This window comes from Camelus bactrianus, chromosome 6, assembly GCF_048773025.1.
Source record: "Camelus bactrianus isolate YW-2024 breed Bactrian camel chromosome 6, ASM4877302v1, whole genome shotgun sequence".
Lineage (NCBI taxonomy): Eukaryota > Metazoa > Chordata > Mammalia > Artiodactyla > Camelidae > Camelus > Camelus bactrianus.
Window position 1 is genome coordinate 93,935,446 of NC_133544.1, and position 1,153,433 is coordinate 95,088,878.

At 41.6% G+C, this 1,153,433-nt stretch overlaps 9 protein-coding genes, 3 long non-coding RNA genes, 2 other non-coding genes and 6 pseudogenes across 84 annotated transcripts; 10 read left to right on the forward strand and 10 right to left on the reverse strand.

Moving 5' to 3' along the window:
• The first annotated feature begins 40,631 nt into the window (after nt 1–40,631).
• Nucleotides 40,632–99,093, forward strand: CA12 (carbonic anhydrase 12). Of its 4 annotated transcripts, none has more exons than XM_010963466.3 (11): nt 40,636–40,949; nt 48,487–48,507; nt 79,241–79,420; nt 80,262–80,404; nt 83,157–83,252; nt 84,092–84,155; nt 84,349–84,506; nt 85,844–85,970; nt 95,201–95,233; nt 96,101–96,188; nt 96,909–99,093. In XM_010963466.3, exons 1-11 carry the CDS (start codon nt 40,865–40,867, stop codon nt 96,976–96,978), a joined length of 1,065 nt encoding a protein of 354 aa, XP_010961768.1. In that variant the 5' UTR covers nt 40,636–40,864; the 3' UTR covers nt 96,979–99,093. The 4 variants fall into 4 exon arrangements, with proteins under 4 accessions (XP_010961770.1, XP_010961769.1, XP_010961768.1 ...); XM_074366377.1 differs by having other exon boundaries at nt 40,639–40,949; nt 96,906–99,093; XM_010963468.3 differs by lacking the exon at nt 95,201–95,233 and having other exon boundaries at nt 40,632–40,949.
• Nucleotides 73,961–134,505, reverse strand: APH1B (aph-1 homolog B, gamma-secretase subunit). Of its 3 annotated transcripts, none has more exons than XM_045523002.2 (7): nt 134,305–134,505; nt 132,682–132,852; nt 128,028–128,098; nt 127,071–127,193; nt 116,373–116,500; nt 112,214–112,408; nt 73,961–74,887 (listed from the first exon to the last, which is right to left on the reverse strand). In XM_045523002.2, exons 1-6 carry the CDS (start codon nt 134,415–134,417, stop codon nt 112,241–112,243), a joined length of 774 nt encoding a protein of 257 aa, XP_045378958.1. In that variant the 5' UTR covers nt 134,418–134,505; the 3' UTR covers nt 73,961–74,887; nt 112,214–112,240. The 3 variants fall into 3 exon arrangements, with proteins under 3 accessions (XP_045378958.1, XP_045378957.1, XP_010961771.1); XM_045523001.2 differs by lacking the exon at nt 73,961–74,887 and adding an exon at nt 104,238–108,684; XM_010963469.3 differs by lacking the exon at nt 73,961–74,887 and having other exon boundaries at nt 108,928–112,408; nt 134,305–134,504.
• Nucleotides 134,506–140,808: 6,303 nt separating this feature from the next.
• Nucleotides 140,809–231,467, reverse strand: RAB8B (RAB8B, member RAS oncogene family). 3 transcript variants are annotated; one of them, XM_074366380.1, is made up of 11 exons: nt 230,885–231,467; nt 226,782–226,958; nt 215,639–215,770; nt 197,427–199,522; nt 158,237–158,297; nt 155,400–155,460; nt 150,579–150,656; nt 149,478–149,567; nt 148,193–148,258; nt 145,861–145,911; nt 140,809–145,097 (listed from the first exon to the last, which is right to left on the reverse strand). In XM_074366380.1, exons 4-11 carry the CDS (start codon nt 197,548–197,550, stop codon nt 145,005–145,007), a joined length of 624 nt encoding a protein of 207 aa, XP_074222481.1. In that variant the 5' UTR covers nt 197,551–199,522; nt 215,639–215,770; nt 226,782–226,958; nt 230,885–231,467; the 3' UTR covers nt 140,809–145,004. The 3 variants fall into 3 exon arrangements, with proteins under 3 accessions (XP_074222481.1, XP_010961772.2, XP_074222482.1); XM_010963470.2 differs by lacking the exon at nt 226,782–226,958; XM_074366381.1 differs by lacking the exons at nt 226,782–226,958; nt 230,885–231,467 and adding an exon at nt 215,926–216,012.
• LOC105075600 (ribosomal RNA processing protein 1 homolog B pseudogene) lies at nt 203,213–208,987 on the reverse strand (annotated as a pseudogene).
• Nucleotides 231,468–231,493: 26 nt separating the features above from the next.
• RPS27L (ribosomal protein S27 like) lies at nt 231,494–235,065 on the forward strand. The gene is made up of 4 exons (XM_010963471.3): nt 231,494–231,636; nt 232,526–232,634; nt 233,551–233,661; nt 234,866–235,065. Exons 1-4 carry the CDS (start codon nt 231,631–231,633, stop codon nt 234,892–234,894), a joined length of 255 nt encoding a protein of 84 aa, XP_010961773.1. The 5' UTR covers nt 231,494–231,630; the 3' UTR covers nt 234,895–235,065.
• Nucleotides 235,066–246,926: 11,861 nt separating this feature from the next.
• LACTB (lactamase beta) lies at nt 246,927–261,294 on the reverse strand. 2 transcript variants are annotated; one of them, XM_074366379.1, is made up of 6 exons: nt 260,734–261,294; nt 260,232–260,298; nt 258,528–258,718; nt 257,887–258,238; nt 256,493–256,658; nt 246,927–247,723 (listed from the first exon to the last, which is right to left on the reverse strand). In XM_074366379.1, the coding sequence occupies exons 1-6, from the start codon at nt 261,100–261,102 to the stop codon at nt 247,192–247,194; spliced, it is 1,677 nt and encodes a 558-aa protein (XP_074222480.1). In that variant the 5' UTR covers nt 261,103–261,294; the 3' UTR covers nt 246,927–247,191. The 2 variants fall into 2 exon arrangements, 1 of the variants encoding a protein (XP_074222480.1); XR_012507765.1 differs by having other exon boundaries at nt 247,586–247,723; nt 256,493–256,654.
• A 154-nt stretch (nt 261,295–261,448) lies between these two features.
• LOC123619294 (uncharacterized) lies at nt 261,449–280,923 on the forward strand. Of its 2 annotated transcripts, XR_012507768.1 has the most exons (4): nt 261,449–263,654; nt 264,264–264,341; nt 266,046–277,414; nt 279,992–280,923. It is a non-coding gene; the product is annotated as an uncharacterized LOC123619294 (long non-coding RNA). The 2 variants fall into 2 exon arrangements; XR_012507767.1 differs by having other exon boundaries at nt 266,046–280,923.
• A 5,679-nt stretch (nt 280,924–286,602) lies between these two features.
• LOC141577993 (uncharacterized) lies at nt 286,603–313,835 on the reverse strand. Its single transcript, XR_012507766.1, has 3 exons — nt 313,635–313,835; nt 291,505–291,674; nt 286,603–288,106 (listed from the first exon to the last, which is right to left on the reverse strand). It is a non-coding gene; the product is annotated as an uncharacterized LOC141577993 (long non-coding RNA).
• On the forward strand, nt 310,592–311,873 carry LOC141577844 (protein sprouty homolog 2-like; annotated as a pseudogene).
• A 2,451-nt stretch (nt 313,836–316,286) lies between the features above and the next one.
• LOC105075598 (uncharacterized) lies at nt 316,287–408,644 on the forward strand. 12 transcript variants are annotated; one of them, XM_074366398.1, is made up of 7 exons: nt 316,287–316,747; nt 321,465–321,617; nt 322,377–322,538; nt 332,449–332,852; nt 398,479–398,529; nt 399,776–399,868; nt 405,071–408,644. In XM_074366398.1, exons 3-7 carry the CDS (start codon nt 322,391–322,393, stop codon nt 405,071–405,073), a joined length of 699 nt encoding a protein of 232 aa, XP_074222499.1. In that variant the 5' UTR covers nt 316,287–316,747; nt 321,465–321,617; nt 322,377–322,390; the 3' UTR covers nt 405,074–408,644. The 12 variants fall into 12 exon arrangements, with proteins under 12 accessions (XP_074222499.1, XP_074222498.1, XP_074222501.1 ...); XM_074366397.1 differs by having other exon boundaries at nt 407,569–408,644; XM_074366400.1 differs by having other exon boundaries at nt 399,776–399,823; nt 407,569–408,644.
• On the reverse strand, nt 354,398–354,532 carry LOC141578051 (small nucleolar RNA SNORA70). Its single transcript, XR_012507931.1, has one exon. It is a non-coding gene; the product is annotated as a small nucleolar RNA SNORA70 (small nucleolar RNA).
• Nucleotides 408,645–410,184: 1,540 nt separating the features above from the next.
• Nucleotides 410,185–617,622, forward strand: LOC105068527 (ubiquitin carboxyl-terminal hydrolase 3). 12 transcript variants are annotated; one of them, XM_074366388.1, is made up of 14 exons: nt 410,188–410,682; nt 423,921–424,160; nt 424,556–424,640; nt 424,740–424,889; nt 425,451–425,598; nt 443,185–443,245; nt 447,261–447,395; nt 460,975–461,058; nt 464,101–464,182; nt 465,374–465,456; nt 466,698–466,811; nt 498,534–498,686; nt 499,449–499,640; nt 611,803–617,622. In XM_074366388.1, the coding sequence occupies exons 5-12, from the start codon at nt 425,484–425,486 to the stop codon at nt 498,547–498,549; spliced, it is 690 nt and encodes a 229-aa protein (XP_074222489.1). In that variant the 5' UTR covers nt 410,188–410,682; nt 423,921–424,160; nt 424,556–424,640; nt 424,740–424,889; nt 425,451–425,483; the 3' UTR covers nt 498,550–498,686; nt 499,449–499,640; nt 611,803–617,622. The 12 variants fall into 12 exon arrangements, with proteins under 12 accessions (XP_074222491.1, XP_074222489.1, XP_074222490.1 ...); XM_074366389.1 differs by lacking the exon at nt 611,803–617,622 and adding an exon at nt 571,932–575,840; XM_074366387.1 differs by lacking the exon at nt 611,803–617,622 and adding an exon at nt 560,318–561,699.
• Nucleotides 421,502–421,627, reverse strand: LOC123615892 (small nucleolar RNA SNORA18). The gene has a single exon (XR_006723701.1). It is a non-coding gene; the product is annotated as a small nucleolar RNA SNORA18 (small nucleolar RNA).
• Nucleotides 578,677–592,226, forward strand: LOC141577994 (E3 ubiquitin-protein ligase MIB1 pseudogene; annotated as a pseudogene).
• On the forward strand, nt 591,175–604,177 carry LOC105079216 (L-fucose dehydrogenase pseudogene; annotated as a pseudogene).
• Nucleotides 604,267–661,343, reverse strand: LOC105079213 (uncharacterized). 30 transcript variants are annotated; one of them, XR_012507784.1, is made up of 12 exons: nt 660,997–661,343; nt 658,100–658,232; nt 637,436–653,518; nt 634,908–634,990; nt 633,061–633,185; nt 632,488–632,657; nt 631,568–631,767; nt 628,715–628,849; nt 626,214–626,426; nt 624,485–624,675; nt 624,266–624,369; nt 617,758–621,647 (listed from the first exon to the last, which is right to left on the reverse strand). It is a non-coding gene; the product is annotated as an uncharacterized LOC105079213 (long non-coding RNA). The 30 variants fall into 30 exon arrangements; XR_012507795.1 differs by adding an exon at nt 604,267–608,413 and having other exon boundaries at nt 621,379–624,675; XR_012507770.1 differs by having other exon boundaries at nt 617,758–624,675; nt 637,436–652,206; nt 652,524–653,518.
• A 751-nt stretch (nt 661,344–662,094) lies between these two features.
• LOC141578037 (uncharacterized) lies at nt 662,095–764,323 on the reverse strand. Its single transcript, XM_074366595.1, has 5 exons — nt 764,301–764,323; nt 763,719–763,808; nt 748,744–748,856; nt 686,037–686,231; nt 662,095–666,310 (listed from the first exon to the last, which is right to left on the reverse strand). Exons 1-5 carry the CDS (start codon nt 764,321–764,323, stop codon nt 665,451–665,453), a joined length of 1,281 nt encoding a protein of 426 aa, XP_074222696.1. The 3' UTR covers nt 662,095–665,450.
• Nucleotides 764,324–925,750: 161,427 nt separating this feature from the next.
• On the reverse strand, nt 925,751–926,478 carry LOC141577996 (programmed cell death protein 6 pseudogene; annotated as a pseudogene).
• On the forward strand, nt 926,211–1,036,246 carry LOC141577995 (uncharacterized). 11 transcript variants are annotated; one of them, XR_012507807.1, is made up of 18 exons: nt 983,771–984,377; nt 989,953–998,254; nt 999,914–1,000,033; nt 1,002,785–1,002,972; nt 1,004,106–1,004,398; nt 1,005,578–1,005,753; nt 1,006,620–1,006,773; nt 1,007,511–1,007,978; nt 1,008,571–1,008,798; nt 1,010,874–1,011,015; nt 1,013,260–1,013,401; nt 1,016,138–1,016,445; nt 1,017,290–1,017,388; nt 1,022,164–1,022,269; nt 1,026,548–1,026,733; nt 1,027,814–1,028,006; nt 1,033,980–1,034,072; nt 1,036,062–1,036,246. XR_012507807.1 is itself a non-coding variant. In XM_074366406.1 (2 exons), the coding sequence occupies exon 2, from the start codon at nt 992,408–992,410 to the stop codon at nt 992,978–992,980; it is 573 nt and encodes a 190-aa protein (XP_074222507.1). In that variant the 5' UTR covers nt 978,437–983,605; nt 989,953–992,407; the 3' UTR covers nt 992,981–995,654. The 11 variants fall into 11 exon arrangements, 1 of the variants encoding a protein (XP_074222507.1); XR_012507808.1 differs by having other exon boundaries at nt 983,774–984,377; nt 990,978–998,254; XR_012507802.1 differs by lacking the exons at nt 983,771–984,377; nt 999,914–1,000,033; nt 1,002,785–1,002,972; ... (12 more) ...; nt 1,033,980–1,034,072; nt 1,036,062–1,036,246 and adding exons at nt 926,211–926,366; nt 953,473–953,583; nt 956,289–956,354; ... (1 more) ...; nt 960,904–983,323; nt 983,537–983,605 and having other exon boundaries at nt 989,953–995,654.
• Nucleotides 1,036,247–1,039,623: 3,377 nt separating this feature from the next.
• LOC105070529 (dual specificity tyrosine-phosphorylation-regulated kinase 1A-like) lies at nt 1,039,624–1,062,981 on the forward strand (annotated as a pseudogene).
• Nucleotides 1,062,982–1,153,433: the final 90,452 nt, after the last annotated feature.

Consider the following 1,153,433-nt stretch of genomic DNA (forward strand, 5'->3'; position numbering starts at 1 on the left):
CTGCGGGAGGAGCGTTTTTGCTGATCTTAGAATCAGCTCATCTCCACGGAGCACTCACTATGGGGCCAAGGACAGTATCCAGCATTGAGGTACATGTTCTCACTTCATCCTCAGAGCAGACCCAAGAGGTTGATACAGTTAATATGTCTATTTCAGAGAAGGGTGTCGGAGAGGGCCAGCCACTTTCCTGAGGACACACACCTCGCCACTAGCAGTAAGGATTAGAAATTAGGTCCGCTTTATGCCTAAATTCTTCGTGTGCCTTAGAAAGTAGCCATTTTTTCAGGCAAACTGGGGTTTGCCCATCTCCTCCCAGCTGTCTTCTTTAGCCTCCCCACAAGCCAGTAAAACAAAAACAAGCCCCAAATAGATCCTTTCTAAAATGAAGATTCCTAGGTGTCTGGGAGGACCCAGGGCTCTAAGTAAACAGCCACTGTCAAAGGGAAAGCTCTCTGTGTTACGTGGCAAAGGCCACGCGGACAGTCACACCCCCTGACTTAGTAATTGCACCCCTGGGATTCTGCTAAGGTTATATTTAACATAAAAACCTCCATGAGTATATTTACCATAAAGTTATTTCAATATCTAAAGTTTGAAAGCAACATCAATGTCCAAAAGAAGGAACTACTTGTCAACCACCATGCATCAACATGACTGAACATTGTGTATCCATTAAAATGAGGACTATTTAGTCCATATAGAAATAGAGACGCATTCATGGACATTATCGTGTATGATTAAGTTAAAAAAGTAGAGTATAACATATATGCTTTATATAATTACAACTAAGCACAACATATACACGTGTGTGAGCAAAATGTGGAAAGGAATTAATAAGAATGAAAATAGTGGTGTTAGGCTGGTGGAATTTTATTTTTTGTGTGTGCTTTTATTTTTTTTAAAAAAAGCAATTTCTGCTCCTGTTAAAAAAAGTTCAAACAATAAAGAAGGCGTGAAGTTGAAAGTATTTCTACTCTCCGATGTGGTAGTTCCTATAGCATATTCTTGTACCTTTTTCATGGATGCATTTTTAAATATATTTAAAAACATCCTTAATGCTGTTTTTGGTTATAAACAAAGCAAAACAAGGCATTTCCTTCACAGTAGCCAGTACCTGTTTCTTTCAGATCTTTTGTAGTCGTTAAATTAGATTTTACTTTGGTTATTCACATTTTTTAATTTGAAAAGTTTTCAGACATACAAAAAGTTTAGAATATAATGCAATGATCACGTGAGTACGTACTACCCAGCATAAAAACAAAACATGTAAAATACCATTTTATTTTAAGACCTCCTGTGTGCATCTGCCTAACCCCATCTCTCCTTCCCTCCCTGCCCGCAGTCACGACTCCTGAATTTGCTGTTCGTCATATTTTTATACTTTTACTATGTATATATAGCTCTCAAAAAATATTTGCTCTTGTTTTGCATGTTTTAAACTTTTCTATAAATTTCCGCAACTTGCTTGCTTCATTCAATGTTACTTTTGTGAGGTTTATCCACATACAAACAGTTTATTCATTTTCACTGCTGTTTAATACCCCTGTGTGTGAATGCAGCATCCCTGTTGGGGTCTTGCCGGCCTGCATCCTCTCTGTGCCCCCCATTTCCCGGGCCACAGGCCTGGCCCCCTGCTGCCATCACCCCACATCATCGCCTGAGGGTTTTCTCTGGATGCTGGGGCTCTCCTGCCACCGGGGGAGGCGCAGAGGGCGGGGGTTCCACCGCCCCCAGGAGCAGCCCTCACCTGTGCCTGAGGGGAGTTGGTGGATAAATTTCCCTGCTCCCTCGCTCCTCAGGCAGGACAACTCTGAGGCTCCTGGAGTTGCCGGGTTGGAGTCAGCTCTGGGTGGTGACAGCCTAGGTGGTGACCTGCCTGATAATCATCTCAGGCCATCGCCTCCAGCAGTTGATGCTGAACCAGAGTTTGGGGCACGAGGTGTTTATCAGGCATCAACACCCACAAAAGGAAGGGGGAGGATACAGGATCGGGCAGGGGGAGAAGCAGACCTGTGATGCAGACCTGATGGAACCTCAACCAACCTGCAGGGGCTTTGGAGCGAGGAGTGGCCTTCAGAGCATCCCTTGGTGGCCCCCAAATGGTCAACTTTCAATTCCCCTCCCTCTCTCAGTCCCCAGCTGCCCAGGGAAGGGAGTGACCTCGGGCAAGGCTATTCTCAGCAGCTGAGGCAGACCCGGAAGGAGCTGGCAGCTGGAGGCCATCTGCTGACCCCGACCCACCCCAGCAGCTGGGCAGGAAAGCCTCCCTTGAAAGGGGCTCTGGGCAGCACGCCCGTGTACTCCAGAGGGCAACCTTTTATTGACTGCTTCCTCTGTCACACCCTTGAGATCACCTCCCACATGAACTACTTATCCTTGTGTCTTGTCTCAGGGTCTGCTTCTGGGGCAACTCAAACTAAGACAATGAATGGATCTCAGTGTAGCATCCATTCTCCTATTAACAAACATCCCAGTTTCCAGTCTTTTGTTACTGCAAACAATGTTGCAATGAACCTTCCTGTACAAGTCTCTTTCTGCACATGTTGCGGGAGTTTTAAGAGGCAGAGTTCCTGAGTTATAGTTCTTGGAAGACAGGGTGACAGGTCTTCAACTTTACCAGGGGTTGGACCAAGGCCCCGGAACTGAGGTCAAGATTGAGGGTAGGGCTAGACTGGGGAGACAGCTTCAAACCGAAAAAGTTTTGTGCCTAATGGACTGTGTCACAGATGGTCCCTCAGATTCCTTCCCCTAGAGCAGAGCTTCTCAAACTTTAATGTGCATACAAAGCCCCTGAGGATCTTGTTATATTGCAGATTCTGATGTGGTTAGTCTAGGCTGGGTCCTGAAATTCTGCCTTTGTAAACTTCCAGATACGGCTGCTGCTCCCTGGACCTCACATTGAGTGTCACTTCTAGAAAAGGAGTCTAGTTAGGGGGCCACTGGAATATCAGAGTAAAACATCCATCAATCTCCTTGGTCGCTGCCAATAGAATAGAGTGAGGAGACACGGCCTAACAGAGGGGACCAGCCTGTGGGCTGCACCATTCAGATATCAGAAGTGCGGGAAATTATGCTACTGGGGTCTAGAGATTCACCACTGATGGCTTTTATAGTGTCAATTCCAGGTTACTCCTCATTTTTGTCCAGGGAAAGCAAAAGACCAGAGTGGTCTTCCAGGAATAGGTCTGTCTTGTTCAACGTCAACTGAATTTTCACCCCTCTTTTTGTTGTTGCTCCAGACACAACAAACAGTTGGACAGTTTGGCTGTCAATTTGAGGGTGCTGGAACATTTGCGTCTAAAAAGTGCCCAGCTCAAGTGGGTCTATACTTGAGTGCCCAAGGGGATAGAGCTGGTAGGCTGCTTTGAGGATTCACAGCCACGGACGTCCATATAGGAAGGTCTGGTCACTCCCGTCAGTGCAAAGGGACGTCTGACATCACTTAAATGACTTTCGATTCTATTCAAGATGGAGTAACAATGATGGAATTTATCCTTCCATAACTGCAAACCAACTGAAAAATTGGACAAAATATTTGAAACAATAGCAACACATGAGGTGAGCCCTCCAATTACCTAACTCACTGCCTGGAGAAAGCTTTCCGCCTGTGGCATATAGAGGGGAACCCAGGCAGAGCCCAGGAGACTCCCTGCATTGAGTGAACAGAGATGGGGTGCAGAGAAGCCAAGGCAGCTAGAGCTCGCAGAGCAGAGCAGCAGAGGAGAGAGCTGCGCACGGAGGGAACTCTGAAGATCTGCAGAGGGTCCCCCTTGAGTACTCATCTGAGTACTGGCCAGCCCATGCACATGAAGACTCTTGCTGAGACCAAAGAACCTCCCAAAAGGATGTAAGGGAATAGTGCTCAGAGCTCTTAGGGCCAAAAATAACACTTGTTCCCAGCAGCCAGAGAGGAAAACCTCATAATTCAGGAGGCACTTATTAGAGGACCAAGGAGGGTCTTGCCTTAGGATAAAAATTAAATTAAATGCAGCTCTGATCTGGCCTAACAAAATTTAAAAATAAGACCTGAAATTACCAAATTGTTGGGGAGGAAGACATTTTCCTCTACCCTTCTAGGTTCTTCTGGTTGGTCTAAAAATTAGAGATGGGTTAACAGGAGAAAGTAAAACAAAAGTTTAATAACATATAAAGATGGGAGAGACTCAGGAAAAATGAGTCACTTGCCAAAATGGCCTCACCTTAAATACCGTCTTCAACGAAAGACGAAAGAGGGCGCTGGGAGCAGTGGTTTGGGACTTCAAAGGGGAGGAAGGCAACTGACACGGAGACGGAAAAGCAACTGTTTGGGACCTTGTGCTGCACACCAGAAATCGACACACTGTAACTGACTGTACTTCAATTAAAAAAAAGAAAAGAAAAGCAACTGTTTGGAAAGCCATGCAGAGACAGTGGAACTGTGATCTTTAGGCCCTGCCTAGAGTTCCCCCACCCTCGCTAGCCCGTAACTTTGCAGCGATCTCTGGGGAGAGCTCTCTTCCAGGAACAGGCTCTTTACCTAAAAATTTTTAGGGAGTTAAGGGGTGGGAGTATCAAAATTTCTTCCTGAGTCTTTTGGCCATGACTGTTTTCGGCTTAAAATAATCTGCATGCCAAAGAGACATTTTGGGGTGGCAAGTTTTGCTCCATAACAAAACTATTTCCAAGTAACTGAACTGCATTCCAGCACAAAGCTCAAAAATATTTATATTGAATACAAAAATATTCAACATCCAGCAAGGTCAAATTCACAATGTTTGGCATCCAAACAAGAAGCACCAGGCATGCAAAAAAGCAAGAAAAGACAATTCAGAATGAGGAGAAAAATCAATCAGTCAAAGCTGACCCAGAAGGAATACAGATGATAGAATTCACATTACAATAATATCTTAAAAGTTATCATGACTATATTCCATATGCCAAGAAACTAGAGAAAAGACTGAAATGATAGAGACAAGACATAAATAGACCCAAACTGAACTTTTAGGGATGAAAACTATGATGTTGAAGAGGAAAAATGCACTCATTAATGTTAATAGTAGATTATACACTACAGCAGAAGAGTGAACTTGAAGATACAGCAATTGAAACCATCCAAAATGGAACTTAGAAAAAAGACTAAAAAAAATTAGAGCATCACTGAACTGTGGGATAACTTTAAATGGCCTACATATGTGTCACTTAGAGTTTGAAGTCCCCGAAATGGGTGCCGGGGAGCCAAAAATAATATTTGAGGAAATAATGGCCAAAAAATGTTCTAAATTTGATGACAACTATAAACCCGTAGATCCAAGGAAGCTCAATAGACAAAAACATGAAGAAAACATCACCAAGACATAACATAGTCAAACTGCTTTCAAGCTAGCGATAAAGAGAAAATCAAAAGCATCTGAGAAAGAAATACATAATATGACAGAAAAACAAAAATAAAGATGACAGATTTCTTGTCAGAAACAAAGCAAGCTAGAAGACAGAAGAATGACATCTTTAAAGTACCAAAAAGAAAAAAAAAATACTAGACTCCTGTACCCAATGAAAATATCCTTTTAAAATGAAGATGGTCAAGAGAATGAAAAGACGAGCCATAGGCTTGGAGAAACTATTTGCAAAAGAAGCAACTGATAAAGGACTGTGGTCCAAAATATACAAAAATACTCTTAAAACTCAACAATATGAAAACGATCAATCCAGTAAAAGAGTGGGCCCACAGACACCTTAACAGGCACCTCACTGAAGAAGACATACAGGTGGCAAATAAGCATATGAAAAGATATGTCACACTATATGTCATCAGGGAAATGCAAATTAAAACAATGAGATACCTCTGTGCATCTTTAGAATGGTCAAAATCTGGAACATTGATAACACCAAATGCTGGTGAGAATGTGGAGCAGCAGGAACTCTGATTTAAGGCTAGTGGGGATGTAAAATGGTACAGCCACTTTGGAAGACAGTTTGGCAGTTCCTTACAAAACAAAACATACTCTTACTAAACTCTCCAGCAATCACACTTCTTTGTATTTACCCAAAGGAGTCAAAAACTTACATCCACAAAAACTTGCATGTGGATGTTTATACAGCTTTATTCATAATGGCCAGAACTTGGAAGCAACTAGGATGTCTTGCGATAGATGAATGGATAAACTGTGGTACATCCAGACAATACTGTATTATTGAGTGCTAAAAAGAAATATGCTATCGAGCCATTAAAAGACATGGATATTACTAACTGAAAGAAGCCAGTCTGAACAGGCTGTATGATTCCAACCATATGACATTCTAGAACAAGCAAAACTATGGAGATGGCAAAAAGATCAGTGATTGCCAGAAGTTGGGGGTGAGGGGTGGGGAAGGATGAACAGGCAGAGTCCAGAGGACTTTCAGGGCGGTGAGGATACTTTGTATGAGACCATAATGGTGGCTACATGTCATTACACATTTGTCCAAACCCATCCAATGTACAGCGCCATGAATGAACCCTAGAGTAAACTGTGGGCTTTGGGTAATTACGATGTGTCAACATAGGTTCATCAGTTGCAACAAATGTACCATGTGGTGGGGACCGTTGATAATGGGGGAGGCTATGCATGCGTCGGGGCAGGGAGTTAATGGGGACTCTCTGTACCTTCCTCTCAATTTTGATGTGCACCTAAATCTGATCTAAAAAAATCAACATCTTAAAAAAAAAATTGTAACAGGAAAAACGAAAGATGGGTGATATTGTCAACTTGCTCTATAAACAGTTCACATTTTGCATACTATTTTAAATTTGATGTTATTATAAATTTGATGCTCCTGTAAACTAAAAAAAAAAAAAAAAGATAAAAGATAAAAGAAAAAAGAAAGAAAAACAGGTGAAATACTTCTTCCGACATAACAAAAGCTGAAAGCACTCATCACCAGCAGACTTGCTCTTCAAGGAATGTTACTGGCAGTCTGACAAGCAGAGGGAAAATGACAACAAAGGGAAACCTGCATTTACACAAAGGAATAGAGAAATGACAGCTACATAGGTCATTTAAAGACCCTTTTCTTCTTAGCTAAATCTCTTAAAAAAATGATTGACTGTTCAAAACAAAACTAGTAACAATGTCATTATGTAGAAGTAAATGTGTGCCAATAATAACACAAAGATCAGGAGGGGAGAAGCAGAAATATGTTCTCATATGTTACATGAAGTACTCTAATATCACTTGAAGGTGAACCATGATGAGTTAAAGATGTACATACCACAAGCCCTAAAGTCACCACGAAGGCTGCACAACGAAGAGTTAACAGCGAGTAAGTCAACAACGGAGATAAAAATGGAATCATGAAAAATATTCAGTTAATCCAAAAAGGGTCAGAACAAGAAGGGAAAATGTACCAAGAAAAGAAAGAAAAAAGAAAAAATAGATGGGAAAAATAGAAAAGAAACAGCAAAGTGGCAGAATGAAAGCTAACTGTATCAATAATTACAACATGTAAATGGGCTAAGTATCCAAATTAAAGTAGAGATTGTCATATTGGACTCAAAAGCAAGACTCAACTCTATGCTGTCTACCAGAAACCCACGTTAAATATAAAAACACATAGGTTAAAAGTAAAAGGATGGAAAATAATATGCCATGCTAACACTAGTCAAAAGAAAGCTGGATGGTTATACTAATAGCAGACAAGCAGATTTCAGAGAAAGAATACTAGCAGGGATAAAGAGGGTAATTTCATCATGACAAAGGGGTCAGTGCATCAAGATGACATCATAATCTTAACCATTTGTGTATCTCATAATAGAGCTTCAAAATATACGAAGCAAAAACTGATAGAACCCTAAGGACACATCCACAATGATTGTTTGAGATTTTAAAACCTCTCCCAATAACTGATAGAACAAGCAGATAGAAAATTCAAACCTAAGTGGTTTAGTTCAACCAGGATGGAAGGTGCAGGAAAGGAGTTGGGGGAAATAGCTACCAGTCCTGGAGGGCGGTTAATGGGTCAGACCATGAAAATAAGGAAGATGGGGGAAAGGGAAGTGTTTGATAAACACGAAGCTTTCTTATTACCAACCATAACCAGGTCAGAAGACTTCCAGTCTCAGCCATCCCTTTTATTTTTGTGTAAACAAGCTTTACCTTTTTTTGCCTCAGGGAATACTGTTGCTTTTTAATCACACAGAACCAGTCTGCAGCAGAATCCTTCGAATTTTATCAAGTCAAATGGAGAGAACAGTCTTTGACAGAGTGGAGACCTGCTTTTTAGCCCAGTCCTAGATGCATTTCTGAGTGGCCCTGAGCACAGAAAGAAGTGATGTAAGCCACCATATCTAGAGGGCAGTGAAGAATGGGCAGAGCTTCTGGGAAGACAATTCATCTGTCTGCCGGTAATCCCTCCCTCCCTCCCTCCCTCCATCCATCCTTCTAGTTATCCATTCATCCACCACTCATCATTCATAATTCATCCATCTATCCATCCATCCACTCACGCACTCATACAATAAGTAGTCCCTAACACCTTGGATCAGTCAGCGACTTCACTTGTGGCTCCCTGATCCTTGGTCCTATTCAGGAGTAACTGAGGCCTCATACCTCATTTGCCTTCAGGGGAAATTACATCAAGGCACACACACAGACCATCACTGTCCTTTGGGGGGACACTCTGGCAATAACAGACATCTTGTTGCATAAAACCATGGCCTATCCTGTCAACTCAAGCCTTCTCAAATCAGGTCCTAAAACACTGGTTTGCCAGCAAGAGACGCACAGATCAAATCTTACTGAAGGGAGAGAGAATCGGTCAGACAAGAAACTCTTCTCCAAGAAGGAAAACAGAGATGGGTGGGAGTGACGGTTCACTTCTTTCCTTTTATTTCTCCCATTCCTCCCCTGTTTCTGTCTCTCCTACCTCAGCCCAAGAGCATAATGTGGTCCGTAGAAGCCAACCAGCCTCTTAGTTGGCAGACGTGTGAACCTCACTTAAAAGGGAATGTGGAGCCCTGATGAGAGCAATGGCTTTGGGGTCTAGGTTCAAATCCCAGCTCTAACACTGAGAAATTGTATAATCTTGATTAAGTCATTTAACTTCTCTAAGCCTGGTTTTCCCATCTCTAAAAGGAGAATGATACAAACCTGGCAGGGGTGGTTGAGAGGACGAAGTCAGTAACACATGTGTGGGTATCATATTTCCCAGGCTACAACTGTTAGAGCAGGCAGAGAGCTACATATGAGCAGAGAAAGGGGGACACAGACCAAATGGCAGGAATTGGGCAGAAGGGCGGGGCACAGGCCAAATGCAGGAAACCACACATTATGTAAGCACCAGGGGTCCCTGGGCAGAGAAAGAAAAGCAGGAACCTTTGGGCTAAAAAGGGGTCACACCTTTTGGGGTGATGAGTGGCCTGGAGACGAACAAAGAAAGCTGAGAAAAGGCAGGAATTTCCAGTGTCCGAATGTAACCTTTTGCTCATTATGCCCTCATTTCAATAAAATTAGCCTTGCAGATCAGAAGCCCCCATCATGAACCAATGCCATGACACTTTCTATCCAGACTAAATAAGGACAAAAATCCCTCCTCCCTTTGGGAAGGTGGAGTTGGGATGATAATCAGGGAACACGACCCCAAACCCTTCCCTCCCCAATGAATATTCCGCCCATTCATTTTTACACCCTATGTAGCTAACTTGCCAAAGAAACTCAGGGCAGCCGCTCACTGAGCCTGCCCGCTCTCCCCTTGAGAGTGCACTGTCCGTCCTTTAATAAATCCTCACTTCACTTTTTTTAAACTTTACATCTTGTCTCTGAATTCTTTCTGGGACAGAACAAGAACCTGGAACACTGGTTGGATCCACTGGCAACACAACCTTGGGTATCTAAACAAGAAAATCGGATTTATTTTTCTGTAAACACTATCTTGAGCCTCCATTTTGCCTCGTGGTTAAACACAAACAATAATAACTAAGAAAATAGTTAATTCCAGGCAAATTCAGATGTTTGAGACTGCTTCTTGGTTGTTTCAGTTTTAAGCTCAGACAGCTATTTTCCCCTCTTTTTCTTCTCCTGGGGGATGTGGGGGGCCTGTCCTCCTTCATCCTGAGGGGCTTAATGTCATCACCACAGTGGAGGGAGGCATGCCCTTGTTCACCCCCTGAAATGTGATGCATCTTGACTAGCCTTCGGTCCGGAGTGTGCAGGCACTTTCCAGGACATGGCATCCCTCATCTATTCTCTGGTCATCAGGACAGTTTTACACCAGTCAGTCTGCACTCTCCTCATCCTCCCTGGGGCCCCTGGTCTTCCTGAGCCACTGCCTTTAACACATTTTAAACTTACCTTAAAAAAAAAAAGAAAAGCCAATAAACCCACGTCATTCAATATACAAAGGGTACAAAAAGAAAAACAGAAAATTCTCCCTCTCATCCTTGTCCCCCAGCCACTCCTCCTCTCTGAGGCAACCATTTTTACCAGTTTCTTATGTGTTCTTTCAAAAATAATGTATGCATTGACAAGCATATTTATGAGATACAGAGGAGCAAAGAGAAGATGATCATATAATGTATATATAATCATCTCCCACCTCTCAGTGATCAAAGTATACCTCATATATAGACACACATAAATACATATATATACATCTTATACATACACACAAAACATATATATATACACATGTACAAATGCAAATATAGATATTTGTATATATATAAGCTCTGTTGTCTCATACACATTAAAAAGATTTTACATATGTGTGTGTATGTATATATGAAAACCACTGGGAACAAGCTGGGAGGAGTGGGCTGAGGCAGGGTTAAGGAGTTTGGACTATCTTCTGCAGGCTAGTAGTTGTTAAACTTGGCTGAGCATCCAGACCAGCTATAAGTTTTTAAAAATACATAGTCTGGGTCCAAGGCCAGTTCTACAAAAATCAGATTCTGTGGGTGTTGGGGATGTGCATTTAAATTAAAATTGCAGGGCATTCTGAAGCTTGACAGGGTTGAAATTCTTGCCACAGGCAGAAAGCAGTTATCAAAGGAAGGGAGCCGTAGCACCGTGTTAGGAAATTAACTTGGCAGTGAAGGCAGGGAGAGGAAGAAGCCTGGAGACGGTGAAATGAGTTTGGAGGCTGTGGAAATGGTCCAGGGATGAGCCGTGCTAAAGCCTGACCTGGCTGGTGATGGGGAACAGAATGGCGGGGTGGATGTGGAAGACATTTCAAGGCTTTGTAACTTTTGGATGGAGGGAGGGGCAGGGAGTGAGAGGGAAAAGACGAGAAGTTAATGGTTTCCTAGCAAAACCCACTATAGCAAACACTTTCCCTCACCCTTTCCCTAGTCATCAGTCTTTGGTTTGGGAGACGCAGTCCTCCAGCAGTGCATTTAGTGTCTCCTTTATTGACTCTGAGAGTCAATGATAGATGACCAGCTTTTCAAACGGGGTTAGTTATTTTTTAAAGGTACTCAGCCGTGTGCCGATAGACGAGCAAAAACCAGAGGAAACACACGGCATCTCTCTCTAGAGCAGGGCTCAGCAAACACTTTCTATAACAGACCAGACAGTAAATAGGCTTTGCTCGCTATGTGCTCGGTGGAGCATGAAAGCAGCCAGGACAACCTCTAAGCGAACGAGTGGGGCTGTGTTCCAATAAAAATCTATTTACAAAAAGAGGCATGAAGCTAGTCCGAGGACCACAGCTCACTGACTCCTCATCCAGAGCACCAATTTCGCTGGACGATTTGGGGGAAACGTTATTTTTGCTACCCAAGTGTTTACAAGGTCTCCTATTTCTAAGGTCACCTTCTCTTTAACATCCAACCAGCGCCGTTTCTCCAAATGCAGCTGTGTAATACACAAAGGCACACAAGCAAGGGGATGAATGGGGCTGGTACCAGCCTTTTTGTGATTCATTGCTCAGGGGGGACCTTGTTTTGTGGTTTGCATAGAGGTACCATACATGCTCCTGGCACCCTTGATACACTCTCACTCCCTCCCCGCCTGGCCCCAATAGCTGTCTCCCTCTCCAGCAGTTCTCAGGGTACTGGGGACAGTTTTTGTTTACCAGGTGATGGTTTGCCGTCTCTCCACTGGTCACCTTGGAACTCCTTCCCCGGGATGCTCCCCTGGTCCACTTTCCCACAAAGGTGAACTCTCTCTTTATGCCAAGTTACTACTCAGACAAGGCCAGCAGGCGTACTAGACCTGACTGAGGCTGGATGCAAACAAGAGAATTACAGCTCGGAAAAGGAAAGCTGACGTCAGCCGTCAGCCATCACTGTCCTCGTGTGCCTTGACTGAAGTCAGCCTTTTAGATTATTAGTGAGTCACAACACTTGGTCAGAAACATTGGATCTGGATCACTTGCCTGCCTCTGAGCTCCCTTCAGAGGTCCCAGCCTCACACCTGTTGCCCGAAGAACCTAGATCCTTAGAGTTCTCCAGTGAGCAAATTAGGATTTTCATGGAAGTGAATGCACCATTTGAATACATTTCAAAACACACAACTTGGAGGAACATTTGCCTTTGCTCCAAGTAGCTCTGGGTGGTGCTGTCAGGCTCCTGGGTACAAGGCCATTTGGTGCCCTCACTAGAGAAATCAGAAAACATAAATGAGTTCTCACCCTCTTTTTGAAACCCTGTCCTCAGTTTCCCCAGGTGACATGAAGGTTGAGGCTGCTCCGTCTAGAAAATTTTGCCTTCCTGCCATGTCTACACCCTGGTTCTCCTAAAACGTAAGGGCTTATCTTCTCTTGGAAATTCTGGTCCTTATAAATCCCAGATCCGATTTGTTCATTCAGGTCTTAGGTATTCCAGACCCAGAGCTCACCAGGCACCTCTGTATGGAAGACACTGCCCTGCCTTTCCCAGGGAGTGAGAGGCCTTGTCATCGGAGGCTGAAAACAGGGACATCCAGCCTCAAGGCCATTTGTCCCTCTCCCCAGCCTCTGAGCTTGGAAAGCCTCTTGTAGTGGATTTGTCTGTTTGTAAAGTTGCCCAAGTTGCTTTGAGATTTTCCAACTGAATGTTGCTTTGTGAATATAAAGCAAGAACTTTTTTTTCTGACTTAAAAAAACCAACTTGAAAACAAAACGTAGAACAAAGTTATGGCACCAGAGGTAGAATTTGCAGGTGGAGAGGGCATCCAGTCGCTCCGAGTTCAGCTTTGAGGTCTCTCACTGGGTCCAGGGATGTGCTTATTGGTCCTCTGGGCCCAAGGCAGCTGCCGCTTCCTGGCTTCCCAGTTGACACGGGCTGGCCTTGGCACCCAGCACTAAACATAAAGGCAGTATTACCCGTAGATCGGGGCAGCTGAGGTCCCTGTCCTAAACCCTCTGCTTTCAGGACCATCTGCTCAGGCTCTCCTCTGGCTGGCCCCCCTCCCTGCCCCATGGAGTGAGAACCAGGTGCCAGGGGCACCAGGGACAAGGAGGGCCTCCCAGATCAGGCTCTGGGTACCTGGGGCTCTGGAATCCTTGGCTAAAGTGACCCCATGCCCTCTTCTAGGGCCTCTGATGAACTCTTCCCGAGACCCATCCTCCCAAAGGTGGGCCCAACAGGTGGCCGAGGGGGCTCTGGTGGGAGCCTGCAAATGAAGCTGTGGGCCAGGGAGCCCTTGTTTAAATTCCTGCCTTGGGTCTCTGCAGATGTTAAGAGGAGGCTTGCCCAAAGAAGAGCAGATGGGAAACACCAAGAGAAAACACAAAAATCATGAAACCAACGCATCTAGCAGAACTCCTGTTTTGGAGTAGGGAGAAAAGTCAGGGCATGGATAAACCTGGACTTAACGCTTAATTTTTCATTTTAAAAGTCAGATAAAAATGGATTATTCCAATCACTGGGATTCATGCTTTGGAAAAATAGTGACCACAGGTCCCTGCGTTAGTGTGAGGCACTGCGTTAGGATGTGGGCCCTGTCTAGTGGAAGGAGGCGCCTCGTACATGCTGCTATGATGGTGCTTCCTCTGTTTTCCTCCAGCTGGCCCCTAAGGTAATGCTCAAAGCCTTATCTTTTCCTTCATTTGTCTTATACTGCCTGGTGAGATATAGTTAATAAAACAGACACCAGGATGTTTTTAAATGTCAAGTTAGCCAAGCTAACAACCGCTCTCTCACATTATGAGAGCAAACTGCAGTTCAGGATCAAAAGCAAGCTTTTCAACTTTCCAGAGCTGCCAGAAGCCCTGAGGGGTGTGCACCAGGTAAGCGAGGAGACAAGCTTTGAATGTGAACAGTATTGTCACAGCTCACGCTGGACCCCAGCTGGGGGCATCTGTCCAGCTTGATGAGGGTGTGATTTGATCTGTCTTGTCTGAAGAGAAATGAAGAGCTGAAAACCCACGCTGATGAGCCCCGCAAGCCGCTAAGACAGCGAACCACACTACCTGTGGACAGTCCTCAAAGGCCGGTGGAGCTGGGGGTGGTGTGGTTCATGCCAGAAGTCACAGCCGTCATCCCTTACCCTTGTAGAGCACTTTGTTTTTTCCACAGGATTTCCCAACATCCCTGTTTGGAGACAGAGCAGTGCTCGCCACGCGGAGCACCCAGGGATGGAACCTTCGGCATCCCCCAGTCTCCCACTTGGAGCATTTGGGGGCTGGGCATGCTCAGTGCCCATCAGAGGCTGCTGGGATTCAGCTGTGCCACCCCCTGCAAGGCCCCTACCCAGAGTAGGAGCCACAAGGCCTTCAGGGAAACCGTCACCCCTGGACCCCGGGTGCAGCCCCTCCCATCAGAGCCCAGCTAATGGGGACACTGTCGTGCTTGTGCCCTTGGGTACGGGGTTTTGTCTCTCCTCTGCCTGCCCCTGAGGAACAGCTGCTCCTAACACAGGTGGGCACCGGGAGACCCACGTTCAGAGCTGCAGACGTCTGGAAGGGAGGTCTGGTCTGCAGATCTGGGTGGAGGGAATGGTCCTGGACACGTGGCACCTCTCAGGGATTACGGCCAGATGTCCATCCACCTTGTGGGTGTTCAGGCTGACACGCTCAGAAGAGGTGCAGGCAGCCAGCCAAAGTCACCCAAATGATCACAACTACCATTTACGGAGGGTCTCCAGGCACTTAGTGTGTATAGTATCTCATTTAATCCACACAGCATCTTGCATTAGTTTTATTATTTCCACTTCACAGGTACGGAAGTTGAAGCTTAGTGAGATGAAGAAATTTCCCAAAGGCGTGCAGCTGGAAGTCGTGGAACAAAGGGCTTTCTATCCAAGTTCAAAGAGCAAGCCCTGGGCGGAGGGTGCTCCCAGGGCATTGTCTAGGGAGATTTAGTTCACCTCTACAATTGTCACACTTGCAAGCACTGTCACATAAGATTCCACAAAACTCACAGTATGGCAACCTCCTGGCCCCTGGAGGCAGAGTCCAGCCTGGCATGCCTCACTCCCACAGTCTGGGTCTCCCGGTCCACACCTTCCAGAGGCTTCTCTGCAGTTGCCAGGACTGAGCCTGAGACAGTGCCAGGTGCTGTTTGTCAGCTTCTGCTTCGTTCAGTAGCACATGGGACTCCGGCCGGGGATGTGCCAGGAAAAACATGATTCTCCGAAAGGCCTGTGTATCAGCTCTGTGGGCCAGAAACCACCCCTGGGGCGTAGCAGCTCTCAGAAACCAAGGCCTAGGTGTTTTCTCAAAGGACAACAGCCTTCTCTCTTTAGTTCTATTTTAGGCTGCCCCGCTCTTTCCCGGTAGAGGAGGAAAGACACTGCGCATGCCTCCCTTCCAGTCCTGTGGTTTTGAACCCTCCTGGAAGACAGAGAGAACGCATCCCCAAGGGGGCCAAGGTGGGGCTGGGGGAGTCCAGGACTGGGGGTCCGATGTCTGGGACTGATGCTGGGTCCTTCAGGAGGATGGTGTGCAAATCATAAGTCGATTGAGACACACCATGTGCTCAGAGTGGACGGCACGTGAGAAGGGGAAGGGCCTCGGGTCCAGGGCTGTGAAACTGAAGGCGGGGGGGACGGGCTCCTGCCATGGGAATCAGCAGACTCCAGGTGGAAAAGAATTGAGGGGGCAGGAGCTGGCTAGAGATGACAGGGGCACGTGGAGCTGGCTGTTCTGGTGGCTGGGCCTGCGGATTCATCAGAGTTAAAGGAGAGAGATGGGCTGTCCCAACTATCCACTCCTATGAGGCATACATACCAGTTCACCGCAAAACCCTACAGGATTCAAAACAAACCTCTGCCCACACTGGCCTTGCCTCCACCAGCCAAAAAAGTCCAATGCGGCTCCCGCCTACCTCTCTGCCCGACTAAGCCCCTTTCCCTCCTCATAGGGTGCAGTCACTGGCTCTCTGCTCATCTCACCCAAACAAGCAAGTCATGTAAGAGTTACAGCCAGGGCTGCACGTCAGAAATTGACACGATATTGTAACATTGTAACATTACAGCCAGGAAGGAGAGGGAAACATAACTATCGGAGAAATAGGAACTAGGATTTGTGACAAGGCATCCCAGCATAGCTATGACAGCAGCAGATTAAAAACACAACAAAGCCACCCCATGCTGACACAGCTTTGGTGAAGCAGGGACATCTACTGCCGGTGACGTTGTAGACGGGTCCAACCTTTTGGGGGAAACGATGGAGCAATATATTTCAAGAGAGACAGAAATGTCCATGCCTGTTGAACCCCACGAAGCTGACTTTGCACAGCTAAGCTACAGAAAATGATACAAAAGAAGAAAAAAGCTACTTGCATAATAAAGACTTCCCTTGCATCATAATTTTTAACTGTGAAGGAACTGGAGAAATAGCCCAACTCTCCCTCACCAGGGGACTGTAAAGGAAATTATATTCACCGCCAGATGGAAATTATGACAAAAACTAACAGCAAGAGGAAACGCTTACCACATCATCATGCTTAGGAGAGCACAAAACTGTTCTCTGAAAATGCTGTAAAAACCACATAAATGTATGAATAAGGATGTGCTAAGGCAACAGAGAGAAAGAAAAATCACTGCTTATTAGGGTATTATTTTTATTAGAACATTGTTGATGTAATAAAAAAAATCTACAGAAATTGCTACCCTTCCTTTCAAACTCCTGATTCACTCTGTCCCTACCTGGTTTGTGGTACTTATTACATTGTGCCCTGAGGTGACTATTAAAATGTACTAATTTTAGCCCCCTGTGGACCATAAACTCCTCAGGGGTAAGGACTATGTTTTACTTTACTTTGTCTCACCTGAGCACTTGTATTTGCCTGGCACATAGTAAATGTTCAATAAATATTTATCAAGTGAATTCAACCACCCCAAGGATTAAATTATATTACGTTTAAAAATAAAACTCAACTGATCATTCACCCCCCCCTTGTCTCCTGGCAAAAAGCACTGCGATATCAATGTTATTTGCAAAGGCTTCCTGGGAAGGAAAATTCCCATTGGAAAAGTTAGCATTTTACGTCTGGAGCGAAACACAGAAGCAGCAACACAGGCAACACGTGCAAGTCTGCTGAGGCTTTTTTGGGGAGTGGGCAGGGAGGTTCATTCACTCATTTATTTATTTAACGGAGGCACTGGGGATGGAGCCCAGGACCTCGTGCATGCCATGCATGCGCTCTACCACTGAGCTACACCTCCCCGCTTCCATGTATTTTGTTTGCAGTGGGAAACTGACATCTTTTTTTTCAGTCTCCCTTAATGAGAGTAACAATGTCACCGCGTTAATATTCAACTACACTCAGGTGGAGGTGAAATCCTCTGCCTGCTTTCCTGTTAGAGCTGCCTCCCATTTTGCTCACTTATATCCCTCTCGGCTTTATTTTGTGCCCTTTAAATTGTCTTCCTCAAGCACAAAATTCTGCATCAACTAAAAATTAATTTAGAGATAGATGGTACTTAGTCCCAACTACAAGATCCCACCCGTTCTCATCATCTGGGGCTTGTACGGTTAAGCATTAAGCGGTAACAGATGTTCCCTGCAGGAGACTCAATTTCTAGGACAGCTTCATCATTACCTCTAAAAAACAGTCTTTTTGTTTTCCCCTTTTGTTCTTGCATTAAAAAAAAGAACATTATCTAGGTTTGAAAAGAGCTAAAATTCTACATTTGGAAGGATAGTTTAGTGACAGATGCTTTTTCTTTTACCCAGATAAGGGAAATCGTGGAAACTGAGATTATGTTTTCCAGGTTCGCTGTGTATTATATGTATTTCTATATTAAATGAATATTTTAATATATGTGTGTTGTGAATGAAATAAAGCCACAGATTCTTTGCAGTTCCTCCCACCAAGAAGTGGAGTCTCTTTTCTTACCCTTTGAATCTGGTCTGGCCTTGTGACTCGCTTTGACCGATAACAGGTTTCTGAAGTGGCATCCTGAGAGCTCAGGCGCACAGACCTCAAGAGGACTAGTGTCTTCTGCCTTTGCCACTGGGAATGCTACCCTGAGACCGTCCATCAAAGGAGCCAGCCTACCCTGCTGGAGGGGGAGAGGCACCTGGCGGAGAACCAGACACCAACTGCCAGACACGACTCAGGCTATTTTGCACCTTTCAGCTCAGCTGAACTCCGGGTGAAGGCAGCTGCATGCATGAGCCCAGGTGAGACCAGCAGAACCACCGCCCAGCTAGTCCACAATATTGTGAAAAATAATAAATCATTTTGTTTTAAGCCACTAGGTTTTGGGGGTGATTTGTTAAATAGCAACAGATAAGTGAAAGGACGTGGCATCCCCAAGTCACTGAGAGAGAGAGAGAGAGAGAGAGAGCGAGGGAGGGAGAGGGAGTGTGTGTGTGTGTGTGTGTGCATGCGCGTGTAAATCCATATATGTGTATTTTTAAAGAAGTAATTGCTTAGACCTTAAAGCCAACTGTCCCCTTTGGATGTCCTCCCCATGCAGAGTGCATATTAGAAAAGGGCTTTTTAACTAACATCCATTTATGATAAAAACTCACAACAAAATGAGAGGGAACATAACTCAATATAATAAAGGTCACATATGACAAGCCCACAGCCGGCAAACATACTTAATGGTGAAAAGCTAACGCTTTTCCTTAAAGATCAGGAATAAGACAAGGATGCTCACTCTGACCACTTTTGTTCAGCACAGTATTGGAAGTCGTACCCACAGGAGAGAAGAAAAAGAAAGAAAAGGAATCCAGTTAGAAAGGAAGAAGTAAAACTGTCACTGTTTGCAGATGCCATGACATCATGTATAGAAAATCCTAAAGATGCCACCAAAAAGCTATTAGAACTAATCCATGAATCCAGTACAGTTACATGACACAAAATTAATATACAGAAATCTGTTGCATTTCTATGCACTAATAACAAACTATCATAAAGAGAAATTATGAAAACAATCCTATTTACATCTGCATCAAAAAGAATAAAATACCTAGGATAAAATCTAACCAAGGAGGTAAAAAACCTGTACTCAGAAAGCTGTAAGACATTAATGAAAGAAATTGAAGATGACACAAATGGAAAGATCTACTCATGGGTTGGAGGAATCAGTGGTTAAAATAACCATACTACCCAAGGCAGTCTACAAATTTAATTCAACCTCTATGAAAATATCAATCTCATTTTCCACAGAACTAGAACAAAAAATTCTAAAATTTGTATGGAGACACAAAAGACCCTGAATAGTCAAGGCAATTTTGAGAAAGAAGAAAGCTGGAAGTGTCACACTTCCTGATGGCAAAGTACACCACAAAGCTATCATCATCAAAACAGTATGGTACCAACACAGAAAACAGATACATAGATCAATGGAACAGAATAGAGAGCCAAGAAATGAACTCACATTTATATGGGCAATTAATCTATGACAAAGGAGGCAAGAATCTACAATAGGGAAAAAACAGCCTCTTCAATAAATGGTGCTGGGAAAACTGGACAGCTCCATGCAAAAGAATCAAACTGGGCTGCTCTCTCACATCACACACAAAAATAAATTCAACATGGATTACAGACTTACATGTAAGACCTGAAAGCATAAAACATTCAGAAGAAAACATAGGCAGTAAGCTCTATATTAGTCTTAGTAATAGTTTTTGGATCTGTTTTCTCAGGCAAGGGAAACAAAAACAAAGTTAAACAAATGGGACTACATCAAACTAAAAAGTTTGTGCACAGTGAAAAAACCTATCAACAAAATGGAAAAGCAGCCTGCTGAATGGGGGAAAGATACATACAAATGCTATCTCTGATAAGGGGTTAATATCCAAAATATACCAAGAACTCATAAAACTCAACATCAAAAAAACAAACAATCCAATTAAAAAATGGGCAGAGGAACTGAATAGACATTTTTTCCAAAGAAAACCTGCAGACGGCCAACAGGTGCGTGAAAAGATGCTCAACATCACAAATTATCAGAGAAATGTAAATAAAAATGACCAGCACTATTTACAATAGCCAAGATATGAAAGCAACTTAAGTGTCCACCAACAGATGAAGGGATAAAGAAGATGTGGTATATATATGCAATGGAACATTACTCAGCCAACAAAAATGAAATCTAGGCGGGTGGGTATAGCTCAGTGGTAAAGCAATGCTTAGAATGCACAAGGTCCTGGGTTCAATCCTCAGTACCTTCATTAAAAAAAAAAAAAATATATATATATATATATATATATACACACACACACACACACACACACATACATACACACACTTTTTAAAAAAAAGCAGATAATTTTAGTAACATATTTAACCTGATATATCTAAAATACTATCATTTCAATATGTAATCAGTGTAAAAAAATCAATGAAACAGTTCCCCCTTTTTCATACCAAGTATTCAAAATCTGACGTGTATTTCACAGTTACAGCACATGCTCATTTTCACCAGCCACATTTCAAGAGCTCAGTAGTCACACGTGGCTAGTAGCTACTGTATTAGACAGCCCAGATGTACCTTCAAAATTGGATGGGAAAACACACACTGAGCAACCCTTGGTGTGCCAATCTTCATACGAGTGAACGCCCCTTGTGAAGGTGTCTGTGTCTTTCTGTGAGACTAGAGGAAGAGCCCTTGCACAGGGCTCTTTAAGGCTGCTGGGATGGTGCAGGGGAGCAGCAGACACTGGGCTGGGAGCCTGGAGGCAGACTCCAGCCCTATGAGCCCCTTACATAATCTTAGGAAAGTCACTTGACCTCCCAACGTTCTGGGGCCTCAGTTTCCCCTCTCTACCAAATGCGACGTTGGAACGGAAGCCTTTTAAGGGCCCCAGCAGAACTGATGATCCTGAGCTTTCCATCTCCCACGGCCAGTCTTCCTTGGAATAAGGACAGTGGCTGGTTCTCTGCTGAAGGGATGTGCCGCTGTCTGTCTTCCCAACATAGAGCACCAGAGCCTTTCACTAGAAACTGACTCCCGCATGTCCCACAGAGCCTGAACATAAACCTTTGTTCTTTTAGGGGAACCATGATTCTGCCTGAGGCCAGGCTGGCACCAGAGAAGTCCAGAGTCAGACAGAACCACAAACCAACTCCCCTGGGTGGCATGGTCTGGGTGGCGCTTTATTTATATGAATGCACACAGAGATGCTACAGTTCCGTCTGGACATATGATTATATGGTTTGGACGCCCTGTGGTCTTACAAGGAGTCAAGGGCACTGACTGGGAATGCCAGTTTGCACCAAATATACCGTGCCCTGCCTCAGTTTCCCTTTTTCTCACATTGGCAGCATAGCTGTCACTTATCTTGTAGGTATGACAGTTCTATCCTGGTCACCAAATCCCTTTTTAAAGAAATCCAGGCGTTTACTGAAAATGCTACATAACTCCAAGTTTTGAAGTACCTTTGGGTTAAAATTGGCTTTGAAATCAGGTGAGACCTCGGGCTCCAAGCCCTTTTCTTCCCTGAAGACCCAGTGGTACTAAGGAGGCCATGTGGCCGTGATTAGCCTGGGAGAGCCAAGGAAAAGGCAGAGAAATGGTAATTTGCATTTTGTTCATCAAGATCTTTCTGAAAGAGAGGCGGGTGAGTGGACCCCGGAAAGGAGGCTTGATGGCTGTTAACATTTTCCATCCCTTTGGAGGTGGGCACCAAGGGCACAGGATCTCAGCGATGGGAGGGAAGGGAAATGAAGGCTCTTTTTCTAATATAAACCTCTGTCAACAATCAGGAAGGGACACTTGTCAGGGCATCCTGATTCTTGGCAAATTATCACTGGACATAAATCTCTTAAAGAGACACATCACCACCCAAACCTTGCAGGATCGTTCAGAAATTACCTTTCCTGAGAGCTCATTTTCCTGAACTGTCTTTTGTTTGGTCTCCTCAAGTGTTGACATTTTCAGATATCATTTTGAATTTCAAAAGTAATTCAGAATTCAATTTAATAAGTCATGAACACACACACAATTTGGTAAAAATTCAAATACTATAAAAGGATATTCAACAAAAAGTAAATTATATTCCAGCCCAGCCAAACGCCAATCCATAAACAGTTTCCTGTGTATGATTCCAAAGCTATTCTAAGCAGAAGACGTATTTTTGGGGGCATTAAAAAAACTGGACTGTTTACTTTTCAAGCTGCTTTAACTCAAGACATGGTAGAAAGGTAGAAACCTGTGGATTAAAAAAAGAAGAAAAGGTCTGAGGTATAATTGTTTTAAATGATGTGTTGATGTGTTGAGTTTAAAAATATTTTGATGTGTCCCAATGCACGGAAAACAAAATGCTGTGAATCATTCACTGCCCCGAATAAACTGTCCGATATGATTATATATTTTTGTGTTCGCTTGGCAAGGTCACCCTAACAAGTTTATACAATAATATACAGAGAACAGAAAGCCACCAAATAAAGTGGAGTGAGCAGGGAGGGAGGGGAAGAGAGCAGATTGCAGACTGTTGGAGAACTGCCTCCTCCTAGAAAAGAGGTGCTGAGAGGGAAAAGGGACGAGAGACTGGAGAGGCAGGTCAGCCAAGCTCGGGGTCAGCACCTTTCTAGAAGACATTCTGCAACAGTGGAAGTGATTCGTTCTGCAACGTCCAGTATGGCAGCCACTGAGCACCTGAAATGTGACTAGTGTGACGGAGGGGTTGGATTTTTAATTCTTTAGCTTTAATTCATTTGAACTTAAGTAGCCACATGGGTTAGTGGTCACCATACCAGACAGGGCACCTCTGAGGTCTGCAGCATCTTTGGGAGGCATCAGTGCACACAGAGAGAGCAGAATGAAAAAGGGGGAGAGAATAAATGTGGGGAAAGTAAAAGCAGGCGTGGAAAGAAAGAAGGGAGGGGAGAGGAAGAGGGAGGAGAAAGAGAAACCGCTGGGTCTTGCCAGAGGAGCAGGAGAAGGAAGGAGAAGAAAAGGGCAAGCGGACGGAGCCAGGGAAGGAGATGGGAAAAGAGTGAGATGCAGTGAAAAGGCAGACAGCTGAGAACAACGGTCTTAAGTGACAATAGTAACCCTGTTCTACTAGAAGGGAGCCTGCCATCCCCAGCCTCTGGCATTTATTCTGAGGTCTCCGTGACAGCAGCGCTGGAATGGCCTCTGGAGGGTTAAATTCTGGAGCAACATCCCACCTGCACTGACCTTGGGAGGCCTGGGGCCTTAACTACTCAATCTGTGAGGGGAGCGGGGTCCAGGATTGAGTGCAAGGGCTCCTTCACCCTAACATGTAAGGTCAAATACTTTACTCCACGGAAAACCCACAGTTGTGATACACCGCTAGGTGTCACCATTAACCAAAATGAGTTTTCATTTTTTGACCTGCAAAATTTGGTCAAAGTTTCTTCTTTGAGTCTGTAACTGATCTACACAATTTATTTGGCTGCTTTCTCCACACCAAAAGCAAAGGGGTTTGTGCTCTGGGAGCCCACTGAACAGGAATACTCATTCGAATTTGGTTTATTTTTCTTTCCAGTTGAAACTGTTAAATACTAGAAACATGATGTGCATACACACTCAGTTGCTTGTTTGTTCATTCATTAAAGATTTACTATGTGCCAAGCAGGGCTCTCATGTACAGCTACATCAGTTGTGCACTGCACAAATCCTGGGGGCCACTGTTCACACAGATGTCAATGTGAAGGTGTTTTCTGAAGCTGTTCAGCCCAGAAAATCTGCAAAACTCTGGTCTGGGCTTGGGGACAAAACGATGGTCCCTCTGTTCCCCTTCCTGTTTTCTCTTGTAGGGAAGACTGTTAGTCTAAAATCTTCTTTGTAACTAGAAATATCTGTGCCCTATATATATTTTGAGAGTTAAATATACCACATGTAGCTTTACAACTTCCAGCCTCATAAGAACTAAATTTTCACTTTTTTTTTTAAAGAACAGACTTACCCCTCACTGAGCATATTTTATGACTAAAGCAATGTACCAGAAAAATCAAGGCATGATCTTTGCCCTCAAGGAATTCAAGAAGAGGCTTGTTCACATCTAAGACATGAAATAACATCCTCAAGTTTTGCATCTCTCAACCTGACCTTGAACAGAACAGGAGTAGCAGCAACTGAACAGGAACCTAGGGACCAGGCCCTCGAGATCTAGCCAGGGTACACTTTCCTGGGAAATGGACCAGTTAGGTTTTGCTGTGTCACAAGCCTCCCGGAACCCTCGTGGCTTAAAACAGCAAATGTTCATTATTTCTCAAGATTCTGTAAGTCCTTTGGAGAGTTTTTCTGGTCTAGGTCAGTGTGGTGGGCCTCTGAGGTCTGTAATGACTCATCTGGAGGTGGCTGGCCTCTCTCACATACTTGGAGATTGACAGGCTGGTTGGTCAAAGGGGACACAGCTAGGATGACGCATCTCTGCTCCATGTGATCACTCATCTTCCAGCAGGCTAACGCACATGGTGGTCTCACCACGGTGGCCTCAGGGCACCGAGGAGCAGTAAGAAAGGGCTAGCTCCAATATGCAAGCATTTAACATTTTCTGCGTGTGTCATATTTACTCTTGTCTCATTGGCCAGAGCAAGTTACATAGCCAAGCCTGAGTCAGCGGGAAACGTATGACTCAAGGAGATGGGCCCAGGAAGGTATGAAAAAATTGAGGGCCATTGCTGCAACAGTCCACTGAAGAAAATTAATTTAATTTCTCTTTATCTCCGTTTTCACCAAAATGATGATAATACCTTCTTGACCCATTGTCCAGGGATGCAAAAAGAATAAACACACAGAAGACACTGCTGTATATCATTCAAAGAAAAGGAACTATATAAACATTATTAATTTTACTTGTTTCTTCATTTACGTTTTTCATGTCTCCTCCATAACATGACTAGGATAACCCGCTTAGTGGAAATTCCTACCAAAGGTAATATGTTCAAAATAAATGTCCATTTGTCTCATAATATTCACCTGTAAATAGATGCAGTTCAAGGGCTGTGAGAGTATTATTCAGGAACAGAGACTCAGGAACGTCTCTGCACATGCTGACTTCCACAGTTGCCCCTAGACGTTAGACTTTGCAGGTACATTTTGTTTTAAATAGTTGCTCAACACTGCACAGATCGAACACTTGTTTCTGCAGCACTCAAAAGATTTATCAGATAACAAAGAGAATGACTAGGAGTTTACACCATCTGTTCTCATTCCTATTCACATGTTGCTGAGTATTGCTTAAGACAATGACACTTCTGCAAAAATTCACATTCAATCCTACGGGTAAGAGCAAGGTTAGGGAAGAGCTTTACTTCATCCTTACTAATGACTACCTTTTCCTATAATTTGTGACCTCTATCATTTTGTTTGATGAATTAAAATTCATTGAGCATCTACTACGTGTGAAAAACTGCTGCAAAGGCAGAAATGAATAAAACACCTCCTGGAGGTCACTGTCTAGTGGCATATTCAGAGAACTAACAATAAACTATAGGGCAAATCTGACAGAGAAGTGCTGTGGGGAGCACTGGGGAAGACATGACATCCCCCCATGGGATGAATTTGAGAAGTCTTCTTAATGAGTTGTTCTGAGCCTTGATGAATGCGTAGGATTTCTCAACGAGGAGAAAGGGTAAGGGAGCTCTACTTACGGTAATTGTATGGGAAATAGATTAGGCGTAAAGCACACATGGCCAGGAAATGGTCTGAATGTGGGATACGTTATGGTAAGCGGAAAAGGAAATAAGGCCAGCTTGCCAAAGACCTTTGAATGCACTTATTAAAGAGCTTACGATGAGGGCCTTCAAATGGCCAATGATCAGAACGTTCTCATGATCGTAACTATTCTAGAAATATCAGTATGGTTTCTGGATCCTGACAAAATAGCAGCCCATTTAAGACTGCCATCCCCCTCAACCCAAATTTGGGAGTGCCTCAGAAATGGGGCAGTTGGTGGATCTGAGTGATTAATGTAAAAACTGTGAGAAGCCTCTCGAAGAACAGCAAATAGTTGGGTTCCAGGGTATGTATGTCTGTGACTGCGGTTTACAGAGGAAGAGCAAAGATGCCACAGATGGGGAAGCTTTTATGTGGGGCTCTTTTTCTCCCTCATATTTTCACGGGCAGATCATTGTCTGCCCCAGCTCCACTATAAGACAAAACAGTATCACCAGTCCTGCAGCAGCTTGTGAGCCTGCTGTATTAGGGAAGGCTCAACCCACGGGGACAGGAAGAAGATAACAGGCACAGAAAGGCTGATATTCCTTCTAAGAACAGTAACTGCTACTACTCAGCAGAGCACTTGCTCTTGGCCAATGTGATAAGACATGAAAAGAAGTAACAGGTAGAAGGACTTGAAAAGTGACAAAGCTGTCATTATTTACAGGTGATCTGATTATCTACATAGAAAATCTCAAAGAAATAATAGAAAAATCTTTAGAACTACTGCGTATGGTCTGCAAGGATGTCAGGAACAAGACTTGCTTACAAAATTCAGTGGCATTTTCTACATCAGCAATATTCAACCAGAAAATATAACAGAAAATAAGATACCTTTCACAAAGGCAATGAAACTATAAAGTACCTTAAAATCAACTTAGCAGAAAGTTCAAAATAAATTTTGGGAGAGAAATGTAGAACTATTAAAGGACAAAAAACTTGAATAAGCAAAGAGGTATGCTGTATTGGTGGACAAGACTCCTTCCTTGTAAAGATACCAATTCTCCCAAAGTTAATTTAAAAATTCAAGGCAATTTCAATACATTTCCAACACATTGTTTTTAGTGTTACTGTTTTATTTTAATTCATTTTTCTTCCAGTTTTATTGAGATATAATTGTCATACAGCACTGTGTAAGTTTAAGGTGTAACAGCATAGTGATTTGACTTACACACATCATGAACTGATGATCACAGTAAGTTTAGTGAACATCTGTCATCTCATACAGATAAAACATTGAAGAGATAGAAAAAAATTTTTTCCTTGTGATGAGAACTCAGGATTTACTATCTTAACAACTTTCATATATAACATACAGCAGTGTTAACTATATTTATCCTTCAACACATTTTTTTGAGGGGGAAAAAAAAGCATATTCAAACAGACATTTCTCCAGTGAAGACATACAAATGGGCAACAGGCACATGAAAAGATGCTCAATATCACTCTTTATCAGAGAAACTCAAATCAAAACTACAATGAGGTATCACCTCACACTAGCTCAGAATGGCCATGACTAAAAAGTCCACAAACAATAAATGCTGGAGACGGTGCGGAGAAAAGGGAACCTTCCTATACTGCTGGTGGGAATGTAATTTGGTGCAGCCACTATGGAAAACAGTATGGGGATTCCTTAAAAAACTAAAAATAGAGTCATTATATGATCCAGCAATCCTACTCCTATATATCCGGCATATATCCAGAGAAAACTCTAATTGGAAAAGATACACGTGCCGCAATGTACATAGCAGTGCTATTTACAACAGCCAAGACATGGAAACAACCTAAACGTCCATTGACAGATGACTGGATAAAGAAGTTGTGGTATGTATGTATATATACACACCACATATATATATAGGATTATTGCTCACCCATAAAAAAGGATGTAGCAGCACAGATGGTCCTCTAGATGATCATACTAAGTGAAGTCAGACAGAGAAAGACAAATACCATATGACATCATTTATATATGGAATCTAACAAATAACACAAATGAACTTATTTACGAAACAGAAATAGACTCACAGACCCAGAAAACAAACTTATGGTTACCAAAGGGGAAAGGGTGGTGGGGGGAGGGATAAATTGGGAGTTTGGGATTAGCAGATACAAACTACTATATAAAAAAACAGATAAGCAGCAAGGTCCTATGGTATATAGCAATGGGAACTATATTCAATACCTTGTAATAACCTATAAGGAAAAAGAATATATATATATAATTGAATCACTATGCTGTACACCAGAAACTAACACAACATTGTAAATCAACCATACTTCAATAAAAAAGCATATTCAAAAATTTATGTGGAACAATAAAACCAAAGTCCACAATTAGTTGGGTCATTTTGAGAAAAAAGCAAAGAGGAAGCACTTGCCCTGTTTTACTACAATGCCATATAATGAAACACTACGTTATTCTAATACCACAAGCAAAGGTGAACTTCAGGTGCCTTAAAGATATAAATGTGAAAGGCAAGCCTACAGAACAAATAAATATAAATATATAGAGGAGAGTATATTTATGATCTTAAAAGTGGGGAAGGATTATAAAAAAGACCTAAGAAGTGCAACCATAGACCAAAAAAATTGAGGAATTTGACTATGTCAAAAATAATGATAATGAGGAGGGGAGGGTGTAGCTCAGTGGTAGAGCACGTGCTCAGCATGCACCAGGTCCTGGGTTCAATCCCCAGGACCTCCATTAAAAAATCAATAAATAACCCTAATTACCCCTCCCCCCAATTTTTTTCGAAAAGGCCAAAAAAATTAATGATAATGATAATGAGGGGTATCATTACCAACATCAACTGACAGGTGAAAACCTGAGAAAAAGCATTTGACACTTTTAAAGTCAGCAAAGGATTGTTATCTAGAATATATAAGAAAGAGAAAGAAAAATGCCATGACATCACTTATACGTGGAATGTAAAAAAAAGGATACAAATGAACTTATCTACAAAACAGAAACAGACTCATGGATGTAGAGAACGAACTTACGGTTATCGGGAGGAAAGCGGGTGGGAAGGGACAAACTGGGAGCTCGAAAATTGCTCCTCTTGGGCAGTGATGGAAATGTCTGCTGTCTTGATTGTGGTGGCGGTGTCATGGGGTATACATCTATCAAAAGTCATCAAATTGTACATATGCAATATGTGTAGTTTACCGTGCAAGAACCATAAGGTGTTAAAAAAAGAAAAAGAAAATCCTACAAATCAATCAGAATAAGACAGAGAGCCCAGTAGAGAAACGGGCAAGGAATATGAATATGTGACTCACACAAGAAAATAATCCACTATTTCGCTCAGCTCCACTAGTTAATAGATAGACGCACAACTTCACGAGTTATTAGGTAAATGGAAATTAAAATAATAGAAAGATCTCTTTTTACCCATGAGGTTGGCAAAATTAGATAACATGAAACTTCGGCAAGGTGGTAGGGAAGCAAGCTTCTGCTCACCTGGTGGGAAAGTAAATGGGTAGAGCTATTCCAGGGCATGTCACATACACACAAAGCCAGACCCCGGTTAAAGCGGCGAGGACAGCTTTTGCTCAGTAACTACTGTGATAGGGAAAACGAGTCCAGAGAGAACTGAACTCAACTTCCCGATACAAAAGGCATTTAAACGATGTGCTAAGAGCACAGCACCAAGGGGTATTAAGAGGGGCTAGTCCATGTGACTGAGCCCCTTGGATTTGTCAGTTGGTGCCTATCCAGGGGAGAAAGCAACTTCTCCTAGCTTCATGACAGGAGGCAGTGGTGCAACTGGAAGCGAGATGACCATGGGAAGGAGAGAAACAGAAGGGTCAGGGATAAAGACGGGGAAAGATAAACAAGAGCGGCTCGGTAAACAGCTGGATGATGTGTGAGACGTAAACTCCACTCACTGCAGTTCAGCCAGAAGAGAAAGGGGGAAAGCGGGAAGGAGAGAGGATGAGGGGGGAAAACAGAGAGTATGTCACTCTTCCAGGGTAGATGGAGTAGGAGAGGCCAGGGTGGGAGAGGCCGGTGGAGACGTGATGGGGCCGTACAGGTGGGGGAAGACAGGGGTCAGAAGCAGTGCAGAAGCAATGGAAGTAAAAACAGACAGTCCGTGCTGATTAAGGACCTACTATGGACCAGGCACTGTTGGGGTCTCTGATTCTGTTTAGGATCCCAGAAGTTCCCCAAAGGTGGACCATTTATAACGAATGATACACTGAATGGGGGTGGAGTCCAAGCTGACCCCCAGAGCTTCTAACTTGGGCACCTGGGAGGACGAGGTTGCAATTAAGTGAACTAAGAAATAAGAAACAAAAATTCGTGGTCTAGGATCTTCCAATCCATCACTTTGAAAATCAGGACTCTAAGAAGGCGTTCCTACTCAGGGGGAGGAAAAGTAACATTCACTGTGCTCCTAATAGTAACTGGTGTTTTCATAATAACAGAAAATTTGAGTGCTTATTGCACACTGGATACTGTGTGTAAGATGTTCACAGCCATTAGCTCATTCACAACCTTATAAAATAGGGACTATCATTAGCTCCATTTTGTTATTGATCAGGAAACTGAAACTTAGAGAAGTTAGGTTCTTGCCCAAGGTCATGGAGCTTCTACAAACCCATGTCTGCTGATTCCTTTGCTCTACTGTGTATCAGACACCACGCCACAGGCTTAATTTGCATATAATTCTCCCACGTTTTCCTTGAGATAGGCTGATGACCTTCATTTTACAAACAAGGAAAGTGCATCTCAGATTACAGGTCCAACCTCTCTCGGCTAGTAAGTGGGAGAGTGGGATTCAGACCCAAAGTTCGTGCTCTTGGCACAACACACACCTGCGTGTCTCTGTGCTCCTGCTCAAGGGATTCCTCATGCTACCATTTCAAATTCTACCGAAAGGTCAAAAGAGTTTAAAGAGATGTCCTAACTTACTGGACCTTGTTTGGAGCCTAATTCAAAGAAATGCTTAGTAAAACCATCAAGAAGACGATAAAGAAAATGTGATGTTAAGGAATTATTTTTGATTTTTGTGAGTGATGATAACAGTGTGATTATGTTTTATGTAAGGGAATCCTTTTTTGGGTGCACCTTGACTTTTTTTTTTTTCCTTGGTTAATGGAGGTACCGGGGATTGAACTCACCACCTCGTGCATGCTAAGCATGTGCTCTACCACTAAGCTCTACCCTCCACCGAGGGAGTTCTCTTCAAAAGAGAAGTATGTGCTCGTGAATTAACACAGTAGTTCTCAAAATGTGGCCCCTGGATCTGTAGCATCAGTATCACCTGGAAACATTAAAAATACAAATTCTCAGCCCCATTCCAGACCTACTGAATAAGAACTCTGGGGTGGGGCTCAGCAATCTATATTAACAAGCCCCTCCGGGGATTCCGTCACACACTTAGATGACAACCACTGAAATAATGTGATGGCTTGAGTTTGTTTCATAACCTGGAGGAGGGGTGATGGGTAGAAATGAAACTAGGTGGGTCACGAGTCGATCATTGTTAAAGCTGGATGATGGGTACATGGGGGTTCACCATGACTATACTCTCTACTTTAATAGGTATTTGGAAAATTTCCGTAGTAAACGGTTTTCAAAAATCCTAAGTGTTTTTCCACAGTGCCCCTTACCTGCTCTCCCCTCACTCGTCGTGGTCCCTTCTTTTCCAGCTCTCCTCCATCTGGCGCATTCCCATCAGCGATGGGAGCTCCCCGTTCTCTCACGCGCCTCAAGTTTCCCAAACCCTCAGGGCTCCTGCTCCTGCTCTCCCTCCCTGTCCTCCCTGCTAACGTTTCTAAGTGACTCATGCCTTCTCATCACTCTCTCTTTCTCTCCTCTCGGAGTTCTTTTCCTCGGCTCACTCTAGTTTCTGTTCACTCTCTGTTTGTGGCACCAGATTTCTCGGAGGCACTAAGGACCAGCTGTTGTCTGAGACCTTGTCTCTGCACTCACTATTTGTGACCTTTCTGCTGCTGCTGTTGGCACCACTGAAACCCCCTTCTCCTTAAGTCTGTCGCTTTTCTTCCTCTTAAAAAAGCAAATATTTGCCTCGTTCAATTTTTTAAAAAATTAACTCATTCAGCTGTTTTAATGTGTCACAGAACTGCTCTATAAAAAAACCGCAAACAATACAGAAATGTAACAAGTAAAATGGGGATCTTGTTTCCTGGAACCTTCCTTCCGCCCTCGTGGCTCCCGCCGTGAGGTCTGACCTCTTCGTCCCCGACCTGGGCCTCAGGTTCCCCGGGACAGCACTGACTCTGCGGGGCTGGAAAAGCATCGCCCAGAGATTCTTCAGGCTGAAGGATGGAGAAAGGTCAAGGGGAAGGAGTAGATAAAATGGAGAAGAAGAGAGCACAGGCAGAGCAAAGTGAGTGCGAGGATGGCGGGCAGCCACCTAGCAGTGGGACAAGGAATGCAATGTCCCTCGTGGCTGTCCAGCTCTGACGACTCCCCAGACCTTTCCCTTCATTGAGTATCTTCATACCTGGTCATGGCTCTTGGGCTTTTCTAGGAGCTCCAAGGCCTGGAAGCTTCTTTAGAGGGACCACTCATAAAACACTATTCAGCAGTAAACTTAGAATGACGACTCACTGTCACGCACCGTGGCCAGCTCTGCCCTGGGCTGTGAACTTGGACCCATCCTAGGGGCTCACTTCCCCCACACGGCCAGCAGACGGTATGCACTCACCTCCCCCGTTGGCCCCAAAGCCGTCAAGCTGCTGACTTATCGACAATCTACCCGCTGACATATTTATCTGAATCTGTCACATTGTATCTTTATTGCTTTCCAAGGGGTTTCCTGACCTTCTTGAGGAAGTCACTTAAGAAACGTGACTCCTTGTTTTAAATCGCTAGTCTTCCCAAGCTTCAGGACTTAACATTGCCTTAGAATGTTGTTGACATTAAAATTTTATTAAGACTATGCAGAAATGGGGAAATAAGCTTATGATCCAATGTTAGTTTCGTAAAAGGAGTACACAAAATACAGTCTATTTACTTGGTGGTAAATTGGTAAATATTTTTTGTTGACATGGACAAGAATAAAAATGGAATGTGTAGTAATGAAGTTATTGTCAGGTAGGATGGAGGAGTGGGCAATTTTTTTTCCTTTACAAATTCCCTCTAAATAGCTTTGTATATAAAAGTCAACTGGCTGAGATGTTTTCCTGTCCTAACTCAATGTTTAAGGTTCCATTTCCAAGGAACTTTAAAGGTAAGGGGAGAAGGGCAAGATAGGGGTAGGGGATTAAGAGGCACAAACATAGTAAGATATCAAATAAATAAACTATAAGGATATATTGTACATCACAGAGAATAGAGCCAAAATTTTATAACAACTTTAAGAGGAGGATTGAATTCCTGCGTTGTGCACCTGAAACTAATATTGTAAATCAACTATATTTCAATTTTTTTAAAAAAAAGTTCCATTTCCAGTCTTGGCTGGCATGCTTTGTGCAGCATCAGACCCTCTGCGTTGACCGTTCACAAGACCACCCTGCTTCTCACCCCCCAGGTGGAAGCCACGGCGCCGTCTTTCACGTCCTTCATCTCCCTTTTGCCTGGGCGACGGCCATGAGTTAGAACTCTTCCATGCCTTTTCTCTACCCTCTTCCCCGCTTCTCCCCACTTCCCTTCCTTCTGTGGACAGCTAGTTACAGGAGACCTGTGTTATAATGGCGTTTCTGAATTGATTTCTCTCCTGTGAACGGGGCCTGTGTTAACTTGTTTTTTTCTCTTGGAGGTGGAATTAGCTCAGGGACCCTTCGTATCACAGACACACCCGATGCCTCCACTCAAAACAAGCAGCTTAGCAGTTACAAGCATCTTCACACTTTGTAATTTCGGAGGATAGCGCCCTTCCTAAACAGCTCAAAAGAATTTTACAAACTCTCATTGGGATTAAGTGCCACAGTCTACGATAAAAATGGGAATGGCCGGTGTCGGAGGCATTTCCCCTTCTCATCCCCTCGGAGGAAACAGAATTTGAAGAGCCAGCCCAAGTTTCGGAGTTTTCATCTTCCGATTCTTGGAACGTCTTTTAAGGACTGTCACTGGATCTTGTCATCATTTCTACCACCCACAAAACCCTGTTGAGTAGCGAGAACAGAGATGTGTAATATCAAAGTGAAGCTTTGCATCTCTGTGTTAAAGAGCTAGGATGCAGACAGGAGTAACTTAGTTGTAATTTCCTGCACTACAAAGCGAGCCCCAAACTTATATCAAGGATGGGGAGTGGGATGGGCATAAAAAAGTAGTGCATAGGTAAGGTTTCTTTACTCGTCTCAGTGGGCAGGCCATGCAGCCTCTCTGCAGGGAGCTCTCTCTTCTTCTGTATGCTGGAGGGGAGAGACTTATTAAGCCGTGGCTGCCTACCTGCTCTGCTGGTCCCCAGATACACCTGAGCTCTTTTTCAGGGCTTGAGAGGAAGCTGGATCCTTGCCAGAGTTGGCTTCTGGCCAGAGAGGCAACTCAACCTGAATAGTCTGTGGGGAGGCTCACTGGTCTTCACCTGTCCATGCCACGAGGCCGGCAGTGTCACCTGCCCCAGGCTTCCAGCCTCCTGAGCTCTCTGTCATGCACGGGAGATGAAACAAGGTAACCCAGCTCAGTGTGCAAAGTCCAGCTGGCCGAGGGACCGAATCACAGTGCATATTTCTGGCACTCCGTAACCAGGGGAGAAGAATGCAAACTGAAATACAGGCATCTGGGGGTTGCTTGCAAGTTTGCTTTGAAAGGAACTGAAGTGAGGGATCAGCTCATGAATTCCCGGAATTGCAGAGAACTGGAGGATCCAAGCAAGAGGAAATGACCAGCTTATTCCAATAGTATGTGGCATCTCTGAGCACAGGAAAACCTCCCAGCCCCAGGATTCCAGTGATTGGGCATTTCCTGTGGTCAAGCAGTTCTGAGTCTACTGGCTTAAAAGGCATCATTGCTTCAGTGGGGAGACTGGCTTGTTATGACACAAGCTACGTTCTTTGAGAGGCCAGTGTTCAGAATTGCGGGGAGAGTGATGCTTGAAAATCACTCATTCTTCTCTTAGGGTTCATGGAGTTTGGTGTGATTGCTCAAACCAGGGAAGTTGGTGGGGCTGCCCAAACTAGAAACTATGGGGTGGAACAGTGCCCCTTCAGCCAGTCAAGACCTTTCTACAGCAGAGAACTACATTTATACAGTGCTTATTACGTACCACGGTGCTAGGTCCTACCCGTGCCTAGCTCATGGTGTTTATTCCTCCCTACTGCTCTTCAGGGTATACGTACTCTGTGGCCTTCATCTCTTTAAAAAGTAGGAAACTAAGACTCAGAGAGGGCAAGTGACCTGCTCAAGGTCACACAGGTGGTGAGTGGTGGAGCTGAGTTTCCAAGTCCAGGTTTGCAGGATGCCCAAGCTCTTTCCCCTAGACCGTCTGGCCTCCCTAACCCTGGGCGGGAGAGATCAGAATTGATATCAGGACTATTAGCTTTAGATTGGCCCCTGTGAGCTTGCTGGAATGTGGTCTCTGCCTGCACTTTAGTTTAAAAGACAGGTAGAGGAGAGCGGATCCAACCGGCCGGTGTGAAATGAGAGATGGATATGAGAAACCTTAAGCTATTATGGTCTAGTTATGTCTCCTAAGCGATCTCGGTGTCAGCTAACTATGGTTTTCAGAATGATTTACCTGCAAAGAGGTAAAACATATCGCACCAAGGTTCATTTTCACTTAAAATGCTACCTTTCCGTGTGCGTAGGGTTTTGATTTATTGTCATTTTTTAATCGATCACGCAGAGTGCTTTATAAAAGTCCCAATGACAAGCCATTATTCCCAGCTCTACAGGAGAAGCAGCCGAAGGAGTCTGTGGACAAGTAATTGGACCAGAGTCACCAGTTACCATGGCAGGGGCTACGTAAGAATGTTCAGTCCCTTGTTGGACCCCAGATTTCACTTTCTTAGGTTAGTAAACCAAGGCTGAGATTAAGTCGGCTTCCTTTCTTTTTCTTTTCTTTCTTATTTCAAGCACACTCTCAGGAATTTCTTGTGCACAGCAAATGTTTTGTTTTCCAAAGTGCTTTCACATATATGGTCTTACCCTATACCCTCAACCCTGTGTGGGGTTTGATATTCTTATTTTGACTTACAGATCAGAAAACAGAGGCACATACCAGGCTAGAGACTTGCTAAGAGCCCAGGGCTGGTTCCTGGCAGAGCCACGAGTCCGCCTTTCTTTCCCGTGGGTCACATTGCCCTCCATCCGATCCTGCCTGAAACTGAGCAGGAGAGCTAGGGTTCACACAGGGGTCATGAGTCTAACCCACGGCTGCAGAAGTGAAGAAATAGATGTGAGAAAGCTACACAAGTGACGGTATTTTCAAAGACCTAGACATTTGCACTGGGATCAGTGGGTCCATGCAAGTCATACCCTAGACGTTCCCTCAGCCACCACCCAGGCAAAGGAAACCCCTTGGCCTTTTCCTTCCTTCTTCCTTCCCTCTCCCTCCCTCCACGGTTTTCCTGGTCAAAGCAGAGCTCCTCAGTATAACAAGGAACTATGTGGTTGGCTTATATTCGAGTCAAAGCTCTGTGGTCTCAGTTCCTTGTGTCTCATTTGGGAAGATGCTCTACCCAGTGGCCAGAGCGCACGGTCCCTCAGTATCCCCACGGCGCTCGGGGAGAAGGACACAGCCGTCTCCCGAGCGGAGCGTTATTTGATTGCCAGCAGTGGCATGCTGAGCCCCTGACCAACCAGTCAACAAACACAGCATCTGGAAACCCAGAGAATCCACCTCTCAGAGGGATCCAGAAATACAACGTCCCCATTTGAGGCATTTGTTGGGATAGCCATGGAAAGAGCCTGCCTGGGTCTTGGAGACACAGAATCATCTAGTTGACAATTGATTCTCTGCCACTCAAGCCTCGTGAATCTGTGCAAGGAAGGGATTTCACTTTTCCAAGCTAAGGGTTCCTCGTCTGTAAAATGGCACACTGAACATTACCCCCGTGGGCTGTTGGAAGAATGAAGTGCCAAGCACAGTGTCAGGCAAACAGTAGGCACTTAATCAATGTGAGCTGTCCTCCCACCGGCCCTTTCTTTAGCCCCTTACGAAGGTGCATTACCAATTGAGTGACACTATCTGAAGAGTTAATTCTTACCTTGAAAAAGAAAAAACTCAGGGGTGGGCTGTGTAGCTCAGTGGTAGGTCATGTGCTTAGCAGGCACCAGGTCCTGGGTTCAATTTCCAGTACCCTCATTAACAAAATAATAATAATAATACATTTTTTTAAAATAAAAAAATAAAAATCTATACTCTAACCCTTGCACCTGAAAGGCCAACGCTTAGCTTATGCAAAGGAAGAATACTGCCAAGCGGCGCCAGCTTTGAGGAAGAAGAACCTGGCATTCGCTGCGCATTTCAAAGGTGCATGAAGTCACAGACTCTACTCCTTACACCGGGGACGTTTTCCATCACGGCCCCAGTGGGTCCCTCCTGGTTGGACATTAGCCTTCCAGCAAACGCATTACAGTCATAGTTACGCAGTTAATTATGAGATTATTTGTTTTCTGCGTACACACTCTCCAAGAGCAGGGACTATGCCTCGCACAGTGCCTGGTGCATAAAGGGTGAACGAATGAATGAGCAGAGAAGCTTCCACCCACCTGATGTCATTCCAGCGATATATCAGTTCTGTGGATGTCCCAGGGGCGGAGATGACCATCTGCGCTTTACAGATGAGGGTGCTGAAGTTCAGAGAGGTCGCACCGCTGTCAGGGCCATCCAGTAAGCGGTGGGGCAGGCACTTCAGTCCAGGCCTCCTGACACCGATTCCCGTGTTCCTCTCCTCCACACGCCCCTGCTCTTTGACTCATCAGCCTCACCCTCGTGTCAGTCCAGATGGTGACATTTTAGAGGAGCTCTGCTCCCTGGAGCCTTTCATCTGGGCGTGCCGTTTGGTGGCCTGGTGCCACCTTTTGAGCGGTGAAGCCCCACTTTCCACTCTAATCTATTGAGCAATAGGCTATTCATTGGCTGACAACTGCCCCATCTGCCGATGGCAAAGCAAGTCCGCATGCATTCAGTCACACAGGCCTCAGGAAGCCTCTGGAAGGGGGGGTTCCCAGAGCTGGGGTCTTAGGCTGGTTAGGTTTGTGCTGTTTTTTGCGAGGGTGGGAGAAGGAGGCTTGATGCTCAGCTTCAATATTTTAGAAACTTGGTCATTCCATTCGTTTGCAGCTTCTTCCTCTGATCCCCTAAGATTAAAAAGAAAAAAATCACTCTGTAGGTCAGTTATACTTCAAACAAATAAAGAAACAAACAAACTCATAGAAAAAGAGCAGATTTCTGGTTGTCAGAGGTGGGGGTGGGGGAATTGGATGAAGGCAAATCAAAAGGCACAAATCTTCAGTTATAAGATATGTACCGGGGTTGTAATGTACAACATGACAACATTATATGTGACAGTTGTTAGAGTAAATCTTAAGAGTTCTCATCACGAGGAAAAAATATTTTCTTCTTTTTATTTTGTACATATATCAGACAATGTTCAACTAAACTTACTGTGACAGTCACTTCATGATGTGTGTAAATCAAATCATTACGCTGTGCCCCTTAAACTTACACAGTGCTACATGTCAATTATAGCTCAATAAAACTAGAAGGAAAAAAATTCATTCAAAGTACTTAAGGCAATTGTGTCTCCATTTATATTCTCAATTCCCTTTGAATTGCTATCCACTGTCTACTAATTAACCAGGTCTCTGATCAAGATGATATGCAGTAAACACTCCCACCCTCTCCTTTCTCTTCTTCAGACCCAGCTCACAATCTTGCCTCACTCCTCTATTAAATCCACCTTCTCCCGTTTTTTCATTTCTCCATCTCTGGGGATCCCTGGGGAACCCGGAGAGGTGCATGTTCAAGGAGAAATTGGCCTTGACATAAAGGGAAAACACGTGGAGTGGGAGTAACGAACTGTGTGTGCCCGGCTCAGTTTCCCTTAAAGTAGCCGTGAGAGGCGGGGTGAGTGACTTCACCTCCATGGTGTGCATCCCTCAACCTGCAGTGGCTCCACCCCAGTCTCCCATGTTCCTCTAGGATATTTCCTCTTCTAAATCCCTTGATGTCAAATTAAACACGAGTGTCTTAAGAGCCACAGGGAAGCGAGAGCTCACCACCCTGGAGGCGTGGCTCTTCATCCGGAGTTGCAGGCAGAAAAGGTCATCCTTAAGCCTACCGCAGTCTGAAAGTGCTTGTAACAGGGTTGTCTTCGTAACTACTTCCTTAAAAAGACTTCAAAGCCCTTCATTTACCCACACAATAGCTGAGCAGATAGGGACAGAACAGCAGCCCCTCTTGAAATGTGAGTGGCATGTGCTTCCTGGTGGCTTTCAGCAGAAAAGCTGGTCTATACCTCCAAAGCCACCATAGACAAGTGGCTTCACTGGTCACTGAGGGTCCACTTGGGCTGAGGGTCAGTGTAGACCTGAGAGAGGTGAGAGCCGGTCAGGCCGCTGGTGGCCAAGAGAAGAGGGCAGGATGGGCCAGTTCACCAAACCAGGCATCATGCACCAGGGCTGGGGGTGGGCACCAGTCAGCAGACCATGTGATCTGAGCAATGCCTGTAGGCAGCAGGGGGCCAAGAGAACAGGCAGGGTCGCAGAGCCGGAAGGAAACAGAGCCCAGGACCCGGAGCCATGCAGACACGTTCAGAGGACCCGGAGAGGCCGGAAACACAAATGACCAGGGTGGTGGGGGGAACAGCAAGGGGGAGTAGCAGCAGCAGGAAGATTTAGTGAGCACTGGGAGCAGCAGGGTAATGAGACCTTTGACTTAACGATCGAGTATGAGCTGAATACTAAGGATCAGAGCCACATGTGTATGGCTAGATGTTTGTACACACATATTAAAAATACTGCTATGTGGGGAAAGTGGGCAGAAATGAGCAACAGGTAATGATAACATGCACTAGAAACAGAACTCAGACACTGATCTAAACCAAGATGCAACATGCCTAGTACAGAGCCTGACACAGAGTAGGCACTCACTAAACATGTGAGTCCCTTTTTTTGCTGCTACCCCAGAGAAGGCACCCCCTCAAAACACCAGCTTCCTAGAGAATGATGGATTTTATGAACTAGTATGAGCCTTGTCTATGTACCTGTTATATGAGGGGAAAGTCTAATTGCTTAGTAAAGCTGTTTTATTTTATCTGCTTACTCTATCTGTACATCTATTTCTATTTCACAGTATACGCCCACTGTGATATCTACCTACTGATTTCTTTCCCTCTAAATTTCAAAGGTATGACCTTATCAGGACTCACTGTACAATCTGCAGAAATTCTAAATTTGAGTGCGGCCAGCCCAGCTGTCCTGTCCAGTCGCTAAGGTGTGCCCAGTCCAGGCAGGCACACAATCGGTGCCCAGAAGGAGGATTCTGTCCATATGGCCTTGTACTTAGGGGGCTTTTCAGTAAGGGCAGTGACACACCAAGGCTGTGGCCACGGAAGCGAGTCCCTCCGTGCACCCCTTCCAATCGGGCAGAGGCAGGAGGTTCTCTTGCACGCCTGCCCGCGGCTCCCACGGAGAACTGGCTTCCCAGGTCAGCCCCGACCGGAGGAGCGCTCGGGCCACTGCCCCGCGGAGCGCGGCTCAAGTCAGGGTTACAACTCACCTTGGAACTGGGGCGCCGGACCTCCTGTAGGCAGGGCGTTCTCCCCTCCACCCCCACCCCACACGATGACATCATGTGTTTGCGGCTGAGTCGCTCCATAAAAGCAGCCCGCGAGGAGCCAGGAGCCCAAAGGATAGACGTGCTCGCCCTGGCGCCCCGGCTGCGCGCACGAGGTCCCGGTGCGCGCCCCGCCAGCCCCGGAGCAGCCAAGCCGCCGGCCGCCCGCGCCCGCCTTCCCGAAAGAGCCGCCCGAAGATGCCCGGCCGCAGCCTGCACGCGGCTGCTGTCCTCCTGCTGGTGATCTTAAAGCAACAGCCTTCCAGCCCAGCCCCACTCAACGGTAAAGTTTCTGCCTCTTCTAACAGTCCCGAGCGCTCAGCGGCACCAGGATAGGATTCCCCACAGAGCTCTTTAATGATAAAGTAAAATCATTCGTGCGGAGCAGGGAAGGACGTGCATGGTCTCAAAGAGCACGTTTTTACAAAGGATGCTTCGTTTTTCCTTCGGAATGCAGGCTCTGCTGCGGTTGAGGGGGAGCTCGGTTGTCTCGGCGTTAAAATATGGAGAAGTGGCTTGGGAATTTGCTGCCTGGGGAGGAGAAACAGAACCCGATCCACGTGCAGATGGTGGAGAAGGCACTGGGGCGTTCTGAGCAGTGTCATTACGCGGGAGGGTTTGCAGCGGCCCCAGGGCAGAACTCTCTACCACGGTGGGTGCTTTTCCTTGGAGGAGAGACTCTTTGCCCCTAGGTTTTACCTCCAAGTCAAGGGGATGATGCATCCCGTCCTTAATCATTGTTTTTCTCCAGAAGGGCTCTACTATTCTGAATGTACACGTGTGTGTGTACGTGCACCCAGACAAGCATACACACCTTATTTTTGAGTGTAATGAGGGCTTTTAATCCCGAAGGGCTGGAGGCTGGTGGTGCCGAGCAGTGGCAGGAGGAGGCGAGGGGCCTGAATTGAGGCTGAGGTCTGGGCAGTGAGTTGTGGTGAGCAGCCAAGATCGGGGTTTTTGCCTGCCTCCCCACAGCTGGGTGAGCGCTTTTGGAAAATTCTTGAGTAACGGATGGTGACTCCTGTCCTTGTCAGAGTTTGCCCCAAGTTGTAAGATATTTGTAGATGCAACCATTCCTGGACCCAGGCTAGGATAAAACATTTATAGAAGGGCCCAAAGCGACTAGAATGGCTGAAAATCAACCCCCTCTGGCTAGGCAGTGGTGGTGGTGGTGGTGGGAAGCTGGTCCTGCTTAGCAGCTCAGAGACCCCTCCTCTCGGAGGTCACCGTGCCCATGGGGCAGGAGGACCCGGGCAGTCAGCAACTTTGTCTTTCCTCTTAATCCAATTCGAATCCACTAGCTGGCGTGATATGCTTGCTAGCATCTCCCTCATCTGGTCGGGGAGAAATAGAAGGTAGTGGGGAGAAAGGAGTTGTATAAAAGTGGAAAATAATTTTTAAGACTGCAGACTTTGACATGTATCTCCCTCTCAAGAAAGCTGCACTGAGACCTGAGGTTTCACCAGAAATCTCCCTTTTAGCTCCAGAGCAGCTCCAAGACGAGAGAGACAAACACTGGCCCCCTTCCCTGGAAGCCTGTCCTCCCCTAGCTCTGGGGGCAGCTCCTCTTCCCTCCTCTCGCTTCCCCCGCCCTCTGTGCCCTCCCTCCCCTCCCCGTGCTCCCAGCTGGGCTGGGGGAACTTGGCAGTGAAAACTCCATTGCCCCACACTGGGCGGCCAGTCTGCTCACCCCCTTGATTCTGAGAATGCAGCTTTTATTCTCTTATCCTCCCGGCAGGTTTCTTGGCTTTTCAATTACTTCGGGGACAAGGTCAAAGCAAAAATCACTGAGGTGTAGAGTGTCAGCATTAACCCAAGGTAGGGGGTGCAGGGGGGTTTGGCTGCACCAAGAGGGGGAGAGCGTGGTCTGCCCTCTGCCAGGACACGGAAACTTCCGGCAGTTGGCTCTGGTGAACGTGGGGGTCAGGGAGGGAGGGGGCTCAGGAAGGTGAAGTCAAGCATCTTCCAGAGACAACCTTGGAATTCTTACTGCTGGGGGCGGGGGGCATTTTGATGAATTCTGCAGTGCTTGCTGTGCATGAACCCGGTGTGGAGAGCTGTGCGGTCTTGGGCTGCCCCGGATGTCAGTTACTCAGGGAAGGTTCTAGAACCTAGGACAGGAAGCAGGCTGGGTGTTGAACGTTGCAAATATCATTTCCTCTGCGAGCACCCAGGGCGTTCTCCTGGCCCAGTGTAAGCTGGGTCTGCAGGTCCTAACAGGCGTCCAGCTGTGGGCCTCCCAGGGTGACCTTCTTGGAAAGAGAGCAGTTGCCACGTGAGCCTGCCGAGGTGCAGCCACAGGGGCCTTGGCCTGGCCTGCCTGTGGGGTGAAGACTCTTCTCCTAAAGGTAGGGGTGGGGAGGGGCCGTTTCCAGATAAAGCAAACACACACCCCCTCCACGTCCTTTATGAAGCCTTCCTGACTTCAGTTCTGAGCGGACAGTAAACCAGGCTGGGCCCTGACTGTCATCCAACGAGACCCCCTGACTCAGACTACCCTCCCTTCCTTTTACAGTGCTTCCCCCCACCCCCAGCCTCCAGCTTCTGCGCCCCTCCAGACACTGCCATTTCCACCCAAAGCATCAAGTCCTGAGGGCCAAGCAGGCTCACGCAGAGAAAGGAGGGTGGGAGAGATTGCTCTGACCCTGCTGCTCTTCAGGAGCAAGTCCCCAGGCCTGTGTCACGCCCCGAGGCCTTACAGCCCCAGATGCCCACGCTGTTACTTTGGTCCCTGAGCTCTGATACCTTATCTGAGGAGGAGAGCTACGGCAATGGGGAAAGCAGAGCTTCCCAAGCCTTGGGGAAGATAGCAAAAGATGCAGGATATTAAGGCTATGTTTGATTTTGCCTCAGGTGCAATTAAAATTCTAGCGGAGGCAGGACTGCTCAGAGGCAATGGGTGTTTTTTCTGGTGGCCTCCAGCAACACCTGTGTCTCTCTAGGGACGTAGTGGGGACAAACTTCCCTGTTACTGATGGAATTTTACATCCTGGACCCCCAAGTGCTCTGCCAGTCTAAGTGACAATAATCCGGCTTCCTCTGCTTCTGAAATCTGTAACTGTGTTTTAATAGAACCCTTCAAACAAAACGCTGAAGGAAAATGTTCAGGAGAGAGGATTGAGGTCTTCCGTAGCTTGGTTCCAAGGCAATGCCTTTTTGTCCCTTTTCACTACTGTCTCAGTAAAAGGCTAGTCGTAAACTTGGCGGTCACGTACAGATTTGGTTTCTCCATGATTCTGAATGTCTTCATCCAATCAATAATCTGAGGAAGGTTAATTTTGGGACTGTCAATCCCTGTGTGGTCCATAGCTGGTTTCAGGGCTCTGTGGGTCCTGGGTACTTTCACTGTAACAATCTTTGCCACAAGCATTTTTGCTGAACAACCAATTGGCCCATAAGGCAATTTTGCAGTAGAAAATAAAATAATGAAAAGTAAAAAAAAGGACATCAGAAAAGGACACATTGAAACGTAAGAAGTAAATAACAAAATTATTTTGGTGGGGGAGGGTGTAGCTCGGTGGCAGAGTGCATGCTTAGCATGCACAAGATCCTGGGTTCAATCCCCAGTACCTCCATTAAAAAATAAAAATAAAAACAGATAAACAACCCTTAAAAAATAACAAAATTTGAAAAACCATTGGGAAATACAAAATATTTGAATACATTTAAGATATGTGTAGATTCACAGCAATACCGTGCAAATGACTGATTTTATCGTGTGGGTTGTACCTCAGCGTTGGTCTTCCAAGTCTTTTGTTCATAGTATTTTATACTTTTTTTTTCTTTTTTGCCTTGTGGATTCATCTCCTCATTTGGCATCACACTTTTTCTTTGTCGCTAACATTTCTTCCTTCATTAAAAGAGGTTTCAGTTTCCAAATGCTAGGGTGCATGTTTGTTGAGCTCATGTCTGTTGATAGATGTTCCAGAGTTCTGTGGGAAATGTTGGCTCAACTCTGCACCTTCGAGGCCCTTTGCCTTTTTCTCCTCCAAGGTGGCGTGCTTCAAAGTAAGCAACCAACTCTTGGGGTAAATCATCGTCATCTGTCAGCTGGGTAAAGCCATCAATAATGTCACGAATTGGAAGAAATGCTAACGCATTTCAAGGAGTGAAAATCAGATTGTCCAACCAAAAACTGTCAGCCAGTTACTCAATCTTTCATGGCGGAACTGTCTTACTACCAATTAATTATGCAACAAAAAGGTTTGTTGCAAAAATGCTTGTGACAAAGATGTTTATGACAAAGAAGCTTATGGTTTAAAAAAAAAACCAAACCTGACACGGTTCTATGAAATTAAGTGTTCATGAAGTTTTGTGTGTCCAAGCTTGTGGGCATTTTTATGGGGAAAAGGTCCACAGAACTTATCAGATACTCTAAGGGTCTGGACTCCCCCCTCTATCCCAAAGATCGAGAAGAAGGAGACTCAAAGATTTTCTGAGTTTGTGAGAAGTGATGGGAAATGTGGAGAGACACTTCTTAGCAGGCACTGATCTTCCACGTCACCTCGTGGACTTTCATTTCGTCATCTATAAAACAAGATGATGGGCTGCAGGTGTGTAGAAAAGCCCTCCATCCTTGCCTTCCAGAGGGGGATGGCAATAAATAATGCCTAAGCCAAAGCAAATCATGAAGAAGCAAGATGGGCATGTTTTCTAGTGATGGGGAGATAATGCGAAAAGAATCATTTTAAAAGAATTCTAAGTGGTTGCCATACAGAGCAGGAAAATGGCTAGTGAGCGTCAGGGATTGATATTTTGATTTTAAAAAAAAAAGCCTTATGGAACCATCTAACCCTTTAAACCATGCACAAGCATAATTTGAAAAAAAATTACCAATTGAATTTGAACATTAAAAACAAAATTAAAAATACTGAGGCAAAGAAATGAAACAGAACAACAACAAAAAATATGAGATTAAACCAGCTTAAAAAGAAGAAACAAGCAAAACCCTCTTTTAGCTTTGAAAAACCACCATTTGCGCAGGTAGGAAATGCCCAGCTGTGATAAGGGACCAGACTGCTGGTCAGGCACGTTTCACCGCCAATCAATTCCTGAGAGAGAGGAGATGGGAGCTGTACCCTGGGGGGCCGAGATCCTGGCAGCACTGGGAGAAGCTGGGAGAGAGGGACATAGGAGTTGGGCAGTCTCCTTGTTGTGATGTGTCCCCTGAGTCTCAGTTCGGGGTCTCAGGCTCCTTCTGGAGGTGAAGAAGGAGGTGTGCAGACCAGGGAACGAGAGCACGGTCCTGCGATGACTTACCTGCACCAAGGACTTTGATGTGTGAAGGGTGTGGAGTGGGAGGAGACCTCATTATACTCCTGGCCGAACCCTCCTCCACATGCCACCGCCCCTGGAATTCTCACTCAGATGAGGGGGACAAGCTTCCTCAAAGAAAATCTTTCTTTTTGAGATTAGCTTTCTCCTCCTTGTGTACTGACGAGAACAATTCTCCAGGCTGTGTTAAGAGGGAAAAAGCAAGACGCAGAACAAGTTTTCCTGTAGGCTAGCATTTGTGTGAAGAAAGGGTTGGGGGACAGAATACAAATAGGTGTCTGCAGTCCTACCGGGGAAGGTTCACATCTGCTGCTGAAACTGGCAGGCTCTAATGGAAGCAGGGAGGTTGGGTGATGGGAAGAGCTTTCACTGTATACCTTTTGGTGGCTTTTGGGTTTTGAGCCTTGTGAATTTATTACCTATTCAGATAATACAGTTTGGCTTCTCTAAGATGTCGGGGAGGCTTCTGATCAAGAAGCTCCCTCCCAAAACTCTAATTCAAAAAGACACACGCACCCCAATGTTCATAGCAGCTATTTACAATAACCAAGACGTGGAAACAAACTAAGTGTCCATCAACAGATGACTGGATAAAGAAGCTGTGGTATATTTATACAGTGGAATACTACTCAGCCATAACAAAGAATGAAATAATGCCATTTGGAGGGAAAAAAAGACACGAATGAACTTACTTACAAAACAGAGACAGACTCACAGACGTAGAAAACAAACTTATTGCTAATGGGAGGAGAGGGAGTTGGGGAGGGATAAATTGGGAGTTTGGGATTTGCAGATACTAACTACTGTATATAAAATAGATAAACAACAAGGTCCTACTATACAGCACAGGGAACTATATTCAATACCTTCCAATGGCCTATAATGAAAAAGAATTTGAAAAGGAATATATATGTATAAATGAATCACTATGCTATATACCAGAGATTAACACAACATTGTAAGTCGACTATACTTCAATAAAAACAAAAAAAAAGAAGCCCCCTCCTTCACCCCGGGCGCCCACGCAAAATCACTGCCCTGTGCTTTGCCTCCCCTGGGAGCACAGCTGCTCTGAGAAGCAGTTGTTCTGACCAGGACTCTGAAAAAAATTTTGTTGTTGTTGTTGTTGTTAATAAGTGGTTTTTATTTTCTACTTTTCAGTCCTCTGTATTTCTTTTTCTTTAATTGAAGTACTGTCAGTTACAATGTGTCAATTTCTGGTGTATAGCACTATGTCCCAGTCATGCACATACATACATGTATTTGTTTTCATATTTTTGAAAAAGCTTTTTAAATTATTATTTTTATTTTTTCTTCCAGTTTTATTGAGATATAATTGAGATACAGCACCATGTAAGTTTAAGGTGTACAGTCTAATGATTTGACTCACAAACATCATGAAATGCTCACCACAGTAAGTCTGGTGAATATCCCTCATCTCATATAGACACACAATGGAATAGAATTTTTTTCCTTGTGATGAAAATTCTTAGGATTTGCTCTTAATAACTTTCATATATAATGTACAGCAGTGTTAACTATATTTATCATGTTGTATATCACATCCCAATTTCTTATTTATCTTATAACTGAAAGGTTGTACCTTTTGACAGCTTTCATCCAGTTCCTCCTCCCCTCACCTCTGCCCCTGTTAACCACGATATATTTTCTTCCATGAGTTTGTTTTTGAAGTATAATTGACCTACAACAGTATGTTAGTTCCTATTATACAACATAGTGATTTTTTCTATACATTTAAAATATGTCACCATCTGAAGATATTACATAGCTATTGACTATATTCCCCACACTGTACATTTCATATTGATGACGTTTATTTTACAACTGGAAGTTTGTATCTCAATCTCTTTCACCTATTTCTTTCCTCTCCCCACCCTCCTGTCCTCTGGCAACCACCTCCTTCATCTTTGTATCTATAACTCTGTTTCTGCTTTGTTGTGTTTGTTCATTTGCTTTTATGTTTTTAGATTCCACATATAAGTGAAGTCATACAATATTTGTCTTTCTCTGACTGCTTTCACTTAGCATAATACCCTCTAGGTCCATCCATGTTGTTGCAAATGGCAAGATTTCATTCTTTTTAATTGCCAAGTAATATTCCACGGTGTGTGTATGTATATATATCACATCTTTTTTTGTCCATTCATTTTTTGATGGGCACTTGGGTGGCTTCCATGTCTTGGCTATTGTGAATAATGCTTCAATGAACATAGGGGTGCATATATCTTTTCTAAACAGTGTTTTTTTTTCTTCTGATAAATACCAGGGGTGGAATTGCTGGATCATATGGCAGTTCTGTTTTTAATTTTTTGAGGAACTTCTACACTGTTTTCCATAATGGCTGCAGAAATTTACATTTCCACCAATAGTACATGAGGGTTCCCTTTTCTCCACATTGAAAAAGTTTTAAGTTCTGAGTATCCACCTTTTTTTCAGTCTCACTCATTTAAAAATAAAATCTGTACTGTTTTCTCTAACTTGTTCCAGCTCAATTGTACTTACTTGCTTTGTTTTTTTCTTTGCAGGATCCAAGTGGACCTACTTTGGTAAGTAGAGATCTTAAATGCCTTTTTTGAAGAGATGGCTGTATTTAGCCGGAAATGTCTTGATCTGTGGCGATTACTTCGGGGGCGGAGAAGAGCAGTTCTGGTTTTGTTACAAGAGGGCACAAAATCCTCTCTAAAGAACTTCTCCGCACAGGCTGCGTACAGCTCTTTCTCTGAGCAGCTGAGCCTGATTTGTGCCTTCGAACTGCAAGTCATAGAGTTAAGGCGCCCAGATTCCTGCAAACCTCTCAGGTGAGGATGCCCAGCTGACCTTCAGACTGCAAGGGCCCTGGGCAGAAGGGTGCTTTTCTCCTCTTGCAGCTCTTCTCCTACGATAAGCAAAGAGTAAAAGCCTCCTTTCTGAAAGCTAGGCTCAGGCTCCAGAACTTACGCTGCCAGTGTGTCTAGAATTAACTTCTTGTTATTATGTTTGTAAGGAAGCAATGAACCAAGGGGTGATGGTCAGTCCTCAGTGAGAGAGGAATGCTTGGCTTAAGTGGGGCGACAGGGACATCGAGTGTGCAAAAGGGTTTCAAGACAAGCGGCTTGAAATCGGCTCAGCTGGTGGGTTGCAGTGAATGGGAAATCTGACCATCAGCTGGAGTGGGGGTGGGGGCCAAGCACCAGGGTCCACTGGTAAGCGCAGGAATGTTAATAATGTCTTGTTTAGGACTGAGTCACAAGGGGTGTGCAAGAGAGATCGTTATCGTGAGCAGGAGGGTGGAAGGGGCCTCATTGGCACAGGAGGGGTGGTGACGGGCCGGGAAGTTGATTACTACAGTGGAAGCAGAATCAAGAGAAAGATCTGACTTAGATTTGCTAGTTAGCCCTTGGATGTTTGTTCGCCCAAGAGGCATAGAAAAGTCCCTGAACTAATCAACCAGCCACCTACAGCCCAAGATTTCCTTGTCTCCAGCATCTCACGCTCCATCACTGCTAACATCCCTTATATACTACTCTGTGCGAGGCACGTTGCTGAGTGGGTGGGTGATTAGAAGGGTAGGCTGTAGGCAAAACATCATCTGACATACATCTCAGAAATGTTCTCCTAGGACAGTCTACCCAAGCAATAGAAATAAAAGCAAGACTAAAGAAGGGTAGGCTGTGGTCTGTAGCTGGGAATGACGTAAAACTCGCAATTCAAAGCAGAATAGAACAGGTAATAATAACAGGTAACAAGTAAACGGTTCAGTGCTCTGCTGGTTCCAAGGAGGATGAGAGTGCTCGGGCTGGACGGTCAAGGAAGGCTTCCTGGAGGAGGTGGGTTTTCACCTGGACCTTGGAGGATGGGGAGGATTCAGTATGGTGGGAAGCAAGTGCTACTGGCCAAGCTGATGATGGCATCACAGTGAGTGGAGGCAAGAAAAAGCAGGATGGCGTTTGAGGGAAAAAAATGTAGAGAAGTTGTTACAGGGGAGGGATGACTCTAAGGTCAGAAAGATAGGTTGGGTCAAATAGGGGTGGCATGGAGGGGAAAGGCCAGGCTCTTCCACTTTGTCCCATGGATGGAGGGGCGGGGCAGTGTTTTTAGGAGAAGAGAGGGTTATGGGGGTGGAGGATGCAAGGGAGGCAGGAAGGTGTTTGGCTTTGTAGAAACCCCATTCTGTGCCTTAACGTCCAGTTTGCAGTGATGGCAGTAAGAGGGCAGGGCAGGGCCAGAGACCTGCCAAAGGAGGGATCGGCGGAGTCTGGGCATCGGGGCCCCTTGGGCAGGTTCAGTGTGTGGGAGGAGACGGGAAGCAGTGCAGGCGTGGAAAGAAGGCGGCACTCGGGCTCTGGGCCTTATTCCGTATGGTCTTGAGTAAACGCTGTGAGTCCCTGGGGGTCTCGCTTTCCCCCCACCTGGGGAAGGGGTTTCCAGATCAGTGTTCCTAAAATGTGGCTTCGGATCAGCTACATCAGAATCACCCAGAATGCTTTCCAAATATGCAGATTTCAGGGCCTTAGCCTGGACCTGGGGTGGGGGGGGGAACCTGAAAAACGTGTCTGTTTCAGGTGCTTCTTGTGCGCACTCTGTTAGAGAGCCTTTAACCAGGTGGTTCCCAGGACCTTTGCAGCCTGAGTCACCGGTAACTTGCCCCACCTCTTCTGCTGGCTTCCCGGGTAGAGTGGAGACACAAATCACGTCTCTCCAGGGCTCCCTGCCTCTGTGTGACAGCTCCCCGGGCAGAGTGAGATGGTCCCGGGGCACAGAGAGACACTGTGTCAAGATGTGGGAGGAAAATCTCACTGCCACGTAGGCATGACATGGTGTTCCCCGAGGGGGAGGGGGGCATCGACCGATCCAGAAGCATTTCTCCCTGCCCACTAGCGTTAGCCAGCCCCTCTCCCTCCTGCTCTGTACAGTTAGAGCAGCTGTTTGCTGAGGAAGCAGAGGGCAGAGCCTGGTGATGTATGACATGCATGGGGGTGAGCACAGAGGCTTTTTATTAGTGAAATGAGCGTACGTGATGTGGGGTCAGCCCTCGGTGGGGGCCAGTGAAGGAGGCTGGGTGAAGGACAGCTAAGGAGGCAGGCAGGCCCAGGCTGGCAGCAGGCACCCGTGTTGGCATCACACAGCTGAAGAGAGGGCCTGGCACAGGTGCTGGAGAGAAACGGTTTCCAAACAATACAGGCTGCACCGAATGGGGCAAGTCCAACCAAAGGCCATGGGCTGGTTTTCCCAGGGTGCAGACCTCAGCTGCTTTGCACGTAGATACCGCTGAGTCATCCTGCTCCAGGGGCCTCCCGTTTCCAGGAACACATGGTAGGACTTCTAGAAGCCCATAGAAAGAGAACTCTAGCCCCATCCCCCTCCGCACTGAGTCACTGGGCTGCCCTCCGGATGGCCCCCCGTGGAGACAGGAGGACCATCTGATAGCCAGGATGGGGCCGACCCTGCCCCGCGCACTCCTTCTGGGTGGCTGGAGCAGCAGCTGGGCCTGTGATGGGTTAGTGCCCCTCTGGAAATCAGTCCTAGTTCAGTCCTGCTGAGCCATCAACTCTGAAATGGAGGGTAACTGCCAGTCAGGCTGACGCGGGAGCTGAGGCTAAACTCCAGCCTGCTAAAGGAGTCTCTGCTGTTAGATGTCAGGATAGCAGGGGCCCTTACGGTGTGGAGGTGACTGGAAGGGGGCACGAGGGGGACTCTGGTCATGTTGAGTTCCTTGATGTGGGTGCTGTGTTCTGCTGGTGAAAATGCAGCAAGCTGACCACTGATGATACATGCACTTTTCTGTATGTATATTATATGCAATAAAAGAATTTCAAATCTCCAGCTGGCTGGGAGAGTCATCCTTACCCTGACTGAGTTTTTAGCTCTCCCACAAAGAAAAAACAACAGTAAAAAAGCCTCACTGTGTCCAAAACAACAGAGCAACCAAAAAGAATGACTATATCTAGCTAACGACCCAAGGGGAGGGGAGGGTATAGCTCACGTGGTAGAGCACATGCTTAGCACGCATGACATCCTGGGTTCAATCCCCAGTACCTCCTCTAAAAATAAATAAGTAAACCTAATTACTCCCCCCCCCCCCCCGCAAAAGAAACGAACAACTCAAGCACACGTCATGTGAGCAGAGTGGGCACCGGGCCACAGCTTTGTGGATGCCAGCCGATGCTCTGGTGATCCTTGAGCGTGAGCTAGCTCAGAAATACACAGATGCCACTGTCTGCTAGAGAGAGAAATAAGACAAACCTTCATGGGAGATGGGAAAAGGGAGCCAAGATTCGCTCCTGGAGGGTGAGCGAGTCCCACCTGTCCCCAAGTCAGGGCATCCAGCAGACCAGCCCCTCCATCCTGGAGCGGGGAGCTCTGGCAAACTGGTAGCTTAGCCTCGGGTGCACAGTACAGGGCTCAGAGGCCCTTCTGCCCAGCTTCTCAGTCATAGCTGGACAGCCCTGGGCTCTGGCCGGACTCCCTGTGACCAGGCATTGCCACCGCATTCCCCAAGCTGCTCTCCTTTCTTCCAAACAATTGATTCTCTGTCTTAAAGAATTTCCTTTGGGAATTAGGAAGGGATCCTTCCTTGGGACAAACCTCATTGGTTCTCCAGGCTCCCGCCTCCACCCGTCTTCTGTCCTGAATCTGCTAGAATATTAAGGTGATATCAGTAAACCATCCCTGGGGGTTGCAACATCCTTCCCAAGCTAGAACTAGACGTGGGATACATGGAAGGAAGCTAGGAGGAAAACCTTTTTATTTTCTATTTCTTCGTAGTAGATTTAGGCACCGTGTGCCCTCACACTCAAAGGCAGTATGAAAGGCAGACTAAGAGCTAAAGGGAGAACTGAAAACAGCAGTTAGGGAGCCTGTGCAATTAAAAGGCTGATTTCATTAAGGAGAGCTCTAGTCTCTACCAAAGGTAGAGGGCTGGCCAACTCAAAACACCCCAGCGACCTCTCCCCCATTCCTGCTGCTATACTAAGGGTGAATGAGAGGAGGCACGGAGCATTACGGGGGAGAGGAAGGGCGAGAACCAGAAAGGCCAGAACATGTTTTTCATACCAGGGATCTGAATCCACGTCCCTGTGTCTTGGGGATTTCCCCCGAGGCTTAGCAGTCCAACCCACTAGGATTTCTGACATCTGCACTGCAGTTCCAGTGACTGCTAATTGAAGTTGTGACATCCAGGGTCTGCCTGGATACGGCGTGGTCCACACACTCATCCTTCCTGGGTCGCAGAACTGAGGTTTGCGTGTTCTGGAAGATCTTGGTCTGCAGCTGCCAAACTGCCTGCATTTTAGTGTTCACAGCTGGCTTTTCCCAGCTGCGGGGAAAGCCAGAGGAGCTCGGGTGAGTTCCTAAAGGCAGGCAGAGTGTCCCGGTGAGGGGGGCAGGAGGGCGGGTAGGGGAGTAAGGGGTGGGGGAAACAGAAAACCAGGAGAAAGAAGGAGAAAGTGTACACAGCCCAGAGCCAGGCAGACCTCCTGGAAGTGTCAGCCAGGCCACTTTCTGGATGTGTGGCCTCAGGAAAGGCACGTAACCTCTCGGAACCTCAGTTTTCCCAACTACAAAATGGGAGTTGTAATAGCATCTATCTCAGCGGTGCCTGGATCTGCAGCATCACCTGGGGCTCAGGACGCCCTTCCCCAGCGCTAGAACTACAAGTGAAGCACATGGACTTGGGCTGGGAGGGAAAACCCAAACGCTTCCCTTCCTGTCTTCAGCAGCAAGAAAAGCACCATGGCTGACTTTGTCAGAAAGGCACATGCTTGGGTACCTACAAATCAGAAACTCTGGGGCTGGGCCCAGCAGTCTGTTTGAACAAGCCCACCAGGTGATTCTTTTTTGGGAGGGGTAATTAGGTTTATTAATTTTTAATGGCGGCACTGGGGCTTGACCCCAGGACCTTGTGCATACTAAGCATGTGCTCTACCACTGAGCTACACCCTCCTTCCAACCAGTGATTGAGCCCTGGTGAGGGTTAAATACGGTCCAGCAAGAGGCTCGCAGCGCCTGGTGCATAGTCAGCACTCGGTGTAGCTAAGCACCTTCTTTCCCTTCGCCTCGCAGACTTACGATGGAGTTACATTAGCTAGTGTGTGGGGAAAGGCTTACAAGCGCTACACTACCAAACAAACGTTGAGTTTTGTTAGAAAGGATCTGCTTCGTGCTTTTCTGAATTGCTTGAGGTTTTAGCAGCGAGGATGTATTCTTTTTATATCCTGAACAAATAAAAGGAGTTTCCTTTGTGAGCAAAAAAGAGATAGAGCCCCAAACACAAGTCCTCCAAGCTCTTGTCCCAAGAGCCTCGCAGGCCAGAAAGCTCTTCCTCGCTTTGTCCTTCAGGCCAGGGTGGGGTTGGAGCCAGTCACCCTGGCACTTCCCTGGCGCCTGGGGACCAGACATCCGGTTCCACAGCCGTGGCCATGCAGCGGAAGTCACTGGAGCATCCCCTGCCTCCTGCCCCACCCTTGGAGCCTGGGCCCCACTCGCCCCTTTGCTTCTGGGCTGAGCCAGAAGTGGAGCTGGGAAGACAGTGGGGGCTGGGCGGCTGGGGCTCTGAGCTACCTAAGCCCAGCGCCAGGCGGGGACCCTGACCCACCGGGGCAGCGACAAGCCCTGGCACTGCAGGGTGGGCACTGGCAGGGGAGAGCTAGCAGCAGGTCTGGCCGGGTCCTCCATCAGGCCTCTGGCTGTGCTCAAACTTGCCCCCTCGGCTGGTCTCAAGCCCCAGGCATTCAGATGAGGGCAGGGCCCAGCCCTCCAGGAGCCAGTTAAAGCTCTTGGCAGCCCATCTCCAGCACCGGGAGAGAGGAGCCCGAGGCATAAACCAGCTCACAAGAAAGACTGAAAGCAAAAAGGCTGAAATCAGAGCATGTGTGAGAAGGCGCCCCAGGCAGACACTAGAAAGTCTGTTTTTCCATGAAAAGAATGGATGGGAGATTGCCTCAGCAGGCTCCTACCATCTCCTCAGAGGGAGCAAGGGCCCTCTTTCCCAGTCAGTTCCTGCCTTCCTCTTCAGGAGCAGCCCCGGGGGTAAAGGGTGCCCGCTCAGGAGCACAGCCAGACTCTTCCAGGGGCCAAGAAAGAGATCCAGCACCTGCTGTGGACAAAGACCATATTTCACTGATTCTCAGATGCAGCTTTTCTTTTTTTACATTTAGCATCTGTCGATGAAAAGTTAATCAGTTGACCTAAGAAAGAAATGGAAAATTTTATTTGAGCCAAATTTGAGGATTATAACCCAGAAAGAGCATCTCAAAAAGCTCTGAGAACTGTTCTGCCGGTTAGAAATCAAGGCAGAGTTTTGTAAGTTTTTTGAGACAGGGCTGTACATCAATCAAATGACGTGTTACTGACAGTTGACATAACGGAGATCTAAGCGTCCACCTGATGGGCCATGCCACTCCTTACAAGCTCAAGTAGAAACGCTATCCTTTAAGGAGTCCTCTTGTTAATACCAGGAGAAAAATTGCTCCTTATGGTTGAGCAGGCACTCCTGCCGATGGGGGATCCATGATGCACATACGCAATGTACGGTTGGGGGAAAGAGGGGGCCGAAGGGCAGCAAAGAATTTTTTATATTTAAATTCTCTTGTCTTGCCTTAAAATATGAATTTTATTTCACACATCTCTGTAATTGGGATATGTCATAATCAGTGGCATCTGGAATCAATGAAATACAGTACCCGTTCCACAAATGCTCACCAAGAAGCACCCTGTTAGATGCCAAGAACACGAAGCAAGGAGCGGAAATGATTTGATTTCAGCAGTTAAATAGTGAAAATGGTGGCAGCAAAAAAAGTGTAAAAATAATGGCTAATCTGCACGCCGTTCGACAAAGCACATAGGAATGATGGGGACTCGTTAGATTTTGAACTGTAACTTTTTCCAATTTTCAGTCAAGCTGCAGTTCACAGTTCACTTACACTTTTTAGTGGTGTTGGGTCAGTATTATCAGTATTTGGAAACAAGTTAGCTTATTTTAGTTTACAGAAGTTTTTTTGAGAATCAAGCTTTCCAATTACCTGGCAAGCAGTTGATTTATACCAACCAGGAAGGAACAAATACGAGCTGCCACCTCCTTGTGTCTATAAAGGTTGACTCAGAACTGGCATCATAACTCTAACTAAAATGGTTCATTTAGTTTTTTAGATGATTTTGCAATCATTAACTTGTGACTAGGTCAGTTGTGTGACTTTTGGGCGAATTGGAGGAGATCCACCCAGATCTTGTAAAGATGCCTGCGGTTAGTTTCAGGGCAAATGGTCACGTTGCCCCCACCTTCTGGGACAGTTGCCTCAGAAAGGGCTCCGTTATTATGATGAGAGTGAGATTTACTTCTAGCAGGCAACCGTGACATTGGCAAATGGTGCCTGGTGCTTTTGTTGGGAGGCCCCTCCTGTGTGCCCCATCTTCTACGAACTGCATGAGAAGTAGAGAAAGGAGAAAAGGTGACTCTGAAGGTTGTGGAACAAAGATGTTTTGTAGCAAGTCTGAGGCAGTCATGCAAATGTCTGCTTCCCCTTTTGGCTTTGGCCACCAGGAAGCCCAGAGGCAAAGTAGTGATTCTAACTTAACTGTCTCTTCTTTGACCTGCAAATCTGGAGTCTTCATTACCAGTGCCCTTTTAGTTTATAGGTATTTTTCCTGATCCTGAGCCAAAATGTTATACAAATAAATGTCTGGGATTATTATCTAGAGGGGACCTGAAAGTAATGGAACCCTATGTGTTCATCAGTCTTTTATTCTGCCTTCCTCCCTGGATACCATTGTTTAAAAGTTTTAACAAATAAATCTTTAATGAAATTGTTTTCTCCACTTGTTACTAATCAAAGACAGCTATAAAAATCAATCAAAGTTTCAGTTAGCCCAAGATAACATTTATTCCATATTTACTCTGTAAATACTCAGTGCCAAGTATTAGACTCTGCGCTAAGGAAATGATGAATAAGGCGTGGTCCCTACCACTGGGACTGGGAATCTGGGAGGAGACAGTGAATTAGTCAGGGCCTGACGATGCAGAGAGATGAAGCACGGAAGAGACGCCACTTAGTGCTTCAGGAAAGGATTAGACAGAGCTTCCTGGAGGAGGTGATGTCCAAGCTGAGACCTGCAGGATACATAAAGCTAGCCAGGCAAAGGGTAGGAGTTGCAAGGGCCTTTAGGGTAAAGGGACAGATTGTGCAATGGTCACCTAGGCTGGTAGATTCTGGGGACTACCAGGGATGTCAGTGAGGAGGGAAGGGGCTGGGGAGGTGGGCCAGGGCCAGAGAGCGAGGAGCTAATGATCCAGCTGAGGAGGTGGGACCTCATTCTGGAGGCAGCAGGGGACTGATGGAGCGTTTTTGGTTTTTTTTTTAATTGAAGTGTAGTTGATTTACAATGTAGTGTTAGTTTCTGGTGTACAGCATAGTGATTCAGGTACACATATATATATTCTTTTTCATATTTTTTCATTATAGGTTATTACAAGATATTGAATATAGCTCCCTGTGCTCTACAGTAGGACCTTGTTGTTTATTTTATATATTGTAGTGTGTATCTGGAGCGTTCTAAGTAGCAAACTGAGGCAATCAGATAAGCATTTTAGAAAGATTATCCTGGCTGCAGAATGGAGAGTGAATTGAGTGTGAAACACTGGAGGAAGGGGGACCAGAGGGGTGCAGAGATGGAGTAGGGGTCCTGCCCTGTTGATGTAACTCAGCCTGAAACGTGAACACCTAACAATGTAATTGGCCGGAACAGCCTGATGGTGGGTGAGTGCCCATCTCTGCTGGGCTCCGGGCGGTACTGAAATCAACATCCAGACTGCCACTGTTGCCCAGGTGGGACCCCAGTGGGGAGAGCTGCTGCAGCCAAGCCCCACCCCCATTCACAAAGGAGGCGTGGAAAACTCAGAGATGTCAAGTGCCCTAGGGCTGAGGAGCCGAGTGGGGGCTGAACTGCTGTCTCCCGGTTGCCCTTTTGTGCATTCGCCCCGCCATTTGGTGGATGCTCATTTTATGCCACACAGTGTGTATCCAACACGACATGTCACCGCATTGTGTAAAAGCCACTGAGGAAATGAAATGATTTCTTTTTAACTAAATAATACAGATTTGTCAGAAAGAAATTATGCCAAATGAACTTTCTTTACTTCCCTACATCAGCGTGAAAGGCTTAGTGGTTAAAGAAAACACAATGGACTTCATATCTGTTGACATAAACATTTGATATGGTTCCTTGTGACACACTCATGGGAAATGTAGATCAAAGACCAGAAGGGTTGCTAGGAAAAAAAAAATCAATAGAATCCAATCACTGTTACTGTTGGCAGCACACGGCTGGGAGAGATGTCAGGGGTCCTCCAGGGACAGTAATGAATCAATACCCTTTTCGGATTCTTGGAGGTAGGATGGACAGCTGAAGGAGTGTGCTGGTTGGAATCGGGAAGATCAGAGTTAGAAGGAAGAACAGGGAATGGACGACACGTGAAAATGAAGAAGAAAAGTAGATCAGAGTGGGTGGCCCCAGGGGTCGAGGGTGGAGGGGGCAGGAAGCAGCCCCTAGTGAGGACACTGTGTGAGCTCAGCGCACTGCAAGACTGGAGCCCGGAGATTCAGGAAAGAGATGCATGTGCATTTACACACGCACACATGGGGGTGCACGCCCACATCCATGTTCACGGGTACCTACATTCTTAGATGTGCCCATACCCACACACACTCACGCCTCCGTCTCCTACACCTTGAACTTGGAGTGAGCCGCCCTGCTGGTTTCTGAGCTACGGGAATGTGTGTTTGCGTCTCACTGCTTGCAGGATGCCAGGGTGAGATCTTAAAGCTGCCCCTCTGTACTTCCTTTTGGCAGCTCCCCAAGAGTCTCCTAGCTCTTGAAGAGCCTTTTGATGTAATGCTTACATGTTTCCACCGGCAGGATGGAGCAGGGAATGCCCCCCTACACTGAGTAAAGCCGAGCATGAAATGTGTGCAGGGAAGACTGTGTGTGCAAAGATGCCTGGTCAGAAAACTCATTACACCCTAGAAAAAAAACATTGAGAACTGCAGAATTAAATGCTCTCCCTTCACATAACTGCCTCAAGAACCACCGGTCCCTCTTGGATTAATAACCAAGCGCTCGCTCTCCAGCTAAGGCTAACTTGCCAGTTGCCATTGGAGAACGTTTTCCCTCCGTGGTGGTTTTTGAGCACGAGCTTGCTGCAAGCAGGGCAGTGTTCTAGGGCCTCCGAGGGGCGCTGGGGTGAGCAGGCGCCCTTTCTACCCTCAAGGAGAGTTATCTAGAAGGCGGACATAAGGCACAGCGTGTGCAGAGGGACCCCCTCCCCAAAGGGGCTGCCTGGGCAGAGGCACAGAGCCTCCCCAGGGGAGGTGCTCAGGAAACGTTTGTTGATTTTTTTTTCAGTTAGTTACAGGATCTATGTTAAACTGTCTTAAGGTACAAAACAAGCCAGGTGCGCCAAGGAAGTACAGCTTTTCCTGGTACAGCGGTCTGAAGGAAGTTTCTCCCATGGGTCTTTAGAACTCAGACACAGAATGATAAGGGTGATGGTATTTCTTTTCAGGCTTTTGCACTTGCTTCCTTTGGATTTCAACTCTCAGCTGGCTCTCAGCTATTAAAGGAATTGCATGCCACATGCTTTTATGTTTCGGTCAAAGATTAAAGAAAAGGGGTCTAGGAAACTGAACTGAGCATCTATCCACCGCCCAACAGATACTACAGATTTTCTTGGAAACTTATCAGGTGCTGAGATGTTTGTCTTGGGTTTACAAACTCGCTCGGGAAAATTCTGTTGAGTGAATGAGGGAAGAACGGTTGGTTCCTCTATTTGCTTTTGGCTCTGGGAGTCAGGGAAGGCACCAGGGAAGGTGCTTGATCTGGGATGGTAGGATTTCAGAGATGAAGCCAGACTGAAACGAAATGCCACCACCACCATACGTATCTCATGAGAAGTAAAAGGAGACACACAGGGAGCCCTAGATTTGTTTTTTGGTGAGATGAAAGGTAGGACTTGGTCTACAAGGTTGGAAAACAGCCCTTAAGAAAGAAAGGAGGAACTGAGACCAGTCCTAGAAGGGCCTGGGAGCCAGCATGTCTTGGGAGTTCATCGTGAATAGACACTGATCTTACCCTACCACGTTTATTCTTCCCTGCAGCCCTGGGTACTGCTGCTGGGTACTGCCACTTCCATTTTGTAAGCGAAGCTCAGGGGATCTAAGAGATACAGTCAAGGTCAAACAGCCAGTGGGCGGCAGAGCTATGATTGGCAGCTTAGCCCACAGCTCCAAAACCCTTGACCTTCCCGCTGCACTTTGTGCCCGTCTGGAAGGGAGGCAGAAGTAGCCTGGGTGAAGCTCTTCAGGTGTGAGAAGAAGCAAAAGAAATAATAAGTTTTCTCCTTAAAAAGGAAAACCGAGGGAGCGGCTTTAAATAACAGCAAGAGTGCTGTAGGTTAGATATCAGAAAGGACTTCCTCATTGTGAAAGCTGGTGAGTGAAGAATTGGCTCAACATCAGGTCAACGTTTAGGGGCCAGTCAGCCTTCTCTTGAGTTCAGGGTCCCCCCTGGGTAACTGCAGAATTCCACGTCTTTCATCAGATTTCCTCTTTTTGTTATTTCCAGACCCCCCAGGAATGTTTACGAGGTCAATCCCCCCATTGCTGCTTCTCCCCTCTAGCTTGGGACCATTGCCGGGGCTCATCTGCTGGGCCCCTCTCGCCACCTCAGAACCGCTGCCACTGCTCATGCTCCCGACCCTCCAAAGGCTGCTGTGGGGGAGACCGGGGGGGTCAGGGCCGGAGCCCGGCCTTGCTGCTTCCTGGCCCTCTGACTTTGGGGAGGCCACCCAGCCTCTGTGCTTCAGCACCTCATCTGCTTAATGAGAACATAGGACCTCTGCTGTGGGGGTTAATCAGCACCTGTTAAGCACACAGAATGAGGACTGGTGAACTATGGCCCATGGGCCAAACCCAGTCCGACAGCTGTTTTTGTAAGTAACATTTTCTTGGAACACAGCTATACTCATCTGTATATTCTCTATGGCTGGTGTTTTGTTTTGACAACAGCAGAGGTGGGTAGTGTTACAGGGACCACACAGCTCACAAAGCTGAAAACATTTACTATCTGGCGTTCTGCAGGAAACGTTAGCCAACCTCTGATATGGAAGGATGCCTGGCATGTAGTAAGTGCTCACTGAGTGGTAGTTTTAAGAGAACAACAGCTCATGGGGCCTTGGAGTTTAACAAAATTTGGTTGAGTCCTGCGATGATACAGGCAACTACAGTAGGAAATGAAAATCTGACACAGGTACCTCTGTCTTCAGTCCTCCCCGAGGGCAACCATCATCCCTTCTCCCGGGAAACGTCCTACCATCATGTGGTAGGCACCCGGCATGCTCTACCGGCCTGGAGTCCTGTTTTTCTGCTTCCCTGAGGCCAAGCCTCCATTCCTCTTTCCTGCCCCAGGATGACTGACAGTGACAGCACCTAATTCTTTTCCAGAGAAACCTTCCCTGCAACGTGTGATCTGCTCCTTCCTTCTGCGTGGCCCAGACGAGGCAATCACAACAGTGTGGTTCAGGGCTTCCCAGCCTCTGCCCTGCTGACATCTGGGGCAGGATGGTTCTTTGTGGGGGGCTGTCCTGGGCTGTGTCAGATGTTCTGCAGCATCCCTGACCATCTCGTTTGCCTGCTAGATGCCAAGAGCATCCCTTGTTGTGTTGCCAAAAATGCCTCCAGATGTTGCCAGATGTCCCCAGGGGGCAAAATCACTCCTGTTGGGAACCACTGGCTTAGTCTGAAACAGCATCACAGGTAGGGCAACTGTGTCCCAGGCAGACAGCTAAATCCGTATTTAGAAAAACAGTCTTCTGGGCCAGGGCACAGACCGCTTCAAGATGCATCTAATTTGTATCACGGGATCGCTACAGAGGCGGCTTGGCATCTCAGCCTGAAGCGCCAGCACTCGGACTCTTACAGCCGGGGCTGTGCTTTCTCAGAAACGCTGGCTAGTTACCTGCCTCATGGCTGTGTCACCAAGAGGGCTTATCAAAGTGCTCCGTCCTACCCTCGTCAAGGACAAATTTCTGGTCCCTCCCCCAGAATGCAGAAACCACTTACGAACCCCCTACCTGGCTGCCCGTTACCACGTGCACATTTTCCAGCTTTGTGGGGTTTGACATCCTACTCCCCCTCAAGCGACAGGAAGAAACTGCTGGCAGCTTTAAAGTAACAGTTTATTCACTGATTCCCTTCCTCTTTCCACCAGTCCTTGATAATGCCCTTTGTGGGCTGGTCACTGGGGATGAGGGGCAAGCAGGACACGGCCCCTGCACCAAAAGCTGAGGGGCAAGCAGACGTGTAAACGGGTCATCACAGTGGAGCAGGTTAGGTGCTATGATCATGTGCGCTGGTGCTGTGGAAACGGGGCTGGGGCAGGAATTCTACCTTTGGGGGCGAGGGTGGCTGCCGGGGCTGCCCGAGGAGTTGATTCTTTAAAGATAAAGGGGCTAGCAGGGCAAGGAGAGTGCGTGAGTGTTTACACGCACAGGTAGGGTGCATTTTAGGGATGACGATGGCATTCCACTGCAGGCAACAGGGGTCCCGAACCAGATGAGAGTGCGGGGTGCAGTTAGAGAGTCTGGCAGTAACCTAGTGGGTGGAGTGGTGCAGGGAAAACATTCTCCCTGGGTCTGTGAGCAGAGGCTCTGACAGCTTTTGTTCCAGACTATCTTTTCAAGCATATTTATGTAACAGATCGTCTTATAAGATCGAGATGGTGTCTCCCTCCAGGGCAGAGAGCAGATCTGTTTGCTGTCCAGTAAAATAATGTCTCTCTTGGAGGCAGAGGTTGGGCAAATTTGCTAACTGCCCCCTGTAAACACTGGGGTTTGCTAAGCTGGAAGGAACGTGCATTACGCTGGGCAGTTTGCAAGTGCAGTGTTACAAGGCTCTCATTCCATAACGCTGTGGAGCTGGGGCTCGGGAAACAGGCACTAATGTCACTATGCTAGCGCTGTGTTAAACTGTCCTTTGTCTCCGACTCAGGAGTCTCGTGTCTTCAGCCCCCATGAAGCAGAGGCAGGATAACTTGTTAGGCTGGGTGAAGTCTTAGCCCCCTCCCCCCCCCCCGTTTCTGACAGATGGAAGCGGGGAGAGCGAAGGCTGGAGAGTGGGGTGGGATGATGAGGGGCTTGTGGGCTGCACCCCAGACCTTGGGATTAATCCTGAAGTTTCCAGGAGTCACTGAAGAACTTTCAGCAAAGAAATGTCTGGCTCGGGGGTGCATTCGTGTGGGGAGGGGAGGGCTGCAGGCTGAAGGCGGCTATGCATTTGAGCAGAGCTATGCCAGTAGGGGCAGATGAAGGCCAAGTTTAAAAGAAATGTATATGGTCCTTGATAGCATTTTTCCCCCTATCTGGGAGTCAATTCAGATAACCCATTGCATTTACTTGTGGCACCTCGTTAGCTCCCTCATGCCCTTGGCGTTCCTGAAGCTTGTAGACCAGATATCACACAGACTGTCTCTCCATCTGGGTTGGTCAGAGGGTTTCTCATGAGATTCACGTTGTCTGTTCTGGGCATGAAGAGCCCGGAAGTGGTGCGTCCTTCACCGGGCTCTGCATCAGGGGCATGTGAGACATCAGTTGTCCCACTGTTGGTGATAATTTTGGTCACATGGTGACGATAGTATCTTATAGCTCCAGATAGCGCTCCATTTTACTGTTACATTTCCCCTTTTATACATCATAGATGATCTGTGGAAGATACTGTGAGATTGAGTGTGAACATTTGAATATTGATTATATATTAGACGGGAGTATTGTATTAATTGTTAAATTTCCTGACTGATCATTGTTCAGAAATAATAATGACAACATACATGTACGTGTATAGAGAGAGTAACAAAGCAGATGTGGCAAAAAGTGAGCAAACTAGTGATTCTAGGTGAAGAGTATATGAGAATTCATCATGTTATTCTTAGGAATTGCCTGTGTTTAAGTTTTTTTAAGTAAACATTTTTAAAAGACACCTAAAAGAGTAAAATTATGTCTCTAGGCATAGAAATGGAGGCCAAAGAAGAGGCGAGGAAGGTGTTGACTGTGATTCCCGGCTTTGGGTGTGGTGAGCAGTACCCTAGCTGAGATGGAGAACCTCAAAGGAGGTGGAGGAGGTTTTGGAGGGAGGACGATGAGGGCACGAGATAGTGGATGTGATTATTTTTCAAATTGTTTCCCCGTCTGCCTCCCCCTCCAGCCACGTCCAATTGCAAGAAGCCATGGAGCATCCAGTGGGCATGTCCAGCAGGCGATGGGTCTGGGGCTCAGGAGGAAACCCCGGGCAGGGCAGGGGTGGTGTTGAAGCCATGGGAGGGGCAGGATCACTCCAGCGGAGTGTGAGTGAGAAAGAAAGAGCCAAGGACAAAACCACGGGGGCAGCTGACATTAAAGGGCAGACAGCTACAGAGAGTGGGGCACAACTCAAACAAAGCAATGTCCCCAGAAACCTGGAGAAGAGGGGTTCAGAAAGAGTAGGGGGACTGGGAGCGAGGGCTGCAAGAAGAAAGAGGGCTGAAGAGTCTATTTGAATTCAGTGGGATGTGGGTCTGGAAATCAGAGCCCCCGAGCAATGAGGTCTGAGCGGGAAGTGGAGATGCCGAAGTGAGCGCTGTAGACAATCCTTACAGATGCTTGGCTGCAGAGGGGAGGCAAGGAATGAGAGCAGGAGGGAAGGGGAGGTACTTGTCCTAGTAAACAGATATCGAAAGTCCACAACTAGAAGCCCTGTTCAGGGCGGCATTCAACTTAGATTCCAGGCCAGTCCCTGACCTACTGTCTATCCGCCAAATCAAACCACAGCTCCTCACCCACAGCCTCATACTTTCAGCAAAGACGAGCGCTGAGAGGGTGGATGGGGAGAGGGCGGGAGACAAGAGCAGCTTTTTGCCGGCTGGAGGCGGCAGCCACGCCGACAATGAGAAGCACCTGTGACATTTTCCAGCCTCTCCCTCTGCCAGGAAAGGAGCCTGTCACCGAGGCAGCCCTGCTCACATTATTTGCTCTCCCACCAATTTTCTGTCGGTCCCAGGGAACATTGCTTCTTCACCTTGTACAGAACATGCCTTTATTATCACGATCATTTGAAGTTTTCCCTTTCTGTTCAGAAGCTTATTACAAATCATAGCCTCGTTTGCCCCCAGACCCTCGTTTCCAGGAAACCAGGCTGTATCATCTCCAACTTCCTCTCACACCAGCTCAGTTCACAGTTAATTTTCTAAAACCTGTACAGGAGAAACTCCAATGCTTTATTTCGCTCAACAACTTATTTTACAGAAGCTACCCAGAGTCAAATATTTAACCTACAACAAAAAGCAACCCTACGAATGGAGAGACAAATTATGGTATAGCCATACAATGGAATATTCCTCAGCCACAAAAAGGAATGAAATCCTGCTACGTGCTACAACATGGATGAAGCGTGGAAACACTATGCCATGTTATACCAAGAAGCCAGACACAAATTGTATGATTCCATTGATATGAAATATCCAGCAGAGGCAAGTCCATAGCGACAGAAAGTAGATTAGGGGTTGCCAAGGGCTGAGGGGGAGAAAGGGAAGTGGGAAATGACCCCTTAGTGGGTATGGGGTTTCCTTTTGGGCAGTGAAAATGTTCTGGAATTAAACAGTGGGTTTACTTCTGTTTTAAACAGAATTATTAAACACTTCACCATGGCTGTACAACATGGTGAATACGCTAAATGTCACTAATGATAAATTTATGTTCTATATATTTTACAATAAAAATTAATTTTTAAAAAAGCAATCCTACCTGGACACGGAGAGTGGAAAGCTGCAGCTCCGACCCCAGCGCCGGCAATCTGCTGAGGGCGTTCCTCAAGTTCTTCTTAAATTTGGCTCTCGATTAGAATCACCTGGGCAGCTGTTTAAAGCCTCCTGTATCTGGACCCCACCCAAGATCAATTAAACCAGATCTCAGAGGCTGGGGCCAGGGGCAAACTTAGAAGCTCTGGGAGACTCCAAGTGTGCAGTCAGGGCTGAGAAGTACTGTGCTAGACACGTGGTTCTCCAAGTGTGGTCCCAGACCAGAAGGACCACCATCACCTGGGAGGGCACTGGTTAGAAATGCAGGTTCTGGGACTGCGCCCAAAACCTTCTGAGTCAGAAACCCTGAGCGTGGGGCCCAGAAAGCTGTGTTTTAACACACCTTCCAGGGGATTCTGATGCGCACCAAAGTCTGACACCAACTCTTCTCAGTCTAGACCACGTGACATACAGAGTGTCCCTCAACCAGTGAGTGTTTACTGAGCATCTTACATAAATTTGCTTCTGTGATAAATGTTATGAAAATACAGAAACCTGTCGGCTCTCCTTAGACATTTTTGGGGAATATATATATTTTACTGAAGTATAGTCAGTTTACAATGTTGTGTCAGTTTCTGGTGTACAGCTTAATGCTTCAGTCATACATGAACAGATAGATATTCTTTTTCATATTCTTTTTCACCGGAAGTTACTACAAGATATTGAATATTGTTCCCTGTGCTATACAGTATGAACCTGTTGTTTAGTTAGTATCCGCAAATCTCAAACTCCCAATTTATCCCTTCCCACCCACTCCTCAGACATTTAGTTGGTTAGATTCTTGGAGAGGAAGTTGTACATTAAAATGAGATGAACCTTTTTATGGCTGAACAGTATTCCATTGTATGTACCACATTTTGTTTATCCATTCATCTGTTGGTGGGCACTTGGGTTATTTACGCCTTTTGGCTATTGTGAATAATTCTGCTATGAACCTTGGTGTACATAGCACACATAGTATCTGTTTGAGTCCCTGATTTCAATTCCTTTGAGTGTATACCTAAGAGTAGAATTGCCAGATCATATGACAATTCTATGTTTAACTTTTTAAGGAATCACCAAACTGTTTTCCACAATGGCTGCACGATTTTACATTCCCACCAGGAATGTTCATTTGGGATGATGGAAAGAGTTCTGGAAATGACTGGTAATGATGGGTGCACAACAGTGTGAATAGAATTAATACCATTGGATTCACTTTTTAAAATGGTAAAAAAAAAAAAAAAAGGTAAATTTTGCTTTATGTATATTTTACCACACACACACAAAAGATGAAAGGTGTGAAATGAGCCATGAAAACAGATTTAGAAAAAGGCAGTGATGTTCCTAATGGTCAACAATGAATAAAGATGACCTTAAATGCTGTAATTGTTTCCATAATTACACACATAACAGTGCATTAAAAAGATGGTGTCTGCAGTCCTTCCTGTTCAGAGGTGGTTATCAGTCCTTGCCTGAGTCTGAAGAAAGAATATTTTTAATATTCTTTTTTTTTAGGAGGGTAGGGCCGGATGTCTGGCTCTACTGGGGACTCAGCGTGTTTACACGGACCACAATTCCTTTGTGAACCAGTCAAAGAGGAGGAAAGAGAGTCACGCGCCCTGAGCACTGCCGGGCGGTGGGCCTGGAAGGCTTCCCCATCGGGCCCAGGCTGCTAGCACCCGAGCAACTCGTCTAACTTCTTAGTGGTTTGTTGTTCAACCATGTGTTGAGCAGTCTGATGTGCCAGGCTCAGTGGGAGGAGTCAGGGATACAAGAATGAGTGAGGTGAGAGCTGAGAGCCCATTGCGATGGTTTGCAACTGTCAGCGAGCATCAGAATCACCCGCTGGGCTCGTTCAATGACAGAGGCCGGGCGCCACCCCCGGAGGGTCAGGGTCAGATTGTCTGCGGTGGGTGGGGCCCAGGAATCTGCATTGCTAACAAGCTCCCAGGTGATGATGATGGTGATGCTTCTCCAGGGACTACGCTTTGAGAACCACTGGTCTACGGGGGTGTAAAGATGTGAAACATTATTTTTCTAACTGTAGGAACGAGAAATGTAAATGGCTCCACGGGAGCACTGAGGAGGGGGAACACTTGATCCTGCCTTAGGGGGTAAGAGGGGCAGGGAGATGGTGTTTCTAGGAGATGGGAAGCAGCTTGCTGTGTCTCAGCATTGCTGCAAAAGAAAAGGAGAGGGGAGAGCAGGCTCAGAGAAGCCCAGAGAGGTGGGCAGGGCTTCCCCGCAACAGACACACTCTAAGGCAACGGAACCTAAGAGGGGGCAGAGACTCAGGAGAAGAAGTGAGTAGCGGTCACCAGTTACCTTTGGCAGCCTGGAAGCCCCAGCCTCCTCCCTCTAGAAGCCTTCCCTCCAGAAGGAGCCTGCCAGATGCCTGGACACCAAAGTGTAAATGACTCCAAAGCCTTTCCTCCTAACCTACACTGATACCCCCGCCCCCAACCTCAGCAATACTGGACAGATTATCAGAGAGGGAGGGGCCCTCTAGACACGGCAAGGCGGAGGGCAAGGCCTTCCCAGGGCTGGCAGAGGGCTGGCTCGGCGGTCCCGCCTAGCGGCTCGCCTCTCCTCACCTGCAGCCTGCATTACTGGCCCCACTGCCATGGCTAAACCTGAAAGGATGCCAAAGGGTGGCCTGGGAGGACTTCACTCAGTCCCAGTCTCCTCCCTCCCAAGCTGATCCAAACAAAAGTTGAAATAATAAAGAGAAAAATTCAATATCAAGTGTGGATTAGAGCATCTTCAGTCAGCGTTTCTATTTCTACCGATCTGTAACATAAAATCCAAGGAAGACAAATGGGCCTGCCGTGGCAGTCCAGCTTTAAGCTTTGTAAATAATGAGCCCCCGACCCTTGAGCCCCTGCTCTCTGCCCTGTCTCTGATTCACCTGTACATTAACAAAGAAAAAGCTTCAGTGCCAGTTTGGCCCCTTGGCCTCTGTTTATAATAAAATCATAAAACTTCATCCATCAATCATTAACCCACACCCCCGCTAGCCTCCTTCCCTGCTAAGCAGGATCTCGGGCTTTGAGGCCATGCTTCTCCACTTGATGGGCGAGAAAACAGGCAGAGTCAGCAGAACGCGGCCTTCGGCTCAGGGGGCGAGAATCCAGCCAAGGTAGATGCTGTGGGAACCCCTTACTGCCAACAGGCTGAACCCACTGGACTTTTATAAGAAGCCATGTATCTTCTAATCAGAAGTGAACTGCAGGGGCTGTAAAGTATATATTTTACATATTTTTAAATGTGATTGCTACATCTTAACAATATCCTGGGAATGTGTGGTACTGAGGATTTAGAGAGGACACAAAGGCCGCCTTCCCTTCTGAATGGGGTCCTATGGCTTATTCGTGTTCTCTGTGGTTCCAGCCAAAGGACCACGGAGGATGGGTGACCCCCAGGGAGAGGTGGGCGCCAGCCCCCCAAAAAGGAGGACCTTTTAATGAACAGAGGAGTGTACCTGAGCCCGTGCTGAATGACTCCCACTCAGCCTTGCCACAGGGCATCACCTAGCCTGGCCAAGGGGAAGCCAGATGACACCTAGGTTCTTTCTGAGTCTTTACGGCACACACACGCGTGCGCACACACACACACACACACACACACCCAAAAGCTCTCTGCTGCTGCAGGCCTCTGAGTGCTCTGTGCCGGCCCCTTGGAGTGCCCTTCCTCAGCTTTGACTCAGGTGGCCTCAATCTCATTCTTTAAGTCTCAACTTCAATGGCACCTCCTCTGAGAAGCCTGCCTGCACCACCTGGTCCACAGTGGTCCCTCCGTTTTTCTCCATCACAGCCCTTGTTTATCTCCTTCATAGCACTGGCTGCAGACTGTATTTATTTTACATATGTATTGATTTGCTTATTTGTAGTTATGATCAGTCTTTTCCACTGAGATGTAAGCTCTGTGGTTCCAGAGACCAGATCTGTTGTGTTCTCCATTGTATCTTCGACACCTAATACAGTGCCTGGCCCATGGTAGGCACGTTTGTTGAAGAAATGAATGAATTAACTTCAAAATTAAATAGCATTCAACAATGAGTTTCTACTGTATAGCACTGGGAACTATATTCAATATCTTGTAGTAACCTATAACAAAAAAATACGAAAAGGAATATACATATGTATCTGTATGACTGAAGCATTATGCCATACACCAGAAACTGACACAACATTGTAAACTGACTATACTTCGATTTAAAAAAAATTCACTTATGAGTGAGTTGTATTCCATTGCGTATATATGCCATATCTTCTTTATCCATTCATCTATTGATGTGCACTTGGGATGCTTCCATACCTTGGCAATTATAAATAATGTTGCTGTTAATAAAAAAAATTCACAATGAAGAAAATTAAATAGCAGTCTAAGGAGGCTATTTAGTGATTTCCTCCTTTATTCAACATTTGAATACTCATTTTTTTAAATTGCAAACATAATCTATTTGATTAAATGTGTATTCAAAGTTGATACACAAGCTGTGATCATTTTCGTATCAATATACATGCCCAGATAAGGGATATTTTTATTATAGACAGATCCCCTTACAAAACAAACTGTGGGGATTAATCAGAAATTTGATCGTACTAAAATTTTGACTGTTGGATGAAAAAAGGATGTGTCAGCATCTAGAATGTGTAAACCTTGATCTGACTGCATTTTGGTAGCCAGTCCAAAGAGACGTGCCCTGGAGACAGTGTCCCAGGACCAGCTGCCCAGGTGGCTGACCGCCTGAGTGTTCACACGGACACTAAGGGGTCTACCCCAGGCGTGTGGCTACCATGACTGTCAGGGTTGCCAGGTAGGTCTGAGGGACCCAAAAGACAAACCTCAAAACAGGATAATAATGAATGAACTTTTTTTTGGTCCAGACTCATCAATATAGTCCAAGTTACAAACAATATTTATCTTCATTAAAATTGTTGTGATTCTTAAGCACACAGGATGCAGTTAGTGAGAAAGTGTGGTCAGTGAGAAACAGTAATCAAACAGAACCAGGCTTTGCATAGTCTTGCCTTCTAAGGAGCTCTATATGCCTTTATTATTACAATATATGCTGTAATTTACATAACCTGAATGTATAAGAAATGACTCAGCCCATAAATTTTTTACTTACCCTTATGCCATGTCTGCAAACAGGTTATAAAATAATAAAATTATTCCTCATTTACTTGCATAAATTGCTGTTTGCCCAAGGCAGTAGTGAATCTGTACATACGTATGTAAATACACCCATGTTGGAGAGATATAAAAGGAGGGCCCATAGATAAAAAGACAATTATGGGAAATATTAACCAGTCATGATACATGGATCTTATCTGGACCCTGATTCAAACAAACTGTTACATAAACTTGTGAGAAAATTGGAGGAATCTGAACAGGCACTGGATATTTGATGACATCAAGAAATTATTGTTAAGAGTTTTTAGATGTGAAGATGATATTGTGGTTATTTGTAAAGAGTTCTTACCTTTAGTTATATATAAGCATCCATAGATTTTCTTCAAAGTAATCCAGCAGAGTGGGAATGGATGGAGTCGGGGCATGGATGAAACTAAATTAGTCATGAATAGCTGGGTACGTGGGGGCATTATATTATACTCTTTATTTTTGTACTTACTTTGAAACTTTCTGTAATTAAACTTTAAAACAAGACACAAGGTGTATTCACCTCACACCAGTCGGAATGGCCATCGTTAAAAAATCCACAAATGATAAATGCTAGAGAGGGTGTACAGACAAGAGAACCCTCCCACACTACTGGTGGGAATGTAGTTTGGTGCAGCCATTATGGAAAACAGTATGGAGATTCCTGAAAAAACTAAAAATAAGACTTACCATGTAATTCAGCAACCTCACTCCTGAGCATATATCTGAGGGAACTCTAATTTGAAAAGATACATGCACCCCAATGTTCACAGCAGCACTATATACAATAGCCAAGACATGGAAGCAACCTAAATGTGCATTGACAGATGATTGGATAAAGAAGCTGTGGCACACACACACACACACACACACACACACACACACACACACACACAGGAATACTACTCAGCCAGAAAAAAGAATAAAATAATGCCATTTGCAGCAATGTGGATGGACCTAGGGATCATCATTCTAAGTGAAGTAAGCCAGAAAGAGAAAGAAAAATACCATATGATATTACTCACGTGGAATCTAAAAAATGACACAAATGAACTTATTTATAAAACAGAGAGACTCACAGACCTAGAAAACAAACTTACGGTTACCAGGGGGGAGGGGTAGAAGGAATAAACTGGGAGTTCAAGATTTGCTGATACAAACTACTATATATAAAATAGATAAACAACAACTTTCTACTGTATAGCACAGGGAAATATAGCCAATATCTTGCAGTAACTTATAATGGAAAAGAATATGAAAAGGAATATATGTATGTACATGTATGACTAAAACATTATGCTGTACATCAAAAACTGACACATTTTAAACCGACTATACTTCAATTAAAAAAAAAGATACAAGGTGTATTAAGAAAATAGGCAAATATAAGTTCATTTGTTAAAAATCACACTGACATTTTTAGGCTCATGGGTGTACCCTGGCTGTGTGCATCTCAGACAGCCTGTCTTCCCATGGCCAATCCTCTTTGATCACATTTGCAGGCCTGCTGAGTTCCAGGATTTCTGACTGGGTGTTTCACTCGATGGGTTTCCTTTCCAGGAAGGCTTCAGCAGTCTTGTCTGATCCAGTCATCAAACATTTACTGAATGCCACCTTCAGCCCAGAGCGAATTCCTATCTCTGCTGGCCGGGTCCTCGCCTCCCCGCCCCGCCTGGGGCCACACCCCATGCACCAGCCCCTCCTTCTCCTGGAATCATCCTTTCTCTCCTCTCCCCTTTCCTCCTGCATGGAAGTGTGCTCAAGTCTCTCCATTAAAAAACAGAAAATAGTTCTGTCACTTCATCTTCCTAAAACCACCACCACACACGTGCGCGCACACACATGCACATGCACGCATACACACGCAATGCGCACATACATACACATGCAGAAGCGCGCGCGCACTCTTCTCTCATCTCCTTATGCTTAGATTTCTGAAATGAGCTTAAGAAACCCTCCAAATCAATTCATTAAGTGTTTAGTAAGTACCACTATGTGCTCAGACATGAGGGAGGAATGTGACAAAAAGTTCTTGTCTTCCAAAGCCCTTCTAAACTTGCAGACAGAGTTCTGGTCTGGAGCAAGTTTATGATGACAGTCACAGGTGAGGTGGTTAAATGACAAATCAAGGCACTGTGGGAAGCTGGAGAGGCAAGCCTTGGAGTTCAAGGCAGGCGGAAAGCTGGTAGCTTTCCCAGGACTGGAGCTGGACTTTGAAGGTAAAAAAGATTTGGGAAGGTGAAGAGGAAAGAAGAAGGCATTTTAAGCAAAATTTTAGCCTAAGAGCATCTGTGAAAGTTGGTGGGCACAGCCTGCCCTGAGGATGGGGGAGCCGGCCTGACCAGGGGGGTGAATCGGGGAGGGTGTGAGGGCTTTTGAAGGCCTTGACAGGCGGATGCTGTGGAAGATGGCTGTGGCTTTGCTTTGTTGTATTGGGGGGGGGGGTGCGGCAGGGGGCCAGGCAAGGCATGCTATGGAGAAAGGATGGGTGGTGTCACGGGAGCCGGCCTACTCCTGGTTAAATCTGATTGCAACAAGAAAGGGGCCTGGCAGGCAATAGGAAAGGCTGGGGCAGGGACCCTTGGGGAGCCTCTGCACTGTGATATGGGGAGGGCCAACCCAGGGTGGTGGTGGTGATGGAAACTTGAGGCTCAATGATCCACCCTGAGGGCAAAGGATGGACTGAGCTGGGCTGGCTTGGAGATTTTGAGCCTTGGGAGAGTGGGGCCAGTTACACCTAGAGAAAACTCTAACTTGAAAAGACATCTGCACCCCATGTTCATAGAAGCACTGTTTACAGTAAACAAGACATGGAAGCAACCTAAATGTCTATGGACAGATGACTGGATAAAGAAGTTGTGGTATATTTGCACAATGGAATACCACTCAGCCATAGAGAAAGAATAGAATAATGCCATTTGTGCAACATGGATGGACCTGGAGATTGTCAGACTAAGTGAAGCCAGAAAGAGAAAGAAAAATACCACACGATGTGGAATCTAAAAGGACACAAATGAACATTTATAAAACAGAAACAGACTCACAGACATAGAAAACAAACTATGGTTACCAAAGGGGAAGGGGGTTGGGGGTGAGGGATAAATTAGGAGTTTGGGATTAACATACACGCTGCTATATATAAAAGAGATGAACAACAAGGTCCTACTGTAGAGCACAGGGAACTATATCCAATATCTTCTAATAACCTATAATGGAAAAGAATCTGAAAAGGAATATATATATACATGTATAACTGAATCACTTTGCTATACACTTGAAATTAATACAATATTGGGAATCAACTATATTTAGATAAAAAAAATTTTTTAAAGATTTTAAAAAGAGTGGGGCCAGTTGTCCTCCGACGAGGCTTAGCCTCCCACCTCCCAGACTGAGATCTAGTCCATAACACAGCAACCAACTGCACCCTGCGGACCTTCTCTGAATCCTGAATTTCACAAATAACCATTAAAAAGACATGAGATAATTGGAAAAATCTGAATTCTGACTGGATTTGATACTATTAGGGACTTGTTAACTTTTTAAGTGTGGTAATGGTAACGTGCTTTTGTTTTAAGGGTCCTTATGATTTAGAGACATACTGAAATATATACAGATGAAGTATATCCGGATTTGTTACAGAATTATCCAGGGACGGGGGAGAGTGGGTGCGGCAGAGATGAAGCCGGGTTGGCTGTGAACTGTTAGTTAGCAAAGCTGGGGGACGTGGGGTTCATTTTGCTCTTTTCTCTACCTTTGCGTGCATTAGACATTTTCCCCGAAAAAGTCAAGTCCTCAGGTAGCGTCAGTCTTGCACTCTTGGGTCTCAGTGATGCCCAGTTGGAAGTCACGAGAGGCATTCTGAACTGTGCCATGTTCGTCTCTTGTTACAATTCAAAACAGAAATTTGGTCCACTCCTGTTTTGCCTAAAACAGAGAAATTCATGAACTGGAAAGAAATAATGCCTTGATTTTAGTTGGAAAAACAAACTAGAAGATAAACATGATCTCTTTTATCATGATTGTGGGAGGGAGCCAATCCACAGAAAAGGCAAAGTCATAACTCAAGAGAAAAGTCACATTTTCACTGTAGCTGGAAATAAATGCTTCTTCAGAAAGAGTCCGTCCCAGGAGAGGTTTTCTGGCATCAGAGCACTTGGCTTAAGTGTGAAAGCAGAGAATGAGTTGGAAAAAAGTTACAGCCTGGGTTGTAGCCGCCAGTGAGAGGGCAGTGTCATCGCAGCATCGAGCCCCATGTTGCCCACGCAGAGGATGGGGGGCAGAGAGGAGCCCGTGGCCGACACCCCTGATCTGGGGCATCCTGGTGCCCACACATATGGCACCTCTCTCCCTCACTCACAAGCCACAGAGACAGGTGGCTGCCCTGACAATGTCTCCAGCCGTGCAAGAAGGGGACACAGCCATCACACGCTGGTGGACGGGCCCGTGAAGGGCAGTGGAGCCCCCTATAGGCAGGCTGTCCCCCGGGACTACAGGCCAGCCACTGGATTTCTTTTGCAATGAGTGGTCCCAAACAGAACAAAACCTCCTGCAGGGATGCTGGAGAGCTCGGAGGGTCGATTTTGAACTTGAGCAAGGGACATCATTTTTCTTTTCTTTTTTGATAGGAGAAAACAAAAATCACGTGAGGGAATAGAGAGATGAGGGGGATTAACTGAGGTGTGCCTCCCTGGAGAGGAAACGAGCCCACAGTTAGCAGGAGAACCCAGCGCAGTAAACGTGTGAGGGCCTGCTCCCTGCCAGGCACGGTGGGCAAAGCAGGGATGAATGAGACGTGGTCTTTGCCTTCAAGGAGATGATGGGAGAGGGAGGATACAGGCTGCACAAAATCTCCGGGATAAACACTGAAACAGGAGGCATGGAAGTCCCGTGACCAAGGCAAGTAACTCTGTAAATAAGTCCAAATCCATCTTAGGGCAAATCACTTAATCTCAATTTTGCATCTACAAAATGGGGCAATTCTTGCCTTGACCCCGCAGAGTTGTAGAGTTGTAAGGACACAAACTCCTAAAGTAGTAATAGTGATAGTAATGAGGAGGAGGAGGAGGAAGATGGCGCCCCCGGTGGTCGGCGGCCAGGACAGGCAGCAGGCTCCGGATGCCCTGGGCGGCCCACTCTCCCGCCAGCTGGTTCCCACTGGGCACCCCGGCGCATGCCCAGGAGCTGCCCCGGCATGAGTGATTCTCTCCAACTCCTTCCAGCTCACCTGATGCAGAGGTGAAAATGCTTGTCCTGGGACTCTTAATAAATCTGAGTTTGAAAGTTGGAAGGGTTCTTCCAGAACATAGTGTCCAACCCTTCCTTTTTTTTTTTTTGCTAAGGGCAAAGGAGACCCGGGCAGGGAATGTGGCCTGCCTGAGGTCACTCACGGAGGTGGTGGTGGGACGGCTGGTGCCCGCATCTGGGGCCCCGGGCTCTCGGGTCCGATACAGCTGCTTCCCTTTGCTAGGAAGGTTTTACCACCTCTGATCTGTTTGCTTTTTGTATCGTTAATCTTTCCTGCTCCCAAATACCTAATCTGACCAACTTCCAAGAAAGAGTATTTAGGACAAAAGAGAAAAAGAAAAATTCCTTCTGATAACCTTTTCCCAAGCTCTCTGTTCTTTAGAGTCTTTCATTCTTTGGGGAAAAGTTTACTAAATGCCGATCATGTGTGTGACCCTTATCACCACGTGGGCTCACAGAGATGAAAATGGGATGTCCCAGGCCCCTCTTCATGAAACCTTTTGGAACCCATGCTTTGGGAAAAGAAAACTCTTCTTGCTCAATTCCCTTTAGCCTTGTGTGCAAGGGGAACTCTCCTCTTGGTCACCCCTCTTCGCTTCCTGAGGTTTTCCATTCGCACCTGACTGGCAGCCTCTGCCACCCTGGCTGCGGGCCGAGGCAGTGTTGTGAGTTGAGAAAATGCTGACAGCCTCACTGTGGAAGTCTTCCCACCTGGCAGCTGTGCCTCTTCCAGACCCTCCGGGTTTGCATGGTACCTTCTGCCTGCTTCACCTCTGCTCCCTGCTGTCTCTAAGGAATTCAGTTTTGCCCCCTCAGCTAAGTGACTGTCCTACTCCAGTTTGTCCCCTGGAGTGACTGCTTGGGTGTCCTCCAGCTTCCCTCTCCCCCGGATGCCGTCTTGGTGTAATGAGTTTAGTTGTCTTGGGCCCAGGGCTTTGAGGCCGTGGAAATAAAAACAATATAGTTCAGTGGAAACCCTGACATGGGGGAGTTGAGAAAATTGGTGTCCAGGGAGGGGTTGGACCGGAGATTTGGAAATTCCCTTTAAGCTCCAACATTTCTGAAAAGGTATAGCCAAGGGAACAAAGCAGGGGAGGGATAAATTGAGAGGTTGGGATTTGCAGATACTAACTACTATAGATAAAACAGACGAACAACGAAGTCCTCCTATATAGCATAGGGAACTATATTTAAAATCTTATAGTTAACCTATAATGACAGAGAATCTGTCTGTGTGTGTGTGTGTGTGTGTGTGTGCGCGCGCGCACGCAACTGCATCCCCATGCTGTACACCAGAAACTAACACAACATTGTAAATCGACTATACTTCAACTTTTTTAAAAAAGGGATATCCAAAGGTTGACAGCCTGAAAAATCAGTAGGGTTCTACTGTGTGTGTCCAGACCTAGGACCAGCTCCTCACAGCATTTTAAATGAATGTGGGCACCAAGTTTTGCCTCTGACTCTCGCGACTCTCAGGTGAGGTCCCCTAGTTAGAGAACAGGGTGCAGGGAATGGGGATTCCGGGGAGTCAGTGCACACAACACACACTCTTGTGAAACAGTGCTGTGGGCTGCGGGAGGGCGCCTGGAAAAAGTGGGGTTCCTTCCCCCTGCTCCAGTCAACACCTCTCCTCCTGTTGAAATGCTGATGAATGAAGTCCAGGTGGCAAACCTTGGTTCCTAACTCCAAGAGAGCCCACAGGGCACCATGCTCTACTCTAACAAGCCACAACAGGCCAATTATTTGCTTTTCTGGAGAAACCTCAGCTTGAAAATCCATTTAATTACCATGGGAGATAATCTTTTAAACATAGCTTTACATTCTTTGAAGACTTTTCCCTGTGGGAGTAAGAAAGTTCATCCGAACACAGGAATGGATTGTTTATTTTCATTTCCAGAGGAAGGACTATTACCTGGTAGTTAGCAAGAAGCCTGAGCCCTGGAGGATTTTTTTTTTTAAGACGGCTCCTCCTCACTGCTAGTTTGTCAATTAGATTGTAATGATTCATTTGTAATATTGTCATACTTTCCCCCAGCATAAACACTGCATTTAGATCTCTGACTCTGGGGCTGTAATTAGTTGATATTTTTCAAGCATCCCTATCAGGTTGGGGGATCTATACCTACCCTAAATGAAGGTATTCAGAGTCAATGTCTTTAAGGCTTTCCTGTCAGGAAGATCTTATCTGTAAACCACCAGCCTCAAAGACCCACCTGGAGCTGCAGTCAGTCAGACACAATTTTTCCAATGTGGGACGTCCCAGCGGATTAATTAAATTCTTCCCCACCAGGAGAGGGAAGAGGGGAGAGCAATATATAGGGGAAGGGGGCAAAAGGTGCAAACTGTTAGGTATAAAATAAGCTACAAGGATATATTGTACAACACAAGGAATATAGCCCATATTTTATAATAACTATAAATGGAGCATAACCTTTAAAAGTTATAAATCATTATATAATATTGTATACAACTATATTTCAATTTTAAAAAGTACCAAAGGAAAGAGAGCCGTAGGTTTTATACTGAGCTTGAACATCATAATAAAACAAAGTTTTCCTTAGCCTCTGAAAAAAAATGTTTTGTAATTAAAAAAAAATTCTTTCCCACTAGCATGCAAGTTTGGGCAAGCCAGGACACTATTGTTGGGGGCGATCTGGCAGCCCCAAGACCCAGAGAAATACCTGCTCGTGTAGGTGTTGTGTAAACAGGTACTAAATTGCTGAAAGGCACGGGTTCTTCACGTAGAGTGGGTGTGCACTGGGCGAAATACGAACGTACAGTATAAAGCAGAGTCCCTGCCATGGGGCCGCTCTGGCCCTCCTACCCCCACATCACTTCAAGAGCAAATGGTCTGGAGGCCTTTGCGTGACCTGATTCTGTAGGCTGAGATCTTTGGGCCCTGCAGAATATACCTCTGGGGATGAAGAACAGAACAGAAAAGGAGTAACTGTATTGCACACAGAATTAGAGGGGAGGAAGAAACTTTGGTGGAAACCTGATAAAGTCATGGACTTGAATCTCCCCTTCCAGGTCCCGACGGGGAGAAGAACTGGTCCAAGAACTACCCGTCGTGCGGGGGCCTGCTGCAGTCCCCCATAGACCTGCACGGCGACATCCTCCAGTACAACGCCAGCCTTGGGCCCCTCGCCTTCCAGGGCTACAACGCGTCTGCCAACCAGCCGTTCATCCTGACCAACAATGGCCATTCAGGTGGGGGAGAGACCTCTGAGAGCTGCCAGGGTGTCTGAGCTCCCCTCAGCGCCCCAGCCTCCGCCGTCTGCTGGGAGCGCAGGGGGCGCGGCTGAGGCCCCCAGGAAGGGGCACAAGGGGGGCCCTCGAGGGGTGCTCAGACCACTCTCTCCGGGGATGCTCACTGCAGGCCCTGGGCTCAGGCGGTCATGCCAGGGGAGTACATCTCAGAAGAAGCACACCTCTTGCGATGGGAGAGGGGACAGACCTGAGCCCCTTGGCCCATCGGATGTGGTGCGGGAGTGGATTCTGGGGCATCATGAATGACTCAAGGGGCCACACCGTTCATTGGGGGGCTTGCCCAGGCTGTGGGGCCACATCAACCTGAATTTGAATCCTGGTTTGACCACTTAGGAGTCATGAGATCCTGGATAAGAATTTTAACCTCCTTGAGGTTTCCCCTGGAAAATGGGCACACTGATGGGTACTGTGAAGACAGATGATGTATACTGGGATCCAGAACAGAGTAGATGCTTGGCAGACACTTCATTACAGCTTCACTTTACAGCCAAGCGTGTAATATATGGATATGTAAATAAACATTCATCCATTGGTCTATATTAGTTCCTGCCATCACTGGTTCCAAGGGGAACCAAGAAGGTGCTGGAATTGCTTTAGTGAAAGGGGGATATTCTTAGGGAAAGAGCCCAGGTTTCCGACCTGCAGGCTGCATCTCCCTGGTCCCCACCTCGCTGCATCCACCTGCCCCCTGTGGGCCCTGGGCAGGTGATGCCTGCTTGACTGCTCTCAGGCATCACTCAGCTGGCCAGGGACCTGAAGACTGCCTTTCTGCACCCTGCAGTGAAGCTGAAATTGCCCAAGGACATGCAAATCCAGGGCCTCGGGGCCCGCTACAACGCCTCACAGCTGCACCTGCACTGGGGGGACCGGAACGACCCCCACGGCTCCGAGCACACTATTGGTGGGAAGCACTTTGCCGCCGAGGTGAGTGGGGTGGCCCGGCTTGCCGAGGCTCCCCGGCGGTGGGTGGTCTGGTGTCCTTCCCCTTGGCTGGTGTGCAGATAAGATCAGGGCATGGGGCGGGGTGGTGTCTTCTGTGTGTCCTGGTCCCCTTCCTCCCCTGGACGTGCTGAGTTTATGTCCTTACTGAGTGATGCTGCTCCAAAGGCAGAGCTCGCAGGGTGGCACAGTGGGACACACACTCCCCATTTCTAGACGTCACCCTTCTGCCTGCGCAGATTAACATCCCACCAAGCTTGCCTGGCTGGCCCATCCCACTGCCGGATCATACTGGGCTAATGGCTCCCCTGAATCCTCAGTCTCTCCACACACCATGCTGTTTGCATAGGTATTTCCCACCCCATCTTTCCTTTCCCTGGGCATGGGTTACGCTTGGAACTTAGGGATCTGGGTCCAGGGTCACTCTTCTACTTGGCCGCAAACCAAGGGATGACAGCATTATAACACCTAAGGTGCTATGGCAAATACCAAAGGAGACAGGAAGAGGAGCAGAGCTTTGTCCCTGCACTGTAAGTGTGCAGTGGCAGGCAGGGGTTCAACTGCTCCATTTCAGAGCTCCCAAGGGACTGAACTTGGTGGGGGGTGGTTTTAAACATTTACAGGGCAATAAATACAAGGAGATAGATGCTGCTGATCAGCCAGCGGAGCCCATGGTAAATAATGACATGACCATTCTCCGCTGTTCTTAACTGATAATTGCTTAATGTCTCAGGCTAATTAGAGGTCGAGTTACCAGTGAGGAGGGGCGATCATCCTGGCCTGGTAGGATGGCCCTACTGGGGGTACACATATTTCAGACAGCAGGACCCTCTCTGAACCTCCAAGTCTACAATTCCTTTCAGCCTAACTGCAATGAGGTGGCCTCTATTTCCCCATGAGGAGTAAAGGAGTTAGGGTGTGGAGGCTGAGAGGGTTTGGACATTTAAAAATATTTCTAGTTATTGTATTTTCTGCTATTAAACCACATCATCAGACCCAGAGCTTGGTGACGAAGGACTGCAAATGTCAATAATATAGCAAATACATCAAGGTGGCCCTAGTGTCAGATGCTCTGTGGAGGATGCTGGAAAGGGTAGCAGTTCCTCTGGATTGAGTCTATATATGAAGACTCCCTTAATCCTCTCAGGAAGGAATTCCCTTCTGGTTGTGTTAGTCTTCCTCTTGACTTCATCTGAACACAGTGAGAAAGGTGCTAAAAGAGAACACCAGCTCAAAGGTCAGCTATAAAAAGAAATGAGGTTCTAGGACTTTTGGGGTTTTAGCCACATAGACTTCTGCACCATCTCTCAAAGCACGTCAGTGCCAGGCCAAGATGGTGTGTGGCCACGCGGCAGGCTACATCCTTTGGGGAGAAGGACGCTGTAGTAGGAGCCCCTAAGAAACCCTTAACAGAGGACCGTTTAAAAGAAGAAACGATTTGATACAATTTGTAAAAATTAGAAGGGGCCACTTGAAAAGTAGGAAACACTGACCTGTATTCATTAAAATATGCTTGAATTCTATTTATAACCACATAAGATGGAAAAAGAGATTAATGAAGAAAAACAAGAGACAAAAAACTCAATGTGTCATAGTCCCAAGAAGCAAAGAATCAACAAAAATACATGTGATTTTATATATATATATGTGTATATGTATGTATGTATATGTATATTTATCTACCAATATAGTGTTTTGGAGGACAGGTAATACATTTTACATACATATCATATATATAATATATATATAAATAATATATATAATATATAAAATAATATATATAAAATATATTTTTTAGGATTAAAAAATTAGGTTAAATATTGTTAGAGTTTGTCATAAGAATGTTTTAATGCTTACCTATACATTTTTTTTAATTTTTAAGACTTTTTTTTAAAGCATTTTAGGTTCACAGCAAAATTGAGAGGAAGGAACAGAGATTTCCCGTGTACCCTTTGCCCCAACACATGTATAGCCTCCCTCATTCTCAACATCACTCATCAGAGTTTACCTAGACTTTTAAACCCAAAAATTCCTCCAAAACTTCTCTTTTCCTCACTTTAATAATGAGAAGTAATTTCTGCTTTGGGGGAAAAAAATGAGTTTAGAATGGTGTTTTGAAAAAGTAAAAGTCTACATTTTTTGGTTTGGGGGTCTCAAAATACGACTGATAAAACCTTTATAAAAGCCATGTAGTGATTTTTTCCACCTGAGAGATAAGTAGGTTCCCCACTCTGGGTACAGTTACAATTAAGTCACAGTTGGAGGCTCACTGCCCCAGCCCCCAGGGCTTCCAGACCAAGTACAGAGTGGCCAGGCTGAGGAAGCAAGCCACATGGGGCCATTTTGCCCCAGGCTCCAGGATAAGTACGAGAAATCAGAAGGGAGCAGTGCTCCAGAGTATCCAGGCTTTCTCACGGCTAGTACAGAAACCCATGTGTTCATTCATTCACTCAGTATCTGCTGTGTGCCTGGTCCTTTTCAAGGACCATAGCAGATACTGGGATACAATGAGAGAATAAGACGGATCGACTGCCCGAGGGGAGTTTGCAGCCTAGAGGACTGAGAGAGCAGGGAGAACTGGGGAGGCCGTGAGCCAGGGGTCTGAGAGGCCCAATCCAGCTGGGGGTGGGGGTGGTCTGTCCTTCCCATTGGACTCCAGTCTCCTGCAAAAGAGAAAGTTTCCCCCGAGTTGCTCTCCCCCGATGGACAGCAACTCACCTCATCTTTCCCACGGCAGCTGCATATTGTCTATTACAACTCAGACCTGTACCCCAACGCCAGCATCGCCAGTGACAAGCCAGAAGGCCTCGCTGTCCTAGCTGTTCTCATAGAGGTAAGAGATGTTGACAAGGGTCTTATGTGACATTTGAGGTCAGGGTAATATCAGACTCGACCTCTGGTTCCATGCACACCTGTGTGTTGGATGTGCATGGCTCACTTCCGTTTCAGCTCTGTCTTGTCTCTAGCACAGGGGTTATTCCCCATAGGGTTCCTTCCCTCTTAGCCAGGAGCCAGCACTTTCTGTGGCTCCATAGTAGAAATGGGCATGTCCTATGTGACACTGGAAAAATTAGTCCTAGTCCCCAGCCCCACTGCATAAACATGGAATCGCCCAGTTGAATAGGACCTGGCTGGGGGGTGGGATCATTCACTGCTGTCCCATCAGATGCCTGAACTCTTTCTTGATACAATTCCCAGCATCCACGCTCCATCCTTTATATAGATCCCAGAATGAGTTCTTTCCTTAATTCCAGAAAATGGACATATCTCCTGATTCGCTTGCATTTTTCCCCAATGAAACAGCATGTACACCATTTCTCAACGTACTTACTTGCCTGTCTTGGCCTGCATGAACTCAAGCTCCCTTAAGTTCTGGTTAGAGAACATGCTAGGTGTGGCCTTCAGGCTCATAGCCGGATAATTAGGAGCACTGAAGCCTTCAGCTGCAAATAGGACATCCTGAGATGCAAGAGGGCCTTCCCTCTTCCCATGACAACCACCCCCTAACAGCCTAGTAGTCCATCATACTTGTCCCGGGAAAGTGTACCCTCTGGAGAGGACCTCACAGTGCTAACCCCACACCGACAGCAGAGCCCTTCCATCAGGAGTTGTCGAGCCAGGCTCAGCCTATGGAATTCTGTCCCCATTCAACCTGCTCCATCTCTGTTGCAGATGGGCTCCTCCAATCCATCATATGACAAGATCTTCAGTCACCTTCCAGATGTAAAGTACAAAGGTGAGGGCTCCTTGGATGCTCATTTGCCCTTGTATGAGCTGAAGAGCAATGCACAGAGGGGCACTGTGACCAGGCCCTTGAATCAGATGGCTCAGAACAGGGCTAGCTCACGTTTCCAGGCTCAGTCATATGCTCAGCTGCACCTCTGCTCTGGGGAGCAAGGCAACATCACCTCCCCAACGTGTGTCCCCAGGCCAAGAGGTGCACATCCCGGGTTTCAGCATTGAGGAGCTGCTGCCGGAGAGGCCTGAGCAGTACTACCGCTACAAAGGGTCCCTGACCACACCGCCTTGCCACCCCTCCGTGCTCTGGACAGTCTTCCGGAACCCTGTGCAAGTTTCCCGGGCTCAGGTAACTGTCCTGCTCTTCCTTGGCACAGACCACATGGTACCTCGGACCCTCCCATCACTCGAATCATCACAATCAATGGCTTGAGTTTCTCACTTAGAGTTTCATTGGCAGCTGTTCAAAGCCTCTCCAGCCTGGAAGCGCTGCAGACGTTACAGGCTGAGCTTCAAAGGCGGAGCCATCAAGTCAAATGGGGAAAATGAATCTACCTCCACGGTTCTTTAAAAAAGAGTTGTTGAGCTGTGCTTCCTAGTGTGTCCCTCAGTGGACAGTGTTCACCTCCCAGGCAGGAAAGAGCATGGCTCCTCTACAGGGGCCCTAAGGATAGGACCAGTTTAGATGGTTTAACAAACCCGGTGTGGGGCGGGGATTGCAGCAGTGAGGAAGTGAGGGGCTCTGCCCTCAAGAAGCTCACAGCCTAGTGCAAAACTGGGGGACACGGTCCTTGGCAATCATCTCTAATCCTCTCACTTTTCAGGTGATGAAAGTGAGGGTTAGAGAACTGAGGGGCCTTGCGGGATCACCACCCGCTTAGCGACAGGGCTAAGCCCCAGAGCGAGCGAGCGAGCTCACAGTCACCGCCTGTGTCTCCACCCTGCAGCTGAAATTCATCAGGAGAAACATGCCTGTCCGGAGACGGGGCCGGGGGGCGCTGCACACTGGCTCACGACCCCCCGCCCCCTTCACGAGCCCAGTACAGCCTCACTGCTGCTCCTTTTTTTTTTTTACTATGAGCTACGGATCTGAGTAATCTCGATAAATGGCAGCAAGTGGGCAGACAGGAATAAAGACGTGATGAACCAAGAGATAAAATGGGTGGGGAGGCAGAAACACCCTAACCCAGATACTGCCTTGGAAACAGTTCTACAGTCTATGTGGGTGTATGAAAGTTCCATGGAACTGGTAGTCAGATGACCTGTGAAACTCCTGCTTCCCTCTTTTTGTTCCTTTGGATGGAACCATCAGAAAAGCGCCACTGACTTAGAGCTGGGTTCCCAGTGAGGCTCAGAGGAATGCAGCCTCTGAGAGGCTGAGGAGCCCCTCACCAGCCCAGGTTTCCCTCCCTGCAGAGCAGATTCCTGGCACAATCTGGGGCAGACAGCACGAACCCTCCTGGTGGCCCAGGAGGTGGGAAGACAGCGGGAGGTCACATGGGCTCACCCCCTGCCCAGTCACTTAGACACCTGCAGGGGAGGGGGCAGTTTCTGGCTTTCCCACTGCTTTCCTAGGGGTCTCCCACCGGGTCCCGGAGGAGGTGAGGTCCCCCAGTCCCTCCCCTGGAGGTCAGGCAAGGGGGCGTCACTACGTCCATGGTGGGTGTTTCTGCTCTTTTCCCACAGCTGGTGAAGTTAGAAGAAGGCCTGTACTGCACAAATGTGGATGACCCGTCCCCCATAGAGATGGTCAACAACTTCCGGCAGGTCCAGAAGTTTGATGAGAGGCTGGTGTACGTCTCCTTCCAACAAGGTAAGGAGATGCAGTGTGTGGGGAGCGTGGTGCCAAGGCATCCTTTTGTATGAAGCTGGGAGCCCTGCCTGTGGGCTTTGTTGCCAATGCCCTAGGAAGTGGGTTAAAAGTACTCTGGCTGCCAAAGGAACCAGGTGCGTGAATTGCTACCGTGTGTGGATTTACTGAGGTCTCCCATCACAGACCTTGACTTCCCTGAGCCCTTGCAGGGAAGCACAGGCCTCCAGGGGCATGGACCAGAACCCTCACTAAGTCTGAGAGTCTCCCACAGGTGGGGAAGAGAGGATGTTCTGGGGGCCTCTGCTCTGGAGAACCACCTCTTCTCCTAAGACACATGATAGGACCCTTTTCATGAGATCAAACTTCCAACTTCTTACTCTAGGCTTTCTTGGCATCAAGGCCCACCTTCAGCCTTGTCAGGTGATTCATGGCATCACCAGCATCACCAAGGTCCAGGGATGCTCCTCTGTAAGGTTCTGGGAAGTGGGTGCAACTCAAGTCTGAGCCTCAAGCAGCTCACGGTCTTACGTAGCAGGGCCCGTCAGACAAGAAAGCATCCGCAGAACTGTCTTTTGTCTCATCTCCTTGATGCACGAGCACAGGCGCCCCGGGTCGATGCTGAATGACGCTTCATAGTCCGGTTTCTTCCTGAGCTATGGAAGCTCAGTGCTTCCTTTTAGATCTGTAACCGTAACTCCCCAGATGAACATTTAAGATCTTGACTTGCTTGTTACCGACATCCAGACTGCGGAAGCCGGGGGCCCGGGGAAAGGGGTAAGGGGGCACTCTTGGGGCTACACTCTCCAAATCTCCAAGTTCACTTTCTCACTGTCAATTCTTGAGCTGTGCTCCCAGCTCGGGACTCTCGAATGGTCAGGGGAAGGGCCGGTCCGTGAAGTTCTACTTTATCCTGCATCACTTGTGACCGAACTGGGCCAGGGGTTCCCATTTCCAGATGACCCCATTTTCCCACGTGTCAAAGAATCAGCTCTCCTCGGCTGCCCTGGGGCGCCTTGTTCTGTTGCTGTTCCTTTCATATTGTGTGAGATTATAACCACCACCTGCTCAGCTTAGTTGAACATATGAAGATTGTATTTCAAGGCCCTTGCCAGACAGCTTTAGAAACATGCTCTTCTGAAGTGACTCACGCATATGGTCAGAATTCTGTCTTTCTCTGTCAGTTACTTAATCAAGAACTGCCCAAGAATTTATCTTTTGTGTTCGTCTCTCCAGATACCATTAGTTAAGGTAAGTTCCCTCCTTCCCCCAGTTTCCTGGTCTGAAAACGGAATCTATAAACAACAGCCCCTCCTAAAAATTGAGGATGCATAAGATGATGACTACAAGCTTCTTTTCTAGGAAATGCCTCAAACGCACAGAATTACCCTCTTGTGGATATAACTTCCTTTTTTCCTATCCTTCTAAATTAAGTCTGTAGTAATCAAGGGTTAAACAGAAATACTTCAACTCTTAACATAAAAAAACAGAAAAAACTCTGCCTGGAGATCAGGGACTCTGCTCACACGGATCAGGTAGAATTTTGCTTGTGATTCAAGGATAATGATCAGCTCTGGTTCTCTGGGCCAGTCTCTACAGGTCACAGGGGGTGGGGTGACAGGTACTCCCCCACAGTCAGGAGACCAAAGTTCAAGGCCTCACTTTGGTTCCTCCTGGCTGTACAATGCAGGCAAATCATGCCCCTTCTCTGGTCTTGGTTTCCTCAGCCATAAAATGAGGGGCTGGACTAGGTGAGCTAACATCCTGACGGTGCGAACATGGTCTGATTCTAAGTGGACACTAATGACTGCCCATCCCGCCTTTACATTGCAGGGACAGTGTGTGAGGGCAGTTACAGAGGATCAGAAGAAACCATGCAAGAACTTGACATCCAAAAGTAATGTGCACTTCGTGCACCATGGACTGTGGCCTTGGGGATAATTAGCCATCTTCTTAGACCGGCTCAGGTCTAAGCTGGCGCCTAGAACGGGCAGTGCAGTCAGGCTTGTAGCAGAGCGCTTCATTAGACCCTCCTTGTCTGGCTGGGGAGCTTGGGGGGGCCTGTAAGCAGAAGGTCCCAGACCAGCTCCAGCTTAGGACACGGAGGTCACAGCCCAAATGCAGCTTTGCTGCTGCCCCTTCTGCGTGACTCAGCCAAAGCTGCTGCTTCCAAGAGCCCAGGCCGGGCCAGGCTGTCTCCGTGGAATGAGAATCCGTGGCAGACTGAGGCAAACCTGTTCATTTGGAGGCTGATTATAGAAACTTGGCCAGAATTCTCATTTCCCTCTCATTTCCCAAAAACTCAGGCAGCAAATGGGATTGTTTCCCAAGGAGCAAGGATGGGGCAGCTCCAAAGGAGCGAAGCCCCAAATGTCATCCCCCGAAGGCCCTCTCACACCAACCTGGAGCGTGTCTCAGGCTGCAATGTACCGCTTCAGGCTGATGCAGCGAGCCTGTGTCAGCGTGAACCTTGAGCAACTGGGACTCAGATGTTTGCACGCTCTTCCACCGAGTCATGCCTGTAATTAGGGCTACTTTATTCAGGGTCTTCTCTGGAAGTTAATAGCAACTGTGGAGTTGGAAAATGAAAACTCTGGAGTTTTCTGCTAGGAGAAAAGTAATGTTAGGAAATCCTCTAGGAGACAAAGTGCATGGACTTTGAGACGGGGACCTGGGGTTTAATCAGACTGGGACAACTGGGACTGAATCACTTAACTGGACCCTGCTTTTTCCTCAGCTGTGCTAGAAAAGGAACACAGAACTTGGCTTCTGTCCTTGACAGGTGTATGGTCTATGACAGCCCCAGGGCAGGGCTTCTCAGCCTTGGCATTGGCATGTCAATATTGACATTTGGGTTTTTGTGTTTTGTTTTTTTTTTAGATTTTATGTAGGGTTTTTTTTGGGGGCGGGGTGGTAATTAGATTTTTGTTTGTTTATTTTAATGGTGGTACTGGGGATTGAACCCAGGACCTCATGCATGCTAAGCATGTGCTCTACCACTGAGCTATACCCTCCCCCAGATAGTATTGGCATTTGGAGCTGGTAATTCTTGTGAGGGCTGACCTGTGCATCCTTGGCCTCTGCCCACTACATGCCAGCAGCACCGCCTCTAGTGACAGCCAAAATATCTCCAGACTTTGTCAAATGCCTCAGTGGGAGGAGGGGCAAAGTTGCCCTGATTGAGAACCCCTGCCCCAGGGATTGTACAATGACTTTCCTCAGCCCAGAACCTTCTCTTCCACTCGTATTGCAGGATTCTAGGGTTTTACATCACATGCCCTGGTCTTTACTCCATTATGGCATGATGTCTTCAGTCTGGTGGTGGTCACCGCTGAAACAACAAGGATGGAGTTACTAAGGTAGAACACCCAAATTCAAGAGGAACCGTGTTCTCCATCTTCCTGTAGAATTGGGGTATATATTCTTCACATATAACTGGGTAGACCCAAAGCGAAGAGAAGTGGAGACAGAACTATTCACCCCAAGGACAGTGGACATATCCCTTCACCGGGGTCTAGGTGCCTCTGAGACTGGAACTTTCTTCAGACTCCCCTCATCATTCTGCCCCTCCCTCCCTGTTGTACAATTTTGTCTTTCATCTCTGTTGTTTCTTGTTGCCTTTGGTTAAAATGCCCGCTCTTTAAAAGAGGTGAAAGTCATGCCGAGCACTTTTTTCAGCTCTTACAAGGTGCCTCTTCCCAGCAGCACAAGGGAAGTCTGGAGCTGAGGAGGGGAAGCAAGGCTCGTTGTCCTCCAGGAGGGCGGGGTGGGGGGTGGGGTAGAGGAACACCTCCCGGGACCAGTCCAGATCTCACAGGACTCAGAAGCCTGATGCAGGGAAGGAATAAGATGGCAGAGGCAGATTTACAGAGTCCGGGGGCCCAGTTCTTGGTTTCTTGAAGTTGACCTCTTCCTAGCCAAAGACACCAATGCTGGGGCCAGATGGCAAAGGGTAATAAAGCCAGACCCATCAAACCTAAGTACTAATGCTATCAAGTTCTCCTGTCAACACGTCAGGGCAAAGGAAACTTGAAGGACACAAGGAAGCCAAAGTTTCTATAATCATGTCTTTAGTGGGCCTGCTCCGAGCACGTGCAAGTCACACGTGGAGCCCGGAGCCAGCTGAGGCGACACTTAGGCTAGAGCGCTGGGCAGTAGAGGGGAAGGCTGTCTCCCTCAGCCAGTTTGTGGAGTAGCATGATTAGAATCTGCTTGGGTAGTTTCATGAAACCTTTGCAAAAGAGATAGAAAAAAAATTTGACCAAGCTAAGATGGCTAATTACCTGATTCTTTGACATTAGAATGTATGCTCTGTGGTTATTGACCTTGTGTTTCTAAGAGTTCCTATTTATAAATAAATTCTATGGGATAGGAAAGTATCAATTCTTCCAAAGCATCCAAATGAAAGAACACTTCCCACCTTCAAATTCCCCCTGGATACAGGGGCTGAACAGTCAGCAGTGATGGTCACATGTGCTAAGAAGGGAAGTCCTGTCCCTTCATCTAATGCAGGTCAGCACGCCACGTGGTTCCTGAGCATGCCGCATGTGAGCATCGCTACCATGGATGCTCCCTGGCTCCCAACAACTAGCCTGTGGCACAGAGCAGCCCATGTTGAGGACAGACAGCGGGGAAAGGGGTCAAACAGAAAGCTGGGACCACTGTTCGTGGTTCAGCACCGGCTGACCCGTCCAACGTGTCTCCCCCGGGCTCCCATCCTGCCCCGTGGGGCCTCCCTCCACATGGCAGGTGCTTTCATGTGTGCACAGTATTGACTTTTGCACACACCAGTCCCTTTATCTGGGATGCCCTTCACCTCTTCCACCTGGAAAGTTCTTTCAAGACTCAACTCTGATCATATCCTGCCAGAAGTCTTCCCCAAACCCCTGAAGGTGACTTACAGTCCCCTGCCTCAGTGCAGCTGGACAACTGATTCATCTGTCACAGCTCTTAGTGTACCACAGGGGAATGATTTATTACCATGCAGAAAAACAAAAAATATGCCTCTATCATCCATACACCACAAGCCCCTGAAAGCAGGCGATGAGATCTTACGTTCTGTCCCTGGCACTGCGCCTGGTGTTCATTACCAGTTTGAGAGAATGAAAAGGGCCCGTGTCCCACCCCCACCTCCCCAGGGTCTTCTCTGCAAAGTTATCTAAACAGAAGCCTGACCAGTTGGCAAGCCTGAATTTTATTAAGTCTTATCTTGCTTTGGCATCAACATGCCAACAGCAATGAAAATCAATCTTTTTGTCTAGGAAAACTTAAAGACCAGAATGTAGCTATCGAGTGTGGAAGGTCTGGGAGGGAGTCACCGAGGGATGCCGTCAGGCCTTCTGTCCTCTGGCCTGACGGGGGTTAGAGCCCTGGTCCCACCACGCATCCTTCCTGCAGCACAGCCAGCCTGGCCCCCGGAGGGAGCTGAGAGCAGGAAGCACCCAGCGCTGCACTGTCACCTGAGCCCACTGCCCGTGGGTTCAGGCCCCTCAGAGCAACACGGCTCTCACTTCTGGGCCTGCATGCCTGCAATCGGGAAGGCAAAGCCCTCAGCTCCGATCAAGGCTGTGAAAACCCAGCTCCCTCACGTAATCTGGTTGTGTCTTTTGCGCAGACTTGTCTATAGAAATTATTTCTATACTGGCTTCCACGGTGTTAAGAAAACTCCAGTTAAGTATGCCCTCCAAAGACAGTTATGCTGTGTGGCTCTGAGGGCACCTTCCTTGCTTTTCGGACCAAAGCAGCAACCAAAGAGAGGACTAGCATTTCAGACACTTGAGTCTATGACTTGTATTAAGCATAATAAGAGTTTTACCATCTGAAACTGATTTTATAAACTCTCAAATCCCTGCTAAACCCAAACTGCCTCTTCGATAAGACTGGAGACTGCGCACGCGTATTCATATCTGTATACAAATCTAATCACTGCAAAACAGTCCCTACAAAACAGTCCCTACTTTAAAACAATACTTTGAAAGGAAAAGGACTATATTCTTGTTTATTCAAAATGCTGTTTGAATAAACAGAACTGCCAATAGACCTAGAGAATGCCAGCCGTGTTCCAGGAACCACAAGCTGTGTAAATGAGGTGCTGGTTCTTCCCGCTGGACTTTCCTGTGTTTGCACTTGAGGCTTCAGAAGACCTCAAACACAGCAAACACACAGCAAGTCTCAGCCCAGCAAGATGCCGGTGGAAGACGCAGCTCCCGAGCCAGCCAGGACAGGCAGCAGCGCCCGGTGGTGAGCAGCCTGCCCATCTTCTCGGGGGCCTGTACCTTCCTGGGTGAGGCGTGTGGCGTTGGAGTTCTTCTGTGTCTGTGAGATGTCCTTCTGTGTGTCGTCCTGCCCTACCTCTGCCCGTCCTGACTCATCCTGGAGCACTTTTTGGCGAGCAGGCAGCTCTCCCACGTCCGTGTAGCACACACCCTCCTACCTGCCAGCTCAGGAGCCCCTTCTTTGCGTTCTCATCCGTGGCTCTCATGGGCCATCTCCGTCAGCCAGTCTGTCTCATTTCTCCCGTCTGTCCCACTGTTCTTCCGTGGGGACTGCCTGTCTCATTTGCCACTCAGAAACCGTCTTTGTTTTCTCTGCAGGTGACTCTCTCTGCCTCTGCCGCTCCCTGCACCATCTCTGATGCCTGTTCTCTGCACCATCCCGGAGGCTGCACGGGGATGCGGGCTTTGGCTTCTCTCTCTGGGCGCTGGTTCTCCAGTCGTCCCCACAGTTCCCCCAGTGCCTTCTGTCACTTTCCCTGTCCCTTCAGTTAGCAGATGCTCTGGCACCTGGCTCCAAGGAGACCTAAGCCCTGTGCTTCATCCAGCTCTGCAGGGAAGCCCTGCTCCTTGATGCTCAGTGCTGTCTCCCAGGTGGGGGGTAGCACCCCGACATCATCTTCCTGCTTTGGATTTCCTGGAGGGTAGAATTCTTACAAGGCACCCCCCTCAGCGCCATTCCTCTCGCCGAGTGGCTTCTGCTCTTGGCTTGCTCAGTCGAGCTGCTTTGTTTTTGCTACATCAGACTCTTGGCTGAAAAGCACTTGTTTCGGTGTCTGGGGATCTCCTTGTCTTGGGACTTGCTTGGTCTCGTTTCATTGTTTCCAAGGAGAGGCAGCTTGGGCCCTAGGAAGTCATCGTCCAGGAGCAAGGAAGCTAGGTTAGAGCCCTGGATTAAATTAGGCTCTTGTTTATGGCTCCTGATCAGCCAAGGACACTGCTCAGTGACCCAGGGGAGCTCTCCCTCCGGATAAGCCACCCAGCTGGCCCACATACTCTTGAGAAAAGTCTCATGCCTGGGGCCTTGCTCCCGGAGCCTTCGCTCAGCTCCCTAGGATCAGGCTTACGGGCACCTCCTCCAGGCCCGGACTGGGGCTCTCAGCTGTCTGGGGGCCTGTGTGGCTTTCAGGGTGTTTGGGGTGACTGAAAGCCACAACTTTAGAAACTGTCCAGTTTGGATGGCATAACCAAGTGGTTAGGCTTACTAGTAAACAGTCCATGTGGGGAGAACCAGTTTAGGACCACAAGCATTTGGAGCTTGTGCATTTGGAACTAAAGTGCATTTCATCAAAAAGGCTTGGAAAAGAAAACACGACTAGTTGGGGTTTTTTTCCTTTGGTTGTTGTTTCTAAGATCCTAGAGGACTTGGTTGCCTCTAGGTACCCTGAAAAAAAAAAAACAAAACCTAAAATACCAAATTATAGTGTGCAGAGGCCACAGGCCATGCAGGAAACAGAGCATGTGTTGTACAAACACTTGACAGTCTCCTCAGGGGGAGGCTCACGTCCTGCGCGTCTCCCCAAGCCACAGACTGGTCCTTGTATCAGGTTACAATATGCTGGGGCCAGGGAATCAGGCCAGGAGAGCCACGCTGTCCATCACCTGGGAGGCCATGGGCTGCTGGTGGAGGCCAGCAAGGGCCAAGAGAACAGGCTACCCTGTCCTTCGTGGATGGCTCCTCTCCCTGATTGTTCTGCTTGTCCTTACAACAGCCCAGGGCCACCTGGGGAAGCCAGACCGGGGACTCGGGCCAGCCTTGGACCAGGAAGAGGATAGTAGGGAAAGGACGAAGGGCTGATGGCTCCGGGGAATCAGCCAGACTCAGGCCATATGGTAGGAGAAGGGGGTGAGCACAACCTCGTCCTGCTCTCAGGTCTGGTTCCCGGGGGTGTCAAGTACCCCAGGGAGAGGGGTGTCTCTGGCCCTCTGCGGGCATCTCACACTCAGCAGGGCTCTCCCAGGGTCTCAGTCACCACAGTGGACTCTGGGCACAGGCTCTCCTGAGTTGGGCTGGGTGGCCACCATCTGCACAACTCTGGATTTCTGTGTGAACTGGAACACCCCCCGCCCCCACCGCCGGCAACAATCACACACACACACACACACAAGCTAGAAGTATCTACTGAGGTCAGAAAACCGCCAGACAAGAGAGTGTGTAAGCAGACTTTCTTTAGATGGAGGACCTGACTGGGAGAAAGGGGAGCAGTTCTGAGGTGCTTGAAGCAGCAGCGGGGGTGCCCTGGGGGCTTCATGACGGGGCTCCTCTGTGTCACCCGAGAGGGGGGACTCACCCACTACCCTCCCCGGGGGGGTCTCCACTAGGCTGACTATGGGATTTCACCTTAGATCGCTGGGCACTATTTCAGCCCCACTGAGGACCCCTAACTCACTACCATTCATCCCCAGCAAGAACTTGCTGAGAAGCCCTGGTTCCAGGCAGCAGGGAAGGGAGGCTGGTAGTGGAGGGGTTGCTCCAGTTTGTCCACTGGGGCCAAAGCAAATAGAACCAAACCGTGACAGCAGCACTGGATGGGGATGGGGCAGAAGACAGGTGACAGATACCAACTAAGCTCTGCCAGCCCCTGCCAGCCAGAACCTACTAGGCTCCTTGCTGAGAAGCAGGCGCAGGTCCTAGAGAAGCAGTAACAGCCCACCCAGCTAGACTCTGATTCTCCCCACTTCCTCACTTTCCCCACTGACCACGTTGTACTAAAAACTGAAGTCTCACCCGAGCAGAGACGGCTGTGATAAAGGAGCATGGGGGGAGGGATCATGGTGTGAATTCCCTGGGTGGGCAACGCCCTCTGTCCCATCAAGCACCTGAGGCAACAGTGAACACCCCCAGAAGGGCTGCATCAGCCCTGTACCTCCAACCCAACAAAAGGTCGAGCTCAGTGCACTGGTCACATCCGCCGTGGTTTGACTTGGTTAATTTCCCATCTTTTCCTCTCTCCTTTGAAGTACAAGACCTTACCTACGCAGGACTGAGTCTGGGTATGTGGCCGGCCGGCCGTGCATGCTGGAGCTGGGTGATCACTGTGATTCTTGGTGTGATTTGGGCCTGTGATACTTCCAGCCCATCCTCTCTGCTTCTCTGTGCTGTCACTCTGACTCCTGACCCCCACCTCACTGTGTGTCTTACCCTCCAGTCACTCTGTTTCAGAAATGAACTGCCAATCAAATGCTCCCCTAATGAAAGAGCTAATCACTTTATAGCATGTGGACATTCAAAGACCTATCCAAGACCTTCTGTTGGCCATGGCGGGAAGCTATTGCCTAAAAACCCGGCCTCGGCCCAGTATTGAGGCTGGGTGACCAGCCAAGTGACCGTGGCAATGGGTCCTGGTAGCTTTGGACTGCTTAGGACTGTGCAATGGAGCCTGAGGGCAAAACTGAGAAGGAGGCATCCCAACAGGCCTTAAACCCAGCAAGCAAAGACGGAACGAGCTCTTACCCCATGGCCCAGGGTTTCTCAAAGCGTGGCTCATGGACCACGCACACCAGCATCAGCTAGAGGTGTCTGGTAAAAATGCAGATTCCTGGGCCAAGCTCCAGCCTGAATCAGAGTCTCTGAGGGTTGGGCTCAAGAAAAGTCTACATTTGAAACAAGCTCTTTAGATGATCCTGGTGCACGTTTGAGAGCCCTTATTGGAGAATCGCTGCCGTTTTGCAGATGGACCCCTCTAAGTCCTCCAGCCAGTCCTGATAAGCCAAAGGCCAGAACCTGAGAGCAGAGGTGGGGGAGTTACGCCTGCCCGTGGCGGGCTGTGCAGCTGTCACTGACTGCACACACACGTGCTGTGGCGGGAGACAAAGCGGGAGGGAGGGTTGTAACGTGCATGTGCCCTGCCTCCTCACCAGGCATCGCCCTTTCCGTGGCCCTGGCCGGCGTTCTCGGCATCTGTATTGTCCTGGCAGTATCTGTTTGGCTTTTCAGAAGGAAGAAGAGGTGAGCCGGTTTGGGTTTGAGATGGGAGTGGGTGGCCCATGTGTCCATGAGGATTGATCTGTCTGGGAAGGCAGCCCGCAGACAGAAGGGCCCCTGTCACCTGTACCAACACTTATCCCAGGAGCGCCGTCTCCCAAACACCACTGACCCCGGGCTCCGCATGAGACGCTGGTGCTGGGGGTCAAGGGTCACTGTGCCCAGAGTTGGAGGTGCGTCTGCCAGCCTGGCTGCCACAGCTAAACCCTTGCACGAGCCCCGTGATTTGGAGGGGAGGCCCCACCTGCCTCCACACAAGCAACGAGGCTGCCTTTCTAAGATCTTTACACCTGGTTTTTCTTCTCTGAACCCAAAAAGAAAAACAAGGGAAAACCTGACTTCTCACTCACATTAATGCCCTTTGCTCGTGTTTTTATTGTCACATTTAGTTTTTCCTAAAGCCTATTTTGGCTGGTATGAAAAAAAGGGTGGTCACAAACCCTGTTGGAATCAGGTATTTGAAATGGGGCGGGAATGAGGCCTTCGTCAAAATGCAGGTCTAGTATTGTCAAGTGATAAAAGGGAACAGCTGAAAAATGAATAGGTTCCATTCGGGTTAAGGCTTTACTGGAGGGGGCATTTCCCCAAGTGAGGAATCTGACCCCTAAAATCTAGCCGAGTCAGGCTGCTCTTGCCTCTCTGTCCTCTTTGACTAACAAGACTCGTGTGTTCTTGTTCTAGTAGCAAAAAAAGTGATAACAAAGGTGTCATCTACAAACCGGCCACCACGCAGGAGTCCGAGGCCCATGCCTGAGGCCCCGGCGCGTCCAGGCACGTCCAGGCATGTCCAGGGAAGGACTCGGCTTTGGACGCTACATGCTATGGCTCCCTGGATGCTTCAAATACCTGAGGGTTCTCTGGAGCTCAGCCCACAAAGACCCCAGACCCCTGGGGGGTGCCCAGCAGAGCGCCCCGCCATCTCGCTGCCCCGCCACCCTCTGTGGGATCACGGATGGGAAGAGCTCGCCAGGGAGGCGAGGACTCTGCGCTGTCTGCTTCCTCTGTGTGAGACCACTCAGGGGTCTGCCATCTGGGGGCACAAACCACGTCGCCTGCCGGGGGCTGTGACTGGCTGGAAAACATTTGCATCCAGGGGTTCATGGGAATTGTGCTTCTTCTCCACGTTTTCAGACCAGAACGTGCTCTCTCTGCTCAGGCTTTGCTTTTGAGACTCAGTTTCTTTCCTCAGGGAAGGGCGTATGGTCTGATTTTCTTCTGCTGTGACAAAACCTTCAGCCTGACCTTACAACTGGGGGTTGGGGAGGAGGTGGGGGGATGCAGGGGGAGATGGGAACAGGAAAGGTCAAGGTGTCAGAGACAAAAAGCAAGCAAGAGATATTCTCAGAAATACAGCAGAGGCATTTTCCGAGTCCTGTCCTTTGCAGTCAAATGCTCTGCCACTGAGCTCCACCCCCTCCCGGAGTCCTGTCCTTTGGCTCAGACGCACTGAATGGATCTTAGAGTGAGAAGACATGTAAGATCTGCAAGAGTCTCACTTTGGAATCAGAAGTGGAGTCAGAAGTCGCTTGTCAGGCCACAAGTGTCAGAAGGACAGACTTATTAAGCGCAACCCAATCTCCTGTCAGCAGAGCAGTTATGTTTTATACTCCACAGATTTTTGAATAACTAGGCTATTCTTGAAAACATGTTGTTGCTTTCTGTCTCCCAGAGTGGACGTGAACTCTGAGAGGACCCCAACTGCTTCTGAATCTGGAGGCAGCAGGCAGAAGCGAAAGGACTGAAGAGTCTCATCTCTTCTGCCCAAATTTCATTTCTGCCACCTCTGCTGTGTCCCTACTGTCATCCCGAAACTGGGACTTACCTACTTCTCTGACCTGGAGGATGTCAAGTCGTGGCTGAGTTAAAATATATTTTCAAGCTGTAAAAGCAGGAAGTTATCTGTGCAGGGGCTGGCACCATGGTATTTAGGGACCAGAGAGAGTGGAATGTTTCAAGGATGCTTCCTGGTCTTCCCCCCACGTCACAAAGGCAGTTTCTGAGAAGACTTCACTCCTTCGTCCTCCTCCCATCGATGTGTGAGCCCTGTGGAGATCCGTCTGTTCCTCAGCTGAGGGGCCCCGCCATCAACCTCTCCCGCCTGGCACCTCGTGGTTCAGAGAAACTTCTGATCCCCACTCTCATCCTGATGACACAGAATGTCCTCTTGAAGCATAGGTTTCTTTAGAACATCTTTTCCCCTCTACTCCTCCCTCCGACTCTGAGAAGTCTTCCCCCTTCTCTACTTTCTGTAGTGACAGCAAGCCCTGTGTCTTTGCAGCTTGTCTGCTAGACAGAGTTGCAGGTGACCCCATGGGGACTCAGATGTGTGGGTGCATGAGGCCGCTGATGGCCTGCAGCCTGCGGTGGCCTCCCGGCGTTGCCATTCGCACTCTAGCCTGATGCTGGTCAGGTAACAGCAGGGACCACCCTCGGGACGGAGCAGCGTGCGGGAGATGATGCCTCCTTGGCCTCAGCCCAAAGCTGCCAGTCAGAAACCAACCTAAACCACTCCAGAGCCGTGGGGCTGCCTTTCAAACAGCCCTCTACAGCTTTTGTGGGCAAATTCTGTGAGCAGAGAGACCACTGTACCTGGCACAATGGCTGTTCATAAAAAGGGACAGCTACTGGGCCAGTGGGACAGTGACACTTCCCCTGCCCTCTTCCCCCTCCGTGCAGCCCAGGCTCTTGGCCCTCTTGGCTGAGACCAAACAAACTGGGGAGGCAGAAGGTTCTGAAATCAACACTGTCCACTGCCCTGCTAACCCGTAGGGGACTCCTGCGGGTCCCGCTCTGGAACTGGGAAACCTTTCCTCAGGGTCTCACTCACTCCTACGACACCAGCTGCCAGTCAAGGAAACCAGTGCGGTGGTGCTGAAGCCCCCCTGCCTCACACCCACCCTGGGGTCCCAGGCGCTGTGCTGGCTGCACGGCAGGTGAGGGTAACAGAAACGAGGCCGGGCCTTGGCAGGGACTCAGGGAAGGCCCTGGCTTCTCTGCCTCTCACTAACAGGAGCTCATCAGTCTCGTCTCCGTTTCTTTAGTATCAACTAATAAAAACAATAAAAACCAGAGGGGAGGGAGGGTATAGCTCAGTGGTAGAGCATGTGCTTGGCATGCACGAGGTTCTGGGTTGAATCCCCAGCAACTGGATGAAAAAACACACACACAAACAAAAAAACAAAACAAAACAGCAATAAAATAACCCCAGTAAAAACCTCTACCTGTTTCTGTAATGGACATTCTAGGATTTTGCCACATTGAATATTAATCCCATTTAAGTTCCATCTTAAAGTCTTCTCCCCTGCACTCAACTCTGAGGCTTCCTGACTGGCCCTTGGGAAACACGGAAATCACAGCACCTTCAGTCCCTGTGCCTTGGGTGGACCATAGGCCACTGTGATGATGGTCTGTTTAGCACTTCTGTATTTATTGTAAGAATGATTATAATGAAGACATACACTGTAAATACGAGAAATTATAAATAAAATGTTTTTCACGTCACAGTGATTTCTTGGAGGTGAGGTGAAACCTAGGACTTTCACACAAAAATAAACTGGAAGCAAGCTTTGGGAAATGAGGATGGGGGACAGGACACAGAGGATGGGGGAATCCGGGGAGGTTGATGTGGAGGACGGGAGAAAAGAGGGCAGACGGAAAACCATGCCCTAGGCCAGGTCACTACTGAGCACCTGGACCCCAGGGCATGGCCAAGGGGCATGGCCAGGGCGGGGAGGGCTGGGGACCCTGGAGGGAGCGAGGGGAAGAGCTGCAAGGAGCTTTGCCTCGGCCTGATTTTCCATCTGCCCTCTTTTCTCCCCACCCGGCCCAATACTCCCTCCTGAACTCCTTGGAATCACAACATTTCCACACCAGACAAGGTGACTCCCCTCTTCTGGAGCCAGCCATCCCAAAGGGGGCGGACGCCTGACACCAGATTCTCTTGAATTGTTAGCTGTGCCCCTTCCCTCATGACAGGAGTCACCTTCCTTCAGGGTGGAGAAGCTTGAGATCCACTTACAACAGGAAACGAGACCCCCCCAGGGCCGCCTGCAGGCCAGCAGAGGTGCCATCTGGGCGATGGGTATGATTTTGATGTCACCACCGATGTCCACATTGGACTTGGCAGGCAGCACGCCTGGTCCCCCATGGCCACTGTCACAGGGTGTCACTGAGAAGGTGTGAGGCTGGGACAATGTCGCAGAGGAGGCTCCCTGTGCCCCACCCGTGCCCTTTCACTTTAGAATGACTGGGCAGAAATATGGGCCAAAGTGCTTTTTGGTACGGAACTGTGCACTATAAAAAAATTACTGCAGGTCAGAATATCATTTTGGCCACAGGCCAACCAGGGATTCAGTGATGCCTCCCACCTGTACGCCCCTGACTGTTTCAATGCAGCTTCACGCCCTTATCCAACAGCCCCGGGGAAGATGGAGCACTGCCCCACCTTGCAAGTGGAAAAGGAAACAAGGGCTCTGGCACTGGTCTGAGCCAAGGCCACCGGCTCCTGCGGCACCAGGCTCTTCAGTGACGGAGCAGGGTCCACCCTTCACGGTGCAGTGACAAGGAAATGCCTTCTTGTAACAGAATTTACCACACTTATCCGAGTCACACCACAACCTCATAAAACCCCACAGGAGAAAGGCACTAATGGCACTAGTGCCAACAATTTCTGGATTGTCAACAACAAACTCCTGCCTCCAGTCTGCTTGGTAACATGACACTCTGGCCTGCGCTCAGAAAAAGCCTGGCCAAGGTCTGCCACCTGCCAGCCCGCAAAGGGGTCAGCTTAACTCCTGGGGTGTGAGTTACCCTCACCTCCAGTTCAAATTCCCAAGGACACGTTGACTAAACTTTGTCTTTTGCGCTAAAACTGAACTAAAGAGAAGGAATAAATACACACAAATATAAATAAACACATATATCAATTCCAGCTGTATAAAATTCTAAAAACTGCAAACCAAACTCGAGTGACAGCACAGTGGTGGTTGCCTGGGGATGAGGTGAGGGATGAGGGCATTACCAAGGGGTATGAAAAATGGCTGAGGTGACAGACACGTACGGTGTCTTGACTGTGGGATGATTTCTCTACATATATCAAAACTGCTCAGATTTTATGTTACATTAATTATACCTCAATAAAACCATAAAAGAAGAAAGCACTCTGCACAGCCAGATGACACCCTGCCCCATGCTGGCACTTCCATCCAGGCACTTCCATCCAGAGCTTGTCCCTTGCTCCACCTCGGAGAAGGCTGGCCGGGCCTGGCACACTCCCCTGGGGCCCGCCCTGTGGGGGGAGCCCGGGAAGGAGTGTGATCTCCACTCACGTGGCAGGCCGTGACCTCGCCACACGGTAAGTCAAAGTCATTATTTCTGCTTGAGTTTATTCGTTTCAAATATTAACTTTTAATTACCTGCAATGAAGACAACAAACACAGGGCCTACGGGATCAAGGGCACACTGGGACCTCTACAGCAACGCTGGGTCAGTGACAACAGAGTTGACCAGCGTCTCTGAAAGCAGCAAAGACCCTGCTGGTGAGGCGGGTAATGTTACCAGTTAGGTCATCGGCTCAGATTAGCTTCCCAAGCTACCTAGATGTCCAGCGACAGATCTCATGCATCTTCGTTTCTCTCCTTCCAAACATAACCATCTGAAGAGTTTTCCTGAATATGGAACATCCTTTCCACGGAGAACAAGCATGGTCAGGAGTTCATCGTTCCCTCTTAACTTCTGGGTGAAATGTGATTAATCTCCTAATTAATCTTACTAAACCCTAATATCTCCTGTGATATTAGGGTTTAGTAAGAAACACGTACTTGGTCTTTATCCTTGTTTCCTGGCCAGAAGCTCCTACGTGTCATTCACAATAAGCCCCTCCAAGCCACACCTAAGTTTATGCTAAGGAGGTGATGAAGCTTGGAAGATGGGGGCTGGCTGCCAGAGGAACCAACCGTGTGACCAGAGGGCTGGAACTCAGCCCCACCCCCAGACTCCAGGGAGGGGAGAGGGGCTGGGAATTGAGCTCAATCACCAATGGTGAATGATTTGATCAAGCACACCTACTTAATGGAACCTCCACAAAAACCATGAGCAATGGGGTTCAAAGTGCTTACAACACATGGAGGTGCTGGGATGGTGGTGCACCCAGAGGGCACGGAAGCTCTGTGCCCTCTCTATACCTGGACCTATGTACCTCTTTATCTGGCTGGTCATCTGTATCATTTGTAATATCTTTATAATAAATTGGTAATTGTAAGTAAATGTTTCCCTGAGTTTTGTGAGCTGTTCTAGCAAATTATTAGACCTGAGGAAGCAGTCATGGGAACCTACAATTTATAGTCAGTGGTATAGATGACAACCTGGGACTTGCAACTGGTGTCTAAAGTTGGGGCAGTCTTATGGGGTTGTTCTACAATTTAACTCTGGCAGTTGATGGCAGAATTGAGTTAAACTGTAGAACACGCAGCTGGTGTCCACCAAGAACTGGAGAATTGCTTGGTGTGGAAAAACCCACACAGGTGGTGTCAGAAGTGCTGTAAGTAAAGGAAATGGTCTTTTTCTTTACTTCACTTCTCTCCTATCATTCAAAGTAATTTCCAGCTGACTTTCTCATCCCTCCTTATTCAAAAGCAGAGATTTAATGAGCAATGACTGTCTGCTAAGCACAGATAAAGTGACAGTGATTCAATCATGATTTAGATAGAGTACCAATACTCAATAATAACTGGTGTCACCATCTCATTTGAGGAGACAAACAGAAATCACGGATCATCATATAAAGAAGAGTAGTAAGAAAAGATGCCATGTGTCTATCAACAGAAGAATGGCTAAACAAACTGTGTATCCATAAGATGGAATACCATTCAGGAAAAGTTGCAGATTATTGACATATCCCAAGACATGGATGAAACTCAGTAAATTATGTTGAGGAAAGAAGTCAGACATAAGAGTACATTCTGTGTTATGCCATTTATATGAAGTTTAAGACAAGTGAAACCAACCTACAGCGATGGCGTTGGAGCCAGTGGTTGCCTCTGTGGAAGGGGACAGGATGGCTAGAAAGGAACATGAGGGAACCACGTGGGGACAGGAAACGTTCCAGAGTTTGACTGGGGTGGTGGTGTTACAGGCATACACTTTTGTCAAAACTCATCCAACTGTACGCTTCAGACTTGTGCATCTTACTGTATGTAAATTATTCCTTGATTTAAAAAAAGTAAGTGTTAAGGAATCACGGTGGAGAAAGCCACTTGCTTTTTTGAGTCTAGTCAGGAAAGACTTCACAAAGGGTGACACTTGAGCAGGACCTTGAAGGGGGACTAAGCTGTTTTCTGGTTGCAGCTGGGTAAGTAGAGAGAGGCCTCCCTCAGGGATGTGTTTGAGAATGTGTGGGAGGGGAGGACAGGGACAGGTAGGGGGCAGGAAAATGGTTGGGATCAGAGTGTGAAAGACCTTGCATGATACACACCTTCTAATCAAAACAAAAAGAAATCATGGAAGTGCTTAGATTATGGTCTTGTCTGATTACATAAATAACATATGCTCACTTAAAAACATACAAATATTTAACTATGGAAAAAGTCAAAGCCCCCCAGAGTCCTAACTCCCAAAATAGTCAGAGCTAATAATTTAATTTAATCTTTCCAGACTTTACATATGCTTGTGCATATTTTAACATTCATTTTAAAATTTTTAATAAAATGGATCCCACCTACTTTCACTATTGCATCCTTGGTACCTAGCACAACATCTGGCAAAAGAAAAATCATTAAATGGAAGAATGGTCTATACCTCGCTTTTGTTTTCCAGTATATTCTAAATATCCTCTTTCTTTCTAATGGCTGTCAAGTGCTCTGTAATTTGAGGTAAAGCTCTGACAGACATTTATTGCAAATTCCTTATGGTTACAAGACAATTACAAGATCCTCAGGTAGCTGGATGTACTTCTATAGGATTATTTCCTGGAAAAGGAACTGCTGGTTTGAAAAATGCCCATCTCACAAAAAAAAAAAAAAAAAAAAGCCCATCTCAAAATTTTATAGATATAATAGATTTTGTTAAATTACCACCCAAAAGAATTGTACTGATTTGTTTTCTCACAAAATGCTGTTTCCACCATATTCTCAACAATTTTTTTTCATTGCGTTGAGATATAACTGACATATGGCATTATATAAATTTAAGGTGCAGAGTATGATTTGACTTACATGCATCATGAAATGATTATCACAGTAAGTTTAGTGAACAAGCATCATCTCATATAGATACATAATCAAATAGAAAAAAAGTTTGTGTGTGTGTGAGATGAGAATTTAGGATTTACTCTCTTACCAACTTTCATATAGAACACAGAGCAGTGTTAATTATATTCATGTTAATTATATTCATTCATTAATTATATTCATCCCTAGTACTCATTCATCTTATAACTGGAAGTTCGTTGTACCTTTTGATGGCTTTCACCTAATTCCCCCTTCTCCCACTCCCTACCAATGGTAGCCATAAATCTGATCTCTTTCTGAGTTTGTATGTATGTTTGTTTTTGAAGTGTAACTGACCTACAACACATAGTGATTTAGTATTCCTATACATTTCAAAATGATCACCATGATAAAGCTAGTTACAATGTGTCACCATCCAAAGATATTACATAGTTACTGACTATATTCCCCAAACTGTGCATTTCATACCCATGGCACTTATTTTGCAACAGGAAGTTTGTACCTCTTAATCCCCCTCACCTATTTCTTTCTTTTCCCCACCCTCCTCTCCTCTGGTTACCACCTGTTTGTTCTCAGCATCTATAACTCCATTTTGTTTCGTTATGTTTGCTCATCTGTTTTTCAGATTCCACATATATAAGCGAAATCACACAGTATTTGACTTTCTCTACTGACTTATTTCACATAGTATAATAACCTCTAGGTCCATCCATGTTGTTACAAATGGCAAGATTTCATTCTTTTTTATGGCTGAGTAATACTCCATGGCATATATACAGCATACCTTCTTTATCCAGTCATCTGTTGATAGGCACTTGGGTTGCTTCCACATCTTGGCTATTGTAAGTAATGCTGCAATGAACATAGGGGTGCACGTATCTTTTCTAATCAGTGTTTTTGTTCTCTTTGGATAATACCCAGGACTTATTTCACATTTCTATTTTTAACTTTTTGAGGTATCTCCGTACTATTTTCCACAGTGGCTGCACCAATTTACATTCCCACCAACAGTGTATAAGGATTTCTTTTCTCCGCAACCCTGCCAACACTTGTTATTTGCGATCCTTTTGACGGCAGCCATTCTGGCAGGTGTGAGGTGGTATCTCGTGGTTTTGATTTGCACTTCCCTGATGATTAGTGATACTCAGCATCTTTTTCATGTGCCTGTTGGCCATCTGCCTGTCTTCCTTGGAAAAATGTCTATTCAGATCCTCGGCCCAGTTTTTATTTGGGATGTTTTTTTCTTTGATGTTGAGTTTTATGCATTCTTTGTATATTTTGGGTGTTAACCTCTTATCAGATATATTGCTTGCAAATATCTTCCACCATTCAACAGGTGGCCTTTTTGTGTTGTTGACAGTTTCCATCACTGTGCAAAAGCTTTTTAGTTTGACACAGCTCCATTTATTTTTGCTTTTGTTTCCCCTGAGACATACCAAAAACAATATTACTAAGACCGATGTCAAAGAGTCCTGCCTACGTTTTCTTCTAGACATTTGATGGTTTTATGTGTCTGTTTTCATGCCAACACTACACTGTTTTGATTACTACAGTCTTATAACAGCTCTCTCTCTCTTTTTAATGTTTGGTAAAATTCTTCATTGAAGCCTTCTAGGAATTTCTTTATGTAAACTACAAATTCAATGTCCTTAATAGATATAGGGGACTTCTGGTTAGCTCCAACATGTAAAGAGCTTGAAAGCTGGCACTCCCACACTTACAATAAGAAAACATTAAACAAACTGAAAATCGCTTTTCTTGACCCCATCAGAGAACTGAGGTCTCAGGACAAGCTGTCATCCTGAAATCTGGAGAGACAGGTGAATCCAGAGAGTCACAGCTGGGTGTGCTTAGCTAGAGCAGAAGCTGTTGGAGCCATAAGCTGGCAGGGACACTTAAATGCTGATTTTGACAAATTGCTAGAGTCTGAGGATGGAATAGCATAAAAGTGAGAAATTCCTAAGACTAGCATACAGTCTTAGGAGCCCCACAATTTTGGGGATTTTATCTCCAGGACCCCACCAGATTCTTAGAGTGGAGAGCCTTCCATAGCCCTGGCAGGGAAAGGGTTAGGCTAATCATTGACAAATATGCACGGAGTGTTCTCCATAATAAAGGCCTTTTGTCTCCAGCAAAAAAGACAGCAAGGCCCTTGGAACAGCCTTACTTCCCCTGGGAGAAGGGCATCTCTCCCACTCCATCCCCCTTTAGCCTGCCTGTCTCCCCTAAGGGGAGGAAAAGAGCTAAGAGAGACTTGGTGAGGGACGTAGTTCCACCAAAAAACTGAAATTTACTATTAAGATTACAGGTTACATCCCCTCTACTGCCACACCAACAGGGCTCCAACGTAAGAACAGTGACTTCAGCTTAAAGAGCTGCAAGACGTAGACTCACTTTGAGGAGAAGCATGTGGGGAAGCCCAAAGTCAAGAGGAGAGACAAAAACAAGGGCACTAAGGGACTCTGAAAGCTCTGGTACTGAGAGCTGCAGCAAACATTAAATATAGCCCAGTTCTGGCCCAGACTAACACAAAACTTCCACCAAAGGCCTATTTACTTCACTTCCCATTACCCACTACATGATGCCCAGCTTTCAATAAATCATTGCAAGGCATGTTTAAGAGGCAAGAAAGAACACAGTCTGAAGAACTACAGGGATATTCAGATTTTCGATTTCTTCTTGAGTGAGGCCTTTTTTTTTTTTAAAGGAATCTATTTTGTCCAAGTTTGTAATTTACTGGCATTAAGTTGTCCATAACATTCCCTTTTTATTTATTAATGTAGAGTCTGTAGTCATGTCTCCTCTTATTCCTGATATTCATAATTTGTGCCCTCTTCCTTTTTTTTCCTTATCAATCTGGCCAGAGCTTTATCAATTCCATTGATTTTCTCTAAGAACCAGATTTTTGTTTTATTGATTTCTCCATTTCTGCCTTCTATTTGATTTCTGCTGTTTTCTTCATTACTTCCTTTCTTCTGCTTATTTTAGCTTCAGTTTGCTCCTCTTTTTGTAGTTTCTTAGGTAGAAGCTTAAGCGCTTGTTTTTAAACATTTTAGCTTTATCTATGAGCATTTAAAACTAAAAACTTTCCACTCTATTCCCTCTCAGGGCCTTTGCTTTGGCAACTATCCCCTCTCCTGCAGCATCAGCTTCTCCCTTTCCACTGAATCATCCCCTCTTCATATAAACATGCTGTTACAGTATCATATGATATATTATAATATATTATACATTATAGGGGAAAAAGCAATACAAAAGGGGAGAGGAGGGGAAGGGAGGAAATGCCCTCTCTTGCCCCTACATCCTCCTCAGGCTATCATCCCGTTCCCCAACTAAAATTACATGGCTATCTATACGCCATATGCTGCGCCTACTTCCTTATCTCCCGGTCTCTACAATCTACTCCATTTAGGTGTTTACCCATACAGTGAAACTGCTCTTCTCAAGGTCACCAGAAAATTCCACCTCCCCACATGCAACGACCAATTCTTACTCCCCACCTTCCTCACTGCTCAGCAGCATTTGACATGCTTCCTCTTGGCTCTCATCCTCCTGGTTTTCCTCCTTTCCTCGGTGACGACTCTCCCTGCCCTTTCCAACCTGTCAACTGGAGTGCCCCAGCGAGCCGTCCTCAGTCCCCGCCTTTTGATGTACATCCGTTACCCTGGTGCCCTTCATCCACTCCTAAAACTTTGTAAGTATCACCTTACGTATTCGCACTATTTATATTATATCATAATTTGTAGTGTATTTTGTAGTTGCCTTAAAGTAATATTTGTATGTTTTAATCTCAGCAGTTAGATTATATATTCCCTGGGAACAAAGATCTCTACCATCTGGTTCTTTTCCATTCATTCAATATCTAACACAATGTTCTGCGCATGATAAGCCCTGATTAAACACTGTAGACCCCACCTCTGATTTTGCTCAAGCACTGAAAGTATGTACAGTTTTACTATTAGGTAGAAGCAGAATTTACAGTGACCCACACAAGCTACAAGTGCCACCTACAAATTACTGGACCTTAAAGCCAGCACCTGCTCAGGGCTCATAATCTACCGTCGTCACCTTAGAATGTGTCAAGTCCCCAATTCTTTTGCCGAGGCTGAGACCATACGCCAGTTGAGTGGTTCCTTCTATTCAGCGTTTTCAATGAGATGAAGATAAAATTTGCAGTTCTTTCCATTGGAGGTTTCCATGTGTTGAGGCTGGTCACCGAGAAATTCCTGCTCCAACTAAATACCAAACAGTTCACAATTAAACTGGAGCCACAATGTCAGTGTGGAGGCACCAAAGAAAATGTACATGAATCTGGGCTGTTACCTGAGGAGCGTGCACTTTTTCCGTTACCTTACCAGTTGGACCAAAGAGTCCTTGGTTCCTGAAGATATTTCACCCAATTAACACAGTTAACACAAACCCGGAGAAGGATACTGAAGGATACGCTATTCCAAACAAGAGGAAACATGAGAAACAAGTAGTGACAAACAATCTTTTTATTGTTCGCTGAAAAACACAGGTCTGGGAAGAGTCTATTGCATTGAGTATTGAATGCAAAGTCTGACATTGCAAACATATAAGACATAACAGTGTAACTCAAATAAAATGATTCATACGGTGCAGAGAGACAGTGCCCATGCCTCTGAACACTAAAATTTAATGGAATGAAGTAAAGCCTTTCATTAAATGAGAAATGTAAACATTGCAATCATAAACAAAGTGCCTAAGCAAAGAACTTTAAAATCATTTTGTTGTGACATCTACTTTGTCTACCTGGAGTTAGGAATGCTGGGGCCCAGGATGCAGCCAACAAAAAGCTAGCACTCACAAGGAGCTCTTGCCAGGAAGCAGGCTGCCGAAGCCCAAGGCGGGCTGCCAGCCTGGTGTCCCTGGAGCCCTCAGGCCCACTCTGACCACCAGTCCCTGGCTCGGGGCTAGTTTGAGGCGAGAGTACCAGGTAGGAGGGCGCTTCTGCCACGACTGCTTATGCTGCACCAACTCTACGGATAAGGTCGCCTAGCATTTTTGATGTGTTAGCTGTCACTCTCAGCAAACACTGAATGTGCTGGAGAAGAAAAATATTAACATTGGGAACAAAAGTCACTTTCTGTTCAGTCTACAGATACCATTTATTCCTTTCAGTCGTGCTTTCACTAAGATGCTCAGAGGCTGTTACTACAAAGCTGCCAGTCAGGTAGGCCAGGATCCAGGTAACAGAACTCCAGTTACAACTACCAACTCAAATGAGTCAAAAATAAATACAAGTTTATTAGAGAGCCAAAATCAGTCTCTATTATTCACATGGCAAGATAGTCAAGTGCTGCAACAATCTCCACGTTCCAGGGTTAATTTGGAATACAGCCATATTCCCTCCAAACTGAGAAGGCCCTTTGTGGAGAACACACAAGATTACCACCACCGCCTCCCCTCCAAATGCTATCACGGCTCAGAAAGCTCATTATAGATAACAAATGCAAAATATAAAAATTAAAAAAAAAAAGCACATCTCAATATATACACAGCGACAGAGGAAGACTATTCTCCTGCTGGGCTTCCTTGGCACCAGGCAAAGCAAGGCTACTGGCAACAATAGTGCTTAAGCTGACTACGGCAATGCTCACAAGTAAGGATACAAAGCTCCTTTATTTCTGGGTAGTCAAGGATTATTAAATAATTTCCTGAACTCAGATAACAGTCTCACCATCCAAGAAAGTTTTCTTCTTGCCCGAGATGTTTTCATAAATGAGATTTCACAATATCCCGGGTTCTTTACTTAATATTAAACTAATGCTCCAAGGACATCCTCTGAGCTCAAGTATGAGTAATATTAATATTCTCAGATTTTTCTACACTGTACAGATCAGCAGCTATTTCATGAGACTATCCATTTAAGAGATGTGTAAGTCAACAGTAATAACCAACTCTACTTTTCTTATCCTGTGCATCAAAGAACACCATGCTCCAAAAGGAACAAGGACCAGTTCAATGGGTATCTTGTCCCCCTCAACTCTGCACAATTTCACTATTCAGTTGCTATGTCCTTGACTCTACCTACGACTCATCTAGTCTAAAGAAAATCTTGTATAAAGGTGGAAAATCGCAGACCCCAATGGAAGCATTACTGTTAGTGCTAAAGTAAACTTTAGGGGAGTAACTATAATTGTTTACGGAGCTGTTTACAGCCTTGCTTATGGGACTGTTACAGCCTTGCTAGAAACCCTTCTTAAACCCCTAAATTGAAAAATTCTAATAATTTAAACATGAGAGGGGATTTCATTCATAAAGGTCTAGTTCACATGGAAGGTTCTGGTCCCTGGAATGACATGTGGCTAGCCCAAAAGACTGGCCGCGTTTCCATTTGCAACGTGCCCATTACGCTTCCCACCACAGTCCTGTCAAACGCTTCCATCTGTCCAGCCACTGGTGAGCCCCCTCACCGCTGCTTCTGTTTCTTTTGGCTGTTCTGCTGTACATATGGGATTCACTGAGGTTCTCACTTTAATGTGTAGGCAATTTCCATTTCACACCACCAGCTCCCTAAAAACCACTAACTAAACCACCAACTGAGAACAATTTCTAGTCAGTAAAGGCACAATTCTTCTTTATGAAGGGAACCAAAAGGGTTGATCGGAAGCTGAACAAACACCTTAGATACTCCTGTAGAGGGAATGCTATGGCCAAAACCCAGAGACATTTACTACGTCTAAAGATTATACGGATTATGTAAAAGCATGAATTTGGCAATTTAAGACACATTTCCAATTTTCCATTATACCATTTTGGGGGGAAGTGCTAGTTAGTATTCCAGGAGCTAACTGGAAGTGTCAACCCCACCCTGGCTCGTTTTCCTCCTGCTTTTAGTAAACTTGTGCCGGCTCCAGCGAAGCCGGTCCCAGGGCGCACCACTCAGCAACCTGCAGAGCCGCTCAGCGATAGAACAATGGGCTTCAGCCCAACTGGTCTGGCAGCTGGAACTCAGCTGGTAAACACCGCCTTGGGGCAGAGCCCATGAGAAGCTTTAAACCCAGGAAAGACTAACAGAAGATGCACAAAAATTCTTGGTTTTATAATATCTTCCCAGGAAGTCAGGAAATAATTGTTTATGCTCAAATCTATGCTCAAAAACAATGTAATGCCTCCAAAAAGCAAAATCAAGAATGGAAAAACTACAGAAAAATGTAGTTTAATAAGCAGTAGCTGACTTTGGCTGAAATACCACAGTAAGTCAGTGCAACTTATTACTGTAGTTAGAAGCACAGCCCGCCGTGCTCTCATAAAACACAGCACTGGCGGAGTACGTGAGAACAGCTCACAGAGATGACAGCCCTTTAGCATCGGGAGACTTCAGAACTGAAAAAGACAAACGCTAACTAGGATTTGACATTCAAATATTTACTTGCTCAACACAAGCTGAGTGAGGAGACGGCTAAACATACCGTTCTTTCTTACTTATGGTATTCTCAGGAAGTTCCTATTTGGACACCGATGGTTCTCAACTTGGCTGCACATCGGAGTCATCTAAGAAGCTTTAAAAAAATTACCATATGTCCAGACAATTAAATCTGGAGGGTGGAGCCCAGAAATCAGTTTACCTTCCGTCTCCCCAGGTGATTCTTAAATTCAGCCAGCTGCACACCACTCGTGCATCCCTTTCAGAAAGCCACTGCATGAAAGCCACATCGTATTTGTCTTTTCTAAATTTCACCAGGAAAAGGGATTTTTAGAAAAAGGCACAGTTGTGCTTCCTCTAAAGACGCAGCTTACTGTTTGTGAAGGGCTGGTCCTCGGAGGTTATCTGGAGCGCTGGTTGAAAAGGAGGAAGTCCTTGTCCTGGCAAAGCAAGCAGAGCTTCAGGCTTCGGCAGCTGCCTCCAGAAACAAAGAACGCCCAAGTGCCCGTGAGCACCATGATGATGTACGCTGACACCAGGTTTAAGCCATGATGTGGACTTATGAAGGTCTGCAGAGGGAAAGTAAGTCAGCTCGAGTAGTAACAGCAAGCTTATTAAACATGTGGAATAACTAAAGATTAGGGAAAATAGGAAACACTTTCAATAGCTGAGGTGTGCTTCACGAAACATGTGTTGAAGAGCGCCAGGACCCACAGACAGACGACTAACCTCGTCAACAGACACTAGCCCGGAGATCTCTGCTTTGCTATGTTCAAATGGCAACTCTAGAAGGTAATCAAAAGCCAGACCTAATGAAATACCCAACAGAAGACACATGCTACATAACCTGGGCCCAGTTTATAGCATTTCTCTGTTAACTGGCTCTTAGAATTTGTAAAACAAGTGAGACAAGATACTTCAGTATAAATCCTTAGTATTCAAGGGAGCGTGAGGAAAGGGCATCCCTTTTTCAATTGCTGTGGGTTCCAAAAGTTCATTTAAAAAACACTGGCGAGATGCCAAGAGGTACCAGTGCAGACCACAGTGCCTATCCTAATGCGCTGATCGTCATGTCATCCAAATCTGGGTGACAGTTGGGTTTCCCCAGGGACACCTGATCCGCAGAGCTGATCAACGTGCTAAAGGAGCTTACACGCTAGTAAGGGAGACAGGTAATGAATGAAGCAACAAATAAATAGTTACAAATTGTGATGAATGCTAGGACAGAATAACTGTAACTGAGATGGTGCCAGCATAGGTAAGAACAACATGATCCACTTAGGGTGGTCAAGGAAAGTTCACTGAAACTGAGACATGCAGGAGGAGTGAGCCAGCCTGTGTAGACTGAGGGAGGGAACCAATGGTGGGCAAGGAGTTCAGTGCAGCTGAGAGCCTGAGCGTCCATATTAACAATGTATCTAGATGGAGAGGAAGCACCAGAGATGAGACAAGAGAGGAAGGCAGGGGCCAGCACGTTGGGACTAGTAGCACGTTGGCAGGGAGAGTGGGTTTTATCCCCAGTGCAATGGAAGGTCACAGAAGGGTGTTTTAGGTCAGGGAGCTGAATGATTTTAGATTTTTAAAACTGCAGAGAATGGATTAAAGGAGGATCTGGTGAAAGCAGAGAGGCTAGTTAGGATGATTTTGCACTCGAACAGGAGAGTACAGGATGGTGACTTAGACCAGGGTGGTGGTGGGAGAGGTGGAGAGAGTGGATGATGTGAACTGAGAGGACTTGCTGATGGATGGAATGTGGAGAAAGGGAAGGTCAAGAATGACTTCCATGTTTCTGGCCTTAGGTAAATGGTGATGCTATCTCACCATGGGGAAAGAGTAAGCTTGGAGTGATGGGCGAGATTTGCGTCTAAAGAGGAAATGCTAAGAATAACACGCCTGTGAGATTTCAAAAAGTAGATGTCAGGTAAGCAGTAAGATACGAGCATGGAAGCACAGTCCATAAACGGCATTAAAGCCATGGCTATGAGTGTGATTACCCAGGGCGCTACTGGAAAGAGAAGGGAAAAGAGGGGTAGAGCCCAAGCTCTGAGGACATTTATAAACTATCCTGTTTAGCATCAAGGAGCAAATTAAAACTGTCAACACCACCCCACTGGTTTGACTCTAATTGAAAAAGAGTCAGCAAAGAGGTCTGAGAAGAGGAAACAGTGAGAGAAGAGGGAACCAGGACGGCTTGATGCACAAGTCAGAAGAGGAAATGTTTCAAAGAGGGGTGGCCAACTCTTTCTACAGGCTGCGGAGATGAAAAAAGAAAAATGTCCATCCGATGTGGGGAAAGGGAGCTCCTTTGTGATCTCACCAGTAAGATCAGTAATAGGCTAAAGTCTAAAAAGTCTGGAAGTTTATTCCACCGGCGTCTGCTACAGCTGACCACTCTTTCCCCCCGGAGCACTGGGCTTCAGGACACCTGGCTCCTGGTTTCCGCCCCACTTCACTCAGCTGCTCCTTCACAGTCTCCTCCTCTTTCCCCAGCCTCAAGGTTGGAATGTCCCAGGGCTTAGTCCTCGGGCCTCTTCTCTTGTCTGCTTATACTTACTCTTTGTAATCATCTTTTCTAGCCTGGATTTCTCTCCCTAACTCCAGACTTTCTCATCCAGCCGCCTAACTGACATCCCCACTTGGATGCGCAGTAGGCCCTGCAAGGTACTGTGCCCAGAGAGAACTCCTGATCTCCCTCACAGGCCTGCCCATCCCAGCTGATGACAAGTCCATCCGTCTAGCTGTCCAGGCCAAGAACTTTGGAGACACCCTTGGCTCCTCTTCTTTCTCTCTCATGCCTTATCCAGTCCATCAGGAAAAACCATTGGCTCTTTCAAAAATAAGTCCTGAATCTGATCATTTCTCATTACCTCCACTGCTGTCTCACCTGAGTTGTCACCATCCTTCTCTTGATGACTGTAATCTCTTCCCCTTTTACAGTCTACTCTGAACACGGCAAAGCGATCCCTTTAAAACAGGATTCAAATCACTTCCCTCTACTCACCAGGGCTGATACCTTACAGTAACTCCCATTTCTTGAAGAGTTAAAAGCCCAAGTCCTGCATTATCTAGACGTGGTTCTCACCCCCAATCTCTACTGCCCTCTCCAACTTCAAATGTGTGACAGCATCTCCTACTAGCTTCCCCTGCGCACTCTATTCTGGCCACCCTTGCTTCCGTAAACATGCCAAGCATGTTCTCTAGTCTTAGGAATTTGCCACTGGCTGATTAGTCCATGATGCTCTTTCCCCAGACAGCCACATGACCAACTTTACTTCAGTTCATTGCTCAAATGTCACCCTCACAATAAAGCCTACTTTGACTACCTAGTTCAAAAACTCAACATCCCCAGCCCCCACACTCTGGATCCCCCTTAACCTGCTCTACTTCTCCTGTTTTCCCACAGCACCTATCAATTTCTAACATACTACACAGTTTTTTATTTATTATGTCTATTGCTTATTGCCTTTCTCTCTCCACTAGATTGTAAAAGCAGGGATCTTTGTTTTGTTCACCAAATTGTCTTGCTCACCTGGAACAGTGCCTGGAACTTAGAAGGCACTCAATACTTGCCGAATGAATGAGTAGTCAACTGGATCCCTAAGAAGGACATGTGCTTTTTCTTGTAACTTCCTTTCTTATTATAAAAGCGCACGTAGTAGGAAATTTGGAACGTGCCAAAAACTATGAAGAATAAAAGAATCTACCGAGAGATAAATGCTGTTAATATTTTAATGCATTCTCTCTCCAGTCTTTCTTCCATGAAGATCTGGCTTTATATAGTTGACCTCATACTAAGGGTAACTTTGGTATCCTGTACCACCAAAAGATTTTAGGTAGTGAAGGCAACAAGATTGTATTTTAGATGCATCAGAGGACAAGAACCCAGTATAAGAAAACCTGATATAAACTCTAAATGGATGGAGAGGAGGGAAATATGAGGCAGGACACCTCAGAAGGAGACTTTTCATACGAAAGGTGAGAAATGACAGAGGTCTGCACTAGGCAGTGGCAGGGATAGTTCTGATGTAAATACAGGACTAGTTACAATTAAAGTCAGACCAAAACATTAAATAGTGCTTAGAAAATACATGAAATGCGAAAAGTAGAAAAACAAGTGACCAATCACTTGTTAAGCAAACTGTAATATAATTTTTATGTAATGATATAAAGTCATTAAAATTTAAATATTATAAGGATTTATAATGACACAGAAATTGCCTAAGACATATTACACAACATAAGCAAAATATAATGTAAGACTACCTCAGGTTTGACCATACCCATTAGAAGACATATACCAAAAAAAAAAAAAAAAAAAAAACTTGTGTGAGATCAACCAACAAATTAATAGTTGTCTTTCTATGGTAAGACCTAGGTGATTTATCTATTGATAACTTATTCATTCTCTTCAATGACTGTTTTGAATTTCCTCATTTTCCCAGGAACACATATCTCATTTAGAGTGGAATCTACCACTTTAGATATGCAGACTTGAGCTCCAAAACACAGTCTGAGCACAGCGGCAATACTCACCAGGGCTGACACCAGCAGGTGGGTCAGAAAAACCACGAGAAGGGAGTACCACTTTTTCTTCTCACAGCCATCAAAAAACACAATGCCCCAGAACACGTGCAGCAGTATGATCACCAGCGTCATGAAAGCTGAAAGACAGGCAGCCATCAGCACCCAGGGACACAGACAACAGACGCCAAACCCCAGTGAACCCCGAGTCCTGGGACGCAGGCTCTTGGGTGCTCCACACGTCGGTGAGAGCTCAGCCACCACCTGACACGCAGGACCCTGACGCATATTTGCTTGAATGGTAACTTGAAAGCAACATTTCTAAATGACGGGGTCAACTCTGCAGTAACTGCTCATCTAGAATGTGAACTGTGGAACCAAAAAGTCAGCTTGGATCTGGCGTCCAAGGAGTTTCTCTGAGGAATGCAATAAAACTACTGTGGTATCTAATCAGCTTTTCCCAGTTAGCCTTCTGCACTAATTAGGAGAAACATTTCTCAATTAAAAGGAGCATGTTTGATTTAAACAAGTCTTCTCACTACAGTGGAATTCCTCCTTGGATTTCTTTTTAAGGCCAGTGGAAGAAAAAAATGTAAGAAATTTCAATAATTATCTAAGATTCTTCTTAAGGGACTGAAACTGAACTGAATCAGCACACACAGGTTTCTCTACGGAATACTCTGTGTATGTGTGTCCTGTGTCCTGGATCACATTCTTTACTTAAAATGGGCAAGTTTTACATATTCTGAAAGTTCTCATATTTAAAAAAAAAAAAAAAAGGCATACAGATTTCCTTTTCAGGCCACATAATAAGATACCATTAACACCCATAGCCTGGCAAAAATGCAAGCCTGACAGTTGTCTTTCACACTGCGGGCAGGCGAGCAATCTAGGATTACCTAGTGAAGGTGAATATTTGCATTCTCTATTTCACTCCAGCAATCCTGCAGCTAGATCCATACAGCTGTTCCTTGGTATCCTTGGAGGATTAGTTCCAGGAGCCTCCACAGATACCAAAATCTGCAGATGCTCAAGTCTGTTACATAAAACGGCATAATACTTGCATATAACCTAGCACAGCCTCCACTGAATACTTTAAATCACCTCAAGGTTACTTATAATACTTCATATAATGTAAATGTATAAATAGTTATAAATGCAATGTAAATTCTATGTAAGTAAGTTGCTGGAGCCAGGCAAATACAAGTTTTGTTTTTTGGAACTTTCTGGGATTATCTTTTCCTTAGTATTTTTGATCCATGGTTGGTTGAATCTGTGGATACTAAACCCACGGATATGGAAGGCTGATTGTACACTGAAGCAGTTGGTTTTCGAATTAACAGATCACTGGCAACTTTTTAGAAATGGGGACCCACTCCAGGCCTCCTGAATCTGACAAAATAAGCCCAGCAATCTGTTTTTAAACAGCCCTCCAAGTGATTCTGATGCACGATCAAGTTTGAGAACCACTGCTCTAGAGAAACCCTCGTCTATTTGCATGAGAAGATATATATATGTATGTATGTGGATCAGCACTGTTCATAATAACAAAAAATGCCCATCATTACCAGAATGGGTAAATTGCAGTGTATTCACACAATGGAATAATATGTGATCTACAATATAAATGATCTCAAGAATATAATGTTGAGTGGGGGGAAAGCATATTGTGGGGAAAATGTCCATTACTTCAGTTATACAAAGCCAAAAGCAAACTATTAAAAAGACAACTTGTGATGGAGGAAAGCAAGTCATTGTATCTAGTGATAGCATAAATAAAGTACAAAAGGGATGTTTTAAAAAAAAAAAAAAACTTCAGGACTATGGTAGACTAAACTAAAATGATGTACGTTAACCCCAGTGATGACCCTGGAAAGAAAAGTTACCCCAAAGATAGGTGCCTGCTTATGTGATGGTGTAGAGATGAGCTGACTTGAAAACACCCATCAGTTAGTACTATGTCAGGAAAAACCAGAGTAGAAATTGTAAACTACATAGACACAAACACTCACATTCTAAGGTTTTTCTAAAGCCCATATGTCAATCAAATGCCAAGAGAAAGCAATGACACCATAAACATGTCATCTATTTGTCAGCTACGTGAAATGAAAATTGAAATCGAGTCGGTATTGCTAAGGGAGCTCTCAAAACTGGAGCCAGGAGGCCATGAAGGAAGTGCTACTTAGGCATATCTCAGCCGGGATGGCATCTGACCTTTGACCTGATTTAGTCATCCAGGATACCTGCCAGAAACTCAAGATATTTATCGAAGCCTTGCCTTAAAATAACTCATGACAGTCTATGCACTCATCAGGCCCCTACCCTAAATCAATGTGTGACAAATATTTTCTGACGTGTCAGTGTCAATCATAATTCTCATCAGGCAACTTTTAACAACCTCGTGGCTTTTTGTCTTTATAAGCCCCCGACTCTTTCTCTTCCTTGGAACACTCTTTTGAGGTTACCGAATCTGTGTCTCCCGAATTGTAATTCTTAAGACCCCAAGTAAACTCTTTTCTTATTTGCAGCCTCCTGCATTATTTTTTGTTTGATAGCAGTATTTGCATGTGTTACCATGAATACTGAAACCAGCCAATCATCCTTCTATGATCAAGTCCTACAGTTCAGCTACTTGGAAAATGCTCTTACTTACAGACTCTTCCGTTCATTCTCAACCAAAAAAGTATTACTCTCTGAGTTTCAGGTAAGTATGCTCAAGATATCATTAGTCCTGAACTTTCTTCCAAATTCTAGGTCAATATTTCTGTTTGCAAGGTTCTTTCTTGCTAAAAAAAATATCTTTGATGAATTGATCCTGTCTCCAAAGCAAAATCCAAGCATCTCAGGTTAGCATCCAAGGCCCTCTGCAAGCTAGACCCAAATTACTATCCTTTATTAATCTTTAAATATATCCTCTGTGGCAGAAAACCAGAACTCTTATACTCTGTCTATGTCTTTGTGTTTTTACTTTTTTTAAACTGATTGTCCCTTTTGCCTTAATACTCTATCTCTCATCACCAACGCTGCCCATTTCACCAAATCCAAATCTTACTTTTATTTAAGCTCAATGCCATTCCTTGGTGAATTCATTCTGATACCTACTCTTCTTTTTTTAAACACTGCATACACACTGACTGAGCACCTAGAGTCTGGTCTGAAGATGAGGCGTGTAAGAACTAGAGTCACACAGTGTGGCTTTGAGCAAGCGATTTAACCTCTCTGAGCTTCTGTTTCTTTTATTTCTGAAATGTGAATCACATCCCAGGGATGAATAATGTGCAGGGAAGAACAGTGCTTTGCAAACCCTAGCTTTTCAATAAACGATAACTACTATGTGCCCAGATTCAAAGATGAATAAGCCAGGACCTTCAGTGAGTTGTACTAACAGGTGGGAAAGTGAGGCAAAGCAGCAAGCAGTGACCACACCTGTCCAATCATCCAGTTTCCTGTGTTTTAAAATGCACTCTTCTTCACTCTTGTAGATTATTTTTCCCTCTGACATTATATTATTCTTACATTTATTTACTTTCTTCCTCTGCTCTTTCATTAATCCTCATGGGGATTTACTCCGTGCCCACTGTGGTCCAAGCACTGGGGCTGTCAGTGTACAAAGCACAGTCTCGTGGAACTCTGCCCATCTTTTCAGTTTACTGTTTCATTAACACAGTGTCTAAAGGGGATCTCTCAGGCGTTGATTAAAACGTTGTATCTTCCTACTTGACTGCTGATTTACTCAGCTGGCACTAGTTTCTGGCTGGCTTCTGCGGCCATAAGCCTTTACTATTACAAAGTGCTACTTAGAGTACTGGGATTTATCCCAGTTTGTTCCCTCTGCCATTGGCTAGAAACTCAGACCTGGGTTTTTAAGCTGTTCCGCCACTTGCAAGTAGCTAGAGCTACATACATATCATTTTGATACTTCCCTCTAGCAAATGGAATTAACTCCTAATAGATACGAGGATTTGCTAACAGTATCTCTAGGGTACTATCTTTTAATAACTAAATCTTTCTCACTTTGTGTTCCTAAATAAAAAATTCTAAGAAGTCCTTCAGTGAATCTACTCTAAAATTTGCTTTATCCGAATATTCTTAAAAGTAGGGGAGAAAAAAAAACGATTCTAAGTCAATTCCAAGAATATCAAAATTATATCCTTTTACAATCCAGGTGAGAAGAGCTTCCTAATGTTTTGGAATATTAATCACAAAGGTGAACAGTTCTAACAAGTATTGTACATCTTCGTGAAACTGGAGCTGTCTAGTGTGATAACGGACTCCCTCTTCTAATAATCTTTTAAGTCAAATATCTCTAGGTAGAGAATGTTTCAGCCTAATCTATTTCTAAGCAAAATGTTTCAGTGTTATCTTTAAGAGGCTACACTTGCTATTTGGTTCTTTAATCCTTCCTGAACATACCCCAAACACTCCAGCACACAGATTCATAAATATCTCTCTTTTCCCACTTGTCCCTCTCTCCCTCATTCCTGATATCTACTTTTCTGTCCTTGCAAAGACAACAGCCTAATATAGCAACTGATTCTAATACTGGATCCAGCCAGCAAGGACACTGTTACTACCTGACTTCCCCTGACAACTCAGAGCATCTCTAGAACCAGACCAGAGAGAGCCAAGGGCTGCTGCTGGGTGATGGCAACAGCAGAGGAGGAATTCCCAAAGCCAAGGCCCAGACTCAGCTGCCCAGAGGCAGGACGTGATTACCACTGGGCTTCTGATTTCTTTTCCAAATAAGAGAAGGGCCTGGGGTGTCAAGATTCTGGAGAGACTCTCCTCCACCCCTCTTGGTGGCAGAAACTCTCCAGATCCTTGAGAGATCTCCAGTGACCTAGCTTGGGTAGGGGTCAGGCCAGAGGACTGATGTTTTTGAAAATGCCTTTTCTGTAATAGAAATTTAACTTAAAATTTTTGCTTTAAAAAAAAATGTAAGACAATTCTGGGACCTAGTTTATTGTAATATAAATGTACATATATCACAAATCAAATAACACTCTCCAAGATTAAAAAAGGACATTCTGAAAATCATCTTACACTACAAAGCCATAAGAAAGGTGTAGGACTATCCTTTAATACCAGATCAGAAAGGAGATGTCCTGAAAGCCATCTGAATATAACTGAATAAGGATATGAACTATCATTTCATACTTAAGAAAATGCTCCTGAAGGGTGTCGGTCAGCTGAACAGACTGCCAAGGATATGATGTTATGTTTGTAGTCCCCCTGGGAGATGCTGGAGAACGATGAAATTCTCTCCTTGAATTAGCCCATCAGTGCGGAGAGTCAGTGCTGGGAGGCCCCTAAGAAGCTGCCTCACTGAGTCCCCAGTGCAGTGAAAAAGCAGATCCCACAATGTCCACTTCAAATACTTCCAGTTTAGGGCCTTACTTCATTAAAACAGTCATTGGGGTAAAGTTCCTTCTCAAACCAAAGGCAAGCCTGACTTTTAACTCAATGATTCTCACATGGGGTGATTTTGCCCCAGAGGGCACTTCTCAGTGTCTGCAGACATTCTTGGTCGCCACAACTGGGGGGTGCGGTGCTTCTGGGATCTAGCGGATAGAAGCCAGGGACGCTGCTGAACACCCTGTAACACACAAGCCACCCCCTTACCACTATCAATGAAGAATTATCTGACCCCAAATGTCAACAGCACCAAGGCTGGGAAACCCTGCTCCAACTCCTGCTTGTTAAGCCCGGGAAGGCTCTTTGAAGAAGCGCAAGTCAACTCTTCTTTTTCCATATGTGGAAAAAATTTTTTAAATATTTTAAACTGTCTATATAGGTCAACTATTGTCAAAAAAGCGCTGCGTAACAAACCATGCCAATACTCACTGGCTGGGGCTGCCACTGGGGGCACGGGGTCTGAGGCAGTGCTCACAGGAACGTGGGGTGTCATTTCCTAATGGGGACCCGCCTTCTGGCAGAAAGCAGTGAGTGTGGGCTCCCAGGATTCTATTACTCTGTATTACTGTTTCATTGACTTTATGAAATTAACTCAGACCTTTCCATGTTTGCCTCTGCCCTGGAATAATTTCAGCACCATCGTTTACCTTTTTCTTTAAATGTTCGCTCCAAACCAGCTCTCAAACCATCTACTCCTGACATCATATATAAAGCATATATAAAACGTAACTGGAAGTTGGAGATGAAATTTGCAGTTGGATTGGATGTGAGTTACAAGAAAAACAGAAGAATCAGGAATTACTCCAAGGTTTTTGGCCTGAGCAACAAGAAGGATGGAAGTGCTTCCATCTGAGATGAGAAAGAGTGCAGAGGAACCCCACTTTAAAGACAATGTTCACCTGTCTTCAGTCCTCCAGAAATGATAAGTCAGCAGTATTTCAAATCATTGTTCCACTCGGTGTAAGAAGAAAGTTCCCCGAGAGAGGGAGAAGCAGCCTACCATCTGAAACAGGTAATGTCATCTCAAGACTGAAATATTCAAGTAAATGTTTGGTGAAGAACTTTTGAATAATGGAAAAGATGATAAAATCCAATAGATCTAACTCTTAAAATAAACCTCAGGATTGATTAATTTCTTAAAAGAACCATAAAGATTTCCAAACATGTATGTGTATAAGGAAAGTCTGGTTCTGGGAAATTTGGCTAAAACCTATTCCCGGAATCACATTGGGAAACTTCAGAGTACACTAATGAAACATGTTACAACATGAATGATTTCCCCAGAAGCTGCAGTGCAGAAGCCCAGATGTAAACATTCTGATTCTCTTCAGGAGTGCTGTGGAGAGGCAGAAGAGTGACCTGGTGCGAGCGGTCCCAGGAGTGAAGGGCATCCTTGGTGAGAAGTGGGCGAGGAGCAGGTCAGTAAATGCCACCAGCACGTCCTCCCAGCCCAGCCAGGGAACTGCAGGGAACTGGCCTTGCTGAGGAAGGCCAGGCTGATCCCAAAAATTGAAAACAAGATTATTTTGGCCAGTTAGTGTCACCAGACTGAGCTCAGTCAGAGGCAGGGAAGCACATTCGGGTCACTGTGAGGCCGTGGAAGGGTGTGGATGCTCTATTACAGTGGAAAGCCAAATGGGGACAAAAATGGAACCTCCCCCACTCTCCTTACTTCTACGTTTCTTCAAGCTCAATGTTCCTCTTTCCTTCAATCATACTCCATAGAGCACAGCTTCTAGATCTTTCACCTGACAACGTTCTTCTATACTAACTTGAGTTCTTCAGCAATCTTGTTAATTAACAATGCTCAGAAGTGAACCTGACGCTCCACATGTCGTCGGACCCATACGGGTGTCTCCTACTGAAAGGTTTAGTGGCTAACAAGTTTAAAACCTTACTAGATAAGAGCACTGCCAAGAAAATATAATATAAATGAAAAGGTCTGAGAAAAGTCTTAAAAGTATCAGCTGTCCCTCTTACTGAGTACTAGTTAGAGACATCTTTCTTCTAAAGCAAAAGGGAGGCAATTCAGAGTGATAAACCTAGGTTCCACATAAATTAGAGAAATTAGCCTCTTTCTAAATTTAGTTTTTCACTTCAAGAACCAAATTTTCTACCCTCAGGCCATTTCACAGTTTATAAAGCACTTAAATACATGCTCTCTAATTTCATTTAATTTTTTACAACTCTGAACTAATTATTTTTGCCCTTCCTGAAAGATGAGGAAATTGAGGGTTAGATGGAAGTTCAGCACTTCCTTTGCTCTGTGAACAATGTCTTTCTTACCTCCAGGCCTACAAGGAAGAGACCTCCTCTCTGCACCTGGAACATTTCTCCCTGACAACCCCCTTGCTTTGCCTGCCTAGCTACTATTTATCCTTTAAGTCTCTACTCAAACAGCACTTCCTCTGTAAGCCGTGCCTAGCTTTCATTTTTTTCAGCAAATATTTGCGAGTTCATCTAGCAACAAAGGACCTCACAAGGTGCGGGGATCCTGCAGTGAGCAGGACAGACAGTCCTTGCACTCACATGGCTTAGCATCCGGCTGGGGAGAGACATAAACGAAGAACTACACAGCTGACCACTTAATCACAAACGCGCTGAACACTGCAAAGGAGAAGCACGACCCCACCCCGGCGCGGGTTCAAGCTTGTTTTCTGTGTGCCCGTGGCTCCTCCTCATCACAGTGTCTGTCACACTTTGTTGTAATTAGCTCTTTGTCTTTATTCCCCACTGTGAGTGGGAGGTTTAGACATTAACTGGGCTGTTGAATAAAAATACTTAATTATTTGTGGAGTGAGTGATTAAATGATCAAATGGACTTGCCCAAAATACTAAATTAATGAGCCAGGGTAACACTTGAACTTAAGACTCCAATTTCCATACTTTGCCTCTATACAGCATACCAAGACATGGTAATGATTCTAATAAAGTTAATGCTAGCGTACTATACAATTACAAATAGAATTAACTTATAATGCATTTAATTTATAAGCTATGCCTACTTGTCACATGAAAACCTATGTAATACAGGTATCAGATAGTATGTATCTTACACTAACACAGATATACTAATTAGAACCCATTTTCTTTATTCTGATTACTACTTATGCATTTGTAAGGGAGTATGTTAAACTATTTAACAGAAGAATTAAAAACGAGTTCACGCTTAAATGGTGATAGCAGCAGTTATAAATAATATATACGACAAACAAATATATACAAATTTAGGGTTGTTTTTAAATGTAATAAGTAATTACTTAAATGTGTAATTCAAAGTTTATGCTCCAAAAACTGATGTTTTAACAAATAAACTCCAGCACAAGACACAGTAATGGCACAGTCTTTATAGGTACACATTCACAGTGGGATCAGCCTGCCGTCCTAACCTAGCTAAAGACATTAGAATATTTTATTTTCTTTAAATTTTCCCTTGAACTTACAGAAATTACAAATATAATCCTAAAATAGTTAGCACACTTTTTACTTTCTTCCCAAAGAATCATTTTAAGCCAATCTTATGAAAACAGTCTAGCTCACCAAAGGGAATTAGCACCACCTAGCGAAAGAAGCTGGTAGAAAAATGAGTTCCATTAGGAGACTGCCCTCGAGAACAGGAAGACAACTGCTTATGCGCAGTTGTCAAAAGACTGATTTAAGAAAACAGGGGAAACTGTAGCAGTAACTGTACCCTCTCTTGTTTGTTTTGTTAATTTATATTGGATGCTAATATATTTCAGCTATTAATATTACAGTTGTTGTAAGAACCTAATACTCATTATTATAATCATTTTTTTAAATTGTCAGAAATATTCTAATTATGGAATATTTAAAAGGAAGATAATTTGCTACGTTGGAGGCATCACTAAATAAGAACAACCCATTAACATACTTCCCTGTGCTCTAACTTGTAGCCAGATGTGAAGGGACTTGGCTTCATCCTGTAGGCCGTGACACACTTCTGTATAGGGAAGATTTCATTTGGGGGCTGCATACAGGATGGATTCACATGGAAAATGTGTTGAGGAAAGATGAGCCATTTGGGGGTTCATGGCAGTAATCCAGACAGGAGGCTCACCTGAAATGGTGAGCAGGTGTCCGCTGGGCTTGGGGGTCACTAACAACATGCACTGTATGTAACTCTCAGCTACTGTAGCAGTTTTTTGATTTGGTCACACTGCCTTAATCTTTTCTATTATTCTCTTAAACTGCACTCAAACAATCATTTTCTAGTCTTATGCCCCCTACAAGATGACTAACTCCCTGAAGACAGAAATTACTTCAGCACAGATGCTAAATTAATGGTAATTTAATTTAAAAAATATGTGCATGGGGTCACTTATTTCAACAATGCAACTTGTGAAGACAAAACACACAGTGGTTTTTTTAAAACTATTTTTTAAAAGATTCTTATAGAATTTAGGAGACATTATGTTAATTATGTATATTACCAGCTCTCAAATGTGTGATCACGGCATCATGAGAACAATTTTTATCTGGTAAATGATAAAGCAGTTTGAAATGAGTTGGTTCTTTTACTTACATCTTTGGTTTAAAAAGGTCAACTCATCTATTATTTTTTTCCTCTCAATTTCTTTTTTAAAAGAATATATGATTTTTTTTAATGTTCAAAAGCAGGAAAACTGAATTTTTTTTTCGGATACATACATTCAAAGCAAAACATCTATACATGTTAAAAACCTAACTTTCAGACCTGGTTAACCCAGGGACTTAATAACACAAAAACAGTTACCTGTCAGGGAGAAGTGATGAGGAACAAGGGACTCTAAGTTCCTGTTAATGTTAATGTCCCAGTTCTTAAGGAACATGAAAAATGGGTTGTTATTCTTTAAATACACATTTTTAGATATAGGACAATACCTCACATTAAATAAAAATTATTTCTTCCTCTCTCAATTTCAAGATTAAATTATACTTCCTACCCCAAAAGTGGCCAAGATGACAAATAAACTAAAGATTAGGGCTTATACTGAAGATAAAAATAAACTTATAGAAAACCAAAAAAGCATATATATAGCCAAATCACAGAACTACACAGTAACACTGTCAGTACAGTAACAGAAAAATAAATTTCATGCAAGCTAAATTCCACTCTAAAATTCTAAAACACTCTTACCATAATTTTTATCTTCCTAGGTCCTTGCCTTCATAGTGTCGTGCCTTTATAAGGTGTAACATAAATTTCTATTCACTTGAATTTCTAAGCCAGGGAACGCCACTAAGAATTATCATTTAGACCAGAAGTCTGAACATTCACAGCTACCAGACACATACCTGAATTTAGGAAGAACTGGGGAGGGTCTCCATGAATGCCCACTGTGCCGGGTCCCAAGGAGTCAGACAGGGTATTTACAAAGGAAAAGACTCCACTCATGATTCCAAACCCCAAGCCAGAAACTAAAGAGGAAGAAAAACACTGTTAAACCCTATCTGTGATGTGATTTCTCTTCAAGTCAAATTCCCAAGAACTAGGGAACACTATCTTAACGAAGGGGAAAGGGTGGATGTACTGTTGGAGAAGCAGGGGAAAGCTCAGAAAAGGTAAGTGCTTGTTTAAGTGATGAACTGAGAGAAAAGGGGCGGGGGCGAGGGGTTAGGAAAGGAAATGAACAGTGAAATGTAGCAAAGAAAAGATTAGAAAGGTTCAGAAGCGACAGATGAGACAGAAGGATCCGATACTGAAGCTGTGGCTTTAATTTATAATAACAGAGTCTAGAGTCAAGTTTGATGGAACTAAGCATGAGGGGGTGACAGTGTATTTTAAACAGTGATCCCTGGGTCAGGCTGGGTGACTCAACATAGGGACCTGGATCCAACCTTTAAATCATAATTCCAAAAGAAAAATATACAGAGGTATTAACTTTAAGTGTACTAAAAGGAAGAGTCCTCTTCCAGTACAGCCAAAGTCATGATAACAACCCAGAGAAGGTAAAAGTAACACCACTTAGAAATTGTTAACTAGAGTGTATACATGTTAAAAAAATCTGTCAAATATGGTTAATACTTAATAGATACACAGGTAAGGGTCACCTGCAATCACTTTCCTTTACATGGAAAGCTAGAAAAATTAACAATGGGCCCTGAAAAGCTAGAAAAATAAACAACGTACACCAATAGGCCAAAACAGTAGTAATATTCTATTTGAAATCTACAAAGATATAAAAGATAAAAATGGCTTTAACGTCAAGTCTGATTTTGTTTTCTTAACGACAGTATGCAGTTCTAACTTACCATAAGCCAGCAATCGCATAGATGGTGCTGTCTCATCTGGGTTTATACTCTTCAAGCCCTCACTGGCTTTTCTAAGTAAAACCACACAGAAAATTTCTTGAAGTAGTTTATCAGAAAACTACATAAGACATTTTAAAACCCAGATACTTAATGCAGATTTTGATCAGGTTATACTCTAAATCTAAATAAAATCCATTTAAATCCAGCAAATTTTCAATTAACTGAAATCAACCAAAATTTCCAACCAACTTTTGCCTTTTATCTGATATTCACAAAGAGAAAAAAATTACAACCATCAGGGACTGAGTTTAATAAGGAAAAAAGCACAATACTTTCTTCTTCCCAAAGTAATTTATCTTTAATCCCACTTTGTTGGTACTTTGTTGTATCTTCCACCTGAGTTATACTCATTCTGACACCCTCCCTTCTAGCTTCCACTTCATAGAATCTAAAATGTACTCGTTCTTCAAAGTCTAGTTCAGGCAACAAATTCTCAAAGAATCCACCTTTACCAATGATTGATAACCACTCAACTCTCCTTGGTCTTAAATCCTACAATACTGACGGTCTGAACTGTCACATGGATACTTAATCATATGGTCTTCTAATTCTAAAATACTGTTTCATAGTCCCAATCAAGCTTCAGGGAAGAAATAATCGGGGAAAATAAAATCTGACCGTCAGAAAAGGAGATAAATGAACACCTGAATGAAATATTAGACTACTGCTCAGTATGAAATGATCTTCAGAATGATCATATCCACACTTCTGTCGTGGACAATTGGCAAACTTACCATAACCCTCTGTCCCCATGCAAATGTGTTAGGCATGCAAGGTGCAGCTGGTCGGTTCCATTTTTGTCACTATTACTAACCCTTGTTGGCGAGAAACTCTGCAACAATGATCCTGACTCAAAGGATACTTAAATTATATTTACTGTAAAGTATATTCATTAAAGCAATGAAGGAACCAAACATCTTAGAATGATTTTTCAGCAAGTGCTGAAACAAAAATGAGTTAGATTAACTCTAAGAAATTAACCAGAACATAGTACTTATATTCTGGGTATTGTGTTAATTTAAATTTCAAAGTATGCATGTTCATTACAGTGGGCCTATTCATCACAGAAATATAAATAGTGATCACATTAAATTAAGGCAACGCAGAATTCAACCAGAATAGTAATAAGCATAATGAAAAAGATCTTTCACTATTCTAGACTCAATTTGCCACTTCAGTGCTGTCCATTCGGAAGCATCATTTGGTAGCAAGGACATGAGTCAAAACTTAAGTGACTGACATCTTCTCCGGAGCAGTAAGCAACTAAAATGTCCAATTTTTATCTTAAATAAAATAAACTTACCTGTCAGAGGAATGAATGTTGTTAAAGGCTAATGAATGCCTAGAGATCAATATAACAGCAATAAGCTCCATCAATAGATATAACGGTACAATAGAATCAATAAATTCTAGAGGATTTCTTTTTTATATAAATTGCTCAGTAATGAAAAAAAGGGTTTTGCTATTTAGTATAACAAAGTACTGCTATCACAAATATATTACAGAAAGGTCTGTGGCACCAACAATTCTCAAAGCTGACATTAGGAAGTGAAAAAGCATAAAACACCATCAATTTCCACATTCCTGATGGATAGAACACACAACTGATGATGTAAGGGACAGTGTTCTTAATTTAACCGTCTTACTGAAATGGAAAATTCTTTTTTGCATTTGTCATTGTTTCCAAGAACAAAAAAAAAAGACTCAATTTTTAAAATACAAACTTTGAAAAACTACTGATCAATCATACCAGCTTTCCCATGTGTTCTGACTCATTTTGTATGTGTGTGTAGAGGAAAATTACCAAGAAACATGCATATAAAGTAAATCTACTATTTTAGAAATTTTTAATAGACATGCCTTTTAAAAAATTATAGCAATGACTTAACACTGTTTCTACAAATGATTTTCTAAAGTCACCAAATATTTATGGTATCAACATTATAAGACAACTGAATTAAATTACCAAAGCTTCAATACAAGCCAAAAAAGTTCTAATGCATGTTTTAGGCAATGTGCAGGACCATCATTTGGAATTTTTTAATTAACATAGAAAGGGCTATCACCTGTGGCCACACACCAATTTCTCTCGGTGCGTGTCTTTGCTAGACTGAAAGTTACAATTCATTCATTCAAGATGGAGCACTGTTCCTAAGGCCTAACCCATGAAATATATTTATATTAGGCTGCAATGATAAATACTTTTTATTCAGTTCCATGTATGTAAAAAGACTGGTGCAAGCTCTCCACATTTTAATGTTGGTACCAAATTCAGATAGCAAAAATTTGATTGAGGCAGAATTTTGACCTTAAAAGTTCAAAACCTACTCTGGCAGTGGAGACAATTAAAGTATTGATTAGCCCCAAATTCCTATATTTGAATGTAGGGTAGCCTATGAGAGCACCTTAAATGGATCTGTATAAATGTTGGTCATGAATAAAGTATCATAATTCTCAAACTTGTTTTAACACATAACTATATAACACCCAACATTTCTAAAGTTCGCTAGGAAAATACGGTACCATATTCCATAGGCTTGCTGCTGATCATTTGTAAAGGCGAACAAAGGCACTTGTTAATACAGGCTTGTCCTACTATCTGCTTGCAAATCCCCTAAAGTCCTTTCAGGGGAGCAAACCTGGTTTTCCCAGAAGGCCAAAGAGGCTTCTCTGAACTTGCTGGCATGAGAACCCACGGACTGACAGCCACAATTCCTTCTGCATGTGGCCCTACACCCTCACTGCCCTCCTTAAAAATGACAACCCAGGTTCAAATTGTCGTCCTTTGGAACCTTAGGTTAGTGCCAATAAAAGGCTGCTTTTCAGGTGGAAACGGTGAAGAAACACGGTAATGAGAAACAGCAGGTACCCATCCAGCCAGTCCAGGTGAGTGAGGTTCTAGAACCTCGAGTCCTAAGGGGTTCCTAAACCCCTGCCCTAATGTGTGCAGAATCTGTTGAAATTAAGTTTGTTTCAAATTAGAACCATCACATGTGAAAATGCAGAACCAACACGAGCCAATGATGTTGCTGACAGGAAAATCCAATGCAAGCGGAGGCTGAGTTGTTAGGAGAACGGTGCCTGGTCAAGGGTGGGAGGGGCTCTGCTCTCTGCACTACAGCACAGGTAAACCCCGGGCACCCACAAAAAGCGGTGTGTCCGCTGACATCAAAAAACAGAGACTGAAAAAGGTCTGGAACCCACATGCATGTCTTCTGAGGGTCAGGTGAATGAGGACTATTTAAATAGCCTTGAAAGAGACAAGATGACAACTGTGTGATAGATTTCATTCGTCTGTGCAAAGAAAAGGTCAGAAAGAGGGAGATTTTGATTACCTTAATATATTCAACAGTTACTACATTTCCAAAATTTAATTTTAACTGGTACCCGGCTATGGTCGAAGTAGGGCAGAGAGCAGTTACTGTCAAACCAGAAACATTCAACCACAGCTGAATGCCCATCTGTTAAGGATACTTTATTCCTGTGGGAACTAAAATGTTATCTTTGATTTTTGTTTGTTGATCTCTAATATTTCCAGGAACTAATGGAAATTTCATTTTTAAACCTTGTCTAAGATCTAAGATCTGTCTAAGATCTGACTTTGGCTTCTAAGCAGTGACTTCCTGGTTTTCTACTTGTGATTTAAACTGCTTCATGATTAAGTCTCAATATGTTACTAAAAGCAACAAGTCAAAAATAGAGAAGGGCTTGGCTTATTGGCAAGAACAAATCATCATCTATTATTGTAAGACATGTTGTTGAGGTTCTGTCTTGGTTACATCCATGAAATTCATAAAGTGCTTTAATTACCTCATTTGCAGAAGTAAAGAGACATAGCACATTTATCACTCTACTAAACCTTAGGACGTAATCAAAGCCAAACTCTTGACTGCCTGAAAGAAAATATGGTTCCATGGTCAAGCTGTGTTTCAAATCGGTGGTTTCATGTGAGATCCTCATGGGATCCTACAGATAACCTACTTTCTGGCCTACAAAGGAAACTCATGCTTTAAAAAAAAAACTTTTTAAATGTATTTTTCTATTATGTACGTGAAATCATATGACATATCACAAAATGAACACACTTCCGTCGAATACAGTCAAAATAATGGAAGGCACAATAGCCATAGAATTAATTACTTTTGGTGGTGTCAAGGAGAAACACGTGTAAATTCTAAACTGAAACAGTTTTGTTGTTTCAATGACTATTTCTCCGGCTTATTTTTCTCCATGGGACTCATTACCTTTTAAGATGTAAGTATTTTGTTGTTCATTCATTGGCTGTCTCTATTTCCACTATAATTTTACCTCTATGACTGTTTTTTAATCATGATGTATCCCCAGTACCTTGGGTACTGCATGGTATTGAGCAAATTTTCAAGAAATCTTTTTTGAATGAGTGAAGGAAGAAATGAATATCCAAAAGTTAAAGCACTCAATTATTTTCAGGCTGGAAATGTACAATCCCTTGGTGTCAAACTATGTAGGAAAACATGGCACCTCAAATTCAACGGCATATTAATGTTTCAAACTACTAAATCATAATTCAAATAAAAATGGTTTTAAAAAAAGGTAAAGCAAACATTCAACTTACTTTAAAAGTTTGTAATATGCAAACCGGAACATTTCTTGGATAAGGACCGAGGCTAACACTCCAAAGATCAACAGATATTTCTGTACCGGTCCATCTTTGTTGTCAGCAATGGTTGATGCCATGAACCAAACAAAGGAAGAAAGCAGCAGAGACACCAACCAGAAGAAAGCTCTAAACATTAGGAGGAAAAAAAAAGTTACAAGTGAGCAAGATTAATAATGATTTAAAAGCAAAAAAACAAACAAACAAATCCTGCTTGAGAAGGAACAGATTTCCTAACAAAAAAAGTATTCATGAATCAACTGTTCTTAATCAATGGTGCAGTTTTCCTGGTGAAATCAACAGTCTGGGAGGGTACAGCTCAGTGGCAGAGCACGTGCTTAGCGTGCATGAGATCCTGGGTTCAATCCATTAAAAAACAAACAAACAAAAAGCATACAGTCCAAGAGGAATTTGAGATTTTTCCTAAAAATCAACTTTTTTTTCCCCCGTGACCCTGCTATTTGTAAGTACATCTGCAGACTACCTGCCAAGGACGGTCTGGCTGAAAACTTGATTATTAGCTATGCTTTCTAATTAATGCTTTGCCCATTGATGTGCAAATGTCTTTTCCAGGAAAATGTCTACATCTCTATTAACAGAATGACTGGTATAAAATCCAGAGGTTGGAAGCCTGGGCTCTGATCTAGGTCAGTTTTCCAGGCCAGGCTTTCACAACATTCCTGTGAGTTTTAATGATTATAACAAGCTTTACAGAATTTGTGCCCAGATCTCTATTTTTAAAACGACACGTGTGACGCAGCACTTTCAATACAGTTGTGAGAGGTGAAAAAGTTCAGGAAAAGTGGAAATCACTGGCCTCGCCTGACTGCTTCTCCTGGTGCCAAGTGAAACTCAGTGGTGGAGAGAGTCGAGGGGAGCCCCAGTAAGAGCTCCCAGACAGATGACTGCTGGGACTATGACCACATTCGCCACGGGAGTTCGGTATTTACCAAGCTCCTGCAAAAAGATGCACTACAGCTGTTGCGGGGTTTTCACAGGTTTTTCTACCCTTTGGCTGCTCGCCTGAATCACCTGGGACACTTTAAAACATTCCGTAGTCTGAATCCCACTCCGCTAGACACAGTCGATTGGGCACCTATATGTTTTAAAGCACCTGATCCCTAGGTGCTTAATGGCTTTTAACCCGCTTGGGATTAAAAATGCCTGTCAGAATCTGAGGGAAATTAGGTAACCCCCCTTCTCCAAAAAAATAAAAGATGCATATATGAACTTATCCACAAAAATTTCCATTCGGCTTTAACGTGTGACTCACTAAAGCCCATCTACGGACCCTAGGCAAAAGCTCGGCAGTCAAGCGCCAGGGTTTTCCGGGACCCACGGTGTGGGCTCCTTCCCCAGAGCCCGCACTCTGGGGTCGCGGGGCTCTCGCTCTTCTCCCGCCGACCCTCGGAGGAGGGCGAGCAGTCCCAGGGAAGCGGGGTCTCCGCCCTCCCCGTCCCTGACCTTCTCCCCTCCAAAGCCCAGCGCGGTCGAGCAGTCCCGTAGGGACGCCGGGGACCGCCGGTACCACCGGCGGGGGAGGGGAGCCCTGGTCTGGGTTTCCCCGCGCAACCGCCTTACCCAATGATGAGGAAGATGACGCGCAACGGCTCGGTGGCGATGGTGAAGATGTAGAGGGCGAGCGCAGGCCCGAAGGCAATGAACGCGCAGCCGAAGAACACGGCCGCCGTCATGGCGACCGCGGAAGCCGGCCCAGGGGCCTGGCGGGGACGGCCAGGCGCCGAGCGCTGACAGACTTGAGCTCGGGGCGGAGCGGGGCGAGCGAGAGGCGGGCGGAGGGGCGGGAGGCGGGGCGCGCGGAAGGACCGGGGGCGGGGCCGGGCCGGGGCGCGTGGGGGCGGGGCCAGGCGGCGGGGCGGGGTGAGGAGGAGAGAGGCGGAGGCGCGCGGCGCGGGGCGCGCCTCAAGTTCGGGCGGACAGGGGAGGCGGAGCAGCTCCCGATCCAGATGCGCAGTTGGCTTGCGATTCTAAGGTCGCAGCCGTAGCTCCCCGGCCCCCGCCACCACCACGGGAGCACATCCATCAGGCCAAGGGCCGCGAGGTGCCCAAGAGGAGGGCAAGTCCCCAACCCGCTTTGGGGCGTAGACGCGGGAAGATTCCAGATCAACTAAAGAAAAACGCTGCACAGGACGTAGGCAGGATTTCATTTCTAAACAAAGGAGCCTTTTTTAAAGCACGACTTGCCATTTGTATAGTCGCGGGAACTTCGTGAAACTATGTGCAGAACACAGACTGGGATAGTGATGACCCAGGCGATAACTCACAGACGGAAGCTGTCCGTCTGAGGGTTGTTTTGGCGAGCTGGTTTTATTTGTTCCCCACTCCTGCCATGTCTTTAAAAAAGTTGTTTTTGAAGGCATTCTCTGATCACCCTGTAGTAACAGTAACATTTCCCTGCTTGGTTTTTACTTGCTCATTTGTCTCCCCCATTACAATATAAACTTTTGGAGGTGAGGGTCTTTTGTTTTGTTCTTTGTTTCGAACACAGCGCCTAGAAGGGGCTCACATTATGTGTTCAATGAATGAAGTAATTTAAAGAGTGGAACTTACCAACATTTGCTATTTTATATTAACAATTTCTGAGAGGTTTACAAATTAAAACCGGAAGGTTAATTTCTCTGATCATTCACATCTCAGATATATCTCCATGCCTAATGGAGATAATAATAATACATACTGGGTTATTTTGAGTATTGTGCCTGCATAGTAAGTGCTATGTAAGTGTTAGCCACTCCCACTCATTCCTTAATGTCTGTCATGAATAAAGCTCTTGGAAATCAACATTGAAATGGCAAAAGTTGGAACCTGACTGAAGATGTTCTGCGGCTCCCCTCTGAAAATGGGCCTTCAAATGATACGTGTTTAATTTTTTATGGTAAAATGTCACCTTTATCCATTTAAAACAGACATGTATATTTTCCTTTTACTCCACAGAATATTTCTTCATTTTGAAATGTCTTGGGACAACAATTGAAAGTGATAGAGTGACTCAACATTAGATAGGTTCTTTTGGTTCTGTCCTGAATCAAAGTGTCAAGTACAATTACATTACTTCAGCTCCATGCAGAGATGCCTTCACAGAAGCATAATGTACTCATGTCCTTGGTGTAAATTAAGGGATTTTTTAATAAAAGAAGAAATTATAAGCAGATAGGATAGGAGGTCCCCAGAGGAAAAGAACCAGGCATGGCTTTCTTGACCTAAAAGAAGCCACTTTTGGCCTAACTCATTTTGTGATCTAAGCCTGGCCACAATACCTGTCCTAGAACAGGACTCAGTAATTAATAATCTTAAAGGAACAAAAGAATGCAGAAACAAACAACTATTATCAAGCAAGAGAAGTAACTGTAACAAAGATACTGTATCAGTAGTGAAGACTTCCAGTTCTATTTCAGGGGTGAAGACGAGCCTAAATCCTCAACCACCAGATCAACTGGAACCTGAGGGATGATGACCTTTGACCTTTTCTGACCCTCATGACTGACTTCAATCAATGAAAGCTTGGATTCTTGTCAACCTTTGCCCCAATTCCATGCTGAACTCTCCTCTGCTCACCACCCAATCCCCTTCATATGCCCTTAGTTAAAACTTGACCAGTTTTGCTGTTCTGGAGGTAATGCTTTGGGAAAGATCTCCAGTGTTCTCCTTAATTGTTGCAAGTAATAAATCCTTCCTTCTCCGGATCTTTGGCTTGGTCGTGTCTTTTGCCTCAACACCCAACAAGAGGAGAACCCAGCTTTTCGGATAACAAAATGGCCATCTACATTTTTTCTTGCATAGCTCCTAAAACTGTTTCATTATCATTATTCTATATCTCTAATAGATCCAGGATTTACTATTTGAGTTCAGGTCTAGAAAAAAGTTTTGTTTCTCCTGACAAATGCATATATGTTCAGCTTGAGAGCTAACTCATCATATTCAGGCTTTATCTTGACTCCCAGGAAGCTTGGTGCTAAATTTAATAGTTTACAGCAACTATACTTCTTCTTCTTTTTAAATTACAATTACTGCCATGACTTCAGAATATGGCTTATTCTTTTATCCCGATTTTGATGTTTCAGTGACCCCAATTTTAAGCAAGATCTCTGTGTGTTGGTTAAAGCTGCCTCCAATTCTTTAGAAGTAGGCAACTCAACATGCAAATCTATAAGTTGGGGGAATTTATACTTATGGTATCTTGACCATATTTCAGGTCAGTCTTAGTCCCCAAGCCCAGTTAAAAAATGGGAAGGCAATGAAAATGCCTAATGACTCTACTCCCGTATCTACGAAGAAAAATCTTTAACTGATGTCTGTTGGAATAGAAAAGAAAGTAACTAGACCAAACTGTGAAAATCACCAATGAGACAGTCTTCTGCAGCATTCATAGTTATTCACTAGCTACACTTATTTCAAGTTCTCTCTGAATGATGGCACCTTACATTTATCCAATGCATTGCTGCTTAAACAGTACTCTTACACTGATTTCAACAATTCTATTTACAAGTGAGGAATGTGAGGCTGAGTAGCAGTGCTATTGACTCATTAAGTTTTTATGAACTTACTCTGAGTTTTCTCCAAAGACTTCAAAACATAGAAACATACTAAGGGATGCTGGGAATTAAAACCCTTAAAGTCTCCTGGGCTAAGGAGCCTGACACACACTATATAGATAAGACTAGATTGTTGGGTGTGCACCTAGAGGGGTGGGAGGGTGCAAAAAGCAATACCACACATTAGCAGATCATCCAGTAAAGCTTTGAAATACCTACCAATGATTGACAATATACTAACACTTGAGCTTTGTTTTTTGGTGTTTTTTGGTGCTGAAAGATTTCCACTCAACCACTTATTCATTCATTCAAAATGCATGTTAAATTCTTGCTAAGTATCAGGCACAAAGCTAGGCAGTGGGAGCGTACCTCCTGTCACCCTGGAGCTTGCAGTCTCGTGGGGAAGCCAGACAAGAAGTGCAGTGGCTGAGGATACCCAGGAAGGGGGAGGATGGCCAATCCAGACTGGTGAGGTGTTGCTAAAGAAGGTAACACCCACTTTTTCAGGTCTTGGCTTAGGAGTCAGCAAAGCTAGGAAGTAGGGAAGAAATGGAAGGACAAATGGAAAGTCCTCAAAGTGAAAGAGAGCAGGGCATTTCTGAGGGACAGAAAGTAGTTCAGGCTGTCCTAGGAGTGTTAGGAGAGGGACAAAAGACAGAAAAAGCCGGCAGCTTCGAGTTTCCTTCAGGTTCTTCGTTTCTCTAGGGGAGTGGACAGGATCAGATCTCCCGTGTAAATAAAATGGAAAATGGGATTCCAGATAAGAGGTCTTTGCCATCTGCAGGCATGAATCAGGGAGACTAGCAGGAGTCTGGAGAGAAGCAGACAAATTGAAGAGGTTAGGAATGGTGCAAACTAAAGATGGCTTCTAGAAAGGTGTATACACACACACACACACACACACAAGTTTTTAAGGTTAATTAGTATCAGTTAATTTTACTTGTGTCAATTGAAAAAAAAAAGCACAACCTAAAAGTTGAGAATTATGTTTTATTTGGCAGATTTGCTAAGGACGCAAGCCGGGAAGACAGCTTCTCAGACAGCTCCGAAGAGGTAAGGGAGGAGCCAGGATATAGTTTTTGCAAAACAAAAACAGAAACAAGTGGTTCGAACATCAAAAGACTACTGTTAATTAAAGAAAAACCAGATGTCTTAAGTTAATGAATTTAGTGCTTTTCTATATATGGGAAGATGCAAGAGTCTGGGCTTTTTGAAATCATTCCTTTGATGTGCGCCTTAACTATCTACAGCCAGTATCCAGCTTTCCTCCATCCTGAGTCCCCTCAGGGTGCACAGTCTAGGATGCTGCGGTGGCTGATGGCTTGATGTCCCCTCCTGCAGGAGCTTAGGGTCCAGTGGAGGAAGGAAAGTAAATGGACAATTTGAATCCAGTGCAGTGAGTGATGCTTTGCGTAAACACAGGAGGGGGCTTCTAACTGAGGATGGGTTGTGGCTGAAGTCTTCCCAGAGAAACCCTTCCTGAAACTCAAAAGAGAAGTTAGCTGGACAAAGGGCAGGAAGTCAGCAGAAGGAGCAGCGGAAGGAAAGGAATGACAAAGCACGTTATGTTTGGGGAACCACAGTTACTGCTGAGGCTCAAAAGATGTGTATGAGTGAAGGTGTGACAAAATCTAAGCCGGGACACAAAGATGTGTGGATGGCAAAGGACTTCATTCATCAGGCTAAAGAGTTGAGGTTTTTTTTCCCCCAAGGGTACGAGGTACCACTGAAGGATTAAATGTGGCCATAACATTAAGACTCCAGTTTTAATGACCTGTCAGCACTGTGAAAGCAGGATTGGAGGAAAATAAGATTAGGAACTAGAAGACTGGTAAGGAGAGGTAGCAGAAATCTAGGCAAAGATGAGGAGGCCTGAATAAAGACAGAGGCAGAAATCAAGTGGATGGGTTAGAAACAGAGTAAGGAGTTAGGACGTGTAAGACTTGGAGGTTGATTACCTGTTTGGGGATCTGGGTAGATGACAGTGGCTCTCTGGAAAAGGGTTGGGACTAAAGATACAAAACTGAAAACTGTATTAGTGTCCGATTGTTGCCGTAAACAAATTAACACAAATTTAAGGCTTCAAGCAACAGAAATTTATTCCCTTACAGTTCTGGAAGTAAGAATTACGAAATGAGTCTTAGCAGGCTAAAATCAAGGTGTCAGGGCCAGGCTGATTTCCTTCTGGAGGCTATAGGGGGAAATCTCTTCCCCCTCCTTTTCCAGATCCTAGAGGCTACCCGCATTCCTGGGCTCACGGCCCTGCATCACATCACCTTTTCTACCTGTTGCCATCACCGCAGTTTTCTTCTGATTCCTCCTGTGTCTCTCTCATCAAGACCCTTGGGATTATACAGGGCCCACCTGGATACCCTCCTACCTCAAGATCCTTAACTTGATCACATCTGCAAACTCCCTTTTGGAAAGTAACACTGACAGGTGCCGGGGGTTAGGACGCTGGCATCCTTGGGAGCCATTATTCAGTCTACCACAGAAGTCACGAGCTATTTAAGAACTATGAAAAAGGATGAAATGATTTTGGATAAGTGGTTAATCAGGAGAATATTGTCACCAAGGGAAGGAAACTAAGGGAAGAGAACATTTCTTGTTAAATGCTGCCAAGAGGTTAACCGAGATAAGGACTGAAAATCATCTGCTATTTAGCAACTTGGCCACAGTTGGCATGATGTCAGTGACACGATGGGGGTGGAAGTCAAACTGGAGGAGGTTGAGAAATAGATAGAAAATAAAAAAGTGAACCCAGTAGCTATGGGTGACTCTTTGAAGAAGCTTGGCTCTGACAGGAAGAGGAAACAGCAGTGGGTGAGAGCAACATGAGGCCACGGGGTGGGAGGGTTAAAGACGCTTAGGGAAACAAGGTAACACAGGATAAGAGTCTGAAGGTATAAGAGAGCTGTGAGTTCCCTGAGAAGCAGCAAAGAGGTGGAAAGATGAACCCACAGAGGCGGAGAGAAAGCACGGAATAGGAGGAATTTCTGTGCTACATGAGGTGAGGACGAGGGGAGAGAGAGTGCAGCCAGCCCACGGGAGGCTGTAGGTTCAGGAGGCAGAGGTGGTTGTAGATCGATGCTTCTCTGCGTGAGACAGATGAAAGATCTATCAAGAGTGGGAAAAGGAACAGAGAAAGAAGCTGGAGAAGAACAGTGAAAGTGTTCCAAATGGTTGAAGGGATGAACGATGAATGACAAAGGCTAGGACTGGGAACATGTGCAGCACCGGGGTGGGACATCCACAGAACACCGACATCAAATTGTGTTACTGGACGTGAGAACAATAGAAACCAAACTTGCAAGGGCTAAGAGGGAAGGACGTTCAATTTAAGTCTGCAGTTCTGTAACAGAATAACCCCCATGTATTCTGAACTAAGTATGAGCAGACGCACTGGCCATTTTTTTTAAGTCAGAAGGGAAGTTTGCTAAATTATCTCAAGTCTACCGTGGTTCAAGACACTTATCTAGCAAGTTAGAAGAAACATTTTAAAACTGTGTAATCCATTTCAGAGAGACATGACTATTTTCATCATGTAGTTTTTATTTTAGACGAACATTATTGTAAAAAAAAGTTCACCTGGAATAAAATCCATTTTTTCTTTAAAAAAGAAAACACAGCATCAGTATCAGTACACAATTGATGAACTGGCTTAAAGAAGATTAAGCACATGACAGGTCCACTTCATCTGCGGGAACTTTTTCACATTAAGCCATTGGAGCAAAAGTGAAATATGCTGAAACATACACAGTAGGATAATTCTATGGAAAAACTAGGTATTTCCCACTAGGGGCATGATTTTAGTCAAATAGATTATAGTATTTTGCATTAAAGGAACAGTGTCAGCCGCAAACAAAATAAAACCCATCTGTAAGGCCATAGGAATGAATTATAATAATTAAATTCACATTTTAAAAAAAGCTAAGAAATAAAACAAGAAGTTCTATTAGTTCTTGGCAATAAGAAATGCAATTGCGTATGACACAAGCATTTCAAAAAATGAAGTAAAATTTGAAAATATCTCTAAAATAATTGTTTGCTAATTTTCATTTCTGTAAATTTCAGTCACTTCGATTTTTTTCATAGTAAACATGACAGCCATTAAATTTATTAGTCTGAAAAAAGACTGATTCTACTGTAAAATTGTGCTAGCCTTTGACATTTTATTAGCATTATCTTGTCCCTCGGGGTCCCTCTAGGACAAGAATTTCATTTTTAGACATTCTCTCACCCCCTTCTTTGGATATAACAAGAAGGAGAAAGGAACGTCCTGTTACAAGAAAAATTCTTAAAAACCTGACAGCAGAAATGGTGCTTAAAATTTGAGATAAGTAAACCAACATAATGAAATGCTGTTTTAAAATGTCAAGCTTAGAAGCTCATCTTTAAAGATTAGGAACTAAATTTATAAAGAAATCTAAGACATGAGCTAGAAAAGTCTGCTTCCATGTATCACTGTTCACAGGGAAAACTGTATAAGCCTTAATACAGATTCTCAGCATTCAGAACCTGTACAGTGGAGTTATAATCTCTTATTTAGAAATTTCTGCAAACATTTATCTATATTGCACAGCTAAGTTTGTTAATGGAGACAGGAAGATAATACTTCTTTTGCACTACTGGATATGACATGTATGTTCTATCCTAAACTAAACTACCTCCTACCTTTTCCAATGATGCCTTTAGTTCAAAACAGTCTAAATTATGTCGGATGCTTAAAGACTGGCTCACTGTTTTTCTACCAGGTATTAGAATACTAGTTAGCTAAATGAGGTATAATTAAAAAATAGTCCTTCAAAGTAAAGAGTATAGTCTTCTGGAAATTTATAACAAAGACTGCACAGAATGTTCATGTGAAGAGTAAGAAACCCTGAGCACCTTCTAACTGATGCACAGGTGGGTTATTTTCTCATCATCTGTCTGAAGTAAAATATAGCTAAAATCAGTTCCCAGTGAAACGGTTTACAATCAACTGACTTACATGCTACTTAGTTACAGCACATTTTCATTGTCTGATACCCTCAGACGCTTACTTGAAAAGGTGTAGTCCCGTTCCTGTCAAAAATTAGCACGCTGATAATAAAATGCAGCCCCCGAACCACTAACACTGCTGCAAAAAATCTTCATGTACCTTATCCATAAGACCACAGAAAAAGGTTCACACAAAACTAGGTTTCTTCAGTTTCAGCAGGGAACAGACAATTATCTGTCACTAAATTCATCTACAAATAGAAAAAATAATGCACTATATGTACATTATTAAGCAAAGGGGAATATTTATTGGGGCGTTTTACCATGCAGAAAAGTGAATTTCCTACAGTCTTAGCTCAAATTATATACAATGTAGCAAAGCTAAATATAAGAAAATAGCAAGGACGATTTATTTCTATATAACAGACTATATACCCCCGGTTCGCTGCTACTTCAAAGAGCACTTCTAGACTCATCTAATCTGTATAGGGCTCTCTCAAAGGGAAGTTCATGGAGACTAGGTATTAAGACATAGAAGACAAGAGAAGAGAGAAGAAGAAAAAAAAAAAAAAGCAAAGCATTCTGTTGAGGGGAAAAAAAAAAAAAGGCTAACCACAGAATATGTCAGTTTTGGTTTGCAGACAACCCCTGAGATATAAACCAAAGTGTTAAGACACCAAAGAGTCAGAGGTAAATTACTAAGAAAATTACATTCATACATGGTGTCATAGCACTTGCCTTCTAGAAATCACTTCGTTACCATCCAGAAAGCTTAACTGCTGAGATCTTTTTCAGAAAATTAGTGAATACAAGATGTTTTTAAGAAACCATTTTTTTCATTCCAGAAAGATACCTAATTTTAAGATGGTAGACTTACAGTCAACTTTCAATCAAGGAACTACTGATTATACTGAGACACCAACAGGTGCCTTTAGGCCTATAGGTAAGTACCAAAAAAAAAAAAATCAAGAAGGCTGGAATTTGTGAACAATACGTTTAGTGTACCCATCAAAAACAGCTCTGGTATATTTCCCGCCGGTAAATTGTACGAAAGTTTTCAAACAAGCAGGAAAGTTTGACTGGTCCAAGCGTTCTCGTGATACACCTTAACCTGGAGCAGAATTCTCTGTGGTAACGAGCAAGCCATTTCCACTTTCCTCTCCCAGTCTTAACTATCAAGCATGGTGGTAGCCTTTGTGAAACGAAACAGGCCTAACAGGAAGCAGAATTATTATTCCTGAATTACCTCTTTATTACTCCATTCTGTGTTATGACACTGAAGGCTAGAATAACAGCAAGGAATTTGGCACATAAGTTATCACTAAATACCTTTTTTCCTTATGTGACGGTTTCATCTATAGAAAGCATGCCAGTACCAGTGTGCGGTGAGAAAGGCAGCTAAGCTTTTGGTTGGCTTTGGCCCAAATGGCTGGACCAAGTTCTGTAACAACAAACCTGAACAGATGGAACTGGGTTCTACACATTCAACAACAGCTGCTGTAAAACTGAAACTGTGCTCATAATTTCTCAAATGAAAAGGCAAGACTTTTCCTAGAGGCTGCACTAGGTCTAATTACTCACACTGGAAAAAAAAAAAAAAAAGCCCCAAATAAAAACAGAACAAAAATCATTACTTTCACCATACCAAGAGCTATCTCTATGAAACTGATGTCCGCAGGTCAACCTCTCTCCCTGTAGGTAAGCTTTCTGTGAACGAAATCTCAGTCTAACCTGTTAACTCTTGCCGACAGGGATTCTGTTAAGAATTACTACTAACCCAGCAAGGGAAGGAGTGAATCTAAGAAAAAACACATTATGTAGCCTGATGTGACAGAACTATTAGACGTTGAAATAAAACCTTAAATGGTCCATCTCTCTGCATATGTAAAATTTCAGTTCATGAAGTTGACATTTAGACAACAAAGTTCAAATGTTATGTTTTAGATAACTGAGTGATTACAACAGGTCAAACACAGGAAAGAAGAGCAAAAACAAACCTCAAGAAAAGTGACATTAAGGTCATTTCCAAACACAGTTTCAGGAGATTAGGCAGAGGTAATCAACTGAAAAAGTGATTTACTCAGCTACCTAGACTCAGGCAGAAAGGGCAGGAATGAAGCAAAACTCTAAACAATCTGAACAAAGACACTGTGGTCTTTGATGAATAGATGGGTATCTTCATGAATTTTGAAGATAAATTTTATCCGAATTTAATGACTCTTACTTAAGAAAAATCAAAGCCCTTAAATGAATGCTATCAATGCAATAACATTTGGCCATATGAACCAGACCAAACGTCCTTTAATTTTAGCATATTATCCTCTGCTTTAAACGTTCCACTCTTTTTTTTAAACGTCCCCAAACGCACAAATTTGTCTAGAACCTCACCAGACAAAAGTGTGCAGATATGAATCTCAGATTGTGCTGTAACACGGGAAGGCTAACACTGATGTGCAAAGTGAAAAAAAGAAAGACAGCAGCTTCTGCAACACACAATAAAACAAAGGAAAAACAAGTTAAGTCCGGCACGTGTCTCCACTTCATTGCTTCCACATTTGAAAAAAGAAGCCAGTTGTCTTGATGGGCCGTGAGGCTGGAATCCACTGCACGTTCTGTGTCGGGAGGTCTAGGTTCAACAGTGCTCTCAGTAGCAGCTGGGCGGGACGATTCTGAGGCTTGGTGACCTGTGCTTTCAGAGAAGCAGGAAAGGGTCCTCTAGGTGTGCTGCAGTCTCTCAGAAAGAGTCCATCAAAGTAGCGAGCAACGGAAGAAACTGGTCTTCTTTGATCGGTTTTCTGTTATTTTCACTGGTCCACTTGCCCCTGATGAATTGCTGTCATTCTAGAAAACAGAAGATAAAGTTAACAAGGAAATAAAAGTTTCATGGTGTGACCCCAATTATCTAAAAAAAATGTATATATATATCAAATCATGCCATAAATGTGTACTGAGTAGAATGTTTATTTAGGAAGGGAAACAGTTAAGCTCTGATGTTGTCTGTTTCTTTGGAAATTGTGGATTAAAATAAGAAAAAAAAATTAAGACAGTACCTACTATATTAACAATGTATTGGTTAGAAAGTTTCTATTTCCAGTTCAAAGAAATTATAACCAAAAGAATGTGAAGTTTCAAGGGTAATGATGGAAACAATGTTAAGATACTGGTAGAGGCAATCCTGTTGTTAGAGGTAAGAAGAGCTGGTAACATAAGGCAGACAATTATACTCAAGATTCTGCTTAAACCAAACTTTCAAGGTTGTCCTAATGATTCATCACTGAGATTGTTTCAAATTTAAGCTAACTTCAGCAACTTCAAGATCAAATATATACGGATATAGAGAGATTACAAATTTAATTTGTGCTATTATTATTTTAATTATTCTGATCAAAATTCAATTAAAGACCACTTAAAGAGTTAGCTGAAACAGCTGCAGTTCAGAAATAAGAAAAGTGAAGAAACAGAAATAAGAATCAGAGTTTAACCAGGGGAAAATGGAAGTCAGGAAAAAAATGAGTTAATGGGAACATATTATAATCAGGCCTATCCCTTTAATCAAATAAATAAACAATGTAAATAAGAAAACAAAATTATATGTCATACAAACCATTTTTCTGTTGAGTTTTGTCATTATATCTCGTGCAAGTGTAAAAAATGCCTAGAAGTAAACAAAAATCTCGTTATTATATATTTATATTTTTAAACAGAAATGTAGAAATGTTTATTATTTCACTGTAAAATATAATTACATTAAAGTTCTGAATTGAGAAAAGAACATAATTGCAACTACAGTAAACACATGAACACTGTATCTTATTTTTCAATTGTATCATTAACGTTTTCCAATGTTATCGAACTGTCATTCTTTCAATTCATCAAATATTTTCTGCACATACTATCTGGCACAAGTTTCTAACATGAACCTGTTGAGTTATGGGTAGTTTTCTCAGCCAACCAGGAGCGCTTGCGAGGAACAGGTTCTGGGACATCTGCTCGTCCCCATGATGGGGCACAGTCCCTGGCCTGAGAGATGCTGGTTATTACCCAGTAGCCCTAAAATCTGTTTTCTCAAAACTCTCTACCTTCTCCTCCCAACCTCCTCTCTTTCAAATTGCTTTCACTCTTATACCTGAGAATATATAATCTTCCACATCTTAACACTCCAAAATCCCAACAGTTCTCACAGCTCAGCTAAATTCCCCACTGTGGAAATCAGTTCAAATAGAAGCAGGACAAATTTCAGTGACATTTAATGCCTGGTGTTTATTGACCCAAAGCCAAACCAAACATTTAGAGAACCTATCATCCTTACTGAGTTTCTACAGAGCCAAGACTCTTAAAGCTTCTTCAGTTGTCTCCGTGCTAAACCCACTGTTATCTTGGTCTCTTGCCTCCCAATCGCTCCTGATGCCCTCAAAAATGTCGAGCCAAAGGACTACTCCCAATCAAGTCAAACAAGCAATACGGTAACTACTGTTAGCACTCGCAGTCTGTCGCACTGTCACACCGTTCACCTGCAAGTCTAAGTTTCTAAGTTAGCCCATCCTAGTTTCATCAGGCTAAGTTAAAGCTCTGGGAAAACCGCTAACTTCTGCAGGATACCTGGCCAGAATAAGCAGTTCGGGCAATTCCCAGCTCTGTATTTCCAGAGTTCAACGTTCTCCCTAAGCCACAGGTGTGATCAGGGTAGGACTAACAGAGACCGAAGACTCTCGATGAAGCCAGGGTATGGAGTCCATCCTGTGGGAACAAACCTACACGGGCCATCTCAGTGAGCAAGCTTTGATCCTGTCTCCACTAGTAAAGCTGACTGAAGAGGCTCCTCTCTTTCTGATGGAAGGAAATCCTTCCATGGCAGGCAGATGGAAGCATTTTTCTGCTTATCTATGCTTGAGTAAGTAAGTCAGTAGAGGCTGCCTGTTTCCTAACACCCATTAGCCAACCTGAAAAACTGCGTATTGGTTATTTAAAACAAAGACGATGTTCTGATCAGTGTCTACTAGTCCATAAAGTCATCTAAGTCTCAATTAAAAAAAATTATTTTTGGGGGGAAGGAAATTAGGTCTTTACTTATTTTTAATGGAGGTACTGGGGCTTGAACCCAGGACCCTGTGCATGCTAGGCATTCACTCTACCACAGAGCTATACCCTCCCCCTCAATTTTTAACCGTGATGTCCGGGTGAACAGTGAATAGCCTGAGAAACTAAATGTTTATGAAACAATCAGTATTATTGTTAATTACCTGTATTAACACATAGTACATGTATTATTTTTATGGTCAGCTTAAAAAAATGTTTTTGAAAAAGAAAATATTATCAACAACTCTGCCCTTGGTAAAGAAAATCTGTTCTTCGAATACTTTAGATAATTTGGTTTTAACAGTTAACTTAATGAAAATTTATTAAAACTGCTCTCTGATAAACATGCTTTCTTATTTCTGCTTAATGCGTTGTGTTAAAATGTATCAGGCTTAATCAACTTCAAATATGTACACTGAGGGAATCTGCTCAATAAGCTAACAGTTTAACTCTCTCTTGAGAGAGTGCAGACATGAACGTAATTAAGGCTCCCGGCTCCCGGCTACTACAGGATGACACGAGCGATGATAAATGAGCAGACAACACTGTGCTCGGTCGGCTAGAGCAGGATTTCCAGCTTCCCACACAAAGGGCAAAGCTGAACTTAAACTGAACTTCCATCTTCCGTTCAGTGACTCTTAACTGAGCAATCTAATACAGCGCATGTGGAGGATGGGTGCTGAAATTCAACAACCAGGGTCCGCCTGAAAGTCAGAAGCGCAACAGTTTACAAACAGAAGTGGGGTTCCCACAAGACATTCCCTAAGTCAGAAAATGGCAAGGCTGGGAGACTTGCTTGAACACTGGCCCTTAAGACACTACTGCTACTATATAACAAACCACCAAGCATCCTTTCTTACCTCTTCTACATTCGTACTGGATTTTGCACTTGTCTCCAAGAATTTAATCCCATAGTCAATTGCTAACTGAAAGACAAACAGAAACATTTAAATTCAGTGCAAGTTTTTTAAACATAGAGAGTACTTAGTTCAGAACTCCTGTGGTTCTCAAATTTCTTTGCTTTTTTCTATTGTGTTTAAAATTTAGGTATCTAACTTCATCATCAAAAGTATTTTTTCTTTTTATTTATTTATTTTTTCCTTTTTGTTCAGTGTTAAGTAAAATGGCACCACTTCCACTCAAAACACAATTGAAGTACTTCTCTTTTTTCTATTATACTTTTAGTTTTCTAATACACTTACTATAAAAACTGAGAAGCGTACCTCTACCCTTAATTTGAGATTCATTTGCCCCTTTCATCTGCTCCCAAAGTATAAGCCTCCAACACTTATTATCATACAACTTTTCGTTATTTTTTAAAATAAATTGGTGCATTACAGAACAAAAGCTTAAAATACTGAGTACTCATTTCTTGGGTTTCTGTTGATCGTGGCAAATTGTGAACTCCCGCACATTTCCAATACCCTCAAAGAGTTTCCACTTCATTTACAACACCAAGATTAAGGGACTGTTTTTAGAGGAAAAATGTTTGCAGTCAGATTGAAAAGCAAAATGCATTTTGCATGTATCACTAAAAAAAGGCTAAAGCAAAATTCCAAGACTGAGAAATTGAAGCCTCTAAGTCAATTTGGAAAATGTCATAGAAATGAGTATGTACATATAATAAACTCTTGTCTTGCAGGGCACAAAATAGAGAAACGCCTATAAATGACATTTAAATGATAACCACAGTGTGATAAGTTTACAGAGAGTTTATCCATAATGGCTTAAATCTAATGTGTAGTAAAATATTCTTAGAAAAAAAATAATGAACTGGAAAATGATTACTGTTGAAACTTCACCTCTCCTCTTATTTTTTTTCAAAGAGAATGAATTATTTTAACTTCAAAACTGGGCATTTTCACATAGATAGCGAAGAAATAGCCTGAACGCTAAGCTGCAGGAGTCTGAAAAAGGACCAACTTCTATCTCCCAGAAAACAGCAAATTCTTTTGGAATGAGTCATGACTACACAGAATATGGAGCTAGATCTCAAATACTAATTCATACCGTTCAAGTACGGATTACATCTTTTTGTTGTTGTTTTTAACAGATTAAAATATACAAATTTTTCAAACTTAAATCAATAATTAAATGTTTAGCATGAGTAGATTTCCAATCTTTCCGCATTCAGTTCCCATTTACCTTCTCCCCTCTTTCTTTTGACACTTGTCTTTTGTCATTCATATCACATTTGTTACCCAGGATCATTCTTTCCACATCTGAAGAGGCGTGCTGCCGGGAGAAAACTGTGTGTTATAAAAACAGCCTGAGAAAAACACAGTTGCTCAATAGACAAATCCTAACCTGTCAGAAACATACCCATAAATTTAATAATAAGACAAATAATCTTTCACTCAACACAAGTCCTGATTCAGAGAAAAAAAATTAACAGATGGGAGGAGGGGGAAAGCTACAGCATAAGAGTCTGTGCAAAGCCTTTTCTTCCCAAAGACTTAAAGTCATCTCATGTCCTTTTTTGCACATGAACAAACAGAAACAAAACTTCTAGTTATCTAACAACAAGACTTCCAAATATCAGTTTGGGTCAAAGAAGGGAAAAAAACCTCAGTACCGAGTGAGTCAGTGAGGAAGGCATTTCGGATTTTGAACTATGTAAACAATAAATTCATGTAGGTTAACCGAAACACGTACGACATTATTTCAAAGTCAGATTTCTTTCGGAAATATCAAACATGTTAAAAAATTTTAATACCAATCAATCTGGAACTAGGTCAAATTTTCAATGTCTAAGATGAAGAAACTGTTGGGGGGGTGGGCAAAATGATAAGTTGCTGGGATAAAGATATATTTTTGCCAGTCAAACAGCATGGAGGGACAGACAGCATCGGGAACCAGATGTTTTAATCCTGGTTCTCCTTTTTAAAGGCTCTATGAGCACATGCAAGTCACTTCTTTCTGGCCTCTGTCTTCTTATGTGTAAAATGGGGACTTGGATTAAATTATTTTCAAGATCGGGGCCGAGTTTAAAATTCTGTGAAACTGCTCCTCTGTCTGCATCCCCCCGCCCCGCCCCGCCCCGCCCCGCCCAGCAGAGCAGGCAGACTGGCGGCACCGGCACCGGAGACGCTACCGGAGACGCTGCCCTCCGTGGCGCCGCGCAGAGCCAGGGCCGGCCCTGCCCTGCTTCCCGGCAGCTCTGCTGCGCGCTCGGGAGACAGGAGGAGCCCTTCGCCATCACCCAGCAGGGCCCTCCTCTAGCGTCCATTCTCCTTCCATACGCACCTCTTCAATGTTTCTGATCCAATTTTTAATATTGTCAAAGGACTTTTCGTTTGTGATGTCATACACCAGCAGAATTCCCTAGAAGAGGAAAAAAGATCTTTGTTTAGTACTACATATATTTAAAGCTATAGAATATAAGGTCAATGGACTCCTCTCCTCCAGAAACCCTTTGCTGGTCCTCTTTTTTGTCTTTATGAAAGGAATCTAAAAAAATTTTTTAAAGTACAGAGGAACGAAAATAAATAAATAAAATCTTCCACTGTCTCACCATGTAAACAAATACACTGTTAACATTTTCACTGTTAACCTTTAATGAATTAGTGATTATGGTAAAGGTGATACACCCTTCTACCTGACCTCATATGATAAGACTTGGCACCAACTAAAGTTGGAAGGGTGTTTAAGCAAAACAGAGATAACAATGAGAGTAAGAGGTTATCACTTCTGTGGTGCACTTGTGTTTTCTAAGTAGAAATTATCTTGCTTCTTATTCTTATACTAAGATTATAACCATACTACTTTAAAATTATTTTTATACGGATTGATCAAAATGTTACTATCTAAGTAAATCACAGACATTCAAAATATAATGCATTTGTTATACAGGTTTAATGAAAAGCATCGTCATCATATTTTAAAAGACTTCATGTCTGATATTTGTAAATGGTTTATCTTCTAAATGTTTCAACTGACACCTGTAGGCTGTCTATTCTAAAATCTATACCATGAGGCCATACTTCTGTATTAAGTGTGAGATCCACCCATGTGTCCATTCATGCAACAAATATTTACTGAGCACCTATTATGTGCCTGACACTAAATGCGACCAGCAGTAAGATAGACAAGGCCCCTTCCTCTCACGGATAGCTAGCAAAGAAAACAATGAATCAATAGTAATACAATTAATTATAATTTTGATGACTGCGATGAAGACGCACAAGGAGCTCTGAGTAAAGACAGTAACCTGATCTGGCTGAGGGGCTGGGTGATCAGGGAAGGGTTCCCGGAGAAAATGACATTAAAGCCAAGGCCTGAGGACTGAGCAAATGAAATGGGCAAGGGGGTAGGGGCTGGGATGAAGAAGGGAAGCCCTTAGTGCCTGGGACACAGCAGAAATGGGATAAAAATCTTGCTAACCAGGAAGGCCCAGAACCCACTAGACTGAGTCAAAGCATGTCAGCTTGGCAAGAGTCCCCATATCCAGCTGGAGAGGGGCACCAGGTGAGGCCGAAGAGCTAGCCGGGTCAGATGCGCCTTGGAGACCACTGCCTGGACATTGCCTCCCTGATGTCTCCTGTGGTCACCGTAAACTCAACTAAGTGAAATCTGAGGATGTCTTCGTCCCTTCCAAATCCTCTCTTCCTCCTTGTTGAGGAAAGGCAATGCAACCCTGCCAGCCAGCTCAAGCAGACTGCTGAGAGTCATCTCCACCATCGCCAGTCAGTCACCAAGTCCCACAGACCCAACCACCTCAACATTGCCACAATCTGATACCCCTAACCCGCTACCCGCTTCCGCATGGCCTTATTCATATCTCACCCATTAGCCTTTACCTGGATTCCTGTCACAGTCTTTAACTGGTCTCCCTGCTTTCAATCTTAACCTCCACCTCTCTAATCCACTATCCTTAAGGGCAGCAGAGTTACCTCCTCATTGCTTAAAACCCTTTAGTATCTCTCCATGGTACTTATAATTCAATGAAAATTCCTTAAATGGTAGGCAAAGTCCTTCAGGGTCTTGCTTCCAACTTTGTAAATAAATATAAAATATAAATGTACATAAACATAAATCATATAAAACACACATGTACACACAGATAAAAGAATCCAAGAAGCATAGCAGAATGTTAACAGAAGCCAACTCTTATGGTGGTGGGATTTTGGGTGATTTCGTGGTATTCCTCAAAGCTTTCTATATTACAGGTAACCTTCTGACACCCAGAAAAATATATGTTCTTATTTAAATTTAAGTGACAAACAGTATTCTTCTCTGTCTCCCTCCTCCTAGCCTCAAATGCAAATGTTTAACTTTGGCTACACTGTAAAGAAGATTTTTACAATTATGAAGGTAACTAAAAAAAAAAATGAAAGTGGAGAACTATATATTTAAATGGTAAATGTTGTGTTCCATATATTTTACCACAATGAAAAGAATCCTCAAAATGCAGCCTGAACAATTTCTGATTCAAAGTGTTTAGCTGCCTACAGCATTAAAATTAACCAACAAACTGCCTTCGCTCGACTACCATTTGGGCTGTGTGGACAACCTTGATCTCTACTGCTGTCTGTCTCTCAAGTAGCACTCTGGGTGGTTAGCACAGGAAGTGTGAACACAGCGTAGCGGTCAAGGGCACAGACTCCGGAGTCAGAGGCATCGAGCCTGGGCTCCATCACAAGCCAGCTCGGAGATCCTGAAGACGTTATTTCACCCCTCTCAGTCTGCATTTCCTCATTTGGAAAATGAGGACCACACATCTTCCACACTGGAGTTTTCAGGATCTACTGAACTGTTTGTAAAGTACTTAACCCAGAACTCAGGACACAGTTTGGACTCAATAATTGGCAGCTATTATGAATTTATATCTTTGGTTTCAACAGCAGAAAACCGTCGACTGTCTCCTATGTTTGTAAGCTAACTGATATTATGAATCCATCTGAAATACAAATCAGGTGTCACAGTTAAGAACTTTTTGTATCTAGTATCCACACCTATAACAACCACAGCCTCCTTACGGTTCACAAGGCAGCACTGGTCTAGGAGAAATGTTGATAATGCAATGTTATGGTCCCTTCTCCCCCCGCAGCCTGATGGTTCATCAGGGTTACTGCTATGCCTAAGGATGTCGCTGAATGGTTTAAAATAGACCAAAGGACTCTGTCACGGTGGCAGACCCAGTACAGTGCTTACCAAAGTGCTGCCGACGTGAGCCAACCAAACTGAACCCGCCAGGACCACCACCTGCTGAGACGAGAACTCGTCCCAGTGAGACCATGATGGCCGCACATCCCACTGGAACAGACGACATGTGGGACCCATGACTCAAGTAGAGCAGGATTCCCCGAAGATGTATCTAAGGCTGTTTCTAGGTCTGAACTTTTCCAGTGACTCATCCCTTCAGCAAGTGTTCGCTGAGCATCTACTATGTGTAAGGCTCTGGCATCACAGAAGAGACAAAAGCCCCTCCCTTCGAAATGGGGAGGACTGGCAACGGCTTCTAGCTGTTGAAGTGATGTGAAAAAAGGCGAGGAGCAGACAAATGAAGAAGACAGGCAATCCTCAGATCTAAATCAGAGAACACACTTCAGGGACCTCTTTCCTTACACCATGAACTGGAGCTAAGTAGCCAAGGGAAACTTTTGCTCCACATTCTAAGTGTTCTTGCCCACTCTCTACTTGCAAGTGGTATCGATACATCTCCCCTACAAAATGAAAAAGCGGTCAGTGTAAAGGTTTGTAAGACGCCTCTAATCAAAATGACCTGTAAACTATTACAAACCATCCCTGTTAAGATGTGCTTATTTATCAATCCTTTCTGGGGGAAACAAACAACGAACAAACAAACTTCTTCCAGGCACACAAGTGAAGTCCCGTTCCTTTGATTCCAATCTAAGCACAACAGAGAGTAGCTGACAACCATCCTTCTTAAAATGATGATGTTTCACAATCTTAAACATATTACAGGGTGGAGAGTGGAGAACACACACACATATATAAGATGCTTAGCGGTATACAGTGCCAAGGTGACAGAGCTCTAAAAAGGAATCCCCAACCTTTGTGGGGGGATGAGTTACTGGCACTCAAATAATGGCGGTGTGTGGCAGTGAAGGAGGAAAGGAGAGTGGCATGACAAGGAAGGGATGTGCGGATTCAGATTTCACAGTCCCCAAGGCAAAGGGACAGCTCTGTCACCCCCACTCCACCCTCAGGACCACAACAGTCTTTCAAGCAATGAGGTGGGTGTGATGGCAGCTGGTACCCCACAGTCTACCAGGGTGGGTACAAGATCTCAACTGTTCAACCTTCCAAGACTCTCTGAGCATATGGGGTTTCATCGTAATTCAAAGCTCCAAGTTATACTTGGCTTAGGCCTAAAAACCAGAGATAAAGCCCCGTTCTGGGCCTGACGTTCTAGGCTTGGTTCAGCGGGGCTCAGCTTCTAAGCTGCCTTACTCACCACTCTGCTCGCACCACCACACAGCATCTGCCCGAGCCAACAAGCGGTGTAACTGGGTTGTAGACATGAAGCATCTTAGGATGGAACACAGCCAAGCGATGAGGTTATGATAACAAAAATAAGGGCTAGGATGTAGCAAAGAAGGCCCAAAAGCCAAGATTCACCAGACCCTAAGCCTCTAAGAGTCGCAGATCATTCGGCCACTTCCTGGCCAGCTGGCAGAATGCTGTGGCAGAGACTCCAGAGAGAGGGGCCAAGAGGAGTGGATGCTGTGGACCTGGCGAGGGACAAGGGATGGGGGTGGCAGGCTGAATGGGGAGAGGGTGCAAGAAACAAACATTCGGTCACAGAGATCGTGGCTTGCTAAGATCTGGCAAAGGTGTTAATAAAAGGGAAGGGCACAGAACTGCACGACCACTCAGAGTGTTTAGATCAGAGATCTCAAACACCTACAGGCTAATTCCATGATTAATATCAGGAAGTATCCAGCTGCTAAACACAAAACATAAAAATCCCTTTAAATGTTTTGTTTCCACATCAAAAAAGGGGTCTATTTTCTCCAATGTACTAGACTCCAGCTTGAATCCTACAACCTTGACGACTGAATATTCATGTTTTACTTTCACAAAACCCTAGCACACACTCACCATGGCTCCTCTGTAGTAGGCTGTCGTGATGGTTCGAAATCTCTCCTGACCCGCTGTGTCCCTAAAATTTGAAACAAAGGAAGAGTGGTTTTAAAAGTCATCCCCAGTAGCACTGAGGAGAGGCTCTGAGCTGTGGGAGACATGAGTGTGGTCTGCTCTCAGATGCAGCGGCTTCAGGACGAAAGGGAGCGAGACACAAAGGGAGCCTGTCGTGCGTCTGTGAGCCGGGGGTGGCGTGGCCGCGGGAGCCTGTCAGGAGCGCACAATGGCTTGGGTGAAAAACTTGGATCTTGACGATAAAAGCAGCAACGGGAAATTGCACAGCCCTGCTAGGAGCTGGCGTGTTACATACATCAAGCACACGTGGGAGAGAACAGGGAACGGTTCTAAATTCTGGACTCCTACAGGTAGCTCTGCTCCTTTTGACAAATGCCTGACGATTGAGGCACTTTGCTCTCTTGACTGAAAGTCTGATTTCTGTACAAAGCAAGCAGTCAGGCTGGACTTACTACTGTGTAAATTCTGCTCAGCCGAGCGCACTAGAATGGATCTCCTCAAGGGCTTTTCCAGCTACAGGGCCCGTGATTAAATGAGGGCCTGGAGGTCAACATACAGTCATTGATAACGTTTCCAAAGACTTCAAAATATGAACAACACCCCCCAAATTACATACACATGCATCCATTCTTGCCCTTTAGTTGATGGCCTATCATTAAAATCCACTGTGAAAAAGGCAAACATTTCAAATTACATTTGCCGAAGCCATCCCTATAAAGGAAGTCACATTTCCTCGATATCTGGGAAGATCAATACTCCTACCTTTGCCACGTACCACAAGGACTAATTTCACCCTCTGTGCTGCTAAGACAAAACTAAACTGTATGATTTGATCACTTCTAAAAAAAGAGGCATTTGTGGAAATATACTAGAAACCTAATGCATACCAAACCCAAATGAGATGAAGGCCCAAGGGAAATATAATCAATTAAAAACATTAATAAATACCTTAACATTTATGTACACCTTACAAGATACGTTCACATGGTGCTCACGTGATGCCCACCACACTGGGGTGCTATTACTGTCATCCTTGTTCTGCAGAAGAGGAAATAGACTCGGGGGGTAGGGGGGAGCTGGGGTACCAGCTCTGCCCCTAAACAGCTCACACCCTTGAATGAGACTCAGGGAACCTGGGTCTCAGCTGTTCAGTGCAGGGCCAGGCCGCATACTACCGTCATCTTATCCTACCATCCTCTCACTGATCAGGATTAGAAACACAGGCACTCGTTTGGTACTCAGCAAACAAATCCTCAGGAAAGCAGAAGCCAGCACCTTTGAGCAGACTAACTGTATTCTGGTTCTAACACCCTATATGATTTAGAACCAGCTCTGCAAAGAGGATGGAGGAGAAATCTCCTAAATGTAGGCCATGAAGACTGAACAGAGACTATTTTGCTACTGAGAGTGCTGATAAATTGTGCTACGGCATTCTAATTAGCTGATCACCCACAGAGAAACTCTCCTCACTGCTATGATCAGGGCTGTACAGCACAGAGTCAGAGATTCTTTTTGCTTCCCCCTTAATAAAATTTTCTTTTTATCTTTAAAATACTTGACTTCTTACAAAATACCAACAGATGAAAAGGGCAGTGTGTGGTGACCTTCACAGAGTTTTCCCCTGCAGTGTATGGGAACCTCTACACGAGGCTAATCCATGAAGCTGACTCAACGCTCCATCACTAACCCAGACACACGCTCTCAGATGGATTTAACCACTCTAAGTCCAGCTTCCACCTCTACAGAAGGAGGGCTGGTGGATTTCAATACGATGGTCTAGTTCTACCCTGGTTCTGAAATTCAAAGGAGAAAAACAGCCTCAGGAACAAGCTGGCATGTATCTTACGACTTTACTATTTTTGCCCTGCTTCCTTCCTAGTCTATGACGCTCTAAATTTCTAAGCTTTGTTTCCTGCTGTCATGGTCACACATTAGATCAGTAATCAAAACCATCATCAAAAACTTTCCTCAAGACTCCACATTTGTGTGGCTCCGTGGAAGGCCTTATACTGAAAGAAATTTAATCAGGCTTAAAAAAAAACAAGAAGAGTTTGAGTTCAAGCCAAAAATATTCAACCAGGCAATCTGGAGGAACCATATTTACTCACTGCAGTTTGACAGATTCTTCAGAAACTAACCAGTCAGAGTTGGGTGATCATGAGGAGAGCTTTGCCGTGCGTATTACAAGGTGAGAGAAGAGAGGCATGACATTCTCCTCCCTTATTCCCCAGGGCGGTGCTTCTCATTTTTTTATTTAAGGAGAGGAAATATGCAAATAAATGATAAAATATCAGAGCCGGAAGGGAACTCAGATGTCATCAGTCTGACCAATCCATTTACAAACGAGGACAAGTAGGCCCTAAGAAGGGAAGCGAGGGGCCCCAAGTCCTCGAGTCAGAGACCGGAACCTGGATCTGCCCTTTGTTCGGGTTCCTACCACTTGACTACTTTGTCTTACTTGATCTCACAGCTGCAACAACTACAATGAAAAAGTAACTGACACGCTTTAGAGTTGAGTTTCCTCCCCAATAAAATTAGCATTTTGGAAGAATGAGTTCTCAGATCTCTCCTGGCTGTCAGAGTTAGTGTATCTTCCTCACCATCTCACTCTTGGTGGAGAGATCTCTGAATACTTACCCATTTCTCCTTGGTTCTGATAAAGAAAAGGTGTTTTAGCCACCACAGGATACCCCTAACTTATCACAATTCACATTTTAATTCGCACTTTCAATTCCTGATGAAAGTAGAAACATTGCGTACATATGTGTATTTTTACTTACCATATTTGAAGCTTAATTTTCTTTCCATCCAGTTCTATCGTTCTGATTTTAAAATCAATTCCTGCCAGGAAAAGAAAGACAGACATGTTAACTTTCTTCCAGTATAATCCAAGTCTTATTAGGAAAAGGACAAAGATTTCTATTGAAAAAAGCTCTCCAACGCACTGGAAAATGTGGACACAGAGAGGTTGTGAATGGTATGTTTCCACTGAATACAGGCTGAAGAAAGGAATGCTAATTACTCTGCAACGAATTCCCACCCATGTTAAATGCAACGTATTATATGCCTCATTATTTTGACATAAATAGATCACATCCTTCAAAGTTACATAATTTAGGGAAACTGAGAACATGCCATATTTTCTACTTCCTGAAATACATACAAACAAAGCTTCCAACCCGACCCTCGTGCCCCCATCCTTCCCTAAAGAAGGCTGTGAGACCTCCACTTCCTTCCAACTGTTTCTTTAGAATCTGCAACTGGCTAAGAAAAGGAAAAAGAAACCCACCTATGTAGGGGCAGGGATGAGAAAGCCTGTATATTTATTTTATACAGTTAGCAAGTATTTTACAAACATTTTGATAAGTGTTCCCCGCATCTTACTGGCTAGAGCTGAAATAGCCAAAATGTTTTTTAACCTTGGCTACACTTTAGGATTACGTGGAAAACTTAAAAAACAAACAAAACTCATGACTAGGCCTGCTTCCTTCGCCAGATTCTGAGATTCTGATTTAATTGGCCAAGGGTGGGATCTGTGCTCTAGTTACTTTAAAAGTTCCCCAGGTGATTCTAACCAGGAGCCAAAGTTCAGCCCTCAACCAGTAGCATGGGAAAGTCATTTGCAGCTCCGGCACTCAAAACTTCACCCCCTCCCTCACCTAACATCCCCACTATGGTAGCTCAAAACTTACTCAGCGATTTGAGCTACAAAGAACCACGAAGTCCCTGAGAAACAGCAGCTCGCTCTGTCATTTATCAGGAACAGGCTGCTACTCTTTCTGAAGGCACCAGTGAGCGGATACAGCTCAGCTACAATTTGCTAAATCCTCATCACCTGGCGACTCAGCTTTGTTTCAGACTTTTCTATTCTTTTGCATTCTCTATAAAAGCCCTTAAAGTGGTTTCCAAGACATTTCAAGAAAACATGTCAATTATGTATCCTCCGAAGTGACTTAAACATTAACTGTTATTATTTGGGGGGAGAAGAGCCTTCAACGGCTATGTTACTATAATATTTCTACAAATTAACACTGAGAACACCCTAAAAGGTTGCTTGCCAGATCCAGCTTCACAGAAGGTGGATTTCTCCCTTCTTCTCTGCAGGGCACTCTTCCTCCAAGGAACCTTCTTCTTTTTTCTTTTTTTTTTTTTTAAATTGAAGTTCAGTCAGTTACAACGTGTCAATTTCTGGTGTACAGCACAATGCCCCAGTCATGCATACACATACATATATTTGTTTTCATATTCTTTTTCATTAAAGGTTACTACAAGATATTGAACATAGTCTTCAGGGAATCTTCTTAGGTACTCTTGTGAATCTTAGAACAGACATCACACCCAAGCTAATCTAGCAGAATAGCTTCTCATTCTTTGCCCTCACTAATAACCAGGTAACGTTAAGAAATACCATCTGATACCCCAAATCCCCAGGTTATCTGGCTCACATTTCCTCCTCTAAGTTACCTCAGTATGGTGGGATCTGCGGTTGCTGATGCAAAATTTAGCAACACAGCATGAATATTACTGTTCGCATCACAGAGAGCTTACTGTGGCCATCATTCATTTAAGACAACATACACATTGATTTTTATTGTGGTTTCTTTCTTTTTTTTTATTTTGATTTGTAAGATCTAATTTTTTAAATGTTAAAGTACAGCGGACTTACAATGTTGTTAGTTTTTGCTGTACAGTAAAGTGATTCAATGATTTATTTTTTTTACATATTTCCAAATCCAGTGCAGCAAAGACCCTCTAGAGGTTCTCCTCTAGCCTTTATCCCTTTATTTTGGCCCCCTCACAAGAACAATGCCCAACAGCTGGTAGACAATAATAAATGTTTCCTGATATTAACATTTGAAAAAAAATCCATAATTTTCCAAACTCATAGAAACAGAAAATAGAATGGTGGTTATGAGGGGCTGGAGGTAGGAAAACGGGAGCTGCGATTACTGGGTATAGTTTCAGATCTGCAAGATGAAAAAGTTCTGGAGATCTGTTTCACAACAACGTGAATTCACTTAACACTACTGAGCTGCACACTGAAAAAAAAATGGTTACAGTGGTAAACTTTATTTTGTGTATCTTTTTTTTTTGCCACAATAAAAAAAGAAGAAAAATTCATGACTTTCAAAATACCTACTGTGTATCCGGAAAAGAAATTTCTTAATTGGAAGACTAAAGTCATCCAACATTCCATCTTTTAATAGTTCATTCACATTTTAAATAAAAGATGATGCCTATCAAAACGCCCGTCAAGTGAATACTTTTCCTTACTCTGTGTTGTTAAGATGGTAACTCCCTGTTCTTTTAGGGATGGGCATCATGGGTGGCTTCTCCACCTTCATTCAACAAAGCCATCTTGAGGCTCCCTTAAAGTCTCAGTTACTCTCCATTCATTTGAAACACTGAGGAAGCTTTCTACTGACCTAGCCTTTTGTTTTCTGTGTTTGTTAGAAGGATTCTCTTTCTGTTATCTGAGAAGGTTCTACCATTTTCTGGGATACTTAACTGCCTTTGCACCATTCAGAGGTTTTCACTGTTTTATAAGAGTTGGGAACTGGTATTTAGCTTTGGCTGAAGCTGCTGCGAGGAGAAGGTTGACAGACAAACACTAGAGAGCACAGTCAAATTAGCACAACCTGAATTTCACTAATAATGGGAAATGTCATTTATGCTATTATTGAAAAGCACTGGACCTGGAGGTCAAAAGACTTAGACTGTAGGTTGGGTTCTGTCATTAACAACTTTCAGGAGGTTGCTCACCAGCTCTGAATCTCTGGATTCGCATCCATTAAAAAGGCTGAGAGGATCTAACTAGATAAGTTAGGTAATGTGCTGTGCTGTGCTGTGCTGTGCTGTGGGAACTCTGAACTTCCATATAAATTTAAGATATTGCACATTCAGATTCTGTCGCCCCGCAGCTCTTGTCAGGTCACTCAGGGATGATGGAAGTATCTTCCCAGGATGCTGTGCCAGCATCTCTCCCTGGCCTGATTCCCCTGCGGCCACCGTGAGAGTAATTTACAATAATCCCTGTGGTAACAACACCACCCCACTATTTGAGAAGCCACGGATCCAACATCCTCAGCCAGGCAGTCACCCTTTCCCCACTGATGTGCGCTCTTCCCACACTGCAATCCTCACAGCTTCTCTCTGCAGCCTCGGCCTCTGTGTCTCTCGGGGGCCCCACACCTCCGCCCTCTGCGTGTGCATGGCCACCTCACTGGGCAGCCTTCTCTGATGCCCCTCTACCCCATGCGGTCCCGGCCCTCCTTCCCTTCTTGGCTCTTTGCTCAGCCTTATCCATCCCCACCTCAAGGCAGGGTTTTCCCACGGTAATTCAATCCTGCGTGTCTGGGTTTATTAACATATTGCTCTGAATTGCTCTCACATGAGCAAGGGCTCTAGCCTTTCTTTGCCAATTAGGCTGCACACAGAAACACAGATACAGTAGATACTAAACGAAAGGCTTAATACCCTTATGCAATTAAGTAAAGGTTAAATTCTACTAAGTGCGGAGAGAGCTAAGAAAACCTTGGATGTTCAGAGATTTCTTAGCAGACTATAGTGAGTAAGGATGCAGTGAAATCTTATTACAGTAAGAAAATGAAAACCTCTACATTATAATTAGTGTTGACAATAACATCAGTAGAATATATAGTGCATTTACACTCACTTTAAAATTCAAAGAAAAGACAGGGAGGTGGGGAGGGTATAGCTCAAGTGGTAGAGTGTGTGCCTAGCACTCAGGAGGTCCTGGGTTCAATCCCCAGCACCTCCTCTAAAAACAAATACATAAACCTCCCCCCACAAAAAAACCAAAAACAAATTTGAAGAAAAGAGTCTACTCCAGGATTAAAAGAATAACCAGTCATAAGGATAATAATATAATTATACTGATTAGGATGTTTTCTGCTGCAAATAATAGAAACCCCAAATCAAACTAGCTTCAGGTAATTTGTTGACTCATATGACAAGCCCAGTGGTGAGCTGGGGTTCGGGGATGGCTCAGTCAGTAGTTCCGGCTCCTTTCTCTGTACCTCCGTTGGCTCTGCCCTCACGGGAGTGTCAATTTCATCCTCTGACTGATAGCAGTTCCTGACCACAACAGCAATACTGAGAAGAAAAGCTATCATCTTCCTGTGCCTCACTCTTGAATGTGAGGAAACATTTCCCCAAAGCCTCCAGCGACCTTTCCTTCATGTCTCATTTCTGGATTTATAACCATGGGAATGTCATGTTCCGGGAGCCAAGGCTGAGCTCCTGAACTAATCACTGCCCTGGGCAGTGACCAAGATTGGATTAATCTAAACCCATCCCTAAATTTAGATCAATCAAGGCCCATCCCTGGAGCTGGGCCACTCCCCCTGATGCACAGGGCTGCTAAAAATAGGAAAAAGGGGGAAATCTGTTGAATCAATCATAATATCTGTTAGAATTAATACAAGTCTATTTAATAAATTTTATATTCATAGCTACACGAAACAGACAAATCATAATAGCTATCACTACTACCCTGGAGGGATGTTATTAAATCTCATGATAACTATAGTACTTCTCTGAAGGTAATTTTGCCTAGTGTTCAGCCACAAACAAGAAAACGTGAAGGGAGGAAAAAAAGGGTGGCGAGCAAGCCAAGTAGCTGCCCCAGCATCTCTGGACTAGCCCACGAGTCTCACTGCTTAGGAGGGTCCCTGAGCCCAGAGCCCACAGTTCTGAAGACCTGGCCTGTGCTCTAGCCCCACATGATGTGAGAATGCAAAGGAGGGGCTGTCGTCATGACAGCAGCAAGAACCACAGCTCATCCTGGAAGTTAGGGAGCAACTTTCTTTTCTTCCCCATGTGAAAGGACTATATAATCTCAAAAAATATCACTTCTGAAGGGTATTTACATTTAGAGTCCAACCGCCCTCTGTATTTCAATGCCGTTTAGAAAACCTCATTTTTGGGCAGGACATAATACAATAATTCATGTTCAAAATGACGACCCTGACTCACCCTCTTCACGAGCAGCCAGGCTGCGTGCAGCCTGTGTGGCCGGCAGCACAGCCAGCATCTACGTTCAGGAGATAAGACTCCATCACTGCTTCCACGGGGCTTGACTGTGCCCTGACATTAATTTTTGGATGGCTTTACAGCAGGCCAGTGTGTCATTAATATTTATCAGGTCAATAAAATAGGAAACCAAATTGTAAAAAAAACATTCCCAAGGGGCTCAAGCCACTTTCATTCTGAATTTGAATACATTCAGAAACACAAACGCACACACACGCTCACACACTCACTAACACATTTTTATTTTTTCCGAACTGATTCTCATGCCAAACAGCTGCTTGTAACTGACACGTATTATGCACCATAAGGAGACAGGGAAGCAAGTATGGAAGGAATCATAGAATTTGAGGCCTGGAAAGTAGCTTTAGTCCCTTGAGTCCAGCCCTCCCTCTGCCCAAGATCAGTGAGGCCCAGGATGACACGACACGGCACCTTACCCAGATTCACAAAGGCTGATTCGAAACGGCGTTAAAATCAAATCTTGGCATTTAAAGATCAGGCCTTCCCAAAGAGACCTGCAGTGGTACATCCTTGTCTCTCTGAGGAGGCCTTCTCCTTACGGGTCACGGCGAAACCCCAGCAACAACGGAAACGTCCACCAGCAGGGGGATGCCTTGTAAACAAGGAAACGCCAGGGAGCAGCGAACAAGAGCTCCGCATGTCAACGTGAGTGAACCTCAAAACAACGCCAAGTGAAAACAGCACGTGCAGAAATGTACACAGAGTCAAACCACTTCTGTAAAATGTCAACAGTACTGAAAACAACAGTGTATCATTTGCACATCCATCCGCGTGTAACTAAAGTATAAAAAAAGCACAAGAATGATTATCAACAAAACCAGGAGAGCTGAAGAGAAATGGAAGAGGAGGGGTTAGGGAGGGGCTCATAGGTACTTCAACTCTACTTATAATTTATTCTTTTTTGGGGGGGTAGATAATCAGGTTTATTTATTTGTTTTTTGTTTTTTAATTTTAACAGAGGTACTAGGGATTGAACCCAGGACCTCATGTATGCTAAGCATGCACTCTACCACTGAGCTACACCCTCCCCCATAATTTATTCTTTATAAAAGTGAGTGGTGGTACATGGATGTGGGAGTGTTTTATATTGGGTAGACTTTTGTATGCCTGAAACTGATCACAATTTTTTAAAATAAACAGTGATTAGTTGTCTAGAAAAATGACATACGGAGGTATACATTGATTCAGGACAGGACAAAAATTAAACCAAATTTTAGAGATGAAAGGCACCTTAGAAGACTTAGTCCGGGGAAAAGCAGGCACCAGCCCCTCCGCAACTTGTCCAACATACAGAGGGTCGTGGTGCTCAGTTCAGCAGACTGAGCCCTTGTGACCAGGGTGATAGCAAGACCAGGCCAAGTTCTAAACCAGATCCTACTGTATGGCACAGGGAACTGTAGTCAATACCTATAATGGTAAAGAATATGAAAAAGAATATACATATGTATAAATGAATTGCTATGCTATATACCACAAACTAACACAACACTGTAAATTAACTATACTCCAATTAAAGAAAAAAGACTGGATCAAGTTCAGAAAGTGAGGGGGCAGATGAAGGGCTTGGAGTGGCAAGGAGTGCTGGCCACTCAGATTCCAAGCAGGAGGTTCAAGGACATTTCCCTCCCTGCCTGGAGGAAAGGGAGCTTCCATGTGGGCCAGGGAGGAGGGAAGAATACACGTGGGGTCACTGTGGGCAGTGGCACTCCAGAGAGGAACAAAGGAGCTCTGATTTTCCATCCCAAAGGGAGAAGGGAAGAGGCTCAGGCTGGGGAGGGGGTCTGCCCAGCACCTCGGGGAAGAGTGTACTTGAGGCCTCTGCACGGCCCAGGGAGACCCAGAGGAACAAGAGCTGGAAGTGAGGCTCTAGTGAGGGACAAGGACTAAGCATGGGCCCAAAGCACTGCTTATCAGAGAGTTCTCAGAAATCAGCTGCGCGAGGGCTTGCCAGCAAATGAAAGGGAAGGGAACTTTGAACTTGGCCCAAACCCACAGTTAACAGACCTTCTGGGAAAAGGGAGCTCGGACTGAGCAGTCTCGGGCCTCCTTTCATTCCACAAGTTAGGTACGATTTAACTTAGCAAACAGATTGACAAAATTCCTTCACACCGAAGTCAAATCAGCCAGCCAACAGGTACAATAACATAACCTCTTCAGTTTCAAGAGAGTAGAGAGGTTGCCTGGGTGTGTGATGGGTAAAAGGATGCCACTGCTGGAGTGTGGGAAAGAGGACGAAGAAGAGCGTTCCCTGGCCTGCAGAACGAACTCTCTGGGGCCAGCCCGCTGTCCTGACCTTTGGCACAAGCTGTGACTTGACGCATTTTTGCTCTGTGGGTGCTACAGCTTAGAACACTCACTGCTCTCTCTTCCCTCCCGGGTACTATCTCGGGTCACTTGGGGAAGTCAGTGGCCTGGCCCAGGAAAATCAGGGCTGGAGAAAACAGGCTGAAGGGGACCTTCCTTCAACGGAGGCTTTAGACACATGGTTTCCACTCAAGTTCTTTTAAAAGAACAATTTGACTGAAGTCAAAGAGCTATGAAAAAAAAAAATTCAGATTTCTGGGACATTTAGCCTTTCAATGAATGATAGCAATGCAAGAAGATTCCAGTGCTGGGTTTATTCCAGCACCGCACATCAAGGGAGAAAAAAAAAAACCGGTTATCTATCCCCTTTGACCCACTTTAAGAAGCAGAAGTTTAACACTGTGCCTCTACAATTAAAAAAAAAAGTACTTTGTTTCAAAAGTACATTTGGGAACAACAAACATCTGTGATTCCAGGCTATCTGAATACTGAGTTGTGTGGTTTGTCTATTTACATTTCAGAGATAGTTCAGAAATAGAAAAAAAAAAAAAAAGCTTCTCAAACATTGAAATCTGTTTTAAAGAAATGCTACATTCATTCTCTTACTCAAGATTTTTGTCATTAATGATGAAGATATAGTGTAGATGGATCCTGCCAGTTTTGAAATGTTGACACCATATTCTGCTGATGCTTTTTCTGTGGACTTTTAAACATGGAGAATAATAAAATTTTAGAGTAGCTGACTTCAGGATAATTAGCTAAAATCTCTAATTAGAAAAACAGATTACTGAAATGGGAGAAAATGAGTCATAGACTGAAGCTTTAAAATATTTTTTCCCTAAATAAATAAAGGACTTGGAGAAAATGTGTAAAAGTATAAATAAAGTGAAGAATGTTACTTAGATTGAAAGAGAGGCATTCAAGGCATCGTTCTTTTTTTAAATACACATTCTGTAAGTTCATAAAAGCGTATTTCTACCAAGTATCAATTTTACTATTCTTTGTTTTGTTCATTTATATGCAAAACGTACTGTTTTCTTATTTGAAAATTAGGAAGTCTAAAGTTCAAGAGGAAAAACACACTAAAAGTAAATTCAGAAGACATTTTAACAACACTATAAAATGATCACTAGCAGCCAAATACGTTAGCTTTGTTAAATCAAACACTGGAAAGGGGGGGACTTTTTTTTTTTAAGGCAGACGAACAAGTGGTCTGCAAACATAATTTGCCCTTATGAGCAAGGACACCTGATATACTAAAAAGAAGCTAGTTCTTCTACTCTTTGAATAGGAAGTGGTAAGTGAAACCCCATTTACGATGTAAATCAAGTGACACATATTACCATTTCCTGCTGAAAAAGCTGCCCATCTTTACACTGTTTTGGAATTTCCTACTTGCTAATGAATTAATTCAGTTCTTGGCATTTTTCGTAAGATAGCTGATAAAATCGAATCATGCCAACAAAAGATAATAACTCATAAACTAGTTCTAGAAGTTATGAAGGATTTACTAATTTTTCTTCAAGCCATAAACATATGCATGACAGATAGAAAAATAGTGCACTTAAGAATAGTTCTGGAGGGAGGGTATAGCTCAGTGGCAGAGTATGTGCTTACCATGCACCAGGTCCTGGGTTCAATCCCCAGTAGCTCCATTATAAATAAATTTTTAAAAAAGAATAGTTTTAAGTAATGTCTATATTTGAGAGTCTTAAGGGGCTTTATTTATTCACTTATTTTTAGAGGAGGTAATGGGGATTGAACACAGGACCTTGTGCATGCTATTAAGGGGCTTTATAAATGAAAACATAAAGATCTAATTAAACCTTGAAATGTCTTTGGGCAATAAAAAGTCAAAATAACAAATCACTATAATATCAAATGATAGCCACTTAAAATATAACTGTGTTGAATTACAAATAAAAGGTTTTTAATGCTAGAATTGCCAAAATGTCTAGAAAAAGAGAGATGGCAAGCAAAGTATAGTAACAACGACTCAGATAAAGTATGTAGAAACACCTAGGAAATGACTGAGAATTTTAAATCTGATTAAGGAGTCAGCAGCAATTACCCAGCATTCAACTCACCATTTGAGGATGGTCAAAGAAGGCACAAGTCTCTTTTGCAAATCTTGCAATTTCAAAAGGAAATGTGATTTTGAGTGTTACTCAATCTGGAAGTAGCAATGTGCTTGAAGTTGTCAAAATGTGGATTCTAGAGGCTTTCAATAAACAGATGTTTCCCCTTCAATAAAAACCTTTTCATAAAAAGCCTAATTTATGAACTAGACTTCCATGAAGAGTAAAAGTTCAGAATGCCTCTGAGATTTCCACCCCTCTTCCCGTTATGAATTCATGACCATCCCAAGAACCAGACTGCTCCCCAGTGAAACCAGTTGCATCTCCCTGCTCTATCCACTGTTTTTGGGAAAGTGTGTCTTTGTAATGGTACGTAACAGCATGCGTCCTAAATCAGGAATTTCTTTGTTTGTACTTTGACAGCTCAGGGTGGGGTCTGTTTCATTTAAGGGTGAAGGGAATACCGTGGTTACTCAAAAAAAGCAAATCCCAGATTTCACACATTATTGCTATGGGAAAACCATACTTAAATCACAGGCATTAACACTGGAAAAAATCACAACTACATTCCAATGATGCTGCATGAAAATGCAGTGAAGCGGATCCTTTAGATCTTTCTAAGTATTGACCATGTCTCATATTTTCCATTCATTTGGAGGTAAAGGAAAGCTAAAAAGAAAAAAATAAAATAAATTAACTAAGTAACCTTAAATGGTTCAACTAACTAAACACAAATGACATATATTTTTCCTTTGAGAATGAGTTCTTAAAAGAGGAAAACCAAAAGAAATTATTATCAATGTAATATACCAGTTAGCACCTAGGGCTGAAATAAACTTCGGCTACAATTTTACTATTTTCCAAGAAAATGTCTAAATCATTCATTTAAGATTTCAGCTTATATTGGTACAAAGTGTAAAATTTATTAATTTTCCTCACCCAGTTAATACAAATCAACTTTCAATGAGGGACGTGGTAAGTAAGGGTCTGTACCAAATTACTGGAGGCTGAAGAGAAGAATCACCTGAAGTTATATACGGTCTTCTGCATTACCCACCTCACCCCTCCCATCCTCTTCTCCCACTGACTTGTCTCTAGATAAGAGGAAAGAGATCAGAGATTGTAAAATAAACAAACATAACTGCAAACTCACAGCGCTCTGAATCTAGTTAGCAAAAAAGCCTTTTCTTGATCAAAACCAACATCAGTGCCACAAAAGTATCGTAAAATTAAGTAGCGCTTACAGCTCACTGCAGCCGGGGTGACAGATGGATAATTATAATAAGCTACTGCTAATGAGTAGGGTTAAAAAAGACAGATGGGGTATATGCAAGTAAAAGGAGGAGGCAAAAATCAACAAAAATGGCACAAACAGATGATAGTTTTCCCAATCAAAAATGAAGAAACTTAACCGGTGGGCATATCATCGTGATTTGTAAACACAGTTTCCTAAGATACAAAAGTTTAAAATTGACAACACTCTCTTTCATGCATATAGTAAACCCTTCTGTCAGCCCATGATGTATATCTCACACACATATATAGTCATCACCTCTAAATACTGTAGACATTTTTGTAACTTTATAGGGTGATAAAAGATTCTGCCACCTACTACTTCCTTGGCTTGACTTTTAAAACAGAATACAATGTTACATCTGGGTTGGCAAATCCAAGATCTTCTCTAACCTACGGTTGTGGTCTGGACCAATGAAGGAGCTAGAACATGTCATAATTTTTTTTTTTTTCTCCCTTGTCTGCCAGCTAATTGCCACTTTAAATTTCAAATACACAAAGAATGAGTAATAACTATATTCAGAGCATAAAATGAGTGGGTTGTCAAAATATGCTATAGCAGACTTCACATTCAGTCCTTATTCTTCCTATGTCCAAAGCCCTGTGTTTGGTTGAGGGTGGCGGGGAGGGGGTGGAGGGCAAGAGAAGCACACCTAAATCATATTGACACGAGAATATTTTTAAAAAGCCACCTTGGTCATTTTAATGGCAGGGAGATTCATCCAGTGACACATAAAATAATTTTTCTAAAACTGACAAAAAATTTATCTCAAATTATATTTTATCAGCTTGTTTTTATGAAACTAACTTCAAAGTGGAATATCCCATTCAAGGTCCCCTACCCCCATCCCTAAAAACTAACACCTCAGGCATCAGAGCAAGAAATTGACTGCACAATTTCCACAGACTGGCCTGCAATCTTGGGTAGAAGAATTATTTTCCTTATGTTTCCTTTTACCTGTCTCTTTCAAAATCGACAGTTCTTTCCAAATCCTGGAGAAGCATGTTAAGGATCACAATGTCCATCCATCAGTATCCATCTTTCTCAGGCAAGTGTTTCAAAGTTACAAATACAAATATGTTTCCTTTTTTTTTTTTTCAATTGAAGTACAGTCAATTACAATGTGTCAGTTTCTGGTGTACAGCACAATGTCCCAGCCATGCACATACACACATATATTTGTACAAATATATTTCTTAAAGCAGGTCATAATCAGGCAGTTGTCCCAACCAACAGGCATGTAAGACATAAAAGACTCACTTGGAAGCCTCTAGCCAGAACTTTGGTCCTGGGGGACAATGATCCTTATTTCCCACAACAGAACGCTGGGAGTGATGACCTAGAGCTAGTCTTCTCTTCAGCAGGTACAGACACAGACACACTTCTTTGCAAAGAGCATCTGCCTACCCTACCCCGCCCCCCTCCCCACCCACACCCCCCCCCTACTTCCATTGCTACAGTAGCTACTGAAGGCTTTGTGTCTTTTTCACCATGGAGTATTTTGAGTCTATTAAAAGTAACCCTTGATCATTACCAAGATGACACAGAAACTTGGAAAGTATTTGTTATACTGTGACAAAAGTAGCAAAATATAAAATGCGTGATGTCTGTAACTATGTAGAAAATATATGTGCATATGGAAAGCAACATGTGAAACAGTAAAGTACTTACGTTAGGGTAAGTAAGTTACTGTGAGATGATTTTCAAAATTAGGAACTTCAAATGTTCACAAACTCCTGTAGTATTTTTGCATTAAGCAATTCTGAAGAAAATATTACATACGCTTTAGATGAAATAGGACTCAGTACAACTATACTTCACATTCTGGAATAAAGAAGCTTTGGGGGGCTGCTTTTACAAAATCTTACTGTTGAATATAATGATGTTTCCATGGGGGGAAAGCATAAAAAAGCACACCAAATAGCCAGCACACATACCTCATCTGAAAGACCCTTTGCCTGGAGACTAACCACTATCCACCAAACTGCCTGGACAGATTTGCCCCTTTTCCCCTAATTCCTTCAGTACCACTTTATTTGCTGTCATCTGCAAGAGAATGTGAGGGGAGACAAAGAGAGGCCTAAAGCAACGTGAGCTTGCTTTCCCATGCTGCGTTTCAGTGGCATCTGCAGAACAAACCCAGGAGGAAAGCTATCATCTGGAGATTTCATTTTTCCATGCTACCCCTGTCCCTAATTAACAAGATAATTCTGAGTTTGCCATGCTGTAATTTATTAATCCTATTCAATTAATCTAATCAGCTGTAAAACAGGAGAGGGCAACAGTGCAATCTTTAATGAAGGGAGCTCACTGGACTTTAAACACTGCTCAGTCGAGGCTCACGAGGAATTCCTACACACAAAGAGCAGGAGTGGCCTCGGTGAATAATTTGCTTTGTATATTTTTAATTCATCTTTCTACTTAAGGCCTCATATTACAATGTGGTTTAGAAAAAAGAGACAGCAGGTATATTATTTTAAAAGTAAACTCAGCGGTACAGAGGGTAGATAATTCTAGGTTCTCGGGTGTGTAGGGGGTGGATCATGCCAGAGTATTGCCACACATGAACAGCTGAGAAAAAAACAAAGCAAAACAAACTCAACCATCAAGTTGAAAATCTTACCTCTTCAATTGAAAAGGTGGTATTTTACAATGTTAAATCCATCTGCCCAGTTTTGGACTGATCTAAAAGTACACTGGCAACACCCTAACAGTAACCCTCAGTTACTAATATGAAAAACAAAACCAGAACTGTCCACATGATGATTTCACAGACACACTGTCATTTCAGTGATGTACGCAGGCAAGCCTGGGGCAGGATTTCCACATCTGGTGGTCACAATGTCCGTGCTCCCAGTTTGGACAGCATAATCATTAGGTCAGGAAATGCATACGACAGTGATGCAAAGAAGTTAAGAAACATGATACACAATGACTGTGTATTTTTAACCCCAAATGGTCTGTCAGCAGAATGAGGAAGGTGAAGAAAAATGTCACTGGCCATTCTGGAAATACAAAAGATCACACCCATTGGACTGCAGTTCTTTGAATGAGTTTCTGAAATTGACAGAAGAAAGCAGGAAAAAAAAATGCGCACTCAGAAAAACTGGCATTTAATGTACTTCAGATAAGCCGTTGCAGGCCTCCAGGCTGAAGTCCGTGTTTGCAGATGATGATACTGGAGGCAGAGAAGTGGCAGACGTGGCCCCTTTTTCGACTTTGTGACCAATTCCTCAGCCTGAGTGTGAGTATAACCCATGACACAAATTATAAAACAGAAAACTGACTGAGATTACTTCCCTTCCCCTACGTAAAAGACAAGGCTGAAGAGTGCTCAGCCTACGTCTGATGGATAAAATGAAATTAGCTTAGTCAAATCTAAGCCACACCTCATGAAAATCAAGTTGATTAATGAAAGGCCAAATTTCAATATTTAATTTGACAAGAAGTATTGAGCCTGACACTGATGCTAGGCACCGAGGAACACAAAGATGAAAAGTTATCAGCCTCAGGGGGCTCCCGGGCCAGGAGACATTAATTTCTCAACGTGAGAACCCCACTGTCATAATTACGTCCTTTTTAATAGATAATATTCCAAGGTTTGCTCTTTGGGAGCAGGAACCAGCAAGAGATGATGAACCAACAGAAGACATGATTTTCTAAGATATGAAACTGCCTGCTTCAGTTCTGTCCCTGAAACTGCTGAGTGCCAAAGAGGAGTTGGTAAAAGATATAACAGCAGGAAGCGACTGCCACCCCCAAGCCAGAGACAGAAGAAGGAGATAGTGTTACTGGAGCTGAAGGCCTAGACCTGAGAAGGGGGTGGAACCACAGTGGGCCTGTCCAGTGGAGCTGGAGCTCCAGATAAACAGTCTCTGCTGAAGAAGCCACCTGAGGCAGAAATGGGAGAGAGAAACCTCAGTTTCTCCCTTTCTCTTCCCCTTCAGTCTCCTTTCAGTGTCTCTGATTGGTTGAACTCAGTGTGAAGCCTGCAGACCCATGAGCCTGGGCAGGGGAAGAGGAAGGATCTGATGGAGAACTGACCAGGGATATGATTAAACTTGAGCTGCAAGAATTGAATGTGTGTGTTGCTGTTGTAAGCCACTGAGATTTGGGGGCTGTGTCCCAGCAGAGCTGAGGAATAGGCACCTCCACAAGCAACATCAAGTAGGTAAATAAATAAGCAGACAGGAAAGTCAGATAAATGGAGACTCAAAAGTGAAATAAAATGAATAATTATTTTTAATAATTGCTTTAAGGAGAACAGTTCCACGCTTAGTTTGTGAGCCCAGGGCAGAGGGCAAGCACCTGCACAGATCCTCAACCAGATGCCCTGGTCCTGAAGGAGAAGCACATTCAGGATTCCCCAGCTGGAGGCAGGAGGTGACCCTGGCTTTTACTTTCCTGCAGCTTCACAATCAACTGGGCAGTTCGGGACAGGAAGACGTGGTGAACTGAGAGCATCATATGCTGGCAAGTCAGGAGCCAGGCCTTCCAAGAAGGAAGTCTGTCACTGAGTCAGCGATGTTGCCAAGCCCTAAGCCAGCGCAGGACCAATATAGCTCAAGGAAAGCCACCGGAGACATGGTGACTCCAAGCTTTTTGCTTATACTTCCATCACATACTCACAGTACATCCTGGTTAGTTATTTATAATCCCTCTTCCCAAAGTAGACTGTAAGCACCCACAGGGTATGGGGTATGTTTCTAGCTTAGGAATTTCTACAATTACCCACCTTAAAATACACGGTCTCACCCAACATGTCCAACCCTGCTTTTCACAATTCCTCAGTGCACACCCTAAGAATTGCCTCCTTCAGGCTCCACTCTGACATTCTCTACATCTAGGCATTTTCTGAGATTCCCCCACTGTCGGGAACACCCTCCACCCTTCCCACTGGCATCCTGGCAGCGACTTAAGACTCAGTAAGTCCACTCCCTCTGTCCTCCAGATAGCCCAGCTGACTCTGCTCACTCTCTGCTCTACATTCCTACAAAACTTAGAATAAATATTAGAGACAGCATTGACTTATTCTCGTTGTTCCATAGTCCTGCCGTCCCCGTTAGACTTAGGCAGAGAATCGAGCACAGCATGCAGCTGATTGAGGAGGTGCTCAATACATGCTTAAAGGGATGAATGAAAGATAAGTCTCATCTTTTACAAGCAATTCTTTTTGTAACCCTCCTTCCTGTTTGCCAAGCACATCACAGGCACTCATAAATATTTCTTGACATTGATTAATGACTTCTAATACAATCAGGTTCACATTATCTCCAAACTGATCTACTGGAATGCATCTTAATGACTGATAAATTAAGTTACATATTTGGAAAACTTCAGGAAAGAAAGAAGGGAGAAAGAGAGAAAGAGAGAAAGAGAGAAAGAGAGAAAGAAAGAAAGAAAGAAAGAAAGAAAGAAAGAAAGAAAGAAAGAAAGAAAGAAAGAAAGAAAGGAAGGAAGGAAGGAAGGAAGGAAGGAAGGAAGGAAGGAAGGAAGGAAGAAAGAAAGAGAAAGAAAAAGAAAGGAAGGAAGGAAGAAAAAAGAAAGAAAAAATATCAAAATAAATTAACGAGAAAAGAATAAATAAAAAACACAGTAGCAAGCACACATAAAACAGATGTCTTTTCTTTTTAGAATAACAAAAAGACAGAAATGCAGTCTAATCTAGAAAAATGGAATTGAATTAAAAGTTCTGTTACTGTTGTCTAAATTCTAATCTTTAAAATCACGTTAGTTTATACAGGCTTAGGAATTCAGGTGATCTTTTAAAATCCACACACAATGAAACAAGTACCAATTCTGTAGTTATATTAGGAGAACCAATATGCCACCTGGTTGGGGAGGGGGAAGAACTGGATATTTCATGTTGGTTAGAGAGTTTTACTTTTTTCAGAAACCATAATTTTCTTAAAACTTTGTCAACAACCACAAAACCCTATCCTGCAGCTGCCTCGGCTGTGTGGGAACTTCTCCCACTGCTCCAACAACCAGAGAAGCTTCCAGAGTTGACTCAGAGAGAAAGCAGAAGACTAAAAGAGGGGAGATGTCTCTCAACAGGCTTATAACCCAAAAGACTCTAAAAGAAACAGCAAGTCCAGCCAGCAGGGCAAGCCCTCCATCAATAAATAAAGCTTGACAGTTAAAAGGCCCGGTTTTCTTTAATGGAAACAAAGGTTTCATAACATGGTACTCGACTCAGCCCTGGTTACTTGGTGTAAGCAATGGACTCTGTGCTCTCTTTTCTACTCCTATGTTCTGTTGTCTTTCTTCCATTAAAAAAAAAAAAAAAAAAAAAAGTTGGTCTGGACACACTAAACCAACTCTGTGACCCAATAATGGGCTGCATTCCACACTGAAAAACACTGGCCTAAAGAACATTCTGGAAGTCAACCAAAGGTCACATGCTATTTCTTTCTTTTTTTAAAAAAAAAATCCATTGCTGATAAGGAAAGGCCACTTCAGTTTCACTTTTTGAAATGAGAGAGAGAGGAGGGGGGAAAAAATGACAACTTCAAAACCCCGTATATAGTAAGCACTAAAATATCTGTCAAATTTAAGAAGCCAATAAAAAGTGTATGTGCATTTCTGTGTTGTGGGTAAAGTAGCAGAAAGGAGCAGGGAGGCTAAGACTTAAAGGAGACAAAGGAGAACTCCAATAATGGAAATACCGCCTGGGTAATGTGCCCAATTATTTGAGCAAGACATTGCCAGAGGTTCGGCTTCCTCCATCACCTGAGACATTTTGATTCATCGGCCTAAAGGCCAAGAAGCAAACGAGAAAGTGTCCCATCACAAAAGGGCAGAAGAGTTCAACGGGTTTGGTAATTTACCTTATTTCAAATGAATGAAACGGAACTACACCTTTTAAACGAGGGAATAATTGCCTACGAAATCAAGGACTCCACTTTAAATCAGTCCAGAACAGCTACAGCACAAATTGTACCAAAGGACAAAATATAGCCAAACAAAATGAGCATCAGATTAGCTAACCCTGCATAATGGAATCATTATTAAATAATACCCCGCGAGGTACTCTCCTGAGACCTCTCCCTCTCCAGCAGAGAATGATGCTGACAGCTACAATGGGACAGGCTATCATTAATAAAAATAGCCATCATTTCTCAAGAGCCCGCTTAGTGCCAGGCACTGTGCTAAGTATTCAATATATCTCATCACTATTCTCATGACAAGCCTGCATAGGGGCTATTAGCCCTATTTACACAAGAAGAAACTGAGGTCCAGAGGGAAGAAGGGAAAACTCTAAACCAGAGTGGAGGGGGGATGAGTGTGAGAGAGGAAGGGCCCTGGAACTGAATTACGTGGACATCAGTCCTCAACTTCCAGATTCCTTGGGCCCCAGTTGGTGGTTTGGGACCAACATGGTATTTGGTCACAAACAAGCACAGTGGGTATCTGCCCTGTTTGGAACAGGGAGGCAGCTCAAAATCCTGTAAAGACTGCAGACACCTGAATCTACGCTAATGAGGTGGAAGGTGTGTGAGAACATAAGAATCCTAGATACTCTACTCAGTTGTAAAGAGCTCAGTAAACAAAACAAAAAAACAATATGAATACTATATATGTACATCATTTTTCGTTAGAAAAAAACGCATTATATGCAGTTTTAAGTTAGGAGGGAAAAAACGGAAACATGAACTCTCAAAAGCAGAAACTCGAATCTCAACGGTTATATAAAAAGAGAAATGAACTGCTGCTGAAATTGGAGGCAGGAGATCCCCACCCTGGTCACAACCACTGTCAGAAGCACAAGCTTTGGAAAGTGCTGGAAACTGTGCACACCCACTTCCAAGGAACTCAACAGCATCCCAGAACTCATCTTCAAACTGAAATTAAGCTCTTGGATCGCTACACTAAACAGACCCCTTCCCTCCCACACTGTAACGCCTTGGAGGGAAGGGCCAATTTGAATTTTTAAGCACTGGAAACCTACATTATACAAAGCTGGTGGGGACAGGGAAGCCACTTTTGCTCTTAAGAGCAGATATAAGAGAGGAATAAATGGAAAACTGCAGCAAGTTATTATACTCATTTTAAGTTTTAATACCCATAAACAAAAGCAGTTGGAAAGAGAACTCATGTTAAGAATTCCCCTGAACCAGGGGAAGATTGTTTTGTTTTTTCAGTTTGGGTTTTTTTTTTTGTTGTTGTTGTTGTTTTAGCGTCCATATTACAACTTAAGCTTTTATCATCTTTTTTTTTTTTTAAATGAAAGCTGCTTTATTGGGAGTCATAAATGCACAGCCTACTGAATTTAAAAGAGACACACATTACAGTTTTAAGCATGAGGAAGAGTGACTCAATGAACAGGAAATTCTTTGGGCAATACAGCAACTTTTCTGGGCATTTGGCATTATCTGGAAGACCAAGATTTTCCAAGCACCAACCCATTGACCTAGGTCATATTATGATAGCTCCCCTAACCTAAGCTCTGCCTCCTTTCCCACACCCACCTGTTTGTATCCACCTGCTTGGGGTAGTGACACAGTGGCCAGAAGACATTTATTCTTCAGATTTTACTTGGAGAAAGAAGTCAGAGAGCAATGATCTAGTATATAATTCGGTTACAATTTCAAGTGCCAGCTAGCAAGCAGAAAAAGGAACATTAATTTAAACTGTGTACAGGGTGGAATTGTCCCTAGTTTTGAAAAGTGATTAGTCAGAACCTAGAGAGTTTCCTTTTGATCCCAAAGGGGAGGAAGGAAGAAAAAAAATAGGAAGAAATGGAGGGAGGGTGGGAGGGAAGGGAGAGGGAAGACTTTGACACTAAAACAAGCTTTAGGTTTCTGCCAAAGTCTTATGAAAACCTAACACAAACCTTACAGTTAACTACTCACAGTGACATGTGCTTTTAATTATATTCTGAAAATGTGCAAGCAAGCAAGCAAGGCGAAATTTTATCATGGTTCTCATTTACAGTTATCATCCCCTCACTATGGGAATATAATCACACACAGACATCTGTGGATGATTATATATGAAGATGGGCTTCTCAAGATCAAGTTTGAGAGTCCCAGTGTCTTTCTCTCTATTCATACACCAATCGTGAGGCAATTCACCAGAGCTGCTTCAGTGAACAGGGAAACACGTGGGGAAGTCCAGAGGCCATTTCCCCGCCATGAATAAAAATTCTATAGTAATTTCCCTGATCCGCAGCACCCTCCTTCCCACAGTAAAGCTCAGAGGTGACATTTCCTTTCCCCTATCTGTTTATAAGAATCACTTTCTACTCTTCAGCACTTTTCTTTGTAAGGATTCTCTATTTTTTTCCTCGAGTCAAAAGCGATGCCGAATCATCACAATACCTTGACTCTTCGGATCCCCAATCAGAGTTTCCCCTCCCCTGGTTGAAAGTGACATTTTCTAGTACAAACAAATGTCCAAGCAAAATGGGGTTAAACCAGAATAAATATGAGTCACAGCTGAACACGAACTGAAACAGCAAATGTGCCGGTGAAATGCCTCCCTTAAAAACTGTCTCACAGCCCTGGATGTTTCAAGATGAGAAACACAGTGACCTGCGCAACAACACCGTGGATTATCAGGTCTTTGCTGCTGTTTGCGTTTTGCTGTGAACCAGTTCAGCACGCTCTGCTTGTTCTGCACCACGGATGCTTCCCTGCCAACTCAGAAGGCAGGACCACGAGGCATTGCGCTAGGAAGACAGGGCTTCAAATGATGTGGATGAGGGGCATTCTATCTTCAGATCTGATATATACAAGATGGACTGGTCAGTCAGTATGTGGTGAGACCAAGGAAAATGTGGTGCTTGAAAAAATCTGCCAAAGTCATAACTGGATTTAACTGGAGGTTAATTCTGAACTCTACCGCACTTACTTTTACTGGTTTTTTTAAATAAGTTTTTTCTTTTTTGGGGGGGTGGTAATTAGGTTTATTTATTTATTTTTAGAGATGGTACTGGGGATTGAACCCAGGACCTCGTGCATGCTTAGCAAGCACTCTACCACTGAGCTAGACCCACCTCACCTCACTTTTACCTTTAACAAGATATATTTCAAGGAAGTATTTGCTAAATACAATACCAGGAAGCTTTATAAAGAGAATTTCAAACTAAGGCTCTCTCTAAAGTCTTACACGTTCTTTCCTGTTCGAATGGCATCACAGGTTAAGGTATGAGCCTGTCAATGAGAGACCTCGTGAGTGAATCCAGCCTGGAGAGTGGCAGGGCTCAAACGTCCCAGGAAGGGAGACAGTGATCTCCCAAGCTCCCAATACGTAAAGAGGCAAGAATTCACTCAGTTTGGCTGCAGTGTCAGGAACATCTGTGAAACATTTCCCCATAATCCCAGTAATTTCTATACTTGTGATCTACAAAGGATATTCTGTCATTTGTTCCCCTGTCAGGAAAGTTAGGCCAGAGAAGCCAAAAGAGATTTTAATGCAAAATACTTAAGCCAGTGAGAGCAGAGTTGATCATTCACTTTTGTTTGGGCTTTTGCAGATAAAACACACATCTCAAACAAAGTGCAGGATTCTCCCTAAACTCTATTCCCGCTTTTATCTTTTGATACTGCAAGGGCTCCAATGGGTCACTGTGTAGTGTAGCGGTATTTTTCAGAAAAAAATAAAAATAAAAGAACAACTTTCCTCGGGTTAAGTCTTGGCTCTTCAAAGCTAATTAGAACGACATCACATAGCATCGTTTAGCATGCTGCCAGAAGAGGCCTGTCATATGATGTTAGGTGTTCAGTCTCTCCAAGAGACATTTCAATTTCTCACCTTCTATTTACCCATCAGTCACTCATAACACAAAACCAGCTTCCAGTTCAGAAAAGGAAAGCCCAGAACTACCTGGGTTCTTGGCTCCAGCCTCCACCGCTGCCATCACTATTCACCGCCCCTCTCCACCCCTTTTTCAGTAGAAAAGACAAGACAGAAGAGGCAGTGGCACCCTGTTCCTTCTCCTTTCAGGGTCTTCCATGTTAGAAATCCTGCCATTGTCCCCAAGTCCAAGATGACCTCAGTGATTCTGTGGAAGAAGTTGTAAAGTGGCTCCACCACAGAAGGTCAGGAACCCAAAACAAAGGTAGAAGGTGCTTTGCGTTGAAGGCTGCCTCGGGCATAGACTAGGGGGCCTAGCTGAGGGGTACCTATCTCCCAGCCAGGTTTGCTTTCCCACAATTCAAACTCGGAAACAAGAGATTTGGGGGAGAGAGGGTAGATAAAGATAAAGCAGGAGGAAAAATCAAACTTACTAAAACAAAAAGTCGTGTTTTAAAGAACAGAAGTAACAGGCCTGTAGTTAGTTCAAAGATGGTTCTGACACAGAGAGTCTCGTGGTCTAGATCAGGCCAGGTTCACAGGGTGCTGACAGCTCCAGGGAAGTCCAGGGGCAAAGAAACTATAGCCTCTCACCTGGGGGAAAGATCTTCAGGGCCTCCTCGAGTCAAAATGAAATCAAAATCAATGTTCCAACAAAGATTTCACAGAAAATGCCTAATAAAATGTGTAATTTCTCAACTTAACCACCTCAACCACAGCGGACCTTAACCCCACACTGACTTACCAAGAGTTGCAGTCTGAGATTATTTTATCTTTAAAAGATAAACAGGCAAGCATTCTTAACATATTTGAGTAAGCAACTGTCATTCTAATTTCAGAATCAGCAGGAAAAAATATTCCAAACAAGTACCTTTAAAGGACCCCTACCCCCAAAGATGAGAGCTTTACTTAATCACCTCAGCAGTGTCACGCTGAAATTTCTGTTCAATAACTATTTTTCCAAAGCACCAAAAACATGCCAGGGGCAAAGTTTGGTAATGCAAAGAACTCAAAGATACAGCGAGCCTCTGTCCTGCAGAAAGTTATCATGGGAGTGGGGAGAGTGGAGAAAGCAGCCAGCTCTAATACAGGGAGAATGTGGGAAATGCCACACAGAAGTCTCAAGCACAGCAGGGCCTAAAGGTTCACTGAGGAAAAAGAAAGCATCTTCCAGTGGGGTTAGGGGCAGGGAGAAGGCTCCAACGGGGTGTCATACAGAAAGTGACATTTGAGGAGCACAGGGAAGGACAGACTGGATGTCAACAGGCAGACACGAAGTGTGTTCACGGAACCACCCATTCTGGTAGAGCAATAATTCCTAGACTATGTAATCTGGGGAATTAGTAAAATTTCAAGGCAGGGGGGAAGGTAGCTGTGGGGAGAATGAAAGAACTTCAAAGAAGGAATATACTAAGCTAGGAACTATGTACTCCATAAAATTTGCTTGCGGAGAAAACTGGGCTGGAAACAGCCTTTTCTGTCTCAGAGAAACAAAATCGTAAGAATTCTATCACATGTTTTTAAATTTTGCAAATGGTAATGAGATAAATAATGACTATCTGCTATCATCATCATTTTATAAGTAAAGGAGCACTTTCATTCCAAAAATATAGGAGGCACATCATCTCAGGAACTTAAAAATGGCATTCCTTCTCTTGGAAGGGCAGCTAGTAACCTTACATTGGTCAGGTGAAAACTTGGCCGCAGTCCGCCGGGCACTTCCGTTGAGTAGAAGTCTAGGACCCCTGTAAGGAGCTAAAGGAAATACAGGTGAAGCCGCACGGTAGGGGTTTGGCATGGTAGACTGAGAAAGATACATTCAATTAGACAAAGCAAAAAATAAGACTTTTAAGGGAGGGGCAAGGGATTAACACGATACATAATCAGAGCTGTGCTCTACAATTAACTTGATTCAAACGTGTGGGATGGAAGGGAGGTGGGGGCTGCTGCCCAAGTGAGCCTGGAAGAGCTCAGGCCTCCTAGGGGGATACTGCAAAGTCTAGGTGAGAGGCGCTGAGGACCTAAAGTAGGGGGGCAGAAGAATGGAAAGGACTTAGCAACAAATTATAGATAGGACTTGAGGCAAAGGACAGAGTCAATGAGACTCCCAGATTTTGAACCTAAATAAATGGAAAAAAAAAAAAAAGACAGTAGTGTTAATAGTTACATGAAAGTCCAGGAAATGGGTACACGTTGGGGGTGGGACAAGCAGTGCAGGAAGTTGGGAAAGGCTGGGAAATGAGACAGAAAGTTAGGGAGTCACATTTGGAAGGCTTGGAAGGGGGCGAGCTTACCACCTGCATCACTTAGGGATTTCTGAAGCCTCACCACCTGCAGGCACTGTCCTAGGTGCTAAGACACGCTGAAGAAGAGCAGCCCTGGGACCTGCACGCGTGCAGTTCCACTCTGGCAGCAAAGAGTCAGGGCAGTAACCACGCAGACAGGTGTGAGTACAAATTGTATTAGAATGTCTGATTTCCAAAAGAGAACAAAGGAAAAAACAGAGAACAGACAACTTGGAAAATGACTTCAATTAAAAGGCAAAATGAGACGACCACCGGAACCAGAAGGCAGTTAGAAGAGTGGGAAGCAAATGGGAGCAGACAATTCCTGGAAGCCGACGGAGGAAGAGTTTCAAGAAGTAAGTTATAAACGGCGCCAAGTGGAACTGAGAGGCCAAAGGGGCTGAGGACTGAGAAAAGGCCACTGGGCCGGTCCGTGAGGAGGACAGGATGGCCTGAGCGCAGCGCTGAGGCGGGCGGGGCAGGATTTCAAGGAGCTAATGAGGGAGGAGATGGGAGAAAAGGGCAGTGGCAAGACTTCTCTCATTCTCCTTCAAGAAGTTAAACAACAAAGGGAAGGAGATGGGGAGCAAGGTGAATTTTGAAGTGGTGAACTTAAGGGATCTCCTTAGCAAAACGGGGATGATTTCAGCAGGACTGAGAGCAGAGCAGAAAGGGCCAGCAGAGAAAGACAAAGGAGGGACAGAAGATGGAAGAGAAGAGGAGGAGGGCTGCCAGAGACTGGCCCGGGAGCGCCCACCGCCAGGTCAGCACGGGCTCCTCGGAGAGGAGGGGAAAGGAATGAGGGCAGGTGAAAATACGTGGAAATTAGAGATGGCAAGAAAGAATGTTGAGGGAGCTCCTGTTAGGGGGTCATGGGATCTTTTCCGAAAAAGAGGGGAAACGAGGAGTCACTTGCTGTGATTTGAGACCCGAAGAGGTGGACGTAAGGAGAGTGCCATCGCCACCACCTGTACATCCACACTACAAGCGCGTACTGAGGGCCTGCCAGGCACCAGACACTGTGCATGTCTGCATGGGCACAGATGAAGTCAGCAGGCATTTATGACTAGAGGTAAATACTCTGGGTAAAAGAGAAATAGGTTGATTTTCTTGTTCTCACATCTAGAAGAAGATCATAAGCAATAACAGGTGATAATTACACGTTCTTTGAAGCTGATGTACGTGCTAATGGAGGAGATCGCACAACTGCAGGAGCCCCAGATCCACCCCTCAGAAAGAAATGTACGGTGTTAGTTCAGTTTCTCCACAGATACTGCATGCCTGAGCATCAGACGAGTGACATGAGCTCTGAAGAGGCATGCCATGGCTCCTGTCCTCCAGGTCTCCCTCAGATGTGACGTCCTGAAAGCTTCTGCTCTTTCCACCATGTTGGCACATTTTAGTCCTTGGAGCATTAACTGAACTGACCCTCACAATTTTCATGCTTCATGAGGAGGTAAGACTGGCCAGCTGAACATTTTTAACAAGATACTTTTCCGGATGCAACATGACTTTAGGGAATGGACTGGACCAGAGTTCCATGGCGTGGTTTTCCAGCACCATTAAGCCCCAAGATGAACTCTCTTAAAACCACTGCAGCTTTTAAAATTATAAATTAAATGTATCACTTCCTGCACACAGCCCTGCATACGTCCTTTCAACTACAGTCAGAATAAAGGCTCTCCTCCTTATCCCAGCCCTTGAGACCCTTTGTGACCTGGGCCCTGTCACCTCCTGTATCACCCTTGTGTGTGTGTGTGTGTGTGTGTGTGTGTGTATACTTATATATGTTTATATGTTTATATATTTATATATAAAATGTTTATATATATATGTTTATATGTAAAATTTTTTTTTTTTTAAATCTTTAGGAACACTTTTAAGCTAGTGAAGAGCATCTCACCTCCCCTTCCTGGTCCAAGCAAGCGCCATACCAAACCAAACCCAGTTCTGGCTTTATGCCCACCATGTACGTGTAATCATCCAGTATGTACCAGACATCACAACGGAGAGGAGTGTTAAAGGAGGAATGCTATGCTTTATGCTCACACTGACACACTTATTTCCCTAATTCTCTTGATGAGACAGTTTCATGATTAAAAAGAAATTAATAGCATGTATCGATATTATAAACATGATTAATGATTTTTCTGAAATGAAAGTATCATCATCTTGATTATTAGGTAAAGAAAAGCCTATTAACTCACTTTCAATTTGGGTAATTTACTCCATTAAAATCAGCTCCGGTGTTCCAAGATTGAATGCATTGTCCAAAATTCATGTATGCAAACAAACTCATTAAAATTCAGGAGACCTCACTCAGAAACTCACTGCATTTAAAATTCAGGGCCCTAACAGAGGACACTGAGCTGGAATATTTAAACTGAAACACTTGTCCTTTCTAGACAGGGCATTCAACACTGATTTTGTTTTTGTTTTTAGCAGAAGGAGGAATTCAAGATGCTGAGAGTCTGCAGGAGCTAGAAGGCTACAAAGAACTTGCTCATTACATCACACTGACATTCTGCCCCCGAGGTCGAGGCCTGCTACACCAGCTGAGGCCAGGGACAGTCACCTGTACTTCGGTAATACGTTTAAAGAAATATTTCTCATTCTAGCTCGGTGAAATGCATGTGGTCCTAAACTTTAAGAACTTTCTAGAAAACTAACGCACACCCCATTAAGTAACCAAAATGTTCCTGTTCATGTTTTTTTATGAAACTCATTCCAGCAAGTGCTTTTTAAGTTACGTGGATAAACAAAATCCTCACCATTTACTGAGCCTGGCTACATGCTAGGCCCCACGCTGAATGCTTCACTCCAGGACTTCATTCCACCGCCTCACGACAATCCTCTGCAGAATAGGGGACAGGGACCAAGGAGGTTTAAAGGATGTGATGATGTGATGACGTCAGCCGGCTGGTAAGGAGCAGTGCCACAAGGCACCTTGCACCACATCACCTCCTTGATAGATTTTTTTTTTTTAAATATTTCTGAGTCACTGTTGTGGCAGAAAGGCATACTGGTCAAAGACAGACTCTGGAACCAGACTGCCTGGATTCAAATCTGGGTTGGTTCTACCACTTACTAGCTATGTGACCTTGAGATGTTATTCAACCACCCTGGGTCTCAATTACCTTACTTGGAAAAATGGAAATAATAACAGAATATACCTGAGACGTTGTTGTGAGGATTAAGTGGGTCAATCCACAAAAAATGTTAATTCTCATAAAATGCCTCGAACTGTGTGCTATACATATAAACTCTTGATAAATGTTAGCTCTTATCATTAAAAACAAGAGTCATAACAATAAAGCCCCCACAGATCTCCAGGGTTCTCGGAGCGGTGTGGCCCCACCCTCAGGGAACTGGGACTGAGTTCACTCACACGCAGACACACACACGTGCACTTTTTTTGTGTCTTCCATGTGCCGAAGATGATATACACTCCATAATGCACTTCATTCTCAAAATAAAACATTAAAGAAATCCTGCAAGAGAGTTACTACCTTTCCTTTATCAATAAAGAAAATAGTTAAATAATTCACCCAAGGCTCTCAAGTAGGAAGTAGCAGGATCAGGATTCGAATTTAAGAGTTTCTGTCTCAAAAGCCCAAGTTCTTTTATCTACACCATGTTATCTTCAGTCCTCACGTCTACTTGTCCCATTTTGTCGCTGAGTCCACTACTATCACTTCGGAGCAGTGTTTTGGGAGGGACTTCAGGGTGCATCTAGCACAATGTTCCCTTTTCCCTTAGAAGAAATGGAAGCCCAGGAGGCTTACTACTGACTTGCCCGAAGTCACTCAGTGAATGTCACTGCCGCTTTTTCATCTCATACACTGGTAGCCAGCCTCTAGGAGGCCCTCAGCCCTGCTCCAGCGACCACTGGATAAATCAAAAATGCAAAGGCTACCTGAGGACCCAGAGGCTCCCCAACGACGCAAGTTCACGAATTCTGCAAATGGACTTTATGTTATATCTAGTTTAGCTGCTTGGACCTGTCCGCTTTCTGGCTCCCAGCAGCATTCTGGAGACTCAAGGCCAACCCCATCCATACGAGCACAACAAACCGACGGCCCCACGTGGAGAAGCAATGCTGAGATTTCCAATATAATTAGTTTCCTCTCCACAAAAGAGTTGGATTCATAATTAAACTCTGTCTCCTCCTGCCCTCATTCTGCTGTGTGTATACTTGATTGCTTCCTAAGGGCCTGGGTTAGAGGCCCGGAGACAAGCTGAAACCACGGTCCACTGACCTCCCCGGGCCAGCGGGCAACATGATGCGGGCTGCATTAGCTGTTACTGGGCCTTGTCCAGGGAGAGGCTGACTTCACCGTTCCCTCAACGCACTTCTCAAGGGGCTGCTGGTCAGTTTACACAGTTCTCACAGACCACAGGAAGTGACCACTAGGGCAGGCGAAGTGCCAAGGCACTGAGTCCCACGGCAAACTCCAGGGCCCACTCTGAGCGGAGCGGTGTTGTGGACAGACTGTGGTCCAGAACTGAGGTTCGAGGCTCAAGTCTTGGCTCCTCTGCCTACTTACTTGATTGATCAAGAGGCAATCGCCCACTCAGAAGCCTGGCTTCCTTGTCTAGAACATGAAGATGATCTCTGTCCGTGGACATAGTTACTGAGGAGTTCAAACAGTGATGTCAGTGAAAGTACGCTGCCAACAGTAAAGGTCCCAGAGAAGGTTAAGGGGCAACCGACAACGTCTGCTGATCTCCTAATTGGTCTCCGTGTGGGAAGTTTCCAGGGACTCCCCACTCCTCTCAGGATAAAGTCCAGACTCCTGAATAGGTTTAAAGTCCCTTCACAATCTGCCTTCTAATTACCCTTCAACTTGACCTCTTGTCACACGCCCCACTTCCCTGGAGGCCACAGACAAACAGAAGTTCCTCCAGGCGGCTGTGTCCCCTGCACCTGCAGGGCAGACCCTCCCTCCTTACACTCTCCCAGGCCACCCAACTAACTCCTCCCTGGGTTCTGACTTCACCTGCGATGTCACTCCTTCCTGGAAGCCCGCCTCCACCTCTCCTCTACGCTTTTGCAACATCTTACATTAATTCCTCTGAAGTCCTTTTCATCATTGTGTTGAAACTGCCCGGATACTAGTTACTCTTTTTCCTTGCAAAATTCTGTGAACTAAAAAATGTTGTTCACTGAATGACTGAATTTAGTGAAAATGAAGTAGTGTTTGACACTAGTAACCTACGAACAAGTCACTGCAGCTCGCACCCCCAGCCTCTCCTTTTTACTGATAAGGAAACAAACGCAAAAAAAAAAAAAAAAGATAATAGAAAACATAGAAAACAAAGGGCATAAGAAGCTAAAAGACTTGGCCAAAAACAAATGATTAATCAAGGGCAGAGATGTGCTTGGACCCCTCATTTCCTAGTTCAGTCTCTGACTTTTCTCCCACAAAATACTATGTCCTGACTTTATGCTATACCATCTATGTCTTTCCATAGCAAGAAAACTGAAGGTAGAGGAGCTGTAAGAGAAAAGAGACTTGAAGTCAGAAAACTAGTGCTCAAGGCCAAGCTCTGTGGGACCCTGGACAATCTCCATGCCTCTGGACCTCAGGCCCCTCAACAGACAAACAGAAATTTAGCATTAACACACCTAAGCAGTAAGAGGTTTACTATTATTTTAGATTACTTTTCACCTACTTTATCACATTTTGTGTCAAGAAAATGAGATAATTTGAAAATACTTTATACATCTCAAAGAAGTATTTTTACAGCTTTCAAGTACAGTCTTCCCTCTGTATTTGTGGGAGATTCATGCCAGGACTCCCTGACCCAGGAGCATGGATACCAAAATCTGAAGAAACTCAAGTCCCTTATATAAAATGGGGTAATATTTGCATGTAACCTATGCATATTCTCCCATATACTTTAAATCATCTCTAAATTACTTGTAATACCTAAACAATACAATGCTATGTAAAGAGATGCTGGTGAATGGCAAATTCAAGTTTTGCTTTTTGGAACTTTCTGGAATTTTTTTTTTCTGAGTATTTTCCATCCAAAGTTGGTTGAATCCACAGATGCAGAATCTGTGGATGTGGATCCTGTGGATACAGAGGACTGACTGTAGTTATTTTTCCAGTGACATTTAGATTTATTATTAATTATTTAAACCAAGACATTTTGGGGTTCCCCCCCCATTTTACTTTTTCTTTGTTGTTGTTTATTTATTTATTGGGTTTTTCTTTACTTTTACTAAACTAATACATTTTTAAGGACAGAATTCAAAAATTAAATTCAGTGATTTCTTTGGTATTATAAAAAGTGTCACCAAATTACAAGATCAACAGAGGCTTGGCTTGAGGTAACTAATGCTACTCTTCTTCCTTCTGTCATCATGTTATCAAAATGCTAGTGTCCACCTGCAAAAAGACACCTCCCCACAATTATTAACTGATGTATAAAGTGGAAGGGCAAATTTTTAAGATACAGGATCACATTTTGGACAAACCCTCTTTTCTTTACAGACACTGCTGGATTTCATGGACTCACAGAACGCTGCAGCCAGAAGAAAACTCTGGAGACCACCAAAGCCTGCACCTGCCTTTCACAAGGAGAAAACAGGCCTGGTCTAATGGCCGTAGGAGGGGCTTGTGCCATCACTCACTGGAAACACACACCAACTGTTTTTCAAAGTACTATATACTTTACTTTGTAATGATAAAGAGATTATCTGAACAACAACAAAAAAAAAATACGGTAAATCATATAATGAGATCCCAATATAAATTTAAAATGCAATGGTATTTAACTAAGTTGAAGTTCGATGGGCCAAGACAGACAAAATAGGAAATGCACTCACTCAAATTATTCTGTCTGTGGACGACACCCTAATCTGTTTCATTACTGGCTGTGACAGAGACAAGCACCGATTTTAGGGGGTATTAATGGAGAGTGAAATGAGAAAGTGGTCAGAATCATTCCAAAAATGGAATAGTGAACTCTCAGTAAAGAACTGTTTTCCATGCCATCTCAAGATTTTATTTAGAGACCTTAAGAGGAGAAAAAATAAAAAATTCCTTGTTGAAAATCATAAACAGCTATCCCATCCAAATTCATAAGCAACAAACAAATTACAGTAGGGTTAGTCACTGACATCTCATAATGGAAACTTTTTTTTAATGGAGTTTGTGTATGAAATATGTATGAGAATATTTTGCAATACCTATTCCAGCTAAACAAATATTACATAGGGTCATAAGAAATGAACTTTTATAAGTCATCTTTTAAACAGATCACTCTATATTTCCTGTCAAAATGTGATCCTATATCTTAGTGATTTGCCCTTTCACTCTATACATCAGGAAAGTATCTACGAATTATAAAAATAATTACTGCCAAGTTCTTCTCCCAAATATGCAAAATTATGATGTGATGTGGGGAAGTCACGCCAGTCCCAGCTCTGCCAGCAGAAAGCTGTGAAGCACTACATATTGCTTAACAACTCTGTGGTTGGTTTTTATCATCGTGAGGTGGGATTCCATACCTAACCCAGCTTCTGCAAAGTGCTCTGAAATACTGCAGTGCCGCCGTGGGACTGCACGCAGTGCTGGCATCCAGCCTTAGTGACAGCAAGCCTAATTTGAGGAACATGAGGACATGCAGAGCTTCCACGTTTTCTCCTGGGAGCCAAGAATTAAAATTCTGGGCCGAGGAAGATGAGAGCTTCATGGAAAATGTCCAAAAGTTCAGCAACAGGTAAATACCAAAGCGCCTCATTAAACCGATGCTACAGGTTAAGACGGCAAGAAAATACTTAGTGGCAGCCAAGTAACAGGGCTGCTGCAAGAACCGTTTCTAACGCGTTTCTACCACTTTATGTCGCTTCCCTAAGGAAGTCCTGAGCAACTAATTAAAAAAAAAAAAGTGCAGACGTCTCTTCCTCTAAAGACAAGCAAGCACCTACTTCCTTTAAGGTTCTTTGCAAAATTCAAGATTCAACGCAAAATAAGAAAAATTCCAAAACTCAAAATCGAACACAGGAAAAGGACACCTCTCCAGACACAATATACTCAATAATCATTGACAGGTTATATTTTAATACTGAAATTTAGCTGTAACACAGTGGACAGCAAATACTACCTATTCACTTGAGAAAATAGACAGCGAAGGCACAGGACGTTGCCACCCACGCTCCCCGTCGCCCACATTGGGAATCCATCACAGCCCTGGGTCTCGCTGAGCTCGGGACCTCAGACCTCTACACCACACAGCACTCCGGGAGGCAGATCTCAGTCCATCAGTGTTGGCCTTCATGCTGAAGCCCACTGCATCTTGGCTCTGCACGGTCCTCAACATACTATGCCAATTACTGAAACGGATCTTCAAAGAAAGCCACTCCGTGATAGTTTAAAGACTACCCAAAACCTTCATTTAAGCCATAAAACAGTATTTTGTCCATATTACTTAATTTCAAAGAGGATAATAAGAACAGAAAACATAACTGCAAACGTTAGTTGTACCCTAGACACCATGCCGACTACTGAGATACACAAGTAGTTCTATATAATAAATGTTTATATTCGACTTCTTAGAAATAGAATGTCTTTTTTCAACCCAAAGGCCCCGCCCAGTTCCAATCCACTCACTACTCTGTCACTCAAACCAGTGCCGGGCAGAACACAGACACAAACACAGCTCCATCTGCTAATTAAAACTGGGCATGAAACTGTTAACAGGCATCTGTTGCATTGTTTGAAGCTAACGGGCAAAGACAAAGCTGAAATGGCTCTTCTAAAGCAAACCCAGTGATTTCACTCATTTTCTATTTGGTATTTATGTTAGTGGGGGGTTGGAAGCAGGGTGTTAAACAGCTTATTATGGAGCCCGAAAGATAAGTGGAATATCTTTCCGAGTCTAAAATAGCCCTTTAAAACTGATCATAGAAAGGTATTCAGCATTTTATATTGGGGGAAATACCATTCTTGTGTTCAGAATTCAAATCAAGCATTCTTCATCTTACCTCAGACATCTTCTAATCATCTATAATACTACAAAAGATAATAATAACTATAATTCAAGCAATGCTTTGTAGCTCACATAGTGCTTTTCACAATTCACTCATCCAGCCATTCATCCATCCCATGGATGAGTCATTTAATCCAGGCCTTGGAGACTTGGAAGGTGATTAAGACTTGATTCCTGCCCTAGGGAGCTCAGAGCAATCCTGAAAAGCTGGTATAGTGTTATAGGAACTAAGACCTTAGAAGGACAACTGACTCACTAAAGGCCAGAAGAGTAGGAACAGCATGACTTGAGTGCAGACATGACTCCAGCCCCCTGAATTCATATGCCACCTCCCGGACACCAAACATGAACCAGGCTGCTTCACCAGCTACTCACATTTCAGAAGCTCCATGTGATGTTCCCCAATATTACTCACCACCTAAAACCTACTTCCCCATCCCCACTCCCACCCTCTTCTCATCCTGCTGTGAAACTCTTTCCTGCACAATTTTCTCACAGAGCCATTCTAACACACACAGAGAGCTGGTCCCCAGAACCGTCCTGTGTGCAGGCTGGCAGGCCTAACCGAGAGCCAGCCTTGGGCCATGCTGGCAGCTCCCTGGTCTCCCACTTCTGGTTCCATGGCTCTTTTCAGATTCAGTTATTGGATTTAATTAAAATATCAACTGTTATGGAAAACAAACTTATGGTTACTGCGGCAGGCAGTGGGAAGGGATAAATTAGGAGTTTGAGATTTGCAGATACTAATATATTTTACATATCTATTTTATATAGATAAACAAGTTGATACTGTATAGCACAGGGAACTCTATTCAATATCTTGTAGTAACTTATGATGAGAAAGAACATAAAAATGAATACATGTATGCTCATGTATGACTGAAGCATGCGCTACCAGAAATTGACACATTGTAAACTGATTATACTTCAATAAATATAGATAGATAGATACATTTTTTACTTGAAAAAAAAATCAACTGCTAAATTTTTTCTTGTCTTCAAAGACTAGACATCTTCCACTAAGACAATATTCAAACCTGCTTCCCTCCAGCTTTTCTCAGTGGATCCAAACAATCTTGGTGCTGTTGCCAAGAGAACATCTTCCCAGATTTGCTGCAGAACAGCTGGCGAAGCTCTTTGTTAAAGTACACTTATTCTTAAGACATACCCACGTTGGTCTCCAAGACTCAGTTTCCCACTCCCATCCTTAATTTGTTGAATGGCTTTTTTTTTTTTTTCATTCACAAGAACACTAACTGAAGAGATGAGTTTAACCCTTCATAATCTAGTAATAAATTCTCCTTTTTTGGAAACAGTGTTGTTTTCAAAGCTATCACTTAGATGGGAAGTCTACTGACAGCTCTGAAAGAACACAATGACATTAAAATAAGGCTGTATGTACAAAATGTTCAATTTGAAGTTGCATGTTCCTTGCTCATTTTTGTTTGAGAAATTGAAACCAAGGAAAACAACTATGAAAATTAAAATCAACTTGCACGACGTATCTGGATTATGCTCAGCCAAATGTTGATATCATCTTGGATAAAAATGTAAATATGACAAAGTTTGTTTTGCAGTCAATAAGTCTTGATAAAAGCTTTGAATTGTTACCAACCAAAAACAGTTTTTTTTAATTTTAAGCTGGGGTGGGTGAACTCTTTCTATAAAGGAACAGTTAGTAAATATTTTGAAGCTTTGTGGGACACATACAGTCTCAGTTGCATATTCTTCCTTATTTTGTTTCATTTTTTAATAACCCTTTAAAAACGTAAAAACCATTCTTCACTTGTGGACTGCACAAAAGCAAGCTGCAAGCCACATCTGGCCTGTGGGCCATAGTGTGCCAACTCCTAATTTTAAAGAAAGTGAAGCCAAGAAGAAAAAAATGCAATGTTAGGGAATAAAATGTCTAAAAGGACTCTGATGAGACGAGGCTGCAACAATTACTAGCACATTATTAATATGATTTCATTAGTTTTTTGCCCACGGAAGGAATTTTAATGGCAGGACACACTTTGAGCTGCTAACCTGAAACTAGAGACATAGAAAGAAAGGGCAAAAGACAGTTGCAATATGCTGAGTTAGCCCATATGCACTCCTATAGGGCTCTGAGTCACTGTATTAGCAGGTACTGTTTCCCCGAGGAGATACGGCTAATCCAGGCGGGAACATCTTAACTTACCCCACATAAAAGCAAGCGCGCAAAATCTAATCCCTCCCTGGAAAAGGCGGTGACTTTGATTCATGGGGGTGGTCATACCGATCAGAAGTGGCAGCAACTCAATTGCAAAAAGTGACACAGACTTGGATTTGGGGGTTTCATCAGCCTTAGTCTTCCTGCTTATAAAACTGGGGCGGGGGCATGAAGCAGGTAACTTCTAAGACTCTTGCTGCTGTCAGACTATGACTATACTGAATAGCAAAACCACTCAGGAAATACCCTAACAGGAAGAAGGGGGCAGGGCAGGGGAGAGACAGCAAAGAGAAGAAGCTTAGAGGCCGGGGCTGGGTTTTCTTTTTGTTCTATTGGCCCCTTGTTCGGGATAGGCCATTCCAAGATATCCACAGTATTCAAACACCCCCACATCCCACAGGAAATACAATACAGAGCTAACTGTGCTGCCGTTTCCCACCTGTCTTAATGTTACATTTTACATACATTTAATTAATGGTTAATAATAATTATGTAAGAGGTTCTGGGAGTCAATCGAAACACTTTTTCCGGTTCTTAAACATTTGAACTGGAAGGCGAGTTGGTCGTTGGTCCCAGGCCCCGGGCCTATAACTTCAAATGGATAAAACATCCCTTCTCAATAGCTAACAAAGAATATCTCACTGACACACGGGAAGATTTCCAACAAGTCAGTTGAAAAAATATATACCTTCCATCACCTCCAAGAACAGTAAAGATACAAGGGGAGCCAGGATATCAGAGAAGACACCAGAACCTTCGAGAAGTGAAGGAAGAAAGGCTCGGCGAGACAACTGTGTCTGTATCAATATGACTTGTCTCTGTCCTCTCATGATGGCAGGACCCCTACCAGAACGGTGTCTATAGAGGTGCCAGATGTCCTTTCCTAAAACTACTTCAATTTTAGCAAAGCGAAATTGACTTTGAATTGAAATTGAAACGCGCCTTCACCGGAAGAAACAGGCACGCCTCCATATCTACCAACACACACACACACACAAACCCCAGGCATTAAGAAATTGGATCTTTCCTGTGACGTAGACCTTATCAAGTTCTGTCAGCAACGATGTGGTCAAAACCTTGTCAAAACCTAGTCAGAAAAGTCCAGGAACATCCACACCCAGAAATAATTATGACCGGGAGGAGATGGACCACCAGCCCTCCCCTCAACAACTTCAGGTCACCTGGCCAGAGGGGTGAAGGGTGGGAGGGCAGGGAGATAATGCTGCTAGAGAGGTGGACCCTCCCAGCCTGCGTCTGTGGTCAGTGAAGAGTATGTGGAGCTCCTCACTAGAATGATGTTAACGTTCACCTTATTTTCCAAGCTTAATTTCAACTCCAAAGCATTAGGTTGCAGGTGCATTCGTTTTTCTGCCGTTTGAAGGCAGGTTGCTACCACTTCCTGTCACAGCTCCGGGGCTAAATAAGAGGCAGGGATTTCCCCTCCTCCAGGTCAACCGAAGACACAGCTCACAGCCTCTTTTTACCACATCCACCCCACAGAAAATCTAAAGGCCAACATCATACATAAGATTCACCTCATTTAATATCTACCTCCTGTTCTAAGCAGTTTCAGGACTCAGATTCTCTTGCCTTAATAGCTGCAACCCCTGCCTCCACCATGAAACCGAATTTCAGTCACTTACAATTTTTTTTTAATTCAAACAAACAAAAAATCCACACAAGGAAAATTCTAATCCTTCAGAACAAAAGTAATTTTTCAGGGGGAAGGTCTAGGTCAGTGGTAGAGTGCTTGCTTAGCATGCATGAGCTCCTGGGTTCAATCCTCAGTACGTTCATTAAAAAAATAAAATTAAATAATTTTTAAAGTAATTTTTCAAAGCTACTATTGCAAAAGGAAGCAGACACTCTCACATTAAAGGTGGGACAAAAATTAAGGCAAAATAAAGGAAGCAACTAATAAATTATTACCAACAAGCAAAAGTCACTCAAGGAGCTTAACAGAAAGAGCATCAGCGAGAGTCACTCATTTTCAATGCAGGAGAATGCTTCTGGGAGGGTCACACACAGAAGGGACAAAAGGCAACCCACTCAACTTGCTAGAAGCTGTCCCTTATCATCTGGACTGCAGTGTGCACCCAACGATGAAAAAGGGTTATTTGGGGTTTTGAAATTAGTACTAGCATCAAAAATTAAAGTCCTTTGGTTGCTGTAACAGCTCCCACCAAATCTCTTAGGAATATACTTGAGACATGACATTTAAAATCTGCTTCCTCAGAAAAGAAAAAGTCCCACTCAAGAATGACTGCCAAGAACTTGCAACTCAAACTTCCCTAAGCCCAGACAGCGTAACACCCGGGAGGTTTCAGACCACTAAATCCATATGAAAGACGCCAGAACAAACAAACCATAGCCTTTCCTAGCACATGGCAGAAGAGTGCTCTATACCCCTAGCCTTTGATAAATTATCCTTAAAACATACAAATACTCAAATACACTCATTTACCAGAGTCCTAGCCCCCTAAGAACCCCAGCAATTCTTGGTGAAATATACCGTAAGAACCATCCGAAAGATGCTTAAGTGAGCTACTATTAGAAGCCACAAACATCACCCAGACAACCAAGAGCTAAGATTCTTAAGGTACTTAATTAACTGCAGCTATTTAACAAGGGAAATGACGTTAAGGTCACTTGTATAGGCAGCTTAAAACCAGCTCTGATTTGCTTTTCTTCCGTTTATGTTAAGTATAAGAGATCTTGTTACCTGAACACAAAGTCTTCCAAAAGTAGGAAGGATAGGTCCCAGCCGAGATCAGAAAAATGAGAATCAACTGAAACTAATGGGGTGGGAGGGTGGGTGTTACATGCATGTTGTGATTCATTTAGCAAGTAATAATTAAAACAACGGAAAATATACGGGGAGGGAGGCAGAATGTAAGATCAATTCCTCAGCTGAGAAGTTATTAAAACTTCAAGGTAGTAACTGTAAAAACTGAGGTGTTTCTTCTAAGGAGATAGTAAAGGAGTGAACCACATTTTCCTGACGACACCATTCCCCTTCAGTCACCAGTTCCCTTAATGCCCGTTAACATCCACAGAACAATTTAACACTCCATAGATAGTATTCCACTATAAGTCACTTTTGCTGTTTCTCCAGCACTTGACCCAAAGGATGTAAAAAGAGAGAAAATGATAACCAATGATCCTAGTTACTGGAGAAAGTCTTACTTTCCATTTCCTCTCCCTTTCCCATTTTCTCCCTTCTCTGCTCAACCTCTCTACTGTAAATTCTGCTTCCCTTTTTCTCTCCTATTTCACACCCAGCTCTCAACTTTATCTACCAAGTATCCTCTTTCCGTACTCTGTTCCCCTGAACTCTTCTCCCACTTCCAGTTTTCTTCTGCCCCCTCCCATGACATCTCTGATCAGACTTCTTGTAGCCAGTGTCCCTCATCTCTCCCCTCCTGATCACTCATCCTCTGAATTCCTTTCCGATTCTCACCTCTCTTGTCCCCTGTGTCCTCTGTCCCTTTACTTCATGGACCTACCATTCCCCCAACCCTTCATTTCCCCCTTCACATTTCCTTCCTCTTTCCTGTCTTTCAATCCATTTCACACCCACTATTACCTTCTCCCTCTCCGTGAGATTTCCTGTGTCCCCCCCAACTTTGTCCCTCTAAGATCCCTCCCTGTCACACCCCCAACACTCTCATTTCCCCCAGTACCCCTATCCTTCTTCCTCTGGCTCCCCTTCCCCATCCTTCGCCCTCCAGTTCCTCCCTTCAACACCCCAGCCTCACGTCCCCCGCCCGCTCCTCTCTCTCACGCCTTCACCCTCTCCCACTGCTCTCACTGCCCTGACGTCCCCCGGGTCCCCTACCTGGGGCTCCCAAGCCCTCCCCACGGTTCTCTCCCGGGCCCCCTCGCACCCGCCCCCCATTTCTCATTTCCCGTTCCCGGGCAAGGCCCCTCCCTCACCGATGGTGGAGATGAAGGTGGTGTTGAAGGCGTCCTCGGAGAAGCGGAATAGGAGGCAGGTCTTGCCCACCCCTGAGTCGCCGATCAGCAGCAGCTTGAACAGATAATCGTACGTCTTCGCCATCTTCTCGCTCCGGCCCTCTGATCGGAGAGCAAGGCAAGCAACAGAGAGAAGCCGGGAGGGGGCCGCGGGCGAGGGGGCGTGCCTGCCGAGCCGCCGCCGCTCGCTCCGCCCCGTGCCCCGCCCCTTCCCTCGGAGAAGGCCTGCGCGCCCCGCCCAGCGTGGCCAATCCGAGGGGGCTTCGTCATCACCGCCCGCGCCGCAGTGCTTTATGGGACTTGTAGTTCCTTCGAGGAGCTTCGGGCGTGCCCGGGGCGGGCTGTCCCAGCGGCCCCAAAGGATAAAAGAAGACCTGCTGTGGACTGAGTGACCGGGTAGACTAGGCGTTTCCACCGGAGCTAGGCATGGAGGCAGGCTTTCAAACTCTGCGTGTCGCGCCGCTGGAACTTAACTTCGTCGTTTCTTTGTGTGCGGGCTTCTTTCAAACCCAGGACCTCGGAATCTGAGTTCCCTCATCTCTTCTGCGGCGAGCTGCAGCTGAGATGCTTTCTTTCCGTCACGCTGCCGAGGCGAAGCCTGTGGATTATCTGGAGAGTGCCTTATCTGGCTTCTCCAGGTCCTGCCCAGCACCACCTCTAAGCCCCCTCCCGCGGCCCCTCAGTTACAGAGCTCGAAAAGAATGATTGCCGTTCCAACTTGAACCCCACTCATGTTCTCTTCTTTACGCCTCCAGACCAGAGCAAAATACAATGGGTATTTTTAGAGACTCTGCCTTGCAGACCGCTCCTCTCCCCCCGCGGGAGGATGGACAAAATATCTGGGAACAGCAAATTTTAAGGGTTGTGCTGCAGGTCTGTGTCCTATAAAACTACAAGCATTGTGCGAGGCAGGAATTATGACCATGGAATCTGGAGACTAAGATTTGGATTTTATCTCAGCTTTGGATTAGCTGCTTAACAGCACACAGGCTCTCCACACCTCAGTTTTCTTATCTGTAAAGTGGGTATAAAACAAGCTGTTTCATGGGTTGTAGGAAAATTAAATGAGCTACTGAATGTGAAAGTACTTTGAAATCCATGAAGCACTGTAGAAGTGTTAGTAATGTTAGTTACCTTCTTCAACCCTCAGTAGGCTCTCACTTAATGGGTGAGAAATGGGGGAGAAGCAGCATGCTGTTATACTCAGTTTAATCCTTTCTTTAATATCTTAGAGTATTCTTTAATTGTTTTCTGGATGTATGATTCAGATCTCTTTCACTCGCTAGGGGCAGAAACTCAATCAGATCAAACTCTCATGGGAGGTGGGGTGGCACGGGGCGGGGGTTGGGGCCGCGGGGGGAGGGGGAGGTGGGTTGCAGGTTTATTGACTCAGGCAAAGCAGAAGGATAAGCAGATAGGTAAGGAGATTGGGGACCAGAAGCTCTATCCGTTCAGGGCTCTGTGCCTCTCATCTCTTTTCTCTTCTAATTTCTTGTATGTCAAATACCAACAACAATAATTTCTAAGAGAATAAAGGGATCCCGAGGCCAAAATATTTGAGAACCACAGTCTATGGTTCTTAAGTCTAAGGGAACTGGTGGACTCAACCGTTAGTGAAATAAGGAAAAAACTTGGACAGTTAGTTGAACAAGACAGCAGGCTTTTCTAAAACACATCTCGAGTGTCTTGTGATTTCATGTACAATACCAGTGATATTCCACTCTTAGTCTTGTTGCGGCAGAAAATTCAACTGGCCCTAGTAGTCATTTTTGCATTATATGTGGAAAAAAGATGAAATGTATCATTAACTCACACTGTTTGATCATACAGCATCCAGAGGGTTGCTGCTGTTGTCTAATTGCTAGAGCCCTCTTGATGGGAACAAAGCTCTAAGGTAGTCAAAGTCACAGTTTCTGTCCCGTAATGAGGAAGGATTCTGCCCTCTGGCACAGGCTGAGCCTCCTTGCCCTAGCCAGTTCTTGGGCAAGTCTGTGAACTTGGCCTCAGCCCCGGCTGAACAAATGTGCACAGCTCAGTTCTAGACCTTCCTCTTCATTCTGGAAAAGAAGAAAAAGAAATTGTCAAAGGCCACTGGAATCTTTGTTTTATAAAATGTCTACTGATTAAAATAACTTTTAGTCTCACTACCTGCATGCAACTGTTGGCATTCTCTCTCTGCATGAATAAGAACACACTATGTGGCAAAGAACTTACGTTCATAAGAGAAGCTAGGATTAGAAATTTTAGTCCCTAAGTTTCCCTAGGGGAATTTTATTAATTGATGGGAATTAAAAAAAAATTTTTTTTCTGTTTTGTTTTCACTTCCCTGGTTTTTTTTTCTGTTAGAAAGCACATACAACATTGGGACTTTCTAGCTTTTAAGTCTGTGCACCACTGTTGAACCATTCAAGCATTTTGATATATTGACATTACTTCGAGAAGAATCCCATTTTTTTCCTTTTGTGAATTATGCGTTTCCATATTTTGTATAACATGTTAAAGATCAGATTTTGGTGGTAGTAACTCCTACTGAATCAAGGCACTTTGCTCAAAAGACTGGACAAGAAGTATATTTGTAGAGCCACACATAACAGGAGGCGACTTTCTTTTCTTTCTCCAAGTGGCATGTTACTGAGGAAACCACATCAGTACTTTTTTGCCAGCTTCCTAAACCCACTGTTGAAATGTTACATCATTGCAGAACCCAAGGCAGACCAGCACACTCAATTTGATTCTGTAAATGTTTACTGAAGCCTTTGATAAGGTTAACATGTACATAGCAGCTTGACTTACAGAAATCTATCTGTCCAGGGAGTTTACTCTCTGTGGTTTTTGTCAGGCCAGCACTCCTTACTGCTTTTGGGAAGCTGCTCCTCCCCGACTAGTGGCTCTGAATCATGGTACTTTGCTCCTTCGGCCACAGAGGTGGGCATATGACCAGGCTGGGTCAAACCGAGTTCTTCCCCGAGAATTTCCTAATGAGGTGGAATGATGATGCTTAAAGGTCCGTCTGGCGTGAGGTCTGTGTGAGCTTCAGGCTGGTTTTGATCAGAGCTCTAGTTCATGTTCCTGTATTCTCTTGTTGCTTTCCTTCTCTGTGTGTTTACTTTGTCCCCAGTCTGGCTTTCCTCATGGTAGCAAGTGCCATGCTGCACAATTCCAAGGGCCATAATTCACTTCTTAACAATAGTTTACTTATCTTGGGGGACCCCCAAGAATCTACAAACATATACTTGAAGGTCTGTGTGTTCCCTAGGCAAATTTTCAAATTTACTCAAGCATTCTTTAACTGATTTAAATTGCTCCATGACACTTGAGTGCGAGGTGTCACCTTTCTTAATTGCTGAAATGAAATTAAATTTGGCTGAGACCTCTCTACCTGTCAAGGGTTGGCAAAACTGGTACCAATCATTACTGGGACTTTTCCTCTCCTTAATTGTATCCTATGAGAATTCACGTGCTTATTCCATGGTCCTGAAAAATTAGGGGCACAGCAGCCTCTGTTATCAGTCTGCACCCAACAGTGCTGACGCTTCTGTCCAACAACCCTTGGGTTCTGGTCCTCGGCCATCTGCTGAGCACAGCTGTCCCGGTGGGCTACAAAGATGTCCTTCATAGTGATCATTTTCACTGACTGATGATTCAGCCATCAAATAAGTTCTCTCTCTGTTATCTACTAGTTTGTGTACTTCTTTGTCTTCTCCCTTAAAACTTGAGCTCTTTGAGGAAAGGGGCATGCTGATTTCTCACTGTATCATCAGCAATGCTTAGCATGACACCTTACACATACACATAGTGGGTACTCAGTTAAGTTGTTGAGCGAATGAATGAATAAACATCTGATTATCATGCCAGCAGTTTAGGAATTTTTTAAACATCTGAGACACCTTCAGTTTATTATTTGCTATGAGACCTGGGTATTTTTGGCCTCATCAATACCTTTCTGGTTGAACTCTACCTTGAATTTATGTGTTATTCATTCTGTAAGTACACTATTCATTGCTGTGTCTAAAAAAAAATCAGTGTAATTATTTCTCTGGCTTGTCAAGATCATATTGAATGATAACCCCTCAAAAATACCAATTTCTTTTATCAACTGTGTGTCATCCAAAAACATGTATTTGTTTAGTGATAACCCAGTGGGACAGTTCTATAATTATCTTCATCAGAGAGGGACATACTGCACTCTTTCCACCCACTGATGTTTCCTGAGCAATCACTGGTTGAATAGTGTCCACTCAAACAAAAACTCATTAAGCTCAAACTATGAAACCAGCTCAGCAAGGCCACTTGGAATACCTTTGGACACAAAGGTATCTATCATGTGGTCTCTGCCCTCAGTTTGCTTCCCAGATATTGAGGAGAGATCCCACAAGTGAGAAGTTCAGTGATAAATGGAAGGCAGATATTTGGCAGATATACACGTCATTATTCTATAGGTCAAATGTCCATTCTGACTGGTTGGTTTTTAATTCGGACTGATCAGGCATCCATTCGGATTGGTTGGGCGTTCATTTTGATTATTTGGGTATATTTTCTGATTGGTCAGGCTTCCAATCTGATTGGTCGAATGTTCATGCCACACTGGTTGTTCAATATTTTGCATATCGCCACTGCATGCAAAAGTTAAATTAAAATGCTATGATTTAAAAAACTAAAAATTTTTTTTTAAATTTTGAATGACATGCTAGTACAAAAACTTGCTATATGAAATTTACTCTATTATAGGGTGGACTGGAAGGAATCCATTCTAATACCTCTTATATTATTTGTTTCTCTGATAATAAAGTTTTTGACAATAAAATATATTTCTAAATTCATTCCCTTCATTAACCTAGGCATTGCTATATAGGATTTTGTGTCAAATAAGGCAAATACATACAGTAAATATTATGTGTCTGGGGTTGAGATTCTTATAATATTGAGTGATTACAGACACAGAAAACAAACTTATGGTTACCAAAGGGGAAAGGAAGAGAGGGAGGGATAAACTGGGAGATTGAGATTAGCAGATACAAAGTACTATACACAGAATAAATAAACAACAAGGTCCTGCTGTATAGTACAGGGAACTATATTCAATAACTTGTTTTTTAGAGGGGTAATTAGATTTTTTAAAAATTTGTTTGTTTGTTTGTCTTAATGGTGGTACTGGGGATTGAACCCAGGACTTCGTGCATGCTAAGCAGGCCCTCTACCAATGAGCTATACCCTTCCCCCACTCAATAACTTGTAATAACCTATAATGAAAATATATATATATATATATGTATAATTGAATCACTATGCTGTATACCAGAAAGTAACACAACATTGTAAACCAACTAGACTTCCTCAGTTTTTAAAAAATTGAGTGATTAAAGGAAGCCTTTTGGAACCAACTTTAAAGTGGACGCTGAAAAAGTCAAGATGTGCTGAAACTCACAATCAGCATCATAACAGGTATTGAGATGCTTATGGTAGTAAAGAATAGAACACTGGTGGGGAGGGTATAGCTCAGTGGTATAGTGCATGCTTAACATGCACAAGGTCCTGGGCTCAATCCCCAGTACCTCCTCTAAAAATAAATAAATAAACCTAATTACCTCCCTCCCCTTGCCCATAAACAAACAAACAAAAAGAATAGAACACTAAATGACTTAAATAAAAAAAAATTCATTTAATCATATACTAAAATAATCAGATCTAGAACTAGTGACAGGTGAGTAATCCTGCAGCCCAAATGACAAGCCTGGGACCTGGTTTCTCAGCAATGCTTCCTCAAAGTAACACTTATTTCAAGAGGCTTGCCCTATGGGGTTGTAAAATGTCTTCCTTAAACTCCTGGGACTCCTTGCTTCCAGATTCAAAGATAGCAGAAGGTAAAGAATCCTCTTTCTCAGGAGTGCAAATAAACACTCTAGAAATATGAGTTACATGGGCCCTGACTGCCCTTCTGTGAATCAATCCTGGGGTCCAAGAGAATGTGTAGGCCAACTGACTTAAGTCACCAGAGCTGAGTACGGGGACAAACTCACCCTAAATCACAGGGTTCTGTTAGAAATAGAGAAGACAGGAGGAGATGTTACCTGGAAAACTGGGTTGTTCTCGTGGTGGGTTGAGCCAAAAGACAAAACCAAGCAAAAGACTGGGAGAAGGAAGGATTTATTACTTGCAGCAAGTAAGGAGAACACTGGGGATCTTTCCCAAAGCAGTGTCAACCCAGACAGCAAAACTGGGCAAGTTTTAAGCTAAGGGTACATGCATATTCATAAAAGGGCTTGGGCAGCTGGCAGAATCCAAGCTTTAACTGAATAAAGTCAGAAGAGGTCAACCTCATGTCCCTTAGGTTCCAGCTGATCTGGACGTTGAAGCTTTAGGCTAATTTCTACCACTGAAACAGAATTGGGAGTCTTTACAACCGATATATTATCTTCGCTCTTGTTACTTCTCTTGCCTGAGATAACAGTCCTTTGTTTCCTCATTCTTTTGTTCCCTTAAAATCATTAATTATGAGACCTGTTCAAAGACAAGCACTGTGGCCAGGCTTAGATCACAAAATGACTTAGGCCCAAAATGACCTCTCTTCTGTCACGAAACCTATGCTTGGTTCTCTTTCTCTAGGGAACTCTTACCCTGTCTGCTTACAGGGACAAGCTGTGGAAGCAACATATTACCACCAGTGTCAGTGTCAAATTATATGCCTATTCGTATTGTGTTCGGTTATGTTGGAATTTCTGGAGAAGTCTTTGGGGCTGAATCCAGGAAAATTCTGACTTGTCATTCTCTGAAACAGATGAATTGATATTGAACTGGGAAGAAACAAGAAGGAAATATTGTTTCCTTAAGGAGGGGATGAGTGGTCCAAGGCAAGAATTAACATAGGCACTTAGACACCTGTTCCCTTTTCTACCCCACTTCAGCAACTAGCTGAGGTTTACCACTTGGGCAGCCTTGAACTTTCTAATTTCTCTGTCAGACTCTGAGAAGCCTATCTTGGGATTCCCTAATGGAAGGAGGATTGGCCAAAGCATCAGGTGACGTGGGTTCCGTTCCCAGCTCTGCCACCAACTAGATCTGTGACTTTAAACAAGGACAACAACCAGTCTGTGCCTCAGCATCCTCATTTGTAAAATGAAGGAGGCTGGTCTAGATAATCCCTTTCTGTCTATAAAACCCTTTGGCTCTTGAATCCAAGCTCGCGCAAACAGATGACCTGAGATCTGCCCCAGGGATTCTGGTCTTAGAGATATAGGTCTCCCAAGCCAACCAAACATCCTAGTGAATTGAGGAAATTTATCAACAGCCTAGGCCTGACCAGTCCCACAGAGGCCAGGCAGGGTTTGGTGCTGGGAAAGGAGCCCAAGACAGCTAGTTCCTTATTTTAAATAGCATTTACTTCACCCTATGACTCAGTTATCAGTACTTCTCTCTTTCCAAGGAGTGCAAAGTTTCAGTCTTTCCTGTGATGGCAACAAGTTATTGAGTTGCCAACAATTTACTGGGCTGCCAATTTACTGGATTAAGAGAAAAGTGCAATTCTGCTTTGTATTTTGAGCCATATCCAATCAGATTTCTGCCTCCAATTCCTACTTAATATGGATAAATCATTTCTTGAATACCCTTAAACATAGACTCCCCTCAACAACCCCCTCCTCTAGTTTAACAGCAACAAGGGCTTAAAAGCACAGTTAATCAGGGAGCCTGCTGGATGCTCCTGAACCTGTGATAAAACATCCTCTCTCTTTTGAATCTCCTTTCTCTTGCTGTTCAGTGGGCAGAACTCAAGAGTTAATATGAAATCAAGAAGAACTCTTTGATTATTCATATTTAAGATTTACAGTTACAAATATGGTGATAATCTAACAGCAAGCTGAAGAAATAAGACTGCAAAGGTGATTCTTTGGGGCCAGGATGAATATTCAGATTAAGAGGAACTGCTAATGGAATCCCAATCACATCGTCATTTCCCTCCTACCACTTTCTGAAACCCAAGTAGCTATATGCCCTAATTAGGCCTGTTTGGGGGATTATCACATCTTATTTCTGCAATGAATGGCATCACCCAGCGTTTAATATTCATTGAGGCTTTTATGAAACGGAGAGGTTTCCATATGTCTCTAGAGCAAAACATTTGTGTTTGCCATCTGCTACTCAAGAGTAGTTTTGTAGAAAAAGGATGCAAATAACTTGGTTCTTTAATTACTTTGGGGTTAGGCTACACTCTAGTTGGGACAGTGGGACAGCTAATTCACTGCTAGGAGAATTCTGTTGTTTGCTTAGCCCTTTACAAGCAAACAGCATGAAAAGAAATTAAAACCTAAAATTACTCCTGTCCTTTTAAATAGAGGCAAAGACCAGTGTGAAGTGATGGGTGAGGCTTTTCTGAGTTGGCATTGTGGAAACATTATTCAGGACACTGTACTTAGGCGTCAGTATAGCAAGCATCAGTTCTCTTTTCTTAGTCCTGACACCAAAGGAATATATGACTCAATACTAAAAAAAAAAAAAAAGGATCTCCTTGAGCTTAACATTACACACACACACACACACAAAAAGTAACCTACTCTTAGTCACCCAGGACCTGATTACCTTGGCTTTGGACACTGTGATATTTGTTTCTCCCTCCCCCCTTGTCATTAACTTCTTGAATTGTAGATAATTCTGTACGCAGTAACATCTTCTCTAGCCTATGGATACACATCATTAATTTTGCTTCATCAGGAATAACTTCAATCAACAGTTTAACCCAAAGTGGAAACCCTGAAGCTTCAAGATTATCTGTAGATTTCAATTACTGATGCTTTTTCTGGCCCTCCTCAGAGTAAAATTTCATTTTTGGGGGGTTGTTAACATATAGAATGTAAAAAATTGACAAATGAACAGCACCTGGTTTGGCCACTGACTAGCTATGAGGCCCTAAGCTCATGGACCTTTGATTTCTTTTTAAACACTATAATTTATAGAGCATTCTGTACAAAAGCTGCCATTAAAAGGGCTCTACTACTATCCGAGAAGAAGTCCACAGCCATAGGCCTTCTCTTTGGCGAGGCAGTCAGCGGCTTCCTGGTCCCCAGGGGGTGCTGGCTGGTGAGCTCATGGGGGTCTCCAGCACCCAGTGGAGGAGCCTCTGCTCAGGGTTGAAGGCCACTTGGGAGGGACCCATGTGGCTGACCAAGATACTCTTGCCTGTCTTCTTGAATTCTGTGGTCGTGTTCCTGTTCAACCTGAAGGTCACCTTCTTGGAGCTGGATGGTGTTCTGTTTGGCTGCAGGGCGGGGCCCGGTGAGGTGGTGGCAGCGCTGCTCTTGGCCTTCCTGAAGAACGGGGGCTTCGGGGAGAAGAGGGTATCGCACTTCACAAAGTTCTTCTCCATCCTCAGCTTCTTCAAAGAGCTGAGCGCCCCACTGCTCCACAGAACCTGGATGAGCTGGCTCCTCTGTGCTCCACCAAGTCTGACATCTCTCACCTTCTTCCTCTTTTTCAAGATGGCAGTTTTCTGAGTGGACGAGTCATAGAGGTCAAGACGGCTGGATTTCCTCTTCTTTTTCTCTGGTTTCCCACCTTGGGGTGGGGTGGCAGGGCAGTCATCTCCATATGCTGGGCTGGTTGAAGGGCCCTCCCTCTAGGGCATGGGCCAGGCTAGCGGGGGGATGGGGTGGGGGGATCTGCTGTTGACCAGGAGAGCCCTGAGCATCTGCTTCCTCTTCAGGACCGGGACACCAGTGGCCGGGCAGGTTCAGGGGCTGTTCCCTGAGTAGGACCACTGCCAGAGCCACCTGGAGACGTGTCCTCCAGAGGTGATGCTGCTGACTTTGAGCTCCCCACCTGGACCCTCAGGCTCTTCTTCTGTGATCACTTCCTCCTGCTGTGCACCGAGGGCTGCTCCAAGCCACTCTACTCCTAGGGGCCAGGTGTGGCCACTGCCCCCAGCTCCACTACAGAGTCTTCCCACCACTGGTCCCTCGCTCACCACTCCCATTCTATTCTGGGCATGTGGCTTCACCAACGGACCCTAAATATTCAGGCCAGAGGTGGTTCTTCTTTTTCGTCCTTTTTTCTCTTCAGAATACCACCCTCACTCTCCTCTTCCTAAGCAGGAAAGAACTTGGTTCCTTTCTCTCTTTCTATGCTGTTGTCTCCAAAAGTGTATGTCCTTTTTTCTTATGCCTTCCTTGACTGAGGGCTTTGTCATTTATGTCAGTAGACGTGCCCTCGGCAAAACTTCAGGCAGATCTTGAAATTTTTTGATTAGTTTGGACAGACACTTCCTATCGAAGGGAGGTATGTTTTTCCTGTTGGTGAGTTCCAGGAGTCGGTCAGCAACTGCCTTACAGTCAAACTGGAGAAGCGGCCCACTGTCCACCTGTTCACCTTCATCGCTGACATCGTCTTTTCTGGAATGATATTTGTCTACGGCTGTTTTCTTTTTACTGACTGTTTTTCTCCACATCATGTCATTTTTAGATGTCTCTTCCTCATGGAGGTCACTGCCACCCACTTTGGTTTTCTGTTCCTCGATTGTCTCTTCAGGTACAAAAGGAGACGGATCTACAATGGCTTCAAAAGCACCCCAGCTGTAGCCTGTGTAGCTTGGCAGCGATCTTGCAGAATGCATCAATGAATTTGAGATTCTGATCTGTCCCACTATGGACAGTTCATCCAGATAAGCATCAATGAAGTGGACTTTCACTCCATTAGGAGACTGACTCTCACGAAGCAGGGCCTCCTTCATCAAGACGTCTAGGAAAAGCTTGATTTGGCTTTCTTCCCAGCCATTTCACTTCATAACTTCAGAGGACTGATTCAGGACCAGACGGATCGGTATGCAGTATCTGTCCAGATGCAGTCGGTGTATCTTCTTCCACTCTCGGCTCGTGGTTTGCCAAGAGGCCTGAACGAACAGATGAGTTGGGACATAGCGTTCACTAGATCCCCCTGCAGAAGAGGTTCATCCTGCACCCACATGCAATACAAGAGCCCTCTCTATATTTTTTAGAAGTTCTTCTTGACTGAAACCTCCTGTCTCCCTCTGCATCTTCCTGCTGATGTACTAGAGCAGCTTCTTCACGGCCTGGTCCCGGATGCCCTTCCCGTGGGACGCCATGCGCTCAGCCAACTGGGTCTCGGCAGGCTGCATGGCGGGGGCCATCGTGCGGGTTGGAGCATCCCCGGCCGCAGTCCACTGTCGTGCCTCCTGGAGCCGTGACTGTGCAGAAAGCCACAGACCTCTCATTTTAAGACTATTTTCTGCTTTAAGATGCCAAAAAACTAGTGAATATAAGAGATCATTTATCCTAATGTTTCCAAAGTTCATACCTCAGAACCCTAAGCAAATCAGTAAATGTTAGTAGGTGAAACCAGAAGAAAGGGTTTCATGGTTAAATGCTTTTGAGAAATGCTGCTATCATAATTTTTTTTAATTGAAGTATAGTTGATTTACAATGTTGTGTTAGTTTCAAGTGTACAGCAAAGTGATTCATATATATATACACACACACATTCTTTTCCATTATAGGTTATTACAAGATATTAAATATAGATCCCTGTGCTACACAGCAGGAACTTGTTTATCTGTTTCAGTAGTCGTGTATGTATAGTGTGTGTATGTTAATCTCCAACTCTTAATTTATCCCTCCTCTTTCCCTTTGGTAACCATAAGTTGGTTTTCTATGTCTATGAGTCTATATCTGTTTTGTAAATAAGTGCATTTCTATAATCTTTTTAGATTCCACATTTTTAAGATACCATATGCTATTTGTCTTTCTCTGTCTGACTTACTATCATGGTGTTTTGATGGTACAGCTTCTCAGAACTGCTCATAGGCTGAAGTGCCTTCTGTCTCTCCAGCAGTGGGTATGGTGCACGTCCTTCCCCACCCCACACTTCTGCCCCAGGCCCCTTCCTGATGGAGCATCTTATGGGACCTGTGTTTTCCAGAATACATTTTGGGAAACCCTAATTTAATCTAAACCCTTAGTTTTAGATGTGAATATCTAAACTGTAAAGCCTACTGTCCTGATGAAAATCAGCATGTTTACAGGAAACTGACCAGAAGGGCGGCAGCATCTATTACCAGAGGTCCTGACAGACTGGGCTGAGAGCACCTGTCCCTGCCTCCTGAGTTTCTTCTGACTCCCAGGGTAGGGCTCCCTCTTGCTGCCTCTGTCACCATCATACCCACAGAAAGATCAGCCAAGGGGATGGGGGCCTGCAATGGCTATTCCCTCCCCACCTGGGGAAGCAGCTTTATCCCCAAGTCCTGGACGACTGGCAGACACTGTACTAAACTGAAATGAAAATCACCTTATGTGCAGATGCAAATTAACCCAGAATTCTGAAAGTGCAAAATACTAGATCTTTAAATGAACATTCTGGATGCTGTGTTTTTTTCAGAAAAAAAGGTTAATGTCAAGTAATTAAACTAACATTCATGTTCTTTCTTTTCTATTATTTTGTATGTTGAGTTAGTTATAGGATAGCTGATAGAGTCACATCACACACTGGCTAACTCCCTACAGTGACATCTAAAGTTCTGGAAAATGATATTCCCCAAAATACATTTTTAAAGATGAATTATTTAAATTTCTTGAGAACATGAATTATATGCACATTGTACCCCTAATGACTAACACTTGGCATATATTAGGTACATAATGATAAATGTATTTGTAGTAACTAGTAAATTATAATCTGATGTTTGGACTTCAATAAAATAATAGTATTAATACATTAATGGTACTAATGATATCCTACCTCTTCAAAAATTTCAAATTCCTTGACCTGGTTAAGGATCATAAACAGAAGCTAGTTAACACTCCTTATTTATAATCTATTTTCATAAACAACTGTACTGTGATGTGGTGTTCTTTTAGCTAGTAAAAGGACTGAATCCTAACTGAAGTTCTTCTGACCTCCGGCTAACTTTCTAATGCTACAGAAGAACCTGGAGGCATCTCAGAGAGACATATTAAATTAACTAGGATTATTTGATAACCTTAAATTACATGGGAAGCATTGTCAAATGAGTGACAAGTCTTTTCAGATTATATTGTATGGGGAAATGTTATTAATATAGACATTCTAGAAATTACATAAAATTTCTAAAATTTGGATATGTCCTGGTATATAATGTTATTTGTCATAATTATAGTTATTATCTTAAAATGTTGTGTATCACAGCAATAACCAAGTTTCTTTGTCGATGACATCGTGATCACGTGTTTAACCATGCCTTTTATGTCTTTTTGCCATTTATAGACACTTCTTGTTGTTCTCTGTTGCTTTTGCAAAAGTGCTTCATCTTCAAGAAGATTCCCGGGAAGGATTTTTTGACAAGTACGGGTCTCTGATAAATTTCAGATCATACTACTGAACTGGGTAAGAAATGAAAGAATCCTAATGGAAAACCTGGTGGCTTCACAAAATCATTAACAAAAAGGATTAGTTACTGAGTGAACTGATGAATATGGTTATATTTTTTATGGTTTTTATCTAAAATATTACTGGTTTTAAGCTGTGTTTTCCGGATATAAGGAAACTCTTCCCCTCAAGCTAATTGTGACTTACAACAGTTTGGTAAATTATACCTTTGTAAGCAGAATTGAAACATTTGTCTTTTCTCCCTACTTGATCCATCCAAAAATTAGAAACTCTTAAGTTCCCCTCAGCTTTATCAGGTAGATAAAGAAGGCCACCTCTGAACGGGTACAGGAACCTTAAGGTATTTTGAAGACCTTGAAAAGGGAGCAATTCACCCAAATCTGTAGATGAGTCTTCAATTGTGACTCACCTTCTGATACACATGAAAAAAATCTCCTCTTCAAATGATGCTCTTCCCAGTTTAGCGGAAATATTAGAAAAATGGTTCAGGTCAGGGGGCTCTTGGCTCAAGTCTCTGCTAACAATATTGCAAAATCACTGTTTATTTTCTCTCTCGCTGTGACTCTCCTAGACCTCCTAGAATAATGCTATTCAAGCGAGGTTCACACGCTACTTTCGTGGACCTCAAAACGTATCTAGCTCTAGCAGCAAGAGTTTCACTCCTCTAACTAGGCAGACTACAACACCCATTCTCAGTAGGAAGCAATTACAGAAGACTGACCTTAGGCCCTATAACCCTCTAGACTGAGGAGTGAAATATTTCAAGGGGGAGTTTTTGTAAGCAGATAGGGTAGAGGGTCCCTGAAGAAAGAGAACCAGGCATGACTTTCTTGACAAAGAGAAGCCATTTTTAGCCTAAGCCATTTTGCGACCTAAGTCTGGCCTTAGTACTTGTCCTTGAATAGGTCTCAGTCATTAACAATCTTCAGGAAACAAAAGAATGGAACAAATGACTGTTATCAGACAAGAGAAGTAACAATAGCAAAGACAGTTTAAAAGACTCTCAGTTCTGTTTCAGTGGTAAAGGAGCACTCAACCACCAGATCACCTGGAACCTGAGGGGTGGTGATGCTGACCTTTTCTGATCTTGTGACTTCAATCACCGAAAGCTGGGACTCTGTTGACCTTTGCCCAGTCTGATGCTAAATTCTCCTCTGTTCAAGCCCCGTCATGAATATACATGTACCTTAGTTTAAAACTTCCCCAGTTTTGCTGTTTGGGGAGACACGTCTTTGGGAAAGATCCCGGTGTTCACTTTTCTCGGCTGCAAGTAATACATCCTTCCTTCTCCTGCTCTTTGGCTTGATTGTGTCTTTTGGCTTGACCCCCCACCAAGAGGCAAACCCAGCTTTCAGGTAACAGTGTTGGTAACATGTCTAATATCTACAGTGTTTTGTATCATAGAAGACATTATTGATATAGGTACTGACAGAAAACTCATCCTGTAAACAGATGACATAAACTTACAGGATTGATAAATACAGCATAGTTCTATAAATGTATTTTTCTTTCCTTACGATATTCTTAATAACATTTTCTTTTCTCTAGCTTACTTTATTGTAAGAATACAGTATATACTACATGTAACACATAAAATACAAGTTAATGGACAGTTCATGCCATCAGTAAGGCTTCCAGTCAACAGCAGGCTTCCAGTCAACTACTATTAGTAGTTAAATTTTGGGGGAGTCAAAAGTATATGCAGATTTTTGACTATGTTGGGTAGGCAACTCAGAACCCTGCGTTGTTCAAGGGTCAACTACATTTATTTTCATTTATTTAATAAAAAATTTTTTAGCACCTACAAAATATAAAACAACTCTCTAGGTACTATAAGGGAAACAAAGATGAAACTGATACAGACCATCCTTTAAGAAGTGATGGCCTTGTAGGAGAGGTGGGGCGCACACGTAAATAATTACAACGCCAGGTAAAATTATCATCTGCCGGTAATGTGCTGTTGTGTTATTTATAGTTCTTTCCAAATTAGTTTATTTTTCCTTCAAAACCGGTAGTTACAGTTAAGATGATCTAGCCTATTAGGACTCCCTGTTCCCTTACTATCCTGGATAAATGAAAGGTTACTTGGTATCAGTGACATCAGGGTTTACCAGTAGCCACCAGCACTGTCTGAGAGTCATGCTTCTCATCAGATGACAGGACAGGACTGCCCCAGCAAGGTCTTACTGTCAGCACTAAGTCACCTTCTTTGGACATACAATTCACCTGAACTGGATGACGGGTGAGGTGGATGAATCATGATAATAGGGGAACTTGAACAGTGGGGGAGGCTGAGGGCACACTTTCCGGAAGCTGGAAATTTGTGTGGGCAGCAACACAAAAGTAGAGGGGCTAGGTTATCAAGTGACAATCAGAAATGGGGTCAGTATAGGCACACAAATTGCCCCTGGCTCTGCAGAGCTGGTCTGTCTGAACAGATAGTGGACCTGTGTGAGAGAGGGCTATGAGGGTAGGAGGAAGCCCTGTCTGTCCACACCACAGAGATGACCAGTATCTGATGGTGTGAAATGACTCATTCATTCTGATTTGGGCTATATTTTTATCTCCATTTTAAAAACAAACAAACAAAAATGTTTAAGGAATTCATTTATATAACCGACATCCAAAGATCAGTAAGGAAATGTGTCTTTCATATATTTGGAACAAAGCTGTCAGAGAGAAGCTGGACTAAAGCCTTTGTGTCAAGAATCCAGAATTCAATGCTATTAACACTGACATACTCAACAGCCACAGATTAGCATTAAAATATACATCGTACACACTTCCTTATTTATATCTTTTGCCTTGAGAATTTGATGATGCAACCACGTTTTATACGTGGACATAGTTCCCTTAAAATTAAATGTTCTAAATCACGAATTTAAACAAAGTTGAGATATGAGTTAATAAGGAAGCTCCTAGTGTTAACTTCTTTGTATCTTAAGCCAGGACTGGGATCATGACTCTGATTCTGAGGGAAGTGATATGGACAGAGGAGTCTGTTTTGCCCCACAGCTCCTCCCAGCCTCGGCTGACCCAAGGACTCCTCTGCAAAGAGCAAAGCAGCCCATGCTCAGAGCCCGGGCCATCAGGCTCCTCTTCTTCCTCCCACTTGGCCCATTTCGGGGAGGCAACAGCAGGGGCGCCCACCCTAGGGTCACCCATCTAGAGCTTTGGCATCAATTTTTTTTTATGGAGCTCAGCCTCTCCAGTAAAATATTTAAATAGGAGATCGTTCATTTGGTTCTTGGCCCTTATACCTACTGGAGACCATGCCCAGTGCCCAGAGTAATCAAGTTACTTGTGGGAGGCAGCAGATAAAACACTTGAAATAGCCCGTGCCTCTATGTCTTATGGCTGAGGTGAAATTAATTGTATCCACATTTGTGCGGACTCCAATATTAGCTCACGCTTCTGGCTTATTTATGATTTGGCCAGATATCATTTGCTCTTAGGTCTTCTCAAGAGGCCCCTCCCTGGGGCCCACTCTTTACAGAGCCCTACCCTTGCTTTTTTCTGGTCAATCCTCCCCGCTGGGCAAGAAATCCCCAGACCAAATGGATTCATTCACTCAGAGCCTTGCCCGGCATTCAGGCCACACTCTAGGCACCCAGATGCCAGAATTCCCTGCCAAAGGCCCTCCTTCCAGGACTGGTGTGAACCTCTTTTCCTGATCTATCCTTCCAAGGGTAGACTGTGCCATTGGTGTGGCATCGCAGGCCCAAGGAGTGGCCTTGAGGGGGTGGGGATGTGGCAGCAGCTCGAACATGTGTGAGGCGGGATCCTCATCGTGTGTGTCCGAGGCCCTTTCTGATGTGGACCAGACCTGGAGAGCGGAAAGAAGGGCATGGGTCCAGGCTAGGACTGCTGGCCCTGAACCACCACATTTGGTGTGGAGCTCTGAGGAGCCAGAAATTGTAAATAAAATCTGATTTTGTAGGTCATTATAAATATGTATCTATTGAGGTAGGAAAGGCTAACTTGTCAAGGCAAAGCTGTTAGCTTCAGCTATAATTTTTATATATTTACACACATGACATGTAGACTTCCAGTTTTACTCTTACCTCAGGCCCCACAAAGATGGCACTAGGCCTGCTCTTGGAATAGGTTCGACTTTTGAGTTCATTTACAATTTTTATATAAAGGATCTGCTAACCAAGGATTAAAGTGTGAATAGTGGGTTGACTGCTCTCCGCCAGGTCAAAGGCAGCGTTGCTACAGCGGCCACCGTGTCCTGGCCTGCTCTCTGACCTCGCAGGAGAAACTGGGTGTGTGTGTGTGTGTGTGTGTGTGTGTCTGTGTGTCTGTGTGTCTGTGTGTCTGTGTGTCTGACATCCACTGTGAACCAGAAAAATATGACTTGGCTATTTTCAAATAATTCCAGCCCAACACTGTGCTCTGGTCATGACGCCTGCTGTCTCCTTGCCAAGCAACTCTTCCCAGTTGACTTCCTTAAGCGGCTTGCAGTTAAGAGCTGGACACTTTGAAGGCCTCTTCCAGGCAAAAAAGAATGAACTAGAAAGTGAATTGGGCCAGACTTCCTTGGTCGAACACCACTTCACTCCAGCAAACCCCTAAGCCTTGTTATCTGTTTTGTCAGCTGTAAAATGAGCAGACTGACTCAGCCCTACCTCAGAGGGCAGCGAGTGTGATGGGCTTTGTAATATAAAGTCGTATGTAAATGAAAAGGAGCATTAGAGCTTTTTATCCAAAGTCTCGAGCACACCCCGCTTTCCACTGCCACAAGTAAGCCTCTAAGACCTGATCACAGATGGCTGCAAACTTCAGGGGTGCGGAAAAGCTCACATTACCTGAACAGAAAGCAGGGTTCCGTAAATGGAGTGGAGCGCAGACCAAGCAATCAGTACACGGTTTAGGTTTCTGGATGGCAGGCAGCCCCGAGATCCACTGGGTCCAGCCGGTGCCAGATGATGGACTGTTCCCTGCAATCCAAGTACAAAGAACAAGTTTACCCATTTATTCCCGGGACTGTTCTAAAAAGATCCTTGAGATCTGAAGTGTCACGTTGAGGCGAAAACCCTTTCCAAAGATCTCCCCTGCGTTTCTCCCTGCCTCAGTTTGCTGGCTGACAGCTCACCATAGAGGTGTTTCCTTCAGGGACAGGGTTTACTGAGAACAGGCAACAGGCATCAAGCCTGCCTAGGGTCCATTCCTCCCTTCAGTCCTATTTATAGGGGGCACATCCCACAGTTCACTGAAAGACACAGGCACGTGATTTAGACGTCATCCTGGGCCTGCTGAGAATCACACCTGGGAATTGCTGATTACTCTGGCTAACATGGGATTTCTCTTTCACACGATTCAGATAACAACATTCACATGCAGCAAATCATAACGTTTATATACTTAGCAGACACGCTTGCTTCTTCCCTTCATCTCCTAGAGCTAGGACATTACTAGGATGCTGTATAACTATTTTGTAGAACCTCTTGCTTAATATTTGATGATTTTGTGCTCCTTGCTACCATAAGGGGGTCTTAATCATTTTAACATTGCCCTCGACATCAGTGCCTCCCTTATAGGAGATACACAAAAATACTTGTTCATATGCATTGAAAACATAAACTCCACATGGGATTTAAAAAAAAAAGTTAGGAACTCCCACTCTCTGTTAGGGAGCTTCATTTTCAATGTTTTAAAAAAATTTCTTTTTGGAAGATCTAAGTATTTTATATTGGATGAGATCAAAGGTCTTCAGCTTTAGCCAGATTTAGCCTTATATCTTTTTTTTTATTTTGTTTTTTGTTTTGTTTTTATTGAATTGCACATTTTCAAAGAATGAAATTAATTCAAATGGTTGTGCTATTTCTTCAGTATTCTTAGTCCCCACCTGACCTTAGTCTACACTGGAGATCTTATAGCTAGTTTTTTTTTTTTTTTAATTGAAGTGTAGTCAGTTACAATGTATCGATTTCTGGTTACAGCATAATGTTTTAGTCATACATATACATACATGTATTTGTTTTCATATTTTTTCATTATAGTTACTATAAGATACTAAACAGAGTACCCTGTGTTATACAGAAGAAAATCTTAAAATCTATTTTATATATATTAGTTAATATTTGCAAATCTCGAACTCCCAATTTATTTCTTCCTACCCCCTTTCCCCCTGGTAACCGTGAGATTGTTTACCTATGTCTGCGAGTCTGTTTCTGTTTTGTAGATGAGATAATTAGTGTCCTCTCTTTTCTTTTTTCAGATTCCACATGAGTGATATCATATAGTATTTTCCTTTCTCTTTCTAGCTTACTTCACTTAGAATGACAATCTCCAGGTCCATCCATGTTACTGCAAATGGCATTATTTCATTCTTTGTTATGGCTGAGTAGTATTCACACACACACACACACACACACACACACACATACATACATACCACAACTTTATCCAGTCATCTGTTGATGGACATTTAGGTTGCTTCCATGTCTTGGCTATTGTAAATAGTGCTGCTGTGAACATTGGGGTGCCTGTATCTTTTTGAATTAGAGTTCCCTCTGGATATATGCCCAGGAGTGGGATTGCTGTATCATATGGTAAGTTTATTTTTAGTTCTTTAAGGAATCTCCATACTGTTTTCCACAGTGGCTGCACCAAACTGCATTCCCACCAACAGCACAGGAGGGTTCCCTTTCCTCCACACCCTCTCCAGCATTTATCATTTGTGGACTTCTTAATGATTAGCCTTACATCTGGGTGCTACAAATTGCCATTCATGGGACCTTAGGAATGGAACTTAACCAGTGCTGAGCCTTAGTTTCCTTATCTGTAAGAGGAGGTAATAATACTACCTAACCCATAGAGAAGTTATAAAGATTAAATGAGATAGTCAATGTAAAGTGCTTAGCACAGTGCCTGGCACAGGACAAGTGCTGAGAGAGCATCATCGTCACGACCATGAGCACCATCAGCGACTGCAGGGGAAGGAGGCTTTGTCGTTCTCAGAGTCTAAGAGTATAGCCTTTAGATTTAATAACTTGTCCCACGGTCCCCTTCATGACACCTTATAAATCTGAAGCAGCAACCCATTAAAGCCAGAACCTCCAGATTTTCTGCTTCTAGTCCCTGATTTCAGATTTGATTCTTTAGATACCTACAGAAGTATGAGTAAGGTCATTTTCATTCAGACATAATGTGAGGACTGTTTAAAAAGGCGCTTTGCAAGTTACTCACTTATACATATGCCTCAGTCATTTTGTTGGTTGTGAGAAACATTGTTACGCAATGTAGATCCTGGCAAACAGGCTCAGTTCCAATGGCTTGGTACGTCTTCCTTTTAAATAATAGTTTCTCCCCTTAACATGTGGTCCCTAGATTTGATTATTCCACATGAAAGAAAAAAGTTTTTCTTGCAGACATTCATCACCATTTTGCTGAAGTTCATGAGGAAGACCTATTCAGTTAACAGACTATGTTTAGGTGTAATGTTCAATGTTTCAGGGAGAAGGCAGAGCTACAGTGAGGCAGTGGGAGGACTTAGAGACACTGGCTGCCTTGATGACAGTCTGGAGGGAGCAGGCACCTTACAGGTCTTCATTCAGCCTATGCCTCCTTTCCTAAGAGCTTCCTTACCTCCCCTTCCAGGGGGATGGGCCCCAAGAGTCACTACCATACCAAGGGCCCACCGTTGATTGGAGGAGACACTCCGGACTCAAGCAGAGACAGCCAGATTCTCTCCGCAGGGCGTCTGGAATTGGGACACAGGCCTTCTGGTCAGTCACTACTGGCCCTGGATTGAGGACAGCATATAAGGGAGGGGTGGGGTATGGCCGTTTTCACTACGTGCTCTGGGAGGCAGAAAAAAACTGGGATGTAGAGAAAGATGACTAAAAGCATCGGGGAGAAGTAGAGATGAGAAACCAGGTCGCCCCTGAGAAAAAACAGGAGGTGGCAAGAGAAAAGCTGTCTGCACTCCCAGGGGCCTCTTCAGGGCTTTGTTCTGACCCCCTGAGGCCCAGCTGCCCTTCCTGCCCTGGCCCACATCCCGTATACTATCCGTTTTAGCTCAGGCAAGCCTGAGCTGTATCTGTTACGTGAAACCCAAGGAACCTTGGCTAAGTGAGTGGGCTGGCACCGAGAGAGGCCAAGCCAGGCATTCTGGTTGCACAGGCAGGGTCGCCTGGGGATGCCCACCTGGGTGGTCCCATCACACTGGCCTGCCAAAACCAGCCATGCTCACAAGTCGTTTTTGCTGATAATAAAACTGAATAGAACAGATTCACAGTTATTCCGAAACAAATTTCTCCCTTAGTCACTTCCTGAAATGCTTTCTTGTGTAGTCGGAAACAGGTGGCATTAGAGATGGCACACCCAGAATTGTGTCCAGCCCTGAATGCTTCTGCGGGGGAATGCGTACCTGCAGCCGTCGTTGGTCGTGCATGTTGCAGAAAACAAAGCAAAGCAAACTGGATGGGCCCTAGTCTTTTCTAAGGAGCTGTCAGTCCCCGTGGCTGGGCGACTTGGCACTCATCCGTAGCTTTGGTTCTGCCCCAGATTCAGGGACAAATTGTGTCTCTAGCTGATGGCTTTAAGGAGCTCTGTTTCCGTAGTTCAGGGGACACAGTTAAGTTATTCTGCGACTTGTTCTGCTCTGATCAAATGCCCTGGTTCTGGCCTCTGGGCTTCCACCTTCAGCCTGGCACTGAGTCTCTGTTCTGATTCCGTGTTGCAGGACCTGAGTCCTTGATTCCCCGCCTCCATAACCTGACCAGGACCCTAGTCTCTTCAAAATCAGGACCCTAACTTGCTTACATCTATTTTCTCCAGGTATCATACCTGAAATGCAGGCCCAGCTGGGAGCTTGCTACCTGCCCCTTGTCCTGTCCGACCCCCACTGCCAGTCTGGGTCCCTCACACTGTTCTTCCCACCCTCTCCCCACCACTCCACCACCCCCACATGCTCACTACTTATTGGACACCTACCTTTCGCTACCTTCTGGATCCTTCTAACCCTGAATCTCTCTCCACTGTCAGGTTACCTGTTACTACTCTGAAGATCCACATGGCTCTGCAGCTCTGCCTGCCTGGAAGACCTCCTCCCACTGACTTCAGCTGGGCCCCAACCACAAAGCCCAGCACCCAGCAGGGTGACAGGGTGCTGTGCTGTGCGGGAATGAGCATGGGCACCCTGAGCAGACCTGGGTTCAAATCCTCATTCCTCTACCTGTACCATTTTCTCAGTGCCCGTAGGACTTACAATTACTGTTGAAAGAGTTATATGAGATACTGTGCCTGGAAAAATTGCATGTTAAATAAAACGCAAAATTTAGTGTTTAATAAAATACATCTGTCTTTCCTTCCTGAACTTATATTTCCTAACAGCTTTGTTGAGATGCCATCCACATATCATTCAACCTACTGACTTAAAGGGGACATTTCAATGGTTTATAGTATATTCACTGGACTTAAGAGTTCTCAAAATGGAATTATACAATAAGGAATGTGAGGTTTAACAACAGCTCCAAAGACTTAGGATTTGAGTCAGCTATAAATTTATGTAAATAAATGGGATGATGCCATTGCCTTGTCAGAAAAGCTTATGTGATATTGGGCTGTATTGATACACATATGATGATCAGAACAAGATGACTAGTGGTTCCCTGTTATTCTGAGCTGGACATGTGTTCAGTCATTGGGCCTGTTTTAAGAACTATATGGGCAAATTGGAACACGTCAGAGAAACGTGAAGAAACGAGAAACTGTGAATACTGTTTGTAGGACCCTGTGATACTCACCCTGCAGAAGTAAACTCTAAGAGGAGATGAATCCCCATCCTCAGTTAACTCTGGGGCTGTCATTTGAAAATCAGTGACATGTATTTTCTATGTTCTTTTCCTAGGCTAGAACTTCAATAGGTGAATTTAAGTTAAAAGCGAACAGAGTTGTTTTTTGGTGGGTTTTTTTGGGGGGGTGGGGGAAGGTAATTAGGTCTATTATTTATTTTTAAGAGGAGGTACTGGGGGTTGAACCCAGGACCTCGTGCATGCCAAGCATGCACTCTACCGCTTGAGCTATACCCTCCCCACTAAAGCAAATAGATTTTGACACAATATAAGGAACAGTTAGAGCTGTCTAAAATTGCAATGGATTGTCCCTTCTTCACCTGAAATTCTACATTTAATACGTTACCTCTGTATTAGTAAATCAGAAAGTACTGCCTTACAGGGCTCTTATCCTGTTATGTGTCTGCTCAGGCAGACAAAGTGATCTAATAAGACATCTTCTTTACTCAATCACCCAGTTTGGGTTAGTCTAGCAGTCCAGTCTTCCTCCCGTTTTTAATTCCCACTCTCTGCTTTTGATCAGAGGAAGGAGAAAAGGAAGCCCCAATCATCAACATGGATATTTCATTAGCCGTTCTGATGACAATGGAAATATTCCTAAAATAAGACTTGGGCGTTACCTGATCGGGAGACTGTGCTCATCTCTTCCCCACTCGGGGTTAAGTGACTTCATCTTAGTACTTGAAACTGGCCGTGGTAGAGACAGTCACAGAAATTAGCAAACACTGCAGATGAGCAGCACAGCTCTCCTTCCAGCTCACCTACCAGTGCCCGGCTGCTTCAGAACCGGCGCTGGTAACGACGACGACGGACCTTCTACTAGACTTTTGGACCATGTGTCTCCATAAAGAAATGTATCTATCGACAAGGTACTTAATTTCCATGTAAGGGCAATTTGGAATTTAAGTACTTGAGAATTTAATTAACTGGTTTCAGATGAGTGGAATATTCAAGGGGAAATACTTGGGGAAGACTAGACTCACTCTCAACTGCTTTCTAGACCACATCTCTTTTTTTCTTTAGGGAACTCCATAAGGATCATGGTCTATATGTTTAAAGAATCTATTAGGCACAGCTTCTGGTGGAGTGACCATGTGACAGACTAGGAAGACATGTCCAAGGCGAGAGCCCTCTGGAAAAGGAAACATGAAGCTCTCTGCTGGCCGGTGTTTGCCCCGCACAAACGGCTCCTTATGCCACCTATTGGATTTTGAAAGAACAGTCTCTCAGCTTTCAAATCAAACATTAAGGCTCCCATAAGTAGTTTCTGCAGTTAGAATATATTCATAATCTTCCTTAAGGCAGAACTATTGTAAAAGCTTTGCATTTTACAAGTCCTTAGGAGGGAAACCACCATCAGCCCAAGGTTCCCCAAGCCCACCGATTTCTCTATCATCAACAAGCTCTAGGAATTACAGTTGGCATTTATTGAGCACTTGCAGTATACTATGTACTTCACAAATATCTCATTTTATCTTCACATACCTTGATGAAATAAGCATAAATAGTTTCACTTCACAGACAGGGAAACAACTTAAAATGGTTAAGCAGCTAATAGAGTTCAAAAGTGTCTGGGCTCCTAGGAAACAGGGTTTGCATTGCCTGCTGCTTTGTATATAGCAGACATTCCATAAATAGTTGAATCAGTTTTTTAATGTGAATAAATAGAACACCATTCTTAATATTTTGAGCCCTTTGACCTATTAGCCTTTTAAGCGGCTTTTATCTAATGGAAAAACAGAATGATTTTTATTTATTTTGCTTCTACGCACATTCCAGGGGAAGAGCTCACTACAGTATCTCATTAACCCTACAATGACATAGAATTATCTCCCCAATTTTAGAAGCAAGCTAATGGAAGCTTGGCCAGAATTCAGTTGTCCTTTGATGTTTTCATCACACCAAGTTAAGGCAGTGGAAGACCAAAGGCATGAATGAAGAACCTAGTAAGCCACACACATACAGTCAGTCAATCTTTGACACAGGCAAGAATATGCAGTGGAGAAAAGACAGTCTCTTCAGCAAGTGGTGTTGGGAAAGCTGGGCAGCAGCAAGGAAATCAATGAAGTTAGAGCACTTTCTCACACCACATGCAAAAACAAACTGAAAATGACTTAAAGACTTAAATATAAGACAGGACACCACAAAACTCCTAGAAGAAAACATAGGCAAAACAGTCTCTGATATAAATTGCAGCAATGTTTTCCTAGGTCAGTCTCCCAAGGCAATAGAAATAAAAGCAAAAATAAATAAATGGGAACTCATCAAACTTACAAACTTTTGAACAGCAAAGGAAACCATAAACAAAAAAAAAAGATAACCAATGGAATGTCAGAAAATATTTGCAAATGATGCAATCAACAAGGGATTAATTTCTAGAATATACAAACAGTTCATACAACTCACTAACAAATAACCCCAAACAACCCAATCAAAAACTGGGCAGAAGACCTAAATAGACATTTCTCTAAAGAAGACACACAGATGGCCAATAGGTACATGAAAAGATACTCAACATCACTAATTATCAGAGAAACGCAAATCCAAACTACAATGAGGTGTCACCTCACATCAGTCAGCGTGGCCATCATTAAAAAGTCCACAAACAATAAATGCTGGAGAGGGTATGGAGAAAAGGGAATCCTCTTATACTGTTAGTGGGAATGTAATTTGGTGCAGTCATTATGAAAAACAGTATGGAGGTTCTTTTAAAAACTGAAAATAGAGTTACCATGTGATCCAGCAATCCCACTCCTGGGCATATATCCAGAGAACACTAATTTAAAAAGATACATGCACCCCGATGTTCACACAGCACTATTTACAATAGCCAAGACATGGGAGCAACCTAAATGTCCATTGACAGATAACTAGATAAAGAAGATGTGGTGTACATATACAATGGAATACTACTCAGCCATAAAAAAGAATAAAATAATACCATTTGCAACAACATGTGTGGACCTAGAGATTATCATACTAAATGAAGTAAGTCATACAGAGGAAGACAAATATCATATGATGTCACTTACATGTGGAATCTAAAAAACGATACAAATGAATTTATTTACAAAACAGAAAGAGACTGATATATAGAAAAAATTATGGTTACTGAAGGGGACAGGGATGGGGAAGGGATATATTAAGAGTCTGGGATTTGCAGATACACACTCCTATACATAAAATAGATAAACAACAAGGTCCTACTGTATAGCATAGGGGACTATGTTCAATACCTTATAATAACGTATAATGAAAAAATATGAAAAAGATATATATATATATATATATATATATATATATAAAACTGAATCACTTTGCTGTACACCCAAAACTAACACAACATTGTAAATTAACTATAATTTTTTAAAAAGGCAAGGGCATGGGGGGAGTGAGAAGAACCTAGTAAAGTTGTGACCAGAGAAAAGGGTTCCAGATAAATCAAAAGTGGAACAGTTAGTCCTCAGAGAATGACCATCAAACCAGTTCTGTTACGTAGGGCACTCAATGGACATATTCCTCTGCTTATTCAGCACTGTCCTGAGCACGTGGGAGATGAGACCCAGTACCGATTTGGAGAAGCCTATGGACTTCTCGGGAAGAGAAGACACAGACCCAAGGAAAGCGAATTTGCAGTACAACAGCATAAAAAGACACAGCACACAAGGCAGCAGTGGTTACTGAGAAATGACTAATGGAGGCAATGAATGCTGCAGGAGCTGAGAAAGGGGAGCGATTACATTTGCTTACGTTGATGCTGACCTCAGCATCTTCACAAAGTATCTCTACTACGAGCTGTGGGAAGACAATGAAGTTTGAGAGAGTACCTGGATTCCGAGTAGCTCACTGTCTTCCCTGGAGACTCGGGTTGATCAGGAGAGGGTTTGCAGGAAGCAAAGCAGAGGGAGGAGAAGACCAGAGACCTGAGCACCAGGGCCGGCAAGGCAGTGCTGAGACAGCTCGCCTGGCTACTGAGCCTGGGTATTCTGAATTAATAAATGATTTTTCTCTCTCTCTTATTTACTCCTTTCTACCTTTAAGCAAGAGTAGCCTGGAGTTCTTTCTGGGCTTTGCTTCTGAAAATGTTAAGCCCTCCAGAGAACACAGAGCAGTAGTTTTCAAACTTGGCTCCTCATGGAAAAACCTGGGCAGTTTTTAAGACACTGCCACCTAGATCTCACCCCCAAATACTCTCATTTAATTGACCTAGGACACACCTTTGGTGATTCCAATATGCATTCAGTTTGAATATCATTGACTTAAAGGGTTCCTAGACATGGCAAGAGGGAATGAGATTTGCCGAATGAACAAAATATCTTGGAGAAGCAGGGGAAGTGGGGAGCTTCCCTGCTCCAATCTGGAGAAACAGCCTTCATTTGTTACCCTGGAATGGTAAGAATCTGGGTTCTGGCTTCCTGACAGCCCCACCAGGGAGTTAGGAAGACTCCGGAGAGAATGGCAGTGTGGTGTATCTAGACCAGTGCTTTTCACACTGGGATACACACACAAATCATCAGGGGATCTTGTTAAAATGTAGATTCTGACTCAGTAGGTCTGGGTGGGGCCTGAGAGTCTGTATTTCCAAAAAATTCCCAGTGATCCCAATGCTGCTGGTCCACAAAGTGGAAAGATCTGCATGGCCAGGACTCCATGCCATCTCCCTTAAGATTCCCATGTCCATCTCAAGCACAGAATGGGAGGAGTCACGCCCTGTCACACCTGAAGAGCTGCACAGACAGGGACAGTGGACATCCATGCAGTGACCTGGTTAGATTGATGACTGAGAAGCAGATGGCCCCCATCGGAAAAGCCTTCTAGGCTGAAAGGGAGCTTATCCCGGCAGGGATCCTGGCAGATCACAGATGACCCACTCAAAAGAAGCCCAACCCAACTAGAAACGAGACGGCAAGAGAAGCCAGCCGAGACAGCCCATCAAAGTCAGCCTCCTGGGCACAGAGCAGGATGAAGGATGGAGATCCGGTGGGGGAAACATAAAAAAACCTGGCACAATCCCCAAGAATGAGGTGAAATGTTCTGCCAGGCCAGCTATCTCAATGTGTTTGGGCTGCTATAACAAAATATTATAGACTGGGTGGCTTAAAAAAATAGATGTTTATTTCTTAACAGTTCTGGAGGCTGGGAAGTCTAAGGTCAAGGCATCAGCGAGCAGATTGGTGTCTGGTGAGAGCCTGCTTCCTGGCTTACAGGTGGCATCCTTCTCACTGTGTCCTTATGTGACAGAAGGAGTGAGGGAGCTCTCTGAGAACTGTTTTTTAATGGCACTAATTCTGTAACTGAGCAGGACCCTATGGGGCCTTCCAGGACAGACCCCCACCCCTCAACCATGTCCTCTGCATGCCTCTTGTTTGTAGAAAATTGGTATTTCCCAGGCCTCTCCTGAGTCAGAAAAGCCTGGCTCGAGAATTAATGATTGAAAGGATGTGAACATGTAATGACAACAATAGCAGTTGGGCCAGGAGAGAACTGGTAAGAATTTAAACAGTAAATCAGCCACATGGCAGTCACAGAATCTTTAGTTCCTCCCTGAAGTACTTAGATAACAGTATCTGATGCACATTTCCTGAGTTGTTTTACAGGTGTTGAAACCCTCACCTAATAGAAGAAGTTGACTACTTGGTGACCATGAGCGCAGAGCCCCCAGACCTACTGGAGCCTAAGGATTGACAACGTTAACCCTCTAACACCACCCCTTCACCTCACCATCAACCACAATTCTCTGGTTAACATACCCTCTGACTCCCCTCCCTCTCTGCCTTTAAAAAGGCTTCCCTGAAGCCAATGGAGGAGTCTGGATCTATTGAGCAGGAGCCACCTGTCCTCCTTGCTCGGCCCTGCGATAAACCTTTCTCTGCTCCCAATTCCAACGTTTCGGTTTGTTTGGTCTCATCTCACTGTGGGTCGGGCACACGAACTTGGGTTCAGCAACAATTTCAACGTGAGAGCTGCATCCTAATGACCTAACAGCCTCCCACAGACCCGGCCCTGCAAGGCCATCACGTTAGGGGTTAGGGTTCAATATATGAGTTTTGGGCTAGAGTACCAGCTCAATGGGGGCTCAGCCACAGTCAAAAATTAAGTTGGTATGAAAAATAAACAAAAAGACACCAGAGTTTGCATCTGAGACCCTTACCCCTCATAGATGGGAGCATCCTCATAAATGGTGGATGGACTGCAACCCCAACAGTGGAGCTTTGGAGACAACGGCTGTGACCCTGTTGGAGAACTGGTGTGCAGAGAAGAGGTGGATTTCAGAAGTTGCTGCTGATTTCAGGAATGTGTTGAGAATAAGCCACACATGCTTTGAAACCTGCCAACAGGTGGACAGTAGAAGGAGGAGAAAAAGAATGCAACCTTGTTATAGTTTGCTGATGACGTGGATTTCTCTGAGCTTCTCAGAAAAGTACGTGGAAAGGCAAAGGGATGAAAAGTGAGCTTGAGAGCCCTACCTCACACCTTGCATTTCTTAAAATTAAGACTAAACTAAACCTCTGACCATCTTCCTGGGGAAAAAAAAAAAAAGCACAGGCCTGAGGAGCTCCAAGCCAGGGGAAAGTGGGGATCTGATCTATTTAGAACAGTCTTGGCCGGCTTGAAATTTAGCACCAGTGGGTTCCTGGCTTAATGTGAACACCTGTGAGTTTCCCAGCCTCTGCAGTTTGACAGAAGGAAGGGAGTGGAGGTGGTGGTGCAGTGGAGGTGAAGGCAGCCGTGTGCTGGATGGGAGGCTTCAGCAGCATCTTCTCAGACCCGGCCAGACAGAACAGCTGGAAAGTTCGAAGGCAGCACACAGAACCCCAAGTGGCACTTCCTAGGTTCTCTGGGAAGCCAGGCGGGAGCTCCTTGCAGGGGACCCCTGCAAGCAGGCTGCCAAGGCAGAGGGACTCTGGGTCCCCGGGCACCTGCCTGCGTGTCCCCTTTTCTGCCATCAGTGCAAGGGCCTGGGGACATGTTAGGAGAAACTTAGCTTTGAAGGAGGAGGCGGGATTATAAATAGAGCCAGGTCTATGAAGACCTTGAGTTTTATTTCTCACGCTATCACAGTGTCTCAGAAGTTGAAGGGTTTTGACATTGTGCTAGGCATTGGCTAAGGAACTGAAGCAATAACTAGGCCTGATCATTAGAAATTGCTCTGAGACATACTACACATCCAGTGCCAAAATAAATTCCAGGTTAATTAAAAAGTTAAAGATGGGGGTGGGGGTGTAGAGCTCAGCAGCAGAGATCATGCTTAGCATGCATGAGCATGCACGAAGTCCTGGGTTCAACCCCCTATATCTCCACTAAAAAAAAAAATAAAATAAAAATAAAGATAAACTTTTCAAAAAGTTAAAGATTAAATATTACAACAAAAGAATTAGAAGAAAGCATGGGCAAATATTTAATTAAACCTAAAGTGGCCAAGGTCTGTCTGAACACAATAGCAAAATGGAAACATTTATAGGTTTGAAATATATACATATATCTATTTATATTATATGAAATTTAAAATTCCGGTGTGATTAAAAAAAATCTCCAAGAAACGAAATTAATAGAAAAAAATTAATAGGAAACAAACTGGGAAAAATATATGCAGCATCTACAATCAATGGTTAATATCCTTCATATGGAAGGATACATAAAGAACAAACAGATGATCATTTCAAAAGAACTTCTAACGGCCAATAAGCACATGAAAAATAATGAAAACAAGAGTGAAATATGACAAAAAATTTTAAGATGGTTAACTTTATGTGTGGTTTTTTGTTTTTTTATTACAATTTAAAAATGTAGCAGGGGAGGGTATAGCCCAGTGGTAGAGTGTGTCCTTAGCATGCACGAGGTCCTGGGTTCAATCAAAAAATAAAATAAAATAAATAAACCTAATTACCTACCTCCCCAAAATAAAAACACTTTAAAAAATGGAGGGAAAGGATATAAATTATGTGCAAAGAGTTGAGATCTTGAGTAGAAAGAAGAGATGGAAGAGTTTATAGGATAATGAATTTTCTTTAATAATCATTCTTATCATCCCTGCCAGTATTTGGAGACTTTCCAGAGAGTAGTTCCCAGACTCTAGTACATGGTGAAGTTTTTCTTACTAGTCTATGGGGAAGTGAGAAGATGGCATAGTTTCCAAAAATTAAATATTTTCAATGTTTAAATAAATGCTGAGGGTAGTCTCTCACATTTCTTTGTTGTTTTGTGGGTTTTTGTTGTTGTTGTTGTTGTTTTGGTTTTTGGGGGGTTTTTTGCAATCAGTGGTGACAGTGTAAGATAATTTTGCTAGAAAGAGAATGTATCTCTAAATGTCTTCATTAGGCACTCGAGATCTGACAACACAATGTTGTCCTTAAAATTAGGGGAAGGCAATGACAGCTCCAGACATTTGCAAGCGACTGCTCTCAACTTTCATGGCTGACTTACAACAGAGTTTCATTTACCATTTCATAACATACAGTATTATGACAAAATACCATTTACTTCTTTTGGATGGACTGAGACAGGAAAAATCCAGTACTGTCAAGGATGCCAAGAAAGGAGTATTCTCAAACATTTGCATACAGATTGTAAATTAGTCTGACTTTTCTGGAGGGTAATTTGGCTGTTTATATTATAAACCTTAAAATGTGCATAACTTTGACTTAGCAATTCCTCCCTTAGGAAACTTAGTCCTAAAGAAATAATCAGGGTGGTACACAAAGACTTATCTACAGTGTCACTTTAATAGTGAAAAATTGGGGGGATGGAGTGTTAAGATTTGACAGAGTTGGGTGGTGGGTAGAGGGGGTCTTCATTATTGTATTAGTTTTCTATTGTTGCTGTAACAAATTACCAAAAAGTCAGTAGCTTAAAACAACATAAATTTACTTGCAACAACATGGATGGAACTTGAGCACATTATGCTAAGTGAGATAAGCCAGACAGAGAAAGACAAGTACTGTATATTGTCACTTATATGTGAAATCTAAAATAATCAAAAATGTAAAAAAAAAAAAAAAAAAAACCCAAAACAGAGAGTAAAATGGTGGTTACCAGGGAACTGGGGTGAAGAGGGGAAGACTGATGGTGTTAAAGGGTACAAACTTGTAATGAGCACTAAAATTGCCACTGAGCTTTATGCTCAGTTTACTGAACATAGACAATAATATTATACTCTAAGAATGTAGTGTGATAACTACCCTCACAATGGCAACCATATGACAATGTATAAATGTATCAAAGTAACACATGCACACCTTAAATTTCTACAATATTACATGTCAAATGTATCCAATAAAAATAAATACAACAACACAAATTTGTTATCTTACTGTGTCTGTCTGAGGTCTCACTGGGCTAAAATTGAGGCAGGGCTATGTCCTTCTGGAGGCTCCAGGGGAAGAGTCCCGTATCTCTGCCTTTTCAAGCTTCTAGTCTACCCACAGTCCTTGATTCACTCCCTTTTCCATCTTTAAAGCCAGCAATGTGGTATCTCTCAGATACTTTCATCACCACATCTCTTTCTCTTCCTCTTCCACTTTTAAGGATGTTTGTTATTATACTGGGTCTACACAGATAATCCAGGATAATTTTCCTAGTTTAAACCCAGCTAATTAGCAACCTACTTCCACTTGTCCTATAACTTACAGGTCCTGGGGAATAAGACATTGAAGTTTTAGGGGGTCATGATTCTGCATACACAGTTGTATTATTCCATATCCTTATCTGTCTGAAAATATTTAGTAATATTTTATATGTCAAGTATTTAAAAATCCAGCCCTAACGTCCAATTTAGTGTATGGATGAAATGAGGATATGTATTCACAGGATGAATGCTATGTGTGGGCCTACAGTCATAATGTTAAGAGAATATATAGTAACATGGAGTCCTGTTCATTACACAGTGAGGGAAGGGACCAAGCCTATAACAGAATATGCACAAGAAGATACCATTTATGTAAAACCAAAACCCGAAACAAATCTATATGCCAATGAATAAAAAAATGTTTGGAAGGATACAGGTCAAAATGTTAACAATGTTTATCTCTGGACAGTGATTTCAATTTTCTTCTATTTTTCTGCATTTTCCAAAATGTGTTTAATACATGTATTATTTTTTCGAAGAGAAATAAAAGTTGATTGAGAATGTGTACCTAGGACATTTTTCTGGTCGTCTCTCTGGTTTCTTAGCTTTTGACCACTCACTCACACCCAGTCCACAGGACTGCCCTCCTCATCAAAAATGTTTCAAGTCTGGCTATCGGTGACACTCACCGTTTCTTCAGGCCCGAGTTGTCCGCTCTGGAAAGTATGATCCTCGGAGGACAGGAAAGAGCCACATGGTGAACTAAGCTTGGCAATGAATCGGTGCTTCTTGAAAACTTTTTCAGGGCCAAGCAAACCCAAGGCAACAGCTGCACCCCGCAAAGAACTTAATAACCGGTACCTTGGAAGCTGGGTGCGCAAGTGTACGAGCCTCTTTAACAAGCTCGCTGGCATGTGTTAATGGTTTTAATTAGTAATATTGCTTTTAATACACAAAAGAACAGAACAGAGGCATCGCCCGTGTGCCCTCCCGCAGGGCGGTCCGAGAGCGGGGGGCCTGGCGGGGAGGCCGTGGAAGAGCGACCCAGCGTGCCCACCCGGGTCCTCTATGCACCCGTGCCGGCCCTCCTGGAGCCCAAGGAGGCTTCCCAGCCGTGCACACACCGCCTGAGCCTGGCCCCGGGCACCACTGGCCCAGGGCCGAGCCCTGAGGACGGCGGCCCTAGCCCAGGAGCCCCATATGTTCGCGAGCTTTGACCTCGGATGGGCGCGCCGCTCCGCGCTCCCTTCGCCGGGCCGGAGCCCGCCCCACCACCGAGAGGAGCGCCTAGAGTGGACCGGACCGCCGCGCCCGTCGCTCCGCTCCTGCCAGCCTCCTCTATCCCGGAAGTTGACGCTACGAGCCCGATCGCGTGCTGTTCGCTAGGGGTGTCGCCTTAGCGATCTGGACGGGCTGGGCAGGCGAAACGGTCGACATGCCTGTGAGTTGTTTACTTTCGGGCTCCGCGTTTGTTTCGGACTTCTCTGCCGGCCGAGGCGTCCCGGGGGCGGTTAGCCCGAGGGCCCCGCGGGCTCTCAGCCGGAGGCGGCTCGGCGACTCGGATCGCGCGGCTCTTCCGCGCGTGGCGGACTTGCCGGGACTTGCCCGGGCAGCGCGTGTCGGGCCCTGCCTGGGCGGGGAGCGGGGAGGACCGCGGCCGTCCTGGGCTGCGGGCTGGAGTCGCGGCTGGGAGCGGGCAGCTCCCCGCGCAACTTACTCCGTCCGCCCTCTAGGGTCTCGGTGGGCACCGCGGGGCTGTGATCGTTCAAGTCTTCTTGCTCTGCTCTCGCTTCGTGGTTCTTGCCCCCTCTGCCTTCTCGGAAGCGATTTCCTGCTTGTTTCCTTTTTAAAAACTGTCTTCGCAGTTGCCATCGGTATTAACTCTATCAAGGACGGTTACGCGTCAGCCGCTCAGAGTTCCTGTCAGATCAGATGTTGAACCCCGGGGGCAGAAATCACTTCGGTGTCGGCAGTCTCCGCGTCTGCCTCGGCAATTTCTACTCCCAGCGGGCCCAGGGTCGGGATCACGGTCTTACTTGGCACCTCACTGGAGGTGATACTCACTGGAGACTGATATTTGGTTAAGTAAAGAACGAGGCTAATCCTACCATATGTCTCCTGGGCATCGTAGAGTCCCTTTACCAGGACTTGGAGAACGCAAGCATTATAAAAAGTACTTATGAAAGTTAGCAGGCTTTAAAAAATAAACATCCAAGGGTTACCTCTGCTATGGCTGTTATCCCTGTTTTTGTATATATATTTCACATATGGTTAAATCTGCCAGAGTTGCGGTTTCCTTCTAGTAGTAATAATAAGCTTTTTTTATTCAGTTGGCTAGAGATTTACTGCATCCTTCCTTGGAAGAGGAAAAGAAAAAACATAAAAAGAAACGACTGGTTCAAAGTCCAAATTCTTACTTTATGGATGTAAAATGTCCAGGTAAAATTTCAAACCTTAATTCCTTTTCTAAGGAAAATTTCTACAAGGATTGCTAATAATATTTTGTGTATGTTTAGATATAGGACCCTCTGTTGAGTAGAATGGGATTACGGAATTGGAATGTCATAAGGGTTATTTCCATAATAAACCACTGTAGAAACATTTAGGTGGGGGCGTATGTGAAGAGAGGACTCCAAAGGGAATATGACTTTTAATTCTTTAAGTCTTTAGCTGTTCAGATGAGTTTTCTTTTTTGTAATGCAACGAAAGTATGTTGATTCTTCAGTGTAAAGCTATTGGGCCCCAATATGGTGACCATTAGCCATATGTGGCTACGGAGCACCTGAAATGTGGCTAGTCAAAATACTCTTTTTCTTTTTTTTTTCCTTGAGGTATAATTGACATAAAACACTATGTTAATTTCAGGCATACCACTTCATGATTCCATATTTGTATATATTGGGAAATGATCAGCACAGTAAGTCTAGTTAATATGCACCATACATAGTTACAAATTTTTTTTCTTATTGATAAGAACTTTTAAGATATACTCTCTTAATTTCCAAGTATTCAATACAGTATTATTGTATTATTAACTGTAGCCACTATGCTGTATCTTTAAGTGTAAAATATACACTGGATTTTGAAGATGTAGCATGGCAAAAAGAAGCTTTGATTATATGTTGAAGTGATAACATTTGGAAATACTGAGTTCAACAGAATATATTATTAATTTCACTTTTGAAAAAAACTTATTTTTAATGTGGTTACTAGAAGAGTTTAAGTTACATATGTGGCTTGCTACTGCATAGCACTAAAATTCCTAATCTTTTACAAGGTCTTAACTAGAAATATGTTGAACAGGTGCTGTGCTTTCTTCTGCTTTTCACTTTTAACGCTGCCTTTTTTTTTTCAGGTTGCTACAAGATTACCACAGTTTTCAGCCATGCTCAGACAGTGGTGCTTTGTGTAGGTTGTTCAACGGTGCTGTGCCAGCCAACAGGAGGAAAGGCCAGACTCACAGAAGGTATATCATTGGCATTTCTAACCCAGTGATGAGATTTTATGATTTTAAAGTTTCTCTCTTTACTAAAAACCAGTTGAAAAGAAATCTTAAATTCATAATTACCAAAATAATTTTTATCTTTCGTTGCGTGCTCTTTTAGTAAAGAGTGCCCTGTTCAACTGGATAATTTTTCTTAGTTTAGAACACTTAATTCTGTTGTATTTAGTCAGTTTGCTTAACTTGGAGTATTAGACATAAATCAGAATGGAGAAAAAGAGTAACTACATACACGTAGATTTCTAAAAACATAGAATTTTAAAATTTCTCCTGTAAATTGATTCCATGTGTGTTTGGTGCATATGATTTCGTACATATGATAAAAGACAGTTTTTATCATTGCTAGCTAAACAACAGATAACTGTAATTAAAATGTCAGTGGTTTGATTTCTATGAGCAGCTACTTATGGTTAATATAATCTAATTTTAATTCACTTTTATGCAGTAAGAAAAATAATAATTATGTATATAATTTTCCATAGTAGTAATACTTATAAATTTATAATTCCATAATGATATTTGAAATTTGCTTGTGATATTTGGGGGAGCTGTGAATTCCATGTTATTCTTACTGGAGGAAGTTGTAAGTGGATTGGCAACAAATCCAAGATCTGTTTAGTGTGACCTGGTGAGATCTGTGAAGTCAGCATGCAATATTTAAATACAGTATTATTCTTAAAATTGTGCTTGCAAGATTTCCAAAACCTTTATATCATGCCATGATCTTAGAATTTTGTGCCCATACACTGGTAGATGAATAAAAGGCTGCATCAGTATTAGAGTTTTCACCATAGATCTGAAATTAACTCTTATCAAAATTGCTTTCTTAGAAAAGTAATTCAGAATAGTTCCTAAAAATTAAGTTTGTATCCTCTGACAGTTTGCATTAAAGTTTTAACCGTTGAATTCTGGCTCATGGTCTTAAATAAATTCCATTATAACATATGAGAAACAGGAGTGACAGTTATAGTCACATCAGAGTAAATTCAAATATAAGATTTCTTTTAGCAAATTTCTGGTATAAAAGAATAAGTAACCTGCATGTGAATATTAATCTAATTTTTCTAAAAGTTAAGTTTTTTACTCAAAAAGTACCTTTTGTCATTAAAACTCTATGCTAAAGATAGAACAGACTTTCACTTAGTGTGCTTTTGTGATTCCTTTGCAGGGTGTTCATTTAGAAGAAAGCAGCACTAATGGCCCACACAGCGTCCTGAGTTTGTGTGGTATCCCAGAAGCCTTATCAGTTCAGCAATTCTGGTTAACCTACCAAGATAATGTAATTTTGTTTAATTTTGTAACATATACAGCAACGCTCTCCTATTTTGGTGTCAGTTTTTCAATAAAGTTTTGATTATGGGCAAATTACCCTTTTTCTTTTTTTCAATTATGTGTGAATATGCTATACATTTATATATACTGTGTATGTGAATTTGGTCTAAACATTTTTTAAAAAGACCATTCTGATTAGTTTGTGTCTCATTTCAGGAGTAAAAACCCTTAAATACTTGACTTTCAGCCCTCTTCAAAATTGCGGTGAAGAGGCTAAATAATTAAAAATGGAAATAAGTTCATTATTAATTCTAAATATAGTTTTGGTATGGTAACTAAGGAAGCATTTATGGAAGTACATATTTAATGCAATAACAATCACACCATGATGCCTTGGATCTAATGTACGTGTAACATACTGCATAATTTATTATAATAACTGTAGCTGGGGGGCTCAGTTAGTTATAGGAAACTCTTTTTAGGGTAGAAAATTTGAGAGGAGGAATCAAAAGTAGCGTGATTTATCCCAGTATGTCCTAGCAGGGGACAGAAGACAGTATTGAAGTCTCTGGTCCACACAGGTGAGCACTCCTGATTACAAAGTATGTGGAGTGGCTCTGTTGTCACTTTTTTTTAAGGTTTATGAAGTGACCCTGGGGAATTAAGTAGCGTATGTCTTTCTTTCCCTCTCTAGCCCCTACATGACTGCTCATTAGACTGGGAAGATAACTGCTTCTATTTTACCTTTTACCTTTAAGGCAGGCACTTACGGCAGGCATTTCCTATCAAGAGATGTTCCTATACATACACCCCCAATCTGAGAGACTGGTCCTTTAACATATTGATTCATACATCAAAGGAAGTAGTTAGGTTCTAGCAACTTTAGGAGCCATTTGAAAAAAATAATACATGTAAATTAAAAGCAAAAGTGATCATTTTTAATCTCATTCTTAAATGACCTACTAATGGAATGAATGTGACTTTTGGGCACTGCAGTTTCTCAAAATTGGGATAAGACTGGACACTGCCATTCTCATTTCTTCCACACTGATTCTTGCACAGTACTTGCTTTTTATCACAGCAGCGCCCCAAGCCCCAGCTTCACAAAGTATCATTAAAGGGAATGTGCTGCCATCTAATGTACCGAAACTACCTGGAACTAGAAGTTTGCATGGTATCCAAAAGATGTAAGGTATCAATGTTTTTCCCATGGTGCTCCAAGGAATCTCAGCTTGCACAGCTGAGGAATCTTGGTTCCAAGGAGAGCCAGTGAGGATGATGGGTATGGAGGAATTTCCATGTATTGATATGGAAAGGAGCACACCCTGTGGTAACTTGAGAGCAAACTCCTGAAAATTATGTAGGAAATAGTATTGAAAGAAAGTATTGTATTTTGAAGAACCTGTCTAAGGACTAATTTACAGAGATACTTGTCACTGGGAGCTGAATGGTATATTAAGTTATTATTAATTTAAACAGTATTACTGGGTTTGAAACTCTAGAGAACACTCAGACTTTTCCAAACTTCAAGGTCTGCCACATACATTACTATTTACTAAATGTTTTCCTTTAATACTATTATTTATATTGACTTCATTTTTTAATGTAAATGTATTTTAAAGGAAACCTTATATCTCTTCCATAAATTAAAAAAAAAAAAACAGTAACGTAAAACTAAAAATAGAATGAAATTCTTGGCTTCTACCTGATCATGAGACAAATGGTTTCTTATCTGGTTGCTCTGTAAGTTGTCTGATAAAAGTTTTTTTTTTTCTTTTGAGATATAATGTAGATACCATAAAATTAAACATTTTACAATGTAAATTTCAGTGTTTTTAGTATATTCACAACGTCGTGCAACCACTACCAATTTCTAATCTAATCCCAGATATTTTCAACACTCTGAAAAGAAACTCCATACTCATTAGCATTCATTCTCCATTGCTTCCTCCTCCCATCTCCTGGCTGATATACTTTCTGTCTCCTCGGATTTGCCTATTCTGGATATTTTATACAAATGGGACCACACAATATGTGGCCTTTTGTGTCTAGCTTCTTTCACTTAGCATAATGTATATCGAGGCCATTTATGCATCTATCAGTACTTCATTGCCTTTTTTGACTGAATAATACTCTGTTGTAAGAATATACAACATTTTGTTTATAGGTTAATTCGCTGATGGACATTTCAGTTATTTTCGCTTCCTGGATACTATGAATAATGCTACTATGAACTTGTGTGTAGACATACTAAATTCTCTTGTGCATATACCTAGGAGTGGAATTGCTGGGTCATACAGTGATTCTGTTTAGCTTTTTGAGGAATTGCCTGTTTTCCAAAGAGGCTGCACCATTTTATATTCCTACTAGCAATGCACAAGGATCCCAGTTTCTCTACATCCTTGCCAGTAGTTGTTACTTTTTTTAAAAATTATAGCCATCTTTGTGTGAAGAGCTATCTCATTAGGGTTTTAATTTGCATTTCCCTGATGATTAACGATGTTGACCATACTTTCATGTGCTTACTGGCCATTTGTACATCTTCTTTGGAGAAATGTCTGTTCAGATCCTTTGCCCATTTTTAATTAGGTTGCTTTTTATTTTTGAGTTGTAAGACTTCTTACATATTCTAGATACAAACCCCCTATATGTATACGTGTGCATGTGTGGATAGATATATAGATGATTTGCAATTTTCTCCCATTCTTTAGTTTGTCTTTTCACCTTTTGTCCTTAGAAACACAAACATTTTTAATTTTTATGAAGTTGAATATATCTAATTTTTTATTGTTTCTTGTGCCTTTGGTGTCATATCTAAGATACTATGTCCCAATCCAAGGTCATAGAAATCTGTGCCTGTTTTCTTCTAAGAGATTTTATAGTTTTAGTTCTTACATATAGGTTTGATCCATTTTGAATGGATTTTGCATATGGCGTGAAGCAGAATCCAGCTTCATTCTCTAATTCTTTTTAATGGCTGCACAATAGCCTGTGGTATGGGAAGTACTATAATTTATTCAACATCAACCTATTGATGGGCACTTTGTTTCTAGTTTTTTTCTACTATAATCAATGCTATCATAAGTATATTTAAATATCCTTAATAGTAGTGCTTTTTATTTCTGTGGGTTAGATTTCTCGGACTGGGATTGCTGGATGGAAAGATAAGTGTATTTTTAATTTTAACAAGGGATGCCAGATTGCTATTCACTAGTAATATATGAGATTATTTTCCCCCTCCTCCATCTCTTCGATTAATAAATGAAAGCTTTTTTTTTTTTGCCATTTTGATGACTGTAAGGTTATATATCATTATTACTCTTATTTATATATTGATTACTGATGAGTTTGGAAATGAAAAGAAGATAGAATAAACTACTATCTTTCTATGATTTATTCTCATTTGCTTTTTCTTAAAAACAACAGAAACATCTTCATATTAGAAATATGGCCAAAAATAGCTGGAATATAGTTTCCTGGTGTTGCTGTAGCAAACTACCACAAATTTGGTGGTTTAAAATAACATAAATTTATTATAGTTTTGGAGGTCAGTAGTCCAAAATGGATCTTGTGGGGCTAAAATCAAGGTGTACGATCCTTCTGGAGGTTCTAAAGGGAGAATCTGTTTCCTAGTCTTTTCTAGCTTCCAGAGGCTGCCTGTATTCCTTGGCTAGTGGCCCCAGGTCACTCCCTCCTCTACTTCTGTCCTCACATCTCCTCTGTCTCTGATCTCCCACCTTCTTCTTATAAGGACTTTGTGATTATACTGGGTTTACTTGGATAATCCAGAATAATCTCCCTATCTCAGAATCCTTGATTTAATTACATCTGCAAAATCCCTTTGGCTATGTAAGGTAACATTTACACGTTCTGGGGATTGGGATGTGGACATTTTGTGAGGCCATTATTCTGCCTGTCATAGAATACAAAGTTTAAAAATTCTTTCCCAGATTTGAAAACTGAGATTATGGAAATACATCTTTGCAATATTCAATGGAAAAAAACATAAATTTTTGTCTGGAAGGGTTAGAGTTCATTATTGTACTTTACAAGGAAGAAAGATTACTTTTATAGAATATTGACCCTACCTTGCAATCTTTTAGGATTTTACAGCTGTAATTTCACAACTATAGGCATAAAGAGTTGTATCAAGTTATTTGCTATTGATCCAGGCTTAAATAGCCTTTGAATTTTCTTAGGGGATGCCAGGATAGCTTATTTTCTCAGTTTATCTCTGTTCTACCTGTTCTGGCTCAGTTCCCCAACCACTGTACCAGATCTACTGTTACTTTCTTATCTAGCAAAATCTCATCTTAGAAAAAAATTAAGGAGAATAGTCCAGTCAGATTTAGTTAAAAGCCTACATTTTAAATTTTTCTTAGGGAAGCGGGTTGTTTCGACTATTCTGTAGGAACAGAATATTGGAAGTGTCATTGCCTTCTGGACCCAGAGCTCAAGAGATACCAGCTTCAGCCCTGCTCAGTGTTTTGTGTTTGTGTTAAGTCCATGAATGTCTTTTCCATGTTCTCATTTCACATTTTAAGTATCATGCTATGTACTTAACAGAGAAAGTGTATAAAAGCATGACTCTATTGTGCAATCTTTGTTTTGTCTCTAATTTGCATATTGATAACAAAAATTGTGTATTTTTCCTCATTTGCAGCCAGATTTACTAAATCTCAATATATGTTTATTTTTATTCATTTTCTGTGACTTAAAATTTTTACTTAACATTGCATCTATAAAGTTGCATGATACTAACTATCCTTTTATTGGATCTGTATTAGAGATGCTTCTTTTAAGGGAAGGCAAGATGATGGTTAGAACAGGCTTTTGAGTCAGATATATCTAGGTTTGAGATGAGTTCTAATGGTTAATGGTTGTGTGATCTTGGGCAAAATAAGGATAATAATTTCTACCTAATGGGGTTGTTTTGAAGATAAAATAACAAAGTGCTTAGCACAATGGCTAACAAAGAGTAAACACTCTGTTAATAGTATTCTTTTAAATAAAAAATGATCCTGTCTATTCAAAACCAAGTACTTTCAAGTTCTATTTTTTTCTCCCAAATTATTTACCCACCTCATTACCACACTGGAGCATAACTGGGTTAACACTGCTGCAATGCAATCTACCCCCAAAATTTAGTGATGACATTATTTTTCACGATTCATTGAGTTGGTCTCACCTGGGCTCACTCATGGGGCTGCATTCATATGGAGGCTCAACTGGACAGGAAGGTCCAAGGAGGCTTCAATCACACGTCTGGCAGCTCGTGCTGGCTATTAGCCTGGGCATCCAGTAAGTTAGTCTGGCTTCCTTACATGGCAGTCTTGGGCGGTGTTCCTAGAGGATGAAGACGGATGCTTGAAGGCCTCTTGAAGCCTAAGCTCTGGAACTTGTACAATATCATTTCCACTACCTTCCATGGGTCAGAGCAAGTCACAAGGTCAGCCCAGGTTCAAGGGAGTGGAGAAACAGGCACCACCTTTGGCTGGGAAGAAAGGCAAAATCACATTGCAAAGGAGCCTGCACCATGGAATGGGGGGAATTGTTTATCAAGGTTATGGTACCTCCAACATTTATCAAGGTTAATCATTCAGCAATCTATGGATGTATCCACGATCAATTCTTAAATGCTTCATTCATTTCCCCTATTCTGGATGAGCACAGAATGTGACTGGGAAATTTACATTAGAGGAAGTCCAGGTGGTCAATGAACATATGAAAATAGGCCTAACTTCACTAACTACAGGCAAATGCAAGTAAAAACGACTAGAGACCATTTCCCATCCACTGCACAGACAATAATTAAAAGTCAGTGCTGGCATACAAAGAACAGAATTAGTTTCAATCATATAAAATTGTTTGTATTCAAGCATCTTTGACCTAGAAAAACAGCAATTTCATATGGTTCAACCCAAAGAAAAGAATGTTCCTTAAAGCACTGCATAGAAAAGTGTAAAAAAAAAAAAAAAAAAGAATCCACCAATAAGAAAATGGATAGTGTGATATAGTCATACAGTGTGAGGTTTTATAGTAGTTAAAATAAACTGGATTTATATTTACCAACTTGACCAGGTCATAAAAACAATGTTAAATTTGAAAGAGGAATGTAGAAAGTATGTCTACTATGATACTATTTGTGTAAATGTAAATAATACAATTTAATACTACATATTAGATATAGCTTTGAAAGTATTAAACAAGGGACTGGAAAGATAAACACCAACTCTTGATAGCAGTTGCCTGTAGAGCAAAAGGAGTGGGACTCTGGGTGGTTGTTCTAGGGGTCTCCAGCTTTATTTGTTATGTTTTATTTATTATTATTTTTAAATGAAGAAAACTTGACTAAATGTTCACATTTACAATTCTGATGTTGCAAGCATCATAATAAAAAAAAAATGGGCAGAAGACGGAAACAGACATTTTGGCCAATGAAGACATCCAGATGGCCAATAGGCACATGAAAGATGCTTAATATTGCTACTTATTAGAGAAATGCAAATCAAAACTATAGTGAGGTATTACCTCACACCAGCCAGAATGGCCATCATTTAAAAGTCTACAAATAATAAATGCTGGAGAGGGTGTGAAGAAAAAGGCAACTTCCTACACTGCTGGTGGGAATGTAAATTGGTGAGGCCAAAATGGAGGACAGTATAGTATGGAGGTTCTTTAAAAAACTAAAAATAGAGTTATCATATGATCCAACAATCCAACTCCTGGGTATACAACTGGATTAAACTATAATTCAAAAGATATATGCATCCTAATGTTCATAGCAGCACTATTTACAAGAGCCAAACATGGAAACAACCTAAATGTCCATCAACAGATGACTAGATTAAGAAGTTTTGGTCTATATATACAATGGAACATTATTTAGCCATAAAAAAGAATGAAATAATGCCATTTGCAGCAACATGGATGGACCTAGAGATTATCATATTAAGTGAAGTCAGACAGAGAAAGAGAAATATCATATCACTTATATGTGGAATCTAAAAAAAGACACAAATCTTATTTACAAACCAAAAATAGACTCATGGACATAGAAAACAAATTGTAGTTTCCAAAGGAGAAAGGGCAGGAGAGGGAAAAATTAGGAGTTTGGAGTTAACAGATATACATTGATATATATAAAATAGATAAACAACAAGGAACTACTGTATATCACAAGGAATTATATTCAATTTTTTATAATAGCATACAATGAAAAAGAATCTGAAAAAATATATGTATGTATACATATAACTGAATTGCTTTGTTGTACACCTGAAACTAACATTGGAAGTCAACTACACTTCAATAAGAAACAAAATTTTAAAAAATAAATAAATTGTGGGTGTTGGGATTATATAGGTATTTGCCATTCGAACCTTTTGTGCTTTCTAGTATATATTTTTTAATTTCACAAAATGAAAGATCAATTTAATACAAGGAAGGTAAAGTAAGTCATTTGTAGCCAATGGTCATCTGATATGTTGTAAATTTCAGGAAAAAATAACAAAAAACCAAGAAACTTGCATCAAGTTCTCTTGAGCTCTTTTCCCTAATATAAAGGATCAGCCACACCAGAAGTACCACTTTGGGAGATGTGGAAATTTATCACTACTGTTTCTAACAGTATTAAGTAAGAAAAGAAGTTATCATGGCAAATGGGAATTCTTAATCTGGGATCTGTGAATCCCCAACATTTGTATATTGGCTCATTTTCTGAGTAGGTTCACAGCTCTTCTCAGAGCTTCAACAAAAATCCTCAAAAGGTGAAAAAAAAAAACTAGCTTAAGGCAAGTTCTCTGTTCATAATACATGTTCACAAAGTTCACAAGGCTCTTCACACTGGTGGCTCCTCCCACAGTGATAGTTCAATTGTATCACACTTCTCCTCGATACTCGGACAATGCTCTTTGCTCTTCCTTCTCCCCCAACGTAAATGTCAGCTCCTTGGCAAGCTCCAAGCAGTTTGCTCTATGGTCTGTGCTAAGGTTCAATGCTCACACTTACATCACATGACCAAACTAAAAATATATACTTTTAATATCAGAAATATTTTTTTAAATAACCATTGATTTGATTTGTTTTAGTCACAATATTTAATGTTTAAAATTTGGAATAACATTAAAGGAAGGCATCTTTATATTTACCAAAGGCAGCATGGATTGAAAATTTTGACAAATATCTATATAAGATCTGGAGGTCAGGAGAATCTAGAAAGAAACAAGGGGATGAAATGGATCTGTTTTAGGCTGCTCCTTTCACTATACTTCAACCTTCAGAGACACCCATCTATTTACCTTTGTAGATCAAAGCGAAAAGTGAAGAAGCAGGCTAAGCTCAGAACTACAGAAAATCCCTCTTTCATTAGAGTGTATAAAATTTTGATTTATCTTTCTGTGGTTGATTTCTAGTTTCACGCCTTTGTGGTCAGAAAAGATGATGAAATAATTTGTCCTCTTAAATTTGTTGAGGCTTATTTTGTGATCTAGTATGTGGTCTATCCTAGAGAATGTTTTATGTGCAGTTGAAAAGAATATGTTGTGGTTTTTTTTGATGTAATGTCCTGAAAATATCAAGTCTATCTATACTATTGTGTCAAATCGGACCTCTTGTTGTCTCATTGATTTTCTATCTGGAAGATGTGTTCATTGATGTCAGTGGGATGTTGTCGTCTACTATTATTGTATTCCCATCAACTTCTCCCATTATATCTGTTAGTATTTGCTTCATGTATTTAGGTGCTCCTATACTGGGTGTATATATGTTAACAAGTGTAATATCTTCTTCTTGTATCAATCCTTTTATCATTATATAGTGTCCTTCTTTATCTTCCTTTATGGATTTGTTTTAACGTTTATTTTGTCTGATAGGAGTATTGCTATCCCCACTTTCCTGTCATTTCCATTTGCATAAAATATCTTTTTCCTTCCCCTCACTTTCAATCTTTGTGTGTCATTTGCTCTAAAGTGGATCTCTTATAGGCAGCATATTGTAAGCTCTTGTTTTATTATCCAATCTGCCACTCTATGTCTTTTTCCCCCCACTCTATGTCTTTTGATTGGAGCATTTAGTCCATTGACTAATTATTGATTATTGATAGATGTGTGTTTATTGCCATTTTAAACCTTGTTTTCCAGTTGCTTTTGTATTTCTTCTTTGTTCTCTTCTTTTTGTTTTCCTTTTGTGGTTTAATGATTTTCTTTTGTATTATGCTTGTGCTCTCTTCTCTTTGGCTTTTGTGACTCTTGTATGGTTTTGATTTGTGGTTACCCTGTTTTTCGAGTATGTTAACCCATTACTATATCTACTTACTTTAGACTGGTAGTCATATAGGCACAAACATTCTAAGGAAAAAAAATCCACAAGTAATAAATGCTGGAGAGGATGGGGAGAAAAGGGAACCCTCCTACATTATTAGTGGGAATGTAAATTGGTGCAGCTACAATGGAAAACAGAAGAGGTTCCTTTAAAAACTAAAAATAGACTTACCATATGATCCAGCAATCCCACTCCTGGGCATATCCAGAGAAAACTGTAATTTAAAAAGACACATGCACTCTAATGTTCATAGCAGCACTATTTACAATAGCCAAGACATGGAAACAACCTAAATGTCCATCAACAGATGACTGGATAAAGAAGATGTGGTGTATTTTTACAATGAAATACTACTGAGCCATAAAAAAGAATGAAATAATGCCATTTGTAGCAACAGTGGTGGACCTAGAGATTATCATACTAAGTGAAGTAAGTCAGACAGAGAATGACAAATATTATATATCACTTATACGTGGAATCTTAAAAAATGATACAAATGAACTTATTACAAAACAGAAACTTACTCACAGATATAGAAAACAAAATTATGGTTACCAAAGGTGAAAGGGGGTGGGGGAGGGACAGATTAGGAGTTTGGGATTAGCAGATACAAACTACTATATATAAAATGGATAACAACAAGGTCCTGTTGTATAGCACAGGGAACTATATTCAATATTTTGTAATAACCTATAATGGAAAAAAATTTGTAAAAGAATATACATGTAAATGTATAACTGAATCACTATGCTGTACACCAGAAACTAACACACTATTGTAAATCAACTAATCTTCAATTAAAAAAAAAAGTTGGAAAGCCTTTGAAAAGAGTGTTAGTGAAAGCCAGAGGAGTCTTGAAGAAACTGTTTAGAATTACAATGACCTTTGAGGAGGCTGCAATTGTGGACTTAAAAGAGAGTAAGGAAAATCTTGGACATTGGAGGAAAGATTATTGTTCTGTAGTGGCAGAAAGCTTAGCAGTGGTGCTGCTGGCAAGAACACAGAAAGCAGAAAAATGTGCCTTATGACCTGGGTGTTCTAGCTGAGATTTCCAGACAGTGTTGAACGTGCCTCTTGGCCTCTTCTTCCTGCTTATACTAAAATGCAGGAGAGAAATAAGCTAAAGGAAGGGCTACTAAGCAAAAAGGAATCAATAATTCATGATTTGGGAAATTCCCAGACTCTCCAGATGGCAAACGATGCTAAAATTAAGAAATGGCTTTAAGGCAAACATAAAATTTAGGGCACTTCTAGGACAAAAATGGTCTAAAGATGAAGTTGAGGCTGTGACTATAAGATCCTTTAAGACTGAGGAAAAAGCCAAGATGGTGCCTTAAAGAGCTATTTAAATAATAGGTCTTAATGGAAGCTTGATGGTGTTTTCTCCAGTTGTCTCAGCAGAATTCTAAGTTAGAGAGGGATGTATTTTGAAGAGATTTTTGGGTATGGCTTTCATTTACAAGCATGAACCCCAATGAGATTTGTATGGGACTCACAATATTTTAAAAAATTATATTAGCAGGAACACTGTTAACTTAGACTGAACAGAGAACACAAAAGAGGTCTTTGGACCACCAAACTTCTACAAGCAGAAAGCAGGCTGAGAAAACCACTCAGATGCAAACACATGCTGCCTTTCATGAAAAAAGAATGACTCAGATGGAAGAACCAAGGGCTCAGAAAACATAGCCAAGAATTATTCCCAAGCCTTGAGTACTATTTTCAAGCAGCTGCCAACCTGTGTCTGGTTGGATGGGGGGAGCAAATAACATCTTTAGTTCACTCAAGTACTTTGGTTTAAGATCAAGAGGAACTGTACCTGAGTTGGTATACTTAGGGCACTACTCCCAAAGAGCTTCATCCACCGCTAGACCTGATTTAGATGACAGATACTGGGCTCCAAGCTGATGATGTAATGAGATGAATTTTCTGGAGAACTTAGGGGAAGGAAGTGTATTTTTCATGTGGAAAAGACATGAACCATTGGGGAAGAAAGGTCATACTGTAGTAACCAACTTCCAGGATGACCCCCAATGACCTCCACCTCCTGATATTCACATTCACACCCTGTGTAGTCCTTCCAAGACTATATAAGGGTTGGTATGTGCGATCTACAGAATACAGCAAATGTGACTTTTTAGGCTAGGTTAAAAAAGACTTTGACTTCTGCCTGGTTCATTCCTCTCTCTCTCTCTCTCTCTCTCTCTCATTGTTTGTTGTGGGGGAATCCAATTATCATGACATTGAGATATTCAAGCAGTCCTAAAGAGACATCCACATGGTAAGAAACTAATGCCTCTTGCCAACCACAAGTCAGAGGACAGATTCTTGCCATCAGTAATGAGAGTGAATGAGCCATTTTGGAAGCATTTTCTCCAGACCAGAGAAGCCTTTAGATGACTACAACATCTTGTCTGCATCCTTATTACAGACTCCGGTGCCAGATCCCCCCAGCCAAGCTATTCCTGAATTCCCAAGCCTCAGAAACCATGGTATAATAAATGTGTGTTCTTTTAAGTGGCAATAAATAACTAATACACCATTTCTCATAATCTTGTTTCAGCTGTCATAGTAAAAGAACAATATTTTGAGGTCCTACTGGATGAGATTTTTCTCTACATTACACATTCAAAAAGTACATTTTTTAATCAGAATATTTTATTTCAAGAGTTAACACTTTTTTTCAAAAAGTAAAAATATAGTTACTTCCCTGAGTATAAAGAACTAATCCTACAATAAAAGACAGTTACAAAATTAAGCAATTAGAGGTCCATAATTCTCTGCATTCAATTACACTCTATTACAAATTTATTCTTAAAAAATCTCATGTATTTAGGGACTTCAATATTTCAAAGAAAAAAACCCCCAAAACCCAAAACAGCTCATTCTGCACCTGTGATGTTAAGGTAAGTCTGATCTGTCTTTATCAAATTCCAGAGCAATCTTTAAAGCAGTGCTATTGAGGCCAACAGATTGCATGTTACATATGATAGAAACAACTACTCCTCGTGGGGGAACCTTGTTATTTATAGCTTCTGCATCCAGTTCTTCAGGGAGGACCAGCAGGACACTACTGGCACCCACTGCACTTCCAGTATGTGAGGCATAATGCCGTTGCTTCCTACAAGAACCGTACGTTTGCTTCTTTTCCACAACACCCCATGCCATCGCATATTTACCCTCTTTATCCCAAGACATTTCTGTGTTAGGGACTGGTGTCCAAATCATAAGCATTGTTTCTGGTTTGAGATATCCGGGTAAAAGATTTTCATTTGAGTTCTTAAACAGCCCGACTTGGTAACCATACAGCATTGCATTCCCAAATTTCAGAAGGTCACCCACTGTAGACAGAAATCCACCACCAGCCCATTTATAGGAGTTATCCACATAAGGTGTGTTGACAAGACGTCTCTTTTTATTGTAAACATAAAATCTAAAATGAAATAAGAATAATCATTAAAAACTTGATAGTCTATTATCGACTTTATACATGAAAATGAACAGAAAACTGTACACATGAGACAGACTGTACTTCCCTGTAGTGAACATGTATTCTCAGAAACTAACCACTATTTTCAGTATGATTCAAATTCTAATGAAACAAAGATAACTGAGTAATTAAAGCATAGAAAGCAGGCTGTTTTCTCTATTGGCAAGGCTTGCCCATGCTGAGTGTATCAAACTTCTAACATCTGGGAAAAATGTACTGATTAGTATTACACATGATATATATTTGCCTTGTGCAAAATATATGCAGGAACACCTAGCGTTTGGTAGATATTCTTAGTCCCTGGGCTCAATGAATCATGTGCCATGTGGAATTTTATAGCTAAAAATGTACACGCGGGGATGTTCAAGAATAAGGTTATTATCTGTAAGGAGACTACATCACCCCTAGTTAAGAATAACATAGAAACACTATGTATAATGATGTGATGTGGTACTTTCTTGGTGTGGTGGGAGAAGCTGGAGTTTGCAAACTTCATTATCATTCTTATTTTACAGATGAGGAAACTGAGGCACTGAGACTATAAATAACTTGTCCAATGTGACACAGCTTTCAAGTGGCAGAGTTGGAGTACAACCCAGGCAGTCTGTTGCCTCTCTGCTTCAGCATCCTAATTTGTAAAATAGGGACAAAAACGTCTACGTTGCAGAGTTAAGAAATAAATGTATAAAGCACTCTGCATATTTCTGATAGGTGCTTAATAAATGATAGCTGTTATTTACTCAAGCATTCAACAATCACTCATGGAGCACTTACTATGTGCCAGGCACTGTTCGGTTTGAGGTTATTGTGAGGTTTTGGCATAGAAGTCTATATATATACATGATTGCTTTAAGTTGCTGTCTTAATTTCAAATGCATTTTAGATACCCTGCATTCGTACTCCCCTCCCCTCACGATTACTGGTTTTGATATCATACTTTACATCTGTTTTGTGTATCCTTTAACTGCTTATTGTGGATACGGAGGATTTTACTGCTTTTGTCTTTTAACTGCCCTATTAGTTTGTGTGTGGGTGATTCCCTACCTTTACTGTACGTGCCAGGCACTGTTTGGATGCTGGGATAAAGTGTTAAACAAAAGAGACTGACCTCATGAGGTTTCTATCCTAATATGAGGAGACTGTACCGTAAATACTAGGTACCTGAGATGCGATCACAAAATAATTAAGCAAAAAAAGAATCCTGGCTCATCAAGATCCTTCCTTGCAAGATTCACAGCAAAATGGTGCTGTCGGGTTTCCTGTTTGCTGACTGTCTCAGCCCTAATGACCTTCATCTTCATCCTACGTTGGCTATTCTTAAGCACTGTCAGACTTGAGTCTCACCATCACTTTAAACTGTTTTAACACTAAGGTTTCATGCTCAGAACTTTCTTCCTGTGAATGTGACTCCCAGTCGTCCCAACTCTCCAACTGAACCTTCTTTCTGCCCTCAGTGGGACCTCTATCCATTCCCCTTGAATCTTTCCATTTTTCCAGGTCTTTTAGTCCCTACTGCTTTCACTTGATTTTCACTCCTAGCTTGAACTATATCATCAGCCATTTCAACTATTTCAGCTGTGGTCTCACCAGCATCCTTGGGTTCCTCACTCTTCTGAACTTAAACTACTCAATTCATCAATCCTGAATAAATGTAGGTAGTCCGTATCTGCCAAGAAAGGCTGCAGGACCTCCTGTAACAAAGCTGGCTGATAACAACTCATACTCTTGCTAAGGGTCTTCACTGCTGTCCTCAAACCCCTTTATGCTTTTCCTGGTTACTTCCTGGTATACTCTTCATAATAGCTATTCCCAGTCTCTTTACCCTCAGTTCTCTACCCTACCTCAGGCCCAGTCAGCGGGTAACCATATCCTTTGTTTTACTGACAAGGTTGAGGCCATCCAAAGTGAGCTAGAAACTCCCATCTTTATCTTAAGATGCATTTACAGCATCATCCAATCTTTTTTCCTTCTCTCCAGTCCCTTTTTTCCTGTTGTCTTTAAGACTAATTCTACTACCTGCATCTTTGATTGACTCTTCTTGCCTCTACAGCCTTGTTCCACCAGTTACACTTCCTAGATTATGTTACCTACTTGCAGTCCATCCTCCATGCAGAAGCCACAGATTGTCTCCCCTTTTTCCCACCCATTTGAAACCCTCCAATGGTCACCGCGGCAATGAGAAAAAAAATTCGTATTTCTTACTATGGCCTACAACACAATCAGTGCTCCTCAACAGAGGCAGTACCAACTCCTTAAGGGAAATTTTGAGAAGCATTTTTCAGTTGTCATGATTATTAGTGGGCTCTTACTGACACTTAGTGGATAAGGGCCCAAGAGTCCCAAATATCCTATGATGTACAGGAAAAGTCCACAGTGGCGCATTCTCCTATATCCTGTGAGACCTTCAACTATTCTATCAGTTATTAATGTAAGTAAAAAAACTCTTAATAACTAGCTGAGCCTAGAACCCTCTCCATCTCCTATGTGAACACAAAGTACTTTTTGCACATTTTTACTCTACAGTGAATTTTTTTTTGAATGTAACCATTGTGAAAAGTGAAGAGACTACATTCTATTTTGCTCAAACTTTAGCCAGAGTTAGCCGCCAAGGCCAAGAGCTGAAGCACCAATATACCTGTATTGGTCTGCATTTCACATTTAAAATACTTTTACGTATTAGGTTGCATCTGACTTTATTATGTCTTCTCATGTTGTCATGAGTAAACATTAACATATTGAGATATCTACTATTTATTTTAAGTGTTATAAATATTTCTTTTATTTATTCTTTATATTTTAGAGTATTGAGTGTAGATTATGTGATCTATCACTTTCATTTCAGAATATTAAATGAGATGTTACAACAATCTGTTAAATTAAGGGGCAGTGGGTCTAAAACTATTGAGACTCACTGTCCAATGTGATTTAGCCCCTGCTTACCTCTTTTGACCTCATCACTTACAACACCTTGCCTTACTTCTTTCACGCCAGACATTTCTGTATTTGCAAAAAGGTGAACTAGCTTTCCTTATCTTTCAAGTCTCAGCTCAACTGACATGGCCTAAAACTCTCCCTCTGCATCCCATCATCCTGTTTTATTTTCTTCATATCAACATTTGAGATTCTCAGTTTACACGTTTGTCTGTTTCTTCCCACGCAATGTAAGTCTCATGAGGGCAGGAATCTTATCTACCTGGTTCACTGATGATTTCCCTATCTGGAACAGTACCTGCCATCCACTAAGTGCTTCGTAAATACATTGAACACATGAAAGCATCATTTGTTGGCCAAATACTTAATGTAGACTCCTTGCAAGGCACTGGAGAGACAAGTAAAACCTCATACTGTGGCTGCTCTCAAAGGGCTAACAGTCTTGTTGGACAGCTCTTGAATTTCAAAGCAAAATATGAATCAACTGAGGATTTTGTTAAAACGCAGATTCTACTTCAGTACGTCTGGGGAGGGCCCCAAATTCTGCAATACTAACAAGATGGGTATGAGGAATCCTAAGCACTAGTGAGAGCTAGCCTTGTTGAAATGCCTGCTCACAGAGACTGGGCTGGGGAGCAAAGTAGTTTACTTTTGCTGAAGCAGAGAGCTTCAAAAGATGATGCTGGAGGAGTAGACATGGGACAAGACACAGTCACAAAGGACTTTGTGTGTTATGCTAGGAACTTTGACTTCTTCATCTTAGTTCACAAAATGCTCTAGTTTCCTATATCCTAAGGGGAAAATTTTTTTTTAAATCTTTTTTATCCTTGTTACAGCTTCTAGCTACCAGACCTTTCACTATCATTTATTGCCAAACTACACGAAATAGTCTGTACCTGGTGTTTCCACGCACTCACCTCTCCCTTCATTCAATTCCTTAAAATATGGCTTCTGCTCCCCCATCTCTACCAACCAGCTCTCTTGTGGGTTACCAAGGACCTTCTAATTTCCTTTGTAAGCTCCTCATCCTGGTTGCCCAGGGCTTCACTGACCCTCCCCGCAGGCCAGTTTGCTCTGAGCTCTCTTTTCTAGCTCTCGATCCTATGAGTCCCCATATCTCTACAATCACCAGCGGTTCCAGTGTTTCAGGTCTTCTTTTCCACAGAGATAGCTACAAAACTGCAGCTGTACCACAACCCTTGCTCCAGATTTACAGCCAGATTTTCTACTAGCATTTATAATTCTCAAATTTGTTTTTTTCTCAAAGTTGTTTATCAGAATCACATATGGGCATCATCCTCCCCAAATTCATAACTTTAGAGGAACAATGAGCACACATAATTTGAAAAATGGATGGGGAGTCCAGCTCACTGGTTAGAGCGCATGCTTGGTATGCACTAGGTCCTGGGCTCAATCCCCAGTGTCTCCACTAAAGAAAGAAAAAAAAAAAAGAAGAAGAAAGAAAAGAAAAGAAATAAACCTTATTTTAAAAAGACAAAGAAAAATGGCTCCTCTTTCTTCCTTCAAGATTCTTAAATGTCCCCAGAAAGTTCAAGTCATAATATTGGGTAAAGCAGGGGTGACCACAGGTATGTGCTTTGAAGGTTAAAAAAAGTCTACAGAGAATCTTGAGGACCAATGATTTAATATATGGTCTTCTCACTGCTCAAAGTGAACATGTCCAAAACGAATGTCTTCCACAACTTTATCTCATGTTTCTCTTCTCTACTACAATGTTGGTTGCCTCTCTTGCCCTCAACATTCACATCCAATAATGCCAAATCCTACTATTCACCCTCAGCTTTGTGTCCCACCTTTCTCCATGGTTTCCATTCCTATAGCCACTCCTGTATTTTAGGTCCTCATTACTTTCTGCCTGAGCCCTGATTACACTTGTAATTCCAGCCAGTCAAATCTGAAAGAAGCCACATAACAGGAACACATTTTCACATTGAGAAATATATTTTTTACAGTGAACTCCAAGTTTGTAAACTAAGAGAGAACTACCAATCTATTTTGGTTAATAACCAGCTTTGCGCAACTTCCTTTAAACAGTAAAGTGTTTCAAAGCACTTAAATCAAGGCCGGAAATTAGGATGATTCAGTCATTCCTCCTTTAAAATAAAAGTATACGGAGAATTCTAGACTTTAACCTAGTATTCTAAACTCTAAATAGGAAAAGTCTAGACTTTAATCTCTTGATTTCTTCTCACAGAGGACAAATTAATGACTTTTCCTAAAAATAATTTTGTTCAACTGAATGATAACTTTACTATTTCAAATTCTTAAGGAATTTCTGCTCTAAAAAGAATTATAGACACAAGTTCTTAAATTACTGGGACATCTTTGTAACTGAAAAATTGATGAAATGATGCCAGACAACAAACAGCCTTTTCCTACTTATTTAAGAATCTCCAGATTCGGCACAAGAACACTGTATTACCACAGAACTTTATATCTACAAACTTACAAATTCAAAATATTTGTATTTTTAAAATGCTTCTTAAATGCCTGCAGAAACCATTACATACCACATTATATTTTGTTGCTATAAGAAGGTAAAAAATCCACAAAATTTAAAATGCATGTTATTAAAACCAATCTTATTCTAACGTTTAGCATTAACATAGACTGAACCTACTACAAGAGTCCATGAAAAAGAGCTTCATAAGTAACAATGCTTAATTTTAGAAGATACTCTAGAAAATAAAGATAATAAATAATAATAAAGACAAAAAGAGAAGGTAAAGGCTATATCTATATTATCAATATACAGCAAGCACTTCAGAAAACATCCATTTGATTTTGGTCCTATCCAATTATGAAGGAGATTTTTGTCTTAAGTATTGTGCCAAACAGAGAAAAATACGAACAGAGGAGGCTAATGCATTGACTACGGAGTCCCCCACCAACAAACTGAATGTCTTTCAGTGAAAAGAACATTAATGCCACTTCCCTGTGGGTCTTTGCTTAAAGTGTTATTTAGTTTACTTGTCTAAACAGAATATACTTGAGATAAATATATTTATCTACATATAGAGAGTCAATAGTCTTATTTCATTTAAGAAAAATCCCAGTTTTATTCAGGGCAACAATGTACCCAGCTGAAAACTAATTTTGCTGCATCACTTACAGCTGAATGTGGTCTGTTGCTAAAATTCTGATCAAAGAAACATAAGCAGTATTTTAGGGTGGGATTCTGGGGAAATACCTTAAAGAGGTGACAGACACTGGGAGGCACTGTTTTAAACACACACATACAGACAGAAGAGTGATAAAGATGATAAATATCTACTCAGGATAAAATAACTCTAAAAAGCCTAGGTCAAGATAATATAAACATATTTAATTTATGATTATACCAAAGGGTCAGTAGACTAAACAAAGCTACAAACTTGCTGGAAATTTTATTTCCTGCAAAATGGTACCATAAAACAAATGAACAGAAACATACACATTTACTAAGTTTTACTTTAATGTTTTTAAAAATATATTATCTTTGAGAAGATTTCTTTCACTTCCTGAACTTCCCCCAAAAGTTGGTACGTCTAAATTCTTTTGGAATATTATAAAAATAAACAAGAATCAGAGTTGAGTTTTAGAGGCCCAAATAGATATTTTATCAAGCAAAATAAAAACAAAGCAAATGGACAGAATATTTTCCTAGGTAACAATGTTTCCTTCTTTTTTTGTGCCCTATTTTATTTCTGCAGCCCATTTAATCTACATAAAATGAATCAACTACTCCTTTAGCATCTTCAACATCTGAAGAAAAAACCCAGAGCTGATAGGAACCTTTAACAGTAGAAACAGAAACCCACTGCCTTTTTTCAAAGAACGGGAAATAAAATGAAATTAACTCAACATCATACACCGTATTTTGATTTTTGAGCAAGTCATAAATTAACCACTCATTAAGAAAACATAAAATGATAGCTGCCTGGCAGTCTGCACCTTCATGGAGCCTTAATTTTCAGCTGAAAATAGAGACTCAATGATTATACATAATGTTCTTCTCTCCCTTATAAAAAAGTGTAGATATTTGTTATCAAATAGTTAGATCTAAATCAAAATAAGGTCATGCATCTATGCCATCTTTACTAGAGAATCTTTTCTGGATTCAACTGAAAACTTCAGGTATTTATCATTTTTTCTTAAGCTTTTCAGTAGAATGTAATGTTGAACTAAAAAATAATAAACACTGTCTGAAGTGGTTGAACACTACACATCATTTAAAAATTAAAATTCATTGCTTGCTGCTAACCTAATTTGTTTAGGTTCCAAAAAGCCCCTTCAGGCTGATTTACAATGCACATTTGATACTTTTAAATAAGCTGGTAATTTTAAAATGGTAATTTAACTAAATACAACAGAAGATTGAACAAAACTAGTATATTGGGACAGGAAAATAAACCTAATTCACCATTTCACCTAGTCAAGTACTATTAAGCCATTTGTAAAGTATGTACTAATGGAAACTTAAAAGGTAAAAGTAACAGTTGATTTGTTAAATGTGTTGTTACCTTTCTCAAGAGTAAAATGGGATTGTGCTCTACACTGGAATTTGACACAACATTGTAAAATGACTATAACTCAATAAAAAAATGTTTAAAAAAAAAGAGTAAAACAGAAAAAGAAACACTGTAACTGTAAAACTTAACATTAGTCTTAAGCCTCAGAATTCTCTCCCAATCCTCCCCACACACACAAATTACTAGTAAAAATTATGATAAAATTTTAGTTGATATATTTCAATAAAATGATTTTAAACTCTTACAGTGGAGAAACCTGGTATATACAGCCTCAACAAAACAATTAAAATTACCATCACCAGTTAAGGAACAAATAGAACTCATGTGACTTCTAAGAGACTTGACAACTAAATATGATGTGTAATCCTATATTAGACTACACCAGAAAAGAAAATTGTACTTTCCTTTTCTTATAAAGGACATTATTGGGACAATTGGCAAACTGAATAAGGTCTGTAGATTTGATGTGAGCACACTGTTGATGTTAATTTCCTGAATGTCTTTATTTAAAAATACACATTTAAGTATTTATGGGATAAGGGGTACCATGTCTGCAACTTATTTCCAAATGGCTGAGAAAAAAATAACATACAGACAGACAGATAATGATTATCATTTGGGGAATCTAGGTGAAAGGTGTATAAAAATTCTTTGTACAAGCATAAATATATACTAGTATAAGTTTCTATAAGTATGAAGTCATTTCAAAATTAAAAACAATTAAAAACAATAAAAGGTAAATAAACAAAGCATTAACTAAAACTTAAGGGAAGGGATAATGGAAGAGCAAATTATAAATGCCCACGATGGGAGCAATTTTGTTTTAATCATTCATGTGCTTGAATTATTGTTGCTATCTTTCATCTAAGGATCTTGGGGTCCTTTACAGATACATTTTATTTAAAAAATTTTTTTAAAAATGTTTTTATTTTAAAGAGACTGAAATAATCCCTTTATTTGGGGGGGGGGGGTTAATAGGTTTATTTATTTATTTATTTTAACAGAAGTTCTGGGGATTGAACCCAAGACCTCATGCATGCTAAGCAAGCACTCTACCACTGAGCTACATCCTCTGCCCACAAATACACTTTATTTCCCTTACATTATAGGTGGAAAAACAGACATGCAGGAAAGCTCCCAAAATGTGGCAAGTTGATTTTGGAATGGAGTTAAAGAAAATGTGACTTTGAACTGATAACATATTCTGAAGATGAGATACAGCTAGACACACCAGAAGGTATTCATTTACCTTGCTCTATTGTAAATCACTGGTTCATTTTCTTCCTGCACAGTTGTCAGCATATCCAAGTCATGGAATATTTTCTGCATATAGTCCAAATATTTATATCCTGAAGCTCTTTCTACTATGGCTGCCAGTAGGGTATAGCCAAAAGTTGAATACAAAAACTGACTACCTTGAGACATCATTGTAAGGGGGGAAAAAAAGAAAATACTTCATTATTATTTAAAATCATGTAAAATATATTCCCACTGAAAACTGGCATATCTTTAAAACTGGAGTATTTTACTTTAGCATTTAGGGGAAGATCATGGATGAAACATTAACAAATTTAGTCAACTTTGCAATGGCCCTGCTTATTCCATGTCCCTAACACAAAAATAAAATGATCAGTATACGTAAAATTTCACATGAATCTATTTCTTTCTGTGATAATGAAATAAGAAAATAAATTCTATCTCTAAACTAAAAAATCCTTCCAACTGGCAACGGAACAGAAAGGGAAAGAAAAGCAAATTGGTTTTGTGAGTTAACTGTCTTATTCTTAATATACCTAACTACTCATCATTTCAGGCATAAACAGTTGTGCAAATTCTTTTTTTTAAGTAAAATATATGTAAGTATAAAAACATTGTTTCAAATATATATTAAAACACAAATACATATACAAATATATATATTGTTTTGAATACATACCTGTATATCATTTTAGATTCTAGAAACAGAGATTGTATGATCTGTACTAAAAATGGATGGGAACCTTATTTTTTAAGGCAAAATCCATAATCATATTTCTTTGCCCTTATTTATTATACCTATATAATATCTATTCATGGTAAAAACAAAACAAAACAAAACCTTAAAATGAAAATGGAATACAAGTACATAAACCTAAATGTAACTTAAGTGATTTCAGTAGACATACCAGAAAGTATACAAAAAGATTATTTTTATAGATCAGCTCTTGGGGAAATAAAATTAAGTTGATGGACACTAACTTCTTCATGCAATGAAAGCACGAAATAAGTTGAACAATTTAAATACGAAATTAAATACTAATGAAATACTAAAATGTTAACAACACTTTATCATGCCAACTTTGGCCCAGATTTTATTTGGAGAACTATTATTCCAATATATAATTTTTTCCATGAATATCTCAATACTGAGAATCCACTAAATGTCTAGGTAGCCTCCAATGAGGCTAAAACAAACAACTAGCTGCCTGGATGCTAGGCTCTGATACGAACTATAGACAAAAAGGCAGGCATCAGACTGACAGGAAAACCCATGCCATAATCATCAACCACATCGAATGCACTCAGGATGGTATCATTTTAGATTTTCTGAAAATTAATACTTGAATAACGATGACTTTGTAAAGAGAAGAAATTAATACTCACCAGGTTTAAAGAACAAGGGGTCATTTTTAAACAATCTTAGGGATTCAATTGAATTTTCAAACTTTTCCTTCAAATATAATTCGCCTTGTTCAAAATCATTCTTTTTCTTGCAAGGTTTTGAATTCCGGCCTTTGGCTTCATTATCGTGCTCTGTCTTAGCTTTAGCAAAGTCATTCTTTTCATTACTTTTGCCTGCTCTTTCTTTTAACTCTTTTTCTTGGTCAGATTCCAACGTCCCTTTCATCATCTTCAAGGCTTTACAAGCTTTCTCTTCTTTCACCTTTTTCATGTCCTTTTCATAATGACGAATTCCACTTAAGTGAGAAATCAATAATCTTGTTGTGACAGAAACCTAATTGTAAAAACACAAAAATTCAATTACAGTGTTCAACTGTGTAATAAAAAGTTAGTAGCCTTGGAATAATGCCTCAGTAATATTTTCCATTTTAAACTGCTGCTGGAAAAAATGTGTCATGTGCACAAGTTTAGCCTCAAATTTCAGAAAAATGCCCACTGGGTTATTATCTGGATAAAACAAAACTTTAACCCATTAAAAATAATTAAAAACAAACCAAAGAATCTTATGAAACCTTTTAAGCCACTTAAATGTCATTAGAAAAATGAATTGTGAGTTTCATTACCTTTTCACCTTCATACTCTTTTTCTGGGAATTCAGGAACATAATGTTGTACTGGAATATCAAGGTCCAGTTTCCCTGCTTCCCACAATTTGGCAAGAGCAACCATAGTGAGGCTTTTGCTGATACTGGCAATTCTCATAACTGTCTCTGGCTTGCATGGCACACGGTTCTCAACATCAGCATAACCTAAACCTTCGGGGGAAAAAAGCAAAAAGTCACTATTAATAGGCTTCATGGTCAAAGAAGTCTTCAAAAACTGAACTGATACTATCTTAAAACATTCGGTGTGTTTATCTAAAGGAAAAGAAATTCCACTTCCGTAAGTTAATTAATATCAAAAGGCAATGGATGAGAGTCTTAGCCATTCTGACAACAGTAAGCCTAACAATTTAACCTTATAACTAAACTGAAAATAGTACTTTGTGCATAACAGTAATTTTTTGACTCAGATACTGATTTTTCTTAGCTTTTCTAACAATTTGGATATTCCACATTTTAAATAAATTACTCTACATTCTCTAAAGAAAACATCACTGTTCTTCAGATTACATTTATTCTTGACCTTTGAGTTTCCACTAAATTCCTAAAAATAACCACCAATAAAAACAAACATGAAAAGATGCCCTGCAAAGCCAATCTAGTTTAGCATCAATTTAATTCAGCTGCAAGTCAAAAGAAAAAAATGTACTACTAGTTGAAGCTCCTTCTAGAAAATGTTTTAAGTATGGTTTCATCTTCTGTAGGCCAAAAGTGTAGAAATCTAACACATACAAAGAATTGAGATTTGAAAAGAATAAAAAGGCATACAATAATTATTTTCTACTGTAAATATAGATTATGCTGAAAAATATTTTCATAAAAATAAAGCCCTCAACTATAGAGCATTTATATAATTTTTATTACAATTATCTTTCGTATTAGGTATATTGATTAGCTATACTTTAACTTGGGGGAAGAGTCATTTTTCTTTAAATTCAAAACTCTACTGCTCCTATCAGCTTCTAAAAGTAGTACTTCTGCTAAATGATGTCTGAAACATTTCCTAAAAGTAATGTTCTAAAAAACCTGCTATGACCAATTGGACTAATTTGTGTGCAACGGAAAAGTAAATCAAGAATCAAGTTATAAAACATGCTTTGATAAAACTATCATAAAATGATTAGAAATTTCTCTTCCAAAGCGGCTGCCTTTTTGTTTGAAAAAATAGCTGACACTTCTGCACAGTTAAAAAAAAAAAAAGTGATAAAGTAGCTTATAAACACATTAAGGACAAGGAATCGTGTATATCCCCAGTTCTCAGTACAGTGTATTTTACAGACAGAGGACTCAAGTAAGTCGTTGATTGAGTTAAAGAAAACACAAAATTCTGACGTTTTATCTACTCATAAAGGTTATCTACATAGGTGCAGTTAACAGACTGCTTAACACACAGCTTTGAGAACAATAAACCCAGTCCTACAGGAAAGTAGCATAGAAACAAGCCAACTTTAAGAGTCCAATTTATTCACTAGAGTCACATTTTAAACCTTGCTGTTCATAAAAAACCCGATTCTTTGGTCTGTTAAACATGATTTCTCCGCAGTATGTACGGTTTTATGAAAACTGAACAGCACTTCATGGGATTCACTCCAAACAGGAAAGCGTCAAGATTTCATTCACCGACTGACACAAAACAAGCCAAGAAATAAAACTTTTCTGAGCCCACCTTCTGACCAGACTTCTCTTCCATCTACAGAGACTCCAACCACTATGCCCGGCGCGCCCACCTCATCCTAAGAGCGGAGGAAAAGAACAGTTCAAAGCCAGGCGGAGCCTCCTCGCGCGTCCGCCGGCGCGCTCCTCCAGCCTCCCCGAGGCCCCGCCCCGCCCCGCCCCGCCCCTCGGCCCGGGGCCCGCCCCCTCGGCCCTGGCCGAACCCCGGGGTAACCGTGAGGGGTGTGCCGCTGGGCACCTCGAGGGGGAAGGGGCGGTCCGCGAGGCGGGCGGTGACCTCCGCCCCGACTTGGGCAACCCCCCGAGAGCGCCTGACCGTGACTGGGAGGTCGGGAAACGGGAAGTCTTTCTCGGAAGCCGGCTGCGGGCATCCCGCCGCCCGGGGTGGGGTCCCCTCGCCCCGAGAGACAACCACCAAGGGGTCTCATTCCCGGGTGACGCCGGGGTTGGGCGCCGCGTTCCCGGCCGCCTACGCCCCCCTCCCGTCGCCGCACCTTGATCCTGTGCAGGAGGTCACGGCTGCTGTCGATGGCTCTGGCGAAGTGCCTGGAGTGGGGCTGCGGCGGAGTCTGTGGAGACCACGAGGCGAGGGGCTGCTCCTGCGGTGGCAGCGGCTCGGCCTGAGGCAACGCCTCGCGGTCGGGCGCCGCGGGGGTCGGCTCGGAGGACGCGCCCCTTAGCCCGCCGGCCAGCTTCACCCCGAGCGCCAGCCCCAGCCCCAGCCCCAGCCCGAGGCCCCCGACCCAGCCGGGGCCGAGCGGCGGCAGCCCGGCGCGCCGGTGGGCTGCACGCCGCCCGCAGCCCCAGGCGCAGCCCCCGGGGGTCGCGACCTGGGCGGTCACAGCTGACAGGAGCCGGTACATGGCGTCTCGGGTGAGCGGGCAGCTTCTGAGCTCGCGCAGGCCGGGCCGGCGGCGGAGGCGCGAAGCGGGGAGGGGAGAGGACGCGAGGGGAGGGAAGGGGAGCGGAGTGGGCGGCGACCGCGCTCAGACCCTAGCAGTCGAGGCCCGATGGCCGGAGCGCCGATCGCATCGAGTCCTCCCTCCTTTGCCCTTTCTTTGCCTGGTCTCTTTCTTGAAACTCATGCATCTTTCACCCCTCCCCACCACTTTTCCCCCTCTGCCTCCCCTCAGATCAAATGTCACCTCCCAGAGAAGGCTTCCTAGTTCTGTCCCCATGAGATTTCTCATCACACCTTGACCCCCAGTGCGCAGACCTCCTTGTAACTTAACACTCTGTTTCACTGAACTAATCTGATTGCTTACCAGACTGTGACCTCTTTGGAGAGCCGTGGCTTTTATTTTTGGATCTTCAGCTCCTGGAACAGTGCCTGGCACACAGCAGCCGCTCAATAGGCGTCTCCTTCCCCCCCAAGAACCCTCTTTTCCCTCTTGCTATTCTCCGTTCTTTGTCTCATTTCAGCCCCTTCCATTTCCCTAAGGCCCTTTAAAGCCTCTTCTTCTGAAGTCTAGCTCCATACCACATCAAACACATGGCCTGTATTTAAAAAATTTTTTTTACTGTTAAAAAAAGTTTTGAGTAAAATTTGCACTTAAAAATCTTAATCCAAAAATAACTCATAATTTACAGTTAGCTATGATTTCTGACAGCTGTACATGATCAGAGGCTCTTGTGAAATAAGAAATCTAACTTCAGATTACTACAAAATGTAAAACTTGTACAATCTTAATTGAATAATTAATTGTTAATTTTGAAGATAATTAAATATCCATTCCAATTTTACAATTTTCTTTTTATATTTTGTGGTGTATGTTATTTGTATACTACATATATATTGTTTATTTAAAATATTTTAAGAAAATATTTATTATGTTAAATATTAAATACAATTATTTAAGTAAATAATATTTATATATTTCTCAAAGACTTTTTAAGGTTTGTAGGACTTAGGTCCTGGGGCAACATACCCAGTGTATAAAATGAGCCTGTGTTTTCTTGCAGGTAGTATACATAGAGAGTTCACAGACTTGAACTGACGAACTGTTGTTAGGAGAAAAAACTGTAAACATCTTGAGCTACTAATTGTTTAATTTGAGGAAAAGGCAATAATGGTAACCACAGCTGGTCAGAAGATACTGGGGCTAAATAATTATAAAGTGCTAGGCTGCTCACAAAGCCTACAACCTCCAAGAGGTCAGGGTATCCTAGGACCCAGAGGGTTTGGCAGTAGAGTGGACAGGTGCACTATGTCAAGATGGTACTGGAGATTCCTGTCATAGGGGCTCTCACTACTCCAAGCACATGACAGTGGAGAAAAAACTATAAAGAGAAGAATGTAAAAGACATAGTCAGTAGTGGTTACAATAAAATTTCACTTTATCATTCTTTTAAAAACTGTGCATGCTTTATGCACTCTTCTGTCCCTTTCCTTAGATCAGAAATGGAACAGAAGCACAGAGCTATTTAGAGAGGAAAAGCCAAAGTCCTGATGGACTTGCACCAGCTTAGAAGCAGACAGAGGCCACCCAAAGTGTGGCTTCTGTGAAGGTAACAGAATAAATGTTCTCCATGAAAGCCAAGTGCCTGGGAGGCAATCTAACCACGCAGCTGGCAGACATGTTGGCATGACTGTTGCTTTCTCTATGAGGCAGGAGCCCATATCTCCCATATTTTAGCTGGCTCTGGACTGGAAGCCACAGAACCCAGACAGAATAAAAGTAAGGTACTAGACAGGGAGAGGAGCAGGATGACAGAAAGAGAGGAAAAGGAGAGGAAGGCAAAGAAAGAAGGAAAGAAATTTTCCACTAAAAATAAACCTGCAAACCAAACTTCTAAAACATTTAAGGAAAATATTTCTAAGAAAGACTGCTGGCAAAATCAACAATCAAAAGGCGAAATCACATCAGACAAATGAAAGCAGTTAAACAATCTACAGGAAAGAAGGTGGGGGAAAAGAGGCCATTCCCTGGCTTAAAAAGATGGATTGATAGAAAAATGTTTTTTTCCAAAGAATTCTCAAAGAGAGAAATGTATTTACCAAACAAATAGGGAATTATGAAACAAATAGGAATAAATGAAAAAGAATATAAAGAACATGAAAAAGCACTTATCAGAATTCATAGAAATAAAAAAAAATCATGAGAGCTTTAAAAAGGGCATCTCAAAAAAGGGGGGGTGTCTCTTCTTAAGGTGGAAGTACAAATTTGGTGGGCTGCCTCTATCTGAGGTCAGCTTTTGTTTTCCCTTACTGTTCACTTTTGCAGACTAAACTTCTCCAGCTGCTCTAACTATTCTTCATATCTCAGGGTTTCTAGGACTCAAACTGGCTCTAAGAACTAGACACAGTGCTTGAGAATCCACCAGTAAAAGGACACCATCAGTTCCCATCCTCTGGACAGTCTGCACTTTTTTTACATAAAAAATACAGTCAAACCCAGCTTTCTTTCCCTATCAGGTACTTGCAAGATTGATTGAACATGTATCTCTGGTTTTTGTTTGTTTGTTTTTTCTTTTTCTTTCTTTCCTTTTTCTCTTTTATTGAGTTATAGTCAGTTTACAATGTTGTGTCAATTTCCGGTGTACAGAACATTTTTTCAGTCATACATGAATATGAACATATATCTCTGTTAACCTTTATCTTACTGGTTTTGGCTTTGTATTTCCATGGTATTATTTTTAATATAAATTCCATCAAAATAAACCTTTGACTTTCATCTTATCTGCAAATAAGATAGGCAAGCCTTCTGTCTTGTTCAAAATATTAAATAGGGCTGGACCTCAGACAGAACCCACTAGTATACCAGGAGAAACTTCTCTCCAGGGGATCAGAGGTCAGGTAGCCAATACTCTTTTGATACAGTTATTCAAACAGTTGGGAGCTCATTGTTGCTATTCTGTGACCCACTAGTGTGTGGTATCCTGAAGATAGTACTTCTGTTTCCTTGTTTTTTTTCCTCTTCTAAATGTTTTCCACTGTACTTTTGACCTCATGTTCACTAAAGCTTTTGGAGAACTCTACTTCTGTTTAACCAGTACATATTTATGGGTATCTGCTCTTTGCCAGACAAAGCTGATGCTGAAGTTACAACCATGACTCAAAAGAGACACAGTCTCAGCGCTCCTGAAATTTACAGGCTGGAGGGTAAGATATTTGTGAATCACATAAACATAAAGATAAAGGTAAAATTGCAACTGTAATAAATGCTATGAAGGAGAGATGCAGTGTGTTGAGAGGTTATAATGGTGAAATTGGATCTAGTCTGGGAGATTAGGCTTTCCTAATTAAGTGAAATTAGATCTAAGACCTTAAGGATAAATGGGAATTAACTTGGTTGAACATGGGTAGAAAGAAAGAGGAAGTGTTCCATGCAGAGGAATCAGTAAGTGCAAAGGCCCTATGGTGGGAGAGAGGAGGTTTCATTCAAGGAGGTAAAAGACAGCCATGGCAGCTGGCATGGAGAACCAAGGGGAGTGAGGTGAGGGAGGAGGCTGGGGACTGACCATTCAGGACTGTATCTCTCTGCCCTGCTATTTCTTTGAAAGAAGGAATACTCTTCTAGAGCATCTTCTAGCCACAAGTCCTGCTCTGGTATATACTGTATTATAATATCTAGCACTATGAAATACTATTTGTTTTCTTGACTTAACATTTCAGGTTTACTTCATCATTTATACTCTGCGCTTTGGTGGGTAGACATCAGAGATCATAAATACTACTTTTAATCAACTTCCTGCTTCACCTTCCAACCCCAGTGTCATTAGCATCACCTGAGAATGTGTTAGAAATGCAAATGCTCCATTCCCATCCAGATCTACTAAATCAGAAATTCTGAGTGGTGCCCAGCAATATGTGATTTTAAAAGCCCACCAGCTGATACTATACATGCTAAAGTTTGAAAAATCTACTCTAAAGAATTATCTGCACACATTGTATCAGATACTTATTTTTTTAACATATTTTTAAATTGAGTTATAGTCATTTTACAATGTTGTGTCAAATTCCAGTGTAGAGCACAATTTTTCAGTTATACATGAACTACATATATTCATTGTCACATTCTTTTTTGCTGTGAGCCACCACAAGATCCTGTATATATTTCCCTGTGCTACACAGTACAATCTTGTTTATCTACTCTACATTTTGAAATCCCAGTCTGTCCCTTCCCACCCCTCATCCCCCTGACAACCACAAGTTTGTATTCTATGTCTATGATTCTGTTTCTGTTTAGTATTTATGTTTTTTTTTTTTCAGATTCCGCCTATGAGCGATCTTGTATGGTATTTTTCTTTCTCTTTCTAGCTTACTTCACTTAGAATGACATTCTCCAGGAACATCCATGTTGCTGCAAATGGCATTATGTTGTTGGTTTTTATGGCTGAGTAGTATTCCATTGTATAAATATACCACCTCTTCTTTATCCGTCATCTGTTGATGGACATTTAGGCTGTTTCCATGTCTTGGCTATTGTAAATAGTGCTGCTACGAACATTGGGGTGCAGGTGTCATTGTGAAGTAGGGTTCCTTCTGGATATATGCCCAGGAGTGGTATTACTGGGTCATATGGTAAGTCTATTCCTAGTGTTTTGAGGAATCTCCATACTGTTTTCCACAGTGGCTGCACCAAACTGCATTCCCACCGGTCAGATACTTGTTTTAACAACAAAAGTTATGTATTTAGTTCAGTTCTTCAGGTTGACAACTTGGGCTGGGCTCAGCTAGGCAGTTCTGATTTCCTCAGGCTCAGTCACTGTGAGCAGTCTGCTGGGTTAGCTGAAGGCTGGCTGGTGTAGGATGCCTTCAGCTGACACAGCTTAACTCTTGCTCTTTGTGGCCTCTTTTCTCCAGTAGTTCTGTGTTTGTTCACCTGGTGGCTAGACTGAGCTCCAAGAGATAGAAAACAGAAGCATTCAAGGAGTCTTGAGGCCTAGGCTCGAAAGTGGCACCCTGCCATGTCTGCTGCATTCTATTGGCTGAGTTAAGTCCAAGGTCATCCTAGATTCAAGGTGAGGAGGAAAAGACTTTACCTGTTGATGGGAAGAGCTGCAAAGTCACATTGTAAAGTGTGTGGATACAAGGAGGGTGGAGATTGTGACTTCTTCTACATATGTGCATATAGAAACAATACTTCTGTTTATTGTAGCATTCTGATGATAGCAAAACAATGAAGCAACCTAAATACCCTTCAATAAGAGAATGGACAAATTGTGGCAAAGTCGTACCATGGAATACTATATATCCATTGAAAGGAATGAGTTAGGTCTCTTTCTAGGTCAACTAGAAGAAATATAAAACCAAGAATTTTTTTTTTAATGGAAAAAGGAAACTGAAGAACAATTTGTACAGAATAGCATTTATATAGTTTTAAAACCTACACAGTATAACATATTTTTGATGGATGCATATAATATGTTTATGAAAGTATTAGAGAAGGGCTAGAAGTCTATACATCTAACTTACAGCTGTGATCCCTCCTGGAGAGTGGGGAAGGAGGCAAGAATTCAAAGTGGTAGTCAGAGGATATTAACTTTATCTGTTAGGTTCTCACTGAGAAAATACATATATATGTGTTCTATGAAATTCCAATTTTAAAAATAAAATGCAATTTTTTTTGGAAGCTCATTTCAGGATAAGTCTCTTCTCTGACACGTTCTTCCAGGTCGTTATGAGATTCTGTCATTCACTCAGCCACAGTTAGTGAAGATTGCTATGTTCTATACACTTTACTAGGTGCTAAGAGCTCTCAGTGCTTTGCCAAATTCCTATCATTTTAATCTCTAAGTCCTTCATTTTCTGACCTATATCTTTGAAGTCTTTAGCAAGAAATTACAGGGTTTGTTGTTGTTGTTGTTTTTGTTGTTCTGTTTGTTTGTTTTTTACTGCATCATGGAGCTTTGTGTTTATCGGTAGAAAGGGACTGTCATTGGTGGGACTTAACCAATAGGGATCTGGGAAGATGCACACCTCCCAGTGAACCTTGTCAAGATTAATCAGGTGGATGTCACCACTTAGCCGGGATCACATTCATTCAATATCATTCATTTTCATCCCACCCGTATACCCTCTAGCAAAACCTATTCTCAGAGAACTTGCTTCCAAAACTTCTATTAAGCACAGGACAGAAGTCCATGTGCCTGTCCATGCTTGTCACAAATGATTGGATGACAGGTAGACTCTTACCCAAGGTGGGCCAAATCAGAGTCTCTGTCCCAGAACTTTGTAACTGTGGTACATAAATTCTGGTCAGTCTTTCCTGTGTGGTTGAGCTGATTGATCCTGGAGGACCAGATGGCCACCCTTTCCCTCATGCACTGAGAGACAGAGAAACCTAGTCTGCAAAGAGGAGTTAGTTAGACAGACAATTAGTTGAGAATAGGTGCCACTTTAGTTTGATGGCTCAGAGTCCAGCTTTCAGCTTAATATAAATCCTAGTGTCTGGGGGAATGTCTACAAGAATCCCTTTAAATATTCCAGTAATCTCCCCAATTCTTTCCTTTGTTTTCTTTTTCCCCCAATTAGTTGGGATGGGTTTCTGTTACTACCAATTAAATAGTCCTTTACTCTAGCACCAATCATCACAAAGCATGAGGTGGTAACCTGTCCCTTCATGCCAGAGCCTGCAAAGCTCTTTGTGATCACAACACATGTCATTCTTCTGAATGTCTGGAACAACACTCTGTATGGGAGAAGTCTCATGTAAGGGGATATCTTCCATTGTTTAGAATTTCTTACTTCCATTTTTACATTTTTCTACTTCTAAATAATCTATGGGTCAAAAAAGGAAGCCTCAAGGGAAATTTAAAAAATACACTGAACTGAGTGAAATTGAAATACGACATATCAAAATTTATAGAACACAGATAAAGTGGTGCTGAAGGGGAAATTTATAGCACCAATTGCTGTAAAGTGTAAAGGAGCTGCTATAGATTAGGAAAAGAGTAAGTGTCTCAAATCAGTAATCTAAGCTCTTATCTAGAAGAAGAAGAGCAAAATAAACCCAAAGCATCAGAAAAAGGGAATAATAGAGGACATATATCAATGAAATTGAAAATTAAGGAAATAGGGAAAATAAATGAAAAAAATGTTTGAGCTGCCTACAATTACTAAGAATATTGGATTTATAACTTTAAAACGCCCAGATGAAATCTCCAAGTCCAGTTTTACTGGAGAATTCTACTGAATGTTTAAATAAGAATTAATACTGATTCTATACAATCTCTTTCAGAAGACAAGGGAATTCATTTTATATAGGTAGCCAAACCCTAATACCAAAACCAGACAAAGACACTACAAAAATTATAGCCTAATATCCATTTGGAATAGAGATACAAAAATTATTAACAAAATATTATCAAATTCAGCAGTATATAAAAAATATTATACTCCATGACCAAAGGAGGCTTATTCCAAGAATTCAAGGTTGGTTTAATATTTTAAAAATCAATCAACATAATCGGGTATATTAAGAAGCTAAAGAAGAAAAATTACATGATAATATCAGTTGATGTAGAAAAATCATTTGACAAAATTCAACACCTTTTTATAATAAAAATATCTTAGATACATAGGAATAGAGAGGAATTTGGTCAACTTGATAAAAAAGCACCTACCAAAAATCCTACAGTTCACATTGTATTCAATGGGCAAAGACTGAATGCTTTCCCCCTAAGATTGAGAATAAGGTAAATATGTCCATTCTCACAACTTTTATTCAACCTAGTGCTAGAAATTCTAGGCAGTGCAATAGGCAGGAAATGAAATAAAAGTTAAAGATTTAGAAAGGAGGAGATAAAACTGTCCCTGCTTGCAGAAGATATGATTATGTAGGTGGAAGATGCCAAAGAAATCTTAAAAAGAAACAAATCTAACCTCCCAAAGCTAGTAAGTGAGTACAGCAAGGTCATAGGATATTAGAAAAATGTACAAATACGAATTATATTTCTATACAGTAGCAATGAACATTTAGACACTAAAATTTTAAATGCAATACCATGTTTTATCACTCAAAAAAAATCCCAAAAGTTTTAGGTGTAAATCTAACAAAATATGTACAGGATGTGTATACTGAAAACTATATAACAGTGATGAAAGAAATCAAATAAGATTTAATAAATGGAGAGACATACCACATTGATGGACTGGAAGACTGAATGTAGTAAAGATGTCAGCCATCCCTAAATTGATATATAAGTTTAATATAATTCCTATCAAAATCCCAGCAAGATTGTTTTATAGATATAGACAAGAATCCATTAAAATTCATTTGGAAAGCCATAAAAATCAGAATAGCTAAAACAATTTTGAAAAAGAAAAATAAAGTGGGAGAAATCAGTCTACTTGATTTTAAGACATATGTAGCCCAGTAATCAAGACTGTGTGGTATTGACAGAGGGCTAGACATGCAGATCAATGGATGTCAATCAATACAGAGAACATAGGAACAGACCAATACAAATATGTCCAACTGACTTTTGACAATTATGCAAAACAAATTCAATGGAAGCAAAATAGTCTGTTTAAACAAACCATGTTGGGACAACTGGACATTCACAGGCCAAAAAAAAAAAAAAAAAAAAAAGCGCTCATTCTGAGTCTTACACCGAATTTCACACCTTATACAAAAGCTTACTCAAAATGGATCACACACGTAAATGTAAATGTAAAGCTATAAAACTTAAAAAGCCAAAAAACTCCAGGAGAATATCACTGGGGCCTGGGGCTATTGAAAGAGTCCACAGACTTGACACCAAAAGTATTGTCCATAAAAGGAAAAATGAATAAATTTGACTCAATCAGAATAAAAGACTTTTACTCTGAGAAATACTCTGTTATGAGGATAAAAAGACAAGCTACAGACTGGAAGAAAATATTTACAAACCACATATCCAACAAAGGACTAATATCTACAATATTTAAATAACCCTCAAAACTCAACAGTAAAAAACCCAAAAATACAATAAGAACATGGCCAGAAGAAATACAGAGACATTTCACTGAAGAGGACATACAGATGGCAAATAAGTACATGAAAAGTTGTTCACCATCATTTCACGAGAGAAATGCAAACTAAAACTACAACGGAACATTCGTGCATATCTATTGAAATGGCAGAAATAGTAACACCACCAAATGCTGGCAAGGATGCGGAGAAACTGAATTACTCATACATTGCTGGCAGAAATGTAAAATTGTACAGCCACTCTGGAAAATTATTTGGGAGTTTCTTAAAGAAAACTAAACACACAACTACCATATGACCCAGTATTTGCAATTCTGAGCATTTAGCACAGAGAAATGAGGACTGATATTCATACAAAAGCTGTATATGAATATTTATACCAGCTTTATTCATAATAGTCCAAATTGGACAACCCAGATGTCCTTCAAGAGGGGAATAGTTAAAAACAAACAAACAAACTGTGGCACATCCATACCATGGAAGACTATTCAACAAAAAAAGAAATAAACTATTGATACACACAGTAAATAACCTGGATAAATCTCCTGAGGGTTACAGTGAGTGACAGCAGCAATTCCCAAAGTTATGTATCTGTATGATTCCATTTATACATTCTGGAAATGACAAAATTTTAGAAATGAAAAACATATTCGTGTTCACCATGGGTTAAGGAGTGGGTAGGAGTGAGAGGAAAACAGATGCTGCTTTAAAAGGGAAACATGAGGGACACTTGTGGTGATGGAACTTTACCATTTCTTGGCTATATCAGTTGTCAGGGTCCTGGTTGTGATTAATGTCCTGTAGTTTTGCAAGATGTTACTATGAGAAACCAGGAAATAGTACACAGGATCTTTGTGTCTCATGTCTTAGAACTGCAATGATCTTAAAATTTAAAAAAGCTTATTTTAAAACAAAAGATGTGGTAGGAAGCAGGGTGAATATTCTGAAACTCAAATACAATCATATCTATCCCCAACTTGAAATTCTTTAAAGCTCCCTTTACCAATAGGAGAAAAGGTCCAGACTCCTGTGGGTAGGGATGTGGAGAACCTATTGAGAAAAACTTATCTTTTCCCCCAGGAAAGAAAGAAAATTCCACAAAGGAATGAAGTTTTCTCCCCTGCCAAGACGGTAGCCCAACTTATGGCTCATGAAGGTCTGGGCTTTCCAAGGGGCAGTTAACAACTGAAACTGGACATATGAGAGGTCTCAACCCAATGAAGCATAAACAGAGAAGGTTTTATCTTCCCTCGTTATCTAATTTGCTAACCCAATCCCTTTCCAACTGGGTGGAGGGGAACTTTAGTGACATCACTGGTCCCAAACTTTTCAGCCATATCTAGCTATTAAAATAGTGTATTTTCAAGGGACTCTTCAGTTGCTTTAGCTACTATTGCCTCTGCCAAGTTCATTTCAACACCCTCTCTCCTGGAGCTGGGCAGGTGCCTTTTGCACTGAGGCCCTGGCAGGGCTTGAATGGACTTGTGCAGGGACGGGCATCTGCTTGTTCCCTTCTTTCCAGTCTCTCACGCCCACCGCTGCTGTCAGGAACAGGTGTGGAGCAACACAGCATGGTGGTTGGTGCCATTTCTAATAGTCCAGCCCTGAGTCTGGGCCATGCAGCTGGCAGAGCCTTGGGGAAGCTGCCCGCCAAAGGCGTGACTGCCCGTGCACACTGAACAGAAACCACCGAAGACCGTGGCTTTGCAAAGCTCAGGGAGGCCAGGAGAGGCTAAATTGCTCACGGAAATAAAGTTACATGGCAAGAATCTGAATGCGAATTAGGATTCACTCTTGGGTCTGCCCACTTCCTTGTTTGGTTCCCCCGGGGAATTTGTGCAAAGTAATGCAGGCAAGGGAGTGTGCGTGCCACGTGAAGATTTACAGAGGAAGGAAGAGCACAGCCCCCTACAGCCTCCATCACACTGTCAGCACTTCTGAGTACTCTTTTCAGCCTGTTTCTTCAGCTCTATCTTTTTTCAAATGGAGACAAAATAGCTGGTGATGTTACTGTCGGATTTCGAAGCTGGAAGGCCCATTAAACGTTATCTAGTGTGGTGGCTTTTATGTGCTAGGACACTTGAAAATGCATGGAGCATTTTTTTTTTCTTATCATAATGTGGCAAGGGGGAATGATTTTGAAAGTTCTCCATTTGTGGGACAGTTGTGCTGGCAAAGATTCTCTTTTGGACTAAACTCAGGCCACCTTCCTCTGAGCCCTCTCCTGGATGGGGCCTCAACCTTGGCTATAAAGACTTAACACTAATGGTTTCTGACCACTCAAAGGCCCCTTAAAGTGTCTGCCTGGGAAAACCCAAGGCTGCTGAAAGCATTTCCTGTTTGTTTCCACGACACCTGATGATAGGGCCCTTGTCTCCCAGTCTTCTGTGGGAGGGCAGGAACCTAACTTCAATTAGAAAGCAAATTCAGATGGCTGTCATGTGGACCAACACCCTCTTCCAGGTTTTCGTAATTTTTACTTCCCCAGTTGCGCGTTCTGCCTCCTCCCTCTGCACAAATCCAAACGGTGCCAGGCTCTCCCCGCTACTGTCGGTCGTTCCTGAATAAAATCTGTTTTCACGGCTTTGACTAATGTCCGGCTGTGTTTATCTTTGACAGTTCACAGTAAATTGTTCTGGCCAAAATATCACCCTTGGGAAACAGAAATCTTGCTTCTAAAACAAGGTCTCATGGGTGTGTTCACTTTGTGATAATTCTTCAAGATGTGCACTTAATGACTTGTGCATTTTTCTATCCATATCTTATACTCTAATGTAAAGTTCATATGTAGCCAAATAAAAACCTGAAAAAACTGATAACAAAGGATACGTTAAGAAATAATCCCCAAGCAACCACTGATCTTTTTCTGTCACTGTAGATTAGTTTGCATTTTTTAGAATCTTATATTTATTTATGAAATCATAGCGTATGCATAGACCCCTTTTTTTCTTTTTGACCTGGCTTCTTTCACTCAGCATAATTATTTTGAAATTAATACATGTTAGTTCATACATCAATAGTTCATTCCTTTCACTGCTGAGTTACATTGCATTATATGGATATACCACAATGTGTTTATATACTTACCAGTTGATGGACATTTGGGTTATTTCCAGTTTTTGATTATTACAAATAAGGCTGCTATGAACATTTATATACAAGTTTTTGTGTGAACATAGGTTTTCATTTCTCTCGGCTGTATACTGAGCACCTGGAATTTCTGGGTCATATGATAACTCGGCTTAATCTTTTGAGAATCTGCCAGATTGTTTTCAAAGCGGGTGTATCATTTTACTTTCCTACGCACACAGTATGAGAGTTCCAATTTCTCCACATCCTTGCCAACACTGTCTTTCTGATCACTGCAGGTGTGAAGTATCTCATGTGGTTTTGCTTTGCATTTCCCTGATGCCTAATAATGCTGAGCTTATTGGCCATTTGTGTATCTTCGGAGAAATGTCTATTCAGTTCCTTTGCCCGTTTATATAACATTCTTGAAATGGCAAAATTATTGAAATGGAGAACAGATTAGTGGTAACAAGTGTTTAGGGAATGGGGTCGGAGAAGGAGAGAAGAGAGGGTGGTTTATAAAAAGGCACATGAAGCATATTGGTAGTGATGGAAGTGTTCTTTATCTTGACTACTGGTGAATATATGAACCTACACATGTGATCAAATTACATAGAATTAAATACACAACCCCTCCCATGAAAATGAATATAAGTAAAACTAGGGAAACCTGATTCAGTACATGTGCTGCCGGAGCGAGCACAGGGAAACCTGATTCAGTACATGTGCTGCCGGAGCGAGCACAGGGAAACCTGATTCAGAATGGTGAATTGCAGTTGTATCAATATCCTGGTTGTGACATTACACTATAGTTTTGTAAGATGTTACCACTGGGAAAACTGGATGAAGGATACATGGGATTTCTCTGTACTACTTACCAGTACATGTGAATCTACAATTATCTCAGAAAATAAAAAGTTTAATTAAAAATGCAATTAAAAACCTTTATGATCAATTCTTCAATAAGACATAACATTCCTTAATGTATCTGTGCCTGACAACAGAAAGTCAAACTATGTGAGGCAAAAACTAATAGACCTACAAGGAGAAATAGATGAATCCACTATCATAGTTGGGGACCTCAACAATTTTTTATCAGAAATCAGCTGGATTTAATGGACACCTATAGACAACTTCACCCAATTACAGAATACATATTCTTCTCAAGCTCACAGGGAACATTCACCAAGATGGACCACCTTTTGGGCCATACAAAACATACTTTAACAAATTTAAAAGAAAACAATTCCTACAATGTCTTCTTTCAGATCTCAGTACTGATAGTTGGAAAAATCTCAACTACCTGGAGCTTTATCAATACACTTTTTTTTTTTTTGCAAGGGGGAGGTAATTAGGTTTACTTATTTAGTTTAGTTTTTCAATGGCGGTACTAGGGATTAAACCCAGGACTTTGTGGGTATAGCTCTACCACTTGAGCTATACCCTCATAACAATATAGTTCTAAATAACACATAGATCAAAGAAGAAGCCTCACAGGAGATTAAAAAATTATTGAGCTCGATTAAAATAGAAACATAGCAACAAAATTTGTGGGATGCAGTGAAAGTAGTGCTTATGGGGAATTTATAGCACTGAACGCAAATATTAGATAAAAAGAAGATCTAAAATCAATCATGTAAACATCTGTCTTAGGAAACTAGAAAAGGAGAGCAAATTAAATCCAAAGTAAGCAGAAAAAAATAATAAAAATCAGAGCAGAAATCAATGAAATTAAAAACAGAAAATCAACAGAGAAAATCGATGAAACACAAAAAGCTGGTTTTTTGAAAAGGCAAATAAAACTGGTAAGCCTCGAGCCAGGATAACTAAGAAGAAAAGACAGAAGATGCAAATTACTAATATCAGAAATGAAAGGCGGCACATCATCACAGATCCCGTGGATATTAAAAGGATAACCAAGGAATACATGAATAGCTCTATGCCCACAAATTTGCTGACCTAGATGAAATGGACCAATTACTTGAAAGACACAATCTGCCAAAACTCACACAAGAAGAAATAGCCAATCCGAGTAGGCCTCTATAAAAGGAATTGAATCAATAATTTATAACCTTCCAAAACAGAAAGTATTAGGCTCAGATGGGTTCACTGGTGAATTCTAGCAAACATTTCAGGAAGAAATTGAATCAGTTCTCTACACTCTCTCTCAGAGGATAGAAACAGGGAATACTTTTTAACTCATTCTATGAGGCCAGCATTACCCTAATATCAAAACCATAAAAAGATATTATGAATGCATGTTCACTGTAGTAATGGGAATTTTAAACTCTTGGGAACTGGGACCAGAACCTACAGCCATTCCATGTCCCTTCTCTATGGGTCAACAGGGAGTCTGAAACACAGCTCTGTAGCTCTGTTGCTGCGGCTGACGGTGTCCCCCGAATTGCCCACGAGGGCCTGATGAGTGCCCCAATTCACTGCTGAACAAGTTGTGCAGCAGAAGGGGCCCAACGGAGGGCCATTCAGTCACATGACTTCTCCGGTGGCCTTAGTAACAACCAGCCTCAGACAGATTTACCTCCTGGGGAAGTGGGGAAGGAGTTTTTTTCTGAAAAACAAAGAATGAGGCAACAGAGTGCTGTAGGCATCTATTTTAGTCTCACAGCACTAAATAGTTCCTAGTTGCAGGTGTTAAAATATCCGGAATCCATGGAGAACAGAACAGATGACATTATTCATCCCGCCTCTGCTGCTCTGAGGCCCTTCTGCAACTCACAGTGCTTGACGACTTGTGCGTGGACCAAACCTGCCTGTGCTCACAGCCTGCGTTCAGTTCACTTTGGCTGATAAAACCTTTTACAGAGCGTTGCTATGGGGCCAGATTTCTAAGTTGGGGACATACAAAGGTGATCAAGAGTCAGGGCTCCCTGGGAGCTCTCCATTAGCAGAGACGACAGGTGGAGAGCCTCTGCACAGGGTCGACAGGCCCTGTCCTGCACAAGGGTGCCCGCGAAGGGGCAAGCGAGCTGAAATCCAGCCTGCGCACCTATTGCCAAGCGGCGTGTCTGGCTCTCGAGGAAGAGGAGACTTTTCCTAACATGCAGAAAGGAGCAAAAGGTGCTCCCCGCAGCCCTCTGACTGAGGTGCAGCCTTAGAACTCATTAATAAGACAAGTGCTACGATAAAGGCAGATGTCAATAGCTGTGAGGAGGGAGGAGAGACAGCAGGCCAGTCTCCCTAGGCAAGGAGTTAAGGGGAATGATGGAGATTGAGGGACGTATCAGGAGGGCCTTGGAAGAGGAATTTGCCTGGAAGAATTGGTGAAACAAAGGCAAACCAGGCAGGAGAAACAGACTGAGCAAAAATACAGAGGCTTGACAATACGACACCTGTTTCTAGAAGAGGGAGCAGCTCAGTCTGGCTGATGAAGGTGGGGCCAGAAGGTAGGCAGAGCCAGATGGTGCAGGCCTTCTAAGCCACACTGAGGATGCTGGGCTTCAGCCCGGAGGCTGGTGGCTCTCAGACTCTGGTGTGGTCTGAAACACACCGAGAGTTCGCTGCAAGTGTGATTTCCTCGGCCCGAGCCCCAGGGTTGGGTTCTGATCCAGTAGGTCTGGGGAGGGGCCCAAGAGTGAACATTTAAAATGATTTTCCCATAGGATTTTTTTTATTCTTTTTTTTTTTTTTACCGAAGTGTAGTTGATTCACAGTGTTAATTCCAGGTATACAGCAAAGTGATTCAGAGATACATGTATATATTCAGTTTCTTTTCCATTTTGGCTTGAATATAGTTCCTTGTGCTATACAGTAGGTCCTTGTTGTTTATCTATTTTATATGTAGTACTGTGTATCTTTTAATCCCAAACTCCTAATCTATCCCTCCCCTAACCCAGTCCTCCTGGGTAACCACAGTTTGTTTTCTATGTCTATGAGTCTATTTCTGGTTTGTAAATAAAATTTGTATTTTTTTTTTCAGAATCCACATATAAGTGACATCATATCCCATAGGATTTTGATGCAGTGGTCAGAGGGTCAACAGTGCTGAGCTAGAAGGGTGCTCAGAGGAGTTTAGGCAGCAGAGGGTCTCCTGGGCTCGCGGGAGCAAAGATGACCAGCTGCACAGCGGAGAGTGGGACAGCTGGTGACATCCACTTTGCCAGGACGTGCTCTTAGAAAGCTATCTCAGAGCCCAGTCCTTAATTAAGCCACCTCCAAGTGCAAAGATCAGGTAACAGCTTAAAATATGAAGAAAGCAGGCGTTAGGGAACAAAGGCAAGGGTTTCAGGCCCAGCTCTACCACCTGTGGTTTGGGTCACTTCAGATTAATACTTATTTCCCCTCTGAGCCTTTGTCTGTGAACAGCAGGACCTCTGAGGCCCCTCTCAGCCATATGGTACGAGGCTTTGATCCCTCCTGGTGAGAAGTTCATTGTATAACAGGATGCTAGATAAGGCCAAAAAAAAAAAAAAAAAAAAAAGCCTCTAATAGTGGAAGCTGAAATAGGCTCAGAGTTGTTTTGGGGAAGGAAAGTTCTCTCTTTCTGAAACCTCAAGCCTCTCTGTGTGCCTGACAGCACCCAGCATAGTGCCCTGCACCTCGTAGGCACCCAGAACAGTGCCCTGCACCTCGTAGGCACCCAGCACAGTGCCCTGCACCTTACAGGCACTCGATACCTATTGCTTAATCATGACCAGCAGCTAGGGTGTGAGTTGGCTCTTCAGGGCTGGGCACATCTGAAACGCCTCCTCCATGCTTCATCCAGCCAATGGTCAGCAGGCATTTAATAAGATGACCCTCCTATTATCCAGACTTTTACTGATTAGGGTTCTCAATTATCTGGATGTTTTAAAATAGTCTCAGGTAATGATAAAAATAACCCTGGGATGGCTGTAACCTATCTGTGGTTGGATGGGGGAAAGAAGCAGAGATTTTAAAGATGATGAAAAGATTTTGTGGGCTCAAACAGCCTTTAATATATGCAGACTTTGACTTTAAACCTTGCCAAACATTGAAAGTTATGTGGGATATTTGAAAGTATAATTGAAAGCATATACGAGAAAAACAGCCTTTGGTTTGCCGGGGAAATGGTGGTCCTTCCCATCCCAAATCAAAAAACAAGTATAGATTTCCTTCGTTTATCACTTTGCAAATTGGAAGAGCCTGAGACTAGGTTGCAGTTAGCCCAGAGCAATGCGATGGGCATGCTGAATTCACTGCTGGTCAAGGAAAGGGTAAGACCGGAGTGGAGGCTGTGACCAGGAAGGCCTTGCGTTTAGAAGATGCTCCTCAGGTGAGGCAGAAGCTGGTGGAATCTCGCCCACATTTCATGCCAGCACCTGCATCCCTGTGCCTGAGGGTTCCCTGGGCCAGAGCCTGTTCTGCCCATGAGGGCAGCAGTCAGGAGATGTTGGGGAATTATTCCTGCCTCTGCCCCACCCCCCCAAAAAAGGAGAAAGATTGCCCCTTGGACGGGATAACTGTCTCCTAGATTTTCCCAGGGAGTGAAGCCCCAGGTGGGCACAGTGGTAATTTACATGATCATGCAAACTTCCTCCCCCCATCTCACCTCTCCTCGGGTGTTTCCTGGGACCATCTCCCAGACAAACCACCTGTGCTGGAATCCTTGTCTCTGGTGCCATTTCTGGAGTAACCCCAACTAAGACATCAGGTCCCTGGGAGGGTGATCACTGAGGTCACTGATTTGTAGGAAGGGTGCTAACAAAACTTAGAGGAAGTGGCTGGAATTCCACTCAAAAGAGCTGAGCACACGGAAGACTCATGGTGAGGGTGGGAGGTGGGGGAGGTTAGGGGCAACCTTGTTTGAATGCCTACTCTGGCCCTGACCCTGTGTTTGGTGTTAGACATGCATTACCTCTTTCAATGCATACAGCAACACTATAAATTAGGGAGATGTCCTCTGTTTTACAGGTTAGGAAACCATGATAGAAGGAAATTAAGTAACTTGTTTATGGTCTCATGACGATCAAGTGGAGAAGGGATGTGAACTCAGGCCTCTCTGGTGCCAAGCCAATGCTCTGTTCCCAAGAGCTCACCTAAGAGCCCACACATAATGGGTAACTATGACCAGAGTGGTTTTTACGAAGAGCCAGTGGTTCCTCAGGCCAGGCCAGGCTTCCCAGGGTGGAAGGACCTTGGGGAAGTTGAGGTCAGCCATGCTGGTTCTCAGCAGATCCAGAAATTTGGTCTATGCCTCTAGAAGAGGTCTGGCCCCAGGGGAACTGAATGAAAACAACTAGACTCTCCAAAGGCTCACGTATGATCTAGGTACTAATCTGTTGACCAGACACTCCCGTTACGTGTTATATTAGTTTCCTATTGCAGCCGTAGCAAATTACTACAGACTTCATGGCTTCAAACAACACAGACTTATTATCTTCCAGTTCTGGAGTTCAGAAGTCTGAGATCACTTCCCCTGGTCTAAAATCAAGGTGTGGGTGTGCCCATTCCTTCTGAAGGCTCTAGAGGAGAATCTATTTCCATGACTTTCCCAGCTTCTAGAGACATCCCTCATTCTTTGGCCCTTTCATCCATCTTCAAAGCCAACAGCATCGTATCCTCCAGTCTCTCTGACTCTGTGCTCCTGCCTCCCCTGTGAGATGACATTTAGTTTATCTGGATCATCTAGGATAATCTCCCCATCTCAAATCCTTATTAATCAAATCTGAAGAGTCCTTTTTGCCAAGCAAGGTAGTATATTCATAGGTTCCAGGGATTCAGATGTGAATACACTTGGGGGCCATTTTTCAGTCTACCACAGTTGACCAGTTTTTTCTCTCCACTCTAGCAGAAAAGGCTCCATGTAAGTCCAGCCCACAATCAGAGGCTGCCTGGGGAACCTGAGACCAGAGCATCGTGGTGTGGATGATCTCCATGGGCAGGGTCATCAGCCAACCATGAACCAGCTGGACACCAATCCTCCATCCAATAAACAGAGGGTGGGAACTTCCAACACTCTGGCCTCCCTTCTTGGAGACGCCACGTACTTCCATCAGGCAGACCACACACTGATGGTCAGTTACTGCTTTCTGCTCACTGATTTTGGGCAGCTCCCAACTTCCTGGCATAGTCACAAAGCATTTTTTATGGTTGCTTGATGGGACCCATCTCACCTGGGTCCCCATTATTGTGCCCACTAATGTGGTCTGACAAACCATGCTACAAACAAGGCTCCAGAGATAAGAGTTTAACCCAGATACACCCAGGACCTCGCTGGTGCCCGCCCGCTCTCCTCATCTCTTTGACTTTTGACCATATACACCAGGTTCCAAAATTCTCTCTGGACTTCCTCTGTGGTTTTGACAAGCTGTTAGAACTTTTTCCTTTGAATTCCGTGCACAGATAATCTTATCCATTATCTATATTTTTATGCAAGTATAGTAGAGTTACAATGTTGTATTTGTTTCTGGTGTTCAGCATAGTGATTTAGTTATATATATATAATACTTTTTCCTACTCTTTGTCATTATAGGTTATTATAAGCTATTGAATATAGTTCCCTGTGCTGTGCAGTAGGACCCTGTTGTTTATCTATTTTGTGTACAGTAGTTTGTATCTACTAATCCCAAACTCCTAATTTATCCCTCTTCCACCTCCTTTCCACTTTGGTAACCGTAAGTTCGTTTTTCTATGTCTGTGAGTCTGCTTCTGTTTCATAAATAAGTTCCTTTATGTCATTTGTTTAGATTCCACATATAAGTGATATTTTATTTGTCTTTCTCTGACTTACTTCACTTAGTGTGATAATCTCTATGTCCATCCATGTTTCTCTGGATATATGCCCAGGAGTAGGATTGCTGGATCATATGCTAAGTATATTTTTAGTTTTTTAAGGAATCTCCATACTGTTTTCTCATAATGGCTACACCAAACTACATTCCCACCAACAGAGTAGGAGGGTTCCCTGTTCTCCACACCCTCTCCAGCATTTATTGTTTGTAGACTTTTTAATGATGGCCATTCTGACTAGCGTGAGGTGATACCTCTTTGTGGTTTTGATTTGCATTTCTCTGATAATTAGCTATATTCAGCCTATTCTCATGTGCCATCTGTATGTCTTCATTGGAAAAATGTCTATGTAGGTCTGCCCATTTTTTGATTAGGTTGTTTGTTTTTTGTTATTGAATTGTATGAGCTGTTTGTATATTCTGGAAGTTAAACCCTTGTCAGTCACATAGCTTGCAAATATTTTTCTCCCAGTCTGTACGTTGTCTTTTTGCTTTGTTTATGGTTTGCTGTACAAAAGCTTGTAAGTTTGATTAGGTCTCATTTGTTTATTTTGCTTTTATTGCTATTGCCTTGGTACACTGACCTAGGAAAGCATTGTTACGATTTATGTCATTCATTATGTGCTGATTTTTATAAGTAATCTTGTTTTGAAGTTTTGAGAATAATTTACCTTACTTTCAAATGTTCTGATCTTTTTAAAAGTTAAGTTTTTCCTTTTTTTTTTTTTTAAACAACAACTCTGATTCATAGTTGTCTGTGTCTTCCACGCGGTGTCTACCTCTCTGAAATTCATTCAAAGAGTGTTCTGTGAGAGCCTATTTATATGCCAGGCACCAGGTGAAGGGCCTGGGGGTAGATGGTGAGCGGATGTGCCGCTGCTCTCATGGAGCCTAGAGACCAGGAGGGAAGATGGATCTTTATAAAATAATCACAGTCATGAATGTGTAATTAAAAATGGAGATAATTACTCTTAAGAAAAGAAACACAGTTAGTGAAAACTTAGAGACCTGCTCTAGATTGGGGGATCTCATGGGAAACTTCCCTAGAAAGTGCCATATGAACGGTGGTCATTGGGGAAGTGGAGGGAGGAGGAAGGGGAAGCTGGGAGGTTAACTTGGCTGCAGGCAGAGAGGGATGGATGGGGAGCGAGGGTCAAGAGAGGCAGCAGAGGCAGGCAGGGGCCAAGGGAAGGGTTTTGAGTTTTAGCTTAAGAGCAAAAGGTTTTTAGCAAGGGGAGGGTGGGGGCATAATCAGGCTTGGGTACCAAAACTATGGTTCTGGTTAGAGCATAGAGAACAGATTTTGTGGGGAGAGGGGCAGAGTTGGAGCAGAGAGAGCAGTTAGGAGGCTCGGAGAATAGCAGAGGTGAGACCTGAAGGTGACTTGGCCAGCATGGTGGCCACGGAGGAGAGAAGGGGTTGGTTCCTTGCGGGAATTTGGAGGTACAACCCATCAGGGCATGGTGAACATTACATATGGGGGACAAAAGAGTAGAAGACTTCAAAGATGAAACTAAGCTTAATGGCTGACATAAACTCCTATTAACTGAATTCGTGTTTACATTCAATTGCAATGAAACTCTTAAAAAGGATGAGATGTTCACTCACGTGTATTTTATGACCAGCTAATGAGAACAGCTGCATTCAGTGTGAGAGGGTTGCCTATCCTCATGGACCTCACGCATGACCATGGTGGTGGCTTCTGGGAGATGACATACCCAAGTTCAGGTCCTTGGGTGGACAACATGGTTGATGGTTTTCCTCTCAGAACCGCACCAACATTGTTTGTAGTAGGGGGAAGGGCTGTTTCTAAAACCAAACCACCAGCCAGAGTGGGCTGCCCTTAGAATGAGAGGCTTACAGTAAGTGGGAAAATTCTGGGAATCCAACCCCAAGAGTGCTGGCCTCTTTTCCCACTTGTGACTGTCTTTTGAAGTTTAGGGTTTGGCAGTCATTCAAACCAAATTAACTCCAGGGTGCAAAAGCAACAGCGTCCAGAACTATGTCTGCCTCATAGTTTCAGATTAGATGTCTTCACTGGGCAGGTCTCAGAATCCTTGCCCTTTTTCCTTTCTGGTTACAACAGAGTGTCTGGTAGAATGGGAATCTGCATGAACATATTCTTCTCAATATGCTTTTCAGTAACAAGGCATTTGTTTGCTTCCCTGGGTGAGAATTTCTAAGTTTTCAAACCTGAGTCTCTGGTCCCAAGTATCTTGGTGGCACCACTTGGATGTTCCTCATTAAAATCACTAAAAGTGAACGGGCCCTTGTGAAACATTCTGTCAGATTCTGCAGCCAAGAGTCAGAGACCTGGCGTCCCAGCTCAGCAGAGGGGCAGGCTCCCAAGGAGGAAGCATGGCCAGTCAGCTCCGGACTGGGCCATTACATTCAATTAGACATTATGGAAGGGGAAGGACTGAGGAAAGCAAAGTGATGCTTAATAACCATTGCATCCAATGCACATCCAAGGCTCCACAATCTCACTGTTGCACCATCCACATGAACCCGACCTTCATCAGTCCCCCTACCTCATCTTTCACATGTGTGATTGTCTGTGGTTGTCAGCCTGCACTTTGAATCGTGAGGGTGGAGTTGTGGGAGATGGGGGTTTTAATAGACAAACCAACTCATGCCTTTGATAATGAGTTCAATCGTTATCACGTGATATGTGAGTCACCCCAGATCACTCCATTTGTATCTTACCTGATCCTATAAGGCAAATTACAGCCACTTCAGTTCTGTCATTTGTCCTACCTGTCCAGAACGTTCTTCCCCTCAATAAAGCACTTACCTGCGTTTCCTGTTTGTGCCCTGTCCCGATGACTTGTCTTAGCACTGGAAACGCGTGCTGTTTAAGAACAGAGATACTCCGCCTCTGGCTCTCTCCTTTCTGGCCTCCAGGAACAAGATGTGGCCTTACCTGCTTGGTCAGTGCCTACACCTCCCATGGTGGGTCGGGGGTATAAACTTAGATCCTCATGAGTGATCTGTGAAGTAGGAACTATGTTCCTCATTTTACCCTTAGGGCAATGATGCCCAGGAAAGCTAGGTGCTCCATAATCCAGCTCTGGACTTTATTGCTTTTGATTCTATAATCCAAAGAATCCATTATTCTAATTTCAACCATAAAAACAGCAAAAATTGTTACCCACTTACTTGGATGGTGAGGATTTAAAAGATACAGATGCAAATATTGTGAGACTAGCCCCGAATAAGGCTTGAGAGCCAACTGAATAAACTGTGGGTATATTACCCACAGGGGTTTTGTATTAGTCACCTCTGGCTGTCATAACGAACTATTGTAGACTAAGTAGCTTCAACAATAGAAATTTATTTACTCACAGTTCTGGAGGTTGGAAGTCTGAGATCGCGGTGCCAGCAAAGTCAGGTTCAAGTGAGACTCTTCTTGGCTAGATCACATGGTGGACCTCATGTGTCTCTTATGAGGAGGCTAATCCGATGGCATCAGGGTCCCACCCTTATAATCTCAATTAACCTTAATTACCTCCTAATGGGCTCTATCTCCAAATAGAATCACATCAGGGATTAGAGCTTCACTTTAGGAATTTTGGGGGACACAAGGCAGTCCATAGCATATTTCTAGAGAAATCATTAACTCTTGAAAAGAACACCAAGGTCATCTTTCTGTTTGCACATTCCTTCCTGATAACTCATTTCTCTGCTCAGCCTCCTTTCCTGAGGTGGGGTGGAGGGAAGGGCACTTTTCCCTCTGGATTCTACCATCAGATTCCAGGAAAGCTTATCCAAACAGACTGTAATTGTTCCTTTCAAAGGTTTTTCCTGCCCTTAGGTTGGTTATTCATACAAATGCCTCAGGGATTCCCAGAGAAGCTCCCCAAATTCTAAGAATCTGGCTTCTACCCTGGATTCAATGCTCTGTGCTCGACACCGCACCTTCCATCTTAAGGAAAGGGAAACACTAAATTGCAGGGCAGCTCTGGTTACTTCCTGAGCCGTGTTATCCTTGAAGTAAAGGGGATGTTGGAAAACCATCCCACGTGCAGACTGCAGCACTCAGCCCAGTGACAGCCACGCCCTCCCGGAGCGTCCTCCACCACGTGAGGTCAAAGGGTTAGCTTCTCTCCGGGAGATCAGAACCTCCCAGTTTCGTCCTAAGAGGCTTTTCTTATTAAGTTGTTAGAATCTGGGCTCACTGAGACAGTCTTAAGAGGCCCTTACTATAATACTTTCAAGAAGCTTAAAGTGCAGCTGTGTCAGCAGGGCCCTCCTGTGAAAGAGTTAGGACATTTTAGATGGCCAGACTTGAGTCACAGTTTGGGCAATCATGGTTGGGATCTTTCTAGAACGAGCTGGGTGGTTTCTCAGAGATCAGCACCGTCTGGATGGGGTAAAGGGGTGAGAACCCATAGGGAGGAAGCCCCGCGGCCCGTCCACTTCAGCTTCAGCCGGCAGACCAGAGGGTAAATCCCCACTCCTTACCATCCTACTCTGTTGGAGCCTCATTTTCGTCAGCACAACCCTGAGAGGAAGTGCCTCCTTAAATTTTGGGCGGGGCCTCCTTAACTTGGAACCCTAGGTGCTCCCTCCCCTCACCCCTACCCTCATGGGGCTCTGGGTGGCACCACCTGCCTCCCAGGGATTTGTGACGGTGAAATTACGTAATGTATGTTGAGTGCCTGGCCCGGTGTGCGTTCACTAAATGTTATGTTTCCTTTCTTGTCCTCCTTCTAGAAGTATCATTTTAGGAGGGACTATCGCTTTAGCTCTTGTCTCACGTCTGAATGATGATAACCATCACTGACTCAGCTCTCAGGTGCTGAGCACTGTGCTAACGATGATCATCTATCGAGTTCTTTCTGTGTCAGGTGCTTTATATGCGTTATTCTAAATCAGCCACTCAATCTTACGAGGTAGAGACTGTATCTCCTCCAGTTTACAGGTGAGGAACCTGGAGTGAGAGATTAAATAATTTGTGTCAGGTCAATTAAATAATTAGTTTCAGTCTGGCTCCAGGGCCAGTCCTAAGAACAAAATTAGAGAATAAGACTGTTGAGAGGGGAGAGAGACGAATGAAAGAGTGAAATGCTTTCTTCCCCTTCTGTGACAATAACAGTTGCACATTTGTGCCTCCCTGTACTAATCCTGTGAGATAGGTAGACACACTCCTATTTCACAGAGAAGCTCGGATAAGTCAAATGTCTCATTTAGGGGCACTAAGCGTTCTCAGCAGGGGGCCCCGTGTCCATGTGAGGTTTCCACTGACAGCAATGGCATTGTCAGGGTCTGTGCGTTCACCAATATTGTAGCAGTCCCACCCACAAGTCAAGTGTTGATTTTCTGTTCATACTTGTCTTCCTGGGTCAGAAATTCTTCTTGGTGGCATAAATTCAGGTAGCTGTTATTTTGGATTTGTGGCTATGTATGTATTTAATATGTTTTGTTTTTACAGCTGTGTAACAGTTAAAGGCATAAGCAGTTTATATGTAATTCCACGTTAGTATATATTTAAGAAGCATTCAGATGAAATCAATTTTAGTAAGTCTAGAGGTAGGTGGGGGAGGGTATAGCTCAGTGGTAGAATGCATGCTTAGCATGCACAAGGTTCTGGGTTCAAACCCTTGTACTCCTGTATAAATAAATAAATAAATACCTAATTACCCCCCCCCAATTTTTTAAAATAAAAATAATTTTTAAAAGAAAGCGGCATCTCAAAAATAAATAAATAAAAAAATTTAAAAAAGTCTACAAGATATTTCCCTTTAGATGTATATAAGTACAAACCCCAAATAATTCAAATTGACAACAGTATTTAAAGACGTTTTGCTAAACAACTGATCTGCCACTTGTAACATGAATGCGATAAGGCTGATGATGCTGACGGTGAAACTGGAGGTTCCTAAAGGACAATTCTGAAAAAAATTAAAATTGTGACTCATGCAAATATAAAATGAACGTGTGCCAAAGATTTTATGGAATTCATCACTTAACGAGGGAAACGGGACAATATATAGACCTCTGTAGAAAGTGAGAAGCTACGTACTTAATAAAGGGATGTTAGGGTGCAATTGCTAGGTTACATACAAAGCTGGTTAACGTCCTATAAAGGAATTAAAAAAAACCTTTAGAGTTACTTTTTCTACTGAGCAAAAGTAATTTCTACTGGCAAAACTCTATTAGCTAACAAATAATTTCTCTAAGTGGGAGATTTATTTCCTGCTTTAAGGGAGACAGAAGAGCATCCCTCTTGCATTGGCTGTTTCTTAAGAAACTTTAATTCAAAATAATCCATATGCCATTGTGGCGTACTTTGGGGCAGCCCACCGTGAGCCCTAACATCAATCAAAACAGTATCTCAAAATGGGTTGAAAACATAAATAAGCAGATACAAAAATTTAGCTGTCTTCTGTTTAGCCAGGCTTCAAATGGATTTGGAAACACGTAAAATAATGCTATTCTTCTCTATAAAGTTTTGTTTTGCAAAATATATTTTCATTAAAATGTTAGCTATGTTAATCTATAACGTGTTTATTATTGCCATTTAGAAATGAAACAGTAACGAAATGTCTCAGTTTAGTTTCTAATACATAAAATATTAATAGATACAGCCCACACAAACAAAAGCTCTTGGAGGTTCTCCATAATTTTTCAGATGTAAATGGACCCTGAAACCAAAAAGATCATTTTTGGGTGAGCCTTCACCCCTCTGTGACATGGAAGAGACAGGCTTCCCACCTCTTCTGGATATCTTTTCTTGCCGGGGTTCTTCTGTATTCGGTATGCCTGTACCCCACGGGCTATGTTTGAACTCCGCACACCCACCAGTTTTCTGGTTAAACGAATGGGTAAATTTTCTTTGTACAATGTTTTGTGATGTCCTTTGGCCGCTACTTATTTACATATTAAATCTCTTCTTTTCTCCTCTAATTCTGACAATTCAAATAGCATCCTTTGGCCCCAGTACTATCTAAACACAGTGCTAATGTAGACACTGAAATCGTGTTATGGTATTCAGTGGCTGTACAGATGATCTGGAATGTGCAAACATTAATCTACTTTTTAAACAGGCATTAAGGGAAAAGATAAAAAGTGGACGTCCTTACACTCACAGGTGCCTGAGGGTGGGTCTGCAGATCCCAGCTGGAGAAGCCCGAGGCAGCTGGCTCAAACACAGCGGCCCACTCATATTTTCACTGCAGAAAATTAAAAAGTTAAGAATGAAAAACTGTCAGTAATGTTTTTTGAAAGCGACACACATACACACACAGAGAAGAGAGAAAAAACAGACAAGAGCAGAGCATGTGTAGGGCATAGGTTTGTTGTGGGAGTGAGTGGAAAGCTGCCTGTAGAATGTCAGTGCACTCGCTTTGAGGAGGAATCAGGAGGGTCTGCCTAAAGTGGACCGGTAGGGGAGGTTCATACTCGATGTCCAAGGGGAGGGTAGAGAAGTGGGCAAGTGTTCCAGGAATCTACAGGGAAATCTCTGAGTTTTAAACACTTAACATGGCCAGAATAAACCAATACCTGATTGCAAAAAAACAAAAACAAAACAAACAAAAAAACCCCACAGCAGCCCAGAGCCACGTGTGAATGAACCACAAAGATCCTAGAAATGCTGTCCTTGTCACCTTTTGTGTGTTACTTAGTAGCTTCTTAAGAGCTATACCTGAGCCCCATCCTAGGGGCTAGTCTTCTTGTTCCCATGTACAGGGTCTCAGTTTGAAACGCTTCCCTCTCAGCTTCCTTGATCACCGATGGGTAAAGATCTAAGTCCAGGTTCACCCTTGGTTCTTCCTCCCAAAGTCTCCATCAGGCCCTTCGTAAGCCTTACTTTCCTCTCAAAGGTGCCTCCTTGTCCTGGGCCCTGAGTCATCGGCGTTTAAGTGTCCCACACTCTGGCTTTACCACTGTGTCACTAGGCTCTCCAACAGATCATTGCACGCTTCTCCCAGGTACGTGAAACATTTACGTCTCACAAAAAGTGCCTTTTTCGCCTTAAAATGTCAATAGTATTAGTGGGGTGGGTATAGCCCAAGCAGTAGAGCACATGCTTAGCATGCATGAGGTCCTGGGTTCAATCCCCAGTATCGCCTCTAAAAATAAATCAATAAATAAACCTAATTACCTCCCCTGCCAAGAGAAAACTCAGTAAGAGAAAAACTCAAAAAAAAAAAAAAAAAAAAAAAAAAAAAAAAAAAGAAGTCAATAGCATTTTCTCCATAATCCCTTTACCTCAGAGTTGATATGGGGACAATCACTGAGAATCTGGCCTTATCCTCTTATGTCAAACAATTCTCAAGTATTTAGTTCCAGCATTCCCACCTGCCAGCTGTGTGAACTGGGGCCCATCACTTCACTTTCTGAGCCTCAATGTGCCCATCGATAAAATGGTCGTAATACCACATGCACTGCCCGCCACGTGGAGTTGTTGTGAAGCTCAAATCTGATAAAGGATGAAAAAGCATTTTGAAAATTGTAAAGTGCCAGTGAAAGGCAAGCTGGTAGTAAGACTGACACTGACATATTTAATAGTCACTTTATGATCCTTCCCAATGAGGCTAGGCAAGTGCCATCTCAGCACAGACCAACCTGTGCTGATAAAAGGAGAAGTCATTAGCCTCTCCAAATAAATCCGAATGGGCTCTCTGTTTCAAAGAGAGGTGCTCTGTAGAGTGACTAAATTCAGCTTAGCATATCTGCACCCTGAAAGGCCAGTTTTCTGTTTATAATATAGCCACATTAAAGATAATTTAGAAATAAAGAAAGAAAAATAATCCAGAATCTTACTATCCAAATTCAACTTTTTGTGTACTTGCCCATTACAGCCCAACTGTCATCTGAAAAAATAGTCTACGATGGCTGTAATTACAATTCACGGACTTCTGGTTGCCTTTTTTCACTTAATATATAGGAGACATTTCTCCATATTTCTACATAGCCTTTATCATTTTAATGGCACAATAACATTCTATGAACTTACTCATAATCCCCTTTGGGTCAGGATTTCAGTTGTCTCCAGGCCTTTCTTTTGGTACCACTGATAATGCCGCAACGGACAGCTTCTTAAATACAGCTTTTTGCCTTTGTTGAAAGATAAGTTCTCATGTGTAGGATTATCAGCTCAAAAGGTATGAAAACCCTTTAGGTCTCTTGCACATATATTTCTATTGCTTTCCAAAAGTATTTCACAAATTACAGTGCCATGAGGCGTATTTGATTTCACTTCAGAGATTTTGGCATTGAGCAATTTATTATACAATTTCACCAATTTAATAGGTGTAAAATGCTATCTTAGAATTGCTTTAGTCTTATTTCCATAAAGGAAAGACAATTTTCAAGGCCAACTTTTTAGAGGCAAAAATTTCTGCACCAAAAGGAGAAATCCAGGCAGCCGATACTACCTCCATTTAGCACTTTGTCCACACCAAGAACGCGAGAGAGCGAGTTGGTACCCAGCCTCCCTTTTAGAGGATGCGAACAGCCAGACCTGCCCCTGGAATCCACATCACATCCGGGCTGATAGTGTGGAGCAGAGTGAACAGTCTCCAAATCATTTACATGTACTTGCTGGAACTCACCAATTGAGAGTCTCAGTTTTGCTGAGCTTCTAAACCATCAATACACACAGCAGATATTTGAGGGAGGAATATTAGATTGGCAACAGGAAAGCTGATTATCTCCCAATGGCGAGCATCTAGACCTGGTCAGAAGGAAGGTTCGGGCAAACAGAATCTGGTGTGATGTTGACAGCTGCTGAGAAGGGCCCAGGCCTCCCCAGCTTTTCTGTTCGTGTCAGCTCCCCAGGGAAGCCCACTCCAGTTTTCTCAGTTTTACGTTGCCCATTTGCTAGACATCTCGCCTGAAAGAAGTGATGTGAGACTTGTGAGCCAGAATCTTGGAAATTTCTCTGACAATCTCAGATGGGAGAGACACTTTTAATTACAAAAGCTCCTAAATGTCCAGATGACTGGATAAAGAAGATGTGGTATATTTATACAATGGACTACTATTCAGCCATAAAAATGACAACATAACGCCATTTGCAGATGACTGGATAAAGAAGATGTGGTATATTTATACAATGGACTACTGGATAAAGAAGATGTGGTATATTTATACAATGACTACTATTCAGCCATAAAAATGACAACATAACGCCATTTGCAGCAACATGGATGTCCCTGGAGAATGTCATTCTAAGCGAAGTAAGCCAGAAAGAGAAAGGAAAATACCATATGAGGTCGCTCATTTGTGGAATCTAAAAAACAAAAAAACATAAATACAAAACAGAAACAGACTCATAGACACAGAATACAAACTTGTGGTTGCAAAGGGGCAGGAGGGTGGGAAGGGACAGACTGGGATTTCAAAATTGTAGAATAGATAAACAAGATTATACTGTGTAGCACAGGGAAATATATACAAGATCTTCTTTTACAAATGAAGACACAGACTCAAAGAAGCAAGGTCTTGCGCCCCGGGTCACACGGCTCAGAAGCATCTCCCCATTCTCTTATTGGAACCCTTCTGCTTGTGCTAAGGGCTTACCCTTCCTGCATCTGAAATTGAGCCAAGGTTGAAATTCTCTTACCCAGGCCGTAGAAGGGGTCTGGGAAAGACAGTGGTGGAGATTTTGAGACACTCCTGCAGGAAGGCACTGGCGAGAAGCCCTTGGATGGAGAAGGTGTGAACAGCAGGTGGCAGCAGTGTCATTGGAGTTTGTGACTGTAGATGAAGAAGCCCTCTGGTGTGGTTCCTCCTCTGTAGTGAATGCTTACAATTATTAAAAGTATGTCTTAAAATGAAACATACAGAGAAGTGATGAAATAAAATTCACTTTTTAAGGCAAGTCAAGAAAAATTTAAACATGAAACTTTTCCTCTGCCCTTTGGCCTCCTCCCCCCACCTAGGGTGCACTGTGGATCTGTATTGTGCGTTAACCAGACCTTCCCACAGCAGAAACACCTGCTCAGCCATAAGGATCATTTTTTTTTTCTTCTAGTGCCAGCCATGTAACTCCTTAGGAGATACCACTCCTTTCTCGATCCTGTTAAGAGGTCACGATGACCCACCACTCACCTTGTACATGCAGATAAGCTCGTGGAATTTGGCAAATTTTACGTACAGTGTCAATATATCATCCCTTAATGCGTAACAGACTGGTCAGATGACCTGGGGAGATACTGGGCTGCACCTAATGGAAGTTCTTAGCTTAAATACTTCCTTATGACCCTACGAATGTTACTAGCTGTCTTACTTGTAGTTTGCCCATTTTACAAGATTATTGTTTCTTGCATTACCAAATGTGTGACTGAGCCTCAGATAAAATTAATGATGATTAGGTGATTTGAAATGACTCACCAAATATAAGATCAAGGATTGTAATAGAGTAACTGGAGATATGGGAAGAAGCAACAAGAGGGAGCCATTTCCTGGACCATAAAAGACTAGCAAGACAGGCGGTCCAGAGGCCTTTGGTTACTGTTTACAGGACCTAGCTCAGTAATCGCACATTGAGTGGCCTGTCAACAAAATCCTTGCTGACCTGTGAACAAGCATTCCTAGCACCATGGGACAAATTGGTCACCAAATCCCTTCCAAACCTTGGTTGAAATTAAAACTGAAAGGGAAGGGATTGTAAAATCAAGAATGTTGCCCACCATCCAGTTCTACAAGAATCAAGCCGTCAGCCACCGCAGACGCTGACCCGTGGTACACCCTAAAAAGGAATTCCGGGTGAAGATCAGCACTCTGTGCTCTGGGAAGACTGGCAGAACAGGCCCTTGGATGGTTGGCTATTTTCAGGAGAAATTTCTTATGACCTGGATTCCCATACTTCAAAAAGCACTAAAACCATCAACTAAGATGTCTGTTCCTCATGACTAGCAGACATCTGCTGAGAGGCATGCCTGATGGCATGTAGGCCCTTTGCCCAAATCACATATATACAGACCTCCCCCCTTACCTCTGTGGAGCAGCTCCTCAGAGCTCTCTGACGGGCTGTCTCCTGGGCTATGGTCCTCAGGTTGGCTCAGATACAATTTTCCATCTCAGCATTGTCTAATTTTTTTGCTGACAAAAGTTATAAGGAAGGCAGGTAAAGTTACTCACAATCCCACCACCCAGTAATAACCTTGTTATTATTGTGATTTTTTTTTTTTTTGAGGGGGAAAGTAATTAGGTTTACTTGTTTGATGGAGGTACTGGGGATTGAACCGAGGACCTCATGTATGCTAAGCACACACGCTACTGCTGAGCTACACCCTCCTCCCTGTGATATGTTTTCCCCCCAGCATTTGTATGTGACATGGCTGAGATCACATCGCATGTGTACATAAGCTGTCCCTAAGCAGACCTAGGCAGACACACCATGCAGGCTGGCCCCAGATCCATGCCCTTCTATGTGGCCACATCCCCACATTACCCTATAAAGTCAACGTTTATATCCATTTTGAGAAACTGATTAAAAAAAATACTTAAATGTTTCAAGTTTGAAAATACACACTTACATTCAAAAGCACATAAAGAAACCAGAAGTAGCCAAAATAATCCTATCATACTGTTAAAGGCTGGAATTTTGCCTGAAATGTAGTGTTTCATGTGGAAAAAATGTTAATTTCTACTGTTTCTGTTTAAGCCAACATTTTAATTGTTAAAACCTGACTGTTCAAGCTCTTACAATGAGTAAATTTGGTAAAATCAGCAAATTAGCCATTGGACAAGGTGAGTAAACTGACAAATTGAGTGAATTGATTATTTCTCAGATTGGGTTTTGGGGTGCACTGAATTTTGGCAAACTGGCTTACATTTATTGGAGATGGAGCAGTGCTTAATGTATGCACCTGTTGAGTGAATGAATGAGTGAACTGAATCTTGCCATAAAAGAAACAACCCTTCTCTACCTGGCAATCCCTCGAAAGGGCTTTGTTTAGAACTTGTGCAGTGAGACGTCTGTTCACATTCTGTCCAAAGCTAGGCATCTGGGAAGGTCCAGTGTTAATGGGCTGGGTAAGTAACCTCCTCCCAAGGTGGGGTGTGGGGTGGGGGCTGGGGAAGGAAATGTACACTGTGCGCTGCACAGTGACACACTGCCGCTGGGGGGGGAACTCACGAGCAGAAGCGCCAGCCATCCAAGCCCCTGGCTGCACAGGGAGTTGTCTGAGAAGGCCAGCTTCTAGCACTCCACTACCCAAACGGAGGTTAGATTCGGTGGAGGAGAAAGTAATGCCCCCAGCCCCATGGGAAGCCTTCATCCCAGACAGCTCATTGCCAGGAAACACGAGGCTCCACAGTGGCTCGCTCTCTTTTTTTTAAATTTAAAAGTTTATTTGATCACGTATCAATCTGAATCAGGCAGCATCCAATCTAGCAGATAAAAAGGAACTCCAAGGAGCAATATAAAATGGAAAATTTCATAGGCAGAAGGGAGAAGGCACAAGGACATACTAGGCAAAAAACAGCTTGGTGATTGCAAAGTTACCTTTCTTTAGGGGATGGCAGGGGTCTTTCAAGCCAATTACCTAATGAGTGCTGATCAGGAGATGCCTTTTTTTTAAAAACCATTTTAAAATTCACATGTATGTACTGTTCACTGTTTCTAAGAACAGTGGCCCTCTTCAGCGGGACCCGCACCTTGCTCCCTTCCTCAGACCAACCTCCTACTGGGAGAATCTCACTCTCACCCCATCATCACTTGGCTGGCAGCTGACTCTGGAGCTCTCTCTCCACTACCCAGTCCTTAGCTCTCAGCTGGCCCTTCTCTTCAGGCTCATCCAGTCCCAGAGTTTCCCCCACTCCCGGGGACACAGGACAGGCTCTCTGAGTGGTTCATCTAATGCTCCATCTCTGAGGTTAAAGGGAGAGAAAAACACTCTATCCTTTCACAGACAGGGGTGGGACATGCCGCACACTCCAGCCACTCCTTGCAAAGAAATTCTCCCTTCCGACCTCCCCAACATCACCTTATCCTAGAAGTTGGAGGTGGGCAACCAGCTAATACCATCACCTTGCTTTAAAATATGAGGCTACTTGGCACTTATTGGTATTTGGGTCAAAACTGAGTCATAGAGATCCTCATTTGAATAAACTCCTACATACATTAGGCTTTGATAAACCTGGATGGTGGTATCAGTCTATTATTTCCTATATCTTTTTTGTTTTTAACATTTCCTAATGTAATTTTTTTGGTGACCAATATTTCAAATAGTTCATTTTACATAGAATTTATCCAAGTATTTAACGATTATCCATTAATTAATCCAATGTAATTTTTTTTTAATGAAGGGTAGTTGGGTGGTCAAACAAGTCTTCTCTAAGGAGGCAGAGAACTGAATGAAAGAAAGGTGAGGTGGGAAGTTTGTCACAGGCCAAGGGGACAGCAAGTGCAAAGGCCCTGAGGTAGCTGTAACTCCAGCATGTTCCAGGGACAGAAAGACCTGTGGGGCTGGAGTGCAGTGAAAGGCAGAGTAATAGGAGGTGAGAGCAGACAGAGAGGCCATGCTGGGAGTCTACATTTGAAGGGTTTTGCATGGGAACAAATGACATAGTTCACACTTTTAAAAGACCCCTCTGGCTACTGAGAGGAGACAGCCTATATGGGGGTAAGAGTAGGCTCAGGGGGGCATTTGCAGTGTTCTGATGGAGAAAGAGGGGGCAGCATAGGCTGCCTGGACCTTCTCTTCCTCGCTTCACAAGGAGATTGCATTTCCCAGCCTCCTCTGCTGTTAAGACTGCCATTGACTTTTTTGCCAGTGAAATATACGTAGCACTGGTGTGTTTTGTTTCATGGCAAGGCAGGTAGGGAGCCATGTGCTGTCTCCTCCTTGCTCATCTGCTGTAAGCCGCAAAGACTCAGGGGATGGTGGGGCCACAGGATGGAGGTTGTGTGGATCCCTGAAGCCTCCATGGAGGAAAGCCTCTTGCTAATCAAGATCATCTGTGTCAAACTCTGATATGAGGAGGAAATAAGCTTTTATTGTATAAAATGACTGAAATCAAGAGGTGTGTTTGTTGCAGCAGCTAATATTCACATACCTAGCAAAGGACGGGGCCATGAAGTCATGAGAAGTGATCCGTTTTAGAACATACAGCACTGTGAAAGCAGATACTATCCAAAGAGCATCCAGAGGCCAGACCAGGCAATGCGAGCATCTTGGCTCTAATCCTCACAGGACTCCAGAAAGGGAGATATTACTGCCCTAATTTTACCACTGATGAAATGAGGCTCAGCAAAGTTAAATAACTCACGTGGGGTCACACAGTGGCAGGGCCAGGATCAGAATTCCAGGACTGTCTGTCTCTCATTTTGCTCCACTGCCCAGTGCGTTACCATAAGGGTTGTGTATAGGGAGAGAACAAAATACGGGGACTAGAGGGCTCCAGACATGCCTGTTCTTATTATTATTGAAGAGAAGACAAGGCAGCCGGGGAAGTGAAACTTCTCGTCTGCACCAGCCTGGGTGATGCTCATGCATCTCTGCTGGGCCCCTGCTGGTGTACAAGGCTGGGTTCATGCGTCTACCTCGTGCTGCAGAGTATGAGCTCTTCAGGTCAGGACCTGGGGCTTGTGCATCGCCATACCCTCAGACATGGGCCCAGCCCACAGGAAGCACTCAATATGTGTCCTTGGAATGGTAATAATGGGTAAGGGATAAAGGTTTGTTCATCCGCAACAGCCCAGTGACGATGGAGACACAGCCACCGAAAGGGTGAGGCTGGTTACAGAACACTGAGCCTCCGTGATGTCTCAGTGTGCTCTGGACCTGCGGGACTGTGTCCCCGAAACAGTAGGCAGGAGAACTCATGCTAACAACATTTTTCTTTCTTTCATGGAAATCCTTGCAAGTTTCTGGAATCCTGCAAGTTCCCTTAATTACACTGGTTTCTCTGTGAGGTACTGAATGCTGGTCCCCTTTCTTCTGTCTGTGGTCTCTCACCTTGCAGGGGCCCTCCTTGCAGGAGAGAGGCATGAGTGCACTTGCCCGGGCCACACAGACGGATAGGCGTGCCAGGCCCTCAAGGTGCCCCTGGGATTTCCAGCCTCCTCTCTGTTTGCATTTATAGAGCATGGTCCCTGGAGCGAGAGCCTTGCCTCTGAGACTTGAGCTCTGCTGGGGCAGAAAACAGAAGAGAAGGGTCTGCAAGAGACATAGAGACAGAGGAAGCCGCAAAAGTGCCAGAGTGGAACTGAGGCCACTCAGACTAAAAGACAGTCACCCGACCAGACAACGGAGAGCTTGATTCAACCGCTGGAGCTGAGGCTCCTGAGTTCTGTGACCGTGGGCAGCATAATAAGACCCCTCTGCTGAACTGTACTGTGTGTTGATAACCATTCACTCCCCCTCCACCCAGGCTGCGGTTCCCTGCCGGCGGAGTATGTAATTCCCCACTCCAATGATTTCACGGTTGGGCAGGAGATCTGTTAATTAAATGAGTGTGTGGATGTGATGGAGGCCATGTCTGAGCAGAAGTTGTAAATATACTCTGGGGATTTGGCTCTGCCCTTTTCATTCTGACCCTCCACTCTGAGAACAGCCTGTCCCAGAGAGTGGCCGCCCCTTTAACCTGTATGGGGAGCCCAGCTCGGTCCAACCCAGCAGAGGCCAGCCGAGCTACTCCAACCCGCAGCCCTTCATGTAAAGTCAGGAAGAGAAAAGTGGTTGATGGTTGTAAGGCCCTGACAGCCTGGGGCTGTTTGTTACCACCGTGGAAACTAACCAACACAACCCACCACGTGCATGATGAGGGCTTTCCCACAGAGTACCTTCTCAGCTAGCTCCATGTGTAGGGGGAAGGGCTAGTCCATGTTTCCTTTTCCTCACGATCAAGTGAAGAGACCGAGTCTGAGAGTGAGTAGAGGGTGAATGTAGCAGAAAAACCATGTGCTTCCCATCCCACCCACTTCTTAACCACACCACGCCTGTCCCAGCCTCTGGATAACAGACACCTGGGCCCCCTAGACCTGGGGTGTGTCAGAATCCCCTGGGGCTCCAGCTGACCAGCTAGATTCCCGCCCCCCAGTCCTGACGCCACATGCCCCTGCACACAGGGTGGGTCAGTCCCACACATCCATGTTCTTGAGAGATGATGAAAAGCTCCAGGGAGGGTCCTGATCTGTCAGTCAGAAGCAGCCACGTGCGGCCTCACCTCTGCTCCTCATTAGCTGTGACCAGAAGGCAAGTCACTTAACCTTTTATCAAAAATTGCAGGAAGAATATTTGAACTCTCTTCTCTTTAGAGCTCTTGGAAGAACCAAATGAAGTGGTTAAAAAGTGCGAATGTGCATCGCCTGTGGCAAAGTGATGGGAAAAACGGGTGTGACCGTGTGCACCTCGCGCCTTTCAAGGGGATAGTCTCTCCCTTTAAGGGCCGTGCCCCAGGGAGACTCACTTCTCTGCCGTTTGCAGCAGGGGTGGCGGCAGCAGCATCTCCAAACAGCCTCCAGCGCCACCCCCGCCGGCCAGGCGGTGGAAACGGGGGACGGGCGCCCTGCCAAGGGGAATTATCTGGATACTTGGAAAAGACCGGCAAAAAGCCAACCTGAATAACAGGTCTGAAGGTGCCAGACCAGCTCAGCAGGCCACAAAACTGTTAACTGGGAATGCTGAGCTGGGTTCATTTCTGTTGGCTCAGCAATCATTTCAGCATCTTCTTTGGATGCCGAGAAGCCCTCGGTGCAGGAGCAGTGGGAGCGCACCTTGAGGAAGAGCGGTTCTCCTCTGCCTGCACTGGGACTGGGAGCAAACTCCAGCATCATGTGGTCCCCACCCCTAATCTTCCAGGTGGGGAAATTGAGGCTCCGACGGGGTAAAGGGTCTGCCAAGATCACACAGCTAACCAAACCTTTCCATGCCCGGCCAAGAGTCCCCTCCACTCCATTCTACTTGAGAATCACACTTGGAGAAGGTTCGTGTGTGTGTGTGTGTGTGTGTGTGTGTGTATGAGTGAGTGTACCTCTGTGTATGTGATTGTGAGCGGGTGTGGGAAGGCTTTACGTATGTGAGAGGGTGTGTGTGTGACGGGGAAAGCACTGATGAAGGAGGGTCTGAAAGGAGACTGAGCACAGGGCAGTGGTGCCTCTCGCCTTCCATGGCTGCACATCTCCTTCCGTGCACAGCCCTGAAAAGGTACTGCCTCCCTGTCCTCTCAGTTTCCTTTATCTGCCATCACCCTTCTTTCATGGATGAGAAGTAACGTCCGATTTTAGTCCGTGGCTTCATATTCTTCCCACATTCAGTTCTCTCTGACTCCAGGACTTTACTAAAATTGTGCAGACTGCCCTGAGCGTGTCCTGGGCCCCCTCCACCCTCCAGTGAACGGACAGAGGGCAGTAACCAAGGGAAGAAAAGAGAAGTAGCCCAGGAACCAGGGCGTCTACCCCGAGGTGATCCACACCCAAGGCCCGGATGGAAAGTGCGAAGTGTTGACATATTTCCAAATTATCCTTTTTAATCTCACAAGCCTAAAATGGAAATCTTGGCAGATCCCAGGAAATTAGCAACTTGGAGATATGAAAACTACTATATAGCTCGGTTTAACACGTGCTTGGGCATATTTAAGACATATTTAAAATTTTGGAAAGGCCAAGAGAGTTTGGCTTTTTTAAGGAAAGGGCTGGCAGAAGAAGACTGTACCATCCTGCACGCTGCGGGCTCCAAGGCTGAGGCTTTACATGTGTCGGAGGGGTCTGTTCATCAGAAAAGGCAGGGCAGGCGAGCAGAGAGAGCCAGGCAGGGGGCGGAGGGCACAGCCAGCTGGTGGCAATGACCCCGTCATCAGGTAACCACAACCTAATTAGAAGGAAACCAGACTGGGAACCACAGGAGTTTTCACTTTCTTTGTGCTCTGACCACAAAAGAACAGAAACAAGAAGTCAGTTGTCTCTTAAAGGGACTCGGAGAGAATCGAGCAAGCAGAGACTATCCCGCCTAGCAAAGGCCAAGCCAGAAGGAATGTGGACCAGAGGTTCCCAGACAGGCAGGGGCTGGAAAGTGTTACAAAGATTCCCGGAGGAGAAGAGGAGAACCTTAGGTCAAGCAGCAATTAATGACAGCTCCCGTCCAAAGGCACCAGCCTGCGCCTCACTGCTCTGTGTCTCTCTACACCCCAGCGAAACCTCAAACTTAGTCTCCTATGGAGTAGAGTAAATTAATGCATAATATTTGGGTTTTTTTAATCCTTTCTTTTTATGGAAGAATCCTGACTGACCGGATCTTATGCGCTATCATTGAGATGTCAACTGTTTACACCTGGAGAAGCAGCGGCACCTTACCATCCAACCCCAACGGAGCCTTCCCTGTGTGATCCGTGACAGTTAGTGGCTCAGTGGCAATGGTCCTCATGGTAGGAGAGATGTGATAGAAATAAGATAGGTGGCAGGCCATGCAGAATTTCCTTCCAGAGCGGCACACCCATCTCCTTCTCTGACACTGGGAGAAGACTCAAATATGAATAAGAGTTGTACTGCTATAGAAACAGCTTTGAAACTATTATGGGGGCCACATGAGTCATATTTAGTTGTTAACAGGTGTGGCCTCGCATCCTTGTGCTGTCACATCAAGTTGAAAACCATGGTTATAGATGAATGAAAGAGAAAAGAGGTGCAGGTGGGAAAGCTTCCAGGGCTCCAGGCCATGTTGAGGCCCCAGGCTTCTTGTCCCAAAGACAGAGAACGCAGGGCTCTCTGGGCTCCCTTCCCTACCAGCCTCAGCGACACTCAGACAAGCTCCCAAGCATGAGGCACATCCCAGTTCTATGATTTTGCTTGCATTCTCTTCTTTGTACAGGCATTCTAACTCTCAAAATACTTCTGCTATTCACTTGGGATATTCTTCATCTCAAAACCACACCAAAACACATCATATTCATACCAACATCAGGACAATTGTCTAAATGCTATGATCTTCTGAAACCTTCTTCAACTTTTGGGAATTTTAGAAAGCACATATGAGAAGGCACTTATCTTTCACCCAAAAAGGCACTGACTATTCTAGGACATTTGTGGCAAATGTTTTAGTTTGCCTGTACCCTGATTGAGAACAAAAAAATGTATACAAAGCTCGTTACTTCTTCTGCTATGTGCCCCGGTTTTTTTGTTCAACTCACCATGATGGAATTTTCTAATAGCATTTTAATTATCTGTCTAACTTCTCTTGGTCTCCCTTGCCCAGATGATCATCTCTGGGAATGGGATCACATCTTATTCATGTCTTTGCACAGCCCTCATCAAAAGGTCTGCGTATAGAAACTGATTAACAAATGTTTGGTTTCGGATGTATGGATGGAAATAGAAGTACAATATGATCTGCTTCCTAAAATATACGAATGTGATCTGCTTCCCATAATGAGAAAGGACCTATAATTTAATAACCAAGTTTGTACACCCCTCCCTTTCCACTTAGAAAGTCTACAGCTATGGGGTTAGTAGTCAGCAGCCTAGAAATGGTCTTTATTGAGGCAAACTGTGGTCCCCTTGAGTTGTCCAAGGTCCTGATTTCTGCCAGGCTCTCATTCAAACTAGTCCAGCCAGGGTGTAGAAAAGCCTTGAGCCAAGTCTCATGGTGCTCCCTGCTTGCCCACAAGGGCTGATGTGAGCTGATGCAACTCCACCTGCCTGATTACACCTCTCCTGGTACGCCGAGCCAGTTGCCCCATGTTGGTTCCTGGGATTGACTTGTGATGACATTTTCTAGGCTTAGCCATTTCCTCTCACTACATATGCCTTTTTAGTTCTCCTGGCCAAAAAGGATTCTCTGTAAACTAGTGAGAAACTCATTTATTCCAAACAGTAAATGATTTGCACGGTTTGGTGTATTACTCCTCCTCAAAACCTCTGCAACTTAAAGGGAACGCAATCTTAAGTCAAAAAAGGAACTGTGGCATTTCAGGCATAAGCATACACTCAATTCTTTGCTCCTGGGCACATAGTCCCTGTCCAGAGCTACTGGCTACCCAGCCTTCTTCCCCTCCTCAGTAATGCCATCTTCCTACCATTCTTATTCATAGATGACTTTGGCCCCTGCATCATGTGCTTCATGGTCCACACGGATGACCATCCAACATTGGGATGGCCATCAAGTCCTCTTTTTTTAAAATTTTATTTTATTGAGTTTTAGTCAGCTTACAATGTTGTGTCAATTTCCAGTGTAGAGCATTATTCCTCAGGCACACAAGAACACACACACATTCACTGTCGCACTCCCTTCCACCGTGAGCTACCACAAGATCCTGTATGTATTTCCCTGTGCTACACAGCACAGTCTTGTCTATCCATTCCACATGTATCTGTCAGCATCTACAAATTTTGAACTCCCAGTCTGTCCCTTCCCACCTCCCTCCCCGCTGGCAACCACAGGTTTGTATTCTGTCTATGAGTCTGTTTCTGTTTTATATTTAGACCATTAAGTCCTCTTAATCATTTGATCTTCTCAATCCCAGCGACCATCTTCCCTGTTTCACATTGGTCACTACTCCCCAAGCCACCTAAATCTTTTCATCATGTTTCATTTTATGCATAAATCTTAACTTTCTCTCCAGCTAGCTTGGTCAACTTCTGCCCAAATGGTTTTTGAGCCTCCTGGGAACCTCCAGTCAATGAACCCTTCACTTTCTGCCAACCCATCACCTAGCTTCTTTCTTTATTGACCTCTTTATCCAACTTAGATCGCATGGCCCATCACTCCACAGCATTTTTTCCAGAATTCCAAACTCCTCTGTCGCTCTGTCCTTTTATCACACCCATCTGGCAAAAAGTCAGCTCCGAATGGACCCAACACCCCTCTTGCTCTGAAGCAGAGCACATGTCGAGTCCTACTGAGAAAGTAACACACAACATCTCACCATGTACTCACGGTAACGATTCTCACATGTCTTTCAGCCCTGCCCAGTACGCATGCCACTTTTCTCTCGTCAACTCTGCAAAGCACTTCTGGTCTAATCTGCCCTCCACAAACCTCTGACTCCCTCACTTCTTACCACCCTGCCTCCTTTTTCTCAGGGAACACTGAGTCTGTTATGAGGATCTCTCTCACCCACCCACCACTGAGTGCTCAAGCCCATTCCCTCCCACCTGTTCCCTGGCCTTTTCTCCCTCCCCCAAGCCAAGGCTGGTTCGTCCAGATGGCTTAAGATCCAACTTCTGCCGCTGTCAGGAAGTGTACATTGGCCACCAACCCTCCTTTCTCTCATTTCCTCTCTAATGGATTTCTCCCAAAGGCACTGAAATGCCCATAAGTCTTTTCCACTTAAAAACTGCCTTCTCTCAACCTTGCATACCCTCTAGCTGTTGCCTCATCTTTCTTTACCCTTTAAGCCAAACTTCCTAAGAATGTTGTTTCATTTACAGTTCCTCACTCTTCTCACTCCTCAGCCTACTCCTGGCTGGCTTTAGTCCCCATCATTACCCCAAAACAGCTCCTGCTTGGGTCACCAGAGATCTCCATGCCCCCAACCCAGAAGGCCTGTTTCCATCCCCATCTCACCGCACTGGTCAGCTTCTCACTGGCCCTGTTGGATCCTCCCTGCTTCTCAATACCCACTCTCTTCCCTCTGCTCTAGTGACACACCCCTGCCCCCCTCCTAGATTTCCTGCCAACAGATTTTTCTGTCTCCCTCACAAGCGTCTCCTCCTTTAGCTGACTGCTTCATATTGGAATTCCTCCAGACCTGCTCCCAGGCCCCCCTCATCTTCACTGTAAACTCTCTCCCTCAGCAAACTCACCAGCCTCATGGCTTCAGATTCTGCCTATACACAGCTGAACTCTGAAATCCACCTTGCCTCAGTCTTCAGTTCTTTCACACCTTCACACTCTTTATTCTGCCAGCCTCTCTCTGCATGACCTGGGCACCATGTCTTCATCCAGACATTTTGCGATCAGTGTCAAGGAATTCCTAAACCAGTTCACCCAGCATCCAGCAATCTTCCTGACCGCAAGATGCTGGTGAACATCCTGTGACAAAACCCTCTGCTTCAACCTCAGAGCCTGCCCCGGTGTGTTTCTCCAACTGGCAAAGGATTAAGGTTGACTTTGGTGCCCAGAAGACTGGTTAAAACCCTGGCTCTGTGATTTTCTTGTTGAATGACCACAGGGTTCTACTACTTAAGGAGGTTATGTTATTTAACCTCTCTAAGCCTCGATTTCCTCATCAATAAGGTGGGGATAATAATACTCGTAATGTCTAAGAATTATACTAATTATATGAATATTTATGTAGTAGGCATAGAACAGTGCCCACCATATAATACACAATCCTAAAGGTAATTTTATTATAAGTGTACTTATATTCAGCCTTAATGATTCCTTATTGTGTTCTTCTCTGTATAGACCCTAAAATGTTTCTATTATTCCCAAGTCCTTGACGGGCAGACACTGATCTCTTGACATTGACATGCTTCATTGTGAAGATCAAGACCTCCCCCATGTGCTTCCTCAGTGCCTTAAAGGTCCCTCTCTAGGTAGCCATGGGGTCCTCCTTCCCGCAGGCCCAGACTCTGCTCTGTCTCCTTACAAGGCAGTCCCTTCTTCTTTAGGACCTCCAGCTGTCACTGCTCAGGCACCTCCCTCCACCAGTCATCCACTCCACCCTTCTTATTCAGACTCTCCTACCTCTCCTTCTACCTCAGGACAGAAGGGACCTCAAGTCTCTCCTAGCCCTGAGCAAAACAAACAAAAATTAGACCTTCCTTCTCTTGCCTTTGCTCCACTAACCATCATCTTTTTTTTAAAGGCAATTTCAGAAGTACTTGTTTTATTTTAGAAACTTAGTCTTGTTTTCTGAATAATTGTTAAAGTTCTTTTTAAAAAGGCCAGGGGGGTGGAGGGTGGGAAGGGATAGACTGGGATTTCAAAATTGTAGAATAGATAAACAAGATTACACTGTATAGCACAGGGAAATATACACAAAATGTTATGATAACTCACAGAGAAAAAAATGTGACAATGAGAGTGTACATGTCCGTGAATGACTGAAAAATTGTGCTGAACACTGGAATTTGACACATTGTAAAATGATTATAAATCAATAAAAAATGTTAAAAAAAGGAATGTGAACAAAATTTAAAAATTCAATACTCATTTTTTACTGTGGTGGTGACTGTCATGACTCATTATGACATCTGTTGAAATGAACTAATGGATATTTTAACAACTTTATCTCCATGTGTCTTTAGCTGTTTCTGCCCTTGCATTCAAAACTTATTTAGACACTTCAAATAACCCGTTTTGGCTCTTTTAGTCAACAATATAACATGCATTTATACTATAGGATGCTAAATATTTGATCAAGATTTTATAACAATCAACTTAAAAAATCAACTGTAGTAGGAGGTACAGACAAACTGATGTAGTTAATCCATCCCCTAATCTTCTGCTTCAGACATAAAGCAGTAACCAATGGTATATTCAAGTTCAAACCAAAAGGACTTACTGAATGGCAATATCGAAGAATGAGTGAAGTGAGAGCCCCGGGTCTTCTAGAAGAGCACAACGGCAGCCTGGTATCTACACTGGCCAGAGCTTAAGAGTGGGTTCCCGCTACCCATCTTCTTGAATGGAGTCTACACAAGTTTCTCTTCCCAGCCCCTTACCGTGTGCCCTCTGTGCTCTCAAAGGCTTCCCCTCCCTGCAGGTGTGTCCCCCTCCCCGTCAGGCCTTTCTGCCACATGTCACACAGCTGACCTCGCTCCCCTCTGGAGTTGCCTCTTCCCCAGGAGGCGCTGGTACTGGCCCTCCTCGTACTCGGTCTCCACTGCGGTCTCCTCCCACTAAGCAGAGTATGAACTGGGTATGAACCTCTGTCTCTACTCAAGTCTTCAAGAAATACTGCATTTCCTTATTTTCTGTTAATTAACTGGATTTCAACCCCAGGCTCTCATCCTGCTGGGTTGGTGAGAAATTGAGCGTCAGTCCGTTTTCCTCCTCTTTTCTTCTTCTCCTTCCTCGGAGGGGCTCTGCCATAGTTCTCAGACAGGACACGGGGCTGACTAAGGCGGAACACAACTTCAGTCCCCTCTGAGAGTTGCGCTGTCTCAGGCTCCGAAGCCCTGCGCGCCCTGCTCTTTCCCACCAAGCTTGCACCCGTGAAGCTTTGGGCTGGCAGCCCAGGCAGCAGGGGCTGCCCACTCTGCGGCCTTGCCGGTGCTCAGAATACCACCAGGGTCAGCGAGAAGAACCTCACTGCTCCCCTCCAGGACCGCAGAACTTGCCCAGGGAACTCTTCAGTCACTGGGAAACCCTCCTTGCCTCGACTGCCCTCATCGTCTACAGACAGCCTTGACCTCACAAACGTCAGAGCCCTACCTTGTAAGGCTTATAAGCATAGAGTCTACAATCTGCCTCGATCAGGGAAGAAAAAACACAAAGAGAAAAGATGAATCTGGATCTCAAAAAAGTATTCCGCTACCAAATTCATCAGTGTGCTTGCCAGGAGTTGGGAGATTAGGTTGTAATGTTTTCTTTCTTTTTTTCCCACCATAGCAGATATAACCAAATATGTGTCTGGTGATATGAGTATGAGATTATGCTATTTTTTTTTGCTTGCTATTCCATTTTTAATGTCTCAAAATGAATAACAAACTTTTAAATCTCCAATAAAGCTTTATCTTCGAAAGAGACATTTCTCAATTTATGTCCCTACACCCTCTTCCTTGATGATCTCACCTATTTTCAAGGGTCTCCCTTTTGCCATAGCACAGGTGGTTCTGAAGTACATCTCACTGCCTCTCAGCCATCTCCTACATGTCAGGGTGTCCTTTCCAGCTAATCCCTGGATGTCTGCATTTGCACATGCAACAGGGAGCTCAGGCTCAACCCACTGCCCCGCTGACACAGACCCCCCGGCCCCCATCATTCCCATCCATCATCAAGTCCAGTCAGCTCAGCCTCAGAGCCTCTCAATTCAACCTCCTTTTCTCCACCTCCTCTGCCCCCCCAATCCACGCCAGCCCCACCCTCACCTGAAAAACTGCAACAGTTCCTGAACATCTCCTACTTAACTCTCCAATCTATGCTCCACACAGCAGCCTCCCTGAGATTTCAACCCCGCACATCACGCGGGGTCCTTCCTGCATAAAGTCCTCCCGTGGTTTCCTTTCAGGTTAGTATCCAGACTCTGCAGTTTGGCCTCTGATGTGGTCTGAGTTCGGTCCCCACTCAGCTAGGTCTTCCCCTCATTCCCTACACCCCAGCTACCCTCGCTTCTTTTAGTTCCTCCAACAGGCCAAATCCTTTCCCACCTTCACACCTCACGTGTGCCCAGTGCTGTTGCTCTGTGCAGAATGCCGGGTCCTTCATCTTCCCAGGGCCTTTGAGACAGCCTGTGATGGTGTTTTTCTTTTTGTGATCTTTTGTTAATGTCTGTCTTGCACTCAATGCGGGTAGAGATGTGTACACACCCCACCCCCGCCCTACTCTCCGAGCAGGCTAGTTCAGTGCCGGGCACACAAGTGGGACTCAATAAATGCTTGATTCAATAAACGAATGAATGTCTAGGTTTGAGGCTGTCCTATCCTCCCCACCTCTCCCCACCACCCTTGCCTTCTATTGTGTTTCCTCCTTCAATCATTGGTGCTTGAAAACATCCCACCCCTCAGGCTCAAAATCCTTGTGTCCCCTTTGACTCCTTTTCCTCCTCACTCCTTCTATCCAACATGTAGGCAAAATACATCATCTACCTCAGATTAGGTCCAATACACAAACTCCTCTTCTCCATTTCCAGTACTTGGCCCAGGTGACCTCTCATTCGGATGATTAAAGTTGCTGCCTCGTGTCCCCTCCCCCAGTGACTCCAGTCTGTTCTCCCCAGAATCTGCAGAATTATTTTCCTGAAGTTCAGACAGACCTCTTGTTCAAAACAGCTTACTGTTCCACCAAATAAAATCTGAATGGAGCATCATGCAGCAATTAGAAGCAACAGATTAGATTTCAACACAGCAACACGGGTGAATCTTAAAAACACCATGTTTAGTGAGAAGAGTAAGAAAGGGGATGAGATTATATCACACAATACCACTTACAGACATTAAAAATACATGCAGCAAAAGAGTAAACGTTTTACAGAAACATACATAAGCAAAAAGATAAGCATCAAATGCAAAAATGCAATTCCCTGTGGGGAAAAAGAGAATGGGAAAGCAGTGTAGAAGAGAAAAGGGAAGAAAATAAATGAGAAGGGCTTGGCATGTACCAAGCATAATAAATGGACCATGAACTCAGGAGGATAAACAAGACCCCTAGGAAAAAACAGACAACAACAACAAAACCACTTGTACCCCACATAGGTAAAATTCAGTTCATTTTCGCACCTCTCTTCATCGTTCTTAGGATATTTCTTTCCGTATCGATGTGCAAAGCATAACTTACTTTAATCAAGCAAGCACCACGGTGCGCTTTAGCACTGAGGTGATGAGCCATCCACGTCCTCATGTTGCCCAACGCGAGACAAATTCCCAGGTATGATCCTCCTGACCACTTCCTGTTAGCGATCACTTCACTCAAGCACAGTTATTCTTTTCACAATCTGAGCTTAGAGCACTATGTTAAAAAGAACAAAGTCTAATAAACAACCCTGAGCCTTTACCATAGCTTTTGGGTCCACTAGTGACACCGTATTCATTTTATCAGGTATAGTCAGCTGTAAGGTACAGCTACATATTTCAAAGGAACTGGAAACTCTATATATTTTTTAATCATTTTTGATACCCCACACTTAAGCTCCCACCTGCTAGGAATTATGAATCCAAAATGGAAGTGCAGTCTCAGAAGGCATGAGGTCACTTGGAGATCAGCTTTGCTGGCAGAATCCAGGTTTCAAGGAGAAGTAATAAACATTGTGGACTGACTGGTCTCATAATCCCCATTCGTCCCCTTCCAGTCAGCACAGAATTGGAAAGGATGAATAGTTGATCATGGGATTCCTAATTCCATCTGGGTCTGCAAAACACGGAGAACACCTGCTTGCCTTGGGATGAGCATGCCCAGGACAACTGTGTTCTTTTATTCCATCTCAGACATAGAATGCCTGCTCTGAGTGCCCCTTGGGTAATACAGAAAGGCTTTGCTAATGTAATTAAAATAAAGCTGAGCTCTTTAAACTCTAAATAGATTTACTTTGGTATCTGGGCAAATAGTATTTCCTTGGGAATGAATCAGACTGGACACAGATATTTCTAAACGGTTGGCGGAGAGGTGAGAAGCTGGTATGTATTTTCCACTCCAAGGTGAACCACTCGATAGTTTAGATCTGTTTGACAACAATTTGGAGTGGACGTGCAGTATTTTAGAATAAGAGGCTTTGAAATCTTACACTGGAGTATGAATCCTGGTTCTGCTACTTAAATCTCTGTGTTATTTGGGTAAATTTTACTAATATCTTTGAGTCACACTTAAGTTTACACATTTGCACATTATGGGCAACTCTCTTATCTTTGAGAGACAAATGAACGTTACGTGATTGTGTGAAATATCTTCCAAGGTGTCTGAGAGTCAGAATCCAAGAGTGGTGCCAAAGCTACACAGGGTTTTAGCGGGGATTCGGTGAGACTGTAAGTGTGAGATATCTACAGCCACGTCTGGCATATGGTGGACACTCAAGTAGGGTCCTCGTTGTTCAGCAGTGCTCTCAGATTGCCGTGCTTGTGTTTTCTACAATTAGGATTAATTCCTTCAGTGACGCTTGAAGGTTATACTTGAAATCTGTGTTTATTTCTGGCTGGAAGCCTACTTCTGGGCGCAATGCAACTCTGTTCTTTATTTTTTTAAATTTAAGTCTAGTCTGTTTACAAAGTTGTGTTAATTTCTGGTGTACAGCATAGTGGTCCATTTATTCATATATATTCATTTCCATATTCCTTTTCATTATAGGTTATTACAAGACATTGAATATAGTTCCCTGTACAGTAGGACCTTGTTTATCTGTTCTGCACATAGAAGTTTGTATCTGCTAAACCCTAACTCCTAATTTATCCTTCCATCTCCCCTATCCCCGCTGGTGACCATAAGTTTACCTTCTATGTAAGTCTGTCTATCTTTTGTAAATAAGTTCATGTGTCCATTTTTCAGATTCCACATATAAACGATATCAATTGGTATTTTTCTTTCTGGCTGACTGACTTTACTTAGCACCATCCAAGTCCGTCCATGTTGCTGCAAATAGCATTATTTCATTCATTTTATGGCTGAGGAGTATTCCATTGTGTGTATACATCTATACATCTATATATCACATCTTCTTTATCCACACCCCTGGCCCTGACTGGTCAGGCCAGCCCCCCGGCACCCCCTCCACTCCGAGGTGGCCGCATGACTTGGCCATCTGGTCACAGGGTCTCTGTAAGCTTGTTTTCTTTTCCTGTTTGCTCATCTGTCAGGAAAAGAGGTTTGACATTGACATTTCTGCCTCCAGTTCATTGAGAAAAAAAAAAGAGGAAATACTCTGCGTGTGTTTCTAGAAGGGACGTGGCCTTCAGCCCTGAACCCGAGTGTTCATCCTCTGGGGACTTGCTCCAGATTTTCCTCATCCTGTCCTGCTAATTGCTTGGAAGACAGACTGAAGCAGAGTGTGGACAGAGTGGGAAGAGGTCTGCATAGGGGCTGGATTAATTGCATGTCACAGAAAGAAGAGGCTCCAACGGAGATGCTTCATTGCAAAGCCATGATCATGGGAGTGACCGTTTCCAAGACCTGATGGAGGCCAGAGCTCAGAGTGGCGCGGGTGGCGGTCCTTGCTGCAGGCAGTCATGACGGTGGCAGGCAGTGTGGGGAGCCCGACCCCAGAGCCACCCTCACCCAGCAGGTACACGTGCTGTCTCTGGATCAGCTCAGCACCACCTGAAACTCCAGTGGGTACACAGAAGGCCCTAGAGTGGTCCCCAGAGCAGGGCTCAGGCCGCTCCTCGCCCTCTGCTCAGGGGAAACAAGAGATTCCACGGTCTGCCTGAGCATGGCCAGCACCGTGGCTCCAGGACTCGCAGGCCCAGGCCGATCAGCACGGCCAGCCCGGGGTATTGGAGCAGAATGAGGACAAGCACCAGCAGGAGTCCCTCCGAACAGCAATCCCTTCTTTCTCCTTGGGACCATTACTGACTGGATAATCCGGGTGCAGCACGAATCAGAGCTGAAGCCAGGAGAGCTTAAGCCCCTGAGCAAAGAAGACGCAGGGCTGCACGCCTGCAGGTGTGAGGACTGTGGCAAGTGTGAGCAGTGCACCCACCCGAGGCCACTGCCATCAGACTGGATCTGCGACAAGTAGGGCCTTCACTTGGCCCGGAACGTGACTGACTAGGGGACGTATGTGTGCGTGTGAAAGGTCTCACCTCTTGTTCTAATGACGACGAGGACCACCACACTGACAACTCACATTCCCGCAGCCAGTCTCACCGGACAACCTGCCCCTCTTCCTGCCCTGTCCACGGTGTCACCTTTCAGCAAAGGCTGCCTCAAATCGTGCCAGGGGTGCTACAACCCAGGGAAAAGGCCTGGGTGACACTGTAAAAATTCAAACACAGTTTGCTGCAAAGTTGCCACCGTGTTTTCCAGAGACAACGTGCTGTATCTCTGTATATGTACCACCACCTGCAACCGCGAAAACCAAGTTGTGCCACGCTACAGTCACAAAACATCACACCGATACACTGCACATTCCGAAGAGTGTGACCCAATCAGCACATTTGCAGACTGTATCTTGCCCCACAGAAACCTTTACCGCAAAACCCTAACTTCCTTTTGGGCCCCATGCACACCACACAGTCACAGTCAAACTCAACCCTTAGTTTCTAGTTTTTCTAGTGCAAATAGTATCTGTTTGAAGATCCACCATTCTGTAAAAAGAATATTTATTTTAAGAGGCTCTTTTAAGTTTGGCCTTGCTGGAACTGTTCATAAGGGATTTCAAACTGAACTGTTAAAAAGGCCTCCCAAGGCCAGGAAAGCCACATCACCTGATCTAGGTGGATTTTTCTTGTCTTGAGTTTCAGAATCTCTTGAGGTTCCTGCAACTGCCACAAAGTAGCCTTCATTATTCACTTGGAGAGGCTGCTAGGAACCTAAGAGCTTCCAAATTCAGAGGTCTCAGGTTGAAAGAAACGATAAGGGTTTCGATTCTGTTTATAAAGGTGTAATTTACCAAATTGCTGTAAGCCATAATTATCTAAAGGGGAAGGTTCCTCTATATTTGGAAAATAAAGATTAAAAGCCAGTAATATTTCAGACAAAACCAAGAATTCATACTATATTCATCAGTTTACTCCATCCCATGTAACTAAACCTTTTGTTAACAGTTTTATGAAATTAGAGATTCCATTAGACTTTTAATTTCTTACCCAGCTCAGTGGTTCGATTTGACAATCAGAAACCTGTACTTGTCGAAACGTCCTTTCCACAAACCTTTTGAAAAGGAGGCATTTTGCAAGGGCATCAGAGTAAAATCTTAACTGTCTACGAAAGACAAAGTCTAAAGGCATGTTTAAAAACCGGACTGCAATGCAATTGACAAAGAAACTTGATCAATGATGTGACACACATTTTAAGACAATAACTAGAATTATGGCCGACAACATTTTATCAGGACATACCAGATTTTTAGGAATTCCACATAATTTCTAGAATCTCTATATTAATAACATTCACCCATATAATACAATCTAAGACATTTTATCATCACTCATTCAACAATGCTTCCCACATAATTTAACATTGCAAATGAACACAACACATCTAGGATCTCTCTCTGGGATGCTCCAGGGGCCCTCTGAAGCATTTCAAAGTTAGCTGAAGGTCTAAAGAATTTAATTAAAATTTAATATCTGGGAAGTTTGTCAAAGGGCTTTAAAACACTTGGTCAGATAAGATCATAGGTCACTGCAAAACAATACTTATCCACTTAACCAGGGTGACAATAAAAGCTTTCAAGGGAAGATAGGGAACAGATCTCCTCAAGACAAAGAAATTCACGTAATCTGTTATCAAAAGCAGCTCAATAGTCTAAGAAAATTTTGTTTTCCTAACAGAGAGAGAAAAACCAAATGCTGCCTTGCATCTGTCTACTCTTAACCAAATCCATTACCTAATTACATTTAATCCAGTCTTAGATTTTCTTAGGAAATCCTGACCACGTACAAAATTCTTTTCCTTGTGTTTTTTTTCCCCCAGAAACCTCCTGCAAATTTCTGTATCCATGTTGCTTTGTTCCTTATTTTTTCCATTCAGAAACAACCAGCTCTAGGACAAAACCATCTCCTTTTTTTTTTTTCTTCCCTTTAACACAAAAACATTTCTGTTCCTCATACTTTCTTTTACTGAAAACATGCTTCCCATTTTTCTTACATACTGAAGGGCATACATTGGCCACACAGCAGTTAAGTTAAAATACCGTCTTTTCCCAAGTCATGGGGCTATAGCTAGAGTTGGACCGACCAACCAAAATTCTGCCCAAAGGGCTGTCTGATGGAATGGAAGTGGTGCCAAGCATTTTCATCTCTAAGTGCAAAACACAAACACAGACCTCGGCCAGCAGATGGCATCCTCAGAAACAAGAAAGACCAGAAACCAAAACTGAACTGCAGAAACACAGAGTGTCTTCCAAGTCCCGCTAGCCTGTGACCACTATCCAATTGGCGCCTTCCAGGTGGGAAATTCTGGTTAAGGGGGTTCCACCAGATCAGGAATTCCTACCCCAGGGATTTCCCCAAACATGGTCCAGGGGCCTCAGTGCGCACACCCGGGGGCTTACCCTCATTCTGGCCGAGGGGTCGTGACTTCTCTGAGGCTGCTTTTCTTCTCCAAGTAGCTTCCATGCAGCAGGGAGTCCAAGCCGGTGCAGGCGAGAGAAAAAAGGGAGTGTCCCCAAAGCGGAAGTGGCTTCGGCAGCTGCTGGGACAGTCTCTCTTCCATTCCCTACTTTCGCCGAGTCCCATCTGCCAGGGACAGAAAAGTATGTGACACTGATGAAAGAAATTGAAGAAGATGCAAGTAAATGTGAATACATCTCAAGTTCATGGGTTAGAAGAATTATTAATGTTAAAAAGTATTTCTACGTGAGTGATAGACACATTCTTATGCAATGCCTGTCAAAATTCCAAGGGCATCATTCACTAAAACAGAAACACAATTATGCAATTGAAGCTTGAGTTTTTAACAAATTAATAGAGTACAAAAGTGTTTAAAAATAAATTAATTAAATGTTCATCTTTGTAAGTTAAAAGAAGGCAAAATAAACCCAAGTGAATTAGAAGATTCAAATCACTTTAAACAAAGTAGATATTAACAAAGTTTAAAAAATTAGGGATTAAGAATGAAGTGAAGAAAGATTATTTTATTAATAATAATTTTAAAAAGCAAAGCTTTCAGGAAATAAAAGAACAAAACACGACAATTCCTACTTTTCACTCTGGTTCAGCATGTAGAGTCTGGAAGTTGTCACTCTATCTACAACAAGTAAAAAAACTACACAAACCAAAAGCAGTGCCTCCTGTTAGATGGAGGCCTCAGAGAATTTAGGTCCAGGGCAATTTGCCAGCCCCGCAACAGAGAGACAGACAGATGGACACAAAGACTCTCATTTAACAGAGCAAAACTGAACAAGCAGAAACCTCCAACAGAGAGACAGACAGATGGACACAAAGACTCATTTAACAGAGCAAAACTGCACATGCAGAAACCTCCACGGACCCCAGGGAGGAACTTGAACCACGGCTGACAAACTGCTGGAGGCTCAGTGAAGTAGTCTGAGAGGTAAGGGGACACGGCACTAGGAGGGGGCCTCCCTTTCTTGTTCAGGATTCCTACCAGGTTCTCACACTGAAACCTGGGGGAAATGTGCTTCACTTCCAGTAGGAGAGAAAGAAACTATTTTGAAATAGGACCTCACTTCATTCTTCTTAATGCCGCCTGCCCTCAAGAGAAATGATTTTATCAGACGGTAAACAACTGAGGATTGAACAGAACATAACTGACCTGAAATACCAAAATCTAACACACTTTAGAGAAACCATATGCAACATATGTAAGAAAAGCGCCAGCCAGAGAGCTAACCTTTACTATCCCAAATAATTCACACACGGTAGAGAAACTCTATGTTTGCAACCAATGCGAAAAAGCTGTCACTGATTGTTCATTACTTTAACAAAAACACATTCTCATTTTGGAGCAAAGACAGGTGTGTGATCACTCTGGTTGAACCCTCATCCAAGCTCCAGCCCCGGTGTATGCAAGAAAACTATAAGAGTAATCTCTAAAACACAAAAGAAGGAAAAGCTTTCTTTATTTGGAGAAGAAAACTCCGCGACTGCACCAAATAATTCCTAACGGAGAATCAGTTCAGTCAATTACACGTTGGAATCCTAGTCCTCACACAGTGACACTTGGACATGTGAGGATTCTCACTGCAGGAAACACTGTCAATGTCATAAACGGAAGAGGGTCTTCAGTGATCATCAGTCAATATTTATGATCTCACATTATGGACATGACAATATTTAAGTCAATGTGGTGAGGCCATCAGCTGGAGTTTCTGTCAGAAAACTTACACTGAGAAAACACTCTACAAAGAATCCTTTAGCACACCACTGAGCATTGGACATTTGCCAATGACCTATTACTTAAAATGGTAAGATGAAGAGGTAGGATTCTAAAGCATTCCTGTAAATGCTGAAGGCACAGTTTGAAAACAATAATCAACAAGATAAATCAACTGCAGTAGATTCATACTTGCTGACATACAAACAGTAAGAGTTGTTGCTGAACAATTTGTACATTTGTCTTGACAAAATCATGGAACATTACACTGAATAAAAATAGGCCATTTCTCCTTCAATAATGTATTACTGGTAATCATTTAGTCAAGTCCTATAGTTAGAGGAATAACAAACACTATCACAAAGGCATACATAAATCAGGAGAGAACTTTGAATGAACCTGGAAATTGACAAAAATGTCTTACATATTGTCTATATGCATAGACACATACATACATATATATTTAATGTATATTCATGAATATAAAAATAAAGAGAGAAAATTCTGATAAAAGAAAATTAAAATATAGTTTAACTTTTGGGTGGAGGCTTACAGGCCTGTCCTCAGCAGCCCTCCCCCACCGGTTCCTCCACCTCCTCTGGACCGACCACCCTTATACCTCCCTGAGCACAGCCACCAGCTTGGGGCAGGCACTCCCATAGTGGCACTTCGGCACCTGCCTCCAGGTAGCCTCGCTGCTGGGCAGCACGCATACGCGCGCGGACACACACACATACACACACGCACGAAACTTTAAAAAAAGCTACCCCTGCAAAATGCCCTGCGTGCAAATTAAAAATACAAAAATATCCTTACACTCCAGAACCCGGGAGGAGACGATGAAGGGCTTCGGTGGAAGAGCCTCTTGGGGAACCAGTTCCATCCAGCCCAACGTGGGTCCCCAGGCTTTGCCAAGGGCGCTCGGAGGTCGACGCTGCCCCCTCCTCCGAAATACTCAGCGGCTCCGGGGACACTGACCAAGCATGGGTGTTGCGGGGAGAGGTGGGGGTGGGGCGTGGGGACGTGGTCCACGCACTGAGGGGTGGGCGGGGCGAGGAGCGAAGCCGGAGTGACAGCGGTACCAATGCGGGGTACGGGAGTCACCGAGGAGACTGAGAAGCAGAAACCAATCAGAGAGAGGCTGATGGCATCGCGGCCCCCTTCCGCCCCCGCGCCGCACTCGGGACCGCCCTCCTCCAAGCGGCTCTGCACGCACCCATCACGCGCCTCTGAGTCTCCTTGGCGCCGCGCGGCCTCCCGGGCCCCCATGGCCTCCCTGGCATCTCCGCCTCGCACCTTCCCTCCCGCCGCGCCGGAGGCGCACGGAAGGTAAGAAAAAGAAAAAAAAATAGTTTTTCTTTCTTCTTCCCTTTAGCTTGGCGAGCGTGCTGACTTTCGGATCTGTTTGCCCCCCAGCTCGCACTCACCTGCAGTCGCCTGGGACTGCGGGTTGAAAGCTCGCTGAGCTCTGCAGAGCCAGACGGAGGCCTCTATGCCACCGCCTGTCCCCGGGGGGAAATCGTCCTCCAAATCCCTCCCTTTCTCTGCGTTTTACTTCGAGTCCGTGCATCCCTTGGCGGTTCCTCCGATCTCTGGCCAGAGCACGCTGCCCAGAGCCAGCTTCGTCCGGCACCCGCTCCCGGGCATCTCGCTCCCCTGCCCGCCCTGCAAGGCGAAGTGGAGCGGGAAGGGGGTTTGTGAGGAGCCCTGCCTGCTTCCCGCTCCCACGGCTCCCTCTCCGCTCCCTCCGGCTTCTCTCCTGCTTCTTTCCAGCTCTCCCCAGCCGCCGTTGGTGTGTGTCTGAGTATGTGCGTGTTTTTTTTTAAATTGCTCTTTGCTTTTGCAACCCTGGGGCCAAAGCAGGGTGGCAGCAAAACCTAAAGGAGAGGGGCGTGGTGTTAAAAAAAAGCAAGCAAGAGGCGCTTAGATTTGCAGCATTGGAAAGCCCGGGGAGCACCCTGGCTCATTTGTTGTCTGGGTTCCAAAGGCCTTTCAGGTTTTAGAGCTAGCTTCTCCTTGTTCTCAAGGCCTCACACCTCCTCCAGGTTTAGGATCCAAGGAGTCCTAGTAAAAAGTTCTCCCCTAGGCCGTCGCAAGGGACTGTCAGGGTGAGAGTTGGGGGGATTTCCAAGAAGCAGCAACCGTGCCTCCCACCCCAGTTTTGGTAGCTGGGCTGAGGTCCGATTTGCGAGCAAACATCTTCTAATCCTGGTGGGTTTAGGTGAAGGGGATTCCGGGGTGAAGTTGGAGATGGGAGGCTCCGGTTTGTGCATCTCCCCTTCAGTCTCTGCCTCCTGTCCCCTGCCAGCTCCGCAAGGTTCATTTTTAAACAGTAACAAGGAGCCCGTCCTAGGGGATGGCGACTGGCAGTAACATTGCACAGAACTCTGAGACAGGCAATGTGCCCTTCCCTAATTTACTTTGTTGTTAGATGTGGTGGTGGTGGTGTAGTTGCTGCTGAGAGATGGGCAGGAAAAGAGGACATAGAATACTGCAGACGTGGGAAGGGATCCATTTGCAGGACCCCTTAGAACAGCAGGGTGTACACATATCAGATCATGGAACCACGGAGAATTAACCATGGGAGGTGTGTTTCATAGCTCTTCCCTGAAAGCTCCCACTCCTTACTCTGGATGAAAAGGTCCTGAGAACAAGCTGGGAGAAAGGTCTGGTTGGCAGATGAAACTGCATAGTGGCGGGTCACTCTCCCCTCTTCCAGGAGGTGGGCTCCGAGGAGTGCAGTGTGGGTGGGATGTTTCCCTGAAGTCATCAGTCGGATGGTCACGTGCTCTGGAGCTCCCATCTTCCAGGCCGGAAGTGACTGGGCAACATGTAAAGGGGGGACTTGCAGCTAAAACACTGAGCAGGCACTCTTGCTCCTTGTTGGAAGGACCTGGAAACCAAGTTACGTGGAACAGGGTCTCCCCCAGGTCGCAAAGCTCAGTTCAGACTTCTGGGATGCTGAGACCTGCTCCGAGCCACTGTCACCCAGGAGGGAAGGGCCTCAGGCAGGAGGAGGGAGCTGCTGGACTGCACGTGCCGTGCTTGTGAAGGATCAGCTCTGGTGACGTGTGGCGTATGAGCTTAGCTTTGGGCGCGTAACAGGAGAGGTTCTTGGGAGAGGACTGGCTTTTTCCTCTGATTGAGGGCCTACTGTGTGCCAAGCACAGCAGTCCTCTGAGTCAGGGTTGGAAAGCCAGGCACAGAGAGGTCGGGGAAAGTTTCCAGGTCACACAGCAGTAGGGACAGCACTGGGGTCTGGTGCAGACCTGATGCCAAGCCCACACTCTCTCTCCTTTCCCAGGACCGTCATGATCCCACATGGCAGTGTCCCCCAGACAGGCCCGAGTATGGGACCTGGGACCTTCCCTCCCTAACATGCCAGGAGCCTTAAGAGGGAGGGCAGGGCACTTTCTGAGTCCATGGTGCCCAGAGGCTGCTCTCAGCGAGGGGCCCAGCACACACTCTGGGCCAAATCCTAGCTCTGTCCTGAGTCACTCTGTCCTCCCTGCCTCAGTTCTTCTGTCCACACGGGGCTGGATTCAGCAGCCACTTCACAAGGTTCTGAGGAAGCAGCGCCCGTACACAGGGAGCATCGTGGGGTCAGCGGCACTGGTCTCCTCATCTCGTCCTCCCCTCTTTGCTGGACGAGAAGGAGTCCCAGCGGGGCCCAGGCTTGTCCCGATTCTAACGCCCACTCAGGGTCCAGCAGGGGGTGGTGCCCAGGCTAGACTCCGTCCTCTGCCCCTTCTTGGCACCCTCATTCCCCGCACCTTGGCTGCCTGGACACTCTGTGCCCCCCCACCACCTGGCACCCCCCCAGGTTATTCCAGTGCCCTCTGCCCCTTGGCCCCACACCTTCTCCATGTTGAGTGGAAGTGAGGTGATGGACACGCTGGGCCTCCTGGATGTTCTGGGGGAGCCCGATATCCCTGTCCTGCCCAGGGTGGGGAGAGGGTGTGTCCCCATTCACGCTCTGATTTGCTCAGATTCTTGGCACCTACTTTGCTGGGTGGATTCGGGGGACAGAGGGATGGCGTGAACGCAGGAGAGCTGGGCACAGAGGGGACGTCAGCAGAGTGTGAGGAGGGGGTGAGCCCGGGCTGGTCTCATAACCCCGTCAGCCTTGGCTTTTTCATCTTTAACGTGGGACAGACTGCTGTGAGGTGAGCGGGAGCCTGGCCCACGGCCAGACACTGTCCTACGTGCCTTAGAAGGAGGAACTCACTGACTCCTCGGGGAAATCAATGAGGCAGGGACCGGGGTTATCAATAACCCTTTCTACAGGCGAGGAAACTGAGGCACAGAGAGGTGAGGTGACCGCTTCAGATCACAGAGCCCAGGCTGTGTGGCTCCAGGGACCGGGCTCATGGTCAGTGCCTACTCTGGGTGTCCCCTCCCTCCCTTCACCTTCCACTAGGACCCACAGCTGCAGCCTCATCTCAGCGTGATTGTTCGTGGGGAGCAGGGTGGGGGCACTTGGGGCCCATTTTCTCTGAGCACTGCTTTCCAGGAGGCTGAAGGTGTTAACCGTATTCGCTGCTGGACACCCGGGCCCAGGCCAGCCATGCTGCAAGGCCTGAATCGGTGTTGAGCGAATACCTGAACATCTGCGTGGTGCCCCCCATTTCCTAGTCTCCACAGCACGCCTGCCTGCATGGCTGACACTTCCTGGCATCAGGCCTCTGCCAGGGACAGTCAAGGAGACCAGAGCTGCTCAGCCAGGGACAGGGAGCCTCATGGGCCCTGTGGCTGCCCCACGCCTCTCTTGGGCTGTCCCGGGCCAGTCCACAGGGAGGCCCAGCCAGCTTCCAGGAACAGCAGTGAGGTCCCCACCCCAAGGGTGTGGAGTAGGTGTTGAGGGGTGTTTCCTGAGGGTGACTCTGCTTCTGAAGGGGCCAGGCTGCTTTAACGTCCATGCCAGGCCCCCACCCCTGCTGGCCGCATGGAGCCAGTCATAAAGGACACAGGCCATGGGGCTGAGGTTATAACAGGTCCCTGCTCCCTCTCTGTGCCTCAGTGTCCTCTTCTGTAACAGAACCAGTAACAGGGCCACGGGAGGGCTCACTGAGACCCTGCTCTGTGGCCTTGGGTGGCCACTGCCCTCTCTGTGCTTAGTGTCCTTGTCTGTAATAGAGAACTAGTAACATTTTTCCTATTGACTTTTGGTCACGTTTTTCTGAGTCCTTTTCCGTACTGGGCCCAGGGTGCTCACAGAGCTCACAGACTGGAGAGGTAATCAGAGTGTGGTCACAGCCCTAGGGGTCCCAGGGAGGCCAGAGGGGATCACCAGCTGGGAGGCGTCAGAGGGGTGGGGAGAGCTGAGCCTTGGGGCTGAAGGATCCTACTGGTGGTGGCCTCTCTCACAAGGGGACTTCACAGGGAGGAGTCAGTCGTGGGGTAAGGGCTGAGCTCAGTCTGGGGCATGCTGACCTGGAAAAGCTTAGCATAGGTATGTCCGGAGGAGCTGGATGTAGGGGACGAAGGTGCCACCGGGGTCAGGGTTAGAGCTTGAGTCCCAGATGAGGTGGGGCAGGGGTGCAGCAGAAGGGGCTTGAGGACGTCCAGATGTTCACTCATTGGGTCCTCAGGGTGGAGATCGTCACATCCATTTCACAGCCACTGGTGCCTAACAGCTGGGTCCAGGGAGGTCACTCAGGAAGCACGTGCTAACTTGATGCAAATTCTTCCATTTCCACTTTAAATCCCTGGGACAGAATTGGCTAAATTCAAAGCTTGGTGACTCGGGTTAGTTAGCTAGAAAGTTGAACCCAAGGTTTACAAATAAAAGCAGCATACGGATTGAAGGCAAGACTAAGAACCCACAGGATCACTAAGACTGTCCACGCGCAGACCACTGTGGCCTCGGGGCCTTTGCACTGGCCATTCTCTCAGGTGGAAACTTGCTCCCTCTGCATTGCTTGCTCCTTAAACATCTCCAGTATTCTGCCCAAATGGCCTCCATGACTTTATTTTTCTCCATGGAACATATCACCGTCTGATTTTTGTGTACATTTTACTTATTTTTCTCTGTATCCCCCACTAGGCAGTCTGCTGCATGAGAACGGAGACCCGCCTGCTTCACTCCCTGCGGTGCCCGGTGTCTGGATCCCACCCAGCACACAGTAGGGCCTCAGTGAATGTGTGCTGAGTGTGTAAACACTGTACACCACTGACAAGCATCTTCCCTGAAGTGACGGTAAGGGTCGTTCATTCACTACTTACTGAGTCCTACTGTGTGCTGGGCACTGACCTGGGCGGGAGGCACGCAGTGAGTGAGACACACAGTGAGCACACAGAGCGTGTTAGGAGGGACACATGCTCTGGAGAACACGCAGGGCTCGGGGAAGTCAGGAGTGGAGGGTGGAGGAGAAGAGGGCCCGGGTCGGGGGGGCAGTGGTGGCAGAGGAGACAGAAAGGTGGCACCCAGGCCGTGCAGGGCCTGGTGGCCCCTATGAGGGCTTTTCCTCTGGGCAGGGGGGACCATGGCTGGGAGCGGAGCAGGGGGTCGGGTCCTGAATGCTGTGCAGGAAAAGAGGCGGGTAACTGCTGGGGAGACGTGTGTGCAGGAAGCTGTCCCTGTAGACTAAAAGGCAGGGAAGGCTCCCCTGAGGAGGTGACATCTGAGCTGAGCCCTTGTATGGACCCTGTTTCTACCTTCTGTAGACTAGATGTTTTCATCCGCCCTGCAGGCCTATGCAGGACACGCCCTGTTCTCAGTCACCTGGACTTGGCCTCCTGCCCCCTTTTTGGGCCCTCCCGCCCCAGGAGTCCTCCTGGGTCTAACCCCCCACCTCCTCCACTGGACTCAGACTCATGCTGAGCCACTGTCCACCTGCCCGACTCACCCAGAGTCAGGTCCAGATCCTCGGGGCCACCCTCCCACCCCAGAGCCCATGAAGTTACTCAACCGGCCGGTCCTCAGGCTGCTCACCTGCCTTGCCCTTCCTTCCTGCAGAAACAGTCCTGTCCATGGCGCCCTGCTCCTCCGCTCCTGACCCCTGTGATGTGGCCCCGCGTGGTGTGGCCCCGCGTGGTGTGGCCCCGCATGGTGCGGCCCCCCGTGGTGTGGCCCCGCGTGGTGTGGCCCCGCGTGGGGTGCCATCCTGCCTCCAGTCCGGTGAGTAGAAGCTGCCTTTTCAATGGCAGTTGTCCCCTGATCTGTTGGCCTTCTGAACCTCAGGTTTCCTGCTAATATAATCTATTTCACACCAGCCTGCGAGACACTTTGCAGACAGAGTAAACAAATGAAGAACAAGTGACCTCTATACCTTTTTCAGCATCGTCAACAAGTTTAATATTTTAATATAGATTAGAATTCCTTTTCCCCATAAAGTCACAGGCTCTTTGAGGGTGGAGGAGATATACAATTTTTCAGTCATACATAAACATACATATATTCATTGTCACATTCTTTTTCACCGTGAGCTACCACAGATCTATATATATTTCCCTGTGCTATACAGTATAAACTTGTTCGTCTGTTCTATATATATTGGTCAGTATCTACAAATTTCAAACTCCCAGTCTGTCCCTTCCCACCCCCCTCGCCCCTGGGAACCACAAGTTTGTATTCTATGTCTATGAGTCTGTTTCTGTTTTATATTTAAGTTCATTTGCCTCCTTTTTTTTTTTTAGATTCCACATATGAGTGTTATCATATGATATTTTTCTGGCTTCACTTAGAATAACATTCTCCAGGGACATCCATGTTGCTGCAAATGGCATTGTGTTGTCATTTTTCATGGCTGAATAGTATTCCATTATATAAATATACCACAACTTCTTTATCCAGTCATCTATTGATGGACATTTAGGCTGTTTCCATGTCTTGGCTATTGTAAATAGTGCTGCTGTGAACATTGGGGTGCACGTGTCTTTCTGAAGCGGGGTTCCTTCTGGATATATGCCCAGTAGCAGGATTCCTGGGTCATATGGTAAGTCTATTCCTAGTCTTTTGAGGAGTCTCCATCCTGTTTTTCACAGTGGCTGCACCAAACTGCATTCCCACCAGCAGTGTAGGAGGGTTCCCATTTCTCCACAGCCTCTCGAGCATTTGTTATTTGTGGACCTTTGAATGATGGGCGTTGTGACTGGTGTGAGGTGAGAGCTGATTGGAGTTTTGATTTGCATTTCTCTGATTGTTAGTGATATTGAGCATTTTTTCATGTGCCTATTGATCATTCATATGTCTTCCTTGGAGAATTGCTTGTTTATTAGGTCTTCTGCCCATTTTTGGGTTGGGTTTTTTGGTTTTTTTCTTATTAAGTCATATGAGCTGCTTATATATTCTGGAGATCAAGCCTTTGTCAGTTGCATCTTTTGGAAATATTTTCTCCTATTCTGTAGGTTGTCATTTTGTTTTGCTTATGGTTTCCTTTGCTATGCAAAAGCTTGTAAGTTTCATTAGGTCCTGTTTGTTTATTCTTACGTTTATTTCTGTTGCTTGGATAGACTGCCCTAGGAGCACATTGTTGAGATGTATGTGAGATAATGTTTTGCCTATATTTCCTTCTAGGAGGTTTATTGTATCTTGTCTTACGTTTGAGTCTTTGATCCATTTTGAATTTATTTTTGTGTATGGTGTAAGGAATTTAGCTTCCTTGCTTCATTGCTTTACATGCTGCTGTCCAGTTTTCCTAGCACCATTTGCTGAAGAGACTGTCTTTATTCCATTGTATGTTCTTGCCTCCTTTGTCAAAGATTAGTTGACCAAAAGTTTGTGGGTTCCTTTCTGGGCTCTCTGTTCTGTTCCGTTGGTCCATATGTCTGTTTTTGTACCTATTGGTCCATATATCTGTTTTTGTACCAATACCATGCTGTTTTGACTACTGTAGCTCTGTAGTATTGTCTGAAGTCTGGGAGGGTTATTCCTCCAGCCTCTTTTCTTTTCCTTCAGTAATGCTTTGGCAATTCTGGGACTTTTGTGATTCCATATAAATTTTGGTATGATTTGTTCTAGTTCTGTGAAATACGTCCTGGGTAGTTTGATAGGGGTCGCATTAAATCTGTAGATTGCCTTGGACAGTAGTATGTTCATTTTAACAACACTAGTTCTTCCAATCCAGGAGCATGGGATATCTTTCCATTTTTTTAAGTCTTCTTTAATTTCCTGAATCAATGTTTTGTAGTTCTCCACGTGTAAGTCTTTCACCTCCTTGGTTAGATTTATTCCTGGGTATTTTATTAACTTGGGTGCTATTTTAAAAGGGATTGCATAAGGTTTTATGATTGTGTGATTGTAATTGTGGGAGCAGCAACCAAAATAATGTATATAATAAAAAATATTTCTTAATACATATCCAATAAATTAAAGAAATATTGAGACAATACTACCAAAATAATATAATAACATAACACCAGATATAAATGTGTGAAAACAATTACATTAGATGCTTTGAGTAATGGTAGTATAAATAGAGCAGTATTGTCAGCCATAGAACTAAAAGTCTGTTTCCTTAATGTTTCCTGTAGTAAAGTTATATTGTTTGCAGCAAACAATAATAATTTACAATATCATTTTTTGTTTGATGATTTCTGTAAAATTAAATTTAAAAATCACATCTGTCTAAGGATTAGATATAAGTGGCTAAGTTGCTGTTTGGTTGCGTAACTTTCTTTTTACTGTTCCTTTTTTGTACAGTCTTACACCTATCAGAATATTTAAGCATCCATTTTTCGGGCAGGGAGGGCTAAGTGAGGGATTGGGGATTAACACACAAGTTAGTATATATAAAATAGATAAACAACAAGGACCTACTGTAGAGCACAGGGAACTATGGTGAAATATTTGTCATATAAAATGGAAAGGACTCTGAAAAGAAAAAATATAGATGTATGTATATGCATAACTGAATCATTTTGCTATATGCCAGAAACTAACATTGTAAGTCAACTATGCTTCAATAAAAGTTTTTTTAAAAATTCCACTTTTGTATATAACTGAGAAAGTAAGTTGAAGATCACATGAACTTCTGTGTTTTCATCAAGGGCAGCTATTTGTGTAAATGCACCTGCATGTTCCCACTGGTAGTTTTTGATATTCAAGGGAAAGGCAACTCAAAACACCAACAGCTCTTTGTAAAAAAGTAACAATGATTGTGGTTTCAGTAGGGGTTTTTACAAACTTCTCTTTAACTCTGTGCCTAAATTATATGACACAGAGAATACTAAAATAAAGTTCTCTCTGTTAGTAAGTGATTTCTACCAATGGTTCAACTGTTGTACTTTAAAAATTAAATGGAAAAGCATTAAAGGAATTTAAATATGAATTGTATTGGGTGTGCATTAATCATCAAGTATAAAAGATGGACGGGGTATTTTTATTAAGTAAATATTCTAGCATTACCCTTCATAGATAGACAACTGTTAAAGATGGATGAAGCAGAAATAAAAATAAAATCTTGAAGATTCTGAAATACCTTAGAAATACTGTGTGTTCAATAAGCAGTGCATTAGGCTTAAAGTATCAGAGCCTTAAAATATAGTTAATTTATTGATAATAGAAATCTTTAAAACAGGTATCAGTGAATGCCATTTGGGTACATCTTATTATTTATGTGCAAAATACTTTTCACCAAGTTAATATCTGTCCATCCAATAAATAACAAAATAAAAAAGGATTATTTGTTTCATTCAAAACAAGTAAGATACTTGCTTTTCATAGATGCTTTTCCCAGTTTGCAAAATTCTTCCCCAAACCCAATGCTGCTTCTTGTAACTTCAAATAAATACACGTGAATATTGAGATTCGTATTACCTAAGTGACTTGCCAGAGTTTTCACAACCAACAATTACAACAGAACGAGTATTGAAATTTCTATCAATTCACCATAATATGTAGGATTTTCACTTTGTTTTCAACCCCAGTTTTTATCAGAGTCTGGATCGAATTGGTCTTAGTAAATATGTTGGATTGAGGTTGACTTCTAGGATTGGTTAACTATTTACAGAATAAATAATGTCTAGGCTAATTACTAACTGGGAAAATCAGGTAAAAAGATTGTGAAATCTCATTCATTGATTTTTATTTTTACATTTAAAATTTCAGTATTAAAGTATAATTGACAGACACGTGTAGAAAACATACTGTATGTCACGGCGGTTTGATACACATACTCACAGTAACAGAATTCTCTCCATGTAGTTAATTAACACATATCAGCTCAAATATTTGTCTTTTTTTTTTTTTTTTTTGGTTGAGAAGACATAGTTTCTACTCTTAAAAAACATTAATTATACAGTAAGTGTTGTCAACTATAGTCACCATATGTAACATTAGATCCTCAAAGCTTATTCTTCTCATTGCTGAAAGTTTCTAGGCTTTTACCAACCTCTCATTATTTCCCCACCCTCCATTCACTGGCAGTCAGTTTTCTACTCTCTATTTCTTTGAAATTCACTTTTTCTTTTTTAGATTTCTCATCTGCGTGATACCACGCAGTCTGGCTTATTTATTTTGCATAATGCCCTCAAGATCCATCCGTGTTGTTAGGAAAATAGAAGGATTTCCTTCTTTGTCGTGGCTGGTTAATATTCCCCTTGAGTGTGTGTGACTTCCGTATCCATGCATCCTTGGGTGGTCATTTAGTTTCTGTCTCTTGACTATCGGGAATAATGCCGCATGACAATGGGTGTGCAGATACCTCTCTGAATCCTGTTTTCGTTTTCTGTGGATGTACACCCAGAAGTGGAATTGCTGAACCATATGATAGTTCTGTTTTTAATTTCTTTTAAGGAACCTCCATACGGTTTTCCATAATGGCTATACCAACTTACATTTCCACCAGCAGTGGATGTGGGTTTCCTAATCTCTGCATCCTCTCCAACTCAGGTTGTGTCTGTCTTTTTGATGACAGCCACTCTAACGGGTGTGAGGTGATACCTCTTTGTCACGTTGATGTGCATTTCCCTGATGATTAGTGACGTGGAGCAGCCTTTTATGTCCCTACTGGCCATTTGTATGTCTTCTTTGGAAAAATATTTATTCAGTTCCTTTGCCCATTTATTAATCATAATTGTTTGTTTTTTTGGATTGAGTTGTATGAGTTCGTGTATTTTGGATATTAGTCCTTATCAGTGATATGATTTGCCAATATTTTTTCTCATTCCATAGGTCGCCTTTTCATTTTTTATTATTCTGTTTGCTGTGCAGAAATTGTGAAGTTTGATGTAGTTCCACTTACTTATTTTTGCTTGTATTGTCTTTGCTTTTGGTGTGAAATGTGAAGAATCATAACCAAGATCAATGTCAAGAAATTTACTGGTGTGTTTTCTCATAGGAGTTTGATAATTTCAGGTTTTACGTTCAAATCTTTAAACTATTTTGGTTGATTTTTGTCAATGGTATAAGATAGGGTCTGGTTTCACTTTTTGCAGGTTTCTGTCCATTTTGTTCAACACCATTGATTGAAGAGGCTCTCCTTTCCCCACACCCTTCTTGGCTTCTTGGTCATAAACCAATTGATCACTGATATGCAGGTTTAATTCTGGGCTCTCTGTTCTATTGCGTTGATCTATTTGTCCTTATTAAGGTCTGTATTATATTGTTTTGATTATTGTAGCTCTGTAGCATTTTAAATCAACGTGATACCTTTAGCTTTGTTCATCTTTCTCGAGATTGTTTTTAAGATTGCTACTTGGGTCTTTTGTGGCTTAATACACATTTTAGGATTGTTTGTTCTATTTCTGGGGGATATCTCATTGGAATTTTAGTAGAGATTACAGTGAACCCGTAGATTGCTTCAGGTGACATGAACATTTTAACGATATTAATTCTTCCAATCCACGAGCACAAAATAACTTTTCATTTATTGTTGTCCTCAGTTTTTTCATCAGTGCCTTACAGTTAATAGTGTGAAGGTCTCTCACCTTCTGTGTTAAGTTTATTCCTAGGTATTTTATTTTTGATGCAATCATAATTTAAGCTAAAGCTCAGGCTGTGTTTTGTGCAGCTCTTACCTCCATTGTATTGGATCGGCCCTCTGGCTGTCCAGCAGAGCACCGTTTCCCAAGGGAGGTTGATCACATATTGATCATGTAGTTTTATTGCTGTTTTGTTCAATATGAATGCTTTAATAAGTGGTTTTAAATAATACATAGTTTAAAGGTTATGTTATATATACTAAGTCTATATCTACTGTATATGTTTTATATAAATATATGTGTGTGTGTGTGTGTGTGTGTGTATACACACACACATACACTAAATATATTCATTTAGTACATTAGTAAGGTAGGTAGTTTCAAGAATCAAATACTGTCTTTTTGGTCCAAAACAAAATGCTGGTTTGACTAGTAACATTTACTATACGCTGAATTTCTTCATTCTGGTAAGATAAGTGCAGTTTTCTCATTCATTCCATCAAGTTATTTGGTGAATCTCTACCTAGGAACAATCTATTTCTTCTTAGGAAAGTCATTAAAAATTTTTTCATGCCCTTGGTTGCCCTTCATGCATCCTCTCTTCCGTCTACAGTGTTAAATACTTCTAAAATTCCATAGTCCGCCATGCCCTGAAAAGAGAAGAAAGCCTCTTCCAACACTAAAGTATTTTATGTAGATGATCCAGCTTCTCATAAAGATTCTCTCTGATTATATAGCTTATGAAAAGTAGAGAATAACTTCACGGACGGCCTGAGAAAGACTGTCTTTACTCCACTGTATGTATTTGACTCATTTGTCAAAGATTAATTGACCAAAAGTTTGTGGATTTATTTCTGGGCTCTCTCTTCTGTTCCATTGATCCATATTGCTGGTTTTGTACCAATACCATGCTGTTTTGATGACTGTAGCTCTATAGGAATGTCTGAAGTCTGGGAGTTACTCCTACAGCTTCGTTCTTTTTCTTCAGTATTGCTTTGGCAATTCTGGGTCTTTTGTGATTCCATTTAAATTTTAGTATAATTTATTCTAGTTCTGTGAAAAGTGTCCTGGGTAATTTAATATGAATGGGATTAAAACTGTAGATTGCTTTGTGTAGTATGTCCATCTTAACAATATTAATTCTTTGAATCTAAGAACATGGGATGTCTTTCCATTTCTTTGGGTCATATTTAATTTCCTTAGTCAATGTTTTGTACTTCTCCACATATGTTTTTCACTTCCTTGGTCAGATTTATTGCTAAATATTTTATTTTTTTGAATGCAATTTTAAAAGGGATTGTTTCTTTACTTTTCTGATAGAGATCTGCAGATACTAACTGATACGTATAGAACAGATAAACAACAAGTTCATGCTGTATCTCGCAGGGAACTATATCCAATACATTGCAGTAGCTTATGATGAAACAGAATATGAAAACAAATATACATATGTTCATATATGAGTGAAGCATTGTGCTGTGCACCAGAAATTGACACAACATTGTGAACTGACTATCCTTCAATAATATGTGTGTGTGTGTGTGTGTGTACACATATACACAATAAAACAGGATCCCAGGAGGCCTCAGTGCACTTGTCCCAGCCCTTAGAAACCATGATAATGTGGCAAAGTCCCCATTTAGCACATATCCAGTGTTGACCAGATGACATTCAAACAATTCAGTGCAAATTCTTTCCAATCCTGGCATTGCCCAGGTATCCTTGACCTTCACTGGCAGGTGGGCACAAATGGACTCATGTGCACATTGACAGTGGAATCTCACCGGCTTGAGCAGGAACGTGCGCAGGAACTCCCTTCGCAAGATAATCTTGGGAGGCCTCAAGAAAGTGGTTTCCCAGCGTCCACACCCATCTAGGCATTGCCAGCAGTCCTACCTCTGGCCACCTCTCTAGTTGCAGCTCTAGCACTGAGGTACCACTACGCCTAGCTATGTGCCCACCAGCAGCATCAGTCCTTAAGAGCTCAGCTGTCTCTGGAAGGGGGAAGACAAACATTCTCTCCCTTGGTGGTAAACTCAGTTATAGGGGTCTCAGGCTGGGTTGTTCAGGCCCTGGATGTCAGTGAATTACTGAGATGACATTTGTTCACCCACACTCTCCACTGGATCAGGGGAGCTCAGGCAGTTCAGCCGCAGTAGTAGCTATTCCACTGGCCCTAAACTCCTGTTCTGCACCCAACCACAGCAGACCTGGGCTGGCTGTGCCCCAGGGGCCTGGCCTTCAAATACCCTATTCCTGAAGTTAGGTGATTCTCTGCCCATCTTGTATGCTCTGACCTCTAACCAAGGGATCCCAATATCTATCTCATCTGCACAACACACTGACCAAACTTCAGCTCCAGCCCAGTCAGTTTCCCCATTGCCTGAAACCAACTTAGTGCTTAGTATTATTATCCTGGTTTAATCATTTTTTTTTTTTAAGATAAACTGAAGCCTAGTAGGTTTTAAGTAGCTTTTCAGAGGTGAAAAGGTAGGAAGCAGTGGAACAGGAATTCAAAACTTGATCTCTCTTGAGAGAACTTGAACGTCTTTGTCCTTCTCACTCCTGCATGTTGTACCCAGATGCCTGTTACCCTGACTTCCCCTCATCACCTGCAGTAGGCTTACTCTAACCTGTCCCAAGAGCAAACCCCAGATGCCCACTACTGAACAGAGAGACTAAGGTAGGGGTGGAGGGAAAGGACTAAGCAGAGGACAGAAGGAGCCAGTGAGCCTGGGAGTGGGGCCTGGACTGCCACTGAAGTCACTGGCAGGGAGAGGGACTAGAAAGGTCTGTCTTCAGGGACTCCCTGCCCTCCCAAACGGTGCGCTGGCATGGGCTGCTAGTGCTCATTGCCAGAGTCAAACACAGACAAGCTACGGAGGTGAGAAGAAACTAACAGAAATCATAGGCTTCCGGTTTCTAGTCTAGGGTGCGAGGAGCTTGGAAGTCATCCCTCCCATCCTCAAAACAAGAAAAGATGAACAGACCGAAAAGAAACAACTCTTCCTAGACCCATCAGAGAACTGAGGTCACAGGGCAAACCACTGCCCTGAGAATTGGAGAAAGCAGGCAGATGCTTTATACGGTATGATCAGAGAAGCCCAGGCCCAGTGTGGGCAGGGACTGGAACCAGCACTGTGACACGCAGGCCCCAGGTCCAGCTTTCTCCACGGGACGAGCACTCCAGATGAGGGAAGCACCAGCCTCTCTCCTACTGGTCAGGGCTGGCACAAGCTGTGGTTGCCGCTGTAATGCTCAGCAGACCCATGGCTGAGTCAGTGGGCAGCACTTACCAGCCTTGACAGCTGTGAGCCTCGGCTGCGGTCAGTGCCCGTGAAGTCTTGAGGAAGGCCAGCCTTCCTCCTGCAGGGAGGCAATCTTGAATAAGTAAACCTTGCCCTCTCACTACTTCAAGAATCAAAACCCAGCCATGACAATCTCAGGTATACAGCTATGAGAAATGAAAACATATTTCCCCACAAAAACTTGTATACAAATGTTCACAGCAGAACCTTATGATATAATGCATAATTGTGAGAAAAAGTGGGAAATAAAGTATATTTTCATTTTTGCTTGTATCTGAAACATTGGAAATACCATATAAGAAACGAAGTAGTTATCTAATGATAGTAGGGGAACTAAGGTGTTGTAAGGGTGGAAGTGAAACTTCTCAATGTACAGCATTCTGTTATTTTAACTTTAAATTGTGAATGTGTTCTAAATTTGAAACATGTTTAGAAACCATAGGAATTATAGTCACCGACTAGCCTTGAAATATTGTAAGCATGAACAATGTTTTTTAAAATATATATAACTATTCAAAATTTGAGTTGGGAAGAACAGTGGTAGAAGAGAATCTGTTAAATTTTCAAAACAGACTCAATAGATAATGTCTAAATTGGAAACACAGAGTTTAGAAAACACATAATGTCTTTAATTTATTTCACAACTTCTTAAGGCATTTCATAATTTTATTGATTGATTTCCCATCACAAAGATACATTTATTTGAAATGCAGTACTTCCTCCAGTTTTGTTTTAGTTTTTTTCTTCTATTAAGTTCAAATAAAATTACAATGAACAATTTTGGTGTAAAAAACAACTTGTATACAAATATTCACAGCAGAATTAATCCTGATAAACAAAAAGATTACAAATCTGTAGGGACACCAGACCCGCCCCCGGGGACACGAGAGCCAATCCGAGTGCACGCTTCCCGGCCCCGCCCAGACGCAGTCCTCCGCCCCGCCCCTCCCTCCACCCACCCTAAGGTCAGTTTGCCAGAAAGTCGGGCGGCAGCCTGTCGGAGCAGCTCGCGGTTCTGCGGTTCTCCCGAGCAGCGCCGGCCTTGCTCCCTCCGGCCAGCGGCGGCGGCGGCGGCGGCTGCAGCGGCGGCAGCGCAGTCCCTCCGGGAGGCGCGGTGTTGGCCGAGCGGCGGCCGCGGAGCTTCTTGTCCAGCGCGGCGGCGGCAGCGGCGCGGCCCCGAGATGGTGCGCGGGCAGGTTGTTCGACGTGGGCGGTGCTCCAGCAACCTGCTACACCGGCGAGGGCTCCCCCGGCGTCGTGTGGTGAGTGTCCGCGCCCCGCCTGCCGGCCGCGCCCGCCCGCGCGGCCCCCCGTCCGGCCTCGGCGGGCGCAGCTGCGGCGTCGGCCCCTGACCCGCGACCCCAACCGCGAGCCCGGCCCCGACCCCAGCAGGGCTGCCCCGCCGTCCGCGCACCGGGGGTCTCTGGCGGGGCCAGGCGGCTCGCGCTGGGGCGTTACTCGCGGCTCTTCCCGGGCCGGCCCTCGCTGGGCGCGTGGAGTAGGAGGGTGGCGAGGGGGTGGGAGGTGGAGGCCGGGACCCGGGCACTCAGGCACCCTCAGGACCGTAACAGGGCCCCGACCCCCGGGCGCTCCCCTCGGGGCTTTCCCTTGACGTCCGACTGGGAAGCCAGGAAGTCCTGAGAAGTTCGCGGCGGGGCCGTGGTCTGGAAAGAGGTCGGCAGCGGCGTGTGTGCACAGCCCCGAAATCATCATCTTGTTTGCCCCCCTCGCCTGCGTTTTCCGCGGCCGGCTTTGCTTCAGCCCCTTCCGTGCTGCCAGGGCTGCTCTCCTGCGCAGCCTTTCTAAGCAGCGTGAGCGGCACTAGTGTTGGTGTGGAATGTTTCAATCTTGAAGTTTTAAAGTGGATGTTGATGTGGTACTGTTCCCGCTTCAGGAAGGTTAAGTCGGCATTCCTGTCTTGATTTTTCCAGGGGTCATTTGGAGTTGGGCCTAATTTGACTTTTTTCTCCTTTTACCGCGTGTGTGAGCTCAGGTACTGGCATAAAGGCACCTAGACATTTTAATACGATGGCTGTGGACTTTCCCAGTTACTGCTTTAGTGCTCAGTGTATATGCAGCCCTGATGGAGTTCTTGCAAACCGCATACAGGCTCCCTTGTGTGGCTCCAGATCCCTGAGAAGCCTTTGCCGAACGGGGGGAAGGCTTTTTTTGTTTTTTGGTTTTTTTAGAACCAGCTACCTGTCATATTTTGTGCTGACGGAGACTTGTGGAAGTGTAGGCTCCCTTACACGTTAACTTTCATGTGAGTGGGTCTTTCGTGTTGCATGAAGGAAGCAAACTATTTATGAAAATTCGTGTCCACCACCTTGCGGAGAGGGAAGGGCAGGTCTCTTCTTCAGATGAGAATGTATTTCGAGGTGAAGCCGGTTCCTAAGGTCGCACAACTAGAGTCGGACTTGAGGTTGCAGACTAAGAATTTGTTTCAGTTGCGGGACCCCTTTTTTAACTCCCTGTTTTCCTTAATTAATGTTGTTAACAATTTTGGAGGTTTAGTGTATTTTACTCTTACAAGCAAATTTATTTCAGAAACGTGTTCGAATTTGAAAGGTCATAATTTTAGAAATGCATTGAGGGAATGTTTTACCAAGTATGCTAGCTAGGTACAAAGACTAGTTAAACTTCATTGAAAAAAAAAGAGAATATTTTCATCATCTTCAGGAACAGAGTGCTTCACAGCACTCTGAATGAATGGACCTGACAAACAGTCTAAGTGAAAGAAGCCGACTTTAATGGCCGCATGTTGTATGATTGCATTCATGTGGAAGTCGAGAATAGGGAAACCTACAGAGACAGTAAGAGGGTTAGTGGTTGTTGGGACATAGACGTGGAGACAGGGCATAAAAGCTAAAGGATATGGGGTTTCCTTTGGAGGTAATGAAAATGTTGTAATATGTATTGTGACGATGATGACAAAATCTATGACTATGCTGAAAACCATGAAATTATACACTTAATGTGGGGGGGATTATATGATATGTGAATGTCTTAATAAAGTTTTTATTTAAAAAATGAGCTGAAGCAAATATGGGAAAATGTTAACATTGTGTGATATCTAGGTGTTGGCTCTACTGTTTCTATTGCATTTTTCTATTTTTGCGTATGGTTGAAACATTCCTTTTCAAAGTGCTGGCTCTTACAGAAACCTGCATTCAGGGGGAGGAGGAGTAAAAGCAATTTCAGGATCATTTTTAATGAATTAATCGGTGATCTCCAGATGGTTGGCTTTTACTCTCTTACAACATTGCAAAACACATCTTATTAGTTACATTTGAAGTTTTTTAGACCCATGTGTAAGAATGGTTATTCATTTCCCTCTTAAAAGCACACATAAGTATTATTTTTATTTAGTTTAAAACCATCTGAAACTTACATAATTCCAAGTACAATATAAAGAACTTTTTTTTATTAACTCCCATTTGGGAGTGAGTTACCAACCTGATGCCCCATCACCCCCAAAGACTTAATGGGGTGTTTCGGTCATCTTCCTACATAATCACAACACAACCATCAAAGTAAGGAAGTAAACATAGATCATTCATATTACCCAATCCTGAGACCTTTATTAAATTTCATCAGTCATCCCAGTAATATCCTTTATAGTAAAAAAAAAAAAAAAAAGATACACTTAAGAATGTGTTGCTGAGCAGTAGAGTGGGTGCTTAGCGTGCACAAGGTCCTAGGTTCAATCTCCAGTACCTCCAATAAAAAATAAAATAAAATAAATTAATTTTAAAATACATAAAGAAACCTAATTACCTCCCCCCAAAACCAAAACAAAGAATGTGTGTTGCGTTTGTCACATCTCTTTAGTGTCCTTTAGTCAGAAAAGTTTCTTCAGTCTTTCTTTGACTTTCATGACCTTGATACTTTTGAAGACTGCAGCCAGTTATTTTGTGGAATAGCCTTCAGTTTGGCAGGAACATCACCAAAAGTGATGCCGTGTTCTTCATGCACCTCATCAGGTGACACTCAGCTTCAGGAGCACAACCAACCATCCCGTGCCTTCCATCTTAAAGTTTTAACACAGTCTGTGATCCTTTTCTTCTTGTGTATTGTCTCAGTTTTCTCCAGGTTAATTTTCTTTTTTGCTTTCATCTTAGACTTTTGTCGAGTGTCTGGTGATCCTGGGCTGTCCATTCAGAAGGAAAGGCTTGGTTTCCACTGTGCCCTGTGCCCACGCCTTCAGGGGCGGCTAGTGACTTCATTTCTGACCTTTTCTAGGGTTTCACATCAGGGCTTGGCTGGGTATTGCTGGACGCTCTGCCGCAGGAACTTAGGCTTAGTGCCATTTTTTCTTAGTTACTCCTTGTCTGTCTACGTTCTATCTTCTAGAGTTTTCTGACATCTCCCCTCTGTAGTCACTTCATCTCCTGTTCTCTTTGTACTTTTTATGCCTTTTTATTCCTTTGTTATTTTAGGGGGTTTTGAGACGAAGTGAAGACAAACAGATTTTTAAATCATAGTCTACATTTTTTAATGAACATTTATTTTCATTTATTTTTAATTTATGCAAATGGTTGTTAACATTCTCATTTTTGGGTGAGGAGATTTAGTCTTCTTTTTACATTTCTAATTTTGGTAGCTATTGAAAGGTACAAACTACTATGTATAAAATAAATGTTACAAGGATTTATTGTACAGCACAGGAATACAGCCAGTATTTTATAATCACTTTAAATGGAGTATAATCTACAAAAATATAGAATCACTATGTTGTACTCCTGAAACTAATATAATCTTGTACATTAACCACGCTTCAATACAAAAAATACACCCATCATGTCATGGACGGTTCATTCTTATGGGAGGCAGAAAATTGAGCTGAAGAAGTCAAACAGTGAGTGGTTCCAAGTGCTACGTAGAGAATGAAGGACACAGTGTACTAAGAAATGACTTGGTTACTCTTCTACTGGATCAACAGAAAATAACCTCTCTCAGGTAGTGATTTTTAAGGAGAAATATTCACCTACCAGGTAAAGAACAAGGAAACAGCATTATTTGCAGAGGGAAGAGTTAGTTCAAAGCTCCTAAGGTGAAATGAGCTTGGCAAGTCTGGGGGAGAAGAAAGGCCACTGTAGCACGAATGGACAAGGGGGAAGAGTGGTATAAAGTCAGCGAGTTGGACACTCTCAAACCCACCCAGGGCTTTTTAAACCGCAAGGAGTCTGGAGTTTATTCTCATGTGATGGGAGGCCAACAGAGTGTTCTATATTGGGGAGGAACAGAGTCTGATTTATGTCACAGACGAGGCTGGCTGCATTGTGGTGAAGGAATGCTGGGACAGTACTTGGGAACTGTCTCAGTGGCCTAGGTGAGATGACGGTGTCCTGGGTGAGGATGGTGGCAGTAAAGAGGGAGAGAACTAGAGGGATGACAGATATGTTCCTGAGACATAGGTGACAGAGCTTGGTGACAGACTGACTATCGTACAGATGAAAGAGAGAACTGAAGGAGTTGCTTATGAGACAGACTTACAGTATAGTTTTTTAAAATTGAAGTACAGTCAGTTTACAATGTTGTGTCAACTTCTGGTGGACAGCACAACGTTCCAGCCACACACAGACATACATACACTGGTGGGAAGGGGATACACTGGGAGTTTGAGATTTGCAGATACTAACTACTACGTATAAAATAGATAAAAGCAAGTTTCTTCTATATAGCACAAGAAATTATATTCAATAACTTGTAGTAACCTATAATGGAAAAGAATATGAATACAATATAGCTTTTAAAAATAGAAACATACCTCTTTCATGAACTATTCAAAATCTTTATCCAGCTCTTCTTTGGAATAATGCACCATTATCAATAATTGTCACCACCCGAAATAAACATTCCAAGGTATTTACAACATTGGAAACACTAAATGACAAGTGATTACAAATAGCCTTCAAGGAGATCCATATCACATCACAAAAACAGCCAGTCATGAACTTCAGAAATTTCTCCTTTGATTTAGCTCATATGTACAGTTATTGGCCATTAGCTCATATGCACAATTCTTGGCCAGTAAGCTGGACAAGAAATTTCTAATTTATTAATAAAACTGGGGACAGTGGTTAGCGTCTTTTCGCCTCCCCGGGCGCAGGTTAGAGTGGTCGCAGTTTCCCAGGATAATCTGGCGGATGGGAGCAGTGACTGCTGCACGGCTGGGGCCTCCAAGGCCTTCTTCTCTGCGCTCCTGGGAGTCACAGTCAGATTCATTTACATCTATGTTGATTTCACACATATGTGGTCGTGAAGATGGGACCCAGGATGCAGACGGTCTGTCTGCGTACTTCCACCCTGAGGCCTCCCTTGACATCGGGTAGAAACCCGATATCCACTTTTCCAACTGCACAGCATTCATTCATCCACGTGTACCAGAACTGATGGACCCCATTCCCTCTCCATCAACCTTAGTGTTGCTTTAATTCCCACTGTTTCAACCAGTGATGTGATGAACACCCTTGAAAAGACATTTTGAATAGCTGTGCAAGGACTTTAGTGGGATGAACTCTAAGGATCAGCACTGCTGGGGCACGGATGCAACTGTGGCCCTTTGATGTGCCCTGTACCCTATTCCCCTGGAGAGAAGTGTCTGTTAACTCTTCCCTTCCCTCCAGGGGACCTGCTGGGGCCTCTGCCTCCTTACATTGTCACCAGGGCTGGTTGTCACCAGGCTAAAGACCTGCCAGCGTGATGGTGACCAGTGCTGTCCTGCAGTGTGTCCGTCTGCCTGTGTCCTCACCTGACAGGTCGAGCATCTCCAGCACACACTGGCCACCTGCGCTGCCTCTCGTTGGAACTGCGTGTGTGTGTTGGGTTTCTGTTGGGAACACTGGATTTCAGGAGGATTTTGGACCACAGGGACGTGAAACCTTTCTCCAACATTGGGTTATGAGGAACACTTTTTTCAGGTTGTGGTTTGTCTTTCCAGCTGTTTTTCTGGGGTTTTGCTTGTCTTTTGATTTGTTTGGTTTTATTTTTGCCACAGGAATAGCTAAGCATCTCCCTTCTGTCCTCTGGCTGTGGTGTCACAGGGGGAACAGTAGTGTCTACCCTGAAATTATGCACAGTCACTAAAAGGGCTTCATTTTGTACGTCTCATCTTTAGTCTATCTGGATTTTCCTCTCAAAACATAACAATGTTAATTCATATAAAAACAAAAAAATTCACCAGTCCTCACTTAAGAGATTTGGGCAGACAGAAAAAGCCACCTTTTATATGATGTCGGTGATAGGGAACCTCCAGGATAGGTAAAGAGTCAGAGAGAGAGAAAGGGGCTTAGTTTTTGTCAGGGGCTGGGGGAGGGAGGAAGTGGTGTGTGCTTTGGTTGCAAGCTTTTAGTCTGAGGAAAGAAATCGTCTGAAATAGACAGTGGTGTTGGGCTCACAGCATTGTGAGTGCACTTAATGGTCCTGAATTGCACAATTTAAAATGGGAAAAGGCTAAGCTTTATTCTTGTAAACTTAAACCATAAAAAAATAGATGATTCTGTATTAGAAAAGAACAAATCTGACTCCACATTAGATCTGTTCTTTTGGCTTTAACCCTGTGCCCAGTTGCTTTAACCCTGTGCCCAGTTTTTGAGGCTTTGTCTTGCTAGCTCTGCACCCTTTGTTAAACAATGTTGCCTTTAGCCTGTCTGGTAAACAGGAGAGCTATTCTCAAGGTTTTGACCTTTAAGGATTTAACACTTCTGCACTGCTATAAAGACAAGCTTCAGAATAGAAAATTAAGTTTGTTTTGTTAGAGGTTTTACAGGGGCACCATGACCTGACCCCACATGGACAACTGCAGACCAAGATAATGGCAGACTGATGTCCTGGAGAACCATCTTCCCCAAGTCAGACTTCAGGCTCCTTTTCTACTGAAAAGGGGAGGGGCTGTGGTTGGTTGTTGCAAACTTCTTGGTGTAGGATTTCTTTGTTCTTGGAATCCTTTCCAGCTGTCCAAGTGGGTCAGGTCATGGTGCCCTGTAAAACCTCCAACAAAACAAACTTTACTTTCTATTCTGCAACTTGTTGTCTCTATAGGAGTGCAAAGTGTTCACATCCTTAAAGGTCAGAGCCTTGAGAATAGGCTCTCCTGTCTATTTCAGGCTAAAGGCAACATTGTTTTGCAAAAGGTGCAGAGCCAGCAAGAGTAAGCCTAGAAAACAGGGCACAGGGTAGAAGGAAAAGAAACATTTAATATGGAGTCACATTTGTTCTTTTCTACTACAGTGCCTTTTGGTGAGAGTTAAGAGGATGTTTCCTGGGCAGGTCCTCCTCTGACCCAGGCTGGGGTTCAAAGCAGGAGCCCTGCCACATTCACCATGACTGTGATCTCTTGCAGGGCCTCATCTCCTGCAGAGAATGTAACAATTATCGGTGATTAAAATTACCTGTCAGAATCACTTCAATTGCCTATAAAATATATCATGGTGGGGGTGGGGTGGGAGGAGGCAGGCAGGGGACATCTCATTGGTCCCTCAACAGTCAGTCTCCTCTGATGCAAGGGACCAGGGTCATGGTAGATTCCAAGGTGGCCAGGCCAGCGTAGCTGCCTGCTTGGTTCTCCAGCCTTGGGTTCCTAACATGGACACTTTCTAATCTCCCGTCCCTTGTCCCTCTCCCGGCACGAATGAACATGGTCCCTGCACCCACCTGGGCTGAACCCAGGCCCCTCACACAGCCCACCACCTGCTGTCCATCCCTGGGCTCAGTTGCACCCTCATCCCCCAACAGGTCATAGTGCCCAGCGCCTCAGCCCTCAGGGTCTGGATCACCATCCGGCATGTCAACCACCCAAGGCCCACAGGGCAGTGGTGGGCAGCCTGGGACCACCCTGACCCGCAGGCTCAGATGAGGCACAGGTCTCGGGGTTGAGGGCACCCAGGGGGAGTTGGAGCTGCCTCCAGCCTGGCCCGCTGCGCCCTGTAGCCTCAGACATTGGCTGTGCTGCCTCACACTAGGCCGGGTCCCCTGCTGGTGGCAGTCGTCATAGTGACCAGAGCCCAGAATTCCCCGCCCCACGTGTGGGGTAAGGGGTGAGGGTGTCAGGTGTCAGCTCAGGGTAGGGGTGCATTAGGGGTGAGGGGGGATCCTGTGGTAAAGGGGGACAGTCTGAGGGGTGAGGGGGACCATCTTGGGATGTTGGGGGAATCCTGCCTTTTTTTTTTTTTTTTGGTTAGTTTGAATGCTTTATGTTTAAACAGTGGAATAAATACCATTGAAGTTAATTGACAATCAATACATTCTATGCAGCACAGCGCAATTGATTACGCACCAATGAAATGTCTAATTACATAGATGCACAGTGTCCTTGATTAACATTAATATCCTTTCAGCCTATCTATTTGCACTGTATACCATGTGTAACATTGTGTTAATCATTAATCATACTGATTGCATTAGTCATTAATCATTAATCCCTCCGAAATCAAAATTTTTTTGACATTTTTTATTGATTTATAGTCATTTTACAATGTTGTGTCAAATTCCAGTGTTCAGCACAATTTTTCAGCCATACATGGACATATATACACACTCATTGTCACATTTTTTTCTCTGAGCTACCATAACATTTTGTGTATATTTCCCTGTGCTATAGAGTATAATCTTGTTTATCTGTTCTACAGTTTTGAAATCCCAGTTTATCCCTTCCCACCCTCCGCCCCCCTGGCAACCACAAGTCTGTATTCTCTGTCTATGAGTCTATTTCTGTCCTGTGTTTACATTTTGTTTTTGTTTTTTTGTTTGTTTGTTTAGATTCCACATATGGGCGATCTCATATGGTATTTTTCTTTCTCTTTCTGGCTTACTTCACTTAGAATGACATTTTCCAGGAGCATCCATGTTGCTGCAAATGGCATTATGTTGTTGGTTTTTATGGCTGAGTAGTATTCCATTATATAAATACACCACATCTTTATCCAGTCACCTGTTGATGGACATTTAGGCTGTTTCCATGTTTTGGCTATTGTAAATAGTGCTGCTATGAACATTGGGGTGCAGGTGTCATCCTGAAGTAGGGGTCCTTCTGGATAGAAGCCCAGGAGTGGGATTCCTGGGTCATACGGTAAGTCTATTCCTAGTCTTTTGAGGAATCTCCACACTGTTTTCCATAGTGGCTGCACCAAACTGCATTCCCACCAGCACTGTAGGAGGGGGGAATCCTGCCTTGAGACAGTGGTGAGCCATAAGTTGTACCTAGCAGGGTGGAGTGTGGGAGTAGGGACCTCGGTATAAGAAAGAGCCCCATCTTGGGGGTCCCTTTGGAGACTGGGCCTGGCTGGGGCTGGGGGCAGTAACGGGGAGGGGGAGGTGAGCAGGGGGAGTGGGGCTGGGGACTGTGGCCTGGCCCGGGGCCAGGGGTGGTTCTGGTTCAGTCCCTGGGACCTGGTCGGTGGCCGGGTGGGGGCCTTGGGGATGGAGACCCAGAAGGGCGGGCAGGGAGGTGGGCCCGCACTACCGCCCTGCCCAGCCCCGCCAGGCTGTGCTGGGCCCCACACTGCTGGAGCCCCAGCCCGAGTGTCCGGTGTGACGCGCCTGCGCGTGGACGCACAGATGCTCGGACTCCGGAACACGCCCAGAGCGTGTGGAAGCCGGGCGGGAGCCGGGTGCTCCCCGACCATTTCCCGCGGAGGAACGTGGCCTCGGGTCTGGGCCGCCATGTGCCATCGCCTGTGCTGTTGTCGCTGGGCAGGTAAGGGGGCGCTGGTGGGGGCGCGCAGGTCGGGGAGCCGGCGGGTGAGGCCTGGGCTGCGTTGGGGAGGCGCGCAGGGAGGCGAGCGCAGGTGAGGTCTGGGCCCCGCAGCCCCTTAGGACCCTGAGGCAGGTCCGGGCCGCCGCCCTGGTTCGTGGTGCCCCTCGCCCCCCACATTAGTAGTCCTTGAACTCCGCGTCGTCGCGGCCGCTCCTACGGGGAAGCGGGAGCAGCCCCGGGAGGTGAGAGGGAGCACCTCCAACCGGCCCTCAGGCCTTGGCCTGGTCGCGGGAGGCGGGTGCGGTGCGGTCGCGGGGTCCCAGCGGCGGCTGCGGTGGGATGGGGGCAGCCTCGTGCGAGCCTCTGGATTTGTTTCCTACTCCCCCACGGCTTGTAGTGGGGTGATCTCTGCTTCCCCATGTTCGCGGGGTGCATGTCTCGCGGTCAGCCTGCTCCTCGAAGGCGGAGGCGGTGTTCTCAGGGTGCGTGGGCTGTGCTATCGGCGGCGGCGGGGAGAGGGGTCTGCCCCAGGGAGCCTGTCGATTTGCTCCCATCTCCCCCGCGGCTTGTCCTGGGCTCGGTCTCTGCTGCACCAGGTTTGCGGGACTCAGGTTACAGGTCAGTCTGCTCCCCGGAGGCCGGCGCGGTGCGGTCAGTGCGGGGCCGGCGACAGCGACAGCAGAAATGAGAGAAAATCCTCGCGCTCGCATGGGGCAGCTCCAATCCCGCCATCGCCGCCGCCTTCGAAGCTCTGACAGCACAGCATCCGCCTTCCAGGAGCAGGCTGACCTGTAACCTGAGACCCGCGAACCTGGGGTAGTAGAGGCCAAACCCAGGACAGACCGCGGGGGAGTTGGAAGCAAATCCACAAGCTCACCTGGGCAGACCCCTAATCCGCCGCTGCCGCCGCTGCCTCCAGCCACACCGCGTCCGCCTCCTGGGAGCCGGCTGACCTGGGGATGTGCCTGGGGAGATGGGGGCAAATCGTCCCCCAGCTCGCCAGGGGCAGCGCTCCTCTCCCTACCGCTGCCCCAGGTTCGCGGGACGCTTGTTTCCAGGGCAGTTGGCTCCGGGGAGGCAGGCGCGGTGCGGTCAGGGGACGGCGTTAGGGTGCAGGTGTCTTCACATTGGAATTCGCTCCAGATACATACCCAGAAGTGGGATTGCTGGTTCAAATGGGAAGTCTATTTTTAGTTTTTTGAGGAATTTCCATACAGTTTTCCATAATGGCTGCTCCAAACGACATTCCCAGCCACAGTGTAGGAGGCTTCCTTTTTCTCCACACCCTCTCCAGCATTTCTCATTCATGATTGCCATTCTGACTGGTAGGAGGTGAGGGTTCATTGTAGTTTTGATTTACATTTGTCTTATAGAGATACTGAGCATTTTTTCATGTGCCTGTTGGCCATTTGTATGTCTTCACTGGAGAAATGCGTGTTTAGGTCTTCTGCCCGTTTTTGGATTGGGTTGTTTTTTTATTATTAGATTGTATGAACTGATTATATGTTCTGGAAATTAAGCCTTTGTCAGTCGCATTATTGGCAAATATTTTCTCCCATTTGTTGTCGTTTTATTTATGGTTTCGTTTGCTGTGCAAAAGCTTGTAAGTTCAGTTAGGTCCCGTTTGTTTATTTTTGCTTTTATTTCTGTTGCTTGGGTAGACTGCTCTAGGGGAAGATTACTGAGAAGTATGTGAGATAATGTTTTGTTTATGTTTTCTTGTAAGAGACTTAGTGTCTTGACTTATATTTAAGTCTTTAAACCGTTTTGAATTTATTTTTGCGTATGGTGTGACGGGGTATTCTAATATCATTGATTTGCATGCAGCTGTCCAGCTTTCCCTACACGATCTGCTGAAGAGACTGTTTTCACTCCGTTATATGTTCTTGCCTCCTTTGTCAAAGATGGTTTGAGTGAAAGTTCGTGGGTTTATGTCTGGGCTCTCTATCCTGTTCCATCGATGCGTACGTAGGTCTGTTTCTGTACCAAGACCATGCTGGTTGGATTGTAGCTCTATAGTAGCGTGTGAAGTCTGGGAGGGTTATGCTTCGTTCATTTTCTTCAATAATGCTTTGGTAATTCTGGGTCTTTTGTGATTCCGTGTAAGTTTTAGGATGATTTGTTCTAGTTTTGTGAAAAATGTCCTGGGTGATTTGATAGGAATCTGTAGGTTGCTGTGGGCAGTATGGTCATTCTAACAATATTAATTCTTCCAATGCAAGAATCTGGGCTATCTTTCCATTTCTTTGTAAGTCTTCTTTAATTTTTTTGATCAGTGTTTTGTAGGTCTCCACATGTAAGTCTTTCACTTCCTGGGTCAGACTTATTCCTAAGACTTTTATTTTTTTTGGATGCAGTTTTCAAAGGGATTATTACCTTCGTGTAAATAAACACCACTGATTTCTGTATGTTGATGTTGTGTCCTGCTGCCTTGTTGAATTCTTTTACTAGCTCTAGTCATTTTTGTGGGGAGCCTTTAGGGTTTTCCATGTACAGTATTATATCATCCACATATAGTGATAGCTTTACCTCTTCTCTTCCAGTTTGGATCTCTTATTTTTTTTTGTTGTTGTTGTTGTCTATTTGCTCTACTAGGACTTCCAATACTATATTGCGTAGAAGTGGTGAGAGTGGGCATCCTTGTCTTGTTCCAGATGTTAGCAGACAGGCTTTCAGCTTTTCAGTGTAGAGTATGATGCTGGCTGTAGGTTTGTTATAAATAGCTTTTATCATGTTGAGATATGTTCCCTGTATACCCAGTTTAGTAAGACCAGGGGCTCAGTGTGGTCAGGGGGCTGGGAGGATGGCAGCAGCAGTAGCGGTGGCGGGAGGAGAGGGGCTCCCCCTTGCCAGCCAGTCATTTGCTCCCATCTACCCCTGTGGCCTGGCCTTGGGGCAGCCTAGCTGCCTCAGTTTCATTGGGCCTAAGTCTTTAGGTCAGTCTGCTCCCAGGAGGCTGGCATGATGCAGTCAGGGGCAGTGGCGGGAGTCAGGCTGCCCTGTGCAAGCCCTTGAATTTATTCCCATCTCCCCAGTGGCGTGGCCTGGCCTGGGGTGGCCTCTGTTGCCCCAGGTTCGCTGGAGGTGCGTCCTCAGGTCAGCCGGCTCCTGGGAGGAGGACGCGGTGCCCTGAGCGGGCAGTGTCTGGCCACGGGCAAGGACTCCCAGAGGACTGGGTTCTAGCCACGGGCAAGGACTCCCAGAGGACTGGGTTCTAGCCTGGGGTAGCTGACTCTCCTAACCTTTATTTTGCTTTCTCAGGTGGTAGCTGTAGCGGTGTTTCCATTATAGGATATCAGTAGATATTGGTAGGTCTCTGTGCTATACAGAAGAAACTTTCTTTAAAATCTATATGTATAGTAACTAACATATGTAAATCTCAAACTCCCAAATTTATCCCTTCCCACCTCCTTTCCCTGGTAACCATAAGATTGTTTACTATGTGTATGACTCTTTCTGTATTGAGTTCAAATGAATTCATAGTGTCCTTTTTCTTTCCTTTTTTGGATTCCACATTTGAGCAATATCATATGGTATTTTTCTTTCTCTTTCTGGCTTACTTCACTTAGACTGATGATCTCTAGGTCTATCCACGTTGCTGCAAATAGCATTATTTTATTCTTTTTTATGGCAGAGTAGTATTCCATTGTAAAATATACCCCAGTTTCTTTATCCAGTCATCTGTTGCTACCTTTAGGTTGCTTCCATGTCTTGGCTGTTGTATAGGGTGGTGTTGTGAACATTATGGTGCAAGTGTCTTTTCACATTACAGTTCCCTCCAGATATATGCCCAGAAGTGGGATTGCTGGATCAGATGGTAAGTCTATTTTTAGTTTTTTTGAGGAATCTGCATACTGTTTTCCATAAGGTCTACACCAAACTACATTCCCACCAACAGTGTAGGGGGTTCCCTTTTCTCCATACCTTCAGCATTTGTCATTCATGGACTTTTGAATGATGGCCATTCTGACTGGTGTGAGGTGATAGCTCATTGTAGTTTTGATTTGCATTTCTCTGATAATAGCGATAGTGAGTATTTTTTCACGTGCCTGTTGGCCATTTGTGTGTCTTCTTTGGAGAATTGTTTGTTCAGGTCCTCTGCCCATTTTGGGGTTGGGTTTGTTTTTTGTTACTCAGTTGTATGAGCTGTTTACATATTCTGAAAAATTAAGCCTTTGTCAGTCACATCATTTGCATATATTTTCTCCCATTCATAGATTATTTTCTTTTGCTTATGGTTTTCTTTTCTGTGGGGAAGGTTATGAGTTTAATTGGGTCCCATTTGTTTATTTTTGTTCTTCTTTGCATTGCCTGGGTAGACTGCCCTAGGAGAACGTTGCTAAGAATTATGTCTGAGAATGTTTTGCCTATGTTTTCTTTTAGCTGATTTATCGTGTCTTGTCCATCTGCATCTTAATCCTAGACTCTAGATCTGTTCTTCAGTTTCAAATTTTGAGCTTCTTAGAGAACACCTACTCTTAGCTCACATGTCAGATTCAACATGTCTTAAACTGAATTCGTAATCTTTTTCTTGAACTGACTTCCACTTGCAGCATCTCTGCTTACTCAGTGGGATAATCATTCTTCCGGTCCTGGATACCCAAAGCCTTGGACTGGTCTCTGATTTCTCTGTCTCGCACCATCTTCCACATTTTGTCAGCTCCCGGAACTGCACATTCTTGGTTTCAAGTGTCCATTCTGATTGCTGATACTCTGATGGAGAGCTTTCATCCCTGACACCTGAATTCCCTCTGTTGAGCTCTTGGATATTCTTTCCCCACCATTCAGTCCACCTACAGTTTCGACCCGCCAACATCGAGAGTCAAGTCAAAGACTTACTGCAACCAGATCTCTCAGCCAGGTAGTCTCGGCCCTCCATCATTTTGGCCCTGCGTTATCTGTTCCAGTCATTATGTGCCTTAGCCTCCTAGGGTAGCCTGTGCTTTATCACAAGCCAGGAGAATCCAGCTTTTTCCCATCCAGTTCTCAGTTAAAATAGCTTAGAATTACCCCAGGAACCAGTTGGAGCCCCATCCCCTTTATAGAGTCTTCCCTATTTACTCCAACTCCTAGCTCCTCTTTGTATTCCTGCACTGTTGATGATCGATAGCCCGTAATCTTGGCTTTGAGTACTGACTTGGTACAATTCCCGGGTGGTTTCCAATGTTTCTCCTCACTTAGCTGGTAAGTGGAGAAGGCTCCCATGTTCAGCCTCCTTTATACCCCTCACCCTGCTTAGCATTGGGCAACAGTGGGCATCCAGGCAGTGCTTTCCTACTTGATTTATTCACAGGGGTGGTGGTCTGGAACATAGCTAATAACTTTTAATTCAGTGTTGTAATTGAAAATGAGGAAGGCCTAGAAAATCCATAAGAATTTATCTCTATGTTGAGTTTAGTGCTTAACCTCAATGATTTTCTTAACTGTGCATTTACATTCACATAGTGTTCAGTGCTTGTACGTTTCCCTGAGGCAAGCAGGTGAGATGTCATTATGTTTGACTTTCACGTTAGATTTCATATTGGATATATTTGTGGAATGAGAAAACCTTATTTTATTAGTACACAGCTGGGAGCCCAGAGAGACTAAGTGCGTCACCCAGGGTCACCTGGTCAGTGTTGGGCACAGGCCAGGACCGTGGTTCATATCTTTCAGCTGATGCTGCTCCTCTTCCAGTGCCTTTTCACACCAGTGCTGGGAAATGTAGCCCCATCAGCCACATGGCCAAGTCCCATTGCTGCCCCTTTACCTGCCAGTGGTGGCAATGCTACGAAAAGTGGCAAAAGAAAGGTCAGAAATAGGAGTGGTAAAAGACATGGAAGTGCTGGAAGTGGATCCTCAACCTCCTCCTCCCTGTTTGAGCGCCTCACACGTGTCCTACCCTGACAGTGCTATTCATTGTTTATAACATAGTGTTTACCATCAACCTGATCTTGCATAAGACATGCTTTTACCCTGGTCCCTTCCCTGCTAGTAGTCACTGTCAGGGACAGAAGGTGCCTGACTGTGCTCTGTGCATGTCTACTTGCTCTAAAGAGAAGTGGATGGAGATTGGGCAGTCACACAATCCAAGCAAATGAGACTCTTGGCACTGAAGCTTACTTTGGGAATGGAATTTTCTGTTTATTAATTAACCTTATTAATACCTTTATAATTTTTATTTTGCTTGGTAGACAGAATCACAGAGAAGGCATCAATAGCAGGAGTTGAAACCACTTTTTTTTAATTGAAGTATTGTTTACAATGTTGTGTCAGTTCCGGCGTACAGCATAATGTTTCAGTCATACATATATATACATATATTTGTTTTCATGTTCTTTTTCATTATGGGTTACTGCAAGGTATTAAATATAGTTCCCTGTGCTGTACAGAAGAAACTTGTTTATCTATTTTCTACAGAGTAGTTAGTATGTGCAAATCTCAAACTCCTAATTTATCCCTTCCCACCCGCTTTCCCACTGGTAATCATAAGACTGTTTACTATGTATGTGAGTCTGTTTCTGTTTTGTAGGTAAGTTTGCTTTAAAACCACTTTCTTTGTGAATTTATGAAAGCATCATGTATATACCTCCCACATGATATTTTCTCATCGGTAGGCTAGAAATTCCCAAATTTCCTGGCAGATGAGCGATGACAGTGAGTATGTTTAGAATTTTGAGACACAATAAAAGATAGCTTTTATGATTAAACAGTCTTATGTCTTACCCATTATTAGTTTAGATCATTGTCAGATACAGAGGTGAAAAAGTATACATCATAGAGAAAGGTTTCAGAAGTGTAAAAAAATTTAATTATCAAGTGATTTGTTTATATTGGCCAGCTATTCCACAGAGGTCAAAATACTTAAAAAGTTTGCGAATTCCCCAGAGGTGAGAACTTGACCAAATCATGCTATGGGTGTTGTTGCATTTACTTTAAAAAATAATTTATTAATTTTTAATTAAGTATCAACATCTTCTAACTCATGAATTTATCTTTAGGTAGCCTCAAGCAGTGTTCTTAATCCGTTCAGGTGCCAGTAGTTTAAATCATACAACACACCTCTTTTGTGGTAAAATGAGGCAAATCACATGAATCTTTTCCCTACAAAATTACCGCAGGGGTTGTGTGGCCCTGCAAGAGCAGTGCTGGTCATTACAGCTCGGTTTGCAGTCCAGGTGTTAGTCTGATTCGTTTTTGTCTAAGCACCCCTCTTGGTGGAGCCGATCTTGCCATCTTGCCTCAGACTTGGTTTAACAACCGGATGAGAGATGCTCAGCTTTCTGCATGGAGGGCTTTGTAACAGCTCCTTGGTTTCCCCAGTCGGTGCCCCGGAGGGGTGGCTGTATGCTCCCTGGGAGAGCATTTGCTCAGCAAGGCAGAGAGGCTCAGTGCCTGGGGGCAGGAGCAGAGAAGTTGAAGGGGTCTCACTTTAAACTGCTTCTGGGGAGTTCCTGACCCCTCCTCCCGTCTCCTCCAGGGTGGAGCGTGGTGGGCGCTGCTCCGAGATGCTCTCAGTTCTGCCTTTTTTTGAAAACTGAATATACGAAAAAAAATCTTGTCTCGGTAAATACCAAACTCCTGTTGTCTTCCGTTTTGCTCTCGCTGAATTGTTTGTTTTTAAAATGTCATACTCTGTTTTGGCTTGGGAGGAAATGGCCATCCATGGTTTATGAGGAAAGAAGCCACACAATTAGTGACAAAGAACATCCTAAGTGACAGATTCCAGACAGAAGATTCTAAGTGGGTTACAGCCAGAAGTGCTTCCTGGAAAACTCCGTACCCACGTTCCCTTCTACCAATAATATAACTGTTTCACAAGAGCTTTAAGTTCCTCTTTTTATGAAAAAAGAATTTGTCAAGAGGGAAGGTTGGGGAACTTTCCCTTAAAGGGTCGGATAGTAAATATTTTAGGCGCTGCTGAATAGGAGTCAACATCAAGGATAGTGCGCATACCTGCACAATTGTCAAATGTCACCATTAAAAACGCAAAAACCATTCTTAGCTCCCAGACAGCAAAAAGAGGTGGTGAGTGGGATCTGACCCCTGGGCTCTCCTTTGCCCCTCTGATCTGATCATGACCATAAACATGGATCAAAAAGCCAAAGAGATCTCTGAATTGACTTCAGATCTTGCTTTGTTGGTTTCCCTTCAGTTTTCAGGTGGCCATTCCTAGATGCCCTGGGTCCGAAGTGAGGAGAAATAGCAGTCATTTCAGGAAAAAAAAGGAGGTCAGGATATACATATTCAAAAAGCACCTGAATGCTTGATTCAGTCACTCCCGTGCCCATTGGCCCTGACTAAACTAACTTCACATCAAATTACTGCGCTCAATTTTAGATTTTCTAACTTCACTAGGACATAAAGATGGACTCAAAAAATGAAAAAAAAAACTAAGATGATTAAAAGTCTATTATTGCAGATACTATTATATATGAAATAAACAACAAGCACCTTCTGGACAGCACAGGGAACTCTATTCAATATCTTGTAATAACCTGTAATGAAAAAATATGAAAAGGAATCACTGAATCACTATGCTGTACACCAGAAACTGACACAACATTGTAAACCAACTATACATCCATTAGAAAAGAAAGTATATTAAAAATGAGAAACCCCTTCCTGGAAACCCTTTTGCCTAGGGTTGAGCAGGACAAGGAACGAAGTAAACACACGAATCCAGACTCCAGAGCGCTACGTGGTGTGTGGACTAGCCCTTCTCTGCTTTACAGAGAGAACTGAGATAGATTTGGATCAAAATCTTGGTATGACATTTGAGGAGGAACTGATGACACTGTTAGTTGTTAAATACTGGAGTAAGTCCCTCTAGGAGGCTGTCAGTACTCTCCCCCATGCAGAGAAAGGCGTAGTTGCTCAGCATGGTTTTATCCAACTTAACCTCTAGCAGGGCAGCAAACTTCTTCATTCATTGACTCGTACCTCCTTCATTCTCTCATTAAGCTTATTTCTAATTAGCATAGGGCTCAGGCACAGAGGGTAGGAGAGTGTCTAATATAATGCTTGCTTTCAAATAAAGTCTAGAGATATCAGGGTATTTCTACTCTTACATCTGGATTTTTCTGCCTGTAACTTACACATGGGAACATCTGGCTGTTGGGTAGTACATTCTCATCTTCCAGCTTTGAAAGTAATGCATCTGGTTGAAGTTGTTAATCATGAATTACTCAGTATGTGCTGTGCTCCAGAAATTGACACAGCATTGTAAACTGACAATACTTCAGTTTAAAAATGAATTAAGTATTCTGGTTCCCATAAGCAAACGCTTGGCTCTGATATAAGATAATGGATGATGTCTGTAAAGTGCTTCACACAGTTCTTGAAAAAGAACTGCTTCACAAATAATAATAATAGGTATTATTAATTTTACTCCAGAACCTAAGTTTCTCAGCTCTTCCCTTCACCAAATCCCAAAAGATAGGAAAGTTTCCTTTATGTGACAGTCATCCGTGGAAGTCTGGGTGCTAAGTCCATCTAAGTGTGCCCTCACCCTGTCCCCACTCCCCTATTCATAGTTGTTGTTCGAAGGTGCAGCATATGCTTTTTAAAAAAAATATATATATATATTCATTAGTTTGATTTTTTAGACCCCATATATATGTGCTAACATACAGTGTTTGTCTTTCTCTGTCAGACATATTTCACTAAGCATAATACCCTCCTGGTTCATCTATGTTGTGGCAAATGGCAGAATTTTACCCCTTTTTATGGCTGAGTAGTATTCCATTGTATAAATACATACCACATATTCTTTATCCAGTCATGTAGTAGATGGACATTTAGGTTGTTCCCTGTGCTCTTTTTTTTATTATTCTTGTTTAGGAGGGAGGTAATTAGACTTTTATTTATTGATTTTAATGGAGGTGCTGGGGATTGAAACCTGGACCCTTGTGCATGCTAAGCCTGCACTCTATCACTAATTCTTCATCCCTGCTCTCATATGCTCTTAATATTCACTTTATCAAAATAAATTACAACCAAATAATGTACCACATTTTGCCATGTTTTAATCAAATTTGCTATTCATGAAGCTGTATCATTACATTTCTATGCCTTCCTGTATTCTTGCTCAAGTAGGTTTTAAAATATTAACAGTGTTTTTTTATTATACAACCTGTTTAAAATTTCCAAAGTCCCTTCCTCTGTGTAATTTCATGAATGCCGCAGCAACCACGTGAAATCGAACCAGCCTTTCCAGCTCATTGTCCCCCAGCTTTATTGAGATATAATTGGCATGCGACATTGTGTGAGTTTAAGGCATCTGATGTGTTGATGAGATCCTTCTGTAAATTGCAAACTGAGTACCATGATATTGTCAGCTACCTCCTCCGCCCCCGTCACAGTCACCAGTTTGTGTGTGCCTGGTGAGAACATTTAAGACCTGCTCTCTCAGCAGCATTTAGGTACATGATCTAGTGTTCTGTGTAATCGCCATGCTGAGCACTGGTCCCCAAACCTGTCAGTCTTATAACTGGTGATCTGTTCCCTGTGAGCAACACCTCCCAGTTTCCCCCACTCCTAAACCCTAGCAACCACCACTGTCTTCTGTTTCTGAGTTTTTCCTTTTTAGTTTCCACATATAAGTGAGCTCAGTGCTTTTTATTTTAATGATACAGCTGCATTCCCGAGAGGTTAAAGGACTGTTAAGTGAATTGTATCAGGAGGTTGAAGAATCAGCCCTCCAACTCTGCTCTTCTTTCTTTTTTTCGTTGAAGTGTGGTTGACTGACAGTGTTGTGTTGGTTTCAGGTGTACAGCACGGTCATTCAGTTATTTCATTTCATATCACACATATCCATCTGTGAACATACATTATGTTGCATATTTCTTGTTAGGATACAAGAGTTAATGGATTTTGAACAAACTATAAATAAAACCTGTTGTTAGGATATAAGAAAGTTATTGGCTTTTACACATTTATCTTCTAAGGCACCAGAGCAGCCTTTCAGTTGATGTTCTTGAGTTCTCTGGTAAACAGTCGTATCACCCAATTATAATTTTGTCCCTTCCTTTAACTTACACAAAACTCCTTTCTTTTTCTTTTTAATCACATTTTTCAGGACCTCCAAATTACTAAACAAAAACAGGATGCTAGACATCTTGTTTCTCATATTAATGAGAACCTAACAGATATTCTTAAGAAGTTTTAAAAGTATCCACTTGAGCTAAGTTTTTAGGAAGCATAACATACACCACATGCCTTTTTATCATACACTGAAATCACCATCCTGTCCTTCTCTAATCAATTCACATGATGAATTAATACACTTCTACTGTTAAATCATTCTTGTATTCCTTAATTATATTTTTGAGCTTATTTCTATACTTGCTTTTTTCAGATTTTACTTAGGATTTCTGTATGTGTATCAAGTGGAATTGAACCATTGTATTCTTTCTTTGTACTAATATTTTAGCATCACTAATCTCATGGGGTAAACAGGCCAGCTTATTCTATCTTTATCTAAAGTGTTTTAAGTAACAGGAAAACTTCTAACCTCGGAAAAGAGAATGCAGCCCTAAATGATCTGAGTCTAGTGCCTTCGGGGCAAAGAAATTATATGTGAAAGATACTATATTTCAAAATTTGTATTTATTGTCTTTTCTTGGGTCGATTTTGCTAATAATTTTATAAGTCAAATGATTATGTTTCAATACATTTTTATTTACAATATAAAGTTATATACATTATCTTGTAATTCCAAAATCATCATTATCTCTTGACAGTTTCCACTTTTCACTTTTTTTCTTTTTTATCATAGAAGAGTCAGTTTACAATGTTATGTTAATTTCTGGTGTAGATCTACTTTTCACTTCTAACGTTGTGTTTTCTCATCACTTCATACTCAGATTGTTAGTTTGTTCTATTTTTTTTTTTTAATTTCAAATTAAACTTGCTCTTGGTTTAATTAAGTTCAGCCATTTCTTGTTGTTACATTCATTTAACACACATGCACATGCTCCTTGTTCTGCAGCTGGTGTGGGTGGACACGATGACTTGGCCAGTGTGGCCCCTGGGCCCTGTGTGCTGGGACTTTCCAGAGGCACCCTGCATACCTGTCTGGAGCCTAGACTGGGGACAGCATGAAGTTAGACATGAATGTTCACTGGAAAGGGCTGTCTCCAAGGTCCCTTAGGGCAGTCCATACAAGCAGCAGGCTGCATGCACTGCTGAGGGGTCTCCTGTTTGCAGCCATTGCACACCAGGCCTCCTTGGGGAAAAGAGCATGGTGGGCTTAATTGGCTGCAGAAGGAGTATTTTTAACATGAACTTTTAAAAATTGAATTATAATGAACATATGGAAAATCACACGGACTATAAGCATGTAATAAATTTCTGCAAAATGAACTCACCTGTGCAGTCACCGCCCACATTAAGAAATGAACACTACCCTTACCAGCACACCCCAGCGCATTCCTTACGCCTCTTCTCATTAACCATCTCTCACCCAAAAGATGCTGGGTGTTTTTCTGATTTTTATTACCAAGTACTAATTTTGCCTGTTTTTAAAGTTTATGGAACTGGTATTATCCAGCATGTGGTCTAAGGCTGACTTCTACTTAGCATGTTTGCGGGGTTCAGTACGTACTGTTCACCTAGGAATAGGGTGATCATATTTGGGAGTATTTCGCAGTTCGTTATGCTGTTGGTGAGTATTTGGGGGTGTTGCTGGTTTCAGCTGTTCTAAATAATGCTTCTGTGAATGTGCTTGTGCATTTTTTTTTGAGTTACAGTCAGTTTACAGTGTTGTGTCAGTTTCTGCTGTACAGCAGAATTCTTCAGTCATACCTGAACATACATATATTCATTTTCATATTCTTTTTTTACTACAAGATCTTGAATATATTTCCCTGCGCTGTGCAGTATAAACTTGTTTATTTTATATGTATTGTGCATTTTTTTTAGTTACATATTATGCATTTCTGATGCATGGTGCACTTGGGGTGGGATTGCTTTCCAAAGTGATTTTTACCCCCAGCAGCATTAAATCAGAGTTTTCATTGCTCCGTACCTTCACTAACACTTTTAACTCTGTATTGCTTATAAAATTGTGTTTTTAATTTATGCTTCCTTGTTGGCTAATTATGTCATATTCCTTTTCATGTCTTTATTAGCCGGTGTGATGCCCTCTTTTGTGAATTGTCTGTATCGTTTACTTGTATTTTTTAGTTGGCTAATTTATCTTCCCGATTTACAGCTCTTTATACGCACAGGGCACGTGTATTTCAGATAACTTTTCCCATTCTTTCACTTCCATATTCCCTCGCTTAATGATATCTTTTGAGGAACAGAAGACTTTAATTTTAGTGAAATCTAGTGTTTTCCTTTTAGAATTCTTTGGGGAAATCTTTTAAAAATCTTCTTACTAATGTCTTGAAGATATCTTTAATGTCTTGAAGATATCTTTGGATGTTTTCATTTAGAAGTTAATTGTTTGACCTTTCACATTTAGGCAGTAATTCACCATTAATTGATTTGCTTGTGTATATGATATGAAGGGTCAAGAACTACTTTTTCCCATATGAACCTCCAGTGGCCTTATTCCCATTTATTGGCATGTTCCAGCAGTGCCATCTTTGTCATAAATAAGGCAGATATTTTCTGGACTTGCTGTTTTGTTCCATTGCTCTGTTTATCTTTGAGCCAATTTGAAGTTCTCTTAACGACTATAGCTTTACAGTGTATCTTCTTTTAGTATAAATGCTTCAACTTTTTCTTCTTCAACCTTTTCTTCTTCAAGAGTTATCTTGACTATTATTAGGCTTTTGCATATTCATTTTGTCAGTTTCTGAAAGCATTAGGGCTTTGATTGGAACCACACTGACTCTATTAATTTGGAGCGAATTTACTTCTTTTAGCATGGAGTCTACCAACACTCCATACAGTACTACTCCATAAACACGATGTAGTTTTTCATTTATTTAGGACTGCTTTAATTTAGATTTTGTAGGTTTTTGTGTCAAGATCTTATACATCTTTTATTAGATTTATTCCTTGGCTGTTTGATCTTTTTAATGTTAAGATATCTTTTTAAAATTGCACAAATTTCTTTTGCTACTATATAGAAACACAGTCGGTTTTCATATATTGAACTTGCATCTAGAAACCTTACTAAATTCACTTATTTTCATGATTTGTAAATTCTTTTGGCTATTTTTCATGTATAATTAAGTCATCGGTTAATAATGACAGTTTTATTTTTTTCTTTCTGATCTTTGCAATTAAAAACCTTTCTTATTACACTGACTAGTACATCTGTTCCCATCTGTATAATTTCTTGATCTCTGAGAAGAAATAACTGACCATTAAAAGTGATGTTAGGTATAGGTATTTTATAATTGCTGTTTATCAGATCAAAAAAATTCTTTTATTCCTAGTTTGCCATGACTTTTTAATTAATAATGAAGGTTGGTTAGAGAGAACACCAAAAGCACAAGTAAAAGAGAAAAATTGATGAAACTGTACTTCTTTAAAATTAAAACTTCCAAAACCCATCAAGAATCATCAAAAGATAAGCCACAGATGGAGAGAAAATGATTGTGAATCATATTTCTGAAAAACACTTATATCCAAGAATAAAACAAATTATTTAGGAAAAAAATTAGCAAAAGATTGGAGTAGACACTTTACTCAAGAAACTGAATTACATACTCAGTTTCTTTAATATGTATTTGTGTTTTCAGATTTTCTGTTTCTTTGTCAGTTTTAGTAAGTTGTGTTTTCCTAGAAATTTGGTTGTTTGTCCTTTTTCAAATTAATTGGGCCAGAGTTGTTAATAATATTCTCTCATTGTTTTATTGTCTGTAAAATCCTTAGTACTGGCCTTCTTTCATTCTTGATTGGAATTTGTGCTTTCTTTGATTTTCCATTATGAGTCTTGCTAAAAGCCCTTTTATTTATTTTAGTTTTTCTCAAAGAACAAGCTACTTTGATTTTTTTCTCTTGCACATTTATTTTCTATTTAAAAAAACTTTTTTACTCTAGTTTTTTATCTTTCTTCTATTTTGGGATTTTTTCTTCCTTTTTTCTATTTCTTGTTAGGGATACTTGATAAGGATATTTGACTGCTTTGTCAGCTCCTGTGAGAGGTCTGTTAAAAACCCACTGTGGTTGTAGATGTGTGAATTTTTGCTTCTTTATATTTTAGAGCTGTGTCTTTTTTGTATTTTGTTTATAATAACAAACATGATGATCCATTAAAAAATTCTTAAGAATTATAAAGTGACCCTCTGTCTTGAGTCATGTTTCTTGCCTTACTCTCCCTTGTCAGAGATTAAGATGACTTTACAAGTTTTCTTTTGCTTGATATTTGCGTATTTTTTTACCCTTTTTCTTTAGCCATTCTGTGCTCTTACACTTTAAGACGTATCTCTTGTAAACGGTATCAAATAAGATTTTAAACTCTCCTTGCATAACCTGTGTGAAGATTTCCCTGTAGTGTTTCTTTTAGTGTAGGCCTTCTGACGTCTGATTGTGTGGGTGAGTGTGTCTGAGTGGGTGTGTGAAAATGTCTTTATTTCACCATCATTTTTGATGCATAGATTTGATTCGTTTGAAATTCTAGGTGGGCAGTTATTTTCTTTCCTGACTTCAAAGGTACTCATTTTCTGCCTCACACTGTTGTGTGGATACAGCAGTATTCCATGACTTCTCTGCTGGGACTGGTGTGCAGTGAATGGGCCACAAGTGTTACGAGCAAACCTTGATTCTTTGGCTCCTGCCATGGCTTCCAGCAGCCTGGTCTCTTTAACCTGAGTGTGCTTTTCAAAGCATGTTGTGTGGCCACAGGGTCAGAATGTTGGTAAAAGCCCCCCATCAGACCTCTGGTTGGTGTGTTAGAGGGCATCCTCATGGTGTCCTGAGACCATAGGACATGATGGGTCCCATGATGCAGTTACGGGGTCCCCTCAGGACCACCTCATCCAGAGTCCTCGTCTGTCCCATCAGCTTCCACTTCTGCATTGCTGTCCCATCAGCTTCCACTTCTGCATTGCTTTGGCTCCTCTTTCATCCACTCCCTTCCCCCGTATCACACTACATTTAGCTACTTCTGTTAGCCAGTATGTATTAGCTAACATGCGCTAAGCAACATTTTATATTCTCAGTTTACAATTATATTCTCAGTGTTAAGTGACAGTGAGTTTGAACCATAACTTCGTTAACAAATACATCCTACTAATTTAATGTAGAATTTTTTGGCCCTATTAACTTTTTTTCTCTGCTAAATTTTAACTTTTCATAGAAGAAAATTAATTATGAAGATACTATACCAGACATCCAAAAATGTTTAAAGAGTAACGTATTGAGTAACCATCACCTAACTAAAGCAATACAGTATTACAAATAAGGTTGAAGTTCTCTGTGTCCATTGCCAGTCACATCCCTCCCCTCTGCTGAGGTCACCACCAGTTGAATTTGGAATTTATTATTTCCATGCATGTTTTGTATCCCAAAGTAGCATTCTTCTTTTAAAAACTTATGTAAATGGTTATTATCCTGTGTATCTTTCTGTAATTATATATGATTATAAATATGTTACACTTATTTCTATACTTACAAGTCTTCCAACATTGTTAAATTTATCCATATTTAGACTTTAATTCCTTCATTTTCATGATGCACATATAACATTCTGTTGCATAAATATGTTCCAGTTTTATTATTAATCCTTTTGTTGAGTGTCTAGGTTACTTCCAATTTTTTGCTGTTTTTATATATGTTACATTGAATGTTATTGTACATGTTTCCTTGGGCGTGTGTTTGAGAGATTTTCTAGGGTGTGTATACCTAAGAAGTGACGGGTTGTGGGATGTGTGCTTGGTAACTGTAGTTCTCACTCCCGCAGGAAGTGTGTGGGCTCAGAATGTCCCGGCCTCAGCTGATACTCGATATTACGTCTTGTCATGATCAGTTTCTAGTGGGCTAGTAAGAGAGTGAGGAGCTGACTGTATACCTTCTATGCTGTAACTGTACTTTGTCTTTTATTTGTCTGTTTATTTAAATAGGGACCTACCTTGTCCCAGAGAAGTTAATTTTATAAAAAAGCATGTCTTTGTTGAGCCACAGAGTAAACAATCCCTTTAGGAATTCTTTATGTTTATTTGTATCTGTTCCCAAGTTATAAGTCTGGGGTAAACTCCTAATTATGACACTGTTCGTTTGTATATACTTTCAAATGAGTGATTCTTAAATGTGATCCGTGGTCACCAAGCGGGCATCCGTGAGGGCACAATGATTTTCACAGCAGTGAGGTGCCCTTTTCACTGGGTTGGCATTTGCACTGATGGGGCAGAAGCAGTGGTGGGTAAAGTGCCAGCATATTTGCAGGAACCAAGAAAGTGGCATCAATCTGCAGTGATTTTGTTAACACAAATGGGTTTATTTGTATTATTCAATGAATAAATAAATATTTAAAAATTTTTGTTTCATTTTATAATAGAACAACTGTTGGTAGATTTATATTATATAATCTGAACAAAGCCCCTTCCTCTAAGAGTATGAAGGGGGCCTGAGACCACAAAGCTTGAGACCCATTACTTTAAGCACATGGTAGATGTATGAACAAACAAATATTTTATCCTTTCTGATTCTGACCAGCATCTTCGGGAAGGAAAAGTTAGGTAATAGAATTAATTCCTTTGGTAGATAAATTCAGTCTTATATTCAAGTTACATATGAATCTTAAGTAAATTTTCAATTCATTGCCTTAAAATTTTGTTTATAACTGGATTATATTTGTAAGTAAAACACTTCGCAGGTGCTGATCTTATGGAAAGAGTCAAAATGAATTCCAGTGAAGTTGTCCCTTTTGTCTCCAAAATAAGAGCAGTGATTAATGAAATCAGTAAGCATAATTACATTGTCTGTTTAGCATGCTGCAGAGGACCTTAAATATCAGCTTTAAAAAGTTGCACACTGTCTTCTATATAAGCTTTGACTAAAATATATAATTAGATTGTCATGACCTAAGCTGGTTGTAAAACAGCATGAAATATATTTAATTTGAAAAATTGTGAAAAATATTTTATAATTTTAAAGATGCTTCCTATTTATGATGACACGGTATATGCAGGTAGTTATTAGAAAATAAGAATTTGGTGTAAGCCTTTGACATAAAGTATCTATATTTCTTAAATAATTGCATACACAAACATTTAGGGATTTGGAATTTTTTGTTTTTTATGTAAATAGGATCATTTTATGTAATGTTTATATTTGCATACGCATCAATGTACTTTTTTTATTAATGCTTTTTAATACATTGCTGCATAGTACTGCATAGTGTAGTCTTATCCAAAATTTTAAATTATCTCTTCCTTAATGAACATTTAGGGTTCTTTGTTGTTGTTTGGGTTTTTTGCTGTTTTTGTTATTTATAAGACAACAATGAGTATCTTTGTACAGAGTCTTTTAGAGCATTAGTATGTGTTTATAGGATAGATGTCTAGACATGGTGTTGCAATTCTCAGGACGTACTGAATATAGAATGCACCGAAGAAACTGAATCAGTAGTTGAAAGTTTCTTCACAGAGAAAGCCTGAGACCCAGTTTTTACATGTTAAGTGACTTACATTTCAGATTCTTTCCCTAGCCGGTGAGGAACAGATCATTGCAACCGTATACTACCTCTTCCACAGAACGGTGGAGTTAGAGTTCCTTCCTTAACTCATTATTTCAGATCAGCAGGACCTTCATGCATAAATATGACACAAACAATGGAAGAAAGGATTGAGAGGTGCCACACCTGTGAACATAGATGAGATCAGTAAGTTTATTACAAAGACCAAGTTGGATTTTCACAGGAATTGAAGGGGGAGAGAAAGATTTCCACTTGAAAATACAAAATTTAATTCATGACATTAGCCAAGTAAAATCATGGGTTTTTCTCAATAGACTGAGAGAAAGAATTAGAGAGATGTCAACTCTGTCATAGGTAAAGCGCAAGGCAAGCCAGGAGGAGCAGAGCACTCCTGTTCCTGTTCTGTTTTCTTAGTAAGTGCTCATTAGGTATCATCTCCTGTTTTACCATGGAGATTTCAAATCAAACAGGCTCTGTACTCACAGACAATAAAGCAATAATAGAATATAAAAAAAAGTCAGCTGATCTCCTAAAGTCAGAAAAAAGACAGGAGGCCCCCACCACCTCTGTTCAATATGGTTCTGAAAATTCTGGCATGTGTGCAAAGGCGGGGAGTAGAAACACAATAATGGCTGAAAAAGAAGAAACATGACACTGTCTTTCTCAAGTGGTGAATGTTTCCATTGAAAATCTGTAAGGATCAAAAAATTATGAGAAAGAATGAGTGTTTCAAGATAGCTGAATATAAGATTCATATTAAAAATAATTAATTGCCTTTCTTGCTACCAGCAACAGACACAAGGTAATCAATCAAAGAAAGATAATGTTGACAGTAGGAACAAAAGTGGATCTAGAAATATATGCAAGCTGTTTGAAAAAATTATGAAACTTTATTTATGACATTAAAAAATTAAATGGAGACATTGTCTTATTGAATAGAAAGATTCAGTATCAAAAAGATGATTCTCAGAAATGAAATTAAGTGCATTAATTTTGTGAGGAGCTTGGTGGGCACAGACAGGCCCCCAAATAAAAATAGCTGAACATTCTTAAAGAAGGAAATAAAGATCCTTGCCTTATTATGCTCAAGAGCTATTTTAAAGATACAAAAATTAAGGTGGTATATTACTGGCTTTGGGATAGACGAACTGACCAGTGGAGTGGACCATAGAACCATAAAGTAGGGGAACTGATGTGGAGAGAGGAGGCGCTGCAGATCACTGGCGGGTGGCAAAGACGTGACTACAGTTATGAAGTAAAACAAACTTGCATGGTCTTGATGGAGTGAAAAATCTCTTAAACACAAAAAACACAAAGGGAAAGGTTGATAATGTTCTATGAAATTAAACTTAAGAACATGTTTGTTAAAAGACACTCTAAAGAAAGTAGAAAGAAAAGCCACAAACTGGGAGAAAACACTTGAAACACATAGCTGCCCAAAGATTAGTATACACACACACACACACACACACACATGAATGCATGAATCAACACATGCATACATACATGTAACCTGGAAGTCAGTAAGACAAAAATGTTTCCCACAAAAGCGAAATGGGAAGTATGCGCAGGAAAGATGAGCGTCCAACAGATAATCATAGAAATGCAAATGCATACCACAGTGGGATACTATTTTATACCTAACTTAAGATTCCTGATTTTCTTTAGATAACAAGTAATCTTTTATTCCAACTACCTGGTCTTTGTTGTAAAGCTCCTATATATCCTGGCTCCTCCCCTACCTCTTCGGAGCAGTCTCTCAGAGGGGCTGTCATCCCCGGCTCGAGTCCTCCCGCCAAATAAAACATAACTCTTAACTTTTAGGCTGTACATTTATTTCAGTCGACACACATAAGCCTCCGGTATTCTTTGGGGTCCTTATCCTCTAGTTCTCCTCATAGTTCATTTTCTATACAGAAGGGCTTCCTGGGGGTTATTTTTCCCTAGAGGAAATGGCTTGTCTGGTGGGTGTTAATGGATGCTGGTGGTGGAGGATCCTGCATTGTACACTTGGGGCTGTTTTCACATACAGGTGTGCTGGCGCCTGTTCATATGGACCTGAGCATCGTTAAATTGTCAGGAATTTTGTGAGCTGCTTTTCAACAACCATATACATCTTGAGATCCATCATTGTAACAGCATCAGTAATAATACAAATCAGAACGTATCCTTCCTCTCTGACACCACTTTCCCCTCTTGCGTCCTGTTGCATGTTCATTTTTTGCAGCTGGAGTATCTTTCTCTGGGTTCTAAAGGGTGATTGAACTTTGTTCTTGGCCACAGTGGCTACTGTGCTCTGCTTGTTTTTAATGAAAGGGTCTAAGGAACTTAAAGGCACTGGATGCATTTGAAAGCTGTTCTATTAAAATAGAGATGAGAAAGAAGTTCTGTATATTGAGTCACTGAATTACTTTACTGTTCCTAACTTCTTAGAAAGCTGCTTCTTAAGAAGTAACCCCAAAATTCTACAACAAAATTTAGTTCTTCTGCTCTTTTCAAAGAAAAAAAACCTTAAAATGCATGGCTTTTTTTTGGGAGATATTTTATTCTAAAGAAATTCTCAGGTTTCTCAAAAGTTGATCATTGTTACAAGTCCCCACTGTCCCCTTCAAGCATGAGATGTCTAGGTAGAAAGCAGTAAGTAACTACTTTGAAATGTGCGTTAGCAAGTCAGCAGGGATGTGCAAAGATGGGATTATCCTGGTCTAATAACTGCTCTTGTTCCTCAGCTTTCCACCCCTCCTCCAGCTGCATGATCCGGGCACCTTACTGCTGGGGCCACTGTTGTGCAAATTAGCAATTTAGAATATGCTGTTCTCAAGCAGAGGTGTTTAATTACCTACTTAGGACCAGTATTTGTCTAATCAGGTGGTATTTCATGAAGATCTAGAAAGCATTTTTAAAGTTCTCTCTGAAGTAGAAACTTTGAGGGGGGGAAGTCTTGATTCTCTCAAGTTGAGGCCTCAAGGAGTTCCTATCTAATGGTAAAGAATATTTAAAATAGGTTTTCACCAGAATTTTAAATTGTAGGCTCTAGTGGGATGTGGATGATAATTCTGTGAATGATCTTCCACAGTAATCCTTTAAAATGCCGGGCATTTTTGGCTCCCCGCCACCCCCCCCAAAATAAAATTGCAGAAGCTTCAATTTAGCTATGTAAATGCAGAGCTTAATTTACATTGAAATACAAGTAATTATGTTAAGAGGACAGATTATAAAATTCATCTATTTAACGACATCATTTTTTTTAAGATTTTGTTATACTGTAAATTTTTAAAGAAGGAAATTGATTTTGAAAGTTTTCAAATTCTCTGATTAGTTTTTCTTCATGTGATTGAAAAATCAGTTGTTTTAAGTATTTTTCTGTCAGAAAAAGCTGTCTCTCTGGGTCAGATACATAGAAAATATTTTTGTACAGTGGAACAGAAAATTTTGTATAAAACTCATGTAAATTGTATGGGATAAACCTCTTCTCAAGAAGTGCTTCTCACTTTTCTTTTCTTGGCATGCTTTTGAATTTTAAAATTGAGACACACTTTTGAACTTTAGAATTGAAAGGCTCAAAGAAATAAAGGGTAAGTCATAATTAAAAACTAAAGAAGCACAAAACTATAGAAGCACATTTCTATCAGACTTCTGTGTTAGTCACCTTTCTGCAGGGGTTTGTTACGGAATCAGACTTTTTTTCCCCAGCCTAGCTGACTTTGTACAAGAGAATATTCTTTCTGTTTTGGTGACTGCATAATCTGTCTTCCTGTTGCCTTTACCTTAAACTAGAAGATACAATACAGTTCATATTGTAAGTTGGTCTTACGTCAGAACATCAGCTCAATTTAATAGTTGCTCAAAGGCTTTGCCATAGATGTTTATTTTATTATAGAAAAGTTGTGTTTTATACATTACCAAAGTGCAGTGAGCTTCTATGAATTGTTTTGATAAATGTTGATTGAGGCATACCATGCGTAAATCTCTTGATGTGGAGGTTGGAGATGTGGATTCTAGTCCTCTCTACCATTTGGTACTTTTCCTGTCTCCTTGTTGTGAGAACATTGTGGGTTTTTTCTCTACCTATAGGTAGTATCTAGCATAGTAACTGGCCCGTGGTAGATCTCCGATTCAAAGAGTAAATTGACTGGGATCCTGTTGGTGTAGCAGTTAACAGAGCTGTACCGGTTTCCTCTCATCTTCAGATTGGATTCTCCCTCGGAATTCCTTTCTGTTTGCCTGTACCTGAAATTCAAAGAATCATGCTCATCCTGGCCTGAGTTTGATTCTTTCTCTTCCGCCCCAGTTCGTGTTGTTTCCGGGATGTGACTGAGGATGATAGAACAGACAGAGATGGACCAATTTGCTTATTTATCGTGATTAGTAAATTAGGACACTGTCCTTTGGCTGGATTAAAATGGGAGGTGTAGCTCAAGGGTTCAGGTTTGAAATGTAAAGGTAGTTGATGCTAAGGAGACATCCAAGTTGGAGATGTCAGGCAGGCAACAAGGGAGAAGTCTGGACAGGAGCAGGTAGTCCAGGATTGAGATGTGAATTTGGGAGCCATCAGAATGTTGATGATACGTGAAACTCTGGCCCTGGGTGAGTCACCTAGGAAGTTAACTGCAGAGAGAAAAAATGTCTGGTAACCCTGAGGCATTATAATGTTTTAAGGCTGAGATGAGAAAGAAGAACCAGAATGGAGACGGAGAATGATCAACCTGGGTAGGTAGGTGGGAAGAAAACAGTATTCTGATACCCAAAGGAAGAAAGACTTTCATGAAGGAGGGAGGAGCTTTTGCTGACAGGCCAAGTAAGATGCGTGGTAAAGAAATTGCTTAATATTACAACCAGCACCCTTTTGGCAACAGCGTTGAGGCTACGGTCGGATGCTTAATTTGCCTGGGAGACAATGAAAAACTGCATTCTTTCTGTAGGGCAATTTTGGGAGACACCTTAGTCTGAGTACCACCAGGCTGGGCTTTCTGGTTTTAAGTACTTTAAAAAAAACCCCCAAAAACTAGTTATCTGAAACCTATCCTGGTTATGGACAAATACTTCCTATAATTTGATTTCTTGTAAATAAACTGTAAGTGAATGTATTTGGAAAAATTTTCCTCTAAAATATATGTATATAGCTTTCTATGAAGCATAGCATCTGATTTATCATGGCTTAATTGTAGTCTCGGATGCTGACTTATCATGGCAGTCATAGTCTCTGATGTAAGATTCAGAGTTTTTGCCTATGAATAAAGTGTGAATAACTTTTACGGGAGTTTAAAGTATTGTATTTGTCATTTCATGCATTTAGTCATTATATTCCTTTTAATTACATGAAATGTTCAACTAAGAAATGTGCTTGTAAAGGTATACATCCACCTAAAACTCTATAGTATCCCATTTTAGGATTTAGATATTCTCCAGTAATGAACATAAGAGAGCTTGCATCAATTCCAGGTGTACCCCTGTTAAGCTTTCCATTTGGTTTAGAGGCATCTGATACTTACTTGAGAGAAATCCAGAGGTGTTATTTATTTTTTTTCAGTTTAAGTTTATCACCATTATACAATTCAAAGCTTTTTCAGATATTTCATTTTTGTTTTGCTTTATCTGAAATAAAGCTTATTCTGAAAATACTTAATCGGTACCACAGTGACTATTATAATACAATTTGAGAGATTATACACTTGCTATGTTACCTTTGCTGTTGCCTATTTTGGCTTTTATTTTAGCTGTATTATGTTAAGAATTGTTTAGAAAAGAACATTTTCAAAGTTTGAAGAATTGTTTGTCAGTCTGCCAAGTTGACCTGTTTAAGTAATTTAGTTAAATTGGATGTTATCCAGCATGTATTTTACATGCCCCCTACCCCCCATTTGATGTAATAACTAGAAATTGGAGGCACTGTATTACGGTGCGTGAAAGGTTGATTGGTGAAACACTCTGCTTAAGTCTGACTTTAGTTTTCCAAGTAGTAATTTCCAGATCTCAATTTTAGTTTTCTTTACCCTCTTGCCAAGAGTGATGGAAAGCTGACACAAGTACCTAGGAGTTACTTGTTTTCCCTTATGAGTAGTTAACAGCCCCTGTTTATTGAATCATAGTCTAGAATGGAGTCATTACACGTCACAGTTTGCAACTATGGTCTCTTGTCTCTTTTTGGAGTTTATTGCTTTGGCTGCTTTCATTGGGGTTATTAATCACATTATGACTTTGGACAGTTTTGTGAAAATTATAATGTGTTGCTAAATATAGCAAGAGTAATGAGCTTATCAACCAAGCTCTGTCACTTACTCTTAAAATATTACCCTAGAATATTCTAGAATTTGACAAGACTAGAAAAAAATGACTTTAAATTTTTTTGGCTTTTTTCCACTTTTTTTTTTTTTGGCGGGGGCAGTAATTAGGTTTTACTTATTTATTTTTAGAGGAGGTACTGGGGATTGAACCCAGGTCCTTGTGTGTGCTAAGCATGCGCTCTACCATTTAAACTAAACCCACCCCCATTTTTTGGCTTTTTGATATTAGCACTTAATTCCACAAGGAATATCTGTGTATGTGTTTAATGTAAAAATTTAAAACTCTTTTCAGCAGCTTTCCCTCATTCTCTTTCTCTCCTCATAAGTAATTATTGCTCATATACTAATTTAATATGTAGATTTTTAGTCCTTTTCTTGTTTTTTACTTGAATATTTGCATACATAGATTGCTATATAGATTATGTAAAACATGTATATGTATGTATGTATATGAAAATAATCACAAGAACAGGTTTTTAAATTTTTTTTTTGGAAATGTATAATATTTAGGAATTTACCCATGTCATCTAGATTTTCAAATGTATTGGTTTGAAGTCATCCACCATGTTCTTTTATTTGTTTAATGTCAGAAGCGCCAGCAGTGATGTCCCCTCTGCACTCCTGATGGTGTCCTGATTCGTGTCCTCTGTCTCCTCCTTTGATCAGTCTCTCCAGAGCCTTCCCAGTTTTATTATACATTAAAAAAAATCTGTTTAGGGCTTTGTTAATTCTCTCTATTGTTTGTTTTATTAATTCCTATTCTAGTTTTTATTAATTCCTTCCTTTTTTCTTCAGGTTTAGTTTGCTGCTTTATTTTAAACTTATTCAGATGGTTGTCTGTTTCATTTATTTTCTGTCAGTTAGACATATATCAGACCGTCTTACTGCATCCTTTTATCTCTGTATTTTCCATGTTTGTTTTTCCTTTCTTCTTTGCGAATAGTTTCTTGTCACCTCTCTACCAGTTCAGTAATTTTCTCCTAAGCTGCACCTGATTTTTTACAAACGTTGAGTTTTTTTGTTCATTTCAAAATAGTTTTTGGTTCTTTAAAAAATCTGTAATGTCACTTCTTTGTGTGCAGTTTACATTTCCTGCTTGGCTTCATGTTTTTGAAAGTCAGCGTTTGGTGATACGGATCTCAGTTTTGTGTGGCCCTTTTCCTTTTTACTGTTTCCCTTATCTTGTTTCCTTGGCTATTCTTTGGCTGTGTGATAGACATTGTAATTTGAAGTCTGGGTTTCTCCCATGTGGATTTTTGTCACTGCAATGAAAAAAAAAAAAAGAATTTCCTAGTATTGTTTACTACGGATATACCATAATGTATATAATTATTCCTTTATTGATGGCTTTTAGGTAGTTTTTAGTTTTTTACTATTATAAACAACAATGCAGAAAATAGCATTAAACATAATATTAGTGTATCTGAGGAAGCCTCAATAAAGAGATACATCTTTCTCTCTGAGGTTTGGAATAAATTAAAAAATGAAATAAAAACTAGGGAAAAAAAAGGCAAAATATTTTTATGACTGGTATTAGGTAAGTTGAGGTTGTGGCTTCAGATCTGTTGATGAGGTTTGCTCATTTGGATCGCCGGCATTAGACTCACTTCCCCCAGACAGAGCTGCTCTGTGCTGGCTCTGGCTAACTCACAGGGCACCTGAGCACACATGCAGGAACACGTGTGACCTTGGAGGCCAGGCACATTTCCAAAAGAAAAAAGGAGGTAATAGCTCAACCAAGAACATGTGCATTTATTCATTTTTGAATGAGCCATTTAGATAAATCATTTGTTAGGGTAGAAGAAATTTGGGGACCAAGGTTGCAGGAGAGGGAGACCCACCTCTGTAATGCTGTATGTATTTAGCATTTTAGGGAAGAAGAGAACCTGTCTAGACATGTACTCTGGACACTTGCCAGCTGGGAGACTGAGTAAGGAGCCTTGTCAGAAAGCATCTCTGGAGGCAGGTGGCTGGAGCTGGCCCTCTTGCTGAACTGATGTTCGATGCTCGCCTGTTGAGCCAGCTTTCTGCACTCTCTGCTAAGCTGCTGAAATGGCAAAGAAAATGTACCTCCAGGCCACGCATACTCGTCTGTCCCCAGTTAGCCAGTGTTTCTGTTGTTATTTCCTGGTTGACTTCTTGCAGATTGGTCAGAGAATGGCTGTAATATTTGTACTGTTTGGAATGTACTGTGTTTCTGCTTTGTGGATGCTCACACTGTGTTACCTGGTATATAGATATTTTATCACTGCTAGATCTTCATTGTGGATTTTTGCTTTATTAAGCCTTATGAAGTGCCTTTTGGGTTTTTTTTTTAAGCCCTTTTAATGCTTTTACCCCATTGTTGCTCTTTTTTGTTAAGATTATGAGGTGTTTTCTTTGTGTTTGACTCTGAGGTGCCTACCCATTCTTCATATTTTTAATATTTTCTGTTTTGTTTTAGATGTCTTTGTATCGTTCTGCTTGTAGTTGGGTTTTGCTTTGTGATCCAGCTGGAGTTTTTTCCTTACTGGATGAATATAGCTCCTTTAAATATATTGATATGCTTGGTGTTGAGCCCATCATTATGATTTTCTGTGCCTTCTGATTTTGATGATTTTATATTTAAAAAATCATTTTAAATATGCTGTGTGTTTTTCTGGTTTGTTCTGTTTGTGGACTTATTCTAATAATGGGAAAGGGTTGCATTTTTGTACTAGGGGTTATCTTTATTATTAGAACTTTATGTGCTGTACTTGGTCCACTGTTCCTTTAGAAAGTTCTGTTGACTTCTTCAAATGAGCAGTGATGGAATTGGCATCTTTCCAGTTTTAAATTCCTTCCTCCCACCTTTCTCTTCTCCCAACATTTTTCCTTATTGTTTTCTTTATAGTTTTAAATAGACTGGTACCTGTATTACTTGATTTATCAATTTTAAATTGTGTCTCTCGTTTATAAAAGATTCAGGGAACTGGTGTACTTTGTTTTGTTTAATTTATCATTTTCATGTTAATCAAGTAATACACTTTTTAAAAACAGGTTTATTGAGGTATAATGTACGATAAATTGCAGCTATTAGAGTGTACAGTGTGGTAACTCTGACTTGTGAAAAGATCACCATAATCAAGATGGCAAACATATCCATCACCCCTAGAAGTTTCCCCAGAAGGTTGGTAATCCCTTTGTCCTGCCCCTCCTGGTCCCTCAACTTGTCCCCGGATGACTACAGAACTGCTGTGTATCACTAGACACTACTTCCCATTTTTAACATTTTTTTAATGAACGGAACACAGTATGCATTAATTTTGTAAGTCTTTTAATCAGCATATTTCTTTTGCAACTCATCCGTGTGTATCATGGATCAGAAGTTGGTTCATTTTTAGTGCCGAGCAGCGTTCCATTGCAGGGAGGTACCACGTGCTGACATTTGGGTTGTGTTCCGTTCAGGGCAGTTACACATAAAACTGCTGCAAACATTTGTGTGTTAAATCTTTAACTGTCTTTACCTTCACTAGTCTTCCCCAAAGAATTAAGGCTCTTACTGCTTCTATTTATCAGCATTCTGTGGATCAGTGAGGTGGTCAGGTTCTCTGTGGGTTAGTCACGGTATCCAGAGCCTTGCCTGAGGATCTTGTGAAAATGCACATCCTGACCCAGTAGGTCTGGGTGGGACCTGGGATTCTGCATTTTTAACCAGCTTCCAGGTGATGCTTATGCTACTGGACCACGATCACACTTTGAAGAGCAAGGCTGTAGAGCCTGAGAGTTGACGCAAGCAAGGCAGTAAATAGTGTAGTTTCTTCCTACAGGTGAAAGTAAACTACTTGTAGTGTGTGTTTTTTTTTTTTTTTAATCAGAAATGGAAATAACTACATTTGCCATTGTCAAGCAGCATTTGAAGTGCCAAGAGCTTTGTTACATCTGAAGCAGCAGTCCATAGTGGAAGTCATTACTCAGGTACATTTGTTACAATCTCCCAGACCAGTCTGCTGAGTGGGAGCGTGGGGACTTACCTCGCCAGCATCCCGTCTTCGCGTTTTCCGTAGTGAGGCTTTATTTGATTTGGAGTTTTGGTGGGAAGAGGGTGCTCTGGTGTTGGCTCTTCTTACTTTAATGACCTACACAGTCACGTACCAGAGACGGTCTGGGTTGGGGGCGTCCTGGGAAACTCGAGTCAGAACTCTAGTGTAGTCAGCTGGCTGGTACCTTGCCTCTGGTTCCTAGGGTCCCCGACTGGACCCAGTGAGCTGCGGTGTTGCTCCAGATTTCCAAGAATTAGCAGAGCACAGAGCCAGTGTGCTCGTCAGAGTTCCCTAGGAGTGTCGGCATTTCCCTTTCCTCAGATACATGGTCGCAGGTCCTTTGGGATGGATGTCCTCCTCAGGGACCCTGGGTCCGGGCTGTGAGGGCTGGTGATAAGCAGTAATGGGGGCAGTGGAGACCCTGGGGCCATACCACCTGCATTCGAATTATGCCTGTACCAGGCCAGTAACAGCAGCTTCTCTACTCAGTGTCCCTGTCTGTAAAGTGGAAGTTGCGATAGTTCGATGTCATAAGACTGGTAGGAGGTTCAGGTAATGTTTGTAACATGCTTAGTCCTGTGACCACACGTAGTAAGCACTTCCAAGTATTTTGCTAGATCCACAGGTAGCAGTGAAAAAGAAAGAAGGCAGGTGGGTAAGTGGTAGGCTTGGAAGAATCAAGCAGCTTTTCTCACTTCGCACAGTGGTCACTGTCGTGACTCCTGAAGCGATGGCTCCCACTTGCGGCCCTGCAGCCCTCTGTGCGATGGGGTGAGTGTGCGTGTGGGCGTCCAGGCCTGCTCCTTTCTCAGCAGCCTTGGCTGGGCTCCAGGAGAGCCAGGGCACAGCCAGCCTGGAGGCTTTGGGCAGGAGTGGTTTTGTTTGTTTTTTGTGGTTCCTTTGAAAGTTGATGATGGCAGTGGGAGAGAATACATTAACCTGACGGTAAAGTTTTGGCTGAAATTAGGGGCCATTAGCAATTTATTATAATTTTCAGTTAAGCTTGATTTTATTTGTTCTCTTTGAATGATTTCAATAAAGTCAGACTTCTGGTATTACTCGATGGACATTTCTTTTGAAATATTTGATTTCTCTGTTTTCTGTGAGAACACTATTCAAGCAAAACCAAATTTAAAAGTAGTGTTTTTCCTTAATAACTGCACTGTTTGTATTTTTCCAGAAACATCTGAAAACCTACATTATGTGTTGCATTTACCTCAGAACTGACAGGAGACCCTCAGTTGCCTTTTCCCCACATTCCTGGCCGTCTGGCCCCAGTTGTGCCCACAGGGGTGTCCTGTGGACTCCGGGGTAGACGGGAGCCTTCCTCTGCCACTCATTTATTTTTCTCTTAAAATAGCAAAACTTTGCTTGTTTTCTTTAATTATATTTTTAGGATCATTCAAAGAATTATTCTTTGTCATACCTGGCTCATTTCCTGGTACTAACCTCAAAATAGTACGCGGTCCTGCTGGTTGCATAACGTCCTGAGTCATGATTTCTTCCTGTCGCTGTTGGGAACAGCCATTGCTCCTGGTGGTTCCTGTTTCGTTCAGTTGCACTGTTTTATACAACTGCCGTTTTGATTTTTCTTGGGTCTTTGAAACTGATAATCTGCCTTTCTAATGGTGTGTCTTACTGAGTTTCCTCTGAGCTTATGAAGTGCTCCAAGTAGAAGAAATACTGCACGTAAAAACAAGCACATTAGGTAATTACGGCACTAGCATGGACTTTGAGATGGCTCATGTTTTCCTGAAAAAAATAAGTAAGAGAAACATCTTTCAGGGAAAAATTAGGCTTCTGCAGAACTTTAGGATTTATACAGTAAAGATTAAAATTTAATGACTCATTGACTACTTATTAAGCTGTTCTACTTAATCCTTTAGTAGGAAAAATTTTATAGATTGCCTTATGTAACGCTAATTTGTGTTAATTAATACTTGAAAGTACTAAGTACTGTACCGATTTAATGAGTTGAGAGTGTTAATACCATTTTCCTTGGTTTTTTTTAATATAAGGAACCCCACATTTCTTGTCATTTGTGTTATATGTAAGTTGTAATGTTAAAAACTTTTATCTCCTTGAGAAAAATGTCTTAAGTTTTTAATTGTCACATTTAAAAATAATTTTCATTACTTCCAAAAAGTAGAAGCATATTGGGGAATAGTGTTACATTCTCTAACTTCAGAATTAGGAAAAACTTTAGAAGGAGATGAATCATTTCAGCACCCCATGCCCCTAGCCCCCTCATCTCCTGGGTCAGTATGTTTGTTTTATTTCTCCTCTTCTCCTACCACTGCATTATATAAACCCTATCCTCATACTTTAAGTCATGTGGAACCTAAAATCTGGCTGTTGGACATACCCCTTTCCCTTTCCCCTTCATTTTTTACCGAGTCCAAACTCGTTCTGCTCGCCACATGACAGGCCAGTGAATTGGGAGACGAGGTGTTGGGGCAAGGAATAGCGACGTCATTCGGAAAGCCAGCAGATGGAGAGGATGGCAGGCTAACATCCTGGAGAACCATCCTGCTCCAGTCAGAATACAGGCTCCTTTTATACAAAAAAACCCCCCAAAAAACAAAAAAAAAACCCCCCAAAACCCCAAAACAAACAGGGGAGGGGGGATGTGGTTGATTGTTGCAAACTTCTTGCTGCAGGAATTCTTTGTTCTTGCAGCTGTCTGTGTAGGTCAGGCCACAGTGTCCCTGTAAACCTCCAAAAAAACAAAGGTTATTCTCTATTTTGCAACTTGCCATCTCCACGTAAGTGCAGAAATGCTGACATCCTTAAAGGTCAGAGCCCCAAGAATAGGCTTTCCTGGGTATTTCAGGCTAAAGGCAACATTGTTTTACAAAAGGTGCAGAGCGAGCAGGACTGAGCCTAGAAAACAGGGCACAGTGGTCAAAACTAAAGGAACAGATCCAGTATGGAGTCAGATCTGTTCTCCTCTATTACAATTTTATGTTATCAAAGTAAGGTTTGTTTATAGACCTCTCACGTGAAGGGAAAAGGTATATTCATTAATCAGTTTCATTTGTGTTTTTATTTCTCTCTTTTACTGACATTTTATACCACTGGAAAAATGATGCTTTTTAACTTTCTGTTGGCTTAGTGTGATTTTTAAGTATAATGTTTATTTGAGGATATTAACTAATAAAAATGTAGAGCAAAGCCTTGTCAACCCTTTGAGCAGCCACTGCCTTTGTGTGGCAGCACTAAGAACATTACCGACGACCAGGATTGTAACCTTCCCGGATTCTTTCTGTTCGGCTTCAGGCTTATGAAGTTATGTATATTACTTTTGTAATTTGCAGTTGGTTTATTCCTTTTCCCCTTCTATTCAGTCCACATTTTCAGTGCACAATTTGATGTGAAGAAAAATTCCTCCTTCCATATGTATCAAATCAATTTATCTCTATTTTTAGGGAAAAAGAAATCTAAGGCATATGAGATAACCCCTGTTTACCCTAGGATGGAATTTTCAGAAATGGGAAGTCAAAAGCGCACATATTTAAGGCCTGGGTTTGATTCTGGAGGCCCTTTAAACTCACTTTTGTGTTTTCTTTTTCTGAAGAGTCAGCTTCCAGCAGAAACTTATTAGTGAGTGTTGAAGGCTCTCTGTGTTGACCCCCATGTTCACACAGCCAGGAGAGAACAGCCCCACTCTCTTCCCGTTGCTCCCTCCAACTTAGGACCTCTGCAGTTTTTCTTTTCTCTAGAAGGCTGCACATGTTCATGTTGTTTCTTTAAAGTATTAAGTGAAAGAAGTTGATAATAAATCAAAAAGTAGAGAAAACACCAGGGTTAATGTAATGGAGACAGAAGAGGCAGGGGATAACCTTGACATCTGTCGCAGAGCGATAAGAAGGATGTTACTGATCAGCGTTGATGTGATGTTAATCTTGCTTCAGGATGGACAGTGGTGTGAATGCTGTGCTGGAAAAATACGTACAGAGTGCCTTGGAAATGTAAAGGAAGGGACTTTTGACTTGCTAGGCATTCCAGGCAGAGGACAGCTTGTACACAGGTGTGGATGGGAATGGCTTCTGGAGGTGCTTTAAGTAGTTTGGGGCTAGAACACAGAGTAGGTGTGAGAGGTTGGAGAAGAGGTTGGGCAGGTGGGCAGACTTAGTTCATCAGATGCCTCCTGTGCCATGCTGTAAGTTTGCTCTATTTTTACCCTGAATGTGGAATAAGTCATTGTACTATTTTAAATAGGGGGATAGCATGACTGCATTGTAGAAAGATTTTCCTGCAGGAAACATGGACAATGCATTGGAAGGGGCAGATTGAGGTGAAGGAGGTCCTCCTGCTGGTGAGAAATGAGGGCCTCCTCAGCAGGGGTGGCGTGCGTGCTGGCACCCTGACTCCAGTTCTTCTGGAGCACGCTGGAGGCGCAGGAAGGAGCAAGGCTCACCCACAGCACCCACCGCTTCTGGACCGCTTTGACTCTGGAGATGTGCTGGTCGGTCCAGCACAGGGATGGCAGATGCAGACAGCAGGTGGGCAGAATTTTAAAAGAGCAGCCTGAGTTCACTTCAGCAAGTATAGGTGTAATGAGATTAAATATAGATATGTGTGTATATATAACATACATATGATACATGTGCAGTTTTTTGTCGAATACAGTTTTAAAAGTGCATTCAAATGTAAGAGTTAGCATTTTAAATACTCTAAAAATGTAGGCGCCTGGTCTGTTAAGTCCAGCCCATGTGCTTGCATCCTAGTGTCTGGTTTGTTGTCCCACCACGTGAAGGATGTGTAGGAGCTCCAGGTTACAGACCCACATGGCCCTTCCAGGGGAGCTGCTGTGGGTTCTCCGTGCTGAGCACACACTAGAGCATTGCACGCCGACGCTTACGCGCTAGTACAAGGTGTGTCGGAAAGCCTAGGCGTTGTAGCAAATGAGAGGCATCGTGAAGACTTTTGTATTTTTTTATGAAAGAACTAACGTTTTATTATGCAGAAAAGCTATAAATGCATCACTTGTCGAAGTGATTGTCGCGAGGAAAATCCTGCTGAACATCAGGTGTTCTTTCCCCACCTGTACTTCTTCAGTAAACGCCTCGTGATGGAATATTTATTTTTGTCAGTGTGAAGATTACAGAAAAGCTAAGCAGACGCAATCTTAGTATCTTGTTGATTACACTCCAGAAAGAAAAAGAAATGGCAGAACATTAAGCCTAAATGCCATTTGCTATAATTACCCCGTGTGAAATGTAACTGGTAGCTGTCAAGCTTTGATTGAAACTCACTGAAGGTTAGCGCCAGCTGCATGCATTAATTGTCTCTGGGAGCAAATGCGCAAAACCGCAGCCGCCATTTGGAAGCAAGCTTTTTTGTAATTTGTTGTGAAGTATTTTACGATTGAGTTCGGATGAATGCTGCTGTAACTTCCAGTTTATTTATTTATTTTTTTTGCATCATTTCCAACAGACAAAGTCCTGTTATGTTACATCTGAGGTACTCTGTGTAAGGGGTGTTTCCATATTTCATAGTAATGAGTATTTAGAGAAAGGGAGCTTACTATTTTAAAGAAGTGTTTTGAAACATCTATCTAATAAATATTTGAATTATTAATATTTAGCTTTTTCTCCATATATGAAACCCAGTTTATACAGTGGCATTTTTTTAAGGTGGTTTGCTTGTATTAGAATCTTCATAAAGTTTATGTCTTTTGAAAAGTGTTGAAACAGACCTATTGTCTATAGCAAAGTGATGAATATTAGCTGGCGAATTTATTTGTGTACAAGTATGTTTTCGTGGGTGAATAGTTAGTGTTTGATTTGACAGCTGCCACGTACAGCGCCAGATACGCTGTACCAGCATTGTCACAGATTGAGTCTGTCTTCACATTGATCGCAGTCTGAATTGTGCAAAAACTCTATGCAGAGCCCAGACAGAATGTGTTTATTCCTTGACTCCCCTGCAGGGAGCGTCTAGTGTGAGCCCCCCCCCCCCCCCCCCCGCCCACGAGCCACAGCTGTGAAGGCGGCTGAAATTCATCGCATGACACTGAGGAACGTTGTGGTGCTGCTGGACAGTTGATGGTTGCAGTAGACGTTTGCTGCTTGTTGGCCACCTAGCATTCTCCTTTCTGAAAACACTCCAGTTTCCAGGAGGGGAACTCTGGGCCTGTTCCTGCTAGGGAGGGAGCCGGAGTCCCCCCTCCTGCCCTTGGGCACGGAACCTCGCCGCCCCTGGGTGTGGGGGCTCCCCGCAACCCCGGCCTCTCCCAGAGCACGACCCACTGTGGCCCAGCCGGGTGTCCTGACTGGTGCCTGCCCGTTGCCTTCCAGAAATCCCCCTTTCCTTACGCTAATCAGAACCAATTTCAGTTGCTTATCACCTTCACCACAATTTTAGCTGGTTAAAGACACGTATCCTTCTCAAGACTAAGGTGATACTTTGATTTCAGTGAAAGTGTCCAGTTGGTGGCAGTTTCAGACCCCATTGCTCGGAGACGGACCACACTTGCCCTGTAAACCCTGCCAGGCGATCCCTTTTCATCTTCTCTTGGTTAGTGTTTGAGACATAATTTATACAGGTCTGGATAGCAGGCTGTAAAGGTATTTGGTGGTATTTTTCTGTTGGCTGAATTATATTTAAAACTGTAGGAATCCTTCCCAGTGCCCGAGTGTTAAAAGCCAGTTAGTTACTGGATGGTGTGTATCGTAAAAGGGCAGCTGAAATAAAATGTTTCTTCAACTGATTTTTTATTTAATGTAGGTTTTTTTTTAAGAAAAGCAAGCAAAGTATGTCATTTTCTCTTCTGTAGTTTTAAAGCAATAGTTTTAGGGTTAGAAGATGACTAAACTTGAAGCGTTACATTTTAAAACTCACTCATGTAGAATAAAATTTGCCTTTATCATTGAAGACAATTGTTTTCTATAAAAATCTAAATGTTGCTGGAAGAGCTATGTATTGAAAATAAATTGCGTATTTTTTCACTCACGATGAGCTCGTGAAATGGAAAATTTGAGCATTTATATTTAGATCTGTCACTGCATGGTTTTTGTATTAGGTCACTCTCTGACCCTGTCCCATCTTTCTGCATTCAGCCCTCTGGAGAGTTAAGCATTTCTGTAGCGAATCCCTCTCTTACAAGGGAAGTTTCTCAGCTCTTGGAAAGAGTTAATTGTCTGAATCATATCACTGAATAGGATAGACCTGGGGAAAGGCTAGCGCGGCTAGCTTTTTGCTTTGTATTCATTTTTATTAATATATGCTTCTCTTCTGTTCTCTGTGCTTAGATGTATTCTACACAGTATATTATAACAATTATATGTGGATTTACCTCAGAGTACCTAGATTTGGCAATGTGTATGCTAGAAAGGTTTCAAGAGAAGACCCCGACTTTCAAAAGAAAGCTGTGAAATAGTTGCAACTGGTATATTAGCATAAACAGTAGGAACTTGGAGTTTTAAAAAATGTGTATGTGGCGTGTACAGAGCGTTACATGTTTCTCAGTGCAAGCGTGCGTGTGTGCTCTTCGTGTATTCACGGGTTTTGCGAGCGCTTGGATTCCGTCCCCTTTCTGACGTAGGAGTGAGCGATGTTGGAGCGGGCGGCACCTGGAGGGTGTCCTTGTCGTAGAAGTTGTTCCACAGGATGGGGAGGCCCGTGGGGCAGCGCTAGAGCTTAACTTAATCCGAAGTTTGGATGAGCTACTTCGTGCTTTCAAGTACAAAAGAAAGGAAAACACTGTTCTGTGCGTAAACTTTTAACGGTAATGTTGCTGAGAAGAGGTTGACTCTGTGGATCTTTAGTTTTCATCTGAGTGCCTCCTCAGAGTCTGCTGGACTTGATGTTTGAAGACCAGACTGTGTGTAGTTAAAGCTGGGAGTTAGTGGGACAGATCTGTGAGTCCAGGAGTAGGAATAGGGTTCTGGGCAGGAATGTGATGTTTGTGGTGGGAGGGGCCAGACCCAGCCAACCCGCACTACTGTCCGTCCAGGAACCGGTGTGGAGAAGGTGGTAGGAGCCTTAGGGACGGGGAGCAGTCGCAGAGTAGGGAAGAGAGACAAGGAAGGGGGAAGCAGTCTCTTTTTCTGCCCCTCTGTGCTGCCTGGGGCACCCACTGCGCTGGAGAGGAGATGGCCGAACACCACCCGTGTGAGACTCGGGCTCCCTGGAACCACCGAAAGCAGGAACGGGACATGGCAGTTGAACGGGTTGATCTCTTAAGCTGAAGCCACAGCAAAGGGAGAAAGACGTGCGTGCCCGCAGCAGCCTCACGTCCACTTTGCACCTGTGGGGGGTGGCGTGGGGCAAGCAGATGAGGCCCAAAGAAATTAAAAAAAAAAAAAAAAGCAAGCAACTGAAAATGTACATCTGAAAACATCGGGTTATTCTGCCTGGCTGTTACAGACATTAAACAAGAACCAGACACCACCACGAAAAGGGAGCGGGTGAACAATCAAAGGGAAAGACAGGCCCCGTTTTGCGTCGTGAAGGTTTGGAGTTAAGGCTGGGTGTAAGTCGCTGACCCAGTCGTGTGGCGGGTCACTGGTTATGGCTGGGACGCTGGTTGTCCACAGTTTCACATTTGGAAGCTGGCGTACCTCCAGCGCGTGCATCGCTGACTCTGGGTCTTAGGGATGCATCGGTGGGTTAAGCTGACACTTCCTTTCCTGTTACAATACAGAGACCTGCGTCCCAGGCTGGAGGTCTGGTTTTACTCCTGATCACCTTTGTGCCTCTAAAGCGCTCTACTGAAACAGACCTGAAAGGGGACAGGTGCACACAGGGTTCCCGCAGTCTGTCACATGCTCATAGTTTCCCTAAAATCTTAATTTATTTTACAGTTTATGTAGAGTTTTCAGTCTAGCCTATAGAATATTTATATTAAACGTGTGCCTTTTAAGTTACCCATGAATAAGATATTGAAGAGGGGGAGGGAGCCCTACCTCTTCCGTCAGTTAGTGGGCGAGACGTGAGTGCCCGTGCCCTAGACACGGGGCCACAGACACCCAGCTCGGGGGCTCCTCTTACTTGTTAAAGACGAGCACTGACTTGTGTGGGGCCTGCGTTCCCTCCTGGGCGATTATTCTGTGAAATCTCATGTGACACTTGCTGTAAGGAACTCTTGCTCTGATTACAAAATCAAAGTATATGACAAACTCTTTCTTACAAAATGGCTTTTAGATGTTGTGTAATTCTTACCCATAGAGGCCAGTCACAGAGGACTTTGCTCAACAAAATTTACTACTGTAGAGGCTGCAAATGATCAAATTCTGTTTGCTTGAAACATCCTTGGAAGGTAGTCATCAGTACGTGACATTTCGTTACGCTGTCATCTCAACTTTTGCCTGTGAGCCTCACTTTCCAGTGTAGGCTTAAAGACCATTAAGCCTTCTGGCCACGGAGGTCCACGAGGCAGTGAGCACTGCCATTTGCCATCTGCCCATTTTAAGGCCTCATCAAAATGAAAGCACAGACTGTACAAGAAAAGAAAAAAGGTTTAGTCGTTAACCAGTACATAGCCAAGCTAAGGGAGAGGCCTCGTTAACAACTGAGTTCTCAACAGCGTTTTTGGAATGTCGGAGGTGAGACAGGTTGAAAAGCCCTAGTAGCCTAGATGTGCTGCACGATGGCGTCTGAAGATGTGGGGCGCAGGCCGTCTTTCTCAGGGAATCGTGGAGGCTCAGCGTCAGTAGCCGTTCAGAGCTGACACCTTGGACCCGTGGCTTCCATAAGCAGGGTGTGACTGAAGGGCTGGTCATCAAACTGTGGTACAGATAGGTCCCCCAGCGCCCCTCTCCCAGCGAAAGTGCACACGCTCACAACGTGCGCACAGACGTCCTCAGAGCAGACGGAGGTGGCACGTGTTATTAGGCAAAATAGGCAAAAATTGTTTCTGCTTAGGATATGAAACTAAATTCTGATAAGGGTTTCAGTACCGCAGGAAAGCCCTCCTTATCTGGGGATGGGGAGGATTTCCTCCTCAACAGTCAGGTTCCCTTTTGTTTACACCAAGGAAGCCTGCCCAGCCTGGTCAAACACAGTCTAGAATTTCCAATTTGAGACGAAGCCCTTCTAGGGGGAAAAAAAAAATAGACCAACTAACAGAGCCGAGAACAGTAATCCCCATCTTCCTCTTTTTTCATCTTTTTTTTCTTTTAACATTTTTTATTGATTTATAATCATTTTACAATGTTGTGTCAAATTCCAGTGTAGAGCACAGTTTTTCAGTTATACATGAACATACATATATTCATTGTCACATTTTTTTCGCTGTGAGCTACCACAAGATCTTGTGTATATTTCCCTGTGCTACACAGTATAATCTTGTTTATCTGTTCTACAACTTTGAAATCCCAGTCTGTCCCTTCCCACCCCGCACCCCTTTATATGAACAGAGAACGAAAGGGTCGTTGGGTTTACAAGGAAAATTGACAGAATGAAAGGAAAAAAAAACACGGGCCCTAAGGAAGCAGCTGATGCAGCAGCAATGATATTACAAGAAAAGGCTATTAGATTTATTACTATTTTTTAAAAAGGATTACTGAAATGAAAATCTAAGAAAATACAAGTGAAGTAATCTTCCAAAATGTACAGCAAAGACCAGAAGAATGCCGGAAGAGATACGTGGGAAAGGAGTCTGTGAGGTTCGACACTTGACTTAATAGAAGTGGGAGGAAAGCAACAAGAGAGAAGTGTGAAAACAGAAGGGAAGGCAACTCCCGGAGGCAGAGGTGACACGTGTCTTTATACGAAAAGGGCCCCTTGAGAGCCAGCACGAGTAACAGAAGCAGCTCATCCATGGGTGTGCGTTTGTGGAGGATCGGTGCTTCAGGGATGAAGAGGAGACTGTAAAAATGTTCAGAGAGGGAGAAAATAAATTGTCCATCGACGAAGAAGTGTCCAGCTGAGGGCGGCAATGTCTTCTCAGTTTTAATGGTGGATATTCTAAGTATTGCCAGCAAGATCCAAAGGGTAAACACACTTTTTTTTTAACCCAGAATTCTGTATCTGACAAACTACCACTCAGTTGTGACAGCAGAATAAAGGCGTTTTCAGGTGTACAAGGCCTGGAAAGATTGGCTTCCCGAGTACTGTTATTAGGAAGGTAGTTGGACGTGTGCTCCAGCCAAACAAAAGAATAACCAATAAAGACAGCCTTGGCCTTCTGGAAATAGAGGACTCAACCTAACTGGGCATCAGAGCAAACCCAGGAATAATGGGAATAAAATAGATCCAGACGGCAATCGTTCCAAACTGGAGCCAGGAGTGTGAGACATCTGAGGGAGAGGAAGGATTGACAGCCTGGGGATGTGTTACCCCCAGCCCCCCACTCTACCAGAAAGAAAACCATTAGGAACCCCAGGAAAAACTCCTATTTTAGCCTAAATATGGGAGGAAAGGCCTTGCTTTTAAGCAGTCCATGCCAAAGAAATGGGTCCATTTAATCTTAAAACTAGAGCTTTTTTTTTTTTTTTTTTTTTTTTTTTTAATTTCTTGGAGTGGTCACAGGATCATGGCATTGAGTTTGTAAAGAATGAAGTGTAACGTTAGCACACCTCTTGGCCTGGCATTAAATAATATTTATACATCATAATGTGAATGCTGGTTGTTGATTTTCAACTTTTAGAACCAGTCTGTGATCAGAAAGGTTTGGTTGCTGTTTACTTCAAGATACGAATGCTGACAGCCTTGATGCTGTTAAAGGAGAAGTGTGGCTGACCCCAGGTGAGCTGCGGAAGGGCAGAGGAGAGGTGTGTGATGGCTCCAGTATCTGAGGAATTGAGACGCAGACTCAGCTTAGTGGAGCAGGGAATTTATATTCTGTATCCTTGAAATCGTAAGTAATTATAAAACGGCTAAATACTGAGAGGGACAGGTGAAGATTAATGATGATGAACTAAATTTTAATTTTTAAATCTAGGAAAATCAATAGATACTACGTCAAGTCGTTAAATCTAGAAACTTTTAGATAAGAGTGTATTATTTGGGGATACAGAGAGAACTATCAGAGGAGCAAAAAACGAGAACAGTCGGAAGTTCTCCTCTGGGGGATGGGCTCAGGGTGTGCAGGAAGGGTGCACACACATACATCCTACTGTACTATTAGATTTGTCCTACGCGTACATATTTTGAGAAGACACCAGACAGGCAGCTGGCCCCCGGGCCCGTCTGCCAAGCCCCGAAGCGCTGATTAGGGGCACGGGCTCTGGAACTGGACCACCGAGGTACGAATCTCAGCTCCCCCACTAATTGTGGGAGGTAGTTTTCTCATTTTTAATATGAAGGTAATGGAAGTACCAGGCCACAGGGTGTCGTGAGGTCAAGTACGTAACGTACTTGCAAACAGTGCCTGGCCCCGGCAGTGGCTCTTGCCGCTTAGCCACTGGAATAGGGTCCAGGCGGCAGTTCAGTTTACGCTCATGAGCTGGGTCACCACAGGGGGAGCATGGGAGGCCGTGTCTGTGCTCAGCAGGGGCAATGCTGTCCTGCTGTGTGTGAGGAGAGTGGGGAGACCCTAGCAGCTGGGCCCGGGTTCTGGTACCTCTCATAAATGATCCCGCTGTCCCCAGGTCACCTCTCCAGGGTTAGGAACGTAACGCTACGTTGAACTGTTTCTATGGGAAGACAGATTCGAAGCAAATTGTCTCCGTTTATACTAAATTTTATAGGAACATAACTAATGTAACACTAAGGTTGGCAAGTATTAAATATACAGATCGGCCTTTAAAGATGTTTCAAATAACTAATGTATTTTGATGGCATTTTGCAAGAATGTATTTACAGAACTGAGCAATTTGTTGAAGAGTATGAACTATATGGAATATAAACATGAAATGCTTTTAGTTTTCTCCAGTTACTGTGTTCAGCTGAGCTTTTACAAAAAATCTCCTTTTTCTTTTATTAGTTCATTTCTTGATCGATCCCATCACTCCCTAGTTACCTTTGGTTGTTCATGAGTTTAGCCCAGTTTGAAGCTTCCGTCTCAGGCCCAGCCTAGAAGTGTACCTTTTTCTATTTCCAGCCATACTGGAGTAACAGAGACCAGGTTTGCCCTTCTGCCTTAAATAACTACAAAATTGAAAATACACATGGAACAACTTTCTTCAGAGACTAGATACAGACAGCTCAGGTCCGTGATCCTGAGAGGAAAGAACCAAACAAGCAAAGTCCTAAAATTACAGCTCTCTGCCTAGAGGCGTTTTCTAGAGAACAGGGTGAGACAGGGGGACCCAGGCGCTTTGAGATGGTCTCTCTTGGGATGCAGTGGATTAAACAGGTGAGATACAGTCTAGGAGAGAGAGCGGCTGCACAGAACGGTAGTTGCAGAAACTTGCACAGTGGTGCCCTTGAGTTTGTCACTGATTAAGATGCACTCACACAGAGTAAAACTCTGCAAGGCCCGATGAAGAATAACCAGGTAACTGTAAGGAGACTTACCCCCAGACCTCACACAAGAGAGACTGGGGAAAGCTGCAGCCTCTTGAGTAGCAGGGTGGAGACGCTCTGTAGGACACGATGTGAGTTAAGTAGCTATCCAGAATGGTTGTGCGAGTAGGGCCCAAACTAACCCTAACGTAATGAGTTCTCTAAACCTGCCCTAACAAAGCTTAACGACAAGCCTAGTGAGGGTCCACCTGCACTGCAAAGAACTTAACTGTCTGTGGGCCACGGCCCAACGTGCTGTAAAGGGAAACAGCAGAATGCAGTACACAGCACATCAAACAATGTCTGGCAATCAATCCGAAATTTATACACAGGATGAAGCAGAAACACGTGACGTAGGGGGAGAAACCGTGACTAGATAGAAGCAGATACAGCAGAGATGGTGGAACTTGCAGAAAAAGACTTCAAAACGACTTTATATTTGTGCTCAAGGATATTTAAAATGAAAATGTACGTAAGGAGAGAGCTAGAAGGTGTAAAAGAGAACCGCCTGGAACTCCTAGGGCTAAAAATCGGTCCCTGAAATGAAAAAAACTGCTGGGCGGAATTAACTGCAGACTAGATGCTGCAGAAGGGAAGTTTGGTGCATTTGACAACACAGAAGTAGAAATTGCCAAAACCAAAGCCCAAGAGAAAACTTGGGGCAGCATCAAGTGGTCTGACAGAATATAGTGAAGGTCTCAGTGCTCACAGTCAAGGTGGGGAAAGAACAATACTAAAAAAAAAAAAAAAAACAGACCCGTCCTGTACAGTTAGTTCCGTGAGAGCTCTGGGCTCCCCCCCTCCAATCCGCAGGCTCCAGGAGATCCGGAAGCACCAGAGGGTGGAGGGGGGGATGGGGGCGCATCCGCATGTGTGCAGCCCTGGGTCCCTGTGTGTCTGCTGCACAGGGAGGGTCCCACAGGGCCCTGTGCACGTGCGCATTATTTGCTCACAAGGTTCTAGAGCCACGTCCTAGCAACAGACCAAACAGTGTGCTCTTGGCCTTCAGCAGAATTGGCAGTGAAGGACAGCGCTCAGAGTCCTGCTCTCTGCCCTTGACCTTACCTAAGTGCCCTATGGGCGACTACCTGAGCACACCCTGCCCCTCAGCCCCGCCCCGAGCCCTGGGGGGCCGGCACCTGCCGCCAGGGCCCGGCCACCTCCAGCCCACTCCCCGCCATCGCCGACTGCCCCTGGCCGGCCCGGGTCACCTGGCTCTCCACCAGCTGCTGGCCGCTGGCAGGCCAGCCTACAGGTGTCCCATGACTTTACATCGACGCCTTGTAACAGCGCTTCACAGAAGATGCTCCCTGCTCCCGCGGACCCTGCGCTCCTTGCTGGGCGTCCTCAGCTCCACCTGTAGTCTGGTCCGTCGGAGGAGGGCCGTGCTGCGCGCCGAGACCTCCACGCTGTCCTGCAGCTCAGCGTCTCCAGCGGGCACAGCCACCGTCTGTGCAGTGAGGGAACAGCCCCGCACTCCTGCGCTGCCCGCAACGCCCGGGTGTGCCCTGGACTCGTGCAGGGAGGCGGTGTCGAGGGCCCCTGGTGAGAGCGGGAAAGGGTTGGCCAAGGAAGACCTGGCAGTCCCAGAGGGGGAAGATCAGAGGAGCCCGGATGGCACCAGGGGTGAAGAACCCGAGAGAGGCCCCGTTTCTTTCATTCCGAGGCCCGGGTCTCTGCAGAGGAACCTGTGTGCCAACAACTCAGAAGACGTCTGCGTGGAGAAACCCCAGACCTCTTGCGTGAGCTCCTGCCCCCGGAGAGATGCCATCAACAGCTCGTACAGCTCCTCCCAGGGTTCCCCGCCAGTGCGGAGGAAGAGGGGTCCCGCACGCAGCGGACTGCCCCCGAAACCCTTGAAGAAATCGAGGAAGGAGAGCCCCCAGCCTCCCGCTGAAGCTCCGGTGGTCTCACCACAGACGAACTGGCCCGACAGGGATGCAGACACAGCCAGAGGGCCGAGGGGAACCGAGGGGAACACATCCGATGGTCCCAGGCCCCGAAGATGCAGGTTTTCTCTGCTGCCACACAGGCGAGGGGAGCCCCTGAGGCTGCCCCCACCCCCTGAACTGCGTTCCCGAGTCACCTCGGAAGACCTCAACGTGGAGAAGAAAGCAGCGTTCCGGCAAATCAATAGCATGTTACGGGGTGAGACGGAGGCCGGCTTGGCTCCCCCGCCCTCCCCGGACGCTGAGGTCACCCCCAAGGAGACCACTCCACCCTCTCAGCCTCTGCTCTCGGGGGCTCCCCAGACCACCAGTGGGAGCATCTTGCCCCCTCTGCAGGCCCCGCAGATGGCCCCTAGTAGTGACCAGGCCTTCGTCACCCCCGCTCAGGGGACTGGGGTCACCCCCATGAATAGCAGTGTACCCTCTCAGCCTCTGCTCTCGGGGGCTTCCCAGACCACCAGTGGGAGCATCCTGCCCACTCAGCAGGCCCCGCAGATGGCGCCTAGTGGTGGCCTGGCCATCTTCACCCCTTCTTCGGACTCTGGGGTCACCCCCATGGAGACCACTCCACCCTGTCAGGCTCTGCTCTCGGGGGCTTCCCAGACCACCAGTGGGAGCATCCTGCCCACTCAGCAGGCCCCACAGACAGCGCCTAGTGGTGGCCTGGCCATCTTCACCCCTCCTTCGGACTCTGGGGTCACCCCCATGGAGACCACTCCACCCTGTCAGGCTCTGCTCTCGGGGGCTTCCCAGACCACCAGTGGGAGCATCCTGCCCCCTCTGCAGGCCCCGCAGACGGCGCCTAGTGGTGCCCTGGCCGTCTTCACCCCTTCTTCGGACTCTGGGGTCACCCCCATGGAGACCACTCCACCCTCTCAGGCTCTGCTCTCGGGGGCTTCCCAGACCACCAGTGGGAGCATCTTGCCCCCTCTGAAGGCTCCGCAGACGGCCCCCAGTGGTGCCCTGGCCTTCGTGAACTCCGCTCAGGGGACTGGGGTCACCCCAATATATAGCACTGTACCCTCTCAGCCTCTGCTCTCGGGGGCTTCCCAGACCACCAGTGGGAGCATCTTGGCCCCTCTGCAGGCCCCGCAGATGGCCCCCAGTGGTGGCCTGGCCGTCTTCACCTCTGCTCAGGGGACTGGGGTCACCCCCATGAATAGCATTGTATCCTCCCAGCCTCTCCTCTCGGGGGCTCCCCAGACCACCAGTGGGAGTATCTTGCCCTCTCTGAAGGCCCCACAGATGGCCCCCAATGGTGGCCTGGCCGTCTTCACCCCTTTTTCGGACTCTGGGGTCACCCCTATGGACACGACTCCACCCTCTCAGGCTCTGCTCTCGGGGGCTCCCCAAACCACCAGTGGGAGCATCTTGCCCCCTCTGAAGGCTCCGCAGACGGCCCCCAGTGGTGCCCTGGCCTTCGTGAACCCCGCTCAGGGGACTGGGGTCACCCCAATGTATAGCACTGTACCCTCTCAGCCTCTGCTCTCGGGGGCTCCCCAAACCACCAGTGGGAGCATCTTGGCCCCTCTGCAGGCCCCGCAGATGGCCGCCATTGGTGGCCTGGCCTTCGTCACCCCTGCTCAGGGGACTGGGGTCACCCCCATGAATAGCACTGTACCTTCTCAGCCTCTGCTCTCGGGGGCTCCCCAGACCACCAGTGGGAGCATCCTGCCCACTCAGCAGGCCCCGCAGACGGCCCCCAGTGGTGGCCTGGCCGTCTTCACCCCTGCTCAGGGGACTGGGGTCACCCCGATGAATAGCACTGTACCCTCTCAGCCTCTGCTCTCGGGGGCTCCCCAAACCACCAGTGGGAGCATCCTGCCCACTCAGCAGGCCCCGCAGACGGCCCCCAGTGGTGGCCTGGCCGTCTTCACCCCTGCTCAGGGGACTGGGGTCACCCCGATGAATAGCACTGTACCCTCTCAGCCTCTGCTCTCGGGGGCTCCCCAAACCACCAGTGGGAGCATCCTGCCCACTCAGCAGGCCCCGCAGACGGCCCCCAGTGGTGGCCTGGCCGTCTTCACCCCTGCTCAGGGGACTGGGGTCACCCCGATGAATAGCACTGTACCCTCTCAGCCTCTGCTCTCGGGGGCTCCCCAAACCACCAGTGGGAGCATCTTGCCTCTTCTGCAGGCCCCGCAGACGGCCCCCAGTGGTGGCCTGGCCGTCTACACCCCTGCTCAGGGGACTGGGGTCACCCCGATGAATAGCACTGTACCCTCTCAGCCTCTGCTCTCGGGGGCTCCCCAAACCACCAGTGGGAGCATCTTGCCTCTTCTGCAGGCCCCGCAGACGGCCCCCAGTGGTGGCCTGGCCGTCTTCACCCCTGCTCAGGGGACTGGGGTCACCCCGATGAATAGCACTGTACCCTCTCAGCCTCTGCTCTCGGGGGCTCCCCAAACCACCGGTGGGAGCATCTTGCCTCTTCTGCAGGCCCCGCAGACGGCCCCCAGTGGTGGCCTGGCCGTCTTCACCCCTGCTCAGGGGACTGGGGTCACCCCGATGAATAGCACTGTACCCTCTCAGCCTCTGCTCTCGGGGGCTCCCCAAACCACCGGTGGGAGCATCTTGCCTCTTCTGCAGGCCCCGCAGACGGCCCCCAGTGGTGGCCTGGCCGTCTTCACCCCTGCTCAGGGGACTGGGGTCACCCCGATGAATAGCACTGTACCCTCTCAGCCTCTGCTCTCGGGGGCTCCCCAGACCACCAGTGGGAGCATCGTGCCCCCTCTGCAGGCCCCGCAGACGGCCCCCCATGACGGTGTGGCCTTAATCATCCTCACCACCAGCCTGTCTGCACTGAGCTTCTGTGGGCCTAACCTAACTGTGACACTTCCTGCTAACCCTGGGACCTCTACGCAGCCCATCCTTGCGGTCCCTCATGGGCAGCAGTGTGGAGCCGCCGCCTGTGACAGCTCTTCGCAGTATCGAAAGCAGGCAGCTCCAGCCCCAACCTCGGACCCACTGTCCGCTCCAGGTCCAGTAGCCTTCAAGCCCCCACCAAAAGCATCTTCTGACAGTTTGTCATCCAGAAATCCCACCATGGGCACTCATGCCAGCACCCAGCCGATGTCTTCTGCCACCTCTACTCTGTTCCCCCGTGGCTGTGCAGCTGCCGCCTACATGCCCAGCGTTGTGACCAGGGCTGGGCCCAACACTTGGCGGCACTGCCCAAGATCTGCCAGCTCGAGCCCAGTCCCCTGCAGGTTCGGGGTCTCAGCTGCATGTAAGGGTGGCAGGAGCCAAGTGGGTGACTTTGAGCTGTGCCGCCTCTTTGCAGCTCTTCGCATCACAGAAGAGGTGACGCGGAGCCCGAGCACCACACGCTGCCGTGGGGGACGCAGGGGCCTGAACACCTGGGGCCCCGTTCACCAGAGCACCCCCATGCTGGCCACGGGACCCAGAACCAAGCAGCAGCCTGGGTTTGGAGGCACTGCTGCCCCCACCTTAAGTCCCACCCCCGGGGGCGCCCCCAGGCAGAGCCCCTCTGCTTCCAGCCGAGGGCCCGGCACCTCTCCCAGCAAGGCTGGCATGTCTGTCCTGGCCTGTGGCAGCAGCCCGCCTGCACAGCGGGCACAGGAATGAGCAGCCACACTGTGAGGGCCCGCCCATCACCTGTCCAGGGCGTGGCTGCACACAAGGCTGCTGGGCCGTCCAAGTCATCTTCCTCCAGGTTGGGATCCCCTCCCTTGGAATCTAAGAGGCGGATCATGGCCTGAATTGGTGACTTCGGGAGACACAGTCAGTGTCCCCTACCTCCCAGGCTGGACTTCGTGCAGGCAGGCCCCATTTGGGGGTGAAACACAAGCCTGGCCCTAACTTCTGGAATCCCGGAGCTCCCTGCCTGCGATCTTGTCCCCAGAGGTGGTTGACTTGAGACTGTTACCTGATCCCACTGATCCCAAGTGGTCAGAGTCCTCAGGACAGTAGACAAAGGCCCTTGTCCTGTCCTCTCCGGCCCCAGAGCAAGGGGCACACCCCTGCTGCCTACAACTGACTCCTCCTCTCCCCATTTTCCTCCCAAAACCCTTGTGTTTTTTCATAGCTTATAATAAAGTTTTGTTCTTGTTTGCATTAGAAAAAGACCAGAACTTTTCTGAATTTGGTAAAAACTAAGCCCTAATGCTTTAAGGCATTTACTCTACGTAATAAGTTAATTTCTATCCTATGCGTCTAAGAGCAAAGTACTGTCATCGAGACATTTTAAAATACTCATTAATTTCACTTTCTCTTAGCTTTCTTCTCTCACAAAACTCTACTTAAGAAAGGCTACTAACCAGTTAAAAAAATTAAATGTTAACAACAAACTCGTAGTGAAGGTAGAATGAAATGCTAAAAATGCTCAATCCCAAAAAAAGAACGAGTAATAAAATAGATGAGAAAGACAGAAAAACATCAAAATGGTAAATATAAACCTAACCAGAATGGGTCATTATATTAAATGTAAAATTTTTTATGGAATTAAAAAACAGAGATTGATTTACAAAGTAAGACTCAATTACATACTGTTTATGAGCCCTACTTTACAAGGGTACAGATACGTTAAAACTGAAAGGATGGAAGAAGACGTACACGCTCACAATAAATAGGAAAGCTGGACTGGCTCTGTGAATACTGGAAAACTAGGTTTCAGAGCGAGGAACGATGTCCCTGTGAGGGACATCGTGAAATGACAGAAGGGAAAAGAGTGATCCATCAGGAGGGTGTGACTTCAAGTGCGCCTGCCGCTGTGAGAACAGAACTTCAGATGCTTGAGGCAGAAATTCTCAGAACGAAAAGGAGAAATGCGTAAATCCACTGTTTCTCCTGGAGATTTCGTAGTTGATGGAGCAAATGGAAAGAAAGTAAGTGAAGATACAGAAACCTTGAAATGTATTTGGAACAGCTTGGCCTGAGTGATCTTTTCGGAGTACTCCACCCAATGACCACAGAATTCAAGTTGTCTTTAAAGTTTACGTGGAATAGCCATCAAAATAGGAAGATGGACCATAAAATAAATTTTAATGAATTTTAAAGGATTGAGATAATACAGGCCATATTCTCCGACCCTGACAGAGTTAAATTAGAAACCATTAACTGAAACTTACATGCAAACCCTCTAGATACTTGGAAATTCAAAGAATACTGGGTACACCTATGGGTCAAAAGAGAAATCAGAAAATATTTTGAACTTAAGGAAAATGAAAACAACATTAACTTTTGTGAGACGGTGCTAAAGCAACAGAGCAATCAGAGTTTTAAAAGCTTTTATGAGAAAATAAAAAGATCTGCCATCAGTGACTGAACCTCCACTTTTAACAAAGAAGAGGAAGTTAGTGGAAAAGACTTGGTATCAACAATAGAGAAACATTAATAAAACCCAAAGCCCATAGTTTGAGAATGTGAGGAAAAAAAAATTAAGACTGCTAGCTAACCTGATAATCAAGAAACAGAGGGAAAAAAAAAGAAGACACAAATTGCCAGTATCGAGATAGGTCATCACTGCATATCCTACAGATATTAAAGGGTTATGAGAGAATCTTAAAATAACTTTATGTCAGGAAATTCACCAAAACTAACACTAGAAGAAATAGAAAATCTAAAATACTTTCACTTTATATATATATAAATGAGTAGTAAAAGTTAGATGAGAAAGATAGAAAAGAAATATCAAAACGGTAAATTTAAACTTAACCAGAATGGGTAATTATATTAAATGTAAAGTTTTCTATGGAATTAAAAAACAAAGATTTTATATATGTATATATATATTTAAAAAAATATATATATATATATATAATTGAATCCGTAATTAAAAATTTTTCCAGAAAGAAAACTCTGGGCATGATGGTTGCGCTGGTGAATCTACCAACCATTTGTGGAAGAAACATTACCAATCCTGCCTGAGTTCTTTGAGAAAACAGAGGAGAGGACAGGTCTCAAGTTGTTTGATGAGGCTTCCATTATTTTCCTGCCAAGTCAAACAAAGACACTAAAACAGGGAATCTACAGACCAGTATGTCTCATGGAAACGTATGTAAAAATTCTTAAAACTTTAGTGCATTAAACTCAAAAATATATAAAAAGATAAGTTGGGTGTGGGAGGTGAACTGTCTGGTACACGAGCTCCCTGGTGGATGTTCTGTTCGGGAATGTTACTGGGAATGCTGGGAAGGGGGCCTGAGGCAGATGCATTTCTTCTTCTGTCTTTGGCTTTGTGTCTGAAATGCCAAAAGGCTGGGGGAGAGATGACGGGGTAGGGTTCTGACTCTGATTTGAACGACTGATGTAACGCGGCGGGAGTTTGATGACCTCCTGCCCTCCCAGCTCTGCCACTTCCTTGTATGGGCCGCAGCCCCGTCACTCGCCCACCCTGGCTGAGTGGCTTGACGCTGTGCAGAATTAAGTGATGAGAGCTGTTCTGCACACCGTGGATTCAGCCCTCAGTCACTGGCCAGTAAACATTCACTAATTTTTTTTTTTTTAATTAAAAAAGATGTCACTAAATGGGACTTACCTGATGTATAAAACAATACAGTTCATCATATTAACAGAATAAAAGAAAAATTCCATGATCATCTCAATATTGGCAGAAAAAAGCATTTGACAGAATTCAGTGTTGATTCATAATTTAGAAAAGGAAAGAAACTCTTAGTAAATTAGAATAGCAGGGTGCTTCCTCAGTCTGGCCAAAGGCTTGTATAAAATTCCTACCGCTGACATCCTCAGTGATGAAAACCTGAACCCTTCCCACAAATAATGCAAACAAGGCAAAAATGTGCACTTTCATTGCTGCTATTCAACATTGTACTGTAGGTTCTAGCCCGTGTAGAAAGGCAAGGAGAAACGAAAGGCATACGGGCTGGAAAGAACTCTATTCACAAGTGCCCCATGAGCACGTTCAGACAGAGTCTTAAGACGTTTACCAAAAACATCATTAGAACTAGTGGTCGGATCGAGCAGTCTCTGACTAGGAGGTCAACATATAAACCATCAGTTGTCCTTCTATGTATTAGTGATGAGCAACTACAGAATAAAATTTAAAAATCACTCCCATTTACAGTAGCGTCAACAAACATGAAATATTTAGGAATAAATTTGACAAACTCTGTATAAGATCCATACACTCAAAACTATCAAACGTGGTGGAGGGAAATGAAAGAAGACAAATCAATGGCGAGGTGCATAACATGTTTATGTAGTAGAAGATGCAGAATTGTTATGTCTTTTCTCCCCAAATTGACCTATAGATTTAGTGCAAGCTTAGCTAAAATCCTCGCAGCTTTTTTTTTTGTTGTTGTTGTTGTAAAATGGCAAGGTGATTCTTAAATTTATATGGAGATGGAAAGAACAAAGTTGGTTGAATTACGCTTCCTGATTTCCAGATTTACTATAAAGAAATCAAGACAGCATCATCCTGGTGTGAGCACAGGCATACAGAATAGAAATTCCAGAAATAGACTCCCATGTACATGATCAGGGAAGTGGGGAGGGACAGCAGTGGAAGTCCCACTTGTCGTCTGGTTATAAGACATATAGAATTTCAGAAGAATCTTGGTCCTATTTTTATTAGCAAATGTTATTTTAGAACAGATTTTATGAAGTGCTATTTTACGTCACGAAATAAACCCATAAGCTTAATGGCTGCAATCTGGGTTGATGTAGATTTGTTTTACACTTTAAGCGTCACTAACTGATTTAATAGACTCACCAAAAACAATTTCAAATACTTCCATAGATTACAAATGATCAACCCCTGTTGTTTTTAAAATAAATTGAAAGCGAAATAAAACGTTTATATGACATTATTTAAATTTAATTATCCTTAATTCCTGTAAAAGAGCAGATAAAAGTGCCAGAACTTAGAACTTGTCTTCCATGTATTTTTAAAATCGAGCTGCATAATTTATAGTGCCTCAATTCACAAGCAATTAGCTTGTTTTTTGGAAATTAAAAAAAAAGACATTTTCTAAGTTAATTCACATGATACTTCTGATTTTAAATAACAAAGATCATAGCTTCACTGTGTACCAAGTTAGCATTTGATAGTTTAAAATAAAAACAACTCTATGATTCTGTAAGAGAGCGTTATAAATAGCTTTTAGATATAAAACATGTACATACACACGCATAGGCACATTTAATCATTAAAAATTGCTTGTCAGGACAGTCATGGAAATGTCCTCGTCACGATGTTTCTCAGATCTATTTCAGACTTAACGTGTGTGTTACTATATTTATCTTTATCTGATCAGCCCTTGCTGCGTGGTTTGGTTATTTTATTTTATTTTATTTTATTTTATTTTATTTTTTTTAACATTTTTTATTGATTTATAATCATTTTACAATGTTGTGTCAAATTCCAGTGTTCAGCACAATTTTTCAGTTATTCATGGACATATACACACTCATTGTCACATTTTTTTCTCTGTGAGTTATAACATTTTGGTTTGGTTATTTTATTACAAGCAGCTGTGCAAAGCTTTTTCTTTTAAAAAGGACATTCTTTTGTAGCGCTGCCTGCCGTCACTCACACATTGCACGTTTGGGCAGCAAGTTAACAGCAAGTCCACTGTAGAACTCGATGAGAGACACGATGTGACTATAATTTATGTCCGTGGAAAAACTACTCTTTTGGGACAGTTTAAATTGAAATCACTAATTTTTAAAAATCACAACGAAAGATACACTCAGGATTTTGTACCATCTCTCTGAAGAGTTTTCAACCATGAAACTTCTTATGACTGTATTTACTGTTCTGAGTGTTAATAGTGTGCCAGCGTTTAATTAGTTTGTTCTGATGCTGAGGAGTGTGTACATGTTCGCGTACACATTTAGTGAATTTATAAGACTGTCAGAAGGCTAAAATCCCAAACCTGTGGCCCAAATGGGAACTTCTGGGATATATAAACTCTTTAAGCCGAAACTTAAAATCTCACTGCAACTTTTGTATGACAGCATCCGACGTAGTTGACTTGCGAGTCTGTGCTGGATCCTGGGTCTGTTCGTGGCGTCCACAGATGGGATGAGCGTTAATCTCACGGTCTTGTATTTTGTCATCGAGCCTCAGGTGGATCACTGAACCTGGGAACCGTGTCTAGGGTCACATGGCTCACGAGGGATGTTTGATTCTAGTAGATGTATCGATTGCCTCACTCCACCACTCAGAATTGTTAGTTAAGAGCAGTGCTTTGCTATCGGGGAAGTAATCTTCACGGTGTAAACCCGTTGGGTTGACAGCGCATAAATGGTCACCAATATAAATACTTTTTGACTTCTTGTGTTAACTGTAGAGATGCTGGAACAATTTACCATTTTATTAGCTGTCTCAATTTATTTTTGTTTCTGCCGCCACTCTGTTAATTCGGATTTCTGTGACCTGCCGCCTGAGCTCATCCAGCACCTTGTGATTAGTCCCTGGGCTTGTGGTTACCAGGGGAGTGGAGGGTGGGAAGGGATAGACTGGGATTTCAAAATTGTAGAATAGACTACACTGTATAGCACAGGGAAATACACACAAAATGTTATGATAACTCACAGAGAAAAAAATGTGACAATGAGTGTGTATATGTCCATGAATAACTGAAAAATTGTGCTGAACACTGGAATTTGACACAACATTGTAAAATGATTATGAATCAATAAAAAATGTTAAAAAAAAAAATAAAACCACCCTGCCTGGCGCTGATGCGAGGTGTCAGCCCTTCTCAGCTTGTGCTTGAGCTGTAAGCTCTTCTAAGGTGGGACCCTTAAATAATGTATGCCTCATTAGGAGGTAGTACGGAGCCTTATACTCTGACTTGGTGGAGAGAGAGCGAATAAAAAGACGTCTGCTATTTTTTAAAATTTTATTGAGTTATAGTCAGTTTACAATGGTGTGTCAATTTCCAGTGTAGAGCGCAATTTGACTTTCACTATTTTAAGGGGCAAAAAAGCTCTCACTGTAACTGTGGTATTACTATTTCTTCAAAATATTAAGGAAACATCTACCTAAAGAGACATTAAAGGTGCAAATGTCAGTAGAAGTAACAGTTCAACTCTGTAAGGTTTAATGACTTCCTTTGGCTTAAGAATGTACGAACAGTGCACGTCTCAGCTGACATAAAGGGGTGTATTTAAGACACGTTGTGGCATAATTCCGGTTCCAAGACTCGCAGCCTCCCCTGGGCCTTGGATGTGAGCATTCCGGATCCCCACCCAAGTGGCTCATTAGCCCCTTGGCATCTCTGTGGTTCACATTCCTTACCTCACCCCTGGGAACTGGCCCTTTCTCCTGTGACAGCAGTGCCATTAATGACGCCACCGCCCACAGCTCACCCCGCCTGCGAGCCCCCCCACCTCCAACCTGACATCTAGCCGCACCACATGGTGAGCCAGGCTGCGCTCGTCGCCCCTGTCCTCTGAGGGCCGTGCCTCTGAGGACGTTCACTGCTAAAATTAGCTTTTCCCCAGGTGAAGGGAAATGTCAGATGACTTCGGAAAATGTGTAACTTCGAAACTCTGTGCAAAAATTACAAAACAGCATTTGAAGTGGAATAATCTTTGTTTTTACAGGGTTTGTTTCTGAATGATTACTCTTCCAAATAATTAGAAAGCTTCTGTAAAATTAATGTTTCTAGGTGATTCTGGCATCATATGTTACTTCCATTTTCCTCTCTGAGAAAAAAGGTTTGTACATGTAGAAGAGGCACTGGTTTTATATTTTTAAAGGGAAGTTAACCAAATAAACATTATATTTAATAGCATCTTCATCATTCTGCTTTTCCAAATTTCTAAACCTTGCTACGTGTGGTCTGTGCACTAGCAGTTTGGGGGGGGCATGTTAGATGTACGGACTCCCCAGGCCCCTCCCTGACCCCCGAATCTTCATCTCCATTTTAACAAGGTGCTTGGGGCTGTGTGTGCACATGGCAAGCACCCTGTCTGGGTCAGCTGGTGATAAAAGTGAATGGGTATGATTCCCATTGAGAGGAGCACTCTGTTTACAAAACTGAATTGATGGTCTTAAAAACAAACCAACAAACAAATGGCGGTGTAGACCATACATACAAACATACAAATCACGTTTGGAAGAATTCTAATTAAGATCCTTGCCTAAGCCTCAGGAGATTGCCGCCTCTGAGAAAGGTTTTTCAGCACGTGATTTAGGAAGAGGATTTGGTTAGGTTAAAATTGATAACCAAAACCCCCAAACAGGGACAAAAGGCATTTTTTCCTGCCGCTGTGCGTTTATCCTTTCACTTCCTGGAGTCCTTTGCTGTGCTTCTTACTTACAGCCTCTTGCATTTTAATTCAAAAGACGCTTTTAAATATGCCATTGAATTCTGATTCATCACCTGTAAACAACTTTTAGGAATTTAAAATGTGATCAAATAACCGGATTCCATCTGGAGGATGGTGGTTTTCTAAGACAAAAGTAATGTGTCCCTTCTCACAGAGGACTTCCAGTTTTTCTCTCTGTGACCCTCACACGTCCTGAAGGACCTATTTGGACCTTGAGCGTTTGTGTGCTGTGGGAGGACACATCTTAATAAGGTGTCATCGTGGTTGGTTACTGATGCCCAGGGAAGAAAGATACAGATCCAGTGCCCGAAACGGATGCTGCCTGAGCCCCTCGTTAGTCAGTAGGTCAGCCCCTTCGCCGGCTTCTGTCGTACGCTGATGGGTGTGGTGCTGTGCCAAGCTCTTTATCTCCTCTTACCTGCTTAACTAACTTGTAAGGAGATTTGCTGAACAGGGAAAAGCCCTCTGCTGGACACACACCACCTGCGTGCAGTTTTCTGTGTCACAGCGTGCTGTGGACTCCGGGTCACCTGCTGCTGCAACAGAATGTGACCACTGCTGTTTCCTTAAGACCTTGCAAATCTCCGAAAATAAAACTTCCATCCACTGTCTTACAACCACTGTTGCTTCTATGCCATGGATCCAGCAAAGGGAATTCCTGAATTTTACTGAGATGTACAACATGATTTGCGTAAATAATAATTAAAACCTGTTTGCATTTTAGGGCCCTGTTGCAATGAGAGTGGCAAAGTTAGCAATTAATCAAGGGATGGAGGTGAGTGCCTCAGGCTTGGGGTTTTTGTTGGAATAGGTGGTGGAGATTTAACTGATGTGAACCGTTATTTTGTTAATAGTCTGAGGTAGAGCTGTTTGCTGCAGCTGCTACTGAGAGCGTCTGAGGCTCCTTCTCGCTGCATCACTGATTTCGTTCCGCGTATAGCTGTTTTGCTTCAGGATCATAGTCCCGGAATTCAGTTGTCTCGCTGACTCCCGCTGATTTTGCCATTGAGTTCATGGAGCGGTTTACTGGCTAGTAGTTCATAGAAAACCAAAGGAAAGGGGCATTCTGTGTATTCTCAGCACCAGTATCATTAAGTACTGTCCCAAGGAGAGCTTCCTAACTCAAAGCTCCTCCTAAAGATGGAGACCATCTTTAAGTTCTCCGCGTGCTTTCTGCAGCAGGACACACAGAAGCCCTGTAGGGGCCCCGGGTTACCCCAGAGAGATGGCTCCGAAGGGGCAGAGGCCCCAGGCCGGGGGAGGAGGAGGCAGGGCAAGGGGGTGATGCGGGTACCCAATTATACTGGGCTTTTGTTTTTTTCTAATTACTTTTATTTATTTGGGGGAAGGGGGCAGTAGTTAGGTTTATTTGCTCAATGGAGGCACCAGGGATTGAACCCTGTGCACGCTAAGCAGGCACTCTGCCACCGAGCTCCACCCTCCCCCTTACACTGGGCTTTTTATTATCATAAGAAGTTCTGAATATTCTGAGCATTTTGAAGGAAGATACTTCTTCCTTGCAGACCCAGAGGCCACGGTATCTTCATGGCCTCCACAGCGTTAAAGGAGGTTGAATTCATTAGCAATAAATATATATTTTTCATTTACAAAGTATTTGATTGTTTTTTTTTAATTCTTACATAGCAGTAACAATATTAATAGCAAAGACCCGCTATGACCTCACTATGTGCAGACCATATATATATAAATTGTACTTTATGAAGACTTGACCTGGAAGAACTCATTCGACCCTTGCAGTAACCCCAGCTGGTACCTACTGTAATTAGCCGCCCTGAGGCTGCAGCTGTGTAGGAGGGCTTCGCAGCTCCCGTGTGGTGGGGTCAGAATTTGAACCCAGGCGGCCTGGCTCCAGAGTTTCTCATGCTGGTCATACTTCTGATTACACTGAAAGAGTCTGTTCTTTTAGAATAAGGTTATTCAGCTTGAATTTATGTGTATATTGAGGATACCATATTCTTAAAAGTGCTTCTTGCTGAAACGACATACCTTTTTATCCTCAGGTCGATCTGGTCACAGGATTAGCCATCGAAGAAGCGTGCTACGCTCAGGTATATCACACAGTCACGTTCAGTGAGGACAGCCCTTCCCTCCGTGTAAGTCAGCTGCATTATGGATCGCTGAGCGAGGTGGCACTCGTGCCTATCCTGGAACCATACAGATGAGTTAAAACTACTTGTTTCTGCTATTTGACTTAACAGCTCTTACACTGATTCTGTTGCCCATGCTGATGACTCCTGCCTCTGTAGTTCAGAAAACTCTTAGAATAATTAAGTTAGTACCATTCATGCTGTAGCTGTCTCTCTGACTCATGTTGTATTTTGTGGGTGTGGCCTTGAACCCTCACGCCAGCGTGGAGAGGTGAGAAGAAGGCGGCAGTGAGCACGTGCCTGCTGGGAAGTATTGGTGTTGGAGACACATTGGCTTTTCCCGACGTTCTGAGCCTCTCCTCCTACCCTGAAAGTTCACTCATTCAACTATGTACACAGTTTTCTTTTTTGTACACAAATGAATAAGGCTTTCTGTAGAGGAACAAATCTTCCTTCCTCCCTTCCTTTCTTCCATCCTTTTTTTAAATGGAGGATATAACTTTGTTTAAGGGCATCTAAAGTAGCAGAAGAATTTTGTTCTACCTTTCCTGAGAATTGGAAACGGTGTCAGCTCCCACTTAGGCATGGCAGCATCATAAATTAGGAGCAGTAGCCAGAGTGTGCTCTGCGCCTGGTCTGTATATGTAAATTACCACCTGTCATTGATGAGCACATGCCATGGATGAACTAAATTACCAGCCTCTTACACATGGACAACCTCAGAGTTTGAAGAAAAATTTTAAAAGCATATCTGGCCACACCTTATCAAGTGTAAGGGAACAGAAATCATGCAAAGTGTTCTGTCAGACCACAGTGGAATTAAACTAGAAGTCAGTAACAGCAAGATAGATGGAAAATCCCACCTACTGATGATGAGAAGTAACCTTTTTAATAAGGTTAAACGACACACTTCTAAATAACATGTGTGTCAAAGAGGGAGCCTCAGGGGGAATTAAAATACATTTTGAATTAAATCAAAATGAAAATACAACTTATCAAAATTTGTGAGAATGCATCAAAAACAGTGCTTCGAGAGAAATTTATAGCATTGAATGCGTGTGTCAGAAAAGAAAGATCTGAAGTCAGTACTCACTTCCTACCTTAATGAAAGTGGGGAAAAGACGAGCAAATTAAGTTCAAAGTCAGCAGAAGACTATCAGTAGTACTTCAGAGCAGAAGGCAATGAAATTGAAAATAGACAATAGATAAAAAACAAAACCAAAAATTGGTTCTTCATAAAGATCTATAAAATTGACAGTTTCCAGTCAGGCTAATCAAGGAAAAAAGGCAGCAGATAAAAATTATATCAGAAATACAGGAAAGATCATTACTGCTGATCCCATGGACATTGAAAGGATAATAAAGGAATGCTGTGAACAACTATATGCTCACAAATTTCATAGCCTAGAGGAAATGGATCAATTCCTTGAAAGACACAGTATACCAAAATTCACCAAAGGAGAAATAGCTCATCTGAATAGTCCTATGTTTGTCAAAGAAATTGCAGCAATGACTAACAGACTTCCAAAATAGGAAGCACCAGGCCCAGGTGGTTTCATTGGTGAATTCTACCAGACATTTAAGGAAGAAATTATACCAGTTCTCTGTAGTCTTTTCCAGACATTGGAAGCAGAAGGAGTACTTCCTAACTTATTCCATGAGGACAGTATTATCCTGATAACAAAACTAAAGACATTACAAGAAAGGAAAACTATAGAACATTACCTCTCCTGAATGTAGATACAGAAATCCTCAATAAAATATTAGCAAACCCCCCAAAAAAGTATAAATACATGTACATATTAGCAAGCTAAATCCAGCAATGTATAAAAAGAATTATATGCCACAACCAAGTGAGATTTTTTTTCCCGATATGCAAGTCTGGTTCAACACTCAAAAATTTATTTAATTCATCACATCAGCAAGCTAAACAGGAAAAATCATATGATTGTATCAACAAGCAGAAAAAGCATTTGACAGAATTCAATACTTATTCATGATAAAAACTCTCAGCAAACTATGACTAGGTGGGAATTTCCCCAACTTTGTAAGAACTTCTACAGAAAACCTACTTAATGAATAGAAACATTGTAAGGATGTTCCCTCTCATCACTCCTTTTCAACATCTGCTAGGAGTCCTAGCTAATGTGAAAAGAGAAGAAAAAGGAATAAAAGATATATGGATTGGGACGGAAGATGTAAACTGTTTGTAAGTGATGTACTTGTCCATGTAGAACATCCCAAAGAATCAAGAAAAAACCCACCATGACTAACAAGCATGCAGAGCAAGATTGCACGATGCAAGGTTAATATACGAAAGTCAGTTGCTTCCCTGTATACCAGCAGTGAAGAATTTGGGATTTGAAATAAAAAACACAACATAGTTTATATTAGGTCACACAAAAAATGCTTAGATATAAATCTTAACAAAATATGTACAAGATCTATAGGGGGAAATCTGCGAAACTCTGATTAAAAAAAAACAAATAATTTAATAAAGAAATAACTTTACAAAGAAATAATTTACATAAATAGAAAGCCCATATTCATGGATAATAAGATTCAATATTAAGATGTCACTTCTTCCCAACTTGGTCATAGATTCAACGCAATCCCAATAAAAATTCCAGCAAGTTGCTTTGTTAATATTTGCAAACCAATCCTAAAGTGTATACAGAAAGTCCAAAGACCCAGATTAGCCAGCGCAATATTGAAAAACTAAAAAATTGGGGAAGTGACACTACCTGGCTCCAAGACTTACTGTAAAGCTGCCGTAATCAAGGAAGTGTGGTACTGGCAAAAGAAAAAACAAACTAATTAGTGGAACAGAATAGGGAGCCCAGAAGTAGATTCATACAAAAATAGTCAACTGGTCTTTGACAAAGAAGCAGAGGCAATTCAGTGGAGGAAGGATAGTCTTGAAAATGAAGACTGTCTTCATTTGCAGCAGCTGGACAATTACCAAAAAAAAAAAAAAAAAAAAAAAAAAAAAGAATGAATCTTCACAAAAATTAACTCAAAATCACTATTTAGCCCAGGGAACCATATTTAATGTCTTGTAGTAATTTATGGTGAAAAAGAATATGAAAACAAATATATGTATTTTCCTATATGACTGAAGTGTTGTGTTGTGCTGTACACCAGAAATTGACATAACATTATAAACTGATTATACTTCAGTAATATATATATATATAAACAAATTTTTAATGTGTTTTAATTAACTCAAAATGGGTCATAGACCTAAATGTGAAATGAAAAACTATAAAACTTCTTGAAGATGACAGAAATTCTGGGAGACCTTGAGCTTGGCAATGGCTTTTTATAAAAAACACCAGAAGTATAATTCATGAAAGAAAAATCTTGTTGTTTGACTTTATTAAAATTAACAACTTCTGTTCTGCAAAGACACTGTGAAGAGAATAAAAAGACAAGCCACGGACTGGGAGAAAAATCTTAGTAAAGCAGACCTGATGAAGGACGTATCTAAGACACACAGAGAACTTTTAAAGCTCAACAATGAGAAAATAACCTGTTAAAAAGTGGGGGTAAGGTCTGAACAGATACCTCACCAAAATAGATGCACAGGTGGCAAATAACTATAGGAAAAGATGCTCTACATCATATGTCGTTAAGAACGACAAAGAGAAACGAGACGCCACAATTTGGCCATTTCTTCACAAAGCTGTTGTCTCACCACATGATCTAGTGATGTTGTTGTTACATATTTACCCAAATTAGTTGAAAAGTTACATCCACACAAAAGCCTGCACACCGGTGTTTACAGCGCTTTTATTCATAATTGCCAGACTTGGAAACAACTAGGTGAATGGGCGAACTGTGGTATATCCGTACAGTGGGGCGTTACTTATCAGTAAGAGGAAAGAGCTATCCTGCCACGAAAGGACGTGAAGGAACCTTAACTGCATGCTGCTTAGTGAAGGATTTCAGTCCTAAGAGGCTGCATACTATGTGATTCCAACTGTTTGTCATTCTGGAGAAGACGACAGGGGCGGGGAGTCAGGGGTGACGTGGTGGAGCATCAGGGACGTTTAGGGCAGTGAAACTATTCTGTTCTCTGTGGTACTGCAGTGGTGGGCGCACGACATTCTGCGTTTGTCAAAATCCATGGGATATACGCACAGTAGGCCCTGATGTAAATTATGGACTTTACTTACTAATACTGCATCAATATTGGTTCATTAATAGTAAGAAATGTGCCACATTAATGCAGGATGTTAATAACGGGGAGCAGTGAGGGGCCCGGAGGGAGTACACGGGAACTCTGAACTTCCTGCTCAGTTTTTTTTATGGACCTAAAATTGTCTAAAAAGTAAAATCTTAATTTTATTAAAGTATACGTGAAATGGGACAATAAGCGTTTGGAGTTAGGATGATAAATACGCTCCCATAACTGGCATTGTGCAGCTGACTGCTAGACGTCACCATTTAGGTTGCCTTTTAATTAGGTTCCCTTAGAAGCGCGGTAGCCTTGTTAATCTTCTGCAGTTGTTTTTACTTTTCGACATAGATGGCGCATTGTTTTGTTTGTCTTAGACTATTCCAACAAAAGACAGACTTGAAGGCCTTCTTGCTTTTAAAGAGAAGAGGACCCCTCGCTATAAAGGAGAATAGGAGAAACAGAAATGGTTAAAATGCCAGTGTCATAAAGGTACTTCTGGAAGCATCTCTCAGACCCAGATGTGCCTCGGTACCTGGAATCCCAATGGCCAAAGTGAAGAGCGAGTTACTCGTATACTGAGCTAGGTGTCTGGAGTGACCCCTGCGTGTACTTTGTCCCACTGTGCATCATCGCGTCCATTCAGATTTATAAAGCTGGTGACGAACACTGTCAAAACATCGACTCAGAATTAGGTACACATTTCTAAATACCTCCTGCATATGAGGCTTTCTGTTCTTAAATTTTTTAATGTGAATAATTTATATATATTGCACACTCTAGGAAATAATAATGATTGTATGTCTCCAGTGCTACCGTATGAAAATAAAATTATTTCTATATACCAAAAATGTGAAGTTATACCAAATAAAGTTCCTAAGGGATCATGCACATACGCAGCCGCACACGCACGTCTCATCCTGAAAGAGGAGCCGACAGGCAGAATTGTGAGTGAAAATGACCAAATACAAATGAAATCAGTGAAAAGAAAACTTGGACATTTTTCTCTTACCCCGTTCTTTTTGTAGTGAATAAATCATCGCCTGTTGGATTTTAGATTCTCTCGGGTGACCTCTTTACGTGGTCAGTCCTAGACTACAGTGTGGACGGTGCAGAATTAATCCAGAAAGAGACCGGGGCCACCTGAAGGCCTGGATGCTGTTCACCTCCACGCCCCCCGCGAGCAGGCGGCCGGGCCCAGGAAGGAGACGGCGCAGCCAGGGTGGCCGTCCCAGCGGCGGAGTCCTGGATGAAGAGTGAAGCCTCCTCCCTGCTCCCCTGCCCTCAGCCCTTTACGCCTGGTTCCAGTCAGGACGGGCGGTGGGCGCAGCCCCTTTCGCCCCCTTCTGGCAGAAATGTCCTGCCTTCCTACCCCTGGAGGAGCTCGGGGTGTGTGAGTTTATACAGCCCTGCGTGGGGGACAGACAGGACGGGTGAGGGAAGTAGTGAACTGGAGAATCCAGGGCGGAGGGGAGAGAGGACCAGGGCGGCTCCCGGGGCGGATCTGCGCTGTTGCCTTTGCGTTTGATCAAAGCAGCCTACCTGCCCTGGCCGCGTCCCGGGCCACGTCCAGCAGCTGGCGATGCCCCACTGAGCCTGGACCGTGCCTGTTCCTCGCCGGCCCCGAGCACAGCAGCTGGGCATCACCGCCCCGAAGTCAAGCTTGGCACGTGCGTGACCTGTTCGTGCCTCCCCCCGGCTCAGCACCACGGCTCCCTTGCTCTTGGAAGCAGACTTGGAATGTTTAAAATCACTGAAACTTAATTTTTTTTTAACTTTGGGAAATTAGACTCAGTCTCAATTTGAAATACCTTGAAAAGAGGCAAATGTGGCCTTGGCCTCAGGGGTCCGGCGTCCTCACCACACACGTCCTTGTGCTCGGGGGCCCCTTTGCTGCTCACTCTGCCGATTTATGATGTTGGCTCAGCCGATGGGCATCCTTTGAAAGGAGCTTGTGAATTCTAAGATTCACCTTCAGCTCTGAGGTGGTGTGTACACTTGGCTGATAAACCCGCGCCCTTCATTTCATGCTGGATGATTTGCAGATAAAGTGCTGGTCCCTGTTTTCATGGCCCCTGAAAGGTTTCAGGACCGTTTTGTTCTGTCCATGTCGCGTCCCAGTGCCACCTGCATTTTAACTGAGTAGGAAAGAATTACGTTAACGGGGAGAAATATTGAGGGTGCCGAGTGACTTGACTCCCCTAACTTGGATTTGTAGTCTGTTGCTGAGGGAATGCATTTCCTAACAAGTGCTGATTAAGTCACTGGAGAGCATCTGAAAGCAGACGTCCTGTGGTAGCATCGGCGCGTCTTCCCGGCTGTCTGTCTAGACGTGTGCCTTCCCCTTGGTTTCTCTCCAGCAGAGCATCTTGCTGAGACGGACGGGGTCCCGACACCACCCTGGGCCCAGGGGCAGCAGCTGGGTGCTGGGGGCGCCCTGCGCTTCCCGGAGGGGGCGGCACCTGCGCTGGCCGGTGGACAGGCAGCCCCCTCTGTCTCCCTCCAGGGCTTGGAGTGCTGTCGCGTCCTTCCACTGAAACCACGTCACACTGACGTGGCTGGAGGTGCGGCAGGTGTATCCACACGTTCAGGTGAAGTTAAAAGACGACGGAGGGAGGATGATTAACTGGACACACATCATTCCAGGGGAAAAACATTCCGTATCAGCTCAGAGCAGGAGACTTACTGGTCTTGAAGGAACGTAGGGCTGGTTAATTTATAACTTACCTCTGAAGGAAACAGCAGTCTCCAAGCCACAGAGAGGCTCTGAGTCAAAAGTTGTAATCGTGGTCAAAATAAGACTCATTTTCTGTGCCTTAAAGGGACATTTCAGGTTTGTGTTGTGTTCAGTGAAAAACAGACCTGGTTCTCCTGTCTTTTTTTTTTTCCTTCTGGCTGTCAAAAAAACTGGTCGCAAAGTGTTACCTTTCTGCTAGCACTTAGCGCGGAGCTTTGCACATAGACTGGCGTCGTGGGGTGTCATTTTGTGGGTGCCGTTTTAACAGGAAATGCTGATTTCTTTCTGATGGACTCATGGCTGGCTGGCCATTCACCCTTTTCCTCATTTGACCTTAACTCCCTCTTCTGGTTAGGGGCCGCCCTACATGTGCTCTGATTTGGGGTCCAAAACTCCTGGCAGGCAGACGGACTTTTTCACTGTTCAATCACGTCATTATTGTTTGTCTCCCTACATAGTTAAATATTAACTAAAATGTGTGTCAGGATTTGCTGCGCTTTTTCAAAAGACAATAGAAATGATTTTCTTACGTTTAAAAAGAATGTGTACATGTGTCACAAAAGAAAACAAACAAAAAAAACACAGCATTTTAAAGTTCGTTGGCTATTCTACATTTTGAAATCGTGTCGCTCACCATGACAGCAGACCCCAAACTGTAATTCTCTGCTGGTCCCAAATAAACCCATTTTTGCTATTGAATAAATTAATTAATTAATTAATTAATTAATTAAAAAAAGAAAAAAAGTTCGTTGGCAGTATTCTGGTAAAATGAGAATCACTCTTCCGCAGAGATGAAACAGGCTGTAAGTACCTCCTTTTTGGGAATCTTCCGAAACCCAGCCGCCCCTCCGAGGGAGAGCCGCTAATCCTCAGACAACGTGGTGCGCGTTGTTCAGACCAGTCCTCGGGGCAGAGAACTGGGCCCCACCGGGGGGCATGAAGGAACCCAGGGATGCGTGAAGAGACGCCCCTCTTGGGGTCAGGCCAGCCCTCGTGACCCTGGGCCACGCAGCACAAGCGCCAAGGAGGCAGGTTGGCAGATGCCCTTCCTCCTGAGCTGACAGTTCCCTGGGACCAGCAAAGCGACCTCAGAGCCACCCGCCTGTCCGTTCCCGTTTTAAAGTACAGAAAACACAGGACGGTGTGTTTTCATTCCATGTGACTTTTTTGACAGAATCACTGAAGACGCGGATGTGAATGAGATGGGAGGTGAGGGCTGGGGATCCTCATGGTAAAATGGCGACAGTTTGTGAGGCCCTAAGTCCATCCTGTGAGCATCCGAAAAGGGGGGGGCACCGCTGTTCCCGGGGCCCAGAGCAGGAGGCTGGAGCCGAGCGGGATTCCAGGTGGGTGGAGGGGTCAGGAACTGGACCTGGGGCCGTTGCCCTGTCATTGCTGTCGAGCCTGAAAACAGCTGAACAACGCAACCCAAGGCGCTGTGTGAGCCAGCCTTTGCCCAGACCGGTTTCGGTGTCCCCATCACTTGGATTCCGAGACTAAATGTGCGGAATGAGCGGTCTGATGGGGGGACAGCTGGGGCGACAGCGCCAGCTATTCCTGCTCAGCGCCACCTCTGAACTGAGCGCTGTTTACCTGCGTGTTCCATCCAGTACTCCACAGCCTCAGGAAATGGGTTTGTCATTTTAGAGTTTAAGAAACTGAGGCAAGAGCTGGATTTGTGGCAGGCGTGCTGAATTCAGAGCCCCAGCGTTCACTCCCTTTCGCTCCCTTAGGCAAAGGTGGCATTTTGGAACTTCAGTATGGAGGAGGTTTAAAAGAAATTCTAAGATGTTACTTTATGCAATTCCTGTTTCTGTTACTGAGTTCTGTTCACCGCACGACAGGCCAATAAATTGGGAGACAAGGTATTGGGGCAAGGAATAGAGACTTTATTTGGAAAGCCAGCAGACCAAGATAATGGCAGACTAGTGTCCTGGAGAACCAACTTCCCCATGTCAGACTTCAGGCTCCTTTTATACAAAAAAGGGGAGGGGGTGTGGTTGGTTGTTGCAGACTTCTTGGTGCAGGATTTCTTCCTTCTTGGAATCCTTTGTTCCTGCAGCTGTCCACGTGGGTCCCCTCATGGTGCTCCTGTAAAACCTCCAACAAAACAAACTTACTTTCTATTCTGCAATGTGTTATCTTTATAGGAGTGTAAAAGTGTTAATATCCTTACAGGTCAGAGCCCCAAGAATAGGCTCTCCTGTGTATTTCAGGCTAAAGGCAACAGTGTTTTACAAAAGGTGCAGAGCTAGCAAGACTAAGCCCAAAACACAAGGCACAGGGTTAAAGGAAAAGGAACAGATCTAAAAGGGAGTCAAGTTTATGCTTTTCTAGGTCCAGTGCCTTTTGGTGAGAGGTAAGAGGATGTTTCTGGACAGGTCCTCCTCTGCCCCAGGCTGGAGTTCGGGCAGGGCCCCTGCCATGTTCACCATGACTGTGGACCTGATCTCCCACAGAGAAAGTAACAGTTATTGGTGATTAAAATTACCTGTCAAAGTCCCTTCAGTTGCCTGTAAACTACACTATGGGGGGGGGGCGGTTGGAGGAGGATGTCTCACTGGCCTATCAGTGGTCAAGTCTTCCTGGATGTGAGGGACCAGCATCCTGGCGGGTGCCAACGTGGCCTGGCCAGTGCAGTTGCCCCCGTTGCTTTCCAGCTTTGGGTTCCTAATGTGGACACTTTCAAAGCTCCTGCCCCTCTTCCCTCTTCCCGGGCTAAAACGAACAGGGTCACCGCACCCACCTGGGCCTAGCCCAGGCCATGCACACAGCCCACTGTCTGCTCTCCATCCTAGGGCTCTGCCGCACCTTACTCCCTCCCTACCCCCACAGGACCCTGGGCCCAGGGCCTCCGCTCTGGGGGGGGTCCGGATCACCAACTGTGCCATCACCCACCCAAGGCCCACAGGCCAGCGGCAAGCAGCCCAGGACACCCTGACCACCTGACTGAGACATGGCACAAGGCATGGGCAGCAGGGCACCTGGGCGGGAACTGGAACAGCCTCCAGCCCGGCCCACTGCACCCAGGAGCCTTGGACACAGTGCTGTGCAGACACAATATGCCAGATCCTCCTCTGGCGGCTGTCGCCATGGTGACCAGAGCCTAGACCGCCTTGCCCCCAGCAGGGTGGGGGTGAGGGGGTCAGCTCCAGATAGGGGTGCACTCAGAGAGACGGGATCCGCGGTGAGGGGGGACAGGCTGAGGGGTGAGGGGCCACTTGGATTGGAAGTGTCCCCACTGAAGTGTGAGGGGCACTCGGAGTTAAGGGGATCCAGCTGGGGGTGGGGGATAATCTTGGGGAGGGGGTGAAGGGATGATCTTGGGATGCTGGGGGGACCCTGGGTAAGGCATGAGGGGTCAGCTTGGGGTGTGGAGGCCATAGGGTAGGACCAAGCTGGGCAGAGTGTGGGGGCTGGGACCTTGATGTGAGGTAAGGAGCCCCGTATTGGGGGTTTGGCTGGGGACAGGCCTGGCTGGCGTGGGGGGAAGGCAAGCAGGTGTGGGGAGGCTAGCAAGGGGAGAGGGGCTTGGGGGTGTGGCCTGGCTCAATGCCTGTATTGGATCTAGTTGGCTGCCAGGCCGGTCAGTGACCGGGTGGGGGCATTGCCGATGGGGACCCTGCCAGGCCCAGGCCCAGCCCCAGGGTGTGCTGCCCCACCACCCAGACCCGCCTGGCCCCGCTCGGCCCCAGCCACCAAGTTTCTGCACTGCAGCAGAACCAGGCCGAGGTTCCCCGCTGCGGGCTGTAGGAGGAGGGGCGCGCGCGGACGCGGGAGCCCGCCCAGAGCCTGTGGACGCTGGCGGGAGCCGGGCGCTCCTGGACCCGCTCGCTGAGGAGGAACGCGGCCTGGGGGTCTGGGCCGCCGCGGGCCGTCGCCTCCGCTGCCGCCGCCGAGCAGGTAAGGGGGCGCTGGTGGGGGCGCGCAGGTAGGGGAGCCGGCGGGTGAGGCCTGGGCTGCGTTGTGGAGGCGCCCAGGCCGGGGTGCGTAGGTGAGGTCTGGGCCTGTTAGGACCATGAGGCTAGTCCGGGCCGCCGCCCTGGTTCGTGGTGCCCCCCACACCCGCCCCGCACATTCGTGGTCACTGAGCCCCCTCGTTTCTGTCGCCGCTCATAGGGAGGTTTGGGAAAGCGGGAGCAGCCCCGGGAGGTGGGAGGGCGCCAGATGGGCCCGGAGCACCTCCGACCGGCCCTCAGGCCACGGCCTTCCCGCACAGGTCGACCTGCCTGGCGACTGCAGGCCGCCCTGGACCCTCCTGGGCACAAGCGACCTGGGGCGGAATAACGGGCGAGGCCTGGGCCTTTGGGAGCGGGTCACCCTACCTTTGGGATCAAAAGCTTTTGGAAGTCTAGTTTTAGTCTTTTGAGGAATCTGCCTACTGTTTTCCACAATGGCTGCACCAAACTACATTCCCACCAGCAGTGTAGGAGGGTTCCCTTTTCTCCACAGCCTCTCCAGCATTTCTCCTTTGTGGACTTTCGAATGCTGGGCATTCTGACGGGTGTGAGGTGATGCCTCATTGGAGAGTTGATTTGCAGTTCTGTTAATGAGCCACGTTGAGCCTTTTTTCATGTGCCTGCTGGCCATTTGTATGTCTTCATTGGAGAAGTGCTGGTTTAGATCTTCTGCCCATTTTTGGATTGGGTTGGTTGTTTTGTTGTTAAGTTGTATGAGCTGCTTCTATATTCTGGAAATTAAACCTCTGTCAGTCGCATCGTTGGCAAATACGTTCTCCCATCCCATAGGTTGTCATTTTGTTTTGCTTATGTTTTCCTTTGCTGTGCAAAAGCTTATGAGTTCACTTTGGTCCCATTTGTCTGTTTATTTGTGCTTTTATTTCTATTGCTTGGGTAGACTGCCTTAGGAGAACATTGCTGAGATGTATGACAGACCATGTTTTGCCTATGTTTTTTTCTGAGAGGTTTGTAGTGTCTTTTCTTATGTTTAATTCTTGAAGCCATTTTGCGTTTATTTTTGTGTGCGGTTTGAGGCAGTATTCTAACTTCATTGATTTGCATGTAGCTGTCCAGTTTTGCCTACACCATTTGCTAAAGAGACGATCTTGACTGCATTGTATGTTCTTGCCTCCTTTGTCCAAGATGAATTGATGGAATGTTTGTGGGTTTATGTCTGGGCGCTCTATTCTGTTCCGTTGATGCATAGGTCTGTTTTTGTACCAATGCCATGGTGGTTTGATTGTGGCTCTGTGGCTGTGTGTGAAGTCTGGGAGGGCTATTCCTCCTGCTTCGTTCTTTTTCTTCAGTAATGCTTTGGAAATTCTGGGTCTGTAGTGATTCTGTATCAATTGTAGGATGTTTTGTTCTAGTTCTGTGAAAAAATGTCCTGGGTAATTTGATAGGGATTGCATTTTATCTGTAGATTGCTCTGGACAGTGTGGCCATTTTCACAGTATTAATTCTTCCAATGCTAGAATGTGGGCTCTCTTTCATTTCTTTAAGTCCTCTTTAATTTCCTTGGGCAATGTTTTGTAGGTCTCTGCATGTAAGTCTTTACTTCCTGGGTCAGATTTATTCCTGAGTCTTTTTTTTTTTTTTGGATGCAATATTAAAAAGGATTATTACTTTCATGTATTTAAATACCACTGATTTCTGTATGTTGATGTTGTATCCTGCTACCTTGCTGAATTCTTTTATTAGCTCTAGTTGTTTCTGTGTGGAGCTTCTAGAGTTTTCCATATATAGTATTATGTCATCCACATAGTGAGAAATTTACCTCTTCTCCTCCAATTTGGATCTCTTTTATTTCTTTTTCTTGTCTATTTGCTCTACTAGGATTTCCAATACTATATTAAATAGGAGTGGTAAGATAGGAGTGGTAAGAATGGGCATCCTTGTCTTATTCCAGATGTTAGCAGACAGGCTTTCAGCTTTTCAGTGTAGAGTATGATGCTGGCTGTAGGTTTGTCATAAATTGCTTTTATTATGTTGAGATATGTTCCCTCTCCTTACATACCCACTTTAGTAAGACCAGGGGCTCAGTGTGGTCCGGGGCCTGGGAGGATGGCAGCAGCAGCAGTGGTGGCAGGAGGAGAGGGGCTACCTCTTGCCAGCCAGTCATTTGCTCCTATCTTCCCCTGTGGCTTGGCCTTGGGTTGGCCTGGCTGCCCCAGGAGCATTGGTTCCAAGTCTATAGGTCATTCTGCTCCAAGGAGGCTGGCATGGTGAGGTCAGGGTGCAGGGGGCGGGGGCGGGAGTGAGGCTGCCCTGTGCAAGCCCTTGAATTTATCTCCATCTCCCCCAGGGGCCTGGCCTTGTGGCAGCTTCTGCTGCCCCAGGGTTGCAGGACTCATCTGTTTAGGTCAGCCTGCTTCCTGGATGCCTGTACGATTTGGTCAGGGAGTGGGGAAGACTGCAGTGGTGGCAGCTGCGAGGGCAGGAGAAAGGGGGCTGCTCTGTGCCAGCCTGTGGATTTGCTCCCATCTCCCCCGTGTCCTGGACTGGGGGCGGCCTCTGCTGCCCCAGGTTCCCTGGAGGCACGTCCTCAAGTCAGCCTTCTCCTTAGAAGAGGGTGCAGTGCCCTCAGCGGACAGTGTTTGGGCACCAGCAAGGACTTCCAAAGGATTGGGTTCTAGCCTGGGGTAACTGACTCTCCTTTCCTTTCTTCTCTTGCTTCCTAAGGCGGTGGCTGTAGCGGTGTTTCCATTATAGGATATTACTAGGTATTGAACTTAGGTAGGTCTCTGTGATATACAGAAGAAAAATATTCTTAAGCCTATATATGTTTTATATATATATATATGTAATATATATAGTGGCTACCATATGTAAATCTCAAACTCCCAAATTTATCCCTTCCCACCCCCTTTGCCTGGTAACCATGAGATTGTTTACTATGTGTACGAGACTGTTTCTGTATTGTAGATGAGTTCATAGTGTCCTTTTTCTTTCTTTTTCCTTTTTTTCTTTTTTTTTGTTAAGATTCCACATATGAGTGATATCATATGGTATTGTTCTTTCTCTTTTTGGCTTGCTTCATTTAGAATAATGTTCTCTAGGTCCATCCACATTGCCACAAATAGAATTATTTTCTTCTTTTTTATGGCAGCATAGTATTCCACTGTATAAAAATACCCCAATTTCTTTATCCAGTCATCTGTTGCTATATGTAGGTTGCTTCCATGTCTCGGCTGTTGTATAGCGTGGTGCTGTGACCATTAGGATGGAGGTATGTTTTCACATTGGAGTTTCCTCCGGATATATACCCAGAAGTGGCATTGCTGGTTCATGTGGTAAGTCTGTTTTTAGTTTTTTGAGGAATTTGCATACTGTTTTCCATAATGGCTTCACCAAACTACATTTCCTAGCAACAGTGTAGGAGGCTTCCTTTTTCTCCATACCCTCTCTAGCATTTATCATTTATGATGGCCATTCTGACTAGTTTGAGGTGATACCTCATTGGAGTTTTGATTTGCATTTCTCTGATAATTAGAGATACTGAGCTTTTTTTCATGTGCCTACTGGCCATTTGTATGTCTTCATTGGAGAAATGTATGTTTAGATCTTCTGCCCATTTTCGGATTGGGTTGTTTGTTTTTTGTTATTAAATTGTGTGAGCTGTTTCTATATTCGGGAAAATCAGCCTTTGTCAAATATTTTCTCCCATCCTGTAGGTTGTCATTTTATTTTGCTTATGGTTTCATTTGCTGTGGAGAAGCTTGTCAGTTCAGTTAGGTCCTGTTTGTTTGTTTGTTTTTGCTTTTATTTCTATTGCTTGGGTAGACTGCTGTAGGAAAATATTGCTGAGAGGTATGTGTGATAATGTTTTGCTTATATTTTCTTCTAAGAGACTTGTAGTGTCTTGTCTTCTACTGAAGTCTTTAAGCCATTTTGCATTTATTTTTGAGAATGATGTGCGGGAGTATTCTAACTTCATTGATATGCATGCAGCTGTCCAGTTTTGCCTACACCATTTGCTGAAGCTAAAGTCTTCACTCCATTGCATGTTCTTGCCTCCTTTGTCCAATATAAAGTGACCGAATGTTTGTGGGTTTATGTCTGGGCTCTCTATTCTGTTCCATTAATCTGTAGGTCTGTTTTTGTACCAGTATCATGGTGGTTTGATTGTAGCTCTGTAGTAGTGTCTCAATCTGGGAGGGTTATTCCTTCTGCTTCATTCTTTTTCTTCAGTAATGGTTCGGTCATTCTGGGTCTTTAGTGATTCTGTATAAATTTTAAGATGATTTGTTCTAGTTTTGTGAAGAATGTCCTGGGTGATTTGATAAGAATCTGTAGTTTGCTCTGGGCAGTATGGCCATTTTCATAATATTAATTCTTCCAATGCAAGAACATGGGCTATCTTTGCATTTCTGTAAGTCGTCTTTTAGTTTCCTTAGTCAGTGTTTTGTAGGTCTCATGTAAGTCTTTCACTTCCTAGTTTAGATTTATTCCTGAGTCTTAATTTTTTGGATGCAATTTTAAAAGGGATTATTACTTTCATGTGTAATGAAGAGCCACCGATTTCTGTATGTCGATGTTGTATTCTGCTACCTTGCTCTATTCTTTTATTAGCTCTAGTCGTTTTTGTGTGGAGCCTTTAGGATTTTCCATATATAGTGTTATGCTATCCACATATAGTGACAATTTTACCTCTTCTCTTCCAATTTGGATGTCTTTTATATCTTTTTCTTGTCTAATTGCTCTACTAGAGCTTCCAAAGTATATTGAATGAATAGAAGTGGTGAGAGTGGGCATCCTTGTGTTGTTCCAGATTTTAGCAGACAGGCTTTCAGCTTTTCAGTGTAGGTTATTGTGGTGGCTGTAGGGATGTTATAAATAGTTTTTATTATGTTAAGATATTTTCCCTCAATTTGACTTTAGTAAGACCTGGGGCTCAGTGTGGTCAGGGGGCTGGGAGGATGGCAGCAGCAGTAGTGGTGGCGGGAGGAGGAGGGGGGCTACCCCCTCGCCAGCCAGTCATTTGCTCACATCTCACCTGCAGTTTGACCTGGGGGCGGCCTCTGCTGCCCCAGGTTCATCTTTAGGTCTGACTGCTCCCCAGAGCCCTGGCTGGTCCAGTGAGGGAGCTGGGGTGAAGGCAGTCGTGGCAGCTGTGGAAGCGGGATAAGGGAGGTACCCTGTGTGAGCCTGTGAAATTGCTCCCAACTCCTTGTGCCCTGCCCTGGGGGCAGTGTCTGCTGCCCCAGGTTGAATGGAGGCACATCCCCAGGTCAGCCATCTCTGGGGATCCTTTCACAGTTTGGTCAGGGAGTGGTGGCTGCTGAGGCGGAAGGGGGACTGACAGGTGTGAGCCCCTGGATTTGTTCCCATGTCCCCTGAGCCCTGGCTTGACTGGGGGCATCTTCTTCCCCCCCCCTTTGAGGGACACACATTTGGTGGTTAGCTTGCTCCTGGGAGGCCTGCGGGGTGTGGTCAGGGGTCGAGTAATTATTGGTGGTGGCGGCAGCAGCTGTGAGGAAAGAAGGCCTTGTCCCAGATGCTCTTGGTGGACTTGCTCCCATCTCCCCTGCAGCCTGGCCTGGTGGCGCCCTCTACCGCCCCAGGTTCCTGGGACGCAGGGTAGGGGTCAGCCTGCTCCTGGGAGGCAGGTTTCTTGAAGTGTGAGTAGGGACAGCAGGAAATGGAAGCGAATCCCTGCTGTAGAATGGGGCAGCCCCAGTCCAGCCGTCTCATCCGCCGCTATGGCCACCGCCGCGGCCGCTGCGCCTCCCTGACCACACCGCGCCTGCCTCCCAGGAGCAGGCTGACAGGGAGGAATTCTTTCCAGGAGTCTGGGGTAGCAGAGGCTGCTCCAGGCCAGGCAGCGGGGGAGATGGTGGCAAGTCTACTGGCTCTCCCAGGGCAGCCTCCCTCCCCCGCTGCCGCCTGCTGTCCATCCCAGGACCGGGCTGCACCCTCCCACCCGGCAGCACCGTCAACCACCCAGCGCCCCCTGGCGGGCGGTGTGCAGCCCGGGACCACTCTGACCCATCGGCTCAGACGAGGTACTGGACGGGGGGGGGGGGGGGGTAAGGGGGTCGGGGGTGGGGCAGGGCGCCCGGGTGGGATTTGGAACGGCCTCCAGCCCCACCCGCCTAGGCCCGGGAGCCTGGGACACAGGGCTGTGTGCCCGCACGCTGCCCGGGATCCCTGTCTGGCGGTTGACGCCCTGGTGATCGGAGCCGGGACAGCCCCGCCCCCGTTAGGTGAGGGGTGAGGGGGTCAGCTGGGTTAGGGGTGCACTCTGGGTGTGGGGGATCCCGCGGTGAAGGGGGACAGGCTGAGGGGTGAGGGGGTCACTAGGGGTGGAAGTGACCCAGTTGAGGGGTTAGGGGGTCCCGCCCACGGTGAGGGCCGCTTGGAGTGGGGGCACCCAGCTGAGGGGTTGGGGGTAATCCCGGGGTGAAGGGTGAGGGGACTATCTCTGTAAGGTGGGGGGGCCTGGGGTGAGGCATGAAAGGTCAGCTTGGTTTGCGGGGGCTGTAGCTTAGGACCTAGTGGGGCGCAGTCTAGGGGCGGAGACTTCCGTGTGAGGAGAAGGAGCCTTGTCTTGGTGAGATCAATCTATCAATGGATCCATCGGGGACCAGGCCTGGCAGGGGGTTGGGAGGCAGTGACTGAGTGGGGGGCGGCGACAGGGGGCGTGGGCCTGGGGGTGGGTGTGGCCTGGCCCGAACCTGTGGTGATTCTAGTTGGGTGCCGGGACCCTACTGCAGGAGCCTAGCGTCCGCGCGGAGGGCGGGAGGGGGAGGGGAGCGCACCGACCCGCGCGGACGCGGGAGCGCGCCCAGAGCGTGCGGACGCTGGGCGGGAGCCGGGTGCTCCTGAGCCAGCTCCCGGAGGAACGCCGCCTGGGGTCTCGGCCACCCGCCGCTTGCTGTCGCTCTGCTGCCGTCGCCGAGCAGGTAAGGGGGCGCTGGTCGGGGCGTGCAGGTCGGGGAGCCGGCGGGTGAGGGCTGGGCTGTGCAGTTGGGGAGGCGCACAGGGCGGGGTGCGTGGGTGAGGTCCGGGCCGCGCGTCCCGTCAGGACACTGAGGCGGGTCCCGGCCGCCGCCCCGGTTGTTTAGTAGTCACTGAATCCCGCATCTTTCTTGGCCGCCCCTCATGAGCGGGTTTGGGAAAGTCGGAGCAGCCCCGGGAGATGGGAGGGCGCTGGACCGCTCCGGACCACCTCCGACTGGCCCTGAGGCCGTGGCCTTCCCTCGCAGGTGGACCTGCCCTGGGAGCGGAGGCCGCCCCGAACCCTGTGGGGCACAGGCGGCCTGGGGCAGGATAACGGGCGAGGCCTGGGCCTTTGGGAGCTTGTTAGCCTGTCCCCGAGATTAAAAGCTTTTGACAAGTGTCTTTTTAGTCTTTTGAGGAATCTCCCTCCTGTTTTCCACATTGGCTGCACAAAACTACATTCCCACCAACAATGTAGGAGGCTTCCCTTTTCTCTACAGCCTTTCCAGCATTTATCCTTTGTGGACTTTTGAATGATGGCTGTTCTAACTTGTGTGAGATGATACCTCATTGTAGTTTTGACTTGTATTTGTTTGATAATTAGCAACATTGAGCCTTTTTTCATGTGCCTGCTGGCCATTTGTATGTCTTCATTGTAGAAATGCTGGTTTAAATTTTCTGCCCATTTTTTGAATTGGGTGGTGTTTTGGTTATTCAGTTGTGTGAGCTGTTTCTGTATTCTGGAAATTAACCCTTGTCAGTCTCATCTTTTGCAAATATTTTCTCCCATCTCATAGGTTGTCCTTCTGTTTTGCTTATGATTTCCTTTCCTGTGCAAAAGCTGATAAATTCAGCTTGGTCCCATTTGTTTGTTTATTTGTGCTTTTATTTCTATTGCTGCGGTAGACTGCCCTAGGACAACATGGCTGAGATGTATGTAAGATAATGTTTTGCCTATGTTTTCTTCTAAGAGATGTATAGTGCGTTATCTTATGTTTAAGTCTTTAAGCCATTTTGAATTTATTTCTGTGTAGGGTGTGAGGGAGTATTCTGACTTCAGTGATTTACATGCAGCTGTCCAGTTTTCCCTACATGCTTTGCTGAAGAGACTGTCTTTACTCCACTGTATGTTCTTGCCTCCTTTGTCGAAGATGAATTGACCGAATGTTTGTGGGTTTATGTCTGGGCTGTCTATTCTGTTTCATTGATCTGTATGTCTGTGTGTTTTTTCCCCCTCCTTTTCCAGTTTTATTAGGTAGAATTACTACAGTTTGACTGCACATACACATTATATTGCATGTAGATACATAGATACGGTATACTGTAACTTTTTTTTAGTTTACATGTATGTACTGATTCTGAGAAGAGATTAGGTTTTTAAACTTACATAGTTATTAAAGGAATAAACCCAACTACAAAATAAGAATATGGTAATCCAATCATAAAGGACAGTCAGATGTGCTTACACGTATTCAAGAAGTCAAAATGATAATTAGTACACTGGTGGCCTTATTATTATTGTTATTATTTTTTAGATTCCTCATATAAATGATGTCATATGGCATTTTTCTTTCTCTTTCCGGCCTACTTCACTTAGAATGACAGTCTTCAGGTCCGTCCGTATGGCTGCAAATGGCATTATTTTCTTCTTTCTGTGTGGCTGAGTAGTGTTCCATCTTCTTTATCAAGTCATCTGTCACTGAACATTTGGGGTGTCTCCATGTCTTGGCTATCATGAATATTGCTGCTGTGAGCATTGGGGTGCATGTGTCTTTTTGAATTTTATTTTCCTCCAGATAAGTTCCCAGGAGTGGGATTGCTGGATCACATAGTAGGTCTATTTTCATTTTTTTAAGGAGCCTCCATACTGTCCTCCATAGTGGCTGCACCAATCTACACTCCCACCAACAGTGTGGAAGGGTTCCCTTTTCTCCACACCCCCTCCAGCATCTGTCATTTGTAGACTTCTCAATGATGGCCATTCTGGCTGCTGTAAGGTCATATCGCATTGTAGTTTTGATCTGCATTTCTCTGACAATTAGTGATGCTGAGCATTTTTCATGTGTCTGTTGGCTATTTGTATGTCTTCATTGGAGAATTGCTTGTTTAGGTCTTCTGCCCGTTTTTGGATTGGGTTTCTTGTTTCTTTGATATTAAGATGTATGAGCTGTTTGTATATTTTGGAAATTAGTCTCCGTCAGTCACATCATTTGCAAAGATATTCCTCCCATTTCGTAGGTTGTCTTTTCATTTTGTTGATGGTATCCTTAGTTGTGCAAAAGCTTTGAAGTCTAATTAGATCCCATCTGTTTATTTCTGCTTTTATTTCCAGTTCTCCAGGAGCTGGTTCAAAAAATGTATTTCTGTAATGTATATCTGCGAGTGTTGTGCCTATGTTTTGCTCTAGGAGTTTTATAGTATCTGGTGTTACACTGAGGTCTTTAATCCATTTTGAGTTTATTTTTGTACGTGGTGTTAGAAAATGCTCTAATTTCAGTCTTTTACAGGTAGCTGTCCAGTTTTCCCAGCACCACTTATTGAAGAGACTGTCTTTTCTCCATTGTGTATTCTTGCCTCCTTTGCCGTAGATTAATTGACCATAAGTGGGTGGGTTTATTTCTGGACCTTCTATGCTGTTTCATTGGTCTATGTGTCTGTTTTTGTGCCAGTGCCATACTGTTGATTGCTGTAGCTTTGTAGTGCAGTCTGAAGTCAGGGAAAATGATTCCCCCACTTCTGTTCTTTTTCAAGATTGTTTTGAGTGTTCGGGGTCTTTTGTGTTTCCATACATAGTTTCACATTTCTTGTTCCAGCTCTGTGAAGAATGTCGTTGGTAATTTGATGGGCACTGTATTGAATCTGTATATTGTCTTGGGCAGTATGGCACTGAGGCCATTATTTCTTCAGATATTTTATTTACTACCCCTACTTTCTCCAGGTGCTCCAGTTCTACATCTGTTAGTCTGCCTGGAGTTACCACACAGCTCACTGTCGTGCTGTTATTTAGTTTTCTTTTCTTTCCTTGTGTTTCCTTTTGGATAGTTTCTATTATCATGCCATCAAGTTTATTAATATTTTTTCCTGCAGTTTCTAATCTGCTGTTAATACCATCCTGTGCATTTTTCATCTTAGATACTGTATTTTTCACCCCCAGAGGTTTGGTTGGAATCTTTCTTATATGTTCTTTGTGTTTACTTAGCATGGTTAATATTTTTTCTGCTATCATTAACATATGGAATATGGTTATAATAGCTATTTAGTGTCCCTTTTGAATAATTTTTTAGTGTAAAGTCATATATGTTATTTCGACTTCAGTTTCTTTTAAGTGTAAAGTATTGTGTAACATAGGCAAAATTGGTTAAGTCAATACATTTTGTAGGAATTTCACATGTTCTGATTCCTTCCACTGCCCATCACCCCATCACCTTCGCTCCTCCAGTGTTTGAGTCGTAATCTTCAGGAAAGCCCTTTGAAAAAGAATTTTTGCTCAGTCAGCAGTTGTCATGTCAGTCAGTTCATAATTCTTTTAAAAATTGGGCTTCTTTGATCTCCAGTGGAACGTGGACACACTTCAAAAACTCCTCACCCGTAATCTTTGGGATCCAATTTTCTCAAGCAATTTACTTTAGGACTATTACGTATTTGGGGTCAGGGACGATAGATCTGCCTGGTTCTGAATTTTAGACACTCTCTGAACATGTATTAGGTTCAAATCATGTTTACTCCTAAGCTTATCACACCCTGGAGCAGTACTGATTGTTGGGATATGCCAGCACCTAAGATACAAGAGCTTGTTAGGTTTCTCATAGTTTATTTACCAGCTCTGTCTTGTTCTTTCCCACAGATCTAACATGTAGTTCTGCGAGGAAAGGAAACCACATAGTTACCCTATGAGGCGTTTCCAAAGGTGTAGGTCTACACAAAAAGCCCCATCGGTGTTCCTTTTTAAAAAATTGAAGTATAGTCAGTTTACAATGTTGCACTAGTGTCTGGTGTGCAGCGGAGTAAGTCAGTCATCCGTATACACACATAGATTCATATTCATGTTCTCTTTCATTGTAGGTCATGACAAGACATTGAATATAGTTCCCTCTGCTGTGCAGTAAAAACTTGTTTTTTATCTCTTTTTTGTATAGTAGTATCTGCAAACCTTGAGCTCCCAATTTATCCCTTCCCACTATCCACCCCCTGACCGGTAACCATACATTTGTTTTTAGTTCTGTTTCTATTGATTCATTTTTCTTCTTCTTATGGGTATCTTACCTCCTAGGGCCCTAATAAAATAATGTTGACTGGGTGGCTTGAACAAGAAATTTATTTTGTCACAGTTCTGGATGCTAGAAGTCCAGCTTAAAGTTCTAACAGAATTTGGTTTCACATGGCCTTTCCTCAGTCTGTGCATGTGGGGAGAGACAGAGAGAGACAGAAAGACAGAGAGATAGAGAGAGCACACAAGTTCTCTAATGCCTCCTCTGCCTCTTATGAGGATTCCAGTTCCATCAGGTCAGGGCCTTACCTTTAGGACCTCATTTAATACTAATAACTTCCCCAAAGGTCTAAATACCATCACATTGGCGGTTAAGGCTTTTACATAGGGATATCGGGGAGACACAATCATTCAGTCCACAATATGGGTCCTATTTTTTTCTTTCCGTGCATTCCTGGTATTCTTATTAGAAGTCAAACAATACGAGCTTTGCTTTATTGGGTGCCAGCTATTTTTATGTTCTTCTCAATATCCTTAAGCTTTGTTCTGGGATGCAGTTAACTCATTTGGAGACAGTTTGATATTTTTGAAGCTTTCTTTCAAAGTGTTAGCGCTAGACCAGAGAAACCTTTAGTTTAGGGCTCATTTTGCTCCCCTCCTGGGGCAGTAACCTCCTTAGTGCTTTATATAACGTTCTGGGGACTGTGAGGTGTTGTACTCTGGTGGGGGGGGGACTGAGCTCCAGGAGTTGTTCCTTCTGCTCCTTTCAGGTGGTTCTTCCTGTGGTTTTTGGTAGTGTCTTCATTCCTGTGCCTTGATCAGTACTGGGTTCAAGACGCAAGGAAACGTTTCCTCTGTAACTCCGTCTCCTCTGCAGCACTTGGCTCTGTGAATTCTAAGTGCCTTGGACTGCACAGACTCAAAAAACCACCGCCTCAATTACGGGAGACCACCAGGCTCCATCTGGGTCCTCCTTCCTGTACTGGGGCTGGGAACGCACTTTAAGCAGTGAGTCAGGGCAGTGGTCAGACTCGTTCTCATTTGTTTCTCGTCGCTCAGGGGTCCCAGTCTTGTGCTGCCTGGTGTCCAGTGTCTGAAAAATGGTCATATATATGTGTATATATATTTTTTAAATTTTTTTTCAGGATTTTTTTTAGTTGTTTTGAGTGGTCCTTGCCTGTTTGAGCATGAAAATGTCTTTTAGAATCAAGAAAAGTTCTTCCCAGTGTTTTCTTCAGCTTAGTCTCCATATAGAAGATGCTTATGACCTCTGAATGCTGAGATGCCTGAACTGAATGAAATGCTCCTGCTTATATAAGGCTCTAATTATGTATGAAAAAAGGGATGGATTGGCTATTTGTGGATTTGGTCACCTGTTTTTGATTGTTATTAAAATGTAACTTAATAAATACTTTGTTTATATATTAATCAAACACTTTTTACATATAGTGCTTCCTACAGCCACTCGGCATATCGCAGTTTATCTCCAGGGCCCTTGAGGTATTTTTCTGTGTCAGAGTTTCCTGTTCCTTTGTGTCGATAGTCTTACATGTTCATGGCAATCACAAAGGATAGAGTTAACTACAGACACTCTGACTAGTCATTTCTTCATTGTACCTTTTTCTGAAAAGACTCAAGTAGTATTTCTGACCCTGTATTCGTAATTTTTAGTATTCCCCTCAATGTGTTTGCTATGGGAATTCTTTACAAATGGAAATATAATAAAAATTCTAAAAGCTTCTCTCCAGAAATGGATGTTTTCTTTACTAAAGTCTCTGGAATGCAAATAGGAAATCCTTGCAATGTTTACTTCCATTTTTTAGTTACCAGCCAGATAAAGAGAAAACAACTTACTGTGATCTCACTGAGATTAGGCTCACACGCCATCCTGAATTTATGAGAGATCACAATGCTAAGTAACAGAATAGTGTATACACTAAAGAAACTAGATAGCGTCTTTTCACATAAATGAGGGGGGCGGGCATAAACTCTTTCACCTGGTGTGACATTGTCATCTTCCTTTTATCTCACAGTGTTGGAAGATTTGATAAACCTTGAAGGTGGATGAAGAAACAAAACACGAGAGTCACCTGGAAACCAGCACCTGGGAACGTCGTCAGCTACCGTGTTGTGTATCACCCCCGTGGGGGCAGGAGACATCTGGTGGCCAAAGTGCCACCCACAGTCACCTCCACTGGGTTAAAGCGGCTTCAGCCCCAGACCACACACATCACAGTTCTCCCAGATTACAAGACAGGAGAGGGGAAGCTTAGGTAAGGATCAGGCACGACAGGTACAAAATGATAATTTTGGGGGGAAAGTGTGTAATGTTTTAAAGGGCGATTTTAATACATCTGCTTCCTTTGTAAATGTCTGAAACTGATTCTGTAATGAATTACATTATAATGGTTAGATAGGATGCCTAAATAGCACATGATTTTTACCTATCTAGTTCCTGCTAAAATGATTCTACCTATTAGTGTCCTCATTCTAATCTAATCTTCTGAATTGGGAATACCCTTTATACTTCCACTTGGGCAGCGCTCTGTCGTGATAGCTTACGCTTTCTGACTTAACCATTTTTATAAATACATATTTTGAACTGTTTTGTTTGTAATGATTCCTGTGTATATCCCTTAGATATTTTGAATTCACCTTACTATTACAGGGGCACTTAAATGCTTATGGAGACGAGACGAGCTTGTTGCAGGCTGTGGCGAATTTACCTCACAAAGGAGGCAGGACCCTCACAGGTGAGTAAAAGTGTCTGGCGCGCTTGGAGCTCTTGCTTGTGGTCAGAGCTTGTGGCTGAATAACTATGTGACGGCCTTCTCTTTTAAAAATCCCACTAGACATGGCTTTGAACTGCATTCGCCAACAGAGCTTCAAGACCCAAGCTGGCATGAGGCCTCGAGCTTGAAAAATTGGTGTTCTCATCACTGATGATGTTGAGGCCCCGTCAGAGCAACTCAAGGATGAAGGCGTGGAGCTGTTTGCTGTTGGTGAGCACTGAAGAGACTGGCTGTGCCCCCGGGCGTACAAGTGTGCTGAGGATAGTTTTGAAGTTAATACCGTTTTCTGAAGCATAGACAAACAAGCAGACACATTTTCCCTATTACATAATGTATCAAAATGCTGTGCCAGGACGTTAATTCATTTCCTTCTTTTCTCCTTGTAATGATCCGAAACTCTGGCTTCCTGGAAGAGAGTAATGGGCCAAGAGGACAAATAGGCTTCAGGAAAATTTCGGTTTGACTTTCCACAGCGCTGTGACTGTTTTTGATATCCGTTATTTTTAATTTACAGAAAAAACACCGAAGAGACACTTTTTGGTGGGGAATTGGTGCTAGAAGCATTTAGGAGAATCTAAACAAAATAGGCTTTGGTTAATATTATTTTTTGTGTCTATTTTATAACTAGAGATATGTAGTCATCTTACTATTGAGGAACATCATATCTAGTTGATATTGAATACATAGGGGTAGCCCCTGAAATAGTAGCTTTATTCCATTGATTTTTTTCTGAGACTTGTTTTTTAATTTGTATGCATCCATTTTTCCAAGGTATTAAAAATGCTGACGAAGCTAAGTTAAAAGATGACTGCAGCAGATTCCGATGATCCCCACGCATGCAAGCTGGCAGATTTTGCGTCCCTCTCCAGGATCCTGGATGACCTCACCCTCAACTTGTGTAACAGCATCAGGAGTCCAGGTAAGGTTAGCCCAGGGTTTGTCACCCTCACCATGTTTGATATTTTGGTCCAGGTAATTCTTTTTTGGATGGAGGGAGTGGATTCTTTTGTGCACTGCGAGATGTTTAGCAGCATCCCTGGAGTCTGCCCACTGGATACCAGTAGCATCCCCTGAGTTGTGAAATCTGCTTGCCTACTTACCCTTGACCCGCCTTGAAGACCTTTATGGACTGTTCTTGTACTGTCTCTCATCACCAGGATGAGCAGGCTGGTGATTAGCTGTCATGCCCCTGCAGGTTTAATGTAACTGACTGTGATAGTGCACTTGTTTTAGCTTCTTTAAATCTTTGTTCTTACTGAACATGCTCAGATATTCTTTTTTTAAATAATAGATTATTGTTCATTCCTTTGTTTTGAACATTTGTTGCACAATGTTGGGATGGTAAGATTCTGGTCAAAGTTTGTGAAGATCATGCTGAAATTTCTAGGGAGCAATTTTTTTTTTTTTTTTTTTTTGCCACAGATTGGTTCCCTAGGATAATTGATAGACAATATGTTGGAGAAATATTCTCATATAATATTTTTAAAAAACAACTTAACTCAGATAATCTGGGGCTGACACTTAAATCGTTGATTGATTTTTTTTTTTTTATTTTAGTGTCACCCAGTAAAATTGAGATTAACTCTAGTTTCCATCTGAATTTTACTTTGAATGTTAATTGTGAGATGGATGCAAATGTGGATTGGGGAAATGTTAAATGTGAATGGAAATGTTGATTGGAGAAATTGTTCTCTACAACTAAGGAGTCAGGCTTTACCTTAGGTGTGTGAAGCAGCTACCAGAGCTCAAATTCATGCTGTGAGAATTTAATTCCAATTTAATTTAACTGCACCAATTTCATTTCAGTTATTTCAAGTGTTTTGTTTGTGTATAGTTTAAGAATCTCATTTAAGAATTTTTTTTCAGGCTTTTGTGTATTTTTTTATTTGAATAATTAATAGATATTTTGGGGGAAGTGTGGATCAGATTTAAACATTGTACTTATTGGTTGTAAAAAAAATTTTCCAACTCTTGGTTTTTGTTAAATAATTAGAACAGTGATTGGAGATTACAGGTGCCTATTTTCTGTTATATTGGGTTTCTAGCCCTTTAAGCAGAGTATAAACATGTGTTCAGTTTATGTTTTTTCTTTCCATATCTTCATAAAAAGTCCCATTGATTTTAAAAGAATAGCTTCCCAGCACACCTGTAAGTCCAGTGTGGTGATTCCCTGCCCCCTCCACCGCCACTTTGTGCTTTAGTGCAACCTTTATTATATAACCACAAAAACTGGGAAGAGAACTGTGCACTGCAGATACTAGACCTGCACTCTAAGTGAAGTCTTTGATAATAAGAGCTCCCTAACCCTCTTAATTGGTTTATTTATTTATGGAAGGTGGTGCTTCCTCTAAAATATATATATGCATCTTTTCTTATATTGCATACACTTGCTGTTGTTTTGAAATAATAGTTGTATGGTGTTTACATTTATGGCTTGATCATTTCTTTTGAAAATCCTGTTGTTTAACGATGGATTCGCTTACTCAGGTTGTTGGCAAGAGCGTGGAATTGCATCAGATCTTGCTATATTAAATAGATGGGAATATTAGATGCCAGAATTTTTCTTGAGTGATTCATGGCTCTTGTGTTCATTCTCTGTATCATCAGCTTCCTAGGGAGAGTTCTTTTTGAAACAATATCAACTCCTGGTAATTTTTATGCAGTTAATTTGTATCTGGTCGTTTAAAGGCCAGAGTGGCCCATTTGACTCTGACTTAGTCGTCTGCTTTGACTTCAGTGGTTTTAATCCTTGTCCCCACTACCCTTTCCTCTCATTTGGAGTTCGGGGCACAGTTCCAGCATTTAGCAGAAGACTGCAGAACAGATAAAGCATGCTAGCTTCATTAGGTGGTTTTCACCAAAGTGGATGTGAACAGGTCTGAGTTTGTGATAGAATGAATGATTACAAGTGTGTCTAGTGCTTTACAGTTTTTGAGACTATGTAGTTTCACATACATTCTTTCTATATTTTATTTTCATTTGATGTTGAAAACTGATCTCAAAAATCCATTTCGAAGTAGAATAGAATGCTTGAGCCAGTGAGGGGACCAGTCTTAATGGGTCAGAATTTGCCTCTGTGTAGGAAGTCAGCAGGAGAAGACGCCTTCTCTTTTCTGGCTCTGTAGGCATCTGGATCTGTTAATACACAGATGACAAATTTTGACCAGCTTTGAAATGACATTCTTTAGCAGAGGAAACATATCGTTAGCTCTGCAAATTAGCCTTGTAGTGTTCAGGGAATTCAGTAGGTGCCTGGCCCCAGATGGTAAACTGCTATTGTAATTTTTATTTCATATAATAGAGTTTAGGCATTTTTTTTAAGATGAAAAAATGGTTTGGGCAACTTCATTAATTGATACGACTGTTACATCACTTTTTAAAGAATAATTCATGTTTTTAAAAGGTGATATATATTTACAGTTAAGTCATAGTATCAGAAGATTTAAAATAGAACAGCAGTCTGCTTCTCCGCCACCGCCAGTCCTCCTGTCCACAGACAACCGCTTTCAGCTCGATTTAGTTTTCTCTCTCATATTTACCTACATGCATCTAAGTAATATACTGTTATTTCTTAATTTATCCATTTTAGGTATCATCTCTTGACATCTTGCTATGGTAAATGAGGACATTAGTGTTTGCGTTACCCTCCCCTCTGCCCTACTCTCCATTTCTCTGTATAATTAGATTACAATTTTTGATTAAAATGGTGATTGCTCTTTTTCTTGTCTGGCATCTTATTTTTCCTTGAGTTAATAACTGCCTTTTAAAAAAATTGCTTACTTTGCCTTTTATACATTTTCTCCCAAATACAACCTATAAATCTGTGAAATGTCTATGAGTATTATTTTCCAAGTACTTTAAACACATAATCTGTTAGTTTTTTTTTTTTTTTTTTTTTTTCCGAACACCTCCTTCCCGGAGCTCTCTCACTCCCATCTGAGCTGAGTCTTCTCTGGGCCGGTTGGGCAGTTTTTATCCTGTGATTCCCTTGCTGTCCTCTTGTATTGGATCTCCCATTTCCTGGATCCCAGGTGTGTACTTTCCTTGGTTTATTAGACCATTTTGCTAGAGTACATCATTTAGCTCCCTTCTCAGGGGAGGCAGATTTTTGACCCCATGCAAGTCTGACACTTTGATTTTACCTTTAATACTTGATTGCTGGACTGACTGTAGACTATTAGTTTGAAAAGATTTTCTTTTAGAATTTTGAGAGCAGTGTTCCTTTGTTTTTAGGCTTCCAGTGCTTCTGTTGAGAAGCCTGATGCCCTCCTGATTACCGTTCCTTCATGTGGGTCCTTTTACTTTTTTTCCTGGAAACTTTCAGGCTCTTCCCTCCAGCCTCGGTGCTCTGGAACTTCAGAATGACGTGTCTTCACGTGGTTAGTTTTCCTCTTGTTGCCATGGGTGCTCAGGGGACTTTTCAGCCTGCACATTGGAGAGTACACTCGTCCTCCCATGCTTATATCTCCTCATTGCTGCCATTCTCTTTGTGCAACTCCTGTTAATTGAATGTTGAGCGCCCTGGGTGGAACCTGTAATTTTCTTATCTTTTTATTTCTTTGCCTTTTCGTTCGAGTTCCTGAGCTACTTACTTTTTTTTTCCCCTTCCACTCTTTCTATTGAATTTTGACAATAATATTCTTAATTTAAGGGCTTTTTCTCATTTTCTGACCATTGCTTTTTCATCCTTTCTGTTCCTGTTGCTTTGCTATATCTTTTCTTATTACTTCTGGGTTTTAGAGTTTGTTTTGAAGCTTTTCTGTGCTCCCTGCATTGTTTCTGTTTCCTCTGGGTTCCTCTGTTTCTTTTCAAAATGATTCTCTCAGATGAGATGTTTTCTTCGAGGGTCTTGTTTCATCTTTGTCTATCTTTTCATAGAAGAGTGAGGCACTGAAAAGCTCTGTAAGTTTGTCTGTAAGAGTGAGGCTTGTCTGCAGTGGGCTTCACTGTGAGGTTGGGGAGCAGGCTGCCTTCTTCAATGGAGGAAGACATCTTTGTGGAGTTTTTTTGGGTTTTTTTTGCAGCATTTTGTTTTTCAGTTTTCCATCTGGTGGCTGTACACTTGGCCACTGATGTTCTGACATCAGGACGTAGGAAGTTCTGTGAATCAGTCGTTCATCACAGCCCTTGGACCCCCTTGTGTTCAGTCCCATCCGTACCTTTGCTGTCTGCTGTGCTCAGTGTCCCTGAGCCCAGAGCCCCCTCCTGTCTACACTTTCCTCTGCCAGCACTTAGGTTGTAGCTTCCTTCACGCTGCTTAGGTTGTTACTGCTCCTCTGACTTCTTCCTGACTCTCAAAAATGTGTTGAAATCTTTTATCTGCTTTGCTGGCCTCACATGTTCTCTTTATCTTTGGGAGTTAATATCAACTTAATTTCTTTATTGTCCGGTTTAGTGGGAAATTAGGATGGAGAAGAGAGGGAAGCAAGAAGTTGGTCTGCCATACTTAATTTGGTGTCTATTTTTAAATGAAATATTTTTAATCTGGTTTTTAGGGCAAAGTGCTGAGAAATGGATCTGATTAGTTACCCTCCAGAGAGTTAAATCACTCAAACTGAAATTTTGCAGTACCATATTTGAGTAAAAGTTCAAACTCAGATTTACCTTCCCCAATGAACAGAGCAAAGTATTGTTGCTATTACCAGAGTCAGCAGAGAGAGCAGATAAGCCCAAGGGTTTGACTCTGCTTGGGAAGCCAGATCACAAGCCAGATGCTGGGTATGTAAAACAAACATAGTTGTAAAGCCACTTGGACTACTGCAGTCAATATGTTGTACTATTTTTACTGGATTAGTTCATCATCCATCAATAAAGGGAAGTTAATGTCAGGTTTATAGTACTCTTTGGCTCTGCACGATGGTAATTTAACCTTTTCTCTTGTGTTTTATAATGAAAAGAAAAACATGTTCTTAATTGGAAGTAAAGAATAAAATTTCTTTAACCTCAAAAAACCTTTTTATTTTGATACAATTTGGTACTTAAAGAAACATTAAGAACAGTACAGAGAACTCCCATCCAGTTGTCAACATTTTCCCACACTTATGTTACGTGTGCATCTTCTTTTTATCCACCCTCTTCCTGCCCCCCCAGCCCCTGCCCCCCTCCCCACTGCCTAGTAATTTGCAGACCTAATGCACCTTCATCCATAAATAGTTTAGGTACCCCGCCCCCCGCCAAGAACAAAGACTTTCTCTTCAGTAAGTACAGGATATTGGTCAAAACAAGGACATTTAATAACTAGTACAATAGTATTATCTAATGCACATTCCATACTCAGAGTTCTCCAATTGTTCCAGTAATGTCCTTTATAGCTATTTCCCCTTTTTTGTCCCCCCCCCCCACCTCCCACAGATCTAATCCAGGATCATGCTTTTCATTTAGTTGAGATCAATCTTTAGTCTCCTTTAATCTGGAATAGTTCCTTATCCTTTCTTTGTCTTTCACATCTTATTTTTGAAGAATACAGGCCAATTATTTCATAGAATGTACTTCAATTCGAGTTTTCCTGATGTTTCCTTATGATTAGGTTGAAGTTATGCATAGTTTTGGTGGGAGTACTGCAGAAGTAATGTGTCTTCTCAGGGCATCATGTCAAGAGGCATGTGAGGTTGTTTGTCTCATTCCGGTGATGTTAACTTCTATTATTTTATTAAGGTAGTATTTGCAAGGTTATTCCACTGTAAATTTACTCTTTTCCCCTTTATTATTAATAAGTAACTTGTAGGAGATGCTTTATAATTTTATGGATGTCTTGTTCCTCGTCAGACTTGCACCCAGTAATTTAGCATCCATTGATGATTCTTAACTGAATTAGTTATTACTAGGATGATTGCAAGATGTAGATTTTCTATCTCTTATTTCTCCTAAATATATATAGGGAAGAGCTTTCCTTTCTCTCCCATTTATTTATTCATTTATTTTATTAACACGGACTCATAGATTTTTATTTTATTCTGTGATACTCTGTTACTTATTTTGAGGCTCAAATTGTTTTAGATTTGCCTAGTGGGAGCCCCTTTAAGCCATAATTTTGAGATGCCCCCATTGTTCTTGGAGGCCGTTCTTCCTGGCACAGCCAGACGCCCCAGGCGTGGCCTGCCCTAGTCCTGAAATCAGTCATTTCTCCAAGTAGCCCTCCTTCCTTCTAGTGGGGAGTAAGATTTATAAAGTAAGATTTCTCAGCAAATAGGAGCTAAGAAACATAAATAAACAGACATGTCTGTATCTCTTTGTGTGTGTGTGTGTGTGTGTGTGAGACCATGAGTTCATACTGATACCTGAACTCCAGTTCAGCCCTACAGGTCTAGTCTTGCTCTTTCTGTCCCCATCAGTGAGAATCTGGTTCCCATTATCCTCAGCGTTCGTACTTGTTCGCTCAGTTCCATAAGCAGAGAAATCAGGTCCGAGCTGCTAACCCATACCTTATAACTAGAGATCAATATTTGTTTATAGTTCTTTTTGTCTGTATACTGACAGTGTATAAAGTATTACGTTCAAAAGTTATTTGGGTTAGTTTCCTTCCCTCTTTTAATACACTTATTTACTTGACATGCAGTTAGCTTCATTTGTTTGTGTTTGATTTCCATTTTAGATTTTTCTCCCACCTCATCCTTGCTGATTTTACTTTATGTGTATAAAACATGAGTATGGTCCTCAGAGTTAAAACGATAAACTATTATACCAAAAAGTGTCACCACCTGATCCTTCCTCTCATTGCTACCCATCCCTGTAGACAATCAATTACTTTGATCTACCCTTCCTGTGTTTCTTTTTATTAAAAAAAAAAGTACATGAGTATTTTCTTATTTTTTCTCACAAAAGGTAGCAAACTAAGTATATTCTTTTGAAATTTTTTTCTTTCATTTAATAGTATATTCTGTTTATCACTCCATGTTTGTAGTAATTTTCCTTATTATTTTTAACAGCTTCATAGTACTCCATTTGTGATGTCACAGTGAATTCAAACATTCTCCTATGTTTGGGCATTTAGGTTGTTCCCAGGATTTTACAGTTGCAGACAATGCTGCAGCTAATAGCCTCACACAGACATATATTTGTATTATTAGGTATCATCAGGGAAGAAGAAAAGTTTAACTTTTTAATTGAGCAGTAATAAGTTAGTGATTTTATAATAATACTTCAAACTATTTGTCTGCCAGCTCCTATCTTCCCACCTACTGTGATCTTACAAATGTATTTAAGGCTGTGGACGTGGAATAATTTATTGTACTTTGATTTCTGTCTGGGAAACCTTGAAATTCGAGAGCTGGAAGTGGCCTCGGAAGCGTTGTTAGTCTAGATCCCGGTTCATTTTAAGCAACTGGCTATTCCTTTTACATGCTGATCAGTGCTTTTTACCACCGAGTACTCAGACCCAGCTGTTTCTAGTGCTTTTCTCTTTTAATTTAATTCGTGTTGGGTTCCTTCCTGTCCTGCTGTTAACTGGCTGCTCCCTGGGGTTATAGAATGGCAGTTGGATAAGACAGTTACACATAGGGTAGAAACAAGGGTTTGGGCGTCCATTTTCTCTGGTAGGTCTGAGCACATTAGTGAGTAGCATAAACGCAGGGGCGCATCTTGGATTCCTAGATAATGCTGCTGGCTCTCCAGCAAAAGACTCCCAGTCTTTTGTCCCAGCAAATGGGCATTGAGGTGGTGGTGGGGGACCTCCTCCTGCGTTGCCGGATAACCAGGCCAACACAGCTTCCCTTCAGAAGGGCCATGAAAGGATTATTGTATATGTTGAGATAATGATCCCCTCAACCTAGGGTTGCCTGGAGCCTCCAAGCAGGTCACTTCTGGCCCCGAGATGACACCGCAATTTATGCACGTGCTCTATTCAGATGTTACCATTTTTCATGCATGTCCTGACATGGAAAAGGTTAGGAAAGTAGGCTAGAGCAATCTCAAATTAACCTCTAAGAGCCAAGGACAGTGCCTCTTAGAGAAGAATTGACTTATTTAGAGTAGAAGGTTAAACCTAAATCTGTAAAAATAAGCTGATCACCATATCTTAAATCTGGTGTGATTTGAGATCATTTCTGTTTACTTCTTTGCTAAAACAAAAGTTACAAATTGAAAGAAAAATTTTTTTTAATGACTTGGCCTGAAACCCTGCTATATGGATGTTGGAACACCCAAGGTATATTTTGATTTTTTAGATTGGTGCGCCATGATTTAATCTCTGTTCTGAATACCTCTCTGGTGTATTTCAGTATAGTTTTGACACCTAAGTTGCTTCTCTACTTACATGTTTTATCTGAGTAGTATCTCATTAAGTTGTCTAAACCTCCTTGTGCATCTCTCAAAATGTGCTTCTGAAGTATTTATTTTACTTAAAATATATAAAATTTAATGATTCTGACATTAAGGTAATTATTATAGTTGTTACCAATTTTGAAATAAGCTTATTAAAATAGACTATTTTATCTCATTCATTTGATGTTTTAAATATAATTTAATTTAAGGTCAGATAAAAGAGGAGTTTCTGAGGGATTTTTGCTGACTTTGGCGTAGATATTTGGAATGTTTCTCTGAAAAGGAATCGTCAGCTGCAGGTCCTTTTAATGAGTGGAAACTCAGGGGAAAAGTTCTGAGAATTAGTAGTCATGGTATATGTGGACATATGTTAACTGCTTTGTATAGAATCACAGTCACCAGAGTTAACCCCTGGCAGCCGTTTTACCCTCTTTATGTTTAGGGAAGGGAACTGAGCGGCACTGGGTGCTTTCTGTTCGCTAGGCCTCTTGTCGTGTACTCAATACCGCTTGTCTCATGAGTCCCTTACCGTAGCCGTGCGAGGCAGAGGTGGTGTCTGTCCTCTGTTGACAGATGAGGAAGCAGGCTCTGGAACCACCTCCTTAAGGCCGTAGAGTAAGAGACTGGCGCAGCCAGCAGGTGAGCCTCAGACTGTTGGTTCTGGAGCCCGTGCTTGCTTCATTATGCCACATGATCTCTGACGTGTTCCTTTTGAGTCCGCAGAGTAACAGTTACATCCCTAGTAGGGTAACCAAGTCAGTTTGGTACATTTTTGTATTAAAGAAGGAAGGAGTTCTTTTGGCAGGGTTAGGGGCCAAGGGCAGGGATCAAGTCCTCGGTGTACTTCAACCAAAATGGCGTGGAGCATAGTTCTGGTCACCGTGCCCATCTCCTGCTTCCTCCTTCGGGGCTAGCTATGCACCATTTTTCTGAGAACCTTAAAAGTGTAAGTACTTCCTCAGAAATCCTGGGAGTCTGTTTAGGATGTGGGCTCTGAGCCGGCTACAGAGGCCTGGGATCAGACATTGCTGATAGGGTGTGATGGGGGTCAAGCCAGGCTGGCTGAGGACCACGTCAGGGCTCGTAGTAAAGAGAGAACTGGAAACAGAGATGGAGTAGGGTGTTCTCAACTCAGAATTATCTACAGTCAGTTTTTCAAATCTAACCTTCAATAAATGTGAGGCTTCCCGGAGTGCTTCTTAAAGAGCATAAACCAGAGAGGCAAAAGGAATGAAGGACAAGGCTCTGGAGCTTTAAATGAAGAGAAAAGGAATTCCTGCAAGTGCCAATGACACTTTTAAAAGAATCTTTATCAAGAATTTGGGAATAGTGTCTTTGAGATTTTTGAAGGTTGTTTTTACAATGTAGGGCAACATTAGGAGTGTGGTTTTGCTCAAGAAAGAATTGGGTTGTCATATGGTATTAAAATCTGGGTTTAAAATATTGGTGGGATAAAGAAAGAACCGTTTCAAAGGATGGTGGCAGCTTAGTGATGATGCGCTGCCATGCTTTACTCTCGTTACCTCTGTTGCAGAGAGGATAGTCTAGTCTTCAGTTTTGATTCCTGTGGGGTAGAACCTCTTGAAGGCTCTCATCCTCACTTCTACTAAACAGCAGCGTCAGTCATTCCAGCGAGTTGTTCGGCAGAGGTGAACGGTGGAAGCTCTATCGCTGATGCTCCTCCTTCTCCAGGTGTCCTGTTATCTCTTGCTGCGTAACAAACTGTCCTACATCTTAGTGACTTACAGCAACCATTTTATTTTGCTTATGATCTTAGGATGGGTCAGGAGTTCAGGAGGAACTTGGCTGGTGTGGTATCGGCCGGAGAACCTGAGGCTGGAGCATCCACTTCCAGGATGGCTTCTCAAGTCACATGTCTTGTGCCCCTGTGTCCTGGTCTCCATTTCTGCCCCTCTCCCTTTCCCACCTACCCCTCCCCTCCCCAGCCTCTGTGGTATCATATTTTGCAAGGTCTCTCTGTGTCATTTGGTTTCTCATAGGATGTTGGTCTCAGGGTGATTAGGCATCTCACATGGTGGCTGGCTTTCCCAAGAGCAAGCATTGCAAGCAGTAGAAAGAGGAAGCCATCATTTTCTGAAAACCTAGACCTGCAAACTGACACGCAGTCCCTTCAGCCATACTCAGTTGGTCAGGGCACTGACAGAGCCTGCCCAGGTTGCTTGGAAGAGAACGCAGATGAGCCTCTGATGGGAGGCATGTCAAGGACTTTGAGATCATCTTTAATCTGTAGTAGGGCCTTTAAACAGAGAGGGGAGAATGGCTATGAGAAATCCTGAACTGTGACTTTACCAGAAAACAATTTACTCATCTAATGATTCAGGAGAGATTAACATTGGTCACCTTGAATAAGAATGGGACCGAGGCAAGAGAAAACTGCCAGAGGAGGAAGGTGGAGAAGATTGCCTTTCCTACAAGATAAGCTTTATTTCACCACTGCCTTCCTGCCTTGGCCCCGGACGCTGGGCTCTGTGATCTTTGTGAGTCCCAGCCGGCTGCTTCTGACCTCTGTGGGTGTGGGGCTCATGCTCAGTCTCCCAGCCCTGCCTTGGCTCCCTTCCTGGGCCCTGGGCACCTCCTGTTGCTCTGTATGGGAGCTCTCCTGTTCCCTGATCCAGGGAACCCAGCACCCACTCCCAGAACGAGCAGCCTTGGGTTTGGGTGATTGAGCGACAGGCAGTGGTTCTGGCTGCCCTCAGGCTGCTGTGGCACCTCTGGCATTGCTCAGTGTAGCTGGCTTCCCTGGACTACGTTATGGCCGAGTCCCTGCTCTCTCTATGTGACGTTACCACTCTTTCCCCCTGTGATTTCAGAAGATTCAAGTTGAAGACAGCAGAGACTTCAGGACTTTCAGCATAGAATAGGCTTGTGAACATACAATTCAAAGAGCATCCATGGTATAAAGATTATATACCTTTTTCCAAACATTTAAAAATATGTCAGTTGGAGGGTAAGCTGGGTTACTCCTGGAATATGTTTCTACTTACATATGTACTGGAATATTTATAGAATTTTTATGCTAATTCTGCCCTGTCCTCCAGTTTCAAGAGGAATAACCGTTTTACTACTGATGCTTTTATGGAGAGAGAGAAAGAGAAAGAATTTTGAATAACTGCTGCAAACATTTTTTCATTGATCATGTTTTTACAAACCTGTAGAGCTGTAATCTTGGATTTTGGTGGATCTTACCACATATTTAATAATTTAGAATAAGTTTATTTCATTAGGACAACATTTTAATACCAGTATCTTTAAATTTAAGACATTTAAAACAACTTTTTACTATAGAAGAAGTAATGCTTTTTGAAAAAATTCAAACAGTATAGTTGAAAGTAGGTCCGTGTGGCTCTAATCCCCCGTCCCATTCTTTTTTACGTGACTGTTAGCAGTTACTATACACCCTCCTAGACTTTAAACATTTTATATACAGGTATATAATATATACACAGAAGCACATAGTGTGGAATCTTTTTAAAGCAAAATGACAACTTTCTGGACTTACTGCTTTGCTGCAGTCTATACCTTCAGACACCAAGTTTGAGTCCCAGTTCCGTCACTTACTAATTTATTAGCAAGGCATATAACCCCTGTGCCTCAGCTTCCTTACCTATAAAACAGACCAAATAATAGTACGCACTTCCTTGGGTTGTAGAGAGTTAAATGAAGTAATAGTTACAACGGTGTGTAGTGGCGGTTGGCACATAGTATGTAAGAGATAAATACTAACCTTTAAAAAAAAACTCATGTTACGGATGTTTTCTTAAGAGTTGCTGATCTTTTCGAGTGTTGCACTTTAAAACATCCTCTGAGTTGCGGGTGGGGTAGTGTTCTGAGCTTTACTGCTGTGACAGCATGTCTGTACTGGTTTTGTACAGCGATTCCACACGCTTCCCACCCTCGCTGTTGCAGTAAGTTGCTGTTACTGATGGGCAATGAGATGGGGATGTGTTTGCCTTTAGATTATACTGCATTAGCAATTAATCTTTTTGCTAAGCCTTTAAAGAAAATTAGGAGGAGAGTGGAGTTGGAGGAATTATATCTGTAGGGGAATGATGTGATTATTTAATCTACTTTTTGCTTTATCTTCTTTGAATAATTATATAATTAGAGGGGACCTGCTAATTACTTAGTCCTCATTTTATGGTGAAGAAATTGACCCAGAATAGTAGTGAAGTTCTCTGTTGTATCGCTAGTAATGGTGGGCCCAGGACTGGCATCCTGGTCATCAGATCCTCCCTTTCTACATCTTTAAGAAGCTCAGGAGCCTCTCTACCAGTTGAAGCAGCTGTTGAATAATGGATGCATTATAAGTGGCTTGCCTGTCAGTGCTGTGTGCTTGAACTGTTTTTGTGTAGAGACAGTGACTAAGTTGTGTCATAAGCACTAGTGCATGATGTTTTATAAGAAAAAAATTTAGAATTTCAGGAGAATTGTTGATGGGCTTTGACTATCACATGTATTCTGTATTATTTGGTTCTGTGTAGTGAATACTAAGGATATTGAAGACCAGTGGTTATGTGGGGGGAACGTCACACTCAGTGAGGGTGCCACTTCGTCTTGTGAACACCACTCAAAAACGTTCGTGCGTAAATAGGCCGCTTTAAGCACGGAGCTCCCTGGTTTTCTGCCCTTCTCTATCTCTTGATGAAGGAGCAGACTGCTGTTCTCTGGAATGTAGATCACTTGGTTGCCTTCCCTCTGCCTCTGTGCCCTGTCAGTTCTCACCCCCAGGTTTCCGGGAGAGTTAAAGCTTTGGGCGGGGGCGGGGGGCTTTAGGAAAAGGACATGAGTGTGAGCGTGTTTTGGAGGCTGGGCTCCTGCACCTCTCTCCCCGCTTCTCCTTTGTGGGGAATGGCCCTAGCTCAGGAGAGGATCAGACTCTCCACTCCCTCCCAAGGGGCGCTGCCGCCCACTTGCAGGGCTTGTGACGAGGAGGGGAGGAGAGCAGGGCTGGGGAGGCTCCTGAGGCTGAGGCTGCAGCAGGAGGAGGGGAGAGGAGGGAGCTCGACAGTACCGGCCTCCCAGGCTGCGAGGAGGCCCGGGGGCTGAGAAGGGAGACACCCAGCTGGGGTTGGAAGAATCTAAGCATATGGGAGAGATGGCTGGAGGAGAGTAACTTTGAGGACATTGTATAATCTGAGCAAAAGAAGACAAGACTGTTTATGAGATCCAGAACCCTGCCTTGGCCACATGTAACTTGGGAGAAATACACTGCCTGGCTTCCTGGCCTTGACGTCACCTTGAAGTGTAATTAGGCATAATAAAAAGAGCCTTTATATAAGTTTTCAGACTTACCTTTTTGAACTTCTACAAGGTTCCATCCTTATTATCCTCTTTCTCTCATGTACCAGCATTTAAGATTAAGACAATAAAAAGCTTCAGTTTAATATTTTTATGTTTTGCTGAATAGATAGTATATTTATAACTTAAAAACATTTTATTGCCTATGGTTTTATTATATGCACACACATGCACACACAATATAATATATCAGTTATATTATGATTCTTGTAGTGTTTTATAGAAGAGCCTGGAAAATTCTAAGGCAGTTTCCATAGGAAATGTGTTCATTCTACAGATAAATTTGAAACTTGTCTGCTATAAGTTGAGACTACCTTTCATAATAAGATATTTCCTCTGGCTCCAAGTCTGGCAACACAGCCTCCCTGACCACCTCTGGGCTCCGGTCTGAGGACAAGGCTGATTATTACTGCGCCTCATATAGAAGCGGTGGCCCTTTTGCGCAGTGGTCCAAGTTCATGGGGAGGTGAGACCAAAACCTGCCCTGAGCTCACTCAGCTCTTCTCTCCAAAGTCAGGCTTTCATATTTTTCTTATTAGTTTGTTCTGAAGTAATTAGAAAATTAAATAAAAATTTAAAGATTTCATGAAGGAAAAAAAAAAAGGTATTTCCCGCTAAGGTAATTAAAATAAATGATTTTAAGATTATTTGTAGTATTCTTTTATTCATGCTATGCTCTGTTCTATTCTTAGCTTTTTGAGATTTTAAAGTAAAAAAATAAATTTAAAAATTGAGGGTTTAAAGCCAGTATTTTTTGTTCTATTCTTAGCTACAACTCTGGATAAGGTGTGTATATACAGAGTGAATATTCTCCAAAGCAGTGTAATAAATGGCTTCAGAATGCCCCATAATACCCATTGCTATAGCTTCCTGGCCTTCAAATGTTTCTGGTGGGAAAGTATTAAGCTCTCAGAGAGTACTGTCATTTAAATAGCCAAAATCAGCTGTCCTAACACACATCGTCTTAATTTTCTTACTGTAAATATTTATGATAGAAGAAAATGGGTTTCTTAACTCAGAAAGTGAGGTCTTTTTTGAGATTTGGTAAAAGGCGCACTTATTTCCAATGTTTTAGAAAGTCAGTACTATTTTATTTCCTTTTATTCTTTTTCCTCATCCGTGTCTTAAGTGCCTATTTATTTATTTGAAATGCAATTCACATAGTATAAAATTAACCATTTTAAGGTGAACGGTTTGATTCAATGCATTTAATACATCTACACCTACCACCTCTATCTTGTTCCCAGATATTTTCATCACCCCAAAATAAATCCCATACCTAGTAAGCAGTTACTCCCCATTCCTTCCTCCCCTCAGCCTTAGGGTACCTTTTTTAAAATTTGAAATTGAGAAATTAAAAAATTAATACAACTTTGTGTTATAATTGATATAAGACTAGGTTTAGTCTGTTCTAATGGTTGTAAAATCAGATCACAAAACTGTGTATGCTTCATGTATATTTACAACCATAAGGGGGAGAAAGGAATACTTGGTAGGAAACACCAAAGTAACAGTGATTTTGCTCTAGATTTTCTTTTCTTCATTTAAAGGAGGGGGAAAAAATCTTCCTATAATTACACAACAAAACAAAAATAAAAACAGATATTTAAAAGCTTGGGCCTAAACTTACTATTATTATAACATAATTATTTCAGGATAATATTAAACTTCTTTTGGATTGAGTACAATTTTTTTTTTTAGTATTTTTTGAAAGAAAAATATTTGCTGGAGGAACAGAACTACATAATATTTGTAGTTTTTCAACCCTCCAGATTATCTCAGATCATGAATTGTTGTTTCAAGTAAGCTGCGTTCTAATTTATTTTTCATTTAAAAATGAATTTCATGGGACTTTGTTTTCAAACTATAAAAACATCATATTCTTGTTGATAGAAATAAAATACCACAGGGGTGTACAAATAAAAAGCTACCAGTCTCCCTTCACAATAGTCTTCTTTTGTATCTGCTTAAAATAATTGTAGCAGTTTGGCAGTCTGGTTAGCCTTTGTCATGTGGCTTACACACACATACAATAAAATCGGACCTAATTGAGTGAAAATCTCAAAATGCCTTTAGGGTGGCCCCATCTCTCTCTCTCTCTCTCTCTCTTTTTTTAATTGAGTTACTGGAGATTGAACCCAGGACCTCAGGTATGCTTGGCATGCACTGTACCACTGAGCAGTCCTCCCCACCTCCCAACCCTGACTCTGGGGTGGGGGGGGGGGGCAGGCGGCCTCCACTCCCCCTTGCTATCAGTTAATGTAAATGTGTGAATGCACCTGGGAAAGGCAAGGCCCCAGGCTAACTGCAGGGGGAATCTTACCACTGAAAGCTTTCTTATTGAAAAATAGTTAGTGCCCTGTTGTGGCCAGACGGGCAGTGCATCACTGCACTCTCCTAGTCTTCCTTGCCCTCTCCTCCCTCTTAGCATAGAATGAATGTATGTCAAAAATTTATTCGTCTCCTTAATGAGGGAACCAGCAGGATGGTAAAGCTGATTCCAAGAGCATTTGAGAAATTAAGTGTATGCAGGCACTGAAGAACGAATGTTGAAATAAATTGCTAGACTAAATAAATTGCTAGACTAGATACAAAATTGGTTAACGTCCTGCAGGTAGTAAAACCATAACCTTTGGAGTCTGCTGGACAGAAATTATCTCTACCAAATAAAATATATAAGTTTACCTGTAACGTTATGGAATTTGGGTCCTAATCAGTAGTAAACAGCAGGCCAAACAATGGTATTTTAACTAAATAATCTTTGGGATGTTTATTGTACAGTGTGTTTCATCACACACTGAAAGTGCTTGCAGTTCTTGATTCACTTTATTTCCAGGTTTGGCTAATTTTTCTTAATAATGAGATGTATGATTAAGCAAGACCAATATAGTGTAGATCAGATCTTGGAAGAGCTTGGTATCTTAAACTAAGAAATTTAAACCTCCATTCAACAACTGTTTATTGAGCACATACTGTGTGCCCGGCGGTGGATTTGTCATAGTCCCGAGTGTGTAATTGTGCTTTGGTGCCCCTCCCGTGCCCGTAGGAGGCCCACTGGTGGTTCTCAAGTGTTAGTATTGGACTAACAACCTGGGAAGTTGTTTTTCTCAAAATAGACATGTCCTTTGTCCTTCTGTCCCAACCTCAATGTAGATGTCCCTGCTTGAGTAGAGCATGTGTGTTTAGAAAAAGCTTTACAGGTGATTTTTATATCCCTTTCCTTTAAAAAAATGTTGTGTTTATTGGGCTTTCGTTAAAAGGAATCGAATGAGTAAACAGCAAGCGAAATTGCAATCAATATTTTTAAAAGTTTCCATACCCCTTCTTGGCTGCCCCATCTCTATAATAAAACTAAAATAATGTCCTGATTATACCCTCAGCAAGAACTACATGCCGTTGTCGTATTAGAATTACATTTAATCCAACTCAGACATTAATTTGGGAAGAACTGGGCTTAGTCTTCTGATTGTATCCTTAAGTTATGCCTCTCGCTGAAGAAACTTAAAGAGTTGTCATTTATTTGTGGACGTATATGATCTGCATGGCAAAGACGCGATTGAAAAATTAGACTTTAAAATGTTTTTAATGAGGAAAAAAGACTGTCATTAACTTATTGGAGACTGTGGTAAAAGGCAATAAGTAATAGAGGAGAAAAGTGTGTATGTGTTTAACTTGTGGTGAAACTATTTAAGTCAACAATTAAAATGAGCAGCTGTTGTGGACATGAGCTTAAATTCTCTTTGGTTTAACTTTAATTCGGCAGCCACTTTGTGTAAATGCACTCACACAGCAGGGATTTGTGATTTCACCACGCCTCAGCAGCCGTGGAATTTATAACTTAACCACAGGATGTGATATTACAGATTAGGGGAGAAACTGGGAAATAACATGATACAATTGGTATATTGTGTATTTTTCTTTTTATTAGTGTGCCGGTCCAACAAAAGCCCCTGGGTCTGTCTGACTTGTTCAAGTGTCCACTGTGGAAGGTGGGTGACATACTTATTCTTGCTTTGCTACCCAGCTTGCTTTTTTCAATTTACCTTAAGCTTTGTGTCAAAGTTTTATTGATTTGGGTTTATTTAGCACCACTGCTTAATCATAGTGTGTACGTAATTCTCCGTAGGGCTTCCCTCTCCTAACAGAATCCCTGTTCGGTGATGGAACTGAGGAAAATCTGGAGAACCCTTTTTTGTTGGTACTCAGAAGAATTAATTTGATGAATAAGACAATCTACTAGTAATATGTGACAGTCTGCTAGTAATAAAAGATGAAATAAGGAACTCTGATGTCTTATGGTTGTTTTAAATCCCTTTCATTAGGGTAAATTTAAGCACACTCTGAAGTAGAGAGTATAATTAATTGAACCCTGTATTTTTACCGCCCAGCTTCAACACTTATCAACAGGTGGCCAATTTTGTTTCACCTATTACCTATGCCAGCCTTACCTTTACTGACTTTTGAATCAGATCCCAGATAACACATTATTTTTCTAAAAATAAAACAAAACACTAGAATATTTACAGATCGTTCTCCCTTGAGAACGATCTCCCTGTTGGGGTTATTAATGCTGTCTCAAATGTACCACATGTTTCATTCCATTAAGACTTAACACCCCCAACCCCAGTTCCAGCCTGAGCATTTCCTCCTAGGTCTTTGCTCCAAAATGATGTTACTTAAATATTAAGTACGTTAGTAACTCTTCTAACACAAACTCAAATAAACATCCACCTTTGTGTGCCTTGTAGTAGCGCATTTACTTCAGTCTCTCTTTTAGCTTGGAAAACCCACTTTGAATTTACTTTAGAAGTTAATAGCCCGGCAGCAGGGAGATGGGAAATCATACCAAGTGGCACAGGCTGAAATCTGTACTGCATTTATTTGGACTGTTTCCCCACTGTTATTTATAAACCTTCATTGCATGAAGAGAGCATCTTATTTTCAGTCCTGGAATTGAGTATTTTTTTTCATGTACACTTAAGAGTACCTTTGGAGAATGTTAACTGTGTATCTTAATTGTGGTTGTTGTGGTTTTGAAATCTCTAGGATTTGGGGAACCTGAGAATACTTTGTACAGATAACATTTTTTTAAAAAAAGAAGAAAAGTAGAAGCACTTAAATACTGCACTTTGAAGAGACAGATTCCTCTCCTAGATTTTGAGAGGTGAGAGTTATAATGTAATAAAATTTATGTAATTCTATTCTCCAGTTGTCTCATAGTGCTCTACAGCCTAAATCTTGAAGGTCATATGTCAACAAAAAGACCTGACAAACTCTAAAAAATTGGAGAGATTTAATGTCCTTAACAGCAGACAACAAGCAGTTCTCTAAGCAGGTTTGGAGAAATAATCAAGCTGTGAAAATTCTACCTAATAAAACTGAAAAAGAAGAAAAAGAAATTGAAAACTTTCTAGACTCTGTAGGCAGTATGCTTCCAATTGTAAGCAATCATAAATTTAGAAATTTGACATAGGTTCAGAAATACGTGATTAAGTAGATTACACAGATGAGAAGAGCCTGCATTTAGACCTTCATTTTACATAGCTGATTGGCTAATGTTCTTTTATCATGTAATCCTGGGTATTGACTGCCAAGGATTCTGGGTTTTTTTTTTTAGTGATTTAGCCCACTTGTCTATAGGGAAGTCTTAAATTTATTTTTTCCACTAGGAAACATAGTTTATCCATAGCATATTTGAGTTATATATCCTATTAGTCTTCATGACACCATCCCATTTAAGCTATTTTTCCAATTTTTGCTGTTGTTAAAAAATCTGTGATGTGTATATTGACATTTTTCCTTTTTAGACCAAATTGTCTAGTTAAAATCTAAAACTGGATGAGAGAAATGTTTATTTTTAAGTTGGCCAGTTTATACATGTCGGTTAACTTCCGACTGATGTTTTGAGTATTAGCCAAAACATTGTTACTCTTATGTCAGCAGTAAAGCAGCCCTGCTGTGTCACTGATGTTGACATGTGAGCATTTAGTACATTTGGAGACTACAGTATGTGTGTAAATGAACTATATGTAATGTAACCAGTTTCCAAAGATTTGAACGTGGTAATGCCTTTATTATCATTCCCTATAGCCTTTTCTTGGATTCTGAAGGTACTCCTCATTATAAATATTTCTTTGTTTTTCATGGCGCAGTATAAATACATACAAGCCTAGGAAATGAAGCTGTAAATACATACAAGCATAGGAAATTAAGCTGATTAGGTATTGAACCTATAGGCTCCCCTGGAGTTTATCTTTTAATTAAATATGGGGTGTTTCCTGACCTGTGCAATGTGTTATCTCAAAGTATGGACTTAATATGATGGCTTTCCAAGCAATTACGTTGTTTGGATTCTGTATAAATAAGTAGCTAAGCAGGAGGCGGGGTATATAGCTCAGTGGTAGAGCGTGTGCCTAGCAAGCATGAGGTCCTGGGTTCAATCTCCAGTACCTCCATTAACAAAAAAACCCCAAAAAACCTAATTACCTCCCCCTCTACCACCACAAGAAAAAAAAGTATTTAAGCATATAAAGGAAAATACGAATAAAAATATTGCTAACATTCATTCATTCATGCATGCATTCTGAGCCATGGATTATTTAATCACCTAACAACCAACAATATAAGTATTGTTACCTGCATTTTACAGATGAGAAAACGGAAGCACAGAGAGGTTAACTCACCTGGGCTCCCCTGGCCAGCATGTGACAAAGCCTACTTTTGAACCCAGGCAGTCTAGTTTTTGAGTTTATACTCTTAATCATTTTTTAAAAATTCATTTTAGTCCACTTTTATAAACTTAAGACCCTTGTACCCACAAGTGTTGGTTATGTTTATTACAATGAAAAAATGTGGGAAAAAGCCATGACCAAAGTCAGAGTTGAGTGGAGGTTGGTAGTGCCTCTCATGCTTCCAGCTTTCCTGGGGACAGAGGCTGGGCTTGCGGTTGGTCCTCCTCGCTTTCCCCAGCTTTCCCCAAGGTAAGTGTTGCTCCTTGCACAGTTAAGGCGCCTTGTGACAAAAATGTCACCTTAACTCTGAGCAGAGTTATTTTGGTGCTGTTAAATCAGCATTCGTTTTGGCTGTTGTGAGTTTTCCATTAGGCTTTGCCTTCTACAAATTAGCTGCTTTCTAGGAACTGGGGAGTTGTAGTTTTTGTTTTGTAAGGGTCTTCAAGTAGTGGTCGGTTACGGCTTTGTACATATTTAGGTGAAGATTAGGTGAATTTGTGTTCACAGCGTATGCATGTGAACCCTCAATTCAGTTTCATTTTGCTTTTTGTGATAAAACAATTTATTCAATCTGAATTGGAAAGTGTTAATTTTTATGACTGTAGTCAACCTTTGATTATCTTAGTCCATGTAGAGAAAGAACAGTTTATATAAGGTTAACATGAGTTGTGTTTTGTTTGGATTTTTTCTAAACAAACCTATTCCATATGAGTGGAGTGATTGTGCAGGCATTCAAATAAAAGATTTGCAGCCGTACTGATGAGAAGGAGATGGGAGGTTGTCCTGTTTCACTGTCTGATTCTCATATTTTGTATTAAGCAGGGTGTGTGACCCTGTGGGCAGTGACTGAGTAATTTAATTTACGGAACTTGTCATTGATAATAGCCTGAGGTTGGGGTTAGCCATCTGAGAAACACTTTAAAAAAAGAAAAAAGCTGTAGCAGAAGGATCTAGCAAAGGAGTTGACAAGCGGTAATATCACTGGTGTTGAAACTGGTTTGCGTAGATGACACCTTCCTTGCCTGGCCCCAGGCTTGTGTGTAACTAAGAGCCGACTGTCATACGTGATTGCGAAAGAAGAGCGTTATTTTAAGTACTTGGCTTAATAAATCACTAAGTGACTGAATGTTCTTACAGGAATGAATGCTCTTATTAGGAAAAGTTCTTTCTCATTTCTGATTTGATAACAATCTAATTTTATTATCGTCTCCTACTACTTTACCTTCCAAAGCAGTATTTAGATTAAGATAGATTTTCATTTGATTTTTGTAAGGTATGTGAATGGTCATGCAAAAAAAAAAAATTACGAAAACGCACAAATACCCTTAACCAACCATAAGAAGTCAGAAAAGCAGGAAAAAGCTCAGCACACGGTGTGTATGGATTGCAGGAGCTACAGTACGTACTGGTAAGTGTTACTGTTTTCTGAAAACGGTGTTCCTTTACCATGTGAGTGCAAGTGTTTTCTCATCTTCCTCGCTCTTTCCGCTCGCCCCAGCCTCTAAAGCAGTTGAGATGGCCACTGCTACCTGTGAGTTCTGTGGGGACTCACAGAGGACGGGGGCCACTAGGACCACCTGTACGTACTCATTCCGATTTCACTTTGCTTGCTTTGCCCTTTCAGCCTCTCGGCCGCCTCTTCTTTCTTTCCCACCCCCCGTAGGCTGCAGGGAAATGAAAAGTAACTATTATTTGTTGTTGCTCATTGTAAGTCCTTTTCTTTTTCTTGTTTTGTTTTTAATTGAAGAATGAAAGGATTAAAAACTCATGCCCCACCTCAGATAAAAACCCATGTTCCTATTGTCCAGTTAACATTTTGTTATATAATCTTAAAATTATAGCTTCTTTGTTTAAAAAATTATTTTGACAGTCTCCCCTCTCCCAACACAGTTCCGGTCTCCTCTTCTCTTCGGTAGATACATGTCAAGATTTTTGCTTATAGCTTTTCAGACCAATTTTTGTTTAAAGTATCACATCTTTTAAAAAGATTTTGGGGGCCCTGTTCTCCTTGTAATAATGTCTACATGTCTGTTTCATATAAATGACAGTAAAGTAAGTGTCTGTTTTTGTGACGACTTAGAACTAGGCTGTTTAGATTACAAATGATGTTTAATAACCCATGTCCATTTGGTCTGCTCAGAAATTCAGCGTGTTTTACAGTTTTAACTTTAGTGTGAAGCAAATTTCTTCCCTTTTCTAGTAAATTATGAACAATTCTTTACTTGTTGTAACCACTTTACTGAATTCAAACGGGTTTTAATATTGAAAGGAGAGAAAAAAAACCCCAAGCTATTTAAAGGCTCTCTTTGGATGAGTTGTAGCTGCCACACAGCCCTGGAATCAATGTCACACAAAGGCCGTAGGTCATACTGGGCAGGGATGGGGATTTAAAGTCCAGACACCGCTTTTGATTCATACTTTGTACTGGAGTTGTGTGCTGGTCCTTTCTGCATCGTCCTTAGCTGGTTATTGTAGAAAGCTGTCCATCAAAAGGAAGGAAAGAAAGGTCGGTACTTTAACATTGCTGTGACAACTGAGGAAAGCCTCGTGAGGGCTAGCCATCCAGATCACTACCATTTCGGTGATCCTTTGTGCAGAAGGTGTCCAGACCTGGGTGAGAGAGAAGCTACAGGCAGATGGCAATGTCAGTAGAAGTGAAAATCTCAGGATTTTCACGCAAGGCCTAGTGCTCAGTTTATTGCCATTTGTTCTCATAAAACACTCCTACAAAAGTTAAGTGTTAGCCAAGCTGTTAGAGTGTTTTCATTAGTTTCCCCCCCTTTCCCTCAGGAAACCATAATGACAGAGCTACCTAACTGACAGAACTGTGTGTTTCTATAAGTTTGTAAGTATTTCTCTTTAGACAGCAGAAATTAAGATCGTTCCTAAAGTGTCTGTCTCACAGTCATTAGTGTAGGTCATGGCATCCTGTTCGTACCAGATGTTGAAAACATTCAGTCTTCTTGGTTTTCAGTTAGCAATGTGCATGAAAGGCTTAATGGGGAAGTTTGGAGATACAACTAAATCTCTGTGTGCAGTGGGTTTTCTTGCTATTGGTGAGATTATGAGGAAATGGTAACTCTTTGAGGAAATTTAAAGAATTACCTTAGAATCTTCTTAATGGAGTGGAATTCTGTTCATAGGTCTCTTTAAAGATAATCTACTTTAATGTCTTTGTATATTGCATTTTGGAGGAATACCTTTATTAACTAGAATTGGAATTTAATTTGTTTTATATTTAATTTAATTTAATTTGTTTTATGTTGGAGTAGCGTGCTAAAGTACAAGTCGTTTCACGGCCGAATTGGAATTAAATGGCAGATCTTGAACCTTGGGGAATAGACACCATGGCAGGGGCTTCTTGGCCAGTTGCCAGTCTTTTGTGTAAAGCTGTACAGAGCCGTGAGTGTGTGGACACCCAGAGCTTCTGAAGTGCAGGGAGCGGCAGCTGGTCACAGAACCATCCCATTTGTGGTTTTAGATCAAAATGCCAGGGAATTTTGCTCCTGTAGCGTGATACTGACAGCCTACAAGGAACCTGTGAGAGCGGTAGACCCATGAGGCTGCAGTTGAAATTCACATTTCCCACACCTCACTATGATGAAGAGACAAACAAAAAAGGCTTTCTTCTGCATGGGGTGTGTGTCTGTTACTTCCCAGTGTACTTAAGTATTTTCACTTTAGTTTGTAAATTTTCCTTGTGCATACATTTCTTGTGGTTAGACTGAATGGTTTGCTTCAGAGGTGAAATGTCGGTATATTAGGTTGAACCTATTTGATTGTTAATTATTATTTGTAGTCAAAAGACTTTGACTATAGCTAATGTTGAAGCTCCTTTTCCAAGTGCTCTGTGGAAGTTAAAACATGCTCTGAGGCTGACAGTTTTTCTGTCCTTATCTTCCCTTTTCCAAGAGGCCCTGTGCATCTGTCTGTGCAGATCCTTTATGAAGTTATCACTGAGCTGTCCACACTGCACCACCCCCCGCCCCCGCCCCAGCTCCAATTGTAGCTGGATGCGATCTCTCCTAAACTCAGAGTTCCTGAGATACTTGCAATTTCCTGCTGCACGTTAGTTATTTGCAAATGTCCCTGGGGCCTGCAGGAGCCATATGTCACATCTTTGTATCAACTACAGTACTCAGTGTCTGGTGCAGAGCAGGGCGTAGATGTTTGAAAGATTGAATTTTGTTAACTATCTTCCAAAAGTGGGGAAGGTTATACCAAATCTGTATTACTGTGCCCTCTTGATCCTCTTGGAGGACTGAAGGGCTGCAGAACATTTTTCCTGAAGATCTAAAATCATAGCACGTGTGAGCTATTCCGTATACCTCCCAAGAGGGACACCCTTGCAGAGCAGCTCGCTTCACTTCTGATGTAAGGAGGGCATCCAGAAGAGGCACGTTATCAACCAAGCAGAACAGCATAAAATAGGTCACTATTTCAGAAGAGGGAAAACAACACCAAAGGGAATAATTCTGATTTGGCACAGACCCACTGCTTTGAGAATCAAATGAAGATTTCATTAAAAATGAAAATCTTAAGATTTTCACACAAGGGCAAGTGTTCGGTTTATTGTGTATTCAGTAATATTTCCTTTCCTCTCACCCCAACTCCCCTCCCCTGGTCAACACAAATGGAACTGTATGTGGTGTACAGTAGTGGATCAAAAAGAAAGACTAAAAGTTAGGGGCTTTGATTTCTTACGCAGACAGATATTTAGAGTTAATATATTTTTAAAATACTGAACAAATAATTTTTGACACCTGACATAGCCTTGTCAACTTATAATACATGAATTTCTGAGGATTCAAAAGTATGAAAGGGATATTAAAACTAAATAACCAGAATTTTTCCATCTTGGCAGGGTAATGTTTTAAAGCACTCCTTCAAACGGAGAAATATGAAATGTGAGTCAATTGATTTGTCTAGAAAATGGACTTCTAGTTCAGATTTTAAACACCTATAATAGCCATTTTAATTAAAATTAATAAAAATAAAGCTTTTGTTTGTGGGCTTAAATTGATAGTGAATCATTTTCAGAGGCAGTTGTGATTAAAAATAGGAAGATCTTTTATTGACTAGCCTTGTAAACTTTTGGACACAAAATTTCAATGTTGTAAAGATTAGATAAGAAGAAGAATTTTTTAAATTTAAAAACAGTATTTTGCAATTTTAGTAAAAAGAAACCTTTTAGTGCATAGTCTGAAAACAAAAGTCTCTTTCTTAATAAGCTGGTGCTTGTCTGCTTTTAACAAAGGAAATGGATTTTCTCTGCAGGTATTCTCATTTTCCAGAATTGGCTGATTTGAGGCTGATTTGATGGCAATACATTAGAATTGAATAAAAGAATTTAAAAATAAGCTTATATTCTAAAAGAGTTCTTTAGTTTTTACTTTTATTGGTTTGAAATAGGTGAAGTCATTAGAACATCAGCTTTTTTTTTCTGTATCTGTATCTTGTCATTTATAGTAAAACTAGAGGTCAGAGTTTCCTCTAGATATCCTATTATGATGATATTATCTATTAAACAGGGAAATGAAAAAGAATTTAAAATGTAATGATTTATTTGCCCTTGTCATTTCTTGAGGGTTACTTTTTACATGAAGGATTTTTTTTTGTACTAATATTACACAGGACTTAGTGTATAAAGATGGCTTCATAGCCAGCAGATTAAAGGACTTGTTTCCTTACTGTTGCTTAAAATATCAGGTTAATTTGTACAGTGATTACTTCTTGTTGCAAATGAGTCAAAACTGGTTTGGTCTCAGAATATTTTCTTAGTTCTTCAAGAATCTGATGTGGAGCCTTATGACTTGGGTAGCTTCAGTAGCACTAAGAACAGGCATGGAAAAACCTTCAGAATTTTAAAGCTGAGAAAGAGAGAGAGATAGTTCTATTTTGGGCATGACATCTGTGCCATACAATTTGGTAGCCATTGAGCAATTAAAAGTCGCTAGTGGGCATTTACAACAGCCAAGACATGGAAGCAATCTAAGTTTCTTACCAACACATGATTGGATAAAGAAGATGTGGTGTAGATGTAGGTACAGTGGAATACTACTCAGCCATAAAAAGAATGAAACATGCCATTTGCAGCAACATAGATGGACCTAGAGATTATCATACTAAGTGAGGTAAGTCAGAGAAAGGCAAATATTATATGGTATCATTTATATCTGGAATCTAAAAAAATAATACAAATGAACTTATTTACAAAATAGAAAGAGACTCACAAATACAGAAAACAAACTTACAAGTTACCAAAGGGGGAAAGGGGGGATAAATTAGGAGTATGGAATTAACAGATACACACTACTGTATACAAAATAGATAAACAACAAGGATTTACTGTATAGCACAGGAAACTATATTCAGTATCTTGTGATAACCTCTAACAGAAAAGAATCTGGGAAGAGAATGTTCATATAAATATATATACCTGAGTCACCTTGCTGTAAAAGAGAGTGGCTAGTGGGACTGAGGAATTGAATGTTTTTATTTTATTTTATTTTAATTATTATGTTTAAATTGCCACTTGATTGGTAGCTACTGTATCAGAGAGTGTGGCATCAAACTTAACATTTAACATTAAGTATATTACTACTGTAAAACTTTCCAAACCTTAAGAAAAATCTGATAGAAACTCCAAAAAGAAGTCAATTTTGCTAATTAAAATAGTTGTAAGTTTAACTTAAAGCAAATCTAATCCAGTAAGATGTGTTAAAAAGACAAATTATATAATTACTGAATTAACTTCATAAGTTTGCATATTCATATTTATTCATATATTCATTTTCAAAGGAAAACTCAGATTATTGTACCATTAGAAGCAAAAGTACATTTATAAATAAACAATTTCTCATTTTTAAGAAACTGGTAACATTGAAAAAAAAGGAAACTATTAAAATATGATAGTACCCCCCAAAAAGAAAGCAGCTATCACATACTAGTTGGTGAAATATTAAAGCCCTTTCTGTTACATCAGAAACAAGACAAATGTTTCTGTCATCATTTATATCACTGTCACTATTTTTAAACATTGCTTTGGCAGTTCTAACGATTGAAATAAGATGAAGAATAAATAAATAATTGCTATAAATATTGGAAAAGAAGAAAAATTATTTCTGCTTTCAAATTATAGAATACCCAGAAAACATATGAGGACTTCAGTACAAGTAGAATTAATAAGAAATTTTGAAATAGTGCATGATAAATATGCAAAAACTAATAGTTTTCTCTTCATTAGCAGTCATTAAAAATGGAAATGACCAAAGAAACATTCACAGTAATGACAAAAACTGTAAACTATATCTAGAAATAAATATAATAAAGAAAGACACAAAGCAAAGATACAGATCCTTTATGAAGAAAACTTGGCATTATAAGCAGTTCCTTTCTCTTCCCCCAGATTTTTACCTTCAAAACCTTTATTTGAGACAAGGTCCTCGAACATAATGTGAACAATTCTTAAAATCAGAATAGTGTATATTGTTTTTATCCAGTAAATATTCATTGAGAACATGCTATGTGTTAGGGGCCTGGTTTTTAGAGCAATGGTCTCTAAAATAATGTACTTGGGGGTATGGGAAGAAAATATCAGAACTTCTATTAAATCCTTTTATCTAAAGAAAAGAAAAAAAGGGTTTCCAAATATTTACTCTGCCTGCTGCCAGTGGTCGGTGGGTGAGACGGTTACGTGGCGTGAACCAAACGCGGAGGGTCCCGGCTCGGAGCTTCACGTGTTGTCCTCACCCTTGCTGACGTCTGGCCGTGGCCAGTGTGTTACGGTTTCTGTCTGCCTAGTTAATGTGGATTTACTTGATATTACCAAATCAACCCTCATCAAATGGATACATATTTTTAAAGATTTGCACAAGAAAAATCCTCCAAGGTAACACTAACAGTAGTAATGCAAATACTGGTGAACAAGGCAGAGGCGAGCTGACAGACGTTACTGTGAGCTCATCAGATGTACCGCAAAGTAAAGATACTGGCTCTCTAATAAAAACACAGACCAAGCAGATCTGATTAACGGGACAAAAAGTTCAAGAGATCATAGGAAGTAGGAAATTACATCCACTGTCATTTATGTCAAATATCACCCTATGTGTATATTGTACTTTGAGATATTAGTTGAATAATACTCTAAAGATATGTGGAATAGCAAGAAATTTTAAAATAGTTTATTTCATCTCTAGGTGAATCTTCCAGAAGTTTTCTTTTTTAACTATACGTGTATTTTAGATTTACTTGCGTATGTAATTAATACAATTAATACAAACGTATATTGGGTGTAGTGGATTCTCAGTTTTGTGGCTTATTTTTTAACTTGATTACGAGCCATTGACAATAATTTGATTAGGAGCCATTGGTGTTTTGTCTTTTATAATTAGAGGGGGCATGAGGTGCAGGGCAAAAATAGGAAGGAAGCAAGTGCTTCTAAAATTAGGGTTTTTAAAAGGAAGTAAACCTACATTAAATTGTAGGACAAGCAAGTGACTGAGCCGTGCTGCATGTTTTAATTTTTGGGGAAAGAGGGAAGAGAGTACAGATGGGGGTGGCCACGTAGGGAATATTTTTTACTATTAAAACAACTAAGTGGTGCTACTTGGAAAATACTGAGGAGGGTAGGAAGTTGGTGGTGTATGGGACGAAAGCATAAATCTAAACATGAAGCAGGTAATGCTGAAGGGAAAGGGAAGATTTAGGGAGGAAAGGTGAGAGAGAAGAAAATTTAGGTGAGGTCGACATTGCGCAGACCATCAAGTACTGTAGCTTAATTCAGATACAGGTATCTGTGGATTTGAAAGTCACTGTATTTGGGGGTTGGGGGGATATCACCCCAAAGGAGGTAACCAAGGTATAGAACAGAATGTTAGTTGAGATTGAGGAGAAAAAAGATGAGTTTGGGGGAGATTATATAAAGAAACATAGAAAGGATTAGGTATGATTAGATGTGAGAAGTTAGAAAAAAATCAAAATTACAAATGTACACATAAAGAATCAATGTATTAAAAAATCGGACATTTTTGCTGTTTATTAGAGTAAGCAGAATTTAAAATAACTTAAGCTGTGGTTTTTTTAATCAATTTTTAGCCTAATTATATAATAGTATAAATAACATGTGTTTCTTATGAAAACTTACCTGCTACCTGGTAGATACTCCTTCAGCACAAGGTAGTCAAATTAATTGTGCATCTTCTGCCCTTAACAGTATGTAATACTCTACATTTAACTAGTTTGTTAACCTTTGGCTTAAAGTAATGTAAAATTACTTTAGGATCATATTTGGCTCAAGGAGTTTGGTTTGAGGCTAAGTTGCACGTAGCTAAGATGATGGTGTAGTTTGTCTCAAGGTGTTGGGCATAGAGGAAGTGCCGGTCCTTCTCCTGCCTTTTTATATCTGATGTCCTCATCTAACGTCTCTAATATGTTGCCTAATGTGATTTCTAAGTGTTTTTTTGTCTTTAGTGTTGTTTGCCTAAATTTTCTTACGCAGTTCTCTCTTCTTACTAAATACAGAAGAAAATGTTTTCCTTATGTGACAAGTGGTCTGTTAGAAGTAGAGCTCATCTTTTCTGGAAGGATCACCTAAAATCATTAAATTAAAACTTGCCTAAGTGTTAATTTAATAGCCAAAACATTGGTCAGATGATATAGGTAGTTCCTGACTTTGGTTTGATAGACACATGAAGTCCTGTTTATATGAAGGGGCACCAAAACCTGGACGTCTGCTCCAGTTTCTCAGTGGAAAGAAGAAAAAGGGTGGCACTTTTTATATTATTTCAGTTACATTTTGGGAACCAGGTGTATTTTCACTTTACAACATATAACCATACATTACAACCGTATATCTTTCAATATGGCAAAAAGCATTCCACATTTCAGAGGCCAAATCTAGAAGCTTTTGAAACACAACCTGCAAGTTACGATCTTTTTTTATACTTCTTATTCTGGTGTGACCTTTCTGAAGGGCCAACTAAGAAGAGTGGCTACATTGTTTTCAGGTGTTGGAGGAAAGCCTGATTCTGACTGAGTAGCTTCAACACAATGGTAAACCAGGAAGAGACTTTTTAGAGTTTGTTTACTTGAATCAATGTCTCAGCTAAAGACTAAGGCAACAGACAGCATTTAAATTCTTATTCATTTCCTACTTTTGTAACTTATTTTCTTTTGACCTCTGGGTCAGGGAGGAAGAAATCAAAACAGGGGGATGGGGGCAGCTAGAGGAGAGAGGGCTGTGAGGCAGCTCTTGGTTCTGCCATGGAAGGAAGCTCACATGTAATCCATCCTCTACCACGTGCCAGGCGCTCCTCGAAGTTTTGACCCATAGAAGCAGGTGCTTTCCTTTCATCATCAGCTAACACAGAGCGCAGTAGATTCAGGCAGTGTGCAGTTTATAATCTTAGCAGGAAATGTCCTTCCGAGTGACTGTAAGAAGACCTAAAATTGACTCTTGACAAATAGGGATAATTGTGAAAACTTAAAATGTGTTAAGCCAGTGTCCAGTTAAGTCCAGTTAAAGTTGATTTCTTATAATTCAATAAAGTTATAGTTGTTACCTCTTTATGATGTTGGGCAGGTAGCATCTTAGATATTCTTTAGACTAGCAGTGCTGTCCAACAGAAATAATTTATCCCGTATATAATTTATAATTTTCAAGTAGCCACATTAAAAAAGCAAAAAGAAAGAGGTTAATTAATTTTAATTGTGTATTTTATTTAACCCAGTTATCCAAAGTATTATGTCAACATGGTAATTTATATAGAATTATTAGAGATAGTTTGCATCTTTTTTCATGAAACCTTCAAAATCCAACGTGTATTTTATACATACAGAATGTCTCCATTCAGATGCTAACTTTCCATCCGAAATGCTTGATCTGTATTTAGTCATTAAAATTGCAGTTAAAAATGTAGATTACAAACACTATTAAGATTTTTCCAATTAATGAGTAAAGTACCAGAAAACCCCATTTTCTTTAGTATTTGCATCTGTATTGACAAGACTGACTCATCTTTTTAGAATAATTGATTTGACTCTGAAGCAAGAGCATATCAGTTTCAAAACTGTATGTAAGTTGAGTAAATCCACTAACTCTTGTAACAACTCAGTATTATTGAATTCAGAGGGCGATTATGTAAACTGAAAATCACCTCTAAATTATCCGTATCACAAAGCATTCTTCATTTTTTTTTGTAGATTCTGCAGCCAACTTAATGCTTTATCATTAAAATCTTGTGCATCTTTGTTCATGCTGAAGTGTGTAAGAATCATTATTGATTTGTATTATGAATAGTATAAATTTTAACAAAAGTTCTAATACCTGTCTGTCTAGGTCAAAAACAAGCTTGCTCTCTCCTGGGATTTGTAAACTGAGCTCAGGCGTGTGCGTTGTGATCCAGGTGAGAAGATGTAAACCCCGCTGTGATGTTTTCTCTCTGCTGAATACTGGCAAGTGCGCCTTTTGTTTCAAGAAAATCTTGAATTAGAGTTAACAGTACAGTGAACCTTTGTTAAATTCTTCCATGACTTCCAGTGAACACTGGCGGAGAACACATCGTCATTAAATTCATCATCTTCTGTTTCTTTTAACAGCTCCATAAACTGGTGATGATTCATAGCATTTGTACAGATGTATTTTACAATTTCCATAACTGCATCCATGATAGTCTGCTTCAGAGCACACGTATTTTCAGTATGTTAACACTCACTAGAGCAAATAAGGGAAATAATTCCAGTAAATCTGGGTTTTTGATCCCATATGTCTGTCTTAAATTTTTTTTAATCTAGCTGAAAGTGATGGATGTAAAAGATTAAGAAATACTTACAGCATGAGATTGATTGTTTTTAAGGTTGCTAACAAAGACATTTCAATTTGGAAGTCATTTGAGACAAAGTGTCCCTGAAGTATTAATTGGCCACCATTTCTTGTCTTGTAAAAGTCATCTGAAGCTAAAAATAAAAGTACTTAAAAATTTCAGATGTTGAATTGATTGATCTTACTAGAAAGGTCTTTTATTCACTGACAGTTGCTTGGTGGATCAATTGAAGATCTTTCACTTTTTATAAAATAGCCTTTTTAATCTTTACCTCAAAATTTTAAACATAATTCCTTTAGCTAAAATAATTTATTGTTCCATCTTGCCATCTGAAAATGATTTTCTTTCTTAAGAATTCAAGCTGTTTTATAGCTGGCCAGAATTACAAGTGCAAATCCTTAAAATCACTAAGAAATTTTTTTTATTATACATTTCATTCTGATTTCATTGATTGTGAAACATTACATTGATTATATTTTGACTGTAGAGAGCTAACTTCTCATTAAATTATTATGCACTTGCTGAAGATGACTCTTAATGTTGTCTGCTTTATTATCTTGTAATTTTTTTTACACAGCTTGGTAATTTTGCCCTGCTGTAGTAAGTTATAATTGCCATTCTTCGTAAAATTTGTGATACACCTTCTCGACTTGATTCTGCCTCATTAGTGTGCCTTCATTTGGAAGTGAAAAAATTTTTCATTCTGAATTTTTAAGCCGGAAGGATAATTTAATTATATCATAATTAAAATAAGTGTTAATTTATTTATTTTTAATGCAGGCACTGGGGATTGAACCCAGAACCATGTACATATGAAGCAGGCACTCTACCACTGAGCTATACCCACCCCCCACCCCAAATAAGTATTTTAATTTAACTACCAATTACAGTTTACATAGGTGTCCCTGTAACTCATGCTGTCTGCATAAGATATGCAAATAAATACATTATGGTGCTGCATTATTGCATAGAAAAATAACTTTAATTGAGTCTTTCTGTTGACACAAACTAGACTGGTGATGCGCTTAGGTGCGGTCCTAGAAATGACACGTGCACCCACCATGTGCACTGCAGTACATCTTACACTGTATAATCATAAAAGTGAAATATAGTATTACCAAAACCATAAAGTTATATTTAATGGAGAAGTATTGTATACTGCTTCAGTTGTTAAGTAAAATTCTGTGTCAATTAAAATGTTTAAATTCAGCTTCTCAGTTGCATCAGCCACGTTAGCACAGCTCTGGATCCCAGAGCAACTTACTTGAATGGTGACCATTAAGAGCGGGGACAGCTAGACCCGGTTAAGCCAGGTTAGTTCAGAATGGATTAAGCCGTAAATAAATCTGTATTTCAATGTATGAAAATGTTACTTTAACAAATGTTGAAGCCTGAGTCCGTGTCACACCAAAAAGAACTACTTTAATAAAAAAAGAATTAGTTATTTCATATCATGTGAAACAATTCATTTCTTAAAGCAGCCATTTTTTGGTGGAGGTTAAGGAGTTCACGTTCCAATCAGCTACTCCAGCAGCATGTAAATACATGAGAGGTGATCTGTGTTTGCTCTTAAACTTCCTTTCCCAGATGAACATTAGCATTTGGTGGTGTTTTTATTTTGAACGCTGAGCACAGTTTTAGCTGAAATACATGCATCTATTTATGCAAACATAACATAAACACGTGAGCAGGAGTTAGAGTAACAGAGCAGTTTCATTCGTCAGTGACGCCTGGGGTTCTGGGAAGAACCAAGTGCCTTAAGCCCAGGTTTACAGAGCAGACCTTACCCCCTTCATGTTTATGCCGAGAGGAAGCAGGGAATTAAACCTTTTCAGTAATTTAATTTCTCTGTGTATTTGTCATAAAACTGATAAGGGATTATTCTCCTGCCATTGCTGGTATTTGACCATAGAGAAAGGGTCTAGGATATAAGAGGCAGCTTTTGCTACACGTGGAAATGTTAGGGTTCGAGCACAGGCACTGGGAGAGCACGTCAGGGGTTCTTGATTGTCAGTGTAGGTAGTTAATTAATGGGGGAAGGGAGTATTAAATAATTACATATATATTTTAGTTAAAGTTTTTGAAAGCATTCACAGTTTGACTCCTGTGAATAAAAGATGGAAGCCATACTTTGGTGCATAATTTTTTTTAAATTCCTTTCTCTCATCCTCTTTTCAATGTTTTAATAGACTGGTTTCAGGTATGTAAGAAATGTTTTTTGGATTCTGCTAGAGATGACTTAACTTTTACTAATTGCTATGCATTCAAAGTTTTGTTTGCTCAGAATGGCAGTGTTAGTGTCATTATTCTTTGGTAGTTATAGTAAGTAGTTTTGTTCAAAGCTGCAGTTTAAAAGAATGTATTGGTACTAGCTTGTAAGTTGTTTGTTAAGATTGGCCTTATTTCAGGAAAAAAAATGAATGCTGATGTACAAGTTGAAGCTATTATGTGTGATTCCTTATATTATTTGCTTATTGTCTTGCACAGACATGCACACACATACACACACAATATCAGTCTTAAAGAATACTTTAAATGTCTTTCTTCAAAGCGGTTGTCAGTTTCCTGAAAGATGTAGCCACTCTTTTACACTTTTGTCTTCTAACACTTCAGAATGAAAAGATGCATTCTTCTCAGCCATCTGAATTCAATTTATTTAAATTAAATTATGTATAAAACGTATAGCTTTTTGTTTTTTATCCAGCTATCCCCACAGGTTAATTGTCTTTACCCTGCTTTTCACTTAAACCTCTCCTCCCCGCAAACTCCCCATTAATTTGAGTTGGGAAGGATCACGTGATGTTAAAGCTTCAGGCTTCATGCTCCAGGAATAGGATTGGAGTTTTGTGTTTCATTTTCCGTGTGTTACACACCACTAAAAAGAATATAACACACGTAGCAGCTTATTTCATTTTTGAAAGAGGAATTGGAGAGCCTTTGAATAAAAATGTGAAAAGAAGTTAGTTTTCATTGCCTATGTGGCTTTTTAAAAAGGCTCTTAAAAAACATTCCATTGTGGATTCCAGGTCCTCTTTCAACTCACCAGCGACAGTAACTGCCTGCAGAGCCATGTGATCGTCTTGACAGCAGCCAGGCCTTTCAGTGATTCCATTACTGTGGTTTCCGCAAGCTCTGTACACGCATTGATTAATATTTTCCTTGCAGTTATCGCTGTGATGATTTTGTGGTCAATGACACCAAGCTGGGACTGGTGCAGAAAGTCAGAGAACGCTTACAGAACTTGGAAAAGTAAGTAACAGACCTTGGGAAAGAAGGAATGGGATTGAGGGGTCTTGTAGAATTTCTGAGCAGGATTTTCATTTGTGATTCTGTACTTCATCATGTTTTTAGTGTGGTTGAAATGTGAACGACTCAAACCTCAGATATGGGTGTCTGAAAATGCTCATGGTTCCTGATCATAGCTCAGCGTTCGTGCCATTTAACATTTGTATCCGTATCCGAGGGCTCCAGAGCCCGTTTTCTCAGTTATCACCCCACCAACCTGTCAGCTCCCCAGTTTATTTGCAAGGGGAATTTTGGGAGTGCACGGGACGGGCAGAAAACAAAATAATCATTATAGAGTTTGCTTTGTTATTGGAAAAGCCTTATGAAATGTATTATGAGGTCTTAGACGCTCTGAAATTTATCATTTTTAAGGGAAATTAGGATGAATTAAATTGTTCTTCACTTTGCATCAGTGTTACAGCACAGGATCCTAGTTTCTTTCCCTGTTTTGGTAGGGACGGTATGTATCACTTGAAAGTACAGGAAGCTGTGAAATGCTTTGTCATCATAAGGAAGTTAAAGTACCTATGTGAATAGTTTTTTTGTTTTGTTTTGTTTTGTTTTGTTTTCCTATGGCTAAATCGGTTAGTCACATAAAACCCACTGGACCCGAAATTCAAGCAGTAACAGAAGCCCCAGTAGCCGTGGTCTTTGAAGCTGCAGTGGATAAAAGCATGGCCCAGAGTGATTGCTGACTCAGGTGGAATTTGTGTAATTCACTCCTAATTGTCAGGTGCCATCTAATGTATTTGGACACTATTGTGAGATCACGCCAGAAGTGAGGTCCCTTAGCAAACTTACATGCAAAGCTGATAGAGTATTTTGAAATTGCATACTGAGGGGGAATAACCCAAGCTCTTTGTGTGAAACACTGTCCAGCTTTGGTTAGCCAAAGTCTCTCACGTGTCTCCACCAGATAGGTTATAAGCTGATAAAGAAAGAAGAGTTGATTCTTTAAAAGTCTCAACCAGTTAGAACACTTTGGGTTTAAGTACTTTTTGGCTTATCATCTTGTGTCTCCTCTCTTTTTCAAAGAGCCTCCTCCCTTCTTTTAATTTGAACAAAGCAGCCGGAGCCCTGTCTGGAATGAGTCACAGGTACAGATGCATAGATGCAACATACTGAATTTTGTCTCAGATTGTCACAGTTAACTGCAAAGTAGGAGACTCCTGCAGTAATTTATGTAACATCACTCTCTGATGTGGTGATGTTGTTGTAAAGATCTCACTAACCTGATTCTTTGTTAGAGAAGTGGGTAGCTACCAGGTTATTTTTTCCTGCCGCTTAGAATTTTCTCTAAGAAGAGGCTGCCATCTCAATGCCAGATAACTTCCTCAGAACTAAGTCAAACAGAAACAGGACATTTGGGAACCTGCTTGAATTTATGCAGTTATCCGATCTTTTATTGCCATTGACCACGTCACCAGGGAAAAGATGTCTCCGATCGCCTTGTCTACACTTCTACTTGGCCCCACTGGAAAAAATCTACCTTGTAGTCCTTTTCGTATGTTGAGGAACATCACCTAGGTTTGCTTTTGTTTCTCAAATGCAGGCTGGAATCTATAATGACCTCTACAAGTTAGAGCTGTGCTTACAGTCGTGTTTAATTTCAGACCATGGGGCACGCGCTCGAGAGCAGCGCTGTGCGACAGAAACATTCTGTGATCAGCGCTGTCCAGTCAGGTGGCCGCGAGACACACGTGACTGTTGAGCACCTGAAAAATTGCTAGTGTGACGAGGAACTGAGTTTTAAATTTTACTTAAGTTTAATTAGGTTGATGTAGCCGCATGTAGATGTAGTGCGTGGCTACCGGATTAAACAGCTTGGATCTAAAGGATTCTGCCCTTTTGAGAATCACTGATGGTAAAATTTAATAACTTACATTTTGAAAAGCTAAATGCTTTATTTATATAAGTTGAAACTAAAAGTCAACTATCAGGCATTGTCACTAAGTAGCATATACACAATGCTTGTGACTCAGCTTCTTTACTGACAGGATTTGTGAACAAGTAAGTTAGCATCACAGTCCATGGGGTTGATCTTTTCTTGTCTTGTAGTCACCAGGGCACTGAGGGACACACACACAGTTCTGAAGACTTGTTTCCTAAGAACATTTTTAGATTTGAAGCAACTGACTGTCACTAATATCTGATGCTCCAAAGACATTATAGTTCCTGTGGAAATTCTGGAAAGAAAAATAATTATGTATTTACTCTGGATTAGCCTGGTACTTTTGGAATACAGGAAGGAGTTGGTAGACTTAAAAGTGTGTGGTGTTTAATAGTAGTTTTTACTTCCTTTAGATCAGTTCTCCTAATACATAATAATTTGAAAGTGATGCTTTGAAGATAGGAATCACTTTCTGGTAAATTTCAAACAATATCTCTTTCATCAAGAAAAATTTAAATAATTTAAATTCAGGACTTATGTGCTAATTAGGATTTCTTTTAGAATATGCTTTGTACCATAGCTGAATCAAATGAATTTATATATGCCTATATGCCTATGACTTATTTATCATTCTGCAAACTCAGTTATATCATCATCTATTACAACATATGAATAAAACATGATCCTTTTATTAAACTTAAGAAAGAAGTAGCATAGTGTCTGAGACTTAGTGTTAACTCTCAGAATAATCGTGTCAGACCAGGGCTGTCCTTTTGTTACAAGGAAGGCCTGTGCTCCTGTTGGAAGCTTCACCATCATTTAGATAGAGAGAGTGGTGGCGGCGAGGGACTGCCCTGCAAACCACATCTACCTGGCCAGCTTTTCTGGGAAGCTCCTGCCAGAGGAGCAGCGGGGATTTCCGGGGAACTGTAGCTCCTTCGTTACTTGAAATCCTTGTGGGCTGCAGTGGGCCCAACGTGTCCCTTCCTGGCCTGTCTGAGCAGCCAGGCTCCATACCCTGGATGCTTCAAACAGCCACGCTTATTGTTTACTTTGTTGTGGGGTGTGTTTGTACTAATGCCTTTTTGATCTTCTGTCTGTTTGTGTTTTAATAGCTCAGCTTTCGCAGCTGACAGGCATAGGAAAAGAAAACTTTTGGAAAACTCATCACTAAACAGCAAGTTATTGAAAGTAAATGTAAGTAAAATTTATTCAGCTGTAAGAATTGGTTGAGATTTAGTCACTGTTTGATTAGTTCTAACATTAATGTTGCCTCTTGTAAACTTCTGTAACTGCATGCCTTGGACTTGGATTATTTTACAAAATGTTTGCCACTTGTACTAATGATCCTTGATGCGACTCAGTTCCCCAGGGAGTCCGTCTGTCAGTGCCTTCCCTCTGTCAGGATTGCTGCCCTGCTCCTCCGCCTTAGCAAGCGTTTGTTCTTCATGTTTACTCGGCCGCCTTATTACTCCGTTTCTGTAGGATCCCAGAGTTCTTGCTTCCTTCTTTTTAAGGTCCTTAGTGCAAACTCCAGGGGTCTGAAGTTTGGGTACATTTTCTTTCTCAGGACTGCATTAATACAGTTTCACCATAAAAGAATATGCTTCCTCATTCTGGTGTCCAGCTGTTACCAGATGTATGAGCCATGAATGGAGTAACAAAATGTAAAGATCACTAAATACTTCTAAATACAACAGTAATTTCAACCTGCATCTACCCCCGTGCTGTCACGCTAGCTATGTTTAGACACGCTCTTAGCTAAAGTGTTACAACTTCGTGGAAGAAAGAGCTGACGTGACACTTTGGCCTGGATTGGTAGATTGACTTCCCACGTGTAGTATTCAGACATCGTGGTGCATTTGTACAGCTAATCAGAAAACTAAACCTTAGTCTTTGAGGGAAGTCCAGGTGGTGTTTTAAGATTGGTATTCCACTGCTAGTAAAATATGTAATAATTATTTCCGTGGCTTAGAATTAAAAGTTGGGGGACAGAAGTACTTGAGATGTATATATTTATATTTTTTCCAATTTGTAGTAGCTTTAATAGAATCTTACACAAGTATTAAGTTTTTCTAAACGTATTTCTTTGAAGGACCTGCCTGGTTTCTGCAGTGTGTACTCCACAGTAGTTAGTAATGCCGATTCTCTCATAAGCTTCCATAAGATACTCCCATTTAGAACAGTTCTAGGATCAGAAACAGCCTATCCAAACACTTATACAGAGAGTAGAAAGGGAATTTGAAATATTCGTTGGGCAGAAAAGAATCAGTTCCAAGCTGGCTTGATGCTAGAGTTTCAAGTTCAGCCCTTCGCTCCGCTTTGATGTTTGGAACAGTTGGCCTTTTCTTGGCGTTCCTGATGGCCGCCTCTTGTTCCGTTTTACAGGGAAGCACCACTGCCATCTGTGCCACAGGCCTGCGGAATTTGGGGAACACGTGTTTCATGAATGCCGTCCTTCAGTCCCTCAGGTAATGTTACAGCCAGAGCCTAAGTACCTGACGTCAGTTTCGAGTGGAATGGTTAAGAGCAAGGGCTGTGGGTTCCGATCCTGCCTCTGCCACTGACTCTAGTCTAGGAACTTGGGGCAGGTACCCCAGCTCCCTGTGCCTTGCTTTTCTCATCAGTGGAACGGGGGATAGTAGTGAACCTCACAGGGTGGTTGGGAAGCTATTACACAATTTGTATGAAGTGCTTAGAACAGTGCCTGGCAGCTAATAACTGTTAGCTGTTATTATTACTTGGTTCCTGTTGCTTCTTGAATAGGGTTGAGCACAGGCCTGCAAACTTCTGTAAAAGGCCAGGTTAAATACATCTTTTTAATCTTTGCCACATCCAGTCTCCTCCCTTCAGCAGCCCCTCCCTTTTACACAACTCTTCAGAAATATAAAAGCCACTTTAAAAATAAAAGCCCACTGGTCCAGGGCCAAATTTGTCCCCATGGGCCACAGCTTGCAGACTCCTGGGCTATAAGGGACCTTGTTCAGAGAACCTGGTTCAATGATTCATTCTTAAGTGTGGTCATAAGATCAGAGGTTTAGAAGATCTTGAAAATGTAAGATGAGCAGTAAAAATAAAACTGACAACAAGGCTGACCTGTTACATAAAAGAAGTTATTTTGAAAGTTGTGTAATTTTAGATTTTTAATGTGGCATCAAAGACCAGAATAAATTATTTTCCCAAGGCCACCTTGCTAATGAGGAGCAGAAGCCGAGTTCAATCTCCTTAAAGGTACTGACCTTTGCTAGGTACTGGCTTGTCTAGTCTTGCTCAAGGAAGAAGTTCTAGTCACTGCTGAATTCTCCTGGTGACTCTGTGGGGCGTATTTAAACAGCGTGGTTGGTGTCGTGATTTGTTTTTATTTGAGGAAATTATTGAACGCTTGGGAGCAAACACCCTGAAAAGAAATGATTGCAATCTATAGATTGTGTGTGTATGTGTTGGGGGTGCGGGGAGGAGAGGGGATAGGGGATGTTTTGAACAGAGGTTTTGCTCTGAGGTCTTTATTTCTGCAAAGTCATCTGTTTGTATTGTTTTCTTGGAGTAAATGAGGAGACTTAATGAAGAAACTCAATGTCAGATTGCACTGAGTACAGTTCTAATGAGAAATTGAAAGGTGACATTTTCAAAGTCCGTATGTAGGTCTCAGAGTACTTTCTTCACAGTCTTAGTACATTAAAAAAATAATTTTCTTCCCTTCTTTTTAAAATAGTAACATTGAGCAGTTTTGCTGTTACTTCAAAGAACTGCCCGCCATGGAGTTAAGGAATGGGAAGACAGCAGGCAGACGGACGTGCCACACCAGGAGCCAGGGGGACAACAACGAGTGAGTCTAAGAATGTGTCCTTTCTGGCTTTGAGCTGCTGAACAAATGACCCTTACTGGTGATTTCCATTGCATTATGCGAATTAATAGGCACATGCATTTCAAAAACAACCTCTCCTAAAAATTGCATTTAAGTATCTAGCTGGCAGTCTTAATAATTATTGAAATTCTTTTATGTGTATTTACTAATAGGCAGGATAAATTTAGTACTCTGTCTACCTGCTGAGTCTGTGGATTTGGACATTCTAAAAGTGACGTGTATATGAAATACAGTTCTGGGTGTAGACCAGCATGAGTGTCGTTAGGCTTTGTGAGCTGATTTGTCTGATAGGGTTAGGTAAACTGGTCTTGGATAATTAAATTAATTTGTAGTTACCAAATTACTTGCAGGGGCAGTACAGTCAATTTTTATTTGAAGTGGAAGGGAAAAAAATTGACAATTGAACCAAACCAGTATGCATTCAAATTCAGTGCAGCCATGTTCTCGTTTGGGTTTAAAGATGTATCATATTATGAAAGCCTTGACGGCTGAGAGAGAATAGGAGACCGTGCTGGAACATTGTGCAGCGTGGAGCGTGCAGCAGGCCAGGGTGGGCGGGAACCTCCACGCCGGGCACGGGAGCGGGGAGGGCGTGACCTCACTGGAAGCGCTGTGCCAGGAGCTTACTTCAGTAGCAGCATGTGGATGAGCTGGAACGTGCTGCGTTACAGGAGACTTCACGCTTTGGAGTAATTGGTTAGAGGAAACGGTGAAATGACAAGGAAGAATTACATGTGCACAGAAGTTCGGGAAGAATTAGTAGCACTCGATGCATTAGCGTCGTTTAGGGTGTAGTTACACATTGCAGAAGTTGCCTCTGGCCATGTCGGCAGAAAAGGAATGTCCTGAAAGTGTGTTGGTGAGCTCACCGTTACTGGATGGGTAGAAAATCGGGTCTGGAGTCCAGGCCTGCGTAAGGATGTCTCATCAGGACCCCTGCCCAGGGCCACAGCGGAGTTCCCACTGCCTGCACAGCTGGAGTTGGGTGCCGGCTGGATGCTGTCACTGCTGTCCCTGCCCTCCCGATGGTGCTCTTGGCCACCAGGAAGGATTTGGCACTGTCTCAGCTTCTTTGCATCACTAACTCCTGCTTCACAGAGGCAGAACCCAGGCCATGTGCCCGAGTCCTGGCTGCCAGGGGTGCTAAGAAAGCAAGTATCTGGCCTTTTCAGCTTCCATAGTGGGAGGCAGGCTCAGACTCTAACAAGACTCTTCAGGTGGGGCTCCTCAAACACAGGAAGAGGGTTCAGGGACTAGGAAGTAAAAAATACGAACCTGTTGGATGACAGGGGTTGAGAAAGAAGATACCGAGATCCTCTGAGGCATCAAGCAGGTGTCTGTGAGTATGGCAGCTGTAGTGACGGACAGAGTCTGAAGTTGACATTTATCAATTTACCTACGTGCACAGAAAACCAAGACTGACAGTGACTTAAACATTCGTGGTTTATTTTCTCATGTCAAGTTGGAGGTTATTCATCTAGGTTTATTTCACACGACCATCAGGCTCCTTCTGGCTCTCTGCTGCACCCTCCCTGGGGTGAGGCTCTCATCCACAGAGTCCAGGGTGACTCTGGAGCAGCAGCATTTCGTCCTCATTCTAGCTAGAAGGAAGAAGGAAGGGCTTAACAAGAAGGGCTACTCTTTCTCTTTAAGGAAATTTCTCAGAAGTTGGACACATTCAAAGGAGAAAATGGAAGTTGTATTCCTGTGAGCAAAGGGGCGATTGGATATAGAGGGACAGCAGGGAGGATGCAGAGAGCGGGTTTAGTGCACACTGTGTCTCAAGAGACAAGAGGACAAGCAGTAGAGAATTCCTGTTGGAACTGGGAAACTCCTGAATCAAAGCGGTAATGAGAAAAATCTGGCTTTCAGATTTGGCTTTGAGAGTCATTGATATAGAGTTGAGTGTTGATCCTTGAGTCCCGATGAACTCTCTGAGGCAGAGATGAGCGGATGGTCACACACTGAGGTCTGGGAAGAGTGCTCCTAGTGAGGGCTAAGAAGGAAAAATACAGAAGGAGAAAGATTCTGTTCCTTATTTTAAGTTTTTTAAAATGAACATTCTTAACTGAATTGGTTTGTAACCTACCCATTGGTTTATTCTACAAGTATGACAGTACTTGGCAAACTCAGAGTTCACTATACGTTAAAAAACTAGTTTTGTCAGTAATTACTGCTGTTTTTGTGGGGTTTTGAGGTGCTCTTACTTAACTCTCAGACTTAGTTCAGAAGAGACCACAGCCTTTTTATGTCTTCATTTTTTATTACGAATTTCAGACAACTGAACATTGTGTATTGAAATAGTAGCCTCTCACTAAATGCTAAGGGAACCATCATCCCTTCCTCTTTTCGAAGTCTTTGGTGGAAGAGTTTAGAAAGACACTGTGTGCTTCATGGCAGGGTAGCCAGACTGCTTTTAGCCCAGAGTCCTTATTTTACGTTGTTTGGAAGATTATGCCGAATTTGAGGTAAGTATTATTTAATGAGGGCTATTTGAAATATTAATATTAGTCCTTACTCTGTTCCTGAGACAATTTCCAACAAAGTGGTGGTATTCTAAACAATAAAGGATAGTGTTTGTTGGCTTTTTAAAAGAAGAGTAGAAGTTCAATATATTCAACTAGATAAATGTGTTTATATAAATAATAGGTAGACCTTAGAAATGTCTTTAACTAGAGGGTAGGACATTTTGTTGTATAAAAACAAAGCCCTTCTAAATAATTTATTGCCTTTGGAAAACAAACTGGACACATTTTCCTCGATTCTTTCAAAATCTCGTAAGCAATAATTATCATCATACACTGTATTGTTACTTCAACTTAAAAGAAATTCCACATGTAGTCAGTATAAAACTGGTATTGTATTCACTGTTCTGGATTCTGAAGACCTTAGAAGACTAGTGAAGTCCACTGGGATTCACTTTCCAGGAGGTAACACGATGATCAGGGTCACCTTCTAATGTGGCTGTAAAGTCACCGTGTTTTCCACATTCTCTGTCTAGTCTCACGTGAGTGGGCAGCCAGCTGTGCTGTTAGAGGACGTGCCCTCTTGCCCTAGGCTGGTCATCCCTGTGGGGAATCAGGTGTCAGCAGATTTGAGGCCCTGCAGGTGTTTGACAGCAGCCTTTGCCACCCTCTGCTGATTTTATCCTTGTGACGCAAGTCGTGGTTCTTCCTAGTCATGGTTTTGGCACCTAAAGTACATCTCTCTCCTTCTTTTTAAACAGCATGCTGTAGTGAGACAGCAATGTATCTGGCTATATTGCCTAACAGTGGTTTAGATGTATTGATAGTTTGGAGAAATGTTTAAAGGGTAACAACTTTAAAGGATTGTAATTTGTTGCCTTACTGAAGAGTCTAGCCTTGAGGATCAGATGTAGTTGACTCTCATTACCCTGGTCTTTGTTGTGAAGGAAACTTCTTTTATGTTTGATGTCATTTAAATCCCCTCTCAGGTGAGACTAATTTTGCAAGAATCATAGAATTTCTTGACTCTAAATAGAAAGGTAGAAATGACTGTTAAGTTACCATTAATCGGGCTCAGATTTATTAGAAAATTTCTAACAATCACCTACTCAGACTGTTGATAGAGATTTAATATTTCTATTTTATTATTATATAAAAATAGCTTCCATTTAGTCAGAATCAAAGCACTTCCTAGTCTTAGAAATAGAGGCTTTTTGTTGTCTGGGGAAGGTCACAAATTGAAACAGATGCCTGTAACTTACCTTTATAAACCTTTATAAAACAGCTGAGTTTCCCATGATCTCCTGTAGGTGAAAAAATGTTTCTAATGGTAAAGGAAACATTAGAAAATAATGTATTTTGATACAAGAAAAGAGAATCAAGAGAATCATGATGTGGTTGGATATATACTTGTTAATGTACAATGTACATTACTTGTACAAGCACATATACTTGGATAATGTATATTATTTATGCAAGTACAAGTCCATATACTTGTTAATGCACAGTGGCAGATTGTTTTAAAAAGGGATGGATGTGTGTTTGATGAAAATGCAAATTGGTGTAACTACAAGGTCCTAATTTTCATGATCCATTTTAGAAAATGCTTAGACCCTAGGTTATTTTGGTAAGAGAAAAAAACATTTTTATATGTGATAGAATTTGAGATGTGACCGGAAATACTAATCTTACCTTTGAGTTACAAAAAAAAAGTTGTGTTGAAAAAGTTTAAAGCACCTCCTTGGATCTCGAAAGGAACTATTAACTTTGAATACTTTTGACTGTGAATTTTAGCATTTTATTCATAATAATCTTAGAAGAAATGCTTGAACATATGTTGATATTTAGTTGCTAAATAGTTTAGAAACATTTATGAAATGCTAAATGCTAAATTGACTTCTGATTTAAGTTCCATTGATTAGGCAGATTATTTCCATAATTTATAATTCCCAGAAGAAACTTAAGGAAAAGGGGGAAAATATGTATTGAGGGAAATTCTGGTTGTAGTCCGTATTTTCAGACTTGTTTTAAAGTTGTAGAACTCTTTCTTGAAGAGAATTTAATGTATAACACGTGGAGAAAGTGAGGAGGAAGGAGCAGGGAACCTCCCTGAGCTCTGAGCAGCAGCCCTTCCGGGCACACTGCCCTCCCGCACTGGCAGGGCCCGCGGGGCCGCACAGGGACTGACGGTCTCCGTTTGCTCCAAGGGGCCATCAGCAGCAGGACACCCACGAGTTCATGCGCTACCTGCTCGACCACCTGCACTTGGAACTCCAGGGCGGTTTCAATGGGATTTCCCGCTCAGCAGTTCTGCAGTAGAATTCTGCTCTGTCTGCAAGTAACAAACGTTGCATGTGAGATTTGGCTTCCTTTTGCTTTCTAGGAAGACTTCAGACATTCCTATTGCTGTTATTGTTTATTACATTTGTAATGGACAGCGGAGAGTGTTCCTGGACCTCTGCTGAAACTTTTGTGCACTTGAACTTTGTGACCAAGTGGACTAGCACATGCCTCCTGCTTCTAGACCAGAGGCATCTTGTAATTATTTCCATCTTGGTGTAGCTAGGATTGTTATTTACTATAAATTATTTTAACTTATTTACAATTTATGTACTTAAAAATTTTCCTCTAAATGTACTGAATAATATGTAGGCAACTTAATTTTCATATACTGAAATAATTTGTTCACTGATAACGAAAGCTTACAATATTTTCAATGTGAATTTTCCTAAAGCTTCATTTTGGACTTTAATTTTCCTAGAATATGTCTGTTTTTTAATCAAATTGAGGCATTTGTACGTTTTCAGAATTCTTACTTGCCTCTCAATATGAATAAAACAGACCTTTTAGTTAGCTTTCCCAGGTACTAAGGCCCCGAAATGTACATGGAGTTCAGAATGTTTGTTTTGCTTGAGGAAGGGATAGTTGACTTGTATTTCAGCTTGGATTTTGGTTAATTGTAGTCTCCTATTGCTCAGATTTTTTTTTTTTTGAAGTTTTATATTGACCTGTGCAGAAAGGAGTGTGTAAGACAGACTCCCCAAAGAAAGAGCGAAAAGAGTAAGTAATATACAGGGGTGGCTGCAGTATTAACTGCCTGGCCGTCCACAAATCAGATTTCGTGTGAGATGGGGCTTTTTAATCACAGAGCAATCTCACAGCGACCCTGACCTTGTCAGCGGGCACTAAGAACTGCCTACTTCTTCAAATGCTTGGCCCTCCAGGTCCTGTGGCTGAGATTCGCATTAGACTCCAGTACAGAAGGGAAAGGGCCTGTGACCTGGGGGCACTGTCCTTGCTGCCAGCACCAAGTTACACACGGCAGTCAGTGAAAACTTCCGCTCTGTATCTGATGCTGGTGCGCTCCTGCCCAGGGGAGATTAGGCTGGGTTCTATCACAGACAGTCCGTGTGAAGGGGGGGGAGGTCTTCATTATTTGACACCCAGGTGCCCTGATGGAGTGAGTGTGTGACACTCACAAGGTGTTCCTTCAGTAACTAATGAGTTTTCAGTATTAACTCTATAATATTTTCAAGAATAGTAGTTGTACATTCCTTTAGTGAGTTAGGAACATAAATTAATGTCAGATATTCAAAATTCAGGTTTCCTTATATTTTCTTAAATTCACTGGATACATTTCAGGATCAGAATTGTATTTGCTAAAACTACAAAAACAGATTTCCTGTACAGTATTTATTTACTTGTATAAACACACCCAGCCCTACTGAAGGTGGGTGTGGGGGTGGTAGACATAAATGGCAGATGGGTTTTTTAATATGTAGAAAATCATTAGTGCCAATAAAAAGGACCTTCGCAGCATAACAGCCTGTCCAAGTAGTCAGTATGGAAACACTCTTGGTGTGCAGTATAAGAAATGGAGCAGCGATTTTGAAATCAGTTGCAAATCTTGTTTTTAGTCATTGTATACCTAAACTTAATGTCATACACGTCAGATGGCCAAGACTTGATTAATATCTTTTTTTCAGAGGAAGAAATTCTAAAGGAAGAAGTACACGGAGTTTAAATGTATTGTTTGTAGTAAGGCAGTTTCTGTTTTAATTAAAGGCAGCCGTGTATGTGAACATCAGTATGAATGGATCAGTCACAGGCCCTTTATTTTCAGTAGTTTTTTAAAAAATGTATCCTTGGTTTATGACAGCCATTAGATCTAAAACCTGAAATAGCCACTATATCCTAAAGTTCCTAATGTATCTTCCCTTTTTAATTGACTAAAGACATATATCTTATGAACAACTTAATATATATTATATATATATTTTATTCTTATGAACAACTTTAAAGAAAAAAGCTACAGTATATTTTTTCTGCCAGTAAGGAAGGAAGCCCTTTCTTAGAAAAGGAAGCAAACTTTAAAAAGAAGAGAATTGCTTGGGTAGGTTTTGTCTGTCTCTGCAGTAGGTTTAACTTGGAGCAACTCACAGTACAGTTCAGTGTACTGGAAGTGTTACTGACTGTAAGTGACAGAAACCACCTCAAATTGCTGTTAAGAAAAAAGAGCAATTCACAGGCCTAAGTAACTGCAGAAGTGCCGTCACGTGTGTGAGTGCACTAGGTGAGGGTATGTGTCTGCTGCATTCCTGTTAACGAAGCACGCAAATGAAGCATCCTCAGTATCCATTAATACCGGTTCAGTTCAGAGAAGGAGTGCAGTGTTAGGAGCAGGTGCTCATGTCAGACCAGCTGTGTGAACTTGGACCAAGTTACTTAACCTTGAACCTCAGCTTCCTGGTCTGAGAAATGGGGATAATGGTGGAATTATAATAGTGTTTTAAGTGAGCTTTTTAAAAGGCTTGTTGACAGTAACACCCGGCACTCCAACTGTGAAGTGATACCTCCATCAGTAATTACTAAATATGTATTAAATTTGTTTACCTTTTTTCCCCTAAATACAACCATCTCAAAAATCTAAAACCATCTTAGATGGAAGTTGTTGTTCAGAGTAAAGCGAGAGAGCTCCCTGAGTAATAGGAGGCTTTGCAAAGGCTCCAGTGTACAGCTCCCTCTTTCCTGAGGGGTACGCTTGGAAAGAAAGGGGCCCACCTGCCCTGATCTGCTTGTTAGTAACCGCAAGCGTTCAGTGTTGCTTGTGGAGAAAGTGGTGAGACTGAAAGAGGGCTGGGGGGAGGCCCGTCAGTGGCTTAAGCCTTTTATTTCGTTTCCATCTATTAGAGCTTTGAAAGTTTTGTATTTTTAAAATTTAAATGAGTATGTATGATGTATATGTCCCCCCAAAGGGAGCTCATAGACATACTTAGTTTTTTTACTGAGTTTCCTGTGTGGTGATTTTCTTTAGAAATGGAGCATCTACAGTCGTCACGGCAATATTCGGAGGCATTCTCCAAAATGAAGTTAACTGCCTCCTATGTGGGACAGAATGTAGAAAGTTTGATCCATTCCTATTTTACATCTGGATGCATGATAGTGTATTAAAATAATAACTGTAATGTTTCCTTTGAAAATGAAGGCAGTAAAGAGATAAATGTTAAAAAATAATTTCAAAAACTGATGTATTTGGAGTGTAGTTATAAACTTTTGACAGTCCTCTATTTTCCTTTCTTTTTAAGACCTTTCTTTCATTAGATATTCCAAGTCAGTTCAGAAGTAAGCGCTCCAAGAATCAAAAAAATGGACCAGTTTGTTCTTTACGAGGTAAAGATACTTTAACGGTCTAGAATTCGTTTTCCCCCTTGAGTCGCTAGACAGATTTCTAAGCTCCATCTACATGTGCTGTGTTGTTAACTGTTCTGATGAATTTGTGTTATAACTTAACAAAAGTGAAACTTGAATGTTGCTTTCTAGCAAAAAAAATTCAATTTAGCAAGAATGCCTGCCAGAGATTTTAGGTCAAACTAAACATTTCTCACCTTTCTCCTCTTTTTAGATGCTAATTTTAAACTTGAAAGTCTATAGTAAAATTTTTTCTGATCTAATGAAACAATTTATTCTCTGGATATTCCAGTAGAAGCCAAGAGAAAGAAAGAATACTTATAAAACTTTGCTAAATTGCAGTGACATTTAATGTGTTGTATAACTAATAATTTGAGAACTCTAGTGATGATATAGCTGTTGGTTAAGCCTGAGGCCTTGCTTTTAATTGCAAGATTATTAAAATTCACATTTACGTTGAGATATTTTTGAACAAATGTTTTCCCTTGAGTATTAACTGCTTAGTCAAGGGAAAAGACCTGCCCTTGACCAACCACTAAAATGACTATGTTTTCTCTTCATTCATGAAAAGAAACTATGATAGAAAAAAGATTGAGTATCTAGTGTGCATTCTCATTAAGCACCTCTGCACTGAAGGCAGATAACAGAATTCCTACCTTGAATTGCTTGTCCACTAAAAGTAATTTTGTTTTCCTCTTCAACTGTTTTAGGAAGTTTTGTCATAATGATTAATAAACATATAATATAATATTTTCTTAGAAAATAGAAGATTCTATTGATCTAAAACTGCACTGTCCAGTATGGCAACTGCGAGTCACACGTGCCTATTAAAATTTAAAATTGGGTTGCTCAGTTACACTAGCCATTTTAGAGTGCTCGGTAACCACATGCAGTTAGTGGCTGCTGTACCTATCAGCACAGACGCAGGGCGTTTCCATTGCTGCACAAGGTCCTATTGGACAGCGCTGCTCTGGAATCAAGTTACCCTGCAAAATGTACCTGAATATACTTTGTAGATGCTTTTAGTGTGCTCCCCACCTATCCAACAGTGTTGATTGTCTCTTTTGAGCAGAAGTACAGAAGAAATTTAAGGAAGCCCCCATCCACTCCACTTCCTCCTAAAATACGTGGCTACAGTATGTGTCTCCAAAGCTCTTTTTTGGCCTATCTGAGATTAAGAAAATATCACAGTGTACTTGATAGCAAATGTCACCACTTTCCCTATATATTTATGGCACATGAGTATAGGCTAACTAAATCATGAAACAAACATTTGGTCATTGAGAGGGGAAATCTGTGAAAGTAAATATTTTCAGCAATTAGCTTCCCACTATATAGTCTAAATTAAATTATGACTTCATGGGATAATTTTGGTAAGAACAGTAATACTGATGTTACTACAAAAAATAATGTCCCTTTGTATATAAATACAATAACATATATATTATATATATATGCATGTATTTGAAAACTATTTCCTCATGTTTAACAAAATCCAGTTAGTCCAGATGGTTTTTGGTTGGAAGACCCAGAGACACTCACTTGTTCAGGATTCTTTCCTTCCTTCCTTCCTTCTGTGTTGAGTCCCCCACCCCCATCCCAGGTTGGTCCTATACATGGTTCTTACTGCCTTCCGTAGCATTTCACTTACGCTTATCCCTGAGTGCTCTCATGGGAGACTTTCCTTTCTTGAGGCCACCAAGGAGCGTGTCTGACAGCTTCCCGAGGTGGCTGACTGGGGCTACAAACAGGACAGTGGTAGATGGCATTCGCCTCACATCCCAAGTAGTGTTCTTCTTGGCATCTGATGTGACTGGTATTCGTGTCAGGGGGCCCAGACCACCCTGAGGTGTTTAGGTTTGGCTGGAAACGCGTCTCCTGTATCTCAGCTGGCTTTCCTGTGGACTGTCAGACTTGATTTTTATTTTGTTGAAGAGCTTACTGTCCGCTTTAAAAAGTGTATGATAGGGTCTGGTAGTGTTGCATTCTCTTTTTGTTTACCACTAATATCAATTAAGAGCTCTGATTTTTTCTTGGACAGTGCAGAGTGTGATGAATTTTAGTTGACTGATGCCCATTTCTTTACTAAATGGGGATGGAGATGTGTGATTAACTGATAAGTGTTTTGCTTTTACATGCTTATAAGTCTACTTGGCAAAAATTTCTTGTGTGCTTTTTTGGATCTTTAATTGTTAAGGTTAGCTTTCATTTAAAAAGGAAAGGTGATGGTGAGAAAGACCACTGGCATCTGAAATTATTTAACTTTGAAAGGATGCATAGTAAGACAGGTTAAAATAACCCCAGGTCTAAAAACCTAACTGATACCATCAAAAAGAAAAGAAAATGTCGCTTATTCTTACTAATACTATGTAAATCAAAGAATCCTAGGTAAAATGCTAGCAAATAGAATTTAGTACTGTACTAAAGCAATGGAGACCAAGGAGGATGTATTCCAATAATGCAAGACTGACTTAATCAGTAATGGATTTGGAATTTTATCAAAATCTATATTTGGGCACTTTAATTTTTCTTCTCCCCCAAAATCATACTTCCTAATATTAGAAGAAAAAAAGTGCTGTTATTACAGGAATAGGCATGGATTATCCATGTTGTAACACCAGTGGAGCACTAATGACTTTCCATTACAGTCAGGAGTCTGAGTGAGGGACGATGAGGAAGAGAACCAAGAATAAATAACGAAGAGGGAAGACCAAGGTATCGACACACCTAGAACGTTTCAAGAGGATCAGCTGGACGTGGGGGAGGAGCGTGTCCCGGTAGCCGTCTCTGGAGAGCAGGACTGAGCGGGAGGTCTGCCTTTCCAGCCTTCAGTTAAAAATTAAATGCAGATACTAATTTGGTAAATAAGTTAACATGGAGCTAAAAAGTAAAGTTTAGTCAGATGGCCAAATAGAAAATTAATAGGCAAAACAATTGCTTTCCTGTATATAGCAAAGGGTCCTATTCGCAGTTGCAGTGAAAGCTCAGAGTACTTAATAAAGTTAATGAGAACTATGCAAGACCCCGATGAACAAATTATAAAGCATTACAGGACAGACAGAGCCATGGCATGTTCTTGGGTGAGAAGACCCAACATGACAGAGATGTCAGTTTTCCCCAAAATTACTCCCTAAACTTACTCTAATTACTTAAGCATTTCTTCCATACACAGATACTCTTAAGAGAGACTAAAAAAGTTTTAAAAATAATGGAGCAGGGCAGTGATGAAGCAAGTCATGGCCTAGAAGTACTAATGCAGCAGGTGCTGGGCAGGAATGTGTAGGTGGGGATGTGTTATATGGCAAAGGAAGAATTTCAAATCAGTGGAGGATAGAAGAAAGTAGTCAATAAATGGTATTACTGTAAATGACAATTTATGTGGGAGACATGAATTTCATCCCTAACTCATATCTTCCCAAAGTAATGAGAGGTTTCAGGATTTAGTGTGAAAAATAAAACCACAGGGACATTATAGGAAAACATCTTTTTGATCTTGTTGTCGGGGAGAGATCCTTCTAAGTATATCACCAAGGCCAGAAATGCATAGATTTAACTGCATAATAGTAAACAATGCCATAAACAAAAGTAGAAAAAGATGATAAACTTGAAACAAATATTTGTAATGTATATATGAAAAAAAGTAGTTGGGCAAATACATGAATAAGGAGGAGAAATGCACGTGGTCAATTTACATCTGAAGAAAATACTGAGTCTCACTTATTCAAGAAAGTGTAAGTGAAGCAAAATTGGTCAAAACGATGTAGATGAATCCATTGTTAGTGACGGTTCTGGGAAGTGGGCGCGCTCATACTGATGGAAGGAGTATGAGTTGGCACAGTTGTTTTCAGAGGGGTGGTGATCACCATTTTTAACAGGTGTTTTTTTAGACATAGTTGTTTCCCTTGTGAATGTGGACAGTAACGTATGTAAAAGATATTCATGGAAACAGTGTCCACCAGTAGCTCACTGGTTTAGTATCTTGTGGAATTTAAGAAAAATAAAACTGATCAACAGCTAGGCCACAGAAAGGTAGGTATAAAATACTGTAGAGTAAAAAACACTATCCATGGAATATGAATAGGATTACTCCATGAATTCTACCATTTGTATAAGGGTGAAAAATATGTGCATTAAAATTCTTCAGCAGCGTACGCCTTCTGCTCACAGTGATGACCTCAGCGGGGAGTAGGAAAGCAGTGGACCTGGGGCTATCTTTTCATCTCTTTCATATTCGAGTTTTGTTGTTTTTTTTTTTTTGACGTATTGTATCACCTTTATATATTTGTTTTGGGGGAGTGAAACAAGATGTGGATTGTGTATGAATACTTTTCACTTACTGCTTTGTTAAATTTATGTAGTGCATTAACTCATCTAGCAGCTTCAACAAACCAGTGTTACTCCCTGTCCTCCACAGGGATGCTGTTTAACTGTTCATATACTGTGGGAGACTGACGCTTGTAAAATGTATGTCCTGAAACCTTCAACAATGTTAGGTGTTTCAAAAACCATGGTGCATAAATATATTTTATTCCCTCATGAAGCACAGTAAAGTACAAATGGAAAGATCAAGCAGTTTCTTCAGATCCTTCATGAGAGACATGAAGGTACATAGAGAATAAAGCTGGGCTGAGATGTGGGTGCTGAGTGCCTAGGGGACTGTCCCCTGGCCATGGGACTCACTTCTACCTATGAGCTCTGAGGTGAGATTCATATTCATGAAGCTGCAAAATACTGAAGTAATGCATTTCAGGGCCAGACTTTTCGGATAGTGAAAATGGCAGTTGCCAAAGCTGTGAATGTTGAGGAGGTGTTGTATCTAGGCAGTCTTCCTTTTAAAGAGGTGTTTGTGTGTATATGTTTTGATCAAAGAAGGAAAAATATTTTTATGTGTATTCTAGAACTTAGGGACAATTCAAAAGAGCACAAAGGAAAATAAACATCCTTTATAAGCCTACTGTTCAGAAATAACAACAGTTAAGGATATTTTAATTTAAAAACCAGCTGTGGGTAGGCACCATCTCCTCCCACCAATAAGCCTCTAGTCAAGGCCTGTGGAAGCAGATCTCTGTTCTGGGCATAGGTAAGGGGGGGAAAAGCTGCCTCTTCCTCCCCCTCCTCCCCCTCCTCCTCCCCCTTCTCCCTGGATTAGCTAAGAGAGTTGTAGTTTTATTTAGTTAGAACTTTGAATGTGGATGAAAACGTCTTTTATCTGTTTGAAAAATTTTTTTTAAATACACACTGTGTACTAGTTGCATCCTTTTAGTTTCCCAGGCAGTAAAATTGCTTGATAATTTGGTACAATTAAGATTAGGATACACTAAGAATGGAAATGCTTTTTCCCAGCTTTGGCTTACAAAGAAAGTAGAACGGATTTATTTGAGAATGAAAGGCATGCTCATGAAGTCATTGGATCAGTTCTCCTATAATGATTATTTGGGACATCTTTCTAATGGTCTTACTGAACTGAGTATTTCTATTTTCATTAATATTTACTCCAAATATATTTCTGCATTAGTCATTTCACCTATACTGGTTTCCACAGGGAAAACAATCACGGGAAGTAGAATCTTACCAAATTTTAGAAAATTTGGTGGTTCTTCCTCTGTTTTGGATGAGAAAATGGTTAGCTGCTTTTATCGCTCAATTAGATCTTGTCAGGGAACTAGATGTGTGTAAGAAACCAGTTCTGTCTGCGCGGAGCATAACTTACAGTTAAGGAGATAAGATATGAATATAGATATTCAAAATGACAGTGAGGGCAGTGAGCTTGGGTGGTGCCAAGTGATAGAGGCGGTGGAACTGTCAGGACCCCAGTCATTTATTGATACATGTACCAGGTTAAAGAGAAGGAGAAAGTGTTCAAGGATGATTCAGAGGTTTTGAGCTCCAGGTGACTGATCAACTTGGGGTGCCAACCGGAAGAAGGGGAGCAGGTTTTAACGAGAGTGGGCTCAGGGTTGAGCCTTCTGAGGCTGAGGAGCCCTTTGACTGTCCGCTCAGAGAGGACTTCTGGGACTGGGCCTCTAAACTGACTTACTGTGACTACTTAGCATGTGAAAGAATATGTGTATAAGCTTGAAATACGGAGAGGAAAGTCATTTCAACTTAATTTGTTTTTTATTTTTCTAAAGTATGACTTAAAAAATTTGTCTTTTCACGAGGCAAGGTAATTAGGTTTATTTACTTATTTTAATGGAGGTACTGGGGCTGGAACCCAGGACTTTGTGAATGCTAAGCACACGCTTTACTACTGAGCTATACCCGCCCCTCTTTTCAACCTAATTTAAATGTCATCACCTTACTTAACAGTGGAGAAAGCGTATGCACTTTATTTCCACGAGTAGGTGACTTGGAAGCACCTTCTAACCTATCATTTCTGAGCGAATGCATTGTTCTTTGAGAGTGAGCTGGCACCTCCTTCTGACAGCGTGGGTAGATACAAGGCGGAATTCCACCCAGTTTCTGGAGGGGAATGGCAAGCGGTGAGTAGACACCTCCTGCAGCACCCTCCTCCTGGTCGAGAGCTCGGGGCCTCCTCCTTAGGGCTCTGAGCACAGTGCTGGGCAAGGAGCAGGAGGCACGGAGAGGAGGCTGAACTGAGTCCAGGGTGCTCTCCATTTCTTGGTAAGCAGGCACTTCTGTTTGGGCTTAATTAGAAGGAAAGGGTTTGACTTAAATTCTTACAGTTTCTAAGAGTTGCAGAATAGCAATACAATTTTTAATTAAAATTTTCTTAGAGGATGCTTAATTTATCCATGAGTTTATACAAGATCATAGAGGAGGAAGGGAACACGGAAGATGATCTAGTTTTGCCCACACATTTTACAGATAAGCAGCAGCTGGGAGAATAAATTCTGTGAATTGTCCAAGATCTCACTGTAATCTGGTGGTTTCCAAAAACAAATGACAAGAGCCTCATTAAAATCTAATTTCAAAGCTCGTTGCAGAACTACTGCAATGCAATTGTAGTAGAAAACAGGGAAGCGATAACATAAGTTTTTATTTTTTAACTTTCCCCCTAGTTTTACGTGAGCCGATGGAAAGTAGCGCAGTCCTGAAAGACCTGAAGCCTGACACCGAGTGCGTTGTTGACATGTCTTCAGTGGTAGAGGATGAAGGACACAGAAAAACCTGTAAGTCCGATTTTTAAAAAAAGATCTTCTTGTTTTATTTTTTAAGATAAAGAGGTGAAAGTCCAAGTGGGATTTTTGTCAGCCTTCCGAAGCATTCCTTTATTCAGTATCCATTCAGCGCACAGTTACTGAGTGCGCTGCTCGTGCTCGATAAACACCGTGTGGTTTTCTGCTTGTACTGGCTGGTCCTGCCTTCACGGGGCCCCGGGGGTGGAATGGGTAGTCATGGCCACAGATACCTCATGGGGAAAAGTACCCTTCTCAGTTATCCCCTTTTTTTCTTCACATTTTTAGAATTACTTACAATTTATTAATGAAATCAGAGCTGTCAACACCCAAAATCTCATTTGCTTAGGCACCTAAACTATATGGCTTTTAGTGTAACCATGACCTATCTACAAGTAGTTCTCCACTTCTTAAGGGAAGAGACCGTGTGGGGAGTGGGTCTAGGATTGTCTGGAAGAGCACCTGTGCAGGAATGACCGGGTTCAGTGCTGCACGTGGCCAGATCTTCATGCTGGCAGTGAGATCTCCCCTTTTTCTCCCCTGCCTTTTGGACTCTGGCCTTTGCTAGAGAAGCTCTGATGGCTTTGGCTTTGAGTAGAGCTTTTGGGCAAGATGTTCCTCACTCCTCTTCCTGGTAGGGTTTCTGAAGCCATATGAAAATACCCTTTCCTCCTCCCATCTCCTTGGCTGGTCTCTGGGAAGGAGGGAGGTCACTCATAAGAGGAAGGAGTGGGCGTAACTCTTTCCAAGGCAAGAATTGACCCTACTCACTGCTCAGTCTCTTAGGTCCTTATCCCTTCTCTCATTTCCTTTCATGTTAGACCAGCAGAGGTGGGAAATAATGTATTTCATAATGGGCAGGATTAATCTGATAGTTCCTTAAAACCTTAAACTTAATCTTTGGACAAAAAATAGAAAGCTGTGTGGGTGCTACATGGAGAGGAGACTGTAAACCTTTTACTCTGCCTCATGGGCTGATCTACAACAAGCCCATCATCCCCTAGGTTTCACTTACTAGTATATGGCACGCTTGTTTAAAATTTTTAAAAAAGAAGGATGAAATGAAATACTGTGTTGGTTTTTTATGTATGAAATTCTCTGATTGAAGAACAAAAATCAACTTAAAGAAGTTCCAGAAAAACATCGAAATCTCAGGAGGTTGGTCTGTTTTGGCTGCCATATGGACTCACTGGAATGGCATTTTAAGTTTAAACTTCTTTTCTCTGTGAAATAGTTATAACATGAAGTCCCTGGGTATGAGGTGGAGATAAACAATGAGCCTGAGGAGCTTTTTTTTTTTTTTTTTTTTTTTTTGGAAAGGAAAGGATTGTATTAACTCCCACTGATTTCTCACAGCAGTCCCTTCTCTATTTAGTACATACAGATATCAATGATTAAGTGGGAGACAACAATTGAAAAATGAGCAGAGTAAGAGGAATTAGACTGATGTCTGCTTTTACATTCCTACAGTGCCAGTCCCTGTAGTCCACCTCAATCTTTATGATGTTGGCTGTACCACCAGGCAGGTCCAGTGGCAGCCAGTGGGAGGGGCTACTGGATACACCTTGTTATATGAGCCCATTAATGCCATAGAACCGACCAAACCCAAAGAGGAGGGAGATGTTTGTTTTCTTTATCTTTGGGTCTTCCTAAGACCTCACTGTTTTAGAGTCTCCATGAAACAGCGGTGAATTACGAACTCATTTATATCTTTACATGTGAAATAGAAAAACAGGTTAGATTTGTGGCCCATGATGTATCTTAGGAAACATTAGCATGAGAAAGGAAAAGCAGTTCAGAGAAACAAAAAATAAAAGTTGTCTCATGTACAAGTTTATGCACAGATGAATGGATAAAGAAGTGGTATATATATATATGTATACACACACACACACACACACACACACACACACACACAATGGAATATTACTCAGCCATAAAAAAGAATGAAATAATGCCATTTGCAGCAACATGGAAGGACCTAGAGATTGTCACACTAAGTGAACTATGTCAGACAGAGAAGGATAAATATTGTATGATATCTCTTACATGTGGAATCTAAAAAATGATACAAATGAACTTACAGAACAGAAACACACTCACAGGTACAGAAAACAAGCTTACGGTTACCAAACAGGAAAGAGGGGAGGGATGAATGAGGAGTTTGGGATTAGCATATACACACTACTATATATAAAAGAGGTTAAACAACTAGGACCTACTGTGTACAGGGGAAGTGTAATCAATATCTTTTGATAAAGTATAATGGAAAAGAAAACAAAGTCTAGTGGTTACAAGTTAGTGTAATTTGAGCATCTTACTCCCTTCGGCGTGTCCATCTGCAGATGCGAGTGGGGCTGACAGGGAGCAGCGTGCTGCTGAGGGGGCTCTTTGCCAACACCGAGTACACGGTCATGGTCCAGGCCATCCTGTGTGACCTCGCCAGCGAACCTGTCAGCACAAGGGAGGTCACCTGTAAGACAGCGCTGGTTTTCCTTCTTCCCTTGTTGCTGTGAACATCATGTTCATTGGGCTGTTTCTTCTACTCGGTGATGCCAACAATAATTTGATCATTTGTGCATAAGTTACAGGGTAATTACTTACTGCAGTCAAATTTGAGAATTAAGATAATTTCTAGCCTTGCGGCAGCATCTTGCATTGGTTCTAGGATTTGCGTTTATCTTTCCATATTAAGCATGCCTGATTTTGAGTGGTGTCTGACAGTGTTCTTGGTGAGGTGTCAATCGGGGAATAAGACAGGAAGGAATGGAGCATCTTACAGTCGATACTGTAGATCCATGAAAGATGGTGTACAGCACTGGCGAGACGGGAATGTTGGGTGAGTGCGGTTTTGGTGGAAGACACTAAGTTTAAGATCAAGATGTTCCACGTTCTTGTTGAAGTAGAAACTCTATGGCACATATGAGTAGTCTCTTTCAGTTAAGTAAATTATTTAATCAGCTAACTCAATGTCACAACATACTGATCATCTAGGACACTCCAGTCCTGTGCTCAGGTGTTGGGAATGAATAATACAGACAGCACAGAGCACATGGACTCCTTCGTGGTTTGCACTTCTCATGTGTGTGCTCAGCCTCTTTTGTGTTCCTAGTTTGTTTCAGTAGCATTTAGGTGTTTTTTCTTGAAAAGTGTCAGTGATTGCATCTAGGACCCTGGCCTTGCCTAGTTTTGTTTCTTGCTTCTTGAGGTGGGCACGCTGGGATGAATGAGTTGGCTTAAATGTCGAGAATCTCAGCTCACATTTCTAAGAAAATTAAGATGTTGGAAAGAGCCTTCAACGGGGGAAGGGGATGAGACAAGCATGGTGAGACAGAAAAGAAGCGCCTGCAAGGTGGGGCAGGAGACATCAATTGACAGCAAGTAATTATCTTGTATATGTTGGGTCCTATCAGGAGCTGGTGGTCTGTAGGAGTGGAGTGGTGGCAGATGGGAAGAGTGGGGAGCCAGCCAGGGGTGGAGGTGTGTGCTGGGAGTGCTGGGGGAGAAGTCCCAAGAGTCACGGTGCAAGGAGAGATGAGTGTGGTTCTAGGTTGGGATGTGGGGCTGGACTGCAGCAGCAGAGGATGGGAGGGCACGGAGACGGAAACACTGAAGGGACAGAGGTGGAGACAGATTCAGGAAGAGAGATGCACAGAGCTGAAAGAGACAAAGGAACTTGGTTAGATAGACAGCTAGAGAGAGTGAGAGATGTCTCAGAGAGCAGAAGAAAATCTCCAAGTGCAAATCTCAAACTCCCAGTGGAAATGTTAGGTCTCTTGATTGCGGTGGTGGCTTCATAGGTGTCCACGTCTGTCAAAATTCATCAAATGGTGCGTCTAAAATATGTGTAGTTTACTGTACAGAAATTGTACCACAATAACGTCGTGGATTTTTCATGGGGATTTTCTCCCAACCATTTAGACTTCTGTGCTGAAGTTCAGCTCATCTTCACCCTTCACCCTTGTAACCGTTTGTTTTTCTATCACATTCTTAAGGGAGCATATCGCCGATTTTGATTTCTTTCTGAACGGCTGTAACTATCTGGTAAAGAAACATGAGCTATACACTTAATGGTGAATTATGCTTTATACAGCCGAGCAACAAATAAGACTTATTTAAATAGAGTAGAAGAAATTTAACATAGAGAAGTTAGAGTTGGAATAAAAATTTAAATTTACCCTATTTTTAAGAAGCCTTCTTAAGAAGAATTCAGCTCTACCTGGTAGTATCATGGTGCTTGTGTCATTATAACCAGTTTGTTACTCTGCTGCGCACCTTTAAGTTTTCTCCAAACAACTTCTTGAAAGCTTGTGTGGATGCTTTAGAGCTTTGTGGTTGAGAACCGCATCTGGACCTAATTTGTCCTGCATCTCCAGGGCCTTTGCCCAGTCCTCGAGACCTGAAACTCCGAGACGTGACTCGCAGCACCAGGAATGTCTTGTGGGAACCTGCCCCTGGAAAAATGCATAAATACGTTGTCTGCTACAAAACACCAGAAGAGGTTGTCAGAGAGGTAGGTTGAGATTAGAATGGGTTTAGAAATACTTGTTTTCTTTCCTAGTAGGTTTAACAAAAGAGCTTAAACAAGCATAGATGGTAGCATATTTTGCATACTTATCATTTCATTGATCTAGTGTTGAAAACTTGTTCTATTGTATATGAATAAAGCACTGTTAGAATATTGATAATATGTTGGGCTGTCTCACATTTTGTTTAGAAATGGTTTGCTGTGTGATGTTAATCTCAAAAACATCATCCCTTAGTAGATGAAGAGTTATAGACTAGGGTGGTGTTTCCCTCTCGTCCAGATGCCTGTTACGGTGCTCTGCCATTTGTGGATGACTAAAAATTGTCATAATAATGTTTCTAAAAATGAGAGCTAGCAAGGGGATACTCGAAAGAGGCGGGGGGTTGTCAGGTAAAAGGAGTACAGGACAGTTGAGTAGGATGAAGGGAAAGCATGAATAGCATGTTAGAGGAGTGTGCCTTGGCACTGAGCATTTTTGAGATGATGTTGGGGGTGGAGAGCTGTATCCGTGACAACCTGCTTCCAAGTGGGAGCAAGTCGAGGGGCTTCAGCTGCAAATGGATTTAAAACACGTTTGCTGGAGGGGCCATTCATGTGAGGATCTCAGAGGCATTTTTGGAAGCTAGAGATAGTTTCTGTAAGCGCCCAGTTGTGCACTGTGCTGCTCCTTTGGGTTGTCCAGAAGCTCATTTATACACATGAACATGTTCATTTCTTTCCGGGGTTCAATTTCAAAAGGGGTACAATGACCATGGGGTCTCACTTCTTGTGTGTAATAAATAAGCTAATACACAGGAGAATTTCTCTGAGAGGAATAAGGCAGTGATGTGAAGGGAGGCAGGGGAAACGATTCTGTTGTTTGAATTCCTAGGCCGACATTTACCAGACAGTGGTGAGAGACATGGCTCTGGTCCATGCATTTTTGGGCTCTCTTATAGGTAGAGGTGGACAGGTCACGGGCCAGGACGCCCTTGAAGACCTCTTCTCACAGACCATGTGCACAGTCGGCGTTTCTGCAGGGTGTGACGGGGGGCTCCCCCAGGGGCTGCTCAGGAAAGCACCCGTGAGCTGCACTTGCGCTGTATTGATCCTTGGGGAACAGCACCGTGTGCGCGTGTCACTGAATCTCCTTGGTTACTTCGTTTCTTCATGTTATTTTTTTGCCCAGGTTTGATAATGTTTGGGTTCCTAGACTGTTTTTTGCTTATTTTCTTCCCGTCTTCTATCTTTGTGTCCGTTCCTTTTATGATAATTTCTCTCCTGTTAGTCTACCTGCCACTGTCACTCGTTCATCTTCCAGATACTTGATGGCTCTGTGTGTGTGTGTGTGTGTGTGTGTGTGGAGAGGGGTGGGGAGAAAGAATATTCTTGATGTATGTTGGACATTGTCTCTGGAAACCATGCAGTAGTTATCAGATGTTTTGAGATCTTCCTATATGTAAAGTGCTATCAGGGCTAGGAAAATCTAAGCATCCTTGCCCTCAGTAGTTTGTGATTTCACTGCAGAGGTAACAGTACCTGAGATCATGTAAGGAAGGTGAGGCGCGTGGCTCTCAGGGAGGGCTGACTTCCGCAGTGGAAACGTGGGGGAGATGCTGGGCCCCTGCCCGGGCCCCGCCTTCCCTGCTCCATTCCGAGGCCACTTCAAGGAAGAGGTGTCCCTGTCTCTCCCTCTCATGGTGCTTGCATAGTGTGTGATCCAGTTATCATTGCCTGTTGGTCTTTTTCTGTCTATTGGACTTTCCCCTCCTAATGAGGGCAGAGACAGGTTTATTTTGCTCAATTTGTGTCTCCAGTTTCTGGCCCAGTGCTCAGCACGTAATTTCCTAATTCAACAGTGATTAAGAAATTGAGGTCTGGAACCAGCTAGGTTCCTAAGAAATATCATGGGGGCCACACAGGTAACTCAGAATTTTCTAGTAGCCACATTAGAAAAGGTAAAGAGAAAAATGAAATGAATTTTAATAATGTGTTGTTATGTTTTACTCTATATCCAGAATATTAGCATTTTAACATTTATCAGTATCATTATTAATGAGAGATTTCACATCTTTTTGGTAATTTTTTTTTTTTTGCAATCCAGTGTGTATTAACTTACATTTATAGTACATCTCAATTCGGATGCCACATTTCAAGTACTCAATGGCTGCATGTGGCTGGTGGCTCCCATGGTGGACAGCATGGGCCTAGAGAATTTAAATGACTTGCCCAGCCTGGCCCAGGAAGCTAGTGGTGGGATCAGAGCTATAGCCTGGAACTTTTCCTTCCTAGCCAGCAAGTCTCATGGAGGCTTAGAAACTTCTCCTTTGGGGCCCAGCTGTCTGTCCATGCTTAAGACGTCTTGCCAGGTGTCCCAGCCTGCTCCTGAGCATCAGCCAGAACCCACTTCTGCTCTTTTCAGGCCAGGCAATACCTCTTAGCAACTTCAGTTGCCTTCTTGGCATCAGTTCTTACCTGTAAGGGTAGTGGCTAGAGATGGAAATGTGTCCACATGAGCAGAGGGACAGGTTTTTCATAAACAGCAGGAGTGGTTAAGAGAAGAAAATGTCAGGAAGAAAGACCAGTGGAAGCAGGTCATTTAATATACCAAAGGGATACTTTCAATGTATGTCTGTGAGCCTTCAGATTTCCTAAGAACTTTTAGATGCATCCAAAGTGCATTCCTTATGATTGGTTTGCTTTGCAGCTGTGCTTGTGAAAGTGGTACCAGTCTCTCGATCTCAGTGGGCCTTTTCATTATAATGATTAGAAACAAGTATTTTGATGGCTCTGGGTTTTGTGTATTTGGCTTTGGTTACCAAATAGAGAAATTGACAATGAAAGCTCCAAACTGGTGGCAGACATTCCAGATGGCTTGAGCTGCAAACTAACTAAACTGCTGGTCAGTAGCAGGGCTCTTAATTGGGATTTCAGTGTCACCAGCACTGCAGGGCTATTCCTGTCTCTGGATAGAGTCAGTATGGTCAGCGGCACGTTGTGTTTAAGGTGAGTGATCTATAGGCAAAGCTTACATGTGAATTACTTAGAGCAGAACATTTTATGGACCCCAAAGGCCCCTGTGCTCTCTGTATTGTGGGCTGAAGTTTGTACTTACTGTGTATTGTTGTGTGAAGGAGTCCATGGTTTTCCTTAGATTCCCCCAAAAGTGTGAGGTGCAAAGTGATTAAGAACCACTGAGTTAGAACAGTGTGACTAAATGTAAGCTTTAAAAAAAAAATCACCATTTTAGTAGAATATAAATAGTAACGTATTACATCCATAAAATGCTTGTGGTTTTCAGAGCCCTGTCTCATAGTTAACTTTCAAATGGACCGAACTGGTAAGATACTTGGTTCTAAGCCATGGTGTCAGCCAGTTTCCCCGTGTCCATGAAACTAGAACAAGTTTCATTAAATGCAGTTTGTAGGTCACCTCCAAAAACGTCGTGCTGTCTTTCCTCACGGCAGGTACTGTGCCAGCCCCAGCACACCTGCAGATGCTGAGGTGGCACCAGAGAGTCTCAGAGGGGCATGGGATCACGGAGCTTCCGACGTGTCTCTCTCTGCAGAATCACCTGGGCCCCTTCTGGAAGCTCAGATAAGATAGAGGTAATGTTAAGTCTTTCTTTCTCTTCCCTTTTTCTTTTCTTTCCTTTTTTTTTTTTTTTTTTAAGATCCCATTTCGTTATAGGGAAACTTGTTTGAAATATGTGTCACCTCTGTTGCCTGAAAAGCTCTGAATGGAGCACTTTCTACTGTTTTTCGGGTCCACGTGAGAACTGTAGGAGATGTGGATTTTATCACAAGGGAGCACACCCCCCAGACAGTGGTGACATTCCTGTGCAGGCGCTCTGACCTGCTTACAGCTCTGTTACACCCCTCCCTCCACCCCCATGTGCGCCTGCTCACGGACAGGCCGCTGACTCTATTGTGTTGATTTATTTAGGACCCCGCGGTGGACCGAGGAATCTGAGTGTTTTTGGGGAGACAGCCACCAGCTGATGGGCCAGTTCAGCAGCACAGGTCATTTTTGCTCCTACTGTTGGTGACCCAGTCGATGAATACGTGAGTCTGATACTCATTTGAGCATTTTGTAACCTCTTGCCTGATTGGAGGGTGAAGTTAAGGTTTCTTCTTTAGGAAGTGCTGTGATGACAGTTGAGACCTTGACTTTTGTGTGACAGTCACATTTTACATGACTTTCTCTGACCTGGACAATCAGAATCCTCCCCGGCTTGAGGGTGGTGATGTGGGGCTGTGCTTGATGGTGCAGTGGGGGCCAAGGCTGAGGCAGGAGACCTGGAGCCCCCACTGGAAGTCCTGGGTCCTGGACCCTCCCACAGCAGGGGGCGCTGTCCCCTCCCTGGTGGTCCTGCCTCCTGGCCTCCTGTCCTGGGGCCCTGCTGGGATCCTCTCACCTGGACTGGCATCAGGGGAGTATGTTTCAGAAGGTCCGTCAGCCTCCTGGGCTTATTTTTCTTCATATTGTCTGCTCACTTTCTGTTGGTTCTTTGTGTTTTTCTTATATTGATACGAAGACCTATTTTTAAAATTTCTATCACCCAGAGCCTCTGGGCTCAGAGGTGCTAGACCAGGGCCAGTGTGGTGTGAGCACCAGCTGCACAGGAAGGCCGATGTTGGGCCCCTGCCGGCCTGTGCACAGCACCCCACAGCCCGGGCTGGACCCGGCCTGGCTGGGAGATCTCTCGGCCCCTGTAGGGTGGACAGGCCAGGCGCCATGAGGCCTGAAGCATTTTCTTTTATGTTGTATAAGTTAATCTTTTATTGGTTCTTTTCTCCTGTGGATACTCGTTTTCTAGTCTAGTATTTGCAGGTTAATTTTATTTACTGTTTTCTTCTTGCTCATGCAGAATAATCCAGTTGCAGAATAATCCAGTTGATTTTATATACTGATCCTCAGCCCAGTAACCATGCCTTTAATTCAGTTACTAATTGTAAATGTCTTTGGATTAGGGTGGATTTTCCATGCATAATAATAATGCCATGCACACACAGTGACAGTTTCCTCACTTAAAATTTGATCTTTATGCCTCCTATTTTGTTGTTATTGCATTATTATCCTGACAGTGTCTTCAGTACATACTGAAGAGGAGTGAAAGCTGGCATCTGGTTCTGGTTACAGAGAAAACTCTCAATATTTGCCTATTAATTGTATTGTTTGTTATTGGTACTGAGTGCAAACGTTCTGCTTGCCGCATGACAGGCCAGTAAATCAGGAGATGAGGTGTTGGGGCACAAGGAATAGCAACTTTATTCAGAAATCCGGCTGACCAAGAAGATGGCCCATTAATGTCCTGGAGAACCATCTTCTCCAAGTCAGACTTAAGGCTTCTATACTAAAAAAAAAAAAAAGGAAAAGGGAATGCTTGGTTGCTGCAAATTTCTTGTTGTAGGAATTCTTTATTCTTGGAATCCTGTGTTCTTGCAGCTGTGCATGTGGGTTAGCTCATGATGTCCCTGTAAACCTCCAACCAAACAAGTGTTATTTTCTATGTTGCAACTTGTATTCTTTATATGAATGGAAAAGTGTTAATATCCTTAAAGGTCAGAGCCTTGGGAACAGGCTCTCTTGTCTATTTCAGGCTACAGGCAACATTGTTTCACAAAAGGTGCAGAGCCAGCAAGACTAAGCCCAGGAAACAACACAGGGTTAAAGGCAAAGGAATGCATCTAGTATGGAGTCAGGTTTCTTCTTTGCTATTCCACTGTCAGTTCACTTAGATAATCAGATTCAGGAAGCTCCCTTCTTTCCTTTTGTTTTTTTTCTAGTTCATGGTGCTCTGAGATTATTTCTTCCTGTCTGGATTCTAAATATTGTTGGACTCATCATGCTCACTCTTGTTAGATTCATTTTTCTATTTCCTTCGTCTGCACCTCACTTTGCATTTGTCTAGTAAAAAGCCAGTTTTCAGTCTGTTTCCTTCCAAAGAACACGGACAATACTGTGAGTGGAATTTCTATTAGTAAAGAAATAAAGATGGCAATCTTTGTTTAGAGTTCTTCTACCTCCAGGGGAGGAATAACTACAGCTGAGGTGACCTGGATAATTGCAACCGCTTGCAGGACCTGCCTGAACAGTTGCAGGTTTCTGTAAAGCAAAATGGAATTGTCACTTTTGTTTTTGAACAAAAAGCAAGAACTTGTTGTCTTTTTATGTTCTTCTCATGTTGTTTGCATTTTGTTTAACTGAGTGTGTGATTCCTGTAGTTGGGCACCTGGAGTCTATGAAAATGAATGCCTGGTCCAGGATGCCTTCTCTTTATTCCAACATTGCTCATCCTGAAGTGTTTGCGCTGACTCATTAGAATGGGGTGTTAGCGCGGACGTACGTCACTGTGCAGTAGAGTAAGCCTGTCCCTGCCACCCCCACCTTCCTCACCCACTCCGGAAATGCAAGAATAGGACCCAAAATACATTTTTACTAGAGAACCACAATTAGACAGTCACTGTACTTTTAAAGTTAATAGCAGCCCTCTTCTATGTAGCAAAGCAAAACATACACTGCCCCCCCACCCCACCCGCCCCAAACCCTCCATGCTTAATGAGCTGATTCTGGATGTGCTGTACTCTTTTAAGCTTCATTTAGATATTTTTATTTAGCAAGAAAATGACTAAGAACAATGGAGTGTCCAATTTGTATCTTGTGCAGAGACCAGAACTAACCTGTTCTGCTTTTACTACGGCTGCTGTGGCTGAGGCTACCACTATGCCATGACCACTGCCTGTCTTCCTTGTATTTATCTTATTACAATTTTCAAAGCAACGTTAACCCCATTCTCAATACAACTTGCAGGATAGGAAACGCAGGTTTTCATATCCTACGTTTTATATGTAAATGAAAATTGAAGTTCAGAGAGCTGAAGTAGCCGGGACCAGAAGTGATTAGGTAGTAAGATGTAGTCTAGTACGATGAAAATCAGTCTGTGCACTTTTATTCTGGTGCCAAGTTTTAGCTACTTGAAAGACAGGTCTGAGTCCTGGCTCTGCCACTGGCTGTCTTGGGAAAATTGCTTAACTCTTCTCCAAGCCACAGCTTCGTTCTCTGTAAAATCATCTATGATACAGATGTTTTTATGATTGATTATCTTGCAAGTGAGATAATGTGAATTAAACCGTTACCACAATGATCACCAAAGGAAGTGCCCAGGGTAACCGTTATTATTATTACTAATGTTGCTAAATGTTCATCTTATCCCAAATGTATCCTTTTACAAATTGCATAGTGTTTTTGTGTTTGTTTTTATTGAGATATAATAGACATACAACTTTATATTAGGTTCTGGTATACAACATAATGATTTGATAGTTATATGTATTGTGAAATGGTTACCACGTAAGTTTAGCTAACGTCCATCATTATATATATTTACACATTGTTTCTTGTGATAAGATTCTCTTAGTAATATCAAATATTTTATGTGGTTTTATTACTTATAGTCCCCGTACTGTATGTTTCATGATCTCTTGTTATTTATTTTGTAAATGGAAATTTGTATGTTTTGACCCCATTGACGATTATTTCCTATTTTCCACTCCCCACACCTGGTAACTACCAGTCTGTTCTCTGTATCTATGAGCTTGTTTTTGGTTTTGTCTTATTTAGTTTCCACCTGTAAGTGAAGTCATGCATGTTTGTTTGAGTAATTTATTTGATTTAGCATAATGCCGTCAGGGTCAATCCATGTTGATGCAAATAGCAAAATTTCATTCTTTTTAATGACTTAATAGTATTTTGTTATATACATACATACACACACACACACACACACACGAGACATACCAGATTTCCTTTGTCCATTTGTCCACTGGTGGACACTTCAGTTGTTTCCATATCTTGATTATTGTCATTCATGCTGCGGTTCAGATGGACATGCAGATACTGTCTCAAGTTAGTGTTTTAATTTCTTTCAGATAAATAAGTGGAATTGCTGGATCACATAATAGCCCTATTTTTAATATTTTGGGAAACTTCCATGTTGTTTTACACTGTGGCTCCACTAATTTACGTTCCCAACAGACACAGGTTTCCCTTTTCTCCGTGCCTTGCTAACACTTGCTACATCTTGTCTTTTTGATAATACTCATCCTAACACATGTGAGGTGACATCTTGTTGTGGTATTGATTTCTGTTTCCTTTGTGATAAGTGCCACTGATCCTTTTCATGTTTTCATCAGATTGGGGGTTTTGTTGTTGTTTTTTGAGTTGTAGGAGTTTTTTATCTGTTTTGTGTATCAGACCCTTTTCAGGTATATTATTTGCAGTTCTTCTCTCCCATTCAGTAAGTTGCTTTTCCATGTTACTGTTGATTTCTTTTGCTGTGCAGAAGCTTTTAAGCTGGATGTAATCCCACTTGCTTATTTTTATTTTTGTTTCCTTTGCTTTTGGTGTCAAATCCAAAAACTCGTCACCAAGACTGATGTCAAGGAGCTTACTGCCTATAATTTCTTACGGTAGTTTGATGGTTTCAGGTCTTACATTCAAGTCCTTCACGCATTTTGAGTTGACTTTCGTGTTTGGTAATAAGATAGGGGTCCATATTCATTCTTCCGCATGTAGTTATTATGCAGGTTTCCCCGCATCACTTAGTGAAGAGACTATCCTTTTCCCATTGTATATTCTTAGCTCCCTTGTTAATTATTCATCATATGTGCACGGGTTTCTTTATGAACTTTATTCTGTTCCATTGATACATGTGTCTGTTTCCAAGCCAACGCCATACTCTTGACTATTTTCACTTTGTAATGGAAGTTGGTTTCTTTTACAGTTTTGCTAAGAGTAATTTTCATGACTAGTCAATGAGTTTATTAAATACCATTTTACATTTATCCTACTTAATTGTTGTTTTCTCATTGTGCTTTTTCTGCTAATGGGATAATTTACACAATTACTTTTGAATCTTGGCCAGTCTTGCATTTTCCAATATAGTCTACTATTCTATTCTGTTTACATAATGGCTTAATTCACTACTGTGTGCCAAGCACAGCAGTCCTCTGAATCAGGGTTGGAAAGCCAGGCACAGAGAGATCAGGGAAAGTTTCCAGGTCACACAGCAGTAGAGGCAGCACTGGGGTCTGGTGCAGACCTGATGCCAAGCCCACACTCTCTCTCCTTTCCCAGGACCGTCATGATCCCACATGGCAGTGTCCCCCAGACAGGCCCGAGTATGGGACCTGGGACCTTCCCTCCCTAACATGCCAGGTGCCTTAAGAGGAGGGCTGGGCACTTTCTGAGTCCATGATGCCCAGAGGCTGCTCTCAGCCAGGGGCCCAGCACACACTCTGGGCCAAATCCTAGCTCTTTCCTGAGTCACTCTGTCCTCCCTGCCTCAGTTTTTCTGTCCACACGGGGCTGGAATCAGCAGCCACTTCACAAGGTTCTGAGGAAGCAGCGCCCGCACACAGGGAGCGTCGTGGGGTCAGCGGCACTGGTCTCCTCATCTCGTCTTCCCCTCTTTGCTGGACGAGAAGGAGTCCCAGCGGGGCCCAGGCTTGTCCCGATTCTAACGCCCACTCAGGGTCCAGCAGGGGGTGGTGCCCAGGCTAGACTCCGTCCTCTGCCCCTTCTGGGCACCCTCATTCCCCGCACCTTGGCTGCCTGGACACTCTGTGTCCCACCACCACCTGGCACCCCCCCCCCCCAGGTTATTCCAGTGCCCTCTGCCCCTTGGCCCCACGCCTTCTCCATGTTGAGTGGAAGTGAGGTGATGGACACGCTGGGCCTCCTGGATGTTCTGGGGGAGCCCGATATCCCTGTCCTGCCCAGGGTGGGGAGAGGGTGTGTCCCCATTCACGCTCTGATTTGCTCAGATTCTTGGCACCTACTTTGCTGGGTGGATTCGGGGGACAGAGGGATGGCGTGAACGCAGGAGAGCTGGGCACAGAGGGGACGTCAGCAGAGTGTGAGGAGGGGGTGAGCCCGGGCTGGTCTCATAACCCCGTCAGCCTTGGCTTTTTCATCTTTAACGTGGGACAGACTGCTGTGAGGTGAGCGGGAGCCTGGCCCACGGCCAGACACTGTCCTACGTGCCTTAGAAGGAGGAACTCACTGACTCCTCGGGGAAATCAATGAGGCAGGGACCGGGGTTATCAATAACCCTTTCTACAGGCGAGGAAACTGAGGCACGGAGAGGTGAGGTGACCGCTTCAGATCACAGAGCCCAGGCTGTGTGGCTCCAGGGACCGGGCTCATGGTCAGTGCCTACTCTGGGTGTCCCCTCCCTCCCTTCACCTTCCACTGGGACCCACGGCTGCAGCCTCATCTCAGCGTGATTGTTCGTGGGGAGCAGGGTGGGGGCGCTGGGGGCCCATTTTCTCTGAGCACTGCTTTCCAGGAGGCTGAAGGTGTTGGCCGTATTCACTGCTGGACACCCGGGCCCAGGCCAGCCATGCTGCAAGGCCTGAATCGGTGTTGAGCGAATACCTGAACATCTGCGTGGTGCCCCCCATTTCCTAGTCTCCACAGCACGCCTGCCTGCATGGCTGACACTTCCTGGCGTCCGGCCTCTGCCAGGGACAGTCAAGGAGACCAGAGCTGCTCAGCCAGGGACAGGGAGCCTCATGGGCCCTGTGGCTGCCCCACGCCTCTCTTGGGCTGTCCCGGGCCAGTCCACAGGGAGGCCCAGCCAGCTTCCAGGAACAGCAGTGAGGTCCCCACCCCAAGGGTGTGGAGTAGGTGTTGAGGAGTGTTTCCTGAGGGTGACTCTGCTTCTGAAGGGGCCAGGATGCTTTAACGTCCGTGCCAGGCCCCCACCCCTGCTGGCCGCATGGAGCCGGTCATAAAGGACACAGGCCATGGGGCTGAGGTTATAACAGGTCCCTGCTCCCTCTCTGTGCCTCAGTGTCCTCTTCTGTAACAGAACCAGTAACAGGGCCACGGGAGGGCTCACTGAGACCCTGCTCTGTGGCCTTGGGTGGCCACTGCCCTCTCTGTGCTTAGTGTCCTTGTCTGTAATAGAGAACTAGTAACATTTTTCCTATTGACTTTTGGTCACATTTCTCTGAGTCCTTTTCCATACTGGGCCCAGGGCACTCACAGAGCTCACAGACTGGAGAGGTAATCAGAGTGTGGTCACAGCCCTAGGGGTCCCAGGGAGGCCAGAGGGGATCACCAGCTGGGAGGCGTCAGAGGGGTGGGGAGAGCCGAGCCTTGGGGCTGAAGGATCCTACTGGTGGTGGCCTCTCTCACAAGGGGACTTCCCAGGGAGGAGTCAGTCGTGGGGTAAGGGCTGAGCTCAGTCTGGGGCATGCTGACCTGGAAAAGCTTAGCATAGGTATGTCCGGAGGAGCTGGATGTAGGGGACGAAGGTGCCACCGGGGTCAGGGTTAGAGCTTGAGTCCCAGATGAGGTGGGGCAGGGGTGCAGCAGAAGGGGCTTGAGGACGTCCAGATGTTCACTCATTGGGTCCTCAGGGTGGAGATCGTCACATCCATTTCACAGCCACTGGTGCCTAACAGCTGGGTCCAGGGAGGTCACTCAGGAAGCACGTGCTAACTTGATGCAAATTCTTCCATTTCCACTTTAAATCCCTGGGACAGAATTGGCTAAATTCAAAGCTTGGTGACTGGGGTTAGGTAGCTAGAAAGTTGAACCCAAGGTTTACAAATAAAAGCAGCATACGGATTGAAGGCAAGACTAAGAACCCACAGGATCACTAAGACTGTCCACGCGCAGACCACTGTGGCCTCGGGGCCTTTGCACTGGCCATTCTCTCAGGTGGGAACTTGCTCCCTCTGCATTGCTTGCTCCTTAAACATCTCCAGTATTCTGCCCAAATGGCCTCCATGACTTTATTTTTCTCCATGGAACATATCACCGTCTGATTTTTGTGTACATTTTACTTATTTTTCTCTGTATCCCCCACTAGGCAGTCTGCTGCATGAGAACGGAGACCCGCCTGCTTCACTCCCTGCGGTGCCCGGTGTCTGGATCCCACCCAGCACACAGTAGGGCCTCAGTGAATGTGTGCTGAGTGTGTAAACGCTGTACGCCACTGACAAGCATCTTCCCTGAAGTGATGGTAAGGGTCGTTCGTTCACTACTTACTGAGTCCTGCTGTGTGCTGGGCACTGACCTGGGCGGGAGGCACGCAGTGAGTGAGACACACAGTGAGCACACACAGCGTGTTAGGAGGGACACGTGCTCTGGAGAACACGCAGGGCTCGGGGAAGTCAGGAGTGGAGGGTGGAGGAGAAGAGGGCCCGGGTCGGGGGGGGGGCAGTGGTGGCAGAGGAGACAGAGAGGTGGCACCCAGGCCGTGCAGGGCCTGGTGGCCCCTATGAGGGCTTTTCCTCTGGGCAGGGGGGACCATGGCTGGGAGCGGAGCAGGGGGTCGGGTCCTGAATGCTGTGCAGGAAAAGAGGCGGGTAACTGCTGGGGAGACGTGTGTGCAGGAAGCTGTCCCTGTAGACTGCAGGCAGGGTGCTCCCCTGAGGAGGTGACATCTGAGCTGAGCCCTTGTATGGACCCTGTTTCTACCTTCTGTAGACTGGATGCTTTCATCCGCAGTGCAGGCCTATGCAGGACACGCCCTGTTCTCAGTCACCTGGACTTGGCCTCCTGCCCCCTTTGTGGGCCCTCCCACCCCAGGAGTCCTCCTTCTGGGTCTAACCCCCCACCTCCTCCACTGGACTCGGACTCAGGCTGAGCCGCTGTCTACCTGCCCGACTCACCCAGAGTCAGGTCCAGACCCTCGGGGCCACCCCGCCACCCCAGAGCCCATGAAGTTACTCAACCGGCCGGTCCTCAGCCTGCTCACCTGCCTTGCCCTTCCTTCCTGCAGAAACAGCCCTGTCCATGGCGCCCTGCTCCTCCGCTCCTGACCCCTGTGCTGTGGCCCCGCGTGGTGTGGCCCCGCGTGGTGTGGCCCGGCATGGTGCGGCCCGGCATGGTGCGGCCCCGCGTGGTGCGGCCCCCTGTGGTGTGGCCCCACGTGGTGCGGCCCCGCGTGGGGTGCCATCCTGCCTCCAGTCCGGTGAGTAGAAGCTGCCTTTTCAATGGCAGTTGTCCCCTGATCTGTTGGCCTTCTGAACCTCAGGTTTCCTGCTAATATAATCTATTTCACACCAGCCTGCGAGACACTTTGCAGACAGAGTAAACAAATGAAGAACAAGTGACCTGTATACCTTTTTCAGCATCGTCAACAAGTTTAATATTTTAATATAGATTAGAATTCCTTTTCCCCATAAAGTCACAAGCTCCTTGAGGGTGGAGGAGATATAAAAATTATGTGGACAGGACCAGACACCTGCGATCCTTAATATCTGTCTCCCCAGACTGAGGGCTCAGGCCCAGGCTTGACCAAGTCCTGCCTTCACACTGTGAGTGGAGTTTCATTGGTTTTCAAATTAAGCTTTTACACTTGAGCTTATCAGGGAAATTGTCGGTTCCACATGCATCTTTCCAGTAATAACCAAGTGACACCGCATGCGAGACGCCTTGTTCCCTGAGTTACTTGATGAGAATCTGCAGGTGTCAGGAGGGAAAGAGGGCAGCGTATTTCCAGACAAGCTGCGTCTTTGGGGGAGAGTGGGGGTGGCGCCCTGGAAAGATGTCACCTCCTGACTCGTTTAGTTGGGACCATCCGTCTTCACACGTTGGATTTCCAGAGAAGTGTCCGAATGGCAGAGTGGGCTGGAGCTGGGCTTGGCTGTCACCCATGGAAGGGAGGGCTGGAAACCTCAGACAGCTGTGGTCCTGGGAGCAGCCTGACCCGGGTGAGGGGGGGCGCCACTAGAAGTGTCCCCTTCAAGACTGCTGTCCTGCTGAGGGTCAGGCTCAGCTGCTGTAACAGAGAAATGGGGAGAGGTGGTCCTGGGGTAAAAGTGACGGTTTTGGAGGCTGAGAGTGTCTGCGGACGCAGGTTCAGCAGGACGACCATGGTTAATGGCGCTGCGTCGTGTTGGGGACATTGGCCAGGAGAGTAGCCTCGAGGTGCTTCCACCACACAAAGTGAGAAACACATGAGGAGAGGGGCATGCTGATTAGCTTGCCTGTGGTGATCATTTCACTATGTGCACACGCACCGCACGTCATGTTGTACACCTTAAATTCATACAATTTTTATTACAAAAAAAGACGATCTCTGGGAAGTAAGTGGCCAGCAGCTATACCTGGACTCTGACTTCCACAGGGACAGAAATGACACTCCTGCCAGGGTCAGACCCAACCTGCAAAGGACCGGACGGCAGCTTTTGCTTTCTTGCTCTGGGAAACCAGCTCCTAGGATGTGTCCCAGGTGACAGCCCCTGAGAGCCAGGCCTCGGCCGAGGTCCCGGGCAGCGGAGAGGAGCCGTCCCCGTGGGCCTGTGCACATCGTGCAGTCCTGTGGGGACAAGTGAGGACTGCGTTCAGGGGTGGTGGGCGTCATGACAGCAGGCACCCAAATGCCGCCTCGCTCTCACACCCACCTGCCCCAGGTCCTCAGACTCCTCTCGCCTTTGCAGACTGGATGTTTGTATCCCCCATATTCATAGGTTGAGGTCCCCCCGTGTGCCCATGTTTGGAGGTGCAGAGGTTGAGTGAGGTCCTGAGGGTGGCCCTACCTGGTTGGTCTGGTGTCCTTCAATGAGAGAGAGAGTCCCCAGAGCTGGCTCCCCGCCTCATGTGGACACAGCAAGGGGGCGGCCAGCTGGTGGCCGGGAGGAGAGCCATCACCAAAAGGCGACCTCGCCGGTTTTCGCCTGGGCCTCCCACCTCCCGATCTGTAGGCGTTACCGAGTCCAAACTCGTTCTGCTCGCTGCACAACAGGCCAATAAATCAGAAGACGAGGTGTTGGGGCAAGGAATAGCGACTTTATTTGGAAAGCCAGCTGACCAAGATGACCGATTATTGTCTCGGAGAACCATCTTACTGGAGTTAGAATTCAGGCTTATTTTATACTGAAAAGGGGAGGGGGTGTAGTGGGTTGTTGCAAACTTCTTGCTGTAGGAATTCTTTGTTCTTGGAATCCTGTGTTCTTGTAGCTGTCCACGTGGGGCAGCTCATGGTGCCCCTGTAAACCTCCAACAAAACAAATGTGATTTTCTATTCTGCAACTTGTTATCTTTATAGGAGTGCGAAAGTGTCAGTATCCTTAAAGGTCAGAGCCTGGAAAATAGGCTCTTCTGTGTATTTCAGTCTAAAGGCAACATTGTTCTGCAAAAGGCACAGAGCTAGCAAGACTAAGCCTAGAAAACAGGGCACAGGGTTAAAGCCAAAGAAACAGATCTGGTATGGAGTCAGATTTGTTCTTTTCTGTTACAATTACAAAAGGAATGCATGCTCCTTGGAGCAAATCTAGTAGAACAAAGGTGCACAGGGAGCAAGTTCGCAGTCTCCCCCTTGCATGCTCTCTCTTCCTGTCCATCCCAGCTCCACGTCCACTGTCCATCCCAGCTCCACGTCCACTGTCCTAGCACAACCAGGGTGAGCAGTTTCATGTGTGCAGCCTGTCTTTTTGCCAACACACACAAGCATATATACAAAGGCTCGTTTAGAATTAGCCTTCTCACTTTGTAGATAAGGAAAATGCAGTTCAGAGAAGTTAAGCAACTTGCTCAAGGTCACACAGCAGGCAGGTGGAGGAGCTGGCAGTTACTTGACTCCCAAGTTTAATGGCAAAGCCTGTGACCTTACCCTCAGCCTCTGCTGTTCCAATCATATCAGCTTTGAACAAAAGGAGTAATATTTCTAACAGAAGGAAATAGCAGTGCACACTCACTGAGTACTGATCACAGTGGCATTTCAGATGCAATACACATACCCATTTAGACTTCCTCCAAACCTTGTGGGTTTCTCCTATAATTTTTACAGCCTCTCCCCCATTTCACAGATGAGAGAACTGAGGCTTCACAAGGGGAAGCCATTGGCCCAGGTCACACATCTAAAAAGCAGTGATGGGCCAGGATTCAGACTCAAGCCCTCTGACTGTAAAGTCAGCCCAGGAAGGCAGTTGGGTAGGAAGGAGCAGAATTTGGTCGTGAGTTAATGGGCAGAATGGCCACTGTCCCCAACCTGAACTCACATGGACTTTTCACAGTGCCTCCCTCTGGCCACTTCAGGGCCTTTACACAACTCACCCCTCAAATGGCCTACAGAATGCCTGCTCCTCCCTCAGTGCTCAGAATACTTAGCCCCTGGATGAGCGCCTGGAGCCCCCAGGTAAATTCCCACCCACCCCACTGAACTCCTGAAGCCCAGCAGGGCATCCATGCACAGCCAACGTGGGATAAACACGTATTCAGGGAAGAGTGTTCAGTGAATAATGTGTTCCTTTAGTCGGAAGGCTGAGCGAGGCTAAGGGGTACCAGATGTGAAGGACACCAGGGAGGCACTGGGGCCGAGTGGGGAGTGTGGTGGCTCAGTAGGCAGGGCCCACCAGGATGAAGGTCCGTGGAAGGCAACAGGGAACCAGGAAGGGCAGAGCATTGTCCTCTGAATTCAGATGAGGAACCCTAGACTCCAAATACCAGACACCTCAAAACCAAAGCCCACATCTCCGTGGATGCTGCTATTTTAGTCTTTTGGGATCTATAAATCTAAATGTAATTTTTCCTTCCCCCGATTTGGGGAAAATTTAGCCATAATTTCTTTAAATAAGCTTTCTTCTCCCTTCTCTTCTTCTGGAATTCCCATTACCTATTGTTTTTCTTGACTGTATCCCATAGTCCCTGTTGGCTGACTTCACTCTTTTTCATTTCTTCTTACTTTTGCTCCTCTGGGTCGAGCATTTCAAATTACCCGTCTTCAAGTCTCCTGATTCTTCTGCTTGGTCAAGTCTGCTGTTGAAGCTCTCTATTGAATTTTTTGGTGCAGTCATTGTGTTCTTTGGTCTGGAAGTTATGTTTTGGTTATTTTTTATGATTTCTGTCTCTTTGTTGAACTTTGCATTGTGATCACGTATTACGTTTATGATTTTGTCTAGTTGTTTGTCTACATTCTTTTATAACTGAACGAGCATCTTTAAGGTGATTGTTTTGAAATCTTTGTCAGGCAGTTAATAGATCTGCGTTTCTTTGGGGTCAGATACTGGAACTTTGTTTTGTTTCTTTAGCGATGTCATGTTTCCCCGATCCTGTGTGATCCTTTTAGCCTGCGTTGATGCCTGCACACTTGAAGTAATCACCCCTTCCAGTCCTTATGTACTGCCTTTGGAAGGGGAAGACCTTCACCAGACACCTCAGCTAGAAATTCTGGGGATCAATCAAACTTTTTCTATAGATATGCCCACTCTGCTCCTCTCACTCCCTCCTTGGGGAGCTTGTCTACAGAGCTATGTCGAGTGCCAAGAGTCACCTGCCCCTTTCTGTAGGGCAGTGTGCACTGAGATGCCAAGACAATGGGTTCAACCCCACTTGTGGCCCTCCCTTCTGAAGGGGCAGCCTCAGGGTTGGGCACCTTTTCCCAATCTTGCAGAGTCAAGTTGCTTACTGAGATCTTCACTCGCTGCTGAGGCCTGTGTGTCATCTCTGGGAGCGGGGGTGTAATGGTCTATGGGAAACTGTGGCCCTGGGGTTGTGTATGCTGGTTGCTATTGGCCTCCACCCATTTCTTTGTTCCTAGCTACCTCTCAGATGATCAAATTGCAAAACAAATGAGAATCGCAGCTGGCTTAAGAACACTTCCTTAATAAGACAGAAATCAGATTCCAAGGAAAAATTAAAATCCATTTACACCATTAACCCTCCCACTCATATGTAGACTGTCCTCTTGTAATCTTCCAGACGGCCCCCTAGAGAAAGCCCTCACCAAGAGCACGGATGGCCAGATCCTTTGCCAGGACCTCGTGCTCATTTTCAGAACTTGGCCCAGTTGGTGGCTGATCCCCAGGGCCTGAGACAAGGTATCTGTGAGGCCTTCTCTGCTAAGAGCAACCAGGCTGACAGGGAACTGTGCTATGAAGCAGAGAGCAAGCACTCAGACCCTCTGTGGAAGGATCTTTGAGAACATCCCAAAGGTACACACAGGTCTAAACATGGACACTGGAATCTTTTGATCGGCATTTTCATTGGAAATCCCCTCTTTGATAGACAGAAGCAAGTTCAAGATGGTGAAGTTGGATAGGCAGGTCGGCCTCTTGAAGTTGTCATTGAGGAGGCTATGCAATTCTCTATAAAGAATTCAAAACTGCCATTATCTCCATGAAACAAAAGGAGGCCACAAACATTAACATTCAGGGAGCACAAATGTAATACTGAAAATTTAAAATACGATGCCAAAATGTGAGAAACCCAATAGGAGGATTGAAAGATAAAGTTAAAGATATCTCACAGAAAGTGGCAGCCCTTTAAAAGAGAGAAAGCAGATCTGCCCTATTTTTGCTGCTGAATGGGGGGGTCCAGGGGGACTGTTGCCATGGGTGCTAAGCCATGTGCTCCTGGCTGGTGGACCTGGGCAGGCTCCGAGGGCAGTGGTCCTGGCTGGGAGAGGCTGGGAAACTGGCGTGCAGCCAGGGCAGGTGCGTGCCCCGAGATCTCCTGGGGCGACCTGCAGGACGGCATGGCTGCTCCGCCATCCTCTGTTCAGTCTCCTCTCTCTGACACGTGGGGAGATCGATGCCTGCAGGATATTAGAAATGCCATCGAATTGCCCTTACCTGCTACCAGGTGACACCCAATATTGATTTAGTGTATGAAAGTGAATCACAGGTTTGCTAAAGCCTGGAAAAGATCAGATGTCATGCGCCTCATGATCCCATCTCCTCAGCTCTCAGCTGACGCTGGAGGAGGTAACTGGAAGATAATAGACTGAAGCAGCTTTCTGGGTGTGCTCGCAAGGGGAACAAAATCCAGGAGAATCATCTCATTGGGAGAGAAGGGATTTCTAGGATCATGTGTTTCTTATTTAGAGCAGTTTTCCCTTTTATGGACAGCATCCTCTAGACTTGACCATTGTAGAAGGGTATTTTAACACAGCCATGGTTCTCAAAGTCTGGTCCCCGAACAGCAGTTATCTGCATCACTTGGAAACTTGTTGGAACGCACATTCTCGAGCCCCATCCCAGACCTAGTGGATCGGAGCCTGTGGCGGTGGGGCCCAGCCCTCTGCGCTGTAACAAGCCCAAGAAAAGGAAGATGCAGCTGCAGTTTGAGAATAACGCTACCAAAAAAAGACATTGAGAGAGGCTGCTCTCCCTGTTTCCCTGAAATGAAAAGCAGGGCCTGGAGCAAGGGAGGGTCGTGGCACATCCCGCTGGGAGCCCAGCTTCCGGACCTGAGACTGGTCCATTCGGCCCCACCCTCTGCTGCTTCCTCTGGGTAGCTGACCAGGTGGACGGAGCTGAGTGGGTCCTCCAGACGGCAGCACAAACACAGAGCTGAAGCCCAGAGCGTAAGAGCGGCTCCGCAGCCCATTGCTGGGAGGCCCTCCCGGGAGCCGTGGGAGGGCCACAGGGAGTGGGAGGCGCTTCTCAGCTGAGGGTGACCCCTGCCCAGAGAGTGAGTGGGCGGAGGGCATTTAAAGTCCCACCAATGCAGTTGTTGCTGCACTGAATCTCAAACAAACCCATAGATGCATTTGTTACATGGAAGCACATCCATCCCGAGCTGGAGAGAGGGATCGCTCATCTGACATGTCTCTCACCTACTGAGAATCTCTTCCCAGCCTCCCACTACGTCAGGAGGAAACCAGCCTTCCTCGCTGGCATATTCAGCCTTGGGTACCTGAACCCTGGCCCTCTCCAGTTTCCCCTCCTGCCACTTTCCTGCCAAGGGCCCCGCCTGGCAGAGGAGAGTCTTTGTGGTACCAGGGATGCTGGTCCCTCACACCCTTGTCACTTAATTTCTGCTTCTTTCAATATTCAGTTTGAGGTCCATCCATCCAAAGAGTCAAAACCCCTTGCCCCCATCAGCACCGTCACAGCACCTGCACACGTGTCTAGCACAGCCCTGATTACGGTCTTGAAATGTATTTGTCTGTCTCCGAGTGCAGAATAAACTCCCTGGCAATGCTGTCTTGGAAACCATTAGCATGTGTGTGTGTCCACACTGTGCATACACCACATTTTTTTTTTCACCATTTATTTTACTTTATTTTAAAAATTGAGTTATAATTACCATCCAGTATTGTATTAGTTTTGGATATACAACATAATGATTTTGTATTTTAATACATTGTGATTTGATCACCATAGTAACCATCTGTCTCCATACAACGCACAATTTTTCAGTCATGCATGAATATACATATATTCATTTTCATACTTTTTCCCTGTGAGCTACTATGAGATCTTGAATATATTTCCCTGTGCTGCACAGTATTAACTTGTTCATCTGTTCTGTATATACCTACACGTCACATATTTTTATTTTTAATCACTCGGGTTATCGCCCGACTTATTCCTGGAGTGCCACCGCAGGTAGGAAAGAGGAAAGGCATGGAAGTTCAGTTCCTAGAGTTTCCTGCCGTTTATCCTCATTATGCATTATTCATTCAGGCTGGAAGATCCCATGACAGGTCATCTCATCCAGCCCCCGCCTCTGGGCAAGACCGAAGGAGGCCTTGGGGCTCCTTGTCACAACAGTTCCTAGTACACCTAAGGCAGGGAGGAGATGCAGATGAGAGGCTGGTGGGCGGTGCCCACCCTGCAGAAGACTGTTCTCTAGGCATTCCGCGGTCAGGGGACAGGGCAGGAAGCCCTCTGGGCTGGTGAGACCCAGCCTAGAGCATTTACCCAGAGACACCATTTTACATGTTATGTGCCGCTTAAAATAAGAGTTACCTTGTCTCCTTGCTTTGACCTAAATTTAACCTCATTACTTTTATCCTCTTGGTAATAAAGCAGATTGAAGTGTGTGGTTGAAGAAGCTTGAAATAAGAAGCTTGCTTTCCTTTTTTTTTTTTTTTTTTTTTCATTTTTGCTTATATCCTGCTTAGGTTTAAAAAAAGAGGCCCTCAGTATTACAAATCCTCACAAGGCTCTCCATCTTACAGATGGAGAGATGCTCAAAACACTCTCTTGTTCATTTGGTTATTTGAAGCCCAGATCATGTTTTCTAGAAGTAGAGGCTTTATTAATGGTGGTTCCCAGAACAACATCAGGTGAGGTGATGCGGGGGTCGGAAAGTTTAACCCTGAGCTTGCCCTGGGGCTCATCAGAGGGTGACCAGGAAAACAAGGGAGTCACCACACTGGTAGACTCTTCACCAAGAAATCTTGGACCTACAACCAAGAAAGAGGGGAAACCAGCGAGGCCATCCTCAGGACACCTCAGCTAGATGGGGACACCTGCGTGCATCCCCCAGCTGACCTTTGCAGCTCCTCAGCATGGCCAAGTCCTGGCCAAAGTGCAAAGGATAGGGAGGACCTGCTCTTGGTCACCAGCGAGGATGAAGCTGTCAGGTCTGCCTGGAGAGCCTGGGTTCTCCTGGCCTCAGCCACACTTCATTCAGCCTGGTTCTCCATGTGGCGTGAGTCATTGCATCTGTGTCTCCAGAATCTAGCTGCTCGCTCTTGCCTGAGATGGCCTGAGAGCCTCGTGGTTGGCTATTCCTAGGAACCAGAACGAGAGAGAAGTGTTCCTAAGATGGGTGTATCTCAGTGGACCCTCTTTTGCGTGTTTCCAAACTGCCAACCCCCAGATTCCTCCTCCAGGAACCCGTCTTCTCCCCAGGTCAGAGTAGCCACTTGCAAACCCCCCAGAGGCTGGAACCGGGCTAGCTCCAGTCACTACTGTATTAGTCAGCATAGGCCAGATTTTGCTACACCAATGAAAGATTTCAAAATCTCAGTGGTATAACACAACACACATGCCTTAGGGCCATAATAGGGTTCTGCTGAGATTTGGCACTCAGGGACCCAGGCTGACGGAGGCTTCGTCTTGACATGTGCTTACCTGACCACTGAGGACTCTGGCTCCTGAAGCCTTCCACCTGGGGAGGGCACAGCTCATACCTGCCCATATTTTATTGGCCAAAGTAAATCACACGGGACACACAGAAGCCCTCAAAGAAGGACAGAAGTGTGGTCCTATTATGTGCTCAGAAGGTGGACGGCGAGCTGGAAATACCTGGTGAACAACTGTAACCAGCAGCCCACGGAGCGGACAGCGCACCCTCCCAAGCACGACGAGCCTGTAGGCCCCTCCTGTACTGTGTGCCATGAACTCCACAGACCATGCTGACGCCTCCACATACAAACCCAGCCTGTCCAGAGACCGTGTGCTCTCCCATCCCTCTCAGGGGAGCTGTCATTATAGCAGACAGCACTGCCGTCTCTGCCACAGGATCCCAGGACATCAGGGAGAATGGCAGGGATCTGCATCACACAGACCTCTCTGTGACCTCCTCGAAGTAGACGCACGCTTTTTGGGAAAATTCTAAAAAGAAGGAAAATTCCAGAGCCTCCTCCCCTCATCCATTCTAGTGCCAAACGTTACATCCTTCTCACTCCTCCCTTTTTTCCAGCTGTAGAAAGCACTTGGAAATCAAAATAGTGAAAGACAAATACAAAAAACCAGTTCATAAATATTAAACATTGAAAGGAGACATCACAGTGCATGTGTGGGGGAGAGTGAATAAAACAGATCTGCCCCTACCACATACTCGCCTTCAGAAAGGCTGGAAGAGACGAACCCAGTTGGGGTGCAGGCTATGATGTAATTAGAACGCTATCGCCCAGTTGCAAAGCCATGTGCCTGTTTGCATGAAATGGGAGCATCTGCTGAAATTATTTGAGGTGTCCCATCACTAATTAAAACAGCTTTCACTTATACAGGATGTACCATAAGGATGCTGTTGATTCTTGGGTTGCTGGATGTGAGTGAGTCCTGGGGGAGCTGTTGGGGCAGGTGGATGGCGAGGAATATCTGGGAAATTATGATTCAGCCTTCCAAAATGCCTCCTTACAAGGAGGTCTGGGGCAGGGGAGGTGCTGCGGGAAGTTGTTCGAGTGAGGCACGGAAACGCGGTGCTCCACCCCGAATGGTACCCAGCTGGGCCTGTGACCACTGAGGCGCTTTGCCCCGGGGCCTTACTATGCCCTTTTGACTTCCCAAATCACGACCTTGCTTTCAGGGGACTTTCCAGGTAAACAGGATCAGCTACAGAATTTGCACAGCTCTCTCCAAAATAAAAATGTGGGACCCCTTGATAAAAATTATTAAGACTTTCAAGACAGTGACAGCCGAGCAGTAAACCACATGCAGACATTCTGAGTGTGGGGTCCTGTGCAACGGGACAGAGCACATACTGATGAAGCCAGCCCTGAAGGTAAGAAAAAAGCAAGAGCTGTTGGAGAAACAGGCTGAGAGGTGGCGAGGTCGGAGCAGAAAGCAAAGCTGGACGGTAGTCACCCCGGCACATTCTCCCCCGTATGGGACTTTCACATCCATACCCCGCTCTGTGGGCCACACTGCCCGTGCTCTTGGCAGGACAGACTCAGAGCGAAGAAAGGACTTGTTCCCACATCTTACTACGCAGAGTTGTGATAAAACCCAGGTGCTGACTTCTGACCCCATATGGTTTCTCTTTCTGCATATCTTACCCATTCGGCAGGTTCTGCCCACTATGGAGTCTACTTTGCATCACCCTCTCCCAGTTCATCCCTACTCTAGGCGCCCGTGTGCAACCCCCTCAGCACAGGGAACTAGTCCAAAGAGGCACCCGGAAAAACAAAGTGGTCCCTCGTGAGCTGGAAACGTGCGTTCAGAAGCTGAGCCTTATCACTCTCCTCCCCGGTTAGAAAAGAGCCGACAGATTATCCAAGTGCTTTCCAACCAACTTGGGCTCAGAGGTTCAATAACTGAAGGCTACTTGAAACAACTATAGAATTCTTTCTGTCACAAAAGCTTTTGGGGGAAGGAAATAATAGCCACTGACCTAAGGCTTCTAGTCTAGGCCTGGTGTTCTTTTTCAAGTTCAAGGCAGTGGTCCCATTCTGAAATCACTTTAGGGCGCAGCAATATCATTGTTTCAAAAGCCAGTTTTAAAGAAGTGTCTTAAGGAGACAGAAGACCCACAGCATCCAATGGATACAACGATCTTTTTGGAAAAAAACCAAACAACAAAAAACAGAAAAGCAGCACATAGAAATCTGTCCCATGTAGTAAAGCTGTACTTGGGGAGAAAGACTTAACATCGATTCCCAAGAGTTTCAACTTAAGAAACTAGAAAAAGAGCAAAGTAAACTCAAAGTTAATAGAAGGAAGGGAATAAAGACTTGGAGTAGAAATTAAATAAAATGCAGGCAGAAAGAAAATTGACATAGCAAAAAGCTGATTCTTTTAAAAGTTCAAAAAATCGACAATAAATAGATCAAGCAAAAAAGAGAAAATTCGTATTACCAATTTAGTAATGAAAAGAATTTATCACCATAGATCCTACATACATCAAAAGAATATCAAGAGAATATTAGGAACAAATTTAGGCCAATAAATCTGACAATTCAGGTGAAACAATTTTTTCAAAGATACAACTTGCCAAAATTGACAAAAGAAAAAACAGAAAAACTGAATAATGCTATACCTATTGAAGAAATTGAAAAAAAAAAAGTTAAATCCATCTCACAAAGAAAACTCCAGGCTGAGATGGTGATGGCAGGGAGAAGAATGGCTTTCCAGAGATGTCCACATCCTAATCTCTGGAATTATGAATATTTGAATATGTTACAGCAAAAGGGATTAATACCAGATAGAATGAATGTTTCTAATCAGCTGACTTTAAGGTCGGCAGAGAGAGTAGCCTGGATTAGCCAAGTGGGCCCGATGTAACCACAGGGTCTCAATCAAAATTCCAGAAGACATTTTTATAGAATACCTTTGGCAAGCTAAAAGCTGTATGTAAATGCTATGTAAATTCATATAGACTCTAAAATTTGTATGGAAATGCAGAATGCCTAGAATAACAAATAATAATTTTTTAAAAGAACAACTTTGGAGGACTTAGTTGATTTCAGTAATCAAGCTTCAATAATCAAGACAGTTTGATATTGGTGAAAAGACAGACATAGATCAAAGGAACGGAATAGATAGTCCAGAAAAATACTATGTATTTGATCACTTGATTTAAGACAAAGATGCGAAGGCAATTCAACAGGGAAAGGGAAGTGTTCAGGGAATGTCCGGATAACTACGTGGTAAACAGTAATAAACATTGATTCTTCCTTCACACCATACAAAATAATTAATTCTAAATGAATCACGGATCTAAACACAAAGCCCAAAAGCACAAAATTTCTAGAAGAAAATATAGGCTATCCGTGTGATCTTGGGATATGCAAAGAATTCCTAAAGGACAAAAATTCATAAAAGAAGAAACGATAAATTGGACTGCATCATTAAGAGAACAAAAGGGCAAGCCACATACTGGGACAGAATACTCACAACACATAAGACAAAGAACTCGCATCTGGATTAGCTAAAGAACTCTTACAAACCAATAAGAAAAAGGGCAAAATTGTGAAGTCACTTCACCAAGGATTTCCAAATGGCCAATAAGCACCTGAAAAGATGCTCAACATCATTAGTCACTAGGGAAATGCGAATGCGATGAAAAACCACTCGATACCGACTAGAAGGGCTGAAATTGAGAGACTGACCATGCCAGCATTGGACAGGATGTGGGGGGACTGGAACTCTCATGCTCTGAGTTGGGAGTAAAATAGTTTGGCAGTTTCTTAAAAAGTTAAATGTACACCTACCATATGACGCAGCCATTCTACCCCTGGCTACTTACCCAAGAGAAATGAAAACATACATAAACTTATACACAGAAGTTCACAGTAGCTTTATTTGAAATAACCCAAAAACCTAGAAACAACACAAATGTCTATTCACAGATAAGTGGTTAAATAAATGTAGTACACCCACACAATGGATACTGTTCAGTAATAAAAACAAATTCTTGACACACACAAACACGGATGAATCTCAAAAGAATTATGCTGAATGAAAAAGCTAGATTAAAGGAAGTGTATAATGTATGATTCCATTGATATAAAATCCTAGAAAATGCAAAATTATCTACATATAGTGATACGAAACAGATTTGTGGTTGCCTGGGGATGGGAGTAGAGGGAGAAGCAGATTACAAAGAGGGAGAAGGTAACTTTTTGGGGTGATGCAGTTTGTTATTTTAATTGTGGTGATGGATTAACAGGTGAAGGCAGTTGGAGCTCAGAGAAATGCAGCTGCCAGGAAAGGGTACCCAGGGCTCCAGAGCTGAGCTGTCTCCCAGCTCCCACTCTACACCCCTTTTTCTGTACCACAACACCTCTGAAGAGGGGCTTCTCCTAAAACCCATGTGCATGGGTATCCCCAAGACACATTAACACACTGAAGCATGCCTTTGTGAAGCTTGTTCAAAAAGATCTGAAGTGGTTTCACACGAGTAACAGGAAAACCAGTTTCTGCACACCAGCAGATTGGCTCCCAGTTACCTTCTGCAAGGGGGACCTTCTGGCAATAATTTCTGTCTTTTGGGTTCTCTGTCCACAGCACCATTTTTTGACTGCTTACTAGGAGGTGAAGGAATGTATAAAAACATTGCCAACTGCACTCTGAAAATCCATGGCAGATCAGGCTTCAAAAACCTGCAGCCTGACCTCAGGGTCACCCTGCCCCCCTTCCTCTGCTCGGGACAGTCTCGTCCCTGGAGCCCCCAGCTATGTCTCCTTGGCACCTTCTACAGGTATCAGTGCTGGCCTTCCAAGGCGATAGATGTGTGGAGTCCCACCCTGTCATCCATTTATACAAAGACAGTAACAATATAATTGCAACAACGCAGATTGTCATTGTATTCGCTGGCCGTGGTGGTTCAATATATAGAACCAGTCTCCTTGGATTGAGCTCCTTCAACAAGGACTACTTCCCACTAGTGTAAATGTCAGTGAATACATGACGGCATCTTTGGGTTCCTTGATGGGATAGAGCTTCTGGGACCTCAAGGAGTTTGTAAGTGGGCTGGAGTAACACAATTAACATATAGGAAAAATGAGAGCCAATACAGGAAGAGTAGCTGAAAATGCTTGCAGAGGCTCAGGTAGAATTCAGGTGATGGGAAACTGGGTTGGGGAGGTGTCAGAGGCCATGAGGAGAAAATGGCAGTCAGAAAACTTCAGGCTTGATAAACAAAAGGCCAACTTTGGATGCATCCACATCTTCTTCCTGGATCCTCTGCTCGTCTGGAAGATGGTTTCTGATTATTCTTTCAGTGGTTCTTCAAAGGATTTGCCAGAAAGGTCTACCTCAGACTTCTTCTAACTCTTTGGCCCTGAAATTCTAGACAGAAACAAAATAGAACCATTTATGTGCCTTGAGTCTGAAAAAGACAAATTGAGCAGCTGGGAGATGCAGATCTTGCTCAATAACCACCTACAAAGAAGCGAACAAAAAAAAACCCTATAATCTTTTTAAATGCAAGATAGGAAAATGATTGTTTTAACCAATGTAACTTTGTATATTCCTGAATTGAAATAATTACCTTTCTAAAGTAATCAAAATTTCCAATATAATCGACCTCCTTGATAAAATTACTTACAAAAGAAAACATGAAGCACTTCCCTCTTTCAGTTTAAAAGTATCAGGAATCAATTTCCACTCTGCCCTCAAGGAGGCTTTCCCAGCTGGCCCAAGCCACTCTCTAGCGTATCAGCACTTCCTTGGAGCCCTCTGTCTCATGAGCAGGTACATCAGCTTAGGACCAGCCAGCATCTGCCCTCCCTCCCTGTGAGCCCACTGTTCCCCCAGCACACACGCTCTCTCTGCCCACAGACGGAGGTTAGAAGCTAAGATCAAAGGGGCAGATGCTAAGAGGGTTTTCAGCCACAGGGGATGTATGTGCTCACTGATCAAGAGTTGTGCAGGGCACCAGTCTGGGAGATGGGGAGCCCCGAGGATGGGGAGAACACACACACACACATACATACACACACACACACACACACACACACACACACACACACAGAGAGACATACCAGATTTCCTTTGTCCATTTGTCCACTGGTGGACACTTCAGTTGTTTCCGTATCTTGATTATTGTCATTCATGCTGCGGTTCAGATGGACATGCAGATACTGTCTCAAGTTAGTGTTTTAATTTCTTTCAGATAAATAAGTGGAATTGCTGGATCACATAATAGCCCTATTTTTAATATTTTGGGAAACTTCCATGTTGTTTTACACTGTGGCTCCACTAATTTACGTTCCCAACAGACACAGGTTTCCCTTTTCTCCGTGCCTTGCTAACACTTGGCTACATCTTGTCTTTTTGATAATACTCATCCTAACACATGTGAGGTGACATCTTGTTGTGGTATTGATTTCTGTTTCCTTTGTGATAAGTGCCACTGATCCTTTTCATGTTTTCATCAGATTGGGGGTTTTGTTGTTGTTTTTTGAGTTGTAGGAGGTTTTTATCTGTTTTGTGTATCAGACCCTTTTCAGGTATATTATTTGCAGTTCTTCTCTCCCATTCAGTAAGTTGCTTTTCCATGTTACTGTTGATTTCTTTTGCTGTGCAGAAGCTTTTAAGCTGGATGTAATCCCACTTGCTTATTTTTATTTTTGTTTCCTTTGCTTTTGGTGTCAAATCCAAAAACTCGTCACCAAGACTGATGTCAAGGAGCTTACTGCCTATAATTTCTTACGGTAGTTTGATGGTTTCAGGTCTTACATTCAAGTCCTTCACGCATTTTGAGTTGACTTTCGTGTTTGGTAATAAGATAGGGGTCCATATTCATTCTTCCGCATGTAGTTATTATGCAGGTTTCCCCGCATCACTTAGTGAAGAGACTGTCCTTTTCCCATTGTATATTCTTGGCTCCCTTGTTAATTATTCATCATATGTGCACGGGTTTCTTTATGAACTTTATTCTGTTCCATTGATATATGTGTCTGTTTCCAAGCCAACGCCATACTCTTGACTATTTTCACTTTGTAATGGAAGTTGGTTTCTTTTACAGTTTTGCTAAGAGTAATTTTCATGACTAGTCAATGAGTTTATTAAATACCGTTTTACATTTATCCTACTTAATTGTTGTTTTCTCATTGTGCTTTTTCTGCTAATGGGATAATTTACACAATTACTTTTGAATCTTGGCCAGTCTTGCATTTTCCAATATAGTCTACTATTCTATTCTGTTTACATAATGGCTTAATTCACATATAATATTTTGTTTGAATGTGTACATCATAGTCATTCAGATATATATATGTGTGTGTGTGTCTTTATATATTCCTTTTCACATTCTTTTTCATTATGGTTTATTACAGGATATTGCAAAAGGTTCCCTGTGCTATATAGTAGGACCTTGTGTTTTATTTATTTTATATGTAGTAGTTTATATCTGCTCATCCCAAACTGCTAATTTATCCTCCCTCCTGCTTTCCACTTGGTAATCATAAATTTTTTTTATGTCTGTGAGTCTATTTCTGTTTTGTAAATAAGTTAATTTGTGGCATACTTTAGGTTCCACATATAAATGATATCATATGATATTTATCTTTATCTAACCAACTTACTTAGTATGTCCATCCATGTTGCTGCAAATGGTATCATTTCATTCTTTATTATAGCTGAGTAGTATTCTAGTGTGTGTGTGTGTATACATAGATGTATATATAAAACACTTACTTACCATTTATTTGACAAGGGAAATGTAGGTTGCTTCCCTGTCTTGGCCGCTGTAAATAGCGCTGCTTGAACATTGGGGTGCGTGTGTCTTTTTAATTTAGTGTTTTCTCTGGATAAGCCCAGGAATGGGATTGTTGGATCACCTGATAGCTCTATTTTTAGTTTTTTAAGGAACTTCCATACCATTTTTCTTAGTGGTTGTACCAATTTGCAGTCCCACCAGCAGTGTAGGAGCGTTCCCTTTTGCCCAATGTCTCTAGCATTTATTATTTGTAGACATTTTAATGATGACCATTCTGACTGGTGTGAGGTGATACGTAATTGTAGTTTTGATGTGAATTTCTCTAATAATTAGCAGTGTTCAGCATCTTTTCATGTGCCTGTTGGCCATTTGTAGTTTTCTTTGGAGAAATGACTAGGTCTTCAGCCTATTTTGGAGTTTGGGTGATTTCTTTTGTTGTTGTTATTGAGTTTTATGTGCTATTTGTGTATTTCGGAAATTAAGCCTTTTTTGGTTACATTGATTGTAAATATTTTCTTCAATTTTGTATTTTGTCTTTTCATTTTCTTTATGGTTTGCTTTGCTGTGCAAAAGCTTCAGTTTGATTAGGTCGCATTTGTTTGTTTGTGCTTTTATTTCTTGCCTTAGGAGACTGACCTAAGAATACATTGCTACAGTTTATGTCAAAGAATGTTTTGCCTATATTCTCTTCTAGGGGTTCATGGTGTCATGTCTTATATTTCAGTCTTTAAGCTATTTTGAGTTTATTTTTGTGTATGGTGTAAGGGAGTGTCGTAAGTTCATTCATTTCCATGCTGCTGTCCAGTTTTCCCAACACTACTTGCTGAAGAGACTGTCTTTTCTCCATTGTATATTCTTGCCTCCTTTGTTGAAGACCAATTTACTGTAGGTCTGCATGTTTACTTCTGGGCTTTCTTTTTTTATTCCATTGATCTATATGTCTATTTTTATGCCAGTGCCACACTGTTTTGATTACTGTAGCTCTGTAGAATAGTCTGAAGTTTGGGAGGCTCATTCCTCTAGCTTCATTCTTTTTCTTCAATATTGCTTTGGCAATTCTGGGTCTTTTGTGATTCGATAGAAATTTTAGGATTATTTGTTCTAGTTCTGTGAAAAATGTCCTGGGTGACTTGATAGGGATCACATTAAATCTGTAGATTGCCTTGAGCGGTATGGCCATTTTAGCAACGTTAATTTTTCCAATCCAAGAGCATGGGATATCTTTCCATTTCTTTAAGGCATCTTTAATTTCTTTAATCCATGTTTTGTAGTTCTCCATGGATAAATCTTTCACCTGCTTGGTCAGACTTATTCCTCAGTATTTTATTGTTTATTGGATGTAATTTTAAGAGGGATTGTTTCTTTACTTTCTTTTCCTACTATTTCATTGTTAGTGTAAAGAAATGCACCTGATTTGTGCATGTTAATGTTATATCCTGCCACCTTGCTACATGTTTTTGTAGTTCTTCTCTGTCCTTCTTTCATACTCTTTTCTTATGGTTAGTTGATTTTCTTTATTGTTACATTTGTGTTTCTCTTACTTGTTTTTGCATAGCTAATGTAGGTTTTTGATTTACGGTTACCATGAACTTCATATAAGTTGCTCTGTTACGTATCTGATTGTTTTAAAGAGATTATCATTTAAGGTCCTATAAGTTCTAAAAGATCTGCTGTTTTACTCCCTCTCTCCTCTTTTTTTAATTTTATTTTTTACATCTTCATGTGCCTCCTATAAATGTTTATTGCAAGTATAGTTGTTTTTACAATTTTTGTTTTTTAGCCTTTGTAGCAGCTTCGTTAAGTGCTTGATTCACAACCATTGCTCCATTTTTACTTTAAAGTGGGATTTTCCCCTTTATATAAGTTATTATTTCTTATTCTTTTTCGTATAAAGAAAACCTAATACTTCTTATCAGGTCAGTTTAGGATTGATGAACACTTAGTTTTTACTCATCTGAGAAGCTCTTTAAGTCTCTTTCAGTTTTGATTAGTAACTTTGCTGCGCAGGTAGCCTAGATTCTAGGTTTTTCCCTTTGAGTGCTTTAAGTATATCATGGCTGTTCCTTCCGGCCTGTAATGACTGCTGAAAACTAGCTGATAGGCTTCCATGAGCTCACCTCTCCTCGTGACTACAGTGAAACCACAACTGACTGCTAAATAAGCATTGGAAACAAGACTGGAACCTACCAAGAAAAGATCTTCAACTGGAAACGTAAAGAGGGAGCCACAGCAGGATGGTGGGAGGGGCATTCTCATGATGTAGTTGGGCCCCATACCCCCCGGGTGTGGGCAACTTACAAGCTGAAGAATAAGTCACAAAGAACCTCCCACAGGAGTGAGAGTTATAAGCCCAGCATCAGGCGCCCCAGCCTGGGGTTCTGGCACTGGGAGGAGGAGGAGACCCCAGGACATCTTTTTTTTTTTAATACTCTTTTTTTTTAATCTTCTTTTACTGAGTTATAGTTAGTTTACACTGTTTTGTCAATTTCCAGTGTAGAGCACAATTTTTCAGTCATACATAAACATACATATATTCATTGTCACATTCTTTTTCACCGTGAGCTACCACAGATCTACATATATTTCCCTGTGCTATACAGTATAAACTTGTTCGTCTGTTCTATATGTATTGGTCAGTATCTACAAATTTCAAACTCCCAGTCTGTCCCTTCCCACCCCCCTCGCCCCTGGCAACCACAAGTTTGTATTCCATGTCTATGAGTCTGTTTCTGTTTTATATTTAAGTTCATTTGCCTCCTTTTTTTTTTTTTTTTAGATTCCACATATGAGTGATATCATATGATATTTTTCTGGCTTCACTTAGAATAACATTCTCCAGGGACATCATGTTGCTGCAAATGTCATTGTGTTGTCATTTTTCATGGCTGAATAGTATTCCATTATATAAATATACCACAACTTCTTTATCCAGTCATCTGTCGATGGACATTTAGGCTGTTTCCATGTCTTGGCTATTGTAAATAGTGCTGCTGTGAACATTGGGGTGCACGTGTCTTTCTGAAGCAGGGTTCCTTCTGGATATATGCCCAGTAGCAGGATTCCTGGGTCATATGGTAAGTCTATTCCTAGTCTTTTGAGGAATCTCCATCCTGTTTTCCTCAGTGGCTGCACCAAACTGCATTCCCGCCAGCAGTGTAGGAGGGTTCCCGTTTCTCCACAGCCTCTCGAGCATTTGTCATTTGTGGACCTTTGAATGATGGGCGTTCTGACTGGTGTGAGGTGAGAGCTGATTGGAGTTTTGATTTGCATTTCTCTGATAGTTACTGATATTGAGCATTTTTTCATGTGCCTATTGATCATTCATATGTCTTCCTTGGAGAATTGCTTGTTTATTAGGTCTTCTGCCCATTTTTGGGTTGGGTTTTTTGGTTTTTTTCTTATTAAGTCATATGAGCTGCTTATATATTCTGGAGATCAAGCCTTTGTCAGTTGCATCTTTTGGAAATATTTTCTCCTATTCTGTAGGTTGTCATTTTGTTTTGCTTATGGTTTCCTTTGCTGTGCAAAAGCTTGTAAGTTTCATTAGGTCCTGTTTGTTTATTCTTACGTTTATTTCTGTTGCTTGGATAGACTGCCCTAGGAGCACATTGTTGAGATGTATGTGAGATAATGTTTTGCCTATATTTCCTTCTAGGAGGTTTATTGTATCTTGTCTTACGTTTGAGTCTTTGATCCATTTTGAATTTATTTTTGTGTATGGTGTAAGGAATTTAGCTTCCTTGCTTCATTGCTTTACATGCTGCTGTCCAGTTTTCCTAGCACCATTTGCTGAAGAGACTGTCTTTATTCCATTGTATGTTCTTGCCTCCTTTGTCAAAGATTAGTTGACCAAAAGTTTGTGGGTTCCTTTCTGGGCTCTCTGTTCTGTTCCGTTGGTCCATATGTCTGTTTTTGTACCTATTGGTCCATATATCTGTTTTTGTACCAATACCATGCTGTTTTGACTACTGTAGCTCTGTAGTATTGTCTGAAGTCTGGGAGGGTTATTCCTCCATCCTCTTTCTTTTCCTTCAGTAATGCTTTGGCAATTCTGGGACTTTTGTGATTCCATATAAATTTTGGTATGATTTGTTCTAGTTCTGTGAAATACGTCCTGGGCAGTTTGATAGGGGTCGCATTAAATCTGTAGATTGCCTCGGGCAGTATGTTCATTTTAACAACACTGGTTCTTCCAATCCAGGAGCATGGGATATCTTTCCATCCATACATATCGTGTATTCACGGGTTTTGCGAGCGCTTGGATTCTGTCCCCTTTCTGATGCAGGAGTGAGCGATGTTGGAGTGCAGCACCTGGAGGGTGTCCTTGTCGTAGAAGTGTTCCACAGGATGGGGAGGCCCGTGGGGCAGCGCTAGAGTTTAATTTAATCCGAAGTTTGGATGAGCTACTTCGTGCTTTCAAGTACAAAAGAAAGGAAAACAGTGTTCTATGTGTAAATTTTTAACGGTAATGTTGCTGAGAAGAGGTTGACTCCGTGGATCTTTAGTTTTCATCTGAGTGCCTCCTCAGAGTCTGCTGGACTTGATGTTTGAAGACCAGACTGTGTGTAGTTAAAGCTGGGAGTTAGTGGGACAGATCTGTGAGTCCAGGAGTAGGAATAGGGTTCTGGGCAGGAATGTGATGTTTGTGGTGGGAGGGGCCAGACCCAGCCAACCCGCACTACTGTCCGTCCAGGAACCGGTGTGGAGAAGGTGGTAGGAGCCTTAGGGACGGGGAGCAGTCGCAGAGTAGGGAAGAGAGACAAGGAAGAGGGAAGCAGTCTCTTTTTCTGCCCCTCTGTGCTGCCTGGGGCACCCACTGCGCTGGAGAGGAGATGGCCGAACATCACCCGTGTGAGACTCGGGCTCCCTGGAACCACCGACAGCAGGAACGGGACATGGCAGTTGAACGGGTTGATCTCTTAAGCTGAAGCCACAGCAAAGGGAGAAAGACGTGCGTGCCCGCAGCAGCCTCACGTCCACTTTGCACCTGTGGGGGGTGGCGTGGGGCAAGCAGATGAGGCCCAAAGAAATTAAAAAAAAAAAGCAAGCAACTGAAAATGTACATCTGAAAACATCGGGTTATTCTGCCTGGCTGTTACAGACATTAAACAAGAACCAGACACCACCACGAAAAGGGAGCGGGTGAACAATCAAAGGGAAAGACAGGCCCCGTTTTGCGTCGTGAAGGTTTGGAGTTAAGGCTGGGTGTAAGTCGCTGACCCAGTCGTGTGGCGGGTCACTGGTTATGGCTGGGACGCTGGTTGTCCACAGTTTCACATTTGGAAGCTGGCGTACCTCCAGCGCGTGCATCGCTGACTCTGGGTCTTAGGGATGCATCGGTGGGTTAAGCTGACACTTCCTTTCCTGTTACAATACAGAGACCTGCGTCCCAGGCTGGAGGTCTGGTTTTACTCCTGATCACCTTTGTGCCTCTAAAGCGCTCTACTGAAACAGACCTGAAAGGGGACAGGTGCACACAGGGTTCCCGCAGTCTGTCACATGCTCATAGTTTCCCTAAAATCTTAATTTATTTTACAGTTTATGTAGAGTTTTCAGTCTAGCCTATAGAATATTTATATTAAACGTGTGCCTTTTAAGTTACCCATGAATAAGATATTGAAGAGGGGGAGGGAGCCCTACCTCTTCCGTCAGTTAGTGGGCGAGACGTGAGTGCCCGTGCCCTAGACACGGGGCCACAGACACCCAGCTCGGGGGCTCCTCTTACTTGTTAAAGACGAGCACTGACTTGTGTGGGGCCTGCGTTCCCTCCTGGGCGATTATTCTGTGAAATCTCATGTGACACTTGCTGTAAGGAACTCTTGCTCTGATTACAAAATCAAAGTATATGACAAACTCTTTCTTACAAAATGGCTTTTAGATGTTGTGTAATTCTTACCCATAGAGGCCAGTCACAGAGGACTTTGCTCAACAAAATTTATTACTGTAGAGGCTGCAAATGATCAAATTCTGTTTGCTTGAAACATCCTTGGAAGGTGGTCATCAGTACGTGACATCTCGTTACGCTGTCATCTCAGCTTTTGCCTGTGAGCCTCACTTTCCAGTGTAGGCTTAAAAACCATTAAGCCTCTGGCCACGGAGGTCCACGAGGCAGTGAGCACTGCCATTTGCCATCTGCCCATTTTAAGGCCTCATCAAAATGAAAGCACAGACTGTACAAGAAAAGAAAAAAGGTTTAGTCGTTAACTCCAGTACATAGCCAAGCTAAGGGAGAGGCCTCATTAACAAATGAGATTTCAACAGCTTTTTTGGAATGTCAAAGGTGAGACAGGTTGAAAAGCTCTAGACTAGATGTGCTGCATGATGGCGTCTGAAGATGTGGGGGGCAGGCAGTCTTTCTCGGAATGGTGGAGGCTCAGAGTCAGCAGCTGTTCATAGTTGACACCTTAGATACAAGGTTTCCATAAGCAGGGTGTAATTGAAGGGCTGGTCATCAAATTGTGGTACAGATCAGTCCCCCAGCTCCCCTCTCCCAGCGACAGTGCACACGCTCACAATGTGCGCACAGATGTCCTCAGAGCAGACGGAGGTGGCACGTGTTATTAGGCAGAATAGGCAAAAATTGTTTCTGCTTAGGATATGAAACTAAATTCTGATAAGGGTTTCAGTACCGCAGGAAAGTCCTCCTTATCTGGGGATGGGGAGGGTTTCCTCCTCAACAGTCAGATTCCCTTTTGTTTACACCAAGGAAGCCTGCCCAGCCTGGTCAAACACAGAGTCTAGAATTTCCAATTTGAGACAAAGCCCTTCCAGGAAAAAAAAAAAATAGACCAACTAACAGAGCCGAGAACAGTAATCCCCATCTTCCTGTATTTTCACCTTTTTTTAAAAAACATTTTTTATTGATTTATAATCATTTTACAATGTTGTGTCAAATTCCAGTGTACAGCACAATTTCTCAGTTATACATGAACATACATATATTTATTGTCACATTTTTTTTTGGTGTGAGCTACCACAAGATCTTGTGTATATTTCCCTGTGCTACACAGTATAATCTTGTTTATCTGTTCTACAACTTTGAAATCCCAGTCTGTCCCTTCCCACCCCGCACCTCCTTATATAAACAGACAACCAAAGGGTCAGTGGGTTTACAAGGAAAATAGACAGAATGAAAGAAAAAAAATGGGCCTTAAGGAAACAGCTGATGCAGAAGCAATGATATTACAAGAAAAGGCTATGAGATTTATTATTATTTTTAAAAAAGGATTACTGAAATGAAAATCTAAGAAAATACAAGTGAAGTAATCTTCCAAAATGTACAGCAAAGACCAGAAGAATGCCGGAAGAGATACATGGGAAAGGAGTCTATGAGGTTTGACACTTGACTTAATAGAAGTGGGAGGAAAGCAACAAGAGAGAAGTGTGAAAACAGAAGGGAAGGCAACTCCCGGAGGCAGAGGTGACACGTGTCTTTATACGAAAAGGGCCCCTTGAGAGCCAGCACGAGTAACAGAAGCAGCTCATCCATGGGTGTGCATTTGTGGAGGATCGGTGCTTCAGGGATGAAGAGGAGACTGTAAAAATGTTCAGAAAGGGAGAAAACAAATTGTCCATCGACGAAGAAGTGTCCAGCTTACAGCGGCAATGTCTTCTCAGTTTTAACACTGGGTATTCTAAGTATTACTAGCGAAATCCAAAGGGTAAACACACTTTTTTTTTTAACCCAGATTTCTGTATCTGACAAACTACCACTCAGTTGGGACAGCAGAATAAAGGCGTTTTCAGATGTACAAGGCCTGGAAAGATTGGCTTCCCGAGTACTGTTATTAGGAAGGTAGTTGGACGTGTGCTCCAGCCAAACAAAAGAATAACCAATAAAGACAGGCTTGGCCTTTTGGAAATAGAGGACTCAACCTAACTGGGCATCAAAGCAAACCCAGGAAAAATGGGAATAAAATAGGTCCAGACAGCAATCGTTCCAAACTGGAGCAGGAGTGTGAGACATCTGAGGGAGAGGATGGATTGACAGCTTGGGGATAATCTGTTACCCCCCCCCCACCAGAAAGAAAACCGTTAGAAACCCCAGTAAAAACTCCTATTTTAGCCTAAATATGGGAGGAAAGGCCTTGCTTTTAAGCAGTCAGTGAGAAAGAAATGGGTTCATTTAATCTTAAAACTAGAGGGTTTTTTTTTCGTTTTTTAGTTTCTCAGAGTGGTCACAGGATCATGGCATTGAGCTTGTAAAGAATGAAGTGTAACATTAGCACACCTCTTGGCCTGGCATTAAATAATATTTATACATCATAATGTGAATGCTGGTTGTTGATTTTCAACTTTTAGAACCAGTCTGTGATCAGAAAGGTTTGGTTGCTGTTTACTTCAAGATACGAATGCTGACAGCCTTGATGCTGTTAAAGGAGAAGTGTGGCTGACCCCAGGTGAGCTGCGGAAGGGCAGAGGAGAGGTGTGTGATGGCTCCAGTATCTGAAGAATTGAGACGCAGACTCAGCTTAGTGGAGCAGGGAATTTATATTCTGTATCCTTGAAATCGTAAGTAATTATAAAACGGCTAAATACTGAGAGGGACAGGTGAAGATTAATGATGATGAACTAAATTTTAATTTTTAAATCTAGGAAAATCAGTAGATACTACGTCAAGTCGTTAAATCTAGAAACTTTTAGATAAGAGTGTATTATTTGGGGACACAGAGAGAACTATCAGAGGAGCAAAAAACGAGAACAGTCGGAAGTTCTCTGGGGGATGGGCTCAGGGTGTGCAGGAAGGGTGCACACACATACATCCTACTGTACTATTAGATTTGTCCTACGCGTACATATTTTGAGAAGACACCAGACAGGCAGCTGGCCCCCGGGCCCGTCTGCCAAGCCCCGAAGCGCTGATTAGGGGCACGGGCTCTGGAACTGGACCACCGAGGTACGAATCTCAGCTCCCCCACTAATTGTGGGAGGTAGTTTTCTCATTTTTAATATGAAGGTAATGGAAGTACCAGGCCACAGGGTGTCGTGAGGTCAAGTACGTAACGTACTTGCAAACAGTGCCTGGCCCCGGCAGTGGCTCTTGCCGCTTAGCCACTGGAATAGGGTCCAGGCGGCCGTTCAGTTTACGCTCATGAGCTGGGTCACCACAGGGGGAGCACGGGAGGCCGTGTCTGTGCTCAGCAGGGGCAATGCTGTCCTGCTGTGTGTGAGGAGAGTGGGGAGACCCTGGCAGCTGGGCCCGGGTTCTGGTACCTCTTATAAATGATCCCGCTGTCCCCAGGTCACCTCTCCAGGGTTAGGAACGTAACGCTACGTTGAACTGTTTCTATGGGAAGACAGATTCGAAGCAAATTGTCTCCGTTTATACTAAATTTTACAGGAACATAACTAATGTAACACTAAGGTTGGCAGGTATTAAATATACAGATCGGCCTTTAAAGATGTTTCAAATAACTAATGTATTTCGATGGCATTTTGCAAGAATGTATTTACAGAACTGAGCAGTTTGTTGAAGAGTATGAACTATATGGAATATAAACATGAAATGCTTTTAGTTTTCTCCAGTTACTGTGTTCAGCTGAGCTTTTACAAAAAATCTCCTTTTTCTTTTATTAGTTCATTTCTTGATCGATCCCATCACTCCCTAGTTACCTTTGGTTGTTCATGAGTTTAGCCCAGTTTGAAGCTTCCGTCTCAGGCCCAGCCTAGAAGTGTACCTTTTTCTATTTCCAGCCATACTGGAGTAACGGAGACCAGGTTTGCCCTTCTGCCTTGAATAACTACAAAATTGAAAATACACATGGAACAACTTTCTTCAGAGACTAGATACAGACAGCTCAGGTCCGTGATCCTGAGAGGAAAGAACCAAACAAGCAAAGTCCTAAAATTACAGCTCTCTGCCTAGAGGCGTTTTCTAGAGAACAGGGTGAGACAGGGGGACCCAGGCGCTTTGAGATGGTCTCTCTTGGGATGCAGTGGATTAAACAGGTGAGATACAGTCTAGGAGAGAGAGCGGCTGCACAGAACGGTAGTTGCAGAAACTTGCACAGTGGTGCCCTTGAGTTTGTCACTGATTAAGACGCACTCACACAGAGTGAAACTCTGCAAGGCCCGATGAAGAACGACCAGGTAACTGTAAGGAGACTTGCCCCCAGACCTCACACAAGAGAGACTGGGGAAAGCTGCAGCCTCTTGAGTAGCAGGGTGGAGACGCTCTGTAGGACACGATGTGAGTTAAGTAGCTATCCAGAATGGTTGTGCGAGTAGGGCCCAGACTAGCCCTAACGTAATGAGTTCTCTAAACCTGCCCTAACAAAGCTTAACGACAAGCCTAGTGAGGGTCCACCTGCACTGCAAAGAACTTAACTGTCTGTGGGCCACGGCCCAACGTGCTGTAAAGGGAAACAGCAGAATGCAGTACACAGCACATCAAACAATGTCTGGCAATCAATCCGAAATTTATACACAGGATGAAGCAGAAACACGTGACGTAGGGGGAGAAACCGTGACTAGATAGAAGCAGATACAGCAGAGATGGTGGAATTTGCAGAAAAAGACTTCAAAACGACTTTATATTTGTGCTCAAGGATTTTTAAAGTAAAAATGTACGTAAGGAGAGAGCTAGAAGGTGTAAAAGAGAACCGCCTGGAACTTCTAGAACTTCTAGGGCTAAAAATCGGTCTCTGAAATGAAAAAAACTGCTGGGCGGAATTATCTGCAGACTAAACGCTGCAGAAGGGAAGTTCGGTGCATTTGACAACACAGAAGTAGAAATTGCCAAAACCAAAGCCCAAGAGAAAACTTGGGGCAGCATCGAGTGGTCTGACAGAATATAGTGAAGGTCTCAGTGCTCACAGTCAAGGTGGGGAAAGAAAAATACTAAAAAAAAAAAAACAAAACCCGTCCTGTACAGTTAGTTCTGTGACAGCTCTGGCCCCCCCCCCCCAATCCGCAGGCTCCAGGAGATCCAAAAGCACCAGAGGGTGGAGGGCAGGGTGGGAGCGCATCCGCATGTGTGCAGCCCAGGGTCCCTGTGTGTCTCCTGCACAGGGAGGGTCCCACAGGGCCCTGTGCACGTGCGCATTATTTGCTCACAAGATTGTAGAGACATGTCCTAGCAACAGGCCAGTGTGCATTTGGCCTTCAGCAGATTTGGCAGCTAAAGGACAGCACTCAGAGCCCTCCTCTCTACCCGACAACTGACCTTGACCTTACCTAAGTGCCCTATGGGCGACTACCTGAGCACACCCTGCCCCTCAGCCCCGCCCCGAGCCCTGGGGGGCCAGCACCTGCCGCGAGGGCCCGGCCACCTCCAGCCCACTCCCCGCCATCGCCGACTGCCCCTGGCCGGCCCGGGTCGCCCGGCTCTCCACCAGCTGCTGGCCGCTCGCAGGCCAGCCTACAGGTGTCCCGTGACTTTACATCGACACCTTGTAACAGCGCTTCACAGAAGATGCTCCCTGCTCCCGCGGACCCTGCGCTCCTTTCTGGGCATCCTCAGCTCCACCTGTAGTCTGATCCGTCGGAGGAGGGCCGTGCTACGCGCCCAGACCTCCACGCTGTCCTGCAGCTCAGCGTCTCCAGTGGGCACAGCCACCGTCTGTGCGGTGCAGGAACAGCCCCGCACTCCTGCGCTGCCCGCAACGCCCGGGTGTGCCCTGGACTTGTGCACGGAGGCGGTGTCGAGGGCCCCTGGTGAGAGCGGGAAAGGGTTGGGCAAGCAGGGGGAAGACCTGGCAGTCCCAGAGGGGGAAGATCAGAGGAGCCCGGATGGCACTGGGGGTGAAGAACCCGAGATGAGGCACCTGTGGGTCCAGAGAGGCCCCGTTTCTTTCATTCCGAGGCCCGGGTCTCTGCAGAGGAACCTCTGTGCCAAGAACTCAGAAGACGTCTGCGTGGAGAAACCCCAGACCTCTTGCGTGAGCTCCTGCCCCCGGAGAGATGCCATCAACAGCTCGTACAGCTCCTCCCAGGGTTCCCCGCCAGTGCGGAGGAAGAGGGGTCGCGCACGCAGCGGACTGCCCCCGAAACCCTTGAAGAAATCGAGGAAGGAGAGCCCCCAGCCTCCCGCTGAAACTCCGGTGGTCTCACCGCAGACGAACTGGCCCGACAGGGATGCAGACACAGCCAGAGGGCCGAGGGGAACCGAGGGGAACACATCCGATGGTCCCAGGCCCCGAAGACGCAGGTTTCCTCTGCTGCCACACAGGCGAGGGGAGCCCCTGAGGCTGCCCCCACCCCCTGAACTGGGTTTCCGAGTCACCGCGGAAGACCTCGACATGGAGAAGAAAGCAGCGTTCCGGCAAATCAACAGCATGTTATGGGGTGAGACGGAGGCGGGCCTGGCTCCCCCGCCCTCCCCGGACGCTGCGGTCACCCCCTTGGACACCACTCCACCCTCTTAGCCTCTCCTTTCGGGGGCTCCCCAGACCACCAGTGGGAGCATCTTGCCCCCTCTGCAGGCCCCGCAGACGGCCCCCCATGACGGTGTGGCCTTAATCATCCTCACCACCAGCCTGTCTGCACTGAGCTTCTGTGGGCCTAACCTAACTGTGACACTTCCTGCTAACCCTGGGACCTCTGCGCAGCCCATCCTTGCGGTCCCTCATGGGCAGCAGTGTGGAGCCGCCGCCTGTGACAGCTCTTCCCAGTATCGAAAGAAGGCAGCTCCAGCCCCAACCTCGGACCCACTCTCCACTCCAGGTCCGCTCGCCTTCCAGACCCCCCCAAAAGCATCTTCTGATGGTTTGTCATCAAGAAATCCCACCATGGGCACTCATGCCAGCACCCAGCCGATGTCTTCTGCCACCTCTACTCTGTTCCCCCGTGGCTGTGCAGCTACCACCTACATGCCCAGCGTTGTGACCAGGGCTGGGCCCAACACTTGGCGGCACTGCCCAAGATCTGCCAGCTCGAGCCCAGTTCCCTGCAGGTTCGGGGTCTCAGCTGCATGTAAGGGTGGCAGGAGCCAAGTGGGTGACTTTGAGCTGTGCCGCCTCTTTGCAGCTCTTAGCATCACAGGAGGGGCGAAGTGGAGCCCGAGCACCGCACCACACGCTGCCGTGGGGGACGCCGGGGCCTGAACACCTGGGGCCCTGTTCACCAGAGCACCCCCATGCTGGCCACGGGACCCAGCACCAAGCAGCAGCCTGGGTTTGGAGGCACTGCTGCCCCCATCTTAAGTCCCACCCCCGGGGGCGCCCCCAGGCAGAGCCCCTCTGCTTCCAGCCAAGGGCCCGGCACCTCTCCCAGCAAGGCTGGCATGTGTGTCCTGGCCTGTGGCAGCAGCCCTGCCTGCACAGCGGGCACAGGAATGAGCAACCACACTGTTAGGGCCCGCCCATCACCTGTCCAGGGCGTGGCTGCACACAAGGCTGCTGGGCCATCCAACAAGTCATCTTCCTCCAGGTTGGGATCCCCTCCCTTGGAATCTAAGAGGCGGATCATGGCCTGAATTGGTGACTTCGGGAGACACAGTCAGTGTCCCCTACCTCCCAGGCTGGACTTCGTGCAGGCAGGCCCCATTTGGGGGTGAAACACAAGCCTGGCCCTAACTTCTGGAATCCCGGAGCTCCCTGCCTGCGATCTTGTCCCCAGAGGTGGTTGACTTGAGACTGTTACCTGATCCCACTGATCCCAAGTGGTCAGAGTCCTCAGGACAGTAGACAAAGGCCCTTGTCCTGTCCTCTCCGGCCCCAGAGCAAGGGGCACACCCCTGCTGCCTACAACTGACTCCTCCTCTCCCCATTTTCCTCCCAAAACCCTTGTGTTTTTTCATAGCTTATAATAAAGTTTTGTTCTTGTTTGCATTAGAAAAAGACCAGAACTTTTCTGAATTTGGTAAAAACTAAGCCCTAATGCTTTAAGGCATTTACTCTACGTAATAAGTTAATTTCTATCCTATGCGTCTAAGAGCAAAGTACTGTCATCGAGACATTTTAAAATACTCATTAATTTCACTTTCTCTTAGCTTTCTTCTCTCACAAAACTCTACTTAAGAAAGGCTACTAACCAGTTAAAAAAATTAAATGTTAACAACAAACTTGTAGTGAAGGTAGAATGAACTGCTAAAAATGCTCAATCCCAAAAAAAGAACGAGTAATAAAATAGATGAGAAAGACAGAAAAACATCAAAATGGTAAATATAAACCTAACCAGAATGGGTCATTATATTAAATGTAAAATTTTTTATGGAATTAAAAGACAGAGATTGGTTTACAAAGTAAGACTCAATTACATACTGTTTATGAGCCCTACTTTACAAGGGTACAGATACGTTAAAACTGAAAGGATGGAAGAAGACGTACACGCTCACAATAAATAGGAAAGCTGGACTGGCTCTGTGAATACTGGAAAACTAGGTTTCAGAGCGAGGAACGATGTCCCTGTGAGGGACATCGTGAAATGACAGAAGGGAAAAGAGTGATCCATCAGGAGGGTGTGACTTCAAGTGCGCCTGCCGCTGTGAGAGCAGAACTTCAGATGCTTGAGGCAGAAATTCTCAGAACGAAAAGGAGAAATGAGTAAATCCACTGTTTCTCCTGGAGATTTCGTAGTTGATGGAGCAAATGGAAAGAAAGTAAGTGAAGATACAGAAACCTTGAAATGTATTTGGAACAGCTTGGCCTGAGTGATCTTTTCGGAGTACTCCGCCCAATGACCACAGAATTCAAGTTGTCTTTAAAGTTTTTACGTGGAATAGCCATCAGAATAGGAAGATGGACCATAAAATAAATTTTAATGAATTTTAAAGGATTGAGATAATACAGGCCATGTTCTCTGACCCTAACTGTTAAATTAGAAACCATTAACTGAAACTTACATGCAAACCCTCTAGATACTTGGAAATTCAAAGAATACTGGGTACACCTATGGGTCAAAAGAGAAATCAGAAAATATTTTGAACTTAAGGAAAATGAAAACAACATTAACTTTTGTGAGACAGTGCTAAAGCAACAGAGCAATCAGAGTTTTAAAAGCTTTTATGAGAAAATAAAAAGATCTGCCATCAGTGACTGAACCTCCACTTTTAACAAAGAAGAGGAAGTTAGTGGAAAAGACTTGGTATCAACAATAGAGAAGCATTAATAAAACCCAAAGCCCATATTTTGAGAATGTGAGAAAAAAAAAATTAAGACTGCTAGCTAACCTGATAATCAAGAAACAAAGAGAAAAAAAAAAAGAAGACACAAATTGCCAGTATCGAGATAGGTCATCACTGCATATCTTACAGATATTAAAGGGTTATGAGAGAATCTTAAAATAACTTCATGTCAGGAAATTCACCAAAAATAACACTAGAAGAAATAGAAAATCTAAAATACTTTCACTTTATATATATATAAATGAGTATAAAAGTTAGATGAGAAAGATAGAAAAGAAATATCAAAACGGTAAATTTAAACCTAACCAGAATGGGTAATTATATTAAATGTAAAGTTTTCTATGGAATTAAAAAACATTATATATTCATATTTTATATATATATTCATATATTTATATGTATATATATATATGTGTGTGTGTGTAGATATATATATATATATATAATTGAATTTGTAATTAAAAATTTTTCCAGAAAGAAAACTTTGGGCATGATGGATACACTGGTGAATCTACCAACCATTTATGGAAGAAATATTACCAATCCTACCTAAGTTCTTTGAGAAAATAGAGGAGAGGACAGGTCTCAAGTTACTTGATGAGGGTTCCATTATTTTCCTGCCAAGTCAAAGATACTAAAAGAAAAGGAATCTACAGACCAGTATCTATCATGAAAATGTATGTAAAAATTCTTAAAATTTTAGCACATTATACCCAAAAATATATAAAAAGATAAGTTGGGTGTGGGAGGTGAACTGTCTGGTACATGAGCTCCCTGATGGATATTCTGTTCGAGGGTGTTACTGGGAATGCTGGGAAGGGGGCCTGAGGCAGGTGCATTTCTTCTTTTGTCTTTTGCTTTGTGTCTGAAATGCCAAGAGTCTTGGGGAGAGATGACGGGGTAGGGTTCTGACTCTGACTTGAACGACTGATGTAACGTGGCGGGAGCGTGAAGACCTCCTGCCTTCCCAGCTCTGCCACTTCCTTGTATGGGCCCCAGCCCTGTCACTCACCCACCCTGGCTGAGTGGCTTGACGCTGTGCAGAATTAAGTGATGAGAGCTGTTGTGCACACCGTGGATTCAGCCCTCAGTGGTCAGTAAACACTCACTAAATTTTTTTTAATTAAAAAAGATAATGTCACTAAATGGGGTTTATCTGATGTATAAAACAACATAGTTCATCATATTAACAGAATAAAAGAAAAATTCCATGATCATCTCAATATTGGCAGAAAAAAACGTTTGACAGAATTCAGTGTTGATTCATGATTTAAAAAAGAAAAGAAACTCTTAGTAAGTTAGAATAGCAGGGTGCTTCCTCAGTCTGGCCAAAGGCTTTTATAAAATTCCTACTGCTGACATCCTCAGTGATGAAAACCTGAACCCTTCCCACAAACAATGCAAACAAGGCAAAAATGTGCACTTTCATTGCTGCTATTCAACATTGTACTGTAGGTTCTAGCCCGTGTAGAAAGGCAAGAAAGAAATGAAAGGCACATGGGGTGGAAAGAACTCTATTCACAAGTGCCACATGAGCACGTTCAGACAGAGTCTTAAGACGTTTACCGAAAACATCATTAGAACTAGTGGTTGAATCGAGCAGTCTCTGAATATGAGGTCAACATATAAACCATCAGTTGTCCTTCTGTGTACTAGTGATGAGCAACTGCAGAATAAAATTTAAAAATCACTCCCATTTACAGTAGTGTCAACGAACATGAAATATTTAGGAATAAATTTGACAAACTCTGTATAAGATCCATACACTCAAAACTATTAAACGTGGTGGAGGGAAATGAAAGAAGACAAATCAATGGCGAGGTGCATAACATGTTTATGTATTAGAAGATGTAGAATTGTTACAACGTCTTTTCTCCCCAAATTGACCTATAGATTTAGTGCAATCTTCGCTAAAATCCTCGCAGCTTTTTGTTTTTGGTGTAAAATGGCAAGGTGATTCTTAAATTTATGTAAGATGCAAGGAACAAAGTTGGCTGAATTACGCTTCCTGATTTCCAGACTTACAATAAAGAAATCAATGCAGCATCATCCTGGTGTGAGCACAGACATATAGAATAGAAATTCCAGAAATAGACTCCCACGTTCATGGTCAGGGAAGTGGGGAGGGGCAGCAGTGGAAGTCCCACTTGTCATCTGGTTATAAGACATACAGAATTTCAGAAGAATCTTGGTCCTATTTTTATTAGCAAATGTTATTTTAGAACAGATTTTATGAAGTGCTATTTTATGCCACTAAATAAACCCATAAACTTAATGGCTGCAATCTGGGTTGATGTAGATTTGTTTTACACTTTAAGCCTCACTAACTGATTTAATAGACTCACCAAAGGCAATTTCAGATACTTCCGTAGATTACAAATGATCAACCCCTGTTGTTTTTAAAATAAAATGAAAGCGAAATAAAATGTCTATATGACATTATTTAAATTTAATTATATTTAATTCCTGTAAAACAGCAGATAAAGTGCCAGAACTTAGAACTTGTCTTCCATGTATTTTTAAAATCGAGCTGCATAATTTATAGTGCCTCAATTCACAATTAGCTTGTTTTTTGGAAACCAAAAAAAAAAAAAAAAAAAGACATTTTCTAAGTTAATTCACATGATACTTTTGATTTTAAATAATAAAGGTCATAGCTTCACTGTGTACCAAGTTAGCATTTGGTAGTTTAAAATAAAAACAACTCTATGATTCTGTAAGAGAGCGTTATAAATAGCTTTTAGATATAAAACATGTACATACACACGCATAAGCACATTTAATCATTAAAAATTGCTTGTCAGGACAGTCATGGAAATGTCCTCGTCACGATGTTTCTCAGGTCTATTTCAGACTTAACATGTGTTACTGTATTTATCTTTATCTAATCAGCCCTTGCTGTGAGGTTTGGTTATTTTATTACAAGCAGCTGTGCAAAGCATTTTCTTTTAAAAAGGACATTTTTTTGTAGCGCTGCCTGCCATCACTCATACATTGCACGTTTGGGCAGCAAGTTAAAAGCAAGTCCACTGTAGAACTTGATGAGAGACACGATGTCACTATAATTTATGTCCGTGGAAAAACTACTCTTTTGGGACAGTTTAAACTGAAATCACTAATTTTTAAAAATCGTAACAAAAGATACATTGAAGTGTTTTCAACCAGGAAACTTCTTATGCTGGGTTTAACTGTGGCTGTATTTACTGTTCTGAGAGTTAATAGCGTGCCAGCGTTTAGTTTGTTCTGATGCTGAGAAGTGTATACGTGTTCGCGTACACATTTAGTGAATTTATAAGACTGTCAGAATGCTAAAATTCCAAACCTGTGGCCCAAATGGGAACTTCTGGGATATATAAACTCTTTAAGCCAAAACTTAAAATCTCACTGCAACTTTTGTATGACAGCCTGAAACAGCATCCGACGTAGTTGACTTGCGAATCTGTGCTGGATCCCGGGTCTGTTCGTGGCGTCCACAGATGGGATGAGCGTTAATCTCACGGTCTTGTATTTTGTCATCGAGCCTCAGGTGGATCACTGAACCTGGGAACTGTGTCCAGGGTCACATGGCTCACGAGGGATGTTTGATTCTAGTAGATGTATCGATTGCCTCACTCCACCACTCAGAATTGTTGTTAGTTAAGAGCAGTTCTTTGCTATCGGGGAAGTAATCTTCACAGTGTAAACCCGTTGGGTTGACAGCGTGTAAATGGTCACCAATATAAATACTTTTTGACTTCTTGTGTTAACTGTAGAGATGCTGGAACAATTTGCCATTTTATTAGCTGTCTCAATTTATTTTTGTTTCTGCCGCCACTCTGTTAATTCGGATATCTGTGACCTGCTGCCTGAGCTCATCCAGCACCTTGTGATTAGTCCCTGGGCTTCTGTCCTGTCTTTGGTATGTTTATGTCCATATGGTGTCTGGCAGAGCAGTGTTACTCCAGAACCTTCAGGACCTCAGGTTGCTTAAGCAGAGAATGTACGAACTCACCCTGGCGTTTGAAGACCTGGATTTCGCTTCCCCGCTTTGCGCTTCCCACCGCACATCTGTGCCTCATCTCAGCCATCTGAGAGCTTGCCTGTCGTTGGGAGGGCTTTGAGTTGAGCTGCAAGTGGTTGACCTCCTTCTTCACTCCCCGTCTCATCACAGCCCCTTGGCCCCCTCCCCCTCTGGGAAGACTCTCCCTGCTCCCCGACATAAGCACTTGGTTTAGACCGCTTGGAGTACCTAATAGTTTTCACCCCAAATCACAAAATCTAGGAAATTAAGATAAAATAAGTTTGTGCGCACCATCCATCCTTTTTCACACTTTTGTACTTCTTTCCTGTCTGGTTTCTGATACAGTCTTGTGCACTCAAGGTGACACACATTTCTTTTGTTACATTCTTTCCACTAATTTGTTTGTATATGGATCTTTAAGAATACCAGAAAGGATATTAGTTTTATTTCCATTTTAATTCTTTTGAAGTGTAGTTCTTTTCACTCTAATAAGTGAAAATCAGTTCTTCTCACTCTTTTATTTCTTGACTTTCTTACACGATTTGTTTACATATTGATAGTTTGTTTCTTTGAATTATGCTTTAATACCATTAAAATATGGTTTATATGCAGGACAATTGCTTGTCTTAACTTTACTCTAAGGAATACAAAGGTTATCCAGGGTGTGTATGTAGATAACCTTGATGGTTCTGAGTGTTAATTCACACGCAGCCCACGTGTGGATAAGGACACTGTTCCAGTGAGTGGCTTACAAAGCTGCCTGTCGCCTGCAGTCCTTCTTGGCTCTCCGACACCAAGATTTGGGATCAGAGAGGAGCAACCAAGCCCCAGCCAGCTCTTTACCATACATGGGCCGCCTGCATCCCAGCCACAGTCTTGCAGATTTCTCCCTTCTTGCATCTTTGATCAAACCCCAGAGTTTATTTTCTGTTTTGACAGATGTTCCGTGGGCTGTGCTTGTACACTGAACATAATACAGGGGAAGATATTATTGATAGGCTTGGTTTTCAGGAGATAAGTCATGATACATTGGTAATTATGAATGTCTGAAATCAGAGCATCTGATAGATCCTGAGAGCTGTCGTTTGCTGGGTTCACGTCACACTGCGTGGCGAGCCCTAACCCGCGCATCTGTGAACCGCAGCAATGGTGCTTGCCAAAGTCACTGTTCCAAGTTTCTCTTGGAGAAGAAACCCCTTTACATATAGTCTGAGGTTGAAATGTTTCTTCAGTACAGGCTGGCTTTTCATTCTGTATTTCTGAAGGTCTCTTGTCGAGTCTTTGTAAACTTAATAATTCCAAGTAATGAAAAGGACCTCATTTAAGGAATTAATATGATGAGTTATTTTCTAAAGAGTATTAGGCCCTTGTGTACTTTTTAAAGTGATAAATCATACAGTGGATTTAAAGGAAAAGATAAAAAAACCAAAAAGCCGCTGGTAATAACAGCTGGTGTAGAAACACACGTGTGACTGTTCTCATTAAATGCTCATCTGTGCCGTGCGTGGTTAAAGCACAGCCTCGCAGGGAAAACGAGAAAATTAAAAAATTGCTTTGCTGCCTCCATATTAAAAGGTCAGTTTTATGGCTTTCTTTCTTTGCCTTTAGGGTTTTATGATACCTTTGTGCCAGATTAGTCAAAACATGTGTCTACATCCAGTGGTGTCTTACTCTTAATCGTGCTGACGTCCAATGTTCTTCTGTTTTTTACTTCCAGTGTGTGTCCTCCTTGGTAACCCACGTGTCCCCCTATCCTTTGTGCTTCTGCAGTCTGTCGGAGCAGGGATCCAGCGAGGACAGCTGCCCAGTCTTTGTGGCCCTGAGACAGACAGAAGAGGCAGGGAGGCAGCGACATGCCCATCTCTGCTGATCGTTGCCTCTGGGGCCTGAATCAGGCCTCATGGCTCTACCCCGAAGGGTTGATGTGGGAGTTAAATGAATTTATAAAGTACTTAGATCAGGGCCTGGCATATAATAAGCACTAGATAAATGCGCCCTGTTTGCTGTTCTATGCTTTTTTCCCCCAAGGCACCATGATTGCCATGTAGCTGTTTCTTGATCATATGGGAAAGTTTTACAAAATGACCCCCTACCCCCCAAAAAAGAGGAAAAGGAAAGAGAGATGGACGGGTAGATTGCTAGATTACCTCAACAGCTTTTGTGGCTCAGCTGGACTTAGAGAACCATTTAAGGGCAGAGAGGACTTGAAGAACCTGGAATAGCGAGAACATTTCTGTGACCCCCTGCCAGTTACAGTCACACAGTCGCAGCCCTCAGCAGGGCGGCGTGCACTGTCCTTTGCTTGGTCAGCATCAGGATGTGTCAGGCCTTCTGCTGAAGGACATGTCTGGGGGCCTCTGTAGGATCATCAGGGCACGGAGCAGGATGCTCAGGAGGACAGGGAACGGTGACTCTGCCCTGGCCTGCGGTCGACATCTGCCTCCCTTTTCCTTTTTCTGTTACAGGCTCACTGGGAGCTTTTGTCAGTGGAGACCACAGCTCCTGGCTTTTCTAGTGAGCACATAGCCAGTGACTGACTTGTCTTTCCCATTCTCCAGGGACTCCTCTCAGAAAGCCAGCTACTTTTTAAGTAGTGAAGATCCAACATGAGTAAATCTCTGAGTGTTTGCTCTCCAAAAAGCACTCCATGTGGGCAGCCTGTGCGTCATAGAAGGGCCTGTGAGAGGAGAGAGTTCAGCCTGGAGATGGAGGTGCTCCTTGTCCTGTTTTGGCTGAGAACGCCGCACTTAGACGTGCCTTGGTGCCCCCCCCCCCAGGCTTTTCGAGGCCCCTCCTGTTGCTGTGGGGCCTTGAAACACCACCACTGCACTTAGGGGGACTGGCCAGGAGCCGCTGTGGTTGATCTTGCAGAGTATTTACAGCAGTGGGGTCATCCATCTTCCTCCCGTAATAGATGGTGAGACTGAGGTTCATGAACGTGAAGTGTCCTCGCTCCGGGGACCCCAGGATAGTGCCCCTTCTCTTAGGCCTCGGCAGACACCTGGATGGGCTCACAGCTTCACCGTGTCCTGAGGAAAGCCATCCACCTGTTCTCTGGTGATTTCTTCTTTTTCTGGGGCACTGATCTGCCTTCACCCCAAGGGGCATGCGTGATACTAGAGGGGTTTCTAGAACTAAATAGATCCCTTTCTGAGTTGAAGGAAACAGAGAGCTCTCGGGTGGCATGTCAGTGCATCTAGGTCCACAGCCAGTCCCCGGTCCGATGGGCCTGTCACCCCCAGAGCACGTGAGCTGACATGTGGGCCAGGCCTCTTGCAGCTCCCAGCGGCGGGGCTGGGGGCAGGAGACTCAGCTGCATGTGTGTGGAAGCAGTGAGGATAAAGTTCTCCTGTCATTCCTGGTTCTTACACTATACTTGGCGGAGAATGAGAACTTTAAAAACGCAGTAAACGTTTGCTATGTGATACAGCGGCCTTTACGGCCCTTTGTGGAATGGTTTGATGTGACTGTCGCATTGAAAGAAATGTTCAGGCAAGTGACAACACCTGCGCAGCCTGACAAGCTGTGATGGGCGGGGTGTGAGGCAGGGGGGAGGGCGCATCAGGGGAGGTGAATTTTGGGGGGTGTGCAGGGGCTTCCATGGGGTGGGGTGGCCAGGGGCCGCCTGCCTCCTCGAGCCAAGGCCAGGCCCTTTAGGGCTGCCCTGCCCTTCCACACTGGGCCTTATTTACTTCTTTGTAAAGAGGAAGTTAGTGGAGACTACAACTTTCAAGGAACCCCTGATTTTTTTTAAAAATGACCTTCTTCCTTAAAATGAAGAACAACAGTGGCTGATAAACATATTTTGAACGTGGTCTTTAGGTGTACTTGTATCTGTCACATCCATGATCATGAGCAAAAATATAAAAGGTATTTGAGCATGAAGTAGACAGTGACGTATCTGTTATGTTGCTGATTTTATGTTACTGCTGGGGAAAAAAAAACGTACTGAACAAACAACTTTTGTGAAATCAGCTGAAACACAGCCGCAGGGGTGAGGTAACAGGAAAAGGGGGATTGACATGATGGTTTATGAGAGATTGTCCTCTTGGCCGTGTCGCAGGACCCCTGTGGCTTAGTTTTACCCAGAGCCGCTGTGGGCCTGTGTTCAGAAGTAGCGCCTTCTTTACTTCTTTCTGTTTTCCCTCTTCCATCATTTACACGGAGCTTTGCTGTATGACTGAGCGTGAGCAGGAAGCGCCATGCTGGCCTGCTGACTATAACGTGTGTGTGCAGGTGTACAACTACATCTTAACGTGAAGCAGTGAGGACGGAAACTAGTACTAAGTGAGAGGCAGTCGGGACGCCCTGCCCCGTGGTCCTGACGGCGCCCTGGCCGCGTGTCCACTGCCGCCAGAGCCGCTCCAGCTCCCACAGGTGTCCTTTGTGTTAGCACTTTTAGTCTGGGGGGTCCTTGATCAAAACTCCAACACGGTTAAGAGTTTATGCTTTCAGTTTTTCTCTATGACTGTACTTGCGTACATTTTTAGGCAGGAGGTATGGATTTTATTCTGAGACATTCTCAGTAGGCCCCCTTAGAGACCAAAATAATAAACAATACATATTTAAACCTTTAAAAATAAAACTTGGTATAAAGGCAGTGGGGAAAATGTTTTTTTTTTTCAGCTGTTTGGTGTCCAAATGCAAAAAATTAACTTCAATTCATATCTCTTGCCGTATATAAAAATGAACTCAAAATGGATCATAGACCAAAATAGGAAACCTAAAAATATAAAGATTTCAACAAAAAATTTAGGAAAACAAGCTTTGTACTCTTGGGTTAGAAATGGAAGATTCCTTAGATGAGACACTGAGAGTGCAATATCCATGTAAGAAAAAAAAAGGAAATATTAACTTGATCAAAATTAAAACTATTGGTTGTCAAAAGGCACTGTTAAGAGAACAGTCAGGTCTCAGACTGGGAGAAACTATGTGCAAACCTTGTATCTTATAAAGGACCTGAATCTAAAACATGTGAAGAACTTTCCAAACTCAAAAGTGAGAAATCCCTGATCGGAAAGTAGTCGAGATGTGAGAAAACACGTCACCCAAGAAGAGGTATGAATGGCAAATAAGCACATGCAAAGGTGTCCGAAATCATGAGGGAAATGCAAATTAGAACCTCAGGATGCCCTTCCTTGTCCATCTGACGGGCGGGCATCCCAAAGATGAACAATTCTATTTAGTTTTAGCCATTCTAACAGGTGTTTAATGTTCACAATTAAATACCTGTCTGAATGGCTAAAATTAAAAAGATTGTACCAAGTGTTGGCAAGGATGCAGAGCGTCTGGACCTCTCATGCGCCACACGTAGCAACGTGAAATGGTACAGTCAACTTAAAAAACAGTTCAGCATTTTCGTAAAAAGTTAAGCTTATGCCTGCCCTGTGACCCACGTGGTGAGACATGAGAGCAGTTTTTATTTGCATCCATGAATATCACAGTTGTTTGCACACTGCATTGCATTGTTGTTTTCCTTCCCCATTGTGTGTTGTGCTGTAATCCAGTTAGCCTGTGCCTATTTGGTAGGCGTTTGACTTATTTCTGTCCTTTTGTAATTGCAAACAAAGTCACCGCGAGGACCTCATGCATATGTCATGCCTTGTCACATGTTTGCTAGCTTGTCTTCGAGTAGAATCCTGCAAGTGAGGCAGCAGGGGCTGCGGGGAGCAATTCACAGATGTTGCCACACCTTCCTGCCGTGGGGTTCTAACAGTTTGTATGGAGCCCAGCAGCCCTGCCCACAGGAAGTTGAGAATTGTCGGTCTTTGAGGATATTTGCTCATCAGACAGATGAGGAAGGGCATTTTGAGGCTGTGTAACTTGCATTTCTCTTTATAAGCAATGTTGGTATTTTCACATGTTTAAGGGCCTGTGGTGGGTGAGCGCAGGGGAGAAACACTTTTCCTGCACCCGCCAGGCTCTCTGCCTGGGGCCCTGAGGGTTCAACTCACAAAAGACAGATTAATAAGAGAAAAAGTTTCTTAACATGTTCAGCAGGCATACATGCAGGAGAGATTCAGTGATGAGTAACGCAGGGAGGTGGGTGGAATCTGGGGACATAGGTGCCATCTTAGGCTAAACAAAGCAAAGGGGGCTTGCAGTTTCTCGTGGGGGTGGGTTATGGAACGTGACCGGGAAATGTATGGTAAACGGGTTGTTTAGTAAGGTTCATAATGCAGATTTAAGTCTGTGCTTTCTCCACTGGTTGGTAAGAGCTGTTAAAAGCTGTCCTCTTCTTCCAGGTACTGGAGAGGGAGGCACCTTTACAAATGGAAATTTCCTTTGCAAAAGAAAAATGTGTGCTTTAATTTTAGATCTTTTCTTATGTCTCCTGTTCCTCAACTGCCTTCAGCTCAAAATTATCCTTAACGCCAAAGAGACATATTTTCGAGTAGCACATTCTGGTCCTCTTTAAGCCATTTGAATCTTTAATTGTCTTACTTTTGCCTTTTTACCTTACTAAATTGTCAGTCTCATTTTTAGTAGTGGGGGGAGGACAGAGCTCAGTGACCGAGTGCATGCTTGGCATGCATGAGGTCCTGGCTTTGATCCCCAGGACCTCCGTTAAATAAACAAAAAAGACAAACAAACCTAATTACCTCCCCCCACAAAAAAAGCCCCATAATTTTTAGTAGTCTGTTATATATTAAGAATTAGTTCTTTAGCTGCAGTTGTTTTTCAGTGGCAAACATTTATTTTCCTATTTACTTTTGTCTCTTAACTTTCCTTCAGATTTTTCTTTTTTTTTCTTTGTGATTTTTTTTTGATGCATTAGTCTTTTTTATTATCTATAAGTTTTGAAGTATAACCCCAGGTTATTAATAATTCATACTGTTAGTCCTTCGATGGCTTCAATTTTTACTCCTAGATCTCAATCTGTTTGGAATTGAACTTGATACGTGTTGAGAGAAATAAATGCAGCTTTATCCTCTTCCTCATGTTTTTGCCTTCAGTCTTGAAGAGTACGTCCACGGGCCGCAGCCTTCCAGGCTGGCATTTATTTTCTTTCAGCGCTGTGAGGATGTCCTGCTCTGTTCTGGCTCCTTCCATGCCAGGGAAGTTGGCTCTGGTCTAGCTTCTGTTCCTTTGAAAATAATCTTTTTTTTTTTTTTTTTTTTTTTGCCTAGTTGTTTAACAACTTTTTCCCTTCATGTCTGGCTTCCTGGCGCTCATTTTACTTACCAAGGTGTGGGTTTTCATTTTGTTAATCTGGCTCCTAGCTTACTGGCACTCCTAATATGTGAATTGATACCCTTCGCTGCCTTGGAAATAGCCAGCCGTTGTCTCCTGAAATACTGTCTCTGCTCGTTCCTTCTTTCCTGTCTTCTCATACTCTGATCGAATTTAGGTTAGACCTACTCGCTGTTTTTCCTTCTCTTTATGCTGCGTTTTGGATAATAATTCAGATCCATTTTCCGGTTACTTACGCTTTGTTTTGCTGTGTTCGGTCAGCTGCCAGATACAGCTGTCAGCCTTTTCATTTTGGTTATTGTGTTTTCCCTTCCTAAAAGTTCTGTTTGGTTCGTTGTGAAACCTGGCATCTCACTGTCCCTCGTTTTCTGTCCCCTGAGAATGTATTCATGTTCCTCACTTACTTATGGTAAATGTCGTTGCTTTAAAATACGTATCTGGTCGCGCAGTTTCAGAAGCATGGGAGTTTTCCTACTCCCTTACTGTTTGTATTCGTTCTTGTTCTTGTCTTTTCCTTTTTGTGTCTGAATATCTGCTTGCTGGCCGTTCCCTGTGAAAAATTACTCACAGGCTCCGATGTGGGATGAATGTGTCCGCCCATCCCCCACCGTCCCCCGACCCAGAGGTTTGCGTCTGTTGTGCAATTTGCCCCAGGGCAGTGCCGGTGGATCCCTCAGATCACATTCTGTTCTGCAGGGTCCACGAGCGTCCAGGTTCTGTGACACTGGTGAGCAGAACTTCGCAGTGGCAGGGAGTTTCTCTCTGTTTTCCCCCCTCCCTCTCTTGCTCTCTTCAGCACCACGCAGCCTCTCATGTGGTCCTTTGTGGTGATGAGGATGGAGATCTGGTCTGCCTTCACCTTAGAACAGTGTCCTGTGAAGCCCCACCTGCGTGGTGGGGGGTCTCCTCCAGCCTCCCTGATCAGGCTCTGGGCCCTGACTTTTCCATCCCTGTGGCCCTGGACCCTGGGAACAGAGCCTGGGTTGTAATAGCTGTAAGCGGTTTGGGACATACATGACGTGGTGGCTCCCGTATTCTGCTCACTCCTGGGAGTCCTGGCGTTCATCCCTCAAATGGCCTTGGACGTTCCTTGCTATTCTTTTGGGTCTCCAGTACTTTTAACTTGATATCTTTTTTTTTCTTTTTTTTTAATCCTGAAACCTGATGTTTTCCCGTGTTTGTCTTCATTGGGAAAATTGATTCGAATAACCTCATCCCCATCTCGGAACTGTCATCAGCCTGTTAGACTTTTTAAATTTGTGTTTCATTAAATTTATAGATGAATTTTAGGGGGATTCAGATTTTTACCATATTAGGTACTTTCTCATACGTAAGTCAGCTGTTTAGAAGTTTTGTCTGGCTTTTAGCTGCCTTACCGTATTTCCCTGTCAGTTAGTATCTGCAAATCTCTAGTTCCCAGTTAATCCCTTCCCACCCCCCTCCCCCACGATAACCACAAGTTTGTCCTCTATGTCTGAGAGTCTGTTTCTGTTTTGCAAATAAGTTCATTTGTCTTTTTCTTTTTTAAAGATTCCACACATAAGTGATGTCATATGGTATTTTTCTTTCTCTTTCTGGCTTGTTTCACTTAGAATGACATTCTCCAGGTCCATCCCTCTTGCTGCAAATGGCATTATTTTGTCCTTTTTTATGGCTCAGTAGTATTCCATTGTGTAAACATACCACCTCTTCTTTATCTAGTTATCTGTCAATTGACATTTTGTTTGTTTCCATGTCTTAACTATTGTAAATAGTGCTGCTATGAACATTGGGGTGAATGTATCTTTTTGAATTAAGGTTCCCTCTGGATATATGCCCCAAAGTGGGATTTCTGGATCATAGGGAAAGTCTATTTTTAGTCTTTTGAGGAATCTCCATACTGTTTTCCATAACAGCTACAGCAAATGACATTCCGCCAACAGCATAGGAGGGTTCCCTTTTCTCCGCAGCCTCTCCAGCATTTATCCTTTGTGTCCTCCTGAATAACAGTCCTTCTGACTAGTGTGAGGTGGTATCTCATTGTAGCTTTGATTTGCATTTCTCTAATAATTAATGATGTTGAGCATTTTTTTCATGTGCCTATTGGCTATTTGTATGTTTTCATTGGAGAATTGCTTGTTTAGGTCTTCTGCCCATTTTTGGATTGGGCTGTTTGTTTTTTTCTTATTAAGTTGTATGACCTGTTTATATACTCTGGAGATTACGCCCTTGTCAGTCTCATGTTCTGCAAATAGTTTCTCCCATTCCATAGGTTGTCTTTTTGTTTTGCTTATGGTTTCCTTTGCTGTGTGAAAGCTAATAAGTTTAATCAGGTCCCATTTGTTCATTTTTGCTTTGTTTTTCTACTGCCTGGGTAGATTGCCCAAGGAGAACACTGCTGAGATGTGTGTCGGAGAATGTTTTGCCTATGTTTTCTTCTAAGAGGTTTATAGTGTCTTGTCTTATGTTTAACTCTTTAAGCTATTTTGAATTTATTTTTGTGTATGGTGTAGGGGAGTGTTCTAACTTCATTGATGTACATACAGCTGTCCAGTTTTCCCAACACCATTTGCTGAAGAGACTGTCTTTACTCCACTGTATGTATTTGACTCGTTTGTCAAAGATTAATTGACCAAAAGTTCGTGGATTTATTTCTGGGCTCTCTCTTCTGTTCCATTGATCCATATGTCTGGTTTTGTACCAATACCATGCTGTTTTGATGACTGTAGCTCTATAGGAGTGTCTGAAGTCTGCGAGTTATTCCTACAGCTTTATTCTTTTTCTTCAGTATTGCTTTGGCAACTCTGGGTCTTTTGTGATTCCATTTAAATTTTAGGATAATTTATTCTAGTTCTGTGAAAAGTGTCCTGGGTAATTTAATATGAATGGGATTAAAACTGTAGATTGCTTTGTGTAGTATGGCCATCTTAACAATATTAATTCTTCGAATCTAAGAACATGGGATGTCTTTCCATTTCTTTGGGTCATATTTAATTTCCTTAGTCAATGTTTTGTACTTCTCCACATGTGTCTTTCACTTCCTTGGTCAGATTTATTGCTAAATATTTTATTTTTTTGAATGCAATTCTAAAAGGGATTGTTTCTTTACTTTCCTTTTCTGATATTTCATTGTTAGTGTAAAGAAGTGTCACTGATTTCTGCACATCACTCTTGTATCCTGCTGCCTTGCTGAATTCTTTCATCAGCTCTAGTAGTTTTTGTGTGGAGCCTTGAGGGTTTTCTCTATATAGTATCATGTCATCTGCATATAATGACAATTTTACCCATCTCTTCCTATTTGGATCCCTTTTATTTCTTTTTTTGTTGTTGTCTAATTGCTGTGGCCAGGACTTGCAATACTATATTGAATAGAAGTGGTGAGAGTGAGCATCTTTGTCTTCCTCCAGATTTTAGTGGGAAGGCGTTCAGCTTTTCACCATTGAGTGTTATGCTGGCAGTAGGTTTGTCATGAATAGCTTTCATTATGTTGAGATATGTTCCCTCTATACCCACTTTGGTTAGTTTTTTATCATAAATGGGTGTTCAATTTTATCAAATGGCTTTTCTGCACCTATTGAGGTGCTCATGTGATTTTTGTCCTTTCTCTGTGGTGTATCACATTGATTGATTCGCGTATGTTGAACTATCCTTGTGTCCCAGGGATGCACCCAACTTGATCATGGTGTATGACCTTCTTTATGTGTTGTTGGATTCTGTTTGCTAATGTTTTGTTGAGGATTTCTGCATCTATGTACATCAATGATATTGGCCTATAGCTTTCTTTTTAGGTAGCGTCTTGGTCTGGCTTTAGTATCAGGGTGATGGTGGCTTCACAGAATGAGCTTGGAAGCATTCCCTCCTTTTCAACCTTATGGAAGAGTTTGGGAAGGACTGGTATGAGCTTTTCTTGGTATGTTTGGTAAAATTCCCCAGTGAAGCCATCTGGTCCTGGACTTTTGTTTGCAGGGAGGTGTTTTACTGTTGATTCTATTTTACTTCTAGTGATCGGTCTGTTCAAATGCTCTATATCTCCTTGGTTCAGTTTTGGTGGACAGTTTGTTTCTAGAAACTTGTCCATTTCTTCCAAGTTGTCCGGTTTTTTTTTTTTATTGCCATACAGGTGTTCACCTGGGATCCTCCTGGCTGCACAAGCACTGTGTGTCAGGCAGATGGGCAGGGAGAATGAGAACATTGTTTCCAGGCTTATTGCCGGGTTGCTAAATCCTGAGTCAGCTAAGCAGAAAAGGAGAAATGAGGCTTCAACTCCTGGAGGTGTGTGGACAACTTGGGGGAGGCTGACTTGGGTCCTTGGACAGAAGGGAGAAGGGTCAGGTGGGGCTGGGAGCTAGGAAGGTGGGCAGTGAGTTGGGCCCCTTCAGACAGGGGAGAGCAGGGCCATGAGGGCAGGTGAGGAAGGTGCTAGGAGTCAACTCTAGGAGCAGAGGTCTGAGGACTGCCAGCCTGAACCCCAGCTCACAGCCTGGCCTCGGGCCTCCGCTGTCTGTTCCCACGCCGTCTCCTAGACCCCTTCCATTCAAGAGCCCTCTGTGCTGCAGGGTGGAGCCCTCTTCCTCACGGGCCGGGTCACGCACTCCAGTCCAGCTCAGTGGTCCTGCACCCTGGGAAGCTCCCTCTACCTCCACAGCAAGTTGTTCCTACCTTTGCTAAACACCAGGGGTAATGTTTCTTTACTGTGAGAAAGCTGTTACTCCTCTGCACTATTGTCACATGGCAAAATGTCCAACTTCCTGTTATGGGCTGAATTGTGTCCCCAAAATTCATATACAGAAGTCCTAACCCCCAGTACTTCAGAATGTGATTTTATTTGGAGTAGAGCTTTTAAAGAGATAACTGAGTTAAAATGAGGTCGCTTGGGTGGGCCCTAATCCATTATGACTGGTGTCCTTGTAAAAGGGGGAAATTTGGACACAGATATGCACAGAGGGAAGATGATGTGAGGACACAGGGAGAAGATGACTGTCTATAAGCCAAGGAGAGAAGCCTCAGGGGGAATCATCCCTGCCTGCACCTTAATCTCAGACTTCTGGGCTCTATCCGGAACTATGAGATGATATATTCCTGTTGTTTAAGCCACATTGCCCGTGGTATTTGTTATGGTGGCTGGAGCTGACTGATACACTTCCTCTGAAGGCCTGTGCATTCCCATAGGAGGAGTGGTGTCTGCAAGTGAACACATCCTTCTCCCTCCCCAGCTGGACTCCTTCAGCATCCTTACCCCTGTCTTTCTCCTGGGACATTCTGCCAGGTCTTGTTTCTTTGTCCAGGGAGCCAGACAACAGACCTCAAGGGAAGGGGTGAGTGCTGAGGGTCAGGAGGGGCAGCAGGGCCCAAAGACAGGAGCAGGATGAGTCATTTGTTTTTATTCGATTTTTCAGGCTTGGTTTGGGGAGTGACAGCTGTTGGACTGGAAAGCCAAGAAGGATCCACTGAAAGCTTATGGGGCTGGGGGAGGGGAGAGGTGGAAAATTTCAGCAAGGAGACTGGGGTCTGAGAAAGAGGGAAGGAGCAGAGGGGCTTGGCGGGTCACCGCAGGGCCTGCTGCGGGGCCTGGAGCAGGAACAGCAGCAGGGGTCAGGGCTGTGGGGGCACAAAGCCTGTGCCGGGCCCCTGCGAGCCAGCAGCTTGCAGAGGCTGGTGTGGAAACTGGGTCTGAGGAGGCGCAGACATGGCATCAGGGAGAGGTGTGAGCCTCTGGATCTCATCTATCCAGTCAATGAAGTAGGAGACATTGGTGAAGACGCTGGGGTAGATGGGATGTCGGCAGTCCAAGCCCAAGCTGGCCAGCCCCACCAGAACCCAGGCCTCGGTGAGGTTACAGATAAGGGGTCCCCCAGAATCACCCTAGAAAAGAGAGGGGAATCAGTGTGGGCGGCTGGGCCAGTGCTGAGAAGACCAGGTAGCAACAGGTAGCAAGGCCGGGCTCATGAGTGTGTGGCGTCTTTGAAAGTCCAAACACCAGTCTCCCTCTGCAGTCACAGTCATGCAGGCAGGCGCTGGAATCACACTTCAGGAAGCTCCTGACTGACCCCCAGGAAAGCCGTGGATTGAAATCTACAACACATGGACACTTGCACCCAGGGTGGCCCTAGTGGTCCAGGACAAGGTGCTGTCCAGGCTGAGAAGGGACAGCTGCCCCAACAGCACAACACATCAGGCTCACACCCGCAGATACACACACACAGACTTCTCCTTGAGGGCAGGGACCCTGTCCTGCTGGTTTAATGTCCCAGCCTGTGCCCAGGGCCTGGCCCCTGGCAGGTGCTCTGCTGCTGCACCCGGGTCCTGGAGCCCATCATTTCTTGCCTGCACCTCCAGACCGGTCTCCAGCTCAACCCTGTGTGCTCTGCTTTAGTCTCCACACAGCTGAATGTGTGCTTCAGAGCAGGGTTCGTGCCAGTCCCCTGCTCACTAGCCTCAGTGCCTTCTCACTTAATGCTTCAAAAGAAAGCCCAGACGCCCTACCTCGGCTCTGCATAACGGCCTCCATCCTCTGTGCTTATCTCCTGCTGCGTCCCTCCCTCGTGCCTGCCCAGCCACCAGCCTCCTTCCTGCTGTGAATGTGCAGCAGCCACCCCCACCTTGGGCCGCCGGCCACCATGGCTGGGCTCCCGGCCCCTGCTTGCTCTCCCTGCTCTCCTGGGCACGACTTGCTCATCTTGGCAGGACTCGTTCCTTTACATGAACAACTCAGCTTTTCCTCTGAGGAGTTTTACTGGATCACATGAGCTAAAATAGACAGCCCCTAACACCACAGCTCCCTGTTGCCTTTACAGTCAGGCCCCAACCATGACTTCTGAGTTGAATCAAGTCATCTGACATCCATGGTTGATTAAAATCTTGGAGTCAAGCCTCAGAAAGACTCCAAGAACCCAATTCTTGAGTCAAAAAGTCAGATTCCCAGACTTGCGGAGATCTGCACTCAGGGAGCACTGAAGCTTTAGGATCACACACTTTCAGAACTAGAACTAGACTAGTCCGGTCCTCTGGAAACGAGGCACGGCGAGCCAAGGTCCAGCGGCCACTTCGCCTGGGGACCCCTCTGTCCTCCTCCCCACCCTCATCCGCCCTCCGGGCTCTCCCGTGCCCCCTTACTTTCCTCACTGAGCATCCCCCAGCCAGTTACCCAGCAGGATGAGTTACTGGGCAGCTGCATGCCAGGAGCTGGGAGGCAGGCGGGGATGATGTAGGAGGTGAAGTTCACAGGAAAGAGCAGTTGCAACATGGCTATGTCATTCCCAAAGGGATGAAATTTATCAAAGTCTGGGTACACGGTAATCCGGCTCACAGGTATCTTCTGGGTGTGCCTGGTGTGCTGGTACAGCTGGGTGCTTCCTAACAAAACCCGGAGTTCTCCAGGACGTGAGATTTTCTGGAGGAGGAAGGGTGCATGGTCATCATCATATCTGAGTGTGGGCCAGCTCTCTCCCTGCATCCTTATCTAACTGCCCACACCCCTCTGGACCCCTCTACCCACCATGATGCCAGGCAGCTTTTGTCTCCCCATTTCTAGTGGTCAGGAGCCCTTCTTTCTTGAGGCTAATTGATAAGCTACTTACAAAGTCAGCATATGGCTTCATCACACCCAGGAATTGGAGGCGCACTGAATCCTAGTGCTGGGTGGCAGGGTGGGGGGCCATCAAATGAAGGCCTTGTGATTGTGCACAGGAGGAGTCCTGGCTCAGTCCCAGCTCTAACTTGACCCTTCCCAAGGCTCCCTGCAGCCCACCTCTGGCCCCACACCTTTCCCTACCCCTCTTTTCTTTAAGCATCTTCCTGCCTGAGGATTGCTCGTCCATTCAGTTATAAGCACTCACAAGATTGTTAAATGAGAACATGAGCGCAGGAAATGGAACCTTGCCTTCTTCCCTGAATACAGGTGGTGAAACTTCCCACCTCTCTGACCTTGCATGCTTCGCTCATCCACCCGGACACCCTCCCCCTGCCCCTCTCCTGCAAGCCCCTCCCTCTCCACGCCCACTGGAGCATGGAGCTTCTCCTGACCTGCCCCCTCACCATGTGGTCTGCTCTCCTCACCCACATTGGGCTTTCTCTTCTGACAGGATGGAGACAACGGTGAGGTGGGGTCTTACCACCCCTGATGCCACAGAGGGGCATGCATACAGCGTGGCACAGAGTAGGTGCCGACAGGACGCTGGGTTCTCAAAGCTCCAGCCCCTGGCCCTGGGCTGTGACGCCCCTGCTCCCTGGAGACCCCTCCTCGTGTTCAGAAGCTGGGTACTGGGCCAGGCCCAGGAGGGGCAGTGAGTTAGACTCCTCCACAGTCATGTCACTCTCCCAGGGAGCCCCATCTCCCGCCTACGCAGCCTGGCAGCAGGGGTCCCCCAGCTCACACCAGTGACCACAGCTCCTCCTGGGAACTCGGTTTTGCACAAGTAAGCAGAATGGCCCAGCTGCTGGCCATACACACGGTTCCAGTTCCTGACCAGAGTCTGACACCCAGGAATGTGGGGACACTGAGAAAAAGCTCTGGTCTGAGGTTGGTCCACACCACATGGCAGCCAGGCCCAACACTGCCACTCTCCTGGAGCACATCTGTGTTAGGGGACAGGTTCAAGGGCTGAGGGCAGAGCATGAGGAGGCTCAGACAGGTGAGCGAGGAGGACAGTCCAGGTGGAGGGTACACAGGTCAAAGGCAGGGATGACATGGGTTTGAAGGCCACAGACTGCCCCAGAGAAAAGCCCAGAGGACTGCTGTGGGATGCCCATCACCCCTTTTCTCCCTTTCCCCTGCACCCCCCTCCCTAGCCAGCGCCTCTGCCGGCACCTGAGGAAGGAAGAGTCAACTTGAGAAAGCAGTGGGCAGCAGAAACCAGCCAGCGGGAGTTGATGAGGGTGGCGCCACAGACATGCATGCCCTGGTACAGCAGGCTGGCTTGCCACGGCCACTGGCCTGCAGCCGCATCCCAGCCACCGTAGATCTTCCCTATCACCTTACCTTGGGTTTCCCACACACAGTGGAGACGTCCCTGCCTCTTGTGACAGAGACACTGGTAGTGCCCCAGGTGCCACTGCCAGGGAGGCCCCGTCCACTTCAGAGACGGAAAAAAACCAAGGCCAGGCATCCAGAGGCCAACCAAAATGACAGGGTGCCACTGAGAACTGGACAGCAGAGCACAACCGAGCAAGCCCTGTGGGGATGAGGGCTCTGGTCTGGGTGGGCAGGGCAGAGGGACCAAAGGCAGCCACAGCAGGTGACAGAAGCATCTCCAGGGTGACAGACATCCCTGAGTGAGCCTGCCAAGGGCTGGGCCGTCACAGCCATTGCCTCCCTCACTTAGCACTCCTCAGGGCCTGCTCCGCATATCCAAGAACTGCAGGCTTCAGAAGCTGCCAGTATTACTTGCCCATGATCATGGTTGCTAAGGGCTTGTGCCCCCTCCACGTCATCCCAGTATCTCAGGGAAATAGGTAAACAGGCAGAGCTCTGTGGTGCTGTGTGACCTGAGGAAAGTCACTTCCCCTCTCTGACTCAGGATCCTCCATTTCTAAAGAGGGAGTGGGCTAATGAAGACAGCCCTGGCTCTAGGACCCACACTTGGGAGGGCAGGGTTTGCCCAGGCCCCCTGAGAGTGGCCATCTTGGTCTAGGGCCTGTGCTCCCAGGGCCTCACGGAGAGAAGTGAGACCCCTGGGCCCCACACTAAGGGCCACTTATTCAGCAGTCCCGGTGCTTCCCTCCAGCCAGCCTCCCAGCCTCAGGGCCAGACCCTGCTACCTGCCCAGTCCACAGCCCCACAAAGGTACTGGGGCGGTTCCAATCCAGAGGCCCCACAGTGGGGGCCTGTGACCCACCTGTGTTGAGGTGGTCTCTGGGCTGCCTGGCTTGAGGGAAGGGTGAGAGAAGACGAGGCCCCCAGGCCCCGGTCACAGCCGCACCCCCCTGAGGCCCTCCTGTGTAACCTGACCCAGCCCCGCACTGCGGCTCCTGGAGCCAACGGCTGCACGTCAGGGGTCAGAGTGCCGCTGTCCTCAGGCCGCCCCGTGCCTGGGGCCCAGCCGGGAGCCACCGAGGCCCTGGCGGAGGACCCCCGCAGCTCCAGGGTGGCCGTTGGAGGCAGCAGCAGCAGCAGCCAGAGGAGGGCCACAGGCTGGCCTGGGCCTTCGGGGAGCCATGCCCCTGTGCCCAGTGTCAAGGTTGCTGACCCCCGCCTGACACTGGCCCCTGAGCCTGGGCCTTGACCCTGCCTGAATCCATCCCCGATCCCATTCTGCCCTTACTAACTTTAAACAGCTCTACTGAGGTGTTATTTATTTATTTAGTTTTAAACATTTTTTATTGATTTATAATCATTTTACAATGTTGTGTCAAATTCCAGTGTAGAGCACAATTTTTCAGTTATACATGAACATATATATATTCATTCTCACATTTTTTTCTCTGTGAGCTACCATAAGATCTTGTATAAATTTCCCTGGGCTATATAGTATAATCTTGTTTGCCTATTCTACAATTTTGAAATTCCAGTCTATCTCTTCCCACCCCCCGCCCCCTTGGCAACCACAAGTTTGTATTCTATGTCTGTGAGTCTATTTCTGTTTTGTATTTATGCTTTTTTTTTTTTTTTTTAGATTCCATGTATGAGCGATCTCATATGGTATTTTTCTTTCTCTTTCTGGCTAACTTCACTTAGAATGAAATTCTCCAGGAACATCCATGTTGCTGCAAATGGCATTACGTTGTCAGTTTTTATGGCTGACTAGTATTCCACTGTATAAATATACCACATCTCCTTTATCCAGTCATCTGTTGATTGACATTTAGGCTGTTTCCATGTCTTGGCTATTGTAAATAATACTGCTATGAACATTGGGGTGCAGGTGTCATCCTGAAGTAGGGTTCCTTCTGGATATATGCCCAGGATTCAGCAAGGTAGCAGGTTACAAGATTAACATTCAAAAATCAGTTGTATTCCTTTACACTAAGGATGAATCAACAGAAAAAAAGTAAAGAAACAATCCCCTTTAAAAGAGCACCCAAAGTAATAAAATACCTAGGAATAAATCTAACCAAGGAGGTGAAAGAATTATACACAGAAAACTATAAACCATTGATGAAGGAAATTAAAGAAGACTTTAAAAAATGGAATGTATCCCATGCTCTTGGATTGGAAGAATCAATATTGTTAAAATGGTCACACTGCCCAAGGCAATCTACACATTTAATGCAATCCCTATCAAATTACCCAGGACATATTTCACAGAACTAGAACAAGTCATAATAAAATTTATATGGAACCATCAAAGACCAGGAATTGCCAAAGCATTACTGAAAAGAAACAAAGAGCCTGGAGAAATAACTCTCCCAGACTTCAGACAATACTATAGAGCTACAGTCATCAAGACAGCGTGGTATTGGTACAAAAACAGACATACAGGATCAATGGAACAGGATAGAAGGTCCAGAAATAAACTCACACACGTATGGTCAATTAACCCATGACGAAGGAGGCAAGAATACACAGTGGAAAGACAGTCTCTTCAATAAGTGGTGCTGGGAAAACTGGACAGCTACCTGTAACAGACATTCTCCAACTCCATGTACAAAAATCAACTCAAAATGGATTAAAGACCTCAATGTAAGACCAGATACTATGAAACTCCTAGGGAAAAACACAGGCTCAACACTCACGGACATACATTAATGCAATGTATTTTTGAACCAGCTCCTGGACTATTGGAAATAAAAGCAAAAATAAACAAGTGGGATCGAATTACAGTCAAAGGCTTTTGAACAACTAAGGATACCATCCAGGAAACGAACAGACAACCTATGGAATGGGAGAAAACCTTTGCAAATGATGTGACTGACAGGAGACTAATATACAAACAGCTCATACACCTTAATAACAAAGAAACAAGCAACCTGATACAAAAATGGGCAGAAGACCTAAACAAACCATTCCCCACAGAAAACATTCAAATGGCCAATAGGGCACAAGGAAAAAATGCTCAGCATCGCTCATTGTCAGAGAAATGCAGATCAAAACTACAATGCGATATCACCTTAACCAGCCAGGATGGCCATCACTGAGAAGTCTACAAGTGACAGATGCTGAAGAGGGGGTGTGGAGAAAAGGCAACCCTTCAACATTGTGGGTGGGAGTGCAGATGGGTGCAGCCACGATGCAGGACACTATGGAGGTTCCTTAAAACAATGAAAATAGACCTACGATGTGCTCCAGCAATCCCACTCCTGGGAACATGTCCAGAGAAAAATAAAATTAAAAAAGACACATGCACCCCAATGCTCACAGCAGCACTCTTTACGACAGCCAAGACACGGAAACAACCCAAATGTCCATCAACAGTTCCCTAGACAAAGAAACTGTGGTACATATATATACACAACGGGACAGCACTCAGCCATAAAACAAGAATAAAATAATGCCACTTGCAGCAACATGGATGGACCTGAAGATTGTCATTCTAAGTGAAGTGGGCCGGAGAGAGAAAGAAAAATGCCATATGACATCATTTATATGAGCAATCAAAACAATAATAACAATAATAATGAGGCCACAAATGGACTAATTTTCATTTTGATTTCATCAATATGTGTAAGTACATCTGACCATCCTTTATGATCATGTTACCGCATTCTGCTGATTCTTATTTTGTAGTTGGCTTTATTCTTTTGATAACTATGTAAGTTGAAAAACCTAATCCCTTCTTAGAAACGGTTAAGTAGTACATTTATGTAAACTAAAAAAAAAAGTGCAGTATACTGCATATACGTATCTACATGCAATATAACGTGTATGTGCAGTCACACTGTAATAATTCTACCTAATAAAACTGGAAAAGTTGCGGGGGGAGGGGACAGACATACAGATCAAGGGAACAGAATATAGAGTCCAGAGAAAAAACCCACAAACTTCTGGTCAATTAATCTTCGACAAAGGAGGCAGGAACAACATACAGTGGAGTAAAGACAGTCTCTTTAGCAAATGACGCAGGGGAAACTGGACAGCTGCATGGAAATCAATGAAGTTAGGAGACTCCCTTACACCATGCACAAAAATAAATTCAAAATCACTGAACGACTTAAACGTAAGACAAGACACTACACGCCTCTTAGAAGAACAACACAGGCAAAACATCGGACACACACGTCAGCAATGCTCTCCTGGGGCAGTCCACCCCAGCACACAGACATAAGGGCACAAATACACAGACAAATGGGACCAAACTGAACTTATCAGCTTTCTGCACATCAAAGGAAACCATAAGCAACACAAAAGGACAACCTACGAGATGGGAGAAAATATTCGCAAAAGATGAGACCGACGAGGGGTTAATTTCCTAAATATATGAACAGCCCATACAACTGAATAACCAAAAATCAACCCAATCCAAAAATGGTCAGAACTAATCCAAAAATGGTCAGAACTAAACATGCTTTTCTCCAGTGAAGACATACCAATGATCAATAGGCTTATGAAAAATCTCCTCAGTATCACTAATTATCAGAGAAATGCAAATCCAAACTGCAATGAAGTATATCACCTCACACCAGTCAGAAAGACCTTCACTGAAAAGTCCACAAAGGAGAAATGCTGGAGAGACTGCGGAGAAAAGGGAACCCTCCTACACTGCTGGTGGGAATGCAGTTTGGTGCAGCCATTGTGGGAAACAGTAGGGACATTACTCAAGAGACTAAGATAGACTTGCAAAAAGCTTTGATCTCTGTGGCAGGGCGACCAGCTCCCAAAGGCCCAGGCCTCACCCGTTATTGTACCGCAGGTCAACTGTGAAGCAGAAGGTCCGGGGTGGCCTCCACTGGCCAGGCTGGTCCACCTACACAGGAAGGCCATGACCTGAGGGCCAGGGGGAGGTGCTCCCTGGCTGTCCAGCCACCTCCCACCTCCAGGATTTGCACCCCCTTTCCCAAACCCAGGTATAAGTGGCAGCAAAGACTACTAATGTGGGGGGTGGGGCACCACGAACCAGGGTGGGGGACCGGACCTGCTTCAGGGTCCTAACAGGACATGTGGTCTGGATCTCTCACCCACGCACCCCTCCGTGTGCGCCTCCCCAACAGCACAGCCCAGGCCTCCCCCGCCGACTCCCCCGACCTGCGTGCCCCCACCAGCGCCCCCTTAGCCGCCTGGCGGCAGCAGCGGAGACAACGGCACGCGGCGGCCCAGACCCCAGGCCGCGTTCCTCTTCCGGGAGCTGGTCCAGGAGCACCCGGCTCCCGCCCAGCTTCTACAAGCTCTGGGCGGTTTCCGGCGTCTGCAAGTCTGCGCGTGCGCGTGCGCGCCCCTCCTCCTCCCCCCCGCAACACGGATGCTGGGGCGGGGTCTCCTGCTGTACAGCCCTTGGACAGTGGGGCTGGGGGGCGGGACCGGGCAGGGGCCCGCCCCCCCTGCCCGCTCTGCCAGGTCTCCATCCCCAATGCCCCCACCCCACCAGCAATCGGGGCCGCAATCAACCATAACCACCCCTGGCCCCGGGCGGGGCCACATCCCTTGGCCCCACTCCCCTCGGCCCCACTTCTCCTGCTCTCCTCCCTCTCCCCGTTACTGTCCCCCAGACCCTGGCCAAGCCCAGTTTCCAACTGGATCTCCAAGATGGGGCTCCCTCTCATACCAAGAAGCAAGCACAGGGTCTCCCTGCAGGGCTGGTGGAACTGGACCCAGTCCTGGACCTCCTGCAGGAGCAGGCTCTGGGTTAGGGTTGGGATTGGGGTTGGTGTTCAAGGTTAATGTTAGTGTTGGGGTTGGGGTCGGGATCAGGTTTAGGGATTTGGGGTTAGGGTTAGGATTTCAGGTGAGGGCTGACGGGTTAGGAGTTGGGGTAGGGGTAGTTTTAGGGTTAGGGTTTTAGGGTTAGGCTTATTGCTAAGGTTAGGATTTGGGAGAAGGAGTAGGAGTTAGGGTTAAGGCTAGGGGTAGGGATAGGGTTAGGTTTAGAGGTTAGGGGTCAAGACCAGAGCCAGAGTTTAGGGATAGGTTTGGGGTTAGGGCTAGGGTTAGGGGAGAAGGAGGAGAAGGATTAGGGTTAGAGGGGAGGAGGAACAGGAGTAGGATAAGGTTAGAGTTAGCGGTTGGGTCAAGTTATGGTTTGGTATAGGGTTAGGGTTTGTGTTCTCGTTCAGGTTTGAGGTTCTGGTTAAGGCTAGGAAAAGGATTAGGGGCTGGGTTAGGGTTAGGACTTGGGGTAGGGGTTAGGTGTTAGGACTAGGGCTAGGGCTAGGGCAGGCTGTACATGGGGGGGGAGGGGGAGCCAGACTAGGATGAGATGTCAGTTGGAAGATCCCAGTCTCTGCAGATGACAGCAGCCATGGGGTTGGAGGGGAAGGACACTACCCACATGAAGGAAGGAAGACCCCAGTCCTGGAGGCTCCCTGGTGTGTGGGGGGGGGTCCTGCCATCAGTGGCCCCATCACTGGGAGGGAGAAAACCACTGGGAGTCATACATAGCTATCGAAGGAATAAAACCAAACACAAAATAAGAATCAGCAGAATGTGGTAATCCAATCATAAAGGACAGTCAAATGTGCTTATACATATTCAAGAAATCAATCAACTTAGTTATAAATAATTAGTTCATTTGTGTCATTATTATTATTATTATTAATTATTTAGATTCCTCATATAAATGATGTCATATGGCATTTTCTTTCTCTTTCCTGTCCAATTCACTTAGAATGACATTCTTCAGGTCCATCCATATTGCTGCAAAGGCATTATTTTATTCTTTTTCATGGCTGAGTAGTGTTCCATTGTATATATGTACCACAGCTTCTTTATCCAGGCATCTGTTGGTGGATGGATGGACAACATTTGGGTTGTTTCCATGTCTTGGCTATTGTAAATAGTGCTGCTATGAACATTGGGGTGCAGGTGTCTTTTGAATTATATTTTTCTCTGGATATATGCCCAGGAGTGGGATTGCTGGAACACATAGTAAGTCTATTTTCAGTTTTTAAAGGAACCTCCATCTACACTCCCTGCACCAATCTACACTCGCACCAACAGTGTGGGAGGGTTGCTTTTTCTCCACACCCTCTTCAGCATCTATCACTTGTAGACTTATCAATGATGCCTATTCTGACTGTTGTGAGGTGATACCTCATTGTACTTTTGCTCTTCATTTCTCTTACAATGAGTGATACTCAGCATTTTTTTCATGTGCTTATTGGCCATTTGTATGTCTTCATTGGAGAATTGCTTGTTTAGGTCTTCTGCCCGTTTTTGGATCGGGTTGCTTGTTTCTTTGATATAAGGTGTATGAGCTGTTTGTATGTTTTGGAAATTAGTCCCTTGTCAGTAACATTTGCAAATATTTTCTCCCATTCTGTAGGTTGTTTTTTCATGTTGTTGATGGTTTCCTTAGCTGTGGAAAAGATTTTAAGTTTAATTAGATCCCACTTGTTTATTTTTGCTTTTATTTCCAGTACTCAAAGATCTGGTTCAAAAAATATTTTGCTGTAATGTATGTCCACGAGTGTTCTGCTTGTGTTTTCCCCTAGGAGTTTTATAGTATCTGGTCTTATATTTAGGTCTTTCATCCATTTTGAGTTTATTTTTGTACATCGTATTGGAGAATGTTCTAATTTCAGTCTTTTACAGGTAGTTGTCCAGTTTTCACAGCACCGCTTATTGAAGAGACTGCCTTTTCTCCATTGTATATTCTTGCCTTCTTTGTTGTAGATTGACCATATATGTGTGGGTTAATTTCTGGATTTTCTATCCTATTCCACTGATCTATGTGTCTGTTTTTGTGCCAGTACCGTTCTGCTTTGATTACTGTAGCTTTGTAGTATAGTCTAAAGTCAGGGAGCATGATTTCTCCAGCTCCGTTCTTCTTTTTCAAGATTGTTTTGGCTATTTTGGGATCTTTTGTGAGGAAATCTTTTTCAATCAGAAATATATGAAGAATGGAAAATTCTTTGTGTATCATCTTAGGTTATAAGTACCGAGCATTTATTTAGATTTTTAAATTCCAGAGAATTCATTATTTTATTGTCATTTGTCTGAAAATCCTTACATTTTGAAGAAATCTCTTTCCTTATGACTCCTCTTTACAGGTCATTGAGTTTTAGTACCTTCTGAATATATGGCATTTAGTTGCAGGAAAATAATAACCTGATCCCTAGGACAATGGCCTTTTTTTTTTCACTTTACACACAGAAAACTTGACACTCCACAGTGTGCACAGCCTGCCCCTGGTCACTCACGGGGGCTAAAACTCTGATCTCCAGACTTCTGGCCCAGCCCCACTACCAGCTTATCCTAATGACCTTGTCCAGGTGCTGCCCGGGTGAAGGAAAAGGACAGCTTGACCAGCACCGTCTAAACAGATGCTCCCTGAGAAAATGCCATCCATTTCAACCCTCACTTTGGATCTTGAGGTCACTCACACAGAGTCTGTATTCTGCCCATGAATATACGAGATTATAGCAGGCATATCATTATTGCCACGTAATGAACTTAATAGCCATTATTTAGAAATAATTTGCATAGAAACAATCACAAAACTTACTATAAATGGTATCTTGTTATGAAAGTAACTTCTCAGAAAGGGCCTGACCCCAAATGATGGGCTGTTTGCAGCTTTACATCAGGCCCTCAGCTCCCACCTAAGTTGTCATAACGGGTCAGTCAGGAAGAGTGGAGACAAGTGGAGGCCAACTCCTCAGGCTTCTGAGAGGACTGTGGTTAACAGTCGCCATCACAGAATCCTGATTTCTCATCCCAGGGGAAAGGCTAGTTTTAAAAACAGCCACAAACAACCTGGAGGCCAGGTTGCAGATGACACAGAGGGCCACAGGGCGACCTCCCCCTCCTCTATTTCAGCTGGACGATGTCAGCGGATGCCATCCAAGGGAGACATGCCAAGGAGTTCAAACTTCCAACTGCAAGCCCAGAGCATCACTTCTCAACTGCCCATTTCTGAGGTGAACAGGCCCTTGAACTACAAGCATGGCTCTGAGCATTGAGAACTGCACTGAAGAGGGTGGTAAGAGGGTCCCAATGACCCCAAGGGGCTTTTAATGGGCTCCTTGGAGAAAACAGCAATTCTAAATATTCTTCAGGATTAAGCCACCAGAGCCTGTGACAGCCTGACCCACGGCTGCCAGGTGCTAAGGCTGCACTGCTTTTAAATTTGGCCTCTGAATGTGATTTGTTCTACCAACCAAAATGTGCTCCAAACTTGCTGGTGTCCAGAAATAGAGGAACGTCCACCCAGAAGAAACATCAAATAAACAAACTGGTGGATGTCAGGGGAACTTCATTTACTCCTGGAATTTCTACTGCTTTGGGGCAGAGAGAATGAGGGTCTTTGTTTCTGTGGAGTTTGAGCCCAAGCTGGGTTCAGGTCCTGGGTGACACATGAGAGACATGGAAGCCACATCTAGGAAAGTGCCCTGCAGCTCCTTGATGGTAAGATCCACTGGTGAAGTACTGGCCTGATCACAGGTGCCAGATCCTGAAGTCCATGTCTTCGTGTAGCCTATGAACCATTCTGTGCTGTCCTGAGTTATGGTCAGAGAGGGAGAAGAGGGCCTGCCCTGCGAAATGTGCACTCTCATCATCTCAGCTTATCCAGACGGTGACTACATTTTACATCTGACCTCTCAAACTCTGTCGGTGAGGTGGTGGTGATTGTGAGTTGAGACTTAAGCACGAATCAGGACTCTTTCCCGACCTGGAAAGGGCGGCCCAGCAGTAACCCAGCACTCTCTGATGCCTGTTCTCTGGATGAGCAGTTCTTGTATCTGATATAACCACACTCAGTTGCTTTCTTAATAAGCTATGCCTTTCACAACTCTTGTGTTTTTGAATATACTATTCCCTCTGCCCAAATGTTTTTGTTAAAGTTTTCCAACTTCTCCTTTACCTTCAAAACCCCATTCAGACTCAAAGACATAGTAAAAAAAAAAAAAAAAAAAAAAAAAAAATGGTTACCAGGCGGAAAGGGGGTAGGAAGGGATAAGCTGGCAGTCTGAGATTTGCAAATGTTAACTACCATATATAAAGTAGGTAAACAATAAGTTTCTCCTGTAGAGCACAGGGAACTATATTTAATATCTTGTAGTAACCTATAATGAAAAACAAAATGAAAACAAATGTGTATGTATACGTATGCCTGAAACATTATGCTGTGCGCCACAAACTGACACATTGCCAACTGACTATATTTCAGTAAATAAGTAAATAAATGCATTCAAACTGAAGTCCTCTGTGACACATTTTCCTGTACCCCCACTTTCTTCTCTGCTCCTCCTACTTCTACTGTGGCCTTATCACATTACCTTATGCTTAGCCCTGTACGTGCAGCACACCTCCCACTGGTCCCGTTGGTCCAAGAGCTCTCACATCTCCCTTTTAGTCCCCAACAGAAAACCCAGGATAAAAGTCTGTTCTTTAAATCATAAAAACATTAATGAATAAAGGTATGATAAAATAAAACACACTGCCAATTATAAAACTGCAGGATGTACTTGCTTTGACTTTCTTTTAAAGTCAGCAACTCTTCCTTCACATGAATCCACCCTCCAAGGCAGAGACGCACCCAGCCTGGCCAGCAGCCACACCGCAGTACACAGCAAACCACAAAGGGTACGATGACTTAAAATGCTCAGTGGCAGAAGAGAACTGTAGTAACTTTGAAGGAAACCTGTCCTGTCAGTAGACACAGAACCAGGAATGAGAATAAGGGGGAAAGGGAGGAAATGTGTCAAAGAAAATCCTATTTGGTGACGGGGGTGGTGGCTGCTGTCGGCACAGTCTTCCCAAAGCCTTCTGTGAGCTGCACAGCATGGCCTGGACTGGAGTGGAAGGTAAGTCTGCAGACAGCCGTCATGACCTCTGCACCATTTTCAGTAGGGTGAGTGGTTGCAATGATTCTGGTGCAAAATACTCATGAAGTCAGTAAATTTTTATTGTGGACTGATACGTTCTTAGCCCTAGGAATAAAAATAGCATTAAGACACATTCACTGTCGTGTCTTTCAAGACTGTATAATCTAGCATGGGAAACATACCCATAAAACAGTTATCCTGCAAACACATCTTCAAGGAGAGAAGGAAAGCAGAGCAAGATCTGTTACGGAGAAAACAAAACCAATATAAGGAGATATAAAAAGTACATACTTACATCAATCAGAATATTAATTTAGGTTGCATTTCCATATTTTCTTATAGTTAGATACATTTGCTTACAAGGGGGGGGTTCTGATATTTCTTTCTGTATATCAGGGTTTTTTTCTGCCCTAGGTACCTACGTTTTGGACCCTTACAGACCGCTGGGAGGTATGATTTACAGGGGAATATGGTTTCTATGTTTTTCACATTCTTTCTCTCTCTTGTATTCCAGATGATACATGACCTATAGGGTTTGTTGTAATGACTCATTTTTATTGTTTCATAGGCTAACCAGAAACACAACTCCAAACATGCCAAACTTGCACGTTAGTGACACCACGCCATCCCATGTCCTCTGTCATCTCACCGTGCCATTTCTCCTATGTTGAACTGTCTCTCAACAAGCTCCATTTCCATGCACCCATAACCCCACCCCCTGCAACTCTGTCAGGATGTTTGATGACTTGCTTTTGTTATTATAGCATTTATCATGCATCAATAAGCCAGTTATAAGAAAAGGGTATAGATTAATTCACTGAAAGATACATCGATACATTCTCAATGACATTGCCTATTATTCAAACGCTAATGCAATGATTATGGCAATCACAACACAAAATAAAATATCTCTGGCTTAATAATAGTGGGCCATTAAATCACACAAATGTCTAAGAGCTCTCCAGGGAGTGTTAAAATCGAGCTGCCAAACCAGCTGGGGAAAAAAACCAATCTGAGTTGTCTTTTTCTTTTTCATTTTTTTAAGAGCACATCATAAGGAGAAAATGTAAGCAACCTAGAATCATGTAAATTTTTCCCAAAATAAACATGATCAAGATTCCTCCAACGAATATACTAATAAAACATGAAAATGATTTTGTTATATTTTTATGATGATTTATTTTAAAAATGTCTTCTTTCTACTGTAGCAAAATATTAGTGATCAGATAGCTAGTTATAAAGAAACATTGATATATAGACTGTGGACAAAAGTAATTTGGAGTGATTCTAGAGAAAGTCAGGGAGCAAACAAAAGGATATGTAATGTATTCTAATCTTCCTGTTTTTTCCTGTGGGTCACATATTTGCCAAAGTGGTGATTAGATTAAAACGCAGGGTGAGGTATTGAAGAAGAATGTATTTTTCCCATATTTAGCTCATTCTTCATTCAGGTATTTTCGAGGGTTCATTGCATACGAGGCAGTGTTCTCTGCACAGGAAGTGTAACGGGGGTAAACCCAGTCACGGCTCCTGGTGTGAGTTTCACGCTGCCGGAGGAGACAACAGGAAGCAGAACAACAAATGCATCTTCAATAGGGATGGAAGATGCTTGTGAGAAAATAAAGCAGGATAAGAGGAACTGGGCAGGGTCCTATCTGATACAGCGATCTCTGGGAGGGCATCTCTTCTAGGGTGCCATTAAGGAGAGACCAGAAGGAGGCGAAGAAGTGAGGAAATAGATCTCAAAAGGAAGAGACTTTCAGATACAGGAAGCACAGATCCTGAGGCAGGTCAGCATGTGGTGCGTCCAGGAGCCGGTGGGGCTGCTGATGCTGTACTTGGACCTGAGCCAGCAAGACGGGAGGAACCGGGAGGATCGCAGGTTAGCGAGGCAGGCGCCCTCTGGAGGCCATTGCAAGTACTTCAGCCTTTACCGTGAAATGGGAAGCAATTAGAGGTGCTCCCACTTACCCTTCAAAGGGTGGCATCTCTCTCTCCAGTGAAAGGAGAAGATGAGTACAGCTAGGGTAAATGAGACTGAAAACTGACTTAAAAGCATGCGTCTTTAAAGGAGTCTCTCATGCTCATTAGAATAGAAACAGGAGACCATCGTCTTTCCAGCCAGCTCACCATCACGGAGAGAGAGGGAAGGTGGGGACAGAAGACAGAATATTCTGAGGTTCTTTTATTGTTTAGTCAATGGAGTCAGCTGGGGGTTGGGGAGGGGACAGAGGCTTAGCCACTTTATGTTTTATTTCTCATCTGTAAGTGGGGGTGATAATAGTTGCTGATGGTAACAGTCTATTAGTTGTTGCTGTGTTTCTTCTTGTGTTATTGTTACTATTATATTTATTGTGCTGATGAAAATCAGATTTTTAAGCCTATGTTCTAAGATCTAGATGTCAAACTGCAATATATAAGTTAGCATCAATGAACTGTCCCTATGGAACCTTTTACAAATAGCGTATTGCCCTTCACTCTTAGTGACCTTGTAGTCCCAAATTGCAGTTATTTGCATGAAACTGATAAAAGTTACCTTCACCATACATACCCTTATGCATTTTGGTGTAGGAACTTTACAATTTAATTACAAAGTAATTATTTAAGTGTGAAACAACATTCAGAATATGAAGATTAAATGTGACCAGAACGACTTTAATACTATCAGTAAAAATTCGGCCCAGTGAATCAGAAAGTTTAAAACAGTTATGCTCATATTGGGTGCTGATGCAAGTACCGCTCTCATTCACACGACTCCCCATGCAGTACGTGGACACAAAAAGCAACACCTGGATTATAGCATGTGTATCCATTGTTTTTCTATCAAATAGAAAAAGTTTTTCATGAAATCTAAAGGAATGACCTAATGACCTAGCACCATTAAGAGCTTCTGGTGATAGATATTCGGTTTTAGATCTTTAATTAACAGTCAAATAAGCCGAGCTAATAAACTTTCTTGCCCTATTCGTTGCCATCTTGACCCAATAAATAGCCATTTGGATTTTGATAAATAAATCTACTGAGAATTACTTGAATCTTTAAGGAGACAAATAAAATTGAGGTTTAAAAATCAATGCTATTTCATCTGCTTTTTGGGGGGGGGGAATTATTTGCAGACAGGGACAAAAAAATCACTTGAATCCAAGTTACATTTTCGTTTGCTTAAATTATCACCAGAAACATTTGCAAAGGCATGGATTGAATATAGCATCAGAATTGAAATGATCTAACTTTCAAATATTATACAGGTCCTCATTAGTAAGTGCCTCATCGCTCCAATGTCTCAGCTCTCAGGGGATAAAAAAGGCAAAGGCGGTCATCCACAATGTGTTTGTGAGTGCAGAACGTTTCCATTTTCTCAATACAGAGAAGCTACGGCTGGTCTTACTCATTTGCCTCATCTGTGATTGTCACAGGCTTCAGTTACAAGAGTAATGAATTTTCTTTTGAATAAATAGTTTTAAAATAAAAAATCACCCTGTGATTTGTGAACTTTTTTCTACTATGTTTTCTACTTCATCACTTTAGGTTGCTTTCCCCTGAGTCCTGGCGTTGAGAGGGCAATGCCTGAAACAGTGGTGACCTTTAGTTCTCTGCATTTCAGAATTTATTCCAGGCTTTTGACTTGACTGTGTGTTTATAATAGTAGAAATCTATTTGAAAATATACTTCTCAAGGACAGTGAATGAAAAAGCAGGGAACACTGAAACCCTGAAATAATAGCTTTTGGAAGATGGCTTGAAAGTAGATTGCCTGCTAAGCCATTATTCTCTGACGTTTTAAAAGTTTTGATTGAGGAATTTTGCTGGGAGGGTGAGCAGGGGCATTTCCAGTATGAATGCCAGGAGACCACCATGCCATGTTTCACACAATAGGAGGAACGGAGCAGGTGCTGAAGGCAGGCAAAAGGGAGGGAAAGAGAAAGCAGTGCTGGTGGGGTCATTTCCGCAGTGACCCCAGTCTTCTGTTAGGCGTACTGACTGGCTGTGGATGTAATTGTAGTAATGGATGGAAAGCTACATTGAAGCCTACACCCGCATCACGTCCTCTTGGTTGCTCTGGTTTTGTCCTCTGGCACATCATAAGGCATGAATAGCAAAGTAATGCCATAAAGCAAGAGTCTTTCTCTTTCTTTATTCAGCAAACATTTATGGACCACCCACATTTCTTAGTGTATAGCTTATCAGTCCCTACACATCATCATGCTCATCATGTAGGCTTGGAAGACCACTGACACCATCAGCACTTCTGTTTCATCACCTGCAAAGTGAGAGCAACACTAATCATCACAACATGAGGACAAGGACTCAATGGAGTAATCTATTCACAGCGCTTCCTACACACAAGGGCACATAGCAAACCCTCAGTGTTGGCTTTCATTGTAACCATGTGGTAGCACCAGCTTCTAAACTGTAGAAATGAGGCTAAACAAAATAAAAATCATTTCATGTGTCTCCCACACTGCTGCTTGTGCATTAGAAAGCCTTTCATTTTCTAGCACATTGGGAAGAAATCATATCTTAGGGGAAGTAAAAATGAAAAGAGAAGTAGTTTGGTGGGGCATAGTTTCAGTTCTATCAAGGGTGGCATTACCAAAGTTTATTTTTCAGAACTTAAAAAAAAAAGTAAATTCCCTTGTTAAATAAATTCTATATTATTTAGTGCTTCTGAAATTTTACCACACACAAAAAAGAGCCCATCAATGGCCTTGAGATGCTGAGATAAAAACAAACACCAGAGACAACCACAAAAACATCTTCAGCACAAGATTGTTCAAATTTAAAAATCATAAATATCTGAGCATTCTACCTGAAATCATTTTGTTGGGGAGGGGGTAACTTTGGATCTATTAACCACTGACACTAGGAAAAGGCTGAACACTAGTAAAATGTAATTTAGGAAACAAAATGGAAAAAAAAAAATGCTCTCATCCCAGAAGCACGGTTAAGGAGGGCAACAGACAAGAAGTATGAGAAAGAACATGCATGTAAAGGAGTCGATGTGAGGGTAACCCCAGGCTGGGACAGCAGCCTCTTCCAAGGTCAGCAGATGTGTGTGACTCGTCATTGTGAATGACTACAACTCCACTTTGCTTATTGCCTGCATTGCAGTTATCCATATCACTGTTACTTTCAAAGCTTGATAAATTAAAGTTGTCTACCTACTTGAAAAAAATAGGTAATTTGTAGAGAAAAGCATTAAGCTGGGATTATACCTCCCACTGTATATTTTCTTCAGAAGATGAACAGGACCAGAGCATTCCATTTGCTAAGTTCTATTTTCTGTTTCACAAATTCACCTCTGAGTGTGTGTTGAGCTCTTTTAGGAAACATGTCCGTCATTTTAGCAGCGCCGTGTGTAATACACTGTCATGATTCTAGGTAGCTGGGTAACTTACATCAGATCCCCGGCACTATTCAATGCGATGCCAAAGGAATGTTTCAGTAGATTGAACATTTAATAAAAGTGTACCCCTTTCCTACTTTCCTTTTTCCAAATACTTTTATTAATTTGTGGGCTAAAATAATGAACCTTTAAGATGCCAAATCCTTTTGACTAGACACCAACATGGTTAAAGACCATAAGTATAGGAATTATAAAAACTGCATTTGGATGGTAACTATTTTAATACGACTGTAAGAGAAGATAGATATCACGGAAGAAAAGTTTGGGTAATTAGTGGAAACCAGGTTATGAGTATAATCATCCTGGAACAGCGTGAATTTTTTTGAATAAGGGTAATATGAACAAATAAATTATTTAGGGCATACGTGTAGTAAATTTTTAAAGAATGCTTTATGTGCTAATTTAATTTGCAGGTAGAGTGAATTTTAGTTTCCCCTAGTGGATAGATTCTCATGCTCAGGTTGTATTAATAATGAAACTTTTAGAGAAAAAAGATGTAAAATTTGTATGAAGAGACAAAGAGAATTACTGCACAAATGGTCTCTTCTCATAACAAATACCACTGTTCACAGGAAGGAAAGTTGCCCAAGACAAAAAGACAACAACAAAGAAAATGATAGCGTCCCTCACTGATCTTTTCCAGTTGCTTTGCGCTCACATAGTTGCAGTTACCTGGGAATTACCCAACCTTCCTGGGCACAGACCTCAACCCTCTCATATTGGAACCCCTCCCTACCTAGTGCCACAAGCTTTAAATAGGCTCCTCTGAGCACAGGGCAGGTGGGTGAGGAAGAACTGGGACGATGATGGGGTAAACTTCCCTTCACTGGCTCAAACACTAGTCTGTTTGGAGGATAGGGACCAGCAAAATAACAAAAATAAGACACAAACATTTATCTAGGAAGAGAATTCTGCAACAGTTGTGTGAGTAATATTTATTTAAAAAAAAAATTAAAGTCTCCAGAAATTGCCCTAAGGGTATGCAGAAGAGGGAGAAACATTTATTCAAATCTTGACGAGAAGAGGGAGAGTCTTGGCATCTGGGCCAGTCCTGCCCCCTTCCCTCCCTCTCACAACAGCCTAGTGTGATAGAAGGCTCCCCAGGATAGATGCTGCTTCTGCCCAGAACTCCCAGCGCAGGGCTGCTGTTCCACCCTGGGGCTGGTGCCAGCCTCCCGGGGAGCTCACGGGTATAATCTGAAACAGCACCCCCCACCCCCACTCACAGGGGGAGAGTGAAGAAAGAAGAGCTCTGTAGAAATCACTCCAGGTTGGTGGGTGACAGTTTTCATAAGCAAAGGAACTTACTTATGAGGTGGCCTTGTTATCTTGGGAGGGCACAAGGTGAGTAGTTTTCCACACCTTCCTGCCAAACCTTGAGAGTTTATGTGGAAGTCTTAACTGGGTCCAGTCCTGTGTACCATCCAGGTAGTGTCCACACTACATTTCTGCCCCACGGCTGTAATCTGAGGGCAACTTCTGGGAATGATGAGGCAAGTCAAACATTTGAGCACGGAGTGGGGGATAATTGGGAAGCCTTCAATTGCTAGGATCCAGCTCACAGGTCAACCAGTGGTCACATCTTCTCTACGATCCCCTCCAATACCTGGAAGGAACAGGTCACCACTTACTGTGGTCCCTGCAGCTGTGTTGCAGAAGCTCTGTTCCAAGCAACTATGAGAGAAGGGGGAGATCTCCTGCCCCACGAGCCTCCGTTCATCATAGGGAAGCCCCACCCCAAGCGCAGTGGGCTTAGAACACTGGGTCCACCTCTGAAACCTGTTTGCTCATAGGTGGAGCTTCCATTCCAAATGTGGTGAGTTGAACAGACCAGCAGCTACCACCCCACTCAACACTCTACTTGCAGAACAGGATAGTGTTCCAAAAGAAGCAGGCTGCTATCTCCACCCCCAGCTTCAGTGCAGAAAGGAACAGGTTCTAACTAGGTACAATTAAATCTGTAACAAGACAGCAGTGCAAAACTTCCTTAGAGGGGAGTGAGTCTTTCAGAATAGATCCTGGAGAAGTTCATGCATGAGGTTGTGTGAAAAACACAGGAGATCTTGGTACAGAGTAGTTGAGAGAGGATGCAGTGCAAGACCAGGCAGAAGTTACATACAGAGAGAAGCGAGAGAGAAAGCTGGAAAGATGGATGGATGAAACCTGAAGCCTGATAACACCCGGTGTCTGAAAGGGGACACAACTTTCATTGGATCAGAATGTGGAGCAACCTGTGCCCCAGAGTGTTGCCGAAACAACAGAGGATCAGCAGCAATTAATAAAAGATAACTTATGAGTGAAGGTTCCAATAGTGGCAAACCATGCTGAAGCTTCATTGAGAGACTAAAGAAGGGGCAGTCAAAGAGAGCTTTGCTAAAATCACAGTCATATCTTGTGAAACTGTAACAGGGAGACTGTGACAGCCCAAGAGTAAGATCATAGGCCTGAAGAGCAACGCCAGAGGGTTCCCATCGCAAGGGCAACAGAGCATCGAAATAGCCCATCAGTTACCCCAAAATGGGGAAGGAGAAAAGACTCCAGTTCTTGAGAATTCAGATGGGAGAGGAAAGCGTTGTGTAGGGAAAGATTTGAAAGATTTATTAGCAAAGGGGAAGTACCTCCAAGAATGAGAGGTGGGCTGATCCAAGGGCGGACAGCAGTGGTCTTCACTTGCCCCTCCTCTTATGCCCTTGCTTAGAGGTGGTCTCTTGACTGACAGCTCTTGCCCCCGGAGTGCTTAGTCACGCTTGGCCCCCTTTGCACACGTCTTTACCCATGAAGCACACAGAAACTCCCATGGGGGGGCTAAACTGCAATGCTAGTTATATTACAACGAACACTAGGTCATGTCAGGTTAGGTCCTTGTCGCTATCGCGCAGATGCAGCTGTCAGGTTCTAACCAGTTTATGGCTGACACTCATTTAGGGAAAGTAAAGCCCCTTTATGCTGGAGGTGGGCATAATGCCATTATCTGGACCCTCCTCCCTCTCCTCCACCTTATCTGCCTGGTGCCCCCACTTATCTACCTAGCTGACACATCCAAGTCGCTAAACAAGCAAGCAGATAAATAAACAACAAGGACAAAAATCCATGGGTTGGGAGGAGTTCGGATCCTTGTTTAGAGTTGCTACAACATACTATCTAAAATATCCAGTTAGCAACACAAAATAAGATGTGCAAAGAAACAACACACAGGGAAAAGCAGAGAATAGAAGCTGACTCTGAAAAGTCCAGGCATTGGGAAAACTTTATACTAAGAAGGTAGAAACAAAACCACGTATGCTTTGCCGCCACACCTATCAGACCCACGGGGTGCAGATCTACAGGGACGGAGAACCAGTTGTGGTGCCTAGATCTGAGGCGGGGACCTGGGGGCTGAATGCTAAGGGGTTCTACTGGTGACAGAATGTTTTATAATTAGATTTGGAATGATGGTTGCACAAATCTCTGACTATACTAAAAAACACCAAATTATATACTTCAATGGTTTATGAATTATACATCTCAATAAGACTGTTTAAAAATGATACAAAGTAATTTTGCACATAAGGTTATTTTTAACAATGGGATAAAACCATTGTACAGAAAATCAACTTCAACTTTTATTTTAAAATTATCTGAAGGAAACGTCGATTGGTACATCATTTGCTCTAATTCACTTTCTATTTTAACTCAAAAACACTTTATATCTGATCCTAGAACTTAGCTATTACACGTGCTTCTCTTTAGCAAAGAGTATGGGAGAAGCAGGGGTCAATACTCTGCACATGGCGAGCCCTGAAGTACAAGCTGACACCTGATCTTCTCTCCCTCTGTCCAGGCAAGATTAGATGATCAGACAGAACTTTAAAAAACACCCTCTATGTTGAAAGAATGAATCAAGTTGAGAACCATAAATAAGGTACGTAAGGACAAGAGAGTGATTCGAGGATTCCTTTAGTTGGTAAGTAGAAATGCAGTGTATTGTAGGTGAAAACCCCTGAAACAGTTCTACCAGAAAGAGTAGCAGTTGCAGACGTGAACTGTTACTATAAAGAACCGCTAAATGAAACTACGCTAAAAGTTAGACCAAAGAAAAGCAGAAAATGAGGTGATTCTTGGTAAAAAGCAGTGCAATCTGGATCAGATTATGCGTTTGGAAATAAACCCAACTCTGAAATGTTTATAAATTTCCATTTGTTACCAACTCCCTTGTGCAGAATAAGAATAGAACACAAGCGTCCATTGAACGCGGGGGCGTGACAGGAGCTGCCGCTAAGAACGTAAGACACTGTAGTAACTCAGCCATATGTGTAGCGTGTGCGAAGGGCGAAGACTGGCAACAGAGATTTGCACAAATAAAACAGCCACTTGAATTCAAATAAGTACACTGAGAGCAGCCACTTCAAAATTTTAATTTCAATAGTTTCCCTTTGCAACGCCTTTAAGTAATGCAGGATGAATCAATGCAAAGTAACTGCTGCATAGATAAGAAATTATTCACTTTTCACGTCGTCTAATTAAATTTCAAACTCCTTAAGTGCAATCCAAAAGAATTATTTTCTATAATGTGAAACCTAGTAAAGAATTTTCCTCACAATTTAAAAGCCAATCATTCTTTGAGGAAACGATTTCTTTATCTACCTATTGGTTTTTAAATGTTTTCGGAAACCACAATCAGGAATTCCAGGTAGACATTCCAGCTGGAAAGCCTGTCCTGGAAATTTTAGGAAAGTGCTGTTTTCATAAGGCCTATGGTATCCTCAGTTTTTCTTTTTTGACCCATTTTAATGTTGAGCTACAACAGACTGCCAGTTATTTCCCCAACAAAAGTAGATTTCTTTGGGATCAGCAAAGAGTTGCAGTTTTGGTTCTCCAGCCATTGCAAGACAGATGCATGTACCCAGCAAAAGAGGAAGAGAACTCTTCCAAGTGGGGGACAGGGGGTTGGGACGGCTACACAAAGCGTCCAAGGCTTCTCACTGGCTGCGTTGTTCCCATCTCTCACTAGCGTGGCTAAGCTCCCGCTAGGAAAGAAGAGGGAGTCCTTCTTCTTGCTGTTGGGCTCTGCTGTCTTTGTAGGGGATGAGGGCTTCCCTTTCTGGCCCCCAGACTCTATTTTAAATGAGGCTTCTGTTTACTATTTTTCTACAATGAGAAGACCATGGCAGCAGCTATAATTGTTCCAAGAACTTTTGTCAAGAAGGTTAATAGTTATCGTACTTTTATTGCCTTTGAATCATATACCTGACCTCCCCCTGTGGCATCAGAGCGCCAGCATCTCTGTGCACCTGCTCTTCCTAGTTGTGCTGCTGAAACTTCGTGTGTGCTATTCATCACGCTGAATGAAATTGTATGGAAAATGCATTTTGTAGCCAATGTGTGGCTACCCCCACCTACTGCCTATATGTCACACTTAAAACCAAAATCATATTGAGAGCTTTTGATTAAATTTCTTTGGGGATGGATTTCAAAACTATGAGACTGAATAATCATTATCATATTAAAAGTAATGATAATAACAAAATTATGTCAGATTGTTATTTTAAATGCTTTCATGCATATTATTTCTATTTCATCTTTCTTCCTCTCTCTCTCTCTCTCCGTCTCCACCCTCCTCACACGCACACACACACACACACACACACACACACACACACACGAGGCATTAACTTCTTTTTTTTTCTGCAAAAGAATATAATTTTATAGTTTGAGGTGATTCATTGTCAAAAAATTTAGGAACATTATTACTCTTGCTATTTAAAGTTTTATCTAGTCACTCCTGTGTTAAACTACAAAAGACAATGCTACCACAGTGGAATGAATCGCTTAAAAACAGGAGAGACAATAAGCAAACCTGTCCTCTTACTCAACAAGAAAACAATTTTCCCTCTTGCCTTAAAAAGCAATTTCAATAATATCCAAAGTTAACAGAAAGCCTCAAAACTTAGAAAAAAATTTTAATTCTTAATTCTGGTAATTCAATTTTAAGTTTACAAGACAGGCAACACAAACAGTATTCAAATCAGACTTTATTTGAATACAGACACTTTCTCAAGTATTCTTCTGCACACAAAGATTTCTTCTTTACAGTGTTCAAATTACAAATGTTTTGTTATCAGACAGAGTAAGACAAACGATGCCACTGAAAAAGTTATTATAAATATGGTTCTGCTCCATAATGATAAATTTTATATGCAACCTACATGTTTCATCAAACTTAAAGCACATAAATGCACTCTGTACAAATAGACTCCATATTTTGATAAGTACCCGATTGTTAACTTTACCAAACACTTCAAGCAGAATCAAATTTTCACTTGATCATAGCAAATACAAAACTGACATAAATTGGACCTAAGATCATTTTATACATACAAAATTAAGTTCTGATCTCACAAACTGCTAGTATTCCTCGAATTACAATATGAATAGCAAACATCTGAGCGGAGAGACAAATGCAGCTAAAAAGTGCAAACAAAACTTCAGCCTTCAGTATTTGCCACATAAATCTATTTATTCTCCTCATAAAATACAATTACAAAGTCTCAAATAGTTATCATTCACAAAGCTATTTATAGTTCACAGGCAGTTCTACACAAAATTCCCTCTTGCCCACAAGGTAAGGCAGCTCCTGCCTGACAGCGCAGGACTCAAATCCAGTTTCCCGAACTTCACATCCCATGTCCTCTCTTCCACTAGACCACACATACTTAAAATCCTGTTTATTTTCTAATTGGACAAATGACATTTGGTTCTCACAAACAAACATTCTAGCTATTTGAGAGGCCAAGAATCAACCTTCTCTTAAGTTGCATCAAAGCCTAAAAGTCAGAAAACTGTATATTTCTGCCCAAAGGCAGGGCATTAACTAAAGGACAAAATGTGTGTCTGATATTCTGAATATTCGGAAGCAGATAGAAATACGAACTTCTGATACTCATCATGACTGCTGTAAGGAAGGTTATTCTGGGTTTTGAGAAAGAACAATACTTTTTCTTACTTTTTACTCAAAATTCAAAATGAAGGATGCTGTCATAACTACTATCTTTGTTTCTCCAAATTGTGTCTTTTTTTATATTTGACTAAAAGCTTCTTAACGGCAGGATCTCTTCACACACAACGCTCAATATACAATTTATTTATACACACCCACAACTGAAATGCAGCACCACAGTGGATTTCAGCGTATTCATGGCATGCCTGCACCTCAGCCCCTCTTCGAGTTAGCACTTTCCAAATCCTACACACACACACACACACAGACCCCAATGCTATTCCCTCATTAATGATCTCAGGCTGACAGTGTAATCAAAACAAACAAGAAAAATGTAGCATATAATATTATCCTAATTTCTCTTCTTTTTGTATATATCTGGGACAGTTGGGGACCTTTTTAAAACTACAAATGTGCTTATGTCACTTTTACAATTTAAAAGACGATCTATTACAAATAGTGGGAGAGGTGTACTACCAAGGACAAACCATTAAATTAGCTGAAAAGAACAAAACGCTACTTCTACTCACCACCACTCTTAGCAAAACTTTTTTTGAAATGCAATTCATGTATATTCAAAATACAACAGTAAAACTGAAAAATATTATAGACGTGTTTCAATGTACCATGTATCAATATATAATGATACAGACAAAAATGAGTAAATTAAAAATAAAAAATATTAATGTATCACTGATTAAGACTTGGATTCTGCTTCATTAAGGAAAATAATTCATCAACTACCACTCTGAAAAATCAAAATAAGAATTATAAATTCAAAATATCTATGGTTCAAAATTGAAAAATGTCTTTCAAGTAATTATGTTTAAATATTTAGGCATTTAATGATTGTTCAAGTCATTTTAAGATGTAGGTCAATTACTTGTTTTACAAATTAAGAAATTATGAATATTTTGATTTATTTAATACCTACATACCTATGTTTCATCCAACTTAATTTGAAAGAACTGGAAATGGTATCAGTAATTCAGAATCCCCAGGAAAGTAGCTTCACATTCACAAAGCAGTAGTACAGCTTGAACAATTTCATTGTAAGTCTTATTTTTAAATGACAGCCATAATTTATTGAAATAAAAGATAAGTTACCATAACAGCTAAGTACCATCTACCTACCTCTGCATGTTTAGAAATATCCCCAAGTATTTTTAAGCACATTTAATTCAATAGTAATTATTAACATAAGTAACATACTTCTAACACATAGTACACGGCTTCATCTAGGTATGGCCTTTTAAAAAAATTAGTATTGATAAGAAAATACATGCAATACGGTTAAGTCATTTTCAACAGCACAGCAGAGTATGCATGCAAATATGTTCCCTACCAATCCCAAGTGCCCTAGCAGGTCAAGGACAAAGCCTTAATCTGTCCCCAAAGAAAAGTATTTTAGCAACATACCTAAAACCAAAGCTTAAGGATTTGGTATTTTAAGCCAAACTGTTTATAAAAGCAGGGGAACATGACAGGTAACAAAAGGTTAACTGAATTACACTATCTTGTTGCAAATCCCATGTGATTATGTACCTGAAGAAAAAATGAGACCGTTTATGCTACCTAAAAATACTCACAAATAAAAACTGCCCCTAAACGTGAATTCATGTTAACATAGCCACAATTCATTACATTAGATATTGTCACCCAACACTACAAAATGTTAATGCCAGTCTAAATACTGGAGAACTTCACAAGTAGTTCTTCCCTTCAATAAAGGGAACCCTAAAAACACAAAATCTTAAAAAGAAAGTATTTAAAATTAAAGTAACAGATTATGACACATAGCAGTATTTTTTAATGGTAGGTTTCATTTTTGTGGAGAGAAACTTCAGTGCAATGTTTTACAAAGGACTAAAATGGTTACTTGCTGGAGGGAAAAGAGGGACTCAAAAAAAAAGTTTTTAAATAAAAAGTCATTAAGTAGAATCCTTTCATAAATTGTTATTTTTCATTAAAATAATTATTTATCTCAACGATATACAGGTTCTAAACCAAGTATAAAGATGTATAATATCAAATATGAAATGGAAAGAAAAATTTAAAAATATTTTCTGATTCATGTTTCCACTGTCGTACATATTTAAAGTCTAAATGCCACTGAGCCGTATAGCTGGTTCAAGGTAAAAAAAAAATTTTTTTAAGCCATGAATATTTTTAAATACTTGTAAGCTGGAAATCAATATACAAGACACAGAACTTTACTCTAATGGATAATCAGTTATCAAACAAGACACATCAAAACAGAACAATCTGTAATACTCTGCTAAAACCTAAACCTTTAAAGTAATACTAAATGCATACCCGTTAAATCCAGTGACAATTTTCAGTATTCTTTCCTTCATTTCATCAAAGGGAATATATTCGACATTAGGGTTGGGGGGACCTCTTGGTTCAGGAGCTGAAGTTCTGAAATCATCCATCACTTTCTCCAGTTTGAAAATAAAAGATCCTTTGAATTGGGACCACTGAATCATTGTTTTTCCATTCTCTGCAACAGGACGAAGAAATTGATCCAGGACTGGACGAACTTCTTTTTTTCCCCCTTTCCTCAAAGTCTTTCAGCGCCTCCTGCAGCTTCTCAACGCCCACGGCCTCCCGGAGCCGCTCGCAGCCGCCGCCTCCTTCGGCGGGTCTCCCGGGACCGGAAGGCCTCCCCCCGCCCCCGACGCACGCCCCCTCCCTCGCACGCACTCCAGCACGCAGGCTGACGGGGCGGGGGCGGGGCCGTGGGCGGGGCGGGGGGACCGGGGAGGCGTGGTTGGGCGCAGGCACCGACGGGAGCCGGGGGAAGCGAGCGAGAAAGCGAGACCGAGAGCACCTCCCGGAGCCGCTACCACCGGCCCTCCCACAGGGAGCCCAGCACGTCACCAAGAGCCATGAACTTCTATTTTACAAACGAAACTTGTGATCAAAGGGATCCAATAATTTGAGTATTATCAAGTCAAGTCCAGAAACCAGAGTTCAAACCCAGGAATTCACATACCAATATTTGATACGTTTTCAGAAATGTTTTCAGAAATATCATGATGATGCTTTAGATTGTTTCTTCTGGCAAGGGATACAGTAAAATATTAACTCAAAATGAATGAAAATTACTTTTAGTATTACTGATTACTGCACTGGTGCACCTATCCTGAAGACTATAAAATGTAACAATATATAATATAATAGAATGATCTTATTGCATATAAAATGTTAAATTTTATAATAATTTTAAGGGACCATACACCTTTTCCGGTAATCATGTTTATCTAACTATATTTGAATGTAGAAAATGTAACAGAAAGGAATTAAAAGGAAATAAAAATAGCAAAAAAATTTTTTTGTAAAAGACAGTATTCATATTGTCAGTCTTGAAAATTCTGGGATTTTAAACTATCAACAGCCTACATAAATTAAACTTTGATATAAAAGAAATGTTTCTATATATGTAGAAAAATACCAAAGCTTGTATTATACTATACTATAAAACTAATCTTGATAATTGAAAGGGAACTGAGTCTCCAGGGAATTACGTGACTCTTTTTGTGATCATTGGAGATATTTTAGTAATTTTTACTGTCCTAATCTACCATGTTGTGACTCTTGTCAAAATGGGTCTTCATTCATGGTAACTAGTTAGATGTGGTAGTTCATTCTTTCATCAAATATTGTAAGTTATGCCCATTTCTTTCATACCCATACATCACTCCCTGTATGATTACTAGTTCAGAAAATAGTTTGTATGACAGTATTCCACTATGAACAATGGGCCCTTAACAGAAGAGTCTGTGTATTGTTTATAAACATTTTACAAACCATCATCTGCTAAAATAACAGCTACCATATTTTTTTATTTTATTAGCTATATTTGATTTGTAATTTTATTTTAGTTTATGGCTGAATTGGTATGCAAGCCTACAATATGCATGCCAAGTTTCATTTTGGTACATTTCAAATAGCATCATAAAACTTTTGGTAACATTATGAAAATGTAAATCAACAATTGAAGTCTTTAAGTGTTTTCCTGTTGAGTAATCTTTAATCATATTAAAGAAATATTGATATAGTCTGAACTAAAAATTAATAATAATATTTATTATAAAACACTATGTTACCTATATTGCTTTATCCACTTAGGGGATGTACATGTATTTCAAATAGCAACAAGTAAATTTTTACCAAATCATCAATTTGGTCAATTAGTGTCAATTAGTCAGAATCACACAGTCTCTCCATTTTACATTATTAAAGCTTGAACTCTGAAGATTAGGGACTTGTCTGAAATGACAAATTGTTATGAAAGAGCTGGGCCTGAAACCCACATCTCCTAATTCATAATTCAATTCCTTACTGTCACTGTCAGCCTGTACCTCCTAGCATTGTTAATTAAGTAAAAAATAAATGCAATGTATGAGATAATTCTAGTAGAAAAATTACCAAACCTTCATACTAGATACTTTTCTCATAACTTCTTCCCTTATGGTGTCTTATTATGCGGTTTAATCACATATTTTCATTGCACATCTGTGCATTCCACTCTTCAGAGTGTCATATATACTCCATTTATTTCAATTTACTTCCAGCAGATTAAATGCAGCTCAGTCACAGAACGGCTGTGGATGACAACTTTGCTGCATGTTTAAGAGAGACTTGAACAATGTAAACCAGTTATACGATTTTCCATGTTACAGAATGAAATCTTGACATCCTCTGTAACACCCATGACAAAATTCTCCACCAATACCTTAAAGGATAACCGGCTCAAATTCATACTCTGAATATTTCTTTGCTGGACACATCTTGGTTTCTATGATAATTTGAGTGCCATAAAGATGGGGTTTTAAGCACCTTAAAATATCCTTGACCCACCCTTAATGTTTGCTCTGGCTACACTGAACTACTTTTAGTTACTTTCCTATGTCACACTCCAAAATCTTCTATTTCTTTATTTATTGTAAGTGTTAATTACATGAATTTCTACTCATTTGACTTCAGTTTCCTGATAAATACCTGTGTAAATTGTTAAACACATCACATGTCACCAGCTATGGGTCTCCATGAGTCACAGAAGTCCAAGTTATGGGCTTGTTCTTCTTTGATGCCAAAGCATTTCCAACAGTCACCACCATATTACACCAACATTTGTGCATATTTACTCAGATGAAGTGACCAAGTAAGTCATGTGCAGTATCTGCTTTTACTTCTTTTGCTTCATCAGGTTATAAACCTTTTGGACTCAAATACTGTGTCTTACTCATCTAGGCATTTCCAGTGCTTGGTAGAACAGAGAAGTTAGATAAAGTTTTTGTAAATTAATTAATATGACTCAAATTGGAAAATGTGCTTTAATGCTGTAAGAATGATGGCAATTTGAACCTACAGATAAAAAGGTTACATCACTTCTCATATGTGGAGACTAACAACATCTAAAAAATCTTTTAATCATGAATGTATATAAAGGTGCTAGATAAAGGCAACAAATTATTTTCATTTAATATTTCCTTACTTCTTAAAAATGTTCTTGCTAATTTCAAAATTACAAAAGAAGGATTGATGTTCAGATGAAATAGATAAGATGAAATTCATCACTGTAAATAAAAGGCTTTCTATAAATTGAGATGTCTTAAGTTTTGAGGAGATATCTAAAATTAATTTCATAAGTATAGCAATATCCTATTACACTGCAGTAAATTGGCTCCAAAAACAGAATTCTTTAAAATGCAGGATCTGTAACTGTGAGATTAACTGGCAGACCTGCAGTGAGCCTGTACCGCACACCAGTGAGAGAGAGAAGATGGTCCCTCCCCTAGCTGGTCTCACCTGTGTTCCAGGGCCACCTGCAGGCTAGCCATCAGGCTCCAATCCCAGTAGGGTTGATTCTGGTTCCTACATTGGTGCAAGCTTTCAGGTCAGTGGTAATAGCTCTAATCATCTTCTGGTTAGTTGTCCCCATTCTAGGGAGATAAAACTAGAGATACCCAAGGTGGAGACCCACTCTCTACTTCCACTCAAGAGGAAGGAGTCTGTTATTTGCCCATATGGACATGACTTTTCTGATGAGACTCTTCAGCTCAACCCTTCTAAGAAAGGGGATGAGGAATGGGAAATAGATATTAATCTCATTATACATGACTTTTTGTAATAGTGGCTCACAGTAGCTCAGCTATGCACTGCATTTATTATCTACCTGCCAGATTCTGACAATTAATAAAACTAAGATGGTGGGAAATAGTAGGAAATAAGGAAAAAATTATAGGAGCTATCAATCTTCCCAGAAGATAGAAGTAAATCTACTAACACAAATAATGAACGAAGGCTGCCATTCAAAAGTTGCAGATGTGAAGTGTTGTCTATGAAGGCAGTGATCTACTTGGCCTGAGCCACAGAATGCTGCTTAAGTGGCAATCTGAAGGATGATAATACAGTGAAATGCAGAGGGCGGACAATGGCCATCTCAGTCCAAGGAAGCGCATTTGATAAACTGCAAAGAAAGAAGGGACTGAGAACAGGAAGTTTAGTGTGACTGGAGCAAAAATACCCAGAAAAAGAGCAATGGAATATGAAGCTGGGATCAGTAATGGATGATTGGTATTTGAAACTAAAAAAAAAACCAAAGAATAAAAGCATCTGGGGATTCTGGAATGCAGAGTAAGGAGCTCGGTGGAGCCTCTCCCCAGTAAAATGAGAATTAAACTGGTGAAAATTATAAGAAAACAATCATTTAAATTCTGTGGAAATTATCCTAAGAAGATACAGCAAGTAAAGAAATACTCTATTAAGTCTGGACAGGAACAGCAAGAATCTGGGGAACTTGAGCCATAACTTGTCCCACCTACCACCACCATTACCACCCAATCCTGTGTGATGGAAGCCAGACCCCGGGTGCTCTATTCCAGGCAGGTGGAGCCAAGAAGACCCGGGCTCACTGTCTCCCTAGTTCCCAGCGGAGGGCTGTGGTTTCGTCTCCAGGGAGACAGGCGGCCTTTGTTTCTCATCACACCATCCAGCCGCGTTACCAAAGCTCTATCCCAGGCAGATGGGCAGAGAAGACCAGGTGTCCCTCCCTCTCTGTAGCCCTCACTGACAGCACGGAATTCTTCCTTAGGGACTGTAGGGGTCTTCCTGACAGATGCCAGAAACTGGGGGCCTGACTGTCCATGCCCCAGCTTACGGGAAGGGTGGAGGTTCCACGCCAAAAGGGGCGACACTAAAAGATCAGGGGCTACCCCCACAAACTGTACCTACTCAGAGCAGGAGCATCACTGAGAAAAGAGGGTCGCCGCCTCCAGCTCTGGTGCAGTATCCAGGGGTTCTGCCCATGGGAGAGGTGGACCGTAGCACAAAGTGCCCTGCAGCTTTGCCTGAAGCTCCTGAATGTATTTGGAATGGGGAATGCACAATTCCATGCCAAGAGGTTTGTCAAAAAGAACGGAGGTCTTGGTGAATAGCAATTACAAAGAGGCCAGTAGGTCCATAATAAAAGCAAACAAGAGAGTAGCCAGCAGTTTAACAGAATCAGGAGAGAGACATCCCAGGAGACCCCTCCTAGAATCACGATCCACTCTGAGGTTGGGGAAGACTGAGTGCCTGGGCTGCGCCCACTCAGAGCACTTCGAGCAGGACATGGGGTGAGGAGGCAGACATCCCTCGAGCTACAGGCAGACCCGTCAACAGGGCAGAAGCCTCACGGGCGCAAGGAGCTGAAACACAACTTCTAAGGGAACACGGACTGAGCAATTAGCTGCCCGAACCCAGGGATGACTCCTAAAGGAGTCAAGCTTAAAAATAAAATAACATTTACCACCAGCAGTCAGGAAGACCATGCCCAAGCTCAAGGCAGCGGGCTCCAAGGAGAGATCAAAGAGGGGCTCTCTGCGCTGGTAGACCAGTTGAATGTGGGCCAAAGGTACTTGATCTCCCTGAATATGTCTGTAGCCTCCGAGCCACAAACACATCCAACTGTAAAAGAGTAAACATCTAACGGGCTAAGGGGACATAAGCACAATCTCCCCCACCCCAGACGGCTTATACCTCATCCCCAGCCCCCAGGGGCAATCGCTAGGTAGCTTGGCTACAAGATAAAAACAAGGGGGAAAACAATATAAGCAGGGACGTCACTGCAGAGAAAATATGCTTCTCAGAATTAATTGAGGCAAGTCACCCAAGAGATAAATCACAAAGCCAGCAACAGCAATAAACACCACCACTGGGTGGGGGTGAGGTCTGTGCTGAGGTGCTACAGCACAGTGTCTAAAATGGCCAGTTTGCAACAAGAAATATGAGACACAAAGAAACAGGAAAATGTTACCCATATACAGGGGAAAAGCCAACAATAGAAACAGATAGTGGATTTAGCCAACAAAGACTTCAAAGCAGCTCTTACAAAGATATTCAAAGACTAACAGAACTAAACTTAAATAATTCAAGGAAGGCATGATGACAATTTTTCATCAAATAGAAAGTATCAGTAAGAGATAGATACTATAAAAAAGACTCAGAGGGAATTCTGCTGATGTAAAGTTTAATAATTGAAATGAAAAATTCACTAGAGGGGCTGAACAGCGCTGACGCCCGCTGCAATAGGACTGATCTTGAAAACATCACACTGAGTGTGAGTGAAGGGCTGTGACACCACATACAGTGGTTCCTTTCTTATGAAATGTGCAGGGTTGGCAGGTGCACAGGGGCACACAGTGGATTTGTGGGTGCCTGTGCCTTTGGGGGTATTATCAGAATTTTGTCCTCCCCATAATTCATACACTGAAGGCCTAACCCCCAGTAGCGCAGAATGTGCCCGTGTTTGCAAACAGAATAAAGTGCTGTTCTCGATGGGACCGCAGAATGAGAAAGGACATTAGATAAAAACAAGTCAAACTGAATAATGCATGGATTTTTCCATAATAATGTAGCAATATTATTTCATTAGATAAGACAAATGTCACATACTAATCAATATTACCAACAGAGGGACCTGGGCGTGGGGTGCATGGAACTAACTCTCTGTGCTCTTCTTGCAAGTTTGTAATAAATCAAAAAATACTTTGAAATTAAAATCTTATTTTAAAAATGAGTCTAGGGATAGAATGGAGGGTAGATAATCCTAACAATTTAAGGCATGTTAAAGAATTTGAGTTTTAAGAATTTTGGAAAATAATTCAAAAACTTCAATTATTAGAAAGCAACATCATTATTTTTGAGGAGCTCATTAATCCAGAGATCAGATATCTGAGGTACCCGGAGGCCACAAATAAGCTAATGAATGCATGCCTAAACTACACATAAATAAAAATAAATTATCAACATTTCCCCAGAATGTATTTTTAAAACTACTATATTCATTAAGTTTAAGGAAAGTAAAATGCAATTTGGTACCACAGGTCAAGAAGTAGTAGATTAAAATGAACAGCAATACCTAACTTACAGAACAGAAAGGAAGAAAGGAATGGAGAGAGGAGGGGAAGGAGAAAGGAAGGAAGGAAAAAAGGAAAGAAAGAATGAAAGGAAGAAGCAGTGTGTGTCAGTGGTAAAAAGTCCTGGAATGGAATCAGAGGACCTAACTCTAATTCTTGACTGGAGGTTAAGTTGTGGCTAAAGTGATGGACACATCTGGATTCAAAGCAGAGTGATGGTGTTTTGGATGGTGTATTGGATGAAATTGTAGGCACTCACTCCATCCATTGAAACTTCACTTTCTCCCAGACGTCATGTGGTTTGTAGTGCCTTCCTTTTGTACAGACATGTGCATGTGATTCTGAAGGACTTGAACACTCTGATTCCCAGTCCTGGTCTGATGCTTGACATGAGTTCAAAAGCCATGTGATATCTGATTTAAAAAAAAAAACAAAAAAACCCAAACAGTAGTAAAACAAATCAACAGCAATCAATCCAAATAGAATTGGTATGAAAAAGAGAGACTATATGTATCTGAACCTAGCTTAGAGAACTGCAAACTTCTCTTCTGCCACCATGGCCCCAGCAGGACTTTTCAGTGAGTCTTTTAAAGCAAGGTAAACATAGAAAAAGCCAAAGTATTAGAGCAGGAAGAGAGAAAAATATTTTTTAAAGAATAGAAAAGGAAAAAGATATGTTGTTTTTTCTACCTTCACCTCCAAAAGTATTTCTCTCATTTGAGTAAAGGCATGAAATTCTGAGCAGCTTCTGCAGGAAGAGGTTAACACATCTACCTGCAAGGGATTCAGTCACTCACCTAGCTAGGATTGTACAGGATGCGTACACTTGTGTTAACACCACCTGCAGTGAGAAGCTTAATGTGGGCTTCCAGTGAGCGGGAAAGTTTGATTTTTTCTGAAGAATTTATTAGAAGAATTAGAGGAAATACTTAAATCCACCTAATCGAAAGTTAACTTCACCTTTAACCCTTAGCCAAGGGTCATACTGGCCCCAACAATTCAACTTGGGTCCTTCTTGAATGACCTCCTCTCAGGCACTGTCAGTCATTTATCAAATGTGCTCTTACAAACTCTCAAGTCATTCCTGTATTCACCCTCCCCAACAATGCAATTGGTTCTTATGAACAGGTTTTTCTGTACCAGGTTTCATTTTGATCATTGAAATAGCCTCCAAACAGATTTTCCCATCCAGAGTCTAGCAGACTTCCAATCCAACTCCATAGCGTTGCCGAAAGAATCTTTCTAAAATGCAAATCTGGCTTTTTCACTCTGCTGTTGAATATCACTCTCTGGTTCTTTTGACTGAGAATTCAAATTCACTCTCTCAAAAGAGCATGGGAAGTCGTTATGTGTGAAGATGGCCGGTGCCTGCCTCTCTCGGCCCCCCTTCCACCACTCCTCTCTGTGCATCTTCTATCCATCCAGGGAAAAATGGCAGTGCGCGGGGCACACAATGCTTTTTTTTTTAATTTCCCACACCTTTCTTCTTCTGGTCTATGATGCTGACTTTCATTTACATTTTGAATTTAGCTCCAGTACTCCCTTAACTCTAAAGCCTTTATCCACTGCTTCTCCTACTAATAAATGTAGTTTATTACATGTAAGTGATTTATGTCTATAAGGGATTGGATAAAAGCAAAACAGATAAATCAGACATGTTTTAAAATATTCATATTTAACAGTTGTAAATGTCCCTATAAAAAGTCAAAATATTCCAAGGTGTCTTAAACTACTCAGGCTGTCGGCACAAAATACTGCAGGCTGACTGCCTTGAACAAAAGGAATTTTGACCTTCATGGCTCTGGAAGCTGGACATCTGAGATCGAGGAGCCAGAGGTGACTTGGTTCGGGTGAGAGCCCTCTTCCAAGCTTGCAGGCGCTTGTGCTCCTGCTGTGTCCCCAGGGGGCTTCCGTGTGGGAAGGAGGGAGAGCGAGAGAGAGACAGAGAGAGCTTCCTGTCTTCCTGTTCTTATAAGACCACCAATCCTATTGCAAGAGGGCTCCACCTTTATGATCTATTTTAACCTTTATTACTTTCTGAAAGCCCTGTTTCCAAATACTGTCACATGGGGGTTAGAGCTTCAACATATGGATTTGGGGAGGGACACAATTCAGACTGTAGCTCAAGGTAAATGTGTGTGCTGCATCAGCTCTCTTGGTCATCTGCAGTCTCCCTGGTCTCTAAATTGGCAGTTTCCTGTGACTGCTTTTACACCTGGGCTAGCGTCTCTTCTCCACCCGATCACCACGTGCTTTGCCTGTCTTGGGACTTGAGTTGGTGACCATATAACACGTGATTTCATCTGTCTAGGCTCCCTGAGAGGCCAGGTGACACTCTCTCACCGACTCGTCCTCTCCCAGTCCCTGATCTGTAATGTGTTCTTCTGGGACACTCCTGCTATTTTGTCCACCCCTACCGCTGAGAAGGGTCATCCTGTCCTGAAATTTAAAAAAAAAAAAACTGTGACTAACTTCCTGGTTCTCAATGATGTAGGAGCCTCAGAAGAGACCCACGGGCCCTTCTCTCCCCACTGAACTGCAGAAAGGCCCCCAGTTCCTCTGTCTCTCCTTGGCCTGAGGCACCCCATTGGGGTATGTTGGCCTGCTCAAAAATAGCACATTCAAGTTCTCTGATACTGTGATCACTGTTCTGTTTTATTCATTTAATGTTTTGGGGCATCTTTCTTTGGTTTTGGCTGAATTGTGCTATGTTAGAGACTTATTTTTAACAGCATATGCATAGAATTTTGTGGGGTTTTTTTTTAAGAATATGAGAACTCTTCATTTGTTAGTGATATTTAAACAATTACACTTTATATAATAGAAGATACTTGACCTTTTTATATTTCTGTTATTTGTTAATTCATATGCTATAATATTATCTTACTGTATTTTGAATGATGATGATTTTTCTCTTAGTTCTATTTTTTATTATCAGAAATACCTGAGTCCGAGAGCGGGTATTTGGAATCTCATAGAAAATCTAGGAAGATTACAGGCAGAGGGATCTTTGCAGGTGCCAGAGTGGTGCGAGCAGTGGACTGGCAGTTGGAAGATCAGGATGGAGGGAAGGGACGGAGGGGAAAGGTAACAGAAACCCACAACTGGAGTGCATCAACCTGCATAGCACAGCCTGCGTTCTCTGGGATGATGGTGCTAAGAACCTTTACAGAGTTGGCTTTGAGGGCGTGTCTGATCTGAAGTGTGTCCTGGATGCCAGAGGAGGTTCTTTCTGCAGAGATCACGGCCTTGTGCTAGGTGAGCAGCGTGGCACAGGAATTCTGGTGGACTGCAGTTTGGTGACCTGGTCAATAGAGATCTCGGCCTAAAAATTGTACAGTCTTTGCGGCACGGTTATGGAGGGTGGACTGAGGCACGTTTGAGACTTTAACTACAAATGCAGCTGTCTGTGGCAGTGATGAAGACCATGACATTGTCGTGCAGTATCCAAGTGGCGACAGGTGGACCTTCAAGCCCGCTGTTCTCACTGAAGGGAACATTGTCCAAAGCGGGGATGCGGCTCAGGGTGCAGAAGGAGGCACCTTGCAGTTTCAAGTGGGTGACCTGGTACAAGTTTGTTATGACCTGGAGGGAATTAAACTTCTACAAAGAGGACACAGAGAATGGGCTGAAGCTATGCTCCCAACTTGAGGTGAAGCTGGCCAAGTACAACAGATTTATTCAGATAGCGATTTAAAGGTGGAAGTTGGTGGAACAACTTGGACATATAATCCAGCTGCAGTTTCCAAGATGGCACGTGCAGGAGCAGCCAGTACCAACGCGTCTGGCGAAACACCCTACGAACTCTTGAAGAAATTATTTGAAACCCAAGAATCTGGTGACCTCAGTGAAGAATTAGTTAAGGCTGCTGCCGGTGGAGATGTTGCTGAAGTGGAAGATTTGCTAAAAAGACCAGATGTGGATGTAAGTGGACAGCGTGCTGGTCACACAGCTATACAAGCTGCTAGTCAGAATGGACATGTTGATATTTCAAAGTTACTTTTGAAGCAAAATGTGGATGTAGAAGCATAAGATAAAGGTGGAGATAGAGCCGTTCACCATGTAGCTTTTGGAGACTAAGGCGCTGTCACAGAAGTACGGCCCCGAGGCAGCATTGATCTGAATGCTCAGAACAAGCACGGACAGACACCACTTCATATTGCTGTCAGTAAAGGTCACCTGCAGGTGGTGAAGACTCTGCTGGACTTTGGCTGTCATCCCAGTCTTCAGGATTCCGAAGCTGATACCCCTCTTCATGATGCAATCAGTACAAAAAGTGATGATATCCTGCAGCTCTTCTGAAAGCTGGAGCAGATGTTATTATTACAAACAGTGGCGGATTTAATGCTTTGCACCACGCTGCACCACGAGGAAATCCCAGTGCTATGTGTGTTTTACTATATAAATTACCGAGACCATGGATTGTGGATGAGAAGAAAGATGATGGTTATACTGCCCTGCATCTGGCTGCCCATGATAATCACGTAGAAGTGGCTGAACTGTTGGTACATCAGCGTAATGCAAACCTGGATGTCCAGAACGTGAGCCAGCAGACTGCCCTCCCTCTTGCTGTTGAGCGACAGCACACCCAGATTGCGAGGCGTTTGGTCCGTGCAGGTGCCGAGCTAGATATTCAGGATATAGATGGGGACACTTCGTTGCATGAAGCCCTGAGGCATCACACTTTGTCTCAGCTACGTGGGCTTCAGGATATGCAGGATGTGGGGAAGGTCGATGCTGCCCGGGAGCCGTCCAAAAACACATTAGTAATGGGACTTGGTACCCGGGGGGCCGAGAAGACGAGTGCAGCATCAATTGCCTGTTTCTTGGCTGCCAGTGGTGCGGACCTTAGCATTCGAAATAAGAAGGGTCAGTCTCCACTGGATCTCTGTCCTGATCCAAGTCTGTGCAAAGCACTGGCAAAGTGTCATAAAGAAAAAGTCAGTGGTCAGGTGGGTTCTCGAAGTCCTTCTATGGTCAGTAATGATTCTGAAACCTTAGAAGAGTGTATGTGTGCTCAGATGTGCAGAGAGATACTCTTTTGGGCCCATGTGGACATATTGCTGCCTGTTCTTTATGTTCTCCACGAGTCAAGAACAAGTTCAATCCAGGACAAAGATTGAAGAATGTGTGTTCTCCGACAAGAAAGTAGCTGTTCTTTTTCAGTCGTGCGGACACATGTGTGCTTGTGAGAACTGTGCCAGCCTGAGGAAGAAGTGTGTACAGTGTCAGGCGGTGGTTAAGTGAAGAGTGCCCTTCATCATGTGCTGCGGAGGGAAAAGTTCAGACGATGCCACTGATGACATCTCAAGTGGGATCATCCCCGCGTTACAGAAGGATGAGGAGGAACCGACGTCAACGCAGACGTGCAGAAGCTGCAGCAGCAGTTACAGGACATAAAAGAGCAGACAATGTGCTCTGTATTCTGGATCATCTCAAGAATATGATTTTCCTCTGTGGCCATGGAGCATGCCAGCTCTGTGGGGATCGAATGAGTGAATGCCCTATCTGTCAAACAGCTGTTGAACGAAGGATTCTTTTGTATTAACTAAGAAACTCAGTGTGTTTTGTTACCTAAAGTATTCAGTCATGGGATCTTAGTGAGCTTTCAGGCTAGTTGGAGGTCCTAATGATTAATTTTTAATATCATAGTTCCTTTACTAGAGTGTAATTTGACTATAAACGTACCAGGACAACAGCAACAAAAAACTCCACAAAACAGTGTTTGGAGCTGTGTTTTTTTGTTTTTGTTTCTGTTTTTTTTCCTTTTAATTTAAAACATCAAACCCATGTAATTCATAGGTAATTTACCTTTGGCTTCTACAGGGGAAAATCCTTATTTTTGTTTTTATTGCATTTTCTTATAAGAGAGTTAATAAATTTGTTTGACCTCAAAAGATATGCTTCCTTATGCTCAGCTGACTTTCAGTTTATCATGATTTTACCCAGAGAGTTGACACAGGTACTCAGAAAAGTCATGCATCAAATGAAAGGGTCAAGTCAAACCATTCTGTAATGCATGTTAAATAATAAAATGGTAGTACAAGCTGTGTGTGGTTAAGGGAAGACTGAACAGAGCAGTCTTTTTAAGATAACATAGTTTATCCCAATGATTGTTTCTGAATTCTTAGAGTAAATGAAAACATAGGGTGAGAGAATAATGACTTTGCATTTATTTCCTGGATTCAAAGGAAAATTGTTTAACTTGAATCAAATTGCTAGTTTCAGTATGACTGACAGATGTGAAAAGGAGAAATAAGCAGTCATAGTGGGGAACTGAAGGGGGAAGTTATCCAACAAAAGAGTATCTGTTAACTCACCATTAAAAAAAAAAAAAAGAAATACCCCCTGGATTTATTATACTAGTAGTCATCTTTTCTGATCTAATGACTTGTGTCTAATTTTTTATAAAAGGGATTATAGTAAAGATTGATACTTTCATTTGGAGTAAATTTATAGTTTACTTTCATTCCTAGATTTGAATTTTCTTTCGTATTTTTTCTGGTGGTTACTTTTAAACGTCATATTGGCTGGGCCATAGTGACTAGATATTTGATGAAACATTACTTTGGATGTTTCTGTCTGGGTATTTTTGGATAAGCCTTTCTTTGAATGATCACTGATATGTCCTTTTCATGGCATAAACATTGATTAGGTATAACTATGCATGAATTGTATAATATTTTATTAATAATTATGAATATTTATTAACTCTGTGTATTTTTATCTCAAAAATACTTCCACACATAATTACATATAAACATTGTTTAAATGGTGAATTTTTGTTTTAAGCTCTTATTATTATAGGGATCCATATACAAATAATAAATACTTAAAAATACAGCAGCAAATTATATACTACATTAAAGGATCCTCATCAAGCATTATGCATCTGTAAAATAATATTAGATGAAATATTTTAGCATTCTTATACTATATAATAAAAGCCAATGTAGTCTGCATGTAACACTTGTAAAAGATATAACATTTTCATGACTTTATACTCAGATTTTAGTATAGTAACTGGCTTGTAAATAGTGTATTAGATTTAAAGGCTAAATGAATGAAAATGTAAATACACAGGTTGGAATAAAACAAAAAAATTAACAAAAACCAGTAAAATATTTAAATCATCACCCATTCTGCCAACTCAAAAAAATCTTCTGTTTTTGTATTACTTCAATTATGGAAACTCGAATTTTGTCTTACAGTTTTATGATCTGTAGTAATTTAATATAGTTAGGTATTTTCTTTCAGGTTATTATTTTCATGTTCACAGTCCTGGTAGTTTAAATCATGTTCTGATGCACACACACACACACACACAGATTTATATCTGATTGGGGGTATTTCTGTTGGAACCTCTGGAAAGAAAAAAGTTGAAAAACAGTGTAATTTCCCATATTTCCTACAGACCTGCTTCTTTACTTACATCGTATATTTTATAGACAAAGCAGAAGTGAATACAGAGCGTTTTTATTAGAAATTAAACCCCTGAACATTGCCTCTCAGCTTTACCGTAAAGATGGGGCTTACTGACATGTTTGCATGTGTTTCCCAGCTCACTCTGAAGAGAAACCTTTGTGTTCTTTATCTGCAGCATTTTGGTACTAATCATATTTCCACTTGCATTTTATGACTCCTCTTGATTTAATAACGCATTTTATCTTTAAATCAAATGGCTAGCTTCAAATTCTTTGGTAACTAAGGACTTTATGAAATCATAAATAACTTTCTGTCTGGGATCGTGACACTGGTGTCTCTGAGGGGTTGAGCTGGAGTCGTAGACTCCTGGGTCCCCAGAGAAGACCGGACAGGGGCCGCAGGCTTGGCCGGGCTTCCAGGATCCAGCCTCTATTTATGGTTCGACCCCAGGACCTCAGTGGACTTTGGAGGTAGACAGAAGCCAGAAGTGAGTGACAGAGGGAGAGACGCCTGCCGCGGAACGGCAAGGGGAGCCGCGGCGCCGGGAAGGCGGTCGCCGTGCCTGGGGCGGGCGCGGCGTCGGAGCGGGGAGCGCGCGCGCCTTGGCGGAAAGCGGCGCCGACGCGGTTATCTGTGAGAAAGATGAGCCCGAGGGGCGGGCCCTGGGGCAGGAGCTTCCAGGAACTGTCTTTCCCCTCTGTGATGTGCCTCAGAAGGAAGATGTGAAAACTTTCATGTGTGAGACCGTCCGCCGTCCCGGCCCCCTGGATTGTACAGTCAACAGCGCGGGCTACCGTCCGCCGCCGCCGCCGCCGCCGCCGGGGCCCGAGGAGCCCTCCGCCCAGGGCTGCCGGCAGCTGCTGGAGCGGAGCCTGCGGAAGATCCGGGGGAACGTCGTCAACATCTCCAGTCTGGTCGGGGCGGTTGGCCAGTCCCAGGCAGTTCCCTACGTGGCCCCCAAGGGCGCAGTAACAGCCATGACCAAAGCCTCGGCCCTGGATCGGAGTCCATATGGCGTCCGTGGCAACTGCGTCTCCCCGGGGAGCATCGGGACCCCACTGTGGGAAGAGCTGGCAGCCTGCACACCGGATCCCGCTGCCACAGTCCGAGGGGCCGCGCCGGCCCAGCCCCTGGGCCGCAGGGGCCACCAGCTGAGGTGGGGGCTGCCGCCGTGTTCCTGGCCTCTGAAGCCAACTGCTGCACCAGGACTGAGCTGCTGGTGACCGGGGGTGCGGACCTAGGGTATGGGTGCAAGGAAGGTCTGGGCAACCCCGGGGAGACCCCCCCCCCACCATTCCTTCCTGATCTCCCACATTTCCTCTCGGGCCTCCCTGACTAGGGCTCTCCCACCCCAAACACAGTCTCCACAGTTTCAGCTTCTACATTCTGCCTCTCAGGTGCCAACCTCAACTCCAGTCACTGAGCCGCCTCACAGGTTCCCCTTCCCCCCAAAAATCGTAAATATACTTGGTGACTGGAGTCCTCCACAGGAGGTAATCTCTTTCTGCAACGGAGATATTAACCAATGTTTTATTGTTAAGTCTAATTATAAAGCAACACTGCAGGAGAAAAATGGAACTGTACATAAAACTTTCTCACAGCTTAATAACAAATTCATCCTTTGTCATTCATCCTTCTGTATATTCAGGGTCAAAGCAGAAACAGTTAAATGTATGACACTCATGCACTTCATTGGGCTTGAGCCCATGTGGTAATTTATCTGCCAAAACAAGACAATGTTTTTCAGTAATCAGGTGAGGAGTCACACTGTGATTCTCCCCTTTCAGAAACAGCACAAGGATGAATTTACTTCACATAGGCCAGTTTTAGAATTAAACTCTTTTAGCCATTGGACTTCATTAAAATGAGCTGGTTTTGTTTGTTTTCTTGGGTTTGTCTTATTTAGTTTTAAGGGATCACTTCTTTTTTGTTTTCTGAATATTTAAAACATTTGGTATATACACATATGCATGAGTCTATGTGTATTAAATACATATTTATATAATTTGTGTCTGAATACACACACTACACACACATACATTTACATGGAGGCAGTTCTGAAGTGAAGCTTGAAAAACTTTTCTCTATGAAATGTATCTATCTATCTATCTATCTATATATTTTTTTGATTTCCTTCAATATTTCCAGTATAAGTGAAACATCATTTGTAAGAGTTAAGCCACTGACCTACACAATAATAAAAAACTATTTTTCAAAAGCAATGATAGCTTGGACACACATATTGCTACTACAGATTTTTATATTTTTAGTTATATAAATGATGGATATTCAAATTCCAGACCTTATGTTCTTTAAAAAAAATACATATATATATATGACTCAAAGGAACATAAGTGTGTTAACATTGTAACTCCTGGTGTGTGAAAAAGTCTTCCCTCCACATGGAAGGTAGGCTCACCACTCAACTCTAAGGGATCCCTGTACTTAGAGCCATGAAAATAAATTTTGCATTGACAGTTACCTTTAACCAAAATAGTATATTTTGATATCTCAAAAATGTTTTTAAGAGATGGAGATCAGTAACCAGTATTTAATTTAAAAATAGGTATTACAACTCATGATACTCTATTGAAATAGTCTTTTGGAAGAAAACATGACTAACTGCATTAATACATTTATCTTATTACATGGTTGCTAAATCCATGTAAATGACTCATTGCTTTGATATTCACCAATTATTAATTTTTTTTTTTTGCTTTGGATTTAAAATCTGTCCAGATATGGAACAAAATACAGGAACACAATGTAATTAATCTCGGAGAAAATTATATGATAGTAAAACAAAGGCAAAATCCGTGACTCATTCTCTTAAGAACTTGATCACTTAATCTATCTTTAGATCACGCCTGTTGTGTTGTGAGAAGAACAGGTGTTTAAACTGCAAGTAGCCTGCGATGTCTTCCACCCTTTACTACTCAAGTGGCTATTGTACAAATATTCTCCCTGCATACTTCATTGACCCCCATACTTCCCACCAACTCATCAACCTTTCCTTTATTCTCATTTCTCCTTATGACTTAGACATCATGGTTAATGATTTTAAGAACACTCCTCTAAGACTCCTTGACAATTTATGGATGTGCCACTGTTCTCCGGCAAAACCCTACTGTTCACTCTGTGCCTTCAATTAGGCTGTTACCTAAAACTATTATTTCAGAATAAAGTAGAATTATCTTACAATAAACCTATGATTCCCAAAATAAAGTAGACCCAACAGAATATTCAGATACCATACTAGTCTTCTCAGGGTTTTTTTTTTTGTCAGTTTCTGCAATAAGTTTGTTCACTTTTCTTTACCCTTCTAATTTCTGCTCTGCCACCCAGCCCCGATCTTAAAAAGAGAGGAAGTCATTGTCCATGAGTTGTTCCCTCTTCTTCCCATCAAGCTATGAGTAGAATGTCTACATCTGCACCCTCCTACACATCTCCTCTGGTCAAACTCACGGGCCATCCTTCTCCATCATCAGTCTAATCTCCCTGAAGGTGTTGGATTCTGATGCTTTTCCTCTGCAACTTTGTTTATTAATAATTCATTTTCTCTTCCATAGGATTGACTTTTCTCCAACAATTTGATCCTTTCTAACAGCTTTTAATCATGCTGAAATTTTCTGCCAGTATGTAACACAAGCAAACAGGCAAACAATTCCCTTTGCTATATTAGCTCCCGGCAAATCTTTTCTTGCTCCGAAAGAAACATTCAAATTACTGTCTAAAATTTGTCTTCTTTCCTTGCCTATCTCTTACTCTTCAAACCACTTAAATATGATTTCTTCCACCATCATTATATTTTCATTTTGTTCTTATTTTAGCTTGGTTAATTGGTGCTAAATGTTGCATTCATTTATGTTTGCAATTTTGCCCCCACTGCCTAGAACAGTGCCTGGTAGTATGTGATAGGTGCTTGATAAATGTGCTGAATGAACGATGGAGGACTATTTTGCCACAGTTTCTAATCTTGGATTTGGGTGACACTTTTAAAATTAAAGCACTATCCTTCCACAATGCACTGAAAATCTCACGGAAGACTTAAAAATATCTGTTAAAAGCCAGATTTCTTATTTTGAAAAAAAAATTTCTATAAACTTAGTGGAAGAAAGTACAATCATCAATTTTCTTTCAGCTGCTAAGACCCCATCCCTCTGCCAGGCAGACCTGCAAACCCTCTAAGATGTCCTACTCACAAATACAGCTTAAGCTGGGGCATATGCTGCATGGCTTCTTTATCTATGAACAACTGAAATCTCATTTTAATTTGGATCATCATCAAGTCTGATGGATTCTCATGAACCCATGCTTCCTATATGTGTATTTCATTTTTATACATAGAGATATACTCCATAGAGCTTTATTTCTTAATAAATATCAGACTAACTTACTTGAAAAATTATGAATCCCTAAGAATATTTTATATGCTTCAATTTGTGCAAAGTTGGACATCTATCTTCTGTGTAAATTAAGATTTGCTGAGGTATTAATTAAGAGATGAACACGTCTGTGTCCTCATATTTCTCTACTGCTCATTGGCATTCTCCACAAGCTTCCTACTTTACTTCTTGGAAAAAAGGTTATCTTAATTTCTATCAAGGCATATTTTTACATCCCTGACGCTTCTTTAAAAAAATTCTGCTAGTTCCTTCTCTTCTACTGAGGCGGGAAGCCCCATAAAAAGACCAGCGGGTCCCCCCAGGCTGGGCAACTACTCTCCTGCAGCACCATCTGGTTCCCTGACAGGGAAGCTCTTATCTCACTTTTTGCCTCTGAAAAGGCTTACTTACCCCTAAAATTCTATTGGTTCCCTGAGCTCATTCTTGATTGTTTATTTCCCTCACTCCTGATTGTTTATTTCTCTCACTCCTGACTGGTTATTTCTCTTCCTCCTGATTGGTCTGTTTCTACAAAGCTTGTTCCTAGTTGGCTGACTTTGTTATACTTTATTTGCATATGATGTTGCAAAGTGTAAACTGGCAGCCTATAAAAGCTTGTGTAAACCTACAGACGGGGTGCAGAGCTTGGAGTGTTAACTCTTCTGGGCCCACTGGAGTGATAAACCTGAGTTCTCCAAGTCTCCTAGTGCTGCTTGGTCTCTCGCCCAGATCCAGGTTGCTGTCACAACTGAGCTGTAACACATTTTTCTGCAGCACTACCAGACCTCAAAAAGATGCCCTCATCCTGATTCTTCTTCTATTTTCCCTCTAAACTCTAGCCTAGAAGATCTTATTTGAATTTCCAGTTTATATGCCATCAATTTTAATGATATATTACTGTAAAACTACAATCCTTGAAACTCTATGACTTAGAACTATAAACATTTGTCTCACTCACAGATTTCCAGAGTGACTGGGGTGGTTATGCCTTCAGGCTAAGGATTGGTTTCAGGGTTAGCCCATGTATCTTTCATTTCAGAACCAACCAATACCCAGACATCTTCTCATGGCCGGTGATAGAAGCACAAAAAGTTAGCTGGAAATACTTGAAGCCTCTTAAGGACTAAGCTCAGGACTGTCTCTTCCATCCATATTTTGTTTGGTAAAGCAAGTCGAATGCCCAAACCCAAAATGATACATTTCAAAGTTATATTCTTACTTCAGTGAAATATGAGAGAATCAGGGAAGGAGAGGAGAATTGTGGGTATCAAATGTCTCATATCATCTACATGTCAATAATTAAAAATGAATGTTTCTACCATTGATTTCTTTAAAAGCCAATCTCACACCTCATTTGATATCTCCAACAGTATATCAGATCAATTAGACACTCGATGCCACAAATCTGCCACCACTATCCTTTATACCTACTTCTGCTCATGTCCCTTCTGACAGTAAGTTTATATTGATTCCACCCATAAACTGAAGGAAAAAATAAAGGATATTCCTTGATGCTGTCCTCTCACTCGGCTCACACACACACCCCCAGCAAACCCTGCTTGCTTTAAAATTTATTCTCATGCTATTCTTTAGTCTCCAATTTAGCTGTCTCTTCCACTGCTGAGGTTACTAACATCTCTCAACTGACACAATGAAAAATATCTCATAGTGATCTCCATGTCTTCAGTCTTTCCCCTACTCTCCATCCTCCACAGAGGAGTCAGAGTATGTCGGGTATGTATTTAAATCAGATAATGTTATTAACCTAGTGGTATCTCAGCATCCTTAGTGAGGCATCTAGATGACCTATCACGGCCCAGAAGACTCTGTGTTCTTTCCTTGGCTTCTCTTTCCAGCTCAGTTCTATTTCTCTGTCTGCCTGTCTCTCCCTTAGACATGAAGATTTTTTGCCTTCCTGTCCTTTTGACCTACAAGGCTCTTCACATGACCATTTCCATGACTTTTCTTGCTCATCCGTTACTTACATGTCATCAGAACTATCACCTCAGAAATGCCTTCTAGGACTGTCCTTACTAAAGGAGCTCCCTTCCTTTGCTACTGCTGCAGTCCACTACCTCACCTGGTCCCAGGTCTTCTTTGATCACCACCAAAAGTGAGCAATTAGAGGAGGATGTGGCAAACTGGTAGAATGATTCCATTAATAGTGATTCATGCTTTTAAACACATGGAGGATACACACACACTCTCTCTCATATTATGTGTGGCAATTTTTACACTGAAAGATTTAATACAGTATTAAAAGTGATAATACAATTTTCAGCATTTTAGATTTACCACTTTTCTTTGAAAAAAGCATTGCTGTCTGTGATATCCTTGACTCCATGGAATGCAGTGAGCATAGATATTAGATTTCAATAATTGTTTACAATTGATACAGTCTTAAATTTATACATATAAAAACAATAAATTAAGTGGTCTGCTTCAAATGATACATCTAAGTTGGATTCTAGCTGACAATCCCATAAGATTTATTTATTTCCCAGGAGCATAATATTGTGTTGAAGGTGGACCCCAGACCATTCTTCTAATTAGATGCAATATTAAGACATTTTGGGAGAATGTTATCCTAAGTGGAGTAAGTCAGAAAGAGAAAGAAAAATACCATATGAGATCACTCTTATGTGGAATCTAAAAAAAAAAAAAAAAAAAAAGAACATAAATACAAAACAGAAACAGACTCATAGACATAGAATACAAACTTGTGGTTGCCAAGGGGGAGGGGGACGGGAAGGAACAGACTGGGAGTTCAAAATTTGTAGATACTGACAGGCATATGCAGAATAAATAAACAAGATTATACTGTACAGCACAGGGAAATATATACAAGATCTTGTGGCAGCTCACAGTGAAAAAAGATGTGACAATTAATATATGTATGTTCATGTATAACTGAAAAATTGTGCTCTACATGGGAAATTGACACAACCTTGTAAAATGAATATAGCAATAAAAAATGTTAAATATAAATAAATAAACAAACAAATAAATGAGACACTTTGATTGCCTTTCTCACTTGGTCCTGCTTACTGGATCATAAGTCTTAAGCATCATTGCTGAGGGTCATTTGCTCGATAAATTCTAGACTGATTGGTTGATTGACTGATTAACATGATCCAGCAATTCACATTTAAATGTAACTTTTATTCAAATAAGGATTTCACTAATTTTGAGATATATATGTTTCATCTTAGATAAATTACAGAATGATCTTGATCTTTACTTGCCAGAATATATAGGCTGTAAAAATGTCACCAAAAAGAAATTCTCAAAAATACATTTTGATATTCATAATTAATATACATGTTAGGATCATAGGATATTTTAGAGCTAAATAAACTATTACAGTTTAAGAGAATATGTTTTTGCATTATCTATACACTAGGTACTATTGGGTACTGACCATGTAATAGTTTTAAAGGTTTTGGTTATTTATCTATATTGAATTTTATAAAGTTTGTTCATACCATGTACTTATTTCACTTCTAAAACTGTGCATTGTTTTTCACTCAAAATACTCTCATATGAAAGTGACGTCACCACTATAACAAAGTCATACTAACATCACAGTGTTTTGAAGTTCACACAGTGTTCTTTATCTTGACCTGTCTATTGGGTATTTTTAATACATTTGTCTATATTGATTTTATATAGTGATAATCAGTTTATAGTATTATTTTGCAGCATTTTTATACATTTATGCAAATTAATATTTTGTGATATGTTTACACTGATACTAAGAAAATATTCATTTATGAGTGATATTCATATATTATGACCTTTCATTATATAAATATATGTGAACAGATGCACACACTCCATTTGTATAAAATTGTTTTACTCATTTTATATAAACCTCACAATAACTTACTGTATAATCTAAAACATAAATATAGAAACATAAGCTAAAATATTAAACATATCATCTTGGCCTCTTATCCCTAGTTTAATAATTGTGAACATTTTACTACATAGATAGATAGATAGATAGATAGATAGATAGATAGATAGATGCTTGATATGTAATTCTATCTTAGATTACTATGCTGATACAGGAATACTGGTTGTAGGGACTTGAATTCAAATTATCTCAAAAACAAGGGAATATTATTCTCAGAACTCCAATGCAGGGGGAGGGTATAGCTCAGTGGTAGAGTGCATTCCTAGCATGTGCAAGGCCCTGGGCTCAATCTCCACTACTTCCAGTAAAAATAAATAAATGAACTTAATTATCCCCCCCCAAAACAACAACTCCAATGCAGATATTCAGAAAAGAGCCCTGAAGCCACTGTGGTGCGTGAGCTGAAAGCCTCCTGCAGAGCAGCAACAGGTGTGCAGGTGGAGACCATCCACAGGTTCCTTCAGCACCATTGTTCCGTGGACAGCAGTCTCTGCCTTTCAAAACACTATTGTAAATAAATTCAGAATTTCTGTTCACTTTATTTGCATTATGTACATACGTAGGCACATTTTGTTTTAATTGAGGGTATATTTCTAACTGTAAAATAACCTGTCTGACTATAAATAACTTGTGTATCAGGACAAATGAGAAAGTCTGAGAAGAGCAATACTGGATTATCTTACCACTAAGAGATAACTAGCATTGACACTACACATTAAAACTGTTTCAAATATGCATATGAGCCCATGTTTACTTTCCCAAGTTGGGAGGATCCCAAGTATTTAAATTTTACATGTTATTGTAGGAGTATTTTGTAATTCAATGGAAGTTTCTTCTAAATCACAGTTTTAAATGGTTCCGAATGCTTCTGGGTGTGGTATCATCCATTTAAGCTGCACAATTTGATTGAATATAGTATGAGTTAGTTTCCTCTTCATGTATTACTAAGATAACACTCATTTTGCATCAATCTTCAAGACCAGCACTTATTTCCTAACAGTGACTTTCTGGGACAACACTGGCAGATAGAACTTTTGGCAATGCTCGACATCTATGCTGTAAAGTTCAGGGCTAACTAGCCGCAGGTGGTTGCTGAGCACTTGAAATGTGGCTTCCCAGACTGAAGAAGTGAACTTTTAACTTTATTTAATTATAGTTAATTAAAATTTAAATAGTCACATGTTATAAGGGATTATTCCATAAGAAATTTCATAAAATACAAAAGAGTAGGCCAAAAGGTTCTAAGATTTCTTTAGCTGTAAGTAAAATTTTGAATTGGGTTATATAGATCCCAGGGGCCTTCCATTTTCTTCGTAAAGAAAAGTGTTATTTAAACATTTCTTTCCTTTCAATTATTTTTGCTTATTCCTGAAAAACACCTGTGATTCTTGCCTTCTACATCCATGTTCTTTCTTTTCCAATCGTCGTCCTATTACACACCATGTAAGCTGAATCTTAGTATACTGCTCAAATTACTCACATGCCTCTTAAAATAGCCCATCTCCATTTTAATGTCATCATAATGTAACTTCATCTCCAGCCTTTCTCTCTTTATATCTGTTTCATCCCAAATGTTTATTGATATTTTTATTCTTCATCTGTCGTGGAAAATTATCCCTCTGTGAGTCGTCATGACCAGGTTACCTTTTAATAAACCAGGTTGCTTTTTAATAAACATGGTGTTTGATTTACTACTTGTCCATAAATTAGACACGAAGATCCATCATGGCTTGACCTTAGCCCAAGCCTGCACTTGGGATGGTATTTTAACCTACTCTGAGTTTCCAATGAGGGATCCCTGGGCCTATTGCCATACAGACTAGAGGGAGAATTAACATTCAGTGCTCCCAGTCCAGGTTTCTGGGAAGCCAAGCACTCTAAGTGTAATTCTGGTATATTGAATAGGACCTGTCTTCTTCCAGACCCTATGGTTTTGTGTCTTGGAACACATACAAGAAGATCACAACCCTGAATTCGAATCGCTATTGGGGCTATTCTTGTCTCCTTTTCTAACAGACATGCGTGTCTGTGTTTTCCAGGACACAGTTCTTAACAGCAAACCACAGTCTTTTTTCCTGTCCCTCTGATTCCTGGTAGTTTCTGCACCTAGATGGATGTGGTTAAATGTAAGAATATTTTGGTGAGATTTAAAGTTATAAAATATATAAAGATAGCCTTGTCTGTCTATAAATGTCTTGTAACTAGGCATACTGGGACAGTCAGACAGGACATTTATTTTATTGTTCTTATTCATAAATTAAGACCTATAGTTTCTAACCATTTTATTCCATTAAAATTTCTCTTAGATTATGCCAATAGATTGTTTTCCAATTTTTTGTCTGGTCCTTCTCAGATACAAAGTCAGTTTTCTAGACTTTTCTCTAGGATAGTAGTTTTGGGGCTTTGCAAATTGCATTTTGCAGATTTCTTTACCAACTGCTTTCCTATTTATATATGAAAACAGGAGTCCTCAGAGGTACCAGTGGTAACTACACACACCCTATCCTGGGAGGTCTGACTACTTACTCTGTGGGGCTCCTCTGTGCTTTAAGCTTCGTAATGACTCCTCTGCCCTGGGTCCCCATCCTTAAGAATAGGAATATTTGTGAAGGCATTATCTCTGGTTTCCTTGGAGTTCCCTTATTATCCACTGATCCCTCTAGTATCTTTGTAGTCAGTTCCCCATTTTAAATTCACTTAGAATTCCCTAGTGTAGTTTCTGTGTTTCTAACTAGACAGTGGCTAGTATAGTTATCGTTCAGTTTCCAGGCATTCTGTATCCTTTGTCGTGTGTGTGTGTGTGTGTGTGTGTGTGTGTGTGTGTGTGTGTTCGCCTTCATAGGTAAATTAGTAGAACACGGGAGAGACTACATGGAGGGCTGTTGGGAAGATACAATTGTGATTCAGAAGAACAAACTGTTTCTTTAAAAAGTTTATACTTAGGGGCTTCCCTTGATAAATTCAAAAGCTCTTTGAACTATGTTAGAATATTATCTGGCAAAATCCATGTTCTTCCTGCTACAACTCATTGTTCATTTTCACAGCTGTCAGAGTTACATTTAAATTTATATCCACTGTTATCTTTTTGTTCTTGCTTCCTCTCATGTGTTTTCTTTTATCAAACAGTTATGTATGTTCTCTTTGTGGCCACACACTTACAAAGCTGCCTCCTCCATCCCATGTTCCTACATTTGAGATCAAGCCAATTGATTTTATAATGTGAGCGTGGCCTCCAGTGTGCTTAGTAATGCTGTTTCTCTTTATTTTATATTATTTAGAAATTATTCTCAAGATTTTAAGTGGAATTATTAAATAGGATCATTAAACAGGACCAATTATGCCAGATATGATTATGTCGTTGAAGGTAAGTAGGGAGATAATTTAACCACTATGCAGGCTTCACCGTACTCTCTCATTATTTCAAATCCCAACATGAGAAGAGACAAATAGGGTTCCAATAGGAAAGTTAGCATGTCATCACTCCGAACACTCTGTTCCACAAAGACCCAGACTGAAACTGTGTGTCGGCGAATCTATCATGAGACCAGGCAAGAGACTGTGCACGCGATTACTATGTGGTCCGTCAGTCCTTAAGCACTTACACAGATTAAGAATTCAAGCCCATGCCTGCGTGTATGTCCCATTTTGGGGACATTTATTGTTCGGTAACCTCTCTTACTCTGGTTTTTCTTCTCAGCAGTCATTACTTTCATTCTTCCCTCTATTCATTTAGCATTTGGTCTCTCAGATTCAAAGTCTATACTAAGGTCCACAATGGTCCACGTTCCTCACTCACTCCTCTTCTACCATTCCCCTGCTCATCTTTCTCAAATCTTACGGACTTTCTTGCTTTTCCTCAAATTCAACACTCCATTTCATGCCTGAGGCGTGTTGCATATACTGGTCCTTCTGTCTGAGATGCAATTTCCCTACATCTTCTTGTGGCTACTTCCTTCAACTTTATTCGGGTCTCTGCTCAAGTTACTACACCCCCAGAGAGGTGATCCCTAAACAAATGTCTGTGAGCCTCCAAACACTTCCTTGCACGTACCTGACCAGGATGCAGCATATGCTGTATTTTTGGATTCCCTGGTACCCCACCAGCATGTATACTCCGTTAGGATTTGGAACTTTTTCTATCCAATCACTACTGCATCCCCAGTAGTGACTGGATAGTGCCTGACATTTAATGGAAATTATGTAAATGAGTATGTTTGGACAAATGAATACACAGCATTTAATTGGGCCAGGAAATTAAGCTGAGGACTCGTGGATATAAAAATCAATGAGAATTTTTCTGTACTCTCCTGTACCTCTCCCTTGTATTAGAAAAGCAGCAATCACTGGTGGGGGCGGGGGTGGGGTGGGGTGGTGGCTGTTATGAGGAAGGGGAGGGGGGTGGTATGAACAAGACCTAAATAATAGAAAAAGGATCAATGTCTGTTTCAGTTTCATATGTCTTATCTTTTAAGATGCAGTGAAATTTTGAGATATTTTTGAGGATTAGGCTTAGCTCTATTTACTGAGAGTCAAGTAATATCGGGAACAAAGGAAGTAAACATTAAAACACTCTCCACCTACGTGCTTTGCTGTTTATGACAGCCTTCAAATTACTCTCTGATTTATTTCTTACAAAAATCTTGGAAAATATCAAAATTATCATTCCTATTTTACAGCTAAAAGTGCAATCTGACATTAAACCAGGTGCCTAAGGAAAAAAAAGGCAAGGCGTCATTCCAGAAGCCCTGATGCCCTTCAGTAAAGCGTTGCAATAACACCAACTTAACTGTGGGTAGTTACCTTATTTGTAAATATCCCCAACTTGTTGGGGCTCATGTTTTACTTTAAGTCCTGCTTTTCTGGGATGTTACAAATCATTTATCTGCACCATGGGAGGTTGCACAAATTCATGATTACATAGTCGTATTTTTTTGTTTGTTTCTCACTGCAGAAGGATTGCTAATTACTCACCCAGGGCCTGGGAACAGCATCAATCAGTTATTTAAAAGTTAGGAATCTAACCAACACAATCATTTACTCCATTTCTTTAGTTTAGTTTATTTCAACAGACAAACACAACAATTCAACACCTTCAAATTTACATGTTACATAAAATTTTCCTCCCTGTAGCCTATTGCAATATTTCTTCCTTTCCAGAAAACTCCAGATCCTTAGCTGTAATGCTCTCAGCAACAGACCACCTAGTCATGTGCTATAGTTAGCCGATTCCCAGGAAATGGAGAATTTCCTCTAGGCTCAGGTTGTCTTTTCGCTCTTATAGCAAACCATCCCTGATCAATAAATATGTAGAAATGACTGAATTACCCTACACATAATACTGCTCTCCAAATAAACCATCACTATATTTTAATGTCTAACTTATATGTGGAGCCTCCAGAGAAGGTTAAAAAATGTCATTTGGACGTAAAAAGTATGACATGAAGCCTTTGGAATATATATGTGTATTTTTTCTCAGTATTATAAAAAATAAATTATAGGTGTTTTTATTCTGTTCTATTTTCAGTCCTATTTTTTCTTTTATGTGGTTTCATTGACTTTATTACTATTGGAGTTTTATTTTACACGTAACAAGAATAGAAAGGAGATTGATTTTTTTTCAGGATTTTGAAAAATACACATGGAATTATAGCAAAAGAAAGAACACAGGGATAAATGGAAATTCTCAAATGAAAATGCATTAAAATGAGAAAAGAAAAGTAGATCTAGTGAATTTACTCTCAGGAGCTTTACTTTGTGGTCAGTTCCTAGCTCTTTTCTTGTTTTCACCCCCTCTCCTCTTGGCTGGCCTTGTCTTTTCTCCATGGTGTCTCTGACAAGCCCTTCTCTTTGTTTCGCTCCGGCTTCCTCTGCCCATCCCTAGAAAGTCCAGGGTCCCCAGAGTTTATGCGTGGGTTCCTTCTCAATATGACATATTCACGGTGACTTCTTTGAGCCCAGCATTGCCACCTTCTGGGATTTGCTGATGACTTTCCGTGATCTGAAGTGAGCTTTGGTTTTACTCCTTATTTATCTGCTGTGTTCCTATCTGCTTACTGGTTTTCCAAATACTGAATTCTCCCTGTAATACCACTAACCCCTCATCAAACTGACTTTCCTTCTTCAGTTAAGAAACACCACTATTCGCTCAGCCACACAAGAGGAGAGACTCAGAATCATCTCAGACACTTCTCTCTCCTTCACCAAAACATTCACAAAAAGAAATCACATTATTGTGGAAATTCTAGTTTTGTGGACTTTCTAGCAATTCTGTCCTGGTCTCTTCAGTCTCTCTGCCTTAGTCCATTTGGGCTGCTGCGACAAAATACCATGGACTGAGTGGCTTATAAATAACAGATATTTATTTTTCACGATTCTAGGGACTAGGAAGTTCAAGATCAAGGTGGCAGCAGATACAGTGTCTGCAAGAGCCTGCTTTCTGGTTCAGAGTGCCTTCTGGCTGTCTCCTCATGGGAAGGAAGGGGTGTGGACCGCCCTGGGGGTCCCATTATAATGGCACTTAATCCCATTTTTGAGGAATCCACCATCATGGTCTAATCACTTCCCAAAGGCCTTGGGTGTTAGGATTTCAATGTATGAATTTGTTTTCATGGAGAACAAATATTCAGTCCATGGTGTGTACTGTTACTGTCTTGAGACATTTCATTCAACTCCTTTTGAAATCTTGCCTTTTCCTCTACTTTATTGCATTGTAAATGAAGAAACAAAGTTTACTTTGTAAAACCCAAATATGATTGTGTTACTCTCATATTATTCTTATTATCCACAATCCAAATCTCTTCCACAAGGTAGCCTACTTATTGTTTCAATCTCCTCTCCACGTACTCTTTCAAGCAGCATTTGTGCCTTTCCAACAATGACTCTCCATAATGCAAAAGTCAATTTATTTTCACTTGCACTTGCTTTTGCTCGTACTTCATTCCTGTTACTCAGCTTACCATTCCTCTGCTTCTCCTTCCTTAGAAACTTCTATTCTCACTTCAAGATACAGCTCAGATGCTTCGTCCTTTACTGACTAACACTCTTGGACAAGTGGGAGGAGAAATGCTGCCACATCTGTGCTCCGTTTACATAACACCCACATAGTGTTTGCTATGGTAGATGCTCTGCAGCATTTAGTGATCTCCATCACAACTAAATTCTAGGCTTCTTTAAAGGCTAACACCTTGCTTAGTTTTTAATACATTACTTAATTTTCCTGCATTGGAAGCACATGAGTTAAATGTTGGAAGCTTAAAAAAATATGTTCTACCAACTGAGAGGGAAAACTTTGCTTTCTTTTTAGAGAATAAATTCTCAAACTTCTGTTAGAGAGAGGTCCCAGGGGAATGGTCACTTTGGATCAGGCCAGTGTCATGAAATTCTAGTTACGGGTCTGAGTATGAGAGTAGAACCTACTCTAGTCCAACAACCCACACTGAAACCTTAATTGTCAAGTCTATAGTCAGCTCCTTAGTCTCCAGTCCTGCTCTCAGATTTAAAATATCACTACTGAAATATTTTAGATCAGTGCTAAGATAGGAAATTGATAGAAACTAGGGATTATGATAAAGGCAATATTTTTGTTTTGTTTTTGTTTTTGTTTTTTAGCAGCAATAAAATGAAAGTATTGCACTGAGGTAGACCTTAAATGTTCTTTGGGAATAAGTTAGATTAAGAGGGTTGCTTGCCTGTCTGCTTGATATAACTATCTGGATGTCTCACAGTTCTAATCTACCAAACCCGAAAGAGAAGTAACGCTCCATTCACATCATCCCCAGTTACTAAAACCTGTCTGCTCATCTTAATTAATAGATCTCCCTCTTTTTATTACAGGTTATTACAAGATACTGAATATAGTTCCCTGTGCTATACAGGAGGACATTGCTGTTTAAGTCTTTTATGTAAAATAGTTTGTATCTGTTAATCCTGAACTCCTAATTTACGCCTTCCCCTCCTTTCTGCTTCAGTTAAAAAACATTTCCCTTTTCCTACATCACTCAGTCTGAACACCGAGGAGACATCTCTGATGCCTCGGCCCATCACCCCCTGTCATATTCACAGGCAGCCAGTCCAGTCAGATCTACTGGCAACATGGATCTCAGATTCACTCACTTCTTTCTATCTTCACAGCTCACTTGTAATCTACACCACCAGGTCTCCTGCATGACTGATGAAATAATTTCCCAGAATGGTAGTCTTGCTTCCATTCTTGCTATTCCCTCTCCACCAAAACCAATTTTCCAAAAACAGTCAATGCTCTAAATACAGAAGTCAGATTATTATACTTCCTTAGCATAAAAGTCTCCAGTGGCTTGTCAGTTTCCCTGGACTTACATCCACGCTGTTCACTCTGGCCCATGAGGTCCCAGTCAACCTGCCTCTGCTGCTCCAGCTCACGTAATTAGAGCTTTAAAACAACAGAAAACTAGTATTCCATTGTATAAATATACCACGTCTTCTTTTTCCAGTCATCTGTTGATGGACATTTAGGCTGTTTCCATGTCTTGGCTGTTGTAAACAGTGCTGCTATGAACATTGGGATGCAGGCAACTTTTTGAAGTAGTGGAATCTAAAAAAAGAAAAAAAAAAAAAAGAACATAAATACAAAACAGAAACAGACTCATAGACATAGAATACAAGCTTGTGGTTGCCAAGGGGGAGGGGCATGGGAAGGGACAGACTGGGAGTTCAAAATTTGTAGATACTGACAGGCATATGCAGAATAGATGAACAAGATTATACTGTACAGCACAGGGAAATATATACAACATCTTGTGGTAGCTCACAGTGAAAAAAATGTGACAATGAATATACATATGTTCATGTATAACTGAAAAATTGTACTCTACACTGGAACTTGAAACAACATTGTAAAATGACTATAACTCATGAAAAAAAAGTTTAAAAGAACAGAAAAAAAGCAATCAAACCAAAAGCTGTTTTTTTTGAAAGACTAAACAAAATTGACAAATCTCTGGCCAGGCTTACCAAGAAGAAAAGGAAAAGGACACAAATAAACAAAATAAGAAAAGAAAAATGGAGAAATTACAAACACCACCACAGAAGTACAAAAAATCATAAGAGAAAAGCATGAACAACTATATGGCAATAAGTTGGATAACTTAAAAGAAATGGACAATTTTCTAGAAACATACAGTCCACCGAAATTGAATGAAGAAGGAAAATATCAGTTGAACAGATCAATCACTGGATGTGAAATAGAATCAGTAATAAAAAACCTTCCTGCAAACAAAAGTCCAGGGCCAGATGGCTTCGCTGGGGAGTTCTATTAAACATACAAAGAAGAGCTCTTACCAGTCCTTCTCAAACTCTTCCAAAAGATTGAATTGAAGGGAATACTCCCAAACTCAGTCTATGAAGCCACCATCACCCTGATACCAAAGCCAGACAATGGCTCCAAAATAGAGCTTCTCAGCACCAGTGTTCTCATGGCAGAATAAGCTCTCAGAAATGGCTCCTGCCAGCATCTGTGTCCCCAGGGGGAGTCTCAGGTACCTCCTACCTTTCTCGAGTCTCTCCAAGATCAGCACATGTGTCTGACCCAGGCTCCTTTCAAATGTGGTATGTGAGAGTTTGCAGGCGCCCTTTAAGAGTGATGTCTCTCTCCTATAAGGCTCTAGTTCTCCTGTGTGCAAGCTCTGCTGTCCTTATATACTGTATACATCTGTAGGTTTTGCTGTCCTTCAAAGCCAGGCATCTGGGGGCTCGTCTCCCCAGCTCAGGATCCCTGGGCTAGGCTGCCAGGTGTGGGGTTTGGACCCCTTTCTCCTGGGGTCGAACCTCTGAAACTGATTATCCTCCTGTTTGTGGGGCGACTACCTGCCGCTGTGAGTCTTAACTATATCACATTTCTGTTCCTCTTACCTGCCTTGTTGTGGTTCCTTACTTATATCTTTAAGGATGGAAAATCTTTCCTGCTATTCTGCAGATCATTTTCATCAATAGTTGCTCTGTAATTAGTTGTTACTTTGTTGTGCCAGTGGAAGCAGGTCAGCTCAGGGCCTTCTTACTCAGCTCACCTTGGCCACTCCCCTAAAAGTATTTAGTCTTTTATTTTCCTGCCTTGAAATTGGTCATTTTATTTTAAACCTGAATGGCTGCTTGATTAGATTTCAAAAGCAATAGGTATTTTAGAAGCCTTTTACATTTGGGAAAAAAACGTACACATGAACACAGTTTCTGCTACCATGAAATCAACTGTTGAAAGCAGGCCAAATTATGTCCAGTTAGCAGTTATGATGTGGCACAAAGCAGCATGCAGGTGACCTATTTCCCAGACTCAGAGCATTTCTTTATAGCACTGCATCCCTGGACACCTGCATTTCCTATTGAAAGCTGAATTAGCGAATCCGTCTACACTGTCATTTGCCTACAGTCAGATCTTTGGGTCCAGGGCACCACCATCAGTCAGCCAGAGGGATGTACAGAGTGGTTCCCTTTTGTCAAGCCACACTTTTATCCCTCTCCCAGTGCTGTGATGCAATTGTAATTTTTATTGGTTTAGTTGATTGCCTTGAAATTGTTTTACATCTCATGCAAATTTCCAAATGCCTATGGTGATTGGTGTTCACAGTTGAAAGAACATAAATTGTTCCTATTTCACACAGGTTATATGTGAACACATTTCTGTAAGTTCCTTGAAAGAAAGGCAGTATGCTGAAAATCAAATAATAGTTAATTATCTGTTTGTAGAAACAGAGGTTACCGTGATCTAAAATACCCATCTCATTTTGTGTACGCTCACCACAAGAAAACCGATATACATAAGGTCAAAGGATATTTAACCTATTTGATATTCTTATCACATTTTACAATTTTCCTAGAAAGTAAGCGTTTCTTTGTCAAACTTAGACATATACATTTAACAGAAAATCACATTTTCATTTTAACTGAGAACAAGTCAGGCTGAAATTATAAGAATCCAAAATTACAGATCTTTTTAAATGAACATTTTCTTTGTCTAGAGAAAAATGCTAAGTGTATTGCTTTGTCTCAGAATAAAGACTAGATCCCAGGGGTTTCTGGCTTAGCTAACTTACCTACAGCATATCCCATTGATAAAGAATTTTACTAAGGCAGAAATGAAATGAGTTCAGTGTTCCCAAATTATTTCTATCAGTGTAGTTATGTTTCAGGTCACATATGAGCTGTCATTCCCCACCCTTTTAGCTCCTCTTTTATACCCTGTGAGGTGATGTGGGAACTTATAGAATATTTCTATGAGTAATATCTTGCACATAAATGTTGCACACACCTCGTCTTGACTAATGTAGTCTTTTCCAATGTTCACTTTCTTGCTTGAGAAATGATACATGCAGATTGGTGAATATTTTCATAAAATACACACTGGTTTAAACTCAGCTGGTGTGGATTTCAGATGAAAGGTGCAAAGCACATATCTAGTTGTAAAAGAATATTTAGACTCAAACAGGTAAAGGAAATGCAATTGGAAACTGTGGACAATTAATTAAAAGACTGTATGGATAAATTAGGAGTTTGGGGTTAACAGAGACACGCTACTATGTATAAAACAGATAAACAATGAGAACTTACTGTATAACACAGGAGCATGAACAGTCCCCTTAATCTTCTGATCACCAGCACAACATCCTGCGTGTGTCATTCAAAATGTTCAGTAATGTGTTCAATATATTTTTGAACACAGTAGATAAAAAGAGGGAAGTAGATCTGATAACTTTAATGATCGCAACCATTTATACTACTGTTTCTATAAGAAGGTATATTTGGAGTTTCCTTCAATTTATTTATAAATGGACTTTGGAAACATATCCATTTGTAATATGCCTATGCTCTCATTGTAATAATATTGCTCTGACTGTACTTTTATTGCAAACGCACTGCATTTAACTACGTATGACATGATAATATTTGAAAACATTACAGAATGATTTTCCAGTATTTCTTTTCCTTATTTAGGGGCATCTAGGTCTTTCTCTGCTCCATGCTTCAGAAGAAGGCAGATGGCAAAAGGAAGATTCAAGAAGGTATTTCCTGGCATTTGGTGATCAGCAGCTTGGCCCTGGAGAAAGTGATGGATGGGGAGGAAGTGAAATGAACTCAGTTCAAAGGCAATAAACCTGATTTAGGGCAGCACACAATGTTGTAAGAGCCAGACCTTCCTGATTCCTTCCTACCTCAAGACAAGACCAAAGTCCCCTGGACCCAGATTGGAAGAAGTATCGGAAAGGAAATTAGCTCATGCATCTTAATAAGAGGAAAACAAACAACCCAAGTCAAAAATGGGCAGAAGACCTAAACAAGCAATTCTCCAAGGAAGAAATACAAATGATCAATAGGCATATGAAAAAATGCTCAGTATCACTAATTATCAGAGAAATGCAAATCAAAACTACAATGAGGTATCACCTCACACTAGCCAGAATGGCCATCATTCAAAAGTCCACAAATGACAAATGCTGGAGAGGCTGTGGAGAAAAGGGAACCCTCCTACACTGCTGGTGGGAATGCAGTCTGGTGCAGCCACTGTGGAAAACAGTAGGGACATTCCTCAAAAGACTAGGAATAGACTTACCATATGACCCAGCAATCCCACTCCTGGACATATATCCAGGAACCTTAATTCAAAAAGATACATGAACCCCAATGTACATAGCATCACTATTTACAATAGCCAAGAAATAGAAACAACCTAAATGTCCATTGACAGATTACTGGATAAAGAAGCTGTGGTATATTTATACAATGGAAGACTACTCAGCCATAAAAAATAATAACATAATACCATTTGCAGCAACATGGTTGGACCTGGAGATTGTCAATCTAAGTGAAGTAAGCCAGAAGGAGAAAGAAAAATACCATATGATATCACTTATATGTGGAATCTTAAAAAAAAGACACGTTTATTTACAAAACAGACTCACAGACGTAGAAAACAAACTTATGGTTACCAGTGGGGGAAGGGGTTGGGAAGGGATAAATTGAGAGTTTGAGATTTGCAGATACTAACTAATGTACATAAAATAGATAAACAAATTCATACTGTATAGCACAGGGAACTATATTCAATATCTTTTAGTAACCTATGGTGAAAAAGAATATGAGAACAAATATATATATATATATGTCCATGTATGACTGAACTATTATGCTGTATGCCAGAAATTGAAACAACATTGTGAACTGATTATATGTCAATAAAAATATATACATACAATGTCAATGGTGAAGTCGGGGCTAATAAAATAAATAATAATAATGACGATGATAATAAAGCATTTTAAGTACCTAAAAAAAAAAAAAAAAGAAAAAGAAAGGAAATTAGAAGTGAGTAGATAGTAATAATGGTGGGTATCATCGCCCTGCCCCTCCCTCCAGCTGAGCTCTGGAAATTGTGTGGTAGGGAAGGGACCAGACAGACGTCATGACAGGCCTGGGCTCTGAAAGCAGAGGGTGTCTGTGGCCCTACAGACCATCTCTTGGAAGGGGACACACGTGCCTCAGAGCTGGACCTGGGCCCCAGGGGTGGACAAAGGACTCAGCAAAGACCTGCATGGAGGGATGACTAGAGGCCAGAGGGAGAAAGGACAGTTCAGTGGGTTTAGTCTGGATAGGTGACAACTGGAAATCCATGCCTGCCACAGATCACACCTTTGCCTGATGTAGCCTCCGGGAATCTAGGTGGGGTCCTGAGCAAATAAGAGGGCAGAAAACCTAAACTGAGTGAGTGAAAAGAGAGCTGGAGAGTTTTTCCTGCAAACATTAGGAGCTAAGAGGACATTTGTGAGCAAGGTTGTCATCATAAACATTCCAACGCTCCTCTTAAGAAAGAGTATTTTGGTTCTAAACCATAAACTTACAAGTAATTTATTTTGCATTAAAATACATGTTTAAAGTTAGAGATTATATTAATTTTTTATATGAATATCTTATTTGAATAGAAAGTAAACTACAGAATATTATGTACATTTTGATATCTAAATAAATTTTAAAAAATAGGAAACTTATTTTACATATATAACTATAAAAATAATATAAAATATAAAATGCGGTATGAATATATACCAAATCTATCATGAAAGTTTCCTCTGAGGAGGAGGAGAATGAGACAGGGACTTCAAGTATAGCTGCAATATTTGTTTTTAGGAAAAAAAATTTCAGACAAAAATAAAAACATGAATCTCACTCTCTCTCGCTTTTTCTTGCTTGCAGGACAAGCCTTTAGTATAAAATGCCCACGTGTCATCTAGCAGTTTTCTTTTTCCCCAGCTGCAGTGGTCCTGATGGTGACAGGGCAGTTCAAGCGTCTGAAGCAACGTGTTGGCACGTAGCTATTGCTGTGAAGTTGAGGTGGTGGTAGCGGAGCTGGATGTTATAAATCGAATTTCAGCATGAGGAGATGGGGGGTGGGAATGAGAGTTTCCAGCTACAGGGACCTGAGAGAAAGTCTTCAGCTTGGAACAGTCCCATGTGTGGGAAATAGCAAATTGGCTGCAGCAACTCACAAGCATGATTGATAAGTCTTGAAAGATTCATTGACTCCAAATCAGGGAGGGCCTGGGATATGATTTGATCATCATGTGATTTGATCATAAGGGAAGTGAGAAGCTGAGTGACGGTGTGGTGCTGACAGACATACGAGCCCTGGGTCAGCAGTGTTGTAGAGGCTGGTCTGCAGTAGGGAGGGATCAAGGGACAGAGGTTAATTGGAGAGTTTTATAAGTTTATAGGAATAGCTTAGGTAGTGGCGTGAGAGTGGATGTGATGACTAAATTTATGTGTCAATTTGGCTGGGCCATGGAGTGCCCAGATATATGCTCAAACATTATTCTAGATGTTTCTGTGAGGATGTTTTGGATGAGATTAACATCTAAATTAGTGGACTTTTTGAGTAAAGCAGACCACTCTCCAAAATGTGGGTGGGTCTCATCCAATCAGTTGAAGGCCTGAATAAAACAGAGACTGACTTCTCCCAAACAAGAAAGAATTCTGGGAGCAGACAGCTTTTGGATTTGAACTGCAGTATTGGTTCTTCTTAGGTCTCCAGTCTGACTCCAGCATACCCTGAAGCTTTTGGACTTGCCAACCTCCATAATCACATAAGCCAATCCCTCAAGATAAATGTCTTTATACACACACACACACACACAAACACACACACACACATATCTTATTTGTTCAGTTTCTCTGGAGACCCCTGACCAGTACAGGAGGATAATTTGAAGAAGGTTGGATAGAAAATATATTGGGATGGATAAATCTACAGAGGCTGGCAATTACTTGGACATGGAAGGAAAGAGAAAGAAAAGAACTTGATAAGTTCTAGTTTATTTGATTGGGAGAATGGAACTGCCTCAAATTAGAAAGTCGAGAGAAGATAACTAACTCAGTTTGGGACATCTTTAGTTTCAGTTTCAGTTGTCCATTCAAATGGAAATAGCCAGTAACCAGCTGTAGCTGTGGACATGAAGCTTAGTGGAGATGCCTGAGTAGATAATACAATATAGGAGCCAGCTTAATAGAAGTAACATCTGAAACCACGGCAATGGAAGATAGACCAAAGAGATAAAAGAGAATTTTTAAAACTAGAAAGAGAGAGAGAGAGATTCTTAAACCAAGACCAATACGACCGGCTGTGTGTGCATTGGGTAGGGGTTCTGAAACCAAAAGAGCAGCCTCGTCTAGTGGGGTTGACGGAGCAGGAGAGATGAGCGGTGTGGCATCCGGGAAGGAGACGGTTCCCCGGGGAGAGGGCTCGGCCGTGACAAGCACTGCAGGGAATGAGGGTGAGCAGCCGCCGGAGGCTCTGCCAGGACGTGGTTGTCACTGAGTGGCAGGTCCTGACGCTGGCTTATGCTAAGTTAATGGGAGAACAGGTGGTGAAAAAGTGGAAGATGGGAAATATGGTGGTGGGGCAAAGCGAAAGACAAAAGCTTGGAAACACGGCGGAGAGAAAGCCGCCCCCTGGCTGGTTAGAGGTGAGCGCCTGTGAACGCGGGGCAGCGCCTCCGGGAGGGCGCGGGGGAAGGGGAGAGGCCCGGCGGCCGGGGCACCTGCGGAGGCGAGAGTGATGAGAGCGCAACCTGGAAGAGGGCTATTAACCCCAGAGAGAAAATCGTCAAATAAAGGGCAAACTCACTTGTCTCCAAACCAAAAAAAAGCAAACCATAAAACAATCTTCTCCCCACCCTCAACACAGTCTACCCTCCTTCCTGTTGAGGGTTGTGTTGACAGAATCCACAGAGATGTTCAAAGCAGAATACTAAAAAAAAAAAAAAAAAAAAAAAAAAGCTATTGGGTCCTGGTCTCTTTTTAGGACGAGGAGTGACTGATACAGTACAGCTAACTACAGTGATTGGGACAGCGGGCCCGCGGAAGGCGGCGGCGGCGGCGGCGCGCGATGCCCTGTGACGGCCGAGCGGCCGCGGGGCTCCCGCGCCCGGGGACCCCGACACGGGCGGCAGCGGCTCCGAGCTCGGGGCGGGGCCGGAGGCGGTGGTCGCCAGCAAGCTTTGGTGCAACCGCGAGGCCGAGTGGTGCCCCTCTTTGTATTCACGTGCAGGGATGGGTATCTGGATTGCGAATTCTGTGAGGACACAATCGTCACAAAGAACGGGCAGAAGCGGGCCAAGCTGAGGCGGCTGCAGAAGCACCTGATTCCTCAGGCATCGTGAAGCTGGATGCCCCCAGCCTCCCGCCACATCCACGTGGATTTCCCTGTGATCCTCTGTGAGGTGTGAGCCTGGGGTGGCAGGGAGAAACACCTGCCTCAGCAAGAAAGCCCCGGGCTCAAGGTGCGGCTTCCACTGAGGGACCTATAGGCTGGGGCCACAGCCCTGAGCAAACTCCGCTGGCCTGGAACCTTCAGCTGGAAGCGGGGGCGGTCCTGCAATGCTGGTTGGGTGTTGGTTTGTGTGTGGACAGGACAGGGCTGGTGGCTGGCAGGGCTGATGGCAGAGTCACCAGCCCACCTTCCCCCGCAGTCCCTACCAGGAGCGTGGCAGGGCACACCCTGGTCAGGAATGCCTGGGTCCTGCGCCCTTGTCTGGCCGGCTTTCTCCCCAGCTTGCCCAGGGCGCGGCCCTGCTAGAGGATCCAGCACTTTACAAGCAAGCTCTGCCTTTTTCCAGCCCCAGCGCTGTGGGAGCTGCACACAGTTTGGAACTCCCTTCCCTCACTTCCTTTACCCTCTCGTTGGGGCATTTCAGCCCTTTGCTACCTCCATTCCTCCTGTGTCGGACAGTGGCTGGGGACAGCGCAAGCCTGCTTCTTCCTGCCGACTGGCCCGTCTGTTCCCACCCCAGAGTGATGGACAGTTTGCTGGCTGGTAACAGGAGTAGGGACTGAGGCGGGAGGCTTCCCCCTCTACCCAGGGCTGGGCTGAGCCCTCCCCACTGCGACTAGCTGTTGCCCCACCCCACCGCCAGGTCGTGGGGACATACGCCAGGGATCAGGAAGGGACCTGGATGCCTGTGCCTATGAGTCGTCCCATCTCACCTACTCTGTCTAACCCTCCTTGTCCTTACACATCCCCAACCCTGCGATGAGGGGCAGCACCCTAGGGGTGGCGCCAGGAGCTCTGAGGAGCCCCCCAGCCCCTCCCCTACAGTCTACCCGTCCCTTCAGGATCAGTCAAGAGAGAGTAGTACGGGAGCCCCCTGGGTAGGGGCAGAAAGGAGAGAACCACCAGAAAAGGAAGACTTAAAGTGTGAACGCTTGTAAACAGTCTAGTCCGTGATGTTGTTGGGACAGTTTGACTTCTACATAGAAATGATTAAAAATAAAGTTACTGTGCAAACTCTGTGCTTTAAGAGTGTAAGAAATGGCTTGGGGAAGGTAGCCCCAAATCTAAGAAGGCTGTTGTGTTATTTATTCAATAAAATTATTTGTAGACCCTGCAAAAAAAAATACAGATTATTTTTTTACTTTTATTTATTTTAATAAATATATTACACATTTATTTATTTTAATAAATATATTATACATTTATTTATTTTATAAACATTATAAATAAATACATACATAAATAATTAAGATTAAACTACATTTTGAAGCATAAGATTGGATCAAATTATTTTCTAAACTCAGTAATCAAGTCAATTAAGCAAAAGAAAAAGCCACCACAGAATTAAAATTTTAGTGCGGCCTCTATGGAGGACAGTATGGAAGTTCCTTAAAAAACTAAAAATAGACTTACTATGTGATTCAGCAATCCCACTCCTGGGCATATATTCGGGGAAAAAAATTCAAAAAGACACCTGCACCTCAATGTTCACAGCAGCACTCTTTACAATAACCAAGGTGTGGAAACAGCCCAAATATCCATCAACAGGTGGCTGGATAAAGAAGGTGTGAGGTGTGTGTGTATATATACACACACACACACACACAATGGACTACTACTCAGCCATAAAAATAATTAAATAATGCCATTTACAGCAAGATGGATGGACCTGGAGATCATCATTCTAAGTGAAGTAAGTCAGATAGAGAAAGAAAAATGCCATATGGTATCATTTATACGTGGAATCTAAAAAAGAAGGACACAAATGAACTACATATTATTTATAACCTAGATGATTGATTTCTTGAATATGTGTAAGCACACTTGACTGTCCTTTATGAGTGGATTACTGCATTCTGTTGATCCTTACATTGTGGTTGGCTTTATTCCTCTGATAACTATGTAAGTTTAAAAAGCTAAAGCTCTAAACTGTTCTCAGAAACAATGAACAGTACATGTCTTACTAGTTTGTTACACCAAACCCACAACCAAAATAGCAGAAGGGATCTGATCTTATCGCCTTAACTTGGTCACAATACTCTGGAAGTGATCTTAGGAAATTCTTTTAACAGGAAAAACATTGAATTTGCAGGGAGCATCCTGGGGTGTAACCATGTAACTATTATTGTAAAGCTATCCCCAAACCAGGAAGGTAAGCTGCTTCAAACTGTGGAACACATTGCTGAATGCTCTGTAGGCGAAGTAATGTGTTGACACCAGAAACTGAGTCATGAATGATGCTGTACAGGTGAGCTCTCTCTGCTGCCTACCCATGGCCAGATTGTAGCTTTAAAATTAAATATCCTCAGCTGAGTGCATACACTTATGCTAAAATAAAACTATTGGCTTTTATTCTAACAGACAGAATGTCGGATAAAAATTACCGAAAATGCCTTCCTGTAGTCAAAAAACCATTGATGCCAGAAGCTCATCCCATTAGGGAAGTTTTGACATGGTGCTTCTGTAAATGTTTCACAAAGATTATGCTGAAAGGATAACACCTATTTGGGGGAGATGATTTAATATCTACCTGGTAGGAGAGACTGGAGTTATTTGCATCTCTCTATTATTTTTAAAGTTTATTTTTTCTCATTCTAAATGTAACACAGAAATGAAAAAATGAAACAAAATAAAAGAATACTGCTCATGGTTCCCACTATGCACAAGCTTACAGGGCAGGAATACACCGGATCCAGCCCAGCCCCTGCTGCAGCCTAAGCCTGGCAAGCAGATACTCGGGCCCCCCCAGCTCCACTGAATCTCCCAGTGACCTCTGCGCCCGGCCATGGCCCCGCAGCCCACTGCATCCTTCCTGCCCTCTGTCTGTTCTTGCTCTCCGCCTGAAATTACCCAGCAGCCCTACTCACTGGGAATTTGATGGGAGTCCATAGTCTGCCCTGGCGCTATAGGTGTGCTGTCTTTAAAACTTTGTGCAATACTTTTCTAATCACAGTCTGTAGGTTCCTCAAGAGCAGAACCTTAATTTTTCCATATTTGAATCTGCATTCAGTAGGTAATCAATAGAAGTTTTCAGTTGATTTGTATTTGTAATTTCTTGGTCAATTATTGACAACTCTGCTTTTCAGCTGTCTAGGGTTTTTACTACTAATTACAGAGAGTTCTTGGATTTTACTAATGCATTTCTCAAGATGCAGTCACTCTATGCATATTTTAAAAATTGGTTTCCATCTGATTTGCTATGAAGTTTGCTGGTGCCTGCTTTGCTAATTGCAGAGGTCAGTGTTTCTTATAGAATAAATCTGACCAGGCAGAAAGAAGCCCTGGGCAGGTTTGGGGAGAGCTGCCAGGCGGGGGTGAGGCTGGAAGTGCTGGGGGTCAGGGCGCCCCCAATGTTTCTGGTTAGGAGAGTGACAAAATCATGCGGTCCTAAATAGAGTAGTCTCATTTTCTTGGGCCTTAAATTAAAGTCATATTTTTAAAGGGACCTTTTATTTAAGTCCATGACTCCAGGAAGAGAAGTGTTTTCCCAAGTGGTCTACCGAGCTGCTGAAGGAGATCTTTTAGGGATGCCCAGCGAAACAGGTTTCATCATGAGGTAAGTTAGGGAAATTGCCTCTTAAATGATGCTTTTGCGGCCGAGGTTGCACAAGAACGTTTTAAAGAACTTCTGCACTACAGAAGCCCATTGAAATTTGGTTGCTGTGTAACATCCCAAACTTATTCAAGAGCAAGATCTGTGCTCCCACGTGCATGTCACGGCATTTCAGTCTGTGTTCTGTGGAACTCTGATGCATAGGCCCTGCCCAGAAAGAACAAGAAAATTCAGTACAAAAAGCCTTTTTGACATTAGAAAAATCCAGAGGAGCTGGGAAGCAGAGAGAAGAGGTGGGAGCGAGATCGCGGAGGGGAGGCAGGCGGGAGCGGAGAGGGGGATCCCGAGGCGCCGCAGCCTAAAATCTGGGACGGCCCAGAGAAGCACCTGGCGGCTCTCCTCCTCACAACTTGCCCAAAACAGACAGTCCTCATCCTGTGCCCTGAAAGGAGAGCTGGCCCGCCGCTTCCCCCTCGACTGTTCTTCGGCCTCCAAGCAGCGCCCCGGGATCTGCGTCCCCAGCCTCGCCCCCATTCGCCTGCAGCGCCGGGCGCCCGCCCAGGAGCGCGCAGCTGGGGTGCTGGGGGTGTGTGGGGGTGGAACAGTGAGCAAGAGAAACCACGGCCCTTGTTCCTGCGGATCCTGCAGCCCAGTGGATGGAGACCACAGCACATAGACCTGCCAGGAAAGACAAAATTTTTCCTGATGGTTGGTCCAAGCAAGGACTCCCTGGTGAACTGAGGAATGTCTGGCTTTTCCTTAGTTCATCCATCTCTGTGGTAGCTACAAGCAGCCCCCAGAAGACCTCAAGAATGAGAGGCCTGAGATCTACAAGTTGCTGCTAGAAACATTTCAGCCTCTCCAGAAAACAGAGTGGAGCTGCCACACACGTTTAGAAGAGCCCTGGGTGCACGCTGACTGCGCGCAGGCGGGCGAGCCCTTTGCTCCGCGTCCCTGCCCCGGGCGCTGCTATAGCAACAGTCTGGACCCCCAGACCTTAGGCCGCGACCACCCGGGACCCAGTCTTCTCCCGCTCCAGAGGGTGGGGCGGCGGCGGCGGCCTGGGAGGTGGCCAGGGTGGGTAGATGGGACCGTCCCCTCCTCTGATGCCAGCAGAGGCGGCAGATTTGCTTCCAAGCATGCCCTGTCAGAAGCATGTCTATTAACCGCTCGCCAGGGGCCTGGGAGGTCCCGATACCTTGGCAGCCACCGCGGCAGGTGGGGCCGCCATGGCCTGTGTCCCGCCCAGCGCAGCTTCAGGCCCACTGCCCTTCTTCCTGTTCCGACCGCGGCTGGAGAGCGTGGACTGGCGGCGGCTGAGCGCCTTCTATGTGGACAAGGCGGTGGGCGCCGTGGACGTGCTCACGCTGCAGGAAAACATCATGAACATCACCTTCTGCAAGCTGGAGGAGTGCCCACAGTGCCAGTCAGGGGTGGACCCGGTGCTGCTGAACACCGGCTGCGATCCTGGAAAAGACATTTCAGGCACTTCACATAACAGAAGTCACGTTTTTTCACTCACATGGGGACGGATGGTAGGTGGATGGCTCTCCACTAAAAATTCTTTTTGCCCCCCTTCCGTAGTGCAAATATTTTGCTGAGGAGCTGCTGCCTGTGAGGAGATGTGTAGAATTCTAGGGCTGACCCACAAATGCATCCCTGTTGGTCTTCACTCTGGCCCTGACCCCGTCGGCCTCCAGTGCTGATGGATCTGCCTTCAGTGAAACTTTGATGACACACATGGAGGATGGCAGAGTCTCCTTCAGGCTGGGTCCTTGCAAGTCTGCCTGACACTGAGGTCCTATTGCTGGTGGAAACACCCAATCTTGGACATTCTAGGCTGTTCCTCCGGTGTGAGAAGCCCTTAGTGTCTCCCACACTGAGTGAAACGTGTGTGGGCTCATGTCTTTACTCCATTCATTCTGATGACTTGGGAGTGTGCATTCAAATGCATTTGACCAGAGAAAACAAAGAGATGGATGTTGTGCTGATGTAAACTATTACTGCATCTTGGAATATTGGCATATTGCTCCTCTTTTTAATCCCATTCTCTTAAACATGGGGGCATGTTTCTAGGGTGTAAAAATATTTTAATTATTGATATTTGTATATGATCTTGCCCAGTAAGTTGATAGAAGGGAATATTTTATTCCTGGGCAAAGAAACGTATCTCTGTATCCAGTGCAGAATTAAAAATTTAATCGTAAACTATTACCTGCAGGGGAGATAGTTCAGCAACCATAAATGTGTGGTTTAATGAATTATTACAAGAACACGAATGTGACCGCCACTTGGACAAGACATGAAGTGTCATCAGGCTCTCCTGTGTGACTTGTCCTTGTAATAGACAACAGGTCAGGCCCTGTACTGGATCTGTTCCTTTAATTTTAACCACTGTGCCCTGTTTTCCAAGCTCAGTCTTGCCAGTGCAGCACCTTTTGGGAAACAATGTTGCCTATAGCCTGAAAAGAGAGCCTGTTCTCCAGGCTCTGACCTTTAAGGATGTCAGCACTTCTGCCCTCATACAGAGATGGGAAGTTGCAAAATAGAGAATAACTTTTGTTTTGTTGGCGGTTTACAGGGACACCATGGCTTGACCCACGAGGATGGCTGCAAGAACAGAGAATCCCTGCAGCAAGAAGTTTGCACCAACCAACCACACCCCCCCCTTTTTTTTTTTTATAAAAGGAGCCTGTATTCTGACTGGAGCAGGATGGTTCCCCAAGACACTAGTCTGCCATCCCCTCGATCAGCTGGCTTTCCAAATAAAGTCACTTTTGTTTGCCCCAACACATTGTCTCCCAATTTATTGGCCTGTCACACGGCTAGCAGAATGAGTTTGGACTTGGCAACATCCTGACTTAATGTCTTGCAGCCAAGCATCCCTAGGGCACAAGTTATTACTCATTAAGGAGGAGACACACCATGGGAAAGCCTTGGGGCTTCTCGTAAGAGGCTGTTAGGAAGAACCCATTGGATTTGGCTGGTGCTCAGTGAACTGGGGGAGAGGTTGAAGAAATGGCTCTGCTCTAGGCTGGAGGCTCTGAGGGGGCTGGCAGCTCTATGACTGGGTATCTCAAGGAGCCTTGGGAGGAGGAGGGAGGGGTGAGCTGGGGTGGACCTGCAGCTGTCACTCACACTATGGGGAAGAGGGCATTTGCTATTTTGTAGCTTGGACACGTTCATGTTCTGTCTGTTCAGAAGTGATTCCTGTGGTCTCTTGTTTTTATCTTCATCCTCACTGGCTGCTCCAGGACGTGAGGGGAGTGTCCCTTGGAGCTCACACCCCCATTCCACTGTGTCATTTAAAGGTCCCCTTTATAATGCTAGAAATTTAGGTATTGGTCTCATCTGCTAGACAGTAATGGGTGCATTTTTGGAGTTTGCATTCAAATTGAGTTTTTTTTCTTCTCCAAGTACTGTTGAAACATGTCATTTTCTTCAATTTTTAAATTACCTCTAGAAGCAAGCATTTAGAGACTGAAAAAAAGCAATGAGATGGATTATGACAACTTCTCCAGGATATATGTCTTTATTTTCTTAGTAATTCCTTACATGTGATTTTTAAAAGGCCTGCCTACAACTTGGTGTGTGATTATGTTGAGTCTTTAACCTTTCTCTGCCCTCAGTTCCATCCTAATGGAATCTCATCTGTGAAGATGTAAAGAGAAATGACATGTAAAGGATGATTCCAATACTCAGCTAATTTTCAGCAGGAAATTTGCTTCAAAACCATATAAAACATATTTTCTTTGAGCACGTTGGACACTAATTTATAACCCTCTTGGGGTTGCGTTGTTCTTCTAACTTGGATGGGATGTGCTGTGGGACACTGGGGGATCTCCCCATCTGTGACATGGGGGTGACAAGGGGCTCCCAGAGAACTCACCATGAGTGCTTTACAGAGCTCCTCTGACCCGCACTGCAGATGGCACCTACGCCATACTCTTGTGTGTGACAGTTATCATTTTAACTGAGAATATTCCGAGTGGCTTAGCAATTTGCCTGATTTCATTTAGTTTCTGTTAAAGCCAGAAACCAAGCCTTTCCTTCTTTTTTTCAACCCTGAACACTTATAGTCTTACCGCTCTTCCACTGCACTTTTACAGCGTGACAGCTCAAGGCTTTTCTCCTCAAGAAAATCATGCGAAGTTTTCCTTAAGAATCTCATTTGCATGCAGGGAAAGCACTACAATAAAAAGGTGTGAAAAACAAAGGCATGGATCCCTGTTAGCATGAAGGCTGTGGGTTTCAGTTCAATAGTTACTGCGGTTTTGGACAGTGAGGTCATTAACTGAGCAGACCTTCCGGATCCACACGTGGCTGCTTCCTGGCACCTGTGTCCTGAGTCCGCGCACGGGGGCTGGTAGTCACCGCGCACACATCACGGCAGCCCTCCCAGCGCTCCCGTGAGGGGTGCCGCCCATTCTCCTGTTACTGGTCATCAGTGTTGTGGGACAGTCTGAGGAAAGCTGAGCTGGTGAACCATTAGGCACTAATCAAAATAAGAGAAAAATATGCCTGTATTCTAACCATTGCCTTCAGAAAACATTGTCTGCAGACCCTCAGAGCCTCCTCCTGGCACATACGCGAAGTAGTGCATTTTTCTTTCTTCTTATCTGATCTAAAGGTAGATGTTATCATGAATATTATCATCTAAGTAGGAAGAATGAGGCAAAATAACAGATAACAATAGATATATGACAACTCTAATGACCTAGAATTATTGCCATGGCTGAAAGTAACTAATGTTTCTGGATTTAAAAATGAATAACTCTAGAAAGAGCAATGGATCTCCACGCCAAAGAACTAAGACTGAGACCATCCCTGAATCTCCTAGATGAGAATTCGGGCTAAATATTTAACTCCCCAAAGTGCTTATTTCTCATCCACACATGGTGATTTAATATCTGCTGTACCAACTCCCAGGGTGGTCATGGGGGTCAACTATTATAAACTTTGTGGTCAGGACCTCTGTAAGTTTTCTTTTACTTGTCCCTGACCAACATGGGCAGTAAACTTTATCTATAAAAGAAAAGGACTAATTTAAGAATTGCTTATATTATCCTCCTAACTCTAAAACTGAGAACATGTATGGCCCTTTGCCTTTCCCATTCTCAGAGACCTACTTCACATCCTAAGATCACATAAAGCTAGAAAGTTTCCAGGCTCCGGGCACCACCACCTTCTGCATTTTAGGTTTTTTGATTTAGCTAATGACGCTTTACCCGGCAAACACGCAGACCCCTCAGTTTAAGACCACCTGCAAAATATTTATGTATTATTTATCAAATGATAATTGGGTGCCTGATAAAAACCAGGCACTAGGTACTAAATGCTAGTATTCCAGGCTGACAAGCAGGGAAACAGATTAAACAGTGTGAGATTAAATAGCTCCCGTCCCAGCCTGCAGCGTTTGGATGACCAAGGAGGGCAGGGTTTGGGGCAGAGAGCATTGCTGAGGCTAATGGTTAAGTTCGTGAACAGAATTAGCTTGAGGTGATTGATGACAAAGTGCAGGTGGAACGGTCACCGGCAAAGTGCAAGCCAAAACCAGACTTGGAGAAAGTGTCAGGGGGCCAAAGCCAGAGGCAGGCAGAATGGCTGCTGTGGGGAACCACAGAAGGCACAAGCCCACAGGAGCAGGTGTGTGAGGGGAGTGGAGCATCGGCATTCAGGGAGCCTGGGCCCAAGAAAGTTCAGGTGGGGAGAGTCCAGGCTGGGGTCTGTTGGTCTTTTGCACCCAAATCTCCTTTAACTTTAGCCACTTTTCACCAATGAAGGGGGAGGACTAAAGGTCACGGTGAGGAGATGAATGAGCAGTGTCAGAGAATGTCTAAGAGCTGTGCACGTCTCCGAAGGATTTCACTAGGGAGGACCCTGAAATCCAAGGATACTAATTCTGTGGGAGCTGTGAAGCAAGAAACTGTAAACAGAACTGCAGTGAAATCTCCCAGAACCTGGGGAGGGTTAAAACAGAAAATAGCAATTCACATTCTTTATCTGATGCCAAAACAATTTGAAAGCTCTTACGTTGTTAAATGATATTGACAGCTGCTGCTTTTCAGAAAAGGCACGCACATGTATATTGTTAAAAATATTTTTAGCCCTCACTTCTTTGATTAGTGATAAAACAGTTCTTCAGAAGGCCAAGTGGCTGGTGCTCTGGGGGTCGTTGAGCAGGAAGCTTAGACTTCTCAGGTTACTTTCCACATGCACAGGATGAAGACGTCCCTCTGCGAATACCTGTGAACAATGATCACACCTTCAGGGGAAAAAACTATAGTTGTATGAAAAAGAATTAAAAAAATCCTTTTCCAAGGCTTGACTCTGAAGTACTCATTAAAGATGCACCTGTATTGCTATTTTCTATTCTCAAATAAAATCCCAATAGATTGCTTAGTAAAACCACTGTACTCATTGGAACTAGGTTTGCATATATATATATATATATAGTGGGGGGCAGAAACAGATATTATTTTACTCTCACATTTAAGAATTTCAGCCTTTCCTTCTCTTTTATAATCTGGTTTTTAAAAACATGACATCTTTGAAGATTACAGGCCAATTATTTTATACTTATTGCCCTTAAAGGAAAAAATAGCAACTTTGTGATGCAGAAGTTTAGCAAACATGACATTCAATAAGCAAAGTTAATGTAATCCACAGTGGACACACTGAAATCATGTGCCATCCCGTAGGGTGCACTGAGGGGCACATAAGCTTTGCTCCTGTGATATACTTGTCACAGAGCCATGATCTGAATCAGATTAGAAAGAAACACCAGACAAAACCACTGAGGGAAATGACCCACAGAAGATGTACAGGTGGCCAACGGGTACAGGAAAAGATGCTCACCATCATAATCATCAGGGGGATGCAAATCAAAAGCACAAGGAGACATCCCCTCACACCTGTTAGGGTGTTTATTATAAAACAAAAAGTCCCCAAAGGTAAGTGTTGGTAACAATATAGAATTGGAATCCTTGTGCACTGTTGGTGGGAATGTGAATGGTGCAGCCTCTGTGGAAAACAGCATGGAAGTTGCTCAAAAAATTAAAAATAGGTATACTTTATGATCCAAGTGATCATACTGCTGAGTTAATAGTCAAAGGCTCTGAAGCCAGGATCTCTCAGAGACATCTACACTCCCGTGTTCATCGCAGAGCCAAGACGTGGACACCACCTGTGTCCACTGGTGGATGAATGGGTAAGGAAGATGTGAGACCCAGACAGGTACAGGTACCTCTCCCACACAACAGAATATCATTCAGCCATGATGGAGACAGCAGTCTTGCCACTGGTGACCACACGGATGACCCTGACTGAGGGTATCATGCTAAGTGAAACGGACAGACGGAAGAAGACAGAAGCTGAATTAGATCACTCGTGTGGAATCCAAAAAAAGTTAAACTCATACAGACAGCGAGTGGAATAATGGTTGCCAGGGGCTGGAGTGGTATATTAAACTACACGGTGTTATGTTTCAGTTATATCTCAATAAAGCTGGAAATAATAAAAAGAAATAACAAACTGACATCTTTCTTCATGTGAGTCAGCAAACAATTCTAGTTTCCATTTGTATCTGCATTCAGGCATTTGCTAAGTTGGTGCTGAGGCTGAGGACTGTATTTTAGTGATTAATAAACCCAATCAATGCTCTAAACATTTTTACTGCAGAGAAAAGTTAGCATTAAAAAAATCACAGGAATGTCTGACTTCATTTTTCCTTTATAAAATCTTTAAAGATGGAAGAAAAAAATTTAACTGATAGAAATCCCAAATTCAGAAAATGTACTTAGAAATCGTCTTTTCCCTAGAAGCATTCCTATTTTTGTTTAGAATACCAATCAGGGTTAATACCAAGGAAAACAAAAGATTTAACTATCTACTTTATGCAAATCTCAGATAAGTGATACTCACAGAAACACCCACAGAAAAATTATAAATATATTTACTATTTCAGCAAGGCAGCATAGAAACCACGTGGTAGACTCTGCTGTTTTTCTTTCACTCAAATAATTGATTTGGGACGTAAAACATCTTTATCATAAAAAAAAAAATCAGGACTGCCACTTTCAAATGCATATTAAATACTTCCTCCTACAAAAACTTACACGCTGATTCGTACTGTGTCTGATGCACTGCTGCACTGATGCAACAGTAAGGGAAACTCAAGGACCAAACAGGAAGTGAAACCAAGAACTCAAACAGGAAATGACCCCAAAGTCAGCTTCCCCGGGAAAGTTTTGAGGGTCTTGACTGCACAGGGTGTGGGGGGGGGGGGTGTGAGGCTAAGCCGAAAAGAAAACTCTCTGGGGGAAGATGAGGCTCCAAGGGCATCCTCTCACGCAGGCTGTGAGTGAGAACTGAGAAGAGAACAAAGAAGTAGCTCTTCTCAAACTTAGGGCTGAATGAGAAGGGGAGTCTCTCCTCAGGATTCATAACCAAGGAAGCTGGTCTCTGAGATGATTCTCAGTCTGAATTAATGCTAACCTATGATCTAAATTCCTTAGGGAGAGAATTTCACTTACGGTGGCTCAGGTTGGCGGTACCCCCGAGTTCTAAATCCTCTTTTGATGAGTGACTTCGGGCTTGGCCTCAAAGAATTTCTACACAAAGTTTTCCAAAGAAAATGGTCAGCTTGTAGTTTTAAAAATTCACATTATCTAAAAGGAAAGAAGACACCATGAGAGAGAATCAGGAAGGAAAAAAGTCCAATATTATGTTTAAAGAAATGAAAGCTTAAAAGTATCCCCAAGGAATAAGAAACTATAAGAAAACCCAAAGCAGAACTTCCAGAAATTAATTTTAAAAATAGTAGAAATGAAAAACTCAGATGTAGCAAATAGCAGATTAAACACAGATGAAGAAAGACTAGACCACTAGACGATGGACCTGAAGGAATTACCCAACACATGGCCCAGAAGCACAAAGGGAAGAAGAAACAGTAAAGAAGGGTTAGAGGTAATTTGGGGTAGACCTTCTCACCTGAACACCACTCGGAACCCAGCTGTAGGTAGAGAACACACAGAGAATACGGGCGAGGCAATATTTGAAAAAATTATGTCTGAGAATTTACCAGAGTTGTTGAAAGAACACTTCTCAGCCAGGAAGCCCACCCCTTAACCCTCACCACCTGGCAAAAACAAAGCAGTACAAAAAAGGGCAGGAAAAATAAAAAGAAACCCAGATATTTAATACGGCAGAGTGAAACTGAGGACCACTAAAGAAAGATCTTGAAAGCAGCCACAAAGGAAAGATTTTATTACCTTCATTTGGGTGAAAATTAATGTGACTGCTGACACCCCATTAGCAACAGTGAAGGCCAAAAACCAGAATAATAAAACTTTTAACGGGCTGACTGAAAGTAATGGTGAACTGAAAATTGTATTCCCTAGCACAAGGGTGGTCAGACAGCCTGGAGGCCACCACCTGTCTTTGTAAATGGTTTTATTAGCACACAGCCACACCCAGTCCTTTACAATTTCCCCACAGGCTGCCTTCACGGCTGCAACAGAGACCAGACTACTGGACACCCACAGCCCAAAACAGTATCTGCCCTTTATGGAAAATATTTGCAACTCTTGCCTAGAAAAAGGACAAAATAAAGATATTTTTCAAAAAAAAAAAAATCAGAAAATTAACCGGAAGAGATCCTTACTAAAGGAAACTGAAAATACATGCTTAAAGTAGAAGAAAAATGACTGCAGATATAAGGTCTGAGACCTGAGAAATAAAGGTGAGCAAAGGCATGTGTGACATTTGCGTAAACCCAGAAAATACACGGTCTACATAAAGCGACAATAATAACCCTGCCTGTCTTTGGGGGCAGGGCGACAGAGGATCAGCCTTTACTCGGGAGGATGACAGACATACTAATTCACTTTCGATTTTTAATACACATGTTAAAGTAGCCAGGAGACAACTAAAAGACAGAATTCTCCCAAAAACAGAAAAAGAGGGCTCCACTCCTACCCTTGTTCTGAGGTTGGCATGACCCTGATGCTTCTGGCGGGCAGCCTCCGACGCTGTTCCCAGGTGTTCCTGGGGTCCCTGCATCCAGGGGTTCCCGCCCCCACGTAACCCCTTCTCCCCGCATGTGGGCCGACCTAGTGACTCTAAGAGACAGAACACAGCAACAGGGATGGGGTGTCGCTTCTAGATTAGGTCACACAAGACTGTGACCTGTGTCCTGCTCGCTCCCTCCCTCGCCCTCCCCGTGCTTGCTCTCATGGGGCCAGCTGCCACGTGAGATGGTGGAGGACGGGGGCAGCCTCAGCCAGGGGCCCCAGGGAGCCGAACCTTTCTCAGGACAGCCCGGCAGCACCTGCAGCCTCATGAGAGATTCTGGGCTGGAGGCCCCCAGAGAAACTGAGACGATCCATGTGTATTGTATTAATTGTTGTAAGTTACACGGATAACGGACGTAGTGCCATAATCAGACACAGAGTGCATAAGACGAAAATTATGATGATTGCACTCATGATCTCCATCTCCCCAAGATCCCAAACACAAAGCAAAAAAAGATCAAAATTATCCTGACCAAGCTGAGTGTCTCCAAAGAAGGCAAGAATTGTTTGATACAAGAAAAACAATCCAATTCACTCCACTAACCCACTGAAGGAGAAGGCATCTGTAAGAATGTTTTTTAAACGTAGGAAGAGCATTTGACAAAAGTCAATATCCATCCATATGTAGAAAAAGAAAGAGCTTCTTACTTTGATAAAAGTGTCTACCAAACCCCCTCCAGTAAGTGTGTGGAGGGCTCAGCCACAGCGCTTCCTTTGCAGCCTGGATCGAGCCAAGAACAGACCCACTACCCAACCCTGTTCACCACTGGACTGCAACTCCCACCCAGCAACGAGCTCCCTTCTCCCACACAGGAGAGAGTTGAAAAAAAGACAGGTGGACTGGAAAGGAAAGAACAAAATTCATTTACAGATCACAGCGTCTTTATAAACAAGACAGAAAACGTTCTGAGACACTAAGAAAGAAAATAGTACAAGCTTGCTCGTCGTAAAGCCAATATGTAAACATCAACTATCTCCACACACCAGCGGCAGTGCTTTTCCCAAAGACAGCATCATGACAGCAACAAAAAAGGAACACGAACATCTAACAAATTATCGATATGCAAACAAGTATAATACACTTCTGTATGCATGCTGTATTTCAAAATAGAAAACTTCTGTGGCCAAAGAATGCACTAAAGATTATACAGAAACCCTCTGGAACAATAACTGCTTCCAGGACACTGCTAAGTACCATTAGTCTTGGGACCATGTTTCAGCACAGAACACTCGTACATCCTGTGAACCAGATGCACACCGGCCACGGCTGCCTCTCAATCCACTGTCAGGAGGGCCCAGAACACGCAGCCTTACCTTCCCGGCAGCTGTCCCTGCGAAGAGCGTCTGCTCTCCTCCAATGAGCTGCACGGGGCTGAGAGCTGCAAGGGCTCCACACAGAGTGGGGGCTTTCACTTTGGCACCTTCGATGCCCCCACGCTGACCCCTATGGTTACGACCCCAACCATAAATTGTCCCACTGCCTCCAGCAGAAAGAGTCCCATCATCCCAGTCACCTGTAAGAAACACGAAATGAACTGCATGTGAAACACCGTTCTCTCACAGACAGCGTTATTTCCTGTTTCTGACATAATCACCTGTTCATCCACTGCACAAGCTGCTCATCTTGTTCTTTTAAAAACGCCGAGCCTCTCATGGAGGACGACCACGTTTTCACCGTCTGCCATCAACTCACGAATTTTCTTAGCCACCCAGACAATATTAAGAGATTACAAATCAAACACTCATTTCTCAAGAATAAAACAAATATTAAGGGAAGAAAACAGGAGGAATTCCCACCCAAGAATATGAGGAAATGCCAACACTGTGACTTTTACGGTTAATTTGCAAAACCAATCTGATTATATCCCACTGAAGTTATTTTAAAATGTCTAGGCAGGGGGTGGGGAGTATAGCTCAGTGGTAGAGCGTATGCTTGGCCGGCACAAGATCCTGAGTTCAATCCCCAGTGCCTCCAATAAAGGGAAAAATAAAAATAAAATAAAATGTCTAGGCAGTATCATTACATCTTTAGTTTACTTTACTAAAAATAAACTTAAGCTGAAATTCACAGGGTCAGTTTACTCATTTTCACCTATGTGCTTTTTCTTCTTTCTGGTATTTCCTGGCAAGAGGAATGTCACTGTGTCTCATAATACTGGTATTTTTTTTATACTATGGCTGAAAAAAGAAAATGGTTTGCATTCCAAAAGCCATTCCCAAACAACATGCAGTACCTTGTCGAGAAACAGGCGGGGGGCTGCGCTCTCCAGTTCAGGGCCACGGCAACACGGGAGGCCAGGCAGTACCTTTAGAACGAGGCCCACCTGTGCATCTCTGCGCAGCAAGGGAGAGCGTCTAGTTCTAGTTCTAGGTCACAAGCAAGAGCTGCCAGCATCTGTAGTCACTGAAAATTACCAACACAGGGCCACTCAGCGACATGGCTGACATTCACCAGCCAGCCCCAGCACAGGCTCTGAGGGTCCCCCCTCAGAACTCCTGCCCCAGGCTGACTGCCGTGCACACAGCAAGGATTTGAGCATCACCAGGGATGGGGGCTGTTCCCACCCAGCTCCTAGGGATGCACTGGACCTCAGGACCTCGGTGCCAACAACTGCTACCACCCCTGCTGCCTCCGTCAGGGCATCTGAGAGTCCACTGCTCCTCAGACCACTCGGTCACTCCCAGAGGTCCTCATGCTCAACTCCAGCAGCAGCTCCCCATCCCCAGGGATGCCTGATGTTGGATGCTCGGCCCTTGACAGCCCTGTGGGTGGCTCTCCCACGGCTTCAAAACAAGTCACGTGTCACCTTGAAGAGCGGGCCGTGCAGCAGCTGCTCACCCCTCACACAGCAGGGTGTTCACACTCAAACTGCTTCTGCAGAGCCTCGGGAAGGCCTTCCACCAGGGCGGTGGGAGCGCTGCCTGTAAAACTCTGAAGGGAACAACAAGATCATAACCATAATTGTACGGCAAAGTTAGGGTTATTTGTTAAACATGTGATCTGTATTTTCAAATAGGAAAAAAAATCTAAAAGGACGTGATGAACACTAAAATAAAAAGGACAAGCATGAAAATCCACCTTAGAATGTCTGGTCTCAGTTTCAGGACAGCCACTCCCAGGAAGCAGTTCCTTTCTGGCCAACAAACCCCCAACCCCCGGGATGGTGAGGATCAAGCTAACTTTTAACAGTAACAGCCTCATGCAGCCAAAGGTGATGTGCTGATTCAGACTCAGAAAGTCCCCCAGACAGAATCCCGTTCTCACAGCCACCAAAGCCCAGCCCACCCTCAGCACAGGGGCAGCGACAGGGGGCCTGGATGCCACCGAGGCTGGCTTACCCTTGTATGGAATTTCCCAACTCTCCCCAGGGATTTTCCAATAGTGGAGAACAGGTCAGGCCCTATATTGGATCTGTTCCTTTGGTTTTAACCCTGTGCCCTGTTTTCTAGGCTTAGTCTTGCCAGCTCTGCACCTTTTGTAAAACAATGTTGCTTTTAGCCTGACATATACAGGAGAGCCCTGTTCTCAAGGCTCTGACCTTTAAGGATATTAACACTTTTGCACTCCTATAAAGTTAACAAGCTGCAGAATAGAAAATAACCTTTGTTTTTGTTGGAGGTTTTACAGGGACACCATGACCTGACCGATGTGGACATCTACAAGAACAAAAGATTCCAAGAAAAAAGAAATCCTACACCAAGAAGTCTGCAACAACCAACCACATCCCCTCCTCTTTTCAGTAGAAAAGGAGCCTGAAGTCTGACTTGGGGAAGATGGTTCTCCAGGACATCAGTCTGCCATTATCTTGGGCTATAGCTGTCCACGTGGGTCAGGTCATGGTGCCCCTGCAAAACCTCCAACAAGACAAATGTTATTTTCTACTCTGCAACTTCTTTTCTTGGTAGGAGTGCAAAAGTGTTAATATCCTTAAAGGTCAGAGCCCTGAGAACAGGCTCTCCTGTTTACCAGACAGGCTAAAGGCAACATTGTTTTACAAAAGGTGGGGAGCCAGCAGGACTAAGCCTAGAACGTGGAGCACAGGGTTAGAGCCAAAAAAACAAATCAAATGTGGAGTCAGATTTGTTCTTTTCTATTAGAGCATCATCTATTTTTTTGTTTTAACTTTATAATAAAAGAGTTTAGCCTTTTCACAGTTTAAGTTGTGCAGTTCAGGAGCATTAAGTGCACTCACATTGCTGTGAGATCAGCACCCCTGTCTGGTTTCAGACTACTTCCTTCCTCAAAGTAAAAGCTTGTACACAAAGCACACGGCAAGTCCCCCCTCCCCCAGCCCATGACAAGCCCCTTTCTCTCTCAGGATTTTTACCTATCTTGGAGGTTCCCTATCAATGAAATCATATACAAGATGGCTTTTTGTGTCTGCCCACGTATCTTAAGCAAGGACTGGTGATTGTTTTTACATAAATTAGCATTTTTGTATTTTGAGAGGAAAATCCAGATGAATTAAAGATGAGACGTCCTAAATGAAGCCTTTTTAGTAACTTATGTGCATAATTTTGGGGTAGGCACTGCTGTTCTAAGTGTGAAACCAGAGCCAGAAGGGAGATGCTTAGCTCTTCCTTTGGCAAAACCAAACCAAACAAAACCAGAAGACAAAGGGCAAGAAAGACAGCTGGAAAGACAAACCACAACCTGGAAAAATCGTTCCTCATGACTCAAGGTCGGAGAAAGGTTTCACATCCCTGTGGTCCAAAAACCTCTTGAAACCCAGTGTTCTGAAAAGAAACAAAACACACACAGGCAGTTCCAATGAGAGGCAGTGCAGGTGGCCGGTGTGTGTCAGGTGAGGACACAGGCAGATGGACACACTGTGGAGACAGCACTGGTCACCATCACACTGGCAGGTCTTTGGCCTGGTGACAACCAGCTCTGGTGACAATGTGAGGAGGCAGAGGCCCCAGCAGGTCCCCTGGAGGGAAGAGTGAACAAACACTCCAGGGGAACAGTGTGCAGGATGCATCAAAGGGCCAGAGGTGCATCCCTTCCCCAGCAGTGCTGGTCCTTAGTGCTGATACCACCAAAGTGCTCGCACAGCTTTCAAAGGTGTTTTTTCTTCAGTAACATGAAAAGAATCAATATGTCATCAAGGCATTTTCAGAAGTGACCTGCCCTGGGTGCTAACAAAACACACACATAAATACACACATGTAAACATAATCATATGCAAACATACATACAGGAGAGACAGGCAGACTGAAACAGAGAGACAGAGAGAGAGAAGACAGACAGAGAGGTACTGAGAGACAGAGAGAGAGAGAATGAACACTGGAGATGGGAATGAGTGGAAGTCACGCACATTTTCACGAGTCAGTCTACATGTCAGAACCTGGTCCCAGTGTCCATCCACCCTGCAGGGGAGTGTGTGGGAATCACACAAGGATGTGTGACCAGACAGCAAAAAAGCAGAGAGCCACTGTGGGGCAGCCCACCCCAGGGGCCGAGATGGGACACTGGGCCTCAATCTGACATGACAGAATGACCTAGGAGGTTGCATGCCAGAACGGATGATGTCAGATTTTAAAATTGTACAGAAGACCTCAGTAAATATTTTTCCCAAGAAGACGTACAAATGACTAACAGATAATTGGCATCACTAATCATCAGGAAAATGCAAATCAAAACCACAATGACATATCACCTCCACCTGTCAGAATGGCTATTATCAAAAAGACAAGAAATAAACTGGGGCTGTGAATTTCACCACTCGCTAGAGCGGTATGTCAGAGAGTTTGGGTTAATTTAGTAGGTATCGATTTCCCTGACTGCGCCTTTGAAACTTGTTTCAGCTTCTTCTAGCCATGGCTTTATTGTTATTTTCCTTACTCATTATTTCCTTTTCACTGACATATTGAATTAATGTAAATTAAATGTGTTTATGATGTAACTCCACTGTACATCTTACATTCATATTATATGAGTAGTAAAGGATGAAAGGATATATGCGACCTATATGTATGTGCTGTATTTGGGCATTTTCTTGAAAACTAATAGCTAGCTTATTTATGATTATTAGTTTAATAAGCTTCTGTCTGGCAGAAAAAATTTAGATTTAAAACTAACAACTAAATCATGGTTTTGGGTTAGGATCTAAGTATACAGGTTTAAAGCTTGCTGCAAACTCTCAGAGATATATTTTGATAGACGTGTTACTCCATGATGGAAACAAGCAGGAACTAAATAAACAAATGTCATCAACCAAAAATGACTGAAGAATCAAATGTTGGAGATATTTTTAGATGTTTTTTGTTACTAGCTATTTTGAGTTCAATGAAAACAAAGAACAACAACAACAACAACAACAACAAAACCAAGAAATAGCAAGTGTTGGTGAAAATGTGGAGAAAAGGGAACATTTGCGCACTGTTGGTGGGACTATAAACTGGTGCCACCACTATGGAAAACAGTATGGAATTTCCTTTAAAAAATTAAAGATATGGTTACTAAATGATCCAGCAATCCCACTTGGGGATATAGATTTGAGGAAAATGAAATCAAGATCTTAAAAAGATATCACCACTCCTAGGAATATATATCACTGAGAAGCTCTTGCACATGTGAACCATTACAGTATGAACAGGATTGTAAAAGCAAGCAGAGTCATCCCAAATTAGAAAGTATTTAACAGGTAAAATGGAAAAATATGCTGCGGTGGAATCAAACAACAGAAATACTCTACAGTAATGCAGACAAACAAGCTAGAGCTACGGGCAACACTGCTGACTCTTACAGAAGGTTGAACAGAAGAAGTAAGGTATAACAAAGTTAATCTATGATTCCATAGGTCCTATTAATATGCAACTCAAAAGTAAGCAAAACTAAATTGTACTGTTCAGAGGTGTAAACATAGGAGATATGACCATAAGGCAAAGCAAATAAATGATTACCATGAAATTCAAGAGTATGATTGCATACAAACTGGAGTAAGATGTTTTGAACTTGAAAGAACATGCATATTCTTTCTGGGGACCTGCAGTTTTCTATTTCATAACCATTGCATTTGCGTTTGCATTATAATACTTTGCTAAATTGTATATCTATGTTTCATTTACTTCTTTGCACATACACTGTTTCAAAATAAAAAGTTTAAAAATTGTGTATTACTTATCTGTTGTATAGAAATTGATCACAAAATTTAACAGTTTAAATGAGCAAATACTTACTATCTCACACATTTCTGAAGGCAAGGCTTTAGGGAGTGTCTTCAGTGGGTGGCTTTGCTTTGGTGTCAAGTCATCGAACAGGGCTGTGGTCATATGAAGGCTTGACTAGGCTGAAAGAGCCACTTCTATGAAAGTTCACACACGTCTGTTGGCTGGAGGCCTCAGCTCCTTTCCATGTAAGCCTCTTCACAGGGATGTCACTTTATCACATACTATTCATTAAAAGGAAGTCATTAAAGCCCAGTCCATGCTGAAAGTCAGAGGAATTTACCTCCATCTCTTCAAAGGAATGGTATGAAAGTATCTGTGTACTTGAAATCACCATAAGTTTTATAGAAAGTCTACTATAAACAAATTCAATGTAGAGCAGCTATATTAGGGAAAGTATCTGCAACATCTATGAAAGCAAAAATGATTGAATCTATCATAAATGAGGAGATGAAATGAAACACAATGAAAAAGACAAGACATTCTCATGAGGCTATAAGAGGAAAAATACAAACATTGCTAGTGAAAATGAAAGTCTGAGTTTCCCGTTTTGGGGGGAAGAAATATCACAATGTATTTTAGCATGAAGACTTCAGCTATTTAACATATGAATGATTTATTCTTAAAGGGGACCACCATGAGTCAAATATGTATGGAGATCTTTACTTCACAATATTTGTAGAAGTAAAAAGCTGAAACCAATTGATTGACCAATAAATACAGAAAAGTTTGAATAAATTATGACACACCTGTGCTGTAGAAACATTTTTAAACATTCTACTGAAAAATACTGTACATACAGAAAAATGCAATATTGCATGTCTAAAGCCCCCCAAAATATCACAATCTAGTCACTCATGAAGTTAGCATTCTAATCAAGAAAGAGAATACTGGGACCCCCAAAGCCCTCTGAACTTCCCTCTAGCCTGAACCTCTCAGGGTAGCCATCGTCCTGACATCTGAGAGCACAGATTAGTGTTGCTTTGTTTTGTACTTTGCACGCATGAAATCAGATAGTGTGTTATGTGGTATACTACACACAGCTGACCCTAGAATGCACTGGCTTGGACTGTGGGTCCACTTATATGTGGATATATTTCAACAGTAAATAGTACAGGACTATACATAGTCTGTGGCTGGTTGAATCTACACAAGCAGAGTAACCATGGATACAGAGGGCCGACTGTAAGTTACACACAGGTTAACCCCTGTGTTGTTCAAGGATCAACTGTAGTTTCATTTTCCTTCATGTTGTGTTTGTCAGATTCATCCATATCACATGCAGTTATAGGTATCTGATTCTCATTGCTGCATAGTAGTTTAGTGTGTCTCAATTTGTTTACCCACACCACTGTTGACAGATATTTACAGTTTCCAGCTTGGGACCATTATAATTAACGCTATGAATATTCTAGTACATGTCTTTCAATAAACATATGTGCATATTGGTGATAGATATAGACCTAGGAGTAGAATTGCTGGGTCATAGGGTATGCACGGGTTTGGCTTAAGTACTCTCCACCAACGTTCCAAAGTGGTTGGACCAATTTATGCTCCCATCAAGAGTGTGTGAGATTTGCTATTGCTCCACATTCATGCCAACACTTGCTTTTTCCATCTTCTAGATTTCAGCTATCAGGTGTGTATCATGAAGTGGTTCTCATGTTTTAGCCTAGAAGTCAAATTGTTTTTTCTTCACATTTAGGTATGCAATCCATATAGAGTCAGTTTTCACGTATGGTATAAGTTAAGGGTCAAGTCACATTATTTCTTTCATATAGATATTCAACTGACCCAGCACCATTTGTTGAAAAGTTTAGCCTTTACCATACTGTTTTGATGAGTGTAGCTTTGTAGCATAGTTTGAAGTCAGGGAGCATGATACCTCCAGCTTTGTTCTTCTTTATCAAGACTGTTTGGCTATTTAGGTCTTTTGTGTGGGAAACTATACTGTGTTCATATATTGGAAGAATCTGTATTGTTGAAATGACCATACAATCAAAGGAAATCTGCAGACTCAATGCAACACCTATCAAAATACCAATGGCACTTATCACAAAATTGCAAATCATTCTAAAATTTGTATGAAAACACAGAAGATACTGAAATAAGGGAAACCTCCTAATTCATTCTATGAGGCTAGCATTACCAAAACCAGATAGTCTTTACAAGAAAACTACAGACCACGATCTCTCTCATGAACACAAATGCAACAATCATCAACAAAATACTAGCAAATCAAAACCAACAATATATGAAAAGAATTATACACCAAGACTATGTGAAATTAATCCCAGTTAGGCAAGGTTGGTTAACATTTGGATATCCATTAATGCAATCCATTACATCAGCAGCTAAAGAAAAAAAAAAAACCACATGATTGTATCAATGCACACAGAAAAAAATCTTTGACAAAGTTCAACATTCATTCTTGATAAAAAAAAACTCTCAGCAAGTTAGGAATAGAGGGGAACTCCCTCAACTTGATAAAGAATAGCTACAGTGAACTGATCTTGATGAATCACAAAGGTACGACAATGGAGAAAAGATAATCTCTTCAACAAATGGCAGTGGAACAACCAGACATCCAAATATTAACAAAACCTAAGAGTCTAGAGACAGACCTTATACCTTTCAAAAAAAAAGTAACTTAAAATGGATGATAGACCTTAATGTAAAATGCAAAATTATAAAATTCCTAGGAGGTAACATAGAAAAAATTCTAGATGGTGCTCGGTATGGTGATGACTTTTTAGATGTAACACCAAAGGCACGGTCCATGAAAGAAAGAATTGATAAGGTACACTCATAACAACAACAACAAAGTTCTTCTCTGTGAAAGACACTGGCAAGAGAATGAGAAAACAAGCCACAAACTAAGACAAAGTATTTGCAAAAAATTTATTCAATAAAGGACTGTTATTCGCAATATACAAAGAATGTTTAAAATTAAATAACAACCTGATTTAAGAATGGGCAAAAGACCTGAACAGATACCTCACTGAAGAGGATAAACATGAGAAATTAGCATATGAAAAAATGCTCAACATTATATACCGTTAGAAAGTTGTAAACTAAAACAACAGTAAGATACCACTACATACCTATCAGAATGGCCAAACATCTGTAACACTGAGAACACCAAATGCTGACAAGGATGTGGAGCAACAAGAACTGTCATCTTTTCCTGGTGGGAATGCAAACATGGAACAGTCACTTTGGGAGACAGCTGGACAGTTTCTTACAAAACTAAACATACTCCTACCACATGATCCAGCAATTGTACCCCTCGGTATTTACCCAAAGGAATCAAAAACTTGTGTACCTGCACATGGATACAAAAACCTGCACATGGAAGTTTGTAGCAGCTTTATTCACAATTTCAAAAACTTGGAAGCAACCAACTTGTCCTTCATTTGGTGAATTAATAAGTAAACCATGGTACATCCAGGCAATGTAACATTATTGGCAATGTAACATTATTCAGCACTAAAAGGAAATGAGCTCTCAAGCCATGGAAAGACATGGAAGAAACTTAAACGCCTGTTACTAAATGGAAGAAGACAATCTGAAATGGCTGCATACTGTATGATTCCAATATATGAAATTCTAGATCAGGTAGAGTTACGCAGACAGTAAAAAGATCAGTGATTTCCAGGGGTTCAGAAAGAGGGAGGAAGAAATAACTCTGTGGAGCACAGAGGATTTTTAGGGCCATGTAACTATTCCATATGGTAGTATAATAGCGATACATGTCACTATACATTTGTCAAAACCCACAGAGTGAACCCTAATGGACTTTTGGTGTAGTGTATCAATGATGTATCAATTTAGATTGATTATCCAATAACATACAAATGTACTCTCTGGTACAAGCGTTGGTAGTGGGGGAGGCTGTGCATGTCTGGGAGCAAGGGGTAACTTCTGTATTTTCTGCTCAATTTTGCTATGAACATAAAATAAACATAAAATAAACACAGCCTCTTAAGAAAATATTTTTAAATAAAAAATAGAAAAAAGGGACAATCCCCTACTTGTTTTTGAGGCTAGTATTAGCCTTAAAAGACCTTGTAAGAAAATTACAAATCAGTATCTCATGAAAATAGACATACAATTTTCTACTACAATTATAGCAAATTAAATCCAGAAATTTATAAAAGGAATACTACATCACAAACAAGTGGTGGGGGGGGGCGGTTTCTCGTGATGCAAACCTAGTTAAAGAGACATCACTGATGTAGCTCATTGTATTAACTGACTAAAGGATGATGCAGCAATTTTTTTCAGTAAAGGACCAAACAGCAAATATTTAAAGCTTTGTGGGTGACATACACTTTTTACAGAATATTATTCTTCTTTTTACAATCCGTTAAAAAATGTAAAAAATGTGTTTTAGCTTGCTGCCTCTACACAGCCAGTGGGCAGGATTTGGTCTGTGGGTCACAGTATGCTGATCCCTGGACTAAGAAAAAATCAAAACCATATGATTGTATCAGCTGATGCAGAAAAGAAACCTACCCACTTGATACCACAGTCCTGACTCCCAGCCCGGTTACCTCTCACACAACCACAGCACCCTGACCCCTGTCTGCCCCTCCACCTGCCGCTAGCCCACCCACCCAACAAATGGTGCCTGGGATCCTTCACGGAGGCCACTGGGACAAGGACAACTGAGTAACACACATTTTCAAACCATGTAAGAGCTGGGGCTGATGGACGCTGGGCAGAGGGCCGGAGAGCAGGTCCTTGCAGAGGGGTGACCTGCAGGTGGTAGGACAGGCCCCAAGAGAGCGATGGCAAAGGTTATGCGTCAGGAGAGGCTGAGCTGCAGGATGCACAGAGCCGGCACCTCCTCTCCTGGGAACACCCCTCCTGGCCACACTGCTGTCACATTTGACCTAGTCCCCTGCAATCAGGCCACAGTCCACCCTAAGCTTAGGGGACATTCAGCTCCAAGTCCTTAGGGAGCCAAGTGCGTGCACGTGGCTGACGTCATCCTGGGCATTAGCAGCTGTGAAGGGAGCAGGTGTGGGCAACAGTGATGCTTTCTCACAGGTGCCCCTTCCCCACCCGCACTAAGGCACGTCCCAGACACAAACACTGGTCCCCGCCCAGCAGTGGAGAAGGCGCCGTCCTACCCCGACCTCCACTCTCACTCGTTTAGATGTTTGAATGGCCGACCCCAGCAAGGACCGCTCCTAGCCCGGACCCACGGCAACACAGAAGTGACCTTGCACTTGCACCTGTTGACCACTTCCCAGGCTCGGGGTGGCTGCCCTGGGTTTCCATCCTGCCTGCACCTAACTGCAGGATACCACCCTTCCCCCTATGGGCTGTGGTCCCCACGAATGGGGGTCCCCAGGGGCTGGTCCCCGAGGGTTTGTGGCCTCCTTGCCTTCCGAGGGGCTAGGTCTGCACTGCTGTCTCCCGTGGTCCCGCAGCCTGCAACCCTGGCCCCTCCAGAGAACCAGCTACTCAGGCTGGCAGCCCAGAAGGCGGGCACCTGCTGGGCTCACTCAAAACTTGGAGGATTGCAACGCGGGCTCTTTGGCCTCGGCCTCTCCCCCATCAAGTGTCCCCTGGCTCTGCAGTCCCTGGTGGAGACGATCAGGGAAGCATGCACCGGCTCCTGACCTCCACAGCACAGGGACAGGAAGCTTCTCCTTGCCCCCTCCCCCATCTCAATATTAACAGCTTCCTGTCCATTTTCTCATTTAATCTTGGAAATAATTCACAGCTCAGCTCTGTGAAGAAACTGAGGCTCAAAGAGGTGGGAGGATTGCCAAACGCCACACAGCAAAACACAGGAGGGCCAGGATTCCAGTTTCTGTTTGTCTCACCACCTCACATCCCCTCCACCTCGCAAAAGCCTACAACACCTGAGCTGTGCAATCAAGACTGGGAATCACAGACCTGAAAGGGACCCTCAAGGATGGTCTAACACCCAGACCAGGTGGAGGGGGGCCTCCCTAAGGCCCATTCAACACCAGGGCAGAGCCCCCATCAACAGAGGTTTCCCAGGCCATTTGCAGAGTTTTCCAGGCTGCCCTGCACATCAGCCGAGGACTGGCCCCAAGCAGGACATGTGGGTTGTGGTCTCTGACCAGAGGACCCTCACTTGCATCTTAGGCACATCCTGCCCGGGCAAACATCAGGGGATCCTTGGCTCTCCTTCTTTCAGTTACACCTCTAGGATACATCCTCATATACCCACAACATCTGGAAGTTCTTCCCCATGTCTGACTGAAATCCTTCCTGCTGCAGGGGACACCTGTTACCATCTCTGCAACACAAGCAGGTCCTTCCTTCCTTGAGCACACAGTGACCGCTCCCACATGTGAGAGACCATTTGCTGCCTCTTGTCTGAACTTCAGAAACTTGGAATACCTGGGTCATGGATCCAGGCCCTCAATCTTGGGCTCAAACCTGAGGAATCTAGGTCAGTGACATCTGCTCCTCCCCAATCCCCAGGTCCAGGGTGACAGAAGGAGCTGGGGCAGGGGCCCCACACAGCACCAGAACCAAGGAGCCCCTCCCTGCCTGAGTTAAGGAAAGGTTGCAAAGGTCCCCAGGCCCTTGAAATCAGAGCTCCCAGATAAGAGGCTGAGCCTCCCCCATCAGACCAGGGTTTCCAAGGGGGCCCAGCCACTGCCCACTCCTCTACAGGCCACCAGTTCCTCACCACAGGCTCCTCCCACCCTGCTCGGGCCAAAGCCCCCATATCACCAAACCCCAGGGACAACCACCTGGCCCTTTCGCTCCACTTCTGAGCTCCTCTTCTGCCCTCAGTCAGCACCACAGGGCCTGACCCTGAGCTGGGACCTGAGTTTCCTCTGCCGCTCCCCAGCCCTCGGATCCCTTAGTCAATCAAGAATACAGCCAGGAACCTCCTTCCACCCCTATGCCACCCCCATCCACCCACCGTGCTCCCTGGACAACTGGCCTCCCGATCCCACATCCCCCCAATGCCAAGTTGTCCTTCACAGTGTGTTAGGCCACTCACTGCCATGGTAAGCTGCCCCTCCGGTTCGAGGCCTGCACACTCACCAGTTATAACAATGTTAATAATCTTAAGCTATTTAGGTCCCCAAGCTCCTGCAGTAAGCACAGGATGTTACGTGATCAAGGACAAATTGTTTTAAAGTTCGTCACGAAACTTCATTAAGTAGGCCATCTCTTATTCAGCCGGCCGTGCCTGTCTTAGGTTGTCCTCCTCTGAGGATCTTACCCGTCTCTGGCCAGCCAGCCGTCCATACTGGACACATTAAATAGGCCATTTCTTATCCAGCCGGCTGTGCCTGTCTTAGGTTGTCCTCCTCTGAGGATCTTACCCGTCACTGGCCCTCCAGCCGTCCATACTGGACACATTAGCCCATGTCTTATCCAGCCGGCCGTGCCTGTCTTAGGTTGTCCTCCTCTGAGGATCTTACCCGTCTCTGGCCAGCCAGCCGTCCATACTGGACACATTAAATAGGCCATTTCTTATCCAGCCGGCTGTGCCTGTCTTAGGTTGTCCTCCTCTGAGGATCTTACCCGTCTCTGGCCAGCCAGCCATCCATACTGGACACATTAGCCCATGTCTTATCCAGCCGGCCGTGCCTGTCTTAGGTTGTCCTCCTCTGAGGATCTTACCCGTCACTGGCCCTCCAGCCGTCCATACTGGACACATTAGCCCATGTCTTATCCAGCCGGCCGTGCCTGTCTTAGGTTGTCCTCCTCTGAGGATCTTACCCGTCTCTGGCCAGCCAGTCGTCCATACTGGACACATTAAATAGGCCATTTCTTATCCAGCCGGCTGTGCCTGTCTTAGGTTGTCCTCCTCTGAGGATCTTACCCGTCTCTGGCCAGCCAGCCGTCCATACTGGACACATTAAATAGGCCATTTCTTATCCAGCCGGCTGTGCCTGTCTTAGGTTGTCCTCCTCTGAGGATCTTACCCGTCTCTGGCCAGCCAGCCGTCCATACTGGACACATTAAATAGGCAATTTCTTATCCAGCCGGCTGTGCCTGTCTTAGGTTGTCCTCCTCTGAGGATCTTACCCGTCTCTGGCCAGCCAGCCGTCCATACTGGACACATTAAATAGGCCATTTCTTATCCAGCCGGCTGTGCCTGTCTTAGGTTGTCCTCCTCTGAGGATCTTACCCGTCTCTGGCCAGCCAGCCGTCCATACTGGACACATTAGCCCATGTCTTATCCAGCCGGCCGTGCCTGTCTTAGGTTGTCCTCCTCTGAGGATCTTACCCGTCTCTGGCCAGCCAGTCGTCCATACTGGACACATTAAATAGGCCATTTCTTATCCAGCCGGCTGTGCCTGTCTTAGGTTGTCCTCCTCTGAGGATCTTACCCGTCTCTGGCCAGCCAGCCGTCCATACTGGACACATTAAATAGGCCATTTCTTATCCAGCCGGCTGTGCCTGTCTTAGGTTGTCCTCCTCTGAGGATCTTACCCGTCTCTGGCCAGCCAGCCATCCATACTGGACACATTAGCCCATGTCTTATCCAGCCGGCCGTGCCTGTCTTAGGTTGTCCTCCTCTGAGGATCTTACCTGTCACTGGCCCTCCAGCCGTCCATACTGGACACATTAGCCCATGTCTTATCCAGCCGGCCGTGCCTGTCTTAGGTTGTCCTCCTCTGAGGATCTTACCCGTCTCTGGCCAGCCAGCCGTCCATACTGGACACATTAAATAGGCCATTTCTTATCCAGCCGGCCGTGCCTGTCTTAGGTTGTCCTCCTCTGAGGATCTTACCTGTCACTGGCCCTCCAGCCGTCCATACTGGACACATTAGCCCATGTCTTATCCAGCCGGCCGTGCCTGTCTTAGGTTGTCCTCCTCTGAGGATCTTACCCGTCTCTGGCCAGCCAGCCGTCCATACTGGACACATTAAATAGGCCATTTCTTATCCAGCCGGCCGTGCCTGTCTTAGGTTGTCCTCCTCTGAGGATCTTACCCGTCTCTGGCCACCCAGCCGTCCATACTGGATACATTAAATAGGCCATTTCTTATCCAGCCGGCCGTGCCTGTCTTAGGTTGTCCTCCTCTGAGGATCTTACCCGTCACTGGCCAGCCAGCCTTCCATACTGGACACATTAAGTAGCCCATTTCTTATCCAGCCTGGATGCATGACTTTCCCTACAGCTTGTTATCAGTTCAGCCCATGGCTTATTCTCTAGAGCCCTCAGATGGGGACCTACAGAGGGGAAGGCTAGCATCCTAGAACTCCACACCAGGTGAAAACGAAGATGATATAATACCAGGCAAACACAAGCTAGAGGATTCACCGCCAGCAGGGCTGCACCGTGAGACACGTTAAAAGAACGTTCATCAAACCAAAAGAAAATGACATCATCTAGATGGACGTGTGAATTTAAAGAATGGTGAGCTGGAAGTATCAATAACTTGAGTAAATATAAAGATTTTTTTCTCACTTTTAATAAATTTAAAAGATGATTTAAAGCACACTAACAATAATGTATTATGGGGCGTCATAACATGAAGAAGTAAAGGAGGACTAAACAGGAAGGGAGAAATGGAAGTTTATTGTTTCAAGGATCATACACTCTACCTAACTGGTGTATTATTTGAAGATTGGCTATCGTCGGTTAAAGATGTGCAAAGTCTAGAGTAACCATTGTGAAACAACAGAAGCAGAGCTAAGAAGCCAGGATTGGAGATAAAAGGGGTTCATTTAAACAACAATAACAACAACTTAACTCAAAACAGGGCAGGGAAGTGGGAAAAGGACATAAAGAACACACAGGACGAATAGAAAACTAGTCACACTAAGGGTAGCTTGAAACCCGAACAAATCATAATTACATTATATAAAATGGTCTTTTTCAAAAAAACACTCCAAATAAAAGGCAGAGATGGGCAGACTGGATCAAAACAACAGCAACAACAACAAAAACAAGACCCAACTCCATGCTGTCTACACACACACAGACACAGATTCAACACAGAGACAGAGACAGGTTAAAAGTACAAGAAAAGAAAAAAGACATCACACAAAAACACTAACCAAAAGAAAGCTGGGACAGCTACACTAATATCGGCTCAAAAATTACTGAGGATGGAGAGACATTACATAATAACAAAGGAGTCAATGGACCAAGAGGACAGGACAACCTTAAATGTCTGTCAGGAGTGAACTTCAAAATACAGGAAGCAAAAGCAGAACAGAAGAGACAAATCCACAGTTACAGCTGGACAGTTCAACATTTGTTTCACAATAACTGACAGAACAAGAGGTCAGAAAATGAAGCTGACCACCTTGATCTAATGGGCATTTACAGAATACACTACCCAAAACAGCAAGCATATAAACATTCTTTTCATGTACACTTGAAACATTCACCAAGACAGATCATATTCTAGGCCGTACAACAATTCTCGATGGATTTAAAGAGAACTGAAATCATACCAAGTCGTTTCTCTGACCACAAAAGGATTAAGTTAAAACAATAACTGGAAAGTACTCCAAATACTTGGAAATTAAGTAATTCACTTCTAAATAAACTATGAAGGTCAAGGAAGAAATCACAAGATAAAATAAAAAGGATTTTCAATGGAAATGTTAAAAAAAAACAAACTGTTGTATGTAGCTAAAACAGCTGTCTGCAGGAAATTTATTCTTTTTTGATTTTTATATTAGGAAAGAAAAAAGTCTCAAATAAATGACCTAAGCTTCCATCTTAAGTTATCAGAAGGGGAGCAAATTAAACCCACAAGATCAGAAAGAAATGATAAAGAGTAGAAATTATGGAACTAAAACCATAGAAGCAATAGAGAAAAATCACTGATACCAAACATTAATTTTTTGAGAAATCAGTAGTATCATACAGCTATAGCCAGACTAATAAAGAGAAAAAGAGAAATGACAAATTCTCAACATTAGGAATAAAAATAACAACACTACAGACCATACATGTATTCAAAAGAGAATAATAAAACACCTTTATGCTCATAAACTTGATAACTTAGGTGAAATGGACAAGTTTCTGGAAAGACCCAAAATATCAAGACTCACTCAAGAAAAAATAAAAAAGCCAGTAACAGCACTTTGTCTATCAAATGAATTAAATTAGTGGTTAAAAACTTCACAAACTCCAGGCTCTGAATTCACTGTTGAATTTCACCAAATTTTGAGAAAGAAGTAATACAAATCCTACCAGAAAGCAGAAAAGGAAACAAATTCGAACTCATTTTATGAGACTACGACTACTCTAATACCAAAATCAGACAAAGATTTTACTTTAAGCATGCAAGGTTGTAAGTTTAACACTGAAAATCCATCAATGCATTTCATATTAAAAGAAAAACCACAGGATCCTATCAATGAATGTGGAAAAAGCATGAGATAAAATTCAATATATAATCATGACTTTAAAAAAGAAAAAAAAAATTTTAACAAACTAGGATTAAGAGGAATTTCCTCAACATAATAAAGGGCATACATGAATAACTTACACCTAACATCATACTTAACAGTGAAAGACTGAATGTTTGCCCTTAAGACTGAGAACACAGCAAGGGCCTCTCACTACTTCTATTCAAAATATACTACAGATTGTGGCCAGTGAAATAAAGCAAAAAAAAAAATTTAAAGAAAATACACACACACACACACACACACACACACAATCATATATATGAATAAAAGGAAAATATAAAACTTTCTTCATTCACAGATATGTTCCAAATAGAAAATTCTAAGAAATCGACAAAAAAATGGTATTAGAACTACTATGTGAATTTAGCAAAGCTGCAAGACAGAAGGTCAGTGTATAAAAATCAACTATACTGCATGAAAATAGTAACTACTCAGGAATAAATTCTACAGAATATGCGAGAGAGCTCTACTCTGAAACATATAAAATATTGCTGGAAGAAATTAAAGAAGACTAGACCTAGAACAGTTGAAACAATTTTGGAAAAAAACTAAGTTGGAAGACTTACACTGTTTGATTTCAAGACTTACTATACAACTAAAGTAATAAAGACAGTATGGTATTGGTAAAAAAAAAAAAAAAAAAAAAAAAAAGAGACATGTACATCAGTATAACAGGAAGAAATGTCCAGAGAGATGCTATGATGTCAAGATAGATCAATGAATAAATTAACACATCACAGTTACTAGGTGAATGAATTGTGTACAACCCCCTCAATGAGCATGTCCATTTGCACCCACCATGTTTTCCTAGGAACAACCACAGCTCCTGTCTTGCTTCTAAGCCCTCTCTGAAACAAAACCTTTCAGAAGGGATGTGAGGATCACACTAGATTTTTGCGCAAAGGCTCAAGATAGTAAAAATAATCAAGTTAGTCGGTTTACTAGAGATAAACCATTGCTTTACTGAATGTGAATTTTGCTAGGCCAATCTTAAAAACATTTAAAAACTAAGCTCCTAAAACCAGTATCACACAGAAACAAAATATCATAACAGAATACTAAAACAACTACATGGAAACAAATTGGACAACCTAGAAGAAATGGACAAGTTTCTGAAAACATACAGTCCACCACGATAGAAGAAGAAATACACCACTAGAACAGACTGATCACTAGAAATGAAACAATTAGCAATAATTAGAAATTAGCAAAAACCCCCCTGCAAACAAAAGTCCAGACGAGATGGCTTCACTCAGGAATTTTACAAAACATACAAAGAACTCATACCGATTCTGTTCAAATTCTAAAAAGATTGAAAAGGAAAGAATACTCCTAAACTCATTCTATGAACCATCACCCATATACCAAAACAAAACAAAGACACTACCAAAAACGAAAATTTCACATCAATATCACTGATGGACCATACATCTAAAAATCATCCACAAAATATTAGCAAACAGAATCCAACAACACATAAAAAACATCATACAACATAATCAAGCTGGATTCATCCCAGGGACACAAGGATAGTTCAAAATACACAAATGAATCAATGTGACATACCACTTCACAAAATAAAGGACAAAAACCACGTGGTCATCTCAACGGATGATGAAAAAGCAAAACAAAATTCAGCCATTTATGATAAAAGCTTATAATAAAGTGGGCATAGAGGAAACATATCTGAACATAATAAAAGCTATTTATGAAAAACCTACAGCTAACACAGTACTAAACAGTGAAAAACTGAAAAATATGCCACTAAAATCTGGAACAAGACAAAGATGCCCACTCTCACCCCTTTTATTCAATATAGGAGTGGAAGTCCTAGCCATACCAACTAGACAACAAAAAGAAATAAAAGGGGTCCAAATTGAAAGAGAAGAGGTAAAATTGTCATTCTATGCAGATTACACGATACTATCTACAGAAAATTCTTAAGGCTCCACACAAAAATGACTAAAGCTAATTAAAGTATTTGGCAAGGTAGCAGAATACAACATCAACCTCCAGAAATCAGTGGCATTTCTTCACATGAATGTAATACTCCCTTTTAAAATTTCAAATCCAAAAAATAAAATATTAGGAATAAATCTACCCAAGGACATGAAAGACTTACAGGCAGAGACCCATAAAACACTTAAGGGAATTAAAGAGGACTTAGAGAAACTGAAAGATAGCCCATGTCCTTGTAATTGGAAGAATATTGTTAAAATGGCCATACCTGCCCTGAGGCATCAACAGACTGAATGCAGATCCCTACCAAATCACCCAGGACATTTTTCACAGAACTAGAAAAAATCATCTTAAAATTTACATGGAATCAGAGAAGACCCAGCATTACGGAAGCATTACTCAAGAAAAAGAACAAAGCTGGAGGAATACCCCTCCCAGACTTCAGACAGTACTACAGACCTACAATCAAAACAGCACGGTATTGTTACAAAAACAGACATATGGATCAATGGAACACAAATGAGACCCCAGAAATAAACCCACAAACTTTTGGCCAATTAGTCTTTGACGAAAGAGGCAAGAACATACCATGGAGGGAAGACAGTCTCTTCAGCAAAGGCTGTAGGGAAAACTGGACCGCTGCATGGAAATCAATGAAGTTAGATGACTGCCTAACACCGTACACAAAAATAAACTCATAATGGCTTAAAGACTTAAACAGAAGACCAGAATCTATAAACCTCTAAGAAGAAAACATAGGCAACACATTGTCTCACATACATCTCAGCAATGTTCTCCTAGGGCAGTCTGCCCCAGCACCAGAAAGAAAACCACAAGCAAACACACACGTGGGACCTAGCAGAACTCACAAGCTTCCACACGGCAAAGGGAACCGTAAGCAAAACAAAAAGATAACATACTGAATGGGAGAAAATACTTGCAAATGATTCGACTGACAAAGGCTCAATTTCCAGACTACATAATCGGCTCGTACAACTTAAAACCCAAAAAACAAGCACCCCAATCCAAACATGGGCAGAAGACCCGAACACACATTTCTCCAATGAAGACACAAATGGCCAACAGGCACATGAAAAAAAATGCTCAATACCTTTATCAGAGAAATGCAAGTCAAAACTACAGTGAGGTAACTATCACCTCACACACACAGTCAGAAAGGCCATCATTCAACAAAAGTCCACAAAGGAGAAGTGCTGGAGAGGCTGTGGAGAGAAGGGGACCCTCCTACACTGCTGGTGGCAATGTAGTTTGGCGCAGCCACTGTGAAAACATTTGGAGACTAAACAAAACTGGACTTGCCAAAAGATTTTGATCTCGGCGGCAGGCCGACAAGTTCCCAAAGCCTCGCGCCTCGTCTCTCATTCCAACCTGGAGGGTCCAAGGCGGCCCGCAGTCGCCAGGCAGGTCCACCTGAGCAGGAAGGCCATGGCCTGAGGGCCAGTCGGAGATGCTCCAAGGCCAGCCCAGCGCCCTCCCACCTCCCGGGGCTGCTCCCACTTTCCCAAACCCACGTGTGAGCGGCGATGAAGACACCGGGGTTCAGTGACTACTAATGGCGGGGGCGATGCACCATGAACCAGGGCGGCAGCCCGGACCCGCGTCAGGGTCCCGACGGGCTGCGTGGCCCGGGCCTCACCTGCGCAGCCCTCCCTGTGCGCCTCCCCAGCGCAGCCCAGGCCTCAACCACCGGCTCCCCGACCTGCGCGCCCCCACCAGCGCCCCCTTACCTGCCAGGCGACAGCAGCCGAGGCGAAGGCACCTGGCGGCCCAGACCCCGGGCCGTGTTCCTCCTCGGGAAGCTGGTCCAGGAGCACCCGGCTCCGGCCCAGCTCCCACAGGCTCTGGGCGGGCTCCCGCGCCCTCGCGCGTGCGCGTCCTCGTCCACGCCCCTCCCCCGCCCTCTGCCAGTAGCAGTGACAATCGGGCTGGGGCTCCCGCACTACGGGACGTGGCCAGTGGGGCCGAGCCCGGCCATGCGAGGCCAGGCCGTGGGGCGGTGGGGCTGCTCCACCCCGTGGCCCAGGACTGGCCAGCCAAGTTCCCACCCCAAATGCCCCCCCAACCCAGACACCGACAGGGTCCCCTCCACCCCAGCACCCAATCAGAACCACCACTGGCCCTGGGCCAGGCCACACCCCACAGTTCCAATCCCCCCTGCTGGCCGCCACACAACACCTCCAGCCCTGTCACGGCCCCCACACCCCCCAGCCAGGCCTCATCCCTGACATGATCCCCAAGACAAGGCTCCTCCTCATATTGAGGTCCCCACCCCACACTCCACCCCACTAGCTTCTAACTTACAGCCCCTGCAAACAAGCTGACCCCTCATGCTTCACCCTGGGTCCACCCATCATCCTGAGATGGTCCCCTCACCCCTCACCCCAGGATGAGCCCCCATCCCTCAACCGGGTTCCCCTATTCCGAGCGCCCCTTACCCCGGGATGGCCCCCTCACACTTCAGCCAGGTGACTTCCACTCTGGGCAGCCCCTCACTCCTCAACCTGACTCCCCGGGGGAGCCCCCCCTCACTGCACCCCTAACCCGAGCTGACCCCCTCACTCCTCACCCTACTGGGGGTGGGGCGGTCTGCGCTCACGTCATCATGCTCACAGCCACCAGACAGGGATCCCGAGCAGCGCACGGATATACACCCCAGTGTCCGAGGCTCCTCTGGGGCGTGGTGGGCGGGGCTGGTGCAAGGTGATGCAAAACTGTCCCCAGTCTGGCACAAAACATGACAACTTCAGGGGTGGGGAGAGTATAGCTCAGCAGTAGAGTGAATGCTTAGCATGCACGAGGTCCTGGGTTCATTCCTCAGAATCTCCATCAGTAAATACATAAATAAACGCAATTACCACCTTACCCACCAGGGGAAAAAAATTACTACTTCTTAAATTTTAATAGGCCCATTTCTGTGATAGAAAGGCTTGTACACCAGAAATTGACCTATTGTCTCTGACTATACTTTAAAAATTATTCATCGGCCCTCTAAAGTGACACATTTTCCAGGCCCCCACTTAGGAAGCTTACATTTGCGTACCTCTAGCCCTGACACTCAGAGGCCTGAAGTTCCAATACATCTAAATTTTAAGTATCCTATTTGGAAAAATATGTTCCATTCAAGGAGCTGTAAGGGGTAACATGTAGGTACCCACCGGGGATTTTTGTATGTTTTTAGCACCTGCTGCCTAAAAGGCTGCAAACTGAACTTTCATACAGTTTAAAAAAGAAGACTGAAGCTATTACGAGTAGTCTTTCCCCACGAAGCATGCACACCTCACGTCAAAAAGCCCAGTTCTCTCGTAATACGTGTGCAAGAGTGTGAGAACCTTTCTCCCTTGAATTAAGAGCAAGCACTGTCTGAAGTAAACAAGTAACATGGGTGTGCGCACTGCTTCTCAGGCACTCGCAAGATTCGGGATGGGTGGCCACCAGACCCTGTCAGCCGGGACTAGTGCTAACACGGACACAGAGAGCAAGGCCCAGCTGGTGGTGGGGGCTTTCTCATCATCGTCACTGCCATCCAGACTCTACTGTGATGCTTCTAGTTTTAGACGGAGAGAGTCCAAGCCCCTCCTTCCAGAAGGGTGTGCAAGTCTGTAGAATCAAAGCCCAGCTCTGCCTGGGTCACAGACTGGCAGTTGCGAAGGAAGCGAGGCCTGAACGGAATTTTTCAACTTAATGTTTTCTCTGTTACTTCTCCAGTATGTATTTATAATAATAACATATATCTTTTTTTTTAATCTACGGGAGGATTTTTTTCAGAACATCGAAGGAAGTATTTTTACAGCCAGTCCTTGATAAACGGAATGCGGAGGGAAAAATAACTGCAACCCGGAGGTAATGACGGTCACACCCCGAAAACACAACCAACATCCTCTTAGGAAAATATCAGCTCATAGTTCACAGCTTTGTCTACTAAAGCAATGACCAGTGTCAAAGGGCTGCATCTGCTACCCACAGAAGCCACCTGGAAAACAGATGCATGCACTCCTGCTGTTACTCAATTCCTGTTTTTATCCTAATCTTATTAATATGGACTCCAGACCAGTTAACACCTGCTGAAGACACGGAACTGCTGCAGATGAAATCCACTGGTCAAAACAGAGATGCCAGAGAACGAATCTGCCAGTGTTATAATCTTAATTTTTCAAATACTTAACCACAGAAGTCAGTATCTGGTCCAGAAATTGAAATCAATGAAACATTTCTGTGTGCATTCATGCTTAGAACTCTGCGAGAGAGGACTGTGTGCGTGGTTTACAATCACGTACTCTGTTCTCTGTCTCTGTATTTCCATTTTCTAAGCAAAACGACGTGCTTTGCTTAAAAGTGCATTTTCCTGTCTGTACGCTTTGGGACCAGCTGCCAAGAGCCAATGTTGACCTCCTGAGACACCTTTTTCGAGTGCTCCACAACACTGAGCAACACTCCTCATTCAATCAGATGACGGCTTATAACTTATCACGCTGTCTAGCCCCAAGCCTTCTTGGCCCACCTAATGCCACCAGCTCACAATCAGAAGAGGACTTCACAAAACAGGTAATGAGACCTCTCATCGTCATGCCTTGTGGGGCACGGTCCCCACTTTGAACCTGAAACCTGAGGTACTAGCCATGATGGTCCAGGTTTTTCAAGTGCACATCTTAAACACGCTCCCCTGGTGTGGCAGAGTCACTGACCTGGTGGGGTGAGGGGAGGTGGTGGGTCGTTAAGTGGGAAACTGAGAGCAGTAGAGGCATTTCTCCTTTCCCATCCAGGAGACTGAACCACAGAGAGCTAAGAGTAGGTTGATGGGACAGAACAGAACCTGAGCTTTGGGGGTCTGACAGCCGAGGCTCAACTCTCAGCCTAATCACTGAGGGAGTGTGAACTGCGGCGGAGGTCCCATCATTTCATCATCACAGAATGACACCACCACCCAGCTCCTCTGGTCACTGCTGGCACATTGCGGTGGCTCGGGCAAGATGAGCACCCACGGCTCTACATACACTGGCCTTCCTCTGCCAGCTGTGGTCCCTCACAAGGACACTCGGCTCCTATGTCACCCCCGCTGCAGGGTGAGGGGGGCTAGGAAAAGATTCCAGAACATCCAAACAGAGACACAACAGGCCTAATCAGATCACAGCTCTGCCCCAAGCTCAACCCGACAGCCAGCATGAGATGAGGCAGTGCAGACACGTCTCCTCTCCAGCTGCTTCCTTCCTTCACAAGAAAAATCACAGAAATCTCCGCTTCTGAACTTTCACATATTTCCTCACTTAAGAAGTAAATTTCTCAGGTTTTTGTCTATTGGATGCTTTATGAATTTTCGTAAATGCTGTATGTCAATTTATCTCAATAAAACTGAAGAAAATGAAACAAAAACAAACAAATGAAATTTAGTAAGAGAATATAGATTCATCTCAAGAATCCTTCATAGATCACTTGAAAATTGTCCTAGTTTTAAACATGTAACCATCGTTACAAAAACATTAGCTATTGAACAAGGTCACAAATTATAATTTTAACCCACTGATGAAAAAGAATTTTAAAATCTGTACCCAAAGTACTCATGAAAGTATCACTATTTCTTAGAGAAAACTGATTTGTAGACTCATTTTTTTAATCAACTCTGAATTTTTCTCAGAATTCTCTTACAGGTTTTAGATCCAAGACTTACATATGAAATGATTTCTAACTGTGCCATTCGGAAAAGAACACCCCACTGCGCCCTCATGTGTTTCAGGTTTCTCTCCTTGAGAACCACCTCCAGCTCCGGGGAGAAGACACCCCTTCCCTCTGGGAAGCGTGCGGCCACTCCTGATGAAGGTGACATCACTACTGACAGGGAGGGGGCTGCAGGGTGTGGGAACCATGTAACTGGCTTTGGTGGGAAAGGCAGCAGGGCTGCCAGGGCTCATGGGAGATGCTCGGACAGTGCAGTTCTGGAGCCCAAATCACATCCCAAGAGCAGTGATCTCCACCTGCTCCACGTCAGGGCAGCTTTCATACTGTCCTGAGACCAAAGAAAGGACAAGGCAGCTCTGACTGCAGGAAGTTGCTAGTACAGCATTAGGAGACGTTAGGGTATAATACAGTGTTTGGAAATTGTTTCAAACAAAACTTTAAGTGGGACTCATATATGTGAGATGTGCTCAGGCTGAAACTAGAGTGAGGGGCCCAGAGCACTGCCTTGTTTGTTCCCCATCCCCTGTTTTCCTGCTTAATGGTACCTAAGGTACCACAGGTTTCCAGTGCCTTTGAAACAGGTTGAAAAGAACCTGCATCAGGGAGGAGAAACAGGACTTGGTTTGATGTGAAACCACCTTTCCAGACTGCCAGCTCCTGGGCCCCGGTGCACCAGCTGTGTTACCTCTGGCCAGCTATTTTAGCTCGCTTTCAGTTCCCTCATCTCTAAAATGAGAATAAGAACAACATCTAAATTTTAGGACTACTGTCAAAATTAATCATGGATGTAAACTAAATATGTAAAAAACCAGTTACTGCAGCCAGCAGAAGTTCCTCTGAGAACTCTGAGCTAGGGCTGTCTGAGCCTAGGTCATCAGCTAATTGGCAGCAGTGCATTTCATAAGGATGAGATTAGATTCAGAACCTGGGGACACGGGTCATGAGACTCTGAATTTGGTGGGGCAGGTAAGTAGGTTGGTTTGTTTGTATGTTTGTTTGTTTTTTACGTTAACGGAGGTACTTGGGCTTGAACCCAGGACCTCACGGGCAGTAAGCACGCACTGAACCACTGAGCTATAAGCCTCTCCCAATCCCTTTGCAGTTTTGACATTTTTTGGTTTTAAGACATTTATCTCACTGCTTTCAGGAAATCTTTACGAAAATCTATCTAATCAGGAATTTAGTTGAGTCTAGTACCTGAGAATGTGCTTTACTAAGATAACTGTTTTTGAATTCATCAGTGACAACAGGACAACCCCGCGAATCAATGAGAACGACAGTGGCAGTCATTCTCAAAAATCCACAAGGACGGTATGAGGCCAAGTGCCCATCTACCACGGGTCTGCGCACATGCCTGGCCATGATTTTGGAGGTCCCTGAAGAACAGAAATGGCCCTAATCACATTTCACCCTTCCTCTCTTCTATCTTTATTCCGCACATATTGTTTCACCTTTCTTCCTCCTCTACTCTGCATGTTTACCAGGATTTATTAAAAATGTGTTAGAGAACCACTTTATTTGCTTATGGCCCATGTTAACCCCTTGGTGGAGGCGCATCGGGGCAGTCTGCGGTCTCAGCTAAGGTCACTTCTGCGCCTGCAGCCAGCGGGCGGCGCAGCTGGGGCTGACTCACGCACGTGTCTGTTGCTTGGCGCTGGCTCTAGGTGGATCCCCATCTCTTCAGCAAGCGAGCCCGGCCTTCTTCATAGGAGGGAGGAAGACTTCCCAACAGCAAGACGCTTTTCATGAGTCCATGTACGGGAGGACTGCACAAAGGACCACAAAGACAATGAGTTACTCATCACTTACTTACTGAGGGCTATGACTGTCATCAAACACACATGATACTCAAAACTTGAGACAGCATTCCTATCACACACCTACTCTTCTTCATGAGTTGTTAACCCTCTGTTCTTTAGATCAGCATTTTCCATAGGATATTAAGAAGTTTGGTAGGGAGTATCTTTGAAATAATCATTGATTTTTTACCCCCACATATTTCTTGCCTCTATCTTTCTCCGTCTTAAGCTGTCTTAAGAGACACATCATTTCCTCAGAGAACAGAAGCTACAGAAGAATATGAGGAATAACAGAGCTGTTTGTTGCCTATGAGTTTTAAACATTCAGTTTTGTAGGAAACAAAAACAATCCACGGCATAAAGATTTAGGGGGAAATCTCATGGGGAAAGCCCAAAACAATGAGATGTATAGGACATGTGCACCGTTTCCTGCATAGAAAACAAGAGGAATCAGGAAGCCCTCACAGAACTGCTAAATCGCATCTCTAAGACCCAGCCTGGTAGAGTCACACAGAACTTCTTGCGCCTCAGCAGGGAACAGATCAGTGAAATGATTCCATCACTCTGAGTATAGTAGGGAAGGAATAAAGTCACTGGATCTGATGAGACAGCTCTCAGCAACAGCTGTGCAGGCCGGCTCCCCAGGACCACACAGCAACTAGCACAGCTCAGCAGGTGCCCAGTGTACGCAGATGACACAGAGGGCCAGGGAAGCGTCATTCCACGTTCCACCACCATCGAACTCCTTGGCAGTAGAAGACTGCAAAACACAGACACACTCATGGGGAAAATGGAGAGAGACCTTGCACTGCTACCAATTTGGGAACAAAGAATTAGGCTGTAAATCACGTAAGTTATTTAAAATTATACACCAGTACCCATCTTACATATATCAGTTTGTAGACAGACTGGCCCAAGTATATGGAATTCGTGATCCATGCCTTATTTTCCTAGAAAGGGTTCCATGGTCAAATAGGTTTGAGAAATGCTATTTTCCTTTTGGACATCAAAATGCCCATTAATATACTAATGTCTTAAAGAATCACAGTAAAGAAACCCAGTACTTTCCCCGTTGATTTGACCTGGGAGATTCTTTTGAAGAAGCTCTGTTGATGAATGGTCCTGGGAACACATAGTAGTAAACACTGCTCTCAATTTATCTTAAGTCATGGAGTTTACTCTTTCACTCACCTGCTCAAAAACCTTCAGTGAGTTTCCATGGATCTTTAGGGTTTTTTTTTTTTTTTTTTTCAGGAAGATTTCTTTTTTAAGAGCCTTCACAAAAAACATGGCTGGACAACGCACCTGTCAGTTGTTGAGCCAAGACATGCAAAAGTCCCTCAAATTTGAGAAGGAGATAGAACAGCAGATACAGAAAAGCTGAAATTCCCCTAATTTGTCCAATGCAACGCCTACAGGACATTCTTGCCATGGGAAAATGGCTAAGAAATGTTCGTTTCACCCTCAGGATACTCAAGCACATCATTGAGAAAGTCAACTTACTACTTTTTAGAAAAGACGGTTGGAACTGATGAGCTGTAAAAGGACCAAACTGTCTAACCTAGAATGAATACAAGGCAGTTAGACTTCCTGGTATCTGTCTTTATCACTGCTGGTAAGATCTGTGTCATCTTCAATCAACCTGCACTTAGTGGTGTAAATAAGGTGAAGTATTTTCAAAGGTAAAGCAAAGATACTGAGGATGAAAAGCTTATTTTATTTATTCCAGAAAGAAAGCTACTCATAGGCTATCTTTATTTGAGAAAACATTCTCTCCATGGTCATTAGTTACTGTGATATACTGAATGGAATATATTCCATTCAACATACACATATTTATAGGCTACAAAATATACATTACACATAAATACACGTATTTACACACTCAATTTTACATTCCATAAAAGCAACCTCAAAGAATCTGAAGGACAGAGTATACAGTTGTACAAAAAGCCACCTTTCAGAACACATTAGGCGATGTCTTTCCTGTCTCTCTGTAACTCCTATGCTAGCCAAACGAGCCACTAAGCACCCTAAAGATCTGTAACGAAGGGTGCCTCTCTTTGCTACTTTTATGCTTTTCATGTCCACAGCATAATCGGTGCTAGGAAGAAACTGATTTTTTTGGCCTTGGACCTAAATGTCACTATGCATTTGGTTGGCTTAGCCTTTCCAAAACATAAAATCCCTTTGTCACGTCAAAGAAACTACTAGAAAACAAAATTGTCAAAGGAGAGTTATAATTTCCTACAATGGAAAAAAGAACCCACCTTGTGAGAATGGGAGTTTTTCCAAATTATAAAGGAGTCAGATCACCGGGGGGAACGGCGGGAGGCACGGGCACCAGCCCGCTCCGGCCCCGCAGGGCGCGGGCGACTCCGAGAGTCCGGGCGCGGGGCGGGCTCGGCGGCGGCCCGAGCGCCACGGAGGCTTCCGCGCCCGTCGCCGGAGCGCCCAAGCGGCGGGGGCACAACTTTGGGGCCGCGGGAGGGGTGGGGAGCGACAAGGGCTCCGGGGTGCTCAGGGTGGGGAGCGACAAGGGCTCCGGGGTGCTCACCGCGCCCACAGCCGTGGCCCCCGGCGCCCAGACTGCCGGCGCCGGCCCTCCCCGCCCCGCAGAGGCCCGCGCGGCCTCCCTCCCCCGCGGGGACCCGGGGCGGCAGCCGCCGCAACCCCCGTCCTTCCCGCGCCCCGCGCCCCGCGCCCCGCCGCCGCCGCCGCCCGCACTCACCTCAGGGGCGCAACCGGCACAGCCGGCCGTCGGCCTCGTTCCCGCCGAAGCGTCTCGGTGCGGTACTCCCTGCGTGGGCGGGCTGTTCCCCGGCGGTCGCAGGGGGTTCAGGGGTGGGGGGGGCGGGGAACGGCCGTCACTTCAGCAACGAACCGAAGCGCCGCCTCGTGGCATTTTCCACAGGCCGGCGACACCGCAGCCGCCTTGGGTCCGCACAGCCTCCTGCCGGCCGCAGCTCTTGCTGTCTCACCGAGCCGACAAGCCTCCGCGGACAGAGGAGCGAGCCGCCGCGCGGGTCGGAGGCCTGACGGAGTGTGCGCAGACTCTTTCCTGTGGACTGCGCGCATGCGCACCAGCGGGGCGGGACCCGCGGCCGCTGCGTGGGGGCGGGACCCGCGGCCGCTGCGTGGGGGTCGGCCCCGCCCAGGGGCGCTAGTCCGGCTCAGCCAATCGCGAGCGCCGGGTACCTCAGCGCGGGCGCTTTGAATGGTTCGCGGGCCCTTTGAATGGTTCGCGGCCGCCTGAGGCAGCGGCAGCTGGGCAGGCCGCTGCTGTTTTGGGAGTTTTCTGAGATCGGGAGGGGAACCCTCCCCTCATCCTTTCGCCGGAGCCCCACCCTCGCCAGGCCGCGGGACTGGCGAAAAAGAAACAGCTGGGAAAGTAGAACAACGCTGACTTCAGGTAACAGTTACCTCTTTGGATGGGAGGAAGGGAATGGGATAAAGGAAAGGTGAAAAAGAAACTTAAAGCATTTGTATATTATTTGATTTCTTAAAAGAAAGATTTTTAAATGCTAACATTTTGCCACAATGCTTAAGTTTTTTAAAGAAATAAAATGTTAATATGTAATTTTATTACATAAAAACCCAAAATACATTCATGCATTCACAGATATGCATATTTTATATCTAAACGTAAAAAACATTATTCAATGAATAAAATTATAGAAATTTTCTTTATCATTGAACTTTATTCTTTTCCTTAACTTACGGTTACTTCAGGTACTTCAGGGCTCCAGAGCTTGCCAGGGGATGCACATGTCCAAGAAGGCCAGTCCCCAGGAGGGAAGCAGGATGGAGCCCCAGGTGCAGGTAGGTCACGGCAGGATGGGGGTGCTGGGGATGGTCGAAGGCAGGCAGGGAGGCTCGAGGTCGGGCAATGGGGAGGGAAGCATCGGGGTGTATGTGGGGCACAGGTAGGCCAAGACAGGATGGAGTGAGGGGCGCTGTGTGGTACCCAAGTAGGAAGGGAGGGGAGGGGTGCTTCAGGAGCCAGGGTCGGGGTACCCCATCCCCTCACCTCCTGCCACCTCCCAAAGCAGCAGCTGAGTCCCTCCTGAGCTCCCTGTCGGACAGGCCCAGCTTTGGCATCTGCATCCTTGCCCCAAGTTGCTACACAGCTCCCCTCATCTGGATCCCCCTGCCCACTTTTCTTCCCCGCCAGCGACCTGTGCTCAGAGGCCCCGCTGGCTGGGACACCAGACCCAGTGCACCGTCCCAGGGACACCAGGGGGATTCCCTTGTTCTGCTGCCCGGACACCTGACACTCTGTCCATTTTCTGGTCCCTTCCACACCCACTTGTCAGCTGAGGCCTCTGTCCTGGGTCTCAGCCCTTCTGGAGAAAGCCAGGAGGCCAAGGGAACCAGTGGCCCAGAGCCAGATGCAGGGGGTACCCATCTGACTCCCTGCTTCAGATGGGAAATGAAGAGCCGTGCTATAGAGTGACAAAACAGGCCCCAGGTGAAGTTCAAAACCTGATGTTCACAGCCCTGTGCTTTGGCTCCAGTGGCACCAGCTGGCTCAGGACTCCTCACCACTTCCCCCAACCAGAGGGTCCTGGGTGTTTTCTGAGTCTCCGTGAGCCTGGGTCTCTTAACCAGACAAGTAGAGGTTCCTTTTTCCCTTCTACATATGTAGACATGTAATACATTCCTGGGACGATGGTGCAGGATTTCTATCAGCTGCAGACAGAGCATCGCGTCTCTGAAGGCTGGCCCGATCCTGCCTGAGCCCAGAGCCCACCCATCAGCCAGGGTTTGGGGGTGTCAGCCCCCACAGTACCCTGCAATCTGGGGAAACTTGTACGTGTGGCTTGTCTCTGAATCACTAATCTGCTTTGGTCCAGACCTGTCTCTACAGTTTAGAATTAGTTATTGCTTCTAGTGACAGAAGATATTGGAAGCCCTGGTGGCTTTGGAGTCAGATAAACATGGCAGGCTCAGGGTGGCTGGGTCTGGGGGTCCACCCTGCAGGACACAGGCCCCGGAGTGGACCGGCCCAGGGTCAGGGTCCATGGAAGCATTTAGAAGTTCGAGGCTGTCCTCTACTCTACTGAGGCTGGAGCACAAGAGGCATGCAAGGGTCTCGAGGGGACACACGGAAGGGGTCGTTCCAAAGGGCAGCAGCCTCGGCAAGCAGGGAGTGATGCGTTGGGAACCTCACACACCGGCTACGGTGGGCTGTGCACACAGGCGGTCGTGCCTGTCTTCGTTTTGGTCAGAAGGAAACAGGCAGCACCTGTAAGCGATGCACTATTTACAGAGCATCTTAAATAATTTAGAGAGACTCCTACTTAGAAGGCGCTAACATTTGTACACGAGTATTGTACAAGGTTAAAAATAACTGAGGCAGTATCATACAGTGTAATCACAAATAAAAAGGAAGTTGTTGATCAAACCCCAAGGAACGTTATGGCTGAACGGGGCCCCTGTGCCCGCAGGAAGCAGGTAGGGTTTGGAACTGCTGATGATGGAGGAGGTGCTGCTCACAAAGGGGAACCTCGCTGTCTCAGCACAGCCGAGGCCCCGGTGGCTTCCCGCGGCCGCGGTGACAGCTGGCCACACGTTCCATGGCTTTGCCAACACTCATAGGGGGTCCCACGGCTCTGCGGACCTGAGGTCCCGACACGGCCAGGCTGGGCTCTCGCCCAGAGGCTCAGGGTCCATCTCACTCATGTCGACGCAAATTCAGCGCCCGTGGGAGTGGGATGTGGGAGTGCCGATCGCTTCCTCACTGGCTGATGGCTGGGGCGCCCTAACCTTAGACTGCCTGTGGCCCCTCAGCTTTAAACAGCAACCTCATGCTTTGAATCTTCCTGACCGCCCCGCCTGCCTTGTCCACTTCTAAGGGGCCACGTGGACACACCAAGCCAACCCAGATGGCCCAGGATCCCCTCCCCAGCTTGTGGCCTGGAGCCCTGGTTCCCTTTGCACAGTCCCCTTTGCCATGTGACAGAGCATATTCATAGGGTTGTGAGCCACTGGGCTGTCCCCTCACCCTGCCTGAGGTGGAGGCTCGGCCATGAGGTGCCGGCAGGTGCAAGTGCGCACACCTCCACGGGCCAGCGCTCACTGGGCTCCAGAGGCGGCTTGGTTTTCCCTGAAGGAACTGGGCCCTGTCTGTAAGGAGGGTAGGGAAATCCGGCCACCCATCCAGGGAACATCTGAGAAAAGAACCCTCTGTCACTCGCCTGCCCACACACGGCAGGGTGGCTGACCCTGCTGGCTGCCTCTACACAGCAAAAAGTCACATGCCCACGATGGGGGCAGCCCAGGGGACACTGCTAGCCACCCCCATGGGGCTCCGTGCAGAGTGAACTCCTGTTCCAATACTGAAAAGTCGGCCCTTGAGGAGGAGTGAGATGTGGGACCCCCAGGCCCACTGGCTCTACCGAGCAGGGCTCCCCTGCAAGCCACAGACCCCTCCCTGTCGCTCAGAGCTGAGGGTCTCTGGACGGCCATTCCCCCACTGACTTGCCTGTCCAGAGCCTTCAGTCTGGTTTCAAGCTGTCCTCTCTTCCTGCAGTCGAGAGCTGAGGTCCCCATGTCCAGCTATTTCTGGCCAGTGCCTTCCCATTTGCCCCCCCAGACCCCTGCCCCCAACAGCACATCCTAGCACAGCCTCATTCTTCATCTCCATGGCGACTGCAGCGAAGCGCAGGTAGGAGATTCCCAGACTCACACAGAATTACTTGCAGTCACTTTCCCTGTAAATTAGAGCAGGGACCTCTGTATTTACAACCATCAGCGAACTCCAAAATACCATGTCCAGGGCCTGGTTCTGCCAGAGAAATGCCTTCCATCCAGGAAGATTTCCCATGGTCGTGAGGTTCACTTGTTTTCAAAATCAACAAAGTCCTGCGCTGTTGTTCAGCGAACAGAAACCCAAGACGCCACTGCAGAGAGGTAAGAAATGACACCGACCACCTTCTCTCCTTTGAACAAACACAGTGACGTGGGCAGAAAAGGGAATGTCCGGATTTGACGGGAGCTGATGCGCTCAGGAGGGGCAGGTGGAGAACGCACAGGCGGAACAGGAAGTGTGCTGGTCACCGTACAGAGATGTGGCTGCACTGCCCCCAAGAATTCCAGGAGACCCAAGTCTGGCTCTTAGTGAAAAACCAACCTTGAAGAAAGCCAGAGGGCACCACCCTCCGTGCAGTGGTACAGGGCTTCTCAATTCTCCCCAAGCTGTCCGTCTAGGTCTGTCCAGCTCTGGCCCAGCTGAGATAGCCCTGACTCCCACTCTGGGCTCTGCAGGCCGCTTCCCAGGGCTGGAGCTGCCCCCAGGGACACAGCTGGGCTGATGCTGACCCATCTCGGGGCACACTCAAGGTGGGTCCCCCTGTCAACCTGCCAGTCTGACCTCCAGGGCTCTCCCCGCAGCCTGCAGCCCTGGTGGATGTTCTGAAGGTCCCGATGCCCAGTACTGACCCGGCCAACCTCCCTCTGGCACCGAGGAGAGGATGGAACAGGCAGCCGCCAGGAAAGCCTTGGCGTCCGTGCGGCCAGGGCTGTCCCCTCACTGGAGTCGCTGCCCAGCTGCTTGGGGCCATGCCTGGACAGTGACTCTTCTCCAGCCTGGCCGCTGGCCCCTGGCCCTGCTCTGCTGCCCGGGCTGGTCCCTGCAGGAGCCTGAGGCCCCTGAAGCCCTGAGCATTTGTGCCCTGTGTCCCCAGTAGCCTGTCTGGGCTCCACTAAGCCTCCTTCCCAACTGCTCCAGGGGGCAAGTGCTGACCTGGGGAACAGGGGGTGAACCCCGAGCCCTGCAGAGCCCCCATCCCGGCTCTGACTGAGAGGCTGGCCGCAGGGGGCACTGGGGGGTGGGCCATGGCCAGTCTGCTCTGGAAGCCACCTCTTCCATAAAGACACATTTTCTGCTCTGAGTTCATGGACCTGGTTTGGGAGCCGTTTCCGTCGGTCCTGCCTTCCAGGAAGTATGTCAGCATCTCGCCCTTGCCCTTGACGCTGGCTTTGCCTCGGCACACGAAGTGGTACGCGCTCCGCCGCAGCAGCCGGTGAACTTCCTCGGTCACCTGCAGCAGAGACATGCGGGCATCACTCTTGGTCAGTGGGGAGCCCACAGAGGGGTCCCTCCTCCACCTGCACGGCCCACCCTGATCACCCAGCCCCTGGCCTCCCTAGCCCGGCCTGGGAGCCGGGTTCTCTGCTCCTCCTGTGGTGACTCTGCTCACTCTGTGAGAAGGGCGTTATCCCACAAAGAGAGCAGGGGACTCAAGAGGGGCCTAACCAGCCCCAGACAAGCAGGCGAGGATAGTGTTCCCCATGGATGATGGGTGGGCTGGAAGGGGACAGGGTGTGAGTTCCGTGGTCACCCCATGCTCCAGCCAGATGTGCAGACATCGAGCTCCAGCTGTGGACAGACAGGAGCAGGCCCGGCTCTCTGCAGGGCTCTCAGCACCTGCAGTAACCTCGGACAACTTCGAGGGTCGGGGACTGGCAGGAAGGGGCCAGCACCAGGCTGGTATCCCTGTGGCTGGCACAGAGCCCTCAGGACCCAGGTGGGGTGCCCAGGCTCCTGGGGCTTCTGTGGGCCCAAAAGTGGGGCCACCAGCACAGACAGGGCAGTAGGCACATTCCCCTAGTGACAACGGGACATGACTTAACTCCCTCAATTCTTGGGTTCCCGCACAATGTTAGCTAGAATTCCTGCCTCACAAAGTTAGAAAAAAGAAAAAAAGATGATAGAGGAGAAAGCGCTTTCTAATAAGGTTCTTTAAGCAGAAGAGGACAAGTAACTTGGTTCCTCCTCACCTTACACTGAAGAAGGAGACCACCTCCCTCCTGATCCCCCTGGGTGCTGCTCTGAAACCCCCCCATCCTCCCCCACCCCATGTCATCTCTGGGATCTTTAGTTAAAATGACTCAGCCCATCCAGGGCCCAGGGTCTCAGGTTCCCACGGTCAGTCCCTGGCAGAGCTGGGCAGAGGACTGCTCTCTCCCCTGCCTGATGGGCTGGAACCTGGCCTTTCTCCCACGTGGCTCTCGCACTCACTAACCATCGGCCTGCTTCTGGCATGCACAGCATCTAATTCCCTCTCTGGACAATGAGTGCCCCACACAAGGGGTCTGGTCTGTCTCACCACGTCTTACCAGGGCTCCGTATTCATAAGTGCTTGTTGAATGAAAGAAGGAAGGAAGGAAGGAAGGAAGGAAGGAAGGAAGGCGGGCGGGCAACCAAGGCCTGCACAAAAGTGTTTATCCAGGGAAGCACAGAAATCACACATGACCACAGAAAATCAGAACCTGCCCAGCTCCCTGGACAGTGAAATCCGTCGACAGCTCTAAAAGCCCCTGGGGAGAAACAAACAAAACTGGCTGATCCAGTGTTGACAGGAGGGGATGCAACTGTGTCTGCTTGACCTATAGGAGGCGGCCCAGGGTGCTACCAGTGCCCTTAATTAACGACCTCTGCCAATTTCTGCAGCTGCTCCTCAGCGAGGCCCTGGCTGGTGCTGGCACGGAGGGGCTGGGGGCTGCCTGGCGTCTGCAGAAAGTCCCCTGGGGAGGAACCAGATGCCGCCATCCACCCACCCAGACAGAGAAGAGGAGGTGGACGCCTGAGGCCTGGACCCTTGCCGGATGGGCTCCATCTCTTAGCCTTGGGAGCTGGTCAGGTGGTCCATCCCACACCTGGTAAATGAGAAGGATGCTGTCCGCTGACAAGAAGAGTAACTTGGTCAGCCTGACGGTGGCTATCACAGTCACGGAGACTCAGATGGTCAAGAAAAAGGGGGAGTGCTTAAACTCCCCAGGGCGCTGGCTGGCGGGTGGCCCCAAAGGCCCCGGTCTAAAGCCACACGACGGTGAGAGCCTCACTCAGGTCCCCCGCAGGGCATGCTCAGTGCACCCTAAAGTCCTTCATGGAACTCAGCCATGGAACCATGGCTGGCTGGTTCCCGGGGGAGACACCGAGGTCACCGAGGTCACCACTCAGATGTGGCCTCTTAAGATTCAAGGTGGAAAAATGGATCGTGATCAAAGGCTCCGTTTTGCTCTTTCCTTTCACAACCGAACCCACATCCATCTGTTCAGAGACTTGTGCTCCGGAGACCCCGCCGTCCTGCTTGAGCCCCGATACACACTGACAAGCCGACAAAACCTCTGAGTCTGATCCTGACCCTGAGCTTTTTCTTTCACTGTTTTCACTTGTTTTATGAAGAAAGGTAATAAAGAATCCAAAACATTGTGCAAAGAAATGCTGGAGGTGAGGATGACCCACTGCCACACACAGTAAAGCCGAGGTCTGACAGCAGGTGGGGACGGGCCAGGGGGTCCTTCCGGGCCGCCTGGGAGCTCGGGCTGCAAGCTGTCCCCGTATGCCCCTCAGCCTTGAGATTCCAGCCAGGAAGTCCCAGGCTGTGAATCAGGACAGTGCGTGCTGTTACCAGGGTGGGTCCTGGCGAGTGCCTAGGTCAGGAGCTCAGAGACACAAGGGCCTCAAGAGGCCACAAAGGCATCCCTCAGAATGTCCGATTCTTAGCCATCTGCGTGAGGGTCCCTGCGTCAAGGCAGAGTCAAGCTGGGAACGCTCCCTAGAGTTCCCTATGAGGCCTGGCCGGCAGGGGAGGACCCACCCCACAGCCATATCAAGCTCACTCTGTGTGAGAACACATGCTGGGCCCCCTGGAGGCATTTCCAGGGAAGCATCTGCTTGGTCCCCAAGCGGACGGCCGAGGTGGAATCTGGGCATCGTCGTGGTCAGCCTTCCCTTGGCTGCCTTACTCCTTGGAAAGTGGGGCCCCGAGATGTCCCTGGGACTTCAGTCTGCACAGAACCCTCGCCTGCCTCTCCTGAGAGAGGAGACACGGGTGGGAGGGAGTCTCCTTTTTTGGATTTTTGACACAGAAGAAAGAAGCTTCCACCAGAGGGCTGAGGAATGAGAATTCCGGCGGGCGATGTATAATTGACATTATTTTCAGGAAAAAGTAAGATGCCTCTTTACAAACCTTTAACATTAAAATCCCAGTCTCTCACTCCCTTTTTCAAGGGAAGAAGCAAAGGTTTAATGTGGGCCAGCACAGGGAAGGGGCTCTCTCCTGTACTATGACCAGGAACCCCTAAAAGAACCACACAACAGGGGAGCATAAGTGTTTCTCCCTTAAAACAGCAGGCAGGAGCCCGATGGGCCGAAAGCGCCTTCAGCGAAGAGGGCGGTCATGTGGCCAGGCCGGGAGCAGGGACTGCTGGTCTCACCCAGGCTGACAAATGTCAGCAGAGCCCCGCTCTTGTCCTGCCCTGTCCCAGGTGCATGGGTGCTGACACTCAAACCAAATGGAGGAAGGCGAGGGGCCTGGTCTGCAAAAATCTTGCTTGATGCAGGCCCTCCCGGGAGGTCCATACAGAGGGACCACGGAGCCAAGACACAGCACTGCCCTGTGGGAGCCCAGACGCGGACATCGCCAGGCAGCAGCTGGGGGAGGCTGGATGGTGTGAGGGAGGCCATGTGATGGCAAACAGCTCTCAAAAGAGGCTGAGGGAACAGGGGCGGTTCTGAGCAGAGGAGTGGCCGACTCAATCTGACTCCTGAAACTTAGAAACATGACATTGGCTCTGGACGTGGCCAGGCTGGAGAGTGGGTGGGGCTCCCGCCAGGTCTCCCCTGGGACATGACCAGCTCTTAGGGAAGGCTGCAAGGAACAGGGGTGAAAGATCCTGTTAGGAAAGGAACACGGTGACCTGGGATCGACAGCCATACAACAACATGCATGCCCTTAGCACTACCGAGCCGGGCACTTAAAACTGCCCAAGATGGTCAATTTTATGTTATGTGTGTTTCACCACCTTAAGGGAAGCTTAAGAAAAAGAACCACAGATGCTGCACGGAGATCCCACCTATGTTCTGAGCAGCAAGAGAGCGCCATAAGGATTTTGGTCTGCTGGTCGTTCAAGCTGATGGATCCAAGGGACCCACCAAGGTACCTGACCAAGAGTTAGTGCCCAGCAAATGCCAGGCGGGGCCACCGGAATCGTACAGGCACAAGGTGGAGAGCCCCAGGCTCGCAACCTTCTCATTGGAACCACATCCTGCAGGGGGCTGCACCCCAGTGTCTTTGTCAAAACCCGGAATGAATGCACATCTCACAGGGTTTGCAGAGGACCAAGTGCAACTCTGTGATACAGCAAAAAGACCAGCGCTAACTGGCTGCAACGTGGTGACAGCCATTGGGCGCACAGTTCTCTGTCACTGCCCCAAGGCCAGGCCACAGCAGGAAGGCAGCAGCCCTGCTTGTCAAGTGCTGCACTCTCTGCCCTGTCCCCCGGGGTCCCCAGAGAACAGCCACAGCCACACCCAGGGGACAGGCTCCTTCCCTCTGAGGCTCCCAGAGGCCTGCAGTATCCAGGCTTGAGCTGACTCACACTTGCTTGTTCTAAAGGAAATTCAGAGAGTGGATCTACACTCCCACCTACCCATGAAGAGCAGGGGCCACTGTCCTCGAAACCTTCAGATGGCTCCCAGCTGGGGTCATAGCACCAGGGTCTCATCCCAGGTCAGGTGGCCCCACAGCCCTCTGCCCTTCGAATGGCGAAGAAGCCCCTTTCCTTCTAGGAGTGGTCACTCACTGTCCCCAACTGTCCCGGTCACTCACCACCCTGACTCTCCGCATGGCCACACAGGGACCAATCCCCAAGGCCGCAGAAACAATGAGCCCCCATCAGCGTACCTTCATGCAGCTTCGTGTCCCCACCCAGAAGAGGCAAACGAGGAAGGGAGGATGCAGGCTGCAGAGCTGGGTGGCTGGCCCGCACCTGACCCTTGCCTCTCCTGCCTCAGTCTCCCGCCTGCAGGAATGGGCACCTGTGCCTTGGGGACTCTGAATGCACTGACCTGGATCCTGCCCTGGACACCGGTGCTGTCCATCTGACTGGCCACATTGACTGTGTTTCCCCAAATGTCGTACTGGGGCCTGCGAGCTCCAATCACTCCGGCCACCACGGGGCCAACGTTGATGCCTGGAAAACAGCCCCGGTGTGGTGTTAGTGTGGAGGTTTTGGAGGGGAGGCCATGGATAACTGGGGTCACTAAGTGCAAACACCTCCCTAAAGCAGGGACCCCACAGCATCACTGAGCAGCTGCTCCCAGCCCCTGCTTGCACCCCACATCACCAGGATGCAGTCCTGATCCCCAGAAAAAGTCCCATTTCCTGGAACAGCATCCTCAGGCCAAGTCCTGCTGCTAAGGCGGCTGACCTTTCAGTCTGTAGAGCCACAGTGTGTGTCCCTCCCACCCCAGCTCCCTCTTTCAGAAAGGACAGTAGCTCCTGACTGTTTCCCTGGGTGGGATCCCTCGGCTCCTCCGGGTGTGGGGCCCAGAACGAAGTATTTCAGGATGCTCTGAAGGAGAGCAGAGGCCCCCTTCTCTTTATGTGATTCGGGGTCCACCCGGCCTGGGGAGTGACACAGGCCCGGGTGCCCCAGCTGTGTCTGGGCCGACTCCAGGTCATATCTTCTGATTCTGTCCTCAGGCATTGATTTTTCTGAGCTCAGCCAAGCGTGTTAATAACATTTCAGATACTGGCCTAGTCGATTCCCCAAAGCCTGGGCAGGCAGTGCTAGCATCCGCGGGAGAAGGTGGGGGAAGCGGGCAGAACTGGACAGTGTGAGCTGGGAGTGCTCAGCTTTGGGCCAGGTGGATGTGGGACCTCGAGGAAGAGCCCCAAAGGGCCCACTTCCCAGATGGCAAGTGGGACACAGAGAGCCACCCTCTACCAACCCGGATGCCCCAGTCCACGTGAACGAGATGGAGCCAGGATCCAGTCTCATGTGACCAGCCATCCAGGCACAGAGGGCACTGGCTGGTGGATTCTCAGTGGGAGAGTAAACAATAGAATTTCCCTGATGGACACTTGGATCTGTTCCCGGTCACACCAGTACATCTATTAATCCGAGCTCTAGCCCGGGAGAACTGACCGCTAGGGGTGAGGCGCAGAGGGCGCCCTGCCCCCACCTCCAGCCTGTCCCTCAGGCCAGGCACCAGGTCTAAGTTAGCGCTTGTGCTTAAGCACATCAGAACTCCACCCACTCTGATGGACACCTGCTGCCCCCCTCACACTCAAACCCAGCGGTCAGTCCTGCTCTTAAGGCCACTAGATGTGTGAATTGTAAAACAGCCAGAAATGTCCAGTTCGACTATGTCGTGACTAGCAGGAAAGAGTCTCTCTAACATTCACAATCTCCTGAGATAGATAAAAAAAATTCAATTTCTGACATAAGAAACAACACATTCAAGTAATACATGGTGGGAAGGCCAATCATCTCACAGATCTTAAACCCTTACAGACAAACTGTGCATCCTTTGGTCCATCATGCTGGACATTACTAAACCAATTTAATCAGGATGTTTTCATTTTCTTTTATCACACAAAGAGACTTTTCAGAACAAGGTTAGGGTACATGAGAAGGTGACTGAGTGTTGGCCTGACTGTTGATGGAACAGCCTGGAAGAGATGAAGAAACAGCAAGTCACCTGAGACACTTAGAAATTTTTCCTTGTGGCCTGGTATCACTAGGATTTTGCTGCCAGTCTTTGAGGTGTTAAAATAAACCTATTATCAAATGACTTATGCTTATCTTGCTTGTTTATTAAAAGGCAATCAGAAAATCTTTTCCTTATTACTATCAAGTGTAGCAGTTCACATAAAGAGACCAAATTCCTTTATGTGAAATGATAGGACTAATGAAAGATTTTAGCCCAAATAATGTTGCCCAGATAGTAATGGTAAGTGTAGTAGAAAAACTCAAAGTCTGTGGTAAAAGATTTCCTAAGATAATATTTAAAATAACATCTTTGGAAATCAACTAAATCAAACTATAAAAGCCCCAATTCTCAAAAAGTTGTTTTTTTTCCCCCCACATATTTCTGGTGTCTGTCCCCTGGTGGATGAGGCTGCACTATAGGCTTATGCAGGTTTCCTGGCAGGAGGAGTCGGTGCCTGCCCACTGCTGGGTGAAGCTTGGTCCTGGACCTCTGGTGGATGGGGCCATGTCTAGAGGCATTTGTAGCTCAGGTAGTCTGCTGATGGGCAGGGCTGTATTCTCACCCAATATGTTGTTTGGCCTGAGGCTTCCTAGCTCTTCAGCCTACAGGCTGCTGGGTGGGGCTAGGTCTTGGTGCTAATGATACAGTCAGGATGTCAGCCTCCAGGAAAGCTCATGTAGATGAACACTCCAGGTAGTGCCCTACCTCCCCAGGAGACCCTCCAAAACCAGCAGGCAGATCTGGCCAAGGTTCCTATGAAATCACTGCCTCTGCCCTTGGACCTGGTGCACGCAAGACTCTGTGTACATTCCCTAGAGAGTGAAGTTTCTGTTTCCCTCAGTCCTATGGGGCTCCTGGAGTTAAGCCCCACTGGCCTTCAACCCTAGATGTCCTGGGGTTTCCTCCTCCACCTAATGTCAGAACCCTGGGCTGGGGAGCCTGACGTGGGGCTTAAAACTCTCACTCCTCTGGTAGGGCCTCTGTGACTTAATTATTCTTCAGCTTAGGGGTTGTCTACCCTGGGAGGGATGGGGTCCGATTATATAAAGAGTACACCCCTTCTACAGTCCCACTGTGGTTCCTTCTTTATGTTTTCAGTTGAAGATGATGTTTTTTGCTAGGTTCCAGTCTTTTGTTTTTCAATAGTTGTTTAGCAGTCAGTTGTGATTTTGTTGTAGTCACGGGGAAAGGTGAGCTCGTGGTCCTACTACTCTGCCATCTTGACTGGAAAAATCTCAGAAAGATTTCTTAATGCAAGGCCTGACATGACATTTTGATACTGAACTGTGCATTTGAGAATTTTTTTCATTTGGCATAGAACAGTTTATTACTAATACTAATCTTTCTATGATTCAGTGAGTTATATTAAAACAGTCTCTTCTTTGGGAGTGGATTTAAGGAAAAATGGATGGCAATTTATTAGGTTTTATCAAGCATTTTTTTAAAAAGGAACTACAGATTAAGCTTCAAAAGAAAAATATTTAAAAATTAATGTTACAACAAACAGAAAAACAACTTTGTTAAGATAGAGTACAGGAAATTTTACAAAAACAAATAGTTTCATTTTTCAATTCTCAGATTATTACATTTAAGCACTACATGGGAATGAACAGAAGCATAACACTGAGTTACTTATGTGTTTTGGGTTTTAATTCAATAAAATATTTTCCAGTTTTCTTCCTTTTTTATTACTTTTTACTTGGGTTTTATCAATAACCAGATGCATTATAAATGTAGTATATTTCTGAATATCATTCCTCAGCATTTATATATGTATAAGTGTGTAATCAGGACATTTACAAAGAATAAATTACATTTTCTGTTTTCTAATGCCTTTTCAAGGTGGTTTCCAGAGCACTAAGCATAAGAACATAGAAACACAATGAACACACTTTACTAGCCTCCTCACACCAGCCCCAACACTGTGTCCTTTACAGGTACGCCTGACACTTGAACAATACGAGTTTGAACTGCCCAGGCAAAGTTAAACACAAATTTTTTTCAGTACATATAAGTACTACTATATTTAAGGTCCTCAGATAGTTGAATCCACAGATGCTGAATCTGCAGATACAGAAGGCTGACTATTTGCCCCGAGTAAACACGGATTTTGGCGTTCCCAGTGGGTCCTGGAACACATACACCATAGATACAGAGGGATGACTATATTACTTTTTTGTTACACGCTCTACTAGGTTGATTTGTTTTACTTACAGCCTCTGATTAGACGTTGCCATTTCTTTGGAGGGCTTTTGGTATGATTTGCATACAGAAAACAACTGGCTTAACCTTTCCTCCTCTTTCCCCTTCTCCAACTATAGTCCTTAATTGTTCATCCTAATTCCATGTTTTGGTATCACACATTTTCATCCAGATTGTTGATCCAGGTTTCTAGCAGGAGAATAAAATTTTGTCTTGACAAAACAAGTTGCAGCTTTTTTTCTATCAGCTATTTTCTCTTATATACCACATTGCAGTATAAGGCAGACTTATTCCCAAGAATAAAACTTGGAAAACCCTTTTCACTCTCATTGTTAATCTCACTAACTTCAACTTCTTTTGCTTTGTCAGAAGCAAGTTTCTTCATTAGCCCTTTTGCTTAGCTGCACTGTGAAAATTTTGGTTTAGGTCGCATGGCACCAATTGAGTGTATAGCATCTACGTCAACTAATATCCAAGCGTTCCTCAAAAGGATCTCACCTGCCACATAAAAGTAAACTCCATCAACACTTTACAACATCGTATCCCTTCACTGATCAGTGCTTTCCCTGAAACCTCATATGAATACTGTTATCTTTACTTTTGGTTATAAATATACTCAATCATCAAGAAAATATAACAGCCTTTAAATTTTTCTCTAATTAATCTAAAATTCATGCTAATATAAACTTAAATTTTCTATGATTGACTCCTTAAATCTTAATATGCTAATTCTTCCATCATCAATGGTTTGATTTTGTGTGAATCCAGGTTTGTGTAACTTTCACATACACTTATTGCCCTAGGTTATGTATACCAAAAGGCCATTCTGAATATAGAATATCATTATGAATTTTAGAATGTTTAATCTAGGAATAGCAAATCCATTTCTCCTCGTCTGTCAACCACTCTTAATTTGTAAGGAGTGTTGGGAACACCGAGTTAAGAAGGACTCTGAGACCATATTAAAGCTCAGTGTGAATAAATGTCATGGAAATGTCTATTAAAGGAGGAAGTACAGAAAAGGCATGTATGCCAGGTGTTTTCATTCCAGACTTAGAGCACAGGAATTTGTATTCATTTTTTATATAATACTGTTTAGCCCAGCATCAGGCAATTAATTGACTTTATGAATACTAACAGATGGTGTTGATAAAATTCATCGTGCTTATGAACAAATACAAAAACCCTTGCATCATACCCTCTAGGTTGATGTGGCATTCATTCTTAATTAAACTATCATGGTTAGGAAGCATCAAAAGAACTCTCTGGAAGTAACAGTTTCATCAAGAATACGTAAGCTCTAAGGAAAGCAATAAGCAAGTCATTACAGTGTTATCAGCACCCTGCAAAGTTATAAATTAAAGAGTCAGTATGCTATCAAGTGGCAGAAAGTAGAGGAGGGAAGCCATGAATTGAAGTCTATATTTTCTTTTTCTTAAAATGACAACCACACAACATCCAAATATACTATTTGTCTACTCTTAAAGCTTTAATTTAAAAAGTGGTTAGTGGGTGGTAAATTGCTCCTTAGAAAACTAGATCATGTGCTTTATGAAGTTATCACTTCACAGACTCTACCTTTACCCGGTGAATATTAATAACATATGAGAACTACTTTTGAGACTAGAAAGGAAAATTACTGCCTCACTGAAAAAGTTATTACTCTGTATAGTTTGTATTTTTAGCAAGGCCTCTGAAATTTTCTCTTTTAAAGCACCTGAACTTCCTTCCACTCAACTGGGAAGAATTAAGGTCTTCCTTTTCAAGGTGCTTAACAGTCTATAGATTCTGATATTAAAGCAATTATCACACATTACTATAACAACCTGATTACAGTATGATCAGCCCTATTAGAACTGGATTCTTAAATACAAGAAGTGTTTCTTAATCATATTTTTATATTCATCACAGAAATCAATGCTTTGCATAGGGGGGGCCCTTAATAAATATATTTGAATGAGTAACTGTAGTCATCAGTATTATTGTCAAAGAAAAGAAAAGATGAGTTTGGCAAACTGAAGCTGAGCAGACTGAATTTCAAAAAAAAAGTGGGTGTCATGTTTTGATAGATTAAAAAGCTACAGAGGTTAGAATGCAAGTCAAAGGAAATAAGCATGAAGAGTCTTGGGGATGAGGCGTAGGGAAGTAGAGTATACACTCAGGCAAAAACAAACAAAATGGCAACAAAACCAACAACAGAAATAGAAGTGTTGGCTTTAGGGTTAGATGTGGATATAAAGATAAATGATATTATCCATCCAGTTTTTGTTAACTGTAATTCCTTTCTTTAAAGAGGAGATGATAAGAAGTATGAAAAGTGGAAAGGGGGAGCTACTTAAGTAACTCAGCAGATAATTGGCACTTTATATATGCTATCATATTAAACTCCAACAGTACTGTGATATTGGTATTTCTGTCTATCTATTCATTCTATTATAGCTAAAGAAATAGTTTCCAAAATAATAACAATTTTTGCTCAAAGGGTCTAGTCAGTAAGTAGCAAAATCAGTATTTAGATTCAGATCCTTCTGACCCCACAGGCTCTTACCTGAACCAAACAGGAAAGGAAGGAGTACCACAACAGATATTAACTTTCAGGTAGTATTAGAAATACTCCATTGAAACCTCTTAAAATTCTTCTTGGCTTTAAGTACCTTAATAAATACTTTTGACTCAGGGCGTTTTGTGCCTTAAAAACTAAATAAACATCTTTTGAATGATTAAACTATAAAACTCCATTTACTCTCTTATAATAAAACATTTCTGAAGAGATATGCAAAAAACTTTGGTGAAGTATCAAATGGTAACAAGCTAAGGCTTTGGAACCTGACAGAATGGCATCAAATCTGGCATCCCACCACACCCCCTACTGCAGAAATTTTTTCATTGAATTCTGACATTGATGTACGTCTGTGAGCAGAGATTCCCACTGTCTTTCTCTTTGTACCATACTGTCTTTTCAAAGACATTTGCATAGCAAATAGGCTCAGGGCACAGAAACAATGTCTTCTACCAAGAGAAAGCAGTTTGTTCAAAAGCTTGGGAAAAAGAGAAAGGACCTCTCCCAAGAGCAACGGGCAGGCATGCCCATTATAGAGGATTTGATTTCTATAAGCTCATGATCCCCCTCCTATAATAACACATATTACATATGCAGGTATCTCATACTCTTCATGCATTCTATCAGAACTGGGGTTTGGAGGACTGGCAAAAATGCTGATACTCTGTCTCCTGGCATTTCTGTGAATAATAAACCCTCCTTGGTTTCTGATCCAAGAGTCCTGTGTCTTCTATCACCATCCAAGAAACTGTGGCAGATAAATTGTTAAACTGTAAATCAAGTACAATCTCAGACTTGTCATAGTTCTTGACATTTACTGGGTAACCTTGAGAAATTATTTTTTTAGATTTTTTGAGCTTCAGTTTTGTACTGTTGTGAAATTTAAAAGTGAGTATGCTTATAAATTTCCTAGTATACCATAAGTGTATACTATAAGCTAACAACAGTCATAGAACTAGAAATAAGGGGGTGCCATAAGCATCAACATGGCATGAGATGCTCTCCTTGTCTCTCTCCTTCAAATTATAACCAGTAAAACATCCATAACTCAACAAAAGTGATTTGGCCCAGCATACCTGGATACCAGGGAGTTCCACACACCTGTACACATAAAGGTGGGTGGACTGGGACACACAGAGAAGGCAAAATAAAAGGAATAGCAGAGACAGTGCCTGTGGTCCTGGACCCTTGGCCATAGCAACTAAGCCCATAGCCCCAGAGAACCAGGTAGCAGCAGGGAAGGAGGCATACATGACTCCAGCCTCCAGCCTTTCAGCTGCAGTGGTTCCCATTGCCACAGGGAACCAGACAGCAGTGGCAGTGGGGCCTGCAACTGGTCCTACCAACCATGAAGGTACCTACAACTCCAGTCCTCTCCATCCACAGCAGTAAGATTTGCAAACTCAGTAACTCCAGATGCAGCAGAGGCACCAAAGACTCCCTATCCTCCCCTTCTCCCCAAATGCAGCAGAGCCTGTGACTCAGGAGATCTTGGACACAGTGGAGGTGCCTGCTGTCTCAATGCCCAGGAAATGATGCCAGCTACAACAGTAACGATGGCACAAGGGCATAAGCAACTACAATGAGGGAACCAGTGATACCTCTGGCAAAGGTGGCAGAGGGTGCAAAGTGCTGACTCTCAAATATAACCAGTGGCAGCTCAGGTGAGAGAAACTAAAAATTTGTGTTATAATGCAACCTACTGAAAAACAAAAGAAAGGCCTCTAATTACTAATCTATTAAATCATTAGTAAAATTTTTTAATTTACCTAAATAATGAAGGTGTTCACTACTTCAAATGTGACAGCATAGAAACAGCTCATCAAGCACCATGAAAAACCACAGTACCACAGTAACACAGTATCACAAGAAGAAAATAACAATTCTCCAGAAACCAAACTTAAAGTCACAAAATACTGTGAACTAACTGATGGAGAATTCAAAATAGCTGTCATGAAAAACTCAATGAGTTACAAAAAGCTCAGAAACACAGTTCAATAAACTCAAGAATAAAGTTATTAAACAGAGAGAATACCAAGGAGACAAACTCTAAAAGAAACCAAACAGAAATTCTGGAGCTAAGAACTCAATAAATGAGATGAAAGATGCATTGGAAATAGACCAGATCATATGGAAGAGAGAATAAGCAAACTCAAAAAGAAAAATAGAGAAAAAATAAATGTAGAAGAGAGAAGAGGAAGAAGAAGGAGAAGAGGAAGAAGAAGGAGAAGAGGAAGAGGAAGAAGAGGAAGAAGAAGAGGAAGAAGGAGGAAGAGGAGGGAGGAAGAAGAGGAAAAAGAAATATTTTATGAGAACTCTATTAGAAAGGAAATGTTAGGGTAATGGGTATCCCAAATGAGAAAAAAGGGAAAAAAGGTACAGAGAGTTTATTTAAAGAAATCATAGCTGATAACATCCCAAACATGGGGAAGGAATTAGATATACAAGTTCATGAAGCTAAAGCAAATACCTATTTACCTCAATGCAAAAAGACCTTCTCTAAGACACAATATATTGAAACTGTCAAAAGTCAATGACAAAGAAAGAATTTTAAAAGCAGTCATATAAAAAAGAATGACAGCCTAAAAAGGGAACTCCATTAAGCTATCTGCAGATTTCTCAGTAGAAATGCTATAGGCCAGGATAGAGTGCAATGGCATCTTCAAAATATTGAAAGATAAACACTGCCAGCTGAGAATACTCTATACAGTAAAGTTATCCTTCAGATATGAAGAAGTAAAGCTTTTCCCAGAACAACAACAACAACAAAAAGCTTAGAGAGTTTATCACCACTAGACTTCCAGACTTGCTTTACAATAAATTTTAAAAGAGCCCTTCTACCTGAAATGAAAAGGCAAAATTACATAAAATTTTAAGGTGAGAAATTAGAATCATAAAATTGAAATCAGAAAATTGTAGGTTGTTAACATTTAACTCTAGAATAAAAGATAAAGGGGAAAATCAGTAAAAATAACTATAGCTGCTTCTATTTTGGTAATAAAACCACAAAATAAAGAGAGATAATTTGAGATGACAAGAACATAAAAGAGAAAGAGGAAAAATGACAAAACCCATAGAGGCAAATTCAGGTAAGATGCTATCAAGAAGAAAAGGACAATTTTATTTATGAGATATTTTATACAAACTTCATAAAAACCATGAAACATAAAACTAGAGCAGACACATAAAAAAGAAAGAAAAAAGAGAAAAATATGGAAGAAATTTACCAAAATAGAATGGCAGACAGAAACAATAGGAAAACAACAACAACAACAGAGATTAGAACAACCAGAAAACAAAACACAAAATGGAAGTACTAGGTCCTCATTAATCAATGATCACCCTAAATGTAAATGGATTTAATTGAAACACCAATTGAAACACAGAGTGGCTGGATGGAATAAAAAATAAAACCCAAGTACATGCTGTCTTCAGGACACTCAACTCATCTCTAAAGACAAACACTGACTCAAGGGGAAAAGATGGAAGATGATGCTCTATACAAGACAGCCAAACAAAAGTGGACATAACCATACTCTATCAGACAAAATAGAATTCAAACCAAAAGTGGTAACAAAAGATAGAGATGGACATAATATGATAAAAGGGACTTTTCATCAAAAAGACACAACAGTTATTAATACATATGCACCCAACAGAGGAGCTCTAAAATGGATAAAACAATTAGTAACAGAGCTAAGGGGGAAATTGACAGCAACACAATAATAGTAGGGAATTTTAAGACCTCACTTATACCAATGAATAGATAATCGAGACAGGAAGTCAACAAGGAAGCAGCACCAATAAATGAAACTTTAGACAATATGGACTTAATAGATTTTATGGAACATTACATCCAAATGCAGCAGAATACATATTCTTTTTGAGTGTACATGGAATATATCAAGAATAGATGATATGTTAGGACACACAAAAAGATTTCAATAAACTTAAAAAGACTGAAATGATATCAAGCATCTTTTCTGATCACAATGGTATGAAACTAGATATCAAGTATAAGAAAATAGCTAGAAAAATCACAGTCTGTGAAAAGTGAACATGTTACTGAACAACTACTAGATCAATTATGCAATCAAATGAAAACAAAAAATACACCTGAAGACAAACAAAAATGAAAATACAACATACCAAAATCTATGGGATGCAGCAAAAGCAATACCAATGGAGAATTTTATAGCCATAAAAGTCTACCTCAATAAATTAGAAAAATCTCAAATATATAATCAAACTTTACACTTAATAGAACTAGGGGAAGAAAAAAAAAGAACAAACAAGGCCCAAAGTGAGTAGAAGGAAGGAAATAATAAAGATCAGAGTGGAAATACATGAAATTGAAACTAAACAGATAGCAGAAAAGATCAATGAAATGAAGAGCTAGTTCTTTGAAAAATAAACAAAATTGACAAACTTTTAGCTATTATCACTAGGGAAAATAAAAGGAAGAAGCTTCCAATAAATAAAATCAAAAAAGAAAGAGAAGAAATAACAAAAGATATCACAGAAATATGAAGGATTGTAAGAGAATACTATGAATAGCTATATGTCAATAAACTGGACAACCAAGAAGAAATGAATAAATTCTTAACAATCATACGATGTTCCAAGACTAAATCATGAAGAAACAGAAAATCTGAATAGACCAATCACTGGTAAGGAATTAAAACAGTAATCAAAAACCTCGCAAAAAACAAAATTTTAGGACCAAAATGGCTCTACAGGTGAATTCTACCAAACATCCAAAGGAGAATTAATATCCAATTCCTCTCTAACTCTTCCAAAAACTGAAGAGGAAAAACAGTTCTTAACTCATTTTATGAGGCCATCATTACCCTAATACCAAAACCAGACAAGTACAACACAAAAAAAGAAAATTATAGCCGAATATCTCTGATGAACATATATGCAAAAATCCTCTACAGATATTAACAAACTGAATACAGCAGTGGATTAAAAAGATCATACACCATGGTCAAGTGGGATTAATTCCTAGGATGAAACTATGGTTAAACATCTGCAAAGCAATGTGAGATTATATTTATATATAAAATAACAAAATGAATATACATATATAACATTAACAAAATGAAAGATAAATATCATATATTCAACTCAATAGATACAGAAAAAGTATTTGACAAGATTCAACACTTCTTTATGACCAAAAACACTCTCAATAAAATGGGTATAGAAAAAATGTACTTCAACATAATAAAAGCATATATATGATAAAGCCAAAGCTAACATAATACTCAGAGATAAAAAATTGAAAGCTGTTTTTTTCTAAGAAGAGGAACAAGATAAGGATGCCCACTCCCACCACTCATTAAACACAGTATTAAAAATGCTAGACAGAGCAGTTAGGCAAAAAGAAATAAAGAAATAAAAAGAAAAAGAAATAAAAAGCATCCAATTTGGAACAGAAGTTAAAGACTGTCACTATGTGCAGATGACATGATTATATAGAAAATCCTAAAGACTCCACCAAAAAACACTATTACAAATAATAAATGAATACAATAAAGTTGCAAGATCCATAATCAATATACAATTTTTTTTCATTTCTACACACTAACAACAAACTAGAAGAGAGAGAAATTAAGAGAACAATCCTATTTATAATTGCAACATAAATAAACAGATAAATAAAATACCTAGGAATAAATTTTAACAAGTTGCTGAAAGGCCTGTACACTAAAATCTATAAGACACTGCTGAAATAAACCAAAGACACAAAGAAATGGAACAGTTAGAAATGTCTATATTATCTAGAGCAATCCACAGGTTAAATATAATCTGTATCAAAATTCCAACAACATTTTTCAAAGAAACAGGAAAAAAATGCTAATATTTATATGAAACTACAGAAGATACTAAGTAGCTGAAGCAATTCCAAGAAAAAAGGACAGAGCTGGAGATGTCACACTCTCTGATTTCAAATTAAACTACAAAGCTATAGTAACCAAAACAGCATGATACTGGAAGAAAAGTATACATATATATCAGTGGAGCAGAATTGAGAGCCCAGAAATAAGCTCACACACATATAGACAATTAATTTATGACAAAAGAGCAAAGAAAACACAATAAGAAAGGATAGCTTCTTCAATGAATGACACTAAGAAAGCTGGACAGCCACATGCAAAAAAATGAAACTAGACCACTATTTTCCACCACATTCAAAAAGCAACTAAAAATGGATTAAAAACTCAAATATAAGACATGAAATCATAAAAAAAAAAAAAGTAAAAGAAAGCATAGGCACACTGTCACTGATCTCAGCAATATCTTTCTGGATATGTCTCCTAAAGCAAGAGAAACAAAAGCAAAAAGAAACAGAACAAAACAAAAAACAGACGGGATTATATCAAATTGAAAAGCTTCTGCACAGAAAAGGAAACCACAAACAAAATGAAAACACAACCTACTGAAAGGGAGAAGATATCTAAAAATTTTAAAGTCATATATACAACAAGGGGTTAATATTCAAAATATAAAAAGAACTCATATAACTCAACAACAACAAAAACCTTATCAAAAAATGGGCAAATGATCTGAATAGGTATTTTTCCAAAGAAGACAAACAGATGGCTAACAGGAACATGAAAGATGTTCAACATTACTAATTATTAAGGTAATGCAAATCAAAACCACAATGAGATTTCGTCGCATACTCATTAGAATGGCTACTATCAAAAAGGCAAGAAATAACAAATATTGGAGAGGATGGAGAGAAAAGGGAACCCTCATACACTGTTGGTTGAAATGTTAATTGATACAACCATTATGGAAAACAGTATGGAGGATCCTCAAAAAATTAAGAATAGAATTACCATGTGAGTCAGCTATACCACTTCTGGGTATTTATCCACAAAATAGAAAAACAGTAACTAAAAATTATATATGAACCCCTATGTTCATGGCAGCATTATTTACAATAGCCAAGATGTGGAAACAACCTAAGTGAGCAAAGACAGATAAATGGATATAGGTGATATGGTATTTATCATCAATGAAATATTACTCACCTATAAAAAAGAACAAAATCTTGCCATCTGAGACAAGATGGATGGATCTTGGAAGTATTATGCGAAGTGAGTTAAGTCAGATGAAGAAAGAAAAATACCATACAATTTCAATCATATGTAAAAAAAAATTAAATGTAATTAAATAATAAATGAACAGAACAAAACAAACACATAGATACAGAGAACAGATTAGTGGCTACCCGAGGGGAAGGGGGTTAAAATGGGTAAAGGGAATCAACTGTATGGTGAAGAACGAAAACTGTACTTTTAGTGGTGAACAGGCTATAGTTCATACAGAAGTCAAATCATAATGCTGTGAACATAAAACTTATATAATAAGCCAATGTTATAAGCTAATGCTACCTCAATATTGTTTAAATAAATAAATAATAAATAAAGTAGGAGAAAAATTAACAACAACAACAACAACAACAAAAGAAATGGCAGGAGCAGCAGAGAGAGCTAACATTAAAAGAAAGCCAACATGGGGCTAATATATTACTAAGTGGCAGGTACAGGCTAATTTATTTAAGAAATGGAACAGTTGGGCTTCTTTCCTCCTTGGTTAAATGAGATAAATGAATCACAAAGAGTTGACAAGATTTGCCTGAGGTAACATATGATAATTGTCAAAGCTGGAAAAAAAATCAACTATCTCTGATTTCTAGGGGTCTCTCCAGCATGCATTTACAGCTACGTGTTTAAGAGGAAGCTACATAGTAATTTGGATGAGTAGTTAGACATTCCTACCATTTGTAGAGGAATTACAGAAACACATGCCAAAAGAACGAAATAAAACTCATTTGTCTTTTGCTTGTTAGAAAAGAAAGCCCAGTCTACAGAATTTCTGTGGGCAAGATTCATGCATGAATTTATAAAAAAAAATTCATCCATGAATTCAGTTAATGTTGAACATGTTCTATCTTCCAGGCTATGTACTTTGAAACTTTGTCTACATTAGTATATTATGTTGTCCTCAAAATACAAATGATCCTTCCCAATATCGATAATAAACTATATAGAATTCTGAATTTCACAAATTCCCATGCTAAATCCTCTAGAGAAATCTTTAAAAGATCCATAGATTCAGTCAATATTTCAAAATGAAAACAAAATCATGACTTTGACAGACTAATTAAACTTGTAAATATCATAAACTCCATGTTTTCTAACATAAATATGAAGACATATCTCTATATATAATGCATGTATAAATATAGAAATGTATTCCACTGTGTCATTTCACAAATAACATTGTCTTTTCTCAGCAAATATTTTTCTTAATCTGTCATATAGTGTATGTGTTTTATATATATACACATTTTTTAAGCTTCAGATTTTATAAAACAAACACCAAGCATGTCTTGCAAATATAATGTCTGATTACAAACCTTACTTTTAAAATATTTTCATTGTGTTAAACATTCAGTCAACATAAAAAATAAACTTTTTACCTTTACAGATCGGAACAGGAAAATCCCATGAGGCTGTATTAACTGAATTGGCTATACAGTTGAGTTGAGGGTGGCCATCGAGGATATATCCAGTTACACAGCTGTAGCGGATCTTGTCCCCAACGTCAAACCTTGTACCATATAATACACCTTTGGGTGGAACTCCTGGGTTTCCACAAGAGCTACTCTGCAATTCTATAGAAGAGGGAAAAAAGGAGAGTTTACAGTTATTTTAAAATATATTTTAGTATTTTAGATTTATAAAATTATATGTATATACAAATGTCATTTTTCCTTTTAAGAAGCTTTACAGAAAAGTGGAAACATCTTCTATTTCAAATACACAAAAGGAGAAGTATAGGAAAGGAACTAAATTTTACTTAATAGGCGTTAGTTGTTATTCTTTATGTTAGAAAAATTTATATATTTTATATTATTTAAGTTTTGCACCAATTTTTTAAAGTAGTATTACTCATATTTTACAGATAGTTAAAATAGATCAACACTATTTACATGTCTTCTTCGAAGTTACACTGTACTAACATGGTAATATGCAAATCAAGTTTTATTAATATGCTCCCCATTACTCTGATGTTCCTACTTAACCCTAAACCATGATTATTCATCTGAAAAATACACATTTGAGGTGGAATTGTTTTTTAATTTAAGAAAAATACAGTGCAGTGAAAAATGGACATATTTGAAGTTAGAATGCTTGGGCTAGAATTCAAGCTCTAATACTTGTGTAACGTTGAAAATATAATGAGAATAATAACAATAAGTACATACGGTTGTAAAGTTTTAATTAGATCAGTATGCAGAATAACTGGAAAATGACTGATATATTGGAATATTTCACCTGTTGCCTTGTTATTTTATTATTTACTGCTTAAAAGTTTGTAATATACAAATATAAGAGATTTTTTAAGTAATATTCATTTCAAAGAAAAACACAATTTCACTGTAAGTGAGAAAAATAGAAAATATATAGAAATAGCAGAAGCTACAGAACTTAATGAATTTAGGGGAAAATTATATTTTCTTACATTATTTTCTAAATTTTCTATTATATTACCTTTACATTATATTATTTTTATACTACAAATAATAATCAATAGAAATACAGTAAAGAATGAATATGAATGGGCTAAAAGGTATTCCACTTTGAGTAAAGTCTACGGTTCAGCTAATAGTATTATACAAATGTTAATTTCCTAGTGTTGACAGTTATGCTATGGTTACATAGCAGTTAATATTAAGGGAAGCTGGATAAGAGTACGTATATAGGAACTCTGTACTGTTTTCACAATTTACCTAAAAGTCTGAAATTACTGCAAAATAAAAGCTAAAAAATAATTACAATGCAAAAATAAAGTATGTTTCCATTTTGCCTTGATATTCATCCTATTTAAGTTCCATGTGATATCATTTTATTTTAAAACAAATAATTATAAACTATTCTAATACTGAAAATATAAAGGACAATATTAAGTAAAAATATCAAAATTTTTAAATGCTTTGTAAAATGTAGATGCAACTGTCCAAAAGCAGTGATCATTTATTGATACTTAGTGCAATATACAAAGCTGAAATTTTATATTCTTATCCATAATATGCTTCAAGTACTTTCAAGAGTGTTTAAGTGGACTCTTTTTTTGTTTAATTTTTCAATGACACTAAAAGGAAAAAAGTCAATGATGAAGTTCAAATGAGGTCAGTTTGATCAATGAAAATTGTATTGAGGATTCCTAGAACTTGCACTACATACATTAGAAATAAAGTATTTAATTTTACCTTGAAACAGTTATTTTAGATCCTCAAACCTAGGAAAGTAAAGAACTTAACTAATATTAATTAAATGTCAATGATTTCTCTAAATAATAGGCCATTCCTTAAGCTTCCTCAGCATAAATGATGTATTATAAACCAATATTTGTAAAATATATGAAATAACAGTAATCAAGGTTAATGAGCTCTAATATTTCACTTTACTATTTCTCCAAGGTATATTCCACAGGTTCATTTTCAGCAAAATTTAAAACATATTTATTGTCTGTAAACTTTGAGCAGTTCTTTACAAAATACTTTTGAAATGAACAGTTTATTTTGAAATAGTTAATTTTTTGGAAAATTCATTTGAATAATAGATGAGATGTTTGAGGCAAGAGATGGTGAGATTAATAAGTTTAGATAAAATGAATAAGAATTCAATCTCTTGAATATAGTAACCAAAAAGAAAATACTTTTAATGAAACTACCACTTGTGGCCTTAGAATCAATCCACTCGTTTCCCTCTCACCCCATAAGAAATAATTAAGGTCAGGACTTCAATTATCATGAAATTATATACCTAGGGGGAAAAGCAGTTTCCAAATTATTTCACAGCAAACAGTTAGGTATAGGAATAAAAGGAAAGAAAGAAGAAAGCTCTAAATAGTTGTTATACTCAGATTTAACTTTTATTTAAATGAACAAATGAACATAGCCCAGAAAAAAAGAATCTAAAGCAAAAATGGAAAATTTATGAAGTGAATCAGTGTATGGATAACAACACTGGTTGGAATTTTAATAGATTACCTAATCTATCCCTTGCCTTGTGGCTGACTTATTTCTAAACCAGAAGATAGATAAGAAATCAGGCTGCTTCAAAATAAAACTCAAAGGAGATAATTCCAAAATATGTCTGGTTCTCACGCTCAGGAAATTCCTGTTTCATTTGCCCTGTTCTTTGACCTTCATAAATAACAACTACCCATCATCCTCTGTATACTGAGTAACCCGTGAAGACAGTTACTAAGTGTTTCACATTCAGGTTTAATATATCCCAATTCTATAGCCATTGTTCATGAATTCTATTCTTCATCCTCTCCCAAACCTTTAATTCTGGACTTCTCTCTAAGCTGCCTATGTCCATTTTAAGATCAGAGCCAAGAAAAACATGTTATTAACTAGGAGAATTATATAACCCTATTTGATATAGCATCAAAAAAATGCTATGTTCTGACTGAACATTCATCTTTTAGTCTTGATTTTTTAAAATAAATAGTGCTGCATATTTAAATTTTTAATTAAATTAGCTTTTTAATTTCTATAAGAGTTTTGGAACTAGCTAAGATAGACTAATTTTTAAACACTATTTCTACCAGCTATCAAGAGTTTGAATTTCAGGGGAAAATGAAGATACACATGGTAGGTCATGTTCAGTGATACAGATTATAAACTAATTGCTAATATACAAGGTATTTGCAATAAGTAGTGATTTTGTTTATTATAAAATCATTCTTAAAGAAATAGAGATTTAAGCAATAAAATGAAGAATGCTCACGTAATTTATCAAATGTATATGCAAGATAGCCACACTGTGCTTGTCACTTCAATGTGCTTCTGAAGCAGATGATTAAATCTAAAAACAGAATTGCCAAATAGATTCAGCTATCTTTCTTCACCAAGAGATTACATTAATACATCAATCAAAAGGTTTAGATAATTAAAGTAAAAATACAGAATCTGATAAATTCTCATGTAATATTCCATAGTGCAAAGATTAAAATGGGACTGGAGTATGTTAGGGGAGGGTAATACAAAATTATTTTCATCATGCTGTTGATTGAGCATTGATCAAACTTTTTAATGCAAAGACTAATAAAGAAACTCCCTATGTACTGCAGCTTTATTTGAATTTACTCTTGGAATTGTGCCACAAGATCATGTTTGTAAGACAAAACTAAAATACTTAGGGTGAGCAGTTTAGTGAATTGAGAATATCAGTACTGGAAAATGAGTCTGAAGACTTTACACACAAAATATGTCTCTGAAAATGTCAGAGATTCTTTATGTAATTTCACTGCTGTATCCACACCAAATGGATTGAGTAAAATTAAAATTTATTTGTTTTTTTTTTCCTGGAAATATGTTTTCTTATTTGCCTTCTCAGAGATATTGAAGTTATCAATAAATAACATAAAAGTGATTTGGCAACATAAAGTGTAAAGGATTGTTATACAGCAAAAATTACTTTAAGAGATCCAAGATGAACAAAAATCCAATTGTGTTATAGAGGTTAGAGTTCAGTGACATTTGTCTATATTAGTTAAAAGAAAACATAAGAATAAATTACTTTATAAGTAACACAATTAATTTATTCATCAGAAGTCCTTGAGGGTTACCATTAACATTGCTCTAACATGTGTACCAGTTAAGGTAACACTTGCGTTCTTCTAGTTTACAGTTTGAGAAAGGTAATAGCCTTAGTTGTTAAAATCAGTTCTGAACCATACTCTGTTTTAAGCATTCATTTTCCCACCTTACATCTCACAAAATACCCAACACCATATATGATTTCCCACATTGTACAAAAAGGGCAACTGAGACTCAGGTTAAGTAACTTTCCCAAGGTCACCCAAATAATAAATAGTAGACTTGTGGTTCAAGGCTATATGTCTCTAACATAAAAGTCTTAGATCATTTCACAATTGCATATTGTTGCCCATGAAAAGCAGATATTCATTCAACCAGTGTTTATTAAGTAGCTATCATGGGCAATATTTTGAGGGTATAGTTTTGCAAATAACAGACATAGCCTTGTCTTCATAAAGTTTATAACTTGATGGTGACCAGGGAAATAAATGACTACAGAATACTAATTATAAAGTACTAAGAGGGATAAAGGAAACATATAGGCTAACATGAAAGTATATAATTGAGAAAACTTAATTAGTCCTAATTAAAAGGAAGTCTTGAACAAATTTTCTGATGAAGTAAGGTTTAGAAACAGGATAAAGACTTAGCTAGGGGGAAAAAAAGGAGATTAGCAAGAATAGTCAAAATTTTAAAATATATGATTCAAAGTACTATAATACTTATTAGACTTGAAAATACAATGAAGACAGGTTTAATGGATGTGGTAGGGTAGAAACTAAATTAGAAAAAAAAAAATTCCAAAAGGGTTGGCCAAAAATAGGTTCATAGGTTCATGCAGTAAATACATATACTATGCATAGGTCCTGAATAAAAAGGGAAACTATTCTGTCATTAATTTTTTTTTTGAGAGAAAGAGATTAGTATCTCAATAAGCTCTTCAGAAGGGAAAAAAATGAGAATAAATAATTGGAATCTATCCTAAATAAATAACTGAGCAGAGATTTTCATTATATGTATAATACGTACTGTGTTTTTACTAATTTAATACTAATTCAACTTAACATGAGTAACTATATTAAATAGGATCACCAAAATTAATTCTTAAAAGATAAGTAGCCAAAATAATATATGCATACTATTTGGATATGAGAATATCAACTTTACAGGGCTGTTGATATGATTACATAAAACAATATATACAAGTCATTTATATGCTGAGCCAGCATTCACTACAGGGCAAACATTATTGTTCAACATATTGTAACTTTATTATTATTATAATCAATTTTTCATTTGAGACATCTAAATTAGGTGTGATTAAGTTATGATCTACTAAAGGTAGGGTCCTGTCTTCACTTTGTCTGAAAAATGTTGCCTGTCATATCAGTAAACAGAGGATATTGCAGCCTACAAGACATCTGCCACTGCAGCTGCCCTGAACTGTGCAGCCTGAGGGAATTCAGGACAGAGAAAACAGGATACGGACCCTAGGTAGCTGAAGTGCATATCAAAGGAATGATTTCAATAAGTCCAGGCTCCTGCATCTTCCTAATCCATAGAAAAGTGCTAAAATCATTCATTTGAGATGTCTTCTTTTTCTTTAATTAACAGTTATCTTTTGATGTCCCCACTACCTGTTTGTGATTTTGTTTTCCTCAAGAACTCCTATAAATCCTGGATCCTTCCTTACCTCTTTGGAACAGTCCCTCAGAGCTATCTGAAAGGCTGTCCCAGGCTTAAGTCCTCAGTATGACTCCTGAATAAAACATAATTCTCAACTTACAGGCTGTGTATTTTTTCTTCAGTCAATATTGTTAAATGTTAATTGTTCAAGGTGTAATCTCAACTCTTGGTAGAAGATCTGTATAAGCAAATCCACAAATTGTCACTGATTCATTCATTCTTTCATCTATTGCTTGGTGTCATATATCAAGCACCATGCCAGGCACAGTGATTACAAAAAGGTATCTTTGATGCATTGCAGCCTAACAAAATCCCAGTAAGTTAAAGGAAAAAAAGTTTAAAATACAATTTGAATCCTGAAAGAGAGTATACATAAAGGATTATAAGAGAACTGAGTCATGTTTTCCCTGGAAAAATTCAGTAAAACTCTACTATTCAATTTAGAAAAAGAAGAGTGATTTATACTAATAAACATATTAAAACAAACCTGACTCTAAAAAATACTTCCAATTTGTTAGGAGCACATGAATAATTGTGAAAGGCAAGATATTTAGCAAAATTTCAAAGAAAGCATGGCCTTGAAAATTGCAATGAAAATCAAATGAAAGAATAACGGATACCATGACTACAGAATTGCATAATTATTCAGTCAAATAGATGAAACATGATCCTGCTGAGATCAATTAACAATGCTTTAAAACATTGTAAAATTATATCTACTAAGGGAAGTAAAATCAAGTTGTTTGTGCTTCTTACAGAAAATTAATCTCAGGGTTTTATTTCCCAGATGATTAAAAATAATTTAAGAAAGTGTAACATCAAGTTAAAACACCTAGTATCTCTCATCCTGAAACTTGAAAGCACTTAACTAATACATTTTTCAACTTTAGTGGTACAAAATGTTCTTTTATTACAGATACTGAACCATTTCATTCACATAGGATGTAGATGTATTTGAGAATTCATTTGGAGGCTTCAGTTTGAGGAAACATTTTGTGGATATTTTGAATCATTTACTTTACCATGTCCTCATGGACTTTTATTTCAGTATACATAATAAAATAAAATTTATTTCTTTACATTTGTTTCCTTACTAGATTATGAGCATCTTGAAACAGGGGCTCTAATTCACATCTTTGTGTATCAGAAACTAAGCACATTATGTGATATATTGTTTGATGTATGTTTGACAAGCAAATTCTAGGTTTCTGAGAGATGCACAGCCAGTTTTTGTTTGTTTTGTTTTGTTTTTCCACTAAGGCCAACTCTAGTGCCTCATGGACTTAGTGACCTATTAGAGCAGAAAATGGACAGTCAAAATAAATATCCCCATGTGGATAAGGAAAGAAAGGGGAATATTCCATAGTCATCGGAAATAAATATATCCCATTGGAAGACCCTGTTTCTGTTCTTGAGAGGGTGCTCCTTTGTCCTGTGTCTTCTTTTGCCCCCTGGAATTTCCTGTTGAACAGTTCTTCCTTGTCCAAATTCTCTGTGGCAAAATTTGAAGTAGGTGTGGGAGAGTAGACTGTCCTTGGGGTACACAACTCTTATATCCTACATCTGTTAATGCAGATTTGGTGCTTGAAAATTGCCTTAAGGATTGAACAACCAAAGAGTTTTGCACATGACTTCTAGGGTTTATTTGGCTAAAACTCCCTCTAAAAACTTCTTAAGAATCAGTTTACTTGCTTCCAGTTATTTTCATGTGCCAGTGAACACGCTCCACCCACTCCCAACCTGCTTTAACCATCTCTCTCATTCTCTTTTTAATTGAGACTACCTTGCATTGATCAGAAGCAATAAGCTTGTGCAAAAATGAAACATTCTTTAGCTGATCGTTGCTCTAGGGCTGCCTTTTATCTTTTGACTAAGAAATTTAATAGGAGACTCTGATAAGCCTTCTTATCCCTTGCTGTACAGAAGCAGTTGGCTTTTTCCACCTATAAATCACCAGAATTTTACACTCTATTTTCTTCAGACTGTTTTCTTTGATGTCTCCTTGAAAACTGGCCAATATGTGGCTGAGCTCTCATCTTTGTTGTAAACTCTTGTCAAAGCCATCCAGGAACAGGTCACACACCTTGACAGTTTTTTGTTGTTTTTTTTTTTTTTTTTTTTAAATCTAATCCTTTTGAGCTTTTTGAGCTAAAGTTCTAGTAGTCTGTCTTCAAGATTATCATAAAAGTTACTTCACCACAGCTGCCATAATTTAGAAAAGGCACCAGGCTTCCAATTCATAATAGGTTTCCTCACTATCACTCCTGACCACAAAATAGTAACAGACCATTTTAGGCTTTCATTTAATCCACTACTTCTAGCACAAATATTTCATCAATGCCAGAAATGAAAAAAACATTTTTAAGCAAAAGGGACTTAATATAGTTTCTAGGAAGAAATTGTAGGGTGGATGTCTTAATACAGATCTAGCCCAATAAGGAGACTACTACTGTAGTAGAGAATAACCTTTTTTTGTGGGAGATTTACAGGGACACCATCCCAATGGGATGACTGCAAGAACAAAGACTGCCTGCAGCAAGAAGATTGCAACAATCAACCACACCCCCTCCCTTGTTTTTTTGTATAAAAGGGGCCTGTATTCTGACTAGAGCAGGATGGCTCTCCAAGACATTAGTTTGCCATCCTCTCGATCTGCCAGCTTTCTGAATAAAGTCACTATTCCTTGCCCCAACACCTCATCTGCCGATTTATTGGCCTGTTGTGTGGTGAGCAGAATGAGTTTGGACTCTCAGCAACACTATGTTGGTGTCACCACTGGAAGTAAGTTTACCTGGAATCATTGCCACCTCTCCACCGCCTCTGAACAGTAAGAGACTGGAAAAGAGTCACTTGCAATTACAACTCAAGGATCAAGAAGTGGTAGCAAGAGGCAACAAATATGACCACTGTATTTTATCCACAGGAAGCTGGAAAATGCTGGAAAGTGGCTGTAGTAAAATTGCAACTTTGATAATGAAATCAATAGCCAGAATCTGTAGGCCCATGCCTAAACTTCATGTTTTAGTCTCACACAGGCACATATAGTTGGTAGAACTTAATTTACATCTAGTGTAAGAGAGTTTTAGACATGTAGTTTTGCCCAGCAAGTCTCTAGCAGACCTGACAGCTGACCACAGACCCACAAATGAGCTCAGCCTCGTCTAACAGAGCTGAAAAGCTGCAGCCAGACAAAGTTGCCAGCCAGCAGAATCATGAACTAAATAAATGATTGGTATTTTATGCCATCTATATATATGGTTTTGCTTGCTTTTTTAACATTTTCATATAGAAAAAGAGTGAAATGGAGATTGATAGGTTTATCTGATCATGCTGCCCAATATTTAGGAATCTCCTCTTTACTTTATTTAAGTCTTATAGGTTAATCCTTTCAAAACACCCTTATACAAGCCTTCCAAGTCTGCTTACAGAAAAAATCCAATCTTCCACTTGATGATCAAGATCTTCCTCAACCATACTCATTTATACTTCTTCTAAATCTCCCTATGCTTGTCTAGTCACATGTTCTATTTCAGTCAAAGTCACTGTCTCTCAATATGTCATATGTATTCTTGCTTCAAAGGTTTACTTTACACCATTATAAATATCTCCTATTTTTTCTCCGTCTGTCCAAATGTTTCTATACTTTGAGATTTAAGCCAATTTCTACTTTCTTCATAAAGCTTTTCCAAACACTCCTGCCCATGGTGATCACCTTTGCTTTGGAACCAAAAGTTTTTATTTTCTATTATATTCATTTATCACTTACTCAAATGTCTTAAAACATTTAATTCTGCCATTTTTTATTTTCTTTTTCTTTTTAAATTCTACATTGTAATCTATCTCTTAATGTGTAAACACTGTCCATTCAATTACTTGTGACCATAATCAAAACAGGTATGTTTTTTGAGTACATAATTAAAACTGCAAACTCTTCAATTCAGACATACTGGGCTTTCAATATTTTTAATGGTTAAAGAATTAGTTTAATTCAAAGAAGAACTGGAAAGTTAGGAAACTGTGAGAAATCCAAATTATTTCAAATCTGTTTGGGATTTCAACTTCTTTGAGGAAAATAATTTTGAAACTCATATTGATGAAAAGTAAAAGAAAATAATCTTTGTTGGGGGTGGGACTGGTGGGGAAGAGGCAACTGGGGCCTTGATAGTTTCCTGGATGAAAAGAAGTACAATGAATCCTGACTACTTTACTCCTCCAGAGTAATGCTCAACCTTTCCCCTCTAACAGGAATAGCTCTGAAAGGGTGGAAGAAAACAAAACAAATAAGAAGCTTGTTGCAGTTGATTTGCATTCCTGTAGTTGACTTTATCATTAGAAAAGGAAATATAGTGAAAAAGCTGCAGTAATGAAATCAAATAAACCTGTATTTGAATCCTATCTTTGTCACTTACTAGGCCAATGAGGCTTTTAACACTTCAGTTTCTTCTTTAGTACCACAGGCATTACCAAAATTTATTTGGGTTACTAAAGCAAATTAATAGGAACTCACTATGATTTTAACTATGTTGTGAGTTTCTTGATATCACCACATTCATTTAATGGTCATTTCTTTCTTACTGAAAAGATGGCTGTTTGTACATGAACACATTTTCCTCAGAAAATATGTACTTATGATGCTTGAGTTCACTGAACATGTCTGATTTAATTCCATTCAAAGCACATCACACTTACCAAAGGCAAAGGTTTCCCAACAATGCACTTACATTGTTATTCAATTCATTTATCTGCACTGAGATCTTAACATTTAGAATGTGTTTTACCTTTTTAAGCATTGATATCTACTAATCATGCTAACTAGTTTTGTTACTAGTTATAGCTCAAGGTATACAATAGAAATTGCTTCACCAGAGCTATGAAAAACTAATTGAAACCAATTACGACAATTATCTCTGTTCAATTGTCAGCGCTAGACTCTTCATTCTGTACTGTTAGACTGCAGACAATTTTTCCTAATGTGACCTATCCAATTGCATTTCAGGCTTTATTCAGTGAGCATGCATACTTGTGATTCAAATTAATAGGAGCTATGCATGGATTGAGTGAGTACTGGAGTTATTAGAATTATAATATGAATATAAGTGAGAATTAAGTATCATTGGACCTTATTTTAATTAAGTACCCAAACACTCTTAATCAAGCATATAATTAAATTTAAGAGGAAGTGCATTGTGTGCTAATTGCCATTGATTATTAAAAATATGCTTATTTATGCATGCAAACTCTATAATGGCATATATCTCCAAACTGTTTCTGAATGACAATAACTTCCTTCTGCATAATGAAACTATTAATGAAATGGAGTCTCACAAAAAATGTCAGATGGGAAAATAGCTCAAATCTCAGACCTCTTCTTCCCAAACTTTTTGAAATATTAAAGCAAGTCACATGAACTCACACAGGAGAACATCAATAATTATATTTAATTTCTTTTCCCCAATAATTTTTTCTTATACAATATATGTGGGATATTTGATTAAAACATAAGGAATTTACATGTACTAAAAACATAATCTTTATTTTAGCTTTTAAAAAATGGCACTTTGTTCATTCTTTTATTTTGCCATTATGTACATTTAGAAGTGACTTTTAAATGTAGGCTATAAATTCTTTTTCCATTTATTCATTCATTAATATTTTCTAATGGCATTTGCTTATTAAGCACCTATTATATGCCATACATTGGCTGAGGCACTGGGGATACAGCAGCAAACAATATATACCTCCCTTCCCTCAGGGAGCTTATGACCTAAACTTGTGAGCAGTAGTCGAGAGGGGATACAGATCACAAATAAGATAATATTTAGATATTATTAGGTAATACTAGATAATAAATGTTAAAGAGAAATACAAAGTAAAGAAGGGAAATAAGAAGTTTCATGGGACAGAGAGAATTTTATTATATGTTAGGTCGGGAAGGTCTCACTGAGATGGTGACATCTGAGTTAAGATCTCACTAAAGGAGACAAAGGAACTAGCCATAAGAATATTTTGGGGGAATACATTCCAGGACAGTAAACTGCAAATGCAAAGACCCTAAAGCACAGAATGTCTCAAGTATTCCTGGAATACTAAGAGTCCACTTTAGTCCAGTGGACTGACTGAGAGGGAGACTGGGAAAAAAATGAGGTCAGAGATATAAAACAAGGTCAAATGGTATATGACTTTGACTTTGAAGCCATTATAAGTCTATTTTCAAATAATTCATTTGATATCTACCTCTTTTACATAACTATTGCCTGATTTTTGTTTTTTTAAGGCATATGAATTACCCTCTCACAATAGAAAAGAAATATTTCTTCTCTTTCAGTACTCCAAACTATCCCTCTCCTAACATACTCTTTCCATAAAATTTTGGTTGAAATATTCAGTGTAAACATGATAACTATTGTAAATGCTATTCTTAGCATTCTTAGTAAAGCTATGCATTATATATAAACTTTTGTTTTCTGCATAAGTTTCTAATTTCTATGAAGTTAATAATTTTGATTCTTTTTTATTTCATGTTGAATAAAAACACAACTTTAACTCTTTGACAATTGTCTGAGTCTCTTTCCAATATATTCAGATATATCAAGCATTCAATTTCAGCTAACTGAAATTAAATTTTCATAATTAGAATATTCTAATCTCTATATGAACAAGTTGATACCTATTTTATGTTTATATTACCAGGAATTATTCTATATATTTCATTAAACTATTTTCTTACTTGGATTCTCTCTTTCTTACATAAATGCCTCATACTGTGCCTCAAACTCCATGATAAAGTTTGGATAGGTAAAGAATTCTAGTAAGGAAACTATTTATATTAGATTTGGAGGGCAAGGCTCTGTGACAATCCAGATGTTTTGAAGACCAAAGATATTCTGAATGTAATACTTTGAATTTGACCTTATTTTTCCATATTTCCTATGCTAAAAATATATATATATAGATTCTTAGAGTTTATAGGATTTTTGTCATTATTTGACAAGGAAGAAATTATTTTCATTAGTTATTCTGGATATTTCTTGGGTCATTTTAATATGGAACCTCCTGTCCTCTGCTTTAGAAAAAAAAAAATTATGGATGATTTTCTCCCCTTCATTTTATCCATGAGATTTTTAAGAATGACTGGTCCTTCTGGACTGCTCCTCTAATTACTACTGCTACTATTAATACTTAATCTCTTCTTTCTATTCCCTGTATCTGTCTTCTCCCCTTCCTTTCTGGAAGTTTTCCTCAAATTTGTCTTTAAACCCTTTTATTGACTTTTTTTTATTTTCTAAGAGGAATTTTTTGTTCTTTTTCAATAACATCATGTTCATGTTTTATATCTTTTAGGGAACATTCATATTTTTGTTAATTTAAAATTAAATTTAAAACTTTCTTCTGCTCATATAGACCCTATTTCTTCAAAACCTTCATATTCTATTTGGTTTAACCTTAGATTCTATGCTAGAGAACTTCTTCAGAAGTTAGGTTATTTCTGTTTCTCTGCTAATATTCATAGGTAGTTAAGTAAAAAGCTGAATGGATGCTAGTGGTACTTGATACCTACAGAGACTTAACTATAGGGAATTTCTCTTGATTGTTTTGTTGAGAGATCCATTATGACACTATCTTTAAATATCTTCTATCGGACTCCTTACATTCTGCATAAAAGAGTCCTTAATCATTTATTCGGAGAATGTCAGCTATCGAACTAGCTGACAGCATTCTGTGATTTAAGAGGTGAATGATGTGTGTGTGTGTGTGTGTGTGTGTGTGTGAAGAAGGGCGTGTCAAAATGTTGAATGGACACATTAATCTACCAGATTTTTGTATTGTGCCTTTCTTTCCAATTGTATTTGAAACTCACCATCCAAAGACTCTTCTACCCTCTCCAGAAAATAAATTTTAAATATTCACTTGGGATAGGGAAAGAGAAGTTGCCTAGTTGCATATTTTTGGTTCTCTCAGTGCTTCTTAATTGAATTTTCAAATAATCTTCCTGTTTTAAGCATGACCTTCACTGTCTCTTTCAAAGATTTCTGATGCCACCAATTCATGAGATCTTCTGGACATTCTGGCATACAAACTGGATTACTCCTTGGTTTTTCCCACTAGTGACTTAAGATTCAACCTTCTAGTGACTTCTAAGTCTGTCACCACTGGTTTATCTAATTACTAACTCTCAAATTTTGTTTTGTTTCAGTCCTCTTCCATTATCTATATTCTTGTGACTTTTTGTTGCTTAAAAATCTTTTTATGTTTTAGATGGGTTTCAGGAGAGAATAACAATGAAAGTGTTTAATCTTTCATCTTCACACAAAACTCCATACCCAGAACTTATATATCAAATGGAAAATGACAAAAGAACTATAAAGTGGACATCACTTATTAAAAATAAGGTACACTAGGTTATAGGTGGATAAAAGCCCTGTATAGCCCTAAATCCAAGAGATCTATTTCTAGTGAGATATTTTTTAAATGTTTAATTATGTTTATGAATAAGGGTAAACATATTTATAAATGAATATTATAGAGGTTCTTAAGTTATTAAATTAGCAAATCTGTTGGCTCTATCTGCATACAAATCTCATTATTCCAATTAACTTGAATGTATATACTGTTTCACCTTCTGAGTCTAGAAAAACAACATAAAACAATCTTAAAATGGTAGAATAGAATGCCTGTTAATTTTCCTAAATATGAAAAAATATGAAATTTCATTGGATCAAGTACAAACTGTCTTTGAAAAAAAGATACACCAAGATAGTACATTATTTTAAACTTACCCATAACTGCACATGAGAGTGTTTAATATGATGAAACAGCAAAAGATACTACCATATGCACTTGAGTTATCACAGTCAAAAGTTAATAATACTATAATGCATAAAGGTACATGTTAAAATATTTAAAATTCTTTACTATATTTAACTAAATATAATTTTAACAATATATTTCTGAAACTATGAGAGCTATTGTTTTTGTTCCAATTGTTTGTAAAGTACGTTGCTATACACAAAGTATATACTCAAAAATACGTGAATAAAGAAAGAAAAAGAAAACAGTGGCAGGGGACTGATAAATAGGTGGGGAACAGAAGTTTTTTAGGTCAGTGAACTACTCTGTATGATAATATAATGATGGACATATGTCATTATACATTTGTCAAAACCCAAATAATGTATAACACAAAGAGTGAACTGTAATGTAAACTATGGACTTAAGGTAATAATGATATATATTTTGCAGTGACAATGACCTAAAATTTTTATTGACAAGAAAATTGTTACGATCACTCAGAGAATGAAATGGATCTATAATTATTAATCAAGAGTGATGTACATGATTATACTGATTGGTGATAAAAACACCTAACTTATATGTATATTAAACTTATATCTTTTAAAAAAACAAAAACAAAACAAAGCAAATTCTTATCTAATTGTGTTTTGTCCACATGAACAATGAGATATGGTAAGGAAAGTTTCACACCATGACATTAACATTGGTGAGCTTAAACAAGGGTTAGTTATGGGAGATGACTGTAAGAGTTCCAATAACTTTTTTTTTTTCAATTGTGACAATAAACACACACTTTATTGTAATTTCAAAGATTGGCAAAATTAAGAGCATTTAAGAGTAAATGTTACCAGATTTGCCCTCTTACCATAAACAATTATAAAAGTGAACAAATTATATATGGCAATATTTTCAGGCATTGAATGACAAAATATGAAGGACTATAATACTTGAAGGATGGAAAATATACGAGGTGAGACCCACTGTTGCTAGAATTTTATTTGGCACATGGAGTTGGAGCCCTAGCAGAACACCTGACATCTGGCACTTGATTAACTGAGAAGCCAAGACTGGAATATGGGTTGAGGATGTGGCTGGAATTGTGGACCGAGCCCTGAAAAGGAGAGATACTGGAAACCCCTGGAAACTATTCAAGGCCTAAGATGAACATGTGCAGGACAAGAGTCTACAAAGCTTCATAGAGAATGGTTAGTGAGGGACTGAGAAATCAACAAAAATATCATAGACCATGAAACTGTTGGAGTTTAAGTCCAACAACAGTGAAGAGACTTCACAGAGACCTTCAGGAAACTAGTTAAAATCCAAAGAAGGTCAAGACTTAATAGTAAGAACCAAGCCATAATATAAGGTGATTCTCTACAAATAAGGAGAAAACAAAACTGAAACACCCTAAGAACAAAACAAAACCTGATGGAATCTAAATGATATCTTAGTCATTTGGTATACCAAACTTAATAATGTTTTTTAAAAGACAACATAATATAAACCCACTACAGTGTATTATCCATAAAACCTACAATAATATTTTTAAGTTAGATATATAAAGAAGCAGAAAAATGTAATTCATAGTCAAAGAAAATAACATTCAGCAGAAACAAACCAAAGAATGGTACAGTACTGGAATTAGTAGATGAAGACTTTAAAGGCCCAATCATATTTATTTAAAGGACTTGAGGTAAAGATAGATATAATGAGTGAACAAGTTTGGAATCTCAACAGATAAATTAAAAGTGAAAATCAGAATCAATTAGAAACCCTAGAACTGAAAATCATCCTATATGATGAACAATTCATTAATGGGATTTAACAGTAGACTGGATATTATAGAAAAAAAGCATATTTGAACTTGAAAGCAGACAACAGAAAGTATTTATCCTGAAGAAAAGAGAGACAAAATATATTTTTTAAATGAGCAGACAGAGACTTAGTAATATGTGAGCAATATCAGATCTAATATATGTGTAATTGGAGTTCAAGAAAAGGAGGGGAGAGAGAGAGAATGAAATGAAAAAAATTTTTTTAAAGGAATTACCCAAATACAACGAAGTTTGTTGAAAAAAATCAACCTACAGACCCAAGAAACTCAGTGAAGTTCAAGTAGACTAGAATACAAGAAAATCACACCTAGCTATGTCATAAAGTGTACAAAACCAAAGGTAAAGAAAAATTTAAATACAGACAGAAAAAAAGAAAAATACAATTGTAAAGGAATAATAATATTCGCGACTGCTAAATTTTCATCAGAAACATTGGAGGCAATTACACAATCAAATAACATCTTTAAAGTGCTAAAAGGGAAAAAAATAACTTACAACTCAAAATCCAATATCCAAAAAAAATTAATCTTCTTCAAAAATGAGAGTGATATAAAGCATATTCAGGTAACCTGAAAGTGAAAATATTTGTCGACATGAGAACTGAGCCTACAGGAAATGCTAAAGGAAGTCCTTTAGGCTTAAGAAAAATTATACTGGATGGAAATCAGATATAACTGAAAAAATTAAGGACAAAAGAACTGGTAAATATGTGAGAATTTCCTTTCTTAGTTGTATTAAATTATTTTCTCCATGTGCTATTATTGTTATTCTAAGAATATCTTGAACTCCACAGTACTAGTTATCTTTTTTCTTTAGTTTTTTTAATAATCTTTAAAAATCATTAAATCAAATGCTACAATATATAAAAAGAATAAAAACATCATGACCAACTGAGATTATCTCAGGAATATGAGGTTGGTTTAACATTTTTAAAGGTCAATTTGTAATTTCCTACACAGAAAGAAAAAACAGAGAGAACACTCAATAGATGCAGAAAAACATTTTTACAAATGTTAACACCCTTTCCTGATTAAAAAAAAAAAAAGTGGAAGAAAAATTAGTCAATCTGATAAAATTAATCATTATGAAAATATTTTACATAAAAACATACAGCTAAGTCTTTTTTAACCATATATTAACGTAAACTTTTTTTTCCAGTCCATTTGCTTTATTAACTCTTCCACAAACTGGGCACAAACATTCATTACTGACTCTGGGGCTGTACTTCATTGTTTCACAGACATTTATTCTCTTTGCCTGTATTATACTTTTACCAGCAAATTCAGCCTTTCTTACCCTGCAAGTCCCTGAAATCTGACAGTACTACTCTTCACCCCACAAATTATCACTCAGGAATAAATGTCCTACTATTTAGAATATTTAATGTGGAGTACCAATAATATTTTTGCTTCTTAGATCTGTCTGCTCTTCTAATAGACCACTGACATCAAAGAAATCACTAAAAATTAAATTCATGGCTTTTTGGAAAATAATGGTAATATTAACACTTAACTTTTAATGTTTATATCTTCCACTTATTTATTGGCATAAATTTGCATGCAATGAAATCAAAGATCTTCAGTATATACTTTGATTAGTTTTGACAATATACCTATCTACCTAATCAATATCTACATAATCAATATCTATAAATCTACATAATCAACATCCAATTAAAGATACAAATTTTTTCCATCAGCTCAGAAATTTCCTTCTTTCCTAATTCCACTCAAACTTTATTCTCCATGGGCAAATATTATATGGTTTCTATTACAATAGATTAGTTTTTTTCATGTCCTGAAAATTCATATAAATGTAATCAAGTATGTACTCTTTTATGTCTGCCTTCTTTTGCTTAATAAAATATGTTTTCAAATTCCACATGTTGCTGCATATATCAGTAGTTCATTCACTTTTTTATGCTTAGCAATAAAATGGGTTTAAAATCTAGGGGGAGTTTTAAGGAGGAGCAAGATACCTGCATGATCTGAAAGTGTCTCCCAACAGACTGTTTATTAATTGCAGGGGGAAATGACAACAAATATATAGTGGAGAATCAGACAGCAATCTGCTCAAGTAATCAAAATTAACACTGTCAGTAGGAAGCTTATATACATTATATGCCTCCCAATGTATAACCCTGAGAAGGACCAATCATCACCTACATGATATGTCACTTGAAAATTTATGCAATTTAAACATACTTCTAATTAAGAGAAACTTCAGACAAACCTAATATGGTAAATGTTCTATTTTTTAAAGAGCAAGAAGTGAGAAGACTATATTCTTTAAAAATATCGGTGTCATGAAAGACAATGCAAGCCTGTGAAAGTATTCCAGAAAGTATTAAAAGAAAGCTAAAGTGGCATAGCAACTAAATGCAATGCCTTAGAGTATGTTTGATTCTGCACTGGAAATTTAAAAAAGTCAAAAATTGAAATTACAGGGTGAATCAACAAAACTGAAATATAAATAGAATACACTATTGTATCAATGTTAAACATACTGAAGTTGAAAACTGCACTTTGATTATGCAAAAAAAATATTTTTAAGGAAATATACACTGAAGAGGAGTAGTAAAGAATCATGGTGTTTTTAATCTACCCTCAAATGGCTTAGGAGAAACACACACACATACGAGCACAAGACAAAGCAAATAGTCTTAAATGCTGATGATGACTCAATCTGCGTATATGTTATACGGCTCTTCTTTCTACTATTTTTATTTTTGCCACTTTTCTGTAAGTTTGAATATATTTCCAAAAAAATTTAATATAAAACAAAATAGAAAAACCTCAAATTACTTTGCAACTGATTTCTAAATACTTCATCAATTTTGCTTCCTTTTCTTACTTTCTTCTACCACACAGGTCTTCTTACTGTTTTTTACACACTTCAAGCAAATATCTGTCTTAAGGCCTTTGAACCTGTTATTCCTTCAGCTTAAAATACTCATCCTTTAGATAAGTACATACATTACATTCTTACTTCTTTCAGGTCTGCACTCAGTGTCTTACAGAGACATTTCCTTACCCTCTAACATTTAATTATATCTCCTAATCGTGCTTTATTTTCCCTCAAAGCACTACATGTTTATTTGTTTAGTTTTTATCTCTCATTAATGGAATGTTAGTCAATCAGAGCAAGGATTTCACTTTGTTCATTAATACAGCCCCAAGATCCAAACAGTTCTGGGAGCAACACAGACACTCAATATGTACTTATTGAAGTGAGCTGTAAATGAAATGACTGGGCGTGAAGCTCAAATAAGAAATATGTATTTATGAAATTCAAATGAAGAATGCTGATGATGTAAGAAAGATAACTATCCTAAAAAATGTTCAAACATATTTCTGATTCATAAAGAAAAGTTCTGGAAATTAGGTAGACAGAGTTCCAAAATTCTTACATTCTAGTATTTTGTATTAAAACCTTTTTTTTCCTAATAAATACTTCAACAAAGAATTTTTCTTGAAAAAAATATCAAAATTATATCCACTATTAAAAAACCAGGCAAGATTATTCTTTTTCTTCTAATATTTTAGAAAGGCTGAAAAAAAAGAAACTATAATGTGTTTTTGGAATATTGTGATAAGCTATACATATACATATGGCCAATATATATAGGGCCAATATCACGAAATATACCAAATACATCATTTCAAGAAAACAAGTCCCAAGTGGTACAAAACATTCATTTGACAAATATAAAGTAGAATAAATTATTCAAAGTATAACACATTTACAAATAATTAAATGATTCTAGAGAATTATATGAGAAGAAATAACCATCATTTATCATCACCACACAGATAAGAACTGCACATGGCTACTTTATATCCTTGAATTATTTTTTAATATAAAATATATACTACAAATTAAAATGCTAAATGTACCCTATATATTAAGAATTCTAAATTAGTGTTGCTTTGATATAATTTTCCCTGACGGAAATATTTCAAAGTAACTCATATTGAAATAATTCATTTGACCTTTTTTATTAATCAAGCATATGACTTAGCTGCAAATTTCATTTTTATAACTACTCCATGGTTTTATAGACAGTGCGACATGCTTTGTGAGAAATACAATGTTATTGCTCTTGTGGTTTTGGATTTTCACACAGTTTCTGTCTCTTTTTTGGTAGGTATGTGCAATATTGCTTTAAGATGAGCATAACTTTGGGTAGTTATTACAGAAATAAAGAACTATTTTTGAGATCATGCTTTTTCTGTATACCACTTTCTGATATACACACTTCACTTATTAAAAGGGTTTTAATATTAATATTTTTATTTTTCTAATAACTTCCTTTATTACATAGGTTATTTTAATACTTATTCAAGACTGTGCTAAGTATTAAATTTTTTAAAAAGCAAAACAGATTTTATTTCTACTTTTAAGTTTATAATAACAATTTCAGTCCACAGTGATTTTTAAGTTTTACGCTCTGGAAACTAATAATATCACCAAATGCAAGCTCTACAACTTCCTAATTTTGTGGCCTTGGAAAATTACAAAATTTTCTACATCCTAGTTTCTTCATTTGTAAAATGGAAATGGCAGTAGTTACTGGCTAATATGGTTGTAATACATATTAAAAGTACTAATGTCTATAAAACACTCAGAAAAAAAATGGCACATGGCAAAAATCAATATTAAACTTTATCTTTATATTATTCATTTGATTTGTATAATATATGCTAGTATGAAAAGTTTAAAAATATTTCAATAGTATTAGAATTGTAAAATAAATTTTTACATACTTCTTTCAAAATTATTACATATTTAATGTCTTTTTTATTTTCATTCATCAAATATACATTAGGCACTTTCTTACTCTAAGCTGTGTGTGAATAATCATGTATGATTTATGTGTTCATTAACACAAAGGTAAACAAGATGTGTTTCTACCACCAAGTAGTATTATTACTACTAACAGGCAATATTATTGTCTGCTATTAATTAGTAATGGAAAGCAACTATATAAGTAAGGAAGCTCAGAGAAAGAGTGACAATCCTGAATGTGAGCTGAAAATGAAAATGATCATCCCCAAGTTTTCTAGCAGGTTATTATCGTGTTTAACCTCTGATTAAGCCAAATGAGTGATAATACCAAATGTTTTTCCCACTGGATAGATGTTCCACAATTTCATAGTTTCTAAGATCTAACTGGAATTTTCACAGAAAACTGGGAAATTTGCTTTTGGACAAAATATATTTTCTCTGGATTCTGTGCTTCTACTTTTTCCAAATCTGAAATATTTAACAAATTTTGGCTCATACTAATTGTGTTTTGATTATTTCCTTATTTTGCACCTATTTTGTACTAGTCCATTACTGAAACTGATCATTCTGACTCTATTTTGCTTCAATAACCCACTTGGTCATCAAACAAGAACTAGCTAACACTTCCATATACTGACATCTACAATCAAGGCTTTATACTTCCTGACAACAGCACATATATTTCTTTCCCTTCGCACATGCATAGAGATGTGCTAAATCTGATATGTACAGTGTTAAAAATTTAGCTCTAGTGTAGGGTTTGTTCCTTTAAACTGCAGGTTTCTTTATTCATCTCATTTACTTTTGATTCTTATTTTAACCTAAAAGGAATGGATTGCTTTGTGATATTAAAGTTTATTTGATTATTGAAATGAAATATCATCATCTATGTGCAATTACTTAAAATTCAGCCTCCAAGGTAAAGGTTTTCTATCTCAGCAATATAGAGCTTACTAAATATATTATTTTTAAAATCTTTTCATTCTTATTATGAATCTGATCAATATGAGAACTATGAAAGTGATGAGTTCAGATGAGCCTGGCCTTAAGTGGCATGTTCTTTCCAACACTGTGTTAAACCTGTATATTAAACCCAAAGAAGGCATAGAAAAGTACTGTTGTTACCTAAAACACTGAAACAGATAAAAGGGACTGTAGAGAACAGAGGGAAAACTAGTTCTAGACAAAACTTCTTTGAGAGCATTCTACTGAAACCAGCTGGTAGGAACTGCCAGACAAGTAAACACACAATTTAGAAAAATAAACTAAAATGAAAGGCAACTTTTGAGTTTTTGCCTGGGAGTTTGCAAACAAAAATTATTTTATTAAGTTAGTGTTATTATGTGATTACAGTGTTTCCACCTTTTTGTTAGTTCTTACCAATAAATATATAGTATTATCCTCATTAGAGTGGAATATGAACCTAATGTAAATAAAATCTTACATTAAAAATACTGCATGGATACCAACTAGTATCTCTGCCCCATCAACATTAAAATCCACAGGAATAGTGCTACAATGTGAATTAAAATATAATTTCTGTCTTTAAATAAATTTACATAGACATATATAACTTTGGCCTGAGAACTAATATGTTAATTGACTTAAATAAATTAATAGAAATCTAGTCCATTAAAAAAATTGCCTATATACATTGCAATCTCATCTTTGCAATTCAAAAAGCAATTCCAGACTGTGTTTATAAATCTGTCTGAAAAAGCAGATGTTTGACCTGGAGTCATTTCCATCACACATATGGTCCATCTCTAGGTTAGTTTCTCTGGCCACTGCTGGTTGGTTTTTCCAGATAGTATTCTATATGCCTTACTTGAAATTAACTCATGCATTACTGAATGTTAGAAAGGACAAAATGTCATTTTCTTCTTGGTAACATGTAATCTACTGCTTAAGAATTCTAGATTATCAGAAGGAAGCAGCATATGGAAAGAAGATAAAGACCATGCTGGGATTCAGAAGCCTATAAATTCTATTCCTGTCCCCGGAACAAACTTTTTTGATGCTTTTGGGAAATTTTACCTCTTTGAGACTGTTTCTTCATTTTAACACATGTATAATAATTTTCTTCCATATTTCCTAAGAATACTATACTGATCAAATCAGTATGTTAAGGGACTACATTAGCAATCGTACCACTGTATACAATACTGATATTCTTGACTTCATGGGATCACTTCTGCCTAATTTTATCTCCCTTTTTTCACTCAGAAAATTAGATATTTTACCAGGATCATTCTGGTTTACAGAGAAAGGGAAACATAGTAGAGTTGGAGTTTTAAAATAAGCAAAATAAGTTGCACATGGTCTTTTCCTTTTCTATATACTCCCCACACATTAAATATATATTAACTTTAATTTCTTTTCTTTCACTTAATTTCATCCACTTCTAAAAAAGGGGGAAAAGGAGGAGAAAGAGAGCAAAAAAATTAGAATAAAATAAAAAGTCTTATAGCAGAGGAGCAGGCACTGTGGAAGAGTTCTATTATAATTACTCTAGTAACACAAAGCCAGCAAAGAATTCTGATGTCATCTAGGAGAGGCCATGTGGGCTGTCCATGATGGGACATGTGCCTTATTTCATAAATGGACCAGAGTGGACTGTATTCGCAGAAAATTGGTGGCATTAATCTTACAAGAGATCACAAATTTTACCAGGATGCAAGTTTACTAATTAAAAAGAAATAAAACTTTATGAGGATCAGACATGAGTTATCACCCACATCTTTTCTAGCAACTCTTACAGAGTGCTAGCTTAATAATAGTGACAGTAGAATAAGAACTTAATGCAAATATCTCTAAACTTTGTCTACCAAATTGACTCAATATTAAAGCTTTCTAGTCAAAATTGTCTTTCACTTTATCTGTGTTCTTAGGTCACTTTCTAAATCCACCCCTCTGACACTTTTGATTCTGTGTTGTGACATTATCTTTTGTTTCTTTTTCCTTTTGGTATATTTTCACGTTAGTTGTTAATATTATAAACTAAACTATAATTCTCATGATTTTTTTTAGATAAAAAAGGCATTCCTGTCTTCTTAAGAAAATTCTGGACCCTTTCAACTTTGCCATTATATCTCTAATTTTTTCACTCTCCAAAGTCAAGGTCCACTTTTCCATATCCCAATATGACTAGTAATTATAAGACTATGGTAAGGATAATTTTAAAAGTTACAAAAATAAACTTGAAGTATAATTACATAGTGCTTTGTCCAAATTCCCATACCAGAAACAATGCCATAACTCAAAGAATGTCATGAAAAGCAATTTGAAATTTACCTTTTAAATAAAACATTTCATTTTGCTCTTTCAGAAAAAAAGGTCAAACCACATGGCTAGTTCAATATTCATTCACATGTGAATCCTCCTTCTAGGCCTCCCATATATTCTGTTGGTAGGTACACTATACTCTGCCTCCTGGTCTCCCAAGGATAGCTAAAGGGTATGACAGAATTTAAGGAACTAACTGCTGATTATTTAGTACTTAATGATGTGCAAATGTTATTTTGGAAGAACTCCAGTCTAGCAGCTTTCTAAAGGGTAATGAAATTATTTGATACTTGCTCTAGTGAAGCTGTACGAAAAAAACTTAAATAGATACATATTGTTCTGAAACATTTTCTTCCTACTCTATATATTGAGTACCCATCCATGTAAAAATAAGATCTTAAACATCCAAGCATATAATTCAACAAATCTAGATCCTTAATTATTCCTACTCTTCTCTTATTTAGTTCTATCTGCATTATTAATGGTACATCTTCTTTTAGTGTTATGTATCTTCTAAATGATGAATAAAGAGCAATACCAGAACCTAAAATTTAGCAGACCATAGCAACAGTTTTCTCCTCTGTCAGTAATGTGTGTGAAGTTATATGTGGCATTAAAATTACATTTGGAAAACTACGGACAGTAAAGTATAAAGTTACATGCTAGCTGTGGGGGGAGGGTATAGCTCAGTGGTAGAGCACATGCCTAGCATGCACGAGGTCCTGGGTTCAATCCCCAGTACCTCCATTAAAATGTAAATAAAAATAAATAAGCCTAATTACCTTCCCCCCAAAATAAATAAAAATAAAGTTATATGCTGGCTGTGAATCTATCCTCTAAGTGTTAATATCTCAGAAGTTCCTTCTAATGGAGGTTGTGTTTAAAGATGTATTGAAGGAAAATTTGTTTGCTACTTTGTTAATAAGCACAAATATTGTGAATCTTTCTGATCTATCATGATGTCTTACATGAGTAAGTTTAAAATGAGCATCCTTCTTTCAGATAGGAGTCACTCTTTCCTCTGAGAGTGTCAAAATTCAAATGAATTTTTTAAAAATGAGTGTTGTTAGGTACACCTACAGGTATACAGTATTCTAATAACACATAATAATCATGGTCATCTCAATGTATAACTGAGATATACTTAGTGCAACTCTTATCCTAGAAGCAAAAGGAATACTTGTCTTAACTAGGCTTTCTTCCCTTAAACTTACCTATCCCACACTAGAATGAGAAATTAGTACTGGAATATACACAGTGTGATAAGCTGTCTTATGAAATGGGAATAGAGAGGGCCATGAGCCTTGGGTAGAGTAGAACTGCAATAATGATTACTGGGCAGAGCCACTGATAGGGTGGTGAGATCACAGACTGGGGAGGCTGCATAAACCATAATGCCAAATGAGACCAAGAAATGAGTGCACTTGTTCAACACATGACTGAAGAAACAGAAAGCCAGTGGATCTAAAGGGCCCTGTTAAGCAGCTAAATGGATTTTCCATCAGCTACATGTATGTGTAGATGGCTCAGTGGCCTATGTCTAAGGCACAACTTGAAGAATGCGAGGACCATTGAATGGCTTATGTGAAACTGTCAACCATTAAGGACACTTGAAATAAAAGTTAAGTTCAATTAAAGATAATTTTTCATAAAGTTAAGTCTCTTACATACTTCTGCCAGCGAAAAATCATACTATTCACTCAACATTTATTCATTTATTAAGAGCCCAATATATGTTGGATATTATCCTAGAAAAATGGACATATTGCCAAAGAGCAAGGCAGGCATAACCTGACTTCACAGAATGTATAATAGAGTGAATTAAGAAAAAAAATAATCAAAGTTTGGCAAAAGTCACAGAAGAAATGTATTTAAATAAATAACTCCTACATAGATTTTCCTCTCTAAAATTAAGATTTTGTAAACTTTAAGTATATCAGATATCTATCAGATATGCCATTTGCCCACTTACTACTAAATCTTTGCTCCTGAGTTTTATGTCTCTAATGTTTTCTGCTCTCTCCTTACTTCCAGGTTACCTGCCTTTGCTACATACACTGTACTGCAATGTAATTTGACTGGATAATTAATATTCATCACACTTTTAATTACACCTTCTATATCTGTATTCCTGGATATTTGCCTAGACTTCATGCCACACGAAGATAGGGATTGTGATGGCTATATTCACCACTGGGTCCACCGTGCCCAGCATGGAACTTGACTATAAAGAGAAAAATCATCAAGATATTTTGAATTAACTACATCTGTGAAAGCATGTCTGTGAAATGCTGAAATACTAGGTTCTGAGCCTTTTGGTTTCTCACGTTTTAAACTAATACATGGTTAGACATAAAGAACTAGCAGAATTGCTAGTGAAGACCTCTATTAAATTGTCTCAATTGCCAGATGTTTTAAAATTGCCTTTATCAGGTGCTAGAGAGACAAGGATAACATCTGTTGACTTAATTAGAGTAAGTTTAATGTCACTTAACCTCTTTGAATCTCAGTTTCATCCCTTGTAAAATTATGAGATTTGTCAAAATGATCTGAACCTTTTTTTTAGTTTTAGAATTCCTCACTAATGTTTGTGTCGCCCAACTTCCTGTATGTGATTAAATTTTCAAGTCATTATAGAGCCCCAGAGATCTTTTGTTTAAAATTAAGGACAGGTGCCATAAGAATCAAAGGATTATAAGAATTCAGATATTTTGAGCCTAACATCCAGCAAATTCAATGCAAGAATCCTTTCCAAAAACATCCTATACAGGGGTAATTCAAAGACTACTGAACACTCCCATGTACTGAGTACTTACTACTTTTGTCCATTTCACTTTTAAAAGACACATTTTATTTACATGTTTTAAATTACACCGAGCATTACCCTGTTACTAAAGTCTTAATACTGACTCCAGCAGGTTTGGTTTCAATTCTGCTTTTTAGTCTTTTCTTCTATTAGCTAATTTAGTCCCTTTTCCTAGTTTTTCAAATGTTGAAAATGTCTATCAGATTATCATATTTTTCCGTAACATCCTCATTTATCTTCTACAGATTAAATTTTCACAGCTAATTTGTATTTTTTAATATACACACTAGTTACAACAATCCCAAACACATACTTTAGCATACAAATCTGATCTTTACACTTGCCACCTCTATTCATTTTCATTAATATAAAAGTCACTTAAAACCTTAGCAATTAAAAAAATTAAGTAAAAATAAGTTTTAAAACATTAAAAAAACTGGAAACTAGTACATGTAGTTATCTTCTTATTTCAGCTTTGTATTTCTTTGAATATACGTATATATACATACTTGCATGTGGATATATTCATGATTTCTGTAACAATGTTGTATTCTTCTCTTTTATTCAACATAATTAATATCACATCACAGTCATTTCCTAAACTCATCACATTCATAATCCATCACATAAATTAGTCTTTGTCAGTAAACTGTAAATTATTTAACCATTTTCCTATAGATAGATCTTTGCTGACAATAATTTTTTAATCTTCCTCTACAGAAATAACAGATATTTTTGTTTCATAAAGTTTTTTTTTTCCTTATGCTGAATAATTATTTGGGGATATTTGCCAAAATTTAAAAAACTGGATCATTAATATGTATCTTTCCAAGAGTATGTCATTTCATAAGATGATACCATAGGCACAGAGTGCACTTTAGTATAAATTTAACAGCATTTATGGCTCACTAATTTTGTTGCAAAATGGTATCTCAAGAATGATTCTGTCAAAATATTTTCAAATGAAACTAAATTAAATTTGATCTTGTTGGTTTTCGTCAATGTCAGAATTTATTATGATCAATTTTAAGTTTGTTATAAAAATTATCTGTCAAAAAATTTATTTCATTGAACTAAAATTTATTGAGTTTTATGGCACAGAGTTATAGTACTAAATATAATACAGAAAAATACTTTCCTTCATAAAGTGTACATTTTAATAAGCATGGATAGATGATAACATATTATACAGAAACTAGGAAGGGGAAAGATGATTTGGGAGAACTTTGCTAAAAAAACTTAGGGGAATTTCCTTTTTCTTAAAAAAAAGGAGTGCTACCAACAACTGGTTTGGTATGCAGTGAACAATCATTTAGACACAGGCTATATCCACAGCTTAAAAGCTGAATATCAGTTCTAAATGTATGTATTAAAAAAAAAATCTGATGCATTTGAAGAGTCTTTTCAAGTCGCTTTTTCCCAAAGATTAAGTGAAAATCAAGCATGTGATTTTAATAACTCTCTATAAGGTTTTACTCTTAAGTGAATGACACAATTACACTGCAATTAAAAATGAGCTTATATTCTTGAAGTTTTATCTCATTTGGCTCAAAAACTCAAAAAAGTTCTGAATAGGACAACATTATAATTGTATGTAATTAAAACATTAAAAAATATTCTGTAACTCCCATGTAGTTTTACTGATATTGGTTATTTACTTGTGAAAGAACATATTTTACACACTTGTGTTTGTAAAATACTTAAAAATTTTTTAAAACTTCTTGAAAAATATTAAAGAAGTGAATTATAATAATCAACTTTTTGATGATAATTAGAGAAAAAACATGGTACAAAAATGCTATTCTTTAATTTGGTTAATTTTCAAGGACACTTTACTCTTCTTTTCTTCTACCTTTTTTCACTGTTTGGAGATAGCCTTAAGTTATCCAGATCAGTATCCCTTATATTGTAAATGCATTAAAAATACTTTGGTAGTAAATTAAAATACATAATCTAATTCAGTAAATCTGAAGTGAGGCCTAATACTTTCATTTCTAACATGCTCTCAGGTGATGATAGTGCTGCTGATTCTATGAACTACATTTTGAATAGCAAGGATCTGGGCAGGCTAGCAGTAAAGTGAAAACCTGAATTTTGTACCTCTCATGTGGTTAAAAACAGGTAATCATCATCAAATCAACTCTTTTTTATATTAACTTCTATTACAGGAGTAATGTCCAGTGTGTTGAAAATAACTTTAAGGCAAACACCTTGCCTTCACTATGGTGTTTGATTACCTGTAAGTGCTGTTTGTTGGCTCACTGGCTCTTCTACAGACATTACTCTGATGAAAACTCAACATAAACTAAAAAAAGGAAACAGTCTGGATAACTCTACAATAAAGTGTTCCTTCCACAAATGTGTTTCCAACTGCAACAGATTTAATGCTTTGTAACATTATTTTTTATGTAGGTAGAATGTTTAGTTATTATCCTTTTACTCACTTCCCTAGCAATATTTGAAAAAGTCAGGTTAAAGTTGAATTAGATTTTGTAGGTACAAAAGTTAAGAAATAAATTTTAATAACTGATATCTACAAGGTCTTAACTTGTTATTTCCACAATCTTTGGAGGCTTAATCATCTTATTTTCAAAAATGAAATTAGATATAATATCTAAAAATCAATACTCAATGTCAGTAAATCAGTAACAACATTTGAAATTATACTGAAGAAATTATATATCCAATTGACAGCTCATTCAATTAAACTCATATGCATAAATTGGTATGTCATATTCAGTGAATTATTATTCATACATGTGGTTTTATGTACCTCTGATTTATTTCTTTTTTGGGGGGGTCAGTAATTAGGTTTATTTATTTATTTATTTTTTAACAGAGGTATGGGGGATTGAACCCAGGATCTCCTGCATGGTAGGCACACATTCTACCACTGAGCTATACCCTATGCCCTAGATTTATTTCTAAACAATATCATGATTGAAGCCATCATGTCATGAAAGTAGTAATCCTTAGATTCCTTTTAATAAACTCTTGACTGTTAATTGAAAAAATGGACCTTATAAAAGTAAGTTATGCCCAGAAACTAAAATTATATTCAGTATCCAGATTTTTTTAAACTTGCACTTATAAGCAAAGTAAAATGTTAATTATGAATGGAATGAAAGTTGTAAATGAGGTGGAGGTACAAAATGAAAAAAATATTTGTTAATCTAAAAGAAAGGAACAGTGAAGAAGAAAACAAAATATAATACAAATATTATGATAGTGTAAGATTATGGTAGATATTAACCCTACTATAGAGATAATTAACTGTAAGCAGACTATAAACTGTAATTAAACAACAAGTACAGTCAAACTGAAAAAAAAGAAAATACCCAACCACAAGCTATTTACTATGCTAAGTGAAAAAAGCCACAGGAAGACAAATACTATATATTTAATAATGTACATGAGACTTCAACTGAACACCAAATATTCTATTTAAACAGAAGCACACACATTATGCATCAAATTTCAATAAATCCAGAAAACCATTTTTAGAAATGGGCTAATATTAAATAAATATTATTGTCACCTCTCAAAAGCAGAAACTCAAGAATCCATTAAGAAAAATAAGTTCATTCAGAAAAAAAAAATCCTTAAAACAAATAGAATTTCAATTTATATTTAAGTTTATTAAATTTAAATTTTTATATTTTATCATTTCAAGTTAAGTAATTTCCACATCTATTTTCATAAGATATATTGGTCTTTGGTTTTCTTTTCTTGTGAATTATTTGTATGGTTTAGGTATCAGGGTAATATTGACCTCACAGAATGAGTTGGGAAGCATTTTCCCTTCTATTTTTGGAAGAGTTGTGAAGGAGTGGTAATTTTTCTCTAAATATTTGGTAGAATTCACCAACAAAGACATTTGGTTCAGGGCTTTTCTTTGTATGACTTTGTCTCTTAAAAGTTAGGAACTTTCACATCACTGATTGTTAGAGAAGTGCAAATCAAAACTACAATGAGATATCACCTCACACAAGTCAGAATGGTCATCATTAGAAGGTCCACAAATGATAAATGCTGGAGATGATGCAGAGGAAAGGGAACTCTCCCACATCGTTGGTAGGAATGTAAATTGCTGCAGCCACTATGGAGGACAGTATGGAGATTCCTCAAAAAACTAAAAACAGACATATTATGCAATCTATCAATCCCACTCCTGAGCAATTATCCAGAGGAAAATATAATTCAAAAAGACATGTGCACCCCAATGTTCACAGCAACACTACTTATAATAGGCAAGACATGGAAACAATCCAAATGTCCACCAACAGATGACTGGATAAAGAAGATGCAGTATACACACACACACACACACACACACACACACACACACACACACACACACACACACAATGGAATACTACTCAGCCAGAAAAAGAATAAAATAATGCCACTTGCAGCAACATAGGTGGACACAGCAATTGTCATTCTAAGTGAAGCAAGTCAGAAAGAGAAAGAAAAGTACCATATATCACTTACATGTGGAATCTTAAAAAAAGAGTACAAATGAATTTATCTATAAAATAGAAACAGATTTACAGACATAAAGAACAAACTTAGAGTTACCAGGGGGTAAAGAGAGTGGGAAGGGATAAATTGGAAATTTGAAAATTCAGACCTCTTGGGGAGTGATGGAAATTTTAGCTATCTTGATTGTGGTGGTGGTTTCATTGGTGTATACATCTATTAAAATTCATCAAATTGTACATCTGAAATATGCGTAGTTTACTGTACAGGAATCATACCACAACAAAAGCATTAAAAATACCAAAATAATTTTTTTTTTTCACAGTTAGGCATTTTCAATTGTAATTCTTTTAATCCATGAGAAAATAGAGACAGAAACAGAAGAAATGACCTGGCTATTGTTCTTGGCTGTTTCTTTTTTTTTTTTTTTTAAAGTATTTAAAAAATAGATAGTGTGTAATAAAAATGAGGCAGCCTTTCTTTCATGTGGGCTATGTATTTACAATATACCCTTTAAAAAATTTAAGTCTTGTGGGTTTTAGTTACCTTAGGTTGTCTAACTTAATACTTGCAAGAACCAAAGTAGGTTCTATCATCTCCATTTGACACATGAGGAAACAAAGGCTAAAATAAATTACATTATCTATCCAACATCTCAGTTAGACATATAGTAGTTATTATTAGCAGGAGCTTAGAGGTCATAATCTCTTCTCAGTTACTTAATAAATTGGCATATTGGTTGAATTACTAACTTCCGGGCCTCAGTTTTTATGTCTAAAATAAGAATATTAGCACTATCTACTTTTTAGGGTTATTGTATAAACAAAATGCATGTAAAGTGCTTATGACATTGCCTGGCTTACAGTATGTGCTCAACATTAGCAATGATTTTTACTATTACTAGGTATAGCTGAGTTTTGTCATTTAAGTTTTAATAGCTCTAAAACTCTTGGGAATTAAGGAAAATAAACTGTAACTCTTAGACTGGAAAATAAACACTTATAAGGAGTTGATTCCAGTCACAGATAAATCATTTTACTACTACTTTTTATACCTTCTGATTTTACTACATGTGCATCTAATCAAAAAATAAAAATAATTAAGGGGAAAAAAGTACATAAAATTTGAAGTGTTCTCTATTGTAAATGCTCATCCATTTAAAAACAGATCTATATAGTGTCTTATTAACAGTTTTGTTTTCTTTGATGGGAATATTGGAATCAATTTTCCCATAGCACTTTCTTTTTATTCTATAAACTAAGTAGGTTTAAGATGTAAATATTTAAAATATATCACTACAGATTCTCTAAATTATTTGCAAAACAAAATTCTCCAAATAATTTTCACAGGTCACAGTTAAGCTTAATTTATCTGTACGTTTGTTGCAGTAACAAAACATTCAACCTGCACTTTCCTGACAAAGTTCTACGGTAAGCTATACAGTTTGCAGCTATGTTCAGGCACTTTTATTATTTCCTAGGAGTTGTTATGAGTTGTTGATCCTTCTATTTGCACAATTGATTACACTTTTCAAAACAATTTTGTGTGCACAATCTTATTTGTTCTTCCCAATGGCCTCCTAATGATAAGGTATCCAGGAGATGTCTCTTTTCCATTTAAAGATGTGAAAACCAAGCTGCTAGTTACCATGCTAGCATTGGAATTCCACTCTCTTGAGCCTGTATTAATGTTTACCAAGTGTCACTTCATGCCCTTAAGCTATCTTGCAGGGCAAAGTGAACTCTAACTGAAAGGATATTATAGCATGATTGCCAAAACTGCAGCACCAACTTCTATCAAAACATTTACTCTCATGGTCCTTGGGAGATAATGTGCTAGCTGAACTACAGAGTTGAGATAATAAGGTGTGGAGCAATGCTGACACCCGTTTTCATATAGGTCAGAAAGTCTGTTTTGCAACATTTACTCTAATAACACAGTTCATTCTAGCCTTCTCATGTTCAGTTACTTAAGCTTGTCTGCTTGTGCACCCTGGATGGTGCACAGGAGACTTCCTACACAGTTTTTTTTTTTTTTTTACCTCTGCTCTAAGTATAATTTCAGCAAATGCACAACAAGGTAGTGATTCTATTCATGACCCTCAAGCTCTGCTGGAAACACAAAATGATTTCAAAGAGTAGTACAATTCTTCCCTTTAAAAAATCTACTTATTAAAAAAATAAGCAAAAAGTTCAATTTCCTAAATTAGAGGTAAAGAGACTTAATTGTGGTCCACCTTTGTCCTTCCACACTTTTAATAATCAACTCAATTTAACTTCCCTCAACCAGCCATTCACTTGTGTCATGCCCAGCAGTTAATCCAGAAGGTCCAGGTTCTTCCCTCCATCACCATAAATTTGACTTCAGGTCCTGGGAAACAGGACTTAAAAACTCAAAGACTAGAATGTCCATGTGGTGGACTAACAGCATTCAGACTACAGTAATTTACTGCAATCATTATTTATCCAACGGGTAATACGTTTCAGACTTCCTTGTCCTATTTTATACATATCTTAATTTAATTCTGAGAACTCCATCGGGTATTATAATATCCATTACTTGGGAAGAACGGAAGCATGAAGGGTAAGTTAACAGCCCAAATCGCACAGCAATAAACGGCCAATGAAGGTCTTAAAACAGGGCCTTAACCTTAACCGCTACACCAAAATTGCCTACCCCTCAACTCTAATACCAACATGATCATTAAGCTAATCACATGATCTTCGGACAGTCATTTCATAGCTCTAAGCCTCAGTTTCCTTCACTGTAAAATGACCTGCCCTCAGTGAGCTTTTAATGTCCTGTGAATTTCTGACTGGATTATTTCCCCACTCCAGATTAGATGTAAAAGTTAAAGCAAAATTTTCAACCACTGTGTGTTCTGGTACATTCTCATTACTCTAGTACATTCTCCCTACCCTTACTGCTAGGGTCCAGAGTTTGCTCTTTTATTTTCAAATATTGAACCTGTAACGCTAATGTTAAATATTCTCTCTCCTTTCGGTATCACCTTTCCCCACTACCAGGGCTGCCAACCAGGCGGCCTGCTCCCACTCCAGGCCTTCACCTGCTCTCTCCAGCCCACCTCACGGCTTCCCAGGCAGCCAGCAACACACCTAAAGAAAGCCCAAGAAACAAAGCCATAGGAAGGTGTTCTGGCTTCCAAAAGTCAAGAGAGGCTCTAGGGCACCTGCCACACCCGCCAGCTCCTCAAGGAGAGGCCTGAGACTGCTTCCTCAACCAATGCGGCCCAGGTTCTGGCCTCACCCCTCACTGCCATTACGACCCCTGAGGCCTGGGCTTGGAAACCGGCGCCCACAGAAGCCGCCCAGACCCCTCGCTCCCCGCAACTCCTAGAGCCTCGGCCTCTCAGTCCCTGGACCTCCGTGGAGCACACCCAGACCCCCATGGTCCTCACCTCCTGGGCCCGAGGACGCGCGCAGACCTCCAGTCTCACCTGAGCCTCCAGGGGACCGCGCGACACGGCTGTCTCCTGCCACCTCACGCCCAACTCCGTGCTGCGCGGGACAGAAGCAGGGGCGCTAGACCTTCCGCTGCCGCCGTCATTCGAAGAGGCCTCTGCTACTGCTCCTGCCGCCGAGCCAGTGAGTCTCCCCATGCGCAGGAAGCTCTTCACTCCACTTTTTAGCAGGTTTGCTTTTTGCGGTTATTTACTGTTGATCCCATCTTGTATGTTGTGTGTGTTGAGGTGGGGTTGAGGGGGAGTAGATAATTTATCTCTATAGTTCATGGTGTCCAGAACCACGGGAATGATTTTTACTCAAGGAATCATATATGAGTAAGGTCATCTTCAAGAGCAGTTGCTTTAAATGCCAAGACTGCGGGCATCACATCTGAGACTAATAATACAATAATGGAGACTTCTGTGAAGTCATTAAAGAGTGAGTGCATTTTGATTGTCTGATCAGATTGGGGCCAGATTGTAGACTGAGATGATCTTAAACACAACAACAAATTACTTGATATTCCTCTAAATAAGAAGTCAAGTCTGTGTCCCCCACACTTAAATCTGCGCAGGCTTGCTACTGCTTTGTAAACAATAGAATGAGAGAGAAACAATGCTGCATGATTTGAGGCTAGGACTCAAAAAGCAATGTAGCTTCCAGTTTGTTGATGGACCATTTGTGCTTGGAATACCTGGCTGTCATGTTAGAGATCTTGAGATTCCTCTCTACCCTGGGGAGGAAGAAATAGAGATTCCTCTCTACCCTGAGACTACCATGTTGGAGAAGGCTTGTATAGGTATTCGCCCAGCTGAGATCACATTTGACAGCTAGCATCAGCTCTCAGCCATATATATAAGAGAGACTATAAGCTCTCAGCCATATATAAGAGAAGCATCTTGGACTTAGGAAAAAACGGTAATTTTTTTACACAGCAGTAGAAACTGGAACAAGATTTAAGGACTGGTAAGGAAGAAGTAAAATACTAATTATTCACAGAAAATCTAACTTAAAGATGTCTAAGTTGTCTGTTCAAAAAACTATACAGTGTCAATAAGAGAAATTTTAAAAGACTTATTTAATGGTGGGTTATACCATATTCTTGAATTGGAAAACTCAGTTCTGTAAAAAAAAAAAGTTATCCTAAATTGATTTACCTATTTAGTGAAATGCTAATCAAAATTTCACTTGGCAATCTTTTGGAGGGTAGGGGAGCTGACTATGAAATGTTTAAGGGAGTATAGTTAACAAATATAAATTCCCTCTTTTAGCAAAAGAGAAAGAGTAGAGGACTAATAAATGGCAAGTTGTTTGTTGACTTAATGATGGAAATTTGAGGATATTCCTATCTAGAGATATTTTATTTTCTGTGCATGGGGAAGTGTTAGATTTGGGAATCAGAATGTGATGAAAGTAGAGACTTTTTGAAAAAACCAATATTTGTAAGCCCAACTGTGAATGATGACTAAAATATTTCATATTTAATGTGAACTTCAGATTAAATCTTCTTCTAAATTTACTTTAGTCACTGGAATAATATTCAGTCCTAATTCACCCAGTCATTCTGATAGCTTAAACATTCCATTGTGAGTAAGAAATGGAGGTTTGGAATAAAGCTGACTAGCTTTGGGAGTATGAAAGCAGTATTTATATGCCAGATAAATCTTTGTTAAAAAAGTGACATTCTGCAATTAGAGGGAATGCTTTAATATTTTGCAGTAAGTATTTGTATAAGTATCTTATAAGCCATAAATTTCAAATATACCACATTTAAAGAAGTGAAAGTTCTTTTATTATTACTGTATTATTATTATTATGAAGAAAAGGTTGTAGAAAGAATGAAAAATGTATATAACCTTGAAATGGATAAAAGCCAAGTCTGGTTGTAGTGTGGATTTTTTATGAGTTTCTGCATCAGTGATTAATATAGTTTTACATCAAGACAAAAGCCATTACTTTTATCTTACCTCCTAGTTAAATGTAAAATTATATGTCAAATAACTGTATTATAGATGAAATCCCTACATTCAAATATGTTTGTCAAATGTAACCTATTGAAACATGAACAGATGTTCTAATGAGATATTCTTTTAAATAGTACCTTCATTTCAAAATTATTCTTCCAAGAAACAATGATTATGTGTGAATTACAAAACAGAGAAGCTTTGTAGTAAGATCAAATTTGTATCATTTCTTTCTGATTGGTTTTTGCCTTTTTTTCTTTTCTGTTTGGTTTCAAGCAAATTAATCTCTTCAAGTTTGTTTCTTCACCTGGAAATTGTGGATAATAAAACATATCAAAAGGGATTGTTGAGGGGAACAAATCAGATAATATATATGGTGGAATCATTTTCAACATAGTGCCTATATTGTTTTGCTTTTTTCTCCTTTTATTTCTTCTTTTTTTTTCTTTCTGTCATTCAAGTAGTTTGTATTCTTTTTAAAGCTTCTAGGAAGGATGACCAAAATAGTAGCAGAAAATATTCTCAAATGCTGATAATGACAAGAAGAAAAACTATCCAGACTATCCCCATCCTCTGAAAAATCGGGAAAATGTCAGTAAAGAAACTAAGTTTTTGCCCCATCAGTGGCAGCAGTGGCAAAACAAGTCATGTTCCTTTCACAACTGAGCTTGTGGAATGAGCTCTATGCCTAACACTTACATAAGATCCCTAGCAGTGGGCCTCTGAAGAGATAAGAGCAAATAATAAGAGCTGATCTATTTCATTACAAATATCTTCTCACAAACTTAATTTGTAGAATCTTAAATAAGAAAAGCAATAATTTTACACTAGATTTTATATCTAATATATGATTGTCCTGATGAGTTGTCCGAATGCTACTTGTAAATGCCATGTATTTGGATGCCTGAATCTTTGCTAAAAAAGAGTAGCTCAAGTACAAAAGGGTAAGTTGCAAAATGGGAGTCAGAAGGTACAGTTTCATAAAAGAAAACACTTAAAGGTCTCTCAATAAAAGAGGTTGCCCCTAGCACATTGAAGTATTAGAAATTCCAAAGAATAGATGTCACTTCAAAAAGGAAAATAAAATTCGGGTGGGAGGATTCTATCTTGTCCTCTGACACACATCACTGACTTTTTCAGAAAAGCATCCATGCTGACGCCAGAAAAGTGTGACTTTGTTTTTTTGGAATTTGGTTTCGGTTTTGGTTTTGGTTTTGGTTTTGGTTTTGGTTTTTCTGATAGGTCCCAATGTCCACTGAATACTAGTAAGCAAGATAACTGTTTATGTGAAAAATAACTAAACATATATATACAACTTTAGATAGGTAAAATATGCATTATACGAAAAATATTACTACCATTATATTTTTAAACAAAAGTAGTTTAAACTTTTCCACAAGGTTGAATAACTGTATTATGAATTTAAAATGAAAAAAAAATTTAAATTTAATACAAAAACAATTATGAAAACTAAATGATTAATGACAATATATTAAAAAGCTGTGTGTTACTTGTATCAAAAGAAAATCAAAATATTACAGTTAGCCTTGTTTAGGGACATGTAAAATATTAGTATACTAGAGTTCTTTTTTTTTGTTTCTCTAAAGATTATCAGATATCAATCATTCCAGAGCTTAAGTAGTCATTTAATGTTTTCAGTTTACTGCAATCTAATATATCAGCTATGTATTATTTCTGTGACTTGGATTGTAGCATCCGCCTACTCACAATAATTGACTGAATTGTCTCTGGACAGTGGCCAGAATGGCTGAAATTCACCAGTCTGAAAGTCAGAAATCCTGCTAATACAGTAGTAGAGACAAAGCGATCAGATCACTGTGACAATGTAGTCTGCTTCTACTGTGATGTTAATGATTCTCTATTGTGAGAACTCATTGTTAGGTAACAGAAAGAAATTTGAGATCCTTCCGAATTTGCTAAGAAAACTAATTGATTTTTGATGCAGATTTGTGGAAAGGAATGTATTTCATGTGTGCAGTGTTTAAGTATGAAATGTTTACATGTATGCTTTCCTTATTCCAAGATTTGAAATTCTGTTATGTGTGAGGTGTGTTTCTGTCTATTAAATTGGCAATTTCTTGGGAGCCATAGATTATACCTAGAATGTGATGCAAGTTCTCAAGATTCTCAATAAGCCTTTATTACCTAACGAGTTATAATATGATTTTCAAGAGAAGCAAATGAAAAGGTTTCTCTCTTTCTATAAATGTTCACAAAATATCCCAGGGACTTTCACAGCCTGTTTAGAAAGTTATGATACTCAAACATAAATAAATAAGAATTTGAAAAGTGATTAAAGTGATTTTTTAAATTTGTGTATTTCTATTTTATGTTTGTTTTCAGTTTTCTTTTGCATTTTTATTTATTTCTGTAAACTGCAGAGGTAATATATATTAATTTCTCCCTAGGGCTGATGGAGGAAAAAATGTATTAGATATAAAATTACTTATTCACATCTTCTTTTTAAAAAATAATACCTTCATTGAGATATAATGTATTTAATATATACATCACCCTTTTAAAGTGTCAAATTCAGTGGTTTTTGGTATAATTGCAATTATGGAAACATCACTCCATCTAAATTCAAAATGTTCATCACTCCAGAAAGAAATCGCAGTTTATTAGCAATCACTACCCATTCCCCTCTTCTCTTATTCTCTGGCAACTGCTTACCTACAATTTCTATAGATTTGTCAATCCTGGATACTTTACAGAAGAAATAATACAGTTTATAGTCTTCTGTTTTCAGGTGTTTTAGGTTCATACATGTTGTAGCAAGTATCAGTGTTTCATTTTTTGCTTGTTGAATAATATTTCATTGAATGGTTATACCACTTAAAAAAAAATCCAGTCATCACTTGATGGTCATCATTTGATGGTTTTCATTTTTTGGCTATTGTTGTAGAGTATGTCCATAAGCATTTGTGTACATTTTTTGTTTGGATACCTCTTTTCAGTTCTTTTGTGTATATACCTTTGAGTGAAATTCCTGGATTGTATGGTAACTCTGTGTTAAACATTTTGACCAAGTGTCAAAATGTTTGCCAAAATGGAGGCTACATTTTACATAGCCATCCACAATGTACAAGGGTTCCAATTTCTCCATATCCTTGCCAACCCAGACTATTGTTAGTCTTTTTTATTTAACCATCCTACTGATGTGGTCTTATGAAGTTTTGATTTACATTTCCCCAAATACTGTTGATGTTGAACATTTTTAAAATATACTTATTGGCCATTTTAATATCTTCTTTATAGAATGGCTATTGAAAACTTTGCTCATTTTAAAGTTATTTGTATTTTTATTGTTGAGTTCTTTTGTTTTGGGGTTTTTGGGGGGAGTAATTAGATTTATTTGTTTTTTAATTATTTTATATATATATATATATATATATATATATATATATTCTTTTTAGTGGAGGGAATGGGAATTGAACCCAGGACCTTGTGCATGCTAAGCACATGCTCTACCACTGAGCTACACCCTCCTCCCTTATTGTTGAGTTGTAGGAATATTTTTATATAATCTAGATACATGTACTTGTGTCTTTGTTGTCATATGTAACAAGCTAATGCCTAACCCAAAGTCTATGATATTAACTCCCACTTTCCTCTAAGAGTTTTGTAGTTTTAGTCTTACATTTAGGTCTGTGACCCATTTTGCATTAACTTTGTGTATAGTGTGAAATAGTAATCAAGCTTCATTCTTTGAAATGTGGATAGCCAGTTGTACCAGCACCATTTTTGAAAAGATCATTCTTTCTTTGTTATCCCCCATGAAAATCAATGAATCATAAATATAAGGGTTTATCTCTGGAATGGTTTATATCTTCTGTCATTGCATAAAGTGTTCCATACAAGTCTATCAAGTCTAATTGGTATATAGTATTGTTCAAGTCTTCTATTTCCTTATTCATCTTTGGCCTGTATAGTCTATGCATTATTGAAAATGGGCCATTAAAGTCACCAAATATTGTTGAATTGTTCATTTTCCCCTTCACTTCTGTCAATTTATGCTTCCTGTAGTTTTGGCCTCTGTTGTTACCTGCATACATATTAATAATTTTTAAGCCTCCTGATGCATTGGACCATTTATCATTACAAAATGTCCTTTATCTCTAGTAATATTTTTTGTCTTAAAGTCTATTTTGTCTGATATTAGCATAGACATTCTAGCTCTCTTTCTGTTACTGTTTGCATGGAATATATTTTTCTATTCTTTTACATTCACCCTATTTGTCTCTTTTAGACAGCATATAGTTGGATAACTTTTTAAAATTTATTCTGCCAAACTTTGCTTTTTGGAGTGTTTAATTATGTTTAACGTAACTACTTAGAAGCCATCATTTGTCTACCACTTTACTATTTGATTTTTATATGCCTTTTATCATTCCTCTAGGCTTCCATTACTGCTTTCTTTTGTGTTAAATGTATATTTTAATGTGTCATTTTAATTCCTTTGTTTTTATTTTACTCTATTTTTGAATATTTATTTTAGTGTTTGTAGATTAAATCAACATACTGAAGTCATTTAGTTAAGATTAAAACCAGCTTATTTTCAGTAGTTTACAAAAGACATCCTTCAATAAAAGTCCACTCTCTCTACTGTCCTTTATTCTACTATTGTCATACATCTTCATACATTATAAGCCCATCAAAACAGTTTTATAATTATTGCTTTATGCAGTTGTTTTTAAATTCAAATAGAATAAAAGTATTGCAAACAAAAATACATTTATACTGTATTTTGTATTATGTATATAATTAACTTTAGTGACACTTTCTATTTCTTTATGTGGATTTGATTTACTTTTTAATGTCATTTTTTTCAGTCTGAAGGACTTCCTTTAGTATTCCTGTGAGACAAGTGACAAAGTCTCTTGCTTTGGTTTATCTAGGAATATAGCAATTTCTCCTTTATTTTTGAAAGATATGTTTGAAAGATGTAGAATTCTTGGTTGATAGTCTTTAACACTTTCAATGTATTTTACCACTGCTTTTGTCCTCCATGGTTTCTGATAAGAACTCAGCAGTTAACCTAACTGAAGATCTCTTAGGTAACAATGAGTTGCTTTTCTCTTGTTTTTTCAAGTTTCTCTCTTTGTTTTAGACTTTTGACAATTTGTGATGTATCTAGGTATATGTGTAGATTAATGTTTTTTAATAAAATCCATGAAGATATTTTTCTCCATTATTTCTTCAAATATTCTTCCCATCTTATTATCTCTCTATTCCCATTATGTTTTATATTAATTCATTTGCTGATGTGATACAGATCTCTGAGGTTCTGTTCAATGTTTTTTTCTTTCTGATCCTCGTATTGAATAATTTCAATTGATCTATCTTTAAGTTCACTAATTCTTTCTTTTGCCAACTTAAATCTGCTACTAAGCCTTCCTTATACTTTCATTTTAGTTGTATGTTTCAACCCAGAATTTTTATTTGATTCTTTTTAATTCTCTATCTCTTTATTGCTATTTTCTATTTGGTCAGAAATCATTCACATACTTCTCTTTAGTTCTTTATGTATCATTTCTTTTAGTTTTTTGAGCATTTGTGCAATAACTGCTTTAAAAAGTCAAATATCTGGGCTTTCTCAGATACTGTTTCTATTGACTGCTTTTTTCCCCCACGTGTTTATGTGCCATACTTTACCGTTTCTTTGCATATCTTATAACTTCTTGTTGAAAACTGGACAGAATCATTTGACTAGAAATATAGTGTGTACTTTCTGGAAATCAGACTCTCTTCCCTAGTGGGTCTGTTGTGGCTATTTGTTGTGGGGATTACTGTTTGGTTAGTTTAATTTTTAAAGTCACTGTCCCCTGTTATGTTTGACCACTGAAGTCTGCTCAGTTAGCTCAGTACTTGACTAATGATTGGATAGCAGTTTCTTTAAATGCCTTAAACTAATATATCTTTGACATTTCCTGAGAGGCTCTGTGTGCTTGGGCACACATGGAAGATTCTTGCAATCTGCAACTCTGCCTTAGCCTTCACTTCTTGCTTGCAGAGGGCTGTAAGTCAGATAGCATGAACACAGCCTATATGCATGTGATCTTCTAAGTCTCTGGAAATTTGTTAGATGTTCGCCCCCTATGAATATCTCATTCACCACATGAGATGTTTTCTCGATAGACTTTTGTTTGCACTAACTGGTCTCACTTCTTCTTGAAGCAGTTACTATGTTAAACAATTGCTCCGTATTTTCCCTTTTATAAATTCCCAGGGAGGTGGCTCTTCTCATTGAGAAGCTCTGGGTCAGGGCAAAGACAGTTAAAATATTAACAGTTCTCTGGGGACAGAGGTTTCTGATAAAGCTATTCTACATCTGAAAAGAGGGAGAAGGAAATAGGGACAACATAGTCCATCACAAACTATTGTTCTTAATTACATTAAACCAGTTTTTTTTTTTTTCAAATAAACACTCCTTGAATTGTTACAAGCCTTAGGTTAATTTTCAGAGTGCTTAAAAATTTTTTGCAACTATTTTTCAGTATTCTGGTTGCTTTTATGGGTAGTAACTTTCCGTAAGTACCATTTATTCATAATTTTGGGATTGTTCTTCATGGATTTAAAAATTATCATATTGAATTGTTACCTCCCTGTTTTAAAGACAAGTTCTTAACAAATTTATTAGTAATTCATATTATTTTATGCCTTCTGTTAGTAATATAAAGGAATTAAAACAATAGCAGTTACATTGGGAGAGTTGTACATTAACTTCTTATATAAATAGTGATATAGTTGAAATATAACAAAACCTATGATAAAATTTCTACCACTTGCAAATAACTAGAATCTTCTTAAGATAGATCATATTATCTTTTGCAAGTATCTGACAGTGTGGGCGATTGAGGCAACAAGTAGGCAGAACCATACTTTTAGAGACCTTTAGGAAAATATTTAAATAGGAACCATATTGTGTCTGAGTCTTGGGAGACATTCATAGAACAAAATGTCAGTTATCTAGTTTATTCTAGTATTATCATTTGGACCTGTGAAATAAATGATTTATTTAAAATGTTGGATATCTCATACGTGGTGACAAAATAATAAGCAATTGGTTGTTATTTTGAGCTGCTGATCTTCAGAAAAAGTGTTGTGTGCTTTAAAATAGAAACAAAGCATAACGTATCTCCCTCATATGTACCATATGACAAAGATTATAATTTATAAAATAATTATAAGGAAAATCATTTAGATTAAAATTAGTTTTAATTTATATACATATACACATGTATATATATATGAGTATATATATATTAAATCACTTTAAAAACAGTATCAATTTTACTGCTAATAAGACTACAGAATATGATTTAAAGATATAAATAAGGTTTATAGTTTTGTCTTTAGAATATATGCCATCAGGGATAAAATAAATTGAATTTTGTTATGAAATCACTGCAAGTAACTTTTATTTCTCTGTTGCAATGGAACCAACTTAATAAGCAGTTTTGTTCATTTGTTAGAGTGTGCTTTTTTTTTTATTAATTTAATTTTGTCTTTGATTTGTAAAATATTTATATAGTTCCAAATTAAAACCTATAAAACAAAAAAATGGTGCTAATTTGGTTTAATGTTTAGAATTCCTATTTTTACATATATCATATTGTGGAAGTGAATTATTAAGCATCATTTTTTTTTAATTGGGTGGCACATAATTATTTATTTATTTATTAATGAAGGTAGTGGGGATTGAACCTAGGACCTCATGTATGCTAAGCATAGGCTCTACTACTGAGCTATACCCTCCCCCCAAGCATAATTATTTTTAATATGGTATGATGTGCAAAAAATTCTTAAATTGTTTAAAAAATACTTAGTCTTTTTTGAGAAAGGTAATGTCATTGCAATTGCTGGAAATGTCAGCTTAACTCCTTAGAAAATCACTCTTTAGAAAAAAGGGAACAAGGTATTCATATTATGTATTAAGGTATACTCTGAAAATGATGAAGTCTTAGACAGTTTAGCTAAAGGACAATGAGTATTTGAAATGGAAACATTTGTTATTCATATGTCCTTCCAGAAAGGTCCCATGTAGTACTGAGAAAGATGGTCCCTGAAGAAAGTCTTAGTATCTATATGCTTCCCCTGAGTTTTAGATATCTGTTGGAACAAAGAATTCACTAGAAGGAATTCACTCTTCATCATGTTTTTTTTTTTAAATTTTTTAAATCAAATTACAATACGGTAAAAATATTTACACCAGCAGGCTATCAAAGATTTTCAGCAGTGAAAATCTGATATGTAGTGTTTGGCCTAAAGATTTTTGTTGGGTAGACCATTTTCAAAAAGAGTTTGACTACACTTATGTTGTGTATTAATTCTCTGATTATGCAGTAGTCTTTACTGTTACCCTGTTACGTTATTTTCCTGGGCTTTAAAGAATTTAATGTGGCTACACTTACCATAAATAAAAATAAGTCTTTTGTGAGTCTTGTTCCTAGAAAAAGTAGAGCTAATCTATGACATTGTATTGAAGAATGAAAATAATTTCAAGACTAATTTATAGGCAAGATGGGATAGTGACCCACTAGGAAAAGGCTATAATTTTATACACAAATATAGAAACAGACTAATTGTAGAAGAGGTGTGGATTTAGCTTAAATTGATAAACATAAATACTTTTCCTTATTCAACAAATAACTTCATTTTAGGCTTTATGTTATGCTCTGTTTTTAGTTATTAGGGATACAGAAGAGAATAAAACAGACAAGAATAGCAGTTTTCTGACCTGCTGTCAGGGAATGTCAGAGAAGAGTAAATAAAGATTATATATAATTATATCCCTGAGAATTTCTTTCTGACATCTGCACCCAACCCTCCTGCAACATGTAATGGAGATGGGAGAAATATTCCAAAACTTAAGAGATTCTGCCTATCATTAAAATGGGAAGATTTATAATATTATTTAAATTTAGTAGATTAAAAACAAAAAGAGAGACACTGTTTCAGACCTGAGTTTATGGTTACTGTAGTAAGTAAAACATGTTCTGACATTGAAAGGAATATGGCTTTTTCAAGAGAACTGCAGAAAAAGAGCAGAATAGACAAAATACCAGAAGCTAGAAAAGAAAATCAACTCACAGTAATCAGATTTTACAGGGAGTTCCAGGACAACTTAAGAATTTTGGTTTTTGTACTGAAACTGATGGGAAACACTGATAGATTAAATGTGGAGGTGGCACAAACAGATCTACATTTCTAAAATATTCCACTTTAAGCACAGTAGAGTTTGGATTTAAAGGAAGAGAGGGTGTACATAGGTGGCAGGGTGGAGGGGAGGTGGTAGAGATGGGATCAAACACATCAGGTGTTTCATGGAATAAATATAGAAAAAAATGCAAAGAACGCTTTCAAAGCTTTTTAGGAGATAGATGTGTATTATGGATTGGATATGGCAGATGAGGAACATGGAAGTGCCAAAAGGGACCTACCAAATATCATAGAATTTAATAGTCTCGTTTACTAGGATTAAAACCACTAGTTAAGTAACCATTGCTTATCCCATAATATCAAAAATGAAGAGATTGACTTCCAACCAACAAGGAAAATAGCCATATTTAACAGGGTCACAACTGGGCATTAAAAAAGAAATAAAATAGGAATTATATAACTTTATGAAGGTGTGAATATTGTACTGTTTGTACAGGGGCTACCAGGTAGGAAGTAAGCTAACATGATTTTTAGGTACATTTCTTATCTTAAGGACCCTGTAGTATTTTTAAGTATATAAGGATAATCATTTTTTAATAACCTGAGTTAGTAATTCTGTGATTATCAATTCCTTATCATATTGATAGTATATTTATGGTAGACATGATAATGGAGGAAAAAACAGAAACAGCAGAAGGCCCAAATTATTCCATAGATAAAAGCATATTTGAGAATAGGGTCAAACTGAATTAGTTGAAAATTTCCAGGCCTTTACACCAAACTGTGACTTAAACCTCAAACTGACTGCACAGTTAGAGTTCTTAAGTCAAAAGAAGAATGGTATGGGGTATATAGCTTTCTCTCCTTAACTTTCAGTTATTCTTTTTTAAAGAAAGCACAGGAGAAAAATAATAAAGTTAATATCACCTTCCTCATTAGGAGAAAAAAATGTCTTCTTATGTGTAACGTTTCAAATTAAGAGAAATTCCTAACTCTGTAATTACTTTGGGACATCCATCTTTTATCCATGTAAAATAATCTATTATATAAATACTAGTTTAAATAATTTAAATGATATAGAATCCAAAAAACTTCCCTAATGGAAACTGCTAGGGTATATTGGGAGGATTTATTTATGTAAACTTATATGACATCAATTTTTGACCCCTGTGCTAGAGACTTGTCAGGAAATTAAGAGGTAAAAATGCATTAGTTTCAGTAATCTCCTTTCCATATAATCTGACGGTTGCCCTGATTCATTTGACAGAATTTTCATGTCTTTATATAAAACCTGAAAAATAAATTCTGTACTTTCTCCTCAGAACTCTCATGAATTTCATAAATTTGTACATAAAGTAATTCAGGCATGGTCTGATCAAATACTCCTTCAGAGAAATTTGGTATCTAATCAGCACTCATTAGATTATGCTCAAATATTATCGTTAAATTTTTCATAGATACCATAAAGTACAATTTACTCTTTTTATCTTGTTTCATACTGCTGCTATTATATCTAAGACAAAAACAATTCCTTAAAGATCTGATCAACTTTCCAAAGAGTATTCATGATTTCTCAGCAATCTTCTTTCTAATTTCTACAAATCCCTTATCTCTTAGTTATGTTTCCTTCTCTATGTCTGCTTGTCCCAATCAATAATCTCCAATTTCTCCCTGATGGAATCAATACCCATAAACTATAAATGAATGTCTGAAACATTGGTTTTCACATCAAGTGTCATTCCTTATGGAACTGCTGACAGTGTTATATATCACCAATAACAAAGAATGAGCCACAAAAGATTATAAATTATTTCTCTGTATCTTTCTCCTCAAGTGTATTTGCACATGAAGTTGCAATTCTGGGCAAAGAATACTAAACAAATGTCAGCTTTGGCCTCTTAAATTTTTTCTAACTTTATGAAAAATCTTTATTTTTCACTTCCTTTTCATCAATCTTCTGCATTCAGAAAACTTGCAAATATCTCTATTTCATATATAGATGTAATGTTCTACCATTAACTCAAACTCAATGGAGCAAAGGAAAAAAAAAAAGACATTTTTTATCTCTGCAAGTTTTGTCCGGTCTCCGTGACCTTCTCTGGATTATGGCAGCCCCAGTTTCATCTTTTACATCAAACTCAAAAATTTGGGAAAGCCTCTGACAGAAAATTACTACCTTTCAAAGTTCATCTTTTACTAAAATGTTAAGTTCCTTTTCTCAAAACCATAAAAATCACATGGAGAAATACTACAGATAGATATAAGAATTTCCAGAGTGGTGGGTAGACCAAACTAAAAAAGGCCAGTACCTGAATTTGACACTATCTCCCTGTATTGCTATTACAGGATTATGGCAGCCCCAGTAGTAGAAAATCAAAGCAGACAGGTAGAGAATTGAAAAGACATTCTGTTAAGTGGGGGCATGAGGAAACAAGTGTTCTACTTGACTCCCAATAGAATAGGAATTTAGTTCTCATAACTAGAACACAGTTCAAATATAGATACTAGACTAAAAGAAAAGCCCAGAATGTAAGTTCAGATATAAAGTGAACCAATGCATAGGCCAAAGTTATCACGTCAGATTTCCCAAACTAAGGTTCACATTGCTCCTGGGGTGATACATCTGAGAGATCAGTGGTCCTTGCCATAGGGATTTCTGGGGACATTTGGGCAGATCAGTTGATAAAATCAACTGATTTTTTTTCTTATCAATTCTATGCCAAACTTTTCTTTCTATCACCCCTCCACTGCTACTGATATAGATCTTATTGCTATAATTTTCTCATTAACCAAGGACAATTGATATTCTTTTCATATTTTTCTGCCTTAAAAAGTTTTAGTTATTTTTTCTTTCGTGCTTCGCTACTTGTGTAATTCTCTTTTTCCCTACCTCACTATCTAACTTTAAAATGTCTCTCATGACAATATTTAATCATCTCAAGCTATTCTGTATTTTTTCTCCTGCTCTCAATGGTCCATTTGCTCATCTTTGTTCAACTCTTTTTTTCTCTTTCTACCTCATCTCTTCCTTTCTGTAAGAGATTTTCATAGGTCATCATCCTTGCATCATCTACTGAAAACATTACTTTTCAATTGAAGCAAACCAGGTCTTCCAACAATTATCCATTCTGGCAAAACCATAAAGACTACAGTTATTATTTGATTGGACTTGATCTCTATCTTCTAAGAGCTTGTTTTCATAAAAGGCATCAAGACGAAGAAATAATAATACTGAGTAATAAGAGCTATATTTCTTGAGCATTTACTGAATGTCAGTCACTGTGTTAGGCTTTTTACATGCATCACCTCAACACTAAACCAGTCCTACAGGAAGGCATTATTCTTCATTTTGAAAATGAGGAAGCTGGGCATAGAGAGTTCATGTATGTTGCTCACGGTCACATAGGTAGTGAGTGGCGATAGTGGACAGTGATAGTTCTGTGATCCCATGTTCTCTTCTTTCGGAAATGATCCTCGACTTTTGACCTAAGGATTGGGAGTGTGATGTAGGCCAAACTAATCATCTTCTGGGCAGTCATGATTGATCTTGAATGGAAACTGGCCCAATATGTCCAATGAGAATTCATCTCTGTGATTAAGGTTCAAATGCTGGGAGGAAAAAGGAATCTTTTCCCTTTAGGATTGCTAAACTAAGCGCCTGTTGTTATTTTGATCAGCATGTGGAGGTGCTCTTCTTTCTGCCTCCTTGTTTAGGAGGATCTCCTGGAGAGGTGGAGGGCAGCTGTGGTTCACCCTGGGGACATCAAAGCTGGTGGAGGATCTATCAGGGAGTATTTATGTGCATGAACTCTCCTCGAGGGTGACAACTTATGTGGGACAAGCCAGGCTTCTGATTCTTTATCTAAAATGAATATTTATTACAGTAAATAAATATATCAAAAAATGCAATTATCCAAATGAGGAGAAGTGTGTAATGTGAATGCCCTACATGTTACTAATGAATCCAGGGACAAGGTTTCAGGAGAAGCCATTGCAGAAAGAAACTAGAAGAAAAGTAAAAAATTTATTCGTCTTTTGTTTGTTTTTTATATTTTTTAATTGAAGTATAGTCAGTTTACAAGAAGTAGAAACTTGAACTTTAGATTAGGAAAGCATTAAATAATTTTATAATATGTTTGCTGCTAAGTATTATATATTTAAAATACATCCATGCCGCTGAGGTGGTTCATAGAGAATATAATGCAAATCCAAGTTGTTTGTTTTCTTAGAGACTATAAGACACTTAAGATGTATCCTAAAAATTATTGTAACAAAATTTGGATTTGTGATAATTTACATATAAAGGATTTCATGGTCAGTATCAATGTTACTCATTGTTTCCCCAGATCAAGAGCTAGTGACAACTGCAAAATTAGCTAATGGCATTGCTGTAATTGAAGATGGCATAATAGGTTCCATCCCCTTACAATCTGCTCACTAGAAAATTTTAGAACTCATTATTTTCAGAAATCAACAGTTAAAAATATAGAGGAACTCTGTAATTTGTAAAATGACATTGCTTCCTAATAATAACATGTGGAACTAACAAGATGGAATGCAGAGAACACCCTTTTCAGCTGATTTTTATTTCTAACAATGAAAAGTTATGGACATCAATTTCAACCATGTTACAGAAGGAAAAGTAGAATAGTTTAGCTGCAACAAATCCCATCTCTATTTGAAGCCAGTAAAATATGGCTGATTGATGGTATTTTGGAATTACACGATGACCAAACTGATATTGAAAGTTTTAAAACAAAGCATGAAAGATTTTGCATCATGTGGTTTGTGCTGTGTGGGACAGCAGGATTGGTACCAATGAGATTCTGTTAGAAATCTGGGATCCTGAGCCCCACGCAGACATTCCAAATAAAAATCAGCTGTTAAACAAGATTAAAGGTGGTTCTTATGAACAGGGAAGCATGGAAAGCCCTGCTTTCCACCAGCATATGTAAGACAGAAAGATGTGCAGGATATAAAGAATGAGGCCATAGTTCCAGTAGTCTGTCTGCTATTTATTGCCTTGGGCTGGTAAATGTTTAACAATTAGTTCTCTGGAAAACACAAAACAAAAAAAGCCTACTTTTAAAAATTTGCTAATTTCCACGGTGTAAATACTCCCAACATAACCAATTTCAAAGTATCAACATGAAGTCACTGAATGCTGAGTTGGAAAGAGGAGTCACAGTGAGCAGTTTGCTCTCCTAATGGAGTCGGCTCCAGCTTATTGCTATCTAAAAAGTCAGTGATGTTGTTTTTCTTCATCTGTAGATGTGAACAATAATATTTGTGTGACCAAATTATTTTGTGTCAATGTAAAAGGATGCACTTTTGTAAACTTAGGAAATTTGTTGCTATTATTTATTTTTCTCCACCAAATCATAAGCATCCTGAGAGCCACACTGAAGATTATCTAATACCTAATATAATGTCTAGAACATGGTAAGTGCTTAATAGCTGTTTTGGAAGGCATTAGTAAATAGACAAGATTGTGTTTCAGGCCTTTTTATTGGTAAAACCACAGTATTTTTAGCTTTATAAAAGAATATTAAGCAAGGACATGAACTGTTTCAACAAACTCATAGAAAAAGAGATTAGACATGTGGTTACCAGAGGCAGGAGATGGGGGAGGGGGAATTAGATTAAGGTTTTCAAGAAGTACAAACTTCCAGTGTGAGATAAATATTACTATAAATGTAATGTACAACAGTATTGATACAATTAGCACAGATGTATGTTACATATAAAATTTGTTAAGAGTAAATTCTAAGAGTTCTCATCACAAGCAAAAATTTTTTTCTATTTAATTTTGTATCTATAGTGTTTTATGTATATAAATGTAAATATAATATATATCCTATAGATTTCAGATTTTAAATCCATATTTTCTTTTGCCTTTTAATATAAAAATGGTTTTTTCATTACTTTTATTATTCAGCTGTTTTCACATTTTATTTAGTCTAATCTATCAATCTTTTCCTTAGTGACATATTTTCCTTTAGGTTTTTGTAGTTTGAAAGCTTTCCTCTCCCATGAGCTGATAATATTTCACTATGTTTCTTCATGGTCTATACATTTTCATTTTTTAAATTTAATTAGTTAGAGTCATCTGGAATTTATGTTGTGATAACTGTGCTAGGAAATAATCAATGCATCATATGAACTAGTATTACCCTCATATAAAACAAAAAATAGCACAAAGGACAAAATGAGAGACTGTACAATTAAATGTAGATGGAGAAATTCTTATGAAATGATGATGGAGTAGATGTATCCCACACTATAGAAAGAGAGTTCAACAAATGCCCCTTAAACACAGAGGGTGGAAAAGAAGGAAAGAGAGAGCGCTCATTATTTTCATATTATGTTTACAAAATTATCCAAAAGTCTATATAGACTGTTGTAGCTTATTACATGCTTCAAAAAATACTAAATATGGCCAATAAAAATTCTTCAAAATTTTAGATTAACATCTATGCATGTGAGGATCTTTGTATAATAATACTTACAGATACCTTTCATTTGGAATTTTTTTAAGTGACTAAAAATTGTGTAAGATTTATTGAATCCAAATCCTGTGGTATTAGAACACTATACACATGCATTGGGGAAACAATTTTCCATGTGTCTCTCATGTTTTCCACCTTTTGTAAGCAGAGATAGTGACTCTCTTTGTTCAGCAACAACATGGCAATATTATCTTCCTCCAGAGCAAAGGGCCTGTTTACTTGTTATCTGTTATAATAGATCCTGTTTCCCTAAGCTCAAGACTTCCTCTTCCACACACAACCCACAGTGTATGTGGGCATCACCTGGCCCTCTTCTCATTGTCCCTTGAGAACTGAGAAACCCGAATGGTTGCTGGTACTCTATTTACGTTGCTGTATTAGTAAAGCCCTTTGTCCCTGACTCAGTAGTTTTGTGTCTTCTGCCAACATCTATGAAGCCATGGCAGGCTAACTTGTTAACTTTCAAGTAGGGCAAAAATCTCAGAACTTTCACAGTCCTTAATAATATGTAGATACGTAGAACTATAAGATTTTTACGAATGGTTAAGTAGTTTCTGTTATTTCTTTGTCAATAGTAGAAAATAACTATACTTAATCAAAATGACTGGAAGAACACTGTTGCACTTTGGCACATATTGTTGCTTTCAGTTCTAGATATTACCTCTCCTAGCCACAATGTCTGTATGAAGGTGGTTGTTCTTTGCTTCAGGGCCCTTATAATTATCCATAAAATTCTTATGAATTTTTGTGTATGCACTTACTTAACGGACTGTATCTGTGTAAGAAGTATTATTCAATTAATTTCTGTTCCAGATTTGGCTTTCTTCCATTGTACCCTCTTTTCCAGTTGATTGTAATGACTGCCTCATCATGTTCCAGTTCTGTCTCTAGCACTGACCTGTTAGCTCAGAGCTACAGCTCTTGAGAGGATTACTTCTTGTAGCTTCTGTCAAGGTTTTAAGCTTTTTCACTGAAAGAGGACTGCACATGTGTATGCATGTATGAAAAGTGTCTTTTCTACTGTTGGTTCAAGCTGATCACCCCATTGGCAGTAGTGTGATTCTAGGGAAACCCTACCTAAGGGTAGTACTGCATAACTTATTTAGCCCAAATAACACTGGGGTAATTTTCTTACCTGAACAATATTTTGAGAAAGACAAAACAAATAACTGGATATATTGCTCCTTTTGAGAAAATGGAAATTCAGAGTTTATAAGGCATGACTAAACATTGTAATATATATGAATATATATCATTATTACCAATATATACTATTGAATATATATGATAGAACAGCAAAGATGTTAGCTAACATTTATTGAATTTTGCTTAAATACCAGGTTCTACACTTTTTTGACATCATTAACTCCCTTGATCTTCAAAGAACCTGGTAGATTCAGTGTTATATTACTCATTTTACATTATGAAGAATAGAGTCTCACAGCATCTGAGTGATAGCCTTAAATACTAGGTCTTGTAAAAAAACTCTTTCTATTACCCTATATTTCTTACTAAAAAGAAAAATAAATTCAGATTAAAATGTGATCATCTTGAAAAATAAAAATCTGAAGCACACTATAAGATTATAGTTAAATTGCATCTAATTTATGCAATAGAATATAAAAATGTGCTATTTACTAAGCTGAAATCAATTTTCCAGAGTAAGGAGAGAATATATAAAAAATACTGTATCTCTTTTTAGATAAGCATGGATCCACTTTGATTGATTAATTATAAATGCATCTTCTAACCTTTTGTTCTTTCTCTTCATGTATTTTCTATACTGTTTTGAACTATCACCTGAAAGAGTCGCTCAATATGGCATGCTAGGCAGAATTCTAAGATGGGCTCTAAGATTTCTGCCTCTTCCTCATGAACGCAGGTGGAACCCATGGGTATGATGGGATAGTTGCACCTTTCCTGAGGTTATATTGTGGCAATGGTGATGGGGCAGTTGCTCCTGTGATTACGTTGTGCTATGCAGGACTCCTCCCTAGCCAACTGAAGAGAGTCAGAGAGATATACTCCAGCGAAGCTGGAAGAAAACCAGGTTGTGAATTGCCTTTGAGGATGTGTGTGTGGGAAAATGTTAAGGAACCACATGCAGCCTATAAAAATTAAGAAAAATCCCTGGTCAATATCTGATAAGAAAAAAGGACCTCCGTCACACTGCTGCAAGGAAATAAACCCTAGCAGCAACCAGTAAACTTGAAATAGGACCCTGGCTGTAGGTGTAATCACAGTACTAGCCAATATCTTGACTATAGCCTTGTGAGATCTGAACTAAGGACCTAACTGATCCATGCCAGACTTCTTACCTATAAACTATGAGATTATAATTTGTGTTGTATTAGTCCACAAAATGGTGGCAATTTATTATGGAACAATGTAAAATCAATACAAATGGGAACAACAATTTTGTAGAAAAAAATCCCTTTAAATATCTTTATGAGAAATAAATACTGTGGTATGTTTTACATGCAAAAGCACAATGAAAGGTTGTATGAAGCATAGCAAGTGATGACTAGTCCTTGCCAATTAAGACCAAAAGAGTATGCTATCAGAGATCTGTTTGTAAAAGGAGAAATAAAATTTTCAATTCAAAGCATGGTGTAAGGACCAAAAGTATTGATAAGTGCTCTCAAAGATGGCAGATAACCAAAATAAGTATTAGAAATGCAAATGAATGTGAAGAAAAGTATTTAGAAATATTCAAATATTTTAAGTACATAGTTTGAAATATCATTTAATGTAATAGGTAAAAGAGCAATAACTAATAGCATTTAGTTATCTGAATAATACTGAGGGTCCAACAACCAATGCCTTGAGATCAATTCATATTCTATTACATGAAGAAGCATCAACATGTTGATCAAAGAGTATTATTCATTAATATTGCTTCTTGCATTTCTTTTGATATTTCATCATCTATTTGCCATCTACTTTAGCCAGTTATGACTTTGAAAGTACTAAGATTATATGCCCCCAACCTATGACCAAATGAAAAACATGCTTTTTGCATCTTCTTTTCTCATCTTGGCACCCCATTAATTAAGGTTTTGACAGGAACTTCTCACATCCATTAGCATTACAGGTTCACTTTTAAAAAATAAAATTAAAAGAGTATACAAAACCTAAAGAATATTCTAGACAAGATAACATATCACACTATATTGGAAAAGTATAATTTTATTGATATATTTAATACATTTTTGTTAACTATGTTGTCTTATATAGTATGTGGAAAATTGTGGCATGTACACACACACACACACACACACACACACACACACACACACACACACACAGAGTGGAATACTACTCAGCCATAAAAATGAATGAAGCAATGCCATGTGCAGCAATATGGATGGACCTACAGATTATCATACTAAGTGAAGTAATTTAGACAGAGAAAGACAAATACCATATAATATCACTTATATTGGGAGTCTAAAAAATGACAGAATATCACTTATATGTGGAGTCTAAAAAAATGACACAAATGAACTTATTTACAAAACAGAAGCAGACTCACAGACATAGAAAACAAATTTATGGTTACCAAAAAGGAAATGGAGGGAGGGATAAATTAGGAGTTCAGAATTAGAAAATACAAACTTGTATATACAGAATAGATAAACTACAAGGTTGATTGATACTATGGTCCTTTATTTTTCTCACTGAAATATTTGATTTGCACATTTTATTTTATTTTTTAATATGTATTAATATATATATTAGTTTATTTTTTTATTATAGTAAATGGTGCTCTGTTAAAGAGTATAATTATTTTTATAAGGAAGAAACCTATTCAAATGTAATTTTCTGTGATACGCTATCATACTTATAATCGAATAATAAACATACAATTATATTTTGCTAATTTACTACATTTTGATAAGAGTGAAATCAAGATAAATCCACAGATTAATTCCTTAACCAAGCTCATAGTATACTTTTCTTTTAAACCACTAGTTGTATACTATCAATTATAACAACTTATCACAATGGATGGTGTTTAACTGTACGAAACACAAAAGATATATTTAACATATACTTAAAATCTTAAACCAATCACTGTCTCAAACATCATTTTAACACTCATATCAAAATAATAAAGTATAGCAGTTGACAGATGTGACACATTAAACAACACTTATAAAAGAAGAAACTTTAATTTGAAATGAGATAACATACTAAGTTTAATAATTTTATTTCTGGAGAATAAAATATAATCTTGAATGCCACCCCATCTTTTCCATATGAAACACAAAAGTAGGTCATATGTCACTGGCTTTAATAGTTTTTTATTATTGATTTTTCTTATGCCATATGAGTACTTTTGTATTTTTAAAATGTTTCATAAAGAAACTTTTGCTTAAAGAAAGTAAATATTTTTAAGAAAGAAAAATATCCATAAAAAGTAAAAATAATTTTAAGTATAATTTTGTCTTTTCTCAAATACAAGGCCATTTTTTGTTCTAAACTTTATTTATTTTATGTAAATACTGTGCTGAAACATAGTCCACATCTGCCTTTTAACATATTCACTGGAGTTTTAATTCTTTGAAAGCGGGAGATGTATTAAATCTTTCCTCATTACTGATCAAATTATTAGATAATCCTATGTATCAATTGAATTTAACAAGCATTTAAGTGCTGGCAATATGCCAAGAATGTGTTGCAATAGGAGGCAATTTATAAAACAAGTAAAATAGGTTCTACACCCTCAAGCTTCTCACAGCCTATTGTGAGCAGAAAAACACTAAAAGGTAGAATGTAATATTGAATCACTATGTTGTATAATCTGAAACTAGTATAACGTTGTAAATCAGCTATACTTCAATAAAAAAATAAATAAAAGGAAGAGAAGGCACTCAGGACTTAGCTAGAAGGTTACTTAAGGATTAAGATATTTCAATACAAAACTATTAAGATATTTCAGTACCTAAGCCAGACTTTATGGAACTCTAAAGGCAAAATATTTGAATTTGATCAGAGATTAAAAAGTCTTTGCATGTATCAGATCTCCTTTTATTATGTTTTAAAAGAATGATATCTCTCATTTATTCTTAAAAATATTTAAGGCGAAGATCCGTTAACTTCTTTTTATGAACCTAACCTACTTTCATTGCTAGCAAACTATTTACTATATATAATTATATTACATAAATTTTTCTTGCTACAATTTAGCTGTCTTGCTGGAAGCATAATTGACTTCATTCTAAATTGTAATCTCGCCATTAAATTTTATGGTGCTGCAGTTCAAATTTTTAAAGCTTAGGAATTGAAAAATAACACCTAAAATTCAAAATCACTATAATCATTTGATATTCTCAAGTAAAAACTTTTACTAAACATCTGTGACAGATAGCTAAAATAGAATAGTAAATAGTATAAATATTCTTTTGTATGTCAAGCGTTTAAAAAGAACACAGAATATATAATGTATGCAAAAATATTTCAGCTTTTATGTTTCATATTGTTTTAATACACAGCTTATCAGCAATTCTTTTTTTGTAGTACTCTTGTGTACTAAATTTTATGTCATATATATTTAAGTAGAATGAAATTATAGTTTATAGTTAGATATAAAATAAGTCTCTAAAATGTATACAGTTTATATCTCTAGGGCATTTAAACATATTTTTACATTAAGGTTAATGCTTTACTGAATTACTGTTCATTACAGTTTTTTATATGATTTTCTAGAGTGAGAAAATCCATATAAAATGTTTAGAAGTATTATTGGCACAAAGAAATCACTCTATAAATATTACCTAGTAGTAATAGTGTTATTGGCTAAATGTTTACATTTATGAATTAAAATGAAAATAATTTAACAGCAAGTTTGCCAAAGCTGAGACTTTCATCCCTATAATTTCTTAATTACTTAGTCATGCACATTAACAGTCATTATGGCGTAATAGCTACCTTGTGTTTGAAGTGGTTTCCTAGACTATGTTTTTATTTTATGTCTCTTTCTGATCATTGAATTAGATCACTGATAATATGCTGAAATTTTCATTGAGATGTTTCTGGTTATTAAAGTAGCCAATTCATACATATAATATTTAATGAGTACATATAATATGTATACAACCCACTGTATGCTTGGATTATATTACTTTGTTTCCACAATAAGTAATTCTAAGATGATAAGATATTCCATGCTATATCTGTATAATCTTTCACCTATAAAGAATGATTATGCATATTTGAAAGTAAAATGTAAAAGGAGTCCATTATACAAAATAACTTTTAGTAGAGAAACAAATAAATTTTGAATTCTGTTTGGCAGATCTAGAAAGACAAGAGACTTCCTACTGTGTGCTCTGTAGAACCCAGATCCACCAGTTTTCGCCTCATCAAATTTTGAAAAACAGTTATATGACTATTCAATTTAGTATGCATTAGTGTTTCCTAAACATATTGCTTCACAGAACGGTATTCTACTCATTCATTTTTATTAACCTTGACAAACATATGCAACCAAAGTTCTATGAAACAAACTTTGGAAAATAGTGACAAGAAATTCAAGTGTATGGCACACAACAATGAGGAAAAATAAAGATACATACAGCTAGATATTAATGGGGGAAAATTTTCCACAAATGTTTAACACCTCACAGCTTTGACTTCAAGAAATTTAAAAGTGTTTCCAATAAATAGGAGTTCTTCAACGTAATCAAATTTTTGAAACAGGAACATCACTCGCCACAGTTTTAAAGTAAGTAGGCAGCAGTAGGGCAACAGAAGTTTGTAACAACAGGGAAATTCTGTGATGATCACAGACTGACTTACATTTATCAATTATTCCACACTGGATTTGCAACTGGAATTGCAATACGTGTTCTAGGGCTTCACTCCAGTCTGATTCAGGATATGTAATTGGGGCCAAGAATTCTACATTTTAACAAATTCTCCAGGTGATTCTGATGCATATGGTTCATCATTCACAGTTTGAGAAGCACAGATAAATGCACAATATCTCTAATAAAGAGAGATCTCATAAATATTAGTATGTAAGGACAAAGTCTCAGGAAACTTTCTTGTGAGACAAAGAAAATAATTAGTAAATGATTATACAGAGGGAGATGAAATGAAAATGAGACTTAGACATTGTAGTATCATCCTACAAAGATAAAAAAATGCAGGTATAAATTTGCAGGACAGGCTTTGAAATTTCAAGCTAAGTTTTCTGGACTTCACAATACACCAGATGGCCTTGACAGTGTCATTGGCTGTTGTTAAATAAATAAATGCTTGTAGCTCCTTCCCCTGTAAAATGTTATATAGTATTGCATATGGTGTGTTAGAATAAATGAAGCCTTTCCCACCCCTCCACACCAATATCTTTGGAACCTGTGAATATGTCATACTAAATTGCAAAAATGATTTTGCAGATGTAATTATGTTTAAGGACTTTGACAAAGGGAGATTGGGTCTACCTGGATAATTAAGGCTAATCTAATGACATAGGCACTTAGAAGCTGAGAATTTTCTCTATCTAAAGTCAGAGATGTGTGAGAAAAGAAGGTAGTAGAGAGATATTTTAAGAAGGGGAAGTCAGATTTCAAGTATGAGAAGGATTTAATGCACCAGTTGCTGACTTGGAGCTGCAGGGCTTACATATAAGGGAGAGACTTCTAGAAGCTGTGGGCAGTAGATTCTTTCCAGAACCTTCTGATAAGAGCCTAACCAGCTGACATTTTTATTTCAGCCTTGTGAGACTCTGAGTCAAGAAACTAACAGAGATCATCAGGACTTTACAGCTTCAGAACTGTGAGAGAATATATTTTTGTTGTTTTAAGCTGCTAAATTTCTGGTTGTTTGCTATGGTAACAATAGAAAACTAATACACATGGTAGAGGATACTCATCACAAATCAATACCTGAAGGTGTCCAACAGCATCATAATCAATCCGTCAATACCACCTAGATGCCTAGTACTTCATATTTTAAGTCAGGACCTCCCAACCATACATTTAAACATCATGAAGATATATGAATCCATTTTCACTGAAGCAGAAAAGACAGACAAATTTGATGTTGTATGTGTAGAAACAATGGAGGGCTATGGAAATATTTTTGAGTATATTTCATGAAACTTGACAGTCAAACCAGAAAATGTGACAACATTATAATACATCTTCCAAGTTACTACATTTTCAGTATATGTAGTACTTGCCAAAAGAATAAACTAATCTAAAATATCTTTATACTTTGATGGACAGAGTACAGGTTTTCTGCTACGGAGCCTTTAACGAAAATTATTATATTACTAACTCCTTCAATATTGCCAAAATTACACTTAAAATTAAACCTTTCTGCCTGTAGTGTTTTAAACTATGAATTAAGTTGCCAAGATAAAAATAACCATTGTGAAAGGACCTTCAAAAAATAATGATTATTACAGTCACAATGGAGAAAAATAAGTCTTGGAATGCATCCTCCCATGCTAGACAAGAAAAATAGTTCAGAAATATATTAGGTAAAAATAGTGTTTACAACTGCTGCAATATGGCATTATTTAGGATATAAAAAAGAAAAAAATATGTTTACTCAATTGTTTGCTAGAGGGTATTTTTCCCCACTAGGGAAAAAGCACTGTATGAAATGTTTAGTTTAAAATTTTCCCCACATGCAAACTGTTAACCTTTATATTTAAGCAATTCTATTTCATACATGATTGTTTTATTATGTGCTCTTTAAACATATCATATTTTGAATTATTATGTGCTTTAAAAAGTAACTACTGCTGCTACTGTATATGTGTGTCTCTTATGACGATATTGGATCTCATGTGATACATTCTGGTAATATGGTCCTGGGAAGGTGAGTTGAATTCTGTTATTCTATTCCTATGGATGTAGAAGGGGCTCCTTCCTAAACTAAGTGAAATTTTATTGTGAAGTCACCTCAAAAAGAAATTACAACTACATGACCTCAATCTGAAACTGTTGGGAACAAGTTACTTTCACCTTTAGAATTTTTTCACATTTTAATGAGGGAAAAAAGTGCAGATTCTGTACATTTTTTATACCATCAGCAGAGCCTAGGGTATCACCCCATTATCAAACAACATTTGTATGGTGAAACATGAGTACCCATGCTATGCAGGATAAATACGTATAAAGATTATAAATGACCTCTAGTCAAATCAGCTTAGGTCAGATTTTTGATGCCAAATGAGTTTGTACCAAACTTTCAGATAAAAACCTTTCAGTTTTAAGTACTTCTTTGTTTGCCTCTTTGTGGTTAAGAAATCATGGATCTGTGAGACTAGAAAGACTGGCTTAAAATGGAAAATGTCAACTCTCTCTCTTAATGGACTCTTCTCTTGATTCTAACTTGCAGAGAACCCAAATTACCAGTTTATTTTAAGGCAGAGGGGCAAAGAACAGAAGAGAATAGGGTGGAGTTTGTAATGCCTGAATCTCGAATCAGGCCTTGTTTCCTTTTACTCTCACATTTTGTTCCCTTTAATTAAGATCTAACCTTATCTATGGTGATGTCATGATATCATCTAAGAAGATTTAAGGGAAAGGTTTTCCTCTGTCTAGGTGCACTGCAATGAGACATTAAAGCCTGCCAAGTCTAGTATTTTATTATACATTGATGATGATTCAGAAGGTGAATTTTGGTACAAGATTTGACATAACAGGATGCACTGTATCTTCCTTCTGGGCGACTTTTCTTCTATTATTACCCTGTAGAATTTGGTTTTGCATTAAAAACTGGTCAGTGGTCCTTTTATATTACCATTACTTACCTTTGTAATATACTTTAAATTCATGAGCACTAACTGCAAAATCACTGGTCAAACGTAGTGAAAACACAGATTTGGTACTTGTCACTGGCGGTGGCAGATGGAATCCTGTTAACCTAAAAACATAAATCGGATTAACTGTTAGAGTTATCGACATTTTACCTAATAAAGTTGAAAGTATTAAAAGTCATTTTATCAAATCCCCAAACTCTGTATAAGTGTGTGTGTGCGCATGTGTGTGTGTAGTGTGAGTTAATTTATGACATGTTGATTAGAACATATCACACATCAAAAACAATTACATAAGTATATGTAAATATACATTTATTTATGTATATGTGTATGTGCATTACTGTTTATCATATCTATCATACATATCATCTATATGAAAATATTGATCAATTCAAACTTTGGGAAATAAATTACGAGCGTAAGTTTTGGTGCATATTTTATGCTGTTGATTTTAACAGTATTTAGAAGACATTTTTGTCAAATAAATTATTTTCCTGAAAGTTTAAAATATAGAGTGGGAAATATTTAGACAAATTTAATATTAAAGAAAGAGATGTGATCTAAATATGAAATCTTGAAGCTGAAGTGTCTATAAATGAGAAGTGCTTCTGTTGTATCAGATGCCAAAATTCAGCAAGTGATATTAAAATTAATAGATGCAAATTACTTTTTGGTTAATAATGCGTATGTTTACATAACAAATATCTGTCTGATATTTTTCCCAATAATTTATTACTTATTTTTCTAATAATATATTGCATATAATTTCAAGCTCAATTATATAAAAGATGATTTACAACTGACACTTTATAAACCAGAGAAGACAAATTAAAAATAAGAAAGAGCACATTCATGGGATATAATTTTTTTAAAACTAATGAAGATGGCTATTTTTTAAAATTTTTGTTTGAATTGCCTGTATGTTATTTTCTCATTTTTTACTCTTAATGTAAGTGTGAGAATTAAGAATTTTATGCAATGGAATTATACTACTTTTCTTTATATACTTACTATTTTGCCCAACAATATATAGGTAAAATTAGTCTGTACTGAAATTATGATATATTTTCACTTCTGAATAGCAGTAGTTTCTGTTTGTCTCAGGCCTACTTGCTCTAAAAATGTATTAAGAACTCCAAAGAGATTTTGTGGGCTAGATCTGCCAATATTTACCCTATTTAATTTTTTATAAAAAACATTTTAAAATGTGCGTTTATTACTTTATTTAAAAATAACCAAAATAAGCCCATTACATGTTGATATAAATAATGTAAATAATATGAAGTAACTATCTTTTCCAAAACAAAAATTTAAAAGAATACACTGTATTCTATTTTTGCAAATCTCTTTAATATTTGGCCTATTAAAGAACGTAGCTGGATTTTCATATCTGCTTCTTTGTTCAATATTTTACAATATGTTATTTCGCTTTATGTATATAAAGAACCCTGATCTAACTTAGATATTTAATTGTAAAAGGGAAGAGTATTCTATTAGCTTTTGCACATAAACATGGACACTCTTCTTTGATACCACACAAAAACTTGACTAGTTACAATGTTGAGTTGAAACCATATCACTTTTTTGCACTCTGTTACATTAAAATCTGTTGATTCACCCTGCCTTTTTAATAGATTTTTTTTCACTCTTGCATTTTTTGACATTATGCATTGGTCATTTGAAATATATTGGTTCACAGAGTTAGATCTTCCAAATATCGATATATTTCACTATAAAATATTTTAAAATCACACCTATTTTTATTTGTACTCATCTCATGAAAATCTTTAAGCTTGGGGAAGCTCTAAAGCTGACAGTGGTGGATTTAAGTTTTCCAAAATTCTAATTTTATACTTGAAAAATTCATATTTTATCATTGACAGCAAATCCTGTCATTTATCTTCCTTGAACAGGGAAACAGTTTTATGTTTTTGGAGGGAGGGGGAAAATATATACCAAATACCTAAATGTGACTAATCATAGTTTATCTGTTAGTCATTCTTTCAAATAAAAATGTTATTCCATGATAAAAGTGGCTAGCTCAGCTAGCCCGCTCAAACTGTTTCTCTTCAATACAATCATAATATTTTGGTAGGCATAAAAAAGGATTTTTTTTTTGCACTTTTTTCCATTTTGTCATACTGGTCAATAAAAAGAAGTGTAATAAAGGGTGGCCATTTAATGAAATAATTAGACAATGACTACTAGTACAATTTGAAGTAACTAACTGTGTTGTGTTAATGCACCAGCAGTTTTATACCCACCATCACTTTTGTACAGGAGGGCAAATGTCAACCCAGAGAAAAAAGGTGTATAATATCTCACTATTATTATGGAAATAGTTTTGTTTTTGTGGAACTCCTGAAAAATGTTTCAGGACTTTGAAGAATTCCATGGTTCACATTTTGAGAACCATTGTTGTATAGAAATCTACTGCAATAAATATACCACAATTCATTTATTCACTGACTATTGATGGATACTTGGGTTGTATATACTTTGTTCAGTGTGTTTCATCAACATTCTTGTAAAAGTCCACTCTTAAAACACTTATGTAGCATTTCTCTGAAGTGTGTAAGCATTTACAATTTTAAATTTTCATATTTTTTACTGCATAAGGTATACTCTGCAAGGGTATACTTTTTGGTTAACAATGCTATCAAACTGTCAACCTGCCTTCTAAATTCCTTTATGATTTTCTCTTTTTTCCCTGATTAGAAGTATGTCTCTTAAATTATAAACATATAAGTTGCTTTAGTTATATTTTGTTACTAATGTGTATCTCATTTGCATTATAGCCAGATAACATTTTCTGTATGAATTTAATCCTTTGACTTTTATTGAGACTAGCTTTATGGGTAGGATATTGTAAATATTTTATTATATGCCTGGTTTTCTTATAAAAAACAAGCATATTATTTTTCTGTTCCTAATCCAAGTTACCACAAACTTAAACAATACCCATTATTGTCTCACAGTTATGTGGATCTAGGCAGAGAGTAGCTCAGCTGATTCTGTGCTTAAAGCCTGATAAGGCTGAAATCATGGTATCAGCTTGGTTATGTTACTTTTTTAGAACCTCTGGAATTTCATTTGCTTCCACTTCCAAATTCAGAAGGCTGTTGCTAGAATTCAGTTTCATGCAGTTGTGGGACTAAAATCCCTGTTTCCTTGCTGGCTGATGGCTTGGGGTTATTCTCAATTTTTCAAAATAGCCAGCATTCCTTGGTTTGTGGCTCCCTTCCTCCATCTCCAGAGTCAGCAATGGCAATCCAAGTTTTTCTCATTCTTAAATCCCTATTGTTTCCCCTTCTGCCTTCTCTCTGCTGCTACTGCCTTTGTCCTCCACCTGGGGAGACTTCTCTGCTTTTAAATGCTAATGTAATTCAATGGTGCCTAAATTGATAATTCAAATATCTTCCTATTATAACATATGTAATCTTAATTCCATTTGAAACGTTCCTTTTGCCAAGTGCTATAACATACTCACAGGTTCCAAGGGAACCATTATTCTGGGATTATTACTCTGCCTTATATAATGGGTATATATCAGAGGCTAGGTGCAGCATTCAGTATATCCTTTGAATAAATTTGTTAACCCTGTTCAAATGGTGTCTGTGCTAACTTTATTTTTTAAATCTGAGCTACTAGATACTGAAACAGATATGCTGAAATCTCCCAATATGATTGCAGATTCTTATATATTTCTTTGTAGATATGTCCATTTTTAAATATATTTCTGGCTACATTATTAGGTGTATACAAGTAAAAATTATTGTATTTCCTGGTGAACTAGATATTTTGTTTTTATGAGATGACACTGTTTCTAAAATGAGTTGATCTTAAACTTTATCTTATCTGATAGTAATAAATCTACAATTTTCATTTATTAGAATTGAGCTGGAACATCTTTTTACCTTCAACCTTTTGGTATCCATTTTTTTTGTTTTTTGTAAATGTGTCACTTAGAACCACAATATATTTGAGTTATACTTTTATATAGGTAATATACTTTTATAAGCTAATATTATAATATTGGCTTTTTTGCTTCAATGAACTATAATATACATATAGAAGTTTACATAAATCAAAATTATACATACTGTAGAATTATCACCAATGAAACAAATTTCAAATCAAGAAATAAAACATTGCAAGCAGTGCTGAGTGCCTGCTTATGCTTCCTCCAGTTCAGTACTATCTCAATCCATCCCAAGGGTAACCCTTACACTGACTTATGACAAATTAGTGTTCCATGTCTTAAAAGTCTATATAAATGAAATTGCATAATAAAATTATTCTACTTCTGTTTTCTTTGATTCAGCATTACCTTTGTTTTATTATAGCAATAGTATGAAATTTAACTTTCCTTGCTACATAGGAATCCATTTTTTTAAATATGCCTTAATTTATCCATTCTACTGTTAGTGGACTTCTTTTTCCCAGTTGGGTCTTGAATAAATAATACTGCCATAAACATGTGTTACATGGTTTGTAAGCATATATGCATAGTTCTCTTGAGAATATATCTAGTACTAGAATTGCAGGGTCATTGGGTAACTAGTTGTTAAATAAATAATTTTCTAGATTTTTTCAACATTATCTCTTGATATAAATATGTAAAAATAAAATATTTCCCACTTTGAATGCTCAGAGTATTTTTTTTTTTTTTTCAGAAAAATAAGGAACATTGTCAGGGAGAAAAATGAAAAATAGTTTTGTAACAAAAAAGTCTGAAAACCTATTTACTTCATAGCTAGACTGTTACAATGTTATGTATGATATTATATTATGAATAATGGCCCTCCAAAATTGCCCAGGCTCTAATGCCTATAATATTTAAATGTGTCACCTTATATGACAAAAGGAACTTTACAGTTGTGATTAAGTTAAAATCTTAAAAATGAGAGATTACCCTAGATTATCTGGATGGGCCCAAATTGCTCACAAGTGTTCTTATCACAGGAAGGTAGGAGGGTCAGAGAAAGACTAGGAAGTATGACAATGAAAGCAGAAGTCCAAGTGAAGCAATTGCTGGCTATGAAACTGGAAGAGGGACACAAGCGAAAGAAAGGCAAGCAGCCTGTACAAGCTGGGAATGATAAGGAACAGATTTTCTCCTAGAGCCTCTAGAATGAATGCAGAGCTGCTGACACCTTCCTTGAAATCAGGCCAGTTAAATACATTTTGGACTTCAGTTCTCCAGACCGCAAGATAATAAATTTATGTTGTTTAAGACATTAAGTTTTCAGTCATTTGTCTCATCAACAATAGGAAACTAATACATGGCTCTCTTTTGGGCTTTGAAATAAACATTTTAAAAAAGTGTCTAAAATATTAATTTATTCTATAAATAAAAATGGAGGTCCCATGGACTCTAGTGACCCCTATAATCACTGAGACCCATGTTGATAGTATGCAAAACAAGTAATTCAGAGCCTATTGTTGCAACATTTATTTGAATATAATGTTTTTAAAAACCTCTCTTTGTAGGTAAAATATGCAATTTCATCCTCAGAATAGAAGTCATAGGGACTGGAAGAAATTACAGACTTGAAGAAGTTCACAGTAGAACCAGGTCTAGAACTACAACACATTCTTATGTCCCATTTTTTAGTGAACACCCTGTCATTGTCTCACTGTCTTTGGCACAGTAATAAAATCAAAACATTAAAAGATTTGAACTACTAATGTACATATAAACATACAAATTATTTTACATGCAATATCAGATTTATTTTTACACTCATTCAGATTCATTAAATAATCCAATAGTTTTTATAATATTTAGAACTTTTTACCATTAAATTATCCAAGATGATAGAGGAGGACAATGTGAAAAATTTTTTCCCATTTATCAAAAGCTAGTTTTCTGCAATTAACTTTAAATAATCAGCATGTAATAGCTTGTTATACAATGAGAGATTTAGTTTTATTTTTCATTTTAGTAAGTGAGAGAAAGTGTATGTTTTAAAATTTATTTTTATGATACTTGTATCATTGTGAGGATTTGCAGTATCTTGTTTTACTCCCTTCTGTAATACATTGCTTGATTGATTTGAAAATAAGCTGTCAGTTATGAATCCCATTAGTTACTTTTCCTTACAAGACTTCATTTTGTAATTTAATATTCATATGTGATTATTTATTAACCATCTCTCTCCTTTGTACGCTAAACTTTGTGAAGTCAAAGTTTGGAATTCATGCTTCATGCAATGCTTACCATATTAAGAGGCTCTCAATAAGCAGCTGTTAAATTAATGAATGGGAGTGATAGGAGAATATGAAAGCCGTTAGAGCACTTTCTTTTTCAAACCAAGCATTGTGTTCTTGGAACAAAGTTCTTAAGAATCATAAGAATGTCCAGGCACTCCACTTGTTAAGAAAATTCAGGTTGTCTGAATGGTAGTCAGATAGTACCTACGTAGAGACTCTTGTTCAGATTTATTTTATACCATGTTATTAATCTCAAAAGCTTAAATGAAGATCATATATTTTATGTGCATCTATTTGAAATATCTTCAGGATATAACTATATAATTAAAAACCTCATTTTTCAGGTAAAGCTAATATGATTTGTATTCTTAATATGAGTTACAAATTATAGTATTTAAATATACATGTATTTTACCTGAATTTAACACATTTTCTAGATATTGTGAAAGCATAATATTTTATGAATCAGTATAATATTTTCCATGGAATAATTTGTACCAATTCAGATATTTGTGATATTCTTAAGTTATTCTTATTACCTTATATTCTTAAATTTTTCATATATTCTTTAATTATTACCTTATGAATTATATTTTCTCCTATTGAAGTATGGTAAAGTTGAATAGTGAATCACAATTTATGTTCCTTTGAAAAGAATACCAGAGTCTAGCCCTATTTTTCTTGAATTACAATTAAATAAATCAAAACTCAGAAATGATCAATACATTATTTAAATTCATACAAACTGGTAGGCAGTGTAGCAAAGATACAAACCCAGATTTCCAACTCCAGTCTATTTCTTTTTCCACTATGATTTTCTCATAAGGGAAATGATTTTTCCATGAAGGCAAAATGCATATCTTATTCTGTCCTTGTTTCTCCACAATGCCCATATAAGTTTTGTAACAAATATTTGGAATAGATAAAAATACAATTTTACCCACATGATAACTTTAAGTAGTTGAGGCTGGTAAGAACTGTATCATAAATATAAAGTCATTGAGTTCAAGGCCAGAAAAGTAATGGGGAACCCCTGTTTGTACTTGTTGATACCTTTATAGCAAATATTTCCAGTGATTCATAAAGGTATTTCCCTACTGGGAAAACTAAATAAAATTAGCAAACAAATATATCAGTGGAAAATCCTAGGATGATGCAATGTAAATTTCCTTTGGACACTTTGTTTTTAATAAAAATTAAAATTTGAGAAGTTGTGGCCAGTAAAGGATTGAAATGTATTCATTTTGCTAAGTAGCTACTTAGCTGTTTGCCATCACTACAATCAATATTTTCTCTCACCATAAATTTAATACTTAAAAAATGCATGTAAACTCAGATTAAAGGACAGTCATTTCCTTTTCAAACATTTAGTTTCGTGAAAAATTCACAGCATTTCCTATATTTCACATTTGTATTTAGTGAATGTTTTCTCATGGACCAATACTAGTTTATGGCCATTGTTCCAGTAAATTCTCTCTGGACAGAATGACACAACATGTTTGTTTTTTCATCCTACATTTAATAGTTTCTAATGTATCATTCCTATTTTCCCTTTCCCTAATTTCACATTCACTCCCAGTCACATTTTAGCACTTTGTTACTAATTAGGCAAAACACTCATTAGAAACTGTGGAATATTCTAAAATTCGTGCACTTAAAGCAAGTGAACCTGTCACTTCTCATGCCTGCTTTTAGATGAAAACATTCTTTAAGCATTTCCTTTTACAAAGATTTAGGAACATTACTGATATTCCATACTGTAATGAGTAACTGGTCACAGGGAGAATTAAATGATTAACGTATAACTCTATATTAATGACTAATATGAAAAGTACTAAAATAATTATTTGGTAATTAATGCAAAATTGAGACATTTAAATTATAAGAAATTCACTTAAAAATGTCAATATGTATGCTCTTTAAATAACAGGCTGCTCATTTAACCTTTTTTTTAAAGGATTAATGGCAATTAATGTGCCATTTTACAGCTTAATGTAATGGAAACCCTTAAAACATGAAGGCTGGTGGATAAGAATGATACCTGTATCATTATCTAAATGTGTTTATCAACTTTTAACCATGACATGTTGTTTCTGAGAGACTTGAGCATGGAGAATGACTAGATCTATATACTATCTTTAACAATGTGATCAAAGGTCACATTGCCTTTCAACTGATTACAATATTTCAAACTTTCTCTAGTTAAAAGAAATAATGCAAAAGTCACAGTTTTAAATTCAATGGCTATTAACATAGTACTGCTCATAGGGAGATAGAGGGAAAGCAGACATGGGGATTGGAAAAGACATAGAGAGCGAGCTTTATATAAAAATAAAAGCAGTAACACTACCAAAATCCCAGGATTTTGTGATTGCTAAATAAGAGAATTCACATGGAATGGCACTGTGTGTTTTGTGGAACCTAAGAAATAGCCACTAAATGTTAGTTTCATTAGTGCTTTGATTCAAAATCCATTGCTCTTTTATCTGTACTCAGTAGCATGCTAAGTCTAAGACAAATTGCATTACAACCCAGCATTCTTATGGTGATTTCTCATTATTCACAGTAAAATTTTGGGATCTGAATTATCTTACAATTTTACTTTGGTTGTACAGTTCTTACAAATGATCCAGGTGATATACAGGGAATTCTCTGCTGAAACATACTGTTAACCTATTTAATTTCAAAATGAATGGAAAAACCACAGGAACAAGTAGATATTTAAAGTAATGACTGTTCTGTGAGAATAAATCATGTAAACTCTATTGATATCAGGCTATATGAAGCACAGCATCATAATTCATGTTTATGTCAAGATGTCAGTAATTATAATATTAAAGGAAAAGATGGTTGTGGCAATATGTGAATGATTATATCATTTGCTGAGAGTAAGTGAGCTGAAGCTTCTATCAAATTTAAAATTCCCAGAAAAGGCATCATGTATGAGAAAGGCAAATTTACAATGTTAGGAATATGTGCTATGTATACATTTAGATATGGAAATGTATATAAATAGTGATCTATATATGCATATGGTTCTGGATTAAGGTAAATATGGATATGACTAGGAATATCTTAAAGATACAGATAGAAAAGTAGGTAACCAACATTCCTTTCTAGTATTTTCTGATCTTTCCACTGTTTTGAGGTGCCTGTAAATCTTGGAACTACACTTGCCAGAATATTTCTCTTTGCAAGCAGTGTTGCCTATTAGATTTTGCCAATGAACGCACTTCCCATAAGACTTGGAATGGGAATTAAGAGTGTAAGCCATTGTTATGTGTTGGTATATGGGCAGCAGTAGGTGTTAAAGGTGAGGTTTTTTTCATCAGCTTATCAGAATTCCTGTTTAAAGCAATTGTTTTGGTGCTGCAAAAACTTGAGTTCTCAATTAGTGTTTTCCTGTGATTTCTGCAAATTCCTGATTCCTTGAAAGCTAGTGAAGGTTCTCGCTGACCTTCATCCCCCAGCCTTAAATCCAGAATTCTTGTTATTAAATGTGTTTCTGCTTTGAATATGTCAGTTTTTTTTCTTTCTCATCTGAACTCTGAGAGATGAACAAATACTATAAAACCACTATCCCATAAAGGAAACATTTTCTTCCCTCAAAACATAGCTTGAGAGTATCTTCAACTCACTATTTCTGAAGTCATTCTATTTACAGAAAACTCATTCTTTCCAGTGACTTTGGGGTTCATCTTCAGGATCAACATTTTATCCAGGTCCTATGAAATATACTACTAGAAGTTTTCTTCAAAATTCAACCTTTTCAATTTCTTCTCTGCTACAAATACAACAAAATTTCTATAATGTCCTCTCTTTCTGATTTTCTTTTTTTGATTCATTGAGTCATTTATCTTTAAAGCTGTAAGTGACCATAATTCTAAAAGCAGCCTAATTAAGTCATTGAAAAAAACTGAAGTATAGATGAGTTATGTTAGGGCTAATCAATATCAGACATTTAAATATATTTTACAGTGTCCCCATCTTGCATTAACACCTGCAATTGTTAATGAATATACTATTTCCAAAGTTTGGGGTTTTTAAGAAACAGCTGAGATATCCATACAACTGGTAAATGACATAGCATAGCATCTTGAAAACTTTTTCTCGTAATTCATACACATACACAACTAGTGAAAGACATAGAGCCTTGAGAGCTTTCTCTAATCATTTTAGGCTAAATAAAATCATAATGTCTTCACTGAACTACCTCATAAAGAAAATATTAATATGAGAATGCAGTGACATAGAACATATGTGCAGTCATTTCCCTACCTAATTAATTAGTGAATTTGGGCATGATTTATGAACTAATTTAGTATTATCAAATGATAATTTTTTATTGTGAAATGCAAAATCATTCAGTCCATTAATCTATTATTTTAAAATAATCATAATGCAGATCCAAACATTTTAAAGTAGATTAAATAATAAACTACTTTATATACTGTTATCAACTGTTTTACTATATATGAAATTTTTTAAATCACCATTTTACATTATCACTATTAAACAATTGTAAAATTTGACACTTCATAACACTGAAGATGACTAAGTTCAATAAGTATTAGCAAACATAGTTAGATAATGATAATTATTCCATTTTTATTTTAGAAATAATGTCATCATATATCTTGATGTTCCATTTTCAATATTCTAGGGATTCTTGAGTGATATTTACTAATGTGGGAAGTCCTAAATAATAGTATTTTAATAGGCTAATAAATTTATATAATTTAGTTTTAATAAAACATGGAAATATGACCGGAAGTTGCAATAGATGTTACACTGACTCATTTACCTGTTTAAAAAAGAAAGACTCCTGTAGAAGTTTTGTTTTCTCCCATTATCGACAGGTTAATATTGTAACATTAAAATTGGAGTGATTAGAATAATTCATAAGAATAGTGCAGTCACATAGCATTTTCTTGATAGCTATGGTAAGAACTCATTGGAACAATAGAAGTACATTTTTTTTAATGCCACATTAAGGGGAGTATTTAAGAATCACATTTCTTTAAAAGTTAATGAAGTTTCTATGTGAGAAGGTAAGCTAAGGCAATGATGCAGCCTACATGGAAGAAATTTAAAAATTGAATCCTATATGGCTAATAAATAGCCATATATCTATAATACTTTCTTCTAATTTGGGACATTTTTGAGAGCACATTGTTAACAATTACACCAGAAAAATAGACAAAAAATTCCAAAGAATGTCCTGGAAATCCAAGATGTTTTTTCCCCACTAATAATAGTCACTGATGTATCAGATACTGTAATGTTTAACAAAGAACTATGAGTCATTGTCTGTATCAAAAGTGGTACATAATAATCTATAAAGTATGAGTCAGAGTGAAGGTAATAACTTTTATTTGAAATAAGTATGTATTCTAATGTGAAAAAATATAAAGCAAGTAAAATAAATACCAGTAGACAAATGTAAATTACTGTGTATAGTGAAAATAACAGAGAAAGGAAAAATAGTACTTGCTTATTAACATGTACATTTCTCAGACTTCATCTACTTATGCATCATGGACAAAGTTAGAATGATGGCATAATATTGTTTTTTTAAGCAAATATCTTGTTAGGTTCAGGAATCAGCATTTCTTTATCATATTTTATAATTGTTAATATGTCTCAGTATTAAATACATAATGCTTACCTTAAAAGGAATTTTAAGTATTTTTTATATTTTATATAATTTCTTGAGGAAACCCACATAACTTTTGATGCAACTTTGATAGAATATTATAGGAATTGTAGAAATAGTTTATTTTTTATATGGAGTAAAGTAAAATGAGATGAAAGAAAAGCGATTCAATGTATAAGGTATTAGTTTCCTGAAAAAGAGGGCATTGTCAAGTATAATACTAAACAATCATGTGCATAAAAAAGTGTTTAAAATAATTTACATTAAAAATATTGTCATAGTCTGTAAATAATGAGACATGATTTAAGAAATAATGTATTTTTCATCATTACATCAACAAAGATATAGATATAACAGAAAACAGAACCATAATAACTAAGTACTGGTGAACATATTTAAAAACTAAGTACCATGAAGACAAAAATATCTGTAAATTTATATTAGACAATTATATAAAGGACTATAACCAGTTATTTTCATTAGCCCTAGGGGACAGAGAAAGGAATGGACTTAATTTACATGTTAAAGTATTTGCTGATCCTGTGAAGACTTTGGAATATTCTTGTGAATGCAACAGAAATATAACTTTCAAGACAGCATATGAGATGGCATGCTGTTATATTGTAGTAGTTTTATTAATCATAGACTTAGTATTTAGATAGTTACATTGGAATGAATACTTATAAAATTAACTAATGTATTAATAAAAATAAGAAGAAAGAGAAGGACAAAGAGAGTGAGGCTATGGAATGCAGGGAGAATAAAGGCAAAAACAACAGCAACAACAATAACAAAACTTCTCATTGATTTCCCTGGTGGCCAGACAAGAAAGCTGCTTAAGCAGGCATTTTACTCTGAAGTTCCATTGAAAAATCCCTGGAAACACAATCTGTTTGTGATGTTCCAATGATGTTTACATTTTACATGTATATGTGAACAAGGACATGACTTCATAATGTCTACTATGAAATTTCTTTCTGAATATTATAACCTAAGTCCTCTGATAGGTGCAACATTTTTATCTTTAGACAAACTAACGCCTAACCCTGACCTCCACACCTGTGTATATGATCACTATTTTACATTCCCACTTTAATGTCTAATCATCTCAGGCAAATGTCCAGCACCTAAATCTCAATTCAAAAGACCTGTCACTTCCTCAGTCTTCTCCTTTCAGTAAATTCTATTCTTGTTGTTGTGAAGGCTAAAAAGCTCTGCAGCTTTTCTTGATATCTCTCTCACACATTTAATGCATCTAAGAATTCAGTGGAATATGTCCTCTAATGTCACAATATACCCAAGTATAATGGCTCCTTACCACCTCCTCTGCTTCTGCCACAATCCAAGTCACCATCATCACGCCTTTGCAAATCTCTCTCTCCCAGTATACCTTCAATTCCATTACCAGAATTATCTTTTGAAAATACATGTTGATTCATATACCTTCTTCATTGACATCCAAAATCCACCACTGACTTCCAAATCTCTTATCACAATCTGCCTATCTGTTTCTTTGTTTATTGCACATCTGTTCTCACTAGAATACAGACACTGCCAGGGCAGAGAAATTGTTTGCATTTGCAATGCATACGCCCTGGAATAATGGCATGGCAAATAGGAGGCTCTCAAAACGCTTTTGGAAGAATAAATTTATTTTTTTACTTAAGGTAAATTTTAGAATCATTAATGTTAATAGATATATATTCTCAATACTTTTGAGCTAGATAGAGAGGAAATGAGACATTTAAAGAATTACAGGCATACCTAATTTTATTCTGCTTTGCTTTATTGCACTTTGTATATACCGCATTTTTTATAAATTGAAGTTTTGTGGCAACCCTGTGTCGAGCGAATCTATTGACCCCTTTTTCCCATCATCACTTGCTCAACTTTGTGTCTCTGTGTCACTTCGTAATTCTTGCAGTATTTCAGACTTACTTTACTATTATCAAATTTGTTATGATAATCTGTGATCAGTGATCTTTGATGTTACTACTACTCACTGAAGGTTCAGAGGATGGTTAACACTTTTAACAACAAAGTATTTTCTAAATGAGGTATATACTTTTTTTAGACATAATGCTACTGCACAATTAATAGACTATCATATAGTATAAACATAACTCTTTATGCACTGGAAAACTAAAAAATTTGTATGACTCACTTTATTTGCATTGTTGCAGTGGTTTGGAACCAAATCCACAGTATGAGGTATGCTTGTGCTCTGTAATGGCTATAGTGTTCACCACATAAAAACAGAGTAATACAAGAGAGAAAATGTAGTCCATCCTAATTCTAATTGAGAGTTATATATATGAAACAGATTTCAAATCCAGGTATTGATTGCCACTCCTATTAACTCTGCTTAAATTTGGACCCTCATCTTCTCTTATCTAAACCCTTTTGATAAACTCTTAGTGTGAAGTCCATCTGCTTCTAGTCTAGCCTACTTGAAATCTGAGTTTCCTCCACAGACCTCCTAAAGTGACAATTTATAAATATTTGACCTTTGAACTACCTTACTTTGATACTTACAGTCCTTTGGTAACAATAACATACTCGATAAAGCCTATGTTTTTGAAAGTCATTCATCATTGCACCCAGCCTAGCTTCCCAGGCTAGTGTTTATTCCAATTTAATGACTATACTCCAGTCATTCTGATCATTTTGCAATTACATACCACAAAACGAAAGTGAAAAAGAAGAAAAACATTAGAATGAGTCAGTTATTTATTGATTGTTCATAGTTCCCACATCCATGCTTTTATACTCTGTACAGATTTCTGTGACATCTGCTTTCCTGATGGCTTCTGCATATTAAAAACCACTAATGAGAGATCAGATATAGGGAGGTGGAGAGAAGTTATAATTCCTTCTTTCTCTCTTTTATTTTGCTCCTGGAAGCAACTATGGAAGTTATGTGTATTGCTTTGATGATCCCAGCTTTGAGTCTGGAAACAGTCCTTCATTGGTGATCATGTGGTTCCTACCTGTACCCCACATACACCCCGATGCTTCCCTCCCCATTGCCCGACCTCGAGCCTCCCTGCCTGCCTTCGACCATCCCCAGCACCCCCATCCTGCCGTGACCTACCTGCACCTGGGGCTCCATCCTGCTTCCCTCCTGGGGACTGGCCTTCTTGGACATGTGCATCCCCTGGCAAGCTCTGGAGCCCTGAAGTACCTGAAGTAACCGTAAGTTAAGGAAAAGAATAAAGTTCAATGATAAAGAAAATTTCTATAATTTTATTCATTGAATAATGTTTTTTACGTTTAGATATAAAATATGCGTATCTGTGAATGCATGAATGTATTTTGGGTTTTTATGTAATAAAATTACATATTAACATTTTATTTCTTTAAAAAACTTAAGCATTGTGGCAAAATGTTAGCATTTAAAAATCTTTCTTTTAAGAAATCAAATAATATACAAATGCTTTAAGTTTCTTTTTCACCTTTCCTTTATCCCATTCCCTTCCTCCCATCCAAAGAGGTAACTGTTACCTGAAGTCAGCGTTGTTTTACTTTCCCAGCTGTTTCTTTTTCGCCAGTCCCGCGGCCTGGCGAGGGTGGGGCTCCGGCGAAAGGATGAGGGGAGGGTTCCCCTCCCGATCTCAGAAAACTCCCAAAACAGGAGCGGCGTGCCCAGCTGCCGCTGCCTCAGGCGGCCGCGAACCATTCAAAGGGCCCGCGAACCATTCAAAGCGCCCGCGCTGAGGTACCCGGCGCTCGCGATTGGCTGAGCCGGACCAGCGCCCCTGGGCGGGGCCGACCCCCACGCAGCGGCCGCGGGTCCCGCCCCCACGCAGCGGCCGCGGGTCCCGCCCCGCTGGTGCGCATGCGCGCAGTCCACAGGAAAGAGTCTGCGCACACTCCGTCAGGCCTCCGACCCGCGCGGCGGCTCGCTCCTCTGTCCGCGGAGGCTTGTCGGCTCGGTGAGACAGCAAGAGCTGCGGCCGGCAGGAGGCTGTGCGGACCCAAGGCGGCTGCGGTGTCGCCGGCCTGTGGAAAATGCCACGAGGCGGCGCTTCGGTTCGTTGCTGAAGTGACGGCCGTTCCCCGCCCCCCCTCACCCCTGAACCCCCTGCGACCGCCGGGGAACAGCCCGCCCACGCAGGGAGTACCGCACCGAGACGCTTCGGCAGGAACGAGGCCGACGGCCGGCTGTGCCGGTTGCGCCCCTGAGGTGAGTGCGGGCGGCGGCGGCGGCGGGGCGCGGGGCGCGGGGCGCGGGAAGGACGGGGGTTGCGGCGGCTGCCGCCCCGGGTCCCCGCGGGGGAGGGAGGCCGCGCGGGCCTCTGCGGGGCGGGGAGGGCCGGCGCCGGCAGTCTGGGCGCCGGGGGCCACGGCTGTGGGCGCGGTGAGCACCCCGGAGCCCTTGTCGCTCCCCACCCTGAGCACCCCGGAGCCCTTGTCGCTCCCCACCCCTCCCGCGGCCCCAAAGTTGTGCCCCCGCCGCTTGGGCGCTCCGGCGACGGGCGCGGAAGCCTCCGTGGCGCTCGGGCCGCCGCCGAGCCCGCCCCGCGCCCGGACTCTCGGAGTCGCCCGCGCCCTGCGGGGCCGGAGCGGGCTGGTGCCCGTGCCTCCCGCCGTTCCCCCCGGTGATCTGACTCCTTTATAATTTGGAAAAACTCCCATTCTCACAAGGTGGGTTCTTTTTTCCATTGTAGGAAATTATAACTCTCCTTTGACAATTTTGTTTTCTAGTAGTTTCTTTGACGTGACAAAGGGATTTTATGTTTTGGAAAGGCTAAGCCAACCAAATGCATAGTGACATTTAGGTCCAAGGCCAAAAAAATCAGTTTCTTCCTAGCACCGATTATGCTGTGGACATGAAAAGCATAAAAGTAGCAAAGAGAGGCACCCTTCGTTACAGATCTTTAGGGTGCTTAGTGGCTCGTTTGGCTAGCATAGGAGTTACAGAGAGACAGGAAAGACATCGCCTAATGTGTTCTGAAAGGTGGCTTTTTGTACAACTGTATACTCTGTCCTTCAAATTCTTTGAGGTTGCTTTTATGGAATGTAAAGTTGAGTGTGTAAATACGTGTATTTATGTGTAATGTATATTTTGTAGCCTATAAATATGTGTATGTTGAATGGAATATATTCCATTCAATATATCACAGTAACTAATGACCATGGAGAGAATTAGTTTTCTCAAATAAAGATAGCCTATGAGTAGCTTTCTTTCTGGAATAAATAAAATAAGCTTTTCATCCTCAGTATCTTTGCTTTACCTTTGAAAATACTTCACCTTATTTACACCACTAAGTGCAGGTTGATTGAAGATGACACAGATCTTACCAGCAGTGATAAAGACAGATACCAGGAAGTCTAACTGCCTTGTATTCATTCTAGGTTAGACAGTTTGGTCCTTTTACAGCTCATCAGTTCCAACCGTCTTTTCTAAAAAGTAGTAAGTTGACTTTCTCAATGATGTGCTTGAGTATCCTGAGGGTGAAACGAACATTTCTTAGCCATTTTCCCATGGCAAGAATGTCCTGTAGGCGTTGCATTGGACAAATTAGGGGAATTTCAGCTTTTCTGTATCTGCTGTTCTATCTCCTTCTCAAATTTGAGGGACTTTTGCATGTCTTGGCTCAACAACTGACAGGTGCGTTGTCCAGCCATGTTTTTTGTGAAGGCTCTTAAAAAAGAAATCTTCCTGAAAAAAAAAAAAAAAAAAACCTAAAGATCCATGGAAACTCACTGAAGGTTTTTGAGCAGGTGAGTGAAAGAGTAAACTCCATGACTTAAGATAAATTGAGAGCAGTGTTTACTACTATGTGTTCCCAGGACCATTCATCAACAGAGCTTCTTCAAAAGAATCTCCCAGGTCAAATCAACGGGGAAAGTACTGGGTTTCTTTACTGTGATTCTTTAAGACATTAGTATATTAATGGGCATTTTGATGTCCAAAAGGAAAATAGCATTTCTCAAACCTATTTGACCATGGAACCCTTTCTAGGAAAATAAGGCATGGATCACGAATTCCATATACTTGGGCCAGTCCGTCTACAAACTGATATATGTAAGATGGGTACTGGTGTATAATTTTAAATAACTTACGTGATTTACAGCCTAATTCTTTGTTCCCAAATTGGTAGCAGTGCAAGGTCTCTCCATTTTCCCCATGAGTGTGTCTGTGTTTTGCAGTCTTCTACTGCCAAGGAGTTCGATGGTGGTGGAACGTGGAATGACGCTTCCCTGGCCCTCTGTGTCATCTGCGTACACTGGGCACCTGCTGAGCTGTGCTAGTTGCTGTGTGGTCCTGGGGAGCCGGCCTGCACAGCTGTTGCTGAGAGCTGTCTCATCAGATCCAGTGACTTTATTCCTTCCCTACTATACTCAGAGTGATGGAATCATTTCACTGATCTGTTCCCTGCTGAGGCGCAAGAAGTTCTGTGTGACTCTACCAGGCTGGGTCTTAGAGATGCGATTTAGCAGTTCTGTGAGGGCTTCCTGATTCCTCTTGTTTTCTATGCAGGAAACGGTGCACATGTCCTATACATCTCGTTGTTTTGGGCTTTCCCCATGAGATTTCCCCCTAAATCTTTATGCCGTGGATTGTTTTTGTTTCCTACAAAACTGAATGTTTAAAACTCATAGGCAACAAACAGCTCTGTTATTCCTCATATTCTTCTGTAGCTTCTGTTCTCTGAGGAAATGATGTGTCTCTTAAGACAGCTTAAGACGGAGAAAGATAGAGGCAAGAAATATGTGGGGGTAAAAAATCAATGATTATTTCAAAGATACTCCCTACCAAACTTCTTAATATCCTATGGAAAATGCTGATCTAAAGAACAGAGGGTTAACAACTCATGAAGAAGAGTAGGTGTGTGATAGGAATGCTGTCTCAAGTTTTGAGTATCATGTGTGTTTGATGACAGTCATAGCCCTCAGTAAGTAAGTGATGAGTAACTCATTGTCTTTGTGGTCCTTTGTGCAGTCCTCCCGTACATGGACTCATGAAAAGCGTCTTGCTGTTGGGAAGTCTTCCTCCCCCCTATGAAGAAGGCCGGGCTCGCTTGCTGAAGAGATGGGGATCCACCTAGAGCCAGCGCCAAGCCACAGACACGTGAGTCAGCCCCAGCTGCGCCGCCCGCTGGCTGCAGGCGCAGAAGTGACCTTAGTTGAGACCGCAGACTGCCCCGATGCGCCTCCACCAAGGGGTTAACATGGGCCATAAGCAAATAAAGTGGTTCTCTAACACATTTTTAATAACTCCTGGTAAACATGCAGAGTAGAGGAGGAAGAAAGGTGAAACAATATGTGCGGAATAAAGATAGAAGAGAGGAAGGGTGAAATGTGATTAGGGCCATTTCTGTTCTTCAGGGACCTCCAAAATCATGGCCAGGCATGTGCGCAGACCCGTGGTAGATGGGCACTTGGCCTCATACCGTCCTTGTGGATTTTTGAGAATGACTGCCACTGTCGTTCTCATTGATTCGCGGGGTTGTCCTGTTGTCACTGATGAATTCAAAAACAGTTATCTTAGTAAAGCACATTCTCAGGTACTAGACTCAACTAAATTCCTGATTAGATAGATTTTCGTAAAGATTTCCTGAAAGCAGTGAGATAAATGTCTTAAAACCAAAAAATGTCAAAACTGCAAAGGGATTGGGAGAGGCTTATAGCTCAGTGGTTCAGTGCGTGCTTACTGCCCGTGAGGTCCTGGGTTCAAGCCCAAGTACCTCCGTTAACGTAAAAAACAAACAAACATACAAACAAACCAACCTACTTACCTGCCCCACCAAATTCAGAGTCTCATGACCCGTGTCCCCAGGTTCTGAATCTAATCTCATCCTTATGAAATGCACTGCTGCCAATTAGCTGATGACCTAGGCTCAGACAGCCCTAGCTCAGAGTTCTCAGAGGAACTTCTGCTGGCTGCAGTAACTGGTTTTTTACATATTTAGTTTACATCCATGATTAATTTTGACAGTAGTCCTAAAATTTAGATGTTGTTCTTATTCTCATTTTAGAGATGAGGGAACTGAAAGCGAGCTAAAATAGCTGGCCAGAGGTAACACAGCTGGTGCACCGGGGCCCAGGAGCTGGCAGTCTGGAAAGGTGGTTTCACATCAAACCAAGTCCTGTTTCTCCTCCCTGATGCAGGTTCTTTTCAACCTGTTTCAAAGGCACTGGAAACCTGTGGTACCTTAGGTACCATTAAGCAGGAAAACGGGATGGGGAACAAAGGCAGTGCTCTGGGCCCCTCACTCTAGTTTCAGCCTGAGCACATCTCACATATATGAGTCCCACTTAAAGTTTTGTTTGAAACAATTTCCAAACACTGTATTATACCCTAACGTCTCCTAATGCTGTACTAGCAACTTCCTGCAGTCAGAGCTGCCTTGTCCTTTCTTTGGTCTCAGGACAGTATGAAAGCTGCCCTGACGTGGAGCAGGTGGAGATCACTGCTCTTGGGATGTGATTTGGGCTCCGGAACTGCACTGTCCGAGCATCTCCCATGAGCCCTGGCAGCCCTGCTGCCTTTCCCACCAAAGCCAGTTACATGGTTCCCACACCCTGCAGCCCCCTCCCTGTCAGTAGTGATGTCACCTTCATCAGGAGTGGCCGCGCGCTTCCCAGAGGGAAGGGGTGTCTTCTCCCCGGAGCTGGAGGTGGTTCTCAAGGAGAGAAACCTGAAACACATGAGGGCGCAGTGGGGTGTTCTTTTCCGAATGGCACAGTTAGAAATCATTTCATATGTAAGTCTTGGATCTAAAACCTGTAAGAGAATTCTGAGAAAAATTCAGAGTTGATTAAAAAAATGAGTCTACAAATCAGTTTTCTCTAAGAAATAGTGATACTTTCATGAGTACTTTGGGTACAGGTTTTAAAATTCTTTTTCATCAGTGGGTTAAAATTATAATTTGTGACCTTGTTCAATAGCTAATGTTTTTGTAACGATGGTTACATGTTTAAAACTAGGACAATTTTCAAGTGATCTATGAAGGATTCTTGAGATGAATCTATATTCTCTTACTAAATTTCATTTGTTTGTTTTTGTTTCATTTTCTTCAGTTTTATTGAGATAAATTGACATACAGCATTTACGAAAATTCATAAAGCATCCAATAGACAAAAACCTGAGAAATTTACTTCTTAAGTGAGGAAATATGTGAAAGTTCAGAAGCGGAGATTTCTGTGATTTTTCTTGTGAAGGAAGGAAGCAGCTGGAGAGGAGACGTGTCTGCACTGCCTCATCTCATGCTGGCTGTCGGGTTGAGCTTGGGGCAGAGCTGTGATCTGATTAGGCCTGTTGTGTCTCTGTTTGGATGTTCTGGAATCTTTTCCTAGCCCCCCTCACCCTGCAGCGGGGGTGACATAGGAGCCGAGTGTCCTTGTGAGGGACCACAGCTGGCAGAGGAAGGCCAGTGTATGTAGAGCCGTGGGTGCTCATCTTGCCCGAGCCACCGCAATGTGCCAGCAGTGACCAGAGGAGCTGGGTGGTGGTGTCATTCTGTGATGATGAAATGATGGGACCTCCGCCGCAGTTCACACTCCCTCAGTGATTAGGCTGAGAGTTGAGCCTCGGCTGTCAGACCCCCAAAGCTCAGGTTCTGTTCTGTCCCATCAACCTACTCTTAGCTCTCTGTGGTTCAGTCTCCTGGATGGGAAAGGAGAAATGCCTCTACTGCTCTCAGTTTCCCACTTAACGACCCACCACCTCCCCTCACCCCACCAGGTCAGTGACTCTGCCACACCAGGGGAGCGTGTTTAAGATGTGCACTTGAAAAACCTGGACCATCATGGCTAGTACCTCAGGTTTCAGGTTCAAAGTGGGGACCGTGCCCCACAAGGCATGACGATGAGAGGTCTCATTACCTGTTTTGTGAAGTCCTCTTCTGATTGTGAGCTGGTGGCATTAGGTGGGCCAAGAAGGCTTGGGGCTAGACAGCGTGATAAGTTATAAGCCGTCATCTGATTGAATGAGGAGTGTTGCTCAGTGTTGTGGAGCACTCGAAAAAGGTGTCTCAGGAGGTCAACATTGGCTCTTGGCAGCTGGTCCCAAAGCATACAGACAGGAAAATGCACTTTTAAGCAAAGCACGTCGTTTTGCTTAGAAAATGGAAATACAGAGACAGAGAACAGAGTACGTGATTGTAAACCACGCACACAGTCCTCTCTCGCAGAGTTCTAAGCATGAATGCACACAGAAATGTTTCATTGATTTCAATTTCTGGACCAGATACTGACTTCTGTGGTTAAGTATTTGAAAAATTAAGATTATAACACTGGCAGATTCGTTCTCTGGCATCTCTGTTTTGACCAGTGGATTTCATCTGCAGCAGTTCTGTGTCTTCAGCAGGTGTTAACTGGTCTGGAGTCCATATTAATAAGATTAGGATAAAAACAGGAATTGAGTAACAGCAGGAGTGCATGCATCTGTTTTCCAGGTGGCTTCTGTGGGTAGCAGATGCAGCCCTTTGACACTGGTCATTGCTTTAGTAGACAAAGCTGTGAACTATGAGCTGATATTTTCCTAAGAGGATGTTGGTTGTGTTTTCGGGGTGTGACCGTCATTACCTCCGGGTTGCAGTTATTTTTTCCTCCGCATTCCGTTTATCAAGGACTGGCTGTAAAAGTACTTCCTTCGATGTTCTGAAAAAAATCCTTCCGTAGATTAAAAAAAAGATATATATTATTATTATAAATACATACTGGAGAAGTAACAGAGAAAACATTAAGTTGAAAAATTCCGTTCAGGCCTCGCTTCCTTCGCAACTGCCAGTCTGTGACCCAGGCAGAGCTGGGCTTTGATTCTACAGACTTGCACACCCTTCTGGAAGGAGGGGCTTGGACTCTCTCCGTCTAAAACTAGAAGCATCACAGTAGAGTCTGGATGGCAGTGACGATGATGAGAAAGCCCCCACCACCAGCTGGGCCTTGCTCTCTGTGTCCGTGTTAGCACTAGTTCCGGCTGACAGGGTCTGGTGGCCACCCATCCCGAATCTTGCGAGTGCCTGAGAAGCAGTGCGCACACCCATGTTACTTGTTTACTTCAGACAGTGCTTGCTCTTAATTCAAGGGAGAAAGGTTCTCACACTCTTGCACACGTATTACGAGAGAACTGGGCTTTTTGACGTGAGGTGTGCATGCTTCGTGGGGAAAGACTACTCGTAATAGCTTCAGTCTTCTTTTTTAAACTGTATGAAAGTTCAGTTTGCAGCCTTTTAGGCAGCAGGTGCTAAAAACATACAAAAATCCCCGGTGGGTACCTACATGTTACTACCCCTTACAGCTCCTTGAATGGAACATATTTTTCCAAATAGGATACTTAAAATTTAGATGTATTGGAACTTCAGGCCTCTGAGTGTCAGGGCTAGAGGTACGCAAATGTAAGCTTCCTAAGTGGGGGCCTGGAAAATGTGTCACTTTAGAGGGCCGATGAATAATTTTTAAAGTATAGTCAGAGACAATAGGTCAATTTCTGGTGTACAAGCCTTTCTATCACAGAAATGGGCCTATTAAAATTTAAGAAGTAGTAATTTTTTTCCCCTGGTGGGTAAGGTGGTAATTGTGTTTATTTATGTATTTACTGATGGAGATTCTGAGGAATGAACCCAGGACCTCGTGCATGCTAAGCATTCACTCTACTGCTGAGCTATACTCTCCCCACCCCTGAAGTTGTCATGTTTTGTGCCAGACTGGGGACAGTTTTGCATCACCTTGCACCAGCCCCGCCCACCACGCCCCAGAGGAGCCTCGGACACTGGGGTGTATATCCGTGCGCTGCTCGGGATCCCTGTCTGGTGGCTGTGAGCATGATGACGTGAGCGCAGACCGCCCCACCCCCAGTGGGGTGAGGAGTGAGGGGGTCAGCTCGGGTTAGGGGTGCAGTGAGGGGGGGCTCCCCCGGGGAGTCAGGTTGAGGAGTGAGGGGCTGCCCAGAGTGGAAGTCACCTGGCTGAAGTGTGAGGGGGCCATCCCGGGGTAAGGGGCGCTCGGAATAGGGGAACCCGGTTGAGGGATGGGGGCTCATCCTGGGGTGAGGGGTGAGGGGACCATCTCAGGATGATGGGTGGACCCAGGGTGAAGCATGAGGGGTCAGCTTGTTTGCAGGGGCTGTAAGTTAGAAGCTAGTGGGGTGGAGTGTGGGGTGGGGACCTCAATATGAGGAGGAGCCTTGTCTTGGGGATCATGTCAGGGATGAGGCCTGGCTGGGGGGTGTGGGGGCCGTGACAGGGCTGGAGGTGTTGTGTGGCGGCCAGCAGGGGGGATTGGAACTGTGGGGTGTGGCCTGGCCCAGGGCCAGTGGTGGTTCTGATTGGGTGCTGGGGTGGAGGGGACCCTGTCGGTGTCTGGGTTGGGGGGGCATTTGGGGTGGGAACTTGGCTGGCCAGTCCTGGGCCACGGGGTGGAGCAGCCCCACCGCCCCACGGCCTGGCCTCGCATGGCCGGGCTCGGCCCCACTGGCCACGTCCCGTAGTGCGGGAGCCCCAGCCCGATTGTCACTGCTACTGGCAGAGGGCGGGGGAGGGGCGTGGACGAGGACGCGCACGCGCGAGGGCGCGGGAGCCCGCCCAGAGCCTGTGGGAGCTGGGCCGGAGCCGGGTGCTCCTGGACCAGCTTCCCGAGGAGGAACACGGCCCGGGGTCTGGGCCGCCAGGTGCCTTCGCCTCGGCTGCTGTCGCCTGGCAGGTAAGGGGGCGCTGGTGGGGGCGCGCAGGTCGGGGAGCCGGTGGTTGAGGCCTGGGCTGCGCTGGGGAGGCGCACAGGGAGGGCTGCGCAGGTGAGGCCCGGGCCACGCAGCCCGTCGGGACCCTGACGCGGGTCCGGGCTGCCGCCCTGGTTCATGGTGCATCGCCCCCGCCATTAGTAGTCACTGAACCCCGGTGTCTTCATCGCCGCTCACACGTGGGTTTGGGAAAGTGGGAGCAGCCCCGGGAGGTGGGAGGGCGCTGGGCTGGCCTTGGAGCATCTCCGACTGGCCCTCAGGCCATGGCCTTCCTGCTCAGGTGGACCTGCCTGGCGACTGCGGGCCGCCTTGGACCCTCCAGGTTGGAATGAGAGACGAGGCGCGAGGCTTTGGGAACTTGTCGGCCTGCCGCCGAGATCAAAATCTTTTGGCAAGTCCAGTTTTGTTTAGTCTCCAAATGTTTTCACAGTGGCTGCGCCAAACTACATTGCCACCAGCAGTGTAGGAGGGTCCCCTTCTCTCCACAGCCTCTCCAGCACTTCTCCTTTGTGGACTTTTGTTGAATGATGGCCTTTCTGACTGTGTGTGTGAGGTGATAGTTACCTCACTGTAGTTTTGACTTGCATTTCTCTGATAAAGGTATTGAGCATTTTTTTTCATGTGCCTGTTGGCCATTTGTGTCTTCATTGGAGAAATGTGTGTTCGGGTCTTCTGCCCATGTTTGGATTGGGGTGCTTGTTTTTTGGGTTTTAAGTTGTACGAGCCGATTATGTAGTCTGGAAATTGAGCCTTTGTCAGTCGAATCATTTGCAACTATTTTCTCCCATTCAGTATGTTATCTTTTTGTTTTGCTTACGGTTCCCTTTGCCGTGTGGAAGCTTGTGAGTTCTGCTAGGTCCCACGTGTGTGTTTGCTTGTGATTTTCTTTCTGGTGCTGGGGCAGACTGCCCTAGGAGAACATTGCTGAGATGTATGTGAGATAATGTGTTGCCTATGTTTTCTTCTTAGAGGTTTATAGATTCTGGTCTTCTGTTTAAGTCTTTAAGCCATTATGAGTTTATTTTTGTGTACGGTGTTAGGCAGTCATCTAACTTCATTGATTTCCATGCAGCGGTCCAGTTTTCCCTACAGCCTTTGCTGAAGAGACTGTCTTCCCTCCATGGTATGTTCTTGCCTCTTTCGTCAAAGACTAATTGGCCAAAAGTTTGTGGGTTTATTTCTGGGGTCTCATTTGTGTTCCATTGATCCATATGTCTGTTTTTGTAACAATACCGTGCTGTTTTGATTGTAGGTCTGTAGTACTGTCTGAAGTCTGGGAGGGGTATTCCTCCAGCTTTGTTCTTTTTCTTGAGTAATGCTTCCGTAATGCTGGGTCTTCTCTGATTCCATGTAAATTTTAAGATGATTTTTTCTAGTTCTGTGAAAAATGTCCTGGGTGATTTGGTAGGGATCTGCATTCAGTCTGTTGATGCCTCAGGGCAGGTATGGCCATTTTAACAATACTCTTCCAATTACAAGGACATGGGCTATCTTTCAGTTTCTCTAAGTCCTCTTTAATTCCCTTAAGTGTTTTATGGGTCTCTGCCTGTAAGTCTTTCATGTCCTTGGGTAGATTTATTCCTAATATTTTATTTTTTGGATTTTAAATTTTAAAAGGGAGTATTACATTCATGTGAAGAAATGCCACTGATTTCTGGAGGTTGATGTTGTATTCTGCTACCTTGCCAAATACTTTAATTAGCTTTAGTCATTTTTGTGTGGAGCCTTAAGAATTTTCTGTAGATAGTATCGTGTAATCTGCATAGAATGACAATTTTACCTCTTCTCTTTCAATTTGGACCCCTTTTATTTCTTTTTGTTGTCTAGCTGCTATGGCTAGGACTTCCACTGCTATATTGAATAAAAGGGGTGAGAGTGGGCATCTTTGTCTTGTTCCAGATTTTAGTGGCATATTTTTCAGTTTTTCACTGTTTAGTACTGTGTTAGCTGTAGGTTTTTCATAAATAGCTTTTATTATGTTCAGATATGTTTCCTCTATGCCCACTTTATTATAAGCTTTTGTCATAAATGGCTGAATTTTGTTTTGCTTTTTCATCATCCGTTGAGATGACCACGTGGTTTTTGTCCTTTATTTTGTGAAGTGGTATGTCACATTGATTCATTTGTGTATTTTGAACTATCCTTGTGTCCCTGGGATGAATCCAGCTTGATTATGTTGTATGATGTTTTTTATGTGTTGTTGGATTCTGTTTGCTAACATTTTGTGGATGATTTTTAGATGTATGTTCATCAGTGATATTGACCTGAAATTTTCGTTTTTGGTAGTGTCTTTGTTTTGTTTTGGTATATGGGTGATGGTTCATAGAATGAGTTTAGGAGTATTCTTTCCTTTTCAGTCTTTTTAGAATTTGAACAGAATCGGTATGAGTTCTTTGTATGTTTTGTAAAATTCCTGAGTGAAGCCATCTCGTCTGGACTTTTGTTTGCAGGGGGGTTTTTGCTAATTTCTAATTATTGCTAATTGTTTCATTTCTAGTGATCAGTCTGTTCTAGTGGTGTATTTCTTCTTCTATCATGGTGGACTGTATGTTTTCAGAAACTTGTCCATTTCTTCTAGGTTGTCCAATTTGTTTCCATGTAGTTGTTTTAGTATTCTGTTATGATATTTTGTTTTTGTGTGATACTGGTTTTAGGACCTTAGTTTTTAAATGTTTTTAAGATTGGCCTAGCAAAATTCACATTCAGTAAAGCAATGGTTTATCTCTAGTAAACCGACTAACTTGATTATTTTTACTATCTTGAGCCTTTGCCCAAAAATCTAGTGTGATCCTCACATCCCTTCTGAAAGGTTTTGTTTCAGAGAGGGCTTAGAAGCAAGACAGGAGCTGTGGTTGTTCCTAGGAAAACATGGTGGGTGCAAATGGACATGCTCATTGAGGGGGTTGTACACAATTCATTCACCTAGTAACTGTGATGTGTTAATTTATTCATTGATCTATCTTGACATCATAGCATCTCTCTGGACATTTCTTCCTGTTATACTGATGTACATGTCTCTTTTTTTTTTTTTTTTTTACCAATACCATACTGTCTTTATTACTTTAGTTGTATAGTAAGTCTTGAAATCAAACAGTGTAAGTCTTCCAACTTAGTTTTTTTCCAAAATTGTTTCAACTGTTCTAGGTCTAGTCTTCTTTAATTTCTTCCAGCAATATTTTATATGTTTCAGAGTAGAGCTCTCTCGCATATTCTGTAGAATTTATTCCTGAGTAGTTACTATTTTCATGCAGTATAGTTGATTTTTATACACTGACCTTCTGTCTTGCAGCTTTGCTAAATTCACATAGTAGTTCTAATACCATTTTTTTGTCGATTTCTTAGAATTTTCTATTTGGAACATATCTGTGAGTGAAGAAAGTTTTATATTTTCCTTTTATTCATATATATGATTGTGTGTGTGTGTGTATTTTCTTGAAATTTTTTTTTTTTTGCTTTATTTCACTGGCCACAATCTCTAGTATATTTTGAATAGAAGTAGTGAGAGGCCCTTGCTGTGTTCTCAGTCTTAAGGGCAAACATTCAGTCTTTCACTGTTAAGTATGATGTTAGGTGTAAGTTTTTCATGTGTGCCCTTTATTATGTTGAGGAAATTCCTCTTAATGCTAGTTTGTTAAAAATTTTTTTTCTTTTTTAAAGTCATGATTATATATTGAATTTTATCTCATGCTTTTTCCACATTTATTGATAGGATCCTGTGGTTTTTCTTTTAATATGAAATGCGTTGATGGATTTTCAGTGTTAAACTTACAACCTTGCATGCTTAAAGTAAAATCTTTGTCTGATTTTGGTATTAGAGTAGTCGTAGTCTCATAAAATGAGTTTGAATTTGTTTCCTTTTCTGCTTTCTGGTAGGATTTGTATTACTTCTTTCTCAAAATTTGGTGAAATTCAACAGTGAATTCAGAGCCTGGAGTTTGTGAAGTTTTTAACCACTAATTTAATTCATTTGATAGACAAAGTGCTGTTACTGGCTTTTTTATTTTTTCTTGAGTGAGTCTTGATATTTTGGGTCTTTCCAGAAACTTGTCCATTTCACCTAAGTTATCAAGTTTATGAGCATAAAGGTGTTTTATTATTCTCTTTTGAATACATGTATGGTCTGTAGTGTTGTTATTTTTATTCCTAATGTTGAGAATTTGTCATTTCTCTTTTTCTCTTTATTAGTCTGGCTATAGCTGTATGATACTACTGATTTCTCAAAAAATTAATGTTTGGTATCAGTGATTTTTCTCTATTGCTTCTAAGGTTTTAGTTCCATAATTTCTACTCTTTATCATTTCTTTCTGATCTTGTGGGTTTAATTTGCTCCCCTTCTGATAACTTAAGATGGAAGCTTAGGTCATTTATTTGAGACTTTTTTCTTTCCTAATATAAAAATCAAAAAAGAATAAATTTCCTGCAGACAGCTGTTTTAGCTACATACAACAGTTTGTTTTTTTTTAACATTTCCATTGAAAATCCTTTTTATTTTATCTTGTGATTTCTTCCTTGACCTTCATAGTTTATTTAGAAGTGAATTACTTAATTTCCAAGTATTTGGAGTACTTTCCAGTTATTGTTTTAACTTAATCCTTTTGTGGTCAGAGAAACGACTTGGTATGATTTCAGTTCTCTTTAAATCCATCGAGAATTGTTGTACGGCCTAGAATATGATCTGTCTTGGTGAATGTTTCAAGTGTACGTGAAAAGAATGTTTATATGCTTGCTGTTTTGGGTAGTGTATTCTGTAAATGCCCATTAGATCAAGGTGGTCAGCTTCATTTTCTGACCTCTTGTTCTGTCAGTTATTGTGAAACAAATGTTGAACTGTCCAGCTGTAACTGTGGATTTGTCTCTTCTGTTCTGCTTTTGCTTCCTGTATTTTGAAGTTCACTCCTGACAGACATTTAAGGTTGTCCTGTCCTCTTGGTCCATTGACTCCTTTGTTATTATGTAATGTCTCTCCATCCTCAGTAATTTTTGAGCCGATATTAGTGTAGCTGTCCCAGCTTTCTTTTGGTTAGTGTTTTTGTGTGATGTCTTTTTTCTTTTCTTGTACTTTTAACCTGTCTCTGTCTCTGTGTTGAATCTGTGTCTGTGTGTGTGTAGACAGCATGGAGTTGGGTCTTGTTTTTGTTGTTGTTGCTGTTGTTTTGATCCAGTCTGCCCATCTGTGCCTTTTATTTGGAGTGTTTTTTTTGAAAAAGACCATTTTATATAATGTAATTATGATTTGTTCGGGGTTTCAAGCTACCCTTAGTGTGACTAGTTTTCTATTTGTCCTGTGTGTTCTTTATGTCCTTTTCCCACTTCCCTGCCCTGTTTTGAGTTAAGTTGTTGTTATTGTTGTTTAAATGAACCCCTTTTATCTCCAATCCTGGCTTCTTAGCTCTGCTTCTGTTGTTTCACAATGGTTACTCTAGACTTTGCACATCTTTAACCGACGATAGCCAATCTTCAAATAATACACCAGTTACGTAGAGTGTATGATCCTTGAAACAATAAACTTCCATTTCTCCCTTCCTGTTTAGCCCTCCTTTACTTCTTCATGTTATGACGCCCCATAATACATTATTGTTAGTGTGCTTTAAATCATCTTTTAAATTTATTAAAAGTGAGAAAAAAATCTTTATATTTACTCAAGTTATTGATACTTTCCAGCTCACCATTCCTTTAAATTCACACGTCCATCTAGGTGATGTCATTTTCTTTTGGTTTGATGAACGTTCTTTTAACGTGTCTCACGGTGCAGCCCTGCTGGCGGTGAATCCTCTAGCTTGTGTTTGCCTGGTATTATATCATCTTCGTTTTCACCTGGTGTGGAGTTCTAGGATGCTAGCCTTCCCCTCTGTAGGTCCCCATCTGAAGGCTCTAGAGAATAAGCCATGGGCTGAACTGATAACAAGCTGTGAGGAAAGTCATGCATCCAGGCTGGATAAGAAATGGGCTACTTAATGTGTCCAGTATGGAAGGCTGGCTGGCCAGTGATGGGTAAGATCCTCAGAGGAGGACAACCTAAGACAGGCACGGCCGGCTGGATAAGACATGGGCTAATGTGTCCAGTATGGACGGCTAGGGGGCCAGTGACGGGTAAGATCCTCAGAGGAGGACAACCTAAGACAGGCACGGCCGGCTGGATAAGACATGGCCTATTTAATGTGTCCAGTATGAACGGCTGGCTGGCCAGAGACGGGTAAGATCCTCAGAGGAGGACAACCTAAGACAGGCACGGCCGGCTGGATAAGAAATGGCCTATTTAATGTGTCCAGTATGGACGGCTGGCTGGCCAGAGACGGGTAAGATCCTCAGAGGAGGACAACCTAAGACAGGCACGGCCGGCTGGATAAGACATGGGCTATTTAATGTGTCCAGTATGAACGGCTGGCTGGCCAGTGACGGGTAAGATCCTCAGAGGAGGACAACCTAAGACAGGCACGGCCGGCTGGATAAGAAATGGCCTATTTAATGTGTCCAGTATGGACAGCTGGGTGGCCAGAGACGGGTAAGATCCTCAGAGGAGGACAACCTAAGACAGGCACGGCCGGCTGGATAAGACATGGGCTAATGTGTCCAGTATGGACGGCTAGAGGGCCAGTGATGGGTAAGATCCTCAGAGGAGGACAACCTAAGACAGGCACGGCCGGCTGGGTAAGACATGGGCTATTTAATGTGTCCAGTATGGACGGCTGGGTGGCCAGTGACGGGTAAGATCCTCAGAGGAGGACAACCTAAGACAGGCACGGCCGGCTGGATAAGAAATGGCCTATTTAATGTGTCCAGTATGGACGGCTGGGTGGCCAGAGACGGGTAAGATCCTCAGAGGAGGACAACCTAAGACAGGCACGGCCGGCTGGATAAGAAATGGCCTATTTAATGTGTCCAGTATGGACGGCTGGGTGGCCAGTGACGGGTAAGATCCTCAGAGGAGGACAACCTAAGACAGGCACGGCCGGCTGGATAAGACATGGGCTAATGTGTACAGTATGGACGGCTGGAGGGCCAGTGACGGGTAAGATCCTCAGAGGAGGACAACCTAAGACAGGCACGGCCGGCTGGATAAGAAATGGCCTATTTAATGTATCCAGTATGGACGGCTGGGTGGCCAGAGACGGGTAAGATCCTCAGAGGAGGACAACCTAAGACAGGCACGGCCGGCTGGATAAGACATGGGCTAATGTGTCCAGTATGGACGGCTGGAGGGCCAGTGACGGGTAAGATCCTCAGAGGAGGACAACCTAAGACAGGCACGGCCGGCTGGATAAGAAATGGCCTATTTAATGTGTCCAGTATGGACGGCTGGAGGGCCAGAGACGGGTAAGATCCTCAGAGGAGGACAACCTAAGACAGGCACGGCCGGCTGGATAAGAAATGGCCTATTTAATGTGTCCAGTATGGACGGCTGGCTGGCCAGAGACGGGTAAGATCCTCAGAGGAGGACAACCTAAGACAGGCACGGCCGGCTGGGTAAGAAATGGCCTACTTAATGAAGTTTCGTGAGGAACTTTAAAACAATTTGTCCTTGATCACATAACATCCTGTGCTTACTGCAGGAGCTTGAGGACCTAAATAGCTTAAGATTATTAACATTGTTATAACTGGTGAGTGTGCAGGCCTCGAACCGGAGGGGCAGCTTACCATGGCAGTGAGTGGCCTAACACACTGTGAAGGACAACTTGGCATTGGGGGGATGTGGGATCGGGAGGCCAGTTGTCCAGGGAGCACGGTGGGTGGATGGGGGTGGCATAGGGGTGGAAGGAGGTTCCTGGCTGTATTCTTGATTGACCAAGGGATCCGAAGGCTGGGGAGCGGCAGAGGAAACTCAGGTCCCAGCTCAGGGTCAGGCCCTGTGGTGCTGACTGAGGGCAGAAGAGGAGCTCAGAAGTGGAGCGAAAGGGCCAGGTGGTTGTCCCTGGGGTTTGGTGACATGGGGGCTTTGGCCCGAGCAGTGTGGGAGGAGCCTGTGGTGAGGAACTGGTGGCCTGTAGAGGAGTGGGCAGTGTCTGGGCCCCCTTGGAAACCCTGGTCTGATGGGGGAGGCACAGCCTCTTCTCTGGGAGCTCTGATTTGAAGTGCTTGGGGAAAAAGTGCCCGGGGGAAAAGGAGTAGAGAACAAGCACCTCAAGGTTATAAAGCCACCAGTAATTAAAGAGAGAGAGAAAAAAAAGGTGATCAGGAAAAAAATAAAACCTATTTTAGAACTATGTTTAGAAAAGACAAAACATTGAATATAACTAGTGGCTTGTGAAACTCAAGGAAAACAAAAAGACTGCAGTCTTACTAAATTGTTGTGGAAACTGTATTGCCAAATTATCACAAACCAGCATAAAAAGCAACTTTTGAGTGAGCTTTAACACAGACTTGAACAATCAGGAAACTCTGCAGACCACAAAAGGGACATACTCCTGAACATCCACCTCAAATGTGACCACATAGGATAATGCTTAAGAAAGCATATTCCTAGGAATGAAATTCTCACTCTCGTTAAGTTTACTCCCTTGCCTTGTGCCCTTGGACCCTATCTCCTCTCATTTACAAACGCATTCTAGCAACAGTTTTTTCTTTCTTCTGCATCATTAAAATTTTTTACTGAATTATTCCTATTAGCCGGAAACATGTTAATCACCATCACATAAATATGTATAAATAAATGTGCATATAATTAAAATAACTTCTGTTATTTCCACATTTGCCTCTGGCTTATATCTGTTTTTGTCAACTTTACATTAAAAGTTTATTATATAGACAATTAATGTTCTATAGCCATTGTTTCCATTTTGTTTCTTCCCACTCTTTCCTGAAGCCATCCATTTCAATCTGACTTATGCCCTCAATGTTGATGGGAAAAAAGAACTTTTATCGAAGTTTCAAATTGACTTCTATGTCACTAAGTCCAATGGGTGATTCCTGATTCTCACTGAATCTGGGGAAGACTTGACCTCAGCATGTGTCATCTCTGCTCACTGAGCTTCCTCCTTCTTTCTTCACTCCTAAGATAACATGCTCACTTGATTTCCTCTTACTTCCCTGGACTCTGCCATTTACTTCCTCCTTTGCTGCTTTTTCTGACCCCCGTAGTCTCTATACCTCAGTCCTAAGGCATATTTTCTCTCCCAGTCCCAATGTGCTTTTGTTCAACACTATGGTTTAACCGTTGCTTCTTTCTCCTCTCAGCTCTGTTTGTGTATCCAAATACTCACTTGACGTAGTTACTTGTATGCCTAATATGCTTTAAAAAATTAACATGACCAAACCAAGTTCTGTATTTTCATCTCCATCCCAACATAATTATTCTCTATCTTCTTCATCTGGAAAAATACAACTAGTTTTTTTTTTTTAATTTTTCATGATAATAAAACCTAGAATTTTCCTTGACTCGTGCCTTTTTTCCTACCTTAAATCCAAACAATCAGGAGTGGCACATAAAACTAAAGAATGGTTTATTGTCATCAGAAAAATACAAATTCATACCTTGAGGTGGCTTTTTACAAATTGTCAAAAATTAAGATCCATGAAAAATATCGTGCTGGATATGTCCAACGTGGAGACATTGTACATTATAAATCATTCATTATATATTGTTGGTAGTATTGTAAAGTGGTGTGACTACATGGGAAAACAATTTGCATTATGTAAATGTGAGTAAATTTGAACAATTGCATCTTCCGTATGCCTGAACCAGCCTTTGTTCTCTGGTATCTGGGAAAATCTCTTGCACTCTGTACCAGAAAATATATACAAGTTTATTCATGGTCACATTATTTGTAATAGCAAAACAATGTAATTTTTTATTTTTTAGAAAACAAACCAATACACTTATATTCATAAGTGAAGTGTTGTATATGAATAAGATTGGATAAAGATTAATTGAAATGATGAACTACAGCAATGTGCCACAGAATGGATGACTCTTAGAAGCACTGAGTCAAAAAGCAAGTCTCAAAAACTATGATAGTATGATGCATATTTTACAAAACTTACAAATAGGCAAAATTAAACTTTATGTTGTTTATAGTTATGTTTATGTATGATTAAACTATATTTCTGAAAAAATTAAGAAAATAACGGCCATAATATAGAAATGCTTGTTACTGGTGAGAAATCAGAGTAAGGCCAGAGATGGGATAGGGAAGAAACAAACATTGTCACTGTCCTTATTAAGTTATAGGCTTATTTGTGTTCATGCTAATATAATGCTTCATAGACTGTGCTACATAGATATATATTTTACATAGAAAATATATATTTTAAAGGAGCATGAAGTGAATATAGGAAATTCATGTGAAAATATGAATTGACAAATCAAACAGTACCAGTATCTCAAAAGACCTTGTGTGGCTGTGGGTTGTATTACTATTATTTTTCTGTTTAGTTGAGTATTATTTTCCAATGATCACATCTCATCCAAACATAATTTGACCTTTGTAATTATAAACCATTATTTTTTAAATGAATGAAATGAATCAAATAAGGCTACTCTGCTTGGTTCATCCAGGTAAAAATAAAAACTCCATAAGTATATTGGTAGCTTCTGTAGCAAGTTTCCATATTCTATGCATTTTTTAGCCCTTATATCCACCAAGCAAAATGTTGCATATATGGCAAGATTCTGAAATTTTATTTTGAATTTCAATTACTTCAAAAATGTAAAATTTTAAAGAAATATAATACACATAACCCTGCATTAATTTAATCAGAAATTTGAAGATGATATTTTATTACCAGATTTTGCCACTGAATTTGCAGAGTACTTGCATTTTGTACATGTGTATGTACAAATTTATCACCCTTTCTATTTTCTACTTCTAGTTTTTTTAAATCTATATTTAGTGAGGAAAATTATTTAGAAAATTATTGTATGTTTCTTCAATCCTTGAAATTAATTTTTTTGTCTTTCCAACTTTTGACCCATATTAGTATTATAATCTTTATAAAATCAGTGTAAGTTAAGAATTTTTAAAATTCCACCTTTGAATTTACATAGAGTTAACGTCTGATGTTTTTCTAAAAATACTGTTTAAGGACATAATCAAAGTGCCTTTGATATTTCTAAAAAGTGCATGACCATGCCCTTAATTACATATTTTTTATGTTGATAAATTTAATCTTTTTTCCATGAGGGCTAAATATCTTCTAGGTATCTTAAGAATATCAAATTGAAACATCTATGAAAGAATAGTTTAATTTTATACAAACATTTTTATGACCCAAATATGCCTTTGGAACAATGTCATAATAGCAAAAGGGATTTTTTTCAAAAAGTAAATCTTGATATAAATATGAGTTTTTATCTTATACCCTTTAATGTTCTTGACCTTTTTTTAGTAAAATGACATTATAAAATGAATGGTTAGTAAAAGTTATCTGATTCTATAGTTGTCTAGCTTAAAGTAAATCTTCTAATCCATCATTCAAAAAATGGTATAGTTTAAAAATATAAATAAATATAATCAGTGAGCTGTGCTCTAACCTATTTAGATTCAAACATCAGTCTCTTGAAAACTAATTTTGTGATTTTGGAAAAGTTATTGACACTTCTGAAATTTAATTTTCTTATCTGTATAATAAGATTTTGGAGAAGAGTATTTGAAGTGGTGTTATGAGAGTTGCATATAAATAGCCTGACATAGTCTGTATAGTCTGTTAAGTTTTTAAAAGATACAGAGTATCTGTATAGATTCCTTCAGAATACATATATTAACAAATCTAAAAGAATTCAAAAAGAGTTAATCTGGGATGCCTAATCTAAACATTTTTATTTTCAGTTTTAGATTGCTTCATGAAATTTTTAGTTATTAAAAACAGTTATATTTATGTAAATATCAAGTTGTTCTCTGTGAGATAATCAAGCAGTCATTTTGATTATGCCATTTTACAGATGAAAAATGATTGTGGAGAATGAGTGACTTGCACAAGAAATACTGCTAGTTAGTGATAACACAGTTTGCTTTTAGAATATCAGTGCTGTTTTACTGAAAACAGGCTAAGAGAAGTAAACTTTTCACAGATTTTCCATAAAAGATTGAATGATTATAATCCATAGATTATATGTTTAATTTTTAAATGTTTAAATTTGATGTTGACATCTTTTGTTTATGTTTTAACCCCCTGTTTCATGGCTTAATTTTAGTCTGTTTCTTTACTAAAAGCCACCTCAATTCTTTTTGGCAACATGCCTGGTACAAACAACAAATGACTGTGTACACTCTTGAATCCTTGCCTTACTCAGAGTTGAAAGTCTTTTATGTTGACAGAAGGTTCTAGAAACCCTGTCTGTCCTTGAGATTTATCCAATTATTAATCTGAATGCTCCAAAGTGAAGAATGGTATCTAAGGAGAAGAGCCGTTAACTGCCTAAGGTGCATCAAAATTTTAATTGGCATTTTTTCTAATTCACTTACATGCCCTATGGCAATGTGATAAGTCTTATGTAAATTAAAATTGGGGGGAGGAGAGTACTAACCATAATAGCAACTTTTTCAAGCTTGTCCATAGAAAAATCCATTTCTATCCTCTATTACTGTGTTTTCTGAAGTCTGTATTTTTCTGTACAAGGGTATTACCAAAGTCATGGTTGAATTAACAATAAGCAGAATCCATGTTGCTTTTGGATCTCATTAATATTATAGGTAAATGAGAAAAACCTGGTATTACTTCTCTTTATTGAATTACACAGTTATTAATATCACATATACATTTACCACATGTACACGCACACACACATGAACCATCTATGCTAGTGAGTCAAGCAATAGAACATCTGCATTTCCAGACATTTTAGTATACAAAAGAATAATCAAGATACAAACACTGTTTGTAACTCTGAAGAGAGAAATCTTTAGAGACAGTAAATTGGATTGGGATGTATCACTCTCAGCCAATCCTTTCTCATAGACTTGGAGACAGGTACTTGAGAGTAGAGTTAAATCAGTAGAGTGCACTACCACAAATTATTCCCTATGGCCATTTGTTTCTATGACCTAACAGGTCATTTAGCTATTTTCTAATAATTTTTGTGGTAAAGTTGTTCTCTACATCAAAATATAATTCAGTGTTTTCTCCTTTAGTCAACATTAAGAGCAAGATGTATATACATAAATATGTGTACTTAAAGTTCGCTTCCACTGATTTGGGGCCGTTATCTGGACAATAAAAGAAATCATTGTTCAGGAAAATTAAATATTTTGACATACACATAATTATTTAAATGTAATATTTTTAACATTAAAAAGTACTTTTTCACTGTTATTTTAGTATGTAAACTTAGATTGTGAATTTGAAAAGTTCAAAACTAAAGTTTCATGATACAGATAGGGCTTTGATTCATTCAAAGGTCTAAATTATTAAAAGAAGGATTAGCCAATGCTTATTTTTATAATAATATTCATCTCTTCCAGTTTGTAAGTTAAACTAAATATTAAATGATTTACAGTGGGAAAATAATCTTGAAATTTAGAAGACATATAAAGGAACCAGAATATATTTTTTTCTAATGCCACTGGATATTAAAGATAAAAATATTAGAAATCAAAGACTAGCAAAAAAGGAAAAAAATCCTCATAATCCCAATACCATAAGATAACCACAGTTGCCATTTTGTACACAATCCTTCAGTTCACAAATACACACAGATGTACAAACACAATATGCTCAAGCTATCTTATATTATTATACATACTATTTTGCAGTCTATTTTTTTCTAGCCAGAATTATGTCATGAATCCTTTCCCACCCATAAATTATTCCTATAAGGCTTATTTTCTAATTGCTGGATTTTCTACATTGGTTATTAATCAATCTCTAAACATTCATGATTTTGCTACTTTACACAAAACAGCAAAGAAGGTCTGTATCTAATTTGGAAAGGAGGATATTTAGAAAGTTTTATTTATGGTAAATTCTTTTGATACCTGATATGGTTATCCTTCAGAAATCATACACAGACTGCTGTTCCCATTCGTCATGTGGAAAATACCGAAATAGCTTCACCAACAGTGTTTACAATTGTTTAGGTTTTAGAAAATTTTTTTGTTTGAAAAATATTACGTAGTTACTTTCATTTACTTTTTCTGAGAGCTGGAAAGATTTATTTATACTCTTTTCTTATTGTATATTAGTATTTTAATGTTTTTTCTTTTGTGAACTCACTGTTCATACTTTTGTATGTTTCTATTTATATAATTCTCATTAATTTTCATAAGTTACTTACTTTAAGCACATCATCTTATATACCTTGCAAATAATTTCGTCTGATAATTCTTTAAATACTTTTGTTTGATGTATATTTTGATCATAGAAAATGCTTTTATTCATGGAACCATATATTTTAATCTCTCTTTACTTTTTTATAATGTTTTATGATAGGAAATACTTCACTTAATATCTTCTGTGATTTAATCTTCTATTTATCTGAATTTATAGTTTGTTCCAAATGACTTCTACTCTTCTATTAGCCAATAACATATTCTAATTAATTTTATTACACATTATTCTTATATTTAAATATTTCCCAGTTTATTTTCATGTGATAGTTTGATAAACTATTGTATTTTTTAATTTTTTAAATTTTTTTAAACATTTTTTATTGCATTTTAGTCATTTTACAATGTTGTGTCAAATTCCAGTGCAGAGCACAATTTTTCAGTTATACATGAACATACATACATTCATTGTCACATTCTCTTTCGCTGTCCTTTTTTTCAAGTAATCCAAAATGCGTTAGGAGTTTGGATGATACTATGTTTTATTTCAAACAATAAGAACATTACAAAATTTAGTTATTTTATCCATGAATATGGTGTGAATCTCCATTTTCCAACTTTATGCCTTCAGCACTAGATTATATTTTTTTTATCATTTAAGTTCTGTATAATACTCATTAAACTTATGTCAACACACTACTAATTTTGCTACTATTTGCAATACAGTACATTTGTAATTTTTCTCTCTCAGTTTTAAGGACATACTTAGGCTCAAAGTGAAAGGATGGAAAAAGATATTCCATGGAAATTTATGGTACATTTATACATAAATAAATATCAAATATAAATAAATTATTTCTAAAGTTGTAATTGAAAAAAGAGGGGAAAGTTATCAGAAGAAAGATCATAGAGTATAGTAATAGAGACAACATAAACTTTATCTTCTTAAGTTACATACCTCTTCTTTTTCAATTACAAGTTTAGAAATAATTTATTTAGAAAATTAAACATTCTTAAAATCTAACTTTGCTTTTAACAGTAAAATTAAGTATGTGAGTAAAATATTTTGATGCTGTGATGTATTCTGCCATTTGACTGATCGTCAGCCTTCTCCATGCCACTTTCCATAACTGAGGTTGGAATGAAGTGCTCTTTTTCCAGAATATTTTTCACCTAGGGGTGGTGACATGAAGCTGTTATCTGAATTAATTATGAAAGGATAATATAAGTATTTTATAATAGAATAATTAAATGAATTATAGTATTATAAATATCCAATAAATTTGATATTTAGAAACTAGTCACCTGTGTCACCTGGCACACACACACACAGACACACATACACACACACATAGATATGCAGGGAGATTAAATCTGGAAAAAATGCATATATAGTATGATTCTAAATATACAAATGTCTGTTGCTTCATGAGATTGAGTGACTTTTTTGCTTTTTACCTTTTTTAATAACTTTCTTACTGAGAAAATACAATATTAGCATAAAAATAAACAAAGCTTACAATTTCTCTTTTTGCATCAAGTAGACCAAATTTGTTCTAAGTTAAAGGTATAACCAACCATAAAGGAAATCTCTAATGGTGCTTTGCTGTTAAGTATCAAAATCAGGCACAAATATCAAGTTTTATTTAATAAGTAATAAACAGGAAAACAAGTAGGATCATCAATAATTGGAGTTATAGAGAATAGTTTAAAAATATGAAATTGCAGTTACCAAACCCAGTATACCTCTTATATAAGTGAGAATGATAAGACTTACTAATCAACTTTTTTGCATTATTACAGTTATAACAAGTCATTAAAAAAATTGGTGCTCATGGAAATTTAACAAAATATGAGAATCAATATCTGAAAGATAGAGAACAGCAGCCATAACCATAGGACATGTATTAAGTAAGGATGTAAGAGAAAGAAAAAGCAAGAAAACTGTGTCAGAGACAGACACAAAAATGAATCAAACTGCCAGGAGCAGTTTAGACTTCTAATCAAACAACAGACTATATAAACACAGTCTGGAAGGGGCTGTAGGTTACACATTGGAATTTTTTCCCCTTTCTTGCTCATTAAAATCTGTTCTATAATACTAGCAACCATACTTCTTCATGCATAAAAACCAATAGTTGCATTATACATCCACAGCGAGCAAAATGCTATAGAGACCATTTTAGAATTGAGTCCATAAAACAAATGCCAAGAATAAACTTATAATTTATCTTTTGTTTATATCTTTATGTGTTCTACTATACAGTTCTAAAAACATTTGTTTTTGTCTTATTCATTAAATTTTACCTAGTATTGCTAAGAATAAATAGGCTTTAATTTACAAATCAATATATAAACCATGGGTACATGTATGAAATTTATTTGTAATTTATTTGTTACTTGCTTAAGCTCTGAATTCAGACCAGTCTGAGTTGAAGTGATGATGCTGCCCCTAGCTACTTTTAACAATGTTAACCTTGGGCAAGTGATGGAAGCTTCATTTTCCAACTTGTAAAATGATGATGATAATAATAGAAATCTTTTCACATTGTTTGAACAGGGGAGACACTAAATATAATGAATACAGGATAGTTAGCATAGTGTCTGGTACAGGGGAATCAACTTAATAAATTCTTAGGATTTGCTTTATTGAGCTTTCATTACATTGTAATACTCACAAAATCTTTTTAAATTAAATATTATTATCCCCCATTTACAGATTAGGAAAGAAAGAATGAGAATAATAACTTTATTTTCCCCATCTGTCTTTTAACTTCTCAGAGGCTATAATTGTTTAAGAAAAAAGAATGAATGTAATGTAAAAATGTGTTTTTCTCATTTTTAAGAGGATTTAGAGAGAATAGATCATTGTACAAACTATGCTATCAGTGAATGGATAGAAACTACCAAATAACATTTAGAGAGCTTTTTCTTTTTCACATTTATACCGATTATATAGCATACGTTGCTGATGTAAAGAATATATGCAGAAGTCTTTATATTTTTACTTTTGTATACATCAATTTACCTGACTTAAAAGTCTAAGAAGTATATTCCTTTTCCTTTTATGGTTTGTAAACTAGTTGGACGTGCACAGGTGAAAGCAGATGCCCGCAACCCCCTGCACACACCCACACCCCTACACCCCACTACTAGTGCAGGCAAGCACACATGCTGATGCAAGAGCTGTGTTTTCTATTTTGACTTAGTGCTATATCATTAACAAAAGACATGGAGCTTGTAATGATATTGGCAATGATGATAAAATAACACTGTCAACATAACTACCATATTATGTATCTTTGAAATGTATGGATATTGAAAGAGTTTAACAGTGTAAAAGGAGGAAGGAAACAAATTTAGAAATCCTTAGTAAATAAATGTAGAGCAAAAAACAAACAAATAAAAACCCCAAACAAACAAAAAAACAAAAAAGAGAAAAAACTTCACCTGTAATCAATCTAATGACCTTTGTTTTGCACAGACATGTGGTTGGAAACAACTCAGCTATTTTTAGCTATCACTCTGACAGGAAACAGTTCAAATGTATACTAAAAGGATTTTATATTCATGCAGCAGTTTTATACAGATTATCTCATGAAATATTCAAAAGAGTATGGTGAGATGGACAGTATTTTTTTTTTTTTTATTACTATCTTCCAGTTTAAACACAAACAGTTGGCGTGGATTGCTCAAACAGTGAGCAACAATTCAAACACTGTAATGCAAATCTTACCTGGTCCAGCATTTTCCCCACTATATTACATGTTTTCTTACTAAAACTGGATGATAACATATATCAAATTTTTATTTCAAATGGGAAAAATCAATGTAAAAGAATATGAAAGACTAATGAAAGGATAGAGACAATGTTGATGATCTGATTCCTATAGTTCAGGAAGGCAAGTACACAGTAACAACTGTTAGAAAAAGTACCAGAATCACAGAATCATAACTCAAACATAGTCAAGTATGTAAGGGTCTTTAATTTTGCAGATTATCTCTTAGAGTATTTTGAATTAGAATTTAAAAAACAGTATAAGGAAAAATGTGCACACATTAGTTAAAATTTAGATCTAAAGGAAATACGGAATATCTGGCATTTTAAATTTGTTGGTTGAAGTGAGTTAATTCATGTTTAAAAGGAGTTTTGGTAAGACAACAAAAATACTCATGTGTTTAGATATCCTATTTGCTAAAAAGAAATTCTGAAGAACCACTTAGATAACAGTCAGGATGCCAGCTAATTTTCATATCTGTTTTATCAACTAGCTTAAAAATAAATAATTTCATTTGTTTGGATAGAAATGTGAATGTCCCAGTTGGTGATAAAAAAAGGGGCCTACTTTTCAGATATTTAGACTTTACAAACCATATACATTATCTAAAACTAATGTATTCTGGTGTCATATCAGTATTGATTTTTAAGTATTTTGTATATTGCTGTATATTAAAATTGAGTACATACCCCTGAAAGACACATTATATGGTATTCTTTCATTTTACTAAAAGTATGCCCATAAAGGATGAAGTTCTAAGGTATGAATTAAAAGAAAATATTTTCAACCATTCTAAAGAGATACAATTCAATTTAATTCACTTTTTGGAAAGATAATATCAATATACTAGTATTATGAGTCCAGAGATACAGAGCTAATTTGTTCATGGGAGGATATATTTTCAAATGAATAAAAATTAGATGGGCAAATATGACTATTATAATTGCACCAAAATGTTAAGCATTCTTTGTAAAATAAACTACTTTTACCCATTAAGTATTTCCTTTCATTTTCCCATTCAAAGTACACTAACCTTGTCCTAAAGTTTGTAGGATGAGGATGTCCATCATATAAGGATAAGTAGTCGTATTCTTCTTCTAGAGCAAATGACTGAAAAACAATTTGTATTCTATTTCATTCTTCTGCTTGTACAGTTTGCACCATTTGGATATCCATATGGAAAACCAGGGCTTTCTATAGTGCCATTAAGTCCTTTTAAAGTTCCACCACATGTATAAATAAATCCTGTAACAAAAGACAAATAAACAGGCATTACTATTATATAAAACAAGAATAATCCAGAAGACATACTATTTTGAAAAAGCCTTTTTTTCCCCTAAGACCCGTTACAATAATTTTGTAAATGACTATTTAAGAACTAGGTAAATTATCCATTTTTTAAAGAAAGTAAAACATAACTAGAGAAATACTAGGAGATGTGTCATTTATCATACATCTTGTGGTTAGTAATTATAAACCAGTTGACAAAATAAAGATCTCCAGACTTGATTCTTTATCCATTACATAATCCAACATGCAAACACAATCCTAGAAGTAGTTTTCAGTCTAATTGGTATCTTCCCTGTACTTTCCAATCTACTTGTAGTCACTATAAAAAAACCTTGAAAATTTAATGATGTTAATATGCATTTTGGGTCTTAAAAATTTTAACTCCACTTTTTCGTAGTAAAATCACACTAACTTTTTTTTTGTGTAGACAGATCTCTACTACGCAGCCAATGTGCCTCAGGAAAATCTGTCCTATTTTGAGTCTAGCAGAAGGGAGGGATAAAAGGCTTAGACCTTAAAAGACACAAACATACCCACTATGTAGTTGCTCTTCCCCCAGAGTACATTCCTAAACTAACCACATCAGAGTGACATCTGAGTTTGGGGAAAAAATTGAATCTGGCATAACTGATAGCAGTCATCTGGAGAATTTCCCTACTAGTTCTATGGGAAGTCTAAATTATTTAGAACTTGACTCTTGGAGATACCTAGAAAACATACATGAATCTTAAGTACCAAGAAGCTGTAAGTGAGAGGTATCAAGTTAATCTGAGGAGAGAGAATGCTAAACTACCCCAAGTATCTGCATTTGGAACAGGATATAGAAATGTAGGAAATTTGGGGCTCCTTTCTGAGAAGGAATGGCTATATGTTATAAAAGTTTGGATGTTTTTAAAAAGTGTAAGGAACCATGCATGAAAGATGGGAAGCCAGAGTCATAGATTAGATGGAAGCTAACTTGGGATGTTGTCCATTCATTTCCACACTCTTCACAGGAGCACCTTGCTTTTGCTAGGGGAGCCCCTTCTCTGTCAAACAGCTGACTCTTCCGACTCTGGTGGTGAAGTGGGGGTGCTCAGGGCTGAATTAATCAGGATAACCCTATCCTCCTTGGCTTATTTACTTCAGGAATCTACTCTGATTATTTTCATATATGGCAAAGTCCTACACCTGGGATATTCAGTATTTGATAATATGGCATAGTTTTTGTGACTCTTTTGCCCTTTCAAAAACTTGCAAAGAAGTTGAATAAGGTAGAAGTTTTTTTAAATCAATATTTGTGTATTATACTTATATTTTTGCTCATGCACCCAAAGTCAAATAGGGCATTTTATGATTTTCAAAAGTGAAAAAAAAAAAAAAAGAGAAAGTCCCTTTTAAAATTGCTTCTTGCCGACCAATTACTTTGAAGCCTTAGGTTAATTAGCTATCAACCATTTCTATTAGTTTTCTGCCTGAACAGCTTCCAATTTGAACTTCATAACTAAATGCAAGCATGAATCCCTTTAGCTACAACCTGATCTGTGGGCTGTTTTATATATTCTCAAGCCCCGTAACCCTGATGGTTTTAGAAAAAGGACATATGTCCTAAAATAACATGCTCAGCTTTGTCCACTGATTCTTCAAGGGCCTGCTGATTCCTGCATTTCATTCCTTTCCTTTTGTTCCTCTAGGCAAATTAGGAATTTCACCTGTTTTGAAGCTTCTTATCTCTGTTATTCATTTTATGTTCATTTTTGTTTATATATGTTTGATTAAACATCACAATATTCATAATAATAAGGTACATTTTTCTACCAGGAGATTTATCATTTTCACCCTCAAAAGGTGAAATAGAGTTTTTAAAGCAAAACAGGATTTTCTTCATTTACTTATGCTTCACAAGGTTAGTCGTTGTTATTAGCTTATCTTTTCAGGCCATTTCTATGCATTTTATATATTTACAAACCATCAGTCATGCTAAGCATATTTTTCCTGAATTTTTTGTTAAATTTTGTAAAATATCACTGATTTTTTTATGGCTCCACATGTATGCATCTGCTACATTCTTTTTTTTTTTAATGACTACATAGCTAAATGGCACGTGGTATGTCTGTACTATTATTTATTTAACATAGAGCCTATCAATGGCGTCATTCTTCGTGGTTTCAAAGGTGTAAACAGCAACTCTGGATATATATCCTTGTGCCCTTGTGTGGAATATCCTGCAGACGGAATTCCAGAGATGGGAGGGCTAAATTTTAAGCTTAGATAGATATAGCCCAACTATCAATAAATGTAAAAATTTCTGCTGCTGTCATCAGGTTATCGTTTTCCACATCCAATCCTGATTTTGGCAATACTCGATTTTTCACAAGGCAAATTTTGCAAGGCAAAAAAATGTTATCTTACTAATTTATTTTGTGTATCTCTGATTATTATAGGGATCAAATATCTTGTTATATGCTTTTCATTCATTTATAATTCTTTTATGAATTGCCTTATAGCCTTCACATATTTTTAAATGGATACTTTACCTTTTCTCACTTTTCTTTTAGGATGCAATTGCTTAGGTTTCTGGTTATTCTTATTTGCCTTTCATATACTATACATTTCTAAATGAAACAAATTTGTTTATTCATTGCTGTCGTAAATTCACAATTTCTTAGTGCTCTTTATAGTACATATGAAGCTTCATCTCTTTTGATGATTTTTCTTTGATGTTTGTTCATATATTTATCACATATGTTATGCCTTAGGGAAAAAATGATTAAGATAACATCATCTTGGCTGTCTTCATGGAACTAGCAGACTATAACATGAGACAGCAAGGAAATATAGATTATTATCGTTACAGAATATGATAGGTGCTATGATTGGAATAAGCACAATTTTTTTCAAAAGCATGTGGAAGCAAAACTTAATCTTGATAATTCAATATGTGTTTATGGAAAACTGGTCTCAAGGGTATTGCAGATTGCCATAGATTCAGTCTTTGACAGTTTCTGAATGCCTTAACGTTGCATTTTTCACACCATAACATTTAATGTCCACTTAGTCAATTTATTCTTGAAAAACGATAAAAGTTTACATGATTTGAGTCATACTGGCAACAAGAATTTGGTTAACAATATAGATTTTTAGATTTTTTTTCCATGTCTATATTTTATTGTTCCTACCCAGTACAAAACAATGCAAGTGACTGTGATGTTTTTATGACGTTTTAAAATTTCTTCTGTTTTCTTTTGCGCTAAGTTCCATGCTAGAATATCATTCACACTTGTGCTTACTTTTTACTTTTGTTCACACTTGTGTTTATCTAGTGAGTTGGATTTTTGTTCCCAATTATATTGACAGGACTTTTCCATCAGCAAGGTCATGTTTTTATTGATACACAACACTTGTGTGACAAAAACTTGCCACGTTAATAACTCAGTCGTAACAATTAACCTTTTTTACTGTGGTAATCAACACATAATATAAAGTCTGTTTTGGAGTGTATGTTGTTATAAGGCAGATCTCTAGAAGTTTTTATTCTTGCTTAAATGAAACACTGTATCTATTGACCAGTAACTCCTAATTTCCCCATACCCCTAGCTTCTCACAGCTACTGTTCTACTTTTTGCTTCTATGAATTTGACTAGTTTAGATAGCTCATATAAGTAGAATCGTGCAGTATTTGCCCTTCTGTGACTTGCTTGCATCACTTAGCATAATATCCTCAAGGTTTATCCTTATTGTAGAGTATGACAGGGTTTCCTTCTTTTTTAAAGCTGATTTCCATTGTATATACATACCTCATTTTATTTATCCATTCACCCTTCAGTAAACATATGGAGTATTTCCACTTTTTGGCTATTATGCATAATGTTATAATGAACATGAAAGTGCACTTATCTCTTTGAGATCCTGATTTCACTTTTGGATAATACTCAGGAATGGAATTGCTGGATCATTCTCCCATCAGTGCACAAGTGTTCCAGTTTCTCCACATGCTCACCAATATTTTTTTGATAATCGCCATCCTAACAGGTATGAGATCTCATTGTAGTTTTAATTTGCAGTTTTCTGATAATTAGTGATGTTCAGCATGTTTTTATATAGCCATAGGCCATTAGTTTGTCTTTTTTGCAGAAAAGTCTACCTATGTTGTTTGGCCAATTTTTAATTGAATTGTAGTTATTGAATTGTAGAAGTTCTTTATAAATTTTGGTTTTTAACCCTATATCAGATATATGATTTGGAAATTATTTTCTCCCATTCTATAGATTGCCTTTTCACTCTGTCATTTTCTCATTTCACAGAAGTTTTTTCAGCCTGTAGAATATCACTTGTCTATTTTTATTTTTCTTGCCTGTGCTTTTGGTATCATGTCCAAGAAATAATTGTCAAGACTAATGTCAAGAAGCTTTACCCCTAAGTTTTCTTCTAGGAGATTTGTAGTCTGGGTCTTACGTTTAAGTATTTAATCCATTTTGAGTTGCTTTTTATGTGTAGTGTAAATTAAGTGTCCAATTTTATTCTTTTATGTATGGATATCCAGCTTTCCCAACACTATTTCCACGCTGTGTATTCTTGGTACCTTTGTCAAAGATCATTTGACCATTTATGGGTTTTTTTTTCCCTGGGTCCTTGATTCTGTTCCATCTGTTGATATATCTGTCGTTATGCTGAAACCATGCTATTTTGATTGGTGTAGTTATGTAATATATTTTAAAATCAGAAAATGTGAAGCCTACAGCTTTGTTTTTCTCAAGACTGTTTTGGCTATTAAGATCCATTGTAGTTCCATATGAATTTTGAGATTGTTTTTCTATTTCTACAAAAAATACCATTAGAATTTTGATACAGTTTGCATTGAATCTATATATTACTTTGGGTAGCATGAAAATTTTAGCAATAGTTTTATAAACACAGGATGTCTTTCCATTTTTGTTTGTTTTTAAAAATATCTTTCTACAATGTTAAGTAGTTTTCAGGAAGCATGTTTTTACTTTTTTGGGTTTTTATTCCTAAGTATTTTATTCTTTTTGATGCTATTGTAAGGTGACTGTTAATTATTTTACTTTTTAGATTGTTTACTGTCAGCATATAGAAATGCAACTGACTTTTGTGTGTTGATTTAATATCCTACAACTTTGCTGAATTTGTTTACTAGTTTAACAGTTTTACAAAGCAATCCTTAGGAAAATCACAACACGTTTTTGTTTGTTTTTTGCAGACATTTACAAGCTAATGCTAAAATTCATACTAAAATACATAGGACTCAGAATAGTCAAAACAATCTTGGAAAGGTAAAACAAAGTAAAAGTGAGTCATACTTATTAATTTAAAACATATTTAAAACCTACAGCAATCAACATAGTGTGGACCTGGCATAGGGATGGGCATATAGCTTAATTCAATAGAATTAAGAGACCATTTATAGAAACTTTGTTTTTGGGGAATCAGAAGGGAATTGAATAGCTTTATTTTTTAATAAAACTTTCAACTTTAAGATTCTTTAAGTCCACATGCAGTTACAAGAAATGTCTTTTGACCATATTCTAATTGGATGATTAGTATTTTTTACTGTTGAATTTTGAGTTTTTATGTATTCTAAATAGTAGGGCTTTTCTCGACTATATCATTTCCAAATCTTTCTTACATTCTGTAACTCATCTTTTCAACTTCTTAATAGGGTATTTGGCACAGCAAAAGTTTTAAATTTTGATGAAATCCCCTTTATCAATTTTTTTTCTTTTATGGATCCTGCGTTGGTATAAAGATCAAGATTTTTTTTTTTGCCTAGATTCTGAATATGCTCTCTTTTTGTTTTTCTAAAAGTTTAATAGTTTTTGGTTTCACATTCACATTGTGATCCATTTTTAGTTATTTTCTGTGTAATGCATCAGGCTTAAGTCAAGGTTTGTTTGTTTTGGTCTTGAGATGTCCAACTACTTCAGCGTCGTTTGCTGGTAAGTCTTTTTTTTCTTCCATTGAAATGTTTTTCACCTTTGTCAAAATTAGTTGAGCTTATTTATGTGGGTCTATCTCTGGATTCTCTGTTCTGTTCCATTGATTTATGTGTCTATTTCTTTGTCAGTGCCACTTTTTTTTTTATTGTATTAGTTATATAAGAAGCTTTAATATCATTTTATTATTTTTCAAAATTTTTTTAGCTATTCTGGTTCCTTTGCATTTCCATATGTATTTTAGAATAATTTTATCTATATCTACCAAAAATTAAACCTATATATCTATCTGGGAAGAATTAATATCTTTCCTATGTTGAGATTTTTATTCTGTAAACACAGTATATCTCTCCATTTACTTGAGTCTTCTGTACTTCCTTTCATCAGTCTTGTATAGTTTTCAGCATAGTCGTCCAGGATATATTTTGTTACTTAAGTATTTCATTTTTTCTTAGTGAGTGTAAGTTATATTGTGATTTTAATTTAGATGCATATTCATGGCTAATACATTAAAATTACAAGTTATTTTTAAATGTTTATTTTGTGTCTGTGACTGATTGAACTCATTTATTAAATCTAAGAGTCTGTCTGTAAATACACAGGATTTTCTGCATAGCAGATCATGACACCCACAACTATAGATATTTTTATTTCTTCTTTTCTAATCTTTGAACCTTTCATATTATTTTCTTGTGTTAGGATCACATGACTTTTTTCTATTTTAATCTCTTAATATTGTGGATTAGATTGATTGATTTTTGAATATCGGGCCATTCTTGCAATTTTGCAATAAAACCTACTTGATCATGCTATATAATTATTTTTTATATATTATTAAATTCTATTGGCTAATATTTTGCTAAGAGTTTTTGCTTAAGGGATAGTGATCTGTATTTTTGTGTGTGTGTGTACTACGTTTATCTAGCTTTGAAATCAGAGGAGTGCTAGCTCTATAAAATTAAGTGGGAAGTGTTCCCTTCTCTTCTATTTCTGGAAGATATTGTGTAGAATTTAAGTCAAAACTTCTTTAAATATTTGGTGGAATTATCAATCAAATCATTTGGGGCAGGAGATTTGTTTATGGGAGTTTTATAATTATAAATTCTATTTCATTAATAGAATAGGACTAGGGCCATTCAAATTACTTATTTCATACGAAGTGAATTGGTGTTTCTGTATGTCTCTCTGTGTGTGTATATGTGTATGTGTGTATAATTTGGTGCATTCTATCTAAGTTGTCAAATAGATGCATACAGAATTATTCACAGTATGTACTTATTATCCTTTTGATGTCTCTAGGGTCTGTGGTGTATCTCCTCTTTTCTACCTAATGTTGGTTATTTGTGTCTTTTCTCCCTTTTTCTTTGTCAGCCTTGCTAGTGGTTTGTCAATTTTATTGATCTATTCAAAGAATCAAGTTTTTGTTTGGCTGATTTCTTTATTGTTTTCTCTACTGTTCTTATTCTATTATTTACTCTTTTTTTGGTTTTGAATTTAGTTTTTCTTTTTTTGTTTTTGGCTGTTAACTTAGAAACTTAGATTATTAATTGGAAACTTTTCTATTTTTCTAATGCATGCATTTGGTACTATAAAATGTCTCTCTTAGTACTGCTTTAGGTGTGTCCCATAGATTTTGACGTGTTGTATCTTTACTTTTCATTCAAGTTAATGTATTTTTAAATTTTCTTTGTATCTTCCATTTCAACCTATGGCTATGGTAGAAGTGAGTTGTTTAGTCTGAGATTTCCTTAACTGTTTGTTATTGATTTCTAGTTTGGTTCCATTGTGATCAGAGAACACATTTTAGGTGATTTGAAATTAAATTTGTTTAAGCTTATTGCCCAGTATATGATCTACTTTAGTATATGTTCCCTGGATACTTGAAAAGAATGTGTATTTCAGTGTTGTGAATAGTGTACTCTAAGTGTTGATTACATCTTGCTGGTCGATGGTGTTGAGTTCTTTTATATTCTTGCTTACTTTCACGGGCAAGATGCCCTTTTTCTCCAGCTGCTTGCAGGACATTTTTTTGCCTTCAGTTTTCAGTTTGATTGTGATGTACATGGCATAGATTTCTTTGGGCCTATCCAGTTTAAAGTTTACTCAGCTTTCTGAATCTATGGGTTTATGTCTGTTGCCAAATTTGGGATATGTCAGTCATTATCTCCGTAAGTACTTCCTTAGCCTTCTTCTCTCTTCTCCTTTCATGGCTCCAAAAACATAAAGGTTAGATCTTTTATTTTAGTTCCACAGGTTCTTGATGTTCTGTTCACTTTTTACATTTTCTTTTAGTCTGCTTTTTCTCTGTTGTTCAGATTAGGTCATTTCTTTTTTCTTTTCAGTTCCTTCATTTTTTCCCTCTGTTCCATTCTGCTGTTGAGCCCATCTGTTAAGTTTTTAATTTCAGCTATTATGCTTTTTGTGTCTAATATTTTGATTTGATTTTTCTCTTTATGTTCAGTTTCCTTGCTGAGAGTTTTTCTTTGCTGACATTTACTTTTTTAAAAAATTTGTTTCAAGTGTGTTTTCATTGTTTGTTGAGAGAGTTCTTTATCATGACTACTTTAAAATCTTTGTCATATACTTCCAAATTCTCTGTCATCTGGTGTTGACATTCATCGATTGCCTTTTTCATTCAGTTTGAGATCTTGTTGGCTGTTGGTATGATGAATAATTGGATAACTTCATATTATATTGTGAGATTCTGGATCTTATTTGAATCTTCTGTTTAATTGGCTTTTTCTGAGACTGCCTTAGCGTGGAAAGTGCTGTGAGGAGGGACTATTATTAGTTGGAAAGAGAAGTTTTTATTTCCTAATTGGCAGCTACTTACAAGTGTGGGAATAGCATTGTTATAACTGGGTATTGGTTAACAAACTGACTCTACATCAGCCCTCTTCTGACCAACCTAGCAGGAAGCAGGAATACCTTGTTACTATGAAGTGGGTGTGGAAATCTTGGGTCCTCACAATGTTTACAATGACCACAGTAAGAGTGGGAGTTTTAAATACTACCAGGCAGGGATAAAAGCTCACTTGGCCTTTTCAGATATCACCACAGTGGATGTTGGGGTACCTTATTGTAGCCTGGTAAGCATGAAAATTATAGATTCCTCATTCAGTCTCTGCTGGTGTAAGGGATGGGAGCCGCATGTTCATCTGTAGCATTGGCTGGAATAGAGCACTTACTAAGTTTCTTTTTTCCTGTGTTGCTCTTTTCCTGGTCCTTTGGTTAAAGAAAGCAGACTTTTATCAGTACTTTTTTGAAACCCCAGAGAACTGGCAACAGTTTTCCTCAGGTGTCAAGTCCCCTACCTAGTCTGCCTTCTTCTTCTTTCCACTTTTCAATGTTCAGTTTATATATAATGGTTAGAGTTGTTTGTTGTTCTTAGCAGGAAAAATGGAGAAAGATATGTTTGCTCCATTTTCCTAGGAAAAAAAGTCTGGAAATTTATTTTAATTTTTAATAAGGGTGAAAAGAAAATTTAATGGAGAAAATAAAGTTTGTTCAACAAATGGAGCTGAGACCGTTGGGCATGCAAAAGAATAAAGTTGGATGCCTAAGTCACACCATACACAAAAATTAAAATGGTTTATGCATATAAACGTAATAGCCAAAACTATAAAACCCTTAGAAAAATACATAGAAGTAAAACTTAATGACCTTGGGTTAGGCAGTGATTTCTTATATATGCACTGAAAGCATAACTGACAAAAGAAAAAACAGATAAATTATATTTCATCAAAATTAAAAACTCTTAGTTTAAATAACATCAAGAAATTAAAAGGTACAACACACAGAATGAGAGAATATATTTGCAAATTATATATCTCATAAGGCACTTGTATTCAGAATATATAAAGAACACTTACAGCAACAATAAAAGGACAAATAAAATGGAAAAATGATCAGGGTGTTTCAACAGATATTTCTCTAAAAATGTATATACACTAATAACCAGCAAGCATATGAAAAAATACTCAAAATCATGTCATTAGGGAAATGCAAGCCAAAATCACATTAAAATACTACTACATATCTACTAGGATAGCAACAATTATTGTCAGAAGTGTGAAGAAATTTAAAACCTCATATATTGTAACGGAAATGTAAAATAGTGCAGCCATTTTTGAAAATACTTTGGTAATTCCTCAATATTCTTTCCTCAGTACAGTGAGTGCAATTCCATTACTGGGTATGTACCTAAAAGAAATTAAAACATATCCACACAACACTTGTATACTAATGTTCATAGCAGCATTATTTACAGTCAAAATGTGGAAACAAGCCAAAAATCCACTAAGTGATGAATATATGACTAACATATGGCATATCCACACAATAGAGTATTATTCAGCAGTAAAAAAATGAAGTATTGATGTATGTGACAACATGGATGAACCCCGAGAATGTTATGCTAAGTGAAATTAGCCAGTAATAAAAGAACACATGTTCAGTAGTTTTATTCAAATGTCCAGAATAGGCAAATCCGTACGGGCACAAAATGATTACTGGTTGCTTAGGGCTAGACAAAGATAAATGGTTGGGTAGGATGGCGTATGACTGCTCATAGGTATAATGCTTCTCTTATATTTACAGTGTTCTTAAATTAGATTGTAGAAAATATTTGCACAACTCTGAATATACTGAAATATACTGAATTGTACACATTAGGGTATGTAAATTACATTTTAAAAAAGCTATTAAATATACAAATGAAAATCTCTTCTATGGGTTACAGTTTAAGAGTTGTTTGTTTGGTTTTTATTTCATTAAAATTTTCTCTTTTTATTCACTCCCAACTGTAAAAAATATTATGAAGTGCTGAATTTTTCTAAACCTCCCTTTCAGAAAAACGATTGGGTGATTACTTACTTTATTAAAATTACTTTGTTATTCCATGTATATAAATCTTTAAAAATGCTAATTATGGAGTTTCTGTTTATTCATAGTTTATGCTTGGAAATTGATCTACCTGGGTTGTGTGTAATTTATGAATGACTCATTAGTGGTGAACAATCCCTAATGAACATCCATCTCCATTACAGGAACTGCTTTCTGGGGAATACAACCTGTGTCATTTTTCTCATCTTCAGTTACTTCTGTACCCAGCCTTTCTCTACATTGTCACCAGAGACATCCTCCTAAAACAAAGCTAACCCTATGGAAAAAAAACCAAATAATATCGTTGGTATTGTGATCTAAGCTCTGATTTTAGTGTTTTCTTTAAAAATGTCCCATAGAAGTGGCACTAAAATTTATGTCTTGTCCACATAATTTACTCTTCTTGTTTTGGAATAAATTTTAAACTATCTTACCTTTATTTATTTTTTTTTTAGCATACTGCTTTCCTTAAGTGAAACTTATCCTTCTCTAATTTCTGCCAAGACAAAATAACACATCCTTCAATATCAATCTCAAACCATTACAAACAGTGAGGATCCTTCCATGAAATGTTTTCTCTCCTTTTCCCCTAAACTTTATGATTATAATTTAATTTTTCCATATGTGCTTTCCTTTTCTGTTTTCTTTTGTTGGGGGCAGTATATGATATTTGACATATCTTCAAATGGATTGAGAGATACAAAGAAACTTCTGGTTTCTAGGCAAAGTGAAAGAGAATAATAGATGTGACAAAAATCATCAAAAATATATTTAACCATAACAAAGTACTTTTATATATTTTATTTGAGTTGTATGATCACCAACCAGTGATACAGTATTTTGATTTGGGTCCAGTCTATGTAATATTATTTCACTTGAGATAAGTTTGAAATAGTCATTGAAAAACTCTTTAAAATTTGCACCTGGTTTGCTTATTCCAAAAAAGTCATTTTTTATGTATTCTCTAAAATATAAATTTATTAGTTGAGATTTCTTGTCTACGTGTGTCTTTTTAAACGTATAATGTAATCCATAGTTTCATTGAAAATAGCAGTTTTTCAGTGAGCCACAGATTCTAAAGTCAGACATCCCGATTTCACATTCTAACATGCCTTTTGTGCACATTACTTAATCTTATTTAAGTCTGAGCTTCTTTATCTATAAAATGATACAGTAAAAGAACCTGTTTTAAAGATTAAACATGTTAACAATGCAAATCTCTTTAAACAGTATTTAAGCATAGCTAATGTTATCTATATTAGCTCCTCTTTCTCCTTTTCTTCTTTCTCTTATTTACTATAATTATTATTTTAGGCGAAGAAGCTCCATTACATAATCAAACTGTCCTATTATCTTTGAGTTAGAACTTGCAAATTTAAACATACACACTAGAAAATCCTATTACCAGTTTGTCAGAGGATGAAAATGCCTTCTGCCCTAATATATCAAGTATGCTAACAGATGCCTATGAAATGTAATTTATGGCTGTAGTTCAGGTTATCAATAAAAACACATTGAATTATTTTATTCTTTTCAGAGTAGGAGGGCAATTTGGATCTCAGAACATTACACAAATGTTAATGCTGAAGTTTCTTTCTTAAGGGAGAAAATATAACCTGGTATTGTTTATATTTTATATATGTATGTTTCCCATGTGGATTTGTAAAGAATGTGTAACCTTTATTTATTGATTGGGTAAATGGATACCAACTGGCTCAAATGTTTTAATTGTGTTACGTAAATCTTTATTACTCTCACTAATATTTTTTTTCTTTTTTTTCTTTCTGTTTTTTCATCCACTACTGGGTAATTATTAAAAATCTCTATGAAGTGCCTTTGTCACTTCCTTCTGTTTTAGTTTTTGTCTCCTATATTTGAACAGTAAGTTATTAGGTAAATATTGTTAAAATTAGGATACAGACCTGGTGAATTTACTTGTCTGCCATTATGGAATGATCTTTAGATCCATCAACGGTCACTCTATAAAGTCTACTTTATATGACTATAGATAACATTCAGTTATTTGTTTTGTCTATACTTATTATAATATTATAGTCAAGGTGGATTGCTTATAAGTAGTGTTTATTTTTATTTTTTAGCTCATGTGACAGTCTTTACTTTTGGAATATTTAATCTATTTAAACTTGGTATAATTATGTATGTATTTGTTGTCTGTTTGTTCCATCTGTTATTTGTTCCTTTTACTCTCCCTTTTTTTCTTTTTATATTAACCAAGTAGTCATTTTTATTGCATTTTTCTTTCTACTAGCTTGTTAGTTTCCTATTCTGTTAGTGCTAACCCCAAAGAGTAAAATGTGCATCCTCGATTATTAGGGTCAGTTATCCATTAGTACTCATCACCTCCTGAACACAGCAAGGGCATTAGAACATTGTAACCCCAACCCATCCCCTGATGCTCATATTTCTGTTTTTGCAGACTTTATTTATATATACATATATAATGAATACCCAAAAGGCACTGGTATTGTCTTAATTACTCAATGTACATTTACATTTACTCATTTAATCATTTCACTCCTTTGATCTAGATTTATTTTTCTTCTATCTGAAAAAATTCCTCCACTATTTATTGTAATTTAGTTCTAGCAACAAATGCTTTTTGTTTGCTTCTTTTTTTTAAGTTTTATTTATTTTTTATGATTTTTTGATGGAGGCATTGTCCAATACAAGCTACTCTCCCAGAGCTGGAAGTAGAAATTGTACTACGTTGCTTTATCTTTATTTCTTATCACTTATTCTTCCTTATTTTGGTTACCCCAACCACCCTCTCAGCATCTTTTTTAACCAACATAACTTTTCATTCTAAAAATCTATATCTTAACCATATTACAAAAATCAACTAAAGTAGTTATTTAGGCAAAAACAACTTATAGTGAATTCAGTAGTTTCAGGCAGTATCATTCACTGAGAATGGGCTAGGTACCAAACACTGTTCTGGACATTAAGTTTTATTAAAAATCTTTAAACATTATTTCAACCCTTAAGCTTCAAAATCTAATGATGAAAACAGACACAAACAAATAATTTAAAAACATATTTAGTAAGTACTTAACATGAATCCTTGAAAGGCTATCTAAAATATAGATGGGGAAAATGAAAGAATATTCAAATTTTGAGTTAATTCTTTATTAAGTTAAACTTGTTTTATGTTTCACTTTTACTCTAGTTTCACTAGTATCAGGTAAAATATATCTTTTAGGTTTAAGGTAAAAGATGAGATTGTCCAAGGCATGGTTTCTAAAGAGGATCAATCATACTGCTCCACTGGCATGTTGTAGATTGCCTTTACATTTCAAACTTTGTTACTCAGACCATTGTGCCTATCCAAGATATTCATTCTTTGCTTCTTCATGGTAAGAAAGAAATACATAATTTTGCTTTCCTGAGTTCACTGGACTCTTTTATACTGTAGCATCCATGTGTTGATTTGTTCATTTAGCCTGGGATTACCTAGGATATTTACCATTTTCCTTAATAATAGAATTATCAGGCTTGAGTGGCCAAGTCATTTCTAGTGGTATTTGAAAGATTCTAAACTGAAAAATCAAGAAGGAAAATGGCATAAATTAATCGGCAATGACAGAACAATTAGGGACAGAATATGCCTCTTGAAAGTAGAAATAAGCAGTGGAGAAAGCCTATTAATATGGCAAATGAAATTATCTTAGATAAATATTATCAGATTGCATGTAAACACTAGCCTGTAATGTCAAAGGGAGAAAATCAATGGTCTCCTGTTGCTTCCTAACTTTAATACCTGATTCTCTGATATATTTTCAAAAGCACAGAATATTGCTTTTGAAATAAATATTCCTGATGAAAATTGTGAATGTTGAATTATTTCTACAGTATTACCTATAGACTTATAAACAGTTCATCAGGACATTATTGTAAAGTTAAGGTCAAGAAAAAACTACAATGAAATTGTACTATAAATGATTTTAGCTTGGTCAAATTAATACAAAAATATTGAAGGGCAAGGATAACTTATTTTAATAGCAAGCATTGTAGTGAAATGTAAGATATGGTAAGTTATATTAGTATTTCAAATTTAAACTTTCAGAAATTGTGGGTTTTATCAGACACTGACCACAGATTTCACATTCTACCTCTAATGATATATACATTATATCTTTTCCCCGTGGACTAAAAGAACATTTAGTCTATTATGATGATGCTTTTTTATCATATTTTATGTTATTAATACTTTAATTTTCTTCTGACCTTTTGCTACTAAAATAGATATTAATTATAACTAATCATACCCAATGAACCAGATGTGCTCTAAACATAATGCCTTTTGGCACAATTCTGATGCCTTTAAATAATCCAAAGACTTGATAAACCCCATTCTCTCCAGACAGTTTTGAAGGTATTTTGAATATGTTTTAATATTGGTTTTTAGTTTGTGTTATTCTTTTACTCTTTAAATATCTACTTTTACATCAGTCATCCCATTAATTTAATTGTCTTTCATACTCAGAAGCTTGCACTGTGAAGAAACTAAGCTTTGAATTTACACAGAACTGGCCTTTACTACTTAACAGCTGTGTAATCCTGGGAAATTTAGCTAGTCTTTCCGAGACTCAGTTTCCTACCCTGTAAATTAAGTAGGATAATAACATTTAGTTTAGAGAATTCTTGTGTGGATTAGAAAAACATGTATAGATTCTAAGAAATTGGAAAAATGACTATTATTTATTCTTCTAAAAATTTTATCACTTATGCCTATCTGGCTTTGAATCTGCATCTTACAACATCTTTAAACTTATTTGAGCTCTAGAATATTTGCAAAATCTATAGAAATATCAGTTTATATTCCTCTCAATAATATTGAGTCATTTTTTCATGTATATAATGTTATAGTTCAAGGTAATAAACTGGATTTTTATATAATTTTCACAGGATGCTAGTGATTACATAAATATGTGAATAAAGATAGTTTCCATTATAAATTTAAAATTATGTATTGTTCTAGATTTAGAAATGTCCATATACTGGTTATTCCTTTCCCCTACTCAAATGTCTCTACATCTTTCCTGGTACCACTTTTGTCTTGAGAGACTGGCCATAGACTGCATCATCAGCCCTTGCCCTCTAGCCAAACTGCTTCAATTTGTGTTTGGCCAATGAAAGACACAGTGGGGCATAAAAGTTCAAGAGAAGAGAGAGGTCATTGTAATCATGCCCTTAGCACATACCATACTGGGAACTGGTCTTGGCTACAGAAGTCCTCTTCCTTTCTGGGAAGAAGCTCTGTTTGCACAACAGTAATCTCCCTATATTTCCTGTATACCTCAGCCTACCTCCCTACCAACTCTGTGCTGGGAACAGTTTTCCAACTGTGGTATGGAGAATTTTGGATTGTGCACAGAGTACTATGATCCACTGAACTGAAGAGGAAGATTTCAGAGTTCAAGGCAAACAAAGCAACTTGTTTGTGGAATAGAGCATGGAGAAGATAGAGTTGTGCAGAGAAGGGTGCCCAGAAGTCCAAGTGTATATTCACTATAAATTGATGGCTCAGGACAATGCTATAGATACACAAAGCAAGATCACCCAAGGATTGTCAGACAAAAACTGCTTTGTGGCTTATTGCTGGAATAGAGAATGTAGAGGTTGAACACATCACGGAAGGGATTATTAGCAGATCATTAGAGTGCTGGTCTTCCTGGAGTGGCAAGATCTAATAACCTATTATTACCATCTCTGATATCCAGTTGAGACACCAGGAGCCTTGGCAGTATAAATCCACAATGTAGAATGATATCTACTCTAGATCTTCCTCAATTAAGCCTAAAGGTAAACTTTGACAAGATCTACAGGGGCACAAAGTTTGGAGACTGAATCCTGACAAATTACATGGCTTGGCAAATTCTTAGGGTTTTCCATAGATCACTAATTATAAAAATTATGAAGAACAAAATCAAAACTGACAAGGTGATAAGAAAATAGTTCACATCTCTTCTAAGTCAAGAATGAGCAGCCTTCAGAAGAGAACAACATACCAGTCTCTAGAACATATTATTCCCAAAGTCTATTAATCAATCAAATTTACTGGAAATTCAAATAAGCAAGGAAATGCAATCCACATTTGAAGAAGATGAAGAGGAAAATGAATGAAAGGAGTAGGAGAAGAGGAAGAAAATAGAACTTAACCCAAATTATCTCAGTATTGAACTTAGCAGGAATGATTCTAAAGCAACTATTTTTAAAGCTGCTTAAAAGCTTTTAAAGCTTTTATTGAAAGCTCTTACTTCACTTAAAAGCTTCTAAAGCTATTCTAAAATATTAAGGGAAAATGAATGGTCTTAATGAGTGAACAAATAGAGAATCTTAGTAGAGAAATGTAAACTAAAGAATCAAACAAAATTCTAGAACATGAGATTATAATGTACAAAAAAGGAAAAATAGTGAACATGAAGTACTATATAATATAAATTATGTACTTTGAAGATCATAGAAGAACAAAATGAAATGAAATGAGCAGAATTTCAAGTATCTGCTAGGCCGATGTCAAATGGTTTAAAATAAGTAATTGGAGTTTTGGAGGAAAAGGTAATGAGTTTGAGCATAAAAATATAGGCAGAATAACAGCATAGACCTCCCATATTTTATATAAAATGCAAGTCAACAGATCTTAGAAGCTCAACAAGATAAACAAAAAGATAACCACAGCTAGGTAAACCATAGTCAAAATTACACTGAAGAGAAAAATATGTGAGTAGCTGGAGAGAAAACACATTACACACAGGGTAACAAGGCTAAGAAAAATCATGGGCTTCTCATTAAAAAAACAAAACAAAACAAAAACTACAGTTAAAATAAAATGTAAAGGAACTTTTAGATTGATGGAAAAAAAAGTGGTTTAACTTGCATTGAGCAAAAATATTTTTAAAGGGTGAATTTAAGATATTCTTCAGATAAATGGAAGCTAAAAGTAATCACCTGAAATCCTGCACTGCAGGAAATGCAAAAGAATGTCTTTCAGTTAGAAGATAAATGATAACATTTGGAAATTGGAATTTATAGAAAGGAATGAAAAAGTGCCATAAGTGGTAAAAATAAAATTGCTAATAGACTATATTTCCTTTCTTCGCATAATTTCCTTAAGAGTCAAATGGTTGTTTATAATGGTTTATAATGTGTTAGTAAATAAAATATATTATAACAATCCTAAAAAAGATACAAAGGATCAGTTAAATGAAATTACACTTTACGTTTATTACCTTTGTTAATTGTGAGGCATGAATTGTGAAACAACAATATTGGAGGGGGAAGTGTCAGGGGCCAAGTGTGAAAAGAGGAGAAGAAAGAGTTTTGAACATAATATAAAATTAATTTTAAAATTGATACCTATTGTATTATTTTATAGAGATCAACTCATTGCTGTGTTCTTAGTTTATATGAACATTTTTGTATCACTCACTTATCTCATATTTCCATTTTTCCCCAAATTAACATAACATTTTCATGTGCTGCATGATTTCCATTTGTTCATTTATTTAATTGATTAGAGCTATAGAGTCAAGAACAACTGTCATGTAATATTTATCTTTTAAAATTTCCAATGCCTTTTGTTGTGCCAAGTACACAGGTGCAAATCAATAAATGTTTATTAATGTCTTAAAAATAATGTTCAATAATGGATTTTATAACTATCTTAAGATTAAGTAAGTAGAAATATTAAAAAATTAGTTTAATATATTTTAATATTTCCATATATATTATGGCAATTTTATATTGAAAGCTATTAAATTAGCCTACTCTTTTCTTCATATTCTTTGTAGCCCTATAAGTCAATCTGTACTAATATAATTCATTCTGTATTAGTATATAAGCATTTTTCATACTAAGGTGAATTAATGTCTGAATATAGAAATAACAATTTCCAATGAATGAGAAAACTGAGGAACAAAACATAATCTTGAAACAAAATTTTCTAGTGCTCTTGAACTATTTTATATCATCTCTTAGTTTTAGACGTTAATTCAGCCCTTTAAATATCCCACTAATTCTGGCCCCTTTTGATTTGTAATTGTCTAAAAACTGAAAACCAAAGTTAACTAGAAATTATAGAGAATTTTATTGCTAACTACTTGACGCATATATATAAATGTTTTATTCATTCTAGTTAGATCCCATGTCCTTGAGAACAAAATTATGCTTTTTTTCCCCCCAAAGTGCATAGAATTGTGAAAATATCTAATAGGTAGGATATGGAGTTTGAATTCCTTGGAAGAACAAAGTTGTGGAGGTGCTACTTGACTTGCTGATAGATATGGAGGAAGGACAGTGAAACATCAGATCTCTGCAATAATACACCAGAGGACATGGTGGAGTACAAAAGTGAGTGACTTGGAGTGGAGACAATTAAGAAATGTTCCTTAGAGGAAGAGATTCTTGTATATATGAATAATAGTTGCCTACTCCTATTTTTTTTTTAACTCTGGGAAACAAGAAGCTGTAGGGAGAAGTATAGATAAAGGATTTTTGTACTAAATGTTCTTTAACAAGACCAATTTGCAGTTGAGCTGTTTATATCCCTTTGACTATAAAGAGCAGTAATTATATACAACACTGAAACACTAAATTATTCAATTGCCTCAAATTTGTTAACTTCACATTCTTTCACTGTGTGCCTGTTTCAGGTCCATCCTCTGCATCAAGACATTTTTAGATTTGTTTTAAATCTGGCATTATTTTATTCGAAGTGAGTATATTCAAAACTATTTCTACTTGATTCCTGGAAATATTTTTGCTTTTCTCACCAGTTCTACACAGTGACCTTATAAGGGTCCTGTTAAAGTGAATTCACTCTTTAAACAAAGTTTCTTACCAGTTTTTCACACTTACTCGAGAGGGCATTTTTTCCCCAAAATCATGTAGTGGTTCTCTCTATAAATAGTATTCTGTGATTTTGAGTCTTAAGCTATTCTGTTTTTAAAAAGTCACTGGCTGGAGTATTTTTTTTAAAGAATTACTTCATTTTTAAAAAGATATTGCCTATTTGCTTCTTGTCTCAGTGACCTACTTTGCTTTTCCAAGCTCTTCGCTACCTTATTTCCTTTATCTCCTAGCTTTCTCATATTATCTGCTTCCCTTTTAGCAAAACATTCTAGTTTGTTGTTATCTTTAATAAAGGAATACAAAGTTATAAATATCCATAGGTTGTTGTTTGCACAGATGTGAATCACCTATTTAAATTAATGAAAGACCACTGAATGTATATGAAGGGAGACTCCAGGTAAAATCAGAACATACTGTGTCAAAGAGAGGTAAAATGTCTCCTTGACTTCTGCTATTTACATAATACTCTCATCTCTGGAGCATAAAATGATTTCAGTAAGGCCCTTTTCAAAATCAGTCTACTTAGTTTCATACTCCTGAATTTGAATGCCTGAATGAAGAACTCTGAAAAAAAAATTTGTGAATTAGAAGAAAGAGAGTTTTTGGAAGAATTTATTTACTCTATCTAGAGGAATATCTTTGAAGTTTAAAGGAAGAATGCCTAAGGCTTTAAAAGAAAGGACAAGTTATACAATTATTTTCTGGAACAAGACGTATAGATTAAGAATGGAATTGAATTATGAAGGGCTTATATAAATTAATGAATGTACAAGATGATCCTGCTAAACATTGATGTTTTATGAAAATCCCATTTTTGGGGGTGAGCAAGGGCTAATTTTCCAGTGTCAATGAGCATCTTCAAGGTAACATAGCACAGAAAAATCTTGATATTCCCCAGATACTCCCCAATCCTAAATATGTGCCTTCTCAAGTCCTTTCTATCTTAATATATGCCAGAACTGTTCTCAGAGTTCCACAATCAAAAACTTAACAAACTTCATGAAATATGAGGTTAGATGAAAAAAAGCAGTATTTCAAAATTAATCAGTACGTTATATGTCATATGGTCTTAAATATATATGTAATGCACAACAAATATTATATTTAATCGTTTGACAATTTAACAATTCCATCTACATTTTAAAAAGTATATGTAAGTATATATGAATAGATTCATATCTCAAAAAATACATGTACAAAAAAGACTTCCAACTTTGAAGAAAATGTCGGAAAGATTAGAGCAATTCTCATTTTCTTAATTCTCCACCAAGATTTCTTGAGAGAAAGTAAGCACTCAATAAGAATTTATTGAATGAATAAAATAATTGAGTGCTTGAACCAACAAACAAACTATATATGACACTTATTCTCACTAAAAACACAACAAATATCAAAGAAGTGAAATGAAATTCTATGTAATTCTTTTAAGTAAAGAGTACTAAGTTTGACTTACTGGTAGCACATTATAATGCATAATACTTCTAAATCTAAATCACATCTTGTGAAAGAATAGTTAATAACATCTACAGTAGAGTTACCTAAATGATACTGTTGTTTATTTCTGTGAGCATTCTGAAATGCAACCAAAAAAATTACCTATATGTTCCTTGAAGTAGTCTATAGGATCTACAACATAAGAATAATTTTTGGAATAAAATATGAGTTGTAAAGTTGGCTCTACAGCTAGTTTTTTAAAGATATTATTAATAAACAAGCAAATTTGAACCTAAATGAAATATATATAAAAAACAAACTGCTTAAAACTCCTGGAAATGAATATATAGATTTGTACTTATCAATATATATATTTGCATATTTATGTACATGTATGTATATTCTTATGTGTGTAAATGCATAGGAAAATGTCTCCATGGAAGCAGACTGAAAACCAAAAGCCAAAAGCTGTGCTGTATTTACATCAGTGCCCAAAGCAAACTATTAGGCCATCTTATGTCATTTATGTAGTACTAGAAGTTATTAATAGTGAATGTAGTTTCTTTAATAATGCCTAATGCAAGTCATGTTTCAAATCTTGTAAGAAACACTTACTTTACATAGTAATGCTTAGCTCTTCCATAACTTATGTGAGATAGTTACATTTTTCACCCTTGTTTCCAGGTCCAGAAACTGAAATTTAGAATATTAAATAATTTTCCCCTAATCATATTAAATGGTAGAACTGGACATTGAATACAGACATGCTTTAGACCATGGCTGTTCAATATGGTATCCAGGAGCCACTTGTCTTTATTCAGCACTTGACATGTGACTAGTATGAAAGAGGAAATACATTTTTAACTTTGTTTAATTTGAATCACATCAATTTAAATTTAAAAACCAAGAACTGTAAAAAGTATATATATTTTTATTAAACACAACTTTATTGCATTGGTAGGACCATACTTTTAACATTGATTGCTTTTTGTTTTCTTATTGGAGTTTGCAAATCAAGTACCTGAGTTGTTTCTAGTGCTTCACATAAATGCATCATCAATCTAGTAAACGTCAATGGATGAGCAGTTGGTATGATGTTTTTAAGTACCAGTTTAATACTTTAATGTGTATATTTAAATAGTGTATGAAGACAGCATGAATTATAGTTATACCTATGTAAATTATAAATGGTAATTAAATTGAGATACTTACTAATTATAATAGAATGAAATCAGTTTTCTAGCTTAAAATAAGTAAGCAAATTTTAAAATTTAAGACAAAGGACTACTACTTATGCAAAATCAAGTAGAAATGTAAAAGCTAGTACTGCAAACAGAATAGGTGGGGGAAAAAAAGAGGATTGGAGAGAGAGAAAGAGAGTGTATGTGTAAGACTGTTAGAAGGCATGTAGCAAATTTCTCAGTGACTGGTGATGGCAAATTATGGTCACAGCAAAATTTAAAAAGAAAAAGACTGTTTAAAAATATAGTAAAATTGATTGCATTAAGAGACACTGTATTGTACACTTTAAATTTGCTAAAAGAGTAGATCCTAACTGTTCTCACATCAAAAAAAATAAAGATAACTATGTGAGGTGATGAATATGTTAATTAGCTTGATTCTGGTAAACATTTCACAATGTATAGGCATATTAGAACATCATAATGTATACCTTAAATCTAGACAATTGGTTTTTTGTCAGTTGCACCTCAACAAGCTGGAAAAAAATATGAATGATAAAGTGGATTGTATAAGAGACATGTTTTAGCAAATACACAGTGATTTTGGGTAAAGTTTCCTCTCAATATTCCAAAAGTAATCTGTGAATGTAGTTGGCTGAAATCAGAATTAAATAGCAAAAAAATAATTTTTTCAATAATTTTTAACAAGATCTAAGTCTGTAACTTTGGCCAGCTATGATCCTTGTACAGGGTATTGACCAAGTAAACCAAATGTTACATTCTATTTTTAGTTCTCAACAACTTAACTAAATATCACCTTCGCTTAAATGGGGAACACATCATTCATCATTAGCTTTTAGAGGAAATTATTAGATCCTAAGTGTATTCTAGTTCTATATCTGTAAAATGTTCAAGATTCTCTGGAAATATTTCCAAAGTTGTCAGAAAGTAATGGTGGGGAGGGGAGGTGACGGTTACTTGTCTACTTAAAGAAGGATTGAGTATAACTTTTCTTTGGTGGGCCTGAGAACCTGCTAGATCTTTTGAGGATGGGGTAAGTCGGGGAAGATGTGAGCATGGATTGGATGGAATGGGAAGTGAGTGGGTCCTCTGGGAGTATGAGGCAGTGAGAGCCCAGTTCAGGCAGAACCAGCAATCTGGGAAGAGAGTAGAAGGGAGATAATAGCAAATGGTTATCTAGCATTGGCAGTGTCCAAATGAGAGAAAGCAGTTAGCCATCTTTCTGGGCTCTTCTTCTGAAATAGCCATTTCCCATAATGCATAATGGTTGTTGTAAGCAATGATTTGCCTTAAATTGTAAAGGTTATACTTGAAAAGAGCTGGGAGTCTTTAGTAACACATTCTATATTCTACCTTATATCAAGGCTCACTAAATATACTTTTTTTGTTTGTTTTTTGTTTTGAGTTTTTTTAAATTGAAGTATAGTTAATTTACAATGTGTGTTAGTTTCAGGTATACAGCAAAGTAATTCAGTTATACACACATACATATACATATATATTCTTTTCAGAGTCTCTTCCATTATAGGTTATTACAAGATATTGAATATGCTATAGAGTAGGTCATTGTTGTTTATCTATTTTATATATAGTAGTGTGTATCTTTTAATCCCAAATTCCTAATTTATCCCCCACTTTTCCCTTTGGAAACTTTAAGTTTGTTTTCTGTCTATGAGTCTATTTCTGTTTTGTAAATAAGTTTGTTTGTATCAGTTTTTCAGCTTTCACACGTAAATAATATCATGATATTTGCCTTTCTCTCTGTGACTTATTTCACTTAGTATAATAATCTCTACATCCGTGTTGCTGCAAATGGCACTATTTCATTCTTTTTATAACTGAGTAATATTCCATTATATAAATAAATATATATATACCATATATTTAATATATACATACACACACACACACTGCATTTTCTTTATCCATTCATCTGTTGATGGGCATTTAGGTTGCTTCACTATCTTGGCTATTGTAAATAGTGCTGCTTTGAACATTGAGGTGCATGTATCTTTTTGAATTAGAGTTTTCATATTTTCCATATATATTCCCAGGAGTGAGATTGCTAGATCATATGGTAAGTCTATTTTTAGTTTTTTAAGGAACTTCTATACTGTTTTCTGTAGTGGCTGCACCAATTTACATTCCTACTAACAGTGGAGGAGGATAGATATACTTTGAATTGGGAAAAATGAGGGAAGGATACATCCTACTTATATGGAAAGAGAATTCAGACTTAAGATTCTGAAATCAAAGAAGTGTACCTTCAAAATGGAATAGTCTGTCATGAGCTAGCTTAGACATACCCACCACTCCCTTTATGGGAAATTAAATTTGAAGTCCAAGCTAAAGGTACAAAGGAGATGTCTATGCAAAGGTTAAGTAGAGAGTTTTGTGACAAGTTTTATATATTTGCCTCAGATTTGCCTAAAATTTTCTTTTAAGGATCGCTTCTTTGTTGGCATTGTTTTTAATAACTTTGATTTTATTTTTACAATATATATAATCTTCTTCAAGAAGTGTTTTGGGGACTGTAGGATAATGAAGATGGTGGCGGGATGGGTGGAAATAGGTAAAAATTTATAGAGGCAGTCTCATGTCAGTCCTAAAGTACCAGCTCTGGATTCAGACAGACCAGCCTTTATATCCCACTTCAGCAACTTACAGCACATGTTCTTGAGCTTGTTCCTTAGCCTCTGTAATTCTATATTTGCTTAAATATAAAAATGGTAGTATAATAATTTTTTATCTAATAATTTCTACATAAATTAGGGCATCTGAAGGAATATACTTGCCCATATTGATTTATTTTGATTATGACCACATAGTGGAATACTGTATGCATTTTGTGCTTGAAGTGATATATCAAAAAACATTGGGACACACGTGGCTACGTTATAAACATTTGTTACCTACATATCAAAGCACTGATAAGTGACTTCAGTCTCTATAAAATTTCCTTGTATAATCAGCGATATGATGCTTGATGGACTCACAGAAACTAAAACACATATAATAAAATAAGGGTTTTAAATGTTATTTAATTTAAAATGATCTACTTTTTACAAGTAGTGAGTGAGTAATTTTAATTAAAAATGAGCATTTGTAGAATTTCTAAATTTCCTGTATTTTGTTTTAGATGGCAACCTTAACTAAAGATTATATAACAGTAACTGAAAAGCTCCATCTGCTGGCTTTCGCTTTCACTGCAAACTCCTTGTGATTATGTCCTTTTCTAATTTGATTCCCCACTCCCAAAAGTTACTGTACATATAATTGTTTCTCTAGTCACTAAAAATTTTACACTATGCTACAGTTGTGTGTTTCCAATTTAGTTTCTATGTTAATAAAGTGACTAACAGAAAAAGTCTTGTACCATGATATAGACCTATATTTTGAACCCATGGCCCTTTTGTAACTAGGCAATAAAGCAGTGATATTAATTATGTCAATGGAAGAAGACCTTATAATGTATAAATATACCTAAATATTTTAACAAAGATATTTTCTTATAATGTTTACTAAATATTTTTTATTATATTTGAATAATATGTTGTTGCTATGGTAGAAATAAAAATAATTTGCTGTATACACTTACTTTGATTGAAATCCTATGTTTTCAATAACTTGTCATAAAAATTAGATAAGACAATCTACTTCTGTCATGTGGCCTTAAAAATTATTCAAAATTAATGTAGTCTTAGCACAATGGTCATTTAAAATTTATATATGTGAAATTGTAATTTTAAGCAACTGAGCATTTATTACATTTAGAGGAAATGTATCCATTTATAAGCTCTGAAGGACAATTTATAATATAAACCACATGGCAGAAAACAGTATCACTAGTTTGTTAGCAATAGGAAATATAGTCCTAACACAAGCTAATCATAATGCTTCATTGACCAATTTAAGTTATGCTCAGTGTTATTTCTAATTTGACATACACATGTATATTAAGGATTAGACTGATTTTAAAGGGAAATTGAATTAGATTTTAACACATATATTTGTAAGTTCTGGCCACAATCCATATAAATATTCAGAAAAGTCTGTATCTCTCTAAAGCATCCAGAAAAAACAGTATTTATAGCTAAATATTGAAAAGGATGTATTTGACAATAAACTAGAATTGAACATAGAAGTCCAGCTGGTCAAATATTTTTACTAAAAAACATTTGTTGAACAAAAACCATGGACTAGTAATTCTGCTACTTTGGGGACATACAAAGATAAAGAAAACACAACTCAATTCAACATCCTTATAGGCCAGAGGGGAAAATATGATTTGATAGTTGTAGCAATAGAAGTAGTTACTGAATTATATGGGCAACAGGGAAGAGGCAAAGAGGAAAATTGAAAATATTTCCTTTTTGGTAACCTCCCTGATCAAAAGTAAATATATTATACTTGATCTTCAAATGATACTTTCTAGTGTACATTTTAGTAATAAATATTAACTGTGTAAAAGTTGAGAACATTTCCCCTGCAGTTAGAAAATCACCATCTCTGGTGCTGTGTGGGTAAAGAAACTATGACAGTGTGAAATAATATCATGTAATATTTTAATGAGAAATTTTGGCTCACGGCAAATTAGGCACAGCAGCTATCTCTCTTCACTCAATATTTTTACCCTTCTTCCATTTTCTAAGTGTTGTGGGAGGCACTTCTGTACTTTTGAGATTTTGTTCCATGTGGCATTTGTATGTTCCATTAGTGTACCCTACCAGCCTCCTCTCAGTGCCCAACTCTCTGCTTCCAAAAAGAGGAATGTCTTAACCTGATTGATGTATTTAGAAAGAGGAAGTAGACATGACAGAAACTCATTTCTCCCCATCTTCCTTTTGGGAGTTAGTCATTCTATGCCTGTCTGCCACAAACTGAAAATGCACTTTTGCCTCTGCAAGCAAGGAAACCTGAAGTTCTGATGGTGTTAACTTTGAATTCTAACACTAAGGAGATAGAGATGGTGAATCCTTTTTTTTTCTTGAAAATACTCCTCAAGCCAACTGGAATATTGACTTATTTCCACCAGCTTTCTTATAGATAATTTGTCTTCTGTTAAGTTTCTTAAAGCCCATTATGATTTCTAATAATTCATAAACTATTATTTTTAAGGTGTTAGTTATTTTACAACATACAGTTTGTTTTGCATATTGAAACCACATATTTAAAAGAATTAGTAATTTGTATTAAGTATTAAATGCATATTTAAATTCATAATTAATTTGTGTATGTAAATGCAAAAATTAGTTTTAAAGTATTGGAAAACATATGTGAGATGTTTCTTCATTATGATTTGAGCATGGGTGGACCATCTTCATTCAGGAAACTCAGCCAGTTTCAGAATGCCTTTGATTTAAAGCTTTTAGTACTAGTCACTACTTTTGTGATCATGCAAAAGGTCTTTCTAATTATGATTTCCCAACTGTGAATTGTGACTATTTAATACCACCTCATATGATCACTATGAAGATTAAATGCGGATTTAGTAAAGATCAAGTGAGAAAATAGAAGCAAAAATTTAGCCTTGAAACTAATGTATTTGAATGTGAAATATCAGAATATATTGTGTACATTAGTCAAAGAAAAGATACAACCTATGTTTATTTTATTTATTTATTTTTTTACCTCTTTGGCTTTGTTTTGTTGTTTTGTCATTTGACAAAACCTTTGTAGAGGTTGTTATTTTTCCTAAGTATTAAGTTTTTATCTTATATTCTGTTATTAGGTATAAACCTCTGTTTTCTTTTCTTAAATCATGACCTTGGCTTTCACTAAAAACTTGTAGTTTTGTTAAAAGGGAAAATTTCATGTGTACAAAGTAGGTTTTAAAAGTACTATAAATTTACCTATTATAATAGGAAATATAGGCTATTATTGTAATGGGTAATATACCTGTTACCTTCCTAGTTATAGATTTATCTTTTTCTTTATTCAGAAAATCTAAGTGACATAATAGAAAATTTCACGATGCAAAAATTTAAACTTTTTTATGGCAGTATATGACACAAATGAAAGGAAAGAATGGAAAATATTTATAACATGTTTCAAATGCAGGAATCCCTGATATAAAATGAAATCTTATAAATCAAAAGGAAATAAAAACAGCACAAGAGCATAAGTCTTTAAATTTTATAAAATATACATTAAAAATAAACATTTCAAATGAAGGATGATCTCATTAATTACTAATAAAATACAAAATAAAATGAGATTAATTTTAATATCGGGTAGGAAACATAAGAATATATAGTCTACACATAGTGCCACTGAAGTTATGACAATACATACTATCAAATGGAGTGTTGAGATGTAATCAATATATTTGAGGGTGAGATAGTAATGAAAATTATCAGAAGTTTTTATTTGTGCAATTCCACATCTAGGCATCTCTCCGAGGATAGAACTATCATGGTTACAGCACTTAATTGTATGCAGCTATATTTTCCAGCATTATTTATAATATCAGTAATTTTAAAACTACTTATATGACCATGAAGAGAAAGATAGTTAAGCAAATTATAATGTAATCATGTAGTATAAAGCAATATATTTTAAAATATGTCTGATCTGGAAATTGCTAAAGGAAAAAAGTTGTTTGTAGGAACCTTTGCAAAGCATAATCTTATATTTATAGAAAAATTATATTAATGAAAATGCTAAAAAGGGAAATATTTTATAATACAGATGTATTTATCCATATGCAAGAGGAAATGTGAAATTAGAAAACGCTAGTTCTAATTGTCTCCAGGTGATGGCTGGATATTAAGGTGAAGTTTGTGATGAAAGTGAAAAGAAAGAAACTGTCACTTCTTACTTTCTATCTTCTAAAATTAAAATAATAATAATGGGTAATATTTACTTTGTGCAGTGTATATGTGTTTGAAATTTTTTTAAAGATGAAAACTTGTTTTATGGATGAATACAAAAAAAAAGCAATAAAAAAGCAACAGAGTAGTTAAAAATAGAACTTTATAAAACCAACAGCCAGAGTTACATGCCATTTTTGGTAATGGGGAGAAATAAAATCCCCTACAGTCTCTAATCAGGATATCCTAGGCAATCTTCTACCCTGTCCAATTACCACTAAAGAATGATCGTTAACTGTAACAACAACAAAGACTGGAGGTGGTGATTCCTGAAACATAAATAAATGACCTTAGAAAATGATTTTTAACCTGAGCCACAGATATTTTCTAGTTCATCTCAGCCTTACAAATGGAAGAAAGGGAGAATTTCTTCTCATTTAAAGGAATCCACTGACATAATTTCTAGTGTGTTTGGCTAGAAAATAGAATTTTTAATTAGGGTGATGTCTCTAGCACCTTACCTCACGTTCATTTTTCTTTATATTGCAACAGTATGAAAAGATATGACTTTAAGTGGATCATTTTTCATGATGGTTTATGTATGACTTGAAGGATGACTCATTTACCAGGATTCTATAGGACACAGATACTGCATTGCCTTAAAAAAAATTCCATAATTTGAGGAATCCCAGCTTCCGGAGGCTCCACTGGCCAAGACACCTGCAGCACCTTGGGGCAGGTATGCCACAACTGCACCTGCGGTGATTTCAGTGTACGTAGGGGTGCCAAAATTAAATATACAAAAAGTGCAGCTGCAGTGGTGAAGATCCATTTCATTATGCTCTTTGATTCTAACTTCCCAATAGAAGGAGCCCACATGAATGGAATCAGAAATGTTTTGCAGCTCTAATGCACAACTCATCCACACAGAAGTGTCATTTTTGATTCATGAGACAGTAATTCTGTTCAGCTGATATTCATGTGGGGAAACTAATTAACCTTTTATCTTATTCCAGTAGTACAGTATAGGAATAAATGTACTTGAAATATTCACACATAAACTCTTCTCGCCACTGAAGTAGCCCTCTGCAGTGAAAATTTTTAAGAGTGTAACAGAAAGACTTTATTATTATTACTACCACTACTACTGTTATTATTATTGTTATTACTATTATTGCCCCAGCAGCTCATGCTCCCACAAAATCAAATCTATAGAGTAGTCAGGGATCCTTTTCCAATCACAACGGACTATTCTGTCAAGATTATCCAATTAAAGTTGGAATTTATGAGTATAAATGTCTTCTGAATTCTGATTGACTTTTAATATGAAAATTATAGCATCAGTATCAACTAATATCTATCATTTTCAGGTATAATAATAATTGTATTGATAATTCAGTATGTGCCAGTTCTGTGCTCGAATTCCTATATACTTGATCTTATATATTGCTTATAACAGTCTTCTGTTTTAGATACTATTACATTCTTCCTCTTACCATGGAGCAGGTAATATATCAAGAATTCGATCCCAGAGATGTCTAGGTTTTGAGTCTGATTGCTTTACGAGTAACTCACATTGAGTCTTACAATGCTAATCAGCGATTGTGACTCAGTATGGTCTGGGTCACAATTCCTGCTTTAAAGTAAAAATTATACAAGATTAGTTTTGGATGCAATAACACATCAAAGTTCTCTGTTATCGCTAATTGATTGTTTATGTGTGTCTTTGAAGATTTTGGATACAAGTCCTTTAGCAGATATGTATTTTACAGATATTTTCTCCCAATCCATTGTTTGTCTTTCTACTCCTTTAACTGTGTCTTTCACAAAGCCTATTGGTTTCTGGCAGCTTCTGTAAAAATTACCAAAAATTGATGACTTAAAATATCAGAAGTTCATTCTCTCCCAGTTCTGGAGTGGAAGTTCGTTAATTTTACTGGAATACACTAATCAACAAGGCTGTATTCCCTCTGGAAGCTCTCAGGGAAAAAGTTCTTCTAGCTTCCACCTTCTGGAGGGTGCTGTCATTCCTTTGTGACTTGACCACTTCAATCTCTGCCTCCACCTTCACTTCACTTTCTTCTCTTGTGTCTAATGCTCTCTGCCTCTTACTTGTAATGATTGGATTTAGGGACCATCCATCTAGAAAATGCAGGATAATCTCCCCATGTCAAGATCCTTAACTTAATCAGATCTACAATGACCCCTTTTTTATAAGGTAACATTTACAGGGTCTAAAGATTGGGACCTGAAATCTTTGGATGGACAGTATTCAACCTATTACACAGGGCAGAAAATTCTAATTTAATAATGTCCAACCTATCAATAATTTTCTTTCATGGATTGTGCTTTTGGGATTGTATCAAAAAGCTCATCCACAAACCCAGGCTTACACGTCTATGAAACTATTACCACAATATCAATCACCTTCAACAATTTCTTCTCACCCTCTTTTTTTATTATTGTGTGTGTGTGTGTGTGTTAAGAACACTTAACATAAGATCTACCATCTAAGCAAAATTTTAAGTATACAAATACAATATTGCTAACCATAGGCTCATGCTGTACAGTGGATCTCTAGGGTTTGTTCATCTTGTGCAATGACACTTTGCACCCTTTAGCTAATACCTCCCTGTTTTTCCCTCCTCCCCAGCCCTTGGCAACCACTGTTCTACTCTCTGCTTCTGTGAGTCTGACTACATTAGGTTCCTCAAACAAGTGAGATCATACAGTAGTTATCTTTCTATGTTTTGCTTATTTCACTAAACAGTGTCCTCCAGGTTTATCCATATTGTTGCGAATGGCAGGATTTCCTTCCTTTAAGGCTCCTTCTCTTTTCTTTTTTTTTTTTTAAAGTTGCCCCCTAGGTGATCTAGCCATGCTGATTCCCTCGGTGTTTTGGATGAGGTGCCACAGAAGTAGGCCTTTCACATAGTGGCCAAAAAGCTGGGAAAGAGGAATGCTTACTTCACTCTTTCTTCAACTTGCAAGCCAAGCTGAGGGGTTCTTTCTTAGTGTTGTGCTATGCTGCCTTAGGGAAGGGTTGATGAAGAGAAAGTGAAATTGTTATTCTTTCATTTTTCAATGTATCTTTTCTCATTTCTGTGCTCCACTGGTGCACTTGAAGCTTTCTTCTAGAATCTAAGCTCTCCTAAAATTATTTTCATATGTAAATAGTTCTTAAATTGGTGTTTGTCTGGGGAGGGGGGACAAAGGCTAGAGCCTCCTATTCCACTATCTTACTAAAATGATCCATTGAGTTAATTTTGTGAAAGGTGTAAGTCTGTGTCCAGGTTCCTTTCTTCTTTTTTGCCATGTGGACATTCAATAGTTCAGCACCATTTACTACAACATCTATATGTGTCCTTAGAACTATTCTGTACAATTTGACTTGCTTATTCTTATTACAGTTGGTCTTTAAGAAGAACTCTTACAAAAGAAAAAGACAAATGAACATAAACATAAAACAGAAACAGACTCATAGACATAGAATATAAACTTGAGGTTGCCAGGGGTGAGAGGGGTGGGAAGGGACAGATTGGGAGTTCAAAATTTGTAGATACTGACAGGTATATATAGAACAGATAAACAAGACTATACTGTATAGCACAGGGAAATATATGCAAGATCTTGTGGTAGCTCATGGTGAAAAAGAATGTGACAATGAATATATGTATGTTCATGTGTAACTGAAAAATTGTGCCCTACATTGGAAATTGACACACCATTGTAAACTGACTATAACTCAATAAAATAAAATTAAAAAAAAAAAAAAAGAAGAGCTCTTACAGATCTTGGATAAAGCATGGGGACATGAATAGAAATGTAAGTAACATCAATCTTTGTAAAGTTGAATATAGTCTTATTATGATACTTCCTTCTTTTGTATTTATATCCTCCAAGTTGTTATTTGCAAAAGGAATACTTCAGAAAAAAACAAATATTTCTGAATATGGAACTGTAATTCTGGCCTGACAAACACATTTCACCAAAACATGTCCTTCAAGTCCAACAAGTTCTAGCCTTCTGACAGGAATTCTGTGGATGAAATTTTCATGATGAATACGTAAAGAAAGGAAATGGAATATTTGAATCTAAATGAATCTTTCAACAATATCAGTTATATTTGAAGCTTTCTTGCTATAATAATTTAAAAGTTTTCCTTACTGTTGTAAGTTCTTTAAAACACATACAAGATCTTTTAAAATTTGCTGTCTCTGGGAAATTTGGGAAAGAAAAAAATATAATGCAAAGCTTTGTTGGTGGTGGTTGTCCCTCTTTTGTGCTAAAACTGTATTCTGAAAAACAATGCATTAGCCTAGAAATATGCCATTATATGTTACGTGGGAAAAACTTCTGAGGTCAAGTAGTGTTGAGAAACTTTAAAAAGAGCAAACAAATTTCCTTACCAAAGATTTTTAAAAATGTTTAATTGGTTATTCTATGCATGTTAAAGTGAGAATTTGTAATAAACCAGATTTCTCAAACTGACAGTCCTTGGAACCCTTTTCCGTAGAACACTCATCAATATCTCTCATGAGACCAGTGTTCTGTAGAATACATTTATGTGAAATATTGAGCTATAGCAATGATTAAGGCAAAGACCTGAGGAGCCTTCCTTAAGGGAAGGAAGAAAGGGTTCATGGCTTTTCATAGTAGTGATCATGAATGTAAGCAGAAGGAAATTTTAGATAACTTGTTTTAACATGGAAGAAAAGAGTCAAGAAGAGCCACAGGAGTCAAAAACCAAAACCAAACTGCTATTAAGGATTCAAGTGTCAAGACTCTAGATCATTTAGCCTTTGAGAAAGTTACTTTAAATATAATTCACGGAGTAGGTATATCTAAAATAATAATTCAGGTATAAAATCAAAAATCATTCCAAATTAAAAACACATAATCCTTTAGAGATAGAACATTATATTGTTTCACTTTTACCCAGTCTCATGTAACTCCAATGAGAATGTTTACAAGAAACTTATAGAACTAAAACTAGTGTGTTGAAATTCAGCATCACAAAAACTGTCCTCTGTTATATATTGAAATTAAAAGAAAACTTTCATGTATATTTTTTCATTCAATATTCATAAACCATAGTGCTTGGTAGATTTGTTTTCAGTCGGGTCATTTTATGTAAGAAATAATTTTTACTGCCAGTAAACAAAAGTTACACTTGAACATTGGTGTTCTATGTGCAACCATGTGCCTTCTTCACTGCCGCATACTTGCCCCGCTCTCTGTAGGTGAAGTTTATAAGGAGGGTGTTTTTCTTGTATGGCTATTAGTTTCAAAGTGTCAGAATCATAATTCCATCACTTCACATAATCTGTAATTTTAATACATTCCACTTTTATTTTTGTTATATTAAATGACTTTTTTAAGTTGATTGAAAAAACAATGATTCAACACCATATTATAAATATTTTCCTTAGAACTTATACAATGTCTAGTTTAAGTGTATATTTTTTAATATTAAGCCAAGAATACTTTTACTCATGCTGTACAATTGGTATATTCACCATACCAACTATTCCTAGGATTGCATCCATAATTTCTTTCAAAAAGAAGGAAAGAGTACTCTAGAACTTGATACCAAAACATGTCAGTATCTTAGGTAATGGTTCCCTGCCTGTTATTGATAAACCGGTTGTCCTAGCTTTTATTAGTTTGTATTGTTTGCTTCTATATGTGTAAGTGATAGAATTTCCTTGTGTAGCTTTTGGCTCACTTTTCAGACCTCACCAAACAGTTCTCTGACAAATTATTTTCAGAGCTATTCCTTATAGGACAGATTAAATCTGAAGGTGAGACACTACTTGCTAACATATGAAAATATAAAATATAAACATTGCTAAATTTTTTTCCTGTAAAGTACCTCAAGCCACCTCCCTTAAATTTCCATGTATCTAAAGAAAAATAACCTAAAATATTACAGGAAAAGCAAAACTGAATACCTCACTAAGAACTATGGATGATTAAAATACTGTTTTATAAAACTGTTTTTTTAGTTTATAATGTACAATAGTGGTAATAAGCAGTAGTCCCCTAACCCTCACTTCCCTTAATAATTTAAAATACAAGTTCTTTTTCCTTTTTCACTCAGATCAAATTTGAAAACTATCAATAATTTCTATGCATATTTAAATGTAATTTTTGTCTCCAAAATGATTTCTTGAGAAAACTAAAAATTTGAGTGTCTAATATATGTGTTTACACCTATGAAAAAAATTGCTGATTTACAAGCTTTACAATATATAAATAAAACTAGAAGATTTTATGAACCCTCCTAAATATTATCTACTGTATCTTAATGTCTGCTGTATCTTGGGATGATGTGTTAGCCATGAAAAAATTATGCTTACACAATGAAACGAAGAAGAACCAAAGTTATGTAAATCACTAGTGTTAAAGCAACGAGGTTCTCTTTTCTCCACAGTATTTAAATATACAACAAAAACTTATTTATTCAAATTAGGTTATTCCCTTGAAGCTAAGGTTTCAGAGATAGCTTTCCAAATATGTTGAGATCAACACTTTTTAAGGCTAAAGCTAAAACATTCAAGATTGTTGTGTGATTGACTCCTTTAAATCAGATTAATAATTCACTTCCAGAGAAGAATTAGTCTTGTTAGTGTTTCATTAAATTGAACAAAAGCTTTCTAATCAGTTAATAATAATTATTATAAAATGAATCATGTGTACTATTGTATCTCCAACACATACCCCATTTAGAAACCTCAGCACATGATTTGTGTTTCTTGGTTATTTTATCTCAATCAACATCAATTCTGGTATATTATATTGTTTTTGAGAATTGTTAAGTTTTCTATGAAATTTCTGAGCCAACTATGAAGATCATAAAATGAATCCCTATTATAATCTTGCCGCATTTACTTTATCTTCTAATATTTTGATTATTTACATTATAGATTTCTTTATTTATATTCTATCTAAGCCCAGTTATTGATTTACAAAGTCTTGCACATAAATTTACTTATTATAACTGAAAATACAATTATGAATCCTCCAAGATTTTGAACCTCTCTTAGTGAAATTAAAATAAAACCTGAACACTTTACCATGGTTTAAAAAGACATTCCATAATCTACTTCTGACTTATCTTTGTAACTTCATTTTATACTATACAGTCCCTTGTTCTCTATATTCCTTGCACCTGGCCTCCTTTATATTTCTTTAATGAACCAAAATCTTCCCATGCAGAACCTTTGCCCTTGTTATTTCCTATGTCTGGAATACTCTATATTCCTGACCATTGCATGACTGTCTTTTCATAATTCAGTTCTCAACCCAAACCATGTCTCCATAGAATAGTCTTCCCTGGCCACCATATCTAATGTGGTAACTATATGAGCTCTATCATAGGTCCCTTTTATTTTTTTCATGGTAGCTACAATCTAATTTATTTTATATCCATTCACATATTTATTACCAATTTCCATCAGTGAAATGGAAACACTATGGGGCTTAGTCCCTGTTGCTACCTGCTGACTTGATACTGCCTAGCAATGTTGGGTGGGGCATAAATATTGAAATAAAGAATGAAATTTTTAATTATACCTCCTGTTTGTCCTCTTTGGGAAACCAGACAAATGGAAATTTTCTTAAATAATTTTTTCTAGATAGCATAACTTGGCCAACTGCCAGACTACCAAAGTTCTAACCCCCTTTGACTAATAGCAACTTTGCCTTTGCTTTCTCCAGTTGTAACATTAGAACATTCTCATCTGGTTGATGGGTCTCTGAGGTCAATCTCACGGGAAATGTCTCAGGTCCCAAAGCAGATTTCTGTTTATAAGAACAGAATGGATATGCTAGATCTCATAAACTTGGATTATTGGACACAGTATCAGCCTTTAACCCCAAAAGCTTCACACTTAGCAATGTTAAGTGGTTATTACAATGTGTATGTCTGTATATCTGCATGTCTTCTATATATTAGCAATTCCTTTGCAGTAAGCTTCCCAGTGGAATGTTGATAGATAGGTTCTTTAATATAAAAATCTTGATATGTTATCTTTTTTATGTATCATATTTATCTACCTAAATGCTAAATTTTAAAACAAAGTTGAAATTTTGAACATTTCAGTCTCTTATCTGCAGTTACAAGACTGAGGAGGAATAACCTTGGCAAAGAAGCTTATGACCTCACCACATACTGTCAATACTCATAGCCTTTGAAACTGTATTATGAACACCTAACTGCATGTCCTAATAATTGACTGATATTTAACTTGGTGTTCTAAAGTTTTCTGTCAGTGTACCTCTTATCTAAATAATACCTATTCCTACTTTGTTTCTCGTTTAATCTTTATTTATCTGAAGTGTTTTTCAATGAGGGTAACATTTAATGGGGAAATGGACAATGAGATTGCTGGGGTTAACTGAGCATTTTAGGGAATCACCTATGGAGAATCACCAAGGAGTGGTGGGTGGTTTGGCAATCTAAAAAATTAATCTTCTGGGAAAAGACACATTCAATAAAGTTTAGTTTAATAGAAAATGTTCCACAAGAATTATTCATAAATAAAACTTAATATGCTCAATGGTGGCAAATGAGGCAAACAAAGAAGAATATTAATCATTTGCATTCTTGGGGCTAGTATTAGTGTCTTTATTATAGTTAATCTCTATTCATTCTTTACCATGTTTTACATGAGAATGATTCAGGTGGAGAATAATTTCACCCTTATTTTAATCAATGCATAGCAGTCCCAGAGAATCTGTGTGCTAGTAATAATGGGGATAAGACTAAGGTTTTAAAAAGAGTGAAATTAAATTTTGGGGTTCAAATTCTCTGATGAATTCTTGCTAGCCACATTTATCTTGAATCTGTTTTCATCATCATCAGAAAGAGAGAGGTTTCTCTCTGATAAACATACCACTTGATTGTTGACAAGAGGGAAAAGACATCCTTGGTCACGAGAAAAGTGTTTTCAAATGGAGAATAGTAAATAAATTAGAGAGGCCAGTATTTGAACATGACTGTAGCATAAATTTTTGACTCACCTTCCAGTCTTTTCTTCAAAAGCTAGGGTATAAAGTTTCTTATCAAGTTGTACATAGGTGTTTGACTTTATTCTGTAGGTATCTGTAGAATCAATGAATTGCTACTAAAGCTTAAAAATTCATATTGTGAAAGATCATTGTAGATCACTTATTGAATGCATGTAGAATTTTCTCAAGAATGTGAATTTCTTTTCATATAAAAGGAAATTCAAACTCCAATTATGGCATTCAAAGCCATCTGCAAACACATTTGTCCTGCCTTTCAAGGTGTATTCCCCATTCTCTCTCTAGGCTATCATCCCTTTCCTAAGCATATTATATATATTGATTTTTCGGTGATTTTACTATGCTTCTCTGACAAGAAGTCTCTTCTGTAACTTCCATCCTTATTGAACCGTCTCATTCTATGAACTCAACCTGCAATGTTTACTAACCTTTTCCCATTAGATCTACTTGAATTCTCCCATTAAAATTATCATTTTCCTTTATATAAAAATATGTATACATACACACATATTTTATAGCTTTAAGAAGTTTGGCTTTATCTACAAGTCAGTTAATATAAAGTTATTCTAAGGTTAATAATTATTTTAATTATTATCTTTATTTCTGGGATGTGTATCAAAATAATTTATGGAAGAAGAAAAGCAATTACAAGTATAATAAAACAGCTTGGCTCTTTGACATTGGTGTTGGCAGTGATTATTTTTTGGGTTGGACACGAAAAGCAAAGGCAACAAAAGTAAAGACAAACAAGTGAGACTACATGAAACTAAAAAGCTGCATAGCAAAGGAAACTATCAATAAAATGAAAAGGCAGTCTACAGAATGGGAAAATATCTGTAAATTATATATCTGATAAAGAATTTATATCCAAAATATGTAAGTAACTCATACAACTCAATACAAATAGAACAATCTGATTAAAATACGGGCAGAGGATCTGAATAGGTATTTTTCCATAGAAGACATACAAATGGTCAATAGGTACATGAAAATGTCTTCAACATCACTAATCATTTGGGAAATGCAAATCAAAACCACAATGAGATATCACCTCACACCTGTCAGAATGGCTATTATCAAAAAACAGCAAATAAAAAATTTGGCAAGGATGTGAAAAAAAGGAACCCTTGTACACCCTTGGTGGGAATGTAAACTGATACAGCCACTACAGAAAATAGCATGGAAAGTCCTTAAAAATTTAAGAGTATACATTGTAAATCAATTATACGTCAATAAAAAAGATTTTTTAAAAACTTAAGAATAGAATTACCATATGATCTAGCAATTCCACACCTGGATAACATCCAAAGGAAAGGAAACCACTATCTTGAAGAGGTACCTGCACCAAGAGGTGGAAACAACTTGTGTCTATCAGCATATGAATGGATAAGAAAATGTGATACACAAACAGAAACATACACAATGGAATGCTATTCAGCCAAAAATGAGGAAATTCTGCCATTTATGATAACATGGATGGCCCTTGAGGGCATTATGCTAAGTGAAATAAGTCAGTTACAGAAAGACAAATGCTGTATGATCTCACTTACATGTGGACTCTATAAAAACCAAACTTACAGAAACAGAACAGATTGTTGATTGCCTAAGGCAAGGGGTTGGGGGAGGGCATATAAATGATGCTGGTCAAAAAGTATAAACTTCCAGTTATAAGTTCTGGGGATGTAATGTACACCAGGGTGACTATAATTAACAACACAGTATTTTATATTTGAAAGTTGCTAGGAGAGTAGTTCTTAGAAGTTCTCTTCACAAGAAAAAAGTTTTGAAACCATGTGAGTTATATACATTTCACAGTATATACATGTATAAATCATCATGTTTTACACTGAATACAGTGTTATATGTCGGTTATATCTCAATAAAGCTGGAAAAAAAACCAGTTTGGCCATGAGCTTATAATTGTCCAACCTGGGTTCTGGGTACATACAGGTTAATTACATTATGCTCTCTACTTTTATATGTATTTGAAATTATCCCTAAATTTTGTAAAGAGTAATCTTTACAAAATTCATATTTTTTCACAACAATTTAGATAATTTTAAGTAAATTACCGTTTTTCTGTTTAGTTGCTTATGTATTTATCTTCTCAAACATATTTCTCAACTGTATTTTTTAAGAACATAGTATTCTATTAATTTTCATACTATTTCTTAAAACATTTTCCAAGTTTATGATGAAATTTGAATAAATTACAAGGAATGCTGACCTGTATCAATGTTTTATACCTTTAATTTTTGTTACAAGTGATTGTAAATTACAAACTATAAGTATTAAACATAATATACACACACACACATACACACACACATATTTCAGCAGTATCTGGTACTTAGAAGCAGAATTGTTAGATTCTCTTGTTTGTTTTCTCAAATTTATAATTCATGCAAAGAAAGCTTATCATTATTATTACTGCTTGCTTTCACATTGCTTTGGACAGTTGCCCTGAGACTCAGTTACAGAGTTCATAAGCTCTTTGTGAGTCAAGGATATAAGAAGGTTATCACAACAGAGAATAGTAGGATGTAGGCAAAGAATCACAGATGAATTACATAAGAATTATGAAGTAAAGCTATAAGCAGGGAAGAATGGTGTCAGCTACTCAATTTGGAAAGGAAAGTAAACATACTCAAAAGATTCCAAAGAGATCAACAGAAACATTAAAGGATTGTGAAATAGGCTTTATGAGAAATGGCTAAGTTATTTGTGGTTATTAGCCAATGAAGTAAAAAGAAAAGAAGGAATTTAACACTTTTCATAGAAAAGTACTTATATGGGAGTATTCCAATGAGAACAAAATTACAGCTAGTAGAATTTAAGAATAATGGAAAGGATTTTAGACGCATATGAGTATTAGGCAAAAGCTAGTGATAGTCTACAGATCCCTACTAGTTAAATAAAGTTAAGGTGAGTTCAAGGTGACTGAATTCATTGATTGCTTGTTCACTCAGGATTTGTGACTCTGCAAGGCCAAGAATAATTTTTTTTCCTGGTATTGTAGTTGTAATCTTGGGAAGAGAATTTATTTTCTGTGTAAGAGAATAGGCTTGTTCCTCAGGGTATCTTGTAATTTTAATTGTATGAAGTACCTAAAATGATACTATTTTGAATATGTTCACATTAGCACACAAATCATACTTAACATCCTTTGTTCTCTTAACAGCCTTAGTAGTTACTATGGTAACTTGGTAAACTTTTACTTGGTTGGCCCCATGTAGTTTAGGTGTTTGAGGCTACAAGGGATGAATACAAAGGTTAATCTGTTAATATCTTGGGCCTCAGTTTTCTAATACATAACATGGGTGGCTGGATTGGATGATCTTGATTTATCCTTCCGCTAAATTTTTAATTTTTCTTGAGTGTTTTAAACCCTGATTTTAATGCAGATAAAGCAGGCATGTAGCGAGTAGGGGGAGTTCTCCTCTTTTATCCCCAGAAATATAGAGCCTCTTAAATTTTGGCACACAATTGTAAGACGTCTGGCTGCTTTATTTTACACTGTCTTAAAAGCATGGGAAAAGTATACTTATGCCCAGTTTTTAAAAAGCAGAAAATGTAGAGGCATATTTTACTGTAAATTTTTTCTGATGATATAATTTTTTAACTGTTTAAAATTAGCATTTTCACTTGATCTTCATCAGGACTAGTCCCAACAGCCACTCTGAAGCAGAATCAAATCCTCTAATCTTTCAATAACAGTGAAGGAAAAGATTTTGGCTGGAATTAGACACACACAGATGGTATTTCTATATTCTGTGCCTTCAGACATTAACACCTGCTACAAATCTGTACTCAAAACTATTCAGGAAAAAAATATTTGTCTGTGTTGGTGTAGTTCAAAGAATGTTTTTCCCTATTGATTTTATTATAAAATAAAATAACTTGTGATGCTATCTTTGATTTTATGCATCCACAAAATCTTTTATTTGATACTTTTAGTTGACAGCTTCTTTAAATATGAAGACTATACATACCTTCTATGTATTGAAAACTACATACCAGTATTTTTCAACTTCATAAATGGATTTAAAGTTGCTTAAATATGTGTGTGTATGTGAGTGCACACAGCCCAGTGCCTTCAGCTTTGTATGTATATTGAGAAATACAAATGTTTGTTATTAACTTTACACTTACTTTGAAATAGCATCAATCTTTTTTTTTTAATCTTCCCTTAAAATTAATAACATGGTTAAACTTAAAAGGAATTTAGAATTCATCATTTTTAATTGATTAATTAATAAGATGAAGTCCAGAGTGTGCATCATTGATGTAAGGTACTTTGTGAAATTACTAAAAGAACGACAACCATGATCACCTGATTCACATACCAGTGGATGTACACTGTGACACATTATTCCTAGTAACATATACTACCCCTTTTGGGAGAGTTGTCCACTTCACTTTCATTAAATGCATAAGAAGGAACAACTATATGTTATCTCATTTCTGTGAATCCACAGTGGAGTCAACAATTTAACATTTAACTGAATAATTCTCTAAAATTCATATGTGATTAGATATTTTTCTATTAGGACTATCCCCTAAAATAGTTCTCTCTCTCTGTATGTCTATATCAATATCAGTATCTACCCATATTTACATTTATATAAAAAGTGCTTCTGTAAACAGTATTTATGTAACACAAAAGAGTAATATATACATATACACACACACACAGATTCAAACATAGTATATTTGCATACTAATACATGTATTTGAAAAAAAATATACTGTCTGATAAATAGACTGTGAAAGGCACTGGGCAAAGAATATGCAGAAATGTAAGCAAGATTTGAAATAACATTTTATAATCCATACAAAGGATATATTGCCATGTATTTCTCACCTGTTTAAAATATTATTTTGATGAGTGAAACAGTTTGAATTTTTATTCAGACAGCAATACTTCGACTCTCAGTCTCCCTAATGTTTTTCCTGGAGATAGTATTGGTGCTAAGAGATACTGAGAAGTAAAGAAGTTTGAGTTTGCATCCTTCAACCCCCTACTCTTTGCTTTCTCTGGATTTTCATTTGCCTATTACCTTTTAAAATCCAAGTGTTTTTATTTTATTATCTTTAGACTTTTTCTAGGTAACTAGAAAAATGCTAGTTATTTCTAATCTCTGATAAGCAAATTAGCATTAAATGTTTTCAGATTAATTTAGATCTCTTTCAAAGTTTCATATTTTAAAAGAAAAAAAAAAATGAAATCCAGTGCAGTAATTCAAAAGAGTGGTCCTTTTGTCCATACTAACATTCAATAAATGTGAATAAATGGATTAAGGGTGAGAATTTCAGGCAAATAGGAACTAGTAAACATGTATTTTTGGGACTGGACACTTTCACACTCTTTTTCAAATTTAAAACCTATATTAGCCATTAATGTTTCAAGCCCAGCTGTTGGAGGAATTGAGGGTATTTGAAAGTATCCTTAGCAAAGCCCATCAAGAGTTGGTGATTTTATCATTTATCTCTCTTTCCAATCCAACTACTTCTTCATGCAGACTCCCATCTGTACTTTGTTGTTAAGGAGTGGGAAATGTTCAATAAAAGAAACGCTGTAATACAAAAAGGATTTAGCATGAAGGTAGGATTGATGCTGCTTATATCCTTATCTCTGCCTGGACAGTATTACAAATGCTTTCACAGTTGGAGAACAGTGTCCTGCAATGTTGAAATGTTATTTAAATCAACCTTTTTTTTTTTTTTCGGAAAGTTGTGACTATCCATTTTAACGTATATAAGAAAAGAATGAGGCTTTATGTTACATATAGAAGTTTATCAAAATCTTTGTATGGCTTTGCCTCACTTATAAAATCAGTCTCAGTATAATGGCGTAAAAAGGTGTCACGCTAAGAGTGGAACAGCACTGAATAATGGTTACAGATAACAGGTATTTTCCCTAAGGACATCCTAATATGTCTCATAAATCATTGCTAATATAACTCACAAAATAAAAAATTGTAAACCAGAAGGGACACTTAATAACACATAATGGTGTCCATTATGTTGTTTTCAGTCAGTCAACAAATATATTATAACTCCTGTGTGCCAGTAGTTGCCAAGAATATGTTTGCAAGATGGGAAATTCATTTTAAGCTTAGGCTGTAATCTGGAAGTCATTTTTCACCCCATTGAAGGGAACAGGCGGAGTTCAAAGGCAGCCAATAGAAAACTCTCCAAGATACATTAAAAGCCAAAGATCATCTCATACATATACACCCACAAATGTCCAAGAAAATTTAAAAAAAAAAACTGTCAATCAATACTTCACAAAAAGTATGAAAAGAAATGAACTTTCTTAGCTATTGTCAAGAGAGAGCATTTTACAAAAAAGACTTCTGGGAAAGACATAGAATATTTGGCAATTAGTATTGATGAGACTTAATTTTAAAAATCTGCCAGTATAAAGGAAGAGGGCTTTATATAAGAATATAAAATGATAGAAATGACTTACAGAAGAATTAAAAGAATGCATAAATGAAATAAGAACAAGTTACATTAATCATAACTAGGATAAGGGTCTCCATGAATTCTTCAGGTGAAAGAAACTTGACATTAGAATTCATGTATAATTATTTTATTTATTTTTTACTCCAAAATGTAGGAATAAGGAAAAAGGTGGTTGTGTGTCCTTTTAATGTCGTACTGGAGCATTCTCTAAGAGACACACCCAAGGATTATTTAATTATCTATGTGAAAGTAATTTTTATTGATTCAACTAACAAGGAGTGAAAAACAGACTTTATGAAGTTATCTTTTAAATTGTTAATTTTGTCAGGTAGAGAAACAGTTATTTTCTGCCTATTAGAAAAGGTGACCTCAGAGGGGATAGTTTTATTGCCCTGTAATACGTTAACCAGTTCCGTACCTAAACTTGCAGTTTTATTTCACACTTTTCCTTTAAAATCCATAAATTCACAGCATTTTAAATCCTTTTGAATCAGCCTCATTATTAGGCTGGTTTCCTCATTCATGAGTTAAATAAAATGCTGACGTGTATATTCTATTCTTGAATGAGAGTGTGGTGTTTAACTTCTTAAAAATTATGCACTTATTGTGTAGCACGTTATATACAGTGGGTGTTATTTAAGGTATGGTGTCCAGTCATGTTTATTCAATCATTTGATTGTCTTTATATAGTCCAAACTTCAAATATGATTGTAGTAAACCTCATTGCCTTAGTTATAGTCCTAATAGCCTTTGAAGCCTTACTCTCTTTACTATTATGAGAAGCTATATAAGTAACACCTCATAAGTTTTGTTGAGTAAGATGTAAATCTTACACTTATTTTAACTGATTTGTGTAGTATTTTAAGTATTATAGCCTCACATTAAAATAAAAATGAGTAAGATTTTATAATTAATGTATTGTACAGAGACAAGGATTTTAACTTATTTAAAACTACTTTTAAAATCAAATGTAGTTCTAAAATACTTTTTTAAAAAAACCTATTTGCACTATCTTTTTAAGTTCAGTTGAACTCAAACTCATCATTTGAATAAGAAGTTTCAATGCCTCTCATAATTACGGACATCTATAAATGTGTATGTTTGAACATAGGTGAAATTTAATGATTTTTTAAAGGCAGAATACATATGCCAAAAAATAGATTCTTGGAGAAATATGAAAATTCTTCCAAATAGCCTTTGAAACGTAAAACTTATTTTATTTGATATGAAAATGTCTGGTATGTAAATAAATTTTTTTTTTTAATTTTAAGGATTAAATAAATATCTTTAATATTTCAATATATTTTTCTTATGGTAAGGTGATGTTTAAAAGTAAATATATGTTTTAAATGATTTCTTAGTAATTAATATTTTGATTAAAGTGATAATAACAAATTCATGTATTTTGTTCCAAATTTTTTAAATTTGTTTATAAATAAGGGTACTATACAATGTACTTAATGGTACATGGTACATTCTGTCCACCTATGATACTATATTTGATTATGCTATTTAAATGAAATTATTATGTAAGAAATCAAATTTTGAAACAAACTTTGATATCACTTTTTTAAAATTCTCGTTAAAGTCTACCTTCATTAACGTTTGCTTTTTAAAATACAGAAAGAATAATTATCTCAGTATATATACAGATAAGACATCTCACCTATGAAATAATATCAGAATAACTGATTTATCTATTTCTTACTACTTTTTAGGAGATGTTGATAAGTCAAAAGTAAGAGCTACAAAACAAAAATTGCAATTTAAACCGAGCATTTCCCTATGATTTTTATGTGGGAGATGTCTGAGAAATGAATTTTTAGTTCATTTGCAAAATGTTTTTATTACAAATAAAAGACGTATTTCAAATTTTCAACTTGAGTTTGTGATATATGATTTTTATAAAAACATACAAATATACATATTTTACAAAGGGTAGAATCTCTATTATTTGGGAAAGCACAAGACTTGAAGTGAGACCACCTGCATGTCAGCCCAATTCCACTAACTAGCTTTGAAATCTATATTGGGGTTGAATCACTTTATGCATAAAATAAAGCTTTCAACACAAAATTATTATAGCAAATTGCACTGAGTCATGAGTAATCTATGAAAAGATATTTATTCAATACTTTAAAAATCTTTCTTAGTTGAAAAGTTTCCAAAACCGATATTTTGTAAAGAATACATGTGAGCATGCGTGAAACCGAAGTGTGCATGTTTCTGTGAAAGATTTTCAAAATCACTTTATCTTCAAAATACTATGCAGGGAATAAAATAAACAAACAAATAAATAAGCCTGATACAAAGACAACATACCTCTAAATTATTAACACAGAGTTCCATATATTTTTCTGGCTTCTCTAGAATTTACAGTGTGGAGATGATGATAATAATTATAGCAACAACAACGTATATAAAAATGGTGTTCTCTACTTCTCTTCTTAAAAAGGCTTTTATTCTTGGTGTCACTGGTGCCCTAAGCTCAATGAGCCATTTAAGAGCTTCCAAATATTTTATAATGTGCAAATCTCAATTTATGAGTGGGGAGATTAATTCCAATTTTCTTTCACATATTCAAAAAATATGTTTATAGTGTCTTCTCTGTGTCAATCCAGTGCTAAGATCTGAATGTACAATCATGAACCAAACTGAAATTTTCTCCTCTGTTAGTCTAATTGAGGAAGTAGACATTAAATAAACATCTGATTATATATTGTGATGTTATTTGAATAAAAGTATAGTATTTAATCCTAAGAGTATAAAGAAAGGTACATAATAGTTTTAGATTGAATGGACAAGAAAGGTATCCTAGAACAAGAGATGTTTTGTTGATATTTGTTGGAGAAGAAGAAGCCAGCTATGCATGGAGCCTCAAGAAGAGTTTTGCTTGTAGAGGAAACTCATAAGGGAATGCCCAGGTGTAAGAAAATTTAGTATTTTAAAACAGTGGTTCTCAAAAGGGGAAATATTGCCCTCCAGAGAATATTTGGCAATGAATGACTGGAAACATTTTTGGTTGCCACAACTGAGGAGGTGTGCATGTTTGAGACTGATGCTGGCATATAGAGGTTAGAAGCTGGAATGATGCTTGATTTTCCCCCCACACAGACGACAGCCCCTCATAAGGTGCTGAGCTTGAGAAACACTGCTTTAAAGGATTTGAAAGAAATGAAATGTGCTCCAAGTTGCACAAGTGCTACAAGATGAAAGGAATTTGGATTTCATTCTGCAAAAAAACTGTGTATACTCATTAGATTTTAAGTAATAGAATAATAGCATTTTATTTACATGTAAAAATCATCACTGTGAGAAACACTGGGCCAGTGAAAAAAGGTCTCTCTCTCTTTTTTTTTTTTTTTTTTTTGTTTTTTGTTCTTTGCCATGGAAGGAACATTTGAGTATAGTCATAAGCAGAAGGAGAGGAAGGAAATTATAATGAACATAAACCCAGATTAAGCAAATAAACCATACTACTATTTTCTTTTGCCTGGAATGAAAAAAAAAAAAACCCACATATCCCTTCTTGGTAATAAAGGGTTTTCTGAGAATATCAAATACACACACACACGCACACACACACACTCTTTGAGTATTTTGAGAGTAATAGAATATCATGCGTAAAAGGAAATACCAGAGTACCAGTAAGGAAGCTATTACAATAGTCCAGGAGGAGTATAAATGATACAAGCTTGGTTAAGAAGGAAGCAATATTTTGGTTGGGTTTAAGAGCTGCAGTGGAAATAAAGCAGGACTGGGTGATAGGTTTGATGTGTAGCATGAGCAAGACCTGGTCAGGAATATTTTCTAAGTTTTTGGCTTCAGCACTGAAGCAGATCACATGTCAGCAACCAAGATCAGAAAAATGTGATTATGAAAGAGCTTTGCAATGCATTCCATATCATTAAGTGCTCCACCCTCCTCTGTAATTCAAGTTATAACTCTAATTTCTGTAACAATTTATAATTATTCTAATACTATACCTTTGGGTATTTTATAATATTTGATCAAAAGTTATATTTCTCTGATAGCTAAAAATGGAAAATAATGACTTTATGCCTTAGTGGTCTTTTATGTGTAGGGAAAATTTGTGGATCAACAGAAAGCTATGCACTATTTATATGCTTATATACCCCTCCGCTTTATCTGATTCCTGTTCTATAGAAGCTATTTTACAGCTCTGCAAGATGTAGAAAACTGATAGCAATGCAAATTTAGTCCTTTCCAGTAGATATTCAGTTGATTTCCCAGTTTTGCCTCTATTTGCATATTCATTTCAATATTCTTGTCCTTTAAGTATGTTTTCTGTTCTTTGAAGAATTCTCTTTTTAACTGTTTATAGAAACTACCTGGTCCCCTCACTGATTAACAATTAAAATCTTTAACATATAATCATTTTGATACTTCTGTATTAGTTATAATTTCACCTTCTTTGGGAAAGCTGGCTTTCTATTTGTTTATTACATTTTAGTTTCATAAGTTCAGTTCAGTTCAAATTATTTGCCATCACATCCTTGAATTTCTCAAAGAGAAGCATGAATAGAATATAGTTGAAAAGAATACCCTATCTCTGAACTACATTTTCCTGAAATATCATTGGAATATCTACATGTAAAAAATGTTTGTATGTTTCATCTGTTTTTAATTTAGAAAGAGGAGAAATAATTAGAAAAAGAGGTAGCATTGTAAATGCCTTTTATGGAAATGGGTCTTAATCCCAGCCCAAGGTTCTTACAACTTATGATAAAGAATAACTGCTGCCAGTTTCCTTGAGACTGGCTGTGAAAACCAACCACAATTCACTAACATCCAATTTCAAAGCCAAAGTGCCCCAATAGTAACATTCCATTATAACACAAAAAGAGTGATTTTAAGCTAATTCTGTCTTCTGTGAATCAAATTGATACTTGGAGCAATTACTTTTAACAGAAATAAATCACCAAATTAAAGTTCCATCTGGCCCAAGGAAGGTTTTATATTCTTATGTTGTCTTTGATGTGTGCTACTCAGAGACAAAATGTTTGCAAAACGTGTGATGTAGCCAGAAAACAGTGCCTTGAAGTCTGCAGTCTGAAGTAAAACAAATAAGCCAACAAGAGAAAGAGAAAAAAAAAAAAAAGGCAACTCTCGTATGATTGCTTCTCACCCCTTCCCTCAGGCCTTTCCAGGCCGCCAGCTTTTTCAGCTAGGAATAGATCCAGATTTCATCTCCATATATAAATGCCAAGCTTGCGCGGTGTTTCTTGACTTCAAAAATAGATGTTTCTCTTCAATAAAGTTGTCAAATTATTCTAGGAGATTTCCTGTTTCTTTGGCACAACTGACGGAAATTTATCACTACAGGTAAATTAAAATGATTCCTGAGATTTTAAGTGGGAAGAGAAGCACAGTTAAATAGTGTTCATAGATAATTAAGGTTTAAGAGGAAAAAACCAATTTATAGCACATATTTGGAAATTACAGAGGATTGTACAAAATGAAACATTAACACATGAAAGATAAGTTTATGAGAATAAAGAACATCCAAGGAGCAGAGACAGATCCAGGCCTAAAGTTTATTCTTTTGGAAGGGGGGGGTCTCACTTTTAGAAAAAGAATGCAAAATTACAAAAATAAAATTACTAAGGTCCCTTCTGGGTTTTTGAGAGGCTTGAGCAAATGCAGGACTATGACGCTTAAATTCCATTAGGATAATTCCATCTCTATTGAAGAAGCAAAACTCTTTTCAAAATACCGTCCAATTATTAATTCATTTATTAAACAAACATTTAAAGTACCTAATGCCCCTTACATGGTAGTTTCTGGGAGATGCAGTGAGGAATGAAAAAAGAAAAGTGCACATCCCTTTGCTGTATAAAGTCTGCCTGAGAGGTCAAAAAACACATTAATTACATAATAAAATGGCCACTTTGGTAAAGGAAGTAAGATAGAAATTTATGGAAGAGGCTATATCTGGAAAATGTAGAAGATAAATAGCATAAACAAACAAAAATACTCATTGTTCCACCACACAAAGAAAACCTAATGCTACTGGTTTACCCACTCAGACATAAGTAATTTTGATATTCTTATGACCATACCATATATTCATATTATCTTTTTATTTTATTTAAATTAATGTAGAAAAAATTATTTATTAATATATTTAACATATGTAATTATAATTATAACAAAATGTGTTTAAACAACTCCTATTCCTGGAGAAGTTTTGCTTTAAATTTTTACTCATAAATATTACCATAGCAAACATCTTGAACTACATATCTGAATGTTTGCTTAGAGTCCTACATGTGGAATTACATATTGCTAAGTTATTCTCAAGAAATAATTTACCAATTTAAACTCACAGTAATTTTGAACTAAGATCATTTAAATTTTACACAAACCTCATTAGCATTAGTATTATTATAAATGAAACTTTATAGTCAAAAACTTATTATAGTTCTGCTCTACCTAACATTTATTTAATTCAGGCTGATAGAGTAATTTTATGGTTGTTGACCTTTTATATTTCTTCAGTGACTTGTTCAATTGAGTCTATCATTTTTTCTTTTGGATTTTTGTGTTTCTCCTTATTGTTTTTGTAAAAAAAGAAATTAAGAGTATCATAACATAATTTAGGTATTTTAACTGAGAGTTTTTTTTCTTGAACAATACCGCTACATACTGAAATGCTGAACTATGACTGAATATTAGAACCGGACAGTGATAATAAGTGGGGGAAATCCTGTGAGTCTATATTATGAGTCTCCTAAGCCCACTGGTTCTTTTCAGCAAATGTTTATTGAGCACATCTACACAACAGTAATACAGTTGCTAAACATCAGAATTTCACAAAGGATGTGATATTGAGATGAATCTTGAAAGAGAATAAGTGAGTGTTAGGATGAAAAAGAGGAACTTCACAGACAGGGAACAGCATTTAGACAGGCACAGAGTGACAAAAACAAGGACACTAGTGCTAAGAAATTCAAATAGCTGCATATTGACAGAGAATAGAGAAATTAGGAAAGTCGATGTATGAAAGTGGACAGAGGGACAGGGGTCAGTTTGAATGATGAAAGTCCTAAAACAAAGTAATCACCTGTTCAAATTTATGCTGTAGAAAGACTAAATTTTGAGGATCTAAGGAGCGATTTAACAAAAAAGCAAGGAGAAAAATTATGTCTGCTAAAATGACCCATACTATAGCTGTGAAGAGGCCATGCCACAGAACCGCCAGTAGAAATGGAAGTGGAGGAATGCACATTTGAAAGAGACAGTTGAGGAAACTGGATGAGTAGGATGAGGCAAAGGGGAGACACATCAGACCTTCAGAGGTGGCAGCACAGTTCAACAGGATGCGGGTTCAGAGGAAAATACAAAGTTTGAAGAGAGACCATGAGATTCATTTTGATCATGTTTATTTTTAGGTGCCTGCAGATCATCAAGTAATAATGTCCAGTAGGGAGTGCTTTTAGACGTTTTGGGAAATTGACATCTGGTAATTGACATTTTAATTCTTTCTTATATTTAAGAAAGTTTCCAGAAATTTATTTGAACCAGATGGAAACTTTCTCTCAGACTGATAAGTCCCATCTTATATTTTTAATAATTCTGAGCATAACCTCCTCCCCATTCCAATGTCTCTTCCTTCATTCAGGTGCTCACTGGGTCTCACCAGCTAGGTTGCCATACCTCTGTAACCAGTCACTCCAGTTTCAGTGTTGCCCTTAACCGTTCTCCAACTGTTGCCAAAGGGAATTTTCTAATACATATGATTAAGATTCAATACCTTATTAGTTCTTATAGTCTTTAGAAAATGATCTGTAACATAAATGTTTACAAGGTGTTTTATCTTAGCTCTCAACACTTATTTCTTACCCCAACTCCCACCATACTAAGGAACGTGTCCTGATGCTTTTTCTACTGTATATTGCTTACAGCTAAAATACGAATCTATGGTTGTATACTGTTATAATTATTGATTCCTCTTTGCCTTTACTAGACTATATTATTCTGGAGAAAATATTTTTATTTACCCTAACACATAAGTATTCCTTGCACTTAATGCTGTACCTGACACTTGAAGGGTGCTCAAAATACATTTAATAAATGAACTCTGTTTCCTCTGAGAGAATACACTAAATTTTGTAGGAGGTCTTGGATGGGAATCTATGAAAACAGTATATCAGTCAGGATCCAGTCAGGAACACAAAACCCACAATAGGTGTTTCAGCAGAAAGAACATATAGAACGTCGGTTAAACAGATGTTGAAGGCAGATAACGTGAAACACTGGATCATAATACAGGAAATAACAGCAGCTTCATCCACTGAGCTGGAGAAACAAAGGTTTTTCAGAACCCAGAAGGTCGCTGAAGGGTTCCCAAAGATCTGGGAATCAGATCTCAGAGGAGCGGGCGTCACTCAGCTGGTTCTTGCGCATCTGGGAACGCATAATGAAGTTGGCTCTTGTACATTGAGAAGGCATAATGAGGTTGCCTTGGGAGATACTAAAAGAATCTGGAGAATTAAATGAAGTGCAGCTGCTGAGGTGAAAGTCCACACTGGAGATTCACTTTGAGGAAAAGCAAGAAAACAGGAAGATGCAAATGCCTTCTCTGTCTTTCCATTTATTCTCTCCTTATTTGTAGAACCTCGCAGAAAGCCAGCTGACAAGGCATACATTGGATTTGCATAATCCAGCCTCAGGACCCAAAACAGAGTCTAAATTTTTTTTTAATACTCAAAACAGGTGAATAAATTTGGTGCCTAATAACTAGTATATGCATAAAACAGCTTGGCCTTAAAAGTTTATTTATTTGAGAATTCTATTAAGTAAAACAAAAAAGGATTCTGACAAAAAATAATGAAAACCATACCCATTCAGAAAAGAAGGAAAAAATGACTTACCAACGTCCTGAAACATTAAGGGCAGTTCTTGCTTATGCCCAGCTGTAATGATGTAATGTATAAATTAAAAATGAGCTCGCCGAATCCAAGGATGCCCCCTTGATGGTGTACGAAGTCTGAGCACGGATCAGGAGTACACCATCCAGATAAGGTGGTCAGTAAACTTTGTGCTGACTTCACACCATGGTTTTGACTAACACTTTTTGGCCTTAACCTTCCTTGGGGGAATAGAAATGTTAAATATGAGTCTGCACCTCAAAGAAGATGCCAGGGATGGGGACAGAATTTGTGGACTCATTAACATTTACTTGAAACCATGAAAGAGGATAAAATCTCCCAAGGGAACTGTGTAGAAGAAGATAAAGCACCCAAGACTGTGCTTGAGTAGCAATAATATTTAAAGTTTATGGCAGGGGATGGAGAGAGAAAAAAAGATATTGGAAAACACTAAAAGGTGCAATTCAGTAAAAATGGGTCCTGCTATCCATTGCTGTTTTAATTTGCATTTTTATTAAAATCTAATTGAATGCTTTTCTCATATTTAGTGGTCATTTGTTTTTCATTTTATGAGAATTATCTTTTCATTTCTATTACATTTTATTTTGGAGCGTTCATGTTTTTCTTTTAGACATTTCTCTGAACCTTTAAATATATAGTTGTATCATCAGATAGAAAATCTTTAATGACACCATTCTAACAGCTCCTCTGCAACAGCCTTGAATTTTAGTTGCAGTTTGAGAAATATTGTGCCAAAAATACAAAATGTTTTGAAAAAGCCTAAGCATATGGAAATGCAGCAGAAGCTGTGCCAATATTCTCTTTGCCTCTTCCCTCTCTTGCTTTTTTTTTTTTTTTTTGTAATTTTGATAGGCAGAATTCAAACATAGCTGTTAAGGATGAGGAGTGGAGGTCCTTAATGCAAACATTCTGGGTTTCAATCTTGTTTTCACCATTTAAAAGCATAGACTCCTGAGCAAATTATGTACCTTCTCTGTGACTCACTTTCCTCTTCTGTGAAATGAGGATTAAAATATGTCACTAAGTAAGGTGATTGTGAATGTTAATTGAATTGATATGTGAAGATGATTTAAATCAGTGCTTGCACGTAAAAAACACTAAATAAATAACAGCTTTCACATTTTTTCATCTCTGTACTCCTTTTGACTATAGCATAATTTGGCAAATACTAAGATTCTCTCTTTCTTCCTCTCTCAGTATGTGTATGTTTGTATGTAAAACCCCCACATTTTACAAATGAGAAAACTAAGACCGAAAGGTAATGATATTTTGACTCTAAAAGCAACAAATTGGCATTCAGTGACAATCATACTATTAGGCTACATTCACCAATCTCTTTCAAAGTGTAATCTATGGACCACAACATTAGAATAAGCTGCAGTGCTTGTTAAATAAGATTATAAGCCCCTCTCAGTCCTACTGAACAACAGTCTATAAAGATTAAGCCCAGGAATTGCATTTAAAACTACTACTTCAAATGCCTCACAAGCACACTAACTCAGGAAATCTGTGTGCAGAAAAAAGACAATTATTCAAAATTTATATATGAACGGGCAGCATAAAAGAGCTGCCAGTGATGGAATATATAGAACACATACATTATGAAACATTTCAGATCTTTTCTTGTAACTAAACCTTGGAAAAATTATCTTTTTTTAATAGATTTTATTTTTTTAGAGCAGTTTCAGATTCACAACAGAATTGAGCAGAAAATACAGAGAGTTTGTGCATAGCCCTCCCCACCCACACATATACACTCCCCTACCCGCAACATCCCTCATCAGTGTGGCATATTTGGTACAATCGATGAACCAACATGGGCACATTATTTTCAACCAAAGTCCCTAGTTTACATTAAGGTTCACTCTTGATGTACATTCTATGGGTTTTGACAAATGCATGATGACATGTAGCCACCGCTATACTATCATACAGAATAATTTTATTACCTTAAAAATCCCTTGTGCTCCATCTGTTCATTCCTCCCTCCCTCCCTCTCCCCAAACCCCTGGAAACCACAATCTTTTTATTGCTTCTGTAGCTGTGCCTTTTCCAGAATGTCATTTGCTTGGAATCATATAGTTTGTAGCCTTTTCAGACTGGCTTCTTTCATTTAGTAATATGTCTTTTAATTTTCTTCCATGTCTTTCATGGAAAAATTCTCTTTTTAATCCAGGAAGGCAAGGAATATTTTGAATTGGAAGGTTTTTTTTTCCCCCCAAATCAGAAGACAGTTCTGTTGGCTCTTAAAGAAGATGCAAAACAAATGTAGTGATGGTTTGGATGGAAAATTCAAGTTATTTTTAGTTCATTAATTGGACACATACTTGCTGGTTTAGTTGTTAAGGATTCAGCAGTAGAAAACTAAAAAATAAAATGACAGACAAAATTTCTCTTCTCACCGTGATATAGTTACATTTTACCTTTACAATCACTTACCTCACATCAGTGAGACTGAAATGAGATAATGTCTGTAAAAATTTTGTAAACTGTAAAATGTAACGGGCTGATAAATGGTGTTTATTATTCTACTTTTATGAATACAGCAGTACTTCTACTTCACTTGCCCACTTTATTCACGCCTTTGATAATTAACAGATACATGAGTAACCTACTGTGTTTCAAAGACTCCATGAGGCATTAAAGCAACAAAGATAAACAAAATAAAATTTACACCCACAAGTGGTTCATGGACAGTTAAAGAGTTCCAAAGACTAAGAGCATAGCTATAATCACAGAGATATTAGACATAGTGGACATAGAGCAGAGAGAAGAAGAATTTTAAATCTTCTTGGGGGTGGTTAGGGAAGATGGAATCCATGTGGAAAGGTGAAGAGAACCTCGTAATGTGAATGTAATTGAAAGAGATAACAGAGCAGACAAGCACTAACATACAGAACTGATGGCAGCTAAGATCATGGAGTATTCAGAAAAGCCAGTAGCTCTATTCAGCTAGATGTCCTGCTATTTGGGGGAAAGTCAAAAATGAAAATAGGGCAGAGAATACATTCATTCATTCATTTACTCATTTAACCAATGTATTGTTTGCTAAGGAGCACAGGTAATACAGAGTACAGGTTATATAGGATTTCAAGCAAGGGACACCCCATAATCAGATTTACATTTTATTTGTAGAACTGAGATGGGACCAGAGGCCAACATAATTGTCCTCATGGACAATGATAGCAACATAAAGTAAAAAGTATCACTGGGATATAGTGGAAATAAAAGATATTAATGAGTTTGAGGTGGAAAATGAGGCAGAAAAACTAGATTTCCATTTTTTATGAATGAATGAATGAATGAATGAATGAATTATAGTACCGTCCCCTGAGAAAACCATTTTGAATGGAAGAAAGTTACTTTCCTTCTGTACCTTCCAACCATGTATTTGGCATGTTATCCCATGGAATTAATAGTTATCTGGTGCCTTTTTTGATCTATTTGACTGAGTTTGAGTAGGAAACTGAAATCCTTAATTTTTTTTGGTAATTTTAAATTCATAGCACTTAAACCAATGTCTGGCACATAGTAGGTATCCAGCACAATTGTTGTCTTGAATTGAGTATATGTACTATGGCCTTTAAAATAGACTACCAAATTAACTAAATTATCATCAAGCAAATTCAATCCAAAGAGAAACATTTACATGATTACAGTTGCTAAAGTTCTGAATTTACCAGCATGCATTCCTTTCAGAAAAGGCATCTTCAGCTATCTGAATTGCTCCTTTCACAATGTTAGCTTCACTGACTTCCATTTCAGGGATATTTTTAGCACACAGATTTTGGCTACTGGGACATATTTGGTAATCAAATAAGATACCTGTTTATCATGAGCTTTAAAGCACCATGGGAATAATTACAGCATGAGCGCAAGAGCTTTGGAAGTTTTTTGAGTTATAGCTGTTTTTGAGGACATAGTCACTCCTTTTCCTATTCTCTTTTTTTCCCCACTGCCTGATTACGGGGTGATATTTATGAAAATAAATCAGAATGTAAAATAGCAACTTACCACAACAAAGTTGTCAACAAAATAGAAAAAGTCTACTGAAATTAATGTTAAATTTGTGTGATTTAGGATTACAAAGACCTGTCCACCTTCAACTAATTTCTACTGTTAACAGGCTGGAATAAACTAAGAACACATGTATAGGACAAAATGAATATCCTTTGATATTTGAAATTCAGTATTTTAAGCACAAATCTTCTTATTGCTCACAAATAAGTCTATTCCTCTTCAAGTTCTTAGTAAATTAATGGAATTACTTCTAGCTAGCCTCAAAAGCTAAAAGCAGTGACAACTAGCAACACAAACAACCTCTCCCCACAAAAAAACTTGGGCCCTTAGTCCACTCTGTTCATTCTCTGTCATCAGTTTGGTCTCTTTTCTTCCCCATAAAATAATACACATATAAAAATAGTGCAGATATGAATAAAGTGGCTAACATGCATTGAGCTCTTTTGATGTGTCACACACTAGCCTAAGCATTTCTATGGTTTATATTGTTTTACTTTCACCATTAAAACACTCTCTGAGGTGAAAATTGATGTTATCTCCACTCTGCCCTTGAAAAAATGAAATCATAAAATGATTAAGTAACTTGCCCAAGGACATACCTGCTTGCAGAGTAAGATTGTTTGAATTTAGATTCTAGCTTCACTACATGTTAGTCGTTAGATACTGGATGAATTACTTCATCAATTCAAGACCTAGGTGACCAACAATCTCAGTTTGCACTGGACTGAGGAGTTTCCTGAAACATTGGATTTTTAGAGCTAAAATGGACACAGACCTGGAATCACCTGGATAACCTTTCCATATTTGAACAGTGAGCATAGTAAAAGTGCCCACTTTTAACAATTTCGTTGAGTATTAAATGGCAATCTGTAGAATATTAGCATAATGACTGACTCATTGTTAGCATTCAATAACTGTTAATTCTTAGTGTCTCTATTGCAATTATTTCTCCTTTATCTTTCTTGTCTTAGACTCCCTTGCTATTTTCGGTTGTATATATAGTACTGGGCACATTATCTTACAAAATCTAGACTCATAATGCCACTCTTATGCTAAAAATATGTGGTGTCTCCACATTGCCTGTTTAGTAAAGTATCTATTATTTACCATAAGCATCTTTGCAATCTATTCTGTCCACCCTGTGGTGAACTTCCTGAGGCAGTACATGGTTGTGGAAACAGGTCAAGCTCTGTGGGCAGATATTCCACACTTTGGATCTAGATCTATAGTTTCTTAGCTGTGTGGCCTTGGAAAATGCTAAACCTCTCTGCATTTTAGATTTTTCATTTTTAAATGAGGGGCCATGATATCCATCTCATTGAATCTTTGTGAACAGTAGATAAAATGATTGTAAATTATATTGCCAATAATATATCTCCAGTGAAAGTGCATTTATTTCTATTCTCTAACTTTTTACTTCTGCCTTCCCTTTCAAATCTGTCACTGCCCCCTCACCTACATACCCAACACAATAATGCCAAAATAGTCTCAACACAGTATTTCATTCACCATGCTGTTTCCTTTCTAAATAATTTCCTCTCTTAACTTCTTAATTTGGAGAATTGTTCTTATATTTCAGGACCCAGGTAAAGAATGTCACTTCAGAACATTTCTCTGTGGAACATTTCTAACAAGTTCCAAATACTCTTATGACTTTTTCTATTTATCTCCATTACAGACCTTTTCACATTTTAAAATTATTAATTTACTTATTCAGTCTCTTCCATTGCCCTATTTTAGAGTTATGGAAAGTAACATTCTTTTAAAATCAGTAAAATTAATAGACAAAATGACTTATCTTGCTATCTTTTATATATGGACTTGGGTTCAACCAAAGATCTGGCCTTAAAAAGCAGCTCATAATTCTCAATTTCTGCATGATTAAATGAAAGAATGAATGATGTATTTAAATGGACATCATCTTTTGGTTGTTCCTTATGAGTATATATGTTTATTCTAAAGATACTTTTATTTCTTAAAATATACTGTGGAACTTCTCTGGGATCTATTTGTAGGTCCTGAAGCTTAGGAGTCTTAAAAACAATCAGTCCTATGACTGCAAAGTAACATAACAAAATAAGAAAACTCCGTTATGTGGAGAGAAAAGGAAAAAAATTCCTCATGTTGGCAAAAAAACTGAGAAAGCACCTAGATTTTTCTGCAGTTGACAAGCTTTATGCATTAAAGGATAGGAACTGAAAATGGATGCAAAGAGTACTGGCAAAGAAATACGGGCAAACTCTCAGGTATTCCATTAAAACTACATAGATGGATTTAGTATATACATAGGCAGATATTGCTATTCAGCAAAAATACTGGGAAATATTAAGATTAAGGAACTAGGCAGGAGAAGAGCCATAATAAAGTGAAGCAAAAGTTGACCTAGATGTAGGGGCTAACAATAGACACTACATATGTGCTTTTCAAGTGTTCAAATATTCCAAGTGTTCTCAGATTGGTTTGTTATGATGAAACATTGTAGTAGTTAGAAAAACAAATCAAATATGTATAAATGCTCCTGTTGCTATCCCATGGTGGAAACATGGGATAATTAGTTTGTGTGTGAGACTTTGCATAAATTCCTTACAGAGTTCCATGGCTTTAGAAGTAATTATTTATATTAGAAAAGCAATGTCATAACTGTGATAAGGCATGACATTAAGAAATTTGAGGAAGTTATGACTAGTTTGGGGAATATTTTAATTAGTAAATAGAATTCTTGATTAAATCTGAAGTTTTATTATGCAAAAATATGAAAGAGTACATGGTAATAGTACTAGAAGGACCTACTATGAATGTCAGCTGTGGGAGTGAGGGAAAATAATGTATATATCAGAAGAGGCAATGAAAAAATTCATAGAACTGGATGTGGGATGTTAGCAGAAGGGAGATTTCAGAAAAAGTGTCCAGGAAAAAGAATAACATGACAATGATTGGAAGAAGAGGAGGATGAAGAACGAGAAGGAGAAAAAAGAGAAAGTAAACAGGAACAGAAAGGTAACAAAGAAAAGCAAAAACTGTCTGAGTAGCAACAGTATATAAGCAAATGTTAACATATAGTGCTTAATAAGCGTGAGGAACTGTTCAACAGGTATTACTATCATTTTCTAAAGGAAAGCGTCACACCTAATCTAAGTACTCTTATTATGAACCCCTAATAAAACATACCTAATAATTGGCAGACCCAGTGCTCCAACTCTTGCTGGACATCACTCTAAAACAAGTTATCATTAGTTTTAAGAGTAACATACAAAGAATCTTTTGTCTGAGGTGCTGGTTCGTCTAGATTACAGCTGAGAGCCACATATATACAGGATTACATAGTAAAGATGTAAATGTTTCTTGTACCAGATCAACTAAGAGTGCAGATGCATTTCCCCTCTGTTCAGGAGTTGACGGGAAAGTGGAGACAACGTAAGAGTGAGGAATAGACAGAATATAGGTTCCTTAGATACATTATGGTGAAGGGGCTACAATTTAAGACACAATTGAAGCCTCAAGCCTGTACCTATGGTGTTTCTCTTTATTGTGTGGCTCTAAGAGGTTATGTCCCTTTGTCCTTCAGTTTTCTGCTGTTAAAATAGCATCTAACCTTGCAACATCATACTGACAAGATGAGCTGACAGATTCTGAGTGTATAGCATGTGACAGGAACAGTTCTTAAACACTTTACTTACATTAACTTACTTACTTTTCCCAAAACCCTTGCTATTATCTTCACTTTATAGATAAAGAAATAAGCACAGAGAGATTAAATAATTTAACCAAGGTCAAAGCTAGGGTAAGAGGAAATCTGGCCTGGGATGACACTTCATTAACCTGAATAATGCACTAACTTCTAGAATAATGTAGATTCTGAGCTATTCAAAGATAAGTGTAAAAGAAATTTGAGATCTTATTCCTATAATGATTTATTTGTCAGCAAGTGTTCAGGAGATGATTCATGGGCCTGTGGGTGATTAATACCAATATTTGACGTGTTTATAGAAGATTGCAGTGTAGGAAGCACTCTCACATATATTATCTCAGACGAGCCTAACAAGAAACCTACAAAGTCACCAGCAAGCAAACGGTAACTCGGAAAGAAAATTGTTTGCAGGTTCATGAACTGATGATGATTTTCCAGTCTTTTCACTGCACACTGAATATTCTTTTCTCTCCTTTTTTTGTCCTCATTTTTTATGTTATCATGTATGCTATCTTTTCTAATTCACTTTACAATTAACTACTTTGTTGTAAGATTGTGTAATGTTATTATGTACCATAAAGGCATGCTTTGAAAGGCATTACTTCCCCATCTAGGTTAGGAACAAGCCTTATATATTTTATTTTATTTCTATATTCCATAGAATCTGAAGAGCACATTGTGCTAGATAAATACTGTTGATAATTTGAAGGTCTTACTAAGCAGCTTATTGAAAGCTTAACAGACAGGACCCTTTGATCTTCCTTTTTATTGAACAACACTGAAGAAACCATTGAGGCTCATAGACTTTGCACTGAAAAAGGATTCACTAGACATAATAATGATTTATCCAGTGAAAGCAAATTAACTTCTAAAAAATTCAACTCAACTTTTATACTGACAGAGGCATTTAACCTGAAAAGCAAGATGAAGCTGGAGAAATCATGATAAATCTGTGTCATGATAAGGTACCTACCATCTCCACTTCAATATACTGAGATGAAATTGAAGTGCAGTGTTCCCAAGGTTAGAGTGGGCAAATGATGCTACATATAGATTACCAATTCTTGTTAAGTTATTAGAGAAGGAAAAAAGACAGCTGCACGACAGTTTCACAGTTGGTGCAGTTTCATTTAGCTCCAAGGATAACAAACACAACTTGAAAGCATGAATACATTATAACAGATAACAAAAGCTGTTAGATTTATCTATGTTAGCTTTCCTACACTTGGACGATGGAAATAACTCATAGTTGGAGACTCTTTCAAGGTTAAGGAAGCTATCATTCTGTTCCTCAATTTTATTTTTTTAATAAAAATCACCCAACACGAATATATAACTTTTGAGATCTATCTGAAGAACGAACCAGACCCCCAGACCCACATTTGTAATATTATATCAAATAATATATTCTTAAGCATTTTGTAAAATATTTACATGCTTTAGTTTATAAACAAGGGTTTAGTATAATAACAAACCTTTGCAGTTTTGAAGTACATTTAGAATGTATGGAATATGTATTCTGGTGATGGTTTTGTCTCCAGATAGCTTGCTGGCAATAGTAAATATACTCTAGCATTTTAATAATTAGGTATGGAGGAACTCTATTTAGTTGAATCACAATAAAAGGTTTCATGATCAAACACATTAGGGAAATTCTGAGTTACGGTTAAACAGGATCATTGTTTATAAAAATGTTCAGAATCTCTAATATGCTAAAACGTACTGTGAATTTCCAAAAAATTAGGACACTATTATATTTAGTGTGCTTAAAACAAATTTGTCCTTTGAAATCCTTCTGCATTGAGCACCTATCAACTTTGTGTTCCCTGGAACAAAATTCAGGAAATACAAATTGGTCATCTAATACATCCAAATTGAATTTTTTTATCTCTAAAGAGGAAGTGCGAGCTAGAGGGAAAAATCTCTCTGAAATGTTAAATAATATAAGATTACAAAATGTATTCCCTAAAAATTCTAATGCTCAGTTTCTAAACTGTTATGAAAATCTTTACCTCTTTAAATGTTTTTCACCTTATAGTACCAAAGGAAAATCGTGAACTAATTTTTATAACATTAGTTAGTAACCTATGATCCTAGATTCCTCTGTGCTCTTTAAGTTAATGAACATTTGTTTGCCTACCGTGTAAAAGATATTTTGCTGGATAATATCAATATGTAGATGAAAGGTATAAGCTCTGTCTTTAAGAAATTGAATATATTGGAAGAAACCAACAGAAGCATAACTATGTTAAAAACTGCAGTCAGTGTATTAACAAGGTGCCGAGACAGCCAGAATAAAGAATTCCTTGGAAGATTCTGGGAAAGTTTTGCATAAAATGTGACAAATGTGGCCTTGAATGATGACCTGGAATTGGAAGCCGAGATGAGAAAGAGTGGTATATTACAGAGAAAAAAAACAAATCAAAAGGCATGGAGGCATGAACTAACATAGTATATGGTCAAGGAATGGCAGAATTGACAAGTGACTGTAAAAATTCCCTTTGAGTATGTCTAATATGACACTGTTTCAGCAACTACATTTTTTCCCCTGAAATCAATATTGCCTTTGTAAATAAACTAATAAAATTTGACATCAAAGACAAATACAGTAGTTAATTTTAAGCTATCCGTTTGGTTTATTAACTTTTCTGTCCCCATAATCATAATTAATGACTTTAATGAGATAGTGGTTGCTTATATCCATGCTGATTTGACTGCTTTATCTTAAAAATAACAAATTTGAATGAACTATAAAAGAAAGTGTGTGATTGGTTTAATAGCTATTTCTGTGTAGCCGTTACAGTCTTATAAAATTTCTTGTCATTTAACTCTGCTTACTGAGCCTTATGCCATCCATCATAATTGCTCCATGATCTTGTACCTTTACTAAATAAAGTTTTACTTTCTGTCAATTTATTCAAAACTACCTTAATTAGTAATCCTTTCTTGTAACAGTGTTCCTAAACTACGTATAAGTTTCTTTTTCTACTCAAATATCTACTCAGAATCAGTGGTAGCTGCATCCTGAAAAAGAAGCCAGCTTGGGTATCATTTCCTTCCTGCCAACAATAACAATTTATTTTCTTCTTCCTAAATTGAAATCAGTGAGGAGAGGAGATCCAAATGACAATCTATGTCCACTCCACTAACCATGTCATAGTTAGTTAAATTAAATATGCTGTATTTCCTTCTTTTAAACAACTCTCTAAGGGATGACTTAGAAAAAAGGATTTAATTATGCTTTAAATGTGCCTCCGAGTGCTCAGACTTTGTTGTGAAACAAGATTCCCATGGGGAATCATTTATTGTGATTACTGTATGCGACTTGGTGGAGCTCTTAGATGAATTAGGAGACTCTGTACTTTGAATGAGTGCTGTGGACCACACACACAGCTAAGTGCTGCACTGTGTGCAATGTGGATTTATTTAGCCACTTCAGGTACCATTAGGAAATGTTTAGGAGCAATTTCAAGGTTTAAAGGCATTGTACTAAAGAACAGCTCATTACCAGTCTTATCACAAGTAGATCTGAGTTAAAAATCATTTGTGATGTTTTACTTCCACTAGTACACAGGAAGTTATATTCCACTTATTTAGCAAGTTTCCATCATTTGACATATATAAACTTGACTGGTGACTAAATTCTTGGATACTTTTTTTCACATAGACTTCAAGATCTTCAAGCATTAAGGATCTTTTTAATTTTTGTATGTCTTACAGCATAGCACCTTTCTGGATAAGTATTTTAATCAGTGGGAAAATTGGTACCAAATTAGAATATTCAAAGGAATGGTATTCCTTGAAAGGAGCATAACAGAAATCTTCTGTAACTGTAGCATAAATTGTCTAACACATAAAACATGAGTTCAGTTACCCTTTATCAAATCACAGTTTATTTCTTTATAAGACATTATCAGATAAGTCATTTATTTCATTACTTATTTATTGCTTATCTCTTCCACCTAAAATATAAGGTGCATGAAAGTGATCTTATCTTTTTTATTCTCAGCACATAGGACAGTGCCTGTCACATAAAAGGCATCCAATAAATATATTTTTTTAAATAAATGAATGAATGTTGGATGGAAGATAAAGCCTACTTAAATTTTTTTTAGTATTTTTTTAATTGAAGTATAGTCAGTTACAATGTGTCAATTTCTGGTGTACAGCACAATGTCCCAGCTATGTATGTATGTGTATATATAAATATATATACAGTTTTGTTTTCATATTCTTTTTTCATTAAAGGTTATTACAAGACATTGAATATAGTCCCTTGTGCCATGCAGAAGAAATTTGCTGTTTTTTTGATCTATTTTTATATATAGTGTCTAACGTTTGCAAATCTCAAACTCCAGATTTATCCCTTCCCACTCCCTTTCCCTCAGTAACCATAAGATGTCTGTGAATCTGTTTCTGTTTTGTAGATGAGTTCATCAGGGTCCTCTTTACAAAGAAGTTGTGGTATATTTATACAGTGGAATGCTAGTCAGCCATAAAAAAGAAGAAAATAATGCCATTTGCAGCAACATGGAATGGACCTAGAGATTGTCATTCTAAGAGAAGTAAGCCAGAAAGAGAAAGAAAACTTCTTTAAATTTTGATAGGAACTGTAAAAATTGGCCCCTAGAAAGGTTGCATTGATTTGCACCCCTGCCAACTGTGTATGATTATACTCTATGCCTTACACACATGCCCAATTTTGTTAATCTGAATAGTGAAGAATAGCTCCTTCTTTTAGCTTGCTTTTCTCTGATTATTACTAAAGTGGAGCGACTTTTCATATGTTTTACAGATATTTGCATTTCTTCTTTAAGATCTCTTCCTATTCTTTAGTCATTTTCTTACTGTTTTTTTTTTGTCTCATTTTTTACCTTTATTAATTTGTGAGAACTTTTTCTAGGCTGCTTGTCTGTTAGGTTTTTTCTAGAGTTTTCTTTCTTTTGTATTTTGAATCTCTAAGTCTGTTGAAGTAAAGTATTGTGATGAAAGAGAAGGGCTCTGGAGCTAGACTGCTAGGTTTCAGCACCAGCTTTGCCTCTCACTATTGCGTGACTCTGACTTGACTGTGCCTAAATTTTTCATCTTTAAAACTAAGATAATTATAGAATTTTAACCTATAGGATTGTGAAGATTAAGTGGGTTGATACTTATCATATGCTTAGAATGGTGTTAGCACATAGTAAGTGATATGAAAGAGATTGCTATTAAGGGACCTAGAATTTGATAGCTTGGGAGACTCCCCAACTCCCAAGCTTGTAAAATATTCTTCTGTATTTTTTTCTGGTAGTTTCAAAGTTTCATTCTTTATGTTTAGATTTTTAATCCATGTGGAAATCATTTTTTGCTTAAGATGTGAGATAGTTGCATTAAATTATGATTTTTATTTTTTTACCCAAATAGATAGCCAATTATTTCAAATCTATTTAATGAATACATCATTCTTCCCCCATTGACTTGAAATGCTATAATATGGTTCTGTGTCTGGACTCTATTCTGTTTCATTGTTTTACTGTTACTGCACCAATAACACAGTTTAATTACCGCAACTCTTTAGTAAATGATCTGGTAAGATAAGTCTCTGCTTAATTCTTATTTTTAAGAATTTTCCTGTCTACACATGAAAGTTGATTCATCTGATTACAGTTAGAATAACTGCCAAGTCAACACATCCCAAAATACAATTGCAATTTTGATTTATATGTTGTTAAAGTTATAAATGATCTGGGCAGAGACAGCATCTTTACATTAATGGTTTTTCCTACCCGTGACATCATGTATTTCTTCATTTGTTCAGGACTAGTTTACTATTCTTCTAAGGTTGTGTTTAGAATTATCATCTTTCAACACAGTCACTTTTATTTCATGCAGACAGCTACCTTTCTGTCCCAACAGCATTTCAGATATGCAGCAATAAAGATCTAATTATTTTCCAGTTATAGCTGTTAAATGAAGATTAGATTTGAATAAAAATATTTTCTTATCCTAAAATAAATATCTGATGTAAAGCTTTGAAGAGTAAGCTGAATTGTGGTGATAGAACTGAGTGGTGTTGAGGGGTGGGAGAAAACTGATAGACAAATACTGTCCTTGAACCTTAAAAATGATCTCAGAAATGTTCTTGTTGTACATATTTCTTTCTGTGAAAAGAGGAGGGGGTTCAGCATCATTAGTCATTAGGCAAATTAAAATCAAGACCACAACCATTAATATGACTATAATCAAAAAGACCATAACAAGTGTTGATGAGAATGTGGAGAAATTAAAACCCTCATACTTTGCTAGTAGGAATGTTAAAATGGTACAACTGTTTTGGAAAACAGTTTAACAATTCCTCAATAGTTTAATGATAAAGTTACTCCATGACCCAACAATTTCACTTCTAAGTATATATACAAGAGAAATGAAAACAAGTTTATAGAAAAACTTCTATACCAGTGTTCATAGCAGTATTACTAATAATAGCCAAAAGTAAAAGAACCTATATGTTTATTAACTGATGAATAAGTAAATAAAATATGATACAATGGAATGTTATTTTGGCACTAAAAAGGAATGACGTATTAATATATGCTCCAACATGAATGAAACTTGAAAACCTTCTGCTAAGTTTCAAAAGCTAGTTACAAGCGATCACATATTTTATGACTCCATTAACATGAAATGTCCGGAATAGACAATGTGTAAGAGAGAGAAAGAAGATTAGCATGTGCCTAGGGCTGGGACAGGGAAGGATACTGAGAAACTGCTAATAAGTACAGAGTTTCATTTGGGGAGGGCAGGACAAAATGTTCTAAAATTAAATTGTGGGGAAAGCTGTACAACCCCATCAATATATCAAGACACTTTGAATTGTGTGTTAAATATGGAGTGAACTGTATGGTTTGTGAGTTGTAGGTTAATTAAACTATTCAAAGAAAACGTGAGTATTTCTTTTTGTTAGACACAACAAAAAGTGGTTTCTATACCTTTTGCATACATTGTTGATTATTTAGAATGGCTAAAGTTGTATTTACTTCTAGCCTGTAAAGTATCTAACTTCTGATTAGGTTTTAAATAACAACCTTTGGTGATATTCTAAAAGGAAATGATGACAGAGTTTTGGCTCTGTTTAAAATGCTCAGTGACACCTCTATTTGAATTAGCCAAGGTTGTATTCAACATTAACTTTGCAGATTTAAAAATGTTCATTAATAAATAAATTGCATGAAAATAAAAATTTTAGCCAGTTTACAAAATACTTTCATGCTTTACAAATGAATTTTCCAGTTTCAAACTGCCTCTGGCTAAAAGGCTGTGTGATTCAGTTCCTTCACAATGGAGTAATTATAAAGCTCAGAAAAGTGTAAAACTGACAAAAATAAATTCTGAGACTGATGATCAACATATTTTCCAGAATCGAGCAGTTCTTCTCTCCCCTTACTCAATCCCCCATAACCAAATCCATGAAAATGGGCACAAAATAAATCTGCTAGGCTAGAAAAGAGATTTTAGAACTCCTCCTCCTTTTTTTTTTTTTCCTTGTTTTTTTTGGGGGGGGCTCTCAACTCTAAAATTTTTACTACGTAAAAAATGCTGTGATAGATTTTACACCTTTTGGGAACCGCTTTTTGAAGCAGAGTGCTACAAATCTTCTTCAGTATTTCTAACATATGCATTTATAGATTTCAACTTTAGGGGAAAAATAAGTAAAATGGCCAAAGAGAAAAGATAGGATAGTAGTGTCACATTGTGTTCATGAGGGTACTGTCTCTATAACCGAAATTGAAACAAACATGGGAAGATATCAAGATAAGGAAACTGAGTTTTAGAGCTTCCCTGTGTATTTAAATATGACATAAAATCAAGAATCAGAGGTTCAAAAAGGTTCAAAAAAGCTCCGCTAAATGTATGTTTGTTATATTTTGGTATCCATATCAATCAAGTTTTTTATTGTGGATTGGAGAGCATTTGTATTCTTAGTTAAGTTTGACTGGACCAACATTAGTTCACATGCCCAGTTAACAGACAACAAATCTTGAGAGATTTCACCTAGTTGAAAGACAAAGAAACCAAAGTTAATGGTGGCTATATGATAACTCTGTAAGACAGTTAAAATAGAATGTTACCCTAAACATTCAGCAGAAAAGCAGACTATGAGGATAAGAAGAATAAAACATACGGACATCCCAATATCTTAAATGAGATAAAAGCTGACAAACACTGTAAGGAATGTTAAGAAGGCATCCCTGCCTTGGATGAGACATTGAAATAAATATCTGTTTGGATCTTTTTCAATTCTCAGATCCTGTGATTCTCTGAATGGTATGTGCCTTTACAATATGTGATTAAAAATTATGATTGAGAAAATTTATTTTATTTAAATTTTATAGTTGGTCATCAATGCCAAAATTTATGTTATAGGGCATTTCACTTGTTCATGCTTAAAAAAATGATTTGCTATCAATCTACACATGGGTAACTTGCTTACATTTCACATATTAGCAGTATCTTAAGTGATTCAAATGCCAGTGCTAACTTCTTTATAGTTTCTATATTGAAAAAATAAAATTTGAATTGATGTGTTTGTAAGGTATTTACTTTCCGGTTTTCAGAGTTCTTTTAGGTTTCACAAAGTCTGAAAGAAAACATAATAGGAATTGTTTTGCACTTGCTTTCTTTTTCAGTTTGAATCAGCAGAGATGATGATTAGTTAAACTACAGGTGTTGATGCTCATTTCTTGTTTATTTTGAGTATTTTAAGGTCTTATTGTGTGATGTGTCAGTGAAGGTAAAAGACAATAGGCACTCACTTGTGGTTATTGATTCTTAGGATACAGTTTGCACCACCAATGCCCTGCAAAATCTCTGCTTACAAAATTATAATTTAATGATACTCTACAATTTTCTAGTTTTGGCAGATTTCTTTCTTAATCATGTAGTCCCACCCCTGGTAGCATTATGCTTTTATAAAGCAGAATAAGAAAGTTCTAAAAATGTACATGATTTGAACGATGCTAAATCAGGTCTTTTAGATATGCTTTGCTTGAAATAAATGACATAGGACAACAAAAATGTATATTTTTTAACCTTGGAGAAACATATGTAAAATATCATCTAGTCCTTATTTTTACTGTTGAAAATATGTCATTTGATGTGTTTTATGGTAAAATCCTCAAGAAATAAAATTAATTGTGTAGGAATATTCAAAAATAAAATAAATGACCTATAAAGTTTTATATCCAGCTTTACAAAATAAATTGACTAATTTATTAATGCTTGTGAGATTATGACATTAAGGCGTTATAATACATAAAGTTTTGATGCTTTTTTATATTGAACATTTCATAGAGAACGTTCACATATTAATATACATTCTTTAAAAACATAATTATAATATATATCATGAAAGGGAATAATAAGAATAATAGCACTTATTAAACAAATACTTTATACCAGGTACTTTACATAGATGATCATATTTAATCCTTTCAGTGACATTTTAATAGTTACTATTAAGTTTCCACATTTTACAAATAAGAAATCTTAGGCTGAGCTAGTAGGTGGTAGAGCTGATAGTTGAATCTTCAGAGTCTATGACCATTGAATTATACTGTTCACTTGGTGTTAAGGAGAATCATCTTAAACATTACACACTATTTCAATAAGCTGGTATATCATAAAGTATTTATTCTATACTCTGAGCTTTTAGTGAAATTTAACTTGATTATAGATTTTCTCCCATTTTAAATGACACTAGAATGCATTCTCTGTAAGGGTAGGATCTTTGCCTGTTTTATTCAGTGCTGCAATGTTAACACATAGCACACAGTAGGCACTTAATACATACTCATTGAATAAACAGATGAACACCATAATACAACTGCATGAATGTAGTTTTTTTTATTATTCTTATACTACCAGTGAATAAACTTCAACTAAACTAAATAAATAAATAAACTAAATAATAACTAAATAAACTAAACATCAGTAGGGGAGGGAAATAATCACTAAGGACAATTTTAACATAAGAAATGCAAATCAAAACTACAATGAGGTATCACCTCACACCAGTCAGAATGGCTGTCATTCAAAAATCCACAAATGACAAATGCTGGAGAGGCTGTGGAGAAAGGTGAACCCTCCTACACTGCTGGTGGGAATGCAGTTTGGTGCAGCCACTATGGAAAACACTGTGGAGATTCCTCAAAAGACTAGGAATAGACTTACCATATGACCCAGGAATCCCACTCCTGGGCTTGTATCCAGAAGGAAATCTACTTCAGGATGACACCTGCACCCCAATGTTCATAGCAGCACTATTTACAATAGCCAAAACATGGAAACAGCCTAAATGTCCATCAACAGGTGACTGGATAAAGAAGATGTGGTATATTTATACAATGGAATACTACTCAGCCATAAAAACCGACAACATAACACCATTTGCAGCAACATGGATGCTCCTGGAGAATGTCATTCTAAGTGAAGTAAGCCAGAAAGAGAAAGAAAAATACCATATGAGATCGCTCATATGTGGAATCTAAAAAACAAAAACAAAAACAAACAAACAAAAACAAAGCGTAAATACAGGACAGAAATAGACTCACAGACAGAGAATACAGACTTGTGGTTACCAGGGAGGTGGAGGGTGGGAAGGGATAGACTGAGATTTCAAAATTGTAGAATAGATAAACAAGATTACACTGTATAGCACAGGGAAATATACACAAAATGTTATGATGACTCACAGAGAAAAAAATGTGACAATGAGTGTGTATATGTCCATGAATGACTGAAAAATTGTGCTGAACACTGGAATTTGACACAACATTGTAAAATGATTATAAATCAATAAAAAATGTTAAAAAAAACCCAAAAAACAAAAAATAAAAAAACACAAATGAACTTATCTACAAAATAGAAACAGATTCACAGATATAGAGAAACAAATACTATGGTTATCAGGGGATAAAGGGTTGGGAAGGGAAAAATTGGGAATTCAAAATGTGCACCCCTTTGGGAGTGATGGAAATGTTAGCTGTCTTGATTGTATTGTTAGTTTCACTGCTATATATTTATCAATATTCATCAAATTGTACATCTGAAATATGTATAATTTACTGTATAGTAGCCATACCACAATAAAGGTGGTTAAAAAGTGAAAATAGGGAAAAAATTAAAAAGTAAAAGCAAGTGACAATAATTCAAACCACAAAAGGAAAGAGTGCCAATAAAATGAAACATGTATGTAAAAAAAATAAAAAATAAAAAAAATAAAAAAAATACTGGACATGTTAAACTTTATCAAAGCTATATCATAAATACTTTGTTATAAAATCATGTATTTTGTTAATTGTAAAATTTATCATAATTATTCATGTCTGTATCTGTCTCATAGGTGCACTTTGAATTCAGGGTATAGTAATACTGCGAGTTAGCATGTGGTATGATGACACACAGGGTGTGTACAATGTTTGCCAGTAAAATGGCTATTTAAAAAAAAAAAAAGCTGTGGTTTGTAGTATTTGCCAATTTTAACAAAGTAAATAGTCCCATCAGGGCCAATGTCCTGATACAAATGGACTCTCCACTGAATCAATAAATCTGAGATCCTGAGAAACAATTGGGAATATATTGGTAGCTAGTCTAGAAAAGAAATAGCATCAGCAATTTGTAAATAGTTACAACATTCTCACATGGATAAGGATTAGAGTTATTCTAAGTAGCTCTTTGAAGTACACCTAGAACCAAAGTTTAAAGTTATAAAAGAAAAGATATGTTTTTAAACAATTAACCGGAGCTGCTTTGTATAGGGAAATATTTAAAATAGTTAACCAGAGTTACTTTGCAAAAATAGTACCAAAAATTTTTAAAAACTTCAAAAATTGTAAACAAATGAGAAATTAACCACCTGTCTTCAGGAATTCTATAGGGACATTCTATATTAGCAAAGAACTGAATCATCTAACTCAGTGGTTTTTAAATTTCTGTATATCTGAATATGAGCAGCAGATTTTTTGGCTAGCTCCTCAACTGATTTTAATGTATAGGAATGAAAAGTCATTAATGAAATTATTCTGTGATTTATTATTACAGTGTTACAATTACAAATAACTAGGTATAAATAAAAAACAATCCACAAACACGGAATTGTTTTCAGTAGTTGAATGACCAAATCCAATAATCCTTTTCAAGTGCTCTTTTTCCTCTAATCTTTAATGTCTTCAGTATTATACATCTTCCCCTCCTGCTTGAATTCCCTTGTATTCCCTTCCAATGAACCCTCATGGCTCTCTTCCAACCTCTGTCAATTGTTCTTCTCCGTCTTTTTCATTAAATCATCTCTCACTTTCTACTTTTGGAAATGAATGATCTCCAAGGATCTATTATTGACATTTTACTTCCCTCCCCGCCTTTTTTGCACTGTTCACACTCCCCGTTATTCAGATGTATTAAAAAATAATGGCACACAAGAAGCTTCCCAAATGCAGGATTGCTGTGAGGATTAAATGAACTGATATGTTTAAAGAGCTTTGAAGCTTATAATATGCATTCAATAGATGGTACTAATTATTATATTTTCTTAAAATCTAAACACACTTTTTTCTGTTGTTTATTGGATATCAATAAAAATGTCTTACTAGCATCTCAAACTCAATCTCTAAAAATCAAGCTCTTTATCCTCCTTTCCCCAGTAAACACCCTCCTCTTCTGATTATCCTAGCTTTGTTATTATTATCACTATCCTTTTAACTTAATTTTCCATATGCAAAACTCTCCCTCCTAAAAGTCTTAATCTTTGGAAAGTACATAGTTTAGTTAAGGTAATAAGGTCAGTATGTAGAATATATTCAATCACTATGCATACATAATAATCCGGTCCAAATTCTTCCTTTTATAGAGAAAGCAAATGAGGTCCAGAGAGTTTAAGTAACAGAGGCTAAGTGATCTGCTGATGTTCACAGAGCTGGTTCCAGACAGAATTAGATTTGTATTTATTGTCTTATATTTCTTAGAACTTTTTATGGAAAGAAGCATTTTGAATGTATAAAATATAAAAATAAAATGCTGTGAAAGAGAAAGTAAGCCCCTTATCAAATCATCTCTTACAAAAGGGCAGTGATATGTGTAATCATTTTATTATAAGAATTCATGTCAGAAAAAATCATTTTAGTTTATGAGAGATTGCTGATTGTCAAGCATGGAATCTTGCTCTCTGGCTGCCTCTCGACAGTCAATTGATATCTTTTTAAGGCTTCGACCACCCGACACAGAGGCCAAAGTAAACTTAGGAAACTGAAGTTATGATTTGGGTGATATCACCAAACCCTCTTTGTTGTTCATTCTTTTCTGACTTGTGCCCCAGATCAAATAACTGGATCTTCTTTTTTAAAACTGAAACACCTCATTAGTAAAGAAAATTTTATATTTCTTGAACTCAATGGATAAAAAATAGATATCATTACATTTATCAATTCTGGGTTATGATGGGATTCTTTTAAAGCTGCATACTTCAGTAAGTAGTTTGGTTTGTGAGATTGAATCAGCTGAGCTAGCTTTTCTCAAAATTAGGACTCAATGCTTCTTAAATACATAAAGGCCTAAAACTAATTATTCATCCCCTGTGTATACAGACTTTGTTAACACTCTAGACCAAAAGAAACACTAGCCCTATATTTCCAAAGTACCATAATAACTTAATATGACAAATGATATTGAGTTGTTGAACTAATCCTTCATTGGCAACACATACATGGTACTGACAGCTTCAGAGTAAGATCCTTTCAGTGTATTAGTGCCAGTTTTAGGATGGAAAAATCTTTCTCTTAAAATTCTAACAACTGCAAAATTTTTTTTTATCTGTAGCATAATAGTTATGACTATGGACTTTAGAAGCTAAAATGTATGGGCTGAAATCCTATTTCTACCATTTATTAGCTGTAGATCCAGGCAAGTTATTTAGTCTTTCTGTGTCCCAGCTTTCTTATTTATAAAATGGAGTGATAATACATATGTCACAGTTTTGCTATTGTGATTAAATAAGCTTATAGAAGGGAACTGTGTAGAGTGTTTGATGTTATTGTTGCTATTATACATGAGAGGAGGCACCTTTTGGCACAAAAAGTTTTTTTTTTATTAAATCAATCTCTGTATTTTTTCTTTAGCCATGACAGCTAAAGAAACACAGCAGTGAGTCATATTGATCCTTATACAAGCATAGACTCAGCCATTAAAATGCTATGACAGTTTTTATAAATGAGATGATTTTATTTCTCAGAAGTTCTTATGCTTGCAATTTTGCCTTGTCTTCACTAGACGGAACTAATAATAGTAGACTTAAGAGAGTCAAGGACCTGAGAAAGCTAAGGTAATTGAATTTTTCCGAGAACAGTAACTCATAAGCAAATTTCCTTTTTATAAAATGAAATAAGTTCTTTACTTGAAAATTTGTTAATCTGTGGTTGATCTGGACTTTCCTGCTATTTTATAAATTGAAACATTCAAGCTCAAGGTGAAACCAGTTAATAATGAAAGATCATATGTCAACTTGCATAATTAAACACATGTGCTGGGGGGAGATCATTCTTTCTAATAGAAATCACTGCTTTCCTATCTGTATTTTTTTCATGTAATTCCACTTAAAACTACAGTATAAAAATGTTTCATAGTAATGTGTCTATCTCCTTAACCATCCCATCTTCCTTCCTTGTATTGATGTACTGTGTTACCAAACATTTTTGCCTGACATGAATAACTGTATTTGACCCTCACCCCAACCTAGGAGAAAACTTTATAGATAAAAAAATGAAAGCATAGAAGTATTAATTATCTTGCAAATCAGGGAATCTGAAGTAAGGCATACATGCTAGCCAGTTTGTCTCTCACATCATCACACACTTGGGGACCAGGGTAGTCACAAATGGAAGTGAAGAAACAGCAACACCTTTTGGATTACATAAATTACAGAACATGATAAATTAACTACCTGTGTATAAATTATCACCATCTACCTTGATGTTACATTTATTCAATTACTATCAAATTTTGATTTAATTACAAAATGGATTTTTGTTTGGCTTTAGATTTACAAATTGTGTCCTAAATGTACTGAAATAGCTTTCCCTTGCCTAGCAAGATCGGTAACTTAAAGAGACACTTTCATATATTGGTTTGTAAAGACATATAATCCCTTTTCAACTGATACTATGTCTTCTTTAAATAAATTCTAAACAGATAATATTTTTATTAGATCCTATTTTTAAGTTATTTCATTCAAATAGACTCACTGACATAGAAAACAAACTTATTGTTACCAAAGAGAAAAGAATGAGGGAATAAATTAGGAATTTGGGATTAACAGATACACACTATTATATATAAAATAGAAAAACAAGGACCTACTATATAGCATAGGGAACTATATTCAATATCTTGTAATAACCTATAATGCAAAAGAATCTCAAAAATAATATATATATGTATAACTGAATCACTTTGCTGTACACCTAAAGCACTATAAATCAACTATACATCAATAAAATTTTTTTAAAAATATGTTTAAAAATTAAAATATAAAATTTTAGCGCGTACATAAAAAATAAAATTATTTCATTTAACATTATACCTCAGAAATTGACAGCATTCTCTATGAATTGTTTTTAAAAACACACAGGTTTTAAAATTTACGCTGATAGAAAATCTTCCATTATTTTATTCTTACTATTGCAAATTGTTCTCATCTGCAGCATAAAAGATGTCTAGATATTTAAAATCCATAGTTGCACAATTAAGCTTCACTGTGCATGTGCTCTGTTCTAGGTCTGGTGGGAACTCTTGTTAATAGAAAATTAGCACGGTTCCTATGCTTCCAAAACTCAGAGCCTTGTGAAATGGCAAGTATTTAAAATACCATTATTTAAAGAATATTATAAAAACGTAGAAAATGAGGGGGAGGTTATAGCTCAGGGGTAAAGTGCAAGCTTAGGGTCCTGGATTCAATGCCCAGTACCTCCATTAAAATAAGGAAGTAAGTTAAGAAATAAATAAATCTAATTACCTCCCCCAAACAAGCAAACAAAAAACATACAAATTTTAAAAAGCAGAAAATAATATGGAGCATAGTTATTTAGTCCCCAACAGGTGGCATATACCATGTTTGAAGAAAACATAACTTTCTCTGCATCTTCAATAGTGACAATGAATTAGAAGTTGAGAACATTTTTTTCCCATTGAAAAGTTAATAGGTCAAAACAGTAAAAACATATGATATTCTTAATGAAGCAACGGAGATTCTTTATTCATTTATGCATTCATTTCAAAAGTTTTAATTTATCATCTTCTATGAATATTGATGAAAATGCTAAGGTGGCAAGTGGGGCTATATCTCAAAGGGGTTTGAATGTCTTCAGAAGGCTATTGGGAGCTTTGAATGGTTTGTAAATGAAAAGAGTATGAAAGGAATATTTGCCTTTTAAAGCTCTTACTGTGAAAGTCATGTGGTTGACAATAGAGGGTAGGGGACCAGATGGAAAACACTAGCAACAGTCTTACGGACAGAATTAAGATATTGGCATTGAAGATGAAAGTAAGGGCGTTGCTTGGGAAAATCTTTAGAATGGTTGGAAAACTCACAGAATGAACTAGAGCTGTGCTGTCCAATATGGTAACCATTTGCCGCATGTACATACTGAGCATGTGAAATGTAGCTGGTGTGACAGAAGAATTGAATTTTTAATTCTATCTAATTTTAATTAATTTGTTTAAAATTTTTAAACTGAAGTGTAAAAAGCTTTTTTTTTCCTGTTAAATATAGCTTTATTATTTTGGTGGGACTTCCTTTTACTTTGCTTCATCATATAAAAAGCTATTGTTATATCATAGTCCATTTTTCCAGGGTGTGCATCATGTCTAGTATTAGGGATAATTTATCAGTGATCTGGTCAGTATCAAGGGATGGACACAGTTTGTGTTATTTTTTTTCTATGCACCCTTATAACATTTTAAGGTGTTTATTTTAGGCAGAAAGCACAAGGTACAGTGAAGTCTGTGAAAACTGTTATTTGGTAATTAAATTAAAATACTTATTTAAACATAATATAATTTAATTATTTCTCTATATGACAAATAACTAGTAACATTTTTTTCAACTTGAACCAACAAAAAATGCTATTCATGAAAAATCAACTATGATGAAGGGATCAGTACTACCTTGGAAACAGTTGAAAAGAAAGCCTGGAAGTGCCATGTTACAGTTTGAATGGTGAAGGGCAGTTGTAATTTGCTGCCTCAGAGAAAAATGAAAAAGCTGTTTGTAAAAGAAAAAGAAAAAAATGATAATAAGATGTATGATATCAAGATGTTTTCAGCAAATGTATAAATTTGATAAGCAGTTTCTTCTTAATAATAAAAAAGGAATTGAACACATTAGTCACTTGAAATAAGAATTAAATGCTCAACAAAAATTTTTTTTAAAGTGTTTAACAGGATCTGAACTCTTAAATTTCGCCAGAAATAAATTGGCTCTGATACTTACTCATAGACACACGTACACTCCCACAACCAATATTAGGTGTAGCAATGGTAAAATAAATTATTAATTTAGTATTTTAGTTATGGCAATTTTGATATAAAATAATGAGGGAAAAACCTAAACCACTAATTTACAAAAAGTAAATTATCTTCCATTAAAGAAACAAACAATTGCGTATAGTGAACAAGAATTTCTAATATCAAATTTCAGTTGATATAAAATTGGAAAAATTGCAAATACTCTTCTTTACATTTACATAAGCCATGTGATATGAGAAAACTGCCCAAATTAATATTGTGGTATGTTTTGCTCAAAGGACTTCCAAATTCATGCGGAAATGTCAGTTAAAAACCTGAAGAATCAAACTCATGACATATATATTTTAAGAAAATTTATATCTGTTAAATAAATATTTCAGCTAGGTATGACTTAATTAGTTTCTAACATGATAGATGGGTTGTTCTTTATATTGTAGGTCAAGTATAAGGATTTATTTGAACTTAAAAACAAAAGACCATGTATCATTTCAAAGTTTCTTGGATATAGTTGTTAAAAATCATACACGCACTAACCGTGAATCATCACTAGTTTGTGAAACTGTTGAAAGAAAGGAAAAACAATGAATTCAAAGACCTAGTTTTATTGCCAACGCATCTCAGTTGAGTTCTGAATGATTTTCATAAATATTTACCACCCTGTTACTTTCAATTCAAGATCCTCTTGAAATGAAAGGAATTCTTGCCAAATATTCAATAATCAAAGACCAAAATCGGCAGTGTGCTTTGTGTTTCCTCACTGAAACCATAGCAGATATGCAAGAGCTAAATTTTAACTTCAACAGAAGGAAAAGCTAACTTGTTAGAGGGATATGATTATTTATATTGAAAATAAGCATTTTATAATACAATGCAATGAGAATTATTTCACATATTTTAACATGGATCAACATGCATAATATTTCTATTACTAGTTAGCAATGGTAAGTAAATTGGCTGCAAATGCTGTAAGAAAAATTTGAATAGTATTGTTGATATAAATAAATTTAGAGTTCAGTATACACAATGCCTCTTTCAAATTGATGTTAATAAAACTAAGATGACATAAAAGTGAATTTACTTAGCTTGGACAGAATTAGTTGTGAAACTTATATGCATTTGTTTTTATGTCAGATCAAATCTTTCAAAGTTGAACAATTTTGTCAACAGAAATGAATATTTTAAAAAACATTTTTCATAACCTATTCAGTTCTTGTAATTTTTATTATCTTTGGGTAAACTTGCTTATATAAATTTAATATTTCAATTGTAAATTTTATGATATCTAGATACACATCAAGTATCTGTTTATGAAAGTTTAGTATCTGGATTTTTATATGCTGAAGCTGCAAAATACACACTGGATCATAAATACTTTGTAGGGATAAAAAGAATGTAAAGTATCTCATTATTTCATTGATTACATGTTAAAATGCAACAGTTTTTGATTTATTGGATTAAGTAAAATATTTATTACAATAATTTACTGTGTTATATTTTTACTATTTCAAATGGATATTAGAAAATTTTAAATTTCATAGGTAGCTGTCATTATATTTCTATTGGACAACAGAGAAAGAGAGAGAGATTGATAATCTCCATTTTCTGGGTCTAGGTAGGTGGAAATCATGTTACCTTTTATACTAAATGAGTTTCAAATATCTTAATAACAGTACATTGAACAGTAAAATATATGTGTATGGAGCTGAAATAAAATATCTTAAATGAAGATAAAAATTTGATCCTTTCCAATGAATAGGGATTGTATGGCTGATAGAAGAGAAAAGAGCTAGAATGCAACTCAGGACAATCTATAATATTTAAAGAGAAGTCCTATAAAAAAGAGGTTATGATGAATACCAAAAATAATCAAGATCAACTTAAGAAGAAAACAAAAGCAGGTTTCTTTCTGGCAGGTAGAACCTTCCAAGACAATGAACAGAGTAATTAATTTTTTAGAATTAGGATTTCAAATGCTGTGCAAATAAATCCAAACTACAATGAAGTGTCACCTAATACTGGTCAGAATGGCCTTCATTAAAAAGTCTACAAACAACAAATGCTCGAGAGAGTGTGGAAAAAAAAGGACCCTCCTACACTGTTGGTCGGAATGTAAATTGGTACAGCCACTATGGAATACAGTATGGAGGTTCCTTAAAAAACTAAAAATAGAGTTGCTATATGATCCAGCAGTCCCACTCCTGGGCATGTATCTGGAGGAAACTCTAATACAAAAAGATGCATGCATCCCGATGTTCAGAGTAGCACTATTTACAATAGCCAAGACATGGAAATAACCTAAATGTTCACTGACAGATGACTGGATAAAGAAGATTATACACACACACACACACACGCATCAGAGTTAGTTATATTTTATGTTTTATTTGAAGCAACACAATGGAATATTACTCAGCCATAAAAAAGATGAAATAATGCCATTTGCAGCAACAGGGTGGACCTAGAGATTATCGTACCAAGTGAAGTGAGTCAGAAAGAGAAAGACAAATACCATATGATATTACTCACATGTGGAATATAAAGTATGATACAAATGAACTTATTTACAAAGCAGAAACAGACTCATAGACAAAACAAATTTATGGTTACCAAAGGGGAAAGGGGGTGGGGGAAGGATAAATTAGGAGTTTGGGATTTAACAGATATAAACTACTACATATAAAATAAACAACAAAGTCCTACAGTATAGCACAGGGAGCTATATTCAATATCCTGTAATAAACCATAGTGGAAAATAATATGAAAAAAATATATATATACACACACACATATGTATGTGTATATAACTAAATCAGTTTGCTGTATACCAGAAAGTAACACAACATTGTAAATTAACAATAATTCAACAAAATTTTTTGTTTTAGAGTTGTCATTGCTTTTTATGAACAAAATTTTCTCCATAATTTTAATACATGATATTGAACAGGTAGTGAAAATACTAGTAAAATAATAGTAAATTTCTCTTTAAGCTGTCAAATAACAATCAAAATCAGTTTTCAATACAAAAACAAAGAGTAAATGGCCTATTAATGTTTATATTAGCTGCTAAATTCTGTAGATTCTTCATGTTCCCCAGTATTTCCATGCATCCTAGAATAGCAGGTATAATTTTCTATCACATTTCACAGGATGCAAAAAATAAATACATAAATAAATATATAGGGTATGTTCAAATAATTAATTTTTCTATTATTTTTCTCATTACTATAGTTTTTGTTATACTGAAACATTGTGATACATAAATTAAATCATCAGAATATTTCACTTTTCCCAATCTGAATAAATCTTGCCCCAATTAATTTTTAGTAGATGAAGAAAAGCAATCACATTTTTTAAAAACTCCAGTGCAAACCCTACTATTTCAAAATATTCTCTTCTAGATTCTGTCATTAGTGCCAGTTGTGCTACAGAGAAGTAAAGAATTTGCTACCTATATGTTATATTTTTTACAGCTATTTTGTTCTGCTTGCCAGTAACTTTACCATGTAACAGCAGTTTTCACTACATAGTCCTATGCAATCCATTAAATTTTTAAAGTTGAAAACTTGGCATTGGAAATTATGTCATTTTTAAAACAAAATGTCAGGTTCATTCATGCTGTGGAAAACTATTAAAATTCAATTTCTGTAAACTATGTCAGCCTTGCAAATAATCGCTCACCTGTTACATCCTCCCAAGCACTGAAGACTGGTTTTAGAACCTTAACATTCCCTGCTGCTTCTGAAGCAGCAGGAGTAGAATAAATTTGCTGGAATATACCATTTCCATCACTTTCTGCTTCCCTCCAACTTAACCAAGAAGTTAGTTAAAACAGGACAAGTGAAGCGCAAAACCTCTAACTGAGTATCTAAGCACTTTCCCACTTTGTGATTGGCCAAACCATTTACTTGGTAGTGGTCCTATTATTTTTGCTAAAAATATATTTTACAGCAAAATGAGTCAGGATAAAAATATCTGACTTAACAATATGCTGTCTGTGTGGATTTTCTTTTTATTACTCTTCAAATCCAGAGGCAAGCCAACAGTCACAAACTGGCATAAAATATCAACTCGGCAAAATTGATGCTTCCTGTACACCTGTCAGGAAGGCAATATTTTTTTAAATGATTGGTCCTTTAGAAATATAACATCATCATGCTAATATAAAAACACACCATAGGACAATAAGCATCTTTGATAATTATAGTAGCATGATTGCTGCCTTGAGACAAAAAGAAAATAAAAAGAACTAATAGTGAAGCAACTTGAAGCAGATAACACAGCAGGTAACAGGCAATGGTGTCTCTCAGAGCAAAGCATGTCATACTACTTTCATTCTTCAAAAAAATTCTCATGCTCAACTGAAGTATTGGAACAAGAAATAGAAAAACCATGTTCAAATGTTTAAATCTGAGGAAAATAATTTGTGAAATAAAAATTGCAACAACAAAAGAAAGGAACAATTTTGATGAGTCAAACAATAACATAGTTTTCAAATTGCATAGAACTTTAAGTATCTGCTTCAACTTCCACAATTTAAATATAATAAAATGGAGACACAGGAGGAAGTAAAACCTGTGAGAAAAATCATGGTTGGAAAAAAATGTTTTTTTTAAATTATCTGAAAGATAATTCAATAGAGGTAGTAGGAAGTTAGAGAGTTTTTGGAGGCAACTTGAAACATGTTTTGAACACTATTATTGTTTCATACGTCCAAGAAAAATATAAGTTCATGAAGATAGGGGTTAATGAATGAATTGTGATAACACACCTTGAAGCAGTGGAACTACGTAAGAGTAATAGATATAACAGAATTGTATGCTATAGGCTGTCTTAATGTTTCTTTTTGATAAAAGTAAGAAAACTGAAATGGTGTGTCCCTAAATTTTCAGAAATAATAAGTAATGCTTTAAGAGACATGTCAAATTGTAAAACAGATAAAGAGATAAGCAAAAGAAAATTAAAGCATTAATAAAGTGCAGGTTAAGTGGCATAATATTAAATCAAATGGCAAATTAAAGAACATCATAGGAAAACTAAAAATTAAAACAAAAGATTAGAGGAGGAAGAGAAAAAAGATAAATATGAATGCATTGATTATTTAATTAATAAAAATAATATTTTAAATGTCAGAAAATGGTAAGTCAGTTAATGTTATGTTGCATTTTAGTATAATTTAAAGCAACCAGTATTTATTAAGTCTCTACCTCTAGAGCATTGTGCAGATTCCTTGGAGATATAAGATTGCCAAGTACTTAGCTGTTAACCTCTCATATTTCTCTGTAACATGAGGAAGATATAATATGCATAAATTACTGGATACAAGGCAGATTGTGCTAAGAATTATAATTCTGATACGAATGAAATTTAAGGTTGATGTCAGATAGGAGGAGTTTAATTTCAACTAGAGAGCGTCCAGAGAAATGTATCTGAGGAGGATAGAATTTCAACAAGGTGAAGATGTTTGGTGTATAATTTAAAGTAGGGAATGGGTTTGTTTTGTTTAAAAAAAAATTATAATTCACTCCAGGAATAGCATAAATAGAATAAGAAAGCAAAATAAATACACACACACACAAAAACTCTCATGACAAACATATATATGGTAGACGAAGAATACTAAATTCTGTTACACTGTTAAGAATAAATTGATTAAATTCTATTCTATTAAGAACCACTGGTTCCTCCATAGGATTCACAGGCTTCTGAACCACTAAGAAGTCTATGATCATATATGGAAGCCGTTTCCTCTGGAAACAATGATCAGCCTCAACAGGTTATTATCAGATTTAGACTTGTTTTAACAACAATGTCAGGAAGTCAAACAGAAAACAGAAATCATCAATGGTCAAAGAAGTATGGTGATCATTTTAATTAGAATTTCCAGATTAGTATATTTGGAAATGTCCAACAGAGGACAAGTTTACTTGGAGAAATTTGGCCAGCAGCAACCTACTGAAGAATTATAGAAAATAACATTAGCACCAGAGCTACTGTGTGTGCTGGATATTTGGGGCCGGCTTGATAAAGATTGGGTTGGTTAGGGGAGTAAAACAGAATTTCCCTGTATTAAAAAGTAGTTAATGGTCTAAAGTCTGTTATACATGTAAAATCACAAAAAATAAAGTCTTGTCATGTAGTCAGATTTAAGTATATTTCACAGTGAAAGCCAAAGAAATGCATTTTTTAAAGTTTACTTTATGGAGGCAAAAGATATGTTTACTAGCAACATCATTTGGTGATTTGTTGGGTGGACTGCTTTGCACACAAAGCTCTGCTTGGTGATGGGGGCTGATTAAGGGAGAGGAAGATCAACAGATGGTGCCTCCTTGGGTCTGGAGTGCCACCCTTTCCCATGGCCCCCATTTTCAAAACACCAGCACAGGGCTCAAATCATGAATCTGCTATGAAACTTTCCTTTTCTTTCTCAAGCTAGCTCATCAGTCTGTCCTGTGACTCCCAGTGCTTTGATCTCCCTTTATAATAGTCTTTATTAAAGTATATTAAAATTATTTGTTCATTTCTTTCCTAGTAGAATGAATTACGAATTCTTTGATGGCATAGAGAGACCATTATTCAACTCTTTCTGATTTTCAAACCCACCATTCTAAACTTAGAGTTAAGTAGACTTAGAAAACAGGAGCTCAGCAAAAGCTTATTGAAGTGAAAATGTCCCCCCCCCCCAAAAATGCCCACAAGGCTTAAAACTTACATTTTCATATTTCAGATAACATCCTAAAAATACTTTCAAAACCAATAAAAAGTAGGAATTAAAAATAGTACAAATTGGAGATTTCCAATAATATTATAATACATAAGATAGAAAAATTAATAACATCCTAAATAAGAATTACTCAACCAATGAGACTGTATTAAAATTGATCTTACTCAGCTTTACCTAAATTTTAAAAAATGTTTATATACTGAGTGACATAGATATACATAATAAATGAAAAAGCCTTATTTTACATCACATATCAAGCAATGCAATATGTTTTGAAATTACAAATAACAAAAAGTATGTAAGTATAAAATAAATTCTCATATGTACTGGCTAAATGAGGGAGGAGATTCAGAACGAAAAATTAAAATATTAGAAAATAATCTTTTGACATAGTGAGATTAATAATACGTTCTCAATGGAGTATTTGGAAAAAAGGTTTTACATGCCATAGTAAGACATAAAGAAAAGTTGAAACAGTGAAATGTCTCTTTCTAAAAGTTCAGAAAACAGAAAATCAAATAAAAATGGAAGTAGTAAAACTAAAAGTATAATAAAATTGGGGAAAAACATACTATTTATATTCACATTTCATCCTAGAAAAATAACAGAATACTTAAAATATGGGTTCAACCCAAAATAAAAGAAAATGGTTTAAAAAATAAAATCTGGAATATAAATAATAAAATGATGATGACTTATGTGAACATTATCAAATCATTTGGAGAAATATAACAGAAATGAAAAAAAAAATGTAATACCAAAACTGAGGCAAAGTATGATTAGAAAAAAACAGAGTATGCAAGAAAATAATTTAAAGAAATAGCTTTTCATACTCCAAATTTCTAAGAACAAAAAGGTGTTTATTAATGAATCTAGAGATAAAATGAACCAAATACTGGCAAACAGAAGACAATCACAGATAAATGGAAGTCCCGACTAAGGTTAAGCAAGGTTTATCCCAAGATTGCAAGTCTGGTCGCCATCCAAGGGAAATGATTAATATACCTCATCATTTTAACAGAGAAAACTAGTAAAAATTATATAATTAGATACATAAATTCCAGAAAATAATCCATAAAGTTTAATATTTATTCTTTAATTAAAACTTTTAAAAGGTACAAAGACCATTTTTAAACTTTTTCATAGCAAAGAATATACATTTAAGCAATTCCAATATAGCATTGATTTACAAAACCAATTATTTGGGTTTAGGGTGTGACTACTTACTTTATCAAGGAACTTGCTGATTTACAGAAAAGAGAATCTACTCCCAGGCTTATCTTAAATAGCTTATCTTAAACAGTAATATATAACAAAAGGTAATTTAAAACCTGAATTATCTCATTAAATGTTTAAGAAGTGCATCTTCTTTTATGTTAATATGTTATTGAATAAATTGAATTAAATATGCTGTGGCATTTTCAAGTAAATAATACAGTAGTCATTGTTGTAATAGTCATTATTTGTGGCAATGTTTACTTCATAAAGCAGTTTCTCATGTGGATCTATTTGGAATCATGATAATGTTAAATTTATAGAGAATATAAAAGAGAGGAGGAATCTGAGCCTAAAGGAAAGATGGCACTTAAGGTCATCTGGCCAGTATGTAGCTAGTATTAGAATCCATGTTCTATCAGATTAGAGATTGAGAATAATCGTAATAAATGTTCCAAAATTAATTGACTCTCTGATGTACTGAATATTATTTGAAAATACATGCTGAAGGGGCCTCACAATGAAAAATTATTTCTGGTAGCAGTGGTAATTTATTAGGGCTCAGTCATTCTTTGGGTTCTTATTGTGATGCTAATGGAAGTAGTGATATTTTGAGCTAAGGGACTTGAGTACAGAACATTCAAGGAAAAGCAGTTGGGTTATAAATTCAAAATGAAAGTAGCAAAGGTGACTCATTTTTATGCACTGAATACAGATATAATATTTTAATATATTCTCTTATTTCCTAGAAAACATTGGGTATCCAAATAAGTGTGGCCACTATTAATGGAGTTAGAAACATTTGAAGTGTTTAACAACTGAAAGATTAGGGCAATAGAGATTGATTTTTCTGAGTACAGGTTGGACCTAAACTACATTAATGAATTCAATTAACCATAATCCAATTCAAGTCTCCAAATATGTATTGAGTGCCTATTCTGTTTATAAGGTACTTATTAAAGCATGGAGATCCCATGCTGGGGATTTAAGATTTTTGACATATTCCTTTTTACTTGGTAAGAGTCATGAATTAAGGAAACATGTTTCATTTCTTTTATACTTCTAAGAAATTAATTCACAGAAAGATTTCCAGGAAGTCTGGGCTACTGAAACTAAAGAATATAAGTAAATATGAAATGAGACTTTATACACACACTATTTTACTGTGTGTAAAAAATACAGGAAAAAAATACAGTTTCAGGCAGCAGTAAATATAATTCCTAATAATAGCATCATAGCACCTAAGCTTTCCCCACGGAATATATATATATGTATGTGTATTTTTTTTTATTCTAACAGCAAACTATAACTTAATGAAGGATTCAACAAAGCATGTCCAAACACTAACATTTGGCCTGTCCCTCTGACAACATAACGAGTCTGACCTTTCTGAATTGTTACCCCTGACTTCCTCTGTTTCCATCGCCTTCCCTTCATCTTGCAGCATGCAAAATAAATTGCTCTGTTCAGAAATACTCACTCCAGAAAAGAAATAACCTTACACATTAGAAAGAATTCAAACTTCATCTCAATCTCTGGAATTTTTGGTCTCCCCTCAAAGTCAATGAAATACCATTTGGTGTGAAGAAAAGAACAAGGGTTTTGAGTTGTGCAGGCATGGTTTGAACTCAGTTTTCTCCACTTGCTAGCTACTTTCCTCTTTCTAAGTTGCTTCCTCAGATTTAAAAAGGAGCTAAGTCTGTCACTCAAGGTTGAGGTGCTTGCATGAGAGACACTCACAGTCTACAGCAGACAATGAAAAGATGTCTTTTCCTGTCCTGAAGATGAGAAAAGAAATGAGGAATCAGAAGTAGAAATGCTTAATAATTTATCTGACTGAGGGAAGTGTAATTTAGAGAAGAAAAGAACTATTATAAAAATTGAAATAACAATATAGGAGGCAAAATTCATAAATTATGAATATTTGTGCTTAAATATATAATTCATAAGAATGCATATACTTCTTATTTAAAATTGTGTTTATTCACTATCAACAAACTTTTATTGACTGCTTTTAATATGGGGTTTAAGAAATACTTGAAATATTTGTAACACAATTGCTTCTTTTATCAAAACACCCTTCTCAGAACTTGCTGAATAGGCAAAGATCACTTGTTTCAAACCCTGACCCAGTCTAATTTTATCCATCTTCATAGTTTTCATGAAATCTGGCTGTACATCTTCTAGGTGGTTTCTCTGAGATTCTCTTGTGTACTAACAATAATCAAGCCAGCCTGAGAGCCTCTCCACTGCATTTTACACAAGGAGTCTGTGTTATATGACCCTATCCTTATATGTAAATTCTCAGTAATAATCTGAAAGAAAAAAAGAGTTAGAACTTGAGAATTAAAAACCAAATGAATGGAAAGGCCGTGCAGGTTTGTTTGTTTGCATAATATAGTTTTGAGAAATGTAAAGTGAACCCATTCTTCTTTGTTAAAATGAAGAAAGGAAGGGTATTAGACATGGGTTTTGAGATGTTGATGGAACCAAGTCAACACATCCTGCAAATTATCTCACATGTATTAGTTTGGGATTTCAATAAATGGCGCTAATGGAGAATGTATTGTGGAGAGTGTTGAAAATTCACCATGATGTACATAGAAATACCTTCCTTCAGTTGTACCAAATTGAGTAAAACAACTCATGTTACACACTCTTTTATCTCAAGCTTCTAAATTTTTTTTGCTGAAGTAATCAGAACGGAGAAGATACCAGTTTACATAAACAATGGAAACATTTGGTTTTGATCTTAAAGCTTAGAAATAGGAAAAAATTAATATTTGTGTATTAATATAAATATTAAATCTGATTCATACACATTAAATCATTAGATCACAAAGAAATCAGCTTTATGGAATGTGGAAAGGGACAGGGTGATGGCCATTTGAAGTAGGACGTTGGTTCAAATGTTAAAATAACATGAACCATCGAAGTAATTAATGTGAGGGGAATGAGGAAAATGTAAAATACAAGATAAAAATTTGATGAGTGTCTTAATCTTGTAAAGATACATCATTTTACTTACCTCCTGTGTAGCAAAATTGGCATTAATCCAATGCCAGCATTTCATCAAATATTCAGCATTTCAGTATAATCATTCATAGATCCTTCTATTGCTCTTTTAATCACATATTAAAAAACAATACAAAAGAAAACATAATCTACTTACTGAAACAGTTTCCCTAACACACATCTCCAAAAAAGACAAAAATATGAAGTTAAAAACTATGACAAAATCTGTTATATTTATATTTAGTTATTTCTTTTACTCTTTGCATGTGTTGACCTTGGTAAGTTAGCTCAAGGTTTATTTCATGTGAATCACTAAATGAAGGAGCAGAGATTTGAATTTAAATTTGAAAGTGTTTAACAAGCCAGTGAGGAGTTCTGAGGCAGGAACTAACATGGAAAAAAGAATGGGTAAGGAGCACAATTTGCTGATTATAAACTATTATATAACTGTACAAACACTGTTATAGAAGTACATGTGGGATCTTCATTAATACTGGATAAACTACTTTATATCAGTTGGCTGTAGACATGGGAGTCAATGAATATTTTAATTGAAAAGTAAGGGCAAATTACATGAGATTAGATCACAAAATGATGCATTTCATTGGAAAGTTTCAAACAATATCTGTAGGATTAATACTTACCTGTGATAGGATAAAGATTTAATATAGAGAATCTGTAAATAAACTATATTGATATTTCATGATAAAAGAATCACACTGAGAGAGCTAAACAATTGCATGCTTTTCTTCACTTTTATGTTCACAGAAGTCCTCCTTCAAAAGGAAGTCTATCTTCTCTTACAGTAGTGACTAGATATTCGTCTTTATATTTTCAAAGTTTAGGTAAGGGCATGACACACACTTTCCCTCAAATAAATGATTGATGGCTGAAGGAATGTGTGGATGACTCTCAGAACTGAAATGTAAGCCACTGTTTTTTTCTTCTGTGGAAACAAAATCTACCGACCACTGTATGTTTCATAACTCCTAACCTAAACTTGTCAATATCATAGTAGTCAATTCAAAATAATACTGTTCTAATAAAAGGTGTAATAAACCAAACTTGTCTTAACAAAGAGAAAATGATAGAAACAATTAAATATTTACATGAAATAGCACAAGATGTAACCTAATATGTCTAACATCTGTCTATTTATTTTGAGGCCTTTGAGAATTTTGCTTTTGAAAGAATTTTATAAATAGAATGTAGTCTTTCTAAGATGGTGAGATTGCAATAATCTATGCAATGAAGTGAGCTTCAAAATATTGAAAAATGGCTGATTGCTAAGGACTTAAACATTGATAATATTTAAAAATTAAGTTCAAAATGTGATTTCTGATTTTCATCTGTTAATATATTAATGAACACTGCCAAGCTAACACAGATATTAAAGATTTCCTAGCACTTTGCTAGAAAATTGATTTTAAGGGTTTCTGTTTGACCTCCTTTAAAAAGATTTAACAGATAAAAGGGCACTCAAGTACTAGTAAAATTTATAGATGAAAGATTTTTTTTTTAAAGCCATGAAAAGAGCATTGAACATGAATTCAATACAGGTAATCATGGGCCTGTCAGCATTTCCATTGCAAACTTCATTTAGTAGAGTTTATGGTCTCCATCATCTTATAAGCTATTAAGCTAGAAGTTGGCACACAAATTAACAGCCTGGATGCAAATTTGTTTACACAAAATATTTGAATCAGTTCAGCTGTTTTGATTTAGGCATCAGCCAAAAAACCTTAACTCAGAGTTTCTCCATATATGTGAACACTGAGTAAATATTTTTTCTAGACTACATAGTTCAGTCAGTTAGAGCACAGAGCCAAGAAATTCAAGGTACTGCATTTCATCTCCAGGAGATTCAGTTGTATTTATTCTGCCTGTTCTCCTAACTTTGATCCGTTATCTCGCAAATGCAGCTTTTAGCAACACAGAGCTCAATATTAGAACATACAGATAGATCAGCATAAATTCATTATGAACATTTGGGGGAAATTCAAATTACAAACCTCCAATAACAGGTTCAGAAGAGTCATATCTGCATATAAAAATACAGTTTCAACATTGAAAACAAAACCATTCCTAAAAATTACAAATTACCTGAAGTTAAAGTCTTTTCACAGTATGTTATTCTGCTTTCATAGAATAATAACAAAGTAGACTTATTTTCACTTCTCTATATTAAAATTCTCATAACTAAATACAGCTTAAAATTGTATTTTATTGACTCAGTTGATCAGCCCCAGATATTATAAAAGAAAATGAAATTAAAAACATTTTTTCTTCATGTTTTTCACATCAGACAACCCTCATTGTGTAAACAAACAAGGAAACAAAAAAATATGTCCCCGTAGAAAACTAAAATAGGTATTTGAGAAATTAGAATAACATCAAACAATAAAACACAGCTGATAATTTTATTAAGTAGCTGTGAATAAATAAACAAGTGGCTAATGGGAATATGAACAAGCTCAACAAAAAGGCATTTTAATTATCAATCCTTTTCCCTTTTCCCTCACCAAGATTATGAAAATAAAACATCAAGTCAACTTGTGATTTAAAATTTCAATAAACTAAAATAAATCAGTACAATTATAGGATCAATTTTAAAATGGAGAACTTGGCTAACATTTAGTCAGTTTTCAACATTAAATGAAACTGTGGAATGTATAATTGTAGGAAATAGACTTTGAGATGTATTAGAGGTATACATTTATCCCTGACTTTTGGCAACCTTGGAGAGATCTACATCTAGCTGTTATAGGAGGCAAGACTATTTAAAATAAGCCATCCCATAACAAAATGCCCAATGTAATAAGCATATTCTATAACTAATACATACGGTCATTATTAGAATATTTGAGCTTTAACATTGAAAATAAGAGTTAAGATAGCTCTAAAAATATACCCACAAAAAAGTTTTAATAATGCAAATAGAAAAGGCAGGTTCATTTTTGGGAATCTGAAGTTCAGAAAAGATGAAAGTACGATAGTACTTCTGGTTGCATATGAAAATACATTTTATCATATTAAAAAGAAAATGAAATGCTAATTTTGAGGACTTAAATATAATTTAATGCATCTTTTTTTTTTCTTTTGTAGACAATGATATATGGGGACAATGCCCCCATTTAATTTTTAGTTAATCTTTAGATTGCATGTTAAGTTTCTTATTTACCAATATTACTACACTCATGCATCTATGTCTTCAGAAAGTATTGTTTTGAGTCTGGTCAGGATTTGTGGATAAGGACCGTTGTCTCTGTTCTCAAGGAGATTTACTCCCATAAACCAGTTAGGATTAAATAGAGGCTCATAACGCAGTACCCAAGAGAAACATGCACTGAGCAGAGAATTGAAAGACTATTTTGCACTCTCTTACTTGGCAAGTCTCTTCATCTCCCTGAACCACCTCTTCTTTACGTGAAGATGCACAGCTACATCTGTACTTTTAACTAAGGTGGAAAGAAGTATGGGAGGGAGTAGACCAAGTGGATGAAGCTGAAATATGAATGCTTTTTAAAAGGCACCTTCCCTTGCCCCCACAAATAAATCTAATGTACATTCTCTGACTAATAGACACTAGACAAATACATTGTAAGGGCTTTCCTATTCTTAAAATTCTGTAGAAGCAAATGGAAGATTAAGGTACCAAACAGAACAAATTTATTTGCCAAGGTTTATAATACAACTGGTAAATGATTTTTATACCAGCGTGTTATTTCATATGTGAAGTTCATAAATTCATCTGCAGTCATACATTTTAAATTTTCCTCAGGAGCAGTGGTTTAGAATCTAAGGGTTATAAGTTTTGATTCTGTTGTTTTGCCCTTATTGCACTAAATAGTTTTATATCTTATAGAGACATTTTTAACTTATGTATTATTGTGCATTTACTTCACTTACTATTGCTCATATAACTGGAAAATATTGTTCATATCTTATCTTACAGAATCATTAAGAGAATAAAGTTCGGCAAGTTAAGTAAAAGATGTTGAAAATTATAAAGCTGAGAAGTTATCTATTATTGTAGCCATAAGGTATCTATACACACACACATATATACTGCACAAGAATATTAATTTTAGGCTCTCTTTTAAATACATTCTCAAGATCTCAGTTTTTCTCTTAAAAATGAAGAGTTTTAATTAGTAGCTTAGTCATTTATAGTTTTAGCTTTTGATGAGTCTATGAACTAATGAATCTATTATCATTTCAGATTTCACCCAAATACTAGCTAACCATATGATCCTGGAAAGTCACTGCCCCTCTCTGGCCCCAGGAAATGTGGATAATTTATAAATGGAGATAAGAATCTGTACATAAGAGATAACAGCTATTTCACGAGATGCTTGTTAGAATTCAAAGCAAGAAAATGAGAGAGAGAACCATTGTCTGAGATAACACACTCTGTACAGAACTCCCCACTGCTCATATTTTATACAGTAAATGTGCATGCCTATTTTGGTACCACTTCCCCAAGTGTAATAATGTCTTATATCCTGTCTATATATGAAGCACCTTCGAGCAGTCTGGAGTCAGCCTTGCATAATGGACTTGTATAATGGAAAACTATAGCATAACTGTTGCTTTTTCCATGTTATTTAAGATTTTAAAAATCCACTTTGCAGAGTCTATTTCCATTTATAAATTTCCTTTTAAAGTGATATCCAACCGTATTTTTTAAATTGTCATAGTTAAAAAGAAAACCTCACTATTACTTTAAACTATATAATCATAAATATTCCTCTAAAATTTGCTAACATAAAGCAAAGGAAGGAAGGACTTTATAATCTTGAACATTACAAACTCAGCTTTGAAGAGAATCACTCATTACATTTCATGTATTTCAATCACTTTCTAAACTTTTAAACACTTCAAGTTTAGCAGCATTCATTATTTTGGAAGTTTTACTCCCATATCTTGACAAGACTTTAAAAATACTTCACACATCATTAAAATTGAAGATAACCCCTTAACATTATTGATTATTCTTACATGATTAATATTTATAACATGTGCTATTACTTTTATGGTAGAGTTATCCATGAGACCATCATCTTATAAAGATCATGTGAGAGATATGTGCAGATGTAAATGCAGATGAGAGAGAATGCATACATCATATATTAATATGGCCCAAACATATTATAAACATGAAGAAAATAAATTAGGAGCAGATTTGTTTAAATTTAAAAGCTTTCAAATAAGAAATTGTGTCCAGATTAAGAGAAGAAATAGGAATTTGATTTTTAAGTACTAGCCCTCAAAGTTCTTTATAAGACATTAAAAAACAGTCAATACACTGGTTTTATTTGTATAGGCTTATGTCATCAAGAAATAGACTTTATTGAAGATATGATTAGTTAGTTGATGTACGTATTGTAATAGTCTTAGATACATGTTCAATCCATAATTGTTTCTTGTCTTTTACCAAATAAGTAGTTAACATTAAAAAAAATTACCACAAAACATATAATCACTAATATTCTTACATAGTACTAATTGATACATGGTACTTAGATATTAACTTTTGTGACTGTTTTCATTGGTGCTATCTGAGCAGACTCTGTAGTCAAACTGATACGGTATAGTAAAAAGTGAGTTGAACATGAACTTGAATGCCCAGTGGTGTAGTCTCAGTCCTGGAGAGAACTACCTTTGTAACTTAGTGAGAAACCACTTATCCTTTCTAGGCATGTGCATTTACTGTATAAAATATCAGCAGCCAACTAGCTGGTGTTTAAGAATTTTTCCAGCCCAAAAAATACCCTGGATTTGTGACAAGAGAGTTAACAGATTCATGTAAGTACATTAATCAATCAATATGAAAATAAATCAATATTGGGTTGCAATGGATGATATTAGCCGAGGAGTAGGGGTAACCTTTTTAAGCTATGGGTCTGCCCATGATTCATAGAGCCAACAGCTGAAGCAACTGTGTAAAGGTGATAAGCTGAGATTTCAGTGTTTCTCCAATGAAAACAGCCTGGGAACTTAGCCAAAGTGAGCTAATAGCTAGTGAGAAGATGCTACACTTTTTATTTACTGCTGTGGACAAGTTAGGGCTGGTGGTGTTAGGGATGACGTGTGTAGGAGTTCATACTGGCTTTGTGCATGGAAGTGTATTTTAATAATGCTGATGATAGCTACTAGTTTCAGGCACTATATATGTTAAATGTATAATCTTCCTACTGAAATTCTAATTTCCCTTTTAATAGCTAATGAAACTGAAGCTTAGGAAAATGGAATAGCTAGTACAAAGATGGTTGCTGGCAGAACCATTATTTGACTTCAGGTCTTGTGGCTCCAGAGCCCTTGCCCTTTCTACTTTACTATAGTGGTTCTCATATTTTAAAGCACATCAGAATTACCTGGATGACTTGTTAAAAACACCAGTGTTGGTGCCCAAAGACCAGGGCATCTGTTTCAACAGGCCTGTGGTGGGGACCTGAGGATTCATATTCTTAACAAGTTTCCAGAGGATGCTGATGCTACTTGTTTATGTTCACTTTGAAATCACTGCAATGCAAACATTTATGAGTCAAAAGAATAATATTTTGATATCTAATGCCACATGATTACCACTGATATCTTATTATCCAGTTACAAGGTATATGATGCATATGCTAATTTTGTAAATGTTGACTTTCTGGAAATTTCAAATTGAGTTGTGGGCAATGGGCCATGATTATATAGAAGGTATTAATCCTTAGGAATCCTCAGCCAGCATCAAGCAGTAGCTTAGCAAAGGCAGGATGACATGAAATGCATTTGATGCCTGCAAGACTGGAGGCTTGAGAGAAAGAAAGACGACCATCAGCACAAGAATCTGAGACAAGAATACTGGAAAATATTCAACAGATTGATTTTTCTCAGTGACATTCATGTAAAAGTGCTATTCTTGATGAGAAAGAGAGCCTCACAAAGGGTCTAATTCCAAAAAAATCTTGTAGATGTGGAGATTGATCTTCCTGGAAAGTACCATGAGTCACCCTACCTGTTCCCTCCAAGAGAGAAAAGATGAATTGATAATGACAATGTCTGTTCTATCATCCTTAGCAGATCTCATGTGAAATCCAAATCAAAACTGCCAGTTTATCCCTAAACTACACACTTCTTTGGATTATGAGTATGGGGAATAGACGAAAGAGACAGAAAGAGAAGCTATGTATTAATGTTACGATAAAATGGCCTTTAAGTTTTATTGGTATCTTGGGAATTTTTCCCTAATCTTTTCATTTGCAGTCATTTTATTTCTAATCTCTCAAACATGGGAATTCAGAGTAAAGGGTTACAAATTTTCTCAGTCATGTTGCCTAAACTAACATGTTCCTCACCAGACATGTTGCTTGGTGCTTCAAAGTTATTTTGCAATCTGGACAAAATATTGAAAGTATTTAACATCCCAAAGCTCTTTCTGGAGACCCTGATGTTTAGAAGAAAGTCACATCATGGGACACAAGGAGTATTTTTGTGGCTGTAAGGAAGTGAACTTTAGTAGCTTTCACTTACTTGTATTTGAGATTAGACAAGCATTTTAGCGTTAGAGGTTTTTTTTTTTCACATGAGTACAAGCACATTATTAATTGCTCTAACTCCCTTATTTTTTTATTAGCTCTCACTCATGGTAGAGTTTTACTGTATTTAGAAACCTGTATAGATGCCATTTGCTACTGCTTTAATATTTCACTCTCTGTAGACACCAAGTTGTGTGTTCAGGGAAAAGACGTGTACCCAACATCCATTTAACTACCCTGCAAATTGTAATGCGAATTAAAATCATGAACATTTATAACAACTACTGCAACTAAACCTAGGCTCCTAGAGTACTTAATCATTGAGTAATTCTACCCCTTTTCTCCTTGAAGGATCTCAAATGAGCTGGCATCATGTTTTCAAGAACCTGAAATCTGTTCCTTAATTCTGCTCACACACTCTTCCTACAGGGGCTTGATGCAGCCCCTACGTCGCCCCCCTTCCTCAACCCCCTCAACAATCAGAAGATTGGGGAAAATACAGTGCTGTAAAATGACACTTCCCAGTGATTTCAAGAAGAAAACTATCCAGGGGAACTTCAGCTCAGAATTCTGGGAGCTGTTCAAGCCTTTACATGGCAGTAAATTGGGTTGGCTTAGCAACTCAGTGGTGCAAACCCTCCCCAAAGGCTCCGTGTTCAAGAAGGGACTCTGCCGGCTGTCTGAGTCTATCTTTTTTTCTTTGGTCGTCCTGCTTTATTATTATTCTGCATTGCACTGCAATCCTCGTGCGTGTCCCGCTTTCAGCCCCCAGCTGGCCTCTCTAGCGAGGCTGGGAGAGGACCACACGGCAACCAGGAGGACCTGGTACTGTTTCATTTCTTCTGCCCTTTCCCCTAGGGTCCAACAAAGCCCTTGTGGCGATTCAACCCTCGGACTGCCCCTCCCACCCCCAGCTTGCTTTCCTCCCAGTGACACAGCTGGGCTGGGGATGAGGGGGATGGTAGCAGAGCAGCAATCCCCATTACTTGCTCCCCAATGAGTTTTCGAACGCCCCGGGAGCCTGTTAGAGAAGTTGTTTCAGTGAGGGCAGTGCTGAGGTCAGCTTAGGGAAAGGGAGCTTTCTCGGAGCCTCCACCTGATCGCGCGACATCAGTGGCCACAGCACCACCGACCATCTAGAGTCCCGGGAACAGAAACGTACTGTTTGTAACCGCCACCCGTTTCCGCCTCGGACACGCACCCACATCCTCTCTCAAGGGCTCCAAAGGCTCCTTGGTTTCAATCCATGTGGACCTCCTTCTCCCAGCAACACACACATACACACACACACACACACACACACACACACACACGCACGCACGCACGCACGCACTCCCTCACTCTCGAGTCAAAGGCCAAGACCAGCGCGCAGTTTCAACCCCAGGTGGTCCATGAAAATTTCAGGGAGTCCGACTTCCTAGAAGCATGAAGTAGTCCCAGAAAAAACAGATGGGAGGGATACCTGTCCATACTGTAGCAGGACAGGGACCCCCGACTCAAACATGAAGGTTCTCTCTCAGCATCTGTCAGTCTTGCTAACTTCAGGGGAAGGGTTTTGATGGTGGCGGTGGCAGTGGGTGGCTTTTGTGTTTGCTGCTGTTACTGTTTTGTAAAGACATTAACCCAACCAACCTTTGAAAAACTCCCTCAAGACAGGACAAAATTTCCTAACGTTGCTGTCAGATCAGACTGTCTGCTTCAGGTTGGGGAGTGAGGGTTATCAGTCAAGTGGACAAGCACGGGGCTGAAACCTCCGGCGCGGCCACCTTGGGGTGAGTGAATGGAGCTAATGAACGTTGCTGGCAGCATTCCCGCCTCATGGACACCGAGAGCCTTTCCAGTAGTAATTAACCGCGGGAGAGGGTGCGAGCTCCGCTCTTCCAGAAGAGCTCTGTGGCAAGAGTAATACCCAGAGCACAAGGAAACGTAGACCCTTCTCGAAGTCCGGGGTCCTACGAGAAGCCCTGAAAGCAGCTCTGGCACAGGGTGGGAGAGGCTGCCCACAGGCTCCCTCCAGCTGTGCCCCGAGGTCGGTGCCTTCTGTACCTTCCCTGCACGATTTGTGCACTCCCCCGGGAGCTCCGGAGAAGGAGCGTGGGAAAGCACCCCGCGGGTGTCTGTTTACGTGGGCGGGACTATTAAGCACGACTTGGAGATTCACAGTTTCTATCTGATTGAAACCTAAAACAGACGCTGCAGCTGCAGGCTGGGTTTCAGAAACCTCAGCTTGCTTGTGTGTGTGTGTGTGTGTGTGTGTGTGTGTGTGTGTGTGTGTGTGTGTGTGTGTGTTTCAGCCTGAAATAGGTATGCGTCAAGTCTAAGCATCCCCTGCCCTGCCTCTCCCCACCCCCCAATTTGGTGCCCTCTATGGCCTTTTATTTCAGATGGTGACAGTGGAGATAAAATGCCCAGATAGGGCTGCGTCTCTTTTCAACCCCACTGGAGTTGTTCAGGCCTACCACTGAAAGCCACTTTGTCTTCTACTCTGAGGCGTTTCCTCCCATTGAGCCTTTTTGTCATTGCTGTCGCAGGCAGAGGTGAAATGGTGGAGAGATGAAAAATGTGGACAGAAGGTGGAATTCTCGGGCCGGAGCTGTTCACCTGGAAAAGCGCGTACCTCCAACTTCCTGAACCCCAGCACTAGTCTGGATTAGGACCTGCAGAGCCTTTAGAAGGACTCCCCATCCTGAGCTTCCCCGTGGGCCTGAAAGACCGGAAGAAAAACAGTGTGGAAGACAAAAGAGGTCATAGACGTCGGGGGAAGCAATATTGGAGCCATTGCAGCAATTTCAGTTTTAGGAAAAGTCTTGAGACTCAGGTGAAATTAAAACAAAATAAGGAGAAAGGGAAAGAGAAGAAGAAACAACTATCAACATTGGCACCACTGGTTGACCAGGAGCAGGTCTATAACAAAGAGCCTCTGTAAGTTTGTGTCTCAGAATTTGAGGACAGTGCTCCAGGTTGTAAAATATAGGAGATGCCTTTCAAGTGGCAGATAAGTGGCAATGAAGAACCTTATTTACCATTAAAAAAAAATTTAGTGGTCTGTAGAAAATTGATTTTGGACGGGATCAAAGCAGAGTGTGAAATACTCTTTCTTCCCAATGTCCTCGAAACTGGAATATACTCAGTGGACTGATTATCTCTGTCCAAAGTACAGGAGAGGAATCCCATTTCCAGTGCCATTCAAAGCAAACCAACATGCCATTCTTTTCTATCGACGCGTCTTATCGAGAAAATACGGTAGGTGCCGGCAGCCGGGCTGTAATTGCAGGCGGCGCGGCTCGTGTTTGTCAGGCTGGCGTGCTCTCCCTGCTTCGGAGACTCCCTCTCTCTATCTGTCCCCCGAATGTGTTTTGACTCAACAGGTATCACGTGAAAACTCCCACTTAACCCTCGGTCATCTTCTAGCAGGGCCACCTCAACGTTTTTCTTGCCACTAGCTGTTGCTGGCTCCCTGCGCCTCCCCCACGCGGAACGCGCGTCTAGCAGGCAGCCCCAGGGCCATCCATTAACCACCGACTCCCGGAGGTAGGCGAACTAAGCAGAAATGTGAGGCTCCTCACACGTCGAGCCGGCGACGAAAACCCCTTGTAAGCAACTACTCGGCAGTGTAGTTACGCCGTTTAGGACAAGCGTTTTGGCTTAGAGCTGCCCTAAGACTCTAAGGGGAGAAATCAAGCTTTAAGGAGCAGGTTGGGATTACAAGGCAGTCGCTGCCACAGAGATCAGGGACGACTTCTTGGCATTTAGGGATATAAATTAAGATTCGAGACATGCCACCCATCACTGGTCCTATTAGAGGAAGAGGTAACCCCTCCAGCTCCCTCCACCCAAGACATGAATTATCATTTCCGCTGAATGCAAATGGGCTCCCTTCTGTGGGAGGACAGCCAGCTGCAAGCTGGACAGTAAACTGTTTCATAGCGACGCGACCCGATTGCAGTTCAGAGGCACTCCTTTACAAAGGAAGAAGCGTCCGGTTTGTGTTGACAGCGGTAGCGCGCTTGGGCCAAACTCGCTCCCCCTCCACCCGCCAACGCACACACACCGCCCACCCCCGACACACAGACACCCGGGGTTTGGAACTAGTTGCACTGAAAACGACATCCGTCGCGTCGATGTGAGCTGCCGTCAGCATGGGGAGGTGACTGTTCAAAAATGATGCCATGAGTCATAAACACCGCCCGAGTATTCTTTGCAGCAATTAATGGGCAGCAGGGTGCAGGAGAAGTTGTAGAACAGAGCTGGGGATCTATTTTCTCCCCGAGGACAGCTCTCCTTCCAATGATCCTGACTGTCCCTTGCCTTCCTGCTTGGGAATAAATTTTACATCCCACGCATTCCCCTCCCCTCCTTGTCTGTGCATGTGACACTCACTCTCTACCTGTCTGAACGCCGAGACTTGCTGGGGATTTTCTTTTTGGTCGTCAGCTAACGACTTTCCTCCTACCTTCATTCATCCCCAAAGGTGGCTGTTTACACTTCGTGGCATCTCAGACCTTTTAAAAGCCCCCATTTAAACCCAAACCTCTACCACAGGACCTAGGGAAGCTCCCCTATCATTTATCAACACACAAGAGGCCACGTAGAAATAGTTCATATATGCATGCACACATTCATGTTGGGGGGAGGGAGATGCTTGGAAGACCTCTGTGCTCTAAAGCATTTAAAATAAGCACATTCTTAACATGCCGGTAACTTTCCTACCTGAAAGGGTTAAAAAGCATTTAAACAAGCGTCTTTAATACAAATATTCCAGCCAAAGCATCTAACCTCACTGGTTTGACTAGAAATCAAGGCAATCCTCACCACCAAGAAAGTCTTGCAGAGGAATTCTGCCTGGATATCCACTAGTTAGAGGCTATAGGAACCAACTCACGTATTCGGTTGAGCATACTGCAAGAATATTTATTGAGCACAAGCTCAATCACTGCATTGAACGCCAAATCTGGCAAGCAAAATGCATTTCCTATCTGAGGGGGGAAAAGGAGCTGTGAATCAACTCCTTCTTCAGTATTGTCAAGATTATTTTATCGGTGCAAATTGCAAAGTAAGCGACCTCTCTCCAGCGACAAGTCAGCTCACCTCCATCCAAAGCAGAGGGGACCCCCGAAAGCAAACCTACCTTTCACACAAGACACCGTCAATAAAAAGACGAGGTTCCAATATGTAAATCCACTTTTAATCCCCATTTTCTTCATCAGGAAGAAGTCTAGGCGGCCACATTTAGCGCATTTTCTCGTGCCAGGCTTCGGGGGTTTGGATTCCTTTGCTCGGCTTTCCCCTTTGCGGATCCCTTTTATATTATTCGCGAGCTCCTAATTCCTTCTCCTCAGCTCGGCGCAGGGGAGTTGTTGCTGTTGTTGGTGCGCGGTCACAGCTCGGAGTGAATGGTGTTTCTGGCATACCACAGCAACCTTGACGAGGACTCAACCATCTCTCTCCAACGGGGGCACAAAGTCTCCGCTACTCTGGATTCTGTCTTGTCTTGTGCATTTTTCCCCTCCACCAAAATCTACCCCAATTCTAGCTCGTTATAGCAACCACCAGAAACCACTAGTGAGTGTCTTAGAGCCCGGCTCCTCTCTTAGACAAACTCCCCACAATATTTGAAATTAAGGGGCTTGATTTTTCCCCCCGAATAGATCAATTCTGCCTGTAAAAGAAGCCCAAGAAATATTATATTAGTGAGCTCTCCTTTGCACCCTGTGAATATAGAAGCATGTTAGAGGAGTATTTTAATCGGAGAATCTGTGTTGCTTTTGGGGAAACCGTGATGATAATGAATCGGACTCCATCGATGCCCACGTCGTTATAATAAGACATGTGTTACTACTGTAGTTGCAGCGTATTTCAGGGAGGCGTCTCACATTTACCATCCTGTGATTTAATCGAAAAATGGGAGATCACAGGGAAAAATTTATTTGCACACGTGTATTTACATATTCAAGTGCCTACATGTAAATGCATAACCAGTTTTTTTTTGATTCATGAGGCAAACCGATTTCATCTGTGACCAGGGCGGAGGTGAGATGGGGAGGGAGTCAGTCATCTCCCCAAAGAGTTCGCCCTTTCATCCTCCCTACCCCATTTTCAGTTGATGTGTGCCGCAGTTAAACTACTTTATCTGTGGTGCTTATCTGGAACAGACCCATTTGTCTTAATTCTGAATCGTTCCCAAATATTTAAATGGGAGGTTTCTTTCAAAACGGGTAACATATGTATCTATACATCTGGACCTGGCAACGCCACACACCACTCAAGGGTTAACGTCGTACAAGAGAAGAGTTCTCGCGCCATCTACTGGCCATGGCTAAGCCTCCCGCTTTTCTTTCTATTAAGGTACCCTACTTCCTCATCCCAAGGTGTAGGGAAGCTTCGTCCGGAGACCAGCGTGTTTTGATTTCCTAATCTTTTTTTTTGGCTGGACTTGGCTCAGATCTTACAACTCACAAGTTCCTTAGACTAGGTGCCAGATTGGAGATTTAACCTTTTCGGGAATCTGATACCATCTCAGGAAGGGGAGGGCTGCAGCACTGGTCCTGGAATAGATCTTTGCAAAGGCTTCTGTCTCCATTTGCATGCTGAATGCTATCAGGGGGATTAGTATTTATCTACAGGGCTTGGTTCAGAGGACTGGACCGCCCAATTTGAGTCTGCAGCTCTCCACATTGCCCACAAACGATGGCTCCCTTCCCATACACCACACGATTACCCTGATCACCTTTTGTCTCAGGCCTCAACTTGGAGCTGCCCGCTCAGGAGAGCAAGGCTATTGCATCTGGAGGGAATTCTGCTCTGGGAAGTGAGCACAGTGCGAGCGTCTATAGGCGTGTGTGGTGTGTGGGTTCAATCTGCAGGCATAGGAAGGATTCTGAGATCTCCGGGTACGTGGCATTTTGTGTGGGTCTGTGATTCTCCCAGGGAGTGTGTGTGTGTGTGTGTGTGTGTGTGTGTATACACACAGGCAGTATAGTGAAGGGTAAGTGTGTGTTTATGAAAATGATGGAGAGTATGATTTTCTATGCATGGGTGTTTTCCCAAGTGTGTTTGTGCAGTATATATGCTTGTGTATGAGAGAGAGAGAGAGATTTCTCTCCCGGGTAGGGAGCATTAGCAAGAGGCAAAAGCTGCAGACGCCCAGCTGACCTCATTAAATTCGGAGAGGTACTTTCACATGAGATGTGGCAGAATACTGTTTGTTCTTGCCAGTGCTTTCTTTTATTGTCTGTATATGCAGATTCCAAGGGAGTGGGCAACAAGGTTGGGACTAGACCGAGATTGGGAGGATCAACACTGAAAACGTCATTAGCCTGCTCAGCCACCTTGGTGGCAGCTCTGGCAGTGATTTCAGTCAAGATGTCAGGGTGTGTTTCTGCTGCTGCTGCCTTGTCTCAATCAGACAAGGAGTTAGATGCAAACAGGTCCTTGGACTTAATGAGGACACTCAACAAAGTCCTCCTTACCAAGTGTACAGAGGTTAGTCACCTCAACTGATTTTACTTTTCATTAAAAAAAAAAATATTGGGTGTATGTAATCTATTTGAACACGTGTGTATTTATCCCAGCAAGAGGACTTTACATCCCAAAACTTTATTTCTCATAAGTGAGAAATATTTTGGTAATTATTGTGCAGAAATAAACTTTGACTATGGGACCATCATGACTACTACTAAGATACCAATTTCTAATATTTATTGTCAGACATACTAATCCTATAATCCAATTATTTCTCCCTAAAGGAGAGATATCATTTCAATGTGAAGTTGTTAAAAGATTTATCTGGTAGCTCATAATACGTTGAACAATACTACAGTTTCTACTATCTACAGCTGATAGTAAATCACAAGCTATGTTTTTTACTTGCATCTTCCAGCTTCTGAGACAGGATGGAAAAATCTTATTTCACAGATGGGAAAAGCTAAGGCATTGGGGAAATGAAGTGCTTTATCCAAGGTCATCATCAGAAGCCCTGACATTTAGTCCAATACATTTAGTGCTGGGTCACACTCTCGTCTTTCATGCTAAACAGCCTCCTCTTCAAGGGAGCATTTCCAAAGGTATTCCGGAAACATAACATTATCAGCCAAAATCCTGAATGAGAAATTCCTCAATTTCTCTTGAAAGAAAAATAGTATCTAAATTTGGGTGGGAGAAATCATTTATCTCAGCTGATCTGTAGGAAAGCAGCACAGTTGTACATAGATTGATTTAAGACTGTTAGAAAAAGAAGATTAAAAAATAGTGAACATAATAGCAAACATTGAGTGCTTACTGTATGTCTGACATTGTATTATATTTACATGATATATCATATTCAATCTATTTACAACTTGCTGAGACAAGTACTACAATTAGCCTCATTTTATAGGTGAACAAATTGATACACAAGGAAGTTAACTATCTGCTTTGCCTGAGGTAATATACTTAAGAGGAAATATGAATCTATGGTGTCTAATTTTTGGGTCAATATGCTTGCCCACTGTACTGTCCTATGCTAGCTCTCAAAGATGCTTGTTTTAAAATAGTCTAGTAACAGAGAAATGATTTTGATAGTAAACGCACCTGGATAATTTTAGATAAGCAAAGATATAAAAAAAATTTACAGGTGATCAAATTTTATATATATATATATACACACACACACACATATGTGTGTTACATATATGTGCTACACACACACAAAGAAAAACATTTTTTTCTTTTTAAACTTGTCAGTTACTAAAATTCCCCCTCTGTTCGTTCTTTCTTTCTTTCTTTCTTTCTTTCTTTCTTTCTTTCTTTCTTTCTTTCTTTCTTTCTTTCTTTCTTTCTTCTCCTCGCAACCTACTGATCTGGTCAAGGGGAAAAGTGGCTTGGTAAGGATCATCAAGCCAATCACAGTGATGAAGTACCTCAGAGAGTTCTTAACGAGAGTTTAGATCAGAAACATACACCTTCTTTAAACTGGAAGTACCAGATTCCCATTCCGTTTCAGTGGCTCCCCAAATATCTATGGAATACAATAAAATGTGATCTTAAAATAGGCTTAGTTGTCACTTAAAAGGGAGAAAATAAGCACCATTTCCAAAATTGCTCCATATTAAACCAGGTCATTGATATGTATTTATTCTGCTTTAGCATCACAAGGGCAATATCCCACAGAAAAATGAATGAAACAGAATGAGTACACTGAGAAAAAAGCCAACATAAAGACTTGGGAAGAGGTTACATTTAATTTTGAAAAGACTTGTATGTACTTTTGATATTTATCAACTTATAAAGTGTTTTTCTTAATTCGTGTCACAGATAGACAGATTTACACAAGGATTATTGTTCAAATACATAGTAAAATAAAACGTTGATTTACAAGTAATGAAGCAGGCATTTTCCTCTTTGTTCCCAGTTTTTATTTAGAATTTGCTGACAGGAGAGTAGGAGAAAAAGAGGAATTCATTTTCTCATTTTTCTGTAAATGCCCATTCTTGGGTCCATCTCTCTAACCTCTCCAACTCTTGGAAAATAAAGCATTCAAATTTAAATGTTGAATCTAGAATAATGTAGGAATTCTAAAGCAAATCTATACATTGCCTTGATTTGCAATAGCCCCTGTTTGCTTGAGGAGAAAAGAAAGAGATCTAATATTCATGATAAAGTAACTTTTCTTTAAACAATCTTGTTTAAGAAGATAAATTATCAGGTGGCTAAAAGTGTCTGTCCTGCTGTTAATCAGGAAGCACTGTTGAGACTGGAGATGAGCCTTTTGGAAGCGTTACTAAATGTGCTCTCCTAGGCGCTCGTTCCTCTTAGGCCCTGACCCCTCTTTCAGTTTAATAGTGAGGCTTAACAGGCATTTCAGTCTTTTTAAGTTTTAACCACATTAAGAAAGTCAGAAATTGAAGTTTCTATGCCACATAAGGGTAATAATAGTGTATTTTAAACAGTGAGAGAACAGAAAAGCCTTAAAACTGAAGGCGGATTTGCAGCACATGGACAGACTTGGAGGGCACTATGCTAAGTGAAATATGTCAGACAGAGAAAGATAAATAATGTATGATATCACTTATATGTGGATGATATGATGTACATATATATGGAACCTAAAAATACAGCAATCTAGTGAATATAACAAAAAAGAAGTAGACTCACAGATATACAGAACAAACTAGTAGCTACCAGTGAGGAGCAGGGAGGGACAATAAAGGGGTGAGGGAAGTCCACACTATTGGGTGTAAGACAGGCTCAAGGATGTATTGTACAACATGGGGAATATAGTCACTATTTTGTAATAACTATAAATGGAAAGGAACCATTGAAAGTTGTATAAAAATAAAAACTTTTTTAAAAACTGAAAGCAGTATCTATTGCTGTATCCACACAAACAAACTTATTTTACTTACTTATTTCACCTACTTGGATGCCAAAAAACTTATTTTTGACATGAGCCACATATATAATAAATTTAGAACATTAACATCCCAAGACTTTTAGCTGGTGCCTTCTTAAAAATAGACAATATAGTATGAAATATATGATAATTTAGTATAAGCTGTGTGGGCACGTTTCCCTGAAAGAAGAGAACCATGGTAAATAGTTGGGGAACATGTGGTAATGATGCTAAAAGGAAGGAGACAAAAATGGAAAGAATCTTTAAAGGCTATTCTGTTTGTCCTGAAGTATATTTCACTCTCCTGCTAACCCTGGGCCTTCTATCACTTAACTTGTCTCTGCGTAGAAAAATAGAAATAAAAAGTTAGACAAAAGATAGCTTTGCTAAACAATCAGGATAATCCAGGTCTCTTCTTTTCATAAGTAATAAAGTTGTTTTGCTGACATGATCTGAATAAATCTCAATTCCCAGTGTGGCAGATCTTCTTATCATCATTTCTTTAATATAGTCATGTGGTATCAGCCTCAGATGCACTTGAGGATACATAAATATTTAGAGAACACAAATCAAATGCGTGGATTTCAAAAGATACCAAATCTATCAACATTACTATCAAAATGCAATGCATATTTGATTTCATGCCCTGAAGTTATCTGCCAATAAACTCATTTTTTCTACTTTTTTAAAATCATCTACTAATCTGCTAATCTTTTTTATCAACTGCTAATCTTCAAAATTGGTTATAATATCTTGAGATAAATGCATATGTTCAAATATTCAGAGTTCAGGAAAATGACTATGCATTTTATTTTGCAATTCGCTAGTCTATCATAGATTAGGTAACATGTGTGAGACCTTCTTTACATTTTCTTTCATTTATCTGCTTAAAATATCAGTTTTATGAAGTTTTGCTGAGAAATCTAAATTTAAAAGTAAACAATTCTACAACTGAAAGTGAATTCTGGAAAGGTGCAAGCTTTAAATTATATTTGATCACAATCCCATATGCCCCAACCAAGCAGAACACGGCCTACAGGTAGAATGTAGGGTACATGTCTCCTGTGCTTGGACTTTCCTTCTACAAGATGGTGAAGTGATTTTGTCGGTGATAAAGCAGAATTTATTAACTTTTTATAAATATAATTGTGAGATTATTCTTTCCTAAATATTTGTAAACTTAAAGTAGAGGAATTATTAATAGTAGAACTGTTGGAGGTTTCAGAAATATGAACTCTATAATCCATGTATAAGGATTCATATGCCAGTGTCTGAACCATATTAAAAGTATAGATATTCATTATTGAATAATTTGACCCAGTGTTTAAACTTCTCAAAGGATCACTAACAACTCTGTTACTTCCTTGGTTTTTTAAATTTATCTAAATTTAACAAATGTTGAAATATTTCTCAGAATAAAAGTACAGTAAGCCAAAAAATATAAACGTCCTTTCTTCAGGGGAAGCTAACAGTGACCTTGACTTAGAAGGATCATTTTGGCCACCAAAGGAAATGAAATCAATGCAGCTGATTTTGGTCTGGTTACACATAATCCAATTTGGATTATAAGTACAAATAGCTGCCCCATCTGGACAGGGATCAATTTCATTTTTACTCTTTGTGTAGCAAGTATCATTTTCACCTCTGTGTTCATTTATTTAAGAAATCATTTTGAGCTCCTATTACAAGGAAACGAAATCAAGATCTACACAGTATTCTGAAGGAGCTTTCAATGTAATAGAAGGGATAGAATATACTCTTAAGTAACAATAGTGAATGCCAATAGCATAACCATTTTAAGAGATATGCCTGTAAAACACCAAGATGGTGGGAGATTATTTGTAGTTGGGGGTAATGGAGAAAACTTCAAGGTAGAGGTATACATTTGAGCCATTCTAGAATCATCTGGGGATGTTTGGCAGAAAAATATCTTGGTGGAGAGGTTATTTTCCAGAAATATTTTAAGTAAAGCTAGAAATTCTATAAGCATATTTAGGATTTGATCAGTTTGTTTCAGACATGGCAGATGAGGCCAGAGAAGTAAAATTAGCCAGGGAGAAGTGGGGATTAGGAGACAGTAAGTGTTCCTGGCAAATATTTTCTACACTTTCTCTCTCTTTAGTAGACCCTAATGATTGGTCAACTCAAGTAAATTTCCAAGGGCACATTTTTAAAACAACTCAATCAATGGATTGTTTCACTGAATACACAAATCAACTTGTTTTAGTATTTCGTATGCAGTGGTTTATAAACAGAATCAGTTTAACCTTTTAAGTTGATTGAAGTCATCAGGCATTTATTATTAACATAGTAAATAAGGTTTAATAATCATTAAATAATATATTATTTAATATTAATATAGCATATAGTAAATAAAATATATACTATATAATATTAGTGTTAATAAATACACAGTATAAATCAGTAGATAGATCTGGAATTTTTTGTCTTTGTTTATTTATAGTAACACTGAACAAATACTGTATTTTCAAATATGTAGAGAATTTACCTCATTACCCAGAATATGAATACCAATCTGAATTTTGGGAGATTTCACATGTCTAAAATGGACAATGAATCTAGAGCATGACATAAGATTTCTATATAGATACAATAACAATAGCATCTCTTAGAAGGTTAAGCCATCCAACAATTACAATGTGGTTATCATTCAGTTTGTCCATTTCAATATTTTTGCTTCTCTGGGAAGAAAAAGAATATTGATCCTTGTTTTTCCCAATTAGCTTTGCCTTTTTCTAAATCAAAACAAGTAAGCAAAACACAGTGAAAACAAACAACAGTGACAAAACAATTAACAAACAAACACTTCTACCTCATTAAAAATCTTGCACACTCTTTTATGGAGCAGCATACAGTAATGCATTTTCAGATAAAAAACTGGGATTGAAAATACCTTTAGGGTAAGAAAGCTACACTTTGTGATAACAGAATGAGCCTTAATTTTTCATCTGTAAAATGGGAATAACTGCTTACTTCACAGAGTTTTTATTAACATTCTCAAGAGGTGTGATTATAGAAGTTACGTTCCTATATATATCCTTAACACTGCATACCTTTTTATAGTACCTCTAATGGGTTGAATAATGCACCCCATAAAATGATATTTCCAAATCCTGACTCCTGGAATCTGTGAATGTAATTTTATTTTTAAAAAGAGTCTTTGCAGATGTAACTAAGATAAAGATCTTGAGATGACATCATCCTAGATTGAAGGTGGACCCTAATTCCAACAGCAAATGTCCTTAAAAAAAGAGAGAGATCTAAGACACAGAGACACAGAAATCTATTCGAAAAAGAAGCAGAAATTGGAATGATGGGTTTACATGCCAAAGAGTGCTGGCAGTCACCAGAAACTAGGAGAGAGGCATGGAATAGCTTCTCCCTCAGAGCATCCAGAAGGAATCAATCCTGCTGACATCTTGATTTCAAACTGTAAGAGTTGTTTTAAGGCAACAAATTTCTAGTAATTTGTTGTCTCAGCCCTAGGAAATGAATACAGTATCCAAGACTGCCAATGACATTGGTTTTAGGAACGTGGTTACTAGATTCCAGTTTGATCTCTGATATCTCTTCTCCCACCCCTGCCCCCTCCCCCCACTAACCCATGGGTTCTTCTTCCTACCCCCACCCTAAGTGGGAGTATTCTTGACTGGAACATTTTGAGATCTCCATAAGTTTTCATTAATATTCTTTCATTTCAAAATACTGATGTATTCTTATGACTGTCTAGAATGCTCAGGCCCCAGCTCGAGCCCTAACCATGTCCATTTTGTTCTCTTCCTAACATCTCAGAGACAATGTGGCTAATATTGTACTCATCCTCTTCCATGTACTCCTCCCTCCCTAAATTTGCTTCTTCTGATTGAACTTCTCTGTAATCACTCTCTTTTTCATCTCAACTACTCAGAGTCAAAACCTTGTTTTTCTGCCTCTCCCTTCCTTATGTTTGTGGTAGAGTCAAACACTAATGTCTGAAAGTGCCTCCTTTATATTAGACTCCGCTACCTTCCTTTTCAGTCTGCTGCCATCATGGGAACTCAGGTACTAATTATCTCATGCATTTATTACTGCAACTACCTTCTAATTACTCACGGGCCTTCAGGCTTACAGCTTCTGCTCCGTTCTGTCGTGCACTGAGTATGACCACTTCATCATGGCTCTTACCTTCTCAAACAGCTTTCACAGCACTCTGTTAACATTATCTTCAGGATAAACTGATGGTCTTAAATCTCACAGTCAAGCCCACTCATGGATATTTCCTCCCTCTAGTGAGTTGATTCTGATCAATGCATACTCTGAATGTGTTTGTATTCTGCATCTGAGCCTTAGTGGATGTTGCTCCCTTGGCCTTTAATACTTGCTTATTTTTTTATTAGCCTATCCAAATTCCAAATTTCAATGCCGAGTTCAGGTCTTATTTTCTTCAAACATGTTATATTTATCTATTTCAATGACTTTAAGCGTATATGTATCAAGTCCATATAGATTATCTTATGACATTTATACTACTTTATTTTTGTTTTGTTATTTACAGTTTATGTCTTTATAAATATATTGAAGCATGTTAGGATTTATTTAGAACATATCTTTAAAACATCCACAGTGAACATTTTTTATACTATACGTTTTAATACATATTTGCTGAATGCCTAGATTATGACATTTTGACCACTTAACTCTTTGAGTTTATTCTTTATTTAATTGATGGAAACATAGGTGTGTGTATGTGTATATGTGTGTAGGTGTATATATGCTTATGAGAAATACAGGGAGGAAAAGAGAGAAAGGGAGGGAGAGATGGAGGAGAGGGAATACACATAGTACAAAGAAAGCAGGGAAAGGAAAGAAGGTTTGTGTCCACTAACATTAATCATAATAAAAGGTTTGATAACTAATGCCAGAAAGACTACTCTCTGATTTCCTCCTTGGCGCCGAGACACTCCAATTTCCCATGCAAAAGCAGTTCTGTCTAACTGTTTGGCAGATTGTTTGAGCTGGAATTAAATGTGCACAGCTGGTACCATCTGTTGCAAATTCTTTAATTCTTGTTATCTCTTAAACAGCTTTTTGTTTTGTTTTATTCATAATTCATTTTTGGAGAATGAGGAAGACCTATTGGGGTCTTGATATTGTTTATTAGATGTATTTCTGGTTCTTGATTAGTAAGCCATAGTGGACACTGGTTGATCAATATCACTAAGTATCTACCTAGCTTTACCCATGACCAGACTGTTTCTTTATTTACAACCAAGGTTGGTTTTAGGTAGTCAAATAGATTACTTTCTTAAGGTTATGTATTGTGATGATAGTAATATTTCAACTATTTTCCCTATTTTGTACCATTTTTATTTCATTTCTTTTTTTTTTTTACTTAACTTTACAATTGAAGTCTATAACTTTTGAATCAAAATTTCCTTGCCAGTAGACAAAATCAGAAACTTAGAAGTTGTACCTGTTTCCTCTCTTTCCTTCAACTCTTTCTTATTCTGTTTTCTTAATGTCTCTCAAATCAATGTCATCCTTGGAATCTCATTATCACTGACTTTGTGTAGGCCCTTAGCATGTCACTTCCCAGCCCAATTCAACACATTCTCCCCTGCAGACTCAGAGTGATCTTTCGGATACATAACTCTGATCATTATAGTCTTGTACATAAAACTCCCCAATGTCTAAATATTTCCTTCAAATTATTTGAAAAATACATGCATTTCTACCAGTCACTGCTGATCCCTTTTCCTGACTTCTTCCCTCACTTCTATTCCCATTTTGCCTGGAAAACTCTAGAACAGGCTTCAAACCAAAATCAAGTGATTTCTTTTTTTCCTTTTTGCAGAATTAAGTTCTTTTTCTCCTTGGTTTGAGTAAAATGGCCTTCTATATTCTGGTAGGAACTAGTGCATAATCCTGTTGGAACCTTTATCATAATATATTGTTGTTTTAATCTGTTTAGCCTTTGTATGAAAGTTTGTGGTTCCAATGCACAATGTCTTTTTTTTTCAATACTTCAAATACTAGTTCAGTGCCCTTCAATATTAGACATTTGATAAATTATTGAATGGATAAATAAATGATTGAAAAATGAGACCCATAGTGAAATTGGCAGGAAAGAATTAAATTCATAGTGCATAAGTAGAGATCAGTTATAAATGAAGGCAAGAAAGTTAAATTTCATATCATAATATAAACATGAATACATATTAAAAACAGCCTTTTTTCTCATTGTGTTTTGAAGTTATTCTCAAGTAATATGACCCTAATCTAAGGTCTTTAACACCTTTAATCAATGGAAATAAAGACAGTTAAGGCATCTACATGGCTGCCTGGGTGTAAATTTAGTTTAGTATTGACCAAATTCATGCTGATTTGTTGTCTTCACTTTGCACAGAGGCAAGCAACTAGCTTTTCCTTTAGTCTGACATTTGTCTGATCTGGCATGGATAAGATCTATTTAGCTCAGGGCATCCTGCTTAAATGCAGAAAAAAAATATGGGGAAGCCTGATCCGGGCACTAAGTTGTATAATTGTTCTGAGTATTTAAGAAGTTGAAACATGTAAGAAGAAAATATTCCAGAAAATACAGCAAGTTTTCTGGTATTGTGGAATTCATGTCGAAAACCTTCCTATTTATGGCTTTTGAGATGCTTGTTGATCATTCTGCAAAATACTAGAGAGAGATATTATGATAGTATCACTATTTTCTGGCAGATGATGATTTTGCATTAGTCAAATTCTGATAATGTTGAACAGCTTTCTCTCTGTAAATAGCAATTGGAATTTTTCTTTGCCAGAAACAGGTGAATTTCTAAGATTTTAGTATCCATCAAAATGACCTGATGTTCTACTGAATCAAAGGGATAGAGCAAGGCCCCTGCATTTTTAACATGCTTCTTTATAGTAGAGGTTAAAAGAGGATACTGAATTTCCCAAGGGTCAGTTTTCCCAGGAAAGAGAATAGGCATCCTTGTAGGTCCACCCAAGCAAACTTTTGGGTGCTATGGGCTACTCAGTGAATGGAAAAACAGGCGTAAAAAAAGATTAAACAGAAGAAAAACATACCTACCGTTATAATTAATTTAACTGTGCCAGTTATATACAAAAGCTAATTTTTCCTCAATACAAATTATAAAATTGGATCCCTGACATGCTGTCATAATATCTGGAGATCACACTAATCAGTTAACACACAGGGAGACCCTGGGAGAGCTGAAGCAGGAAGGGGCAGAGAGGAAGAGCACGCTGTTAACTTGTTGCTAAGCAAGTTAAGCTGCTGCTCAAATAAACAGTTTTGCGTCAGTTATTTGGTGATACATATATAATCTGCATGCAGACGAATCCTGAAACTGACACTTTTCATATACATAGCAAAGCTGAATATTTAATACACCTGTAAGCTTTTATTTCCTTTTTCCCTTGCCAGGCAAACCAGTTTTTAATTCAAGTGGTATGCAATCAAAAGCTATTAGTATTTATAGCATTGGAAATATCTCAATGTATTATATTAATTTACTAGAAAGTTAATGAATGTGAAATGCTAAAGGTACACTGGCTTTTTTTGAATTTAAATGTGTAGTTGAGTAGTTCTATCAACCTCTAATATTTTTATAGATCATGCATGTGATTTTGACATGGCAATTTTTCAATATTGTACACATATGTCACTAATGCAATTTTTTTCAGGTGTTCATAACTCTGGGGGAAATCTTGAATCTCAGAATTTTCCAAATATCTGAGCACATTATCATTTAAGTATCATTCAGAATAATTATTTTGAATAGATGTTGCTTCAAAATGCAGCACATACTTCCTATGTGTATGTTTCGATGACTCAAAAATTAGGTATTAACATCAGGTTTTTTTCTTTTTTTATTATGTGAGTTTCAGGTGTAACATCCACTTCTGAATGGTGGAATATAGATCTCTGATATGACTCTTATGCTTTGGTTGACAGGAAGATTGAATTCAAATTGCATCTCAGCTCTCATAACAGTTCAGGGGCTTCTGACTTGCTTGTCTTTCACTCTCACTCTGCCCCTGTTTCTGACACAATGTTATTGGACGTTATTCAGAAATTCCTCTACTCTGGACTGCATATGACCCCTGTCCAGCCAACATGAATTTGATAGCTTTTTAGGGACCTATTTTAAATAATATTTTCCTTGTTTTGCTTGTTTTTGTTTACTTTTGTTTTTCTGTTTGTACAACATAATCTTAACTTTTCTTTTTTCTAGTTATCACACTCTGGTTTCCTTTCGGGTTATTACCTCACCCTCCTTGTCTGCAGTTTTTATAGAGCTGCCTGTCAAGGTTTCTGAAGATCCCTAACCATACATGAGCACATGACATAGCTTTGTTCACTGTGATTCACTTTAGATCCTTTGAATCTTTAACAGCGTCCAAAGACTGAAAAATTATTTGAGCTGATTTAGTATAGTGGTGAAAACCAAACCCTGCTGTAAATTACTTCCTACTACGTGGAATTTCCGGTTTGCCCTGTTTCCTCGCTTTTCTAGGTTTATTTTTCATCTTTTTCTTTTTCAATTTTGTGAGAAGCCCCAGGATCTCTAGATCTCTATGATGAATTCTCACTTTGCATCTGCTAGCCAGAATTAATTTCTATTACTTAGCTCCACTAATAGGAACAGTCTCATAGTGCGTACCAGGATAAGATAGCCAAAAACAAAATTGCCAAATGTTTGAGTTCTCTGTTTAATTAAGAGGCTTTTCCCTTTCACTGAAACCCTTCCTTAAATTAGGTATTACCCTGAGGTCTTGAATAGATGAAGAAAAATAACACGTGAGACTCAGTGAAGCCCTTTCCTTTTTCTGTAAGTGTGTAGTATTTTGCTCATTATCATCTCCATTATTCAATAGCTGTCTCAGAGTCACTGATTATCACTGGAACACACTGCCTCTAACACAACCGGCAGTTTCTGTTGCTTTGACCACCATAAATTCACCCTCCGTTGGTGTGGATATAGTATACACTCTCTGGCTCTTATTCCCAGGAGTTTATTGACACCCAGCTAGATCTGGTGATGAGGCAGGTGGCCAGGTGGCCTGAGAGCATGGCGGCATGAGAGCTGAAGATGTGGGTGAGAAGAATCCCACAGGTCTACTCTACTGTGCAAAACCCATCCCCTGATCATTGCTACTCCCTAGCCCTCTGGCTGGACAATTCTGCTCTTCTTCCTTTCTTTAGAATTTTCTATGTCATTTAAAATAATTTCTTGTAAGTTTCATAAAATATTTTTCATAAAATACATGATGAGTACACATATACACATATGTTTTTGTGTGTATATCCATATTAAAAGAATACACATTGATTTGATAGTTGGGGGTCATTTATATCATTTTTACCATTTTTGTAACTCACACTTTTTTGACAGAGAAGTGACAGGTCACTTCTCATTTCTGTCCCTTCAAGCTGTCTGTTTGTCTGCACATCTATCTGGAGCAGGCTCTCACCTTCTTCTTTGTTTACTGTAATTATGTAGGAGCTTGGAAACCCACACGACGAAATTCTGTAACATTATTTCAGTATAATAAGAAATAGGGTCCCAAAGAGAAAATGAGAACCACTACTGTGAATAGTGTATGAGTTTCAGTGTGTGTTGTTTGTAATACTATTTCATTACTCAGAACTCTTTTAGGCTCACTTGATTACACTTACATCTGTGTTCTCTATTTATTAATGGACATAGTGAACTGAATTTGAGAATGGTAGGTTAATTTACTACCTTTCGTTTGTTATTTATACCAAATCTGTGAGGTGATCGATATGAATATTATCTTCAGAGGGTTTAAATTGATTGCTGACAGTCACAAAATAAACTTAGCGGAACCTAAAACAAATGAAACCATGGCTCTGGTCAGGTCTTTTTCTTCACAGTGTCTGTGTGTTTTGCTGGCAAGGCTTGTTTGCACCTGCAACCTTCTTGAAAGGATTGTCCTTGGGCATCTCAGTGGGAAACCTGAATTGCCTGGGAGTCCGTTTCACCCTCTGCTGGAAGTGGCTCATTGCCAGTGCTTTCCCTATATGGGAGGCTGAAGCCCCAGACCCTCTGTCTCAAGATGGACAAAATTTAATGTGTACCACCATCTCTCTTTCTCCACAAGGTGTTGGTTCCAAGACTCCCCAGCAGAGACCAAGTTGTGAGGATGCTCAAGATTCTTATACAAAATGGCTGGTGCAGTGGGGCTCTCTGTATCCATGGGGTTGAATTTGAATGTGGTTTGTTGAATCCATACATGCAGAACAGGTGGATACAAAGGGCCGACTGTCAGTTCTATTCCAGTTTTTCTCAGGTGATGAATTAGGTTGGGTCTTTTAACCTGAAGTCGCACCTTGCTTAGCTTCTTTTCTTTCCTTGTTATATCTTGCTGCCCCACGTTAGAGCTCGAGAGGCAAAAGGAAGAACGTGTGCCCCTGTGTATACTTACCAAAATAGTCTCCCACATTTCAAACCAAGTGGAATTAGTCACTGTAAGCTTTATGATTTAAAAAATGACAATACATGAAGTCCTGTGTTGTTCAGTCTCTTTGCACACTATTGTCACAAGCTTACTTGGCAGGAGATCTGAGCCCCCTGGGCTGATTCAAAATGCTGTTCCTGTTGTGCAATAGCACGGGGTTATAAAACCAACAGAGAGCAGCACAGTGGCCTGCTGAAAAACTGACGTTTTGCTCATCACGGCTTTTTTGTATTCATTTTGGTTTATGTATAATCTTGCATTAAAATAAAATTTATTTTGACTACTGAGCTTTCTGGCACCTGAGACTAGTTCCTCACTTGCCTCCACACTAATCCTGACTTCGCTTTCCTGTCCTGCTTCCCCCAGTCCCTTTTCTTGTTTCCACTGGGAACACTTCCACTATAACTCATTTGTTTCCTAAATCTGTGTTTTCTCTTAATGGGCATTGTTAGAATACTCAGACAAATTCTTGTCTTAGGGTCTACTCTGGGAGAACCTGATCTAAAATAGTGAATACCCCAACTTGGATTAAATCAGATTGTGGACTTTTGGCCAGTATTTTTTCTATGACACTAGACTTTGCCTTCTTAAATAATACTTCTTCTGTTGTTTAAAGTTGCCTTGATTGCATACATATAGTTAAGTCTTACAAGAAATAAATTCATCTTTTTTACAATGTACATGAATTGTATTTGCTTAATATGGAACTCAGTACTTATATTTTTGTCCCCATGAACACCATTAGTTATATATAGTTGAATACAACATTGTCTTATATCTTACTGTTTATATTTCCAGATCAATCATCTCACTGTAAATAAACATTTGCTATTCTATAATCTTAACCACTTTAGGCAGTATTAGACACAAAAACAAGCAAACATTTGCTGTTAGTTAAATTATGGCTTTTTATTTCCTTGTATAAATCAAGGTACATTAAAAAGACAAATTCATTTACATTTATATTAACTAGACAAAAATGAAATCTACCATATCAAATCAAAAGATAAAGTAGTTTAGATTTTGTGTCACTAAATAAAAACAAGGAAAAATGCTAACTCTAGAAGAATTTGAGATACCTTTCAAGAACTATGTCTACTCATATAGTGAGTTTGATAGAATAAAGTAAAATATGTGTAAGAGATTTTAGTTTTATGGTCATATGACACCAAATAATCAATGTAAGTGAATTTGAAATATTTCATGTGGATGGAATACTGGATTAAGTTACACACTTTAAACTCAAAAGACCCCATGAGCTTTTCCTATCATCCACTCCATTCCCAAGTGGGAGGACTGCAGTTTTCAGGTGTCCAGAAGGAAGCCAAAGGAGTTTGCGGGAGACGGCCAAGTGCAGGGTGCTTCACCAAGCCCACTAGGGGGAGTTTCAGCATTTGAATGTGGTGCCATGGGGCTTGCCATACGCTGAACTCAACCAGCCAGGAAAACTCTAGTGGAAATTGTCTAGGTCTTCTAAGTCTTGCTCTTTTATTTCTTTATACTATTAACTAAGATTTTCAGTAATTTCTTACCCTTGGAATCTTAACTTACTGACTCTTTTAAATGAGTTCAGTTGTCTTTTATTTGACTTTAATCTAATCCTAAACCAGTACTAATTAATCAATCCATTTATTTATTCATTTATTTATTAGCTTAATAATGATTTATTGCATGACTTCTGTGTTAGACACTGTACTGTTACCTGAGAGACTAATAAACAAAGTTAAGCAAAGTTTTTGTCTTCAGAGAATTTACAATTCAGTGGGAGAAAAACAAAACAAAACAAAACCCAGAAGATTACAAGATAGCATTATCGCAATGATAGGAGACCCTATCATTTTTAAGGAGAATATGAGGATTCAACAGAGCATATTCAAGAACATTTTGTTCATTTTTCAAGGTTGGAAAAATTTCATTAATCTGACACTTAAAGTATGAATACAACTTAGCCATGCCAAGTTGAATGGGGAGAGGACAGGGGAAATATTGATGAAAATAAAAATTCTACACAGAGCACAAGAATGAAAGGAAGGGAGAATGGAGATCTCAGTGCATTTTATTTTATTTTAATTTTGACATAATGGTGTCGTTCATAGCATTTATTCAAATGACCATTGACTTTTTTAGATTTTATCTTCAAATTATCATTAGATGGATGAAATAACTTCCTAATTCATCTCCTTAAAATTTAAACACACAATGGAGTGGGTATTGCCAGATACAGATTTGAGATGAAGGCCCACAAAATTGGATGGGAAAGGAAAGACAAGGGTAGGAAGGACAATGAAGTAAGGCTCATTAGCTCTCTTTATTGTCCTTTCTTATGTATTAAAAAATGGTGTAACATACTGGGGTTAACTAATTGGAGAACTAAGAGGGTTGAACTAGATGAAGTAGTTCGGTGGATGATGATAATGTCTAACATGTGACCATGGATACAGTTAGTGGAAGTGGAAGAAAACTAAAGGCTTTTCCTAGAGATTAAAAAGTTACAAACAGAGAAACCAGGGTATCGGAAGGATTGTCCACATAGACATTGAGTCATCCAGACATATGGAGAACCTAGAGTAGAGAAGATGGCTTTTACTTAAAAACAGAAAAAGGAAGATTGTGGTCGAGAGTGAGTTAACAAAAGTGAACACAGAGGTGGGATAAGCCAATGATGAACAGCATCCACAGAATAGAAGGGCTTTTCACAGGAGCTTTGAGAAGTTATGAACGTTGTGGAAGATTAGTGAAGTAGAAAGATATGATCGTGGCTGTATTCAGAAGGACTGGCTGAAACTGAAGTACCATCTATGAGGAATCTGTAGTGGAGGAAATGCTTTCAATTTGGGAAGGTTTAATAGACTAATCATGAGGTGATTTCATATTTTAATTTTATGACTATATCAAGCTTTTGAAATGTAATTTTATTTCAGTACATCCAAATCCAAATTTTTTTTAAATTATTGATTAATTTAGCAAATATTATTTGTATACCTCTTGATAAGACTGTCAGGAGTGACTTAGTTGTTCCTGTGGAGCAGAAATATGAAAATCCTTAAGTTGTAAGTTCTTCATGAGGATTATGTTGAATAATGAAATTAAAGAACATAGCATAAAGGATAATACTGGACAGTGTTGATCAGAAAAGTGATTCACTTTATTGAGGGAAGAAAATGTATCAGGATTGATAATAGAAATAAAATGTACCGTCACTACATTGAGGACAAAAATATAATGTGACTAAGACATTATGGGAGCTATAGACTGAATACTTGTGCCCCTCCCCCCCAGTTCTATGTTAAATCCTACTGTTCAATGTGATGGTATTTGGAGATTGGGTCTTTGGGAAGTTATTAGGTCATGGGGGCAGAATCTTGATTCAGCCATTAATTGGTGATAATCCCAATGTTGAGAAACATTATTTGCCAACATTCAGTCAGTTATTTTATGTCGGGCCTAGAACTCAGACCTTTTGATTTCCCTTTTATTTCCACTAAGTCACATCTAGTTCTGAACAAGTTTAAAGAATAATATTAGTCTACTACATGAAAGAGTATGAAGATATAATTAATTAACCCTAGAAAAATAATGATAATTCATACATTTTTTTTACCTTGACTTGTGAATAGACCTGTGTGTAGTATGTCTCACATACCACAAGCAAACCTTAGGATATTGAGCTGTTAATGCCTCAGCAATTTACTTGAACTCAGTATTGGTGACACTAACACCCAAATAAATGGAAAGAAGTTAAAAAAAATTATTCTTGTTTCAGAGAACAAAATAGAAAACTAAGTCTTCAATTGTTTTTTCATATCACTGTATTTAAATAAGCAAAACTCCTATTTATTTCATTAAACATAAAATTAATTTGTGCTAATTAATCCAGTTTCCTTTTATATGTGCACATTTTCCCAGTCTCCTAGGTAGTTGCAGCTTTAGTTATCACTTCTGTGGCTCGCTTTGCTCATACTTATACCTTTCTTATTAACAGCTCTCCCCCAGCTAAATTCTTTTTTACCTCTAGCACTACTTTAATGTTGCCAGAAATCATAAATGTAGCATGCCTGAAATGATTTACCAACTTCTGCTAAATACATTTTTCTGCATTCTCCATTTTGTTCACGGCATCACCATCCTTCCAATAATTCAGACTTTCAGTGTTTGTTATTAGTACCTTCCTTCTTACCTATTCAATCCAATTAACACATAGTGAATGACTTTCACGTTCCCAGCACTGCCAGATACCATGCCTTATAAACCACATTCTGCCATTTTGTAATTTTCAGGCTACTAGGACAGATAGTTAACCATAAAGTTGCAGTCCTGTAAAATAATACTATAAAAATATTCAAGGCAGCTTTGATATTGTATACCAGAAACTCCTAATTGATGTTGGAGGAAATGAGGAGCGGTAAGAAGAGACTGAGCAGAAGTCAAAGAAATCTTCCTGGATAAGGTAATGCCAAGTACTGGCAAGTGCATCCATGAAAGATTCCTTGTTATGCATTGCTTCATCTAAATGAGGTTATTCTAACTGGGGCTCTCACTGCGTCTAGAATACACTGTCGCAAAAGTGTTCACCAAAGATTCCTTCCCTCTTGTTTCTGTTTTATTCCTGTTTGCTCGTTCACAAGAGTATCAGTTATTGGTCATCTTGGTTTTTTCCTATCTCTGTTCTTCATATTCTCCTACCAGCCAACTTGAAATGTTTCCTATTGCTCACTAGTCTATTACTCAGCCCACAAACTGGGTTCATCCTTGTTTGTCACAATTCACACACGCTAATTTGCTCTGTCAGTATGGTACTCACCAGACACACATGGCTATCGAAATGACAGGTTAAAGTAATTAAGATTGAATATATTTATAAACTGAGTTCCTTAGTCGCAGTGCTACATTTCAAGTGGTCAGTAACCCCGTGGCTAGTGCTGTCACGCCGGATAGCACGTATCCTGGATATTTTCGCTCTCAGAAAGTTCTGTTACACAGTGCTGCTCTCATTTCTCACAAAACTGAGGTAAAATATTTTGCTTCTTCCCCTTCCTCACCTAATGATTTTTCTCCCCGGCTTCTCTTCCTAGAATGCCCTTTCTTCTATTCTCTTTGCTTAAATCCATTTTGCTGGTTTTCTTCTCCAGGAAATTTTCCCTGATCCCTATGCCCAGGAGTACTGCTTTAATTACTTAATTTTCATAATTTATCAGTCAAGCTTTAACATTTATCACTTTATATCTTGCATTTTAGATATTTTTGCATGTGTCTTATTTATCCACTAGAGTATAAGCTCTCCAGCCACCATTTTTTATTTATCTTTGTGTTTTCTACATCTACCACATACTTTACATATTATCATGTATTTTTTTAAATGATTAGATTTAAGTCGCATTTAGTTCTTAGATTTATACATGTGGTATTCATATATATGCATATTTTAATTAAAAAGATTTGGAAAGAGAATACTTGGAGGCTTATATTTAAATATCTGGAAGATTGTAATGTTATTACTTCTATGTATTTGAACTAAGACAAAATGCTTAAAAATATAATTAATACATTATCTCTCAATTAAAGAACATGCAATTACTCCAATCTATGAGAGGTTTAGAAAAATCCTTATTGGCAGAAATTAGCAGCATTAAAAAAAAAAATCAGTCAAGAAATAGGTTCAGTCATTTTTTTAATTTCACCTTGATATTTATTTTCAAACTATTGATAATACAAGTGCCTTCAATTCTGATCCCCAATTAAACCACATCTCTCCTTATAGATGCTACTTATCAGGCAGTATTGTGTTCTCAGTACTTTCAACTTATTTTTAAACATATCAGTGTTCCCTCTAGCTAACAACAAACACATTTCCAAAAATAAAGATTTCAATGATCTAAATTTGTTATTAAGAACATATGGATATCCGTCTAGAAACTCAGGTGTGAAAGAAACGTAATTTAATTTTTCTGTTACTGAATCATATCAAGTATGAGTCCTTGTTCTACCACATATTATGTGTGTAATCTCTATAAATTCAGAATTCTCTCACTTTTCCAAAGCTTTGTGTAAGTTCTGGAGGACTTAGGAAGTGTAAAACCATGGCTGGAGAGAGGAGTGGTGGCTTTTTTTCCTGAGCATCATGAGTCTAATTTGCACCTGTGGTCCTATCATCCTGTTTGACATCAGGGTATTTATCCACTTCAGTTGCCTCTGTGCCATTCTTGATCCTTAACCAAAGTTTCTCCTTATTTGATTCACTCTGTGCTTCATGTATGTCCCTCTCAGGGGCAGGGAAAACATTCTACTCTGTAAGTTCCCCTGTGTGGCCATGGGAAACCTTATGTTCAAAGCCGTTCACTATTATATGCCATTTTTGGTGACATAGTAAACATTTTAATTATCCTGATCCAAGCTGAGTGTGGGAATTCTGAGCCCATATCAGGATTCTGCCCAGGGGAAAAAAATTCTTAGCTGCTTTTATTCTGTTGCTTATGCCCTATGCTAGTTATAAACAGTCCTGGTTCTTGCCTCACATGGGGTTTTCCTGCAAATAGGAGCACGGTGCATCTGTGCTCCTGGAGGTTGAAAATCTGGGTGGAGCCCGCCAGCCTTCTCTGACACAGGGCTGGGACTCCAAATGGATTACATGTGGAACACATGATAAAGGACCACCTGAATTTCATCTGACTTTTATTTCCTCCTATTTGGAGACTAGCCTGGCTCTTTAACTATTCCACTTTTTCTTCTAAATGATTCTCCTAAGGAAAATGTTTTTAAAATTAAAAAAGAAGAACTGATGTCTGTGTTTGGCTGTATGTGGGTCGCAAACTGGCCTCCACATACGGAGGCAAGGGGAGACCTAAGAAAGGGGCAGATTACTCCAAATAGTTAGATGGTGGTTTTAATAAGCAAGGGAACTTACCTAGAAGTCTTGTCTCGGGTGGCCGAAAGACAGACAGATCTGTGCCCCCACCAGGCTCTTAAAAGTTTATATAGAGGACTTAAAAGACAGTCAAGTGCACTGTCCAGATGGTTTCTAAAACACGTTGCTCACTCCAGGCTGCGTCCTTGAAAGTTACTCTCACTGTGGGAGTGGTGGGAAGAGCCTGCATTCCAGGGACAGGGCAGGGGGTGAGGAGCCTCCAGTTGCCCGGATCCAGCTCAAGAGTCAACTGGTCGTCACATCCACCCAGTGACCTCCTCCAGCACTGATACCGTTTCTCTTCTAAGGTGATGAATGTTGAAGATTAAGCCGCTTATAAAATGGGGAGGAGGGAAGTAAGACAGTGAGGAAGAGGAAAGGGCAAGAATAATTATGACTATCTGGCAAAAAATGCAGCATGGGCTGATCCATTTTAAGCATCATCCTATTAAATATAGAGTAAGCTGGCATTTTATTCAGGACCAATTTTGAGCCAGGCTCTCTGCCGAGAACTTTCCAATATGTATCTTAAATTTCAAAATAATCTATTTACAGCAGACTTCTGATACTTCATCTGATACTGTGAGGCTAAACCATTTGCTCAGGATCCCACAACTTGTGAATGAAGGATGTAAGGTTTGAACCCAGGCCTTTTCTCTTTAAGTCAGGTGATATAATTCATATTGACCCATACTGACTACATTGACTACATTATCCACTCACTAGACAGCAGTTAAATACCTTCATTTCTCTTTATGTATGAATGTCATTGATTTAAAAATTTCTCTTTAGTATTCCCCAAATAGAATGAGTATAGAATGAAGCAAAGCTTTCTGTATTTCTTTTTTCTATACAAAATCATGTTGCTCTATTCCTATCTAATTTGCTGTTGTAAAAGAATCCATCCATTTGTTAATTATATGATTTATTACTATAATAAGCTAGAAAGGAAAATATATTTTATATGCTTCAATTTTTCTCATTATACTATGAAAGTTACTTAAGGCAGTGCATCTTCTTGTGGGATCCAAATTTTTCTGGATTCACCAAGGCCATTTTGTATTTCTTCAAAATGATGAAGTGAAGTCCAACAAGATATTTTATTTTATGACATAAAAAAACTTTTCAATTAACCCTTAAACATTAAGTCCCACCATAGATAAGCATAGATAAGCACTCCCTTAAGGAAGCTGTGGTGTATAATGGGGAAAATACAGAGAGGGTAAAAATATATATTATATCTAACATCCTGGGAAAATAAATCATATAAGAAATATTTTACCTCTGGTATGTATAGTGAAATCAGCTCATGGGAAACAACAGTAAAAGCAGCATTAGAAGTAATGTAAAACCATTTTAAGTGGAACGTAATTCTCTAAAAAATGACAAGTTGACAGCTAAAGAGCCTCAAGCTTCATCCTGCCAATGTTCATTTCTCTTCTGCTTTTTCATTTAAAGTTGCTTCTAAAAGATGGGCACTGTCAAAAGTATTCCTGACAATTCTAAGTACATCAAAAAATGGCTTTCTTCATTTCCAAATTTGATTGGACAAAGGATGTTAATTTTTAAATTTATCTGTAAATATTAAATATTAAAATATCATCTAAATACCTATGTTGTTAGAAGGCATATTCTAATTTTGCGACAATGTCATCATTTCTCAAAATTTCTCATTTAACAGTGACATGATTGAACAAATTTATTTTTTTGAGAGAGAAAAGTCTTCCAACATAATGAGAATAACCACAAAACCCAAAAGTGTGTATCTCTAAGGTAAATTTAAAAATATATATATAAAATGTGAAATAAGAATATAAGAAAATATATGTTCAGTTTATATATAGATTTATAAGACAAAACAATCATTTTTATTAAAATTACTTGTTCCCCTGAACTGATTATTAAGTTGAGTTAATATGCTTAGTAAATTGTACTAGCGTATTATAGTTGCAGTATGTATTTCCATACTTTTGGATAACCTGGAGAAAACTTATTTCCATTATGACAATGAGTGAAATTTAGGAAAAAAATCAATAGACATCTATTTCTCTTCTCCCCTTGGTGCCCTGAAATGGATATTCCACAAAAGTGAATTTGTATCTGTTTCTTCAAGTGAAATTCACGTCTAAATCACACAGTGTTGAATGCTGAGTATTAAAACAATAAATGGTTACTGAGGACTGTCTTTTAAAATCTCCTGGTTTAGTGGAGGAAACTGAAATTGTGGCATATGATTTTAATCAAGTGTAATGTTTGGAAGTGCAGTATGAACACAGTGCTAAGAAAATACAGGTTACATTAGTGACTATGTTGCCTGGAAGAGGAAAAGAGTCAGGTGAGGTGACATGGAACTGCTCAGAGAATAATGAGAATTAGATTTTTTTCTTGGTGTAGGAATAAAGGAAGGATATCACAAGCAGGAGACACTATGTGGAAATGAAAAATAGTGAAATGTCACTTTGAATTTTGTCTTTAGAAAAGAAATTTGTATCAGAGAGGGGTTGAATATTCTATTACTATCATTTGTTTCTTTCCTTTGATTTAAATAATTTCAAAGAAGAAATGATTTTTAACAACTTTATTGAGCTATATCTCACATACAATAAAACTTATATATTTAAAATGTACAATACAATATTTTTTAGTATATTCAAAAATATGTGCAACAGTCAATTTCAGAACATTTTCCTTACCTGAAGAACTCCTGTATCCTTTAGCTATTGCTACCCTAATCCCCTGCCTTATCCTCTCAACCCTAAATAACATTAATCTACTTTCTATTTAAATAGATATTCCTATCTTACGCTTTTGTATTCATGGAAGCATATGGCATGTGATCTTTTGTGACTGGCTTCTTTCTCTTAGCATGATGTTTTCAAGGTTCACCCAGGCTGTAGCATGTGCAAGTGTTTCATTCCTTTTGTGACCAAATAATATTCCATTGTATGTATATACCAAATTTTATCAATTCATCCACTGCTGGACACTTGGCTGTTTCCACATTTTTTGGGCTATTATGAATAATGATGCTATAAACATTCACGTACAAACTTTCGTATAGATGTGCTTTCATTTCTCTTGCATCTATAGCTAGGAGTAGAATTGCTGGGTCATATTGTAACTCTATTTAATCTTTTGAAGAACTGCCAGACTGTTTTCCAAAGTGGCTGAATCATTTTACAGCCTCACTAACAGTGAATGAAGTTTCCAATTTCACATCCTTAACAACTAATTTTATACGCTTTTAAACTTCAGCTATTCTAGTAAGTGTGAAATGATATCTCATTGTGGTTTTGAACCCTATTGGTTTTGATAAATTGATATCTATATATCTATCTATCTGCTATTATATATAGTGTTACAAACACATTCATAAAAATATTTAGACAAGTATTTGTACTAATGCTTTTTATTAATACTTTATATTTAATGTCTTTTAAAAACAAACATTTTATTGTAGTTGCAACTTCCCTTATTTTGAGTTTTATATTTTTATTATGTATTCATGTCTTGCATATCAAAAACTACTACATGCAAATATTAAATTTATATTTTAAATGATGTTAAATATTTTAAAATAATATCAATGGAAAATAAGAGATCATATCAGGTGTAAGAAAATTAAGAAAAACTAAATGACTTCATATGTTTCAATGGGAAAAGAATAAAGAGATATTATTTCTAGTGATAATTAGAGAAATGTAGATTAAAATATGTTTAAGCCTAATGATAGTTAACTTGTAAAGTTAGGAAAAGGAACTAAATAGGAAAAATATGTAGTAAGTTAGCGAAAAAAGTAAATTTATAAGGAAAAAGCATGAAAATACGACAAAATTTAGATTAAAATGCTATACAAATAAATATAAATGGCTTAAATTTACTTTTAACCACATACTTATATTGGGTAACATACATACTCACATTGGGTACACATGCACATATGTACACACACACTACAATTCTTTTTCTGTACCATTAAGCAGACAATCTTAAAAGTTATTTAGAAATATTCTTTTTTTTTTTTTTGCCTCATCATGGCTTTAGTTTTAATTTCTTCAATCATTTTCAAAACTGGACATTTCCGATGTTTACTTCCATATGAAATACACACATTTCTTTTATATTCCTTCTTTCTGTCCTTTGCCTGTTTATCTTTTTTTTCCTCAATTTTTTTTTAAATTGCAGTTGTCAGTTACAGTGTGTCAGTTTCTGGTGTACAGCACAATACCCCAGTCATGTATATATATACATATATTCATTTTCATATTCTTTTTCATTAAAAATTATTACAAGATATTGAACATACTTCCCTGTACTATACAGAAGAAACATTTTTTAAAATCTATTTTTACATATAGTTTGCAAATCTCAAACTCCCAAATTTATCCCTTCCCACTCCCTTTCCCCGGTAACCATAGATTGTTTACTGTATCTGCAAGTCTGTTTCTGTTCTGTAGATGAGTTCATGGTGTCTTTTTTTTAAAATTAGATTCCAGATATGAGTGATGTCATACGGTATTTTTCTTTCTTTTTCTGGCTTACTTCACTTAGAATGACGGTCTCTAGGTCCATCCATGTTGCTGCAAATGGCATTATTTTATTCTTTTTTATGGCTGAGTAGTATTCCATATATATATATATATACACACACACACACACACACACACACACACATACCACAACTTCTTTATCTGGTCATCTGTCAATGGACATGTAGCTTGCTTCCATGTCTTGACTATTGTATATAGTGCTGCTATGCACATCAGGGTGCATGTATCTTTTTGAATTAGAAATATGTATGAGATGTAAGGTGGAAAAGACAGGATTGATATTGAAGGCTGACACAGAAAATAATGAAAACTGTCACAGAACTCCCATACTTAACAAGAGCAAAGTGATATAAGAGTAAGTAAATAAACAAGTATGGTCAAACTTTAAAAATAAAATTGATTTGTTCCATCATGTGCTGGAGATAAGAGTGGACCATGCTCAGGCCAGTAGAATCCCCCTAGAAAATCTTTTACTGGTGGGAAGCAATATTCTATTCTATTCTGTGGTAAAACTTGCACTTGCTACTGAGAATGGCTTTCTTAGGGTTTCACCCCTATCATGTCGGTGTATGAGAGACCAATGAATCTTCATTTTGCTACCATTTGAATTTCTTTTATTATTGTTAGTAGGTTTGTAAGTATTCTGAGTTTCTCTAGGTGGATAATACCATTTATAATAATTTAATACTGAGTTCTTCTTGCAGCTATGTGTTCAGCATGTTTCCTTATTGAATTATTGTATTAGCTAGATTGAATTATTGTATTAACTATTGTATTAGCTATTGTATTACCCAGGTAATACAGTCCATCTGTGTTTTTTTCACACCTTTAAGACATACACTTCTAATGTGTCACCATTTACTTGAAACATAGTCATTGTCATATAAAGGAATATCCTTTAAAAAGTTAATAAAGATATTTTATTATTTTCTCAAATGACATTATATAATGTCCTCAAATGGCACTGCAGCATTTAATAACATTTTATGTAATTTTTTTCTTTTGATTCAATAAAATATTAAATTATAAATGTTAAAACTAAAATTTAATGTTAAGTATATTACTTTATATTTAATAATTTATCAAATCAAAATTATATATAAGTGAAAAATCCTAGTATCAAACTATACTTACATTCCCAAAATAAAATAGATTTTAGCCATTGTTTTAACATATTTCTAGATTTTATTTATAATACGTTGCATTTTTAGATATATGCTTACCTAAGCTTATTTAGTATTTGAGTAAAAGTTATGCTAAAATATTTTGACATAAGGGTTAATGGGATTTGAAATATTAATTGGGGTACATTTGTATATTCTACATTATAATAATACATTTAACATGAGATTTATATTTTTCTTTGTAAATTTGAAAACCAAATCTATTAAGCCATCTCTATCCACTTTGATTTTGAAATTCACTCCTTAAACAACTTTTCCTAATTTTTTTCATTGATTCAATTTGTCAGTTTTTATCAACTCTTGTCAATGTCTAAGAATAAATTTTTACAAGATATTTACTTAGTTTCTATGGTTATGTCCACTTCTCACACAAATTGTGTGCATTTCTAGTATTTATTTATTTTTATTTTTCTTGATTTGATTTGGAATTACACTGCATTTTTGAATGAGCCAAATATAGAATATAGTTATCAGAAAAACCTGTGGATTTTCTGTAATTTCTGTGTACCTCTATTATCATATTTTATCAGTTTTTTATCATCATTTTTTAAAAAAATTTAGTTATATGCTTTATTTTATTGTCATACCTTCTCTGAGACATTTAAATATGAGAATATTCTCTGGTTTCAACTTTGCATTTAGTAAGTTTTAATGGGTTGAGCGTTCATGTTTTGTTCTATTTTATATCGCAGTTTCAATTCCTACTTGGGCCAATAATTTCTTTAAAAAATTTTATTGATGTTTAGTTGATTTACAATGTTAGTTTCAGGTATACAGCAAAGCAATTCAATTATACATATACATACATATGTATTTTTTCTTTTCAGATTATTTTTCATTATATGTTATTACAAGAAATTGAATACAGTTCCCTGTGCTATGTCACAGGTCCTTGTTGAGCTAACAACTCTTAAAAATCCTTTTCAAGTTCTAGGTAGCTTGAAATTTCATTTCATTTGATAGGTTATGCTATTTTTATTATTTCAAATAATTAAATTAGTCAAACATAATTTAGTTAATGTAATTAATTCATTCTAGACATAATGTGATCTTGTGTTGGATGGCTTAGTTTACTAGGGTTGCCAGAATCAAATACCACTGACTGAATGGCCTAAACAGCAGGATTTTTTCCTTGCAATTCTATCATCCTCAAGTCAGGGCTTCAGGAGGATCGGTTCCTTCTGTGGTCTCTCTCCTTGGCTTAAAGGCAGCTGTCTTCTCCCTGTGTCTTCACATGGTCTTGCCTCTGTGACAGTCTGTGTCCAGGTTTCCTCCTTTTGTATAGACACCACCCATATTGTATTTTAATTTAGTTATTTTTGGTGATGTGGGTGTTGTTGGGTTTTACCATTTATGATATACTTTCTTTGGGGGAATAATACTAGTAATATTGTTTTTCTGATTATGCCTTTACCTTTTAAAAATTAACATTCATGTTGACATTTCACTTTTCTACTCTGATAATGCAATCAGTGGCATTATTCTTGCAATACCAAAGTGATTAATGTTTATAATTTAAGAAAATATTTTGTCAAACCTAACCCTTCTTATAATATAATACCATAGTAAATAGATTGTGACAGTACTTTTTCCAACATTTCCAATATTAAAAAATAACTATAATCTTGAGAAAAACATATTTTTGCTATAGGTACATTTTTGTACAACCATAATTATTTTTAAATGCCATTAAACATTTTCTACTTCTTAATTAGATTAATACATATTTAAATATATAGAAATAAAGTATTTGATTGTATATTAAATTCAACATGTAAACACATTTTTCTATATATAATTTTTCATAATCATTGTGCTCTGTGGGAAGATTAGTTAATACTTTAACCTAGCCAACACACTTTCATAAAAGAAAGAAATTGTATCTGACATTTGAAAATATTATTTGTAGCATTAGGCTCTAAGCAAGTGTACTGGAAAAAAAAATTAACCCAGTAAAATTGTTTAAAAATTTTTTTTTTTGACAAGGGCCTGTGTGCTTTATTGCTTGTGCTGCAAATGCAAGTGAATAGAGTAAACCTCTTTAAAAAGTAAGGCACGTGAGCAGCCTTCTGTGCAAGTTCCATATTATTTAAAATTCCTATTGGCTAATAAGGTATCTTCACTCTAGAATGGGAGCTATCTAGAAAAGCACATGATGAGTTCTGTGCATGCAGAAGACCTGAAACATCATTACATCTCACCTCATGGCACAGGTGAAGTCTCAAATCAAATGTCTATATCTGACACGACTATTGTTACAGTTCTGAAACATTAACCAGCTTATCCACACATGTACAGTTGGGTCCCCAAATATTCATTATACAAAACCTAAAACAGGAAGAGTATCTAACTGCATCCGTGTTCGTTTTGTTAAAATAAGTGATTTGGCATTTTCAGTCTCTTTTATCCGTAAGCCATGTTGGTACTTGCAGAAGGCCCATGTCATACGATGCTGAAGACCATGGAGAGGTACTGTTCATAGGACACCTGAATCCAACCATCCTGGTCCGTGTCGTAGTGTCTGAATATATCTGTCAGCCTCTGCAAGATGATGCAGCCCTGGATGAAGTCGTCAAAGGCAATCTGACCTCGTCCTTGTCTGTCGAACTTGCGAATGAGGATGTCGTGAAACTGGTCAGAGAGCCGGTACCCAAAACCTGAGGGGGCTTCCTTGAGCTCGTTCCTGTCGATCATGCCCGAGTTGTCCCTGTCGTAGCCGCGGAAGACGAGCTGCCAGTCCGCGATGTACTTCCAGAAGCCTGTGAACTCGCTGAAGTTCACGCTGGCCTTGTTCTCCCGGTCAAACATGGAGATGATCGACCGGACAGTCACTGGCCTAAATGGAGTCCACGTGCCGTTCGACAGCGCTTGTTGAAGCTCGTTGTCCGATATCACGCCGCTCCTGTCTTTGTCAACCCTCTGGAAGACGTTCCACAGGAAGCTCTGGTCCGGCAGCGCGGCGCCCGTGGCAGGGCCGGCCCGGGGCCCAGGCGGTACAGGTAGGTGGTCATGGGCCGAGGCGCGGCTGGGCTGAGACTCTGGCTGGACGCGGGTGGCTCCTCTGTTTAAAATTTTAATGCAGTTTCTTTGGAGCATTGTTTCACATATTTGGCAGCTCTGTAGAAAAAGCAACATGATCAATTTGTTTAAATGAATGTTATGAAAGCAAAAAAATATCTATACAACAGGCTTAATAACCTTTGTTATACAACTAACAATTCAAAGAATTGAACTATTGTTTTAATCAATATTTATGTCTTCTTACAAATTGTTTATAAGCTAGTATCTTTAAAGTTTGAAAGATGAAAAGTGATGAGTTTTACACAGTCTGGATTACACAAAATAAGATTTGGGCTGGACTTTCTAAACTGTTTAGTATTCTGTTATATATACAGAAATAACATTTGTGTATTTTGCAGTGCCTAAGGGCATTTCAGAATATTTAGTCTAGCATACGGCTGGAAGTGGAAGCCCACTGTATTGCAAGCAAGGAAATTACATTAATTTAAAACATTATTTTAATTAATGCCTAGTATAGTGCTAGCTGCTATGTTAGGTTTGGAACCACACCACCAATAAAATGAAGGAATGTTATCATAATCATTAGGTGAGTGGATGGAGTGACAGTGATGTAGACACAACTAAAAATTTACCATGAAATAAGTAACTGTCTTTATTGCACCCCTCCTTCCATTCCATTCATTATGCTCCATATTCATTGTCAAATGAATAAAGCTTATATACTCTGCAGTATTTCTAGGATTCTACATAGTTCAGAATGCTATTACTTATCATATACATTAACAGTGTCTGGAAAATGTTTCAAGGAACAATAAAAGTAGCTTTTTAAAAAACCAATCTATTCTAATTTAAAATAAACCTTTAATTTTTAGAACAGTTCTAGATATTTGGTAAAATTACACAGAAGGTGTAGCGATTCTCCGTATTACTTAGGATATTACATTAATATGATACATTTGTTCCAATTAAGAAAACAATATTGATGCATCACTATTAAGTCCACATTTCATTAAGATTTTCTTAGTTTTTACCAAATGCACATCCCTTTTATGTTTGGCATTCTAGCAAGGATACCAGATTACATCGCGTCATTCTGTCCCCCTTACTCCCTTAGGCTCCCCTTGGCTATTTCATTTTCTCAGACTGCCTTTGTTGCCAATGATCCTGACAATTTGGAGGGGTACTGATCAGATATTTTGTAGAATACCCCTTAACTGATATTTTGTCTATTTTCTTGTGATTAGACTGGGGATATAGGTTTTGGTGGAAAGATCACAGAAATAAAGCACCATTTTCATCAGATTATATCAAAGGTACATACTATTAACATGACATCATTTTTTATGAGGACCTTGATAATAGGTTTCTGCACTGTAAAATTACTCTTTTCCCCCCTCCTTCTATATTGCATATTTTGGAAGGAATCACTCCGTGCATGCCACACTTAAGCAGTGAAGAGTTGATGCCCCATCTCTTTGAGAGCAGTATTGACATAAATTGATATTCTCCTGTGGGTAGATTTGTTTTTTCTTCCTTATTTATTTATGTGTTTTTCATGTATTTAATAATTTATTTAATCAGAATGGACTCATGGATATTTATTTCATACTTTTGGTTATAAATCCAATGCTATTTATTTATTTGTTTGTTTGTTTTGTTGCTGAAATTGTTCCAGGTTTGGCAACTTGGAGCTCTTTAAATTGGCTCCTGTGTCTCTTTGGCATACCTTTTTCATTGTGTATTTTTCTTTTTTGAGCACTTCCTTACTTTCTGACACTACAACATGTTCTAAACTCATCTGACTTATTTCCTTCCCCAATTTTAAAATGAGCCACTTATTCGAGAGCTCTGGTTATTTTGTGTATTTGTAATAGAGTTCTATTGCTTTGTTACATTTTGCATTCCATCCTGGGATTCTTCTGACTTCCTAAATGATACCTACTCAGTCCTACCCTCTGGCTCTCAAGCCCTGGAAACTGCCAAAATTTTTACCATCACTATAGTTTTGTCTTTTCTAAGTTCTGTAATTGGTAATTATATAGTTTGTAGCTTTTTCAGATGGGCTTCTTTCATTTGGCCACATGTATTTAAGACTCATTAATTTTTTTTGTAGTTTGATAGTTCATGTATTATTATGGTTGAATGATATTCTATTGTATATATGTATAGATGTTCCTTAGTTTGTTTATTCATTCATCTATTGAATGACATCTTAAGCTTCCACATTTTAGTGATTTTGAATAAAGCTGCTGTGAAGATACCCATGGAGGTTTTTATGTGGACATAAATTTTCAAATCAGTTAAGTAAATACCTGTTAGCACAGTTGCTGGATCATATGATAAGATTATTTTTAGCTTTGTAACAAAATGCTAAATTATCTTCCAAAGTTGCTGTAGTTTTGCACTCCTACCAGCAATGAGTGAGAATTACTGTTGATCCATATTCTCACCAACAATTGGTATTGTTAGTTTTTAGAATTTAAGCCATTCATAATAGACGTGTACTCACTGTTGTTTTAATTTCCAGTTCCGTAATGATAAATGATCTTGAACATCTTTTTATATGCTTATTCACCATCTGTACATTTTTTGATGAGTCTTTTTTGGTTTTTTTGTTCAGGTTTTTAATTAGATTACTTCTTATTTTTGAAATTTAAGTGTTCTTTTTATATTCTGGATACAAATCCTTTATATTATACGTGTTTTGCAAATATTTTCTCCCAGCCTTTGACTTGTGTTCTCATTTCTAACAGAATCTTTCACAGAGCACAAGTTTTAAATTTTAATGTGGCACAACTTAATATGATTTTCATTCATGGATTGTGCTTTTGGTATTGGGTCTAAGAGTCATCAAAGGCAAGGTCATTTGGATTTTCTCCTATGTTATCTTCTGGGAACTTTATTATTTTGTGTTTCCAAATAGGACTGTGATTAATTTTGAATTAACTTTTTATGAAAAGTTTAAGATTTGTGAGTTGATTTATATTTTTGCATAAGGAATCCATTTATTCAGCACCATTTGTTGAAAGGACTATCTTTTAGAGTTGCCCTTGCTCCTTTGTAAAAGACCAGTTTACCAAACTTGTGAGAACCTCTTTATGGGTTATATATTCTATTACACTGATATGTGTGTCTCGGCTTTTGCCAGGATATGCTTGTCTTGATTACTGTAGCTTTAGAATAAGTATTGGAATTGAGTAATGTGAGTTTTCAGCTTAATTCTTCTTATTTAGTATTGCGTTGGCTATTCTAGATCTTCTGCCTTTCATATAAACTTTGAGATAATTTTGTTGATATCTTCAAAGAGCTTGCTGAAATTTTTATTGAGATTGTGTTGAATTTGCAGATCAAATTTGGAAAAACTGACATCTTAACAGTTACAATTGAATTTTGCAGTCCAAGATATGTATGCCATATATGCATGTGTGTATGTATTCCATACATATATACATAATAAATAGGAAATTAAACAAATTATAAGCAGTATTAATACAGTAAGTACCTGAACTAATCAATTATGGTTGAAAAGAAGAAGCAGAGAGGCACAGAGTAACAAGTCCTAAGGTGACAGAGCAGGAAAATGACTTTTTTCAAAAGATTATGTATTCACATTAATAATTTTCAATTTATTTAACACTGCTAAATACATAATATTTAGTATCTCAATTAGAATCATCTATAGTTAATAAGTGAAAGCCAGAAAAAGGAACAGTATAGACTAGTAAAAGAACTGAAGCTGAGCCTAAAACTCCTTTATCTCTTTTTATTTTCATTTTCATGTTTCATTACTCAGTTTTTTATCACAGGTATCCTTAATGTTGAACCCAAACTGCTAAGCTCCTTTAACAGTATAAATATATTTCTTGTCTTTGTCTAACTAAAAAAATTAGAATTTTAGAAAGAACAATTATATTAATATCTAGGAACATCAAAGATTTAAAAAATAGTACTCCAAAGTTTAAGTGGAATAATGACTTAAATCCGCATTTTTACAATACTGGGATGTTTCATAAGATTTAATTCATAAAGGACACTAATAAATTTGTCTCATATTTATGTTTATGCTACATTTACATATCTGTCAATGATTTCATATGGAATTTTATGTCACTTTAGACTCATTTCCAAAGGTTTTAGTATAGACATTAAAATAACATATTCAGTAAATTATTTTTATGGGAAGACCAATTGCAAATGTTCGATATTTTGCATGAATTAAGGCATACTATCTCTGCGTGCTTGATTTTGCATTCTGTCAGGGCCAGTTGCATGACTTCAACAGAAAAGGAACACAAACTCACTTTATCTGGGTAAGATGGTGGAGAAAAGGTAGTTATGATTTTGTCAAATTTCAAGTTATTTGTTGTCTTATTTTGCCCTTGGTGTGGACAGAGTAACTGCATGGGATTACCATGAGGGTTTGCTGACAAAATCCTCCCGTGGATTAGCTACTTCAGATTCACTAGCTACCAGATGGCTTATAATACCAAAGTTTTTGTTTCACGTACCATATTACTATCTGCTCTCTCACAGGAAACTTACTATACCAGAACATTTGTGTAGCTGTAGCAGTGAAGATGGAGTCACCACCATCAAATGCATGAGCTCCTTGTGTAGAAGGCACACTTGAGCTGCATTAGAATGTGCCTCAGCTGCAGACCCCCTCCAAGGGCTCAGCGTTTGCAGCAAGCCTGCGTCTTCTCTCCTGTCACAGTTGAGCTCTTTTCACCTGGGGTCTACAGAAAGATGCTTACTTTTGTCAGCTCCCACTTGGTTAGTCTCATTTTTGAGGCATTTTACCTAAATTTGAACCATCTAATATTGAAGGAAGGAATATGTATTTACCCAAATTGACCCTTCCCACCATAAAGATAGTAGTTTTAAACCATAATTTTTAAAATCTATAAAAACAGGAAAAAATGTTCAAAATTAAGACTTGTCACCCAGGAAAGGATTCAGATGCACTGTGAATCCTTCCTCCCCTACTCCCCATCCCTGCTCCCTTACTTCAATTAGCTTCAGCCCAGAGAAGTCATGTCCCTCTGAGCAAAATTATGTCAGAGTAGATATCAGCATGGTCACAAGACCATATTAACTCTAGGTCTTGTACTAATACTAGGAATCTTGGACAAATCAAAATTTGTCAGTGTGCATTTAGTAAATTTACATTAAGGAGCACACCTCTAGCCTTCCCCCCCTCCCCCAATTATGTGGAAGTGCTTTTGCTCAATGATTGTAGACTCTAAGATGAAGTGTTTTTCTGGTGAGAAGGGGGCAGAGATCTTAATCTTCCTCTAATGTGTGGGATGGTTCTGGACAATAACAAAACACAGTACTCAGAATGGCAACAATGCCAGTCAAAAAACTCCTTCTTGCTGGCCAGATCCCATACATATTATGCACCATATTTTAATCAGAAGTTTCAAAATGAAATAGCTTTGTCTACTCTTACCAATTAAAATTTCCTGTATCAATTAAGCACCTTTACTTTTGCACTTGGAGGCCACCTGTTCTAATTAGAAAATTATTTCTAATACTCAGTCTTCTGAATACCATTATTTGTAACCCAGTTAACTTGTGCAAATCACAACGCTCCAAGGTCACTGCTCTCGTTTCAGCCTGTCTGTAAGAGCAGAGAGATTAACTCACACATCTTAGAACAGAGTTACTCACAACCAAGGGTGATGCCAATACTTTAACTTATTTCATATCTTTCACGTGATCTGATCTCCTCATCCTCTTTTTTCCCCCTGTAGTTAGTTAGAATTGCATCAGTATAAGCAAGAGCACTTCTCAGCTCCTTTTTCACCCTTTCCCATATCTAATACCTCAACAGTTTGCCAAAGCATGCTTGGAAAGTTGCTGCCTGCCAGGCTGGGGCTTGCAAGGCCCACAGGACCTCAGCCATTCACAGCAGCACCATTATAGACAGCTGTCTTCCTTCCAGCCACAGGGACCACAGTTTTAGTATCTGCTTCCGTGCCAGCCAGACACCTAATCTGGTGGCTTTCTGTTTCTTTTCTTTTGTAAAACGTTAGGTGCCTCTTGTATTGAGGCAATAGAATCCACAGTGAAATCGTATATTTTTTTTACACGTTTTGCTCACTTCAGATTCTAGTGTTTTGTTTTTGTTTGTTTTTAACCAGTTGGCCAAAGTGCCAGAGAGCCTTGAGTCAAAAGGGAGGAGAGCACGCTTTGACAACTGTTCTTCCCAGTTCTCCAGCTACACAGCGTTTGTTGTCTGGCACAAGAAGGGTTAAATTCTGAACCTGTTTGTTTTTTTCTGGGATCCTATCCTTCCATTTTTAAAAAGAATATCTCCACAGGTCGGTAAACCAGAATGTGATGCCTTGTGCTAAAGTTACTTTAGGCGTCAGTCTGCAGGGCTTCCAGCCTGAGGATGGTGAAAGGAAGTTGGCCAAAGACTCAAATGACAAAGGCCCTTTAATATACACAAAGTTGCTACGCAAAGCCAGGAAAACAATAGTAGTCACAGTCAAAAGGACAAGCTTCTCTGACTTCAGATCCCTACAACAGTACCCAGTGCCACCCCTGAGCAGAGTGAGTAGTCCACTGCCCCTTTTGCAGAACCATGCTCTGCTGTTTTCTATGGGGATGTGATATGTCTGAGATTCAAGCGATACCCTGGTTGCCAATGAAAGGCACATAACCGCTAACAATTTAAGTGTATTCCTAGGCATTTGTTGTGGGACTAGGTGAATCGAAGGTCAGTTTCCCAGGTGCATCATTTCTTTGTTATTCCAGGCTTTAGGCTTCCTCGAAGTCTAGCCCTGTAGATAATTGGCTCCAATTTCTAACTACTGTTGAAAATCAGTTTCAGCAATAATTATTTTCATACTGTCATTGATTGTTTTTAGGAGATCATTACCAAACTAAAAATGATTTCTGCTAAGTAATAGAGCACATAAATGTTACACTGCAGATCATGCTCCTTGAAATTGGATGCTCCACAGTGGCATTTGTCAAGTTTCTTTCTAACCAAGTTAGAGAGAAATTGGTAATGCATTCTTGGAACAAGAGTCCAGGCAAATGAATCTCTGGGAAAAAACAGCATCTGTAATATAATCTATAGTTTGGGACTCTAGGTTTTCAAGTAACTACAACTCAAGGGCTAGATTGGATTTAAATGGCCTTCTTAAGGACTATTCTATAGCTGTATCTGCAGATGTCTTCAAACACTTTTTAAGTTGAAATATTATTTCTTGTTGAACCACAAAGCTGCTAGCATTTTCCAATCTTCTTCTTAGCATGTCAGCACTAGCACCTGTTTATATGGCAAGCTTAAACTTATCTTTCCTTCAGTCACTTATACAGAATCACTTCATCCAAAACCACTGCTACAAATGGTCTGTTAGTCAACTCCCCAGCTTAGAAAGTAAGACTTCTACTCTTCTTTCTTATGTAAAGTTAGATTGTAAGGTTGTTCATTGAGGGTACATTACTTAGTTTAAGAATTCTTCATTTATTTTTATTTACTATTATATTCATATCAAGAATTATCATAGAAATAGCAAAATGGACATTCCTACCACATTAGTTGTAAAATTTTTCTCATGGGCACAGATGGAACTTGAAGTTATCCATTAAAGTTTTCCTGGTTAAAATTTCTTAGAATTTAGTAGTAGAAAAAAGAACTTGAAAAATTTGCATTTTTTGGTTATTCATAATAAAAATGATAAAATTTTGATCTCTTCTTTATTATTCTAACTTTCAAGAAATGTACCGTAGTTTTGAATGAGTAGACTCCTCCTAAGGTGTTTGATGAGCCGCAGAGTTACCTATGACAGGGCCAAATCCTATGATAAATTCTTCCTAACACTCTCTCTTGAGATGCCCTGTTGCTCCTCATGATGGGTGTTTCTCCTGGCTGCCATGAATCATAAAAACAACTTGTTTAGCCATGGGTGTGTTACTGCTGGTCTTTGATTAGAAGGCACTGATACTTTATTCAACAGGAACAGAAGATCATGAACACCTATTCTGTATTTGCACAATGCTAGGCATTTAAAGATGCTGTAAAAAAAGGACACTCTATTCTCAAGAAACTTAATGTTGCCTAGGATAGAGAACGATAAGAAAATGAGTAAGTTCACTTCAGTATGATACAAGTCTTAGCATTTAGAAAATGTTTCTAATATAGTCTATCAAGTGTTACTAAGAAAGTTACAAGGCTAAACAAAAATGCGGAAGTACTGAAGGTTTTAACTATGCAATTGACTTCTTCTTCGCATCAGCGTCCTTACAGATTCAACCTTGGGGCACCAAGGGAGGAGGCGATATTAGTGGTGTGGGGATGTCTCATATTTCCCTTCCTAAAGATGCATCTGTTTGGTACACTGTGTCTGAGTATTTTCTCCTCTCATAATTGCCATTTATATTACAAAATATTGTTTATTTTGTTCTCCTTGAGTATGTTTGATAATAGGATAGTTTGTCTTACTCAATATTTGGTTCTAGCTTATTGTGCCAATGGCATCTCCTGAGTCATTTTTATTGTTTTTGAATTGATATCAAGATTTGGAGCGCATGAATAGATTTAAACTGTCAGTCCAAGGATTATGTTGTTATTTTTGATGTTGCTGTTGTTTCATTCTTAGGACTCTGTCTTGCATTTTTTCCTTTTAAAGAAGATGCTAATTTGTACTGATTATTTTTCTTGCTGATACTAGCATTCAATATTTTCTGAAAATCCACCTTAACTAAATTTCCATTTCATTGCTGATCTCCAAATTTTTAAGATGTGTATGTTTGTGTGTGTGTGTGTTTGTGTGTTTGTCCCCAGTGGTAAATGATGTGTAGTATTTACTTCTTTAAAACTTACACCTGGAGTAATTTAGACTTTTGAATTCTCTTAAGAAAAGAAAATGATGAGAAGAAAACTCAGTATAGTTTAAAATGCTTTATTCATATATACTGGAATTTTAAAAGTTCTACTAACCAGATGTAACCATTCATTGGTATGCTAATTTGCATCAACAGTACAATTTTATATTTCTTATTTAATCCTGATTTCTCTTAATAAGAAGACTAAATATCCTGAATAGTAAGGCCATAGGCAGGTGTTAATGCATGCATACATGTTCTGTGTGGAAACAATAAGAAAAAAATCCCTCTTAGAATAAGATGTAAGATTCTGGAATTCTTTTTTTTTTCCTTTTTTATGTTTTTTTTAATTGAAGTATAGTCAGTTTACAATATTGTGTCAATTTCTGGTGTACAGCATAATGCTTCAGTTACACACAAACATAAGTTTTATTGTTGGAGAGTAACTTAGAATAAACTTGTCCACTGAAAACATGTTATGGATGAGATAATAAACTAATTTTGATGGCTTATTTATTAGTTACTTTGTACATTGATTTACTCAGTATTTGTCAGGAGTTAATCATTTACCACTCATTGTTATAAATGAATCAGACAAGACCTTTTGCTCTCCAGGAGCTCAAAATTAAACAGAGAAGACAAAATGAAGCACCTACTACATAGCATTGTGCTAAAAGCTCTCTGAAGTAAACATGGATGCTAAGAGTGAGTAATATTATCCAGGAAGAGTTTGGTAAAAGTGAAGGATGAGAAAGAATTAGTCATATACACAAAGGGGTGTAGACACTTCAGGAAGAATAAAAACCATATGCAAGATTACGGAGAGGGGAAAAAGAGGATGTGTTTGGGAAATTCAAGCATTTGTGTGTGAATGGAGCACAGGGAACATGAGGTAGGTAAAGTATTTATGGACCAAATCCTGAGGTCCAAATTCATTTATGCTAAGTTTGTCTTTACTAAAGGAGGGTCACTAAAGTATTTTAATCAAGGAGATGACACTATTATATCTGGGTTTTCTTAATTTCATCTATACTGTAGAATGAAATCTCCAAATACAGGGATAAGCAGTCCTAGTTAAGTAGCCGATGTAATTAGCAAAAAACCAAGGTGGATCTGAAACAAGGCAGGCAGGGCAAGTATGAATGGAGAGAAAGGACTAGTGACATATTTTGGGGGAAAACTGTTAAGATTTAGGAGCCACTTGGATAGAGTAGATAAAGAAGAGGAAAGCACTCTGCTTTTAGGGGCATTAATGTGGTGGATGATCACATGATTCACAAAAGAAATCATGATAAAGAGAATAGGATGGGAAAATCAGTTTGGACCCGCTGAATTTATATTATTGTCAAATGGCCCCTAGTGAAGATCTGGTAGGCAGTTAGACATGTCTGCCTGAACTTCAGCAAAAAGTCTTATGTTAGACTTACAGCTTATCTAAAGACACACAGTTGTAACAGATTCCAACATTACCTCTCTCAACACACATTCCTGATTCCTTTCCTCAACTGGATTATTGGCTCTATTTGTGTTTTTCTCCATCATAGCAGTAATCATTCTGCTCTTGAAATATCTATTTACTTGCATTAAAGTGGTAGTTTGTTGTTGTTATGGTTGTTATTTGTTTTGATCACAAAAACAGTTACTCTAACAGGGTTAGACAAACAGTAGACAATAAATACTTGTTAATTTCCCTCTGTCCCTCCTCCTTCCCCATCCCCCACCTTCTTCATTCTTTGCCTTCCTTTTTCTCTTTCCTTGTTTTCATCGTTCCTCTCTGCCTCTTTCTTGCCTTCTCTTCTTCCCTTCCTCCTTCTGTCTCTACTTCCTTCCCTCCTTCCTTTATTATTACCTTTGTAGATATTTACAGAGCATCTACATGACAGTGTTAGCTATATAGTGGTCAACATCACAGACATAGTTTTTGATCTTCTGAGATTTCACTCTAGTGGGGGCAAGGGGAAATAAAGCAGTGATTTAAAATACATACTTAATCTAAATTGTTACAAGTTCCACGAAGGAGACAAACATAATGAAGACTTTACACATAGTACTGATTGCTATGTATTAAGGCTTCCACTCAAGACTTTCTGGCCCTTAGTAAGCATTTAATAAATATGTATTGAATGAATGAAAAATGAATGAAAAATGAATTCACTGAGACATGAATGAATAAGTATATAACTAGAACCCAGTTTTCTGACTCTTAGTAAAGTTCCAGTTCTAGTTTGGGTTATATAACAACTTACTTTTTTTTTTTTTTTGTACTCTGACGTCAAGGCTAACTGGAAAAGTTATATCAATGCTTAAATATAATATTTCATTGAAATTGCTCTTAAAATTTCAAATCAAATTTTGCTTTCTGTATAGGAGCTGTGTATCTCATACCACCCCTGCCATGTAAAGCACATTTAGCTGATTTCTAAAGTAGCGTATGCAAGTAACTTTCTCTCATTTAATTTTATTCACTTTCTTCGTGTAACTTCTCACTAATTGACATGTTCTTAATCATGAATCTTTTTCTTTATTTCAATTTCATCCCAACTAGAATGCAAACTTCAGAGGAATAGGAACTTTGTACATCTTCTAGCTCTTGGATTGCTATCATGTAGAATTCTAAATAAATTATATTGAATGAATAAATAAATGATTATGAATCACAATTTAAAATTCTCTATAAATGTTTTAGAGGTCTTAAAATTAACAACACCACAAAAAAAAAAAAAACCTTATCTGTGCTGTATTGTTTTACTACCAGAGAATTTCTTGTGCTTTTCAAATCATGATTCCTTTCAAAGATGTAAATTTATGCCATGTTGACAACATTCTGGTGCAGTGTTAGAGTGGCAGATTCAGGGATAAACTTTAAATTCCTTTATGGACACTTTTATTTATATATAAATATTTTATTTTTTCAAGGTCTCACTTTGGTATCTGACTGAATGGTGTAGGCACATTTTTAGTTTGAAATGTAGAATTAATATTTAATGTTACTCGGGCAATATTTCTTTACAATAAACATATATTCATGATCCAACCTCTTTTTCCTTTGCTTTATGCCTCTTAAAACAGAGCATCTAGGTTTTGCAGTTTTATTTTCACAATATAATGTTTTCAAACAATAGTTTTCCCAAACTTTTTTCCTAGCAAAGAACTTTGTTCTGAAGACCCTCACTCAGAACTCTCTTGGACCCCTTTGGGTCACAAATCATGTATTTAACTCAATTCTGAAATCCTTGATTTGTTTTAAAAACAGGTTTAAAAATCTTATGGCCGGATGTATACGTGGACTCTGTAGTCACTTTCTGCTTTCGTGAGTTTTCAAACGTGTTTTTAGCTCACAATAATATATTTAACTACTTTCCGTATTGATTTATAACCTGTCTGTAAGTATTATGGATTATATTCTGCAAGCTGTGAATGTTAAAATATTAGGAAGTTCTTAATAGTATGATGAGTGAATGCCTGTTCTGCCTGGGTCAGCACTGAGAGCCTGGGCCTTTGTGTAAATTAGAAAGAGCAGCCAAGGGTCTGGAAAAATTGCAAAGTTTATCTTATCATCATAGTTTTAATTATTTTTGAATTTTATATTAAGTTTTCTTCTTTAATAATTAATTCCAAATTCTATCCTTCCCTAATTCACTAATAAAAATTTCCCAAATTGCTTTGTGCTATTCATTTTATGCCTTCTAGCTGATGTAATTCCTCCATAGATTATTTTACAGAGAAACAACTTCTAATAGCTACTAATGATAACAGTATTATATTCATTGGCAGCCATTTTCATGTATTAATTCCGGTAGCAAAATGAAAGCATAAGTTCACAATTTCTTCTTTTTCTTGCATTTTCTTGTATCTGATTGCAGAATGTGTTGGGAAATGTCTCCATGGCCATCTTTTGATTTTACTAGAGCAGGGTTTTACTGAAGCTTTATGATGATTTTAGCTATGGACTATGAAAAAATGGAAATTCGTTTACTGTCCACTTACAGTTAGACGTTAGATTGTTGCAAGGAGAAGGAATTAATAAAACTGCAGTAGTATATATTTCTACCCATCTTTATTCCCCTTCCAAGCATCTTGGCAATGAGAATTCAACCTCTCTAGTAAATCTTCCAGCAACTCACTAACAAGAAAAAAATTAGGCTACATTCAGTTAAGGCAGCATCAAATAGTACAAGCTTAAACATTAGACAGTTTGGGGGTGAAGTCTGGCTCATGCAGAGCTAAGCTGTTAGAATTTGAGTGACTTGTTCTAATTCTCTATTTAAGATGGCCCTTGAGTGAGTTGGGCAATCTGGGAAGGGGAGGGGGAATTTTAACAGCATTTCTCATTTCCCCCTGACTCATCATTAAGAGTAATAAATTAAGCAATGATTTTTGCTATACTTTTGAGGAATAGGATATTTATTGGGGGTAGAATGAAAAAATAGCACATCAGCAAACTAACTGCTTATACCCCAATTATTTCACCAGGTCCCCAGGGTATGGTGTTCCTGCTGGATGCCTTGGCTGGGGATAAATGTAATAGTGATAGAAGTGGTGCTTCCTAGACTAGGACTTGTGTGCTGCCAAGTTCCCACTTTACTTCTTTCTTCCTGGCAACTAGGGAGTCAAATATGTTCACTCAGCATCATCTGATTAAGCAGCCTCAATATTTTGACCTCTATAGATTTCATTGTTTTAATAGTGTTTTTCCTGGATACAGTATCAGGGGTTGAGCTCTCTTTACGATGGCGCATCATCAGATTGTGTGTGTGTGTGTGTGTGTGTGTGTGTGTGTGTGTGTGTCTGTGTGTGTCTGTGTCTGTGTTACTTGGGACTTGTTGCTAAGGTACCACACCAAGACTGAGAGCCCACTTCTCATTGGTCGAACTGTTTCTATTGTTTAGTACATGATGTCATGAAAAATACCTGTTATTTTTATTTATTGCTCCTTCCATCAACTCTATAGTCCCACAATATCCCTGCTGAAGGTAATGCTCACTGAATTTTTTAAAGATAAGCAGCTTACACAGTATCCCCTGGTAGAAACAGAAACACATGCAGCCCGCTAAATTTTAACTACCAAAATGAATTTTCAAATGCATGGAGCAAAAATATTCAGCTGCAGTGTCATATAATATTTAATCTAAATCTTTCAATGAAACAAAAATAAAGAAATTAATCATGGGTCTCTCAATATAGTGGCCTTGATAACTTTATGTTATTTATTTTGGTTGCCTCATTGTATGAAATTGTTGAAGAATAGATAGTAATTTAAGAAAAGTGCTATTAAATTATTTGCTTAGTATATGTTCTAATATAAGCTTTCTTATTGAACAATCAGTTGTTTATTTTTCATAATAGAAGCTCATGCTTGGCTCATTATAGCTGTTAAATGAGTTTATTTTAATAAATGAATCAGTGAAAAAACTAGCCTTTCCATTAAAGAACTAGAGGTATATCAGGAGAACGTTATAATTTCTTAACACTATTGTGTGCACTTAAAAAAAGTGTAGTACATGCATAATATCCTTGTCATAATAATTTCTTTGAATGTGATAAAAAAATAATGGATTCAATTCTGGTTCAATAAACAGCTTCAAAAATAAGGAGATTTTAATGCTCAAGAATCTACAGATTTACTATGTGATATATCACTTGAAAAATAAGAATGTGAAACTTGGGTTAAAATTTGAAGCAATCATGAAAATATTACCAAGTATAATATACTAAAGACATAGTGGTGTACATTTTAATGATGAGATTAAAGGTGATGAAACTATTTTAACCCAGTTAAATAGTAATATATCTAACAACTGAATAATGGAAATAATCTATATCTTATAATAAAGCAAAAATTTTATATGTGAAATCATGTAATACATATATTAAATTATGCAAAAATTCCCTCATATTAAATTATCCTTAAACTTTTGCTATTTTGATTTAACCTTTGTGGCAAATAAGTTGTATAGTTAATGAAATCAATCAAAAATAATTTAAAAATTAGGAAGGTACTATTATTTGAGGCCTTAATGAAAATACCAAAAGGTTTAAGTAATGCTATCAGTTTGTTTTCAATTGTATGATTTCCTTTATTCCCAATAAATTTATAAATTCTTGAAGACAATGGCCATGCCTCTTCTGTATCATGGTATCTAATTTAGGGTTTAATGTACAATCTGTGTTTGAAATGCTTTTTGCTATGTGGTATCCATACCAACTAGTTCAAGCAAGCTCCTCCCCGCGTTCACCTTCTCTTCCTCTGCTGCCTCAGTTTGCTGACCCGGGTAAAGTATATTTGGTGTTACTGCAATTTGATTGACTGTAAATATTCTGTTTTCTGTAAATTGCATTTCTTAGGTCCATTGTGGTGATAAGACTGCATATTTTTGCCATCTCTCCTTCTCTTTAACTGAAATGTCCTATAAGTATTTTTAGTTTAACGCCACTGCTTTACAAATAAAGGAGATCATGAATGCCCAAAACTTTAAAAAAATCTTGAGAGAACAGATACTGAGGTATTTGTTTTCTGAATTCAATAATTCATGAAGACTTTTTAGATGACTATTCTTCTTACTTCTGTAAACTTTATCTCTCTGGAGCTACTTGGCTTTTTCTGTGACTAAGCTGTTCTTAAAAATGCAGGGGTAGATCGAAACGTGGGTATTTGAATTCCTTGATAATTTTGTATCGATATAAGAGCAAAATAAGTCATAAATATTGTTTCAACATGACGTCATCTTACTATGCTAGGTAATGTTTTATTTATTATACTGCCTTGTCTTAACACTATGTTGTCTTAATAAAAATATATAACCATAGTAAACATTATTCTATGTATATAGCTTATACGATAGGATGCCTGAATACCCACCGTTTGTGAAAGGTTAATTGCATCAACATTATTAGTAAAAGTTATTGAGCTGAAAAGATCAGTATTAGAAAATCCTTGGATATCCTTGCATTGATATACCTTGAAAAAAGTAGTTGTGACTTTGGTTAGGGTCATAAAACAGAGAAAAGATCAAAAGTATCCTCAGTAAAAATGATAGTTTGATCTACAACATATATGTCAGCTCAGCAATAACTGGTAATTAAAGACCATTCATCCAAAATTTACTTCAAATGAGATCTTGCAAGATCTCCTACCCGGGAGGTGAAAACAATTTCTATGGGAACAGAGGAGGAGGGCCATGAAAAAATAACTTTTGTCACATGAAGGTATAAAAAGAATAAAGGATCATCTTCTAAACTGTCAAAAGTATAAAACTGAAGGCAAAAAATAATGAGAATAAATTATTATATAAAGAAAAAGATTCTGAGACATATTTAATAAAATATCATGAAGTTGTTGAAAGCAGGGCAGCCCCCTTGACATTAGGTAAATATCTGCATTGTGAGCACTTGGACTATATCATTTAGGGAAATTTGTCTCTCATACAATTCTCTGTCTCTCAGTGTTTCTCTTCTATTTCCTGGTGTGTGTGTTTCTTTTAATCTACTGTGGTGGTCTGATACACTGGTCTTTTCTTTTCTTTTGATACGTTGATATTTTCAAAATGTTACAGAAAGTTCTTTGTGGGAAATATGATTCAAAAAATCAAAATATAAGAAAGAAAAAACATATTTAAAAATCTATTAATTGAGTACATTCTAGAGTAGGAATTCTCTTAAAGCTGGTGAAAGAAAGTCTATATTTGCTGTCATCTGGGATATTAGAGGTGAACACAGAGTAACATGAGAACAGAGAAGAGCTGCATACCTAACTCTGAAGACATCACGGAGAAATTCCACAAAAATTGTTACTTAAGCTGAGAATTTTTAAAATGTTTTTAAAGTAATATAATTAAATGTTATCATTTTTATAATACTTAGATGTCATAAATGAATTTTAAATTTAACAAATCTAAAATAGGTCTTAATTTATCTCTAAGAATGTTTTCATTCCCTCTGTAGGTGCTTTGGCAACTTATACAACCATTCATACTTTTGTTCTCTTTCCTGGCACACTCCATCATCCCATCTAATCCCAAAATCTTATCTCTTAAGTCTCAAAATATATCTCCAGTTCAACATTTCCAACATCTTAACATATGCCTGCTCAAAATGCCAGGATACTCACCTGAGCTACTACAGTATTTCTGCTGATCAATCTGATTCTACTCCTCTTCTTTTTAATGTATTCTCTGTTCAGCAGAGATATTTAAAGCACAAATCAAAGCATACCGTTCCTGCTATCACAATTAGAGAAAAATTGAACTCTTCACTGTGCCTAGACATCTCTGCAGGAGCTGCACCCACCAGCTCTCCAAGCTTCATCTTATATGACTCTTCTCTGTGTTCATAGTACAATATTCACTCTGACCTTTCTTGATCTCAGACATCCTAAAATTTGTCATCACTTAGTTTTGATTTCTTATGCTAAGCCTCCAAATCCTCACATGGCTGTTTGTTTGTTTTCATTCAAGGGTCCACTGAGACATGTGTCTATTGTTTAGAGGATTTGCATGGGAACCCTAGTTAAAGTTGTCCTCTTAGGCTGTGCAGGGGCTGAGCAGTTAGTCTTCACTTATCAGCACCTTTTCTTACATCCAATAGAGAACTAAGGTCACAGAAGAAACCACTGCCCAGACTGGAGTGAGAACAGGCCAGCACAGACTACCGTAATTTACCAGAGAGGCAGCGCAGGAGTAGAGCCCTCTGCTGGAGGCCCCACCTGGACAGCCTGAGAGCGGAAAAACTCCAAGGGGCTCAGGGTTAGGAAAGCCCCCACACTTTCATGCACTCATGAAATGAGAGCACAGGCTCTCACAGAGAACATCAGAGAAAAATCTCCCTAATGCTGTAGCAGCAGAAAAGGAAACTTTTTCACCATTTTGAAATACACCCAGAATATTCTGTAAAAACAGAGCCCTGCCCTCAAGAGAAACTGTTTTATGAGAGTCTAACCTACCGGGGCTTTACCAGAGCCTAACTGACCAGTGGTGGGGGAGTAGAATACTCAACTCCAGCCCTCAAGCCTTCCTGTCCCATCTAAGGTCACAGCCCAAGGACACCAGCTCACTAAAAGAATGACACCTGATCACAGGACTACTTCCCCCACACCTTTACATTATATCCACGTAACTCCTACATAATGACAAATGAAACTTGATTACAAATGAAAACCTGCATGTATCAGACCTTATTTAAGAAATCTCTAGGAAAACTCAAAAGACAAAAACGAGTACACGAAAGGAAATTTTAGCCTCTAATACCTACAGCTACAGCAAACAGTAAGCATAGCCTAACTCCTAGGCGATAAATATAAAACCTCATATTAAAGGCCTCAGTCCCTTTTACCCAGTACATCATGTCCAGCCTTCAGTAAAAAATTACAAGGCATAATAATACAGTTTGAAGAAAGAGAGTGTGTATCAGAACGAGACTCCGCTATGGCAGACAATGGGATGCTCAGACAGGGACTGTAAAGTAAACGGCAAGGCTAAGTGAAATGAGTCAGAGAAAGACAAATAGTGTATGACATCACTTATATGTGGAATCTAAAAAGTACAACAAACTAGTGACTATAACAAAACAGAAACAGACACACAGATCTAAAGAACAAACTAGAGGTTACCAGGGGGATAGGAAGGGGGAGGGGCATATAGAGGTCAGAAGTTAAGAGGTACAAATTATTATGTATAAAACAAGCCACAAGGATATACTGTACAACTTGGGGAATATAGCCAATATTTTATAATAGCTATAAAGGGAGTATGCAACCTTTAAAAACTGTGAGGCACTATATTGTACACCTGTAACTTACATAGTACTGCACATAAACTATACTTCAATTTTTTAAATAAATAAATAAATAATAAAAGTGAAGTAAATGGCAGACATCAGTGCACTTTCCCCTAAATACTTCAGCATACATACTGCCTTTTTAGTTTTTAAACTAAAAATCATATCCCTTACCCAGTAACTTGAAACTAGAATAGCAAATGTCCATTCTTTGTAACAAAAATAAGTTATTTCATCCCTGGAGTGGGGAGAGGGAGAATTAGGCACAGAATTATTACTATTATTACTAAGAACCCAGCAGCAAATGTTCCTCCCATTCTTCTTCAGCTTCCTTTTCCTTCTCCCCTTTTCCCTATTTCTCCTACTCCCTCATCACTGAGTGGGGAAAGAACAAGAGAAAGAAGGTAAGAGAAGAAAATGGCTGAGAGGCTGCATGTAAAATTACCATCCACTGAGTCACATATTGCACCAAAAGCCTACTATGCAGCAGGCACCAGTCAGGAACTGGGGATGCAATCTAGGATCTAGTATTCATTTCAAAGGAGTCTAGTGGAGGGGGTCAGTTAAACGAGTGAGCAATTACAACACAGAAATAACTACTGTGATCATTTGGTGCCACCAATAAAAACTTGAAAATTGCTGGGATGATGATCAGGAGAAAAACAAACGGACCAAAAACAAAACAAATCACACCCACTCACCCACTCACTCACCCGCCCTAAAATATGCACACTCAAAAATAAGGCTTTAAAAAAGCCTCACATATTATTGCATTTAATGTCACTGTTTATCTTGTGTTGTAGACTAATAACCTATAATATAAAAAGAGGATTCTTTTGATGAGATGTATCAGAAAGGTCTTTCCAGTTTTAGTGATAGTTTCAATACAAATTGAGACTCCTTAGGAGGTGAGCACAATGTATTATTGTGATTTCATTCTTTGAAATGACTGTTTTCCTAGAGCAGTTCCAAGTAGCTAACTTTGTATTATAATGAAATACATTTATACTCTGGTTAACCAGTATTTAGGTTAATTATTCATTAAGTATTCAGTTCAGTGAGAAAAGAGTAGTAGGTTAATAGACTAGTAGTTAATTTTTTCATATAAGATTAAAATCTTACTTTTAGTGCAGTCTTTCAAAATTGTATATCAAATTACTTTTGAGGTTTCTGAGATTTTAATTTAAAGGCTTTGACAACTTCCCACCCCCAATCCAAATTATAGCTGGAACATACGATGTTAAATGTGGCCAACTAGTCTTGAATAAGGTTTGGACTTCACTAACAAGATAACAAATAAGATTAACCTCTTCTGAGGGCAGAATGAATTGGCTACCTTTGTGTTACATGAGGAAAATGCCTTTGCTGCTTTGGCGCATAGAATAATGTCTTAAATACAGTAGGCACTTAAATGTCCTTCCAAATATATTTCTCTTTTAATTTCTTTGCTGATGATGAACATTTTAGTTAGAATGTCTTTTCTCAGTTATTTAAATGTCCGGAAATATGCAGACACCCCTCTGTTAATATCTGTCACTATGTAGGTATCTCTCTGGTTAATAGATGCGGGTCAAAAATTTACTTATGAATAATTTGTGGTTCTATCTAAGTAATTTAAATTTTAGAAAGACTATTAGGAAATATTGGTAGCATCTAGAGAAGATTTTTATGTTTGGAGGGGAGGGTTGATTTTTTTTTTTAATTTTTATTGAAGTATAGCTGATTTACAATGTTGTGTTAGTTTCAGGTGTACAGCAAGTGATTCAGGTACAATATGCATATATATATATATATATATATATGTTCTTTTTCAGATTCTTTCCCGTTATAGGCTATTAAAAGATCTTAAATATAATTCCGTGTGCTGTACAGTAGGATCGTGTGATTTTTTTTTTAATATGCAAGAACTTTTACAATTTTGTTACAAAAAATGAGTAACTCAGAAAGACAGATAATGAACATACATGAACAATTCATAGAAAAAGATATGCAAATGCCCAGTAAGTATATACTACTTTAAAAAAGAATTTATATTCATATAATTTCAAATTTACAGTATTTATTTTCATATAATTTCAAATTTACAGTACAAATAATTCATATAATATATATGTGTGTGTACATGTAGACGGGCCTGTTCTCATTATCTTCGCACTTTTTGAGAGCAAGCCGCAGACATGATGTCCTGTCACCCTAAATACTCCACAGTGTAATTCCCAACAAAAAGGGCACTCTTCTACCTGTCCTGCATTCAACCCTCTGAATCAGGAAGTCAGCATTATTCTCAGACCCCTTTCAAATTTTACCAACTCTCCTAATAATATGTCTCCTTTTTTTTTTTTCCTGGTCCATGTTTAATCTATGAATACAAGTTGCATTTGATTATGATGTCTCTTCAGACTGCTTCAATCTGAAAGTCTTTCCCAGTTTTCCATATTTTTCAAATCCTTTAAAGTCTTAAGGAATGCACATCTTACATTCTATAAATCTGCCTAATTTTTCTCATTGTCAGAGTCGCCATTGGCAGGTGTACTACAGAAAGGATGCTCTTTTGTTCTCAGTACATCACATCATTCCACCTCTGATAACTGAGTAGTGTTCCAGGAATATGCCAGTATCCTGTTCTTCAACCTTCAGTCATCCATTTAGCATCTATTGATAACTCTGTGAAATTGGTTGCCGAAAGATGACTCTGTTTCCATCACCCCTGCTGCATCTATTGACATTTTACTGTAAGGGAGAGCTTTCCTCTTTCTGTATTTCCATTTTCTGCATTTATTTATTTATTCATCATTCTTTCATTCATTTGTCAATATGGACTCATGGATGCCAGTTTTATTGAATAGACTGTAATTTGTTATTATCATTAATTTTAGAGCTGAAGTATAATTTGCTTACCGTGGAATGCACACATCTTAAGTCATTCAGTGTTGACATATACATACATGCCTAATGGGATAACAGGACAGCCAATACTGATTATGATACACAAACTTTCCCCCATTTGGCTGGTAGGAGCCCCTTCAGTGTGGCTCCTGTGTCCCTTTGAAATGTCCCCATCATTCACTGAGCCATTTCCTTACTTTCTGGTACAAGATTTTTTTTTCGATTCTTCTTGTACTTTCCCTGCTCAACTTTGAAATTAGTCATTTCTCTAAGGATCTCTGGTTCCTTTTAATATAGTATGAGTTTTAGAAATAAAGATATAGGCCTTTGGTGCACTTTTTGTCACTGGGCTGTCAGTTGTTCTTAGGCCTTCTTGGTGGACATAGTTAGGAAACTGTATGATGTATATGTATGCACATACAAATACATCTGCATGTACACGTATGCACCTGTAACTGCGTGTTCATTTTGCTGTGTTTGTATGTGTGCGTGTAATACAACCATGAATTTATATTTCTAATTCCAGTCCAGTACCCTAAACTTCATTTTAACCTTTCTCCTTCCTTCCTTTTAAACTTCTCAGTGAGAAACACTGCCCCAGCTATCCTTAGGACATTGATTTATTTGATCATTCAGTTTACTTATTTAGTCGCTGTAACACCTCTTCCAACTGTGTACCTCTGTTCCTCCACCCCCTTCTTAGCTCCACCCTGGGCTCAGCCACAAGGCTCGCTGTGCTTCCACCTGCCCCCCCTCATAGCCTTGTATACGCAGCATGTGTCTCTTACCTCCTGTCCCCAGTTCTGACCCCTCACTACCCCGTGTCCTTAGAGCCACATGAAGAGGAGGAGAGGAAATGGCTCCAGAGAAGATTTTAAAGTTAGATTGCACAGTTTTATTTCCTCAGCCTACTCATTTCTTAGTATGTCTCAAGAACTCATGCATTTTAATTTTAAACTTAGTTTTAAAATGATACATCCTTTTATATATGGGTGTGAGTGTTTTTCATTCATTCGTTAGAATTATTTTCATTATTGTTTTAATGCCTCTGAGATTGTTATGTACAAAAAGGCTGTTTTCTTAGATATATTGTCACACCGTGTGTTTAAATATATTTATCTATTGAGGGTTTTAGTACCAAATTTGATACTCTTGTTTTCTGGTTCTCCTGGCTGCATTGGCATTGCCTTAGTAACCAATTCGAATGCTTACTCTTTTTAAAAACCTACCTCATAAAATGTCATCTAGCATGTTTTGCTTTTTTAAAAATAGATCTTGAATAACTGAATATTTCCTAGGCAGTGTCGACATTAGCCATTGGGAGAACTGATTCAACTACTGTCTTTCTAAAACTTATTTTACATACTTGGTGTAGCCCAAGTCACATTAGATATCACTGTTGATTCATTTGGGTGCTTATGCCACGTATTTCCATGGCATTTTGGCTTCTTGAAGGATTATTATCCACCAATAGCTAATTTAAAAATTGCTTATGCTTTTTAGTGTCCCCATGGAATTCAGTGGTTTTCAGGTGCCAGTCCAGGCATTTGGTAGATTGACTAGAAAAATAATTGTTTAAGCAGTGCCGGGATAACTGTGAGGTGGCTGTTGCCTTGACAACTGGAATACTGTTCTGTTTGCTAAACAAAGGAATGATAATTTAGTAGTTTAATTCCGCTTTTGGCATGGAGGTGCTATTTAAAAGCATTTTGTTTTAGCCTCTGAGATGGCCTATATTTTTGACCACAATCAGAGAAGCAGAACAAAAAGGGAAAGTAGGAGTTTTTTTTTCTGGTGATATACAGCTAACAGGGCTGGTGTTGACCGGGACGGAATCTTGGTTAACCTGCTGACACAGTTCTTTGGGTGAACCTCGGTGTTGGGTCAGAGCACAGTAGCCTCAGAATAGGTGTGTTGTCTGGTTGTCTTTATGCGACACGGAAGGGCTGTGGTGGACTTGATGGAGAGCCCCCACGGACGGTTAACCTTTCTCACTGCTAGAATTCAACACGATTACTTTTTTTCTGATAAGGGGGATATTTTAAACACTACCCCCTATACATATAATTATACTTTCAACTGTTATAGTTATATGGAGTCTCTCTTGTATAGGATTACACATGTTTTAAACTCACAACCATACCCCAGATAATTAAGTAATAATAATAGCCTTTATTTGGTATTGTATGCTGGGTCCTGTTCTAAGATTTTACATGTAGCATTTCATTCTTCATCGCTGTGATACAGTCACTATTTGTTACATCCAGAGGTAAGGTCTTTTGGCTACTAAGTGGTAGATTTGAACTTAAGCATCTAATTCAAAAGCCTGTGGTCTTAATTACTGTGTTACACCGACCCTTATTAATAAAATCATTCCATACGCATGGAAGAATGTAGAAAAGTGTTAATAAGAAAATTCAGGATAGCGCATAATCCCAGTCACAATAGATTGTAGTACTTTTTGTTGTTCTGGTGAAGTAATACAATATCTAGGGTTTCCTTGAAAATAATCCGAGTTTGGGAGGAATGGGTAGGTGTATAGATGAGGCAAAATTGTCTGAGGTGATAATTGTGGGAGCCAGGTTATAAGTCTGTGAGGCATTTATTATACATTCTATCATTTTTATATGTTTGAAATGTTCCTTAGTATACATTTTAAAAAGCAAAGAATACATGCCAATTGTAAAACAAACAAGCCACAAACAAAAAAAAGGAAACTTTTAAAGAAAATCAGGAAGATTTACTTTGAATAAAATATTTTCATGTACGTACTCTATTCCAGTGCCTTTCTCATCGGTTAATCCCTCTTTAACAGCTGTGTATGTATATGTGTGTATGTATAACATAATTTTTTATTTTTAATATGTGTGTATGTATAACATAATATAGATATCTTTGATAAAAGTGAGAAAATGGTTCATTTTCACCTTGTACGTCCTTATGATGAACAGTCACTTAAAATGAGGTTTTGGGGGGAGGGTATAGCTCAAGTGATGCTTAGCATGCACGAGGTCCTGGGTTCAATCCTTAGTACCTCCTCTAAAAAAAAAAAAACAAAACCCTGATCACCCCCCCACCAAAAATACGAGATTTTGCCTCTCCCATTTTAAGAAGAAAAAAAGGAAGCGTGTCAAATCTGAATTTGCATTGGCTTAATGTCTTGTTTGCCCACACTGAGTGTTTCATCATATTAATAGTAACTGTGAATGGCTGCACACTCTGGGCTTCATGACGGAGTACTTTCTAAGGTGACCCTATTTTCCTGATGTGGAAACTGAAGGTTCAGCAGCCTCCAATGGCTCACTGGTTAGCACACAGAGGAGGGCTGGGATGAGGACCCTGTCATTCTTCTCTGAAAGCCTGTGCTTTTGGTCCCACGTTGTGCTAGTAACAGAGTGATCGTCGTGGTCTGCCAGAACTACGCGCAAGTCTGACTGTGTAGGTTGTGAGTTTTGTTTGTTTCTCTCTAGAAATTCGCATACTTTGGGGCATAGTTTCAGTTCCAGATGACTGTGTCTCATTCTGACCAGCTTTGTAACACTAATCCTTTGACATAGGCTTGTTAAACAGATGTATACAGAACTCATTATTATATTCATCTAGTGATGAGACTTTAGGAACACAAAAGTAACTATTCTTTGTTCAAAATTCTCTGTAATAAAAATAAAGAGCTTATCGCTTCTGAAATATTTGTTTGTTACATGCAACTTTTAAATGATCTCTTATTCTCTTCTACATTTCACAGTTTTGGGTTCCTCATTAGTTTTATTTAACTGTACTATTTGTTTACGAAAATAAATATTTAGTGGCTAATAACGCAGGAAGTGTTCATGGGAGAGCTTGCAAGTTGTGAAGAGTAATGAGCCTTGCGGCCATGAAGGGTGCCACACCCTTTGGGCTTTTCTAGCAATAACATACAATATCAATTGAACCACAAAGTGAACTGATGTCTTATTGAAAATTTCCTAAACTTTCTGAGTGAACTATTGTGAATCCCTTTCATATTCTTGCTAAAATAAAGCTACTAGCTTGTCTGAAATTTAATCAAAATTTTGACCAAGGGAAAATGGTATTTTGAGAAGGCTAGGCATGACGTTGAAATGCATTTATGAACTTAAAGTGCGTGCAGGAACAGTACAGAGCTATCAAATTGTAGTTAATGATACCAACAAATTTGAAAGGTAGCATTGCAGAAATGATTATCATTCTATGAGGATACACCTCTGTTATGGCATAAATAAATTGAAATACAGGCACTTTCCTAAGTAGATTTTAAAAAGTATATACTTGATGCGTTTTGAGTTCTTTTTTTTAAATACTTCTCATGAAGTGCATAGAACCAGAGGCCAGGGGCCACTAAGAGGCCGGCCTGACGCTGGTGGCCACGGCGCCCCTGTGGTTTGTGGTGCCTCCCCACCTTTAAAAGGGTTATTAAAGTTATTTGATAGACTTATGGTCGCTTTTGTTAGAGCATTAGAGTATCTTTTTCTGAGGGAGGGTCTTTCTCTTCTGTTTGTATTAGCCGGAACTATTAAGGGTGAATTTATTTTCAGATCGAAATGAAATGAATGTTTTCATTATTTATTGCTGAATAGCAGCATTTTTCAGCCTATGCTGTACAGAATTTCTGCAGGATGTTAATAGAAAAAAAAAAGGGGGTTCTTTGGACAAATAGATTGGGAAATGATGAGGCAGAGTGGGAATTCATTCAATAAACTGATTTTCCCAAACTCCCAACTCCTTTTCTTTCTGATGGAACATCTTGGGATGTTAGTATTTCTTGTAAAACACTTTGGGAAAAGTTACTTACATAATCTTTCTTTGACTATGAAATTGTTTAATATACATAGACCTCCATAGAAATACAGATCCTGTGCAGAAAATCACCTGATTATAAAAAGAGCAGCTAGACTAGGACTGTTAAGAATTAAATCACAGGTGAGGAAACTTAGTATTTATTATAGATAGGAAATAAACAGTGAACCCATGCCAAAGCATTGGAGACATTGTGGCTCGTTTTCACTTGAGACTTTTTAGATTTAATTTCTTCATCTAGTTTTCACCAGTAGTTTGAGTACACGGAGTCCCCTCTCAGCCCCTCGCATGCTCGTCTGCCATAGAATTGCCTAGACAGGGATATAACAGAGCCATTCTGAATTTGGGTGGCTGGCAAGAGACAGCCTGAATATTGGAACTTTCTCAGACTGAGCTTTAAGGACCTGCCTTCTCTTTCAGTGGTCGTTTAGGACAAAAATATTTGAATGAATGGGTAGATGGAGGGGTGGATGGAATAATATACTTGTGTTTGAGCTAATTCACATCATGGACCGTATGTATTTTATAGAGAGAAAAAGGATGCCTTTATGTATTATGTGATGTACATTTTAGTACATTTACACAGGCTTTAGGATACATACTTACTTATTTTTAAGTTTAAGTATTTGATGGATTGTTCCTGTTAACAAATACATCCATCTATTACAACTTTTATAACTACAGTAGGATTGGGTTCTCCATTCTAAGGTCTGATTGTGGGGAAGAATTGGAGAGTCAAAATCTAATTATATTTGTTTGCATTTTTAGGCCCTTGATGAGCCTCCCTATTTGACAGTGGGCACTGATGTGAGTGTGAAATACAGAGGAGCCTTTTGTGAAGCCAAGATCAAGACAGCAAAAAGACTTGTCAAAGTCAAGGTACAGTATATGTAGATTTTATAAATTATATGTTTAGTATTTGATAATTAAACTTTTATTTGGTGAGTGTATTTAAGAAATTTTTTTCCTGCAAGATGAATTTAGTTTCTAGGAGTGATGATTGTAAAAATACCCGAAAACAAAGCGTTCTTTGTGATTTTAAAGTATTGCAGTTAGAATGAAATTAGATGATCCCAGCTGGTATTTTCAATGCTGTTTCATCACAGACTTGTTATTGTTTGTATTGTTAGCCTTTTAGAGCTGGAAAGGAACTTAGAAGTCATATGGCTTAATTTCTTAATTTTATTGTAAGAAAAATGAGGTTCATAAAGGGTTAGTGATTTCTCCAGGGCCATTATTAGAATTTAGTGGCAGAATGGGAATGACCATAGCACTTAAGTTCTAAGACACCCCCGCCCCCACAGGTTTAACCATGAGATTGGGATGTGATTTATAACTGGTGATCGTGGATCTAGTTGTGGATTCCTTACCCTTTACTTTTCTTGAAAAATCTTTCTAAAAATCTGTGCTTTGTCTCAGATAATGGACATAAAGAAATGTAACTGTTTACATTGTAGTAAGTTTTCAGTGTTGGAAAATATGAGATAAGAGAAAGATTTCAAGGTAGATCTTTATTCTTTTGTTAATCATTTATTGTCTGGCAAACTGTGCAGGTTACTCTCTTAGATGGGAAGGAGGATGGGGATATGAGAATAACCTGATCTCTGTTTCCAAGGGATTTATATTCCAGATTAGCAGATGCCCTGTAAAACATTGGTTTAAACACCAGGAGTTAAACAGGCCTTGGAGGTGATGTACTTCCAGGGGAGAGTATCAGAGCCTCCTCGGAGCCCTTTCCACACGTTGTACACCTAGGTTCCTTCCTTACTCATGGATATGTTGAGGAAAACTGCCTGGGTGATTCTCCCTTACAAAGAGCCATTGTGATCAGGCCTTTAAATGAACTGTAAGCCTGCGGGATGCCTGTCCCGGTGCCCCACCCTGCCGTCAGTTTGCACGTGCTTGGTGCCTGTGAGCGCGTTTGTGGTTTGACCATCTTCCAGTGCTCTTGTAGTGGCATTTCCTGTTCTGACTTCACACACTGCTGTTCTCTGAGCACTTGTTTTTTGCCATTACTATGTTAGAGATGAAGAGAAAGCTTTTTTTTTTCCATCAGTTTTCTCACTCTTTTAGACGGAGCTACTGCTCACACATGTAACATCTTCGTGTGAATTAGACAAAACCCCTCCCTTCAGGTCGAGACCTTCCTCAGCAGAGCTCGGCCTGTAGGTGAGCACTTCCGTGCCGGTGAGGAAAGGTGCTCCACGTGGGCTGGAGTGGCGCTGGCCAGGCCCCGAGCTGCCTTAGATCTAGGCCCTGACTGGTAATCGCAGCTCGAGGGCTCTGGGTAACGAGTGAACCAGCTAAATGGCAGGTAGCAACTCTGCCGTTTCTTGGTGTCAGTAAAAGTTAGTTAGTTTCTACTGCTTCTGCTGATAGTGCCAACCAGGACCTTGTGCCTTATAAATATTGACTGTCTGAAATTTGTTGTTAGTATTTGTGGCTGCCCTGAAAAGCTGCTTGTAATTCAAAGCTAATGATTTTCTCAACAAGTATCGTAATATATTTCTGTGCCAGTTTAATTTATTTATGATTCAAAGTTAGTAAATTTTTCAGCAATGTGTTGATACACTTCTTCCCCATCAGTTTTCCCTTATTGAGCATTGACTGCGTGCTAAGCACTATGTCAGGTATTGAAACTCTAGGATTTACATCTTGTCTTCATCCTTAAGTGGCTTAAGTCTAACTGAAAGATGCAGACATCTAAACACATAATTTAAATAAAGTGTTACAGTGCCGTTGTATGAAACAGAAATGCCCGCGATGCTGTGAGTATAGGCTCTGTCCTTTCATACGTGGTTTGTGAGTCTGTTACCTAAATTAACGACCACGCACATCAAATAAGACCATGTTAATGGTTCAGTCCCTGTAAGAACTCCTGCTTTGTATAGGGAAAACAACCTTTTCTGTACTGAACACAGGAAGCTGTTTCATTTTTTTAACCAACTAATTAAGTATTTAAACTTACCCCTTGATTGTTACTTCATGGCTGGTGTTCCGTTCTCTGATTTCTGTAGTAACACAGAGTTCTGGATCTAGGTGGCCTGAGTTTCAGTCTCAGCTCCACCATGTCCTAGTTCCGTGGTCCTGGGCCAGTCACTTAACCTTTCCGTCCCTCAGTTTTCTTATCAACATTATGGGAATAATGACACCTACCTAATAAGGGTGTTGTGAAGATTATATATTTATGCCTGAGCCTGATGCTAGGGCTCTCTGAGGGAGGGTTACTGTTGCTTGTTGTTGAGCTGGGCCTTCACAAAATGGTGGAGTACCTCATATAACAGCCTAAGATTGCCACCACTTTTTCCCTCATTTTTTTTTAGGAAAAGAAATTATACAGTTAAACTAATTACTAATAGTATTGCATAAAATATGATATGTGAAACATCAAGTAAGTTAGTCTGGGAATTTTTGTTTAAATAATAAAATTTTCAGTTAATCTACTTAGGGATTGAGATTTTGTATAAACTAGGCAGCTGTTTGTTTAGATTACTTGTAATAAAAATGGATTCATGCATTGATGAGCTTGTGTTGCTTGATTTTTTTTTTCTTTTTTGTTGGCTAATAAACTTTATTATCTCTAGGTAACATTTAGGCATGATTCTTCAACAGTGGAAGTTCAGGATGACCACATAAATGGCCCACTAAAGGTAATTCATTTATTTATTCCGTGTTAATTCTAATGCTTCAATGGGAAACAATAATTGCACTTGGTCTTTTAAAAATTAATTGATTACTTTGTTACTGAGTTGATAAATACATAATTCTCTCTAAATAGACTAATAGAACAAAGTAGACATGGTGTTCAGTAAAACCTGATATCCTAACTGTGCTCAGAAATGAAATGAACATCAAGGAAGCATTGATTGCTGTCTATTTACTCACCTGTCTTGGTCTCAACATGTTTCACATACTAAAATGATGGAATTTCCAGAATTATAGGTGATGAATTGGGGATCAAGTGACGTAAGTTCCATGATGATACGAAAAGTGAGAAAACAGAAAAATATAAAAAAAATCTCAGGCCTTTTAGTTCTTTAAAGCAGCTACTGGCATATGAAATTGTTTCAGGGTTGTCAGCGAGTTGTACGTGATGAACAAGGTCATACATACAGAGTTTTATTTCTTTGCATCCGTTTCTCTTCGTTGGCCAGTGAAGTTCACGCTGCTTTGCTTCCCACTAGGGAGCAGGCTAAAGGGAATGTGTGGGAAGCTGCTGTGCACTCTTTGGCCATTTTTTTTGTTTGTTTTAATTTTTAAAATTTATTTTTTTAAATTGAAGTATAGTCAGTTTCTGGTGTACAGCACGGTGTCTCTGTCATGCGTGTACATACATGTATTTGTTTTCATATTCCCTTTGGCCTTTTTGAGTGTCTGAAATGGACGCTGGCCTAGCTGAGTGAATTTTAAGAAATGCTAACAAAACTGAAGAAGCATTTGCAGATGCACGAAGTATCTTGTCCTAATGAAGCTGTACTTTGTAAAGAATAGATGTGTGTATCTGCTGGTTTGTGGTCGACTTAAAAACTTAACTGAAGCCCCAGGGCATTAGTACCTTGCATATGTAGTAGGTACTGTGGGGGCCTAAAATTTGTAAGTTTTTGAAATTACTCCGTGTAAAAATATTTTCTGCCCTTCTGTTTTGGAGGTGCCATCTTACACACACATGTACGTCACTTGTGGGGACAAAAAGACAAAAACACACATGTGTATGATTGGACATTAGCCGCCATTCATTTTGCACTTAGTATGTGCTAGGACGGTACTGAGTCCTCGGCACATACTGTCTTGTGTAATCTTCATAACATCTCCTTACGGAAGAGGAAACTGAAGGGAGGTGGGAGATAAAGTTATCTGGCCAAGGTTTTAGGGCCAGTAATGATAACCAAAATTCTGGTAGATTCACAGCCTGTAATTGAACATAGTGCCCTCTGGATGATCAGAACACATACCTCTTCATGCCTTTTATTTGTGTTTGCCTGATAATAACACCATCACAGCTTTTCAGTGCCTGACTACCCTGTTCACCTGGCACAGGCCAGCTGGTACCAACTATAAAAAATGTTCAGTGTTGCAAGGGACAGGAAAGACAGTTACTTTGTATCATCAAGCCATCTTCCTCTCCTGTTGCTCCAGCCTCTTTGTGGCATAGTTGATTTATTTTGCTTGTTTGGTTTTTCTTATTTTATTAAAATTTTTTTTGTGATTAAGGCTTAAGACCATTTGGATTTTGACATAGGCAAGTATATTAAATTTTGATCTCAACATTGTTAACATATTTCTCTTGTCTGTAGATTTTTTTGGTATGTAGATTTTTCAGTTAACTTTTTCTTATTGACTGTATGTAGATTTTTGATTGTTCCCTAGTACATTCTGTAGCCTTCTGTCAACTGATAGAAAGTATCAGCATTAGGATAAAATATTTCTGTTAGAGGAAATAAGCCTCCAAGAGTGATCTGATCTCAATATGTTTTCAGTGAGGTCATAGGAAAATAATACTAGACCACATGAGTATTAAATAAAAAAATTAAACCATGTATTTATTGACTGTAGTCATTTAGTGAAAGTTCTAGAATTTCATATCCTCTTGTGGGCATTGTGCTGACAGTCTCTTTGAACAATTTTGTTTTTGTTATCATTATAAAGACCATATACATTTTCTTTTATTTTTACTGATGTATAATTGGCATATAGCATTATTATTAGTTTCAGGTGTACAACATGATTCAGTATTTGTGTACATTGCGGAAGGATCACCCCATTAAGTCTAGTTAACATAACATCACCGTACATGGTTGCAAAATTTTTTTTTCTAATGATAAGGACTTTTAAGATCTACCGTCTTAGCAACTCTTTAAATATGCAATATAATATTACTGACTGTAGTCACCATGCTGTACATTATATCCCCGTGACTTTTAATTTTATAACTGGAAGTTTGTACCTTTTGACCCCCTTCATCCATTTTGTCCACCTCCACTTTCTTTCCCCTCTGGCAACCACCAGTCTGTTCTCTGTATCTGTAACCTTGATATTTTTGGTTTTGTTTTGTTTTTCCCTCATTTTTCAGACTCCACATGTAAGTGATATCATATAGTACTTGTCTTCCTCTGTCTGACTTATTTCACTTGGCACAGTGCACTCAGGGTCTCTGTTGTTACAAATGGCAAGGTTTCATTCTTTTCTGTGGCTGAATTATACACACACAGGCATCTTTGTCCGTTCATCTGTCATTGGATGCTTAGATTGTTTTCATATCTTGGCTATTGTACCTAACGCTGCAGCAAACACGGGGGTGCACAGATCTTTACAAATTAGTGTTTTCAGTTCCTTTGCATAACTACCCAGCAGTGGAACTGCTGGATCATGTACTGGTTCTATTTTTAACTTTTCAGGGCCCTCCATTCTGTTTTCCATAGTGGCTATACCAATTTAAACTTACACCAGCAGTGCACAAGGGTTTCCTTTTTTCCACATTGCAGCCAACACTTTCTCGTCTTTTCGATAAGCCATTTTAATACGTGTTAGGAGATATCTCATTGTGGGTTTGATGTACATTTCCCTGATGATTAGTGATGTTGAGCATCCTTTCAGGTACTGGTCTGCCATCTATATGTCTTTTCTTCTTTGGAAAAATGTCTATTCAGGTCTTCTGCCCATTTTTTAATCAGGTTGTTTATTTTATTCATATTGAGTTGAGTGAGCTGTTTATATATTCTGGATAGTAACTCCCATCAGTTATATCATTTGCAAATATTTTCTCATTTGGTAAGTTGTCTTTTCACTTTGTTGATATTTTTCTTTGTTGTGCAAAAGCTTTTAAGTTTAATTAGGTCCCATTTGTTTATTTTTGCTTTGTTTCCTTTGCCTTAGGAGACAGAGCCAAAGAATATTGCTAAGAGTGATGTCAAAGAGTGTACATTTTCTTCTAGGAGCTTTATGGTTTCCAGTCTTATATTTAGTCCATTTGGAGGTTATTTTTGTAAATAATGTGAGAACCTCTGTCCATTTTTCACTTGGACTGTTTTTGGTTTTTTTTTTTAACACTGTTGCATTGCATGAGTTCTTTTTATATTTTGGTTTTTGACCCCTTGTCAGATACATGGTTTGCTGATAAATTTTCTCCCATTCACTAGGTTGCCTTTTCAAATTGTTGATGATTTTCTTTGCCGTGCAGAAGTGTTAAGAGTTTGATGTAGTTATAAAGACCATATGAATGTAATCATCAGCATTTTCTTGATCAGATGAAACTATTTTAAATGATTGTCATTAATGGTACAGTTTAACTCTTTTTTTAACATTTTTTTTATTGAGTTATAGTCATTTTACAATGTTGTGTCAAATTCCAGTGCAGAGCACAATTTTTCAGTTATACATGAACATACATGTATTCATTGTCACATTTTTTTTCGTTGTGAGCTACCACCAGATCTTGTATATATTTCCCTGTGCTCTACAGTGTAATCTTGTTTATCTATTCTACCTTTTGAAATCCCAGTCTGTTCCTTCCCACCCCCCGGTACAGTTTAACTCTGAAGGAGACCCCAAAATTAATTCTTATTTTTTCCTAGTCTTCCCCAGCCTCCTTGAAAAAGAAGTGGTAATATGGTTCAGACAGTAAATTTCACAGGCAGGGTTCCTCAGACCCCCAAGGGTTCCCAAGGCCCTTTCAGGGACATAATACTGGAAAAACTATTTTCATAATAATACTTAGATGTTATTTAACTTTTTCACTAATGGTACAAAAACAGTGTTAAGTAAAACTGCTGGCACATTAACACAAATCAGATCAGTTATTTTATTCTTAACCCGCCATGTACCCAATTAGTGGGGAAAAAAGACACTTTTTGGTTCATTCATTTATCTTCTAAAAGTTTTTCTAACTTTTTTTTTTATTACTTTAGGTTGGAGCTATTGTGGAAGTGAAGAATCTTGACGGTGACTATCAGGAAGCTGTAATCAATACATTAACAGATGCGAGTTGGTACACTGTAGGTAAGGAAATAAATCTTTTAAAAGTATATTTCAATGATAATACAAATAAGGCAGATTTTTATTCATTTACTTCCATAATTGCCATAGATGTTCTTACTGTTTTTTTTTTTTACCAGAATGAACTTATTTATTTCTGAAATGCAAACATTCCTAATTTTGATGAAGCCCACTTTATCAAATTTTTTTTTGTTTCATGTGCTTTAGGTGTTGTATCTAAGAAATCATTGCTTACCCCAAGGTCCTGAAGATTTACTCCTAAGTTTTCTAAGGATTTTATAGTTTTAGCTCTTAAGTCTATAATCCATTTTGAGTTGACAATTTGGCAAAAATTTAGGTCTGTAATCCATTTTGAGTTTTTATTTATGGTGTGAAGTAAGCATTCAAGTTCATCATTTTGCATATGGATATTCATTTGTTCTAGCACCACTTATTGAAAAGACTGTTGTTTTCCCATTGAATCGTCTGTCACCTTTCTTAAATATCAGTTGGCCATAGATGTTTGAGTTTTTATCTGTACCCTCAGTTCTGTTTTATTCATCTGTATGTCAGTCCCTATGCCAGTACCACACTGTAGCTTGGTAATGTTTTGAAATCAGGAGTGTGAGTCTTCCAACTTTGTCCTCTTTTTAAGTTTGTTGTGGCTATTCATTTTGGTGTTTGGCATTTTCATAAGAATTTTAGGATCAACTGGTCAATCTTTATTACAAAGTTAGCTGGGATTTTGATGGTGATTGCCTTGACTCTGTAGATCAGTTTTGAGAGTACTGTCATCATAATGATATTAAATTTTCTAGTCTATGAACATGAGATATCTTTTCATTTATTTAAATCTTTCAAAATTTCTTTCAACAATATTTTATTATTTGATACAACATTGTAAAATGACTACAAATCGACAAAAAATGTTCAAAAAAACCCCACAATTTTTTTTCTAGGACTATCTGATTTTATTTTATTTTATTTTATTTTTTTAACATTTTCTATTGATCTACAATCTTTTTACAATGTTGTGCCGAATTCCAGTGTTCAGCACATTACAGGGAAATATACACAAAATGTTATGATAACTCACAGAGAAAAAAATGAGACAATGAGTGTGTATATGTCCATGAATAACTGAAAAATTGTGCTGAACACTAGATGTTCTTACTGTTAATGGTTTTTATCTTTCCAGATCTTTAAAACATTTATTTTATAAATACATACATAATAGAATTTGAAATTAGTGTATATATTATACAGTTGGATTGCTAGCTTTTTTTGCTTCAAAGTATATCCTAGAGAAGACCTTTGTGTATTTAAGTAGTGTTAAGTATATTCATGTTGTTGTGCAACAGATCAATTTTTTAATTGTAATATGTTTCATAATATTTGATGTAACGTAGTTTATTTTCTATTACCAATGGTGTTGCCAGTCTCCTTAAATATATGCTGGGTTGAATGTCTTTTGTACATGCACATTATTGCAGTATTTCCATAGTGTGTACATTGACAACTAGGCATAGATTGAAGGGAAATGTACTTTTTAAAACTTTAGTAGGTAATGAAAACTCTTTCCTAAAAGATTGTATTAATTTACACTCTTGTGAACAGTGTATGAGTGTACTTGTTTTCCCAATCCTTGTCAAATTTGATGTGAGTAATATTTTAAAATTTTTGCCTATTTGGACAGAAAATAGTATCTCAGTTTTGAGTAATTATGAAATTGAGCATATTTTCATAAGTTTAATGAAAGAAGCATTCATTCATTTGTATTTTCTCTCTTTTTAAGTTTTTTTATTTTTTAAATTTTTATTGAAGTACAGTTGATTTATAGTGTTGTCTCAGTTTCAGGTGTACAGCAAACTGATTCAGTTATACATATATATTATAATATATATGCTTTTTAAGATTCTTTTCCATTATAGGTTATTGCAAGATGTTGAATATAGTTCCCTGTGCTACATGCTACGTCCTTGTTTTTTATCTATTTTATATATAGTAGTGCATATATGTTAATCCTGAACTCCTGAGTTACCGCCCCCCCCTTCCCCTGTGGTAACCGTAGTTTATTTTCTATGTCTGTGAGTCTGTTTCTAGTTTGTAAATAAGTTCATTTATATCATTTTTTTTCTAGATTCAAAGTGTAAGTGATATCCTGACACTTGTCTTTCTCTGTGTGACTTACTTCACTTAGAATGACCATTTCCAGGTCCATCCATGTTCCTGCAAATGGCATCATTTCGTTCTTTTTAATGGCTGAATAGCATTCCATTGTGCGTATATACCACATCTTCTTCATTCAGTCATTTGTCGATGGATATTTAGGTTGCTTCCATGTCTTGGCTGTTGTAAATAGTGCTGGTATGAACATTGGGGTACGAGTGTCTTTTTGAGTTAGTTGTTTACTCCTAATATATGCTCAGGAGTGGGATTGCTGGATCATGTATTAACTCTTACCATATGGTAACAGTAAGGAACTTCCACTGTTTTCCATAGTGGCTGCTTAAATTTACATTCCCACCAACAGTGTAAGAGGGTCTCTTTTTTCCGTACTCTCTCCAGTGTTTAATATTTGTAGATTTTTAATGATGGCCATTCTGACTGGCATGAGGTGATACCTCATTGTAGTTTTGACTTGCATTTCTCTAATAGTTAATAACAGTAATATTGAGCATCATTTTATGTGCCTGTTGATCTTCTGGATGTCTTTGGAGAAATGTCATTTTAAGTCTTCTGCTCATTTTTGATTGAGTTGTTTGTTTATTTTTTTCTTTTTGATATTAAACTGTATGAGCTATTTTATATATTTGGGAAATTAAGCCCTTGTCAGTCTCCTCATTTGCAAATATTTTCTCCCATTCTGTAGGTTGTCTTTTTGTATTGTTTATGGTTTCCTTTGCTGTGCAAAAGCTTTTAAGTTTAATGAAAATCTCATTTGCCTGTTTTTTATTTTTAGTTCCATTACTCGAGAGACAGATGGAAAACAGTATTGCTGTGATTTGTGTCAGAGTGTTCTGCCTCTGTTTTCCTCTAGGAGTTTTAGAGTATCTGGTTTTATGTTTAGATCTTTAGTCCATTTTGAGTTTATTTTTGTACATGGTGCCAAAGAATGTTCTAATTTCATTCACTTTCATGTAGCTGCCAAGTTTTCCCAGCACCACTTATTGAAGAAACTGCCTTTTCTCCATTGTATAACCTCCTTTGTTGTAGATTAATTGACCCATAGGTGCGTGGGTTTATTTCTGGGCTTTTTATGCTGTCCCATTGAGCTGTGTGTGTGTTTTTTGGCCAGTGCCACACTGTTTTGATTGTTGTAGCTTTGTAGTATAGTCTGAAGTCAGGGAGCATGATTCCCCCAGCTCCATTCTTCTTTCTCAAGATTATTTTTGCTATTCGGAGTCTTTTGTGTTTCCATACAAATTAAAAATTTTTTTTGTTCCACTTCTGTGAAAATTGCCAGTGGTAATTTGATAGGGATTGCATTGAATCTGTAGATTGCCTTGGATAGTGTGGTCATTTTAACAATATTGATTCTTCCCCTTCAAGAACTCGGTATTTCTTTCCATCAGTTTCTCTCATCAGTGTCTTACAGTTTCAGAGTGTCTATCTTTTGCTTCCCTAAGTAGGTTTATTTCTATTTTATTCTTTTTGATGTGATGTCAAATGGGATTGTTCCCTTAATTTCTTTTTCTGATATTTTCTTGCAACAGATTTCTGTATATTGTTTGTATCCTGCAACTTTACCAGATTTATTAATGAGCTCTGGTAGTTTTCTGGTAACATCTTTAGGATTTCCTATGTATAGGATCATGTCACCTGCAAAAGTGACAGTTTTACTTCTTTTCCAATTTGGATCCCTTTTATTTCCTTTTCTTCTTTGATTACTGAGGCGAGGACTTCCAAACCTGTGTTCAATAAAAGTGGCAAGAGTGGGCATCCTTGTCTTTGTGTCACACTGATTGGTTTGCAGATACTGAAAAACCCTTGCATCCCTGGAAAATCCCACTTACAGGATTTTAACGTATCGGGGAGCTGGTTTGCTAGTCTTTTGCTGAGGACTTTTGTATGTATATTCATAAGTGATATTGGCCTACAATTTTCCTTTTTTGTGATATCTTTTTAGATGCCTGATATAAATGATGTCATATTGACATTTTTATTTCTCTTTCTGGCCCACTTCCCTTAGAATGACAATGTTCAGGTCCATCCGTATCACTGCAAATGGCATTATTTTCTTCTTTTTGTGTGGCTGAGTAGTGTTCCACATGTATGTATGTACCACATCTTCTTTCTCCAGTCATCTGTTGATGGACATTTGGGTTGTTTCCATGTCTTGGCTGTCGTTAATAGCACTGCTGTGAGCATTGGGGTGCATGTGTCTTTTTGAATTTTATTTTTCTCTGGATATATGCCCAGGAGTGGGATTGCTGGATCACACAGTAGGTCTATTTTCAGTTTTTCAGGGAACCTCCATACTGTCCTCCATAGTGGCTGCACCAGTCTGCACTCCCACCAACAGTGTGGGAGGGTTCCCTTTTCTCCACACCCCCTCCAGCATGTGTCATCTATACACTTTTCAATGATGGCCATTCTGGCTGGTGTAAGGTGATAGGTAACGCATTGCAGTTTTGATCTGCATTTCTCGGACAATTAGCGTTGCTAAGCATTTTTTCACATGACTTTTGGCCATTTGAATGCCTTCTTTGGAGAACTGTTTGCTTAGGTCTTCTGCCCATTTTTGGATTGGGTTGCTTGTTTCTTTGCTATGAGCTGTATGTATATTTTGGAAATCCGTCTCCTGTCTGTCACATCGTATGCAAAGATTTTTCTCCCATTCCGTAGGTTGTCTTTCTGTTTTGTCGATGGCATCCTTAGTTGTGCAAAAGCTTTGAAGTTTAATTAGGTCCCGTCTGTTTATTTCTGCTTTTATCTCTGATACTCCAGGTTCAAAAAATGCATTGCTGTAATGGATGTCCACGAGTGTTGGGCCTGTGTTTTCCACTAGGAGTTTTATAGTATCTGGTCTCACATTGAGGTCTTTAATCCATTTTGAGTTTATTTTTGTACATAATGTTGGAGAATGTTCTGATTTCAGTCTTTTACAGGTAGCTGTCCAGCTTTCCCGGCACCATTTATTGAAGAGACTGTCTTTTCTCCATTGTATACTCTTTCCTCCTTTGTCATTGATCGATTGACCATACGTGCGCCGGTTTATTGCTGGACTTTCTATCCTGTTGCATTGATCCCATAGGTCTGTTTTTGTACCAATACCGTGCTGTTTTGATTGTAGCTCTGTACTGTTGTTTGAAGTCTCGGAGGGTTATTCCTCCAGCATTGTTCTTTGTCTTCAGGAATGCCTTGGTAATTCTGGGTCTTTGGTGATTCCGTATCAGTTTTAGGATGATCTGGTGTATTTTTGTGAAAAATATCCTGGGTAATTAGATAGGGGTTGCATTAAATCTGTAGACTGCCTTGGGCAGCACGGCCGTTTGAACATGTTTAATTCTTCCAATGCAAGAGCATGGGATGTCCTTCCATTTCTCTAAGTCCTCTTTGATTTCCTTAATCAGGGTTTTGTAGGTCTCCACATAGAAGCCTTTCACTTCCTGGGTCAGATTTACTCTTGAGTATTTTATTTTGGGGGATGTGGATTTAGAAGCGATTAGTACTTTCATGTAAAGAAATGCCACTAATTTCTGTGTAATGTTGCTGTATCCCGCTACCTTGCCAAACCTTTTGTCAGCTCTAGCTGGTTTTTATGTGGCGCCTTTAGGATTTTCTGTGTGTAGTATCATGTCCTCCAGATATAATGGCAGTTTTACCTCTTCTTTCCCAATTTGGATCCCTTTTCTTTCTTTTTCTTGTCCAAGTGCTGTACTAGGACTGCCAATACTATATTGAATAGAAGTATTGAGAGTGGGCATCCTTGTCTTCTTCCAGATTTTAGCAGACAGGCTTTCAGCTTTTCTTGTAGAGTGTGATGCTGGTTGTAGGTTTGTCATAAATAGCTTTGATTACGTCGGGGTGTGTTCCCTCTATGCGCACGTTGGCAAGACCGCAGGCTCAGTGCGGTTGGAAGGCAGGGAGGATGGCAGCGGCAGAAGCAGCGGTGGGAGGAGGGGGGCTGCCCCTTGGGAGCCAGTCATTTGCTCCCATCTTCCCTGCAGCCTGACCCTGGGGGTGGCCTCTGTTGCTCCAGGTGGACTGGACCCAGGTCTTTAGGCCAGTCTGCTCCCAGGAGGCTGGCATGGTGCAGTCAGGGGCGAGGGCGGTGGTGATGACGGGAGTGAGGCTGCCCTGTGCAAGCCCTTGCATTTACTCCCATCTTCCTGGTGGCCTGGCCTGGGGACATCCTCTGCTGCCCCAGGTTCGCTGGAGGCATGTCCTCAGGTCAGCCTGCTCCTGAGAGGCGAGCTTGGTGCAGTGTGCTGGGGCAGGGACAGCAACAGCGACAGCGACAGTGGGAAATGGGAGCAAATCCCAGCTCTAGCATGGGGCAGCCCCAATCCTACAGTTGCTGCTGCGGCTGCCATGCTCCCCTGTCCACACTCTGCCTGCCTCCCAGGAGCAGGCTGACAGGGAGAAATTCTTTGCAAGAAGCCGGCGCAGCAGAGGCTGCCCCCAGGCCAGGCAGCAGTGGAGATCAGAGCAAGTCCACTGGCCCTCTCAGGGCAGCCCCCCTCCTCTGCCGCTGCCACCGCTGCTGCTGCCTGCTGTCCATCCCAGCAGTGCCATCAACCACCCAGAGCCCACTGGTAAGCGCTGTGCAGCCCAGGACCACCCTGCTCCATAGGCTCAGACGAGGCACTGGGCACCGTGCGGGGTTGGGGAGGGAGTGGTGGTGGGGAGGGGTGGAGGCGTTGGGGGTGTGGGGCAGGGCGCAGGGGCAGGAACTGGAATGGCCTCCAGCCCTGCCCGCCCTGGCCTGGGAGCCTGGGACACAGGGCTTTGCACCTACACACTGCCAGGGATCACTGTCTGGCGGCCGTTGCCATGGTGATCGGAGCCCGGATGGCCCTGCCCCTGCAAAGTGACGGGTGAGAGGGTCGGCTGGGTTAGGGTTGCACTCCGGGTGTGGGGGGACAGGCTGAGGGGGTGAGGGGTCACTGGGAGTGGAAGTGACCCAGCTGTGGGGTGAGGGGGCCCGGCCCGGGGTGACGGCCGCTTGGGGTGGGGGGACCCGGCTGAGGAGTCGAGGGGGGCAATCCCGGGGTGAAAGGCGAGGGGACTATCTCTGGATGGTGGGGGGACCTGGGGTGAGGCATGAGGGGTGAGCTTGGTCTGCGGGGGCTGTAGCTTAGGACCTAGTGGGGCCCAGTTGGGGCGGGGACTTCTGTGTGAGGAGAGCGAGCCTTGTCTTGGGGGTGCGATCAGTCGGGGACCAGGCCTGGTCCGGGGTGGAGAGGCAGTGACTGGGTGGGAGGAGGCGAGCAGGGGGAATGGGGCTGGGGGTGTGGCCTGGCCCCGGGGCCTGCGGTGGTTCTAGTTGGGTGCCCAAACCCTGTGGGTGGCAGGGTGGGGGCGTTGGGGCTGGGGACCCGGCCGGCCCCGTCCACGAGGTTGGCCAGCCCCGCCGCCCCGCGGGCCCAGCGCCAGGCCCCACTCGCAGCGTCCCTGCTGCAGGAGCCCCAGCCTTGCGGGCGGGAGGGGGAGGGGCGCGCGCGGACGCGGACGCGGACGCGGGAGCGCGCCCAGAGCGCGGGGAAGCTGGGCCGGAGCCGGGCGCTCCTGGACCGGCTCCCGGAGGAGGAACGCGGCCTGGGGTCTGGGCCGCCGGGAGCTGTCGCCTCCGCTGCCGTCGCCGAGCAGGTAAGGGGGCGCTGGTGGGGGGCGCGCAGGTCGGGGAGCCGGCGGGTGAGGCCCGGGCTGTGCAGCTGGGAAGGCGCACAGGGAGGGAGGGGTGCGGAGGTGAGGCCCAGGCCGCGCGGCCCGTCAGGACCCTGAGGCGGGTCCCGGGCCCGCCGCCCCAGTTGCAGTGCCCCCTGCCCGCCACCTTAGTATTCACTGAACCCCGCGTCGTCTTCGCTGCCGCTCATATGCAGGTTTGGGGAAGTGGGAACAGCTTCAGCAGATGGGAGGGCGCCGGGCTGGCCCTCAGGCCGTGGCCTTCCCGCAGTAGGTGGACCTGCCCTGGGAGCGGAGGCCGCCCCGGACCGTCCTGGGCACAGGCGGCCTGGGGCAGAATAACGGGCGAGGCCTGGGCCTTTGTGAGCTTGTTGGCCTGCCCCCCCCTCCCACCCCCCCCCGAGATCAAAAGCTTTTGACAAGTGTCTTTTTAGTCTTTTGAGGAATGTCCCTACTGTCTTCCACAGTGGCTGCACCAAACTCTTTTCCCACCAGCGGTGTAGGAGGCTTCCTTTTCTCCACAGCCTCTCCAGCATTTCTCCCTTCTGGACTTTGGAATGAAGGCCTTTCTGACTGGTGTGAGATGATACCTTATTGGAGTTTGGACTTGCATTTCTCTGATAATTAGTGATACCGAGGATTTTTTTCACATGCCTGTTGATCATTTGTGTGTCTTTGTTGGAGAAAGGTGTGTTTAGTTCTGACCACTTTTGGATTGGGTTGATTTCTGGTTATTCAGTTGTATGAGCTGTTTATATATTCTGGAAATCAACCCGTCAGTCTCATGTTTTGCGAATATTTTCTCCCGTCTCATAGGTTGTCCTTTTGTGTTGCTTATGGTTTCCTTTGCTGTGCGAAAAGCTGATAAATTCAGTTTGGCCCCATTGGTTTGTTTATTTGTGCCTTCATATCTGTTTGCTGGGGTGGACTGCCCTAGGAGAGCATTGCTGACGTGTGTGTCAGATGTTTTGCCTACGTGTTCTTCTGAGAGGCGTGTAGTGTCTTGTCTTATGTTCAAGTCCTTAAGCGAGTTTGAATTTGTTTTTGTGTACGGTGTGAGGGAGTGTCCCAACTTCACTGATTTCCGTGCAGCTGTCCAGTTTCCCCTGCGTCATTTGCTGAAGAGACCGTCTTTCCTCCACTGTGTGTTCTTCCTGCCTCCTTTGTCAAAGATAAATTGACCAGAAGTGTGTGGGTTTTCTCTCTGGACTCTGTTCTGTTCCCTTGATCTGTATGTCTGTCCCCCTCCAACTTGTCCAGTTTTATTAGGTAGAATTACTACAGTTTGACCGCACATACACATTCTATTGCACGTAGATATGTATATACAGTATACTGTAATTTTTTTAGTTTCCAGAAGTGTTCTCCTTACTGTTTTAAGAAGAGATTAGGTGTTTAAACTTACATAGTTATCAGCGGAATAAAGCCAACTACAAAATAAGAATCAACAGAATGCGGTAATACGACCATAAAGGACAGTCAGATGTGCTCACACACAGTGAAGAAATCAAAATGAAAATCAGTGCATTTGTGGCCTTATTATTACTGTTATTGTTTTTTGGGTTCCTCGTATAAATGATGTCATAGGGCATTTTTCTTTCTCTTTCTGGTCCCCTTCACTTAGAATGACAATCTTCAGGTCCATCCATGTTGCTGCAAGTGGCGTGATTCTATTCTTGTTTTATGGCTGAGTGCTGTCCCGTTGTGTATATATATGTACCACAGTTTCTTTGTCTAGGGAACTGTTGATGGACATTTGGGTTGTTTCCGTGTCTTGGCTGTCGTAAAGAGTGCTGCTGTGAACACTGGGGTGCACGTGTCTTTTTGAATTTTATTTTTCTCCGGATATGTTCCCAGGAGTGGGATTGCTGGATCACATGGTAGGTTTATGTTCATGTTTTTGAGGAACCTCCGTACTGTCGTCCATCGTGGCTGCACCAATCTACACTCCCACCCACAGTGTTGCAGGATTCCCTTTTCTCCACACCCTCTTCAGCATCTGTCACTTGTAGACTTCTCAGTGATGGCCATCCTGGCTGGTGTAAGGCGATATCGCATTGTAGTTTTGATCTGCATTTCTCTGACAGTGAGCGATGCTGAGCATTTTTTTTCATGTGCCCTATTGGCCATTTGAGTGTCTTCTGTGGAGAATTGTTTGTTTGTTTAGGTCTCCTGCCCGTTTTTGGATTGGGTTGCTTGTTTCTTTGATATTAAGGTGTGTGAGCTGTTTGTATGTTTTGGAAATGAGTCTCCTGTCAGTCACATCATTTGCAAAGGTTTTCTCCCATCCCGTAGGTTGTCTTTCCGTTTCGTGGGTGGTATCTGTAGTTGTGCAGAAGCCTTTGGGTTTAATTAGGTCCCATCTGTTTATTTTTGCTTTTACCTCTGATACTCCAGGTTCAAAAAATGCATTGCTGTAATGGATGTCCACGAGTGTTGGGCCTGTGTTTTCCACTAGGAGTTTTATAGTATCTGGTCTCACATTGAGGTCTTTAATCCATTTTGAGTTTATTTTTGTACATAATGTTGGAGAATGTTCTGATTTCAGTCTTTTACAGGTAGCTGTCCAGCTTTCCCGGCACCATTTATTGAAGAGACTGTCTTTTCTCCATTGTATACTCTTTCCTCCTTTGTCATTGATCGATTGACCATACGTGCGCCGGTTTATTGCTGGACTTTCTATCCTGTTGCATTGATCCCATAGGTCTGTTTTTGTACCAATACCGTGCTGTTTTGATTGTAGCTCTGTACTGTTGTTTGAAGTCTCGGAGGGTTATTCCTCCAGCATTGTTCTTTGTCTTCAGGAATGCCTTGGTAATTCTGGGTCTTTGGTGATTCCGTATCAGTTTTAGGATGATCTGGTGTATTTTTGTGAAAAATATCCTGGGTAATTAGATAGGGGTTGCATTAAATCTGTAGACTGCCTTGGGCAGCACGGCCGTTTGAACATGTTTAATTCTTCCAATGCAAGAGCATGGGATGTCCTTCCATTTCTCTAAGTCCTCTTTGATTTCCTTAATCAGGGTTTTGTAGGTCTCCACATAGAAGCCTTTCACTTCCTGGGTCAGATTTACTCTTGAGTATTTTATTTTGGGGGATGTGGATTTAGAAGCGATTAGTACTTTCATGTAAAGAAATGCCACTAATTTCTGTGTAATGTTGCTGTATCCCGCTACCTTGCCAAACCTTTTGTCAGCTCTAGCTGGTTTTTATGTGGCGCCTTTAGGATTTTCTGTGTGTAGTATCATGTCCTCCAGATATAATGGCAGTTTTACCTCTTCTTTCCCAATTTGGATCCCTTTTCTTTCTTTTTCTTGTCCAAGTGCTGTACTAGGACTGCCAATACTATATTGAATAGAAGTATTGAGAGTGGGCATCCTTGTCTTCTTCCAGATTTTAGCAGACAGGCTTTCAGCTTTTCTTGTAGAGTGTGATGCTGGTTGTAGGTTTGTCATAAATAGCTTTGATTACGTCGGGGTGTGTTCCCTCTATGCGCACGTTGGCAAGACCGCAGGCTCAGTGCGGTTGGAAGGCAGGGAGGATGGCAGCGGCAGAAGCAGCGGTGGGAGGAGGGGGGCTGCCCCTTGGGAGCCAGTCATTTGCTCCCATCTTCCCTGCAGCCTGACCCTGGGGGTGGCCTCTGTTGCTCCAGGTGGACTGGACCCAGGTCTTTAGGCCAGTCTGCTCCCAGGAGGCTGGCATGGTGCAGTCAGGGGCGAGGGCGGTGGTGATGACGGGAGTGAGGCTGCCCTGTGCAAGCCCTTGCATTTACTCCCATCTTCCTGGTGGCCTGGCCTGGGGACATCCTCTGCTGCCCCAGGTTCGCTGGAGGCATGTCCTCAGGTCAGCCTGCTCCTGAGAGGCGAGCTTGGTGCAGTGTGCTGGGGCAGGGACAGCAACAGCGACAGCGACAGTGGGAAATGGGAGCAAATCCCAGCTCTAGCATGGGGCAGCCCCAATCCTACAGTTGCTGCTGCGGCTGCCATGCTCCCCTGTCCACACTCTGCCTGCCTCCCAGGAGCAGGCTGACAGGGAGAAATTCTTTGCAAGAAGCCGGCGCAGCAGAGGCTGCCCCCAGGCCAGGCAGCAGTGGAGATCAGAGCAAGTCCACTGGCCCTCTCAGGGCAGCCCCCCTCCTCTGCCGCTGCCACCGCTGCTGCTGCCTGCTGTCCATCCCAGCAGTGCCATCAACCACCCAGAGCCCACTGGTAAGCGCTGTGCAGCCCAGGACCACCCTGCTCCATAGGCTCAGACGAGGCACTGGGCACCGTGCGGGGTTGGGGAGGGAGTGGTGGTGGGGAGGGGTGGAGGCGTTGGGGGTGTGGGGCAGGGCGCAGGGGCAGGAACTGGAATGGCCTCCAGCCCTGCCCGCCCTGGCCTGGGAGCCTGGGACACAGGGCTTTGCACCTACACACTGCCAGGGATCACTGTCTGGCGGCCGTTGCCATGGTGATCGGAGCCCGGATGGCCCTGCCCCTGCAAAGTGACGGGTGAGAGGGTCGGCTGGGTTAGGGTTGCACTCCGGGTGTGGGGGGACAGGCTGAGGGGGTGAGGGGTCACTGGGAGTGGAAGTGACCCAGCTGTGGGGTGAGGGGGCCCGGCCCGGGGTGACGGCCGCTTGGGGTGGGGGGACCCGGCTGAGGAGTCGAGGGGGGCAATCCCGGGGTGAAAGGCGAGGGGACTATCTCTGGATGGTGGGGGGACCTGGGGTGAGGCATGAGGGGTGAGCTTGGTCTGCGGGGGCTGTAGCTTAGGACCTAGTGGGGCCCAGTTGGGGCGGGGACTTCTGTGTGAGGAGAGCGAGCCTTGTCTTGGGGGTGCGATCAGTCGGGGACCAGGCCTGGTCCGGGGTGGAGAGGCAGTGACTGGGTGGGAGGAGGCGAGCAGGGGGAATGGGGCTGGGGGTGTGGCCTGGCCCCGGGGCCTGCGGTGGTTCTAGTTGGGTGCCCAAACCCTGTGGGTGGCAGGGTGGGGGCGTTGGGGCTGGGGACCCGGCCGGCCCCGTCCACGAGGTTGGCCAGCCCCGCCGCCCCGCGGGCCCAGCGCCAGGCCCCACTCGCAGCGTCCCTGCTGCAGGAGCCCCAGCCTTGCGGGCGGGAGGGGGAGGGGCGCGCGCGGACGCGGACGCGGACGCGGGAGCGCGCCCAGAGCGCGGGGAAGCTGGGCCGGAGCCGGGCGCTCCTGGACCGGCTCCCGGAGAAGGAACGCGGCCTGGGGTCTGGGCCGCCGGGAGCTGTCGCCTCCGCTGCCGTCGCCGAGCAGGTAAGGGGGCGCTGGTGGGGGGCGCGCAGGTCGGGGAGCCGGCGGGTGAGGCCCGGGCTGTGCAGCTGGGAAGGCGCACAGGGAGGGAGGGGTGCGGAGGTGAGGCCCAGGCCGCGCGGCCCGTCAGGACCCTGAGGCGGGTCCCGGGCCCGCCGCCCCAGTTGCAGTGCCCCCTGCCCGCCACCTTAGTATTCACTGAACCCCGCGTCGTCTTCGCTGCCGCTCATATGCAGGTTTGGGGAAGTGGGAACAGCTTCAGCAGATGGGAGGGCGCCGGGCTGGCCCTCAGGCCGTGGCCTTCCCGCAGTAGGTGGACCTGCCCTGGGAGCGGAGGCCGCCCCGGACCGTCCTGGGCACAGGCGGCCTGGGGCAGAATAACGGGCGAGGCCTGGGCCTTTGTGAGCTTGTTGGCCTGCCCCCCCCCCACCCCCCCGAGATCAAAAGCTTTTGACAAGTGTCTTTTTAGTCTTTTGAGGAATGTCCCTACTGTCTTCCACAGTGGCTGCACCAAACTCTTTTCCCACCAGCGGTGTAGGAGGCTTCCTTTTCTCCACAGCCTCTCCAGCATTTCTCCCTTCTGGACTTTGGAATGAAGGCCTTTCTGACTGGTGTGAGATGATACCTTATTGGAGTTTGGACTTGCATTTCTCTGATAATTAGTGATACCGAGGATTTTTTTCACATGCCTGTTGATCATTTGTGTGTCTTTGTTGGAGAAAGGTGTGTTTAGTTCTGACCACTTTTGGATTGGGTTGATTTCTGGTTATTCAGTTGTATGAGCTGTTTATATATTCTGGAAATCAACCCGTCAGTCTCATGTTTTGCGAATATTTTCTCCCGTCTCATAGGTTGTCCTTTTGTGTTGCTTATGGTTTCCTTTGCTGTGCGAAAAGCTGATAAATTCAGTTTGGCCCCATTGGTTTGTTTATTTGTGCCTTCATATCTGTTTGCTGGGGTGGACTGCCCTAGGAGAGCATTGCTGACGTGTGTGTCAGATGTTTTGCCTACGTGTTCTTCTGAGAGGCGTGTAGTGTCTTGTCTTATGTTCAAGTCCTTAAGCGAGTTTGAATTTGTTTTTGTGTACGGTGTGAGGGAGTGTCCCAACTTCACTGATTTCCGTGCAGCTGTCCAGTTTCCCCTGCGTCATTTGCTGAAGAGACCGTCTTTCCTCCACTGTGTGTTCTTCCTGCCTCCTTTGTCAAAGATAAATTGACCAGAAGTGTGTGGGTTTTCTCTCTGGACTCTGTTCTGTTCCCTTGATCTGTATGTCTGTCCCCCTCCAACTTGTCCAGTTTTATTAGGTAGAATTACTACAGTTTGACCGCACATACACATTCTATTGCACGTAGATATGTATATACAGTATACTGTAATTTTTTTAGTTTCCAGAAGTGTTCTCCTTACTGTTTTAAGAAGAGATTAGGTGTTTAAACTTACATAGTTATCAGCGGAATAAAGCCAACTACAAAATAAGAATCAACAGAATGCGGTAATACGACCATAAAGGACAGTCAGATGTGCTCACACACAGTGAAGAAATCAAAATGAAAATCAGTGCATTTGTGGCCTTATTATTACTGTTATTGTTTTTTGGGTTCCTCGTATAAATGATGTCATAGGGCATTTTTCTTTCTCTTTCTGGTCCCCTTCACTTAGAATGACAATCTTCAGGTCCATCCATGTTGCTGCAAGTGGCGTGATTCTATTCTTGTTTTATGGCTGAGTGCTGTCCCGTTGTGTATATATATGTACCACAGTTTCTTTGTCTAGGGAACTGTTGATGGACATTTGGGTTGTTTCCGTGTCTTGGCTGTCGTAAAGAGTGCTGCTGTGAACACTGGGGTGCACGTGTCTTTTTGAATTTTATTTTTCTCCGGATATGTTCCCAGGAGTGGGATTGCTGGATCACATGGTAGGTTTATGTTCATGTTTTTGAGGAACCTCCGTACTGTCGTCCATCGTGGCTGCACCAATCTACACTCCCACCCACAGTGTTGCAGGATTCCCTTTTCTCCACACCCTCTTCAGCATCTGTCACTTGTAGACTTCTCAGTGATGGCCATCCTGGCTGGTGTAAGGCGATATCGCATTGTAGTTTTGATCTGCATTTCTCTGACAGTGAGCGATGCTGAGCATTTTTTTTCATGTGCCCTATTGGCCATTTGAGTGTCTTCTGTGGAGAATTGTTTGTTTGTTTAGGTCTCCTGCCCGTTTTTGGATTGGGTTGCTTGTTTCTTTGATATTAAGGTGTGTGAGCTGTTTGTATGTTTTGGAAATGAGTCTCCTGTCAGTCACATCATTTGCAAAGGTTTTCTCCCATCCCGTAGGTTGTCTTTCCGTTTCGTGGGTGGTATCTGTAGTTGTGCAGAAGCCTTTGGGTTTAATTAGGTCCCATCTGTTTATTTTTGCTTTTACCTCTGATACTCCAGGTTCAAAAAATGCATTGCTGTAATGGATGTCCACGAGTGTTGGGCCTGTGTTTTCCACTAGGAGTTTTATAGTATCTGGTCTCACATTGAGGTCTTTAATCCATTTTGAGTTTATTTTTGTACATAATGTTGGAGAATGTTCTGATTTCAGTCTTTTACAGGTAGCTGTCCAGCTTTCCCGGCACCATTTATTGAAGAGACTGTCTTTTCTCCATTGTATACTCTTTCCTCCTTTGTCATTGATCGATTGACCATACGTGCGCCGGTTTATTGCTGGACTTTCTATCCTGTTGCATTGATCCCATAGGTCTGTTTTTGTACCAATACCGTGCTGTTTTGATTGTAGCTCTGTACTGTTGTTTGAAGTCTCGGAGGGTTATTCCTCCAGCATTGTTCTTTGTCTTCAGGAATGCCTTGGTAATTCTGGGTCTTTGGTGATTCCGTATCAGTTTTAGGATGATCTGGTGTATTTTTGTGAAAAATATCCTGGGTAATTAGATAGGGGTTGCATTAAATCTGTAGACTGCCTTGGGCAGCACGGCCGTTTGAACATGTTTAATTCTTCCAATGCAAGAGCATGGGATGTCCTTCCATTTCTCTAAGTCCTCTTTGATTTCCTTAATCAGGGTTTTGTAGGTCTCCACATAGAAGCCTTTCACTTCCTGGGTCAGATTTACTCTTGAGTATTTTATTTTGGGGGATGTGGATTTAGAAGCGATTAGTACTTTCATGTAAAGAAATGCCACTAATTTCTGTGTAATGTTGCTGTATCCCGCTACCTTGCCAAACCTTTTGTCAGCTCTAGCTGGTTTTTATGTGGCGCCTTTAGGATTTTCTGTGTGTAGTATCATGTCCTCCAGATATAATGGCAGTTTTACCTCTTCTTTCCCAATTTGGATCCCTTTTCTTTCTTTTTCTTGTCCAAGTGCTGTACTAGGACTGCCAATACTATATTGAATAGAAGTATTGAGAGTGGGCATCCTTGTCTTCTTCCAGATTTTAGCAGACAGGCTTTCAGCTTTTCTTGTAGAGTGTGATGCTGGTTGTAGGTTTGTCATAAATAGCTTTGATTACGTCGGGGTGTGTTCCCTCTATGCGCACGTTGGCAAGACCGCAGGCTCAGTGCGGTTGGAAGGCAGGGAGGATGGCAGCGGCAGAAGCAGCGGTGGGAGGAGGGGGGCTGCCCCTTGGGAGCCAGTCATTTGCTCCCATCTTCCCTGCAGCCTGACCCTGGGGGTGGCCTCTGTTGCTCCAGGTGGACTGGACCCAGGTCTTTAGGCCAGTCTGCTCCCAGGAGGCTGGCATGGTGCAGTCAGGGGCGAGGGCGGTGGTGATGACGGGAGTGAGGCTGCCCTGTGCAAGCCCTTGCATTTACTCCCATCTTCCTGGTGGCCTGGCCTGGGGACATCCTCTGCTGCCCCAGGTTCGCTGGAGGCATGTCCTCAGGTCAGCCTGCTCCTGAGAGGCGAGCTTGGTGCAGTGTGCTGGGGCAGGGACAGCAACAGCGACAGCGACAGTGGGAAATGGGAGCAAATCCCAGCTCTAGCATGGGGCAGCCCCAATCCTACAGTTGCTGCTGCGGCTGCCATGCTCCCCTGTCCACACTCTGCCTGCCTCCCAGGAGCAGGCTGACAGGGAGAAATTCTTTGCAAGAAGCCGGCGCAGCAGAGGCTGCCCCCAGGCCAGGCAGCAGTGGAGATCAGAGCAAGTCCACTGGCCCTCTCAGGGCAGCCCCCCTCCTCTGCCGCTGCCACCGCTGCTGCTGCCTGCTGTCCATCCCAGCAGTGCCATCAACCACCCAGAGCCCACTGGTAAGCGCTGTGCAGCCCAGGACCACCCTGCTCCATAGGCTCAGACGAGGCACTGGGCACCGTGCGGGGTTGGGGAGGGAGTGGTGGTGGGGAGGGGTGGAGGCGTTGGGGGTGTGGGGCAGGGCGCAGGGGCAGGAACTGGAATGGCCTCCAGCCCTGCCCGCCCTGGCCTGGGAGCCTGGGACACAGGGCTTTGCACCTACACACTGCCAGGGATCACTGTCTGGCGGCCGTTGCCATGGTGATCGGAGCCCGGATGGCCCTGCCCCTGCAAAGTGACGGGTGAGAGGGTCGGCTGGGTTAGGGTTGCACTCCGGGTGTGGGGGGACAGGCTGAGGGGGTGAGGGGTCACTGGGAGTGGAAGTGACCCAGCTGTGGGGTGAGGGGGCCCGGCCCGGGGTGACGGCCGCTTGGGGTGGGGGGACCCGGCTGAGGAGTCGAGGGGGGCAATCCCGGGGTGAAAGGCGAGGGGACTATCTCTGGATGGTGGGGGGACCTGGGGTGAGGCATGAGGGGTGAGCTTGGTCTGCGGGGGCTGTAGCTTAGGACCTAGTGGGGCCCAGTTGGGGCGGGGACTTCTGTGTGAGGAGAGCGAGCCTTGTCTTGGGGGTGCGATCAGTCGGGGACCAGGCCTGGTCCGGGGTGGAGAGGCAGTGACTGGGTGGGAGGAGGCGAGCAGGGGGAATGGGGCTGGGGGTGTGGCCTGGCCCCGGGGCCTGCGGTGGTTCTAGTTGGGTGCCCAAACCCTGTGGGTGGCAGGGTGGGGGCGTTGGGGCTGGGGACCCGGCCGGCCCCGTCCACGAGGTTGGCCAGCCCCGCCGCCCCGCGGGCCCAGCGCCAGGCCCCACTCGCAGCGTCCCTGCTGCAGGAGCCCCAGCCTTGCGGGCGGGAGGGGGAGGGGCGCGCGCGGACGCGGACGCGGACGCGGGAGCGCGCCCAGAGCGCGGGGAAGCTGGGCCGGAGCCGGGCGCTCCTGGACCGGCTCCCGGAGGAGGAACGCGGCCTGGGGTCTGGGCCGCCGGGAGCTGTCGCCTCCGCTGCCGTCGCCGAGCAGGTAAGGGGGCGCTGGTGGGGGGCGCGCAGGTCGGGGAGCCGGCGGGTGAGGCCCGGGCTGTGCAGCTGGGAAGGCGCACAGGGAGGGAGGGGTGCGGAGGTGAGGCCCAGGCCGCGCGGCCCGTCAGGACCCTGAGGCGGGTCCCGGGCCCGCCGCCCCAGTTGCAGTGCCCCCTGCCCGCCACCTTAGTATTCACTGAACCCCGCGTCGTCTTCGCTGCCGCTCATATGCAGGTTTGGGGAAGTGGGAACAGCTTCAGCAGATGGGAGGGCGCCGGGCTGGCCCTCAGGCCGTGGCCTTCCCGCAGTAGGTGGACCTGCCCTGGGAGCGGAGGCCGCCCCGGACCGTCCTGGGCACAGGCGGCCTGGGGCAGAATAACGGGCGAGGCCTGGGCCTTTGTGAGCTTGTTGGCCTGCCCCCCCCCCCACCCCCCCGAGATCAAAAGCTTTTGACAAGTGTCTTTTTAGTCTTTTGAGGAATGTCCCTACTGTCTTCCACAGTGGCTGCACCAAACTCTTTTCCCACCAGCGGTGTAGGAGGCTTCCTTTTCTCCACAGCCTCTCCAGCATTTCTCCCTTCTGGACTTTGGAATGAAGGCCTTTCTGACTGGTGTGAGATGATACCTTATTGGAGTTTGGACTTGCATTTCTCTGATAATTAGTGATACCGAGGATTTTTTTCACATGCCTGTTGATCATTTGTGTGTCTTTGTTGGAGAAAGGTGTGTTTAGTTCTGACCACTTTTGGATTGGGTTGATTTCTGGTTATTCAGTTGTATGAGCTGTTTATATATTCTGGAAATCAACCCGTCAGTCTCATGTTTTGCGAATATTTTCTCCCGTCTCATAGGTTGTCCTTTTGTGTTGCTTATGGTTTCCTTTGCTGTGCGAAAAGCTGATAAATTCAGTTTGGCCCCATTGGTTTGTTTATTTGTGCCTTCATATCTGTTTGCTGGGGTGGACTGCCCTAGGAGAGCATTGCTGACGTGTGTGTCAGATGTTTTGCCTACGTGTTCTTCTGAGAGGCGTGTAGTGTCTTGTCTTATGTTCAAGTCCTTAAGCGAGTTTGAATTTGTTTTTGTGTACGGTGTGAGGGAGTGTCCCAACTTCACTGATTTCCGTGCAGCTGTCCAGTTTCCCCTGCGTCATTTGCTGAAGAGACCGTCTTTCCTCCACTGTGTGTTCTTCCTGCCTCCTTTGTCAAAGATAAATTGACCAGAAGTGTGTGGGTTTTCTCTCTGGACTCTGTTCTGTTCCCTTGATCTGTATGTCTGTCCCCCTCCAACTTGTCCAGTTTTATTAGGTAGAATTACTACAGTTTGACCGCACATACACATTCTATTGCACGTAGATATGTATATACAGTATACTGTAATTTTTTTAGTTTCCAGAAGTGTTCTCCTTACTGTTTTAAGAAGAGATTAGGTGTTTAAACTTACATAGTTATCAGCGGAATAAAGCCAACTACAAAATAAGAATCAACAGAATGCGGTAATACGACCATAAAGGACAGTCAGATGTGCTCACACACAGTGAAGAAATCAAAATGAAAATCAGTGCATTTGTGGCCTTATTATTACTGTTATTGTTTTTTGGGTTCCTCGTATAAATGATGTCATAGGGCATTTTTCTTTCTCTTTCTGGTCCCCTTCACTTAGAATGACAATCTTCAGGTCCATCCATGTTGCTGCAAGTGGCGTGATTCTATTCTTGTTTTATGGCTGAGTGCTGTCCCGTTGTGTATATATATGTACCACAGTTTCTTTGTCTAGGGAACTGTTGATGGACATTTGGGTTGTTTCCGTGTCTTGGCTGTCGTAAAGAGTGCTGCTGTGAACACTGGGGTGCACGTGTCTTTTTGAATTTTATTTTTCTCCGGATATGTTCCCAGGAGTGGGATTGCTGGATCACATGGTAGGTTTATGTTCATGTTTTTGAGGAACCTCCGTACTGTCGTCCATCGTGGCTGCACCAATCTACACTCCCACCCACAGTGTTGCAGGATTCCCTTTTCTCCACACCCTCTTCAGCATCTGTCACTTGTAGACTTCTCAGTGATGGCCATCCTGGCTGGTGTAAGGCGATATCGCATTGTAGTTTTGATCTGCATTTCTCTGACAGTGAGCGATGCTGAGCATTTTTTTTCATGTGCCCTATTGGCCATTTGAGTGTCTTCTGTGGAGAATTGTTTGTTTGTTTAGGTCTCCTGCCCGTTTTTGGATTGGGTTGCTTGTTTCTTTGATATTAAGGTGTGTGAGCTGTTTGTATGTTTTGGAAATGAGTCTCCTGTCAGTCACATCATTTGCAAAGGTTTTCTCCCATCCCGTAGGTTGTCTTTCCGTTTCGTGGGTGGTATCTGTAGTTGTGCAGAAGCCTTTGGGTTTAATTAGGTCCCATCTGTTTATTTTTGCTTTTACCTCTGATACTCCAGGTTCAAAAAATGCATTGCTGTAATGGATGTCCACGAGTGTTGGGCCTGTGTTTTCCACTAGGAGTTTTATAGTATCTGGTCTCACATTGAGGTCTTTAATCCATTTTGAGTTTATTTTTGTACATAATGTTGGAGAATGTTCTGATTTCAGTCTTTTACAGGTAGCTGTCCAGCTTTCCCGGCACCATTTATTGAAGAGACTGTCTTTTCTCCATTGTATACTCTTTCCTCCTTTGTCATTGATCGATTGACCATACGTGCGCCGGTTTATTGCTGGACTTTCTATCCTGTTGCATTGATCCCATAGGTCTGTTTTTGTACCAATACCGTGCTGTTTTGATTGTAGCTCTGTACTGTTGTTTGAAGTCTCGGAGGGTTATTCCTCCAGCATTGTTCTTTGTCTTCAGGAATGCCTTGGTAATTCTGGGTCTTTGGTGATTCCGTATCAGTTTTAGGATGATCTGGTGTATTTTTGTGAAAAATATCCTGGGTAATTAGATAGGGGTTGCATTAAATCTGTAGACTGCCTTGGGCAGCACGGCCGTTTGAACATGTTTAATTCTTCCAATGCAAGAGCATGGGATGTCCTTCCATTTCTCTAAGTCCTCTTTGATTTCCTTAATCAGGGTTTTGTAGGTCTCCACATAGAAGCCTTTCACTTCCTGGGTCAGATTTACTCTTGAGTATTTTATTTTGGGGGATGTGGATTTAGAAGCGATTAGTACTTTCATGTAAAGAAATGCCACTAATTTCTGTGTAATGTTGCTGTATCCCGCTACCTTGCCAAACCTTTTGTCAGCTCTAGCTGGTTTTTATGTGGCGCCTTTAGGATTTTCTGTGTGTAGTATCATGTCCTCCAGATATAATGGCAGTTTTACCTCTTCTTTCCCAATTTGGATCCCTTTTCTTTCTTTTTCTTGTCCAAGTGCTGTACTAGGACTGCCAATACTATATTGAATAGAAGTATTGAGAGTGGGCATCCTTGTCTTCTTCCAGATTTTAGCAGACAGGCTTTCAGCTTTTCTTGTAGAGTGTGATGCTGGTTGTAGGTTTGTCATAAATAGCTTTGATTACGTCGGGGTGTGTTCCCTCTATGCGCACGTTGGCAAGACCGCAGGCTCAGTGCGGTTGGAAGGCAGGGAGGATGGCAGCGGCAGAAGCAGCGGTGGGAGGAGGGGGGCTGCCCCTTGGGAGCCAGTCATTTGCTCCCATCTTCCCTGCAGCCTGACCCTGGGGGTGGCCTCTGTTGCTCCAGGTGGACTGGACCCAGGTCTTTAGGCCAGTCTGCTCCCAGGAGGCTGGCATGGTGCAGTCAGGGGCGAGGGCGGTGGTGATGACGGGAGTGAGGCTGCCCTGTGCAAGCCCTTGCATTTACTCCCATCTTCCTGGTGGCCTGGCCTGGGGACATCCTCTGCTGCCCCAGGTTCGCTGGAGGCATGTCCTCAGGTCAGCCTGCTCCTGAGAGGCGAGCTTGGTGCAGTGTGCTGGGGCAGGGACAGCAACAGCGACAGCGACAGTGGGAAATGGGAGCAAATCCCAGCTCTAGCATGGGGCAGCCCCAATCCTACAGTTGCTGCTGCGGCTGCCATGCTCCCCTGTCCACACTCTGCCTGCCTCCCAGGAGCAGGCTGACAGGGAGAAATTCTTTGCAAGAAGCCGGCGCAGCAGAGGCTGCCCCCAGGCCAGGCAGCAGTGGAGATCAGAGCAAGTCCACTGGCCCTCTCAGGGCAGCCCCCCTCCTCTGCCGCTGCCACCGCTGCTGCTGCCTGCTGTCCATCCCAGCAGTGCCATCAACCACCCAGAGCCCACTGGTAAGCGCTGTGCAGCCCAGGACCACCCTGCTCCATAGGCTCAGACGAGGCACTGGGCACCGTGCGGGGTTGGGGAGGGAGTGGTGGTGGGGAGGGGTGGAGGCGTTGGGGGTGTGGGGCAGGGCGCAGGGGCAGGAACTGGAATGGCCTCCAGCCCTGCCCGCCCTGGCCTGGGAGCCTGGGACACAGGGCTTTGCACCTACACACTGCCAGGGATCACTGTCTGGCGGCCGTTGCCATGGTGATCGGAGCCCGGATGGCCCTGCCCCTGCAAAGTGACGGGTGAGAGGGTCGGCTGGGTTAGGGTTGCACTCCGGGTGTGGGGGGACAGGCTGAGGGGGTGAGGGGTCACTGGGAGTGGAAGTGACCCAGCTGTGGGGTGAGGGGGCCCGGCCCGGGGTGACGGCCGCTTGGGGTGGGGGGACCCGGCTGAGGAGTCGAGGGGGGCAATCCCGGGGTGAAAGGCGAGGGGACTATCTCTGGATGGTGGGGGGACCTGGGGTGAGGCATGAGGGGTGAGCTTGGTCTGCGGGGGCTGTAGCTTAGGACCTAGTGGGGCCCAGTTGGGGCGGGGACTTCTGTGTGAGGAGAGCGAGCCTTGTCTTGGGGGTGCGATCAGTCGGGGACCAGGCCTGGTCCGGGGTGGAGAGGCAGTGACTGGGTGGGAGGAGGCGAGCAGGGGGAATGGGGCTGGGGGTGTGGCCTGGCCCCGGGGCCTGCGGTGGTTCTAGTTGGGTGCCCAAACCCTGTGGGTGGCAGGGTGGGGGCGTTGGGGCTGGGGACCCGGCCGGCCCCGTCCACGAGGTTGGCCAGCCCCGCCGCCCCGCGGGCCCAGCGCCAGGCCCCACTCGCAGCGTCCCTGCTGCAGGAGCCCCAGCCTTGCGGGCGGGAGGGGGAGGGGCGCGCGCGGACGCGGACGCGGACGCGGGAGCGCGCCCAGAGCGCGGGGAAGCTGGGCCGGAGCCGGGCGCTCCTGGACCGGCTCCCGGAGGAGGAACGCGGCCTGGGGTCTGGGCCGCCGGGAGCTGTCGCCTCCGCTGCCGTCGCCGAGCAGGTAAGGGGGCGCTGGTGGGGGGCGCGCAGGTCGGGGAGCCGGCGGGTGAGGCCCGGGCTGTGCAGCTGGGAAGGCGCACAGGGAGGGAGGGGTGCGGAGGTGAGGCCCAGGCCGCGCGGCCCGTCAGGACCCTGAGGCGGGTCCCGGGCCCGCCGCCCCAGTTGCAGTGCCCCCTGCCCGCCACCTTAGTATTCACTGAACCCCGCGTCGTCTTCGCTGCCGCTCATATGCAGGTTTGGGGAAGTGGGAACAGCTTCAGCAGATGGGAGGGCGCCGGGCTGGCCCTCAGGCCGTGGCCTTCCCGCAGTAGGTGGACCTGCCCTGGGAGCGGAGGCCGCCCCGGACCGTCCTGGGCACAGGCGGCCTGGGGCAGAATAACGGGCGAGGCCTGGGCCTTTGTGAGCTTGTTGGCCTGCCCCCCCCCCACCCCCCCGAGATCAAAAGCTTTTGACAAGTGTCTTTTTAGTCTTTTGAGGAATGTCCCTACTGTCTTCCACAGTGGCTGCACCAAACTCTTTTCCCACCAGCGGTGTAGGAGGCTTCCTTTTCTCCACAGCCTCTCCAGCATTTCTCCCTTCTGGACTTTGGAATGAAGGCCTTTCTGACTGGTGTGAGATGATACCTTATTGGAGTTTGGACTTGCATTTCTCTGATAATTAGTGATACCGAGGATTTTTTTCACATGCCTGTTGATCATTTGTGTGTCTTTGTTGGAGAAAGGTGTGTTTAGTTCTGACCACTTTTGGATTGGGTTGATTTCTGGTTATTCAGTTGTATGAGCTGTTTATATATTCTGGAAATCAACCCGTCAGTCTCATGTTTTGCGAATATTTTCTCCCGTCTCATAGGTTGTCCTTTTGTGTTGCTTATGGTTTCCTTTGCTGTGCGAAAAGCTGATAAATTCAGTTTGGCCCCATTGGTTTGTTTATTTGTGCCTTCATATCTGTTTGCTGGGGTGGACTGCCCTAGGAGAGCATTGCTGACGTGTGTGTCAGATGTTTTGCCTACGTGTTCTTCTGAGAGGCGTGTAGTGTCTTGTCTTATGTTCAAGTCCTTAAGCGAGTTTGAATTTGTTTTTGTGTACGGTGTGAGGGAGTGTCCCAACTTCACTGATTTCCGTGCAGCTGTCCAGTTTCCCCTGCGTCATTTGCTGAAGAGACCGTCTTTCCTCCACTGTGTGTTCTTCCTGCCTCCTTTGTCAAAGATAAATTGACCAGAAGTGTGTGGGTTTTCTCTCTGGACTCTGTTCTGTTCCCTTGATCTGTATGTCTGTCCCCCTCCAACTTGTCCAGTTTTATTAGGTAGAATTACTACAGTTTGACCGCACATACACATTCTATTGCACGTAGATATGTATATACAGTATACTGTAATTTTTTTAGTTTCCAGAAGTGTTCTCCTTACTGTTTTAAGAAGAGATTAGGTGTTTAAACTTACATAGTTATCAGCGGAATAAAGCCAACTACAAAATAAGAATCAACAGAATGCGGTAATACGACCATAAAGGACAGTCAGATGTGCTCACACACAGTGAAGAAATCAAAATGAAAATCAGTGCATTTGTGGCCTTATTATTACTGTTATTGTTTTTTGGGTTCCTCGTATAAATGATGTCATAGGGCATTTTTCTTTCTCTTTCTGGTCCCCTTCACTTAGAATGACAATCTTCAGGTCCATCCATGTTGCTGCAAGTGGCGTGATTCTATTCTTGTTTTATGGCTGAGTGCTGTCCCGTTGTGTATATATATGTACCACAGTTTCTTTGTCTAGGGAACTGTTGATGGACATTTGGGTTGTTTCCGTGTCTTGGCTGTCGTAAAGAGTGCTGCTGTGAACACTGGGGTGCACGTGTCTTTTTGAATTTTATTTTTCTCCGGATATGTTCCCAGGAGTGGGATTGCTGGATCACATGGTAGGTTTATGTTCATGTTTTTGAGGAACCTCCGTACTGTCGTCCATCGTGGCTGCACCAATCTACACTCCCACCCACAGTGTTGCAGGATTCCCTTTTCTCCACACCCTCTTCAGCATCTGTCACTTGTAGACTTCTCAGTGATGGCCATCCTGGCTGGTGTAAGGCGATATCGCATTGTAGTTTTGATCTGCATTTCTCTGACAGTGAGCGATGCTGAGCATTTTTTTTCATGTGCCCTATTGGCCATTTGAGTGTCTTCTGTGGAGAATTGTTTGTTTGTTTAGGTCTCCTGCCCGTTTTTGGATTGGGTTGCTTGTTTCTTTGATATTAAGGTGTGTGAGCTGTTTGTATGTTTTGGAAATGAGTCTCCTGTCAGTCACATCATTTGCAAAGGTTTTCTCCCATCCCGTAGGTTGTCTTTCCGTTTCGTGGGTGGTATCTGTAGTTGTGCAGAAGCCTTTGGGTTTAATTAGGTCCCATCTGTTTATTTTTGCTTTTACCTCTGATACTCCAGGTTCAAAAAATGCATTGCTGTAATGGATGTCCACGAGTGTTGGGCCTGTGTTTCCCCTAGGAGTTGTACAGTACCTGGTCTTGAATTGAGGTCTTTAATCAATTTTGGGTTTATTTTCGTACATGGTGTTGGAGGATGTTCTAATTTCAGTCTTTTACAGGTTGCTTCCCAGTTTTCCCAGCACCACTTATTGAAGAGACTGTCTTTCCTCCGCTGTGTATTCTTGCCTCCTTCGTCATGGGTTAATTGACTATACGTGCGTGGGTTTATCTCTGGACTTTCTATCCTGTTGCATTGATCCTGTGTGTCTGTTTGTGTACCAATAGCATTGCTGTTTTGATTGTATCTCTGTAGTGTTGTCTGAAGCCTGGGAGGGTTATTCCTCCAGCTTCGTTCTTTTTCTTGAGTGATGCTTTGGTAATTCCGGGTCTTCTGTGATTCCGTATAAATTTTAGGATGGTTTGTTGTAGTTCTGTGAAAAAATGTCCTGGGTAATGTGATAGGGGTCGCATTGAATCTGTAGATCGCTCTGGGCAGCGTGGCCATTTTGACATTATTAATTCTTGCAATGCAGGAACACGGGATGTCTTTCCATTTCTTTAAGTGCTCTTTAGTTTCCTTAGTCAGGGTTTTGTAGGTCTTCTCACGGAAGTCTTTCACTTCCTGGGCCAGATGTATTCCTAAGTGTTTTAATTTATGGGTGCGGTTTTAAAGGGATTATCACTTTCGTGTAAAGAAATGCCACAGATTTCTATCTGTTGATACTATCTTCTGCTACCTGGCTGAATTGTTTGATTAGCTCTGGTTGTTTTTCTGCGGAGGCTTTAGGACTTTTTATATGTAGTTTTAGCATGTCATCCGCATAGGATGACAGTTTTACCTCTTCTCTTCCCATTTAGATCCCTTTTATTTGTTTTTGCTGTCTAATTGCTATGGCTAGGACTTCCACTGCTTACTGTGTGGAATCGAAGTGGTGAGAGAGGCCATCCTTGTGTCGTTCCAGAGTTTAGCGGAAAGGCTTTCGGCTTTTCACTGAAGAGTATCATGCTGGCTGTAGGTTTGTCATAAACAGCTTTTATTATGTTGAGATACGTTCCGTCTCTACCCGCTTTGGTAAGACCGCGGGCTCAGTGTGGTCAGGGGGCTTGGGAGGAAGGTAGCAGAGGTAGCCTTGGCGGGAGGAGGGGGGGCTGCCCCTTGGGAGCCAGTCGTTTGCTCCCATCTCTCCCGTGGCCTGACCTGGGGGTGTCCTCTGCCGCTCCAGGTTCACCGCACCCACGTCTTTAGGTCAGTGTGCTCCCAGGGGGCTGGCATGGTCGGTCAGGGGGCAGGGGCAGCGGCAGCGGTGGCGGGAGTGGGGCTGCCCTGTGCAAGCCCTTGTGTGTACTCCCATCTCCCCAGGGGCCTGGCTTGGGGGCAGCCTCTGCTGCCCCAGGTTTGCAGGACTGACATGTGTAGGTCAGCCTCCTCCCTGGAAGCCTGTGCGGTTCGGTCAGGGAGTGGGGAAGACTGCAGAGGTGGCAGCTGAGGTGGCGGGAGAAGGGGGTCTGCCCTGTGCCAGCCTGTGGGTTTGCTCCCGTTTCCCCTGCGGCCTGGCCCGGGGGCGGCCTCTGCTGCCCCAGGTTCGCTGGAGGCTTGTCCTCAGTCAGCCTGCTCCTGAGAGGCGGGCAGCGGTGCAGTGAGTGTGCTGGATAGGGGCAGCGACAGCAGGAAATGGGAGAAAATCTCTGCTCTAGCAGGGGCAGCCCCAGTCCTGCCCACTCGGCCCGCTGATCGCACCCCGCCGATTGCACCCCGCCTGCCTGTCAGGAGCAGACTGACAGGGAGAAGCGCTTTCCAGGAAGCTGGGGCAGCAAGGCTGCCCCCAGGCCAGGCCGTAGGATAGATGGGAGCAAGGCTCTCCCAGGGCAGCCCCCGTCCCCTACGGCCTCTGTGGCTGCCTGCTGTCCATCCCGGGGCTCGGCTGCACCCTCCCCTCTGGCAGCGCCATCGACCATCCAAAGCCCACTGGCGAGTGAGCGAGCAGTGTGCAGCCCGGGACCACCCTGTCCCGTCGCCTCAGATGGAGGCCCTGGGCACAGCGGGGTAGGGCACCCAGGTGGGAGGTGGAAATGCCTCCAGCCCTGCCCGCCTGCACTCTGCCCGGGATCCCTGCCTGGTGGCTGTCACATGGTGATGGGAGCCTGGACCGCCCTGCCCCTGCAAGGTGAGGGGTGAGATGTGATGTGTCAGGGGGAGTTCAGCTGAGGTAGCCAGTGCACTCTGGGCATGGTGGGATCCCGCAGTGAAGGGGGACATGCTGAGCGATGTCTAGACATTAAAACGTTACTGCGTATCTCTCAACACCACAGCGTGGGAGACTCAATAAGACGTGTATTCCTCCTGGTTCTGGAGGACGGGAGTCTGAGATCAATGCTTCAACAGTTTGGTTGTTGGAGGAGGCCCAGGTCCTGGTTCCCAGTGGCCCACTTTTCACTGTGTGGTTTTTGTGGTGAAGTGGAAGAGGGATCTCCTTCATAATCTGAGGCAGGAGAGATCCCCCTCATGCCCTGATCACCTCCCAAATGCCCCACCTCCAAACATCATCACCTGGGAATTAAGGTTTTGCATATGGATTTTGGGGGCGACACAGATGTGCAGTCCAGACAGTGGTCCCGGCCCTGGTTTCTCACCTAAATCTCAGTCAAGTGTACTTCAGAATGTAGTGCGATCTTGAGCACTTCATTACATAGGTCACCATGGGTAGTGATGTCTTGTGAAGTGTCCCCCCATGTTGTGTCACTGGTCACACTGTCTGCCCCACTCATGATCCAGGCCGCGATGCTCAGCCCAGCTTAGCTCAGCAGCTGCTCTGCGTAACAAAAAGATGTCTGTACCACCCACCTTGTGGCACCTGGGAGAGGAAGGTAAATTTCAGATCTGCTCAGCCTCCCAGGGCTGCGGGAAGGGGGCTCAGGTGCCCACTGCTCCTTGTTATTCACCATGTTGTCAAACGCTCAGTGTTCGTGGCCAGTTATTAGTGTTTTTCCAGGCTCCTGTTTCACATCTAGTACTTAGTAGATGTTCACATTCGTTCCCTAGGGCTGCCTTAACAAGTTATAACCAACTAGGGGGCTTAAAACAGCACAAATTCATTTCTCTCACAGTCCTGAACCCAGAATCCAGCAGCGTGGGGTCATCGGAGTCGCGTCATCTCTGGGGACTTGGGGAGAATCACTCCTTGATGTGGACAGTAACTCTCATCCACCTGTCTTCCTGGCCTCTCTTCCCCATGTGTCTGTGCATCAGTCTCTGTTCTCTTATAAAGACACCAGTGGTTGAATTAAGGGCCCACCCTAGCCCAGTATGGCCTCATTTTAACTTACACCCTAATTATATCTGCAAAGACTGTCTTTTTAAATACGATGTGACTCTTGGGAAGACACTGTTCAACCCAGGACAGTGATGGATAAACACGAGAACCGCTGGGTTCCCTGATGTCACCTCCACGTGTCCTGCTGCTGATTTGAAGACTGGGATCAAGCTCACCCATGAACGTCCACATGCCTGCTCACCCAATTTCCCCAAAGCATGAAATTACACAGTAAGACATGTTCTTTTGGATTAAGACACTGAGGGCTGACCAGATGCAAACATACTTAACTCTTTAGTGTGACTGAATGGTGAGACATTTCCATTGAGATAGTAACCAAGGCAAGTCTCAGTTGAAAGAATGTTCATTAAGAAGGAAGCACTAGGAGAGGGTGGGAGGAGCTTCGACTCCAGGGAAAAGGAGTGAACCCCCCCAAACATCATCAGCTTTAGAGTTTTGCTTAAGATGGACCCAGTGATGGGAGTTCATAAAGTTACACAGAGAGAAGATGGGTCAGAGGTCCAGCGGCCACACTTTGTCAGGTTCTCAAAGGGTCCAGAAGACCTGCCGCTCCCCACACAAGCACACTCCTGGTGAACCAGAGCATCTGTTCACTCAGCGGGCACTGTTAAACACGCCGTGGGCGCTACCCCCCCCCTTGTCATGCGGACGCTGCGGGGCCCTGACGGGATGATGACGGCAGTGAGGCTTGGAGGTGCCGACAACATGCTGGGCACGATACTCAGTAATTCCCTCATTTACTCTAACCCTCACAACCCCTTTATGAAGTTGCTGCCTTTACTGTTTTCCATTTGACAGATAAGGAAGCTGAGGTTGGAAGAGGAGTGACTTTTCAAATACAAATTACTGGTGATGGAGGTGGGGCCCAGGTCGTCCATCTCCAGAGCATAAAGATCTTAACACACAGAGGATCCAGGAAAATGGGCATAACTCTGATGGGAGACTCTTTTCCACTTGGTTATTTCTTCACTGGTTTACCAAGGTGTTTTCACTTTCTTACTTGAAATGTTAAGACTATCTTGACCTCCTTGCAAATTACCAACTGGATAGAAGTTCAGGTGCCAGATGGTCCTGAGGTCCCTCTGACCCTATGACATTGTGAACTGCGATAAATAACAGCCACATACCCTTCAAACTTCTGCTTCAAGAGGATAAGCCTGCATGTTATGTTCAATCATTGGCTCCCGACAGCATAGGCTGCCTTCTCCCAGCTGACCTCCCCTTTGGTGGATATGTACAAAAATGATGTACATCGAAAAGCAGAGCTTGGGCTCCAATGACATCCCTTATATGATGGGTATTTACATACTTTACATGCTTTTTAGTAAATGCATGAGTGTCCCATTTCCTAAAATCCAGGTGGTAGAAATGAAAACTTGCAACATAGTGGAAAACTTTGGAACTGGAAGTTGACTCACAGCCCACTCCTACATAAAATTCTGTGCTGCTCTGCAGACGGTGAGGAAAACTGATGATGCAATAAGTGTAGTTCCTTCCCTAAAATCACTTGTGACTTCATCAATGAGATAATACATAGAGAAGAAATCAAAAAGCCAGCATTAATACGTGAGTGCTGTGATAAGCTCTGTGGGGATTGTCTCAGGCTGAGCTCCCCCAGAAGCAGATCCTAAGACAAAGACGTGTGTGCAAGCCTGTTTGGGGTATGTTGTTAGGAAGTTCCTGGAGGGAGGAAAAGTAAAAAGTGGAAAATGCTATTTCAAGTGAAAAGAAAAGATTTCACCAGCCCCTGCTTAAACCATGTGGGCAGGCATAAAACACCACCTTTCCTATGGTTTCACTCATAGGGAACACCCAGGAGAGGTAAAGACCCCTAGAGAGGAAGAGGACTTGGGGTTGTCAGGGGCTGGGGGAGGAAGGAAGGGGAGTGCGTGCTTTGGATCCAGGGTTTTATTTTGAGGAAAGAAATAGCATAAAACTAGATGGTAGTGATGGTCGCACAGCATGTGAATGCACTTAATGCTCCTGAATTGCACAACTTAAAAGAGAAAAAATATCTATATTTTATTAAAGGAAATGGAAAATAGATAGATTTTAATAATAATAAAGGATGCCATAAATGATGTGAAACAAACAAACTAAACTAAAGAAAAACAAAACAAAAACAACTTCAGGGGTAGGGAAGTCAAGTTCGGGTAGGGGAGGGGATTCATGGTGGGATTTTGGAGATGGTATAGGTGGGGGCAGAGGGGGCTCAGCCCTAGGGGAAGATGATGCCTGAACTGGGCAGCAAGGTCAGCAGGAGCTGCAGGATCTTCAGGAGCCAGGAAGGTCAGCAGGAGCTGCAGGATCTTCAGGAGCAGCAAGGTCAGCAGGAGCTGCAGGATCTTCAGGAGCAGCAAGGTCAGCAGGAGCTGCAGGATCTTCAGACGCAGCTGGAGCAGCAGGAGCTGCAGGATCTTCAAGAGCAGGAAGGTCAGCAGGAGCTGCAGGATCTTCAGGAGCAGCAAGGTCAGCAGGAGCTGCAGGATCTTCAGGAGCAGCAAGGTCAGCAGGAGCTGCAGGATCTTCAGACGCAGCTGGAGCAGCAGGAGCTGCAGGATCTTCAGGAGCAGCAAGGTCAGCAGGAGCTGCAGGATCTTCAGGAGCAGCAAGGTCAGCAGGAGCTGCAGGATCTTCAGGAGCAGCAAGATCAGCAGGAGCTGCAGGATCTTCCGAAGCAGCAGGATCTTGAGGTTCAGCAGGAGCAACTGGAGGGAGCTCGCGGTCTCCTACTGGATCCTGGTGGTCCTGTTTTTGGTCTCTGGCATCTTCCCCTATCCCTGCCTGCTCTGGACCTGTGACTGTTGGAAGTGGAGAGAGCTTTCAGTCTTGTGGAGGTGCTCATGCTGTGAGAGAGGAATACTTGACCCTCATGCCTCCCTCTCCGTGGGCCTCTTCAAGGACAGACATCTTCCCAGAGCTTTCCGGACAGCTCCCACCCAGCAGGTGCCCACAGGATGTGTTTTGTGACTGAATTCTTGTAGACAGGTGGTCTGAGGCCAATCTTTTGCTCTGGTGCCAGCAGCAGCCTCTGGGGACACCTCCCTGTGTGGCCCGGCCCTCGGCCCTCCCTCACCTATGCACATGCACCAGCCCCGCCCTTCTCACCTTCGGGCTCTGCCTTGGTGGGCTCCTGGTCCTCCACCTGACTCCCAGGGAGGTGCTCCAGGTCAGAGCCGGGTCTGCCGAGCTGCCTGTCACCCACGGGCAGGCCCCTGGCGTGACGCCTGGGCGGTTTCTGGGGAGGAGGCCGTCGTGGTGGCGGGGACCCCTCCGTGTGCAGACTCACCCGGAGCTCGTGCTGGCCCTGAGAAGCGTGCAGCGGCCCCTCACTCGGGGAGGCGGCGTGAGTGTCCTCATGCAGCGGCTCCTGCAGTGTCTGGCTCTGCAATGACAGTGTCCGGCAGCCGGCCCGGCCCAGAGGTCTCAGAGCCCTGCCCGGCCAGGACCATGCCTGCTTCTGCCCGCTCGACCGTCTGCTGCCAGATCAGACTGGGACCTTGGGTCAGCTCAGACGGCCACCCAGGAGGGAAGAGACACAGCCAGAGGGCATGGGCTTCGACTCGGGCAGCAGGGCCCTGCCCGGCTTGCCACAGCCCAGCCTGCCAGCTGGGACCCGGGGTGCGGACGTGACCGGCCCCCCCAGGCCTGTGACCCGCTCGTGCTTGAGGCAGGGCCCTCCTGCCTCCCCAACATGACTGCCCACCTCCACCAGCAGTGAGGAAGGGGATGTGGGGCTACCTGGGTGGGGTCTGCCCCGGGCCTCCCTGGGTTACCTTTGGGTCCCTGTGGCCAAAAGGCCAGAGGCGCCTGGGGTGAGAGCTGACCCAGCGCCGGCACCGCTGGCCCAGCCCCTCGCCGCGGGCCTTCCGGGGGCCACGGCCTCGGGGTGTTGGGACGCAGCAGAACATGTCTGAGTTGATCTGAGTTCACCAACCAAGTGAGCTGAGTAGGGGCTTCTCGACAGAGTGGGTACCTGGTGACCTCAGTTCTAAGTTCTGTTGGGTTCTATTGCCAGGGAAGCGAGGTCACTTCCTGGGGTCCCCTTCCCCAAGCTTCCTCCCTACACAAAGCTCCCCAAGGGCCTCTCTAGGCTGCCGATGGCTCACCTCCCAGCCCATGCCATGTCCACACACAGTGACACCAACTCAGCCCCCCTCCCCAGAACCCTGGGGAGGCCTGGATGCAGCCAGGGCGCCAGCTCTGAGGACGCAGCTGGGTTCAGACCCCTCGTCAGCAGTGCTGTCACCCTGGACGAGCCACCTGCCTCTCAGGGTCTCTCCAATTCCCCCATTAGCTCAGTGGGCATCATTCTGGCCCCTGCTTCCTTGGGAAGCTATCCTGTCTCTAGACCCATAAATACCTACCACACACGTCAGCCCCGCGGGCTGGCATCACGGGCAGCTCGTGCACAGACTCAGCTAAGGAAAGGCTCACAGAGGGCTGGTTGAGCACAGGGCACACCCCACACAGGCTGGGGTCTGCCCTGGGCTCTGGGGAAAGTCACCCTCCTTGCTGCCTGCTTCCCAGCTCCCTGTCGGCAGTTTGAAATTAAACAACTCTGACATCATCCGTTCTGGCATGCAACCTCCTAGGTCATTCTGTCATGTCAGATTCAGGCCCAGTGTCCCATCTCGGCCTCTGGGGTGGGCTGCCCCACAGTGGCTCCCTGCTTTTTTGCCTTCTGGTCACACATCCTTGTGTGATTCCCACACACTCCTCTGCAGGGTCGTGGGCACTGGGACCAGGTTCTGACATGTAGACTGACTTGTGAAAGTGTGCGTGACTTCCACTCATTCCCATCTCTAGTGTTCATTCTCTCTCTCTGTGTGTCTTTCAGTTCCTCTCTGTCTTTTCTCTCTCTTTGTCTCTCTGTGTTTCAGTCTGCCTGTCTCTTTCCTGTATGTATGTGTGTATATATTTATGTGTATATGTGTGTATTTATGTGTGTGTATTGTTAGAACCCAGGGCAGGTCACTGATGAAAATGCCTTGATGACATACTGATTGTTTTAAATTCATGTTACTGAAGAAAAAACATCTTTGAAAGTTGTGCAGGCACTTTGGTGGGGTCAGCTCTAAGGATCAGCACTGCTGGGGAAGGGATGCACCTGTGGCCATTTGATGACTCCTGTACCCTGTTCCCCCAGAGAGAAGTGTCTGTTCACTCTTCCCTCCCGGGGATCTGCTGGGGCCTCTGCCTCCTCACATTGTTGCCAGGGCTGGTTGTCACCAGGCTAAAGCCCTGCCAGTGTGATGGTGACCAGCATTGCCTCGCAGGGTGTCCGTCTGCCTGTGTCCTCACCTGAGAGTCGAGCATCTCTAACACACACTGGCCACCTGCACTGCTTCTCATTGGAACTGCTTGTGTGTGTTCTGTTTCTTTTCAGAACACTGGGTTTCGAGAGGTTTTTAGACCACATGGGTGTGAAACCTTTCTCTGACCTCGGGTCATGAACAGTGTTTTTTCCAGGTTGTGATTTGTCTTTCCAGCTGTCTTTCTTGGTCTTTGTTTTTTGGTTTTATTTTGCCAGAGGAAGAGCTAAGCATCTCCCTCTGGCTCTGGCTTCACACTTAGAACAGCAGTGCCTACCCCGAAATTATGCACATAGTTACTAAAAAGGCTTCATTTAGGACGTCTCATCTTTAATTCATCTGGATTTTCCTCTGAAAATACAAAAATGCTAATTCATGTAAAAACAAAAAAATTCACCCGTCCCAGCTTAAGATATGTGGGCAGAAAAAAAAAAGCCACCTTTTATTATTTCATTGATAGGGAACCTCGAGGACAGGTAAAGACAGAGGAAGGGGATGAGGGCTTGTCACGGGCTGGGGGAGGGAGGACGTGGGGTGAGCTTTGGATACAAGCTTTTACTTTGAGGAAGGAAATAGTCTAAAACCAGACAGAGGTGCTGATGTCACAGCATTGTGAGTGCACTTAATGCTCCTAAACTGCACAACTTAAAAGGCTAAACTTAATTCTTGTAGACTTAAACCATAAAAATAGATGATACATAATAGAAAAGAACAAATCTGACTCCATATTAGATCTCTTCCTGTGGCTTTAACCCTGTGCCCTGTTTTCTAGGCTTAGTCTCATCTATCTGGTAAACAGGAGAGCCTGTTCTCAAGGCTCTGATCTTTAAGCAGATTAACACTTTTGCACTGATACAAGACAGCAAGTTGCCGAATAGAAAGTAGCTTGTTTTGTTAGAGGTTTTACAGGGGCACCATGACTTGATCCACGTGGACAGCTGTAGACCAAGAACATGGCCGACTAATGTCCTGGAGAACCATCTTCCCCAAGTCAGACTTTAGGTTCCTTTTCTACTAAAAAGGGGAGGGGCTGTGGTTGGTTGTTGCAAACTTCTTAGTGCAGGAATTCTTTGTTTTTGGAATCCTTTGCAGCTGTCCCTGTGGGTCAGGTTATGGTGCCCCTGTAAATCCTCCAACAAAACAAAGGTTATTCCCTATTCTGCAACTTGTTATCTTTATAGGAGTGCAAAAGTGTTCATATCCTTAAAGGTCAGAGCCCTGAGAGTAGGCTCTCCTGTATATTTCAGGCTAAAAGCAACATTGTTTTACAAAAGCTGCAGAGCTAGTAAGACTAAGCCTAGAAAACAGGGCACAGGGTAGAAGGAAAAGGAACAGATTTAAATTAGTCAAATTTGTTTTTTTCTACTGCAGTGCCTTTTGGTGAGAGGTAAGCGGTTGTTTCCAGGTGGGTCCTTCTCTGCCCAGGCTGGGGTTCAGGCAGGAGCCCTGCCAGGTTCACCGTGACTGTGGACCTGATCTCCCACAGAGAAAGTAACAATTATCAGTGATTAAAATTACCTGTCAAAGTCCCTTCAATTGCCTGTAAACTATATGGCGGGGGCAGAGGCGGACAGGGAACTTCTCATTGGCCCATCAACAGTCTCCCCAATGCAAGAGACCAGCGTCATGGCTGGCTCCAAGGTGGCCTGGCTAGTGCAGCTGCCCGCTTGGCTCTCCAGCCTTGGGCTCCTAACAAGGACACTTTCAAATTTCCTGTCCCTTTTCCCTCTGCCCCGGCGTGAATGAACATGGTCCCTGCAACCACCTGGGCTGAGCCCAGGCCACACACATAGCCCGATTCCCACAGCCCACTGCCTACTGTCCATCTCCAGGCTCAGCTGCCCCCTTACCCCCTCACAGGTTCCTGTGCCTCCACTCAGGGTCCGGATCACCATCCGGGCCATCAACCACCCAAGGCCCACAGGCCAGTGGCAGGCAGCCCAGGACCACCCTGACCCCCAGGCTCAGATGAGGCACAGGGTGTGGGGGTTAGAGTGCCTGAGCTGGAATTGGAACTGCCTCCAGCCTGGCCCGCTGCGCCCTGTAGCCTCAGACTGTGCTGTGCACACTAGGCCGGAGCTCCGCTGGTGGCAGTCACCATGGTGACCAGAGCCCGGACTTCCTCACCCCACCCGTGGGTTAAGGGGTGAGGGTGTCAGCTCCAAGTAGGGGTGCACTCTGAGTGAGGGGGATCCCACAGTTAGGACAGGCTGAGGGGTGAAGGGGACCATATCAGAATGTTGGGGGGTCCTGCGGTGAGGCATGAGGAGTGTGCTTGGGGTGTGAGGGCCAAAGGTTAGTACTAGCGGGGTGGAGTGTGGGGGTGGGGATCTCCTTGTGACAAGAAGCCCTGTCTTGGGGGTGTAGTCTGAGACTGGGCCTGTCTGGAGGTTGGGGGGCAAGCAAGAGGAGTGGGGCTGGGGTGTGTGGCCTGGCCCACGGCCGGTGGTGGTCCTGGTCGGTGATGGGGTGGGGTCATTGGGGATGGAGACCCAGCGGGGCGGGCAGAGGGGTGGGCCCACTCTACTGCCCTGGCCGTCTGGGCCCCACTCACAGAGAACCAGACAGTGGGAGCCCCACCCCGAGCGTCTGTGCTGCAGGCCTGAGGAGGAGGGGTGCGGACGCGCACATGCCGGACCCCGCCCGGCCTGTATGGAAGCTGGACGGGAAGTGGGTGCTCCTGGACCAGCTCCTGAGGAGGAACGAGGCTTGGGGTCTGGGCTGCTGCTTGCCGTCGTCTCCGCTGCCATCGCTGGGCAGGTAAGGGGGCGCTGGTGGGGGCGTGTAGGTCAGGGAGCCAGCGGGTGAGGCCTGGGCTGCGCAGCTGGGGAGGTGCACAGGGAGGGATGCGTGGGTGAGGCCCAGCCGCGCTGCTCGTTAGGACCCTGAGGCGGGTGCAGGCCGCCACCATAGTTCGTGGTGCCTTCACCCGGTTAGTAGTCCCTGAACCCTGTTTCTTTGCTGCCACTTGTACCCGGGTTTGGGTAAGCGGGTGCAGCCCCGGGAGGTGGGAGGGCACTAGAAGGCCCTGGAGCACTTCCCACCGGCCCTCAGATCATGGCTTGCTCGCGGGAGGCAGGTGTGGGGCTGTCAGGGGGCAGGGGTGGCAGTATCCTGGCAGCAGCAGGGAGAGGGGTCTGCTCCTGGGAGCTGTCGAGTTGCTCCCATCTACCCCACAGCCTGTCCTGGGGGCGGCCTCTAAAGCCCCAGGTTTGCAGGACTCAGGTTACAGGTCAGTCTGCTTTTGGGAGGAGGGCACGGTGCAGTGAGTGTGCGAGGGCGGCGGTAGCGACAGTGGAAAGTGGCAGCAAATCCCCGTGCTTGCACAGGGCAGCCCCAGTCCCACCATCGCCGCCTCCATCCCCTGACAGCACAGCTGCTGCTTTCCAGGAGCAGGCTGACCTGTAAACTGAGTCCCGCGATCCTGGGTTATCAGAGGCCGAGGCCAGGCCAGGCCGCAGGGGAGTCGGAAGCAAATCCATAGACTTGCATGGGCAGACCCCTAAACCCCCGGTTGCTTCTGCTGCTTGTGACCACACCAGGCCTGCCTCCTGGGAGCAGGCTGACCTGGGGACATGCCTGGGACAGTAGAGGCTGCCTCCAGGCCATGCTGTGGGGAAGATGGGGACAAATCGACCAGTTTGCCAAGGGCAGCACCCCTCTCCCCGCCAGAGCCCCAAGTTCATGGGACACTTTTCCAGGTCAGTTGGCTCTGGAAGGCAGGTGTGGTTGCGGTTAGAGGGCGGGGGGGGAGGGGTGCTGCCCCTCCTCCAGGTGGCAAGTGGACTTACCCCATCTCCCAGGGGCCTGTCCTGGGGGCGGTCTCTGCTGCCCCAGGTTCACAGGAAGCATGTGTTCATGTCAGCCTGCTCCTGGGTGGAGGGTGCAGTGTGGTCAGGAGGCAGCGTCAGCAGCAGGAAAGGACTTCAGGAGGACTGGGCTGTAGCCCAGGGTAACTCACTCTCCTTCTTTCTTCTCTTGCTTCCTCAGTTGGTGGCTGTAGTGGCTTTTCCAGTATAGGTTATTACCAGATTTTGAACATAGGTTTCTGTGGTATACAGAAGAAACTTAAAAAAAAACTGTTGTATATTTAGTGGCTAATACTTGTAAATCTCAAACTCCCAGATTTATCCCTTCCCACCCCGTTTCCCTGGTAACCATAAGATTGTTAACCAAGTCTGTGAACCTGTTTCTGTTCTGTTGATGAGTTCATAGTGTCATCCTTTTTTTTGATTGCACATCTGAGTCATATCATTTCGTATTTTTCTCTTTCTGGCTCACTTCACTAAGAATGATGATGTCTAGGTCCATCCATATTGCTGCAAATAGCATTCTTTTAACCTTTTTAATGGCAGAGTAGTATTCCATTGTATAAATATACTAGTTCATCTTCACCCAGTCACCTGTTTCTTCATTTAGGTTGCTTCCACGTTTTGGCTATTATATATAGTGGTGCTATGAATACTGGGGTGCAGATACCTTTTTGCATTGGAGTTTCCTCTGAATATATACCCAGAAGTGGGATTGCTGGATCATAGGGTAAGTCTATTTTTAGTTTTTTGAGGAAATTCTGTACTGTTTTCCATAATAGCTACACCAAACTACATTCCCACCAGCAGTGTAATAGAGTTCTCTTTTCTCCACACCCTCTTCAGCATTTATCATGCATGAACTTTGAAGTGACAGCCATTCTGACTGGTGTTTTGTAGTTTTGATTTGCATTTCTTTGGCAATTAGTGATACTGAGCATTTTTACATGTGCCTATTGGCCATTTGTAGTCTTCATTGGAGAATTGCTTCTTTAGGTCTTCTGCCCATTGTTGGATTGGGTTGCTTGTTTTTTGTTATTAAATTTTATGAACCATTTATATATTCTGGGGATTAAGTCTTTGTCAGTTGAATCATTTACAGATATTTTCTCCCATTCCGTAGATTGTCATTTTGTTTTGCTTATGGTTTCCTTTGCTGTGCAGTTTCCTTTGCTATAAGTTTAATTAGCCTTTAAGTTTAACAGCTCATACATCTTAATAACAAAAAACAAACAGCCCAATTCAAAATGGGCAAAGACATAAACAAGAAATTCTCCAGTGAAGACATACAAATGGCCAATAGCACATGAAAAAATGCTGTGTTGCTAATTATCAAGGAAATACAAGTTAAAACTAGATGAGGTATCATCTCACACCAGTTAGAATGGCCATCATGCAAAAGTCATTGCATATGTCATTCAAAAATCGTAGCACACATCATTAATTATGGGGGCTTTTTCTGCTAGTCACACTCGAGTTTAAATTCCAACCCAGCTACTGGCTGTAAAAAGCCAGGGAATTGTGTCCAGTGAATACATATCTGTATTTGTCATTTTCCCTCATCAGGGTGGTTTCTCTTTCATATACAAAATGATAAGCATGTAATTTACACTGATTTTTACGCATACATTCACATATAATCGCCACAAAATACAAGGCCACTTAAAAAAAGATACTCCTTTTTTCTTACTGTAGAACGTGTTCAAACCTTTAGCAGCAGATTCAGCAGTTACAGGGTTATCAGTACAGCTGCCACGCCTCCCTGTCCTGGAGCCTCACAGGGACACTGCGAGGCTGAAGAAAAGACTTTTTCCTCCAGTTTATCTAAAGCTTTTCTTCAGTCCTGGGATTGTTTTAATATATAATTTATTCATTTTTTAATGGAGGTACTGGGGATTGAACCCAGGACCTCATGTGCACACTGTGCCACTGAGCAACACTCTCCCTGGCCAGGCCTGGAATTGAATAACCTTTACTTCTCCCTCTTGGAGGAGAGAGGGACACAAACTTCAACATTTTTGACCCACCCGGGTCCATCTTTGGAAATGTTGGGGCACTTTTTCCTCCCACCTGGGGGGAGAAGGAAGACCACGGGGTCACCAGGCGTGGGCTTTCCCCTCACTGAGGCCAGCAGGCCAACTCCTGGGGTTGCGTTTACTGCTTTCAAATGCATTGGTGCATTTTACTTCTCCCACCTTACAGCTTAGCTTCCATTTTATACTGTGGGTGGTTGCATGGCCACCAGGGACCAGATTCATCGTGTCCCGCCCTTCATTCTTCCTTTTACTGAACAAGGCTTTTGTGATACTTGACTGAATCAGGGCTGTTCTAGAGAATCCCAGCGCTGCCCTCCCTGTTCCTGAGAGCACTCCCAGGTTCAGTGATTCGCTAACAAGCCTCACAGGGCTCTAGATGTGGTCATCCTCAGGGCTGAGATTTAGTATAGTGAAAGAGAAGAAAGGAAAATCAGCAAAGGGAGAAGGCATGTGGGCCACGTCTGGGAGAAACCAGACAGATGTCCTCTCCCAGGGGAGACGCACAGGATGCCCTTCATCCCCCCAGCAAGGCGCTGTGACCGCACATGTGAAGTGTCGTCTTCGCGGGCACAGTGGGGAGACTCAGTGCCCTGAGCTTTCACTGAGGCAGGTCGTGTAGGCACGTCTGCCTGGCGCTCAGGTAAGTTCCAGACCCCTGGAAGGAAGCCTGGAACCATGTGGTCTGTGCAGACAGTTGAGGCCCAGGGACGCATTCTTGGCAGTTAGGGGATGGTTGGAACCCTCACAAAATCCAGGTTATCGGAGGCCAGCGGAGGGCAGCCTTGCAAGCAGGCCTTTCCAAGGACAGCAGTCTCGGGCCTGCTCTGTTAGCTTGTCTGTTCCCAGTACCGTAATTAAAGCTGGCTCATGTCTCACTGTTAGACGGTGAGGTGGTTATCTTTTTTCTATTGTAATAAAAATATGTGATGCACGTTTTTCTTTTTTTTAAATATTCTATTCTTTTTTTTTTTTTTAATCTATCTGTATCTACTTACTGTTTTTTGCAGGGGGTAATTAGGTTTCTTTATTTTAATCGAGGTACCAGGGCTTGTTGAACCCGTTGCCTCCTGTGTGCTGAGTGTGCCCTCTGCCGCTGAGCTGACCTCCCCCTCAGTGTGTGTCTTTCTAACTTAGAGCATTTTGGTTTTTTTGGAGCAGGGCGTAATCCCTAGAAAGAGAGTAAATGTCTTTTCTGAGTAGTTTTTTCATCTTTTACAACTTCTGATATACATTTAGATATTTTGTCCTCCCCTTGCCTTTTCCAAAATTTAATTCTCATCAGTAAGTTTTTCATAGTATTTGTTGTACTGATAAAAAAAAATACACTATGGAGTCTTTAACGTTACTATCCTCATTAATAGTTAATAATTATTTAAAAAAATATATTAAGATTAGGAAACTGTGACTCCTGATTGGCTCAGCTGCTGTTTTTGGTGCTCTGACAGGCCCCAGCTGTGATATTGTTGAAGAAGCTGTGAACACGTCTGCCCGAGGAGCTCCCGCTACAGTTCTGGGAGAGACTCGGAAGGAAACAGCCCCGGTGCAGCTCCCGGTTTCTGGCCCGGAGCTGGCTGCTGTGACGAAGATCGGAACCAGGGTCATGAGAGGCGTGGACTGGAAATGAGGCGATCAGGTGCTTAGAGATTTGACCCAAACACATGAGCCACATGTTAGTCATATTCTGCACATCCTGGCTGGGTGGAACCTGGGGTCAGTACCTGCCTTCTCTCAGGATGTGTGTGACTGACCCATGACAAAGTACTGACTCCGAGGCAGGTGACTAGAGGCTCCAAACAAGGAGGGAGAAGCAGCGGCCTGTTGTGGGGCCCCGATCAGGATCAGGTCTGTGAGGAGTGGGGACTGTTTTCAGAGAACTCCTGGCGTGGGCTCAACTAGGGGCGCAGCCCGAAACAAGAGAGCGAGCAGGAGAGAGCGCACCTCATCCGAGTAATCGGGTCGAGAAAGATCTGGTGCGGCCTCTACGAGCTGATGGCCACGTGCCTGTCAGCGCCCCGGCCAGGCAGCAGCAGGCGCTGGCTTGGGGGTGCCCACCTTTTGTCTTCTACCCCGAGCTCCTTCCTCCCGCATCTCTGCAGGGTCACCCCGGGTGGAGGTCAGGGGCTGGGCCCTGCACCACTGCCCTGGCCACTCGCGCAGGACTACGTTCACCCTCCTATGATGCGAAGCCGCCTTCTCACGTCCTGGTGTTCTCAGCCTCACTCTTAAGCACGCGCCTCCTGAGAATCATCTCAGAATCGGTGTCCAGAACAGGCAGCAGCATCCTACAGCTTTTACTCATAGAAATGGGAGGTGAAGGTTCACTCTAGGGTCAGAGAAGAACTGAAGAATGAGCGGGAATGAGGCGGTGGTGGTGCTTGTTTGAGGTTCTGACCTCGTGAAGCCCCAAGAGGGATCTTGGGGCCAAGGAGCAGGGCGGCAGGACCAGGGCGGCAGGACCAGGCTGGAAAGTCTCATCTCCGCATTGGCTTAGAGGGGATGCCGACTGAGGTGACACCTTCCCAGCTACCTCCTCGGTAAAGGAGCACGGGCAAGTTAGCCCCAGTGTTTGCTGTGTGGTGACGGCGTTCGCTGTGCAGTGATGGTGTGAGCTGCGTGGTGACGGCGTGAGCCGTATGTGTTGTAGCGGGTCTGGAGCCCTCTACGGACACGCAGCCTGTGCCAATGCTGCAGCCACCCTTACAGGCCATATTCATGTGACAGACCGGCCCGCACCCTCTTAACCAGTCTCTGTTTCGGCTTCCCCAGGACAGACCTCCTCCTGGCCTTGGCTGTGTGATCGGTGAACTTGGAGAGGATGGGTGGATCATGGTCCAGAGGGACACGGGCAACACCAGCTCATACAGGATGGGAAAGGAGGGGAAGTAGGACCTGAAGTTGGCGGAGCTGCTGGCCTCCACGCAGCCCTCCGCAGAGGAGTTGGACACAGAAGATGACTCCGGTGGGTGCCGGGGGGCCTGGCAAGCTTGTGGGCACATGCTGGCCGGCCATCCTTTCATCTGGGAGTGAGAGCAGCTCTGTAGACCAGGCTTCCCTGGAAGGTCAGTTTTAAACCGGCCCCCGGTGATTTTGTTGGATTTGATTCCTGTTTTCCTTGGAGACAGTGTGGTGGGAGGGAGAGGGCAGGGCTGTCTGTGTCCTCGCCACTGGTGGGCTTTCTGGGGGCCCTGAGCTAGGGTCTGAGGTAGTGAGCCAGTGCCTGGAGGAGTGGGTGTTACCCTGCCATGCCAGAGCATGCCTTTTTCCTTCTGTCACCTTACCCACTGAGGTCCTGCTGTCAGGCATGTAGTGTCGAGTAGTAAGTTAGTACTTTACTACCTGAGGGAAAGTGGAGGTGGGAGTTTAGCGTGACCGCAAGGTTAAGGAGATGCAGGGTGTGGGAGGAGGGCTTCAGGACTTTTTCAGACCTTGGGATGTTGAGATCTTGGTGAGACCATCCAGGAGGCCAGCGATTTTTCTTGGGGCTCCAATGTCAGCTATATGCACAGCACGGGCAGGCTTCAGAAGTCACTTTTGTGGTTAGGAGAGGAAACCCAAGAGGCTGAGCTCATCAGAGAAAATGGTGTGGAAGGTGTCAGAGGCAGTGCTCCGTGCCCGCCCCGTGTGCATGCCACTCTGCACATCAGATGTACACGGATGACGTCTGCCTTTGGCAGGTTAGGAGTAGTGTGTGTGACACCACGTGGCCCTGCCTGGGTCAGTGCAGGTTATGTTATCATTGCATCTGACAGTGTCCTGGTCAAGTGCGCCTCCTCCCAGCTCTCTGCCAGGGGGCTTCACTTAGGAAGTCGGCCTGAGCAGGGCTGGCCAAGTGACAGGAAGGTGGCCTGGACAAGTGTGCCCCTAGCTCCGTGTCCATGGAGGCAGCCACCTCATCTTCATCCTGCGCACAGCCAGCTCATTAACAACCAGCTTTTGACATTTGATGAGCTGTTTTTCTGAGAAGTGAGTTTTTATAATTGTTTTAGTTCTTCTGAGCTGTATGCTGAGATTGCTTTAAAAAAATATTTAAAAGGCTTGATTCCTTTGAAGGAGGTGTAGGGATGGAGCTGAATAGGGTGTTTATTTAGTGGACCTTGAATTTTATCTTCAAATATAAAGAGCTGCTTCCCTTTCCAAAGTAAGAAAAGAAGAATGTGAAGTCAAATCCCTTAAGTTACACGTGGAGACACTTTCCCATTTATTTGGGAGTGTAGTTTCTAATTTTGATTTTTTTTCAGAAGCTTTAACAAATTGAAGGGAACATTCACCCCACTGCAATGATGCTCACTAGCGCTGTTAATTTACTGCAAACTCTGTCTGCTGGAGCCCATGCTGAAGTCATGCAGAGTGAAGCCACCAAGACTGCGTGGACTGCTGCACACGTTGGTGGAGAGGGCAAGGATGGACAAGACAGGTATGCATGGAGTGCTGTGGGCCACAGAGTCAGAACCAGGCTGTGAGGCTGTCGTGTGCGAGTGTGTGTGTGTGTCCGTGTCCTCCCAGCCTTCCTCGGCTTGTGGCCACAGCATTCCAGTGTCTGCCTCATCTTCGCTTGGATGCCTCCCCTGTCCTTTTCTGCCTCTTCTAAGGGCTTTCATTTGGTTTAGAGTTCATCCTAATGCAGTATAATGTCATCTCAGTCCTTACCTTCATTATACACGTGAAGAGTTCATTTCCAAATAAGGTCACAGCTGAGGTTCTGGGTGAAGATGACTCTGGGGGGATACAGTTCAACCCACTGAAGTGTTTGAGTATGTGGATGTGAGGGTGTTACGTGTGGAGAGGTGGAAGTAAGCACAGCGAGTGTGTGTGTGTGTGTGTGTGTGTGTGTGTGCAGGCTTGAGTGCATATGTAAGTTTGTACATGTGAGTTTGTCTATGAGGGTGTGAATGTGAAGTGAACAAGTGAATGTGTGTGAGTAACTGGGTGTGTGAATGACTGAGCAGGCATATGTGTGACTGTGCTGGGGTGTGAGTGTCCGTGCATGTGTCTGGGTGAGAGTGACTGAGTGTGAGAGTGAGCATGGGTCTGAAGGGCGGTGTCCCTGGAAGCCGGGAGAGCAGGAGGGCTGGGCCGTGGGAGCTGGGGAAGAGCGGCTGGTCCAGGGGTCTGAGCAGGTCACGGGATGCCGCCCTGCCCCAGGGTCACTGCCAGCCAGGAGGGAGCAGAAGCCCCAGGTGCCCGAGTGGGGCCCTGGGAGGAGCAGACAGGGTCATGGTCAGGTCAGAGTCAAGTTGGATAAACCTCATGGAAACCTCTTCCTCTCATTCTGCTTTGCAGACTTCTTAGCCTTGGCCTGGGAACTTAGGACACAGATTAAATATGAATGAGCTCATGGAGGATGTTTAAAACGTGAGATTTCAAACCAGTAGGATGTTCCCTCACAGAGAACTGCTGTTGGAATTGTGAGTTGTCTCCCTACTGCACAGGGAGGGTGAGTGGATGAAATTCCTTAAGGAGTTTGAGTTGCTACACGTGCTTTAGAGATTTTTAACGTGTAAAGTGTACCTTGGGAGGGTAGAGCTCAGTGGTAGAGTGGGTGCCTAGCATGCACAAAGTCCAGGGCTTAATCCCCAGTACCTCCATATTTTTATTTTATATATCAACGTAATTACTTCCCCTCACACACAAAAAACAAAAAGACAAAAGAAAGTCCTTTGAGCTGATTTGAAAGTCCCCTGTTCCTCTCCCACCGAGTCAGTGAAATTGTAACATAGCCATGAAGTAGTTTCTCCTTGAAAATAACGTGATGGAGGTCAATTAAAAGCAAAGGTTGTGCCGAGTGCTTCTTTGTAGAAGGTGGGTGCCCAGCAGCACCGCCTGGCTCTGGCAGGCTCCCCAGCAGGCGGGGGTGCCAGGAAGCCAGCCGAGGGGGTGGGGGCCGTGTGCCTTTCACCTCTGCTGGGGTTTCCCTGTAGGATGTTGATTTCCCTTTGAAATTCCCTTTTTAAAGGCTCTGTTTATTTTTGGGTTTTTTTTGTTTTTTCTTTCAGGGGGTATGTAATTAGGTTTGCTTGTTTGTTTTGTTTTTCGGTGGAAGTACTGGGGATTGAACCCAGGACCTTGTGTGTGCCAAGCATGTGCTCTCACACTTTAGCTCTACCTTCCCCCCTTAAACACTGCATTTTATTCAAAGCTATATTTTTAAATATTTTGTTCCTGGAAAAAAAGGGTGAAGAAACTAATCTAGAAATGAATTCAGCTTAATTGTAAGTGTAAGAAGCAGGCAGCGCCCTGGACTCCGCTCCCCAAGCTTGCTGTCTGTCTGCGCTAGGCCCTGTGGAAGGGCTAGTTTCCTGACTCTGAGGACCCAGAGGTGGGGGGCTTCATGGCAGTCCTGGCTGTGGGCGGAGGCATCGACAGCTGGTTGCACCTGGAAGGACAAGTCACGCACAAGGAGTTTGGAGAAGGCACTGTGACTCCCATCACCCCGAAGGGCAGGATCACCATGCAGCTCTGTGACATGTGCGTCTGTCGTGCGTGCCCCATGAACCAGCTGAAGCTGGTAGTGAACCTGTGTTCAGTTCCTGGGTGAAGTGGGAAGAACTTGATTCTGGCCGTTTACGTCTGCCTTTTAGGACGCCATCCAAATTCAGGAAGCCCGTCTGCCTTTCTTCCTTTTCACCTCGCACTCCAGTGGTGAGTGGGACCTATCTCACAGGATTACATAGATTAGTAGCTCATTTGTCTTATTTTAGCCTCGAAAAGACATGAAAGGGCATTAGTTACTTAGAAGGTACTGTGGAAGGATAAGTTAGTTTTCATTATTTTTAAACTGTGAATTAATGAAATTTATTTCTTATCGAACAGCTCAACTTTCAAAAAAACCCTGAAAATGATTCCCTTAAATGAGCTTTCTTCATGTACAAAATCCATAATAATCATGTTGAGTGACATGGTTTGTGTGGCAGCTGGTGTCATGTTAAACCTGTGAATTAGGGATACACAGAGAAAGTGATTTATATTACTTTGATGTAACCCAACTAAGACCTGAGCATATCTTTCAATAAAATACTGTTTTTGATAATTACAGGAATATGTGCATGTTGTAGATAATACCTAAAAATTTAGTAACCACCACCATGATGTAATTATTGCTGACACGCTGGTAAAGAAAAAATTAATTTAGTTTCTATTTACTGTACATGTAAGTCTTTGTCTTGCCTCCAGTGTCATCTTGTAACATTATTTTCAGATGTAGAAAGACTTACATCTACATGTGGTGTTTCAGAATTAAGACTCGTGGCTCTGACAGCTTCCAGAACGTCCGTGTGCTCTGCACACTGGACACACGTTGAAGGCTCCTGCGCTCCCTCTTCAGCTCCCCACCCGGCGTTCAGCAGCACCGACTTGCACTTCACAGAGCCCGGGCTCTCCGTCTGGGCTCAGTTGGTGAACCTCGCTGGCAGCAAATTGGAAAAGCACAAAATAAAGAAATCACCTAAGCAGGGTTTTGCAGGTCAGTACACGCGCTTCTTGATGAAAGAGCTGCATCTTAACTAGAATTATTTGAACAACGTCTTGTTTTGTCAGAGCAGGTCAGTCACTGCCGAAGCCTTTGGGTTCAGATGGACTGACCACTGGTTGAGTGACAGCGGGCGTGGTGATGAGTGTGTGTGACACCAAGAATGATGCCGTGGTGGGGGTGGCACCCAGAGAACCCCCAGGCCTCCCCACCTCCCGGTGCCAGCATTAATTCTGAACACGCTTTTTGAAGAGAAGTCTGTGTTCTCTCCCTGCACATTGACCCCCCCAGCTGAGGCCCCCCAGCCTAGTTGCCCTTCTTGAGTGTTGCTCCGGGTCTCATCACAGCCAGACCCGGCAGGGCCTGTGTGCCTGGACCTGCCTCGCTTTGTGTCTGTGGTCCGTGGCGGCCTGTCTGAGACCAAGGCCGGCCCTGCTCCAGCTCCGCCTTTGGTCTGGGGTGCTGCTCTCCAGTTCCCTAATGTTGCCTCTCACATGTCCTTTCAGAATTCTTCTCCCTGACTATTCTTTGCACGTTAGATATCCCTGTGATTGCATCGGTCACTTGTGGCTCATTCTGCCCACTCTTCTTGAGTTTTCTCACCCATTTCTCCCCAGTTCTGTAATTCCTGCCACAGCATTTATGATGGCTCTCCAGTTCTCATCTCTGGCTGGAGGGCCAGGTGCATGTAAACCACAGCATGTCCACAGTTCAGCTAACCTTGTCCCTTAGCCAGCATTTCCTGTCACGGTGAATAACCCTGTCTGCTGGGTATTAGAGCTCGGCGCCCCAGAGTCACCTCTGGCTCCTCCCGTGCCCATGTCCCCATGTTCCCAGTCCCCATGTCCCCACGCTGCCTGCTGTGGCCTCCAGCGTGTCCTGCTCTGGATGCTGCTGCTGCGACTGGCCTGGCTCTCCTTGTTGCCTGCCTGCATCTTTGTGGCAGCTTCCCGGGTCTGTTCCTCAGTTGGCCCATGGACGTCACTGCAGTCATTTGATTAGATAAGATCCTGTTGCCGGTAGATGTAACCGGCGTGTAGGTTCTTGAACCATCCCAGAAAGAATTCAGATGAGACATGGCGGTTAAGAAAGTGAAGTGAGGATTTACTAAGGCATGGACAGCACAGTCTTAAGGGGAGAACAGGCGGGCTCAGGTGAGTGGCTGTGCTGAGTTTCTCTGGCAAGATGGTTATATAGAGGACAGTTGAATGGGTGGAATATTCATTAGGAAGTGAAGGGTTTGGGGTCATATTTCCTGGTTTCATCCCAACTCCACCTTCCCGAAGGGAGGAAGGATGTTTGTTCTTACTTAGTCCAGATTGGAAGTGTCATGGCATTGGTGCATAATGGGTACTTGTAATCTGCAAGGCCAATTTTCTGGAAATGAAGGCACAATGAGTAAAAGGTTGTATTGGGACACTGGAGATTCCTGCCTTTTCCTACCTTTCTTTGTCAGCCTCCAGGCCACTTGTCACTCTAAAATGTGAGACTGCTTTTCAGCCTTGAGGTTCCTGCCTTTCTTTTCTACCCAGGGACCCCTGGTGCTTACATGATGTAGGGTTTCCTGCATTTGGCCCCATGCCCCTCATTTCTGCTCAGTTCCTGCCATTTGGCCTGTGTCCCCCTTTCTCTGCTCATATCTAGCTATCTGCCTGCTCTACAATCCTACAGAGTGCCATGATCTTTACGTTAGAGAACTGTATGTCGTGAGTATCTGACAAAATTGTGTTTTAGGAGTCTTGGCAAGAAAAGGTGAAAGTATGTTATTTATGACATAGGTGTCTGGATGAAACTTCAGCGACTTGGGAAACACTTGATTATACTAGCAGTAGCTAACATAGCCCTAACCGTGTTAAACCATCGTGTCCTCACCCCGACCCGACGCAACACGTGGCAGGGGAGACCCCAGGGTGGAGGATGCTCACCCACAGCCCGGGGAAGGGCGAGCCCTTCGTCACTGCCAGGCTTTGCAAGGTCAGATGAGTGCCTTGGGGCAGCACCCTCCCCAAGGCCGACCCCTGCTGAGGGGAGAGCCTGCGCCATCCCTGCTGAGGCCTTTTCTCCCCCAGGACAAGGAGACCTGGGCCTGCTGAGGGGCGAGAGCTGACGCTGTGTGTCCTGAAGGCGGCCGCGTGTTGCCTTCCCTCTAGGACCAGCTCAGGCGGATCCTGTCTCAGCCAGCTGTTCAGGACGCAGCAGCTGCTCACGCAGGTGACTTTCTAGAAGCCCTTACAGACCTGTAAGAAAGGCAGCCAAGGGACACATATGGGTGGCCCGTAAAAGGGGAACTAGAGATGGCTTCTACGTGCACAAGGAAGATGTGCCACCAGGCCAGTAACTGATGAAACACAGACCGCAAGTGAGAAAGACAAAGCCCGAGGGGAGGGAGGGAAACAGTGCTCTGCTGCCTCGATGGTTAAAGTGCGGCCCCAGGACCAGCAGTGACGGTGGCACATAGGAGCTTGTTAGAGGTGTGGGCCCTCAGGCTGCAGCCCAGACCTAAGAAATCAGGATCTGCATTTTTAACAAGGCTCCCAGTGCACACGAAGTGGGGCTCCTCTGACACTCTGCTTGGGGGGGGGGTTAAGTTGGTACAGCCATCCACTGGGCATCTGAGGACATGCTAGACTTTAAAATGCATGTGCACTCATATCTATATCTGTACATCCATTGATTAGCAAGTCATCTTGTGGGAATTGATCACATGGAAAGGCACGAGGAAATGTATTTATAGATGCTCATTGTGGCTTTTTTTGGTTGGTCTTGTTTTTATGCTGAAAACTGGAGATGCCTCAGTGCCCATCATTAGGCGGTGTACCGGAATGGTAGCATGCCGTGGTGCTGTTCACAGTGGTGGTGCATGTGTGTGCCCCTTACCATGGAAACGTGAAAATGATAAAAAAAAACAAAGTGCATTGCTGTGTACGTGTATTTGTAGATTTGCCACAGAGAGTGACAGGAGAATTTCAGCTGACTTTATTTCCTTTGCACTTTTCTGTATGGCTTTAGTTTTCTAGAATGAGCTCATATCATTTTGAATAGGAAAAAACCCAAAGCTGAAAAGATTTTGGACTATCTACTGTTGAAAGACATTGTGCTAAATATGGGCAACCAGACAGTCCTTGTTTATGGTTTTTTTACTCTTTGGAGTCAGGGTGGGGAGAGAAAATGAACCCAGGTATCTCTGTCCCGGGTACACGCTCATGTGCTGTGAGATGTCTGAGCACAGTTCACACGTGTCCCGGGGATGCTGGCGGCAGAGGGCTGGGGAGGGCAGCCTTTGAGGGCCGAGGCAGGCCATGGTTGTAGGGTGATGAGGAGTCCCTGTCCTGGGGGAGGAGACAGTAGGAGCACAGGCGTGATCAGTGAGTATTGGGTCCTGAGCTTAGCAAGGAGCGCAGGGTTTATCAGTGATCGTGGGACTAAAGCTGGAGAGGTCAGTTAAGTCGTGCCCAGGGAATTGGACTGGCTGCTCTGTGGCCACCCTGGTGAGTAGCTACAGCAGCACTGAATCGGGGTTACCATCCCATGCTCGGGGCAGAGCAAGGGCTCCAGGTGGAGCTGTCCAGCACAGGGCTTGCCAGACCACCACAGCCACCTGTTTCATCAAGCTTTATAGAAACACAGCCATGCCTTCCTGTTTACACGTAATCTCTGGCCACTTTCACCCTTCAGCGGCGGAGGTTGAGTGGCTGTGACAGACCCTGTGGTCAGTAAGCCTAAACTGTTTACTCCCTGGCTCTTCAAAAAAAATTTACAACCCCTGGACTAGAGGATTAGTTGAATTTGTATCAGTGGGCTCGGGGCAAATGAGAAGTGCCAGACACCTCACCCAGAGCTGCTTAGATGAAGACAGTAGACATCACCCTAAGCACATGGCACATTCAGATTTGGTGTCAGTTTATGTGTGAACAAGGGGAAAGAGAACAGTCCCTGGAGCCATGGTGCACACTTGGGAGTGTTCAGAGCTGGCGTTTCTGAAGCAGTGAGTGCTCACCAAGGCAGAGAAGGGACCAAAACTGGACCAAGGGCAGAAGTCTGGGAGGTTGCTTTGGTTGGCTCTAAAGAGACAGACAGAAGAACTAAAGAAGGACAGAGGCCAGGAAGCAGGGAGTGGAAAAGCCTTGAAGATTTTGGCTAGCTAACACTTGATGAGGTAGAAATCATATATCTGGTTTAACATGCTCAGTGCACTATGTTTTTTAGAAAAAAAAATTTTTTCTGTGTAGCACAGGGAGCTATATTCAATATCTTATAATAACCTTTAATGAAAAAGAATGTGAAAACGAATATATGTATGTATGTATACACATAACTGGGACATTGTGCTGTACACCAGAAACTGACACATTGTAACTGACTGTACTTCAATTTAAAAAAAAGTTAAAAAGAAATAGTAAAGAGATGTTTGTGGTTGAAAATGCAGTGTCATTCTTACTTTGTTTTTAAATTCAGATGATGGAGCAGCTGCATCCCCTGACCTCAGTGACATGTCTCCTGAAGGCCTGCAGCCCCCAATGATCCTCTGACAGCAGTCACTGGCCTCGGCCACCCAGCCATCTCCGGCGAGGCCATATTTGACCAACAGGAGCTTGAGGTACAGTCAGTAGTAGCCTTGGCGGTTTTTATCCAGCACATGAGATTGTCAGCATTGTTTTTTGGTAGATGTGTAGGTAGATTTCCTCAAGGATATAGTCTGAATTTTAAATATGTCAAAATAATTCTTGTGACTAGGTAGGTGTTAAGCATGTTTGTCATAGAACGTTACAATACTGGTTAAAGAATGAATGAGTTAAAGTTTAATTCTACTTTGAATTTCTGTGATTTATTTGAAAAAGTCCGCTGGATTCAGCATGCGTCCATTGCTCACGTGTTCTCGGAGGAATCTTTTCCCAGGAAACAGTGTCGCTGAAAGAGCCCCGTGAAGCCTAGGAAGATGGCTCTTGCTGGTGTGTCTCGCTCATGCCAGAGCCTTTCCCGAGCTGCTCTGTTGAAGCCAGGCTCTCCGTCTACACCCTGTTTCTAAGCACGTGGTGCACTGCGTACTCGGGGGTGGACTTGGGCATCTTCCCACTGACGAGGGGACACCTAACCAGGTCTAAGCATGATGGGGACTTCCATGGCCCACCACATGGGGGACTAGATTTCTTTTTTTAAACCTTCTTGCTTGCAGTACATCAGAAATTCTGGACCAAACATCAAAGACAAAAATTAAACCTTGAGAGCTCAATTTGGCAGGCAGAAAACACCCTAGTAGAGATCTGCAGAGACCAAGACCCTGCGTGGAGCCAGGATCCAGAGCGAGGAAGCGGCGGGTGCAGAGGGAGAAGGCGGGAAATGCTGGGCACGGGGGCAGCTGGGGAGGAGGGTGCAGGGCCTTCTGTGACCCCCACCGAGTGCCAGCTGCTCCTTAGGTCTGAACACCTGAGGTGAGAGGCCGGGTTAAAGTCACTCAAGCCCCTGCCAGGTGTTTTTTCCTGTCTGCCCTCCTGTTCCTTTCTGAGACTGCCGCTGTCATCTGGGGATTGCTAGTGAGTTTCTGTTTGTGTGTCTTGGCTTGCTGTACGGAGCTGTTTTAAAGATCAGGTGTGCAGCTTCATTGGGTCTGATCTGCTGTAACCCATCCAAGGAATCCTTTATACTTTCAGATCTCACGTTTCCGTTCAGTTCCTGTGTTACAGTTTTACAGGTCTCCTGATGGTTCTCATCTCTTCACCCTTTGTGTCACTTAAAACACATTTCACCCTTGATACCTGTACATCTTTAAACATATGTCTGATTGCTATATTAAATTTCTTATTTGCTGATTCTGACACTTGGGCCACTCACTGGTCTGCTACTGATTGTTTTTATACTGCTGGTTATAGTCAGTTACTGGTTCTACTTCTACACGTGTCTAAACAACGTTGATGTGTGCTGGGTGGTTTGGGTATTACACTGTGTGGACTCTGGGCTCTGTAACTTCCTCTGGAGAACACGGAGCTTTATTTTTGCAGACAGTTCAGTGCCTGGCAGTTTTCCTCAGTCCTTGGAGGCTTGATTCTAGACTTTTTGGTGACACTTTATTTTTGTTTTGCCATCAGTCCTGGTTCCTGGACTCTGATTCTACAGGATTTATAATGTCTTCTGAGGTTTCAGTGGAAACCTCTACATCGTGACCACTGCGCTCAAACGTGGTTGGACTGGGACCTCGTGCCGTCTCCCTAGCCCTGGGCCTGCCTGCAGTTCCTTTATGCTGGGCTCAGCTTTGCAGTCAGCCAAGGAGTCACGGGTAGTCCGTGTGTGCACTTCGTGGTCCTCCCACACCTCTGCTTTCTCTGGCAGGTCCCTGGCTGCGGTCCTGGAGCGCCACCCCCATCACGGCTTGCCCCCGGCCTCCTTGTGGTCAGGGTCACACCTGTCCCTGTTTTCTCCAGGGCCTCCCTTCAAACTGTTTTTTTTTAAGTACTCTGTCGGGAATTCACAATTATTATCAGCAGAGGCTTAGTCTAGTCTGCTTCTTACTGCCAGAACCGGAACTCCTAACTCGATCTGGTTCTGGATTACAAGCTTTTAGGATGAAGCCTGTCACTTCCGAGTTATTCAGACTTCACAGCAAAACCCTAGGATTCTGACCCTTCCTAAGCCCTGGAAAGCTCAATGATGTCTTCTGTTTCTTCCTAATCCTTCCTCACGTGGTCAGTTTAAAACAAATAGCGAGACTCAGAGCTATGAGAAGAAGTAGAGCAGATGAGCAGGGAGTTTCAGGTGGTTCAGGGAGGGGGCGAGGTGTCCAGAGGCAGGCAGTCCCCAGCTGCAGGCCCCAGTGTTGTGTGGATTCATCGATTCATTGCAATTTGCTTCCCAATATTCTTTAGTCCTCTTGTTTTTTTACACCATGTTTAACCCCCAGAGAGGTTCTGTTACTCCTCAGTAGTTGGGGGTTGGTTTGGTGGCACATGGGATGGCTCTGTGCTGTCTGTGGCCTGTCCTACAGGTGGAAGGTAGCAGGGGACTGTGGGCACAGCCTGGTCATGGGGAAGGAAGGGGTCCTTTTCTCTTGCCCCTCACTCTGCATTCACTCCCTCAGCTTGTTGCCACTCAGAGCTCAGATTTCAGGGCTGTGAAATTTCCTTAACGGACATTGCTGTTTGGCTAATTTACTAGGTAGGTTCTGTCTGTGCCAAAGAAGCTTTTTAACCATGTTTTTCCTCTGCATTAAGCTGTGAAAGTTGTCTCTGTCCTTGTTTACATGTTTTATCTGTTCATCTAAAAATACCTGGTAGGCCTGGGTATAGAAATACACTTCTGCACTGCAGTTGGGAGTAGTCATCTGTAATTTCCATTTTCCTAGACTCCCTGCTCCGCCCCCAGCCCTGCTGTCATTGGCGCAGGCCACTTCGCTGGCTGTGTGTCAACGTTTGGCTGTGGGGTCCACATGCCCAGCAAGCCCCGTGTGTGAAGCCTGAAGCTCTGGTGGGGCCACGCTGCCTGTCCCCGTGCCACACGTCCGTCCCATCAGAGCAAAGACGCACCAGCCGTCGCTGGGTCCTGCCCTGCCTGTTGTGGTCCAGCTCATGGAAACAGGATTCCCTAGACGGAACATCGAGTTTGCGATCAAGTCACCCACGGGCACCCCTGGGAACGCTGCAGGCTTGCCAGGTACTGTGTTTTCCATGGGGGTGTTCGACTTCACATGCCCACCAATTTGTGGGCCCCCCGGGAAATGCTGCCGTGCGCAGCTGGGTGTGTGGTCCTCACCACGGGGCGCCGTGTGTGCCTGCTCTTAGGCATGGAGGCTGTGGTTGGGTGGCTGCTGGACAATGCTGACGTGCAGGTCACGGATCTCTCGGACACAGACACGGGGTCTGAGGAGTGTTCAGACGAGGAGGTGGTGGAGGATGTGAATGACACGGCCTATGCTGTGGTCAGTGCCTCCCTCGTGCCATCTGTCCTGAGCTCTGATTTCCTCCACACTGTCCCATGGGGCCCTTCTGGTTCTGCCAGGCACATGGGGAGGCTCCTAACTGCTACCTGGGTTTTCTGTGCCTTAATTACTTTCATTTTTAAAACAGACCCTTGTTCCAACATCGAATGATGTTGGGTAGCCACGAGAGAAGATGCTATTAAAAAATCTTTTTTTTTTTTAAATGGAGGTACTGGGGATTGAACCCAGGACCTCTAGGATGCTAAGCATGCACTCTACCTCTGAGCTATACCCTCTCTCTTAAAAATCATTATTTATATGACACATTGTCTTCTGATTTGAGTGAGTTGTTTCATGGGATTGCTTTGGAAATGCCTCAGAAATTTTCTATACTTTAAGGTTTTGAGGTTAGTTCTGCTTACTGTGCTGCTGCCATTAATCTTGTAAAAATGAAGAATTTTACAGTGAAAACACAGCATAATATTTCACACTTTCTATTTTAATATTAGAGATTTCATATACTTCTTTAAGTAGGTTTATCTGGTTCACCATTTTAAAAAATGTGTTTCTCTTTTGTAGTCTATTGGTGCTGTCATAACCGAGAGCCAGACTTAACAAAAAAACAGGCTGATTTCCTGAGATGATGATTATGCTGTGTATGTGAGACAGAATAATCAGGTGAGTAGTTGTTTCAGGCTGGAGCCTGGCTTAGGTTTTCATTCAACAAATGTGTGAGCATCTCAGAAAATCAGAGACCTGGCAGAGGAGGGCATAGCAGCCAGCAGGGAGGCCTCTGTGTCTGGAGAGAGGACAGAGGAGCAGCAGATGGGGGGGGCCAGCACCACAGAACAAAAGGAGGTTTGTCCGTAGTGACATGGCACAGGGTCCTGTGCTTCTCGGTCAGCCCCCTTTTGGACACTTCCACAGCCTATTTTTTGCTTTTGAGGGGAGATGGAGGTAGTTAGGTTTATTTATTTATTTTATTTAATGGAGACACTGGGATTGAACCCAGGACCTTGTGCATGCTAAACACACACTCTACCACTGAGTTATACACTCCTCCATCTTTTGTAAAAAAATATCATTCTCATTGCCATCTAATTTAAAAAATTTAGTTATGTTTTTTCAACCTTAAATCCTTCCTTTTCCTGCTTTAATTCTTTTGTTCTAGTTAGTACACTTCAGAGAAAGTCCCAGAAGTCATCTCATTCTACCTGTAAATATGTCAACATGTATCTCATATAGATAAGGCTTTTATTTTTAACATAATGACCTGACAGTTGCCTAACATTGCCTGACAGAGTAAACAGTGATTCCTCACTGTCATCTCATAGCTAATGCTTGCTCAGATTTTCCCAGTTTTCTCAAAAATGGCTTTCTATAGTAATTCCTTTGAATTTTGATACTAACAAGATCATATATCATACATTTGGGTGATAGGTCCCTGAAGTGTTTTTTAACCTAGAATAGTTCCTCCCTCCTTTTTTCCTTTTCATGCCATTCATTTGTGCTAAAACTACATCAGCCCACAGTCTTTCTCCCTCTCCTCTGTGTCTCCTGTACAGTCAGAGTGAGGGCTGCAGGGTGGTTGGGCTCAGGCTGCCCCTGAGCAGGAATGTATCGTAGGGGCCAGCACGCAGCGTTGCTGGTCATCACCATCTATTCTCTGTTAATATTGTTCATGTCACCTTCTAGATCCGTCACAAACTTTGTCATCCCTCCCAAATTTATTAGCTGGAGTTGTGTCCTTTAAAAAAAACTTTCTTATGAACTCTGGTCACTATAATATAGTTCATATAGGAAAGGCATAATAGTGGCTGTTTTTTGTTTGCTTGCTTGCTTGCGTTACCAATTTTCAGAATGATGAATTGGTGCCCTGGTACTTGTAAAGGTGACCAAGAACCTTTGTTTTGTCTATTATCATTATGATGAATTTATTGGCTTTTATGGATTTGGTGTGTTTTAGCCATTTTTCCTCTTGATCATGTGGGAACCCACTGATCTTTTTTTTGTTTTATGGAAGTATAGTCAGTCTACAATGCTGTGTCAGTTTCTGGTGTGCAGCTTATTGTTTCAGTCATCCATGCACATGCATGTATTCCTTTTCACATTCTTTCCCTTTACAGGTTACTACAAGATACTGAATGTAGTTCCCTGGGCTGTACAGTAGGACCTTGTTATTTATCTATTTTAGTATCTGAACTAGTAGTATTAGAATTAGTAGTTAGTATTTAGACTCCCAACTTACCCTTCCCACCCCCTTGTCCCTCTGGTAACCGTTTGAGCTGTTTGTATGTTCTTGAAATTCAGCCCTTATCATTTGCATCATTTGCAAATATTTTCTCCCATCCCGTAGGCTGTCTTTTTATTTTTCTTAGTTTCCTTTGTTGTACGAAAGCTTGTAAGTTTGATTAGGTTCCATTTGTTTATTTTTGCTTTTATTTCTATTGCTTTGGGAGACTGACCTAGGAAAACATAGCTACAATTTATGTCAGAGAATGTTTTACCTATGTTCTCTTCTGGATTTTTATGGTGTCCTCTCTTATAGTTAAGTCGTTAAGCCATTTTGAATTTATTTTTGTGTATGGTGTGAGGGAGTGTCCTAAATAACATCATTGATTTACACGCTGCTCTCCAGTGTTCCTAACACCACTTGCTGAAGAGAGTGTCTTTTCTCCATTGTATATTCTTGCCTCCTTTGTTGAAGATTAATTGACCCCGTAGGTCTGTGGGCTGATTTCTGGGCTCTCTATTCTATTCCATTGATCCACATGTGTGTTTTTATGCCAGTACCACACTGTTTTGGTTACTGTAGCTCTGTAGTATTGTCTGAAGTCTGGGAGGGTTATTCCTTCAGCTTCATTCTTTTTCTTCTGTGTTGCTTTGGCCATTGGGTCATTTGGGAGTCCATATAAAATTTAGGATTATTTGTTCTAGTTCTGTGGAAAATGTCCTGGGTAATTTGATAGGGGCAGCATTAAATCTGTAGGTTGCTTTGGATAGTATGGCCATATTAACAATATTAATTTTTCCAATCCAAGAGCATAGAATATCTTTTCATTTCTTTAAATCATCTTTGATTGCCTTAATCAGTGTGTTGTAGTTCTCCACATATAAGTCTTTCACCTCCTTGGTCAGGTTTGTTCCCAAGTTTTTTTTGTCTTTGTTTTTCATGTGATTTTAAAAGAGATTTTTAAATTTTACTTTCCTTTTCTGATATTTCATTGTTAGTATAAAGAAATGCAGCTGATTTCTGTATGTTAATCTTGTATCCTGCTACCTTGCCAAATTCATTTATCAGCTTTGGTAGTTTTTGTGTGGAGCCGTTAGTTTTTGAGTGCTCCCTTGCTTTATGGCACACGTGGACCTAGGCTCATGTTACGTATTTCCTCCCCCAGAGATCAAGACAGGCAGCTTTCTAAAGAGCCCTGGTTCTATGTATTGAGAAATGATTTTGAGATCATACTGGGTGCTAGAGGAACTTTCCTTAGAAATAGAATAATTGATTGATTAAATTAAAATTGATCACTCATCTATACACTGGACTAGACTTTTTACATTTAATTTTAATTTTAGGTAGGAATGATGGTTAGATGCTGTTGAACAGATGAAGAAGTTTGTGAAGGAGATGTGGGCAAAATTATCAAATTGGATAGAGATGGATTACATTGACCTCAGTGTGCAGTGTGATTGGCAGCAGAAAGGAGCACTTACTGGGTTAGGTACATTCACGTGGAACTTGTAGGTAGGAACATTCTTCATCTGCTTCTGAGTGAGATCTTTAGAGTTCCCAGAAATGAATGCTAACTATAGTTCATTTTTTATTGGAATCTCTAGGCTGTCCTCCACCAAGTTTTCCTCATATAAAGGCAAGATTGGTGGTAAAGTTCATGTGAAAGCCTCAGTCTTGACACTGAAATACAAGTGGGGGTCTGTGACTCAGTAAAATGTGGGGCTTGTGAAAGGTCATAGTACCTAGGCAGGAAAGCGCTGGGTGTTGGCTTTTCATCAACTGATGTAAACTAGGGCAGGAAAAACAAGAATTAAGCAAACCTTATGATATAAAAATAGTGTCCTTCTGCTTGTCAGTGCCCTCATGACCAGGAGCAGCCCTGCTGTTGAGGAGTCAGGTGTGTTAACTCCCTGCAACATGGGAGAATGCACCATGGAGAATGCGGTGTCTCCTTAAGTGTGTGAATGTGACAAAGTCTAATGGGTTCGCATTGAGTATTTGGGGGAGATTTCAAGGAATTGGGGTAATTCTAAGAATGGATGTGTTAATAAATATTCCCTGGAGGGCAGAAATACTGAGTCAGGATGAGGTCATGCCTGGCAGGGAAGCAGTCGGTCTTACTCGCCAGGAGGGGACTGTGGTTGGGATTCGACTGGATGTGACTGGACACGTTAGAGTGGTTTTGTTTTCATCTCAATCTGTCACAGTCTCAGGCTGACCTTGTCTCATATTGGGGTTCTTGTTCTGTCAGTCCTTCTGCCAAATGGCCAGCTCCCTCAGTGTTGTTCTCTCTTTTTATTAATGCTGTATGAAAATTTAGGACTGAGTTTAAGAAATGGAAATGTAGAAATGATGGGTGTTAAGACCTGGAAACACAAAATTCTCCTCAGTTTATATTTAATGTGATATTGTTGAGATTTCAAATCACATGGCATACTATGTCCATTTTAACAGTTGCAAGAAAAATAATTAAATATATGCATGGTTTTATTTTGTCTTGAACACTTTCAGTGCCATTTTTGCTTTGTTTTGTTTCAGCTTTGTGGAAAGCCATCTTTCTGCCAGATAGCTTAGATTAGAAATGGCCGCAGTGCTGGTACTTCCTCAGTGGACAGGGATGTTAGAGTTTCTTAAGTTACTTAAGAACAAATGGCTTATTTAACATTTTATTTTGGTTTAACATTTTGCTTCACTTAAGAGATTCTTAAAAGCTTTACAAATCAAAACAAAGATAAATTTCAAAAATAACAACTTGGTTTAGAAGTTAATGTTTTCAGTAGCTTTCACCAAAGGGCAAGAGATACCTTAACGTTATTAATACAAATTTTATTCCCTAAGTTACTGAATGGAGTTTTTAGTTGGTGTAATTAAAGACAAACAAATAAACCTTCAATAAGTGGATAATTTCAAACAGATACAAAAGTCAAGATTATAGTATAATGAGCCTCCATGTGCCCATTACCTGACTTGAGCAGTTGTCAGCTCCTGGCCAAACCGTTCATCCATGGTCCCCTGCTTCCATTATTTTGAAGCTAATGCCTGATTGCTATCATGTGTTAGTTGACCCAGAAGTATCTTAGTATGTCTCTCCCAGAGAGAAGTTCTTTCTGTACAACACAGAAAACTAATAGAATATCACGTGGTTAGGTATAGTTTTAATTTTAATTTTCAGTTTTTAGTGGTGAAAGAGGTGTTCCAGACAATTTCTGTTCTGTCCTAGCTGTCAGTGCCGATGAGAAAGACGTTATTGTCAACTTCCCTTAGTCTCACTGAACTGTGCTCTCATCAGACATGGAGTTGGTACCCAGTGTCCATCCTGGTATCACGTGAGTTTTTATTTTTATGTTGCTAGACTTGTTTGGGAGGAATGGCTTTCTCTGGAATCAAGTTTAACAAATGACCTCATGTTTTTCTTATCAACCAATGGCTATTTAAAAAATAGGTGTGATGGCTGTGAGATGTTTCCTATCAATGGATCTCAATTCAAGTACTGTGACGACTTTGATTTTTGTGAAATGTGTTTCAAAACTAGGAAACACAACACCAGGCATATATTTGGCAGAACAAATGACCCACGTATGGTAAATGATTACGTTCTCTTTCCACAAAATTTATTAGTGAGATAATTATTGTGGAAACAAAGTTAGTTTTGATCTTTAAAGCTTATGCTTAAATGGTGAGCACTGTACTCTGTGCACAGTGAAACAGGAAAGCTGGTCCTACCCACCTGGTGAATTACTAGTTTTTTACAAGCAATGAGGAGGTCTCTGGAGCTAGAATCATGGGGTTTGTTCGCTTGTATTTCCATAGAAAAACAGTAAAAGGATCTCAAGAAACTAGTAAATGTTTTGTTGGATGGGATGTGGAATTGGAGAGATGGAGAGGGAGTCTTTTTATTTGTGTGTCTTTTATTATTTATTTTATCACTACGGCAGAATATAGACAACATAAAATTTGCCAGTTCAGTCACTTTTCAGTGTATAATTACAGGAATTTGCACATTAACCCCACTATTTCTAAACTCTTTTCACCACTGCAAATTAGGAAGGGATCCATTAAGGAATAACTCCCCTTTCTTCCCTCTACCAACCCCTGGCAACCTCTAATCTGCTTTCTGTCTCTGAATTTGACAACCCTAGGGACCTCTTATAAGTGAAACCACTCAAAATTTGACTTTCTGTGTGTCTGAGTTATTTCAGTCTGCATTGTGTTTCCAGGGTTCATCCATGTCATAGCATGTGTCAGAACTTCATTTCTTTTTGTGGCTGAGTAATATTTCATTGTATGTATATACCACATTCTGTTTATCCAGTCATCTATTATGGACATTTGGGTTGTTTGTACCTTTCAGCTCTTGTGAATAACATTGCTGTCAACATTGGTGTATGAATCTGTTTCAGTCCCTGTCTTCAAAACTAGGAGTGTAATTGCAGGGTCATTAGGTAGTTCTTTAACTTTGGGGAGGACTGCTAACATGTTTTTTATAGTGGCTGCTCCATTTAACATTTCTTTCAGCAATATATGAGGGTTCCAGTTTCTCCACATCCTCACCAACATTTGTTTCTTTTCTCTCCTCTTTTCTTTTCTTTCTTTCCTCCGTCTCCAATATAAAATCTGAATGGTCATATTAAAGACATACTACCTTTAATTGAAAAATCCACCCACGAAGAAAACTCCAGGTCCAGATGATTTCACCAGTGAATCTACTACAGAAGGATAATTATGACCAAATTGAATTCCAGGAATGCACAGTGTATGGCTTACTATTCATAAACCAATCAGTGTAGTTCACCACATTAGCCGAGTAAATCAGAAAACTCATGTCATTTCAATGGATGCAGAAAAAGCATTTAATAAAATTCAGCATCTGTTTGAGGAAAAAGTTTTAGCAAACTAGGATTAGAAGGGAATTTCTTTAACCTGATAGTCATTCTCAGTTAAATACCTACAGTAACCACGATACTGAAGAGATACTGAAAGCTTTCTTTCTGAGATTGGGAATAAGACAATAGCACCTGTATCTCCTCTGCTAATCACCACTGTATTGGAGTTCCCAGCAAGGAGAGTAGGGCAAAGGGAAGAGGGGAAAAAAAACTATTGAAGTCCCCAGTTTTGCTGGTAGTCACTTACTAAACAGTGCAGATAAATCCATCATTGCAAAACATTCTGCTGGACAGCACTGTTTGAGATAATGCAGATTCAATCAAAACCCCAGCATGAGTTTGTTTATTTTGGTGAATTTGATGAGCTAATTCTAAAACATAGATGGACACACAGAAGGCTAAGGGTAGGCAAAACATTCTTGAAGAAGAACAAAATTCTCTACTAGATATTTAAACTTCTGAATCTGTTATAATTTAGACAACGTCTGGTTCTTAGGCAAAGACATAAGAAATCTAGGTAAGTCTGCATACAGCAGATCAAAGAATCCAAAAACAGATCCAGGCATATGTGGGAATATGATTTATGATAAAGATGACATTACAGGACATTGGGGAAAGTTTGTCCTTTTAACAGTTGGTTCCTAGTTAATTGGATGTCCATTCTGGGGGAAGTGAAACTTGATTGCTATCACAAACACAGAAATCAGATCTAAGGGCATTGCCCGTCTCCAGGTGTAAATGGTAAAACTGAACTTCTGGAAGATAACATAGAATTTCTTCATGACTTTGATATAAGGAAAGATTTCTTAAAACAGCAAAAGAACTAACTTTAAATCAAAAATTGGTAAAATTAAGAGATCACATTCATAAAAAAATAACATTAAGAGAGTGACAGTGCAAAGCATCTGTAATCAATAAGGGCTTACATCCAAAATATGTTAAAAAATAGACTTTTTAAAAAATGTAGAAATTTGTACGAAAAAGACTCTTCATAGAAAAGTGGAAAAACAATCTGGGCATTTCACACAAGTGGCCAGTAAATAAATGAAAAGGTGCTCACAGTCATCAGGAAAACACATAAAATCACAATGGAGTACCAATACACTGTTGTGGTTGAAATTAGAGATACTGATGATTCCAGGTGTTGGTGAAGGAATGGAGTGGAGCACAGGGAATTTTCATAAACTGCTAGGGAAAAATTAGATAAAAAACAAACAAACAAAAAGGACAGCATCTCTGTATATGCAGAAAGACGTATAACAAAAATCTTCCCAGTGGCAGTATTCTTAATAGCTCTGAACTGGAAATAATGCAATGTCAGTCGAAAGAAGAATGGATAAATAAATCGTCACCTGTTCATACAGTGGGGTACTATAAAATAATGATAATGAGCAAACTGTAGTTTGTTTAAACAAATTCACTTACATAAAGTTAAAACTAATCTGATTATGGAGGTGAGGATGCTAATGACTTTTGGGGGAGAGAGAATTCAGCATTGACTGAGGGGTCGTGAATCAGTGGTGGGGTGGTTCTGGGAAGACGGCAATTTTTATTATTCCTGCCTGACAAGTTCAGTTGATGATAATTGTTTAAGTTGTATTCTAATTTCTGTATTTTTATATGTATAACAAACAAGTTTAAACATAGAATTTAATAATAGCACTGATAATAGAAATCAAAATTAATTTTTTTTAAGAAGTGGTTGTTACGTGCCAGGTTCTATTCTGCGTGTCTTCTTTTGCTATCTCATTTAAGCTTTGTGACAGACCTAAGGGACTGGGGTTAGTGTAATAACACCTCTGCTGGAGGCAGGGAAACTAGGGCCCAGAGTGGCTGTCCTTATGATGCAGGGCCTTAGTCTTTTTACTGTTTATTCCTGAGTTGTTTGTATATCAAGGATCTCAGTTCTTTTCACATATATTTTGATTTATTTATATTCCTTCCCAGTTTTCTTTTGTTTTTAACATGCAGATTTAAGCATACACCCCCCACCCCCGCACCAATTATTTGACATTAGATTTCCAGTTGTTTGCTATTGCAGACAGTACCAGGTTGTATTGTTTCCTGTCTTTGTGCACAGCATCTACTATTTCCTTCAGATATAATCCACCCCCCCTTTTAAACTGAACAGAGTTGCTCTACATAATTGAGTTAACTGAATGTATTTTAAATTCTGATTAATGAATTGTTTAGACAAGTTACCCCATTTGCCATGAAGATGTGGTCCTTTTACGTGTTTAGCAGATGTTTATCAGTCATACACTCTGGGTCAGTTAAGGGCCTCGTGCTGTGAAGGAGGGGACGGAGGCCGAGGTCTAAAAGCAGAGCTAATGCAGGTGATGTGCACGTGTAAGCGGGGGGTGAAGACTTGAGATTTGCACTTTAGAAAGGCCACTGTAGCCATCTCACTGAAGAAATACAGAATTGCAGATGGGCAAGGTAAAGACAGAGTGAGCTGTTAGGGATTTGCTCCAGTTGTCTGAGTGCGGCATGTGGTGACGGAGGCGGGAAGGAGAGGTGGTATCCGAGAGTTCTGCAGGAGGTGGGATCAGCAAGGCGGGGCTGTTACTTGCGTGAGGTGGTCTGTGGACGAAAAGAGCTCTACTGTGACTCCCAGAGCCTTGATTCTGATTGACTCGGTGGGAGACAGTGGCATTCGCTGTGGGAGAATATAGAAGTGGAACTTCTATTTTGGGGGGAGTTGAGCTTTGTTGTCTTCAGTTTGCAGAATCCGTGCGACATTCAGGTAGAGGTTGTATGCTCCGCAAGAAGGATGCTCGTCTCTTCATCGTGACTGAACTGTCAGTGTGGTGACTGCAGCAGATGTTAAGCTAGCTATCAGTGCCAGAGCTGTTCTCAGTACTTTACACGTAGTAAAGTACTCAACCTTCGCCACAGCTGTTTGAGGTACATATTATTATCATTATCAGGACATTCGGTGTGCAAGGCCACCCAGCTGGTTAAGTGTGGAGCTGAAATTTCAAACTGCAGCAGCCTGGCTAACAGTCTGTGTTCTTCACTTTTGACCAGTGCTGGTGTGTGTTTTGAAACAAGTCGGCTTGAGAAAAAGTACCATGGTGCTGAACAGTGTGGTGAGAGTTCGCTGGTTTACTTAAAAAAAAAAAAAAAAGATATTCTGGGCCAGTGTTGGTTGACCACGGTTTTATGCTTTGCCTTCTGGCTTTAGTTTGTGATTGAAAGTTTTGTTGACTATAAGAAGAAAAGTCTTTCTCTTTTCTTAAGGAAAAAGTAACTTTTGTTAGTTAGCTAGCAAGTACTTTTATGGACCAAAATGTTAATTTTCCATTTCTACCATGAAAAATCATGACCATGGTCTCAGCCTACCTGCGAAATAATTATTGACTGTCATTTTGTGGCAGGCTTGCCTGGTCTAGGTTCTCTTGGGACTGTGTAAGAAGAGTCCAGAGGAATACAGCAGCCTGTGAATTTATTTCCATGTGTTGTGTGCTCAGCCTTTAATTACCTGTGTCAGTGGCGAGCACCATTAGGACGAATTTCTCACCTGCTTTGGAGGATGCCAGGGGGACTGATTGCCGTACACCTGGCAGGTGCAAAGCGGAGCCTCAGCAGTGCTCCTCTGAACTGATTTCTAAAGAGCTGCCCCACTAGACAGGCCTAGTGCAGGCACTCAGAGATTACTTTTGCAATTTACAGTTCTGAACTGATGAAAACCTCATATGTGAAAATGAGTATTAAAGGTTGTTTCCATGCTTTACAAAAAGATGTGTTTTAAGATTTTCTCGTAAAACAGATTTATAGATACTCATTTTAAGCACTACTGGATTCTATACCATTTAATGTACAACAGTTGTGTTGAGTATCATATCCTTGTTGGTAGCATTAAATGTTTTTAATATAATTGAACATCCTAAAGTTCTTAATTTAAGGAACTATCAAATAGGTCAGAAGGTACAAATATTAGGATATGAATGCACCCTTTAAGCCTCACTTACTGTCTTCTTGTAGGAGGAGAGACTTCAGCATGCAAACCTTCATCTGTTCGGCTTGCACTGTCATTTTCATTCCATGCTGCTGGCCTTCAGATGGCTGCACAGATGCCCCATTCACATCAGTACAGTGACCGTCGCCAGCCAGACATAAGTGACCAACAGGTTTCTGCCTTATCTTACTCTGACCAGATTCAGCAACCTCTAACCAGGTAAGTTTACGATGTATCAGAAATGATTTGTTGGGATGGTCATTTATTCCCTAAAATGGTGTAATAGAAAACAGGCAAATACCTTAATGGTTTTCAGTTTTACATGTCACATGGGACTTCAGATGAACAAAATACGATGTTAAGAAGTTTGCATTAAAATTTTTGTTGGTTTTTCTCTCTTTCCCCTGTGTTTTTCACTTTAATTAAAAAACACATGTAAACATAAGCACATTCTCTCATTTTGCAATAAGGGGGGAAGTTATTTCTAGAGAATATTAGTTAAAGAGACTGAAAACTGATTTTTAGGGAAAGAACGTTAAGTAGAAAAATATAAGTTACAGGAAAACAAGTCAGATTCCATTATAGCAAACTTACGGAGCTGATTTTATGTTGTTATAAACTACTTTATACACATACCTACAAATAAACGTGGAACTCCTTAAAATTAATGTAAATTAGTTACGCTGCTCATTCTAATATTCAGACTCGAGATTCAGTAATTTTTCATAAGAATAGTATACAGTGAATAAATGCTGAACCCTCTTGACATACATACATATATGCATGTGTGAATGTATTTTTACTATCTTCCTGAATTAACTGCATCTACTATGTTGATTTTTGGTTTGGGAAGAATTTTTTTTTTTACTAGCTATAGTTGTGGTAAAGTTTCTTTCCCCCTGAGGTTGAGTGTGTGATGAGCACTGAAAGTGGCTGTTTTTCCATGTACTTAGGAATTTGGTTTTCCACTGTTTATTTAGGTCTTTTAATATGATCAAAAACTTGGAAAATTTCAGAGTGTTTCTTTTACTGGATTATTTGAGGGAAATTAGTTTTTCCTAACTTACTATGTGGTTTTAATAAGCTATTGGCTACAGTTAAGTAACGCCATTATTTGAGGACACCCTTGTATGTATTAAAATAAAATATTGCTAATAGTGGACCTGATTCTACAGTTATAAAATGTATTACAGCGTGTAAGTAACATTCACAATAAAATAGTAAGATAAATTATGGCAGGACTTAAGAATTCTTTTATGCAGTAAATTGAGGAATTGTATGTTTGAGAATTAGAGTAGTTGGTCAAAATTGGAAAGTGTGTGTGTACCAGAAGAAAATTCTCTGGACTTCCACACAGTAGTAATAGCATAATGATCTGTCTGCATTGTACTTGTAAGAAGCAAGTATGTTTGGATTCATTTTCCTGCTTGTTCAGAAGCAACCTATCAGGCAGGCTGCCTGTTTTTAATCTGTTTTGCAGCTGAAGGGACTGAGCTCCCATTTGTGATCTCTCCAAGTATGTAGGCAGTAGACTCTGGGGTCCAGCCCAGGCTTCTTTCTTTTTAGATGCAGTGCTCTTTCCACTCTAACCCCCGGCATGTGCAAAGGACTAGGAAAAACCCAGTCCTTTAAAGTTATTTTTATGGTTGTATTATTGTAGTAGATCATCTAGTTAGCTAGCAAAGTACCTATTTTTATATACAACTGACATCTTATTTGTGGATTATTTTCAAATAAGAGATAAGTTAATTTAGTATCCATTTTAAGCTGTAAAATATTTTTAGATTCATATTGTGTTAAAAAAAAGTCTTTAAGTAATAATATTCAGCCAGATATTTTTGCCAAACTCCAGAAGTTTCTGAACCAAAGGCAGTCAGATTTAAAAGCTTTCTTCTTACTGAAGTGTAAAACACTAAAACTGTGTGCTGATGTGGCCTGGTCTACCAGACGTGGGTTCCAGATCTTGATTCATGATCTAGTTGTGTGACTTGAGTCAGGCCACATGGACCCTTCTCTCTGTTCCTTGAATGTAAGGTTAGACTAGACTCGACATCCCCCCCACCCAAGTGCTTTCTAGCTCTAAACTTTGGTAATTTCATTATTTGATTTCCACTGTTTCTTGTTAATCATCCTATCAGTGTCTTTTCAATAAGGTTTATTGTACAAGTAAATTGAAATGAGCTTACTTGAACATTTCATTTCTGGTAATTAATCTTTCTAATATGAGTGTGTTTCACATAAATTTAAACACAGTTTTGTTCAAAAGATAAATGTAGTAAAAGTGTAGAAAAGTATGGTTACTGTTTGAAATGCTGAGTCTGGGCTATTACAGTTTTTACGGCACCTTTCATGGTTCTTAAACTGTGTTCTGCATGTGTGTTATGTATGCTGTTCAGCTTTATTAATAGGCCTCAAGATAGCAAGAATGGCAGGATATAGTGTTTCTTACTCTTTACTATATATAAAAATATGAAGTAAATGTAAATAAAATGGATGGAATAGGTATTATTAAACTAGGAAACAATTTTTTTAATGAAGTCCTGGCACTTACACTATGGAATCTTTCAAGAAAAAAAGATTGTTTTAGCTCTTGTAACTGATCTAAGCAGGAGGTGAGAACTACTGCCTTTTTTTTTTTTTTTTTTTTTTTTTTTGGTCTTTGTGATCTGTGTCTTCACATAGAAAGGTCAGGAGATTTAGAGCCTTGGGGGTGTGGCTGTTTTGGGCTCTCAGAGCCTGATAGCTGAGGCGGCAGGAGAATTATCTCAGCAGCCATCCCTTTTGCAGGGAGGACATTGAGCAGCAGTGTGGAGGGGAGCTCGCGACCTGCAGCAGCTTGGTGAGCTCCTGGGTCCTCTGAACCACTGGGTTTTTTCACCCAGCTGGGGAAGGGAAGAAGGGAGCTTGTTACATTACATCTCCTGACTTTGTGACTGTGGAAGTTGGAAGTGGACAAAGCATCAGATGCTTAGGGCTGGTTTGAGTTTGAGTATAAATTTGTAACAGTGTATTTGGAAAAATTATTTTCTAATTCTGGATTTGTGATTATGGCATTACAGTAGTGAAAAACAGAAAATTTGATTACCTAACATGAAATCACAATGAAAGTTAGTGAAGAAAGTGTTGTTTAGTTTGTAGGAATTAATTTGTTCTTCCCATGTGTTTTGAGCATCTACTCTGTACAAGGCACTGTTGGAAGCACTGAAGTACAGTCTGATCCAAAGGCCAACTTTTTGTGGATGGAATGCATCTGGTTTATATATACATATGTTCCTGAAATAGTAACTTCTGTTGCCAAAAGTATGTAAGAAAAGTAAGATATTTAGAATTAGCTAATTGACTTGGCCTTGTAGGCAGTTTGGCCAGTTGTGAAAAGGTTAGCAGTGTCGTGGCATGACAAGTGCACAGTGCACACTTACACACTGTGTGCATAAAAATGTGGTAGTCAGAATTACATTCATAGCCAATTTCAGGTCTGTGCAGTACATTAAAAAATCTTTTTGATTGTGTGATTTTGGTGTTTTAATTGAGCATAGTTACTCCTGGAAAGATGTAGCCATTGGTTCTTTTTTCCAGTGTTTGAAATACCAGTGGAGTTGTAAGCGGGCAAGTTGAAAACTTAAACATATTTATAGTTTTGAACATAACTGATTTTAATAAATGCATATGTTTATTTTATTGGTACATATTATGCATGGCTCAATTATTTTGCCCAACAAATAGCCTAAAAATGATTCTGCCAAGAAGCTAGAATAGACTCCTAAAATTAATAGGGAGCCCCTGGCCCAGTGCTGTGATTCAGAGCGTGGGGTTGGGTGTGAGACTGCCTTAGTTCTCTTCTCATCTGTATTATTTTACTGGCTCTAGGACCTTGGTCAAGTAACATTACCTCAGGAACACAGGTTTCTCATTTGTAAAATGGTGACAGGAACATTACTTATTTTCATGAGATTGTTGAGAAGATTACATGAAAGATGTAAACGTATGCATGCCCAAAATACAGTGTATAGCAAACACTTGCTGCTACAGTTATTATTTTATTAACTACTTAAGTAATTCATTTGTTTCTAATGATAGTTATACTTTCTGTCAACGCTTACTACAGTGGTAATGAAGTATTTCACTGGTTGAGATTTTGTGAAACCTCACAGTGAGGCTGCACTCCAGTAATCCAAGAAGGGTCTTGCCGAGAACATTACCTGCTTGAAAACAATGCCAGTGCTTAAAAAATAGGAAAGGAAATAGATTATGAGAAACCTGTTTCATTACCTTAAATGCTTACAGCTTCATTTGCATGAAAATAATTGACTTGCTTATACTGATATTGTCTGTTCCTTCAGTCTCCAAGGACTGGTATGAGAGCCAAATATTCTGTGAACCTAGTTGTACCTGTTTATATTTAAAAAAAATAAAACAATATTTATTTAAAAAATTAATTCAGATTATCTTAGTAAGTCTTACTATATTTTCAGACAAATAGTTATAATCACTGTTTGTCCCCTTAAAACCTATTTGGAACTTTGAGAAGGAGAGATCTTGGGGAAAGATAATTATTAACTGAATACAATAATTCAGTGAATTTACTATCTGGGTAACAATGTTTAGAATTTGAGTATAGATGCAAAGGAGACTAATGTTAAAATTGGTTTGATCACTGCTGTGGTCACTCCATCTTCTCATGCTGCTGGGATGGTGATTCTTTTCTGTTGCTTCCATTGTTATCTCTACCCTCCTCTCTTCTTTCTTGTTAGTGTGAGTTAACTTGGTTAATTTTCCCAAGACTCCAGACATTTCTGTGAGGCCTTAGTGTGATGTGTTTGCTTTCTCTCTGCCCCTTGAATTGACCAGAGTGTCCTTTGAAAGGGGCTGCATCAGGGGCTCCTGGCTCAGTAGATTTTGCTGGTATAAATGTCTGTAAGAGAGCTAGACAGAAATCCAAGGGTGGCTAGTGGTAGGGACTGTAGGTACCTTGATGTAATTAATTGGTTTTGAGGATCAGGATTTCTTGGCTGCAAGAAGCCCCACTGGGAACCCCTTTACTGAGGCTTGCCACGTGGCAGAGTCTGGTGGGAACAACAATCCAGCATCATTGGCGTGCTAGTTGCAGCGTCCCTGGGTGTGCTTGTGTATGGAGGACATTCGTGTTCCTGCTCCAGCCCCCGTCTAGCAGGAAGCTCACAGTTGTACTCTGACTGCTTACTGGTTGGCGAAAGACATGGCTTAGCATTGCACTGGGAGTACGGCTGAAATGGGTTTTTTAAAAGAAAGTTTCATTAGCTTTAAGGTGTCCTCTGGAACTTATTTGCGGTTAGCTCTTAGTAATAATCAGAAGTAGAGATACTGGTATTGTGGATTCATTTGTTTATTCAACAGATATTTATTGAAGAACCTACTGTGTGCCAGGCACCGTTGTAGGCAAAGGTAATACAACATTGAACAAAATCCATGTGCCACACAGAGTTTTATTTGTACTGGAAGGAGAACAAGCCAAAACCAGTAAATGAGCAAATGTATACTAGCATGTCAGGTGGTGATAACTCAGCAGGGCGGGGGCGAAGGGAAAGTGGAGGGCAAGCCCAGATGCGTCAGGTGGAGGGCATGCTTTACTCAGTTATGCTAAAGAGTGAGTGCAGATTTCAGCCTTGCTTATATTATAGGCAGATGCTTGTTGGAGGGCAGGCTCTGGGGGTGTTGGGAGCTGCACTTCTGCAGCACCAAACTCCATCTCTGCCCTGTGACCAGCTTGCTTCATGGTGCAAGCTGGGTCCTAAAATCTTGTCTTAGGAGGCTGGAAGATGAGTTAGTCTTTGCCTGCTGTGAACCAGGTCAGGCTTAGGAATAATTCAGAAGTTCTTCCTCGGCTAATTGTATGGTGGAGAAGCCCTCTTGGGCAGCATATCATGCATGTCTCCTGAACCAGGGGTATGTCTATAATGCTGTTGTTTAATTTGGGGAACAGAACTGAAGCTTGGGCAGCTGGGCACATTATCTTCTCATTTCATTTATTTTTCTGGTGGTTGTCTTCATTGGATTCCAGTTAAAAGAGATAACTGAAACTTCTAATGTAGATGTCTTTTTTTAATAATTCATATACACAGGTTACAAAAGAGGGAATTCATGCCAGTACAGTATAGTTAAAGTGCTAGTCTTTTCTGTCTATTTAAGGTGATGCCTGATATTGTCATGTTACAGAGGCGGATGCCCCAAACCTTCCGTGATCCAGCTACTGCTCCCCTGAGAAAGCTTTCTGTTGACTTGATCAAAACATATAAGCATATTAGTGAGGTAAGACTATTGATTTGTTATAACACCATCTACCCTGCAATAGAGTAGGGGAAAGAAGTTATTTTGTGATGTATTTAAACATACTAAAATTTTTTACTCCCAATGATTTGTCATATTGATGACTATTATGAAGACTGGTAAGTTAATGACTTATAGATAGTATAATTATGTAACAGAAAGAAGACATATTAACATGGACTACAGAAAATTAAGATAATTGTGGATAACTTTCCTTCTTTTTCAAAATGTTTAATATAGGCTGAGTTATCACTTCTGTAATAACTCCTCTTCAAAACAAAGGGGAAGAGAGGGAATAATGACACTGGAAAAGCCTGAATATGTTAGAATTTTGCTTGAATTTTCATTTACCTGTTTCTCCTATTGCTGTGGATGTCAGGAAGCTCTGAGATGTATTTAGTACCCAGGTAACAGGCATCTGGCCTAGTTTATCTATATAATTTTCTTTTTAAATTGATATGTGTTTTTATCTGTATCTTTTCATTGTAAGATATCCAAAAGCCTTTTTGGTGGAAGTAAGTATGATTAAAAAAAAAATGCACTTTGAATTACTCATCTTCCAACTTGACTCTTTGCCTCCAAAAATTATTTTTCTGGTGTTGTCTTAGACCTCTGGCATGATTGTTACTTGCTTCTAACCGCAACTCTAGCTCTGTAATTAATTATTAAATGAGCTTTTCTGGAGAAGAGTGCCTGTGCTTTCTTTCCTTTTCTGGGGGGGGGCTTACATCTTTTCACACTGAAGGCTTATCTTCTACCAGTGTTAGAGCCACTTATCTAAAAAGACGTTCTTATGTGTGTATAAATTTTATAATAGTTTGATGCCATTTAATGCCAGTATTTATGTTACTGTGGCATTGTGGCAAGATAAAATTGGAATGAATTCAATGAGGAACACTTCTAAATTGGATTTTGTACATAATTAATGTGTTATAAAAGATGTGCAAACCAGCTTTTGGTTATCTGAAAATATCTGATAAAATAGTTAACACTTTATTAATGTCAGTTTGTTAATATCTGATAAATTGTTAAACTGTTAACAGTAACTCTGTTGAAGCTTGTTTTTAACTGTTTTGCTACCTTGTAAACTAGAATTTTTGTGATGTTGCCCCTTGCAGTGTAATTTATAACTTCCTCAGTTAGTTACCAATCACTTGGACTATTGCCTAGTCCACCTATTATTTTTTACTAGTCTTAGAAACTTATAAGCAAAACAGATATAAGGAAAATAACTCATTTTGTGATCAACCACAAGATTCATGGCCTTTAGTGTGTGTGGGATAGGTAGGGAGCATATCTGTTTCTCATTAATGTGTTGTTATAGGCTTAAAAACTGGGCATATCTCAGAGGCCCCTTTTATATTAGTAAAACATCAGTTCATATACATTTAAACTTTCATTTTAAAACACTTTTGCCTTAGGATCAAATATAAAATTGGGATGGACTAGAAGGGGGCATGAAGGAACTTGAATATAAGGAGGATGAAAATGTTATTTTGTTTGGCATTTGTTGATTGCATCAACATGTGCAATTTTCCAAAATCCCTCATATGATACACTCTTGAGATCTATGCCATTTCACTGTATATAAATTATATCTTGGTTTAAAAAAATAAATGTAGATCAGGTCCTGTTACTCTTCTTGAATGGGAGGCGTTGCTCCAGTCACTTAACATCTATTTATAAAATGTATAAACTGTATAATTCTAAAGGGAATTTTACTGCAGAAAATTTCCCTGGTTATATATTAGTGTTATTCTGTAATTCAAATAGCAACTAAGGAAAATTCTTCATTTCATTTGTGTGTGTGTGTGTGTGTGTGTGTGTGTTAAAGAATAAAAATTCATCTATTTTCTACTGATAGCAGGTTTATCTCATATATACTCTTGATAAATGGTGTGCGCACGCCCCACACCCCCCCCCCCCCAGTGATTTTAATGACACACTTAACACTGCGTATTCTCATTTCAGGTTTAATAAGCAAAAAAGAAGCGAAGACACCAACAAGGCCAGGGAGACGATTCCAGTCGTAAGAAGGAGCAGAAGGTTTATAATGATGGTTATGATGATGATAACCATGATTATATTGTAAAAAACAGAGAGAAGTCGATGGATCATTGCAAAATTGACTCCTTGATAGGCAAAGGTTCCTTTGGACAGGTAATTTAATGGAAATGCTGAATTTTATAGTTAGAACATATTAGTGAATCATGTTGTTACATGTTTTTCTTAATAGTACACTTTTAATGTTTGTAAATAGATCTCAGCAACGGACATGTAAGTATTCGGATTATCATTGTTCTGTGAAGGTACTAATACTGCATCAGCTCTAAAAACTCCATGAGCAGTTTTTTTGTGGGGTTTTTTTGTTTTTTGGGTTTTTTAAAACTTATTTTCTGAGGCTACCAGGTAGCTACTTCACTAAGTGACTGATAGATAGTATTGCCTCTTTCACAGGGGCTTTGGGGTCTGTGGGTGGTTCTTCATTATGTATGTTAGAGATAATTGCGTTCCTGTCTGATACTCCTCTTCAAAGAGAAAAACACTTACCATCTTCAGCTGGCCCAGCAGGTGCCCTCTCACTTTTTCAGAGGCTTGGACTCCAGGGGCTGTGCCTTGACTTTGTCTCTCGGCTCCTCTTCTAACTACCAGCCTCCAAGTGGGCAGTCTTCAGGATGTCCTTCTCAGGCCCCACAGCACCATCATGGCTAAGGCTGTGACTGGTGGAGTTCTGATGGGCAGGACAACTTAGGCAGCATGGCTGCTTAGGAAAGTGAGGAAGGAACTCCAGGGGACCTGGTTTTTTCACTTCCTTCCTGGCCTCTTGTCTCTACCTACAACTCTCCTCTCCTCACTTGCACATCCTTCCAAATACAGAGGACAAAACCCTAACTGCATCAGTGTCTTGCATCAGCTGAGCCCAGACTAAGCTGTCAGTCCTTCCTCCTTGCACTTCGTGAAGCTTTTCTTGGGCTGTGGCTTCCCCAGCTGTTCCCACTCCTAAATCCCCTGTCTCATTGGGTCGCAGAGCTGTTTTATTTAAGGTATGGTTTCCTGTTCGTCCCATTCTCCATTGCCTTGCAACTTTTCTGCAGTGAAGCAGTTATTAATTTTCAATCCAAATACTTCTGACTTTTTGACAGTTTGGGGGGTTGTGTTTGTTTTTTCTTAAACTGTGGCACCTACATGTTCTTACTTATCTGTTCCTGCCCTGTGAGAAACAAAATATGCCTCTATCACCCTGTGAGGAAACGTTTTCCTGTGTGAATCTGATCGTGTTTAGGACAGAAAGAATACTGTAAGCCACTAGCAGCCACAGGCTGAGACTAGGACACACCTAAGTGATGAAACCTGAAGGAGGTACGAACAAGGTTGTTAGCAGAGCTCTGCAGCTCTGGGGTGGCTCTGCCAGGCCCTGGTGTCACGTGTACAGTATGCCTGCCCCTTTCCATGATGTCAAGGAATTTTTGTAATTATACATAATTCAGGGCCTTTTCCCTTAATTCTAACCTCTTTCTTCTGAGTCAGGGGTTTCTCAGTGTTATGGGAGCCCTTCTGTATCAAAATATTACTTCTTGTCAGAAGCAGCTTCTACTTCTCTGTCAGAGCCTCTTAAGGAAACGTGTTTCTGAGGCCTACCGCTTACATAAGTAAGGCTGTGAATGCGCTGGGTGGAGTGATTTCTGTCTCCACCCTCAAAATCACACCGACGCTCTGGCAGTTGCCCCCAGCAGGGTGGCGTCTGCCTTCTGTGATGCCCACTGTGCAAGTCGGGGCCACACGGCTTGCTCTTTGAACTTAGTTTTCCCTGGCACTTAACCTTCAAGCTCGCAGTGATCCTCCCCCTCCCCTTTACCTCTTCTCATACTCTGATTTCTAAGAGCACGCTAGCATCATATACTTGTGAAAATACAGGCCTGTTTGACATCAGGATTCATTTCCCCAGATGAGACTGATTGACGCCTTTCTCCTAGGCTGAAGTGTGTTCAGGGTCAGGGCCTGTCACTCGCCAAATAAATTCTTCCTTATTGACTTTGTCAGGCTTTCTCTAAATTCTCTGCCAGGTCCTTGTCAAATAAGCAGCTCCTTCATTTCTTAGGCCAGTGGTTATCAGTCCTGATTGCACATTGAAAATTTCCAGTGAGCTTTGGGGATGGGGGTTGGGGAGGGAGGACTGATGCCTAAGCTCCAGACTAATGAACTCAGAATCTCTCTGACTGAATTCTGGACATTGGCATCCTTGAAAACTGCCTATTGAATGTATAATTCAAGGTCAAAAATCATTGTTTTACCACTGAGCCAGTTAACTATTTGCATAGTCAGTAAATAGTTGGGGTCCTGTTAGTGGCCTTTGTCCTGGAGACCATTAGGATCTGGGCACTAAACTGCCACTCTTGATGTAGTCAGTATGGTCAGTGAAAGAGAAGAATATCAAAACCACTTGGTCATGGTCAGATGTTTACACGGGTCACCTCTGATTTAAAAGGCAGTAGGCAGTAGTTTATTTTAGAATTGGGTGAAACCAGAGATACTGCATTTTTTTATTTCAAGTTTGATTTCAACTAAACCATTTATGATCTGTCATTGACAATAACCTTGACTGATATGGATCTTGGACCGTGCATCCATTTTCTTCCTCTAATCCAGTGATGCTCACCCAAAACATTGGAATCACTTGGAGTTCTGCATGCATCTCCAGACTTTCTGAATATGCTAGAAAATGTGTCTAAAGCTATTATCTCTTCAGGCTGTATATAATATTACAAAAGTAAGAATATTTAATCAGGTATAGTGGTTATTTCTAATTTGTATAGATAAAGTTTTCTTTGTGTTTGTTTCCTAGTTTTTAATGTAAATTTCTTTGTCAACAGTGTGAAACTTGTTTAAATGAGTAAAGTTTAAAATGAGAGGTGTGCAGTCATTTGTTCATGAACACTTCAGTTTCCTTAGCATTAATTCTCATTTTAAAACTCAAAATCCTCTAATTATGGTATTTTAACTTATTTCCTGCTTATTTCAAAAAATTTTTTTAGTCTAAACTAATTCTCTTATATGCCGATGAAAATCTAATTTAAATTTAGAAAGTTATCTACATTTTTCAGGTGACTTACAAACTTTTAAATATCTCACATGGATACTTGGAATTTAAACCAGGTTTTTCTCTCATTAAAAGAATAGTCAGACATACAGTTTTATAATGTTATTTAGTAAGAAAGGTGGAAAACCAAAGCACTTGTCAACATTCATAATTTATTTTTGAAAGAGGAAAATAGTTATTCTAATTTTGTTAAGAAACTTATCTACCTTGTGGATGTTTAGAAATACTATAAGGATGCAAAAGAAATCCAATTGAAAAGATTGACTTAAAGTGACAATAAAGTAGTGAATGGATGCTGTTGAATGGAAATGGACAGGATCTCATATTTAGGAAGGTCATCAAAATGGGAATTAGATAAATGTATAATTAAGGTGAATTGTAAATTGTTGTTAATGAAGTAGATATTATTTATCTTTTTTCGCTTTTAGGTTGTAAAGGCATGATGGTGTGGAGCAAGAATGGGCTGCCATTAAAATAATAAAGAACAAGAAGGCTTTTCTGGATCAAGCCCAGATAGAAGTGCGACTTCTTGAGCTCATGAACAAACATGACACTGAAATGAGATACTACATAGGTAAACAGACTGACAGACAAAGCAGTGCGCCCTGACCCAGACCAAAGATTTGAGTTAAATGTTATTTTTATATGATAATATGTTGATTTTATCTTAAAGTGATTGAATAAAAATCAGTTATTTCTGTTGGAGGGCATACAGATCTATATATGTTACTTGATCTGGCGGTAGTATTTTAAATCTTTAGGAATGGCATTCCAGGTGGTACATAGTCTAAAAACAAATAAGAATAGTCTCTCTCTCTCTTTTTTGCAGCTTATGAGTGCCATTGGTTTGCTTTAATGATACATTAAACTCCAGAGATTTCTTTGTTAACTTTAATCGTTTCTAATACAGCTCAGAAATTAGAAGTGAGGTACTATGTTGTTAGTGATTATAGAACCATTTTTGGAATGTCTTCCTCAAGAAATAACAGCCACGATGTCTTGAACTTCTACCATATTCCTTGTGCTTTTCCTCCATTGTCTGCAATAGTCATAGCAGTCCTGTAAGGAAGGTGGTAGAATCCTTATACTGCAGATGGTCTCAAGGAGTAACATACCCAAGGTCCCAGGGCTCTGAAAACAAAAAAAAAGGGACAGAAGAGTTATGAAAATAGTGACTTCTAGGGCCAATTGATACATGGGTAAACTATCTTCTAATTATATATTCTTTAATACTGTTTTTAATCAAATCTAAGATGCCAGTGATCGTCAGACATCAATATTTTATTTGATGACACTGAAATGAAATGCCACCAAGAAGAAACAAATTGCTGCCAATAAAAATAAGATGCTATAAATTTTAAGATCGAGACCTTAGGATCATTTAATTATGTAATTTTAAAAATAGGCATATATTAGCAACTCATGTTCAGAAATGCTGGCTGGTTTACCTGGTAACCATGAGGTTAAGTTTTATTAACAAACTCCTTTTTAATAAATTAGGAGAGGGCATTGTGGCCTCCAAGATGATAGAAACAAACACTGATGTTTAAAGATACATGGTCCCGTGACTCAGATTAGATTTCATATATGAAACACCTTCTTTCCTTATTGTTGCAATAAAATGAGCTTATCCTATTCATTTTCTTCCTTAGTGTCTTTATAGATCATCTGATACAGTCCATAGTAACAACATTTGCATTTGAACCCTTTTATCGTCTAATTCACTGAATGTTTGGTCTTCAGTGTTAGTTACAACTTAGTATAAACTGGGCACATTTCCATTCAATGGGTTAGAAGACCGGGAAGGACATTCTGAGGATGCTTGACTTATGATCTGAACATACCTCACCTCTTCTTCCTCTTCACTCTTGTGTTTTATTTTGAGTTTTTGCTTAAGTGGTAGACAAAATATTGATAGCATTACTATAACATTTTAATTTTGCCTTTTTGAAAGAAAACATGAAATGTTAGCTACTTGGTTATGTTACAATACTGGCTGTCATTTTTGTTTTTAATAAACTGACTTTAATGATCATTAATTGCATTAGTCATTACAGATACTCTTTTGGATGAATTTTTTAAACTTTTTTAGGAAGATGCTGAATTAATGTGCAGTGTCTCAAGAAACTGAGGTTCTATATTGGAAAACTAGCCAAAAAAAAAAAAAAAAACCTTTAGATTTAGCCTTGCCAGTAGAGTAGATACATTAAATTTAAGGTGTCTGGAAGTTGTGTTGCCTTTTTATGATATAAATTACTTTTTATTTTGAAGTGATTGATCAATATAACTTATTCTGATGAGTTTTATAGTCTTAAGTCTTTGAACTTAAAAAAAGTCTACTTTTTAAAATATTTTTAAACCATGCAGCATAATTTCTTATGTGGATTATTTGGTCCCTGCCATGGTCTAGAAATGATAAGTAGGCTTATGAATGGAGAAAGAGCATAGAATATATTACTTGCTATAACTATGGACCCTCTAAAAAGGCTTAATAGTCAACACATTGCTTCAAAAAGTGGTGCTTTAAGTATTAACACTGACTTCACATGAGATGAAGTCATTCAATAAATTAAAGCATTGCCCTTCAGTATAAAACTTCTTACATATACCAGATTGAGCACCTATAACTCAACAGGAATGATATAAAACAACCATTTGTCAAGGCTACCTTCGTTTTGGTCTTTTAGTATCATTTGAAACAGAAGTTTCTCTACAGGGCTATCTGGAATAACCATGACAGTATTCTGTGTCTGGTCCCTGAGAACAGGGGTACACAAGGCCTTGCAGTGGTGGTACTTGTATCATAAATTGCTTATTGGCAGACACTGTACCTATTTAATTCAGTAGATAAACAACTTAGATATTTTTAACTGTTTAAAGAATGTGCTGTTTACTGTAGAATGCTGATCTCCAAATTTTAACTTGATTTTCACTCTGCATTTGACATTGTAACTGTGAGTTCATGTGTATGTTATTCTCATTTAATTGGTATGTTTAATTTAAAATGAAACATTTTTCTCTTTCAGTGCATTTAAAATGTCACTTTATGTTTTGAAACCATCTGTTTAGTTTTTGAAATGCTGTCCTACAACCTCTGTGACTTGTTGAGGAACACCAGTTTTCGACGTGTCTCTTTGAACCTAACACGAAAGTTTGCACAGCAAATGTGCACTGTACTGCTTTTCCTTGTGACTCCAGAACTTAGTATCATTCACTGTGACCTAAAACCTGAGAGTATCCTTCTTTGTAACCCCAAACGCAGTGCAATCAAGATTGTTGACTTCGGCAGTTCTTGTCATTTGGGGCAGCGGGTAAGTATATTTCAGGACTTGTAAATTAAAATATAGAAATAAGTAGAACAGTGTAGGTAGATACTTGAAGTGTTATTAATCTGTGTACAGTTTGGAGATAATTATAGGATGGTTATCTTTAAAATGTAGCATTGAATCACTTATGTTGATACTTTGAGGAGATACCTTTTAAATTGCAAACAGTAATACTTTGAATTAGAAGGTGTTGGTTTTTCAAAGTTTATTTTAAAAAATTACATGTATGCTAAAAGACTAAGAGAAAATAGGTGACAAATATGTTAAATATTAGGTGCTTTGTTCTAACTGTATTTCCCAAAGAGGGGTTTTAGTATAAATTTGGGGAGATTCCAGTACTTAGAACATTGAATCTTTGCTATAAAATATTTCTCTAAATATAGATCCAAGCAGTGTTTTTCCTCGAAAATAGATGGATTAAAAAAAAAAAAGCAGGTAATTTTGCATTACACATGGTAATACAGTGTAGAAGCTATGCAGTTGATAAACATCAACTTATTTTGACAAATAAGTTTAAATCCTTTTTTCCTTATATAAATTCTGACACATCCAAACTAGTTTCCTTCAGAGTGCAAAAAACAGACATGTCCATAGCAATAAGTAGGTTTAGGTGTAGCTAATTTAGGAAAGCATTTTTTCCCTAAAATTCTTGGCATTATGAAAGCTACGTTAGCAGTGTTTTGCATATAAAATAGAAGTTGTAGGTTATTCTCTTCTTGAATTAGGGTCACCATCTGATAATACTTTATTCATTTTAAGTGCTATTTCTATTTACTTGTAAGTATTTGAAACTACATTTCTTTAAAAAAAAAGTGAAAGCATAACTAACATTCAGATACTACTATTTCATACTGGCTTTCTATTTCTTGGTTTTCCAAATTCATGAAATTTCCTGTCCTGTCCAACTTTTTTCCAGCTTTTAAATATAGTGGGTTAATTTAATCATGAAGGTTTATGACCAATTAACAAGATTGTCCTTTTGTTATTTTTTGCAAATTATCTTATGGTAGTGATTGCTATAAATCATTGAAAATATTTTTAAAAATTGAAGGAGTAGGAAGCAAGGTTTGCAAATTTCAGATGCCTCTGAAAATCAGAAGATACTCTGTGGGATAAAGTATATTGTAAATGGAAAATACATGCCCATCTTGAGAGTTATTTGAATAGATTTTTAGTCTTGCAAAATGTTTTCCTATTTAAATCAAATCATATATTCTGTCCTAATGTCAAACACTACTATCCAGCCAAACTGACACAACTGTACCTTTAGCTCAAGTTTTAAACTGTGTGAGTATATCAGAATTCTCTGGAAGTCATTTACAGAGTAGACATGCGGCGGTCCTAACCTGGTTCTGCTGGCTCAGTGTTAGAAGATGGTAGGGCAATTATGTCTCAGCAGAAATTGGTCAGGGGATCCTGGAGCACAGCCTTGTGGATAACCTAACTGCTACTCAGGTAGCTGACCAACTTCCTTTCACAAGCTGGGAAATAAGACAGTGTCAGTAATAGAGAGTCTTTGGGGCTTAACAGATGCCACTGGCTTATAAAAACTTGGAAATGTAATACTTCTTCCTGGTCCCTTTGAATTAGAATTTCTTCACTCTGAGAAGCCCTTAAGGTTGAGTTTGAGCTGCTTGTGGAGGCAAAGCTTATTCTCAGAGACTTGGCTGGAGTTGTAGGTCGGGGCCATAGAAGCTTTCTGAGGAAGCAGCTCCATGCTGCTTGGCCACCTGGTTTGAGTGTTAAGTTTAGGAAGTTTAGTTACAATTTTGTTTCTTTCTTTCCGTTTTTAAATAAAACTGTCTTTGCTTTAGTGATATTTCTAGATGTAATTTCAAAATGGCTATGTGGAAATGAATTGATCTCAAGACATTCTCAGGTTACTTCGTTGGAAATAATACATTTCAAGATTTTCTTTTTCTAAGAAGTCTTAGAGCGAGGTGGGCAGGACAGGGTGGAGAGGAAGTGATTAGTCTGAAATGACTCCCAGTTGAATCTCTGTGGCATGTTTCTAGGATCTGTCTGTGAGACTAGTATAGTGCTGATGTCTGAATTTTCAGTTACATTCTACTGAGTTTATTTGACCCTTAAATCTTTAGGTTAAATACAGTTTAACTGTTAAATTCATGGTAAACCAAGTGTTAGCCATAGCAGGAAAGAATAATTAATAGAGAAATAAATAGTTCTCAGTAATATTTTCTTCTAATAAGGCATAATTTTTGAGATACATCTCGATTACTAGTTAGGATTGAACTAAATGAAAGAGCTTGAATTTTGTGTATTTTGTATTTCACAGATTTAACCACTCCCTTGAAATGTTTAGTTCTTTAAATAACATTCACAGTCTAATGTTGAAACCAACAAATGAAACTATAATAACTCTATTTTTTTTGTTAATATTAGAGTATTGTTCTTAATCTAATGTTGACCACAATTTAAAAAAACTTATTTTGGCATTAATACTATTTTGAAATGTATTTCAGATATACCAGTATATTCAGAGTCGCTTTTATCGGTCTCCAGAGGTGCTGCTGGGAATGCCTTATGACCTTGCTATTGACATGTGGTCCCTTGGGTGTATTTTGGTTGAAATGCACACTGGAGAACCTCTGTTCAGTGGAGCCAGTGAGGTATATGGTGGATTGCTTTAAAAATTCTGTTTCTGTTTTCATGGTTTTTTGTTTTTAACCTCTGACAGTGTAATCTTCAAGTTGTTTTTAGGAAAAGGTGTCTGTTTACCAGCTTAATCATTCAAGTGTTAGGTCAGTTTTGATTTTATCCATTTTTAAAATTTTCAGTTATATAATAGTGAAGTGTAGAATTATGAAATAGAAGGTGAGATCTTTCAATCTGCTGATGAAGGAGAATGGTAAATTAGATTAGAAAAATAAGTATTTTGGTATAAATTTTATTGATTTTTAAGTATAATAACAGGAAAAGATGATATTGAAGAATTGAAGTCCACCCTAAAAACAGTGTGAACGTCACTGTAAATTTTGAGGGTATGATTTGGAGTTAAAGTAAATGATGACCAGTAGGCAGGTTTGATGGATATTTGATCTCAATAATTTAGGGCAAATTAGGACTAGAGAACCTAGTTAGATCTACAGACTAATGTAATTCTTCTAGTCCCCAGGCTTTCAGTCTGTGTTCCTAGAGGACTGTTGCAAGTCAAAGGCAGTGCCGGGGAGGGGTAGGAGGGCAGGGGAGGGAGGGAGAGGCCAGGCTCCCTCACAGTCAGAGGAACTGGGCTTTCAGTGGTTTTTGAAACTATTCACTTGTGGAGTTCTGGGTTTTTGTTTGTTTGTTTCTTTTTTTTTTTTTTAAAGAAAAGTTAAAAGTTGCAGATCATGATCAGTCGATTCATTTACACATGTGAGACGAGAAAGACTAATGAAATGCAATGACTTGTCCTGGGTTATACAGCTGTCAATAAATAGTGTCAGGAACCTGTCCCTTCTGCCTTCCTTTTAAGTCACTTCACTGTAGCTAGTGAGCTCCTGTTTGGCAGTAACTACCATAGTGTATATTTGTTTTTCTTTTAATAATAAATAATATTACCCTGTAATAGTACCTTTTCCATTGGTTTAAACAATATTAAGATCGCCTGAAACTTCAGTGGCTTCCACCTCACTCACTGTAAAAGCCAAAGTCCTTTGAGCAGCTTGAAGGTCCCTTACTCCCTCTGCTCCTGTTCCCTCTCTCCCACCGGTCCCAGCACATGACCTCCTGTCTGGTCTAGCCGCAGGCCCTGCCAGGCCCTTGCACTCGTCCTGTGCCAGGCCTGAAGTGCGCCTGCTCCCTCACTGCATTTATAATTTATGAATGAATGAATGAATTGATGAGCAGAAGTTGGATGTACTACAGTAGAAATGACAGGGTTTTTGTTTTTATTTTGAATACGGGTAGATCAGATGAATAAAACAGTGGAAATTCTGAGTATTCCACCTGCTCATATTCTTGACCAAGCACCAAAAGCAAGAAAGTTCTTTGAGAAGTTGCCAGATGGTACTTGGAACTTAAAAAAAACAAAGATGGAAAGTGGGTAAAACAGGGAAAATTTTTTTTGAGCCTTTATTTCTTTTCACTGAACTGTCTTTAAGCACACTTTGTATTTACTTGAAATCAGTGTTACAGTTAATTGGTTCCATTGGTAACTTAAGTATATATATTTTTTATAGTTTGACCTAAACTATCTGTTATAGACCAGTGTTTGATTAATCCTCAGGGTTCTCTTTAAGGCTTCATTTTGAAAACTCTATGTCAGTGTGTGTATATACTGCACGTTTTAAATATATATATATTTAAAACGTGCAGTATATAGTGCATATGTGCATATTGTAACAGTTCTACCTAATAAAACTGAAAAAATGAAAAAAATCTATATGTCTCTGCCTTTTGAGGCAGCCGATCAAATCGCCCTTCCTTGTTTCAATGGTAGAATCAGTAGATTTGACCTTTGTTTCTTATAGTTTGGGTGTACAGTGAAGTCACAGTTAACAGTAGTGCAGCTGTGAACAGTAGAAGTCATAATTGCAGTGAATGGCTTTTTTTTTTTTTTAAGTTGAGATGAGAGAGAAGGATTTTTGACTCAAGCAGTTTGTGACAAGAATATGAACTGACTGGATGGACCTTTGATAGATTTCAGATTCCCAGCTTGATGACGTGGCTAGCAGGAATCTCACATCTCCAAAATCTTTGGAAGTGAGGTTTTTAAAATGTTAGGTTTGTTTTAGTAATTTTCAGATGCCTAAACTATGTCAGTTTAAAAGAGTAAATGATGACAATTTTACATCTTGACTTACCTCCTTGTTTTGTATATCTGAAAATAACCGTATGTTTTGTAATCTAGTTTGTTTCTAGTATAAGATGGATATAATCTATAAACATATGATTGTGTGTGATATATGTACCAGACACCCTGTGACTGTAGTTCTGCATTTTTAGCACTTAAGAGGTTGCATTTTCGCTGGTTTTTATTTTGCCCTTGCATTTTAGCGATGCTGCCACCAGGAGTCATTTCCAGTGAACTGAAGGTGATGTTGTTTGCTGTAATTCACCTTCAGCTATGGAGTCTTAACTTTTAATATCAATTTTTTTTTAGAATATTAAAAAGAAATGTAGTTGTAGCTTTCACAGCTGATTTGTAACTTACTGCATTCTGCCTTATTGTCTAAAGTTTCAGGCAGTGCAATATCCGGCAGCTAAATGATACCTGCTCCACACAAAGAAAGGATGGAAAATGCCAAGCAGACATCCTGAGTCCTTTTGCCTTTGTCCACATAGCTTATCAGTCATGGCCCCTTTTCCCACTGAACCAGAGCACAGCCTGGGACTCCTCCTTAGCTTCACCAGCATTCAGAGTAGCTCCTACCAGTTGATTTTAATTAGCGTGGAGGATATGAGGCCTCTTTAATGTTTTTATCTCTCTGTGATACAGGCTTCTGCTTCTTTCTCCAATTTGAAGTTTTTTGCCTACTTCTGCTATTTTTTCCCTTTTTCTAAATGAAACATTCATCTCATTCCATTTCCCTAATCTCTGCTTTAGGAAAACCACAGTTAACTATGGGCTGTAACCTATCATTTCTCCAAAATTGGGCTATAATAATTATTATTTTAAATTATTTTGGGGGGCATTTCAAAAAAGAGTAGATAGATCTTTTCCCTTCTTAAAATTGAAAGTATCTTAACCTACATTTAATATATACTAATTATAGATTTTATGAGATTTTCCTTAGTTGCAATTAGCAACTGACTTAAGAAAATTAATTTTTAAAAGTGTAAAATAATTATTTCTCTTTAAACAAATAAACTTTTAACAACAAAAAAATCAAATCCATAACCAAATGATTACATTGTGACAGATGCACTAGGGGTTCTAACCAGAAGTATAAATAGAAGTGCATGCACTGTCAACAGGTATGTTTGTGTGGTTTATTTCCTTAGTGATTTTTATTTTTACTCTTAATTTCTCATTTTATGTTTCAAGAGCCCATTTTTGCTTCCTAGTAATGAAATTCATATTTACTATGTATTTTTTTCCTTTGGTGGGGAAGGAGGATGAAGAATTAAGACTGCAATTGATGCTGTTTTATTGAAGTATAATTTATATACAGTAAGATATGCATATTTTAAATGTTCACTTTGTTGAGTTTTAACTTATATACAGCAGTGTATCCACTACCTAAAAGACTCTTTCCGCCACCTCAGAAGTTCTCTTGTGACCCTTTTCTGTCATCCCACCCTCTCTCTGATTTCTGTAATTATAAGTTAGTTATAACTATTTCATAAGCAAAATTCTTGTCGATGGAATCTAGTATTTATTATTTTGTTTTGTTCACTTAACAGACATTGTTTTTGAAGATTCATCCATATTGTTGTGTGTCTAAGAGGTTATTCCTTTTAATTGCATCGTAGTATTTCTTTGAATGGAAATACTGTAATTTATCTGTATTTACCTCTCAGTGGTTGTTTGGGTTGTTTCCAGTTTAGGACTATTATGAATAAGGCTACTGGGAACATTTTTCATAAATCTTTTGTGCACATGTTTTTATTCCTCTGGGGTCACTACTTAGAAGTAGAGTTACCAGGTCATTAGAGTATATGTGTGTTTACCTTCACAAGAAAATACCAAATAGTCCCCCAAAGTCTTGTCATCTTATTCCCCCTACATGTGAGTGTTCAGTTGTATGACATCCTCACCATTTGATATGGTTGGTTTTTTTTTTTATTTTAGCCATTCTAATGGGTATATATCAGTTTCCATTTGCATTGCTTCGCAACTAATAATGTTGACACTTTTTCTTGTGCTCATTAGCCATTCATATATCTTATTTTGTGACAGTTTGTCCAGTCTTTTGCCTGTTTGTTATAGGAATGTTTAATTATTGAGTTGTAGGAGGTTTTTGTTAACATATAGTGTATATAAGTCTTTATCACATATATGTGACAACTATTTTTTCCCAGACTGTGAGTTGCCCATTTATTTGCTTAGTTGTAGTTTTTGATTAACAGAAAATGTTAATGTTGACAAAATAAAATTTGTCAGCTTTTTTTATGAACAATCTTTACTTTCCTCAAGTTTGTGAAGATACTCCTTTGAAGGTCGTTTGTTTTGATTCTAGCTTTTACGGTCAGAGTTCATGGTCTCTCTTGAATTAATTTTTGAGTATGGGATGGGGATATAAGAGTTGAAGTTCATTTTGCTCATATGCTTACCACTAAGTTGTTGATCTGATTTGGCACATTATCCAAAAGCAATCAATCTTTTGTGTGGGGATCTTTATTTGTACTCTGCTGTTTCATTGGTCTGTCTGTCCTTGAACCAGTGCCACATTGCTGATTACTGTGGCTCTGTGGTAAGTCTCTAATTCAAGTGATATAAGCCCACCAGCTCTTCTCTTCTGTTTCAAAATTGTTGGGTTTTCCCCCCTCTAGGTCCTTTCTATTTACATAGTAAAGTTTAGAATCAGCTTATAAATTTGTATATAAAGTCCGGCTGGAAGTTTCATTAGGATTGCACTGAGATTCCATTCAGGAGAATGGACATCTTAACAGTAGTTATTCTTCTAATCTATGAACATGGTTTATCCATTTATTTAGGTCTTAAATTTCTCTTAGCATTTTGTAGCATTTAGTGCAGAAGTCTGGCACTAAATTTGTTCAATTTATTTCTAAGTTTTAAATTTTGGGGGTTAAGTGTCATTATTTTTAAAATACCATTTCTAATTTTTCATTGCTAATATGTAGAAATACAGTAGATTTCTGTATATTGACTTTCTGTCTTAACACCTTGCCAAATTTACCTATTTGTTCTAGGGTTTTTGTTTGTTTGTTTTTGGGATTCTGCAGACTTTTGTTAAATAATTATGTCCTCATGAATGAACAGTTTCATTCTCTTAATCTGTATACCTTTATTTCTTTTTATTTTGTTATACTGACAGGATCTCCATATACTGAATAGTAATGATGAGAATAGACATTTTTCCATGTACTGAGCCTTAAAGAAAAGTCATTCAACATCGGTGACATTAGTTATGTATTTTTCATAGCCCTCTATCAAGTTGAAGGAGTGGTATTTTTATGTTTAATATTTTGAGAGGTGTTTTTTAATTTGTTTTTTTAAATCATGAATGGGTTTTGAATGGTGTCACATGGCCTTTCATGTTTCTGTAGACGTGATTTGAAAGCTGTTTGCTTGGTTATAATGGAGGTACTGGGGACTGAACCTAGGACCTTGTATGTGCTAAGCATGCACTCTACTACTGGTCATATGATTTTTTTTCTGTTTTGTGGTGAAGTACATGAATTAATTTTTGTAATAATTCAGCTCATGTTGTGGTAAGCCACACTTACTCTTGGTATACTGTCCTGTTACATGTTGCTGGGTTCAGTTTGCTGGTCTGTTGATAGGAGATTAGTTTCTTTGTAGTTAAGTGGATATTTGTCTAAAATTTTGTAATATTTTCATTAAATTTTGATTTTAGGATTATGCTGGTCTCAAAACTATTGGGAAGTATTCTTTCCTGATTTTTTCTGAAAGAATTTGTGTAAAACAGGTGTTATTTCTTTTGTAAATGTTTAATGGAGTTAGTGGAACTTATCATGACCTGGGATGTTCTTTATTGATTGTAGTTGACGTATTTTGTAAATATATAGCTATTTTTGAGTCAACTTGGGTAGCTACATATTTCAAGAAACTTGTCCTTCTCATCTAGGTTGTTGGATTTGCTATAAAATTACCCATAATACTTCATAATTGTCTTTTTAATTTCTGGAGGATCTGGTAGTGATAGTCTGTCTTTTATTCCTGATATTGGTCATTTGTGTTTTCTTTCCTTTTTTCTCTATTAGTCTTGCTTGTGGTTTATCAGATTTGTGAATTTATTAATCTTTTCAAACTACTGGCTTTTGATTCTTCTCATACTCTTAGTCTAATTTCTTTCCCATTGATTTTCCCTCTGTTACTTCCTTTTTTCTCCTTACTTTAGGTTGACTTTGGTTTTTTCAAGCTTCTGAATGTGGAAAAACTTTCTTCTTTTCCTATAGCTTTTAATGGTATAGATTTCCCTCTAAGCACTGCTTTAGATGCATCCTACAGCTTTTGATATGTTTTAACTGTCAGTTTTTTGAAATGTTTCTAATTTCTCTTGTGATTTCTTTATTGGCTCATTATTTAGAATGTTATGTAATTTCAAAAGTCCAAGGATTTTTAAAGATATCTTATTTTTACTGATTTCTAATATAGTAGCATTGTGGTCAGAAAACATGATTTTACTCCTTTAAAATCCATTGAGACTTGTTTTATACATAGCATGTAAGCTGTCTTGGTGTGTGTTTCATGTACACTTATATTTGTTTGGTGTAGTGGTCTATAAATGTCAGTATAGGTCAGGTTGTTTGATACTTTTCTTTACATCCTTACTTTGTATCTTTGTATATTTGTTCTATCAATAACTGAGAGGAGTGCATAATCTTCAGTAATACTGGATTTGACTTAATCTTATCTTAGTTGCTGTTTGTTTTTTGAAGCTCTCTTAATAGGTATACCCATTTAGTATTATTAGGACTTAGTGATAAATTCAGTCTTTTATCCCCAGGAAATACTTGTATCTCTACTGATGGTTTGTCTTTACGTCTACTCTGTCTGATATTACTATAGCTGTACCAGCTTTCTAATTCTTACCATTTTCATAGTATATATTTTCTACCCTTTACTTTAAACCTGTTCATGTTTTTATATATAAAGTATGACTTGTCTACAACATGTAGTGGAGTCATGCTTTTTAACCCAATCAGTATCTTTCTTTCACAATGAATATTTGGCCCATTTAGTATTTCACAGGTTTGGATTTTAGACTGTTGTCTTATTTGTGTTCTGTTTTTCTTCTCTGTTCTTTGTTCCCTGTTCCTTCTTTCCTGACTTCTTTTTTGAGTCGAGTACTTTTTCATATTTTATTTCATCTTCTCTTACTGCCTTTTTAGCTATTCCTCTCTGTGTAATTTTTAATGTTGCTTATTATATGCATTTTAACTTGGCAGTTGACCTTAACAGGATATTATATCACTTGATAAACCATGTAATAATCGTGTGCCGCTATCTGACCCTTCCACGCTTATCATCATGTAGCGCTTGTCATAATCCTCATGACACATCAGCTGCTTAAGTTAAAAAGGACTTTTTAAGGAGATTTAAAAAGACATAAAAAATAAAGATAATAAAAAGTTCTTTCTTTTTTACCCATATAGTTAGTTCTTCATTTCTGCAGTTCCTGATTTCCTTCTGGTATTATGTTCCTTCAGCCTGAAGAACTTCCTTTAACTTCTTGTGTTATAATGAATAAGTTCTGTTGATTAATTGTCTCACCAGTTGTTTGTCTGAAAATATGTTTATTCACCTTTATTTGGGGGAAGATACTGTCTATAGATACAGACATTTCAATGGATATAGAATTCTAGGCTTACATTTCGGCAGAAGAGAGTGATGGTATAATATTGTTTAAAGATGTTAATGATTTTTTTTTCTGTATTACATTATTTCTAAAGAGAAGTCATTGGTTTTACTAAGCATTGTTGTCTTTATAAAATATTTCTCTTCTTCCTGGTAGGTTTTTCTTTTCTTTTCTTTTTTTAATGTTTGAGTTTTCAGCAATTGACTATTAGGTCCTTCTGTATTGTTTTCTTTACATTTATTTTCCATGGAGTTTGCTAAGTTAGATCTGCGGTTGATCTCTTTCCAGTTTTTTTTTTTTTAATTAATGCTTAGACATTATCTTTTCAAATGTTCTGTTTCACTCTTTCTTCTAATTCTCCAGTTAAATGTATGGTGCTCAGTATTATCTCAGAGGTCTCTGTTCGGTTTACTCCTTTTGCTTTCCTTTTGTGTGTTAGTTTGGTTAATTTTTGTTAGTTTAGTTGTGGGGGGTGTTGGATGATTCTTTTTGCTTTGTCTTCTAGTTCACTATTTTAATTCTGCTGAATCCAGTCTGCTGTTAAAAATCATTAAATGAATTCTTCATTTCTGATACTGCATTTTTTAGTTCTGAAATTTTCACATTTTTATTTACCTTTTTTTTTTTAATAGTTTTAATTTTCTCTTCTGAAACTCCCCAACTGTCCACACATGTTATCTGCCTTTTGAACTAATTTCTTCTTACCATGGTTACTTTTAAATGCCTTTCTGCAAGTTTCAACATTTGGGTCATTTATTTATGTAGGTTTTCTACTATTTTTTTTCGCTTGATTATGGACCCAGTTTTTGTTTCTTATGTCTGTAATTTTTTAAATGTGTGCTGGACTTTGTGTCTTTAAGAACAGTTGAGGTGGAAGTGAATCTTGGTTCCCTGTAGAAAGAGGCATGCCTCTCGCTCTCCAGACCATGAGTGTGAAGAGACTGAGTCAATTTCTTTGTAGTTTAGCTGAATCTGGGCTTTGTTTGTTTTGTTTGTTTAACTTAGATTCTATTCTCCACTGTCTTCATAGGTTTTAAACAGTGTTTGTGGAGACTGGAGCGATCTTTTATACATGTTGAACAGCCAGCAGCCCATTCCTAACTACTTGTGCTTCAGGGCCATCTGTGCCCATCCAGTTGCTCCAGGCCCAACTTTGCAGAGCCCTGGGGGATCCTCTCCGGGTCTCTGCCTGTCCCATTCTTCAGCCTAGCCACACGTAGCTGTTAGAAGTTGGTTTGGAGTTGGGCTGGATTCTCCTTCCTCAGATCTGTGGCATTTGCTCTTCTCCCACCATAAGTCTCTTCTCTCCTAGGAAAGGCTTTTCACTTTCTAGAATTTAGTTAATTGTGGTTTCTTTAGTCCTCAGTTCTCTGATGGGTTTTTAAAAAGCAGTGATTTTGTGGTTTGCCTGCCTGGCTTGTTCTTGATTTTTAGAGTAAGAGCAATGGTCTCTTGCACATTTCTACATTGTTCTTAGAAACAAAAATCCACTGATACTATTCTGAATAAATTCAGCAGTCTTAGGGATTTTAAAGGTTATATTGTTATTTGTTGAAAAATGAGTTTCCAGAAAATCTCAGTGCATGCTAAGACAATTTATTATCAAATATATTTTCTAAAGGGAGGCATAAATAATTTGCTTTTGATTTATCTGAATAGGAGCAGGGAGAGTTAGACCTGGGATTCTTTATTAGGATTGATCCCAACAGCTTTAATGAGCCGTGGTTACTGAGGAAGTACACCTGAGTTCACAGGTGCATCGGGCAGAAAAGAGGTTCACCCCCCACCCCCACCCCCCCGGGCTGGGGCAGAGGCTGGCACGCTGCCTTTGCAAAGGACCCCACTGTAAAGCTTTAGGCTTCATGGGCTTCTGTTACGTATTGTTAACTTGGCTTTGTTTTTCAGAGTCTTTAAAAATGAAAAAACATTCATAGCTGAAGCTGTATAAAAACAGAATCTGGGCCAGGACGTATTTTACTGATCCCTGGGCTAGATGATCTTTATAGTCATTTTTGGTCTCAAAATTATTTTGAATTTCTCCGAACTACAGTGCATTCAGAATAGTAATGTGTGAAAATACAGAGGCTCTAACTATAAAGCATTCTTTTTAATAAAGGCCTCAACATATCATACAAGTAAACATATTTGATGTTATGTAGGCTTTTACATATTCCATCAAATTTAAAGGAAGTCTTTTCATCTTTCTTTTTAGGAGTATAAACCACCAGGAACCCATAAACTTCATAATATTCTTGGAGTAGAAACAGGAGGACCTGATGGCGTCGTGCTGGGGAATCGGGCCATACAGTAGCTGACTACTTGAAGTTCAAAGACCTCATTTTAAGGATGTTTGATTATGACCCCCAAACTCAAATTCAACCTTACTATGCCCTGCAGCACAGTTTTTTCAAGAAGACAGCTGACGAAAGTACAAACACGAATAATAGCATGTCCACGAGCCCCGCCATGGAGCAGTCACAGTCTTCGGGCACCACTTCTGGTATGTCTTCAAGCTCAGGTCGGTTCTTTTGAGATTAATTAGGCTTTGACATGTTTACCCTTTTCTTTTCAAAGTGGGGGTTACTTTAAAGTGTTTTTAAGGTTTGTTAATGGGTAGGGAAGAACTATTTTCCTTAAATCTGTTCTTTGTGGGTAGTAAAAAAAAAAAAAAAAAAAGTCACCTCCCCTGAAGCTCCAACACTTAGTTATATGTGTCAGTAAATGCTGCTTGGGAACAAAACCAAAATTTTAAATTGTTTTTAAAATGGAAATACTTGGTCTACATGCTTGAGTTTTCCCGATGTAACCAAACTTGGTTACATTTTAGTTCAGTGGTTGATGTGAAAGACCGCAGAGAATTGGATGCCTTTCTGGTATACTTTCGCATTAATAGAATTTTTTTTGGTGACACAGTTCCAGTTTTAATGGTACAGTTGCAGGATATGTACTTGGACAGAATTAGCTTTCAACTCACAAGGTGTGTTGTGCTGTGATACTTCAGGTGGATTGTCGGGGACGAGCAGCAGTGGGAGAGCCAGGTCGGACCCAACGCACCAGCACCTGCACAGCAGCGGGCACTTCTCCGCGGCTGTCCAGGCCATGGACTGCGAGACACACAGCCCGCAGGTGGGCCCTGGCACCGCCCTTCATCCCGTGCCCTGCCGTGCCTGGGGGGGCAGTACTGGGTGCGAGGTGTCTTCTGAATGATTGTGTCATTTACTCTTCAGGGCCGTACCTTCCTCGTTTATAAGGCATTCTAATTTATTTCTGACTGAAGAATCACATCCTTGTTTAGAAATAGCTCACATTTATTGAGCGCATACCAGCCATTGCTCCAAGTGTTTTTTCCGTGTTTATTCATTTACTGCGGCAGCATTTTGAGCCTCACACAGTGTGGATTTTCATGTTACATTGGGAACTGAGACTTCAGTGAGTTAAGTAACTTTCTGAGGCTCATCTTAATTACTGCACTCTCTGCCTCCTGTGACCTTTGATTATGGACAGGCCTACATTCTGAATCAGAATCTGATTCTGAATTGTAGTTTGATTTTCACCTCCATGTTGTTTTGTTTCATTTTTTGTTTGGAGGTTTTTTGTTTTTCAAACCTGTTAAAGAGGATCTAATTAAGTAAATTTTTTAAGGGGTGAAGCAGATGGTGGTAGTAAAAATATTCATTAAATACCGTTTGTAAAATACTAAGTTAATTCATGCTGAGTACTGCATAGCGGTGTTTTATAACAAGAGGCCAGTATATTATTTGATGAGTGAAATAAAACTGAAGTTGATGAACACCAGCCCTTGTCCCTGGTGCAGAAATCTGCATGTGCAGCTGTCTGCTCATGGTCACCGGCCTTCCTGGGCAAGCTTTCCTGGTTCTTCTGCCATCATCTCTCTCCCATTCTCTTTAATAATGGTTTCAAACCCTTCTTCTCCTCTCAGAAACCTTTGGTCTTGCCTCCTCTGTTCTCTCTCACTCATCACTGTGTAAGGAACAGCCTTACAAAAGGGACTCCTCACTGTGTGTCACCAGCCTCCGTTTGTCCTGTCCATGTCTCTCCTTGTCTGCAGCCCCTACTCATCCCCAGGTCTCCCGTCGGAAGCAAAACCTTGCCCTGGCCCATGTCTTTCTCGCCCCACATTTCTGCTTCCTGTGGGCTCTGTCTTGTCCCCCTTACCAGCTCCTCAGCTCGCCCCAGCTGGGCTGCCTCCCGGCTCCAAGAGCTGCTCCTGCAGTGTCACCAGTGGTTGTCACGAGGTGCCCAGAGGGCACACGGTCACTTCGTTCTGTTCCTCACTCACATTGACAACACTGGCTTGCCCCTGCTCTTCGAAGCTCTCTCCTCCATCTTACTTGTCCCTTGTCCCACCCCGTCCCACCCCCGCTGTCTCCTTTCTGGATTCTCCTCCTCCAACCCTGTGCCCCTCTCCCTCACATGACACACTTCCTGGTCACCTCACAGCTCTAACCAATGACCGTAGCAACTGTCCTGAGGCACATCACTTAACATCTTTATTTCTGCCCTACATGTCACTCCTGAACCTCATGCCTTTATTTCTAATCATCTACTGTCAGTATCACTTTGAAAGGCTCCACAACACAACACTCCAGATGCGGCCCATGAACAGCTGCCGTCATTTCCACGTCCACCACTGCCCTCCTGCCCTTACCTGTTCTTGGTGCAAATGGCCCTGAACTCACCCTTTTGCTCAGGTTGTACACCTGGCGCCTGGGGAGTTGATCCGGACTCCTCTCTCCCTCATGCCCACAGCGAATCAGAGGGTGGAGAGCGTGCTTCTGAATAGCCTGTGTGTGTTTTTATTCTCCCCACCTCACTTCACCCCCTTGCGACAACCATCTCTAGTTTATCTGATTAGAAAGACTATTCTGACTGGTCCTCCACCGTCCAGTTTCATTCACCAGTCTATCCCGTTCTCTTCTCTGAAGCCGAGTCAGTGTTCAGTCAAGCAGTCTGATCCAGTTCTTGGCCTTCTCTTGTACTGAAAAAGAATTCAGACTCCTTAGGAGGGTTACCGTGGTTCCGGCGGTCCGGCCCCTACGCAGGCTGCTCGTCCTCCTCTCTGGTCTTACTGGATGCTCTTCACTTTTTGGAATATAAAATGTGTGTTCTCTCTCACGTTTCTCCCATTGTCTGCGCTCAGCCTGGAGTGCTCCTTTCCTCTGTCCTTGCCTTGGTAACTACTGTGTATCCTGCAGGTCTTAAATATCACTGCCAAAGGCTTTCCCTGATTCTCTAGAACAACCTTCCTTCCTTCTTCCCTTTCTCCTTCTAAATACAGTTGATGCTGCAAACACACAAAACGATCCAGGGAGTAGTCCAAGCCACCTGGGCCCCCACCTGTGTGTAACAGATGTCAGTGTTGTGCCTTATTTGCCTCAGCTCTTTTCTCATTTAATTTTTGAATAGTTGATACATTCACATGGTTTAAATTAAACAAAAGAGGATTCAGTGAGCCGTCTTCCCTTCTGTGTCCTCTAGCCACCTAATTTCTAAATTAATGTTACTAGTTTTATGTATCCTTTTTGAGATATTTTATACACATGCAAGCAAATACAAATACATATTCTTCACCTAACCTTTGTACACAGATGGTAGCGTACCATGCATACTGTTTCACATCTGGTTTTTTATTTTAACATGTTACACGTGTATTTAAAAAATTTATATGTATGTATATATTTATCTTTCTGTATCATTACATAGAGAGCTTTTTCATTTTTTTTAAGTCATAGTATTCCATTGTTTAGATATTCTGTAAGTCATATCAGTAGCTCATACTAGCTTATTTCAGTCTTTTCTTACTACCACAAATAATGCCATAATAAATAACCCTCTATGTAAATCATCCACACATGCAGTTTGTCTGTGATAAAAATTCCTGGATGTGAAATTGCTGGGTCAAAGAATAATGTGGTTTGTCATTTTGTTAGCTGTTGCCAAGTTGCCCTCCATGTAGTGTTACCAGTTTAGCTTCCCAGTAACAGAGTTCGGAGACACAGTCAGTGTGATCACCTTTGGAGAAGTCTGAAATGAAAAATGGTGCTGGACAGAGTATAGTTATATTTTGTTCATTTCTTCTTATGCATGAATTTTGAGTAGCTTTGTTAATTTTTTAAACTTTTTTAATTGAGTTATAGTCATTTTACAATGTTGTATCAAATTCCAGTGTAGAGTACAATTTTTCAGTTATACATGAACATATATACATTCATTGTCACGTTCTCTTTCGCTGTGAGCCACCACAAGACCATGTATATATTTCCCTGTGAGTAGCTTCATAATTTAAAAACCATTAGTGTTTTCTGAGAACTTTCTGTTTTTCTACTGGATTATTTTCAATAGTATTTCTGCAATTTTGATTCTGAGACCACCTTCATTGAGTAAATACTTAATGATCCGTGCTAGCTACTGGTGCTAAAGACACAGTCTTTGCCTTCCTAGCACTTACAGTGACACAGTAAATAAACAAAACCTAATGTAATAGAGAATAGCTGTTTGTTGGCTGGACTATATTAATTCAAGTAGGCCCAACTGATAACAGATCAGTAGACCCCCAAAATATGGTAGCTAAAGGAATAAAAGTACTCTTTTTTATGTAATAGTCCTGAATGGGTATTCAGGTTAGGGGTGTGGCTCTCCCCTACCATCCTGCGACTGCTGGTCCCTGAGGGCCTAGTTGTCTGCTGCCTCCAGCAGGCGAAGGACTTGGGAGGTAATTTAGGGGCCATATCTGGCCATGACATAGGGACTTTCATTCACATTCCTTTGACTAAAACAGTCACACGGCCATGTCTTGTACAGGGAAGGCTAGTATATGGGGTGCAGTCATGTGCTCAGGAAGAAGAATATGTTTTTTGAGGACAACTAGTAGCCTGTGCTGCAGAAGTTGGGGCAGCATTAGCCGTGGTGGTGAGGGGAGATTCTGAAACTGAAAGGGTGTGGAAGAAGCATGCAAGCAGAAATTAGAAATCAGAGCATTCTAGGCAGAAGGGAACAGTAAGTACAAATACCCTGAGGCATTTGAAAGATTCTGACCAGGTGGAGGAATAGAAGGAAGACCCTGTATAGTCAGAGCCCAGGTGGCTGGAGGGAAAGGTTGGAGAGATAAGCATTGTATAGATTGTGCAGATGGCACATGGGTTTTGGATTGTTCTGTTTATCCATTCATTCACTGGTGGACACTTAGGTTCTTTCCATGTTTTTGCTATTGTAAATAATGCTATAGTTAACATGGGGGTACATGTATCTTTTGAAGATAGTATTTTTGTTTTCTTCAGATAAATACCTAAAAGTAGGGTTGCTGGATATGGTTGTTTTGTTTTTAATTTTTTGATGAACCCCCATACTATTTTCCACAGTGGGTGCACCAGTTAATATTCCCACCAACAGTGGGATTCCCTTTTCTCCACATCCTTGCCAACACTTGTTATTTGTTGTCTTTTTGATAATAGCCGTTCTAACAGGTGTGAGAGGATAACTTGTCATGGTTTTGATTTGCATTTGCCTGATAATTGATGGTGTTGAACATCTTCTTTTGTACCTGTTGGCCATCTGTATGTCTTCTTTGAAATATGTCTATTCAGATCTGCTCATTTTTTAATTGGATTGTTTGGGTTTTTGCAGTTGAGTTTTATGAGCTCTTTATATATTTTGGATACTGGCCCCTTATCAGAGACACGATTTACAAATATTTTCTCTGATTCAGTAGGTCGCTTTTTCATTTTGTTGGTTCCTTTGCTGTGCAGTAGTGTTTTAGTATGATATAGTCTCATTTGCTTATTTTTGCTTTTGTTGCTTTCGCTTTGGTGTCAGATTCAAAAAATCATCACTAAGACCTGTGTCAAAGAGCTTACCACCTATGTTTTCTTCTAAGAGTTTTATGATTTCAGGTCTTAGGTTCAAGTCTTTAATCCATTTTGAGTTAATTTTGGGGTTTGATACCAGATAGTGGTTGAATTTCATTCCTTTGTATAGCTATCTAGTTTTCCCAACACAGCTTGTTGAAGAGACTGTCCTTTCTTCATTGTATGTTCTTGGTTCCATTATCATAAGTTAATTGACCATATATGTGTGGGTTTGTTTCTGGGTTCTCTTTTCTGTTCCATTGATCTATGTGTCTGTTTTTATGCTATACTATACTGTTTTAGTGACTATAACTCTGTATTATAGTTTGAAATCACAGAGCATGATGCTTCCACCTTTGTTGTTCTTTCTCAAGATTGCTCTGGCTATTCAGTGGTTTTTTTGTGGATTACAAATTTTAGAATTATTTGTTCTCTATTTTTTTTAAAAAAGACCACTGGAATTTTGCCATAGGGATTACATTGACTCTGTAGATTGCTTTGGGTGGTTTAGACATTTTAACAACATTGATTCTTGCCATCTGTGAGCATGGACTATCTTTCCATTTATTTTGTTTTCTATTTCTTTTATTAGTGTCTTGTTTTCAATATACAGGTCTTTCACTTCCTTGGTTAAATCTATTTCTAGGCATTTTATTCTTTTTGATGCCATTGTAAATGGGATTGTGTTCTTTCTCTGTTTGATATTTCCTTATTAGTGTACAGAAATGCAGCAGATTTCTGTTATTGATTTCATACCCTGCAACCTTACTGAATTCATTTATTAGTTCTAACAGGTTTTTGATGGAGTCTTTATAATATCATGTCATCTGCAAATAGTGACCGTTTTACTTCTTCATTTCCAATTGGAATGCCTTTTATTTCCTTTTCTTGCCTAACTTGGATTTGTGCTTTTAATAAAGAATTATTCTTCCTATTCTTTGGTGAGTGGTTTGGAAAAAGGCAAGGATGGAAGACGGGAGTTGATTGATTTAGGAGGCTGTTTTGTTAGTCTGGGCAAGAGATGGTAGTGGCCTCATCTAGGGTCAGGTTTTGGAAATGGAGAAGAGAGGCCAGGCTGGGCTCTGGCTTGGAGGTGGCTTCAGTAGTGCTCGCTGGCTGTCTGAATGGAGGGATGGTCACGCCGCTGGATGAGTAGTAGGGCTTTTATCAAAACAGGAAAGATGGAGAGGGGAGGGGCTTTAGGGGGACAGTAAAGAATTCTTTTGTGACCCATAAGAAATTATTTACGCTCTGGCCCTTTCCAGAAAAAGTTTGCTGACCCCTGGCATAAGCAATGCTCCCAAGGAAAGAAGGTGGCCAGTAAAATATATGAGCCTGTTTATGGGTATAACTTGCTGAAGATTTCATAGTAAAATGTTTTTCACCCTTGAACGTATTTGGAAGTTTGTTACAGAACTATCTAACACATTAAAGTTTCAAAACCCTCTAATTAATGTAAATGCTAGTGTTGTAGCTTTTCATTGAAGATTGAAACTTGGCAGCGATACTCTGAATAAATCCTTTTAAAATCTGTTCTTCCAGGTGCGCCAGCAATTTCCTGTTCCCCTTGGTTGGTCAGGCACTGAAGCTCCCACACAAGTCACTGTTGAAACTCATCCCATTCAAGGAACAACCTTCCATGTAGCCCCTCAACAGAATGCATTGCATCATCACCATGGAAACAGTTCCCAGCACCACCATGGACAATGAGCCTTGGGTAACCGGACCAGGCCAAGGGTCTACAGTTCTCCAACAAATAGCTCCTCTACCCAGGATTCTATGGAGGTTGGCCATTGTCACCACTCCATGACATCCCTGTCTTCCTCAACTACTTCTTCCTCCACATCTTCCTCCTCTACTGGCAATCAAGGCAGTCAGGCCTACCAGAATCGCCCAGTGGCTGCTAATATCTTGGACTTCGGACAGAATGGAGCTATGGACATTAATTTAACCATCTACTCCAATCCCCGCCAAGAGACTGGCATAGCTGGACATCCAACGTACCAGTTTTCTGCTAATACAGGTCCTGCACATTACCTGACTGAAGGACATCGGACAATGAGGTAAGGGGCTGACAGAGAAGAGTCCCCCATGACAGGAGTTTGTGTGCAGCAGAGTCCTGTAGCTAGCTCGTGACTAAATTGAAACGAGTTTGTTTCTTGTGTGTTTTTATAGAAATGGTGTTTTTTTCCAAAAAACAAAGTGCAAAGCTGCTTGAATCAGAAGGAGATTAACAACACTCATCCGCTACAAGAGGGCAAAGCTGACTTTTTTTTTTTAACTTGAAAAGATTGCAAAGGGACAATGAAGTTTTTAAAAGAGCCATGTCCAAACCCATCTTCATGGATAGCTCAGAGGTGTCCTCTTTTTGCCTCCTTCATTTTAACCTGCTACATCCCAGTCATAGTGGGGTTTTTTGTCTTTCTATTCCACAAAAGTTACTGTTCCGATGTTGGTCTTGATCAGTTGCCAACTAATTTTAAAATAAAAGGCACTGCACATAATTTGCATAAAGGGCCCCAAGAGGGTGTTTTTTTTCCTCCTTTCTGTTTTTCTTTTTTTTTCTCCCCATTTTTGTTTTGTTTTTGTTTTATTTCGGGGGGGGAACGTTTGGATTTTTAAGTCCTCCAAACACACTTGGGCACGGAAACGCAGTCCTGTCAGGAAGAGGGACCTCCAGCTCACACAACATCCATCACCTTCAGCTGTATGGAAGGGATGGTGGTATTGGCATTTGTAAGACACAGTAAGCCTGTCTGTCCTTTTATTTATGCGAGTTGGGATTAGCAGCAATATTATCAGAAGACATTTCCCATTATAATTGGGCCATTTACAGAAGAACACGAGAAATTTAGCTTGTCTTGTTTAGGTGAGGTGTGTATAATGGGTCTTCCTGCTTTCTTGCTGTGCAAGAAGCCTACTAGTCAAATGGGTGGGAAACAGATTTCTGATTTCTTCAGTCCCTGAAAGAGTTCAGGTGTGTTTTGAGTGAAGGGTGATTTTATTAAATCAGAAAGGAGTGGACTGTCCAGCTGACCATGGACAGTGTAATGGCCTTAGCTCGGGTGTCTTGAGCCAGAAGCAGGTTGAGAAAGAATTAGAGCACAGAGATATTTTAAGAGCCATTTGAGGCTGGACATCATGTTTTCAATCTGTTTGTGTGAAACCTCCACCAGGAGCTTCAATATTGTGAAACACACATTCAGGATCTTGCTAGCAGAATTAATGAACTAATTTCAGTGAACGGTATTTTGTACCGTGATTTTAAAGACCTTGGGTATTGTGTGTGATGTCAGTGAGCTGCTGCAGCACCGTGGCAATGAGTGTCTTTTGGTGGGCCATCGCCAGACCGCAGCCATCTATTAAAATCTGTTGACCTCCTTGCAGGGGGAAGGGGGATTACTTCAGGCTGGGCCGTGGCTCTGACATGCCCGTGAGGAAGCCGCAGGTGGTGGAAGCGCTGAGTGGAAAGAAGATTGTGCACATGGACTTCAGGGTCCTGCACTGCCTGGCGGTCACTGATGCAGGGCAGGTAAGTGAAATCTTGGCAAGTCTTTGTTGTTTCAAAAGTGCAGCTTGTGAGGAAAGGAGGTGAGTCCTGGTCCTTGAACCAGGAGGGCTGGCTTGGTCCATTGGGTTCTTGTGTACACCTGCCCAGGAGCCAGGGTGAGTAGAGGCACCCAGGAAGGAGGTGCTGACTGACGCAGGTCCCACTCAAGTGTCTTATGGGGAGATATATATATGTACTTCATGTCAGAAGTTAAGTTATCCTTGACAGGTGTTCCTCATTCTTCTGCCATGGGAGGCCATGGGCGGACAGGCTTGTGGGTGACATACTTTTAAATTCATTTCTGACAATGAATCAGCACACTGTGCTTCAATCAAAATGAATTAAAAATGAATATAATTTCTAATTCTGTAAAGCCAAGAAATGCATTACTTGAAAAGTGAACATATTATTTTTGATCATTTTTCTTCGCAAAATAAAGGAAAAAATTAGTTATTGCATTTAGTTAAAGAGGAAAACCTCCCTGCTTCCTGTAACAGAACGAAATAAATGAATGAGTTCAGTGGGTTGATATTAAGTAAAAACTCATCTGTAGTCATTGGCAAGAATTTTGAAATAAACTTAAAGAAAATTTTCTGAAATGTTGAAAAATTCTGCCCCTCCCCCAACAGGTATATGCTTGGAGTGACGATGACCATGGCCAACAGGGCAATGATACGACCACAGTTAATAGAAAGCCCACACTCACGCAAGGCTTAGAAGGCCAGAAGGTCACACGAGTGGCCTGTGGGTCTTTGCACAGCGTGGCATGGATGACGGTCGATGTGGCAACACCCTCTGTCCACCAGCCCATCCTCTTCCAGACTGCGAGGGACCCTTAGGTGCTTCCTATTTAGGTAACACAGATTGTGTTTTATATGAGACCCTTCCGTACGCCGCACTGGTGTCACAGATAGGACATTTAACAGCACTCCTGGGTCAGAGGCTTTAGCACTGTGTGAGCTGCATGCTGAACCAAAGCCACAGACTCATCACAGTGCACTGTGCTGGGATTCCTGCTGGGATGAAAACTCAAGAAGGAGCTAGAATGCAGGTTCTTGTATTATGACCAGGCCGGCTCTGGCTATGCTGTGCACCTTTGCCAACTGCTTAGTGCAGGCACCGTGCTTGGCCGCGTGGTGTTTTCAGCAGCTCTATTCAGGTGTAATCAACACGCAATAAGCCGCATGTATTGAAAGTGTCATTGCCACCAGCTGTGACACGTGTGCACCTGTGAGAGCAGCACCACGGTCAGGATAATGAACTAACACACACACCACGTTGAGCTTCCTTGTGCAGCTTCACAGCCCATCCCTGCCTCCCACAGCCACTGACTGCCTTCCTGTCACTGTAGATCAGCTGGCCTTCTTAGAGTTTTACATAAATGAAATTATACAGTTTGTACTCTTTTCTTAATCTCACTTTTTTCACTCACCGTAATTATTTTGAGATTCATCCACGTTGCATCTAAATTTCATTCTTTTCAATTGTTGAATATTTTATTTATGGGTGCGCTGCAGTCTGTTCCTCCATCTGCCAGTTGACGGACTCGGGTTGTTTCCAGTTTGGGGGCTGTACAAACAAAATTGCTGGGAACGTTTGTGCACAGGTCTCACGGGGACCTGCACTTGCACTCCTCTAGGGTAAGGGCCTGGAGAGGAATGCCTGGATCACAAAGTAGGTGCATGTTTATCTTCTTAAGACACCTACAAACTGTTTTGCAAAGGGCTTGTTCCAAAGCTCCTCCATATTTCTGTCTGTACGTGGCATGGCCAGTCTTTAATTTTAGCCTTTCTTACAGCTGTGTAGCGGTATCTCATCGTAGTTTTACTTTGCATTTCCCTAATGATTTATGAAGCTGAGCATCTTGCTTATTTACCATCCAAATATGTTTTCTGTTGAAGTGTCTGTTCATATCTTTTGCCTGTATTTAAACCTAGGTTGTTTGTTTGTTTATTATTGAATTTTGAACATTGTTTATGTATTCTAGGTATAGGTCTTTCATCAGATATATGATTTTCATATATTTTCTCCCAGTGTGGCTTGTCTTTTCATTCTCTTAGGTGAATTTTAAAGGGCAGAAAATGTGAATTTTGATAAAGTCCAGTTGATCCATTTTTATCTTTTATGGATTGTACTTTGGGTGCTGTGTCTAAACAGCCTTGCCTAACTCAACATCATAAAGATTCTTTTCCTGTGTTTTCCTATGAAAGTTCTGTAGTTTTTGCTATTTAGGCATATGCTTGAACTTGAGTTACATTTCATACATGGTATGAGGTATGGGTTGAATTTTATTCATTTATTTTTGGTGGAGGGATATTTGGTTGTTTCAGTTGCATTTGTTGACGAAAACTGTTGCTTCTCTACTGAAAGAATTTGCACTTTTGTCGAAAATCAGTTGTCATGTATGTGTGGATCTGTTTCTGGATTCTCAGTTCTGTTTCCTTGACTTATTTTTGTGTTTTGATGACAACACCCCATTGTCTTGATTACTGTAGCTTTATAACAGACTGAATTCGGGCTTTGCTAATTCTTTAGCTTTGTTGTTTTTAAAATATGTTTTGGGTATTCTAGGCCCTTAGCATTTTCCATGCAACTTTTAGAATCAGCTTGTCAAGTTTTATAAAGTAGCCTACCTGGGATTTTGATTGCATTGAATGTAGATCAGTTTGGGACAGCTTCACAGTGTTGAATCTTCCAACCCATGAATGTAGTATTTCTCCCCATTGGTTGAAATCTTTACTATTTCTCAGCAGTGTTTTGCAGTGTCAGTGTACAGGTATTGCGTATCTTTTGTTATATTTACTCCTAAGTGTTTCTTATTGCTTATCCTGTTATAAATGATTTGGGTGTTCTATATTCCACATCTCTGGTTCTCTTCTTGAACATATGTAATACAGATATAATAAGTGTTTTAAGTTGCCTGCTGATTGTAAGATATGTGTTAAAATTTTGTTTTATTCTTTGCTATTATCTAGAAATGTTCAAGTTGCTCTTTGCTAGTGTGTAGAAACAGAATTGCTCTTTCTAAGGACATTTGGAATATTTCTAGTTTTTGGCTATCACAGATAAAACCTGCTATGGATATTCGTGTGCAGCATTTTGAGTCAGCCTTCCATATTTTGAATAAACCCCTCTTGGTTTTGCTGCTTTTTGTTTCTTTGATTTTTCTCTGTTGTTTATCTGTTTTCAGTTTATTGGTTTATAGTCTCATCTTTATCCTTGCTTTATGTTTATTTTGTATTCCTTTTCTAGTTTGCTGAGGTGAGAGTTGAGATCATTGACTGTAAGACCTTTTTCTCATGTAAACGTTCAGTGCTGTGAATTTCCCTCTCACCACTGCTTTAGCTGCATGTCTCTGGTTTTGGTATACTGTATTTTCTTTTTTATTCAGTTTTTTTTTATTAAGTTTTTTCAAAGAGCAAGCTTATGGTTTCCTTGATTTTCTCCATTGTTCTTCTGTTTTCTATCTCACTGATCTCTGCTCTGATGTTTATTAGTTCTTTTTGTCTAAGATGCTTAGGTCATTGGCTCAGGATCTTCCTACTTTTCTAAGTAGACAGTTACTTTTCTTAATTAGTTGAGTGCTTGACTGATTACCCTCCTTATCCCTTTGCTGTGAAATTTGTGCTTTAAAATCATATTTCTCTGATATTAATATAGATCATGTGATATAATAACATTTCTTTTGATCAATGCTATATAGTATGTAAACCATGGTATTCCATATACCGTGATGAACTATTGTGTATCTGTCTTTTCCATTCTTTTACTTTCAACCTATTTGTCTCTATGAGTATTTCCCTATTTGTTTTTTATTACTTCTAGCTGTTCATTGTTCTCTTTCTTTTTCTGCCTTCCTTTGAATTAGTTGTTCTTTATGATTTTATTTTTCTTCTTTGTTTTCTTTGAGCTCTAACTTGTGTTATTTTAGTGACTGCTTTAGGATGTGTATCATGTGCATGTGACTTATCCTAGTGATACATATAGTAAACAAAAGTGGCCCATTCTTCCTTCCCGACCTTTGTGCTGTTGTTGTTATATATTTCTGTGTATGTTGTAAACTTGATAGTATTTTTTTGCACATTAGGTTAAGAAAAGAATGTCTCTGCATTTGCTCACGTGGTTACCTTTTCCGGTGCTCTTCATTCCTCTGTGGAGACCCTGCTTCCATCTGGCATCGTTTTCCTTCTCATTGAAGGACTTCCCTTGTTATGTCTTGTAGTTCAGATCTGGGGTTCATCCTTTCAGCTTTTTATGTCTGAACTAGTCATTGTTTTGCTCTGTGTTCACAGTATACTTTATCTGGGTATAAAATTTGGAGTTGACATTGTTTTCACTGAGAATTTGCTGTCATTCTTATCTTTGCTCTTCTGTACCTAACACGTCTTTTATCTCAGATGACTTTTCAGATTTTCTCTTGATTTTCCTGGTTTTTACCTTCATGGTTTGTGTACCTGTAGTTCATTATGCTTCTTGGATCTTTGGGTTTATAATTTTCATCAAATTCGGAAATTTTTCAGTCATCGTTTCTTCAAAAAAATTTTTCCTATACCTTTCTCTCTCCTGTCTTTTGGGAGGTCTAGTTTCATGTATATTAGGTCTCTTGAAATTATCCCACAGATAACTGACGCTTTGTTCATTTTTAAACTTTTTTTCTGTATTTCATTTTGGATAGTTTCTATGCCGTATCCTCAAATAAACTAGTCTTTTCTTCATTTTCTAATATACTGTTAATGTTACCAAACTATTTTGGTCTCAGACATTGTAGCTTCCTCTCTAGAGTTTTTTTTTTTTAAGAGTTAAAACTCAGTCACCTATTAACTCTTTGTTTTTATTGAAGTTTAGTCAAAGTTACTACTTTAAATTGTTATTTATTTATTTATTTTTTCAATGGAGGTCCTGAGAATTCAAGCTGGAACCTCATGCATTTTAAGCATGCACTCTACTGCTAAGTTATACCCGTCACCCCCATCCTCCTCTAGAAATTTGATTTGGGTGTTCTTTCTTCCATGTCTCTGATTCTCTTCTTGAACATATGTAATACAGATATAATAAGTGTTTTAAGTTGCCTGCTGATTGTAAGATACATGTTAGCTCTGGATTGTTCAGATCTATTGATTTTCCTTATTTCTGAATCACAGATATTTTGCTGCCTTTCTGCCCACCTGGTAACTTGTAGTTAGATGCTGTACATTGTAAATTTTACTCTGAATGTTTCTGGAGATTTTTGTATGTCTATAACTAAGTTACTCTGAAGTAGTTTGATCACTTTGGATCTTGGTTTGGATTTGTTAAGTGGATTCAGACCTGATGTTAGTCTGGGACTAGTTGTTCCGCACCACTGGGTGTTCTACTCAGTGCCTGGTGAACGGTGAGGTCTTCCCACCTGGCTGATGGGAGCAGGCACCGTGCTGGGTCCTCTGTGCCCTCCCAGCTGGCGCGCCCCAGCACAGTCCTTCCCTGCAGTTGGTTCTTTGGCTTGGGGCAGTGCCCTCTCATGTAGGCACCCATCAGCTTCTGCTGCACCCTCAGCTGGGCTGGGGAGGGGGGCACCTGCACGTCTCCAGGGGCTCTCTGGGCAACTCTCTCCTCTCGTGTCCTGTCCTGTGAGCTTGGGCCACATCAGACTCCCTGGCTCTGAGCTCTGCCTCCTGTGCCCACAGAGACCACTGGGTTCCTCCTGGTGCCTTCCCTCTGCTGAGGTCTGGGAACTCTCAGGGCAGTGAGCTGGAACATGTGTCCACTAGGACTGTCTACTGTGAAATCTTGTCTTTTCACTGTTGCTTTGGATTCCTGTTTGTCTTGGATTTCAGTGACAGGTAAACACACATAGTTGTTGTGGTAGTGTTTTCACAGATGATGTATGTGCAGCTGAATTGCTGTAAGTACATTCTGCAGGGGGACTTACATCTTTTAGCAGTTACAGTGAGCCTCTGCTGAGAGTAGCTTCTTTAGAGAAGTATAGTATTTTTTAACTCTGAAAGATAATAATGAACCTGATACTTAATCTGTGAAAAATGGAAAATGCATACTGCAATGTGTTTTACAAATTACGGGTCAGATTACAAAAATGGAGCAAACTGTAGTCTTAAGAATTGAACCCAAACTTTATTTTTCTTTTTCAGGTGTGCCTTCAGATGCTGATTCTTCTGTTGCCAGTAATAAAATCAGTGGTGCAAATAATTCTAAACCAAATTGCCCTTCTCTTGCCAAGATTCTCCTGTCATTAGATGGAAATCTGGCCAAACAGCAGGCCTTATCTCACATACTGACAGCCCTGCAAGTCACATGTGCCAGGTAGGCTTGTTTGCTGACTTTTGAAATCCCACAGTTATGTGAGTCTAGGAGAATGTTAGGCTATCATCTCTAAATATTGTGAATTTTAGGTCAGATACCCTTTGGTGAATGATGGTATCTTTGTGCTTTCTTGAATGAAGCTGAAATATAAATTAGAAAATCAAGTTAAAGAACATTTTCATTATTCTTTATGGCCAATAACCTCTAAACTTATTTGGGGGGTTGAAAGGAAGAATTGGTTGGTACTGATAAACAGTAAGGTTTCAGGCCCTTGTCCTCCCCTTCAGTCTTGATAAGGCAGAGTTTTGCCAGTGTTACCTTTTCTGTCCTTCTGCTCCTGTTTTCTCACAGCCGGAGGAAGTGGCCCATCTGTCCATGTCCGTGTATCCTTGCAATGGGCCTGATGAATAGAAAGAAACACTCACACAGGAACCTGACTCAGTTGTTGAAGGATGCTCTGTCCTGGCTGCCTTGCGTGAGGCGCCTGTGGTATTTGGGTTTCACTAAGCACAGAATTACCCCCGACCTCCACCTCCTCCACCAGCCCAGGGAGGTTTCACAGGGCCAGTCAGATGCTTGTTCTGCTTGGATTTTTGTGTTGGCAGTTTCTCTCCTGTCATCACTTTGGTCATTCAATAAATAAGGTCAAGTCTGAATACTTTAGCTTTTAGCAAGGGGCTACATAGTAATAACATTGTTTTTTTTTTTTTTTATAAAACTCTTTTATACTTATTCTATTAAAGTGAGTGCTGTGGTGAGTGCTTGTCCTGCCCCGACCCTGCTGCCCCGTGGTGGTGAAGGGCAGCTTCCCAGGCCTGGCTCTCTCTCCTGACAGAAATGCCATGGTTGGGGACTTGATGCCAGCCGACATGGTCACCCTGGTGGAGTGTCCCTCATTCTCTTCCTCGGCACCCCCTTCCCACATGTCTACCATGGCCAATCCCATGAATGGAGAAGAATGTGTGCTGGCTGTTGATACTGAAGACAGGCTAGATCCAAATCCATGGCAAGAAAAGAGAGGGGAGGTAAAAGCAGGTGGTAGAGCAATGAAGCAATCTTAGATCAGGAAGGGAAAGGCAGCTGATTACTAGCTTATTGTATAGTATATGAAAAAGGATACAGGTGAATAGTCAGATGAAGAGGTGCACAGGAGGGTGTTCTGTAAACGTCTGTGAGGTCAAGGTGGTAGGTGGTCTTGTTGAAATCGTCTGTGTCTTTACTGATTTTCTATCTACTTGTTCTATCAGCTGTTGCAAGTTGGGTTTTGAGATCCCAGCTGTCACTGTGTATTTGTCTCCTTTTGACATTTCTGTCAGTTTTTTCTTCACGTGTTTTGGGTCTTTGTTATTAGGTGTGCATATCTTTGTAATTGTTATATTACTGATGTTTGACCCATTTTTCACTGTGAAATGTCTCTTTGTCTCTATTAACATTTCTTGAAGTCTGTTTTGTGTAATGTTAGTGTAGCCACTCCAGCTCTCTTAATGGTTCCTGTTTTCCTGGTAGATCTTTTTCCATCCTTTTACTCCCAACCTTTTATGTCTTTGAGTCTAAAGTTTGTCTCTTGTTATGCACCTTTTATTTAGTTAGATCTTGCTTTTTTTAATCCAGCCTGCTAGTGTTTGTCTTCTGGTTGAGATGCTTAGGCCATTCACACTTAATGTAAGTATAGATGTGGTTGGATTTACATCTCTTAGTATGCGTGTATTTGGGGATGTTTTTATTTTGCCTTCATTTTTGAAGGATAGTTTTGCTGGATATAGCATTCTTAGTTGATAGATTTTTTTCCTCTTAATCACTTTAAATTTGTCACCATGCTGGTTTCCTGTGTTCATTGTTTCTCAGAAGTCATGATCTTATTTTGTGTCTTTTCCCCTCTTGTGGATTTCATGATTTTCTCCCCATCTTTGGTTTTCAACAGCTTCAGTCTAATGTGTCTGGGGTGTGGATCTCTGTGTTTGTCCTACTTGGGATTGGTTAGTTATTGGAGCTGACGATTAATGTTTTTCATCCAGTTTGGGGTTTGGGGCTGTATCTGTTCAAGTACTTTTTCTGCCCCTTTTTTCTCTTCCCTCTTTTTTTTTGTGGGGGAGGTGCAGAATTCCCATTATGCATATGTTTGTATACTGAATGTTGTCACCCAGGTATTTGAGACTTTGTTTATTTTTCTCAGTCTTTTTTCTCCTGTTCTCCAGATAGAGAGTGACAGAAATTGTGTAGTCTTCAAGTTGTATGGTGATTCTTTTTTTCTGCCATTTCAGAGCTGCTGTTTTGTCCAGCTGCTGAATTTTTCATTTTGGTCTTTGTACTTTCCACCCTCAAAACTTCCTTTTAGTGTTTTTTTTAATTAAATCATTGTTACCATATTTTCCTTGGTTGTCATGCTTTCTCTGGTTTTCTTGAATCCTTGGAACGTATTTATCACAGCTGCTGTGAAGGTGGTGTCCGCCAGACCCAGCACCCGGCCCCTCAGAGTCAGTTTCTGTTCACTGACTGTCTTCCTGAGGACGGCTCACACTTGCCAGTGTTTTTGTGTAGCCCATAATTTTTTATTGAAAACTGGACATTTAAGATTGTGTTGTGTCATGTGGACTCTGACCTTTATTTTTTTTTTTAATTTGTAATGTTGCTACAATTCTTTGACTGTTTTGTAACATGCCTGGAATGACTCTTTGAAATCTCCCTACCAGTGTCACATAGCTACTGATGTCACAGCTTCACTTTGCTATTTTCATTTCTGTTTTCAAGCCTGATTTTTAGGATTTGCTCCGTATCTGCTTGGTGTAGCACCCAAGCCTGCTGAATTTTCCCTTCTGTGAATGGATCTCTGCGGGGATAGGGCAGGGAGGGCGTGGAAATCAGTGTTCTGGCAGTTTTCCTGTGTGTGTACCCCACTCTTCCCACTTTCCTGAGTTCATGTGCCCTGGGTCACCCAGGCTGCCATGATGTCCTCACTTATCTCTTCTCTGCTCTCTGACTTTCAGGATCTTCCTGTTAGATCTCTGGCTAGTTCTTAGGTCTGGACCCTCCTAGTCCCACCACTCAGGCCAGCAGAGAGGCAGGCTCTCCCGTGTGTTCTCCGTCGCCCTCAGCGCCCTCTGACTCCCAGGATCTCTGCCAGGCACTGCCCCTGCTCTGCACCAGCGAGCACCGCAGGAGGCAGGGCCCCTCCTGGTCGGGCTCTGCTCCAGCTCGTGTAGACCAGTCCAAGGCGGAAACACCCCAGGCTTCCCCCATCCCTTCCCGAATGCAGCAGTTTTTTCTCAGTTTGTTGTTTGCCCTTAATTGATTTGAAGAGTCCTGGAATCACTGTTTCTTAAAATTTGAGTGGTTTTATAGTTTTGTGGGGAGAGGATTTGCCAACTTCTTCCCTCCACCATAGCCCAGATCTGGCCCTTCATTGATTCTTTTGTAGCCTAACTTGTCCCGCAGAAGACTCTAGACCTGATGCTAAGTGCTTGAGGGGTGTGATTTCACATAGCTCTGTAAGTGGAGGGGGCAGGATATAAAGTTTGGTCTTGCAGCTGGGGCTGCAGCATGAGAATTTGCCCAGAAGTGAGACCACCAGACCAGCTGGCCCAGTGCAAGTGTCTTGTGTGCTCACCACGGGGACTCTTCTGTGGGAGGCAGCGCAGGGGGAGCGGGAGTCAATCTTAATTAAGTTCTTATTTTTTGAGGTTAGTTCTTCCCGACTTTCTGCTCTTCATTAGCTGTCAGGCATCGTTTTAGTCTCGCTGCTTCTGTGCGGTATGTCATGACTTTGGCCTTGCCTGTGGTGTGCCGGTCGGGAGCGGTCGCTTTGTGTTTCCTACTCATTTATCCTCCAGTCGCAGAAGGACTCAGGGTGGAGTCTGACCGGCAGCGGTCAGAGCAGCGCCATGACCCTCACAGTCGTGGGCGGCATCAGCAGGGTTGTCTCCGTGCGGTCAGGTGGGAGGGAGGTTGAGATGCTTCTGTAGAAGAGAACAGTGAACATTACTGAACAGAGTGTTAACCGCTTCATTTTCACGTGAGATTTCAGGAAGGGACAATACATGAATATCCACAAAATATAGTAGATTTTATCTGCCAGTACTTTCAGTAAGATCATTATCCAAGTGATGTTAGTACCTCACTCACCCCTGATGGGTGGGACTCCTGGGTGACCGGTGTGAGAGCAGGTCCTTGTTGGGGGCACAGGCTGTCCAGGAGGCCGGCCTTACCCAGACAGTGGAGATGGTGCTGGAAAGAGCGTGGGAGGGCCAGGCTCGTGCTACAGAGCTTCTTAAGGGCATTTGTTTTTAATTGATGCTGTGAGGGCTTGGGCTCCACGTGGAGTGTGTGCTCTGTGCGTGGGGAGGCCAGAGTGCTGGAGCAGATGGGAGCGGTCACCTCTGGGCCTCTCCCTGCTCTGCTGACGGGCTCCCTGAGGCTGAGCAGGGGTGAGTCCCTCTGTACCGGGCTTGTTAAATGCTCTCACGGGGCTTTTTAGAATCATCAGTGCAGCTATTTGTATGTGCGTGCGATCTCTTCAGACTTTTTTTATTCTTCACCTGGAGCAAGTGTCCGCTAATGTTTCCTGGCATAACTGCTCCCCTCTGCCTTTGTAGCAGAGGCAGCCACAGCCTGAATGTAAATGATGGGCCTGGCTGTGTCTCAACGAAGTTTTCCTCGTAAGATGTTACCTTAGATGAATTGGTGTGGTCACAGATGAGCATGGATTTTTTTCCGGCATTTCGGCAAATGTCAATGTGGTTTTAGTCCTGCTGTGAGATGTGCCCGGTTTCTCTGCTTCCAGCCAGATCCCTTCCGAGCCACTCCCAGCCCGCTGCCTGGTGGCCCTTCTAAGTAGATGCCTGGCTGGGGTGGCGCACTGCAGCCCTGTCTGTCTGCTCCCCATGGCACCCAGGCTTCAGGCTCTGGCTGGGCTGCTCCATTCCCTAAGGGTGGCCCTTCCATGCTGAACTGCCCCTGTGGGTCAGGGGTACCCCTGTGCCCAGGCCTTTGCATACTTGCACCCTCTTTGGGGAAGGCTGGGGCTTTCTCATCCATTGCCTGGGAACCCCTGTCATGTCAGACCTTCCCCAGGAAGCCTCCCCGTGGCCCCTGAACTGGGTGTGGGCAGAGGCTGGCTCTACAGGCCCCTCACACGGCATCATGGGTGCATGTGAGTATCTCCCTTGGGGCGTTGCCTGCCTGCGCCCTGCTTCCCAACTGCTTGGTGCAGGGTGTATTGAGGGCACAGTGTGAACACACGTGAGGAGTGGGCTGGAGGAGCCGGCTGTGCTCCAGGCAGGGCGCAAATGACTCTGGGTCTAAGGAACTTGATGTTGATCTGATGGTGGGCGAACCCAACACCAGTGTTGTTCGCTCTCCCAGACTGGGAGTGGTCTGACTGGTCCAGCGAGCTGCGCATCCCGGGGGATGAGCTGAAGTGGAAGTTCATCAGTGATGGGCCTATGAACGGGTGGGGCTGGCGCTTCACCATCTACCCCATCAAGCCAGCCGTGGGTAAGGAGGGGCCTGGTCTCCAGCCACCAGGGCTTGCTGACCCCGCAGGGTGGACACACATCATTTTCACTGAGTGCCTTGCGAGCCGCCTTCTCCTGTTGTGTGGGGAGCCAGCGCTGCCCAGGGCCCCACCACAGCGACGGTCAGAGCCGCAGTGAGCCACCTCCGCTGTCCAGCTTCCAGGGTGTCAGCCCCCGTCCCCACCCAGTGTTCCCCTGCTCTTGCTGGTTGCCGTTCTTAACCCATTTGACTTTCAGGTAAAATGTCAGTGTACAGAACTTACCTATGTGACCTTGACAGTGACAGGCCCCTGGACCCCTCTCTAACCACAGGTCCACCCCTTGTTGGACTTAGTGAGTCTCCTTGTCAGGGGCCTTCACCTGGTCCAGCGGGGGGACGTTTATTGTGCTTTTTCTTTCTTTTTTTTTTGTATATGTATATTTTTATTGAAGTGTAGTTGGTTTACAATGTTGTGTCAGTTTTTGGTGTACAGCATAATGCTCCTTCTTCAGGCCCTAAAGACCTCCTTTCCGATGGCTGCATCCTCTCCTGTCCATCGGTGGACTTGGTGATGTGTCTGCTGGACTTCTGGCTCAACCTGGCCTCAAACAGAAGCACCGTCCCCTGCCTGGTGGCATCTCTGGCGGCCTGCGCACAGCTGAGCATCTTAGGTAACGGCACGTGTGCTTCTAGGTCTGTCCGGCTGTGTGGGAACTGTGGTCATCCTCTGACCCTTTCTGTCCACTAATTTCAGCTGCCAGTTACAGGATGTGGGCCCTTCAAAGACTGAGGGACCTGCTTCCAACCGAATTTGGGCAGTCAGTTAACATAGGCTGCTTGGAGACAACGACGGGGAAACGAGAGCTTTGGCGTGAGACATTACATTACAGTTTCTAGACAGCTGACCCTCCGGGACTAAAATGTTGGCATTAATACTTTAAACTCCTAAATCTCAGATGAAATACAAGTCGGTCAGTTTTACCTTTTGCTAAAACTGCTTGAGTTAAGTGTTTTGGAGGATGGCAGTTGTCATACATGAGGAAAAGCCGGTGTTTGAATTAACCGTAGTGTCTAAGCCTTCTTTTCCACTCTTGGCCAAGCCCCCACCACCTTGTTCCATTTGCAGCTCAGTTATGTTCGTTACCACAGAGGTAACGTGAGAACAGATACTGTAAAGGGGGATTAATACAACCTCAAAACAAAGTTCAGTGTTCATTGTGTGTTTTGAGGTTCACCACTGTTTTCCTGTCTGGGTCAAACTTCTGGCTTCTCGTGGGTTTGCATCGCGTACCTGACAGCCAGGATCTTGGTTCTTCCCCTTTTCTGAAATGCCCTGTGTTCCCCTTTCCAGGTCCTTCCATTCCTCTGGATGTTCTCTCAGCATCAAACTCCTCCACTCAGCTGATGGTGAAGTGGAACCCACCCTCTCTGCCCAGCAGCAGCCTGAGTTCCTACATCATGCAGTGGTGGCACCAGCCTCAGGACAGCTGCCATCACTGCAAAACTACTGCCCCAAAGGTGAGCTGCCAGCCCCAACACCGCATGTCCCCATCCCCGGGAGCAGTGACAGCCCTTGGTGGGGACCCAGCCGTGGTGGCGATCACCAGTGCAGACAGCCCCTCCTTTTCCCCACCAGCCTGTGCAACCTGGCTCTCCTTGGGCTCCTCTTTTCCAAGCAGACAAAATCCCCATCAGGAAGTATGCTGATGTCACCATCAATGGCGAGGAGGTGACGGAGAATCTCAAGACCAAACTGTGGTGGCAAGAAGGGGCAGTGCTGCACTTGTCCCAAAACCAAGGCTGAGAAGCAGGCCGAGAAAGAGGAGGCCAAGGACTGCAAGGTCTTCAAGAATTCCCTGCACAACATCATCTTCATGCCCAGTACCTGCCCTCTGAGGGTGACTTCAGGCAGGGTCTGGTGCTTTCTCACCACCCTGGTCTTCTGTAGGTCAGCAGCCTTAAGGTGAGACCCAGTGGCCATGGAGGAGGGACACTTTGAGGCTGTGGGCTTAGCTGGGTGGGATTTCTGCACAAAGGAAGGGGCTCAGAGCCTGAAGGCCTGCCCTGGGGTGGGGTGGGGTGCAGGTTGGCTGTGTGACAGGTGACAGGTGCAGCTGACCCTCAGCCCAGTGCAGAGAGCACAAGGGATCAGAGAGCAGAAACCACCGGGCCACACTTGCAGAAACCTGTGAGCAGAGGAGCCAGGATTTAGGCCATTCCCACCCTTCCTGTGGCCGCTCAGCATGGCTGAGGGGGAAGGAAGCTGGGTAAGAAAAGTCAGAGTCAGTTTTGAAAGGAGCCCAACTTCAAAGTATGACCAGGTGCCATGGGCACTCTGGACAAGCAGGTTTGGGAAGCAGCATGAAAGACAGCCTTTAAAAGCCAGCGGCCCCTCCCCTGAGCATCTGTCTGCTCCGCTGTGGAGGGAGGTCCATTTGCAGGGCAGCATTATTCACATAGCCAAAAGCTGGGAACAACCCACGTGTCCTCCAGCAGCTGAGTGGATGAACAAGTGTGGCCTTTCTGGGCACTGGAATATTATTTAACCAAGAAAAGGAATGAGATTCTGAAGCCTGGATGAAACTTGAGAACATGCTGAGTCAAAGCAGCCAGGTAGTGTATGAAATATCTAGAACAGGCAAGTTCATAGCAACAGGAAGTGAATTAGTGGTTACCGGGGCTAGGGGAGGGGACAGGGGAGTTATTCCTTAATGTGTGTAAAACTTCTGTTTGGAGGGATGAAAAATTTTGGAAATGTTGGTGATGGTTGCACAGCATTATGAATAATCAATGACAGTGAATTATGCACCTAAAAGAGGTTAAAATGACAAAATTTTGTTAGTTTTTTTGAAACTATTTTACCACAACAAAAACTAGTGAAAAAAAAAAAAAAAAGGTGGAGGGACATTCAGCAGGGAGACCTTGTGATTGATGTCTGGGGAAGGAGATGGAAACGGAGTGGTGGCCGATGGCTCCGTTTTCTTCCTGAAAGATTATTGAGCAGAGTTTTGAAACAACCTCATGCCTGAAATCTGGGCAGAGGAGCAGGATTTCAGACCAGCCTTGTCTATACGAGCCTATGTCCCCAACCCCCCAAGGCACCCCATCTGCCAGTCCCTGACCTGGGGGGCACCAGCGGCCATGAGCTTCTTCTTATTCTGCAGTTGCTCTGCCCTTAAATGCTAGCCAAGGTTGGAGCAATGAACGGTTTTGAAAGGGACTTTTTTTTTCTGTCAAGTGACCCTCCTGATATTTGTGCAATAGTCAAAGATAGACATCTTGCTCTGAAAAATCATTAAAACAGGAAATGAAGACCTTTTAGAATGAGATGCGCTATTTCCTCTGCAGAATGAAGCTCTTGTCGCTCAGCCCCCTTCTGCCCATGCCCTCCTCCCCCACAGTTAAAACCGCGGAGCCTTCAGCCCTGTGCACCCCGCTGGTGACATCTGCTCACTGAGGGATGGTAGGGCTGTGGCTCATGTGTTAGTCCAGATATCTGTATGTCACGTGTGGTTCCAAGAGTCAGAAAGTTTGAGGGCTGGAAAAGAGCTCAGAGATGTTTCAGAACTAGAACCCACGTTCAGGGGCTTGTCCACCATCCAAATTCATTAATGATCCACTTGGGGCTTGGCCCTCCTTTCCCATACTCCGAGGCTCTTTCCCTGCCCAGCATCAGTTCTCAACACCATCCATCCCCCCGCACCCCCAGAGGCTCGGCCAGTGTTTCCTGTGGGCACAGAGAAGAGGATGTTTTGAGTGTCCCAGGCAGGCTGGGCAGGAGCAGTCCGTTTAACACTCTGCATCAGAGGCAGCTGGTTATGTTGCTATCTTGTCCCCCCGACCTGCCCAAGGTTCAGGTTGTGAGTCCAGGTTCTGGAAAGGTTTGGATAAAAAGCCCTGTGCCTTTCTGTTTATGGTTACAAGGCAGTGCCTGTTCTCTCATCAGACGTGGATCACAAGATCCGGTGGCGCGAGGGCAGAGCTGTGGGTGACACAGGTACTATGAATGCCTCATGTTCATGTTGATTTCAGGATAGGCTTCCTCTGTGCCGGGCTCCCCTGCTCCGTGCGTGTGCCCACCCTGCGGGCCTGGCGGCCTCTCTCTGAAATCTAGTCCCACTTCCTGGTCTCTCTTCCCACAGGACAGAGGTAGTACTGTGGCTTGCCCATGGTGAGGCACCACAATTGATAAGAACCTCATGTGTGTGTTTTTCAAGACTCCTACTGAGGCTGGCATCTGATGTCCACACAGTTTCCAACAGAATTTAGATAGAAGGAGCGTTTGGGTAACAGAATGACTGAAAAAATCATAAAGGAAGGTGTTCTGTTTTACAACCAGATTGTCCAAAGACAATTTTTATTTCCTTCAGTTCATTGTAAGTACAGTTTGTCTGGGAGTTTAAAGCCCTCAAGTCAGGTTTAGTGTGTTACGCGCTGTCCAGCGTGCCCCGTGTGTCCTGAAGCAGGCCAGCGTCCGGGGCTCATGAGCTGCTCTCTCACATCCGTATCTGGGGGATTGCCTGTCGCTGATCGCTGCCTTTGTATCTTAAGTCAGGTGGTTTGGTTTAAGTGACTGAAATGTCAACAGATGTTGAAGAGTCAAAAAGGTTTTCCGCTCGGAGTAAGTTGTCCGGTAGGTGGGAGTGGAGAAAGCTGGGGGTGATGTTTGCCACTGGTCACACTGTTGGGAGGTGAGGCTGCTTACAGAGAATGGGGGATGCAGCATTCTGCCTGCCCCCTGCCTTCCTGACGGGGTCCTGTGTGGCCTGCCTCCCCAGCCCCTGTCAACGGCTCTGCGGCCTCTGGGAGTGTGGTGTTTGTAAATAAATAGACTACTGAGTGAGCTTATGGTGTCATCCCAGGTAAATGGGATTGGGCCCAGTAATATTTTGCGGTGAGTTAAACATAAGCAACTTCCTACTTGTAGACCCTAGTGGGTGTTGTGTTGGCTTTGAAGAGATGGCAGGAAATTTGTTCTGGTGGGTGTCAAAAAAGGTCTTCCTAGCAACAAGTGTGGTTCCGAACTGTGCCCTCCCCTTCCAGGAAGGTAGGCTGGTTTGTCAAGTGTGAGGATGGGGAACTCTCAGCCTCATTTTCTAGCCTTTCCTTCCCCAGCATCAGGAAAGCGGATACAGTGGGGCCCGTGGCCAGTTTTGAGTGCTCATTACCCTCACGATCTGTCTCTGTTGGGCCCTGTAAGTGCTAGGAGCCTGCTTTAAGGTTTCTTGGGGGAGCCATCTCTCACAGAAGCGGCTGTTGGAAGAGCCACGCCCCAGCTTCTTGGGCGCCTCACCTGCATCCGGGGTATAGATGTTCTTGCCCTGGTGATTCCAGGCAGTCCCTTTTCTGTCCTGCCCTTCTAAGCTCTACTGAGACCCATGTCAGGGATGCTGCCCCTGTCATGGGCAGGGCCTTGGGGAGGCCACAGGTGGTCACCGCTGAGTGGGAGGCAGGGCCAGGCTGGAAAAGACCTCCAGGGCTGTGACATAGACAGTCCCCTCTCAGAAGAGGAGGGACCTGGGGGTCCAAGTAAGTGCTGGCTGCTGGCATCTTTCCTTTTATTCCACAGTCACAGGGGGTCAGAAAAGCCACCACCACAGGCCTATGAGCCCCCTCTGCCCACCTCCCTGGGCCTGCACCCAACACCATCGATCTGTGGAGCAGATGGCACTGACATTCTGATGCAGCAGCCATGGTGCTGCTGAGCCAGGGGCTGGGGCGTTAGTTTGCCTCCGGGAACCATTAAGAAACCACTTCTAGCTGGGAGGCAGTGTGCATGGTGAGTCTGAGGTTTGCAGTGCAGAGAAAGCATAGTAAAAAACGAGGAAGGGAATCCCTGTGTTATTTGTTGGTTCTCATCCAATGCACCTGATTAGCTCCTTTTACTCCAAGGTTAAGATTTTTCTTTTCTTTCTCTTACTCTAACCTAAGTCATAGAAGAGACAAGAGGGGGAGGCCCTCATGTATAAGCCAAGTTTCTCTCTTCCTTGCAGACCCAAAAGGAAGCAGAGGGAGGTCATGCAGGCCACCAGCACCACCATATCCAGCTGAAACAGGAACACCACCGCGGTGGACACCTACAACACCACAGGCCCAGAAGAGCTTGAGATGGAGTACTGTTTCTTTGAAAGCAAAGTGGACAAGGAGAGAACTGTAATCTCTAACCTCTGGCCTTTCGTTTTGTACCGCATCAGTATCCACATCTGTAACCACAAGGCTGAGAAGCTGGGCTGCAGCACCTCCAACTTTGTCTTTGAGAGAACCATGCCTGCAGGTATGGTGTGATCCAGCTCTCACCATTGCCAGCTCCCTCACCACAGAGGGGAGAGGATCGTGAATTACAGACACCTTAGTCTCAGTCTTGTTTATTAAGGAACAGGTGATCATCTGCACCAGCTTGGTGGCCCAGCAGCCTGAGGGGTAGAGTTCTTTCATAGTGACACGACTCCCCGCTCCCATTCTCTCCACACAGAGTGCTCAAGAGCAGGGAGCTCGATTCAGGGTCGGCTCTTTTCCTCCTGGTTGGTTCATGTTGAACATTCCCATGGCCCTCTTACCCTCATTTGTGCACAGGGAGTTAGCCAGGTCCCTCCTGAGTTCTCAGAGATGCAGCGGAGTCCCCAGTTAGCTGTCTCTATTAGTGCGATCAGAGCAATCCTCCAGGTCAGCTCCTGGAGCAGCCTTTGGTCCTCCTTGTTTGGTCTTCACCTTCCCCTTGTAAGTTAGAAGCTGCCTGTGGCTCAGCCAGCCACCCACCCACCTTTAAGGATGGGTAACTGCCCCATCCACTTCCCTGTGGAATTGGCAGGTATGCAGAGCACAGAGTGACTGCAGCCTGGGAGTGGGGCCTCCTTGGCACTGTTCTGGCACCTGCGTGCAGCTGCCAGCCTCCCCGGCCTCCGTCTCCTCCCCTCCCAAGAGAGATGCAGCCCAGCTGATTTCTCAGAGCCTTTCCCAGCTGGAACTTGCAGTGACTTTTGCTCACCACTTGGCGTATTGGTTTAAGCAGCAAAAGCAAGGGAGCGAGAACCCCAGCCTCACCGGCAGCTGGAGGAGTGGCTGATGGACAGCTTCCCAGCAGCTTCCTGCAGGCGGGCTCGTGGACGGTCCTTTGTGCCTGCACAGAAATCACATCTGCCGTGTGTGGAAGCAGAGTGCAAGGGGCCCGTGTCCCGGCCTGGCGGCCGAGGGTGGCTTCTTCTGCTCTGTCAGCACCGTTTAGATGCTGCTTGGCTTTGATGGCATCATGTAGAAGCCAAGTATCAGAGAGAAGGGACTCAGGTGGCTGAGATTTTCCTCCTATACTTGATAGTAGGCTTTCCTTTGAAGGGACAGGAGGGTTGGGGCAGGGGAGACTAGATTGCTGGGTCACTAGACTGACAGGTCACTAGATTCCTCCAATTCCAAAACCCCTGCTGTGGGCACGCGGCCGGTCAGGAGGCGTTGACACGGCCGCTGCCCGCAGTCCTGCGTGCTAGGAGCAAGGGGTACTCTTAGGTTAGCCCGGTGTTTCTTTGTCCCTCCCTGAGGGCCAGAATCCAGCTTTATCACGTGTTTCAGTTGTTGCACAGAAGGAGCAGATGACATTCCTGGACCGGTGACCTGGGGGCCAAGGCCTGAGAGCTCCATCAGTTTAAAGTGGCCAGAACCTGGGAATCCCTGTGGAGCGATTCTAATGTATGAGATAAAACATGGACCACACGTCGAGGTGAGACGGGGCAGTGGCCCGTATCCGGGTGCGCTTCCGTCACAGGCGACAGCGGAAGTTAGGCTGTGACATGGAGCACCTCCTGGTTAGCTTAGGACCTTAAACAATAAAATAAGGAGATAAGTCCGTGAGGATTTAGATCCTTCTACCTGTTCCACGCTCCTTGAGGGATTCTCAGAGTGTGCCAGGAGCTGGCTTATTCTCGCCCTCAAGGCACTCCTGTGTTGCAGAAAATGATTTTTCAGTCTAGACTAGATTCGGCTTGATGATTTAATCTTTCTGGAACTCTTTGATTAAAAAGATAAGGTTTGGTTAACTTGGGTGTGCTGAGTTAGAGGGCTGCCATGGTGTAAGGCTTGGTTTTTCCCCTTTTACTGCAAATCGGGGTCACTGTTAGGTGGGAAGTCGCCTGTTACTCACATGTTTGTGGGAAACTGACACATGTGTTTTATTTCCCCAGGATCGGCGGGGATGTGTGTCCTGACAGGAGCACAGGAAGTGTGCAGGGGCCAGGCTAAGCCGGCTCACCAGGGGAGCTACACGGCCCGGATCCAGGCCACCTCTCTCACTCTGCAGTGGGTTGTGGACCAATCCTGTGTTCTACGTCCAGGCCAAAAGTAAGGCTTGTGGAGGCAGTAGCTGGAGAAACCGAAAACAAGTGGGGCCAGGACTGGGGAGGCCTGGGCCGTTGTGGCCCTCTGATTTTCTGACTTCTGTGGGCCAGCTTTCAGAAGCCAGCACCTCATCTGAGAGCCCAGGCTGGGGACCTGTGGTGCTTGGAGTCCCACACCTTATCTGATGGGCTAGGAGAGGGTCTGAGCCCCTCTTTTGATGGAGTCAGCAAGGGACCTTTGCTCTCAACTTGGTTTATGTCCAAAGCATTTTACAAAGCACTGTATTGAACATTCTGCCTCCTGCCTTGTCAGGGATGCTGGTTGGGGCTCAGGCTCAGGGCTTAGAATCCCAAGGGGTGGAGACCTGGGAGGGCATCTGGTCCCGCTGCTCTGGGCCAAGAGTCACTGTGACAGCACCCCAGGCTGAGGCATGGCCCCCTTCATTGCTCATTGGTAAAATACCGATGCACTTTTAAAGCAGCAACACACATTGAAAGCACACAGTGCTCAGCGCTTGACACAGAGATTGGGCCATGTTGTGAGTTTATGCTCAAACCACGGCCAAGACAGAATTCTTTGCATGTCCTTGAAGCTTACTTTACACCTAATAGTTTGTCTCTTAACCTCCTCCCCCTACACTGCCCCCTCTCTCCCCTCACTGGGAACCGCTAGAGAAATTTATTTTTGAGTATGGTGTTACGTGGGGCTCCAAGTTCATTGAGTGTCACCTGATAATCACATGAGCCTGGGTCTACGTCCTGGGTCTCTATTTGTTCCTTTGGTCTATATTTAACTCCACCAATATCACACCGCCCTTGGCTGAGACCCCCAACTTACCAACACAGGTGAGGCAGAGCACCGCACAGGCCAGGGGCAGGGGCTCAGGGCTGGAATGGCAGAAAATCTGGAATTGTAGAGAGATGGGCCCAGGGTCAAGCTGGCTGAAGCCAGGAGCCCTGCCCCCGAACAGGTCTTGGGGGATCTGGCAGGGAGGGGAGGAGACCTCAGGAATCTCTGTGCGCTAAAGTTGGATTTACCACCCTGGCTCTTCCTTTAGCCTTCTCTGTGCCATTTATTTTTCCATGCCTCAATTGGCCCATCTGTAAAATGGGAACTCTGTGTGAGGGACTCCATGGAGACCTGCGTCCCATTGCTGCCGATGACCACCGTGGGGTCTGGGCGAGCCTCCACTCCCCTTTGGGGCTCCATTTCACCAGCCATAAGATGAGGGGTTTGGATGGGGCAGGCTTTAGGGATTCTCTCTTCAAGCTGGGATTCAGATAAGCCTCAACTTGAGCTCAGGAAATGTGGGTTCTGTGACCTTGACCAAGGCCCTTCACCTTTCTGAGCTGCCTCAGTTTCTTCACCTGCAAAATGGGGACCACATAGGTCCCTACCTCAGAGGATGGGTGTGGAGCTCTGAAACAATCCACATAGAAAACTGATCCCACAGGAGCTGCCCAAGGACCACCAGTTCCTGTTAGTAGAGGGAGTCAGTGCAGAGCTCAGGAGTCAGACAGCCTGCGCTGGGATTCAGAACCACCAGGTGGGCACATCCCTGGAAAAGTTACATCTCGCTAGGCCTCAGTTTCCTCAGCTGTAGAATGGGGATGATAACAGTTCCATAGGATTGATTACAGTCTATGAGGATGAAAGACAGAACCATGTGACACGCTGGCACCCAAACCTGCCAGAGGTGAGGCTGAAGATGCGGGTGCTGAGAAAACAGCTCCAGGCAGATACATCAAAGCCCTTTGACCGCCAGCTCTCCACATGGACATACCCTCCTGGTGTGGATCCCTCAGCTCTCTGGCTCTGATGTCCTCATCTCAGCCAGAAGGTTCAGGATCTTGTAGGGGCCACACACCTCTCAGTCCCGGGAGCCCCTAAATCCTGCAGTTATTAGCCTCCCCATTTCAAGCCCCAGCAGTGATGTTCACCTAAGGTGATTACCTGGATCTTGACCAAAATTGGGGGGAGGGGAACTGGGGACCCCTGTGACCACCCTCCTCAATCCCTGTCATCCTTAGGGCCAAGGAACTTAGAGCACCCTGGGAGGAGGCCGGATTTGGTGCTGGAATAGGAAAGCTTGGATCTGCTGCAGACTGGCTGAGTGCCTCCAGGGGGCCTCCGGCCCTCTGGGCCTCAGCATCCTCCCCTCTGAAGTGGGGAGATGCCACCCTCTGGCTTGAATGTTCAGGGAGCTCTGGGAAAGGGTCCCAGTCACAGTAGGTGCTAAGTCATGTCAGCATTCTCCACTCCCCTAGTGGGGGAGAAAGGGGAGTCTGCTCATGTCCAGAGCTCTGCGTGGTGTGTGTGCCCGCTGGCACTGGGGGAGTGGGGAGGGCCAGCTGCCAGCCTGAGGCAGGTTTGAAGGAACATCTTGGTGTATCAGGAGCTGAAACTCTGGCTACAAGCTCTGCCTTCATAGCCGCTCATGTGGGTTGGAATCCCTGCAGGATAGCTGAGCAGTGACCCTGGAAGTCCAGGGACATGAGCTGCCCCGTCACCCCCTCACCTTGCAGGCAGTGGACATGATGGACATAGTTGTCCTGGTCATCACAGTTCAGATGGTCCCTGTCACAGTTCACCATCAGGATGGCTTTACCCACCAGGCCCCCAAACCCACTGCCGCTGCCAATGGCAAAGCAGAGCTGGTGGTGGGGTCTCAGACCAGACCAGCACCTCCCTCCCCCGTGTCCCCCTGGCCAGCCTCCAAGCCCATCTCTTCATCCTCACCCCACCCTCTGAGGATAGGTCCACTCCTGCTCAAAAAATGGAAATGGCTCCCTAGTGCCCACACCGTCAAGTCCAACTACATGGCTGTCTTTCATGGATGTCCATGTTATGTCTGCAGCCAGCATCCTCTTTCCATAGGCCATTTCCTGACTGTAAGATCCATTCCTCCCTCCAGACCTTGGTCCTTGCTGTCCCTGCACCTGGAATGACCTCCCTCTGGCATCGCTCTGGAGCCCAGCTCAAGTGGACTTCAAGTGAGTCCTTGCTCACAAAACCCATCCTGACCCTTCTCTGAGCTCCCAATGCTCCAAGTGCCACCACAGTCCAGCCCAAAGCTCGTAGTTTCATCCTTGGTAGGTTTCCCTTTTCACCTACATCAGGGGCTTGACATACTACTGCCCAAGGGCCACATTTGGCTCAGCCACTGCCTGTTTTTCTAAGTGGAGTTTTATTGGGACACTGTCACATCCCTTTGTTTCCGTGTTGCCTGCAGCTCTCATCCCACAGTGGCAGAACCAAGTCATTCAGCGGAGACAGCATGGCTCTCAAAGCCTGAAATACTAGCTTGCTCTTGGAGAAATGTTTGCTGCCCCCAGACTAGATTGAAAATCCAGAAGGATTCCCTTCAAAGGAAGGTTTGGGCACCAATGTGACTGAAAGTTCTTGGTGATGGTTTTTCTCCCAGTGAAAGGCCCCCAGCCATGCCTGGCTCCTCTTTGCCCCCCCACCCCCCCCGACCTTGGCATCAGCCGGGAGGCAGGGGGATACCTGAGGGGCCTCATCCCTCTTAACCCAGCCTAGAGCAGCTCCAAACTCCATCCCCCTTTCTGGGCCCAGCCAGAAATCCCCTGCCTTGTCCACAAAGCCCCTAACCTGCCTGACTTCACAGTTCAGGTCACAGTCCAGGGCTGTGTCTGCAAGGGGAGGGCAGAGGGTAAGTCACGACAGGGTTCCCAGGAGCCCAGCACAGGCCCATGGCCTCTAGCTTCTAACCTTTCTCAGGACCCATCTGGGGCCAGGTAGACAAGTCATTCCCAGGAAGACACTGTCCAGAGGTGAGAGCATCTGGAGCCCCCCACCCTGGGCTAGGGGCTCAGGGGCCTTGGGGAGGAAGAAGGGTCAGAGCAAAGGTCAACTGCTGCCCCCTCCAGGAAGCCTTCCCTGAACTCAGTCTCTTCTGCATCCCTACAGTCCTCACTGTCTGGGATGTGCCCTGTACGGAGCCTGGGTCACCCTGGATGCCCCTGGTCTGTTTGGAGCTGCTTCATCTCTTTGGGATGGGGCAGTGAGCCTGGACTCTGGTGTCAGTCGTGGATGTGAATCTGGGCTGGCGCCTGCTGGCTTGTGGCTTCTCTGAGCCTCAGCTTCTTCCCAATTCCCAAACCTCTTCCCACCTTCTTGCTCTTTCTTCCTAGAAACGTGGGGAGATTTTACAACACCAATGAAACATTCACCAGGGGGAGAGAGAGAGACTGAGAGAAGACCCCCAGCCCCCAGTATAGAGAGAGAATTTGAAATGATTTTTAATCGTGTGAAATGACACCCGATCACCATGCAACAGGGTATGAATCTCAAAAACCTAACGTGGGGCAAAAGAAGTCCAGACCCAAAGGACGTGTGTAATATGATTCCATCCATAGAAAATTCAAATATAGGCCAAAATAGACTATTATTTGGGTACGCATATTCAGATGATAAAACCATAAAGAAAAGCATGAAATACTCATCACAAGATAGTGGTTACCTCTGTGGGAGGGAGGGGCTGTGATCAGGGAGAAGCTTGGGGGCAGGGTGTGCTTTGGGGTGCTGGTCACATTCCATGTGCTGTCCAAGTGTTTGCTTTGTATCTTCATTAATAGATGCACACACATAAAATAAAGCTTTGTGCACCTTTCTGTATGTGTATTTTCTTTTTTAATTAAAAAATTGTAACTGAAATATAACCAGTTCACAGTGTTGTCAGTTTCTGGTGCACAGCCTAATGCTTTAGTCATACATGTACATATGTATATTCCTTTTCGTATTTTTTCATTATAGCTTATTACAAAATATTGAATATAGTTCCCTGTGCTATACAGTAGAAATTTGTTTTTTCTGTATGTGTATTTTCCAGTGAATGAGAATGTGTTTGTGTTCTGGGAGGGGGAGGCAGAGAGATACCCAACCTCAATCCTAACAAAAGGAAGGCAAATTAAAGCAATGGTGAGAATCTGACCTCTCAGATTGTCGAAAATGGAAAAGGTTGATAATGTACAGTGTTGGCAAGGCACTTCCAAATGTTGTTGGTGGATGTGTAAATTTGTATGGTCTTTTTTGAAGAGCCATTTGGAAATGTCTACCAGAATTTTAAATGTACGACGCCTATAACTCACCGGGATCTACTTCTAAAAATGCCTGCTGCACACAGAAAACAAAACATGGTTACCAAAGGGCACGGGGTGGGAGAGGGATAAATTAGGAGTTTGGGATTAACAAATACACATGACTCTATATAAAATACATAAACAATAAGGTCCTACTGTAGAGCACAGGGAGCTATATTCAACTTCTTGTAATGACATATAATGGGAAAAATCTGAAGAGAAGTATATATGTATTTGTATGTGTAACTGAATCACTGCTGTATGTGTGAAACTTACTGAGTCCCAAACTCTGCTCGCTGCACGACAGGCCAATAAATCGAAAGACAAGGTGTTGGGGCAAAGAGTAGTGACTTTATTTGGAAAGCTGGCAGACCTAGAGGGTGGCAGACTAATTTCTTGGAGAACCATCCTCCCCCAGTCAAAGTACAGGCTCCTTGTATACCAAAAAAAAAAAAGAAAAAGAAAGGAAGGGCTGGGGTGTGGTTGGCTGTTGCGAACTTCTTGCTGCAGGAATTCTTTGTTCCGGCAGCTGTCCACCTGGGTCAGGTCATGGTCCTCCTCCAAAACCTCCAACAAAACAAATGTTATTTTCTATTTTGCAGGTTGTTACCTTTATAGGAGTGCAAAAGTGTTAATATCCTTAAAGGTCAGAGCCTTGAAAACAGGCTCTCCTGTCTATTTCAGGCTACAGGCAACATTGTTTCACAGAAGGGGCAGAGCCAGGCAAGGCTAAGCCTAGAGAACAGGGCACAGGGTTAAAGGAACAGGAACAGATCTAACGTGGAGTCAGATTTGTTCTTTTCTATTACATCACCAGTATTTGTTATTGTCACTGTTTTTTAAACTGCACATGAAAAGATGCTCAACTTCACTAGTTATTAGAGAAATGCAAATCCAGCCAACAATGTATTGAAAAATCCAAAGTAATCAGAAGCAGAGCACAGGACAGTGCCCATCTGCTGCAAGGATCATGAGCACCTGCCAGTCTTGTTGGACAGATACTCAACATCCCTGCTCCTATGCGATTCTGGGGGGGGGGTTTGGGGGGGGGGATGAGGCTTATTTATTTTAACGGAGATACTGGGGACTGAAGCCAGGACCTTGTGCAGGCTAGGCACGCACTCTACCACTGAGCTGTACCCTCTCCCCCTCCCCAAGCTTTTCTGACACACATCCAAGACATCATTTCAGCCCTAAATACTTAAATGATTCAATACTCACTTAAGTATATTAAATTACCAGTTACCCCAATGAACAGGCACTAAACTCAAACAATATTGGCCATGAGTCCTCTGGCCACACATATGTGCATCCCCACCCTGGTCAGGGGACACTGGCTCACTTTTCATGTGGACTCTTGGCAAGATATTCTGGAAAGGGACTGTGTACGGCAGGTCACATACTTCTCAAGATTAGAACAGAGAGAAGGTCACATTAGGAAGTTTATCTCAGCAAAAATGAACAAAGAAATCAGTGCTGAAAACAAGGCACATCTGTCATTTAGTGTAAAATAAATGGAGTCTCGGGGCTGGTGGAAATGTTCTCTGTCTGCTCTCCTCCGAGGTACTGCCAGCCACGGGTGGTGTTCAAGTCCTTGGAATGTGGCTGAGGAACTGAATTTTCAGTTTACTTTTGACTAATTTTAATGTGGACACATGCAAACCCAGCCTTGAACCCAGTTTTTACAGTCTGATAGCCCTCCCTGCACAGGCAGAAAGAAGGCACTTCCTGTACAAACAGGGCAGGAGGCAGCAGGAAAGGGTGGCAGCAGTGTCCCCAGAGCCCCGAAGTTCCGAGCAGTGGCCCTGAGCGTGCGGCTGTATCACCAGCTCCTTCAGAGCTGACGACACCCTGCACCACGCACGGCCCAGCCCATCCCTCTCCAGGAGAGCGCATTGTGGAGAGAAAGTTTACTTCCAGCGTCACAGGGGTGAGAGAACTCCCAGTCCCACCGTGCACCCAAAGGTGGTCATGCACAGGGCGCCCTTCCCGAGTCTGGAGCCCGCAAACGGGAGGGCTCCCCCGACCGTGGTGCCTTCACCTCAGGGCAGAAGACAGCCTCTTACTCTCCACTCACCCTGAAACCATAATAAAGCAGATTATTAAACAGAGAAGTGGGCATCGGAGAGTCACAGTATCCTGACTGCCAAGAGTTTCCCTTGAGGAGCTCCCCCAAGGTGACAGCAAAGACCAAGAGGAGGGAGAGAAGGCTTTCTGTCCCCATCAGGTGAGGGTCCTGTTGTCACCTAACAGACACCCAGTGCGCCAGCCAGCCAGCCCTGGCTCCACCAAACCCTCCGGAGGGAGGCTGACCGCCCCAATCCTGGTCACCTGTGCCCAAATCCTGGGTGCAGAATACATGCGACAGGCGCCCTCTGGGCCAGCACGCACAGGACCTGCTCCCGGGCCTCCTGCACTAGGAGGGGGGGGTGGGGGGACACGCTCAAGGAAGGAAAGCATTGGGCTGTGAGGCGCACCTTGCAAACAGGAATGAGAGTGGTGTCCGCGGGAGCCTGTGCAGCTGAGGAACGTCACCACTTACCCATGTGCTGTGGTCTCCAGGACATACTGTCAAGCGAGAAATGCAAAGTGGAGATGGGTGATTGGCCCACCTGCACCAACAGAGGCTGGGAGGGCATTTGGAAGGTGACTGACTGCAGAAAGTGGGCTGGCCAGTGGGTGGCATCATGGGGACAGAGCCACACAGACAGGGAGGGGGCTCTAATGGTGGTAAAGCACCTGCCCGCTGGCAATGCCACTCCAGATCCTGCCTAACCTTTATATTTTAATCAAAAACATGTTTCTTCATCTCACAGGGAAACAAATAACTGTGAGTTACATCTGCTTTGTTCTGTGTTTGCCTCTGGGGTGACCTGATGGGGACCAACCCCAGCAGAGCCCAGGCCCCCCCCTACCTGTCCCCACGTGACTCTCACCCTGACCAGGATCTGCGCTTGCTGCCTCTTGGCCAAATCAACAATATCCTCTCCATTAAAATTAATATTTTCTAAACATCCATCAAAGTTTTTCCTTGAAATGTCACTGATTTTCCAGGTGCTAACATCCTTCCAAAGCTGATCTTAGAAAGAAAACTGACATCAATATATTCTCTAGTGATTTTCTGATAATTTCCTTGAAAGAGTCGCGATTCACAGGTCCAGCAGTAGGAGTCAGAGGTGGGTCTGTTCTGCGTAATTACGTATTGTGCTAGTTTTAAGTGAAATTCTGAGACGCAGATCCTGCCTCAGTTCACACACAGCTGCTACCCACCACACGAGAGCTCATCATCTCCTAGTTAGGGGCACTGGGGCGACAGCTGCAGGGCGGCCAGGCCTGGGGGCCCTGGAGCAGCACACCTGCCTTGTCACACCTGCCTGGGTTCCTCCAGAGCCAGGGAAGCTGCATCCCCGGGGAGGAGCGTGTCTGGTGCTGGCAGGGCTGGGGGTGAGGACCCAGTCCCCCGGGCCTCAGAGGGCAGCTCGGGATGCAGCCCCCCCACCCAGTTCCCTGCAGGACCAGGGGGCAGGCTCAGCCATCCTGCCTGGCCCCCCTCCTGCCCTGCTCTCCCAAGGGTGGTCCATCCTTGGTGTCCCAAGGACCCCCCCCATCTGTAAGGTCATGTGTCAGACCAACTGTCAGATCTGGCTGTGGCCTGACTTGGGGGAAGGGAGGGGACACCCATCTTCACATCCTTGAAACAGGATGTTTTGATCTGTGCAAAAATCATCTTGTGTGAAAACCTGAAATGATTTTCTAGCTTATATACATCTCTGGATGGAATACACATCCATCTGTGTATAAAATACGATGTTGTCTTTGCCAGTACACAGAGCAGTAAGATCACGGATGATCAAAATAGGGCAAGACTTGCCCATTGTTATGGGGATCTGCCAAGTCCATTCATGCTGAACGAACATTGAAAACCTTTTTTAGCCTGTTTTCATATATAGTTCATAAACTTGAAATGGCTTACAAAAATGACATTAAAACATTGTATCTTACTGCAATTTAGGTGTATATGTGTAAGGGGTAAATGTTAGGTGTTTTTAAAATGTGCTTGAATGTGCTGAATCCATGCATTTGACTCTGTAACATCTGTATCTACAAGAATGCACAGCTGAGACCCAGGGACTCAGGGACAGGCAGTGGCTCCCAAGTCTGGGTGGAGACACCTGTCCTCTGTGCCCCCTCCCCACCGCCAGAACCAGCACAGAAGGGCCCCCAGCCACCGGGCTGCAAAGTGCAGTGACTCACCTTCAGGACAATGCACACAGGACTCAGGTACAAGGAAAGGCCTTCTCTATGGGGGTCTTCCTTCTACCTGGGCCCACCTGCACTCGGGTAGGCAGGGCCCTCTCCATGGGGCCATCCCTCCCCTGGACCACCGCACCCTCGTCTACCACCGTCCCCACTGCCAGGAAGCTCCGCACCTTGGGGTCCAGGTCCAGGTGGCTCAGGCCTCTCCGTGCCTGGAACTTCCTGGAGTGCCTGTCCACGGTCAGGTTCACATGCTGCTGGGTGTGTTCAAAGAGGACTGAGTGCCAAAGCTGGTCATCCAGCAGCCTGCCCAGGGGGACACCACTGGGGCTGGACAGGGAGGGGGCTCAGTATCACCTGAGCAGAGGGAAAGGGGCCATTGGCTCCCGGCCCAGCATTGGTCCCGGGCCAGGCCGCATGCATCCCTGCAGCTCCAGCCTTGGCCTCTCTGCTTTGTACCAAGACCTCGTCTGTTCTCCTGGGAAACACCCTCTTGGCTTTGTGCCCTGATCAGTGCTGCTGCTCCAGCCCCGAGGTTAGGGTAGGGAAGCCAGGGGACGTGGCCGGGCCTGTAGGCACTTTCTATGGTCACAATGTGGGGCATGAGTTTGTGCTACTGAATTCTGTGGGGACAGGGCGGGGGTGCTGCTGACACCCCACAACACACAGGATGCCCCCACAGGGAGCCTGCTGGTCCGAAATGTCAGCAGTGCCCGGATAGAAACCGCACTTGAGGGGATAAAGATCCCAGCCGGGCCTTATGCCACAGCTGGTCCGTGTTAATAGTCTGGTGTGGAAACAGATGTGTATGCAGAGGCCCTCGTCTGTAGTGACTGCTGAAAGATCAGGGACAAAAGCCCCTCGACAGAGATCACACGCAGTGACCAGACCGTTGGTCCCCGGTGGGCCACTCTACCCGAGCTGAGGAGAAGAAAGAGTGCCTCTCACCAGTTCCGGGCTGATGCACGTGCCACTTCTTCCCTCTCTGCAGAAGAGGGTCCTGCCACTCCGCATTATTTTGAATTTCAAAGAAACGATGTCTTTTAATGGACTCCTGGTATTTTGACCAAATCTGTAAAGCAGGGAAATTTTTCCAACAAAATCAATCACCTCAGACCCTGCAGAAAAGATAAAAGTTGTTCTAAGTTGTTAGCCTGCTTCTCATCAATGTTCTTAAGTGTGTGGAGCCGGGCAGACACAGAGACACACACGCACACACACACACACACACAGGCACACATGCACACATGCACACACATACACACAGATGCAGTTTGTACGTAGGCACACACATGCACATGCAGACACACACACACGCACACACAAACAGTACATTTCCCACCTCCTCATCAGAAGACAAACACTCTCCACAGCAGGTGTTGAGAGACTTAACGATTGTTTTCACCCACGAACGCAATCTGAGAACTCCGGTCTGAGTGGCTGGCCGCCTCACCCTGTGGCCACGTCGTCCCCAGGTGCTCTCGGCATCCGGCTGCTTCTGCATCTTCCTTAGACATGCTCGATGGCCACCGGTGACCTGACACCTCAGGCTCTTACACAGGATCCCTCTGAAGAACTATTTTCCGCACGTAAAGAGGGTCCCACAGAGACACCTCTCTCACCGCAGGGTCATGAGGGACCACCTGGGCTAACGCTGAGATAAACACTCCATCTCTCCCGCGGGCCCGACCCCAGCTGCCCGCAGCCTGGGCAGCCCGGCCCCAGGCCTCCTCTACACTCATCGGGCCCCTGCAGTCACTTCCACTGTAAGAAATGGCTCAAACTCCTCTGAAGGCTCCTGGGAAGCTACTGGGTCCTGCTCACAGTGCCCACTTAAGGAGGGGAGAAGAGATCCTGGAAAAGCCCCTAAAATAGGAAGGACCCTCGGCCTCCCCGGAGAAGCCCAGGTGTGCAGATGCCAGATTGAGGTGGTCTGGTGGGGGGGAGATGCTGAGAGCCAGCACATCACCCCTGGGGGTCCTCATGGGGGCAGGAGCCTGAGGGCCTGACCCCCCTCCACACTCCGTATCTCACCCCGGGTCTCCCTGCCCCACACATCCAAACCCATCAGCTCCTGATCCGCAGGCTGGGATGGTGGGCGGGCATGAACCCATTGGGGTAACTTCTTCTAAGACAACGTGATGGAATTACTGCTTCCTGTACTGATTTCTGACAAAACCCACAAGGTGGGCACTTCTGTACATGGAACGTGCTTTCAATGACACGTCATATGTAAAATAAACCACTGATAACAATGCTTGCCCACCTTAGGAGGATTTCTTTTTGAAATTCATGCTTGAATTTCTCCATCTGGTTGATGTGCTTAGAAGTAATTGATTTACCATCTGCACAATGAGTGAATGGGTCATTTCCTGTGAGGTACGTCCTCCCACCGGCCACTCCTTCTGAACAAGGGGGACCAGCAGGAAGCTCTGTGGAGTGACATGCGATGACCTGGGGCCAGAGGGGGTGAGCCACCAGCATCTGGGGTCCACGCCCACAGGCGACCTGCTTCAGATGGAGTTTCTCCAGAAGTGCAGACAAGTCCCCTCCAGGCATGTGTGTCCTCTCTGTCCCTGAAGGGACATGCTTTTCCCCCAACAGTGCTCTGAGAGCCTCGGACACAGTCACTCAGTGTCAGCCCCAGCCTTGGCACTGAGGAGGGCAGTGCCAGTAACCACGGAGGGAGGACAGTGAGCCCTGCATCCCTCCCGCCCCCACCAAGAGCACAGAGGGGGGCTTCCCAGAACAGAAGCTCCCGTGTAACAGAAATCCGAGGGCTGTTTTCATCCTAAAGGAGGAATCTTAAGACACCGTGTTCTCATTCAGTTATTTGTCACACACTTTTTAGTGTAGTTTACTTGGATTTTGTGTTTTACAAGCGTATCTGATGTTCACGGTGAAGACAAGGAGAGACGGAGTGAAGGAGCCCCAGGGTCTGCCTGGGACCCACTGACAAGGAGAGGGAGCCCGTCCTCCTCATGGGTCTCCTGCAGCGAGGAACACTCACCCGTGCACAGGATCAGGCACACGCACACACACGCACACACATGCACACACGGGAGAACTCGGGCAGCACACACGTGTAATTATTTTGTTGTCCAGGGTTCCTAAGACCAACTCAAGGCTCCTCCAGGTCACGTGGTTGGGAACTGCCCTCGTCCCTGGGGATGTGCCCGCCGGTCACCGGGGCAGTGGGAACACAGAGCCCGCTGGGCCCACCGTGGAGCCATCCACGCGGCAGTCATCAGACCGGGCTTAGACCTTGCTGCCTGCCCCCGTCCCCGAGCAGAGCAGCGGCAGGTCCCCACCCGAGGCCGCCCTTAGAACATGGGTCTACTCGCTGCAGCATGGCCGCCCTCGGCCCTTGTTTAACTACAGGAGGCCTCGGGTCTGTGGGCGCTGGCTCCAGGACCAGCTCTGGCCCAAGCAGGGAAGGAGGTGGCTGGCCAGCATCCCCTCAGCTGTGCTTTGTCCGGCTGGATGTCCTCCCTCCCGCGTGGTTTTATTTCCTGGTAGCACCCCTGGCGAAGGCACTGGTTGCAGGTTCAGGGATCCGTCTGCGGCTCCTGTTCGTGGTTCCTCATCCCCACAGAACAAAGTCCTCATTTTCAAGTGGCTTCACAGCCGTGTGGACTGGCTGACTCATGGTCCCAGCTTCTCCCTTCAGACAACCTGCATGTAATCAGATAATCCCAACCTTGGGTGTCTGTCCCCCTCTGGTCTTAACCTCAGACCTGCATGGACGCAGGAGTGGGTGGCACCGCTGCCCACCTGCTCCTCCCAACCACACACCAATTGCTTCATCCATCTCCCCACTGACAGGTCAGGAGGCCCCACCAGGGAAGTGCAGGTTGCCATGGGGATGGAGCAACTGCCATGGGGACACATGCTGGGAAGTTGCCGCCAGGAATATGCCCTCGAGTGCTCATGTATGAAGCTCAAAGCAGGTGGCACTGAGCTGCAGGTGAAGGGCCGGTGCTGTGAGGGGTGTGAGAGGCTGGTGTGACCAACTGTGCACCTTCCCCTGTGTTTCCCATCAAACAACAGAAAAAGGTTGGGTGTCCAGGCATCTGACACTTCTGTGCAAAGGCCCTGTGGCCACCAGAGACATCCTGTCCCTGTCCAAGGTCTGAAGTTGGGTCCCTGTGGATGCCAGGTGTTCAGGGCAAGGACGTGAGGTGCATAGAGAGATGACACCAAGAACCAGGGCCTGACCTGGTGCCCTGAAGGCTTCACATGACACCGGTCCTCCATGGAGATATTGGCCGATGTGTTTGTGGGCTTGGCACATGGCAGGCTCCTCCCAGCTGCAGTCTGAGGTCCCTTGGGTGCTGCCATGGTCACATGGGTAGGTAGGGCAGGTGGGACTCAAACCAAGCTGAGAATAAAGAGCGGAGAGAATTGGGTGGATTAAAACTGAACTTGGAAGGAGGGATATCAGAGCTCTGGGCTGACTGGGTGTGCCCTGATTTAACTGAATCCAGCATCGGGAAGGCAGGTCTGCTTTCTGAGAGAGGACACGGGGTGGCAGACGGTCCTTGGAGATGATTCAGAGGGAGAGATGGCTCAGCTTTAGTAGGACAAGGACCCCTGGAGCAGCCGGGGGTGGGAGCTGGTGTCCAAAGAGGCCTGTGTCAGAGGCATAGCTGGACACCAACGTGGAAGGGGACCTGTGGCCAGGCAAGGACTCTGTCACCCAAGGGACAGCAAGGAAGAAAACTACCCAGCAGAGCCCGTGGCCGGCACCCTCCTGACCCCCGTGCAGTCAGCAGCCCTCAGCACCGGCCACCCTCTGGCTCGTCCTCTTGTGGCTGGAGTCCATCTGCAGAGACCCCTTCCCTGGGGGTCCCTGCCTGCTCCCTCCTGTGGTCAGGGTGCCCTGTGTTCCCTATCCCCACAGTCCCCAGTGATCATCCTTGTCACTCAACAAGTAGATGCTCCCTTAATGCCAGGAACCCAGGAAATGTAAAACAAGAGACGGTGCTTCAGGGCAGGTGAGCGTGTGAGGACCAGGAAGGGAGGAGAAGGTGTGGAGACAAGTCTGCTGGGGTCCATCTAGGGTCCAGGGTTTATCCCGACTGCAGGGGTAGGGCCTGGAGCCCGAGGCTGTGAGAGAGCGGGGCCTGTCCAGGGGGACTGGGCAGTGACCAGGATGGAGGTGCGGGCTGGGGTGGGGGGGGGCTGCCCGCAGTCGTCCAGGTGGAGGAGTGGCTTGTCCTTAGACCACACAGGGGACGCGGGAGCAGGGGAGCAGGACACCCGTGAACCACCTGTTGGAGGCTGAGTTGAGCCTCTCTTCAAGGAGGAGCTGTGAAAGGGCGCCTCTCATCACTGGGATAAAAGATGGCATCTCACATCTCCTGGCTGTGGCTGCGGGGAGGGGTCATCTCCTGAGTTCTCTGCAGACCCTCCTGCTCCCCATGACAGGTTCTCCTAATTTTAGAGGCTCAGCCAGGCTCCCTGGGGATGGGTTGGGGGTGCCCTCAGCTCCAGCAGCTCCGGGAAATGCCTGGAGACAGGACCTTCCTGAGGGCACCACCTCTGAGCTGGAGAGACTCATGGAGGTACAAGCTCAGGGGGCCTCTTGTGTCAAGTGAGCGCCTTCAGAGACTTGGGGTGTCTGGGGAGGGGGCGTGTGGGGGGCACAAGCCCCAGGAGGAAATCCCCGCAGCCAGGATGCTGGGAGGGGGTGTACTCACCCGCCTGAGCGGGGAGACAGTGGTGGCGTGGCAGGCCCAGCCTGGATGCTAAGCTCTGGGTGCCCCTGCGCCCCAGCATCTGACACCTGCCCTGTTACTGTCGACAGCCATAAACCCACCTCCTGGACCCTGATGGACCCACCCCTGTCCCAGCTCACTCCCGACCTCACACTTCTGTACAATCTAGTGTCATTGCCTCCTCGTTAGGGACACAGACACACCTCCCATGTCAAACCACTGACACAGTGCTACTCGGAGAGCAGGTCCTGACCGGTGTCCGCACGGTCAGTGAGCAACTGGGACCCGGGTCTACATCACTGACACCCAGGCCGCGTCCGAGGACGTGGGGCTGCATGTGGGTGAGACCCCTGCCCTCTCCCCACTCGGGGTTTGTGAAGTGACAGGGTGTCCAGAGAGAGGGAGGGAGACAGAGACAGAGAGGGAGGGAGAGACAGAGAGAGACAGAGACAGAGGGAGGGAAGGAGAGACAAAGATAGAGACAGAGACAGAGAGAGAGAGGGAGACAGAGAGGGGAGGAGAGACATGACAGAGAGAGACAGAGACGGGGCAGGGCCCAGCCCAGCCTGGCTGAGCACAGACACTCAGGAGACCGAGGAGAACAGTCTGGGTTCTGTCTCAGGTTTGCAGGAGCATGAAGGTGAGGTTAGGAAAGCCATGCCTGCCCTCTGGGTGCCCTGTGCATGGGTGGACTCATGGTGGGGGCACCCGTACACCTCCACGCACACCCCAGTCTGGCCCTCTGGGGTCCAGGTGGTCGGCAGGAAGTGCAGGGACCTGGCCTCCAGGGGCGGTCACAGCCGGAGCTGCACCATGAAACCCTGCAAGGCCACAGGCTCCGGTCGGCTGGGCCTCTGCCCTCAGAGCCCTGAGCAGGATCCTTTCCCTTCTTTTGTCTTTCCTGACCGCCGTGCCCACCCCCAGAAAACCAGCAACCCCGAAGAACAGATGTGAAAATCCTGAACCACCTTCCGGCTGGAGAGGTTAGCCTCACACACCCTCCTCCTGGTTCCTGCAGGGCCAGGGTCCCCCATGCTCAGGGTCCCAGTGGGGCGGAGTTCCCTGTGCTCAGGGTCCCAGTGGGACAGGGTCCCCTGTGCACCAAACAGAAAGAAACAGACTGAGAGCCCCTCACTGCTTCCCCCTCTCCCAGGTGAGGGAGTGGGAAATATCCTCAATTTGTAACTTATAATAGAAATAATTACAACGTGCAGAATTAGAGGGGGCCTGGGAAGGTGACAGGGGTTAGGGAATACATTGAGGACATGGAAAATGCCCCTAAAGAACATGATGGCTCTCAAATGCAGTTTGCACATCATGTGGTGGCAAACAGGTCTTCAGTGAGAATGTATTTTTTAATTGCAATAGAAATCAATAGCATTGATTACATAGGAAAAAATCTAAACAGATGCTCAAAGGTTGTGTGTTCTGCAAAAGATTTTTAAAATTTTCTCAATTTACTGTGAATGTGACCACGCTCTTCCTAGAGTGATACCTGCTCAGCATCCCTGTGAAATGCTTCACAGGCCAGAGTTCATTTGCCCCCAAGCAGAGTGACAGGTTCGTGTACTGTCTACTGGATACCTTTTCTGGTTCCCAAGCTTGGTGCCAGCATTTGAAAGGGCCTCACTGACTCGCAAGTCCAAACCTGCATCTGATGAAGTGGGAGAGAGCGTTGCTCCGAAGCCCATGACTGTGCGACATTATTTGCTGGTTTTGACACGGTTTACCCCTAGTCACTGAACAGGCACCCCCGGAATAAAACGTGAGGCCCACAGCGGACGTGGCCACCCCAGGCTCCAAGGAGAACTGCTGCGGACAGGTCAGCAGGAAACAGACCGTGGAATTTAGTTTGGGGCTTTGCTGGCCCCTCCTGGCCATTTCACACACCTTGTCCCTTCAGGACCTGTGTCCCTCCGGGTCGCTCTCAGAGGACGGCGAGCTGGGTCTGCAAGGCAGTCATGCTGCAGACTCGGGGCAGAAGAAAGGACAGCATTCAAGTGGGAACCTGGTCTCGTCCCCCTCTTATGGGAGGGGTCGTGCCTCCTCGGTGGCCTCTCTTCACCCTTTTCTAAGTGTCCTGCCTTTATTCACTGTTTTAGGAGGAATGGCATTTCTTTTTACTCTTAATTCCACATTTAAAAAATCACATTGTCCAAACATCCGTGTTAAATATTGACATCAGTTACTCATTTTTGTGAAAATCTTCATTAAAAGCAGATTCCAATAAAAATCCTTAAGTAAGGATCACTTTGAGTTTACTGCTCAGACTAAGAAACACATATCTTAAAAAATACTGAACATTCACGTAGTAAACCTCACTGTACTTGGTGTCTGCAGCTCAGAAAGCATCACTTTTCTGTCTGTACTGAGGTTGTGTGTTACCTGAGCTGAGTCGGTGAGTCAGAGCAGGTCTTGGGGAAGGGACACTCACGTCTTAGGATTCTCAAAAGAGATGCTCGGGGGAGATGAGCCTCATGCTAGGTGTTTGCTGGTGAAGGAGCTGAAAATGAGACAAGCTCGATAAAAGTGTTTCTGACTTCACGAAGAGCATATTTTTGAAAATACACATATAATAATGGTAGATGGAAACAGAGCTAAAATATTTGTATACACTTGCCTCTGCAGGGTGGTTCTATTCAGTCACTTAATTAGCTAGTCAGTTAGTCACAATCAGCTTGTGACCCCTACCGGAGGTCTTGTTAACTAGACTCTGAGACTTCGAGATCACCTGACTCCAGCTGAGGGCGGCACGAAGCATTCCTCTTCAGCGGCTTTCTCCCCCAAGGGGAGCCTGGGGTGGGGGAATCCACCTCCTCCATGAAACCAGAGCCTACAGGGAAATCTGGGGAGGACAGAGGGCTGTGTGTCTGCCCCATGGGGCACAGCATCCCCTCCCCACATGCAGCCCTGAGACTGAGGAAGTGAAACTTTCATTTCATTCATTTTAACTGACTCAGATTTAAACCTAAATAGCCCATGTGGCAGCAACTTCCCTGCTGGGCGGTGCAGCACTGGAGCCCCTCGGCCGTGAGAACAGCATCTCTAGGAACTGCCAGGGTCCTCCAGGAGCACGTGCATCACAGGGGTCCTCACACTCAGGTGCCTTGAGCTCCATCTTCCCAGCAGATGTCTGGGGTCACAGTTCATAGTTCACACAGACTCTGCCTGGGGTCACTTCCACCCTCAGCACTGCTGTCCCCAGATGCCCCAGACTTACTGAGTTTCCAAGGGAAAATGGATAGAGGGCTAATCCCAGGTCAAATTTATCCACAGAGAAGGAAAAGTGTGTTTTAAAAATCCTTTACAGTTAAAGCTTATTCACCAGAATTGGAGACTCTACATAAAAGGGGAAAACTGAGTGGAGCTTGTGTCGAAGGACTGAAGTAAATCTTGACCAGCTACGATCTTCCAACTGACCAGAGAACTTGAAGCTGCATCTTTTGGGAAATAAACTGATATTCACACACGGACACACAGGATGGGTCCCCAAATCTGAAGATGCAGACCCCCTGCAGGGCAGGCTGCTGGGTCCAGTTCCCAGAAAGCCAGCCCAGGAGGACCCCGGACAGGGCCTAGTGGGAGGGGCAGCGTGTGTCCCGGGGCTGGGGGACGGGTGGCACCACGTGCTGGGCCAACCCCCAGGTTGTCACTCCTCCAGCTGAGCCAGAGTGAACGTTGAACGTAACCCTGGCTGCTCGAGTTTGGGCCCCATTTGTGGAAACCTCACAGTGTTTTCCCCAATTTCTTCTTGACTTATTTGTTTCTCTGCACTGAGTTTCAGCCTCTTCACCCCAATGTCAGCATGACTGACGACTTTCCTCTCATTTTCCTTCCTTCAGAAGCTCAGGGGCAGAAAATTACCCCACAGAGACACTACAGGGACTGCTGACAGTTAGTGACACGGCCCAGGTTTACCTCAGAGGGAAACCATCTCAGGTTGATGCAGAGATGCCAGAAGAGCCCTTTTCCTGTTTCTTCCACAGTGTCCCCGAGGGGGGATGTGAACCTGGTCTGCGTTCTTGCTGAGGCTTTCCCGCTACTGTCATAAAGATGATCTCTTCACTCCAGTGACACGGCCCTAGGAGCAGGGTGGCCTCAGATGTGGTCTCTGGGGTCCCTCCGGCCTTCCCGAGACCCCTTGACCTCAGGAGGGGCCCTGTCACCTCCTCCCCAGCCCGCTCCGAGCACACGGGGTGCCTGAAGCTTCCTGTGCCGCTGTCCAGGGTCCTGACCTGTCCCCGCGCCCAGGGCACCAGGCCGGCCTTGGGTTTGCCTCACGTTTTCCTGCGGTAGAACCAGTGCCTGCAGTGTGTCGTCAACACACAAGCCCAGGTTTTACTTTATTATTAGACCAACAAGCATCTCAAATTTCTATAGCAACCCTGTGCTCATGCCTGGGTCCTGTGCCTGTCCTGGACTGCTCCACAGTCGGCGTGCAGGAGCCATGCTCAGGCTGATGGTGCACAGAGCACCTGGATGCTGGAGGAGGCTGTGGACCTCAGACAGGGGCCTGAGAGGCTGCATTCCTAAGAAGCATCCAGCGGTGCCAGTGCCTCCAGCCCACAGACACAGTGCAGTGAGAGCCCCAAGTGTTTTGCACTGAGAGAATTCAGAACCCCAGTTTGCACACAGGCATCACTTGCAGGGTTGTCGAGGGGGCACAGCTGGCTGGGTCTCCCTGCCAGAGACCAGTTTAACCTGGGGCTCAGCCTGGGCCTTGGGTACTGGAAAGGCCAGGCGACCCTGCTGGGCCTTGCCTTAGACTTGGGACCCCGCATCCTCTCCGCAAATAGCCCATCCCTAAAGCCACTGAAGATGCAGTGATTATGATGAGGTCCTGGCCTGCCTGGTGGGGCCAGAAGCCCCCCAAAACCATCGGAAATTAGACCAACTCTGAATTTTTGTTCAAAAACATTTAATTTTTGGTCAGAATTCAGGGCCTCTATGATCCCCTCTGGCCATGTCCGGTGTTTGCATTGTCTGTGTGAGCTCTGTCCCTTTTTTCTCATTTATCTACCTGGTCAGCATCTTGGGCTCAACTATTAAAAATTCAAGGAAATGTGACCCCAAATTGGTCACAGGAAACTTGGCTGATGTAAAAAGGCCGCCCTCCATCAGTGTGAGCCCTGCTTTCTTAAAGAAAGAACGTCTTCCTATTTTTATTGACTCGTTTTAGTGCTTTTAAAAATGCATCCCAAATGCCTTCATTGTGATCACATAAACTTTGTTTCAAACAAACAAAGATAAACAAGACTGGAATTTAACTGTTAAATTTGCACTGCAGATCTTGTAAAAATTAAATAAGGATTTATTTATAGATGCAGCCCAAACCCTCCAGCCCACCCCAAACAGTCCAACTTTCTCTGTGTTATGAGGTCGTAGCTGCCTCCACGGGACACAATGCAAGGTACCCAACCGCTTCCTGGAGACATCCTCCTCTCCGCATTTCATTCCCCTGCTTACACGTGGAAGACATCCAAGAAGCTTAAAGTTGTGGATGACACACTAAGTCTGGTGAATTCTGTTCTGAGTTCATACAGGCATGAAATTCTTGTAGGCAAAAATGAAAGTGTCTCTTGAATGGAGGTGGCTTTTATGCTAAAACTTTAATTAATTCCCTTTCTATTCTTCTCAAATGTGTCTTCCTGGAATGTGACAGACAGGGCTTGCACAACAGGACCAGCTGACCCGGATTTCAAACATTCACTGAATCCTGAATGGCTCACACCTCAAATTCATCAGCGTATGTGTGACCTTGGAATCAGAGCTCTAATGGTTCTTAAAAAGAGCAGGAGCTCCCAGCGCTTCTGCAGAAAGTACAGTCTGGTCCTCAAGGGCACGACCTCCTGTGGTCTGTGTATGCTGGTGGTGGGGCTAGCCCCCCACTGGGCCTGGCCCGGCAGCTGCAGGGACCCCTGGGCAAGTGGAGCTGAAGGGAGGAGTCCTCTTTCTAACAGCTGGGAGCCAAACCCAAAGTAAACTCTGAGTAGATCCCTGTGCCTGAGTCCTCCCAGACATTCAATTCCCTTTTGTGTCTGGAGCCTGGCTTTTGTGGGGGATGAGGTGGAAGGGGAGGGGGAGAGACAGAGCTGGGAGGGGAGGAAACAGGGGGCAGCAGAGGGGAGGTGCCCCGTGCCGCCTTCCCCTCCTGCCCGGCCGTCCAGAAGGGCTGGACTGGGCCCTGCAGAGCCTGACTGACGTGAGCCCATCCCTGCATCTCATTCTTCACTCTGGACACTTCAGGCAACAAAACTAACCAGCTAACTCATTAAACTAGTGGGATAAATAGATAACTAGTTTTCCAGATGCAGCAGTGGCCCCACTCAAGGCTCAGGCGTTTCTGAGGAAAGAGTCCAGGGAGGAGAACAGCGTGAAACATCTGCTTGGACAGAACTGTGTCCCAAATCCTGGTCGTGAACAGCAGGTGCCGTGTGAGCCGCTGACTCTGTGAGCATCCTTGTCTCAGCAGAGAAAGCTACACAAAGTGCCCAGGAGGATGAACTCCCTGGTCGCTGACCCCCACCTGGGGACAAGTCTTCCTCCACATGGCCCCTGCACACCTTCCAGGAGTCACTGAACTTGATGGAGTTAACAGTCAAGCGTCCAGGGCACTAGAAGCCTCTGAGGGCCGCACAGGTGCTGGTCACCAGTACCCCCTGCCCAGCGACTGTGAGGTCCCCCCTCTGCCCCGACCAGGCTCCCAGACCCTTCCAAACCACCCTTCACATATGTCCCATAAGATCACGTCTCCCTGGAGAGTCACTCTTCACCTGAAGCACGACAGCGGTCACTCAGGAAGGACCAGTCCCACCTCTTCAGTGAGAGTGAGCGTCCCTGCTGACGCGGCCCCCGGCTCCGCGGCGTGCGGCCTCCTCTCTTCTCGCTCTGCCTGGTAGCCACAGGCGGCCCCAGAGCCAGTCAGCCATCAGGAGAGACGATAAGTGAAGCTCGAGCGACAGTTTTTCTTTCCTTTTTGTTTTCATCAGCCAGTCCCAGGAGCTCGGTACCGATGGTGAACACTGAGGGCATGGAAGCCTGGCCCAGGGCCGGCTGTGAGCCATCTTGCAGGTCCCCAGAGCAGGGGGCCCTGGACCAGGCTGCAGGCAGGCAAAGCTGCTGCCCCGGCACCTGCCCAAGGAGGAGGGTGGCCCGAGGCTCCGGGTCCTGGGATGAAGTCCACAGTGCACAGCAGGCCCTGTGAAACCTCGTGACTTGATTAGGAAAACCCATCTCAGAGCGGGGATGCCAGTGCAAAACTGTACTTTAAAAAGTTGGAGGTCTGCAAGCATGCTGGCAGAGCTAACCATAGATGATTTTTGTAAACAAGAGCATTAATATTTGGAGCAATGAAAGGAAATATTTCAGTTAATCAATACTGCCTTTTACAATTCCCCTCTGAAACAAATGCTTAAGAAAGGGCCGGGGTTCTAACAAAGTGTTGATTTACTGTAAAGGCAGCTAAATACAAACGACGGTGTCAGAGACGCCAAGGTCAGGCCGTTTTGTTTTAAGGGAGTAAAATAGGATAATTCTAGTAATTATCAACCAGTGAGATTTTACTCTGGGACAGTGAAAATAGCTCTGGTTAATAGGAAATTGAAAAGAGGAAATGCCTCTAAATTAGAATATAAAATAGTAATTATAGCTTCACTGACGTTTTTAAGGATAGATTATTTCAGCACAACCTGCCAATATCCTCTTTAAACAGAAATAGGGGGAGGGTGCCGCTCGGTGGTAGACTGCCTGCTTAGCGTGCTTGCGGTCCTGGGTGCAATTCCCAGTACCCCCAGTAAAAAGTAAAAATAGATAAACCAATTACCTCCACTGCCACCTCCCAAAAAACCAAGTTAAAAAATATATAAATAAAGCAAGGCAGCAAAAGATAGACAAATAAGACTATAAAAATGACAGACTGCTGCACCCTAGAGGACACAATCAGCAGAGTGAATAGGAATTTATGAAACAGGAGAAACTATTTGCAAATCATGTGTCTGATGGGGGGTTACTGTCCAGAGTACAGAACAAACTCACAATTCAGCAGCAGCAATAAAAATGACCCAGTGAGGGACCGGAACAGACATTTCTCCAAAGACACACAAACGGCCAGACCACATGAAAAGATGCTGAACATCAGCTAAAGATCAAAACCACCATGAGACACCGCCTCTCACCCAAACCTTCGATGCTGGATGGTCTCTCTATCCCCAGCCCTGCGCTCTGGCCCCAAAACCGAGCATTTTAAGCTGTTGTCAGAACCTAGCAGGGTTCGCAGATTCAGCAGAGGCTGCTGCAGTGGTCACATAATGGAACATGTGGATGTTACATAGTTCTCTAACAGTCACCAAAGTTAAGCAAACAAAAACATCTGCCCCAAAGAAACGTGGCTCAGAGACACATGGTCACTGAACCCACTGAGGTCTCCATCCAAAGCTCACTAAGCGGCCAGGGTGCAGGACGCACCCTGCAGCCCCCGTGGGGCAACTTCACATTTCTGCCCAGGCCGGACGTGGGTCCTTCCATCCTGTCTTGGGAAACCTCAGATCCCAGGAGGAGCAGACGGGCGGACCCCCTGGTCCTGGGGATAACTGGGGACAAGGCAAACCTCTCACTGTCCTGCAGCACACGCCAACTACACGTGACACTCCACACTTTTAATGGAAACCACAGGGTTTCTTTCCAGTTTTGAGAGCACTATAAGGTTATTTCACTCTTAGGCACTTACTAAATTATGCCTGTGTCTTGCATTTGAAAATGCACGAACACCTTGGCAAAGTGATTCTGATTTGAGCTCTGCAGCTGGGGGAAGAGCCGCTGTGACACGTGGGGATGTGTGCGCGGGAAGGGACCTGCTGAGATGCCCTCCTCCTGCTGGTACTGCTTCCAGCTCCTGCCGCTGTTGCGTAGCTGGTCACCCAGTTGGAGCTCCCGTACCTGCCCTGGGTGGCCACGGCCGTGACCTCTGCCCTCTCTCCGAGGTCGATCTGCAGCCACTGGTTCTTGGTGGACAGGAGTGGCATCCAGCCTCCGGCCCCTGGTCACAGAAGAAACAGGAGAGAAAGGGGTGGGAAGGAGCATTAAGATGCATCTTCAAGAAGGTGACACGTGGCGGGGATGGATGCTTTGCTGCTTGGACAAGAAGTGTTTCCAAACCTGGAATAAAGGGCTCACAGCTGTGCCGCCTGGAGGGAAACTGAACGAAAACACCCATGTCCTCCTGGGAAGGGGGCCCTCACCCTGCAGTCCAGCTGTCCACCAGGGTCCTGGTGCTGGCAAGATGGGCAGACACCCCCAGGGGAGACCAGGTACCCTTGGGGCCAGCGACCCAGCCCTTGTGCAGAGCTGGTCACCTTGACACTTATGGGACATGTGGGTGCAGCTGTCTTAGGATGGAGCCAGGTGTCTGTCTCAGAACACCTCTGGTGCCCACGTCCAGCCCTGGGGAGGCAGGACCCTCCCGACCCAAGCCTGCTGCAAGGGGCTCCCAGGCTCAGGAGGAACAGGGTTTAAAGCAGGATTAGGAACCAGAGGATGTGGCTGCTGAGGCCCACGTGGGGTGCACGTGAGGCAGAGGAACTGCCACAGAGCCTCCTATGGGTGGTGAGCCTCGGAGCAAGACGGCAGAACCCCTGAGAGAAAAGGAGTGAGGGCAGCAGGCCCAGAGCTCCCTGTGACCCCAGGCTGAATGGAGAAAGCCCAGGGAGACAGAGCAGGATGTGTGGGGACAGCACAGGCCAGGGAGGCTGGGGAGTGACTGGGCTGGAGGAGCCCCCACCACGAGGGCTGCACCCAGGCCTGAAGGTGTGAGAGATGGAAGCCCATCTTCCAAGACAGAGCTTCTCGGGGAAGAAGTGATAAAGGGGGCGGGGACTCAGGGCCCTGCAAGACCAAAGGGACCACAGACCTGAGGGCCCATAACCCCTTCACACACACACACACACACAAACACACAGAGGAACACATGCACACATATGTACACACAGACATGTGCACACATGTATACTACACACATGTACCCACACATACATGTGTACATAATACAGGCACACATACATATGCATGCACACACACACACATACACACACAGCACGATAAGAAATGAACAACACAGCGGACACTGAAGGACTGAGTGTTGCTGGGCTGACAGACAGAATGGGGCACCGACAAGCTCAGAATCTCGAAGGATCCAATGTTACCAAAACAAATAAGAGGAAAGTAAAATCCACACAGAATTCCTACAGAAAATCAGGAAACAGATATTCACAAAATTTAGTTGAAGAAAATCCCTGACTCCTAAAAACCACTATGAAGTGAAAGGAAATTTCACGGAAAACTGAAACAAGCTTTGAGGGTCAGAAACACAACCTTGAATCAGAGGCTCAGAACTAAGAACAGAGGCGGAGCAAACAACAGGAATAAAAAGGAATTGACTGAGCTCAGGGAAGAAATGGAAGGAAAAGGCACAGGAAACCCCACTACACACCCGTCAGCAAGGCCGCGCTCCGGAACAGCGACAACGGCAGGTGCTGGCGGGGGTGCGAGCCGCGGGGCCGCTCACCGCGGGGCCGCTCACCGCGGCTGTGCGAACGCGGACGCCGCCGTGGTTTCCTGTAAACTAAATAGACTCCAACATCACTCTCCTTAGCATTTACCCAACGAGATGAAACTTAATTGTACGCAAACATGTGCACACAGATGTTTATTCATAACTGACAAAAATTTGAAGCGACCAAGCTGTCCTTCAGTAGCTGAGTGGACAGATAAACCGCGGTCCATCCAGACAGTGGGATATTACTCATTTATAAAAAGAAATGAGCTACTGAGCTGTCAAAAGAAGTGGAGGAGCCTTAAATGCATAGTTCTATGGGTGAGAATCCAGCCCTAAGAGGCCACAGACTCTATGATTCCAACTACAGGACATTCTAGAAAAGGCCAGACAATGGGGACAGTGAAGGGTCGGGGGTTCCCAAGGGCTGAGGAGGAGGGATGAACAGGTGGAGGTCAGAAGGCATTCAGGATGGTGAAACAAATCTGTGTGATGTTATAATGGTGGAAACGTGTCATTATACATTTGGTAAAATCCACAGAATGTACACCACCAAGGGTGACCCTCACATAAACTGTGGACTCCAGTTAATAATAATATATCTAGATTGACTCATCAATTGTAATAAATATGCAAGGTGTTAATAATGGGAATACTGTGTGTGTGTTTGTGATCGGCAGGGACTGGGGGGGTGACATGGGAACTCTCGGTACTTCCAGCTCAATTTTATTGCAAACCTGAAACTGTTCTAAAGATATCTATTAACTTAAAAAAAAAAATAAATTACATAATGTCCAAAAGAGAACAGACTCAGATGAAAATGAAAATGCAATAAAGGACATCAAAGAAAGGCAGAAACGTCCAGGAGGATGACGGTGACAAAGTGCATTCATCAGGGTCAGGAGGAGCAGCGGGAAGGGGAGGCAGGCACGGGGGAGCAGTGTCCGCAGGGTCAGAGCCGCAGAGCAGGACCGACGCTTGAACTGCGACCCGAGGAACCTGTCCAGAACCAGAGATACCTCATCAGACAGTAAGGATGCTACGCAAATCATGGATGGAAATTCCAGAAATAAACCCAAACACAGGTGAAAATTCAGTCCAGGACAAAGCAGACTCTCCAAGATCTGGGATGAAGATGGACTTTCTAATAAATGGCCCTGAGACAGCTGGGCAGCCATTTGGAAGGAGACAAAATTATACCCACATTTCACGCTGTACACAATCACAAACTCCCACTGGGTCGGGGAGCTGAGTGTAAACATGAAATTACACAAATACCAGGAAAAATCCGGGAAGGTCCTCTTCAACACTGGTTCAGAGAAAGCCTTTCTATGACTCAACATCTAGAGGTGTTAAAGGGAAGACAGACACATTAGACTAATAGAATTTTTAAATGTATGACCAAAAAAGGAAAAAGTAAACAAAACCCAGAAAAGGTCAAAAGACAAACAGCGAGAAAACACCTTGTGACTCATGTCAGTCGTATTGTGATGGAATGTCCGTGTGCTGGGTTGCGTGAGGCCGTAAAGGGAGACCCCCAGGACACATGGTCACAGGGAAGTGGCCCTGAAGGTGCAGCTGGAAGTGGACACATTCATGAAGGTCACCCCTGCTCCCCTGGGGCTTCCTGGAATGGCCCCCCCATGGACTCTCTGTGGCAGCGCTGGCCCCCTGTGATGTTGGGCCACCCGCTCTGGGGTTCTGTAGCTGCTGTACCCCCAGGGAGGACCGTGGCAGGGGATCAACTCAGCACCTGGGGCCGGGCCACCTCTGAGCACACCGGCCCCTCCCGCCTCTCTGCAGTCTCCACCAGTTACTGATGCAAAATTGGAATGAATCCTTCTGCCTCCTCCCCAAACAGGAGAGGTTTCTGGAGACCTGGGGCCACCCGAAGAGTGTGCTCTGGGCCCTGGACCTGCTCAACTACCCTGGCCCCTCCTCTTCTCTGGGAAGTCGTCTGTCTCCAGACCCAAACCCGTCCCCCCCCCAGCCTCATGGGTTTAATCCATTTGCCTTAGAAATAATTGCCTGTTTGTCTTGGAGGAAATTGTAAATTGAATGTAAATAAGGAGAGAAAGATGTGGGCAGAATTAGCTCTGAGAGCCTAGGAAAGGGAACAGGTTCATGAAACAAGGTGACAGACAATGGGGCACAGTCCTCCCGGCATCTAACTTCCCTCCTGTTTTTATAGCCAGAGACCCACCCAGGTTGCCTGAGGCCAGGCCCACCCGGCAGGCAGACTGCCCACCCCGGCGTTCACACGTTTGCTCCTCAGATGAAGACGGCCGGTGGAAACTGTCAGCCTCTCGGTGCGAGTTTCTGCATCATCGTCTCATAATTGTAATAAAACCTGATACCCTGCTCTCAACATCACGCTATCTGGGCTGAAGAGAAAAGTCAGACCCCAGACTGAATCCTCGAGGGGAGCCAGTCAAGGGAAGCCTGTTGCCGGCATAGGTTTCTCAGCCAGAGACTCGGGTGGAGAATGTTATTTCCTAAAGCAGCATGGTTTTCTGACTGTGCCCCTGTGCCTCTGATGGAGGAATGTGACCCCATCTCCCAAGGGCACCGGGTCCCTCCGGGTTCACTCCCTTCCCTCAGCCTGGAGCTGCCCACAGCCTGGGGCCTGGGGCCACCACCATCCGTGGGGCCCGTCCTCTGAGCCTGGTGCCACGGGCAGCTGCTGACACTGGTGAGTGTGGGGACGCCATCCCCATGGCCCCTGCATGTCCTCCCACCATGGGGGCTTGTCTGAGAGTCTCAGCATTGGGAGGAAATCTCCACCTCAGGGCTCTTTACAGAGTCTCAGGGGAGGAGGCTGGCTCCAGCCAGCACACTTTGCTGCAAAAAGCACAGCCTTACCTCCTCTTTCCACGTGGACAAGATGCAGCCACTGCAGATGCAGGACACTGCAGATGCAGGACACATGGCCCCATGGGCCCACCTCGGACACGAGGCCCAGGCGCCGCTGGTCCGTCTCCCTCAGCAGCAAGCCCTCCCTGGGTAGGACGATCTGACAGAGCCTTTATCACTGTCGCCCTCCATCCCGGGAAATTTGCCACAAATTCAGACACTGCCAGCCTGACACTCCTCCCATCCATGTCTCTGGGCCTGGGGTCTGCACCCCTATAGAATGCTGAGCCCCCAGCACTTGCAGATGCCTTCAGAGCTCCTCAGATTCCCATCTGGACAGGCCGGACAGGTCTGAGCCTGGGGAGGCTGGCCGGACAGTCAGCACATGCTCCAGACACGGCGGGTGTGGGAGCTGTGGTGCCGGGTCACATGTCTGCATATGTATGCAGATATGTGCAATGTGTGCACACACCTGTGTGAGTGAGTGCACATATGTGAGTGTGTGCAAATGTGTGCACACGTGTGTGTATGTGTGCAAATGTGTGTGCGACTGTGATTTCTTTCCCACTCCATTCCCCTAAGACACAAGGAGGCTACTTTTTTAATGGCTGCTGTTCACTTCTGAGAAAATCAATATTTGGGGGACCTGACTTTTCTGAAGATTTTTTTCAGCTTTATTGTGTGAAGATTTTTTTGGACCAAAGCATTATTTCTAGCTCTCACCCCAATTCATTTATCAAGTTGTCACCACAGCTCAGCTTTTGGTACCTTCCAGCTGTCACATGTATGTGGGAGGGGAGCAGTGGCTGCTGAGCAGGCAGGTGTGGAGCAGGTGTGCACGGAGGGGAGCAGCCCACGGGGGTCCAGCTACAACCTGTGCTCCTGGAGGGATGGTGGGAAATGCAGGGAGTGGACGGCAGCCAGCAGAGGGACAGGAAGAGAAGAAAAATGTATGGAGAGGGTCTGCTGGTCCCCCACACCTGCCCCATCCTGGCAGGCGTCCCTGTGGCACTCTGCTCATGCATCAGCTTTAGCAGGGCTGTGTCTTTGGTGGAGCTGGCCTGGTGCACAGCATGGCCACGAGGGTGGCTCAGGGTACCGTCAGCCTTTGTGGGTCGGGCACCTGCAGGGATGACCTCTCATCTCTCCCAGGAGGAGTTCAGGACAGAGGCATAAAGGCTGCAGAAAGAGCCACCCCAGAAGTTGCCCCATCCAGAGTCAAGGGCTTTGCCTCACTCGGACCAGTGAGCCTGAGGGCTGCCATCCACCCACGGCCACTTCCTTTCCTGCCACTCAGCTGGGTCCCAACAAGGAGCCGGAATATTTATGGGAACACAAAGAACAAAAACCCACCAAAACAAAGTCTGGAATCTGGGAAAGCATCAGTAGGCATGCAAAGAATGAGGGAAATGCACCATCATTTGGGGAAAAGTGATCAGTTAACAGCAACCCAGAAGAGACCCGCAGGGCTTTACAGCTAGGAATTATTGTGACTCTAGCCCACATGTTCACAATTCAGAAAGAAGCTGCATTGGAAAGTACAGATGTGGGAGATGCAAGAAGGCCCAGAAATAAAAGTACTGGCTATAAAAATTACAGTTTGAGATAAAAAGAGTCACCAGTCATGATTAAGTGTGCGTTGGGCACTGCAGGAAAAAAAAAAAAAAAACCAAACATGGCTGGTATTTTAATACCAGACAAAAAGATTTCAGAATAAGAAATACATCCAGAGCTAAAAAGAATCACTTCACAATGATGAAGTAGTCAATTTACCAAGAGGACATAATAATGTTGAACTCGTGTGTATGTCACACCAGAGCTCCAAGGTATATGAAGTGGAGACTGACAGAGATCCAGAGAAGAAAGAGATAAAATCTGAAATTATAGTTGAAAATTTTCTTATACTTCTGTCAATAATTGATAGAACAGTGGGCAGAAAACCGGCGAGTACACAGGAGATGTGAACGGTGCCATCAAACGACCTGCCTGGTTTACATTCACAGAACACCCCACCCATCTGCAGCAGAACCCACGGCCCTGTCAGGTGCACAAGAAACCCTAACAAGGCAGAGACATGATGGGCCTGAAAATGCATTTCAGTAAATTGGAAAGAATTCCAGTCATACAAAGGATATTATTCTCTTTAAATAAGTTAAATTTATTAAATTTAAATTTAAATTAAATTAAAACCAGGAATCCTTTCAGAAGGCTATCCCAAGCCCCATCCTCCTTGCTGGTCTCTGGATTCTGGTTCTGAGCCCCAGCCCTGTGAGGCGAGGAGTTCCGTGCAGTCTCTGAGCCTCCTGGCAGCGGCTGCACCTGCGCAGCAGCTGTCAGACAAGCAGCCATGAGGCTGAGCTCACCTCTCTGGGCTTCCCTTCTGGTCCTGGCCCCACCACTCACAAACTCTCAACATCTTCCAACATACCTTTGCCCAGCCTCCCTGATGAGCTTCAGAGGGGGCCATGCCTGAAGCGCCCCAGGCAGCACTGGTGGAAGCAGAGCTTTCTCTCATTTGGCTTGTGAAGGAAATGGAGGAAGTTAGGCTGAACCCAGGTCACCGTCCTCTTGTTTCTCAGATGCTCAGTGGTTCTCGCTCATCCATGACTCAGACCACGTGTCACCTCTGTGACGTCGTCAAGGATGCTGTTGGTGGGGGTCTCACGTCCCAAAGTCTCCCTGAGTGTGTGACGTGGGCACAGGATGCAGGGCCACGGTCAAGGGAAGAATTCTCCACGGGGTTTCCCTCTGTCCCTGGACAGACAATGCCTGGACCTGAGCTGTGTCTCCCCGATTTTTCTCATTTAAAGGATGACGTCTTGAGATCTGAAGCTTCCATGGAGTGTCCTGCTGTCTCTGTGGCCCTTCTTGGCACAACCCAGAGGGGTGGCCCCAGGGTTCAGGCCATCTTTTCATGGAGAACTGCCTCCTGGTGGCTCAAGTCATTTAAACCACAGGGCAGCACCATTTCCTCACCCTTTTCATGAGGCTGTTTACACATCATTTAAAAAATTTCTTCCTTAAATTTATTTTAAACTTAGTTGAAATCATTGCTCCTTTTCCACATGTCATAGGCAGAGTCTTAAGTCAAACCCATCACATGTTCCTTGGCCAGCAGCAAAGTAGCCTCAAGCAATTCCTTGGGGCTCCTTTAAACACTCAGCAGGTGTCACCATGAGGTAACTCTTATGTTGGGTCAGCTCAGGGCAGCATGTGACAGCTGACCCCACCTTTAGAAGTGAGGTGGCAGCCCTTAGAATACCTCCCACCTGCAGGCTGGCAGGGCCCAGAGCGGGTTGGAGACTTGCCCTGGGGCCATCTTTGTCCACATGGTCTGTGATGCCCAGTTCTGCATCCCTGTGTCCTGGACAGAGGGCGTTTTCTCTGCACCTGTCTTTCTCTAGCTGACCCAGCAGCCCAAGGCTCAGGGCAGTGAGACAGAGGCCTGGGCCCACTCTCAGCCAAAATAGTGAGATTTCACCCTTTCCAGTGGGTAAGAGAATTGGAGGACACCATGTGTCTGCTCTGGAAGGAGATTTGCAATTTCCTGTAGAAAGAGAGGTGGTTTTTTTGTTTGTTTGTTTTTTGTTTTTGATGTATAATTGATTTATAATATATTAGTTTCAGGTGTACAACATAGTGTTTCAATATTTTTATAGATTATACCCCATTTAAAGTTATTACAAAATACTGGCCGTACTCCCTATGCTGTGCAATACGTCTTTACAGGTTATTTATTTATGCATGTGGCTTGTATCTCTTATTCCCCTGCCCCATCTCACCCCTCCCTTTTCCTTCTCCCCTCTGCTGAACCCTAGTTTGGTCCCTGTATCTGTGAGTCTCTTTCTGTTTTGTTATATTCATTCATTTGTTTTATTTTCTAGATTCCACATGTAAGTGACATCATACAGAATTTGTCTTCCTCTGACTGACTTACTTCACTTTGCATAATGCCCTCCAGGTCCATCATTTTGCTACAAATGGCAAAATTTCATTCTTTTTCATGGCTGAATAGTATTCCATTGTATATATACCACATCTTCTTTACCTAAGGCATCCAGATTGGAAGGAAAGAATTGAAACTGTAACTATTTGCAGATGACATGATATATAGAAAACCCTAAAGTCTCCACCAAAAAACTATTAGAACTAATAAATTAATTCAATCAAGTTGAGGATACAAGATTAACATATAGAAATCTGTTGCTTTTTTATATGCTAAAAATGAGCTATCAGAAAGAGAAAGCAAGGAAACAATTTTGTGTAAAACTGCATCAAAAGAGTAAAATAGCTTGGAATAAACTTAACCAAATATGTGAAAGACCTATACTCTGAAAACTTTAAAACATTGATAAAGGAAATCAATGGTGATACAAAGAAATGGAATGATATTCTGTGTTTAAGGATTTCAAGAATCAATATTGTTAAAATGACCAGACTACCCAAAGCAATTTACAAATGTAATGCAATCTCTATCAAAATACCAGTGACATTTTTCACAAACCTAGAGCAAATAAGTTTAAAATTTGTATGGAAACATAAAAGACCCCAATTAGTAAAAATCATCTTGAGAAAGAAGAACAGAGCCGGAGGAACTGAGCCCCGACCTCAGACTATACTGCAGAGTTACAGTAATCAAAACAGTATGGCACTGGCACAAAAACACAGACACATAGATCAATGGAACAGAATAGGGAGACCAGAAATAAACCCACAGACTTATGGTCAATCTATGACAAAGGAGGCAAAAATATACATTGGAGAAATGACAGTCTCTCCAATAAATGATGCTGAGGAAAGTGGACAGCTACATGTAAAAGAAGGAAAAAATAAATAAACAAATGGAACCTAATTAAACTTAAATGCTTTTGCACAGCAAAAGAAACCATCAATGAAACAATAGGACAATCTACCAAATGGGAGAAAATATTTGCAAGTACTATGAATAATAAGGGGTTAATATCCAAAATTCATAAACAACTCCTAAAACTCAATATCAAAAAAAAAAAAGCTTGATTAAAAATGGGCAGAAGATCTGACTAGACATTTTTTCCAAAGAGGAAATACAGGTGGCCAACAGGCACATGAAAAGCTGCTCACATCCCTAATCATCAGGGAGATGCCAACCAAAACCCCAGTGAGGTGTCACCTCACACCTGTCAGGATGGCTGTGGGGAGAAAGACAAGCCCTAACAAGGGCTGGTGAGGGTGTGGGAAAAAGGGAAACCCCGTGCACTGTTGGTGGGAATGTAAATTGGTGCAGCCACCGTGGAAAACAGTACCGAGTTTTCTCAAACAAAACTAGAAAGAGATTTACCATGTAACCCAGCAATTCTACACCTGGGTATATATCCCAGAAAACAAAAACACTAATTAGAAAAGATACATGCATCCCGATGTTCACAGCAGCATTATTTACAACCAAGACATCGAAGCAACCTAAGTGTCCATCTCTTTTGTTATTCAGGCAAACAGGTGCATAGGACAGTCTCACCAGGCAGCTTGTGCTGTCTGTCCAGTAACCCTGCTGCTTCTGCACCAGCTGCCTTATTTTCAGAACTGAGACTGTTTCTCATATATGAGTGCACAGTCTGCCTGATTAACTGCAAGGCTCATGGTGAAGGACCAGCGCCCTTTACGTAAAGAGACACACCGACACCCCAGCTAACGTGCACTCTGCACTGGGAATGGGGAGCGAGGGAGGGAAATGTCCCTCCAGTCAGAGTGTCATGGGGGTCCCTGAAGCCCTCGTTTGGGTTATTCTCTCTGAGCCGTGAAATCTCTCATGGACAGTTGGGTTCTGTCTACCAAGGAGAAGGGAGTGGGTCGCTGTTGAGGGCTGAGGGCCCTGTGCCTGTCTTCCAGCTGTGGAGAGAGCTGTCAGGTGGTGCCCACCCCTGGGAGTGGGGCTGCACCCCTCCAGGGTGGATGTGTGGCCATGTCCCTTTGCCTTTTCTGCTTCCACCTGCCCCCTCCCGGGTGTTAGGTGCAGTTATCCTGGAGACCTGCCCGACAGAGCAGGGGGTGGCTGGTAGAAATCCTGGGCTTTGCTGGTGCCTGTAGCTACGAGGACCCCAGACTCTCAGTGGGAAGACCTAATATTTTCTGGCTCTCTGACCGTAAGTGATGTATTTATTGGTAAAGTTATTGCTGTGGAGACCCCTTGTACAGTCATCACTCACAGCCTGATCCAGAGCAAATGAGAGCATTACAGACAGAAACACGGCACTGCCATGTGCAGACCTGCAGGCCAGAGGAGGGAGGGAGAAGCCTAATCAGAACCAGTGAATTAGCAAGTAGAAGACAATTCAACTTAATTAACATGCAAATGCAATTCATTAAGGTGACATTCTGCTTCAATATAAGCTGCAGGAAAATAAAGAATTAAAATGATTTCCACTGATAGAAAATCCTCAGGCTTGGATGCCCCCGGTGGAAAATACAATTTATCCGACCCACATACAGACAAACCGAAGATAAATCTGGGTATTTAAATACGGTATCTCATCTCATTGTGAAAACTTTTAAAGCAATTGATTGAAATACAGGCTTTTTTATTTTATTTTCTGAGAAAGAATGCTATGTTTCTCCTAAACTGAGTACAATGATTAGGATTCAGATGAGAATAAATACTGAACCTTCCTAAAGTATTTCTTCTTTTACTGTATTTTATTGGCACAAAAATGCCTCCTATCCCCCCACCACCCGTGGCAGCGTTAGATAAATCCCGCCTGCCGTGAGGAAGAACCTAAGAAGGAAGCTGTAATCCAGTCTTGCCTTTGTGTTTCAGGGACAAAGCTGATCCACTTAGGGAGATGTTAGAAATGCAGATGGAATGCAGCTCAAATAAATATCATTTGCAGAAAAGGAAAAGGTGGCCAAATTAAGCCTGCTGGGTGTGGCTCATGGGAGGGCACTTCTGAAGCAAGAAGCATGCTGAGTTTCTGTGGTGACCCTGCAGGGGGAGGGTGGGTGCAGGGCGGTGCCCAGGCAGCCACAGGGGAGACTGAGGAACGGGGAGCCCAGGGCTGTGAGGCTGCACAGCCAATGGTCCAACTGCAGCCTCAAGGGGCCATTTGTTTAAGAGCAGGGAGGGGGCCCTGCAGAAACCAGGGGGTCCTCGGGGGTCTCCAGAGGTGAGCTGGGGATTCCTGCAGCAGAAACCACTCGCACTGAGGAAGCGGCAGTCACCCACTACATGCATCCTGCCATGGGGGTGACAGCCCGTGCATACCTGTCCCAAATGCAGATGGTAGCACCTCATGGACCTCATGCCCTCCTCTCAGCTGGTTTATACCCCCATCAGCAGTAAAATAAAATGAGAAATAAAGTATTAAGTGTCATGACATTTTTAAACCCCTATTTTGTAGTGAGCACTTTGGTAAGAGTACCTACCCATCCATCCATAATGAGAATCTAAGAACCTGAAGTCAGGCGTGAATGAAGCCTTTTATCCAAATGTTCGCTGCACTGAAGGCAGAGCAGCAGCACCAAGGGCCACAAGGAGTTTGAAAACAGCCAAGAAAGGGATTTAAGTGAAGAGCCAGGTGTGTGAAAGGAGGCCGCCTCGTGCAGCTGTGGTCCCCAGGGGTTTTCTCTGTAAACAGGGCCACGCTTCCCGGGACTCACACACAGGAATGTCCCCTTAGCCCTCACGGTGAGGGCCACAGGGCTGGCCTTTCTATGGGGCCTTCTCTTCCCAGAGCGCCTGGAGACCCCCCAGTTCCCGAGTTCAAAGGGTGCAGAGGTAGAGACAGTGGACCAGAAAGAGCTGTGAAGGCCGCATCCAGCTCCCAGTCCTCCCTGAGAGCATGAAGGGAAGAAAACCGAGTGATTTCTTCTCATTTTTAATTGGCAAATAACTTTTAAAAATGCTTTTCTAGCTCTTGTTGCAGGCAGAACAATCTGGCCGGGCTCTGACCCCTGTGGCTGGTGCTGTTGGAGGGGGCAGGTGGGACCAGCTGGATTTGGGGTGGCCCTGGGCCACCTGGGGGACCTGAGCTCAGGGATGCAGGCTTCTAGAAGCTGGAAAAGGCAGGAAAACGAGGCCCATTCCAGAACTTTGACCTCCACAAGTGTCACACAATAAATCTGTGCCATTTCAGTCACTAAATTCTGAGTGGAATTTGTCACAGTAGTGATAGGAAATTAATTTATTCAACTTGAAGCAGAAGAGAATTAAGTAATCAGAGCTGATGCCCCCATAAAAGTGAATATTTGTGATTGAAAAAGCACAAAAACAGACACATAGATCAATGGAACTGGACAAAGTCCAGAAATAAACCCACACACGTATGGTCAATTAACCTATGACAAAGGAGGCAAGAATATACAATGGGGAAAAGATAGTGTCTTCAATAAATGGTGCCGGGAAAGCTGGACAGCTACCTGTGAAAGACTGAAATTAGAACATTCCCTAACACCATGTCCAAAAATAAACTCAAAATGGATTAAAGACCTCAATGTAAGACCAGATACTATAAAACTCCTAGAGCAAAACATAGGTACAACACTCATGGACATACATTACAGCGATACATTTTACTGAACCAGCTCCTGGACTATTGGAAATAAAAGCAAAAATAAACAGATGGGATCTAATTAAAATTAAAAGCTTTTGCACAACTAAGGAAACCATCAACAAAATGAAAAGACAACCTACAGAATGGGAGAAAATCTTTGCAAATGATGTGACTGACAGGAGACTAATTTCCAAAATATATAAACAGCTCATACACCTTAATATCAAAGCAACCCAATCCAAAAAATGGGCACAAGACCTAAACAAGCAATTCTCCAATGAAGACATACAAATGGCCACTAGGCATAAGAAAAAATGCTCAACATCGCTAATTGTCAGAGACATGCAGATCAAAAATACAGATATTCTCACTTCGCACCAGCTAGAATGGCCATCATTGAAAAGTCTACAAATGACAGATGCTGGAGAGGGTGTGGAGAAAAGGGACCCCTCCTATAGTTTTGTTAGGAGTGTAGATTGGTGCAGCCACTATGGAGGACAGTACAGAGGTTCCCTAAAAAACTGAAAATAGACCTACCATGTGACCTAGCAATCCCACTCCTGGGCATATATCCAGAGAAAAATAAAATTTAAAAAGACACATGCACCCCAATGCTCATAGCAGCACTATTTACGACAGCCAAGACATGGAAACAACCCAAATGTCCATCAACAGATGACTGGATAAAGAAGATGTGGTATATTTATAAAACAGAACACTACTCAGCCATAAAAAAAGAATAAAATAATGTCATTTACAGCAATATGGATGGACCTGAAGGTTGTCATTCTAAGTGAAGTGGGCTGGAAAGAGAAAGAAAAATGCCATATGACATCATTTATATGAAGAATATAAATAATAATAATAATAATAATAATAATAATAGTAGTAGTAGTAGTAGTAGTAGTAGTATTAATAATGACACAAATGAGCTATTATGTTGATTTCTTGAATATGTGTAAGCACATCTGACTGTCTTTTGACTAGATTACCACATTCTGTTGATTCTCATTTTGTAGTTGGCTTTATTCCTTTGATAACTACATAAGTTTAAAATGCTAAAGATCTAATCTGTTCTTAGAAACAACAATTAGTACATATATGAAAACTAAAAACAGTGCCTTATACTGTATATATGTATTTACATGCAATATAATGTGTATGTGCAGTCGAACTGCAATAATTCTACATAATAAAACTGAAAAAGGAGAAAAAATAAATAGAAGTGGTGAGAAAAAATAAGATTAAATAAGATGACAGCTATAAAGTGTTTTGCCCAGTGCCTAGCAGATAATATATGCTAATTATTTTTACTGTTGTTGCTAGTAGTTATTTTTATTTCCTTAACTACTAACATGTATTGTTTTATAATTTCCTTTTCTTCTGTGTGATTTAGCTGTTTCTATCTTTTGTCTTTTTGTTTTGGGAGTTCTGTTATTCTTAAACCTTAAGATAAGATATTTATAACACTCCTTATCTGACATTTATACTGATTTTCCTTTAATTTTGAATTTTTTATTATATAGAAATTTAAATATTTTATCTAGTTATCTTTTCTTTCATATTTTCTTCAATTGTGTCAAGTCTGAGGAATATATTATCATTCTTCCAAAGTTCCCTGTTTGGTTTTCTGCTAATTTCTGGTTTAAAAACTATTTGATTTGTACTCTCTTTGGGAGTTCGATTTTGCTCCTTAATAAAAATCATTGTTTTGCCTCTTTTTTCCTGTCCGCAAATTTATCTAGTTATCCTAATACCATTTAAAATAACCCTCCCTCTTCTATTGTCTTGTGATAACTCATTTTTCACGTGGCACCTTCTCTTATGTGATTCTTCTAATCAGTCATCACTGTGACTGTGATTTGACCATGGCTTCGAGGTCACTGGGGCAAGTGGTGTCCAGCAATTTTCACTGTCTTGGGAGAGTCCAGCATTTACAAAGGAACTTGGATACCATATTCTCTGTCATGAGATAATTTTTGGTAGGACACAAGAGAGTAGTCATACTTGAAAGCTGTAAATCTTATCTTAGTAAATAAAATAAAACTAGCTAATAAAAAAAAAAAAAGAAAAGGCATTTTCCTAGATACATAACTTGGTACATTGAAAGGGTTCAGATATTTTCATGTTGAAACGTCCATGCCAGCGTTTGGGGCGTGATGGGCCTGGTGGCCCGGAGGGCGGAGAGGAGCTGGCATCGCTGATCCTGGTGATCAGTGAAGGAAATGCTCACAAGTGGCAGGTTCCAGGGCAGCAGGCTGGCCTGTAAGTCTGTTTAAACACTTATTTGGAATTTTACTTGCTTGCAATCATGGGAACACTTTACCAAAACAAATGCAGGAACGGCTGAAAATCAAAGAAACAGGAGGTGGACTCACCGCGTCTTCTGTTGAGTCTGGCGAATCCAGGACTGTGGCTGCCGGACAGGACGGCTCCGAGGAGCTGCTGAAGGAAGATGCCGGCAGCGCGGAGACCAGTGGCTGCTCCCAGGCACCCGCGGTGAACCGAGTCCGGTAACACGCTCTGTGCGGCAAGATCAGTCCCCGAAGACGTTCTAGCCTGAGAGCAAACCCCAGTCCTAACAGGGGAAACCTTGGGACGGCCCTGAGGGCCCCCTGAGCGCACGTGCAGTGCACACCCAGGTGACACGAAGAGGGAGGGGGAGTGACGTCTCCAAGAAACAGGCCAGTGGGAATGGATGCGCCCAGCTGGGAACACAGTCAAACTGCCACCAACGGTGAGCCCTAACACAGGGGCTGGCTGCGCGATCAGCACACCACCGTTAGTCATGTTTCTATTTGTAAAAATTGTTAACACACTGCTAAAAATAGCTATTTCTAAAACAGCAAAGATAGAAGGTACCTGAGAATATTTCTGAAGTGATTTCAAGGTGCAGTGGAGGAAATCAGACTCTGCTGAAGGACATTCTGAGACCAATGTGAGTGGAGAGACAGCATCCCGTTCATGAATAGTCTGGCTCATGTAATTTGATTCCTTAGTGAATCCCTTAATAGACATTTTTCTGCTGGTTCTGCTTCTTTTGTTGGCCCAGAAGCTACCAACGGGAGGAGCAGCTTTGTGAAAGACACCTCGTCTCCCGAGTTGGTCTGTGGGTTTTGTGTCACCCATGGGGCCCCGGGGAAGGCACGGGGTGAGACTTGATCTCAGTGCAGCAAGGAAAATGGATGGACTAACCGCAGGGGGCCAGCATCTGTCACTGAAGCCGAGGCTTTCCGGCGGGGGTCCTGAGCTCCTGGACCAACCCCGCACCTTCTGCAGAGAAGATTCCTAATGGGTAAACACCTGACCGCAGCACAGGATGAACCTGGGCGGTCACAGCATCCCAGATGAAACCAGCCTCCCCAGCATATGTTCCACCTGCAGGGGCTACTCTTAGAGGAGACATGAGCTGACAGGCAGAAAATTCGGTTTCCCTCCAGTAGAAAATGAGATGAATCAGGCAGCCCGTGTGCCCCAACGGACCAGCTGTCACTCCTAAGAGGTGACGCTTGTAGGTTCGTCACAAACCTGTTACACGAAACGTCCTTCCGCAGCCCAGAACCACCAGCAGCATTGCCGCCCTTCATACAGTTGCTTCAGCTCAGACTCAGCCTTACTGCACATGAGTGTGCATTTGTGTTATTTCAGCAGAGCTGCAAGGGGATTTTTTAAAATGCATTTAAGTTTGGTATACATGACGCTTCATATGGAAGGAGGCAAGACAAACTGAGATTCCTCTTTAACAGGCATAGAGAATGAATATTAATGATAGTATCAAAAATCATTATTTTCATTATGGCTGTAGGCAGAGTCACACAGGAAACCCTCAGCAAAGTATCCAGTCTGAGGTCTGAGTGAGTCAATGGTGTGGATTGAAGTCACACCCCGGCCCCCCAGGCAGGGGCAGAGGCCATGGCTGAGGGGATGAGGACCTGGGTGGGGGCCGGTGGTGCAATGACCCCCAGGGCAGCCCCTCAGCGAGCTCTTCTCCCCCACCTACTGCGGATGAATTTGCCCCCCCGACCATGCTACTGCAGCAGGAACCAGGCAGAATGTGCAGCCTCGGCTAACTCATCTCTCAGCTGCAGTCACAGGGACACACAGTGTGACTTCCGTGTCCTTTTCATTTAAAGCTTCCTGCAGTGTCCATCTCCAGCTCAGTCCATCTTTGACATGGCGGCTGAGGTGGTCACAGCCTCGCCCTACGTGGGACCCTGAGTCTGTCTGGGGGACATCCCCACGGGGCCTGCACTGACTGGAAGGGCAGCCCCCACACACCATCCTCCAGGAGCCCCTGGGTTCCCTCCTCCCTGCCCGCACCCCCAGCTCTCTCCCCAAGGTCAGTGAGCCTCCCCCGGGTCGCCATAACGCCTGCTGTCCAGACCCTGCCTGTGGGCGAGCTTGTCACTCCGCAGCTGTGGCACAGCTCACGCACAGCACCTGTGCAGCCTCCCATATGCAGGGCGGGGAGCTGTCTGTGCCTCACCCTCTGGTCTCTGGGGACCCTGCTCTCTGCTGATCCAGGGCCAGACTCTGGGGGCCGCTCTCCACACTCCTCAGCAGGTCCCAGAGCTGGGACTCCCTGGTGACAACACTCACTGGCCTTCCTTTGGCCCTGTTCTCACTCTCCCCAACAGACGCATCATCTCAGCCCTTGTCAGTCTTGACCCAAAGATGTCACCACTCCTAGTTACTTGTCACCACATAATTGGTGCTGACTGAAAGCTTTTCCTGATGTGGGACAGAAATGCTTGGCTGTCTTTTCCATGGAACTTAAGCATAGTCATATAAATACAGTAATAGTTGGGGAAAAAAGAGATGCTGTCTCGGCCCAGATTCCAGGTGAACTGCTGAGGTCAGATGGGGCCTTGCAGGTGGGCCCCTGGTCAGGGCTGACCTGATGCCCAGAGGGGAGGTGGTGACCACCCTGTGACAGGTGGCACCCCCCTCACTGAGAATCCTGGTGGAGGGGTGGAAGTGTGGTTCCCTGTGACACTGACACCTGGGCAGGTGAGGGGCTGCCGTGGTGGGAGCCGGGGGACTGGGCAGCCCCGAGGATGAACCAGTGTCCATGGGGCAGCATGTCCGTGAAGGCTGGGCGGCTCCAGGCTGCTTCCCCAGCACGTGACCAAGTGAGGCTGCCCTCAGGGCCCCTGTGGTCCTCCATGCCATAGGGCAGCACTGATGGGGATGTAGGGTAACCTGAATCTGGCCAGGGATGTTTGGCTGGTGAGGCCTGGAGTCCTGGACCCTCTGAGCAGCAGGAGCAGCCCCTCCCCCGACAGAACAGCCACACTGCCTTCATCCTCCTCAGCTTGGCCACCTGCCCTCGCCTTCTAGAGGATGGTCAAGGGCCGCAGCAGGGTGGAGGCTTCAGGGGAGCACGAGGAGGGCAGCACTGCCCTGCCCCCACCCAGGGCCCCTGCACGAGGGGAAGATGCAGGACCTGGAGGAGAACCTCCCCCAGCCACTCCACGAGCTGGCAGGGCCAGCCTAGTGTTTAGTGGACAGTCCCCAGAAATGCCCATCGGCAGGCAGGGGACAGAGACCCCGGGCCCATGGGGGTTGCAATTCAACCACACAGCCACACGGGCCGTCACCACCCTGTCCCCTGCCCCCTGGGTCAAGCCAGGGACCAAAGCCTTCCTCACACTGGGCTCCGGGGAGACAGGCAAACTGTGAGGATCTAATCTTACAGTGAGTCTTCTCTTTAATTACAGCTCAGCCCAGGGACGCGATGGACCCCCCACTGGGTGCCCTGCTCATTGCACCTGGAGGCTGCAGAATCCTCAACTCTGGGCAAGAGAGTGGGCACAGGGACAGTGCAGACAGCCCTCGACACAACCCGTTTCAACCCGCTCGCCACAGAAGTGGGCCAGTGGAACCCTGGAGGGAAGCACAGCATAAGAATGAAGTGTCACCATGCAGCAGGGACGTCTGGGAGATACAGCGTTCCTATTCCCCAGAGAATGTCAGAAAATGTCCCAAACAGCGATCTCCGGGCAGCTTCCTCCAACCAGCTCTGCCACCTGCTGTCCAGCCCCACCCTCACCTGGCTTCTCTGTCCACAGAGGCACATCTGTTCTCCCACCTCACAACTTTGTTGTCAGCGAGTGGTCATGGCTGGGCTGCCTCTGGGGTCAAGGTGGCCGTTGTTGATCTCAAGGGCTCCCCCAGGCTGGAGGTGGGAGAGCAACAGGGAAGGAGGTGGAGGCCTGGAGTGGGCGCAGTCAGAGCGAGTCCCAGGTTCACCTGGATTCAGGAGCTGTCACCACTCTTCCACTTGAGGGAAGGTCCGGGAGCTGGGGACTCTGCTGCCGGGGACCTGGGTCCTGCTGTCAACTCCATGTCCTTTTCCCGGGCTCACTTCAGCCTGCTGACATTGGTGACAGGACAGGGGTCCCTCTGCAGAACTGTTCCCACCGTGGGCAGGAGGGATAAGGGTGTCCCCTCCCCTGCTTCCCTGTGGCTTTATGAATATCAAAAGACAATGATGCCACTAAAAGTGCTATTTAATGAATCCAAAGCCTTGAGAGAGAAGGAATGTTACAAATTCTTACTTAAAGCTGAAATGCAGTGATTCCCAAACCGATAAAGAAAGCAAAGGAGAAGAAAAGCTATATACCATTTCACTGATAAATATGCAAAATTTAGATACAGTATTAGTAAAAGTAATTTGGTGATGGATTAAATATAACATGTACAGGAACTACATAGCTTCCACACTAAGGGTGAAGAGTGCTCTTATTTTGGAAATCCATTAACTTCATTAATAGATTACAGTGGGAAATTTCATTTAGAGACATCAAAAAGGCATTTGATTACATTCAGTATTCAGAATTTCTAGTTGTTCTTAAAATGTTATTAGCCTTTATTTTGAAAAAAATAGTAAATTGTATTTTTGCAAAATGAGATATAATTTTCTCTGAGGCTATAAATATAAAATTCAACCTAAGAAAAAATTACCACATGAAGTGAAAAATCTGATGTTTCTTGAATTTCTTAATGAAATTAAGGCACAATGTGGTATTTAAATAGATAATCAGCTGTGAGCATTTTAAAACAGAAGCTCTCTTAGTGTGGCTGTTGTTCTGTCTCTGAGCTGTTCGCTCTGCTCTGTGCACAGGAAGGAATAAAAATGTGAAAACACACATGTAAATTCAAGAGTGCATTTTCTAGACTGGCCAAAAAATGAGCGTTTTATAGCAAAACAGACCTTCCTTCCCACATCTCCTCATGGTGAGTCTCCACTCTGTGGGAACAGAATCCATAGACTCCTCAACTCTCAAGATGCCATGTTACAGGGTAAACAGGTGTGAAGACCCTGAAGACGTACTGGGAGCTGGACCACATACCTGATGAAACTCAGCTACCTCCACATTTTATCATTCCAATATTGCCCTAAATGTGTGGCTTTAAAATAACTTATCCCTCCAAAATTGACTTAATTTGCTAAATTATAAACTGGAGAAATGACTTGAATGTATAGATATTTAGTCTTAATGTCAAGAGTCACTGTCCAACAAACTTAGCTTAACGCATCAGAATGACAGAACGAATACTCGGAACTTAACGCAGTCACAGCCTTTTCTTTTTTTTTTTCTAAACATTTTTTATTGGTTTATAATCATTTTACAATGTTGTGTCAAATTCTAATATTCAGCACAATTTTTCAGTCATACATGGACATATATACACTCATTATCACATTTTTCCTCTGTGATTCCCTGTGCTATACAGTATAATCTTGAATATCTACTCTACAATTTTGAAATCCCAGTCTACCCCTTCCCACCCTCCACCTCCCTGGCAACCACAAGTCTGTATTCTATGTCTATGAGTCTATTTCTGTCCTGTATTTATGCTTTTTTTGTTGTTGTTTGTTTGTTTTTGTTTTTTAGATTCCACATATGAGTGATCTCATATGGTATTTTTCTTTCTCCTTCTGGCTTATCTCACTTAGAATGACATTCTCCAGGAGCATCCATGTTGCTGCAAATGGCGTTATGTTGTCGGTTATTATGGCTGCGTAGTATTCCATTATATAAATATGCCACATCTTCTTTATCCAGTCACCTGTTGATGGACATTTAGGCTGTCTCCATGTCTTGGCTATTGTAAATAGTGCTGCTATGAACATTGGGGTGCAGGTGCCATCCTGAAGTAGGGTTCCTTCTGGATATAAGCCCAGGAGTGGGATTCCTGGGTCATATGGTAAGTGTATTCCTAGTCTTTTGAGGAATCTCCACACTGTTTTCCACAGTGGCTGCATTAAACTGCATTCCCTTCAGCAGTGTAGGAGGGTTCCCCTTTCTCCACAGCCTCTCCAGCATTTGTCATTTGTGGATTTTTGAATGACGGCCATTCTGACTGGTGTGAGGTGATACCTCATTGTAGTTTTGATTTGCATTTCTCTGATAATTAGTGATATTGAGCATTTTTCCATGTGTCTTTTGATCATTTGTATGTCTTCCTTGGAGAATTGCTTGTTTAGGTCTTCTGCCCATTTTTGGATTGGGTTGTTTATTTTTTTCTTATTGAGTCATATGAGCTGCTTATATATTCTGGAGATCAAGCCTTTGTCGGTTTCATTTGCAAAAATTTTCTCCCATTCCATAGGTTGCCTTTTTGTTTTACTTATGGTTTCCTTTGCTTTGCAGAAGCTTGTAAGTTTCATTAGGTCCCATTTGTTTATTCTTGCTTTTATTTCTACTAGGAGAAAATTTTTGAGATGTATGTCAGATAATGTTTTGCCTGTGTTTTCCTCTAGGAGATTTATTGTATCTTGTCTTATGTTTAAGTCTTTGATCCATTTTGAGTTGATTTTTGTATACGGTGTAAGGGAGTGTTCTAGCTTCATTGTTTTACATGCTGCTGTCCAGTTTTCCCAACACCATTTGCTGAAGAGACTGTCTTTATTCCATTGTATATTCTTGCCTCCTTTGTCAAAGATGAGTTGACCAAAAGTTTGTGGGTTCATTTCTGGGCTCTCTATTCTGTTCCATTGGTCTATATGTCTGTTTTGGTACCAGTACCATGCTGTCTTGATGACTGTAGCTCTATAGTATTGTCTGAAGTCTGGGAGAGTTATTCCTCCAACCTCTTTCTTTCTCTTCAGTAATGCTTTGGCAATTCTAGGTCTTTGGTGGTTCCATATAAATTTTATTATGATTTGTTCTAGTCCTGTGAAATATGTCCTGGGTAATTTGATAGGGATTGCATTAAATCTGTAGATTGCCTTGGGCATTGTGACCATTTTAACAATATTGATTCTTCCAATCCAAGAGCATGGGTTATCTTTCCATTTTTTAAAGTCTTCTTTAATTTCCTTCATCAATGGTTTGTAGTTTTCTGTGTATAATTCTTTCACCTCCTTGGTTAGATTTATTCCTAGATATTTTATTACTTTAGATGCTATTTTAAAGGGGATTGTTTCTTTACTTTCTTTTTCTGTTGATTCATTCTGTTGTAAAGAAATGCAACTGATTTTTGAACGTTAATCTTGTAACCTGCTACCTTGCTGAACATTTTTTATTAGTTCTAGTAGTTTCTGTGTGGACATTTTAGGGTTTTCTTTATATAGTATCATGTCATCTACATATAGTGAGATTTTTACCTCTTCTTTTCCAATTTGGATCCCTTTTATTTCTCTCTCTTGCCTGATTGCTGTGGCTAGGACTTCCAAGAGTATGTTGACTAGGAGTGGTGATAGTGGGCATCCTTGTCTTGCCCCAGATTTTAGTGGGAAGCTTTTGAGTTTTTCACTGCTGAGTACTATGCTGGCTGTAGGTTTGTCATATATAGCTTTTATTATGTTGAGCAGTAGTTGTTCTGTCTTATAACTCAGGCATTGCTTCATTATACCCTAGAAAACTGCTTTTAGATCATTGATTGAACTATAGACCACCCTCTTGCCCACATTAGGAAATGACATCTTCCAAGACATAGGTCCTGTGTGCTTGTATCTATGTATAAGTAAGAATTAAATATGTATGTCATCCCCTCACATATTTAATTTGAGCCTTCCCAATCGAATGTGCACAGTAAAGACTAACTTCCCATAACAGGAGAACTTTGAGGAAGTAAGAAGAAGGAATTAGCCACCAGGGAGAAGACAGGGAATCAAGCAGGAGTTTGGTATAAAATCATTTATTCTAAAGCTGCTCTGGCTCAATAAATAAGTGGAATTGACATTGTTGTATCATGCCAGAGCATCTACTATTGAAGACCGACTTTAATTTACTTTGATATAAGTGGAAAATTGTGTTGGAACAGCATGGGAAATGAAGCACACTGCATCTATCTGTACTCCTGCAGTGTGTATCAGAGCTGCTCAGTTTTGAGGAAGAATATCTTGTCAGGAGACAATAGAATTATTTTCCTTGTTGGAATTTTTGTAGCTTCCAGAAGCACATCTGCAGGTGATTCTGTAAAAGTCTAGAGTTGACTTAAACAGAAGGAAATTTTAGCCTATTGAAATCAGGAGAAGTGAAATATTTTTGCCTACCACCACCACCACCACCACCACCACCACCACCACCACCAGGCAAGCACGTGTACACCCAGAGAGATTTCACATCAGAGGGAATGACAAAGCTGGTTCTGTTACCAAGGCCAAACTTGTTCTGCTCACTGCACAACAGTGATAAATAAATAAATCAGGAGACAAGGTTTTGGGGCAAGGAATAGTAACTTTATACAGAAAGCTGGCAGACCAAGAAGATGGGGGACAAATGTCCTGGAGAATCATCTTACCCAAGTCAGAATTCAGGCTCCTTTTAAACTAAAAAGGGGAGGGGGTGTGGTTGGTTGTGCAAACTTCTTGCTGCAGGCATTCTTTGTTCTTGCAGCCATCCATGTGGCTCAGGCTATGGTGTCCCTGTAAACCTCCAACAAAACAAAGGTTATTCTCTATTTTGCAACTTGCCATCTCTGCATAAGTGCAGAAGTGCTAACATCCTTAAAGGTCAGAGCCCCGAGAATAGGCTTTCCTGTAGGTTTTAGGCTAAAGGCAACGTTGTTTTACAAAAGGTGCAGAGCCAGCAAGATTAAGCCTGGAAAACAGGGCATAGTGCTTCAAACTGAAGGAACAGATCCAATATGGCGTCAGATTCGTTCTCCTCTATTACAGTTCTAGTTGGGGGAAATTTTGCAGTAGAAAATCCCCTCAGTTGTTTTTCTTGCTTTGCCTGAGATCTTGTTTGTTGGCTTGTGGTCTCATGGTGTCTAAACCATATGATCAGATGAATACTATTAAAATCATATGGTGCAGAAAACAGATCTGTTCTTCTTCAAAAAATTACTGAAACATTTAGCTTTGTTTATTCCCATAGAATTTGGATTGAATCTATTCTCGACTTTCTTCTTCCTTCAAACCAGTTTTTTGCTGGAGGGTTTAAAGCCCAAATTAAAGAATTTTGGAGAAGACTCATGTAATTCATAAGAGCTTTACATCTGAATTTAAGACTGACCCATATTTATACTTTTAATCAAGGACCACAATAAACTTTGTTAGTCGATCATTTATGCCATTTTTAACTTTGTCCTTGTAATCTTTTGGAAGTTGAGAGGCTTGTACACTTGATCAAACAAAACAGGTATCATTGCTTGACTCTGTGAATGAAAGAATCCCAGTATAGTTTCCTGCAAGTATATTTTATTAAAAATAATAAAGAATTATTGCTCTCTAATAAAGCAACAGACAGAGGCACATACTGAGTGTTTAAAATAAATCAGACTATGGGAAAACTTCTCTAAACAAGTCAAGATAGTATAGAGAAAAAAGTATGAACTTGAAGGAAAATACATATTGTGCAATTAATATCCTATTTTTGAGAAGCAAATGATAAAAAAAAACCAATTTTTAAATCATTTATCTACAAAGGAGTTATATAAAGCCAACTTATTTTCATAAGTGTTACATAAACAAAGGGCTATCTAAATCTACATTATTAAAGAATAAATTATACCAAATAGATCTCCAAGGTTGATTGATTTTCATGATATTTATAATTTTTGAAAATATAACTTACATATAACATATCCAAGCAGCTCTTGAGATATCCACAGTACCCTAGTCTACAGTTATTCTTATTCAACTTAAAAAATGTAATAAGTAAGGTACAGGCCCTTGCTTTTGAACTGCCACTGGAATTCTGGATATTCCCTTAGGTTAAAGGCCAAAAGCAAAGTAACTATTCTACTTTAAAGCAGTTGTTCAAAGACTTTAAGACATTCACTATCTATATCCAGTTACATGAAAGACTTAAGTTCTCTGAAGCTTAAAAAAAAGAAATCAACTGCTGAAAATGAAATTCTGTCATGTCTGCTGACCATAACTATAAAGTCTCTAAATTAGTGCTCCCTTTATTGTTTTCCTACCAGCACAGGCCATGATCATCGCTTTCACATTCCCTTTATGCTAGATGAACGAACGTCTCTCCACATGCTCAATTCTGAGACTTAAGTGTGTGTGAAAGCAGTCAATCACCTAACTTGTTGGGAACACAGTTTCTTTTCAGTGGGAAACTATACTACATACATATATACAGGGAGGTACTAGCTCCAACTCGGATTAACAGAGAAAATTGCATTAACTTCGAACTGGCACTAAGAAACATACTGAGAAATCACAGTAAGTGTTTCTATGGCTCTTCATTCCCTTTATGCTACATTAAAGAATGCGTCTCCACATGCTCAATTCTGAGAGTTGAATGTGTGTGTAATTGGTCAATCAACTATCTTGTTGGGAACACACAGTTTCTTTAGATTGGGGAAATAAACTACATACATATATATGGGTAGGTAGTAGCACAAATACAGTTTCACAGTGAAAACTGCATGAAATTCAAACCGGCACTAGGAAACATACTGAGAAATCACAGTAATTGTTTCTACTGCTATCCATTCCCTTTATGCCAGATGAATGAACACCTCTGCATATGCCTAGTTTGGAGAGTTGAATGTGTGTGAAAGCCGTCATTCACCTAGCTTGTCTGGAAAACACAGTTTCTTTTGACAGGGGACTACACTACATAAATATATATGGGGAGGTACTAGCTCCAACTAGGTTTTACAGTGAAAACTGCAGGAACTTCAAACCGGCACTAGGAAACATTCTGAGAAATAAGAGTAAGTGTTTCTAGAGCTACCTATTCTATTTATGCTACATGAAAAAAAGTCTCTCCAAATGCTCAATTCTAAAGGTTAAGTGTGTGTGAAAGCCGTCAATCACTTAGCTTGTTGGGAACACACACATTCTTTTCAGTGGGAAACTACACTGCATACATATATATGGGGAAGTATTAGCTCCAGCTCGGTTTACAGTGAAAACTGCATGAACTTAAAACTGGCACTAGGAAAAATACTGGGAAACCAGAGTAAGTGTTTCAATTGCAAACAATTCCCTTTCTGCAAGATGAACGAAAGTCTCACCACATGCTCATTTCTGAGAGTTAAGTGTGTGTAAAAGCCGTCAATCGCCTAGCTTGTTGGGAACACAGAGATTCTTTTCATTTGGAAACTACACTACATATATATATATGGAGAGGTACTAGCTCCAACATGGTTTTACACCGATAAATGCATGAAATTCAAACCGGCACTAGGAAACATACAGAGAAACCAGAGTAATTTTAAAACTAGCCGAGGCATCCCTCTTTGCTGCTGTGCCTCCTCCACCTCTGCTACAGAACTCTTCCCCTGACCTCACCACGCCTGCTCGCAGGAGCAGGCAGACTTCAAAGGCTTGAGTCCTGCGAACTTGGGGGAGTGGAGGCCATCCCCAGGCAAGGCAGCTAGTGACATGGGAGAAAATCCTCTGCCTCGCCAGGGGCACCCTAGTCCCCGGTAGCCACCGCCGAATCACGACCCATACCGCACCCCTCTTCTAGGGTGTCTGTCTGTCTGACTGCCTGCCTGACTGACTATCTATTGGAGGATGGGAGAAGCTAGTCTATGTGTGTGTCTGTCTGTTTATTCAACGGAGGAGGACGTGACTAGTATGTCTCTCTATTTGCCTGCATATCTATGTATCTATGTATCTATGTTTCTATCTATCTATCTATCTATCTATCTATCTATCTATCTATCTATCTATCTATGGGAGTCATAGCAGTAGGCTAGTGTGTCGTTTATTTGTTTGTCTGTTGGAGTAGGAGGTTAGTGTGTCTATATAACTCTCTACCTATTTGAGGAAGAGGAGAAGACCAGTGTGTCTGTCTCTCTGTGTGTCTGAGAGTAGTCTGTATCAATATCTAATGGAGAAGAAGGAGGATTCCCATGTGTCTGGCTATTTGTCTGTCTCTCTAACAGGAGAAGGTAGAGGCTAGTGTGTGTATCCGTCAATCTCACTTCCTATCTACCTAATAGAGGATGAGAAAGAGTGTATTAAATTTGTCTACCTTTATCTAATGGAGGAGGACATTACTGTGTCTGTCCACCTACTTAATTGAGGAGTCAGAGGAGGCTACTGTGTGAGTGTGAGACTGTCTGTCTGTCTATGTATGTATCTGTCTAACTATATAATGGATGAGGAGGAGGAGGTTAGGATATATGGCTGTTTCTAAATGGAGGAAGAGGCTAGAGTGTCCGTCTGTCTGACTGCCTTCCTGACTGCTTATGTACTGGAGGAGGGGAGAGGCTACTCTATGTGGGTGTGTGTCTGTTTATCTCACGGAGGAGAATACGACTAGGATGTCTCTGTCTTTGCCTGCCTATCAATCTATCCATCTATCTATCTATCTATCTATCTATCTATCTATCTATCTATCTATCTATCTATCTATCTATGTATCCATCCATCTATCTATCAATGTAGAGGAGGCATAGGAGCAGGCTAGTGTGTCTTTTTATCTGTGTGTCTGTAGGTTGGAAGAGGACATTATTGTGTCTTTCTGCCTAGCTTGTTAGTTGAGGAGTAGGAGGAGGCTAGTGTGTGTGTGGGTATGTGTCTGTCTGTCTATGTATGTAACTATCTACCTATCTAATGGCTGAGGAGGAGTAATAAAGGGTATATGTTTGTTTCTACATGGAGGAAGAGGATAGTGTTTCTGTCTGTCTATTTATTTGTCTGTCTGTCTTTCTGTCTAATGGAGGAATGCTCCCAGGACTCGACCGACTTGGAGGGATGCCAATTGCCACCCTGAGGCAGCAGAGGGCGCCCCAGAGCAGGCTGAGGGGGCCACTGGGTGGAAATTGACAGGCTTGCCTGGGCAGCTCGAGCCCCCCGCTTCTGCCTTCCCTGTAGCCGCCAACGAACCACCCCCTCCCCGCCCCCTGAACACCCCGCACTCGCTTCCCGGGAGCCGGCCACCACAGAGACCTGAAAATCTTGTACATAGGGTACCAGAGACCGACCCCAGGACCGGCCAAGGAGGAGATGGGAGCAAATACACGGGCTCCGTGGGGCAGCCCCGCCTCCTCACTGCAGCCCCTGACAGCACCGCGCCCGCCTCCGGGGCGCAGGCTGACCTGCAATCATGCATACTGTGAACCTGGGGCAGGAGAGGCCGTCCCCAGGCCAGGCCGTTGTGGAGATGGGAGCAAACTGATCGGCTAACCGGAGGCAGTCCGCCTGCCGCGACGTCCCTTTATCCTGAACTCAGCTCGCCAGGATCCCAGGACCCTGCTGACAAGCAGATATAAATCCCGCAAACCTGGGGTAGCAGAGGTCGGCCCGAGGCCAGGAGAGGGGCAGATGGGAGGAAAATGACCCCAAGTGTGCGAGGCATCCCCTTAGCTGCTGTGCGCCTCTTCTCTGCCCCCGACCTCTTCCCCTGACCTCACCACGCCCGCTACCAGGAGCAGGCTGACTTGAAAGGCTTGAGTCCTAGAAACGTGGGGGAGAGGAGGCAGCCCCCAGGCAAAGCAGCTAGGGACATGGGAGAAAATCCTCTGGGTCTCCAGGGGCAAACTTGTACCCCGTAGCGGCCGCCGAACCCCGTCCCCAGACCGCACCCAACCCCTAGATTGTCTGTCTGTCTGACTGCCTGCCTCACTGCCTATCTATTGGAGGATGGGAGAGGTTAGTCTATGTGTGTGTCTGTCTGTTTATCTAACGGAGGAGGAGGTGACTAGCATGTCTATCTCCTTGCCTGCCTAGCTATCAAAATATCTCTCTCTCTATCAATCTGTATATCTATCTATCTATCTATTATTCGATCTACCTATCCATCTATCTATCTATCTATCTATCTATCTATCTATCTATCTATCTATCTATCTATCTATCTATCTATCTATCATCTATCTATCTATCTATCTAGAGGTGGCAAAGGAGTAGGCTAGGGTGTCTTTTATTTTTGTGTCTGTTGAAGGAGGTGTTTAGTTTGTCTATCTACCTATCTACCTATTTGAGGAAGCGGAGTAGGCCAGTGTGTTTGTGTGTGCCTGTATGTGTGCGTGTGTGCGTGCGGGTCTGTCTATCTATGTATCTGTAAGTAAAGGAGAAGGAGGTTACTGTGTCTGTCTATCAGTCTATATCTGAATCTACTGGAGGAGGAGTAGGCTTGTATGTCTGTCTGTGTGTCTGTCTATCTATCAGATGTCAATGTATGAACCTGTATCTAATCGAGTAGAAGGAGGAGGCTACAGTGTCTATGGCTCTGTCTGACAGAGGAGGAGAAGACTAATGTGTCTGTTTTTCTGTGTGTCTGTGAGTCTGTCACGATCTATATCTACTGGAGAAGAAGGAGGAGGCCCGTGTGTCTGGGTATGTGTGTGTCTCTCTAACAGGAGAAGATAGAGGCTAGTGGGTGTATCCATCAATCTCACTGACTATGTATCAAATGGAAGAAGAGAAAGAGTCTATTAAGTTGGTCTAACTATTATCTAACGGAGTAGATTAGTGTGTCTATGAACCTGCCTAATTGAGGAGTAGGAGGAGGCTAGAATGTGTGTGTGTGTGTGTGTGTGTGTTTTGTGTGTGTGTGTCTGACTATATATCTGTCTAACTATCTAGTGGATGAGGAGTAGGAGGTTAGGATATATGGCTGTTTCTCAATGGAGGAAGTGGCTAGTCTGTCTGTCTGTGTATTTCTTTGTCTGTCTGTCTGTCTGTCTGTTTGTCTGTGTGTGTGTCTAACGGAGGAAGCCTCCCAGGACTCGACCGACCTGGAGGGATTCCGATTGCCACCCTGAGGCAGCAGAGGGCGCCCCCAGAGCATGCTGAGGGGGACACTGGGGGGAAATCCACAGGCTTTCCTGGGCAGCCCGCGCCTCCCGCATCGGCCCTCTCTGCAGCCGCTCCCGCCCCGCCCCCGCCACGCCCCCTGTCCACCCCGCGCCCTCCTCCCCGGATCAGGCCAGCACGGAGATGTGCTCCTCCTGTACCTAGGGTAGCTGAGACCGACCCCAGGACCGGCCAATGGGGAGATGGGAGCAAATACAGGGGCTCCGTGGGGCAGCCCCGCGTCCTCACTGCAGCCCCTGACAGCACCGTGCCCGCCTCCGGGGCGCAGGCTGACCTGCAAACGTGCATACTGTCAACCTGGGGCAGGGGAGGCCGCCGCCAGGCCAGGCCGTTGTGGAGATCGGGGCAAAGTGACCGGCTCACCCGAGGCAGTCCGCTCCCCGCGAAGTCCCTGTCCCCTGAACTCACCTCGCCATCCTCCCACCACCTGGCTGACAAGGAGAATTAAATCCCGCACATGTGGGGTAGCAGAGGCCGCCCCGAGGCCAGGCCGCTAGGGACACTGGGGAAATTCCTCTGGCTCGCCAGGGGCACCCGAGTCCTCGGTCGCCGCCGCCGACCCCGTCCGCAGACCGCACCCTGCACCCCGCCTCTAGTGTGTCCGTCTGTCTGACTGCCTTCCTGACTGCTTATGTACTGGAGGAGGGGAGAGGCTACACTATGTGGGTGTGTGTCTGTTTATCTCACGGAGGAGAAGACGACTAGGATGTCTCTATCTTTGCCTGCCTATCAATCTATCCATCTATCTATCTATGTATCTATCTATCTATCTATCAATGTAGTGGAGGCATAGGAGCAGGCGCGTGTGTGTTTTTATCTGTGTGTCTGTAGGTTGGAAGAGGACATTAGTGTGTCTATCTGCCTACGTTGTTAGTTGAGGAGTAGGAGGAGGCTAGTGTGTGTGTGGGTATGTGTCTGTCGGTCTATGTATGTAACTATTTACCTATCTAATGGCTGAGGCGGGGTAATAAAGGGTATATGTTTGTTTCTACATGGAGGAAGAGGATAGTGTTTCTGTCTGTGTATTTATTTGTCTGTCTGTCTGTCTAATGGAGGAATGCTCCCAGGACTCGACCGACTTGGAGGGATGCCAATTGCCACCCTGAGGCAGCAGAGGGCGCCCCAGAGCAGGCTGAGAGGGCCACTGGGTGGAAATTGACAGGCTTGTCTGGGCAGCTCGAGACCCCGCTTCTGCCTTCCCTGTAGCCGCCAACGAACCACCCCCTCCCCGCCCCCTGAACACCCCGCACTCGCTTCCTGGGAGCCGGCACCACAGAGACCTGAAAATCTTGTACATAGGGTACCAGAGACCGACCCCAGGACCGGCCAAGGAGGAGATGGGAGCAAATACACGGGCTCCGTGGGGCAGCCCCGCCTCCTCACTGCAGCCCCTGACAGCACCGCGCCCGCCTCCGGGGCGCAGGCTGACCTGCAATCATGCATACTGTGAACCTGGGGCAGGAGAGGCCGTCCCCAGGCCAGGCCGTTGTGGAGATGGGAGCAAACTGATCGGCTAACCTGAGGCAGTCCGCCTGCCGCGACGTCCCTTTACCCTGAACTCAGCTCGCCAGCATCCCAGAACCCTGCTGACAAGCAGATATAAATCCCGCAAACCTGGGGTAGCAGAGGTCGGCCTAAGGCCAGGAGAGGGGCAGATGGGAGGAAAATGACCCTAAGTGTGCGAGGCATCCCCTTAGCTGCTGTGCGCCTGTTCACTGCCCCTGACCTCTTCCCCTGACCTCACCACGCCCGCTACCAGGAGCAGGCTGACTTGAAAGGCTTGAGTCCTAGAAACGTGGGGGAGAGGAGGCAGCCCCCAGGCAAAGCAGCTAGGGACATGGGAGAAAATCCTCTGGGTCTCCAGGGGCAACCTAGTGCCCCGTAGCCGCCGCCGAACCCCGTCCCCAGACTGCACCCCACCTCTAGATTGTCTGTCTGTCTGACTGCCTGCCTGACTTCCTATCTATTGGAGGATGGGAGAGGTTAGTCTATGTGTGTGTCTGTATGTTTATCTAACGGAGGAGGAGGTGACTAGCATGTCTATCTCCTTGCCTGCCTAGCTATCAAAATATCTCTCTCTCTATCAATCTGTATATCTATCTATCTATCTATTATTCGATCTACCTATCCATCTATCTATCTATCTATCTATCTATCTATCTATCTATCTATCTATCTATCTATCTATCTATCATCTATCTATCTATCTATCTAGAGGTGGCAAAGGAGTAGGCTAGGGTGTCTTTTATTTTTGTGTCTGTTGAAGGAGGTGTTTAGTGTGTCTATCTACCTATCTACCTATTTGAGGAAGCGGAGTAGGCCAGTGTGTTTGTGTGTGCCTGTATGTGTGCGTGTGTGCGTGCGGGTCTGTCTATCTATGTATCTGTAAGTAAAGGAGAAGGAGGTTACTGTGTCTGTCTATCAGTCTATATCTGAATCTACTGGAGGAGGAGTAGGCTTGTATGTCTGTCTGTGTGTCTGTCTATCTATCAGATGTCAATGTATGAACCTGTATGTAATCGAGTAGAAGGAGGAGGCTACAGTGTCTATGGCTCTGTCTGACAGAGGAGGAGAAGACTAATGTGTCTGTTTTTCTGTGTGTCTGTGAGTCTGTCACGATCTATATCTACTGGAGAAGAAGGAGGAGGCCCGTGTGTCTGGGTATGTGTGTGTCTCTCTAACAGGAGAAGATAGAGGCTAGTGGGTGTATCCATCAATCTCACTGACTATGTATCAAATGGAAGAAGAGAAAGAGTCTATTAAGTTGGTCTAACTATTATCTAACGGAGTAGATTAGTGTGACTATGAACCTGCCTAATTGAGGAGTAGGAGGAGGCTAGAATGTGTGTGTGTGTGTGTGTGTGTGTGTGTGTGTGTGTTTTGTGTGTGTGTGTCTGACTATATATCTGTCTAACTATCTAGTGGATGAGGAGTAGGAGGTTAGGATATATGGCTGTTTCTCAATGGAGGAAGTGGCTAGTCTGTCTGTCTGTGTATTTCTTTGTCTGTCTGTCTGTCTGTCTGTTTGTCTGTGTGTGTGTCTAACGGAGGAAGCCTCCCAGGACTCGACCGACCTGGAGGGATTCCGATTGCCACCCTGAGGCAGCAGAGGGCGCCCGCAGAGCATGCTGAGGGGGACACTGGGGGGAAATCCACAGGCTTTCCTGGGCAGCCCGCGCCTCCCGCATCGGCCCTCTCTGCAGCCGCTCCCGCCCCGCCCCCGCCACGCCCCCTGTCCACCCCGCGCCCTCCTCCCCGGATCAGGCCAGCACGGAGATGTGCTCCTCCTGTACCTAGGGTAGCTGAGACCGACCCCAGGACCGGCCAATGGGGAGATGGGAGCAAATACAGGGGCTCCGTGGGGCAGCCCCGCGTCCTCACTGCAGCCCCTGACAGCACCGTGCCCGCCTCCGGGGCGCAGGCTGACCTGCAAACGTGCATACTGTCAACCTGGGGCAGGGGAGGCCGCCGCCAGGCCAGGCCGTTGTGGAGATCGGGGCAAAGTGACCGGCTCACCCGAGGCAGTCCGCTCCCCGCGAAGTCCCTGTCCCCTGAACTCACCTCGCCATCCTCCCACCACCTGGCTGACAAGGAGAATTAAATCCCGCACATGTCGGGTAGCAGAGGCCGCCCCGAGGCCAGGCCGCTAGGGACACTGGGGAAATTCCTCTGGCTCGCCAGGGGCACCCGAGTCCTCGGTCGCCGCCGCCGACCCCGTCCGCAGACCGCACCCTGCAACCCGCCTCTAGTGTGTCCGTCTGTCTGACTGCCTTCCTGACTGCTTATGTACTGGAGGAGGGGAGAGGCTACACTATGTGGGTGTGTGTCTGTTTATCTCACGGAGGAGAAGACGACTAGGATGTCTCTATCTTTGCCTGCCTATCAATCTATCCATCTATCTATCTATCTATCTATCTATCTATCTATCTATCTATCTATCAATGTAGTGGAGGCATAGGAGCAGGCGCGTGTGTGTTTTTATCTGTGTGTCTGTAGGTTGGAAGAGGACATTAGTGTGTCTATCTGCCTACCTTGTTAGTTGAGGAGTAGGAGGAGGCTAGTGTGTGTGTGGGTATGTGTCTGTCGGTCTATGTATGTAACTATTTACCTATCTAATGGCTGAGGAGGGGTAATAAAGGGTATATGTTTGTTTCTACATGGAGGAAGAGGATAGTGTTTCTGTCTGTGTATTTATTTGTCTGTCTGTCTGTCTAATGGAGGAATGCTCCCAGGACTCGACCGACTTGGAGGGATGCCAATTGCCACCCTGAGGCAGCAGAGGGCGCCCCAGAGCAGGCTGAGAGGGCCACTGGGTGGAAATTGACAGGCTTGTCTGGGCAGCTCGAGACCCCGCTTCTGCCTTCCCTGTAGCCGCCAACGAACCACCCCCTCCCCGCCCCCTGAACACCCCGCACTCGCTTCCTGGGAGCCGGCACCACAGAGACCTGAAAATCTTGTACATAGGGTACCAGAGACCGACCCCAGGACCGGCCAAGGAGGAGATGGGAGCAAATACACGGGCTCCGTGGGGCAGCCCCGCCTCCTCACTGCAGCCCCTGACAGCACCGCGCCCGCCTCCGGGGCGCAGGCTGACCTGCAATCATGCATACTGTGAACCTGGGGCAGGAGAGGCCGTCCCCAGGCCAGGCCGTTGTGGAGATGGGAGCAAACTGATCGGCTAACCTGAGGCAGTCCGCCTGCCGCGACGTCCCTTTACCCTGAACTCAGTTCGCCAGCATCCCAGAACCCTGCTGACAAGCAGATATAAATCCCGCAAACCTGGGGTAGCAGAGGTCGGCCTAAGGCCAGGAGAGGGGCAGATGGGAGGAAAATGACCCCAAGTGTGCGAGGCATCCCCTTAGCTGCTGTGCGCCTGTTCACTGCCCCTGACCTCTTCCCCTGACCTCACCACGCCCGCTACCAGGAGCAGGCTGACTTGAAAGGCTTGAGTCCTAGAAACGTGGGGGAGAGGAGGCAGCCCCCAGGCAAAGCAGCTAGGGACATGGGAGAAAATCCTCTGGGTCTCCAGGGGCAACCTAGTGCCCCGTAGCCGCCGCCGAACCCCGTCCCCAGACCGCACCCCACCTCTAGATTGTCTGTCTGTCTGACTGCCTGCCTGACTTCCTATCTATTGGAAGATGGGAGAGGTTAGTCTATGTGTGTGTCTGTATGTTTATCTAACGGAGGAGGAGGTGACTAGCATGTCTATCTCCTTGCCTGCCTAGCTATCAAAATATCTCTCTCTCTATCAATCTGTATATCTATCTATCTATCTATTATTCGATCTACCTATCCATCTATCTATCTATCTATCTATCTATCTATCTATCTATCTATCTATCTATCTATCTATCTATCTATCTATCTATCATCTATCTATCTATCTATCTAGAGGTGGCAAAGGAGTAGGCTAGGGTGTCTTTTATTTTTGTGTCTGTTGAAGGAGGTGTTTAGTGTGTCTATCTACCTATCTACCTATTTGAGGAAGCGGAGTAGGCCAGTGTGTTTGTGTGTGCCTGTATGTGTGCGTGTGTGCGTGCGGGTCTGTCTATCTATGTATCTGTAAGTAAAGGAGAAGGAGGTTACTGTGTCTGTCTATCAGTCTATATCTGAATCTACTGGAGGAGGAGTAGGCTTGTATGTCTGTCTGTGTGTCTGTCTATCTATCAGATGTCAATGTATGAACCTGTATCTAATCGAGTAGAAGGAGGAGGCTACAGTGTCTATGGCTCTGTCTGACAGAGGAGGAGAAGACTAATGTGTCTGTTTTTCTGTGTGTCTGTGAGTCTGTCACGATCTATATCTACTGGAGAAGAAGGAGGAGGCCCGTGTGTCTGGCTATGTGTGTGTCTCTCTAACAGGAGAAGATAGAGGCTAGTGGGTGTATCCATCAATCTCACTGACTATGTATCAAATGGAAGAAGAGAAAGAGTCTATTAAGTTGGTCTAACTATTATCTAACGGAGTAGATTAGTGTGTCTATGAACCTGCCTAATTGAGGAGTAGGAGGAGGCTAGAATGTGTGTGTGTGTGTGTGTGTGTGTGTGTGTGTGTGTTTTGTGTGTGTGTGTCTGACTATGTAACTGTCTAACTATCTAATGGATGAGGAGTAGGAGGTTAGGATATATGGCTGTTTCTCAATGGAGGAAGTGGCTAGTCTGTCTGTCTGTGTATTTCTTTGTCTTTCTGTCTGTCTGTCTGTTTTTCTGTGTGTGTGTCTAACGGAGGAAGCCTCCCAGGACTCGACCGACCTGGAGGGATTCCGATTGCCACCCTGAGGCAGCAGAGGGCGCCCCCAGACCATGCTGAGGGGGACACCTTGGGGGAAATCCACAGGCTTTCCTGGGCAGCCCATGCCTCCCGCATCGGCCCTCTCTGCAGCCGCTCCCGCCCCGCCCCTGCCCCGCCCCCTGACCACCCTGCGCCCGCCTCCCGGGATCAGGCCAGCACGGAGATGTGCTCCTCCTGTACCTAGGGTAGCTGAGACCGACCCCAGGACCGGCCAAGGGGGAGATGGGAGCAAATACAGGGGCTCCGTGGGGCAGCCCCGCGTCCTCACTGTAGCCCCTGACAGCACCGCGCCCGCCTCCGGGGCGCAGGCTGACCTGCAAACGTGCATAGTGTCAACCTGGGGCAGGGGAGGCCGCCGCCAGGCCAGGCCGTTGTGGAGATCGGGGCAAAGTGACCGGCTCACCCGAGGCAGTCCGCTCCCCGCGAAGTCCCTGTCCCCTGAACTCACCTCGCCATCCTCCCACCACCTGGCTGACAAGGAGAATTAAATCCCGCACATGTGGGGTAGCAGAGGCCGCCCCGAGGCCAGGCCGCTAGGGACACTGGGGAAATTCCTCTGGCTCGCCAGGGGCACCCGAGTCCTCGGTCGCCGCCGCCGACCCCGTCCGCAGACCGCACCCTGCACCCCGCCTCTAGTGTGTCCGTCTGTCTGACTGCCTTCCTGACTGCTTATGTACTGGAGGAGGGGAGAGGCTACACTATGTGGGTGTGTGTCTGTTTATCTCACGGAGGAGAAGACGACTAGGATGTCTCTATCTTTGCCTGCCTATCAATCTATCCATCCATCTATCTATCTATCTATCTATGTATCTATCTATCTATCTATCAATGTAGTGGAGGCATAGGAGCAGGCGCGTGTGTGTTTTTATCTGTGTGTCTGTAGGTTGGAAGAGGACATTAGTGTGTCTATCTGCCTACGCTGTTAGTTGAGGAGTAGGAGGAGGCTAGTGTGTGTGTGGGTATGTGTCTGTCGGTCTATGTATGTAACTATTTACCTATCTAATGGCTGAGGAGGGGTAATAAAGGGTATATGTTTGTTTCTACATGGAGGAAGAGAATAGTGTTTCTGTCTGTGTATTTATTTGTCTGTCTGTCTGTCTAATGGAGGAATGCTCCCAGGACTCGACCGACTTGGAGGGATGCCAATTGGCACCCTGAGGCAGCAGAGGGCGCCCCAGAGCAGGCTGAGGGGGCCACTGGGTGGAAATTGACAGGCTTGCCTGGGCAGCTCGAGACCCCGCTTCTGCCTTCCCTGTAGCCGCCAACGAACCACCCCCTCCCCGCCCCCTGAACACCCCGCACTCGCTTCCCGGGAGCCGGCACCACAGAGACCTGAAAATCTTGTACATAGGGTACCAGAGACCGACCCCAGGACCGGCCAAGGAGGAGATGGGAGCAAATACACGGGCTCCGTGGGGCAGCCCCGCCTCCTCACTGCAGCCCCTGACAGCACCGCGCCCGCCTCCGGGGCGCAGGCTGACCTGCAATCATGCATACTGTGAACCTGGGGCAGGAGAGGCCGTCCCCAGGCCAGGCCGTTGTGGAGATGGGAGCAAACTGATCGGCTAACCGGAGGCAGTCCGCCGGCCGCGACGTCCCTTTATCCTGAACTCAGCTCGCCAGCATCCCAGGACCCTGCTGACAAGCAGATATAAATCCCGCAAACCAGGGGTAGCAGAGGTCGGCCCGAGGCCAGGAGAGGGGCAGATGGGAGGAAAATGACCCCAAGTGTGCGAGGCATCCCCTTAGCTGCTGTGTGCCTCTTCTTTGCCCCCGACCTCTTCCCCTGACCTCACCACGCCCGCTACCAGGAGCAGGCTGACTTAAAAGGCTTGAGTCCTAGAAACGTGGGGGAGAGGAGGCAGCCCCCAGGCAAAGCAGCTAGGGACATGGGAGAAAATCCTCTGGGTCTCCAGGGGCAAACTTGTACCCCGTAGCCGCCGCCGAACCCCGTCCCCAGACCGCACCCAACCCCTAGATTGTCTGTCTGTCTGACTGCCTGCCTCACTGCCTATGTATTGGAGGATGGGAGAGGTTAGTCTATGTGTGTGTCTGTCTGTTTATCTAACGGAGGAGGAGGTGACTAGCATGTCTATCTCCTTGCCTGCCTAGCTATCAAAATATCTCTCTCTCTATCAATCTGTATATCTATCTATCTATCTATTATTCGATCTATCTATCTATCTATCTATCTATCTATCTATCTATCTATCTATCTAGAGGTGGCAAAGGAGTAGGCTAGGGTGTCTTTTATTTTTGTGTCTGTTGAAGGAGGTGTTTAGTGTGTCTATCTACCTATCTACCTATTTGAGGAAGCGGAGTAGGCCAGTGTGTTTGTGTGTGCCTGTATGTGTGCGTGTGTGCGTGCGGGTCTGTCTATCTATGTGTCTGTAAGTAAAGGAGAAGGAGGTTACTGTGTCTGTCTATCAGTCTATATCTGAATCTACTGGAGGAGGAGTAGGCTAGTATGTCTGTCTGTGTGTCTGTCTATCTATCAGATATCAATGTATGAACCTTTATCTAATCGAGTAGAAGGAGGAGGCTACAGTGTCTATGGCTCTGTCTGACAGAGGAGGAGAAGACAAATGTGTCTGTTTTTCTGTGTGTCTGTGAGTCTGTCACGAAATATATCTACTGGAGAAGAAGGAGGAGGCCCGTGTGTCTGGCTATGTGTGTGTCTCTCAAACAGGAGAAGATAGAGGCTAGTGGGTGTATCCATCAATCTCAATGACTATCTATCAAATGGAAGAAGAGAAAGAGTCTATTAAGTTGTTCTAACTATTATCTAGTGGAGTAGATTACTGTGTCTATGAAGCTGCCTAATTGAGGAGTAGGAGGAGGCTAGAATGTGTGTGTGTGTCTGTGTGTGTGTGTGTGTGTGTGTTTTGTGTGTGTGTGTCTGACTATGTATCTGTCTAACTATCTAATGGATGAGGAGTAGGAGGTTAGGATATATGGCTGTTTCTCAATGGAGGAAGTGGCTAGTCTGTCTGTCTGTGTATTTCTTTGTCTGTCTGTCTGTCTGTCTGTATGTCTGTGTGTGTGTCTAACGGAGGAAGCCTCCCAGGACTCGACCGACCTGGAGGGATTCCGATTGCCACCCTGAGGCAGCAGAGGGCGCCCCCAGAGCATGCTGAGGGGGACACTGGGGGGAAATCCACAGGCTTTCCTGGGCAGCCCGCGCCTCCCGCATCGGCCCTCTCTGCAGCCGCTCCCGCCCCGCCCCCGCGCCGCCCCCTGTCCACCCCGCGCCCTCATCCCGGGATCAGGCCAGCACGGAGATGTGCTCCTCCTGTACCTAGGGTAGCTGAGACCGACCCCAGGACCGGCCAATGGGGAGATGGGAGCAAATACAGGGGCTCCGTGGGGCAGCCCCGCGTCCTCACTGCAGCCCCTGACAGCACCGTGCCCGCCTCCGGGGCGCAGGCTGACCTGCAAATGTGCATAGTGTCAACCTGGGGCAGGGGAGGCCGCCGCCAGGCCAGGCCGTTGTGGAGATCGGGGCAAAGTGACCGGCTCACCCGAGGCAGTCCGCTCCCCGCGAAGTCCCTGTCCCCTGAACTCACCTCGCCATCCTCCCACCACCTGGCTGACAAGGAGAATTAAATCCCGCACATGTGGGGTAGCAGAGGCCGCCCCGAGGCCAGGCCGCTAGGGACACTGGGGAAATTCCTCTGGCTCGCCAGGGGCACCCGAGTCCTCGGTCGCCGCCGCCGACCCCGTCCGCAGACCGCACCCTGCACCCCGCCTCTAGTGTGTCCGTCTGTCTGACTGCCTTCCTGACTGCTTATGTACTGGAGGAGGGGAGAGGCTACACTATGTAGGTGTGTGTCTGTTTATCTCACGGAGGAGAAGACGACTAGGATGTCTGTATCTTTGCCTGCCTATCAATCTATCCATCCATCTATCTATCTATCTATCTATCTATGTATCTATCTATCTATCTATCAATGTAGTGGAGGCATAGGAGCAGGCGCGTGTGTGTTTTTATCTGTGTGTCTGTAGGTTGGAAGAGGACATTAGTGTGTCTATCTGCCTACCTTGTTAGTTGAGGAGTAGGAGGAGGCTAGTGTGTGTGTGGGTATGTGTCTGTCGGTCTATGTATGTAACTATTTACCTATCTAATGGCTGAGGAGGGGTAATAAAGGGTATATGTTTGTTTCTACATGGAGGAAGAGGATAGTGTTTCTGTCTGTGTATTTATTTGTCTGTCTGTCTGTCTAATGGAGGAATGCTCCCAGGACTCGACCGACTTGGAGGGATGCCAATTGGCACCCTGAGGCAGCAGAGGGCGCCCCAGAGCAGGCTGAGGGGGCCACTGGGTGGAAATTGACAGGCTTGCCTGGGCAGCTCGAGACCCCGCTTCTGCCTTCCCTGTAGCCGCCAACGAACCACCCCCTCCCCGCCCCCTGAACACCCCGCACTCGCTTCCCGGGAGCCGGCACCACAGAGACCTGAAAATCTTGTACATAGGGTACCAGAGACCGACCCCAGGACCGGCCAAGGAGGAGATGGGAGCAAATACACGGGCTCCGTGGGGCAGCCCCGCCTCCTCACTGCAGCCCCTGACAGCACCGCGCCCGCCTCCGGGGCGCAGGCTGACCTGCAATCATGCATACTGTGAACCTGGGGCAGGAGAGGCCGTCCCCAGGCCAGGCCGTTGTGGAGATGGGAGCAAACTGATCGGCTAACCTGAGGCAGTCCGCCTGCCGCGACGTCCCTTTACCCTGAACTCAACTCGCCAGCATCCCAGAACCCTGCTGACAAGCAGATATAAATCCCGCAAACCTGGGGTAGCAGAGGTCGGCCTAAGTCCAGGAGAGGGGCAGATGGGAGGAAAATGACCCCAAGTGTGCGAGGCATCCGCTTAGCTGCTGTGCGCCTGTTCACTGCCCCCGACCTCTTCCCCTGACCTCACCACGCCCGCTACCAGGAGCAGGCTGACTTGAAAGGCTTGAGTCCTAGAAACGTGGGGGAGAGGAGGCAGCCCCCAGGCAAAGCAGCTAGGGAAATGGGAGAAAATCCTCTGGGTCTCCAGGGGCAACCTAGTGCCCCGTAGCCGCCGCCGAACCCCGTCCCCTGACCGCACCCCACCTCTAGAGTGTGTGTCTGTCTGACTGCCTGCCTGACTGCCTATCTATTGGAGGATGGGAGAGGTTAGTCTATGTGTGTGTCTGTATGTTTATCTAACGGAGGAGGAGGTGACTAGCATGTCTATCTCCTTGCCTGCGTAGCTATCAAAATATCTCTCCCTCTATCAATCTCTCTCTCTCTCTGTCTATCTATTATTCTATCTCTCTATCTCTCTCTCTATCTATCTATCTATCTATCTATCTATCTATCTATCTATCTATCTATCTAGAGGTGGCAAAGCAGTAGGCTAGGGTGTCTTTTATTTTTCTGTCTGTTGAAGGAGGAGTTTAGTGTGTCTATCTACCTATCTACCTATTTGAGGAAGCGGAGTAGGCCAGTGTGTTTGTGTGTGCCTGTATGTGTGCGTGTGTGCGTGCGGGTCTGTCTTTCTATGTATCTGGAGGTAAAGGAGAAGGAGGTTACTGTGTCTGTCTATCAGTCTATATCTGAATCTACTGGAGGAGGAGTAGGCTAGTATGTCTGTCTGTGTGTCTGTCTATCTATCAGATATCAATGTATGAACCTGTATCTAATCGAGTAGAAAGAGGAGGCTACAGTGACTATGGCTCTGTCTGACAGAGGAGGAGAAGACTAATGTGTTTGTTTTTCTGTGTGTCTGAGTGTCTGTCACGATCTATATCTACTGGAGAAGAAGGAGGAGGCCCGTGTGTCTGGCTATGTGTGTGTCTCTCAAACAGGAGAAGATAGAGGCTAGTGGGTGTATCCATCAATCTCACTGACTATCTATCAAATGGAAGAAGAGAAAGGGTCTATTAAGTTGGTGTAACTATTATCTATTGGAGTAGATTAGTGTGTCTATGAACCTGCCTAATTGAGGAGTAGGAGGAGGCTAGAATGTGTGTGTGTGTGTGTGTGTGTGTGTGTTTTGTGTGTGTGTGTCTGACTATGTAACTGTCTAACTATCTAATGGATGAGGAGTAGGAGGTTAGGATATATGGCTGTTTCTCAATGGAGGAAGTGGCTAGTCTGTCTGTCTGTGTATTTCTTTGTCTTTCTGTCTGTCTGTCTGTTTGTCTGTGTGTGTGTCTAACAGAGGAAGCCTCCCAGGACTCGACCAACCTGGAGGGATTCCGATTGCCACCCTGAGGCAGCAGAGGGCGCCCCCAGAGCATGCTGAAGGGGACACCTGGGGGGAAATTCACATGCTTTCCTGGGCAGCCCGCGCCTCCCGCATCGGCCCTCTCTGCAGCCGCTCCCGCCCCGCCCCTGCCCCGCCCCCTGACCACCCTGCGCCCGCCTCCCGGGATCAGGCCAGCACGGAGATGTGCTCCTCCTGTACCTTGGGTAGCTGAGACCGACCCCAGGACCGGCCAAGGGGGAGATGGGAGCAAATACAGGGGCTCCGTGGGGCAGCCCCGCGTCCTCACTGTAGCCACTGACAGCACCGCGCCCGCCTCCGGGGCGCAGGCTGACCTGCAAACGTGCATAATGTCAACCTGGGGCAGGAGAGGTCTCCACCAGGCCAGGCCATTGTGGAGATCGGGGCAAAGTGACCGGCTCACCCGAGGCAGTCCTTTCCCCGCCAAGTCCCTGTCCCCTGAAATCACCTCGCCATCCTCCCACCACCTGGCTGACAAGGAGAATTAAATCCCGCACATGAGGGGTAGCAGAGGCCGCCCCGAGGCCAGGCCGCTAGGGACACTGGGGAAAATCCTCTGGCTCGCCAGGGGCACCCGAGTCCTCGGTCGCCGCCGCCGACCCCGTCCGCAGACCGCACCCCGCACCCCGCCTCTAGTGTGTCCGTCTGTCTGACTGCCTTCCTGACTGCTTATGTACTGGAGAAGGGGAGAGGCTACTCTATGTGGGTGTGTGTCTGTTTATCTCACGGAGGAGACGACTAGGATGTCTCTGTATTTGCCTGCCTATCAATCTATCCATCTATCTATCTATCTATCTATCTATCTATCTATCTATCTATCTATCTATGTATCTATCCATCTATCTATCAATGTAGAGGAGGCATAGGAGCAGGCTAGTGTGTGTTTTTATCTGTGTGTCTGTAGGTTGGAAGAGGACATTAGTGTGTCTATCTGCCTACCTTGTTAGTTGAGGTGTAGGAGGAGGCTAGTGTGTGTGTGGGTATGTGTCTGTCTGTCTATGTATGTAACTATCTACCTATCTAATGGCTGAGGAGGGGTAATAAAGGGTATATGTTTGTTTCTACATGGAGGAAGAGGATAGTGTTTCTGTCTGTCTATTTATTTGTCTGTCTGTCTGTCTAATGGAGGAATGCTCCCAGGACTCGACCGACTTAGAGGGATGCCAATTGCCACTCTGAGGCAGCAGAGGGCGCCCCAGAGCAGGCTGAGGGGGCCACTGGGTGGAAATTGACAGGCTTGCCTGGGCAGCTCGAGCCCCCCGCTTCTGCCTTCCCTGTAGCCGCCAACGAACCACCCCCTCCCCGCCCCCTGAACACCCCGCACTCGCTTCCTGGGAGCCGGCACCACAGAGACCTGAAAATCTTGTACATAGGGTACCAGAGACCGACCCCAGGACCGGCCAAGGAGGAGATGGGAGCAAATACACGGGCTCCGTGGGGCAGCCCCGCCTCCTCACTGCAGCCCCTGACAGCACCGCGCCCGCCTCCGGGGCGCAGGCTGACCTGCAATCATGCATACTGTGAACCTGGGGCAGGAGAGGCCGTCCCCAGGCCAGGCCGTTGTGGAGATGGGAGCAAACTGATCGGCTAACCGGAGGCAGTCCGCCTGCCGCGACGTCCCTTTATCCTGAACTCAGCTCGCCAGCATCCCAGGACCCTGCTGACAAGCAGATATAAATCCCGCAAACCTGGGGTAGCAGAGGTCGGCCCGAGGCCAGGAGAGGGGCAGATGGGAGGAAAATGACCCCAAGTGTGCGAGGCATCCCCTTAGCTGCTGTGCGCCTGTTCACTGCCCCCGACCTCTTCCCCTGACCTCACCACGCCCGCTACCAGGAGCAGGCTGATTTGAAAGGCTTGAGTCCTAGAAACGTGGGGGAGAGGAGGCAGCCCCCAGGCAAAGCAGCTAGGGACATGGGAGAAAATCCTCTGGGTCTCCAGGGGCAACCAAGTGCTCCGTAGCCGCCGCCGAACCCCGTCCCCAGACCGCAACAAACCTCTAGAGTGTCTGTCTGTCTGACTGCCGGCCTCACTGCCTATGTATTGGAGGATGGGAGAGGTTAGTCTATGTGTGTGTCTGTCTGTTTATCTAACGGAGGAGGAGGTGACTAGCATGTCTATCTCCTTGCCTGCCTAGCTATCAAAATATCTCTCTCTCTATCAATCTCTCTATCTATCTATCTATTATTCTATCTATCTATGTATCTATCTA

Coding starts and splice junctions, on each gene's coding strand:
- RPS27L (XM_010963471.3), top strand. Junction 232,635..233,550: donor TATGGATGTAAAATGTCCAG/GTAAAATTTCAA, acceptor TTTTTTTTTCAG/GTTGCTACAAGATTACCACA. Junction 233,662..234,865: donor AAAGGCCAGACTCACAGAAG/GTATATCATTGG, acceptor ATTCCTTTGCAG/GGTGTTCATTTAGAAGAAAG.
- RAB8B (XM_010963470.2), bottom strand. CDS start 197,550: ATGGCGAAGACGTACGATTATCTGTTCAAGCTGCTGCTGATCGGCGAC. Junction 150,657..155,399: donor CCTACTACAGAGGAGCCATG/GTGAGTGTGTGC, acceptor TTCCTCTTCTAG/GGAATTCTGCTGGTGTATGA. Junction 149,568..150,578: donor GGATCAGAAACATTGAAGAG/GTGCGTATGGAA, acceptor TTCTCCCGGCAG/CACGCCTCTTCAGATGTGGA.
- LOC141577995 (XM_074366406.1), top strand. CDS start 992,408: ATGATGCCTGAACTGGGCAGCAAGGTCAGCAGGAGCTGCAGGATCTTC.
- APH1B (XM_045523002.2), bottom strand. CDS start 134,417: ATGACGGCGGCCGTGTTCTTCGGCTGCGCGTTCATTGCCTTCGGGCCT. Junction 128,099..132,681: donor GCATATTACAAACTTTTAAA/GTAAGTTGAATG, acceptor GGTTTTACTTAG/AAAAGCCAGTGAGGGCTTGA. Junction 116,501..127,070: donor CCAGTTCTTCCTAAATTCAG/GTATGTGTCTGG, acceptor CCTGTCTTTCAG/CTTTCATGACGCTGGTGATC.
- LOC105068527 (XM_074366383.1), top strand. CDS start 527,422: ATGGGCGACTACCTGAGCACACCCTGCCCCTCAGCCCCGCCCCGAGCC.
- LOC105075598 (XM_074366394.1), top strand. CDS start 322,391: ATGGCGCCCTGCTCCTCCGCTCCTGACCCCTGTGATGTGGCCCCGCGT. Junction 322,539..332,448: donor GCCATCCTGCCTCCAGTCCG/GTGAGTAGAAGC, acceptor ACAAATCTGTAG/GGACACCAGACCCGCCCCCG. Junction 398,530..399,775: donor CAATTAATCAAGGGATGGAG/GTGAGTGCCTCA, acceptor TTTTATCCTCAG/GTCGATCTGGTCACAGGATT.
- LOC141578037 (XM_074366595.1), bottom strand. CDS start 764,323: ATGGTTCGCGGGCCCTTTGAATG. Junction 763,809..764,300: donor GTTCGCGGGCCCTTTGAATG/GTTCGCGGCCGC, acceptor CGGTTACTTCAG/GTACTTCAGGGCTCCAGAGC. Junction 666,311..686,036: donor TCCTGTTCCGATCTGTAAAG/GTAAAAAGTTTA, acceptor TCTCTGCTGCAG/GTGACCGAGGAAGTTCACCG.
- CA12 (XM_074366377.1), top strand. CDS start 40,865: ATGCCCGGCCGCAGCCTGCACGCGGCTGCTGTCCTCCTGCTGGTGATC. Junction 84,156..84,348: donor TCCAGATGTAAAGTACAAAG/GTGAGGGCTCCT, acceptor GTGTGTCCCCAG/GCCAAGAGGTGCACATCCCG. Junction 96,189..96,905: donor CTTTTCAGAAGGAAGAAGAG/GTGAGCCGGTTT, acceptor TTCTTGTTCTAG/TAGCAAAAAAAGTGATAACA.
- LACTB (XM_074366379.1), bottom strand. CDS start 261,102: ATGTACCGGCTCCTGTCAGCTGTGACCGCCCAGGTCGCGACCCCCGGG. Junction 258,719..260,231: donor AAGAGAAGTCTGGTCAGAAG/GTGGGCTCAGAA, acceptor TTTCCCCCGAAG/GTTTAGGTTATGCTGATGTT. Junction 256,659..257,886: donor CCCCTTGTTCTTTAAACCTG/GTGAGTATTAAT, acceptor TGATGTCTCAAG/GTAGTCAGTTTTTGTATTCA.